This window comes from Pongo abelii, chromosome 14 (genome assembly GCF_028885655.2).
Source record: "Pongo abelii isolate AG06213 chromosome 14, NHGRI_mPonAbe1-v2.0_pri, whole genome shotgun sequence".
In the NCBI taxonomy this organism is placed as follows: Eukaryota; Metazoa; Chordata; class Mammalia; order Primates; family Hominidae; genus Pongo; species Pongo abelii.
This window is the reverse complement of record NC_071999.2, coordinates 102253330-103392736: the sequence shown is the minus strand read 5'-3', so window position 1 is coordinate 103392736 and position 1139407 is coordinate 102253330. Positions and strand designations below refer to the sequence as shown.

Here is a 1139407-nt window from a genome sequence, read left to right as displayed (position 1 = left end):
ACCTTTACTTTACAAGTAGAGAAACTGAGGCACATCAGGTTAAAGACAATCCTGGGTCTCTAAAGAACCTAGTGGCTGAAGTGGATTCTGTGTAAAATTTAGGCCTCTTAGTGGGGCAAATACTCACAGTCTAATCCTAAAAGTGGAGCAAAGATTCATACTCTATTAACATGTTTTGACACGGAGTTGGCAAGTTGGCAAATTTTGATGGGTTCTCTTGTTTATATAGAAGAAAATAATAATGGGTGACATTATCCTAGAAATAGAAAACAGAGAACTTCCTGCAATATTTTAAAGGAAATATAGGAATTTAATTTAAAATATAATTACCCAAATCATGTCTTTCAAGGATTTTGAATTCATTTATTGTACCTTTTTAGCTGGTTGGCTGGCCAGTTTGATTTGTTTGCCCCTGCATTTAAGAACTCTGTTGGATGTAAAAACCACTTACAGTCTGATCAAAATAATAATTTTTAAGTGTGCATTCTCAGTTTACCTAGTTGCTGAGTTTATGTCCAGGGCCACTGTGTATGACCATGAAGGTTGTATGCAGAAAATCTCTAGAACATTATTTAGGTCATACTTACCATTCTACAGTCCACATTCTTGAAGTATGTGCACCGCTGGAGTTGTACAGTACACAACCTACTCAACTGTACACATCTGCCCAGTTAACATCTTTAGATTAAGGTTAGGGTTGAGGAGGGTGAATGTTATTAGAGGTTGATCTCATTATTAGGATCTTCTCACCTTTGGATAACCTTTGTGTTTCTGCTCTGGTTCTTTCCTAGTTTTTCCAAATTCTTTCATTATTTTTCCAAATTTCTCAAGTCCCTGACTCACATGCATCTACCACTGAGACTTTTTTTACATGGCCTGTAATAGGGTAAAGACTAGGGACTAGGGTTGCTACACCCCGGGAGATTGATTAGATAAATCCATGAACCAGCTTTTACTTTTGTAGTTCTAGGAACAATCCGGTTCTATTGTACAACCTGGGCCAAGCTGTAGGTTCCACAAAAGGCTCAAGTTCTAGCCCTACAAAGGAATCGGAGGTATGTTGTCCCCTCCCTAAGTCGCAATAATGATCCCCAATCATTGATTCCTACATCTATTAATTGGCACTATTCCTGTCCAAGTCTTTCTCATCGTTTTCCTGCTAAATAATGGTCCCACAACATGATCTCGGAAAATAAAAAAGAATTCCCCTTTGGGCTTATGTGGGAATCAATGCATACTACGTTGTCCACTTGGAGATTCACATTGCACATGAGTATATTAAAGGCTCTGAGAAGTCCTGCAAGAAACAAAAGTTTAATTTTGTTTATCTCCAAACTTAATTTCATGGAGTCAACACCAGTCCTTGAAAGCAGCTGGGAAGGAGGCTGTACCCTGCAAAACCACAGGGGCAGAGCTGTTCAAGACCATGGGAACTCACCCCTTGCATCAGCATGACCTGGATGTGAGACATAGAGTCAAGGGAGATCATTTCAGAACTTTAAGATTTGACTGCTTTGCTGGATTTCAAACTTGCATGGGGCCTGTAGCCCCTTTGTTTTGGCCAAGTTCTCCCACTGCCTGTACCTCCACTGTATCTAGGAAGTAACTAACCTGCTTTTGATTTTACAGGCTCATAGGTGGAAGGGACTTGCCTTGTCTTGGATGAGACTTTGAACGTGGACTTTTGAGTTAATGCTGAAATGAGTTAAGAATTTGGGGGACTGTTGGGAAGGCATGATTGGTTTTGAAGTATAAGAACATGAGATTTGGGAGGGGCCAGGGGTGGAATTATATGGTTTGGTTGTGTTCCCACCCAAATCTCATCTTGAATTCCCACCTGTTGTGGGAGCGACCTGGTGGGAGGTAATTGAATCATGGGGGCAAGTCTTTCCTGTGCTGTTCTCATGACAGTGAATAAGTCTCACAAGATCTGATAGTTTTATAAAGAGGAGTTCCCCTGCATGAGTTGCCGGCTCCTTGCCGGCTGCCATCCATGTAAGACGTGACTTGCTCCTCCTTGCCTTCCACCATGATTGTGCGGCTTCCCCAGCCACATGGAACTGTAAGTACAAATAAACCTGCTTCTTTTCTAAATTGCCCAGTCTCGGGTATGTCTTTATAAGCAGCATGAAAACGGACTAATACACTCCTGTTAATATAAAAAATGCACATTGGGAAATGCAAATCTGCAGAATAACAAGTTCAATAAATAATGCTTCTCTGCATAATTTAAGACTATCCCCTAACCTCACTCTCACTGATTGCTGGTTTTTAGTGCCCATCATAGAGTGTGTAGCACAACCTTGGCCATTTACAGGTTTTCTCTAGCACTTTAGCTGTATAATGAGTTGAGCTTCAAAATGAATGCATGCAGGAAAGGGAAGGGGATCCAAGGAGGTAGGGAGAAAGTCATGAGTAGAGGGACAGGAAACACAGCAGAGGGACAACAGGCACTCAAGGAAGACAAGCCTGTTACCTGCCCTTGTTTTACTAAATCCATTTTTCAAAGGAGGAAACTGAGGCTTAGCCAAGTTAAATAACTTGCTCAAGGTCACACTACTAGTTTGGTCATGACTTTAACCTGAACCCATATTGCAGACTTTGAATCCCATGCCATTCTCTTTCCACTTCATTGTATTTGGCATTGTATTACACTATTATCATTATTACTACAATATTACACTGTTATCATTGTTACTACATTATTACTATTATCATTATTACTACAACTGATTGAGCAGGCTCCAATCAGTTCTCAAGTTCAAGTCCTATCTCTCTCACTATTAGCGTGTGCCGTTGCCTGGGGTCTCCTGTCCCTAAGATTCTTCTTTATCTCTGTAACAAGGATATAGCAATTCTCATGGGATTGGGAGAGGATTAAAGGAGTTAGTGCTCAGAAAATAATAAATAATAAATGTTGCCAATTGTTTTTATTATGACAATTCATAGCTTAATTCTCACACTTCACAAGATTCACAGCCAAACCTAATTATCAACACTCAGGAGCTACTGGAATAAGAAATAAAATATAATCCCCCTTCCCTTCCACTCCCATAAAGCTGAAGGAAAGCTAAGAGATCTTAATATATGAAAAGTGAATCACATGCTTATCAAGTAGACTGTATGACATCCTCAGTCACGATGCAGTGAACAAAGACTGAAAGAACTGGGCATGGAAACAGAAAAGAGAAAACAAATCTATGTGGCTTGCTCTCTAAGGATCAGAACTGTAGAAATCATGATTCAGACAGGGGAGTAAATTTTGCTGGGTCAAATGCTTTCTGTCTGATTCATTACTGTAGATATGACTGATAGAGAAGAGAGGATGTTTACTGAGCGCTAAAGCCCTTCTCTGACTACTCATTGGCTTTTATATTGATTGATTTAATAGCTTTGATCTATAATCTCAAAAATAACTCATTTTTTATCATAGCAGTGAAGCTATTAGTACTTTCCTGATGAGGCAGACTGAGCACTTTACATGGGTTACAAAACAAAGGAAAATACATGTAAAACATTTCCCAATATTTCGAAGATTTCCTTCTTTGTGTTGTCTTTTGTCTTAACAAATTTGATTAAATTTGAAATTAGAATTTAACATCAGTCGTGCATGTAATTCTTCCATATATTTTGATAACACAGAGTTGAATTTTGTGTTCTATTTGGGTCAGCTATGTAAATCAACATTAATGAGCTTTATTAAATCATCTTAGTAAAAGCTCAACTGTCTTAACTGTTTACTTAATTCTACATCCAACAAAAAACAGCTGTCACCTTCTGACAGATTGTATTTCAAATGAGAGTTTTCTTCTTACAAGGAAAAATTGATCTAAGGTGTAATCCAACAGAAATGCCATATTTAGAGTCTTTTAAAAGGATACTCTCTTAAGTAATGAAGGACTTAAAGATTCCAACTTCCTGCTAAGAAGGAACATTAGGGAAGACAAGAAGTTCAAGGAGAACACTCTGCTTCTATCATATACTTTATATGCAGAACTTTACTCTGTAGAAACCACTGAATTATCTTTTTTTATTTTTAATTTTTTTTTAGACAGAGTCTCGCTCTGTCACCCAGGCTAGAGTGCAGTGGCGCAATCTCAGCTCTTTGTACCTCTGGCTCCTAGGTTCAAGTAATTCTTGTGCCTCAGCCTTCTGAGTAGCTGGGATTACAGGCATGTGTCACCAAGCACGTGCTAATTTATGTATATTTTTAATATAAATATATAATTTATATATATTTATATATAATTTATATATATATTTATATATATATAAATTTTTTTTTTTTGAGACAGAGTCTCACTCTGTTGCCCAGGCTGGAGTGCAGTGGCACAATCTCAGCTCACTGCAACCTCCACCTCCTGGGTTCAAGTGATTCTCCTGCCTCAGCCTCCCGAGTAGCTGGACTACAGGTGCGTGCCACCATGCCCAACTAATTTTTGTATTTTCAGTAGAGATGGCATTTCACCATGTTGGCCAGGATGGTCTCAATCTCTTAACTTCACGAACCCCTGCCTCAGCCTCCCAAAGTGAATTTTTATGTTTTTAGTAGAGTTGGGGTTTCACCATGTTGGCCAGGCTAATCTCAAACTCCTGACCTCAGGTGATTTGCCCATCTCGAAACAATGCTGGGGTTACAGACCTGAGCCACCGCACCTGGCCTGAATTACCTAATAGACGACAATTGCATTGACTTGGGGGACCCAGCACTGAAGGGAGTTCGAGAGTGAGGCCAAAATGGATTGGGCCGAAACCCATTCCCTGCTCCTTAAGAAGAAAACGTTTTCTAAATAAGTCTGTACACATCATTTAGTGGCTACATAATTAAGAATTTTTTCAACATTCTTAAGAAAGTGTAGTTTTTTTTCTTCCTGAAACAGTCAATTTAAGCAATTTATGCAAATAAATGCTTCACAAAAACATGAACTTATGTATTTAAGGAAATAAAGCTAGGAGTTCCTGATATTGGTAATACTTTGCTAATGGCTTCAAGGGCTTATGTGTACTTAGACTGACAAAATTGTCTTCTTTTGAATGTGTGTTATAAAGTATTTTAAATGGATGTTTTATTATTTTAGATAAGCCTTTTTCTAAGATATTTAATAACTGACCAAGGCACTAAATTCAAGTCTCAACCTTCAAACTCTCTATGGATGAGATCTGGGACTCTATAACAAATCCCAGCTCTCACCTCATCTGTGAGTCTTTCACATAAAAGTGGGGCTCACTGCGTTGAGAAGATGACCTTATCGTGTGGCCTGTGGCAGAAGTTCGCATGGTTGCTTTCTCCCAGAAAGAGTACATGTGTTGCTGCTGCCTCTGTCTCGGGTAAATCCAGTCCTCAGAGAGACAGTTAGGCTCAGCAGACAGACCCCAGGTCATCAGGAGAGGGAACTGGCCTTTGCCAGTTAAAAAGGATTGAACTACACCTTACAACTACAAGTTTTGTATTTCTTTTAGTACTTATTTACCTTGTCCATTCATCCATCCATCCATTAATCCATCTGTCCATCCATCCATCCATCCATCCATCCATTCACTTATCATTCATTCAATTAAGTGTTTATTTAATACTGATGATATGCCAGGCAGTGTTCTAGGCATTGGAATCTTTTAAAGACTAAAACAAATACAGGTCCTCATGGAGAAGAGGGAGATTGATAATTAACTAACTAAATGAATTACATAGAGTATTTAAAAATGATGAAGGTGAGGTAGAGTAGTAAAACAGAGAAAAGGGATGAAGAATGAAGAGTCAGGCAGTGCTTGACAGTATCAATCAGTTGGCAGGGGAGGCCATGCCAAGAGGGTAATATTTGATCAAACACTAAAAGGAAGTAAGGAAGCAAGGCATAGAGATAGCCATGAGCACAGCTTTTGAGGCAGAGGAAACAGCCAGCAAAAAGACTTGAGATAGGGGCATTTTTGCCTGGAGCACAGAGGGTTGGGGATGGACGTGGTGGGAATACAGGTTAGACTAGCAGCAATGTGGGATGGGTTGATAGCCAGTGATGCTGCAGGTGGTGTACAGAGTCATATAATATTATAAAGACTTGGGCCTCTATTCACAGAATTATTGATCCATTTGTATTTACCAATTTGTATGTGAATTAACAACACTAGGATTTGTTTCCAATCTATACACATAATAGTGTTTAATACGGGCACTGGTAAATTTCTGATGACCCCCAGAAATGTCTTCTGCAAAGCAATGAATCTTGACCTTTTTATTTGCAAATGGTCTATATTATGAATAAAGTGCTAGACCCTTAATTCTGGTAAGAGGCATACTTCCCTACAGCTTTCCCATTGTCCAGCACAGCCCTTGTCGGTGAATCCTTCTGGTCTACCCATTACTGTAATCATGTCATTCCTCCCCAAAGGAAGAAAGAGAAGCTCAGAGGTGGAAGGAGACCTGAAGGAGGAGGAGCACAAAACAAGAAGTGGAGCCAAAGGGAGTCAACATTGAGCAATTCCTTTCACAATAAACAAAATCTACTGGCTGTGACAGACAGCACATAGTCCAGCCCCAGTTCAAACCCAGCCACTGTCCTCCCCAGTTCAAACCCAGCCACGGCACCCACTTCTCAGCTAATAGGAGGAAACGGGATTGCTTTGATTTGGGTAACAGTTCATCTTTATAGTCAAGAGCATTTGTCTTTTCCGTTCTACGTTCTACAGTTAAACCTTTTGACTTCCTTGCTGCATGACATTTGAAAACTTTAGTGAGCATTTTTTCTATCTCAAAACCTAGGATAATGGTATTCACGTCTTTTATTTAATACTTGTTTTTTTTTTTTTTAAACATTGCAGTAGATGAGGATTCTAGGAAACAGAAAACCATGGAGATAAGGCATCAATGACAATAACAGTCATTACATATTAGATAAAATATGAGTGATTACAAATGTGCTAGGGGCTATTCTAAGGGACTTACGTGTATTATTTCATTTAATTTTTACAACTCTGGAAGGTAGGTACTTTACAACCATTCTATAGATGGAGTACCGGTAATTGGCAGATCCGAAATTCAAATCTGGCCCATCTGACTCCAGAGCCTAAACTTATCACCTTAATGCTCTAGTGGTGGTGTTTGTTAAAGTTAACTTTTCGTTATGGAAAAACTAGAACATTAATAGAAGTAGTGGGAAGAGTATAATAAGCCCTCATGTATGCATCACCCAATTTCAATAAATATCACATAAAGCTAGTTCTATTTCATCTATTTCCAGCCCAACACAACGTTATTTTGAAGTAAATCCAAGATATCAGATTGCTTCAACTACAAACATTTCAGTATGTATTTCTAAAAGAGAACTTTAAAAAATATAACCACAATACCATTATCACATCTAAAAATATTAACAATAATTCATTAAAAGCCTCCAGTCTTAAATGTCCAGCCTCAAGCTGTGATTTATATAAGGTCATAATCTTTTAGGTGTAATATGATTTGGTACATATGAAGAAATAAATCTACCAACCCACTAATCACATCATTTGTATCCCAGCATTAACACTTAAATGGTGTTTGACCAAATGAGACTATTTTGCATGCAAGTTGCTTAGGCCGTATATTTCTCCATGTGGCAGAGTAGAAAGTAATAGGATTTAGAAAGTTTAGGTTCAAGTTTTGTTGCTGTGATTAAGCATATCACTTATACTCATAAAACCTCAGTTTCCTATACATAGAAAGAGGGGTTTGAACTATCAGTGATAAATAATTCAGAATTATCAACTTATAGAAACTTCTGAAGATTATAATTTCAATGTATCTACTGATACAGCTCCAAAAAATTATAACGAATAAATACAAGTTTTTAGTAGACAGAGATTTCTAAATTTGAAAAAAATAGAATCATTGGTGTCCAAAAGGAATAATAAGTAAATAATTTCAAATAGCCTCTTCCCTGTCTGATATTCAACATATTTGTCTATCTATCCATCCACCCATTTATCAATCCATTTGTTCATCCATCTATGTGCCTACTTCTATGCTAGCAAGATGCATGTCTAAAGGTATTTTAAAATAATATGTGAAAAGAACAGAAAACACAGTCAAGCATGTGAGGTGCAACATTTTAAGTATAATCATACTTTGTTATGTGACACGAAGGAAAAAGAAAAAGAAATAATTGGAAACTGGAATGCGAATCAGACAGGAGGGCTATGTGTTTCTAAAGATAAGATGGTCTTTTGAAGTCTCACTTTTCTTCTTATGGGCAGATGACTCTGACCCCAGCTCGTTTTACCAAGAAGAAAGTGATAGATCATTAAAAACTCATCACTCAAGGGCTCCAAAGAAGAAGTGGCTTTCGAAGAAAGTTTTTTCTTCTTCTTTTTGGTCCATTAGCTTAATGAGTGAGAGAGATAGAGGAAATAATCTCAGAGGGAGAAGAGGGTCTGAGGTCATAGTAGGGAAAAAAGGGTAAAGATAGTTAGTGAGAAATGAACTTTCGTAAACAAAAGTAGAGTTTTAAAGGAAATAAGTCATAGCACAGTACTGCAGGACCTTGGGTGGAAGGTCAGGCAGCCAAGGTTCTCCAAAAGGTCACTCAGTCTACCTCCCTAAAGCAACTGGAGTTTTTCTCCAGGAATGGAGGGTAGAGTGACATGCTTCCTTAGCCCACGACAATGCAATAACCCTGCTTAGTTTAAAACACTTCACAATTCCTTCATTCATTTTTCAGTGGTGTCTGTAGGTGCTATAATATGAAATAAGATACTCAAACATAAATAATGTTTGAGGGATTCAGTGAATTGCAAATTTTAAAGAGATGTGGCTAAAATGTCTTTAAAACTGTTTGCTGTCAAATCATGAAAAATGTAATCCAAGAGGATTTTTTGTTGTCCAATGACTATTAATATTCTATATGGAGTGATTACTTGTAATGTAAATATTATGAGTAGAAATTCTTACAAATGTGGTGTGTCCACTTAGCTAAGCTGGAACTATGTCTCTCCAGATTCCTTTCCTTGTATGGTTCTGGGTTAGTACTTGCCACAAGAGATATTTGACATGAGATGTAGACATGACCCAGCAGCCATCTTTCCTGCATCCTGAGTGTTAATGCAGGTCCCAGGCTCTGTGGTGGATTGTGCATGATGAGGCTAATCGACCAGCTCACCTGGTAGGTGTGGCTCAGCATTTCAACTGACCACTCCACCAACTCCCCAAAGATCTGCTCCTTACACTTCTCCAAGGCCTGGAGTGGGTGTACGCGCAGCTCTGTGCTGAAAGGTACCAGCATCTCCAGCAAGTGGCCCACAGCATGGAGGCTGGAGGTGGCTAGAGAAAGATGCAGGCTCCAGTTTGTCTTGTGGGATCCAGTTGAATTTATGGGGCTTCAGTTCATCAATGTAGACTCCTGTTTGCTCTTGCTCTCAATCATTTCCAGCTTTCATCTCCATTTGCCAGTCTGGCAGATCCAAAGACCACATGTTTCAGGCTCAACATAGGTGCAGAGCCAACAGCCTGCAGAGATTTCCTCACTGGCTTCCACAATTGCAGGGAGGTCTAACCCCAATGAGTCCCTTAGGTTTAATCATACAAAGCAGTTCTGCTTCTTGATCAAACCTTGAGTGATACAACAACCCTACAAGATAAGAAAACTATTCAAGGCCAAATTAAGGAGACACCAAAAGTCCCCATATTTGTCAGTGGCAGGGTGAGGATTTGGATACAGGTACATCTGACAGATAGCCTGAGCTTTTAGCCACTGTGCTGTGAGCATTCCATTCCATGAGATATCGCTCAGAGGCTTCCCAGGGATGAGCATTTCTTGGTCTCTCTAGTTAGACGTAATCTCTCTCCACACCCGCAGCATTTTTTAAATGTCTTGTATAGCAATTATACATTCTGTGTTCAATAATGGTTGTCTATGCACATGTTTACTCATTCATTCCACAATTAATTCTTAAGCCCCTACTTTGCTGCAGGCATAGATCTTGATGCCGGAGACACATCAGGGAGCACAATAGACAAACTCCTTGCCCTCATGGAGCTTTCATTCTAGTAGGGAGACAGACATCAGATCAAAGAGTGTGTATATAATACATGAAGTGGCCATAGCTGCTATGGAGAAAATAAGGCTAAGATAGAAATTGCCATATGGAAAGTGCTGCCCTTTTCAAAAGGGTGGTTAGGAGAAGGTTTTCCGACAAGGTGATGCCAGAGTAGAGACATGAACGATGTAAGGGAGCCAGTTCTCAGATCTCTGGAGGACCAGTATCTAGGAAGAGAGAATGGCAAATGCAAAGGCCAGAAACAGCAGGAGGCTGGGCATGTTTGAAGAACATCAAGTGTGACCAGCACTCTTGGCCAAGGAGAAAGGTGGATATGGATAAGGTCAGAGAGTCAGTGGGGCAAATCATGCTGGACCTTCCACAAGCAGTTTGTAAGATCTATGCCTTGTCCTCTGAGTCACATGGGACGCCACTGGAGGGTTTTGAGCAGAGAAGTGACTGATCTGACTCACACACTGAGAATAGGTAGGAGGACCGGTGGGAGCAGGAGGCCAGTTAGGAGGTTATTGATTATGGTGGTAGGTAAGAGACAGTACTGGCTTGGATTGGAGCAGTGGCAGTGAAGATGGTAAAAAGTGGAGGGTCTGCATATATTTTGAGGATAGATTCAATGGGTCTTTCTGAAGGATTGTTGTGAAAAGAAAAAGAGAGAGAAGCCAATGATGGTTCCAAGGATTTTGACCCGAGTGCCCAGAAGGATGGAGTTTCCATTTACTGCGAATGAGAAGACTATGGCAGAAGAAGATGAGTGGAAGGGAAGTCAAGGTTTTGATTAAAAACATGTTAAGTCTAAGATGCTGTATTAATCAGGATTCTTCAGAGAAACAGAATATAATGTGTATATATAGATTTGTCATTAATTTATATATTAAATATATCTTAAATATATATATTAAAGATTTATTATATACCCTGCAGATCTTGGGACTTGCCAGCCTCCATGATCATGTGGTTGGCAAGTCCCAAGACCTGCAGGGTGAGTCAGCAAGCTGGAGACTAAGGAGATCCCATGGTGTATTTCCAGTCCGAAGGCCAACAGGCTTGAGACCTAGGAAGAGCCTATATTTTGCTTTGAGTTTGAAGGCAAGAACAGAGCCAATGTACTAGTTCAAAGGCCATCAGGCAGGAGAATTCTCTTTAACTTGGGGAGGGTCAGACTTTTGCTCTACTCAGGGCTTCAACTGATTGAATGAGGTTGAATTTCATCCAGTCTCAACAGCGAGGAATCTGCTTTACTCAGTCTACTACTTTAAACGTTGATATCACCAATAAACACCCTCAGAGGATCACCTAGAATAATGTTTGACCAAGTATCTGGGCATCTCATGGCCCAGTCAAGTTTACCCATAAAATCAACCATGGGAGATGCCTATGAGATGCTCAGAGGAAGGCAACTCAATATGAGTCTGAGATTCAGAAGAGAGATCTGGCAAGAGCCTTATTTCTACTAATATCTTTCTAACTTGCTAACCATTTGTATACAGCATAGAAGTAGGAGCTCAATACACAACCATAGAATTAAATAAATAAAAACAACCACAAAACAAAGAATAAAAATCAGGCGAATGTTTAAGTAGTTAATAACCTTAACTGTTTAATTGGATCCCAACATAATCCAAATACCCAATAATATTATTCTCTAGAGAAACATTACATTACTGAAAATAAAAATTAGAGGAATTAGAAATACTTCAAATAAAGTAGTAATGCATTCATAGATCAAAGAACACAAACAAATGTTCATGTGATTTTTATCAAGAGAATTAAATAAGAGAAATAAAGCACCAAAAATGAGCAAAACCGGCTAGAAAAAAAATAGCTAATCAAAAACTGCTTGAACAAATGAAAAACCATCTCTAAGGCAAATGAAAAGAAAACTGGTTATAGCAGAGAACTTTGAGAGATTATCAATACTGTTCCAGGAAAATGAATAAACATTAAACTGAGTTTGACATGTTAATGGAATAAACATAGAAACTCAACTAGGAACCAGAAATCATCTTTTAACCAAGGATGTGTAATAGACAGTCTCACAGAAATATGAATCTATTGCAGAGATTTGGAAGTCATTCTTGTTTCTTCTGATTTAGTAAGAGTGTAGGGGGTATAAGGCAGAATAATCGTGCCTGCAAAGGACAATAATTTTTTAATAAAAATAGAAGCACAATATCAAGACAATGTATCTACCTAAGAAATAAAGTGCATTTGTTACTTCAACTAGAGAAAAACACTGAGCTGAGTTTACAGATAGGAGAGTTAATATGGGAGGCATCTGACCTCCTCAGTCAAGTAGCAGGCTGAATAATCAATGTCTTTTGAGGTTCTGTGACTCTGCTTTTTAATTTGCAGTATCACTGAAAGCAATTTCCTGGCATTCCAGAATCTAGCTCTAGGGGCAAAGTAATTGGTGACCTTTGGTCTATGTAAACAATCTGAATAACAAAGATCACAAAAGGGACATTAAAGGGACATTCAATTTAAATTGCATCTTTCTAGGCTGCTGGTCCTCAAAGAGGGATCTTCAGAACCATATGGTGGCAAAAGATACCTTGGAAATGAGGAAGGTTAAGGAGAAAGTGTGTAAGGGATACCACAGTAATGAGAATTGTGGAAATGTTCTGGTTATTCTTTGTCTCTCCTTCACACCACCTTTCTGTGCCCAGAAACTGATCCCCTATGGACACCCAGGATTCATCACCCGGACACTCAGGAGGAAGACATTTTTCTTCCTCATTTTGAGCATCATTTCTAGAAGTCACTATGACCTCCATAGCTATAGGTGTTGTCCTGGGCTCCCTCCTCCATGGCTCCAGTAACACTTCCCCTCTAGTCCCCTCCAGACCTAAAGGTGATAATGGCTTGCTGCTGTTGCTAATCTCTGGGTGCCTTAATATCTCCTGTAGGTTCACTTTACCATGCCTACACCTCTAAATAGCTGTCTGTTCCTCAAAATTTTCTGAACCATTTAAATTGAATTCTGCTTCTTTGAATGACAAAGGAGTGCTAAATAATTTTAAAATGGCAACAAAAAGGGGAAGGGCAGGAACTGTATAGTCTTAGAATCCCTAGAATACCTTCCAGGATACTTCAAATGTAGTGCAATCTTAATATTTCTCTGCAGAAATTGTTGGTGAATTATAGGCTGTATGCAAAGATGTGCATTTCCTATATCAGTTGGATCCATGAGTCTCTCAACAGTAATTTCTCAGCCTTTACGGTTTTCTACCGTGCCCACAGAGGATACCAGAGGGGCAGAGCTTCAACCTTGGAGGGCACAAAAGGGTAGATTAGATTATATTTCTTATTGTTTTATGGAATTGATATGAGACATGGCAAGGGTAAGATTAAGGTTGAAATTATTTGAAAACTAATGTTCCTTAGGCTAAAACGAATGCAGCACTTATACACACTTGTCTTGCTGGGACTATAGCAGTCCTTGGAGATTATTCTTCAGTTACCTTTTACTGATGTTGTCCAGTGTAATACATGTATACAGCAACACTTGCTGTACCATTAGGGAGAAAAACAACATGCTGTAGAATATGAGGCTCTCATAATTAAAATGGATCCTCACCATGTTACATGTCAATTGGCAATATTAAAAATGTCCAAAATTACCAAGAATCAACCATTAGTGAAAATGCACCTAAAACCTTTTAAAGTCACTTATCACATCTAATTATCTGATACCAGGTATAATTATGCTATTATACATAATTTTAGTACCATGGCTTAGATCATGTTAATTCACCCTATATGCCATATTGAATTTCTAGCCTAAAATTATCAACATACTGATTGCAGCAAGACTAAAAATGAGCAGTCAAAGACAGTTATTCTAAGAGCCTTACAAACAAGCATATTTATTCATTTTTGAATTTATTAGACAATTTTTTTTCTGAGCACCAATTTTGGGCTATGTAAGGTACTAGATTCTGGTGATAACAGTGACAAATAATATGTCCTTGAGGCACACACAGTCTACAGGATAGCAGGGTTGGGAGAGACAAATGTTCTAAATAGGGGGCCATGCCACAGTAGAGTGAATATGAAGGGCATGAAAGTATGAGTTGGCACCCTTGAGGTGGGCTGCGGGACAACTGAAATCACAAATGAGATAATGCCTGAGTTCTCGAGAACAAGGCACAGGCAGAAGATTCCAGGTAAAAAGTAGTGTGCCCTGAGAAGAGGATGTTCCATCGAGAGGTTGCCTCTGGATTGATATGGCTGCATTTGTGTTACCAGGAAGGGGTCCCAATCCAGACCCCAAGAGAGGGTTCTTGGATCTCACACAAGAAAGAATTCGAGGCGAGTTCATAGAATAAAGTGTGAGCAACTTTATTAGAGAAGCAAAGAAACAAAAGAATGGCCACTCCATAGGCAGAGCAACCCTGAGAGCTGCTGATTGGCTATTTTTATGGTTACTTCTTGATGATGTGCTAAACAAGGGGTAGATTATTGATGAGTTTTCTGGGAAAAGAACAGGGATTTTTCAGAAATGAGAGTTCCTCTCCCTTTTAGACCATATAGGTTAACTTCCGGGCATTGCCATGGAATTTGTAAATGGTCATGGCGCTGGTGGGAGCATCTTTTAGCACGTTAATGCATTACAATTAGCATATAATAAGCAGTGAAGGCAACCAGAGGTCACTTTTGTCACCGTCTTGAGTTTGGTGGGTTTTGGATAGCTTCTTTACCACATCCTGTTTTATCAACAGGGTCTTTATGTCCTGTATCTTGTGATACCAGCCCTGCTGACCTATCTCATCCTGTAACTAAGAATCTCTAACTTCCTGGGAATGCAGCCCAGTCGGTCTCACCCTCATTTTACCCTGCCCTTATTCAAGACGAAGTTGCTCTGGTCGGAATGCCTCTGACAGTTCCAGGATTATACAGAGATGTTTGTGTATGAGAGAAGGGGCTGAATGGGTGGGCAGGGGTCTTGTTTGCCAAAGGGTTTGACTTGTGCTGTGTATTTTCTGGAGATCACTGATATTTTTAATAAGTTTAATTCATTTGGCCACTTAACAAGTATTTAAGAAGCCCACCTATGTACCAGGTACAGTGGTAGGCATTGAGGATATAAAGGTGAACCAAATGGAAAGGACCCCTCTCCCTGTGGAACTTATATTCTAAAAGGAATGCAATGGGGCAGACACTGAAAGTAAAACAACTTGATGAGTAAAGTAAGCACTATTATTAGTGCTATGATGGAATTATGATGCTGGCATTGAGAATTGTGCATGATGGGAACAGACTTTGAGTGGCATGTTCAGAGAAGACCTCTTTAAGAAGATATCATTGAAAGAAAGACCTGAAAGCTGAGAAATATCCATTCATACACAGAGTGAAGAATATTTGGAAGGATGTTCCAAGTAACATTATGCCCTGAGATGGGAGAGGAGCTTGACCTGTTGCAGAAACTAAAAGACCAGGGAGGGTGGAGCATAGTGAGAGAGAAGAAAGTGACCCAAAATGATGTGGGAGGTGTGATCAGGAGTCTGCTCTTGGAAGGCTGTGAGGTTCATTGAAGATGCTCGAGGAAGGCAGTTAAGGGCAGTAAGCAGTGTGACGACATGGCCTGACTCTGGCTACCCGCTTCTTGACGTCTCTCCTACCACCACCAAAGTCTCAGCCACTGTGGTTTCCTTTCCAGACAACTGCCACACGCTGATCTCTCCACTCCCACTCTTGCCTACCTGCAATCCATTCTCCACCTAGTAGCCAGAGTCACTTTACCTTGATTATCATGTTTAATCTCCACAAAATCCCAAAGGTAGAAACTATAGTTATCTACATTTTACTGATAAAATAATTGAGGTTCAAGTATTTTGCTCCTGGTTACCTAAGCCAAGATTTGCAAACTCAGTTCAACTGCAGGATTTGTGCTCTTAACCCATACATTGTATAATACATCCTCCCCATTTGTCAACTTTAATCTCAGTGGAAGCCAAGTCCAGCCCAGTGTCTACCAAACATACTTTTCAGTGTTCTGCTTTTCCACTATTGCCACATCTTACCCTCAACTGTCATAGGGCCCTTGGGCCCCACCAACTTGGCAGAACCAAAATCCAACTAAAAGAGGGTCTTTGCCCCCAGGCTGGAATGTCTAGGAAGGAAAGTGCTTCAGAGAATGCATCATTCCGCTGGGGAGAGCGGAACTGCTGTTCCTTTCTCACCTGCTGGGTTTCTCTTTTCTTCACTTCTGACTTCCTCCTGACAACCTACATTAAGTCTGACCCTTTGCACCAGGCACCCAACTGCAGCCTTCTTTCACAACAGCTCTTGTCCTCTATGTAACCACCCAGCTAAAAAAATGTCAGGGTTCTTTAGACTTGGGTGGGGGGTGGACAGCAGCTTGGACAAAGCTATCACATCAAAATAGCTGCCCGATCTCTCTTGATTGAATTGTCTTGGGACTAAATCCCAGAATTGTAAACTAACATCTATTTTTCACCCACTGGCTTCCTGGGTTTGTTTCAGCCTTCGGGTGAAACTACTGGATACTGGACATCCATACACACCTTGACTTCACTTCCTTTTTATCATAACTTACACCTTTAGAGGCATTGCAGCTGAGATGCTTGTTTGGGAGTGAAAGCTAAAACTATGTCTTTCAAAGTGTGGCCACAGGTTCCTCGGCCCACCCTAAGTCAGAATCTCTACAGGTCAGGTCCTTGGCTAATTCTAATCTTTGGTGTCTAAAGGCTCTTTTCAGCCTTTTCTCAGGATCGTGGGTTTCCTGATTGCCAAACCATGGACAGGAAATAGGGCAGCTCAGCTGGGCACCCACGAGGCTGTTCAGGTTCAATAATTCTTGGGCACCCTCTGTCTATATTGAGGAGTTCAATTTCCTCTGCTTTCCAACTGGCTTCACCCTTGGACTATTAATTATTTTCTTAAGCTCTGGTGTTAGCCCAGCCTTCAATTCCAAATTCCTCACTCTCACTTCTGCCTCTGACTGTTTGCATTTGACACCTGCCAGGTGGACCTGGTCTGATCTTATCTCCTCTAGTGACAGATCAGTTCTAGCCCAGGGTCATATCTATTCTAATAGCGAAGATAACACAGAAACGTAGGGGTGGGGTCAGATCTGATCTAAATTAAATAGCCGGTACATTTTTGGGAAAGCATGAACAATGATGATTTTTTCCTCTCTTTTTTTCTGAATCCATATCATTTTTTAATATTCTTTCTGCTTCAATATCTGAAGATGTTATTCTCTCATATGATTTTCTTCCTTTTGAGGATTTGAATGTTAACCTCAAAGGCCAGCCAAGCTGCCGCAGTAACAGGGCTGGGGTCAGGTTATTTCTGTGTTTTAGAGCATATAGCTAAAGACTCCCCATCTTACATAGCTACAGTAGAGAATAAAAGTTAGGAAATGCATCACAGTCATCCCTGACCTATAAACACCCAAATTATGACTGTCCTGTATAGAGGCATGTTCAATGCATGGGTGAAACATTTTCTTCTCTTTGAGAGGCCGTGGCAGATACAGGGTGTGGGATCCTTTCCGGCCATGTGCCAAGTACCCGGAGCAGCTGCAGAGGGATCCCCCTTCCTAAGCTTCTTTTCATTGGCAGGGTGGCATCTCTCTGAGCTCTTCTGAAAACAGCTGATGTCTACTTGCAACATTTTGAGCTACCATTCATGAATACATTTGCCTATAGGTACAGTAAATAAATAATCATGCTAGTCCACAAAAATCCTTTTAATCCAAAACACAGCAGAGTTATTCTTCTTACATTTTGCCCGCACTTCCATCAAATAGGCATGGAGAGGCTGGCCTAACGTGGATAACATGAGTTTCTGTGTAGCTTGTGTTAATAACCTCACACAACTGCCGCAGGACTTTTCCTTAGTTCAGCTAAAGACGGGGTCCTTGTCCGTCCCATGGCCATGAAAATTCAAGCTGGCAGATGGTTTGAAGGGTGAGTAAAGCAGGGTTTTACTGGGTGAAAAGGAAAAAGGGGAAACAGGGACTCCTCAAGGCCAGAGTTCATCTAGTGTGCTTACTGCCTCACAGCTTGAATCCCCACTTCCACCCAGGAAGATGAGGGGCCAGGCTCCTCCATACTGCAAAGGGTTCGCACTTCTGTGGCTCCCCCGCAGTGCACACCCTTCCCAGGGCACAGGCTGGTTGGAATTTTTCCGGGGACCCCCTCCCACCTGGCTGCCTCACAACCAATTTGCAAGTGAACACAATTCTCATGGAAATTGAAAAAAAAGTCCTTCTACATAGGGTGCTGGTGACAACTCTTTTTTTTAAAATCAGACCTAATCATTCCACTGTTGTCTACACAATAGTATGACTTCATTACAGGCATGGATTTCCAAGTAAACGATTTTTTTTTTTAGTTTCATTTGACTTGTTTTTTAATGAACATGCTCATCTCTCATTAAAACTTTAAGTGTTATTATCTGGAATAAAAGCAACCAGAGCTATTTTAGCTAACAGATGATAGGTTTCAAGAGGAGATGAAATCAGTTCCTGATTTGTGAATGTTTGGAGCTGATGTATTCTAGTGCTCCTATAAATCCAAACTCAGGCTTCAAACACTTTCAAGTTGGCCTCTGAAGAACAAAATTCAGAGGAGAGGATAACTGGTCACCATGTGGGAGTCATCCCTCACAGGAGTTAGCCCTTCATAACTCTCAATGCTCCTCCATGGGCACCGCCTCCTTGACTATGGAAAAGACAGGTGGTTCCACTTTATGGATGAGACTATCAGGCTCAGAGAAAGTAAATGATTGGCTTGGGATCATACAGATGTATGTGGACAAACTTACAGCCTTTTGACTTCTAAGTCCATTGTTTTTCTGCTATTCTACACTTTTGTTTTAGAGTAAATATCTGATCTGTAATAAACATGGCTTTTCAAGGCTTAGCATAGATAATTCTGGGAAATTAACTTTACCTCTTCCGATCTCATGTTCTTCACGTGTTAAAACAAAAACAAAAACATTTTGTCTTTCTTCCTCTATTGTTATAAACAGCAAATGAAATGCAAACTGTGGTGTGCCATCCAACGGGAAGGGAGTATCAGTATCCTGGTCTTCATAAAATACTGGGGATCGCTGCTAGTGCTTGTTTCTTCTTAAACATTTTTTACACAGAACAAGGGAGCTGGAAAATGTACTCGGATCACCGTCAGCATCCTCGAGGGCATGAGTTGCTTTCAGGAAGGGCTGAGCTTCAGCTCCTGTCACCTGCTGTGGCTGGTTGGAATCTGCTTTCTGCTATGCTAAGACAGCACATGGAAACTAAGCCAGGGGTCCACTGCGGCAGGTGGCCCGAGCCCCACGCTGTCTTACACACTGCTGACACTCGTGGTTTGGACTCCTCTGCCCAAACGCAGACTGAATGATAAAAAACATATCAGGCTGAGCTATCTGGTGTTTTTCTCCCTCATCGTTGTAATCAGGCATGATTGAAAAAGCACTAGGTAGCAGGTGGCCCACGCAGAGTCACCAGCTGCACATGCTGTGCATGTGGTTCTGAAAGTAAACATTAATAACCATTTGCTGAAAATTGGTTAAAAGTCCTTATCTGTCCCTTTAAGTTGTGATCATATTAATTTTATTTGTGTGTTCTGTGGGTTCTGTACATAGGGTGATAGATGAACCAAGAAGACCAGAACATGTATGTGTCCACACATGTATGTGTATATAGACATAAAATATGCATATACATTTACACATATATGTATGTAAATGGACACTCACATACATATTTACATATATGCTCACATGTGCATGCATATATGCAGGAATGTAGCCACACATACATATATGTATATGCATATGCATTTGTACAGATGTATACACATACATGTATATATACACACCTACATGTATTTATATTTCCTCTCATACACAAATGAGGAATTATTTTGGTTATTTTCCTACCACAACATTTAGTTTCATCCTAACAAAACTAAAATGTACTCTGTCTACCTTGAACTACCTCCCTCCCTCCCTTTTTCCCTTCCTTTTTCCTTTTTATTTGCAATAGGCATTTACTGATTTCCACCATATGCCAAGTACCTGTAGAACCAAGATGGAAGGCACAGTCTCCATCAACAATGAGTGAGAGATCCAGGTAATTAAATCAACCTTAGAATTTGGTGGCTGGGTGTTTTGACAGTTAAGTATAAGAAGCATGGAGATGGCCAGGAACAGTGGCTAACGCCTATAATGCCAGAATTTTGGAAGGCTGAGGTTAGGGGGTCGCTAGAGGCCAGGAGTTTGAGACCAGCCTGAGTGACAGCAAGACCCCATTTCTTAAAAAAAAAAAAAAAAATACAGAAGTAGAAGGTGGAGCACATTGTCCATCCTGGAGTGACAAAGTCTCTCTAGATGGACGGATGTATGAGTTGTTCAAAGGATGAGATGGTGTTAACGGGGATAGAAGCGTCCCAGAGGGACAGATGAGTCTGTGTGGGTCAAGGTGTAGCGGTTTCAGAGGGCATGGATCTTTCAGGAATTTTGGGCAGTCTTAGCTGAAAATAAAGGAAGGAATGAGGTCTGGGTTGGGGGAAGTGGACAAGGGAGTATGACAGTGAGAGAAGAGACAGATTGATAGGAATCAGGTGATGGAGAACTGGGGTGTCAGGATAAGAAAATTAGACTTGATGCTTGGAGAAGTATTGGCCCTCTGCCTAAAAGAAATCAGGGTGGGCTGAGTGAAAAATAAACTTTCAAAGATGCATATTCTCTTTGCCTTTTTTTTTTCTTCCTTTCTCTTTTGGCTGGGTTTTCATGTGTGTTAGTATTCTGGGGGAATTATACGTGCATCAGTCACGTGCAGATCTTTGGTTCACTCAGCTGGTTGATTCAGAAAGCTGCAGGAAGCAGTACGTCAGGCTAAGGAAAAGGCATGCATATTTCAATATGTGTGTGCGGCAGGTGTGGGTTCTGTGATCTGAACAGAAATGCAGGGGAAGAGGAGAGCGGGTGTATCTCCTAGCAAATGTCTCCACTCTGAGATGATGGGTATGATTATAGCCCCAGGAGTGGTGATAATTCCTGATATTTGTGCATGAGTGTACTTGTCTGGGAGTGCCCGTATGCCCACTTAGGAACTGTTATTTGGGGAAGCATCCTGTGAGGTGTTTGAACATGGATCGCGAGCCCCCCGTGCAGAGGAGAGAACCAAGGTCTGGAGTGGTGATGGGATCACACCCCCTCCTTGATAATGGCTGCAGCTGAGACATTTGTCAGCACAAGTACCTCCTAAGGTTCCTCTCACCTTTTGTAACTTCATTTTAAGGACAATTACTCTGTGGGTGAATCTAGGGAAAATATTCCCTCTGAAACCTAAAACAGCCTTGTTCTAGGCATGAATCTGTCAGTGGTGGTGATGAGAAACAAAATGTTTCCCAGCAGATTTCTCTAGTAAATCAAGGGCTACATCAATTCTCCGTGGGTTAGGGTCTAATATCTTAGTTCTCAGTGCATTTAAAGAAAGATATTGTGCCAGTTTCTTTTTCTTTTCTTTTCTTTTTTTTTTTTGAGACGGAGTCTCGCTGTCGCCCAGGCTGGAGGGCAGTGGCGCGATCTCGGCTCACTGCAAACTCCGCCTCCCGGGTTCACGCCATTCTCCTGCCTCAGCCTCCCGAGTAGCTGGGACTACAGGCGCCCGCCACCTCGCCCTGCTAATTTTTTGTATTTTTAGTAGAGAGGGGGTTTCACCGTGTTAGCCAGGATGGTCTCGATTTCCTGACCTCGTGATCCGCCCCGCCTCGGCCTCCCAAAGTGCTGGGATTACAGGCGTGAGCCACCGCGCCCGGCCTCTTTTTTTTTTTTTTTAAGCTGCATAGTTTGAGGGCTCCCAGTGGCAGAAGGCAACAGACAGGTTTGGCTTCCTAATTACATTAGGCAGTACTATGCATGGCTCTGGGACCTCATTCCTAATGTTTGCTGCCACAGCACGAATAGGAGATTGCTTCCCCTATTTTTGAACCTTTTAGCTTCTCTGTTTCATTTCCCCCATCTCTGGCACAGACAAAAGCCTTTGAGTGACTTGCTACTTAGACAAAATCCTGGAAGAATATAAAGGAAATGTGAACAGGGACTAAATCTCAGTGGTGGATTTAAGATGGTATTTATTATACATCTCTATTACTTTGTACTTATCTCTTCGGTAATGAGACTATCTTTTATAAACAGAAAAACAATAAGGCTGGGTCCTTTGTGAAAAAATAAAAATTACATACTTTCTAGTCTACACTCCAAAAGAAACTTGGTTTGTGCATTTCATAACAACTGCACTTTCTAAGTACTCGTCTGTTAGTAAAGATCAGGTGGGATCTTCAAGAATCTCATTCCCTATAGGACAAAATGCACAGGACAAGAAAGTCTTTGACGATAGAATTCTCATTATTTTGAGGGTGGCAATAAGGCAGGGGAAGCCAGTGGGTCCCTACAAAACAAAGTCATTGAGTGATCACTTGGGAGCCTCTGAGATCCAAGATTAATATATTATCTTAACCTGGTGATACTCTTTGAGCACTGGAGGTGTCACGTGTGAAATGCCACCCCTATTTTTGGTGTATGATCAAAATATCGATGCCTGTATTGTGATATAGAATGATCATTTTAAGTTTTATCATCAGAGTAACATGATAATAGGAATCACTTCTTTCTGTAATACTAACCTAATCTTAAAAGGATGATTTGCTGTGATCTCCAGATGAATCTGAAAGTATCCATAGTTGGAGATGGCAGACCCCATGTTTAGACCAATGAAGGCTCAATGCCGTTTTCTAGTCATATGGTTAGATAGTCATTCTGACCTGCTTTATTAATTAATCAACCAATTTTAATATTATGAGTATGTAATATAATGTATAACTGTTATTAAAAGATAATGATAGCTCAATTATACTAAAATAATAGCCAAGCTCTACTCTAACCAGGGCTCCTGATGGTTGAGTAAACTAAAAATATCCCAAAATGAACATCTGAGCAGCTCTCCGTGTAGGAGCAGGAAAATAGAGTGTACACCGTAGGAAGTCAGAGAGATCTAATGGAACTCTGAGGCTTGCGGATGAGATGACTAGGTGTTGCCAGTAAACAGGATTGGATTACAGGAGAAGGGGCAGGATTTGGGGAAATTATGAGCTCAGTTTTAGATGTGTTGAACTTAAGCATCTACAGTAGCATGCCTAATAAGTATGGGTCTAAAAATCAGGAAAGCTCTGGGGTTATGAAATTTACCCATCTGGAAACCGTCGTCTCACGTCCCTTTTTGGTGCTTAGCTGAGCACTGTTCCTGGGCTAGAATCCCAGGTATTAAGGCCAAACATTGAAGAGACAAGGGCTGAGTTATCAAGAGAGAGCATCTAGGCTGAGGGCAGTCTGGCTCATGAATCTAAACCTGGAGGAGCTGGGTATAGAGAAAAAGCCCAGGCATGGGCCATAAGTAGCAAAATGAAGACAAGCAGTGGAATGCTGGGTGAGAGGTAGCATTCTGAAGGAACGAGGAGCCACCAGAGCAAAGTCATGGGTGATTTTTATGGGGCACCTAGAGCCTTGCCTGTCAGGGTGGAAGGGATTTGATTAGTTTCCTGTGGCTGCTGTGATGAATTAGCACAAGCCTAGTGGCTTCAGACACACACATTTACAGCTTATAGTTCTGGAGGTCAGTCCCAATGTGCCTTTTGTGCTGAAATTAAGGTGTGGGGGACCCGTGTCCCTGCTAGAGATTCTAGGGGAAAATCTCCTTGTCATTTCCAGCTTCCGGAGGCTGCCCACATGCCTCTGCTCATGGCTCCTTCCATCTTTAAAGCCTCTCACTCCAACCTGAGCTTTCGTGGTCACAGTACCTTCTCTCACCCTCTTATCTCCCTCTTATCAGGTCCATTGTGAGTACACTGAGCTCAATATGGCCAATCCAAGATAATCTTCAGATCTCAAGATTCCTAACTGCAGCTGCAAAGTCCCTTTTTCCATGTAAGGTAACATATTCTCAGGTTCCAGGAATTAGGACATGGACATCTTTGGGAGAGTGATTATTCAGCCTCCTGGAGGAATGTAAAGGCATTCTGGAAAAACCTGATTCTCATTCCAAGGTATTTCAGATTTATGAAATATTTCTTTTATAAAACTAAGTTATTCTCTATTCAGTGATGTGAATTATTTACTGCAGGTCAACTTCAGGTCACCACATTTTGTACTTAACTCTCAATTTGGGATTCTTCTTAGAGTAATTCAGGACATCATGGATATAAATTTTATTCTCTGTTTTAGATATCAAATATCATCATAACTTAAGGTATGAACACTCTTGAATATTATGCAACAATTAAAAGCATGAAAACATGCAGAAACACAAGAAATAATTGAGATAACATATGTGCAATATGAAAATAGCCCAAAAGGAAATATATCAAATGAATAATTGTTGTTTCATTAGAAACATGGGAATATGTCACACTTTGGTCCTTTTCTCTAATTCTCAAGCATTCTACAGTAAAAAAAAAATTTTAGCTATTTTTGAAAAGTGACATACCAAAGAATATGCATCTGATTCAGGGAAGAGATGGAGGAATAAATTATTATTGCCAACTGCAGACAGGAGGTGAAAACAATGAAAATGAAGGAGTCAAACTCCCAACCTCCGGTGATCCGCCCGCCTCAGCCTCCCAAAGTGCTTGGGTTCTAGGTGTGAGCCACCATGCCCAGCCCAAGAACAGCCTGGCCAACATGGCAAAACCCTGTTCCTACTAAAAATACAAAAATTAGCCAGCTGTGGTGGCGGGTGCCTGTAATCCCAGCTACTCGGGAGGCTGAGGCAGGAGAATCACTTGAACCCAGGAGGCGGAGGTTGCAGTGAGCCAAGATCATGCCTGGAAGTCAGATAGTCACTGATGCTTGGTAGTGGAGGGGTTATTTCCAGGGGTGAGGTGGGAACACAGGAAGGATGGGGATGGTTATTTTGGAGACCATGAGGACGATAGCTGGAAATCATTGCATAGGGAGGGAGGATTAGAGCAAAACATCATGGAAGCCAGGGAGCAGTAAGGTTAAGTAAGTTTTTTGTTGTTGTCCTCTTTTGAAAAACAATTTTTTTAAGAAAAGAGAGATTATTCTCACGTCTTACCAAAACTTAAGTAGATCTGTGTAACAAGAGCTAGACTATATTGAATGCACACTTTAGAATTTACTAAGTTGATACTCTCTATATCTTGTAGGATAGAGAAACAGTGCCTGGTAGCAGAATGAATGTGAGAATAGTCTTTTCTCTCCCTAACAAGCTGTGGGAAAGATACTTCCATTCAATGAACCTCAGTTTCCTCATTTTTAAAATGCATGGTTTGGATCAGATAGTTTCTAATGATCATTGAAGCTATAATACTTTATATCCATCTCTGAAGTCTCTAGCTCCATTTAAAAAGTCTTAGTTTCATTCTCTCATCAGAATGATTAGACCAAAGCATAATTGTGAAAAAAAGAGACTGGGGATTTGGTTTCATATCCAAATGTCTCATTCCTGTACAGGCCAGATAATCAGCTCACTTGCCTGGAAGCATGTTTATGGAAGCAATTCAACAACTGAGAAAGATTGGTAATGCCAGAGGAAGTGGAACAATAATTTCTCCCTTTTATTCATTTCAGACGGCAGGTAAATACCCACCATCCACCTAGGCAAAGGATTGAAAATTGCCATTAAGAGAAAAATTAAAGAAGGTGCACTGGAGAATGCCCATTTTACCTTCCTGTCAGAGCTGGGCAAGGTGCTTTTGGAGGCGTACCCAACTGTGGGCGTAAAATTGTGAAACTGTAAAACACCAGGTGCTGGCCACTATGTGCTTAGGAGAGATGCGAATGGTATCCGGGCAGAGAGGATCCCATTGGGTCTTTGGCAGAGTATGATGACAGTTCGGAGAGGGCTCAGAGAAGGGTAGAGGGAGAGATCGGTAGGATGATGAGAAGGCGTTTGCCAAACCTGTATTTCAGGCAAGAAGTTAAGGGGAAGAAATTTTATGAGTGCACTGGAAACAGAATGAGTCTTCTTAAGTTCTATGTGATTAAGAACAGAGGTAACTAGAGTTTGAGAAACACAGCTGCTGAATTTTGGGTAACTACTATGAAAGATAGAATTTGCCATGATTTTGATGAACTATTATAATAGAAGTACTAAATTGTTGAGATAGAGAAACACACAGAGATCAGTGATACTGAGCAATGAAAACAGAAGAGAAAATCAAATCAAATTAGAAAAACATCCATAGCCACAGGTGGATTAAGATTTCCTCAATTCCTTGTTGAAAAGATACTGGAGCTAACACAATCCTAGTCCGTAACCTTTGATTTTGATGCATCTGCATTTGTTTAACTATATAGCAATTACGTATTAAACTGTATGTACTTTCCTTCTGTAGTAATGAAGTCAGACATTTTTATTGATATTATAAAAATCTTGAGTTTATTCTCCAAATATAGCAATAGATATATCTATACTTGGTGTAACTTATAATGAACATTTATTCTCCCCTTTCCCCCAAGATCAACCCAGTTTCCTTGCTAAGACTAAATACACAATGGAGGGGAATAATTCTCAAGAAGGAATTCAAGATGCTCTTGGGAGGGAAATGTGTTTTGTGCAATAACAACCACCACCAACAAAAATCTACGTGTGCCCTTAGAGTCCACTTCTTGATTGTTGCCTAAAATTCACCATATCTTCGTTTCTATCTTGACAGTTCAAAAAATGCCTCAAAGTTAACTTTCCTAACACGTCAAAAGTGCATTAACCTCCTCTTCCTAAAGGAAGATAACTCGAAGTCTTGCCAGTTACCCCATTCATCTCCAAGCCTAGATTATCTGAGTGATGTCCACGTCTCCTCTCATTCCATTGTGGTGTCTCATCAGTAGTTTTCCACTTTAAAGCTAAACAGCATAAGTGTCACCAATATGCATCATATAAGATAGTGGAGGAAGGTAGAGGAAAGAGAAGGAAAATCAGATAAAACATTTAATATATGTACTGCATAGCAAAGAACGAAAAATGAGTAATAGCTGCAAAGATTAGTTCTGTTATCTGTCACCAGTGCTAATTGAATATGACTTCCTTCGTCTACCTGCTACTTTGACTTCCCTTTGTGTGGGGTTCTCTAACGTGTATATTCTGAGCCCTGGTAGATCTACCTGTTTAGTTTGCATGAGTCATCAGTGTATAAGGTATTGCAAGGCAGCATCCATAGAATTGCCTGGCTTCCATCCATATGCCTTCCTTCCACTTTTGTGGCAGCATCCTATTATCTTTTAATAGTCAAAGTCAAATACATCATCCTAAACACTAACCCTCAGCACCATAAGACAGGGAGAAAAAATAAATTAAAAATAAAAAACCCCCACTAACCCTTCCTTTGCTTGTTTGTCCAGTGGCAATGATGAGCCTAAAATAACCAGGTTACAAGGAAGTACTACACCTTCTGTGTCCACTGATGGAAGGACAACTTTCTTGGGCACTAAAACTTCTCAACCAGAAGATCTCAGTTACAGGGGCAGGAAACAAAGCTTTAACATAGCTCATTGGAGGTAACCATAAGAGACATCATCTTCATGGTAGCTTTGTATTCTGTGTATTGAGGCTGTAACAATGTCAGTGAAGATGTGAGTAGCCAGAGAGAGAAGACCAGGAACAGCTGTCCTCATACTGAATGGTGCTTCACTGAGGTTGATACACTCACCAAAGTCATGCTTAGACTGCCTCCTGAAAAAAGCTGAACCAATTTCTAAGATGACAGGCTTTAGGCGTAAATTATCTTTCCTATATGTGTTCAAAAGGGAGAATTTTTTAGGAGCAAAACACGTAAAACTTTTTTTTGGTAAAAACAGCTTGGTTTCAGCACTACTATACGTTTCATCATTTCCCCTGGCTCATCCATTAAATCTCCCTATGTTTCTGAGTTTGATTCTATCAGATTAGGGGAAAACACTATCTCACTTAAAAATTGCTCTCCTTTTTTAAAACCACCTATTCAATAAGCATTTACAGAGTCGTGTCCCTACACATGTGGCAGGCAGAACAGTGGTCCCTAGAGATGTCAACATTCAAATCCAGGAACCTGTGAATATATTATCTTACATAGAAAAATGCATGGTTAAATTAAGATGTGATTACATTCAGGGTCTTCAGATGGGGAGATTGTTCTGGATTATGTGAATGGGCTCCATGTAAGCGCAAAGATTCTTATAAAAGGGAGGTCAGAAGATAAGGGTCACAGAAGGGGATGTGACAATGGAAGCAGAAGTCAGAGAGAAAAGGGGAGGAGAGAGAGAGAGAGATTGACTTGAAGATGCTACACTGTGCTGCTGGCTTTCAGGATGGAAGAAGGAGCCATAAGCCAAGGAGTACACAGTACAGATGACCTCTAGAAGCTGAGAAAGGCGAGAGAATAGATTATCCCTTAGAGCCTCCAGAAGGAATGCAGCTCTGCTAACACATTGATTTTAATAAAATGTAACCCATTTGGGCTTATAACCTTTAGAACTGTGAAATAATAGATCTGTGTTGTTTAAGGCCACCAACAGATAGATTGTGACAATTTTCAATTTTGTATAGCAGTGAGCAGTGATAGGAACTGGTACAACATTTTTTTTTTTTTTTTTTTTTTTTAGATGGAGTCTCACTCTGTCTCCCAGCCTGGAGTGCAGTAGTGCCATCTCGGCTCACTGCAACCTCTGCCTCCCAGGTTCAAGTGATTCTCCTGCCTCAGCCTCCTGGGTAGCTGGGACTACAGGTGTGCACCACCAGGCACCACACCTGGCTAGTTTTTGTATTTTTTAGTAGAGATGGGGTTTCACCATGCTGGCTAGGCTGGTCTCAAACTCCTGACCTCGTGATCTGCTTGCCTCAGCTTCTCAAAGTGCTGAGATTACAGGTGTGAGCCACCACGCCTGGCCGACCACACCATTTTTATCTATCAACTCAGCTCATTCTTCTATTCAATGTTTTCCGTAATTGTATGTCCAGCTGACTTCTGGTAAATCATCACCCAGCGGTCTCAAACACATCTCAAGCTCAAAAACCGGTAACTTCTCCCTCAAACTTGGTCCTCCTCCAGTATCTGCTTTATCTGTGACTGGCACCATCAGTTTCTCAGACGTTCAAGCCAGAAACCTGGAGGTCATCTTTAATGCTGTTCCCTCAAAATCCCTAACCAAGTCATTACTAAGTCTTGTAGAGTTTACCTCCTAATTCTCCCTGTTCCAATTGCATCTCTCCATCTTCACCACCTTAATTCTACCACCATAATCTTCCGTCTGCACAATTCATAACTGGTTTTCTCTCATTCATATCTTATACATTCTCTGTACTTCATACAAACTCATTTTTTTATGAAAATCTGGTCAGAAACTGTTCATGCTCTATGCAATTGAACGGTTTTCTATTGATCTTTAAGACAAGAATCTATAAGGGGAACAAAAGGCCCTGTGACATCTGGCCCTTGCCCATCTTTCCAACATCATCTCTGGTCACTGACCCCCTAACTCTCTCTACTGTGGCCACCCTGGACTTCTTATCCTGTCCCCTTGACATTCCATGCTCCTTTTCTCCTTGGGGCCATCACACATGTTGTTTCTTAGCTGGGATAAGCACGGACTGGATTTTCTGGCCCAGCAGCATTCTTAGGAGTGGGGACTGAGCAGAAGGGGCAAAAGGCTCAGAGAGTCAGGGCATAGTTCAAGGGAACCTGGTGATGTACTCTTACATGTCAGCAGGTCAGGAAGCAAAAACCCTGGAATTTAAGTCCAGGGAAGCAGGGAGAAAGCACTTTGCTAAGGAATCAGCCCAGAACACAGTCCAGACCGGAACCTGGGTTAGGGAAGTCCAATGGGAAGACCACCCCCCGCTCTGATGCCACCTAGGAAATGAGTTTGCTGCAGCCTGACAGTTGTTTTCTGAGTATATTTTCATGTCAAATAGAAAAAGTAGAACCTTTGGAGGAGGTGTGAAGAAATGAAGAGCGACTAGAGGAAAATAGAGAGTCAGAAGTTGCAGTAGGTAAGTCAAAAGAGAAGATGATTTAACACGGTCAAATAAGGGAAGAGAATTCATGGTATTGAACAACAAAAAAGTCAGTAATAATGGCAGGTGAATATCTAAGTGGCCAGTGAGAAGTGGAGGCAGTGAGTAGTGAACACTAATGAAGCTGGCTTGTAAAGAGAAGTGGTGCATTATGTTAAGGGAGGCGTTGCTTGTTTTGAAATGGGAGAGACTGGTCCATGCTGATATGTCTGTGAATTACTCCTTGTTCTTCCTTATTGTGGAAATGATCAGGTCTTCGATTATTTGTTTTCACCAAAGTGATTCAAGTGGTTCAAAGACTACTAAAAATACGTATAATTCCCAGCTTCAACTATTTATCTCAAATTAAACATTTAAAGCTATTTTGATATATACCATTGTATTTCTTTTTTGTTTTTGTGTTTTTGAGACAGGGTCTTGCTCTGTCACCCAGGCTGGACTGCACTGGTGTAATCATGGCTCACTGCAGCCTCAACCTCCTGGGCTCAAGCAATCCTTCCACCTCAGCCTCCCCAGTCGCTGGGACTATGGACATGCACCATCACACCTGGCTAATTTTTGTATTTTTATGTAGAGACAGGGTCTCACCATGATGCCCAGACTGGTCTTGAACTCCTGGGCTCAAGTGATCTGCCTGTCTTGGCCTCCCAAAGTGCTGGGACTATAGGTGTGAGCTATTGTGCCTGGCTTACTATTGTATTTCTAAGCAGTGTTTATTTTAGACTTTTCTATTGATTCTCTCTGCTATGAAAGATGAAGTTGAAGCACGCTTGGAGAAATCGTATGGGCCCACACACGTTTCTCCTCTATTTTCCCAAAATGGTTGTATTAACAATTTTTTACTAAAATATTCAGTCTTTACTATTTAATTATTATTCATGTTGAGCCACAAAGTACACTATTATTGCTTTTTCCATCTTGTACAGCTTATTTGTTTTCCATTAAATTTCCCTGTGCTGATCATTAATTATTCCACGTACTGTCCCACAGAACTGTATATTCATCTCAGATAGTCAAACATATAAATAAATCAGTTCCATTTTCATAGTCATGGCTGCCATTTAAACCATTCTCAGTGTCATCCTCCATCTAGCCTCTTGTTCAAATCTACCCTAGTTGGTCCCTCCTCATGCCAAAGTGCTGTGTTCCTCGCATTTTCTTTGCCAGAATCCTGTGGATTTACTTCCATTGACTTTTTCTGTGTAGTATCCCGTTTCCAAGACTCAATGTCTTTTTATTTGTTGATTTACTCTGACATTTTGGTAGTGCAACATCTCCAGGAGCTTTTCCAAGAACACATACATAGGAGGTAAATTTTTGAAATCTCAAATGTCTAGCAATGGATGCAACTTATGCTTATACTTAATTGATTGTTTGTCTTAGAGAATTCTAGGTGGAAAATCATTTTCTACCACAATTTGAAGACACTGTTTCATTTTCTTCTAGCCCTCAATACTGTAATTGAGAATTCTGATGTTGTTCTAATTCTTGACCCTTTATATGTAACACATTTTATCTTTCTGGAAATTTTTGAGATTATATTTTTACTTAGCATTCTGAAGTTTAATTATGATGTGTCTTGTTTACATTTTCAGTCTTTGTGTCTAACAGGCATTTTCTAAAAACACATATCTTCTCATTTCGGAAAAATGTTCTTATTATTTGTTTGATGATTTTCTTCTCCAACTTTTCTCTATTTCTTCATTCTGGATCATTGGACCTAATGCATTGGTCTCCTGTTTTTATATTATTCTCTTCCATTTGCCTTTTATTTTCTGTCTTTTTGTTCTATTTTACCCTGGACTTTATCTTCTGAAACTCCTAGAGAGTTATTGGTTTTTCTTACCATAATTTTTAAGTTTCAAAAGCTTCTAATTCCTCATCAAGAGTTCTATTTTTATGACATCATATTGTTCTTTCATGGCTGCAAAAGCTTCTCTTATTTCTCTTTTTTCTTTGGAGACAGAGTCTCTCACTCTCTCAGCCAGGCTGGAGTGCAGTGGCGTGATCTCAGCTCATTGAAACCTCTGCCTCCCAGGTTCAAGTGATTCTCCTGCCTCAGCCTCCTGAGTAGCTGGGACTACAGATGCATGCCACCATGCCTGGCTAATTTTTTGGATTTTTAGTAGAGATGAGGTTTCTCCATGTTTCCCAGGCTGGTCTCAAACTTATGAGCTCAGGAAATCCACCTGACTCAGCCTCCCAAAGTGCTAGGATTACAGGTATGAGCCATCACACCTGGCCAAAGTGTCTGTTATTTCTATGACAAAGATAACTATAGATTTTTTTACCTTGCTTCATATCCATTTCTCACCATTTGTTTATTCGCTATATTTTTTTTCTGCCCTTCAAGATAGAGAATTTTCTCTATTGTCTGTGGACATTTGACTATTGGTTTATATTTAATAGTGAGAGACTAAAAAGGTTGTTTGGTGAGATGTCCAGTTGCACTAGTGGCAAAGTAGGTCAATGTAGGGGAATTATCCTACAAAGTATACCTTGAAAGTCTGCTGGGAGGTAGGACAAGACTATTAAGGTATTCAGGACTTGAAGGACTGAAATTTCTAACTGAAGAGAAACATTTTGAAGTAAGACTTGCATTCTTTATAACTTTTCCCCTCAAAGTATCTACAAATTCTTATGCAGGCTAAGCTGTACTCATTAATGATGCTGTTTACCCTCTTGCAATACATTGCTGGAAGTCCAGGTGAGTATTGCATCCTCTGAACCCTCTAGAGGAGTATAATGCTCCGGAGAGGCTTTGAGGTTCACACGGGCAGGCCTGCACTGCTCCATCTTTTATGTCTCCCTCTACCATCTACTGTGGAAATTAAGGCCTTTCCACTTTACTGTGGACCAAGCATGTTTAGGCTTCTATTAGCAGTGAGTTTGCCCCAACCCCTGGGACCTTGGCCAGGGTATTTAATTCTGTGTTCCAAAAAAGTGCCCCCAAGTTAATGTATTTTTGCTTTGTATTCTGCAGTTTTATATTCTGACCTCCTTGATCAACCACCCTCAAAATATAATGCCAGGGGTACTATACAGACTCAATATATCCCTGCTAATTCTTTCAGTTTCTTTGATGAGCATTCTTTCTTCTCTTATCAGACCCAGCATGTCCCTGGCCAGGATATGCTGAGATTTAACTCGAGCTATTTGCCTAGCAGAAAAGAGAGGAGGGATGCATGTGTTTACTATTAGAGGAAAAGCTTCTACAGATTCTTCCAGCATGGCAGAGTAATAGCTTTTTCTAGGAATGGGAGGGCTGGCCACCTCAGGAGTTTCTGAGTGTTCAGTGTGTGCAGAGCCAAAATGCTGGGGAGCATCCATCCAGACATACCCATCTCATGTTTCAGGGTTTCAGATTTTCCGAACCAGGACCCTGATCTTAGCACAACAAGCCTGCTTTTGCTATGCATTAAAACATCACTGGAGGTCTGCAACTCTATCAGGTCCTGAGTCTGCCCCTTAGGTGTGTCCACTTTTCAACTGCAGCAAAATAAGTACCTCTTTTTTAATCTACCAGAGAGTCCCTCTGGCTCTCACACTTACTGCCTTCAGCTTCTCATCACCCTTTTGCAGGGTGGCAATACAAGTTTGTAATTACTAGCCAACTCTGCTCTTGTTGCAGGCATTGTTCTCCACTTAGCTTTTAAATACCTGATTATCTGGAATCATCACACTAGCAAAGGATATTAACTTCTACTGGGACATTTTTCCAGGTCAACACCAGTGACATCTTCAACAATTTGGCCACCTTCTCATTCCAGGGACAATCTGTGCTCCATGTTTACTCAGGATGGGGTCCTCTTTGCAATCCAGGTGGTGTGTGAGTCAGTCCCCAGGCCCATCTTTGCACCCGTTTTCCTGGATCACTCTTAGGATCACTTGGTCATTTCAAATCCTCTGAGAAGAAGACTTCAAGTCTGGATTCGTTGCATAAGAGATTTACTGGGGGAGACACCTAGGAAGGATAAAGAGGGAAGAAGTAGGAGTGGGTAGGAAGAGCCTTCAGGCAGCAGTGCAGGTCTGGCACCTGTGAGAGGAGAGAAGGAAGGAAGGATTGGGTAGGAAGAGCCCACGATTGCAGTGGAGTTCTGAGAGTGGCTTGGCCAGGCTGTTGGGTAGTCCCTGAGACTTCCCAAAGGTTGCCTGTTGGAAGAGTCTTCCACAACTGTAATGTTCAGTCATTGGCTGAATGTAGCCCAGGGACACATGGCTTCAATGCTCCTATGCTCTCTGCAGGGTATTTTCTTAAAGGAAACCTGAGGCACACCTCCACAGCTGCCACAGGTAACTATTTTCTCAACATAAGAATTCTATAGTCTCCTTCCCAGGGATCCAAGTCTGGTTCCCAGTAATCTGTGAGCTGACATGGGAGAAAGGACTGAAGATGCCATCATCAGTTTGTGGACTGTCATTGAGTCTTTTTCTTTCCAGGGTAGTGATTCACCACCTGTCTCCACTGGCCTTAGTATTCCCGAGTCTAGAGAGTCTCTGCTTTCATTTTTCCAGAAAAGAAACCTTCTGATGCTGAGATAAGGGAGATCATTAATTGGCATTGAAGTGTGCAGATGGGATCTAGGAGTCTGCTTCCTCTATAGCCAATCCTGTTTTCAGCCATACTCTGTGAGCCTGCCTTCGAAAATACCTCAATGCCTTTGATCCCTCAGTTTGTCTTGGGGTTTGCAGCACATATTGATTTGCTTTTTTTTTTTTTTTTAGCATTTCCCTATGAAGACATGTAGCTTTCAGCTCTTTTCCCTCTGCTAAGTCAATCACCACTTATCCATCCTCTTTTTATCTTCCAAACTTGGTTGACACTATTCATTCATTGTAGACTTTGTTTCTGGTTTTCTTTGTCCTAATGAGTCTGTATAATTTTTATTCCTTTGTTCTTATTGGTTTGGAGGAGCAAGTAGGTAAGGAATAGATGTGAGGTAAGGAATAGATGTAATTGTAGTCAAGAGAAGGGTCAACTTTTCTGTGTAACCAGAAGACAGACAGAAGGAATCAGGTACTGAAAAGTATGGCTGTAGAGTTAGGAAGTTAAAGCATTCCCTCCTGAATGCCCTGTCTTCTCTCACGCCCAGCTGCCCACCCACCAGCTTCATTCCAGAAGCAGTTTATATTAATGATGGCATTTTTTACCCTGCCTAAGAGAAATCTCATTTTTCTTTGTGTTTACCTTAGAATAGAGAAAAGCAACTTCTAAAAGTTTACTTTACTGCAGATACTTTGTACAAAGCTCTACAGGTGCAAAGATGGGCAGTATCTGGCTCTTGCCTTTAAAGAACTTATAAACTAGTGAGACAGATGATGTAAAGTGACAATTTTAGCAGAATGTGATAAATTTTTATGGCACATGAATTTAGGGAGTTCCATGGAAATGCAGAAGAGGGCCCCAACATCAACCTGGAACTTAAGCAAGATTCCTAAAGGAATTGAGGTATCTGATAAGTACTGAAAGATGATTCTACATTAGCCAGGCAAAGATAGAAGGTGCAGATATTCCAGAAACAGGTGATGGGTTAGCTAGCATGTGGAGGTGAGACATATCCTGCTGTTTGTGGGGAACAAAGAGGCAAGAGGAGGAAGTGGGAGGTCTTAGAGTGGACTTAAAGGAGACTGGAAAAGGGAAATGGCTGGATCATGGGCTTCTTTGGTTCCACTTAAAGAGGAGGAGTGACATGTCTGATTTGGGTCTTAGAAACATCACTCAGGCTATAAAGACTAAGGAGAGGCCAGGGCAGGCAGGCAAGTGGAAATGATGGCCTGAACCATGTTGGTGATGCCCAAAACTGGGACAAATGAAGGGCAGTCATTGGAGCCAAGAGACTAGGCTGAACCTCACTCCTCTGCCAATCACTTGTGCACTAAGTCCTTCAGCCTCCTTCCTGCATAGTGGGAACCACAATCTCTGCCTTTTGGTTAGTTCTTTGTATTAGAGAAGACGGTGACCTGGTCCATATTTGCCTGACATAGCACTTGGCACATAAGCAGTTGTTTTTATCCCTTTCCTCATTCCACATTTCTAAGTAACTTCCAATTCCCCTCAGTGTCTTACCTTTGATTCATAGTCGTTTTAAGAAAATAGGAATGATAAGGAAACAGTCTCAGTGGATCTTTGTGCTTTAGACTAGCCTGGACCAAAGCCCATCCATTCATTGTTATATTATTTTTATAGATGCTTGTATACATACACACACATATACACACAACACATCCCTTTTCTCCCTCACTTTTCTTCCATACTCATTTCCCACTGCTCCTTTCCTCCATTTGATGAAGAACCCCAATGAGTTTTGATGACACCCAGAAATTTTAAGATGTATCAAAGATGTCATGGTCATGCAACTTGTGTAATTACATATATAATATTTATCTATATATATACATATATTTTTTGAGCCGCCACTCTGTGCTAAACACTCTTCTGTGCAAAATAAGAAGCACCAAAGAAGAAAGCTCTCTGCCTTCACTGAGCTCTGGAAGAGGTGGAAGAGATGGGAGACTTACAGTTACATGCTGATCTTTTCAGTCATTTGGATGCCTCATGTTCTAGGCTCTTAACTGATGGTGATGAAGCCACCAACAGGTGTGGAAGGTGTCCTTTTATTTACACACTATTTCTTTGAATAGTGTGATTAAGTTTTCATTCTTACAGTTCTATGCTACGACCAATTTGATAACAGATTCTCATTTAATCATGCTGTCTTCGTATATGTAAGCTTCCTTGATATCTAAAGAGTGTGAGCTCCTGAGCTAAGTCCAGTGGAAAATTTGCAGTCTCTTCTAGGATTAGATGAAGACCCAAGAATTCATCTTGCTACAGTGGGACAAGACTTGTCGCAAATAGCTTGGATTTATGGGTGCTCTTCCGCAGCAGAAATCGTTTCACCTTTTCAGGTGACCTTTACAGAATCATAAAATCAATCAGTTTTATTTGACATCCAAATCAGAATGCTGCCCTAAATAGATTGCTAGCACTTTACCTGGAGAACAAAATAGAGGAAATAGGAATGTGCCCAGGGCTAGGCGGAAGACAGCCCCGGAACAAGAGTGCTACTATTTAGAGTCCACACACAGGACTCAGTGAACAGAGCTCCTTGAGCACTCTGTGGCTGGGGTCACCCTGGTTACCTCTGCTCCACTGCCTGTGATCCTGGTGGATACCACAAAAACAAGCTCTTCACGCTTATCTTGAAATGGACTAATGAAAATAAAGTGGCAGACCTGTATTAGTCCGTTTTCACTCTGCTGATAAAGACATACCCAGGACTGGATAATTAAGGTTTAATGGACTCACAGTTCCACGTGGCTGGGGAGGCATCACAATCATGGTGGAAGGCAAAAGATACATCTTACATAGCAGCAGGCAAAGAGAGAATGAGAGCTGAGCAAAAAGAGTTTCCCCTTATGAAACTCTCAATCTCATATGACTTACTCACTACCATGAGAAGAGACTGGGGAAAACTGCCCCCATGATTCAATTATCTCCCATAACACATGGGAATTATGGGAGCTACAATTCAAGATGAGATTTGGGTGGGGACACAGCCAAACCATATCAAGACCCAAAATGTATTTTACATAGGTCCATCCTCCTTTCTATCCTGTTTGACTTGCTGACCACAGGAATCTAGGTAGACTTGGGTGGGAAAAGGAGCGTCATTCTAAATGTATTCTCTGTAGGCAGATGGCATATATTTGGCTTGGTAAGTTTCAACTCTACATGATTTATATAATGAGGATATCAAGAAAAGTGTACGAAGTATGCCAGTGTGTGTGTGGTATATTGTATGTACACATGAATATATTTAGGTAGCTTCAAAAAAATTTTTTTACAGCTCTAATGATTTTGCAAAACTGTCTTCAAAGGAATTTAATAAGCTGAGAAACCAATATAATACAGTAGTTGCCAGCAAGGATTCTGGCACTGTCAGCTTTCAAATTCCAGTTCTATAACTTACAAATGGTGTGGCTTTTGGCAAGATCCCTAATGACTCTATGCCTCTATAGTTATGTTTCCCTAACAATAATAGCACTTGCCTTATATATGAGAATTACATGAGATAATGTATAAACTCTAATAATTTCTGGCTTATAGGAAGTGTTATATATGAACTTAAGTGGGCATAGTTGAACTCTGGAGAAAGAGCTAGGGTTGAAGTGGGGAGACAGTCCTGTGCAAACTGTGAGACAAACCTACATTTGAATTCCAGTACTTCCACTGTACAACTTTGGGTGAGTTACTTACTCAGTATAAAACTGCCTTTGCAAAAATTATGTCAGTGAGAAAATTATGGCAATGGAGGAGATTTGATCCAGCTCATCTCCCTCTTGCCTTTAGCCTTCAATCTGCCAAGATAGCTTTGGGAGACGTGTTTATAGTTTAAATGATAATAAGCCTTCTCAAAAACTTAACCACCTATGTAAAGCTAATGAGAGACCACCAGGCTAGGGAGAGGAGAGAAGCCTGAATTCTGCTAAACTGTAGATATGAACAATTGCCAGCCATTATTCCAGAGGTCCTGCAGATAACATCACTATTGTAGAACCTGAGATTGGCCCTTTGAGATTTTTTTCTCAGATTTTTTTGCATGTCTGATACCCATGGCTCCACCTGGATCCACCACGCAGTGGCTTCTGTGCCCCCACCCAGAAGCAACTGAGTGCAAGAGAACAGCTTCAGCTCCTATGATTTCACCTCCAACCCAACCAATCAGCAGCAAGCACCCACTGCCTAGCCACCTCCAAACTTCCTTTGTAAAATCCCTAACCTACGAGCTTTCCATGATATTGATTTGAGTAATAAGTCTATCTCACTGCGTGGTGTGGCTGGACTCACGTCAATTAAACTCTCTCTACAGCAATGCTGTCATCTTTGTTTGTGCAACTGGCAGGGAAATTCATTGGACAGTTACAAGTATGGGATATTTATGTTCCATAATTATTACTAAGAGTTTTAAATGAGATAGCACATGTGAAGCACTTAGCAAAATGACTGGTTCGCAGTTGATAATAAATGGGAGTGGTAATTATCAGTATCATTCACACATATACACATGCTTTACATATAATCACAAGCTTACATATAATTCTTGTCTTTCAGCATGTAGAATTTAAGATGAACTCAGGCAAGCAAGGAAATTGACATTCTAGTCACAAAAAACTGAAAGGGGTCACTGTAACCCTATGAAGTGCAGTGTCAGAATGACCAGAATTACCACTGTTAAGATGATAATAATTTCAGTCATGCAGTAAGGTGATGGTTGTTTGGATGAAGTCACAATGTAAGTAAAGGATGACGAGATCCTTTTTTATTAGCAACTGGATCTTTTCCCCAAAATGCACTAAATTGAAGCCATCACATTTGGATTAAAGTCAAGAAATCAAATGCAGCATTGTGAGTTCCATGCTGAAGGGCCACATCAAGCAATGTGGCAGCATTGTAGGGAAATAACCTCCCAGAAAACCACCCCATCATCAGTTAAATAAAATGATGGAGCTTCTTTTAAGTACACATATTAGACAAGGTTTGGAAAGATTGGCACAGTCATAAATGGAAGGGCAGGCTGCAAGAGTAGTGTATACTTTTCAACTTGACCTTCTTACCCATACAACCATAAGCCCCGGGAAGGAGGAAGATCTTCAAATGCGAAAGACTATTACATGGTCATTTCTGCATTCATGATGCCATTTAGAAACACCAACAGCTTTCAAAATAAAACATTTGGCTTCAGTCAGCTTGAGTTTTCTCAGAAAACTATGAGATCAGAGAAATCTTCCTTTTGTGAAATTTCCAACCAATCTGCCTCCAGGTTGGGGACATTTGGAGGAAGTATTGGAACGCTGATAGGTAGAAATGAAACCATCCATTTTTCAAGCCCTCTTGTCACCACTCTATGTTTGGTGTCCAGCAGAGTGTCTGAAACACTATTGCATTATCTGGTTTTCAATCCACTCTTGGAGGATCTGAATTTAAGAAAATGAAACCACCTGAGTTAATTAGCCCCTTCGTTTCATTTGACAAAGTAGTGTCCAGTAAGAACTACAAGAACAGAGTAATAAAGTAAGAGTTACCCCAGATTATGGAGTATTCAGCAATCTGATTTGGATACATCAATAAGAAGTTATTGGTCCCTAAAATGGCTGTTGACCGGGAGGCTTTGTAGAGGGCATCTCTGGGCACACCCTGTACGTTTCTGAAAGAAATCCAGAAATGAGAAGCCATGCGACAAAGAAGGGAGTAGATGACCTTTGCCCTCAAAGGACACAGCTGCAGGTCTAGGTTCCAGCACTTTCTGTCTTTGGTGATTTGGGACACCTTCTGTAACCTGTCTAAATTTCAGATACCTCCTATGCAACATGGTGAGAGTAGAAAAAGGTCCCCAAGAGGCTTCTGAGAGATCAGATGAGACAAGGCATGAGAAAGCACTTTGTAAATTGCTGAAGTGCCACAGAAATGTTATTAAATTTATTGTTTCTGTAAAACATGACTTGGCAGTCCTTGAAAAAACACCACACCATATTCTGTTCTAAATAAATGCAGATAGAAAATTGGGACTCTGAGTGATTATTTGTTTACGTTATATTGGTATCTCTTCATTATGCTTAATCAATTCAACAAATACATAAAGTGCCTATTGTGTGCTGGGCACTATTTAAACACTGGGGAGACACTGGAAAATAAAACCAACATCCAGACTCTCATGGCTGGTTTTCTAGTGGGGGCACAGGAAAACAAATCAAGTTAAAAATTATTTAGAATATGATAAGCTAGTAAGTCCCAGGGGAAAAAATAAAGCACAAAAGAGAGATAAGGATGGGGAATGCAAAATTTATATAATATTCTCTTTTATTTATATAATATCTGTTTTTTCTTCATTGTTCTTCATTTATTGACAGTTTTGGGGAGTCACAAGGGAAATGAAAGTTAATTTAGGAATTAATTCGATTTGACAAGTTTTGAAGCTGAGCTTTTTAAACTTCTGGATTACATTTGTTTTTAATTAAAACATATGCAAGCCTGGGCATGGTGACTCACACCTGTAATCTCAGCACTTTGAGAGGCTGAGGTGGGTGGATCACCTGAGGTCAGCAGTTCAAGACCAGCCTGACCAACTAGTGAAACCTCATCTCTACTAAAAACACAAAATTAGCTGGGTGTGGTGGCACATGCCTGTAATCCCAGCTACTTGGAAGGCTGAGGCAGGAGAATCACTTGAACCTGGGAGGCAGAGGTTGCAGTGAGTGAAGATTGTGCCATTGCACTCCAGCCTGGGAAATAAGAGCCAAATTCTGTCTCAAAAAAAAAAAATATCCAAACAAAAATTATAGACCTTGTCTTTTTTCTTTTCTTGTTACCAAGTGTGTTGTTGTGACAATATATTAATTTAATTTGACAAATATATAGGTTAAGGGACAAATAATTTTTTAAACATGATACAGACCCTTTCTGAGACAGAATGAAAGGCACTCATTCGCCTGACCTCATTTTCTATTTTCAAAATGGTCTCAACTCGATGGGGCACAAAAGACTCTGAAAGACAGGAATGTCATTACTTCTAAGACCAGGCCTATGATATATATAGAATGGAGACTTTTAGTTAAATCTTTTGCTTTATGATTAAATTAGATTGGGAATTAGCTATTACCCATCTAAATATGTTAAAGGAACTGATTTATTTAAAAAGGAAAATATAATGGATAAGTCCAATTTGAGGTTAATTTTACTTTTTAGAAAACAATAGACTTTTATAAATAAAGGAAATTAATTTCTTCTAGTTTTCTTTGCCTGCGCTTTATCCCCTTTACTTTCTAGGTTTTCCTATAAAAATATCTACTTCACGGTTTTCATTTATTAGACACTTTTTTTCTTTTTTCTTTTTTTTTTTTTAACATAAAGCATTAATGAATCTTTCCATGTTTGGACAACGATGATGGCAACATTGTGGAGCATGTAAATGAATTCATACAATCAAGAGACAGTTCTGACAGCAATTCATCTACCTCTTTAAGCTAAAGGCACCCTCTTGCATATGTTCTTTGTAATTTATTTTGCTATTTTGGTTTTGGCCTCAATTCCTGGGATTTTAAGTTGAATGACTCTCTGCTATTTTATTAATTGCTATTCTCAATATAGACAAGCAGCTGCCTAATTCTTTACATTTATTTATTCATTAGTTCAACAAATATTACTGAGCATTTACTCCGTGCTCTGTAATATTCAAGGCATTTCCCTTTTCTCAACTTTGTTGCCAGAAGCAGAGCCCAATGGGGAGAATCAGATTAGAACAAGACCTGGGTAGTGCAAATTTCAGGTTGTTGAGTTTTTCTCCCCTGAATGCTACAAATCAGAATTACCCAGAATTGGAAAGAACTGTGTTGTATTAGCTAAGGTTCTCTAGAGGGACAGAACTAATAGGATATATATCTCTATCCTTCTATGTATCTATCTATGTATCTATCTATGTATCTATCTATCTATCCATCTATCTATCTATCTATCTACCTACCTACCTACCTACCTACCTATCAATCAAGGGAAGTTTAGTAAGTATTAACTCACACAATCACAAGGCCCCACAATAGGCCATCTGCAAGCTGAGGAGCAAGGAGAGCCAGTCTGAGTCCCAAAACTAAAGAACTTGAAGTTTGATGTTCCAGGGCAGGAAGCATCCAGCACGGGAGAAAGATGTAGGCTGGGAGGCTAGGCCAGTCTCCTCTTTTCGCATTTTTCTGCCTGCTTTATATTCTAGCCTCACTGACAGCTGATTAGATGGTGCCCACCCAGATTAAGGGTGAGTCTGCCTTTCCCAGCCCACAGACTCAAATGTTAATCTCCTTTGGCAACACCCTCACAGACATACACAAGATCCATACTTTGCATCCATCAATCCAATCAAGTTGACACTCAGTATTAACCATCTCACTCTGTGGCTACCTTATGCCTTATCTACCTGTCTCATCCACACCTATACTAAGGTAAAGATAAAGGGGATCCACTACTGTAAGTGCATGAATATGTTAACAGACCACAAGGATTGTTTTCAATTCATACTATTCATGTGCTACCTGATTATTTAATTCAGAAGGAAATATCCCAAATAATACATCCTTTAAGTTTTAAAAACTCCATGTCTGCCCCTAATATTTTCTTTACCCAACATGGAATGCTATGTTGATATTCCAAAGAGACTCATACAATTCTCTCCACTCCTGTTAGATCTTTAACAAACACTGCAACTGTTACTTTGTGTTTGCATAGCAACCATTCTCCACCCAGAAGGGCTTTCTATTTACTTATCAGAAAACCTTGATAAACAGTAGCCAAAGAGGAGGCAAGCACAATTTCAATGATGGAGAAAGTCTACACAAAGTAACAGCTTACAGCTCCTGAGTTTGGAAACAGGATTCAAGGCTCTTGATATACAGAGGAGATTCTGTATGTCATGGCCAGTCTGAATTATATAAAGAGAAAATAAAGAGACTAGACAAGGTGGCAAGCTTTTTGAAGTATATACCTCTTTTCAATAAGCATAACTATATCACACAATTTTCGAGTTCTAGATTCTGATAAATAGCATTGTTCTTGAGGGAGCGTCCTGGATGTTAGGGAGTCGCTAATACTCAGAAGATGTTTGACTTGTTGAGTGTCTCTATTAGTGAGGATTCACTACCCTTTACATTTCATAATTTGCATTATTAAAATATTTTAATTTTTTCTAGGAATGAGTCCATATTACAATGTTGAATATGATTTTCAAACTATGCAAACCCTAAACCTCCCAACTGAAATTTTGATTCACTCTCCCTTCCTCCAAATAATTAATTCAGAACTAAAGGACTCATAAAAGACATTTTAAAAATGATGTCAGGATGATTTTTTAAGAAAAAGTAGCTCATCTTGGGTCAGTGCTTTAGATAATAGAGTTTAACTGTGTCACAGATAAGAGATGAAATGTAATAGCAAAGCCCCAATTAAATTATGGTGACAGTCCCCTTTTAAAGAACTATTATAAAAACATTAATTTCTCCTCATTTCCTTCAGGCTATATTTTAGCATAGACCCTTAAAATTTGTTTTGAAAACGAAGGTTTTTCTTTTTTTTCTTTTTCTTTTTTTTGGACATAGGGTCTTGCTCTGTTGCCCAGGCTGGAGTACAGTGGCATGATCTTGGCTCACTGCAACCTCCACTTTCCTGGCTCAAGCAATTCTCATGCCTCAGCCTCCTGAGTAGCTGGGATCACAGGTGATCACCACCATGCCTGGCTAATTTTTGTACTTTCAGTAGAGATGGGTTTTTGCCATTTTGGCCAGACTGCTCTTGAACTCCTGACCACAAGTGATCCGCCACCTCGGCCTCTCAAAGTGCTGGGATTACAGGTGTGAGCCACCACACCCAGCCTTGTTTTCTTTTTCTAAGAATGGAAACTTAATGAGAACTGCTTGATTCAGCCCCACAGGAAGGCCACATCAGATCTTCATATGTGGCCAAGGAGCCCTGGTCACTGATGGATGGGCATCAGACCAGGAGCAAAATCAGAACAGGGTTTCTCCAGAACTAAGAGACATTTTTCCTCTTGGCATTATTTAGAAACAGAGAAAATCAATCACCTCCTTTTTAATTGTAAAAATTTGTATAAATTTGGCTCTGTCTTAAAGAACGATAATATAAATATTAATATACCACTTTACCAAAAAAAAAAAAAAAAGTTTCTGTTAGGCTACAGCACAATAGTGATATTTACATGGCGCCATTTTCACCTCTCTCTTTGCATTTTGGCTGCTGCTTCACCTAAACTTGCAATTAGGCATTTAAATTGTTTTCTTTTGCACAAATCTTTTTAATTGTTCATTGATTGATTCATTCATTCATCTGCTCATTCCTTATTTATTAAGGACCTCTGTGTGCCAGGCATTGCGCTAAGAGACACCAGTTAATAAAGCAGAGTCGTGGCACTCAAAAGAACCAAAAGGCATAAAAATCCTAATATGCCAATCTGATTAATGTCTTGATAAAATATAACCAACTGGGTGCGGTGGCTCATGCCTGTAATTCCAGCACTTTGGGAGACCAAGGAGGGTGGATCGCTTGAGTCCAGGAATTCAAGACCAGCCTGGCCAGCATGGTGAAACCCTGTCTCTACTAAAAATACAAAAAATTAGCTGGACGTGGTGGTGCACACCTATAGTCCAGGCTACTTGAGAGGCTGAGGTGGGAGGATCACCTGAGCCCAGGAGGTCAAGGCTGCAGTGAGCCAAGATTGTGCCACTGCACTCCAGCCTGGGTGACAGAGCAAGACCCTGTTTCAGAAAAAGAAAAAAGTAAAAAGAAAAATTAAATATATCCAAGGAACTGTGCTAGAAAGTTCTGCAGAGGATTCTTCCCTGCCTAGTCCAGCTTCTGGTAGCCCCAGGCGTTGCTTGGCTTGTAAATACAAAACTCCAATCTCTGCCTCTGTGGTCATGTGAGCGCCTTCTCCCTGTGTCTGTTTGTGTCCCTGTGTCCAAATTTCCCTTTTTCTTACAAGGACACCCATCACAGTGGATTAAGGGCCCACCCCTTCCTTGAGGATAGGGGGTGGTTGCTGAGAGTGTGTGCAGGTGTGTGCAGGGAGATTACAATCACAGCCTCTGCCGTGTGAGCGAGAGGAAGAGCAGGTGCTTTTATACAAAGTTGGCCACCCCCAATCACCCAGTGGGTATTCAGGTAAACTAGGCTCCCTTGATGCTGCAATTCTCCACCCACCATTCTGCTCAGGTGGAACAGTTTTGAGAAATCCTGAGCTGGAAATACAAGGTGCAGAGAAGGGGCAACCGCCTGGCCTGGCACCCCACAGAGTTTTGGAGATCAGTCCCCTTCCCAGATTTGGCAAATGCTACTGCAGCTGAGGAATGCTGTGCCTGGACCAGCTTCCACCCTGTCCCATCCCAGTTAGGTGGTGAGGGCTACCTCCTTCTCAGGCTTCCACAGGGCAAGGCTGCTCTAGGGAAAGCCTGGCTTCTTTAGCTGCTGGACTGCTCATTTTATTGTTTACAAGTTTGAATACATGGTATCTGGACCTCGATTTGTCTTTTTTTCCAAACCACAAATATTATAGCCTAGAGAAAAAAAAGAAAGGAAGAGTGGAGCCAGATCACCAAAGATGTTATCCTTCAAGCCAGACCCTACACCCTGATGCTGCAATGCTCTTTCTGCTTCTTGCTTTGTTACCCTCAAACCTTTAAGCACACAGCACATTCTTTGTTGTTGGTGTTATTGAGAGTGGTGGTAGTCTACAAATCCCATCACTCTGCAGCTCAGGTTGACAAAGGAAATGGTTTTCTCAAGTATCTCAGTGTTGATCCCTTCCTCTTCCCCTGAACCTCAGAATCTGGTTCCTAGGAAACAAGATTCTCACGACCTTTGTTTCTTGCCATCATTTCCCCAAATATCCTGACTCTCCTCTCTCTCTCACTCAGCCTATAGTCTTCTCCCATTATAGATCTTAGCTAGGCATTCAAAAATAAACCTGTTTTATGATAGATCTCAAAAGATAAATTACTAAAAAACATTATCTTTCATAGGTTTACACTCCTGTGAGCAGTATGCACAGATGAATATGTTAACTCCAGTCAGTCTGTGCTGGTGGAGAGAGGCTGAGCTGCACAATGTTCTTTTTCTTCCATAATGACTGCTGACTTCCTCTTGAGAAAGTGAAGAAACAGTGAGGAGCGCTAGATACATATCTATCCCAGGGCTTTAGAACCTGCTCTTCGTATTTTTATAATTCCCTTAGCTATAAGCAGCAGGGACTACAGTCATAAGACAAAGCAACCTACATATATGAGTATGCATGTTAAAAGTAATAGGTGTGAAACAGAAAAATACACCACCTCTCCACCTAGGAGAGGTTACTTTGCAAGAATCCAAGTATATAAGCCCCGACTCATGGACCTAACATTTCCACTTATGCAAGGTTGCAATCTGGTAAGCTGTCTCTTTCCTCTTCTCCTACCATACTTTTCATTCTTAGAGTTGATTTGATTTAGATCTTAGTTGGATGTTGATATGCTTTGGGTCTGTGTCCCTGCCCAAAATCTCGTGTCAAATTGTAATCCCCAATGTTGGAGGTGGGGCCTGGTGGGAGGTGATTGAATCTTGGGAGGCGGATTTCCCCCTTGGTGCTATTCTCGTGAGAGTGAGTGAGTTATCATGAGATCTGGTTATTTAAAAGTGTGTAGCACCTCCCCACCTTCTCTCCTCTTCCTCCTACTCCAGTCAGCTTCCTCTTTGCTGTCCTCCATGATTGAAGCTGATCAAATGCTACTGTGCTTCCTGTAAAGCCTGTGGAACCATGAGCCAATTAAACCTCTTTTCTTTACAAATTACCCAGTCTCAGGTATTTCCTTATAGCAATGCAAGAATGGACTAACACAGATGTACTCCTCAGACCCTGTATCCTGCATTAAATTTTTTATCTTTGTAAGAAATAACTATGTGTTCAAAAATAAATCCCAAACACCATGCAAGTGTGTGTACCAGTTCTAGGTAATCTGTACAGCTCACAGCAACTGAAGACATGGCAAGCACTCATTTGTCAGCTGCTCTCAAGTTCCCAGTTATTTCAGGAATGTTTATATTCTATCAGTGTAATGATATAATTCATGATCATCTAGAGTATACTATTCTATGATAGATATGTATTTTTGACACTTCCAAGGTGATGCTTAAACTTTCTGCTCATTCATAAATTACAGTTATAGTATTAATTATAATGAATACTCAGAGTTGTTTGTATAAATTTATCTTGAAACTGAGCCCAAGGTGTTACTGCACTAAGGGCAGTACAGTACCTTTGATTTTCACACTAGAGTAAAAGTCACTAGAATAGCTGGAAGTTCCAACATGTTCTGGGAGTTTCAGACTTGAAGTCCAACCTGGCATGGAAACTACTCAAAGACTATCCTTACCCTCAATGGTGAGGTTCAATGCAGCTGCAAAAAAATTTGAGATGATGATTCTAATGGGTAAGCAATGAGAATGGACCCCAAAGCTTGTAGAGGTGGTGGGCAAAAGCAGGTGCTGAGCTCTTAGCCACCAGAGTATGCACTCCAGCGGGATTGAATTTCCTCTCAATGCTAAATGCCATTGGGAACCACTGTGCGTTGGCTTCAGTAAAAGACAACATCCAAACCAGTGCTTTTCAGACCTTACTATGCAAATGAATCACCTGGAATTTTCTCAAAAAGAAGATAAAGGGCTTCAGTATGTCTCAGGTGGGACTTTCAGCTTTCAATTCCTCATTTCTAAAAGTTTCCAGGTGAACTGATGCTGTTGTCCATAGGCCACAATTTGACGACCAACAAATATCTTCAAAAAACCACAGAAAATTCCATCTTTAGTCTTGGACAGAACTTGGCATGACACTATCTATCTCAATTGAAAAATTGAGAATTAACTCTTTCTACTTTTACACAAACTATAGTGTTAGAAAAACATAAGTTTAAAGAAGTAAACTATTGATTAGTGAAATAAAATAAATCCCTCTTCAGAAGGCTGTAAAATCAACAACTCTCTGGCTGCACCCATGCTAATAAGAACAAGTTTGGAAAGCCAGAATTCCTGATTCTCATTCTAAGGAGTTTATTCTTAAGAATGAAAAGCCAATGCCAATAAATATGGGTTAGCTCAGCTCTAACAAAGCAGTGAGTAGCCATGTAACTGAAAGCAAATTTATGGGCTTCCCTGCCTAATTTTGTGTGTGTGTGTGTGTGTGTGCGTGTGCGTGCGTATCTAGGTGCCTCATAATCCAGCTACTTAAATTTAGTGTCACCTCATTTTCTATACTGAGTTTTCAAAGAGTTAAGTACAAACTAAATGCAGTTAAACAAAAGCAAAGAAATTAGGCCATATCTGTTCTTAATTTCTAGTAAGCAGGTGGCATCCTGTTTCAGTGGACTTACACTTATACTTAACTTGCAGAAAAAATTCCTTTCAGCAAAAGCACTCTGAGATTTATTGGGGGGGTTTCTTCTTGACTTTTGCAGAAAGCACAGAGCAGCCAGCTCACAAGGTGAGCAAAATGCAGTTTGGAATTTTCTTACAACTCAGCTGAAATGACACAACTGGCTTGACAGGCAACCATTTCGTTGCAGAAGGCTCTTTCACCGTAGAATTAATGTTACAACAGAGATCTTTCCCGTAACAGCAATAGTGTTTTTTAAACATAAGAAAATTACTTTTTTTCTCAGTAAATATAATGACTTTGGAATTACACAAGGGTGAGTATGAATGAAGCAAGACTTGGTTTGGGACTGAAAAAAAATATTTAAAACCTGGATATAAAAAATATATATTAACCATGGATAAAGAGAACAACTTAGAATGAGAGAATGGAAAAGATATTTCCAACTCAATGGAAAATAGCTACAAAAAATCCCAAAGTCCATGTGTGTAATTAGTTTCATGGTTCCCTGAAATCTAAACTAAGGAAACAAAAAGCTCTAAAAATGAGTTCTTTTAAAAAGCGTGGTCCCCCAGGAATTTGGGCTCATCTCAAAATTGAACATACCACGGTTGAAGGGACAATTACTCATAATTCTGACTGCATAGGAGTCATAGGTCTGTCCAAAAGGATTTTTAATCAAAAAAGTCCCCAATACTCTTAGCATTGCCTCCTCAATACTATTTATGCAGTACCCAATATTGGTCCCTCTAATCTTAGAATCACCTCTTTCAGCCAAGGTGAATTTTAGTTGAATCAGCTTGTCCATCCATCCATCCATCCATCCTTATACCATTTATTTATTCAGGAAACATTTACATAGTATCAACTATGTGTCTAGTTCTGCTAGACATGAGGGATAAAGGCAGAGTAAGACTCAAATTCTAGTTTGTGTTGCCTTCCCTCCATCATCCAAATGAATTTAATCACTCCCTCTTTTGTACTCCTGTTGCTAATTCATATATTTAAAAAATCAGCTGGGTATCCTGTAATCCCAGCACTTTGGGAGGCCAAGGCAGGCAGATTCCTTCAGGCTAGGAGTTCAAGACCAGCCTGGTTAACATGCCAAAACCCCATTCTCTACTAAAAATGCAAAGATTAGCTGGGTGTGGTTGTGCATGCCTGTAGTCCCAGCTACTCGGGAGGCTGAGGCAGGAGAATTGCTTGAATCCGAGAGGTGGAGGTTACAGTGAGCTGAGATTGCACCACTACACTCCAGCCTGGGAAAAAGAGCAAGATTCTGTCTCAAAAAAAAAAAAAAAAAAAAAAAATCAACAGGGTAAAAAATGGGGTTAAAAGCCTCTGTGAAAGCTAAAAGCCTTATTTAAAATTTTTATGAGAATGTGAAGAATCAGTCCATCTCCAGTCTAACTTTTTTTACACATCAAATTCCCTTTTATGACTTTGGGCTTCCAGAGGAAGAAATTCTGTTTATTTCACTTACCAAGTCTCCCCAACTTCTAGACATGTTAGACAGAAATGTTGAATGAATGAAGGAGTGAATGAATGCCTTTTATTCCTGAGCATACTGCACAGTCTGGCAGAATATTTATCCTACAGAAATATTACTACATGAAACAATTCATAAAGTTAACATTTACTGGATAGCACAGACTTAGAAACTCATCATTGGAAGAGAGTTTGGAAAGTCTCTTCTACATAGAAGCATGTCAAAGGATAGGAATGACATACAGGAGAAATTTATAGGCACAACATGTTTGGAAGCCAGCACATTGACAAACTGTCCAAATTTTAGGAAGTCTCTTGGTAAAGTAGACGTGGTCAAGTAGTTGTCTACTTTGTTCTCTCCCCCTTGTAAATGGGCACCAGGACTCTGGGCTGGGTGCAGTGCTTTAAGGTTTGTGGCTGCCAGAGGTACATATTATGCTTTGATGCAATCATTCTGAGACTAGTTAGACCTTCACAGATAATTATAGCCTTAAAAGAGGTTTTTTGTTTTTTTCCTAAATAGTCTTTTTATTTCTTACTGTATATTTACTTTTTAATCAAAATTACATGCATTCATAGCTTAAAAATGAAAATTGTTCTACGAGGTTCATTTTTTTAAAATCCCAATAATCTTTTCTCACCTGTTGCCAGCAACCTTAACTTTTAACTGTTTGGATTATATCTACTTTTACCTAAATAATTTGCTTGCACTGTTCCTTCTTAATTTTTAATCTCTTTATAGAAGACTAAACTTTTGATTTTTTACTTCCCTCTCCAAGAAAATACACACACACACTCACACACATGCTCAAACACATGTGCATGTGCTCCTCTTTCCACATTCTTTCTACATAATTATATTATGATGTTTGGATTGAGAGACAGTGTTTTACATTGCACTGAGTCAGGAACACACTAGTCACAGCTGAGCCATGTAGTGTACTATTATTATATTTCTTACACTACATTTTTATGTCCCTGGAGTTAGTAATTTTTTACTTTTTTATTTGGAGGGGTGCTGCTTAGTTTTCTATGTACCAATTGCTAATTGTACAAACTCTTTACCAGAAATGTAAATCTTCTTATATAGACACATTAGGTCTGCTATTTATTCTTCTTTTTTGAGAGATTTCTCCAGAGCTCTGTCTTCCTGCTCCAATCTAGAGTTAATATTCTCTAGATTTACCACTGAGATGTCATCCTGGGACCTCTCTTTGCCAGCATCCTGGGAGATTCCCTTGGTGCCTGTCTGTACTTGATTACTTGTTTCTTGGATCCAATGTCTTTTTTCTTGATATATTCCCTCATTTGAGAGGATCTTATTCTCCACTACATTCCGGAGAAAAGGTGAAAGAAAGGAAAATTTTTGAACCTTGAGTGTCTGACAATGTCTTTATTTTATCCTCTCAATTAATTGATGATATGGCTAGGTATAGAATAGTGTATTCGAAATCATACCCTCAGAATTTTGAAGGCAGGCATTGATTATTTATCTCTTCTTTCCAGTGTGGTATTGAGAAGTCTGATGCTATTCTGAATGTTGATTATTTCTTTACTTTCTGAAAGTTTTATACAATTTTTTCTTTGTCTCTAGTATTTTGAAATTTAAGAATGATGTGATTGGGGCTTGGGCCTTTTTTATCCATTGTGTTCACACTTGGCTGTACTTTTAATGTGAAAACTCATGTACTTCACTCTTCAAAATTTTATTTGTTGTATTTCTTGGATTTTTTTTCTTCTCTGTTTTCTTTTTTTATGAAACTCCTATTATTTGATTTTAAGCCTTCTGGATTAACACCATATTTTAAAAATATTTTTCCCTCATTCATTTATTGCCTTTTCCCCATTCTAGAAGGTTTTCTGAACCCTATCTTCTAACTCATCTATTGAGCTTTACCTTTTTCTTATATATTTTTTAATCTCTAGATTCCTTTTACAAGAATGTTCTGAATGTTCCTTTAAAAAGACTTCATCTTCTTGTTTCATGAATGTAATCAATCTTTTTGAAGTGTTCTCACTGCATTGTCTTTTTTAATTTCAAATTTCTTTATCTGTCTTTATTTTCATCTCTGACTTTCAGGTTGGCAGATTTCCTAAAATTACTGATCATCCTTGGTTGTCTGCTTACAGATGAGTGGGCTGATAAAGTGCTGTTGGAAGATCTTTGTAGGTGGGCTTGTTGTTAGATGAAATATACTATATAGTAATCTGGCTGAGCATTTCATGGGGTAACTCATTACTATAAGTATTTCCAGGTCTCCCATATCTTCTCCAACCATTCAGGTTCTTCAGGGAAAAATCTTGTAACCTATTACCTAAAAGATATTAAACATGGGCTGCTTAAACATGGGCATCAAACAAAGAAGGGGGATGAAAATGGAGGCTGTCTGATAGTTTCGTGTGTAAATTTAATTTCTCTATTTTCATCAAACCTGAAACCTGAAACCAGTTTGCACAGGCTCACAAAAAGCTGACTGTGTGCATCTCTTCCCAACTCCATGACCAGAGACTTTATGCTGTTCATTTGAAATTAGTTTTGGTGGGAGTATTTACACCACTGCAATTGGCAATGACTACAAATTAGAGCCCTAGTTGCTCCCCAGCTTCCAAGCTGATAGTTAAACATACGCAGAGCACCACCGAACACACTATATCTGCTGTGTATAGTGTTTTCCCATGCTAGAACCCCCTTTTTTTAACCCCCTTGAAGAAATATACTTGTCATCATCTGCCAGGGTTGGGGAAAGGAAACATGATCACAGGGTTGTATAGAGTGAGAGAGGGAATCCAGGGTTTTACTGTATTTTAAACATACTTTTAAATCATCCCCTATTTGTAGTCCTCTTTTCACCTCCACTTTGAAAACCATCTGCCACCGCCATTCCTGGTTTCTGAAGTGCAATTCAGTTTGCTTCCTGGCTTCACCCACTGATAGCTTAGATTTCAGCTTTCTGGGATCTGCCAAGGCAGTGACCATTCAGCCACCTGCTTTCCAACTTGCAAAGTTAGGCTTCTGTTGCCCTAGCTCCTCTTTGTTGAGGGTTTCTGTCTTTTTTAACCTCTTATAGTCCTTTTAGTAGTTTGAGGGAGCTTGAGTAGTTTCAAGATTGACCTTGAAAATGCAAGGTCAATCTGCCTTTTCTATCCAAAAGTCTAACTGAAAGGTGGATGTTGTGTTAGGGGCAGGCCAAAAGTCCTAAATAGTTCAGAAATACTCCGACTTCCCTGGGCTCTGGGCAGCCCCACAGTCAAGGTTACCTGTCTTGAACTACAGTTAATAACTTTGCCAGGCATGGTGGCTCACAGATGTAATCCCAAATACTCGGGAAGCTAAGGCAAGTGGCAAGAGGATCACTTGAGGCCAGGAGTTTGAGATCAACCTGGGCAACATGGCAAGACCTCGTCTCTAACAATATCTTGTAGCTTTGTCAGGCCAGGCATAAACAGCCCCAATTATTGGTCAAGACTGCAACTGAGGGCAAGGTGAGAACCGCATTGAGTGAAAATGAAGTCCTCATGCATAGGTAAGCATTTGCCTGACTATATTCAAGTCTTCACCAACTGCTATAAACTTGGTAACTCTTTAACTTCCTGAAATTTTACTCTTATTGGCCTTTGTAAAATACATGTATTTTTTGTCTTAGAAAATTTTTCATGTATCAGGGCAACCTGAAGAGACCATGTGGCTTTGACCCATGACCTGTAGGTCTAAAAACTCGTTAGAATGTACTTGGCAATTGAGAAATAGATAATCTTGCTCCTGCTTCATGTAGCCTCAAGGGTCATACCATTCATCTTGTTAAATTCAGCTTTTCAACTCCAAAATGTGAGGAGGCATCTCAGCATGAATAACTCTGAAGAACAAATGGCATTTCTGGGCAGATCACTTAACGTAAACATGTGGTGGGCAAGTAGAAAGCCTTGCTGATTCCTTTTATTCTGTGTTCTGTGAACCCACCAGCAGCGAGTGTAGGATGGCTGATTACTGTGGATTGGAAAAATTCTCCATTTTTGGTTACGAGATTGGCAACAATTTCTGAGACAAAAGCACGCTTGTTGCTGCAGGCAGCCATGCAGTGCCAGAGCACAATTGGAAAACCCACTCTAAGTTGTCAGCCCAGACCCTCAGGTGATTTTGTTCACAGAGAGCTGATGTGTGATATGGTGGGGTATTTCAGGCCAATCATTCAATGGATTTCCTAATTTCACTTCTGGGAGAACAACTCCCCTGCAGAGAGAGGAGGGAGAGGCATCTGCCTTCTTAGGAAATAACTTTCAAATATGGGAACCAAAACAGACAAATGATGCCATTAGAAAAAATTGTAGGGGTGGAAGAGTAAGCTGTCTGTCAATGATCTAAGTCTACACAATTGGAGTTAGAAATCTGCAGGTCCCAACCTCTGCTCCACCAAGTTCTAGTATTAGTTTGTGTTGGGCAGCTGACCCTCTCTAAACCTCTTCCTTCTCTTCTGTAAATTGGAGGTAATAATAAGAACTACCCGTTTAAGCTGCTGTGAAAGTAGGTAAAAAAGGAGGCAAAGCTCTTAGCCCACAGCTAACTCATAAGCTCCTTAAGTGTTTGCTATTATTGGCTATGACTGGGTAGCCTGTCTGCCCCTAGTCAGCTAGAGTCATACCAAGGTGGCTACTTGTGAAGCTATAGCCCAACGGTGCTCTTTAGGGGAGCACCAGGGCTGCTCCCTAGCAAGCAGAGAATGACTTAGTGAACCTGAGGAAGATGCAGAGTTGACATTAAATATTTACTAAGCATGCACAGTGTACAAGAAATCAGATGGATTTATCTCCAGGAGCACTTCACTTAAGACAAGGCATTAAACTTCCATCTGAAGCCCAAACATATCCTCATTTAATCACTAGTGAGAAGGTACCTTAGGAAGCATAATGTTACACTTCCATAATGGCTGCCAGGGCTGAATCTTATCCTATCACTTTCTCTCCCCTCTATTTTACACCCACACAGTTCACTGGCAAAGCCCTGCATCTCCAAGATAAACAGCCACAGCCACAGTGGATCTTGGCTTCAGCACAGGCTTGTTTCATCAAATCCACACACAGAGCAAACATATTGCGTGGAAAGTCCCCAAGTTCAGAGTTGGGTTGGAGCCTCTGCTCCTGTCTAGGCATTTTTTTGAAATGGAAATGTTCTTGTGTGTATGCATGTGTACAAGTATGTGTATGTTAGTGCATACGCAAATGTACATGTATTCGCCCTAGGAATAGAACTAATTAACACACTTTTACTTTGAATACCAGTAATTATTACTACAGAATTTCATTTTGGATTCCATCACATCTTATGAACGACATTCACTAACTCTGAAAATACAAGGTATACCTTAGCATAAATATCTTGAAATTTCCCATGGAAGACAATAACGGCAATTTGTCTTTTCTATGATGCTGCCTCTTAATCTGCATGATGATTTTTTTCTTTTTAAATAGACTTTATTTAGAGTAGTTTTTGTTTCACAGCAAAATTGAGCAGAAGGTACAGAAATTTCCCATATACTCTCTGCCCCTGCACATGAATAGCCTCCCCTGATTATTGGCATCCCCAAAAGACTGGTACATTTGTTACAACTGATGAACCTACATTGACACATCATTATCACCCAAAGTCCATCGTTTACATAAAGGCTAACTCTTGGTGTTGTACATTCTGTGGGTTTGGACAAATATATAATGAATGATATGTAACCATGGGTTGTTTTAATAGTTTTCTGGGCCTTACCAAATTGAAAAAAAAAAGGCACTCTAATAGAGACTGTCCTTCTTCTCAGGTTCTACAGGCAGAATTGTCTCAGCTAAGAAATGCAGAGCTACCTCTTTAGGCAGAACATTTGCTAATCATACAAGAAGCCTCTATTTTTTGAAATTTCCTTCCCAGAGGTCTCAACTGGACATTGTGAATAAACATTTGTCTATGTCAGGAGTTGACTGTGCTTTGTTATTCTTTTCCTCTTACGTAACCGGTTGCTCAGCATCTTCTTTCCCAACCATGTATCCTTAACCATGCCGACTCCTCTTCTTTTCAAGGACAAACCTGTACGTTGGCAGCTCAGGCTGAACAGAGTATTGACTGGTGTCTGACTCTGCTGCCATTTCTAGTTGCCTCCCTTTGCTACCCGGAGCCAGGGCGTCCCCCGCCTTCCTCTTCCCACTACTCTCCTGCTCCTGCATTCTGTGTCTTGTCTTTTATTACTGCCCCCTAACTCTGGAACGCACTTTCTTACCTCCTTATTCACAATCAGCTGCCTCTCTTGCCTTCAAACCATAAATTCCTTCTTTTATCCTCATGAAAACAAGCCTTGGACATCAGGTAAACCAAGATCTGCATCTCTGCTGTGTCAGCTCAATGCCGTCCTTCCTGGATACCTACGTGGACTCTGGCTGTAATGCTATTTCTTTCCTCTCTAGATTTTAAGGATTTAGAAAGCTGTCATTTTCATTGGCTCTATTATATTTTTACAATACCAGGTATCTCCTAAACTTTAAACAACATGAGAAATGGATATGAAATGTACTATTTCATTTACAAGATGAAGATTCAGGCAAATATGAGCATTTCTTTATTTAGTCAGTAGGTAAAAAAAAAAATCATTCCAGATGATCAAAGCAGAACCATTCCTAGCCACTGGTGGGCTATTGCTTTATACTCAGCCAAAGTTACAGTGCTTGGTGGGGAGGAATGATTATGGAAACAGAGGTAAGGACAACTGCCAATATGAACATACATTCTATAAACACAGCTCAAATTACCTTCATACATTTTGAATTTAAAAATCTCACCAATCGACAGACAAAAAACATTCCTCTAAGTATCTATGTCTGGAATAATATAAAGTGAACAGACAGTACATTCAGCACAAATACTGTTCAGTACTTCTCATGCTTCCTGCAACCTGTCTACTTTCCCAGCAACCAAAGGAGCAAGAGAGCCAACCATAGTAGTTCATTAACCTTTTCAAGTTTCCAGATGCTGTTCTTGTCTCTGTTTGGATAACTGCCATTATGTTCTGTTTCCAATGTAATCTTGTATCTAACACTCTCTTCCAGATACTATTGACCTCTGCCATATTCCTACCAAAGTATACAAAACAAAAAGAGGTCTGCTGTGGTCCATAGCATAGCAGGAACCCCCCATACCATTCACAGACAGATCCAATGGGAGTTGCCTTTTCAATCGAGGGATGGCAGTATGGCTTTTCTTGAGAAAGAAACATCCAAGCCAGAAGTAGCCTGCAGCTTCTATTTGGTCTTGCCCACCTCATCCATCAATGCTCTTGTTGGGTGACTGGCCATGGTCCCCTGGGAACAATACATCCTGAGCATCCCAGATAGCTGCTTTTTGGCTTTGGGTAGGAGGTAAGAATAGCCATGCATTATAATGAAAATTCTAGAATGTGGCTTTGGATTCTGAGCAGGGGAAAGGCTTCTCTAAAGTCAGAGCTTCAGGCAATTTTTCTGTATCAATTATCCCCAAAAGATTAAGGTCCTTCCTTCCATACAATCCTCTCCATAGGTCTTTTGTTCCCCAGTGTGCTTTCTGAAAGCCCACCAATCAAGTGAGATCCCTGGCCAACAGCACTCTTTCTGTGCTCATTTTTCATTCATAGGTAATATCTGTAAACTGCAAACCTCATTTCATTCTGAACAAATAGATACGTTCATGCCTCATGCTTGGATGGAATATTAGTGAAGTGTTGTGGGGTTTTTGTTCACAATGGACTGGATCTGTTGTTGGCAAATCTCTTTTCTTTTAGAAAGTAGAACCTGCTGGGTGCGATGGCTCACAGCTGTAATGCTGGCACTTTGGGAGGCCGAGGTGGGCGGATCACGAGGTAAGGAGATCAAGACCATCCTGGCCAACATGGTGAAACCCCATCTCTACTAAAATATTAAAAAAAAAAAATTAGCAGGTGTGGTGGCACACGCCTGTAGTCCTAGCTACTCGGGAGGCTGAGGCAGAATAATTGCTTGAGCCAGGGAGGTGGAGGTTGCAGTGAGCCAAGATCATGCCACATACCACTGTACTCCAGCCTGGTGACAGAGTGAGACTCCATCTCAAAAAAGAGAAAAGAAATTAGAACCCTTTCTGCAAGTAAAACCTGACATGGAAGCCTGCTATACACATCCGATAAAAATGCAACTGCTCAGGTGAGAATGAAGGTAGATCAGCTGCTTGGTCTGCCTTGCCTTGTTTCAGGGAGCAGCCCCTGAGGGAACCAGGAAGAAGCCTTATAGCACCAGAGGGCAAGGGCTCAAGAACTCAGAACTAGACCACTTGGCAGGCTCTTTTCTGCAACAAACTATTATTTCATAATATAGTTACACTGTCCAGTTCCAAACACCATCCAATACCCATATCATTTAGCTTTTTTCAATGGAAAAATAATGATGGCTTCAAATATATAGATTGAGGAATAAGTAACAGAATACGTGCTGCCAACTAGTTATGAAATAAAGTATGCAGTTAACATCAAGGCCCATGCCCTCACTTCATATGGCAAGTTATCACTGCAAGCCACTGGGCACCTGCATCCTCAGTCACCTAGGTTCTTTTTCCTTGGACACTTTTCTCTTTCTTCTCACCATCCTCTCTCTTGTCTCTTACAGTCCCTTTTGCTCCCTCCTTTTCTCCGTATCTTCCCTGATCTCTCTTTTCTCTCTTTCATTACCGATTCTTTCTTTCTCTTTTCTTTCTTATCATGTTGCTTTTTTTAGCCTTTGTTTAGCTTCTATCTGCTCCTTCAGGATCAGTCAGGCCTGGCCAGGTTACACTACAATAACACGCATCCCCCAAATCTCAGATGCTTAAAGCAACGAAGTTAATTTTACAGTCCTTCCACACGCCCATCACAGGTTGCTCACTGGAGTTGCTCAGGGACCCAGGCTGATGAAGCAGCCATTTTCTCAAATGTTGCAGAGAGACCATGTAGGGAAACCTGCGTTCTTTCTTGAAGCTTCTACCTAGATATGAAATATGCATCACTTCCCACATATTTTATTGCTAAAGCAAATTACACAGACACAATTTAAATTGGTTGGGGAAGCACAATGCTACCATGTGCCTGTAAGTTTAGAGGGTTCAAATATTTGAAATTCGCCTAATGAGTACCACCGTCATTATGTAACCTTCACAGCTCTATGTCAGGGTCCTTCCCAATACTTTGCTTCTAATGTTCTTTCCCTCTAGCCCTGCACCTTGACCTCCTTATTTGTTCCTGTTTGAGATCTTCCTTATTTCTTCCTCATCCTCCGCCATCATGTGGTGGCTACACCAAGAGTAATTATAAGAAGTATCACTAGGCTGGGCGGGGTGGCTCACACCTGTAATCCCAGCACTTTGGGAGGCTGAGGTGGGCGAATTACCTGAGGTCAGTGTTTCGAGACCAGCCTGATCAACCAACATGGAGAAACCCCATCTCTACTAAAAATGCAAAATTAGCCAGGCGTGATGGCACATGCCTGTAATCCGAGCTTCTCGGGAGGCTGAGGCAGGAGAATTGCTTGAACCCGGGAGGCGGAGGTTGCAGTGAGCTGAGATTGCACAATTGCACTCCAGCCTAGGAAACAAGCACAAAACTCTGTCTCAAAAAAAAGAAGTATCATGTCTAGAGGCAGGGAGAGGAGCTTCATGGTTTTTAATGCACAATTTCTGGGATAACATGGTCATAGTCCTCTAAGCAGAAGAGAAGGCAGTATCAGGATCCTACAGGTATCTGGCCCTAGCTCAGACCCCTCCTTCACGGAGGCACGATCCTAGCAGACACTGCTCATTCCCAGCTGTTGCTGCTGAGGCGAGGTTTCTCAAGGCTCAGTCAGAGCAGCCACTCCCTTTTCCCACTCTATGTGGCACCACATTAATAATCATTTAAACACAGCCGGGCATGGTGGCTCATGCCTGTAATCCTAGCGCTTTGGGAGGCCAAGACAGGCAGATCACTTGAGGTCAGGAGTTCGAGACCAGCCTGGTCAATGTGGTGAAACCTGTCTCTACTAAAAATACAAAAATTAGCCAGGCATGGTGGCGGGAGCCTGTAATCCTAGCTACTCGGGAGGCTGAGGCAGGAGAATCACTTGAACCCAGGAGGTAGAGATTGCAGTGAGCAGAGATCATGCCACTGCACTCCAGCCTGGGTGACAGAGCAAGACTCTGTCTCAAAAAAATCAAAACAAACCAAAAAACTCATTTAAACACTCTTCCTCCAAAGCCCTCATTGAACTATCCAAAAATAAGTCAGGGTAAAACCATTTCCATTATACTTTATACATATAGAGAAATTAAACGAAGCAAAAATAAAAGAGAGTTTACTCAGTATCAATCATAGTTAGAATGAATCCTAGGAAGTAACTGCATTGTAAAATTTTACGGAAATCCGTAAGTTAAAGTTAAATCTTAGCTGTCAACAAAACATCGTCTGGGAATTAAAGAAAGGTGAGTACATTTATTTGAGTACAAACATTATTCATTTCATCTGTACCAGGGACTAGTAAACCAGAAGCCAGCAAACCTATCATACCTGTCTCCTGTTCTCCACCTTGCTGAAGAGCCACATGCAGTTTTGCATGTTAGACTCTCCTCCTGGGTAGATTTCAATGGCATGGGGGTTTTGAGTATTTAGGAAGTGTTGATGGCAGGAAGGTCCTTCAAAGAATTCTAACATGTTGCCAAGAGTGCTGAGACCCAAATCAGCTAATGGCTATGTGGTATGATCAAATACAAGTTGGCCTAATATCGGGAGTGGTTACAGATAAATAGCTGCTTATATGAGATGACAAAGGACATAGGGAAGGTTTTTCAAATGCTTCCCTCAGTGTTGACTATGTTGACAAAACTTTACAACTACAGAATTCTTCCTTTAGGATTTTTTATTTTTATTTTTTAGTTTTCAAGAACCAGTAAAAAAGAAAATATAGCAGGGAGCCACAACACTCATTTTTAAGCTATTATAAACCAACACCATATTACAGAGGTAACTGACATGATAAATCTGGGCTAGGTAGCTAGGTAGGAAGTGAAGAGTTCATGGTCCTAAGAGGATCTGATCCAGTGCTTCTTGGGAAATGGGAAAGACTGAAGACCTGCTACCTTCTCTTTTTTTTTTTTTTTTTTTCTAAAGAACATCTCTGATTTTTCTCAAGGCAAACTAAAAAAATGTCTAAGATAAAAAAGCAAAACCCATCTTCCCAAAGTTGCATGTTAGTTGCATTCCCTGAGCCCCTAGCTATATCCGAGATTTCCCCTTAGGGAAAGTCCACAGGTTACAATTCCTTGGGTAGCGTCCCTTTAAGTTGGAGACGTGGGACAGGAAGAGGAAGCGGAGGTCAGGCTGAGAGGAGATGCCTAGGAAAGCCAGGGGCACAGAGCAAAGCAGCCATGGAGGCGTGCATGACCAATGCAGAGCCAGCCATAGACTCTTCCCAGCCTCCTTCGAGGAGGCCAGTGTGGGGAGGTGGAAAGTGTGGGGATGAACACCCACACTATGTGTGGAGGTATGTTTCACTTTAGGTTTTGATGAACTAAGACCTGAGAACTATCGAGTTTTCACAGTAGTTCCAAACACTTTCAAATATATAACCTAGTGGAGATTGTTTAGACAAGGTCCTTGCCTTCAGCATTTGATGATTCTATTTATAATTGAGAAATCAGAGGTGAATCTATCGTCTCAATAATTATGACAGGCGAAGTTCCATTCTTTCTAGGAAATCAAGCACTCTTGGTTAATGAGTTTTTAGAATGCAGAATTAATACCTTATCTTTTCTAAACTTTCATATTAAATCAACAACTTTCTACTGTTTTATATACAGCTAAGAATAAATAAGCACTGTTATAATAAGCATCAATTCTCATTAAATGAGAAAGCTTTAATTTAATTGATAGAGAAACCCTTTGAGTTTTTACCCCATTAGTTTTTCCCTTTTCCCTCTCTATCAATTTCTACTGGTTGCTAGTCAATTTTTTTTTGTTTGTTTTGCAAATTAACCTTCTCTCTGGTTCAGTTCCTTAGGTAAAAAATACTAGCAGTGCCTTACTTTAGGGAACTGAATATTCTGAGCTATAGCCAAGGAGAAAAGGTGATCACACAGTGGCCTTCCTCTACCAGGATGAATGCTCCAAGGCTCCTCAGACACAGCTCTCCATTCTCTGCACAGCCTCTGCCTTCCATCTGCCTTTGAACAAACAAACAGCTACAGGCAAAGTAGTAGCTCACAACTCCAGTTTTGCATGGGAGTGACTCATGTCACAGAGAATGTGAGTCATTCTCTGCTCCAGGGGAATTTACACTCAGGCTTAGCACAATCGTCCTTTTCCCTAGCCCTCCTCCCTTCCCTGCAAGCTTTGAGGACTTTGAACTCCATAAAACGATCCTATAGAATAAAAGAGAGTAGTGACAGGGTGTGTGTGTGCAAACTGTAGTGTGCACAGAGGCACCGAAGAAGTTGTAGGCATAACTCATCTGCAATTAAAGACTGCATAAAAAATATGTGTGCTACTTTTAAATGAAGAGTATTCAGCATAAAGAACAATTGGAACAATTCAAACATGTATTATCTCCTTTCAATAAATACTATTTCCTCAAAAGAACTGGCACAGTTGGCTGGGGGCGGGGAGCATTTTCCTACTCTTATGAAGATGGTTTACATTTGATTTGCATTTCAGATTTTTTTTTTGTAATTTACTGAACATACATCATGTAGTCAGACCCATCTTATGAAATGCCATCCTTCCTGCCATCCTAGACACGCTCTCATGAGACTCCCTGCAGTGAGAGCTTGTGTCTAAATGTCAGATGTAGGACAGATATAAAGGACAACTTTGATCACAACACTGGGCCAAAATGATTATCTTTTGGGTTCTTCTCCTATAATCATCTTTTTTCAGAGAGCTTGTGGCTTATTCGTTTGCTCAAAATAAAGCACATTATTTTTCATAAAAGAAAAAGAAACTGAGCTTATGTGATCTAAAAGTGTTAAAGTATAGCCAATATGTATTATTAGAAGCAAATATGTTCTTTTTATAAAAGACAATGCAAAAGCCTTTCTAGACATTATTTTTGTCAGAATCTGCCAAAGAGAGAGAGAGAGATGGGCACAAGGAGTATTTCTCAGACGCCAAATCAAAGAGAAAAATCTTAGGAGAGATAAACATTATGTCATGTTTCTGAAACTTCCTGATTATACTTAAAGTAGACCATCTGTCCCCAGTGACGGAACTCACTGGATGAGACCTTGAGGAATGTAACTCTTTGTAAAATTTCTGAAACATTGAATTTGTTCCCCAGTAGTCCAACTTTGTAGCAAATCTGTTACCCAGATGTAAATTTAGAAGCATCCGAGTTCTTGGCTCCCTAAAGGAAGAATTTCAATTTAGAAGAGGCATTATAGACTCTAACAAGAGAAGAATGGCTCAAAACCTAAATTACCCCAAACAAACCGGGATGCAACATAAGGGAAGTAACTGGAGAATTCAGCATTAGGGAAAGGTGAATATGAGCTGCTCTTACCACTGGGAGAAAAATACTGTTACTGCAAACAAAAATGAAACTCACAAATACGATCCAAATGTTAAATGTATGCTCTGGTTTTGAAGAACAATTTCACTCCTCACTAAGCATTTTCCTAAGCGTCATTTGGTACATGCACAAACTCAAACTTGACATGACATCTACCAAAGGTGGGTGTGTGTGTGTGTGTGTATCTGCCTGTATATCACCAGTCTTCTACAAAGAGGCAGATGGTACTAGGGAAAAAAAGCTGACAAACAGAGAACCGCAATATAAATCGTGATACAATTCTTAAGTTGAGTAAAAATGGGACAGGAGAATCATATAAAAATTCAACAAGAAAAGCTTGAAGGAAAAAAAAAAAAAAAAACTGTGGAGGAAATGGTGGAAAGCATCAGGAAGTGGAGCAAGCTAGGAAAAGTGAAGTGGGAGAAATGCTGAGTGACAGATGCCATGGACCTGTAAAGGAGGCAAGAGGATGGGTCCAGCCTATGGAAGAAAGCAGAAGGGAACAGCCACTTGTGAAATCCCAAGAGGTAAGAGAAACAGAGGAAGTGATGGCTGAAGGCCAGGAATGTGGCATCCTCCCGGCCCACCACAGCTGCTGCCTCTCCCTGCTGTGATGGGGCTGAATGTTGGTAGTGAAATGGATTGATCAGCCTCCCAAACCTGCCTCATGGAGGCCTCTGGCTGTGGGGATCTTTGGAGTCTCAAGCAATATTCCCTCCATGTGCGTCTGAAGCTGGGCCATGCCACACAAGGAGATTCCGTCCGCTCCTTGCACAGAAGCCCTCTGAGTGCACTTGGACATGGTGGTTTGAAAATCAAAAAGACTCCCCAAAATGAATCTGACATGTTCACAATGTCCCTAATAACCATTGTACTCATGGCAATTATCCCCTAAATAGGTTTTATAAATCACTACATTGCTTTCACACTGCCAAACCAAGGTTGTAATTTTCTATTTCATTAGATTTATCATAGTTATGATAGTTTCATATAATGAACACCATATACCCATCACCTAGAATTTTAAAGTGTTAGCATTTTGCTGGATATACTTTAATTTTTTAATGTAGTATTTAAAGTAAATTCAAGATACTACATTTTACTTCTGAAGACTTTAGTAGCATCTCTATAAACTATATAATCACAATACCCATACGGCACCTAACACAATTAATAAGACCTGCATATCATATCATCCCTGTTCTCTATTCAAATTTCCCCAGTTGTTGCCCCAGTGAGTTTTATGACTCATTTATTCAAAGCAGAAGATAATCAGTGTCCACAAATGGCATTTAGTCATTGTATTTCTTTATTCTATTTTAACCTCGATCAGCCCCATCCACACCTCCTTCCCTGCATGTTTCTTTTCATGTTCTTGACCAGCAGGAGAGACTAGCAGGGGTCTTGGGGAATGCTCTACCTTCTGGATTTGTCTGATTATTGCTCATTGAGTCATTTATCTTGGTTCTCTAACCCCTATATTTTCTATGAACCGGAAGTTAGATAAAATTTATTGTATACTTTTGGCAATATGACTGCATGGATGCTGCTGCATACTTCGTAGCAAATTGCGTAAGGATCCACAGGTGGTCCTACTTTTCGTGATGCTGAAAGTGATCGCTGGGATAAGGTGATGGTAACCTGATCAACACAGCTAGCGTAATCCTACTTCTTAATGCTCAAACTTTCCAAATAAACTGCCCACTGGCAAAGTTTTCTGGGCTTACAGCAGTCAAAAAGCCCAGGCCAAAGTCTCCCTTGGCTCCTTTTTTCTATGCCCCACCACTCTCCCCTTTCTTGGACCCTTCCCATTGGGCTAGACCAAGAGACCATTACTCTGTTTCTTGTGCTCGTGGAATGATTGGCAGCAATAAGGGCTAGCATAAGTATCCAGTGAAGTCGAGTAGAACTCCAGCACCTAGTGTGCCAAAACAGTAGGTATATTTAAGAGTGAACTAATTAATATGGGCTAATCTGGTTTGATGGGAGAGTGGAGGGTGCTATGGACTGAATGTTTGTGTCTTCCACCAAATCCCCATGTTGAAGCTGGGCACGGTGGCTCATGCCTGTAACCCAGCACTTTGGGAGACCAAGGCAAGCCAATCACTTAAGGTCAGGAGTTTGAGACCAGCCTGGCCAAAATGGTGAAATCCTGTTTCTACTAAAAATACAAAAATTAGCCAGGCATGATGGCACACACCTGTAATACCAGTTACTCAGGAGGCTGAGGCATGAGAAATGCTTGAACCCGGGAGGCAAAGGTTGCAGTGAGCTGAGATTGCACTACTGCACTCCAGCCTGGGTGACAGAATGAGAATCTGTCTCAAAAAAAAAAAAAAAAAATTCCATGTTGAAACCTAACCTCCAACGTGATGGTATTTGGAGGAGGGGCCTTTGGAAGGTGATTAGGTCATGGAGGTAGGATTAATGCCTTGATAAGAGATCCCAGAGACTTTCCTGGCCTCTTCCCCTATATGAGGACACAGAGAGAGGATAGCTATTTAGGAACCAGGAAGTGGGCCCTCACCAGACACCAAATCTGCCAATGTCTTGATCTTCAACATCCCAGACTCCAGAACTGTGAAAATAAGTTTCTGCTTATAAGCCACCTAGTCTATGATGTTTTTGTTAGACAAAACATCAGTTTTGTTAGACTCAGACAGAGGGCATAAAGCAGAAAAGAGAACACAAAGGAGTGGACATTTTATGGGAAATGGAGGGATGAAAGCCAACATTTTTGGAGACTTTTTAGACTTGTAGGGTGATGTAGTATGGTAGCTAAGAGTTGAGACTCTAGAATCAGGAGACTGGGATTGACACTCCAGCTGTCGTCTTTTCTGGCTGTGTGCTCCTGTGTACCTAATGTAACATCACTGGGCCTTGTTTTCTCATCAGTAACTGCAGATTAAGGAGACTTTCGTAGTCTGGGTCCTTGGCAAATAACGGTATGTAAAGTTCTTAGCACAGTGCCAGGCACACAGGAAAAGATCACCATATAGAGGTTGCTACTATTGCCAAATCCAGCAAGGCATCCAGCGGTCATTTGCTGGTGCCTATTTTCCCATTAAACTCTCACAAGACATGTCTTGGGAAAGTCTGGAGTGAGGGAAACCCATCAGAAGCAGTCGTTGTATGGAGGTCAGGAGTTTTGGTCAGAAATTCTCCCAATCTGACCTGATCCAAATGATATGGTTTGGCTCTGTGTCTCCACTCAAACCTCATCTCCAATTGTAATCCCCAGGTGTTGAGGGAGGGACCTAGTAGAAGGTGATTGGATCACGGGGGTGGGGGTGGGGTGGTTTCCCCCATGCTGTACTCATGATAGTGAGAGAGTTCTCATGAGATTCTGGTTTGATAAGTGTCTGGCGTTTCCCCTGCTCACTTGCTCTCACTCTTTCCTGCCGCCATGTAAGACATGCCTTGCTTCCCCTTCTGCCATGATTGCAAGTTTCCTGATGCCTCCCCAGCCATGTGGAACTGTGAGTCTATTGAACCTCTTTCCTTTATAAATTACCCAGTCTTGGGTAGTATCTTATAGCAGTGTGAAAACAGACTTACACAGCAAGTATGGGTCAGAGATAGGTGCAAGAACAGCTAGAATGGAAAACTGTCCCTTCTTCAATGACACGGGGCTGGGGGCTTCCCAGATGCAAAATTACCCCTTGCTCTTTTCCACCATGGGGATTCTAGGGGCCTGAAGCTCTCTCTTTTCCTTTAATCTCCTTGGGGAACACTTTCTGTATTCAGCAGGCCTATGGGTGATGTATGGCACACACCAACATCAGTGGAACCACTCCTCAGCTCAGACAGCCTGGGATGCCAAATGCCAGGGAGAAATGTGGGAGTGCCTACTGCAGGGTGCTTAGGGGGTTTGGCAGGCAATGGGATGCTCTCCTTCTCCTCTGCAATGACTGGCACTAGACCTCCTGGCTCAGTGCGTGCCTCTCAAACAAGAAACCTCCTGTTCCTTTGGGACTTTCATAATGTGGTATTGCATTTCAATAATCAAGGCACTTTGTATTCCATAAAAGGGAAAGTCAATAACTTCTACCACTTACAGTTTTACTCTGATAGGAATTAAAGTTGAAGCTTTTCCATTTCATTGAGCCACCCACAAAACGGAGAGAGAAAAGCATTGAACTCCTCAGAAAGCCCAAGTTTGAGCAAAACAACCAAATAAACATTCACACTGCAGCTTTAAGATAATTTTCCTGAGTTCCACTTTTAACTTTCAGTGCAGCTTGTCAGGAGGCTGATCTCCTTCATTTGGGGCAGGTTCTATAGGATACAGCTCTCGAAAGAATGAGATACAAGTCAGCAGATATTTATTAGGCACTTATGACATTACCAACCTTAGTTACCAGCCTTAGGTGAATGTCTCCCAGGAGCTTTAGAAGGCACTTGAATCATGAGACATTTCCTCCATCTCTGAAAAGCATGAAGAATGTGTGTGGGGAGAGTGAAGGGCTTGGAGGAGAGAAAGAGGACACTGAAGGTGATCAGCCCCTCTCCCCACCTCCAGCATATTGGGAAGGCATCCGTCTTCATCTCATTAACAACTCATCAAAACAGCACCATCTGGTCACCTGTTTCGCAGAGGCAGCCCCCATTTGCATTTTTAACAGCATTGCATGGAGCAGGGGATAGTGGGGGAAACCAGTGGCTGGGAGTCCTATGCCACTCTCACCATGAACGCTTACAGGTATGCTGGCACACACTACCAACGAAAAGGCTTTTTTAAAATAATGATTCATTGTGAGTGGTTTCCTTCAATTTTTTTTATAACAATCACTAACTATTTTGGTCCCTTTTAGGGCTTCTGATCACACATTCTGCAGACTCCTGGAAGCCTTAATAGCCACTAGCCTGCACAGTCCATAGGAACACGATCATTTTATTGATTGATCTCTCTCCATCACCTAAGCACAGTTCTGGGCTCACGGAAGGTGCTCAGCTGTTTCCTGAGAGAATGAACAGAAATGGTCATTAATGTGAAATGAAGGATTCTATGATTTCTTTCATTATTTGAATGCTTACTATGTGCCAGGGATTTCTTTCCCTATGTTATTTCACTGGCTTCTCTCAACCACAATATTAGGTAGCTATCCTCACTTAAGCACGAGAAAAATGAAGACCACAGAGGTTTCACACAGGTTGAAAGTGGTGGAGCTGATATTTAAATACAAGTCCATCTAGGCCCAAAGTCCAAATTGTAAACACCATGAAAAGAAAAGGCAAAAGCGAGGGAGAGAGAAAGAAAAAGTGGAAAAATGTAAATGTTATCTTTAAGAGACTTTTTTTTTTTTTTTGAGACAGAGTCTCACTCTGCTGCCCAGGCTGGAATGGAGTGCTGTCATCTCAGCTCACTGTGGCCTGTCTCCCAGGTTCAAGCAATTCTCCTGCCTCAGCCTCCTGAGTAGCTGAAACTATAGGTGCATGTCACCACACCTGGCCAGGTATATTTGTTTTTGCTTTTGTATTTTTAGTAGAGACAAGATTTCACCATGTTGGCCAGGGTGGTCTCGAACTCCTGACCTCAAGTGATCCACCCGTCTTGGCCTCCCAAGGTCCTGGGATTACAGGCATGAGCCACCACGTCCGGCCATCTTTAAGAGACTTATAACCTCTCTAGAGCAACAAGACACACTCTCATGAAATAATTAAATAATGCAACACACAGCACAATAAGTTGCCTAAAACAGTCACTCAGGTTCAGTTAGCAAATGCTAAGAGAGGTCAAAGCTGGGGCAGATGAATGCCACTGTGGATAATCAGGGAAGCAGTGAGGTTTCAGGTGGGCTTAGAAAGCATTATGCTTTTGATGGGAGGTACTGTGAGAAGGGGACTGTGGTGGGGTGGAAGGGGGACAGTGGAACCACATTAACAGATATGCGGCAGCTGGTGTCATTCAGTTTTAACACGCCTGGCCTCACTGGAGCGGGTTCTGAGTAGTATTGGGGAATTACAGTGTGTAAGGGGGAGAGATGGGGAGCAGAAGGGTTACAAGCTTGGTAGACCTTAAAGGATAAGATAATGCATATGGATTTAGGCAGAAGAAACCACTGAACACCTTGATCAAGCAAGTGCCGTGGTGAAAGCAGAGTTCCAAGAAGACTTGGCAGGTGATGGGCAGGATTCATTGGAGGCAGGGGCCTGGAGGCAGAGAAAACCTCTGATTTTTCAGTCTCCAGGGAACTTGAGGAAAAGCGGAATGTCTCCTTCACTTAGCCATACCTGAGGGCATGGACAGCTCCATGGAGAAGCACAGACATTTGCCAAGGCTGGGACCAGGGTTAGATGTGGGTAAATATTTGCTTTGCCTCAGCTGGAGAAGATGGATTTTTAATAAAGAGGCAGCGTGACTCACGTCACAGAGTGTACCAACAATTCCGGAAAGAGCCACTCCAGAAAATGCCGAATGGCAGGCAGTCACTTGATGAGCTTCCAGGAAGGACCCCTCTGACACTTGATATACACACATGCGTGTACATGCACACACATATACACGGACACATACACTTATACACATTCACATGCATACATATACATTCACATACACACTCACACACGTGCACTTTCAGTGGCACCAGCACCACTCTGACCTGTGGTGTCAGTCTGGGCCCGACAGCATCTCCTGAGGACACCTTGCTCTGCTCTCACACTCATCCCAGAGCCCTTGCAGATGCAGCTTTCCTGAAAGCAATGCCGTGTGTTTGGTTGTTATTACGGGAGACCAAGGGCCAACCGGACTGTGCCCTGTGACACTTTCACAATGAAATCTACCATAGCATCTACAGAGGGCAGAATTCTGAGGTGCCCCCCACCCAGGGTCTGGCCTACAGTGTCCTGCCCTATGTGATTCTTCTCCTTAAGGGCTGGTAGACCTGGACTTGCTTCCAAGCCATGGAATATGCAAAGGAGATGGGATGCCACTCCCATAATGATGTCCCATCACTATATATATATATATATGACTTGCAAGTAGAGAAAGAGACGCTGTCTTGCTGGCCTTGATGAAGTCAGATGTCACATCATGGAGAACCAGTCAGAGGGCCGATGGCACCCAGGGTGAGTGGCCCCCCCAGCTGAAAACCAGCAAGAAAACAGCCACCCAGTCCTACAGCCATAAGGAGATGGATTCTGTCGGCAACCTGACAATGAGTTTGCAAGTGCATTCTCTCTTGGTCAAGCTGCTGGATGAGAACATGGCCCAGCCAACACTTTGATTACAGACCTGTGAGAGCTGAGCAGAGGGTCCAGTTAAGCCATGCTGAGACTTCTGATTCAATAAATTGTGAGACCATAGATATGTGTTGCATTAAGCCACTAATTTAGTGGGAATTTGTTGTGCCATGAGAGATAAATAATACAGCCTTCATCTTCCCATCTTCCACAGGAAGCCAAATATAGTTGTGTGATATATTGGGATACAGATCTCCTTAAAAAAATAAACAAAAAAACCTGAAAGGTCGGAGCACAGTATAATGTTAAACATGAGAATATGAAGGCTAAATTGTCACTAACTGACTATGTAACTTGGTCAAGTCATTTTCATTCTCTGGGGCCCAGTTCTCTCTTGAATTTGATAGAATGAGGTGAGATGATCTCTAAGTTTTCTTTCAACTCTAATAGATTCTGATTTATAGAACTGATGATCGAATGAACAATGTGGAGCATCTATTGGTGTGGCATGCTGAATGTTATTATACTTTATCTCATTTCAACTTCAAAAAAGTGCATCTTTCAGATTTTTACTGGAGTGCATCGTAAAGATAAGTAAACTGAGGTTGAGAGAAGTTTAAGAATTTACTCAAGACGACAAGCTCGAAAGCGGGAGAGTGGGAAATCAGACTTTCGATCTTTTGCTGGATTACGATGTGCCACAGCCCAGGAGAAAGTCTATTCAACTATCTCACTAGAAGCAATCAGGGAAAGAGAGAGAGAGAGAGAGAGAGCGAGTGAGCGCGAGTGCTCAGAAAGGGGCTTGGAGTTGCAAAAACCGAGTAGAGGATCATGTAAGTGGTAATTCAATCTGACAGCTAAGACTGAATAGATTGCCAGTGGTGGCTTTGAAAAAGTTAAATCATCAGGAAAGTTCATCAGAGGTCATTTTAGAGTGCAGAGAAGGGAAGAAATTAGGAATTTAGGAGAGTATCTTCCACCATGCCCTAAACACTGATTGTTCTAAATTGCTTTTTGTGGCCTAGACTCTCTCCCCAACTCCAGACTTACCTCTGCAGCCCTCCTGGTGGTCCCAATTTCCAACTTATCATATTCTAAAGCCAAACTCATGGTTTCTGTTACCAAAGGCACCTTCATTCTTGGTCCTTTATCCTGGTTAAATGATTTATCGTCCACTCACAGGGTTTTCAATCCCAGCAACTCCCTTTGCTTATTTCTTATGTCTTACTAGTCATACAGACCTGTGAATTTCACCTCCCAAAGGTCTTGAGTCAATCTTCAACTCATTATCTTAACTCAAATTTCCATCACTTCTCTACTGGGCTATTTCAATGCCTCCTAACTAATCTCCCTGTTCTTCAGCCCACCCATTTACTCCTTTCATAAACAAGTTCATTTTCCACACTGATTCCAAAGTGAACATTCAAAAATGCAAGTCACAGTTACAGCCCTGTAAAGACTCTCTCCAGCACTAACCGGATACATTTCAAACTCCTTGATATGGTATGCAAGACACTTGCTATCTGGCTTCTGCCTCCTTCTGCAACCTCATCTCCTACCACACTTCTTCTCATCCACTGAATTCTACCTTTGCTTATTGATCGTTCCATATTTGTGTTCCTTTGCTTAGATTATTCTCTGCAATGTCCTTCTAAGTTTTGTCTATGTACTGATCTTTTCAAAGCTCAAGTGTCTCATCTCCTAGGATGGGGACCCCTCCCAGAGCAGCTTCATTGCACATGTCTAGAATATTATTCACATTGTATCCTAGGGGCTGTAAGTCATGTAGAATATCAGATACACAACCCCGCTAGAGGTGTACAGTAGGGCAATACTGCATACCATTCTAAGTGAACTTGATCTCTTTCCGAAAATGAAGTCAATCTGGGAAGATATTTGTTTCCTTCTCTAGACATTAAGGTAAGCTCTTTAAATATAAAGACCATGTCTTATTCATCTTTGAATTCCTAATGCCCAACACAGTGACCCATGAATTGTAAGCTCAAAATAAATCTTTGCTGAATGACTGAATGAACAGTAGTATGCAGTCTTCAAGGATCAACATATGAGAGGACAAGAACATAAACTATTCATTCAGATTTAGAATCCAGAAGAAGGGACAGGATTTTGAGTCCAGCTTAAGTTGGGCCCTTCTGATGCACACCAAAGAGAACAATGCCAACTAATTGACTGGAATGCCATTAGTCTGATGATGTTGGTGCGGAAAAATAGAGCCAGTTTTTTCCAACTGCTTTTGATACACAAGCAAGGTATTTTTGCCCTTGGTGAAAATCTCAGTGGGCCTGATTCCAGCTACATGGAATGGATTTTTTTTTTTTTTTTTTTTTTTTTTTGCCAACTTAGGAAAAACTTGGCCATTTCAGCACAATCTAAAACATGTCTGTAGAAGATAAATCAGTGTCTAGGTAGCTTTCTGGAGAAATGTAGGTAAATACTTAATTGTAGGTAAAATTTCCAAGACTGGGATAGTAGGAAAACTTCATTTTATTTATATATTAAGAAATCAGTTTTCCCATCCAGCCCTGTTTCTTCCAGCTGAACAGCTGAGTGCATGAATTTTAGACTGCAGTAGAATCAGAGACTCTCCAGGGAATTTAAACTCAGTCACATGTCCAGAAACACATACATCTTCATATTGGGAAATAGGTTATAGAGTTTCTAGCCTTTCCCAGTTGGATATGGGCACTTTGGGGTGGGGCAGGAGAGAGAGGGAAGGGGGGGGGGCAGGGAGGTGGGGGAGAGAGAGAGAGAGAGAGATTATTCCAAGGCCCTTAAACTGGTCTGGTTTATTATAGAAATGCCACGGTCATGTGCTCTGATACGATGTAAACCTACTGTCTGAGAAGAGTAGCTTTAGAATCGCAGGGCATATACAGTTTCTCCTTAGTCTCAGAACCATTTACCAAGCTTCTCCAGGGTCTCAATTGCCAGACTCATTAGGACTAGAAGTGGAATTCACTCAACAGCTCTAGACTAGGACATTAGGAAGACATGGCCTTTACGCTCAAGAAGCTTATATATACATTGGTAAACTCTTTTTTCTCACTTCACTTAAATATATCCACTACTCCTACTTTTCCAGAAAGGAGATTTGGAATCCTCAGGAATAGTCTGACCTTCAGGCTCATAGGTCAGTGTGTATCTGAGAAGTATACTCCAGTCTGAGAGCTCCTGGAAGTAAAAGTTTCCTGGTCAGGAGCAACTCCATGAAAGGAAATCTCCATTAAGAAAAATGACTCCCTTACATACTGGATATGCCACTTGACCAGGGACTCAAAGGTCAGGATTACCACTTACTCTTAAAAGTCCCCAAGTGCCCCTTATATCTCTATGTCAAAGCTGATTATGCCAATCTAACCAGAGCTGATAGATCATACTGACTTGGCCATTTGAACCCATACACTTAGGCCCTCTGGGATTTATGCTTTTAGGAATAAGCTAAACCAATTTATACATATGGCCATTGGCTTTGGGTGCATGGTAGACAGCACTGTGTGTTGAAAACAAAACATTATTCAAACTTTTGAGGCTCATTAGGCTTCAAATGGGACAAATGAAACCTGACAGGCAGTATTACCTGAGGTGAACTGGACAGGTTTTTGGCACATGAGCTGAGGTGTTATTGAATGCAGGGAGAATTCAAAGAAGAGGCAAAGATCATACTCCAAAGAGGCAACATAATTTCCCAATAAGGCAATGATGTCCGCATGTTCTGCAGGTATGATGGTGGATGTTGACTGTGTTATCTACAAAAGGCACCACATTGGGACTCACCATTAGCCCCTTTTGCCTAAACATATACTAAAACAGGACTGAACTCATAAACTCTTACATGTTGCACAGTCGTCAGAAAGATTCTGACATATTAGGAAGTGTTTAAGCCTGGAAGATGAAACGAGCAGGATTTTAACCTGATTCTTGGACTAATCAACTAGAAGAATTTGGGCAAGTCATTTAAATTCTCTTGGTCTCATGTTTCTTATCCATTGACAAAAAAATTTTTTTTTTGTACAGATGACCTCCAAGATCCCTCCCAGCTTTAAATTTGGTTACTAGCTGATTTTCTTTTCCCCTGTACTCTATATTCATTATCCTATATATCAAAAGACATGCCAAAAGGCTGAATCTTATTACTGCAAGCCAGGGAAGAGCAGTATAGTTTACCAATACGTAAGGCAAGTTCCTTGGAGGTATGGATGTAACCATAATGGGTTCATTGCCTGATGCACACAGCAAGTCAATATGCAAAGATATCAAGTTGCAGCGGAGAAAGAGGCTTAATTGTAGGGTCATTGACCAAGGAGAAGGGAGGGAACCTCAAATCCATCTCTGTGAGGAATTTGGGGCTAGCGTTTTTAGGGGTTGGAGTGGGCTGAAGTGTGGAGACAGTTGATTAGTCGAAGAATGCAGGGTGAAGTCATGGGACAGGGAGGGGAAGAAGATGTGTTCTCATGCTGATCCCATTCCTCTGCGAGGGTCCTCAAACTGGTTGCTGGAATTCAGGGTCTGGAAAACATCTTAAGTGACCGACCCTTAAGCAAAAGCCTTATATGATTCCAATCTCAGAGATCCTGTCTATAGGAATAATACGAATGCAACTCAATTCTTAAGCAATCGTCAGAAATCCTATCTAGAGGAACAATGGTATGCAAATAGTATCCAGTGCCATGTGACTTTTAGCAACAAGGAAGTGGGCCAGAGTGCAGCCTGATTAATTGTAACTATTTTTCTGTCCAGAACCACGCATGCAATTCTTGTCAACCCTGTGGGGAAAGTTTCAAGGACTGTGTCTTAATCAAGTATTTTATTCTGAATGCCCAGCACAGTGCCCCACACAATCTAGAAGTCTGAAAAACTTAGGACATGAAAGAACAATTCCTAGTTAGAATGGTGGCTGGGAAGTGGTTGCACAACTAGTCCCTCTTGCCTCCAGGTGGGGGCATGTGACCAGTTTTTCCAACTGAGTATGAACTCGTAAACCAAAAGTAAAATTCTAAGGCTCACAACCAGCTGAATGGACATCTCCACCCCTACTCCCTTGGCCAATAGGATCCTACAGAAACCTGAAAATCTAGATCAGGCCATGACAGAAGAGTTGGGGGTGGGGGTCAGGCATGCCTCATTGTACCCCCTCCCTCTGGAATTCAGGCACAACTAACCAGGGTTAACAGTACAACAGATCCTAAGACTGACAACACAGACTCTTTGTGGCAGTAAGATACAAAATTCCAACCTGACTCTGGTATGGTATCACAAGACAGATAACAAACCCTGAAGGAAATCAAAGTACTTTACTGCAAAATATATTTATTTGACCTATTTTGAAATGGCCATGCAAATTGTGGGGGAAATTTGCATTCTGCAGAGCATCCCCTTCCCTTTCCAGGATCCAAGAGAGATTTAACTAAGAGTCTGACACCTTTTAAGATCCTGTAAGAGACATTTACCATCTATTCTCTCTGACGTCTGCTACCTGGGAGCTTCATCTATACAACAAGAACTCTGGCTTCCACAACCGCCCTTATATTACCTCAGACATTTCTTTCTCCCGACTTCAATTCTTTAGGAAAAGCTTAACTTTTTCAACCAATTGTCAATTAGAAAATCTTTGAATCCACCTATGACCTGTGAGGCACCCCCCTCCTTCACCCAGAGATCCTGCCTTTCTGGACCAAACCAATGTATACCTTCCATTAATAATTTATGTCTGTGCCTATAACTTCAGTCTCCTTAAAAATGTATAAAACCGAGCTTTGTAACCCAATTACCTTGGGCACATATTCTCAGGACCTCCTGAGCCTGTGTCAAAGGCCACAGTCACTCACATTTGGCCCAGAATAAATCTCTTCCAACATTTTACAGAGTTTGCCTTTTTTGTCAATGAACTCTAGTGATATGTGTCCCTTCCAAGACAAGTGGATGTACCTTCTTCACCCTTAGAGGCCATGTGCTGAGGACAATGGAGTTCCTGGGTCCCTGAATGTCCAAGTGGAGCTGAGCAACCCATTCCCCAACTTGTATCAAACTTCTGAGAGAACTTCTGTTACAATAAGCCACTGAAGTTTGGGGGGTTGATTGTTATAGCAGCTGTTTTGCTTTAATGAGCACACAGAGTAACAACTGCCTGAATGCCAAAGCACATTAGATTTGCAAGAGACGGCAGGGTGGGGCAGGAGGAGAGAAGAAGAGGGAAGATTCCAGAGGCTAAGCAAGCCTGGTCCAAAAGCCAAGGTTACTCCCTTATTCCGAAGTCTAGGAGAAGCAAATCAGAATTTGATGGTCTTTTAATACAGAAAATACTATCTTGAGGTTTGAGTCTAGTACTTATGATTTCTACTTTAATGACAAGGAAACTGAGGCTGACAGTGACTAAATAATTCATCCCAGAAAGAGAATAAATGAGTGGCATGACTAATATGTAAACCCAGTTTGGCTCCCAAGCTTGTGTTCTTCCCCCGCATACACAATGACTCTTGGTTTCATTCTTGCTGCCATGTAATAGAAATAGTAACCTTTCACTTGTAGGGCCCCTGTCTGCTTCGGCACAGGGAACTCCTTCACACCTGTCCATACTTCCACAAGGAAAGGGAGTGCTGTCCTCTTCTCCATGCCCACAGCAGATCTTATTATACCCCAGGCCTGCCTCCTGCCTCCAGGGCGTGGAGTCTTCCAGATTTCTTGTTAGAACAGGAAGGCCTGGATGGAACCTCAAAACCACAGGACCCATGCTAATGTCCACACCCTCAGCGCCTGAGGCCAGAAATGGGCAAAGAGCCAGACCAGGTAGTATGGCCAGCTGATCCCATTTGAACACAGGGCCTTCAGTTAAAACTGGGAACAGAGGATGAGTTAGTCACTCTACTTGCTTTTCCGCAGAGAGGCCAAGGCTGGTGTTGGAAGAGCAGAGACCCTCCTGCTGGGTGGAGCGCAGATGGGCAGGAGCCTCTGGTGTATGGCAGGGGCTTGCAGCCCTTCTTGCAAGTGTAGAGTTACATAATGACACGAAGATGGATATGATTCATCAGCCCCGCGAGGGGAGGAACACACACACACCTAAATATAATTTACAAGTGGCGCCTCTTGATGGTATTGCACAACCGAATTAGCTCCTTAAAAAAAAGAAAAACACCCACTTTAAAGCACAACAGATGATCTGTACTTATGCTCCAAAGCATAAAAAGTTTGCTCTGGTGGCAGAAATGCCTGAGACAAACAAGACAGAATTTGGATTTAGTTCTGAGAGAATTGTCCTTGTTACTGCAAAACACCAGACGACTTCCAAGATTAAAGTCCTGATCCGACTGTTTGTGTCATATGCCTGGCTTTTCACATGACCACTTATTCGAGAGCTCACTAAGTACACCTAATTCCCTCCACCACAACAGGAAGATTGATAATGACTAACAGAAGGCGGGGGGCGTGTCGGGTTTGTGAAAGCTTACATCTGGACTGGTAGAAATCTCAGCTGTATTGCAGAATGATTGATTCCTCCAGGGAGAAGCAGGCTCATGGGGGAGAGGAGGATTGTAACAGCCAAGGGTACTGCAGTTTCAAACACCTAGAATGGAGAACTGGGGGTGGGGTGGGGGCTGGCTCTGGAAGCACCCCCGGAGTGCTGCCCTGCTGAGTTTATTTTGAAAGTCTGTTTTGAATTTGCAGCACTGCCTCTTTAGGAGGGTATTTTAAGATGCTCTGCCAACCCACAAGGCCTCCAAGTAGCTTTTGTTTCTGTACTCACACAGATGAGGAGCTAAACTAATTGAGAGAGTGACCCAAATTTGTGAGTATCACAGAGTATCACAATTGGCCTGAATTCCTGCAGCCTCTGCATGAGTCTATATTCATGTCCATTTGGAAGTCGCCCCTGGAACCCTCGCAAAAATGTCCTCACCCACATATAATCAGCAAACACATTATCAGTTCCCCCTCCTAAGTGGTGATGTCGCAAGGTCCCATGAAGAATTTCAAGGGCTAAACTCTTTCTGAGGCTTTTGTTCATATAAAACACAGCTTAGCAAAACAATTACTGTTTTCTTTCTTTGTTCATTAACAGCACACTGCAGCTTGTACTCAGGTATCTTCCTTTAATCGAAATAATTTGGGTGTCCTGGTGTTGATCTACCCAAGGTTGTAAGAGAAGAAGATTCACCTTACAACCTTGAAATGTTTTCATTTTCACTCCTCCAAGCAGTTTTCTAGGCAAGAGCACTTCAAACCATTGTCAGAATTCACGGAAGAAAATAAAAGGGGAAAAGTCTCTTTGCTCCCCTGCCTACTCCCGTCCGTCCTCCGCCCCAGCACACACGCAAGAAAAGGGAAGAGGCATCTAAGGTAAGGGACAGGAGGGCAGGTCCTACCAGGGGGCCTGTCGGAGAAGGCTTGTTTCAGATGGGCATTTTCTATTTAGTTTATAGGTCTCTTTCTCCCTTTTCCTTATTCCCAGCTTCCAATCTCCCTCATGATTAATAGATATGCCAGAAAGCTTCTTATTCTCTCTTTGGGAATTATGCTTATAAAAAAGAGTAATTTGTGCAAAAAAGCAAGTTGCTGAGAGAAGGTGGGCAGGCAGAGCTCAGGAGCTTGTAAGGAAAAGGTTCGATGAAGGCGTGTGGGTGGCCTGCCAAGCACCACATGCTGGAGTTGGTGGGGACAGGACTCGTCTAGGCCTGGGCTGTTGGGGGCACACTCACCTGCATTGCATCAGTGTCTGCCCAGAGTCCCATCTCCAGGTCAACTCAATGGCTGGCCAAATCCCAAGTCAGTCTGATTTCTTTCTTTCTTTTTTTTCTTTGCTGGAGTCTCACTCTGTTTCCCAGGTTGGAGTAGTACAGTGGCGTGATCTTGGCTCGTTGCAACCTCTGCCTCCTCGGTTCACGTGATTCTCGTGCCTCAGCCTCCCAAGTAGCTGGGATTACAGGCACACACCACCACGCCCAGCTAATTTTTGTATTTTTAGTAGAGATGAGGTTTCACTATGTTGGCCAGCTGGTCTCAAACACCTGACCTCAAGTGATCTGCCCGCCTCGGCCTCCCAAAGTGCTGGGACTACAGGCGTGAGCCATCACACCTGGCCTGGTCTGATTTTTGTCTGAGGCATAATTGAAATTGGGGTTCAGGGATGGTGTGTTGGGTCAGCATTGCATTGAGACATTGCATTGGGGGCAGAGAGACTGAATCAAGCACTAAATAGAAACTTGGAGAGAAAAGTGAGAAGAAAAAGGAAGAAGAATATTGAATTTCCTTGAGACTTGCTGGTCTACTAGCCAGTAGCATTGACATCTGCTGGGAACTCATTAGAAATGCATAACCTCAGGCCTCAACCCAGACCTACTAAAAAGGAACCTGCATCTTGACAAAATTCCTATGTACGAGAGAAGATGAGAAGTGCTGACCTGGGTTATCACCCGGGAGCTTTGAAAAACGACCTCCACCTATTTCCCATCCTCAGGGCTTCCCGATCAACTGGTCTGAGGCAGGGCACAGGCCTGAGTACTTTTTAGAAGCTCCTCAGATGACCTTAATGAATATCCACGGTTGAGAACCAGTAGAGTGCAATACAGCAGTGGTTCTCGAAATGTGGTGTTTAGGCCAGCAGCATCAGCTTCACCTGAGGACCTGTTAGAAATGCAGATTATTGGGCCCCACCTATACCTACTGAATCAGAAACTCTAGAATTGGGGGCCAGCAATCAGTATTTTAACAAACTCTCCAGATACTGGTCTAGCTTTGAGAACCACTGTTATAGAAGGATCCAAAGCAGAAATAAGAGCTATAAATGCATTCAATTCTACTACTCAAAAACCTCTGGAAAATATCCATCACCTGTGATATGAAGTCCAGACTTTTCAGATGACATTCCAGGCTCTCCATGAATTAATCCAGCATGCTTTTCTAAACATATCGCCATACTTGCCTTGAACACATGCTTTTAAAATGAGTGGATCGGATACTAGAGTCCCTTCCAGCTATAAAATTTAGTGATTCTGTGCTTCCAAAGCTATACCTTAGGCTAAATTCACTATTTCTCTGAATATGACAATATATTAATAGATGCTTACCTTGTTTGTCTACACAGGTGTCTCTCTCTTTCCATCTTCCCAGGTCAGGTGCTGCTTATTCTTCAAGGTTAGGTAGAAATGCTACTTCATCTACTAATTGGTTTCCCCAGCCAGAATGAACCTCTCTCTCTCCATATTTTTCATATCACTTGCTCATGGCATTCACTTCATTGTTTTCTATTAGTCATCTGCTCGATGCTTTGGCTCTCAGCCATATTTACTGTTCCTTGAAACAGAAGTGTTTTATTCTTTCTTCTTTAACCACTCCCTGCCTTTGGGTGTCTAGCACAACCCTCTGCACACAGAAAGTGGCACATAAATATTGATTGCATTGAAATGAATGGGCTCTCAAGACAATTGAGACTCTACGATGAATCATGACTGGTTTTTCAAATACAGTAAGCCAGCAGAGAATGCTAAACCAGCCAACGAGAGCACAAATATCACGAGTCTAATGAAGGTGACTCTGTTCCCGTGATTTGGTTTCAAAATAAGTCTAAGTTGCATACTCAACTGAAATCCATAAAAAGGAATGATATCAAATTTTATGCTGGCTGGTCCACATGAGTCACTGAATAATTATTTTGTTAGATAAATTTTTAGATGGATATTGATAGAAAAATTTCAAGACAAAAGATCTTGAGAACTAAAGAGTCTTTATTTTTTTCACCAGTGTATACTAAATATAACCTTTCTTGAAATTTAATTTGGATTAACACTTCCAGACACATTACAAACTTTATCTCTTTATCTTCACAACCCTAAGAGAGAGGTATTTTTGTTCTCCTTTTCCCTGGATAATCTTGGGCTCCAAGAGGTTAAATAAATTCCTCAAGGGCTTCTTGCCAGATAACAGGCAGGATAAGGAGCCACACTCTGACCACGCCAAGTCCAGACAGAACCTTTACTCTCTACAATAAGAGAGTAAAGAGAAAGATGCTTGGTATTTCAAAGATTTCTAAATACCTATTCATCCTATGTGACTAAGTAGACTGTGTGTTTATTTCTCCTTTTTGTGTTTATGTTGTTAACTATACGCTTCTGGATAGTAAGGCAACAAGCCTTATGAGAATGGTTACTGATGTGCCTTTTTGTTTGTTTGTTTGTTTGTTTTGAGACAGAGTCTCATTCTCTCACCCAGGCTGGAGTGCAGCGCGGTGATCATGGCTCACTGCAGCCTCGAACTCCTGGGCTCAAGAAATCCTCCCTCTCTCCTTGGCCTCTCAAAAGTGCTAGAATTACAGGCATGAGCCACTGTGCCTGGCCACTGATGAGCCTTTTCCTGAAGAGATTAAAGTGGAGAGGAGGAAAGAGAATAAGAATGTGGAAGGAAGGAACGAAGTCCATCTTCTAGGTAGAGTGGGATAGATCTGAACTGCGTCTGATGTTTCTTTAAGAATACTACATGAGGAAGATTTAAATTTGTATCTGGTAACATACAGCACAAACACAGGCAACACAACCTACCAAAGCATGTCAAGGGCAAAAGGCAGTGGCTTCCAGTAGTCAGTTGCAGGCACTGTCACCAATGTGCTGAAGAAGTCTACAAATTGAATGATTTTGTCCTTTTACCTTCCTTTATCAACAGCACAGCCAAGCTCTGTTCCTCAAAGTGCTGTCTCATTTCCTCCAGCTCTAGAATCTTTATGTTTTTGGAACATCTCCCTACAGAAGGAATCATCTCCCTTCTTGTTTCATAGTTTTTTACATTTAAAAATGACCTCTTGCCCCACACCCCCACTTCTCAATCTTCCGCCTTTATTCAGGACTGCCAATTTCTCATTGGGTGATAAAGTCATTTTACACTAAGGAGTGAATGACTAATAAACATTTCCAATCAGAGGAATGCACCTGAAAAAAGACATATATAAGACAATAAGAAATAAATGATGATTAAGTGAGTTTTCAAGTAGTTAACATGTAGAATTATTTCTAGATGGGGTCCAAGAATGGGTATATGTTTATTGCAGGGTGGACTGGGATTCTGATTCTCTCTGGTTGGTCTGAGAACAAAATTCAATATGGAAATTGAACTCAGAGAGGCTCTGATCCAAGTCAAGCACAATATAAGAACAAAGAGGCTGGAAAGAGAATCAGGAATGTTTAGGTCTAACCTGGAAAGAAGAGCTTAGTGCCACAAAGCAGAGACCAAATGGAGCAATGGAGGCAATAATGCCACCAATGGAAGTTGCCATGGAAACCCTCATCAGCAAGCAGGCAATTGGATTTTGGAAACTGACCGAAGCAAGACTTGATGGCAAGAGAGAGGAGAAAAGGATGAAGCCCTAAAATGAAGTCAGACATTGAAGATGAATGGACTGACCCCATTGCCCTTGTGCCAAGGGAAGTGCACATCACAGGTACATGACTAAACATGACGGATCTGAAAGGCCAATCTCTCCAGCCAGGAGGTCCATGAGCAAATGTGTGAGAATCTGCCTTTTGGTGGCATTACAGAGCTCATGATTCATCCTGCAGAACCATGTGATAGGTGGGCGGAATCTCTTTTAAAATATTTCCAAGAAGAATAGGTAGCATGTCCAGACCTAATTTTTAGCAGAAATTATTTCTCCACTGAAATATTAAGAGCAGAGGCAGGTAAAATGATTACTGCCATGATTTTTCCCACTCAGTATCCCCTTCTGAATGTGGCTATGAGGATTGTGCCAGCATACCAAAGATTGATTTCTCTGTTTTCTGGCCGAAACTGATCCTGAAACTATATGATTATATGGACTTACAACATTGGCACTCGTAATGCACATAGATTGGTTTTCCATAAATTATCACTTGAAGAAAAGTCTGTGGTACTAAATGTACACATGTGGTTACAAAAATTTTCCAGAGAGGAAAAGCCGAGAGAATGCCAGAGAAAAGAAAGAACTCTTTCAGCATCACACAGAAACTACAGAGGGCTGATTCAAAAGTGGAGTATACACATATGACTGATCCCTGAAATATGGAATGAGAGATTCCTCAGGACAATGAATAAGCTCTTGGAAATAGTGTATATGAGAAAAAAGTAAAACAAGTTACCATGATGTAATATTGTATCTAGCAAGAAAAGAGCAGGTGCCATCAGGAATTTGAAGATCTGCCATGAGTGTTTCTAAGCAGAGTAATGCGTCTATGTTCAATAATATAATATATATGCATTTTGATCCTAGTAACTTCCTTTTGTAATTATAAGTTATATCCCAACTTGAGGCTGGCTACAAGAAGGACTTGAAGTGAAATGACAGGATAGAAAATTGCTATGCTTTTAAGGAATTGCTATGTTATTAGCTTAATGCTATAACCTTGACAGGCTCAACTGAGGAGTATGCTGGGACTTCAAGTCCAGACTAGAATAGAAGAAAAGAGACTAGAACAAAAGAGGGATGAAGCGTGACCAGGTCACAACAGCAAAGTTGGCGTATGATTTGTCACCTGGAGAGAGGGGGCAAGGATTTAATGGTTAATCACATTGACTGGAACCAAAAAGCAGATTATAGCCAAAGAATGAGTAAAGAACTAGAGCGGATGTTTCCAGGCAATAGAAAATATTGAAGTTGAGTGATGGCAGCCCTTTGGTTCCAGAAAGGTTGTCCAATTCAGAGCACGACTTCAAGAGGTAGAGCAGGCATGACAGTTAAGGGGTGAGAGTTAAGTTCCCTCATGTGACAGGCCAGTAAAATTTAGGAAAGGCACCAAAGTCTTAGCCAAGTGGGCTGGGATCCACCACGTGGGGTTGAATTCATGCAAAGGACCCAAAACACAAGCCAGGAACGTAAGCAGGCATGGAATCTTATAGATTCCTGCAACCACAGAGGGAACAAAAAGGCTACATCTTAGCAAGCTTGAAGCTGAGACTTGGCTTAAAGTCATTTCCAAATAATTGGCTGCCTGATTTGTGGTAGTCAAGGTTTGGTTGAGAAAGGAGAAACCGCTGCGGATATTTCCAGCAGAAAAGATTTGATGCAGGGAGTTTAAGGTTCACAAGACCTTTGGGAGGCTAATGGAACAAAGGTCAGTAAGAGCTGCTTTTAAAATTTAAGAAAACTTACAACTATAATTTGTCAATTAATAATTAAAAAGTAAAAATGTTAAAAAAGAATTTAGGAAATCAGGAAGTTCAGGAATTGCAGGAAACTTTAATCAAGATCTCAGATGCCTGCAACAGCCCTATAGGTGATTTACAAAAGGACTCTTGGAAGTCATGGTCAAATCTCACGTAGGCCATCTGCAAAAGTCTCTAAACCTGCCTGTTGCTGCCACAGGAACAATACTTCTGTCTCCTTCTCTTCTACCTCTGAATTTCACTTAAGATTTTCCTATTCACAGAATTGAAGGAGGCTTCTGGGAAATGTAGTTTCCAGGCTTTGAAGCCCCTGTGATCCAGAACACAGAAAGGGGGAAAGAGATAATCTGCCACAAGGCCTAAGTGAAAAACAATATCCCAAGTGGAGGTAAAGATTTGATACTAAAATAACACCCTGAAATGGGTCAGATTGAAACAGGAATTTGGTAAGGCTGGGGCGTGGAATGAACACTGAGGAACAAAGTCCAGTAGATCCTGCGGAGGCAGCAGATGCTACGTCAGCGTTTGGAAGGACAGATTGAAGAGCGGGTGAGAGCTTGTTGAGTAAGACAAGCAAGACGGGGTGTGTGGTGTGTGCAGTGCTACTACCTCCAAGAGCGACATGATCCACTTTATGTTCTAGAACTTTCATTAAAGCATGGGGTATAAATGAAAGGCACATAGCACAATTGTCTGGGAGACGGGATTGCCAGTTAAAAGCAAGCTTCTACAGTCGCCCAGCCATTTAACTGATAGCTATTGAAAATGTTCTATGAATAAAACATTCTTCCAGACTAGGAAAAAATTAAAGTAGCCTGAATTAGAGCAATAGTGTTGGAGCTAGAAAGAAAGAGAAATGTGAAAGGAAATTGAAAAAGAAGTTGATAGAACTTGACAACTGAATGGAGAGCAGGTAGAGAGGAGTCCAAATGGGACTCACTAACCTGTGGTCTGGGAAACCTTGAGTAACCACTGCTCATTGAGATGTGGAGCATGGAATACAACTTGAACTTGTGTGGTTCTGTTTTGGATAGGTTCTGTGTGAAGCCCGTTAGGATGTCTAAATGGAGAAGTCCAGCAACAATGGAGATGTGGGGCAGATTGGCCTTCTGCATTCCTGACGGACCAACACAGCTGGCCACACATGCAAATGGAGGTACCAATGACCTACACATGTGATTGTGGAGGTGCTGATAAGGGCCATCCATCTAGAGAAGTTGTTTCCTCATTCTATGCCCTAAACCAGTTTGATGTCTGAAATCCAACTATTAGCACTTCACACTGTTAGCATAAAGTTAAAGCCTGTTAAGCTTTTGCATGTGAGTACCTCCCTACAGCGTGGGAGACTGGAAAGGCCACTTAAGTCACACTTAGCCTGAAGACAGTCCCAAACATTGATATGCCCCAGTTACAACTGCTCTCAGAGTTAAGAGCATGGCCTTGAATAACTGGAACAAGAAGAACCTTTGGATCCTACATAATGCAGCGATGGGTCAGAGAGATATCAAGGGTTCATAGATTGGGAAAACCTTCCTGCAACTCTGTCTTCTGTCTTTCTTTATAGGCTTCCTTCCTGCTTTATAATTTTTACTTTATTTCTCTATTAATAACTTGATTGTTGAAGCCTCAGGAAATTCCAAGGCTATTTCTCTCATCAAAATGAAAGAAATGCATTAAATGGTGCATTCCCATTAAGCTATGATTTACATTATAAAACAGATTAATAAAAATGGAAGTACTCTGTTGGAGGGGAAATATACTAAAAAATCTTTTAGGGCTATCTGAATTAACATGAAATAATACCAAACACAGAGAGAGAAAACAAGAGAGAAAGAAAGGTATTGACTGAGAAAAAAAGCAGGACTGGAAACCTGCAGCCAGCTAAGTGGTGTGACTCATAGCTCTCAGTTTTTGGTAGACAGCTGAAGCCAGAGAACATTCAGAGCTGTAGACAAACACTTAAATTAGGTGTCCTGGTAGAGCAAGGGCTCCCACTGTAACTGCCTGTCCTGCAGTGCATATAAGGTCATCATTGTTATGTTGATTAATGAAGCTCCTGAGAACCCCTCCTGGCCAAAAACAATTGGTGTTACAAATGGTTCCAAGTAAATCCACAAGATTGTTCATTTTAACTATGCCAAAGAGTTCAACACAACAATCATGGGTCAAGAGCTATGTCATATACGTCACAGAATTCGGGATTGTTTCAAGTCATCAATGAGTGGAGGAAAATACCCTAAAGTGGTGATTCCTAGTGTTCTCCCTGGTTCTAGGAAAGTGTAGGGCCCAGAACCTTCCCCAATTTCCCAACCAGGCTGCTGTTGCATTTATGTACTTCACCTATTTATATGAACATTAAGACTTTTGGCCAAAAACAGATTGGAAACCACTGGCTGAAAGAATTGGCACACCTGACAGATGTTAGTTGGAAACAAGGTACAGGAAGAAAACACTAAAAAAGATGGACAGTCACGTTCCCGTGAAGAAGGGTTTACTTCAGAGGTGTGCTAGAGCCAGCTTGCACCAGCTCACAAGAACCAACTGGGCACATCTCCCCACAGTCCGGCATTCACTGACTCCAGTTTCGTAGTTTATTGTTGACCATGGTGGGAGTTTTTATACCATAGAAATTGTCAGATGCAGCCGGGCACGGTGGCTCACACTTGTAATCCCAGCAATTTGGGAGGCCGAGAAGGGCAGATCACCTGAGGTTGGGAGTTTGACACCAGCCTGACCAACATGGAGAAACCCCATCTCTACAAAAAATACAAAATCAGCCAGGTGTGGTGGTGCATGCCTGTAATTCCAGCTATTCAGGAGGCTGAGGCAGGAGAATCGCTTGAACCCAGGAGGCGGAGGTTGCGGTGAGCCGAGATTGTGCTATTGTACTCCAGCCTGGGCAACAAGAGAGAAACTCCATCGAAAAAAAGAAAAAGAAAAATAAAGAAGAGAGAGAGAAGAAAGAAAGAAAGAAAGAAAGAAAGAAAGAAAGAAAGAAAGAAAGAAAGAAAGAAAGAAAGAAAGAAAGAAAGAAAGAAAGAAAGAAAGAAAGAAAGAAAGAAAGAAAGAAGGAAGGAAGGAAGGAAGGAAGGAAGGAAGGAAGGAAGGAAGGAAGGAAGGAAGGGAAAGAAAGAAAAGAAAGAAAAGAAAGAAAAGAAAGAAGGAAGGAAGGAAGGAAAAGAAAGAAAGAAAGAAAGAAAGAAAGAAAGAAAGAAAGAAAGAAAGAAATCGCCAGTTGCCACAAATCAGGGCTTTTTTTCTTTTGCTGCCCCCCTTCAATGCCCCTGAGAGTCAGTTATAAAACATTTATCAGCATACCACTGGGACTGAATCCAAAAATAACTTGGCCAGCAAAACAGCCAAAGCCCTGTGAAGCTCTGACCAATGGCCTTCTAGGCACAGTCAAGTTAGGGATAGCGTGGAAGTTTGTAGAATCTGGAAAGGGGGAAGGAGTTCTTTTTGGGAAACACAGCTTTGTTATGCAGTCAGACAAGGCTATAGGCAAGGGCCCTACCAGTCAATATGCTAAGGAGGGTGTGGTAGGTACCACTCACATGGACAGGGAAACTTTTCTCATTTGACCAGGGAGTCCAAATAGACGAATAAGGTGGGTGAGTCGAGAAAGCTGGGATTCAGAAGGGCATATATACAGGGCACTCTGAGAGCTAACCTTTGCTTCCTCCCAAGTCGAGACAAAAGCAAATCAGACTTCCACGAGGCATTCCTTGGACATCACAGAGCACTTTCCTGGAGCAAGGCTCAGCAGACCCTGGGTGGGGTAACTGAGGGAGGCAGCTGCACTTCCTTCTGAGAGACGCTGGATGGATGCCGTCTGTCTCTGATGTCGGAGGCTCCTGCCTGGCCAGTGCAGATTACAGAATCTCTTCTCTCCCTTCCTGGGTTCAAGGATTCCTCTGACAAGACATTTTATTAGCTCTGACAGGGCTTCCAGCAGGAGGGAAGAAGGGCAGAAACTGTTAAACACAAGAATAGGAAAGGTCCTGGAAAACTCATGGAAGGGGAAACTTGGTTCCACTTTAAGGGAGAAGTTGATTTGTTTAAAGGAGTCTGGGGATAGCCCTGCCCTTGCCTGAAAAGGCCTCTTTGTAGGTCCCTCTGAGCCGTGGGTGTTTAAGATGTAGGGAATCAGCTCAGAGGATCGACACACACAGCCCCCTGAAGCCATGGAGTGAGCTCCTCATTTTAAGCAGCTGCCTGGCAATTGTGTGTCATTGTCATGGGGCAGCCGAGCATGAGAGTAGGGGTGACAGTGCTTGTTCATCTCAATCCTGCAACCCAAGTTCAAAGGGAATGTCTTCCCAAAGAAGGCTGAGTGTCTGCAGAGGGCGGCATACTCCGCTGATGGCTTAATCTGGAAGAGTAAATTTTACTTCCACAAGAAAAATGGACTTATTTAGAAAAAGGTTTGGCATACACGTGGGTAGCTTTAGGAGCTGATATTCCTAAGACTTAACAAGGGAATAAGGCAGGGACCCTGACCCATCAGAACAGTTGCTGGCCTCAGATCTAGGGGTTGGGGTTGGGGTATTGCAGGCTCCTGGAGAACCCCCATGCTGTGCCAGCCTTAAGCCTTTAGACAGTGGGGTTGTGGGGACCCCCTAGGGTCCTGGGGTTGGAGTGAGGGTGGCCGGGCACTAAGAGGACACTGTGAGCTAGAACAGCACCAATGCATAGGGAAATATCTCAGTATTTTAATGAGTCAACCCATACCTGTGGACATTCCTTGCCTACATGGACCAAGGGGAAAAACTTCCCACTCTGCCCCGTGCTTCAGTTCATAACCTTGCTAATCATGTATCTGACCTCGTGAGCTGAAGAACAGGAATCTGGATTTAAATTTCTCAAATACATGTTAGATTTCAAGTAGGTTCTTTATTTTCATCTCTCTCTTAATCTCTTCCATTTTTTGAAGAACACCCTTTGATGTCACTCCAATGACGTTTATTAATTATCTTCTCCAAACCTGCTACGACACAAGAAACTTTAGTCACAGTACTGATTCACACTCAATGTTCTATATTTAGCAACTATCTGAGAAGGATCTGAGTCTGCATTTAGCCCTAAATAGCTACAAATAAGGGAGTAGCAGCAGCATCCCTTCAAAAGCCTTTTTTAGGAAGTGCTATGCCAGGGGTAGGATGACATGCCAGGAGCTACAGGTGAGGAGAGCCGCTCTCAGCCAACAGGAAACCAAGGTAGCGGCTGATGAAAGCAACAGAGTTGTGTACTACAGAGCAGCATCCCCCCTTCCTCGAGACAGGTTGTAAGGAAACACTGCAGCATGTTTATCTGTCTGCCCAGCCCTATTTAGTGAAAAATGATTGCTCTTTGCCTCTTGTTACCATGCTCAGATGATACTATGGCAACCAGGCTGCACAAAAGGGGAAGGGGGGGCTGAGGCTGCTTAGCAACTTGAAGATTTTTAAAAGGCAAGTACTCATTGCAACAGCAACAGTTTTTAAAATGCCCATTTTCAGGAGAGAAAAGAGAAGAACATTAGAGAAAGCAAATGGAGATGACACAGTAGAGGAAAAGAAAGAAAGGAGAAAGAAAGAAAAGAAAGAAAGAGAAAGAAAGAGAGAGAGAGAAAGAAAGAAAGAGAGAGAGGGAGGAAGGGAGGGAGGTGGGGAGGGAGGGAGAGAGAAAGAAAGAAAGAGAAAAGAAAAGAAAGAGAGTCATCTGCCTGTCACCTTTTCAAAGCTCTTTTTTGTACATCCTCACAGAACTCGCGGGAGCTTGGCTGGGTCTCCGTTCACTGGTGGGGAAACTGAGGCTCACAGGGTGAGTGGCGTGCTCAGGGTTTGTCAGTGAGTCGGGGGCAAGGCTGGGACTAATATGCAGGCAGCCCAGTTCCAAATCCCACACTCTTTTTACAGCTTCATGCTTTGAAAAAAAAAAGTAAACAGGAAATCTGAGGAAGGGAAAAAATAAAATCACACGAAACTGCCAATGGTGTGAAAAGGATGGGCATCTGTTTCAGGTAGAAACTCAGCAAAAAGCACAAAAATACATTTGAATGTATTTTCAGAATTAAGTTGAAACGACAAGGTGTTTTCTATGTGATTCATTCATTCATTCACTCACTCAGTCATTCAGGGCAAAAAAAAGGTGGCGCAGACAGTATTAAATTCCAGCATTCCTTGAATGAGCAGGAGGTTGCCTGTTTCTGGAACATATAGGATCTGGAGGAATTCCTGGGCACTGGAAGGATTCAATGCTGAGGGGATGGAAGAAGAGAAGTGGAAAAAGGAGGGGAGGGGGAAAGTCTTGCCCTGGTTTAGGAAGAAACTGTCTGAGTAGGACAAACATCCATCGAGATAGATGACCACGTCATTTCAACCAAGACTATGTAAACCAAAGATGGTTCAGGTTCCAGTCTGCATTCCTCACTGGCTGATATTACATTTCTCAGCTCCTCTGCCACTCCAGCCTTCCACCCTTGGAAGCAAAATGCTAGATGGTTTACAAAACAGAGCTCGAACACGGAGCGACTATGGCGCTGAGCTTGTCTGGAGGGCCTAACAACAGGCAACAACAACACTAAGGAAACATCCAATGTCAGGCTAACGGGCGTTCTCTGAGGCAGAACTTGATAGAATGGGTTTCTGTAGATTGTGCCCTTTCTTTAATTAACTCAGTATTTAAGAGATGCCATTCAAGTCAGACCAAAGGTCTAAACTAGAACTGACCTTTTTGAAGCTGGCGCAAGTTTTGTCTTTGTTTTGGGCTCTCTGAAGGGTGAGTGGATGGAGGAGCCCAGGGGTGAGAATAAGCCGGTGGGTGAAGTTTCCCACTGCTTGGTGGGCCCCATAGACATACACAGAGGGCCTCCTCCCTGTCTCCCATGCGGGTCTCCTCACGCTCTTTCTCTCTGCCTCCCTGCACTGAGGGGACCCTGCAGGGCCCAGAGCTTCAGGCTTCCTCATCTTGGCGCCTGCCTCCCAGGAGAAGCCACGGCTGCCTTCCTGATTGATAACACAGCACTGACAAGACTTGTGCTGCTTTGGGTTCCAGTGGTCACAACCAAGCTATTCTTATGCTCCCCTCCTCATTGTTTCCACTTGTGCCTAATTGCACTTATGCAGAGGGCTCGAGAAGCAGTAAACAGACGGCCTTCTCTTATACTCACAATTCGCTAGAAGAATCCAGGTCAAGCTTTTCCAACCTACAGCCCACGGGCGACATGTGGCCCAGGACAGCACAACACAACACAAATTCTTAAACTTTCTTAAAACATTATGAGTTTTTTTTTTTTTTTTTAACGTGTCAGCTATTGTTAGTGTTAGTGTATTTTATGTGTAGTTCAAGACAACTCTTCCTCTTCCAGTGTGGTCCAGGGAAGCCAAAAGATTGGACACCCCTGGTACATGGTCTGTGATGCTCCCAACTAAGCAGATGTCATTTAGCATTAGTTTTAAGGAATCAGGCCAGGTGTAGTGGCTCACACCTTGAGCCCAGGGGGGTTTCAAGGCTACAGTGAGCTATGATGGCACCACTGTACTCCAGCCAGGACATCAGAGCAAGACCGTGTCTCTAATGGGGCTGGGAGGGGGGAGGGAAGCCAAACTAAGGGTGGGGCATGGTGGGGACTGCTCTTACTTCTAGCACGATAACTATGAAATGAGTGAACTTCTGGGTTCTAGTCCTAATTATGCCATCAGCTCTCGCATTCTTTACCTCCACCTCCATCCCCACTACATGCCCCAACCATACTGAATTTCATAAGAGCCCCAAATACACATCCCCACCTCCATTTGCACTGTCCCTCAATGTGTGACGAGCCACTTATTACCTCACAGAGCAGAGCGCTGTATCTTGGACTGGGGCAGTTAATGATTACAACTTTCAAATTTCCTATCTCATTCGATGGGGAAAAGCCAACAGCAGTCACCCAGTGGGGGCTAGAGAACAACATTCCCATCTTAGGAATCATAAGAATCAGAGAGAAGAAGTTTCGCCAAGTCCCTCCAGCTTCAATTCACCTGGCAACTAGTAACAAGCTAGTAAGGTTTGGGAGAAGGCCCGACTCCAAATCCCCTGTTCATTACAGGATTTGGAAATCTCGTTTTCTTGTGGCTTATGTTAATTAAACTTAAACCTATCTTTTAGAGCAAAACAAAACAAATACACTTACTCTTTCAAATATTGGCCTTCCAAATATTTGAACGGAGCTCCTGGGTGCCCTCCAGGGCTGCGTATCTCACACTTTAAAGTGCGTGGATAAGTCACCTGGGGGCTTGTGAAACTGCAGATTGGGATCCAGCAGTTCTGGGAGGGAGTGGGTGTAACAGACCCTGTCTACACTGCAGGAAGCCCAGCCTCTACCTCCTCCCAAACCACTTTCAGAGGTCAAAAAAATTATGCAGTCTTTCGAATTAAATCGAAGACTTGCCATCTCCCTTTTGTTTCATCTCCCCAGGCACTTACAAAAGTGCCTGACTTACCTCAAGCACTGAGTAAATCCTGTCGAATATGTCTGACAGAAGGAGGCAGAAACGGGCAAATTAAATACCTCCCCTTCCTCATCCCAGCCCCCTCCTTGGTTTAGAAAGGGCATCTGCTTCTGCCACGTCACTAACCTTATCTGAATAGCGCCGTCATCATCTGTAAATTGGGAATAAAAATGACTCCTTTTGGGGTACTGGAGATATCAAACTGCGAGATGACCATAAGAGCGGAGATGCTTAGCAAATGTCATGAGCGCCCCTCAAGCAAACCAGAACCAAACAAAGCAAAAACTTAAAAAAAATGTGGACACATGGCAGTTGCCAAAACACTGTGTACTCACTTCAGTGAGGCAGGAAAAACGCTTCTACCGAAAAGAGCACGGTGCAGGAAGAGCTCATTAGGCCTTCCCGAAGGGAACGCAGTAGCTTGCTGCTCGCCCGCAGGGCCGTGGGACCGTGTCGGGCGTCCTCTGCCGCCCTCTGCTGGACGGAAGCCCCCCACCCGCGCCCGCGTGTCTGGTCACAGCGCGCCGGCAGCGCCCAGGGGACCTGCGTCCTCAGCCAGCCGGTTATGTAACACCAGACTGCATCCAGAGCAGGCTTGCGAAGAGGAAATCACTGAGTTCATGACGCATCGATTCAAGCTGATAAAAGGAGGGGAGGGCAAGAAAATATTATGTCTTTCCAACGTTCGAGGTGCTGGCAGCGAGAATGAATTTAATCCGCAGAGCCCTAAAAAGCAAGGAGGGTCATTCTTGTTTTGTGGCTGAGCAGAGGCTCATTAGGGACTGGATAAATTACGGAGGGGAACATGGCTTACTGAGTGGCCCGACCAGGTTTTGAATTAGGGCCATTTTGATTACAGATACCAGGTTTCTATACCTGAGTCTGCCGTTAATTAGCTATGGGAGCGGGACCCACCCACTTAGCCGTGTGGGGTCCTGGTGTTCTTTGTTTGCAGAGAGGGGTTGATGGAGGTGACCCTGAAGGTTCATTTCAGCTCTCACATTCTGAGCCAAGCCTTTTTTTTTTTTTTTTTTTTTTTTTTTTTTTTTTAATGTGCCGTTGTTGTGTAGAAATAAATTGTTGGATAATCCCCCCCCACCCACCCCCGGCCGTGGAACCACGCATTTCTCATCAAGCAAGAGAGCACCAAGCATGCCAGAGGCCCTGCCAAAGGCTACCTGGCTTCCATCCTCTCCAAAATGATCTACAGGCTTAGGGCTGTGGTCTCTGAACAAACTTTCATGTTTTAAAGATCCTACCATGGGTGAAATACATCAAAGAGTCAGCCTTGCCTGCCCAAGATATGCCATTTATGTTGCAGAGAAAGGAATATTACAAACTAAGCATGTTTATCCTATGCTCATTAGGGTCCAGGAGAGAGAGATGCACATTTGTACATTCTCCAGGGTGAGTCCCTGAGGTTCCACTTAATGAGCTGGTGGGGTCATCTACCCCTTATTAAGCAAACTAGCTCTCAATCTGAACCTTCCCTCAAGAAGTTTTAGTTTGATTCCTCTCTGATATAAAGGGAGTGGACACTTTAGTCTTGTCTAGTCTGGTTACTGACTTACAACATGCTTCTGCTTCGTTGGAAACTTCAGCTCAGGAAATACTTTAAGGTTCCCCCTCCCCACCTCTTGTGGGGCTATGAAGCATCTCTTCCTCTCAATTTAACCGGAAATTTCAAAGTTTAAAAATGCCCACACTGGGAAGCACCGTAGACATTTTATGATACCATTCTCTTATTTTATGGCTGTCAATCAGGGCTGTTTGTTCACTAAGGACATTTCTCTAGAAACAATAAAAAGATGACTGAGCATCTTCTCCCAGACTTTGGATGGTACCTCACACGCATTGGCAGGAAGCTGCGAAGAAAGCTGACTCAGCGCAGAATCAGGGCAGCCACCAGAAAGTTAGGATTCAGCCTGTTTATCACATTCACCAGCTAAAAAAGTCAGGTCTAGGGCCAAAAATACATGAGCCCCTTTCCCAGAGCTCTTCCCCTAGAAAAATATCATGCCTTGAGAGCTACTCTGGTCTCATGGAAACACCATACCTCACATTACCTAAGAAGGCCCAAGCAACGTCCATCCCTAAAAAGATGATAAAATACCCATCAAGCCTCCTTAGTCAGAGGCAGCCACATTGCAGCCAGAGACCGAATCTGGCAGGGTTTCCAGACTTATAGTACACGCCAAGCATAATTTAATGTGAGTATGATAAACAGTGATGGATCACTGACAGTCTGCGATGCTGTCAGGGCAAGTGTTCCCCACCGTTCTGAAATTGCAGCAAGATACCGGGAGGCCAGCTCCATCCTCCGAATGCTGTCATCCCAGCCCAGAGAAAACTCCTATTCCTATTCACTTCAAAATAATAACAATAATAATCATTTCTCTTTATTTCTGGTCCCCTTCACCATTTTCTCTGTTAACTTAGAACCTCTGTGGTTTGTCTTTTATTTCATATCATCCAGAGAAGAAACTACGTAAAAATCAAGTTGGGCCAACAGGCAGTGATCCTTCCTCAGCTGAGGAATGTGCAGCCCCCGAGGGCTTGGACAGCAGAGGACAGGAGGGATTGTCATGAAGTCCCAGGATGAACTTGGCCCATGTTCCAGGAGCACTTTTTTTTTTTTTTTCTGATACAGAGTTTCCCTCTTGTCGCCCGGGCTCACCGCAACCTCTGCCTCCCAGGTTCAAGCGATTCTCCTGCCTCAGTCTCCCAAGTAGCTGGAATTACAGGCGCCCACCACCATGCCCAGCTAGTTTTTGTATTTTTAGTAGAGATGGGGTTTCACCATGTTGGCCAAGCTGGTCTCGAACCCCTGACCTCCGGTGATCTGCCCGCCTTGGCATCCCAAACTGCTGGGATTACAGGCGTGAGCCACCGCACCTGGCCCCAGGACCACATTTATAACTCACAGCTTTTGGGGGGTGGGGAGGGGAGAGATGACACAAAAATATTATGAAGTAGCAAGTAAATTTTGCATGGGCTTTTAGGATGAAACACAATATTCTAAAATGTTGTTTAATTTTTTAAACATTTTCTTTACATTTTAAACAAAATTTCTTGTTTGTACCTGGTTGCTTCAAGCTTTGGCCTCTAACCTCTTGGGGGCCCACATATGGAAAATATAAGATTAATATTATGATAGTTAATACTGAGTGTCAACTTGACTGAAGGATGCAAAGTATTGTTCCTGAGTGTGTCTGTGAGGGCGTTGCCAAAGGAGATTAACATTTGAGTCACTGGAATGGGAAAGGCAGACCCATCCTCAACCTAGGTGGGCACAATCTAATCAGCTGCCAGCAAGGCTAGAATATAAGCAGGCAGAAGAATGTGGGAAGACTAGACTGGCTTAGTTTTCTGGCCTACATCTTTCTCTCATGCTGGATACTTCTTGCCCTCGAACATCGAACTCCAAGTTCTTCAGCTTTGGGGCTGGAACTGGCTTCCTTTCTCCTCAGCTTGCAGATGGCCTACTGTGGGACCTCATCTTGTGATGGTGTGAGTCAATACTCCCTGATAAATTCCCCTTTATATATACAGCTATCCTATTAGTTCTGTCCCTATAGAGAACCCTGACTAATACAGATATTTAATCCTACCTATTTTTTGCCTTGGAAAGATAGTTACTACTACGACCACTTCTACTTCTACTACTAATTACTATTCTTACCACAATTACCACTACAAATTCTACCACTAAATTTCCTGTTAAATTGTCTGAGAGTCATACTACTACTACTACCGCTAATATGTGCTCCCTTTCTTTCCTTTTTTAAAAATTGAAAAGACCCCAGTCTCCAGGGAGACACGAGCACTGCTAGGTTCTGCAAAGCCTGAAAATACAGTGCTTTCCTTGACTTCCCGCCTAAAGAAATATCTATTTAAGAAGTACTAATGGCTAAAAATAATAAGAAATAATAACAACACAGAGTATTTGCTGACATAGTGGCCATAAGTGTTTGCAAGCTTGTGCAAACTCACCCCAGATGCCCCACGCTAACATTCGCAGGACATGCTGGGGCACATAGACGAGGCTGTACATGGCCAGTGGCCTTGGGATGGGGGTCCAGCTACCCCAGGCATCTCCTTTCTTCAATAAGGAATTCAGTAAGTATTTGTTGAATGAATGAATCATGTTCTTTTCCAGTTAAAAGCAGACTGAGAGCATCAAATCTATTGGAAACACCAGCAAGTGCCATCACAGAACCCAGAGGAGAAAATAGCAGACCCCTGTGTCATGAGTGTCACCTTCTGACCTCTATAGATAAAGGCTCCTTCATTTATAGAGGTCTGAATCCAGGCTTCTCCCTTCTTCTCCTCCTGCACCACTCTAGGAACCGAAGGGACCAATACCACACATGTGACCTATCTGTGGCACTCCAGGGGTGATACGGTTTGGCTCTGTGTTCCCACCCAAATCTCATCTCGAACTGTAATCCCCACATGTCCAGGGACGGGCCTGGTGGGAGGTGATCGGATCATGGAGGCAGTTTCCCCCATGCTGTTCTCATGATGGTGAGTGAGTTCTCATGAGCTCTGATGGTTTTATGAAGGGCTCTTCCCACTTCACTCACCGCTCTCTCTTTCCTGCCGCCATGTGAAGCAGGTACTTACTTCCCCTTCACCTTCCACCATGATGATAAGTTTCCTGAGGCCTCCCTGCCACACATAACTGTGAGTCAATTAAACCTCTTTCCTTTGTAAATTATACAGCCTTGGGCAGTTCTTTATAGCCATGTGAAAACAAACTAATACAAGGATCAAGATCTAATTTAGCCTATTTATGGCAATAAACCATTTGGACAGTTTTTCATTTATGAAAACAGGAAACTTCTCTTTGGTCTGATTAGTCCCAGATGTGAAGGAGTGTTTGTTTATGGAGGTCTGAATGTGACACTCATGACACAGGGGTCTGCTATTTTCTCCTCTGGGTTCTGTGAGGGCACTTGCTGGTGTTTCCAATAGATTTGATGCCCTCAGTCTGTTTTAACTGGAAAAGAACATTGTTCATTCATTCAACAAATAGTTACTGAATTCCTACCAGGTGGTATGCACTCTGCTAGGCACTGAGGATATAATGATGAACAACCACCGTCAGGTCCCCACCCACCACGGAACTTTCCATCTAGGGAGGAAGGCAGATAAACCAGCAAATGCAATGCAGCTCAACCAAGTGAAATAGAGCCCGATGCATGGCACCCAAGAGCAGATTTTAGGCCAGACCTTGGGAACTGGAAGAGACCTCAGGAGGAAGTGAAGGGGCCAAGCTGAGAGCTGAGGCAGACCCATCAGATGCTGATGATGGAGACAGGGTTGCAGGCAGGGGCAGCAGAAACTGGAAACCACTGGGTAATGCTGGACGGTGGAATATTGGGAAGGTAATGGAGAGAGATGAGCCTGGAGTTCCAGCAAGGGTGGCTGGGATACAGTAAAAAAAAAAAAAAAAAAAAAAGTAATAGGTCCTTGTCCCCAGTTCCTGGCATAGAGCTCCTGAAACTCTTGTGATACAGGTGAGAAGAACTATTTTTGTTATTTACAATAAGCCCCTTTATCTGAGTTTAATATGTTAATGAGGTGGCTGGTGGCTGGGGTCCCTAAATGGCTTCAGAATGGGGTCTGGTTGCCAGAGGAGCCAACAACAGGCTTTGCAGGTTGGCACTTTCAGCCCCACCTCCTGAGCTCCAGGGAACGGAGATGGGTGGGGGATTGAGTGAATCGCTCATGGCCAATGATTTAGTCAGTCAAGCCATGTAATGGAACCTCTGTAAAAACCATAAACAACAGAGTTCAGAGAGTGTCCAGGTTGGTGAACACACAGAGGTGCTGGGAGGGTGCCATGCCCTGAGAGGTCATGGAAGCTCTGCACCCCTCCCTCATCTCTGGCTCTAGGTGGCACTTCCATTTGGCTGTTCCTGAGTTGTATCCTTTATAATAAACAGGTAAATGTGAGTAAAGTGTTTCCCTGGGTTTTGTGAGCCACTCTAGCAAAATTTCAAGCCTGAGGAGGGAGTTGTGAGCAGCCTCTGACTTTGTAGCTGGTTGGTCAGGAGCATGGGTGGCTTAGACTTAGAATTGGCATCTGAAGCATGGTGGGGGGTTAGGGAGTAGGCAGTCTCATGGGACCAAGCCTTTTACCTGTGGGGCCTGTGCTAACTCCAGGTAGTTAGTGTCAGAGTTGAATTGAGTTATAGGACACCTAGTTGGTGTCCAGAGAGTTGGAGAATTGATTGGTGTGAGGAAAAATTTCACACCTTTGGTGTCAAAAGTACTGTGAGTAAAAACAATTCAGAGGTGGGAATTCAAATCTGCATTCCCAGTGACATCCCATCCCAGAGGAGCTGGCACATCACCACCTCAGGGTTGGTCCTCATCGTTTTTGGCTGAATAGGTCAGGCCCACTCTCCACTGTCAATATAACTTATGATCTGATGTAATTAGGGGCTGTCATATAGATGCACTCTCCTTTGCTGGGGGTGTGAGAATTTGTGTGATAAAACATAAAGCTGCTGGTAGCTGTTTTCCTGGCATCCAGTTTTCTCCTAATAAGATATAAGCGAGTGTACTAGTCTGTTTTCACGCTGCTGATAAAGACATACCCGAGATTGGGCAATTTACAAAAGAAAGAAGTTTAACGGATCCACAGTTCCACGTGGCTCAGGAGGCCTCACAATCATGGTGGAAGGTGAAAGGCACATCTTACATGGTGACAGACAAGAGAAGGGAGTTTGTGCAGGGAAACTCCCCTTTATAAAACCATCAGATCTCATGAGAACTATTCACTATCAAAAGAATAGCATGGGAAAGACCTGCCCCCATGATTCAATTATCTCCCACCCAGAGGCTCCTACAACACGTGGGAATTGTGGGCTACAATTCAAGAAGAGATTTGGGTAGGGACACAGCCAAACCATATAAGTGAGGCTCTGGCCTCCCAGCCCTATCCGAAGCTAGACCCAGGGGAGGGAGATATGTCAGCTACCCACCCTGGAATGGACCTCAGAGGAAGCAGAGCACCCAGACAGGGTCAGGTTGCTCCCATGTTCGCTTCTCGCTGCATTCTTACATTTTCATGAGCTCAACAACTTTTATTACCGATACAGTTTGGTTATTTGTTTCCTCCAAATCTCATGCTGAAATGGGATCCCTGATGTTGGAGGTGGGGCCTAGTGGGAGGTGTTTGGGTCATGGGGGTGGATCTGTCATGAATGGCTTTGTGTTGTCCTTATGGTGATGAGTGAGTTTTCTTAGAGATCTGATTGTTAAAGAGAGCCTGACACCTCCTGCTTTCTCTCTTCCTTTCTCTCTCATCATGTGATGCCAGCTACCCTTCACTTTCTGCCATGAGTGAAAGCTTTCTGAGGCTTCACCAGTGCAGAGGCTGAGGCTATGCTTGTACAGTCTGCAGAACCGTGAGCCCAACAGACCTCTTTTCTTTATAAATTATCTTACCTCAAGTGTTACTCTGTAGCAATACAAAAATGGACTAATACAATCACAGTATGTTTATGTATGTGTGTGATGGGAGCGGGGGGGGGGGGCGGGGAGAGAGAGAGGAGAGAGAGAGAGACTTTCTGTGTTGGGAATTATTGGGATGACAAGAATCCCCAGAGGCCTGAACATTCCTGCTTACCTATATCAGGTATGAGCCCAAGAAACAAAAGCAGAAAGCTGAAGATTAAAGAGAAAAAGTACAATTAATCAGAGCAGGATGGCATGCACGAAGCCATTATGTCATTCCTGGAGTCAGCGCTGTGGCCTGTCCCCTATCCCATGCTGGGGAAGCCATGATCAGGATTCTCTCTAAATTCAACTTTCTCACAGCCAGCACTCACTTATGAATGTTGATTCTCCTGTCCTTCCTTTCCTTCTGGCCTTCAACAAATATTTTTTGAGAATGTTCTACGCATCAGATACTATGTTAAGAGCTAGAGATAACCCCATACACAGCTGTGGGAGTTTCAGTGATGCAGCTACTGTGGAGAAGAGTCTGATAGTTCCTTAAAAGGTCAAACACAGAGTTGTCACACAATCTGGCAATTCCACTCCTAGATATACACCCAAGAGAAATAAAAACACATGTCCACATAAACATTTGTGCATGAATATTCATAGCAGCTTTATTTATAATAGTCAAATGGGAAAAAGTCAAATGTCCATCAACTGATGAATGAATGTATAAAGAAAATGTTGTATATAAACACACACATGAAATATTATTTATCAATAAAAAATATGAAGTATTGATGCATGCTACAACATGGATGAACCCTGAAAACATGTGACATGAAAGAAATTAGTCACAAAATACCCCATAATGTATGATTCAACTTATTTAAAAAGTGCAGAATAGGCAAATTTGTAGAAACATAAAGTAGATTAGTGGTTGCTTAGTCCTGGAGGAAGGGAGGGGAAATTGGGGGGTGATGACTAAGAGATATGGGGTTTCTTTTTGGGGCAATGGAAATGATCTAAAGTTGATTGTGGTGATAGTTGTTCAACTCTGTAAATATACTTGAAGCCACTGGATTTTAAATTTTAAGTGGGTGAAAAAATAACATTTTAAACATTCTAAGGTTAAAAGAAAGAGTAGCTTGGATTCTATCCCAGAATGCTTATTCTGTAGCAGTTCTCATTAGTTGCCCCTGTCGGGCACTTTCAGAAATATAGACTCCAGAGCTATACACCAGATCACTGGACTCAGAATACATAGATCTCTATACAGCTATATAGACCTACCTGTAGCTATATCAATCTAGCTAGCTAGAGAGACATATATGTATGTATTTATGTATATTTCCACAAGTGACTCTGATGCATTGGGATTGTTACACCTCTACCTATTTCCCTTATATTTTAAAAAAGAGTGCCCAAATAGCTGCCACTTTTGGAAGACCTGGAGGCAATAGGAATTTTTATTCTCCTTTCCCAATTTTATGCCCCCTGCCTCTCTTCAACACAACTGATATTCCACAAAGCTTACCACTGTTTTCTTCTTCACTATATTCCTTTTCTTAGATTTTCAAACTAGTTCTGAGGTATACAGTGATTCCTTGGAGAAAGAAGGAAGAGCAAATGGGCAGAGCAGTGCCTGAATCAGTCATGACTACAACAGCTTAGATTAAAATTTGAAATCTGAATTGTGTGTGTGTGTGTGTGTGTGTGTGTGTGTGTGTGTGTGTGTGTGTGTGTTGAGTATGGAACACAGCCCAATATCTATAATGAAAAACCTAGGATCTCGAGTAAATCTGTTTGTCCCATGATACACAGATCAATTCTAACCTTAGTCTTGGATACCACCAAAAGTTTAGATTCAGTTTGAAACTTTGATGATATTTTTCTTACCAATAGAGTAGAAAAAGACAGAGGTAAGGATAAAAAAGAAATGAGAATGTCAAGCAAAAATAGTTTACTTCCAGTTTCTTACTTCCATTGTTACTTCCATTTTAAAAGCTGTAAAAGCTATTGAGAAACCACAGGGTCAGGAGGATAGGAGAAAGTTAAGATAGACTTCTGTATGCAGTTGACCAAGAGAAGAGGACAATTGTAGGTAGCAATAAAAAAGGAAGTAAACTACAGGGAGAAAAAGGAGGGGGATTGGGGCCTGGACTAAAATGTGCTGCTGGAAAAATGTGTGTTGTCAAAACTGACATTAGAAAAAGTAGAAATCCCAAACAATTCAATTATCTTAGACACTCTCAAAACATTATCAAACCTCCCAGAACAGTTTGGGAACTAATTATTTTTAGGTGATTTTTTTCAAATCCTCAGGGATGTACTTCCTATTTCTCATAAAGAATCTAAGAACACAGAAAAATGCAGACCAATTTAGATTAACCCAATTTATTTTATTAAGTCAGAATAATTCTGTTAATGAATCCTGAAACATCTTCCTCTGATTCTCTATCTTTTCTTCCCTGTGCCCATTCCTTCTTTCCTTCTCACACACACAAATATAACTATCGACTGAAGTTAACTGGTAGCTCAAAAATTTTGATGAAAGTCCCACCAAACTACTAGAAAACTATATTTTTAACAGGTAGGAAAATAATTCGCTACACACAAAAACATCATCAGAGTTCAAAATAATATAACATGTTTAATAAGTCACATCAGAAATATTTATCTGTATATAGGAAAAGGCATGCAATTAAATTAAAAAACATTTCTTTTTTAAAAAGAAAGAGGAATGGAAGCATACTTCTCAAAAACATAAAGTTTTCCTCAAAGCAACAGGCAGCAGCATATTTAACAGTGCAAACTAGAGCCATGGTTACTAAAATCAGGTCCTAGAGTAATACGCAAACTATCATAATGATTAATTCACAGTATTCTGCAAGAAGTGGCTAATGCATTAATTCATAAAACTTAACTATCCTTCGAGAAAGAGGAAAAAGTTATAATTACTTGTGGGATATACAAATTACCCAAAATAAATCATGGACACTTTCAGAATGCATAGGAGAGAAAGTAAAGTGAATGGGTATGAACAAATGCATAAAAATACATCTAATTTTTATCATCTCAGCCCAAAATCTCCTTAAGCTGATAAGCAACTTCAGCAAAGTCTCAGGATACAAAATCAATGTGCAAAAATCGCAAAAATTCCTATACACCATTAACAAACAGAGAGCCAAATCATGAGTGAACTCCCATTCACAGTTGCTACAAAGAGAATAAAATACCTAGGAATCCAATTTACAAGGTATGTGAAGGACCTCTTCAAGAAGAACTACAAACCACTGCTCAGCGAAATAGAGGAGGACACAAACAAATGGAAGAACGTTCCATGCTCATGGATAGGAAGAATCAATATCATGAAAATGGCCATACTGCCCAAGGTAATTTATAGATTCAATGCCATCTTCATCAAACTACCAATGACTTTCTTCACAGAATTGGAAAAAAATTACTTTAAAGTTCATATGGAACCAAAAAAGAGCCCTCATTGCCCAGACAATCCTAAGGAAAAAGAACAAAGCTGGAGGCATCAGGCTACCTGACTTCAAGCTATACTACCAGGCTACAGTAACCAAAATAGCATGTTACTGGTACCAAAACAAAGATATAGACCAATGGAACAGAACAGAGCGCACAGAAATAACATCACACATCTACAACCATCTGATCTTTGACAAACCTGAAAAAGACAAGAAATGGGGAAAGAATTCTCTGTTTAATAAATGGTGCTGGGAAAACTGGCTAGTCATATGTAGAAAGCTGAAACTAGATCCCTTCCTTACATCTTATACAAAAATTAATTCAAGATGGATTAGAGACTTCAATGTTTGACCTAAAACCATAAAAACCCTAGAAGAAAACCTAGGCAATACCATTCAGGACATAGGCATGGGCAAGGACTTCACGACTAAAACACCAAAAACAATGGCAACAAAAGCCAAAATAGACAAATGGGATCTAATTAAACTAAAGAGCATCTGCACAGCAAAAGAAATTACCATCAGAGTGAATAGGCAACCTACAGAACGGGAGAAAATTTTTGCAATGTACCCATCTGACAAAGGGCTAATATTCAGAATCTACAAAGAACTTAAATTTACAAGAAAAAAACAAACAACCCCATCAAAATTGGGCGAAGGATATGAACAGACATTTCTCAAAAGAAGACATTTATGCAGCCAACAGACAAATGAAAAAACGCTCATCGTCACTGCTCGTCAGAGAAATGCAAATCAAAACCACAATGAGATACCATCTCACACCACTTAGAATGGCAATCATTAAAAAGTCAGGAAACAACATATGCTGGAGAAGATGTGGAGAAATAGGAATGCTTTTACACTTTTGGTGGGAGTGTAAACTAGTTCAACCACTGTGGAAGACAGTGTGGCAATTCCTTAAGGATCTAGAACTAGAAATACCACTTGACCCAGCGATCCCATTACGGGGTATATACCCAAAGGATTATAAATCATGCTACTCTAAAGGCACATGTAGACACGTTTATTGCGGCACTATTCACAATAGCAAAGACTTGAAACCAACCCAAATGTCCATCAATGATAGACTGGATTAAGCAAATGTGGCACATATACACCATGGAATACTATGCAGCCATAAAAAAGATAAGTTCATGTCCTTTGCAGGGACATGGATGAAGCTGGAAACCATCATTCTGGGCAAACTATCACAAAGACAGAAAACCAAACACCGCATGCTCTCACTCATAGGTGGGAATTGAACAATGAGAACACTTGGACACAGGCCAGGGAATATCACACCCCAGGGCCTGTCATGGTTGGGGGCCTGGGGGAGGGATAGCATTAGGAGAAATACCTAATGTAAATGACGATATAATGGGTGCAGCAAACTAACATGGCACATGTATACCTATGTAACAAACCTGCACGTTGTGCACATGTACCCTAGAACTTAAAGTATTTTAAAAAAAGTAAGACTCAATAAAAGAGAAAATACTAAAGTAAGTTATTGAATAATATCATTTCTAGAAAAGAAAAATATAAATAAAATACAGAATGAAATCAAAGAGTAGTAGAAATATAAGACTTTTTATCCAGGGTTCCCAAATAGAAAAAATATAAACTAATAAAACAAGTTTATTTGAAGTAGCGATTATTTATATTATCAAATTATATATACATGTATTATATAATGTGCAGTCATAGATATATATAAAAAAATTAATCCAAAAGTTCATCCAAAAATCCAAGAAACCCTAACACAAGAAAATTATTTTGAGTCCTTAAAAAAGTTATCCAAGTTTAACAAAGAAGGAAACAACAGACACTGGGCTCCATTTGAGGGTGGAGGATGGGAGGAGGGAGAGGAACAGAAAAGATACCTACTGGGTACTGGGCTTAATACCTGGATGATGAAATAATATGTACAACAAATCCCCATGACACGTGTTTAACTATGTAACAAAACTTCACATGTACTCACAAACCTAAAATAAAAGTTAAAAGAAAAAGTTTTCCAAATTTAAAAAACAAACAAAAAACACATCAATTTTTCACATATATCACCAATAATTTAACATACAAGAAATAAATCTCTCTTCATAATATCAAGAAAATCATAAAATATGTAGAAACAATGTTACATCAGAAGTACAGAAGACATATATGAATTTGTGATTCTAAGAATTAAATAAATGGAGAAGCTCATATTTCTGGATAGGAAGACTTAATAAGGATTTAAAGCATTTTAATAAAAGCCAAGGATTTTCTTTGTAATTTATTAAAATGATCTTGCACTATATAGAAAAAGAAATAATAAGTGAAAATAACCAAGAAAAACTGAAGGAAGGAAATAATGATATTGAATTAATCTGCTCCCCAAGCAAAATCTTACTATAAATTATAATAAATAAGTCAGCACGCCAGTATTGAAAGAACATACAGACAAATGAAACGGAATAGTATCTTATGGGTTTGTTATATATAAGATGTAAATAAATAACAAAGAAAGTATCTTAAAACCATTGGGAAGAAAAGTGTTATGCAACGGTTGTTAAAATTAGCTAAAATCAGGAAAGTCAGTCAGTTTGGCAGAAGCCACTAGTTGCTACCCAATATCTAGTCTCCCCTTCTTCCTTAGCAACAGAGTCTGAATTTCTTTAGGAATAGTAGTGCTGAGTTATATGATTCCATCTCCCAGCCTTTCTGGGTCTGGCTGTGGCCCTGAGAGTAATCCTAGGCAATGGGATATGAGTGGAAATGCACTGTGGGATTTTGAGAAAGATCCTTAAAGGGCACTGTCTCAGCCAGGAATGACCCTTTGGTTTCCCCGCCTTCCTCTCTCTTCACCTGGAATCTGGAAATTACAGCTGAGTTTCAATACCTATATAAGCCGTAAAGGACCTTAAGAAGACAGAGCACTAACTGGTACACACACGCACACACACACACACACCACATGAACATATGTATAACTGGAAAAAGAATTCCTATCTTTTGAATGGACATATACAAACAGACGTGAATTAATAAGAAAAGAAAAAATAATGAAATCTAAAACGGCTAAAATTTTGACCAAAGGGGAAACATAAATATTCATTCAAATATGAGATTTCAACTTATTTAGTAATCATGAAAATGCAAATTAAAACCACAGCGAGCTACCTTTTCATACTGTAGTAGTCTGTTCTCATGCTGCTAATAAAGACATACCCAAGATTGGGTAATTTATAAAGGAAAGAGGTTTAATTGATTCACAGTTCAGCATGGCTGGGGAGGCCTCACAATCATGGTGGAAGGTGAATGAGGAGCAAAGTCTTACATGGCGGCAGGCAAGAGAGCTTGTGCAGGGGAACTCCCACTTATAAAACCATCAGATCTTGCGAAACTTATTCACTACCACAAGAACAGTAGGGGGGAACCACCCCCATGATTCAATTCTCTCTACCTGGGCCTGCCCTTCACACGTGGGGATTAGCACAATTCAAGGTGAGACTTGTGTGGGGACACAGGCAAACCATATGACATACCATCAGACTGGTAAAAAAAAGTTTATCAATTTCAAGTGTTGATGAGAATGGTGATCTGGTAGGAATTAAATGGTAAAAACAATTTAAGAAATGTTTTAGCATTTTATAGTCATTTGGAGAAGCACATCACTTAAAACCCAGCATTTTCACCCTAAGAATATCTCTTGAACATATGCTTCAATGGACACATACAAATAGTTGTGGAAGCCTTATCTGTAATAGGTAATGCTAGAAACAACCAAAATCAATGGTAGAATAAATAAATAAATGTGGTATATTCTTAGAGTAGAATATTAAACAGCAGTGAAAATAATTTTTTACAAGCACCAATACAGATGAGTCTTAAAATTTCATGTTGATTGAAAATACCAAATCACAAAAGAATATATCCAGTGAATTCTGTGTATATAAAAGTCAAAAATATGCAAACCTAAACAATGTATATCACATGGATGGTAATACTATGCAGAAAGGTGAAATAATTGTATCTTCTTTTTACATTTCTTTTTTTAGCCACCAGAGATCCTACCATGGGTATGCATTGCCTATACAATAAGAAAAAGTGTTCTAATGAGTAGTTTTCTTTTTCAAGAGGAGGCCTTGGTAGTTCTATGCTTTCGTTCCCAAGGGTCCCGTTTCCTGCCCCTCATCCTGGAATTTCTACCAAGGTTTCTTATTCCCTCTTTCCCATTCTCCTTTTCATGAATTTTTTGTTGTTGTTGTTGTTGTTGTTTTGTTTTGTTTTTGAGACTGAGTCTTTGCTCTGTCACCCAGGCTGGAGTGCATTAGCATGATCTCAGCTCACTGCAAACTCTGCCTCCCAGATTCAAGCCATTCTCCTGCCTCACTCAGCCTCCCAAGTAGCTGGGATTACAGGTGCCCGCCACCATGCCCAGCTGATTTTTGTACTTTTAATAGAGACGGGATTTCACCATGTTGGCCAGGCTGGTCTGGAACCCCTGACCTCAGGTGATCTGCCCGCTTTGGCCTCCCAAAGTGCTGGGATTACAGGGGGGTGCCACCGCACCTAATGAAGTTTTGTTTCTTTTGGCCACCATCTGTGGCTCTGGGACTTAGTCTTAGTTTACATACCACCTAACTGGGATATAGCACCTAATGAAGTTTTGTTTCTTTTGGCCACCATCTGTGGCTCTGGGACTTAGTCTTAGTTTACATACCACCTAACTGGGAAATAACTGGGAAAGAGTGAGTTCATAAGGAGTGAAATCACTGGTTCCACTGATTTGGGGAATGGAGTAGAAATGGGTAAAGAAATATACTCCTGGCACAGAAGGATTGATGTTCACAGAGGTTAAGTTCGGGATAACACAGAATGCGTTCTGAAATCCATACATTTGAATTACAAGGGATTTCATGTAAAAGGAGAACAACAGCCTTTTCCAACTTTTTGGGTTGTATCAGAGTCTATTTTGCATATAAAAGCTTGTTTTAGTGCTTTAGAAGCAAGACATTTAGGATGCTGAAACTAATCTTGCTTTGAATCTTAATAGTTTCAGACTTCACTTACTACTGATACCCATTTGCGCCCGCTCATTATGAAAGTTGTTTCATTACACATGAAATAGGAATGCTTAGCCCTGCTACTGCATCGTTGATCTTGACATAGTTCTTGAGTGGCTTTCAAATATTTAAATATATGTTTAAGCTAAGCATATCTTAAGGAATTCCTTTAATTTTTTAGAATTTTTATCGCAGAAGTTAAAATTAAAGAAATTAGTGGGTATAAATCAGTGGTTCACACCAAGGTGATTTTGTTCCCCATGGGACATTTGGCAATGTCTGGAGACATTTTTCTTTGTCCCAACTGGGCCTCGGGTGGGCACCTAATGGGTGGAGGCCAGGGGTTCTGCTAAACATTTTACAACACACAGGACAGCCCCCTCAACAAAGAATTATTTAGTCCCAAATATCGGGAAGGCAGAGGGTGTGACTCCCTGGTGCAGACTAACAGTGAAGATAAAGCTGATTGATATTCAAGCCTTTGTATTGTTTTGAGTATAAAAGTCTTAGACAATCTGCATCAGCTTCATTGGTTCTTCCTCAGATGACAGCCTTCTTTCCTTGTGTAGTTAGCCAAATGGGTCAAAGCTATTTATGTTTCTCAGTAGTCAACGAGCACGTTACCTCGTAGAATGCCTTATTCGAAACTTTCGTTTTGTCCTCCACTACTTCATCTGTTGGCTCAGATGGTGACCAAATTTAGCTGCCTAACTCTCCAGGAGTCACAGAGCTAAAAGTGTTTCATTTTGTATTACTGAGGAAATCTAGTGCAAAGATGGAATGTGTATCAATGTCACAGTGATTAAGGATTTCATTTTTTCCTTCAAAATCTAAACATTTTTATTTTCTGAAGCAGTCTAGTTGTGTTAATTTTGGATAAATGAATGAAAAACATAATCAAAACTAACAAAAAATCAATGTCAGTATTGGTTCTCAGACTATAAAGGAACTAATAAGAGACCACAGTGGCTTCATAAAGATAGTTGCACTCAACTTAGCCTCACGATCAATTATTTTAATTAACTCTTTCAAGGCATCTGGCAGAATATTTCCCTCGATCTCAGTGAGTTGAATACTGCAGACCATGGAAAATATATCAGAAGGACATTAAAGTATCATCTTGTACAAAATCAGCCAACCTATGACCACTGGCTGGACAATAATAATAAATTATTGGCCACGTATTGTGGTTCATGACTATAATCCCAGCACTTTGGGAGGTTGAGGCAGGCAGACCACTTAAGCTCAGAAGTTCAAGACCAGCCTGGGCAATGTGGCAAGACCCCGTCTCTACAAAAAATACAAAAAAATTTTTAGCCAATTGTTGTGGCACACACTTATGGTCCTAGCTACTCAGGAGGCTGAGGCAGGAGGATCACTTGAGCCCAGGAGGATGAGGCTGCAGTGAGCTGTAATTGCACTCTGGCCTGGGTAACAGAGTGAGATTCAGTCTCAATATAATAAAATAAAAATAAAAACTATTATGCAAAAAATTAATGGGACAGCTTATTAAAATAATGCTGATCACCAGACACTGCCTTTAGAGGTTTGGATTAGTAAGTCATGGATGGGAGCCCAGAATATTTAACAAGCACCCCAGACGACTTGAAGTAGGTTGAGAAACTCTGGTTTAAGATGGTTTGCTTATAGTTCCTTGCTTACCCCATCAGTAAGTTATTAAGGGAATTTCTCTTTCATGCCTGTCTTTTAGTACAGAGATCATTATTAATGATTTAAAAGAAGTAACCTCGATTAACCCCTGCTGTGGAAATGGTTGGCCCCAGTGCCTGATCTCTTTTGCCAAGGCTAAATCAAATTAGATGTCACATGTGAAATGCTTTCTAAATTGTAAAGAGGAAAATAAGCCTATTTTCATGTACTCAGCAAATAGCTTATACGTTGCCTCTCACACAACAACATACCTAGTGGCATAATGAAGCTGAGAAAACCCACAGAATATCACAATGTGATTTTGCATTGTTCACTCTCATTTATCTCTTTAATTTTATGCCACTTAAGAAATATGGGAGGTACATGTGATATTTTGACACAAATATACAATGTGTAATGATCAAATCAGGGTAATTGGGATAGCCATTGCCTCAAACATTTATCTTTTCTTTGTGTTGGGAACAGTACAATTCTTCTCTTCTAGTTATTTTGGAATACACAATACATTGTTGTTAACTACGATTACTATACTATCGAATACTAGAACTTATTCCTTTTATCTAACTGTATTTGCAATACAGTTTGTAATACTTACATTTGATAGATTGATATTCAGAGTATACTAAAAACTTGTAGATTCAATAAAAGAAGACAAACAACCTGATAAAAATAGTGGGTAAAGTCCATCATCTGGTGAATGGACAATCAAGTGGTGGTATATCTATACAATGGAATACTTCTCAGCAATAACACGTAACAAACGAGTGATATACACAACTTGAATGATTCTCAAAACTTGGAAATCAGTTAACACAGAGAGACATAAAAGACTGCACGCATGCTATCATTCTATCTATGTCAACTATCATGCCAAAGCCTTTGTTCTAGGGGGTTGTTTGAAGATTTGGAAATGTGGAAAGGGACTATTTTTTTTGTCTTTTAAAAAATATCTTCTAACTATTCTTGTACCCACAAACAGATTTCTCTTCATCCTCTCCTTCTCCTTCCTTCCCCAGCCTCTGGTAACCGTCACTCTACTCTCTACCTCCATGAGATCCACTTTTTTAGCCCCCACATATGAGTGAGAACATGCAATATTTGTCTTCCTGTGTCTGGCTTATTTCACTTGACATAAAGATCTCCATTAAAGCTTAGAAAACAAGAAGGACCAGTAGACATGAACTGACAATGTCCAGTTGGATGAAAAGAGCCTCCGATTCAAAGAGGTTTTGAGTCCTGGCAGTCCATCCTGCAGAAGGCAGAGCAGGATTCTGCAGAAGACCCAGCAGAAATAGACAATCCTGCAGAGAGTGCACTGGCAGGTTTTCCAGGGAGACTCACACATTTGGACTTACAATCAGAAGGCTTGGGGGCCTGGCCTGGCTATCTGTGGTTTCACTTATAACTTGTGATATACCTGATCTTGGTCAAGATCCCCATTTTTGGCGATAAGGACAATTGCATTCACCTCAGATCATCACTGTGAGGACTGAAAGAGATAATGTGTGAAAAAGAAACCACTGCACAAGAAAGCACCTATTTCCTGCTGCTGGAGTTCTATATGCCAGCTCATACAATTGGGCAATGCTCACAAAAGATCCAGATGTCAAGTAGTGCCTAAAATCAATTTATTATTACACACCAGCACAGCCAACTGTGATGGGAGTTTGACAAATGGGTTGCTGAACATGAATACGAACAGGCAGTGCTAAAAGTCTAAATGTTGGCATTGAGGTCTTATTTAATTGATCTGGCCCATTTATCTGAGTTCTGCTCTACCCTCCAACACACACACATGTGTGCAAGCACGCACACACACACACGCACACAGAGAGGGGCAGGAAGAGAGAGCTTCAGTCTCATTCTCCCCAGCTAAGGTAGCTCTGCTTTTCCAATAGCATTCATTCTATTTCTGATGACTTGATTACCATCTTCTACCATCTTTTATCTTCACTGAGAGGTAGCTGAATCCTAAAATTTGCCAATAAAGACATGAAGGGAGATCACCTGCAGTCAACTCCCACCACCCCATCATCATAGCTGCCCTGGAAGAAGCGGGGCTTTTACAGGTGTTGCAAATCACACATTTATCTTGCCCAAGAGTGTGCTTAACCAGCGAGGGAAAGTTGGAGTTGAGAGTAGCACATAGCAGCAAACAGAGCAGATGAAGATTTCCACAGAAACCTTGGCTTTGCCAGTTAACAGCTATCTGTGGGACCTGCCTGGAAGGACGAGGCTCTTATCACCGAGTATTCTGCTACCTCAAAGCTACCCCACTATTACACGTGAAAAATAAAAATAAATTGCTTAATATGACTGTTGCATAATTGGAACAATGGAAAACATTGCCGTTTTTTGTTTTTGAGTCGGAGTCTCACTCTGTCGCCCGGGCTGGAGTTCAGTAGCGTGATCTTGACTCACTGCAGCCTCCGCCTCCCAGGTTGAAGTAATTCTCCTGCCTCGGTCTCCCAAGTAGCTGGGACCACAGGCGCGTGCCACCACGGCCGACTAATTTTTGTATTTTTAGTAGAAATGGGGCTTCGCCATGTTGGCCAGGTTGGTCTCGAACTTCTGACCTCAAGTGATCCACTGGCCTCGGCCTCCCAATGTGCTGGGATTACAGGTGTGAGCCACCATGCTGGGTCAACATTGCCTTTTTAATGTAGTCAAATAAGGGTAATGCAGATTGAGCACATCGAGTTTGTATGTTTTTTTCTAATTATGCTTTATTCCTACTTCAATTATTTTTTAAAAGTCAGGTTTATTGAAGTAGAAGTTGCATAACACAGAATTTATCATTTTAAGAGTTTAATTTCATAAACTTTGAGATGTGTATGCAGTTAGGAAACCACTACCACAATTAACATAGAGAATATTTCCTTCACCCCAAAATTTAAATGTGCTCCTTTGGAGTCAACCATTCCTAAACTCCCCAGCACTGAGAAATCACTGATATGATTCCTTACCCTATAGTTTTGCTTTGTGCAGAATGTCGTGTAAATGGACTCAATGCAGCGTGTAGTCTTTACATCTGTCTTTTTAAACTTAGTTTTATGCTTTTGAGACTCATCCACGTTGTTGCACGCATCAAGAGTTGGTTGCTTTTTATCACTGAGTAATAGTTCCTTGTATGAGTGTAAAGTAATATGTTTATCCACTCATCAGTTGATAGTTATTTCTTGGCAGTTCTGAATAAATTTTGCAGGTCGGCCTTTGTGTAGCCACATTTTTTTTGTGTGGCTAAATACTCAGGAGTGGCATTGCTGGGTTGTATGTTGTACATTAAGTGTAGGTTTAACTTTACAATAAACTGTTAAACCATTTTCTAAAGTTGCTGTGACATTTTGCATTCTGACCAGCAATGTGTGAGAGTTTCAGATGTGTTGCATCTTTTCTAGTCTTTTCTATTGTCAGCTTTTAATTTTTAAATGTTAGCCATTTTATTTTATTTTATTTTTTGAGAAGGAGTCTCACTCTGTCATCCAGAATGGAGCGCAGTGGCGTGATCTCGGCTCATCGCATCCCCTGCCTCCTGGGTTTAAGCAATTCTGCCTCAGCCTCCCGAGTAGCTGGGATTACAGGTGCCCGCACCATACCGGGCTAATTTTTTTAATTTTTAGTAGGGTTTCACCACGTTGGCCAGGCTAGTCTCAAACTCTGGACCTCAATGATCTGCCCACCTTGGCCTCCCAAAGCGCTGGGATTACAGGCATGAGCCATCACACCTGGCCTATTTTTAAATGTTAGCCATTTTAATAGGTTGTAGTGGTGCCTCATAGTGGCTTTAATTTGTATTAATAGTTTTTCGATGCCATTGAGCATCTTTTCATTGGTTTATATGCCTTTGGTATCTCTCTTCTTTTTTGTTTTAGTTTCTTTTCTTTCCTTTTTTCTTTTTTTTGAGACAGGATCTCCCTCTGTTGCCCAGACTGAATGCAGTGGTATGATCATGGCTCACTGAAGCCTTGACCTCCTGGGCTCAAGTGATCCTCCCATCTCAGCTTGCAGAGTAGCTGGGACTACCAGCATGCACCATGACACCTGGATAATATTTTTGTTTTGATTTTTGTAAACATGAGGACTCCCTATGTTGCCAGGCTGGTCTCAAACTCCTGGGCTCAAATGACCCTGCCATCTCAGCCTCCCAAAGTGCTGGGATTACAGGTGTGAGCCACTACACCCAGCCTGTATTTCTTCTTTTACGAAGTGCCTGCTCAAATCTTCTGGGTGTCCTTTAGTTGTATTGTTTTTCTTACTTTCAGTTCTTCATATATTCTTGATACACATTCTTTATCAGGTATGTATTTTAAAATTAAAATTATTTTCTCCCAGTCTTTGTCTTGTATTTTCATTTTCTTAACAGTATTTTCCAGAGCAGATGTTTTTAATTTTGATGAAGTGAAGTTATGCAATTTTTTGTTTTATGGTTTGTGCCTTTTGTGTCCTATCTAAAAATATATGTTCAAACCAAAGATTACAAAGATTTTTTCCTATGTTTTCTTCTAATGGATGTTTTATAGCTTAGCTCTTACACTTAGTCTGTGATTCATTTTGAGTTAATTCATATCTATAACATGATATATGGATTGAGATATATTTTTTATTTCTAGCTGAATATCTAATTTGAATGTAATTTGTTGAAAATTATCTTTTCCTCAATAAACTACCAAGACGCCCTTGTCAAAAATCAAGGGAAGTAGATGTCTGGTTCTCTTCCTGGACTGTCTATACTATTCCATTGATTTATGTCTATCCTCATGCCAATATAAGAGCATTTTGATCAGTACATCTTTCTGGTAAACTTTGAAACTACATAGTATGAATTCTCCACTAGGTTCTTTGCTTTTTCATATATATTTTAGAATGAACTTAGCAATTTCTACCAAAAAAATTCCTGCTGGGATGTTGATTGGTATTGTTAAATTTTGCAGCATCATTTTTACATTTTTACAAGATTGAAAAAAATTAAAAGAGTAATATTTTGTGGCATGTGAAAATTAGATAAAATTCAAATTGCAGTGTCCATTAATAAAGTTGTAGTGAAACATAGATAAACTTATTTGTTTATATATTGTCTATGGCTGTCTTCACACTGAAACATAGGGCTGAGTAGTTATAAAAGGGACTATATGATCTACAAAGCCTCAAATATTGATGATCTGGCCATTCTCAGTAAACTTTAGAGAGAAAGTTTACTGACCTCTGATGTAGATTATTGATTTGAGAGTCTTCTTGTTTTCTAATACGGGTATTTAATGCTATAAATTTGCCTCTGAGCACTGCTTTACCTGTGTCCCACACATTTTGATGTTGTGCTCTTATTTACTTAATTCAAAATATTTTCTATTTTCTTTGTGACTTCCTCTTTGGCCCATTTGTTATTTAAAAATGCATTGTTTTATTCTCAAATATTTGAGGACTTCCAGATACATTTTCATTATTGATTTCTAGGCTTAATTCCTTCTTTTTATCTCTTTTATTATTTGGCCTAGTGTTATCATACATTTTAGTTTTACATGTTATAAGCCTCACAATATAGTGTTGCTATTTTTACTTTATAACATTAATTATATTTTAATGTGAAGAAAGAAAAAGAAAGTATTTTACATTTACCTTCATTTCTAGCCTTCCTGGCATTCTTCATGTCTTTATAAATCTTTGTAGTTGCATTGTTCCTGATGAGAAAATACTGTCACTCTTATCTTTGTTTCTCTGTACTTAAAGTACAATTGTTTCATGAATACCTGGGCCACCAAGCAGGTGTCCCTTGGGTCTTTTTCCCTGCCCTCAATATTTCTTGTGAACATCTTATGGAAGCACATGAAAAAGAGATTGCAAGTGTATATGAATTACCCTTATATCTGGATCCCCTGGCTATACCTAACTTGTTTAGTTACCTATACTTGACCTTTAAACATGTACCATTTTAGGTTATTTCTTTATACCCACTTATATTCACCTCTTCCTCCCATACTCTGCTAAGATGAAGCCATTTATGTGTTTCATCTTACCTTGGAGGGACTTGTAACTCACTGGAACTCAATTTAATTGGTTGCTATGACACTTTACCTTTTTGATTGGCTCAAAAAAGTTTTTATTTTATAAATTTTTAAACTTTTTTCATTATTGGATTTGAAAGGACATCTTTTACAGATTTCTACATCCCAAGTGAAATCAGAACTCTAGCATTTATTTAAAACTGCCTTCAGAGACAGTTTAAAATCAACAGGAAAACTGAGTCTCTTGATCCCCCTTGCACATCTTTTTTAAATTACTTATGATATTCCCAGCTTCACCCATCTTAATCCCCCAACTTGGCTCTAAATGCCAGTTTGAAAAGCCAAGTTAACCTTCACAGAATTAAGATGTATAGTCTTTGAATATATTAAAGGATGTGTTACAGGCTCTCAAAGAAATTCTTAAAGAGGAGTACTAAAAACATGTGAAAATTAGAATGTGTTTTGTCCTCAAGTTAATTGCTTTGAAATGTAACACTTATTACATGTAAGAGATTTTTGATCTGTTCATTTAAAGGAATCAGTTCTATACCTTTTTGATAGAAGAATCATAGTAGTATTCTCCCGATTGCACAACATCAATAACTCTTTCTTTGACCAGCAAATAGACATTGAGTATCTTTTAGGGACTCCGTTAAATGAACTCAGGTATCAGAAGGACATTTCAACATGGCTTCTTTCACCCCAGAGAATAAGAAAATCTACTCTTAAACAGTATTGATTATAAGTGCAAATTCTAGAGAATAAGAATATTCAAAATTTAACAGTATTTATTATGAGTGCAAAGGAATTCAAAGAAGGGAAAGAGCATGCCCTGGAGAGGTAGGGAAAGCTTCAAGGAGCTTGAGATGAACCTGGAAAGATGGCTTGAATCAATATTAACAAAGGGAAGGAGAGGAGAGAGGCCTGCAAAAACACAGAGGCAGGGGCTTACGAATAGGCCAACCTGGCTGGTGTGGTGTTTGCATATTAGGGCATAGTGGGAAATGAAGACAGGTTTGGGTCAAATTGTAGAAGGCCTTTAAACGTGAGAAGAGGAGTTTAGACGTTCAATGTCTTAGAGAAGAGAAAGTGATTGTAGACTTTGGAGCAGAAGAAATGCCATGATAAAATATATATTTTAGGAAATTTTAACTAAAAATAACACTTGGGGGTTTTAGAGCAGGAATTGTAGAAGAGTCTATTTTAGCAATACAGGTATGAGAATCTGAAATTGAATAATGTGCAAATTGCTCTAGGCTTCCATATTTTTATATTGATATTATTTTCCCCAGAATTTCTATGATATTTATCCCTACCATTTGTTTGTCAGTTATTTACTATCTGCATAGTAGTCATCCTATTTTGGCATTTCACATACCTCCTTCACTAAATTACTTGCTGGGACCATATTGTATATTTAAACTTTTTAATGCACGAGTAAATTCCTAAAATTGTTTGCCCACAGTTGGAAAAAAAGAAAAATGAGCAAGATTATTGATATTAAGTACATTACAGAATTTTATTTAAAAATCTTAATAAGAAATGTAGAAGATAGAAGAGATAAACCTAGGAGATTAAATGAATAATGATATACTTAGAAAATGATTTCTTGTGGTGATAGGGAAAGTTGGTGAGTTAAGTTTTAGCTGTGTAAGATTTAAGGATATCCAACTAGAAATATTATGTCAGCTTTTGAAAACAATGCAAGTGAGAACTCATCCATATTTTTACCTATCACTTATCATAATCTCTTCTTATGACATTATCTTATTATGACATCATTGATCACCTACTCTGCTTCAAACAATTGTGAATTTTATCTCTGTAAATATGGTAAATGTAGGATCTATATCTAATTTATCTTTGATTTCCTCAAAATACTTAGCATAGTTTTACATTATAGGTTATCAATATACATTTGTTATATCAATGAGGATATTGACAAGTATTTACAAGTGTTTCTCAACCTCAGCAGTACTGACATTTTAGACTGAGTAGTTCTCGATTCTGAGGGCTGTCCTACTTACTATAAGATGCTTAGCACCATCTCTGGCCTCTGTCCACCAAATGCCAGTAGTATTCTCATCCCCCAAGTTGTGACAATTAAGAGTATCCCGACATTGTCAGATGTCCCCTGGGGAGGAGGTGGCACAACATCAGCCCTGGTTGGAAAACCACTGGTTTAGATAGATGTAGGATCAGGATATCAATATTTGGATGTCATTTGATTACAGATTATACTTTAAGTCTCAGTTCCATAACAAAAGGGAACATAGAAAAGAAATAGCTGATGGCTAAGAACAAGCTTTGGATAACGAGCATAAAATTGCAGGGGAGTGGGTAACTAACAAGGGAGTTTCCAAACTAGTTACTAATTCCATAATTCTCTTATTCTTGGTACATAGTATCAGCTCAGCAGTGTCCAATAGAAGCAGTGTGAATCACAAGTGTAACTTTAAATTTTCTAGTAGCCATAATAAACAAAAAGAACCAGATAAAATTAATTTTAATAATACACACTATTTAATCCCATATATCCAAAGCATTACCATTTTAATATGTAATGAATATAAAATGTTAATGAGATATTTACATTCTCTCTTGCATGAAGTCCTTGAAATGGGTGTGTATTTTACACTTATTTCCATTTGGTCTATTCATTTTAAGTGCTCAACAGCCACATGTGCTAGTGTCTACCATATTGGATAGAGTAGGACAATTTAATCGATTTAAATAAATGTTTTCTTGTCCCTTTAATTAACATCATTATCATTTTCATAAAGGGAGCTACAATGCCTACTGACATGTCTGAAGTGTTTGCAAATTTACTTTTTACTTTATAAACAGTAAGTCACTTTTTGGGTGTGGAGTTCCATGAGTTTTAATAAATGCATGGAGTCAGGTAATCATTACCACAATCAGGATATAGAAAATTCTCACCTCCCAAAACTCTTTTGTGCTGCTCTTTTGTAATCAACTTCTCCTCCTATACCTAGTCCCAATATTTTTATTTTTGGGGAGTAAGATTCTCTCCTTTATCAAAAACAAATTTCAGGAAAAAAAGATAGACGGCAAACAGAAAGACAGTTAAGGAAGATGCAACCCTTGACATTTGAGAGTATATTCCTTTCAAAAGCTCATTTGCAATTATAGCTCTGCTTGACTTGAAGTCACACAAGCCCACTCAGAGAAGGGGACATGTGCTTCCCCTTCCCCCACATTCATCTGTCATTCCTCTGCAGGTTACAAGAATAGGAAGGCCTCTCCCGGAATACTCCCTATGACAGATGGTAAAATTACGCCAGGAGAGACCCAGAAGAGAGATGCAGGCAAGAACTACACAGGTGGGAGCCTTTCCACAGAAACAAGAGTCTAAAGAAGGCCCCCATCAGATGCTAAACAATTCTTATGCTTCACTTTCTGGGTCCTCAAATTTCTCTCTTTCATGGCTTCTTTGCTCTCTTAAGGAGAGACACCTGGGAACAATAGCCTTCTAATGCACGTGCAGTTCCTGCAGTGGACGGGCCTGGATTGCTGACCTTATTAAAGTGTAGGTGACTTGGGTTGTGCCAAACACCGTGAGGGCAGGTGTCCTTGGGCCAACTGACAGCAGTGGCTCTGGCTTTGCTGTGACTCTCAGCATTTCCATTCTGTTAAAAAAACCTAGGAAGCAGATGGGAAGAGGCATGTGGAGGCACCTCCCTCACATATATGTCACCATTGGCACCCAGGTTGGGAAGAGGAAGGTCGCCTGTTTGCTTGATGCTGTTCCAGGAGCACATTCCTACTATGCTGCCCTTAGAATCATGCTTTTTCTACTTTAAGTTTTACAGAAATAGACTTCAGCAAGTCACTCACACACCTGCCAACACACATGCAGACATACAATACACACAGGCAAGCACTTTACCCTTAGTTCATGTTCTTGAATACTTGTCTTTGCATTGTGCAAATGTAACAACACAATTATGTTCTTCAGGATGAAGGTCTGTTCCTGGACCTCTCCTTAGTATTCTCTATGCTTTATCTACTTCTAATATCTCTTTTTATCCCCCACCCACCCTTACATAAATATAAAGCTTAAAAAACATCAAGAGATTGCAAGAACATAAAGGAACGCACTGACCTAAAGATATATGCACTAACTGGGCAAGTACTTTGAGTAACTATTTTGTAAAACTTAATGTAGAAAAACAATTACATAAAAGCAAGAATGTCCTTTTGACCTCACATCTTATTCCTCCCACAATCTCCCAGCAAGATACGTATACTGGAAAATCGGGACCATCCCAAAACCTGCATGTCTGCAACAGATGACTATTGATTAGTTTATCCAAGTCATTTCAAGTTTACCACACAGTTCGACTACATCAAGGATCCTCATTGGCATATTTGGAAGGGAAAATGTCCTGTTTGTTGGAGCTTGCTAGGCAAAGAAGAAAAAGGGAAGTAGTGGCAGAGGCAGTGCCATATGTTCACAAATTCTTGTTTCGTTTTCTTCCTGGGAAAGTGGGAAGATTACCTTTTTCCAGTCCCCACTGCCAATTGGATTCTGGCTAATGAGATATGAACTGGAAGTGTTACATGTAACTCCCAGATCTAGTGCCTAAAACCACCCACTCAAACCACCATACACTCTCCTTGTGGGTTAACTTGACACAGGACATCCCATGAGGACTCAAGAACCCCGGGATAGTGTGGCCACTGAATGGGAGAAGCCCGGGTCCCTGCGTGAGTGTGGAGCGGAGCCTCTACCCCCAATTCATTAAACCACATTGGACTGTGAGGTGAGCAAGAAATAAAACTATTCGAGTCACTGAGCTTCTACAGTTGTCTGTAATCCATAGCATTTTTCATTTCTTGATCAACACAGGCACCAACCACCTGACTGTCAACTTTCTTTATCTCTGGCCTCAAGGTAATTAATTGTACCAGGTACTCCTTTGGGTTGGATGTAGCTGTAAGAGGTATGATGCTTATCACTTTATGGCGACCAAGAATGATCAAGTGTCCTGTTTGATTTGACTACTGTCTACTATCCAACTTTTATTTGCTTGGTTTGCCTATAGAAAAAATCATTAAGGACAAATTGGGTCTCCTGACATCACTGAGGCAAGCACCAGTTAGATACTTATTGAAGCCTGATTGGTGGTATGCTGGTAAATGTTAAACAACTGGTTCTCTTGGAAAAACTATATGCATATGTATTAAGTACATACATTTATTAATTTTACTGATATCAAGAATATGCAGCACACAATTCACAAGTAATAATAAAAGGTACAATATTTTTATAATAAATTTATACAGCCAGTTGTCTTTCGCAGAATGCTTTCATTGATTTTTGCCAATTCTTGCATCTACGGCCAAACTACTATTGCAATTCAACCATGATTTGACACATAGAGTTGCATCCCAATTTGCCAACTCTTTTTCTAACACATTTATCGTCATTATATCTGATATATGGTCTACCGTTAAACTATTTGTCACCTTCAAACAAATTATATTCATTAAACTGAAACTTCTTTCAACTTTGGCACTACATATATTAGAATTTCACTCGTGAATTACATGAGCAACTGTTTTGCTGAATTAGTTAATAGTTTTTGAATACCAGAAGAATATTTTTCCAAGTTTGTATGCTAGTCACAGTGTAATGGCTATCCACATGACCCCTTTTTTATGTTTAACTTGTATTATTAACATATTTTTCCATCAGTATTTTAAGTCTAGTTGAGAGATTGGCAAATGTTTTCTGTAAAGAGATGAATATAAAACATTTTAGGATTTGCGGGCCACATAGTTTCTCTCGCCACTACCCAGCTCAGCCATTGTAGTTCAACGGCAGCCATAGACAAAACAGAAACAAGTGGGCATGGTTGTTCTTTAATAAAACTTTAGAGAAAAAGACTGTAGGCTCAATTTGGCCCACTGATTTTGGTTTGCCAAACCTTGTCTAGATAATCAAAAAAACTATAAATCCAGCCTTGATTTGTAGGGTTTGTCAGTTTGTGCGGTGCAAATACTCCCACTATGGTCAGTGCCAGGCTGATGTGAGTTGGGAAGACGTGCACTAGCGCGGTCTCATGTGCTATTTCCACCATTCATATGCAGTAGGAAGAACTGCAAGAGCATAGATGACACTACAATGTAATAAAATAATTAGGAAGTAACCTCATGTATTTATCACCTGTGTTTTTAACGTAATTTAATTGTAATACTATGTAATTTAATTGTAAGACTATATAATTTGCTTTTAATAATGACTGCATTTCTGAGATCATGACACTGCACTCCAGCATGGGTGACAGAGCAAGACCCTATCTAAATAAATAAATAAACAAATAAAGGCTGCGTTTAACAACTTGCTTACAAAATTCTTGAAATTTTTCATTTTATTATTATTATAATAATTACTTTAAGTTCTGGGATACATATACAGAATGTGCAGGTTCGTTAAATAGGTATACATGTGCCATGGTAGTTTGCTGCACCTATCAACCCATCATCTAGGTTTTAAGCCCTGCATGCATTAGGTATTTGTCCTAATGCTCTCCTTTCCCTTGCCCCTACCCCCCAACAGGCCTATTTTTATTTTTTATCAATACATAGTTATACACATTTATGGTATACTTGTGATATTTTGATACATGCATACAATGTGTAATGATCAAGTCAGAGTAATTAAGTCATCCATTACTTTTCACATTTATCATTTCTTTGTGTTGGAAATGTTCAAAATCTTCTCTTTTAGCTATTTTGAAATATACAATAAATTATTGTCAACTATTATCATCCTACTGTGCTACAGAACACTAGAACTTATTCCTTCTTTCTAACTATATCTTTGTACCCATTAACCAACCTCTCTTCATCCTCCTCCTCCCTACCCTTCCCAGCCTCTTGTAGCCATCATTCTAGTTTATGAGATCAACTTTTTTAGCTCCCACATATGAGTGAGAACATGCAGTAAAATTTTTGAAAATTTATTAATCGGGTCTCACAAGACTACATAATCTTGTTCTACTACATCACTTGATCCTAAACAGTTTCTCTTCTCCATGGCTGTTGCATCAGAGTAGAAGCATATCTTTCTTTCTTTCTTTTCTCCAAAAGCATGGTTAGAGTAATTAGAAAGTAAATATTATTGAATCAGTTATTTTGCTCCAAAGATAAGTTTGTCAACACTTAAAACTCAAAGCATCCATCAATCCTTATTCATATGTTCAAAGTTATTACAGATTCATTACATACTTTAAAGCAAAACATGTTCAATATTTTCCTTACACATACTTTGACTATAATTCATCCTTATTTAAGGGTAGATATGATAGATTATGATGTTTGAAAAAGTCTTATACACAACCTTTTACCCTTTTTAAACATCCAGTCCAAGTTTAGATAATCAAAGCCTCAAATGTAAATAAACTGCAGGAAAAGGGATCTTTTAATAGAAAGTCTATGCATGAAGTAACCTGGTTTAATGAAAAGGATGCTGTCATGATTTGATTCTGTGTCCTCACCCAAATCTCATGTTCAATTGTAATCCCCACGGTTGGAGTTGGGGCCTGGTGGGAGGTTATTGGATCATGGGGGTGGTTTCTCATGGTTTAACATCATCTCCCTTGGTGCTGTTATCACAATAGTGAGTTCTCATGAGATCTGATGGTTTAAAAGTGTGTGGCACCTCCCCACTCACTTGCTTCCTCCTGTTCCCACCACGTAAGATGCCTGCTCCCACTTTGCCTTCTGCCATGAGTAAAAAAGCTCCCTGAGGCCTCCCCAGAAGCAGACGCCACCATGCTCCCTGTACAGCCTGCAGAACTGTGAGCCAATGAAACCTCTTTTCTTATAAATTACCCTGCTCAGGTTATTTCTTTATAGCAGTGTGAGAACTAATACAGATGCCAACTTTAGCATTTGAGAAATGTAGATTCAAAATCCTGCTTTGACACCTGTAACTTACCTAACCTCTTTAAGCCTCAGTTTCCTATTCTGCAAAATATGTCATAAAGTTGTCAGGAGGCTTAAATCAGAAAAAAAAAATGTGAAATACTTACCACAATGTTCAGCTCATATAAAGCACTTGGTAAATACAAACTATTATTATTATTCACTGAAATTTTCATATTACTGCATTAAATTTTCTAATAATGAAGCTGGTGATGTTAATAGTGATTTAAATGCTATACTTAGTCACAATTTTAACAGTTCCATATTGGGACTGAGGACCCAGTATTTCGGATACATATATCCTCTTTGCCATATATCAGGTACTAGCAGTTGTGGTATATAATCAAAATTTCTCAGATCTGCAAGGTTGAAATGGCAGTTACCAATTATCCATGTGGTAAACTAAGCTTCTACAAACTTTCAAAATAGATACAACCATCCAAAAATGGCCTGCTACCACTTGAAAATAACCTGGTGGCCTACTATCTCAGTGATTTTCCCACCTTACTTGGTAAAGCTATGTAAGAAGGCTAACCATAGCTGCATAGATGCACTTGGTGAAGGTTAGCTTTACCTCCTCCTGTTGTGTCTCAGGGATGGGTAGTGTTAGATTTGACCATGATGTTAAGATTAAAGCTTCATCCTAGACTATTTATACAAATACTCAAATAATTGTTTGGGAAGATCTCTTATTAACTTCAGTTGGAAGTGAAATACAGCGCCATCAAACACGCTTGAGAGTTCCAACCCAGTATGTAAGGAGCAAGGAAGCATATTTTGGTATTGTCATGTATTGGTTTCTTTTTTTTGAGATGGAGTCTCACTGTGTCGCCCAGGCTGGAGTGCAGTGGCGCGATCTCGGCTCACTGCAAGCTCCGCCTCCCAGGCCATTCTCCTGTCTCAGCCTCCAGGCATGCACCATCATGCCTGGCTAATTTTTTTGTATTTTTAGTAGAGATGGGGTTTCACCGTGTTAGCCAGGATGGTCTCGAGCTCCTGACCTCGTAATCCGCCCGCCTTGGCCTCCCAAAGGCTAGGATTACAGGCGTGAGCCACCGCACCCAGCATGTATTGGTTTCTTTATCTCCTACAGCTTTTAATGGTGATGGCAAAACCACATTAAAAATTTGATTCACTGTTTCACTTTCAATTTTCCCAAGTTCCTACGGAAATGACCCAAAGTATAGCTTTTATTAACATTTATCAAAACTTAGACGCTCATGTCAGTAATCAAAACTCACATTCTAGACCACCTAAGAGTTGCTGATGACATCAATCCCATGTCATCAAATGATGATAAATAAACTTGGTACATTTGGTGAAAGTATTTTCTTCATCAGACTCAGCACATACATTTAAAAATAACTATGTGCTCATTTGCTTTGATTTTTTCAAATAGGAGAAATAAAACAGTCACCAGTCCTAATACTGGTCAAACAGCTTCCTGAAGAAATGAAAAAGTAACTTCTATTCTTTTTGTTTCTGTTCTTATTTCCTTTTTTCTTTCAAGGAATACAGACCTAAATGTGACTTCTATATTTTGATACCAGATACCTTACAGCAATTTGCCATTCTTGAGCTAAGCTGTATTTTGCTCTCTTTATCTTTTAATTCTCCAATTTCAAGCACATAGGAAAGCCCTTAATATTTTCTTGCCCAGGGAATTGTCGAAGAGCCGAACAAAAAGCGCTAGGCTCTTCCTGCCTTTTGTGAAAGCCTAAATACAGGGAAGAGATTATGCTGGGCTTCCCAGAGAACAGGCGGGAGGGACGGCTCTTTGATGGAATATCTGTGAGGTAAGAAGGGGAAATATTCTTTAGCAGTGGGCATTGTGAGACATTAACAGAAACGTTTAGCGTGCCCAAAAACTGGTTTGGTAGCCTTGGGAAGAGAAGCAGTTTTCATAACTTCAGCGATCAGGAAGTTGCAGCAAGAGCTCCTTGAGTCACAGGGGCTCCTAATGAAGGCAGTGCAGTGGCAAACAGAGAAGAAAACTTGGTAAGCAGTGGAACTCTCTGCAGAACAACTCTCTTCCTACTTCCACAGGTAGATAAAGTCTTACCTGGGCAAAGAATAGATATGAGAGAGAAAGAGAGAGAGAGAGAGAGAGAAGTTTTTCCTTCCTTTTTAAGGATGAAAAGATTTGAATATATAAATATATTATTTCTCTTTCTCTCTATATATTTTTTCAAGACACCTTATTTGAGCTCCACATATTGGATGCACACAAACATCTAAAAGAATAACGAAACAAACAAAAATATCATACTGGAAAAAAATTCCATAGTTCAAAAAAAGTGATGCATCTGAATTACCGGAGGAAACGTTCTGCGAAGAGACAGATCACGCACCAAGCTGACTTCAGCAGAAAACTGTTTTTAAAATGTAATTTATATTCTCAATGGATTCCATAAGGTATTATATAAATGAAAAAGGAACAATTTGAGAACAAGAAAGAATACTTTCAGAGAGAAACTGTTAGACTAAAAATGGCAAATAGAGTGGAGGCCTTAAAGAACAGAATGAATAGTAAATCAAGAAATTAGATAAACAGCTTGTGAAATTCTCCACAGCTCAGAGTGCGAAAAAAAAACCCGTAAGTAATGACTATAAAAAATATAAAAGCAAAAAGAATAGATCCAAGAGATGTAATATAAATAAAATAGGAAAGTTCTCTTCATCTATTTTCCCACAGAAAAACAGTAACAAAAAAAGGTGTTTGTATGCATCTGTGTGTATGTTGGGGAGCATGAGGGTTGGCAGGAAAGGAAGGAGAGGCTGACCACAGGTGGAGTATCAGGTGATCCGCAACAAGCAGAAACTGTATTTTAAACCTTTTATTGTGTTTTCAGAATTATTGCACATTTAAATTGTATCCCAAAATATATCCAAGTTTTTATTTTTTAATTTAATTTTCTCTTTTTTTTTTGAGATGGAGTCTCACTCTGTCGCCCAGGCTGGAGTGCAGTGGTGCCATCTTGGCTCACTGCAACCTCCTCTGCCTCCCAGGTTCTAGCAATTCTCCTGACTCAGCCTCCTGAGTAGCTGGGATTACAGATGTGCATCACCACACCCAGCTAATTTTTGTATTTTTGTAGAGACAGAGTTTCATCATGTTGGCCAGGTTGGTCTTGAACTCAGGTGATCCAACCACCTCAGCCTTCCAAAGTGCTAGGAATACAAAGTGCTAGGATTATAGGTGGGGTGAGCCACTATACCCAACCCAAGTTTTTAATTTAACATCATGGGAAAAAAAATGTATTTCACAGAGCATTCTACTACTTGCATAAGTTGCTGAAAAGTGCTAAAAATTGGATCAACATTTAAATATATATTATTATACATAACAAATAAATGACTACCCAAAAAGTTAAGGAAACATGGAAGTCACTTTTGTTTTGAGAGTTTGGCAATCCCAATGTACTATAATCTTTGATGGTCTTCTCAGTGGGCAGAGACTGCACAGAAATCCAATGGCCTGTACAAGATAGAGCATGCTACAAGAAATGCTCTGCAGTCCAACTCCCTGCACCCCTTATCACACACCCCCCAAAAAATAACTGCTGAGATTCCAAGTGGTCATGTACTCAAGGGTGTGGGCAAACCAAAGTAGTAAACCTCAAGGGGAGTTTCCTGCTAGTTTTGAATTATTTGGTTACACAGGTAATGTAAAGCCTGGAATTTGGTTTAAGGCAATTATAGAATTACAGGGACCACAAGTGCCTTGGAGAAGCAAAATTAAACACTGTATAGAGGGAAGTACCTCCACTATATGTCTCAACTAATTTCTGCAAATAATTTTCCACATGCAATGTAGCACACAGCCAAAGATACAACCAAACACCCAATGAAATTAGTCTTCATGAGTAAAACCAGAAAAATAGAAAATAACAAAATACCCTAAAATACTTCATATATTGGCACTGTTAGACACAGACTGTAAAACAACTGGGCTATGTATAAAGAAACACTAGATAAGCTTAAATATATCTGCAGAAACACAAAACCATTTTTAAAAATGCAACATTGCATGTTTGAAAAATAATCAGATAAAAGTTTTATAAATTAAAAAGAAATTAACCTAGTTTTTTTTTTTTTTTTAAAGATGGCTTTAACAACAAATTAGACACCCTAAAAGAGAGAATTCCTAAACTGGAAGATAAGTTAGAATAAATTAAATACACACAAAACAAAACTAGGGGTAATAGAGAAGAGAGAATAAGAGTCAGAAGATAAAGTGAGAATATTTTAAATGTATAGAACCAGAATTCAAGAAAGAAAAAAAAGTTGAATGGGACAGAAGCTATATTTGAAGAACCACCAATGGCAGATTAGACAGTGAAGAAAAAATTGATGAATAGGTCAACAGAAATATCAAAACTGAAGTCATAGAGAGAAGAAACACTTGAAGTTACCTAAAGGAGCATTCATGATATGGGGCAGAACAATAACATGTAAGATCTTTGGAATCATAGCCCCAGGAGAAAAGGATAGAATAAATCAGACTAAGTCAATATTTAAAGAGATGATAGCTAAGAGTATTCCAAAGATGACAAACGGCACCAGTGCACAGATCCCACAAACCCAATGAATCCAAAGCAAGATATGTAAAAAGAAATCTACACCTAGATGCATTATGGAGAAACTGCAGAAAATCAAAGACAAAGAGAAAATCTTAAATGCAGACAGAGAATAAAGATAGATTACCTTCAAAGAAACAACAGTAACGCTGACAGTTGACTTCTCAACATAAATAACAGAATACAGAGGTTTGTGGAGTGATATCTTCAACATATGTAAAGAAAATAACTTGCAAGTGGAATTTTATACTCATTAAAATATCTTTTAAGACTAAGGTGAAATAAAGATATTTCAGTCAAATGAATCTTGGGAGAAAATATGTCCATAAGAGGTAAGTCCACACTGCAGATTTACTACCTAAGGGGGAAATGGACCAGGTCTAAGAAGCAGGCCTGCTTCTGAGTGACCCAGGTAAGGTTAGAGAGGGCAGAGAGGCTAAAGCATAGGGGTAAGGTGGAAAGCTGAAAAGTACTAAACATTGGATCAACATTTAAATATATATTATTATACATAACAAATAAATGACTACCCAAAAAGTTAAGGAAACCTGGAAGTCACTTTTGTTTTGAGAGCTACATAACAAAGTCCTGATGAGAAGAAAGGGTTGCTTTAGCTTTTTAAAGTATACCTTCCTCGTTTCCATTACTACCAGCCTGAAATGGTTGTAAACACTCCCACATAAATTTCAAGCCTAATAATGGACAAAACAAGACACAGTGTAAGACAAGTAAGGACCATCCCATCTAACTTTCTTCCCAGGAAACCGTGCCCCCCATTATCTGAGCTGGCTACTTCATGATCAAGAATAAAATGTTAGGGAAACGGGATGGAGAGAGTGATGCCAAGTCTATTCCCAAATATTTAAGATTATTACTTTTTAAAATAACTGGTATTGAGAATGCTGTCAGGACAATTCAGTCATGAGAGGGAGCTAGTAAGATTTAAAATATAAACTCTTAATGATATCTTAACGAATCCAACAATTCCACAACTAAACAGCATTTTGTTGAGCTCAGAGGCTCTCAGGAGAAGCCTTGAGAGCCGTTGACTAAATAAATCCCCATTGCTACTGAGCTGGTGCCTGAGTTGCCCAAACAAGAAGCTGCTCAGGCTAAGTGCTGTCACCTCCACCCACGATTTTGATTGGGGCACATGCCTGAAGACACTATTGCTTGTTCTGTCCATGGGATTTCTAACTGCTGTGTGTAGATATGTATATCTATTTATAAATGTGTGTTTATATATGCATACACATATACATATAAACTCTTAACAGCTAAAAGGGCCTTAAAACATAATCTTGCCTCCTTCACAAAATCTAAAATATCCCCAAAGTAATAAAATTGGTAATATCTGAGTGATAGAATTATAGATGGTTACATTATTAATTTTATGAAATGTTAGGTTACATTAGTAATGGTAAGATTTAAGATTGAATAAATAAAGCAATATGATTCTTTCACAGAAATCTCTATAATTGCTAATAAATAATTCTTACAATTTATAGTTTTATACATAAGTGTACACATAAAAATTTGTGTATCTCTGTATATCTATTTATAAATGTATGTTTACATATGCACACACATATACATATAAACTCTTACAGCTAAAAGGACCTTAAAAAATGATCTTGCCCCCTTCCCAAAACCTAAAATTATCCATTGTGGCCTGTGGCAATTTTAAACCTACTTATGTTTTAATTTCATATTAATCAACTGATTTGCCTGGAATAGCAGAGAAAGAGATAGTCACTGGATACGAAAGCCAGAGGAAACTTAGCAGACTCGATTCAGCCCCCTGCCAGGAAAATGATTAATTTATAATCATAATAAGAGGTGACTAAGGAAATCAAGCCCAAGTTTGTTAACAGGTGTATCTTGGGAGTAATTATGTCTGGGCCAGAAGCCAGTTTTAAGATCACTGTTTTCTAAGTAGAGTTTTATGTTTAGTCCCTTTGCTGTGTTTACACAAGACAAAAACCAAACTGGCAACTGAACCATTTTAGTCAAAATGTTAGAATATCATTCATTTAGTTGGTCAACATGATATGAAACCATCAAATTAATAGTTTTTTTGCCCTAAATTGAACAGATGTTTTGGTATCTGTAGGCATAGTCTTTCTCTATGAGATATTAAGGATTTTTACCTTCAAATATCCTACACTCCAAAGTATTCTTCAACAGAGACTTAACTCATACATACATCATACTTAAAAATCTGTTAGTCAATTTCAGGTAGATTAAAGAGTGACTTCATTGTGAAAGATAAAATAATAAAGCTTTCAATATGGAAGAATATGTTCCATAAGATAAGCAAAGCAAACATTTTCTAACAGGATACAAAAAGCACTAATCATAAAGGAGAAGACTAATGAGTTGAAAACTTTTCTTCATCTAAAGACACCATTTAGAGTATGAAAAGACAAGCCACAATAAGGAGATAATTGCAATGCAGTCTGGGTCCACATACACAACAGTGATCTTATAAGATTATAACACTGTATTTGTACCACATCTTTTCTACCTTGAGATATGTTTAGATACATGAATACTTACCATCCTGTTATAATTGCCTACAGCATTCAGTACAGTAACATGCTACCCAGGTCTATAGCCTAGAAGCAATAGGCTATACCATATGGACTAGGTGTGTAGTAGATTATACCATCTAGGTGTGTGTAAGTACCCTCTATGATGTTCGCACAAGGACAAAATCACCTAATGACACATTTCTCACAACATATCCTCATGGTTGAGCGATGCATGATTGTATTTTCAATGACTAGGAACTCATATCCAGAATATTGAAAGCACTTCTACATAAGAAATGCATAGACAACCCAAACAAAACATAGACATAAGATTGGAACAGTCACTTTACCAAAAAGATCGATAAACATATGAAAAGTTATTCAACATCATTAGTTATCAGAAAAATATAAGTCAAAACAAAAAATATGATCCTACTATATGCCTAACAGAGTGACTATGATGGAATAACCTGACATTATCAAGTGCTGGTAAAAATGTGGAGCAGCAGGAAGTCTTGTACACTGTTCATGGGTGTATTAATCCATATAGTGCTTTTTGGTACTGTAAGACCTGCAAAAGCTAAACAGAGGTACACTCTATGACCCAGAATTCTACTCATATATGCTTTCACATATACCAAAAAAAGGCATTTACAAAAATCTTCATAACCAGTAAAAACTCAAATGTCCATGAGTAGTGAAATGGAAAAATAGTGGTATATTAATCTAATGGACTACTATATGACAACGAATGTACTACTGCTACACCTAAAGCTTGGGTAAATCTCAAAAACATGTTGAGAACATAAACCAAAAACAAAGGCACACTCAAAGTTCACATCATGAATAGAAAATGACATGACAAAATGGGTTTATCTTTTTTCCAGCCATGGCCAGCTGCTCCTGTGGAGATAGGGAGAAGGCAGAAAGTGGGATGAATCCAGGGTCTGGGCTTTCCCAGATGATGGCAAAGGGAGGGAAGGAGACAGAAGATAAGGGCACATGCAGAGCAATACGTAACCGTGAATGTGAACGGCTCTAAGTTGGGTAAGGCAAGTGAAAACTCCAGGCCTCAATGGTTTGTAAATCCTGGTGGGGTAGAATAATTTTTGGAGTTGGGGTACATGAGAGAGTGAGCTGGCAAAAGATAAGAGGTGATGATGTCAAAGCAAGGGGACTGAAATTGTGATCAGGCCTTACTAATGCACAATGCATGCAGTATTTACTAATGCACAGGTCTAGGGTGTGACTGTAGGGGTGGGGGCCAAGACAGGGCAGAGTATGTTGGAGAACAGCCTGCTTCTCCAGTGGTCATTAAAGAAGAGGAGACCACAGAGTTGAGAGGTTGGAGAGTTGGGATGGTCATTTTTGTTGAATCAGCAGGAACTATTTCAGGACACAACTAGTGGGCCAGAAGCTACAATTTTATGTGACAGAGGACGGTGCTGGGGTCATTGTATAAGAAAGCCTAATCAGGCAGAGTAACTGGAGTGGAGACTGAATGCTTCAATGATGAAAAGGGAGAAAGGTCTGGAAGCAAAGGAAGAAGCCCAGACCCGGGACTAACAAGGCTGAGAGCAAGAAGCTGCTGGGAGCAAATTGCTCTCGGAGGCAACCATGTCTCCTTTAGAACAAGCATTCAGAACAGAGAGTGTTTTGCTACTGAGCGGCTCATTGAAAGAGCACAGTGAGGGGCTGGTGGTCTGTGATAGGGTCATTTGGGGGATCTCATGGGATGGAAGTTCATGTGTTAAAGCACATGGAGGTCTTTGGACTCCTTGTGGTACTTTTTTTTTTTTTGAAGAGGTCTCATTGTGCACTGTGTTGTTTGGGCTGGAGCGCAGTGGCATAATCATGGCTCACCACAACCTCAAACTCCTGGACTTAAGGTATCCTCCTGCCCCAGCCTCCTGAGTAGCTAGGACTACAGGTGTGCACCACCATGCTTGGCTATTTTTAAAAATATTTTTGTTGAGATGGGGTCTTGCCATGTTGCCCAGGCTGGTCTCAAACTCCTGGCCTCAAGTGATCCTCCCACCTTGGCCTCCCGAATTGCTGGGATTACAGGCGTGAGCCAATGTGCCTGGCTGCTTGTGATGCTTTAAGTAAAGTGGAGCAATGGACAGGATGGAATGAGTGCTGAGACTGCTTACCCTTTGGTGAGGCTGAGGGCTGGGGAGGGAGGAGTGAGCAAGCGAGGCTCTGTTCACTCCAACCAAGGCAGGAATAGAGGCTAAGGGAGCAGCTGCCTTAGAGGAATGCAGAACTCCCAAATTCCAAGGATCCATGATAACCACCTCTCCAGAGAAGTCTAAACAGGCCTGTTTTGGAAGTGAGTGCTAAGAGCAGGCAAATGAGAAGAAGTATCTGCAATATGTCTTTATTATTTTACCATTAACACCAATATTTCTAGGTCAGAAGGAAGTTTGATGAGCCCACCACACAAGACTACATGGTTACTGACTGGAATGGCCATCAGGAGGGGAGAGAGCCACTGCACCTCTTTCTGCTGAGGGCTGTGGATAGAGATGGGAATTTGAAACCTTCTTTCCTGTTTGTGTGAAAAATTTAGACTACTGGCAAATTCAACCCTGGAAACTGACTATGGGTCAATGGGAGTCCGCTGGCAAATGGATACCCCCTGTTCTGTTTCCAATTCATCAGGAACCATGTGGAGAATTAATATCCTGCCCGTCCAGAAGGAAGGGAGTTATTATGGACAGCAAAGACGAAAGGTAGCCAAGTTCAGATGTTCCCCAGGCTGTGGCTGCTGAAAGTCAAACAGTATGAAGTATAATGGTAAGTAGGGGGAAAGAAAAACTCAGCCAAGAATAGAAAACGGCACCTTCAGGGGCTAAGGGACAATGGAGAGCGCTGCTGTCCTAAGATCCGCTCCTCCAAAAAAAGTCACCTTTGATTTGATTTCACCACAAAACTGTTTGCCCAGAAGGTAAGTGGTCAATTAAGGCCAAGGGGGAGGGGCTTGTGAAGAGAAGAATGTTTCAAGCTTTTAGATCTCACTCAGTAGAAAAACAAAACCAGGAATCTGTTTCTTTCACCTGCCAGAATGACGCTTCCCTTCCTCCAGCTAATTGCTGCTGGGAGAGTCCAGCCTTCTTGTATTAGCATCCAACCTGGATTACTTTCCTGCAAGCTGATGACATGTAGGCTGGCAAAGGGCAGGTTTGGAGAACTACTGAGTTGGAATCAGAACATTTCCATATAGAGGTGGCACACTTTGCCCCAGAACAATCAGAGAGTAAGGTGTCTGTATACTTCTTGGCTGGCTGGAAATCTCTACTTGGGTTTTAAACCTTAGGTCAGGTTCCCCAAGGCTCTGGCATCTCATCTCTGGAGAGCAAGGTCAGTTTTAATGGTGTAAATTAGTATGAAGGAGAGAGGATGAGCTTCAAGGTGAAGGGAAGTAGCTGTTTAAATAGCCACAGTGTTTACATCATCCTAATCACTGCTGCCCAGCCATTCTCCTGTTTATGCTGGAAGAAGCCCTGCTGGTAGGGGGAATCCGAAGGCAGAGCTGCACACCAAAGAGCTGACATTAAATTCCACTTAAATACTCGATGCTCTCCCCTCCCAATTGTTCTGGATGCTGCTATACTTGCCCCCCTGCCTAGGGGCCCCATTATGTAGGAGGTCCCAAATAACCATCGGTTGTACTTGCTTTCCTGTTGCTCATGCCTTATCCAGCTGAAAGATCAAAAGCAAATGGAACCATAGTGAGATTCTGCACCACCCATCAGGTTTCTGTAGCTCCAGAAAGGGCGAATGAGCATGATGATCACATATTCCCAAAACCGGCCAGGTGCTGGGCCAACAGGTGATTTATTGCTGTGGAAAGCCGATAGGAGATTACTGAAGGGGTCAGGCTATAGGACATCAGTGGCTAAATGATTTCCTAATGGCCTGAAAGAGTCACAGTGCCTCCCTCCCTGCCTAATTTCATAGCAGAGGGTGTCCTTTGGACTAGGGAGAGAAACTGGATTATTAACCCTAGCTGGATGGTTTTTAAGATAAGAGGAAAGAGGGTTGAGGCTTAGGGGAAATGCAGAAAGTTGAGAAATTTGGTTTTACTAAAAGAGATGTGTCACAGGCATATTTGTGGTTTCTTGCATCATGGAACATCTGCTTAGAGGATGTAAAGTTTTTAACCCTTGCACTTCAGGGGGTGTGTGTGTGCGCGCGCGTGTGCGTGCACATGCATATACACGCGCATAAGCAGATTTTACATACAATTGCAGAGCTTATGTACTCTTAAAGTTTATCCATAAAGCCCAGTTTAAGAAGTCCTGCCCTCTATAGGTTAAGAGGCAAATGCTTCATCCAATAACAAAATCTTTCGAAAACTTCAAAAATATTTTATATTGGTAGGTAGGAATACCTCACTGCAACAAATAAGTAGATATTGTTTTTTTTTCCTCTTCTATTGAAGTACATTCCCAAACATTTGCCTCTAGATTATTTTTCAGGAATCTCTTGTCAATTTGTCACCTCTAGAATTAAATATGGGTGAAACTTAGTCATCTATTAACAAAATATGCACTTAGCATTTATAATGTGCAAACAAATATGCTAAGAGTATTCAGAGTAGCCCTGCCAAGTATTCAGAGATGAACAATGCATGCCCTAGACGCTCAAAGAGATTCTGCTATAAAAATGAGATACTTACAAAAGCAGCTTTAATATGACATAGAATGTGGCATAAAAAAGAGTGCAAGGTCAGAAGAGGAGAGTTCATTTCTGGGTGATGTAATCTGGAGCAGCTTCATGAATGACATGCAATTGAAACTAATGTTAACTAAGTGTTTTTCAAACATTTTTATTCCTATACCCTCAGTGAGAAATACATTTTATGTCATAGTGCAGAACACACATTAATGTAGATCTGGAATAAAAATTTCACAAAACAATATCTTCCCATATTATGGGCTATATGCTCTGTTATGTCCCATTCTACTCTACTATACTCTATTGATTTCCACTTAACCAAAAATTCTGGTTGGGACCCATAAAGTTTATTTCCCAATGCAATGAGTTGTTGCCTATTATCTAATAAACACTGCCTTAAAAGATGGCAAGGATGGGGTATTTTGCATTATAAATATCAATCAGTCTTAACAGAAATTCTATGCTATAGGTATCAGTTTTATCCCTGTTTTTCAGATAAGGAAACTGAGACTTTGAGAGGTTAAGTTACAAGTCTAAGGTCGTGCAGCTCTTACATCGAGCAGCAGGGATTTGAGCCCAGCTCACAGTGACTATGTGAAAACCCACGGAGGGAGGAAACAATATTTGGGGAAGTGTGCAGCTTGGCTATCATATAGGGTATAAGTAGGAAAATTAGGAGAGATGATTATAAAAGGAATTATATCATTTATTTAGGTAAAATTATTTTTGTCCTTAATCCTTTATCTTATTCCCAACTTCCTCCTGGAAAATCTCCCTGAATCTTCAGTCTGATTCTCCCATACCTGGTTTGTAGTTATACCCATTAAGAAATACAATGCAACTCACAGGAACTTGTTGAAAATTTACGTGATCAGGAAAACAGAATAAAAAATATAACAAGAGACCTATGCCTGCAAAATCTTACTGAGGTAGAAATACCCTACAGAACATAACTACAGGTATGTCAACCATGCACATACATGTAAAGTGTAAATTTATTTTCTAAAATGCCACATAGATGGGGCAAATTATAGGTACAATTTGGTAGTCAGGAAAAAGAGGACATATTTTCAATGGGTTCTTGGAATGCTTTAGGAAATGGATGGGAACTGGAAGGATAATATAAAAGGAAGATACAGTCCCAGGTAAGATAATGACAATGTGAAGTTCAAAGAATACTTGGGTAAGGGCTTGTGGGAGGTAGACAGAGAAAGGGGACAGGAGGTGAGAGCAATTGAAGGAGGTTCAAAGGGTGGTGAAGAGATTCAAGGCTGGGATAAGATTATGAAGGACCATCGATGTAGTCGTAATTAAATTCTCATCTTCTATGTTTAATAGTCAATGGGGACTATACATCTGATACATCTAAACTGAGAATTTTATTCTTATAATAGCAGAGAGAAAAAGTCTAAATATGAAAACAAAGCAAAAACCTAGCTTGTGTTTAAAGCTTGGAAAGTAATCTCTTGTATCTTTTAATTTATTATTAGTGTTATTTCTGTGTATGCTCATATACATGAGAGCACTCACCCTTTGAACTGACCTGGGAACACTTCAGAGTTAATATGCAGTCAGTGCTGTATTTATATTTTGAGAAATAATGAGGCACTCTCATTTTTCCTCTTTTTTTAATAAAATGCTTTCTAAAGTAATGGGAGGCATGTCCATTAGAAAGAAAACTCAGTAGTTTAGATTGCTGGGTTCAGGTTCTAATAATGACTATTATTGCAATGTTAAAGTACCATAGATAGCAATCCTCTTCCTATTCTAAAAATGATGATTTTAGTTCTGTGTTGACTCCCTGGATTATTTGCTATGTGTGTTTTTAATGTATCACCTGTTCAATAGAAAATGGATCTCAAAATATTTCTTTGGATGATTTGTGCTTTACTTTCAGCATCAATACAATGGTAGAATAACTCATGAAATAGACCCACTTTGAATGGCTATTAAAAACAAACATAAAAAGGTATCTTTAACACCTTCCAAATTCTAAGCCAACTGCTATTACAGTTTCCATTGGAAATGTGCCTCGAATAGCCCAATATTCTCCTTTCAGGATTGGCTCGGTAAGAAGGAGGCAATGATGGTTCTTAGCTAATATTAAAGCATCAACTTGGTCATCAGTTGGGTTTTGTGTGTGGGATTTTAAAAGAAAGTAACTAGCCAGACCTTACTCTATTTTGTGTGAACACTGCTAAAAATGGTGTGAGTGTCCAGCATTTGTTCTCAAAAAGTGCACCTGTCTGAAATACAGTTGATTCTTGTTATTCACGTTAGCTATGTTTTATAAAGTTGCTGTAAACACTGATTTAGCAAATATTGAATCATTGCTCCTAGGAAGAACACAGGGTTAAGTTCCTGTGAGCCTTGGGTCACATTTTCATTCATTGATCAATACATAAGTTTATTTTATCTGCATTTTTGTTTAAAGGCATCCATTTACTATATATTAATTCATTAACATTAAACTTATACCCAACAGCCCTATAACTCATGTCCTATCTAACACATGTATTTTCTCTGGAAGGCATATCACAGCCTTCCTGTACTCAGAAACACTGGACAGCACTTCCACAATATGCTTTGAGGACCATTTTGAGGAGTGAAATCACCAACAGAAAGCAAAAAATGAAAAAAAAAAAAAAAAAAAAAGCACTGCACAGGCTGTGCAAGGACACCTGTTGGCTGTCTGAGAGCTGAAGCTAGAAGATAGGGTCACCCCGTTTCCATCTCATCTGGCAAATGAGCAGCGAGAGACTCGGATTTTTGCCCCTATGGGCACGTCTACAGATGACTGGAAAAGAGCTGCGAGTATTGATTTTGGGGTCACAAATACATTTTAGCAAGTAGGTAAATTAGCAAATAAGGAATCTATGAATAATGAAGATCAACTATGTCCTATTTCTGTGCTACCCTGAATTTACGTGGGTAGGTGATGATTTTAACACCACTACGGCTCAGTTATGCGTGTGACTCGTGCTAGTTTTAGCGCCATTTAGATTTTGAACTACAAGTTTATCTTGCATGATTTTATTATTTCTTTCCATCCCACTTAAAGAAAGGTCGAGAATTGCTTGGGTTTACTGGTAGTGGTGACGGTGAATTTCCTCCGGGTCATGAAACTAGCTTTCCAAGGGTAATATGAATCAGCTACAGAGCAACACAACAGGAATTAATAGAAATGTAATCTCAAAAGATACTTCTGTTTAAAACCACAAAATCTTATGTACTATTTATCTTCTGTGGGTTGAAAATAAATTTCAGAATTCAAAGAGGATTGAAAGGGTACAAAAACTAAAGGATTGTTTGACATATATGAGTATTTTCTGTTTTTCACTGATTGTTACCAGAGATTAGAATTGTATGATTAAATGAATTGAAACATTGCATCTGTAATGATACTTAGAGAGATTTTATAAATATGATGGCCCTTACACTCTTTCATACTTATGAGAGGAAAATTTTTGCTGGAGTATGTGAAAACGCTGATCAATTTGTCTGCTCTGCTCACATTTTTCTGAGATCATTTGTGTCTACAGCTGAGAGATGTGAAGCCATATCATGCCACTTTTCCTGGCCAGAGTTGATTAGACCAGGAATGGACACCTGACCCAAGATGGGCGAATAATAATTATTACTCTAGAGTCATCATAAACAGGGCAAACCATTTAGTGGAATAGAGTATCCAGAAATAGATCCAGAAAAATGTATAAATTTGACAGATGACAAAGAACATATTTCAATTTCTTGGGGAAAAGACACTCTAATGCTGGTGCTAGCATAATTGGCTCGCCATCTAAAAGAAACAAAACCAGACCCCTATTTCACACCATCTACAAAAAACATCCACGATGATGTAATATTTTCATGTAAAAATAAAATCAATAAAAATATTTGAAGAAAGTATGTATTTATATATCCTTGGCTGGAGAAGAACTTCTTACACAGATTAGGAAACTCAAAAACCATAAAGTAAAAAAAATTTTGAATATTAAAAAATCTTATTATTATGAAATAAATTCTAAAGAGAGTCAGAAGATGAACAGTGGACCAGAAAATATATTTTAAACAGATATTGGATTTAACAGAGTTGACTGCACCATCATCCTTGAAATATCTCCAAGTATTTGAATTTTATCTACAATGCTACACTCTCCCGCTTTCTTTTCTACCTCACTCACTGATTCTTGCTTTCCAGCCCAATTTCCTTCTCTCTTCTCCCTCTAAATTTTGGAGTACCCTAGAGTTCATTTCTTAGCTCTTTTTATATCTCCAGATGCCCCCTTGGTGATTCCATGGGATCCCATGCCACCAAAGGTCACTTACACTCTGAAGATTCACAATTTAACATCTCCATCTGAACTGCTCCTCTGACAGTCAAACTTACCTTTCCAACACCAACCAGTACCTTCCTGTGGTTGTTTAATAGGCATCTCCATCTCAACATGTCCAATCAAGGACCTTTGATTTTCATTCTCAAAACTATTCCCCATCCCCACTCTAGCAATACTTGTTTTGCTAATGTTATGGTTTGGTATGGTTTATTTGGCTCCACCAAGTCTCATGTTGAATTGGTCTCCGGTGTTGGAGGAGGGGCCTAGTGAAGGCATTTGGCTCTTGGGGGCAGATCCTTCGTAATAGCTTGGTGCTGTCCTTGTGATAATGAGTGAGCTCTTGCTCTTAGTTCCCAATAGAACTGGTTGTTGGTTGTTGAAAAGGGCCTGGCACCCCCTCCGCCTGTCTCTCACCATTCAATCTCTGCATGCAGGCTCCCCTTCCTTTTCCACCATGAGTAGAAGCTTCCTGAGGCCTCACCAGAAGCGGATGCTGGGGCCATGCTTGTACAGCCTGCAGAACAATGAGCCAAATAAACCTCTTTTCTTTATAAATTACCCAGCCTCATGTATTCTTTGATAGCAACACAAATGGACTAAGATAGGTAAATATTAATAGCACCAAGATTTGTTTAAGCCGAAAACCTGAGAATCACCCTTAATTCCTGCTGAAACCTCACATTCTACATCCAGCCACTGAAAAAGCTGCTTTGCATTATTTTCAAAATACATTCCCTAGGGCCAGGTGCCGTGGCTCAAGCCTGTAATCCTAGCACTTTGGGAGACCGAGGCTGGCGGATCATGAGGTCAGGAGATCGAGACCATCCTGGCTAACACAGTGAAACTCCATCTCTACTAAAAATACAAAAAATTAGCCAGGCATGGTGGCAGGTGCCTGTAGTCCCAGCTACTCGGGAGGCTGAGGCAGGAGAATGGCATGAACCTGGGAGGCAGGGCTTGTAGTGAATTCAGATCACTTCATCGCACTCCAGCCTGGGTGACAGAGTGAGACTCTGTTTAAAAAAAAAAAAAAAAAAAAAAGAATACATTCCCTAGACACCCATTTGTCCTTGTTCCTTACACTGTTCTCATCATTGAACTGCCATAATCTTGCTCCTAGATTACTACAATGGCCTTGTAACTACATTCCCCATCACACTCTTGACTTCCTCCATTTTATTCTCCATAAATGACCAATATGATAAAACAAAAGAAAACATAAATCAGACCATGGTTTCCCCCAAGTTGTAAGCCTCCAGTATAATACCATCTCACTTAAAATAAAACGTAATCTCTTCCCCATGCCTCTAAGTCCCTAAATGACCTGGCTTTCCTCAAGCTCCCAGCCTTTTCCTCCGCAAGCTCACTTTCAACACTGCATTTCAGCTACATGGACTTTCTTGCTGTCCTCCAAACAAGTCAAGCTTGTCTCTTAGCATGTGTACTTCCTTTGCCTGGAATACACCATCCTCAGGTTTTACCATGACTTTTTCTTCATGTCATTTGGAAACTTTTTCAAGTGTTTTAAGGTTTACTCAAACCATATTTGAAACCCTTCACCCCTGTCATTTTCCATCTATCATGATGTTTCCCCACACTGCTTGACATTACCTGAAATTATATGACTTTAGATTACTTGTTCCTTGCCTCTCCCAGTAGAATGTAGGCTTCAGGAGAACATATACTGTGCTTTGTTTACCACTGCATTCCCTACCTTCAAAAGTGCCTGGTAAGTAGTAGGCACTCGATGGCTCTAAATCAGATGAATAAATGACCCACACGGTGGGTTAATCTGCCAAATATAGAGTGCCTACAATACACAAACAATCCAAGGAATGAATGGATGTGACCAGGGCATTGATAAAGAAGGAAATGTGACGGATCCTACTAATACATTGTAAAAGGTCAATATCATTAGTATCCACATAACTGCATATTAAAATACTTAGATAACCTTTCCACTTAGAAGATTAGTACCAATTAAAAATTACTGATACTATTCACTGCTGAAGGAGATATGAGGAAATGGTCATTATTTTACACTGCTGGAGAAAGTTTAAATTGCTACTAAAATAATCTGGTAAAAAATATTAATGTGAAAAATGCACACTCCTAGGAATGTTCTAGAGAGAATCTATAATACAGATTTAAAATCACACAGAAAAAAAACTCTATTGCAGAACTGCTTGTAGTATTCAAAAATAAACATTCTTTTTTAAATTTTATTTTTTAATTGACAAATAATAATTGTTCATGTTTGTGAGGTACATAGTGGTGTTTTGATACTTGTAATAGATAATAATGAGACCAGAGTAATTAACATATCCATCATCTCAAAAATTTATCATTTTTTTGTTTTAGGAACATTCAATATCCTCCTCCTAGCTATTTGAAACTATTAATATAATATTATTGTTAAAATTGTTGTCCTGCAGTGCTATACAACACTAGAACTATTCCTCCCATTTGGCTGTAATTTTGTATCCTTTAACAAGTCTCTCCCTGTCCCTCCCTTCCTCCTATCAGTCCCAGCCTCTCATATCCTCTGCTCCACTTTTTATTTCTATGAGATTAACTTTTTTTAGCTTCCACATATGAGTGAGAACATGTGGTGTTTAACTTTCTGTTCCTGGTTTACTTCACTTAACATAATTTCCACCAATTTCAAAAATGGAAATTCTAATGTCCCTCAATAGTAGAGAGACTGAATGTTTTAGGATATGTCCACACAATAGAATACTATGCAGCTATTAAAAAGAGTAAAGGAAATTTATGCATCCTAACTTGAAGGGGTGCCCAATATACCTCAAGATTGAAAACTGGAAGTTAAAGAATAATGTGTATATTGTACAAAAAACAAACAGCAAACAACAAAAACCTGTGTGTGTGTGTTTGTGTTCACACAGGCTTGCAGAAGATGAGAGAAATGCAGTAACACTAATCTGTTAGGATGATCTCAGGGAAATACAGGGTAAAATGAGGGAGGGGCGTTAGTTTTTCTTTATGCATCTTGTATTTTAAAATATATTTTATAAAATTTAATTTAAAATTATTTATTTATAAAAGAATAAAAGTGGCAATGAAGTTAATAAGCCACTGACTCTCCTTAGTTATGCAGAAGAATACATAAAGAAATTAAACTAAGGAGTTTTACATTTTAAAAATTAAATCAGAATTAGAATAAAATAACGCTAGCAGATTTGAAAGTCTCGATAAAAGTTCACTTTTATAGAATAGATATATTATCAAAATGACTTGAGAGAAAGAATAGAAGTCTATTTCTCTCAATAGAAATAATAACTATTAAAAAACTAAAACTGTTATTGAATAATTAACTTCTCCAAAGTTAAGCCCTGATTATTTTAGCAGTAAATGCTTTTAAACTGATGATTTCAATACCACAAAAACAGTCCCAGAAAGGAAAACCCTATAGAGTTGCTTTATTCATTCCACTGAAATGGAAATATCTGTAAGTGTGCATCAAATACACACACACACACACACACACACACACACACACTATGAGAAAGACTATATCCATCACCTTGCTGGGGAAAAGTGCAAAAGTAGAGAACCAGAAACTTTGAGCAATGTTTGGAAGAAAAAGCAGACTGGATCAGAAGGGTGTAGAAACCAGAGAAAGAAAAATATTACACACAGAAGAGAAATGTGCAGACTAAAACCGCACTTTTCCCCACTGGAGCCTTCGGGCCGCTGAAGCCTGGAAAGGCTCATGCAATTCTTTGAGCAGAAATTGATTTGAGCTCCAACTTGAAACGTGTAACCATTTTAATCTTATATTCCTTGAATAGCATATACTAATGAACCATAGTAAAATATTTTTAAAATTATAGATCTATAAGGAAAAGTTGGCAAAACTGTCAATACGATGGGAAACTTCAGCTCTCGAGCAACTGATAGACCAGGCAGACAAAAAAAAAAATCAGAAAAGATATACAGTATTTAAATAATAAGAATAATAAACACAATCTAATGGCTGTTACTAAAATAGTCTCCTACGTGTCCATCAGTCAGGAGTCACCCAAAGAAAGGAAAACTACTTTAATTATTTAACACAGGGTTGGGGGGATAGAGTGCAAGAAATTGGTTCCACGTGTGAGAGAAGAGTTGCAATGACAGATGGGTTTTGTTGAGCCAAGAGATTAGCAGCAGCAGGAAGCCACCACCGCTCCAAAGCTGGGATCAGTAATAATAGACAGCTTTTTCAAGGAATTTTACCATAAATTAGTTGGAGAGGGATTTGGGGTCAGGGTTTCATTTTGCTTTTTCAAGAGACTTCTCTCCTTGCTCCTGGAGGGAGAGGGTTTGAGCCTCCCCTTAGCTGTTGTGGATAGAAGTTTGAGGTCTAAGGGGAGAGCAGCTTAATCAAGAACATACGGAGGTGCGGGTCGGCCTCTCAACTGTCGGAAAAAAATACCTAAATATATTACACAAGAATAATTCCCTGAAACAAATCTGCAGATTGAAGCAGGGGCACATTGTGGTCCCCAAACTCTGCAATGTAGGAGGCTTAACACAGAGAAATATTCTGGTTTAGTGGTTGCGCTTCAAAGGTAAACAAGGATTTCTTCAGGCATCCAAGCTTCAATATCAAATAGCCTAAATAGAGAAAGCCATTAGGCAGCCCTCCAACTTCTCTATGGTGATGTCAATTATTAGAAGGCATTTGCTACTATGTTCTGAAGGAGAGAGTGACTGAGAGCTACCGTGTCAAAACAAATGTCTTTCCATCAAAACCAGCTACATAGTTAGTGGGGCCCAAAGCAAAATTAAAACGAGGTACCCCTAGATACAAAATATATTAAGAATTTCAAAATGATGACAGCAGAACATGAATTAGCCCAAGCATGGCGTACTTCTTGTCTCAGCGTGAGATTCTGTGTTGTTGCATGGGCTGTACACTAACAAAGTCAGCCCTGCTTTCAAAGATTTAGAAAACTTTCAGGCTTGCCCATGAAATACAGTGTGAGCCCTCTTCAGCAAATTCCTTGATGACAAAAACTTAGAGAAATTAAATAAAGAGCTTAGAAATGAAGGCTCCGCACTGGTGGTGAGCCTTGAACTGATTTATACATAAAACAAATTCTAAACAACTTTGGGAATTATGGTTACAGAATACAAATACTTGAAATAGGAAGAAGAATGAAATTGCTAATGCATTCATCTAGCCCTGAAGGTAAGCACTTGACACTACCTAAAATCATATTGTGTTTTTAATGAGATGTAATGATTCTACACTGAGTGTTTGATTCGGTATCTTCCCTGGTATCTTCATGTCAGATTGGTAATGTGCTGACATCTTAACAAGGTTTGAGGGAGGTTCATCTCACACGTAGCATGAAAACCCAATTATCATGCTCTGAACCACAAAAGAATGTGGAAGACTATAGAAGAATCTTTTGTTGGGAAATATCTTATGGAGTGAAGAAACATTTATGTGAGGATGAAGTGATCTCACTGGTTTTACTTCAGTTTATTTTTCTTCTATTAAATTTGGATAAGTTACGTTTAATCCTTTTATTGAAAAATACATTATTTGGTTTTTACAAAAGTGTGAATGTTAATGATTATTCACGTGTGATGGGATTTGAGTATTTTACTTTCATCTTTCTCATCTTTGCCTTTTCTGTATTAATTAAATTATTTATGTGTCATATGTAATTTTTACAGAAAGTAAATTTAATTTTATATAATTAAAAAAATCAAGTCAAATATTACCCCACCCAAAGGTTCCAGTCCAGAGAATTTTATTGGTGAAATCTGTAACAACTTCAAGGAGCTGTATTTACTTTGTTTGAAAGAACAGAGAGGTAGAAAATGTCCAACCTGTTTTACAACATATCGTTGATACCAAACCAAGACAATTAACTACCAAAAAAAAGATATATCAATCGCTTTGAATATAGACGCAACAATGATAAGTAAAATCTTTTCAGGTGGCCACACCCTTTCAAATCCAGCCATGTGGGTGTGGATGTGGGGGTTGGGGTGACAGAGGAGCTGTGTGGACATTGAGAGCCTAGCATACTTTTGCATGGAAGCCATGGAGATGTTCTCCTCCCCTGTCTCTGACACCCTGATTAACCTCTACTAGACTGAGGAAAATAGAGGCCCAGGGGTACTAAAGAGGTCCCAGGGATGGACAGAAACTAAATTGGACTGCTTGGGTTCAAATTGTGGTGTCTTAACTATCACCAGCCTTCTTCAAGAGAGGCTACTGCCATGGGTTGCTAAGATGGCATAACAAGGGTAAGGCAGTGGAAGAAATCCAACCACAGTATAGGTAATAAGGAATGCATTGCCTGTGGACAGTTTTGGAAACAACAGTAAAGACAGCCAAGAATTAGTCTGCTTTATGTTATCACCATGAGTCTGTAGTTTCAAACAATGTCAGTGATAAAATGCTCCTTTGTGAAAAAAATCAGTTCCTTCCAGGTTTACATTTTTAAACAAGATTTCAAAAATTGTATTTATTTGTTTATGTGAATTCACAGATGACAAAGTGCATATACTTATGGTGGGCAATGTGATGGTTTGATATATGTATTAAATACAGAATGTTTGAATCAAGCTAATGAACATATCCATCACCTCACAAACTTACTATTTTTGTGATGAAAACATTTAAAATCTACTCTCTTAGCAATTTTCAAGTATACTATACATTATTACTAATTATAGTTGCCATGCTACATAACAGATCTCCAGAACTCATTCCTCTAGTCCAACTAAAACTTCGTACACTTTGACCAACATTTTCCCATTTCCCCAGCCCCTGGTAGCCACAATTTCATTACCTATTCTTTAATAAATGTTGTGCTTTAAATGAAGTTAATTTCAGAGATCTCTCAGTTATACAGTCAGCCCTCAACATCTGCAGAATTAGCTACATGGGATTCTTTTCTTTTTTATTTATTTATTTTTTGAGACAGAGTTTCGCTCTTGTTGCCCAGCCTGAAGTGCAATGGCGCAATCTCAGCTCACTACAACCTCTGCCTCCTGGATTCAAGAGATTCTCCTGCCTCAGCTTCCTGAGTAGCTGGGATTACAGGCATGCACCACCACGCTGGGCTAATTTTTGTATTTTTAGTAGAGACGGGGTTTTACCATGTTGCCCACACTGGTCTCGAACTCCTGACCTCATGTGATCCATCCGCCCCATGGGATTCTTTTCTAGAGTAATGCTGTACTGGTTTGGAAAAGTTTGAGTTTGCTTCAGGAGCTGTTTGTGTCACCAACCTCAATGGCACCACACATTCTGTGTTTAAGCTACAAGTTAGAAATAAACAATGATGGTACAATGATTATAATAACAAAGGAAATTTATGTTATTCCAATTCTATCAATCCATGTGATTTCTTGGACTTTTTATTTGGATTTAAAATTTGGATAGCCATATGTAGAAGAATAAAACTGTACACTTATCTCTCACTGTATACAAAAATTAATTCAAGATTCATTAAAGAATTAAATGTAAGACCTAAAATTATAAAAAATTGTAGAAGGAAACCTAGGAAAAACAATTCTAGCCAATGGTCTATGCAAAGAATTCATGACTAACAGCACAAAGGCAAATGCAGCAAAAACAAAAATGGACAAATTTAACTCAACTAAAAAGCTTCTGCACAGCATAAGAAATAACACAGTGAACAGACAGCCCACAGAATGGGGGAAAATACTTGCAAATCATACCTCTGACAAAGGACTAATATCCAGAACCTAAAAGAAATTCAAGGGGGGGCGGTTCCAAGATGGCCGAATAGGAACAGCTCCAGTCTATAGCTCTCAGTGTGAGCGACGCAGAAGACGGGTGATTTCTGCATTTCCAGCTGAGCAAATGGCACACCAGGAGATTATATCCCACGCCTGGCTCGGAGGCTCCTACGCCCACGGAACCTTGCTCATTGCTAGCACAGCAGTCTGAGATCTAACGGCAACACAGCAGCGAGGCTGGGGAAGGGCGCCCGCCATTGCTGAGGCTTGAGCAGGTAAACAAAGCCGCCTGGAAGCTCGAACTGGGTGGAGCCCACCGCAGCTCAAGGGGACCTGCCTGCCTCTGTAGACTCCACCTCTGGGGGCACAGCATAGCTGAACAAAAGGCAGCAGAAACCTCTGCAGACTTAAATGTCCCTGTCTGATAGCTTGGAAGAGAGTAGTGGTTCTCCCAGCACAGAGCTTGAGATCTGAGAATGGACAGACTGCCTCCTCAAGTGGGTCCCTGACCCCTGAGTAGCCTAACTGGGAGGCATCCCCAAATAGCGGCAGACTGACACCTCACATGGCTGGGTACCCCTCTGAGATGAAACTTCCAGAGGAACGATCAGGCAGCAACATTTGCTGTTCACCAATATTTGCTGTTCAGCAGCCTCTGCTGCTGATATCCAGGCAAACAGGGTCTGGAGTGGACCTCCAGCAAACTCCAACAGACCTGCAGCTGAGGGTCCTGACTGTTAGAAGGAAAACTAACAAACAGAAAGGACATCCACACCAAAACCCCATCTGTATGTCACCATCATCAAAGACCAAAGGTAGATAAAACCACAAAGATGGGGAAAAAACAGAGCAGAAAAACTGAAAATTCTAAAAATCAGAGCGCCTCTCCTCCTCCAAAGGAATGCAGCTCCTCATCAGCAACAGAACAAAGCTGGACAGAGAATGACTTTGACGAGTTGAGAGAAGAAGTCTTCAGATGATCAAACTTCTCTGAGCTAAAGGAGGAAGTTCAAACCCATGGCAAAGAAGTTAAAAACCTTGAAAAAAGATTAAACTAATGGCTAACTGAATAACCAATGCAGAGAAGTCCTTAAAGGACCTGATGGAGCTGAAAACCATGGCACGAGAACTACATGACGAATGCACAAGCTTCAGTAGCTGAGTCGACCAACTGGAAGAAAGGGTATCAGTGATGGAAGATCAAATGAATGAAATGAAGCGAGAAGAGAAGTTTAGAGAAAAAAGAATAAAAAGAAACGAACAAAGCCTCCAAGAAATATGGGACTATGTGAAAAGACCAAATCTACGTCTGACTGGTGTACCTGAAAGTGACGGGGAGAATGGAACCAAGTTGGAAAACACTCTGCAGGATATTATCCAGGAGAACTTTCCCAATCTAGCAAGGCAGGCCAACATTCAAATTCAGGAAATACAGAGAACACCACAAAGATACTCCTCAAGAAGAGCAACTCCAAGACACATAATTGTCAGATTCACCAAAGTTGAAATGAAGGAAAAAATGTTAAGGGCAGCCAGAGAGAAAGGTCGGGTTACCATCAAAGGGAAGCCCATCAGACTAACAGCTGATCTCTTGGCAGAAACTCTACAAACCAGAAGACATTGGGGGCCAATATTCAATATTCTTAAAGAAAAGAATTTTCAACCCAGAATTTCATATCCAGCCAAACTAAGCTTCATAAGTGAAGGAGAAATAAAATACTTTACAGACAAACAAATGCTGAGAGATTTTGTCACCACCAGGCCTGCCCTACAAGAGCTCCTGAAGGAAGCACTAAACATGGAAAGGAACAATCGGTACCAGCCACTGCAAAAACATGCTAAATTGTAAAGACCATCAAGGCTAGGAAGAAACTGCATCAACTAATGAGCAAAATAACCAGCTAACATCATAATGACAGGATCAAATTCACACATAACAATATTAACCTTAAATGTAAATGGGCTAAATGCTCCAATTAAAAGACACAGACTGGCAAATTAGATAGAGTCAAGACCCATCAGTGTGCTGTATTCAGGAAACCCATCTCATGTGCAGAGACACACATAGCCTCAAAATAAAGGGATGGAGGAAGATCTGCCAAGCAAATGGAAAACAAAAAAAGGCAGGGGTTGCAATCCTAATCTCTGATAAAACAGACTTTAACAAAAATCAAAAGAGACAAAGAAGGCCATTACATAATGGTAAAGGGATCAATTCAACAAGAAGAACTAACTATCTTAAATATATATGCACCCAATAAGGAGCACCCAAATTCATAAAGCAAGTCCTTAGAGACCTACAAAGAGACTTAGACTCCCACACAATAATAATGGGAGACTTTAACACCCCACTGTCAACATTAGACAGATCAACAAGACAGAAAGTTAGCAAGGATATCCAGGAATTGAACTCACCTCTGCACCAAGCAGACCCAATAGACATCTACAGAAGTCTCCATCCCAAATCAACAGAATATACGTTCTTCTCAGCACCACACCACACTTATTCCAAAATTGACCACATAGTTGGAAGTAAAGCTCTCCTCAGCAAATGTAAAACAACAGAAATGATAACAAACTGTCTCTCAGACCACAGTGCAATCAAACTAGAACTCAGGATTAAGAAACTCACTCAAAACTGCTCAACTACATGCAAACTGAACAACCTGCTCCTGAATGACTGCTGGGTATGTAATGAAATGAAGGCAGAAATAAAGATGTTCTTTGAAACCAATGAGAACAAAGACACAACATACAAGAATCTCTGAGACACATTTAAAGCAGTGTGTAGAAGGAAATTTATAGCACTAAATGCCCACAAGAGAAAGCAGGAAAGATCTAAAATTGACACCCTAACATCACAATTAAAAGAACTAGAAAAGCAAGAGCAAACACATTCAAAAGCTAGCAGAAGGCAAGAAATAACTAAGATCAGAGCAGAACTGAAGGAAATAGAGACACAAAAAACCCTTCAAAAAATCAATGAATCCAGGAGTTGGTTTTTTGAAAAGAACAACAAAATTGATAGACCGCTAGCAAGACTAATAAAAAAGAAAAGAGAGAAGAATCAAATAGATGAAATCAAAAATGATAAAGGGGATATCACCACTGATCCCACAGGAATACAAACTACCATCAGAGAATACTATAAACACCTCTATGCAAATAAACTAGAAAATCTAGAAGAAATGGATAAATTCCTTGACACATACAGTCTCCCAAGACTAAACCAGGAAGAAGTTGAATCCCTGAATACACCAATAACAGGCTCTGAAATTGAGGCAATAATTAACAGCTTACCAACCAAAAAATGTCCAAGACCAGACAGATTCACAGGTGAATTTTACCAGAGGTACAAGGAGGAGCTGGTACCATTCCTTCTGAAACTATTCTAATCAATAGAAAAAGAGGGAATCCTCCTTAACTCATTTTATGAGGCCAGCATCATCCTGATACCAAAGCCTGGCAGAGACACAACAAAAAAAGAGAATTTTAGACCAATATCCCTGATGAACATCGATGCAAAAATCCTCAGTAAAATACTGGCAAACCAAATCCAGCAGCACATCAGAAAGCTTATCCAGCATGATCAAGTGGGCTTCATCCCTGGGATGCAAGGCTGGTTCAACATATGCAAATCAATAAATGTAATCCCGCTTATAAACAGAACCAATGACAAAAACCACATGATTATCTCAATAGATGCAGAAAAGGCCTTGGACAAAATCCAACAGCCCTTCATGCTAAAAACTCTCAATAAATTAGGTATTGATGGGATGTATCTCAAAATAATAAGAGCTATTTGTGACAAACCCACAGCCAATATCATACTGAATGGGGCAAAAACTGGAAGTATTCCCTTTGAAAACTGGCACAAGACAGGGATGCCCTCTCTCACCACTCCTATTCAACACAGTGTTGGAAGTTCTGGCCAGGGCAATCAGGCAGGAGAAAGAAATAAAGGGTATTCAATCAGGAAAAGAGGAAGTCAAATTGTCCCTGTTTGCAGATGACATGATTGTATATCTAGAAAACCCCATCGTCTCAGCCCAAAATCTCCTTAAGCTGATAAGCAACTTCAGTAAAGTCTCAGGATACAAAATCAATGTGCAAAAATCACAAGCATTCTTATACACCAATAACAGACAGAGAGCCAAATCATAAGTGAACTCCCATTCACAATTGCTTCAAAGAGAATAAAATACCTAGGAATCCAACTTACAAGGGATGTGAAGGACCTCTTCAAGGAGAACTACAAACCACTGCTCAATGAAATAAAAGAGGATAAAAACAAATGGAAGAACATTCCATGCTCATGGATAGGAAGAATCAATATTGTGAAAATGGCCATAGTACCATAGGTAATTTATAGATTCAATGCCATCCCCATCAAGCTACCAATGACTTTCTTCACAGAATTGGAAAAACTACTTTAAAGTTCATATGGAACCAAAACAGAGCCCGTATCGCCAAGTCAATCCTAAGCCAAAAGAACAAAGCTGGAGGCATCATGCTACCTGACTTCAAACTATACTACAGGGCTACAGTAACCAAAATAGCATGGTACTGGTACCAAAACAGAGATATAGACCAATGGAACAGAACAGAGCCCTCAGAAATAATACCACCTATCTACAACTATCTGATCTTTGACAAACCTGACAAAAAGAAGAAATGGGGAAAGGATTCCCTATTTAACAAATGGTGCTGGGAAAACTGGCTAGCCATATGTAGAAAGCTGAAACTGGATCCCTTCCTTACACCTTATACAAAAATTAATTCAAGATGGATTAAAGACTTAAATGTTAGACCTAAAACCATAAAAACCCTAGAAGAAAACCTAGGCATTACCATTCAGGACATAGGTGTGGGCAAGGACTTCTTGACTAAAACACCAAAAGCAATGGCAACAAAAGCCAAAATTGACAAATAGGATCTAATTAAACTAAAGAGCTTCTGCACAGCAATAGAAACTACCATCAGAGTGAACAGGCAACCTACAGAATGGGAGAAAATTTTTGCATTCTACTCATCTGACAAAGGGCTAATATCCAGAATCTACAAAGAACTCAAACAAATTTACAAGAAAAAAACAGACAACCCCATTAACAAGTGGGTGAAGGATATGAACAGACACTTCTCAAAAGAAGACATTTATGCAGCCGACAGACACATGACAAAATGCTCATCATCACTGGCCATCAGAGAAATGCGAATCAAAACCACAATGAGATACCATCTCACACCAGTTAGAATGGCGATCATTAAAAAGTCAGCAAACAACAGGTGTTGGAGAGGATGTGGAGAAATAGGAACACTTTTACACTGTTGGTGGGACTGTCAACTGGTTCAACCATTGTGGAAGACAGTGTGGTGATTCCTCAGGGATCTAGAACTAGAAATGCCATTTGACCCAGCCATCCCATTACTGGGTGTATACCCAAAGGATTATAAATCACGCTGCTATAAAGACACATGTACACGTATGTTTATTGTGGCACTATTCACAATAGCAAAGACCTGGAACCAACCCAAATGTCCAACAATGATAGACTGGATTAAGAAAATGTGGCACATATACACCATGGAATACTATGCAGCCATAAAAAATGACGAGTTCATGTCCTTTGTAGGGACATGGATGAAGCTGGAAACCATCATTCTCAGCAAACTATTGCAAGGACAAAAAAGCAAACATCGCATGTTCTCACTCATAGGTGGGAATTGAACAATGAGATCACTTGGACACAGGAAGGGGGACATCACACATGGGGGCCTGTTGTGAGGTGGGTGGAGTGGGGAGAAGTGGGGAGAAATAGCATTAGGAGATATACCTAATGTAAATGATAAGTTAATGGGTGCGCACACCAACATGGCACATGTATACATATGTAACAAACCTGCACGTTGTGCACATGTAGCCTAGAACTTACAGTATAATAATAAAAAAAAAGAAACTTAAACAGCTCAATAACAACAAAAATAACAAAACCCATTAAACAGTACACAAAAGATATGAGCAGACATTTTGCAAAGATATATAAATGGTCAAATGAAAAGCATATGAAAAAATGCTCAACATCACTAATCATCAGAGAAATGCAAACCAAAACCATGATGAGATACTATCTTACACCACACAGAATGGATATTATAAAAAAGTCAAAAAATAACAGATGCTGTCGAGAATGGGGAGAAAAGGAAATGCTATGTACTCCTGGTGGTAAAGTAAATTAGTACAACCTCTATGGAAAACAGTATGGAGATTTATCAAAGAACTAAAATTAGAACTGCTATTCAATTCAGCAATCCTACTCCTGGGTATCTACCCAAAGGAAGAGAAATTATTATAACAAGAAGATACTTGTACTCACATGTTTATTAATGCAGTATTCACAATAGCAAAGATGCGGAATCAACCTAAGTTCCCATCAATAAATAATTGGATAAAGAAAATATAATATGAGATATATACATATATATATAGACACACACACACATATATATATATATACACACACAACATGGAATACAGAATACTACTCATCCCTAGAAAATAATGAAATCATATCTTTTGCAGCAACATGGATGAAACTGGAGGCCATTATCTTAAGGGAAATAAATCAGAAACAGAAGGTCAAATATGGCATGTTCTCACTTATAGGTGGGAGCTAAATAATGTGTACACATGAACATAGAGGGTAAAATAATAGACTTTGGAGATTCAGAAAGGTGGAAGAGTAGGGGCAGATGAGGCATGAGAAATTACCTAATGCATACAATATGTGCTCTTTGGGTGATGATTACACTAAAAGCACATAATTCACTGTTATGCAATATATCCATGTAATAAAACTGCACTTGTTCCCCCTAAATCTGTATAATTTTTTTAAAACCTGTGAAACAAAGAGCTCACTGAAAGTGGTTATATTTTTATTTGGTAAATGAATGTTTTCGTTCAAATGTGAAATATATTCATTTTACTTCGTGATTATTACTAACGATAATTTTGTGGTACTGAGACAGGGGTGGTAAAAACAGTGAAGAACTCCATGCCAGGTGTGAGATAAGCCCCTGATGCCCTGATGCCAACTCGTGTTTTTTATTGTTGTTGTTGTTTTTGTTTTTTTTTTTGAGACAGAGTCTCGCTCTGTTACCCAGGCTGGAGGGCAGTGGTACAATCTCGGCTCACTGCAACTTCCGCCTTTTGGGTCCAAGCGATTCTCCTGCCTCAACCTCCCAAGTAGCTGGGATTACAGGCATGCACCACCACACCCAGCTAATTTTTTGCATTTTTTTTTTTTTTTTTTTTTTTAGTAGAGATGGGGTTTCACCATATTGACCACGCTGGTCTCAAACTCCTGACCTCAGGTGATCCACCCACCTCAGCCTCCCAAAGTGCTGGGATTACAGGTATGAGCCACTATGCCCGGCCGACTCCTGTTATGATGGGGACATGATGGGGCAATCCCCGGGAGAGCAGACAGCCCTGGGTAGAGCCATAGTCTTCCAGGCATGGGGCATGTCTCTTCTTCTTATCTCGGGTGACAGAAATCAGTACTGGTCACTTGGCCTGAGTAAAAGCCCCAAACGATGACAGAAAGGGGATGCAAGAAAAGAAAGAATGGGCTTCTCTTGGCTAGTTGGATGAAGGCTGGTATTCATAGTAATTTGGATTTTATGTGCAGATTTCTGCTTCTGGCATGATAGGTACCTGGATGTGAACTTACCTTCTCATCATAAACAAATCGAAAGCCAGACTAAAAGTTGAGGTAGTTATGTTCAGATGCTGGACAGCAGGAAGCACAGGTCTGTGATCTCTGAGATGAGGAGAAGGAATGAGGAGGGACGCAGCTCTTTTCTTAGAGAGACTTACTAGAGAATGGTGCAAGGAGGGGGTCCCAGAGGAGAGTGTGGTGTTCTCTGTGAGATGAGGCAACAGAGATGAGAATGTGGGAAAGAGGAAGCCTCTGAAATTTGTCGGGAGCGTAACAGGGAGGAAAGTGTTACATGGCTCCAGAATTATGCGTAGGGTTCCCTTTTAGGCTGAATATTAAGTTTTGTTAAGTGTAGGAGACTCTATGAATTGACAAATTATCAAGAAGCTTTAAGCTGAGCAAGTCTCAGAGCTCACAGAGGACTAGAGAACTTCAAGTTCCATCCAGCCAGGTCACTGCACACCCAGGACATTCAATAAAGACAGCAGACGGGTCTGGCTTTGGTGGTGGGACTGAGCCAGTCCTAGAATATAGGTTATTTTAAGCCTACTGAACAAAACTTAAAAATAAGCCTGACAATCATCAAGTGGTCCACAAGTAACATAAGTACCTTCTTAAGTAAAATTCTGGCATCCAATACAAAAATACTTTGTAATGAAAATCCTTCCCATAGGAAAGTATCAGACCCAGATGACTTCACTGTTGAATTCTACTCATCGTTTAAAAAAGAAATCAAACAATCCTTCACAAATTCTTCAGCAAAAAGACTCACTTTATGAGGCCAGCATACTTGCACAAAAAACAAAAACCTTATGATGAAAGGAAACTGCAGACCAATATTCTTCATAATATAGATACAAAATCCTTAACCAAGTATTAGAAAAATAAAACTCAGCAATATATTAGCAAGATATAGACACATTATCTTTATATATACATACACAGAGATAAATATATTTACATGCAAACACATTTACATGCACACACCAATGTTTATGTTAAATTTTTATATATTAATTGAGCTGTACACTTAAGATTCATATCAGTCTCATATACATATTATACCCTTTTTACAATTATAAAAACATGAATAGGACAAAATTAATTGGAAAAATATTTACAAATTCTGCATCTGATAAAGGATTCGTATAAAGAATAAAGAACCTATGTAACTCAATACTAAAAAGACAAACAACCTAATTAAAGAATGAGTACAGGATCTAAATAGCTATTTTTCCAAAGTAGATATACAAATGGCTAATAAGCACATGAAAAGATGCTCAACATGATTAGTCATTGGGGAAATATAAATCAAAACCACAGTGAGAAATTACTTCACATCCACTAGAATGGATATGATCGAAATGCCAGGTAGTAGCAAGCGTTGATGAGGATGTGAAGAAGTTACAACCTTTACACACTCCTTGTAGGAATGTAAAATGGTGTAAACACTTTGGAAAATAGTCTGACACTTCTCCAAAACGTTAAACACAAAGTTATCATTTGACCCAGCAATTCCATTTCTAGATATATACCAAAGAGAAATGAAAACATACATTCACACAAAATCTTGCACATCAATGTTCATAACAGCATTATTCATAATAGCCGAGAAGGTAGAAATGACCCAAATGTTCCTGAACTAATGAACAGATAAACAAAATGTGGTATACACATACAATGAAATATTATTTGACCATAAAAAGCACTAAAGTACTGACACATGCTACAACATGGATGAATCTTGAAAACATGCTAAGCAAAAGACGTCAGTCACAAAAGACTACATATTGTATGACTCCATGTATATGAAATGTCCAGAATAGGCAAATCAATAATGACAAAAAGTAGATAGGTCTAGGGCTGAAGGGATGGGAAGGTTGAACGTTGGGAGTTTTTGGAATGGTCGTTAAAATGTTCTAAATTGGGCTGGGTGCAGTGGCTCATGCCTGTAATCCCAGCACTTTGGGAGGCCGAGGTGGGCAGATCACTTGAGTTCAGGAATTCGAGACCAGCCTGGCCAACATGGCAAAACACTAGCTCTACTAAAAATACAAAAAATAAGCTGGGTGTGGTGGCACATACCTGTAATCCCAGCTACTCAGGAGGCTGAGGCAGGAGAATTGCTTGAGCCTGGGAGGTGGAGGTTGCAGTGAGCCAAGATGGCACCATTGCACTCCAGCCTGGGCAAGAGTACGAGAGTCCATCTCAAAACAAACAAAAAATGTTCTAAATTAATTGTCGCACCACTGTATGAATATACCAAAAACCATTGGCTTGTATACTTTAGGTGAATTATATGGTGTGCAAATTATAAACTAATAAAGTTATAATAAACAAATGCCAGAAAAAGAGTGGGTAAGAATGCAGAAAATATTGAAAGATTCAGAGACTGTGGATGAGTAAATAGAGACAATCGCTGTGGAAGGCAGCTTAGTATTACAGAGTGAAATGAAATATCACATACCCTATGACTGAGAAATGCCACTTCCACGTGTGTGATCTAAAGCAGTCCTACCCCATGCATGATTAGATAAAGAGCTTGTATCAGAATGTAAACCAGGGTAACTTCCTCCCCTGAGAAAGACTTGCTATGAGATGTCAGGTGAACTAAAAAGTGTCCTTTGGGACACAGTTGATGCTATTTGATTACAGAATCCTTATCTCTCCATGGACTGTAATAAGTTGTAGATGAACAGTCAGTTTGTGGACTACCCTTTAAGTAGCATCAGTCTAGGGAAACTTGACCTTGTGGACAAAGAAACATAAATGGTTAAAGCATGTTACAATGGTTAAAAATTAGAACAATCTAATAGTCCATTAAGTGAATTAATAATAGAATTGTGGAATACTGATTTGATAGAATACCATTTAGTCACTAAAAGGAAACATATATATTTATAGATGGAAAGATCCCAAAATATATAAAAGATACAGAATATATATATCATTTACATTAATAAAAATTCATACAAATTAATACTCTTTTATGTTCCTGAAAACAAACATATATGTATTTTTAAGAGACTAAAAATATATATATTAAATTCATGATAACGGCTACCTTTGGGGAAGGAAGGGTATAATTCAAACTAAGAATAGAGAGCAAAAGGGACTTTGATTTTGTCCATAATGCTTATTGCATTTTCTTTCTAAAAAAGATTTAAATCAAATATGTCAAAATGTTAATAGCTTCAATGATGGGTGGTAGGTTCCTGGATATTTGCTATGTTATTTATATTTGTCTATATTTTTAAATTTCTCAAGAAAAACAACACAATAAGGTGACTGTACTTTTAGTAAATTATGGCTGCATGTTACCCAGATATCTGCTCCAGTTATATTGAGAAACTGGAAGTGTGAAACTCCACCATCTGTTAAAGAAATCTTGACATCCGTGGGTAGCAAAGAAACATCAAAAACTAATGTTAAGACCACATGACAGAGCAAATATACTTGACAACATTTAGATTATTTTATTAAGCAAGGAATCCTGGAAACAAAACCAGATTTCATTGTAGAGTCAGAGAGGATAATGTAGATCTTTGAGGTTAAATTATCAATGATATTGATTAAGGTTTCATATATGATTATTCATTGATTTTTCTGCTGGGTAGGAATAAAGAGAATTTTTAGCTGAATAAAACTTGTTAAAAGTACAAGCTGTTCCGAGGAATTCTTATGTATATTCCAGGCTGTTATTATAGGATTAAAGTGTTAAGTGTAGGGAGGAACACAACATTTGAAGAATCTCAGCTCAAAGGCCCTCCCTCACGAGAAATGAATTGTTATTCTGACTCATCTTTTGTGCAGACGAAATTCATTAACTTTCAAGCACTTGCATGACTGTGAGGTTATTTCCTTGCTGAACTTTTGTACTGGAGACATGCTGAGGACAGACTATGGTGAAAATTTCCGAAAGTAGGTGCTTGCTGTGTAAATACTTCCCTTGATAAATGATGTCCCAATTAATACGTAATTGTGCAATCATGTAGTCATTTTTTCATTAAAAAGTTACTGATGCACTTAAGCTTCAATTCCAGCCATTGGTTTACAGCAGGCAAATATACAAAGTATAAGGCAAAATATTGATCTAGATAAGCTCATAGGTATTAGGACTTTTAGAGAAATAAAGTTTTTGCCTTTATCTAGTAAATCAGTTCAACCAACTTTTACTTAGTCTTTGCTAGGTACCAGATACTTTGTAAGGCATGGAAACTGTAAAAAATAGAAATTATATTTCCTACCTTTAGGCAGTTGTCAAAGAGCATGGAAAACAGATATGTAAACATATTTATAATTCAATGAGATGTTAAAAAATAATACAACTTAAACAATTTTAAGCCCCTTGAAGGCAGGACCACATTTTCCTTTCTCATAGCTCTATCTCAGAACTTAGCCTAGTGCCTAAAGGATTGAATATACTGAATAAGTATTTAACTTGTTGTCTTAGTCTGTTTGGGCTGCTGTAATAAAATACAAGATACTGGATGGCTTATAAACACAGAAATTTATTTCTTACAGTTCTAGAGGTGGGGAAATCCAGGATCAATTTTCCATCAGATTCAGTATCTGCTGAGGGCTCCCTCTCTGCTTTGAAGATGGTGTCTACTTGCTGAGTCCTCAAACGGTGAAAAGGGTGAACAGGCTCGCTTAAGCCTCTTCTATGAGGGCACTAATCTTGCACATGATGGCAGATTCCTCATGACCTAATGATATAGGGCTTAAGAAGAAATCACTTAGGCAGATAGCAAGGGTATGGGGGTCCTTGGTAAGGTTTTTCTTTTTAATGAAAAGCAGCCCCAAATCATTTTCTAACAAAGAGCAGCCTGCAAGCTGGGAGCTTGCATGGATGAATGCCGGCAGGAACTAAGGACTAGACATTTTCAAGATGGTAGCTCCATCTTCCCTTCTCTGCCAGCCATATGTGCTGTAAGGAGCAGACAGGATGGAACCCATCAACTGGAAAGCCCATTTACGTAAGAAGATTAGGGTGAGGTGACTAGCCTTCCCTGTGCACTATGTAAACGTCATAGCTGATCGAACCAATCTGTGAGCCCTATGTAAATCAGACACCACCTCCTCAAACTGGACTATAAAACTTGACACATTCACTCCTAGCCTGTCCTTTCCACTCAGAGACGCCTTCCTCTATAGAGGAAACTGGTTCTCTTTCTCTTCCCTTCTACCTATTAAACCTCCGCTCCTAAACTCCTCATGTGTGTCAGTGTCCTAAATTTTCCTGGTGCATGACAACGTACCCCAGAGTATATACCCCAGACAACATAGCCGCTTCACTAATAATCCCCGAAAGTCCTCACCTCTTAACATTACCATTTTGGGGAGTGGGTTTCAATGTATGAATTTTGGGGTGACATAAACATTCGTAGTATTTGTTAATGAGCAAAAGTACTGCCTAAGAGAAAGTGATTATGATAGAAGCCATTTTTAAATCTTATGTTGTCAGGTGGGAGCAGTGGCTCACGCCTGTAATCCCAGCACTTTGAGAGGCCAAGGTGGGCAGATCACGAGGTCAAGAGATCGAGACCATCCTGGCGAACATGGTGAAACCCCGTCTCTACTAAAAATACAAAAATTAGCTGGACGTGGTGGCACATGCCTGTAGTCCCAGCTACTCAGGAGGCTGATGCAGGAGAATCGCTTGAACCCAGGAGGTGGAGGTTGCAATGAGCTGAGATTGTGCCACTGCACTCCAGCCTGGCAACAGAGCGAGACTCCTTCTCAAAAAAACAAAACAAAACAAAACAAAAAAAAAACTCAGTTATCATGGCTAATTGGTTAATCCAAAAGTTTAGTTGAAATAGGTAGCCAAAGAAGATACACAAGCCTTAAGCATTTTTTTAAAAAATAAAAACACCAAATTTTAATTTTTTTTTCATTTTCCATTAACCTTTGGAAAAAGAACCAAAGATTCTTTTTTGTGTGTCCAACCCTATAAATTGGAAAACAGGCCTCTTTCTTGTGTAAACTACATTTATAATGTATCTTCCATGATTTTCAGTTTCAATGTATTTATAGAGCAGGGAACTGAAAAAGACTCATAAATTTTTGTTAATTATAGTCACTGTGCAGTGCTATTAAACTAGAACTAAGATTGTGAATGTTCCCAACACAAAGAAATAATAAATGTTTGAGGTGACAGATTTGCTAATTACCCTGATTTGATCACTATACATTATACACATGTATTGAAATATTACATTGTACCCCATAAATATGTACAATTATTTTTTCAATTACAAAAAAATAGATACTCTTGTGAAACATCAGAGTTTCCTATCCCTCTAGATTTTTATTGTTTTGGAAATTTTCAAACCTATTTTTCCTATTTAGTTTTTGAACATCTTTGTGTGTGTTTTTGAACTTAGTCTTCATGGAGTCTTCGCAAAAGAACATTCAAATTAGCTTTCAGAAAGATATTAAATATATCTTTTGCCCATGCACATTTTCTTGGCTTGGATAAGCATTAGTTAAATTGTATGATTACAACAACAGAAACCACTGGTATAAGAGGTTTGAAGTGACTTTTAATGAGCCCACATTTATTTAATGGGAAAGCCAGTTGTGGCACTGCAGAACATCCTAGTAGAAGCCTGTATTGGGTATTTTGTGGGCATTTTACAGAGCAAGGGAGATGGCTGGCTAATGGAAAGAGTTTAGGAGTGAATATTGTTAAGAGAAACCATGTATAATAACATCAGAAGAGTTGATGAGAAACCAAATTTAAAAGATGGTTAAGATTTGCTAGGTAGACTAGAAAGATAACTCTTCCAGAAGAGGGAACAACACTTGCAAAGACACAAAGGTTTTAAGTAGGACCATGTTTAGGGGAAAACTGGCTTATTACTATATATCCTTATAAGCATTTTCCTAAACAAGTATTAATAGTTGCTTTTTCCAAGAGAGATATAACCAGGATTATCAACCCAGTCATTATTAAGGTGATTCACTAAGATAATCAACATAGTTGCTGTTTACACGAACCTATTATTGAACATACCCTCTCTAGAGAGTTACCATTTGATTTTGCATGAGAATAAAAAGAAGGAAGGAAAAAAAGAGGTGGGAAGGAAGACAGGACAGAGCATACATAAATGGATTCAAAGCCAAATCTTTTTATAAGCATAGTCCTTACTTGCATGATACCACACTCCTGGTAAGCTAATTATTAAGGGTTCTTCTACCATCATTCTCAGCAAACTAACACAAGAACAGAAAACCAAACACCGCATGTTCTCACTCATAAGCTGGAGTTGAACAATGAGAACACATAGACACACGGAGGTGAACATCACACACTGGGCCTGTTGGGGGGTGTGGGCCTAGGGGAGGGATAGCATTAGGAGAAATACCTAATGCAGATGACAGGTTGATGGGTGCAGCAAACCACCATGGCACGTGTATACCTATGTAACAAACCTGCACGTTCTGCACATGTACCCCAGAACTTAAAGTATAATTTAAAAAAAGTTAGAATGACCAACTTTAGAAATTATTTTACTTATTTACATAAATCTTCATCACACACACATAGATTCAATCCCTTTTTAAAAACACAACTTTATTTTTGAATATGAACATAAGATCAATCATAAAGTCATAATTTCAATATTATATTGTAAAGATTATAAATTATCATTATATTCCAAAAATATACCTAAATTTTCATAAATAGCTTTCCCCAGAAAAATGATATGTCATAGAGGGCTCATAGAAGTCATAAAATTATTATCAAATTATTAACAAACTATAAAATAATAAACATTATCACTTAAAGTATTTTTTTTCTTCAAGAGGTTATAATTTTGTTTTTTAAAGAGGGAAATTTATTGAGGTGACTGAAACCTTACCATAGAGATTGCTAATTTTAAGCTTTTTTTCCAGTACATTTTTTTCTTAAGATGCTTAAATTCTCTTTTTAGAAACCTTTCTAATGTTTCAAACAATCTAGTTTTCGTAGTGGGTTTTAGTAGGCCCATTTCAGACTGTACGAAAATATTTGTTAAAATACCATGGAAACAAACAGAAAACCAGATCATGGAAACAAACTTTCATTAAACAGTCATTTTTGCTTTTAGACTTCCTGTATTACAAGTAAAAAGATCTGTTTTAATACTTTCTTCCATTATTTATGGATAAATATTTTTACTACTTTGTATCAAAGTAAAACATGTTCATGCTCTTTAAAGTCAAAATTTCCTATTAGATTTATAAGGAAAAACAAAGATTCTTTGTCCTGTCCATTTTTAACCCTCACTTAAAAATCTTTTTTTTTTTTGGGAATTTACCTTATGTTTTAAAATAATAGTCTCATAATGTTATTTCTTCATTTTTAAATTTTAGATATCTATAGATTTGTATTATTATAGATGAGGTTTTCTGTTTTTATAAAAAAATTGATTTTTATGGGTACATAGTAGGTATATATTGATAGATGAGATTTAATTTTCTACCATCTCTTCCCCCCATTTTCTCAAAATACTAATACACTTATTCATTCAGTCAATATTCATAGTTTCTATTATTATGACATAAATATTACAAGTGAACAATATTGTTTATTTGTCTCATGTCTTCTTGTTTTTATCTAATTAATAAATGGTTTGTGGTTTTGGTTTTTTTTTGGTTTCTTTGTTTGTTTGTTTTTTGAGAGAAGGTCTCACTCTATTGCTCAGGCTGGAGTAATAATCACAGCTCACTGCAGCCTCAATCTCCCAGGCTCAAGCAGTCCACCCACTTCAGCCTCCCAAGTAGCTGGGACCACACGCATGCGCCAAATGCCTGGCTAATTTTTGTATTTTTTGTAGAGATGAGGTTTTGCTATGTTGCCCAGGATGGTCTTGAACTCCTGGACTCAACCAATCCACTGGTCTCAGTCCCCCAAAGTGCTGGGATTATAGGTATAAGCCATCACAACTGGCCTGTTTTATGTTACTCTCTTTTATCTTTTGCTTGCTAAATTGACTATGTCTGTTCTGTATTATATTTTTATTTAAACTCTCCACAGGAGCAAGAAAACTCCTCTGGCCAAATGCTGTTTCTTTTCACTGTGGAACAGCCCTCTTAGAATCTTTCGGCTCCTGCTGGGCTCGATGGCTCACATCTGTAGTCCCAGCACTTTGGGAGGCCAAGGCAGGCGGATCACTAGATCAGGAGATTTAGACCATCCTGGCTAACATGGTGAAATCCTGTCTCTACTAAAAATACAAAACAATTAGCCTGGCATGGTGGTGGCGGGCGCCTGTAGTCCCAGCTGCTCTGGAGGCTGAGGCAGGCAGGAGAATGGCGTGAACCCGGGAGGCGGAGCTTGCAGTGAGCCGAGATCGTGCCACTGCACTCCAGCCTGGGCGACAGAGCGAGACTCCGTCTCAAAAAACAAACAAACAAAAAAGAATCTTTCTGCTCCCATGTGGAAGAGTTGCCCTTTTATCTGCTGAAGGGCTCTCATCTGGAGACTTGGGGAATATGTCTCTCTTTAGCTCTCATAATACTTGATTTATATATCTTGATGCTTCACTATTGGGTACATATATATTTACTTGCTAAACTGACTTCTTTATCATTATATAATGACTTTCTTTTTCTCTTTTTACAGTTTTTGTCTTGAAATACATCCTATCTGATATAAATGTAGCAACTTCTGCTCTTTTTTGGTTTCCACTTGCATGGAATATCTTTTTCCATCCCTTTATTTTTAGTCTATGTGTGTCTTTATAGATAGAGTGAGTTTCTTGTAGGCAGCATATGGTTGGGTCTTGGTTGCTATCCATTCATCATCTCCATATCTTTTAATTGGATAATTTAGTCCATTTACATTAAATGTTATTATTGACAGGTAAAGATTACCACTAGCATTTTGTTATTTTTTTTCTGGTTGTTTTGTTGGTCTTCTTTTTTTCTTCCTTACTTACTAGCTTTCTTTATGTAAAAGTAATTTTCTCTGGTCAAATGTTTTAATTTCTTACTCTTGTTTTGTGTATTTTATAGGTTTTTGTTTTGTAGTTACCACGAGGGTTGCAAATAACATAAGCAATTATTTTGAACTGATGGCAGCTTAACTCTGATTACAAAGAAAAGGAAAAAAGAGCAAAGATAAAACTAAAAATCTCTGCACTTCAACTACATCTCTTTTCTAACTTTTTGGCTTTTTATTTTTTTTATTTTTTTTTATTTTTTGAGACAGAGTCTCACTCTGTCACCCAGGCTGGAGTGCAGGGGTGCAATCTTGGCTCACTGCAAACTCTGCCTCCTGGGTTCAAGCGATTCTCCTGCCTTGGCCTCCTGAGTAGCTGGGATTACAGGTGCTCACCACCATGCCTGGCTAATTTTTGTGTTTTTAGTAGAGACTGGGTTTCACCCTGTTGGCCAGGCTGGTCTCAAACTCCTGACATCAAGTGATCCACCCACCTCCACCTCCCAAGGTGCTGGGATTACAGGCATGAGCCACTGCGCCTGGCCAACTTTTTAACTTTTTATTGTTTCCATTTATATATTTTTATATTGTCTATCTTTTAAAAAGTTTTTGTAATTATTATTTTCGATAGGTTTGTCATCCCACTAAATATATGAATGGTTTACATGCCGCAATTATAGTGTTAGAGTATTCTGTATTTGTCTGCATATTTACTATTATTCTTTTATACCTCCAGACGATTTTTTGTTGCTCGTTAATGTTCTTTTCTTTTCTTTGAGACAGCATCTTGCTCTGTTTCCCAGGCTGGAGAAGCGGCCTGATCCCAGGTGCAGTGGCATGATCTCGGCTCACTGCAACCTCCACCTCCTGGGCTCAAGCAATCCTCTCGCCTCAGCCTCCCCAGAAGCTGGGCTTACACCACACACCACCACACTTGGCTAATTTTTATATTTTTTTTGTAGAGAAGGGTTTTTGCCATGTTGCCCAGTTTGGTCCCAAATTCCTGAGCTCAAGTGATCTGCCCACTTTGGCCTCCTAAAGTGCTAGGATTACAGGCATGAGCCACTACACCAGGCATCATTAATGTCCTTTTCTTTCAAGTTGAAGAATTCTTTTTAACTTTTCTTGTAAGTCAGTTCTATTGTTGACAAAAGCCCTCAGCTTCTGTCTGCAAAAGTTTTCATTTCTTCTTCATGTTTGAAAGATGATTTTTCTGTATAGAATACTATAGGTTGTTGCCAGTGTTTCTTTTCCTTCAGTACTTTGAATATGTCATCCCACTCAATCCTGGCCTTAAGGTTTCTACTGAGAAATCTGTTGCTATACATATCAAAGTTCCTTTATATGCTATTTGCTTCTTTCATCTTGCTGTTTTTAGGATCTTTTCCATATCTTTGACCTTTGAGAGTTTGATTATATGCCTTGAGGTAGTCTTATTTGGGTTGAATCATTTTGGTGTTCTTTAACCTTCTGGTTCTACTCTGATCTTTCTCTCTCTATCCTCTTTAGGGCCAATAATTCTTAGATTTGGCATTTTGAGAATTTGTCAGTGGCCTTCATTAAAATTTTTTTTTCTCTTCTGACTGTGTATTTTTATATAGCCTATCTTCAAGCTCATTACTTTTTGTCTTCTGCTTGATCAATTCTGATGTTGAGCAACTGATAAAATTTTCAATTTGTCAATTGAATTTTTTAGCTCCAGAATTTCTGCTTGATCTTTTGTTTTAATTTCTATTTCTTTGTTAAATTTCTCTGATGGAATTCTGAATTCCTTCTGTGTTATCTTGAAGTTTATTGAGCTTCCTCAAGATAGCTATTTTGAATTCTCTATCTGAAAGGTCATGTTTCCATCACTCCAGGATTGGTCAGTGGTGCCTTATTTAGTCCATTTGTTGAGCTCATGTTTTCCTGGATGTTCTTGATGCTTAGGGACATTTGTTAGTGTCTTGGCATTGATGAGTTAGGTATTTGTTTCAATCTTCACAGTCTGGGCTTATTTATACTCATCCTTCTTGATAGGGCTTTCTATGAATCCAAAGGGGATTGAGTGTTGTGTCCTAAGCCTGTGGTCACTGGCTTAGGACAGTGACTACTGTCCTAAGGGTTGTTGTCCTAAGAGTTAAACTTGAATCCTGCAACTCTTTCAGACTCCTAGATACACAGCCATGGTGGACTTGGGAAAGATAAGAGAGAATTTCCTGGTTACCAGGCAAAGTCTCTTACTCTCTTTCCTCTTTTCCTCAATCACATAGAGTCTCTCTTTGCTCTAAGCTGCCTGGAGTTAGAGAAAGGGTGACACAAGCACTCCCGGGGCCACCATAGCTGGCACTGCATAAGGACACACTTGAAGCTTTGCAGACTAGCATAGTACTGGGGCTCACCCAAGGCCTGCAGTGACTACTTACTGGTTGCTTCTCGTGTTTGTTCAAGGCCCAAGACCACTTTCATCAGCAGGTAGTGAATTCTGCTGAGACTGGGTCCATACCATAAGGGCAGTGAATTCTCTTCTGGCCCAGGGTGGGTCTAGAAATTCCATCCAGGAAAAAAGAACTTAAATCTTCTTGCTCCTTCTCCCAAGCAGAAGGAGTCTCTCCCAGGGCTGCACTTCCTGAATTGGGGGAGGAGTGATGCAGGCACTCCCTTGGCCACCACAGCTCCTTTGGATTGTACCATAAGTCCACTGCCTCTGAAATTAATGCAGCACCAGGGCTTGCCCAGGGGCTGCAGTCCTTTGTGGCCTGACTGCCACTCAAATTTATTCTGGGTTCCAAACAGTGGTGAAGCTGGCTAGAACTCACATTCCTCCTGCTGGAATGAAGAAATCTTCTCTGGCCCAGGCTGGTCTAAATGCTGCCTCAGTGGGCACCAGCAGAATTATGCTCTGTGTTGTGTTTTGCCATGACAAGGCAGCACTGAACTTCAATGCAAAGTCACACCTCACTTCACTCTCTCTGCCAAGCTCACAGATTCTTTCTCCATATGCTGCCTGTGGTTGGGGAACGGGTGGCATAGCCAATGCAAGACTGTCTGTCCTACCTTCTTTAGTGCCTCTTTCCTTTATATTATGTTCAAACAAGGTACTGTGATTACTCACCTGATATTTTGGTTCTCATGAAGGTACTGTCTTATGTGGATAGTTGTTCAAATTGGTGTTCCTGCAGGAGAGAGATCACTGGAGGTTCTATTCAGCCATCTGGCTCACAAGTAGATTTGTTAAACAAAAGGAATAAATGTTCAATATTCCAGAACTTATGTTTTGCCAAGGTAAGGATTTCCATCTGTTTTATTTAATAATGTATCTCAAGAACTTATCATATAGTGAAAACTCAGTAAATATGTGTGGAATAAATGAATTCCACTGAGACTGGGTCCGTACCATCAGGGCAGTGAATTCTCTTCTGGCCCAGGGCAGGTCTAGAAATTACATCCAGGTAAAAAGACCTCAAATCTTCCTGCATTTGTAGCAGTGCCAAGTTACCGCAAGGGTCAAGCAGAAGTTAGGCTTTACTGCTATATCAATATAGGTTTTGTTATTATATATCTAAATTTACATAGATGGATACATTATGAACACATATGCAGGTATAAAATACCTTTATTTTAAAACATTTGATATAAACCTTAAAGTTGAATACTATTCTAAGGTGAAATTCATCATGGAGGGTTTTCTTGGAAAAAGCAATTCAAGCAAATGCTAGAGGAATAAAAATACTTGTTCAGCTCAGCAGTTTGGAGTCTTATAGATCCTAGTAAGTTCCTGGAATTCTAGGTAATGGGGTGAGAGATGTACTGAAAGGTTAAACTAGGGTAGAGACATGGTCAGATTCCCACTTGAGATAGGCGAGGCTGATGGCCATGTTGGGATGGACTCAAAGGAGGCCATGGGTCCAGTAGAAGGCCTACTGTATGAAAGTTTCTGTAAGGACAAGAGAACCAGTAGGCTCGATATATATTTGGAAGATAATCCACAAGACAGTGATTGACTGTAGAGTCATGGTGAAGGATGAAATGGTGTCAAGACCCATGGACAACTGGATGACTTGTAATCCCATTCACTAAGACAGGCAATATATAAAAAGGCTGGGGATGAGAATACATGTTGAGAGATTGAGATGCCTATGCAACATCCTGTTGGAAATGCCAAGCAGAAAGTTAGAGAAATGTAAAGTTTGCTGTGGAGTTTATCTATAAACATGTAGATAAAATAGCTACATATATGCATATGCATACACACACATCTTTTAAAAAATAATTTTCCTTTAAAAATTATGGGTACATGATAAATGTATATATTTATGGGGTACATATGATGTTTTGATACAGGTATATTGTATTAGTTCGTTTTCACACTACTATAAAGAACTTCCATGAGACTGGGTAATTTATAAAAGAAAGAAGTTTAATTGAATCACAATTCTGCATGAATGGGGAGGCCTCAGGAAACTTGACAATCATGGCAAAAGAGGAAGCAATCACCTTCTTCACAAGGCCACAGGAGAGAAAAGAACAAAGGAAGAACTTCCAAACACTTTTAAAACCATCAGATCTCGTGAGAACTCACTCACTATCATGAGAACAGCATGGGGGAGACTCCCCACCATGATCCAATCACTTTCCTTCGTTGACATGTGAGGATTACAATTCAAGATGAGATTTGGGTGAAGACACAGAGCCAAACTGTATCACATACAATGTGTAATAATCACATCAGGGTATTGGGGTATCCATCACTTCAAGTATTTATCCTTTCTTTGTCTTAGGAACATTCCAATTCTACTCTTAGTTATTGTTCAATATATAATAAATTATTATTGACTATAGTCAACTTGTTGTGCTATCAAATACCAGATCTTATCTATTATACACACATATACTCCTTCATCCACAGCTACATGTAACTATATATTTATATGTGAAGATGTAATTTATCTCATATACCTATATAAAAAAAGTTTATCAGTAAGAACTGTTGATATAACTTTATATGAGAAGTGAGTCCTGGTTTAAATATTGATTTCAGACATATGAAATCAGAAATATCTTATACCTGTGTAGATAAAGCAATGGATAGTTATTTTATTTCATATATAAAAATATATGAAATATATAAGATACAGCACACACAGATGTTCCAAAATTTTATCATGGAAGTGAATGTATTCTAAATGGTTAACTCTGGGAGGTCACATAATTTTTAAAAAATTGTTATATCATGGTATGAAATGCTTAAATTCAATATTCTGCAAAACTCTTACACACAAACATTGAAGATGAAAAATTCCATGCAAAAACGGAGAAGGAAAGAATAGAGGAAGACTGCAAAACCATTTGACACAGTGACTCAGTTGGATACTATGAGAAGAATGCAGACTGGGGACTGAAGCTTCTGCTCCCATACACTAGGGCTCCTGCAGAACATGGTGACTCCAGGATTCTACAATCTGGACCTAGGGTAAAACTGGGAAGCAAATTTTGGCTGCCATATTGTCTGTCCAAATTATTTTTTAAAATAAGTGGTTTTCATAAATATATGCTCCCTCTGACAAACACACTGTCTGTACTGGATATAGGGCCAACCTTAGCATTAAATTCCAAATGAAAATGGGAGGAGACTTCTTACTCATGTAAACACAGAGTAACTTTGACTTAAGACCTGCATTGTTTGAGTTTTTGCTTGTCACCAGCATGATACAAGGGAAGATTATGTTGTGTCCCCATCTTGTGGCCATGATATGTAACATTGAGCATAAAGAGCCACAGTCCACTTTGGAAGTATATGTATTTGTCACTATCTTAATCTCAAATTTGTTATCCAAATTCTCCCCTTTCTATAAGACCTCTCACCTGACATTCACTACTCACCCCTCCCACACATAAACTCACAGCCTTAATAATTATTAATGACCTCAACTATCTATAGCCTTTCTAATTTCAGTGGTCTAAAATTTATGCTGTAATCAGATTACAATTTGCAAAATAAAATGTAAGAGGTTACCTTAAGTAACACCTCTTTTACACAGAGTATTTGTTTTTCCATTCACACCTCCTGCACCACTGCCCTACCCCTACCACCAGCCAACAAATTATGTCTTTTTTTGGAAGCTTAATATTTAACCAGTTGAGTTTTGAAGCATTTGAAACTTTTGCCTATTTAAAAACTGACATCCTGACTTATATGAAATTTCTGTATGAGTAGCTATATACTAAATAAAATTTAAAATTTCAACCCTTTAAACATTTACCAACTACTGTGCATATCAGCCAGCCCTCAATCCTTCTCCCTCCTGAAACTTACTCCATCACTAACACAAACCCAGAGTGGTGATGGAAACAGCATGGGCTCAGGCACCATCAGGCAGACAAATTATAATAGTCTGTAGTCATGTGCCCATCAAGCCCATTGATCAATATATTAAATAAAAATAAATGTAGAATGAACCATGTTATGTTGAGAGAGACGTCAGAGATTTTTGAGATGCAGATCCTTCATGATAACTGAGAATGAACATGTATTTTGCTTAGAATCAATGATGGGTAAAACCTTCTGAGATCAGCAAGAGGGAAGATATCTTTTGCTAATGAAACTAGAATTTCAAAACAGTGATCCTCACTGAACAGTATACTTGGGTTGTGTGGAGGGTGGCGGCAGGTCAGAGGTGGCAAAGCAATTACCAATATATTTTTTAATTTTAGAAACGAAGGAAATAGTTTGGATCTGTGTCCCCACCCAAATCTCATGTTCAGTTGTAATTCCCAGTGTTGGAGGTGGGAACTGGTGAGAGGTGATTGGATCATGGAGTCGGTTTCTTATGGTTTAACACCATCCCCCTTAGTGCTGTCATGGTGATAGTGAGTTCTCTTGAGATCTGGTTGTTTAAAAGCCTGCAGCACCTCACCCTGCTCTCTTGCTCCAGCCATGCGAAGCAGTGTTTGCCCTTCGACTTCCACCATGATTGTAAGTTTCCTGAGGCTTCCCCAGAAGTCGAGCAGATGCTGCCATGCTTCCTGTACAGCCTGTGAAAGGGTGAGCCTCTTCTCTTTAAAAATTACACAGTCTCAGGTATTTCTCCATAGCAGTGAGAGAATGAACTAATGCAGAAATTATTATTTTGTCCTACAGACTACAGAATTTAAAGCTTTGAAGAAACTCTTCCTAGGTAGTGGCTGTGACTCTCTAGGAGGGAAGGAAGATGTTGAGATTTTCAAGTTTATCAAAATGAGCCAAGGATCAAAAGTATCATGAAACACTGCTCTGAAAAATGGATAGGCTGGGTGTGGTGGCTCTTGCCTGTAATTCCAGCACTTTGACAGCCAGAGATGGGCGGATCACCCAAGGTCAGGTGTTCGAGACCAGCCTTGCCAACACAGTGAAACCCCATTTCTACTAAAAATACAAAAATTAGCCAGGGATGGTGGCATGCCTGTAGTCTCAGGTACTCAGGATGTTGAGGCAGGGGAACTGCTTGAACCTGGGAGGCGGAGGTTGCAGTGAGCCAAGATCACGCCACTGCACTCCAGCCCGGGCAACAGAGCGAGACTCCATCTCCCTCCCTCCCAAAAAAGGATATTATGCCTGGTTTTTACTCCCTGATTTAATATCTTGATTTGGCTCTCTAGTAGAAAGCCAGTTGGTGGCAGGTCTAGAGTGAATACTTGGACCCTATTCCTATTTTCAAACTGTGTAAGAAATCACTTAATGTTTTACATTGTTTCCTCTGTGTGATGACCTGTTATGCTTTCAGTATTAAAACTCCTTTATTACAAGAGTTTCATTAAACATACTATTACCTCCCTAAAGGCCAAGGCTGTTACAAACATATATTTTTTAAATTCCATATTTTTTTTTACCATAAAGGTAATATACATTTAGTATAAACGAATAAATTCAAACATTGATACAGAGAAAAAGGAAAGTTCTTTTTATGTAGAGTGAAGATTAGAGACGAAGTAAAGGTCATGGCTTGGTGGTTAAACACAAACTGACGTGGCCGTTTTATAGCAGGTAAATTCCATCAAAAGCCAGTGTCAAAATATTCGGCTTCTATGGTAATCACCAGACCTGCCACTAGAGGGCAGACATGCCTAATTTTGTGATTAAATTTTCTGGAAATGGGATTGAGGCTTCAAGGGGTTTTTTCAGACCCCACAAGGAAGTAAAACAAAAACAAAACAAGACAATCTCCCTCCCCAGCAATTTCTTAAAATATAAAAGAGAGAAAGAAAGGGAAACTGGCTATGTAGCTTTGCTCAGTTCCATTAAAAACACTGGACAGCTACACATTTATGTGTATGCAGGTGAGCAAAACATGCTAGCAAAATATGGCCTATGGCTAGAAATTTCAGGAGAAGTAAGAGAGTAGAAATGCTTTTAAGAATCTCCCAGAGGCCAAATGACCAAGAAGGTAGAAAGTCAGAGTAGATGTTATGTCTCTCTCCCACCCATAAATGTGGATAGGGTTCTAAAAATTGAGAGATCTCCGGCCGAGCGCGGTGGCTCACGCCTGTAATCCCAGCACTTTGGGAGGCCGAGGTGGGCGGATCACGAGGTCAGGCGATCGAGACCATCCTGGCTAACATGGTGAAACCCCGTCTCTACTAAAAATACAAAAAATTAGCCAGGCGTGGTGGCTGGCGCCTGTAGTCCCAGCTACTCGGGGAGGCTGAGGGAGGAGAATGGCGTGAACCTGGGAGGCGGAGCTTGCAGTGAGCAGAGATCGCGCCACTGCACTCCAGGCTGGGCGACAGAGCGAGACTCATCTCAAAAAAAAGATTAACCAAACTGATAGATAGTACTCTTTGAGTGAAAGGAGAGAAAACAAAAATTAGAAATACGAAGAATGAAAGAGCGTATCACTCCAGTGACTGAAAGGAAAATAAAGAAATAATATAAATAACTTTATGCCAATAAATTTAAAAACTCAGATGAAAAATCAAACCTCCCAAACCTGATACAAAATAAGCAGAAAATTTTATTACGGAGATTGAATTTGCTATCAAAATCCTTCCCTCAAAGAAAATGTCAGGTCCATATAATTTCACCTGTGAATTCTATCAAATACTTAAAGAAGAAATAATAGTAACCACACACAAATTATTTTGGAAAGCAGAAGAGGAAGAAGGAATATTTCCAACTCATTTAATGAGGCCAGTACCATCCAGATATCAAAATATAAAGAACACACAAACAACAACAAAAAAAACCTTTCAAGAAAAGAAAATTATAGGTTAATATTACTCAAGAACATACAAGTGAAAATCCTTAACAAAATATTAGCAAATTGAATCAGTCAATATAAAAGAAGAAATAATACATCATGGGGTTCATTCCAGGAATGAAATGTTAGGATAACATTTGAAAATAGATGCTATTCAGCATATTAACAGAATAAAGATGAAAATTCATATGATTCTGACTTCAGTAGATGCAAAAAAAGAATTTGACAAACTCTGGCTCCAATTTGTGATTAAAACTCCTACAAATGAGGAACAGAATAATAACCCCATCTCCATTTCTGGTTCTGCGGAGATGGCTGAGGGCTCCCATGAGTCACACATGCTTGAATCTCTTCAACCAGCCCTGATGTGACTGTATGCTCTGATCTTTGCATCCTTCTGAGGCACTAGCAAAAGGTTGTCTAGCCAAACTCTCAGTTTCTCCTCCAGAGTGCACTTTCTGATGGTAAATCTCCTAATTTTAGAACTTTTGCAATCTGCATAAACAGAATTTTTCAAATCACTGAGTGTTGGTTTTATTTCATTTACTAGTTGTTCCCTCAATTTATTTCTCTCCTTTTGCAGTTTACTGTAAGCAGGAAGAAGAAAGCAGGTCATTTCCTGAGCATGTTGCTGGGACATACCCTCAGCTAAATATGCAAGTTTATCTCTTACAAGCTCCTGCTTCCCACATAACTATAGGACATAATTCCAGGAAGCTTTCTGCATTCCCTAAGAAGGCTCTCCTTTGCCCCACTTTCCAATAACACAATCCTCCTTTCCTTCTGAGTCCTCACTGGCAGCACCTTTAACGAAGTTTCTACAAACAGTCTGTTGGTGATGATTTAGGTATTCTCCGAGACAATACAGGAAGGCTTCTCACTTCCTTCTGGCCTCTCACCAACAGGATCTTCCCCATCCATATTTCCCCTAATAGCCTGCTCAAGGAAATCTAGTCTTTTTTACCACATTCTGCAAAATTCTCCTACCCTTGCTCATTACTCAACTCTAAAAGCATGTCTACGTGTTTGGCACTTGCTGTAGCAGCATGCTACTTCCAAGTAGCAAAATCTGTATTCATTTTCTACTGCTGCTGTCATCGATTCCCACATTTTTTTAAATTTAAAGAACTTCACTTTCTTAAAAGACTCATAAAATTTGAACTTCAAATGGTTATAAACATATTATGTACATTTACCAAGGAAAATAAAATATATTCAGCAAGTTTCTTTGTTGGTATATTTTTTAATGTTATAACTTGATGTCTTATTCCAGTAACATTTGTTCATTGCAAAAAACTTAGAAAATACAGATAATAAAAAAGAGAAAATAAAAATTATCTATTGTCCTGCTACCCAGAGAGTTTCTGTTGACTCTATATGCACACATGTCTGTCCACATCTATCTTGTCTATATCTCTACCCAAATAGATACACACATAGAGACACATACACAAACACATGTACACACAATTTTTACAAGTTGTATTATTATATTAAACTTTTAACAATACATGTTAGTGGTAAGAACACTACTATTCATCAATATTGTGTTCTCCTCTACTTCTAAGGGCACGAAATGACTTACTTCCCTCTCCTTTGAAGTTTGATGTGGCCGTTGACTTTGGCAAATAAAACATAAGCTGAAGTGACATATGTTACTTTGAAGTAGAAGCATTTTAATCTCTAGTAGTGATGATCTGATATGCTCTTTTCCTGCTGTGACTAGGAGATGGAAAAAAAGAGATTTTCCTGTAAGATGGAAATATCTTGAAATGCTAAACCAACACATACAGGGCGGACAGGTGCCCTGAAGAGTCAGCTGGTTCTATATGTGCCATTGTGCAAGGCACTGAGAACTTTGGAATTGTTCTCAAACTACATTATGTCTATCTCTATTTATCTAGTTTATTCTTGCCATTAAAATCTTTAGCATTGTTCTGACATTAAATGTTCTACAAAATAATTTAAATGGCTAAATTACACTTTATTATATGAATGTGGTACAATTTATTCAGCCAACTTTTTAGTGTTGCATATTTAAATTATTTCCATTTTCTAAGTTTTTATAAACCATATGGTAAGGAATATATTTTTAGTTAAATTTTTGCTCATGTTTGTGTTGTTTTCTTAAGGTACAATCATGAAATGGAAAGTCATAGTTCAAAAGATACACAAAACCATAAGTTTTTCATGTATAGTGTCGAATCATCCTACAAAAGATTATTGACAATATAATCAATGGCATAAAGAATACATCATTTCTCTATTTGATATAAATATTCTATCTATCTACCTCCCATACTTTTCCCAAATTTAAAGTTGTAAATGATGTGCAGGCTTATTTCTGGGCTCTCTATTCTGTTCCATTTATCTACTTGCCTGTTTTTGTACCAATACCATGCTGTTTTGGTTACTGTAGCCTTGTAGTATATTTTGAAGTCAGGTCATGTGATGCCTCCAGTTTTGTTCTTTTTGCTTACTATTGCCTTAGCTATTTGGGCTTTTTTTTGGGATATATATATATATATACACACACACACGTGTACACACACACACACATATACATATATATATATACACACACACACACATACATATATATTTGAGACAGTCTTGCTTTGTCGCCCAGGCTGGAGTGCAGTGACCTAATCTTGGCTTACTGCAACACTTGCCTCCTGGTTTCAAGCGATTCTCATGCCTTGGCCTCCCCAGTAGCTGGGACTACATGTGCAACCACTACACCAGACTAATTTTTGTATTTTTAGTACAGATGGGGTTTCAACATGTTGGCCAGTCTGACCTCAGGTGATCCGCCTGCCTCAGCCTCCAAAAGTGCTGGGATTACAGGCATGAGGCACCGTGCCTAGACCATATACATTTTAAAATAGTTTTTTCTAGTTCTGTGGAGAATCTTGTTGGTAGTTTGACAGGAATAGCATTTAATCTGTAAATTGCTTTGGGCAGTATAGCCATTTTAATGATATTGATTCTTCCTATCCATGAACATGAAATGTTTTCCCATTTGTTTGTCTTCTTTGATTTCTTTGAGTAGTGTTTTGTAATTCTCATTATAGAGATCTTTCACCTCCCTGGTTAGCTGTATTCCTAGGTAGTATGTTTGTGTGTGTGTGTGTGTGTGTGTGTGTGTGTGTGTGTCAATTGTAAATGAGATTGCCTTTCTGATTTGGCTCTCAGTTTGGCTGTTTTTGTGTATAGGAATGCTAATAATTTTTGTACATTTATTTTGTATCCTGCAACTTTGCTGGAGTTGTTTATTAGCTGGAGGAGCTTTTGGGCTGAGACTATGGGGTTTTCTAGATAGAGAATCATGTCATCTGCAAACAGGGATAGTTTGACTTCCTGTCTTCCTATTCGGATGCCCTTTATTTCTTTCTCTTGCCTGATTTCTCTGGCTAGGTCTTCCCATACTACCTTGAAAAGAAGTGGTGAGAGAGGACATCCTTATCTTGTGCTGGTTTTCAAGGGGAATGCTTCCTGCTTTTGCCCATTCCGTATAATGTTGGCTGTGGGTTTGCCATAGATGGCTCTTATTATTTTGAGGTATGTTCCTTCAATACTTAGTTTATTGAGAGTTTTTAACATGAATGGTGTTGAATTACATCAAAAGCTTTGTCTGCATCTATTGACATAATCATGTGGTTTTTGTTTTGGTTCTGTTTATGTGATGAATCACATTTATTGATTTGTGTATGTTGAAACAACCTTGCATCCCAGGGATGAAACCTACTTAATCATGGTGGATAAGCTTTTTGGCTGGATTTGTTTGCAAGTATTTTGTTGAGGATTTTTCATCAACCTTCATCAAGGATATTGGCCTAAAGCTTTCTTTTTTTGTTGTGTCTCTGCCAGGTTTTTGTATCAAGATCATGCTGGCCTCATAGAATGAGTTGGGAAGGAGTCCCTCCTCCTCGATTTTTTGGAATAGTTTCAGTAGAAGTGAATGGTAACAGCTTTTCTTTGTACATCTGGTATGATTCAGCTGCGAATTCTTCAGGTCTTGGGCCTTTTTTTATTGGTAGGCTATTTACCACTGATTCAATTTCGGAGCTTGTTATTGGTCGGTTTAGAGAATCAGTTTCTTCCCAGCTCAGACCTGGGAGGGTGTATGTGTCCAGAAATTTATCCATCTCTTCTAGGTTTTCTAGTTTGTGTGCATAGAGTTGTTTGTAATCGTTTCTAATGGTTGTTTTCATTTCTGAATTACCACAAATTTATTGGCTTAAACAACAAAAATTTATTACCTCATAGTTATGGAGGTCAGAGGTCTGGAATAAGTTTCACTGAGCTAAAATCAAGGAGTCAACAAGGCTGCCAGCTTCCTGAAGGCTCTAGGAGAGAATCCATTTTCCCATTTTTTCCAGCTGTTAGACACCACCTGTGTTCCTTGGCTCCTGTCCTGCATCCCTCTGACCTCTGTTTCTGTTGCCATATCCTCTTCTCTGACTCTGACCCAGCTGCCTCCCTCTTATAAGGATACTATGATTTCACTGGACCCACCCACATAATCCAGAATCATCTCCCCATTTCTACATCCTAAATCATACCTGCGAAATCTCTGTTGGCATAAAAGGTAACACATTCACAGGTTTCCAGGATTAGGACAGGGTCTTTTGTGGGGGGGTATTAGTATATCTACCACAAATGCCTTTTATCAGGAATGATATTTTACTTGCTGTTACTATGGTTTGCTTTTATTAATTTTCTTATATATCCTTTTTATCCACTTATTTTCAACTTTCCTCTGTCATTTTGTGCCAAGTGTGTCTTTTGCATACAGGTCTTTTAAAAGTTATTCTTTTAGAAACGTCATTTGAAATTTCTTTCTCTGAAAGAGATAACTTACATACCTTTTCCAGATGTGTTAATTTTTAAAAGTCATCTTATGTAGATATCCTTTTCTCTTCAGGTAAGTTTTCTCTATAATAATCTTGATTCTCCAAGGCTGTTTTCTTCTCTTACAGGGCTCATAGAAAATTTTAATGTAGAGAAAATTATGGTCTGTGAATTTTTTCCCCATCTTTTAAAAAAAGACTAAGTGTTTGACAGTTACCTGGAAATCTGATTCATCTTCCAGACATCTGACTGTGCTTTTATTCTGGTATTAGATATGTCTTTTTGACTTTAGTTTTGATGTCTTAGATTTCAAATCCACAAGGATTATAAAAACCATATACCTGCTAGAACAAGGGGTAAAAAGCTTGAGTAAGACAAACCTCAAATTGTTGAGAGCAATATAGCAAGTCATTTATATTAATGGCTTAGCATCTATATGTAGTATATTGTTACAATTTGGCTATGCTAATAGCTGTAACAATATATTACATACGATATAAGAATATCAGTCTTGCATGAGATGATTTCTTTCCTTTAGAAGTTTTTCTTCTCTGGGCTGGGCGCAGTGGCCCACACTTGTAATCCTAGCACTTTGGGAGGCTGAGGTGGGTGGATCACCTGAGGTCGGGAGTTCGAGACCAGCCTGGACAACGAGAAACCCCATCTCTACTAAAACTACAAAATTTAGCCAGGTGCATTGGTGTGCGCCTGTAATCCCAGTTACTCGGGAGGCTGAGGCAGGAGAATCACTTGAACCTAAGAGGTGGAGGTTGCAGTGAGCCACTGCACTCCAGCCTGGGCAACAGAGCAAGCAAAACACACATCTGCAGTACTGCTACTAAGGGAAGATTCATGTTCAACCCTACCATGGATTGTTTTTTTTCACAGACTGAACCCTTCATTCCTTACTTCCACTATAAATCTCTGAATTGAGTGACATATGTACGTAAACCTCACCTGGAAAGCAGATAAATTAGTTTTGATGGTATACGAAAACTCCATTTGTGTATAGCTCTGCCTCTCTTTATGTTATTATTGTCACAAACTACGTCTTTATACATTGTGTCCCCATCAACACAGACATAGTATGTACAGCTGTCTTTTAAATCAGATAGGTAAAAAAGAATAACAAACAAAAATTCTGTATTTATACTATCTTTTGTATTTACCTATGTAAATACATGAGTGTTAACTGGCTAGTTTTATTTCCACTTGAATCAGAATAATAGGTCTGATAATTCTAAATGATATGATTGATGTTTAACCTTATCAATGTTCCTGCTTTTTCTCCATTATATATATGTGAATAATTCACTGATAAGCAGTGAATGTCCTGTATTAAAGAGCCGTTCATTGACTTGTTCTACAAGCACCCATTGAGCACTGGACATTGGACTCTGTGAAGCAAGTGATAAACTGTAGACTGCCATCAGAGAATTAACCTTGGAGGGGAGGGAGCTGACATGCATCACCAGGTAATTTTATGATAATTTCATAAGTGCAACATTTACAACTATGTACCATTCACCATGGGAACACATCAGATCCAGCCCTGAGTAATCAGGAAGGCTTCCAAGAGAGGGGCCAGAGAAGGAAGGAAGGTGTAAAGGAAGATAAAATTGAAAAGATCAGCAGTAATTTTAAAAGATCACCTTGTCCACAGTGTGAAAACTGGTGTCTACAAAGGAAAATGTAGAAAAGGTAAAAAGCCAGGTGGGAGGTTATTAGCATTCTGTTCATGATGGGGGAGAACAAAGGTAGTGGTAGAGAAGTAAGCAAATTCTTGAGTCATGCAAAAGTGAGAAGTGATCAAATGTAGTGATTGTCTGGAGGTGGAAGGTAGGAGGTGGATAAAAAAGGAATGCCTGTTAGATGTCTGTCTTGGGCAAGACAAGAGATGCATATCTTTATTGAGAGAAATAATGCAGAAGAAGGAGCAAGCTGAGAAGTTGAGAGTTGGGAGAAGGGGGATGCTAGACAGGAGGTGACTTTGCCTGGGAAAGAACCAGGTAGAGCTATACAGTGGGCTGTCATTCAGTTGCTTTTTTTTGCATTTAAAAGATATGTATTGATCAATTTCTATGTGCCAGACACACTACTAGGTGCTGAGAACACAATGCGCAGCAACATAGCCATGGTTCTTTCCCTTAGGGAATCTGATGGCAAAGGACAATAACATCTAAAAATTTTTTTCAAAAGACAAATATAGTCATTATAATAAAGAACATAAGTGAAATTACCATATTAAATCCCAGGAGCTTTGAGTGCTCATGGGAGGTGTGCTGTAACATATTGAGTGTTCAGAAAAGGCTTTCTAGAGAAAGAAATGTTTAAATTTAAACCTAAATAACGTGTAGGACCTAGGAAGAATGTGTGATGGCATAGACGGGGGACCAGAGGAGCAGAAAGGAAGCCAGACGATGGACATCTTTCAGACAGGAAAGTACTACAGCATGGAGATGCAAAAGATTAGATGGAATTCTCTTGTAATGGGCAGAAAATTAACAGGACTGGAATACAGATTGTGAGTAGGCAAGAGATAAGAGATAACATTTAATAAAGTAATTAGGGGGTCAGGGAAGGCACAAAGGGTCTTATAAACCAGACTAAGAACTTGTGCTTTACCAGAAATAGGGTCACGAACCACTCTAGTTTTCCTGGGTCTGAGAGCTTTCCCAAGACACAGGATTTTCAGTGCCAAACTGAAATAGTCCTGGACTATTCAGAACAACTGGTCACCCTAGAGAGTCATTTGATGGTTTTATGTAGAGGTTTTCATGTATGATGAGGTTGTAGATTGGGGAGACCACTGTGGCTATGATATGGAGAAAGAAGGAGACTGATGCAGTAATGAAGACGAAATATGATGATGGCCAAGCTGGGGCAGGGGGAGGTTCAGTAGAGACAGAGAAAAACTGGGTGGGTTTGTTAAATTTTAAGAAATGTTATAATTAAACAGATGTGTAATAATTTAATGAATGAATGGGTTTAATGTGTGAGAAAGGCATGCGGGTGGTGGTGGTGCCATTTCCTAATTCCAGAGGGAGAGAAGTGGCTTTATATGATAATACGAAAAGTTCTATTTTAGACATGTCGAGTTTGTAAGGTTGTCAGATAAAATAATAGGACATCCAGCTAAACTGGAATCTCAGGCAAGGAATGAATACATTTTTAGTTTAAGGATGTCCTGAAGAGGAATACTTATGGAATATACACACAAAAAGAAATTCAGTTTTAAATGAGTGTTCTGGTAACCTTATGAGTTTGGGATGCCTGGAGACATCTAAATGGTAATATTCTTTAGGCATTTGGGATGTATGGGTTTGAAACTCAGAAGAAAGGTTTGGCCGAAAGGCCAGGGCAGTGCAATCACAGTGAATTTTTTATTTTGTTAGAGAATCATTCCACAAAGTAAGCATCACCATTTAGTTCCAAACTATTTATGACCTAGGAATTTGCATTTCTCATGGGATATAATTTTGAACACTAGTTTAAGTGAAGGCAGCCTCTTTGCTCCTCTCCTAGTGCTGACAGTCACCCTCCAGCTGCCTTCTTATTGTCAACCAATTTGACCAAAATGTAACCCACATCCAGAGGTAAAGACCGACAGCCTGTCCTTTTGCCAAATGAGGTTTTGAAATCACAGGACCAAGTTAGAAGAGTGTATTGATTGATCTTAGAAAAGTTTTACTTAATGAACCAGAAAACAACGTCTTCGAATTTAAGCAGAATATATTCCCTGACCATTCTAGGCAACAGAATTTGCGAGTATATAAGCAAACATTTTGGAGTAGCAGATAATTTTTAAACCTCAATTAATATATACATCTATAGGTGATGCAGTTTAACAGACATCCTAGTAATTGATCGTGGAATGGCTCAAATAATTGATGATTTTATCCAAATGTTACTGAAAGCAAATATCATGGTGATTTTTCAGAAGGCTACCCCTCTTTTAAATCTATTTTCAAAAAGTAATAGGATATTTTCGGGAATAAAGTTGTACAAACACCACAGCCACATTTTTCTGGCTTGCCAGAAGAGCTTGCACATTCCTGCTGCCTTCAGGGTGAGCACAGGGCCCAGGGCTGTGTCTGGTTTATGCCTGCATTCTCGGAGAGTCTAGTGGAGATGCTTAGAATGCCTTTGAATCAGCCTCATTTTCATCGCTTTTGGTCCCACCTGCTAGTACAGGACCTTCAGGCTCTACAAATTCTCTCTCAATTATTTCCAGGAATTAATAGAGAGTGCTTTGCATGTGCTGAGAAACAAGTTTAGTTCACTACCACCCTGTGGCCACGGCTGTTTCCCGGCCCCTGTGGTCTCAACTCGTGGAGTCCCACCGGCTGCACCGAGTTAGATTGGATCTATGCAGATCACAGAGGAGCGCCGTCCCGTATTCCTCATCCACCGTGCTGCTGCTCCCGAGGTGTCAGATGGACACTAGGTTGTCTGAAACTTACTGTGCTTTGTAGAAGTAAGGAGACAGATTGTTTTCCCATTTTGTGCTATTTTTTTTTTATTTATGCCAAAGCAACGTTGCTTGTACGCAGTGGCTTACAGAACTTTTAATAAAATAGCTCTTGTTCTCCATTATAACCTTCAGTCAACGCTAAACATTCAGCGCTAAGAGACAACATGACATCTGCTGGTGCAAGGAAGCACTTTCAGCCACAACTAACTTTTTTTCTGAGTTTATATGAACCTTTAGTCCACACAACACTAACCAATAAGAATGGTTCTATTGGCCACAATTATGTTATTTTAAAAGTGTTGCACTGTATATTCTTACTGATGAGCATATGTTATTTACTATTTGGGTAACATACATATAAGATTCTAACCAAAATGAGTAAGCAGGTCAGAAAACTGCCTAGAAGACCTCACATTTCTAGGATATTTTGAAATGGAAAAATAGGAGTTTACTAGTTGCTTTTGGCATGATGTAGGACAAGATTCAAACTCCAGTTGTACAAAGGCACAAAACAGACAAATGAACAACAAACTTGTATTACAGTCAACCATGCTAGTACAGCATGGCGATTAGACACATGAACTCTAGGGTGCAGAGCTGGGTTTGAATCCCAACTCTTCTACTTAACAGCAATAACCTTAAGCAAGTAACCACATTTCTTTGTGACTCAGTTTTCTCATCTGTAAGGTGGGAATGAAGACAATCATATCTATATTATAGGGCTGTCAAGAGGATTAAATGAACTAATATGTACAAGTGCTTAGCATGGTCTCTGGCACGTAGTAAGCACTCTCTGTGTATGATTAAGTAACACATATTTAAGAATTATTATTATTTAATGATTAAGTATTATTATTTTTAGTATCCTTATATATTTAAGTATTATTATTATTACATTTAGGTAGTGTTATGAAATGTTTCATATTAATCCTGAATGATTATCTGGAGAAGGAGTGGGAGTAAAATAAGTAAAACAAAGAACCTTAAAAAATCAGTTATTTCATCATAGTCAACTTGATGGCAAAATGAATCTTCCAGGCAACCCTGTAATTTATAAACTTTCTTCCGAAATTAAGAAGAAAAAAAATTTAGCTTTTGGTCAAGCAAAAATTTCTAATTTAGTTCTATTTCTACTAGCCATTGAATATACTGAAAACTTCAAGAGAAAAAATAGAAAGTCATTTTTTTTTGCATTAGAACAGAGTCCTTTTAGGATTCCAGATGAATGGTTTTGTTTTCTAATTTTAAAATAGCTATATCTTAAAAATATTAACAGGCATTAAATTGCAGATTAAATATAAGAAGATCCCAAAGGCCAGCATATGTTAAGTGGCATCACTTAAATCACACTAATCAAAAATTTACCTAATAAAAACAACCACTGCAAGTGTGTTTCTAGAAAATGACAACTATAACCATGATTTGCCCTACAGTCAGTACATATTCAGACTAGACTTCTTTGTGTGTGTGTTTTTTTTTTTGAAACGGAGTCTATACCTCTTTGTGTTTTTGTTTTTTTTGTTGTTGTTGTTTGTTTTGTTTTGTTTTGAGACGGAGCCTTGCTCTGTCGCCCAAGCTGGAGTGCAGTGGTGCGATCTCGGCTCACTGCAAGCTCCGCCTCCTGAGTTCACACCATTCTTCTGCCTCTGCCTCCCGAGTAGCTGGGACTACAGGCGCCTGCCACCACTCCCGGCTAATTTTTTGTATTTTTTAGTACAGACAGGGTTTCACGGTGTTAGCCAGGATGGTCTTAATCTCCTGACCTCGTGATCCACCCGCCTCGGCCTTCCAAAGTGCTGGGATTACAGGCGTGAGCCACCGCGCCTGGCCATCTTTGTAGTTTTAAAAGGGAAGTTTGCACACCCGGTCAGGCCATAGTATGGCAGAGGTACACAGATTCGCAGAGAAACAGAGCAGCAACATGTCAACACTTTTTCTGTATCAACCATATGGGGAATTTTTTTTATATTCTTATTAAGTTTTTATCAAACATATGCACCAGCAAAATTAGCAGAATTCTACTTCTCCATGTTGTCCGATGGAGTAATTCAGGTCAGTTTCATAATCATATTGAAAGACTAAACTCATGTAAGAGGGCAGAAACAGATAAAATGTTATATATTTAAAACTGTTTCAGTCAGATTTGAAGTTGTTTTAAGTAAAAAAAAAAAAAAAAAAAAAGGCAGCCTATCAAAAAAATGCTTGCTTCATCAGAAAAACTCAATACATTTTAATCTGCTCCAAGGACAGACTTGAACAACTTACTGATAAACTAAAATTAGTTCATTTGTAAATAATATGTGGATAAAAGTATTGACATTGGATGAAACAATACCAATAAATTTGTAAGGAATTTCAAGGTAAAATACCAAAATGTGTTCATTTGTTGTTTGCTCCTAATTAAACTCATTTTCAAATGGGATTTTAAAAAGGGAAATAGATATCTACAGATGGGAGATATCTACAGATGGGGCCCATCTATGACCGCAAAACCCACATCAAAACACTCCAGCAGTCAGTGCTTCAACCATCAGAAAATCTCTCTCTTGATTTTTTCAGAATAACCAATAACTAGTAAAAATAAAAAGATTTGTGAAGATCTTTTAAAAGCAAGCTGAAATATCGCGGGTAAGACACTCAACTACACATAGGCTGCCAGTTTCCCTGCATATCCAGGCCAGTCCTGAAGATGCCAAAAGAGAAACAGGAGATTGATAGAAGATACAAATACAACAGATGCAGAATTAAAACAGGGAAATAACTACAAATAAAACAGAAACTCTAAATGTGTGTGTGTATGTGTGTGTGTGGCTATACAACTAAGTCGCCATAAACTTTAAAACCTAGGTGAAAAAGATAAATTTCTAGCAAAAACAATTTTTAAAAAATTAAGAGGAAAACACAAATGAACTAAACACCATTTTTAAAAATTGACATTGTAATAAACAAAAAGCCCAGGCCAAAAATGTGGTACAAGTGCATCCTAGCAAGCTTTTAAGAAACAGCTAATCATTTCCTTCTGCTAATAGAAGTCAGGCATTATTTTTCTGGGCAATGCAGCCATTTTGAATCTCTGCTAAAAATAACAAACAATACAAATTATAACTCATATTGAAAGATTACTCCAATTTTTCCTCCAGCTGGTTTTTAGATCTGAGGGTCTAACACCAGCTGGGCTTGTATTTTCTTTACTCACACCTGGTCCATTTGAAGGGCAAGTCTTTGGCCATGCCCTACACTAGCTCCTGAGCCAACCAAAACCAAAAGATGAGACCACAACTTTCTGCATCCACCAAGTTTTATTCAGGTACAGTTATTACTGCAGATAGACATGCTGAGAAGTTTCTTAGCAGGAGGATTTTATGGAATCCTAGTTATTTCAACAAACTTTACTTATGTATATAGTACCAGCTCAGTCTAATTTTCAAAATGTACAGCAAGCAGCAAGAATCATTTTCCAACCTTGAGATTGCTGGCTGAGTCCTTGCTAATTCACAGGTGGATCAATATGGTTGATTTTCAAGTGGCCTTTAATATGAAACACACAAATCAGCTATACCTACATACAGCTGTGGCCCACAAAAGATGTGTCCTAAACTCTTGAACCAGGCAATTTTCTTATTATAGAATTGTCCTTGGACCCAATCCATCTAGATACATGAGCTAATACTGTGTTATTACTATCTATTAGATGCTTTTGAAGTTATAAACACTTATTCATTCCACTATTTTTTATATGGCCAGCTACAGATTAAACAGAGCTCAAGACTCGAGAGAGAAATGGATGAACAAGACTGTATTAGCCTGTTCTCATGCTGCTAATGAAGACACACCCGAGACTGGGAAATTTATAAAGGAAAGAGGTTTAATGGACTCACAGTTTCATATAGCTGGGGAGGCCTCACAGTCATGGCGGAAGGTGAATGAGGAGCAAAGTAACATTTTACACGGCAGTAGACAAGAGAGGATGTGCAGGGGAACTCCCCTTTATAAAACCATCAGATCTCGTGAGACTTACTGATTATCACAAGAACAGCACAGGAAAAACCTGCCTCCATGATTCAATTGCCTCCCATTAGGTCCTTCCCACAACACATGGGGATTACTATAATTCAAGGTGAGATTTGGGTGGGGACACAAAGCTGAACCGTATCAAAGACAGACAAGTTTCTTTCTCTTATAGAATTTATATTCTAGTGAAAGAAGGCAATTAAACATATAAGAAATGACTCAATTTCTAATAATATCTAAAATGAAGGAAAAAAAAAACCCAGGATGATGGGGGTTGCTGGGAAAGCTAGATAAAGCACTGTTAGAAGACTTCCTGGAAGAGTTGACATTTGAATCAAAGCTGAATGTTAAATAGGTATGAGTCTGGGAAGATTAGACAGGGGAATCAAAAAGCTAAAGGCCCTAAATTTGAAATCAGCTTTCTGTGTTCCATAAACATCAACAAGGCCAGTGTGCCTGCAGGTGGTAAAGGAGGAAAAGAGTAAGAGGAAACGATTTCACAGAGGTAGGTGTTCATGCAATAACATAGGGCTTTGTAAGCCAAAGTCAGAAGCGCTGTGAAAAATCGGGATTCTACTCTGTGTTTTAGTGCTAATGTGTTTTAAAAACAATTTCTTTTGGCTTGCAAATTATTACAAGGAAAAAAATACTACTTAGGTCTGTTTCTAGTTTTAAAAGAATCTGCATGGTCCTTTTATGGGGTTGATTTCATTACAGATAGATGAGGGAGATCAGAGTGAAGTAAGTAACATATGATTGGTGGGTAAAATTCTCTCATGAAAAACTTAGTTAACAATTTTAGGTGAACGAACATGATTTTCTACACCAAAACAATCTTACCAATGTGATTTCCTCTGGTAGATATTCTTAGTCTCAAGGACACATGTCAATAGCCCTTGGAACTTGTAAGAACCCTTTTGAGATTGCTAAGAAGGTCTAAGAGCTTTTCCGTAAGTAGACAGATGTAAATTCACCCAATGAGGGCATAAGAATAAGCAAAGATTTCACTTAAATTTGTGAGTAACTAGTATATATATATTACTTATATTGTTCTTTTATTTATCCATAAACGAGTAATGCCAGTTGAGCTGTTTTCTCAAGAACCATGCCAACAATCTTCCATTCTTTCAAGATTTCTTGTTAAACTCCGAGTGGAGGCCTGTAGCGTCCCATATAGTTACTTTTTTTTGAATTAACAAATATGGGTGTTATAATTAACTCTTTCTACAGAAGTTAGATTTTATTCTAACAGAAATCCATTGGAACAGAAAGCAATGTTGCCTCCAATGGCAGCAGAAAGCCATTGGAGGTTTTTGAAATAGGAGAACAATATGATATAATTTATATTTTAAAAAGCACACTATAGTTGCTGTCTGAAAAATAGATATTAGCAGTCTAGCGTGAAAGCAGAAAGACCTAACAACAGGCCTTGGTGGTTACTAGGTGTCTGCTAGTGGTGACTCTGACTGGGGGATATGTGGTGATAAGTGATTAGATTTGGGAAATAGCTTAAATTGCAGCCAACAGGACTTACAAACCAGATGGTGATCTGGGAGAAAGAGTTCAAAGATTGGAATCAAGAATGACTCCTAGGTTTGGGGTTTGAGCAACAGAATAAATGCTGGTACAATTATATGAGATGCAGATTTTGCAGATATGGTGCAGAATCAAAAATTGTTAGGCATCTGAAATTTAAAGTGGCCAATGAGACACCCAGATAGAGATGATTAATAGGTAGTTCATTTTATATGTATGATAATTAAGGGAGAGTTCTGGGCAGATATGCATTTACTTCATGGGATTGAGTAAGATTTTCTAGGGAGAGAGTATAGATAAAGAAGAGGCCTTAAGGTTGAGCCCTGAGTCCTTTCAGCATTTACAGAGCAGAATGGCAAAAGAATGTAACAAGGTTGCAAAAAAGGAGAAGCCAGTGAGGGTGAAGGAATTCCCGGAAAGCAGAATGTCTGAGAAAATAAGTGAGAAAATGATTAAAAATATGTGAGCTTGGCTGGGCATGGTGGCTCACGCCTGTAATCCTAGCACTTTGGAAGGCTGAGTCGGGTGGATCACATGAGGTCAGTAGCAAGACCAGCCCGGCCAACATGGTGAAACCCTGTCTCTACCAAAAATACAAAAATTAGCTGGGTGTGGTGGCAGGCACCTGTAATCCCAGCTACTTGGGAGGCTAAGGCAGGAGAATCACTTGAACCCGGGAGGCAGAGGTTGCAGTGAGCTGCGATCACGTCATTGATCTCCAGCTTGGACAAAAAAGCAAGACTCTCAAAAAAAAAGTAGCTTGGGAGATTGCCCCTGGACGTGGGAATCTGTGTATAAAAAGCAGGGCAGGCCCTGGTATGCTGCTGGAAAAAATAGTCCAACAAGAATTTATTTCTCACTCATGCTGCACGCACAATGCAGGTTGGCCAGGTGCTCTACTCATTGTAGTCACTCAGGGATATGGGCTGATGGATGTTGTGTTTTGACAGATGTTCCAGGATTGACAGGGCAGGGAAAATGGACATGGCAAGTTATGCATTCACTCTTAAATCTCCAATTGGAAATGACACAGGGTCATTTCTGTTCACATCTCATTGGCCAAAGGAAGTCATGGCCTCAGCTCACTTCGAAGAGGTTAACAGAGGCAATGGTGCCATGTGCCCAGCAGGAGATAAAAACAGGTGCCTGTAAACAGCTCTAATGACTACCAAGCAGTGGGCAGCACTGGTGATTAGTACATGCAGGAGAGTAGTGGTGTTCTGCATCACTTGGATACGCCTAGAAACCTCAACAGAATTTTAGAAGCTTCTCAGATTTATTTGCCATTTCCCAGGAAACCGGCAAGAAGGGATGACTTTTCTCCATGCTATTTTACCATGGCATAGAAAAAAAATCTGTTAAAAGTTCCAGTGCTTTCTCCCGTGACACAGTTCAGGAGACACAGTTCACGACACCACACTGCCTTAAGTGTAAATTCCTGATCCACCACCTGTGTGCCATGGTCTAGGGTTTTTGCTGTTTTCTAATTTTAAATTTTAATTAAAATAACTTTTTTAAATGCACCACACAGAAATGTAACAAAAATGCAAAAATGATTATAGGCAGACAATAGATAATGAAAATTCTTTTTAAACAGATTCACAATAGGAAATAAACACACAGTTTTAATGTAACATGTATACATTAATTATAAACCATAACAGTAAACACTTTCCAAATATTAGCAAAAAATGCCAAAAAATTGTATCCTTCCATTCTCTTGAAATTGTGCTAGACGCTAAATATCTTAATGGAGAAAATTTAATGGAAAGAATCGTTGACCTGATAAAAGATGATTAGCTAGCAGAAAGGGCAAAAGAGAACTTTAAGGTTTGACAGGAGTAGCAGGTGTAGACAGCAGCTAGTGATGTGAAGACTGTGGGAGATGTGAACTAGGGAGGAATGCGGAGATCTTGAGGAGGAACCTGCAGGGCTGAGACTTGGGGCCTCTGGGCTGAAGGAGTAGCAGATGGAGGAACATCCATCCTGGGAGAAGGACTCCCATGTGCCTACCTGCTCTGAGACCCTGACAGCCTCAGCCACTGCAGTGAACTCTGCTTGGACCACCACTTGCCCTGTGAGTAGATCTCAGAAGGAAAACAAAAGCAGAGAGAAAGGACAGTCCTGGTGTGTTAAATGATGTCTCCCCAAAAGATATATTGAAGTCCTAACCACGGGTAGCTGTGAATATGAGTTTATTTGGACACAGGGTTTTTGCAGACATAATTAAGACCTAAGTTAAGATAAGGTTATACTGGAGTAGTGTGGGCCCTTAATCCAATATGACTGGTGTCCTTATAGAAGAGGAGAAGAGACACAAAATCAGACACACACAAAGAGAATGCCATGGGAAGACAGAGACAACCCCAGGGAAGATGGAACCAGAGACCAGAGAGACATATCTATAAGCCAAAGACTGCTGGAAATCCCAGAAGCAAGAGGGAGGAATTGTAAGAGGGATTCTCCTCTCCAGCCTTAGAAATATGGTCCTCCAGATACCCTGATTTTGGACTTCTATCTTCCAAAATAGTAAGAGAATAAGTTTCTGCTGTTTAAGCCACAGCCTGTGGTACTTTGTAACAGCAGCCCTAGGACAGGAATGCAAGTCTTGCTGCCTCCCTCCTGGGCTCTCTGTTGGCCGGCAGAGGAGAAATGAATTTTGTGGAGCCCACTTCACAAACTATGATAAAGAAGGGTGAGTGTGGAGCTCAGAGAAAATGAGATAACAGCTGGTACAATCTGTTTGGCCTTGGTTAAGTTGAAAAGCTTCTTTGATGCTCAGTTTCCCTACATGTAAGAGGGTGAACAGTATTATGGCGCCTCATAGGGGTGTTGTGAGAATAACTGAGAAGATGCACATAGTTGTGGTTTTGTACCTGCAAAAAAGTATTTAATAAGATGTGTCTTCATATGCTTAATATTTCCAACATGAATTGAAACCAAAGGAGAAGTTTTCTGATTCACTGAGGGAATTTATGGGAAGTTTTCTGATTCACTGAGGGAATTTACTCTACTTTGGGGGAAAGAATAGTGTGATAAAATTTCAATTCTCATGACAATTTAAAGCCTCTGCATCTGGAGACGGGAGAGGAAACATTTGTAACCCCTATAAATCCATCCAGCTGAAAGACTCCACATTTGGGATAACTCTCCCACAAAATCTAAATTAACATAAATCCTTAATCCTTTCAGCATCCCTACTAACAAATTGATTTGAGGAGGAAAACAGAAGAGCCAATTAAAAATAAAGAGTGTTATATAACAAACATCAACAATGCCAATACCAAAACACTGGGCTTCTTCAGTTCTGTAAGGGAGCGCCTTCTACTGCCTCTAACTTGCCTGGGTTGGAAATTTTTATTGCTATCTGGACACACAGGCACATTTCCCACAAAGCTAAGGGTCACTGGTGAATCTATTTAAATCTCTTCCATTTTGGTTAACAAGCTTAGCTTTGAAATTAAAGAAAAAAAAACCTGAATACAAATTGGGACTCATTCTAGGAGACAGCTGGAGTAAGTTTGTTCTGGGAAATATTTAAGGAGGCTACAGAAATGCAGACTCTTCTCTACTTCCCTTAAGCATACTCACACTCAGGAGTCACCAGAGTTGGCCTCAAGGAAAGGGCAACGTAAAAACTTAAAATAATTTTTTAAAATTTTTTATTTTGCAAAAGCTTAAAGGGTAAAAGTTCAGTTTTTTTACAAGGATCTATTGCATACTGGTGAAGTCTGGACTTTTAGTGTAACTATCACTAGAATAATGTACATTATACTCTTTAAGTAATTTATCATCCCTCATCCTCCTCCCATCCTCTCTCCCTTCTGAGTTTCCAGCATCCATTATTCCACACTCTATGTCTATGTGTATACCTTATTTAGCTCCCACTTGTTAGTGAGAAGATGTGGTATTTGACTTTATGATTCTGAGTTATTTCACTTAAGATAATCGTCTCCAATGCCATCGTGTTGCATAAACACATTCAGGTCTGTTAATGCCTCACCAGGCCTGGCCTCCAAAGACGCCCACTCCCTGAAATAACTATTCTACCTTGTTTTATGGTTACCATGCACCAAATTGTGTAGTCAGCACTGGAAAAACAGAAGTGAACAAGATATAGACTTACAGTCTAGTGGAGAAGACAAACCCTGGACAATAATTCGTGTGAGATGGTCCTTCTAAATCTCGCTGTGTTTAGAACTTCCTGAAACATTTGTGTTCAGGTCATCCTGAGACTGGCCTATGGTTCCTTATTGGATCCTGAAAGGGCCTGTCTTAATTCAAACTTGTTCTTTCAGAGCACAAAAGTCCAAAACTTGTTGCATACCCAAAGGTATCTGACTTCTGCTGACCTCCAGGAGCTCTTTGGCCAAATACCTGGCTGATGTCAAATGTCCACTTGCTCTATATCTCTCAGAAATTCGCTCAAGAAAGTGCTGTGAAGTTGTCTGACTTTGAGTCACCCCATTGTGATATCTGGTTTTGAGGAATCACCCTACCTAGGTGAATGTCCTTAGGAGGTGAGGAAATAGTAAATGTCTACAAAGTGGTCACCTGAGCACAGGGAGAACTATGCAAGTTTGGTGTCCAATAAAGTGTGCTGGAAAGATTGAATAGACTAGTCTTCAATATTTAAGCATTAATTGAAAATTCATGAAAAACTCATTTAAAAAGGCATTCAGAGAAAAATCCCCCATTTTCAAGAGGAGGTGTATGGCATTTCAGCATCACTATCCGAAATCCTTGAAGATCTGGCTTCAGTGTTTCATTTTGCAGTGTGGGGTGATTGAGCTGAAATGAACACAAAATAGTCATTAACAGAATCAGAATTAGGGGCAGTAAGCTGGGTGCAGTGGCTCATGCCTGTAATCCCAGCACTCTGGGAAGCTGAGGCAGGTGGATCACTTGAGGTCAGGAGTTCAAGACCAGCCTGGCCAAGATAGTGAGACCCAGACTCTACCAAAAATACAAAAATTAGCTGGGCATGGTCGGGGGTTGCCTGTAATCCCAGTTACCTGGGAGGCTGAGGCAGGAGAATCACTTGAAACCAGGAGGCAGAGATTGCAGTGAGCCGAGATCGCACCACTGCACTCTAGCCTGGGGGACAGAGCGAGACTCCATCTAAAAAAGAAAAGAAAAGAAAAAAAAAAGAATTTGGGCAGTCATGCCAAGATTCTATTGCAGGAAACAAACACGACACATGTATACCTATGTAACAAACCTGCACGTTGTGCACATGTACCCCAGAAATTAAAGTATGATAATAATAAATTAATAATAATAAAAATTTAAAAAGGAGAAAAGATAACCATCTATGAACCAGAAAGCAGATCTTCACCAGTCACTGAATATGCTGGCACCTTTATCTTGGACCTCCCAGCATCCCGAACTGTGAGAAATAAATTTCTGTTGTTTATATATAAAAAAATGCCCCTTATCATCTAACATATGCTTCTGATCCCCCTGCCACCAAGAGTGAGAAATGCTATTAAATTCTATTCCATACCAATGTAGCATGGTATCAATACTGCTTCACAGGAACTGCAATAGACCAGTACTTTTGAGCAAGGAGGCCTGATGAAATATATTCCTATACGATATACCAGTAAATATGGTGTTTATTGGCAAAACCAGCCCTATGTGTGGGCAGAGGTGTTGGCATCTCTAGGACGTGCTTTGAGATTTCTTGGAAGATGAAAGGTGTCAGTCTCTAGTCTTCAGTGTTCTATAAAGGCCTTCAAAAAGAGCTCTACGTTGTGAATAGGCTGACAGATTTTGAGGACTTTCAAAGGGGAGCCACATTAAGAAGGCTTAGTTTTTATATTGAGGCTATTATTATGGCTTATCATACAGCTAAAAATAGGGCTCTGAGGGAAAGATACTCAGGTAGGATCTTTGAGAGGATTACCATATTGATTTCCTCCACAACTAAGTCCACTTAATTGTTGTCTGTCGCATTCATTTAGTACCACAAAAGAAGAAAGCATGGGATCAAGGTGGAGTTTGGGCCCTGGAGTTAGATTTCTTGAGTTTCATATTTTGGATCTGCCACAGCTATTGGACCTTGGGCAGTTATTCAGTCTGTCTCATGATCTCATGTGTAAAATGGGAATAACGATAGAGCGAACTTCACAGAACAAGGTGTTACTTGGCATTAATAACACCCAATAGGTAGACATAAAATAGCATATTTTATTATGCATCAAGCCTTTCCTCCCAACTAGATAGTGAACTTATTTTAGATAGGTGTGAAATCTTAGATATTTTTATTCCACCCTGCCTGGCATGGTGCTAGGCACTTAATAGTGATACCTAGCATTGCAAGAAAAAGAAACTTAAGTTTCTTTTATGGTATATTATTATATGTGCAGTTTTAAAATTTTTCCAATATTCCCACAAAACCAGGAGGTAGATAGGAAGTTATTTTTATTGAGAAAATAGAAACCTTCAGAATTTAATAACTTGCTTGAGGCCATCCAGTTAGAAATACCCAGAGCCAAATTCTGAAATAGGATGCTTGTTATTACAAACCCAATGGCTGCCCTGCCCATGTCATAAGCATATCTTTAGTAGGCTCCCTGTTAATATCTGTGGCCATTTTGGTTGATTGATGGGAACACTAGTCATGGAGAATGCTGAGTGCCTGGGGAAGTTCCCCAAGGAGGATCTGAGACACACTGAGGATATGGTGCCCTTCTACAGTGCTCTAGACTCAGCCCTGCCCACTGGGCCCGCTGAGCTGTAGGTACCATGTCTTTGGTATCTGGCTACATGCAGAGCATAGATCACTAACAGAGAGAGAGAGACTGACAGCAACAGCAGAGGCAAGCCTAGACTGGCCTTTGTTTATCCTTGCACACATGTGTGGCTGGGGTCAGTCCACAAGGGCAAGGAGAGGAGGGATGGACACTACTACTCCAACCTTGGAACATAGCACACTATGCTCCTGAATGCCACAGACCTGTCTAATCTTCATTCCTTGCTCCCAGGAAAATGGCTGAGGGGTAAGAGCTTGTTTCCTAAGCTCTCCATAGTACACAAAAAGACTCATGTGGCAGGAATGCCGCTCACTAGAGAAACATGTACACATTACCCATGATTATTTCTGCTGATATGCAGCAAGATCATTCTTTGAAGAAAGTAAAAGAAGTAAGGAGCGGTTGTCAACTGGCCTGTTATGTCTGAGAACAGATTATTTGCGAAGTCCTAGTATACCTCTGGTTTCCAGTAATATAATAAAATGAAAGCTTGAATTGTACACACAGCCAGCTTAATAAAATGTCAGTTGCAAATAGGTAATTTTCTATTTCAAAGCCCTCAGGGAGGGAAACTTATTTTTTACTCCTCATTTTTTTCTCTCTTTTTCCTGCGCCCCCTAACCATGTGTGCGTGCGTGCGTGTGTGTGTGTGTGTGTGTACACAATGCTGTGGAATGACCACATGGCTCCTTTTGGGTAAATTTGCAAAGATCTTATCAATTCCCCTTTTGTCTCTTAAGACATAATTATTTATAATTTGTCCCTCTGTGGATGGAGAGCCATCCGGTGTACACAGAGCCCACCTGGGATGAAAGTGTCTAAGAAATTACACATGTACAAATCCAATGTCCAAAATATGTCATCACTCAGGGCTCTGAGCTAGAATGACCCAGAATGAAGAAAAGATGATGGCTGTGCCACCTAAGACAAAAGGAGTTGAGATGCTTGTGTGCATGCAGTCAATCAGAGAAAAAACTGCAGCAGAAGATAGCAACCATCCAGCTCATTCATAACTTACAGAATCAGTCTGTGGCATCCAACAGGGAACCAGAGATAACAGAAGCCATCTGGATGACTTCAATCAAAATGAACCAATATTTGATGTCTCTTGTCAGCTATAGGCATAAGAAATATGGACTTAAATGCTTCCTTTTAATTGATACTTCTGAAAATGTTCTTAACTTTGCTAACTTTTCCAGGGTTGCACCTGAAGGCAGTCAAACAAATGACTTCCTAACTGAAGGCCAGGGCTGACTTCCTGGGTGTGCTACCAGAGCAGTATCCCAGCGTCCCACGCTTAACAGGGTCCCGCATTTGGTTTGATGTTCTGTTGTGGCTGTCTTGAAATTCCTAAGCATGTTATCTTCGAGCTTGTGTTTTGTAAGTGAAATGTGACGGGACAATGGAGCATGTGAGTGACAGAGGAGTTATGTGTAATATGCATGTTCACCATCATTCCTTACAGCCCTGTTTACAAATAGCATTCACAATGCCCAGTGAGCAGATAATTCTGGTGGACCCACAAGGCCATGGAGTTCAGCGATACTTAAAGCAAGTACTGGGTGAGTGTGTTAGGTCTACACCTGGGTAAAAGGGGCATTGACAGTCCCCATAGGTCCTGCTTTCTGTCTGAACCAACATTTGCCTAACATGCAGAAAGAAGGTAAGGGCATCCTAAGAAACATTAATGTGCAAAAAACTCTGTCCCCTCTTGTCTTGTGTTACTTCCCTGAATAAACCAATGGCTTATACTGACAACAATGACACAGAATTAGGGAAGGATAGGGCAATCCATAGTTCATCTTCCTTTCAGTCTTTCGGACTCATCAGTAAGCCAAAGAGAGAGACAGCGTTGTTAGAGTATGTGTGTATAAAAAAGTGAAAGTGTTTCCGTTATCCTGGTAAAAACAGAATACACATACATATGTGAGCTTTGAAAGTCAACTTGTGTCATTCTGAAGATGCTTCATACTAGTTAAATACTCTTGTAATTGCATTTAAAACTGGCATTGTGCTATATGAACAGTAAATTTCATGCAAATACTTTACAATTTTAATTTTTCTTTAACTTAGAATGATATTACCCACCAAATAAAAAACCCCACCATGGCCGGTCAAGAGAAAGACTGGAAAAAAAAGAAAAGCTTTATTTTAACACCTTTAAAGGAAATTTTCTCCTGCTTTTTAAACTAAGATCCTCAAATTTTCAACACTAAGACCTGTGAATTATATAGCTGGCCCTGCTCAAGGTCTAAATAAGTGCATAGGACTATGGTGGAAAGAACTGTGTTAAGTGCACACTCCAGGTAATAACGACCAGAGAGAACACTGTCCTGGGGCTCAGCTCTTCCAACAGGAAAGTGACTGAAGCCCAAAGCCACTGGGTACAGAACATGATTTAAAAAACAAGGCTTCCCTTGAGCTGTTCTTTTATCATAATTGGTCTGGAAGGTTGGTTTTCAGAAGGAAAGTCTTCCAGCACTTCCATCTCTACACTGTCTTTACACATTCTCAAACTCACCGCTATCCAACCAAATGGGAATCACTGGGTTACAACCACAGAGATGAAAAAAATTCAGGTTAATGTAAAGAAGCCATGAAAGAACAGAGTGAGCATATTTTCTTTTCAAATAAATATGTAATAAAATAACAAAATATGGATGTATTTCTTCAAAGCACAACTTTGAGATCATAATGACCTTATTTGCCTTTAGTTAAACATAAAATAAAACAGAAAGCTCAGATATAAAGTTTCAAAGGACTTCTGAAACCACAGGATGAGTGATCAGTCTCCTTTGACATAGAGAAGAGGGTTAGGGAGGTTTGCAAAGGCTAGGAATAAACCACCTTTGAAGACAGAGTAGAGATGAGTGAGTCACTCTCTCTGAAAACCTAGATCAACCAAATGAAGCATACGTTGTCTTTCCAATTACCACTAGACAGAGAGTTGTAAGAATTTAACAAAGGTTTGGACACAGTTAAACCCATAATTTGGATTAAGGCAGGATTTACAATTAAAGAGGATTACATTTTTTTTCAACTTAATGAAATATCAATCTGCTATAATTAGGAAGGAAGTAACAATGAACAGCTTAATAATTTTAACTAACAATCATATATCAGTGCACAAAGCAGGAAAGACTAGACCCTGAGGATTGTCTATGAAAATTCAAAGAAAGGAATAAATAGCTACTAAAACTAAATAACTTATGATTTTATTTTTTTCTAAAAGTGATGACTAAGATGAGCTACTCTAAGATTCAAAGGATGCTATCTTTACATCTTAGCTGCATCACATTCCATTTCAACCTCCTCTTATTCACACCAACTCCTCCACATCCAGACCCTGTCCATCACAGAGATAAACTTGTCTGGTTTATTGTTCGTAAAACCCAGGCTGGTTGAAAACTATTTTGGGTTTCTTACTCAAATCAGATTTCAACTGTGATTTTTCGAAAGTTAATAGGTTAGTACAGTGGCCTGTTGTGTCAACAGAGCCCTGGAAAAAAAATTAATCATGAAAGCAATAGAAAAGGTCAAAAGGAAGAAACTGAAAATGCTATAATAAAGACATCCCAGAGCCTATTATGTGTATTTCTCAGGTGTTTTAATTCAAAGGCAGAAGCATGACAAAGAAAATAAGATGATAGTGCCCAATCATGGTTGCTGAAAGGGAAAGGTGACATAAGATATTAGCAGGGCATGGAAACAAATTTCAGCAGCTTATGATGACTTAATATTCTCTAAAGAATCTAATGAAAGAGGAGAAATTCTAATAGCGGTAGGAAAAGAATCTCTGTCAACAAATTATCTTTTAAATGTTAGGTGAAATTAATGAAACTGGCATCGGCTGCTATGGAAAATACAGACAATCATCATTTCAGCACTGAAGAATGCGAAGTTCTGAACTTTTGTCAGCGTGTGTGATTAATGTTGTGTTCACACAGTGGTAGAGCAAGGTAGGACTACAGAAGTTGACGGCAGTGCTGGAACAATTTTCTACCATTCCCGTCCACCTTAACCATCCTACGCTGGTCGTTAGTAACGCCACATGGGGCTCAAAAAATCACAAGCTGCATTATGGGCACCTTGGCAATGGAGAGAATGTGGGGATGGTTTTACTATGGTGGGAGTCTGAATATGTGCATGGGTGGAATGGAGTTTCTTCATGATCTTAGAGTTGAAGAGAAAGAGTGTTTATGTGATATGCTGGTATAGCAAAGCTTCCTTATGCTGGCAACGGACTTGGCACTGGCCCTCGAATCTATTTATCTTTCAAAAAACCAGAAGATAGTTTAAGGAACCATGTGATTCCCATCCAAAGCTCTTTTTATAGTTTCAAAGGTCCAAAATAAAAAAAAGGAAATGAAACTTTAACCACATAAGTAAACCCCAGAAGTTGAAAACCTGAGCAAATAACCAAAAAATATATATAATTAATATAACCCAACATATAAATACTATCAAACATGTGAAAGATTAATCTTTAAGGTAATAATAACAATTAGGTTTCTTTCTTCAGACAGTTTTCTAGAATTTTTTTTCTTAGTAGAACCTTGCCGATAAAATATTTGAATTAAATACTGCCCAACAGAAAAACTAGTGGACAAGAAGGTGCTGACAGCTTTTATCACACTTCCCTACTCAAAACACTTCCAGCGGTATCCAATTACACGGCCTGTGTAATTTGATCACAATTATCACAAACTTCGTGGCTTCAAACAATACATATTTATAATCTTACAGTTTCTGCGAGTCCAGGGTTAGGAGTCCGAGCACAGCTCAGCTGGTCCTCTACTTAGGGGCTCACCAGACTGCAGTCAAGCTATTGTCCAGGGCTGGTTTCTCATCAGAGGCTCAATGCGGAGGGATCTGCTTCTAAGCCCTCAAGTTGGCAGATATCATTGCCTTGCAAGCTGGAGGATTCAGGACACTAATTTTTTTTTAGGTTTATAGAGAGTATAGTTTCTCTACAATATGCTCCCATTTTACTTTTTAGGACTTAGCCATCCTTCCTGCTCCCCTAGATTTACTTAAAAACAAAACAAAACAAAACAAAAACCAAACAAACAAAAAACAGTATTTCAGAAAAATTGGGCCTCATGCTGTTACCTAAGTACTTTCTTCTGTTCTCAGCCACTATATTTTTGCATAAATGGACTCTTTTTCCTGAAATTCCTTCTTACAAACACCTACATTTGTTGAAGGTGTATCTCAAATGTATGCTGTATTTCTTTTTGAAGTGAAACATTTTGCTGATGATTCTTGTGAAATTTGTCGATCCTGCCATTTATTTTTGGTTCGTTTCAGAGTAATTATCTCTCGGAAGCACTGGCTACTGCCCAAAAGTACATCCCAAGAAGATGACTGAGCCATGGAGTAACCCGCAGACTCCAGACTGCTTCCTCACTGCATTATCCGTTTTCTTTCCTTTGATTTCTCAATCTTCTTGTGTTTTCACATTATAGCTGTACATCATCTCCTCAGCTCCGCCTGTCCTGGTTGTCATTGGCTTTCCAAATACTGTCTCTGCTCCAAGTTAGAGCTACCCTCACCTGCTCTCAAATTGCCCTCCATTGGATTCTCTTCATTGAAATGCTTAGTTCTCATCCTCAGCTGATCTCTATTCAGTAAGTGCCCTAACTTTAGAGTGTGAGAATCACCTGGAAGAAATGTATTTTTACGCAAATCCCTGGGTTTCCCTCCCATAATATGTATCAGTAGATCTGGTGTGGGTCCCAAGATTTCATATTTTTTTCAAGCTACATAAGGTTCTCCGATACAGATAATCTGTAATCACATCCTGAGAAACCAGTTTGTACCTATTCAACCCCACTTTCTAATTTCGAGTCTTTATCAGTTTTCTCGTGGTTACTTCTTTAACCTTATGTCAGTCAATGTCAGCAGATGACTGAGCTCGGTGGTTCTCAAACCATAAAGTGGTTCCTTTATGTTACAACAACCTGGGAGGCTCATAGATATCCCAATACACAACCCACTTCTCAGACTAATTGAGTCAAATTTTTTTTGGAGTTATTTTTTAATCAAGGTACAATTACATACAGTAAATGCACAGATATTAAGCATATAGTTCAATGAGTTTTGACACTTGTATTCATCTGAGTAACCAATGCTGTAATCAAGATATAGGACACTTATATCAACCTAGAATATTTCCTCTTGCCCTTTCTTGTCAACCTCCCTCTCCTCCAAAAAGTAACTACTATTCTAATTTTTATCCTCTTAGATTACTTTTTGCCTGATTTTAATGGAATCAGGATGGAATCATGGAGGTGGTTTCCTTTGCTGCTGACTTCTTTTGCTAAACATAATGCTTTTGAGATGCATTCACGTTTGGCATCATTATTATTTAAAATTTTTGAAGTATTTACAATGTGCCATCAAGTTTGAGAATCAAAATTCATTCTAATCTTTTTCATCTTCAACTGCATATTATGATAACCTAGTGACCGTTAAAAATATCAGTACTTAGCCAGGCATGGTGGTTCACCCCTGTGATCCCAGCACTTTGGGAAGCCAAGGCGGGAAGATCACTTGAGGTCAGGAGTTCGAGACCAGCCTGGCCAACATGGCAAAACCTTGTCTCTACTAAAAATACAAAAATTAGCCAGGTGTGGTGGCAGGTACCTGTAATCGCAGCTACTCGGGAAGCTGAGGCAGGAGAATCACTTGAAACCAGGAGGCGGAGACTGCAGTGAACAGAGATTGTGCCACTGCACTCTAGCCTGGCCGACAGACTCTACCTAAAAAAAAAAAAAAAAAAACACAAATACTTTCAGAATTTCTTATTTAATTGATCTAGGGTGGGATCTGAGCATTGATATTTTTAAAAGCCCCCCCAGTTGATTCTAATATGTTGCCAGGGTTGAGAATCTCTGGATTAGCCTCAGAGGTAGTGGAGTTCCACCTCGAGTTCATGCAGCTCTTCCCCCATCTTTCTTTCCCATCTCTGAGGAACTGCTGGACTTTCCCCTTTCATTTGTGCTCCTGACCTAATAATAGTGATTATTCCATGAATGCTTGCTGTATGCTAATGATTTTCATATATTATTTTATTTAGACTTGCATCAATCATGCTTTTTGGAATGAACAAAATGATGGTTACAGATGCAGAGGTTATACAGCTTGTAAAAGTAGGAACCAGGATCCGAACACCTGCTTATTGCTCATGGAGTCATACCTCCCAACTATTTTATGTCCATTGTCCTTCAATCATCTCTCTTCAATGTTTTCACTGACTTTTTTATTTCCCTCACTCCACACTAAAGCTTAGGTTTCCTCTATCCTAAAGAAGGAATAAATTAAAAACCCCTTCTTATGAGTATGTCACCCTTTAAGCTACATCATTATTTCTTTCTTTCCATCATTTCCAGCAATTTGTAACTTCCTATTTTACTGTTCAACCTATTGCACAAACAAGCTTTGGCCCCTACTACCACTGAAATGGTTTTTATGTCACCAGTGATTTCCTAACTGCCTGATTCAATCTTTTCAGCTTAGTTTTCTTTTTTTTTTCTGAGACAGGGTCTCACTCTGTCATCCAGGCTGGAGTGCAGTGCATAATCAAGCTCACCGTAGCCTCCATACTCCTGGGCGGAAGCAACCCTCTCGCCTCAGCCTCCCAAGTAGCTAGGACTACTACAGACGCATGCCACCATGCCCAGCTAGGTTTTTTTTTTTTTTTTTTTTTTTTAATTTTTCTCTTTTGTAGAGACAGGGCCTCAGTATGTTGCCCAGGCTGGTCTTGAGCTCCTGGCCGTAAGCGATCCTCCCATCTTAGCCTCAGAAAGCACTGTGATTACAGGTGTGAGCCACTTGCACCCTGCCTCATTCTGTTTAATTCTTGACCACTCTTTCCCCATATTATTTTCAGATGCTCAATTGATTGGACAATGGCCAGTGGGAGACAGCTTAGTCTCAACTAGCAACAAAAATCTGAAGAACTTAATATTAATTAAGGTCAAATGAGGAATCAGATTTATAGTTCTAGTAATAATTACCTAGTAACTATAGGCAATTGTTATTGCTTACTTTGTACCTATTTAATGTGCTGCGTACTATCCAAAGAGGAGACTATAAACTGCTCTCTCTTGAGATGCAGACAGTCTTGTTGAATGGGCAAGACTCAAGTTTATAAAACTATTGTCATTTTAAAAATTATTAAGCAGTTTAAAAATGAATAAATGTTATATTGTATGGTACAAACTACAAGTACAGCAAGTATTCAAGTTAGAAAAAAATGCATTTCTTGGAAAATATACTCATAGAGTACTTTATTAAACCTGAAGTAAATTATAAGATTCAAATCAGAGAGGTGGGGTAAGAAGAATAGTTCACACAGGGGCACTTGTACCAACAGAAGCAAAGAGCTCCATTTCTCAATGATGGCTTTCTCTATTCTTTGGCTTTTTTATACTCCTAACACTTCCTTTAGTCTCCAATTTCCACCTCTCCCTGCTTCCATGGGCCAACACACTTCACACTATAACTCTTCCTGAGCAGACTGGCAACCCCATCTCTTAGCTGTGCCTCCTGTCTAGATCTATTAGCTGCCTGGCTCTTTAACCACCTCTGGAAGATCCTAACAGCATCTCCCAAATTATACTGGGATTGAATCTAAGGAAGAACAAACTAACCAATCTCTTTCTCAACAGTTTTCTATCTGCCCCAGAAGAGTCCTTTTTTCAAAGAAATGTCCACAAGGACAGTTCTATTTTAAGAACATTTAAAGAACATGAAGTAATGTTCACGTAGAAGCATAGCAGATGGCTTACATTGGCACAACAATATCATACTTATTTTTTCGAAGAAACAAAGCTTTATCCTTCTAAATTTTCATAATTAAGATCCCTTTAATCTAGATTTGGCCTTATGAAGTGATCTGTCTGACTCTGCTTTTTCTAGACAGACTGAAAAATGCCTGGAAATGAAAGTACTTTTCCAGCTAAGTGAGTTGCTTTCAAAACTAAAATCCAGGCCTCAAACTTCCAGTACTGTCTCACTCCACTATACCATAATGTCATCCTTCTCACCAAAGAAATATTATGGGAATCTAGAAGGCATCACAATATCTGAATTTGTTGCCTAAGAGAGTATAGATCACACAGATTGCTTTATTTAATCAGTACATCTTAACTGAGCAATTCATTTTGAAGGCACTAGAAAATAAGTTAACAATTTTTCAAAAATCAAGACAATTCATCTCATGAGAATACTGCTATTATACCAAACATATCATATTGTGGCCAAAGTTATAAAAAAGTCAGACAAGGCCATACATGGTTAGGAATGATAAGGTCAGTCATGGTTGGAATACTGTCTGGAAGCATGATCATCTGAAGTTGAGTATGACGATGTTCAACTGATTGGATAAAGGCTCCAATCAGGAAATAGAGTGGTCCACGTTGTCATCAACTATGCGTTCCTTTCTAAATAAAACTCTGAATAAGAACCAAGATAATTTCTAATATCTTACCCCGGCTAACCCCCACCTGAACCATTAATGGCTCTTTGGAGAATGCTGTAATACTAACTCTGCTTTCTATGCAGAGTTCCATGGGGCTTTTTGGCACAGGAGGCTTTAAGATGTCAGTGCTTCCTAGTTAGAGAAGTTTTGAGTTTCTTGATTGTCATGACGATAAACCCCATTTCCTGCTTTAAAGGAACAATTGCAGCACATCACACAGGTGACACCTGTGCCGCTCAAGTAGCTATAAATTTAAATGCTGGAATCTTGTTCTATTTGGTTCTCATTTTAAGGAAGAGAGTGCATTTCTGAATCTGGGCAAGAGACCAATTTTAAATAGAAGTTGAATTTTACCCTATATAGGTCTTTGATTTAGGGTTGTTAAAAGACAACCTCAAGGTCCTAAATTTGAAGTTTAATATACAATCTAAAATAGTGACATTACTTTCTAATGCAAGTTGCTTTAAAGATATTTATTATTCTCTTTACATAGGGACTAGGATCTTTATTCTTTGGTATTTTTTTTTTCCCTGCAAATTACTATTATGTAGAGAAAGAATTTGAGTTGTGGTAAGACGTAATGTTTAAAGGTAAACATTAAAAGATATAAGACACAATTCATTCATAATAATCATCTTGTTGATGGAGCCAATTTAGAGTATTGGATTACAGTACATTGTTGTCTGAGAAAGCAATAGTTTCAATCAAGTGACCTAGCCACCCACAGAATGTGGTAGTAAGAACAGAGGGCTTGTCACATTGGTTTTACACAGACCTCTATGGCTCTGACCTTGGGCTTGCATTTGGACCACTCTAATTCTGTGTCCTCCTTTGAAAAGTGAATACATAGGACTGAATTTTTTAAAACGTCAGTTTAAAAAATTATAGTAAAATACACGTAAAATTAAATGTACTATCTTAACCATACTGAAGTGTAGTTCAGTGGTATTATTATTGTGCAACAATATTGTCATGCAACCACCCCACCACCTATCCACAGAACTCTTTCATCTCCCAACACTGAATTTCATACTCATTAAACAATTGCTCCTCATTCCCTCTCCCCACAACTTCTGGCAACCATTATTCCAATTTCTGTCTCCATAGCTTTGACAACTCAGGCACGGCATATAAGCGGAATCATACAGTATTTGTGCTTTTGTGGCTGGCTTCTTTTGTTTACGATAATGTCCTCAGGGTTCCTCCATGTTGCAGTATGTGTCAGAATTTCCTTCATTTTTAAAACTGAATAATGTTCCATGGAATGTATATATCACATTTTCTTCATCCATTGATAGGCACTTGGGCTGCATCCACATTTTGGCTATTGTGAATAATGCTGCTATGAACATGGGTGTGCAAGTATCTGTTTGAGTCTCAGCTTTCAATTCTTTGGGGTATATTCCCAGAAGCAGAATTGCTGGCTTGTGTCATAATTCTATTTTTAATTTTTAGAGGAACCATTATACTTTTTTTTCCATAGCACCTGCACAATTTTAACTTTACAGGACTGGATATTTTTAAATGTCACTTCCATGTCTACAGTTCTAGGACCCAGTACTTGCTTTTCAAATAACCTCTTTAAGTCATTTCCTCGTTAGCTGGAAATCCTGCTCACCGTGGAAAAACACTGGGATGTCTTTTACTTCAGAAAGCCTTCATTTGGGTTTAGTGCTCTCCCAGCCCCTTATTTACAAGTGGCAAGCCCTAATCATGTTTTTAATTTATTTCTTGTTTTCCTATAAGACATCAGCTCCTGGAAGCAAAGATTATGTATTATTCCTCAATATCTCCACAGTGCTTGACACAGAATAATCAAACAGCAAATGTCTGATGAATGAATAGGTGGGAACAAAACCGGGTCAAATATTTCCAAATGAAGAAATGAAAAAATGATTAAACATAGTAAAATTAGAGAACATTTTTTCTCCTAATGCAAAATATTTTCCTGGAGAGGCTGGAACTCAAATAATCAAAATGATAAGCATGATAATAAAAATGCCTAACTAGGGCTATCCCAACCATCAGCCAGGGCGGAATCTTTCCACCTGGGCCCTGGTGGGACACCTAGCCTAACATTCTTGCTCCTGCTGGCTGGCATTCCCAGAGGATGGGCTATATATACATGGTGTTTGATGCCCATCAACATGGAAGTGCAGAAGAGACATTCAATGCCCGTCCATGGAAGAGCGAAGAGGGGCATTCTCCAAGCACCCCCATTCGCTAATACAGTGAACTCCTCTTTGATGCTGGAAGAGATCTTGAAGTTCAACGGTTCGGGGGGCCCTAGTATACTGGACGATGTGGCTGAGGATCAGCGAAGAGAAAAGGCGATTCCTAAGCTTTGTAGCAAGAAGGCTACCTACCCCCTAGATCTGGAGATACAAACAAACGCTCTTCGCAGGGATAGAAACTATTTTTAAGCCCCCTTGCTAAGCGCTGGAGGGCAGGGTTGTAACTGGATACAGGGAAATGACAACGCTTCAGTAAGTCGCCTCTATCCCACGCTAAATAAGAGGCACTGGACGCCTGGGCGACAGAGTGAGACTCCGTCTCAAAAGAAAAAGGAAAAAAGAGGCACTGGGCTGTAGGAGAGTGGTGATACTTCTGGACCCAGACAAGGCGGCCACAACCCTCCTGGGGCAACAACCCTCCCGCCGGGCTGATTTTTTGGAACCTCTGCAAACACTTTCTCCTTGGTCAGTTTCCCGCCAAACCGGGAAGGAGGATGTCCAGAGGTCCCGGGAGTGGAAGCCGCTGTCCCTGTGTCCACTGGGAAGTGGGCGAGGCGGGATGCTGCTGGCCAGGCTGCTCGGGGCGAGGACCCGGGAACACGCACTTGCTCGCTGGGCCTCGGAGGGGTGGGAGGGGCGGGGCGCGGCGGTGCGCAGCCTCCCCGGGACAGGTCTGCGGTCCGGGACCAGCGAGGCTGCACAGGCACGCGGAGCGCACGTCAGCCTCGCCGGGGCTGCCAGGTGAGCCGCGTGCGATCGGGGAGCGGGGCCCACCGGCCGGAGGGAGGGGGTATGGGGGACCCTGCCCTGACCCGGGAGCGGAGACGCGAGGTGCCCGAGGAGCAGGGGAAAGAGCACCCCCGCACTTCCCTGCAGCAGGCGGGGTCGGACGGAGCAGCGCCCCCTTCTTCTTTGGAGGCAGCAGGAGCACCCCAGATCCTGTGGCGGGAGGCGAAGTTTCATTTTGGGGAACAAAAAGCCCAGGGCGAGAAGACATTTGACTTGGAGAGAACTGGGGGAATTAGGGATCGCTGATTTCATCTCATACTTTTTTCACACCCAAGCGAGGGGTCTAGGAGGTGGGCAGGGAGAGTGCTTAGGAGACAAACAGAGTTAATCCCTCACCCCATTGATCACTGCCCCTCTGAATGTTCTCAAAGCTCACGCTGCATCGTGGTGGACTGGGTGGTGTCAGAAACGACCAAAGACACTGCCCCACCCCCACCTCCAACAAGCGAGGAAAATGTTTCCCCTGAAATGTCTTTCTTCTCTGTCTTGTTTTTTGTTTCGTTGCTATGGATTCGTGAACTAGCTTGTAATGGTCTCTAAACCTCTAACTTGTATGTATAATATTTACGTGTCCATGCATGCATTTTTCTGAAGCGAGCTTTCAGAAGTTGTATTTGTTTCTCCCGAAGATTAAATAGGCAAAATCATATCTTTGGGCTGCATTAACATGACCTCTTAATAGTCTTCAGGGAAACTGAGTTGCAGATTCTTATTTAACGAATTGGGGATCGGCCGGGTGTGGTGGCTCACGTCTGTAATCCCAGCACTTTGCGAGGCCGAGGCAGTAGTTCGAGACCAGCCTGGCCAACAGGCTGGTGAAACCCTGTCTCTATACAAATACAAAAAATTAGCCAGACGTGGTGGCACGGGCCTGTAATCTCAGCTACTCCGAGGCTGAGGCAGGAGGATCCCTTGAACCCAGGAGACGGAGGTTGAAGTGAGCCAAGATCATGGCCACTGCACTCCAGTCTGGGCGACAGAGCAAAATTTTGTCTCCAAAACAACAACAATAACACAAACAAACAAAAAACAATAAAGTGGGGATTGAGGGAAGAGCCTTGAGGCTCCCAGAAGGGTTGGGGAGAAGGATTCCTTCAGGGACCGGGGAGGACAGCACTCACCCAGTCACAAATTTACCTGTGTTAAGAATTGGTCTGTTTTCCACCAGTATGAAGTACAATTAGTTTTCAAATATGTAGACTGGGAAATCGAAGTCAGTCTTTGTGAATGAAAGGTCTACTTAAGTTTCTTTTTGACAACCCAAAGTGACCCCAGCTTCGGAGCTTCCAAGGACTCTGGAGGGAAGGTAACAGATGAAGTGTTCCAACTGTGCACCTCCCTCATCCATTGGCATCTTGGGAAAAGGAGGAAAAAACCAACTGTGACCTCAGCATGGGAGCAGAACCAGAAAAACCCAGGGAGTCTGGGGGAGAGGGAGGAGAGCTGGGAGAGGTACAGGTATTGTTGGATAACGAGCTTAACTTATCCAACAAAACTGATCTGCAAAACCAACAGGCACCTTAGGAAAATCACATTTCATCATTAATCCCACTTTCCTTGTTCCCACCAAATGGGCGAGAGTACTCTGTGGAGGTGAAGTATTATCTGCCGCCGCTTAACTGGATAGCATTTCTGATCCTACCTTCTTTACCCACAGAATCTTGGAATCCCAATCTGTGAGGTTCCTGGGTGTGCTGGCATCAGGACAGCGGTCCACGAACTGTGCGTTACCCAAACATTGACATCCTGCAGCTAGCCTCAAACAATCACAGCTGCTTTCCAATTTCAGAGAAAAAAAGGCTAAAATTGTAAGCTTTTTCTTAACAATTTTTTTATTTCTTAATTTTTGTGGGCACATAGCAGGTATATATAATTATGGGGTATATGAGATATTTTGATACAGGCATGCAATGTGAAATAAGCACATCATAGAGAATGGGGTATCCATCCACTCAAGCATGCATCCTTTGTGTTATTAATACAAACAATCCACTTACACTCTTTAAGTTATTTAAAAATGTGCAATTAAGTTATTATTGACTATGATCACCCCATTGTGCCATCAAATAGTAGGTCTTATTCATTCTTTCTACCTTTTTTTTTTTGTACACATTAGCCATCCCTTCCACTGCCCCACTACTCTTCCCAGCTTCTGGTAACCATCCTTCTACTCTCTGTGCCCATGAGTTCAGTTGTTTTGATTTTTAGATCCCATGAATGAGTGAGAACATGCAATGTTTGTCTTTCCATGCCTGGCTTTTTTTACTTCCCATAATGACCTCCAGTTCTACCCATGAGGTTGCAAATGATGGGATCTCATTCTTTTTTATGGCTGAATAGTACTCCACCATGTATAAGTACCACATTTTCTTTATCCATTCATCTGTGGATGGACACTAAGTTTGCTTCCAAATCTTGGCTATTGTGAACAGGGCTGCAACACACATGAGAGTGCAGATATCTCTTTGATATACTGATTTCCTTTCTTTTGGGTATATACTCAGCAGTGGAAATGCTGGATCATATGGTAGCTCAGTTTTTAGTTTGCTGAGGAACCTCCAAACTGTTCTCCATAGTGGTTGTACTAAAATTATAAGCTTTTTCTTCACAAGTTTATTCCAACCTTTGATGCTGGCTTTTATTCATGCTGAACCTAGCTTAGTTCACACTTATATTTTTGGTTATGTTAAAGCTGAATACATCATTATTTCTTGCTTGCAAAAACCCATTGGTTTCAAGTGATTTGTAACCTCCTCACGTTTGAGAACTACTGTTGTAGAAAGAGAAGGGAATATACCCAGGGTTGTGCCACATTTGTCTTTAATGTCCTTTGAGTTGAAATGATTTGTTTGTGGACCATCTGGTGTTCTGAGTTGTGGCAGTGAATTGTACTGGGCCCTGAGGCTAGGGAGGAAAGAAACAGCTTCATCCTACCTGCTCACAGCCCAGACTGGTTTTTTGTGTGCTGTTCTTAACATCACATGTATTTTGTAAACTCATACTTTTATGAGGTTTTATGGAACAGAGATTAAGCTTCCTAGTCAACCCCTTCACCCTTACAATTGGCTAGTCAGTCTTCATTCAATCTAAATTGAACTACTATTTTTCAGAACAATAAGGCAGTTGTTTCTACCTATAACCCATCTTTTCCTCATAGAATTATTGTTTGAAATGGTCTCCATAACATGGCTAAGGGTTTATTTGGCAACGACAGGAATTGTAATTTTTCTTCCTACTTTAAAAATCATGAAAGATCCAAGCTTGCTTTTTTTTTTTTTTTTTTTTTTTTTTTGAGACAGAGTCTTGCTGTGTCACTCAGGCTGTCATACAGTGGCTCAATCTCGGCTTACTGCAGCCTACACCTCCCAGGTTCAAGCGATTCTCATGCCTCAGCCTCCCAAATAGCTGGGACTATAGGCACAGGCCACCACGCACAGCTACATTTTTTTTTTTGTATTTTTAATAGAGATGGAGTTTCACCATGCTGGCCAGGCAGGTCTCCAACTCCTGACCTTGGGCGATCCACCTGCCTCAGCCTCCCAAAGTGCTGAGGTTACAGGTTTGAGCCACTGTGCCTGACCTAAGAACCAAGCTTTTTTTTTTTCAGAATGATAGTTGCCACTTCAGTAGCCTTTCATTACCATATAAGTTGTGCTGATGTTACTGGTTGTTTTTTAATGCATTCAGCAAATATTAATATTTACTGCACACCTTCCATGTGCCAGCCCCTGGGGTATGAGGTGACTTGTGTTTTGCTTTCAAGGAGCTGACAAATAAGCAGCTTGGACTTGAATTCCCTCCCCTTCTCTTCCTCTCACTTCTCTGTTGAGGCAAATCCCAATTAGAATGAAACAACTCTGGAGAATTATTTTGGGCGTTACTAAAACTATCTTTACTTCTTTGCTCCAGAAACAACATTAGCTATTTAGTGGCCTCTTGACATACTCTAAGAACTGTCTTTGGGACGTGCTGCTTCTGGGACTCCTTGGCTGTGACCATTTTCTTTCAAGTTTAAGTGACTTCCTGCTCCTTATGCATGAGTCCATTTAAGACGTTCTGCCAAGGGAGAAGCCATCCACTGTAGCTGCCTGGCTTCAGAGCACTCTCACTGGTCAGCAGTCCCTGACTCCTATGACCTCCAGTGCTGTGTAGATGATAGTTCCATGAATAGCCCTTTTAACATCAGTGTTGCATTAGGTATTATAAGTAATCTAGAGATGATTTACAGGAGGATAGGCATAGGTTATGTGTAAACACCATACCATTTTATTTTTGTATCAGTGACGTGAGCATCTGCAGATTTTGATATCCTTGGGGGTCTGGGAACCAATGCACTGCAGATACCAAGGGACAACTCTACAGTGTTTGATTTATTGAGTTTTCTGAGATATTCAGTCTTTTCCTGTCTTCACACTTGTTGTTCCCTCTATTATTTAGGGTAATCCTGATGAAAATCAACAAAATACAAATGAAGAGGCAGCACTGAGAGGTAATGTGCTAACCGGTCTTTGTGATTACAGGCACTTCAGATTTCCATCTTGCCTACTCATTGTGAGATGCAGCCCAGCCCTGCAACAAGACTGCCACAGTCGTATCCTGGCTCACCCCTAACTAGCGGTTTGACCTTGAGCACAGCACTGCCTCCTCTGTGCCTCAGTTTCCTCTTCTGTTGAATGGGGATGATCACAGCACTACCTCACCATTTGTTGTGAGGATTAAATAGATTCAAATATGTAAGACACTTACAGTAGTGCTTTGTACACAGAAGGCACTATTATTTTTTATTAATCCCTATTTTTCCTTCCCAACTTCATCTCCCAATATCCCATAACCATGCTGAGTTCCTTACAACTCCCTCAGACCTCCTGGACTAAGTGAGATTTGGAAGAGTATACTCAGGGCAGTCAAGAAGGACTGATTCTGCTAATTTAGGACTTGTCAAGTTGGGTTAGTTTGAAATATACCTCTGTACTCCTCTCAGGAAATGCTGGATAGTGTAGATTTAGTATCAGATAATAGTAATAATGGTGGCAGACTGATGTTTCCTCCTTCCCTTGTGATCTCAGTAGTCTTGTACCATTCATACATCAAATGACTTAGCAACTAAAAATCACCTAATATTTTTTAAGCTTTTCTTATGTGCCCAGTAGTGTGCCAAGAGTTTTTCTTCCTATTTTTAACATACTATTGATAGCTCCATGAGGTGGGTTTATATTTTGTTAAAATAATTTGCCATGTCCACTTCCCCAGTAGACTGTGACAGTGTGTTACACACATACATCTGTGTGTGTATTCAGTTTGTATCTCTAGGACTTGACAGAGGACCCAATACAGAGTGGGTGCTCCAGAAATGTGGACTTGGATGCATTTCACCAACAGCTATTTACATCCAAATAATAAGCTAATTATAACTCTTCTTCTAGATGTACTTTTCTCATTGCAAAAATTCACCGTCAAAATTTTTAAAAACACTAATAAGCAAGAAGAAGGAAGTTCAAATTGCACTCCTTCCAGCCCTAGAGAGCTTAATCAACTTGCTTAGGAACATGCTACTAAATGGCTAATCTGAGCATCAAAATCTGGCCATGTGTCTTCAGGGCTCCTAATGGTTGCATTATACCACTGATCCCGCCCCATCCACCCCAACACATACACTCCCCTGCACAAACAAATAATGTTAGCTATTAAAATGAATTGGAAGAGTGGAAATGTGCAATTAAATCTACCACAAATACAATGTTGCAATGCATGCAATCTATATTTTCAAAATTTACAGTATTCCGCGTTTTCCTGTCTTCACACGTGTTCCCTCCATTATTTACAGCAATCATGATGAAAATCAACAAACTACAGATTGAGAAGCAGCACTGAGAGGTAATGTAGAAAGGGAATGGCTTTTGAGTCAAACACGAGTGTGGATCCCAGCTAAGACCCTAGATGTGTTACCAAAGACGAGCCGCAAAACATTTCTCTGTCTTAGTCTCTTGTAAAATAGAGGTAATAAGAAACACTTTTCAGTATTTTGTGAGATGTAGAAGTAAGTGATGGTGGCATGCATCACACTTGGTTAATAGTAGGTCCTGTTGTTAAGTCTCTAATGGCGATACCCTATGGCTTCTCCAAATGGTGACCTTGCCAAATTGTTTTCCAAAGCGACATGTGGCTTTTTTCTCCAAATCCCTCATTTTAACTCTCATGATAATTTAACTTTTATATTTTTATTAGATGCATTTAGTAACTTGCCTCATAGTCATTTTCTTGGAAATTCAATTTCTTCTCCACTGGGTCTCTTTTGAGATTAAAGAGAGAGAAGTGGCAAATTCAGGACGTTAGAACAATTTTCATTTAAAAGTAGATCCTTGTTTTTATTACCCTACCATTAATGTTTTCTGTTTTCCTTTATCAGCGAGTTACTGCTCATTTGATTCCTATTGCCAAACTGAACTCTCTTGTTTTCTTGCAAGATGAAAGGAGACAAACATGAATGAGCCACTAGACTATTTAGCAAATGCTTCTGATTTCCCCGATTATGCAGCTGCTTTTGGAAATTGCACTGACGAAAACATCCCACTCAAGATGCACTACCTCCCTGTTATTTATGGCATTATCTTCCTCGTGGGATTTCCAGGGAATGTAGTAGCGATATCCACTTACATTTTCAAAATGCGACCTTGGAAGAGCAGCACCATCATTATGCTGAACCTGGCCTGCACAGATCTGCTGTATCTGACCAGCCTACCCTTCCTGATTCACTACTATGCCAGTGGCGAAAACTGGATCTTTGGAGATTTCATGTGTAAGTTTATCCGCTTCAGCTTCCATTTCCACCTGTATAGCAGCATCCTCTTCCTCACCTGTTTCAGCATCTTCCGCTACTGTGTGATCATTCACCCAATGAGCAGCTTTTCCATTCACAAAACTCGATGTGCAGTTGTAGCCTGTGCTGTGGTGTGGATCATTTCACTGGTAGCTGTCATTCCGATGACCTTCTTGATCACATCAACCAACAGGACCAACAGATCAGCCTGTCTCGACCTCACCAGTTCGGATGAACTCACTACTATTAAGTGGTACAACCTAATTTTGACTGCAACCACTTTCTGCCTCCCCTTGGTGATAGTGACACTTTGCTATACCACGATTATCCACACTCTGACCCATGGACTGCAAACTGACAGCTGCCTTAAGCAGAAAGCGCGAAGGCTAACCATTCTGCTACTCCTTGCATTTTACGTATGTTTTTTGCCCTTCCATATCTTGAGGGTCATTCGGATCGAATCTCGCCTGCTTTCGATCAGTTGTTCCATTGAGAATCAGATCCACGAAGCTTACATCGTTTCTAGACCATTAGCTGCTCTGAACACCTTTGGTAACCTGTTACTATATGTGGTGGTCAGCGACAACTTTCAGCAGGCTGTCTGCTCAACAGTGAGATGCAAAGTAAGTGGGAACCTTGAGCAAGCAAAGAAAATAAGTTACTCAAACAACCCTTGAAATACTTCATTTACTTAACCAAAAACAAATACTTGCTGATACTTTACCTAGCACTCCTAAGACATTCAGGATGTCTCCCTCAATGGAACTCTTGGTAAATACTGTGTATTCAAGTAATCATGTGCCAAAGCCAGGGCAGAGCTTCTAGTTCTTTGCAATCCCTTTATTGAGCTCCTCCATTGGGGAGATATAAGAATGGGATGCATGCATATCAGCAAAGTATTCAGACATAGTATTACAAGCTATTGGAACTCAGAGGCATCTTAGAGAACATCTGTTCCCACCAACTTATTATATATACATGGAAACCAATTTCTTACCCTTGCCCTAGATTTCTCAGTAAATTCATGCCAAGATAGGAGAAAACCAATCTTTTCACTCATTATTTCATGCTTCTCTGCACTCTGGACCTATTTGTATTGAACGATTAGACAATTCAAACCACTACCTGTATCTTTCTTAATATTTATTTTTTACATCTCAGAGCTCTGCAATTTGTTTTCTTCAAGCTTAACTTTGAGATTATAAAACTGGGTTTAGCCAGTTCTGTAAATTACTTCAAGCTGGTAAGATACCCTTGAAATAATTCAAGGACGTCCATGCAAATAGCTGAAATTAGTACCTGCAATATATTTGGAGTATTATGTCTTTATTGTTGTTAAAAAGTTTTTATTGAATTTATGAAAATTATCAAATCTTATTCATCATTATTAACATGTCCTGGGGCAGGAAGGGAAACTTTCTAGGACAGAAGTCACTTTCAGATATCATGTATGTATTGGGTGCTCAATCATATCTAACACTGTTTTGATTTTTGTGGGAAAATATTCCAGGAAACACTAATTCTCTTTAGACTCCTTGTTCTTTTATGACTACAATGAACATATGTCTATGTGATAGCTAAAGATATTTTTGAATTGTACGTGTGCTTAATTATCAGTAAGTATAAATATTTGAGAAAACACCTGGTTTGGATATTTAAAACCCTCATAAACATGTTGGTACAATTAATAAACTTACTTATAATTATGTAATAGGCTGTTTGGTCATATTTTTCTGTGAAAATTCAGTTTTATCACTATTATATTTACATGCAACTTATTTTCTCCATGGTTAGGAACAAAAATAAGTTAAGAATCAACAATATTATAGAATAAGGCTGAAATAATTGACTTACACAGAGGGAAGGGTACCATAGAAATTCTTCCTGTTGTTCCAATTCTTCTAGGACATGACATCTGACTTAGACTTAAGTGAGGATATTCATCAGGAACCTCTTCAGAGCAAGTTGAGAGAAGGAAGAGGAAGCCAATGGATCTGAACATGAACTTTTCTGGACAATGGTGCTTTTTGCAATCCCTACCTTCTGAGCCATCGTCTTCTGAGCCTTTCTATAACATGTGGAATAAGCTATTTCACTAGACGACCCCAATTTGCTCATCTGCCCTGGCTATACAGCATCGAGAAGTATTCAGAGGTCCACCTGGAACTGCTAGCTCTTTTTCTTTTCCCTGATGCCTAGCCCAGCCCCTGGGCTATCACTAAAGTGCAGACAGACTTGCCCGTATTCCACTGCTGTCGTTATTCTAGCCTTGGGCACAAACCCCTTTCCTTTCTCTCCTCATCTTTATTCCTTCTTATTCCAAAGAGTTGGCTGGGCGCAGTGGCTCACGCCTGTAATCCCAACACTTTGGGAGGCCTAGGCAGGCGGATCACGAGGTCTGGAGATCGAGACCATCCTGGCTAACATGGTGAAACCCTGTCTCAAAAAAATACAAAAAATTAGCTGGGCATGGTGGCGGGCGCCTGTAGTCCCAGCTACTCAGGAGGCTGAGGCAGGAGAATGGCGTGAACCCGGGAGGCAGAGCTTGCAGTGAGCCAAGATGGCGCCACTGCACTCCAGGCTGAGCGACAGAGCGAGACTCCGTCTCAAAAAAAAAATAGAGTTTACCCACCAGAGAAAAGCCACTTCAACATCCTTCATGTCTTTCTCAACTCATCTGTGTAGCTTCTTTTATTTTTTACCTTCTTCCTACCAATGTACAGAAAAACAAATCATCCTTCTGGCAGGAATTCTTGCACTTTATCTCTGGTCTTTATTTTGCTCTCTTAGGGACCTTGCTCCAACACTTAATCTCACTTTCTCACGTTTTTAATATTTTTATTACCCTGGATAATTGACCTTATCTCGGGAGCATGCATAATTTTCCATTATCCGAAAAATGCCTCCCCTTGATTAAGCTTTTATGTCGTTCTGTTACCTAATCTGCTTCCCACAGCTGTGGGTTGGGTGCAGTTGACTGTCTGCCCTCTAGGGTTCTTCCGATAGAACAGAATCACAGAGATCCAAGCTAAATTTAATTCAAAGGATGAGTTTTATTTTACAAAGTTAAGAGTTCTGGGTTATTTGTGCTGAAGGAGGCAGTTTTGAACTGAGGCCAAAAAAAAGGGATTGATGATATTTCCCAGGCTAGAACGGGACCTGTGTGACTTTGCTGCATACAACCAGGCCTAGGCAGAGGAAGACAGAATGAGAACAAAAGAGCAGAGCTCTCACTGTCCACCAGGGCACAGCCACTCAGGTCTGTTGGCTGTGTGAGAACCGAAAGCGCAAGTCAGGCTCACTGCACCTGCATGTGGGGAAGCCAGAAAAACCTGTTCCAAACTTCTGAGACACGGTAATCCCTTACGTTATTTGTAACTCTTTATTGTGGACATTTTCAAATAGTCACAAAATTTAAAAAGGAGCCAAATGACCTCATGTAACCCATGTCTTAATTTCATCAATAGCCAACATCCCACCCTTCAGGTTTTATCTCTCTCTTCCCACATCTTTGTTGCTAGAATATTTAAAAGGAAATTCTAGACAGCATACAGTTTTACCTATAGATGCTTCAACACAGATTTCTTTCAAAACATACAAAACCAAAACAAAATAATAACTGATTCCTCAATATTATCTAATACTAATCCATGTTTCATTACCTCTGTTTCCCCCCAAAGTATGTTTATACAGTTTTTTTTTTTTTTCAAATCAGGATCAAAGGAAGCTCCATGCATTGCATTTGGTTGATATGACTCTTCAATTTATTTTAATCTAAAAGAGCTCCCCTTTTCTTAATTAATTGCCATTTATTTGCTGAAGAAATCAGGTCAAGTCGTTTCTCCTGTAGACTTTTTCACATTGCAGGTCTGACTGTTTTAATTCCATTTTGTTATTTATCACATTCCTTCAACCTGCATATTTGCAGTAATTTGGAAGGTAAAGCTAGAGGTTAGATTAGATACAGATTATTTGTTGTTATTTCCTTCTCCCTTTCCCTTCCCTTCCCTTCCTTCCCTGTTTTCTTTCATTCCTTTCTTCCTCCTTCTCACCCCTCCCTCCTTCATTTCTTCTTTCTTTTCTTTTTATAGGAACACTAATTCACCTAGGAAGGTGCTTGTATCTGACTGTCCTATGCTTAGCAATTGAGCAGGACTTTCAGGACGTATTATTCTGATCCTTCAATCATAAGTTCCCCATCTTCCTCCCCCTTCATAGCTTTATGTTTAGTGTTTTCAGTTGCGCATTTCTATTTTGATCCACTAGGTTACTTATAAAATTCTAACATTCCTCTGCTTTTATTATAGTTTTTCTAGAAAGATCTTTGACCCATCAAAATTTTGTACCCTCCATTCTTAACACAATTCTCGGCCACGAATCTAGTTACTCTTTCTTTTTTGGCAAGGCAAAGGAAGCAATGAAAAGGGAGGTTGAAGCTGCCTCCTACTACTTCCTCAATGAAATCGTAAGGGTTGATGGAAATTTTGACAGGATTTCCTTTCAATATGGGCCAAGTTTTTGTTCTTTTAACATTTTGCGGTTAACAGCCAATCTTATGAGCCACAAGATTGGAGCTGCCCCCTTGAGGGAGGAGATTAACAGAGGAAATTGCCTTACTGTTGCTGTGCTTCTCCTCCAAACCCACCCTAGTGTCTTTGTGTGCCCTCTTGGATCATGCAAGACATTTACGTTTTCCTCCAGAAAGCTTTGAAAAAGACAGAATAAAGTACTGATTAACTACAAGGCCATGTAGCACTTGAGGACTCCTGCTCTAATTTTATTCTTAAATTCTATCCAGCAACATTCTTCTATATAATCTATCTGATATTTTACAATGAGCTCAGATGTTACCAAACAATATAAGGCAGGTAACATAAAAAATGCCTGAAACATGAGAGTTCTTTCTATTATTGAGTTCTCAGGAAGAAATTAAATTTTAATATGCAATGATCTGTTTTTTAAATTCTATTTCCTGTCTATGCTTCTGTCTGAATATTTTCCATCAATCTATTTTGTTTCATTAATCCTACCTTGTACTGCATACAATTTGCCATTAAACCCATCCATTGAATTCTTAATTTCAGAAATTATGTTTTTTCATTTATAGAAGTATATGTGGTTCTTTTTATTAATTCTACTATTTCCGTGAGTTTGGTTGTCTTTCAATCTATTTTATCTACCTCTTTCTATATTTTCCAGAACTGAATAATCATAGGTATTTGAAAGTTTTTATCTGTCCTTCTAATATCTGAATTACCTTTGGATCTGCTTCTATTGTCTGTCATTTCCTTCCTGCCTATTGGTCATGTGATCCTATCTTCTTGCATGTCTATTAATTTTTTATTGAATAACAGAAATTACATATGGAAATATCAAAGAGGATCCTTTCATAGGCTTACCTTTTCTTCAGCGACGAAAATAGACTTGGGAATGTATTTCTTTAAATTGTAAATAGAAACTGGACTGGGCTGAGACTAGGTTACAGTTTTGGTACAATGCAGTTTATCTCTGATTTGTCTTTGTTACTGATAGAGTTTATTTTATATATATATACATATTTGTGTCTAAACATAAGTATATTATATCATATATATTTGCATTTATATATTTTGTAGACGGTACATGATGAGTCCTGTTTCTATCCCAACTAACGTCTCTGCCTTTAGTTGGAGTATCTGGTGCACTTATATTTAATGTAAGTATTGATATGGTTAGGTTCAAGTCTACTGTCTTGCTGCTTTTTCATTTGTCTCTTCTTTTTTGTATCTTTGTTGTTTCTTTTGTGTTTCCTATTAGAAGAATAAAATATTTTCAATATTACTTACTTCCTCTATTGTGGATTCTTAGCTATATTTTTAAATTCTTTTTATTTTATAGTAGTTTTCTAGGGCTATAAATATCTTACCTCAAGTATCAAAAATTATTTAGAGTCAATTATGTTTCTTTTTTACTTCACACCTAAATTTTTCCACTCCCTACTGTCATCTTTTCTCTTCTCATTTTATATTTGATACTTTGTATTTTTCACTTCTCACTTCTTCTATCTTCAAAATATAATAACATTATAACAGTATTATGCCATTTACTCACTCTAACTTCTGTTCTATTGCTGTAAAAACTTGTACTTTTAAACGTGTTATAAACCCCAGTTTACATTGTAAATATTTTTACTTAATCAGTTGTCCTTTAAGAAAATTACAGTAAGAAAAAAATAGTCTTCTATAGTTTCCTACTTATTTACCAATACCATGCTTGTCATTTCTTCCTAAAGATAAGAGTGTTCATCTGCTATCATTTTCCTCCAAACAAAAAACATTCTTTAGCATTTATTACAATGCAGGTGTGCCGAAGAGAAACTTTCTAAGCATTTATTTATCGGAAAATATCATAATTTAAGTTTTTTAAGAAAGATGTTTTCACTGAACATAGAAATGCCACTGGATGAAGGATTGCCACTTTTAATTTTAGCACTTCAGAGATGTTGTTCCATTATCTTTTCATTTCTATTGTTTCTGATAAAAAGTTCGCTGTAAATCATATCATTGTTTCCTGTATGTAATATGTTTTCTTTATCCTCTGGTTCTTTTAAGATTTTCTCTTTATTGCTGTTTTAAAGCAATTTGGCTATTCTGTGCCTAGGTATAATTTTCTTTGTATTTATAATGCTTAGGAATTATTAATATTCTTGAATATTATAATGTACTCTTATTCATCAAATTCAGAAAATTTTAAGCATTATTTTTTCAGATATGTATTCTACTCCATCTTCACTCTTCTCATGAAACTCCAGTTACACGTATGTCACACAGCTCAATATTGTTGCACTGGTCACTGAGACTTTGTTCATGTCTTTTCAATCTTATGACACTCTATTCTTCAGATCTATTTAAAGTTAATTGTTTCTTCTATTATCTCCAATTTACTGTTAAGCTCAATGAGTAAACTTTACATTTCAGTTATTTTATTTCTTGGTTCTATAATTTCTTTTTTTTTATTATACTTTCAGTTCTGGGATACATTTGCCGAATATGCAGGTTTGTTACATAGGCATACACGTGCCATGGTGGTTTGCTGCACCCATCAACCCATCATCTACATTAGGTATTTCTACTAATGCTATCCTTCCCCTAGCCCCCTACCCCCTGACAGGCCCCAGTGTGTGATGTTCCCCTCCCTGTGTCCATATGTTCTCATTGATCAACTCCCACTTATGAGTGAGAACATGTGGTGTATGGTTTTCTGCTCCTGTGTTAGTTTGCTGAGAATGATGGTTTTCAGCTTCATCCATGTCCCTGCAAAGGACATGAACTCCTCCTTTTTTATGGCTGCATAGTGTTCCATGGTGTATATGTGCCACATTTTCTTTATCCAGACTATCAGTGATGGGTATTTGGGTTGGTTCCAAGTCTTTGCTATTGTTAACAGTGCTGCAGTAAACATACGTGTGCATGTGTCTTTATAGCAGCATGATTTATAATCCTCTGGATATATACCCAGTAATGGGATTGCTGGGTCAAATGGTATTTCTAGTTCTAGATCCCTAAGGAATTGCCACATTATCTTCCACAATGGTTGAACTAATTTTCACTCTCAATAACAGTGTAAAAGCGTTCCTATTTCTCCACATCCTCTCCAGCATCTGTTGTTTCCTGACTTTTTAATGATCACCATTCTAACTGGCATGAGATGGTATCTCATTAAGGTTTTGATTTGCATTTCTCTAATGACCAGTGATGATGAGCTTTTTTTCATATATTTCTTGGCCACAGAAATGTCTTTTTTTGAGAAGTGTCTGTTCATATCCTTCACCCACTTGTTGATGGGGTTTTTTTTTATATAAATTTGTTTAAGTTATTTGTAGATTCTGGATATTAGCCCTTTTTCAGATGGATAGATTGCAAAACTTTTCTCCCATTCTGTAGGTTGTCTGTTCACTCCGATGATAGTTTCTTTTGCTGTGCAGAACTCTTTAGTTTAATTAGATCCCATTTGTCTATTTTGGCTTTTGTTGCCATTGCTTTTGGTGTTTTAGTCATGAAGACTTTGCCCATGCCTATGTCCTAAATGGTATTGCCTAGGTTTTCTTCTAGGGCTTTTATGGTTTTAGGTCTTATGTTTAAGTCTTTAATCCATCTTGAGTTAATTTTTGTATAAGGTGTAATGATTTTTAATCCCACTTCTCTGTTGGAGTTTCCTTCTTCACTAAACAATGTTTTTCTTTTAACTCTAAACATACCAAAATAGCTGTTTTCACATTTTTACCTGTTAAATCCAGTATTTGGTTTTACTAGTTTCCTATTGCTGCTATAACAAATTACCACAAATATAGTGACCTAAAACAACACAATTTTACTCTCTTTCAGAAGTCAGAAGTCTTAAATCAATTTCACTTGGCTAAAGTCAAGGAGTTGGTAGACCTGCATTGCCTCTGGAGGCACTGGAGGTGAATCCATTTCCTTGCATTTTCCAGCTGCTAGAGACCACCTACATTCTTTAGCTCATGGTCCCTTCACCTATCTTCAGAGCCGGTAGCATAGCATCTTAAAATCTCTCTGACCTCCACTTCTAATTGAATATCTCTTTCTGATGCTGATTCTTCAGTTTTCATTTTATTGTAACTCCTGTGATTACACTGGGCCCACCCAGATAATCCAGAATAATCTCCTCATCTCAAAACCCATAACTTAATTACATCTGCAAAGTCTTTTTTGCCATGTAACATAATATGTTCATAGGTTCCAGGGATTAGAATGTGGACATTTTGAGAAGGTTAGTATTCAGGGTATCACAGTCGGTCACTTTAAAGTCATTTTCTAATTATTTTTTCCCCTTAGCTATGGCACATGTTTTTCTGTTTCATGTATCTACCAACTTTTTACTAATATTATAAACAAATCATTGTAGAGATTCTATTATTATCTCTGAAGACTTGGGTTTTTTTCCTAGTAGACAGATAAATTACTTGCTAATCACCTTGAAACTGTGTTGGTTTAGTTTTGTGATTTTTAAGAACATATTTTGTGAGAAGTCCAAGATGTTTACCAAGCTCTTCTAATACAGTAAGACCCAATTACCAAATTCAATTTCTCCTGTGGTCTTGCTTAGACTTGGTTTTAGCCTTTTTTTTCCCCAAAGAATCTAGAGTAGGGCTTACTCTGGGGCATCGTCTTTGCTTTCTGCTGCCTCAGCTAGATGAGTTAGTAAGATGTTAATGAGATAGTTTTTCCTTGATGTTGGCCAGAACTCCAATGTTCTTGACCATTGCTTAATCACTACTATCTCTGTTCCCATAGCTTCTTTCTGATTAGCCTTAAGTCATCTCTCCCTGAAAACACAGCCCTTGGCACATAAATCAGAGAACTTTTCCCTCTTCTGCCCATACTTCCCTCTGCCTTGGTGCCCTGCTTTAAATCTTTCAGACACTTCATGTTGAACACTGACCTCTCCCTCCTCAGCTCAAAGGGACCATTGTCTTCTGTTTCTATTCCAGATTTTTGTGCTGTGGTCAGGAAATTATGCCAGACCATGAGCCAGAGAGGTGGGAAGGTTGTAGGGCTCACAATATTGCTCTATCTGTCATCCCATGCCTGGAAACATTTGATTAATGTATTTGATCTAGTTTCATTGTTACCAGTGGGAGAGGCTCTCCCTTATATTCCACTGTGATCTATTCTAGGTGAGGGAGCAGAAGTTTTGTGGAATGCCTCCTGCCTTTCCCATTAATGCTGTTTACTATTTATCCTTCTAAAGTGTGACATACTTCAATTTAAATATGGCAGTTTAACCATGACTCTTCTCCCCTAAAATGATACTAAAATAATAGTGGTAATATTGATATGAACAGGAGGCAGGAGAGCAGGGTCACTGGCAAGGGCTCCACCCTCAAGCTTGGACCCATGGCCCTAAATGAGAACAGGCATTCCCATTTTCATATCCAAATGTTGCTTTTTCCAAAACCACCCTGGCCTGCCATGGCCCCCAGTCCTGTAGCCACACAAATCCCAAACCCCAGGCTCCACGAGTTGAAGAGCAGAAAGACAGAGCAACACAGCAGAGAAGGGGAGAAGAGAGGAGCATCTTAACATTGAAAGGGGTTGGAGAGGAGATTGACTGCCAGATGGTCGAACTTATGGGGAAGATCATCCTCCTACTACATCCCCTTTCCAGCTCCCCATTCATCCCACTGACAGCCACCACCATCACTTAATAAAATCCCACATTCACCATCCTTCAAGTCCATGTGACCTGATTCTTCCTGGATGCTGGATAAGCAACTGACTACCACAAGGGCAGAGTTTAAAAGGCTGTCACCCTGACTCTTCACCGAGCTGGTTTAACACTTGGCTGTCCGTGGATGGCAACTACGAAGAGAGCATTAATTGTAACACACCCTAGATGCTACTGTAGGGCCGGAACCCAAAAGCACTTGCCCTGGCTCCTGTGTCTGCCCATCTGCGTGCTCCCCATCCTTTAAGTGGTTGGAGCATGTGGCAGCTGAGCAAACAAGCCACAACCCTGTCATAAGTCATAAGTCCTACAAGGGGGTCAGGGAACTCTCCCATTTCAGTATAACTATAAAGATATTGAAAGCTAAAAGCTTATGGATAAATGGTGAAACAAAAGGGACCCAAAGCTGGTAGCAGACAGAACCCAGAGACAGAGTAGTACATTCTGCTTAACTCCAAAATGTTCAGGAATTAGGGCTGCCAGTTATGTCTGAAAGAGGATTATCAGTAGACCTGACAATAGGAAGTTTCATGTAAAGCCTGAACAAAAAGCAATTATGCCCCTAGATATCATACCTTTTCCTGTGCAAACCAATAATTACCGTTCTTCTACACCAGGAGAATTCTTGGCTTTTCATTCTGGAGTGGTTTAAAGAAGGAGCAGAAAGATTCTTGACCTGAGGACAATACATATAGTCAAAGGAACGGTAAAAGTGAGGTCCTAAATTTTGGATAGAAACCCTTGGCTCCGATAACAGTGGCAGCTCATACTTAACTTTCCTGCCAGAATATTGTAGCATTCTTCTCTAGGGAAATGGAAACTACAGCAATGATAGATACAACTTACATAGCACTAGTGATGTGCTGGGCTGTGTTTTAACTGCTTTCTTTATGAATGCACAGTCTGACTCCAGAGCCCATGTATAGAACCACTACACTATGCTGCTTTTCACAAAAAGAGAATCTATTTAGATACCAACAGTTGAGGAACAGCTCAGCCTGCCCACCCCACAATGGCACCCACCAGTTGACCTGCCTTCCAACTCAGCTTCTTAGTGCCATACTCTTAAATATCAGCATGGACAGTCATGAATAACACAGCAACTGGGGAAAGTCAACAACAGGAATCAGAGACTCCAAAATGATCAGACAAGAAAAATTAAAAAGAAAGCACTCAGGGAAACAAAAACCCTGTAGGGAACATAAGAAAATTTAAAAAAACCAACAAGACTCTCAGAGACATCCTTAAAACAGACCAGGAGGCTCTCAAAGAATGAATTTTAAAGAACAAAAAAGAGCTCTTAGTTATCAAGCCATGGTAGTTCAGTGGGGTTATTTCTAATGCCCTCCACTGACTGCCTACAACTTGAGGTTTGCACCAGGGAACTGGGGGGTACTCCTGGCATCCTCTTTCCATTTAACTGTTTGATATTTAGAAGAAAGTCTTAGAGGCTAGTACTATGAGGCCAGAATTATTTGCTGATTTTAGTTCAGGTGAAGCATTCTTTCATTTTTATTTTATATGCATTTCAGAGGTTTTAGAGGAGATTTTTTTTTCTTTTATTATTATTATTATTATTATTATTATACTTTAGGTTTTATGGTACATGTGCGCAATGTGCAGGTAAGTTACATATGTATACATGTGCCATGCTGGTGCGCTGCACCCACCAACTCGTCATCTAGCATTAGGTATATCTCCCAATGCTATCCCTCCCCCCTCCCCCCACCCCACAACAGTCCCCAGAGTGTGATGTTCCCCTTCCTGTGTCCATGTGTTCTCATTGTTCAATTCCCACCTATGAGTGAGAATATGCGGTGTTTGGTTTTTTGTTCTTGCGATAGTTTACTGAGAATGATGATTTCCAATTTCATCCATGTCCCTACAAAGGACGTGAACTCATCATTTTTTATGGCTGCATAGTATTCCATGGTGTATATGTGCCACATTTTCTTAATCCAGTCTATCATTGTTGGACATTTGGGTTGGTTCCAAGTCTTTGCTATTGTGAATAATGCGGCAATAAACATACGTGTGCATGTGTCTTTATAGCAGCATGATTTATAGTCCTTTGGGTATATACCCAGTAATGGAATGGCTGGGTCGAATGGAATTTCTACTTCTAGATCCCTGAGGAATCGCCACACTGACTTCCACAAGGGTTGAACTAGTTTACAGTCGTACACCTAAACCACTAGGTCTCTTAGAGGTGCTATATATGTCTTCTTTCTTATTCTCTCTCTGCGTATTATGTGACATATGAATATATTTTCTATGAATACATAATAACAATTTGTTTTCCGTAGTTTAGAAATATTCCTATAGCTTGAACACATTGTTTTTCTTTCTGAAAATGCTTGCTAATACTACATTAATGCTTGTAAATAATTTTTGTTAATCACAATAGCTTCCACAAACATTTGAAAAATGAAACACAGATGCAGAAAATATTATTTATTTAGTATATTTATTTGTTGAGCACAGAAACTTATAAAACAGAGGAATGCATAGCTTATGTGTTTAGGATCACAATATCAGCTTAACGTCTATTCGAGTAAACTAACACCAGCATCTTTTGAACCCCAACTATGTGCAAAGTACTGTGATATACCCTTGAGATATAAATCTTAATAATGAAACAGTACTACTTTCAAAAATACCACATTCTTGGAAACTAACTGCATTATTCATATGTGCCTTTTAGGTTGAGTGTTTGTTATGCTACATTTACTTATCAAAAGTCAGTGAAATGTTTGTCTAGTTCTTTTTGCCATTACCAGTTATCATTATCTATTTGTATTCTAAGGAATGCACCCAAAGGGTGCATTTCAGGAACTTATGTAACTATCTAAATCTCTCTCACCAACAACCCTAAAGTATATTCTAAGTATACACAAATATCCTGGAGTGCTAATTGTATATGGTTAAATGCCCCATTTATCTGTTTAAACCCTCTAGAAGATGAACAGTAAGACAGTATTTGGTATTACATACTTAGTATTATCGCATTATCAGAGGCAACACTGTAAATATATGAATCTTACACCAAGAAAGCCAAAAAATCTACATATGCACCGTAAGAGATGGTCAAACCACAAGCCATCTTTTTGCAAAACATTTTCTGATTTACGTAGTCTGTCAAAAAGTTTAAATAACAGTGCTTTTTTTTAAATTTAAATTCAGGGGTAAAGCCAGACAGCATTCATATTAAAAAATTAAAACAAGTCCAATATTAAATCCCCTATTCAAGTTTTAACCATTTGTGAAAGCACTGATAAAGTTCAGTTTTTGTGGCTCTTTCTCTAACTGTTTAGCTCAGAGTGGGCAGTTCCATCTTTTGTTGTTTGTATTCTTGAAGCACTTGGGCAATTTATCATACAGGACTTGGATTATCACTCTTCCATGTCAATGTGTTTTTTTTTTCCTTGTGAGATTATGAACTTCTCCAACACATGGTCACATATTTATTTGTGGTGCCAGCACCCAATAATAACCAGAAGTTATGACACAGAACAACAGCAAAAAATGAGCCTCTTTTAGAATGAGAAATATCTGCCTTTTAAATCCCAATTTTTACCTGACCAATAGCTGAGTACAGAAAATTCATGCCTAAATTGAGTCTTTGTATTGCCTTTGATGATGAGAGAAAAGACTTATGTTTCTGGTAACATGTTAGATTAAATCCATTGCACAACCTGCCAGTTGAAAATAATGAAAATAGCTAAGTAAAATCTTCTCATAAACCCCTATAAAAATGCTCACTGAGCTAAGAAACTAAAGAATCCACAAAGGGAAAAAATAAATATAAAGGCAAGAAATCTGGAAGTCAGTAGGCAGTAAAAGCACCAATTTTCCCAACAGTCTCTTCAAAATCCTGGTGGGTTTTTCACCTACATCTTGATATCTGTGTTGGGATGTGTAGGATGATGGTACACCCTGGTTTTCCCAGGATAGTACTAGTTAATGCCAGTTGCCCTGGTATAATTATTAATAGTACCTACTTCTATTCTCAAAAGCGTCTGGAATGATACATAGTCATACTAAACATGGGAGAAAGAACATGAGGTATGCAATTCAACAAAGGTGGGGATTGTAGTAGTAGACTCTTGCAAAACTCTGAATGTCAATAGGCCATGTTCTCCACGTTAGGGTGAACGATAAATAAGGCTGGGGAAGAGAAGGAGGCAGCATGTAAAATAGCCTGCCTTGACTTTGACACTGGGTAGAGGGAAAATAAATGTGCCCCTGAGAAATCATAGTCAGCATCAAGCTTACTTGTCAACTTGTTGTTACTTGCATGTTAAAAATTGAAGCTCAAGTGGGGAATTAATTTTAAAGTGATTTCCAGATGGGCAATACCATCAGGCAACTGGCAGAAGCATACGGAAATCTCTTTAAGAGATCACAAATTTAACACAGGTCTCAAAGTGTTCCTATTGGTTAAGTTTCCAAGTATAGTGAGAAACTCACATTAAAAAGGAAATCACAAGAAATGCCAACAAAAAGGCACAGTGAGAATTAGAATTAGAACCTCAGAGATTTCACAGATGAGAAAGATCTGAAACTGATTGTAAAATAGGATGTTTATTTTATTTCAAACAATAAAAGAGAGGCTTGAAATGAGCAATGAAAATGAGACTATTAAGAATGATTAAACTTTAAAAGAAATAGACTTCTAAAAATAACAAGTATAATAAATTAAAATTTAAAAAAATAATGGATTGGTAAAACAGGAGATTAGATACAGCAAAGAGAGAATTAATGAACTGGAAGCAAGATCCAAAAACACTATCTGGAATACAACCCAAAAGAAAAAGAAACAAGAAAACGAAAAATATGAATGCTAGACCTGCAGTAGAGAGCGAGAAGACCCAACATATATGTGAGCAGATTTTCAGAAAGAGATAGAAAAAAATGGAGGAAAAAGCAACATTTGAAAAGAGATTGGCTGATAATTTTTGAGAATTTTTGAAAGCTCCTAAGCCCCCATGTTGTTAAGTCCAATGTATACAGGCAGGGTAAATCAAAACAAATTGACAACTAGACACATCAGATGAAACTGCAGATCATCAAAGACATATCAGAAAGTCAGCCAGAGAGAAATGAAAAATCTCCTACAGAGAAGGATCTGTAAGACTGAAAGCTGACTTTTTTTCCTTTTTTTAAAATTTTATTTTATTTTACTTTAAGTTCTGGTATACATGTCCAGAACATGCGGGTTTGTTACATAGGTAAAAGTGTGCCATACTGGTTTGCTGCATCTATCAACCCGTCACCTAGGTATTAAGCCCCACATGCATCAGCCATTTGTCCTCATGTTCTCCCCTCACTCCCTGCTCCCCAACAGGCCTCAGTGTGTGTTGTTCCCCTCCCCTCCCTGTGTCCATGTGTTCTCATTGTTCAACTCCCACTTATGAGTGAGAACATGCAGTGTTTGGTTTTCTGTTCCTGTGTTAGTTTGCTGAGGATGATGGCTTCCAGCTTCATCTATGTCCCTGCAAACGACATGATCTCAAAATTGCAAAATGTAAATCATAATCACAAAAATATAAGTCATAAAAAAGTGAAATATTATCTTTAGTGTGTTGAAAGAAAATATTTGTTTACCTAGAATTCCATATCTAGAAAAAGTAGCTTTTGAAAGTAAAGGGGAAATGATGACCTTTAGAGGTAAAGAAGAGATAAAATGTTTACACTGAAAGACTTTCACAAAAGAAAATTCTAAGGGACGCACTTCAGGAAGGACAATCATGTCAAATGGATGCTCTTAGAGACAAGAAGAAATAGTGAGTGCAGAGATGGTTGTAATTGTTACAGGTAGTTAGACAGGCATAAGTGGGGCAGGAGAGGGCTCCCCCCAGCCACCCACCAGGAATGTCAGGTGATCATCAGTTGATGGTTCAGGAGTTATCATATTGCCTCTCTAAAAATGATAACTTAGCAGCCAGCACCAGGGAGAGACAATCTTCTGATGGCCCACAGCTGTCACACTAAAGTGTTAATTGAACACAGGCACCAGGGAGAGGCAACTTCCCAAGAAAACACTTCCTCAACACAGTGTGCATGCTCACCAAGCATAAAGAGGGCACTGTGCATGCAGGCAGCCCAGCCTAAGGGAAGCATCATGGGAAAGGGGCACAAGAAGTCAGAGGTGGGCCAGAACATAAAGTCCTAGGATCAAGGTTAAGCACTGCATTTGCCCTTCAAGTTTCCCTCTTGAGTCTCCTCCAGGTGTACTTTCCTTTCTTTCTTGCTCTAAAGCTTTTTAGTAAACTCCTTTAAATAAGCTTTTTAATAACTCCTGCTCTGATATTTGCCTCAGTTTTCTTTTCTGCCTTATGCCCCTCAGTTGAATTCTTTCTTCTGAGGAGGCAAGAATTGTGGCTGGTGCACACATGCACAGATTTGCTGCCATGTAACTCAGATACCTTCTACCCCTAACATAATGATCTAGGTAAAGCTAAACAAAATTGACTGTGTAAAACAATAATTATAATGTCTAGTTTGTGGCTTTAAGAAACAAGGCAAAACCTAAACACTGAGAACTATTGATATGGCTCCAATGATTGAAGAAACACCAGGATCCTTTGCCTCATGATGATTTAGATAAAATGACACAGACACAAGTAGAGTGGTTTTAAGGAGCAGAGAGTTTAACAGGCAAGAAAGAAGAAAGAAGCTCTCTGGTACAGAGACAGAGGGAAGGGGGCTCTAAGCCGGGAGAGGAAACCCTGAGTGTGGCAGAACACAGTCAACTATATTAGGAGGCTGGAGGAGGCAGTGTCTGATTTGCATAGGGCCCAGCAGATTGGTTTGACCAGGTATGTCATTCACATAGCCTGCAAAAAAACTGGCCCTCCCACCCTAGCCTTTTAATATGCAAATGCAGGGCATCGTGATGTCCTGCACATGTGGGGTTATCTGCGGGTGGCTATGACCCTCGGCAGATGGGGTGACAAGGAGAAGAGGGAGGGAATCACCATAGTGGATGGACCCAGTTTGTTATGGCCAGAATTTGCATATCAAAGCTTGCCGGCCTGACCCTTCCAACTGCTTTTCTGCTAGACAAGAAATGTTTCTGGAGCTGCTTTAAAAGAAAGAAAACTTTTCCAAGGACCCCTTATCCAGTCTATCTGCCTAAAATAATTTCTTAATAACTCCTATAATATTTCCCCCGGAGGAGATGTCATCCTAACTACTGTTAGGGGCCTTTGGGCCACAACTCTTTCTGGCTACTTCCTGCTGCAAAGGGGCGTCCAGTGGGAACAGCAGCTAGGGCTCCTCCTGGGGTCAATCTAAGGGTCTTTGGCAGAATGTTACGTCCATAGGTGGTTCTGTTTGCAGCCCCATTTGGTGTTTGATTGCTTCTAGACAAGATGAAACAATTCGAGTTACAGTATTGAGCATACAAGGTCCAAATATTAATGCAAGGCATATAAGCAAGAGGGGGCTTAATAAAAGAGCTAAACAATTCCATAAAGAAGACTGGAATTCATTTAACAGGGTTTGTAGCCACTCAGGGTTGAAGTCTACATTTTCTCTTAGCCTGTCAATAATTTTGATTTATGCATTTTCTCTTAGCCTGTCAATAATTTTGATTTGATCTTTGAGTACCTGTAGATTTTCCTCTACTTTACTAGAGGTGTTAATCCAGAAGCAGCATGTTTAATTTAAAAGTGCACAGGTACCTCCTACTTCAGCTGTAAGTACATCCTAGGCCCATCTATTTTGTGCTACTACTGAGGCTAAAGAGTCTATACAGTGTTGTTGTGCCTCTATGGCACCCGCAATTGCCTTCCATCCTCATTGCATCATAATGGAGATATTAAGTACTGATCTTTCAAGGAGAGGGATGCCTGTAAACCGGAATAGACCTCTGGCTATGGAATTTCCTTCCATGGTTTTTCTAAGATGGGAGTGTCATACGCATGCCCTCCTCAGTCTGCCCTTTCAGTTAAATCTACATATTAGGGTATAGATATGATAGCGCTCTTTGTCCGGCATATTAGAGATAGTGTAGTTTCTAAAAAAGAGCCTAAGTTAGGACATCTGGATGTCTCCAGATGATGCTGCCATCTCAATAGAATTTAAAAATAATAAGTGGGAAACTACTGCTCCTATAGTACAGGTTCCCTTCCAATGCCTTGGGAGGATTAGGTGTCCAGGAGCCACACAAAAAAATATAGCCCCATTCCTTGTAGGGACAATCCTAAGTTGTGCCTTTTGAGAGACACCAGCAGATTTTTCTCATATCTTAGAAGTTTCCCTTCTTTACATGTAATAAGGGCATCCTTGGGATCAGGACATCCATATTTAAGACAGTCATTTACAATGCTGTTTGGAATTTGACACGCCAAATGAGAAGGGTCCACCTGACAAATGGAGCTTTGAAAAATTAGAGACATAATATGCCCTGGCCAATATCTCAGATGATCCTTGTGGCAAGGGCTGTGAGTCCAGATGTCTCCAGTTTGCCCACAGATCTGTAAGCAGCTACTATTAGCAAACATCATACAAGGGTCTGGAATTCCATGAGGGGGCATGTTTGGAAAGGTCCATGTGTTATTCTTTACATTATAGTCAAGGTGGTTACTTAGAGCATGCTACTCCCATCGGGACTTCTAACCAGAAGGAAAGACTAGATTCTGAAAGCTCCCCACTAGGCCTTCAGATCCTTTTAGATCACGCTTGTTGCACTCTCCTCCCCCACATCTTTGAACTATCAGCAATTACAAGTGTGATGTTACAGTATCTGAGATCTCCCAAGATATTGGGATATGGCCCTTTCTCACTGCTTTTTAAGCAGAGGGAGGCATTATGCAGTCAACTTTTCCCAGCCTGAGGGTGTGGGGAGAGTGTTCTTTGGCAGTGGGGGCAGAGTGTTCTCCTGAGAGGAGTTAGTTATGCAGTTGAAAGTGCTCCCATATCATGTCCCATCAGGTATCTCCTGCAGAGCTAAGAGTGACGTGCGGAGAGTAGGATATACTGGAGATAACAGAGCTGGAGTAGCTGATGGTACAATTGGAGGGGGACTGGAAGGGTTATGACATTCAATAGCTGTCTTAGATTGCTCCTCTGGAACCTCCTTGAGCTCTGGGGAACTATTCCCTGTGGGCTTGCCTGCCATGGCTGCTAAAATAACTGGGTTGATTGTACAGAGCTTGTAAAGGTCTGGGTTGTCTCACAGGGCAAAGGCAGTCTGCACATAGGGGACCTCAATCCATTTGCACTTCTGCCTGCGGAAAAGATCCAACTGTTGGATAATATTAAAATCAAGACTTCCCCCAACAGGCTAGGTTTGTCTGTCCCCAAGATGGTAAGAAGGCCGTGCCCTTGCGCAATAGAATATGAAGGGCTTTTTCTTCAAAGTCTCAGAATCGAAGGAGTCCCAGTACTTTAAAATACACTCCAGGAGAGTGCATGCTAAAGACAATCTGTTACCCATGTAGAAAGAGAAGTGAGAATAAAAGTGTCCTTTTAGTCTCCTTGCTTTCTGTATGTAACCCAGGGTGGAGGAGAAAACAGTGGGGGCGTCCCCCCAATTATTCCTGGGTCCTGGCACCCTGTTAAATATGCTGCCCATGACTCTAGGTGTGATCCTCTAAGCCATGGCACCAGAGGAACTAGACTTTTGAGACCTAGTCACGCTTACTCAAGTAGTCCTAGTCCTCTGCCTATTATTTCCCTTTGACCTCCTAGACTTGTGTGACCTGTGTGCCTCCCTAAAAATAAAATGGATCTCAGGAAAAAGTGTATAATTGGACAAGGCCCCTTTAATGGCAAGGCATGCTAGATTGAACTCTATATACTGCTATTATGGCCCATGTTAAAACATTTACCCTTAGAAAAATGGTTCCAGTTAACTTCTGGACTTAAAATCCCCTTACTAGTTAAGTACTGTCTTAATCACAGACAGAATAGGTACCTTAAAGGAACGCAGGAACCTAATGGCCGTTTTCCTGCTGAGGGGACGATATCGAGACTAAAATTTGGCTATGGAAGACATTTAACTCCTAACTGTTAAGAGTAGAATTTTGCCGTTCATGGAAGAGGCTTAGAGCCTGATTTCTAGTGGTGCAAAATGAAGCTCATGTTACATAAAAAAAAAAAAAAAAAAAAGCCTCATAGCCTCATGAAGAGGATTTCTATTTCCAGTAGGTGGAGATGTTGGCTTAGAAATAGTATGTGCTCGCCAGGGTGGGTGTGGGGCGTGGCGGCAGGGGAGTTGGGGGAGGAGGGCGTGGGGGAGAGAGAGAGAGAGAGAGAGAGAGAGAGAGAGAGAGAGAGAGGGAGGGAGGGAGAGGGAGGGAGGGAGGGAGGGAGAGAGAGAGAGAGGGAGGGAGGGAGGGAGAGAGAGAGAGAGAGAGACTGTGGGTAAGGGGAACAGAAGATTGCAACCGTATTCCTGAGCTACGCTCCCGGGTTACTAAATTCCCACACATTTGACACAGAGAGAGTAAGAGACTGCAGATAGGAAAAAGAAGGACAGTTTTGGGACAGGATAGCTGGGGATTCTCTGCCAATACCCGAAATAGGCTGTTGGAGGCTAGGTTTGGTCCAGAGGCCTCTGGGTAATGCCAGGGGCCCTGGCCAGAAATTCTCAGTTGCCTCAGAACTTTTTCCAGCCATCTTGAGGTTTTCCCGCAAAAGGAAACTGATTCAAGACATGGCCAACATTCCTGATGACCTGTGCGTCTTCGGGGGTTCTGCATGTTCTCACCAGCAAGTCTGTCATCAGAGTCTTTAGAACAGCAGGCACGATCAGCCTATTTAACCAGCTGATGGATGCCCACTGATTGATTCAATTTGATTTTAAAATAGAGGCTAAGATCACCTCAGAATGATAAAACAGATTTTAAGCTCACTCCCATACTTACCACGCTGTACCTTGGTTTCCCAGCCAATGCACTAAAATGATATGGCTCTGATGACTGGAGGAACACCAGGGTCGTTTGCCTCGTGGTGATTTAGATAAAATGACACAGACACATGTGTGATGGTTTTAAGGAGTGGAGAGTTTAACAGGCAAAAAAGAAGAAAGAAGCTCCCCCCTACAGAGACACAGGGAAGGGGGCTCCAGGCTGAGAGAGGAAACTCCAAGAGAGGTGGAAAACAGTCAGTTATATTAGGAGGCTGGAGAAAGTGACATCTGATTTGCATAGGGTCCAGGGGATTGGTTTGACCAGGTATGTCATTCATGTAGCCCACAAAAAAACTGGCCCTCCCACCCTTGCCTTTTAATAAGCAGAGCGCCATGATGTCCTGCAAAGTGAGGTTACCTGGGGGCGGCCATGATGCTTAGTACACAGGGTGACAAGGAGAAGACGGCGGTAATTGCCATATTGGATGGACCCAGTTTCTAACGGCTGGTATTTGCATATTAAAGCTTGCTGGCCTGGCCCTTCAAGCCACTTTTCTGCTAGACAAGAAACATTTCTGGAGCTGGTTTAAAAGGAAAAAAAAACCTTACCAAGGACCCCTTAAACTCTGTATCTGCCTAAAACAATTTCTTAATAACTCCTATAATACTATTAGCATTTACTTTGGGAGAAGTGATACTGTAATTAATACAGCAAGATCTTTACATTTGGGAAGAGAGTAGACACATTGATTAACTTTGGCTGTGTTAAATTTCAATGTGAGAACATCAAGGAAAAAAATCTCAAAAAATAAATTTAAAGAATTTAAAATCTAAGGCAATGGAAGGAAAATACAGAACAAGAAAAAGAGAGCATAGGAGGAGTAGCACAGAGGACATAGGTAAGTTAGTGTCAATATTATTTATCTTTAATTTGGTTAACAGATCACAAGTGTTTATTGTCTTAATAAACAAGCAAAGAAATAAATTAGGCAAAGGAAGAGTTTGCATAGACCAGTGATGAGAATCTGTCATGAACCAAGGAGTATTATTAATCTAATTTTGTTTACCTGAGAGTTTTAAAAGATGAATAAATACATAAATGAATCAATAAATAAATATCAATTAACCCAAATGAAATCAAGAAAGAGGAGGGAAACAGAAGCATCAGAGACAAACAGAAGCCATAAAATAAGATAGAAGAATAAATACAAATATGTCAGTAATCACAATAAATGTAAAAACACTAAATATTCCAGTTAAAAAAAAAAGACTTTCAGACTACACTAAAAGCAGTATAATGTATGCTCTTTTAAAGAGACAAATGTAGAGTATAGACACATTGGTAGATTTTTGTCTGTAGATTTTAAGACACATTTAAAACAACTTACTAACTTATGAATAAATTTAAAAAATGGAACAGAGCTATAAGAATGAAAGAAATAGAATTAGATATTTCAGATATTCCAGTTAAGAAACACTAAGTCTATATGAACATGCAAGTAACTTCTATCAAACATTCAAAAAGAGTTAAATTTCAGTTTTCCATAAAATATTATGAATGGAAACGTGGATAACAGGCTAGCTTTTAACAAAAGCTAGAAAAAGAACAGTAGAAGGAAGAAAAACTTATGAGTTTTTATTGTATTATATACAATAAAATAAACTCATTCTTAGGCACTGATGTAAAGAGTCCTAAAAAGAAAAAAAGCAAAACTAAATCAATAATGCATTTTTAGCAGAAAACAATACAACATACCTAAAATGAGGTTTTAATTTCAGGAATGTAAGATTGGTTAAGTGTTAAAATCAATTTATGTAATTCACCTTATTCATGAGCTAAACAAGAAAATAATATAAGCTTCTCAATAAATAGGAAAAGATTAGTAAATTTGACATACACATTTGATACAAACTCTTAGCAAACTAGAAATAGAAAAGAACCTCCTTAGCCTACCTATCTACCAAGGAACCTCTAATTTATATAGTACTTAATTATAAATCATCAACAGCCTTTCCTTAATATCAGAAACAAAATGATGATGTTCATATTGTTATTTTTATTCGATGTTGTACAGAATTCCCTATCTTGGGGTCAGCAAACTGTGGCCCATTAACCCAAACTAGTTTACTCTCTGTTGTTACATGGCCATGAACTAAATGATTTTTTCATTTTTAAATGGTTGGAAAACAATCAAAAGAATATTTTTGACACATGAAAATTATACAAAATTTAAATTTAACTGTCCATCAGTGATGTTTTATTTCCTTACGTATCATCTATTTTGATGCTATCACTACAGACTTGTATACCTGCAACAGATACTATATGGACCACAAAGCCTATCCGGCCCCTTACAGGAAGAGCTTGAAGACCTCTGCTTTGGTTGGCAGAAAGACAACAAATTAATTAGTTAAAAAGTTAGTTTTGCTTTGGTATAATTTACATACAATAAAATTAATCAACTTTAAATGTACCATTAATTGTGTTTTGAAAAATATACACAGCTGTGTAGTCAGAATCACAATCATGATATAGAACATTTTTTATCACTCTAAAAAGTTCTACCTGCTCTTTTTCTGTGAGTTCTCTTCCCTCACATCCAGCCCCTGAGGATCTCTGATCTGCTTTCTTCATTTTCTAAAATTTCCTATAATGATATACTGTGTCATCTTGGTTTTGAACTTCTTCCACTTAGCATAAAGCTTTAGAGATTTGTCAATTTTTTTTGCTGTGTCAGTAATTCTTTCCTTTTTATTGATGATTAGTATTCCATTTGTGCAGAAATAACTGAATTTATTTATACATTTCACCATATGAAAGAAACAGGTAGTTTCTACTTTTTGGCTGTTATACACAAATCTTCCATAAATATTTGAGTACAAATCTTTGTGTGAATATATATTTTCCCTAGGGTAAATACCTAGAGATAAAATTGCTGGTTCATATGGTAAAGGTGTGTTTAGTTTTATTAGAAGCTGCCAAACTGTTTTCCAAAGTGGCTGTGCAGTTTTCCATTCTCAACGGCAATAAGTAAGCATTCTAGTTGCTTCATTCGTCAGCAGGTGGTACTGTAATTTTTTTATATGTTGCCATTCCAGTGGATGTGTAGTGATAGCAATTTGTTGTAATTTGCATTTATCTGATGACTAAAAATGCTGTATCTTTTTTATGTGCACATTGGCAATTTGTGTATCTTCTTTTGTAAAGTTTGCCTAATTATAAATGGGTTATCTGTCTTTTATTATTGAATCATAAGTATTGTTTATATATTATGGATATGTCTTTTATTAAATATATAGTTTGCAAATATTTCCTCCCAGTTTGTGACTTGATATTTCATTTGTCTAAAAAGTGTCTTTTAAAGAGCGAAAGGTTTTAGTTTTGGTAAAGTTCAATTGATAGTATAGTTTGTGCTTTTTGTTCTCTGTAAGAAATCTCTTTGCCTAGTCAATGGTCACAAATATTTTCCACTGTTTTCTTCTAGAAATCTTACAGTTTTAGCTTTTACATTTAATTATATTTAATCAGCTCTTACATTTAATTATCGATTTTGGGTTGATTTTTTGCATGGTGTGAGGTAAGTGTCAAAGGCCCTTATTTGGCATATGGATATCGAATTGTTACCACAACAATTTACATTATTTGTTTCTCACTGAATTACCTGGTCATTTTTTGTGAAAAATTAATGGTCTATAAGGGTCTATTTATTTATTATGTATTTATTAACGGTCTATTCTGTTCTATTATTTAATACATCTATTTTTAGTCTAACATCGCACTCACTGCTATAGTAATGAGTAGTGAGTGCAATGTAGTATGGTAAGTCATGAAATTACTTAATATCTTCCAGATTTGTTCTTTTTATAATTTGTTTTGAAGAGTCTATGTCCTTTGGCTCTCCATATATATATTAGAATCATTTTATTAATTTCTCCAAAGAGTGTGCTGACATTTTGGCTGAGATTGCATTTAACCAACAGGTCAAGTGAGAAGGAACAGTATCCTAGCAATATTTAGTCTTCTGACCCACAAACATGGTGTATCTTTCCATTTATTCAGGCATTCTTTAATTTCTTTCAGAAACTTTTTTGCAGTTTTCAGGATCCATGTCTATTACTCTATCCTGCTCAGAAATTGAAATGGCGAGAGTATAAGGCTGAAAGGCAGAAAAAAAAATACAAAAGTTGTAAAAGACAGAAATAGCCAAGACATGTCGAAGAACATAATTGGGTGGAGGTAATCAAGCTCTACTACAAAGTTATGTGAATTTACAACCGTGCAGTGTTGGTATGGGGTTATGAAAAATAAACATTGTGAGGTAATAGAAAGCCTAGGAGCAGATCCTCACGGATTTGGAAATTTGATTTATGATAGAGTAGTCACTGCAGGTATGTGTGGAAAGAATTGTTTAACAATAAATAGTGCTGGAAAGGCTGACCATTCATATGGAAATACAGATTCCCATATCACAGCTTTTACACAACTAATTCTCAGAGGATTGATAGCCTAAACGGTACTACGTAGTACTGATAAGAATATAAACTCTAAAACTTTGGTGTCTCAACACAATAAAAATGTATTATTCGTTTTTCTAAATCAGTGTAGGTAGGTGTTCCTGGTCAGAAAGTAGCTTTTGTCCACACAATGATTCAGGGACCCAAACTCCTTTTGACTCGTGGCTCCTCCACTGCCCAGCATCTCAGATGCTTCTTTTTCATCACCCTCTTCTTCTGTTCCAATGGCAATCACTAGTCCCTGTTGTCTCCATTGGTCCAGTTGTAGATTTTTATTATATGGCTATTTAGGGACTAAAAGACAATTTATGTGGCTACCGTCCTCAACCTGAAACCATAAAGAAAAAGCAGATTAAAGATAACTGCAATATAAAATATCCTTCAGAAAAGAATAGGAGACAATAGTCAAATGAACTTCAAAATCCTGCCATATAGGCATTAGGAAGACTCCGTTCCCTAGCTACAGAGGAATTTCCTTGATGAGACTCAAGTCTGTTCTCTAGGAGAAATTTCCTTTTCTCACTTCTCCACTCTCTCGGAGGTTCTTATTTTTTCTCCTCTAAGGCAGTTTCAAGCTTTCAGCAAGCATCAGAATCACCTGGAGGGCTTACAGCACACATGGCTGGGCCCCATCCCTAGAGTTTCTTATTCAGTAAGTCTGGGTAATGTGCATTTCTAACATTTTCCTGATTGATTGTGATGCTGCTGGCCTGGAGACTACATGTGGAGAGCCCCACTGCCTAAGAACCCATCTGAAATGAGCTTTGAGGGGTCTGCCCTCCTTGAGAGGGCTGGATCTTCACTACCAGCTTCTTGCTGGGGCGGATTTGGCGGCATGAGGACTATTTTATAATCACAGGCTTTTTAAAGCCAGATTGCAGTTTATTCAACAATATAATTCCCACGGACACAGTAGACTTCTCATCTATTCGATTTTAGTAAATTCCATGTATGAATAACTACATTCATTCTTCCCTCGACATAATTCTCAATCCGATTTATGTCTTTGCTTTTTGCTCCCTGTATCCCACCATTGGCTTTCTCAATGTAATGGCAGATACCTTGAGGCCATCACAAAATAACCTTGAGTTGGAAATAAACAACCTTAATTTGATCTTTGCCACAAGGCCTAATCCTTTTGTGTAACTGGGAATTCCTAATGAGTCTTTCTTGCTCTAAGTATTTTTTCATTCTAATTTTTAAATCATGGTTTAGGGTACAGAAATAGCTTTGCCAATCGTTGAATCTCTAAATTTCTGGACTTTCTCCATTCCTTTCTATCTCTGCTCTCAAGACAAACACTTCTTGCTTGGACTCAACTTTTTCTTTATATACCTTGAAATAAGAGTGAGTAGAAACCAACACACGGTAACATTTTTAGCTCTTCGCAACTACTTCCTGCAGAGCTACATATCTACGAGGCATTTGATCTGCTTTCAGAATTACAGCAGGCACCATTTTGTGCTACTGCATAACAGAGCTCTCCATATTTCTGTCTTGCTTTATCTTTTTCCTTGCTTTCTATCACCCATCCACTATGTCAATGCCACGTATTTTAGAATTTGTTAAGGTAGCTTTCCACTTGTAGGTACCAATTTCCACATTGGTTAGGGTAATACTACATGATGAAATAAAATAGCCAAAAATTTAGTGGCTAACACAATAGAAATCCTTTTTTTTTTTTTTTTTTGCTCAAGTGGCTGCTGAATATGCGTGTTCCTGGCTGGCAGGTGTCTTAGGTAAGGCTGCTGCAATAAACTACCATGGACTGGGTGGCTTATGAATGACAGAAATTTACTTCTCACAGTTTTGGAGACTGGAAGCCTGCAATCAGGGTGCCAGCATGGTCGAGATCTGGTGAAGACCTGCTTCTTAGTTCATAGAAAGTTATCTTCTTGCTGTTCTTTCTGGGGTCTCTTTTATCAGGGCACTAATCCCATTCAAGAGGGCTCTGCCCTCATGACCTAATCACTTTCCAAAGTCCCCACTTCTTAATACCATCATATTGAGAGTTAGGATTTAAAATATAAATTTCGGAGGAACACAAACATTCAGTTTATAGTAGTGGGCTATTTTCCTACACATACTCATTCTAGCATCTATGTTCCTTCCACTTATGGCTTCATCAGATCCTAGAATCCCAGAGTATTTGCATCTTTGTGAATGGGGAAGGAGAGAATTTATGTACTTCTTATATAAGCATGACATCATATCTACTCATATTCCATTAACAAGAACCAGTCACATGATCCCATCTAGATGTAAACAAGGGTTAACCAATCACTGACTGAGCAGCTTCTTCCTGACAATTCTATCTTCTGAAAAGAACAGACACAAGCACTTGGTGGACAGTTAACCTGCTGTACCACAGATCCAAAAGAGTGCAGTAACACTTTAGATGACATAGGACACTATTTTAAGAATCTAGGGGAAAAAGGATTTTTTAAACAAGCCACCAACAACATAAACCACAAATAAATTATTGATAAATTCAACTCCATGAAAACATTGAGAACTTCTATTCACCAAAATATACCATAAGGAGAGCAAAAAGACAAGCCTCAAACCAGGAGAAGATATTTGCAATATAAACCCCTGACTTTACATATCTAGAAGATATAAAGGACTTACAAATGAACAAAAAGACAAATGGTTCAGTAGAAACTATAGGTAAAAATATATCGATACATACATGAAAAGTTGCTTAAACTCATTAGAATTCAGGGACACGCAAGATTGAGCTACAGAGAACTGCCATTTCATATCTATCAGGTTGGTACATATTTAAAAGCTGGATACTATGAAGTATTGCTGAGGCAGTGTGGTGCAGTAAACACTTTTTACAGAGCTGTTAGGAAAGAACATTTACATGCCAATTTGGAAAACAGTTTGGCATTACCTCATAAAGGTAGTGGGTACAAGGGTATTTATTTTCTCATTATTCTTTTAAACTATGCACACACATACACACAACACATATATAATTTATTCCACAATATAAATATTTAAAACAATAATCTTTTGAGAATATGAAATAAGAATTGTGGAAAAGGTGATTTGAAGTCATGCTGTAACCGCACTGGGCTTATTCTGTAACACTTGATACCTCTTCTTCATTCTAGTTTCCTATTTAGAACTGTTCCTTCCTCCCATCATCGTATAAGTAATGGATAGCATAGCTTTTTAGATTAATATGAAAGAGCAGTTCCAAACTAATCCACCTGATCATCTTAATCTTCCGAGGGTTGATGAATAAGGGGGTGAGAGTGCCATGCCGTGATCTCTTTTCCATCTCACCCCCCAGTCCTCTGGAGGAAGCACACCTTCTGTTTGTGTCAAAAGGGTTAATTAACAAGAGTTGGTGTCACTTCCAATAATTACTAGGAATTAAAATTTACAGAAGGCACAACGAGGGCCTGGCAGCTGTACCAAAATAAATCTGCCTCTGATCATGCAGCCGCAGCTGTTACATCTCAGAACATATTTTCCAAATCACCTTGGCTTTTTCGAAGCCCAAGCATGAGTATGACCAAATTCCCACAGAGTTCCCTGGACTTGAAAACAGGAAGATGGGTCCCACAAAACACCATATGGATCTACCCTCTGGCCTTCAAAATTGAGGGGACTCATTTTCCTTTTTTCGGAGGACTGAATTTCAAGCCTTTGCTCCAGCAGCCAGAATTTAAGGCCATACATAAACTCTTCTCTTTTAACTTTCAAATGGAAATAATGAATTATTATAATAAACTGTAATATGTAGCCTAAATGAGACAGATCCCCCAGCACAGAGAAATAGGTTGAAAAATAAAGTAGAGGTTTACACCTATCTTTGTGCAACATGAGGTGAAGTCATCCTAGAATCCCTTGGCATCCCAATAGCCCTCCAGAAACCACTTTCAATGTTACATTGAGAGCACAACTACTCCTTTAAAAATCCTTAGGCAAAATTTTGCTTCCTAATCATACATCACCTTGACGCCAATGCCAGAAACAAAACAACCACTAGAGGGCAGAGAACCTTATTAGAAATAAAAGTGCCTCAAAGAATGGAAAGCTTGAAATGCCTTCTCAGCCAAATATATTAATTGCTGCGAAAGGCAACATGAGGGTGGGTTGTTTATAAAATCTCTTTCTATAAAATATGCGTCTTCCAACGAATATGAACCAAACTGTCAAAATTAGTGAATGTATATATATTTTTTCCACTGATGAGGTGCAGTTCCTAACCTACCTTATAATTGAGTTAACCCACAGATAACTGTTTTAAAAATTTTTCCATCCATTAGAGTCCTTTGTAAAAAGAAATGTAGTATCTATTAAAGACTGCATGTTAGAAAAACAACACCTTCCTAATTTATTCTGCTTAGAAAAGATTCTGAGAGAACGCTAAACCAAAAGAGATGGTGGGATATAGTGTGTGGAGATTTCATTTGGGAAAAGCAGGATCCTGTTTCAGGAATCCTAATTTGACCTGGGCTTGTTGGGATATAAGGTAATGACCATGTGGCTAGCTCATTCTTCGACTGGTTGATTTCTGGCTTCTGTTTGCATTGACACAGGCGGTTGTTATTAGTGGTGATGTTCATCTTGTGTTTCTGTGTGTCTTTCTCTCCAGAATGAAAGACATGCTTTTCAGCTTTAGGGTCCTGCTTCATGACAAAAAGGAGTTTCTAGGTCATGCTACAACTTCTCTTGCCAACAACATTCCTTCTATGTCTGCTGAGGTACAAAATATTTCCATATAACCAAAATCCCTGTGAGCTACAAGCTAACTCAAATAAGCATTGATGCATAAAGAAAAAATAACCTACCCTGAGGCTGCACCTGCCTAGTAAAGAATGGAGCAGAGTATGTGGGCTGAAAAGGAGATGCTTAGGGAAGTTTTTGTTTATCCCAACTGGCAATCATTAGTTTCAAATCTGCAGGAAGAATGGAAGTCAGGAGATAAATTGTGAAAAAAGAGTAAAAAAGAAAATCTTATGGGTTATTTGGTTAAATGGAGCTTGTGGAAGATTAGAAAAACAAATAAAAATGAAAAATGAACCAAAAGAGATACCCTATTCTAATTGAGTGCATGTGGAAAAAAATTTCAACGTGGAAACTGCTGTTATGTTGTCTTTGAGAATAGGAACATGGATGAAGTGCAATTGGAAGCTTTTGAATGGAACCCTCATCTTCAGCAATAGATCAAAGAATTCCATAAAAACTCATGTAAAATCCCCTTGAATGTCAGAGGGATCTCAAGTAAGCAGAATCCACAAGGATTAAGTTTCCTTCTAAAAAGCAGTATGTGTGCTTAATTCGCTACTTGGCTTGGAGTGTACTACAGTGGAGACATTTTATTTAGAAGTAAGTGAGAAAAGCTGTTAAACCATATAATAATGATAATGGTAATGATTATGATGTTGGTGACAATGAGAACAAACTCCTTGTAGTGCTTAGTTGTAAGCACTTCCCATATATTAACTCATTTAGCCCTTATAATAACTCTATGAATTAGAAATTATTATCTTGATGTCCATATTATAGAAGGAACTGAATTGAACTACAGGGAGATTAGAGGACTCACCCAAGGTCACATATATAGTAAATGGTGGAAGTGGAGCTGAAACTCAAGCAAATCTCTTTCAGGGGCTACACTTTTAACCATTGGTTAAGCTGCTTTTCTACACAATAAAAAATGCTTTGTTCACATTTTTCTTAGTGCTTATTGTTGTGTGAGTAAAATGTAGAAATCTGTAAACTCATGTAGTTCAGGTGTCCCAGCCCGGCTGACTTGGATCCCTATGCAGGTTAAGAAGTATGTCTCATGTATGGTGAACATTACATCGATGCTGACTTCTTGTTATCTGTACACATTATCATCCAGATTGTGTATTTTAAAATATACAGTAGTACCTCAAATATTTCATTTTAAGGAAACAAATCTACTTATGACAATGTTAAATGGAAATTCATGTGATATGGTTTGGTTCTGTGTCCCCACCCAAATCTCATGTTGAACTGTAATCTCCAGTGTTACAGGTGGGGCCTGTTGGGAGGTGATTGGATCATCAGGGTGATTTCTCATTGCTTAACACATTCTGTTGGTGCTGTCATCACAATAGTAAGTTGTCATGAGATCTGGTGTGCAGCACCTCCTCCTTCTCTTTCTTCCTCCTGCTCTGGTTATGTGAAGTGCCACTCTCCCTTTGCCTCCTGCCATGATTGTAAGGTTCCTGAGGCATCCCCAGAAGCCAAGCTGATGCTGCCATGCTTCCTGTACAACCTGTGGAACTGTGAGCCAATTAAACCTCTTCTCTTTATAAATTACCCTGTCTTAGGTATTTCTTTACAGCAATAAGAGAACTTACTAATACACCATGTTAAAAGGGAATCCTCCACAATTTTGCAGATTCTTGTCACCTGGAAGGAGTTGTTTGGAGTAATGTAAAGAAGGCAAGTTCAGCCACTGGTGTCGCCTACTCAACACCTCATCTCCTCCTTTATTATCTCCTCCTCATTCCCACTTTTTCCTCTTTCTTTTCTAGACCTGTCCTAACACTGAAGGATCATAAAAAATTTGCTTTCACCAAGAAGTTCAGAAACTTTAACATGGCTGATGTGATAAAGTGTTGGGTCTTTCTCTGAAGGTAAGTTTTCCTCCCATTAATCGTTTTAAAATAGAACATAGGCCGGGCATGGTGGCTAACACCTGTAATCCCAACACCTTGGGAGGTGGAGGCGGGAGGATCACTTGAGGTCAGGAGTTCGAGACCAGCCTGGCCAACATGGTGAAATCTCGTCTCTACTAAAAAGATGCAAAAATTAGCCTGGCATGATGGCACATGCCTGTAGTCTCAGCTACTTGGGAGGCTGAGGCACGAGAATCACTTCAACCTGGGAGGTGGAGGTTGCAGTGAGCTGAGATCTTGCCACTGCACTCTAGCTTGGGAGACAGAGCGAGACTCCAGCTCAAAATAATAATAATAATAATAATAATAATAATAATAATAATGATAATAATAATTTAAAATTCCATGACTTTGATCAAACCTGAAGGAACTCCAAAACCAAAAAAAGGTTGAGGGAGGATCTATGTGGCTCTGTGTGCATTGACATAATTTGCCTACTCTTGTACTCCCTGCAAATGTTAAATGCTGTAAAACATGGGTTTTCTATTTAATCAAATCTTACACGTTTAAGGCTTTTGCTTAGCAAATTTATCTGAGCATTGGCTTGACATTTTTTAATTATGTAATCATTCAGATAATCCTTTAGACCCTGGCTTTCGAAGTGTGATCTGCATATCTCTGAAGGTCCTCTGGATTCTTTTGAGGGATCGAACATGTCAAAGCTATTTTTGTAATACTACTAAAAAATGTGTTTTGTTCTTCTCACTGTTTGTCATTTACCCTGCTGATGCAAATGTAATGGTAGGTCTAACTGCTGGTCCCATAGCACAAACCAAGGCAGTGGTACCAAGCTGTGCTAATAGTCATCACTTTCTTCACCTCCACATACTTGCAGCAAAAAAAGTAATATTTCAGTCTCACTCAAAATGCTCCTAATGAAGCAGTAAAATTTATTATTAATTTTTTAAACATCTAGATTCTGAAATGAACATGCTTTTAAGGTTGTGTGTGACAAAATGGGGAGTATGTGTAAAGAATTTCTGTATTCTTCAATCCATAGCTGTCTTGTGCAAACGCACTTGTGCAATTACTTAAGTTGCAAGCCAAACTAGCTGCTTTTTTCATGGAACATTATTTTCTTTTGAAACAGTGACTAACAGACAAACTGTGCTTTTCAGACTTCTGCATTTGGCCAAGAGTTTTGGAAAATCAACAAAATGCACCTGTCCTTTCAAGGAACAAAACTGACAACATTTGTTTCCAGTAATAGAGTTCAAGCTTTCATGTGAAAATTAGAATTATGGAAAATTTATATCTGTCCCATGAGTTTGACAGCTTCCCAATTTTAAAAGGCTTTTTTGATGAGATTTGTGGTAATAATAGCGAATGTTATTTTTTTGCATTGAATAATGAAATATGTCAATATTAGGAAAATATTTAACTTAATAAACCAATACGTTCCAAATGACCATTGCATAAGAATTAAAAAATCAAACAAGGGTAAAGATCTATTCCAAGTGAAGATAGGCAAAAATTTTAACCTAAAAGACATGAAATGTTGTTTCAGATATTCCACATTGCAACTAATCTTTAAGAAATTACCATGTCTTGCGTTTTGGTGTTGTATCAAAGAAGAATGTCCAAAATTATCTGAAATGACTCCTAAATATACTCCTTTTTTTTTTCCATGTATTTCAACCAAAACAACATATCCAAATTACTTAATTAGAGCCCATCTATCCTCTAGTAAGCCAAACATAAAGGAGGGTTACAAAAACTGTAAAACAATGCTACTCTTCTCACTAGTATTGATTGCTTTGGTAAGTCTTATTTTTTATAAATATATATTATTTGTGCCACTGTGTAATGGGTTTATAATTCTCATTTTAAAATAATAATTTAAATTTTTTCCATTTTAATTTCTAAAATGCTATGCAGTGATAATATTAGTCACATTAAACGAAGCTCTTTTAAGTCCTCAATACTTTTTTTATGAGTGTAAAATAGTCCTGAGACCCAAAAGTTTAAGAAATTCTGCCTTAGATATCTAGTCTTAGTGGCTACAAGCTCCATGTCTTATCATGACGGAAGTGCCATGCAGTACTGCAAAGGCCGTTAGGTTGTTGTCTACAGACTTTAGTCTGATCATAACTTACCCATTTACCAGCTCTGTGATCTTAGCTAATTAACTTGGTGTCCCTGAGCCCTCAATCCCTTTACTTGTAAGATGGATATAATAATAACTACTTAGAATGTTAGACAGTTTCTATGAGTTGCTACAGGTAATTGGCCTATTCCAATGTCTGGAATGTAGTAGGCAATAAATACGTAGCAGGTCCTTTCTGTTTCCCCAGGTGCCTATATCCATTCTACAATTATGTTGTATTGCCTCTAAATCCTTTAATTTTCCTCCCAATATTACAACAAAAAACACTTGCTTATTTCTTACATAATTAATACCTTCTCTAAATCCCTTCTTTTGACAAAATTTTTGAACCAAAGTAATACACACATATGTATATATATCAGAATATAATACACACATATGTATATATATCAGAATATAATATATATACAGAATATAATATCATATAATATATATACAGAATATATATATCAGAATATAATATATATGATATATATATCATATATCAGAAATAAATGGAAGCACAGATAGTAACTAAGGTCATACAAACAATAAGCATTGGAGCCAGAACTCTGCACAGTACGCCACTGGTTCTGTATGCATCAAGTTAATATATGACTAATGGAAAATTGATTTAGTCACATCAATGTCTGCTCATTTTAGAAATTTCAACAGTTTCCCCTCCCTCCTTGCATTACTACCTCCATTGGAAAACAGACAGACCTACCATCATTTATATGGGTAGAGCCAGCCAACACACTTACTCCTCTTCTTCCAGGTAGTAGCTTTTTGTAACTGGAGTTACTTAAACACAATCAGATAATTGCTTCTGGTGGGTAAATAGAAATAATTTAATATTTTCCTTCCACATAATTGCATTTTAATCAATTTATTGGATCAATCCTTTATTATTAATTGTTACCTGACAGCCTATGTTAACTATCTTTAAATTGCCAGGTTTGGAGAGAAAGGGAAATTGATTTTTGCTTATATCAGCATGTTTGTATCCAATGGATACTGGAACTATTTTTTTTTAAAGAACATAATTACATAAATGTCTGACACACATTGTATATAAACTCAAGTAGTAATTTCAAAACACATCATAATTTTTAGAACAGATGCTACAAAGCTACCAGAAGAATCTAAACAAGCCATTTTTGGGTGCCATGGGAATACTTTTCTTAATTTTTTCTTTTTCTTACTTAGATGTTAAATGACTGTCATTATTTATATCATCTCCTGTGCCTAATCAGGTTAATGCATATCACCAAACATTTTTCTACAATAGGACACAACTTTTATTATTTTCCCCTAGTTCAGTGCAAAGCTTTATAGATTCATAGAATATTAAAGCATAAGGGGCCCTGAGGGACCATCTAGTTTATCTGTCTAAATTTACAGGTGGAGAAATTACTGGCACTGTACATGGTTCACAGTGGGGAGTAGAGGCAGGGATCTGGAATGAAGGAAGGATGGGATTTGGATTTCTTTTTCTAAATTTCCTTGTCAACTTTGGTGACCCTCTGCCTTCAGAATTCTTTTTCTCTACTATGTGTTTTCTTTGATCCCTGTCCCTTTTTCTCTGTCTTGATGGCAACTGAAACAGAGGCTACAGATCTTTCTCCTTTATTCCTCAAAATTCCACTCTCTTGATGCCACCATGGGAAATGGACTTTCACTGGAGATAAGTTGGAGTAATGGCATGAGAGGATTTTGTCTCATCACAATATGGGAGAAGACATTAAGCTGAATATTAGATTTCTCCCTTCTTAAATCTCTCAATGATTCTGGCAATTTCTACCTTCTGGTAATTTCCACCATGTTCTTTATATATCTTCAGCTTATTACCAACTTCTTTCTCCTGTGTCTTCTCCCAGCTCCATACCACTTTTCTGGGGACACAGTTCTTTAATCTAACTCTGTGTTCCTGCTAACTCATCCCCTTGAGGACTTACTTTTTGTTAACTTCAGTTTTTTAGTGTATTTTCTTAAACAAAAACAGTTATTTCCCTAACAGTAACTTTGATGCCAACAACGAAATAATATATATACGTTATATTTTATAAATATTATATCTTAGCAGACGTATACTTAAGGGGCTTTTTGAACAACCGGCAAAAGTGCTTAATTCTACCAAGGGAGGTCAGTGTCTTAGTCAATTTGGGCTGCTATAATGAAAAAAATAAAACCATAGACTGTGTGGGTTAAACAACAAATTTTATTTTTCACAGTTTTGGAGGCCAGGACTTCCAAGATCAGGATGCCAGCAGATCCTGTGTCTAGTGAGGGCTCTCTTCCTAGTTTGTAGATGGCCACCTTCTTGCTGTATCCTCACATAGTCAAGAGGGAGATCATCTGTCTTGTGTCTTATATAATGACACTAATCCCATTCATGAGGACTCCATTCTCATGACACAATTACCTTCCAAAGGCTCCACCCTCAAATACTATCACACTGAGCATTAGTCTTTAACATATGAATTTGGAGGGGTGGGGCACAAATACTCAGTCCACCAGAGTCAGATAAAGCAACAAGTTTTCTCTGGGAATAAGAGGAGGCAAAATTGGGGAGGAAATTATATCAGGCTAATAGACCAGGTAAAGGTGAATACAGTAAAGTGGCAGATTACAGGGGGTAAAGGGTGCCTAAAATCCATGGTTCCTATGGCTGGTGGGAGAAAATGATAGGCAGTTGCATACAGGGGCAGATATCAATAGGTCTTCTTATGTTGGTAAGGAATTTACATGGGGATCCAGGGCACTTGGATCTGGTTCATTAACCTCTTTCCCAATCAGACCTGCTCCCCATCCACTGTGGCACTACCTTAGTTGAGTCCGTCACATCTTTCTTGTAATATTACATTATTTTAAGGTACAGAGATGAGGAAAAAAATGAGCTTCAGGAAAATAGACCCCTAACTCAGCGTGTTTAGAGGAAAATGTGTGGAGAAGTAGTAAGACTCAAGCTGGAGAGACAAGCAGTAGCCAAGACTCTTTCTAAGGACAACTCTGATCTCTCAACTCTCTTTTAGATCCCAGCTAACAGAGGACCAACCCAAATGTATTTATGCAAACTCCAGGCAGGAGGCTTAATGTAAAAACCCTTCTTCTGACTCTCCTGCAAAAGAAACATAACCAATTTACATTTCTAGCAAATTTCCAGCGTAGTATAAAAGTTTATTACAAAAATGAATATCAAAATAACAATATTTTTTTGATAGAGATCGAAGAAACTAGTAAAGAAGCTCCATATTTATGAGAACTGGTTGTAATAACTTTAGTTATTTGAGACCATCTGTGCGAACATGGAAATAGCCTCATTATATGTAAACACATAATAGTAGTTATTAAAATTTGATTCTTTTTGTACTGTACTCAAGAGAAACAGAGAAGCTAAGGTAGGTTTTCTGTGAATGTGGAATCAGAGAAACAAGTATATGTGAAAAGAAACTGCAGAGTTTGCAAATATTTTCTGGAATATCTAAAATTTTCATTAGAAAATCCAAGACGCCACATAGCTAGCACCAGCTATTGGCCTAACCTTAACCAGGCAGACCTGGCCATGCCCTGCATGGGGATGTCCACAGTCATCCAAACCAGCAGGCTGCCTTTCGAAGTGCTCTCTGCCACATCACATGTATACACATGCCTGCATATTTTTTCTCATACACAGAACTATCCTTCAAAATCTGTATTACTCTAAATTTTACAGATGAGACAAAAGTCTCAGCTACTGAATGAGTGCTCAAGACTATAGAATTGATAAGCCAATATGTAATTCAGATTCTTGCTTCTCAAAAGCTAGCCCTTTTCTCCTTGCACCTTTCTGTTATCATGGAATCAGCTTTTCCCATGGGACTTATAAGCTAGCTAGAGTCTTAAAGCCTTTCCTTTGATATATATTGCAAGAAGATAGCAATAATTTGAACCATCTAAACTTGTGGTTCATAGTTCAAACATGTTTACTATTTACTCATGAAGTTCTTTTGAATACTAGTTTTCCCTACTTTGCAGATATAAGCTGAAACCATGCAAAATGGTTTTAATAGTCAACGTGAAAATTCTTTCTGTAACTTTTAAAAATTTTTTGTGAAATCATTACTCTTGTCAAGTTTGTAAATGTACTAAAAATGATGAAAACAGTAAAATTAATATTTAGTATACTATAATTGAAAACACAAACACTGAGGATGAAAGCATTTTATGATTTGTAAAAAATTAATTAAGAGTGCTTTAGGACATGAGGGCGATCCGGCTGAGCCGTCTGTTACCCTATTGATCGCCAGGGTTCATTCGGCTGACCTGGCTGGCTAGGCTTGTGTGCTCTTCTTCCCTCACCGCTCTACGTGCATCCCTCCTGTCCCTCCCTCTGTGGAAGAGGACGTCCCCCAGAGAAGAGGACCAGTCTTTGATCAAAGGTATAGGAGTAGCTGCGCCCCCATGCTAGACTCTCCAAACAAGCTCTTTTGTTTTTTAAGACGGAGTCTCACTCTGTCGCTAGGCTGGAGTGCAATGGTACGATCTCAGCTCACTGCAACCTCCGCCTCCTGGGTTCAAGTGATTCTCCTGCCTCAGCTTCCTGAGTAGTTGTGACTACAGGCGCACACTACCACACCCAGCTATTTTTTGTATTTTTAATAGAGATGGGTTTTCACCATGTTGGCCAGGATGGTCTCGATCTCTTGACCTCCTGATCTATCCGCCTTGGCCTCCCTAAGTGCTAGGATTACAGGCGTGAGCCACCACCCCTGGCCAACAAGCTCTTAAAAGTAGTTTAGAGCCATGTGTGGCTAGGAGTGGGGACATGGTTGCCACTTAAACAGCAGCAGGCATGAACGCCTGTCGCTGCCAGCTTGGTTCCAGTGGGGACAGTGTCTTTCACGATGAGACGATGAAACTTTAACAGCTGGCGCTGGATAATCGGAGAGCACTGCTCAAGAAGCAGCAGAGAAAAAAGCACCTTCAGCCATTCATGGTGCAGCCAAATCCAGAAGCCAGGCTAAGTTGGGTGAAGCCAAAGGCCAATGAGGAGCGGACTCCTTTGGTGGACTCTCATCCCCCCCCACAGCAATGTCATCTTCATGGCATTGATGGTCCGGCTGCTGTCATGAAGCCAGATGCTCAAGATTTGGAAACCAAAGTTCATGTTCTTTCAGTCAGCTCCCCTGTTCTGGGAGAAAACGCTGAAGAGAGTGTTGATGGGGAAAACACCTTGGATACTGCTTCCAAGCCAGATCTTCAGAAGATTTTCCAAAAACAATAGTATCTCAGATAGTCTGAACTTTGATGAGGAGACTGATGGTGAGGAAGAAGAAGGAAAGAAAAGATCCCAGGCTACATATTCAGAAAAAGAAAGATCCAATTCCGCATCCAGCCTGCACTCGACCGCAGATGCAGCTGCTTCCGGTTCCGATGCTGCTGCCCAACCGGTCGATAACGAGCTGGGAGAAGTGGAGGAACTGGAGGACTTTGCTTCCGTTTTCGATTTTGTAGCCCAACCGCTGCATAACCGGCTGGGAGAAGTGGAGGGCCTGGAGGACTTTTAAGTATAGTCCTGCCCCTTGAAGTGTCACAGTAAGATGTCATATAATCAGGGATAAAAAAAAGGAATGGATTGGGGCCCCTGCTCCACTTACTGTGTATACTTGGAAAAAGAAGAAAATCAGAACACATTTCTTCTTACAGCTAGAAAGCGGGAAAAGAGCAAATCATCCAACCACCTTATCTCCACTGATCCAGCTGATTTATCTCGTGAAGGAGAAAGGTATACTGGCAAACTTAGATCCAACCTCAGGGGAACCAAGTTTACAGTTTATGACCGCGGTGTCTGCCCCATCACGGCCGGAGTCTGGTAGGGAAGGCTCACACACGGCAGGAGCTGGCTGTCGTCTCCTGTGAAACAGATGAAGTGGGATCTGAAAGTCCTAGGAAAATGTCTGTGATCATTCCCGGAATTACGGTGAATCACGAGCAGATCCCATTTCAGCCACGAAGTAACTACGACAGCTTGTTCTCAAGATGGCAGAACAAAACTATGGTCCGGGTGCCGTGGCCCACACCTGTAATCCCAGCATTTTGGAAGCAGATGCGGGTGGATGGCTTGAGGCCAGGAGGTCGAGACCAGCCTGGCCAACGTGGCGAAATCTTGGCTCTACAATACAAAAATTTACCGGTTCAGTAGCGCGCGCGCCTGTCATCCCAGGTATTCGCGGGGCTGAGGCACGAGAATCTCTGGAACCCCGGTGGCGGAGGTTGCAGTGAGGCGAGATCGCGCCACTGCACTCCAGCCTGGGCAGATTGAGACTTTGTCTCAAAAAAAAAAAAACAAAAAACAAAACAAAAAAGACAGGTGGCAGGAGAGGCTTTGGGGAGGATTCCCAGTGAACGCGAGCCCTGCAGGCCTAGGCAGGGCTTTGGGCTTTCTTCTTGGCTCTCTGAAGCCTGGATCATGGGCACGAAAGGTGTTTTGCTAAGTTTTTTGGATTATCAGCACCCCTCTGCGTATTATGTGACTCATAGACCAGTTCGCCCTTCCCAGAATGTATCTGAAACTTGAGAACGCAAGAGTTCTGTGAGCTCTGCTCTCAGCACTGTTCAGCCACAGCCCTTGTGCACATAACTGCCAGCATTGGGCGAGGCACCTGTGGCGGCTGCTCCCTTTGATTTCCTTTCTGTGGACTGACCTCTTATCCCTGCCTATTCCTGCATCACATTAGATAAGCATGTTAAGGAGAGCCAACTGGGAGCTGCGAAGACCCTGGGCTCATCTCCCACTGACAAGTCCCACCTGCTGGGTGTGGACAAGACTGTTTCCATCTCAGGCATGCTTCCCCTCAAGTGCCTCCCGCACAGCCTTGCCCAGAAGCCTCACAACTCGTCACAATCACTCCTCCCCCAGTCTCCACTCCCCTTCCCCACACTGTCATCCTGAGGCACTGCCTGGCAAGCTACCTTCACTGAACACAGACGCTAAGGAGAACTTAACAGTGGGCCTGCTGGACCTCATCCTGTTCCTCCTCCTCCTTCTGGTTTAAAGAGATATATAAATAACGTAATTTCACATAATTCCTGTTTGTGTGTGCAATTATTGGTTTTATATAAGTTCTATTTATACCTTTTATATGTTATAGAAATAAAAGTTAATTTCCATAGAAAAAGAGAGAATAGGCAGTGCTTACCTTCTTCTCATCATAAAACTTACAACATGGAGTCAGCATCTTTTCAATGCTTTATCCAATTGTCATACTCCTTTCTAAATTTGGATCAGCTTGCACCATTGTATTCTTTGTGTCTTCGATGTCTTGAAGTATCTCTGAGAATTCCTATAATGTGAAGGTTTCTTCTTACCAGCTTCACTTCCTCTACAACACCTTCATTCTTTTCTTCACAACCATTTCCCTCATTTAGGTTGATAAGCTCACCTTCACTAAGCTCCTCTGGCTGCATACTGAGTCTCTCAATGGCAGCAGCATCAACATTCCCATGGCCGGCTATTGCTTCTATGAATCCATTTATGTTTGATTTGAATTTCACATCCAATGCTATCAATTTTCATTTTTTGTTGGACAGCTTTGTTGGCCAATTCCCTCTCTTGATTGCCTATTTTTATAAAATGTCTCATGGGTCTATCACTGGGAGACAAAGAGGGAACACAACTACATGTTTTGTTGTCTGTGTGGAAACTGAACAAATAACAAATGCAACAGTGACTGATCACCAGTACACTATGAAAGAAGTGATTAGGTTGGTTACTGATCATGATGTACATCTGTTATTTACAAAGTGATTTAAGGAGTGAAGAGCTTGCAGCAAAATTTGTACTTCATGTCATTATTCACAATCTACCATGGGAACTAAAATTTGAACGAAGATGTTGGGTGGGTGCGGTGGCTCACACCTATAATCCCAGCACTTTGGGAGGCTGAGGCAGGTGGATCACTTAAGGCCAGGAGTTCAAGGCCAGCCTGGCCAACATGGCGGAACTCTATCTCTACCAAAAATACAAAAATTAGCCAGGCATGGTGGTGCATGCCTGTAATCCCAGTTACTCAGGAGGTTGAGGCAGGCCAATCACTTGAACCCAAGAGGCGGAGGTTGCAGTGAGCTGAGATCATGCCACTGCACTCCGGCCTGGGGGACAGAGTGAGACTCTATCTCAAAAAAACAAAAAACAAACAAACAAAAAAACCCTAAGTTGTTGGGGCACTGACATTATTCAACTAAACCATGATGACTGAAATTCACGCAAAGTGGAATCATGTACGGTGAGGGCTACCTATATAAACATAATCAAACCCTTGAGTATTCTGGGATGGACTCCACTTTTTTTTTTTTTGTCATGTTGGTTACTTTCCTTCCTTGTGTCTCTGACCTCAAAGGCAGTAGAGGGTGATGGCTTAACTGATTCTGGAGTTAAATTGCCTTTGGTTGCAGACTAGACTGCCAGTTCCTGTCTGTAACTTGTCTCACACCTGTTTTTCTCTGCTCCTCTATTTTCTCATCTGGTAAAACTATAATAATGACCATCCCTATCTTGTAGAGTTTTGTGAGCATTGCATGAAAGAATCCATGTAAAACCCTCAGCATGTATCAATCACAGAATAAAAGCCCAGTAAACACTTTTATTTTAATGACATTATTACTCATAGTAGGTGGTTCTGAAAAGTTATTTATTTAACAAATATTTATTGATGTTCTGCTATGTATTTGTTGCTGAGAATATAGTGGGGAAAGGTTTTTCCCCATAGAGCTTACACTCTAGTGAGGCAAACATGATTTGTTCATTAAAAATTAATATTCATTTAGAAAGATAAAAAATAAGCCTATGAAAAGATAGAAACACATAAAACTAATAGAAAAATAATTTCAGATAAATCACGTTAAATGCTTTTTTAAAAGTGAGGTTGTAAAACTGTTAAGTGCCGAAGAAAAAAAATAAGTGAATTTTTTGGACAGCCTAAGAGCTCTGCCCATGTTTTAGGTACCTGAGAAAGAGCCACCTTTAGTCTTTCCCAACACAAATCTTTAAATCTGCCCTTTAGAAAATCATTTCCATGATGATGTATTTGCCTAGTTCTTGAAGTGAAAGAAAAACACCGATTTCACCAATATTTACTTATTGCTGCTAACAGATCTAAATGTTGAACTGCAGTTGGCCACCTCTGTACCCATTGCGAGTTTTTATCTTCTTTTACGGATGAGTGTATTTGACTATGTCATCCCAGACTTTCCTTATGATAAGCTGAAGTATTTGCTCATATAAATATTTCAGGAAGCAATACAAGGAGACTTGGAAAGAATGCTTGAAGAGGAGATAGATCTATGTCCAGATCCTCCTGCTATAACACTTACATGTGTTCTCCCTGTTCTTTAAGCAGAAAAACAAAAAAGCACAGTTCTAAAAATACTTTATCGGTGCAATATTTCCAGATTTGAAGACTTTTAGAGAGGGCCTAAAAAGGGCCCAGCTAGGGGCTGACAGAGTAGCTGCCCTGTCTTTAGAATGCAGGCTATGAAGGGGGCATCAGGCTCTCATTGTAGCACACATGGAATGTGGGAGGAAGAATTCTCCATGAATATCTTTGTATTTTGAAGAACCTTAATTATAACAAAAGTGGTATTTTGACAATTCTCTCAACAATGTGGGGGAAAGGAGGCTTGATGCTCAAATGATGTATTTCCTTGATTACTCTGAAGCTTCTCTTCATGTGGAGAGGGTCTTCTTGCAGTGTGAGGCAGACCGCTTGGGCATTCAAGGAGAAGGGGTGGGTCCTGTTCCACAAGGCAGATTAGCTGCAACCATATGCATGTACAAAAGGAATAATGAGGGTAAAACCACACAGTAGCGATTGTGAACTTTCTGCTTCCAAATTCTCCCAAGCTTTGAAGCAGGCGAAGTACAGGGCCTGCTGTCTCTGCTGAACAAACAGTAATGGTTCCAGCTGCATCCTCTCCTATACCATCCACTATTCCTTCAAAGAACTGAAAATAGAAGAAGCCAGCTTTCAAATAAAAAGTGCATATCCCAGCACTTTGGGAGGCCGAGACGGGCGAATCACAAGGTCAGGAGATTGAGACCATCCTGGCTAGCACAATGAAACCCTGTCTCTACTAAAAATACAAAAAATTAGCCAGGCATGGTGGCAGGCGCCTGTAGTCCCAGCTATTTGGGAGGCTGAGGCAGGAGAATGGTGTGAACCTGGGAGGCACAGCTTGCAGTGAGCCGAGATCGCACCACTGCATTCCTGCCTGGGCGACAGAGAGAGACTCTGTCTCAAAAAAAAAAAAAAAAAAAAGGTGCGCGTCATTGTTGGTGGATCAGGTGGGAATCTTGGTGCAGAGGGGTGGGGTGTGTGGCTTGTGAAATGAAGTTTGTTTTGACAAAAGGTAGTGCAATCTTCTTCAGAGAAATTCATGTTTAAAGAATGCTCAAAACACCGAAAATAAAATTTAAAAAGAAAAAGAGGATCAGCAATAAAGCTATTAGGAAGTACAGGTCAAAATCAAGGATTAATTAACTCAATATATATTTAATGAGAAAATACTTTATGGCAGGCAGGGCTGCTGTGTATGACTGTGCAGCGTTTAGACTGCAGAAGAGCACTTGGCTGCTCACAAAGAAACTGTATAGGGTGGCGGAGGCCCTAGAGTCAGACAAGTTTTTCTGTCTGGGGATAAAATGGTGAATCAAATAGACAAAGTCTGTCTCCTCACAGAGTGTACATTTCAGTGCAGGATGCAGACACATTAGTAGGCATGTATATGACAGTGTGTTGGATGTCATGTATGTGGAGTGTCATGGGTGCATGGAAGAGGACCTTGATCCACAGAGAATCCTTCTGGAGCGGCTATAGGTGGCACCATGGAGTACAGGCTGACACCTGTACATTTGTTGCTCAAATGACATATTTCCTTAATTATTATAAAGGTTCTCTGCACGTGGAGAGGATCATCTCCCAGTGTGAGGCAGAGAGCTTGGGCATTCAAGAAGGGGCAGTTCCTGTTCCATAAGGCAGATTAGCCACAACCACATGCCTGAACAAAAGCAACAATGGGGGTAAAACCACACAGTATGTGAGCAATGGGAGTGCTTCAGACAAAGGGAGTGAAATTGGCAAAAGCTCAAGCAAAAGAAAGGCCTGATACTTTCAAGCCTCTGACTGAATTCAGTTTTAATTGGAGCACCAAGAGCAAGGATGGAGAAGGAGCTGGAGAGGGAGGTAAGGGCTTGCTCACGCACAGTCCAGTCAACCATGCTAAAGTGTTTGGAGCAGTGAGTGAATGTTTGCAAGCAGGAAAGGGGAAGGGTCCCAGGATCTGCATTTTGCAAAGACCATTATGAATGCCAGGTCCAGATTGATTTGAGAGGAACAAGAGGAGAAAAAGGATGCATACCACACACTGCAGATTTTACTTTGGAAGCTTGTAAATAGTCTATTAAAAAATTTAAATAAATTAAAAAGGAATTAGTTAGAATTGAAAGTAAAATTCCATAAATGACCTTACCCATTTGTCCACTTGGTGACAAAACCACACAGAGAAAAGTTGTTCTAAGTGATTTCAAAAAACGTAAACAATTGTGTAACCCCAGTGGGATATACCCCAAGGAAAAAAATTCCCTGCAAAAAAATCACTTAAACTGTTTTCAGTAATTGTTGGAGGAAATGTTAATATAATTATTCTAAGATTTTTAATCTAATATATGTAAAGCCACAAAAACATTGTAATTTTAAAGGAATTTAAAATTTGTAATACAAGAACAAGAAGGAATTGTTTTTGTATTACAAATTGTAGAGACTTAAAATTTTTTTTTTTTTTTTAGGGAAAACATGTGAACGACATTTTTGGTGATAACAGGTGGGGCCCAAGGGTAGTCTAAAGTGGGAAGATAAAGACAAAAAAGCAAAATTATTCTACAAATTAAATAATAAGAAATTTCTGTTTTCTCTTAGCAGCTCAAGAAGGAAGGAGAATTTGAGGAAGGCTGAACTCAGAGAAGAGAGGTGATAAAATAGAGAGAAAGGTCTCTGGAGAGATCAGCTACACCATAGCCAGCTGGGACCTGTGGAGGACGAAGACCATTATGATATTCCCTGCAGCAGGAGGCAGCAAATGAACTGTCAGGCCAGTGAGGTCTGACACCAAATTATAAGTTGTCAAACATATACACAGTGTCTTTCCATCATACCTACATTTGTTAACGTTATTTTTATTTACCTTCTGTTTTGTGTCCAGCACTGATATTGTGCTAAATCTTTCAGGCAAAGTTTGGTGCCTTCATGACCTGACTATCTGTTTGCAGTAAGTATTTGGAGAAATGAGGGAGATGAGAGAAGAAGGGCTGTGTATGTTCACATTTTGGGGCACAGCAGTCCCCAGATCAGCTGGGGAAGCAAGGTGAGCTAGTGACAAGGTGGCCAGAAAGTATAGATAAGCAGCTAGAAACAGGAGTGGAGAGAGACAGGGTGAACCGGGCAGTGGGAGAGAGAGCTGGAAGTCTTAAGATTAAGCCAAGAAGTGTGGCAATAAGATGTTGTCACTCTGAGATGGGAGGGAGAGTTAGTCTTCATATTATGCCATATTAGATACTTATAATTGCTTGAGAGTCATACCTATGGATGTAATCTCTGCTATGCCCCAACTAGCCATGAGAATTGTGGGCAAGCTATTTCATGTCCCAGAGCTTCCTCAATTTCTTACTCCGTAAGTTTCTCCTTTGTTCTTATTTGCTTCATGGCACTGGAACCCCATCTGTTCCTGCTCACACACAGCCAATGGATCCACAACACACAACTGTACGGGCCCAGAGGTGGTGGGCTTCACTCTCAATCACTAATTTCCAAATAGAGCTGGAAAAAGAAGTTGATGAAGGGAGCTAGGTGAACTCATGGTAGTTACTAAGAATCCCCTTTCCTTGAATGCTCAGACTGATCCTGTTTTACAGACCTCTCGTGGCCCCAGTATCTTGGCACCGTTTGTCATGCAAAAGTTTATCTTGGGCAGATGGGATGTCTCCAAATCTTCCATTTGCCTGGCAAGCCTAAGACAGTGTTCTTGACGTGCTTTTGCTGCCTGCCCTGCTCAGCTTGGCATTGCCTGGTGGTGGTCACTGTGTCTGTGCAGTCTCTCCATTTCCTAATATCAGGCTCAACGCAAGGATGTGGGCTGAATCACAACTGAGGGGCACACTGAGAGCTGGGGGAGCACAGAAAGGTTGAGAATCAATGAGCAAATGACCAAGTATTTGAGGAGTTTAAATATATCTGAAATCTTGGAGCAATACAGCCAGTCCCTGGAAACAGGGTTAAATTTCAAACTTAAGCAATATAACACATGTCTATGAAGTTTCTGTTTTTCAATGCTTAAAACTCCCGTTGACACTATGGGGCTGAGAAAAGGCCCATTTTTACTTAAAGCAATAAGTGTGTCATTCACCAAGGCAACGCTACCTTTCCCATGATAAGTGGAACTAAAGCTCTTTTTGGGCTGCTACCAAAAATATGCTGAAGAACATCTATCACATAAACGAGATTCCTTAATTGTTTAGCATAAAGATTTTCCAGCATTCTAAATAAATTGATTCCTCCTAGTTTAAACAAGAAAATATGTCTTTTTTTTTTTTAAAGATATAAACAGTGACAGCTATAGAAGGATCAAATACAAAAAGAAATTTCTTCCTTTAAGTAATTTCCAGAGGTTGTGATTTTCTTAAAGACCACACACACGCTTACTCACACCCCCACACACACAGGACTAATACAAATTACAGCTAACTGGGAAAATCTCAACAATTTTTGCTAATTTATTTTGTTGGCTTTTCCCCCCTAAAAATGGCAGCAAAAATGAATAAAATTGTGAAGCTCTGCACAGTAATACAATGTTACCATGGAGAAACATGTAGAGTTGCTAATCCCATGCATTTAGTTGTTTAATTGATTGTTTTTATATTTTTTGATGCAAGAAGAGTGACATCAACTTGAAGACCCCATAAGATACTAACTTCATACAGGAACATTTTTTGCTTCTTTGATTTTTAGGGTTAACCTTACTTTTTCAGAGCCACGCATTTAATAATAATGCATTAATAGTAATGCATTTAACAGTAATGAGCACAAATGTTAAGTGTATGGTTTCAGTGGTAAACCTAAGATACGACCCAGTTTCTATCTAGACATCTTCCATTAGCCTTTGCTCTGACTGGTTTAAGAGAGATCCTACTTTCAACTTAAACAGAATAAGGACATCAACTTGCATTCCCTGTGCTCTTAATTAGTGTTTCCTACAAAACAATAAGGTAAAGCAAATAAACAGAAAAAACGCACAAGGGGTGTGAAATTCAAGTTGATGGTCAATAAGCACATGAGGGCATGTTCAACCTCCCTTATAAAAGAGAGAAAGGAAGATTAAAGAAACAATGATGCCATTTCTCACCTGCTCAGCAGATCAGCCAAAAATTAGAAGTCTGACCACCTGAGACTGGGTAAGGACATGGTGTTATGGGAATCCCACTAGCTGCTTGTGAGGTTACACATCTATATGTATATTTTGAAGGAAAATTTGGCATCATCTAGAAAAGCTGTACATTTTTTTTATTGTGAAATATTTTTAGTATATAAAAAAGGTAGAGAAAATATAATAAACCTCTTTGTATCTTCCATCTAGCATGAAAAATATACACTGAAAATGTTCTGTTTATCTTTCCTCATTCCCCTTTTCCTCATCTCAAGTGAAACCACTGTCTTGAACTTGGCATTTGTCATTTTTCATCCTTATTTCACTACTTATGTATGCATCCATACACCACATCTTTGACCTTTACATAAATGGTATTATATTGTATATTCCTTCCTGCAACTTGGGCTTTTGTTTATTCCCTTTTTCTTGAGCTAAATATTATCTTTATGAAATTAATCCACATGTTAATTTATCTATATATCCATGATATATGTAGCTGTAGCTTGTTAATTTTAACTTCTTATAGTGTTCCTTTGGTAAATACACTGTAGTTTATTTTTTAGTCCCCTACAGATGATCAATTAGTTTTATTTTTCCAGGTTTTTTGTTTTTTGGCTCTTATAAACAATACTGCAATAAGCATTATTGTGTGGATATTTACTGTGAAAATGTGGTTGAGTTTTTCTGGGTCTGTATCATACTCTATGGAGTAGTATGGGGTAGTTTAGAAGAAAATTTCTCAACCTTTAACATGCATTTGAACTTTCTAAAAATGCAAATTCCAATTCAGTAAATCTAGCGTGTGAATAGAAATTCTGCCTCTCTAACAAGCTCCAAGGTGATGGCAATGTTGCTGGTCCATGGACCATGCTGGGTATTTATGAGATCTCAGAGCTGTTTGCTTTCCAGGCAGCTTCTTAGTACATCCCTGTGAGCAAACATCAGCATGCTTGTAGTCTCTTCATCTGTACCACGAATGGCATTATTCTGGTTTACTCTTTAATACTGAATGGACCACTTTTCACAGTATAACCCTTCCAAACAACGGAATATGCCATAACGAAGTCTTTAAGAGATACAATACCATTTTTTTTGAGATGAGTCTTGCTCTGTTGCCCAGGCTGGAGTGCAGTGGTATGATCTCAGCTTACTGCAACCCTTGCCTCCTAAGTTCAAGTGATTCTCCTGCCTTAGCCTTCAGAGTATCTGGGATTACAGGTACAGGCCACCACACTCAGCTAATTTTTTGTATTTTGTAAAGACAGGGTTTCACCATGTTGGCCAGGCTGGTCTCGAACTCCTGACCTCAAATAATCCACCTGCCTTGGCCTCCCAAAGTGCTGGGATTACAGGCTTGAGCCACTGCACCTGGCTGAGATACAATAGCATTTCTTTGCAAAGTCTTAAGGTTGTTATAAAACACTCCTTGAATTTAATATATAGGTGAAGCTATATGTCAGCATTGGCCAGGCGCTAGTGCTGAGCACATACAATGCTGGAGTTAAAGGGTTGCCATGGCATTTGCCCAGGGGAAAAAGGCTGTGCCCCTTGTCTTTTATTTTCTTAACTAAGTGGTGAAATGTGTTTGCCTGGAGGTTTTTTGTTTTGTTGTTTTGTTTTTTGGTGTGTGTTTTGTTTTAATAAGAAATGTAATGAATGCACTTGGCAAAGAAAACCAAAATTAATGTGTGAAAAATAATGAAAGTAAGTCTCTCCCCACCCTGTGCTCTGGGCCCTCTCTTTAGAGGCAAGTGCTGCTGCCAGTTTCTTAGATACTGTAGCAGACAGAGCTTTACAGTGGCCTAATGACCCCCAACTTCTAGTTTCCCACCCTTGAGCTCTCTCATCCCTTGAAGAGGGCAGGACCTATGACTTGCTTCTGACCAAGAGAACACAGGAAAGGGGGCGGGCTATATGTGATGACAATTATGTGATGATGTGACTGTATTATGAAGACTGTAGTGCTATCTTGCTTGAGTTTCTTCTTTGCTTGCTGACTTTGAGGAAGCAAATGGCCATGCTGAAAACTTCACATGACAAGAAACTGTGGGCAACTGGTAGAAGGTGAGAGTGGCCTCCCATGGACAGACAGTGCTGATAGAGGAAAGCGCTCAGTCCTACAACCACAATATTGGATTCTGCCAGCAACCACATGGGTTTGAAAAAGTAGCTCCTTCTCCAGTCAAAACTCCAAATGAGAACCAGCCCCAGCTACCACCTTGATGGTAGCCTTGCAGAGAATCTGACTGAGCCATGCCCAGACCCCTAACCCAAAGAAACTGGGAGATAAGTGTGCATTGTTCTAAGCACTAAGTTTAAGGTGACATTGTTATACAGCAATAGAAAATTGATATGGTATCTTTCCATAAATTGTATGTGCAAAATATTTATACACGATTATTTTTGTTCCAATCTTGGAAATTATTCAATATGGTCATGTATACATCTACCCTTTTAATTTTTAAGGCTGCATAATATTCCAGTGATTGAGCATTCAAATTTTATTTAGCCAGTCCCCAGTTATGGATTTTTAGGTTGTTTTCCTAAAAGACCCCACTCTGTCACCAGAAAAACCTGAAAGTGGCTGCAATGCCTCGAGACAGTAAATTATTTTTTAACAAACTTCTCTTTTAGTTCCCACTTAACTGTCCACTTTGTCTTTATATCATTTCTTCCAGCTGAGGTTTTAAGCAGGGTTGCTAATCATCCTGGTTTGCCCAGAACTAAAGGGTTTTCTGGGATGCAGGACTTTCAGTGTTAACACCAGGACAGTCCTGGGGAAAAATGGGACAGTTGCTCACCCTATAACCCCTTTAAAAGTACAAATAAAAGGAAAAAGGTGAAAATCCCCAAAATTGCAAGTGACTTCCTCAAATCTCAGCCAACAGAGAAGGAAGAACATTTCTGATACCTGGCTTCTGCTGGCAGAGGGTCTGCTCATCTCAGCTTGGGGTTCCCTTTGAGGCCTCTGCTAAAAGTAAATATGTAAGTTTCTTTATCTAATGCAAGAATGAAAGGAAGACTTTGGGTTTTCGGAACAATAGTCTACCTCTTTTTATCAAAGGGATAAACCACTCAACCTAAAAGAATAGTTATCCACATAAGGCTTCGATTATCACCTAATAAAGCAGCAGGATTCTTCTATTATCACCTAAATAAAGCTGCCATGAAGCCGGAACAAATAGGCCAGGCAGAGAGAGTCTCTGCAAAATGAGAGGCTGTGAATTATAAAGGCTTTAGAAATGTGCGGCTGCAGACTGGATGATGCTTGCATTTGAGTCAGGCTGGCTAGAGGCCTTGAGTGGATGACTTCATGTCTCTGAATCTCAGCTTTCTCATCTCTTGGGTATGGTGCATGGCAGATATATATATTTTTTTCTTTTTATCATTATTATTATTATTATTATTATTATACTTTAGGCTCTATGGTACATGTGCGCAACGTGCAGGTAAGTTACATATGTATACATGTGCCATGCTGGTGCACTGCACCCACTAACTCGTCATCTAGCATTAGGTATATCTCCCAATGCTATCCCTCCCCCCTCCCCCCACCCCACAACAGTCCCCGAAGTGTGATGTTCCCCTTCCTGTGTCCATGTGTTCTCATTGTTCAATTCCCACCTATGAGTGAGAATATGCGGTGTTTGGTTTTTTGTTCTTGCGATAGTTTACTGAGAATGATGATTTCCAATTTCATCCATGTCCCTACAAAGGACGTGAACTCATCATTTTTTATGGCTGCATAGTATTCCATGGTGTATATGTGCCACATTTTCTTAATCCAGTCTATCATTGTTGGACATTTGGGTTGGTTCCAAGTCTTTGCTATTGTGAATAATGCCGCAATAAACATATGTGTGCATGTGTCTTTATAGCAGCATGATTTATAGTCCTTTGGGTATATACCCAGTAATGGGATGGCTGGGTCGAATGGAATTTGTAGTTCTAGATCCCTGAGGAATCGCCACACTGACTTCCACAAGGGTTGAACTAGTTTACAGTCCCACCAACAGTGTAAAAGTGTTCCTATTTCTCCACATCCTCTCCAGCACCTGTTGTTTCCTGACTTTTTAATGATTGCCGTTCTAACTGGTGTGAGATGGTATCTCATTGTGGTTTTGATTTGCATTTCTCTGATGGCCAGTGATGGTGAGCATTTTTTCATGTGTTTTTTGGCTGCATAAATGTCTTCTTTTGAGAAGTGTCTGTTCATGTCCTTCGCCCACTTTTTGATGGGGTTGTTTGTTTTTTTCTTGTAAATTTGTTGGAGTTCATTGTAGATTCTGGATATTAGCCCTTTGTCAGATGAGTAGGTTGCGAAAATTTTCTCCCATTTTGTAGGTTGTCTGTTCACTCTGACGGTAGTTTCCTTTGCTGTGCAGAAGCTCTTTAGTTTAATTAGATCCCATTTGTCAATTTTGGCTTTTGTTGCCATTGCTTTTGGTGTTTTAGACATGAAGTCCTTGCCCATGCCTATGTCCTGAATGGTAATGCCTAGGTTTTCTTCTAGGGTTTTTATGGTTTTAGGTCTAACATTTAAGTCCTTAATCCATCTTGAATTGATTTTTGTATAAGGTGTAAGGAAGGGATCCAGTTTCAGCTTTCTCCATATGGCTAGCCAGTTTTCCCAGCACCATTTATTAAATAGGGAATCCTTTCCCCATTTCTTGTTTTTGTCAGGTTTGTCAAAGATCAGATAGTTGTAGATATGTGGCATTATTTCTGACGGCTCTGTTCTGTTCCATTGATCTATATCTCTGTTTTGGTATCAGTACCATGCTGTTTTGGTTACTATAGCCTTGTAGTATAGTTTGAAGTCAGGTAGTGTGATGCCTCCAGCTTTGTTCTTTTGGCTTAGGATTGACTTGGCGATGCGGGCTCTTTTTTGGTTCCATATGAACTTTAAAGTAGTTTTTTCCAATTCTGTGAAGAAAGTCATTGGTAGCTTGATGGGGATGGCATTGAATTTGTAAATTACCTTGGGAAGGATGGCCATTTTCATGATATTGATTCTTCCTACCCATGAGCATGGAATGTTCTTCCATTTGTTTGTATCCTCTTTCATTTCCTTGAGCAGTGGTTTGTAGTTCTCCTTGAAGAGGTCCTTCACATCCCTTGTAAGTTGGATTCCTAGGTATTTTATTCTCTTTGAAGCAATTGTGAATGGGAGTTCACTCATGATTTGGCTCTCTGTTTGTCTGTTATTGATGTATAAGAATGCTTGTGATTTTTGTACATTGATTTTGTATCCTGAGACTTTGCTGAAGTTGCTTATCAGCTTAAGGAGATTTTGGGCTGAGACAGTGGGGTTTTCTAGATATACTATCATGTCATCTGCAAACAGGGACAATTTGACTTCCTCTTTTCCTAATTGAATACCCTTTATTTCCTTCTCTTGCCTAATTGCCCTGGCCAGAACTTCCAACACTATGTTGAATAGAAGTGGCGAGAGAGGGCATCCCTGTCTTGTGCCAGTTTTCAAAGGGAATGCTTCCAGTTTTTGCCCATTCAGTATGATATTGGCTGTGGGTTTGTCATAAATAGCTCTTATTATTTTGAGATATGTCCCATCAATACCTAATTTATTGAGAGTTTTTAGCATGAAGGGTTGTTGAATTTTGTCAAAGGCCTTTTCTGCATCTATTGAGATAATCATGTGGTTTTTGTCTTTGGTTCTGTTTATATGCTAGATTACATTTATTGATTTGCGTTTATTGAACCAGCCTTGCATCCCAGGGATGAAGCCCACTTGATCATGGTGGATAAGCTTTTTGATGTGCTGCTGGATTCTCTTTGCCAGTATTTTATTGAGGATTTTTGCATCAATGTTCATCAAGGATATTGGTCTAAAATTCTCTTTTTTGGTTGTGTCTCTGCCAGGCTTTGGTATCAGGATGATGCTGGCCTCATAAAATGAGTTAGGGAGGATTCCCTCTTTTTCTATTGATTGGAATAGTTTCAGAAGGAATGGTACCAGCTCCTCCTTGTACCTCTGGTAGAATTCGGCTGTGAACCCATCTGGTCCTGGACTTTTTTTGGTTGGTAAGCTATTGATTATTGCCACAATTTCAGATCCTGTTATTGGTCTATTCAGAGATTCAACTTCTTTCTGGTTTAGTCTTGGGACGGTGTATGTGTTCAGGAATTTATCCATTTCTTCTAGATTTTCTAGTTTATTTGTGTAGAGGTGTTTGTAATATTCTCTGATGGTAGTTTGTATTTCTGTGGGATTGGTGGTGATATCCCCTTTATCATTTTTTATTGCATCTATTTGATTCTTCTCTCTTTTTTTCTTTATTAATCTTGCTAGCAGTCTATCAATTTTGTTGATCCTTTCAAAAAACCAGCTCCTGGATTCATTTATTTTTTGAAGGGTTTTTTGTGTCTCTATTTCCTTCAGTTCTGCTCTGATTTTAGTTATTTCTTGCCTTCTGCTAGCTTTTGAATGTGTTTGCTCTTGCTTTTCTAGTTCTTTTAATTGTGATGTTAGGGTGTCAATTTTGGATCTTTCCTGCTTTCTCTTGTGGGCATTTAGTGCTATAAATTTCCCTCTATACACTGTTTTGAATGCATCCCAGAGATTCTGGTATGTTGTGTCTTGGTTCTCGTTGGTTTCAAAGAACATCTTTATTTCTGCCTTCATTTCGTTATGTACCCAGTAGTCATTCAGGAGCAGGTTGTTCAGTTTCCACGTAGTTGAGCGGTTTTGAGTGAGATTCTTAATCCTGAGTTCTAGCTTGATTGCACTGTGATCTGAGAGACAGTTTGTTATAATTTCTGTTCTTTTACATTTATTGAGGAGAGCTTTACTTCCAAGTATATGGTCAATTTTGGAATAGGTGTGGTGTGGTGCTGAAAAAAATGTACATTCTGTTGATTTGGGGTGGAGAGTTCTGTAGATGTCTATTAGGTCCACTTGGTGCAGAGCTGAGTTCAATTCCTGGGTATCCTTGTTGACTTTCTGTCTCGTTGATCTGTCTAATGTTGACAGTGGGGTGTTAAAGTCTCCCATTATTAATGTGTGGGAGTCTAAGTCTCTTTGTAGGTCACTCAGGACTTGCTTTATGAATCTGGGTGCTCCTGTATTGGGTGCATATATATTTAGGATAGTTAGCTCTTCTTGTTGAATTAATCCCTTTACCATTATGTAATGGCCTTCTTTGTCTCTTTTGATCTTTGTTGGTTTAAAGTCTGTTTTATCAGAGACTAGGATTGCAACCCCTGCCTTTTTTTTGTTTTCCATTTGCTTGGTAGATCTTCCTCCATCCTTTTATTTTGAGCCTATGTGTGTCTCTGCACGTGAGATGGGTTTCCTGAATACAGCACACTGATGGGTCTTGAGTCTTTATCCAATTTGCCAGTCTGTGTCTTTTAATTGGAGCATTTAGTCCATTTACATTTAAAGTTAATATTGTTATGTGTGAATCTGACCTGTCATTATGATGTTAGCTGGTTATTTTGCTCGTTAGTTGATGCAGTCTCTTCCTAGTCTCGATGGTCTTTACATTTTGGTATGATTTTGCAGTGGCTGGTACCGGTTGTGCCTTTCCATGTTTAGCGCTTCCTTCAGGAGCTCTTTTAGGGCAGGCCTGATGGTGACAAAATCTCTCAGCATTTGCTTGTCTGTAAAGTATTTTATTTCTCCTTCACTTATGAAGCTTAGTTTGGCTGGATATGAAATTCTGGGTTGAAAATTCTTTTCTTTAAGAATGTTGAATATCGGCCCCCACTCTCTTCTGGCTTGTAGGGTTTCTGCCGAGAGATCCGCTGTTAGTCTGATGGGCTTCCCTTTGATGGTAACCCGACCTTTCTCTCTGGCTGCCCTTAACATTTTTTCCTTCATTTCAGCTTTGGTGAATCTGACAATTATGTGTCTTGGAGTTGCTCTTCTCGAGGAGTATCTTTGTGGCGTTCTCTGTATTTCCTGAATCTGAATGTTGGCCTGCCTTGCTAGATTGGGGAAGTTCTCCTGGATAATATCCTGCAGAGTGTTTTCCAGCTTGGTTCCATTCTCCCCGTCACTTTCAGGTACACCAATCAGACGTAGATTTGGTCTTTTCACATAGTCCCACATTTCTTGGAGGCTTTGCTCGTTTCTTTTTATTCTTTTTTCTCTAAACTTCCCTTCTCGCTTCATTTCATTCATTTCATCTTCCAGGGCTGATACCCTTTCTTCCATTTGATCGCATCGGCTCCTGAGGCTTCTGCATTCTTCACGTAGTTCTCGAGCCTTGGTTTTCAGCTCCATCAGCTCCTTTAAGAACTTCTCTGTATTGGTTATTCTAGTTATACATTCTTCTAAATTTTTTTCAAAGTTTTCAACTTCTTTGCCTTTGGTTTGAATATCCTCCCGTAGCTCGGAGTAATTTGATCGTCTGAAGCCTTCTTCTCTCAGCTCGTCAAAGTCATTCTCCGTCCAGCTTTGTTCCATTGCTGGTGAGGAACTGCGTTCCTTTGGAGGAGGAGAGGTACTCTGCTTTTTAGAGTTTCCAGTTTTTCTGCTCTGTTTTTTTCCCATCTTTGTGGTTTTATCTACTTTTGGTCTTTGATGATGGTGATGTACAGATGGGTTTTTGGTGTGGATGTCCTTTCTGTTAGTTTTCCTTCTAACAGACAGGACCCTCAGCTGCAGGTCTGTTGGAGTACCTGGCCGGCCGTGTGAGGTGTCAGTCTGCCCCTGCTGGGGGGTGCCTCCCAGTTAGGCTGCTCGGGGGTCAGGGGTCAGGGACCCACTTGAGGAGGCAGTCTGCCCATTCTCAGATCTCCAGTTGCGTGCTGGGAGAACCACTGCTCTCCTCAAAGCTGTCAGACAGGGACATTTAAGTCTGCAGAGGTTACTGCTGTCTTTTTGTTTGTCTGTGCCCTGCCCCCAGAGGTGGAGCCTACAGAGGCAGGCAGGCCTCCTTGAGCTGTGGTGGGCTCCACCCAGTTCAAGCTTCCAGGCTGCTTTGTTTACCTAAGCGAGCCTGGGCAATGGCGGGCGCCCCTCCCCCAGCCTCGCTGCCGACTTGCTGTTTGATCTCAGACTGCTGTGCTAGCAATCAGCGAGACTCCGTGGGCGTAGGACCCTCTGAGCCAGGTGCGGGCTATACTCTCCTGGGGCACCGTTTCCTAAGCCCGTTGGAAAAGCACAGTATTCGGGTGGGAGTGGCCCGATTTTCCAGGTGCCATCTGTCACCCCTTTCTTTGACTAGGAAAGGGAACTCCCTGACCCCTTGAGCTTCCCGAGTGAGGCAATGCCTCGCCCCTGCTTCGGCTGGCGCACAGTGCACTCACCCACTGACCTGCGCCCACTGTCTGGCACTCCCTAGTGAGATGAACACGGTACCTCAGATGGAAATGCAGAAATCACCCGTCTTCTGCGTTGCTCGCGCTGGGAGCTGTAGACCGGAGCTGTTCCTATTCGGCCATCTTGGCTCGATTTCCGGCAGGTATTTAATAAATACAGGTTCCACCTCTCTTCCTTTCCTAGGAGAGGGGAAGTATGTGATACTGGATGGGCAGAGGTGGACATGTATTCCAAGAGGAGCAGACATGCAAATTCTAACTGGATGTTGCCCAAAATATTAAGTGCACTTGGAAGGGGGCACTGAGAGAAATATTAACAGAGTGTGTGACCTGCCTGCTATACTCAGAAAGGGGAAAAACTAAGTTTATTGAGCACACTTTTACTATATCCAAGAGAGACACTAGCAAATCTGCTGAGTAGCACACTTGAGTGTTTCCACAGGCATGGTGGTTAGGAGCTGCTTTCTCACGCCAGTACAAAGATTGTCTGCTTTAAGTTTACTACTTCATATTTCATTGTAGGCATTAAAAGCTTTCATTCTCCTTAGGAGGAAAAATACCCCATCCTTTCATATACTTGAAAATGATAAACTAAAGCACCTTTTAGCCTTCTCTTTCCAACACTCAAAAAGCCAATTCACATACAATTTCCTCGGAAGCAGTAAATGTATTTGTGCAGCAGCTTTGGGCCCTCCAACCACAGCTGTCATTACACAGTCACGGTGCTCAGAGACTCTGCGAGAAAGCTGTTACCTGCACTTGCCAGTTCAGTAGTCAGGCTAAGTGGAATAAAAAGGGCCCCAGGCAATGGGCATCCTCCTTTCACTTGTGATACTTCTGAATAGAGACACAGATGCCTGTGTGCTTGCTGTGTTCATTTGCGAGTGTCCTGTCTGCAGAAGAGCAGTTAGAAAATATCTAATGGGGAAAGAAAACAAAACAATCAAATGAGAGTAATAAAATGTAATGATTACAGAAGGCCATTCAAGATTTTTAGAACAAACAGGAATCTGGAGTCTCACCTGTTTCACACCAAAGGGTGTTATCAGAAAGAGCTGTGGTTCAACCACTGTCTGTGGGTCATGGGGACAAGGAAGGGAGCAGCTGAGGGGCTTCCTTGGGGGCACATACAGTGGGAAGAAACAAAAGGTGATAACCCATTCGGCTTCCTTCTCTACATTTTGTCCTCTTACCTCTCTCATTGCCTACTCCCACACACCACTCTACCTCCGAGATGTTTCCGTGATCAGCCTTCTGACCCTCCCAACCTACAATGTATATAGCCATCTTAAGAAGAAGCAGGGATTGCATCTCTGAAAATGTCACTCAAGCTTTCTGCAGGAATCATTTATTTTGGTCTCCTTGGTTACTTCAACTCAGATGAGGTCTGCATCTTTCACAAGTACATACTGAGAGGGGGAAGATGAGAACTTCAAGCTTCAGGCAACAGGATGTAGATTACCCATATTCAACAGCAACTGCAGCAGAAAAGAAAAATTTATTCAGAGGATAAGTAAGTCAATAATGACACGTGTTTTCACTTTGAATTTTTCACTGTCCTACATTATCCATCCATTTATCAGACATTGATTCAGCCCTAGCTATTACCTCACTCATGTTCTCCTTTTCTTTGTAAACACCTTTAATTCTCTTGCTCCTCTGAACCAGCCTGGGCAAGGCGAACACTGGACAAATGAAATACTCACTTATTCCATTCCTGCAGCGGAGCAGCCACACATTCATTTAGCAAAGCACACAGTTTTATGTTTGTCTCACTTTAATACAGGTTCAGACATTTCAATATTTCTTGCTAATCATATCATAGATCTGTGGTAGAGTCTGTTTCTCATTCTCTAAAATGACCTTTTGACACATTACTCTCTTGACTCAAATTTCTTGTTTCCCCTTTACCCTCTCACTGTCAACAGAAAACCTTGGCTTAAAGTTCTAAGAGGAATTGAGAGCTATCAAACGAGAAGTCCTTCTTCCCCTTGCCTCCGCTAAATTGACCAACACACAAAACGTGAACCTAATCTTCTTGCCTTCCCTTCATCTGCAGTGAATAAACTCTCTCTGCTTCTATCAACCACATATGCACCATCCTCTCCCTCCTTCCCGAGAACTTCATTCATGTAAGTGCCCCTTCTCTCTCCTGCATCACCAGCTCCCTCTTTGTTCCAGCTCAGTCCAATGCAAAACAAAAGTGCCCTCAGTCTTTAATATAATACAAAACAGAACTTCAAAAAACTCTCCTGATACATTTCCCCATAGCTACAGATCCACTACCCTGCTTTACCCTCTTCAAGCAAACATCATGGAAAGAGTTTACTAGAGTTTCCGTCTTCACTACACACTAGTGTTCCACTAAAACTGCTCAGTGAAGTTCCCAATGAACTTCATTTTGCAAAATAAGGTAAAATATTTTGTATTACCTGATTTCTCAGCAGTATTTGATGCAGGTGGACATCATTCCCTCTTGAAACACTCTTTCTCATCGGCTTCTGCGATAGCACTCTCTCCTGATTTTTCTATCACTTGCTGTGGCCATGCCTTCATAGTTACTCATTCTCAGTTTCTTCTTTTGACTCTTGCTGTGTCTTGCTTCTTCATGACACTGAAACATTGGAATGTCCACAGGGATATGACCTACGGCCCCTTCTATTCCCAGTCTATAATCTTCCTAGGTAGTTCTACATGTCCCATTTAAATGTCATTTAGAGGGAAACGAGTCTCACTTTTGCAAATATCCAGCTCTTTTAAATGCCAGACTCTTACATCTAACTGATTACCTATTAGCTTTACTCAGCAACATATGTCCCAGCCTTTCTCATATCAGTAAGTGATTCTTGGAACTAAGGGTTAAGAACAAGATGAAGTTCTTCCTGTTTTCTTTATTTTCTTCCTCATATCTAATTCATTGGAAGGTTCTGAGAGCACTTCTCCTGGAAAACACCCTGAATCAATCTGCTTCTCTCCATTTCTAATGCCCCCACCTGAATCCAAGCCACCATCATTAATTATCTAGATTATTCCATTAGTCCCTCACTGGTGTCCCTGCTGCCACATAGGCATTATTCCTATTTTACACATTAGAAAACTAAAGTTCAAAGGAGTCAAATGTCTTTATTCATTCAAAAATGGTTTTGGGCACCTGCTTTGTGCCTCCAGACACCTGCCTGAGTGGCATGGTAAATAAATGGCAGTGCCAGGTCTCTCTGACACTGAAGCCCTATTCTCAGTCTCATGCATCACACTGCTTTCAGGAATGCTCCAGAACATTCCTTCTAATGCAGAGACACACAGAAAATAACCCAAGAACAATGTACCTACACATATGCCACATGCTTCTCAAAAGCAAAACCAGATTAACACAGCCTGAAGGCTTTGGAAATTTTCTCAAGGAAGTCAAACTGGTCTATGGGAATTTCTCTCAAGGGACCTGACCTCTTTTCCTTTACCTGTGGGGGTGGCTTCCCTTACCTGGAATGCCTTTAAGGCCACATGCCTGGCTAGTAACTACTGGGCTCTGCAAAAGCATCACCTTAAGTAGGGAGCTTTCCCTGGCCTCTCTACACCAGTGAAGGCTCCTCTCCTCCATGCTCACTGGTTGTCTGTGTTTACTTTTATCATGACACTCCTCACAGTGTATCACAATGCTTGGTTTATGCTTACAAAGAACTTTGTCAGATGCTTGAAAAATGTTAGGTACAATTGATAAATCTAGATGGAGATACTTTAAAAATCCATAAAGGAAAGTCTAAATATTTAACTCCCCTTTGCAAAACCTGACACTCCTAGTCGTGTTCGCCCTCACCAGCTTAAACTTTCTGAAAACAACAGATGTTCTAAATGCTTACTACATACATGGTTGAATGGAAATGTAAGTCATGTCAGTCACTACAGCAGTGTGGAAAACAAATACAGGCTCTTCCTTTTGGTTTGTCCAACGACTCACTCAAGACCATTTGCCCTTCTTAGCAAAATATTTAGTGTCTCCTCAATTCCTAGTTCTATTGCTAAGAATTTTAGGGGCCTACTCTGTGCAAAGAAGACAATACTGCTTCCAAACGTTAGGAAGAGAGAGAGTCCTGGAAAGTCCAATAACCTGCAGCCCCAGAAGGATTTGAGCAAAAGACTTCTTGGTGTAGATCTCAGTGTACAACTGTAGCAGTGCCCCTGTCTGGATCAGGGCGACGATGTTCAGAGGAATTCTAGAGTCAGATGCCAACCTGGGTTAAAGCCATCCCTCTTGAGGGGTTTGTGTTGAGGTTGGCTAGGTCTGATCCTCCTTTCTTTTCAATGATTTCTTCCTGGAGAGAAGCGGGGTTGTTGATGCCTTCTATAGCTTAGAGGCACCAGTCTTACAAGTCCTTCTGACTTTCAATTTCAGTGAGCAAGGAGTGAGGTTTCGGTCTTTTTTCCTTCCAGAAAGCCTGAAGTTGTTTTTTTTTTTTTTTTTTTATTTTATTTTATTTTATTTTTTTTTTTTATTATTTTTGAGACAATGTTTCGCTCTTGTTGCCCAGGCTGGTATGCAGTGGCATGGTCTCAGCTCACAGCAACCTCCGCCTCCCGGGTTCAAGTGATTCTCCTGCCTAGGCTTCCCAAGTAGCTGGGATTACAGGCATGTGCCACCATGCCTGGCTAATTTTGTATTTTTAGTAGAGACAGGGTTTCTCCATGTTGGTCAGGCTGGTCTTGAACTCCCAACCTCAGGTGATCCACCTGCCTTGGCATCCCAAAGTGCTGGGATTACAGGCATGAGCCACTGTGCCAGGCCCAGAAGGCCTGAAGTTTTTAGGCAACTTGGTTCATACCAATTCCAGATTCGTGTTTCAAACAGGTCTCAGAGAGGCAACTTTTGCCAACCCACAAGATGTTCTATTATAACCTTACCACATGAAAATGGATGCCTACCTTTTTGCCGTGCATTTACCTCAGAAATGCTCACGGGTGATTCTTCCTATCAAAATAAAAATCCTGGCCAGGCAGGGTGGCTCATGCCTGTAATCCCAGCACTTTGAGAGGCTGTGGCGGGTGGATCACTTGAGGTCAGAAGTTCGAGACCAGCCTGGCCAAAATGGTGAAATCCCATCTCTACTAAAAATACAAAAATTAGCCAGGCATGGTGGCAGGCACCTGTAATCCCAGCTACTCAGGAGGCTGAGGCAGGAGAATTGGTTAAACCCAGGAGATGGAGGTTGTAGCGAGCTGAGATCACACCACTGCACTCCAGCCTGGGTGACGGAGCAAGGCTCTGTCTCAGAATAAATAAACAAACAAACAAATTAAAATCCCTCTTCAACTGGAGGCAGTATCTGGCATAATTTAGAGGATAATTTTTGCCTCACCGGATCACCAGTAGCCCTGTTAGACATGGGCAATAGGGCCCTACATTTTACATAACATGCTGAAAGTTAATTGAGTTAAAATATATGGTTCCTGCTATCACTGAGGGTCCAGTGCTCAGGGTGAGCACAGTGACCTAATGGTAAACATCTGTTTTGGAGACCAAAACTGTGCAGGCCCCAGGGAAAATGCTTCTCCATGTTTTGCCCTATGGGTCCTCTGGAAGCCATGTGGGTTCTGCTGCCAAGTCAGAGATAATGAACATGCTAATCTTTCCTTTCAAAGAGCATGAGTACAATATTCTTGAATAACCAAGTGGGTTTTTTTCTCTGACTAGTGCCAAGTGTTCATCTTCTTGTGTGTCTAGGTGTTCCAATTTGTGGTTCCGCAGACACTCAAGAATTCATGAGATATTGCAGTAGTTGCACATGAGTGGCTGAGGGACATTTTGAAGCACTAACAAGTCATATTCCTGTTAAATTTGTATAAATATATGCCTAGATGTGATATGCATGAGGGTCAATGCTTATTCTTCATATGGGCAACTAGGAGAACTGTTAATACTAGTTTAAATAGCATCTTAAATTTTATCTTAAAAATATGTTCATAATTATGTTATTGTTAAAGTATTGTAAAATTTTAGCTTTATTTAAAGATGTTCAGTATATATTAATTATAATCCTTTTTTGTCTTTTAGTTTTAATAGTCATTCTGAATATTTCAAAGGAAAAATAACTGAAAAGATACAAAAATGATGTTTTTCATTTTTATGTCTATTTAAATTGCATTTCAATAAAATATATTCAAACTTTAAACACTTTACTGCAATTAATTTAATTTTTAGTTAGAAAATTACTTGTAAACTAGAATGCTCATTATGTGAAAATATTAATTAAAACTGCACAATTAGCAAATTTTGCTGAAATACAGACAAGAAAAATAGATTTCATGAAAAAATAAATTATGAGTTCTTTATTGTCTCTAGTTTATTACTAATCTAAATATTGCTGGTTCATTCACAGAATGTACAGGCTTGCATAATAAGAGTTCAGTTACTTTCATATTTTGCTGCTTTTCAGTCATATATCTACTATAGCTATATATCTATTTTGTTTATAGAAAGAAATACATATATCCAGATAGGGTGACAAAACATGTTCTATTTAATGGATTTTTATCATAATTTATGACTTCTAACTATTAAAAGTTTTAAGTGGTATGGAGGCCTGTTTGGGCTCTTGCCTTGGTTTCCCATGGGTTTTTGGTGTGGGCCAGCTGATGGTCATTACCTGAACCAAGTAGCAGTACCGGTAAGAAGAAGGTTTTCTTCAGAGAGAGGCAAAGTTGGGGACAGTTTAAATGGCAGCAACCACATGTACATTGGTGTGATGGTTAATACTGAGTGTCAACTTGATTTGGTTGAAGGATACAAAGTATTAATCCTGGGCGTGTCTGTGAGGCTGTTGCCTAAAGAGATTAACATTTGAGTCAGTGGGCTGGGAAAGGCAGACCCACTCTTAAGCTGCCTGGGCACCATCTAAACGTGGAGAGGTTAGACTGGCCTAGCCACCCAGCCTCCATCTTTCTCCTGTGCTGAATGCTTCCTGCCCTCGAACATCAGACTCCTAGTTCTTCAGTTTTGGGACTTGGACTAGCTTTCCTTCCTCAGCTTGCAGACGGCCTATTGTGGGACCTTGTGATAGTGTGAGTTAATACTTAATAACCTACCCTTTATATATGTATATCATATTAGTTCTGTCCCTCTAGGGAACCCTGATGAATACAATTGGCAAGCAGCATTTTTTTAAAAAGGACTATTTGAAGTCTTGAATTGTGCTAAGATAAATCTGAGAGGTGCACCTGGAAAGGTGATTGGGTTGCAGCTTGTGAAGCACTTCTGATTCTGCTTTTGGGGTTTTGCCTGAAGGCAGAAAGGACAGTCACCCCATGAAAGGTTTTAGTCAATAGAGCAACATGGGTAACCTAACTGCTTCAGAAAAATCTCTTGGACCAAATCAGGAAGCTTACTTGGAGGGGATTATGGCTGGATAGATGGAGAGTCAGTAGGAAATTATTATAATAATTTAGGAGAGAGGGGACGAGTTTCCCAACTAAAGTAAGCAACTAAACAGAGGCAATGGAACAGAGGACGACACTGGATTTAAGCAGCATTTCTATGCAGCTTAGATGTATGTGAATGAGCAGTTCAGACCTCAGTGCTTCCAGACTGCAGCAGCAGGGATATTAATATTCCACTTACTTTTGAAAATTAAGTTGGTTTTGGGCTTCTTCATACTGCATAGAATTCAAGCATCTCATTGTGATGGATGGCAGATGGGAAGGAGAGACCCTGCAACTGTGTTTCTGCAGACTGACCATCCCAGCCCTCAAGAGAAGTGCGAACTGGCTATCTTGTTTTCATAAATGGATGTACTTTTTCTTCCAGGTGACTTGGGTTTTAGTTTTAATGGCTGTTGAGGCTCTTCATTCAAGGTGTTTTGTTTTGTTTTGTTTTGTTTCACCAGGAATGCAACTGTATGCAAAGTTGGATTAATGCATGTTCATTGCAGCAACAGAGATCACACACCCTGGGGAAATGTGGGCCATCCCAAGAAGGGTTTTAATAGGGCTTTTTTGTTTGTTTGTTTGTTTGTTTTTTCAGGATCTGAGCTTCTGCAAGGTGCTTTTTGGGAGAATTCCAGGAAGCAGGGATATGTTCTGGATAAGGCATTGTCAGAAAGCGGGGGGTAATCTATGATTGGGTATCTTAATGAATTTTATCTAGAAGCAGAAAAAATGGAAAGAGGTTAAAGCTTTAATTGATAAAGAAGAGGCAGTCACACAAGTTCCCTAAGAGAGGGGTGGCCAGGTGTGGTGGCTCACACCTCTAATCCCACCACTTTGGGAGGCTAAGGCAGGCAGATCACCTGAGGTCAGGAGTTTGAGACCAGCCTGGCCAACATGGTGAAAGCCCGTCTCTACTAAAAATATAAAAAAATTAGCTGGGCATGGTGGTGCACACCTTTAATCTCAGCCATTTGGGAGGCTGAGGCACAAGAATCACTTGGACCCAGTAGGCAGAGGTTGCAGTGAGCCAAGATCGCACCACTACATTCCAGCCTGGGCGACAGAGTGAGACTGTGTCTCAACAAGCAAACAAAAACAAAGAGAAGGAGATGCTTGGCTATTTCTTGTGGTTTGCACAGTGACCCTGTCTTTGTCTGTGTTCTGACATGGTCACCAACTGGCCTTGGTTTTATCTTTTTTTTTCACCTTGTTTGAAGGTGATGGGCTGTGAGACTGATTATGTTCAACAAGGAAACCTTGAGGCATGCCAGTGAGTGCCACCCCAGCTGATGGCCATTAGGGGCTGCTTTTTCTCCTGTCCCCTTTATGAGACCTGGAAAGGGAAATAAGGGTTTTAATATTAAATGATGATGGGAGGAGGGTGGGAAGCTAAAATGAGAAGGAGTGATAGGAAACTTGCCCTCCAGACAGAAAAGTGGTCCACACTTGGGGCTACTACTGTCCCAGAAGCTGCAGGGGCCTTGCTCAAGTTCCCAGCAACTTCTGAGTCAGTCCTCATCAGTAACTCACCCTGCCGTCACCTAACTAAGCATTGCACTAAGAGATGGCAGCTGGCTTTGCAGGGGGAGGGCAACAGGCTACCAATGCCATCAGCCTTTGATTCACCGCAGACTCTGAAGCCAGCTACATGGGTTTGAATCTTCTCTCTACCACTCAGTTCCCTAGCTTTGCCTATCTATGTTGTTTCCTCTTCTAAAATTGTGCATACCTTGTGGGATTATTGTATGAATAAAGGAATCCATACATGGAAATGTCCTAACATAGTGCCTGGAGCATTGTTATCTGTGTCAGCTACTATTGCAATTATTATCTTCTCCCACAGAACGCCCAAATACCCTGACCACACACACCCATTTCCAGAATCCCTTGGACTTCTGCAGGATGGGGAGGAGAGACCCCTCCCACACTTAAACTTAATGGTTAAACAAAACAAGAGCCCCAGGGCAGATTCTGGTGAGTGGGTAGGTCTGTTACATGGTAGTTGTGGAGCAAGCATGGCATAGAGTCTGAATCTGGGTGAGGCATCTGAGTTGGTCCTTCCAATCCCCCAGGCTCTGCCTGTGGTTACCTATAAGGCAAGGGGCACGGGGGCACGTGCAGAAAAACTGCTGAGCACAGTGATTCAGAAATGCCATTTTCCCAGTCTTCTTTCTTTCAAATGCACACTTTCACACACAACAGATCCCAAATAAGGCTGATAAAACTATCACTATTTTTCCATTTCAAGAAGGGTCAGCTTCCAATGACAGGGAGGGGCTGTGAGCAACGAGCATTAACGCTGTAAATCACAAGAATGGGCTCCACATGCAGCAGTTCTCTTCCTTATGAGCTTTTAATGTCTTCTTTCGTCACTGTGGAATATCTTATTTACTCTCTGCCAGAGCTTTGGCTTCAGCCCTTCTACTAGCCATAAAAGTAACAGCCAATGTTTGCACACAATGACAAATCAGACAAGGCAAATAGTATACATATGGAGTACAAATCCACCTGCACTCCTTTTGATCTCTTATCACAAGGTTATTTGGATGTGTCAGAGTAAGAGGATTTAGTTCTGTTTCTTATCAATGCAAATCTTACAAGCAAGCAGAAGAAATAGGTAAATACAAAATTTGATTTGAAGGGCAAAGGGACAGGTCTCTGTCCAAATCCCCATCCTCCATAAAATCTATCTCCCCCATTGGTCTATTGCTTAATATCAAATATTATTCTTTGTGGGTATTTGCATTTCAAGACGTGGCAAGAGTTTAAGTTGCAGGAGTAAATCTCAAGTTGTATAATTCAACATCAGTTAGTCTACAGTAGAGATACTTGCTTCAGCATGGCAGGTCGAAGTCCAAGGACATTGGGCTATAATTTGATACTTATGTGGAAATAGATAAGGGATGACTTGGACTCTAATGATGTAGCCAGTTCTTTTTAGACCTTTTAGACTGTGGCCACTGTATTCTGCTTTTGCTCTTTTGCCTGCTTATGGTTCTACATTACGAGCAAAAAGTTGCTGATGTGGACCATGATGAAAATAATTTAATTAGCTGCTTAATAAAAGTGCAGCAATTGTAACATCCCACTTCCTAAAAGCCTATGTTAGTTCCTAGGGGTAAATTACCAATTGGGTAAAATATCTAGGAGCTTGAAGATGACTTTTCTAGGATTGTGTTCTAAGAGAGGGCATGATCTGACCTTAGGAAAAGAAACCATAGACCAAGGTAAACCAGTAAGAACTGTTCAACCATTATGGAAACAAGAGAATGGAACAAGGCATGGCCTAAATAAATGGAGTCCAGGAGACTTGACTCAAGGTCAGGATATTCTACTTTGTCACAAAATCTGAAATATACCTTAAATACCTCATCTTAGAGAGTGAAAGCTTCTGAATGTGCCAGTAAAGTACAGCTTTAACTCCACATGCAATTGATTGTTTTACTCAAGAGTGCATGATCCGGGGGAAATCAGATGTCATTACATTGGAAAATGACACACTTCAGAGGCAGCTACTATATATATTTCTGGTAGACAAATTTTCATCAACCTACACTGTGTTAATTTGTATACTGGATGTCAGAAATGGTCTTTTATTAGTAAGAAATATTGCTCTGTTAACTAGCATGAGGACTGTTAGAAGTGGGATCTCACTGGTAAAATTCAAGGTATTCTTTTTCTTTCTTTTTTTGTTATTTTTTAAATTATACTTTAAGTTCTAGGATACATGTGCAGAACGTGCAGATTTGTTATATGGGTATACATGTGCCATGGTGGTTTGCTGCACCCATCAACCCGCCATCTACATTAGGTATTTCTCCTAATGTTATCCCTCCGCTAGCCCCCCACCCCCAAACAGGGCCTGCTGTGTGATGTTCCCCTCCCTGTATCCATATGTTCTCATTGTTCAACTCCCACTTATGAGTGAGAACATGTTGTGTTTGGTTTTCTGTTCCTGTGTTAGTTTGCTGAGAATGATGGTTTCTAGCTTCATCCATGTCCCTGAAAAGAAGATGAACTGATTCTTTTTTTGTGGCTGCATAGTATTCCATGGTGTATATGTGCCATATTTTCTTTATCCAGTCTATCATCGATGGGCATTTGGGTTGGTTCCAAGTCTTTGTTATTGTGAATAGTGCCGCTGCAATAAACATACATGTGCATGTGTCTTTATAGCAGAATGATTTATAATTCTTTGGGTATATACCCAGTAATAGAATTACTGGGTCAAATGGTATTTCTAGTTCTAGACTGAGGAATCACCACACTGTCTTCCACAATGGTTGAACTAATTTACACTCCCACCAACAGTGTAAAAGCCTTCCTATTTCTCCACATCCTCTCCAGCATCTGTTGTTTCCTGACTTCTTAATGATCACTGTTCTAACTGGCATGAGATGGTATCTTATGATTTGATTTGCATTTCTCTAATGACCAGGGATGATGAGCTTTTTTTCATATGTTTGTTGGTTCCATCAATGTCTTCTTTTGAGAAGTGTCTGTTCATATCCTTCACCCACTTTTTGATGGGGTTGTTTTTTCTTGTAAATTTGTTTAAGTTCCTTGTTGATTCTTGATATTAGCCCTTCGTCAGATGGATAGATTGCAAAAATTTTCTCCCATTCTGTAGGTTGCCTGTTCAACTCTGATGATAGTTTCTTTTGCTTTGCAGAAGCTCATTAGTTTAATTAGATCCCATTTGTCTATTTTGGCTTTTGTTGCCATTGCTTTTGGTGTTTTAGTCATGAAGTCTTTGCCCATGTCTATGTCCTGAATTGTATTGCCTAGGTTTTCTTCTAGGGTTTTTATGGCTTTAGGTCTTATGTTTAAGTCTTTAATCCATCTTGAGTTAATTTTTGTATAAGGTGTAAGGAAGGGGTCCAGTTTCTGCTTTCTGCATATGGCTATCCAGTTTTCCCAACACCACTTATTAAATAGGGAATCCTTTCCCCATTGCTTGTTTTTGTCAGGTTTGTTGAAAATCAGATGGCTGTAGATGTGTGGAGTTATTTCTGAGGCCTCTGTTCTGTTCCATTGGTCTATATATCTGTTTTGGTACCAATTCCATGCTGTTTTGATTACTGTAGCCTTATAGTATAATTTGAAGTCAGTTAGCATGATGCCTCCAGCTTTGTTCTTTTTGCTTACAATTATCTTGGCTATACGGTCTCTTTCTTGGTTCCACATGAAATTTAAAGTAGATTTTTCTAATTCTGTGAAGAAAGTCAATGGTAGCTTGATGGGAATAGAATTGAATCTATGAATTACTTTGGGCAACATGGCTATTTTCATGATATTGGCTCTTCATATCCATGAGCATGGGATGTTTTTCCATTTGTTTGTGTCCTGTCTTATTTCTTTGAGCAGTGGTTTGTAGTTCTCCTTGAAGAAGTCCTTCATGTCCCTTGTAAGTTGTATTTCTAGGTATTTTATTCTCTTTGCAGCAATTATGAATGGGAGTTCACTCATGATTTGGCTCTCTGTTTGTCTATTATTAGTGTATAGGAATGCTTGTGATTTTTGCACATTGATTTTGTATCCTGAGACTTTGCTGAAGTTGCTTATCAGCTTAAGGAGGTTTTGGGCTGAGACAATGGGGTTTTCTAAATATACAATCATGTCATCTGCAAACAGAGACAATTTGACTTTCTCTCTTCTTATTTGGATACCCTTTATTTCTTTCTCTTGACTGACTGCCCTGGCCAGAACTTCCAAAACTATGTTGAATAGGAGTGATGAGAGAGGGCATCCTTGTCTTGTACTGGTTTTCAGAGGGAATGATTCCAGCTTTTGCCCATTCAGTATGATATTGGCTGTGGGTTTGTCATAAATAGCTCTTATTATTTTTAGATACGTTCCATCAATACCTGGTTTATTGAGTGTTTTTAGCATGAAGGGGTGTTGAATTTTATTGAAGGCCTTTTCTGCATCTATTGAGATAATTATGTGGGCTTTGTCATTGGTTCTGTTTATGTGATGGATTATGTTTATTGATTTGTGTATGTTGAGCCAGCCTTGCATCCCAGTGATAAAGCCAACTTGATTATGGTGGATAAGGTTTTTAATGTGCTGCTGGATTTGGTTTGCCAGTATTTTATTGAGAATTTTCACGCATTGATGTTCATCAGGAATACTGGCCTGAAATTTTCTTTTTTTGTTGTGTCTCTGCCAGGTTTTGGTATCAGGTTGATGCCGGCCTCATAAAATGAGTTAGGGAGGATTCCCTCTTTTTCTGTTGTTTGGAGTAGTTTCAGAAGGAATTGTACCAGCTCCCTTTTGTACCTTTGTTAGAATTTCACTGTGAATCCATCTGGCCCTGGTTGGTAGGCTATTAATTACTGCCTCAATTTCAGAACTTGTTATTGGTCTATTCAGGGATTTGACTTCTTCCTGGTTTAGTCTTGGGAGGGTGTATGTGACCAGGAATTTATCCATTTCTTCTAGATTTTCTAGTTTATCTGCGTAGAGGTGTTTATAGTATTCCCTGATGGTAATTTGAATTTCTGTGGGATCAATGGTGATCTCCCCTTTATCATTTTTTATTGTGTCTATTTGATTCTTCTCTCTTTTCTTCTTTATTAGTCTGGTTTGCAGTCTATCCATTTTGTTAATCTTTTCAAAAAACAAGTTCCTGGATTCATTGATTTTTTGAAGGGTTTTTCGTATCTCTATGTCCTTCTGTTCTGCTCTGATCTTAGTTATTTCTTATCTTCTGCTAGCTTTTGAATTTGTTTGCTCTTGCTTCTCTAGTTCTTTTAACTGTGATGTTAGGGTGATTTTCAATCTTTCCTGCTTTCTCCTGTCGACATTTAGTGCTATAAATTTCCTTCTAAACACTGCTTTAGCTGTGTCCCAGAGACTCTGTACATTGTGTCTTTGTTCTCATTGGTTTCAAAGAACTTATTTATTTCTGCCTTAATTTTGTTTTTTACCCCGTAGTCACTCAGGAGCAGGTTGTTCAGTTTCCACGTAGTTGTGTGGTTTTGAGTGAGTTTCTTAATCCTGAGTTCTAATTTGATTGCACTGTGGTCTGAGAGACTGTTTATTGTGATTTTCATTCCTTTGCATTTGCTAAGGAGTGTTTTACATCCAATTATGTGGTCAATTTTAGAATAAGTTTGATGTGGTGCTAAGAAGAATGTATATTCTGCTGATCTGGGGTGGAGAGTTCTGTAGATGTCTATTAGGTCCATTTGGTCCAGAGCTGAGTTCAAGTCCTGAATATTCTTGTTAATTTTCTGTCTCGTTGATCTGTCTCATATTGACAGTGGGGTGTTAAAGTCTCCCACTGTTATTGTGTGGAAGTCTAAGTCTCTTTTTAGGTCTCTAAAAACTTGCTTTGTGAATCTGGGTGCTCTTGTATTGGGTGCATATAAATTTAGGATAGTTAGCTCTTCTTGTTCCAGTAATCCCTTTACATTCTGTAATGCCCTTCTTTGTCTTTTTTGATCTTTGTTGGTTTAAAGTCTGTTTTATCAGAAACTAGGACTGCAACCCCTGCTTTTTCTTGCTTTCCACTTGCAAGGTAAATCTACCTCCATCCCTTTATTTTGAGCCTATGTGTGTCTTTGCATGTGAGATGGGTCTCCTGAGTATAGTACACCGATGGGTCTTGACTCTATCCAATTTGCCAGTCTGTGTCTTTTAATTGAGGCATTTAGTCCATTTACATTTAAGGTTAATCTTATTATGTGTGAATTTGATCCTGTCATGATGCTAGCTGGTTATTTTGCCCATTAGTTGATGCAGTTTCTTCATAGCACCGATGGTCTTGACATTTTGGTATGTTTTTGCAGTACCAAAAACATACCAATTGGCTGGTACCAGTTTTTCCTTTCCATATTTAATGCTTCCTTCAGGAGCTGCAGTAGGGCAAGCCTGGTGGTGACAAGATCCCTCAGCATTTGCTTGTCTGAAAAGATTTTATTTCTCCTTCACTTATTAAACTTAGTTTGGCTGGATATGAAATTCTGGATTGAAAATTATTTTGTTTAAGAATGTCTAATGTTGGTCCCCACTCTCTTCTGGTTTGTAGGGTTTCTGCAGAGAAATCCACTGTTAGTCTGATGGGCTTCTTTTTGTGGGTAACCCAACCTTTCCCTCTGACTGCCCTTAACATTTTTCCTTCATTTCAACCTTCACGAATCGATGTTTAAGTGTCTTGGGGTTGCTCTTCTCATGGAGTATCTTTGTGGTGTTCTCTGTATTTCCTGAATTTGAATGTTGGCTTGTCTTGCTAGGTTGGGGAAGTTTACCTGGATAATATCCTGAAGTGTGTTTTCCAATGTGGTTCAGTTCTCCCCGTCACTTTTAAGTAAACCAATCAAATGTAGGTTTGGTCTTTTCACATAATCCCGTATTTTTTGGAGGCTTTGTTTTTTCCTTCTAATTCTTTTTTCTCTAATCTTGTCTTCATGCTTTATTTCATTACGTCCATCTTCAATCTCTGATATCCTTTCTTCCAGTTGATCGATTTGGCTATTGATATTTGTGTATGCTTCATAAAGTTCTCTTGCTGTGTTTTTCAGCTCCATCAGGTCATTTATGTTATTCTCTAAACTGGTTATTCTAGTTAGCAGTTCCTGTAACCTTTTATCAAGGTTCTTAGCTTCCTTGCATTGGACTAGAACATGCTCCTTTAGCTTGGAGGAGTTTGTTATTACCCACCTTCTGAAGCCTACTTCTGTTAATTCATCAAATTCAGTCTCCATCCAGTTTTGTTCCCTTGCTGGTGAAGAGTTGTGATCCTTTGGTGGAGAAGAGGAATTCTGGTTTTTGGAATTTTCAGCTTTTTTTGTGCTGGTTTTTCCTCATTTTCGTGCATTTTTTTACTTTTGGTCTTTGATGTTGGTGACCTTGGAATGGAGTTTTTGAGTGGTCATCCTTTTTGTTGATGTTGATGCTATTGCTTTCTGTTTGTTAGTTTTCCTTCTAACAGCCAGGCCCCTCTTCTGTAGGTCTGCTGGAGTTTGCTGGAGGTCCACTCCAGACCATGTTTACCTGGGTATCACCAGCGGAGGCTGCAGAACGGCAAAGATTGTTGCTTGCCCCTTCCTCTCGAAGCTTCAACCCAGAGGGGCACCTGCCAGGTGCCAGAGGGAGCTCTCCTGTATGAAGTGTCTGTTGACCCCCGCTGGGAGGCATCTCCCTGTCTGGAGGCACAGGGGTGAGGGACCCACTTGAGGAGGCAGTCTGTCCCTTAGTAGAGCTCGAGCACTGTGCTGGGAGATCTGCTGCTCTCTTCAGAGCCTGCGGGCAGGAACGTTTATGTCTGCTGAAGCTGCGCCCACAGCTGCCCCTTCCCCCAGGTGCTCTGTCCCAGGGAGATGGGACTTTTATCTATAAGCCCCTGACTGGGGCTGCTGCCTTTCTTTCAGAGATGCCCTGCCCAGAGAGGAGGAATCTAGAGAGGCAGTCTGGCTACAGCAGCTTTGTGGCACTTTGGTGGGTTCCACCCAGTCCAAACTTCCAGTTGGCTTTGTTTACACTGTGAGGGCAAAACTACCTACTCAAGCCTCAGTAATGGCAGACACCCCTCCCCCCACCAAGCTTGAGTGTCCCAGGTGGACTTCAGACTCCTATGCTGGCAGCGAGAATTTCAAGCCAGTGGATCTTAGCTTGCTGGGCTCTGTGGGGGTGGGATCCGCTGAGCAAGACCACTCGGCTCCCTGGCTTCAGCCCCCTTTCCAGTGGAGTGAACGGTTCTGTCTCACTGGTTTTCCAGGCACCACTGTGGTATGAAAAAACAAAAAACAAAACAAATCAAAAAAACTCCTGTAGCTATCTTGTTGTCTGCCCAAACGGCCTCCCAGTTTTGTGCTTAAAATCCAGGACTCTGGTGGTGTAGGCACCCAAGGAAATCTCCTGTCCTGCAGGTTGTGAAGACAGTGGGAAAAGTGTAGTATCTGGGCCAGATAGCTCCATCCCTCACTGCACTGTCCCTCAGGGCTTCCCTTGGCTAGGGGAGTTCCCCAACCCCTTGTGTTTCCCGGATGAGGCAACACCCCACCCTGCTTCTGCTCGCCCTCTGTGGACTGCACCTACTGTCTAACCAGTTCCAATGAGATGAGCCATTGACCTCAGTTGGAAATGCAGAAATCACCCACCTTCTGCATTGGTCTTGCTGGGAGCTGCAGACTGAAGCTGTTCCTATTCGTCCATCATTCCCTGGAATCAAAATTCAAGGTTTTCAAGATATGTAGATGAGCTGAAATATTTTAGAGACAGCTTCCCCATTCTGCACCCCTCACATCTTGCAATGATCAGAGTATAAAAGCCCAGCAAGGCCCATATACTGCACATTCAGGCGTGGCACCTGAGATCCCTAAACAGTCCTTTGTCCAGCAATTAGCTAGAAGGATTTCTGATTATCTGATGCTGACTACAGAGTCAAAATATCGTCTCTGAAATGTTATTGTGCTGGGTTCAAGAGAACACTTCATGCAAATTAAAGCAAGAACATTTAAAAGGACTGAGAGCTGGAACTTCATTAAACTTACAGAACATTTTATGCAAATCATTTTTGCCTCCTGGCTTAATGTTATTTAATAAATGTATTGCATGGGGGTTCAGCATGTATAACATACTCTCTTTATAATCTGGTAGTGGGACTGTGGATTAGTAGCCATCCCTTATCTACTGCAATCATTTTTGGTAACTACTATTCTCTACCAAACCAACAAAACACAAAGAATTATACACGACCATCTTTTCACCTTTTCAGGATGTAATTTGAAATCATTTTCTAGAAGAAGAATTACATTTTGTGATATGTAAATACTTTTCCAAATATAAGGTTCTATGAGAACATTTTTCTGGGGATATGAGGGAAGGCAAGGGATACCAGACTATAGTAAGAAAAAACTTTGAGGTCTTGAAGTGGAGATGGCATTGAAAGAGAGCATTAGAGGGAGTTAGAGAAACAGATTTTTTCCTTGCTTCTGCCATCAAACAGTTATCTGTGATTGGGTTTTCCTCTTGTGCTTCATTATTCTCAGCTATAAAATAAAGAAGATGAATAACAAAACCTCAAAGATTCCTTCTAGTTCTCAAGTTCAATGGCTGTCATTTGTAGAGTCCCCAGAGGACAGTAGTAAATAATTATCCTCATTTGTTTGGCAAGTGACCAGGAAAGCCCACCACCCTGCCTGAAATTCACCTAACTGGAAATGCACTTAGAGGGGCAATTCTCCTTTTCAATACAGTATTACTGGGGGAGAGTAGAATTTATTTATTTTTTGCCTCCTTGTCTTAGTAAGTACATATATTTTTTTAAATTTTGTTTTTAATTGACAAATAATAATTGTATACATTTTTGGGATGCAATGTGATATTTTGATATGTGGTGTTTGTATACATTGTGGAATGGCTAAATCAAGCTAATTAATATATTCATCACCTCACGTACTTATTAATATTTTTGTGGTGAGGATATGTAAATTCTAAGTTTTTAGACATTTTGAAATATGCAATACATTATTATTCAGTTTCTAGTTCCAAACTGGTGGCATACAAACAAGCTGGCCTCACTCTCCTCCACAGAAAATAGAAAACAAATATACAGCACTGAGATATCCCAGAACTCAAATATGAGGATGAAACAACTACCAGGGCCACAGAGATGTAAAAAAACTCTGAGTAGACAGCAAAAGAATCAGACTTCACTATCTGCAACACCCCTCCCCACAATCTGTTTGGCACTAAACACATGGAAAATTTCCCCCTGACTCATGGGCTTCTACACTGGAAAAAGTGAAATCAAGGTGGACAATCAGCTTCCCCATGATCTTGGGTTCCCTGGCAGGAGATCCTGTCCCTGCTTTAACCCAAAGGAGACATCATCAGTGCCTGAGGGAAGAAATATTTTTGATGACATCCAAAGACAATGATGGGAGGTGGGATTACCATCCCCAGCCCTGGAAACTCTGTTCTGCAACTTAGCCAGAGGAGATACCAAATCAGAGTGAAAAAATTAAAAATAAAAGTAAAAATTGGATGGGGGATGGAGTTAAAGCGTAGGGTATCTTTTTTATTTTTTTCTTTATTTGCTTGTTTCTATTATTTTTTGTGTGATCTAAAATAAGTTGTCATCTCTTCAAAATTACTTATTATATCTATAAGATTTTTTTTGTAATCCTCATGTTAACCTCAATGCAAAAATCTGTAATAGATACACTGAAAATAATTAGCAACAAATTAAAACATACTACCAGAGAAAACATACCACTGTCTTCACTTAACCACAAATGAAGGCAGTAAGTAAGAATAAAGGAGTTATAAAACAAACAGAAAACAAACAACAAAATGGTAGTATTCAGTTCTTACTTATCGATAATAACACTAAATATAAATGGATTGAATTCTCCAATGAAAATACATACAGTGGCTGAATAGACAAAGAAAAAAGACCAAACTATATGCTGCCTACAAGAAACCCACTTCACCTATAAAGACATACATAGATTGAAAGTAAAGAAGTTGAAAAAGATATTCTATACAAGTGAAAACAAAAAAAGATCAGGAGTAGCTATACTTATATCAGATAAAGTACACTACAAGTCAAAGATTTAAGAAGGTCACTATATAATGATAAAGGGGTCAGTTCAGCAAGAGGATATAATAATTATAAATATCTATGTACCCAATACTAGAGTACAGAAGTATATAAGGTGAACATTAATAGATCTAAAGGGAGAGATAGACTGCAATGCAATAACAGTAGGGGACTTTAACATTCCACTCTCAGTAAAGAACAGATCATCCAGATAGAAAATCAGCAAAGAAACATTGAAGTTAAACTACACATTATACCTAATAGGCCTAACTGACATTTACAGAAAATTTCACCCAAATGCTGTAGAATATACTTTCTTTTTATCAGCACATGGAACATTCTTCAGAATAAACTATATTTTAGCCCACAAAACAAGTCTGAACACATTGTTAAATGTAGAAATTATATCAAGTATCTTTTCTGACCACAATATAATAAAACTAGAAGTCAATAACAAGAGAAACCTCAGAAACTTCACAAACACATGGAAATTAAACAATGCAGTCTTGAGTGACCAATGGGCCCATAAAGAAATTAAGAAAAAAATTAAAAATCTCTTGAAACAAATTAAGAGGGAAATACATGATTCCAAATACAGCAAAAGCTGTAGTACAGGTGATGTTTATGCCAATAAATGCTTACATCAAAAAAGTAGAAATACTTCAAATAAACAACCTAATGATGTACCTCAAAGAATTAGAAAAGCAAGAATAAACCAAACTCAAAATTAGTAGAAGGAAAGAAATCATAAAAATAATAGCAGAAATAAATGAAATTGAGACTGAAAAGACCCAATATGGATCAACGAAATAAAACATTGCTTTTATGAAAAGATAAGCAAAATTGACAAATCTTTAGCTAGACTAAGAAAAAAAAGAGAGAAGACCCAAATAAATAAAATCAGAAACAAAAAAGGAGACATAACAGAAATCCATAACTGAGACCACAAAAATACAAAGAATCATTAGAGACTATTTTGAACAACTATACACCAACAAACTGGAAAACCTAGAAGAAATGCAAAAATTCTTGGACACATAAAACCTATCAAAGTTGAACTATGAAGAAGTAGAAAGCTTCAACAAATCAATAATGAGTAATGAGATCAAAGCCAGAATAAAAAGTCTCCCACCAAAGAAAAACCTGGGACCTGATGACTTCACTTCACATTTCAAAAAGAACTAATGCCAATTCAACTCAAACTCTTCAAAAAAGATTGAAGAGAATGGAATCCTTCCAAACTCATTCTATGAAGCCAGCATTACTCTAATACCAAAACCAGGCAAGAACACAACAAAAAAGAAACCACAGGCCAAATCACTGATGAATATAGATGCAAAAATTATCGGCAAAATACTAGCACATTGAATTTGACAACACATTAATAAGATCATTCATCAGGCTCAGGTGGGATTCATTCCAGGGGTGCAAGGATGGTTCAACATATGCAAATCAATAAACATGATACATCACATTAACAGAACCAAGAAAAAAACACCTATGATTAGTTTAACAGATGCTGAAAAAACATTTGATTAAATTCAGCATCCCTTCATGAATAAAATCCTCAACAAACTGGGTATGGAAGAAACATATCTCAAAATAATAAAAGCCTATATATTCATTCTAAAACCTGGATGAGAAAAATAATAATAACAGTAATAATAATAAAGGCCTATATGACAAACCCACAGCCAACGTTATGCTGAATGAAGAGCAAATGAAAACCTTTCCTCTAAGATCTGGAAAAAGACAAAGATGCCCACCTCCACCACTTTTATTCAGCAGAACACCAGATGTCCTCTGCTCAGAGCAATTATGCAAGAGAAAGAAATAAAGGGCATCCAAACTGGAAAATAAGTCAAATTAGCCTTGTTTGCAAATGACATGATCTTATACCTAGAAAAACCTAAAGACTCCGCCCAACTATCATTAGAACTAATAAAAAAATCAGTGAAGTTGCACAATACAAAATCAATATGCAAAAATCAGTAGCATTTACGTACACCAACAGAAAACAACCTGAAAAAGAAATCAAGAAAACAATCCCATTAACAATAGTTACAAAGAATATAAAGTACTTAGAAATCAATGTAACCAAAGATGTGAAAGATCTGTATAAGGAAAAGCATAAAAGTATAAAACACTGATGAAAGAAATTGAAGAGGACATAAAAACATGGAAAGATATTTTATACTTATAAATTGGAAGTTAATATTGTTAAAATTACAATACTACCCAAAGCAATCTAAAGATTCAATGCAACCTCTACCAAAATACCACTGTCATTCTTCACAGATATAGAAAAAACAATCCTAAAATTTATATGGAAATATGAATGACTTGAAAGCTAGAGGCACCACACAGCCTGACTTCAAAATATACTACAAAGCAATAGTAAACAAATCAGTGTGATACTGCCATAAAAACAAATGCATAGGTCAATGGAATAGAATAGAGAACCTAGATATAAATCCACGCATTTTTAGCCAACCCATTTTTGACAAAGGTGCCAAGAATGTATAACAGGAAAAGGACAGTCTTTTCAATAAATGGTGCTGGATAAACTGGATAACCATATTCAGAGGAATGAAACTAGACCCCTCTCACCATATACACAAATAAAATCAACATAGATTAAAGATTTAAATCTAAGACCTGAAACTGTGAAACTACTGGAATAAAACATTGGGGAAATGCTTCAGAACGTTGGCCTGGGCAAAGAATTTTTGTGTATGACCTCAAAAGGACAGGCAAAAAAAGCAAAAATAGACAAAGGAGATTATATCAAGCTAAAAAGCTTCTATACAGCAGAGGAAACAATCAACCAAGTGAAGAGACAATCCACCGAATGGGAGAAAATATTTGCTAACTATCCATCTGACACTCAAACAATAGCAAAAAAATAATTTTACTAAAAAATGGGCAAAAGATCTGACTAGACATTTCTCAGAAGAAGACATACAAATGACTAACAGGCATATGAAAAATATTCAACATCACTAATCATCACACTAGTTAAAATGGCTTTTTATCAAAAAGACAGGCAATCTGGCGAGGATATGGAGAAAGAGGAAGGAACCCTCATTCACTGTTGGTGGGAATGTATCCCAACAATCTACTTTATGAGATCCACTTTTCTGGTCCCACATATGACTGAGAACATGTGACATTTGTCCTTCTCTGTCTGTCTTATTTTGCTTAACATAATGTCCTCCAGTTCCTTCCATGTTGCTGCAAATGACTGGATTTCATTCTTTTTTTATGGCTAAATAGTACTCCATTGTATATATGTACCACATTTTCATTATCCGTTTTTCCAATAATAGGCACTTAGATTGATTCCATATCTTGGCTGTTGTTTATAGTGCTACAATAAACATGAGAATGCAGGAACCTCTTTGATATGCTGATTTCCTTTCTTTTTGATAGTACTTAGAGGGGAATTATTGGATCATTTGGTATTTTTAGTTTTTCTGAGGAACATCCACACTGTTCTCTATGGTAGCTGTGCTAATTTACATTCCCACTGCATGTGGGAAGGTAAATGTAACGCTTTTCATTTTTAAAATGTTTTTTTAGTTAGATGTTGTATGTTATAGCTTGACTATATAATTTGTTTGTATTTCTTCTTCCATTTTTCCAGCTTTGTTTTATTGTTATTGTTCTATTCAGTGTTTTGCAAATAGCATCTATTCAATAATTTTTTAAAGTTTATTCTCCTCAAAATACTGCCTTTAATGTTTATTCCTCACTTTCTACCTTAGTTCATGCATTTTTTTTTCTTCTTAGTAGCATCATTTCAGTTAAAAGATAGGATAGAAGGATAAACAACAAATACACCAGGACAAAAACCCGTAAGACTATAAGGGTGTTTTAAAACTGGAATAAACATGATCAATACTCTTCTACTTCAGTAACCCCTCTGTGGCCGTATGTGTTGAGATACTCCTGTGGCTCTAGTGGCTCATGTTCAAGGTTTATCTTTCTTCTAAAATTCTGATTGAACCAGAAGCTTCAGGAAAGAACCACGTTATCACCAAGTCCTTACATGGAAGGAGTACAAAATCACTGTCACCAAGCCAGCGGGCAAAGCCTGAGCTCTGAGCTTGTAGCTCCTTCGATACTTTTATTCAGACTATAGAAAATCAGCATTCCAGAGTGAGGGCAGTGTAGACTGTTTATTGATCCTTCTGCTCAGTTCCAGAATTATAAGATAGGGTGCTTTTACTTTCATCTGCTCCAGAGGGTCAGAAAGGCCCCTTGGAATTATCATTGCTTTTGCAAACTTTCTCATTGACAACTCAAACTTAAAGTGTAATTGTACTCATATTCATGTACCCATACTCTGTTCAGATTGAATTTTAACAAGAAAATACAATTTTTTTCCTGGTTTTGGTTCTTCTTTTGGGTATTAAAATCTAAAATTCTACAGCTACAGAGATGAGATACTAAAGCCTTTCAACCACAGGCAGTCCTCTATTTAAAAGATATATCCTAAATTGGCATTTATCTCCAGTTCCAGAGTTGGAGAGTGGGTAGTAACATCTAAGTACCTCAATGCCAGAAATAAATGGCTCCTGGGGTTAGGGACACCAGGAGAAAGCAAGGACAGAGGTTGGCAGGGTGTTTAAGAATTATGGAGATTCAAATATACAGCTTCTCTCTCTCTATAAACTCAACAGTTAAATAAACGGTATTGGAAAGGCTCTGTTCTCTCCGAGTATGAGGACTCTTTCTGTATTTTGCATCTGTCCACTTGGAAATCCGATTTCAACAGGTAAATCATGTAAGAGATGGCTTGACAGCTTTTGAGAATCTCATCCATTTCTTAACTTCACTCCAGAAATACAAATGTATTAATTCCATCAAGACCAAATATTTCCACCAGCATAATAATGTTCGGATCCCATAACTGGGTTATCATACATTTGGGAATTTATTCTAAGGAAATAACTCTAAAGAGAAGATATGTTTTTACCTGTTTTTGGGCTGCAAAATTATTTATAATTGCAGAACCGTTGGGATTGACCTTAGAGTCACACAAAGAGGGATGGTATACAAATGATGATACTTTCTTGATGGATTAGTAAAAATTATTATTATTAAAACCATGGAATAGTAAGAAAAGAGATTTACAGTTAAATGATAGTGAGAAAACAAGAACATAAACTATCACCTATGTTTTGATTACAAATTTTAAAGTTGTTTATAAGAACCAGGAAGAGAAAGGAATGGAAAGCAAAACAAAACTGTCAGCAGTTGCTGATGGAAGTTTAGATGATCTTTCTTGTTTTTATTTTTCCTATTGTGGTTACCGTGTAGTCTAATTTTGAAACAGCTGTTCTGCAGAGAAGCAATTGGGAATTTCTGGTCTCTGCCAATATTTTCTAAGTGTGTTTCATAGGACACTAGTTAGGTCTAAAACGTTAAGGCATTCAGCGAAAACAAAAGAAAGCAAAACAAAAAGAGATTTTGAACAAATGAATGTTATATACATTTGATGCCAAAGTTGTCACTATAGGGTTCCTTAGAGGAGTGGTCCCCAATCTTTATGGCACCAGGGACCATTGGTGGATTCTCTTTTGTGGAAGACAATTTTTCCACAGCCCAGTGAGGGGGTCCAGAGGGATGGTTTTGGGATGAAACTGTTCCACCTCAGATCATCAGGCATTAGTCTTATACGGAGCGTGCAACCTAGATCCCTTGCATGTGCAGTCCACGATAGGTTTTGTGCTCCTATGAAAATCTAATATAGCTGCTGATCTGACTGGAGGCAGAGCTCAGGTGGTAAAGCTCGCTTGCCCATCGCTCACCTCCTGTTGTGTGGCCCAGTTCCTAACAGGCCATGGATCAGGGCTGGTCCACAGCCCAGGGGTTGGGGACCCTTGTCTTAGAGCCTTTAATATGCTAATATGGAACATGTATCTCCCAAAAGGGAAATAAATACGCAGCCTTTTAAAGACACATCAGACCACAGAATCACATCTCAGCATCTCCCTCCAATACACACACACACACACTACACACATATATACACACACACAGGCATTTGGCATGCCCAGTGTTCTGCTGAGCAAGCTGTAGGTAATTTCAGGTCCCGACTCATGCAGTCACTTTGCTCTGTCAAAGCTAAACAAACACTTCTTTAGTGTCCAGAGTGTAATGGGTGACTTAGCGATATCTTTTCATCTTTCAGGGTCTCACTCAAGTGTTGCATCCTCTGTAAAAACCTTCCCAACCCCAGGCAGAACTAATCCTTACTTCCACTTTGTTTCTATTCCACTTGGCTTTTTGTCAGAACACATTGTCTTCTTTGACAATTATTTGTGTTTGCTCATCAGCTAACACAGCAATGTTCAGTTCTTGCTGTGAGTCGGAATCAACTGGGAACCTGACTACAATATAGATGCCAGGCACGACCTTTAGACACTCAGCTACATTCCGTCTAGGGGACAGATTTTGGCACAGCCTGATTGAGGACCATGGAGGCAGTATCACTGCCTCCAGGCCAGAAGCAAGTTTTATTTATCTTTGTATTACCAGTGCCTGCCACTAGTGGGTGGGCACAAATTTTTGCTAAAAAATGTGCCATAGCCAGGAGGATCACAAGGTCAGGAGTTTGAGACCAGCCTGGCCAACATGGTGAAACTCCGTCTCTACTAAAAATACAAAAATTAGCCAGGCGTGGTGGTGGGCACCTGTAGTCCCAGCTACTTGGGAGGCTAAGGCAGGAGAATCGCTCGAACCCGGGAGGTGGAGGTTGTAGTGAGCTGAGATCACGCCACTGCACTCCAGCCTGGGCGATAGAGCAAGACTCTATCTCAAAAAAAAAAAAAAAAAAGTGTCATAGCCAGAAAAATATTCACTTAAAAATGGGTTTTCTGATTTCTTCGTGGGAAATAACACATTTTGGTTAAATAAATTCATTAATTTGCTATTTTGGTCATGGAAAGACAGCTACCAAAGTATCCATGATGGGGAAGAAGAAGAACACAAAAGTTTAGCAATATGTGGAGGACCATGAAGAGAGATAAATCTCATGCAAACCACAATGTCCGATGTTAACTCTTCTGTTTTGCTTCATTGTTTTACAATGCCTTGCCATTATTCTCAAACCTTAAGGTCTAGTACTCCCCCATAATGTCCTGCAGTTCAACTAGCCAGGGCCTGAGCTGTGCTGGCCCCCGAGTTATCACCTAAAAGGAAAATCAATCAGAGCTGAGACTGGGGCTAGGTGAGTGTCATACTTACCTTGGCTGCCAAAACAAGATAAATATTTAATGCAGTATTTAAAAAATCAAATCAAAGCAAAAAATTCAACTTCAACAAAATACTAACATTTTAAATAAAGTCAGGATCTGTCCCAGTGATGTGCCAAGCCATACTTGGGCTGAGGCATGAAGAAACACCAGTAACATTGATCCTGCCTTTATGTAAAACTTGGTATTATGTTCACCATGGATTTCTGCATTAATTTGGATTGTTTCATGTATTGCATTAAATAGTGTTTATCAAACACACCATTTATCTTGATTAGTGTAATGTTCGGTGTTCTCTTCTATTTCGCTCCTGAGCAAGGACCTTATTGTCTCACCTTAGTCTCAAGGCTGACATGAACACTTGAAAACTTCTCTGAAATTGGTCTTCCAACTTTGCAGAGAATGTTCTGTTGAGAACACACACAGCCCAATTAAATTGCAAGGAAGAAAGCTAACGAGCAAATCACTTCATGTCAACATCTATAGACACAGAATTTCTTACAGAAGAAAAATGATTATTTTTTGAAAATAGAAGGTTTCAGACTGGATCCCTAGTGGCCCAATCTAGTTGATATAGACTGCATACAACCCCAAGCTGGTGATTGTCTTAAAAGTGGCAGAAATTAGAGAAGAGCATATCGAAACATGGAAAGAAATACACCAAGCATCTGTGACAACATTGGCACATCTCTGAGATAGAAAAGCTAGGAGCCTCTATCCTGAGATCTTGGGCATAGAACTTCAAATGCCTCAGTGCCATGAGATTTCTGACTTGGAGCACACAAATGTTTGTTAGGATGAAATATAGGCAGCATTTATAGGTACAAATTTTTTACTCTGACTGAATGTAAGGAGAAAAACCACTGAGGGATACACATATTAGAGTGATTACTGCAAAGGAATGTATAGAGGGGCTGTCAAATATATAGCAGAACAAAGTATTTCTGAGACGATTTTATTGGGAACACTTTGGAATAAAATGAACTGGAATGGCACAGGAGATTTATAGAAACTCTTGAAGTATTCTTTCCAGGTAAGTTAAATTAGGATAAAGACATTTGAGAGCAGAATTGGCTGTCCTTAGGAAAAATCTAGAACAGCAAGGTCAGCACTGAAAGTCCAAAGCAGACGCAGGAAGTGGAAGTCACTGCAGGTCAGATTCAGCAATGAGATTGTGTCCCTGACACCAAGATGTTATGCCAATCTTGACCACCACTCCGGTGCCGTCCACTCTGCTGCAACTCTGAGGCAAATGGCCATGAACAGAAGAGCTGCAGCCCATTCGTCTTGTACTTAGGAACCTGGAGTCTGTTTGGAATAGAAAATGGTACAGAAGAATGGAAACCAAGCCACCCATGTTTTGGGAACTCAGCATTGTCCCAGAGCCTGCTGGTAAGGGCTCCAGGTATGGAAAGGGCATGCAGAGCTCTGATGAGGAATGCCGGCTGCACAGAGTGCCCAAAATAGAAGGAACATTGCCCTGCTCTGAATGGGGGTGTTGGTGGGAAAGCTTCCTATAGAAAAGAGCCGGCCAGCCTCAGAATGAGAAGTGCTCTTGTCTCTAAGCCCTGCCATTAAGGGGATGCTGAACACCTATGCTTCCCTCTCCGAAAGCCTGCTAGTAACTCCCACTCTGTGAAACGAGGTTCCCTAAGAAAGAAGAAGAAAATAAGAGCTGTAATAGTAGAGATCTTGCATGGGGAGTGTGAGCAGCTCACTTCATAGTAAAGCTTAAATGTGTTACTCATGGTGTAAAACACATAAATGATGCAAGTGCATTGTTGTAAACCATCTTCTTTTGGGGATCAACTTGAATAATTCAGGCTTTCTCAGAAAATGATGTGTTTCTGTCTTTCCTGAACTCCCACACATCTCTTGGGGTACAAATTTAAGGGGTAGATGCCCTTGCAGGGGATGCAAAGGTTTTGATGAGAGGGTGGGTATGGTGGCTCACACCTGTAATCCCAGCGCTCTTGGAGGCCAAAGCAGTTGGATCACCTGAGGTCAGGAGTTCGAGACCAGCCTAGCCAATATGGTGAAACCCCATCTCTACTGAAAATACAGAAAGTTGCCGGGCATCATGATGCATGCCTGTAATCCCAGTTACTTGTGAGGCTGAGGCAGGAGAATCACTTGAACCTGGGAGGCCGAGTTTGCAGTGAGCCAAGATGGCACCACTGTACTCCAGCCTGGATGACAGAGCAAGACTCTGTCTCTAAAAAAAAGAGAGAGAGAGAGAGAAAAAAAGGTTTTTCTGAGAGAACAATGTAATAGAGAAACAAACAAAACAATTGCAGTTTATCCTTGAATAATGCAGAGGTTAGTGGCACCGACCCCTACACGGTACAAAAAATTATAACGTTTGACTCTCCCCAAATTTAACTACTAATAACCTACTATTGACCAGAGGGCTTCCTCATCACATAGACAGTTGGTTAACATATATTTTATATGTGCTATGTAGTATATACTTTATTCCTATAGTAAAGTGTGCTAGAGAAAAGAAAATACAATTAAGAAAATAATCAGGAGAGGAAAATATATTTACTATTGCTTAAGAAGTGGATCATCACAAAGGTCTTCATCCTTGTCTTCACATTGAGGAGGCTGAGGAGAAGGAGGATGAGGAAGGATGGTCTTGCTGTCTCAGGAGTGGCAGAAACAGAAGAAAACCCACATATAAGTGGACCTGTACAAGCTTGTGTTGCTCAAGGATTGACTGCATTGATGACATATCAGTTGTAGTAAGAGTCCTTCCTACTGAGATGAGGAACATTTGTGTATGTGTAGCAAGACGTCTTGATGGGTCATTCTGGCCAGAGTTAGGAAGCACTCAGGTATGGCCTAGTTAAGCAGGGCTCACGAGAGACAGCCACGCCACTCTGCCTGGTAAAGTGGAAGACACTGTAGAGTTTCAGGAAATCATCGTGATGGATGAGATGCTCTGCTGGATAGTGGAGGTAAAAGCAGACACTACAGGGAAGGCTGAGACCACGGTGAGGGTGTTGGGCCTTGGGGAGAGAAACCTGTGAAACAGAAATTCACTGTAGAGCATGGTGGTCCAATGCTCTATTTAAAGTGATCTGCTGTGCTTAGCTGTGCTGTTATCTCTAGCCTCACTTGTACACCAAGTTAGTTAGTAGAAATCTTTCTACTAATCACAAGTGGCTTTCATGAATTGAGTTTTGAAGACAAAGCAAAACAAAACCAAAAAGAGTCAGTATTCTGTAGGTTGGTAATGGGGTGAAGTGAAAAGAATAGTCACAAAATGTGAGCTTCAGGAGAAAATAAGAATAACACTGAAATATAACAAGGGAACAAAAAGAGATAAGAAGAATCAAAAGCCCTTGAAAGTCTTTGGTGCAATGGCAGGTCGAGGATGGAGAAACTGGGAATGGGGTTTCCTGGTCACATGAGAGTGGAGTTCCAGCCATTTCACCTCACTATTGCAGTGAAAGGTGACCCCATAAGGCTGGCAGAGAGGAGGACTTCCAGGTGACTGACATAGAAATGAGGCTTAAATGCCATCACATGCCACATAATGGCATAATAGAGTTTCTTTTCCCAGAGTAATAATAATGCACTTGAGAAAAGGCTTTTACATGAGTAAAGAGAACATTATTTCTGAATATTTAATGCAAAATTGCCATAGAATAAAATGATCATTAAATATGTAAATGCTATTTCCTTGTGCTTATTACTCAGATAACTCATCTCTTATATAATATGATCTCTGTGCCCTAATTTGTCACTTAGTCATGAACTCCACAAATCAAAATCTAGGGCAACTTCTCACAAAGAAGCAAGTTGATGAAATGCATACTCAAAAAAATTCCTTTTCACTGCTAACAGTAGGTTTCTGCATTTGGTCTTGTTGCTTTCGACCAAGGGAGAAAAGATGGAAACAAGCACCCTACAAAAAAACTGATGTAATGCCAGGTGGCAAAGGGTCATTTGGATCAAAGATAAGTCCAAATATTCAGTCTTAAGTAGAGAGGAGTGGTTGCCATAGTCTCTTTTAACGTAGTATTAAGCAAAAGATTAAGAATTTTTTAAATTGCCATTTGTTCATGACAAATGAGCCAATTTTCTACTTTCTCATGAGGGATGCTTAAGTGGTATTTATTATTTCTAAAATAAAATAAAATGAAGCTGGCAATAGCTTCCTCACTTGTTCTGATGCTCATTAATGTGCTTTTATTTTTCCTTTCATCAAAGGGACCAAGTTACTCAAAGTACCGAATTTCAGCCTTCCCTGTCCCCTTCTTCCCTGCAGAGCTAATGAATCAGAATCTGCATTTGAATATATCTTCAGGTGGATTGTATCCAAGTCTATACTGGTTTTGCAAGTGTCACCTTGGCAAGCTGGAACTACATTTCCCAGGGTCTCCTTGCTGTAAGGCCTCAAATTAGAATTGGCCAAAAGAGAAATCTCCATGAGATTTACAAGGCAGAAGTGAAACAGCACCCTTTGCTCTCCAAGGGTCTCCATAGCTGCCATGAGACAGACAAATATAGTCCCCTGGGTTCCAGTCTTTCTTAGTTCTCTCCCACTTTACATCCAGCTCTTCTTTCGCAGGAAAGACAGAAGTGTCATCCTTTCCATCACAGGAACTCTCAGCCCGCATCCAGACACAGAGGCAGTAGCCTTCCATAGACTTCACTGTCACCCCTTCTCATTCCCACTGGTTTCTAAGATTTCCCTGGAAGCTCCAGCTTGTCCTCACCAATGGACATTGCATGTCAAAGCTTCAGGAAGGGAGGTTCATTAGTGACTTTTCTCTAATTCTCCAACTCTACTTCCCAGCTCATTCCTTAGTTCTAAGGGATTCAATGCCTCTAATAAACCCACTTACTCCATATTACTCATAGTGGTTTTGCTTTCTTGGTAGAACTTTAGTAATACATTGACGTTTAGAAACACTTGTCTAAGCTGCACGTATGCTTCACAAGAAACATTGCTAGTTAAAGATTTTCAGCAAGCCTGTAGCCCCATGCCATTACAGAATTTATCTGAATGATGTAGGTGCTTTTCAATCAGTGTTGCAGGAAGATTTGGAGGTCTCTTACAATTTTTCGTGAGTGTCTCTTATTTGTATTACTAGAACTAGTTAAATGGTGGTAGTAGAGCCTGGGAAGCCTATTGACATTGGTCCAGCTTGGCTGGATGTTTCAGCTTGGAAGAGGTAGGTGATAAAGGTGAACTGTTCTCACTTTGAATACCTTATCCTAGTCCTTAAAATTTTTTCTGGTTTATTTTTGAGTGATCAGTTGCAAGCTCTTTGAATTCTGTGTTGATTATATCTCTCATTTGCAAGTGGTAGACACCAACCCCAAACCAGCCTAAAGTGGTTAAAAGCATTGCTTTTTGTTTTTTCTCTTTTAACCGAAACATTGTTTTTTGTTTCGTTTTGTTTCTGTTGTTGTTGTTGCTGTTGCAGGGAGGAGTCAATTGAGTTTCAGGTGTGAACTGATCAAAGACTTAGGTGACGTCATGGGGATTCATTATCTCCCCATCCCTCTGCTTTCTGTCTTTCCTTCTTGGCCTCATTTTTGGAAAGATTTATTTCAGTGACAGTTGAAGACACTTCACAGCTCTAAGTCCAGTTGAATAAGAAAGAGAACACTGACTTTCTGGTCATCCAAGCAAAATTCTAGGATTAGTCCAATGGGACTTGATGAGCTGGCATATATGTCCCTTGCCTATTTATGACCCAATCATTTGGCTAGGAGAAGGGATGCTCTGATGATCCAGGTCGAGATCATAGGTATAGGTCCACCCTAGCAGCCACAATTGGAATGTCCGCTACCTGAAGTACCCTGTAGTCCTGGGGACTAGCACAAAGCACCTGGGGCAAGCACAAACCACCACCACCACTGTAATGGAATAGGTAGATGGTCACTTCAGGCTATGACTGTAAGGTCAGATACAAATTCAAATTCACTTTGAATTTTTCTATACTAGTTATCTAAAAAGCAAATACAACAGGACATCATGGTTTATACATTTTAAATGCATTAGATGTTCACTGTTGAAATTTTTGAAAGTGCAAGAAAGTATAAAAAGAAAAAAAATCACAGTAATCTCACTACCAAGAGAAAATCATTGTAATCATGTAGGTGCGTAAACTTTTTTTCAGGTAATTTACTAAAGTATATTTTCCATATTATTACATATTCTTCTATACTGTACTTTACAATAGTTGCCTGGTTTTCCTTGCATTACATCGTACTACCCCACCAGTTCAATGTCGGGAGACCTTTTTTATTGTTTCTAAATTATGAACATTGTGCTTAAATTACTAACACATAAATCTTTGTGATTACCTATGATAGTCTGGACAGGAGAAATGCCAAGCAGGGAACTTGCTGGATTAAAAAGCATAAACATTTTTCAAATTCCCAGCTTATTGCCACCCATAAATGCATTATCAATTTACACTTCTATCAGCTGTGCATTCTGCTACTTCCTCAACAATGATTATTAAAAGTATATTTTATGCTTGTCAATGTGATAAGTAAAAATAATGTCATTATTGTTTTCTTTTTTATTACTTTGTGAAGTTAAACCAATTTTTCATGTGAATATTTGTGCTTTTATGCATTTTATTGTGAACTTCCTCTTCAGTTCCTTTGCCCATTTTAAAAATTGAATTGTTTATCTTTTCCTAATAAGGAAAATTATCTTTTCCTGATTGTTCTGTTAGGCTCTTTGCATACTAGGAGTCCTTTATAATATATGTTACAAATATTTTTCCCAGGTTAACATATAATTTTAAATTATTTTCAAAATTGAAACTCACATTTCCATTTATTTTTGTGGACCAAATAATCTTTCCATTTATGTAACTTGCTTTTAGTATCATTCTTTAAAATGCCCACATTCACTGCACTAAAAAGAAAAAACATAAATTCCTAAGTCTCCTTCAGGCATTCTGTGCTGTTAAACGGTTTATGATGAATATTAGTTACCCATTGATATGATTATCCTCATCATGCTACTGCTCTCCCCAATCCTGATATCCAAGAAGGCAAAACAAAATAGTAATTTCTGATGTCAAATAATGTTATTTGCACTGTATTCCCCTATGAATTTGGGTCTCTTTTCATTTGGAATCGTTCATTTCTGGTGATACGTTTGTCTATTCTAGTCCCAGAAACACCTTGTTTAACAACTGTTGTTTGGTAGTATATTTTATTTTCTGCAAGTGAAAGTCATGTCTTATTTAAATTATTCAAAATTTGCATATTTTATTATACATTTTTGGACATGATGTGGAATAATTTTGTCAAGTTAAACAAGCCGTTCTTAGGTTTTTATTGAAATTGCTTTGAATGTACAAATTAATTTACAAGTTAAAGTATTTCTTCCCATCCAGTAGAATTGTATATTCCTTTCTTTTTCCCAAAAAGAAATTCAATTTCTTCTTAATTGAATGTGTTTTAAGCCCCATGAAACAGGACGACCCTCTGTCCACATTCAGAAATCTCGGTCTTGGGCTGACAGCAGTAAAAATGCTTATCATGTTTTTTCTTCCTAATCGACCTACTGATCTATTCTGGCATTGCCACGGCTTTCCAGGGAGGTCTGGGAAGCTCTCTGTCAAACTGTCGATAGCCAAGTGAGATGTGACCTTGGAAGCCCCACCCCGCCATAAGAGAGGAACTGATAGGGCCCCTCCCATGGTCCTCTCTCTTAAAGGGAAGAAGACGATTTGCAAACACGCAGCCTAAAGTATGCTCCTTGAGGAAAACTAGCCAGAACTCACAGTAGCAGAACGGGTCATTTTCTTCTACTTCAAAGCAAATTCTCTTAGAGCAGCAGGAAATGAAGTGGTATTCACACTATCAATTACACCAACTGTTTACCTAATGAACTCAGCTGCAGAGACAGCCATGTTCCAGACCAAAAGAATGTAATAAGCCCATGGTAACCCTGCAGTAACAAGCACCTTGGCAAATTCAAGGTCTGAATTCACACGATTACAATCCAGCTGCCAGGAAGGTGCCATCCCATTATTGACTTATAATGCTATGTTATTTATTGGGATAATTATGCTTTTCCATCCCTCCACGGCTCAGAATCAGAGAAAGTAACCAATGTATTCTATTCATTCAGCATGTGAGCAAATTTCAAGTCAGAATAGATTTCTCCAAGATCTATTATACTGTATGGAGACACCCTACAGGCTTTGGTCCCTACCCCTAAAGATTACAGGGGCTAACAGGGTATTGTATAAATCAGTGGGAAGTTGGTTCTTGTAAGTTCAGTGAAGAAAAATTTCTGTTTTGTCAGAGCAATTTTGCCTGGAACTCTCTCACTCACTGCCCTCAAATGTAAGCATCTTGTTCCTGCTCTCAGAGCTTCAGAGCTTTATTCTATTGTAGGTATGAAAATGAAATTTTCACATATTCAAAATTTGGCTATTATTTTATCATAATTTGCATATATTCTATGTTGCATATATTCTAAATAACCCTACAAAGAAATTATTATCGCAGATGAGGAAGCAAAGGCTCAGAGTAACTAAATGACTTATTCGGTGGACTCAAGTAAATAATTCTCTTTTTCCTGAATATAATTCATTTGTTTACTTATCTGATTTCCTGCCAGGTTTCCTAAATCTTTGAAATCAGACATCTTCTAGCTAGATCCCTAACGCCTCAGCCCCTGGTGTTGGCCCTGATATATAGTAAGAATTTAATGAATATCTGTTGAGTAGTAGGAAAATATTGGGCTAGAAGCCAGTAAATGATGGGATCCAATCTCAGTCCTAATAATTATAAACCTTGTGAACTTGGGCCTACCACTTTTCTCTGCACTTCATTTTCCTCATCTCTAAATTGGAGCTAATAACACCAAATCAGACCAAACTTCTCTTTCTCACAGGTTTGTAGTAAGGATTAAATAAAATTCAATATAGGAAAGAATTTTCAAATAAATTATGCAGTATGGATAAAATGAAATCCATCTTCTGAAATATCTGCTCATGGAAAGGTTTAGCCTAGATTGGAAGAGACCATTATACAAGTGACATAGAGATCAGAGCTGTTTCTGTAACATCAGAGTTTACTGAGCCTGTTCCAGTGGATCCTTCTTGCTGATCACTGATCTCCAGTCTCTGAATCATTTTGCATGGTGCTGTAGAAAGATCTATGAATACAGAATCAAAATATATAGGTTTAATATTAGTTTCGTCAGCAATAAGCCATGTGGTCAAGTTATTTAAATCCTGGGCTTCAGTTTTTATTTTGTTTTCTATAAAATAATGATGGTAGTAGTGGTGATAATTATGTATATGGAGGGAGAGGGTGGAATGGGAGAGGATGGATTAAATTGTCTCTAAATGACATTGCAGCCTTATTGTTATGATCAAATTAGAGTTTGGAGAGAGTGGTGTGAATAAGATGGATGCTTAGAGTTTGAGGTATATGTATGAGCACGCAGGGTCATGGATAAAGAATGAGAATCCAGAATACCATCTCCCCTCTCCCGCTAAAAGAAAACATTTTACACACAGAGGTCGCAAGTAAACCTGTTGCAGGGTTGGACCTACTTCCACTGATGTTGGAGTTAGTTCGAATGCGGATCTATCCCTAAGTATCTTCTAATTGGATAGCTTCCCCCATTAAAGAGCCCTTGGAGCCTTGGGCAGCCAGACCCTGCTGTCAGGGCTTTGGTTGTTGACTTCTTCAGTGTGGGGCAGGGGGAGGGGTACTCACGGGAATGTTGTCAACAGCATTCACATGATCCTCTGAGGCCAGCACAAACCATCAGACACTGTCGCTTTTGTCTTGCTCTGACCATTACTCCTGGTTGTTTTCTTTCTGAAGGTGTCCGAGGCTCCAGCCTTTTCCTCCGTTTCCCTAATAAACATTACCTAGCAGCTACAATTCTCCTGCAATAAATCTGAAAAATTCATCACTTTTTTGGCAGGCTTTGAACTTTGCTGCTTACTCAGAGGATGGGATCTAAAAATGAAACTGGCTTACTTAGCAGTGGGAATAATACAAATTTCATAAACATCAGAGTCCTATTTTTCTGTTGTATTTCACATTAGTTTCACGTGATTCACATCCATTGCCATATTTTACCTTAAGAAATGGATCTATGTGTGGAAAAAAAATGTACTCTTGTGAGGTTTGCAATGGAAAATTTTCCGACATCAACCATGTTATTGTATTTCCTTAGTACTGGTTAGTTACAGACCCTGCTGTGGCTTGATTCATATTCATGATAAAAGAAAACAAGCCTCTTAAGGCATCCTTGAACTTAAGGATGAAGAAAAATGCCTTAAGGAGATATTTCAGCTCCAGAGTACAGCTCAGAGCCACCAAATCTGTGAGAAAGCTGATGATGAAAGAGAAAAATGTTTTTTAGTCATGGATTTTATATGCTAAACCCCAGGGATTAGTTGGTGGTGGAAGAATGTAAGAGGCACATGGGCAAAGAGCCTGCTGAATAATTGTAATGGCCTTCCCTACGAATAAGATAGTTTTATTGCTTTGTACCTTTGCTAAGGACTAGGGTCTAGAGAAAGTCAGGCAGGCAGAAAAAGATAGTTGTCTTTGACTTCAGTGGTGGAAAATATATTCCCAAAATAATCACACTGGACTATGGAGTGCCACTGGAAGAACTCTTTAAAAACAAAACCCCCCAAAACACACACACACACACACACACACACACACACACACAGAGTAAATCCCTGAGGTCCAAACTCAACTGGAGTCTCAGTACTGCCCAGCATTCTTATAGCTCCTTTTAGACTGCTATCTTCCATCGTTCAGAATGGTTATTTCAAGTCTTCTCCATTTATCTCCAAGTGTCCCAAGCCACCTTCCTCAAAGACTCCCCAGAGATAACATTGGGTCCAAGTTCTCAATAAAAGTAAAAGCAGCAGGTCAGTACTCCCTTGACTTTCTGTCGTTCAACAGGCAAACTTAATTTCACTGGCACCAAGTTAGTTACCTAGGGCTGCCGTCACAAAGTGATAACTGGGTGGCTTAAACAAGAGTAACTTACTCTCTCACAGTGCTGGAGGCTAGAAGTGTCAAATCAAGAGTTGATTCCTTCTGAAGGTGGTCTTGGAAAATCTGTCCCATGTCTCTCTTAGGTAGTTTGCTGGCAATCTTTGGCTTTTTTTTTCACCTTCTGTTACATTTCCGGATCTCTGCCTTCACCACATGGCTTTCTCTCTGTGTGTGCGTGTTAGTGTCCAAATTCCCACCCCCTACTATTAAAAAAAAATTTTTTTTTTGAGACAAGGCCTTGCTCTGTTGGTCAGGCTGCAGTACAGTGGTGCAATCAGGGCTCACTGCATCCTTGACCTCCCCAGGGCTCAAGAGATTCTCCCATCTCAGCTTTCTGTGTAGCTGGGACTACAGGCATGCACCACCACACCTGGAGATACATGCATACATATATGTATACTATATATATGTATATATATGTATTTTACATATATATATGTGTATATATATATAGTATGTTGTTGAGATGGGGTTTTGCCATGTTGCTCAGGTTGGTCTCACACTCCTGGTTCAAAAGTGCTGGGATTACAAGCATGAGCCACCACACCAGCCTCCCCCTTTATCTTCTTTATCTTGTTTTATTTTATATTTTGAGACAGAGTCTCACCCTGTCGCCTAGGCTGGAGTGCAGTGCCATGATCTCGGCTCACTGCAGCCTCTGCCTCCTGGGCTCAAGTGATTCTCCTGCCTCAGCCTCCTGAGTAGCTGGGACTACAGGCATGCACCACCATGCCCAGCTAATTCTTGTATTTTTAGTAAAGATGGGGCTTCACCGTGTTGGCTAGGCTGGTCTTGAACTCCTGGCCTCAAGAGATCTGCCCCCCTTGGCCTCCCAAAGTGCTGGGGTTACAAGCATGAGCCACCATGCCTGTCCTCTTCTTTTTACAAGGATATCAAACATATTGGATTAGGGACTTACCTTACTTCAGTATTACCTCATCTTAACAATTACATCTGCAATGACCTTATTTCCAAATAAGGTCACACTCTGAGGCAGTAGGCATTAGGATTTCAATACATGAATTTGGGGGAGACACAGTTCAATCCATAATAAGTATCCACCTTTAACCCATGCCTGAACTTTTCAAAAGTACATTTCCTTTTAGGTGTGGCTACTCCCTCCACAGATGTTCTGGAGTCTGACCATTGCTGCTACCTCAGAAACACTATTTAATCAGGCACCTCCTTGCTTCTCAACAACTATGGTTGTTCCTTTCATACAACTCATTCTAATCAGCATTTAACCAAGTTCACCTTTTTCCCACCTCAAGAAACAACTGCAACAACAGAGGCTTTCATGAGCCTCACATCCCACGTGAGCTTTGGCCCTGTGCTCTCTTTTCCTTTGCAGTATACATCAGCTCTCTCCACTTGCTTATAGCCGTTCACTCAGTTCACTACAATATGGCCTCCTCGCTCCTTACTTCATTCACATTACTGTTGTTAAGAACAGGGGATGACTTTGTTTTTGCTAGACGCAATGGCTCTGCAGGCTTCCTCTTACCCGAGTCTTCATCATGATTTAACACTGTTGACTTATCTCAACTTCTGGAAGTCCTTACCTGTTTCAGATTCCACACTTCCATATTGCCCTTGAAACAGATTTTGCAAAAAATTTAACAATAAGAAAATTATGGCAGTAAAAGAGATATGATCTAACCCACCCCTGTCTTGCCCTTCCCTGAATTATTCTTGGGCTTTTGGGCCAAGCTAACTTTGGAAGACATTTAGATTATGGTTTAAATGATAATAGCCCTTCTCTAAAACTCAACCATCAACCATCTTTGCAAAGCTAATGAAGTCCACCAAGCTACAAGGAAGAGAGGAGCCTGATTCTGCTAAGGTATGTGCACTTGTCACAAGATATTCCTGCAGATAACACCACTACTGTAGATTGGCCTTTTGAGATATGTTTTCAGGATTTTTTTTTTTTTTGCATGTCTGACATCCCTGGCTCCACCTGGATCTGATGGCCCCATGTGGACTCCCCAACTTTGCCCTTGTGGCCACACTGAGGAGCAATTCAGCTCAGGTGAACAGCTTTGACTCCCTATGATTTCATCTCCAACACAACCAGTCATCAGCAAGCACCCATTCTGTGACCACTCCCACTCCGTTCCCCAAATTGCCTTTGAAAACGACAGGACTTCGGAGGGATTGCTTTGAGTATTAGCTGTCTCCCCTGTGACATGGCTGGCCTCATGTCAATTAAACTTTCTTTACTGCAATGCTGTGGTCTTTGTTTGTGCAGCAGGCAGCAAGAACCCCTTGGGCAGTTCCATTCTCATACCATGATTTTCTTTTTACCTTGCTGGCTGATACATCACAGTCTCCTTTGCTGGTTCCTCTTTGTGAATCCTTTAAAATGTCAGAGGCCCATCTTCAATCCTCTAGACTCTCCTCTTCTGTGATGTCTTCCACCCTCAAAGCTCTAATGACTATCTCTATGCTCTTACCCTCAAATATATTTCAAGCTAGGATTTCTCTCCTGAGGTCCAGACCTATGTGAATAAAACCAGTGGACATCTTCAGATAGATATCCACAGACAGCTTAAACTAAACTTGTTCCAAACTGAATTCATCACAGGTCATCAAAATCTATTTCTCCATCTATGCCCAATATCTCAATGGCACTGTTATTTTACCTTGTGTCTCAGCCAGAAAACATGGATTTTTATTTACGTTTTTCTTTCCCACAAACCACATCCAATTACACCAATTCTTTGGACTCTCTCTTATCTTTTGAAATTCTCCAATTCTCTTCCTGGCAGTCCTTATTTCAGGCTATAAGCATCCTTTTCCCAGGCAACTGCATCAGCCTCCTAACAGGTCTCCCTTTCTCTGATCTTGCCATCCTATGATGCGTTGTCCACACTGCAGTCAGAGCAACCTTTCTCATAATCTGTCCTATGCATGACTCCTTAGTAGCCCTGCTCTGTAGCCTAATGGAGACCTCCAAAGATTCTGAAGCTCTTGCTGGTCCCCAGTGCCTCATGATTTCCCTCACCCCACAGCCTTTATGCACATTGCTGTCACAGGAATGTCCATTCTTCACTCTTTTATCCTGTACTACCAACCCTCCAATTGGAAAACTCATATCCCCAAAACTGGCATGAAAACTACTCCTAAATTTTCCCATGCCAGCAGGTTACTACTAGCTTTCCTAACTTTTATCACATCGTATATTATATATATATAATTCTATATGTATTAACATATTCCTTGAGGACTAGGAATTTGCAATGTGTAGTTAAGAAGTAGCTTATCTCTCACCGCACAGCATAGAGGCTGATATGTAGTAGTTGTTCAATACATGTCTGTTTTGTTTTGTTTTTAGAGACACTGTGTCACCCAGGCTGGAGTGCAATGGCACCATAACTCACTGCAGCCTTGAACTCCTGGGCTCAAGCAATCCCCTCACCTTAGCCTCCCAAGTTGGCTGGGTCTACAGGCATACACCACCACACGCAGCTAATTTTTTAAATTTTTAAATTTTTTGTAGAGACAGGGTCTCACTTTGTTGCCCAGGCTGGTCTTAAACTCCTGGGTGCAGGATATAGTCCCACTCAGCCCCACAAAGTGCTGGGATTATAGGTGTGAGCCACTGCATCCCTCCATAAATGTCTGTTTAATGAATGAATAAATGAAATGAATAAATAAATGAATAAATGATCAAGCCTTCAGAGATATTATTAAAACAAGCCATATTTGACTTAAATAGCAAAACTGGAGGTGGTGCATTCTGAAACCCCAAACAAATATAATCAAATACAGATAAGCTAAAAAAAAGAATCAGAAAGGCCCCCAAATGCTTAAGTACATGGATAACTTTTAAGAACTCATTTTGTTGACAGTTTTAAAATACCACCTAGGTGTTTGTAAAGAATATTCAAGGTCAGATTTGGAAGAAAATATAAACTCCTCTTCATTTGCACATTGATTAAAAAATAGTCTTCCTACTGTTTCAGGTAGTCAAAAGCACTACAAAACAGACTTATTGGGATCTGTGTGTAATAAAAATGAAGTCTATGGCAGATTTATATGGCTAGGAGAAGCACATTAAGGGCTGCTTCTGTCACTGTCTCTGAAGGAAGCCTTTAGACTCTCCCACAGGGTTCAGCCTAGCATAATAAAATAGCATAAAGAGTATGAACTTCTAGTTCTTCTATTTGTAGTATTACAAGGTAATATTGAACCTTCATTGAACGGAGGAGGAGGCATTTCTTAAGTTTAAAACTTAATAATAGCAAATCCTGTCAACCATCAGAATATATCCAAAATCTAGCTAGTTTTCACTACCTCTTCAGCTACCCCTTTTGTCTCCAATCACCAGAATTTCTTGCCTAGATTATTCTAAGGTCTCCTGACATCTGCCCTTGCACTTTGACTTTCTGTTCTTAACATAATAGCTAAGGAGATCCTGCCCAACAAAAGTGAAAGCATTTTACTCCTCTGTATAATTCAAAATAAAAACCAAAATGCTTACAATGGGCTTCAACATCTTACAAGATCAGCCTCCCCATCCCCAGCCATGAACACTCTGACCTCACTTCCCCTCCCTCCTTCCTCAGTCACTCAATTCTAGCCACACTGGCTTCTTTGTTTTTCTTTAAGCACTGCTGCCATGCTCCTGCCTCAAGGCTTCTGCAATTCCTGTTCCCCCAAACGGAAGCATTTTTCCCAAACATCTCCATGCCTTGCTAATTTGCCTCCTCCACGTCTTTGCTGTAATTATTACTTTTCTGCAGCATCTTCCCTGTCCACTTTATTTTAAATTACAATCCTCTCTCACCATTAGCACTCTCTGTTTGCCTTTTTTGCCTTATTTTGCTTCTTAGCACACAATTCCATCTGACAGTTCGCTTATATATTTGTTTCTTTAGTGTTTGGTTTCCCACATTATACACTCTCTGGGATTATTATCAGCTCTTGTTTACTGATGCATTTCCCTGCATTTAGAACAGTGTCTGACACATAGTAGCCACTCAACAAATAGCCATTAAATGAAAATAAAAAATCAGATTTGAAGACCACTTTAGCCAGAAGGACATAGAGGATCAAATTAATGTTCCCACTTAAAAAAAATAAAAAATGGACAAAATAGATGAGTTTTTTTTTTCAGATATTTGACAATAGGAAGCACAGAAAAGGACAAACAACAAAGTGAGCCCCAAACTTGCTCCAGCTTGGTGCCTTAAAGGAATTTACAGGGTGCAATGCAGAAAGAGGCTCAGCAATATACCCAAGTTGAGGAGACAAAATCTAGGTGTCCCAAGGTGGCTAGAACTCATAGGGAAGAGGAAGGGAGAGGAGAGAGCTACATAGAGAGGCTCCAGACATCCATGGGAAGATCCCTTTGAATTTTCAGCTGAATACTGATCAGTGCATGCATATGAAGAAACTACATCAGGCCCGGAAAAAATAGCAGGAAGGATCTGACAGAATCATCCTCAATGATTGCACCAGCCACAGTGGAAATGCCTCCTCACCCATACAGCATCAAGTACAATCCTCAGAAGGATATTGTCATAGTAATGAGGTAAAGAAGAACCAGACTAAAAATTGTTCTGGACCCAGCTAACACAGCTTGAAAACAAACATGAAAAAGATCAAATTGTTTCCAAGTAATTTAAGTGTGTCTCTGAACAAAGACCAGAAATATTTAAGAGAATACAAAATTCTCTAGCAAACCATAATGAATGTACATTTCATAGCATCTGACATCCAAACAAAAATAAACAGGCATTCAGAGAAATAGGAAATTCAACCTATAATGAGCAGAAAAAAGTAAAACAATAGAAACTATGCAGAAATAATATTGTATGCATTGAATTTTATCCCCCACCACACCAAATTTGTATGTTGAGGTCCTAAACTGCAATACCCAGAATGGAGTCTTATTTGGAAATAGAGTAATTGCAAAAGTAATTAGCTAAGTTAAGATGAGGTTTAGGGTAGCTCCTAAAGCAATATCACTGGTATCCTTTTAAAAGGGATAAATTTGGACACAGAGAAAAATATGTATAAGGGAAGATGATGTGAAGAGACACAGAAAGAAGATTACCAACTGCAAGCCAAAGAGAGAGGCTTGGCATTGATCCTTCCCTCATAGTCCTCAAAAGGAGCTCACCCTGCCAACATCTTGATTTCATACTCTGGCCTCTCAAACTATAAGATAATACATTTCTTTTGTTTAAGCTCGTTTTGTGGACTTTGCTATGGCAGCCCTAGATAACTGTTGCAGACATCAATAATAATATTAGTAAAGAATGATATAAATATAAACAGTAGACTAGAAAAGGTAGAGGAAAACATGCACATGATAAACAGACTTTTAGAAAATATCTTTAGAAGATCCAAATTGAAGTTATATTGATGAAAACAACAATATTTGAGACCAAAAAATACATGAAGAGAATTAATAACAGATTCTACCTACAGAAGAAAAGATTAGTGAACTTGAAAACACAGCAATAATAACAACCTGAAATCCAACACAGAGAAAAAAAGACAAAAACAAAACAAAACAAAAAACCAACCCAAATCAAAAAGAACAGTATTTGTGAGTTTTGGAACAGGTTTTAGTAGCCTAACACAAGAAATTGATGTCCTAGAAGAAGAGGTTAAGAGAAAAATAAATATTTGAAGAAATAATGGCCCAACATTTTCCAAGAAGCTTAATAAATTCCAAGTAAAATAAACATGAAGAAAATTACATCAGGGTATATCTGATACGGTTTGGCTGTGTCCCCAGCCAGATATCATCTTGAATTGTAGCCCTCATTGATACAGGAGCTAGAAAGAAATTATTTAGGCAGATAGCGAGGGTAAAGGAGTCCTCGGCAAGGCTTCTCTTTTAAAAAAAAAAGCAGCCCCCAAATCATTTCTTTTCTAATAAACAGTAGCCTGAAAAATCGAGCTGCAGACATAGATAAGCAAGCTGGAAGCTTGCATGGGTAAATGCCAGCAGCTGTGCAAAAAGAAAAGGGCTACCTGGAAGCCTGGTATGTTCAACATGGAAGCTTCATCTTCCCTTTTCTTTGTCACCATGTGTACAGTAGAGGAACAGGCAACATGGTGCCAGCCAAGTAGAGAACCTATCTGCAAAATGAAAGATTAGGGTAGGGTGGCCAGCTTCTTCATGCACTATGCAAATGGCACACCTTGTCTGGCCAATCTTTTGTGCCCTATGTAAATCAGACACCACCTCCTCAAGCTCATCTATAAAACCTTCTACATTTCATTGAGGAAGCAGCAACCCATTTTCTCTGGGATCCCTCTCTGTGCAGAGATCTCCTCTCTTTCTTTCACCTATTAAACCTTTGCTCTTAACCTCACTCCTTGTGTGTCTGCATCATTGATTTCCTTGGTGAGAGGCAATAAACCTCAGGTATTACCCCAGACAAAAGATGCTGCTTCACCATAATCCCCACATGTCATGAGAGAAACTGGGTGGGAGGTAATTGAATCATGGGGGCTTTTTTTTCCCGTGCTGGTCTCATGATAGTGAGTAAGTCTAACAAGATCTGATGATTTGATAAAGGGCAGTTCCCTTTCACATGCTGTCTTGCCTGCCGCCATGTAAGATATGTCTTTGCTCCTCCTTTGAGTTCCACCATGATTGTTAGCTTCCCCAGCCATGTGGAACTGGAGTCCATTGAACCTCTTTTTAAAAAATAAATTAACCAGTCTTGGGTATTTCTTCATAGAAATGTGAAAATGGACTAATACAATAAATTGGTACCAAGTAGTGGGGCACTGCTGTAAAGATACCTAAAAATGTGGAAGTGACTTTGGAACTGGGTAACAGGCAGAGGTTGGAAGAGTTTGGTGGGCTCAGAAGAAGACAGGAAGATGTGGGAAACTTTTGAACTTCCTAGAGACTTGTTGAATGGCTTTGACCCAAATGCTGATAGTGATATGGACAATAAAGTCCCGACTGAGGTGGTGTCAGATGGAGATGAGGAACTTGTTGGGAACTGGAGCAAAGGTGACTCCTGATATGCTTTAGCAAAGAGACTGGCAGCATTTTGCCCCTGTCTTTGAGATCTGTGGAACTTTGAACTTGGGAGAGATGATTTAGGATATCTGGCAGAAGAAATTTCTAAGTGGTAAAGTGTTTGAGAGGAAGCAGAGCATAAACCTTTGGAGAATATGCAGACTGATGATGCAACAGAAAAGAAAAACCCATTTTTTGAGGAGAAATTCAAGCTAGCTGTAGAAATTTGCATAAGTAACCAGGAGCCAAATGTTAATCACCAAGACAATGGGGAAAATGTCTCCAGAACATGTCAGAAGTCTTCATGGCAGCCCCTTCCATCACAGGCCTGGAGGCCTAGGAGGAGAAAAACAGTTTTGTGGGCCAGGCCCAGGGCCTCGCTGCTTTGTGCAGTCTCCAGACTTGATACCCTGCATCCCAGCTGTGGCTAAAGGGGGCCAATGTAGAGCTCAGGCCATTGCTTTAGAGGGTGCAAACTCCAAGCCTTGGCAGCTTACCTGTGTTGTTGGGACTGAGGGTACACAGAAGTCAAGAATTAAGGTTTAGGAACCTCTGCCTAGATTTCAGAGGATGTATGGAAATGCCTGAATGTCCAGGCAGGGGTGTGCTGCAGGGGCAGATCCCTCATGGAGAACCTCCGCTAGGGTAGTGTGGAAGGAAAATGTGGGGTAGGAGCCCCTACACAGAGTCTCCACTGGGGCACTGCCTAGTGGAGCTGTGAGAAGAGGGCCACCATCCTTCAGACCCCAGAATGGTAGATCCACTGATAGTTTGCACCGTGTGCCTGGAAAAGCCACAGACACTTAATGCCAGCCCGTGAAGGCAGCAGGGAGAACAGCTGTACCCTGCAAAGCCACAGGGGAGAAGCTGTCCAAGATCATGGGAACCCTTGTCTTGCGTCGGCATGACCTGGATGTCAGACATGGAGTCAAAGGATATCATATTAAAGCTTTAAGATTTGACTGCCCTGCTGGATTTTAGACTTGCATGGGGCCTGTAGCCCCTTTGTTTTGGCCAATTTATCCCATTTGGAACAGGTATATTTACCCAATGCTTGTACCCCCATTGTTCGTAGGAAGTAACTAACTTGCTTTTGATTTTACAGGCTCATAGGTGGAAGGGACTTGTCTTGTCTCAGATGAAGCTTTGGACTGTGGACTTTTGAGTTAATACTGAAATGAGTTAAGACTTTGGGGGACTGTTTGGGAGGCAGGATTGGTTTTGAAATGTGAAGACATGAGATTTGGGAGGGGCTAGATACGGAATGATATGGTTTGGCTGTGTTCTCACCCAAATCTCATCTTGAATTGTAGCTCCCATAATCTCTACATGTCATGGGAGGGATCCAGTGGGAGGTAATTGGATCATGGGGTTGGGTTTTTCCTGTGCTGTTCTTGTAATGGTGACTAAGTCTCACAATATCTGATGCTTTTATAAAAGGCAGCTCCCCTGCACAAGCTCTCTTGCCTGCTGCCATGTAAGACATGTCTTTGTTCCTCCTTCTCCTTCCATCATGATTGTAAGGCCTCCCCAGCCATGTGGAAGTGTGATTTCATTAAACCTCTTTTTCTTTATAAGTTACTCAGTCTCAGGTATTTCTTCACAGCAGTATGAAAATGGACTAATACAATATGATAATAAATTTTTTTTTTAGTGGGAAAAAATTTAAGTAGTCAGAAGGGAAGAAAGAACATACATACACAGGGACAAAGTTAAGAATGGCAGCAGCGTCAGAAGTAATACAAGGGAAAAGTAGGAGAGCAACATCTTTTAAGTATTGAAAGAGGAAAATTATAAACATATACCCAGCAAAACTATTTTACCAAAAAAAGGTAAAATAATCACAGTGTGAAATGGCTCAGTTGTTAATGCCTTGGCTTTGCTCAGAAAACCTGTAGATATGCAAGTAACCCATGGACAATTGTCTGCCAACAATAATATAAAATCTTATGTACCTAATAACAAAACCTCAAAATAGGGTGGGTGTTGTGGCTAATGCCTGTAATCCCAGCACTTTGGGAGGGTAAGACAGGCAGATCAATTGAAGTCAGGAGTTTGAGACCAGCCTGGCCAACGTGGTGAAACCCTGTCTCTACTAAAAATACAAAATTAGCTGGACATGGTGGCATGTGCCTGTAGTCCCAGATACTTGGGAGGCTGAGGCAGGAGAATCACTTGAACCTGGGAAGTGGAGGTTGCAGTGAGCTGAGAACATGCCACTGCACTCCAGCCTGGGTGACAGAGCAAGACTCCATCTCAAAAACAAAACAAAACAAAACCTTCAAAATATATGAAGCAAACTGTTATAAATAAAAAGAGAAATAAATACATCTAAAATCATATAGGAAATTTCAATATTCTTCTTCTAATAATTGATAGAAAATGTATGCAGAAAATCAGTCAGGCTATATAAGATCTGAAGAACACAATTAACAAACTTGACCTAATTGATATTTATGAAACATTCTACCTACTAGCAGCAGAATTGACATTTTTTGTTAGCACACATAGAACATTTACCAACGTAGGTTATTTCTAGTATATACATGAACTCAAAGTAAATTTAATAAGATCTATAAGAGTCGAGTAATATACAATATTATATGACTATAGCAGAATTAAATTATGAATCAATAACAAAAAGAAAGGGGATTTCACCAATTATAGGACACCGAACAACATACTTAAAAAAATTATTTTTGAATTTTTGATTGACAAATAATAATTGTGTATATTTATGAGTATAACATGATGTTTTGCTCTATGTATATATTGTAGAAAGATTCAATCAAGCTAATTAACATGTTAATTACCTCACCAACTGTCTCCATTTGTTTTGTGCTGCTGTAACAGGATACCTGAGGTAGGTTGATTTATAATGAAATTGTATTGACTCATGGTTCTGGAGGCTGGAAAGTTCAAGATTGAGTGGTTGGCACCTGGGGAAGGCCTTCTTGCTGCATATCTTATGACAGAAGAGAGAGCAAGAGACTGAACTTGCAACCTCAAGCCCTTTTACAATGGGTATTAATTCATTTGTGAGGGTGGAACCCTCATGACCTGAATGTCTCCCATTAGGCCTCACCTCATAACACGGCTTCACTGGGAATCAAGTTTTCAACATGTCATTTTTGGGGTATTCACATCATAATGCCAAATTATCTTTCTTTTGGTGGTGAGAAAATTAAAAATCTATTCTTTTAGCAATTTTGAAATATATAATACATTATTAACTGTGGCCACCATGCAGTGCAATAGATCACTAAAACTTATTCCTCCGGTCTAACTGAAATTTTATATCCTTTGATCAACATCTTCCCTTTCCCCATCTCTCTCCCTTCCCCCAGCCTTTGGTAATCACCTTTCTACTCTGTTTCTACCAGATTGACTTTTTTAGATTCTGCATATAAATGGGATCATACAGTATTTGTCTTTTGGTTCCTGGTTTATTTCTCTTAGCATAATGTCCTTCAGTTGCATCCATGTTGCTGTAAATGACAGCATTTTCTTTTTTTTGAGACTTTACAGTATGCCACTGTATGTATGTGTATGAGTGTGTGCTCATCAAAAGACAAAATTAAGAAAATAGCAAAATACAACACATTTGTAACACAAATATCTGACAAATAACCTTTATCCAGAGTATATTAGGAAACTCTTAAAACTCAATAATAAAAAGACAATAACCTCATTTTGAAAAATGTACAAAAGACTTGAAAAGACAATTCAGTTCAAAGGAAGACATATGGGCTCCAAGTCACTGTTGCACAGCCTTGGTGCCGCATACATGTGGGACAGTCCCAACCCACCTTGCTCTCTAGTACTTGTAAGGCTTTTCTTTTCAAGATGCCTGAGGAAGTACACCATGGAGAGGAGGAGGTGGAGACTTTTGCCTTTCAGAGAGAAATTGCCCAACTCGGGTCTCTTATTATCAATATCTTCTATTCCAACAAGCAGATTTTTCCTTCAAGAGTTGATTTCTAATGCTGCTGATGCCTTGGACAAGATTCCCTATGAGAGCCTGGCAGACACTTACAAGTTGGACAATGGTAAAGAGCTGAAAATTCACATCATGCCCAACCCTCAGGAATACACCCTGACTTTGGTGGACACAGGCATTTGCGTAACAAAGCTGATTTCATAAATAATTTGGGAACCATTGCCAAGTCTGAGACTAAAGGATTTATGGAGGCTCTACAGGCTGGTGCAGACATCTCCATGATTGTCAGTTTGGTGTTGGCCTTCATTCTGCCTGTCTGGTGGCAGAGAAAGTGGTTGTGATCACAAAGCACAATGACGATGAACAGTGAGCCTGGGAGTTTTCTGGTGGGGGTTCCTTCACTGTGTGTGCTGACCATGGCAGGGGTACCAAAATGATCCTCCACCTTAAAGAAAACCAGACAGAGTACTTAGAAGAGAGACAGGTCAAAGATGCAGTGAAAAAGCACTCACAGTTCATAGGCTAACCCATCACCCTCTATCTGAGGAAGGAAAGAGAGAAGGAAATCAGTGATGATGAGGCAGAGGAAGAGAAAGGCAAGAAATAATAGGAAAATAAAGATAATGAGGAAAAACCCAAGATTGAAAATGTGCGTTCAAATGAGGAGGATGACAGTGGTAAGGATAAGAAAAAGAAAACCGAGAAGATCAAAGAGAAATACATTGATCAGGAAGAACTAAACAAGACCAAGACTATTTGGACAAGAAACCATGATTACATCACCCAGGAGTATGGAGAATTCTGTAACAGCCACACTAATGACTGGGAAGATCACTTGGCAGTCAAGCATTTCTCTATAGAAGGTCAGTTGGAATTCAGGGCATTGTTGTTCATCCCTTATTGGGCTCCTTTTGACCTCTTTGAGAACAATAAGAATAAAGACACCATCAAACTCTATGTCCTTCATGTGTTCATCGTGCACAGCTGTGATGAGTTGATATCAGAGGATCTCAACTTTATCTGTGGTATGGTTGACTCTGAGGATCTACCCCTGAACATTTGAGAAATGCTCCAGGAGAGCAAAATCTTGAAAGTCATTCACAGAAACATTGTTAAGTGGTGCCTTGAGCTCTTCTCTGAGTTGGCAGAAGACAAAGAGAATTACAAGAAATTCTATGAGGCATTCTCTAAAAATCTAATGTTTGGAATCCCCGAGAACTCCCCTAACTGGTGACAGCTGTCTGAGCTGCTGCACTTTCACAGCTTCCAGTCTCGAGATGGGATGACATCTCTGTCAGAATATGTCTCTTGCATGAAGGAGACATGGAAATCCACCTACTACATCACTGTTGAGAGCAACGAACAGGTGGCCAGCTCTGCTTTCATGGAGTGAGTGCGGAAGTGGGCCTTTGAGGTAGTGTATACGACCAACCCCACTGATGAGTACTGCATGCAGCAGCTCAAGGAGTTTGATGGGAAGTGCCTCGTCTCAGTTACCAAGGAGGGTCTGGAGCTACCTGAGGGTGAGGAGGAGAAGAAGAAAATGGAAGAGTGCAAGGTGAAGCTTGAGAACTTCTGCAAGTTCATGAAAATAATCTTGGATAAGAAGGCTGAGAAGGTGACAGCTTCCAATAGACTTGAGTCTTCACCTGCTGTATTGTGACTACCATCTATGGCTTGACAGCCATTATGGAGCAGATTGTGAAAGCCCAGGCACTTTGGGACAACTCTATGATGGGTTACTTGATGGCCAAAGAGCACCTGGAGATCAACGTGACCACACCGTTGTGGAGATGCTGTGGCAGAAGGCTGAGGCGGATAAGAACGACAAGGCTGTCAAGGACCGCATGGTGCTGCTGTTGAAAACCAAGCTGCTCTTCTGGCTTCTTCCTTGAGGATCCACAGACCCACTCCAACTACACCTGCATGATCAAGCTAGCTCTAGGTATCAATGAAGATGAAGTGACAGCAGAGGAACCCACTGCTACTGTTCCTGATGAGATCCCCCCATTTGAGGGCAATGAGGATGTGTCTCACATGAAAGGAATAGATCAGGAGTTCACGCTTGGAAACCTTGTGCGCTCTGTGTAGTGTTCTCAGGGCTCCCACCACAGCCTTGAGTGGCCTTGTCCCAGCTGCCTCACTCCAATGATTTCTAGTGTTTTTTCTCTCCCATCCTTGTATCTAAGGCAGGAAACAAGGGCATCAAGCCCCATTTAGTCCCTAATTTGACAACAGGATTGGATGTTGTGTATTGCGGGTTTTTTTAAAATTTTGTTCTGAAATTAATCTATGCAAAATAAAGAAGATGCCATTTTATACAAAAAAAGAAGACATGTGAATAGCCAGTAAGCAAATGAAAAGGTGCTCAACACTTTAGTTATCAGGAAAATGCAAATTAAAACCAAAGTAAGATACTACTTTATACTTACTAGAATGGTTAAAATTAAAGATGATAATACCAAATGTTGGCCAAGAGGCGGAGCACGGACTTTCATACATTGCTGACTACAAAACAGTACAAACACTTGGGAAAATGGTTCAGTAGTTTTATTCATTTTTCTAAATAAAAGCAAATGTATCTTAACCTAAGGCAGAGGAATTATACTACTACATATTTACTCAAAATAAATGAAATGAGTTGTAGGAATTATTTGTATATTCTGGTTATGCATTCTTGGTCGTATTGCAGCTATCTTCTGTCACTCAGCAATTTGCCTTCCCCTGTCTTAGTATGCCTTTAGATAAACAGAAATTCTTACTTTTAAAGTAGTCCTACTTATCAGTCTTTCTATTTACAGTTAATGCTTTTTATGTCCTGATAAAACATATGTCCATAAAATGACATAAAAAGCAAAAACCAGAAACAACCCAAATGCCTATCAACAATTTAAAGGATAAACAAACTGTGGTATTTTAACATAAATACAATAATAACAATAATAATGAAGTGCTGATACAACAACATAGATTAATTCTCAAAGCGTTGTACTGAGCAAAAGAAACAAGGTACAAAAGAATTCATGCTGAGTGATTCTATTTCTATGAAGTTCTAGAACATTCAAAACTAAAATATAGTTATAGAAAGCAAGGTGGCAGGGACTAAGATGAATTGACTAGAATGAGCATGAAGATGACAGGGTGATAGAAATATTCTAGATCTTGATTGGAGTGGTAGTTACACAGATGTATGCAGTTGTCAAAACACTTCAAACTACATTTAAAATCTGTGCATTTTATTATAAGTAAATTGTACCTTTACAATTTAATTGTACAACTTAATTTAAATTGTACATTGTACCTTTAATTTAATTTGTACCTTTATAATTTACAATTTAAATAAGTACCTTTACAATTTGAAAGTATGTAAGGAAGGGGTCCAGTTTCAGTTTTCTGCATGTGGCTAGCCAGTTTTCCCAACACCATTTATTAAATAGGAAATCCTTTCCCCATTGCTTGTTTTTGTCAGGTTTGTCAAAGATCAGATAGTTGTCAATGTGTGGTGTTATTTCTGAAGCCTCTGTTTTGTTCCATTGGTCTATGTATCTGTTTTGGCACCAGTACCATGCTGTTTTGGTTACTGTAGCCTTGTAATAAGAAAAGCACACCTTTCTTTCTTAGAGAAATAAGGAAAAGAAAAAAAAAGCACCCCTCCCCCTCTACAGACACCCATGAGGACATGCAGTAATTAGATAAAGAACTTGAAGCCATGACATAAAAGTAGCATCATCAGAATGAATCAGGCTCATAGAAACGAGATAGTATTTCATCCAGCTTTTCAAGGCATACAAACATCTTCCCTCTGGAACACATAAAGACGTGCACACAAGTAGTGAAAATTACTTTTGATTGCCCTATAGGAAGCATCTAACCTTTAAAAGTTTCCGGAGACTTGTGTGTAGGTTCTGCACCTGGTATCAAAGAAAGAGAGGCTTGGGACTGGGCAGACATTTGCCCAGCTGAAGATTTGAAGAGAAATCAAGTGTCAAGCACTATTTAGCACAAGCTATCTATTCTGAAGCCACTTAGCAAACAGTTATCAGTAAATGACTACTTTCCTGTCTCAGGAGAATGGGGGCAAAAATCCCTGAAGTGAAGCAGAGACAGGTGGGATTTCAGTGGCCCTTGCAGCATGACAGTTACATTGTTCTATGATTAGCCTTACACATGTCCAGCCTTAAGTGCAAACAGGAGCACTGTTGACATATTTTCAAGACTCCTCTGGAGGTGAATGTACTGGCTTTCAGCAAAATTTGACACAGCAGAGAATAAGGTGTGCTGTGCTCTTAGCTGCTTGAGAATTACAAATAGGTTTATGGTACAATAGATCTGATTTGGAAACTACATAAAATGGAATGATATGTAACTCTCATTAAAAACAGATATTAAGAAAATACAGCATTTGCCTACAGCCTTTGTCTTAAAGTTTGAATTTATCGAATACTCATCATTATTCCTGCTTTCCCTCCAAGGCCTTGGGCCTTCCGTAGTTGATGAGAGTTTCCTAATGCAGTCAAGTATGAACAGGAGTAAGATGAAGCAATGAGCTGAGATGTGGAGCAGAGGGGATTCTTGGCACCTCTCTGCTGAGAGGCAATAGTCGGCTCTTCTGGTAGAGACTTTGCAGCTCATCGAAAATTATTTTACTGCTGTAAAGTGTTACCTGAAACTCCTCCACTGCTTCCAGCTACTTATCTTGCTTTTGCAGATATCTAGTGGCATTCTTGCAATCCACTGTTCTTAGCCACCTACAAAAGACAAGTTCCAAACAACTGCCATCTTCTCAAGTATTAGAACTACCACCATATGCCACAGATATGGAAAGCAATATCAGTAAATACTATTTATGTAAAGAGCTCTTGCAAATCAACAATGTAGCACAAAAAGCCTAGAGAACCTAGGATATAATTTACAAAAGAAGAAATACAAATCTCTAATCTATGTTAAATAGGTTCAGGTGTCACTAGTGACCAATTTAAGCACAAATGAACTAGAGCTTTTCATGCCTCAGATTGGTGATGATTTGGAAAATATATGTCAAGATAAGTACTTGTATGCACTCTTAATGAAACTGTAATGTGATGGAAACCTTTCAGGGAAGCAGTTTGGCAGTATGTACTAAGTGACTTAAATTGTTTCATGTCCTTTGAATCAGTCATTCTTCCAAGACAGTCAAAAAGAAATAAGCATGCTTGTAGACAAGAATGTATGCACAGGGATGTTTATCAGAGTTAGCCAAAATTGGAAACCACATAAAGGCCTAATAAAAGAGCAATGGCTAAACAATATATGGCATATTACGGAATATTATAAATCCATTATAATGTTCATGGATATTATGAGAAAAATATTCAAGAGATAGTGTTAAGTGCAAAAATAGCATAAGTGAGCAAATCTATGAATGTATATTTCTCAGAACAAGAAGGCTCAGAGGTTGGCAATTCTATGAAAAGTTGTCAGAATTCCAGAGCAGTCAGAAAAATATGAATAAAAATAAAAATGAGACACTGATTTACAGGTACCATAATAGCAAAAAATTAGACGAGCACATGATACAAGGGGTCTATAATAAAGTGGGAAGATGGAGACTTGAATAACACTGGAAAGCAATATGGTAGTACTTAAGATAGTCAAGGTCCCATGACTTTCTAATTGCATACATGGATATGTATTGCAGAGACATTCTTACACAGGCCCTTATGAGAACACATAAGAAATGTCTGTCATGACAATGACTGTGGCAAGGAGAAGTCAGAGTAACCCTCATGGTCAACACTGGAGGAAATAATAAGCAAAATGTAGTAAATGCATACTATATAATGACAAAGACTAGATGGTGCACATATCAATAAATATGAAAAACATAGTTTTCAGTGGAAAAAATGGAAGGACAGAATGAGATTTTAGGAAAAATGAATATTAAAGAACACATACAGGCCGGGCGCGGTGGCTCACACCTTTAATCTCAGCACTTTGGGAGGCCGAGGTGGGCGGATCACGAGGTCAGGAGATCGAGACCATCCTGGCTAACACGGTGAAACCCCATCTCTACTAAAAATACAAAAAATTAGCCGATGCATGGTGGCAGGCACCTGTAGTCCCAGCTACTCGGGAGGCTGAGGCAGGAGAATGGCGTGAACCTGGGAGGCGGAGCTTGTAGTGAGCTGAGATCATGCCACTGCACTCCAGCCTGGGCAACAGAGCAAGACTCCGTCTCAAAAAAAAAAAAAAAAAGAACACATACATAAAGGAATGCAATATATTGCATGTATCAAAAACAATTTATATCACTGCAACATATTTCATATATCAAAATTAGTATGGAAGTATCTTTGTCAGAAAGAAGTAATGGTAATTGTTATTGTTATTATTATTTTATTCTACTTATAATTATAATAGAAAAGAGCCTTGCTTACATCGATGATCAATGATGAAGTATTCTGCAACCAAAGACATGATACATTCAATGTTCCGTACCTAAGTTGTTATGTTTTTGTTTTTTTTGTTTTTTTTTTCCCGAGACAGGGTCTCACTCTGTCACTCAGGCTGGAGTGCAGTGGCGTGATCTAGGCTCACTCCAACCTCTGCCTCCCAGGTTCAAGCGATTCTCCAGCCTCAGCCTCCCGAGTAGCTGGGATTACAGGAGCAATCCACCATGCCTGGCTAATTTTTGTACTTTTAGTAGAGATGAGGTTTCATCATGTTGGCCAGGCTGGTCTCAAACTCCTGACCTCATGATCTGCCCACCTCAGCCTCCCAAAGTGCTGAGATTACTGATGTGAGCTACCACGCCCAGCCCTAAGTTTTTTAAAAGAGCTGTGTATTCAATTCATATCCCACACAGTCCCAATTTTATAGTAAATATGCAATGAAACACCAGAAGGAAAGAAAAACATTAAAAGGTTAATAATGGCAATCTCTGAATTTGATTTAATTATTTATCAATTACTTTCTTTGTATTTGTAACAGGGGTCCAAGGCTCTAGCCTGTAATGAGCCTGCTGTTGGGATTTGAAGATGTTTATGCATAGTAGGGTGGGTTGTGGTGATGGGGTATGGGGTGGTCTTGGTCCATTCAGACTGCTATAACAAAATACCATACACTGGGTAGCTTATAAATAACAGAAATTTAATTCCTGGAGTCTAGGAACTGCAGGATTACAGTGCTGGCAGATTCATTGTCTGCTGAGAGCTTGCTTTCTGGTTCATGGATGATGCCTTCTTGCTGTCTCTTCACATGATAGAAAGGGCAAGGCATCTCTCTGGGGCCACATTTACAAAGACATTAATCTCATTCATGAGGGTTCTTCCCTCATGACCTAATCACTTTCCACCTCCTAATTCCATTGCATTGGTGATTAGGTTTTAACATGTATTTGGGGAGACACAAGCATTTGGATCATGGCGGTGGGCAAATTAAGAGTCAGATTAATTTTCTCACAGGAAAATCCCAGAGCTCAGGCACTAAAGAGGCAGCAAACATATTCTGAAGACCTGTCCTTTGGCATGGAGCTTAGGCCAAAGGGGATGGGAGCCACAGTCAGAAGACAAGAAGTTCTTTTCTAGTGCCCTATTGCCTCAGTAAGAACATATGGCTGGTTGTGGGGGGATAATGCTGGTCTCCACATTTCTGCATGAAACCAGTCAGAGATTGAATTGCATCAAGGGTTTTTTGGCTACCAAAGGGTTCCAGAGCTCCAATTTCTTAGCAGGGGTTTGGGGTGTTTGGGGAGGTAGAGGGAGTGGGGCTCTGAGTGGTCATTTAAAGAAGAGCCCTATCCCATCACTCAGTTTTGTAGGCAGCTGACACAATTGAGGGTGACCATAGCTGTGGAAAGGGAATGGACGAAATGCCACAAACAATGACCTAAGCTATTATGAGCATGGGTCCATGACTCTTGCTCTTTGGGATTCTGTGAGGGTCAATTTTACGTGTCAATGTGACTGGGCTATGGGGTGCCCAGATTGTTTCTGAGAGTGCCCATGTGGGTATTTCTGAAAGAGAATAGCATTTGAACAAGTGGACTCAGTAAAGTAGATTGCTCTCTCGGTATAGGTGGGCATTATTCAATCCACTGAGGGCCAAAATAGAATGAAATGGCAGAGGAAGGAGGAATTCACCCTTTTTCTTCCTGCTTGCCTACCTGAGCTGGAATATTCATTTTTCTCGCCCTTTTACAAAGACTTACACCACTGGGTCCCCTAGTTCTCAGGCTTTCTGTCTTGAACTGGAATTACACACAAGTTTTCCTGGATCACCATCTGACAATGGCAAATTGTGGGACTTCTTACTCTCCATAGTCATGTCAGTGAATTCCTGGTTTTATACAAATAATTAGTCCTTTTCTCTGAAGAACTCTGCCTAATACAGATTTTTAACACAGTCTAGAAGTAAGGGGGATAGGAGAGAACAATAACTGTTCAGGGATTTGAGGACTTGCATTAAGGAGGATAAAAAAATCAGTGAAATATGAATTATTATTAGTAGGTTTTCAGTTTGCATGACCTGAAGAAATGTGTTATATGTTTTCCCTATTTTTCAAGCATTCTGTGTATAAAGGAAATGTATTACTTTATAATGAGAAAAATATTATAATAAATTTGAAAGTAAAAGTCTCAAGTATAAAAGAAAAATGTGGAGGCAAGGTATTTCCAGTAGAAGTCCTGCTGACGTTTTCTTCTCTTTCTAGGCTTTTGTTGTCCCTGTTGGCCACTTCATCCAAGCTTTGTGCTGGAGCCTGGGAAGGGAGAGACGAAAAACGCTACTCTGTTTCCAAACTACCTACAGACTCTTCTGTAAGGCTCTCTAAATGTGATTATTCTGACATAAAATATTTTAATTCTATAGTTCAAGTTAAAGGACTATTTCTAGGGTTATAGATGCCACATCTCATAGAAGGCTGTACTCCCACACAGTGACTCTTAACAATTAAAAAATTATATTGCATATTGTTTTTCTTCTGCAGTTGGAAAGGAAGAGGTTAGAAGTATCACGGGATAGTATCTTCCAGGAAGCCTCTTCTGCCTAATTTCTTGGATGCCCTTGGTAAGTATCCCATAGTCCTCTCCCAATTGGCCTTTCACCCCTGTTTCTTCCCCCTACTCAATCCTAGACCTAGGGCAAAGTTTGGTAATACTGATTGGCTTCAGGACTTTGCTCCCTCTTCTCTGCCTTTTTCACTTCCCTAGTCTTCCTCTTCCCCCATCCTTAGGGAGGTACCCAGTACTCTCCCAATGCCCTCAATCTCCCATTCTCACAACCTTCCCCCAAAGTCAAACTTTCTACCACAGGACTATGCACACCAACACATTTTCTCCCTCTACCCCTTCATCTTAATATTTCCTTGCAGAGCTGTATTTGCATTTTTAAAGCAAATATTATCACCCACGGATCTGTTAAGAATGCCATATATTTTACTTATTCATTTTCTGCTTCTCTACACATTCTCTCTCACTTCCCAACTATAATATAAAGTCCACAAGATCAGTGACTTTTGTTTCTTATTCTCTGCTGTAATCTAAAATCAGTGCTTTGCTCATACAGAAGATGCTTAAAAAATATTTGTTGAAAGGATGAATGAATTAATGAATTTGAGGGAAATAATCTGGGTAAACGAAACTTCCAAGCAGCCCTTAAATTAAAAACTAGTAGGTGATCGGCTATTCCATTCACTTATTCATCAGCTATTTGTAGAATAATCCACTAGTCAATCACTAGCATGAGGGAATCGTGGTCGATAAAACACAGTTCTTGCCCTGGAGGGGCTTAGAGTCTAGAAGGATAGAAAGATCAATGGAAGCAAAATTGTGTGGAAATCACTACAATTGAGTAAGTGTGGAGTAGGAGCACAGAGGAAGGGCACCCAATCTAATCTGGGGGGATTCCATAAGGGCTTCAAACATCTACCTGGGTTGGGACTGAGAAGTGAGTAGGAACAACAGAAGGATTAGAATTAGGGCACTTCTGGCAGAGGGAAAAATTGTGCCAAAGCTTGAAAGTGAAAGAGGGTAGCATGTTCTGGGCCTTGGCGCTGTACAACTCAAGGTGGTGTTCTTCCTGTCATGTTTTAAGTGAATAGCTCTTCCAGGCTCTATTATGGAAACAGCTAGTGGTGATGGTTGCACAACATCATAAATGCACTGAATGCCACTGAACTGTACACTTCAAGATGGTTACTATGGCAGATTTTATTATATTTATTTACCACAATAAAAACAATTTTAAAGTATATAGCTAAAATACGTAAAACGTTATTATAGAGGTATTTCAAGGTATTAGTATACTGGATTTTATAACATTTGAGGTAATTTTTAGCTTTTATAATTTGTAATTTGCCGTGATTTTTTGTCTACTTTTGAGTTAATTTTCATATTACAAAAATAAAGTGAATAAGTAATTGGTATAGTTGTTGCCCAAATGATATACTTGAAGAACAGCTAACTGGTAGACCTCCTCCTAGCATGTTTAATCCTACAGAAGCTCTGGGCTGTGAATACAAGTATCCTCTTTTCATGGGTGAACAAAGTGAGCTCAGCAGTTAAAGAACTTGCCTGTCAGCATCTAATCAGAAGGTCTGCCTGATTTTGAAGCCTGTGCTTGCCCTCACTGCATGATGCCACCTCCCATTTGAAAACTACTACTTTAGATTATTACATGGTTAATGAGAATAAGCACTGAGCACAGTCTATAATTTCTTTCTAAGTAAATATATGCAAATAACCAAAAATTTTAGACTGCAAACCGTGAGCTTTCCCTGTAAAAGAAGGAGCTCCCACCCCGTCCTGGCTCAGCCACTAACTAGTTGCAGAGCCCTGGAAAAGCCATTTAGTTGCTTTGGGCCTCAGTGACAGGACCTGTAAAAGCCAAGTCAATAATATGTATTGAGTGGCCACAAGGCACAAGACCCTGAGTGAAGATCTGAAGGATCTTGAGGTAGAGTCAAAAGCTCTGCTCTCCACAAACTCAGGATCTAGTTGAGGAGAACAGAGAGACCCAAGAAAGACAGCCGGGGCTTGAGGACAGAACTAATTCTGTCTGGGGAGGTAACGCTTGATGAAGTGTGAGAAGGAAATTGATAGGCATGAAACTAAGTCACCAGGCTTTGTTTTATGGGGGATAGATGTGAGGGCTTCTAGGAGCAGTCAGTGAAATCACTTTTTCAGGTTACCTGGGTGGGTGAAACCCTGCCTTGCTCTCTTGAGTTGTCATCTCCGTGGAGTACTCTCGAGTGGCTGTAGGTAACTTATGGGGGTCGGGGAGGTGACCTATTCTCCATCCTTTGCAGAGTACACAGGCATACTATACACATCCCCACAGAAAGATGAAGTACTTTGCTGTTGGTTCTCGATGGTGGAAAATCACTGTGCAGAACAGAACAAGGGTAGGAGACTGGCAGGGAGCCTTGTAGACACTCTCACTTCTGTGTACTCCCAACCCAGGGTCTCACTGCCCCCACTACCCTGGTGTCTCTATCAGCACATGGACTTTCCCTCATTCCACGAGTCTCTGTAAGACTCTGTCTTTTGAAGCCCCACCCCGAACTCTACTTGCTTTAACCCCTCACATTCCTCAGAGCCTTGATTTCCACCATTCCCTTGCTGGTCATTCCTCACGATTCCTCCTTCATCTTAGAATCGTTAGAGGTGAGTTGTGAGTCACACTATTCCCTCTCCTTTTTGTTTCTGCAGTTGGGTTATTGGAGGTGAGTCTGAGGGAACTTTGAGTCTTGAGGGTGAAGTAAGCAAGAAGGGTCATTTTTAAAGAAGAAGATTCAGAATGGCAGCCTTTTTGATCTCCTCCTAATATCTAATTATATTCTTAAGTCTTAATATATTAACTTTGTCTGTTCCTAGTTCTTAATTTTTTAAAATTTGGCCACTCAGAGGACCATAGACAAAAGATCCTACCATCTCAGATACAAAGGAGAGAAGGGTATTTCTGGTAGAGTGATCAGAAACAGCAAAGTTGAAAAGATGGGAATATCCATGACATCAAAGACATAGGAATAGTCTAATCTATCCAGTGAGTAGGGTGCTGCAGATTGTGGTAGAAAATGAGTCCTCAGGAATAAATTAGGGCCATTCTTGAAGGGTCTTGAGTGTTACAATCAGATATGGTGGTCTTTATTCTGTAGTAAATGAGAGGTGATTACTTAAAGGTTCTGGACAAATGACAAAGTGATTATGTATTTATTTTAGTTAATTCAGAGAGTTGTGTAGAATGAATTAAAGGAAAGAGAATCTAGGAATATAATTTGCTTGTTTATTTAACAGTTAATTTATAAGTTGTCTACAATATGCTTAGAAGTAAGTGGTGAATAAAACGGATAAAAATTCCTGCCCTCACAGTATTTACAGGCTATAAGTCAGAAGACTTTTAGATTGTGTGGCCTTAAATGGAGCAATGACAGTAGGCATAGATAGGCAATATATGAATGTATTTGGGAAGTACAATTAACAGGATGTTTAAACTTGGTGTATTAGTCCATTTTTATACTGCTATAAAGAAGTGCCCAAGACTGGGTAATTTATAAAGGAAGGAGGTTTAATTGACCCACATTTCAGCGTGGCTGGGGAGGCCTCAGGAAACTTACAATCATGGCAGAAGGTGAAGGGGAAGCAAGGCATCTTCTTCACAAGGTGGCAGGAAGGAGAAGTGCTGAGCCAAGGGGGAAAAAGCCCCTTATAAACCCATCAGATCTCACAAGAATTTACTCAGTATCACGAGAACAGCCTGGGGGAAACTGCCCCATGATTCAATTACCTCCACCTGGTCTCTCCCTTGACATGTGGGGATTATGGGAATTACAATTCAAGATGAGATTTGGGTGGGGACACAAAGCCTAACCATATCTCTTAGGGTATGGAAGAAGGTGGTAATATAGTTGATGACTTTTAACCAAGGTAATATATAGACAATAAAAATATTTTCTATAGATTTCAGAAAGGTGTGCTGTAGATATACTCATATGAATATTTCAGAGGGAACTCCTGTGGAGGTGTCCAGAAGGCAGTAGTAAATGTGCTTGGAGTTTGGTAGACAAGTGAGATCTATATATTTGAAAGGTACCGGGATATATATTTGAAAGGTACAAGGATATAGGTGATAACTAAGGCCACAGGCAGAGATGGGGTCGCACAGACATAACATGCAGGATAAGAAGGTGAGAAGGTGAAGGTCAGAAATCTCGAGGAAATATAGCTTGAGGGTCAAAAGACAAGAAACTGTTGAAGGACTGAGAGTGAAAAATCACAGAAGTAAGAGGAGAAGCAGAAAAGATTGAGGTTTTGGAACTCAAAGGAGGCAAGTGTTTCAGGAATGAATAGGTAAGGGATGGGAAGCTCAAGGTGACTCAAGAAAATATCAAGCCAGTGTGGGAACTTTGAGAGAGTAGCTTCATTAGAGCAGAAAAATGCAATGGAAAAGCCTAATTTTATAAAAGAGTTAAATAAAAGGAAGGTAAAGAAATACTACAAGCCATTTTCCAGACCCATATTTCTTAATTTGAGTCTAGAAACTGTACATTAGAAACACTTGTTTGAGTGTTCTGTGACTTCCTCTGCAACACTTATATAACAAAGTTCCTTCTCTATAATTTTCCATATGTATCCGGAGAGACAAATGCAGGAAGTGCAAAAATAATCTATCTTTTTCCCAAGTTTTGCAGGAAATGTCTGCTTTGAGAGAGGACTTCTTCTCACTCCTCAGAGATCAGGGTGCCTTGAATTCTTTTCCCATTGCCCACAGCAACAATTCAAGAACGGCAGTGACAAATACTGTCCCAGCATCTTAGGAGATGGCATGGGCATGTTTCTCTCCTTCATAGTAGTAGAAGGAAGGGGCTTCAGATCAAAGACGAAATTCCAATGAATGCCTCTTTGTGGTCAAGACATCTAGAAGGACTATCTTGGCTATACTGACATTCCAACAGCAGTATTTCTGAGGCATCATAAATCAGTAAATAGTCTTCTTTGGATCAGAATAAACTGAGTGAACCTTGGCTAAGTGCTCTTAACTGGACAAGGCCTACAGGAGATTTAAGGGATTAATAACTCAAACTTCCTCTGGTCCACATGATGACACAGCTTGACACTCTCATAGGAGCACCCAGTACCTCGCTTTGCTCATTCGAGTTAAATTGACTCTTCTTTCCTCCCATGGTTATTTTTTAGTGGATTTCCTGGCCAGCTCACACTAATTTATTTGTTTAAGTCTCCCCCATCTAGCTTTCCACAGAGCCTACAAAATTAAAAATTGTCAGTCCCCATAACTGTCTGACCTTTTCAATTGGAAAAGTTCAGATACTGGCCCACTGGGGCTAAACAGTAATTCTGCCAGAAGCAGCTGTGGCCTCAAAGAGTCAATGTAAATATTTCAACAGGTAAATAATCAGTCATAGATCTTGGACCAGGAAACTACAAATGTGGAGCAAGGCACAGAATCTCGCAGGTGGAGGAAATTTAAAAGGAAAGCTATAGAAGTGACAAGTCATAACAATAAAACCTTGTTTTTATTCCTATAAAACAAGAAAAAGAGCTTTAAGGTAAAATAATCCTACTTCCAATAAATGGCTACTTTTCAAGAGAACTCAAGAGAAAAAAATGGAAGAGCATGCAGGAGACTCCATTCATCCGGATGTTACAATATGAGTGCTACATCAGCACAGGGGCCAATGGCCACATTTACTATTTCAAAACTATTCAAAAAAATTTTTTTTCAGTCCTCAGGAGTTACTAGGTGATATGGTTTGGCTGTGTTCCCCCCCAAATTTCATCTTGAATTGTAGCTCCCATAATCCCCGTATGTTGTGGGAGAGACCAGGTGGGAAGTAATTGAATCATGGGGGCAGTTACCCTCATGCTGTTCTCATGACAGTGAGTGAGTTCTCACAAGATCTGATGGTTTTTATAAGGGACTTTCCCCCTTTGCTCAGTACTTCTCTCTCCTGCTGCTTTGTGAAGAAGGACATATTTGCTTCCCCTTCTGCCATGATTGTAAGTTTCCTGAGGCCTTCCCAGCCATGTGGAACTGTGAGTCAGGTAAACTTCTTCCTTTACAAATTACCCAGTCTCAGATATTTCTTCATAGCTGCATGAGAATGGATTAATACACTGTGTTATTCGGTAGCACCAGTAGAAAAGAGACCAAGAAATTCTTTAGTGAATGAGGGAAGAAAAATGAAGGTGAGATTACAGGTCTTGAAAATCTCCCAAAAGTCTAGTAATCAATAGAAATGAAAAAAATGGAACTTACTGTGGCTGAAATATTCATCATGAAAGATTTATAAAAATAGAGAGGTGTGAGAATCAAGAGTATAGAAAAATCTCATACATTTATGGCCAATTGGTTTTGACAAGGGTGCCAAGATCATTTAATGGAGAAAGCATAGTCTTGTCAACTAATGGTGCTTGGACAACCAAATATCCAGAAGCAAATGAATTCTATCTTTACATCATATTAAAAAATTAATTCAAAATAGATCAACAGTCTACATATAGAGCTAAAATCATAAAACTCTTAGAAAAAAACATAGGGGTATCTTTTGATCTTGGATTTGGCAATTGATTTTTTTTATATGACACCAAAAGCATAAGAAGTAAAAGAAAAAAATAGATAAATTGGACTTCATCAAAATTAAAATTTCTGCACACCAAAGATTATTATCAAGAAAGTGAAAAGAAAACCTACACAACGGGGAAAATATTTGCAAATCATATATTTGCTAAGAGTCTAGTATATCAAATAATATAAATAAAAACTCTTACAACTTACCAGCAAAAAGATAAGCAACCCAATTAAAAAATGGGCAAAGGACTTGAGTAGACATTTTTCCAAAGATAACTTTCAAATGGTCAACAAGCACATGAAAAGATACTAGACATAATTTGTCTTTAAGGAAATGCAAATCAAAACCACAATGTGCTACCACTTTGAATCCATTAGGATGGATGCAATGAAAAATCCAGAAAGTAATACATATTGGAGAGGATGTGAAGACATTGGAACCCTTGTGTATTGCCAATGGGAATGGAAAATGTTGCAGCTACTGTAGAAAACAGTCTGGTGGTGCCTCAAAAAGTTAAGCATAGAATTACCATATAGCCAAGCAATTTCACTACTAAGTACATAACTAGAACAATGAAAGCAGACACTTAAACAAATCCATTTACATGCATGTTCATCGAAGCATTATTCACAATAGCCAAAAGGTGAGAACAACCCAAATGCTCATTGCTGGAGGAATAAACAAATTCTTGCATGTACATGTAATAGAGTATTACACAGCCATAAAAAAGAAGCAGGGATAAACCTCAAAAACATTATGCCAAGTGAAAGAAGCCAGACACAAAAGGCTACATATTATATAACTCCATTTATATAAAATATTCATAATACACAAATCTACAGATAGAGAAAATAGTTTGGTAGTTGCCTGGGGTTTTGGGGAGTGAATACTGAAAAGAGTAAATGCATAATGGGTACAGGGTTTCCTTTTGGGTGATGAAAATATTTTGGAACTAGAGAGATGATGCTTGTACCACATTGTGAATGTAGTTAATCCCACTGAATCGTTTACTTTAAATTGGTTCATTTTATTTTATGTGAATTTCACCTAGAAAAAAATTTTTTATCACAGATGTGTGGTTCACAAATTCAGAGGTGGTCCTGAATTCCAAACAGAACAACCTGCTCTGTTGTGAAGCATTCAAGCCTGTAATATAAAGAAACATGTTTCCACAGGGGTCGTCCAATGAAATATGTGAAGTAGCTTTTGAGACCTTCTGTTCACATCCCATCCCATAGAAGTTGTGGGTGGAATAGGAGAAGGTTCCCTCTCACTTGCATGCTTAGTGTGTCTACCCACTGCATATCCCCAGCAGAGCCCCAGGCTACTACCCTGACCTCCCAATTTCATCCCTCTCCCCAAAAATCTCACCTATCTCGCATGCCTTTGACTTGGAACTGTGCTAAGGGACAACAGATAGAAACCAGCTCATCAGATAAAGCAGTGAGTTCATTGCTGCTATAGCTATGCACATATTCAAGTGAATTTATTACACTCATTCTTTAAGGTTCAGGTCAACCATTACTCCCTTTGGGAAGCCTTCCCACTGTCCTTGGGCAGAATTCCCCCTTCTCTGTGCTAGCTCAACTTGTTAATGCTATTGTTCTCATTTTCTATACTGTCCATCAAGGCTGAGTGCCCAGCAGTGTGCCTGGCATATAAGGAACACCAATACAACGCACTTAGATGGAAACACCCCTGCCAGATGATGTAGTGACTCAACTCAGGAAAAGTATAATTGTTACTTAGTAATACACCTATCTCTGTGTGTGTGTGTGTGTGTGTATGCACATGTGCTTGTGTTTTGGGCAGAATGTATTTATTTGTGGAGGGTGCTTCATGAACATCAGCCACATCATCTGACCAGATGACCAACCACCTGTCAATGCCTGTGGGTATATCAGTCCTGCTGCCACAGAATCCATGCCCTTTAAAGAATAAATTTATCATTCAGAAACCAATTAATTTAAATAAATTCCATCCTCAGAATAAGCTGGGGGCTGCCTTCTTTGATGCTGGCTCTTTGAACTGAAGGTGATGAGGGGCTGTTGAAAAGTGTTCCACAAACAACTGGTTGCTGGTTTCTGGAGCCTGGAGGAGACCAAGAGGTTGCAACAGGGGAAGACAAGGGAGGCCACCTGCCACCGTGTAACTGGCTATGATTCTATCACCCCAGATGGGCTAATGAGGGTCTTGGAAGCCACAAGCCCCTGGCAGCTTTCTTCTGAGAGGAAGAACAGGAAAAAAGGAAAGAGTGGGAAAAAGGAAGAAAAGAAATACAATCAGTAAAGCAAAACCATCTTTTCCTCTCTAAATCCAAAGTCAACCCAATTACTTATGTCTTTGTAATAACTATTGAAAAATGTCCGATTTTTCTGAAAAGTGAATTCAGAACCTTGTGTGGAATGTTACTGGTGGCAGTGGGAATATAAGAGGGTGCGGAAGACTTAGGGGCACCTAGGCTGAGCTAGATCAGGAAAGCACCCACTGCAAGCACCCAGCCCAACCCTGGTTCTCCATAAAGTACAGCAAAGACCTATTTATTTAAACTAAAATTTGAGGTTTGAAATGTTCCCATGTCTTCTAACATTGCTGCTGCTGCTGCCCATAGCACACTTTGGTTCTAAGAACTTCCAAAGACCATGTAGTTTATTACCTCTAATAATCCTGTAGAGAGGACTCATCTTATGTGTATGTTTTGCTGGAATGTTCTGCAATTGTATTAATTGATTACCTGTGTTGGGCCTCACCTGCCCAGCCTACGGAACAGCATTTCATTATATGGCTTCCTCTTACCTCATCTAGTTAACTGCTCTTAGGAAAGCCACTACGGAAAAAACCTTATAAAGTTTGTGATGTTGAATAAGAAAAGATAAGAAGCTGGAGTTACTTGGGTTGGGGATACTTGGCAGTGTGAGCTGCCAATAAGTGGGTGCATAGTGAGTGCACAATTTTAAAACAATAGTAAAATTAACATAAAGCCAGCCATTTTATTATCACCGTGTAGTTACAGTTCCAAAACATATCAATGTTAAACACTATCCCCTGCCAGGGCAGCTCTTTCCCTCCCCCACCCTCACCGCCTGCTTGGTAAACCATTGGCTTGAGTATATAAACATAGGTACCAGGTTCCTGAACTGCTCATTGTAACAATTTTTTTGCTATGGAAGCAGAATATTAAGGTCAAAGGAAAGTTCAATATCATTTAACTACATCTCTTTCATTTTTTCTTTGTGCCCACTTTCATAAAACAAAAATCTGAGTGACCACTGCTAGGGATCATATTTAACAAAACACATCTTTGCCCTCGATAAATTTATAAGTCAGAGAGTGGTTAATGGCTTTCTGAGGTCACATAAATGCTGAGGGGCTGAGTCAGAGAAGAACGTATGATACTTCACATGACCTTCCTTCCCCAAAGGGTATAGGGAAGCTAGAGACCAAGAACCACAGAAATGGCAGGGTCTTGTAACGTCTTCAAACCTTCAACAACCCAAAAACATAAGCTTTAAATGCCTGGTATTTGTTAGTGAAAATTTGTTATTTGTTCTGGGTTTTGCTTTTCCCCCTTTGTGTGTGTGTGTGTGTGTGTGTGTGTGTGTGTGTAATTTCCTGGATTTTTGCAATAGCTTTCCTCATCCCCCGCCACTTAGTATAGAGATTTCATTCCAGCAGCACAATTGCATTTTGAATTTTGTGCTTCAAAAGTTAGTACCAACCGTTGCCTCCCCAGGTGCCTGAGTAACCCCCAAAACATCACCTCAAATAACTTTTAATTAAATCAAACTCATTCATTCCTGACTTATGCTTTGTGCTTGTGCCTTCTACATCTAAAGTTCTACTTATAAACTGTTTAGTCATATGGGCTACTGATTTGGAGCCTAATTAGAGCTGTGTGATACAATATGGTTGCCCCAAACATTTGCATCATTCTCATATGAGGCAGGCTAATTAATTGCCTGAGAAAGACCAATTGCACCTTCCCTACAGGTTTGCCTGTTGATTCCATCGCACCGTGCAGATGCATTTCACCTAAAAACCCCAAATCACGTACTATTCCTTGGCCATTTCTCTTGGATTAATGGTGGAGCTGTGTGTTGCAATTGAGGTAGGTTACCCTAGCTCCACACACAAGCTAGTGGCCATTGGTAACTCTAGACATACTTTGCACAGGTCTTGAGTCAATAAAGTAGGCTGTCACCTTACAATCTGCTGGTGGTATCAGCAGTCAAATGAGCAAGCTCATTTCTCCTCCCATCTTGAATGGAAGCCAGAATTTTTATAAAAGAAAGAAAGAATAAGAAATAGAAATCAAGTAGAAATTCAACCACTAGAGTCAAGGGCAAACAAAATTGATTTTAAAGGGCTGGCTTCAAGCCACGGAAACAAGTAAAGTTGAAATGAAAACTGTGCTTTTCTGGTAAAATTGCATTAACTACTAAAGGAAAGGTATATAATGGAAAAGTAGACCTAAATGCTTCATGTTTAGCATGCCCAGTGTACTTAAAACTAAGATAGCAAGACACCCTTTAAAATTAAAGAAAAATTGCTCCCAGAGTAGTTCTGTCTGCCTGAAATGTAAGCAGAGGTATAAAAATCAGGGCAAAATGAGAGAGTGGTGAAAAGAAAAACACAGCTAAAACCCTGCAGCTACACATTTTTAAAATTTGATTTCTCTAAAGTAATATAATTTGCATTGTGTGAACAGGCTGTCCAAATTTAGACACTGCAACCCCACTTATAATGAACTATAATCAATGTAAGATATATTGAGTAGCCTAGTTCCAGAGCCAGAATGACTGAGTTCAAATGTTGGCTTTGCCACTAACTAACTGTATGACCCTTGGCAAATTATTTGACTTCTCTGAATCCTAGTTAATTAATCTGAAAAATGGGAAACACAATAATATTATTTAAGTCATAGTATACAACATGAGTTACATATGTGAGATGTGTATGGGGAGTATTTGCACACAAGTGCTACACAAAGTGTTTGCTATTTTCATCATTCAATATTATTTTTTAGTTGTATTTCCTGGTTATCTATTTCATTCCCCTCAAACATCAACACAAAATATCAATGTATGAAAACAATGCCTTCTCATTTATACTAATATTATATGCAAATACTAATTTCAGGTTTGTAGATGTAAATAGTAATACATCTTATAGAGGAAAATGAAAAAAGATCTTTAGGACCGTGGTAAGGCAAAACAATTTTGAAGCAAGGCGTAAAAATTACTAACCATAGAAAAAGAACACCGAAAAACTGGGCTACCATACTTTAAAATTAAGAATTCCTGTTGATGAAGACAAATTGACAGAGGAAAATGCAAGTTGCATAGTGAAAAAAGATAGTTGTAATGCTACAAAGACTTCTTATCCAGACTCTAAAAAGAATCCCTACAACTCAACAAGGAAATATCAGATAATACAATAGAAATTGGATGAAAGATTTGAAGAGGCACTTTACAAAAGATAATATCCAAATGCCTGACATTAAAAGGTGTACAACATTAGTAGTCACCAGAGAAATGTACATGTTAACCGAGTGAAAATTCCTCATATAGCCAACCAGGATGGCTACAATTAAAAAGGTACAAAACACTAAGTGTTGGTGAGGATGTTGAGGAAATAGAATCCTTATACATAATTTTTCAGAGTGTAAAAGGGAAAGCATTTGGCAGTATTGACTGAAACTGAACCTGTGCCCACTCCGTAACAAAACAATTTCACTTGTGGATTTTTATTCCACAGATACATACCCCCAGATGCAGATAAAAAATGTTTGTATTAGTATTATTATTAATGACCCCAAACTGGAAACAACCCAAATTCTAATAGTATAATAAATGAATAAATTACGATAGTTTATGATATGCAGCAAAAAATGAACAAATGACTGTTACACAAAACAATATAGGGAAATCTCAAAAAAGATTAAATGCAATAAGCCAGACACATAAAAAACAAGCATTTATGTATGACTCAATTTCTATAAAGTTAAAAACAGATTAATTGATGGTGATAGAAGTTAAGATGGTTGTTATCTGTGGGGAAAGGGGTTAGTTACTAGCAAGGGCAAAAGGGGGAGCCTGGTAATAATTAAGTAAAATGTGTGATGTCTACAATGTTGTGTTGTTTTGAAAATTCATTGAGCCATACACTTACAACTTGTGCACTCCTCTATAAATATGTTATACCTTGCTATTAAAATTATTAAGGCTATGAGGCCAGGTGTGGTGGCTCACGCGTGTAATCCCAGCACTTTGGGAGGCTGAGACAAGTGGACCACTTGAGGTCAGGAGTTTGAGACCAGCCTGGCCAACATGGTGTAACTACATTCCACTAAAAATAAAAAAAATTAGCTGGGCATGATGGCATGCACCTGTAGTCTCAGCTACCCTGGAAGCTAAGGCAGGAGAATCGAACCTAGGAGGCAGAGGTTGCAGTGAGCTGATTGTGCCTCTGCACTCCCGCCTGGGTGATAGAGTTAGACTCCATCTCAAAAAAAAAAAGAAGGCTCTGAAAGCTAATGAATAAATTTGCCAAGTAACCAATTTAACCCCTCAAGTGTTAGCATTTGGTTATTATCTATTTACATCTAAATTAAACTATGTGTGTGTGTCTGTGTGTGTGTGTACACACACACGTGCCACTAGAAGTTACGGTCTATGAAGACAGAAATTTTTGAAGAGTTTGACTTGCTTACTTCTGTCTCTGGCCACTTCAGCAGGGTCTGGTGTGTATTAGGCACTCAATAAATATTTGCTGAATGCATAAATGCAAAAATGCCTCGCATTTGACAAATTAAAGGAAAGTTAATTTAACACTGTATTTGTGGGCCAGGAAACTAGAATGGATTTCTTCCCAGGAGGTATAAATATTATGATTGATCTACTTTTATGTTTCCTCCAGCCAGTTTTTCTCAAGCAGTGTTCATAATTGAAGAGAGTGATATATGAGTAGCAATCAACAGTGGGACCCAGTGTGCAAGGCCATGAAACTTAAAGGAAATTAATTTCTGAGCCCACCAAGATATCTCAGTATCCATCACTTAACAGAGCACATGCATTACTGCAAAGACAATTCCAAGGCAATTTCTTTGTAAAAAGAAATCTGTTTTCCTATGGGAACTCTCAAAAGAAGTTGAACGGGGGTTTTCACAGGAAAAAGTCTCACAGTGAATGAGAAGTATTAATAAAAATAATAAAAATTAGCATTTCTGTGAGGAAAGACAAAAGATGGTGGTTAATTTCATGACATACAGTACTAGATATTACAGTGCCTTAAACAATAAGAGCAAACTTTCTCGCCATTGTTATTTCCACCTTGTTTATTACTTATTTGCATAAGTTTTTCAACTTCAGCATCTCCTATATTCAATGATGGAACATATTTCTGTGAAATTCTGGCTTCCCTCCCTTTTCCTTAGGCTTAGGCATTTTCTCTATATAATGAAGCCAATGTGTATATTACGTTTCATCTGTATTAATACTGATGTCAAACTCTAGTTTGAAAATTCTTCAAGTTTGAAATCTAAGATCTCATGAAATCAATTTTTAATTTGATAAATTCAAAATCGGATAAATCAACCTCTATTTTCATAATGGATGTATGGATATAATTTGCACACATCATATTCTAAAGCAATTAAGTCAGTGTTCCCAAGGGAACCACACATTCAGATCTTAGCATCTTAGGAGAGTGGGTCATCACACCAGAGTCTGAACCCATGCTCTGTTACTCGTGCTTAGAGAGTGAAGCATGGGCTTCAGTTTCCTCATTTTCTAAAGAGGATGAAAATTCCTAGCTTGGCAGGTTTAATGAGCTAGTGTGTGCACACCACAGAACAGAAGCTCCATAAGTGGTATCATCTTCATCATCATATCATCATCATCATCATCATCATCATCATCATCATCATCATCATCACCATTTACATCCAGACAGCCAGAAAATAGCGCAGTGCAGTTATTGCTGGTTATTGTCTGGATGTTATAAAACTTGAATTTAGTTTAGCTCTAACCGAGAAGCAGCCTGCCCTGATTCATTAATCAACTGGAGAAACCAGCTATTGTGGATTCTGCTTCTGACTCTGTCATTGAAGAGCAACTCAACACCTGCTTCATATTTCCATCTGCAAAATGGGGCTGACACCCACCACCACTCACACAAGCAATTATTTCAGTACAGACAGTCTCCAATTTACAATGGCTTTACTTATTTTTTTAACATTATATGTTACAAAACCATTAACATTTTGACACAGCACTTTGAATTTTGATCTTTTCCCAGGCTAGTGATATGTGGTATGTGAGATATTCAATGCTTTATTATAAAATAGGCTTTATGTTAGATGATTTTGTCCAACTCTAAGCTAAGGTAAGTGTTTTAAGCACATTTAAGGTAGCTAGGCTAAGTGATGATGTTTGGTAGGTAAGGTATGTAGTTAACCATTGAATAACATGGGAGTTAGGGGGGTTGACCCCTCATGCAGCCCCAAATCCACATATGTAACTTTTGACTCCCCCAAAAACTTAACTACTGATAGCCTACTATTGACCTTACCAATAACATAAACAATTAATACACGTTTTGTATATTATATGTATTATATATTGTATTTGCACAATAACATAAGCTAGAGGAAAAAATGTTATGAAGAAAATCAAAAATCATAAGGAAGAGAAAATATATGTACTATTCATTATGTGGAAGTGAATCATCATTAAGGTCTTCCTCCTCATCAACTTCATGATGAGTGTGCTGAGGAAGAGGAAAAGGGGGAGTTGGTCTTGCTGTCTCAGAGGTGACTGAGGCAGAAGAGGTAGAGGAGGTAGAAGGGGAGGCAGGAGAGGCAGGCACACTTGGTACAACTTATATTTTAAAAACACAGTATAAATGGACTTGGACAGTTCAAACCCATGTTGCTCAAGGGTCATCTATATTAAATGCATTTTTGACTTCTGGTATTTTCCACATATGATGGGAAATACCCTGTGGTAAGTGGAGGAGCATCTGTATGGCCCATCTTGGAAAATGGCTGTGGAAATAAGCAGAACCAGCCAGGCAGTGGGAAAGGAGGGAGGCCATTGGGTTGCTGGTTGGAAGTTGGGAGCTGGAAACAATTCTCTCTGATCTATTGCCTGGAGAATACCAGGAGCCAGCTGGCCCAAGAAGATAAGAGGATTGCACTTCTCCAGGCTGGGTGGAACCATACCTAATAAGTTGTTGAGCAAGATGCTTAGCAAGCGCTACTTTTACTGTGTGCCAAAGTCTGCATGCATTTCAGCCGGATTCCATTTTTTATCCTTTGCCACAGTTTAAAAATTATTTTCTTCCTTCCCTGGAGGAAATAACCACAGTATCTCTAGCTTTCCTCAGACAATTTGTCCTAAGTGTAAAGAATTGAAGTTGGGGGCGATAGTAGACATTGAGTTAACCAAATCTGAAGGTTTAAAGCAAGCGTATATTTTAAAAAGTTACTCCTTACGGAAACAATAGTAGCTTTGCGTAAATGTTATGTTGCCCCTCACTCCTGCCTTCCTCTGTTTATCGGTATGCTTGCTCTTCCTGTCACACTCTGCCTTGATACAAAAGCAGAAGCTGGCAAACTGAGAAGAAGAAGGGATAGCAACTGGTCTCTTCTGTTGCAGAAGGGCAGCAGCATAAGAATGAAGTCGAACATTGTGATGGGTAATTTTATGTGTCAACTTGTCTAGGCTATGGTGCACAGTTGTTTGGTCAAGTGCCAATCCAGACGTTCCTATGAAGGTACTTTTTAGATTTGATGAACATTCAAACAAGCAGACTTTGAGTAAAACAGATTACCCTCCATAAGGCAGGTGGCTTCATCCAATCCGTTGGAAGCCTTAAGAGGAGAGACAGATTTATTCTAAGACTGCAACCTAGAAACCCTTCCTGTGTTCCCAGCCTGCTGCCCTTCGGATTTCAGACTCAAGACTGCAATAGCAACTCTTACATGAGTCTCCAGCTTTCCAACCTACTGTACAGATTTCAGCAGCTAGCCAGCCCCCATGATTATATGAGCCAATTCTTAAAATATTTCTCTCTCTCTCTTATTCTTTTTTTGGTTCTGTTTCTCTAAGGAACCCTGGCTAATACAAGCATCTCACTCTTACTGCACAGGGCAGATATGCTGCTCCCTAGGAGGAGTGGTTGGATGGCTGACAAAAGATTGTCCATTCCCAAATATCCCCCCTCCTTTATTTATCCTGCAGCCTACCAGCTAACCTGCACATTTGTTTTGGAAAATCGCTAAGAGGACATTACTGAAGTCCATAGAAGCAATCCTGTCCATGAGGCCATTAGTTTGGCAAAGCTCTCTGACTAGTCAGCTGGGCCTTGGATCCTGAAAATAGAGATATAATATCGACTCCTGAAAATGGAGTTTAATTCTGATACTCAGAAGATCTGAGGGGTAACGGCAGATAAGGGTGGTCTAAAAGGTAATGAACAGTAGCTGGAAAAGATGCCTAAGAGGAAGGTGAAAAGATACAAGGAGAACAATTTGTTATGTTTAATATTATTAATAATAATCAGCATTATAGTATTCGTAAACCCCAAACTAGGCATGTAGTCATTGCAATACAAATCCCAACTCAAGCACATCACATATGCAACAGAGCTGAGCTGAATGCCAAGATCTCGAAATGGGAGCTGCACATTCACAACCATTTCCAGCTGCTGAGTGCAGCAGTGAGCCCAGATACCCCCCCGACCCTGCACAGGCAATATTCAGGGCCTTTCTTTTCCTGATATGGAAAGAGATACTTCAGGGTATTTTGGCTTTAAAAGATCTACCCAATTTCTCCTCTCCCAAATCCCATATCTATGGGAATATAGACTCTGTACTGCCCTGGGTTCTTTTCTTGGCAGTAAATTTTTTTTCTCCCAGTACTCAGTCTTTGGTTTCTTAACATTCCTTTTCTTTTAAAATGCAATTACAGTTTATTTAATTTCTATTCTCTTATTCTCACTATGGCCCTTTGGAGTAAATATTGCTCCATTTTGCAAATGAGGTAACTGAGGCTGAGTTTGCTCAAGTGTCAGGAGCTAGACTGGAGCCCAGCTTGGTTAAGTGCTGGTATTGTGCTGACCTACAAAATTTCCAAAAACAACAGCCTAAGAAATGGCACCTTGGCCTAAGAGGGGCTCTGCAGCAGGGCCCCAATACACAAGTGGATATGGGAGTGATTCAGAATGAAAACCAAGGGGCTCTTGAATCCATGAGTTTAAATGCAGACATGACATTAATGGCATGATAACCCAAGAATACTAACTCATCGCTCCTAATTAGACTTTGCATGTCTTTACTCTTTGACAGATGCAAAGAATTTCAAAATATAATTAAACTTTCCAATACCCTTGTGAGGAGGTGGCAACATATTCATTTTACAGATGGGTGAACCAAGGCCAACAGAAGACACATCTCTGAAAGTTAACTCATGACTCTTGAGAAAGCATTCAGGAAACCCCAGGGTTCTTTGCTCCTCTGTGCTTCAGCTCCAACCAGCTCAGAGCACTGCTCTAGAATTTTTAAGGAAGGAGTCAAGGCTGAAAACTTTTCACTCATATTTAACCTCAAGTAAAAGTAAATAAAAGTCAGTTCATATGTGCTTCAAGCTCCCACCTTAGTTGCAGTGGCTTTATCCAGGGGTTCCCCAAACTTTCTTGGTCATAAGATTCCTTTGTGATATTTGTTAATAACATAGATTTGCTGGATTCTCCCCCTGGAGATTCTGATTTTGTATGTAGGGATCATATCCCAGAAATCTGTATTTTTTACAAGTTTCCGGGTAGCATTTTATACCCAGGCATGTTTGGGAACACTTGATGAAGTATTATACAAGTACTTCTGGAATGTATTATTTACTTGCCTAGCACTGTGTTGGGTTCTTTTGGCTATATTCAGAGTGTAAGAAACCACCTCAGAAGTCCTCTTCCCCTTATTTAATGTAATAGAGAATGCAAAAAATTTTTATTGCATTCTATCTTGCAACATACCCATTGTATTGATAGCCTTTAGCTCTTTGGCTGAGTACTATGGCAGTCACAAAGATGAAGAAGCAGGGAGAGACAGACAGCTAAACAATCACTGTATTCACATTAGATAATACTGTAAAAGAGGTTGGTACAAAGAATTCTGATGAGGGAGATTGGGGAGCAAGTAACTGGCTGAAAGAAAGAGGCTGGGGGACGTATAGCAAGAGAGTGACTTATGAGCTGGGTTTTGAAGGATGAACAGGAGTTTCTCTACTAGGGCACATTAGAGAGAAAACAGCAAAACATGAACAAATAAAATTATAGGTACGTGTATGTGTACACATATTTTAATTACAATTCTTTGGAAGAAAGGCAAATGATAAAGCATGATAAGAACATAAATCTGTGATGAGGAGGGGTGAGTGCTGATCTGCTGAGGTAGGTTTTCAATGTCTTTGCACTTCTTATTAATTAATTCAACAAGCAGATATCAAGTACCTGCTGGGTGCCAGGCAGTATCTTAGGTTCTGAACATTTAAACATTAAAAACTCATTTTAAAAAATGCATTTCCTTGTGAGTTTACATTTACGGGGTAAGAAAATGAACAAGACAAATAAAATATATGGTATGTCAGATGATAATAAATGCAATATATGTATGAGACTATATATATGTATAAGATGTTGTAGTGACAACTAATGATTTTATATATATATATATATATATATATATATATAAATAAAAATATATGAGGTGAGGGAGGGAGCCATCTGGGGGAAGAATGTTTCAGACAGAGGGAAAAGCCAATGTCAGGGCCCTGAGAGTCTACCTGGTGTGTATGAGAAAGAGAGAGGAGGCCAATATGACTGTAATGAAGTGGGATTGGAGGGGAGGGTGGTAGAAGATGAGGTTAGCAAGGTGACAGGCAGGACAGAGGGGGGACTGATTGTGATGAGCCTATTTCATGGATTTTGGGCTTTTATTCTGAGTGAGAAGGGAAACCACTAGAGTGTTTCAAGTAGAGGTGTGACATGATCTGATGTTGTTTAAAAATGTGTCACTCTGTCTGCTGTGATGGGATTGTCCTACAAGGGCCAAGGCAGAGGATATGAAAACAAAGAGGAGGCTACTGCAATGATCCAGGCATGAGATGATAGTGATTTGACCAGGGCGGAAGCAGTGGAGGTGGTACAAAATGGTAGAATTCTTGATGTACTTTGGGATAGGTTAAAAGGTTTGACTATGGGCATGAGAGAAAAAGAGAAGATAAAGATCTTCAGCCTTATTCTGGAAACAGTAACAGAATTTTGCAGTGACATCACCTGAACTATGGTTTTGTGAATTCCCTCTAATTTCAGAGCAGAAGATGGAGGGTAGGTAAAAGGCTATGATAACAAGACAGGAAAGAGATAGGGAAGGTTGACCAAGGACGAATCTGTAAGTTCCAAAAAAAGAATCATGGTGAGAGAAGTATGGAAGAACAAACTGCAGAATTTGGTGACTAATTATATGTTTGATGTAATCAAGACATGATGGAAAGAGAAGGGGAGTGAGATTCATGGTAGGAGAGAGGATGAGTTTGGTTTGGGCTTGTTGAGATGTCTGTGGTCTTTGGATGAGGAGTCATTAAAAGAATGAGCAATTTAACTCTGCCACGTGGGAAGCAGGGTGTAGCTAGGAAGTTGTAGAGACAGCTAACGATTTTGGATATTGCATGCTAATTTTAAAATGAGCTTTCTAGATCTTGCCAAGGATAACGATTTCTGCAATTTATAGTCCTCATATCTCCAAATTTGAGCACCAGGAGAGCTTAGTAAATGCTTAGAGATAAAATAGTCCAGCAGGAATGAACATTGAATATCGAGGATGGGTGGAAGGAATAGTGTGGGATGTGAGAAGTCACCCAGTCTCCTCGAAATGGAAATGGCTATATACTAGAAGCAGTCTGCATTATCTGTGAGTTTTTTCTTTGCCTCAATAAGTGTGATAAACACATTCATAAATTATTTTTGCATTCTATTTTTTTTTTTTTTTTTTTTTTGGAGACAGAATTTCACCTTGTTGCCCAGGCTGGAGTGCAGTGGTACGATCTCAGCTCACTGCAACCTCTGCCTCCAGGGTTCAAGCGATTCTCCTGCCTCAGCCTCCTGAGTAGCTGGGATTACAGGCACCTGCCACCACACCTAGCTACTTTTTTGTCTTTTTAGTAGAGACGGGGTTTCACCATGTTGGCCAGGCTGGTCTCGAACTCCTGACCTCAGATGATCCACCTGCCTCGGCCTCCCAAAGTGCTGGGATTACAGGTGTGAGCCACCATACCCGGCCTGTCTTTGCATTCTTAAAGCATGTTATGGAGATCCTCAGAAAAATTCCCAAATGTGTTTCAGACTCCCTAGCAAAGCCACATGGCATTTTCCCCCATTATGCTTACAGAATCAGAGGTTATTAATATTATAAATGTTTTCATGATTGAGGTAGGCCAAAGTCAATCCTCTTTTCCAATGTCCATAGATTTGCACTGGAGACAAATGAACAATATATACATATTCTTTCTTTGAAGTTCCTTTGTTTAGGAAGTTTGTCTCCTTAATTTGCATATAGAAATTTGTCCCTTGTTTCCCAATTGAATTGGAAAGAACACCTAATGGAAATTTGCCATGGGCCTTATAGGATTAAAGCATGGGGAGGTTATTAATAAATTTCATTGTGGGCAGCAAGCTCTGCCCCAGGGAAGGTTATTAAAAAAGATCAGGACATCCCCTCAGCTTGTGTGAAGAATTCCCCCTTGTCACTCAACAGTGGTGTGACTGTTGGCTGGAGGCAAAAGGCAAATTCCTTTTGTGTCCACCTCGTCATTTTGCTACCCCAGTTCTGGAGTCCTGATTAGTTCAGAACATCCATGAATGTTACCTGTGTTTGTGAGCTGAAAACTATATATCATATCTAAATATTGAAATTTCCCTCTTAATGCAATTACAAGAATCAACACCACTCTAGCCCAGAAAGCAGTGGCATCCTTAATTTTGGCAACCTTAAAACAGTCATGAGCTTGTATACCTCTTGACCCACATGATCCTTCCAATAGTATAAAGCAGGATTCTAGGTAGAACTGCAATGTCTCTGGTGATCTGAGTTCACTGAGAAGGAAAGGGGAATCCAAACTTTTGCTCGGGGCTCTGTTGCCAGAAGCCACAAGCAAAATAATCTCCCTAGAGTTCTAGAAACAATAATGGCCACTCTATGGTAAGGGGAAAGTGAGAACGTAGATACAAAATAACTTTAAAAAGAATAGAGCCCTTTGATGTTTACTCAAAGGGGAAAAGAGGAAGATTTTACTGGTACGTTTTGGGAGGAGTGGGTAGGAGGGACTAGCTCAAGAATAAGGGGGAGTTTTGTGCACAGAGGAAACACAGATAAGCTTGAAAGGAGAGCAGGCCACATACTCCCTGGCTCATTGTAGCAGGTGGTGTTCCAAAATGTGTCCCAATGATCCTGCCTCCTGGCCTTCATGCTCTTGTGTGATACTTTCCCCTCGACCGTTGGCTGGATTTGATGATCTGCTTCTAATGAACAGAATATGGCCAAAGTAATGAGATGTCACCTCTGATATTAGATCATAAAAGACTGTGACTTCCATCTGGCTGAAACTTTCTCATTCTTATGCCCACTTCTGTGAAGCCAGATGCCATGCTGTGAACTGCCCTGTAGAGAGGCTTATGTAGCAAGAAACCGGGGGGTGGCTTGGCCAAGAGCCCAGGAGAAACTGAGGCCTTGAGACCAGCAACCCATGAGAAAATACAGCCCTCTGACAACCACTGAGTGAGTTTGGAGGCAGATCCTGCCCCAGGTGAGCTTCGAGATAATTACAGCCCCTGGAGAGACCTTGATTACAGCCTTGAGAGAGACTGGGGACAGTGGCACCCAGCTCAGCCATGGCCAGATTCCTAACCCGTGGAAACTATAAGATAATAAAATGGGTGTCATATTAAGCTGCTGAGATTTGGGGTAATTTCTTTCACAATAGATAACTAATGCACCAATTGACCTGGGATAACTTGGGATGGTTTCACTGGAAAAGAAATAAAGGGTCTTACATAATGAAAATAAGAAGTTGTTAAACATGTGACCCTGACATAGAAGAAAATTAAAAAAAGTAGACTCCAAGAAGCATTGGAGCAGAGGATAGAGAGAAAAGTGTGGAAACAATGACCAACCAAATTTGAAAAGCAAAGGCAATTTATCTGGAGCTTGCTCTGTAGCAAGGGAGCTGGCCACCATCACTGGTGTCTGGCAGAGATTCAAAGGTAGGCAGAGGAGTGGGACAGCTTTATAGCAGACACAAGGGATGGCTTCAGGTGTGCCCTGGTCAGACAGAGGCCGTTGGCCTGGGGAAGCCAGGGGCGGCCAACTAGGAGCAGGGCAGCCATGTGATTGCTTAGAGGGTGTGTTAGCCCATTTTCATGCTGCTGACAAAGACATACCTGACACTGAGAAATTTACAAAAGAAAGAGGTTTAATGAACTCACAGTTCCACGTGGCTGGGGAGGACTCACAATCATGGCAGAAGGTGAAAGGCACATCTCACATGGTGGCAGACAAGAGAAGGGAGCTTGTGCAGGGAAACTCCCCTTTATAAAACCATCAGATCTTGCGAGACCCATTCATCATCATGAGAACAGCAAGGGAAAGACCCGCCCCCATGATTTGACCACCTCCCACTGGGTCCCTCCCGCAACACATGGGAATTGTGGGAGCCACGATCCAAGATGAGATTTGAGTGGGGACACAGCCAAACAATATCGGGGGCATATTTGAATTCTTTGGTTGGTCCTAAGTTGGAAGTGGGGACAAAAATCAGGGAAGTGTAGAAGATTAATCACGTCCTGGCCATTTGAAGCTGATCAATATAGGGGCTATCATTTGGTTTCCTGGATCGTTAGTAGAGACAGTGGTCTTTCACACAATTGACTTCTGGACAGTAGATTGGATTCCTGGCCTGGTTTCCAGAGAGAATGGTTTGGTTTCCTGGACAGATTGCTGCAGGTTGTGGGTCAGAGTTCTATTTTGATATATGGTCTAGCCCTTGTCTATTCCTATAGTCAGTCTCTCGGAAAAATAGCTTTGAAGAAATGGTGTCCTGAACTAAATCAGGGATAGTCCCACAAATGGATTTAAGAGACCCCAGTCACAGAAGGATTAGGAGAACCTGCTGCTTTTTGCACAGCCTCATAGATAGATCATTGGTGAATATCACAAGGGTGGTTCAGCCATACTATGTTTCAGAGATTTGGAACAATGATCAGTCATCAGTTCCATTCAAATTGCTTGTTTTAGCCACACCTGGTTTTCCTTTCATTGTTTGGATCTGGAAGAAGTTTTGTGAAGCCATTTCTACAACACACTTTATAAAGTTTTTCATCTACTTTGCTTTTCTTTCTGTCACGTTTATCTCCACAGCCAGCATTTCAGTGAACTTGTACCACCACAGCCTTCTGTCTAGAATCAGTCCCAGGAGAGTCCTTATCTTCACAGTCCTGAGATGCAGTATAACTTTCTTTACTGGATTCTTTTTAATATAACCTTTTCCGCAGTCAGACTTTGGAGGGTTTTTTTTTTTTTTTTCCTCTTTGCTTTTTACCTGCTGCTTAACTAGAAAATTACCCGGCACATAGGAAGGTAAATGCCATCTCATCCTGTTGCTGGAATAAAAAATTATCTTTTACCTTTGCTCTGTAGGTCAAACATCTACATCAGATCAACATTCCCTCTTAGCAAGTGGTGACTTTCAGAAAGGGGCCCGGGGCCTGGATAATAACAGCAGGGCTTGTAATCTTCCCCGTGCTAATGAGGGTCGCATCCTACATGACACGTAGGCCTTCTGCAGAGAGAGTTAAAAAAGCTTCTCCTGCTTTAATTAGTAATGGGTGATGGAGGGGAAAGCCTGCACCTTGAAAAGTATCCATCCTAGTGGTTTGAACAATGCAGAGAACAATTACTTGCAGGCCCAATGGCAAAGATGGTTAATTAAAATAGTGATGATGCGATAAGACGAATGACAAACGGGGGGTCCCTCAGTAATGAGAGTGGTCGCATTCCAGGCTCCCTGCTCCCCTTGCTCATCAGGAAATAGCAGCGCGGAGTCCCCGGGAGACTCCTGCTCAATTAGGCCTTGCAGGCAGTGGAAGCTGCCAAAGGCCCACCCTGTGAAGAGAAAATTTAACCACCTAATTTGGGAGGGAAGGAGAGAGGGCACAAGCTTTAATGGAATATGCCATTGGCACTTCCAGGTCCACATATGATAGGAAGTGCCACTCAAAGCAGTCCCCAGGAAGGCAGGAGGGTGGCTGCCTGGAGAGCACAGGCTTTGAAGAACACAGGCCAGCATTTGAGCCTCTGGTTTCTCATTGAGAAACATAAAGAAAATGGCAATGACCTCAACAAGTGCTGTGTGTGTGTGTGTGTGTGTGTGAGAGAGAGAGAGAGAGAGAGAGACAGAAAGAGAGAGAGAGGGATAGAGAGAGAGCACATGGTTAAAACTGGCACCTTTCCCCTCCTTCTGTCCCAATAAACTGCCCTGATGGGTGTGATCCCTCTCTGGCATCTCTCATGCAACCTGCCCTTCACGGGGGATAGACAGTAGGTTGGATTCCTGGCCAGGTCACCAAAGAGAATGGGTTGGTTTCCCTGGGGGCTGCCGCAGGTTGTGAGTCAGCATTCTGTCATCTCTGCTTTGCCCCCACCATTGAAAAAGTGTCCATTGAAAGTGTCCTGCACAACTTTCTTGGATATTTTGTGCTATTTCTTATAGGGGCCAGCCTCTTGAGGACAGAAGCCATTTTTTCTCTTTCTTTGTCATCTTCCTATCATCAAGCCTCGACAGGTCCCCATTTGCCATTTGTCACATCTAAGTTGGACAGCACTCCCCTTCACTGCCTAGAACAAGGGAGGGAAAGGAAGCCCTTGGAGGACTCAGGAGCGAAAGAACTCGAATTCTTGCTCTTTCTGGTTTTCAGAAACTCTCGCTAGTGCTAATACTCTCGCTAGTATATTTGTAAAGCAGAAGCAACTTGTTATCTCAGTTTGTTCAATGACCCTGTGAGATTGATAGGCTGGGCAGAGACTCACAAAGTTTAAACACCTTGGCTAATATCTCCCTTCTAGGAAGAGGCAGAACTAGAAGCCAGGTGTTCTAAGCCAAAGTTGGAACGTACTTTCCATTCTGAAAATAACTAATGCTTGACTCTGTATCATTCAAACAAGGCTGTGGAAATCTCAGCGGCTTAAAGCAACAAAGGTGTATTTCTCCCTCACGCTGTCTGTCTACCGCAGATCAGCTGGGGCTCTCCTCACTAAGTCGCCCCCATAATCATCTGGACTTGGAGAGCCAGGCTGGTGGAGCAGCCACTCCTCTGAGCATCACTGGCTGCTGGGCAGAGCGAAGTCAAGCATGCTCAAGCACGTGCTTGCTCTTAAAACATCAGCCTAGAAGTGACAACATTTCTCTCCAGTCACATTTCATTGACCCTGCCTGAGTCTGATAGGGCAGGGAAGGGTAACCTATAACCCTCCCCGAGGGAGGCACAGGGACTTCAGTGAACAGTCACACAGTCTACCATCAACCCCATTGCACTTTGTCTCAACTTCTCGGTGCTGTAGACACAAGTGGAGTCTGGTGGTGATCTAGTCAGCCTGGGAAGAGATTGTAGATGAAGATGGAGGTGGATAAAGATGGAAATCTGCGGCCCTGATTTCTCGCCCTGTGATGGCAGCAGAGACACAGGAAGGATATTCACAATAGTGTTTGCTTTGGAGGAGACTATTTGGAAGGTGATGTCGAGCTTGACCATCAATACCATATGTTTAGATCTTGGACCACAGGTTAAAATATTAGCAAAAGGAGAAGCTATATGAGCTGTGTTGCCACCTCTGTAAACCAACGTTCCAGGTGACAGGATGGTTCAAAGCTACACGCAAAGGCTTATGGTCTTCAATAAGAAGGCATTAAAATGTCCCATATGTGTATGCTTGTGTGTCTGCTGAAAAGAAGAGAGGATCAAATAACTTGATAATGACAAACGGCCATGTTTTCCCCTAGGAGCAGCAGATATGGCATCTCCATGGTGACAACGGAAGATGGTCAGGGGCCTCAAATAAAGGAACTGACTTCTCCATTTATATTTGCAGTACACTCTGCAACTTCATTCTAGAAAACAAACTTGTTCACAAACCCAAAAGGTAATAATGCAAAGCCTCTTCTTCCAGTTCATGGAGCCTGTCCAATACAAATATACATCAGATATTTACTTATTTAATTAGATTTCATATTCCCCCTATTGCCAGGAAAATTTGAGGCAGGTTCTGCATGAAATGTACTGTGAAATAGGATGGTTAGATCTGAAACCAGAGCAAGTCAATGTTTCCACATCCCTGAAAATAACCAATGGCTTATGTTGGGCACTGACTTGCCTACAAAGTGTCTGAAAGGCCCGAAAGGAACATGCTGACCTCTCTGGGAATCATGCTTCTGACAGACGGCTCACGTGATTATACAGGCGAATTGTCACCCTAAGGGCTGTCCCCTCCCGCTTTGCCTAAGCTCCCTGCCCACTATGCAGAGGATTAGGAAAGGCTGATTTATTTCTAGGGTAGATGTGCAACAAAATCTGAAGCAGCAGCCTACTCCGTGAGAGTTCACAAGGCTTGCCTCCATTCCAGTGCCTCCTTCCCTCCTAGCCAACTGTCATGGGAAAAGAGCATCTGTTCAGATGTTACCTGAGAAGACCTTAAGACATGACCTCATTTGGGAATTTTCATTCAATTACATTCATCTAATATTTATTTATAGATTACATTTCCAGAGCCTGGAAATACAGAGATGAAGAGAAAAGGGGTTGTGGACATTCATATTTTAATGTGATTCTTAGGGATTCTCTGCATTTGAATACCCAAAGGAGTTAATCTCTTTTGACAGAACTTCAAGACTTCCTATGATTGGCCGAGGAAATTATCACAACTAGACAATCAATTCCCTCTTCCACCTCTCAAGCAGTCTCTGATTAGTGCTTGCCTGTGACATCTGGGCCAGCCATCCTGTCACTTCCTACCAGCATTGAGGCCCAGAGGGGCTGAGCATGAACACCAGCCCTGGGACCCCAGCAACCACAGCCCCCACAGTCTTCCTCCAGCCGTGCACCTCCTCGTGGGGAAAAGAAATGTGGGGCCAGGATAGATGTGTCCCCTGAAGCTTGTGGCCCTCCCCCATTCTGTTCCATGTTCCAGGTACTGAGGACCCCAGAATTATCAGCACCAAACAACCCCTCACAGCCTACAGGACCTGCAAACCTCTTCCCAAGATCCATCCTTGTTGGGGTTCAGTCAGGCTGGTAGGAAAAATATTAGTTAAGATAGCCACAAACCCTCTTGGAAGGCCTGAGAGTTTGCATAACTTTGATAATATATATGGTTGAAGGCAACCTGATCTCTAGCTAAATAAATTAGAATAATAACAAAGGAATATGGGGAAGTTATCTAGCTAGCTTGTTTACTCATGTGGTCTTAAGACTAACCTTTGATGTACCGTGGGTGCTTAAGTGCTTTCTACTCAGGAAGTCCACAATGTCAATTACCCTCTAGTGGTGTTGACTCAAGCCTTTATCGATTAATCTTTACCAATAAACGCGAGTCTCACTAGCTGGTCAGGGCCACAGTCACAGCTGTTTACAGGACTCTGCTGGAGTCTGTAAGCGGCTCGGACGCTCAGCTGGACTGGCAAAGCAGGATATGTGTGTGTCAGTGTACTTCATTCATCCGTCGCTGGGTCAGGGTCTGCGGGTCAGACCCCTGCAGCTGGTGCCCGTGTGAGGAGCACTACCACACATCCTGGCCTGGGTTGGGGAGTCCATCCAATGGGTAAGTGTTTGATGGGAGTGTTGGCCACAGCTTGCACCTCTGGCCTGAGGTGTCCACAGACTTAAGATCATCCCCCTTACAGCATGAGATGGAGTGAGGGGTGGGAAAGAGTGGATTGGGCAGCAGGCCAGGGCTTCTGCTGGAATACCTGTTTTTGATCCTGAAAATATGTTGGTGCTTTGTGATGAGGCACTCTAGGAGTTGATGGCAGAGCTGAAGTGAGAGCTGGGCTGATCCCTAGTCTAGAATGGATTTCTTTTTGCCAGCAAGGAGTTAATCTGCCACTGTTACCTGTTTCTGATTGTTTACGGGAAGATGTGATCATGAAAGGCCAATGAGAGTGTTCAGGACTCTGATTCTTCTTGTCTATCTAAATTACCATCTCAGGAGGTAAAGCAAACCAATTTACCTTGAGGTTTTCATCAAAGAAATCCATAGACAGCCCAGGAACCACATGCTAACAAGATAGTAAGTCCTAATGTAGAAAAAGAAACTAAAAGGCCAAACTCAAACTAAAATATATTGCTTCATGATAAGCTCCCACTTATCTAGGCAAAAGAATCAAGAATAGTATTATCAGTGGGAAATATAAACTAAAAACATCTGGTTTACCAAATGTTAGGTTAGGACTACATGTCCTCTAATAAATAAAAATAGAAATATTAAAATTATACTAAACATAATCAGATCTCTTCTTTGTCACCAACCTCAGTAATTTTGGCAGATGGCTGAAATTTTTTTATTTTTTGTTTTTTTGGGATGACAATACATACTTAGGTTCTCTTTCCAAAGACAGCTACGCAGTAGAACTAGGACAGAATCTCCCCAGTGGGTCGCTCCTTGTTATAACAGGCACACAAAAACTTTTCATTAGAAGAGTCAGAAATGTCTTTACAGACATAGTCTCCTGCCTATAGCATGTGACTTCATTATTGCAACGGTATCTGAATGTCAGATTGCACTATTCTCAGTTATTATGATTCTAGAGTGCATAGCTCATCAAAGAATTCTCTCTCAATATCCCCTTCTCCTCTCTGCTCTTCCTTCTACACTGGAGGTAGAACCACAGTTGCCTACTCAGCTATAAGAATCCCAACGCCCTGAGGGTTGTCCAGGTCTCTGCTGTCCTTTTTCTTCTTCCCTCATCTTCTTAATCAACTCTACCCTCACTCACCCAAAGATCCCCTGAGACATTTTTCTCCCTAGAACATTTGGGGTAATTCTCCAAATATTCTGTGTAACTAGAACATAGGTCAGATTTCAGAGAGAGCAAGATGACACGGTTTGGGGACAGGGTATAGGTCGACGGGTCCTAATTGCTATGCTGCAGAGCATTTACTTTATCATAAGGTCAACTGTCACCATTAAGAAGGTTGACAATGGAAGTGACATGACCAGGTCTTTGAAACGGTAAGTTGAGCAGAGAGCAAAGTCTTTGGAGGCTTGAAAAACAATCATTGCCTAGTAGAACTTGGGCTTTAGGTTGAAGAAAAACTGACTTCAAATTCTAATTCCAATATTTATCAACTATGGAACCATTAGGTGGTTATTATTTACTTTCTCTGACACTCAATTTTCTAATTAGAAAGAAAGATAATGCCTTCTGGTATTTCTGTGAAGATTAAAATAAGTCTTAAAAGCTCCTATTGGCAAACAGGATGAGATAGGATAAAATTCTAAACTGGATTGGTGGTTGTGGGAATGGAGAGTAGGAGAGAGACTTTAGAGACAGTGTTATGAAGATGGGTAAGAGGAGTTAGGGTGAGTAGGGGTTCTACCTTGTGTGACCCCATGAGTTGTACAGGTCATGACTCAATTGGGAGTTATAACGGAATACAAAAGCAAGAACAGATTTTTTTCAATGGCAAAAGAGCAGATAATGAGTTTCATTTTGGTTAAGTTGAATTGAATGGGTGGGTGAAAGACATTTAGATGCAAGGGTTCAGAAATTCACTAAAACTAGGGACCTAGAGAACACTGTCTGTTTGGGACTCATTAGAATATAGGTCATTAAAGACACTGTGGGATTTGCTTAGCTTGCCTAAGAAGACATATTGGATTCATCCTCTCATTGATTCTTTTACCTACTAATTTACTCATCCAATGTATACAGAAAAGGTACCCAATACGTTCAGCATCACATCGTGATGCTGATAATTCCAACATATATATATATAATAATATATATAATATATAATATATTATAATATATAATATATTATATAATATATAATATATAATATATTATAATATATTATATATTATAATATATATAATATATAATATATTATATATTATCATATATATAATATATAATATATAATATATTATATGTTATATAACATATAATATATTATATGTTATATAACATATAATATATTATATGTTATATAACATATAATATATTATATGTTATATAACATATAATATATTATATGTTATATAATATATAATATATTATATGTTATATAATATATAATATATTATATGTTATATAATATATAATAATACATTATATGTTATATAATATATTATAATACATTATATGTTATATAATATATTATAATACATTATATGTTATTATAATATATTATTATCTATTATATATAATATATTATTATCTATTTATAGATAGATAATAATATATTATTATTATATAGATAATAATTATATAGATAATATAGATAATAATTATTATAATTATAATATAATATAGATATTATATTATTATATTTATATTATAATATATAATATATAATATATAATATATAATATATAATATAATTATAATTATAATTATAATATAGATATTATATAGATAATAATTATATAGATAATAATATATTATATATAATAGATAATAATATATTATATATAATAGATAATAATATATATTATATAACATATAATATATTATAATATAATATAATATAATAGATATAATATATATTATATATATGCCATAGTAGATATAGTAGATACGTTCTACTGAGAGTACCTACTACGTGCCAGGCTCAGAATTATTGAACAATAGTGAACAGGCAAAAGTTGTCCCTGACTTTAAGGATCTAAAGTCTGGGGTACAGGATCAAAGAGAGTCAAGGATGCCCCTGACCTTTAATCATGGGATATCAGAAATTCAAGCTTGCGCTGAGCTGGATGCCTGGATGTTGAGCTACGCATGCAGTGAGGTAGAGCTGGGTCTGTGATTGTGGATTATGGCACAAGGACGAGGGAAGACTGTCCAGGCTGAGAGCCTCTGGGCACAGAGTAAAATACTGATTTAGAATAAGTTGTGTACAGGGGACAAGAAAGGCAGAGTGTGCAGGTACAGATGGTTGAGGGTGGAGAGTTTCTCTAAGGTTATTATGAGGGACAAGGAATAATCTTTTCTAGATTCTTCTGACACTTGGTTTGTGAGTGCTAAAGAGATGCTAAAAATAGTGTTTGGGTCAAAACGACCCTATTCTTTTAATTTAGCATGTAGTTTTGTGTTTGGCTCTTAGAAAATGTTTAGTGAAAAGTTTTAGAATAGAAATAAAAAGGTATCATAAAAAGATAGAAAGAGTGAAAAGACTTAAATTATTATCATTCTAGGTTCTAGATTTAGAAAGTTGTGAAGATACTGTAGATTCTCTACTGATGCTCTATCAAGTCATAGAGATCATTATGGGGGAATAAACCTTGGTAGTCTGAGTTTGGGGACTGTTGAAAATTAATGAAAACTATGACCTTTAGTAAAACCGGTAATTAATAACACCAAGATGTGCAACTTCATGGTGCGATGCTGAATGCATTGAGTACCTTTTCTAAATGTGAGAATCTCATCTAGGGATGGCTTTCTCTCCTAGATAGCAGAGAAAATGAGGCTGTTAGTGGAAGATCATGGCTCATCCGTGGCGACTGGGCTAACATACTGTGTGTGCTTCTGCTTTTACCTTCTCACGAAGAGCAGGATGGGAGTGGCAGGAGATTCATGGCAGTGACTCACAGCTGCACAAGTGAATACTAACCATCAGCAGTGGCTTCTTAGAAGAACAGTAATACATATGCTTCTGCTTAAACCTTAACTGGCAGGCTTCCTGGCAGGGCTCCTGGGAGTGATGCCCTAATTTGCAAGGATTTAATGACTGCTTGTAGTCTAACACCTGTAGGGATGGAGACAAACAGGGGAGAACATTAGCACCTGGCTGTGCCCCAGATAAAATGAGCACCACGGATTTATGAAGGCACTGTCTTTCCTTTCCAGAAAAAAAATGCCTTGTGTTATACTTATTCAGTAACTGTTACTGTAATATTAAAATTGCCAGTGTTCTTACATGGAAATATTTAAAAATTATATTCTCAAACTAAGAAATATCATGCTACCTACTACAGAAGGTCACTTCCTTCTTCCTCTCCACTGTGTATGTTATGATGGGCTTAGCTAGTCATAAATTAAACCTGAAAACAGTTGCATTTCTGTAGTTCTGATAAAATTTTCATTCCTTTGTTTTTTTTCTTTATCTCTGAACAAACATATTATTCAAGGAACTGGTGACATTGTGAAAGCAAGCTGTCCCCATGGCTTTTAAACACTGATTTGTGAGATTCTAATTTCCTCTTTATCTTCATGTCTTCTCATTTCACATGCAACAACTGTTTGAATAATTTAGATGATCAGATACATGTAAGCATTACCCAGAACTGTGGGGCTTGACTTTGAAAGTAACTCAGTATTTTCAGACCAGGGTGAGAGTTTTCAGTTTGTATAATTTCCCCACGTCTTTTGATATAGTTACCATACTAACTGTAATAATAGTATAGCAGCAACAACAGTATGAATCTACAGTCTTATCTTATTTCTAACCCAGTGTTTTTATCCAGATAATTAAAACAAATACTTGGAAGTAGGAAAAGGGAAGCATATAAATGTGAACATCTACAAATTACATAAAGGAAAGTCAAATGAATGTGGTTGCATTTCTAACATTGATTCAAAGAAATGATAGCCTATCATAAGAGAAAATAAAACAGAAAAGCATAAATAGTAAAAACCATAAAAGAAGAAAACAACAGAAGTCAGTAATCTATAAATTATAACAATTCTCAAATAAAAAGATTTAGATTATGTGAAGAAAAGTTAAACTACACGTGATTCATAAATGACAAGATGTTAAAATAATACAAAAACAAGAGAATGATTTAAAGCAAAATGTATTAAATGATACAAAAAGGTCATTTTTTCTTTTCTTTTCTTTTTTTTTTTTTTTTGAGATGGAGTCTCATTCTGTCGCCAGGCTGGAGTGCTGTGGTGTGATCTCGGCTCACTGCAACCTCCGTCTCCCGGGTTCCAGCGATTCTCCTGACTCAGTCTCCTGAGTAGCTGGGACTACAGGCGCCAGTCACCACGCCCGGCTAATTTTTGTATTTTTACTAGAGATGGGGTTTCACCATTTTGGCCAGGATTGTCTCGATCTCCTGACCTCGTGATCCAATCGCCTTGGCCTCCCAAAGTGCTGGGATTACAGGCGTGAGCCACGGTGCCCAGCCAAAAAAATCATTTTTATTGAGAATGGTAGCCTCATCAATGAAGAATATGAAAGTCATGAACACTAAATAACAAATCCCCAAAATATATAAGCTAAAATCTGTTAGGAATTGATAAAAACACAGTTATAGAGGGAGATTTTTGTACACATTCTGTCCCTGATAAATTAAATATGATTTTATGCATATATATGTGTGTATACAAACAGGAATATATAATTCAAATTATTATATATAATATACATTTACATATATACTTTATATATATATGTCTGTATATATATATATATGTAATTTGAAAAGACAATACATATTCATTTTAGGTATCCATGAAATTTTTGTAAGAATTGATCACATACGGCCAGGCGCAGTGGCTCACGCCTGTAATCCCAGCACTTTGGGAGGCCAAGGCGGGCGGATCACGCGGTCAGGAGATCGAGACCACGGTAAAACCCCGTCTCTACTAAAAATACAAAAAATTAGCCAGGCGTGGTGGCGGATGTCTGTAGTCCCAGCTACTTGGGAGGCTGACGCAGGAGAATGGCGTGAACCCGGGAGCGGAGCTTTCAGTGAGCTGAGATTGTGCCACTGCACTCCAGCCTTGGTGATAGAGTGAGACTCCGTCTCAAAAAAAAAACAAATTGATCACATACAAAACCCCAAAGGAACCTCAATGTAGTTCAAAAAGTAAAAATTTTGTAGGTGAAATTATCTGAGCATTACCTATTAGTGAAAAATAATAGAAATAAAACAAGTTTGTTTCAAAAAACGAAAGGAACGGCTATAAACACCAATGAGAAATTAAAATAAACTTTGATGGAGGAGTGAGTATAAACGATGAATAAAAATGAAACATAGGCATTAAGAGAGAGATTAAATTGACTGTTTTTTTTAAAAAAAGATAAAAACTAGACCAGTAAAAGAGGTAAAGTAAATTATAGGCACAAATAGGAAACAAAAATACTACTAAAGGGAATGAATGTGAACAGGAAGGTTTATGGAAGAGATGAGCAAACAGAGAGAAAAGTTCCCCAAAGTAGAAAAGGAATGAAAGTTAATCAGGAAAATCTAGAGCCTCAAAATGGAAAGGATGTGATGAAGAGCTAAAAAATGAAAAAAAAAAAAAAAAAAAAACAATAGAAACACGGACTTAAAGGAAAATTTTACATTTAAGAGCAGGCTGATTCCATTAAGTTGACCAACTGAGCTAACACAGATTCCTCTTTCAGTTTTAAACAGGTAGAAATATTGGAAAAAATAAGCCAAAATAGGTTAAAAAACATAGCTGAGCTCAAAAGAGAGGAAAGCAAAACTCCAGGTACTCAGACACGGAAGTAGCTCAGGCAGAAGGCTACGGAGAGGAGAACCTGGGGTTCTTTGGCAAGTTCATGGTCTAGTGTCCTGGAAAGCACAGTCTGTGATGGAGATGTCTGTGTGGAAAGTTGATTGGGAACACATTGTTGGGAGCAAAGGAACCAGAGTGGGCAGAGGGAAATGGTGAACTGAGGTGCTTTGAAACAAAGTCCTCAGCTGATCCTACGGGGAGCTTTGGAGCTACGATGATCTTTCAGAGTTTCTAGTTAAAAGCCCTGGCCTCCACCTCCACAGCAATATCATTAGATGGTCCCAAAGATGGCATGACCTTGGCAGAAGTGTCTCTAACTAAGGGCAAGTCCTTGAGAGAGACTCAGCTGAGAGCTGTCGGTCAGCAGCCAACACTCCCAACATCTTGAAGAATGAACACTTCAGTCCTAGGCCAGGTGGGGTGGTTCTAGAGAGATACATATAATTTTCTTTGATTACGTAGATGAAATTTTTTGTTGACAATTCATTTAGCTGCTTCTAGGCAATTTTGACAATCTTGAATATTTTTTCTTTCCAGATTTTTGGGATGATACAACAAAGTGGTCCACTGTCCTATCTCAAACAGGCTTACAGAGCCTTCTACATAGACGCTGCTTAGGTACAAATATATTAATTTCAGTGTTATTTGTATTAGTGGAAAAATTGAAAATGACCAAAATGACCAAAAATATGGGAATGGCAAAATTACATGCAGCTATTAAAACTGCATTTTAAAAGAATAGTTATTCAGATGTTAATATATGTATTTCTACTGTATAGATTGTATGATTCCAATTTCCTAAAATTATTGGTTATTTAAAATTGTATCATAATTGCTAATGCATAAAAAGTATGGAAAGAGATTGATCAAAATAATCTCGGAGTCTGGCTCTATCATGTATGGATTTTAAACTAGTATTTTCCATATTATCTAAGATGATGTATTACTTTACAATCATAAAAAATTAACGTTATATGAAATAAAAACATACGTTGGATTATTTTATACTCCATTAATTTGCAAATTTATATTTTATATGAAAACTGATCTGTGAAAGTAAAACCATATTACCCTGAGAGTAGATTTTTAATAATATTTTCAACATTTTTTCAATCTTATTTTCAACACTATTTCCAAGGTGAATGGGAAAAGAAGTGAACCTTAGGATTCCTAGGTCCTTCTCTTATCTGAGGTTTTTCTTGGAAGACAAAAGCCCCCTAACTCTTTCGCTCTGTGTATGCACGTGTGTGTGTGCATGTGTATTTGTGCCGTGTGTGTGCATGCATGTGTGTGTGTGCCTGTGCATGCACATGCATGCCATGTTTGTGTGTGTTTGACTTTCACTGTCTTTTGGAGCTTTTCCTGTCGCTACTTCGGTTGTTCTAAAGCCAAGTTCCCTTACCTATGATTCCCATTAGATAGAGGGACATCGTCAGATGACATTTTTCTAAGGTTACAAATCTCACCCATAAGCAAGAAAGGAATCCACAATTCCCACTTCTACAGAACAACAAAAAAAAATGTATTATTCTATTCTCACACTGCTACTAAAGACATACCCAAGACTGGGTAATTTATGAAGGAAAGAGGTTTAATTGACTCGTAGTTCAGTGGAAGGGGAAGCAAACATGTCCTTCTTCATATGGTGGCAGCAAGAAGTGCAGAATGAAGCTGGGGAAAAGCCCCTTGTAAAACCATCAGATCTCATGAGAACTAACTCACTATTACGAGAACAGGATGGGGAAAACGGCCTCCATAGTTCAATTATCTCCACCTGGTCTCTCCCACAACATGTGGGGATTATGGAAATTGCAATTCAAGATGAGATTTGGGTGGGGACACAGCCAAACCATATCAAGTAAATTGCATTGTTCAAGAAATTTTTGAATGAATGAGCTTTTTCCTCTACTAGAAATTTCTCCTTCTTTGCTTATATTACAGGAACTGATTATTTAAAAATAAAATCTCACATTGGAGAAATACACTTTAACACTGGAGAGAGGCCCATGTTAGTGCTTGTGATTTTCTTCTGCTGTTTTTTCTCTTCCCCTTCCCCCTTCCCTCCTTTCCTTCTTTGTCTCTTTCTTTCTTTTAGACTGAATTCCCAGATCCTTTGCTCCAAACCCTGTTTCTCTCCCACTTCTGTTTCTCAAATCTGTACCTGATCCCTTCATCTCCAGGAGGCTTTTTCACATTTCACAGTGGATTTCAATGTGCTGGGGTGGGCAGCGAGGGGGAGAGTTACTGAGAACCATGGTTTTAGAAGCTTATGTTTTTGAGAGTTTATAAAATCCTCTCTGGCCTCAGAGGCTCTACATTGTTTCAATCCATATTTTCTTTGTCTTTTATGGCTTTTCACGTTTCACATCCAATAACCACATTTGCATCCAAAGCATGGATTTCCCAATTTTGAAAAAGCTGATCCTACGGATTCCATTTCCATAAATCCCTTAAAGTGTTTTAGTGACTTTGCTCATTTTGCAAAAATGTCTCTGACAAAAACACAGGGGAAAACAATTGCTCTTGACATCACAACAGTTTAATATTTTAACTTATTCATTAAATTGTGCTTCACATCAATGGAAATCTTCAGTTCTACAAACTATCATTTTTAAATAGCAATAAAGGTTGATAATGTCACAATACAGTCCCCTAGTAACTGAGTTCATACATATTATTGTACAGAAATAAAAGGAAATATCTCTTAAGAGAAATAATTTACTATCTACTGAATAACTATCTTTAATCTAAAATGGGTCACCACATAAAGATCCAGATTTTTCTTTCCAACACTGAAATGATACATTAAAAGAGAAATAATGCAATCAAAGCCCCAGAAGTACTTCTGAGAAAGAAAAAAACGAAAGTGAAAAAAAAATGATCATATGATTAACAAATAAATGTCAAGGAGGTGGAAGACAAATGTGACAATTACCGAAGTACACAAAACTTTTGCTCCTCAAAACACTGGTTTTTCTGGCAAGATGTCAATCTGGCCCTTTGATGAGTTCCCGTAATGCAGCAGAACATGTAGCTCACACAGGTTCCACTGAGTGTGCCAAAGGATGACAGTTGCAATCCTTTCCACAGACATCTTGGAACACAGGCTCAAGAGACACTTGTCCATCTGCGTTCTCAATCTGGAGTGCTGCTAGGTTAGCATGAGTCCTTGCCTAGAAGTTCAAGGGCTTTTGTGTTGCAGATGTTGCTGGTGTTTATAGCTAGGCCAGTCCTCTGGAAATTTCTGCACCTCTGCCAGGCAGGTTGGTTCTTTCACATGCAATGAAGATGGGTTCATGTGCATTCCATCAATTCATTAGGCTACAAAACACACAGGTTTCAGAACCTGCCCACTTGCTCAGAAGGGCTAATTTGAAGTCTCAAGGAATTAGCTCAGATTTGTTCAGGTGAATGTGGTGAGAAGAGAGCAGGCATTGGCTTATGTCCAGTGGAGATGGTGGAAGGGGAGAAGAAGGAAGGCCGAAAGTGCCTTGGAGAAAGAACCCTCGCATGCTCCTCAGATGGCACAAAATGGGTAGAATCATCAGACCCAGCCAGCCCTAATACCCAGCCTGAAGACATGCAGTTGCTCTGGTGACCAATGGGGTCACAGCAACTATGGGAAAGGAAAACCTTGGAGTCACAGCTGCGATCAGATCAGGGTATTCTTGTGTAAGTCCAACCCAGCTTTCTCTTGGATCTGATCCTTCCAACTCAGCTTTCAGTCCCTACAACCATTCCAATGCTCTGGTCCTGTCTCAAGATCCTCTTCACTCATTTCTTTTAAATAGCTAAAATAATTATAGTCCATATGTTTCCAGGCTGCCCTAGTTCTAGAGGACAGAGACTGTATCTTAGTCATTTTCTATTTTTTCAGTATTGCATGGCATATATTTAATTCATTACCTTTCTACCTTGGAAAGATCTGCCTCCTTTGAGGAGCCACAGTTTTCTCTAGAGTTACTCCTACTCTCCCTAACCCCCATCTCTAAATGATCCCATTATACAGGACCTCAGATAGAAATCATGGTTGATAAGGAATCAGATAAACTCTCTGTGTGCAGATGTTATCTTAGGACAACTTAAAGCATTTCCTCTCTCCAGTGAGTATGCAAAGGGACTCATTTAACAGTCAATGAAACCTTTAAGAATGAAAGCAGTATGTTGCTGACAAAGTACCAGGAGCCTGGGGAAGAAGACATTAAAAAGGGAGAGTTTTCTTTTTTCTTTTTGGTGGGTGGGGGGGGCGGGTTTATATTGATTTCCCTTAATAGGGAGTTGTGAGCACATTCCCTCGGCCTTCATATTGAATAGGTTTTGAGTTGGATGGAGTAGACACCCTGCTAGAAGTGTTTGAATGCCTCCTCTGAGTTTTGGTCTCCCCTGCAACACCTCCCATCTCTTGGATATTTCATTCCTAATAAGAGGCCCCCTCACTGGAGGTAGGGAGCTGAGAGTAAACTTGACCAGTGTCTTTGGCATTTTCCATGTCAAAAAAGGTAAGGAAGGATATAAGTCAATAAAGATTTAGATTTCATATTCTTGCAGTTCCCAATCCCAATACTGATGCTGAGCTGCATAAAGTAGTCGGAAAGGCTATGAAGTCAAAAGGCTGGGGCTCTAAGCAACTTTCTTGCTCATAAATGAGTCGTTGGGAAATCTTTCAACATCTCTGACTCTCCATCCCAAACTAGCAAGTGGCAAAATGAATAGAGGTCCTATTTAGTACACAAGAATGTAATGAGGACCAAATGAGACAGCACATGCAAAAATGTTTTGAAAACCATTAAATGCTACACAAAGTGATGAATTTTAGTCTTATCTTTCGCAAAACATATGATGAAGTAAGTGACATTAAAAAGCACTTGAAATATTGTTTGGTTCCCTTTTGTATCAGATACTGATAGTCTTTATCAGTATTAATTTCCACATTGTTTCACATTGTTTCTTTAATAACAGAACTCCCTATGCTTATCAAGGCACATGACAATCAATAATAAAGACATTCCCTAGCCTTCTTTGCAGCTAGATGTGGCAAATGTCTAGGTTTTAACCCATGAGATATGACTGGAAGCAATATGTGCAACTTCCCTCCACTTCCTCTCTACGATCTTAAATGTAAATGTGATGGCAGGAGCTGTGGCAGCCATCTTGGTCCATGAGGTGGATGCAGCACATTAGGATGACAGAGCAACAGGAGAGGGCCTAGGCATCTGTTAACGTCACACACCAGAGCTGTAAAACCAGTTTGCCTTTAAGTAAGAGAGAAATAGCATCCACGTTAAGTCACTATTTTGAATTTCTGTGTTAAAACAGCTGAATGGGAATTCTATCCAATCCATTTATATTTATTTTTCAATGATCTGTTCTTATCTCCTTGCTAGGTCTATCTTGGGGACTTTCTTGCCAATATTAGTACTATGTCTACTCAGATTTTTTTTTTTAAATTACCTTAAAGGCATAACAAAGAGTCCTCATACTTCAAACTTTTAATGAAACTAATTATGACAAAGTTACCTCCTTTAGATGAGAAGAAACACATCTTTATCATTTTTAATAAAAACACATGATATGCCTCACTGTTGTCTAACACTGATTGTTAATGTTACCAATTATTATTATGAGCATTCTAATAATTCTCAGGGCAGTTTCCTCCAGTTTCCAAGAGTAGGCTGCCTAAAAGCTAGAAGGAGACAGAATAGATAAGTGTGTATCTTTGTCCTTAATAAAACACACACACACACACGTGCACATATACACAAAGACGTCTCATCCTAATCTCCAATCTGGGTACTGGAGCTTCCATTGCCAAGAGAAGGGAAAGAAGTGTAGGAGTCAATAGAGTCATAGAACCCCTGGGGATGGTTTTTTTCTTTTTTGTCTTTTCTTGGGCTTTTGACACTGATATATCTGGAGTTGATTTGGTTTGGGATTTAATGTTCCTGACTTCCATGGATCCTTAGGCCCAGACGCCTTCTGCTGGCATCATTTCCCTGAGCATCACTCAGCATGGAGGTGGGCAGTCAATTTTTGGAGAATAAACTGCATCCCTACCTCTCCATTTCTATCAACATAGGACCCCATGGGTATGACAAGCTTGCTGCTTTAGAATGAAATGATATGAGGGAGGAAGCCCATGTCGGTCTTTTTAATTTGCTCAGCACTGGCCTGGGGCCAACATAAAGAGCTGGCTCCCTCTGAACATCCTGATACCTGGTCTCAAGTGGAGCCCCATACATCATGCCTTCAGCAGAAGGCAGTGGAAGCCTTTGATACCAATCCCAAGGTGCCTAAGGAACAGCGTGAAGTGAGCAGGGGCTGCCTTCAAGTTTCAGTTATGCATGAATTCCTTGCCAAAATTTTAAAGTGAGTTTAAAAGAAACAGTCTGAATGCCTTCTAACTTGTTTTGATTTTCCACATGACAAAACACTGGATTGTTTGTGTGTGTGTGTGTGTGTGTGTGTGTGTGTCACAGGGGCAGGCAGAAGGATAATTTGCAGTCCTGCTATTCTAGGCAGAACATTAGATCCTAACAATGAGATGAGAAGCTAGAGAGAGAGCCGCTCACTAATCCCAGCTGCAATCCTCCTTCCCTTCTTATCTTAGGAACAAATCACTGGAAATGGAGAAATATTTTGTGAGCCTAATCTCTACCAACTAACAAGCAATATTTACTTGGCCCCTTTTAACTTACCCTTGTATATGGCTTAAAAAACACAGCTGCCTAAAAAGTCATTGATCTCTCAGCTCATTGATGGCTCAGTGATGTGGAGGGGGCTGGACTGACCCAAGGCAGTATGGCTCTGGGTCACTGTTAGCGTGGTGCTGTCATGGTCGGGCTACCCACATGGGTTAGAGACAAATGCTTCTGGGAAATTGCAGCTGGCTTCTTGCATTATTGGCAGGAAGCTTTAGGTAGGATGAACCCTTATTCCATACGGATACGGTGATGGAGTAAAGAGAACTTGACCTTTGCAGTCAGCTAGACCTAGCTTACAACCCGTGGAGGAGCTACTTATTTTCTGTGGGCTTCACTATTTTCATCTATGAAATGGAGACTAACAATATCCACTTGTTGTGCAGAATATATTTAAGGTATGAAAAGGGCCTCCTTCAGTTCCTGGAGCAAGGGAGCCACCCGATAATGCCTTCCCTTGCACCCCAGATGAAGCCAAGCACAGTGAGAGAAGCATCTCCAGATCTCTATCTGGTGGAGCTGCTGGACTTCCCTCTGTGCAGGTAAGCACTCCATGAATGCTTGTGGGCTGATTGACTCACAACCCCAGAGAGAGTATTCTGGAGGCTGAGAAGTGGCTTAGGTAAAGCTAGCTTAAACATCAAACATGTTGGATATCAATGAAATAGGCTTTTCAATCTGATTTAGGGGTTTCACATATTTTGCCTTCAGCTCCTTGAAGGGATTGATCAGATCCATCCATTTTGAAACTTCCCCCTCACTCTGATCTTCCTAATAAATGCTAGACAAAGGCTTTCTCTTCCTTCTTCCATACATATCTCCTTATTATTCAATAAAATTCTTGTTATTGTAGTTGGGATTATGAAAAGGCGAAAATAAGACCTCAGCAATGCAACACATTTCTTGTCCAGTTTTAGACACTCTGGCCTGATTTACTGTCTGTGGCTACAGTCTAACAACAGGTAAAGATTGTGTGGGAAGAAAACAGTGAACAGGCTGGAGATATTCAAGATGCTGGGAGGCAGAGTCTGTCTAAACTCCTGTGATAACCATCCCATGAATGGTGTTCCATGTCTCCTGGCCTAATTCAGAGTTCTTATCCATTTAGTAACCTCAAATATATTTTGTATACATGCTAGCTAACTTCCTATTCTTTGGGCCAAGCTTTTAAAAACATCTTTCTCTCTGTGGTGGCAAAATTTCAAGACTGGTAGTACCTGATTAAAGAATATAACTTCTCCAAAAAGGTTAAACTCTGAAATATACCTTTAAAATCTAAGGTTATCTGGCCAGTTTAGAAATGTTAGGCATATATTGACCTTCCTGATATTTTTTTCTCTTAATTTATCATTCATTCCTCACATTGAAAGTAACAATTTGTAAAGTGAGACCCCTTTAGGCATTAGCAAATAAGCAAATTTTCTCTTAAATGCTCCTACCAACGTTCATTTCTCAGGGGCTACAACCTCCCCTGTCCTGGATCCACTCCCCGTTCCCTAAAAGATGGAAGGAAGGGCATGGCTTAAGGTTATGGTGTCAGGATTTTGTAGGATGTGGGTCTCTAGCAATGGTCAATAATAGGATAATTTTGTTTCAAAACAACTGCAACAACAAAACACGTTACTTGTGATTTAAGTCACATTCAAATAGAGTTCAAGATGACAGCCAATAGCCAAGTGGGGGTTGGTGTAAGACCTCATCTAAGGGCTGAAATGTTTTTCTCTTTTTTTCTCTTTATACCGACTGATATTCTCATAACAGGAGACAGTATGACATAGACCAGTTTCAGCAGAACATCCAAGCCATAATTTGGCTTTTCATGTGTGCCTCTGTGGGTTCCTGGTACCCAAACTATTCTATGCTCCTGGCAAAGGAGATCACAGGAACTGTCTCCTTTTTCTGTGTGGCTCTCCTTGGCCTTCTAAAACGGTCTATATGTGATGCACCCCTACCCTACTTAATATCACCAATTGCAAAATGTCAAGAAAAAAAAAGAACAAGACGGTAATCTCCAGCTGGATAAAAATGAAGACAAAGAAGGAAGAAGATGTCCAAATCAAGCACACACAGCCAGATGTCCTCAGAATGGCCCAGCTTCTCCAAGGTACCTCAACAGAAGAAGGTCAATGTGCCTGCTCATCCTCCCCCTCCTGAGAGAGGAGAGGGCAAGGGGTCACCATCTCACCACCTGGCTGTTGTAGTCCTCAGTGACAGTCCCCTCTGCAGCCCCATCCTCTTTGGGCCACTGGTGGTCCCTGTGCTCTCGCTGCAGCCTCCGCTCCTCCCGCCGCTTCTGGCGGTCCCTCTGGTGCTCTAGCTGCTTGGTGTGGTGGTAGCGCTGCTGGAAGAGATCTTTTGCATACTCGTAAAGCTGCATGTCCAGGAAGTTTAGCTCCTCAATGCGTTGGCGGGCGCCCTCGTTGATCTCCACGTTAGAAGCCCGCGTGATGTTGAACTGTGTGAAGGGGGAGATGAACTTGAGGTTGAATGTTCTCTCAAAGAGAAACTGTGTCTTCCTCTGGAACTCAGTGAGCCCAAAGAAGGCCATGTTCTTCAGGTTGTTCTTTGCACTCTGCAACAGGATGGTGTTTCTTTCACTCTCGTTCATGAAAGTCAAGTTGTAGCAGCCCACCAGGCTGAGGTCAGCCAGCATACGCACCTGGCGATTGTTAGCCAGGTTGTAGCTGCAATCCATAAACTCCCGCAAGCTGACCCCAGACCAGTCATCCCCAGGGTAGCAGGTAGGCAGCTCATCTGGGGTGGGGCTTCTTCCATCACACATATGAAGAGAGGTTTTCCACGTGGCCCCTCTCTGGACATGTTTCCACTCGCTCAGGTAACGTGACACTGGATCCCGTAACATTGTGATGTAATAGAAATTCCTAGAAGAAATTAGAGGAAGAGCATCAGTAGTTGACAACTCTAACAAGAGGGATCTAAATTTTTATAATTTTACATCAGCATTGAGTCAAGTGACTCTTCTGCCAAATGTTCATGTGAGAGTATTTGCCTATGAGAGTATTTGCCTGCATTTGTACCTATTGATGCATGTGCATATGTTTCCATAAAGACGTATGTACCAATTTTCAATACTGAGTTTGTTGGGCTTTTCCTCCTTGCTCCAGTGTGGGGAGGCATGGGGTGGAAAGAATAGATAGTTCATTCATTCATTTGTTCAGCAATTATTCACTGATAAATTATTGCTGGCGATAACGATACCTTACATTTACAGAAAATACCATGATTTTTAAGTTATTACCCATCTGCTGTTTCATTTGATCCTTACAGCAAACCTTTGTGGTAGATGGGGTTCTATACGATAGGGTTACATGAAGGAGGTGAAGTGATTTATCCAAGGACATGGGACTAGAAAGAACAAAGCTGAACGTATATTCTCCTTAGTATTCTTTTTTTTTTTTTTTTTTTTTTTGAGAGGGAGTCTTGCTCCATCACCCAGGCTGGAGTGCAGTGGCACAATCTCAGCTCACCACAACCTCTGCCTCTCGGGTTCAAGCGATTCTCCTGCCTCAGCCTCCTGAACAGCTGGGAATACAGGCACCTGCCACCACACCCAGCTCATTTTTGTATTTTTAATAGAGATGGGGTTTCATCATGTTGGCCAGGCTAGTCTTGAACTCCTGACCTCAACTGATCCACCCGCCTTGGCCTCCCAAAGTGCTAGGATTAGAGGCATGAGCCAGCGTGCCTGCTGGCCTCCTTAATCTCTTTATACTGCTACTTGGGATTATGAGGTAGGTTAGTTGAGGAAGGATGGGTTGGGTGTGGAGACTAGAATTTACTGGGCGCCTACAATGTGTTAGGAACTGTGCTACATGCTTTATGGATGCTTTCCACAGATGATCCTCAAGACAACTTTGTAAAACGGGTTTTATCATTACTTTTTAAAATAAAAGCTGAAGCCACAGAGGTTCAGAAAAGTGACACTGGAGCAAGTTAATATCCGACCTGCAGTCTAAGTTAGGCCTATTTGATTTCAAAGCTCCCATGCTTTCCTGTACATCATATCGGTATTTACATTGTAATTTCTATGTATTGACCACCTATTAATTTTCAGGTTCTGTGGTTATTACAATCACAGATCTTATCTAATTCCACCTAATGGATTACTGAAAATAAACCCATTATTAAGTGGTTCTCTTTAGAAGAATCCCATAGAGATCAGGATATCTGTGATTTAAAAGGACAAGGGAAGTGTTAAGAGGCAGGAAAGGAGATGGAGAAGTTGAGAAATGAAAGAGAAACAGCAGGCATTAGAGGAAAGTAAATACTGGTTTAAAATAAGGGCAATCCTTTCCATGATTTGAGAAGCCTACCAATGGAATGGGCTGCCCACCCCAACCCCGTCTTTCCAACAGAGTCTGGAAGTCCATTTGTCAGGGAAGCCATAGAAAGGACCCCACTGCGGAGCAGGCCCCCAAGCTGTCTTCCAATTCTCACATCCCACTGCAGCCTTTTGCCCTTTAGCACAAGCCAGTCTAATTCCAATTCAATTTTAGTTCAGTCCTTGGCTCATTGACGGGGACCAGCTCCAGAAATATAGGATAGATCAGAGCTCCCCTAGGGAGTAACTCAGAGCTCCCCTAGGGAGAACAAATTAGCCCTGCAATATTCTGAAAAGAACGCCAGGCCTGCCTTGACACCTGTACAAATGTCTTGGTGCAACAGAGAGCCCGGGAACCAAGGCTGGTGCTGCCAGGTAGGCCTCAATGTGACCTAGCATGTACTCAGTGGAAAACAGTATTACCCAGCATGCCTGTCCTCAACCTGGCGTCCAGAGGGCTGGAAAAAAACCAGGTCATTTTTCTTGATTCTACTCAGTGTCTGCTCTTCAAAGAAACTTGATGATAAAATAAATACACATATATAGATACACAGATATATAAGATAGATAGACAGCAGGAGTCTGTTGAGGAATGACTTTTGATTACCACTGCATTGTCATAGTTTTTCAAATATCTGTGTTAGCAAAGGAAGCAGTTGTAGATATTCCTCCCCTGTATCACTCCTGTATGTTGTTAGGGCATGCATTTGTACCTAAAGATAAATGGTGGTGTGCCTGACTATAGATACTCCTTGACTTATGATGGGGTTACATTTCAATAAACCCACTGTAATTCGAAAACACCCTAAGTTGAAAGTGCATTGAGTACACCTAACCTACCAAATATCATAGCTTAGCCTAGCCAAACTTAAACATGCTTGGAATACTTGTATTAGTCAACAATTGGGCATATTTATCTAACATAAAGCCCGTTTTATAAAAAAGTGTTGAATATCTCATATGTTTATTAAATATCTTAATGAAAATGAAAAAAAACCCAGAATGGTTGTATGGGTACTCAAAGTATGGTTTCTACTGAATGCCTATGGCATTCCCATTATTGTAAAGTTTAAAAATAGCAAGCCAAGCCCTCATAAATCAGAGATTTCCTGTATATTTAAATCAAAGGATGTCTGATTCCTCAAAGACCTAAAAACAGAACTATCATTTGATCTATCAATCTCATTACTGGGTATAAAGCCAAAGGAATATAAACTGTTCTATTATAAAGACACATGCACATGTATGTTCTTTGCAACACTATTCGTGATAGCAAAGACATGGAATCAACCTAAATGCTCATCAATGATAGACTGGATAAAGAAAATGTGGTATGGAATACTATGCATCCATAAAAAAGAATGAGATCATGTCCTTTGCTGGGACATGGATAGAGTTGGAGGCCATTATCCTTAGCAAGTTAACACAGACACAGAAAACCAAATACTGCACGTTCTCACTTATAAGTAGGAGTTAAATGATGAGAACACATGGATACATAGACGGGAACAACACACACTGGGGTCTATCAGAAGGTGGCGGGTGGGAGGAGGGAGAGGATCAGGAAAAATAGCTAATGGGTACTAGGCTTAATATCTGGGAGATGAAATAATCTATACAACAAACACCCATGATACAAGTTTACTTATGTAACAAGCCTGCACATGTACTGCTGAACTTAAAATAAAAGTTTTAAAAAAAAAGAAAAATTGAAATAAAAACTTGGAGCAGTTGGGAAGCTGCTCTTCCCCCCTTCTTCTCAAAACATTCATTTCCACTTCTTAAAGGTTGATGCTATCACATCAGGACAGGTTTGAAGCAGAAGAGAACTGCTTTGCCACCACACTCTGAAAATCGGCTTTGGTAAGAAAATTTTAGCATTGATTTCAAAGGAATGGTTAAGAGAGAAAAGGAAAAAGAAAATGATGCAATATTTTGAGTGTTTGTGGGAACTAAGAGTCAACAGAGAGAATAAGAAGCTCAATAGAAAAGCTACATCAATGGAAAAGAACACATTCCTAATTCCCAAGAAAGGAACTCAGCCTCTAGTGATGCCTAATAATTTTAGAGGCAAAGAATAAATTATTGCAGACTTAGATTTAAAGGAGATACCTTATTCATTCAAGACTAACTGATAACTTCCTATACCATTTAGAAAAAAATACTTTTTTCAAGATCTTGGGGCAGAAATTTTCTAATTTTGTTTTAAATTGTAACAGCAAATTTTTTATTTAGATAAACTCACTGAAACACTTGGATGTCAAATGTTTTACCTATAGTCTGGTGGCCAAGACCCTTGATGTAGCAAACTTGTGAAGTGCCAGGCATGGCGCTAAGTAAGAGTCTAACCCATTCTAGAATCCTATGAGATGTGTGCATATTTTGATTTATTTTTATTTCACTTAATGTTGAATAAACTAAGGATTTGGGGAGATAAAATAAGCTGCCCAAGATTATCTTGGTAGTAAGTTATAGAACTTGGATTAATCTGGTCTGATTTACTTAAAAAATAGTCACTATATTATAAGAAAGAAAACCTCCTATTTTGTAGGAAAAACTCAACCTAGTCTGTGTTTAACTTGCCCAATCTAAACTGAATTAAAAAAAACACACACACACCAACTAAAAGCAACATTTCAAAAAATGAGAAATGTAAGGGTACAATGTTATTCTGCTTTTCAAAAGGAATTGATGAGCTACAATATTTAAAACTATACATTTTCTATATTCTGTTATCTTGACTGTCTAGCCTTACCGCCAGGTAAGCCAGGCAGTTTTGAAATGTGCTAAAGAAACTTCAAAAACTTTAAGTAACATTCATTTCCTTTAAATCAGGAGGTGAAACTTACTGAAACTGCCAAGGACAGACCAGTCTGAGCTCTTGCTTTTGCCAATCACCATTTTCCATGACTCTGTTGTCTTTCACTGTGACAGAATGACAATTCCATCAGTGTCAGAAAATTTCCCAAAAGGTCAGCAGGGAAAGCAGAAAGTGATTGACACAGCTTCTGGGCTCCAAGAGGAAGTACTGATGATAAAGTTGTGCTCAGAGTAGATATTATTGTAGTTGAATATCATATGACATGCCATTATTAATCCTGCTTTAGTCCTATTTTGGGACTTGTTCATGTTTCAGGCTTTTGTCTCAGTTGAGAAAATTGGCCATGGACCTTCCAGTACCATCATTCCACTGGAAATCTTCATTCCACATAATCTTAAAGCTGACTGAAATTGGTTTAGGCTTAAAATGGTTTTGATTCCAAATTTAACTTTATTCTGTTTAACACTGCATCAAACATTGACTAGCCAAATTGTAGGATGATAGTTACATGAGTAAAATAAGTCCTAAATTATGTCTTGGAGTTCTATCAGCCAAGGGGGTACAACTTGAAACTACCTCTGCTCTGACATCAAAACATAGAAATGTCCTAGTGGAATATATTTATTGATGAAGTATAAAGTCATCCTGTCTTACGGTTCTGAATCTGAGTGGCTAAAAGCATCTGGAAATCACTTTAGACAGACATATTCTCATGTACATTTTATTTGTTTCAATCCTGCAAAGCAGACTAAATAGAAAGTTAGAAGTAATACTAAACCAATAGGGTTGAAGAACTCAATAATAAATGGTAAACCAATAGGGTTGAAACCAATATGGTTGAAGAACACTCAACTATTGAAGAAAAAAAAACTGAAAATATGATTAATTAAATCATTTTTCTCATATCAATTTTTTTCTCTCTTTTCACTTGTTTCTCTACTTTCAGATAGAAAACTACACAAGTCATTGATGAAATGCTGTCTGTCTCCAGGCCACAAGCCTAACCTTCGTTGTTGATGAGCTTTGCTCTGGTTTCATGAATCTCCTCCCAACTCATTTTCCCCTGCTCCCATAACTCCCAATTCAGTCTCTAATGAAAGGATTTAAAGGATCCAGTACTACTGAAATCTCCAACTTTATTTTTTAGGTCTTACTTGTTCAACAGTGCAATGGAGTTTGATATCAACTACATTACTGTAGTTGAATATCATACAGCATGTCATTATTAATCCTGTGGCTTTTAGCCACTCAGATTCAGATCCATAAGATAGGATGACTTTATACTTCATCAATAAAAGTGTTCCACTAGGACGTTTCTGTGTTTTGATGTCAGAGCAGAGTTAGTTTCAAGTTGACCCCCTTGGTTCATAGAACTCCAAATCATTTTTAAGTGGGTAAAATGAAGACTAGAGAGGAAGAACGGGCAGCACCTGAGAGCTGCATGGCCACAATACAGAGAACCTTCTGTTCCATTTAATTCCATCTCCTATGCATAGACAGTATCACTTGTTTGTATATTTTCCCTTACAGTTAACCTAAGCTCTTCCCACATAGTGAAACAATAAATAGGCAAACTCCTATGCCCCCAACTTCAATCTATCTGTTCATTCATTTTTTAATTCTCCAAACTTTAATTAAGCCCCATCTATTCTCCAAACAATGGGACTAGACACTAGGGACTCAAAGGCTAATATTCCATGTCCCCAAGGAGATCTTAGGCACCCAGTGATATTGGTGAAGTGAAAGAAATGCTAACTACCAACTTAAGAGAATGTTACACCAATCTCCCTGGGCCAGAACAGTCCCTCAGACAGATAGCTTTGTTTGCCATGGTGACAGCATCCTGTCAGCAGATCTACCATTTGTCACCTACTTCATTGAGGGCTTGGGTGAATTCATTTAAGAATGTCTGTAAAGCAACTGGAACTCTTTAGAACTGCTGTTCCGTGGCCATGAGGGTTATGATGGCAAACACTTGTGTACTGCGAAAGATTAGGGAATGAGGTTAAGTCAATAATCATTTTAACTGATAATTATAATATGGGCCATCAAGGCTTACTGAAGTTACACCAAATGGAACACACACATTTCCATAACTGGTTTCAAACCACTTTTAGTATCTTGTTCTGCTGTAAGGCGATCACGTTAAAAAATCCTAAATACAACACAAAGGTATGACTGCCTTCTCTCACTTTGAAAGCCTTTCCCTTTCTTTGCTCTTTAGTATCCTGCCATCTTCCCTGGACCAGCTCAAGGCTCACATCCATCTTCCTTGATTTTCCAGCCTATAGAGTTCACTGCATCACTTACTGCACTTTTAACTTAAATGTAACAGTCTTGGTCACGTCTACCCTCTAAAGTCCTTTTTGAAAACCCTACCTTAGGCCTCAGATCCCTAGCAAAAGTCCCAGCACCTACCACGGAGCCCTACTCACAGCAGATATTAAAAAAATAGTTGCTATGTAAAAGAACATTATCACTTCATGAAATAAGTATATTTTAATAACTAAATCTAATATTGCCTTTGATAAATATCTTTCTTTCCCCTCCTAAAACTAAACTGACACTTTTTAAAATGCCTAAAATGTGTGCAAGGAGTAAAAAATATATAATCTTCTAATGCGCTCATCATTTGATTGTGATGGTAGGTGATATGGAGTGAAACAGTCAACACAGACTCACTGCAAAAAGGAGAATATTTTATACAACAAGTAATTAGTAACAATGAGGTTTATTTATTTATTTTTAAAATTAAACTTACTGGTTTTCTTCCCTACTGTTTCAAGAACCTATGTTTCACTGAGCAGTTTATTGTATAATTTGTTCTCTTCTTTAATTAGCAAGTCATTTAATTAACACATGCTTATTGAGGGTTTGCTATGTGAAAGGAACTGCTTCAGGAAATGTTGAGAACATAAAAAAAGAAGAAAATGCCCTCAAGTCTTACTGCACAGGTGTGGTAGAGTAGAAAAATGCATTCATTAGCAAGTCACAGAGGTCAGGAGTGGACAAAGAATATTTAAGAGAGCTCTTCAAGAATGTACCTAGAGCAGAGTACTGAGACTTGACCAGGAAGCTCATGTTGTGTGTTTCACTAAACGTTCATTTAATGAATGAATGAATGGAAGGAGGGCATAGACTGGAGGAGGATATTGAGACCCAATTGCCATAGGTTCTGAATGTGATTGTGAATTGCTGAAATTGAAAGTGTTAATTTAGAAAGACCCATTCAGCAATAGTATTAAAGTATTAAACAGTATTAAAGATCTCTACCTAAAGTAGGTAGAGATCACAGGAGACATTCAGCAGCCATGGTAAGAGACCAGCAGAGACAACCCCAGAACTGTGGGTGTTGAAGAGAAAGAATCCAGGACAGATTCAGGAAATGCCACGCACCCACCTGCCACTGCTCTCCCTGGCTATCTGTTGTCAGCTTTCTCTATGCTACTTTTTCCTCTTCTCTGTTTCTTTCTTTCCTTCTAGCAAATCCTTCCTTTTCAATACTGCAGTAGATAAAAGGCAGAGCTAGTATCTTCATCCAAATGATATAATGAGGAGTATAAGTCCCTGGAATCACTTTGCTGGTGGTGATTAAAACAAACTCATGTTTATGAGGCTATGACTTGCCTATCCAATGAGAATACACTTGAAAGAACTTCATAATGCTAGGTTCACAACAGTTTAGTAAATAGATTCCTTCCACCACCAGCTTAACCCTCATAAAACAAAGCAGCAAAATTAATAGCTCCACACTCCACAGTTTTATGCATTCATAAAAACCAGATCAGGTAGGAACTCCTCCACCCAGCCTGCTCTCACATCCTCCATGGAAGGGATTTCTCCCCCATTGCCCCACAAAACCAGAGATCCCCTCATGCACTATCTTTATTCTAGTGACCAGTCTGACTTATACAGGCTTTACACAGCTTGAGAGAGGGAATCTTGCCTGACTCACCTTTGATTCCCCAGGATGTATAATGAATGACCTTATACATCATGGATGTTCAGTTGTTCAATGTTTGTGGAGTGAATAAATATATAACATTTATCAGCCACTCTTTCAGAGATTCCTAGATTTTGTGAGGATCTTGATCCTCTCCATGGAGCATGCACAGGCGACCAGCATATCTTAAACATAAGCTGATGTGTGCATTTTTAAAAAGTGAAGCTTAGCTCCCTCTGCCCTGCTCTGCTGTGTGCAGGAGTCAGTTTCCAAATGTTCAGAATGGAATTAATTTCTTGGCTCTCTTTGTTGCTGCACACTCATCATGAGCTACTCATTCTTCATTATCTCACTAGAGTATTGTCTGCCCTGCACAGTATTTGATAGGGGTATTGCGGCAGTTAAGGCTTAGCAATCAGACTGCCCTTTGACACAGCTATGAAAAGGCCTTTGATTCAAGTCTTGAGAACAAATTAAGGAAGTTACAAATGATGTTCTAAGCCAGTGGGAAGTTGGAGACTAGAATTGCAAAGTATCATAATAAAGAGCTTTAGGAAGCTGACAGTGGTGTGTGTCAGAGTGATTGGTTCTGAGGGTGTCCGCAACACGAGGAGGAGGAAATGGAGATACGTGCATGTAGTTCTCTTACCTCACACAGAAGCCATGTGTGTCGCACGGCACCAAGCTGCCATTACCTTCTCCCTCATGCTGACTTAGAAGGCAGTCAGACCCTTTGGGCTCAGGCATTTTTATTTTGCTTACTACCCATGGATCTTGACTCTCTTCAATAGGTAAGACGAGGGGATAGGAGTGCCCACAGGGCTTCCCTCAGGAGGGGAGAGGCTCGGGTGGCTTTCCTCACATATGCACCTGATAACTTTAAAGGAAGAATAGTTTAAATTTAGTTGTTCTTGCTTTTTTAAAAATTATTATTTCCCCCACTTGGATACGCAATAATGTATTACCATTACGGAAAATGTGGGAACTGCAGAACAGTAAAAAAGAAGAAAATAGACTGGGTGCTGTGGCTTGCACCTGTAATCCCAGCACTTTGGGAGACTGAGGCAGGAGGATCACTTGAGGTCAGTTCAAAACCAGTCTGGCCAACATGGCGAAACCCTATCTCTACTAAAAATACAAAAATTAGCCTGGCATGGTGGCATGCTACTGTAATCCCAGCTACTTGGGAGGCTGAGGTAGGAGAATTGCTTGAACATGGGAGGCAGAGGTTGCAGTGAGCCGAGATTGCACCACTGCACTCCAGCCTGGATGCCAGAGTGAGACTCCATCTCAAAGAAAAAAAAAGAAGAAAATAAAAATTACCTATAATCACTTTACTCATACATAGGCACAGTTAAATATATATATTGATTATTATTTAAAGTTATAAATGTTTACATTTTGAATTCATAATGCACAACATATTTATAACATGTTTTTAACTTAAAAAGACAGTGAATGTTTTTCCATTTTATTTAATATTCTTTCATAAGAATACAATGTTCTTCCAGAAGAGCATAATATTCCATTTATGGATGTGTCATAATTTGTATGGCCAATCTCCAGTTTGGGACAACTAGGGACATTCTATTTTGGGGGTTTATTTTAAACAAGAATCTGATGAACATTCTAAGCCATGAATATCTGTGCAGAGAATAAATTCCTAGGAGTAGAATTCCTAAGTCAAGAGAATCCCTCCTGTTTCATTGTCAAAATGACTCAATATGGTTTTTGCCAATAGTATCCAGGCACAGTCAAAGCCGGAGAGGACTTGACTATTCCATGAGGCCTGACGTCATGGGGCACAGAGAGCATGGCTGCCTGGGAGCCAAGAGGGTGCTGGAGACTGGTACTGCTCCCTCCTGGCTGGAAGAGGAAGATGCTCTGCGTGAAACCTTGGTCTGAGACTGCCATTCCAGGACGGTCTGGTTAGAGCTTGTGACATGATGTTGGGGAAACAACTTTCCAAAGAGATTGTTTAGTTTCCACTTAATGAACAGCTGGAATGTCAAATTAGACTAAACATTTGTGGAATCAAATCCCACTCATCAGCACTGCAGCTATATTAAAGCCAACATCTGGATCAGAAAGATGGAGGTCCCTCACCCAATTATATTCGTTGGCAGTCCTCAAAGAAACGACCTCTTGAGATGTAGTTTGTATGCAATGGCTGGGTGTCAGCTAACTTTAATTATGGGAAGCCACATATTATACAAAACCAACCAAACAAAAGCATCAAAGAAGAAGCTTCTCAATCATACAGGTCATTCCTTAATGATGATCAGTCAACCCCCTGCTTCCCTAGAGGGAGAGATGGTATTTATCAATAAGAGGAAATTTCAAATCTTGTCACGTCACTGCCTTATATTGACAGGAAACCTGTGAGCATCGAACTCACTAAAATGCCATGATTTTCGGGTGGTTGTCACATTTGCTTTCACTTTCCCCCAAGTGGCTGCTGCAAGAATAAATTTCAGGGAATGCATGTTCCAGGGGCTTGTTTTTGCTATCTTGCTGAGTACAGTTCCTCCCAGTACAGTTTCAAATGTGCCAGGGAGGGTCCTGCTCTCATGCATTATTCAGGGACTTCCGTGATTATTTGGTTCAGAGGCGCCCTGCTTTGCGCTGCATCACTGGGATTTGGGCATGAGGATGTCTCAAGGCGCTCTGCAAAGCTGTGGTTTATGCATGCGGGTATTCACCTGAAGCCTGGAGCCGCCCTGGAGTGAGATAAGGCCCAATTCAGTCTCACTCGCAGCTCTAATCCCAGCTGGGCAAAGCAGAACACCAGATAGTACACTCAGATTGTGTTATCAGGCCCTCTGTTCTCAGCCATGCTCTCGTCTTAGCTAATTTCTCAGGCACTGCTTTTAGGGAATGTGAGAATTGCACAGGTAGAAACCATGAGGTATCTCCGTTGTAATTGCTTAGCACCAGCCGATTTGGACAGGAAAAGAAGTAAATCAGAATATTTAAGAGCAAGGCATGTGTACCAACATTTAGAATCTATATTTGACAGCTCTGATGCATATTTTCCAAAAACATCACAAGAATATATATATTTTTAATCCCCTCTGTCTAGATTTTGCCATTCTGTTATATGAACAATACTTCTGTTTTAGGATTTTTTGTTCACTCTGCTATCAGGACTGGGTAATCATTTTGGCATATTAAACAAAAATACTTGTGAGATTCCAATCTGATTCCATTCCTTCCCAAGCCTCAAAAAAAGATTGTCTCCAAGGTCATCTCCTCAATAATGATTAAGAGGAATGCTAACTCAAAATATGGAATGTTCCATGTGCAATGAAAAACTGATATGAATAACAATAATAGTGGCCAACATTTATTGAATCCATACTATGTCCAAGTACATTTCTAAGTGCTGTGCCTGTGTTCACCAATTTAGTCATCAAAACAACCCTTTGAGTCATGTACTACTTTTAGATGATGTCTGTAATTCACAGAGTGATAACAGTTTTGGCAGTTTCTTCTATCATCTCGTAAAAATCAGGCTGTCTTGGAGATTCAGTTTATGACTTAATGATGCAGTGGCCTAGGCTTTGTTGAACTCAAAGCTCTAGATGCAAAATGAACATCACAGGGTGAGGGATTTGTGTCTACCTGCAGGGAGGCAGCAGAAGATGAGAGAGAAGCAGCATCTTGCAAGGCCAGGGATGGACAGGAAGCAGAAGGAACACAGGACTTCCGTTCTACTTTAGCACAGGAGTGCATGGATCCAGAGGATGCTCTGAATATGTACAGCTTAGAAGAAGCTATAGAAACAGTTTTCCTGAGCCCAGCACACCCACAAAGCTGTAACAAATTTACACTTGAGGAAGGGGCATTAGAGACAAGGGGGAATTACTGCAGTTGCATTCATTTTTAACACACCTAACGAATCTAGAAGCCAAAAGCTGTAGTAATCTCAGAACAATAAAGGCTGAAAATAGCTATGCAAGAGAATTGAAATAAAGCCAAAGCTCATTCCATGCCATAATGCTCTTTCTGGCCTTAAAATAGATCTTGAATACAATGCTATGAAGACTCAGAAAAGTGTTCAGAGAAGGTTGGTGAATCCTGAAGTTGGCTGTCCCAAAGCCTGTATTCAGGAAGACATTTAACAAAAGTACAAATCAAACTGTGCTCATTTGGACAAAGCATGAGTGCATAATTTCAAGAATGTTGGGAACTTCACTTTATACAGAGTGAAAAGAAAATAGGTTTGAAGTCAGACAGATTCGAGTTCCAACGTTAAACCCACCTCATTTTCAGTGTGACTTGGTTAGCTTATTCGACCTCTGGGAGCCTTAGTATCCTCATCTAAACAGCTGAAGTATCAGTACTTACTTCATAGGGTTGTGGGAATTATTGAATAAGATAATGAATATAAAGGGCCCGGCAGTAGCTGATACCTAGCAGATCCTCACCATTTATATACACACTCCGCACTTCAACGTTCTCCCTTCTCCATGATTATTAGAGCCTCATAAACTGTCCAAATAGAGTGAAATTTCAAATATTAAACAAGATGTGTTAATGAATATTTAAAAAACAACCTAAAGCAAATTTTTATTTGTCTAACATTTTTTAAGTTTTCAAACTACTTTCTTCATCCATTATTTCATTTGATCCTTCCTACAAGATTATATCAGAGACAGCAAAGGAAAGATTCTTCGTCCACTTTTACAGATGAGAAAACTGATGCTCAGAGATATCCAAGGATTTTTCTTTTTTTTTTTGAGACAGAGTCTCACTCTATTGCCCAGGCTGGAGTGCAGTGGCACGATCTCGGCTCACAGCAACCTCTGCCTCCCAGGTTCAAATGATTCACCTGTCTCAGCCTCCCAAGTACCTGGGATTACAGGTGTCTGCCACCATGCCTGGCTAATTTTTGTATTTTTAGTAGAGATGGGGGTTTCACCATGTTGGACAAGCTGGTCTTGAACTCCTGATCTCAGGTGATCCACCGGCCTCAGCCTCCCAAAGTGCTGGGGTTACAGGTGTGAACCACTGTGCCCGGCCATATCCAAGGATTTTCTTAAGGTCAACAAGTAAAAAGTAGTAGAGCTGGGACTTCTTTTTTTCTTACTTCAACTCCTGTGCTCATTTAGTTTGTTTGTTTAAATACACGTGTTGGTTCTGTATCTCATGAGAAACACTATGCGAGGTGCTTATGATATAATGGTACACTGCACGGCCTGACCTTAAGGTGCTGAGTCATCAATCGACTACCCAACACTGTCTTATTTTGCTCATAGTTAAGAATTAGAAAGAAAACACAAAATTAGCGCTTTATTCTACAAGTTGGGAGGTTTCACTGATATTAGCTCATTTTTTTCTTTGAAATCAACTGAAAAAGGAGATCCAGGAGAATGAACCAGAAATGCCAGAATATGGATATGACTTCTGGTATGTTTTTTGATTATGGAAGAATCATTCTTAAATAATACACTCATTTCTAAGTAGGTAGTGTTCCAGACTTCAGTCTGGAGGTGCATAAAGTCTGGGGTTCTCTCTTTTTCTGATGGCAGTGGCCACTGATGTTCATCCAGAAGGGGGTTGCAAAATTGTGAAAGTCTTATTCTGTCATTTCTTTTTTCATTTGTTAGCTGGAATGCCTCTATAAAAAGAAACTTTCCCTTATCAACTATTTGGCATCCTGAGGTAGAGTTCACATAGGAAAGGCAAATGAATGTTTGATTCATTTTACTTACTAGTTTTCAGAATAGTGGGTTGCTTTCTTACAGTCTCCCCCAAAGGGGATTTTTATTGCTGTTTGTTTGTTTTAGTATCCCATAAGCTCATGAATCTAAATATACTTAAGAAGTTTCAGTACATTGTAGCCATGATCCTTATTGATCCTCAATTTATCCAATTTTTGGCTAGTGGGAGTTTATTCAATATGGATGTGGAGTTCTTTTGATACAATCCTTGTAGACTTTTATGAATATTCTGAAAGGAACTTGCACATTGCAACAGCTCTATATCAAAAAAAGACCAAGAAGGATAGTGTGGGAGCTTGGAATTTTCCACAGCTTCTAAAGAGCAAAGTGGTTGCTGCTCAACACTTCACCTTGGCTAGCATTACCTGTGCACTAGTTTCCTCTCTCACTCCCAACCAAGTGGTGTAACTAAGATTTTTGCTAATTGTGCCTGTGCATTGAAGACAAAATAGGAAACAGATACCATCTTTAACTTTCATATATTTTATCCAGGCCCAAACACCGGGCTTTTCTCTTTCATTTTTGCTTCTCTTTTTGTTCTTCAGCTCCCACCCATGATATTTTTCTCCATGCTAGGAACAACAAGCAGGGCTAGTAACTCATTTGTGACTGGAGGCCAGTGTCACTCCACAGACTAATCTAGGGAAAACCAAATTATGCTGGAAATAATGCAGAGCCCTAATCAGGTTCTCTTCAAAATCCACTTATTCACGATAATTAGCATGAGTTTCTTCCAGAAGCCCAGCTTAGCACATGGACATTCAATGGGCTCTTTCAGCTGCAGTGGCTCCAAAGCTGCAATTCTGCCTAATTAATAAAGCAACGACAGACATTTAGAAAAATATATGTATGATAATTTAAGTCTCCCAGAAAAAAATCAATTCGTTTTGTCTAAACTTTGCCTTGGGTGTTCTCTTCATCAATTCAAGTGTGGAGCATTGACCTTAAGTTGCAAATATTTTTCTTCAGGCATGATTGAAGCTTCGAGAGGTAATAGCTTTCAATATTCATTTCTTAGAGATTTTAAAACACTCAAATGGGGACACTATCCCACTGTTCACGGCTATATGTAAATCTGAGAAAATAATCTTTAAGACTTTCAAAGTAAATGTAGCTTAGGGCTACAAGAGGTGGCTTTTTCATTTGTGCAATCAATACATGATTAAAATGGTGTGTTGCGAGGGGGCGCATCCCTTAAGCAACAGAATAATACAACTGTAATTTCCCTTCTCAATGAACTTCCCTAAACATGCCCCTTTGTGTTGATTATTTCTCTTGGTGATAAGCAGAAAAAAAGGTCACCTGTTACTGACATCTGCTGCTATCTCTGTGTCTTTTCTTGAAATGACGTGTTATATTAACGCTAATCTAAATGAAAAACAATTCAAAGCATACACATAAAGCAAGCAAACAACTGTAACCAAAAGAAAAAGGCGGGGGAGGGGAAGACCCATCAATAAAAATCCAACAAAAAACCAGCTAAAAGCTTTTTATCGATTTTCAGTTAAGGAAGATTATAGCCACAAGGGGGCTCTCGAATCTTCCCAAACACTAGTTAAGTGCTGAGAGCTGTTTTTCTAGTAATTAATTTCCACAAATCAATATTACCTATTAATGTATATTACAGAGACAAGCTACAGACTTCTGACACTTTACATTCAAGCTAAAGAGAGAATTTCATATAAAAATTCAAGGGCCCACAGTGATTGTAAGTCAAAGCTGAAATTAGTTGCACCTGTGATTTCCTGCGTCCACTCTAGCATAAAAAATCCCAACACTGCAAATTTCACCAAAGGTTAAAACTGAATGTGAAGCACTGTGTATATAATGGAATACATTGACCTCCGATGGATTTTAAAGGCTGTCTGCCTCCTCCTCCTACATCGTGCACCCCCCAAACAGCCATGGAGGGTGACACAGCAGTTAAAATGCAATGACCCTTTCTGGGGGCAGTGGGAAGTTGCGACAGCCATTAGTTCTGGAGGTATTCAACTCATGCTGCGAGCCTGATGGTGCTGATGGTGTTTACAGCCTGCACCACAAAAGGCACTTGGAATTCAAGAGGGTGTTTTAATTTTCGGTTCAAGCCAGTAGATAGGGGCAGAATCTCCTACCACATTTGGGCAGAATAAGGACAGACGGGAATCGCATCTCCAGCAGAAAAGAGAATACCACCTAGCACCCTTATCAAACAGAAAAATGGAGGAACAGAAATGCCCCAAAAACATTCTATCAGAGTAGTTAAAATACCCAAATAATCTTTGCACAAACTCAGAAAGCCTCTTGGAGCATTGATGTGAAACGGCTTTTTGACAACTGCCTTTTCTCTAATCTAATGAGAAAATCATCCCAAGGGAAGTTGAGCATAGGTCTGCCACTGGGCAGGAGCACTTCTGTGGCATGGGGGGGATGTGATACCTTTCCCCTGGACAGCTGGCTCTCCTGAAGACGGGTCAGGGAGAAGGGGGCAGCACGATTGTCCCTCATAATCAGGGTCTTCACGCATCATGCTTCCACATTCATTTTGGTTGTTGAAATTATGAATCACTGTTGTTAAACAAATCCCTAGCTCAGGAAGGCCAGTGTTCTCACTCAGGCTTCCAAGAGACATGTTCTGGGACAGCAAATTCTTCTGTTGTGAAATCCTACATTGCTTGGCAAATGCCCCCAGTACAACGTGAACCAAACCTTGATGTAAACTGCATAGACTTTCGGCTTAGAACTTTTAGAGTCACTGGTACCCTCAAGTTTCATTCCCAGTTTAAACAGCAGTAGCCCCCTCTTAATTTGCCTCAGTCATTTCCCTTTAGAATTTCCAAAGGTGACTTCTAGAATTCTAGTAACAGCCCTGTTTTGTCGTTTTCAGGTCTGGCCTTCCATTGAACCCGTCCATTGAAAACCTTCCTTTTAATCACTTTGCAAGTCACCTTTGTGCTTTCCAGCATCTATCTAGAGCATTGCTGTCATTCAAGCACCATCGGGATATGTGAGGCCTTCCTTGTTAGAACACTGCAGCCACGATCTGGGGACTTAAATTTAGCCTAGGGCTTGTATGTACAGACAAGGACCTTCTGCTCAATTCCCATTCAGAGCCCTGCCCCTCCTAAGGGCAGCTAGGACTTAGGCAGACCCCTGAAGGAGATGGACCGGCATTCCACAGGTAGAAACCTCCAGATTCTTAGCAGCTCATGGGGGATTGTGGCTTTGAACACAGCATATCTAGTCAAGTTTAAGTACATTTCTTTAAAATACATTTTGACCTTAAAAAACTTAAATAACTTATAAAGAGAAGGAATTCCTCTCCTTTAAGCAGAAGGCAAAGGTTGGTGTTTTAAAGAAAATAAGTGGACCCCTCCTGTACCATCCTTCCCCTTTCGTAGTGCATCTGGTCACAATAGTATTTTATCAGACAACTGCTCTCTAAAGAAATTGAGTGATTAAATGATCTGCTATGATGGGTGGGGTTAGTTAGGGGTGAGGCTTCAGAAGACTAGTCTTTCTCAATGAAGAACTGACCAGCCCAACTGCTGATTTTTACTAATCAACACAAAATCCATCATTGTTCTCCCACTGAGAGATGTTATGGGTTGAATTGTGTCCGTTCCCAAAAAAAGATGTTGAAGTCCTAACCACCACCCCACTGCCCCATACCTGGGAATATGACCTTTCTTGGAAATAGGGTCTTTGCAGATAATCAGGTTAAGGTGAGGTCATTAGAGTGGGCCCTGATCCAATATGACTGGTGTCCTCATAAAGAGGGGAAAATGTGGACATAGAGACAGATACACATGGAGTGAAGACAATGTGAAGACACAGAGAACCCCATCTACAAGGCAAAAAACAGCTGAGACTTCCAGAAGATAGAGAAGAGGCCTGGCACAGTGTCTCCCACCCTCAGAGGAAACCAACCCTGCTGACACCTTGATCTTGGACTTCCAGATTCCAGAACTATGAGAGAATAAACTGCTGTTGAAGCCACCCAGTTAGTGGTACTTTTGTCACTGTGGCCATAGGAAAGGAAAACAAGGTATATCTTTATTGGAGAGACAGATGAATGTAATGAAAGAAGAGACCTTCACTAGCTCACACATTAATAAACTGAGTCTTTTCAATAAATATAAATGGACTGTCAAGAATACTAAATATTTGAGAAACACAAGACAACTTTAAAAATATTATTATGATTATCCTGATGACTATCCATTATGTGATCTATTAAACCACAACAGAACAGGAGAAAAAAAGAACAAGAAGTTATTATAAACTAATTTATACTCATATATGATGAGCCTGAAAATAAACCAATAGGTAAGACAAATGGTGGGGACCTGGAAACTTGTCAGATATGAAAGGGAAGGGGAAAGACATGCAAAATATGAGAAATTAATGTAAGAGACAAGGAGATGGAATCTGTATGTCCAATATCCATCTTGAAAAAAATCCCCAATAGAGAGCAAAGAGAAACGAAACCAAAAGAGAAGAAATAATAGAAGTAAAATTAGACCATTTCCTAAGTCTAAAAAACTGTGCATTGAAATTGAAAAGGCTTAAATGAATTTAAGGGGTCTGAATGAAATGTTAAAACCCCAAAGATAAAGACAAGATCCAAATGCTTCCAGAGAGGAAGAACCTGAAAAGAGATTAGATACATGGAATAAAAATCAACTCGCCACGATTTTCTCATCAGAACTCTGAAGACTAGAAATAATGAATCAGTAGCTTCAAATTTTTGAGGGAAAATTATTTTAAACATTGAATTTTATACCTAGCCAAATTATCAATTAAGTGTATAAGTAAAATAAAAAATAGTAATACAATCAGAGTATTTGCTTTCTTTGCACTCTGTGGAAAAAAGGACTGTATTTGAAAAAGCATTCTGGTATAAATAAGAAGGAATCCATAAAAAAGAGATGGGATCTAAGACCCTGGAATTAACACAGTCTGCAAGGAAAAGATTTACAAGGATGACAATTCAGATATTTTTAAGGAAACATACATGAGAGGAAATTGTTTACCTTTCAATAGACACCAGAATTCACAGATTGAATATTTTAAATAATAATAATGAAAGAGTCATAGAATTATTCTCTCCATAAGATAAAAGACAATTAGCAACTCCTAGAAGAAACAAAAAGCTGAAAGAGAAAGTTACAACCATCTGTGATGCAAACTAAAACGTGGGCATTATTTTAAGGACTAGAAATGTAAGAAAGTAGAATCTGTTTGACCTTGGCATGGGTTAGAGTAACCTGTGTCCATTCTTTTGTTTGTGAGTTCAATCACATCATTTGTGAGTATTTACAGGGTCACATTATGTATGTTGTTTATTGGCTTTTTGATTTTTAGAGTCATCCTAGACAACAAGTTCAAAAGTCTATGCTACATTGAAGGCCAGATGTGAATGTTCAAAAGCCTTACAGAGTGAAGATAAGGCCAGTAGACGTTGGGCATAGAGTGAGCTGAGGGGTTGTCAAGTGAAGTAAAGATGCAAGAATTTCCTCATTTTCCACAGTGGAGAGTCAATATATTGCTGTGTGATAGAGAAAGACATAAAGTTTTTATTCACTGAGTAACAAATATATGTTGGGCTCCTACATATCAGAGGCAGGAGTAGAGCAGAACGCCAGTGGGGAGGCTGTGTCCCAGGGTCTCATTCCTTTTTCAGTGACAATGTTAGTGGTGGGGTACGCAGATGGCATTTATCCTTCTCGGGAAGAAGAGCTGCATGTTGAGGCCGTTTGATACCCTTCCGTTCAGTCCAAGTAACATTTTGTGGGGCAGATTCTCCTAAAATTGAATACAGAGTTTATACCAGACTATTTTTCTGTGTTTTTAACATTTTCTATCCTATTTTTGCTTTTACTCCTTTTTGTCAGATTCTAAGATAGCTGTGGGCTTGGTAAACCTCTACTTAGGCTGCTATCCTTCTGAAAGTAAATTGCAAAATTGATCTTGATACCCAATTGTCTCAAAAGCAAGCGCTTTAAATACAGTTCCTCTGCCAGATGAGAGATCGGATTAGAGGGCAGAGAGTGCTGATCCCACAGGTACTGTGATCAGAGGAGAGCATAGCTGGAAGCAGGCCCTGCCATCCCAAGTCTCCGTCCTCAGACGCTCTCATGACAGGAAGCTGATAACCCTACACCAGACTTCCCCAGGTTCAAATAACCAAGAGTCACTGAAAACATGGAGGTTTTCAGCAAATCCTAAGCTGGGTATCAAAGATACGTTCCCAGTTCCCAAAGACAGGCCCAACACCAAAGCCTAAGGGGTGTGTGTGTGTGTTGATTTTTAAATACAAAAATAATTCCTCATATCCAAAACAGGAAAAGATGCCATAATGGGTTGACAACTTTATAATGGGAACAGTTTCACTTAGAAGGTGGAGTAACAAAGATCTCAAAGCTTGAAGAAGAAAATGTAACTGCTAGCAAGCTAATAATTGTTAGCCAAACTGCCGTTCTGTGCAGATAGATCATCATTGTCTTTTTGTGCTAGTGAGGAGGAAAAAAGTGTTGGAAGGCTTTTTTAAGAGTCAACTTTAGAGCTCTTTTCAGGAGGACTGGTTTTGCTCAGTAACATGTCTACATTGGTGTGTTTTTATATAGAAGATGCTCCATTCTTAGCATGGAGGGGCTGGAGCTGGATTAAAGCAAGGGCTCAAATATTTTCTAGAAGAAGCTAACTTGAATTTGGAGTAAGAGGAAGTAAAAAGGAAAGAAACGCTTCAAGAAAGAGAAAGGCAAAGGCATATGGGGAAATATTGGACAGCAAGAAGATTTTGGTGGTGGAGTTGTTGAAACATTTGAAGAACAGGGATGACTAGTGTTAATTTTTAAATAGATTTCCATGTGATTCTGCCACCCCAAGCCACCTGTAAAATTTTCTATACAAACAAACATCTTGTGTGGGTGGCAGATTGGGGCAATGGAGGAAAAGGGGTTGAGTTCTTTAGCTAGTGCAAGGCTGGGATGCCACTCTACTCAGGATGTCAGAGTCAAAGGTGACCTTGAATAGGATGAAGTCCTCAGTTCATAGAAAGTGTAGTGAAGAATACATCCCACCCCAACCCCCCGGCATCCTTCAGGCTCTGATTCTAACGTTACCAACCCTGCCTCACACCCTAAGCACATCCATTCTTTGGTCAAGATTTCCCCATTGCCTGAGTCTGTTCTAAGCATATTCTTCCTAATCTAATAGAAATTGAGTTTGGTAGCTTAGCCGAGACTTGAGCTTGAGACCCAGATATTGCTAATTCTCTCATGCTTTCATCTTTGAATTTTAGCCTTAATATTCTTCACATATTAAACAATGCTTTCTTTTCGTGATAAAAGACTAAATTACAATAGTAGGTACAAATGGTTATTTATTATATGTGCTCAACTTTCTAATTTGTTTTTAATGAGGTCTCCTATTTATATGTTTTTTATTAATTCATTCAACAGATACTTAAATACTACTGTGTTGCAGCCACTGGATGCTCTATTCTATGAAATAATTCTGCCTTTTTACACTTTGTAATAAATGCATTTGCTTCCCAATATAGCAAAAATGGAATAATATTAAGTTCTTCTTTGGTATTCTTTTCTCAAATAACTGTACTTTTCCTATTTACATAGAGATCAAGACATTCATTGAACATCCTCCAAAGATTCTTTAACATTCCAGCCAAGTAGGTGAAAAAGAATTGCTATTCTGATTCAAAGATGATTTAGAAACAGGGCCCAAATCATATCAGAAGTCGAAAAGCCCTTTAAAAATAGGACCATTTCTTCCTGGTCCTCTCTGCCGAGGCGAGGTGGCACGGGCTCCTAATGGTGCCTTATCACTTCTTAGCTGACATGCGAAGTGGATATTTCCTTTGCAGCCCCAAGGTAAGTAACAAGAATGGCTTTTCATTTCTGATGTTGGTTTTACATCAGTAAAAATGTTCATTTTACTTCATTAACAAGAAAAAGATTCAAGTGTCTAGGGGCTTGCTGCTGCTTCATACAGAACATTGTTTCCTTATCACTTGTCCTAAACAGACCCATTGGAGTTGGGGAGGGGGGATCTCTGGAGAATTTGTTTTTGGATGGTCTCTATTGTTAGTACTTGGTGTATTGTTCACAGCTCAGAGGCCTATCATTAAGACTACAGGAAAACTGGAATTGTAATTTCTTATTTTTGACTAACACAAGTAAAAGAAAAATTGCCTAAGGTCTTGGGCTTCATTTGTTTTGTTCATCTTGTGTTTTGTGGATAGCTTGCCATTCTGCAAAGGCAAAGTAGATCCCCTCACCCCTTAACACACATGCAAGCTCTCAGATGGCAGCAAAGACCCCCACACTCAGGGCAAATCATGCTTTCCCTCTATTTTCTACTTAACTAGAAATCCATTTTTAACATCATCCTAACACTCGCTCATTAGACAGAAGCCAAGCTTTGACACCACTTACTTGAACAAATTATTTAACCTTTCTGGAACTTCACTTCCTTTATGTCTAAATGGTGATAAAAATAGTACCAACCTCCAGGGTTTTCCTGTGAGGATTCACTGAGACACAATATGGAGAATTTGCACAGAGCCTATCATAGAGTAAGCATTAAGTAAAGGTCAGCGGTTCTCAACATTCACAGAGTTTTATGGTCATAATAGTACATAATCACAGCCCAACAGACGCCATTTATGGAACACTTCTGATGTGCCTGGTTGGGGGTGGGGAAGGTCTGCTTCCTTCTTCTCTCTTCTACCCCTTCATCTCCCTCCCTTTCTGAAGGAAAGATAAGAAACTTCTAATAATGTTGGTTAAAGTCCAGGACAAAATGGAGCAAGGTTTCCTGATAGGAAAGGTCACTAATCCTTCAAAACAAGTCGTCATGGTAGGACTACCCTGTACTTAGTTCTGTCAGGCTGCCCGGGAGGCTGGGGTGCCTCACAGCAGCCTCTGGGTCTAAACCACATTCTCTAGATCACCCTTTACCTGGCTTCAGCATCAGAGGGTACTGGATGCTGTTTCAGCCCTTAATCAAGCAGAATTTTGATTCCTATTTGGCACTTTTTTCCTTAGTCCTGTACCCTGGTGCTAGCATCCTTGAGTACCAGCTATCTCACTATCATACCAGTACCAGTAATTCACTCCAAATCCCAGGCCCCAAGCCCTGTGCCAAGCTCTACGGAAACATAACCTCATGTGAGCCCCATAAGCCTCAGGGAGGAAGGTGTCATTATCTTTACCTTTCAAGGGACCAAAGAGGTTAAAGCTCTTGTCACAGAGCTAGTAAGTTACAGCCAGCATGGAAATCCAGGTCTGTCTGGCTGACTGCAAAGCAGCCTTATACAGTTCTGCCTCCTATGCAGAGGAATTAAGCGCCTGGGATACCAAGATAAATACAACACACCTCTGCCCGCCCAGAGCTCATGGCCGAGTCTGGGAGCTCAGAGTCATTGCAGTGACCCTCCAGGTGTGGTCTGCTGCTCCTCTGTACAGCATCACCTGAGCTACTTCTTCATGTGAAAGCTCCTGGCCCTCTTCCACCAGCCTGGCTGAATCAGAATCCCTCTTCAGTGGACCTGAGGGCTCTGCGTTTGTTAATATGTCGCCTGGCCATTCTTAAATAAATTAAACATTGAAAACCATTAGTTCCAAATCTAAAAGCAAAAAACAAGACAGGATACAAAATCACATATTTTTAGGAAATCCCCCTATAACATTGATCCATAAGGATGTTCTTTTCACTAAACTTGTCTTTCTAAATTCCTAGCCTGAATCTTTTCTGGGGTTGCTTAAATCCGCCAAACATAATTCTTAGTTAGGGAGAGTTATGTTAGCATTGGATTACAATAAAGATTTTATTACTAGTCTTCACTTTAAAAAAAAGAATACATTATTACAGGGCTAACAAGAACCATAATTCAAACATGATGAACGTGATGAAATCCAAGGACCCAGAGCTTTTTCCTTGAATCTAAAATATTAAGCCAATAGCTCAAATGGTTAGAAGTGAATCTATAAATCCTCCCCCGGAGTGGCATGTATTTTGTTTTGCTTTGTTTGCTGGTTTGATGGAGGGTAATGCCATCATTTCAGGAAAACATCTTGTCTCTTCACTTTCCATCTGCATCCTGCTGTAGCCTGGCTGGACTCTTTTCATCCCTGTCCTCCTCTTTAATTCCCAAGGACGATTTCCTTCCTATTAAGCATCAAGTTAACTTCTCTCATCTAACCTTTCCTCAAAACCAGTAATAGCCTCCTGTAAAAAGTTCCCGCTTCTTAATCTGACATGTGAAATTCTCTGCAATCTGGGCTCCCTCATCTCTTTTTCAGAACCTACTTCTTTTTTGAAATTATGCTTTCCAAAGAATTTACTACTTGTGACTTCTACATTCCCAAATCCATGCTTTCACTTCTGCATTTTCTACAAGTGCTGGATTGGTCAGAAGAGGTTGGGTTATCTTCAGTAACTAAACAGCCCCTAACTCTCCATGACTAAAAACAACAAAGACTTATTTTACGTTCAAGTCACGTGTCTATCCAAAGCAAGGATGGGGCTAGCCTCGTCTTCCATGCTACAGAGTTAAACAATAAAACAGCCAATTTGAACCATGCTACAGAGTTAAGCAATGAAACAGCTAATTCGAACATTGCTGGCTGCCATACCAGAGGATAAAGAGAACTGTGGAGAGACTCACATTGCCCATTAAATGCTTTGATCTGGAAGTGATACCTACCACTTTCACTCTCCTGAAACTAGTCACATGGTCCCACCCAGCCACAATGGGGTCAGGATGTGCAATCCTACTAGTGGATGGAATGAGACAAAAAATATTGGTGAAAGCACTCATGACTGACAAAAGTACTTTCTCATATCTTATCCATACTAAAGGCTGGGCTCCAATACATTCTCTATTGCTTTTCCGACCAAGGCTCCTCTCTATAGCAGTGGTCTCTTTTTTCTTTGTCTTAGGACTCTTACTTTCTGTTCCATTATTTTTGACACTGTCCAGTCAAAACAAATTCCAAGTTATTATTTTATGTATGTATGTCTGATGTCCCCTGAGACAAGAAATTCTTTTTGGAAGTCAGTCACCTGATCTACCACAGTTAAGAGTGTGTAATAGGTATTTAATAGTATATCTAGGCATTGCTTACCTTTTTAAATTACAGTTAAAGTCTCATATCTATAATGCTACACTTTTTTTTTTTGAGACGGAGTCTCGCTCTGTAACCCAGGCTGGAGTGCAGTGGTGCCATCTCGGCTCACTGCAAGCTCCACCTCCTGGGTTCCCACCATTTTCCTGCCTCAGCCTCCCAAGTAGCTGGGACTACAGGCATCCACCACCAGGCCTGGCTAATTTTTTGTGTTTTTCATTCTGTGCCACTGATACAGATGATCACTGCACACTACAGCTTTGATCTCCTTGTTTATTCAGTTAAGTTCTTATGACAATCATTTCAAATACTCTTTCCTTAGTTGTTTGTTTCATAAAGGCCTCCCTCCTAACTTCTGGCATTTTGCTGGCAATTGTTGGTGTTTCTTGGCTTGTATTCCATCTTCCCAATCTCTGCCTTCATTTCACATGGCATTGTCCCTGTATGCATGTCTGTGTCCACATTTCCCCTTTTCATAAAGGCACCAGTTATACTGGAGTAGGGGGCACACCCTACTCTGGTATAACCTTAACTTATCTGATTATCTGCAACAATTGTATTTCCAAATAAGACTACATTTTGAGGTACTGGAGGTTAGAAATTCAAGATATGAATTTTTAGGGGACAGCATTTAACCCATAACAGGAGGACAGTGACTCAATTAGGCATTCAGGAGGCAAGATGGGGGAAGACAGAGTTTGGTTTGTGATGTAATTGTCACAACAGCAACCAACATCTTTCTGGGCGTTTGCACAGGCATGGTGTTCATTGCTTCAGGGCTTCGGCTCCCTTATTCTTCAGAAGTGATTCTCACCAGGTGATTAAAATTGTCATTTCCACTTTCCAGAGGCTTAGAAATTAAGCCATAGAGAATTTAAGTCACTTGGCCAGTGTCTCACAGCTAATTAGGAGCAGAGGAAAACTTTGAACCCAGAATATTTCTGATCCAGAAGCCTTGCTCTTATCTTCTATGACATGTCTTCTCAGGGGGAAGGCCATAAAAGAGGGGATCTAACAGGCAGTTGTCCTAGGTGAAGATACAGACTTGGCATATATCAGGTTACAAAAAGCTTGGACATTCCAGAATCTGTCAAAATCTGAGAATATATGAATCTCACCTGCAATTGAATAGTCAACATTAAACTGATTCATAGTTAATTTGCTCTAGATGTGCATCAACCCTTTCAGTTAACTAAGGCTTCACTTTACAAAGCAACTAACAGAAATACTGAAGAGTCAGTAGGTGCTTTACTGGTGCTGATTTGATTATTTTTACTAGTGATCCAGGTAAATATTTTGTAGTATTTGCATTAATATGCTTTTCTCCCAAGAAGATTATTGTGACAATAACTTGACTAGATCCTAATATTATTCCTTCTAATTTGTACTTAAATGACATTTTCTTAGGAAAGCCTTTTCTCACCTGTTGCCACATGGAAGGAGACACATTTCCACATGTTCCCAGAGGCCAAAAAGCTATCCTATCATGGTTCTACTGTGCTTTATTTTAATCACTTATTTAATTATCAGTATCTATTACTAGGTCATATGTTCAGTGATGACAAGGGCTGGGTCCGTTATCCCTTTAATACCTGGCACATGCCCAGTAAAATTTCTATGAGAGCATGAATATATGCATTAATCGATCTTTGATTATACATTATTCTGGGGCTTGGAAACAATTCAGGAATGTTTTGGACCCTCCCAAGGATATTCTCTGGGTGAATTTACAATGACCTGTTTGCTTATTTGTCCTGGTTAGTTTCCACCACACTGATAAGATAGAATCAATCCCACCTCTAGCTATGTGCTATACTTGACAAGTGATATTGACACCTGCAATTCCAGGATTTGTTAGGGTGCATAAATACTTAATAAAAAACCCTGAAATAGAATTTGAGGAAGATTCCTTGGAGAATAGCACTATCCATGCCTCCAGATACCATAAAATACGTCTTTGGGTTAAGCCAGAGCATTAGAGTCCTGCATTCATGAAACAAAGCTGCGTAGTTTCTAATAGGTTTTTTGGTAACTGAACTTCACTTGGATATCAATGTAAAGTAACAACTTTATGCATTTCTAATGCTGTCGAACTCAGTTTCACCATAAAAATATTTTGGGGGATATTGGTCACTAAATTGCATTGTGACCTCTGTTGGTGATTCCTGGAGAAATATCAAGCTCCATATTCTATTTCCTTTGAAAAATCAGTTTATGTTAATTGCATGGTCAAGTCTTGGTTTCTTTACTTGAAAGATGGAAATAATAAAGTACCTAGCTCACAGGGTTTAAGACGGGATATCATGGGTTAACACCAACAATATGCTTACTTAGCACAGTGCTTGGCACATAGTAAACAATAAGTATTGGCTATTTGTCTCATCATGACTGTCATTGTCGTCATCATCATTGTAATCACTGTACTAGTCCATTATAAAGAACTACCTGAGACTGGGTAATTTATAAAGAAAAGAGGTTTAATTGACTCACAGTTCCACATTGCTGGGGAGACCTCAGGAAACTTAAAATCATGGTGGAAGGGGAAGGAGAAGCAGGGTACATCTTACACGGTGGAAGGAGAGAGAGAGAATGAGCAAAGGGGGAAGTGCCACATACTTTCAAACAACCAGATCTTGTGGCAACTCACTATCACAAGAACAGCAAGGGGGAAGTCCATCTCCATGACTCAATCACCTCCCACTAGGGCCTTCCCCTGACACATGGGGATTGCAATTCAAGATGAGATTTGAGTGGGGACATAGAGCCAAACCATACTACCCTCTTGGCAGCTATCGGTGGAAAGCTCCAAAGCACATTCATGGCCACCTCTACCAAGTGAAATTACTTTATGTATGTCCAAAATAACCTTAGCTTCATTTTATTTTTTTGACCAATTTTCTCATTTACGTATTTCTGAGGTCATTTTTGTCACACTTTCAGATATAGGTTTACAACCTTTGTGAAACAAGGTGAGTTATTAATACATAAATACATATGTATGTTCATTTTCAAAGGAGAAAGATGGATCACAGAGATTTGAAATGACTTGTACTGAAAGTAGCAAAGCAGGAACAATTCCTGTGTTCTAAATTGTAGCTCTCAGCCTTTTTTGTATAGAAGGCCACTGAAGCTTCTCTTTCACTGAATTTTTACACAGTCCCGTCAAAGAGTCTGATGTGGTTTCTCCCGCATTCCATGCTACTTATTGTTGAAATGAAAGCTTTCCTTCTGATTTGGCACAGAAACTGCGTTGAAGGAAGGAAGAACCCTGGGAACACATCACAATCGCTAAAAAAAAAATGATTCTTTGCAGGTTTTGTAGGTAACCTAAGTATCGCATGGTGAACCTATATAAGCAGGAATTTTAATATTACTTTTAAAGAAACAAAAAGTCAATTTCTCTTTATTCCCAGTAGTAACTGTGATTAATCTGCCGGGTAAGAAAAGGCAGCAGCCAGACACAGAGCCCTTAAGGATTTATGGCTCTGCATGTGTAATCAGAATAACTTTATAAACGTGTTGGTAAGCTCCTGGCCACACCCTTAACAATTCCAGGCAGCTCCCTCCTCCTCTTTATACCACATGGCCTCAGAAGCCACATAAAGGACATTTGGGGCTGCCATGTGCACCACATTTCTCTATAGAGATTCGCTTTTCTCTGTTCCAACAAGTTTAGCTGCACACCCTTTCATCACTACCACTAGCCGTTCCCAATTCTGGCCTTCCAGGATTTGGTAACTTGACTCCATGCCTTTTTTGTTGTTTTTTTGGCAAAACAGGGCTGAAAACCCCATGCAGAATGCTAACACAAGTGACTGCTCCACTGCCTTGGTGTACAAGTTTATAAGCTCATGTTTTAGATGCTACCCCCAGATCCCTGTCCAAGTCCAACCAGAGTCAGAAGGAGAGGTGGGACCAAAAGGCTTTTCCTTCAGATAAGCTGCAGGCTGTTGAGGGCAGGACCCACACCTTACTTCCACAGTCTGTCTGGTTCTGCAGGGCACAAATTGTGTTAGAAATGTCTTTTTTGCATAATCCCTCCCCTCCCCAACACACACCCATCTAGATGTATATTCCACATTACTAAGTGTTTATTTCAGTACGTTACGGAACAGAAACAAAATCACAATTTTCCTTTCCTGCTGTCAAAGACTCCAGATGCTAGAATTACCCACGCCCCAACACGAAACCTTTTTCCTCCCCACTCTCAGTATTGGATCTAAAACTATCAACAGGCAAACAAATAAATTCTGGCAAGATTTCAAATTTGAATATAGGGCTGTTTGCCAGGATATACTGAGTTCCAACAGTGGTTTTAACTCAGAGTCTCTTTTTGGTCTTAAAAGAGAAAAACAAAACAAAACATATTTTCTCATCAATTTGTGCAAAGTCATTCTCACGTGCCCCTCTGGGTATGGTGAGGATAAATGGTTTCTATTTCCTAACAATACCCTAGTCCCTTCCTGGTAGTAAGTTAGGAATACGGGCCCATTAGCTGCAAATGTTGCTCTAGTGGCCTTAAAGGATTAATATACCTCCCAAAGCCCTTAACTTACTGGTACAAATCTGGCTAAATGAGTTAATGGGCTAATTAGTTAATTGTCAACTCTGCAAAGATGAGAAGTGTTGTTATTTTGTACTTTATTATAGTCTCAAAAATTAACAACTATAGGCAGTAGATGGTAAGAGGACTTGAAATAGGCTGGACAATTTTGATATGCAATACTGGCATCAACAAACACTTGTCCAGCCTCCACTGGGGGAATGAGGTAATGGTGCTGTTAATTGTATCCCACGGGTAACTCCGACAACCAGAGCAGTTGGGAAAAGATTTGAATTCATCATTTGAAAGTCCTTTGGTTGTGACAGTGTTTGTCATACAGTAAAATGAAGAGTCAGGTTAGAATAATTATCTGTTTCCACGTTATTGGGGATGAGGGAGGTTATGTACTGATGTGTGAGCTTGGACAAGATGTGATCTGCAGCACAACTGAATATGCAGATTGATAAGGTACTTTTACAGTAAGACTTTAAAATGCCACTTGATAATATGGTTTATTTTAGAGCCATAGGAAAGAGCATGGGAAAAGTATCTGAAAATGTGAATCTACAAATAAGAGTAAAGTGAGACCAGCACAGGGCATCTGGGTCACAGGGAATCCAAGGGGAATTTACTGAAAGGTGTTCAACTTGTTGGTTATGATCAGAGATTATATAGCTTGGGCAACTTGTTTCTAAGGAGAAAACTTTATAATTGCCCAAGTTCCTGAATGGTTTGGGAATGTGTGTTTAATCCCTGAGCATCTCAGTACATCTTGAAGAACTGGACGTTTTACACAGAGCAGTCACAGACCAAATGATGGATAATTAAGCATTCTTGGTACCACAGGATGCATGTTTAAGGCTTTTGCCAACATAGTAGCTAATGAGACTGTTGGAAAAAGAGTATGTATGAAGGACAGCTGAAAAGCTTTTCCTCACAAAGTGAGTTTTTGTTAAAAGAGAAAAAAGCTTTAAAATGAAGCACACACAAACACAAATGTGCAGACACAGATATTGTGCCTGAATTATTCCTTGAGAGATGGAGTAGACCCTCTTGGTTTTCTACACAATAGTCACTTTTCTTTCTTTCATTCTGACCCAGCCCTGATTTTCTTCTGGTTTCCAGCTTTCCATGAATCAGGTAAATCCTGATACATCTAGGCTATTAACAATGGGTCCATTGCTGCAAAGGACCAGTTTACAGGTGTATAGGTAGCCAGTTTTGTCAATGAGATGTCAGAGAATGCTGACTGGGGGGCTTTTGTGAGTTTTCCTCCCTGATAATTTTCTTAAGTCAGAACTCCTTCCTCTTCCATTGCTGGATAATGTATTTTGGAGTGCTTCTGTAACTACTTCAACCATCTGGCAATGATGGGGAGAAACAGCCATTAGAGGAAGCCAACATACAGGACAGCAAAACAGAACCTGAGTCCTTACATTCTTGAGCTACTGATTTTCCTGTGACATCCCTCTGGAGTTCTGTTCATGTGAGATGACAAATCCCATTATAATTTATTCCAGTTGAACTGAGTTCTCTGTTGTTTCCTGCCAAGACATTCTCACAAATCCAAAAGAAATGGTCATGTCCTTCCCAGTCCCAGTTTGCTCCAGAAATGTGAAATGTAAGATTGCACGTTTATGTAGAGCACCAGCAAGAGGGACAGGCATGGAGCTGGATCCTGACTCTGTCGTGGGCTGTCTGAGTTTGAATAATACACTTCAACTCTTTAAGCCTCAAGTTTCTGTCCCTCAAGGGACAACAGCCACTATCTCATAACGGCAGTTCATGAGATTATGTAAGAGGATGTTTTCAAAGTGTAGACTCTCAGTGATAATATCTAAAATACAAACACACACACACATATATAACGGCAACCCTGACAGCTGTTTTCAATAGGAAAACAAATCAAGTGAGAAAATTAACACCATTCAAGCAGCAGGATAAATAAACCTAGAAAGACATATGGTATATTGGACAGCATCTGTGTATAGGACTTAAAGCCTTTTTAAAACACCTAATCCAGAATTAAGAGCAAAAATAAGAGTATTTTTATCTGATCTCTTAGGAACATAGAATCTGAGGGAAGATACTTTTGGAACCTTGAATCTGAAAGGAACTCAATGTTTTGCATCCTTGGGATTGCCAGAGATTGTCAGAGAAGAGTCAAACAAGGACACAGAGATGGAGCAGCCTTGATGTAAGTGGGAAAAGAACACACTGAATGTGCTGACCGAAAAGCCAAGAGAAGAAGCATTCATGAAGGATGGAGGGAGTGGACAACTGCGTCAAATGCTGCTAAAAGACCAAATGACATAAGAACAAGGAAGAGAACCTAAGGATTTCTAGGGAGCCATGAGATGAAAACATGATTGGATTGGGTTGAGAATTAAAGGATGGCTGAGAAACTGGGGACAATGGCACTTTTTATGTTTTACTAGGACAGGATAAATAGAAATAGGGCAGTAACTAGAGGGCCACCAAAGGTGTTTTTCTTTTTCTTTTTTTTTGAGATAACAGATGATGAACCATGTCTATATACTAATGTGAATGATGCACAAAAGAGGGAGAAATTGATGGAGCAGAGAGAAGGGAAGTGATGGTGGGGGTAAAGTTCTTGAGAAGGGGAGCTAGTGGTGAGATATCTGGCATTCGTACGATCTGGGGGACTTTATTTATTATAACAAGATAACCAGTAAGGAGGGTGGAGACAGATGCAGATACATGGGTGGATTTGGTGATGGAAGAAGTAGATTTGTATTTATTGGTTTCCATCCTGAACAAAGATAAAGAATTTCCCAGAAATGGAAAAGTCTTATACATTTTTTACCTTGCCCCAGATTTCAAAGTTTTGACCTTGGGATACAAGCGCAGAATTCTGCGAAAGGAGATTGGAATTTGTCTCTGATCGGAGAATACTCTAATTGTTCAGATACTGCACTGCTCCGATGAACAACTTCTTTGGAATAGGTGTAGTATAAATGCTTTGGGACAGGATAGTCATGAATTTAACAGGAAAATCAATTCTCTAATCATCGTACAAATACTTGGTGGCAGCATAATGTGCTAAAAAAAAAAGAGGGTCAGAAGAAATGAAGTGAAATTCCAGCTTTATAACTGACACATACCACATAATATTGAGCATGCATTTTGCTTTCTCTGCATTTCATTTTCCCTACCTATATATAAAATTACTGTAATAATATTTTGCATCTTATATACTTGATCTGAAAATCAAATTATATGAGAACAACAGCAATAATAATAATGCCCAAGAGTAACAAGGGCTATTGTTTGTGGATCTCTACTAGGGGGCTGTCATTCTGAACTATTCTCTTTCTCTCTCTCTCTCCCATATATATATATATATATATATATATATATATATATATACACACACACACACATATATATATCTACATATACATATGCACATATGTATCTACATATATATGTACATATATATCTACATATATGTGTATATATATACATATATATATATCTACATATATATATGTATGTAAACACATATACGTATTCAAAAAGATACCACTTTGAAGACTCCAGGGTTTTGGGAGTTGTATTATTGTATACTAGGAGACTGGGATGAAGACAAAAACCAGCTTATAACTGGGATGAAGACCACAATTCAGCCCATAAATATATTCAAACACAGTTTTAAAAAATTCATAAGTTGAAGCCCTAATACCCAGTAATTCAGAATGTGACTGTATTTAGATATGGAGATAGGGCCTTTAAAGAGGCGATTAAGCTAAAATAAGGATGTTAGGGTAGGCTCTCATCTAATTTGACTTGTATTCTTATTAGAAGGCAATTTGGACACAAAGGGACACTGGGGTACATATGTACAGAAAAAAGACCATGTGAAGACACAGTGAGAAAGTGGTCATTTGCAAGAGAAGAAGAGGTCTCAGAAGAATAAAAACCTGCTGACACCTTGATCTCAGAATTCTAGCCTCCAGAATGGTAAGAAAATAAATTTCTGTTGTGTAGCTCATATAGTCTGTGGTATTTTGTTATGGCAACCCCAGCAGATTACACACACATGGAGACACACAAACACACACATAGACATGTATATAATCTTTTATCCTTACCCTAACTCTATAAGGTAAGCATTATTATCCTTATTTTATAGATGAGGACATTGAGGCTCAGAAAAATTAAGTGACCTTCCTCAGAGTCACCTACGACAGCTAAATGGTTACAAAGTGCATAGTAACTATATATGTTGTGAAATATCTATTTGGTCTTCATCCCAGTATCCTAGTGCACAACTCCTAAAATCCCTGGACTCTTCAAAGTGGTAAGTGTCTTTCTGAACACTGATGACTTGACTGTTGGCTGGAAGCCCTTAGGTAGCTTCAGGATGGGAGCTAGTCACACAAAAGACAAAGGTAGGATCAGAGGGTTGGGACTTTCGGCCCACTCCCCAGTCTCCAAGGAGAAAAGAGGTTGAGTTGATTGGTTTCATCAATTGGGCCCATGTAATGAAGCCTCCATAAAACCTCCCAAAGACAGTGTTTGGGGAGCTTCAGGATAGCTGAAGACAAGGAGGTTCCTGGAGGGTGGTGCACCTGGGGAAGGGATGGTAACTCCATGCTCCTTCCCATATGCCTTGCATCTCTTCATCTGTATCCTTTTGTTTATATCCATCATAATAAGCCAGTAAGAGTAAGTGTTTCTCTGAGGTCTGTGAGCTGCTCTAACAAATTAATTGAACCAAAGAAGGGGTTGTGGGAACTCTTATTTATAGTCAGTCAGAAGCACAGGTAAACCAACCTGTGGGCTTGTGAATTGCATCAGAAGACTGGTGTAGCTGCTTGTGAATTCCATCAGAAGTGTGGTGTAGGGGCTTGTGAATTGCATCAGAAGTGTGGTGTAGTGGGCAGTCTTGGGGACTGAGCCCTCAACCCGTGGGATCTGATGCTATCTTCAGGTGGATGGTGTCAGAAGTGAATTGAAGGACACTCAGCTAGAGTCTACTGCAGAGTTGACGGCTTTCTTGCTGATAGGGAGAATCCCCACACACTGCTTGGTGACTACAGGGCACATAAGTCTTCTGTGTTGATTGCTGTGGGGTGAGAGTGGAGGAAAAGTTTGTTTTTTTCTACATAATCCCCTTTAAAGGTAATTGTAAAATAATTGAAGCCATAGAAACAGATTTTTAAAAAAGAGCCATTAATTTCTCTGTTTCCCATAACCTCATTCTCAAATAGATTTCCAGTCAATGTGCTATGATTTCATAGCTTTGCCATTGTTGTTGTTTTCAGAGCTCCAAGACCACTATTTCTTCAAGGTTTATTATAATTTTTAAACATCATTCTTATTGCACCTTTTATTGGTCCCTTATTGCAATTCTATCATTCAAACTCAATTAACCAAATTGTTTATTCTTTCTGCCTTTGTTTCCATCTCAGCTGGAGCTACTCCAGGGGTTTACAGCTTGCCAGTTTTGCAATGAAGTGCGTAGATCAGAACTCTGAGCAGGACCCCGTTTACTGGGACAGTCTGGCCATCAGATGGTGACTGTATCAGCGTAGTCCCAGATCTCATGGCTTTGCAAACATCTGTGCTCTCTGCTTTACCCTGTAGCATTTCACTTCCATTAAAAGTGCAGCCTAAAATCTCCCTTGTGCATCCTTGTCTGGGAACTGGGTGACTTCCAGTTGAAGGGTCAATAAATATAATTAAAAGGATCATCCAACTGGATCTCTTTCTCTGAGTGTCTTCCCTTGGAGGGCCAACCCTCTCCATCTCATAAATGGATTTTTTCAAACATGAGGACTTTGAAAGGTGGCAGATGTCCTCAGCCTATTGATTTGTGTAGTTTGATGCCTGGCAAGTGGTAGTCAGAGTCCTCAGATTCATAAGGACACCCCCTCATATGCAGAGGATTCACAGATGATACTCACGGTATTATGGCCTGATCGATAGTCCCCTACCAAATAAATGCTCATCTACTCTATCACCTCTCCTCATAGACAAGCAATAACACCATGACTTATTAGGAAATACAATGAGTGTAAAACAGTGGTAGCCAGCTTCCTGAATAACTGTTATATAACATGGCATTTCTTGGTACTTTCATGTACCCTAATCCTATTTTTGACAATAAACCTGCAAGCTGCTAGTTTTTACTTCTGTATGATTATTAAGGAAACCAAAACTTGGTGAATTTAAATAATGTGTTCAAGGTCTCATAATTATAAAGCATCTGAGATTATTTCTCCATCACCAAAGCCCATGTCTTTTCACTCTATTAAATTTTCTCTCAGCCATTCATCACAGACATTCCAAAAATATGATTTTTCTTTAAAAAGTTAACCTTGGAAACTTCATTAAGTTGAACAGTGCTTCCTCCTACCACTAGTCTGAGCTGCTCTCTTGCTTTAGAAGTCTATATGTTCAGTGAAGTGATCCTTTGAATTATTGGTTTATTTGCCATATCATTCAAAAGAAATGACAGTATGGTTCATTTTAAAAATTTCCTTTGTGTCAGGTTTTGCCAAGATCTGTTTATCGCTGTCATGTGGAAAAGGAAAATATGATGAGGCTTGAAATGTTCAAATGTGAAGTTTCCCTTTTCCCATTCAAATAAGGGCCAGCAACACATCAAAAGGCAAGATTTCGTTTTCAGTGATTGATTTAGACAAACTAAAGCCTGTATAAATGCTGCATAAATTAGATGCTGCTTAAAACCCGTGAATCATAATGCTTCTGAAAGGTAACAGACATATTGGAAACAGATCTTCTATCAATACTAATGGTGACATCAAGGACTATGATGATGGCAACTTGGGCTTTCATAGGCCTTTTCCTTTCAGAGATCTTAAAATCTGTTTCCTGTCAACAGATATATCGGGAAACCAAGGCCACATCTGGGCATTCACAGTGATCGTCATTGTGCTGGGCCACTCGGCTTCATCTCAAACCAGCAGCAGCCCCTCTAGGAAGTTCAGTTCCTTGCCACTTGGCAGAAATTGCAAAGGAGAATTCAGACAGATGCTTGTTGCTATGGGGATAAAAGTAGGGAAGAAAGAGCTCTTCAATGGAAACTGGCCTTCCAACATAAAACCCATCACTTCAGATAGGATTCTTTTTGGGCCCTCTGGGGGTCAGCCTGGAAATAATTTGCAAAAAGTTGGAAATTGGAATGAGTAAGAGAACAATCTTTCAACATAATTTTACAGTTATATTCCTGTTGCATTTTTGTTTGAAAAATGTAAGGCAGCTATTAATGACTAATAGAATCACCAATGTAATAGATTGTTGATAGCTTAGCATTTAAGAGAATGAGGTTGGGATTCAAAAGGACTGGCTTTCAAATCCTGCTTCTGCCACTGATGAGCTACATGGCCTTGGGAAAGTTATATAACCTCTTTTGTCTTTAGTCCTCTCATCCATATTATGAAAATAATCATGTTAAACTCAGAGACTTGTCAGAGAAATTAATAATAGTAATAAATATCAAGCATATTTCAAGCACCTGGCACAAAGACAAGATTAAAAATAGAAGGTTTCAATATTAAAATTGATTGTTAATATTATTATAGTATTGTGATAATAAGACTGGGTAATAATGTTACCAGTGACTTATAAAGGTAGGTGTATATATGTGTACTTTGAAAGACAGTAAAGAAAATTTTAAAAAAAGAGTGAAAGGTTTGAGATATTAAAAAGGCTGTGCTGGAATGACTTTGACATAAGTAAATTTTTTAGGAAGTGAGCTATTTTTTTAAAACTAAGCTGAACATATTTTTAAACCAGACAGTAGGGTACTAAGGTAGAAGTCACAGATGAAAATCAATATGCTTTGCCAAAAATATAAATAAGAAAACTCATCAGCTGGAAGAAGCATTGCTACAATGTGCATGTTGCTTCCATCTGGAATAAAAATGCTAGAAAGAAACTTAATATTCATGACTGACACATTTTCTTTGTGCTGTCAGTCAGCTGGAACGGAAATACACAGCTGGTTAGAAAGCCCATCTCTACTTCATGTTTCATCTGATGACCTTATACATCAAATCAAGAATTGTGGGCTGAAACAACATGCTTTATCCTGGTTTATTTTTTCAGAGGATGGTATAGTGATCCAAACCTGACACAATGTAACCTGTTTCCTTTCTTCATCTTTCAAGTTCATATCAGAAATCAACACTAGAATTCAAGAATATAAGTCCAATTATCAGCCCAAAAAATGAGGGAGAAAAAAAATACACCCTTGGCAAAATATCTTATTTGTAGGTAAAGTAATTTGTCAAATAGAAGATTTACTTTTGTTTCCAGAGCACTGAAATTATGTAGAGACATTTTAAAATCCATGTTTTAAAAACTTGGCCACAAATATTCAGGAAATCTAAATATTGAAAAGAATCTTCATTGTTAACATATGTCTATTTTTTAAAGACTGTAAATTTCTCAAGTCGGATCCTATCTTTTATTACATAGTTTCCTAAAATTCTAACCTGCACAGAGGAATATTTATCAGATGTGTTTTGCATATAGTTATAATTATAACTTAAGAGTTTTAGATTTTCACATAGAAGGTGAGTGTCTTAAAGTTTTACCGTTTAATCTGTGATCGGGGATTGAAAAATGAATTGACACATGAAGGATGACATTAAAGCATCTGGATTTTTCAGAAAAAGAAAGCCAGTGCTCCCTTGGCATTTGAGAACACAAAAGTTCTCACAAATGGAAAATCAGTAGAAACAAAAGTAGTCAGGTATATACATGCCAAAATCTTGCTCAATGATTCCATTCCTCCTTAGCATGTCACAGTAGTCAATCAATAAGAACATATTTGGGTGATGATGACAAAACTAAAATAAAATGCATTATTATCTTTAAACAATATTTGGTAAGGGAGATAATTCTTAGAATCATACCCTTATTTCCTCCTGAGGGATTACTTAAAACTAGCATATAGGTCCCAGAGCATTGGCGTGGAAATAAATCCCAAGCTCTGTAGCCTTCTGAGAATTGATTGTATATATTTTTGTTTTCCAGGATGTAGCAGACTCTGAAGATCCCAGGATGACAATATGTGGTTGTGATCCTGTGGTATAAGAGATTTAATTAGACATCAAATGTGCATCATCTAATGATGGTTATTTAAATTATCAGGTCACACACTGCAGTCCTCCGACCCGAAAGCTGGCAGGAAACATTGAGGTAAAAATACAGTAAATCTCCTTTTGACATAATGGGATGCAGAGAAATAACGTGTTACCATGGGCAGGCCCACCACTCACCAATCCTCCTTCTCTAATAGGCTGGGCTGTTTTGTATTTCACAGATGATTTCTGCTTATTCTCTGCCTCCCACCTACCAGGTCTGCTTGCCATCACATTTATCAATTTAATACCTTGGCTAATTTCACTCCAGAATAATGTTTCTGTTTATAGACATCTAGCCTCTGTGGCAAGCAAAAGGTACCCGGGGGTTTCCAGGAAGCAATGGTAATGGATGCTGGAATGGTGAGGAGAACCTCTCCAATCAAAAAACAGCACCCACTTCTATTGCCTTGTCAGTCCTAGCCCTTGCAAAGTGGTGATTAGAATCCTGCTGTGTGCAGCTGTTCTTCTCAGTACAGCCTGTCGGAGTGAGAGGATACAAAGAGGGCATCTCATTACCAGGACTTTGAGACTGTAAGGGAAAGAATAACGTGAAATGAATCCTCTCAACTAAAAGGTCAAGGGCTACGAGGGTATGCTGGTGAGACGCAAGGTCACTCACTCCTCACGGCTAAGCAATTTGTTTCATTTTCCCCCATACTTCTAACTTACAAAGCATGGACCACACATGACCAAAGAGAAGCAACTCTTAGTCATCTCAACAAATTGGTGTGGTGCCGAGAGGGAAGGCAAAACTTGCTGATTAGAGAAAGATTGATGACTGCGAATGTTTCCCAGGTATAAACCATCTGGGCAGGTATCTTTTAACTAAGATTAATAAACATATGCCACCACAAGTTTCTCATTACAAGAGGCATGATAATGCAGAATCAAAATTTTCTAGTCAAACTGCCAGGCTGCCACATTGCAAAATCTCTCCAGATAAGCGAAGCTCTGTGCTCACTTAGATAGGAAAACTTCCCCAACTGCACTTGGAATATTTTATCCTCAAGGTCAATAGTCCTCCTTCTTTCTGAAAAAGTGAACATGGACCAGAGGCCTCTCTGTCCAGGTCAAAACACAGGTTCTAAAATGTCCTCCCAACTGGCAATCTGTACCCATATGGACTAAAGGCAATGTCCTGGCCTTTAGGTTAATGCCTGAAGCCAAGTAAAAGACTATTTTACAGGCTCTTATAAGCAATAGATGGCCAGGGAGCTTGGAGATCAGCAATTTCCAAGGGCAAACACAGAGAAGTTGAAGACTATGGTGACAAAAATAGGAAGTGTTCTGAGAAGCACCAGAGGGGGCGTCACACTGTCAACTCGAAATTTAGTTTTTTTCAAAATGTCAAGATGTGCTAGGGCTGTGAGCTCCCAAGAAGCCATCAGAACCATCATTTCCAGTTCAGAATCAAAGTATATTTCCATTATTCAGCTCAAGTGTGTAACTCCACCACTGAACATTAGTTTCAATCTTGCTGTGAAACCATGGGCAACCTCTTTTCACAAAGATCGCAAAGTGCTCAGAAAGCAATCTCCTTGTCTATAAAAGATGATTTTTAATTTTTCCATTTCTTTTAACTTGTAGTGAAATGACAATTATTTTTCATTTTAGACCTAGAGTAATATGTGTGTATGCGTTAAATATATACACTCACATATATATGTATATAAAAGTATATGTATATATGCATGAACACATTCATATATAATGCAATGTATATGTTACCATATATATGGTATGGCATATTTGTGTGTATACTATTTATATATAAAATACATAAAGACACCAGTGAATAATAACCATATTAGTTTGCCTCATAAAACTATTATATTAATCAAAAGTAAACAGGCAAACCCTTAACAAAGACTTACAGGAAGTCATCATTAATTGAAAACAGTTATCAGGGACAGAATGTTAAAGATCTAAAACACACGGCATTATTATGGGACAGCACAAACTGAAATCCAAGCAGATAAATGAGAAAGGCAGACAAAGGAAGAGGTGAATAGTGTTGTATTTTCAAGGTAAAGGTATCCTTTCTTGTTCTATAATACCTGGCCATACTTATAAAGGTTTCTCACATGAGAATGACAATGGGGGTGTTATTTTTCCAAATAACACACATTATTACTTTTTATAGCCTGGTATATTTATGGTAAATAAACTTCGTCCCATGTGTCAAGTTTGATGGTTTTTTGTGGGTGCCTGGCCCCCTTTGTTTAGGACGATTCTGAGGCTACATCTGGGCTCAGAGGGACCAGGGACAATCAACAAATAATATCTGCTGTGGCCACAAGACAGGAAGATGGAGATCATACAACTTGTACTTTCCATGTCTCACCCTATACCTAATAGGTACTTATATTAATTGTTTAATATTGACCATGAAGAACGGAAAATTAGCATGCAAACACTAAAAGATCCGAGGGTCAGAACTTAGAGGATGGTGAAAATTAGCACAGCAAATAGAAGCTTCCCAATGTAATAGAGGTTCTTCAAGATTCAATAATTTGGAAAAATTATCGCTGCTGTATGAGGGAGTCATCTCTCAACCTCAGTAGAATATATTTCACGTTGCAAAACTTGAGGACGTGGTCCTAGAAATAGTCACTAAGGGCTAAAGGAAAAAGAAGATTCCCCCAAATGGTATCTAATATCAGTGGGGGGTTGGAGGGAGAAAAAGATCTCTAGAAACACTAATTCAGGACTAACAACTTAGAAAATCAAAGCACATATGTTCTCTTGTAACACTAAAGAGTTTTTATTACACATATAGGAGGTGATACATCCAAGGGAAATGTTTAAATATTTAGGTAAACATTTATCAGAATTTTGTGAGGGAATTAATTCATAAGGCAGCCAAAGTCATTCTGAATCAAGGCTGGGCAATTTGAATCTTAGAATCACCTGTGAAGGTCACTGCTATCAAGACATATTATGCAAACCTTCCTGCACAGGATCCGAGAATGTGTATTTCATGATGGCCTCAAAAAATTCTTATGCATAGATAGTATTGAAAACCACCAAAGTTTAACAGAATGTCTTCTGAAGTTCTATTTGGACAGGAAGATTTTGAAATAAATAAATAAATGGAAAATCATATTTGTGTGAATACTTGGCATAGTACTTAACATGCAGTAGAAACTTAAAAAATATTGGTTGAATCTGAATCTTAAGTTAGAATATTTTTGGACTTCCTAATGTTCAGTTTTTATCTCATTTTCAACAGTCTATATATTTCATACAGCATGTTACTTAACATGCAGTAGAGACTCCATAAATATTTGAAACTTGAGTTAGTTTTTATGACTTCCTAATTTTATGTGTTATCCTCATTGAGTGAGTTCTTGGGACTTCATAAGTTTTTGATCATTTCCAACAATGACTATAAGTGCTGTATATAGTATATAAGAGGAGTGTGTGTGTGTGTGTGTGTGTATGTGTGCACGCACATGCGCGTGTGTGTTTTATTAGCAGATTGGGAGAAACAAAGTTTAAAATTGAAAAAATATAAGAACCTAAGAAAATAAAATTCATTTGATGGACTCAATAGCAGAGCGCAGATGGCAAAATGAAGTTAGTAAATTTACATGTAGATCAATAGTAAGTATGCAATCTAAGAAAAAATGGAGAGATTGAGAAACGCAAACAGTGCCTTGTGGACTCACAGGAAAATACCAACAAGTATTTGAGTTATTAGAATCCCAAAATGAAAGGAAAAAGCAAGGTGCAGAAAAATTACTTGAAGAAATAATGACCCAAAACATCTTGAATTTGATAGGAAACAAACTTACAGATTTAAGAATCTCATAAATCCCAAGCAAGATAAACTAAAAAAAATTCCAACCCAGACACATCATAATCAAACTGCTAAAAACTAAGAGCAAAGAAAAAAAATCTTAAAATCAACCTGATAAAAGTATTGTATTATATACATAAAGAAGAATGATTCAAATGGCTGGGTTTTTTTTTTTAATCATAAACCACAGAGGCCAGGAGGCAATGCAACAACATTTTTTAAATGTTGAAAGAAAAGAACCCTCAATCTAGAAGTCTACATCAGCAAAAACATACGTCAGGAATAAAGGTGAAATAAAGACATTCTTGGAAGAATGGAACCTGAGAATACATTATCAGCAAAACTGCTGTAAAATAAAGAAGTTATTTAAATAAAAACAAAATGATATGAGTGGGAAACTTGGAACTTCAGGAATGAAGGAAGAGCAACAGAAATGGCAGATACCTGGTTAATATGATGGACTATTTTTCTCATGTTATTCTTTAAATATGAATGATTCGTTGAGCCATCAACCAATGGATCTAATCCATTTCAATGATAACTGAAAGCAAAAATTGTAACATTGTCAGACTGGGATTTCAAAGTGTGTAGATGTAATACATATGAAGACTACAAAATAAAGGGAGAAGGGCCAAAGGACCTCTATATTGATAAAATTCCCATATTCCAATTAAAGTAATAAAATATTAAGTCTAAGTAGACTATAAAAAGTTAAGTATGTATATTATAATCCCTAGACAAACACTAAAAATCAATACAAAGAGAAATATTTAAAAATTGATAGAGAAACTTAAATGGAGTAACAAAAAATAGTCAAGCAATCTAGTAGAGAGCAGATATGAAGAAAGGAAAGAATTAAAAACAAAGGGAACAAGCAAGAAAAAAACAAATAAAAATGGTAGGACTAAAACCAAGCATACCAATAATGAAATGTAAATAGTCTACACACCAATTAGAAGAAAAAGATTGACAGAATACAAGATCCAATTATATGCTGCCTATAAAAAAACTACTTTAAATATAATGGCATAAGTAATTTAAAAGTAAAAGGATAAAAAATGTTACTGATGCAAACACTAATCAAAAGAAAGCTGGAGTTGTTATATTAATTTCAGGCAAAGTAGACTTCCAGACCAAGAAAATTACTGTGGATAAAAAAGGAAATTACATGATAATAAGAGGGTCAATTCATCAAGGACTCATAATAATCCTAAATGTGTATGCACCTAACAATAGAACTTCAAAAACCATGAAGCAGAAATGGATATAACTGAAAGGAAAAACAGGCAAGTCACAATTCAATATGTTCCCCTCATTTACCACTGTAACAAGTGAATGAAAATAAGCAGTGATGTAGAACTGAAAACACCATCAACCAATGGATCTAATTCCCATTTGTAGAACACTCCATAAAGAGTTGCAAAACTGCATACTAAAAACTACAGGCTGATGAAAGCAATCAAAGAATTAATAACTGGCCTGATAGATCATGTTCATAGATAGATGACCATGATATATCAATATATTTCACTGCAGGTAAGATACAGTTAAGATACCAATACAGTTAAGATACCAATTCAATATAGTGAATACACCAATTCTCCCCAAGTTGATCTATGAATTTAGTGAAATACCAATCAAAATCTCAGGAGGGATATCTCGTAGATATAGGTAAGTTGCCACTAAAATTTAACTAGAGAGGCAAAAAAGCATAGCAAAAACAATTTGGAAAGAGATTTATGTTGGAGGACTCACACTATCTGATTTTAAGGCTTACTATAAGCTATAGTAACCAAGTCTATGTGGTTCTGGCAAAGGGATATAAATGGAACATAACATAGAACCCAGAAATAGATCTGCACAAGTATGTTCAACTGATTTTTGACAAAGGTGAAAAAACAATTAAATGGAGGAACGATAGTGTCTTCAACAAATGGTGTTGGAGTAATCAGACATTCATGGGTCAAAAAATAAACCTGGATCTAAACCTGACTCCTTATATAAAAATTAACTAAAAAATCGATCATCAACCTAAATATAAAATGTAAAACTAGAAATTTACAAAAGAAAACAAGGGAAAACCTTCCTGACTTTGAGTTAGGCTGAGAGTCCTTACATATGACACCAAAAGCATAAGAAAATCATAATAAAAATATTGATACATTTGACCTTATCAAAATGGAACATTTAGCTCTGAGAACAACACTGTCAAGAGGAAGAACTGACAAGCTACAGTCTGGGAGAAAATATTTGCAAATCACATATCATTCAAAGAGATGATTACAAAATACATAAAGAACTCTTAAAATGCAATGACAACTTAATTAGAAATGTGCAAAATATTTGAACAGACATTTCAGTAAAGAAGATATATAGATGAAAATAAGCATATAACATATCTCAACATTATTACTCTTAAGGAAATGCAAATTGAAACCACAATAATATACTATCATACATCTATTAGAATGGCTAAAGTAAATACATATATACATACATATATAAACATACATACATGCATGCATAAAAGATAATGACAAATGCTGGGACGGATAGGAAACAACTGTAATTTTCATATATTGCTGATAGGAATAAAAACTGCCACTCTGAAAAATACTTTGGCATTTTCTTAATAAGCTAAACATATATTTACCACTCCTATGGTAGGAATGACATGACCCAGTCATCCTACTCCTCGGTATTTACCCCAGACAAACGAAAACTTATATTCACACTGAAACTTGTTCACAAATGTTTATAGTTACTCAGCCCATAATTGTTAAAAACTGGAAACAATCCAAATCTCCCCCAACAGGTGAACAGATAAACAAACTGTGGGACATCCATACAATGGAATATTGCTCATTAATAACACAGAACAATTAAGACACACAGACAACTGAATGGACCTCAAGGGAAATACGCTATGTGAAAAAAGGTCATCTCAAATGGATTCATATTGTGTGATTCCAAATTTAGGACATTCTGAAAAGACAAACTATAGTAATGGAGAACAGATCAGTGGTTACCTGGAATTGGCATGATGGAAAGGTTTGATTATAAAAGGGTAGCATGAGGGAGATTTTGGGAATTATGGAACTCTTCTGCGTCTCAGTGGTGGAGGTTGTTGCAAGAATCCATACATGTGCTAAAACTCATAGAATTGTACACCACAAAAGGTCAATTTGACTATATGTAAATTTAAAAATAATTTCAAAATTAAGTCTTTTACAATCATATGTGTAGTTATCCTAAATTTGTAATGCCTTCCCATGCAAGTATGTAACTTTTATTTGAGCAAATGTGTTTTGCCTCTGCATATAACTGTTGATCTGTGTAACCACCAATAGGAGATCCTTATAATTTAGTGGAAGAAATACATGATTTAGGAGCAAGCCTGAATATAAATTTTTGCCCCAAAACATATCCATTTATTAGTTAATATTTACTGTACACCTACCACATGCCAGGTATATGCCAGGATCTGGGGAAAGATAAATAAAACAGATGGTTTGACATTAAGGAATTTACAGTCTCATGAGGGAAACAGACACTAAGCAGATAGCACTAGAGTAGATAAATAAATGTAATTATAGACCATGGTAAGTGCCACCAAGAAACTGAACAGGGAGATGAACATGGAACTGAAGCAGAATGGGGTAGGTGCTGTTTTAGTTAGAGGGTCTGAGAAGAATGGGACATTTGAGACCTGAAGGATGACAATGAACCATTCACGCAAAGGGCTGGTGAAAGAGTGTTCTGTTGCAGGGAGCAGCAAGTGGAAGGGAACGGAGTAAGAAAGGGTCCAGTGTGTTCCAGGAACAAAGGAAGAGGCAATGTGGCTGCAGTGCTGTAAGGGGCAGAAAGGAGAGAGGTGAAGTAGTCACACCCTGTAGAGCCCCCTAGGCTATGGCACAAAGTTTAGCTGATTTTAAGGGCAATGGAAAGCCATAGGTTTTTGTCGTTATTATTGTTTCTTTAAGCAAAGGAACAGCCATGATCCAGTTTATATTATCAATGTTATCTTTAGAAAGTGCTTTTAACTCTGAATTTCAGGTTCTGCATATGCCAAGTGAAGACACTACTTACAGAGCAATATTTCTGTGAGAATTTTATGTATATGTGTATGTCCAGAATTGTGCAGGTTCCATAGTAGGTGCTCAATAAAATATGGGCTTCCTTTCTTTCATGTATCTGTTTGCCTCTTTTTGTGTGTGTATGCATGTCTCTTGTTGCTTTCCTGTTTGTATGAGTCCCTCAGTTTGGTGGTGTTGTTGTTGTTGTTGTTCCAGCCCATGCTGCGCTTATCTGTCTGACCTTGGAAGGAGAATCTTGGCAGGTACTCAAGCACAAGGCACAATCAAAGCCTTTGGTTTCTGCTATCTTTTGCCCACTTGCGACAGTGGACCGGGAGACAGGCAGCTCAGATTCTACTTGGTTGAACCACGTGAAATGGCTATTTTGGGAGATCACGACCAGTAGAATCAGGTTGAACCAATTTCACGTAGCTCAGTTTTGCAGCACTCTAAAGTGTGATTTTGACTGATCTGAGTTATTTCTTCATTTGCCAAAGATTTCATTATTTTTGAGACCCATTTACTGCTCTACATTCTGATTCTAATCAAGCCATGTTCATCAAAGGCATACCCTTTCTCACTAGCATAGGTGAGCATCCATCTCTCTAGCACACTGCCTCTGTCACTAACAAATTGCCAGGAGGCTCTTTTTGGAGTCACATCATCAAAATTCAAAAGAGAAACTTTTTGTTTTTTTAGACAGGGACTCATTCTGTCGCCCAGGCTAGAGTGCAGTGGCATGATCTCAGTTCACTACAACCTCTGCCTCCCAGGTTCAGGCGATTCTCCCACCTCAGTCTCTCTAGTAGCTGGGATTATAGGTGTGTGCCACCATGCTCAGCTAATGTTTTGTATTTTTTGTAGAGACAGGTTTTCACCCTGTTGGCCAGGCTGGTCTTGAACTCCTGACCTCAAGTGATCTGCTTGCCTTGGCCGTCCAAAGTGCTGGGATCGCAGGAGTGAGCCACTGCGCCCAGCCTAAGAAACTTTTTTGAATACTGATTTTTACATTAAAAGCATTTAATCCCTGTTATATTTTTATGAGGAACATTTTAGGGTTTCATTTCATGGAACACTGTTTCTATTACTTCACTGAGGAAGGGCTTGACAGAAGGTACAAAAGAATTAGAGAGACAAGTATAACTAATCCAGTGAGTTGATATGGGTCTTGTTTGCATGTTCAATTTGAGGCACCTAATTTATAGTTCCTTGAGGATAATATATGAGCCATAAAATTCATTTTGAACAATATTTTCAGCAGACTAATTAGTTGTTTGAAATAGAAATCTATTCTCCACCGATTTCTAAGCAAATCCAACTCATTTTATCTGCTCACAAAAAATAATGATGACATTATCATGCTCTTGTTGAACACTATTCTAAAATTGTCCCACAACATCGTATGTGTGTGTGCTTGGGTATAATAATATATATTAGCATATGTTACTTTATCCAGCTCTCTACCTCTCAGCTAAGAAAAATAAAAATATGAAAATAAAAAAAGTTATAAAGCTCAAGGACTCAATTCCTGATGAGCAGGCTGCAATTCTTTCTCCTTCCTCCCTTCACTGCTACATCTGCCAGCCCCACTTCTGGAGGCAGTCTTTCAGCCAGATAGGTCAGTCAAGTAGGTCATATTTATTTCTCAAGGGGTTTTGTTACTGTCGTTAATCTCTTCTCAGATTCTTATAAGGAGATAAAGCAGATATTGATACAAATAAACACACAACTTATTTATTTATATCAAAGTTCCTTTTTTTTTTCTCAGCAAGAAGTGAATTTTAGCCTCAGCCTCCAATCTCCCAATAGTGATGAATCAAAGAGCTACAGCTGGGAGAGCTCAAAAATATGAAGATCAAGAGAGGCCTCCAGGACCTCATGTCCTCTGCTCTTTCTTCTGAATATTTCTTTCTTCAGGGTATTGTTATTAAACTCATTGAGAAGTGCTGGGGTGCAGCACCGTGAGAGTTTCTGAAGATCAATGACACACCAAATATAATAGTTTTAAGGCACTCTCTTTTCAAACTAATCAATAACAGCTTTCATGTGATCTTACGATGCAAGATCACATCACTTCCAGGCTCTGTTGAATCACATCTTATCTTCCTATCCAAGAGTTCTCATGGCTGAAAATTGCATTGCTCAGCCCCGAGTAAAAGGAAATGGTTTATATTGTCTCAAATTGCCTAACAAACCTGCAGTGGCTCCATCCTGTCCATAAATGAGGGTGTCAATGACCAAGCCCCTGGGAGACATTTTCCTCCTTACATAAGACAGAAAAGAAAAAAAAAAAACAAAAACGCTTTATTTTTCTAATGCCCCATAGTTGAGGAGGGGAGAGGACCATATTAATCAGTTGTAGGATTCACAATTTCTTAAGAGAAAAACAAAAACTGTTTTGAATATGAAACTTAAAGCAATAACAAAAATCAAGACAAGGTAAGAAAGTAGCAGAGATTTCTGCAGTTATGAAACACTAAAACACTGGATAAAAATGAAAAAAATTCAGCCAGCCTCCTGGTGTTTAGTTTGTAGGCTGTCAAATGCCCTAATAGATTGAGAAGTAAGAAAAGCAGTCATAACGCAATATGTGGACAAATCAGCCCAGTTCAGGAGCTCAAAGATTAGTCGTAGCTGTTGTATTCCTAAGAAAGAAATGGCCCTAACATACATCCTTAGTGCATTGAGAGTCAGGGTTCAGCCAGTTCCATAATTCTGTTTTTATATTTTTGTGTCATGTTCATGAATCTTCCTAAGATGCTTGGTTCCTAAGACTCTTTGTTCCTTGAACAAATAATGTGCTCTATTTTGCCCTCATTTAATCACATTGTTCAAAATAATTTACTCAACTTATTTGTGAATTATTTCAGGTCCAGTGCCTCTGCTTGTTCTTATAGATGAGAATTTCTGGCCTCTCAGAGTTCATCTTTCTTGCCACAGATAATGGCTGCTCATTTTCTTTCCCTCCCATGATAATACAGATCCAGAATTTCCCACTTGAGGTATTTCTGGGAGGAGGAGGCTTTTCCTCTTTCTACTTAGAATGAGTGATTTTAAGTGAATGTCAGATGAGCCTTAAAATGGGCCTGCTGGGTGGGCAGAAAGGTTCTCCTCCCTCTGCTCACCAGTGGAGTTAAAGGACTATGTAAAATCAAACTTTTCCTTGTACAGGCAACCTACAATCTTAGTATGGATAATTTTATCTCACGGCAAGGATAAGCAATGAAAAAGCCAGGCACAGGGAACTTAAGGGCAAAATAAACGGGACAGCACTAAGATCATGAAAGAGCATCACATTTGCCAACTGAACCCACCAGCTCCATTTCCCTGTATCACAAGTTGTCCATTTCTAGTTCAAATCCTTGTTTAATAAAGCCTCCCGAATTCCAAATCCCCCTTAGTATGTTCACAATCTCAGAGCTGGCAAGTGACCACCTAGCAGCCCACAGTGCCACACCCATATGCAAGGAAAGAGTCCAAACCAAACCTGATTAGGAACAAAGAAAAGTTATCTTACTTAGCACTGGTCTGATGTGTTCATGGCGACTATTTGGGAGAACAAGGAGAAAATCGGTAATCCTTAACTCTGGGATGATTTTTGCCTCCTTCAGTTTCTTAAATAATTCAGCAGTCTTCTTTGCTTTAAGATTAATGTATATGAACAGAGGAAATGGGGGGCAGCCTCAGGGCTAGATTGGTAAATTGATTATGTTCTCTGAAGAAAACCATCAGACTCTGGAAAAACACCAGTGCAGCTGATACAAACATGAAAGTTCACAATAATTTCAGATGCAAATATATCACAAAATATGCCTTATCATTTCTATGTGTTTTCCTAACAGATTTCGGAGTTTATATTAAGGCTAAGTGGATGTCAGGCATGATATAATTTGGGGGAACATATTTATGAAAATAAGATTACTCTTTCAGAGTTTCAGTCCCTGATTTTTCCTTCAAGGTTTGACAACCGACTAATAACAATGCTAATAAACACCAACAATAACGTATTTGTCATTCCACTGTAATAGCTAAGTGGAAGCAATTTTAGCTAAACACGATCATCTCTTGGAAACAAGATTTGGATTTACAAGAAATGAAAAAAAGATTCACGTTTTCCTTAATAATGGGAAAGAGATTTTTGAGGCCCAAAGACAACATAAGTTGTTTTGAATTGGGCTTCATCTCATTATTGATATATTTTCATTTGCTGAACTGCAGCAGGGTTATGATCTGCCCTGGTTTCCTGTTGAGAGTTTTATCTTTCCATTTTTATAGTACATGCCTTTTCGAAAGAGCGAACTTCCAGAGCAATTTGTTTAAGAAGATACAGCTACTGAATATCAAGATCAGTGAGGAACTGTCATGAATACACTACAGCTTTTCCTGAGAACAAAGCTTCGTTGTTGGCTCTTCAGCTGTGACAGCATTTTGAAGAATTTGGCTCAAGCCTGCTATGTAGAGTTGGGCAGGTTTTTCACTTCACAAGGGCATCTGGCCAAAGGGGGCGAGGGGACTGAAAGCCAGCTCATGCTTTGCTCACCCAACCATGTGCCCTGGCTTAGGGCTGCGTCCACCTGGAAGATGTGTAGTGCCTTTCCCTAATTCACACAGAGGCACTTTATGGGCCAGTGGCAGCCCTATTTAGCTTGGCAGCTAACATGGAATAGGAAAATTCCAAAATGTGAAGATTAATTTTTGCTCTGTAAAGGGCAGGAAGAAGAAAGTATCTCCACAAGGAAAACGGGGGAATTGGAGAGATGGAAGAATGAGCGTCTTCATAGTTAGACAGACATAGCTATCTGCCTCTGGATGCATTAAAATGGACTATTCTAGGCTCAGTTTCCACATCAGTAAATTGGGTGTAATAATGTTTATGCAGTAATGTAAAGTATATAATCTAGTTGCTGGCTCTTAATAGGCCTGAGATGCTTGGCAGCTGTCATTGGTGTTGCTGCTGCTGCTGCTGTTTGATTGGGCTGCAAACTTATACTTCCTCACACTTCCCAGTAAGAACATCCTTCTGCCAGACCAGCTTGTCCATAGACACATGTGCAGCTAGGAATAGTCAAGAGGTGAGGACACTAGCTCAATTCCACTCCATCTTCTGCCTGCTATACACATATAAGAAGGAGGCAGAGGTTTTAACTTGCCCTCAACAGCAGCTAGAAGGTGCTCCAGAGAGAGCTGACTTCTTATCCTGTACTAGTGTTCTCAGCCAGAGGTCTGAGAGAAGTCTGTGAACCTATATAATTATAGGAAATATTCGAGGGTACATGAGTCTTTGCAGTTGTCTGGAGAGTGGGTCTCTAGTATTCACTCAATTCTCAAAATGCCCCTGATCCAAAGTTTAAGAACTATAGCGCTAGATTAAGGGAGGAAATAGGGAAAATGTTAGGGAAATTACTTCTTCCCTACCCCAGGAAATGGAGGTCTTATCTGGAGTGAATATGTCAAGAACCGCCTTGTCCAGCTCCTTGCCTCCTATTTAACTCTTTTTATAAGACTTGGGCTGGCCAACTAAGGCTGCTGGTTCCTATTAATACACGAAAACTACGACTAACCTAAGCTGAGGCAAACACTGGCATAACATCAAAAGTGCTTACTACTGCTTTCTGTAGGTGCCCTCAGTCTCTCTGCATGGATCCTTCAGCTCTACTCTCCATTTTCCTTCACAGCTTCTGAGTCTCTGATACCTGTTCACTTTTTTCTTTGGTACTTCCCCTCTCTCCCAGTTCTGTTTACAAATCCAGTTCTGAGCCTTGCCTTAGGAACTGTGTTCCAGGTCTGCCACTGAGATCCATCTCCTTCAGGCCCTCTGCTCACTTTGCCTTCTAATTACCTCGTCCTAGTTCTTTGCTCTACTCACATGGACAGGATCAAGCCAAGGCTTTTAAAAATAATCATGCCATTCAGCAATACATTCCACTAACGGCATTCCAATCTGGTCATAGGTTATGACCTATCTTGACTTCTTTCCAGTCTCTCAACTTGAAATGTGATCTTTGTGAGGTAGTCACACAGATGCAAATGCCTCCAAATATAAGCATTATAAATAAGAACAGTGTTTTTTGTTTGTTTGCTTTTGTTGTTTTTTTTTTAAAGTAAATATACATGCTTAATCTTGGGACAAGCCCCAAACCCAAAGAGCCATGAGTTGTCTCACCATGTTCACTGGTCTGACCTCATGTTCACTTTCGCACAACATGTGAAGGACTCTTCCACTTTATGTTTCCACCTTGAATCTCTTTTTAGACTCTGAATTTTCAACAACTGTCACATCATCTTGGCACATATGTCCTGCTAGCTACTCATCCACAAAATGTCCAGATCCCTCAATTCATGGTGTTCCCTCCACATGACCTCCAAACTCAAATGTATTTTTTGTACTTTATTTACAAGGATCCTTCTCAAATGTAGCTCTCATATAGTTGTTGAGCATCTCAAAACATTTCAATAACAGCCCATTCCCATAGGACAAATTCATATGGAGTAAATTCTGTTTCTATTCCCACAGAAGGAATTATTATTATTAATATTATTATTATTATTGATACTTTAAGTTCTGGAATACGTGTGCAGAACTTGAAGGTTTGTTACATAGGTATACATGTGCCATGGTGGTTTGCTGCACCCATCAACCCGTCATCTACATTAGGTATTTCTACTAATGCTATCCCTCCCCTAGCCCCCTACTCATCAATAGGCCCCAGTGTGTGATGTTCCCCTCCCTGTGTCCATGTGTTCTTATCACTCAACTCCCACTTATGAGTGAGAACATGCAGTGTTTGGTTTTCTTTTTCTCTGTGAGTTTGCTGAGAATGATGGTTTCCAGCTTCATCCATGTCCCTGCAAAGGACATGAACTCATCCTTTTTTAAGGCTGCATAGTATTCCATGGTATATATGTGCCACATTTTCTTTATCCAGTCTATCATTGATGGGCATTTGGGTTGGTTTCAAGTCTTTGCTATTGTGAACAGTGCTGCAATAAACATATGTGTGCATGTGTCTTTAGAGTAGAATGATTTATAATCCTTTGGGTAGATACCCAGTAATAGGATTGCTGGGTCAAATGCTATTTCTGGTTCTAGATCCTTGACAAATCGCCACACTTCTTCCACAATGGTTGAACTAATTTACTCTCCCACCAACATTGTAAAAGGGTTCCTGTTTTTCTACAACCTCTCCAGCGTCTGTTGTTTCCTGACTTCTTAATGATCACCATTCTAACTGGTGTGAGATGGTATCCCATTGTGGTTTTGATTTGCATTTTTCTAATGACTAGTGATGATGAGTATTTTTTTAAAATGTCTGTTGGCCACATAAATGTCTTCTTTTGAGAAGTATCTATTCATATCCTTCACCCACTTTTTGATGGGGTTGTTTTTTTCTTGTAAATTTGTTTAAGTTCATTGTAGATTCCAGATATTAACCCTTTGTTAGGTGGACAGATTGCAAAAATTTTCTCCCATTGTGTAGGTTGCCTGTTCACTCTGATGATAGTTTCTTTTGCTGTGCAGAAGCTCTTTAGTTTAATTAGATCCCATTTGTCAATTTTGGCTTTTGTTGCCATTGCCTTTGGTGTTTTAGTCATGAAGTCTTTGTCCAGTCCTATGTCCTGAATGGTATCACCTAGGTTTTCTTCTAGGGTTTTTATGGTTTTAGGTCTTACGTTTAAGTCTTTAATCCATCTTGAGTCAATTTTTGAATAATGTGTAAGGAAGGGGTCGAATTTCAGTTTTCTGCATATGGCTATCCAGTTTTCCCAACACCATTTATTAAATAAGGTATCCTTTCCCCATTGTTTGTTTTGGTCAGGTTTGTCAAAGATCAGATGGTTGTAGATGTGTGGCATTATTTCTGAGGCCTCTGTTCTGTTCCATTGGTCTATATATCTGTTTTGGTATCAGTACCATGCTGTTTTGGTTACTGTAGCCTTGTAGTACAGTTTGAAGTCAGGTAGTATGATGCCTCCAGCTTTGTTCTTTTTGCTTAGGATTGTCTTGGATATAGGAGCTCTTTTTTTGTTCCAAATGAAATTTAAAGTAGTCTTTTCCAATAATGTGAAGAAAGTCAGTGGTAACTTGATGGAGATAGCATTGAATCTATAAACTACCTTGGGCAGTATTGCCATTTTCATGATATTGATTCTTCCTATCCATGAACATGGAATGTTTTTCCATTTGTTTGTGTCCTCCCTTATTTGCTTGAGCAGTGGTTTGTAGTTTTCCTAGAAGAGGTCCTTCACATCCCCTGTAAGTTGTATTCCTAGGTATTTTATTCTCTTTGTAGCAATTGTGAATGGGAGTTCACTCATGATTTGGCTCTCTGTTTGTTATTGGTGTATAGGAATGCTTGTGATTTTTGCACATTGATTTTGTATCCTGAGACTTTGCTGAGGTTGCTTAACAGCTTAAGGAGATTTCAGGCTGAGATGATGCAGTTTTCTACATATACAATCAAGTCATCTGCAAACAGAGACAATTTGACTTCCTCTCTTCCTATTTGAATACGCTTTATTTCTTTCTCTGGCCAGAGCTTCCAAAACTATGTTGAATAGGAGTGGTGAGAGACGGCATCCTTGTCTTGTGCCAGTTTTCAGAGGGAACGCTTCCAGCTTTTGCCCCTTCAGTATGCTATTGGCTATGGCTTTGTCATGAATAGCCCTTATTGTTTTGCGATACGTTCCATCAGTACCTAGTTTATTGAGTGTTTTTAGCATGAAGGGGTGTTGAATTTTATTGAAGGCCTTTTCTGTATCTATTGAGATAATCATGTGGTTTTTGTCATTGGTTCTGTTTATGTGATGGATTACATTTATTGATTTGCATATGTTGAACCAGCCTTGCATCCCAGGGATGAATCCAATTTAATCGTGGTGGATAAGCTTTTTGATGTGCTGCTGGATTTGGTTTGCCAGTATTTTACTGAGGATTTTTGCATCGATGTTCATAAGGGATATTGGCCTGTAATTTTCTTTTTTTGTTGTGACTCTGCCAGGTTTTTGTATCAAGATGATGCTGGTCTCATAAAATGAGTTAGGGAGGAGTCTGTCTGTTTCTATTGTTTGGAATAGTTTCAGAAGGAATGGTACCAGCTCCTCTTTGTACATCTGGTAGAATTTGGCTGTGAATCCATCTGGTCCTGGGCTTTTTCTGTTGGTAGGCTATTAATTATTGTCTCAATTTCAGAACTTGTTATTGCTCTATTCAGGGATTCGACTTCTTCCTGGTTTAGGCTTGCGAGGGTCTATGTGTCCAGGAATTCATCGATTTCTTCTAGATGTTGCAGTTTATTTGTGTAGAGGTGTTTATAGTATTCTCTGATGGTAGTTTGTATTTCTGTGGGATCAGTGGTGATATCTCCTTTATCATTTTTTATTGTGTCTATTTGACTCGTCTCTCTTTTCTTTTTTATTAGCCTGGCTAGCAGTCTACCTATTTTGTTAATCTTTTCAAAAAACCAGCTCCTAGATTCATTGATTTTTGGAAGGTTTTTTCATGTCTCTATCTCCTTCATTTCTGCTCTGATCTTAGGTTTTTTTTTGTATTCTGCTAGCTTTTGAATTTGTTTGCCTTTGCTTTTCTAGATTCTTTTCATTGTGATGTTAGGGTGTTGATTTTAGATCTTTCTGCTTTCTCCTGTGGGCATTTAGTGCTGTAAAATTCCTTCTAAACACTACTTTAGCTGCATCCCAGAGATTCTGGTATGTTGTGTCTTTGTTCTCATTGGTTTCAAAGAACTTATTTATTTCTGCCTTCATTTCATTATTTACCCCATAGTCATTCAGGAGCAGGTTGTTCAGTTTCCATGTAGTTGTGCAGTTTTGAGTGAGTTTCTTAATCCTGAGTTCTAATTTGATTGCATTGTGGTCCAAGAGACTATTTGTTATAATTTCCATTATTTTGCACTTGCTGAGGAGTATTTTACTTCCAATTATGTGATCAATTTTAGAATAATTGCGACGTGGTGCTGAGAAGAATGTATACTCATTTGATTTTGGGGTGAAGAGTTCTGTAAATGTCTATTAGGTCCACTTGGTCCAGAGCTGAGTTCAAGTCCTGAATATCCTTGTTAATTTTATGTCTCGTTGGTCTGTCTAATATTGACAGCAGGGTGTTAAGTTCTCCCACTATTATTGTGTGGGAGTCTTAAGTCTCTTTGTAGGTACATAAGAACTTGCTTTATGAATCTGAGTGCTTCTGTATTGGGTGGATATATATTTAGGATAGTCCTTCTTGTTGCATTGATCCCTTACCATTATGTAATGCCTTTATTTGTCTTTTTTAATCTTTGTTGGTTTAAAGTCTGTTTTATCAGAGACTAGGATTGCAACCCCTGTTTTTTTTGTTTGTTTGTTTGTTTTGCTTTCCATGTGCTTGGTAAATCTTCCTCCATCCCTTTATTTTGAGCCTATGTGTGTCTTTGCACGTGAGATGCATCTCCTGAATACAGACACTGATGGGTCTTGACTCTTTATCCAATTTGCCAGTATGTATCTTTTACTTGAGGCATTTAACCTGTTTACATTTAAGGTCAATATTGTTATGTGGGCATTCAATTGTGTCATTATGATGCTAGCTGGTTATTTTACCCATTAGTTGACGCAGTTTCTTCATAGTGTCGATGGTCTTTACAATTTGGTAAGTTTTTGCAGTGGCTGGTACTGGTTTTTCCTTTCCATGTTTAGTGCTTCCTTCAGGAGCTCTTATAAGGCATGCCTGGTGGTGACAAAATCTCTCAGCATTTGCTTGTCTGTAAAGGATTTTATTTCTCCTTCACTTATGAAGCTTAGTTTGGCGGGACACGAAATTCTGGGTTGAAAATTCTTTTCTTCAAGAATGTTGAATATTGGCCCCCACTCTCTTCTGGCATGCAGGGTTTCTACAGAGAGATCCACTGTTAGTCTGATGGGCTTCCCTTTGTGGGTAACCCAACCTTTCTCTCTGTCTGCCCTTAAAATTTTTTCCTTCTTTTCAACCTTGGTGAATCTGACAATTATGTGTCTTGGGGTTGCTCTTCTCGAGGAGTATCTTTGTAGTGTTCTCTATATTTCCTGAATTTGAATTTCAGCCTGTCTTTCTAGGTTGGGGAAGTTCTTCTGGATAATATCCTGAAGAGTGTTTTCAAACTTGGTTCCATTCTCCCCGTCACTTTCAGGTACCCCAATCAAACGTAGGTTTGGTCTTTTCACATAGTCCCATATTTCTTGGAGGTTTTTGTTCATTCCTTTTCATTATTTTTTCTCTAATCTTGTCTTCATGCTTGATTTCATTAAGTTGATCTTCAATCTCTGATATCCTTTCTTCCACCTGATCAGTTCAGCTATTGATACTTGGGTATGCTTCACGAAGTTCTCGTGCTGTGTTTTTCAGCTCCATCAGGTAATTTATGTTCTTCTCTAAACTGGTTATTCTAGTCAGCAATTCCTCTAATCTTTTTTCAAGGTTCTTAATTTCCTTGCATTGGGTTAACGCATGCTCCTTTAGCTGGGAGGAGTTTGTTATTACCCACCTTCTGAAGCCTACTTCTGTCAATTTGTCAAATTCATTCTCTGTCCAGTTTTGTTCTCTTTCTGGCGAGGAGTTGTGATCCTTTGGAGGAGAAGAGGCATTTTGGTTTTTGGAATTTTCAGACTTTTTGAGCTGGTTTTTCCTCATCTTCATGGATTTATCTACCTTTGGTCTTTGATGTTGGTGACCTTTGAATGGGGTTTTTGTGTGGACGTCCTTTTTAATGATGTTGATGCTATTCCTTTCTATTTGTTAGTTTTCCTTCTAACAGTCAGGCCCCTCTTCTGCACATTGGCTGGAGTTTGCTGGAGGTCCACTCCAGACCTCGTTTGCCTGGGTATCACCAGAGGAAGCTGCAGAATAGCAAAGATTGCTGCCTGTTCCTTCTTCTGGAAGCTTCATCCCAGAGGGGCATCCGCCAGATGCCAGCCAGAGCTATCCTGTATGAGGATGCCAGCCGGAGCCAGATGCCAGCCGGAGCTATCCTGTATGTCTGTCAAACTCTGCTGGGAGGTGTCTCCCAGTCAGGAGACACAGGGGTCAGGGACCCACTTGAGGAGGCAGTCTGTCCCTTAGCAGAGCTTGAACACTGTGTTGGAAGATCCTCTGCTCTCTTCAGAGCTGGCAGGCAGGAACGTTTAAGTCTGCTGAAGCTGCACCCACAGCTGCCCCTTCCCCCAGGTGCTCTGTCCCAGGGAGGTGGGAGTTTTATCTATAAGCCCCTGACTGGGGATGCTGCCTTTCTTTCAGAGATACCCTGCCCAGAGAGGAGGAATCTAGAGAGGCAGTCTGGCTACAGCAGCTTTGAGGCGCTGCTGTGGGCTCTGCCTAGTTGGAACTTCCCAGAGGCTTTGCTTACATTGTGAGGGGAAAATTGCCTACTCAAGCCTCGGTAATGGTGGATGCCTCTCCCCGCACCAAGCTCGAGTGTCCCAGGTCGACTTCAGACTGCTGTGCTGGCAGCAAGAATTTCAAGCCAGTGGATTTTAGCTTGCAGGGCTCCATAGCGGGGTGAGACCACTGAGCTAGACCACTTGGCTCCCTGGCTTCCGCCCGCTTTCCAGTGGAGTGAACGGTTCTGACTCGCTGGCATTCCAGGCACTACTGGGGTATGAAAAAAATTAACTCCTGCAGCTAGCTCGGTGTCTGCCAAAAAGCCACCCAGTTTTGTTGTTGAAACCCAGGGCCCTGGTGGCATAAGCACCCAAAGGAATCTCCTGGTCTGCAGGGTGCAAAGACCACGGTAAAAGCATAGTTTCTGGGCCTGAACGCACCATTCCTCATGGCACAGTCCCTCAGGGCTTCCCTTGGCTAGGGGAGGGAGTTCCCCCACCTCTTGCACTTCCTGGGTGAGGCGACACCCCCCTCCCCCACTTCAGCTCACCCTCTGTGGACCCACTGTCTAACCAGTCCCAGTGAGATGAGCTGGGTACCTCAGTGGGAAATGCAGAAATCACCCGCCTTCTGTGTTGATCTCACTGGGAGCTGCAGACTCGAGCTGTTCGTATTCGGCTATCTTGCCAGCCACTCCAGGAATTTCAACAGAGAAAATTTCAAACTTCTTCCATTCCCAAAAAAGAAATTCAAAACTTCTCAAGATGGCAATCAATACTATAATCTACATGAGAGGAAGGACCATGTTTTGGCCAATATTACAATAACTTGCAGACATGTTCTCCTTATTGAAGGCTTATTACATACCCATTCATAAACACTGATGTACCTATATAACTTTGGTGGATTTCTTAACATCCCTTAGTCATTGTTCAAAGAATGCTTCTAGCCCCATTGCTCATAGAAGGTGCTTAATAAATATCAGTTTATTTCCTCATACCGTTGCCCTTAGAACAAGTTTTTCAATAGATAAGTCCAACATGATCTTTGATTTATTGCTATCTATTGTAAATATATTCATATTAAAATATTCTGAGTATTCAATAATCATGGCCCAACAAAAACATGGCTTTTTTATTCTGGGGCCCATCTTCTGCCTTTGCCCAATATAACCTTGCTCTCTTTGCTCTTCTTTAATTGAGTTTGCTTATAGAATAGCACTGGAATCTATAATTCCTGGTCTTGAGATGCAGTGGAATGAGGCATATTAAAACCTCTATTAAAATAAGGCAAGCCCCTTTGCCTCTCGAAGATGCATCTTCAGACTAGGAATGGGCAGGAGGCCTGAGGCAGCTGGTCTAAGTAGCCCCAACTCTGATAGCTCTGCAAGTTTCACTTCCTCTTTTTGCATGTCTCACTTTGATTTCCAGGGCCCGCACCAACGTCTCGGCTGCCAGATGCATTCTATTTCCCATATAAAACCGTGGCCCCATCACAAACCCAGATAGCTTCCTTTGCTATCCCTTAGCAAAGCTGAAATGCTGTGGAATTAAAAAATAAGACCAAATAGGAAAGAACAAAAATACAAAACAGTACCAGAAACATAAACTCTGTCATGATTATACCACATCAACTTGTATTTCATCATCCCTGCTTATCCTTGTTAAGGAAACGGGGAAGATGGCCTCCTCGGCAAAACATATCTTATCTTTTACATCTTTTATCTTTTTTTTGTACCTCCTAGAAGTCTGTCTTCAGGTTGATGCCTAATGCATTCAGGAGTTTTTTTCCGTCAGGTTGTGATTATGAGTATCAAAAGCAGTCATGTCAGGATCTGCTCTAACTGCCTGGGAGAGAATGGAATGCCTGCTGTGTCACAGGACAAAGCTGCCAAAATCTTGGAAGGCTTGGCACCTTGAAAGGGGAAATAACGCACATTTGTTTATTACAACACTCCTAAATGTACATCTGCTTTCTCCATTCTGAGCTGGAATCATTAGGTTTCTCCTCCCCTACCCCCTCAGCCATTTTCGGTCGGCTTATTTTATACTTCTGTGAACAGTAGAGTGATTACATGATTAAAATGCTTATCTGGTTTCCCTGTATTCTTTTACTTTTTTATTTTTTAATTTTTTTTATTACACTTTAAGTTCTAGGGTACATGTGCACAACCTGCAGGTTTGTTACATATGTATACATGTGCCATGTTGGTGTGCTGCACCCATTAACTCGTCATTTACATTAGGTATATCTCCTAATGCTATCCCTCCTCCCTCCCCCCACCCCACAACAGGCCCTGGTGTGTGATGTTCCCCTTCCTGTGTCCAAGTGTTTTCATTGTTCAATTCCCATCTATGAGTGAGAACATGCGGTGTTTGGTTTTTTGTCCTTGCGATAGTTTGCTAACTAGAAATACCATTTGACCCAGCAATCCCATTACTGGGTATATACCCAAAGGAATATAAATCATGCTGCTATAAAGACACATGCACACGTATGTTTATTGTGGCACTACTCACAATAGCAAAGACTTGGAACCAACCCAAATGTCCAACAGTGATAGACTGGATTAAGAAAATGTGGCACATATACACTCTGTGTTCTTTTAAAAGAGGCCTCTTGCTTTCCATACATTACTCATCCGAGAGAGCCATTGTGCCAATGGACTAACTGCTTTACAACGGTGAAACCCTCCTTTCAGAGAATAGCTGATTATGCATGTGCAGCCTCATTAAAACTACCCTCCATGGGGCAACCTGCACAGCAGCAGAAAAGGCCCATAAAGGGTGGCCACAGATCTTAGATTCCAACTCCAGCTTCATGAAAGTGAGCACTGTTTCAAATGCTTCTATTGAATTCTGGTGGTTACTATCCAATAATTAGTCAATCTCTAATTCAATACCTATTTATTGAACGCTCACTGTGCCATAGAATCTACTAGTTTTTTTTCCCCAATATCCTTCTATTTCCTCTCCACTGAGAAAATCAAGCACACTTTGTTTTGCATTATCATTTACCATATATTGCTGCAAGCAAAATTTTGTCTTATAAAACCACTATTCATGTCAAGTAAATATAATATCCAATTAAGAATCACTTGGTTCCAAAAAGCAGGCATGTAAGAAGAACATGAAAGTTTTAGTTCTGATATATATTTAAGTTTCTGGTCATTAAAAAAATCAGAATATGCCAGCATTAAAATTATGATCAAGAGAAACTGAAAATAGGTAAATGGCAAAAAACATAATCAGGATCCATTTTCAATTAATAAATTCATCCATAGGAGCTCCAGACTGGCTTCTACAAATATCTAGACTGCACTGAGCAGTAAAGCCAACATTCAGAAGCAATAACTGTGCACACATAGTTCTGGACAATTTATTATTCTGTACAGTAAATGGCTGGCCCATAATTCACAAGCTGAGAGTTAATGAGAATATCTGTCCCTAATACCCATAACAAAGATAAGGACTGGTATAACGTGGTTTATCCAGTACTTCTGAGCCTTTCAAGGGCAAGAGTGAAAGCCACTGACAGCAAAATGCAGAAAGAAATATTGCACTGACCTACAGACTTCTTGCTCTCCCATCAAACCAGTCCATGTGTAGAGGCATTACGGAGCAATTCATTCTAAATAACTATTCCCAAATAACTAGATTATTTTAAATTGCTGGCATAATTAACTTAATGAGGTAATTGTATGGCTCCAAAATAAGAACAGAGTAGAGTACGGGTATTAATTTACTTCCTCCTCATAGCAAAACTAGAATACATATGCACACACACACACACACACACACACACACACAGAGCTAGGAATGAGAAACAAATTAAACAGGGGAAAAGTCCCCCAAAAGATTAATTCTTTATCAGTTTATCTGCTTTTATTACCAACCTTTAAAAAGTAAATATATGTTGAGAGTTTCATCAGAGCAGTAATAAAGATTAATAATTACCAATTGATTAGAGGTTTTAAGTGGTCCTAAAACAATGTGTCGGCAATACTCTTTTCCTAGCAGGCACAGAATGTATGTCTGCATTAACGGCTTCTCCTTTGTTTGGGGTTTTAAAGTCAGGAATGTTCTCAACGGTCTATCCTAATGGCTCTCTAATTCTCCCTGCTATTTCCTTAAAGGCAGCTGAGATGTCTTGTAAAGAAGATAAGTGTTACTGCCCTGTTGAAATGAACCTACCAAATCCCCTGCCTTAAATAAAAGCAGATTGTGTGTGTGTTTGTTGGGGAGGTGGGGCATGTGCGTGCACATGTGCATTGTTTTAGGTACCTGGTTGTGGGGGGTTTCAATGTGGGCCATTCAGCAAGGGGCAGTGTTCCCCCAAATGGCTCATGGACCAGCAACATCAGAATCCTCCCAGAGTTTGTTAGAGCTGGAACAACGATCAGGTCCTTCCCATTGTCAACCTGCTACATTCTGGGGTCTAGCCCAGGAATCTTTGTTTACAGACTGTGCAGGAGATGTTTTCTCCTTGGTAAAGTTTCTGAAGTATGGGTCTAGAGTTTTTCTTGACTCAAGGGGACAGCTCGATATTGTGCTGTGAATAAGGTGGTATAAGCAAGCAGACTAAAGGGCATGAACATGGCCTTTTAGATTCCATCTAAATGGCTCACGGGATCGATGGCATCATTTGCACACTAAATGAAGAGTTTGGATATTGCTTTCTATGAAGGGCACGCTCATGGGATCCGAACAAGTAAAGTGGTGTGAAGAGTCTGTTTCTCCTCCTGCATTGCAGTTTACATGGCAGGAAAGAATGAATTCTATTCTAAGTTTAATCACACTCCAGTTAGAGCACAAGAAATGGAGTTTGAGTAGTCATGTTAAAATTCTATACCCTAACAACTGTGTCTGAGGAGAAAGGAAGAAAAAGCTAGATAAGAATACAAAAGTGACAGAGTCAGAGTTTGTGATCGTTTGCTAAGAAAGGCTTATACATGTACTTAAATGTACTGCCTGCAAAATGCAGGCCCCAAATCACTGTTGGCAATTACTTTTCTGCACGGTCAACTAGCTGAGGGAGTGACGCTAAGCATTCTCCCTTTTGCATATACAATATTCATTTCCTTTTTCTTAATCTGTTGCTTCAAAGGCAGTTAAAAGAGGTGTCTGCATGCTAAGCAACTGTGACCTACCTTCCAAGCATCATCGAGGTAAACAAAGAGAGGAGGAGGTTGGAGCTAGTGATTGGAAAAATAATGAAAGCATTTTTCTTTTCAGGCCCTTGAAAAGAGCTTGAGTCTTAAGACTCTACTGTGTCTGCCTGAATGAGAAGAGAGAAAAGAAGACAAGGTGGTATGACCTCAGGGACGTTTTCCTTTCCAGTTCCTGGCCCATTTCTAGCTTACATGGGAGAGCAAAAGTATAATAGCTTCCAAAGGAGGCAGAACAAGGAAGTTACCTGATTATAACATTAGCTCCTTCCAAAGACCCAGGTTCTTAGCTAGGCTTGGTTGAGGAGGATCTATTTGATAGAGTTGTCTTGACACTTGTCTTTTTCACTTTCAGCTCTGAGTACAATTTCTTACCCACTTAATAATTAATTTCTGGGCTGATGCAGATTTGGACTACATATGTACTATGCAGGCTTTGCACCACAGTCCGCATTCTTCAGTCCCCAGTCTAATTTCTTCATCCTTATCCCTTCCACATGGCATCAGCTACTATTTATCACCAAACAACGCTCAGGCCTCCAAGGAACAGAAATGTTGTCAAAATCTGTATTTGCCACAGCATCCACAAACCAGTTTTATTTCAGGGTTGCAATTCAAGAGTTTATGAAATTACCATGGAAGCTGTGTACAAGATGTATAACAGGTTACAAATGAGGAAGATTTTTTATGCTTTTGCAATTCTTACTACCCTACACAACACATACACACCAAAGCCATTTTTTCATAACTTCAATATCACACACTTTTCCAAACCAGTGGTAATGAGAACAAGGTAGGTAGAGCTTTGATTGAGACATAGATGACCTTCCTTTTCTTAAACCTGAAGGGTGGGGTGCATGTGTATATGTGTGTGTATGTACACATATGTGCTTGTGTATTGGTATATAATTCCACAGTAACTAAGTTAGTCACATTGTGTTACAGATAGAAGGTATTTGGTGAATGTTTGTTTAATGAATTATTGAAAATAGTTGTTGAATACTTGCTATGTTACTAGTATTGTCCTGTTGTAGATATAAAACGCAAAGATCATGGATAGGATTTTGATGTGGGGCTGGGATTCCAGGCATGATGGAGTCACTGTAGTCTCACAGTTAATGGTTATTCATTAACTATAACTTATTAAACTATCTCAAAGCCTTTGATGAATAGGCTGAAAATACAGAGTAATAATTATACTTTGCATAAAAATACACTAAAGTTGAGCATGCTTAAGGCAATTTACTCAGAAATTAGCTCTGTTCAAAAGCAAGCTACCCTCAGAATGAGGCTGTTTGTTAATTTTATCAATTCTTTTAGATCAGTGGGGTTCTAACGGGACAAAGTTAGTACTGTCTATAATTTCCTGCATGCCACCAGAAGAGGTCCCAAATAATATTGTTGAAGGGCAAACATCATGGCTGGGGATGGCCTGGTAGCTATAAATTGTATTTTGGTGACAAAGGGGGTATTATTTTCATCAGAAAATAAAAAGACTGAAGCTGGTGCAAGGTTGCCTCAGAAATATTTCTCTGTGACACTCCAAAGGAAGCTTATCCTCAGAGAAAACTGCAATTCTTTTGATGGATTACAAGTGAAAGGATTCCCCTTAAAGATGTTAGAGACTTTCCAAGTCCCACAAACAATTAGCTGCAATCATGTAATCAGTCATCTCCAAATGTTATCCCACCTAGGCTCATAAAACGTCTACTTAATGATTTTGTCAGGCAAGTCACCCTAAGGGAATTTCTGCCTGAAGAAAATAGGGGGAAAATAGACACAGCTAAGAATCTTCCTAGCTAAGGAACTGAAATAACAAGCAAAAGACAATTAGCACATACAATCAGTGCTTTGGAAATCTGCCACAGTCAGGGTTTTAAAATTTCCCTTTTTAAGATGATTAACACCACACTGTCACATTTACTTTTCAAGGTATAAACAGAAATTCTGCATTACAGGATTTTAAAAATCATTTGTTCTAGTTTGTAAACTAAGCTTTATAAATGTTTCTCATGGGATAATTAATTGCTGCCCTTTCATGTAAGTAATGGTAAAGACAAGGTAAATTGTAGTCTCTACAATTTTAACAGCTATTTTTCTTACACTTTTTTTCTCACAACCCAGGGCTACAAAAGGGAATGGAGCTTAGACCAACTTAGTAGCTCTGACTGATTGACAATAGGTTGTACTGCCAGTTTATGCTCAAAATTTGTACATGAAAATTTGGAAGAATTTGCCTCAAACAATCAAATAAAAATCAACTGCTATCCTGATTTCATTAACTGTAATGGCATTTATTACAGTGTCATTTCTACATCTCAGATAAAGCTTTTATCTCAAAATAGAACATGTCCTCATCTCTTTCTGAGACCTGTTTCATAGTAAAACACCTGCCAACACTCCTAAAAGAAAAAAAAATGCTCTTTAAAACTCAGTCTATATTTAGTACACAAAGCTTTTGTTGAATACATTACCATATTCTTTGTCAAGCACTTGGTTCCAACATACAAGGTGAATATAAGAGGTACACTATGTTGGATGGAGAGAGACAGAGACAGAGAGAGAGAGAGAGAGAGAGAGGGCGCGTACATCTCTGTTCACAGAAACTTTCAAGAACTGCACTCAAGGTAGTAGTCTAAACCCAAGAAAAGTCCCTGGAAAAATCACAAAACGGTAGTTCCAGAGAAATCTTACATTCATCTAATCCAATTCTTCCCCTCCAGGGAGAGGAGGCTAAAGGTGACACAGACAACGTGTGGCTACTGAGTGCTTGAAATATGGCAAGTGTGGCCGGGCGCAGTGGCTCACGCCTGTAATCCCAGCACTTTGGGAGGCCGAGGCGGGCAGATCAGGAGGTCAGGAGATCGAGACCATCCTGGCTAACACGGCGAAACCCCGTCTCTCCTAAAAATACAAAACATTAGCCGGGCTTTGTGGCGGGCGCCTGTAGTCCCAGCTACTCCGGAGGCTGAGGCAGGAGAATGGCGTGAACCCAGGAGGCGGAGCTTGCAGTGAGCCGAGATTGCGCCACTGCACTCCAGCTTGGGCGACAGAGCGAGACTCCGTCTCAAAAAAAAAAAAAAAAAAAAAAAAAGAAAAAAAAAGAAATATGGCAAATGCAACTGAATTTTAAATTTTAGTTACTTTCCATTTCAATTTCAATAGGCTTCCATGGCTAATGGGTAACTAGGCTTAACGACATGGCCAATGAATTAAACTCAAGATAATTAAGAAGACAAAAGTCATTCACAATAAATGAAATCCACAAAGCCTTCTAAAACCAACCACAAATGCAACAGGCATTCCAAGGGGAAAGTGATCAATAGAACAAAGACCCATGAAAAGCAAAAACACCCCCGTGGAATTAAATTCTTCCCAGAGAGTTGAAAAGATGAGAAAGAGCCAAAGTGGCACAAAAGGATCGCCGGGGAACAGATATGTCATTCTCACCTCTCAACAAGCAAGGATCCTGCCTGCACAGAAAGTGTGAAGGAAAGGTTTCCTCCGCGCAATCAACAATTAATAAAAAGGGACCACTGAGCAAGATGGCATGGCTGGAAAGACTTCGAAGATCATCCTGCCCATCTACTTTCTGTATCTAATCGATGCTGAGAGGATGAGTGGGCAACGACACTAATCAAGTATATTGGATTTTTATCGCTATGTTAGCAAGTTGCAGTGTGACCTTGAGAAGCACGCTTAACTCACTATCTCACTTGCTTCATCTATTTAAAGAAATGATAATGAGGCTTGGTTTCAGGTGCTTTGTGAAGCCTAAGATGAAAGTGTAAGATATAATCATCACCTTGTCCCTTTTTTTCCTTTTCCATCAGACCATGCTTCCCTCTCTAGTTAATAAGACCAAACACTTTCAAACTACAGTCTAGTTTCTTGTTATAGAATTGTTCTTTGAAAACAGTCCAGCATAACACTTTTTAAAGCTTCTTTGGAAATACAACAATTGGAGCTAAAATTAGCATTGTTCATGTACTCAATAGAAAAGGCTTTATTTAAAGGAGAAGCATGACTATGTAAAGAAATCCTTAGAATCTAAAGACGTGAATGTGAGTAAACGTTAAATTAAGAACACTATGAACCATTTTAAATTAAGCTACAAATGACTGTGATTTGGTGGGTATAATAGAACGCCATTGTAATATTTTCATTTCTACTATTTTTCTGCACACCACATTTTCCTTTGAAAATCTGCTTAGTTTCTAACTTCACACTTACCCAAGAGTAATTATGCTTGAAAAACAGATTGTTGCAATATGATTTGTGTCTTACATTCTTGTCCAATTTTTTTCCTGTGTACTTATTTTTTATTTTATCTAGTTAGGATGTTTCATATAGGACTTATTATATATTCGCAATATTCTTAGCACTTTACACAAATTAACTCATTTAATCAGCAACATTATGAGGTAGGCACCATTACAATTTATATATGAGGCAACTAAAGCAAAAGGAGGTAAGAGTCTTCTCCAAGCCATTGAGCTCCTAACAGTGAAGCCAGAATTTGAACTCGATGCAGTTAGGTAATGCTGCCTCATTTTATAAATAAATAAATTTAATATATTAAATATATCTTGTATATTATTAAATACATAAAATTCATTAAATCTGTTACACATATATATATTATATAATTTTTTTTGAGACAGAGTCTCACTGTTGCCCACGCTAGAGTGCAGTGACACCATCTTGGCTCCCTGCAACCTCTGCTTCCCAGGTTCAAGTGATTCTCGTGCTTCAGCCTCCTGAGTAGCTGGGATTGGAGGTGTGTGCCATGACTCCCTGCTAGTTATATAAATATATTCATATTAAACCTATTATACTGATACATTTATTATTTATATTACATAGAAATATATTAAATATATAAATGTTCCTATTAAACATATTTCTATTAAATATTCATATATATACTTACATCTAACGTTTAAAAAACCTTTGTAAAATTAACTGGCCTGAAAACTTTTTAGTAGTCCACATTTTTCTTTCTCAGAGTTGCTTCCTCACACCCTCTTCCTGACTCAGACTTTATCTCCAGAGAATCTAAACAAGCAACATGACACATCATCCCATATATGTGAATCATGTTTCTCAAGAAGAACTAAATCACCTTTTGAACGAGGACCATATTGGGATGGAAACTTGGTTCTAGTCTCTCTTTTTCATGTTATTGTATTGTTTCTGAAATTTAAGGAATAAAAATGGAGAGAAGACAGACTAAAAGAACAGAAAGAGGTGAGGAGACCAATGAAGGACAGAAAGGTCAGTGGAGGGGATAAGGACATGTAGGGAAGACCTGTCAGCCTCAAGATAAATTTAGTAACTGCTAATTATCTAAAGTCAGTGACTTCAGTGGTTAAAGAATAGGCTGGACATCAAATAAATATACCTTATTCTCCCATAAAAAAGCAGTCTGGAAAAGAGCCCTTGAGCCAATGAACAACCCTTTGTTAATTTTATTCGCAGTGTGGCAAGGACACCTGAAGATCAGAGAATAAGACTCCAGCTGGAGCCTACACAGAACCAACCCACAAGACAGATCAGCACAACTGAAGCCATCACCTTCCATTGCTGAGGAGATGCAGTGGGAAATATTTACAGTTTGTGTCCCAACACACTCAATATTTACAGCATTTTTTGATTTGTTTTTTGAGATGGAGTCTCACTCTGTCACCTAAGCTGGAGTGCAGTGGCACCGTATCGGCTCACTGCAACCTCCGTCTCCTGGGTTCAAGCAATTCTCTTGCCTCAGCCTCCCAAGTAGCTGCGATTACAGGCACCCACCACCATGCCCAGTTAATTTTTTAATATTTTTAGTAGAGATGGGGTTTCACTATGTTGGCCAGGCTGGTCTCAAACTCCTGACCTCAGGTGATCTGCCTGCCTTGGCCTCCCAAAATGCTGGGATTACAGGCATAAGCCACCGTGTGCAGCCAATATTTAGAGCATTTTTAAAGAACTCCCCAACTTTGGCTTGATGGTAGGTATCTAAATATCTACAGATTTTAATTGCAAGCAATGTAAGTTCTAATCTCATTAGTTTACACATATATGTGTGTGTGTATATATATATAAACATAAAAATAACTTAAATGTAGTAAATATATATCTGTGTATATATGTGTCTATGTAACTATGTGTATATATGCCATAATACTATACTCATTCATTTCATGTTTAAACAATTCTTATTTTTTAAATTTATTATTTCTTAGGCTCAGAGTGCAAAACAGAGCACTGTGCAAACACTGTACATCTTTTTCCTCTCAAGGTCAGAATAAAATGGCCTAAAATGAATGCAGTAAATATGTGTACGTGTGTGTGTCAATAGATGGAACTGTGTAAAAACAAGCAATCTGAAAAATTATGTGTGTTCCATTCACAATATAATACTTATGTAAATGAATATTCTCAAAACAATACTACATATTGTTTATGGGAATGTATGAAACAAAATTATGAAGATATGAACTAGATGGATGCAAACATAATTTACTTGAGTGATGATGGCCTCTGGAGAGGAGGAAGATTAGATTGGGAAGGGCACACACCAGCCTTCAACTTCATCTATTTTATTAAAAAAAGTAATTACCTGAAATAAATTACAACAGTTGTTCATTCCGGGTGGTAGATGCCTAGATGTTTATATATTTACTTACTTGAAAAAATATGGAATAATATTAATGAAAAAAATCAAAGGTAGGAGATGCATAACCCAACAACAAAGATAAGAACTGTCTCACCCAAAGGAGCCACCAAAACCCAATGAAATTATAAAATTACAAATCAAAAAAGAGGAATAGGAGTGGACTGGAGAGAAAATCATCAGGATAGTTAATTATATAACTGCTGATGAAACAGCTGGACCATTGGACCCCAACTATGCTCCTTGATAAAAAAATTGCCAGCACTTCACAGGGAGGTCCAGCCTGCAGTGAGCGGAGATTGTGTCAGTACACTCCAGCCTGGACAACACAGTGAGGACCTGTCTCAAAAGAAAAAAAAAAAAAAAGTGAAAAAAATTCAACACTTCATATATACAGAGAAAATGCTAAAAGTTTCCAGAGACAGAACTAGGTGGCTCAGAAAGAAAGATGAGAAGATTAACATTAGTCTTTTTAGCAAGAGCATTGGATGCTGAAAGATAACATAGTCATGATTTCCAAGAACACAGAAAAAATAAATTTTAATATAAAATTATCTACCCGTCCAATCTATAAATGGAATGTGGGTACAAAGAAAATACACCCTTTTAGAAGCACAAAAACTCGCTAATTTTACTACCAATGCTTCCTATGCTAATAAAAAAGCAGAAAAAACCTCTTGATGAGAAATGCAAAAATAAAATAATTGAACAATATGGAATTTAAACTTATAAAATAAAAACAGAAGATCCATTAGTCTGAGATTTTTGGATGATTCTCCTTCTAGCAATTTATTGATATGTGATACATGATTTAATGATGTAAAGATATATGATTATATTATCTATTTTCACTATCAGTTCAAATACTTATTGCTACTACAGTGAATAAAATTTGCTATGTAAGCCTAATACCTACATTCACTAATACTGTAAATGCAGATTTTAAAATAATATTTAAATTTTAAAAATTATCTTTATACAAAGCATTTATTTTTTTACAGAACAACATAAATGTTATAAGGTTGGACAATGCAAAATCCTGTGCCTAAGTTAGTAGGCAGAAGTAAAATGGAGCAAAAATATGAGTGGTAAGTTTCTCAACTCTCATAGCAGGGAGTCAATAATTCCATATGAAGTCAATAAATCAAGAACTGTAAGTAAAGGTATATAATTAAAAATCATAATTATAATCAAAAGAAGATAAAAATTCTATACATGCTTGTATCTGAAGATTGAGGAAGGGAGTCTTTTATCTCTAACTTTAGATCCTTATAATTTAAAAATGTTCCCATGGTAGTGCAATATAAAACAAAAAAATTTAAAGAGTTTTACTTTAAAGAAGATAGAGAATTTTCCTTCTAGAAATACAATAGACTAAATAATCTGAAGGCTCTCCCATTACATTACAATTGGATTGCAGATATGTCATACAACCATTGCTGAATTTTTAAGAAAACAAGGTGAATCTTTAAATGATAAACAACAACAGCAAAAAAAAAAAAAAAACATGTCCTAAGTACTGAAAGGTGGGCTGAAGGCAAACACTAAAGCTGGAGTTGCTTGGGGCTCTAATAATAGAACTGAAATCAGGAGATTATATTATGGAATAAGGAGTAATTGAGACTAAGAATTAATTATTAGGATAGACCCTTCACATCCATGGTTGGTAACACTCAGTAGCTCTTAGAAATGCATTCAGATCTTCTCTGAAGGAAAGTGTTCCAAATTTGCACTCTAAGAATTCTCAAACATTAAATTCAATCAAATATGAGCTAACAACCCCAAATTACCAAACAGTTCATTTCTTTAAAAAGCCACTTACTCCAGTCTATCATTGTTGGACATTTGGGCTGGTTCCAAGTCTTTGCTATTGTGAATAATGCTGCAATAAACATACGTGTGCATGTATGTATACATATGTAATTTACCTGCACGTTGCACACATGTACCATAGAGCCTAAAGTATAATAATAATAATAATAATAATAAAGCCACTTACAGTTAAAAATTATATACTTGTAATTTATAAATTATAGCATTATATTGTGGTTAACAACATATGTAGATTTAAAATATATCACAACAATAACACAAAGAATAGGGGTATGAATTGTGTTGTGGTACATTCTCATGTTTTATATGAAGTAGTGAAACTGACTCTAAGTAGATCATAATAAGTTTATTGTACATATTATAATCCCTAGTGTAAACATGATATATACATAAAAACACACAAAAGGTATACATAAAAAGCCATTAGATAAAACTAAAACTTTAAAAATGTTATTTTAACCCAAAAGAAAGCAAGAAAGGAGAAACAGAAAACTGATGGGATGAATCAACTACAAAATGGTGGACTAAAACCCGATAAAATAATAATTATGTTAAAAATAAATGGACTAAACAATTAAAAGGCAGCAATTTTCCAACTGGGTAAAAATGTAGGGCCCAACTATATGTTAGCTTATATGAGAGACAAAATTTAATAAGTATAAGTCGCAGATGGATTAAAAAAGAGGAAAAGTGATTTACCATGTAAAACGTAAATATAAGAAAGGTAGTAATATATCAATGTAAGACAAAGTAAACTCCAAGACAAGAAATAGTCATGTTATAATAAAAAGGTTGATTCTTTAGGAATACATAACAATAAAAATGTGTGAAATCTGATAATATAGATTCAAAATATAAGCAAGAACTGCAAAATCTAAAGGGAAAAATAGAGAAATTCAGGATAATAGAAAATTGTAACAGATTGTTCTCAGTAATTGATTAAACAACTAGAGAGAAAAAGGGCAAAACAAAATGATATTTATAGAATGCTACATCCAACAACAGCAGTTGGAATGCACGTTTGTTTCAAATGCAAAATGAAAAGTTCACCAAGATTGATATGTTGTATTGTGTCTCAATAAATTAAGAAAAATGGAAATTTTATAGAATAGCTGTCACCACAGAAGAATTAGAAGTCAATGACAATAAGACATCTCAAAAATCCCCAAGTATCTGGAAATTAAACTTTGCTGATCTCAATAATTCATGAGTCAAGAAAAATACAAAGAAAGTTAGATAACATTTCTAACTGAATAATAATAAAAACATCAAAATTTGTGGGATAAAGCTAAAAGTTTTTAGAGGGAAATGTATACTAATATTTAATAGTATACTAATATTTAATAACAATGATATGTTTCCACCTGAAGTGAATAGAAAAAGAAAAACAAAATAAGCCGAAAGAAGAAGGAAAAAATAATAAAGGCCAGAACTCAGCAAAATAGAAACGAGATCAACAGATGGAATTAAGTAAGCTAAAATTTGGTTCTTTGAAATATGTTTATTAAAAAATCATAAACCTCTAGCAGCATCAATCATGGAAAAAGAGAGAAAGCACAAATTATAAATGATAGACTAAATAAATAGATTCAGTATGGAGAAGATTTTAAAAGGAACAACTTTATTGCAAAATAATTGACAACTTAGATGAAACAGACAACCTTCTTAAAAATACACCTTTTCAAAATTGGCACAAGAAAAATAGAAAAAATGAATAGCTAAAATACACACATATTAAAGGAATTAAATTCATAATAAAAACATCTCCATAAAGAAAACTTCTGTCTCAGGTAGATTAACTGGTCATTCTATAATTTAAGGCAGAAATGCCAATTTATATGTTTAGAAAAAAGAGAAAATATGTACACCTCTACACATGAGACCAGCATAGCTTTATGACCAAAATCTGACAGACATTTCAAAAAAGAAAAATTCAAATTAATATTTTTCAAGAACCTCAATGCACACAAAATATTTGCACACTAAATTCATAATGTGTAAAAAAGATAATGCGTCATGAAGAAATGTGGTTTGTCCAGGCAATGGAAGATTGGTTTAACAGTTGAAAATCAATCAATGTAATTCACTATATTCATTAAAAAAAGGAGAAAAATTACATGAGCATCTCAATAAATGCAGGAAAAAATGACAAAATTGAATACTGTGTCATCATTTAAAAACTCTCAGCAAACTTACTGTAGAAAGAAACATCAATCAGATAATGCGTATCTACAAAAACCTTACCGTTACCAGCATATTTGGTGATAGAATATTGAAATCTTTTACCCTAAGATCAAGACAAATCATAGCAATTTTATTCAATATTTTACTAGAGGTACGAGCCAGTACAACAATGTAAGTAAAAGTATATTTTAAAAAAAACCTCAGATATTGAAAAGGGAGAAGTAAAATCATCTGTATTTTCAGACAACCTGCCAAAGTAATCTACAGACCTCTACTAGAAATAATATGTGTGGTAGACAGACTTTGAGTGGCACTTATGATTTGTACCTCCTGGTGTTCACATCCTTGTGTAATTCACTATTCCTATGGGCCAACCCACTGGCTTGCTTCTAGCCAATAGAATATGTCAAAGATTTGGGATGCTACCCTTGATTACATTACATTATATGACTGGTGAAGGGTGCCATTTCCGTGATTACATTATGTTATATAGACTCACTGTGGAGTCTTTCTTTTCATTGCTGGATTTAAAGAAGCAAGATTATATGAATTCTATAGCCAAAAGGAAAGGAATGCCACTATCAACCCTGAAAACAGAAGAGCAGATCCTTCCCTAGGTATGCCTCTAGATGAGAGCACAGTTCCAGTCAAGACCTTGTCACCTTGGGAGACACTAAGCAGAAGCCCTAGCTAAACTTTGCATGGACTCCAACCCACATAAACTGTAAGAAAAGAAATGTGTATTGTTTTAAGCCACTGAATTGCAGTGATTTGTTATGCAGCACAGAAAACGAATACAATGTACACTTAGCAATGTCTCAGAAGATAGGACAATTTGCAAATTTCAGTTGGATTGACAGATAGATAGATACGCAGCAAGCAAGTGCAAAATGAAATTTACAACTATTTCAGAGTAACATTAAACAAAATAAAATGTTTAGCAATAAACTTAACCAAATGTATGGAAACCTTCCATAATAAAAAAAAAACAACTATACTGGGACAAATTTTAAATATTATACACTATGCTTATGCATTGAAAGACTTTCTTTGGTTAAGATCCAATATGTTTAAATTGATCCACAGATTAAATAAAATCCCAATCAAAATACCAGCAAGGTTTTTTTGGTAGAAATTAACAAGCTGATTCTAAAATGCATAAGGGATACATCAAACTAAAACTGTATTGTATCTAGAAGAAAGTGTAGGAGAATATTCCCGCAACTCTAATTATGCAAAAATTTCTTAGATCATATTCAAGAGACACTAAGTATAAAAGAAAATAAGTTCAATTTCATCTAAATTAAAATTTTCTGCTCACCAAAATGAAATGTTAAGAAGATGAAAATGCAAGCCACAGACTAGGAGAAAATATTCACAATTCATACATTTGACAAAGGATTTGTATGCAGAATATACAAACAACTTTTCTAAATCCTTAACAAAAAAGAAAACAGTTAATATTGTTTTCCCAATTAATAATGGGGGAAAGATTTGAACAGACACGTCACAAAAGAAGATACTCAACTGGCCAAAAAGAGAAGATATATACACATGGCTAATAAGAATAAAAATGTGTTCAACATCACTCAAAAACAGGGAAGTGTAAGCTAAAACTAAAGTTAGTTAACATTCCACACTTACTACAATGGCTACAATTAAAGACTAATTGTAGTCTTGCTACCCCCAGGGTGGCAAGAATGTGAAGCAAATGGTACATACACAGTTGGGAGTGTGAACTGGTACAACCACTTAAGAAAACTGGTGATTTCTTATCAAGTTGAATATTTACCTACTGTATGACACTGCAATTCCACTCCTAGATATTAGCCAATGGGAAATGAAAATATATGTCAAAAATTACATACATCAACGTTCAGAGCAGCTTTATTCAAAATAGGAAAGAAATGGTAAAAACCCAAAAGTCTATTAGTAGGAAAATGGATTTTTAAAAGCTGGCTTACATTTGTACAAAGCAATACTCTTCATCAGCATAAAAAACTGAACTATTGGCTGGGTGTGGTGGCTCATGCCTGTAATCCCAGCACTTTGGGAGGCCAAAGCGGGTGGATCACGAGGTCAGGGGTTCAAGACCAGCCTGGCCAACGTGGTGAAACCCTGTCTCTACTAAAAATACAAAAATTAGCCAGGCGTGGTGGCTGGTGCCTTTAATCTCAGCTACTCGGGAAGCTGAGGCAGGCAAGTCGCTTGAACACAGATGGCGGAGGTTGCAGTGAGCCAAGACCATGCCATTGCACTCCAGCCTGGGCGACAGAGTGAGACTCTGTCTCAAAAACAAAAACAAAAACAAAAACAAAAAAACCGAAAAACTGAACTACTGATACATGCAGCTGCATGAATGAGTCTCAGAAGACATATTTATGAAAAAATAAGGCAGACACAAAAGTGCGTAGATGATATAATTAGATTTAGATTATATTCATGAATAGATAAAACTAATTTATGGTGATCAAAATCAAGACAATGGCTTATCTACAGGTGGGGAAATTGACCAGAAATGAGTACAAGAAAAACGTTCTGGGGTGAAGAAAATGTATATATTAAGTTGGAGGTCAGTTCACAGATACGTAACTTTATCAAAGATTGACAAATTATATACTTAAGATCTGTGCATCCCACAGTCCTAACATTAGTGTAATTTTAAAAAAAATTAAGAAAGTAAGAAGGAAATATACCAACATAAGATAAAATGATCAGGAAAAACAAATTGCAGATTTAGATATGGAGATTGCCTGTTATTATTATATATGATATATATGTACGTTACACCTATAATGTAATATGTAATATTGATATTACATAAAGAGAACTATAAATGTAAAGAAATCCATACTTAGATTACTTTAGTGAAATTAAACAATCTCAAAGAAAGGAGAAGACATCAAAAAGAAAAAGAATACACAGATCTTCTACAAGGTAAAACAATTAGACTGAGAGTCACCAAGTTTCTTTGAAACACTGGAAGCCAGAAGAATATAGAATAATATCTTCAATGTGCTGAGATTTAAAACTCTCAACCTAGAGCTATAGACCCACTGAACTGTTCTCTCATCAACTTTTCTTTTAAATAAAGACATTTTCAGGTAAACAAAAGTGGGATAGAAAAAGAGGGATGTCACCCGTATTCATTTATGTAGTTGTACCCTTGGTACTCAAGTATACAAGTCCTGTGTAAGAAAGGATAATTAGTGTCTGAGCTCTTCCAAGGGCATTGAATATCCTGAACAAAATATCAGTAAATATAATCTGTAATGTTTGAAAGAGAGATGACCATATAGCATTATATATGATCAAACCTAGTTAATGCCAAAATTACAAAATGGATTTGGCAGAAGACATCTTTAAATACAATTCACCATGTTAATAGATTAGAGGAGAAAAAATAATAAATCTTCTTGATTGATGAAGAAAGTCCAATAATAAAATTAATTTACTCATGATACATATCATTAGAAAGGTAGAAATAAAAAGGGGATGTTTTGAGTTCAGAAAAGGAATGCTCCAAAAACCTGGATCAAAAAAACATTTTTGCCAGGGCGGTGGCTCACGCCTGTAATCCCAGCACTTTGGGAGGCCGAGGCAGGTGGATCACTTGAGGTTAGGAGTTCGAGATCAGCCTGGCCAATATGGTGAAACTCTGCCTCTACTAAAAATACAAAAATTAGCTGGGCGTGGTAGTGAGTGCCTGTAATCCCAGGTAATGGAGAGGCTGAGGCAGGAGAATCGCTTGAACCCAGGAGGCGCAGGTTGCAGTGAGGCAAGATCATGCCACTGCACTCCAGCATGGGCAACAGAGCGAGACTCAGTCTTTAAAAAAAAAAAAATTCTAACAGTACAATGTAATCCATAAAAGTAAGGTTAATCACTTTAAAGTCAGAGGCAAGAGAAGTATGTCCACTATCTGCTTCTATTGGAGTTGCATTAGAGGTCATTGTTTGTGCAGTTACATGCAGACAATAAATTTAAAAATACAAACACTGGAACAGAAAAAACAACCAAAGAGTCATTTTCTACAGAAGATATAATTATCTATAAAGAAAACCCAAAATAATTAACAGAGATATTATTAGAATTAATGAGAGTTTAGCAATTTGGCTAAAAATAAGATCAAACATTTAAATTTTACAACATCAATAACAATAAAGAAAGTATAGTTAACAAATAGATAACATTTAAAATAATAACAGAAATATACAGTACCTCAAAATTTAATAAAAGATGTAGATCACTATGGATATAATTTTACAACTTTACTGAATAACATCAAAGAAGTCATAACTGTGAAGAGATGTAACATGTTCAGGGGTAGGAAGGTTCACTATCCTAAAAGGTATAATTCTCTCCAAATGTATTAAAAGATTCCAATTTCATGAGGGTTGTTTTGTTTTTAAAAATCTTGCCCAAATAATTCTAAAATGTATATAAAAAGATAACAAGGCAAATACTACTGAAAAAGATTAATAGTTTGTGAGAACTTGCCTTATAATAACAATTTAATGCCGCAGCAATTAAAACATTGTTGTATTATTACAAGAATAGATAAAAACACCAATGAACTTGAACAGAGAGGCCAGACAGTTGATTTATGATGTGGCTGGCAACACAAATATCTGGGAAAAGAGATGCCTCTTCAAAAACATGCTCTAGGACAACTGTTTAGTGATATGTGGGGGAAATGATATTTGAACCCCACCTCACACCATTCACAAAAAAGAAATTCTATATGTGTTAAATATGAAAGGCAATTTTAAAGCTTTTAAAAATATAGGGGAAATATCTTTATAGCTTAAGAATTTGGAAAGAATTTTTAAAAGACACAAACAAAACATAAAAGAATTAATAGATACATTTCATCACATTAAAATATAAACTTTTATCATCAAGAAATATAAAGAGTGGAAGACAAGCTCCAAACTAGGGGAAAATATTTACAACATATGTAACTGACAAGGTATCTAGAATGTGTCCAGAAATCCTAAACGTCAAAAGAAAAAAGACAAATGATTGTGTAGAAAAATGGACAGAAGACATGAATAGGTATTTCACATAGTGGGATATTAAAATGCTCTAAAAACATATTTTACAGCACTCAACTCAGCTAGTAATTAGGGAAATGCAAAGCAAGATCACAATGAGATTCTATTTTATATTCACTAGATTGGCAAAATAAAAATGTCTTTCACCATCAAGTTTTGGAGAGAATATGGAGCAACAGAAAGCATTCCAACACTGCTGGTGGGTGTGTTTAAACTTTGCAAAGCAATTTGACATTACCTTGTATACCTGAACACGTGCACACCCCGAGAATGTGCAAGTCCATTACACGGTGATGCTCAAGCGTGACTGTAAACGGCAAGTACTAGCAATGCTACAAATATCTCCAGTATCCATCAACAGAAAAACAGATACACAAACGAATGTAGCACAGGGACAAATGTTAGAAACCTTTGTTGAAAGATACCAGCATATCTGAAATGACTACATGGATTGTGATACCGTTATATAAACTCGAAAAAAAAGCAGTTTAGTACTTCAGGAAACATATGCATTTTTAAAACTTTTATAAAACAAGAAATGATTTTTAAAAGTTTTAGTAGTTACATTGGAAGGATATACAGGAGCATGTGGAAGACCATACAAGGAGCTTCATCAGTATTAGTAATAATCCCATTCTTAACTTTAGTGAACAGTTTGTGAGTCTTAGCTTTTAAATTATTTGTATAACTTTCATATGATTTTATATATATAGTTTATACATATATAAACTTTTTTAAAGAAGGAGAAGGCTATGTTATGCAATATAAATATACTATATATGTGTGTGTACATATGTGTGTGTATATATATACACATACACACATATGTATATATGTATATGTACACATATATACACACACACATACACACAAGCCACTGAAAATAGAGCCTTTTCTTCCTTAAACAGAATATCGAAGAGAAACATGGCATTAACTATAATTAGTTACATGCCTGCCTTCTTGGAACACATTAGGAGTCCAGGCTTTATTTAAAAATGTATTCATTTATATAAATTCCTGTGTGTCTATATTGGTTTTCTAGGACTGCCATAACAAATTACTGCAAACTTGGTGGCTTAAAACCACAGAAATTTATTCCCTCCCAGTTCTGAAGGCCAGAAGTCTGAAATAAAGATGTTATTGAGTTTGTGCTCCCTCCAAAGGCTCTAAGTGAGATTCTGTCCCTCCCTTTCCAGTTTCTGGTGGCTCTTAGGATTCCTGGGCTTATGGCTGCATCACTCCAATCTCTGCCTCCATCTTCACCCCACCCTCTTCTCTGAGTCTCTCTAGTTTCTTTCTGCCTTTATCCTATAATGACAAAATTGGATTTACAGGGCTCATCCAGATAGTCTGGAATGATCTCAATTCAATGTCTTTAACTTAGTTACCTCTGAAATGACCCTATTTCCAAATAAGGTCATAGTCACAAGTTCCAAGTGGACATGTTCTGGGAGGAGGAGCACCCTTCAAGCCACATCAGTAAGCATATCTCTATACATTTTATTTTAAATACTGTTTTAATAAATATTCAAAACATATGATGAGGGTAAAAAAAGTGTGATTCTGTTAATGCAAATATGTAGATAAAATAAACATAGATAGATGCCTGAAAAGAGTATTAGCCAGATATTGATTCTCTCTGTATGGAAGAAAATAAGCAATTTTAATTCTATATTCTCTATATTGTATGAAAATGTTTCAATGAGATTGTAATTTTTATAAGCAAAAAAGTTAAGCTCTTTTCATTTTGAAACTAAAATGCTATTGACATGTTTCTTTTTTATATTTTGAAATCTTCACTTACATTTTAACTTAGGTCGACAGAACTTTCAAGGGAAGCTAATGATATTTCAGTTTGATACATCATGGCTCATCTCTTACCTATTGGACAAAGTTTCCAGTCATTCTTGAATGTCTACATGGTTAATTGTTTCCTCTCAACAGAAGGCATAGGGGTCAGACTTATATATGAGTCTAAGGACCTTGCAGCATTTCTTCATTTGAAACAGATTTTTTTTTTTTTGGCCAAAAGGCACATACATACACACATAAATAAACATATACAAAGCATTTAAAACAATTGTCTCATTCACAGTAACACTCCTCCTGTTTGATTAATGAAAGAGTTATCAGGAGGTATATGGCTTATGCCTTTATCTTCGCTTCACTTCAAATACAGAGGCATGCTGAAGAAAGGATGTGGCTTGTCTCCTTCACCCAGTGAGGAAGGAGTGGTCTGGGACATGACCAAGGTCATGACGGCCAGTTCCGTGTCACTGAAGGTTGCCACATGGAATATCACGTTTCTTACAATCCCTGGTCTTCCCTGGGGCTTGTGCAAACCTAAGCAGCATATCCAAAGGATAGTAGTTTTTCCTGGGCCATGTAACTATCACTTCGTGAGTTTTTTACCAAATGCCAGCCTGGCAATGCTTGGTAACTGCTACCATATCTGTTTTATGGTGCCAGGGTAACTTAAATATGTAAATAAGGGGATTTGGAACTTTTGATCGTTTCACTTGTCTTCTTGTTAAACTGATAACATTGATAAATGGAAATGTGTGTTCAAGATCTCTGTAGTAACTAAACTCTTTACACAAAACTATATCTTCTTCAATTCAATTATCAAATAGTACACTGAGAGCCAAGAATTTTAAGTGCGATTTATTCTTAAGCCCATGGATTAGGTAATTGACAAATCAGATGGAAATATAAATAATAATATTAGAAAAGTGATATTATATACATACAGACATGGCTTGAATAACTGTAAGAGAATACTATGCATAATCTTATACAAATACATTTAAAGTTATGCCAGAAAGGACAATTTTCAATGACAATACAAATTATACAAATTGACTCAAAAAGATTTAAAATACTTCAGCAGATGAATGACCATAGGAGAAATTAAAATTTGTTGAATCTTTAGCTCTAATTTAGACTGTCAACCCACATAATTTTATAAGTCACCACCAAAAAAACAAGGCAATAAAATGTATTTATCTGACTTAAACTCTTCTGGAGATTAGAAAAAAATAGAAGGTTTTACACTCATTCTACAATGCTGATATAACATTGGCTCCAAAGTTGGGCTAGGTGAACACTCATGAACATACACATACAATCCAAAAATTACTCTCTTTTATGAATTAAGTGCAAGAATCCTAAATAAAACATTAGCAAAATTAATCTATATGTTTACTGACAAATTGAGTATATATGTATAATCCAAACTATATATATGCATATAGAGAGATATGTGTAATTAAATACATAATGATACATAAATAACAAGACAGATGGTACATATTATGCTTTTTTCACTTAAAATGTGAAAAATATCTTGACTTATCCTTAAGGATAGTATTTTATTAGGCACAAAGTATTCTGTTGAAATTATCACTTTACGGCAAAATAAAAAAAATGTAGTTGTGCTGAAGACAGAGCATATTTGCAGTGATACTGGGGGAAGTACTCAAATACCTGAAAGTTGCTCATTTTAGATAGTTTCAATAACTCCTCAAATAACTGTGGAATCAACCGTTAATTTTAGTTTAGTGAGAAATTAACAGAGCAGAGAAAAAATGGAAGGAGGGCAGTGAGGGTAAATCTGACGAGCTAAAAGCATTTAACTGAGACATTTATTTCCTAAACTAAAGTATAATAGGAAGGTCAGGGGTTACGAGAGACCAGAAATTTGTAGGATGTTATCAAGTGCCAACTCAAATGAAGGCAATGAAAATGGCAAGAATTTGTACCCATACAGAGCATTTAGTGACAACCAGACTCTTCTAGTTGCGCTATAAAAGGAAGGAGTATAATTATTATTATTTACTTCACAAACATTTTTGAGGGTCTACTACAAGCCAGGCAGAAGAGTATGGCAAGTCACTCATTTAGTGACTCAAGTGACTTCAAGCACTCAAGTGACGCTTCATTGAGTGACGCATAGTCACTCAATGAAGCTTGAACATTTACATTGTAGTGCGTGAGACCAGGCAAAACATTTATGGAAAAGTATACAAGGAGGGTAACAAAGATTGCATTTGAGATATTTGCAAACCAGCACAGTTCTGACTAGCTAAATACTGTACAACTGAATAAGTTAGACTGTTCCTGTGTAAGATTAGCCATGGTTAACCCATTAGCCAGGACCAAAAACTTTCCTCCATATTAACTTAAGACTTTTGCTCCTGTCTTGTGGTCTTCCTCCTCAACTGTTTTAGAAGGTTTTCCCCCTGATTCCTACCCTTTTCATAACACTCCACATCCTGGATTACAGGGGTAGACAAGCCTGACCTAAGCCTTGTCTAGCAAGCATAGGATCTCTGTTTCTCCAACCAGTGACTGGTCCAGGGGAGGGCACAGGATCCAAGCAGAGGTACAGAGAATCTCATCCTGGGAGTTGTATGGGCGCTTTGAAAGACACAAGTCCTCTTTATACTCTGATGACCTGGATGGTAGAAATTTGGGATGCCATGAGCTTCTTCCATGCCATATGGGGAGTATTTGTTTTGTAACAACAAAGAATGAAGTAAACACAAAAGTGAAAGAGACAAGCCAATAGGAGAGATGGATCAAGAAAAATGTCCTACATCACATGTGAAGTGAGACAGACCTATAGCCTTCTCACTTATAAAAGCCAAAGAACTTAATTTTTGCATTAATTAGAATTCCTGACACTTGCAATAAAATGCCTCCTGAATATATCTTCCTAATAGCTACCCCAATCCTGAGAGACTTTCATATGGGAATGCATTCCCATATGGAACACCCTAGCATCACCATTTTTTGAGCACACTGTCTCTAGTTCCCCTGAACCTCAGTCTGCTTCAACCACTCATTTCCACGGCCACAGTGAGATCCTTCTCATTAACCAGAACTGCCTCACTACAAAATGGTTTCTCCTAATAATATCCTCACTTTTATTAGTTATATATATATGTATATATATATATATTTATTAGTAGCTAGATTATGAAAAATCAACAGCCAAACACTGCATAATATAATGGGATATAAAGTTTACTAGTTATAAAGTTATAAAGAAAATCACATTAATTATACAGATAAAACTAGCCATAAAGTATTTAAAAGATTCTTTCTTATTTGGGATAGTAATACTTTTAAAATCTCAAGTTTTCTACACAATCTCTAGCTTAGCATATGGCACATAAAAGAGAAGATCTGGTAATGATTTTCATAGCACCTATTTTAAAACACATGGTCTTCTTATATATTGATCAGTCTTTAACCAAAATAGAAAAAAAGGAAAACCATATCATTCCAATCCCGCCAAAAGCTAAATATAATTGATCTTTTTTCTTCATATTTCTTTCAGCCTTATGCTGCATTTGTTAGGAAGCATATAGAATTAATTGAATTTGATGAGCAACTGAAGTGTTCTGAGATGGCAATGGGATAATAGAGAGGTAAAGAGCTGGGCCACTGTTAATCATAACAACATCCCACTTAAAAGCTGGAATGCATCAGCAATCTGCTGTTGCCATATTGATTTCACTTAGCCCTTCTGGATGGAATATCTGGGAGACTTTCCAATGTAGAATCAAGACAGATGGTAGGGAGGTTGGGAAAAAAAAATAGTCTCGCAGTATAATGGAAGTCAAAGCAAAGCTTTTTGAAAAATATTATTATAATTCCCTGACAAACAACTGACATCAAACCAAAAATATCTATTAGTACCATGGCAAGAATCAATGGCATAAGAACCTTCCAGCTTTAAGTGATGTTCTCTAGCAATTTACTTTTTATCAATGAGGTTAGATTTTTCAGGGCTATTGATGACTCCCATATAGGTCTATTCCTAAAATCACTTTAGAAATCAAAAGATATAATACCATTAATTAGATTAGAGTTCCAGGGGATATCTTGATGTAAAAATATAATTTTCAAAATAACAATTACAGAGGAAGTGTTCAAATGTTATATCTTTAACTTAAAAATGATTATTAATATTCATGACTCAAACATTTATAATTATGCTTCATGATTTCATGTGGGATCAATATAGAAGTCAAAATCATGTTATTCTTAAAATGCAAAAAATGGAATTCCTATCTCATATGGAAAGCACCTACACTTCTCTTTATTCTACCCAAAGCATTGAACTAGCTAATCTAAACTAGCTAACAATATGGTTAGCACATTCTATATTCCTTGTTCATATCTTTCAATTACTATCCTTTTCTATACCTTTAGAATTTGGGGACAAATGAATATAACTGTTATTTTATGTACCTGTTAAAGGAGATAGCCAGGTAAAAGTAATAGAATTTAGGGGGCAGGTGTTTTAATCCAATTCTCCCATATATCAAGTCTATGACCTTGGATAAGTTACTTAACCTTTTTAAGCTTTCAATTCCTCAATGCAAAACTGGAATTATATTAAAAATGTTAAAGGTTATTAAGAAGGTTAGATACATAACTATATAAAAGTGCCTGGATTTAGTCCCTTACTTTTCCTTAATCCTGGCAAGAAAATACGCTCTTTTTAAATTGGGAGTTGGGCTGGACAAGTTTCAAGTGGAAGATTTTGTACTTACAACAAATCAAACGCATTTCTTGGGCATAGTCCTGATATTTCTGGGGTATCCTTTTTTTTAAACTAGACAAGTTATGCCCATTAGAAAAACCAATCAGAAACTGCTACTATACATGCTACAACACACTGCCTGGGCTTTGTATTTCTGCAGCGATGGGAAAGCCTGAAGATGAAAGGAAGGTTCCAGGAACAATGTCAAGAAGATAGAAGCGGGTTCAAGAGGAAGTCTGTTTGCAGGGCATGGCCAGAGGGAAGTTGGCTATAAGAGTAATGTTGGAATCAAAGCAGAAAGCTCTAGGAGTGCGTATCAAACCACCTCCAGTGTGAGTCAAGCCAGAGACCTAACTAATCTAATGCATTGAAACGAATTCTGAGGTATTGAATTTGCATTAACCGTAATTGACCCATCCTGGAAATTCTTTGCCCTTTACAAAAAAGTCTGGTTTTATTCTTTTCCTCCATAACCAAACCAATTTCACTGGGGGCATGGTGACTCTCTCAAGGTTACTCTCGGGACTTCTGGTACATTGCTGAAATGTAAATGGCTCCAGCTATGCTTTCACATGTAGCTCCTGAAGATCTGATTAATCTCTTTTAAATGGACATGGAATTGTATTTGTCTACACCAGATGAGAGAGGTCATCACTTTTACAACCATATGGCTGGGCACTGCCTTAAATCCTAACACCTTTTGTCACTACCATTGTTTTGCACTTTATCTGTTCTCTTTTGCCTTTTGATTTCCACCTAATTCCTCCATAGTTTGGGAAATAGGTTCAAATTGAGGATAGCTTAAAATAATTGAGGCTATAATGTTTGATCTAGAAGGTGCATTAGAAAATATTTGTGTAAATTTTCTCATTTTTGCAAAGGTCAAGAGGTTAGGTGGCTGCATGGATGGCAGGAGCAGTGGTAGAGATTGGAGCAGAACTCAGGTGTCTTGGGTGATCTTTGTACTTAAGAGGCCATGTATCTTCTTGGATATGAATCATACAAATTTCTGGACATTTAGTAGGCCTTCAGAAGGAAATGTTGGGTTAGTAGTTGTTCAACATGGAATTGCTATGTAAGATATTTGATCAGTAAGAAACTAGATTCCTCTGTGAAATTGACAAAAAGTAGAAAGCAATCTGATTTATAGGTCACCATTTTCCCTTTGTTCCTTTGGACTTGAGAATTGTGAAACACAGCCCAAGTATGTAGAAAGAACCCAGGTAAAAATGGGCTCTTTGCCCATTTTAAAATTTGCCCAGGCAAATACACAAGCAATAGATTTGATTTTGATGGGCAAATCTGGTCACATTTTCCCCTTTCATCTTGGCTACGCTGCCACCACAGAAAGCTCTGCCCTCATGACTGCAGTGCATTTGCTTATGCAAAGTAGGTATTAAAAATCTGGTTCATCAAAAGAGGAAAAAGATGATTGTCACAAGGGGAAGGCTTCTCAGAACTGAAGACAAGCTGCTCCTTTCCAACTGAAAATGTCAAACAGTTATTCATACGGTTCTTACCAGACTTGATTTATATGAGCAACTGCCAATCCTTAACCTCCCCCTCATGCAAGTGCAAATGGAAAGCCTGTTCGTTCAGCCATTAATATCGTGTTAGTTTTGTTTGATATCCTGAATAGAAAGTCATTTCTTCCCTCTATGTAGGAGTTATTGATTTACCCTGATGTTCACTTTAAAATCTCTTAGTTTCTAAATATGCTTGTTGTTTACCTGCAGTGTTGTAAAAAATATGATTATTTTCTTTATGGTTTTCTAGAAGCTTGGCTTTAAAAAATAAACATTGCATGCAAACTGACTTGTAATTTGAATTCATATTTTCCAAGCCCAGTGAAAATTACGCTCCTTATGGAAAGAGAAAAAAAATTAAAATAAGACAAAATTTCATTTATAACATGTTTTCCAGTAATAATGTAGCTTATATCTTGGAGTCTATGCATTTTATGAAAAACTCACATGTTTTACATGTTTAACTTCTTGCATTTACTAGATGAGATGTGACTTATAGAAATATTCTTTAAATGAGAATTAAAATAAAAAAATCACATGCATAGGTTTGGGGCAGATTGAAACAAGGCTTTCAGCGAAAATTCAAAAAGAGAAGAAAAAGAAAAAAAGCACAAGCTTGGCCCTACAGAATGAGTCACTTATTTCAGAAAAAGAAAGGGGAGTCAAAAAGCATGATTTATAATACCATGCTCCAATAAATCATAGCCAGGAAAAAGAGTTGTAAGGTACAAAACATTTCCTGTGATATGCCTCTTCAAGCACCAGATTGATAAATCTTCAAAAATTAGACCCTACCCCAAATGTATATTACAACAGAGCCCTCTTGAAATCTCACAATTCACAACACCCTCATTGTCAAACTAAGAAAGAAAAGACCACAAGCTGTGTTTTGGTTTTATTTCACACACTACAAGGACTCAGAGCTTCAGAAAAACTAGAAAGAAACGTGCCCCCATTTCCTCACTTCAAAAACTAATAGAAAGACCAGTTATTCACTAAGTAAGATTTCTACTGTCATTATGGGATTTGACTCACAGTATGCAGCGCTCCTAGAAGAGAAGAATAGAGGAAGCTTAATGACCATGTTCTCCAGGGAAAGCTGGGTCATCTTAGAGGCTTTCCTTCCCAATACAAATGAGCAGTTCAAGGACTGCCTATGAGGCCACAGCAAGTCAATATTGGGATTGCCCGAGTGACTGTTCAATATCCTTCACATTCTTTTAGCACAAATTTGGACTCCTCAATGTTTTTCAAACTCAATTTTCCACATTGAATGACTTTCTTTTAAGAAACTCCTGATGAATAACACAGAGCAAAGAATGATCTGAAACAGCATAAATTAATCACTGGTTCAACCATAAAGAACCCCACAGCTTCACTGGTATTAATAAAAAATGGACCTGATCATCCAAGGTTGGAGATGGAGCATGATCTTTTTGGAGAGCTCATATTCCTTACTGTTGCTACATGAAAAATAAGTACTAACATTACAAAAAATCAGCCATGTTTCTCTTTTATCCTAGGAGGACAGGAAAAAGGTTAGAGTGGACACTCTTCACTTCCAGAGAAGATTCTCTCCACTCCAACGTTGACAATCTGAATTGGGTTTTATTAAGGAAATTTTTAGTTCTCAGTATTCCCTACATTCAGATTTTTTACTGGACTTAGATTTGTAGCATCATGATATTCACATTCATGAGCTATAGTGAAAACTGATAGGATGCAATTTCCTACTGAAATTGTTTCATATAAAATGTGTCTTCATCTTCAGCATTTTAATATGAAAATGAAATTAATATCCCTAATCATAAAAATAACACTCTATTTTATAGAAATAAACTTAGAAATTGGCATTTTGCTAGGAAGAAACGATCTCAGAATTTAAAACAAGTCTGAATATGCAGTTGAAATATCATGCACCTGAAATTGTGATATTTAATTGTGTGCTCTTGTTCTTTTAAGATGTGCATGAGTTGGAAATTTTACAGCGACAGGTAGCAAATAACATGACTGTAGTGGCCTCAACCACAAGTACATTTATTTTTAACATTTGCCTGGTATATCTTTTTTCGTCCTTTCACTTTCAATCGTCTGTGTCTGTATGTTTTAGGGGTGTCATTTCATGTGTATCACTTAGAATATAGCTGAATTTTAATTTTCTTTTATTCAAAAGAATATCTCTGCATTAAAGCTACAGTTTGGCCATCTATCTATTGAGATTATGGATATATTTGGAATTACTTCTAATTATCTTATTTTATTGTTCCTATTTTTTCTGCTTTTATCTATTTTTTCCTCCTTTTCTGCCATATTTTTGTATTCAAATTTTTAAATGGTACTCCCCTGCCTCTTGCCACTGGCTTGGGTGTGACATACACTGTTTTCATTCTTTAGTTTATTTCATAGCCACTTATATTATGTAGGATTCATTCAAAATAAGTGAAGCACTTTGTACATTTTTACAATTATCATAGCTACCGCTTTCACACACTCTCTCGCAACAGGATGTTCATATAACTTTAAAGATGACAAAGCCTAATCTGGCTTGCAGAGACAGGGGATGTTTTGTTAACCTTGGGAAACCAACGAATCACATAGAAAGCAGTCAGAGTAGCATGAATGAGAAGAGGGAATGGAGCAGTGTGGTCATCAGACCCCCATATTCAGTCTGTGCTGAATTCATCCATCCATCCATGTGTTCAATGAGTAGATTTTTGTGAAGTGCTCATGCTATTGACATATTTGCTTGTTATTAAAACCAAACTGCTTCATTTGTAAGGAATGTGTTAGCTGATGACATTGTATATTTCAAAGGAACTAATACATTTTCTATTTATTTTCCAATTCTCAAACCTTAGGGTGTATTAAAGTCACAGGGTAAAGCTTGCCAGTCAGTGGGGAGATCTTGGGATTTGTATTTTTATCAAGCAACCTCCTTTAGATGAAGACTAAGCATGATTACCTTTGGATGGTCTGTCCTGGCAACTCTGCACACAGTGGTGCTTTATAAATGTTTGCTACATTGAAGTAGGTAGTTGCACTAGAACAAAGGGATATAGAATTCTACAAGGAAGCTATAAACTAGAAGTTTAGGTATTAATTGACAAGGTCTTGGAAGTGCAGTGTGCAGAATAGAAAAGCTAGTCAAAATAATAATAACCATGATTACATTTGATCTTTATATTAGTCTGACACATTTAATCCTATAAAGTTGTACCAAGAACCTGATTCTTTTGAAATTGTCTCTGGCTGAGAAGCTTTTGAAATAGATTAGGCTAGGTAAAATAGCAAGGGAATCTTCGGGATTGTGAAAATGTTGCTCAGTGGCAAGAACAAAAAGAATGCACATTATGAGAATTTCCAGACTTTAATAATGCCACATAATGTCAAATGGCAGCCAATTATACACTTTTCTAAAAGAAGACATTTCTGGTGGCAGTAAATTGTTTTCCAGACAGAAAGTTACTTTTAGAAATAATAAAGAATGGATTATTTCTCCTCGTGGGTTTATATTTCAGTTGAAGTGGAAAATGCTTAATGCTAACAAAGTGCCTTTGCTTAGCAGTATCATAACTGCTACTTCTAACCTCCCACAGTTACATGCTGCTATCTGGCACTTGTTTAATCAAGTATTGTTTCTGCCTCAGCCTTGTTGCCAGAGACTCTGAGTTGGTCCATTTGTGAGCAGTTATCCATCTGCCAGTCTCAGGCTGACTTCTGTCTCCCCCTTAGAAGAGGAGAAGAAATCTTGTTCTTTTGGCTGAAGCACGAATTTGACTTTGATCTGAGGAGCACTACCTTCCTGAACACGACTTTTCCATGAATTCTCTTAAAAAGTAAAGCAATGGCATGAGAGAAAATAAACCAGTGATGGAGAATATCACCAATTCTCCCCTTACTGACAATATTAAATTACCATATCACTAGCAGAAAACCCTGTCCATAGGAAAGAGAGTGATTAACAAACCCAAATAGGCATGGAAGGCTTCATACTCTTGGTTCAAAAGCTGTTACTCCATCCCAACTTATAGTTGAGATTTTAGCCTTTCCCTCATATTTTACATTTGTTGTAAATAATTGAATTTGATTGTTTTAAATATATAACACAAGCATACAATTCAAAGATTAAAAATGTATAAAATAAATGGTATGTTTCCCTTCCTCATTTGTCCCCCAGAAATCCAGTTCCTCTCCAGAGAGGAGCCTTTGTGTTCATTCTCTCATGAATCCTTCCAGAACTATGCCATGCACGTATGAGGAACCAATAGCCTTTTCAACAAGTATTTACTGAGCACTCTATATGTGTCAGGCATTGAATTCCGGGCATATGAAAGTGAACGAGAGTCAGTATCACGTACCTTGAAGGAGTGTACATTCTGGTGGGGGGATACAGGCAATGAATAAGATAAATATGCTATTTTATAATCTATTAGGAGATGATTGTCACTATGGAGAAAAAATCAAACAGAGACTATAGGTAGGGAGTCTTGGGAGGCTGAAGAAATAGGTGGCAAAATTTTACAGTGGTCAGAAAGTGTCTCATGGACACAGTGACATTTGCATAGACTTGAAGGGGAAGTATAAGTGAGCACTGTGGCTATTGGGAAAGAGCATCCAGAAAGAGTGGCAGCAAAAAGTGGGAAACGAGGTCGAGGTCCACAGTGGACCACATCAGGCTGGGATTTGCCATGGTGATGAAGTGGCTTTCATTCTGAAAAAAATATATAGGAAGTCATTGAAGGGTTTTGAGCAAGAAGTGACATGATCTAACTTACATTCTGGTGGGCTGCGTTGGATGCTTTGTTGAGAATAGCCTGAAGAGGAGTGGGATGACCACTAAAAAGAGCATTGCAATTATATGGTCAAAAGATGAAGATTGGTGTAGAACCATCATGGTGAGAAATGGTCCGATTCTGGATGTACTGGACAGGCAGAGTCAACAAGAATAGACCATGCCTTGGATGTGGGCTGTGAGATGAAGTCAGGAGTCAAGAGTGACTCTAAGGATTTTAGCCTGAACAACTAAAAGAAGTGGCCATTCCCTGTGAAGGGAAAGACTGGAGTAGATATTTTGGGGGAAAGTGAGCAGCTCAGTCTCTGATATCCTAAGATTGGGAGGCTTGTAGATATCAAGTTGGAAATGCTGAGTAGGCAGTTGGATACACTAGTATAAAGTTAGGGAATGGGTTTGAGCTGAAGATAAACACTCGAGAGTCAAAGGCAAAGAGGTGATATTTGAGGCTGTGAAATTGGAGGAGAATCCCCCACTCCAACACACACACACACTCACACACAAGCAAATGTCGATAGAGAACAGAAGGGGTGTGAAAAATGGAGCCCCGAGATTCTCTAACACTTGGTAGTAAAAGGGATAGGAAGAAAAAGCAAAGAGACTAAGAAGGAGTAGAAAGGGGAAGAAAAAAAAAACGTGTGCGGTGTCCTGAAAGCCAAAGGAAGAAAAATATTGCGAGAAGGCATGACAGTTGTGTCTAATGCTGCTAAATGATTTATCAACATCAAGGTCATTGGTCATATTGACGAGAAGAGTTTTAGTGGAACAACAACAAATGAGAATGGATTTAGGAATAGGAAGTACAGGAGAAACTAGAGAAGTTAAATATGGACTAATTCTTTTGAGGGGTTTTGCTGTAAAAGAGAGTCAAGAAAAGGAGTAATAAGGGGTGAAATATGATCAAGAGATTTTTTTTGCATGAGAGAAATAAAAAGCTAGTTTGAAGGCTGATAGTAATGATCTCATTAAGAGGAAAATGTAACTGGGTTTAAATATATTTATTTTGTTGCACATATGATACATTGCTACAAACTAAACTCAACTTTTTTCACTTAATTTCAGTATTTCATCACATTTACATTCTCACTGACCACAAGACACACCATTACTATTTTGCAACTACAAAAGGAAAAAATGTTCTGCTGTTTAAACAATAATAGGCCATTATTTGAAATATACATCCTGATTTCAGAGATGTTAAAATGCTTAAAAATTTTTAAAAAGTTCCTCTCATAAACAATGAAACCTGATCTGCATCCTGGAGAGTTTTTCCATTTGAATACAAACAGAACAGCAACATCGATGGCAGTATATTCCATTTTATCAGAATTTCTTTAACCAGCTCAAAGAATGGACATTCTTTGATGTTACTGCAGTCAATATCCTTGTACACACAATCATCCTTAGCATGTGTGGGTGAATGTGAAAGAGAAATTCCCAAAAGTGCAATTGTTATCTTATGGACAATCCAAATGGCCATGCAGAAAGCTTACATCAGCCTTCAGTAATGTCTGAGAATGCCTATTGATCCACATCTTTGGTGAACATAGGGTGTGATCAAATAAATATATTAATAAAGATAATAATCTTTGGTAATATAGTGTAGGAGGCAGAATAATGGCCTCCCAAAGCTGCTCACATCCTAATCCACAGAACCTGTGACTATATTACCTTACAGGGCCAAAAGCACTTTGTGAATAATGTAAGGATCTTAAAACGGGGATATTATCCTGGACTACGTGGGTAAACCAATGTAATCACAAGGTTCTTATAAGTGAAGAAGGGAGGCAAGAGAGAAAGAGAAGGAGATGGAAAGAGAAGAATGTCAGAAAGCCAGGTCAGAACAATGTGACTGCTGGCTTGAAGATGGGAGGGGGGTCAGAGCCAAAAGTGAAGGCCTCTAGAACCTGGAAAGGCAAGAAAATAAATTCTCACCTAGATATGATAGCTTTATTAAAATAACATATAAACCTTCTTAGTTTTTACATAATCTGAAACAGTTTGAACAGCATGAGAATTTTCTGTGATTTAACATTTCAATAGCCTGTGGTTTGAAAATAATCTCCTTTATAGAAATATGTCTGCATAGATTTTCTATATTCTATGTTTCTTTACAAATTCATCCTCTTCATTCATTCATGTTCTTTATTATGTTTGTATAAAACTGAGCAAAATAGTCTCTTATGATTCTTTTAATTTCCACTGCATTTGTACTTATTGTCAATTTTTATAAATTTTTTTCTCTCTTTCTCTGTTTAAACTAGCTAATAATTTGCCCCTTTCCTGTTAATCAGTTTTTGGGTTTACTGATTAGCTGTATAATTTTTCTATTTTCTAAATAATTAAAATCTGTTTTTATCCTCATAATTATTATTTTGTTTTTCTTAGTTAGAAGTTTAATTTTTTTTGTTAGTGAATCAGTTAGTGCTATGATTTCGAGCCTGACTTCGGATGTATGTTATAGGTTCTGACATATCATGCTTTCATCAGTCTCTTCTGAATGTATTACAGTTTGGGTTTTGATTTTCTTATTGTCTCCATGTTTGTTTAAAAGAAATTTTGAAAATTTCCACATAGCTGTACTTTTCACTGTTTCCAAATAATTATATTTTGCAATTTCTATTTTCATTGAATTTGATCAAAGAATGTTTTTGGTTCTATTTTATCCTTGGTGAATTTGCTGAAGTTTTATGTATGGCCAGTATATTAATTTTTGCAAATGTTCTTATTCTCTTGGGGGTAAAGAGTCTGATATATCTATATCTATCTGTATCCATATACACACACTGACATGAATTAAATCTACCTTGTTAATTCTGTTATTTAAGTTTTCTATACATTTGGTTATGTTTGGTACATTGGGTATATTGATGACTATAATAAATAGCTTAAAGTCTCTAATATTGCCTTGTATTTATGATGATGTTTATAATGAATTTTGATACTACATTATTTGGTGATTAGATACTTCCACTGTTAGAACTGCACTCTTATCCTTATAAACTGCCATTCTTTGTCTAAATTTGCCTTGGAATCAAATTCATCTGATATCAACAATGTTGTCAATACTTTATTAATATTTGCATTTGCCTTTGCTTGGGGTGTCTTTGCCCATCCTGTGACTTCTTCTCTGTTGGTCACTTTTTTGTTTGTTTTTTAACTTCTTTTTTAAGTTCAGGCGTACATGTGCAGGATGTGCGGGTATGTTACATAGGTAAACATGTGTCATGGGGGTTTGCTGTACAGATTATTTCATCACCCAGGTACTAAGCCTAGTATCCATTAGTTATTTTTCCTGGTTCTCTTCTTCCTTCCACTTTCCACCTTCTGATGGGCCCCAGTGTGTGCTGTTCCCCTCTGTGTGTCGATGTGTTCTCATCATTTAGCTCCTATTTATAAGTGAGAACATGCCATATTTGGTTTTCTGTTCCTATGCTAGTTTTCTGAGGATAATGGCCTCCAGCTCCATCCATTTCCCTGCAAAGGACGTGTGATCTCATTCCTTTTTTATGACTGCATAGTATTCCATAGTGTATACGTACCACTTGGTTTCAGGAGTCTTCCTTTTCTACAGCATACGGTGAGTTTTGTGTTGCCTGAGAATCTTTCCCTTAGGTGAGTTTGAACAGCTTAAACTTTTTTACATGGTAGATATATTTAGTCTTAGCTCCACTTGTACTGATTTTACTCATTTTTAATTGCTTAGTATATGATACAAAAGAGCACAGTTTCCACTGGTTTAGTGCAAAGAACTCAAGAAATATGAGGAAAGGTAGACAGGGCCAACTCTTAAATTGCAGGAATGAAGATCTTGGGTCTCTCCATTGTTTGTTCCTTAGGATATGGCACTCTGTTTTCTGATCCAATATACCAATATCCTTCCTACGTTTTTAACAAGTTTTAATGCTTAATATCCTCCCTTATCTATCTCAAGGCTTCCTTTATAGTGAATACTTAGATTGATAAAATATATAGGTAACTTATGATTGATATTATTGACATGTTTCCATTCTGATAACTTTCCAACGTGATTCCCAGTATTTCTGAACATGCATCATTCTTTCTCATATTCCCCTCCCAGACTCCCCATGCAAAACACATCAACTCTTCTTAGGTTTATAAAATAAAAATAATTTTGCCCTTGGAAATTTCGTGCATTCTTCTTTTTTCTTTAGATGATTTCCATCATATATCATCCCAGAATCTTTTTTAAAAATGTGCAGGTAAATAGCACATTAGACTATTTTGGTTAATGCACTCAGCTGAGCAGTCTACTGCATGGTTCAGTTGAAAGCCTGATGACTTTACTTTCTTTGTCAACTTAATATACTATGTTCTTAATTTGAATGAGTATAAATGTCAAAATCCAGCATCCAAAATAGCTCTGCAGCATCTCAACCATCAGCTTTTGGGGAGAATGCCAGAGTTTTTCTAGAAGATGCTTCTTAACTGCTAATGATTAGCACCTCAAAGCTTAAAGCTACTCATGACTCCTCATCTGAAAAAAAAATACCCATTAGTAGAAGCTACACTGGTGAGTGTGAATGAAGGAAAGCAAATTTCTCCAGACACTGATCTGGCAAAGACAATCAAATGGTGGGTGTGCTGTCACTTGATCACTCTGCGTTAATGCTGCTTCAGGCATTGCTCACTTCAGTTTTGCATTAGCAAATAATCTTATTAAAGAGATGGCCATGATAACACTGATTGATGGAGAGAAAGCATGCCTGAGTCTTTAAAAGACTCATAATTTATAATCAACTGTGCTTTAACAATGTAAAAATGTCATTTAAAATGCTGTGTATATTTAATCTATTTCTGAGGGAGCAATTACATCTATATGAAATTCTAATGATTTGAATGTAATGTTCATCAAAGGATTCTCCATTTTAATTTCAGTTCCCTCCCATCTAACAAATTGTTACTTTAATCTATAAGAACTGCATTCTTGAATACTCAGTGACTATTAAATGTCAAAGTCTGAATAACGAAGGTGGGACTAATGTAGGAGAAATCATAGTTTCACCATACCTCACTGCTAGACATCTTTAAACAATTTATTTTAAAATACTGACCTAGGAAGAAAGTCTATGACCAAGCTAGGAGCAAATGATTTTTCTTTATTCCTTGTGGCAACAGTGCAGAGTATTTCCTTTGTGCAGCACTTACTTGTGAGTACTTCCTGGGTGTCAGGCAATTTGCTGCACACTGCCAGCATGCACTGAAATGACAGATCTGGTTCCTGTTCTCATGGAACTTGGGGTCTGAGTGAAGTGACCAGCTTATAAGTAAATAAGAGATTGGATTTTATTTCAAGGGCAGTTAGAAATCCCGGCAAGGTATAAGCAATGAAATGGCCAGGATCTGATGTGTACATTTAAAAGGTTAAATCTGGTGCTCTAGGCAGTGAACTAGAGGTAGGCTGAATTGAAACAGAAAAATTTAAAGTCTGTAGCAGTGGTCTAGGGGCAAGGCTGTGGTGGCAGTGGGAGGAATTGAGGTATTCTGGAGAAAGGGGCAATGGGACTAGATATTGATTAGATGTGGAGGAGAAAGAAAGGAAGCCAATCAAAGGTCTATCTTAAACAATAGGACAGAACTATCTTCTGTGATTGGGGAAATGGGGCAGGAGTAAGTCCAGAGCTCATGGTATGCCAAGAGTTTTCCCAGCTCATTACATTATCTATGACATTCACAAAACCTGAGTTTATTATTATACCCATTTCATTGGTGAAGGAATCTCCTAGGGTTACAAAGATATTTTTAAAATTGACAAATATCAAAATTGTTATAGAATATATATCATGTTTGGATGTCTTGCTTGCTTTTATTATCTATATCAGTACCTGGAATAAGATAGCATATAAACTATCAAAAGAAATGTACAATCCTTAAGTATTTAAAATGACTAGAAAACATGGCTAAACATTGTTTTTAGAAGTCTGTAACGTGATACAGCACAATAGCAGAATGAAAAACAAAACTTATATAATCATTTTAATAGATATAGAAAAAGCATTTGGCAAACTTCAACATTCTTTTATGATAAAAACTCTCAACAAATTACATATTGAAGGAATGTATCTCAACACAACAAAGGCGATAGATGACAAACCATGACTAACATTATACTCAATGGGGAAAACTTGAAAGTTTTTCTCTATGATCCAGAACAAGCCCAGAATGCCCACTCTCACCACTCCTATCCAACATAGTACTGGAAGTTCTAGCCAGAGCAGTAGCCAAGGGAAATAAATAAAAGGCATCCAAATTGGAAAGGAAGAAGTTAAACTGTCCCTGTTTGCAGGTAACATATCTTATATAGGAAACCCTAAAGGTTCCACCAAAATGCTGTTAGAAATAATAAATTTAGTAAAGTTGCAGGATATATAATCAACATACAAAAATTAATAGTATTTCTATACACTAACAGCAAACTATCTGAAAAAGAAATGAAGAAAACAAGCCCATTTACAATAGCTACAAAAAATACTTTGGAATAAATTTAACAAACAAGGTGAAAGATCTCTACACTGAAAACTATAAAAAGTTGATGAAAGAAATTGGAGAAGTCACAAATAAATGGAAAGATATCCCATGCTCATGGATTATAAAAGATACTATTGTTAAAATGTCCATTCTACTCAAATCAATTTATAGATTAAATGCAAAATTTGATAACTATCAAAATGCCAGTTACATTCTTCACAGAAATAGAAAAAACAATTCTAAAAGTTGTATGAAACCAAAAAATACCCTGAATAGCCAAATGATCTTGAGCAAAATGAACAAAGCTGAAGGCATCACACTACCATACTTCAAAATATACTGCAAAGCTATAGGAACCAAAACAGGGTGGGACTGTCATAAAAAAAAAAAACAGACACACAGACTAATGGAACAGAATAGAGAGCCCAGAAACTGTTTTCGACAAAGGCACCAAGAATGCACAATGGGGAAAAAACAGACTTCAATAAATGGTGGTCAGGAAACAGAATAATAAATTTGGACCCTTATATCACACCATATACAAAAATCAACTCAAAAATGGCTGAAGACTTAAATGTCAGACTTGAAACTAAGAAACTACTAGAAGAAAATATAAACAACTCAAACAACTCAATAGCAAGGAAATAACCTGATTTAAAAATTTTAAAAAGGCCTGAATAGACATTTCTCAAAAGAAGACATACAAATTGCCAAAAGGTATATGAAAAAATGTTCAGTTTTATGAATCATCAGGGAAACGCAAATCAAAAGCACAAAGAGATATCTCACTCCAGTTAGAATGGATATTTTCAAAAAGATAAAAGATAACAGGTATTAGCAAGGATGTGCATAAAGAGAGGCCTTGCACACTGTTGGTGGGAATGTAAAATAATATGGCCATTGTGAAAAGCAGTATGGAAGTTTTTCAAAAAACTAAAAATAGGCTCTGTGTAGTGGATTATGCCTGTAATCCCAGCACTTTGGGAGATGGAGCCAGGAGGATTGCTTGAGCCCAGGAGTTCAAGACAAGCTTGGGCAACATAGTGAGACCCTATCTCTAAAAAAATAAAAACATTTAGTTGGGTGTGGTGGTGCATGCCTGTAGTCCCAGCTACTAGGGAGTCAGAGGCAAGAGGATTGCCTGAGCCAGGAGGAAGGCTGCGGTGATCAGTGATCACCATTGCACTCCAGCCTGGGAGACAGAGCAAGACCCCATCTCAAAACAAAAAAACAAAACAAACTAAAAATTGAACTATCATATGATCCAGCAACTGCACTACTGGGCATATATATTTACAAAGGAAATGAAATCAATATATCAAAGAGACATCTGGACCCCTATGTTTACTGCAGCACTATTCACAAGAGCCAAGATATAGAATCTCAATCTAAGTATCTATGAAAAGATAAATGGATAAAGAAAACGTGGCATATATACACAATGGGATACTATACAGCCATAAAAAGAAGGAAATCCCGTCATTTGCGACAACGTGGATGAACCTGAAGGACATCATGTTAACTGAATAACATAAATAAACCAGGCACAGAAAGACAAATACCACATGACTTCATTTATACGGAATATGAAAAAGTTGATCTCATGGAAATAGTTGAATGGTGGTTACCCGAGACTGGGGTCATTAGAGGAAGAGGAGACTTTGAGGAGATGCTGGTTAAAGGATATATATTTATAGTTAGAAAGAAGGAATAAGTTCAAGAGATCTATTGTACAACATAGTGACTATAGTTAATGATGGTATATTGTATTCTTGAAAAATGCTAACAGAGTGGATGTGAAGTGTTCTCATCACAAAAATGGTAACTATGCGAGGTAATGTTTACGTTAACTGACTTAATTTAACCATTCCACAGTGTATATACTTCAAAACATCATGTTGCACTTTGGGAGGCTGAGTCAGGAGGATCGCTTGAGCCCAGGAGTTTGAGACCAGCCTGGGCAACACAGTGTGACCTCGTCTCTACAAAAATTTAAAAAATTCGCTGAGTCTGGTGGTGTGTTCCTGTCACCCTAGCTACAGGCGGCTGAGGTGGGAGGATTGCTTGAGCCTGGGAGGCCGAGGCTGCAGTGAACCATGATAGTGCCCCTTCACTCCAGCCTGGACCACAGAGTGAGACCCCATCTCTACAAAAATTTAAAAAATTTGCTGAGTTTGGTGGTCTGTGTCTGTGGTCCTAGCTACTTGGGAGGCTGAGTTAGAAGGTTTCCTTGAGCCTGGGAGGTCAAGGCTGCAGGGAGCAATGATCGTGCCACTGCACTCCAGCCTGGGCAACAGGGTGAGATCCTGTCTCAAAAAAAAAATCACATTGTACATGATAAATACACACACTTTTATCTGTCAAAAAAAGTGTGTCACACACAAAAAGATTTTTGTGGGGGAGGGTAAGAATGAGAGAGGCAAATACAACTGAATAAAGCTAATGGCTGACCTGGTGATCCAATTAACTCTACTAGTGCTTATCTAGTGCTTTTTACTTACAAGGCACTCTATGAGATTCTGAAACACCAATCACAAAATTTATTTAAAATGGCTAGATATTAGAAATATTTGGAGGATTTAAAAGTGGCTGGCAAAAAAATAATTAAAAAAAAAACCTGTAAGGAAGGGCAACATGTTGAGCTGCAAGATGACCAGAACGGAGCCATGGGAAAAAATGTCCGATTCAGTTTCAGCTACAACTTTATTAATGATCTGGAAAAAGACCTGCATTAATGAAATTTCCAAATGACACTAAATAGGGAATTGTCAAGCTCACCAGTGAAAACAGAGAGATAATATTATATGCAAACGCTAACAATAGCAAGAAATGAAGGTTATGCATACAGAAAAGATATAATTGCATGTAATCTCATGTTAAAAACCATTGCATTCTATATAAAGGATAAAAATTTGAAAAATAAAATAAAGTTAATTGGATTGAGCGTGTATCAGAGGTGAGAGAAGTCAGTAAAACAATAAAATCCAAAGAGAGCAAAGTGTTACATACACAGAAAACGAAGAGGTAACTGGAAAGCCAATTGCTATCCAAATGAACTAATAATATTTTGTGGTGTTTTGAGTATAGAAAGCGTAAGTTATTTTTAAAAGCCTCAAACAAATACTAAAACAGAAGTTGATATTGGGGCCGGGCGTGGCTGCTCACACCTGTAATCTCAGTACTTTGGGAGGCCAAAGTGGGGTATCACTTGAGGCCAGGAGTTTGAGACCAGCCTGGCCAACATGGTGAAACTTTGGCTCTACTAAAAAAAAAATACAAAAAATATTAGCTGGGCATGGTGGCATGGGCCTGTAATCCCAGCTACTTGGGAGGCTGAGGCAGAAGAATCACTTGAACCTAGGAGGCAGAGGCTGCAGCGAGCCACGATCGGGCCACTGCACTCCAGCTTGGGCAATGGCATGAGACTCCATCTCAGAATGAATAAATAAATAAATAAATAAATAAATAAATAAATAAAGTCACTATTGGAAGAGATTACTGAATTAAGTAATCTCATGGCACCCAGTTTTGCTCCATCATCCTGCTTTTAGTTCATGTTATAGGATGGCCCATGCTTTCCCTCTGATCCTTTGAAGGCAGACTCTTTGCATTCACATCAAGGCTGGGATGATGCAAGGATAGCACTACTTTTTGAAGTCTGTGAAGGTTCTGTGCTTAGAGTGCAGAGGTTGGATTCCAGCCCAGAGCGGCCGTTCTATTTAATACCCTAAAGGAAAAACACGCTTCCCCACACTCCCACCCACTAATGGGCACCGTTATTGGCCATTGCAACTAGAACCCTATTCTTTTTTTGTTCTCTGTCAAAAATACTATATTTGTTATCTAACTTTGTTTCTGGATTAGACAATGAAAGAAAGCTTCAGTTCTTACTCCTCTAGCATACCCTATGCATTCTTACATGAGGCATTCGCAGTGCTTGGTTGGGCACATATCACTCACCTAAAGAAGAAAACTCACAATTTGATATGAAGCAAACTTCTGGCTCTTTCACTCTCTCTCTTTCCAACCTATACCGCATGAAGGAGGAAGGTAACTTCCATCATCACAAACACTCTGTCTTATATTTGGCTGGAAATTGAATGGTAGACAGCACTTCCTTTAATGCAGCTCAGGAAAAAAAAAACAATTGTGGCTCTCCCTTGAACATGATTATGCTTCTTGTGTCAGAACAGGGATGATTGATTAAAATCATGATTATGGGAAGGTGCCACATTCACAGGGTTCTAAGATAATGCCTTTCTACATTTGAGCTTGTCATACTATGAGAATGTGACAAAAAAGAATGCTAGATCATTGACCTTATAATTCTGAAAAGGACTCACTATTCTATTCATATTTTGCACAATGCAACATCTAGAAAATTACTCAAACAGTGAGTGGGTAGAAGACAATGTTCAGGAATAGACGTCATTAAATGTTAGAAAAAACATTTCTTATAAATATTTAAGGTGTCCCCTGAATTATGTTTAATCTCAACTCTAGAGTATCTCTCTGTCTCATCCATATTTTAGGGAGACAGAATGATACCATGGAAACTACCCTAATCTATAAGGCCTGAATCCTGAATTCTACACATGAGTCTAACATAAGTTAGGTGAATGAATATAATATTGGGCTTCTTTATTTATTCATTAAATATTTTTAGAGTATTACCAACTGGAACTAATCCCACTTACCTCTGAACATATACAATAATAAAAGTGTACTTTACTTATTTATTTTGTATTTATTTTCAGTACTTACATACTTGTTCTTCCTACTTTATTTTACTCATTTATCCAACAAGTATTTATTGAGAAGGTACATTTTGCCAAGCAGTGGGGTAGGTGGGCATTGTTCTTGCCTTCAAAAAGTTTTAAACCAGTGGAATAGATAGATAAGAAAAGAGAGAATTACAATCAGCCTAACCAGAGCTATGATGAGGACTAAAAGGGTTGTATAAAATTTATCAAACAATGCCTAAACTAGACTTAGGCAGTTGGGGAGACTCCTGGGGAAATAGCAGTGGAAATAAAATTTGAAAGTTGTATGGAAATTAGCTAGATGAATAATGCAGATGATGCAGGTGTTCCAGAAAGAAATAGCATGGGAAGAGGCTGAGAGGTGAAAGAAAGCATAACTCTTTGGGGAAAGAGAAGTAAAAAGTAATTTATTAAGATTGAATAATTGACTGTGATTGAATGGAACCGTGGTGAGAAAATGTTGCCAAACCATGAGGTATATGGTAAAGGAGACAAAGAACAGATTACCATGTAGTTTTTAAGCTAACGTGTTATTCTCGCTCCTTCCTGAGAGTTTTTATATTTTTTATTTTGGCTGTTAAAAGAGCATAAGCTGAGAACAATATGATTACAATTTTTATTTTACAATAAGCACTTTTGGCTTTGGAGCAGAGAACAGATTGTAGGAGAAAAGGGATGCAAAGCCACTGTAACAATCTAAATGAGAAGCAATGGTGAGTTGACCTAGTGTAGTGGAGTTTGAAATGTTAATGATAATGATAATAATAGTGATCATCATAAGAACTAATGCATATTGAGTATCAGAAGAATAAATGCATGTTGAGCATTTCTACATGCCAGGTACTATGATGAATATTTTTCATGTCTGTGAAACTTTATTATTCACAGCAAGCCCATAATATAGGCACCTTTATTATCCCCACTTTACAGATGAAAAAAACAAGGTCTCCTCAAGATCTTTTGTGCTTGAAGGCAAGTGTATCTAACTCCATTTATTAAGTTCACATTCTTTTTCTGACAGATAATATTAGGTGCTGAGTAAAGAATATTAAACCAGACAGAAAATGATCCTTTTCCTTTCAAACTGATAGAAAGATAGACTTTAACCAAAGAAGAGAGTATAAAACTTAAATAGATGACAAAGGGATCTAATTTCAAGTAGATAACTTGCCTAATATCACACAGAGTAGCAAAGAAAGCACATGAATCCAGACCTATCTACTATATAGCTGTGGACTGAAAACAGAGCCCTGAGCAGCATTAGCATATGAATTACTGGCTGACATGAAACATACAGAGGGAAAAGAGAAGGATAACAGCAGATTTCTCACTGGAAATAATGTAAATGAGAAGACAATGGAGCAACAAGCTTAAAGTACTGAAAGAAAAAAAAAGTGGCTACAACCAATTGAAATATCTTCCAAAAATCTTAAAGGAAGGCATATGGAAAATTACAGTAGAGGGCAATATGGTTTGACATACAGGAAAGAAGAAATAAAGTTGTTTTTCCTCACAGATAACATTATTGTCTATGCAGAAAGTTCAATGAATTATACAAGAAAAGCTACAAGAATAACTTAGTTTAGTAAGGTTATATAATAAAGATCAATATTTAAAAACTCATTACTAACCATATATTAGCAACAAAAACTAGGAATTTGAAACATAAAAGCAGACTAATTTACAATATCAAAAGTATGAAATACTTGGGCATCAATCCTATGAAAGACATATAAGTCCTGTACACTGAAAATAACAAAACACTCATGAGAAAAACTAAATGGGAAATTATACCATATCCATAGACAGGAAGAATCAATCTTATTATAATTTCAATTCTCCACAAATTATTTATAGATTTAATACTATTCCAATGAAAATCCCAGCAAGAGCTTTTGTAGAAGTTGTAAAGATGTTCTAAAATTCATATGGAAATGCTATAGATCTAAAATAGCCAAACCTACCTTAGATAAAAACATCAAAATCAACAGATTAATATATCTGAATTAAAAACATATCATAGGCGGGGCACGGTGGCTCACGCCTGTAATCCCAGCACTTTGGGAGGCCGAGGAGGGTGGATCGTAAGGTCAGGAGTTAGAGACTAGCCTGGCCAAGATGGCGAAACCCCATCTCTACCTAAAATACAAAAACTAGCCGGCTGTGGTGGCAGGCGCCTGTAATCGCAGCTACTCAGGAGGCCGAAGGCAGAGAATCACTTGAACCCTGGGAGGCGGAGGCTGCAGTGAGCTGAGATTGTGCCACTGCACTCCAGCCTGGGTGACAGAGCAAGACTCTGTCTAAAAAAATAAAAACAAATAAAATAAATTTAATAAAAGACATATCATAAAGCACGATGACAAGACGAGGTGTTTGCAAAGATTGAAAAATATATTAAGAGAAAAGAATAGAGTCCTGACATTCTCTCTTCTTTTCTCGATAGATAGATTCAAACATTCACACATACACACACACACACACACACACACACACGCAATTCAGTGAAGAACTGTGTTCTCAACAAAAGGTGCCAGAACAATTAGATATCCCTATGCAAAAATAAATAAATACTACATAAATAAGTAAATAAATGAGCTGCTATCTACATTTTGTACCTATACAAAAATTAACTTGAAATGGATCATAATGCTAAAAGTAAAAGCTAAAACTCAAAATGTAGAAAAAAAGCACAGGAGAAAATCTTTGTGTCCTTGGGTTAGGTGAGGATTTCATAGATATGACACCAAAATTACAATCCATAAAGGAAAAATATGATTAACTTCACTTACTCAAAATTTTAAAATTCTGCTCTTCAAGACACTGCTAAGAGAATTAAATGGCAAGCCAAATATTATGGAAAAAATGTCAGCAAGTCACATATCTGACCAAAGATTTGTGTCTAAAATATGTAAAAAACTCTCAAAACTGAATAATTAAAAATGAATAACAATAAAAATAGACAAAACATTTGAAGAGATATGCTACTAAAGAGATGTGAAGAGCAAATAAGTTAATAAAAATACTCTATGTTAGTAATCATTAGGAAAATGCAAATTAAAAGCACAATCAGATACTGCTAACCATCTCTTAGATACTTCACATCCCCAATACCAAGTGTCAGGGACAATGCGGAGTAATTGTAGTAATTACTCTGAATGGAACTCTCATATGCTGCTGGTTGGAATATAAAATGTTACAGCCACTTTGGAAGACCATTTGGCAATTTCTGAAAAAGTTAAACATATGCCTACTATATGATCCAGTCATTCCATCCCTAGGTATTTATTCAAGAGAAATAAAATGTGTGTTCATGCAGGGCTTGGATAGAAATGTTCCTAGCCGCTTTATTTATAATATCCCAAGATTGAGAACAACCAAATTATCTACCAGTAGGTGGACAGATAAACAAATAATGGTATCTCTATACAATGAACTACTACTCTGCAATAAAAATGAATGAACTATTGATGTACACAAAATATAGATGAATCTCAAACTAATTATGCTGAGGGAAAGAAGCTAGAGCAAAAAAAACCCTCAAGAGTATATATTTTATAATTTCATTTCTATAACAGTCTCCAAAATGAAAACTAATCTACAGTCACAGAAAGCAGATGAGTGTTTGCTGGATAAGGATGGGAGTGGGGAGCCAACAGAAGAAATCACAAAAGGGCACAAAGAGAGGTTCCGGGCTGATGGATGGATCTGTTCAGTATCTTGATTGTAGTGATGACTTCATGATGCACACATATGTCAACATTTATGAAATTGTACATTTTAAAAATGCCTCGTTATTGTGTGTCAATTATACCTTAAGAATACTGCTTAGAAAGTTAGAGCTATAACTAAAGAATCCCTACCTTACCCAGTTCACTCCTTGTCTCCACGTATGTAATTACCACTAAAGCTGATCTCTATCTGCTCAGTGCATTTTTAAAACTCTTTCTACATTTTAGTGTACCCATACAATATATACTACTGTTTTGTGTGTTTTAAGTGTTCATAAATGTTAATATAATGTGCACATTACTTTTTATTGGCTTTAATCTCTCCAGAGTGTTGTGAAAGACATATAAGCTTCACTTCTGAAGCTGAGGAGCCTGCTGGGAAGAAGAATATGATCCCAAGAGGGAAATAAAGCAATAAAGAGAAAACTTTTTGTAAAATGAAAAAGGAGACGAAAGAAAAAAATAACAACAAAGAAAAGATAGGATGAAGAAGTTGGAAGAGAGGAAGCTAAAAGGAAGCTTGGTAAAGTATTTCACAATGAAACATCAAAAGGGTTCTATAATCGTAAAATAGGAATTTAAGATGAGACCATTAAAAAGATCTTTAAGAGCCTGCAGGAAATGAAAGTGGGATAAAACAGAAATGTCATGTAAAATGCCTTACATTACAAACTGCTAGTTAAACCAAAATCATGTTGAAGGGTAGAGAAAGAGAAGGCACTTGCCAGGGGAGAGGACCGGGAGGTTATCCATGGCTGGGCTATGAATGCAACACAGGAATTACCCAGTAAACCCAGACTGGAAGGTTCAGAAGAGCTGCAAAGAGAGTTTAAATGTACTAATGAAAAGCAGATTATGAGAAGCGAGAAACATTTACTGCAAGTTTTATCAGTTAGAATTAGGTTCAGCTGTAGGCACCGGACACCTCTAAATAACAGCAGCTTAACAAGATGGACTTTCGTTTCTCTCTCATATGCAAGAAACTGGGCATAGGCAGTGCAGGGCTGGGAGGTCAGCTCCGTAGAGTCATCAGGAGCCACCCAGGTTTGTTCTGCTCATCACTCCATCATGCATAGGGTGAGGTTCTTCATCACAGTCCAGGGGTTTCTGCTGGAGAACCTTATGGGGATCCCAGGGTAGAGGAAGGAAAAACAGAAATAACAAAAAGAACATGCCCACTGTTTCCTAAGGTCTCCTGGATGGTGCCACCCAGAGCTTCTGCTTTCATTTCATTGGCCATAACTTTGTGTCATGACCATACCTAGCTGCAAGGAAGGCTGGGAGATGTCGCCATGCACCAGCTAAAATTAAGGTTCTGCCATCAAGAGAGAAGAGGATAACAGAGACATTGGGTACACAATGAGCAATCTTTGCTACCAATTCCTTTAGACCAAGCACTGTTGTATCTTGTACACACACACACACACACACACACACGCGTATATTTTTTGAGACAGGGTCTTGCTCTATTGACCAGGCTGGAGTGCAGTGGCACGATCATGGCGCACTGCAGCCTCAACTTCCTGGGCTCAAGCAATCTTCCCACCTCCGCTTCCCAAGTAGCTGGAACTACAGGCGCACGCCACCATGCCTAGCTAATTTTTGTATTTTTTGTACAGGTGGGATTTTGCCATGTTGCTGAGACTAGTCTTGAACTCCTGAGATCAAGCAATCTGCTTGCCTCGGCCTCGCAAAGTTCTGGGATTACAGGTGTGACCCACCACACCCAGCCAACATATATATTTTAACATTCACATAAAAACTACAAGATAGATATTATCATTCCCATTGTAGAGGTGAATAAAATAAGGTTCCCAGAGTTCAAGTAAGTTATTGAAAGCCTCAGTGGGATTAAAATCTAGATCTGTCTGGATCCAAAGCGAAGATCCATGTGTTCTTTTTACAGTTGAAAATAGAAAATATAAGAGTCATCACCCCGGGGGAAAGTTTCTTGAGAAAAGCATAAATGTGAATTCAAAAAAGAAGCAGGAGACTCAAATGGAATGATTAAAGACTTTATAAAAAACAGGACAGTGCATTGACAAATTTGTGAGACTATTTTTATAACAAGAAATTAAGATGCAATAGCCTATGGAATATTTTTGGCTTTGCCAGTGAAAACCTGGGATTTTAACATGTATTTCTTTCTTTCTTTTTTTTTAGACAGAATCTTGCTCTGTTGCCCAGGCTGGAGTGCAGTGGCACAATGTTGGCTCACTGCAACCTCTGCCTCCCAGGTTCAAGTGATTATCCTGCCTCAGTTGCCAAGTAGCTGCAATTACAGGCACCCACCAGCATGCCTGGCTAGTTTTTGTATTTTTAGTAGAGACGAGCTTTCACCATGTTGGCCAGGCTGGTCTCAAACTCCTGACCTCAGGTGATCTGCCCATCCGACCTCCCAAAGTGTTGGGATTACAGGCATGAGCCACTGCACCTGGCCACATGTATTTCATACAGGGTAACCATCTCTTACTTAAATGTTAAACCCCCAATCTCTGAAAACCTCCCCCTTTTTCCACTAAATCATTGATTGTCAAAACCTGATTTAAAGTGAAATAAGACCCTTTATATTAATTAGTTAAATTATTTTGTTTAGCTATTCATAAGTTTCACTGTAGTAATTCTAAAGAGCTTGGCTCCAGGAACTGCCAGACAAGCCCTGGGTGTCGTGTAATATACGGCCAATGCACAATGCTATCTTAAACAGTCTGAAACTTTTGTTTAAGAAACATATCTGGCCCTATGTGTTTAGATAAGGTAATGTAGATTGTATAACAATCTTTCTACTACTGAAAATCAAATAAGGTAATATCTATGAAAGCGTTGGGGATGACTTGAGAAATCTGTAAGTATAGAATATATTATTATTATTAGTCCATGGCCAGATTGGCTCGTTGGACGTTAGCTCAGTAAAGTCAATACCTGAGGTGCATTTTCTTCCATGAAAATGATGTGTTTGTAAATATTCCTTGAATATAAATTGCTTAGACAGTATTGTTATTAGAGAAATATTATTATTTATGCAAACATTCTAATTAACCCAGTTCAATTTGGTCATAGAAAAATCTCCCTCAGAGACAACACTGTATGTGTGGTAAATCCCTGAAGACTCCTAAGTGAAACACAAATCACTAGCTCACCAGAGGAGAGACAAATATGAGGTCATTAAGTAGATAAAGATATAAAAATGCTGTGTCTTGTTCTAAAATTATATATCTAAGCACCTCATGCTAAGGTGATATGCACCATAAAAACACATAAACACCTTGCTCTTCAATAACAAGAGGAATTATCATTAGGCTCAGTAGAGAGACAATCAGCAGGAGAGGCTTTTGAAGAATTTAAAACTTTGCTGCAGAGGCTGCTTGTTAATTCACAGTTTCTAGGTCCCCACTATCTGCTCACCATAAGTCTTTCTATAAATTGTATGATTTTTCTTTGGTTTCTTGCAGTGTTTATCATTATATAGTATTTCATTGAGTTCTTACAAAGATATGCAAGGAAGAGAGAACAGGATGATATGCTAATGTGAATTGTTCTTTTAATGACACCCTTAAACATGCTATAGGAAAGACATAAAACACGACTTCCTAAGTGAGCAGCGAACTTCAAAATACTGCAAAACATATCTATGTCATCATCTTAGGAGCCAGAGGCCTATCAAGATACAAGGATTATAACCAGAAGAGGAAAAGCTTATTTCCATATTGCTTTGCATCAATAGAAGAAATTTCCTTTCGCAGTACATGTTGCGTCTATTTTGAGATGAGGATAAAAGCAAAGGATGGTGAAATAGCAACAAAATGCGTTATCAGGAGCCTACTCAGTGATGATAACTATAGCTAACCAGATATGCTGGCTCATTTAAAAATAAGTTAGAGAGAAAATAGAAGACCACAAGCATGTCACTGAAAGACTCTCTCTTCATTTTTTTTTCTGACCCCCATAAGCCTCAAAAGCAAAATAAAGCTAGTGCCAAACCCAAGGATGGTGGGAGAATGAATATAAATCTCAGGTTTTCTTCCTTCTTTGGGGCTTTCAGGGGCTAATTCAGACCAGGGAAGAGGCATCCTGTAGGGTTAGACTCTCCCTTCCGTACTTAATTACTACCTACTATATCCAAGTTACTATGAGTAAGACAAAAGAAGAAGATGGTCATGGTCTTGTAGAGCTTATAATCTATTTTGTAAGAAAACTACACAAACAAACCAAATTCTTTAGAAGGCAGTGCATGATGAGTGATAACCAGCTCTTAGAGCCTATATACATTGCAGGCATTTATAGGAGGCAGAGTGACGTGTTTAATTACTGCCTTCAGTGTCTAGGGATGTAAAAAGGAAGGCAAGAGAGAGGAAGAGTGGGGAAACAAAGATGAGACATAACTGATGCTTTGGTGTCTGGAGCCCCATGATATATGCACCCTGCAATTTGTTAGCCCCTTGTCTGTGAGAGTGAGACAGCACCCCCTTTAACCCAAGGAGAAATGCAGCTGCCTGTGAAGGCATGAGCCCTTCAGTGGACAGGAGAGAAAGAAGAGACAGGAAGAAATGAGCACGTTAGGGAGACAAGGCTCTCAAGGCAGTCAAGGGTGTGTGTGGGTATTTTTATTCTGGGCTTAACTCAAAGAAGCTCCAGGCCAATTTAGCAAAAGGGAGATTCGCAGTTATAGGTTAACGGTAGAGGTGCTAAATTATTTAACTAGATTTTCTTTAGTCCTGTGAGCAACAGCATCATAAACCTGTGGAAAGACATCTGATTCACTGAAAAAGCTGAGTGCAGAACACATAATGTAAAACAGTAATTATGCTGGCAATTACTCATTTTAAAGTCTAAGCAAGCTGGCTTTAATAAAGCACAAACCACATATCACCAATACTCTCCTTTTTATTATAATAAAATAGCACTTTCAAGCTTGTAATTGCTTTATAGACCTAGAAAAAGAATGCTGATGAGATTATTTTCACAGGGTTCAAATATTTATGAAAATCTTAATAATTTTAAAAGTCAAAACACAAACATTACAAGAAAAAAAAAGCATGAAATCAAACAGGCTCTCTTGGTCTTTCTGCTGTCTTTTAAACCAAGAATAAACACTGGTCTCACAGCTTTCTGGCTTCTTGAAGTAGGAAATTCTTTTTTTGGTTTTTTTTGAGACGTAGTCTTGCTCTGTCGCCCAGGCTGGAGTGCAGTGGCGTGATCTCGGCTCACTGCAACCTCCGTCTCCTGGGTTCAAGCAATTCTCCTGCCTCAGTCTCTCGAGTAGCTGGGACTACAGGCGCCCGCCACCATGCCCTGCTAATTTTTTGTATTTTTAGTCGAGATGGGGTTTAACCGTGTTAGCCAGGATGGTCTCGATCCCCTGACTTTGTGATCTGCCTGTCCTGACCTCCCAAAGTGCTGGGATTACAGGTGTCAGCCACCATGACCGGCCGAAATAGGAACTTCTTAGGTGCTATTTCAAAGATTGCGTAAAGAAATTTGAATGGTATATGCCTAGACTCTCTAAAGGAACAAGCATCTTTATAAAGGTACACCTTTACTAAAGCTTTTTACTACAAAGTGAAAGAGAAAGGATGCACAGAGATAGCTGATGAATAAAGTGGAAAATAGTAGTCAAAATGGCTAATGCAGGCATTTACCAGATATAGGCATTCATTCATTCTTTAGTTTTTAAATTCATTCTGTCATTTAACACATTTTAATGAGGGCCTCTTCTGTGCCCAGTAGTATTTTTTGGGAGTTGTATCAGTCATTATTCAACTATTCATGACCTCTCACTTTATATAAAACTGACTAAAGTGGTATTTTATGAAGCTAGGTGTAGGTCATAAGTTCAACTTTATAATCTTTATTTTTTATAGTCAATCACCAAACAATATGGCTATTTTGGTGGATCCCTAAATTAGAAATTGGTAGTTACAGAGGTCAGCATCCAATTTCTTTTTTGCCCTTTTTGTTGTTGGTTCCATCCCATAGAAAAAATATCTTGATTCATGCTGAAAAGGAGTCACAGTTGGTAACAGTTCCTTAACAGCATGACAGCATGTCCTATAATCTCAAGATACCCTTCAATTAAAAAGAGATGGAAGGAAAGCTTTGATCTGAGGCCTGCACAAAAATGATTTAACCTGGCATTTATTTATAGATTTAATAGGTCACCACTAGAAATATGTGGTGAGAAACTGCTTGCTACCCTCATGGAATTTAAATCTTGTGGGGGAGATAGACATAAACAAAATTAATTCACAGATGATTATTTAATAATCAGTGCAATAAGTACTACAGAGTACTTCGCAAATGTTAGGTGGGATGCTGACCCAGACTGGGGCATTCAGGACATCTCCACGATTGTGGGATCCACTGGCTGTGGAAGGCTGGGGAAGAGGGAGGTGTCAAGGATTATGGAGCGAAGTCTGAGACAGGGAGACTGGGGTAAAGCAGGTTTGTGACAATTTTATTTTGCAAGTCAGGGAAAGTCAAATGTAATGGTCCTCAGTGCGTGAAAATCTGGGATATCACATCTCTGAGTATATTTTATTTTAGATATATAGACAAGTGGTGCATTAAAAATGAAATTTCCCCACACATATGTGCAACTGCTAAAGCACCTGATGGGATCCTTGTGCGGAATTCCCTTCCATGAGGTAAGCTCTGGGGAACACACACCAGGCTTAAGTTCACATTCACCATTTCCAGCTTGACACCAGGAGAGTTCTGTCTCATTTCTGAGATTTGATTTCTTCATTGTAAAATTAAGGAAATAAGGCCTACCTCATGAAGTTGTGAGGAATAAATAAAATTAAATAGGAATGGTACCTGGCACAGTACTTAGTAACTTTAAAAGCTATGCTGTATTTTCATTTACTTATTTCTTTCTTCTTTACCTCTCTGCAAATAAAAATAAGGAAACACGCTTGCAGGGTTAGCATGAGGATTTGGTGCAGTCCTTTATGTGAAAGTACGTAGTGTGTGATATATTCTCAAAAAGTATTTGGAAGACAACGAACTGAAAAAAGACAGTAAATATAGCATTTCACATTTGCTTGGGGCCAGACACTTTTATTCTTCTCAGAACCCATTCCCTCTAAGAGTATAATTTATCAATTCTAGAAGAGCCAATGGGCCACCCATCTGCCTACCTAAACACTCACCCACTGGAATGTTATTGTAGGAGATTTACTTCATGAAAGTGGACAGCAGAATCATATGATCTGCCACACAAGTGTCCCTACTCTATAAAACTATACTTTATTTCTCTTTCTTGACTACATCCCTTTCAGATTTATGGGTTCAAAAACTGAGCAGTGTTCTCTGCTCACAAATTACTCCTGGATGTTTACTAACATCCCAGACACAAAGGGCTAGATGTTCTTGTGCTGCCCCGTTTCTGTGCAATTTCCCCTCTGAGCTCCACATTTCATAGGTCTCGTTAGCTGCTGGACCCGATTGTCAGTCCCTCCTGAATGAAGGAAAATGATACTAGGAGTTCTTCCATTACAGCCTGGTGTTACTTCATTACCTTCCTAGCTCATGCTTGATCTTACACACTTGGCCCACTTACCTACACTAATGGAGGAGTCAAGAGAATTTGCTATCTTTATCATTGTTCTTGTTTTCTTTTTCACTTTACGGTTACTGTATGCTATCTTTTAAAAGTCTGAAAACCACTTTGTGTGCTTTATGGAACAAGAACAGAAATAAAATAGCTAGAGATAGGCATATATTTAGATAGATAGATATCTGGATTACATAGATGGATGGATAGATAGATAATAGAGAAATGATAGATGATAGATGATGATTGATTAAATGATAGGTAGATGATAGATGACAGATCATAGATAATAGATCATAAATGATAGGTAATTAGATGATGATAGACAAATATTGCAGTGAGCATTTTTCATTAATTATCATATTAGAGAGTTGCAATTACTTAGTGACATGTCATTATTTGATGGTGAGTCTAGATCAAATATACCCTCCTGGTTATTCCTAGAGATGGAATTTAAGTTGCACTCTTGGTTGCTATTCCTTCAAGAAATAACTGTTTAATATAAAGCCAAAGATTACAAAATCCTTTGCCATTTAACAATGATGGGTTATGCTTTTCAGTAGTTTATTTCTTCTAGGCTTTAGACATCTAGTAAGTGATTTCAGTTATCTGTTTGGATGAATTTCTACTTTACAAAAATCTTTCCTAATCATTTTAGCCCCTCAATGGAATGCTTGATGTTATGGGACATCTGAAAATTTTGAGATAATGGTAGGTAATTCAAGAAATAAGAGTGATTAAAATTTCCAGGAATCGTAAAAACAAATATGGAAAAAAGAATAAAACTATAATTTGCTGCTTGAATGTGTTTTAAATCACTTAAAATAATCACAATACTACAAATAGTATTTATTAATTTTGATCTTTTAGTATACCACAGAGAAAAGGCACAGAAGATTATATGATGATTATGGAATAGAATGTGGATATTATCAATCTGAATGATGCAAAATTATAAAAGAAAAAGTCTCAGAGATGGAAGGGAAGGAAAACAGTAAAGTGTCTCCAGGAGAGCAGCAATAAATACTATCTATAATTCATGGAATTAGAAATTAAGATTTAGATATAACATGTTTCTTAAAACTGTATATGAACCAATAAAGGAACTAAAAATCTTGATATAACTATGCTTAAAAATTGCTGAGGAGAGGTAGAAAGTGGTGTATTTGAGCACAATTAACAACTTTCATTATGGGAAATAGATAATGTTTCAATTAGTGGAATATTCGGCTTAACTAGAGATAGAGGAGAAACTGCTAGAAGAAACCTAAGAGTGGTTAATAATGGTTGCCTCTGGGAAGTGGTACAAAAAATGAAAGAAAGTCTAAGGAGACTACTTTAAATTTTTTTAAATTTTAAATCAGAAATATTTTAAGAATGCAAAAAAGTAAAGTATAGATAACATAATAAATATCCAAGTACATCTCAAATTTATCAAATTTAGATATTTTGCCATATTTGTTCTAGTTTTTCTAATTTACAAAGTTTTCAGAGCTTTTTTTTAACTAAAAAAAGTAAAACATAATTAAAGAACCAAATATACTTCTCTAATCCATCATCTACCCACCTTTCCCAGGGTTAATGACTAGCTTGACATTGGTTCTTCATTCATTTGAATTTTTTTTTCTTCATAGGCATAAATCCATAAAACACATAGTATTTTTTTTTACTTTAAGTAACTAGTTTGCCAATGTTTCCTTCAATATTATTTATTTGAGATTTTTCCATCGTGATATACGTAGCTCTACTTCTTCATTCAGGATTTTTGTTTTTGTTATTTAATATAGTATTTGTGATTACAATATATTTATTAATCCTTCCATTAATGCACAGTTGGGCTGTTTGCAAATCTTCACTATTATAAATAATCACAAATATCCTAAGGCCAGGTGTGGTCACTTACACCTATAATTCCAGTGCTTTTAGGAGGCCACAATGGGAAGATTGCTTGAGACCAGGAGTTTAAGACCAGCCTGGGCAAAATAGCAAGACCCTGTCTCTACAAAAAAAGAAAAAAAAAATTAAATTAACTGGGCATGGTGGTGTGCAGCTGTAGTCCCATCTACTTAGGAGGTTAGGGCAGGAGGATCACCTGAGCCCAGGAGTTTGGGGCTGCAGTGAGCTATGATCTCACCACTGCACTCCAGTCTGGATAACACAGCAAGACCCTTTTTTAAAAAACAATTTTAAAAAGAATATACATCTACTTATGTATCAATATACATGTGCAAGCATTGTTCTAGGCTATGTAGCTAGCAGTGAGTTGCTAGAGAGTAGGGAATACACATCTTCAACTTTAGTATATCATGCCAAATCAATCTCTAAACTAATGATACCAATTAAAATTCCTACAAGCAACACATGAGTGTTCCTCTTGCTTCAAATCTTTCCAACTCTTGGCATCCTAAAACTTTAATTTTGGAAACTTGAGAAGATAAAACCGGCATTGCTTTGATTCATTCTCCCTTTACTTGATCATTAGTAAGGTAGAGCATCTTTTCATATGTTTATCAGACATTTGCCCTTCCTCTCTTATGCTTATCCTACTTCTTACCCTTGGCCCATTTTTCAATTGTGTTGGTTTTTTTGTAATAAATATGTAGAAGTTATCTATATCATACTAATCTGTTGTGACATACATTACAAATGTTTTCTAGGTTATCTTTCTACTTTGTATATATTTTATATAGATGTTATACTTTTTAATATACTCAAATTTATCAATGTTTTCTTTTAAGGTTTGCAGGTTTTGTACCTTTAGAAATCTCTCCCTACCCTAAGGTCATAAAACATTCTGATATTTTCTTCTAAAAATGCTAAACTTTTTCATTTTCACATTTAATTGTTTAACCCACATGGGAGCTATTTTGGACATAGTATAAGGTAAGGGTCTTATTTTAACCTTATGGATAACCAATTATCTCATCAACATTTATTGAACAGCCAATTTTTCCTCTACTGGTTTATGTGCTACTCCTGTCATACCAAATTTCCATAAATGTGAAGGAGATTGCTAGGCTCTTTTGTTCTGCTCCAGTAATTATTTATTTTTTATTATCAGGTCTTCTGAAATATTGATTTTAACCATATATATGTATTTACATAAAAAACTAATAAAAATGGAAAATCTTGTAATTTTTCACTCTAAAGGTAAAGAACTTATTTCTCTTTTGAGGCTTTAGGTGAAAAAAAAATGCTTTAGTAAAACCATGTCTGGCTGCTTCTACCAAAGCCCTACTCAAAGCAAATTACTTTTACAAATCGTCACAAAATTGTTGAATGCATATGCCTTGAAAATATATTTTATTTAAAACATTGGCTAAATTACTCAGTAGCATAATCTCCTCCATTAGTCTAAAATAAAATTCATATATGGGAGGTGTTCAGAATCTATTCTTGGAGAAGAGTTAAAAATGGGCTTTAATGCATTTTTTTGGAGCCATGAAGCCTTGCCAGGTAAATAATGTGTGTTTTAAACATCTCTGAATCTATATTTACAGTCATATGATACATGGTAATGGTTCCAAAGAGAAATGTTAAGATCTAATAGACATTTAAAACAGCCCCTCAATATGTATTTATGCAAGGGATCCAAAGAGCCTTAAAAAGCAGTTTAGTTCTATTTGATCAATGGCAATCAATGGTTTTGAAAGATGTAGAATATTTAGAGTCCATATTTAAAACTCCTGTAACTAGCAGTCCTACAAACTTATGGCTATAAATGCTTCTTTGTAGCTTGGGACAGATGTGGAATTTTGAAAATATCCCATTAACATCAACACCCAAAAAAGGCCAATAAAATTTAGCACAGAAAAAGATGACATTTCACAATAGTAAAGTTGTGGTACCAAACAAGGAAAGCTGGTGCATCCTTTTTATATCCTCAAATGGATTTTCATTTTATGTTACTCAGTAGGAGTCATTTTGAAGACAATTTCTTCTGAAAATAAGCTTTGAAGCTTTTCCGTTTTTAAAAATCCCATTTGATTCAGTTTGCACAGGCCTTGGTTTCTATTTCTGTTCTTTTCTCCCTTTAGAACCACTTACATTTCCACTGCATTGTTTGAATGAAAGAATAAAATCACACCTACTGAGTCCTTTAAATGAACTGGGTGTGTGAGGAGGGAGCCGTAGACCAGAATTTGCATCAGATTCTTGGAAAGCCTTTCTGGGCTGAAGAGTGTCAGGAAACTGTAGTGGACCTTCGGAAGCCATCTGACAGTTGCCTATCAATATATGAAATTGAGTCACCTTGATTGATTTGGATGGCAGGCCAACTCTTCTTGCTCAGGAGAAACTGCTATTTGGCGCTCCCAAAGCATTAAAGTGCAGTGCTGGTGGTGAGTTTATTATCTTGTTATTTGGCCACACAATACCTTTGAACCCCCACCCTGGAATAATAGAGACCCTATGCTTTTGCTTCAGTGAGCCTCAGATCTCACTGCGTCCATACGAAATTCCAATCTAACAAATTCTATCACCGTGAAACTCATTCCATAGCTCCAAGTCATCAACTGATATCTCTTCTCTCCTTTACCGGTATTCCAAATTCTTAAAGCATTAGGAAGTATCTATAGAGATCTGGACATCAAGAGAGATGAATTTGTGTCTCTTACGTTGCTGTTCATGTCCTAATTCCCTCTGCCATTCACCTCCGTTTGATTCAACCATTCTTCATGAACCTAGGCAGCCTTCACATAATCTCTAATCCACAGGTCACTGAGTGAAGTGAAGAAAAATCAGGACTGGTTCATTCAATAGATAAGAAATGAAATCAAACCACACTTGGCTTATGAATCACTGACAAATACACCATGTTAGAGAAAAGTATCTGTTATCCCAGGAAAATGGAGTTCAACACAATACATATATTTTATATTCCACTGGGGCAGAGAATCATTATAAGAAATCCTGACTTCACAAGTAGAATACTAACTGATCCACTCAACTTATTGCAACCATATTCAATGTCATTCTTTATGCAGAACATAACAGCAATAATAAATTAATTCAGGTTGGTCACAATCTGGATTATAAAGCCGCAATATAGAAACATAAATAAACATGGACTCATAAAGAATAACCCACGAGGAGAGTGTGACACAAAATGTACTGGGAAACACGTGGAAAGTCCAAAATGAGACACACAATGATATAAATAGAAAATATGTGGGAAGGCAGCCCCTGAAAAAGTGCTATGGATATGCAGGTGCTTAATTGATGCTTTGGATGGTGGTTTGATAAAGAGACATCCTTAGAAGCTAGGAGAAAAAAATACATGAATGCAAAGAGGAAACTAAGAGGTTCATAGAAGGACAGGAAGTGACAAAAGCAAAAGAGAGTGAAGACAGACAAAGATGTGGGCCATTGTATCACAATCGCCTATATGCTATTTTCACACAGAGAATTACTTAGTAAATTTATATATCTCCCAATAAAAATGCATCTAGATGTTAAAATGTTACTTATTCCTTCTTATTATTTTATTACTACAGTATTACTTTATAAATAAATTATGAATATATTTAGGAAGTTATATGTTACGTATCATTAGAGCACTTAGTTCAGTTCCTTTATTTTCTCCAAACAGTTCTATGACTGCTGGGTGTTCTGGCTGGCCAGGTTCTGAGAAATTGAGAGGTTGGGTTATTCATTTTGGGCAGGTCAGAGGTTATAGGCTGAGGTGTGGCCAACCAAGAGGGAGACAAGCCAGGCTGAGGTTACTGCCTGGTGCAGGTGCAGGGCTAAGAAAGAAGCAAGAGCCGAGGAAGAAACACAGGTTGCTTGCCTCATTTTGGACGAGGCAGGTGACACATAAGACAGGTTGAGATGTAGTATAAAAGGGACAAAAGAAGACGTAGGACAAAGGGTGCTTTTTGTTTGAAGATCAGTTGAGGCATGGAATCATCAAGAAGTCTGAGAGAAATGTGCTATTCTAATATCAACATGATTAATCCAGTTCCAACTTGCTATGCCCATTCTGAGATAGCTCCCATTTCTTCTTAAAGAACAGGGGCAGTTAATTTAGGCCTGTCTTCCCAGGGCAGAGGTAGATGGATCTCCCATCCAGAATCCTCACCACTCTGCTCACAGAAATTTCCTGGTCACCAGGCCAAGAGCAACAGTGTGCCTCTGCAGGGGCATCTTGGCTTGAATTTGTGAGGGGCAGGAGGTGGCCTGGGAGGCAGCACCTGTTCAGCGGGTGGAAGTGATGACTTGGGTCCTCCCGCAGTATTCAGGCCTGTGCACTGGGGGACCCACGACAGTGCAATCAGCCTGCTTCTCTTCATGCTGAGAGATGGCTGAAGTAGGTATTTAACAAACGTTTATTGAATAACGAAAAGAATATGCTATCTGCCTATCATGTGTATTTACTTGCAGAGAAAATCTACTGTTATTTGTGTTCACCTGAGAAAGGCCAAGGCCTGATGTAGTCTAGTTTTTTCACTTTAGTCTCTGGGCCCTGAAGCAGTCAGCTCTGGATGGGCTGTGCTCAGGAAGCCTCCCTGTTGGGTGTGGGATGCAGGCATGACCCAGCACCAGCTGCCTGCAGGCAGAGCTCTGCTGAGTCAGGCCCCCAAATGAGTGTGGCTAGTGCAGCCTAGGTCCTGCTTTATCTTTCATTTATAAATTTATTTTCAGATGACACTGCTTACTACTTCATCCTATTTTCTTTGGCTGTCTTTTTTGGCCATTTTCAAAATCCTGAGTTACACATTTAGTAGCCTAATGATATATAGTAGGGAAATTAGAATAATAGTCACCACAGCAGTAATACAACCAAGTGGTTATTCACTGTGTAGCAGAAGTTTTTCATCTACCTTACCTACCTTTCCTTCCCAGGTGACTGAGAAACAGCACAGAGTTGCAGTTAAGGACATGGACTGAGGATGCAGATTCAAATACAGCTCTGCCACTTAGAGCCCTTGTTTGAATTGTGCATGGGTTTCTTTACGTCTTCTCCAAGCTACCAAAAGGTAGTCATAAGAAAGATGGAATTTTCTGTTTCAATTTACCACTTCCTATGGATATTCAAATTAAAAAGTATATCTTAAAATGCTTGACCTTGAGCAATCTATTTGACATTTACTGATTGTTCATTGTTGTAGTCAGCTTAGGCTGCTGTAACAAACTACCACAGCCTGGGGGCTGAAGCAACAAAATTTATTTCTCATAGTTATAAACGCTAGGATCAGGGCACCGGCATGGTCGGGTTCTTGGTGCGAGACCTCCTTCTGATTTATAGACAGCCACTTTCTTGCTATATCCTCACATGGAGGAGAGAGAAATCATCTCTCTCTTGTTTCTTCTTATAAGGGTGTTTATCCCATTCATGAAGACTCCACTTTTGTGGCCTAAGTCCTCCGAAAGCCCTCACCTCCAAATACCATCACAATAGGGGTTAAACATAAGAGTTCTGGGAGGACACAAAAATTCGAACCACAGCACTTACTATTGGGCAAGCCTCCAGGATGCAAAGATGAATAAGACACATTTCCTAAACTCAAAGAAATTGTAGTCGTGTGTGTGTGTTTACATGTTGTATTCGTCTGCTTTGACACTGCTATAAAGAAATGCCTGAGACTGGGTAATTTATAAACAAAAGAGGTGTAATTGACTCACAGTTCTGCATGGCTGAGGAGGCCTCAGGTAACTTACAGTCATGGCAGAAAGTGAAAGGGAAGCAAGCACCTTCTTCACAAGGAGGCAGGAGAGAGCGTGAGTGAAGAGAGAAGAGCCCCTTATAAAACCATCAGATCTTGTGAGAACTCATTCACTATCACAAGACAGCATGGGAGAAACTGCCCCCATGAGCCAATCACCTCCTACCAGGTTTCTCCCTCAACACATGGGGATTATGGGGATTATAATTTGAGATGAGATTTGGTTGGGGACACAGCCAAATCATATCACATGTTGAGTGTGAGAAAGAAAGTTAAACAGAGATAGAGGAAAAGAAGAGACAATGTTTAGGAACAGGGTGGGGACAGGGGTATCCAACCTTCATTTTTTCTCCTATCCTTTCTTCCATCCATTAACAACTGAAGAGCATCTATGTTGTAACATCGCCTTTCCATTCCTTTGTCCCTCATTGATAGGCCTTCTCCATAATTTGCCATGCCAGAGAACTAACTGCTCCCCAGATGAGCTGAAAAGAACTGAACTCTCCCAGTTCAGTTGGTGTGGCCTGGCCAGGATCCTCAGGAGATTTTTCTTCTGTGGATTCACATTTCCCTGGAGTGAATTAGGTTTCAGGCTGTGCATGAAAGCTACCTAGTTGTGTATATGCCTGGCCAATATGTATGGAGAGGACAGAGGCTCTATGAGGAGGGAAGGAGAGAGGACAGTAGTACAGGTGACAAGAAAATAAGTGTAGGATGTGCTAAGCAAATTGAATATTATTGATTTTATGCATCAATATTTTTCTGACCTCCCTCTGTAAGACGATTGGCCTGACAGAGGTCAGAGAAAGAGATTGGGGTATTCTCAAGTTGGACATGCTTTGGAAAAACAGAATGTTAATATTAAGAATTCCATCTTATATGCTCTAGACAGAAGGTCCAGATTTTCATATGATCTCATTTTTTTCATAAACCCTAATGCAAAGTCATTAACTACTCAAATAATTATGGAAAAGGGTAAAGTGGCTTCTAAGTGCATTGTTCATTAATTTTCCACAAACACACTATGAAGTTGCAAACATGTAAACCAGAGTCCCATAATGATTTCTGGCAGCTGTTTTCTTGAACTCATGACACCAGCACTTAGTGCTTTTCTGCAGAATGGCTGAAAGGTTCACAAATCCAATATCATTAGAAGTTATTTTATTAGATTTCCTAACTTTAAAGCCTATCTGGAGTGCCCTTATTCCTTTGCAACTCTTACTGACTGATGCCGATTATGCCATCAGCAAACCTCACTAACTCCAGTTCTTCACTTAGATCATTAATGGTCAATAGAGGGCCTGAAATAGTTCACTATTAACTTCTCATTCAGAGGACTGGTATTGAATACTTTTCCTTTGTTTTACACTGCATGCTAAGCCTGGCTCTCTATGGAAAAAGGAATAGGAGAGTGAAATAAACTAATCCCAGATTCATCATCCATTCTTTCTACATGTACATGAGAACTAGGATTGTCAGGGCATCTTTATATGAGCTGAGCACACAGACTGCAAAGGAGAAAATGTCAAAGGTGCCTGACTCCCAGTGCACATATACAGAAGCCAGAAGGAAGCACACTCAATACGCACACTGCCACAGTGTTTGCCTCAGTGCTTCTCCCATGTAGGTTCTTGGAGTCAGGCCTGGCTAAATGCATCACAATGAAATGGGTAGGCTTTAAAATTCAGATTTATGGGCATCACCTCTAGAGATACTGATACAGAGATACTGATACACTTCTAGAGATACTGATACAGATTACTGATTGCTCACTGTTCTAGTCAGCTTAGGCTGCTGTAACAAACTACCATAGCCTGGGTGGCTGAAGCAACAACATTTATTTCTCATAGTTAGGAAGGCTACAAGTCTGAGATCAGGGTGCCAGAACGGTCGGGTTCTTGGTGTGAGGCCTCTTTCCAATTTATAGACAGCTGCTTTCTTGCCATATTCTCACATGGAGGAGAGATAAATCATCTCTCTCTTATTTCTTCTTATAAGGGCATTTATCCCACTAATAAAGACTCCACTTTCGTCGAAAACCCTCACCTCCAAATACCATCACAATAGGGGTTAGAGTTTAAACATATGAGTTCTGGAAGGACAGAAAAATTCAACCCACAGCCAATCCAAGCCTCCAGGATGCAAAGATGAATAAGACACATTTCCTAAACTCAAAGAAATTGTAGTCATGTGTGTTTGCATGTTGTATTAGTCTGATTTCACACTGGAAAGAAACATATATATTTCCTTTTTTTGAAAGCTACTCAGATTATTCTAATGCGAAGCCAGGTTTGAGTACTGCTGTTAAGGCAAGATCTCAGCCTCTCCCCATGCTCAAAAATGGCAAGGGTTGGAATGAGAAAGAATCTTATCTATTGGTACAATCAGAACTAGACTCAGTCATGTGAGCCTCCTGAGCAGGTTAGTAACTTGTCACTCCTCCACTGTAGCTGTCTTTAAATATTGTTTTTTTTTTTTTTTTTTTTTAAAACATGTCTACGTGGAAGAGGCAGAATGTTGCAGAAGGGAAAGCAGGGGATGATGGATTGTTGGGGGCAATGGTCAGTCTTACTTTTCTTGTCCTGAGAAACTCCGCTCTCTCAAACTCATAGGTACCCTCTCAGCAAAACAAAAGCCCTGCAATTAAAATGACCCACGGTCTTGAGAAGATATTTACTTGACCATTGGTTGTTGTAAAAGCCCACCTCTTGGGAGCCTCAATATCACACCTAGTGACTCATCATTTATTCATCTTAAACCAAATGCTACTTTCCCTGATTATATATATATATATATGATAAATATTATATATTCTATTATATTTTATATATATAATTTTTCTTGCTGTTACATTTCCAGTAATGCTTTAGTTTCTAGAGATTTTGTTTGTTTGTTGATTTTGAGACTCAGGCGACTAACAACACTGCCTCCTTCTTGGTCCATCTCTGGGTGTAACACAGAATCTCAAACACAGCATCCGGGAACGAATGTTCATTTGTTAGGGGGATATGGTCCTAGGGGAAGAGGAACATGCACATTTCCTTTCTGCTCTTTGGGGACAGATGTATTTTAAAAAATAAGAGAAACAGTTGTAAGTGGTTTCCTTTCTTACGAAGAATAAAAAGACAACTTAAGATTATGTTTTGTGGCAAGTGTGGTGAGGAAAGAAACCAATGGATTATTCCAAAAGGAAGGATTCTCAGATGAGCCTAGACTTGAAAAATCTTCTACTAAAAATGGAGAATATTTAGATATCTAAAAGGAAAAGATGAGAGCCAGTGAGAGTTGTTTGTCGCTGTTACCTTCCCTTGGGTAAAATCAGCAAAAGTTTAGTGATGGAACCCACAGCTGGAGATTCAATGAGACTAGAGTCACCTATGCCTGTGTGCAGAGGCCAGTGGGGTGGGTGGATGGAGCCTGAGCATGCTGCCTTGGAGACACCGGCTCCTGCTCTGGTGAGCCTGATGGGAGAGGATGCTTTTTGCTTGCCTGTGAGGTTCCTCCCATGCCACGAACAAGGACTTGCTTTGGGAAGGAATGCACAAAGCAGCCCTTTGAGGATGAGAAATAGGGAGAGGATGGTGAAGCTTGAGCTGGAAGTAACCCACCTTCAAGTTTCCCCTATGGGCCCATAGAAGGACCATCAGCATCTGAGTGCAAGGGAGGAAGAGGGACACTGAGAGGCTGGGATGGTCCCCTAAGGCTCAGTATCTTTTTGCAGCACCCATATGTAATTTCTGATTTCCAATGCTCCCAGGAAGAGAAATATGCCAAAATTCACAGTATCCCATGAATATTATCACCTGGAGAATTTGAGTAAAAATCACATTGACAGAAGAGTTAACCTGACTCTTGTCATTTTACCCTTCTCAAAGTTATCCTTATTTTTGTCCATATGCAGTTTTAAAAGTCCCAAGAGATTGGAGAGGAGGGAGAAATGAATAGGCAGAACAAAGAGAATTTTTAGGGTAGTGAAACTATTATGGATGATACAATAACGGTGGATGCCAATCATTATACATTTGTCCAAACCCATAGAATGTACAACACCAAGAGGGAGCCTGAATGTAAATGATGGACTTTGGGTGATAACCATGTATCAGTGTAGGCTCATCAGTTGTAGCAAATGTACCACTGTGATGTGAGATGTCAATAGTGAGGGAGGCTATACATACACAGGAGGGCAGGAGTATATGGAAACTCTCTGCACTTTCTGTTCAGTTTTGCTGTGAACCTAAAACAGCTCTAAAGAATAAAGTTTATTTTTAAAATATCATAATAAAGTCTCTTAACAAAATGATATTGCTTAAATAGTTTCTGAAAAGAGGCCAGATAGCACCCCTATGGAATCCCAGACAACTTGGACCCTTAACAGCTGCCTCCCCATCCCTGATAGAAACCTCAAGTTACCTACGAATTATAGTTGCGCACTCAGACATTTAGGAATTTGGGGGAATTTCTTTCTCTTGCAGTCCTCTCAGTCAGTCTCCCTGTCACCTGGTGTTCCAGTTTTTATAGTTTTCATCCCATTCCCTCATACCTGGCTTCCTCTCTGCTAAGCCCCACGAGATCAACTCTTCAGAGGAACTGCATCTGGCTTCTTCCTCAGGCTTCTCTGCAGCCCATGCCTCAGGGTACCCAACTCAAGAGCAACACCTTAATTCTATATTGAATTTTAGACATACTGCTTCTATATACATTCAACCATCTTGATTTCTGATCTTTGTTCCTCATCACATCACAATTTATTAATCTATAATTACCTTCCTACTTGAGGCATCCACATCAATTTGACTGATCTTATTATTAATATTTTCTCTTGACAAGGGTGTTTATGGCAGAATAGCTCAGAAATAAGTCCTGTATGCTATCCAGACCACTTCCATATTGTATGTGGAGAACCAAAAACTTCCAGGTTGGGACTTATTCTAGAAACAGGAGACAGACACTATAGGAACATCATGTGCAGAATTCCATCTGATCTTCTTAAAGTTAGCCAGAGACACAGTCCACTCTGTGCTGATATTATGACCCATTGATTTCTATTTGCTTTGGCGCAAATTATGGAACTATCTGAGATATTTGGAGTTCATTAGGAAGTGCTTACTTGGACTATGTATTAGTTCATTTTCACACTTCTATAAAGAACTGCCTGAGGACAGGCAATTTATAAGGAAAGAGGTTTAATTGACTCACAGTTCTACATGGCTGGGGAGGCCTCAGGAAACTTACAATCATGGTGGAAGGCAAAGGGGAAGCAAGGCGTGTCTTACATGGCAGCTTGTGGGGGTGGGGAGAGGGAAAGCCAAACACTTTTAAACCATCAGCACTTGTGAGAACTCACTCACCAGCATGAGAACAGCATGGGGAAAACTGGCCCCATGATCCAATTACCTCCTACCAGGTCCCTCCCTTGATAAACAGGGATTACAATTTGAGATGAAATTTGAAAGGGGACACAGAGCCAAACCATATCAGACTATTTTGAGGGTAAGGACTAATATCAACATGCTTAAGCCAAGCTCCTTTAAAACAGAAAATATCTAGAATCCTTTGTAAAATGGCCCAGCAGTGAAATAAATAATCCCAACAAATCCAGCAAATAGAACATAATGGAGCAATTGTAGTAAGTAGTGGTAACATTGATGCCGGTGAATTTATTGCATTTTCTTTGTTATCCCCATTTTAGACATATGAAAATATTTGCAGCAATTTTATGCTGCACAAAAACCAAGCGCCCAATCAGGCTAAGTGCCTCTGATGAGAGCGCAACATTATTTTCATTCTCCATTTTTAATTAGGATGCACCAGTAAATTACAGATTGCTTCCTCTTCTCACAACCTTAACAAATGCAGATGAGCAGAGCTGCTTCTCAGGTTAACACTAAAAATTCTCAGTGCCATTTGTTAAATACAGTTCTTAAGCAAGCTGTGTAAAAGTATCAATGATGAGCAATGCCGACATCAATAGATCATTTAGAGAAGTTAGTCTCCAGTGGAAGCTACCTCATAGACACACAGGGTTTGCTACTTGGGAGCCAGTGCTCTTACTGATAACAGTTTTCTTCTGCCTAGTATTAGGATTTGATTTTGAAGTTAATGTAAGGAATTCATGGAGTAAATGTGTCTAATATACATAAATATTTTAGACCTGCAAGAAGCCTGGCCTTGGAGATTCTATAATTCCATCACTTTATAAGGCAAAGAAAGAAGTCTTAGAGTAGTTGAATGGGCTAGCCCAAAGTTATAGAGCATAAAATAACAACAATAACAACACTGTATGCTGTGTAACTTCTATAGTTTATAAACACTTCCAAGTATATCATTCCTGCTTCAGAAATTGAGGCTTAATTTATTTTCCCATGTCACCTACCCTCTTCATCTCTCACCCCTTTTACTCGTGTCCAGCTAATATGCCTTTTGAACTTAAATACTAAGAGTATTTTATGTGAGATATTTAAGAGCTCCTTAAAGAGGTTTAAATCCAATGGGCTTAGTTTTGTTTTTCTTGGATGCTTTCTGAAATTAAAAGAGTATACCCTCCAAAGTTTCATTTTTTCTGCACATGCAAGCAATTCACTTTGTAGGTTTGCAATAGAGAAGCAGTCAGCAGGCTTTATACAAACTGTGCTGATACCCAAGGTAATGCCAACAAGAAAAAAGTAGACGATCCTCACTGTACTCTGGTAGGTTCAAGATTAGACTTTGAAAGCATGGCAGGAATATGTGTTATCAGCTAATGTTATTGATTTGGCTCACTTACACACTAACTGACAGTATTTTCTTTTAAAAAATGCCAACTGTACTACATAGAAAGATTGTCCCCAAAGGGTCAGCCAGTCTGGACATTGAACTGCCAGAATGGTTTTTGTGAAAGGCCCCAGAGACTATAAATAAAGACAGGGAAATCTCTAAAGATAAAGCAGACTCCTTTTGGATTGTCCTACTGGGAGGGCTGCAGAAAGCTTTTGATATAAGGGGAGTGGACTACATCCTCTTTAATCCTCTCCTACATCTGTGATTTTTTTCCCACAACTAAAATGAAACCATAACCCAATGTTGCCTCTAATTGACTTCACCAAGATATGTAACTCCATCGATACGGTCCATCTCATCATCTCCCTTTCACATCATCTCTCAGCCCATCTTCCTGTGGATTCCAGTGCTCACCTCTATGCAGCCTCTGTCCTTACATCTGTTGTATATGCTATATCATGTTTCCCTCAGCTCCCTTTGTTCATAGGCCATTTCTTTGTGCGTTTTGGTCTCACTCTGTCATCTAGGCTGCAGTGCAGTGGCGTGATGTCAGCTCACTGCAGCCTCCACCTCCTGGGTTTGAGTGATCCTCTCACCTCAGCCTCCTGAGTAGCTGGGTCCATAGATTCATGCCTCCATGCCTGGCTAATTTTTGTATTTTTTTTGTAGAGATGGGATCTCATCATGTTGCCCAGGCTGGTCCCAAACTCCTTAGCTCAAGAAATCCGCTTGCCTCAGCCTCCCAAAGTGCTGGGACTACAGGCGTGAGCCACCATGCCTGGTTGTGCTTATAGGTCAGTTACTGCATCTTTCTCATCTCCCTCATTAAATTATAAACAATTTTGTCATGGGAACTCCTTTTTAAGACCATGAAGTGCCAAGTATACAGGAAAGTGCTCTGAGTATTAAATTTTGACTGACTTTCCTTCCCAGCTTTGTGAACTCCACAGTGTTGAATTTTATTTCCACACCTGAGAAAAAAAAAATGAAGGCAAGTTAAGTGTGTATATTTAACCACTCCCAATAGTTATTTAAAACCCAGCCTCTTCTAATTTTATTCTTAAATACCATAATTAGGATTTGTCTATACATAATGTGGAATCTCAGTGAGCTACCACATTATTCCATTAGTCATTCTCTACATCATCAGACCAGTAATTAACATTTCACCTGTCTCAAATTGCACGTAGTATCTTAGACGAAATGAAAACAAAGTGAAAGGCGGGTTTTAATCATACACTGCACCAGTCGTCATGATAGAAATGTTGTGACTTTGGTAAGTATAGTACTTCTTTTGTTAGATGGTAATTTTGATTGATAGATCAATCCAACTATTTAAAACCACTGATGATTATCCAACGTGTTTTTTTCTCCCAAAATCAGCTAAAAAAATTGTTCTGCTTAATATGATGATTGAAACAAGTCTGTGAATAAACTCTTCACCCTTAAATTGTGACCTTTATTCTATGAGGTGAATCTTCACTAACTGGGATGTTGCTTCCGGTGAAGTAAATGAGACCCGGATGTCCCAATGCCCTTGCCTGACATGAGTAAGGAGTTTATACTCATTAAGTCATTTTTCCAGCCTAAGGATTAAATCCAAAGAGATAAGAGTGAATCATTCACTCTAGGGGAAGTGTGCCATCTATTTTAGGCCAGAAGGAAACAATTTTGCAAATGACCTTTTCCAGTGTGATAAGCAGTCTCTTTGGAGCCAGAAGGAATTAAATTCTATTTCTCCTTACAGTGGATAATTTTTCCTCCTTTCCTACACAGACCCAGACACAGTGTGACAAGCAAAGGACTCAACTTATTTTAGCATGAAGACTCACAGATATATTAGTTTAGGTTTCTTATATGAGATAAAAATCATCCACAAAAATTTCAACAACATACATGACGGTTGTTCAAATAAAAAGAATTTAAAAGGAATAATGTAAAGTTTTTGACATAACTACAAACAAGTAAACAGGAAAGAAATGCTCAGGTCCTGAGCAAGGGAGATGATATGGTTTGGCTGTGTCCCCACCCAAATCTCATCTTGAATTGTAGCTCCCATAATTCCTATGAGTTGTGGGAGGGACCTGGTGGGAGATAATTGGATCATGGGGGCGGTTTCCCCCATAATTTTCTCGTGGTAGTCAATAAGTCTCACGAGATCTGATAGTTTTATAAGGGGTTTCCCTTTTCACTTGGTTCTCATTCTCTCTTGCCTGCTGCCATGTAAGATTTGCCTTTTGCCTTCCGCCATGATCGTGGGTCCTCCCCAGCTACATGGAACTGTGAGTCTATTAAATCTCTTTTTCTTTGTAAACTGCCCAGTCTCAGGTTTGTCTTCATCAGCAGTGTGAAAATGGACTAATACAGGAGAGCTGTCTAAGGTATACACTGATGAAAAATAGTTTAGGGGTCCAGACTGTCAATAAATTCATTAGGATTCAGGAAAGCTATTGTCACCAAGAAGGCTAATACAATCTCAGTTCATCACTCAGTAGAAATGAAATATTTTAAAGGTGTTATGTAATAAAGCGGCACTATTTAGCACTGATTCGGCAATCTGTGGTATTTCGTATTTTGTGTTTGCTTCTGCATATCACACTTTTAAAATTATAAAAACATTTGTGTTGGTTCCAAGTCTTTGCTATTGTGAATAGTGCCGCAATAAACATATGTGTGCATGTGTCTTTATAGCAGCATGTTTTATAATCCTTTGGGTATATACCCAGTAATGGGATGGCTGGGTCAAATGGTATTTCTAGTTCTAGATCCCTGAGGAATCGCCACACTGACTTTCACAATGGTTGAACTAGTTTACAGTCCCACCAACAGTGTAAAAGTGTTCCTATTTCTCCACATCCTCTCCAGCACATGTTGTTTCCTTTTTAATGATCGCCCTTCTAACTGGTGTGAGATGGTATCTCATTGTGGTTTTGATTTGCATTTCTCTGGTGGCCAGTAATGATGAGCATTTTTTCGTGTGTCCGTTGGCTGCATAAATGTCTTCTTTTGAAAAGTGTCTGTTCATATCCTTTGCCCACTTTTTGATGGGGTTGTTTTTTTCTTGTAAATTTGTTGAAGTTCATTGTAGATTCTGGATATTAGCCCTTTGTCAGATGAGTAGGTTGCGAAAATTTTCTCCAATTCTGTAGGTTGCCTGTTCACTCTGATGGTAGTTTCTTTTGCTGTGCAGAAGCTCTTTAGTTCAGTTAGATCCCATTTGTCAATTTTGGCTTTTGTTGCCATTGCTTTTAGTGTTTTAGACATGAAGTCCTTGCCCATGCCTATGTCCTGAATGGTATTGCCTAGGTTTTCTTCTAGGGTTTTTATGGTTTTAGGTCTAACATATAGGTCTTTAATCCATCTTGAATTAATTTTTGTATAAGGTGTAAGGAAGGGATCCAGTTTCAGCTTTCTACATATGGCTAGCCAGTTTTCCCAGCACCATTTATTAAATAGGGAATCGTTTCCCCATTGCTTGTTTTTGTCAGGCTTGTCAAAGATCAGATAGTTGTAGATATGCAGCATTATTTCTGAGGGCTCTGTTCTGTTCCATTGGTCTATATCTCTGTTTTGGTACCAGTACCATGCTGTTTTGGTTATTGTAGCCTTGTAGTATAGTTTGAAGTCAAGTAGCATGATGACTTCAGCTTTGTTCTTTTGGCTTAGGATTGACTTGGCAATGCGGGCTCTTTTTTGGTTCCATATGAACTTTAGTTTTTTCCAATTCTGTGAAGAAAGTCATTGGTAGCTTGATGGGGATGGCATTGAATCTATAAATTACCTTGGGCAGTATGGCCATTCTCATGATATTGATTCTTCCTATCCATGAGCATGGAATGTTCTTCCATTTGTTTGTATCCTCTTTTATTTCTTTGATCAGTGCTTTGTAGTTCTCCTTGAAGAGGTCCTTCATGTTCCTTGTAAGTTGGATTCCTAGGTATTTTATTTTCTTTGAAGCAACTGTGAATGGGAGTTCACTCATGATTTGGCTCTCTGTTTGTCTGTTATTGGAAATGTCCAACAATGATAGACTGGATTAAGAAAATGTGACACATATGCACCATGGAATACTATGCAGTCATAAAAAATGATGAGTTCATGTCGTTTGTAGGGACATGGATGAAGCTGGAAACCATCATCTCAGCAAACTATCGCAAGGACAAAAAACCAAACACCACATGTTCTCACTCACAGGTGGGAATTGAACAATGAGAACACATGGACACAGGAAGGGCAACATCACACACCAGGGCCTGTTGTGGGGTGGGGGGAGCAGGGAGGGATAGCATTAGGAGATATACCTAATGTTAAATAATGAGTTAATGGGTGCAGCACACCAACATGGCACATGTATACATATGTAACAAACCTGCACATTATGCACATGTACCCTAAAACTTAAAAACTATAATTAAAATAAATAAATAAATAAAAATAAAACTATAAAAACATATTACATCCTTCTCTGGAAAACAGTAGAGAATAATATGAAAACACTTCAAAGACAAATGAAATAAGTGGTCACTTTGCCACCCAAAGATAACCATTAACCAGTAGAAAACAATTTTCCCTTACACTTTTAGTTTAAAGACATTGTACCATTGTCTTCAAAAAGGCATTGTACCATCGTACCACATCTTGAAGGCCTAATTGAGCTGGATGGGTCATTAAGATATGCAGGGTTTAACTGATAACTTAACTTTGGCAAAGTTAGGAAATAATTTTACTAATATCTTATCGAAAAAGTCATAGAGGTTATCGGATTGGCCTGAAACCAGTTTTTGATATAGTGTTGCTGATTATGACTTCCTTTAAAGGTGAGCTACACTTCTGTTAACATTTTCTATCTGGACATTTTTAGGATTTTTAAAAAATTTCTGGTGGTCTGAAATTTTGCTATCTCTAGCTATAGGTGTTTTCTTATTCATTATATGTGTTTATAGGTGTTTTCTTATTCAGCACTTCATAGAAATTTTTAATTGGAAAGATCTCGTCCTCTTCAGTTCTAAAAAGTTTATTGCATTATCTCTTTTCTATTTTCTCCTTCTATATTTTCTCTTTCCTTTCGGTGAAGCTTTTACATGCCATATGTTAGAGTACATGGATTGGTCCTAATGTCTAACATTTTATCTCATATTTTCCAATTGTTAGATTTTTACTATTTTTGGAATATATTTTCCTCTTTGTCCACCCAATCTGCTCATTTAAAAAGATTCACACACACACATTTATATATTTTATATGTGAACATACAAATATACATAACATATACACATATATACACACACACACACACATCTATACATTTTATATATATATAAAATCTCCATGGGTACTTTTTTTTCTCTCTTGTTCATGGCATCTTTTTTGTTTTATGAATATATTATCTTCTCAAATCTCCCTGAATATAATAGTTATAGTTATTATAAGTGATCTCTGTTTCTCGAATTTTCTGGGATATTTATTCTACTGCGCTTTTTTTTCGTGCTGCATTCTTCCTCAAATGTCTGAAGATTCTGATTGCCCATTTATATTTAAGAATGAGAAAATAGACTGCCTGAGAGGCATGTCTGTACGTGTGGACTACATTCATTCATTATTTTTTGGTTTGGTGAGAGCAGGTCTTGAGTTCCCTGTCAGGCTCGGGACCCCTTCTTTTTTTTTTTTAAATTAATTAATTTATTAATTATTATTATACTTTAGGATTTAGTGTACATGTGCGCAATGTGCAGGTTAGTTACATATGTATACATGTGCCATGCTGGTGTGCTGTACCCACTAACTCGTCATCTAGCATTAGGTATATCTCCCAGTGCTATCCCTCCCCACTCCCCCCACCTCACAACAATCCCCAGAGTGTGATGTCCCCCTTCCTGTGTCCATGTGTTCTCATTGTTCAATTCCCACCTATGAGTGAGAATATGCGGTGTTTGGTTTTTTGTTCTTGCGATAGTTTACTGAGAATGATGATTTCCAATTTCATCCATGTCCCTACAAAAGACATGAACTCATCATTTCTTAAGGCTGCATAGTATTCCATGGTATATATGTGCCACATTTTCTTAATCCAGTCTATCATTGTTGGACATTTGGGTTGGTTCCAAGTCTTTGCTATTGGGAATAATGCCACAATAAACATACGTGTGCATGTGTCTTTCTAGCAGCATAATTTATAGTCCTTTGGGTATATACTCAGTAATGGGATGGCTGGGTCAAATGGTATTTCTAGTTCTAGATCCCTGAGGAATCGCCACACTGACTTCCACAATGGTTGAACTAGTTTACAGTCCAACCAACAGTGTAAAAGTGTCCCTATTTCTCCACATCCTCTCCAGCACCTGTTGTTTCCTGACTTTTTAATGATTGCCATTCTAACTGGTGTGAGACAGTATCTCACTGTGGTTTTGATTTCCATTTCTCTGATGGCCAGTGATGGTGAGCATTTTTTCATGTGTTTTTTGGCTACATAAATGTCTTCTTTTGAGAAGTGTCTGTTCATGTCCTTTGCCCACTTTTTGATGGGGTTGTTTGTTTTTTTCTTGTACATTTGTTTCAGTTCATTGTAGATTCTGGATATTAGCCCTTTGTCAGATGAGTAGGTTGCGAAAATTTTCTCCCATTTTGTAGGTTGCCTGTTCACTCTGATGGTAGTTTCTTTTGCTGTGCAGAAGCTCTTGAGTTTAATTAGACCCCATTTGTCAATTTTGGCTTTTGTTGCCATTGCTTTTGGTGTTTTAGACATGAAGTCCTTGCCCATGCCTATGTCCTGAATGGTATTGCCTAGGTTTTCTTCTAGGGTTTTTATGGTTTTAGGTCTAACATATAAGTCTTTAATCCATCTTGAATTGATTTTTGTATAAGGTGTAAGGAAGGGATCCAGTTTCAGCTTTCTACATATGGCTAGCCAGTTTTCCCAGCACCATTTATTAAATAGGGAATCGTTTCCCCATTGCTTGTTTTTGTCAGGCTTGTCAAAGATCAGATAGTTGTAGATATGCAGCATTATTTCTGAGGGCTCTGTTCTGTTCCATTGGACTATATCTCTGTTTTGGTACCAGTACCATGCTGTTTTGGTTACTGTAGCCTTGTAGTATAGTTTGAAGTCAGGTAGCGTGATGCCTCCAGCTTTGTTCTTTTGGCTTAGGATTGACTTGGCAATGCGGGCTCTTTTTTGGTTCCAAATGAACTTTAAAGTAGTTTTTTCCAATTCTGTGAAGAAAGTCATTGGTAGCTTGATGGGGATGGCATTGAATCTGTAAATTATTTTGGGCAGTATGGCCATTTTCATGATATTGATTCTTCCCACCCATGAGCATGGAATGTTCTTCCATTTGTTTGTATCCTCTTTTATTTCCTTGAGCAGTGGTTTGTAGTTCTCCTTGAAGAGGTCCTTCACGTCCCTTGTAACTTGGATTCCTAGGTATTTTATTCTCTTTGAAGCAATTGTGAATGGGAGTTCACTCATGATTTGGCTCTCTGTTTGTCTGTTGTTGGTGTATAAGAATGCTTGTGATTTTTGTACATTGATTTTGTATCCTGAGACTTTGCTGAAGTTGCTTATCAGCTTAAGGAGATTTTGGGCTGAGACAATGGGGTTTTCTAGATATACAATCATGTTGTCTGCAAACGGGGACAATTTGACTTCCTCTTTTCCTAATTGAATACCCTTTATTTCCTTCTCCTGCCTAATTGCCCTGCCCAGAACTTCCAACACTATGTTGAATAGGAGTGGTGCGAGAGGGCATTCCTGTCTTATGCCAGTTTTCAAAGGGAATGCTTCCAGTTTTTGCCCATTCAGTATGATATTGGCTGTGGGTTTGTCACAGATAGCTCTTATTATTTTGAGATACATCCCATCAATACCTAATTTACTTAGAGTTTTTAGCATGAAGGTTGTTGAATTTTGTCAAAGACCTTTTCTGCATCTATTGAGATAATCATGTGGTTTTTGTCTTTGGTTCTGTTTATATGCTGGATTACATTTACTGATTTGCATATATTGAACCAGCCTTGCATCCCAGGGATGAAGCCCACTTGATCATGGTGGATAAGCTTTTTCATGGGCTGCTGGATTCGGTTTGCCAGTATTTTATTGAGGATTTTTGCATCAATGTTCATCAAGGATATTGGTCTAAAATTCTCTTTTTTGGTTGTGTCTCTGCCCGGCCTTGGTATCAGGATGATGCTGGCCTCATAAAATGAGTTAGGGAGGATTCCCTCTTTTTCTATTGATTGGAATAGTTTCAGAAGGAATGGTACCAGTTCCTCCTTGTACCTCTGATAGAATTCGGCTGTGAATCCATCTGGTCCTGGACTCTTTTTGGTTGGTAAGCTATTGATTATTGCCACAATTTCAGATCCTGTTATTGGTCTATTCAGAGATTGAACTTCTTCCTGGTTTAGTCTTGGGAGAGTGTATGTGTCAAGGAATTTATCCATTTCTTCTAGAATTTCTAGTTTATTTGCATAGAGGTGTCTGTAGTATTCTCTGATGGTAGTTTGTATTTCTGTGGGATCGGTGGTGATATCCCCTTTATCATTTTTTATTGCATCTATTTGATTCTTCTCTTTTTTCTTTATTAGTCTTGCTAGTGGTCTATCAATTTTGTTGATCCTTTCAAAAAACCAGTTCCTGGATTCATTAATTTTTTGAAGGGTTTTTTGTGTCTCTGTTTTCTTCAGTTCTGCTCTGATTTTAGTTATTTCTTGCCTTCTGCTAGCTTTTGAATGTGTTTGCTGTTGCTTTTCTAGTTCTTTTAATTGTGATGTTAGGGTGTCAATTTTGGATCTTTCCTGCTTTCTCTTGTGGGCATTTAGTGCTATAAATTTCCCTCTACACACTGCTTTGAATGCATCCCAGAGATTCTGGTATGTTGTGTCTTTGTTCTCGTTGGTTTCAAAGAACATCTTTATTTCTGCCTTCATTTCGTTATGTACCCAGTAGTCATTCAGGAACAGGTTGTTCAGTTTCCACGTAGTTGAGTGGTTTTGAGTGAGATTCTTAATCCTGAGTTCTAGCTTGATTGCACTGTGATCTGAGAGATAGTTTGTTATAATATCTGTTCTTTTACATTTGCTGAGGAGAGCTTTACTTCCAACTATGTGGTCAATTTTGGAATAGGTGTGGTGTGGTGCTGAAAAAAATGTATATTCTGTTGATTTGGGGTGGAGAGTTCTGTAGATGTCTATTAGGTCCACTTGGTGCAGAGCTGAGTTCAATTCCTGGGTATCCTTGTTGATTTTCTGTCTCATTGATCTGTCTAATGTTGACAGTGGGGTGTTAAAGTCTCCCATTATTAATGTGTGGGAGTCTAAGTCTCTTTGTAGGTCACTCAGGAGTTGCTTTATGAATCTGGGTGCTCCTGTATTGGGTGCATATATATTTAGAATAGTTAGCTCTTCTTGTTGAATTGATCCCTTTACCATTATGTAATGGCCTTCTTCATCTCTTTTGATCTTTGTTGGTTTAAAGATCTTGGTAGATCTTCCTCCATCCTTTTATTTTGAGCCTATGTGTGTCTCTGCACGTGAGATGGGTTTCCTGAATACAGCACACTGATGGGTCTTGACTCTTTATCCAATTTCCAGTCTGTGTCTTTTAATTGGAGCATTTAGTCCATTTACATTTAAAGTTAATATTGTTATGTGTGAATTTGATCCTGTCATTATGATGTTAGCTGGTTATTTTGCTCGTTAGTTGATGCAGTCTCTTCCTAGTCTCGATGGTCTTTACATTTTGGCATGATTTTGCAGCGGCTGGTACTGGTTGTTCCTTTCCATATTTAGCGCTTCCTTCAGGAGCTCTTTTAGGGCAGGCCTGGTGGTGACAAAATCTCTCAGCATTTGCTTGTCTGGAAAGTATTTTATTTCTCCTTCACTTATGAAGCTTAGTTTGGCAGGATATGAAATTCTGGGTTGAAAATTCTTTTCTTTAAGAATGTTGAATATTGGCCCCCACTCTCTTCCGGCTTGTAGAGTTTCTGCCGAGAGGTCCGTTGTTAGTCTGATGTGCTTCCCTTTGAGGGTAACCCGACCTTTCTCTCTGGCTGCCCTTAATATTTTTTCCTTCATTTCAACTTTGGTGAATCTGACAATTATGTGTCTTGGAGTTGCTCTTCTCGAGGAGTATCTTTGTGGCGTTCTCTGTATTTCCTGAGTCTAAATGTTGGCCTGCCTTGCTAGATTGGGGAAGTTCTCCTGGATAATATCCTGCAGAGTGTTTTCCAACTTGGTTCCATTCTCCCCGTCACTTTCAGGTACACCAATCAGACGTAGATTTGGTCTTTTCACATAGTCCCATATTTCTTGGAGGCTTTGCTTATTTCTTTTTATTCTTTTTTCTCTAAACTTCCCTTCTCACTTCATTTCATTCATTTCATCTTCCATCGCTGATACCCTTTCTTCCAGTTGATCGCATCGGCTCCTGAGGCTTCTGCATTCTTCACGTAGTTCTCGAGCCTTGGCTTTCAGCTCCATCAGCTCCTTTAAGCACTTCTCTGTATTGGTTATTCTAGTTATACATTCTCCTAAATTTTTTTCAAAGTTTTCAACTTCTTTGCCTTTGGTTTGAATATCCTCCCGTAGCTCAGAGTAATTTGATCGTCTGAAGCCTTCTTCTCTCAGCTCGTCAAAGTCATTCTCCGCCCAGCTTTGTTCCGTTGCTGGTGAGCAACTGCGTTCCTTTGGAGGAGGAGAGGTGCTCTGCTTTTTAGAGTTTCCAGTTTTTCTGCTCTGTTCTTTCCCCATCTTTGTGGTTTTATCTACTTTTGGTCTTTGATGATGGTGATGTACAGATGGGTTTTTGGTGTGGATGTCCTTTCTGTTTGTTAGTTTTCCTTCTAACAGACAGGACCCTCAGCTGCAGGTCTGTTAGAGTACCCGGCCGTGTGAGGTGTCAGTCTGCCCCTGCTGGGGGTGCCTCCCAGTTAGGCTGCTTGGGGGTCAGGGGTCAGGGACCCACTTGAGGAGGCAGTCTGCCCATTCTCAGATCTCCAGCTGCGTGCTGGGAGAACCACTGCTCTCTTCAAAGCTGTCAGACAGGGACATTTAAGTCTGCAGAGGTTACTGCTGTCTTTTTGTTTGTCTGTGCCCTGCCCCCAGAGGTGGAGCCTACAGAGGCAGGCAGGCCTCCTTGAGCTGTGGTGGGCTCCACCCAGTTCGAGCTTCTGGGCTGCTTTGTTTACCTAAGCAAGCCTGGGCAATGGCGGGCGCCCCTCCCTCAGCCTTGCTGCCGCCTTGCAGTTTGATCTCAGACTGCTGTGCTAGCAATCAGCGAGACTCCATGGGCCTGGGACCCTCCGAGCCAGGTGTGGGATATAATCTCCTGGTGCACCGTTTTTTAAGCCCGTCGGAAAAGCGCAGTATTCGGGTGGGAGTGACCCAATTTTCCAGGTGCCGTCTGTCACCCCTTTCTTTGACTAGGAAAGGGAACTCCCTGACCCTTTGCGCTTCCCGAGTGAGGCAATGCCTCGCCCTTCCTCGGCTTGTGCACGGTGCACGCACCCACTGACCTGCGCCCACTGTCTGGCACTCCCTAGTGAGATGAATCCGGTACCTCAGTTGGAAATGCAGAAATCACCCATCTTCTGCGTTGCTCACGCTGGGAGCTGTAGACGGGAGCTGTTCCTATTCGGCCATCTTCTCGGGACCCCTTCTAAATGCCAAATGAGGCAGGCTTTACTGTTGTCTGTCAAAACCCATGTTGGCTGTCCTAATTCTTTCCAGGTGGTAGTTCTGCTTTCTTAGAGAAAAATTTTCCATGTTTTTGCTCAGGTATAAAGGTCATTTGTGTGCTGTTGTGCAAGAATGCAAGAAAGAAATATGTGAGGAGACCAACAGACCTCCCGGAAACACACTTTTCAGTCTGACTTCCCAGTCCTGCCTGAACACTGTTCCTGGGGATCGGCCAGGCCAGTCAGCCCCTTCCTCTGCTGTTGTTGGTCAGTGTATTACATATGTTGGGACTTCTTTCTCTCCAGTTCATCAGAGCACATACTTCCATCCATTTTATATTTTGTAGTGCGATGGTCAGTCTTAAGTGTCAACTTGGCCAGGCCACAGTTCCCAGTTATTCAATCAATACTAATTTAGCAGTTGCTGTGAAGGTATTTTGTAGATAAGATTAAAGCCCTTAATTAGTGACTTTAAATAAGGGAGACTATCCTAGATAATCCGGGCGTGCCTCACTCAGCTGCAAGACCACAGGGCAGAGCCAAGATACCCTTGAGAAAGAAGACATCTACCTGGGGACTGCAACTGCAGCCCATGCCAGAAAGTTCCAGCCGGCCCTTCTGACAGCCTGGCCTATGGATTTCATATTTGTCTAGCCAGCCCCACAATCAAGTAAGCCAATTCCTTAAAATACATTTCTTAATACATATCTCCTACAATTTCTCTGGTAGGACCCTCATTGATACATCTAGAAATTTATTGAACTCTCTCATCCACTGAGAGACTCTTCTCCCTATGTAGTGTTCTTTACTGCTTATGGATTTATACTACTAAATTTTAATAAGTTATTACAAAGAAAGAGGTTATGAACATATATTCTTAGTTTAACACTTGGAGCCAGAAGGCCTGATTCTTTAACCCCTTATTTTTGGATATTTTTCCCCAAATGTTCATTACTACTGTTAATATGGTTAATGTTGGGTTGAACATCATGAACCTTATACCTCTCAACATTTTTATACTAAATTTTTATAAGAGAAATTGCTATATCAAAGGGTACATACTGGGTATGGTGGCTCACACCTATAATCCTAGCAGTTTGGGGGGCTGAGGTGGGAGGATCACTTGAGGCCAGGAGTTCAAGACCAGCCTGGGATCATAGATCATAGTGAGACTCCATTTCTAAAAGAAAAAAAAAAAAAACAGCTGAGGGTGGTGGTATGTGCCTGTAGTCTCAGCTACTCAGGAGCCTGAGGTGGAAGGATTGCTTGATCCCAGGAATTCGAGCTGCAGTGAGCTATGATCATAATTGTGCCACTGCACTCCAGTCTGGGAGAAACAGCGAGACAAAAACAATAAAAAGGGTAAGTACTTTCTAAAATCTTTTGTTATATACTGCCAAACTGTTCTCCAGGAATTGTATGCCTATTTCTCATGGTTACCTGTAAGATGTGAGAATGGCTATCAGACATTCAGAAGGGCAATGGCAACTGCAACACCTTCAAAGGAGACTGTCCATCACAAAGGATAGAATTAGAAGATGTCTTATGTTCAGTGGGATGATTGATTTAGAGAAGAAATCAGGGGTTACATGAAAGCCACCTTCAATATTTTGCCTCAAAGAAGTAAACTAGGACCAATGAGCAGAATCTAAAGAGATAGCTGGCTTTTTTTTCTGACCAACATAAGGAAGGACATTAAATAAAAAATAATTTAAAAAAAAACTACAAAAGTATTCCTACATGAAATGGGCTTTCTCATCACTAGGCATGTTCAAACACTTAGCTGATATGCTAGCAAGCATCAAACAGCTGGGACTTTTGACCAAAAGTTGTTTAAAGACAGTTTTGACCCTGAGTTTCTAGGTGTCTGTGTCGCTGTAAAAATCAGTGTGGGTATGCACATGCATATACATCAAGTTTGTGTTGTTTTTTTCCCTCATAAAATTTAAAACTATGATCTCAAAAGAAGACATATACATGGCCAAAAGGCATATGAAAAAAAGCTCAACATCACTGATCATTAGAGAAATGCAAATCAAAGCCACAATGTGATACCATTTCACGCCAATCAGAATGGCTATTATTAAAAAGTCAAAAAATAACAGGTGTTGGTGAATTTATGGAGAAATAGGAACACTAATACACTTGTTGGGAGTGTAAATTAGTTCAACCATTGTGGAAAACAGTGTGGCAGTTCTTCAAAGACCTAAAAACAGAACTACTATTTGAACCAGCAATCCCATTACTGGGTATATACCCAAAGGAATAGAAACCATTCTATCTGTATAAATATATAAATCAACCTATCACAAAGACACATGCATTCATATATTCATTTCAGCACTCTTTACAATAGCAAAGACATGGAATCAACATAAATGCCCATCAATAGTAGACTGGATAAAGAAAATGTGGTACATACACACCATGGAATACTATGCCGCTATAAAAAAGAATGAGATCATGTCCTTTGCAGGAACATGGATACAGCTGGAGGCCATTACCCTTAGCAAACTAGTGCAGGAACAGAAAACCAAATACTACATGTTCTCATTTATAAGTGGGAGCTAAATAATGAGAACACAAGGACAGGGGAACAACACACACTGGGGCCTTTCAGAGGATGGAGGGTGGGAGGAGAAAAAGGATCAGGAAAAATAACTAATAGGTACCAGGCTTAATACTTGGGCGACTAAATAATCTGTGCAGAAAACCCCCATGGCACAAGTTTACCTCCATAATGAATCTGCACATGTACCCCTGAATTTAAAATAAAAGTTAAAAAAAGAAGTAAAACTATAGACAAGAAAAAAATATATAACTTCCTGTAGATATAAGAAGGAAATGATTGCTCAAGCTCAGCTGCCTTTGGAGTTTTAGGTCTGTAAGTTATAAACAATTGCTAAGAACAGCAGCAAATATTAATTAAGGGCTAAATCTGGACCAATGTAACTTTAGTTTAAAGAAAAGTCTCTGTTTCTGTCTCTCTATTTCCCAAATAAAAGATGTCCAGAGATTGAGAATGTAAATATTAAAGTGTTCCATTCCAGCTTGAACTTTTGTAAAGGATGGTATCACACCGACTCTGCCTAATTCCTCCTAGGTTCTGCTTACAGTCAATCATCATTTTACCATGAGAATAAATAGCTGAAACAATTTGGATTACACAGTAACTATAATGCAACTCTAAAGAATCTGGCCGGCTGGTCATGGTGGCTCACGCCTGTAATTCCGGCACTTTGGGAGGCCGAGACAGGTGGATCACTTGAGATCAGGAGTTCAAGACCAGCCTGACCAACATGGTGAAACTCCATCTCTATAAAAATACAAAATTAGCCAGGCGTGGTGGTGCATGCCTATAATCCCAGCTACTCGGGAGGCTGAGGCAAGAGAATTCCTTGAACCCGGGAGGTGGAAGTTGCAGTGAGCCAAGGTTGCACCATTGCACTCCAGCCTGGGCAACAAAAGTGAAACGTCATCTCAAAATAATAATAATAATAATAATAATAATAATAATAATAATAATAATAATCTGGCCAAATCAAAAAATAATTCCATAGCAAAGTTATTTCTATCAAATATTAGAGAAAGTTGTTCCATATTCAATGATGAGCTTGGGATCTGTTTCTATGTTTTTATTAAAAACAGGTGAAACAGGACAATCAGCTTTTTTACCCATCACCTGTAGAGAAGGTAGCCTTATCTACCTAAAAGTGAGGTAATAGAAGAAGGGTGAGTATTATTTTAGAGAACTAAAATGAAAGTATGAATTGGGATTGTAGATGGACATCAACCCTTGGAGGCTATTGTGCCTGAATGTGAAACTTAAGTTCTCAAATGGGAACCATCAGTTAGCTACAAATGGCCTCTTGAAGAGAAATTTACAATATGAGCTTGGTAAAATATAGACTGTACAATGTCCCTCGAATAGTACATTAGAAAAAGCACCAATCTAACAGCAACATATTTTCTCCTACATAGTAAGTTTTGATAGTAGCAATTGGATTTGCATAATTCTGAATGCAAGACATAAATAAATCACAAAAGAATAGATAGAAATTAATAAGTGGATGCAAAAATATACATTTTTGTTTACAAATTTGAACAATAAAAGCTATTCCAGAAAAAAGAAATGAAAAATGAACATCTGCTATCCCATGAAACATTATTAATATTCACATAAAAATAGAGGCTGCTGAATTGTTCAGTATGGAATCTTAATGTAGTTTAATTATTTTCATCTTGAGGCTTTGCACAAGCCCCCTGAATGCAATCTGTGATTAAAGTTCCCAACGGATTTGGGAATATAATAGTGGCAAGTGTCCTTGAATATACAGTTGGTTCTCAGTATCTGTGGGTTCCATTCACATTCGTGGATTCAACCAATCATGGATACAAAATATCTGGAAAAAAAGTTTCTGTAGTGAACATGTACAGACTTTTTTCTTGTTTTCATTCCCTAAATAATATGTTATAACAACTATTTACATAGTGTTACACTGTATTAGGTAATATAAGCAATCTAGAGATGATTTGAAGTATATGGAAGGATGTGTATTAGGGACTCGGGCATTCATGGATTTTGGTATCTGAGGAAGATCCTGAAACCAATCCCTCATAGATACTGATGGACAACTGTACTATGTCATGGCCCCCAAGGCTACATAATTTTGCAGAAATGAAGAAATTATTTCTTCCCAAGAAATATTTGTTTGAATGACTCTAAAAATTTCAATCTTGCCTAATTACCAAATGATCAATCTTCAATATTCTAAGACTAGTCTTTCTCTGAGTCATAATAAACATGATTTAGTTACGGCAGTTGGAGTATAAGTACCATATACTGTATTTAGGCTTAGGCTCAAATTTGAATGCTGTTTCTCTCACGTGTAAGTTGTATGTCCTTGAATGTGCATTGTTTAATTTCTATCATTGTTTTCTTCTACTGTAGAGTAGGAATATTAACACCTACCTGATGGTAATCAACTGGTGTTAGAGTTAAATGAGATTAAAGAGTGCCTTGATTAGGAGCTAGCTAAGAGCAAGCACTCATGTAAGAGTTAATTTCTTTAGGTTACACATCCAAATTTGCTATTTATCTTTGACATCTTTTCTCTGCTGAGTGAGTGTTCAGGTTGTTTCAAAGATATAGGACAAAGTAAAACAAAAGAAAGAAAAGGAAAGAGGGAAAGAAAGGGAAGGGAAGGGAAGAAAAGTAAGGGGAAAAGAAAAAGAGGAAGAGAAAAGAAAGAAAAATAAAATAAGATAAAATAAAGAAAAAGAACTGATCAGAGATTTCTGGCTGGCAAACTCTCAAAATGTGCTGGGCCAATATTGCCATCTTACAAAGTCAAAAACCTAAATTATAAGCTTTATTTAAATCCCAACTGATTGTCCCATCTTTCTGTTATTTATATATGACTACCAGTGGTAAGAAAAAAGACAATAGGGTTCCTTCAAATACTCAACACTTTAAAGACTATGGAGTTCAAATGAGTGAGGCTAGGGACATATGGAAGCTAACTGCCATCTTATATTTAATATCCCAGTTTAAATCCCTTATCTTCAGTAGCCTGTCACCAGAGCAATCATTTACACATGGCCCTGTGACAACTTATCAATCATGAAGCAGCTGCAAATTAAATATTTTGGCTGAAAACACCCCCTCCTTATGTCAGGACACATTAATTTGAAATAAACATTTTGCTGAGATGTGAAATGAAGCAGATCCATTAAAGGCTACAGATCCATTAAAGGCTACTAGTCATGTGTTTTGATTTATTACTTTCTGATGTAATATTTGCTATTGTGTAGACACAGTAATAGTTGACCAGTGTGATGAATTCTCTAAGGGATGGGAAGAGAATTGGAAAGTACTGGGTGCCAAGGACTGTGCTAGACACTTGACATTTTATGTTTCTCTATAAATAATTGATTAGGTAGGCATTCATTCTCAACTTAGAGATGGAAAAATTTAAAAACAATGATAGCTGAGCAGCAACAATGAGAAGAATAAAAGTAATATTCAGATTATTTCCTTATATCTACTACATGTGTTCATTTCACAATTGATAAGACCTTCCCATGTGTTTGTAATGAATTTTATTTCCCTACCCCTAGGTAGTTTCCATGCAGAGTAATGATTGCTGCACAGAGGCATTTTTGAAAAGTGATTAAAAAAATGCATTTCACCAATTTCAGAAGTCCTTGACAGCACTTGAAGGGTAATCTCTGTCCAGGCAAATGGAGGTAAATATTACAAGATGCCAGAGTCAAGAGTACTTCCTCAGCATTTATTCCTTCCATGCCCAGGAGATGATTTTATTTCAGATGGTCCATGCAGGTCCTGGGGCACATACTAGAGAAGTCTATGTGTATTTATAAGATATCCCATTATCTGGTTTCAAATACCAAATCAGAAGAGAATCATGCAATAGTGTCTAGAAAAGCTTTTGTTATGAAAACTCAAAATACCAATCTATCAAGGATGACTTGATTACATTTTGAATAGTAAGTCACACACAGTCTATTATGTCTGCATATAAATTATAACCTGAGTAATCAAACTAAATGTTCTAGTATTTTTGTACTTTTGCCCAAGGTTCAGAGTCCATTAATTCTCTGTCCAGTATCTTTTAAATGATAATATTTTCCTTTAAGTTTCTATTTCATTTCATTCAAAGATTCATTCATGCTATTAAACCTAATGTTGTAGGAATGGGATGGTATAAAACCCCCTTGTAAGGAGGTAAGGAATGAGTCCAACATCTCAAACCTATGACTTAGCAATGTCCAGTCCTTAAGAAGGGATTTCTGTTCCAGCATCTATGACTGCTTTTTCTTCCCTGCAATTTAAAGCACGAGCATTTAAAGGACACCTAGTGCCTTCTTCAAAACAGGCCAATTTTTCCTACTTGTTTTACCCCTTTCTGCTGTGAATCTTCAGTCTATCATATAGCTAAGTTATCAATGTTAATGCAAAATCAAAACTGGACACTGCATAGTATAATAAAAAAGAGGTGCCTGTGGCCCACATCCTCCGAAGTTAAAATTCCATTTCTTGACAAACATCCATTGACAAACTTCTGGACAATAAATAATGAAAGAATAGCCAAGGGAGCAGCCGCTTTCTTTTCTTCACATCTATCTATCTCTAAACATGGACCACAACTTGTGCTGCATTTTCTTGATGCTTATAAAGCAGGTATTCTTATTTCCACATGCCAATCTCCACACAATCACCAAAAAAAAAAAAGAAAGAAAGAAAGCAAAAACTACAAACACAATGGGTGATCCTGATGACTAGGCAACCAATTAACACATTTTGGGGGGCACTCTTACCAAGTATAAGCCACGATGCACCTGCCCTTTTTTTCCACTGGCAATGTAGTTGGGGTTATAGGGTATCTGCATAAACTACACCAGAATATAGTTTATCAAAAATGTTAAATTTGCTACAGATCAATATCTTAAATTTAGATGAGGGAAAGATATGGAAAATAGAAAAGAACCTGGATTTTATTGTCCCCAACATTTTGGATTTAAATTCCAGTTCCTTTACTGACTAGCTGTAAAGAGATTACTGATACCTGCCTTCCAGGACCCTAGTGAGGCTTGGGAGTAGTAATAACTTGCCAAGTGCTGACTCTGTACAGTGGTAACCCTTATATATGTCATTTTTATGTGAGCCTCGGAACACTCCTTTGAAGGCTGTACTTTGATTACACGCATTTTACAGAAGAGGAAAATAACAGAAGTTAAATAACTTGCCCCAGTCACACAGCTGGTAAACAGCAGAACACAATCAGACTATAAAGTGTGAATCAATATCCACTACACTGGCAAATGCAAGCCCCTAGTACAAGGCCCAAATAATAGGTACTCCAAAGATGGTGCCTCTTTGGATGGAGGTGATCGAAAAGACCTCTGGGAGGACAGGATTTCAGCTGGATTTTTAAGCATAAGCAGGATTCAAACACACAGTAATGAAGAGGATGCTCAGAGAGAGAAAACTTGGGTAAATGAGGATTGGCAAAGCACGGTGTACTCTAACCACAGTGGGTGGATGAAGGACGTACGCCAGGGATATCAAGTGGGGCCCTTTGCATGATGATGGGCAGCTTATTTAATGAAGATTATAAATATATTTCATTATGCTAAATAGGTCACCTTAAAGGAGAGGGAGTTCATACACAACTGACAAATTCATAAGTTCAAGAAAAACTCATTAACGAAAACACTCTTAAATTTAGAGGTTGTTAATTTGACAGTTGATGGGGTTAGAATAAAGCTCTATAACAAGTGAGCATCTCTTCTCCACTATTCCTTCAGCACTATCCTTCATAAGACCTGCAAAGGTGCAGGCAGCAATTAAAAGCAGAAGGAAGAAAGCACCCTGCATCTTTCATTCTTTTGATCCAGACTAAACCAATCCTGCCTCTTCACGCCACCAGCTCAGCTTGACAAAGCCACATAAATCCCACTATCAAAATCCATTTAAAATATAAAACAAATTCACAGAAGCACAGCATTCAGCCACGCTCCCTTGGCCTAGCTTAGTACCACCAGAGGGAGGTTTGAAAGGCATTCATTGACAAATTTGAAGCCAGAGATAGTCTTTTTATTATTATTATTATTATTATTATTATACTTTAAGTTCTAGGGTACATGTGCACAATGTCCAGGTTTGTTACATATGTATACATGCACCATGTTGGTGTGCTGCACCCATTAACTCATCATTTACATTAGGTATATCTCCTAATGCTATCCCTCCCCCTACCCCGACTCCATGACAGGCCCCGGTGTGTGATGTTCCCCTTCCTGTGTCCAAGTGTTCTCATTGTTCAATTCCCACCTATGAGTTCTCATTGATGAAGTGTTTGGTTTTTTGTCCTTGTGATAGTTTGCTAAGAATGATGGTTTCCAGAGATAGTCAAATCCATTCACAGATTTATCAAGATTATGCAAATGGAGACTAATGCAGTGTTTGACTGTCTCATTCATTGTTTTAGTCAGTGTTTAGTGAGAAATTACAATGTCAGTCATTCTGTCGTATTGGCTTTTTCTTCTCCATCTATTGTCCATATGCCTAAAAAGATGGAGAGTCTCAATCCTTGACAATCCCCTTCATCTTTTACTACTTTATTCCCAATGCCACCAACCACCACACCTGCCCTTATCCACAATAATATATAGATACATACAGATCGTAGTGTGTACTGCCTCTCAGATTGACATGCACACTACTAGATCATTTTAGAGATGGAAAATGCTTCATATTTTTCAGAGATTTGCTTATATGTGAGCTGGAAATATGTAATCATTTCTGCCCTTCATTTCCTTACAAATCTAAAATACCAAAGTGAGCTCAACTGTGAGCATGTTTACAGACATTCTGCATATTGTAGTCATTCTTTAAATTCACCCTGTCTAGATGTGTTACAAACATAAGTTGCCCAAATTCAAAGTAATTGACTTTCAGCCAACTGTGACCAAATCACACACACAAAAAAGAACACACCATGTGTTATAGCACGAAAACTCATCCCAAACCCAGAAGTTTCCACCACAAAAAACTTTTAATAGCCTGCCTTGAAAGCACACAAAGATTCTATTATGAATAAAACAATTTATTCACTGGGGCTAGAAGGTGTAAATTTGTCTCACCGTACAGATTATTTTTTAACAGAATTATTTTGTATATTTGTTATAATAAAAATATTCACAAAATGAACATTTTGCCACCATATTTGTAAAAAAAAAAAAAAAAAGCACTTCTTGCTTTTTCAGTTTATATTTGGTATTTGCTCAGTGTTTCTTTAACAAAAAGGAGAAAAGAGGCCCTGAGGAAAAAAGAGTAGCAAGCATGCATAAATTAAACTGTGCTTTTATCTCCACTGAGTATTAAATACCAAAACTCACATTTTAATATATCTGATTATCACATGTATTGGACTACACAATGAGGAATAGCATGAAAAGTAACTAGAGATAACAGATGCATAATAAAGTCTATCAGTTACCTATGGCTATGAATCCCATCCCTCACACCAATGTTATGTACTGTTATCTTCTAAGTCTCTTTCCACAATAGGGAAATGAAGTCCCAGAGCGAGAATGTAACAAACTTGATTAGGGGTCTGATACAAATATATAACATTGTAACTTTTCTTGACCTTAAGAGTATTTGCTTTGTCAGTAAATCTTTCTGTTTTAATATTTAGTTGCATGACACATAGGCCCACTGTCACAAACTTCTTGACAGATGAGCTATCTTGTGCCTTCAGTATTTCAGTAATAGAAATATTAGATGTACTAAAATCAAACAACGACAAAAACAACAATAAAAAATGATGACCAAAGCTTCTCAGATGTGCTTAGCCAGCACAAGATAGAATACTGAAGCAATGGAATAGTTTCAGTTACCTTGCATTCAATGAAAATAATAATTCAAGACACTTTTTTAAGATGGCTTTGACCTCTGAGTTGTACTAAATACCATTTCAGCACTGTTTACACAGGTAATAAACTATAATTATTGAGTGGGGGGATAAATACATTACTGTGGAATAAGCTACAATCTGGTCTCCACATCAATAAAAATACCTTTTCACTTGTGATAGTTATGTTCTTGGCTTGAAAGGTCATCATTTGCTTGAATAAATAGGTGAAGAGGAAGCTTTTCAAGCTGTGTTTCTAAGGAAAATGAGACCCTGAATTGGAGGAGACGTGTATGGTAATGAGAAAGTGTGATGATGAGTTGTGTGTAACTGCAGGCAAACACCTTCCTCCTTGGATGAAAATTTAATGATGGGTTACATTTCCAGTGGGAAAGTAATAAGTTAGGTGAGTAAAGTTGTACACTCCAAAAATGAAATTATTTTCTGTTTTAAAAGATAACCCCAAAGCTATATACCTGTGATTTTGTCTGTCACTGTCATTAAGTGAGCACCTAAAATGCACTTTGAACATCTCATTCTCTGAATTAGTTTCTGGCCCTTATGATTTGTCAGGGAATGAAAGAGGCATGCCAGGCATGTGGATCATATTTCTTGGCTCCTTGGAAGTTTTGGGAAACTACTCTGGGTCAATGAAGGAAAACGGGAATGAGATGGCAGTAGCTGTTACCTTTCCCATTGCGTGTCTGTGTTTAAGAGAATATATTTTATCTCCTTGAGGTATAATTCTACTTCTTTTTCCATTAGTCCCATCATGGAAGAGGTATGCTCTCAAATGGGTGGACATTGTGCATACACATTATACACCTAACTGCATGATGCCTCAGATGTGTGCACGGTCAATATATGATAACTGTGTCAGTGTGTTAGCTCATGATGTCATGTTCATTTTCTATGTAGTATCTAACACAAATACTACATCCTGGTGGCATGAAACCCACCACATAGATGGCTGATCAGAACCATAAATATGTGCTTATGTTATAAACTTGAATAAAGCAACAGAATACAATACAGACTTTGATATTTCATATATCTATGCCAAATATTTAAAAGTTAGCACTCTTTCCACATCCAGTAGTCATATTTCTATATTTTATATGACAAGAAACCCCAAATGAGGTAATGAGATGAATAAGCTATCTGCACATAAATCCTCTTGACTTAAGCAAAATAATCAATATCTGGGCCACGTAGTGCCAAAATGATTAGTTTAGCCTGAAATATCACTTTTCACTGGTTTGTTTTGAAATTATGGCAGACAGAATAATAGCTAAATGATACTTATCAGTTAAAAATAGAAGACTGTCAGATGAAGAGAACCAGGCCCTGCCAAATAGGTCACTTCTGTTTGCTGTGTGCTGAATACTCAATTTATGTATTGATCTTTTTTTTTACTTCATATCTTTGCTGCAAGCTAAAGAACTAAATTATCAATGCTGTACAAATATGTTTGTGTTGTGTGTATACATATATACATATATGCAATCTATGCATTATATATGTATTATATACACATATACACAGAGCATTTCTCTACTGTCACTGTCCTGGGAAGCAGTTCTTAAATGCATCTAGTAGCTTCTTGCTTGGATGGGTCTTCTTCTAGCATCCTTGCTGTCATATGCCACTGTGAAGTGCATTGTAATTAGCTGTATATATTATGTCATGGAGCTGCACTATCCAGTGATAACAGGTTAGGGCTGTCAGTTCAAGTAGCAAGAGTGTGAAAGGATATTAAGTGAAAGGATGACAACACAATGGGAATACTTCAGATCCCAGAGTCATTCGAAGTTTGGCCCTCTGTCAAGCAACAGGCTACCTTTGCCATGGAATCTATTTCTAGGATCAGCTGGCCCGCTTCTCACCCCTTACCAATATGTGCATACAGAGAAATTTATTCTTAGGCTTCAGTTTTGGAGAAGCCTCTAAAATTATACACACAAGTCGCCTAGCCCTGATTCCACTTATATTTCTGACTACAAGTGAAGACTTCATTTCAAAAGTGTCAGATGGTGTCAAATATTAATGCCAATGTTTAAGTTAGCTATTTAAAGTTGTTCAAAAATTAGACATCTCCCATTTCCCTAGAACAGGATGCCTCTAGATGCAGAAATATAGTTTAAAAGAGACCAACTTTTGGAACATGCATGTAGAAAAACCAATGAAAAAGTACATTAAGAAAAAAATTAAAAAAGAGAGATCAAGAGACAAGATACATTATCTTATTCAGATTCCTAGAAATTACATATGGTAGAAAATGTAGAATGTTTTCACTCTGAGCAAAATAGTTTAGTTATTGGGGCAATGCATATATGTGTGAAATCAGTGTTTGTCTCTGCTACCCAAAACTTCTTTCCCCTAAACTACAACTGCTGAACTATTTCTAGGTAAATAAATATTAAAGGACTTGTAGAAAGTGACTTAGCTCTCAACCTTTCAGATTTTCCCATATACAAAGATCATTTCAATTAGAAAAGTATGCAGAGTAATTTGGCCTAGAAATGCCTACTTTTGTTAAAAACAAACTCTAGCCTCCAAATCCATCTACTCACATTTAATTGTTTTCAGATTCTAACTCTGTGGTTTGTAATTTTCTTAACACAAAGTTTACTAAACCGAAGATAGAAATAATTGTCTTCTATTATGCTATATGACTAAGGATTTGTTTAGTTTTGTTATCATCGTTACTAATGTTTTTACCTCCTGCAGAAAAATGCAAGCAAGAGTTTATTAACATCAATAGAAAGTAAACATACGATGAGACACTATTCTCCCAGAACTGATGATCATTTTACAACCATGCAATTTCTTAGCCAAATAAACTAACATCTATTGGTATGAATGGCTACCAGTTCTGTTTCCACAGTTCTTTGGCTAGCACTTGCCTGAGACAAAGTGCCAAAAATAAATAAATTATAAATGTATTAAACCAGTGATGAAATAATACCTGCTAGTATGCATGCTCTTACAATGTCTTAAACATACAATAAAAAGGAGAGACTGCTTTAGAAAATGGTCTCTATCAGTAAAAATTCTGCTAAGGCACATCAAGGTTTAATTAAAACATCAAAATGTGGGAAGAGACACAATTTGACAGATAAATGTGAATATCATGGCACTGTCACTGAGCTTTTCTAATGAGATTAGATTCCTCCTTTAATTGACATTTCTAACTGAGGCACAGATAAGACAGATTTAATGGGAGCAGTTATATATAGCTGGACTCTAGCTAGATGAAGGAGTGTTTGACATTTAAATATCATAAGCAATATATTATACACTCCCATCTCTAACATACTGTCAATATTAAGAAGGATAAGCAGATACTTTAAATATACAAGGCAGAGACTAGGACAAGTAATGCAAATAATCCTTATAACAACTCTGTTGCATCAAACAAACCTTCATGAAATACCTTCCATTCAATGCGCGTAGGGGTTGTATAGAAAAAGAAAAAGTCTCCCGTAAAATACCTAAAGGTAATTATTTTATTGTTTATAAAAATGAATGGGAGCATATAAAGTTGCTTCTGAAAACGTGTCAACGATTTTCTTTTTCAGGTGACACTAATAAGATGCTTTTCTGGAATAATTTTCACTTGGTACTAACAAAAGACATGGGAAAAATCCACCAACTGATGCAAGGTTGCATCATGATCAAGACAAAAGAAATAAACCCATCATTTATTTAAAAATATCAATGCAAGAGCTTCTTTCTTTATTGCCCTTTAATGAGGTTTCCACCATGAATTCACCTTAAGCACTTTAGCTTAGTGAAAAAAATGTGCTATATGAAGTCTCTTTTGTATCAGGTCTATAATCCAGGTGCATAGTCCACTGTGTTCAGTTTCCTAAGACTCACTGGTGGCCTTTGGAGTCAAAATCATTCTCTTACATTTGCCCAATTTACAGCCGGAGCTCCTCTGATAATTCTGCACATATCAAGCAATCATTGTGTTTCTACAAATCTTTAAATATAACTGCGTAGGAACAAAAGATGAACTAAACATGAATGAGGAATAAAACATTTAGCTTCAGGAGGCAAGATTTTACTGAGCTTGGTGAATATAAAGAGAAAAGAAAATATATGGAGATTGTATGCCTTAAATGGTTATTATGCCCCCTAAATATTTATGCGCAAACACAATTTCAATGAGTTCAGTATGTATTTGTGGCTACAAAAGCATATAGGCATGTATAAATATATATAGGTCTGAATATGGACAGACATCCTTAACATCCAGACTGAGACCTGAGTACTAGCTAATATTTGAGAGAAGAAAAATAATTAGTAAGTTTATGAATTGTGTTTTATTAGCTCCCTCCATATCTATGATGTACTCACTATGGTCCAGGCACCAAGATAAATAATACATTTCCTTGGCTTCCAGCAGCTCAGTCTGTGGAATAGACAACAATATAGCCAAGCAGTCACATGAAAATAGACCCATGACTTTGTCCAGGTAGTCAGCACAGACTTTGCACTGGGGGTAATGTTTGAACAGAATACTAAAGGATGAGGAAGTATTCTTCACACAGATGGTGTGAAAAAGAAAGGACAAAACAAGATTTCTAGATGAGGCACAAGAGAACAAGGACTGTTCAATAAGTGGCCATAAGTTCAGCAAATCCAGTCTTAGTGGTTTAAAAATTGGGCTATGTAGACTTGCTCTAGGGAAAAGGGGGAGGTGGGAGTAATGGAAGAGATTATGTTGAGCTCCAGTTTCCACTCCAGAGCTTAAGCAAAGCAGCCCAGTTTTATTCATTTTCCATATGAGGCTTTAAATCAGATTTCCTCTGAAGAAAAATAATCTGTTGCTAAGAAAATACATTTTAAAATTATTTCATTAAAAATTAATTATTTTATTAATTAAGGACCTTGCATGCCCATCCTTGTTAATCTAGGACAGAAAGTCCAATGAAAGATGTAATGAGGTGAGTGATAGGATCAGTTTGCTTTTTGGGAAGGTAAGTCCAGTAGCAGGAGGGTAGAAAATGGTTTACAGTGGGAATGAAAAGACATAAGCTAAGAGATCATGAGAGCCTGTAACTGAGGAAACTGGAATGGAGAGAAGGTATTGACAAGCATTTGAATGTAGCGGATGGAAGAGAAAGAACAGTCTACATCCATTTCCCAGATTTGACAAAGGTGATTGGTTGCAAACAAGCTTCATAATGACTTATCTAACAAAGCCTTCTTATCATGATCAACATAAAGCATAGTTTTGTAGTTATTTATGATATTTATGTATCAAACCAATGCAAACAAAATTAACGTGATCCAGCACTCTTCTTCTTGGACTAAAAACTGTGGAGAACCCCTATAAGCACAGTCCATGATTTCAACTAGGCAAAGAAAACAAATATCTATATGGCACGTTTTGAGGATTTTAGGAAAAAACAACTTATGATGCTGAGTAGTTTTGTCCCATTTTATAGATTTTAAAACTGAAGGCCTGAAAACTTATAATTTGTCCAGTGTCCCATAACTAGTCAGTGGAGAAGCCAGCATTCCCAGATGTTTATGTGGCTCCAAAGCCTTCATGCTCTTTCTCACCCACCCACATGCTCCTAATGCCCCCCCAATATTTTTCATCAAGCCTGGATTCCAGAAATGACTTTTTATGAAGTATATAATTTCCTGGAAATTTACATATTCCTGAAGTGGGAAGAAAAATGTGTCCATGGCTAGAAGGGAAGATGCTTATGTCAAGATGGCAGGTCAGCCCCTCATGCCAGTCTTCTTCACAAGTTGGTCCATGGCAGCCCATGCAGATATAACCAAGAACTGTGATCTAACCTCTTAGGAGTATGATGGTTTCAAAACTTCCCTCAGGTGTGCTAGTACACTGTTAACACCTCTGTTGAAATCTAGTTTACCATACTTGTGTGATGAAAGTGTCCTCTTCCCTCTAACCCCAGATTGGAGTGCACTAAAGGGTCCTCCAGGGTACAGGTACATGAGTGCCTAACCACCCAGTCTCAAATGACACTTAGTTTAAATTCATCCTCTTTGTTCTCCCTCAGAGCAGTCTGGGGATCTCACAGGGCTTACAAATATGTAGGGAGATTGCCAGGTTCCACATATCCAATTGCAGGACTGGGCTGCACTACAACATCTTTTTGGGTTGAGTTGAGGGATTGCTGACCAGGAGGTGATGGCATGGTGGTGTGACAAGGCTAGGATCCTAGATGCCATCAAGAAGTGCAGAAAATGATTGAGAGGCCAAGGACTGTGTGGCAGCCTGTTTGTGTGAGTTGTCCCCCAGAGAGAGGTGCTGGGATGGGCTTAAGGTCTTTCATAGCAGCCAGCTCTCATCCACAGACACTGGCATCACACAGGCACCAAACCTGTCTTGGATGGATGGGATGGGACTCAGGGTCCCTTTCTTTACATCCCAGAGTGGCCTTCCACTTCCTCCCTTTGCCTTCCTTCCCCATGTTGCTACCACCTCTGCTTTTAGGCTTGAAACAGGATCTTTGTGGTCTCGGTATCCCCATTTCTTATGATGCCCAAGTTCCCTTGCCAGACTAATGCTCTTAAGACCAGGGCCAAGTCTCTTGGGCCTTTTGATCCCATTGTTGGATCCCAGCACATACCAGATCCTTAAATGTTTGAGGAATGAATGTGTGATATATACCTCAAAGAACAATCTGCTGTGTGCAACACCGTTGCCACAGTAACCAGCAGGCAACTTCTGGGAAAGAAGGGGGCTACAGGGGCAGGAAGCTAGGAAAGAGCAGCATTCAAGTGAGTTCCTCCTACTAAAACAAAAGGGAAGCACATCAAAAAGACCAGAAAGCAGCTGCAGGGGCTTGCTAAGGATAAACTGTCTTTGGCTCTGCATTGGGCAATTACTTTCGGGCTAAGGTTTAAAGCATGGGTGGTGGTGAGGGATGAGAAACAGGAGAGTAAATAAAAGGATCCAAATATGCTTGTGTGAATGTGTCCATGTTACCACTTTACATGAAGAAGATGTACAGCTGCTGGGGGCTGGGGTGGTTAGGAGTGCCTGGTCTCAGTCTCTTGGGGTGAGGCAAACAGGGATGTGGCAGTGGGCTTTAAACAAGCCTGCTCAGAGATTTTAAAGGAGATGCTCGAGTCTCATATTGTTAATTAATTAGCTCAGACATCAGTCCACTTTAGCTGTTATATTAGGATACTACAATGTTAGCATTCTATAAATGCTATTGATGCTTGGAACCCAGAGATAAGCGTTGGCCCTACCCAACCACGACCTGAAGATTATATTGCCTTGTGGAACTGAAATAAGAAGGATAGTAGAATTTTGCTGAGGCAAGCTAGATAGGTGAGGGTGTGGCGACTCAGCGAACAGAGCCAAGGCACTAATTCCCTTGGTTCCTACAGGAGTGACTCCTTTCTTCTATGACCAGCTCAGGAAATACATATAATTTTCCTATCATCTCCACACCCAGGGTGAGGTCGGGGTTGACATTTTAATGCACTGTTTTGTAAATAACAAAAGTATCTGTCTGAAATTCTGCTGTCTTTGTTCTCTGTGAGATACTCCTCATACTTTAAGGGCTGCATCAATAGTTGGATTGATAAGAAAAATAAATGAATAATGAAATGGATAGGGTGGTAATTAGTAGTTGTACAAATAATGAGGTGAATCAGAATCTATATCTAAGCAACTCTATATTATTGTCAATTCTTCATATTGCTTTTGAGTCAAGAAGGCCAATCCTGCTTTTATACTGTTTTTAGTTTAGTTTTGTTTGTTTTAGGTAGAGTCTCACTCTGTCACTCTGTCGCCCAGGCTGGAGTGCAGTGGCACGATCTTGGCTCACTGCAACCTCTGCCTCCTGGATTCAAGCAATTCTCTGCCTCAGCCTCCCAAGTAGCTGGGATTACAGGCAACTGCCACCACACCTGGCTAATTTTTTTTTTGTATTTTTAGTAGAGATAGGGTTTCACTATCTTGGCCAGGCTGGTCTTGAACTCCTGACCTCATGATCCACCTGCCTTGGTCTCCCAAAGTGCTGGGATTACAGGCATGAGCCACCATGACTGGCCTTTATTCTGTTTTAAATACTAGCCATCATGCTATACTAATTGCCTTGGTTTGAATGTGTCCCCTAAAAAGCATATGCTGGAAATTTAATCCCCAAAACAATATTGTTGGCAGGTGTGGCCTAATGAGAGGTGAATAGATCATGAAGGCTCCATGTTCATGAATGGATTAATGCTGCTGTTGTAGTAGCGTGTTTGTTATCATAAGACTGAGTTTATTATATTTATATTTTAAAAACCAGTTCATTCCCCTCTTGCTTTTTTGCTTACCCTCTCTTTGCCCTTCCACCTTCTGCCAGGGAATAATGCAGCAAGATGACCCTCACCAGGTGCCAGCCTCTTGATCTTGGACTTCCCAGCCTCTAGAATCATGAGTCAATACATTTCTATTGATTATAAATTACCCAGTCTGCAGTATTCTGTTACAGCAGCATGAAATGGACTAAGACAGAAAATATGTATTAAAAATGGTATTGACAAATATTACAGGCCCAAGCTCTAAAAATATTTCTCTAAATTAAACAACTCAGTATGAAACAATAAATAAGTAAACATTTTAGCCAAGTACAATATTCACTTAAATCTTAAATAAGATTTATTTGAGTCTAGGATGATGCAAATTCTAGAGGAGAGAAAGAGATGTAATCAAATATTTACTACACAATGTCATAAGATAAATATAAGAATTGGATGCAGAGCAACATGGGCACAGCATTGCTAATAATATCCTGAAAGTCAATCTTTCAAGCAAGAAATATAGCTTAGGGAAGAAAAAATGATATGTAATCTTTTCTTTCACTTTAATTTTTCTTGAATAAAAAATGTGTGAGATGTGTGTATATAAACATCCATATACACACACACATATATGCATACATAACATATGTATGTGTATATATATGTGTTAGTGTATACATATATACATCCCTAAATTAAATTTAAAATGCCAAGAAATACACATGACCATTGTAGGAAGACCAGCCTACTCATATCCTATTAATAGAAAGGCTTTCAGTCTAGCCAGATACCATATCTGTTGGCAAAAAGTGGAAGGATACAAAGCCAATCAGAATGTAATTGTCATAAATCTGTCTAGCGTGCCTCCTCTTTTAATGGTATTTTTATCTTACATTTTATTTCATCTTTATTGGCAGAGAAACTATCTTATCAAAATGCAAACAAACCCAAACAACCCAATTAAATACAGATAACTTTGACTCTTAAAAGACAATATAGACATTCTTGTACTTTGCCCCCATATAATGTAACCTAAGTTCCAACTGATGAAGCAATTAATTTTTCTTAATCTGAAAATTTCCCCAACCACTCATAGAGATGACCCTTGCTCTACCACAAAGATTTGCTGCACACATCTTTATGTAGTAAATATTTGAAAAAAGACAAATTAAAAAGCCAACTTTTCTCTACTTACTATGACCTTGACTCTCCTGTTTTTAGTTCACTTGGTGAGATACGCCAACTAAGCTCCAAACCTGCTGATTACCACACCCAAGGAGAGGATGCTAGAAGAAGCAAAATAACTTTTTGAGGAACAAATCACAGCCATTTAAATTACTCCTTTGACACAGTAATGGATCTTACAGATGAAAGAGAGAAGAAGGTGTCATTTATCTTGACTTCATAAGACTTGTCAACTTTTCCTGGTACTTTCTGAGGAACATGTTCATAAATAATTTAGAAAATTATGACTTAGACCTCAAAAACCTTGAGGTAGACTACTACAACCCAGGAATAAGGACTTTAAGAAAAAGAAAATCTTATCTGTTTCTCTTGGGATGGAATGTGAATCATTAAGCAATTTGGGAAATGTACTGAGCCTGGTCTCACCTACAATTGATATGTGGCTCATATCTCGAATAATTCAATTTCATTTAATTCAGTAAATATATGTTTCTTTACTGGACCTGTAATGGAGGTGAACGTTGTACTGGGTATGTCAATGATGGTGTTTTCACCCTGAGATTCGACTTCTGGTTCAAGTGGCTCTGCCCATATAGAGTCTCTTAGGGGTTACATAACGTCTTTCCAAAATTCATACAACGAAGTCCTCACCTCCAGTATCTCATTATAAGAAGAGGAAATTCAGACCTAGACTCACAGAGAGAAGACCCCATGTGAAGATATAGGGAACGATGGCCATCTACACACCAAGGAGAGAGGCCTCATAAGAAATCAACCCTGTTGACACATCAATCTCAAACTCCCAGCATCCAGAATTGTAAGAGAATGATTTTCTGTTGCTTAAGCCACCTGGTCTGTGGAGGTTTGTTATGACAGCCCTAGCAGACTAACAGGGACCCTGTTCCAAGAAGCAGTTCTGGGCTGCCTGTGCACGGGTGGATCTTACTGGACCAAGGATGATCAAGTGACCTGAGAGGAACTCATCTCTAGGCTGACTGACCCTATAGGGTGGCCAGGAGCACAGATCACTGCCCAATCAGACAATGATCCGGAGCTACCCAAACAGACTGGCTCACTCCAGGAATCCTACTGGTGGATACGGTAGGTTGACAGTTAAAATCAAAAGGGGGATGCAGGCATACAGAAATAAGTGACAGCACAGGCAGAGACCATGTGAAAACTAGACAGGTGAGTGCTTCAAGCTGCTTCAGGCTGATTTCCAAATTCAACTCCAATCCTCATTTTTCCCCTTAGAATAATCTTTCCTGCCTCACACTTTTTCTTAAAACATTGTCATGTAACTCAATATGCAGAGGGTCTTACATTGTTTTGAAACTGGAAAAACAGTTATTCCAAATGGCAGAAGATTCCGAAGGTAAAATTCAATATGCCTTTGGGAGAGAACCCTCCAGTAGGACATTGTCATTCCACAGATATGACAATATTCCCACCCATTTTTTTCTTGAGGAAGCCCTACACTCAATGAAATAACCCAAATGCTCTGTCTTCTGAATGAAATGAAAATAAATACATCTTTTTATATTGGAAATTGAGCGACAAACACACATATATAAACAAATGTGACATATATAAATATGACAGATATATATTTAAATGTAACATATATACATGTATACATATATGTTCACATATAAATATATATGCCACATATATATATTCATCTCAAAATCAGAAAACGTAGTTCTTGATTTTCTCTAAATCTGGGTTTAGATAGAGATTTAGGGTGATCTAAATTTTAAAGTTAAATTTATACTAAAAATTATAATTTATACTGGGAGAGTGGGTGTATTTGTGCATGTATGTTATGTTTCGTTTCTGTTCACATTCTTGTCCAAACATTAGCTTTTCAAAGATCAGGAGTGGAGACTGGACTCCTGCAATAAAGGTTTGCAGGCCTGAACTTAGACTGAGCACAGCACAGCAAAAGCTGGAATGGATGATCTACTGCATTTACTGTTATTTCTAACTAATGTTAAACATAGTAAGTGAAATCCATGCATTTATCTCTCCTCCTGAAACACGACAGAGAGAACTGTAAAGGGATGAAAAGGGCATAAACTCACAAAAATCTTTCTCTTGAGAATGAGAGAGGAGACCAGAGCAAGTGACAGACATCAACACAATTTTTGAAATCAGAGCTGAAATATAAGTGTATGACGCATGGGAGGAGGAACAGAGATAGGGCTAGATGAAGAAGTGAGCAGTGGACCACTGCAGAATCACAAAAAGGCTCAGAACTGGAGGTTCTATGTGTCTCCAGCATCCCCCAGCTGAATAAGGGATGTTTACTTTCTGCTGAGAATGAATCAGTGAGGTGAACTCAACAACAACGAGTCCATGTGAGGGCCATGGAGGAAACGTCTAATGGGGGACGATGTGAGAGTCGGCTCATGAAGGAGAATCCTAGCCCCTTAACTTCCCTCTGTTCCCAGAGCGCTAGTAGCCTGGCTCACAGCCCCATGAGAAGCCTGGAGGATTAAATCCTCTCTGAGAAGGACCACCTATATGAAACAAAAAAAGACTGGAGAAATTGACCTTTGGAGGTTTCGCAGTGTATTAGTCTGTTCTTGCATTGTTATAAAGAACCTCCTGGGACTGGGTAATTTATAAAGAAAAGAGGTTTAATTGGCTCACGGTTCCACAGGCTGTACAGGAAGCACGGCTTTGGAGGCCTCAGGAAACACACAATCATGGTGGAAGGTGAAGGGGAAGCAGGCCTGTCTTACATGGGGGGAGCAGGGGAAACAAAGGGAAGGAGAAGTTTCCACAAACAACCAGATCTCATGAGAACTCACTCACTATCATGAAAACAGCAAGGGGAAGCCACGCCCATGATCCAGTCACCTCCCATTCTCCTCCAACAATGGGGATTACAATTTGACATAAGATTGGGTAGGGATACAAATCCAAACCATATCACCCAGCAAAATGCTGACTCACATTGTGATTGGCTTTTAAGTTTTTATCACCTCACCATGAAATATAAGCAAATATCCAGACATTTGAAGCAATCTTCTCAAATGAAAGAAAGAAGGGGAAAAATATATTTTAAAGTACTTGGAAAAAAAGATGATACAGAAAGTTCAAAATCTAATTTAAATAATCATTCCTAAGAAATGAAAAAATACTGTGGTCATGAAACAAGAATTGGGATGGCATAAGGAAGAACACTAAATTAGACAATAACATTTTGATATCAGAAATGCAAAATATCAGCAGAAGGGTTAGAAGAGATAAATTGAAGAAATATCTCAGAAACTGGAATAAAAAATTCAAGAAACAGAAAACACAACAGAAGATTTAAGTGAATTAGGGAATCCACCTAGGAGAACCCAGGAAAAACAACAGCTGACTAGAGGAATTCTTTAAAAAGAGAACAGGGAAAATATAGAAGAATGAAGTTCAAAAATCAATAAAGAAAATACCCCTGAAATAAAGAACATGAATTTCTAGATTAAATTGCCCTCTAATTGCCTACAAAACAAAATGATTGACAAAGACTAAACACTTCATTTTGAAATTTCAGAGAGAAGAGATTCTAACAGCTAAAAGCAATGAAATACCAGTTTACTTCCTATATATGACTGAATAATAGCTACCCGAAGATATCGGTTCCTAATTTCTAGAACCTGTAAATGTTATCTTAATTGGGAAAAGGATCTTTGCAAATGTGATTAAGTTAAGAATCACAAAATGAGGAGATTATCCTGGATTATCAGGCGGACCCTAAGAGCCATCATAAGCCTCCTCATGAGAGAGGCAAAGAAAGATTTAACACACACAGAGGAGAAAGTGATGTGAAGGTTTAGCAGAGAGACTTACAGATGCTGGCCTCGAAGACTGATATGATATGGCCACCAGCGTAGGAAGGCTGGCAGCTACCTAAAACTGGAAAAAGAAAGGAGAGGTTTCTCCTCTAGAGCCTCTGGAAGGAGCATGGCCCTGTTGACATCTTGATTTCAGCCCAATGTTGCTAATTTCAGGCTCTGGCCTCCAAAACTATGAGACAACAAATTTCTGTTGCTTTAAACCACCCAGTGTATTGTCATTTGTTACAACAACCAGACGAAATGAATACACCCTTATAAGGTCAAAAGTCTAAACTGAACCAAGATTCTCATTAGAAACACTAAAAGATAGAATAAGATAGAAGAGTGCCTCTACAATACTCAGGGAATATGATTTACCATCCATAATTGTGAATTATCAGTTATGTACAAGGGTAAACTAAAGTCATATTCAGATATTCAAAGTCTTCAAACAGTTATCCCCCATGCACTCTTTCTCAGGAAGCGGTTGGAGTATGTGCCCCCATCAAAATGAAGGAGTCAACCAAGAAAGAAGGATTGAGATCCAGAAGTGGGGGATCCAACATAGGTAAGCAATGAAGACTTCAAAGGATGAATCTGAAGGAAAGCCCCAGAATGTCACTATAAAATAGTCTTGGAGTCCACAGCTGAGGTTGGAGATGGAGGGCTGCTGGAGCGGGGTTGCCAAGGAAACACACAGGCTCTTGAGATGACCTTCTATGTTTGACCATACTGACAGGAGTTTGAAATATTGGTAGAATGTTTGGGGATGAATTAGTGACAGGCACAAAAATTAAGCAAAGTAACAAAGCAATTTTAAGCTCTACATACAATAAAATATAGTACAAGAAAGGAAATATGATGTCCTTGTGGATCAGCTGTGAACATTACATAGTAATAATAAAGTAAACATTGACTAACCATTTGGTAATACATCTATATTGGGAGTGGACAAGAATTGTGTATAAGAGGACACAAGAGAGCAAAATCTTCATATTCCATACTATGGAGCCAATGCAGAATATTTATCATGAAAATTAATAGCAGTGTGAGTGTGGTATTTAGAAATATGGGAATAAATGACAGAAGAATAAATATTTGAATGTGGCTACTGTTAGGGAGCAAATATTGCAGATGGAGCTGGTGGAGCAGGAGAGTATTCATTTCATCATGTCATGCAATATTCTAACTTTTAAAGCTACTATTTTGTTTTTAGGTATTAGTGTGTTAAAAATATTTTTTTAAGATTGAATAAATCTTAACTCGGTGTTAGAAATTGAATCATGCCCTTCCAAAACTCATATGCTGAGTTCTTAACCCATCCTACCTCAGAATGTGACCTTATTTGGAGAGTCTTTGAAGAGATGATTACATTAAAATGAAGTGCAAAAAACCAAACACCACATGTTCTCACTCATAGGTAGGAATTGAACAATGAGAACACATGGACCCAGGAAGGGGAACATCACACACACTGGGGCCTGTTGTGGGGTGGGGGGAGGGGGGAGGGATAGCATTAGGAGATACACCTAATGTTAAATGACGAGTTAATGGGTGCAGCACACCAACATGGCATATGTATACATATGTAACAAGCCTGCACATTGTGCCCATGTACCCTAAAACTTAAACTGTAATAAAATAAATAAATAAAATAAATTAAAATGAGGTGATTAGGGTAGGTCCTAATTCAATATAACTAGTGTCCTTATAAAAGGGAGAAATTTGGACACAGGCACACACACAGGGAGAACACCAAGAGAACATGAAGGCCATCTGTAAGTCAAGGAGAGGGGCCTGGAACAGATCCTCCTTCCAGCCCTCAGAAGGAACCAACCTTGCTAATACCCTGATCTTGAGTTTCTAGCCTCCAAAGCTGTGAGAAAATACATGTCTGTTATTTAAGTCACCCAGTCTGTGGTGCTTGGTTACAGCAACCCTAGCACATGAATATACTTAGCAATTGATTTATGGTAACTGTCCTACCATAGGCCAATCCTGGACATGGATCCGGGATACATCTTTGTAATTAGTTGGGCATAGCTTCAGTTGAAGGGAACTGCCACTCTCAATCACACTGGGAAGAGGGTAAATACTGGTGTAGGAAATGAGCCGTTTTCGAAATATGTAAGGGAGAAGAGATTTCCTTCTGATCTGGGTTCAAAAGAATTTGGGAGGGTGGGGTAAAGGCATCCGAGCCTGTACACAAAGCTCTGACAACACTTGGAGCATTCCTAACAATGAGGAGAACTAGCTGGCTCCAACCTGTGTGGAAGCAGGTAGGCAGCTGCTGTAGCAAAAATTCTCTTGAGGTCAGGTTTAGGCTGAGGGGGTCCTTTCTAGTCATATTTGTAAGTTACTCTCCAGTGGTGTACTTTCATTACCCCTAAGTGTTCAGTAAAGTAAAGCCCATCCTTAAAGCTGCTAAAGTTCATAGCCTGCCATTGGTTGCACTGGAGACCTAATCCCACGTATCAGAGACATAGTCAAGGAGGAGCCAGAGGGGAATATCAGCAGTAGGACCCCAAGAAGCACAGCTATGTCTGCCCAGCAGAAAGCACTTGCACGACCTCTGGCTGCACAGACACAAAACATTTTCCATCTCTGTTGGCCAGTCATTGTCCACTTGGTAGGACAGGTCCTCTTCCAAGGGCCAATGTTTTGTTTTAAAGTATAATAAAATATTTCATTCCAGGAAATCAAAATTTAATTCAAAAATATAAAAAGAACAGTTCAATATTTTATTTGATTAAATCTCTAAGCTTACCTTCATCTGTACTCATACAACCTGACTTCCATCCAATAACCATAGATGAACTCTCCCTGGATGAATCTAGGATCAATACCACTCTTGTGGTTTATATTCCATCCTCTCCCTGGAACTTCCTTTCTCTCCAGCATCACCATTTCTCTTTTCTATTGAATTATTCCTGCTAGTATACATTCTTGCTATAAGATCTCATGCCTTTAAAAAAAAATTACTCTTGATCTCACGATCCCCTCTGCTCTCACCCTGTTCTCTGTTCCTCTTTAAACTCCTGAAAAAGATGTCTATATTCACTAGCCCTGCTTTTCATCTGCCATTCTTTCTTGAATCTACCTCAAACAGGCTTTTGTCCCTATTACCTACTAAAAATGCTTTTGCCAAGGCCAGTGAGAACCTCCTCTCACTCAACCTCAACCTCTAAGCAGCATTAAACACAGCTAGCCACTCCTATCTTCTTAAAACATTTTCTTTATTTGGTTTCCAGGACACCACATGCTTCTAATTTTTCTTTTTTGTCTCTGATCTTGCTCCTTCTTAGTCTTCTTTACTGAGTTGTCCCTCTTTTCAGATTTCTAAATGTCAAAGTGCCCTGAGGCACTTTTTATATTAACTTCATTTTTTTACATTTACTCCTCAGGTCGTCTCATCCAGTTTCATGGCTTTAAAAGTAATCTAAAAACTGGTGGTCCTCAAATTTAAATTTCTAGCCCCTATTTGTCTCCTGAACTCCACACCAGTGTATTTTAGGCTACTTAAGCCTTAATTTCCTCTTCTTCCTCAAAACCCACTCCTGTTCTCCTCTGTCTTAAGAAACAGCTGCACAACTAAGTCAATATAACAACTATAATGACAATTTCCTACCACTTTAGCCTTAGGACAGAGGGTCTTTATTACGTAGTTCTTTTACTAGGGAATTTTTACTATTTTAAACACTATCTCTTCTACAGCAGGATCCAGAGCAAAACAATGGTAAGAAGATAAAATTAAAAGGAAAATGTACTAGAGAAGAAAAAAGTTTACTTCTATCCAGGAGTAGGAAAGTTGAAGAACCACCAAACCATGCATATGCCCTGGTTACCAACTCTTTAGAAATTAAATAAGAATATATGAGTTTAAGCCACTGTTGAAGAGACTTAAAGGAAGGCTTCCTCAATGTGAGCTCAGATGGGTTCCGGCTAGAAAAATGGGCCATTGAGAAAGGTGCAGCATTTTCCCTCCAAGTGCTTCCAACACTTGGGTAGGCAACAATCTGTCCTGAAAGATTTCAAGACATGTCTTTCCTGGAGGGAGAAGGAGGGATCCAATTACCTCCTGAGCGCCCATCTAACTCCTAGATTTACGGTTGTACAGTGCACTACAGTGCCACCACTCTCTGGCAACACAGTGCAGTAAACATGTAACATTAAACCAGTCACCATCTGGACCTTTCTTGGCCTAGGCAAACTCAATACCCATATAGGGTTTATGCCTAAGAAGATTCTCATAAATATGTGTGCCTCCAGCTTAGTTTATTTTATTTTATTTGAATACACAGTGCCCTTCAAGTTTCCTTTTAGGTCTACCACAAATAACAGGTTTTAGCACATCAGGTGATATTTTGCTTCCTGAAGCATTTAAATTAATTTTCTATTACCAATGCAAATGTGTACTTTCCAATTTACCCACTGCACAATAAAACCTAATTTAAAGCAATTAATGTTCATTAATGGCTCCATCTGCATGTTTATCGCTTTATCCTTAAATACTTGAGACATGGTATCCATATTTTATAGCTCTCGTCTTATCAGCAAGAATTCTTATCCTCAAGGGTAAATGTAAGACTAATGTGCAAGGATTTCCTATCTTTATAGAAAAACTGTTGCCTTTTTTTTTTTGGAAACATCTAGATGAATAAGTTGAATGTGCATAATAACAAATGTACCTGATACCAAAAAAAAAAAAAAAAAAAAAAAAAAAAGGTTGGCACTACTGTGCTCAGCTCCCTCTCTTATCTTCCTCTTTTCCCAGAACCAAGGTGACACAGCAGTGAATATGCACTGGCCTTCTTCTGTCTCCAATAAGATTTTGCCAGGAATGGGATAGAATGCAGCAGCGACAGTAGCTCTGTGAAGTTTTCCTGCCTTGTCCCCCAGCAGAAGGGAGCTGCCTCACAGGGTATGGGCAGGTGAGTCAGCAGGTCTTATTATGTCAGGAAGCATTTGAGCATGTGCTTTAGCATCAGACAGGCATTACTTTACCACTTATTAGTTGCATTAGTTGTGTGCCCTCGTGAATATAGTCTAACCTTTTTCAGCATCAGTTTTCTCATCCAGCCTGTTTAGGTTTTTCTCATGACTGAATAAGATAATCCATTAAAAGATAAAACATGTTGCCTGTAAGAGAGTAGCTCCACCAGACCAGATTGCCAGGGTTCAAATTCTGGCTTCACTCTTCACCAGCTGTGTGTGTGTGTGTGTGTGTGTGTGTGTGAGAGAGAGAGAGAGAGAGAGAGACCTCTCTGTGCCTCAGGTTTTTTCATCTGCAAAATGGGCATTATAACAGTATCTATTGCAAAGAGCTGTTGTGAAGATTAAAATGAGTTAATCCTTGTACATTACTTAAAACTGAGCTTGGCAGATAGTAAGGACTTGGTGAATGTTAGAGGGAGAAAAACAAAAACAGTAGGTGCTTTGGAAATAGCTATTTTTATTAAAGATTTTCCCTGGAGTCATAGACTATAGTGCTAAAATGTGGCTTCTGGGCTTACAGACAAGAATTCTGGCACAAGGGCACATGTAGGTGGCTTTTTCCACTCCCCTTTCCCCCATCCTAGAGGAAAGCATAGTAAGTACCCCTTCTGTGACACTGTAATGCCTAAGGCCTTACAGCCAAGTGCATGTATAATTCTTGCAAAAAAGGAAAAAGTCAATAATGTTTACACCATTTTAACAAGAATAGCAAATGGGTTTGGGGAGATTTTTTATATATAACATTGCTGAACAAAAATCAAGCCATCAGATTTGTCTATTTCAAAAAAAGTTAATAAATGTTTCCACACGTGTGATTTCAATGAAATTTACATTTACGAGTCATTATCATTTTGGTGGAAGGCTAAATAATATTCAGCTTGTCACTGGAGGGGCAGATGGAGATGGAGTTTAGGAAGTTGACAAGCTAGCTGACAGAAATGAGTAAAATTTACGTTCTCACCAAGCTAATGGCAAGCAATTATTTCTGAACTAGGATAACAAATGGGCTTTTTTTATCCTATAACTTGACATGCATTATAGAAGTTTCCAGAAGGCATATTTTCTGTAAAGAAGCAACTGATTCTGTATTCAACGTTTAATGCAAGAGTTTAATTGGATACTGACCCTTTCAGAAGATTTCGTTACAACTTAGAAATAAAGAGAATAGAAAATCTACCTGAAGTTGTCTGCTACTTTCTGCTATCTATTTTTCTGTTTTAATATTGCCTTACAAATGTAGTTTTAATTCATATTCAATATGATTTATAGAATTTTGCATTAACAAAATATAAATTACTCTACAATCTGTAGTCATACTATTTTATGAGTATCATAAATAAAAGAAATACAAGTGGGACATTTGGTGTTTATCTTGGCTTGAAAGACTGTATCTTAGCATGAGAAAGATATTTTTGATTCCATGACTAAATGACATTCTACATAATAAAAAATGGGCAAATTTACTGGAGTAGTTCATCATGGATGACATTATACAATTAAAATGTATTAATGTAAAATGTTACATAAAATAGTAACCAAACCAGACTCACTCTCCTATATAAAAATTGCATATCTTGAAAACAAGGTGCAATACCTGTATGAGTTATTTTCATTTAGTTATTTTCGTGAAGGCATAAAATATAACTATTTTATAGAGAAGTAAAATTCTGAAAATGAGGTCACACAGAAAATCTAGAAATGTACATTCACAACCTGTTAAGAGGTGGAAATGATGATACTTCTATGGTTCATATCGTTTATGTTAGAAATAAGGAAGCCGAAGTTCAACATGTTGCTGTAATATGCTAAATGAAGTATCAAGTGAGAGCAATTGTAAAGAGAAAATTAAAATATCTTCAGCCATTGAAAAATTAACCATAATACTGCTATAGTATAATAGTATAATAATCTTAATCTAATAATATTGAAAAGAAAGTTATATGAGGAAAAACAGCATGAATGTGATGCATTTTAATAAACTGATGACAGACTTACCAGATCAAAGGGAAGAGAATAATAAAGGGATAGAAGAAAAGAAAAACAATATTGAGCACTAATATGGTTTGTCTGTGACTGCACCCAAATCTCGCCTTGAATTGTAGTCCCTATAATCCCCCCATGTCATCAGAGGGACCTGGAAGAAGGTAATTGAATCATGGTGGGGCTTACCCCCATGCTGTTGTTCTTGTGATAGTGAGTGAGTTCTCATGAGATCTGATGGTTTTATAAGGGGCTTTTTCTCCTTTTGCTCAGCACTTCTCCTCCTGTCACCATGTGAAGAAGGACATGTTTGCTTTCCCTTCCTCCATGATTGTAAGTTTCCTGAGCTTCCCCAGTCATGCTGAACTGAGTCAATTAAACCTTTTTCCTTTATAAATTACCCAGTCTGGGATATGTCTTTATTAGCACCGTGAGAATGGACTAATACAAGCACCTACTATGTACTCGTATCATGGTAACATAGTTTACTCAAAAAGGCTTAGTCTAAAATCTGTCTCAACACTTACTAGTCTGTGTCCTTGGGCCAATCAAGTCTTGTGAGTTTCTGACTTCACTTGTAAAACTTGAGGTAATAATAACTAGAGCTATCATGAGTAATAACAAGACTTAAAGTATTAAATTATTCCTGTAGGACAATAAGAATCCGTTGTACTCTGGGATCTTCAGATGGGTTCTATTACTTAATGCTCATGATCACACCATGCCACAAAGCCAGTGGCAGAGCTGCGATTCAAATTAGGCCTGTTTATTCCAAAACCCAAGCTATTTTCATATGTTTAGCCTCAAGAAATTTGTATCTTTTTGCCCCTGTGCTAGAAATTCTTTTACCACTCTTCTACCCTACATCTCCAACTGCCTTCTAAACTCTATTCATCCTTCAAAATTTATTTATATATAATTTTTTCAATGAACTGTCCCTAATGCTTCTATTTTATGTTCTCTTAGCATTCTGACATTTTTTCTTTGGTGTACTTACGCATAATTAAAATGAGTTAGTTATTTTCCTATTTTTAGTACTCTTTCGCTACTAGACTGTAAGTACCATGAGAACAAGGACCATTTCTCTCTTACTCACCATGATGTTTCCAGCTCCATTGCTATGTATGTGGCACAATGTAGGCATTCAATTGAAATGTATCTTATACATCAATGAATGCATGAATGACTAAATGAAGAATGAAGAAGCTTTGGGTTGGCAAATGCTTCTTTTTGGCCTTGTTTATTTATTTATTTAACCTTTTTGAGACAGGGTCTCTATTGCCCAGGCTGGAGTGAGTGGCATGATCACAGCTCACTGCAGCCTTGACCTCCCGGGCTCAAGCCATCCTCTCAGCTCAGCTTCCTGAGTAGTTGGGACTACAGGCATACATCACCATGCCCAGCTAATTTTTGTATTTTTTGTAGAGATGCAGTTTCACGATGTTGCCCAGGCTGGTCTTGGACTCTTGAACTCAAGCAATCCTCCTGCCTTGGCCTCCCAAAGTTCTGGGATTATAGGCATGAGCCACCACGCTTAGCGTGGCTTTGTTTATTAATGAGAGAATGCTAAAGAAGAAAAAGACGAAATAGATAAATTTAAGATACAGTAGAGTTATTATAAGAGATGGGGTAAAGTCCCTGGGAAAGTCAGAGAACTTGATCAGGCCAACGAAGTAAGAACTGCCCAAGAAAAGGAACAGAAACAGTTCTGATACTGTCTTAGGAAAGAAGATGGAAAGATAGTTATAGATGCAGAAATTATTTTCAAAAGAGATCCCCTCACCTATATTACATTCTCTGTAAAGTAGGAGATGAAATTCACATGTCAGAGTGAGTGAGAGGAGGAAGATGGGGTTTTGAAGACCTGAGTGTAGGGTATTGGAGAAGGTAGAAATGAGAGACACAGGGCTCCCAGGAAGCATTAATATTCAGCTAAAGTTAGAGACTATGAAGTTTCAATGTTTTTGATCTATATTGGCTTGGATAGTATTTTCTGCTGCATGGCACAGCACAGCAACTGGGGTCTGGGTGATGAAATGACATATGGTTAAACTCAATATAAAGATTACAGTGATGATGATGATGATGATGATAATGGCAACAATGACAAACACTGAAACACTGACTCACTGTTACTATCAAGCACTGTGCAAAGCTGTTTCTATGAATTATCTTAGTTCTTACATGCACACAGCATGCATGGGTGCACATACACACACACACTATGTTGTATATATCCCTTCTTTACAGATGAGAAAGCTGAGATTTCCTTTATATACAACTTGATTAATGTATAATTTTTATATAACACCACAAAATTTACCTATTGCATATGTAGAACTACATGATTCTCAATAAATTTATAGAGTTGGCAATCATCACCACAAAGCAATTTTAAACCATTTTCAGTACTCAAAAAAAAATTCCCTTAAACCTGTTTACACTAATTCTGCTTCAACCTCCAAGCCCAGGCAACCACTAATCTGCCAGCTCCATAAATATGCGTTTTATGGATATCTTATATAAATGGAATCATACAATATAGAGATTTGTTCATTTTGTGTGGCTTCTTTCACTTAGGATAATGTTTTGTGGTTCACTCATTCTGTATTATGTATCAGTATTTTCTTGTTTTTATTGCCAAAGAGCACTTAATTAAATGGATATATCACATTTTAAAACTGATGGACGTTTGAATTGGACTATTATATTAATAAGGCTGCTGTGAAAATCCACATGCAATTCTTTATGCAAACATATATTTCTATTCTCTTGTGTTAATTCCTAGAAGTGGGAACAGGGCTGTGTGGTACAGTTATATTTAAATTGTTAGGAAACTGCCAAAATGTTATCCAAAGTAGATGTAGCATTGTATATTCCCATTAAAAATGGATGATAGTTTCAGTTTCTCCATGTTATTACCTATACTCTGTGTCTTCCAACTATTTGATTTTAGCCATTCTTATGGATATATAATGGCACCTAATTGTGGCTTTAATTTGCATTCCCTAATGACTGATGTTGTTTGGTACTTTATTATGCACTTATTAGCCAGTTGCATGACTTCTTTGGTAAAATATTCTTACTCAAATTTCCCATGGAGAACTGTGGGACAGAAGTTTTGCACAGCTCTCAGCTGCACTGTGGCCTGGAGATAAGTAACAGTCTAAACTGAGAGTCAGGATCCCTAGGACAGGGGTGTGATAAGGAAACAGATCACATCCCCACCTGTCCAGGGCATGAAGCTGGTGCAGACTCCTTGACCTCTGCAGTGGCCTCAGCTCATTTCACCAGGAGCTCCCCCAGCCACCCCTGTCGGGGCTGGTGCCCGTACTCATCACTGGGGTATTTGTGGGTGAGCATAGTGGTCCCACTTTTCCCAGTTTTGTCCCCTCTCCCAGCTAAACAGGGAACTTAGGACAGCAGGCATCCCACAGACCAGCCCACTACCTGAAAGAACAGAGAGCATCTCCCAACAAACAAAAATCAAGCACACACTCATCTGCTTCTACCATTGCTGGCTATTACCCATAAGCACCAACTACTGGCCTGGAGGTTGAACTACACAACCCAATACAAAACTTGCTGACAGAAGAGCAAAGACCCTAACCAATATAAAGTCACACTCTCAAGAGGAAAGAAAACATCCCATCCAAAGCAAAGAAAATTCAAAATTAAAAAGTGATAGCTTCTCCAGATGAGAAAGAACCAACAAAAGAATTCTGGCACTATTAAAAGATTGAGTGTTGTGACACTCCCATTACATCACACTAGCACTCTAGCAATGGATCCTAACTGAAATGAGAATATTGAAATGACAAATTAAAAATTCAAAATATAGATTTTAAGGAAGTTCAATGAGATCCAAGAGAAAGCTGAAAACCAACACACACACACACCATACCCACACACACAAACATGATATGAAAGAAGAGATCGATTAAAAAAATATCAAACAGAACTTCTGGAAAGGAAAAATTCACTGAAGAAGTTACAAAATAGACTTTAAAGCTTCAACAATAGACTAGACCAAGCAGCAGAAGAATTTTCAAGCTTGAAGACAGGTCTTTTGAATTAACCCAGTCAGATGGAAATGGAATAAAAAAAAAGAACTACATAAAAAATGAACAAAGGCTTCAAGAAATTTGAGAGTATGTAAAGTGATGAAACCAATGAGTCACGGGCATTCCTGAGACAAGAAGAAAAAGTAAAAAGTTTGGAAAGCCTATTTGAGGAAATAATTCAGGAAAATGTCCCTAGGCTTGCTAGAGATGTAGATATTCAGACACAAGAGACTCAGAGCACCTGAAAGATAGTTTGCAAGATGCACATCACCAAGGCATACAGTTAACAGGCTATTCAAAGTCCACGTAAAGGAAAAAATCCTAAAATCAGCAAGAGAGAAGCATCAAATTATCTATAAAGGAAATACCACCAGTAATAAAAGTAGACTTCTTAGCAGAAAATTTACAAGTTAGAAGGAATTGGCATCCTATTTTCAATATTCCTAAAGAAAAGAACTGCCAGAAAAGAATTTTGTATCCTGCTAAACTAAGCTTCAAAAATAAAAGATAAATAAAGTCTTTCCCAGACAAGCAAACACTAAGGGAATTCATCACCAATAGACTGGACCTACAAGGAATGCCATAGGCATTCTAAACATGGGAAAGAATGGGCAAAACTCACCATCATAAAAACACATGAAAGTAAAAATCTCACAGGTCTTATAAAGCAAACACACATTTATGACTATGAAGCAACTAACAATTAATATCATGACAGAAACAAAACCTCACATGTCAATATTAACTGTGAAGATAAATGAACTAATGCTCGACTTAAAAGATGTAGACTGGCAGAATAAATTTAAAAACTGAGAGTCACCCATATACTGCCTTCAAGAAACCCACCTAATGGGTAAAGACATTCACAGACTCAAAGTAAAATGTTGGAAAAAGAAAAGCAAGCAGGAGTAGCTACACTTACATCAGATAAGACAAACTTTAACTCAATAACTGTTTAAAACAAAGACAATAAAGGAATCAATTCAACAAGAAGATGTAACAATCATCAAAATACATGCACCCAATACTGGAGCACCCACATTCATAAAACAATATGCTACTAGACCTAAGAAAGGAGATAGACCAAAATACAATAATGGTGGGGGACTTCAACACACCACCAACAGTATTAGGTAGATCTTCGAGGCAGATACTCAAAATCCCATGATAGGCCATCTGCAAGTTGAGGAGCAAGAAAGCCAGTAGTGGCTCAGTTCGAGTCCTGAAACCACAAAAGTAGGGAAGCCAACAGTACAGCCTTCAGTCTGTGACCAAAGGCCCAAGAGCCCCAGAAAAACCACTAGTATAAGTCCACGAGCCCAGAAGCTGAAGAACTTGGAGTTCGAGGGCAGGAAGTACCCAACACAAAAGAAAGATGAAGGCCGGAAAACTCAGCAAGTCTGCTTCTTCCACCTTCTTCCCACTTCTTCTACCTGCTTGTTCTAGCCACACTGGCAGCCACATTGTGGGTGGGTCTCCCTGAAGGTGGGTCTTCCTCTCCCAGTCCACTGACTCAAATGTCAGTCTCTTCTGGAAACTCCCAGAAACACTAAGATACATCCAGAAACAATACTTTGCATCCTTCAATCCAATCAAGTTGCCACTTAATATTAACCATCATGGTTTCTAATATTTATTATCTTAAGGTTCTTATTGATATTAATAGAATTCTTTGAGTTCTATTAATATTATAGTTATTGTTTCATAAGCAAAAATCATCGCCAAGTCCAATGCCACAGAGCTTTCACCCTGTGTTTTCTTTTAGGGGTTTTACCGATTTAGATCTTAAGTTTAAGTCCTTAATCTATTTTGAGTTGATTTTTATGTGTGGTATAAGATAAGGGTCAAATTCCACTCTTTTCCACATGGATATGCAGTTTTCCCAACACCATTTATTGAAAAGACTATCCTTTCCTCATTGTGTATGAATAAATGTTGGCTAATATGATTTTACATTTGTCAAACTTCTACTATTTATTTGTAACAAAAAATGTTTTGTATAATAATTTACAATTTTCAAAATGCTCCTGTGCCCTTTAGTATGTTTTATTTTTAAAATAATCCTGGGAGGCAGGTGTTATTGTACTGAACTTATAGTTGAGAATTATTCTGTACAGTTAATAAGCAGTAGAATCTTGATAGAAATTCAGTTCTTCTGATACTGTATTAATGCATTTCACACTATAAAATAGAGGCTTTCTTCATTAAAAATTTAATTGTCTTGTTATTCCTACAGCTTTGGTTTGAAATGAGGGTGCACTATGATTCAGTGTACTTAATAAAAAAAATAAATTTAATCATTGAGTTCACAAGCCTTAAAGGATTAAGTAAATATTAGTGCATCTATAAATCAAATCCCATCTATCAATTAAAAGTGGCATTATGTTGAATGTTTATTGTCATGAAAATATAACCCTAATATAATAAGTGGGAGAAAGTTACAAAACACATCTTTTGTAACTTTTAATCAATATATAAACTTTTCTGTTTATTTATCAACAGAAGAGACAGTCTAGAAATAGATGTACACACATGAAGTCAATTGATTTGTGACAAAGGTGCCACTAAAATTCAGTAGAAAAGGAATTTATTTTCCATAAATGGTTCTGGAGCAATTAGATAGCTATATGAGACCAAAAAAATGAACATTGCCCCATTATTTCATACCATATTTTAAAAATTAATGTGAGATGGATGAGGAATCAAAATTTGAAGAAAAACAATATAAACTGTTATAGTAGAAAACATGTATCTTCATACCTTAGGACAGAAATCTATTTCTTCATTAATACAGAAAAAAATGCAATAAAGTTATAAATTTTAAATTTAAGAAGTAATTTATTAAAATATACCATGAAGAGATTGAAAAAATAATCCAGAGACAAGATATTAATAATCATAATACAAATATCTAACAAAGAGCTTATATATGGGCTATCTCAAGAACTCCCATAACCTAATAAGAAAAAGGCAAATGAAACTATTTTTAAAATTGAACAAAAGATTTAAAGACACTCTGCAACAGAAAATATCCAAAGGACAAATCAGTAAATATCAATGTAATCAATCACCAGTGAAATGCAAATTAAAATAACCACCCCAAACCACTACATTCTCTATAGAATAGCTAAATCCAAAAAGCTGACAATGCCACTTGTTGGCGATAATGCAGAGTAACTGGACCATTCATATCTTGCTAAAGGAAGAATAAACTGTTGCATCAACTTCAGAAAACTGTCATTTTCTATGTAAGCTACCTATATTTTTCCTCCATGATACAGCAATCAACACTGCTAAGCATAAAGCCAAGATAAAAAAGTTCATACAGGCTAGGCACAGAGGTTCATGCCTGTAATCCCAGCACTTTGGGAGGCAGAGGCGGTGGATTACTTGAGGTCAGGAGTTCGGTACTAACCAGACCAATATGGTGAAACTCCATCTCTACTAAAAATACAAAAAAATTAGCTGGGTGTGGTGGTGCATGCCTGTAATCCCAGCTATTTGGGAGGCTGAGGCACGAGAACTGCTTGAATCCGGGAGGCAGAGGTTGCAGTGAGCCAAGATCATGCCATTGCACTCCAGTCCGGGCAACAAAAGTGAAACTCCATCTCAAAAATAAAACTAAAAAATAAAATAAAATAAATAAATAAATAAATAAATAAATAAAAGAATTCATATAACCGCCATACAAAAACATTCATAACAGCCTTATCCATAACATCCAGAAACTGGAAACTACCCAAATAATGATCACCAGAAGAAAGATAAGGCCAGGCATGGTGGCTCATGCCTGTAATCCCAGCACTTTGGGAGGCCAAGGCAGCCAGATCATTTGAGATGAGGAGTTCGAGACCATCCTGACCAACATGGTGAAACCCTGTCTCTACCAAAAATACAAAAAACATTAGCCAGGCATGGAGGAGCATGCCTGTAGTCCCAGCTACTCGGGAGGCTGAGGCAGAAGAATCACTTAAACCCAGGAGGCAGAGGTTGCAGTGAGCCGAGATCGTGCCATTGCACTCCAGCTTGGGTAACAGAGCGAGACGCTATCTCGAAAAAAAAAAAAAAAAAAAAAAAAGAAGAAGAAGAAGAAGAAGAAAGATAAATTGTGGCATATAACAGAAGAGTATATAGCAATAAAAAATTAACAAGCTAATAATACATGCAACAATGTGAATAAATCTCACAGACATTATGTTGAGAATCCAGACACACAAAAGTTCAGATGATATGATTCCATTTATGTCAACATTAAGAACAGGCAAAATTAACAAGTGATGGCAGAAATCAAAAATCATCCCCACGGGGAAGAGGTACAACAGAACTTTCTGGAATGCCAGAATTGTTCTAGATTTTGATGTGACACTTACATGTAACTGCCAAGTCAAGTGTTGCTTCAGTTTCATTGTGCTTCCTCATGATCATCTCACAATTGTTATGGGAGGACTGAAGCCTGACTTCAGCTACTAGCTATGGTGTACTGCCTTGTTCTTCACAATTGCCTGGGTGGTAATTTCAAACACTGAATTTCCACTGGATAAAACAAGTTTTTGAACAATCTTCCATCCCCTCTCCCTTCATCTATTTCTCCATGTCTGCTGCCATGTAAGGTTCTGTAAGATCTCATTGAGTATTTCTGGTATTAGCATGCCCACCGTCAAGGATTCTTTACAAAAGCTTTTCTGAAAAAGCAACCAATGGCATGTGTAGACCATGATCACTCACGGCAAAGCATTTTAAACCTAAAACTTTTCATTTGAAACAATAATTGTCAGGACATTGTGTTCTGATCTTAAAGTGCTTATTTGTTTGTTTTGAGACAGATCTTGCTCTGTTGCTCAGGCTGGAGTGTAGTGAAATGATCTCAGCACACTGCATCTTTGACCTCCCAGGTTCAAGCGATCCTTCCACTTCAGCCTCCCATGTAGCTAGAACCATAGGCATGTGCCACCTCCCTACATTGCCCAGCCTGGTCTCAAACTCTTGGGCTCAAGTGATCTTCCCACCGCGGTCTCCTAAAGTGCTGAGATTATAAGTGTGAGCCACTGTGCCTGGCCTTAAAGCATCGTAAAGGTGAATGAGTTCTAGGTTGGTAAGACAATATCTTTTTTCTTTTTAAAATTTCTCCTCATTATTTTGATAATTTTGCTTTGCAATAAATAAAAATTAGGAAAGAATACATCTCTGTTTGTGCTGAATAAATATTAGGGATGGTTGGGTTCTACCTTTGATTATTTCCTGCTTTGCCATTTGAGGCACATCCCAGGTATGGCAGGGTAAGACACAAGTGCACATGTACATTCTCATTCATTCTCTCTCTCTCTCTCTCTCTCTCACACACACACACACACACACACACACACATACACACAAAAGAAAAGCCAGAGTAATCCATCTGGCCATAACACATTCAGGTTTTGACAAACTGCATCTGGCCATGACACATTCCAAACATGGCTTTAGAGCAAGCATAAGATTATTTTGTATATAATTTTGTCAATCCAGTCAGTTTGCTATGAAATGTAAGGTTTAGAACTTGCCTAAAGCTTGGAGCTCAGGAGCATCAGCCTTGGTTTCTCAGAATAGCCAATTCATTGAAGGATTCACCAGGATTCCTATGCCATCGTTTTTGCGACTCCTTCCTCCATTCTACTACAGAAGAGCTCAGAGCCGCACACTGTCCAGAGGCAGAAAAGTTCACAGTGACCCTGTCCTTGAGCACTAAGCCTTGGCCCTAAACACATTTCTTCCACATCAACATATTTTGTTTTCATCATCTTTTTGTTTCCTGGCCTTTATTCTACTTTCAAAGTGAGCAGAAGTTTGAAATGTGGTCAGAATTAGTTCCAACAATGGATTTCTGTCGTATCTTTTGGAACATGAGTTTACTATCTAATAACTTCTAGATCTGAACTGATTTGTGACAGAAATAAAATGAGGCTTCCCTTAATGGAAAAAAAGGGTATGTGACATAACTGGAATCTTGTAAAGATACATAACTTGTAAATCATCTGAGAAATCATGGATGGACAGCATTATTGGAGAGCAAATTATTAAATTGCTCTAGTGGTCTCCTCTGCTCAATTCAGCATATAACTTTAGACCTGGAATCTAGACTCATTGCTCTAATTTATTTTGCTTGCATTTTACAAATACCACATTAGTTATTTTCAATAACGCTTCTTCAAAGGTAGCCCTAAGATAATCTTTGTAATTCTCTTAGGTGATGAACAAAGGCACAGAAATACTAGTCTAAATTGGAAGCTCTTGAGGGGATTATATCAATTGGTATGTTTTATACATTATCTAATTTCCTCTTGTCAAGCACATATTCTGAATTATAATTGTGGTAATCATAATAACAATGAAAATGAGTGACATATTTTACTATCATGAACTACATCCAGCCTTCGTTCTTGAGATGCACAATCTCCTTCCAGAAAGAAGCGGAACCCTGAGAAGCCTGATAGAAGATTGACAAGTAAATAAGATTAGGAGAAAGAGCTCTTCTCTCTGCAATAGTGTTACCTGTCTCTCCTTTCCCAGCCAACGTCACCCAATTCCCAGGAACAAAATATATATCTGGTTAGTATGGAAGGGACAATATCAGTAGGAATTTGGTGACTTCGTTTCATTCTTTATCCACAGTACGCTTTTACTCAGCACTAAACAGTAGTGATTTTTGTCAACAAAAAAATCAGAATTTTTTTTTCCTAGAGATGGCTCATTATAGATATATCAGAGGCTTCAAAAAAATCTTATAAATAGAAGAATTAGTTATTTTATACAGGCTTCCAAGAAGACAATTTTAGGATAGATACAAATGAAAAGACTTAAACAATAATCAGCAATCCTCCATTTGACAACTCCATTCACAAGTTTTGAGTAAAAGTTCAAAAGGATGATAATTTTTCTGTTGCAATCCCCTTCCTGGAAATATGCAATAATCTTTTTCATTCCAACACTTTGGTAGTCCCCCATTGAACTAGACTCTGAAGCACATTTCTAACACATCAGAAATGTCCCCTGATTTACTCTCCTTAAGGAAAGCTGACAGGTGGCTGTCAGGGGTTCACCATCTCTCTAGTCCTTGTCATCATGAGTGTGTTAGATGGAGAAGTTCGGTTGAGCTGAAAAGCATAAAATAAGGAACTAAGATGCTCATTTTGCTCTCCCTTGACGGATATTGGCAGAGAGAAAATATAAACTTAACAATGCCCTAAGGGCTCAGGTGATCTTTTTCCTTCACTTATAAACAGCTTAAAAATAAGGAAAATCGCTGGTGAGCCAGCCAATACAGCCAAGAAGTTCCTTCTTCAAAATCTCGTAATGTAAACTCTTCAGGGGAAAAATTGGCACTGCCCTTGTCAAGATAAATAACCACCTCAGACACATTAACTCCAGGCTCTTTTCTAATAGTGATGACTTAAGGAGCAGGCACATCTAGAATGTGTAAAAGTAATACAGATAGAATGTGTGTTCTTAAATTGATGATTAAAAATGAACCAGAGAGAGTCTGCTTCACTACAGACATCTTTTGTTTCAATCAGGATATTTATTTTTTACAAGCAGTAGTTTAAAAAAATTAAAAATATTTCATACATTGCCTCATATTCAGCCTGTGTTTCTTTGGCACAGAACGGAAGGCAAGAATCAAACACAAGAACAAAGCTGGAGGCATCATGCTACCTGACTTCAAACTATACTACAAGGCTGCAGTAACAAAAACAGCATGGTACTGGTAACAAAACAGATATATAGACCAAGGGAACAGAACAGAGGCCTCAGAAATAATGCCACACATCTATAACCATCTGAGCTTTGACAAACCTGACAAAAACAAGCAATGGGGAAAGGATTCCCTATTTAATAAACGGTGTTGGGAAAACTGGATAGCCATATGCAGAAAACAGAAACTGGGCCCCTTCCTTACACCTTATGCAAAAATTAACTCAAGATGGATTAAAGACTTAAACGTCAGACCTAAAACCATAAAAACCCTAGAAGAAAACCTAGGCAATGCCATTCAGGACATAGGCATGGACAGAGACTTCATGACTAAAACACCAAAAGCAATGGCAACAAAAGCCAAAATTGACAAATGGGATCTAATTAAACTAAAGAGCTTCTACACAGCAAAAGAAACTATCATCAGAGTGAACACGCAACCTACACAATGGGAGAAAATTTTTGCAATCTATCCATCTGACAAAGGGCTAACAGCCAGAATCTACAAGGAACTTAAACAAATTTACAAGTAAAAAACAAACAACCTCATTAAAAAGTGGGTGAAGGATATGAACAGACACTTCTCAAAAGAAGACATTTATGCGGCCAACAAACGTATGAAAAAATGCTCATCATCACTGGTCATTAGAGAAATGCAAATCAAAACCACAATGACATACCATCTCATGCCAGTTAGAATGTTGACTATTAAAAAGTCAGGAAACAACAGATGCTGCAGAGGATTGGAGAAATAAGAATGCTTTTACACAGTTGGTGGGAGTGTAAATTAGTTCAACCATTGTGGTAGACAGTGTGGCGATTCCTTAAGGATCTAGAACCAGAAATACCATTTGACCCAGCAATCCCACTACTGGTTCTATACCCAAAGGATTATAAATCATTCTACTATAAAGAGACATGCACACGTATGTTTATTGCAGCACTGTTTACAATAACAAAGACTTAGAACCAACCCAAATGCCCATCAATGATAGACTGGATAAAGAAAATGTGGCACATATACACCATGGAATGCTATGCAGCCATAAAAAAGGATGAGTTTATGTCCTTTGCAGGGACATGGATGAAGCTGGAAACCATCATTCTCAGCAAACTAACACAAGAACAGAAAACCAAACATCACATGTTCTCACTCATAAGTGGGAGTTGAACAATGAGAACACATGGACACTAGGAGGGCAACAACACACACCAGGGCTTGTCAGTGGGTGAGGAGCTAGGGGAGGGATAGCATTAGTAGAAATACCTAATGTAGATGACGGGTTGATGAGTGCAACAAACCGCCATAACACATGTATACCAATGTAACAAACCTACATGTTCTGCACATGTATCCCAGAACTTAAAGTATAAAAATAAAAAATATATATAAAAAGAATCAAACACATGCCATGAACCAACAGTTGAGTTTTCCCAATCCTCAGAAAGTCACTCTTGGTTCAAGACTGGGCTGAATAATACAGTGACGTTCCCCTACCTTTTCTGCATCTACCTCAGAAAAGAGTTTAGCAAAAATGAGTCCCCAAATAGCAGTGACATTAAACAAAACATTTTTTAAAAAGATCATTTCTATTTTCTTGGAGAACAAACAGTCAACCATCAGAGTTGGGTCATCAATTTATTGATGACTATTATAGTGTGATTTGAATTTTGTGACAAAATAAAAAATTTTCTCCACTTTTCTCTGTAAGTGCTGCTTATTTTACAGTATATCTAAAGAGCTACTAAATATGAGGTTGAAGACCCAGCACCACCTTTTTAAGTTTGAGAGTAATTATGAATCCTATTACTAACTGCAGCAATGTTTTCAGAACCCTTTCCCCTAGAGAGGTCCTCAAAGACTGGAGGCATAACTCACATCACAGATTGCCAAACACCTGGGTTGCTGAATCCAATCTTCCTCTCATAGAGACATACAAAACAATTTGTTCTGATGCACTGTACAATCAAGAACAAACAGATGAGGTGTTTTCAAATCATAGGGCTGTATATCAACAATTCAGTCCAAGGTGACAATGGTTATTTTAAATACCAACAGCTTTTATTGTGTGTACCAAGTACATTAAAGCATAGTCATTTGTTAAAGATTACAAATGAGAAAGCAAGAGGCAGACAAACAGAAGGAAGAAGGAGTGGAGGGAAGGACATGAGGGAAAGAAAGAAGGAACAGAAGTAGTGAGGAAGGAAGGGAGGGAGGAAAGAAATGGAAGAAAGGAAAAGGAAAAAGGGGAGAGGAAAAGGATGGGACTGCATAGCAAATATATATATGTATACATATACAAACACATTCATATGCATGTATGTACACACCAGTATGCACACAGATGTGTGTTTATGTGTGTGTATATATAGCTACAGAAATTATATATAATGGTAGAGTTTTAATACAGTATTATACATGGCTATATATGTGTGATATATACATATCAGATATGTAGTAGAAACAATACAGTATATTTTATACACAGACAGATGTGTGTATACATAAACTGTATTACACAACTATATTATATATAATAGAAGTTTAATACAAGTATATGTATATACACATTTGTCATGTATATATATGCCTGAGACTATATACCAGGTATTAATACTCTTTATGTCTGATATGTGTCATGGCTCCATATGTAACATATGGAGCCAAATCTGAATACTTCCATTCATTACACATATACTAACTGAAGACTTTTCTATTAATAAATGATTGGACCATGTACTGTGGGGATAAAGAGCCAAGGTTAGAACATGGTTCTGGAGTCCAAATGAACTTTGTTTCAGTGAGAAAAGGCACGTAAATAATAAACGAAGTAATATGAGGCAAGTGTCCTAATTAGATACAACTAGATGCTGAGAGGCACTGGAGGAAGGAGGGAGTTTTATGATCTGGTCCAAGGTGGGAAGGACATGACAATGTTACTTGAAGAAGTTTTTTAGCTCATTTTAACAGCTGGAGAAGGAATCAGAGTTCTGCTAGCCAATAGGGAAATACGAGTGATGGCATGTGATGAGGACGGTACAGCATGCTCATGGATGGCCACTTGATTCATACACCTGGAGAGCAGGGTGCACAAGGGAGCCAAGCTGGGGATATCAGAGGAGGCAACATTTTGGTGTAGGTGCCCCGCTGAGTCTAGATTTGAGGATGAAGCAATCACTGGTAGGGTCACAGATTATCATGCTGGATAGAAGGTATTTTAACTAACTCCTGAAAGATAAATACAGTTTCTTTAGCCAGAAGTGGGCAAAAAAGAACATCCCAGAAAAAGAGGATGATATTAGGAAAGGAGTAGAGATAAGAACATATAATGTTGATTTAAGGAATGGATTAGGATAACAAATACTTACTTCCTGGCATATAGTAGGAGCTCAATAAATATTTGTTGAATAAAGAATTGATGATAGAAAAATTGGTAGGAAAGAATTTTCAAAATATAGGTTAGAAGTAAACCTCGAATTCTAGACTAAGAAGTCAGGACTTTTTCCAGTAGCCAATAGGGAGGTATTAAAGGATTTGGAAAGGAAATAAGGACAAGTCAACACTATGATCTGGAAGATGAACCTGGTATTAAGAAAAACAATGGATTAGAGAGGGGGTGTCAGAAAGAACAGGCTATTTCTGTGATGTAGTATCACAGACTAACGTTAAAAGGGACTTAGACAATAGTAGAAATGTAATGGACAGAATGAATAGAAGGCAATATGAACTATCTACTTGTATTATATAGTTTTACCAGACTTGTCTACCCACACATAGAAGAACTTTGCAAGACAATACATATAGACCACAAGACTTTCAGGCCTACCTGTGGCCATTGTGTGAACTTCACATTCACTCGGTTCCCCATGCGTTCACCCATGGGGTGAAATTCTTATATTTCAGTCTTCCACCCTGCTGCCTGTTTTAAATTTCCATATGCCTCTTGGACTTAAATCAAGTTCTACTTCCTCAATTTGACATTCAGTACTCATTCTTGTACTCTTTCTGTTCTTGGTTGTTTCAGATAAACATATCCCTCATCCCAGCCTCGGCTTCTAGAGAAAAACCCCAAAAGTGACTCATTTGTTCAGAATGTACCTTATTCCTTGAGTCCCTCAGAAGTGACCCACCAAGAAAGAATGTAGAAGAGGAGTGACTTCAATATAGAGTAGATATAAGACAGAAATGAAAGTCAAGGATGAATTGCCTTTCAAAGGAGATCATTCATTCTTAGATATTTATAGTGTCTGCTAGGTGCCAGTCACAGCTCTTCATGCTTGATATAAACCAGAGAACAAAAGGCTTGGCATTCTTGTTCTTGCGCAGCTTAACAGCTAGATGGGGATATACATGGTAAACAATAGGTATGACATATGTTTGTATAAATTATATAATATGTTTGAAGATGTAAAATGCTATGGAAAAAGTAGAGCAGGGTATGGGGGATCAGCATTGAAAGAAATGGGAACAGGATGCCATACTAAATAGAGTTGTCAGGGTCTGCCATACTAGGAAAGGGAGAAACAAGCAGAGGGTTGACAGAAGTGGGGGAATTAGCCAAGTAAGTCTTTAGGGAAGAGCATCCTGGTCAGAAAGAATAATTAACAGGAGCTTGTGAAGTTCAGCAAACAGCAAGAAGGCCAGCCTAGCTACTGCAGAGTAAGCAAGGGGGAGTATGACAGGAAATAAGATCACAGCAAAATCTACAGTATTTTACAGGCCATAGTAAGGACTTTGGCTTTTACTCTGAGTGAAATGAGAGGCACTGGAGAATTCAAGTCAGGGAGTGACATTATCTGACCTATATTTTTAAGAATTTTACTTTGAGTGTACATTGAGGAAAAACTGTAAAGGGGCAAGGATAAAAAAATGGGAGACTCTTGAGGAGCTTCTACCATAATCCAGGTGGGAGATGATGATGATGGTCCCACCAGGATACAGTAATGAAGGTGGAGGAAGTGAACAGAATCAAGTGGTATCTTGACAGTAGAAGCAACAGGATTTCCTCCTGACAAATTGGATGTGAAGCATGAAACTGAGAGAAGAGTCAAGGAAAATTCAAACCTTTTCTTTGTTTCTTTCTGAACAACTAGAAAGATGGTGATGTGGTTTGGCTGTGTCCCTACCCAAATATCATCTTGAATTGTAGTTCCCATAATCCCCACGTATCATGGGAGGGACCAGGTGGAGATAATTGAATCATGGTGTTCTCATGATAGTGAGTTAGTTTTCACGAGATCTGATGGTTTTATAATGGGCTTTCCTACTCTTCACTCTGTACTTCTCCTTGCTGCCACCATGTGAAGAAGGACATGTTTGCTTCCCCTTCTGCCATGATTGTAAGTTTCCTGAGACCGCCTAAGCCATGGTGAACTGTGAGTCAACTGAACCTCTTTCCTTGATAAATTACCCAGACTCAGTTATGTCTTTATTAGCACTGTGAGAGCAGACTATTATAGATGGAATTGCCATAAAGTGAGATAGAAAAGACTGTGGGTGGGGCAAATCTGTGGGGAAATCAGGAGTCCAGATCATCACATTTTGAGCTCAAGATGTCCAAGTGTCAATATGGAGATCAAATATAGGGGTCTGCAGAGAGGTCTGAGATCAATATAGATAGTGGAAAGTGCTCTGATTCACTATAGAAAAGACATGGAATCAACCCAAATGCTCATCAATGATAGACTGGATAAAGAAAATATGGTACATATACACTGGGAAGTGCTATGCAGCCACAAAAAGGAATGAGATTATGTCCTTTGCAGGGACATGGATGGAGCTGGAAGTCACTACCCTCAGCAAACTAACACAGGAACAGAAAACCAAACACCGCATGGTCTCACTCATAAATGGGAGCTAAACAATGAGAACACACGGACACAGGGAGGGGAACAACACAGACTGGGGCCTGTTGTGGGGGCATGGGAGAGGGAGGGAGTGCATCAGGATAAATAGCTAATGCATGCAGTGCTTAAAACCTAGGTGATGGGTTGATAGGTACAGCAAACCACCATGGCACATGTTTACCTAGGTAACAAATCTGCACATCCTGTACATGTATCCTGGAAGTTAAAATAAAATAATTAAAAAAAAGAAAGTAGAAAGTGCTCAGCATATGAACTGAAGGTAAACTCATGAGACAAGATGAAATTACCAAATAAGTAGGTATAGATCTGGCAGAGAAAAAATAGGACCAAGGACTGGGTCCAGAGGCACTAAGAGATTGGGTAGAATAACACTAACATCCCTAGGGGAATAAGAGAAAATCTGAGTTTGGTGAGAGATGGTTGGTTAGACAAACAAGTTCTATTTTAAGCATGTTATATTTGAGGTGTAACTACAAATTTCAGGTGACAGCTAGTGTTGTGCTGGTGAATATTTAACAACCAACTCCAGGGGAGGGGACTGTAATTTGTAGCATTTGCCAATTTCTCTGGTATAAAAGCTCCATCATGGCCAATTTTGAGCTACCAACTGGAAGTCACTGTATTTAGTCACTACTGGATACATAGTGTGCAAAGATCAACACTAAACTTATGAAATATATTTTGAGAAATCATTTCTAACAAGTGGCAATTAAAGCCAACGGAAAGGATAAAATCTCCCAAGGATATATAATAAAAAGAAAACCAAGGGCAAGATGTAGGTAAATGTCCATATTAAAGAGTTCAGAAGATTTCCAAATGAAGAAAAAAAGGTAAGAAGCTAAATTCCAGAATAGTTTCTCAAGCTACGATCATTTTGCTACTGTTGCAAAGTATCTCTTATTTTCTTTTTTCTGTTTTCCTGTGAAATGAAAGTATACCAGATTCAGAAAAAAAAAAAAAAAATTTAGCCTTTCAGAGAATGGGTAAAACTTCTTCATCATATCTATAAAAGGATGTCAGTTTCAACTTTGTAAGAATAATTTTTACAAACTTTCAGCTTTCCGTTAACAAAAAAGTTATTATGACATCTGTATACTCCAACACTTACACCATGTGATTTTCAGAATGGTCAGTGTGGTTTCCCAGACTTGCTAATACAAAATTTTGTTTGTTTAAGCCAGCTGACATTTGGTACAAGGCATCGCACTTAAACAGTCAAACAGACTGTCACACTGACTAATACTGAAAAAAGGGCATTAGGAAAGGATGGGTGCATCTAGACAATTTGCTTTTTCTTTGTGCAACTTTGTTGAAGAATAGAATAAAACAGCATGATTAATTCTCGTTTATTTAGATGCAACTCACGTTGTGGATAACCAGACATGTGATATCACTTTTTTAAAGTTCTATTTAGATTTGGGTTACAGCATACAAATGGTAATCATATTTCTAGAATTTTCCAGAACAGTCTCATTATTCTCATAAATGTATTTGTAATTGTCAAATTAAGTATTCTGACTTTTTTTTCATTTGAAAAGTATTAATACTAGTAGCAGATTTGCTTTGGGCTGAATTAAATTTAGATTCCACCCCCAGTGTCTGACGGATGGTGCAGAGAAGGCCACCTAAGTCTAAGAATTATTGTGGAAAAAGCAGCAATCATCTAACACACATGTTCAGTGGGTCTGCACTCTCAGGGAAGCTCAGCTAGTCCTAGCTTGCTATAATAAATGCTAAACGTCTTCTCAAATTGTAGTTGAATGCTCGCCCTAGATCTTAGAAGAGGCTCTGAATCTAAGGAGTTCTCTGTTCCCAGTACATTGAAATTATGACTTGAAAAAGGGGGAAAAGTCAGTTATTAAATTTTTCCCCGATTGAAAATCCAGTTGAAGAGAGTGAACCTCTTTCAAAAGACACAGCTCTGTCTCACCGTTTGGGGTCCTTGTGCAATCTCCCTCAGGGCCCATATGTGAAATGAGAACAATACGGAGACCTGCATGTTCACATTATTGATCCACTTTCATCGGCATAAAGGGATGAGAAAGTCTCAAATTATTAACAGTCCAGTGCTTTTACAGCTCCCACCTACCATGCACTTATCACTTTCAGATTCCCCTAATTGAATTACTGAGAGCACACCAAACGACCTTAGTTGTCCAAGCACTATTTATCACTTTTTATTTTAAATGAATTACATTTTACAACAAAATATTCTCTTAATCCATTTTCCATCTTATAGTAATTATATCCTGGTGTCTTAATTTTTCTGTGACTTTTCTTTTCAAGAAAGAATGATTCACATTCAACATAGTCAGTGACCTTGTTTGGATGACTCTTCACTCAGGTGACCTTGAAGCAAAAATTATAGAAGCATCAATTGGCAAGTTCACCAGCATCCAGCAAAGTATGAAAAGGGTAAGAGCTCTTCACTTCCCAGCACTGGCATTCATCATGGAAAGACACATAAAAAGAAAGGGCAAATTCCAATGACATGCATCCAATAAATTGGAGACTCTTGTCACTGTAAACGCCAATTCAGCAGTTCATAATCACAATGCATAACATGGCGACATTATTTTTTAACCCTGTAAATGGAGGCTTTTATTACTGGTCCTTCTGTTTCTTCCTTTGTAGACTTGAAAATTCTAAGTTTTATCTGTTAGGAAATTGTCTTTCTGAGTCTATTGAATTTCATCTTGGCTATTAGTAGCAACTCTTTTTTGTAATAGCATCCAATTGAAAATTATAGATTCAGAAATCTGAAAGATCTCCTAGTCCCAAGTAGACCATTGTGTAAACAGAACTAGAGGGAAAATATGCTACCAAATTGTTTATAAACTATTTTCAGTATAAAAAACCCAGAACTTCCCTTAGCAATTTCCATGGCATTTCCTCCCCTGTAAGCTGAATGGTATAGTTCAATACAAGCTATATCTTAAGACAGTGCTCATACTGTCTGCTGCTCTCTATTAAATGTTTGATTTTTTTCAGACAGTATGAATCCTCTAGCCAAAGTGCTTATAATAAGTTCAAACACACTTATGGAGATTTCAATGCATGTTCAGGCTCTCTCAAATCAATATTATATTTCACCTCGGTGGAATACATGAATTAGAACAGTGACATGGAACAGATACTAGACAAAAGGAATCACAGGTATAGGGTTAAAGCCCAGTGCTATGACTCTTACAGATTCCATTAGACAGTTACTCAGACTGTCTGGGCCTTAATGTATTCATTTATAAAATTATTTCTGAAGTCATGTGATCCAACAGGTCTATGTGGCTAAAAGTAAACCAGATTAACATCAAGTTTTTGCTCTTGCTCCTCCTAAAACAAAACAAAACAGGCGAAGGGGGAGGGATAGTATTAGGAGATATACCTAATGCTAAATGGCAAGTTAATGGGTGCAGCACACCAGCATGGCATATGTATACATATGTAACTAACCTGCACATTGTGCACATGTACCCTAAAACTTAAAGTATAAAAAAAAACAAAAACAAAAACAAAACAAAACAAAAAAACAGAAAAGACATCAAGAACACAACTGGCTTTAGTACATACCCAAGATTGTGCTAAACTTTCTATCTTTGCAATCCTTCTCTTAAAAGCATTGTGAGAACATTTACCAGAAGTGAGAAGCACTACAGGGTTAACCCATGTTCTGACGCCAGTAACCTTATTAGGCAATACATTTATTTTTTTAAAAAATCATTAGGCCTCTGAATCTCTTCATGGTGCATGTCTAGTGACCTGAGCACACATATTTGAATTCAAACAGTATTTCTAGTAAAAGACTGATCTAGTTTATAAACCAGAATATTTCTCCCACATAAGAAAAATTTTCTTTAAGATCATCCTTAAAATAATTGTTATTTATGGAAGCATGCTATTCCTGCAGAAAGATCCACAGAGGGAAAACCAATTCCAGAACTTTCTTTTTTGAAGCATGGTTTATCTATTTACCATATCAAGAAGCCAACAAGAGGGTCTGAGAATTTTTTTTTCTTGAGTAATATGCTCCTATGACAATTCTGATCCTAAGGTACAGCCATGGGTTTCTGCTATAAATTTTCATATCCTATCTTGAGTCACGGACTGCATGTTATGAAGCCAGTCCTCACCACATTCCACCAAGAATGTTAATCAGTCTCCTGGGCTGCTTCTACTCTCTGCACTCTGCACCCCTGAAGCAGTGCCCTAATCATCTCACATGAGCCCTGGCAGATCTCCATGCCCATGGGCAATGGTGGACTCCAAACTAAACCCACTAACAAGACTAAGGTTTATTGCCTGTATAATGCTATTTCAGATATTTCAAGGGCTTCTTTGCTTTAAATCATAATTTCAGTTTTCTCATTGAGGCTTCATATACCTTTAAGAGAATAGGAACATGTTTTGACTCAGTACACATTTTCCTGGGAGAAGTAACATATGACCCCAAATCTATATGACATAATTGATGAATGTCAAACCTTTTCCTGAGACTGGATATTAATAAGAAACTTCACTGGCACTTGAAATGGGAAAAGTGCAGTAAAAGGAGGTGGAAGATAGAAAGTATTTTTCTTCTTTTGTGCTTCATTATCATATGTAATATGATGATAATAATGTTCATCTCATGAGGTTGGTTAGCTAATTGATAACAATAAACAAACATCATTTATTGAGTCTTTTAATAGTGAGAAGTGACATCAGTGGAAAATGCTGGTAAGGACATCCAAAAAGATTATCTTTCATAAAAGCAATGAGAATATTGGCAAAAAATGTCAGAATCAACTTTTTTATAACTCTAGCCATTAACCCAAAGGCTTGCAGCAATTTAGAGAACATTTATTTTTCCTAAAAAAAGCTAAATTTTATTAAGAAAAGCACATTGTATGTTATTTTAACTTGCCCTATGTCAATCCACCTCCTCCCTCATTTCTGAGGTAACCTTAAAAACCAACAGGCCACAATCATAATTAACACCAGCAGCCTGGGAAGCCATTTGGAGGGGGTAAAATAGGGTAAGAACCCCTTCAAAGCCCTATTTCCAGATAATTATTCGTTATTTGGCCTGTCTAATGTTTCCCTGGAAGACTCCACTCACAGGGCTGTTGGTACTTGAAGTGATGTGAAGCTCACCCAGTCAACTTTACAAAAAGCTCACCCAATGAGCTTTCACAAAAAGCCTTTTTGTGCACACACACACACAAATCAGAGGCAATTGTTTAAATTTTAACTACTACCTGAAGCAGTGGATAACAGTTGACACAAAACACTAAACAAAAAGCTTAAAAGGAAAAACATAGGTAATGAGATGTCCACAGGAGTCTTTGAGAAACCCAACAAATTCCTGAGAATCTAGAAGCCCTTGTGCATGTGTAGGGGTGTGCATATAGCTAAGGCTGTGTGTATGCTAAGGAATATCTAACAAAGTCTAACCTCTGGCTAGACTTGGGGTTCTGTATGAGTAAAAAAATGAAGACTAAGAATGAGCAGCCTAGATGGGTATTAAGAGTGTTCCCCTGTACACACACCAAGCTCAGCAAAGATTGGGAAATTTATTAGTTTCAGGTATATAAAAAAGTCTCTTTCCAATCTTAGCTGACCACTAAGGTCACCTAGCAGGAACTTTAGTAGCCACACATAAAAAGAACACAGACTTTATAGAATTTACTCAGAAAAGTCACTAGGCAAACAATTAATAAATAGCAACAAATCTTGGGGAGTGAGTAGAATCTGATTTCCAGTGTTGCCACATTATATTAGCTAAAATGTGTGGTTTTCAACCCCAAATTACAAAACATGCAAAGAAAAAAGAAATGAGAGCCTAAACACAGAGGAAAAAAGCAATCAATAGAAACTGTCCCTGAGGAAGGCCAGATGTTGGACTTACTACAAAGACTTTAAATCGTGATTTTAAATATATTTAAAGAATTTAAGAAAACCGTGTTATAGAACTAAAGGAGAATGTGAAACTGATGCCTCACCAAATAGAGAATATCAATAAAAAGATAGGAATTGTTTTTAAAAAGAATAAAATAGAATATAGGATGGCAAAAAGAATAATTGAAGTAGAAACATCGCTACATGGCTCAAGGCACAACAGCAAATTTGAGCAGGCAGAATCAAAATTAGTGAGTTTGAAGATAAGTCAATTAAAATTATCTAGGTAGGAAACAGAAAGAATAAAAGAAAACTAGCAGAGCCTCAGAGACCTGTGGACACCATCAAGTGAACCAACATGTAATACTAGGAGTCCCAAAACAAAGGAGGAAAGGGCAGCAAAAAGGAGCAGAAACAATATTCAAAGAAGTAATGGCAGAAACTTCCAAATTTGATGAGAAATATAAATCTACACAACCAATAAGCTCAAAAACTCCATGTACGATAAATTCAAAATGATGCATATCTAGCCACATTATAATCAAATGGCTAAAAGTCAAGGATAAGGATGAAGAGAAAATAGTGAAAGAGGCAAGAAAGAAGTGATTCATTATATACAAGGGTCATTAATAAGATTAACAGCTGATTTCTTATAATAAATTATGAAGGCCTGAAGACAGTAGGATTATATATTTAAAGTGTTAATAAAAAGAAAACTAGCAACCAAAAACTTTATATCCAGCAAAATTATTCTTCAAAAATGAAGTAGAAATCAAGATATCCCCCCTTCAAAACTGAGAAAATTTGTTTTCTTTCATGACCTATAAGAAATACTAAAAGGAGTCCTTTGGGTTGAAGTAAAAAAACAGTAAACAGTAATTCAAATCCACATAAAGAGAACTGGTAAATCTAACTACATAGGTACATTTAAAACAAGATATTATAAATGTTTTTTGTTTGTTGCTAATCCCTTTGTCTCCTATCAGAAAAGGCAATTTCATAATGAAATACCTTTAAGTCTGTGTTGATGGACACAAAATGGGTAAATATATAATTTCTTTTACAATAACAGCACAAAGGAGGGAGAAAGAAATGAGCTATATAGGAACAAATATTTGCATAGTAGTGAAACTATGTTGATATAAATCCAAACTACCTTGTTATAAATTAAGATGTTAATTGTAATCCTCAGGGCAACCACTAAGAATGTAACTCAAGAAAATATAATTTAAAAATGTCAAGGGAACTAAAATGTACACCAGAAAACATCTATTTATCACAAGAGAAGGCTGTAATGGACATGGCATTAGTGACATAAGACATATAGAAAAAAATAGCAAAATGGCAGATGTAAATCCCACCTTATCAGTAATTACATTAAATATAAATGGAGTGAATGTTTCAATTAAGAGGCAGAGATTTCTTCATGGATTATATGATTCTATATCTATAAAACCCTAAAGACCAGAAGGCTCCTGGCTCTGATAAATAACTCCAGTATAAAAAATCACTATTAAAAAAATCAATGTCCAAAAATCAGTAGCATTCCTATACAGCAATACAGCTCAAGCTGAGAGCCAAACCAAGAACACAATCCCAATTACAAAAGCAACAACAACAAAAAGTACCTAGGAATACATCTAACCAAAGAGGTGAAAGATCTCTGCAAGAAGAAATTTAAAACACTGGTGAAATAAAATCATAAATGGTACAAACAAAAGGAAATCCATTTGTCATACTGCCCAAAGCAGTGTACAGAATCAATGCTATCTTATCAAGCTACCCACATTATTTCACATATAACTAGGAAAAAAACTATTCTAAAATTCATATAGAACCAAAAAGGAGCCTGAATAGCCAAAGCAATCCGAAGCAAAACAAACAAAGCCAGAGGCATCATATTACCTGACTTCAGACTATACTGTAAGGCTGCAGTAACCAAAACATCATGGTACCAGTATAAAAACAGACACACAGACTACTGGAACAGAGCAGAGAATCTAGAAATAAAGTTACACACCTATACCCATCTAAATCCTCAACAAAGTCAATAAAAAAGCAACAAAGACTCTCTATTCAATAAATGGTGCTGGGATAACTGGCTAGCTATATGCAGAAGAATAAAACTGGACCCCTACCTATAATCATATACAGAAGGTTACTCGAATGAAAAATTTTCATGTAAGACCTTGAACTATAAGAATCCTAGAAGAAAAACTAGGAAACACCATTCTGGCCATGGGCCTTGGGAAAGAATTTATGACTAAGTCCTCAAGAGCAATTGCAATGAAACCAAAAATTGATAGTGGGACCTAATTAAACTAAAGAGCTGCACAGCAAAATAAACTATAATAAACAGAAACCCTATAGAATGGGAAAAAATATTCACAAACTATGCATCTGACAGAGGTCCAATATCCAGAATCTATAAGGAAATTAAATAATTGAACAAGCAAAAACCAAATAATTCCATTAAAAATGGACAAAAGACATGAGCAAACACTTCTCAAAAGAAGATATATAAGCAGCCAACAAACAGGAAAAAATGTTCATCATCACTAATCATCAGAGAAATGCAAACCAAAACCACAAGAAGATACTATTTCACACCAATCAGAATGGCTATCATTAAAAAATCAAAAAATAACATGCTGGTGAAGCTACAGAGAAAAGGGAACACTAATATGCTGTTGATGGGAATGTAAATTAGTTCAGCCACTGTGGAAAGCAGTTTGGACATTTCTCAAAGAACTTAAAACACAACTACCATTTGACCCAGCAATCCATTACTGAGTATATACCCCCCCCACCCACCAAAATAAATCATTCTACCAAAAGGACACACGCATGTATATGTTCACTGCAGCACTATTCAAAATAGCAAAGACATGGAATCAACCTAGATGCAATCAACAGTGGGCTGGATAAAGCCAATGTGGTACATTTACATCATGGAATACTAAAACTACACAGCCACAAGAAACGAATGAAATCATGTCCTTTGCAGCAACATGAATGGAGCTGGTGGCTGTTATCCTAGCAAATTCACACAGGAACAGGAAACCAAATACCAAATACCATATGTTCTCATTTATAATAGAGAGTGAAACAATGGGTATTCAAGGACATAAAGATGGCTACAATAGAAACTGAGGACTATTGTTGGGGGAGGGTAGAAGGGGAGGAAGGGTTGATAAAGTAACTATTGGGCACTATACTCAGTATCTGGGTGACAGGATCAATCATACCCCAAACCTCAGCATCACACAATATATCCAAATAACAAACCTGCACACGTATCCCTTGAATCTAAAATAAAAGTTGAAAATATTTTTTTAAATCTCTTTTGAGTTTAGATTTAAAAGTTTAATAGATGTATTATTATTTTTAAGAGGCAGATATTAGCAGAATGGATTTAAAAATATAATCCCATCACATGCTTTTAAAAGAGACACACTTTCAAAGGCACAAATATGTTGGAAGTAAAAGACACAATGAGATGTATCATGCAAACAGTAACAAAAATAGAACCTGAGTGGTTATACTAACATCAGACAAAATGGACTATAACAGAAAAATCATTACTAGAAACAAGGACATTTTATACTGATAAAAGTGTCCAATTCATTAGAAATTATAGCAATTTTAAACATATATGCACCTAACAAGAGTCTCAAAATACATGTAACAAAAACTCAGAATTTAAGGGAAAAACAGAAATTCTAACAATAATAGTTGGGAAATTCAATAACCCACTTTCAATAATAAACAGAAATCTTGAATAACTCTACAAACCAACTGGACCTAACAGAAATCTGTTGAAGTCTCCCCTCAACAGAAGACTACATGTTCTTCTCAAGTGCACATGGCACACTCTCCATATAGACCATATGTTAGTCCATAAAACAAGTCTCAATGATTTTAAATGCATATTACTAAAACTGAATGAATTAAAACTCAATGGCTGGGAAATCTTTTAAGTTTTTAGTGTATCTTATTTTTTTTAATTCTCCACAGTACTCTATAAAGTATAGTATGATTACATAGGATGATTATCCATGTATTAATCTATTCTCACACTGCTATAAGGACATAACCAAGACTGGGTAATTTATTTTAAAAAAGAGGTTTAATTGACTCATAGTTCCGCAGGGCTGGGGAGACCTCAGGAAACTTACAATCATGGTGGAAGGGGAAGCAAACATGTCCTTCTTCACATGATGGCAGGAAGGAGAAGTGCCAAGCAAAAGGGGGAAAAAGCCCCTTATAAAACCATCAGATCTCATGAGAACTCTCTGTCACAAGAACAGCAGCATAGGGGTAACTGCCCCCATGATTCAATTACCTCCACCTAGTCCCTCCCATGGGATTATAGGAACTATATTTCAAGATGAGATCTGGGTGGAGACACTGCCAAGCCATATCAGTCCACTTATTACAGATGAAGAAATTGCAGTAGAGAGGGTATGTAACTTGCCTAAGATTAACCAATTAATAAGAAACAAATGTGTAGGCAAAACTTAAATTCCTTTTAATGTTTGAGTTCTCAATTTAAATATTACCTCATTTGAGATATTTTCCACCCAATATGTAAAAGGTCCCCACTGTAATTCTATCTCACAGCATCCTATTCTCTTACTTCACAGGACTTTTTACAGTGTGGAATTATATATTTCTGGTACTGATGATAGGTAAGTAGGTAAGATAAGTAGTGTGAGCAACTCATCATGCTTTGCCTGAGACTTTCCCAGGATTGACACTAAAAGTTCCAAGTAGTAGGAATCCTCTCTGTCCAGGGAAAACCAAGGTGGTTGGTCATACTAGGGAATAAACAAGCTACAAGTGTTTCTTCACGATGCCTAGGTGTTTTCTCCAGAAATGAAAAGAGCTATCACCCAAGATATAAGAACGCTATAGCTGACCATGTCCCTCAACAACCCTAAGTGGCTTGTAAACCAGAGGAGTGTCTCTGAATCAACCCATTACAAGGAACCCTTCTCAGGCACCATGGAAACACCAGGTAGAAGCAAAAAAAAGACAAAATTTTAACCTGGGCTTTAAATAAAAAGAACGACTCTGCAAGAAGGCATTACCATTTAGAGAGGAAGAAAGTATGTATTATTATTTTTTTACTTGTTTACTCTCTTTCCTCCATTTTTGTTCACCACTGAATATACAGCATCTAATAAATTCCTGGTACCTGGAGAGTATTCAATATTTGTTGAGCCAATTACCATGTAACTTCTAAGGCCTTGCTCTTAATTATCATCTATCACCTGCCTTGTTCATCTCTTGCCTTAATACTAATATAAGCTAGTAGAATGAACTATTTGTTATGTCTCAGGCATGATGGTATCTCAATTCATCAGCAGAACAAGCTTTTGAGGTAAGTATCTCCATTTTCCAGATGAAAAAGCTAAACATAAGAGAGATTAAGTAACTTTGTCAAGACCTCAAAATTAATCTCTAAACCACATATGTGTGCTGTATTTTTCTCAACTCTAACATCCTGATAGCATGAAATCTTTCTGTACCCACACAGTGTACAGCACAAAATATCAGGTGCTTAACAAATGCTCCTTACCTAGACACTTTTCCTGCTCCCAATATTGTTTATCATGCCAATCTGGTAAGGTAAATATTTTTCCTATCTTGCATAAAGGTAGTCTCAGCTGGGCCTCTCTCCAACTAACAAAGTTCAAATTAACACAGAGTTATATAATAACCTTTGAATTCATCAAGCACCAGCAAATTTTAAGCACATAAATAATATATAATAACTTCCCTAAGTTTTTTCTTCTATTAATAATTTCTAGGATGAAATTAAACACTTGTATTCTTTTTTTAAATTTAAATTTTATTTTTGTTCATAACCTATGTGGTTCTAAAACTTCTTTTTCCTTTTTTAAAAGGAATCCTCAGGTGTACATGCATGATATTTAAATTAAACTCCCTAAAGCTGAATATGATTTATCTTTAAACAGCAGAATGGAAAGGAATAGAGCAGAAATCTCCAAATGTATATAAATTCATAACTAGCTTCTACTGAACTCCTGCCCTCGTCAACTTGTTTATAACACAATTTTCCAAATGCCACTGCTTTCTGTGATTCTAGGGAGGGGAAGAGAGAGCTTTTATTTCATTAGATTTATGTCAATTCTATTCTGAGTTTCCAGCAATAGGGACTCCTGGAAAAATATGTCAAGCTTCCTTTCAGAGCTGGGCTGCTGTTAACTCTGGTACCACAAAGCACCAAGAGTAAATAAAATGACTCACGATGTGCTCTGGACCCAAGGGAGCCTGTGAGATAGGAAGAGAAATCAGCTGATTTGCCCAGACCCTACCTCCAATGGCATGCTGCTCTTTTCTCTATAGTCAGAGCTACAGCCATGGCCAAATTGCACACTTGGAGCCAAATTCTCCTCTCAGCCCTGTGTGGGCAACTTCATCCAAAGTCAGTAGGTATGAAGTGCAGCCATAAAAGTGATGTTTGGCAATAGCACTATTTAGTTCTCTTATCAGCCACACACTTACTATTTAGTAAGTGCGTTTCTACCAATTTCTGTACAAATGTGAGCCTGTTTGCTATTATCAGATGGCAGTGCTTGCTGTACGATTTCCTCACTTTTTAAAGCTTTTTGTGTTTTGCCAGTCAGAAGCACATTTTGCAAGTCCCTGGCAAACGCAAATGTACCCTCACTTCTTGGCTTAAACACTTGCAGAAGCCAGATGAGAGAAATGGCTCCCAGGGAAAGCTCTGGATTTCATCAAATTGTTGATGAAGTAGTCTGTGCCTCTGCAGTCAGATTTTTAAGGGATTGTGTTTCTTTAATTGATGAAGTCAAGTACAGAAGAGGGTAAGTGAAGAAAAGAGCTGAAGGTTTACATTATTTGAGGAGTAGAATTTTCTGATCCTTTCCTCTGCTTTCTTCCCATAGGCTGAGTTGGTGATTTCTATACCCTGTGTGTAGTACCATATATTATATTCATGTGGGGTTAAAAGTTACCAGTACATACGTCTCCCACATCCAGTGTGGGCTCCCAGAGGCAGGGCCAATATAGTGTTTATCACTCAATTTCTGGCATGTAGCAAGGGGTCTAGCAGTTCAGGTCAAGAAACATTTGTTGTCTACCTATTATGTATAGAGCACTGCAACTCCTTCATGGAGAAGATGAGGTTGCATACTTCTTTCTCTTGACATAGACTCTAGTCAGAACACAGATGCATAATATTTGTATACAATGTGATTGGAGGTTACATAGAGCTATGCCCAGGGTGCTAAAGGGAACACAGCAAGATGGGTATGTAGCCCTGGTGGTGCAGTCAGGAAGACTATTGGGAGAAGACTGTCAGAATTAAGTCCTGAAAAAGACATAGGTATCAAGTCAAGAGTTAGTGAAGAGGGGAGTGGGTTCCAGGCAGGAGCAGCAGCATAAGCTAAGGCAGAAGGGCATGGAATAGCAGAAATGAGCAGGAACTTACAAGCAGTTTACCCTGCAAATTTCAAGGGCTAGGCTGGGACCAGCAGGACATTGGGACTTGAGAGGTAGGCAGTGTCCAGGCAAATAAGCACTTAAGGAAAAAAAAAACTTACATCTTATGAAAAAGATGGACATCGAAAGAGTTTAATCCTAAGGGAAACAGATTCATATCTGTGTTTTTAATAGTTTGAACTCAGAACATATAAAAGGGAGTAACATTTATTTGTGCAAGACTGAAAATAGGGAACCCAACTGAGAAGCAATTTTAATAATCTTGATGAGAGACCATGGGAGCCTCTATTAGGGCAGTGTTAATTAGGACTGAGAGTAAGGTGATGCAAGAAATGCCACATCAAGAACAGGCAGAATGGGAACAACATTGTCCCTGGTTAGACATGGGAAGTGAGTGGCTTGAAGTACTCACTGGGCCTTGGGATATGTGAGTCTGAAACTCAGTGAAGAGTCAGAGATTAAGATTAAACCTAATGACTCAAACTTATAGGAGTAGAAACAGTCCTTGGGAGTAGATGAAATTTTCCATGAATAACTCATTGAAAGAGAGAAGCAGTAGTCGAGAATCTCTGGGAACAGACACCACTTTAGTAGGTGGTGGGAAGCAGGCACCTCTGCAAATGATGAGAATATATTTCAGAGACATACATGTGAGACAGAATGAGAGTTCCTGGAGGCTCAGTGGGAAAGATTTTTCACAGAAAAGGCAGGAAAGAGTGTTAATGCCACATTGCGGTAGAGTGAAGCCAATGTAGAGCAATAGCTAATCTTTTTGGTAATAAGCAAGTCTTCAAATACTTTTCTAGTAGCAAAGACACTCATACTGAGTGTTTGCTAAATATATAAATGAATGAGTGGAAGAGACTAAGTCTTCTCTGACTCTGTCACCTTAGGATGTGAAGAGTGAGGCTTTATTTGTTGGACAAAGGTTGAGTTTCAAAGGAACACAAACCTCTAAACTTACAGGTCCTTATTTAGTACTGGTGACACAAAACAAGCCATTCCGATGTGAGCTTTTACTGACTGACTTCTCCACATCTCCTTGCTGTGCATATCAGCAATAACAGATGGGGCAAGCGCTGAGGTGCAAATGCAGAAGCCAGGGACATGCTCGTTTCTCACTTGTCACAAGTAGGACCCATTGCTCAGTTCGGCTGCTATAACAAAAGATCATAGATGGGGTGGCTTAAAAACAACAGACATCTGTTTCTCACAATTCTTGTGGGTGGAAGTCCCAGCTCAGGGAGCCAGCATGGCTGGGTTCTGGTGAGGGCCCTCTTCCAGGCTGCAGATGGCTGCCTCCTCATATCCTCACAGGGCAGAAAGAGAGTTAGAGAGCTCTCTGGAGTCTGCTTAATAAGAGCACCAATCCCATTCATGAGAACTTCATCCTCATGACCTAATCACTTCCCAAAGGCCCCACCTCCAAATGTTGTCACATTGGGAATCAATGTGACAAGGTTTAATCTTAATCTCTGACCCTTCACTGAGTTTCAGACTCACATATCCCAAGGCCTAGTGAGTACTTCTAGCCACTCACTTCCATGTCTAACCAAGGACAATGTCGTTCCCATTCTGCCTGTTCTTGATGCAGCATTTCTTTGCATCACCTTACTCTCAGTCATACATCAACGTATGAAACTAAGGTGAGTGGTGAACACAAACGTTCAATCCATAACATCCACTTCCACATTTACATGTATATTTGGGGTAACAGGTGGCCAACAAGAATATTGATGAACATTGGAAACATCAAGACTTATTACTAAACCTCTACAAGGTCAGAGTTTCAGTACCAATTTCTTTACTGTGCTCAGTGCCTACAGCTGAGTCCATTATACCTCTAGGTCTTAACTCTTTTATCTTAGAATTGAAATAATAGACTAATGGACTTCTAAATTCTCTTCCACTTTAAAGTTTTTCTAGAGTTTTCACTCTCTAATGCCTTTGGAGCATACTGCATTCACTTAATCAGTGCTCAAGAAATATCTCAGTCCCCAACTCATCTTTCTGTGACTAAAAATTTTATTCTTTCACAGGCAGAACTGTGTGCTGTGTGCTCCCGAAACAAGCTGAGACTTATGTTGTTTCTGCAGTTGCTCTTCATTTCTGTTTTCCCCGTTGCGTTTTGTGCATATGCCTCCCATTTATGTTCCTGCCTTTCCATGCGGAAGTCTAAGGAACACCGTCCCTGCTGATGTGCACACCCGTGCCGATTTATGGAATGGAACTGGCATCACTCCTCCATGTTTTCACTCACTGCAGGGGTGAGGCACACTGCCAATTCTGCTACTTCCAGTTAGAAGAATGACAGGAAAGCAAGATGAAAAAACAGAAAAAAAAATTAGAAGAGGTTCTGATTACAAGTGTGGCTTTCAGCACAGTGAGAGGAGAAACACAAATAAATGACCTGAGAGATTTCACTGTTAACATGCATATCTCACTCACGTATTCCCAGATTTTTACATCTACTAATATCTTGCCTGGTGTATTCAGATGATGCCCCATCTGGTCAGAGGTACTGTTTTCTTTAATCATGCATGTTGCGTACAGCCTGAACTATCAAAGTTCCATCGCTGATGCTAACAACGAAAAGAAATGTAATTGCTGCAAAACAGTGACTCACTTTTAGTATGGAAGCTACTAAAGACTGGAATCCTGTTTATGTCATATACTGTTCTCAGAGCTCAGCAGGCCATAGCTAAATGTCAAAACCAGTGGTCCCATCTTCCTTCACTGAGAGCATACATTTAAACTTTTTTTTGTTACTTTTTTTTTATTATTATATTTTAAGTTTTAGGATACACGTGCACAATGTGCAGGTTAGTTACATATGTATACATGTGCCATGCTGGTGTGCTGCACCCATTAACTCGCCATTTAGCATTAGGTATATCTCCTAATGCTATCCCTACCCCCTACCCCCACCCCACAACAGTCCGCAGAATGTGATGTTTCCCTTCCTGTGTCCATGTGTTCTCATTGTTCAATTCCCATCTATGAGTGAGAACATGCAGTGTTTGGTTTTTTGTCCTTGCGATAGTTTACTGAGAATGATGAATTCCAATTTCATCCATGTCCCTACAAAGGACATGAACTCATCATTTTTTATGGCTGCATAGTATTCCATGGTGTATATGTGCCACATTTTCTTAATCCAGTCTATCATTGTTGGACATTTGGGTTGGTTCCAAATCTTTACTATTGTGAATAGTGCCGCAATAAACATACAACTTTTAATGGTAGCTTAAATTCTCCGTGTATCCAAGGTTGCTGCTTTGGAACTTCTCTGAAACAGCATTTAAAAAGATTGAATTGCAGAAAGCAAACAATGTTTTGATAATCAGAAATCAAAGCATATTAGCTGATATCCAGGAGCCCCAAAACAACTGTTCACCAGTTGATCTTCTTGAATTAAAAGAAGCCTCCATTAGGTCCTGTCTTAGTCAGTTCCTGCTGCTGTAACAAAATGCCCTAGAATGGGTCAGAAAAAACAAACAAACAAACAAACAAACAAAAACACAGAAATTTACTTCTGACAGTTCTGGAGGTGTCAAGTCCCAGATTGAGGCACCAGTATTTGATGTCTCCCAAGGTCCTTCTTGCTGCATCCTCACTTAGTGGAAACAAGCACAGAAGGGGCAAAAGGGATGAATACTGCATCCTCACAGGGCAGAAGAGATGAAAGGGCAAAGTCACTCCCCTAAGCCCTTTTATAAGGCATTAATCTCACCCATGAGGGTGGAGCTCTCATGGCCTGATTGCCTCCTAAAGGCCTCACCTCTTAATATTGATGCATTGGCCACTAAGTTTCAACATGAATTTTGGATGAGACACCAACATTCAAACCATAGCAAGTCCAATCAACGGAACAGCCCAATCATCCTTGCATAGATTTCCAGACACATCTGCATCAGGTTTGACAAATGGCAGTTCTTCCCACTCTGCTTTGGCATTGAGTCTCTTATTTTGATTTCAATGCAGTTTTCATAAACCTCACAATACTGATTCTGATGACCTCTCGTTACTGAAAATGTTTAAGGAATATGTGACATCCCTACCAAAGCAAATTGAAATTAATTGGGATTTTGAGAATTTTGCAATATTACTTGGAGAAAACTTTGAGTTGTTAAGACATATGACATACAGTCATCATGTACTGAGGTTAATTGCACTTTGGGAATTTTGCAACATGTCTGGGATATCAGTAGATAACTGTGAGATGATACAGACTGGGGCTGAGAATCAGCCCTTAATGATAATAGAATCTTCATATAGAATAACTGGTCATAAGGATGTATTTTTCCACACAAAGTACATTGTTTATTCTTAAAAATTGCTTGTTTACCTGATTAAATTTGAAAGCTATTGGACAAAGTCAGTGTCTTCTGTTAACAATCTTTTGAGAACAAAATTTACACCATTTATAGCTGATATTTTATGATTAAAAATTTATAATTCCTATTCCCTTTGATCTAAACAGCACCATAGGCTGCTAAATATTTATTTTTAGAAACAGAAGAGAATTGACAGACAATATCAAGGCACAAAGGGGAGGAAGGGTGCATAAACTATGCTAGAATAAAACCACTCTGAAAGGCTGAGAAGTTCTTGGGAAAAGATGAGCTGTTTTGTGTATGCCAACCCTGTGCTTGAAACCAAGGTGCCTGCCTGATATATCACCAGCACCTTTTCAGCTCATTTGACTACTGTCTAGTTCTGAAGATCTTTATTTCCTCATAAGAAATTAGCAACAATGTCTCATATGCATTTGTGCTTATACATTGAGCACGATTCTACCTTTATTTAACATCTGAGTACTGAAACCCATTGATTTCTGTGTATAATAAGCTGTACTTCTAAAAAATGTAAGACTCAAAATAATTTCTAATTATATCCTTATTCCAACAGACACTACACAAAAAGACAACATAGAAAGGACTCCCATTTCTGAAAGTGAATTTTCCCAACAACTTCCCATCAAAACCTTCCAAAAGAAAAAATGTAATAATTTAAAACAGATATGTTTTAAAAGCAATCTCTAAACTGATGAGAAAATAGGAATCCAAAATGAATTGAAACCCCCAAATAAAGTGAAAGCCAAACTCCAGAAAGGCAAGCCAGCATCAAAGCCTCAGATGTCCTGAGAATATTAGCCAAATTCTGTGACCCTGACTCTCTATTTGGGTAGCCTGTCAGGGTATAGGAGGAAGAGATAAGAGCCACGGTCTGCTCAAAGTGAGGAACTTAATAGAACCCTATAGAAAGCTGAGACCCCAAAGTGGAAGAGTAAATGATAAACACGTGCAGGAAAGGGGAGTGAGGGCACTTGCCATTAGGTATAAGAGAAAGTAGATCTGAGAACTAGTAGTTATGTTCATCACTGTGGGGAATAAGGAATTTATGACCCACATTCATGCTTTTTGTATGAATTGGAAAATCCCAAGCATAGCGAATAATTAACTGTGTCTCCAGTGGTCGTGGGAAATCCTCTCTGGAAGAACTCATCATCAAGCTGTAGATCAAATGGTTCTCAAGGTCATTCTAATAAAAACAAGGAAATTACAATTTAAAAACCACAACACACAGAAACAGCACACCAAGAATGAGAGACGGGCAGAATGGCCTACAAATACTTCATATGTTAAGTCCATAGCACTCATAATATAAAAGAATTATGTTTCACATGCTCCCAGAAAGTCTTGAAAATATGAAAAAATTAATTTTTTTAACAAAGTAGGTTTTAAAATAGCATGTGAATGTATTAAAAGTTTTTAAATAACATTTAAAATTCAGTAGGATAAATTAACAGTAAATTCAACATAGCTGAAGAATTAATGAACCTGAAGTAATCAACTCAGAGAAAAAAATATTGAAAATAGAAAAGAGTGAAAAAGATATAGAGAAACTAGACTGAGAGAGTTTGAAGTCCTCTACCTGATATTTCAAGGGGAGCTAATGAATAAAATTGGTAGGAAAAAAAAAAAAAACATTGCATTTAGCAAATGGTAGCAAATCATTGAAAAATGTTTTTCAACAATTTTGAAAGACAATAGACCTCAGATACAAAAAGCTCAATGGCTTCCAAGGTAACTAAATAAAAAGAAATCCACACCTAGAAATATTGATAATGAAAGTACATAACATTGAAAATAAAGAACAGATATTTAAAGGAAGCAGAGAATAAAATAAATATCACTTACAAAAGAACAATTACAATGATGACTGATTTCTCAACACAATAGAAGCCAGAAGGCAGTGTGCAAAGCATTGAGAGAACACATGCAAGACGTGACCCTAGGATCCCATACCCACAATACTAATGTTCAAGAACAAAGGCAAAATAAAGACATTATCAGAAAAGCAAACCTATGAGTGTTCATTACATACAGACTCTCCCCACATGAAATTCTAAAGGATATGCTTCAAGAGGAAAGAAATTTAGTCAAGATGAAAGGCCTGAAATGTAAGATTGGATTCTGAGCAAAGATATTGGCACATATATGACAAATACAAAGGAACACTGATGTATAAGACAGTTTAATTTCTGAGGATTACAAAAAGATGAAACATAATATGTGGAAAATAATAGTATACAAGTTGGGAGGGCAGTGGTTAAAATGAAAACATTCTAGGGCCTTTGGAGCAGTTGGAATGAGAGTAAGATTAAGATAATTTTAAACTGTGCTAATTATGCATGTTAGCATATCCACAGTAAATGCTAAAAAAATAAGCGTAGAGAATAAACTTCAAAAACAAGTACACAGATGAAATTCCAAAGGAGGCCAAAAATGAGACAAAATTTAAAAACAAGACATGACAGAAAATGAACAAGAGTTGAAGGTAAAATAAAATTCCAATGAAATAACCCAATTTAAAGAGATAATTAGAGTAGACACATACACACACATATACGGATTCACATTTCATTCATGTGTACGTACATATGCAAATATACACATATATCTTAAACAACACACACACACACACGCATACACACACACATTCTGAACATATAAGGATGTAAAAGGATAAAGAGTCACACCAAACAAATGCTAATCAAAATATCACAAAAACAGTAGACTCTAAGGAAGAAAAAAAGTGATAAAAAGTTTAACCAGTTAGACATAGTGATTTTAGAATTATATAAAATGTAACAATGTGGCTTTGAATTATATGCTTTGAAAAATTATAGGTACACAGGGAGAAGTTGACAAATTTACCAACATATTGGGAACTTTTAATGCAATCTCTCAAAAATTGATAGATTGAGCAAACAGAAAGCCAGTAAGTAAAGAGCTGGACAGCATCAATTTGATTTAAATGGATGAAATGATTTTAGAATACAGCCTCCTCTTTAAGAATTCATGAACTATTTATAAAAATTGTCCAAAAGAGGCCATAAAATAAGTCTCAAAATATTTCAAAAGATTGGTATCATGTAGGCCATACTCCATAAACATGAAGAAGTTAAAAATAAAAAGCAAAAAGATACCTAGAAAAAGAATTATATATTTGGAATTTTAAAAAACTCACGTTTCTGAAAAACACAGATCATAGAGGAAATAATGGAAAATCTTAAAATGAATTGCTGAATGATCATTAAAATACTGCATATTAAAACTTGTGTGCTTAAGTTAGTAAGTACTGAGATAAATTTATAAGCTTACATGCATACATTAAAAAGATGAAAACTGTCAAGTTAATCAATTAAGCATCAAACTTAAAAAGTTAGAAAAAGGAAAACAGAATAAACCTAAATAAAGCACAATAAATAAACATATTCACAAAGAGAATAAAGAATTGGAAAACAAATAGACAAAAGAAAAAATTAAAATGTCAAAAGTTATTTCTTGAAAACAAAATGGGCAAATAATTGATAATATTAATTTAGAAAAAGATAGAGATTATACAAATAAACAATAACTGAGATGAAAAAGAAGATATAACTTCAGGTGCAGAAGACATTTAAAAGATAATAAAAGGATATTATAAACACATTTATGCTAATACACTTGAAATCACAGGTGAAACGGATACATTTTTAGAACATACAACTCATCAAAACTGGCTCAAGAAAAATGAGAGAACATAAATGGCTATATTTAGTACAAGTAAATCCATAGTTTAAAATATTTTCAAAAAGAAAAAATAGCAGGCCCGAATAACTTTACATAGTACAGAGTCTTACTATTAAAATAAATATTCAAGAAATAAAAAATACTAGGCATACACAAACTACTTCAGAGAATAGAAAAACACATACTCTAACATGTTTATGTGAGTAACATAACCTTAAAACAAACAGTAAAACAGAGGCAAGTATGAGATAATAAAATAATAGACTAATACAAATCATGGATATATAGAAGTCCCCAAATTCCTAAACCAAACATTTGCAAGTAAAATCTATCATGGTATTAAAAAGATGCTCACCATAGCCAAGTTGTCTTCACTCCATGAATACAAGATTGTTAGAAAATTGATTACTCTAACTTATCATTTCAAAAGATAAAAGGAGAAAAACTTGATCGTTTACGCAGATGCACAAAAGCATTGGTTAAAACTCAACACACATTTATGATTAAACCAAACCAAAATACATATGTTAACAAATAGCAAGAAACACCTTTACTTTTGAGAGGGGCTGTATAAAAACATATGCAATAAATATATTTTGCAACCATTAACTTGGAGGTCAGAACAGGACAAGGATGACTTGTATTACTTTTTCTTTTAAATACATTGGATGAGAGATCCCTGCCTATAGTAAGAAAATAAAAATACAGGAACCAGAGTGGAAAAACAACACTATTCTCATTTGTAAATGATATGAGTGTATTCACAGCATACAAAACAAAGTTACTGATTAAGTGTTACAATGTATGAGATTTTGGCAAAACTGTTAGATACAAAATGAGTATTGAAAATTACCTGCATTTCCATATGCCAGTAACAATATGTATTTTTTTTAAAAAAAATACTATGTAGAATAGCATCAAACAATGTTTAGTACTGAGAAATAAATTTAACCAATGATATGCAACACTTTTTTTTAAATACGAATTTTAAACAGAACAGTAAAGTCTACAAAAAAAAAATTTGATAGAAATATCAAGTTCATGAACAGAAAGACCCAATATTATGAAAATAACAGTTCATCCCAAATTTTTCTATAGACAAATAGGTTCAGAATTTTACATGGAATAGTAAATGATCAAGAACAACCAAGGTACAATTGAAGAACAAAATAAAATAGAATACTTGTCCCACCATATGTCAACATTATGATTATTATTGTGTTATATAAGAAGACAGTAAAATTCTTGTTTAAATACATTTAAATAAACCAATGAAGCAAAATTGAGAGCTTTAATTGAGAGCATGTGTGAAAACTAATAATTGACAGAGTTGGTTGCAAAGCTGTGGAGAAAGGGTAGATTTTTCAATAAGTAGTACTGGATAATTAGTTTTCCATGCTAAAAAAATAAAATTAGATTGCATACCTTATCATAAACAAAAATCAAATTTAGGCGTATTAAAAGACAATATAGGAGAATATTTTTATAGAACTGTTGTACAGAAATATATGTAGACAATATAGAAAAATGGCAAAATATAAAAGAAAATACTGACAAACTGGACTATTCTAAAATTAAGAATTTCTCTTTACAGGCCGGGCAATGTGGCTCACGCCTGTAATCCCAGCACTTTGGGAGGCCGAGGTGGGTGGATCACGAGGTCAGGAGATCGAGACCATCCTGGCTAACACGGTGAAGCCTCGTCTCTACTAAAAAAAAATACAAAAAATTAGCCGGGCGTAGTAGCGGGCACCTGTAGTCCCAGCTACTCGAGAGGCTGAGGCAGGAGAATGGCGTGAACCTGGGAGGCGGAGCTTGCAGTGAGCTGAGATCGTGCCACTGCACTCCGGCCTGGGCGACAGAGCAAGACTCCGTCTCAAATAAAAAATAAAAAATAAAAAATAAATTTCTCTTTACAAAGACAAGCATAAAGAGAGCAAAAAGACTAACAGAAATTGGGACAAGTTCTTTGCAACTCATATATGTGCCAAAAATTAGAACCCACAATATATAAAGCAATAAATATTTAATAAGAACAAAAATGGGCAAAAGTCACAAATAAGCATTTCACAAACTAACATATACAAAAAGGCTTATAAACACAAGAAACTATGTTCACTTTTATTAGTAATTAGGAAAATTTAATTAAAATATAATAATCTAAAATGTAATTTGATCTAATACCTAAATAATAAGTGTTAATTGGAAAAATTATTAAAAATTGAGTGTTGGAAACAGTATGGAGCTATGGAAATTTTCACATAAGACTGTCGGGAATGTAAATTAATAGTCGTTTTGGCAACCAACTTGTTATGCCTTGTAAAGTTGGACATGTAAATAACTTAGAGCCCAGCAAGTCTATTGCTTGATACATACTCAAAGAAACTTCTGGACACATGTGAGGTAGGGGACTGGAAGGACTTGTTTCCTGAACCAGATGGGAAACCAGCCCAAGTCAGCAAGTGGTGCCAAAAGCAACCTTTAGTTACCCTGGCTGCCCATCAGCATAAGACATTCCCATGAGTGTCATGAGAGTTTACAAATGCCATGGTAACACCAGGAAGTTATTGCCCATTTTCTAGAGATTTCTGAATAAACTGCCCCTTAATTCATACGTAATTAAAAGTGGGTATCAATGCAGGAAGCCAACAGCCTACAGGTTGCTACACCCTGTGCACTGCCTATGGGCTAGCTCTGCTCCACAAGAAGCAGTCCCCCTCAGCTGTGGCAGTGTTGCTTCAGTAAAGTTGGTTTCTTCCACTGCCTGCTTGCTCTTGAATTCTTTCCTGAGTGAATGAAGCCATGAATCTGCCCTGCATCACATGCACCAAAATACTGGCTCAAAAATATCTACAGACCCACTATTTAATAACCCAAATTGGAAAAAAAATTAACAATAGAATGAATCAAAAATTGTGTTATATTCATTCAATGGTATATTTTATGGTTGTGAACAAAATTAATACACCAGCCACACACACCATCATGGGTGAATCTGAAAAATAAAACTGAGCAAACAAAAGCGAGTCAGACACGAAAACAGAAAACCAAATACCACATGTCTCACTTATAAGTGGGAACTAATCATTGGGTATACATAGATATAAAGATGGAACAATACACAATGGTGACCACACGAGCGAGGAGGGAGAGATGGGAGCCAGGGCTGCAAAACTGGCTATTGGGTACTATGCTTACTATCTGGGTGACCAGTCCAATCATACCCTAAAGCTCGGCATTACACAATATATCCTTGTGATAAACCTGCAAATGTAACCCCTGAATCTAAAATAAAAATTGAAAAAACTGTGAGTTAGAAAAATAAACTCTATTATTCCATTTATATGAAATACAAATCTAGGCAAAACTAAAAAAAATATATGGTTTATGGTTACATATGTATGTGGAAGAATAAAGAAACCCAAAGGTATCAATCATACAAAAATCAGAAATGTTACCTTTGAAGGAAGTAAAAATTCTGTGGTCAGGTAGAGAGGGCTTTTAAGCTATTGGTATTGTATTATTACTTAAGCTGTAATGGCATACAGATTTTCACTTTATTATTATTCTTTATGAAATATATATACATACACACCTATACATGTGTATATGCACACATAAACACGTGTGTGTATAATACATATTTTATGTTTTGTATGTTTCACAATAAAAAATAAAACATATTTCACCTAATACCATATCACAAGCCAACTTTTAGGTAGCATTTCATATACCAAGCAAGATTTGACAAAAGGTAGATACTTAGTGGAAGCAAGATCTTTCTTAGTAAGGAACATAATTATGCAATCTTAAGTTCAGGGCTGTTTCCTATCATGGAAAAAACAGGCACTAAATCAACGCTTGTTGAATTGAACTAAATTAAAGTATGTGTAATGCAATGGGCGAATGTGTGACACTGGCTACATTAGCCCTGTTTTCTTGGCATCAGTGTTCCACTTTCCATTTGGATTTCCATCTCTCACCTGGGCACCCTGTATACCACTGGGGAAGGTAACACCACTCTCAACAAGTGAGGTGGGCTCTGACTGGCTTAACAATCAGCTTTTCCCAATCATTTAGTTTCCCAGTGTTTAGTTCAAAACAGATAATGAAACATGACCCAATGAGATATAAGAAAGTGGGGCAGGAGGGGGCTGAATACCTCCTAGGTTTTCTGAAAGAGCTACTCAGACACTCATCTTGTTGGCTGAACACAAACAAGACTGGCTACATATCCCTGCCCCTAGAAGCTGTGGGAGCTACCTCTGTGACACTGAGAGAGACAGCTTTCAATTGAAGTCCAAGATAGGCCAATGCTGCCTGCAAAAAGTTAGAAAGCTGTAACTGGGTTCATAGGCAAAGTTTAAAGCCTAATCCTCTGAAAAATAATGAATACAAATGAGGATCTGTCCCTGCCCAGTGCCCCCCAGCACAGGAAGATATACTAGAGTCTGGGTAAATCAACGTTTCCTTGAGAATATATACTCACAGATATACTGAAACATAGACTCATGGTCTGAATCTTTACCCTGATTCTTGGCCAGTAATAATCCTGGGATTCCTGCCTTCCACCTGTACCCCCACCCTAATGCTTATACCTAAGGTGTATAGGACACCACTAAGTAAAAAGAAAATAAGTTTATGACGCAAAATTACCAAATAAAATGAAAAAAGTTCACTATGTGAGAGTCAGCAGATAAATAAAAAATAATAGATCCTAAGGATTTCAGATAATAGAACTATGAGATGTAGAATAAAAACTACATATACTTGAAATGATTAAGGACATAAAAAGGGAGATTGAAATTGTGTAAAAAGCATGAGTGATATTATGAAGCCAGGCAGACTTGAAAATAACCACCTGGAATGTCTAGAAGTGGAGTAATTAAAATATAAAATACAAGAGACAGATTAAACAGCTAAATAAGACCCATAGGAAGACAGAATGAAAGAACTAAAAGATTGATATTTTCTTAAGAAAATTATTAAGTAGGACTGAGAAAAATGTGAATTAATGAAAGAATAGAGTTACGATGGAAACAACAAAAAGGCAAAAACTTAATCATTGTGAGTTTCAAAAGAAGCCGTATTTAAGATGTGGGAAAAGTAGACAGTACAGAAAGTCATGGGAAGAGACAGAAATAAGATATTTATAGTAATCGTCTTAAAAGCTGCTTGATCAAATCTTGCCTGAAACCCTTTCTATTCCTTGACTTTTCTGTTGTTAGCCCACACATTTTCTTAACCATTTAATCCCATTTATGTCAAGTATTTTTCTTTACAAACTAACTGTTCTAAATAATATGGAGAGTAAAAAAGTAAAAATTAGTCAGACTGAGAAAGTAAAAAAATACACCTGGTCATTCAACAAACTGGAATAATAGATGCAAATAAAGCCAGCTGACAATTTAACAGGAAATGATATTTCTCCCATGTAGTTACCACAGCTAAAAAGTGTCATAACAATCCCCTTTATCAGCGACTACTGCTTTTTTACTCAAGATACTTTGTTGTCTAAAATCATAACCTATCAAAAACTTTGAGTTTTTTTTTTTTGAAATTATATCAGTAAAAATGAAACATCCCATTCTTGCCTAGACGATTTAAATCACTTTGACACAGAAATCAGCCACAATTTCAAATCCAGGTGCAGAGCTCCAAATAAGGGGTTTCTGGACACAACATTCTACATTTATCTTAACTGTGTAGTTTCCAAGGAAACAGGACCTTAGATCCACTTCACAGTCCAGACTTGATGTTAAACCCTTTGCACACAGCCCTGCTTTGCTTTGAGCCTATCCAAATACTGCTTTATTTAAGTTTCACCTAAACTCCATTATCCCTCAAAATCCTATAATAACCGCTATCTTTTCCTTTGTTTGGTGAGACACCTCAGAATTCCCCTGGTATGTGATCTCCCTCATGGCAATGGTGCAATAAACCTGACTTTGCTGAGTAAAAATCCATTTCTGGTGATCTCGGCTGATTAGGCTACGACAGGAGATGAGGTAAGGCAAATCAAACAAACCAAGACATCAATTTATTTTTTTCAGCATTTGCCTAAAGAAAGTCATATAGAGAGGGACAACAAAGTTATAAAAATTAGGACAATTAGTCTGAAACTAAATCAATCTGGAGGGTTTGGGTTGGTAATAGCACCTTGAAGAAGGTCAGTGTTGGAGAGAAAGGGAAAGAGGTTTGTATTAGCCTGTTTTCACACTACTATAAAGAATACCACCTGAGACTGGGTAATTTATAAAGAAAGGAGGTGTAATTGACTCACAGTTCCACACAGCTGGAAGGCCTCAGGAAACTTACAATCATGGCAGAAGGTGAAGGGGAAGCAGGCACCTTCTTCACAAGGTGGCAGGAGGGAAGTGAGAGCACAGGAAAAAACTGCCTTTTTAAAAACCATCAGATCTTGTGAGAATTCACTCACTATCACGAGAACAGCATGGGAGAAACGGCCCCCATGATCCAGTCACCTCCCACCAGTTCCCTCCCTCGACACCTGGGGATTACAATTCGGGTTATAATTCAAGATAAGATTTGGGTGGGGACACAGTCAAACCATATCAAGGTTCATTCATGCCCCATTAAGAACATGGAACAAGAGTCACAGTGTTTCAAGAAAAGAGCCCCCTTGCGCCCGCTTGCAGCTGCACTTGCACTTCTAGACAGCAACAGATCCTTGTTCAATGCAGGCAGCCTTTGGGGCTCTCAGGAAATTGAGCACAGCCTAAAACAAGTGCCAAAGCACACCGTGGGATCCAGCTGCCTCCCAGGTCTAGGACTGAGCTCGTTGGCTGTATTTTCAGCAGTGAACTGGCAGTCATAAATGTCAAGCTCCAATCGGCATAATCGCCCTAGTTCTGCCAGCTTAGTTTGTAGCCAGTAAAGGTGGCATCAAGATTTCCTATTTTTTTAAAAAAAATATTAATTGCTGAACTCAGACATAACAAGGATGTTATATATGGCTTATATTTCCAGCAGGTTAAAGATCACTGAAGCATTTGTGGAATTAGATTTCTTTTTAATCAAGATGAAACACAAGATTTCAGTATCTTCTCTGATTGCTAAATATGGTTATTTTTTTACAGGTGTGGGAACTAATGAGAACATATTTGGCATAATGCCACAGTAAAAATAAAATAATCAAAAAGTGAAGCGTAATGAGGATGTATGTCACTGATGACCTCTGTTCAAGAAATCCCATTTGTCCTCTTGGCTTCTTCAGATTACACTAAGGCTTCAACCTTGAACAATGAAATGAAAGTCAGATGTTCAAGGCCTGGGTAGGTGCTTCACTGTTTCTCGAACCCAGGGTACTTGTGTAAGTACACATTGAGGAAAACCACACACAAGCATAAACTGCACATTAAATACATTCTCAACAAACTATCGCAAGGACAAAAAACCAAACACTGCATGTTCTCACTCATAGGTGGGAATCGAACAATGAGAACACACGGACACAGGAAGGGGAACATCACACCCTGGGGCCTGTTGTGGGGTGGGGGGAGGGGGAAGGGATAGCATTAGGAGATATACCTAATGTTAAATGACGAGTTACTGGGTGCAGCACACCAACATGGCACATGTATACATATGTAACTAATCTGCACGTTGTGCACATGTACCCTAAAACTTAAAGTATGATAAAATAAATAAATAAATAAGAAACAAAAAAAAAAATAGCCTGAATACTGCTCTGGACCTAACTAGTTCATTTTTAGATTACTGTAGCCTCTTGGGCTCTAACAGTCCATTTGTAAGCTTTCCCAAGCATTTTAAAAAAACAGTCAATTTTCTTGACTAAACCATACTTAACAGAAAACCATCAAAGTGTTAGGGAGGGGTGCAGAAGTATTGGTTGTAAATCAAATATTGGGAGATTGTTTAAGCAGACAACTTTCTTTTACAGCAACAGTTTTGGGTGCTTTAAATAACTCGGGTAAGTCATGCATGGGCATCCCCATCCCAAATGGATAGATAGCCTCATCACCGAAGTCTATAAACTTTCCAGAAGATGCAAAGCACACATCACCTGCCAATCTCTACAGGTGTCAGCTTAGCATGAAGAACATGACAACCAGCTTCTCAGACGGGGAAGGGATCTGCCAATTCACCTACCTTGTAGGTTTCACAGACAGGAAATCTTAAACTGTTCCAAGCCCCAAAGTTTCGTTGTTTACACCGATAGTGCCACTGATACGTTGCTGGGGCCTGCCACCTGTGAACCTTGTCCAACCTACCCAAAAAGGAAGCTGTAAGGGTGCATGTGCCATTACTGTAGAATATGGGATATTAAAATAAAAAATATTCTAGCTCTTTGATTTCCTCTGATTTTGTGGGTAATACAATAACCAGAATGAGATAGCTGAAAACAATAAAATCTGATTTATAGCATTAAAGGCAATCTTTATAGCACTTATTTATGGTACATTACATCTAAAATCCAATTTCACAGGCTGCTGTTTGAAACTTTCTGTTCAATCATAAATACACTACATACACTGCACCTCAGTGCCACAGAGTTAGATTATATAAATGTCTGTTTCCCCAAAAGGTATTAAAATTTGGTTACTATGGTGGTGAGTGAGCTCGACAGTAATTTCCCTAACCAACTTTTCAACCAAAAACATCCAGTCAGCACTTGATAAATACTAAAAATGCAAGCACTACTATCATTAAACCAGAAAAAAAGTCAGATAACTCTACATTCCAGAACAAAATTAATTGAAAAGAAGTCATAGAAAAATGGGATAATTGATGATACTAAAGGATACTTGCATTTAATGTCATGGAGTACGTTTTCAATCCAATGACCAAAAGCACTTCCTTGCATGACACCATTGGTATTAACAGGAGGCACATGGCTAAGTCTATTCATGCTTCTTTGAAAATATAACCTTAAGGGTCTACATTCATACACTTCAATGGAGAAGACTATATTCTATTCAATTACTGTAATCATTGCCAAATAGAGGGCAAAGAATACAATTTGACTTTTAAAGAAGAACTATCATTTGAATCTTAAGCAACTTCACATTGGTTTAAAAAGGTTTTTGCCTTAAAAAAAAAAAAAAACAAAAAGAAAAAACAACTCTCTCCATATACTTTGCTTGCCAAATATTTGCTAAATGTAAATGAAAAGGCTAGAATCTTTGCCTGATCTGAGAAGCATGCAGGCTCTTGTTTTGTGAGAGATTAACCCCCTCAGCACTCAAGTTTTGTTTCCTAAATAGAGTTCAATGGCATGGACATCCATAAATGTGTACTATGGGTCCATCATATGCCTGTGTGCTATGCTGGTAAGTTGTTCCAGTATACAGTTCAAGGCTTGAATGTAAATGACAAAAGGTGGCAGAAATAGTGAATAGATTCAATACCAAAATAACTAACACTTGTCAGTCCTCTTCCATGTGTTAGGCATTGTACCACACCAGAAATGCCTCCAGATTCTATGGGGCCTGAAGCCAATACAAATTGAGAGTCCTCCGTAAGTTAAGAGAGTATAAACTGCAAATATAAAATTAGACTCAAGCATAATATTATTTAGAAGGAACCTATGCAAATAAGGGCCCCAATACCTGTGCCTTGTTAGTGACGTGATAAAAGCAACCCTGGTTCTTGTTTTTCATATATCATTCCTTATCCTCACAATGGCCCAGAAAGGTACAAATTACTCTGAAAATAAAGAACCAGCCAGTGCATGATGGTTCATGCCTGTAATCTCTAGACTTTGGGAGGCCAAGGCTGGAGGATTGCTTGAGCCCAGAAGTTCAAGACTATCCTGGGTAACATAGCAAGACCCTGTCTTTACAAAAAAATTTAAAAATTATCCAGGTGTGGTGGTGCACACCTGTAGTTCCAGCCACTCAGGAGGCTGTGAGAAAGGACTACTTGAGCCCAGAAGTTCCAGCTTGCAGTGAGCTGCAATTGCACCACTGCACTCCAGCCTGGGCAACACAGCGAAACCCCATCTCTTAAAAAAAACAAACAAAAGAACCTGAGGCTCACAGGGGTTGCCCAAGATGAGTGAGGTAAGAGTCTGTTCATTGGAGTGCAAGCTCAAGTTTGTCTGACATAGAAACCCATGTATACTATTGAGTTTCAGTTTAAGTTAATTGAGATTTGAGTTGTGTTACCTGGACTTTTCTAAGATGGGATGTTATTCTTAGTTGTTTTAATCCCTGGAGAATACTTCATATTAAGAAAAGACCTAAGGCTTCTTTTCAGTGGGACTGAAAGTTGAGTGTGCTTAGGATCACCTGGAGGGCTTGTGAAACCAGATATCTGGGCTCCACCTCCAGAGTTTCTCACTCTATGGCTCTAGTTGCTCTAGTTGGTTTGAGAATTTCCCAGGTGATGTTGATTGATACTGCTGCTTTGGGACCAACCCTTGCCAACCACTGACATAGAGAAACAGTTAATTCTAGCATCCTGTTCATCTCTTGTTTACCTCGAATGAAACCACAGTAAGTATATTTCAGGTTTCCTTTTACTGGCTCAGCTAAATTGGAGCTAAACTCTAACCCTTCATGAAAGCCTTGGACTGGATTAGCAACAGCTGGAATCCAAAAGATGCTGAGGAAGGAACAAACATTAGTGAAAGATTATGATGGAAGTACTGACTGATTCTTAAAATGCAATTCAACCATGAAGAAATATATTTGAACTGGCTTCATTATTGCACAGTTTAAAACTATTAAGTAACTGTAGTTAACATAACAGATGAATATCCTAATTTTTATGTAACTAATAGAAAAATAGAATCAATGAATACACTGAGAAGCCAAGAAAATGGATTTACCATGTAAGGGACAAAAACTAAGAGACTAAAGGAATGAAATGTCATTTGAAATTGAGTTACTAAGGTTTAATCAAGGTATTTAAATGTATTTTACAATACTTACATTCTGTATTTAAGTCTGATTCAATATAATAATGATGGACTTTTATTACAGAAAAGCTATTCAGTGATGCCAGTGAAATGACTATAGACAAATTATCTCCATGACATACTACAAAAGTCATATCTATAAATTAGTTTAAGATGCCAGCACTAGGTATATTAAGGTTCGGAAGGCTTCAGTTCACTCTGAACTCTTATGTTTCTTGAACACATTTACGGAAAGAAGAGATGACCTTTTAACCACTATTATGTCATGAATTATTCTTTAATAAGCATCTTGTGTGTTTGTCCTTTGTTGGAAGCCTATGAGGCCCTTGGTTTATTCAACAGAAATTTACTGACACCTACCAGGTGCAAAGGAAACACAAATTAATAAGATACTGATCCAGCCTTCAAAGAATTAGCCAACTTTGTCTACTTTACCTGAAGAAAGGAAATAGAATTATTACAACTGTCTAATAAGTTACCTCAGAGATATAAAATAATAATTTGAGCTTTGGGTTCATGAAACTATTTTTTCTAATAGTTCTGTGTAATCTATAGAAATGGAGGGACAGAGATCCAATATTCTCATGCAGCAATCTTAGTATTGTAAAACAGACTAATTTCTATGAAATTCTAAAAATATGGGCTGTGGTTAGAATGTTTTCTACTCCTGGGAGCAGGGGTACATAGGTTGGGTTTGTGTGCATTAGCATCTACATAGGAATTATTACAAAGGTGAAGACTGGTGGCAGTGCTGATAATGAGAATGTATTAAGAATTTTTCCAAATAGGAACACAGATTCCCAGAAAAGGAAATTTCTAAAAAACTGGTAATAAAACGCAATCTTTAATCCAAGATGATGTAAAAGAAAGTTTTGCATTTCCCTAGAAAATGTACCATTTGTGACAATAAATCTTAGCATGATTTCCAGTCAATTGTCTAGTTTATGGATTAGTGAATAAGAAAATAATGAATTCCAGACCATTACTATGGGATACAGGTGCCTTCGTATATAAGAGATAACATGAGAAAATAAATATATGATCTGGAATATCAATATATGATACCATTCTTGCTTTCTAAAAATGGCTTCTATAAGTTTTTCACTCCACATTTCACAGGCAGATGGTTGAGAAAATACTATTTAACCAGAAACAGGAAAACACTTTTCCTAGCCAGTGTCAACTGCGTTTCCACTAATCTGCAATATCTGAAAGTAATTATTTCGATCCCTTCTCTAAATTGTTAGTAGGAAAGTTTCATTTACTATAATTAAGAAAAATAAAAAATTCCTCCTAGAAGTGGATCACTTCCACAGAGCAACTGCTTTCCCAGAGTAAACTCAGGTCACATATAACAAAAGGTAGAGTGTGGATATGAAATCAGCTTTTGGTACATTCCATACGAAGAGATGCTGCCTATTTGCAGAATGCCTAGGATAACATGTCCATATGCACTTTGTGTCACAAGGTCTTAAAAACCTTCATGCTTCATCAGAACCTTTTAACAGATTCTTCTAATGGTTGTGTTTATTCTGCTTCATTTACTTTTGAGTTCACATCAAGGTTCAGAACTTCAAACTAGAAGAGGGGGACCTTGGAGATGATTTTGTCTCTTCCCTTCCAACTTATTTTCAGATATGATTTATTGAGACCCAGAAAAATCTAGTGATATATACAGGGTCTACATCCAGGTGATGAATGGGCCAAGATTGATTAAAACCCTGGTCACATGACCCACCATCCATCGACATTGCTCTCATCATGTCATCTGATCAACAATCTTGCATGGTGCCCTGATACCTTTTCTGCAATTACATGCTCTCAACAGCTAGCTGAACTCATCAGATCCTGCCATTTGAAGGGTGGGTAAAAAGAGAATCAGGAATGTGTACATGGAATTCTGAACTAGCTATCTTTTGTCTAATTCACAGAACTATTGCTAGGGTCGGTCAACTGAAGCAATATAGGTAAAGTAAACTTTTGAAGCAATAGTCTTTGTAAGTTACAAAGCATGTTACAGTTTGGTGCAACAGTAATTGTGGTTTTTGTCATTCCATTAATAGCAAAAACCACAATTACTTTTGTACCAATCTAATACTAATATAAGAAATTTTCAAAATCATAAAACCTAAGATGAGTTATTATATAAAATTTTCTTTAAAAAAGCCAAGATATCTGTAAAAAATGTATGGAATCCCACAAAATATCTATGCCAAACTCTATCCTCAGATAAACTGATTGGATAAGTTTTAAAAGATATATTATAAATAAATGTTAAGAATAGTCTTACTATAAAAATGTATTTGAGATGAAAACAAACCTAAAATTCAGTAAAAATTTAACCAGCATTTGTAGAAATTTGGTTGCTTTCTGAAACTGTGGCAAAACGTCAATTCCAACAGAAAGAAATTAAATAAAACCATCATTTTACATTTTCATAATTTAAAGAAAATATATTTTTAAATGCCTATAAAATGATAACATTATTTTTATTTCCTGTCAGCAATCTTTACACATATGTAGTTCTGATCCTTCAAGAGCCTCATAGAATTTACTGAGCTAGTAATAAATTGGACATTCACAAGTTAATAGATATTTTTCCTCATGAAAGATCAACTCGTACAAAGATTCACAACATAAGCTGCTTCTATTATTCATGCTTTTTCCTTCGTCTGGAAAGCCTTCAACCCACCATCCCCACCAACACCCTTGGCCCTATTTTGCTCCTAACCCTGAGTTGGTCTTGCAAATACTCACCTCTTGGGACACCCAACATCCTCTCCACCAAACCTTTCCTGTCACCTTTCCCTCCTTACCCATTTCTCCCAAGAGATATCTCTATGTTTCTGCTGCTCTCTGGTAATAACTTTTTTTTTTTTTTTTTTTTTTTTTTGAGATGGAGCCTTGCTCTGTTGCCCAGGCTGGAGTGCAGTGGTGCGATCTCAGCTCACTGCAAGCTCTGCCTCCCGGGTTCACGCCATTCTCCTGCCTCAGCCTCCCGAGTAGCTGGGACTACAGGCGCCCGCCACCAAGCCTGGCTAATTTTTTGTATTTTTAATAGAGACGGGGTTTCACCGTGTTAGCCAGGATGGTCTCCATCTCCTGACCTCGCAATTCGCCCGCCTCGGCCTCCCAAAGTGCTGGAATTATAGGGGTGAGCCACCGTGCCCGGCCCAGTAATAACTTTTGTACCTGTTTACTAGTCTGTCTCCCGGAATGTGAACTCCTCAGATGGAGGGATACCTTACCGGTCTTTATGTTCACTGCACAGCAGTGTGCTTGGCACCTGTCGTGATCAATAGAAGCTTACTCAGTTTGATTTAGCTAACATTCCTCATCAAATATTTTATTGACTATTTCCCACAGTACAATTAAGAGGAAGAAATTTTACAGACAAGCCCTCTTTTGATTAATTTGCTAGAATCAGCCCATGACCATAAGAAAGCAGTCAAGTATTTAATATTTAGTATTTACTGCTGAGTTTACAATAGCAGTGTTTTAATAGAAAATGGAATCATGTAAACAGATTTTAAAATGCAGAGAACTTAAAAAAAACTTAAATGATATTCTTACAAGGAATAGTACATAGTGATTGAATTAAAACAAACTTTGAATTTTTATCATTCTATTTCTATATCATGGGAAAGAGATACTGTAACAACACTTCAAATTAATATATCCAAGTTGACTAATTCATTACACACAGAGCCAGGTCACATTCTCAGTGCCAGGCAAGTAGCGAAGCAGTGAAAAAAACTGAGTCTTTGTTCTCAAAAGCAAAACTTGTGGTGGTGAAGCAGCCAGACTGCTTAAGTTTGAGTCCCAGGCCTACCACAAATGAGCTGTGAAATCTTAAGTAATTTATTTAACCTCTCTGTGCTTCAATTTTCTGTCTATAAAATGGAAATGTTACCACCTATGGCATAGGTGGTTATGAATATTAAATGAGTTAACATTTGTAAAGTTCTTAAAAGTCTGCCTGACATAGATGATATCTGATAAATAAAACTTCAAGATGCTTAAATTCTATCAGAAAGAGACCAACCTATACACCTGTATAATAGGTCAAGTGGTGATAAACACGAAGAAAGTAAGCAAGGCAAGAGAATGGAGTGTGGAGGTCGTTTATCGCTGTTTTACTCAAGGTGGTCTCTGTGATAAAGGGATTTTTGAGCAGAGACCTGAATCAGTGAAGGAGGAGGTCTGCAACTTTCTTTTGGAAGAAGATTACAGGAAGAGGGATAGACTTATGAAAAGGCTCTGAGGAAGAAGGTTGCTCAGAGTTGAAGAAACCAGGGGAAACTAACTCGCCCCCATGAATCAAAGCCAGAGAGAAGTGGGGTGGAAGGAAGCCAGGTTAGGGTGTAACAGAGGGACAGGTCACACAAGGCCTCAGACATCATCATAAAGACTGTACCATGCACTCTGAGTGGGATGAGAAACTACTGGAGAATTTAGAATGGAAGGGCAATTTTATTAGATAGATGTTTTAAAAGGGTCACTGCAGCTGCTATGTGAGAGAGAGGAGTCCAGGATGACTCTAAGAATTTGAGCAATGTAGTTGGTATCAAATAATATATGCAAACTAGGAAAAAAATCACCCTTGAAGTAGTGATCACAACTTCATTTGTGAGCATTTTAAGTTTCAGACATTTATTAGATGCCCAGTAAGCAGTTGGATATATGAGTCTGGGATTAGGGTGAAAAGCTTGGAGCTGGAGCTAAATTTGTTATATTTGGAAATAACTTTATGAGCCATGAAACTGGGAAATGAGTGAGGACACATAAGTTAGGAGGGTCAATTACTCAGCCTTGGAACACCAACAAGCACAGGTGGTGAAGACACAGAAGCTACAATAAATGACCCTAATAAAGAGAGGCCAATGGGGTTGGGGGAAACCAAGAAAGAGTGGGGGTCTGGGAAGCCAAGTGAAAAATGTGAAGAAAGGGTGTGGCCAAGAGAGTCAACTGCTGCTCTCAGGACCTAAGCAGGCACCTGACCCTGTGTTTCCTATTTCAGTTCATGGCTTCAGTAACATCTTCCTAATCACTCAAACTAGGAGACATCTTCCAATAAGTATTTCTCCCATTCTTTGTCCACCATATCTCCCCTAGCAGTTGTACATCCCCGAGTTCTTCCTCTCTCTTTTATCCCCATATGAGACTACTCTAAATCAAGTCCCCACAATCTCTTAGGTGAATGAGTCAGCCTCCTGTCTACCAGCCTCCACGTTGTTGCTTCTGGAATCCATTCTTGCAAATGCCATCTGTTACTTTCCTGACACAGGCCAGATCATTTCCTCCTCAGAAACACTCAATGGCCCCTGCTTACTTTGTCCAGTTCCCTGGATGTTCTGTTCAAGGTGCTTCCTGTTGACTCCAGTCTTGTTTCCACCCTTCTGTCCATGCTCAATCTGCCTCAGCCAAGCTTGACCCATTGCTAGTCCCTGAATCTTCATAATTTGATGACTTTTCATGACATTCCTTTTCCTGAAATGCATTTTCTCTTCCTGTATGCCTGAGCAAAGGCTATTCAGTCCTTCAGTGATAACTCAGAATCCCAAATCTCTGATGGGGACTTCTCTGACACTTCTTGGCAGAGGCTTTGGGCTTTATATTCTTGTCACACACATTTCATTTTAACTTAATTATTTTACATAGTTGTTCATTTTCTCATTTCTTTGAATAGACTGGAAGCTCTTTGAAGGTAGAGGTCATATCTTGTTTCTATCAGTAGGATCATAGTTCCTAGCACACTGCTTGCATTAAATTGGCATTCATACATTTGTTGAAATAAAATATTTGTTTCTATTAAAATTATTATTTGATATAAAAACTACTACTAAATCTCTCCAAATGTTCTCTTTAAATGTTAATTTTATAATCGTATTTATTTTTATTTCATCAAATAAATGTCTATTTTTAATTGCCTTCATTTTTAAAATGTTGATGGTAAATTGTAGAAGAAAATAAAGAAAACAAAAGGAAAAAGGGAAAGAAATGAAAAGAAAGAAAGGTAACACTGAAAAGGAGAATTGATATGTCTCTGGTCTTTGCTTGTTTTTAAGCATGATACATTTCTTTGGCTGATCATATAGGTAATACCCTTGAGCTTTTCATGATAAAGTTAAAAAACATTTCTATGATATGCCAGTATATCTTTCAAGCAATATGCCTGAAATTGTGGGTTTCTTGTGGTTTTTTTTTTTCATTTTTTTCAGCACAGCTACAAAATTCTCTGGGGAATGGGCTGTAAAGCAAAGATTTGGCACTATCTGTCTCTTCCATTTCAGAAAACTACAAGTTATATGCTTTGAGACATGAGGAAGTAAAACATCAATTGTATATAACATTTCAGTAGAGAAGGTATTCTAATTAACATGATAATCAACACAAGCCAAACATTCTTTATGAATCTTGATAACATACTTTACTGTCTGATGGATTTCAAGCTATTGGTGCTATTCCTTCTTTCTGGACACCAAGGTATACATGGCAAAAGGGAAGGAACAAAGAAAGAAGCCAACATAAATTTAAAAGTTAGCGACCAATTCATTATACAGGAGAATAACACCAGTTCCTGATACTTCTGGGTGCTGATTAGAATAAATCATAATGGGGGCACTGAAAATCAGTAATGTCCTAAGAAATCCTCTAGGATTTTTTATATTCATGCATAAGCCTCATTTCTCATCCCAAATTTTTGCTTAAAAATGAATAAATAATTCTAGCTGGAACAGAACGTATTGTAAGAAATAGTTACCATTTATTGAACACAAACTCTGCCAGGCATGGAACTGAACAATTTTATGTATAAAATCTTAATTTTTAACAATGACCCAGAAGGGTAGCTAATTCTACCTTGAAATGCATAAATTGAAGCTTGGAGTGATTAAGTAACTTCTCCAATGATACAGAAGCCATTAACTTTAAGAGCTGGGATTTGAACCAGGCTATTTAATGCCAGAAGCCATTCACAGAGTCATGCCTCTATGTTTGAATCTGTTTTCTGAGATCCTCCATCCCATGTGCTTGTGTGCTATGTACTGTGTTGTCACTAGGGATACAGCAATGAAGAAGACAAGCATAATAGCTGCTTTTATGAAGTTTACCTAATTGTTCCGTAAAAGAGAAAGGAAGTTGGTTCCTATCATATATGCTTTCCTGAAGATTTAAGGAGAAGGCTATATTGCCCTTGCTAGTTCCTTTTCCATCATCAAATATTATCAGAAGCATTAAAGTTTAATATATTTTCAATTGAAGTATGTTTTAATGGAATTATTTTCATTAAAAATACAGGTAATTTTTCATAGAATGTAACAATTTTCCCCTATTACATTCATGCTTCATAATTGAAGAAAATGTTCCTATGATCTTGCAGATACATAACTCTAGCTGAGAGGGCTACAGATGGATCATCTGGCACAAGTTGGGAGACAGCATCGACTGAGTTCTAGTCATAGCACTGCCTTGACTGACAGAGTTCTTGTCAATAAGATATATATCAGACACATGTCTCAGTTTACAATGGCTTGTCATGAGTTTTCTATGCTTTGTAGTCCCTGGAAACACTGTAAAGTGTCATCTCTCTGAATGCAGGTTTCCAAAGACATCTATAGCCTGCTTCAAAACTACATTTTACAAGAATGAAAAAAAAGGAAAAACATACAAAAATCTTCAAGGTATAACCAGCAGAGAAAACCTCTCTTTATAATTTGGTGCTGTCTAGTAATTTTTATATTTATATTCTACCAAACAGAAATTTTAAAATTCTTTTTATTTTAAAATAAAAGAGGCCGGGCATGGTGGCTCACACCTGTAATCCCAGAACTTTGGGAGGCCAAAGTGGGTGGATCACGAGGTCAGGAGATCGAGACCATCCTGGCTAACACGGTGAAACCCCGTCTCTACTAAAAATACAAAAATATTAGCCAGGCGTGGTGGCAGGCACCTGTAGTCCCAGCTACTCGGGAGGCTGAGGCAGGAGAATGGTGTGAACCCAGGAGGCGGAGCTTGCAGTGAGCCGAGATTGTGCCACTGCACTCCAACCTGGGTGACAGAGCCAGACTCTGCCTCAAAATAAATAAATAAATAAACAAACAAACAAAAGATACCTATCTATCTACACATACACACACACAAAAGATGTATGGCTTAATGAATTATTATCATTGATACCACTTCAGGCAGGAAATAGAACTTTACTGCACATTCCAGAAACCCCATTCCACTCACAACTCTGTTCCCCTCACCAAAATCATCATTCTCCTCATTTTTATAATACCTAACTTTGTGTTTTAAAAATAGCTTTATCATTCCAATATTTGCCTCTAATTACTCTAGTTTTGCTCATTTTTAAAAACCTGATATAGTTTAAGTCACTTTCAATCTACAGGGTCCTCCTCCACATCTGCCACTTCCCTGCAATTTATCTTTTGGAAAACCCAGACAATTTGACCTATAGAGTTTTCCAGAACCCAGATGTTACAGAACACATCCTTTTGAAAGTGCAGTTCAGCATGTTCCTTTGTCCTCTCAATAGCCTTCTGCAATTTGCAGCTGGATCCAGAGAAGCATCAGACTCAAGTTTAATCTTTTGTCATGACTATTAGTGGCATTTGGCAGGATTATAGGAGGCACGTAATATCCAGTCATCTGTGTTATGTGATCTTAGCAGCTGTTCATGCTAAATGCCCATATTCATTCATTGGAAATTGCAAAATGGCAACACTCTATCATTCATTTTTCATTTATTAGTTGAAATTACTTTTATAAAGAAATATTCCCACATCTACTATTTAGATACTTAGTGGTATAGTTCATTTAGGAAAGTCAGAATAAATGTTTATATATTTCCCCTTTATTGACTAATTTTCAATGTAATGATTGGTTTCCTATTATCTTCCAAAGATGAATAATTCTTTTGTTGTTTTTAAATATCATTATGAACTCAAAGATTTTAACATATTTGATGGGCTTCAATCTACTACAATTATCATTATTGAAGCTTAAATTCAGTTGGCAACTTTTTTTTTTTCTTTTTTCTTTTCTTTTATTTTATTTTTTTTAGATTTTTTTTTCTTTTATTATTATTATTATTATTATTATACTTTAGGTTTTATGGTACATGTGCGCAATGTGCAGGTAAGTTACATATGTATACATGTGCCATGCTGGTGCGCTGCACCCAACTTTTAACATGGATCTAACAGTCTGAAAGCTTCCTTGATAGCTACCGTTACAAGATTTTCCGAGCCCACTTTATAGGCCATATGAGAGTTTCTAGGCTTTTTCAGTGCACAGAACTGGGAAGTACGCATTTGAAAATAAAATTTCTCTTGAGGTTACTTACTTTGATGATTCAGATTCAGATTCAAATTCCTGACTTAATTTTTTCTCTAGCACACCGCTATCTACTTTCTTCAAAACCAAAAATCTGGTTCTCAAGGACATGGGATGACACATCCAGACTATCCCATAATTATTCATTAGTTTTTTCCATATTACATACATAATAGTCTCAGAACCTAACAGTAATACCACCACCAATATGATTAGTAAAAACACTAAAATACAGGTTTACTTTTCCATTCTCCTCCCATTTGTAAAGTACTTACACTGTCTGTACTCTCAGTTCATATGGCCATCACATACCCTCTCCTTTTCTGCCCCATTTACTTTAAGCTCTACAAGTAACTATTTAATGTTCTCCACCAGTTCTTATGATGTCTCTAGTTATTCTGCTTGTCTCAAGCCTGTTCTCTAATAAATTCCTCAGGAAGTGCTTATAGGATCCGAGTTCTTACATGTTGGGGACAATTTTCTTGTGTCCTTTACTAGACATTAGAAGGCTGTATTTTCTGGAAATAAAATCCATGTCTCGTGTGTTTTTCCCTTGAGTATCTTACATATGTTTCTTCATTTTCTTTTGGTATAAAGCATTGATGCTGAAAGGTGTGGTAATTATCTAATTTTCTTTCCATTGTAAGTCATTTTTTCCCTTTTGTTTACATAACCAAATGATTTTTTCTTTTTCTTTAAAGTCCAGTAACTTTATCACAATGTTTTGATGTTCACAATTCTAAGTCAATATTCTTAAGGATGTGATGTACTCTTTCAGTAGGCAGCTTCACATTTTACTTAGAAAAGCTTTTTGAATTTTCATGTTAGTGTTTGTTCTGTTTTCTTGCTTCCAAGTTTCTTCCACAGGGACTCCTACTATGCATATATTCAATTTTTTTTTCTTGTCTTCAACATTTGTCATTTTCTCTTGAATCTTTTTTATTGCTTTCTTTATTTTTGAGTTTTAAAGCTTTCCTCTTATTTCATGTTCTATTTCTTTTAAGATATTTATCTGTTACATGTATTCATTCTTGTCTTCCTTGTAGTTAGTTTTAATTTTTCTTTTATTTCTGTTCTTTCTTTTTTAAAATGATTTCAACTTTTATTTTAGATTTAGGAGATACATGGGCAGATCTGTCATGTGGGAACACTGTGTTTCACTGAGGTATGGGGTATGGATGATCCTGTCACTCAGGCATTGAGCATAGCACCCAATAGGCAGTCCCTCAGCCCTCACTCCCTCCCTCCCTCCCTCCCTCTCTCCCTCCTCCAGCAGTCTCTAGTATCTATTGCTCCCATCTCTATGTCCACGTGTATTTAATGTTTAGTTTTCACTTGTAAGTGAGAACATATACCATATGGTTTTCCATTCCTGTGTTAATTCACTTTGGATAATGGCCTCCAGCTGCATTCATGTTGCTGTGAATGACATGATTTCATTCTTTTTTAATGGCTGCATAGTATTCCATAGTGTATTATGTACCACGTTTTCTCTATCAGGTCCACCACTGATGGGCATATAAGTTGATTCTACATCTTTGTTAGTGTGAAAAGTGCTTCAAATAACATACGAGTGCATGTGTCTTTTTGGTAGAGCTATTTATTTTCCATTGAGTACATACCCAGTAATGGGATTGCTGGGTCCGATGGTAGTTGTGTTTTAAGTTCTTTAAGAAATCTCCAAACTGCTTTCCACAGTGGCTGAACTAATTTACATTCCCAACAGCGTATAAGTGTCCCCTTTTCTTCATGGCCTCACCAGCATCTGTTATTTTTTGACTTTTTAATAGTAGCCATTCTGCATGGTATGAGATGGTATTTCATTGTGGTTTTGATTTGCATGTATCTGATGACAAGTGATGATGAGCATATTTTCATGTGTGTTGGCTGCCTGTATATCTTCTTTTACGAAGTATCTGTCCCTGTCCTTTGCCCATTTTTTAATTTTTTTTTTGCTTGTTGATTTGTTTAAATTCCTTACAGATTCCAGATACTAGTCCTTTGCTGGATGCATAGCTTGTGAATATTTTCTCTGACTCTGTAAGTTGCCTGTTTACTCTGTTAATAGTTTCCTTTGCTGTAAACAAGCTCACCAAACAGAAATTCTTGGGTTTTTTAAAAATATTGAACCATTTGAAATTAAATGAGCCATTTAACTTTTCTGAATTGCTTTTTTGCTTGGTCTTTAAGTTTTAATGAAACCTTTTCTTGAGAAAGTAGGCAATATATCATTTACTTTACATATTGGGATGGAATAGTTCTGATTATACTAGATATTCTGGTTAGCAAAATGGAGAAAAATGGATGTGGACGATCATATGAACAATGTGTGGCGACCAAGAGACTTAGGACATATAAGTATGTAATAGTTTATAGAAAGCTCTGTGAAGTAAATAAACAGTTATGGCTTTAATTTATCCACTCCAACAGAAAAAAAGATACAAATAAAACCTGATGGGATTAAAGTGTGTGCCTCTAAGATGGTTTACCTACTTTAAGCATGATGATTAATGCAGTAAGTTGTAATTTTCAGCATTTAGGCATTCTTTCAAAATAATATATATTATAGGCTCCTATAATCAATAGGAATATTTTTACTTATTATTCACCATTCTTTCTGCACAACATACCCCTTATCTTTAAAGGGAATAATATATCTCCACTGATAGGTAAGAATACCCTCAGGTCCTAGAACTGATAAGAAGTGGAGTGGAGCCTTTGCAAAATCTGTTGATAAATTATTCAGAACTGACTGAGCTGCAAAACCACCAGGAGAGAAAAAATTTGGTAAATGATGTAGAAATCTTAGAAATCATCAATACTGGAATATTTTAAAGCCCCTTCCCTTTGCTTTTTCACCACTCACTACACCAATCAGGTCTCCAAATGTCTGAACCCTCTGGTCAAATTCTATTTCAGAGAATCTACTTATGGAAGTGGCACAGCAGGCATTAAAGATGCCATTAAATCGACATCTGCTCCCAGACACGTGAACCTTAAATGGTCCGAAATCATATAACGCGCGATGCCAACTTAAGAGAAATAAAAAAACAGAGGCAATAAAGAAGAAACAAAGTAAAAATACACTTAAATGAAATTTTTATTTAAATGTGTGCAGATGTGCATGTGCATGTACAGACACATTAATATGCTCAACTTGTTTTAGATTCATGGCATTGAATCAGAATTAGAATACTATAAGCTCAATTCTGATAATGGCATATATTTTACATTATTGTTAAAGAACTAATCATTATACTCTTCTTAACAAAGTGTTATATTATCATTGATGCCATTTACATCTCTGCAACCTTTGATCATACAGAGAAAGGTTCTTTTCTGGTTATTTCAAAATAAGCCAAAACAAATGTATCTGATAAAATAAAGATATACATCAATGAATATGCATTGTCATCTCAAAGAACTGAAAGTCTTTTTCTAGCACTAGGACCCTAAAGATATTCTCAGCACCTTCATTTCCAAAATACACTTGAAATTAATGGAAATTTGAATTATACCCACTGACTCTATTTTAAAAAATATTTTTACAAAGTAGAAAATTGTTTCCACTCACTAAAAATGATGGATTATTCTATAGTGTGAAAAAATTAATGAGCAGATGGAATACCAACCCATTATTCATTAAAATATTGCACTGGGTTAATTCAGCAAATAAAAATGGAGAATAGAGCAGATGGCCGTTTATAGTTCTCTTGATTTCTTAAACTACTTTTTTACAGCCAGAACTGCTCCTATATTTAACTTGAAATGCACAGCTCTTACCATATGCACAGTAAGCAAGCATTCATGTGACCTCATAAACTTTTCATATAAAACAGCAATGATTTTTATGATTTAGTTAAAGGAACACTATACACTTACAGAGTAAGTTATTCCCATATCCCCAGTATTCTGTAGATAATTTAAATTTCCTAGCCTCAGTAGATCCTTGCCACCATGATCTGATCCGAAGTAGGTTCAAGTAGACACATGGGTAAAATTTCACAAAATAAAGTGATCAGCTTTGTTATAAACTGTGAAGTGTGCCAAGCATACATTAAATTATTACAAACTAGGCCCAGTCTCTCTTAAGCCAACACATTTCTTGTTTTCATCATAACATGATCGTATAAATTATTGCATTAAAAATATTCTCTTCTATATAGAGCAATTTACTTCTCATGCAAGCAAATTGAATCAATCATTCTGGAAAACTGTTCAGCAGAATCTATTGTAACTAAACATACACATACCCTATGGCCCAGCAATTCCACTTTTAGGTATATACCCCACAGAAAAGAATACACATACCTACAAAGTTTATGGATATGAGGATTTATAGAGACACTATTTGTAAAAACTCATACCAAAAATAACCCAGATATAATCAAGAAATACATTGTGATGTATTTATACAATGGTATAATATAGGCAATGAAAATGAATGAACTACCACAAGAAAAACAACATAGGTGAACATCACAAACATAAAGTTGAGCAAAAGAAGGCAAAGACAAGAACAAATACTGTATAATTCAATTTATATAAACTTCGAAGTTTGGCAAAATCACTTTGTGATGACAGAAATCGGCATCATGGTTGATTTAGGGGAAAGGTAGAAAAAACGAGTGGGACAAAAAGTGGCTGTTGAGCATCTGGCCATGCTCTTTTTCCTAATATAGGTAGGTGGCTGTTACGTACATAGAGTCCCATTGTGAAAATGCCTTTGTGGAGAAGGGCAGAGCAAAATGGCAGAGTAAGATGCTCCATTAATCTTTCCCACACGAAAACAACAACATTAATAATTATCCATGTGCAAAAATACTTTCACAAAAGCTAAGAAAGCCAGGTGATACAGCATAGTACCTGGCTATAGCATGACAATAAGAAAAGACACATTGAAGAGGGTAGGAAGGACAATTTTACATTAAACATGTCATCCATCTTTCAAACTCAGGAAGTACACTGCAAAAAGAGATAACTGTCCACTTGAAGAAAACAGAGAGAGCTGAGTAGAGGACTTTACCTCGGACTCCAACGCTGGGCCTGGTACAGTAAAATACAGCACCAGGCGGAACCCCCACAGCCCCATAATCCAAGATAGTACTCACAGACATCAGTTCTAGATCCACTGTGGCATAAGGAGAGACCACACAGCATCAGGCTTCAGGATAGTATGGCGAACTTGATCTCTGAGCCACACTACTGCTGGGACAACTTTAGTGAGCCCATACTCCGGAAAGCCCTCAGCAGCTCTGGGCATCTGGTGTGCCCCAGAGCAGCACTGGCCACATCTAACACAGGCTTCTGATAGTGCTGCACTAGCTGCTGCAGTGCCCAGGCTTCTGACCTGCCCAAGCACCACACCTGCTATAGAAGGCCTCAGACATCCGGTGTGTCACAGAACTGTGCTGGCTACAGGGATTTCCCAGCCAAAATCAGTGTATGAAGAATGAAATAACTACCTATTATTAAAAATACACAGACACCATGATAAAAAAAAAATCAAGAACAATCAGGAAAACCTAACATCACCAAATGAACAAAAATAAGATGCTGGCAACTGGCCACAAATAAATAGAGATGGATATACTGCCTGATAAAGAATTTAAAAATAACTTTTTTAAGGAAGCTCAGTAAACAACAACAACAAAAGATACAGATTCTGTGAAATGAGGGAAACAGGACTTCCGCCCACCACTGAGGTATTGCATATACCCACCTGCTTCAGCCACAGCTGGTTTTTACCTGTGGGCACCTCCTACTGGGGTGGAGGCTGACCTGTTTAATGCAGTTTAAAAAATACTAGGAAAACATTTGAAACTGTACATCACTATTGAATGAATATACTTCATGAGACCTCTGCCATTCTGGCGCCACAGGAGACAGTGAACCTGCTCACACACCCAGCACATCACTACTATAACCAGCATCTGAGAAAGCCAAAGACTCTCCATAAACAAGGAACTTATACAGTTCTTTGCCATGGAAAGCACCCAGATCCAAAGCTAGGTGACCATAAACTATACATACTAAAGTCACATTCTCAAAAGGAATTTTTTAAAAATCCAGTTGAATCAAAACTAAATTAAGAATCACAATAAATAGTCTACCAAAATGAGAAGGAACCAGAAAAATAATTCTTGTAATATGAAAAAAAGAGTTCTGCAACACCCCCAAAAGATTATACTAACTCTCCAGCAGTAGATTCAAATCAAAATCAAATCTTTGATATACCAAAGTATCCAAAATGCATATTATTAATTTGCTCAATGAGATCCAAGAAAAAGTTAAAACCAACATAAAGAAATTAAACAATTCAGGATACAAATAAGAAACATTAAAGATATTTATAAAAGAAAATATAAACAGAACTTTGGGAAATTATAAACACAGTTAGGGAATTACAAAATACAGTGCAAAGTTTTAACAAAAGACTAGACCAAGGAGAAGAAAAAATAAAGACAAAACTTACAAATTAACCCAATCCAACAAACAAAAAAGATTAAAAAGAACAAAGTCTCCAACAGCTATGGGGATATATTCCTGAGGGAGAAGAAAAAGTTAAAAGTTTGAAAAAAACTATTTGAGGGAATAATTGAGGAAAACTTTCTTGGTCTTGCTAGAGATTTAGATATCCAAATACAAGAAGCTCAAAGAATTCCTGGGAGATTCATTGCAAAAAAGGATATCACCAAAGCATATAATCATCAGGCTATCTAAAGTCGACATGGAAAAAAGAATTCTAAGAGTAATGAGAAAAAAGCATTGGATAACTTATAGGAAAAACCTATGAGACTAATAATACACTTCTCAATGAAACCTTCCAAGCCAAAAGGGGTTGGGATCCTATCTTTAGTGTCTTCAAAAAGAATAACCGTCAGCCAAGAATTTTGAATCTGGCAAAACTAAATTTCACAAATGAAGGAGAAACAAAGTATTTCCCAGACAAGCAAATGCTGAGGGAACTTGTCACCACTAGACCAGTCTGATAAGAAATGCTAAAAGGAGTTCTAAATATAGAAACAAGGTCATTACACACCAGTATAAAAACACTTGAAAGCATAAAACTCACAGGTCTTATAAAACAGTAACACAATGAAAAAAACAAAGCAACTAGATAATAATCATCATGATGACTGGAGCAGAACCTCATATACAATATTAACAATGAATGTAAATGGTCTAAATGCCCCACTTGAAAGGTACAGATTGGCATAATGAATTTAAAAAGCACACCAAATAGATGCTGTCTTCAAGGGACCCAATTAACTTGTAAAGATTCATATAAACTCAAGGTCAAAAGGTGGGAAAAAATATTCCACACAATGAAAACCAAAAGGGAGTAGGAATAGCTACTCCTATATCAGATAAAACAGACTTTAAAACAACACAGTAAACAAAGACAAAGAAGGTCATTATATAATAATAAAGGATCAATTCAACAAGAAGATATAGCAATCCTATATGTGTGTGTGTGTGTGTGTGTGTGTACCTAACTCCAGAGCTCCCAAATTCATAAAACAAATACCACTAAATTTAAGAAAAGAGATAGCAACACAATAATAGCGGGGTAGTTCAACACTCTACTGACAGCATTAGACACTCTACTGACAGCATTAAGGCAGAAAGCCAACAAAGAAACACTGGCCTTAAACTGGAATCTAGAACAAATGGCCCTAACAGACATTTACAGAAAATTCTACCCAAAAACTGCAGAATACACATTCTTCTCATCAGCACATGGTGCATTTTCCAACATAGACCATATGATAAGCCACAAAACAAATCTCAATAAATTTTTAAAAATCAAAATTATATCAAGTGTCTTCTCAGACAACACTGGCCCAAAACTAGAAATCAATTCCAAGAGGAACTCACAAAAGTATACAAATACATGGAAATTAAAGAATCTGCTCCTGAATGCTCTCTGGGTCAACAATGAAATCAGGATTGAAATTAGAAAATTTTTTCAAAATGAATGACAACAGTGAAACAAGTTGTCAAATCTCTGGGATACAGTGAAAGCAGTATTAAGAGGAAAGTTTATAATCATCATCAAAAGGACAGAAAGATCACAAACTTACAACATAACATCACTCCTCAAGGAACTAGAGAAACAAGTGCAAAGCAAACCCAAAGCTAATAGAATAAAAGAAACAACAAAGATGAGACCAGCAGTAAACAAAATTGAAACAAAAAAATACAAAGGACCAATGAAACAAAAAGTTGATTATTTGGAAAGATAAACAAAATTGATACAACACTACATAGATTAACCAAGAAAAAAAAGAGAGAAGACTCAAAGCACATTTAGAAATTAAAATGAAGATATTACAATTGATGCCATATACAAAAGATCATTTGAGACTATTATGAATAACTCATATACATGCACACTAGGGAATCTAGAGAAAATAGATAAATTCCTGGGAACATGCAATCTTCCAAGCTTGATTCAGGAAGAAATAGAAATTTTGAACAGACCGATAACAAGCAGTGAGAATGAATAAGTAATTTAAAAAATCTCCCAACAAGAAAAAGCCCAGAACCAGAGATTCAGAGCCAAACTCTACCAGATATTCAAAGAAGAATTGATACCATTCATACTAAAACTATTCCATAAAGTTAGTATCACCGTGATGCCTAATCCAGAAAAGGACAAAAAGAAAGAAAGAAAAAACTACAGACCAATATCCAATCCATGATGAACACTGATGGAAAAATCCTCAAAAAAATACTAGCAAACTGAATCCAACAGCATATCAAAAAGACAATTCACCAGAATCAAGTAGGTTTCATGCCAGGGATGCAGGGATGGTTCAACATACACAAGTCAATAAATCTGAACACATAAACAGGATTAAAACCAAAACCATATGATCATCTCAATAGAGGCAGAAAAAAATTGATAAAATCCAGCATTCCTTTATGATAGAAACCTTCAAAAATTAGGAATAGAAGGAACATACTTCACAATAATAAAGACCATATAAGACAAACCCAAAGCTAATATCACACTGAATTGGGAGAACTTGAAAGCATTGCCCTTAAGAACTGGAACAAGACAAGGATGCCCAGACTCATCACTTCTACACAACATAGCTCTGGAAGTCCTAGCCTGAGTAATTGGGCAGTAGAAAGAAATAAAGGACATCCAAATTGGAAAAGAAGAAGTCAAACTATCTGTTTGCTGATGATATGACCTTATACCTAGAAAAACCTAAAGACTCTTCCAAAAGACTCCTTGATTTCATAAATGAACTCAGTAACGTCTCAGGTTACAGATCAATGTACACAGATCAGTAGCACTATTATACACCAACAATGGCCAAGATGAAAATTAAATCAAGAACTCAAACCCTTTTACAATAGCTACAAAAAAAAAAAATAAAATATCTAGGAATATATCTAACCAAGAAGGTAAATGATCACTACAAGGAGAAATACAAAACACTGATGAAAGAAATCATAGATGGCACAAATTGGAAAATATTCCATGCTCATGGGTTGGAAGAATCAATATTATCAAAATGACCATACTGCCCAAAGCAACCTACAGTTTCAACGCAATTCCTATCAAAATACCCAGATAGATCATTTTTCACAGAATTAGAAAAACAATCCTGAAATGTATATAGAACCAAAACACAGCTCTAATAGCCAAAGCAATCCTAAGAAAAGAGAACAAATCTAAAGGCATCACATTATCTAACTTCAAATTACAGTATAAGGTAATGAAAACAGCATGGCACTGGTATAAAACCAGACACAGAGACCAATGGAACAGAACAGACACAGAGAAATAAAGCTAAATATGTACAATGAACTAATCTTTGACAAAGTAGACAAAAACCTACACTGGGGAAAGGACTTTCTATTCAGTGAATGGTGTTGGGAAAACTAAATAGCCATGTGCCAAAGGATAAAACTGGATCCTTATTTGTCACCAAAGATTAACTCAAGATGAAATAAGGACTTACATCTAAGATCTTAAATCATAAAAATTCTAGAAGAAAACTTAAGAAAAAATATTCTGGATATTGGCCCATGCAAAAAAAAAAATTATAACTTAAGATTCCAAAAACAAATGCAAAAATAAATAAATAGGACATAGCCAAACTGAAAAACACAGCAAAAGAAATAATCCACAGAGTAAACAGACACCCTATGGAATGGGAGAAAATATTTGCAAACTATACACTTGAGAAAGAAATAATATCCAGAATCTACAAGGAACTCAAATCATCAAGAAAAAAATTAAATAATCTCATTAAAATGTAAGGAAATGACATGAACAGACATATCTGTTCATATTTTTCTCAAAAGAAGCTATACAAATGGCAAAAAAATATGAAAAATGCTCAGTGTCACCAATCATCAGGAAAATGCAAATTAAAACCACAATAAGATACTACCTCAGCCAGCCAGAATGACCTTTTTTTTTTTCTTTAACTTTTATTTTAAGTTCAGGGGTACATGTGCAGGTTTGTCACGTAGGTAAACTTGTGTCATGGTGTTTGTGTACAGATTATTTAATCACCCAGGTACTAAGCCTAGCATACATTAGTTATTTCCCATGATCCTCTCCCTCCTCCTACCCTTCACCCTCCAGTAGGCTCCAGTGTATGTTTTTCCCCTCTATGTGTCCATGTTTTGGCATCATTTAGCTCCCATTTAAAAGTGAGAACATGTGGTATCTGGTTTTCTGTTCCTGCATTAGTTTGCTAAGGATAATGGTCTCCAGCTCTATCCATGTCCCTGCAAAGAACACGCTCTCACTTTGTTTGTTTGTTTTCTATGGCTGCATAGTATTACATGGCGTACATATGCCACATTTTATTTATCTAGGCTATCATTGAGGGGCATTTAGTTTGAATCTATGTCTTTGCTATTATAAATAGTGCTGCAATAAACATATGCAAGTGTGTATCTTCATAGTCGAAAAATTTACATTTCTTTGGGTATACATTTAGTAATGGGATTGCTAGGTTGAATGGTATTTCTGTCTTTAGGACTTTGAGGAATCACCACACTGTCTTCCACAATCATTGAACGAATTTAAACTCCAACCAACAGTATATAAATGTTGCTTTTTCTCCGCAACCTTGCCAGCATCTGTTGTTTTTTCACTTTTTAATAATAGCAGAATGGCCATTATTACAAAGTCAAAAAATGATAGATATTGACATGGATGTAGTAAAAAGGGAAAGCTTATACACTGCTGCTGGTGACATAAATTAGTATGCCCTATATGGAAACCAGTATGAAGATTTCTCAAGGCACTAAAAGTAGATACACCATTTGATCTAACAATCCCACTACTGGGTATCTACCTAAAGAAAAAGAAGTCATTATATCAAAAAGGTGCCTGCCTGCATATGTTTATTGCAGCACAATTTACAATTTCAAAGATATTGTATCAACCTAACTGCTCATCAACTGATGAGTTAATAATGAAAATGTAATATACACACAGCATGTATATACACACACCATGGAATATTACTAAGCCATAAAAAACCAAAATAATGTCTTTCACAGCAACTTGGATGGAGCTGGAGGCCATTATCCTAGGTGAAGTAACTCAGAAATGGAAATCCAAATACCATATGTTCTTATGTATAAATGAGAGCTAAGCCATGGATATGGAAAGACATACAGAGTGATATAATAAACACTGGAGATTCACAAAGGGAGAGGGTGGAAGGTGAGTGAAGGATGAAAAATTACCTGTTGAGTACAATGTACACTATTTGGTTGACAGGTATACTAAAAGCCCTAATCTCAGCAATATGCAATTCATCCATGTAATCAAAAACCACTTGTATCTCCAAAGCTATTGAAATAAAATTATTTTAATTCAAAACAGGGAAACAATAAATGATAAGAATAAGAAATTGAATAGAGAGCTTGGAATTTTTTTTAAGAAATCAAACAAATCCTAGAGCTGAAAAAAAATAAAACAAATAAAAAAATGCAATAGACAACATCACAGAAGAATTGATCATGGAGAAAAAGTACTTGTGTACTTGAATACAGGTTATTTGAAAATATATAGTCAGAAGACGAAAAATAAAAAAGAAAGAAAAGAAATGAAGAAAGGATTCACGAAACAACATCGAAAAAGCAAATATTCAAGTCATAAGAATGTAAGAGGGAGAATAGAAAGACACAGGGCTATAAAGTTTATCTAAAAAACTAGTACCAAAAGACTTTCCAAACCTAGAAGAATATGTAAATATCCAGGCTGAAGGTCACCAATCAGATTCAAACCAAATAAGACTACCCTAAGACATATTCTAATCATGCTGTCAAAATAAAAAAAAAAAGAGAGAGAGAAAAAAAAATCCTGAAAGCAGCAAGAGAAAAAAAACAAATAACATATAAAAGAGTTCTAATACGTCTAATACACCTAGCAGCAAATTTCTCAGGAGAAATCTTACAGGTCATGAGAAATGGGATGATAAATTCAAAGTTCTGAAGGATCCTAGTGGCTCATGCCCATAATCCCAGCACTTTGGGAGGCCAACACAGCGGATCACCTGAGGTCGGGATCTCCTGATCAGCCTAGCCAACATGAAGAAACCCTGTCTCTACTAAAAATACAAAATTAGCCTGGCATGGTGGCACATGCCTGTAATCCTAGCTACTCAAGAGGCTGAGGCAGGATAATTGCTTGAACCCAGGAGGTGGAGGTTGCAGTGAGCTGAGATCGCGCCATTGCACTCCAGCCTGGGCAACAAGAGCGAAACTCCATCTCAAAAAAAAAAAAAAAAAAAAAAAAAAAAGACCCAATTATAAACTGCCTACAAGATACTCACTTCACTAGTAAGTACACACATGCATAGACTAAACGTGAAAGGATGGAAAAAGATATTCCATGCAAATGGAAGCCAAATGAGGACTGGAATAGCTATGCTTATATCAGATAAAACAGAATTTAAGTCTGCAAAAAGAGACAAAGAAGTTCATGACAAAATGATAAAGGAGTCACTTCAGCAAGAGGATATTATAAATATATATGCACCTCAAAAAGCAAACAAAATCAAAATAAATCAGAGAAGAAATTCATAATTTTATCAGATAAATTTAACAAAGGATTGAAATAAGTAAAAAGAATCAAGCAGAAATTCTGGAGCTGAAAAATGAAGTGGGCATACTGAAGAATGCATCAGTCTTTTAATAGTAGAATTAATCAAGTAGAAGAAAGCATTACTGAGCTTGAAGACAGGCTATTTGAAAATACACAGTTGGTTGGGCATGGTGGCTCACGCCTGTAATCCCAGCACTTTGGGAGACCGAGGTGGGTGGATCACTTGAGGTCAGTAGTTCAAGACCAGCCTGGCCAACAGGGCAAAACCCCATCTCTACTAAAAATACAAAACACACACAAAAAAATTAGCTGGGCGTGGTGGTGTGTGCCTGTAATCCCAGGTACTTCGGAGGCTGAGGCAGGAGAATCACTTGAACCTGGGAGGCAGAGGTTGCAGTGAGCCAAGATCATACCACTGCACTCCAGCCTGGGTGACAGAGCAAGACTCCATCTCAAAAAAAAGAAAAAAAAATGAAAGAAAGAAAATACACAGTCAAAGGAGACAAAAAAGAAAAAAGAATAAAAACAATGAAGCATACTTACAAAATTTAGAAAATGTCCTAAAAAGGGCAAATCTAAGAGTTATTGGCCTTAAAGAGGAGGTAGAGAAAGAGGTAGGGGTAAAAAGTTTACTTAAAGGAATAATAACAGAGAACTTCCCAACCCTAGAGAAATATATCAATATCCAAGTACAAGAAGATTATAGAACACCAAGAAGATTTAACCCAAAGAAGACTACCTTAAAGCATTTAATAATCACACTCCCAAAGGTCAAGGATAAAGGGTCCTAAAGGCAGCAAGAGAAAATTAACAAATAACATACAATGGAGCTCCAACATATCTAGAAGCAGACTTTTTAGTGCAACCCTTACAGGCCAGGAGAGAGTGGCATGACATTTTTAAAGTGTTTAAGGGAAAAAAAATATTGTACCCTAAAATAGTATATGCAGTGAAATTATCCTCCAAACATGAAGGAGAAATAAAGAGTTTCCCAGATCAAATAAATAAATAAATCAATCAATCAATAAATAAAATGCTGAGGAATTTAGTCAACACCAGACCTGTACTACAAGAAATGCTAATGGGAGTATTTTAGTCTTAAAGTAAGGGATGTTAATGAGCCAAAAGAAATCATTTGAAATTACAAAACTCACTGGTAATAGTAAGTACACAGAAAAACACAGAGTATCATAACACTGTAATTGTGGTGTGTAAACTATCTTTTCTTAAGTAGAAAGACTAAACAATGAACCAATCAAAAATAACTACAACTTTTTAAAGACGGACACAGTACAATAAGATAGTAATAGAAATAACACAAAGTTAAAAAGCAAGAGAAGGGATGAAGTTAAGGCATAGAGATTTTGTTAGCTTTTTTTTTGCTTGTTTATTTGTTTATGCAAACAGTGTTTAGTTGTTATCAGCTTAAAATAATGGGTTATAAGATAGTATTACCTTTATACCAAAGTCAAAGACACATTAAAGAAAGGAAACTATAGGCCATTATCCTTGATGAATATGGATGCAAGAATTCTCAACAAAATACTAGCAAACCAAATTCAACAACACATTAAAAAGACCATTCATCATGATGAAATGGGATTTATCCCAGGGATGCAAAGATGCTGCAACATTTGCACATCAGTTAATGTGATACCTCATACCAACAGAATGAAGTACAAAACCATTTGATGATTTCAACTGATGCTAAAAAAGCATTTGGTAAATTTCAATATTCCTTCAAATAAAAACCCTCAAAAAAACTGGGTATAGAAGGAACATACCTCAACATAATAAAAACCTTACATGACAGACCCATAGCTGGCATCATACTGAATGGGGGGAAAACTAAAAGCCTTTTTTCTAAGATCAGGAACACAACAAGGATGCCCCCTTTTCTACCATTATTACATATAGTATTGGAAGTCCTAGCTAGAGCAACTGGACAAAAGAAAGATATAAAGGGCATCCAATTTGGAAAGGAAGAAGTCAAATTGTCCTTGTGTGCAGACGAAATGATCCTATATTTGGAAAAACCTAAAGATTCAACTAAAAAAATGACAGAACTGATAAACAAATTCAGTAAAGTTGCAGGATACAAAATCAACATATAATTAGTATCATTTTGATATGCTAACAGTGAACAATCTGAAAAAGAAATTAAAAAGTAATCCCATTTAGAATAGCTGCACATAAAATTAAATACCCAGAAATTAACTTAACCAAAGAAGTGAAAGATCTCTTCAATTAAAACTATAAAACACTGATAAAAAAAAATTAAGAGGACTCCAAAAATGGAAATATATTCCATGTTCATAGATTGGAAGAAAACTAAATATTGTTAAAATGTCCATGCTACCCAAATCATTTGACAGATTCAATGCAATCCCTATCAAAATACCGTGATGTTCTTCACAGAAATAGAAAAAAAGTCCTAAAATTTATGTGGAACCACAAAAGACTCAGAATAGTCAAAGTTATGCTGAGCAAAAAGACCAAAACTAGAAGAATCACCTTACCTGTCTTCAAATTATACTACAGAGCTATAGTAACTAAAAAGGCATGGTACTGGCAAAAAAACAGACATCTAGACCAAAGGGACAAAACAGAGAACACAGAAACAAATCTATACACCACAGTAAACTCATTTTTGACAACGATACCAAGAACATACACTGGAGAAAAGACAGTCTCTTCAATAAATGGTACTTGAAAAACTGGATATCCACATGCAGAAGAATGAAACTAGGCCCCTTTCTCTTGCCATATACAAAAATAAAATCAAAATGGATTAAAGACTTAAATATGAGACTTCAAACTATGAAACTGCTAAAAGAAAACATTGGAGAAACTCTCCAGGGCATTGGACTAGGTAAAGATTTATTGAGTAATACCCTACAAGTATAGGCAACCAAAGCAAAAATGGACAAATGGAATCACATCAAGTGAAAATGCTTATGCACAGCAAAGATAACAATCAATGAAGTGAAGAGACAACCCAAAGAATGGGTGAAAATATCTGCAGAATACCCATCTAATAATGGATTAATAACTAGAATATAAAAGGAGCTCAAACAACTCTACAAGAAAAAAATCTAATAATCCAATTTAAAAATGGGCAAAAGATCTGAATAGACAATTCCCAAAAGACATACAAATGGAAAAAAATATATGAAAATATGCTAAATGTCACTGATTATCAGAGAAACGCAAATCAAAACTACAATGAAATGTCTTCTCCCCCCAGTTAAAAGTGCTTTCATCCAAAAGTCAGGCAATAACAAATGTAGGTGAGAATATAGAGAAAAGGGAATCCTCATACACTGTTGGTGGGAATGTAAATTAGTACAACCACTATGGAAAACAATTTGGAGGTTCCTCAAAAAACTAAAAATAGAGCCAACTATACTATCCACCTTTCCCACTACTAGGTATAAACCCAAAAGAAAGGAAATCAGTACCTCAAAGAGATATCTGCAGTCTCATGTTTATTGTAGCACTATTCTATTTACACTAGCCAAGATTTGGAAGCAACCCAAGTGTCCATCAACAGATGAATGAATAAAGAAAACATGGTACATATACGCAATGGAGTATTATTTAGCCATAAAAAATGAGATCCTGTGATCTACAACAACATAGATGGAACTGGAGATTATTATGTTAAGTGAAAATAAGCTAGGCACAGAAAGACAAACTTCACATCTTATAACTTATTTGTGGGAGATAAAAATTAAAATAATTGATCTCATGGAGATAGAGAGCAGAAGGATAATTTCCAGAAGCTAGAAAGAGTATGGTGGGAGGCAAAGTGGGGATGGTTAATGCGTAAAAAAATATACAGAAAGAATGAATAAGACCTAGTATTGGCTAACACAACAGGGTGACTATAGTCCAAAGTAATTTAATTATATAAATTAAATACAGATATACAAAATACAGAAAAGGCAATTCTATGAGGGATGTTTATAGCAATACACACCCATATCAAAAAGCAGAAAGATCTAAAATAATCTAAGGCTGCAAGAAATTAGGCAAAAATTCAAAAGTAAGCCAAAGGTTATAAGAAGGAAGAAAATAATCAAGATCCAAACAGAAATAAATAAAAGAGTCCTTTGTAGGGACATGGATGAAATTGGAAATCATCATTCTCAGTAAACTATCGCAAGAACAAAAAACCAAACACCGCATATTCTCACTCATAGGTGGGAATTGAACAATGAGAACACATGGACACAGGAAGGGGAACATCACACTTTGGGGACTGTTGTGGGGTGGGGGGAGGGGGGAGGGATAGCATTGGGAGATATACCTAATGCTAGATGACGAGTTGGTGGGTGCAGCGCACCAGCATGGCACATGTATACATATGTAACTTACCTGCACATTGCGCACATGTACCATAAAACCTAAAGTATAATAATAATAATAATAATAATAATAAAAGAAAAAGAAAAATAAAACAAAACAAACAAAAAAAAAAACAAAACAAAAAAAGAAAAACAATATAAAAGACTAACAAAACTAAAGTGTGTTTTTTTGAAAAGATAAACAAAATAGATAAAAAGTTTAGCTGTAATAAGACAACAGAAAGAAAACCCAAATAAATTGGCAATTAAAAAGGAGACATTACTGACACAACAGAAATAGAAAGGATCATAAGAGATGTTTATGAACAATTACACATAAAAAATTGGTTAACCTAAAAGTAATACATAATTTCCTTGATGCTTACAACCTACTCAGACTGAGCAGAAATAGAAAATTTAAACAGATCAAAAATGAATAAAAACATTGAATCAATAATAAAAAAATCTCTAATCAACAAAAAGCCCAGGACCTGGTGGCTTTACTGCTGACTTTTATCAAACATTTAATGAAGAACTAAAAACAATTCTTTTCAAACTCTTCCAAAAATTTAAGAGAAGGAAAAGTTTTTTTTTTTTTTTTTTTTTTTTTCTCTTGAGATGGAGTCTCATTCTATTGTTCAGGCTGGAGTGCAGTGGTGCTATCTTGGCTCACTGCAACCTCTGCCTCCCAGACTCAAGTGATTCTCCTGCCTCAGCCTCTGGAGTAGCTGGGATTACAGGTGTGTGCCACCATGCCTGGCTGATCTTTTGTACTTTTAGTAGAGACAGGGTTTTGCTATGTTGGCCAGGCTGGTCTGGAACTCCTGGGATCAAGCAATCCACTTGCCTCCGCTTCCCAAAGTGCTAGAATTACAGGCGTGAGCCACCATGCCTGGCCTGGAGGAAACACTTTTTAAAAAAATTACAAGGCTAGCATCACCCTGATACTAAACATAAGCATACTACAAAAATAAAAATTCAGACCAATACACCTGATGAATATAGATGCAAGAATTATCAACAAAATACTAGCAAACTGAATTCAACAGCATATTAAAAAGATCATTCACCATGAGCAAATGAAATTCATCCCAGAGATGCAAGGATGATTCAACTTATGTAAATTAGCAAATGTGACACATCATATTAACAGAATGTAGGGCAAAAACTATATAATCATTTCAACAGATGCAGAAAAAGCATTTGGCAAAATTCAATATCCTTTCATGACACAAATTCTCAACAGATTAGGTATGGAAAAAATCTACCTCAACACAATATAGGCCATAGATGACAAACCCAAAGCTAACATTATACTCAATAGGAATACTTTGAAAGCTTTTACTCAAAGATTCAGAGCAAGACAAGGATGCTCACTCTTTTCACTCTATTCAACATAGTATTGGACATTCTAGCTAGCTAGAGCAATTAAGCAAGAAAAAAAAAAGGTGTCTAAACCGGAAAAAAAAAAAAAAAGGTAAATTGTCCCTGTTTGCAAAGACTCCACACACACACAATACACATAAAAACTGTTAGAAATAATAAGCAAATTCAGTAAGGTTGTAGCATATAAAATCAGTGTATACAAATAAATATTTTCTATTGACTAAGAGCAAACAATCTGAAAAAGAAATCAAGAAAATAATCCCATTCAAAATAGCATCAAAACATAAAACAATTAGAAATAAATTTAACCAAGCAGGTAAAATATCTCCATACTGAAAACTGTAAAACACTGATGAAAGAAACTGAAGATAGTACAAATAAATGGAACGATATCCTGTGTTCATAGCTCAGAAAAATTAATATTATTAAATTGTCCATACAACTTGCTATTATTTAAACATAATCTGTCCCCACCAAAATACATGCTGAAGCTTGGTTCCCACTGTAACAGTACTGAGAGATAGTGGGACCTTAATAGGCCTTTGGATCATTAGGGATCCACCCTCATTAAGGGAGTAATGTCATCTCTCAGGAAAGTATGAGTTATCACTCTTGCAAGACTAGATAAGTTACCACAAGAATAGGTGGTTATAAATTGAAGCCACTTGTTGGATTTGGTCTCATCTTGGCATGCTTCCAGTTGCTCTTGCACATGCTCCTGCCATGTGATGCCATCCATCTTGTAATGATGCAGTTTGAAGCCTTTGCTAGATGCAGTTGCCCAACCTTGAACTTCCCTGTCTTCAGAAGCATGAGCTAAAGAAACCTATTTTCTTTATAAATTACTCAGTCTCTGGTATTCTGTTGGAGCAATACAAAATGGACTAAAACACTCCCCAAAACAATCTACAAATTCAGTGCAATCCCTATCAAAATATCAAAGACATTCTTCATAAAAATAGAAAAAAATCCTAAAATTTATGTGGAACCTACAAAAAAACCTGAATAACCAAAGATATGTTGAGCAAAAAAAAAAATAAAAATAAAGCTGGAGGCATCATAATACCTGACTTGAAAATATACTACAAAGCTACAAGAACAAAAACGGCATGGTATTGGCATAAAAACAGACACAGACCAATGGAACAGAAGAGAGAACCCAGGAATAAATCCATACATTTACAGTTAACTGACTTTCAACAAAGGTTCCAAGAACACACAATGGGAAAAGGAAAGTCTCCTTAATAAATGCTGCTGAAATAAAAAACAGACAATTACATATAGAAAAATGATTTTAGACCATTATCTCATACTATATATAAAAATTATATTTACTATATATAATATACTATATATAAAAATTAGACCATTATCTCATACTATATATAAAAATCAACTCAAAATGGACTGAAGACTTCACTGGAAGACATGAAACTACTAGAAGAATATTAGGAGAAAAGTTCTGTGACACTGGTCTGGGCAATGACTTTTTAAATATGACCCCAAAAGCACAGACAACAAAAGCAAGAATAGACCAATGGGATTACAACAAACTGAAAAGCTTCTGCACAGCAAAGAAAACAATCAAGTGAAGAGACAGGACACAGAAGGGGAGAAAGTATTTGCAAATCATACATTTGACAAGGGATTAGTATCCAAAATGTATAAGGAACCCAAACAACTGAATAATAAGAAAACAATCTGCTTAAAAAATGGGCAAAGGATCTAAATAGACATATCTCAAAAGAAGACATTCAAGGCCAGGCATGGTGGCTAATGCCTGTAATCACGGCACTTTGGGAGGCTAAGGCGGGCAAATCACCTGAGGTCAAGAGTTTGAGACCAGCCTGGCCAACACGATGAAAACCTGTCTCTATTAAAAGTACAAAAATTAGCCAGGCATGGTGGTGCATGCCTGCAGTCCCAGCTACTTGGGAGGCTGAAGCAGGAGAATCACTTGAACCTGGGAGGTGGAGGTTGCAGTAAGCCCAGATTGCACTACTGCACTCCATCCTGGGCGGCAGAGCTGGACATCATCTTAAAAAAAAAAAGACATCGAAATACCCAACAACTATATTAAATATGCTGAATGTCACTAATCAGGGAAATTTAAATCAAAGCCATAATAAGATATCTTTTTACTCCAGTTAGAATGAGTATTATATTATCAAAATGACAAAAGATACTAGCAAGACAAAAGTACTATCAAGATACTAATACTAGCAAAAGTCCTAACAAGATAATGACTGTTATCAAAAAGACAAAAGAAACTAGCATGACAAAAGTGCTAGCAAGGATGTGGGAAAAAATAAACCCTTGTATACTTTTGATGGGAATGTAATTAATACATCCATTATGAAAAAAACTTAATGGAATTACCATATGATTCAGGAATCCCACTACTTTGTAGGTATATATCCAAAGAGAATTAAATCAGTATGCATATTTATTGCAACATTATTCACAAAAGTCACAATATGGAGTCAACTAAGTGTCCATCAGTGGACAAATGAACAAAGAAAATGTAGTATATATACACAGTGGAATACTATTCAACCATAAAATATATGGAAACCTTGCCATTTGCTATAGCATGGGTGAATTTGGAGGACGTTAAGTAAAACAAGCCAAGCACAGAAATACAAATACTGCATGATCTCACTTACATATGGAACAAAAAAGGTTTATCTCACAGAACTAGAGAGCAGGGAATGGTGTTTACCAGGAGCTGGGGAGGTTAGGGAAGGAGGAGAGATGCTGGTAAAAGGATATAAACTTTCAGTGAGATAGGAGGAATAACTTCAAGAGATCTACTATACAGCATGGTGACTACAGTTAATTATATATTGTATTATTGAAAAATACTAGAAGAGTGGATATAAATAGCTATGTAAGATAATGGATATGTTAATTAGCTACTTAGTCATTTTACAATGTGTATATACCTGAAAATATCATATTGTGCTCAGTAAATGCATATAATTTTTCTGTCAATTAAAAATTTTTAAAAATGTATTGAATTGCATACTTATGATTTGTGAACTTCGTAGCAGGTATGACAGACTTTTACTTTTTTTAAGTTTACATTAAAACATAACTAAACCCTATAAAAAGAAAGAAGTCCTCTATAATAGTACCAAGTATTGTCCATAAATTTATGTTATCATTAATAGCAATTATATTGAATCACAGTTAATACTTTAATTAGTAATATAGTACAACAAATATGGTCTAAATAAATTTTTTCCATGCAATCATTTAAGCTCCATATTCAAATAAAGTCCTCAGTAACTTCCCATTGATACAGTTACCCCATTGTAAAAGACATGCATTGTTTTTTCCAAGTATTTGACTGTTCTTTGCTAAGAGTACCCTAAATTTCATTTGTGAAATTCTCTTCCCCAATTCTCCTCCATGTGGTCTGTGCCCAGTGGTGGTATTCCCAACTCTGCAAGTGAACCCTCAATGGTTCAGTCAGTGTTTCTCTCAGGGACAATGTTCTCACTGGGGCAGAAAAATTCTTTTTTGTATGGGACTGACCCATGCACTGTATCATGGTTAGCTTCCCTGGACCTTATAAAAGGTTTCAGTAGCCTGTAGGGCCTGACATTTTTATTACATTTCTCCAGGAGCTCAAGGCTGCTCTTCTGTATAAGATACCAAAGACAAAAGACCAGGGATAATATCTTATTCATTGTTATGCCACTTAAGCCTAACAGTACCTGGGACATGTTAGCTTGTCAATATTAGGTTATTTGGCATGCATTCAATAAATGTTTATTGAGCACCTCTATGTGCCAGGCATGGTCCTAGAAAATTGGGATAGACTGGTAAATAAAACAGACCAAATCTTCCACATATTAAGTTTCACTTCTAGTGAGGGAGAAAAAGAGATGTTGAGGCCAGGTGTGGTGGCTCACACCTGTAATCCCAGCACTTTGGGAGGCTGAGGTGGGCAGATCACCTGAGATCAGGAGTTCGAGACCAGCCTGGCCAACATGGTGCAACCCCATCTCTACTGAAAATACAAAAATTAGCTGGGGGTGGTGGCACATGCCTGTAATCCCAGCTACTTGGGAGGGTGAGGCAGGACAATCTCTTGAACTCAGGAGGTGAAGGTTGCAGTAAGCTGAGATCGAGATTGTGTCACTGCACTCCAGCCTGGGCAATAAGAGCAAAACTCTGTCTCAAAAAACAAAAACAAACAAAAAGATGTTGAACAAGTAACATGCAAATAGAATGAATGCAGATAGTCATAAGTGCTGTGAAGTTAGGTAAAAATGATAGTGTAAGAGAAATAAAATGGAAGGGGGCTGTTTGCTTTAGCGATTCTCAACCAGGGATTATTTTGTCCCTGAGGCCATTTGGTGATACCTAAAGACATTTTTAATTGTCACTAATAAGGCAGCTAGTTCACAGAGACTAGGGATGTTAAGCATCTTACAATGCACAGGCCAGCCAACCACAAAGAATTAGAAAATCCAAAATCTCAATAGTGTAGAGGTTGAGAAACTCATCTTTAGATAACAGTGATCGGGGAGGCCTCTCTAAGGAGGTCTCATTGGAGTTAATACTTGGCTGATGATAAACAGCCGTATGAACAAAATCTTGGAGAAACAGCATTCCAAGCAAAGAGCACAGCAGTGCAAAAGCCCTAGGGTACAAACCAGTTTGAATGGTTTGAAAAAAATTAAGAAGGGTAAAGGAGATAAACTTAACCAGTATGGTGGAGAAAAGCACATTCAAAATGAGGTTGGGCAGAAAGCATGGACTAGATGATCATAGTCATGGTAAGATGTTGGAATTTTATTCTTAGTAGAAAGTGAAGCCATTGGCCGGGTGCTCACATCTGTAATCCCAGCACTTTGGGAGGCCGAGGTGGGCGGATCATGAGGTCAGGAGCTTGAGACCAGCCTGACCAACATGGTGAAACCCCGTCTCTACTAAAAATACAAAAGTTAGCCGGGCGTGGTGGCACACACTTGTAATCTCAGCTATTCAGGAGGCTGAGGCAGAATTGCTCGAACTTGGGAGGTGGAGGTTGCAGTGAGCCGAGATGGCCCCATTGCACACCAGCCTGGGTGACAGAGCAAGACTCCGTCTCAAAAAAAAAAAAAAAAAAGAAAAAGAGAAATTGAAGCCATTAAAACGTTTTAAGCAAGGAGATGACATAAACAGAGTTTTAAAAATCACCCTGCCTGTTGGATGCAAAATGGCAGTTAGAGGGGCAAAGGTGAAAACAAAGGGGCAAGTAAGAAGACTATGGCTGGGGTCCTAGAGAAATAGGATGATGACCTGGAAGCGTTCATGCATGGAGTGGCCAGATAGATAGAATCCTAGTTAAATGATTTCAGATGAACAATGAATAATTTTTGGTATAAAACATCCCATGCAGTATTTGGAACATACTTACACAAAAAAATTATTTGTAGTTTATCTAAAATCAAAATTTAACTGGGCTTCCTGCATTTTATTTACAAAATCTGGCAACACTATGCATGCATGAATGGACGAATATATGCACATGTAAATAGAGAATGGAACATATTTGGAAAATGAGCCGATCTGCTACATTGCCCAAGTTCAAAAATGGAAGATAAATGATTTCTATATGTAGAAGAGGAAATATGTACAAATATATATTATTTATACAGAAGATCAGATAAGTACCTAATCAATTCTGAAATCTACATCTCCTATTTATTAGTTCAAAATCTCCAACTTGCTTCAGGATATCCCTCCAGTATCTCCATGAAAACTGGAACATATTTAAGAAATGGTTCTCATTGTCCCATAAGGCCTCAACTTTCCATTTTATGTCCCCATCATCCTGGAATCTCAAGTCCAAGATCTTGGGATAGGCTTCTTTCCATGAATTTTATTTTCATATGTAAACTAATAACCTTTGCAAATTCTGTCACTTCTTTGGAAATTTCTTTTAAATTATACCCTCAGATCTAGTTTCCACAGATCCACTTTTGTGTAGATCTGATTCCTGCTAATTTCTCACATGGTTACCAAGATCCTCACTCTAATTCCGTTAGCATTATGTCATTCTCACGTTTAAATCTTCTGGTGGTTCTCAAGATTGTACAGAATTGCAAACCGGTCCTTCTTAGGCTGTATCATGACAGCAGACATCTTTAATTTGGCTCATGCAGTGGTTTTTAAAAAGGAGTCAATGTTTAAAATGAAGAGCATTTTCTTTAAAATCTGTGTGTCTGGATGCCTTGAAAAATCTGAAGATCTAGACACACCAGATCTGCATTTGCTCATGGCTACAACAGCTGGAGTTGAATAGAAAATGTTCTCTTTAGACAGACTGTACAAGTCCTCACTTGCTTAGGTGTCTTGGCTGGAATCTGGTATTATGACTAGAATTGGATTCCACTCAAATGCCTTCCCAGCCAGCATTGGAGATCTCTAGAACTTTCCTATTCCCCACTTCAGTACAAACTCTCAGTGAAGTCTATATCCTCAAAAAGCTCCTTTTTTTCCCTGCTCCCCTTGGCTTGGTCTTTCTTCCCACACCTCCAGTAGCCATGAGTATATGAATCCATATTTCCTCTTTCTCAATCCAGATTATTTTGACTTACTTTCTAAAATTGCTTTTGTACCAACATTGTTCATTACCTTGTTTTGCTTTTTGAAAGCTAACATGCATACATTCTGTAGGTGTTGTTGGGTACTTATCTCACCAAGACTACTGTCTCAGCTTCCTGAGGACAAAAGCTGTCTGGTGCTACTTCTTCCAGCAGTGCTGATCATCCAAAAAAGGACTAAAAAAGTAGTTGTTGGCCAGGCGCGGTGGCTCGTACCTATAATCCCAGAGCTTTGGGAGGCCGAGGCAGGCAGATCATGAGGTCAGGAGATCGAGACCAACCTGGCTAACACGGCAAAACCCTGTCTCTACTAAAAAAAAATACAAAAAATTAGCCAGGCGTGGTGACATGCACCTGTAGTCTCGGCTACTCTGCAGGCTGAGGCAGGAGAATTGCCTGAACCTGGGAGGCAGAGGTTGCAGTGAGCCAAGATCATGCCACTGCACTCCAGCCTGGGAGACAGAGTGAGGCTCCATCTCAAAAAAAAAAAATATATATATATATAGTAGTTGTTGCATGAAATGACTATTCTGCAATCTATTTGGCATACAAAGAGAAAAATGGGCTTGAATTTATTCCTTTTTCAAATGGTATACTAGTATAGTTTGAAACCTGTAATTTTCCCTGTAATCAACTAATCAAAAAAAGCATGTAAGAAATAGAAATTAAGCAAGTTCTTTTAAAGTTTCTGTTTAAAGTAATTTGATAAAGCCCCTCTATTAAACCATTCTATCTCATTTTATTCTACAGATAAATTTGATTCTATCACCAATAAAAACTAAAACTTCCATTATTTTGTTCTTACTTCTTATGAGATTATTAAAACTCAGAGATCCAATTTTCAATCATTTTAGGAAGGCTGATTATTTAAATGTTAAAGGCTTGAAATAAAGAAATAAAGCATTCTGTGGGTTTGTATGTATCTATTAAAACATAAGGGAATAGATGAGAAGCCTGAATTCTAAGAAAAATCTTCTACGTAAGTAAATAGCAAAATCTACATAAATGAGTGCATAGAAAACAATATTTTAAGTAATTTATTTTCATCATGCACCTTAAAAAAGAATATGATTTAAAGAGAGGTTCTAAAGTCAGTATTTTCTTAATCAAAAAGATCTTTCCACACAATAATTACCTTCAAAGAAAATTTTTAAAAGGTTCAAAGTCAAAAAATAATTAGTAAGAAAGTCACTCACGGTAGGGATTAGCAAACAATCTGTGTTTTCCTAAATCAGCTCCTCTTGATGTGTTGTCAGGATCATGAGGCATAAAAAATTTTAAATGGGCTTACTGCTGAGAACTCATCTATAAGGTACAACTATTTTGCAAAAAAAAAAAAAAAAAAAAAAAATCAAAGTGTTGACCAAAGTAGCAAACATACGTGACTTAGCTGCTTCCATTACAGAGTTGGTTAGTGAAGGTGAAAATGATAATGTTATACAGAAATCTTTTAGGAAAGGCTCATGTTAATATGCTATGTGAAACTGAAAGCTGAGTATGGATTACATTCTTCATAAATATATATATATGTCTGGATGGGGTCCTGGAAGATGCTTATTAATTAATGAATAAGAAAAAAATATTCCTCAGTCAAATTGACTCTTAGAAGGCAGTTTGGAGGGATTTTGGAGAAAAATATTTATATAAGGATACCAGTTGCTGATTAGTTTAAATCTTAAGGTATTATATAGTAAATAAAAGTTGAAGAAAATGTGAAAAATCTCTAAACAGAGAAAATTAATTATCAACTCAAATATAAGATAGCAGCATTCAATTATCTAAGAGGGAGATTATATTGTTCATTATCCAGCACATGACTTCCTTATGTCAGATCATTTGCATAGAATCATACCATATCATACCAGTAGCACTCACAGGGGATCACAGTGAGTGTCCATGAACTCTGTCACTCTAGAAATGCCATCAGGGCAACTCCAAACAGTGACTTATTCAAGGTCACCTAATTTGTCTATGGCAAAGAAAGGGCTAGAACTTAGGCTTCCTGGGTAGAAAAAAATAATGGTATTTCTTGAATTAGCTCAACTGATGTTTTTGCCCTGATGATATCTTGCTTAGCATTGGCTTGTTGACTTCTTTTCTTGTTTAAATGAAAGGCTAAGCCAAATATTCTACCAATTCTACAAACTTTTTTTTTTTTTTTTTAACACAACGGAAGTTTATTTTTCTCTTGTGTAAGTAGTCAATCCACGGACTGGTGTGGCAGCTTCACAGTCCTCCAGGATCTAAAAAGTTTTTTCTGTAGTCCATTATGATTTATCCTCTACAATACTTCACTAAAGAGTTCGTTGATTTGTACTCAGGAGTTATATAGCTAAGAGGCAACCAAGTGTAATACAAAGAATTGGTCTGAAGTCTTTGCACTGAAGGTCATATAGTCTCTTGTTTCAGGGTATTAAAAGTGAAAATGAAAAAAACCACATAGCTCCCTAGGCTCCAGAATCCCTATAGAAAATAACACCAACAATTAGTGAAATTATAGCTGTCAACACATCATAGAAAACAGATCTTGTACAAAATATTACAATTAAAACCCAGGACTTATTTTGTATTAATGATTTTTATTATAAACAGTAAAATATATATACACTATCTCACCTACAAAGCTTTCATGTTGAAAGGGCCTCTAACATGAGTTATTCTAATATGATGAAGCAAAAAATTTAAGAATCTCACAGTGGAAATAATTTAATCATGCAAACTCTAGCGATCAAAGACATACTCTTTTAATGTAAAACAAGGACAATTCATAATTACAGAGAATGTCCTAGCTCTGGGTTATTATGAGACAAGCCAAGTTTCTAGACCAAAAGGCACTCACAGCTAGCGATGAAACAAACTCCAAACCAAGCCAGAGAATTTGGGCTAGTTCCCTGAAAACAGTGGCTACTGGCTGGGCCCGGTGGCTCATGATTTGAGGTCAGGAATTCAAGACCTGGCCTGGCCAACATAGTGAAACACCATCTCTACTAAAAACAAAAAAATTAGCCAGGCGTGGTGGCATGTGCCTGTAATCCCAGCTACCTGGGAGGCTGAGGTGGGAGAATCCCTTGAACCCGGAAAGCAGAGGTTGCAGTGAGCTGAGATCACACCATTGCATTACAGCCTAGGTGACAGAGTGAGACCCTGTCTAATAAATAAATAAATAAAAGAAAACAGTGGCTACCTACTCTTCAGCTTGAGCAACTCAAGGACAAAGGAAACAACAGAAAACATTCCCTTTTCTTTAAACCCACCACTCACACTGAGGGTAGTGGAAACCCTCATCAGTGCCTTCGTCAAGTGTGTGGAAGGCAATTCAGCTTCAGCTCGGAGCTTCATCTCTCCATGGAAAACTGCCACGTGGATGACCCAGACTTGGCATTTTTCCTGAGACCCACCAGCCACACATTTTTATGAGGCAACCTTGACCGTACACTTCCAGACTGCTTCCTGACTAGGCCCCGTTCAGGATGGATACTGACAGTGCTCATTCCTCATGGAGCCAAATAGTTTTCCTTGGTTTACTCCTGAGTCCTCTTGATAAGGCAAGAGGAACTGAAGCATTTCAACTGCTGGACTTGTGTGGGAGGATAAGGGAATGTGCAGGGAGGAAGGCTTCTTCACTCCAAAAACCAGAGTCCACGTTGGTGTGGTGCTGCACTTAACCAGCCCAATTCCTGGGCACTGAATTTCTTTCACTACCAGTTGGTATTTTAAATTTTCTATTCGTTTTCTTAAATACTAGGTATCCTACTCCATGGTCAATAAAATGAAATTAAAAAGATCTATACAGTCTTCTGCAATCGTTGAACTAATTTACTCTCCCAACAGTGTAAAAGCGTTCTTACTTCTCCACATCCTCTCCAGCATCTGTTGTTTCCTGACTTTTTAATGATTGCCATTCTAACTGGCGTGAAATGGTATCTCATTGTGGTTTTGATTTGCATTTCTCTAATGACCAGTGACAATGAGCTTTTTTTCATGTTTGTTGGCCGCATAAATGTCTTCTTTTGAGAAGTATCTGTTCATATCCTTTGCCCATGTTTTGATGGAGTTTTTTTTCATGTAAATTTGTTTCAGTTCCTTGTAGATACTGGATATTAACCCTTTGTCAGATGGATAGGCGATTCCTCAAGGATCTAGAACCAGAAATACCATTTGACTCAGCAATCCCATTACTGGGTATATATATCCAAAGGATTATAAATCATTCTACTATAAAGACACTTGCACATATATGTTTATTGCAGCACTATTAACAACAGCAAAGACTTGGAACCAACCCAAATCCCCATCAAGGATAGACTGGATAAAGAAAATGTGGCACATATACACCATGAAATACTATGCAGCCATAAAAAGGATGAGTTCATGTCCTTTGCAGGGACATGGATGAAGCTGGAAGCCATCATTCTCAGCAAACTAACACAGGAACAGAAAACCAAACACTGTATGTTCTCACTCATAAGTGGGAGCTGAACAATGAGAACACACGGACACAGGGAGGAGAACATCACACACCAGGGCCTGTCAGGGGTTGGGGGCTAGGGGAAAGATAGCATTAGGAGAAATACCGAATGTAGATGACGGGTTGATGGGTGCAGCAAACCACCATGGCATGTGTATACCTATGTAACAAACCTGCATGTTCTGCACATGTATCCCAGAACTTAAAGTATAATAAGAAAACAAATAAAAGAAAAAAATCTGTACATTGGGGAAGATAAATAGAGCCACATTTTTTTTTTTTTTTTTTTTTTGAGACACAGTCTCACCCTGTTGCCCAGACTGGAGTGCAGTGGCGCGATCTCAGCTCACTGCAACCTTTGCCTCAAGCGATTCACATATATGTTTATTGCAGCACTATTAACAACAGCAAAGACTTGGAACCAACCCAAATCCCATCAAGGATAGACTGGATAAAGAAAATGTGGCACATATACACCATGAAATACTATGCAGCCATAAAAAGGATGAGTTCATGTCCTTTGCAGGGACATGGATGAAGCTGGAAGCCATCATTCTCAGCAAACTAACACAGGAACAGAATTCTGTTCAAGCGATTCTCTTGCCTCAGGCTTCCGAGTAGCTGGGATTACAGGCGCATGTCACCATGCCTGGCTAATTTTTTATATTTTTAGTAGAGATGGGAGTGTCACAATGTTGGCCAGGCTGGTCTCCAACTCCTGACCTCAGGTGATCTGCCTGCCTTGGCCTCCCAAAGTGCTGGGATTACAGGCATGAGCCACTGCACCTGGCCCAACATTTCTACAAGAAAAAAATCAGTGTAAGGAGCACGGCACTGTAAATTCTTGCGTGGCCAATATCACTAAGCATGCATGCTCAAGGGTGAAAGCTTAGCACTATTTTTTTGCTTTCTTTATTCTTTGAAATTAAACACAACTTTTGACCTAGAACACTTGCACAGTAATGAGTGTAGCCCTATATAATTCTTCAAATTGGAGGTGGGTGGCTTAGTCCAGAGCTGATCACCCTGACATCAATCCATGACACCTAAGAGTAATTGTTGCCCCATCTGTTTTTAACAAGACATTTATTCTCAGCAGCAGGAAGTCATAAAAACAATCCTTCCATCTTCATTTACATTGTCAAGGGAAACGTGGCAGGCTGCGGGAACCCAGTACAGCAGTGAGGGGGCTGTGGCCTGGGCACCCTGTCACCACATTTCCCTTGCACATCACAGGTCCTCTCGAGCAGCACAGGACGGTGCCAAGCAAACCAACACACCCTCGCCCGTTCCTTTCCAGAAACTTGACGGCGATGCCTAGAACACTACACATGTTCTTTCTCACATGTGCCCCCACTCCCTCTCCCCCATTCCTGGCAGGAGAAAATGCAAAAGCTCTTCTGACTTGAATATCTGCCCATTTCAGGAAGCCACACCATCACCACATCAACTTTAAAAATAATTAAATCAAAACATTGTGTTCACTGGCGTGGCACCCAATCCGCTTGACGAGTTTTCTGAGATGTTGTTGAAAACCAGTGTCAGGTCCTTGGGATCCCTTCTTCCCACTGGCCACTTCTCCTGTGCATCATTTAGCAGTGCCTTTGTGACAATGCTTTCAAAGCATCTTCCAAGTTCCCTAGTTCTATGAACTTTGTCACCAAACAAATGAAGAACAAGCAAGGGGATAAGAAAACTTGCTGAAAGAAATATGGAAATCAGCAACAATAAAAAGGGGAAATATGTCACATGAAAGTTGGAATGGCCTAGATTAAAACAAGCTATTTGGAAATTTGCCCTGGTGGGGTGAAGATTCCAAACCTGTTAGGCAAGCTAAAGATCTGCTCTGTGAAATTACACAGCTATGTTGTAAAATCCTGAAAGAACTGAAACATCAACAGTCTTCCTACTTCTACAGGCAAACTAGAAAAAAGGACTCCCCTGCTTACTGGTCCCTCAGGATGTCTGCCTGAAAACAAAACCAGCTCATTCTCTCCTACGATGTGTCCACCTAAAGCATAACTCAACTGCTTGTTTGCAAATCTATGTTTCTGAGAACATAGGTCCAACTGTAGGCACTGTTACCAGTAGGGGAGCGAGGTAGACGAGTGGTAGGGAGGAGGCCTCTCCTTTCACACCTGTGTGCAATGGTGACATCACACCTTCCCATGAGTGTCTTCATTCCATTCTTCAGCAGGCTATGCCACGGAGGTCTGTTCAGTAATCAGGAGGCTCGGTGCAGGAAGAGTGCCAGAAAACCCAAGAGAGTGGGATGAAAATGAAAATATCCATGGCTTGCCAAGCAATGAGATCTGTAACGCCATCCAAAAGGCTTCTGGTCTTTATGGGGGTCTCTGTCCAGAAGCCTTTAATAACTTCTAATCCCCTCATCCAACCCTGATGTGGCATCCACTTACGTATCATCAGGGTTGTATTCAACTCTTGGTATGCAATAAACTGGAAGTCTAAAAACAGGAATTTGAAACAACCTAAAACTGTTTCTTGTTGGTCTCCATTGCCCAGACTGCCAGGGGAATACACCTATTTGGTCTGGGGCAGCTGCAGGGGTGCGTGTGTGTTCAACCTTCGTGGATCATCAATTCCAGCTTCAGAATGTGGCCAAACCCATGTGGCAAATACCAGACAAGGCTCTTCTGAACCCACACAGTAATTCCCACTAGTCAGGGAGGAGCCCCAGTCCACCAGAACCTCATACTGAGGGAAGGCTGAGATAAGGCTTGGGCCCCTCAAGTTCTGTTTCATTCAATGTAACCTACCACCCCTCAGTTAAGGGGAGGCAGACTTGGCAACAGAAGCTGAAAATGGTGCCGTAATAGAAGTAACTGGACCAGGAAGAGGAGGCACCTGCTCCAGTGATGTCACAGCCATTGGTGCCCACAGGGGAGTGGGACTGGTCATGCAGCCATGTGTCAGGAGTAATGGTTATTGGGGGTGGGGCATGAAGAGTATGGTTCTGGAAACAGTGCTGTCAAGAAGCAATATACTCTGCAAAACTGATTGTCACCTTCTCACTTTAGTACCTGGTGAATTTGACCATTTTTCCAAATTCGCTGGTAATTGGATCCTTAAAGCTACCTTTCCTGAGCAAGGACTCAGGTGAAAATGAGGCTGTACATTTGATGCCTTTTTCCTTAATGAATTCAGTTTAAATCCCATGGACCCCTATCTCCCAGTCCAGGTAATCACTAGCATCCTCAAAGTTAGTATGGAGGGAGACAGAGCAGAAAAGCTTAGGCAGCCCCTCTCAGATTGGAGGAGAAATCAGCTGTCCTTAAATGCAATGGCTAACATGTATTCCCTGAGTCCTGAATAAAGATTCATGGCTGAGAAGGTCCCAATGCAGCCACGAAGCCACTTGTCCCTCCCTGTCTTCCATGTCACAAACAGCAGACAGGGGTCACTGGTGAATCTAGGAAGTCGTGGCTGTGGAAAGCCATAAAGCTGACAGAAGAGTTTGGTAAAGCAGTAGCAGCATATCTGTGCAGTCACCTCCAGATTCTTTGTGGAGCTGCCGTTCCATTAGACTTGGGGAGAGGGCTCAGTGCCCCTGATGCTGGATTCATTCGTGTGATGGGAGGGCTTCCAGGTCCCAGAGTTAAGTCCAACACACTCTCCTATCTGCTGCTGCTGTCTACATGCTGGCAGTTTTGAAGAGGTCCTGACCTAGGGCCGGGGATGGCTGTGGACTCATTCTCATGACTGTGTGTTTCACTTCCAGATAATTTGGGCTTCTTGCTCCCACAACAGCCTGCTGCCAACTTGGACTCCAGTGGAGGATGTATTTTTCCTATCCTGATTGGGTGCTCGAGTTCTAGAATGCGGCAGACCCTGACATCAGAAAGTTTGTATTGCCAGAGGAACAGCTACAACAGAGGAGGGGAGCTATTTTGTTTCTGAAATGAGACTTCTTCCTTCCAATTCCATTCGTTCCTCCTGTATCTTTCCTCTTGGCCCAGATGCTGTTGCAGGGACAGGACCTCTCGTGCTCTACCTCCACTTTCTGCTTCATGGAGCCATGCATCTGGCTGTGGGCTCCTGAGAAAAGCAGGCCCACAGGCCCAAAAGTTTTGAGAGAGCATAAAAAGACATATGTACCTCTTTACCTAAAATAAAAGTTAAAAGAAAAAAGAAAGGTACTTTAGTCAGTAATACAAAACACTATTTTCATTAAGAGTAGACAGGGAGATATCGCACAGGAAACAGAAATAAGAAAAGAACTCTAAGACATTCTAATTTTTAACCTGAACTTAATGTCTACCAGCCAAGTAGGTCCGGAGAGGTGAGGCAGCTTGCTCAATGTTACACATCTAGTCGTTAGTAGAAATGGGATTAGAATCCACTTAGTCTAAGTTCTTTTCTCTGCACCATGTCCTTGAGTTAGGGTGAGGATTCATTATAACATTGAAAATGAATTGTTCATTGAATAGGATAACTATCATATGAAATATAAATGCAAACACCATACTCTGAAGTCTGATGTACATGAATGATTTGGGGATTATTCAGTGTTATACAATGTGCCTATCATTGCTTCTTGCAACTAGAATGGATAAGGTATAGTTCACTGGGACACTTTTCCAATATGCATCTTGGAAGATGAACAGTCACTGTGTTAGAATATTGCCCTTGTGTCTTGAATGCAATAGCTCATTGCAGGCAGAGACCCAGGCAGCACCAACAGTTTAGGCTTTAGAGTTACAAGTTGTTTCAAGCATTAGATGAACTAGTTCATTAAAGATTTATTGATTCAGAATATTAGGGAGGAATGGAGTATGAAGTGAGGACAAGTGAATTGGCAAAAAAAAAAAAAGTCTACAATAAAATACTTTTGAAGAAATACAAATCAATTATTTTGAAGTAAAATAAGAAAAAGCTACCACTAAAATACTGCCAGATCTATATACTGTAGGGCCTATTTTAATAACTGGATAATTTATCTGTAATTAGCAAATTGTTTATATGCAAATGGCATTGGAAAGCATTTGAAAATATTTTAGCACATTAAAAATGTGCTATTGAATCTCATTTATTTCAAACTTGGCGTGCCAAACTTCTCTCTCCAGAGAGTAGAGAGGTAAAATATAGTCTAGTTCTACTTAAATGATCAGAAAGTCTCATAGCAATAATGCTCTTCCTACTATAAGCAGTGATAATGATAGTAATAATAATTCATTTTCACTACTCACAGAGAGTCCTTAAGTATTCTTTAGTTTGTGTCCCAACATATCTCTGTGCGGTGAGGATAAATAGAGGTTAAGGGACATGCCCAAGATCTATTAATAGCAGAAATTAAATGATCAAGCCTAGAACCCAGGTCTTCTGATTCTCTGCTTTGTACCCTTCCACTCCTCTACAAGGCTTTCTAGGATGGAGCACAGTCTTCTGGCTAAGGCTAGATGAGCTATAATGTCATTTTGCATTGCCAAGGTCTCTATTTCTATGACTTTATGCACACTCTGACCTTAAAGCACACGGTGCATGGTACACTTATGTAAAATGGGGACTTAAACTTGCTGGATTTCAGGAACTCGGGATTTCCCTGCAGTGTGTTGTTTTCAGCATTTCATGGATCAGTACATGTGAATCCTTCTTGTTATGAGGTAGGCATAAATATACAAACTATCTTTGACTCTTTTTCCTAAACACTAGGTTTAATTTGTAAAGGAAACTGAGTCAACTATCCCTAAGCCATTCTAATGTCAAGGAAAAATGATAGCTCCTTATCTACAATTAACATGACTAAGACCTAGACTCATGGGTAATCTCTTCTCAAGCAACAATTACTGCAAGACTAGCTTTGGTAAGGATAGCAGAGACTCCAACAGAATCTTGGAGACTAATTTGTTATACAGAGAAACATATGCATGATAAGGAAAAGTCTTTATGCTGTTAACTTATTAATAAAGAGGAACCTGACACAGATAAACAGGCATTTATTGCTCAATAATAGAGTCCATTTCACCTTATTTTATTGCTGTTTGCTTGCGATATTAAGTTTATCATTGACCTTATTTATATTGACATAGATGCAATCTTAAATAGGGCTCAGTTTGAAGTTACCTAGCAGTGAAATGTAGCCTTTTATCCTTTCTATATGACAAAAAGCAAACCTGTTCCACTGATTCGCATGCACATGCAGGATGGTCTGGCATAGCAGATTACCACGAACAGACCAACAAATAACTGATCAACAAGCAGAGTTGACCAACATGCCTGGAGAGGAAGAAAGAAGCCTTTAACTATAAATCATGCTGTGAATAGAGTAAGTGAACATTCATTGAATTGTTCCATTGGTCTTTTATCATCTAGATTTTTCAGCTTAATTTCTCACCATGCACATCTCTACCCTAGACCTCCTGAACTACATTCTCACAGATGCTTCACCAATAACTTTCTTAACATTATTACCACTATGAATAATCTTTTCTGGCCCCAAACACTCCCATCCTTCCTTCTCTTGTCCACACACAGAATTCTGCTCATATTTAAAGATCCAGCTTATATGTTACATCCTCAGAGAAGCCTCAAGCAACCATACCCTCCTCTATATTCAATAGCACTTTGGTCAAACCATTACTATAGTACTTACCATAATGTGTCATAATTACTTGACTAGCTAGTTCACACATTAGACTATACATTCCTCATGGGCAGAGTCACTGTGTTATTCCTTGTCATATTTCTGCTACTCTTTGGTCACTTGTACTTTACTTTTTACCCCTGCCAACATGCTTTCCACATCTTGCCCCCTGCTGGGCATAAAGTAGGTGTTCTATAAATGCTTCTAGAATGAACCACAGTGGGAGTGGCCAATGGACAGCCAGGAGGCAAGAGGTGCATAGATTTGTGTATGATGAAAACTCTTTTAACATCATGTGTAGACCCAAAGTCTCAACTCCCTGACCTGTAATTTAGGCTGCAAATCAGAGTGCCTGCAGCTTTGTTTATCCTTTTAATGTGCAACAAACTTAGATTTCAATGTCGCATTAATCCAGGATATTAATTCCACCAGAACTTCTGATGGAAGCTGTAAGTTATATTACCAAAAAACCTTTCTGTGGCTTAATATTCAGAGGTGTGGGAATACAAATGATATTAAACATTAAGTTGGCAAAGAGGTATGAGCAAAGAAAATGTAGGCCCCAAATTAAGACTATAACATTTCACAATTAAATCAGGATGAAATGAACAAGTATCATAGGTTGTGCATTAATCAGAAAGGATATAAACCAAACCAGATACATCTATCGCTTAAAAAATCTTCAACTCCCTAATGTGCCTATAATTATTAATTATTTATAAACAACACTGGAAGTGTTGACATTGTATATTCCTATAAACTGAAACATAAAATAATAATGTCTCAGTTTTATACATCCCTTCAAGTTAATGATGCAGTTTTAAAGGATCCTGTGAAGTTTTAGGTGAGCAGGCATTGATGAGCACACAGAAATGGTAGCTGTTTTGTTGAGGTCTCAGTCTCCTCTTTCCATTTAATACTCTTTTTGACAACCCTGTAGAGAGTATGAAGTGGCCAACACAGCCCTGAGATCTAATATTGAAATGCCCCAAACTTGCTGAGTGACCCTGAGCAGGGTTTACATTTCTCTGCATACCACATTCCCTATTTAAATAAATGGGCTAGACAAATTGGTCTTTATTTCCTTTCAGCTAGAGTATTCAGCCATTTCTATTTCTAAGGTTTATTTTATTTGTTTTCCCAGATCTTACCACTTACTCAGAGGAAAATGTGGGTGTTATGAAAAAAAAAGATTTTCAATTTTTAACATATTTAATAATTGCAAATCAGTTTTTTTCTTTTCATTTTCACCAGTTGTTATCCTTCCAGCCTCAAGTAATAGAAAGTTTAGCCTCATGGGAAAGTATTTTCCCATATAATAGGATATGGACAGAATGCATGGGCTGAGGGCTGGATCAATGATAGTACTAAGGACCCAGGCTCTTTCCATCTCTCTGCTCTGCTATCCTTGGTGTCAGTCTCCTTTTCAGACTTATGGCAAGGTGGCTGGCCTAATTCCAAGGATACAATGGAGAATGTCAAGACCAGACCCACAGTGTCACATTTCCTGTGAAGGTGTCATTCTACTTGAAGTTAACAGCCAAGAGCTCAGGCCAGTAACTTCTTTCTGTCACGTTATCAGGGTAATTTGGCAAGTAGCTATTGAACGTCCAGTAGAAGCTCAGTATGATGCCAGGAACTATTAGTGACACAATGAAAAGAAGAATAAAGTAAAATGCATTCATTTTTCACTATGAGATCATGATTAGTTCAGAAAATAAAGTATATCTGTTTTAAAGCCATAAAGCAACACAGAAACATTCTTTCCATGAAGATAACCAAGTTCTAGCTGAATCTCAGATATGGTTAGACAGTGTTACCTCATTCCCACTTAGGCAACAGAAAAAATTCCATGCTTATAAGTTCCACACTTATGGATGATTTTGGAAAATAATTTATTACCACAGGCCACACTTAGCTTATTCTTGAAGTAATTAAAGCCCAGCAACGCAGAATTCACTTAAGATTGCAGTGGATTGTAACCAAGTGTTAATTGAGATGTCCAGAATAAAATTTTCAGCAGGACAAACAGAGTATACCACCAAAACATGATCATAGCTACTATAGATTAAAATATATGGCATATGGTATGTATCATCCATTCCCAAACCCTATGTTCTCAGATATGATCTGTTCTCTAAATGATAAATATTTCATTATGTTCATTATGGTCTGAACATGAAATATGTGATGAAATTGAAATAATAATATATAGACACTTGAATGTAAAGATTCAGAGAGCCGGCCAGGCATGGTGGCTCATGCCTGTAATCCCAGCACTTTGGCAGGCCGAGGCGGGCAGATCACGAGGTCAGGACCAGCCTGACCAACATGGTGAAACCCTGTCTCTACTAAAAATACAAAAATTAGCCAGCCATGGTGGTGCATGCCTGTAATCTCAGCTACTCAGGAGGCTGAGGAAGGAGAATCGCTTGAACCCAGGAGGCAGAGGTTGCAGTGAGCTGAGATCGTGCCATTGCACTCCAGCCTGGGTGACAGAGCAAGACTCCATCTCAAAAAAAGATTCAGAGAGCGAAATGATGGTATTTGCTGAATACATTGAAGTATGAATATATCACAGAATATCTAGCCATGTCACTATCTTTCATACTTCTAACAATGCTGTACTGAATACCCATGTACATCTCTACTGAGCTCATGGGTAGCAGTTTGTGTTGGAGACCTGGTAGTGGAACTCTGAGGTCATAAGACATGCACGTTTTTTCATTTTCATAAATGCTGCCAAATTACTTTCCAAAATGGCTATACAAATTCCCAGCAGCTGTATATGAAAGTTCTTGTTGCACTATATGCCCATAATTACATGATATAAGAAATTCTAACTTTCACCAATCTGGTGGGTGAGAAATGGCATCCTATCTTTTCTTATGTGCTTCCCTGACTCTCAATTAGATTAAGCTCTGACAATTTCTTATCTGTTTGTTGGCCATGATAAGCCTTTCTACTTCGGAAGAAATGCTCATTTGTTCTGATTGCTCATTTTTCTGTTGGTATATTTTCTATTTCATATTGACTTTATAAGTGTTTCATACATGTTAGATATTATGTATGTATTCATGAAACATGTCCCAAATATATTCTTCCAGCTTTATTTTTAGTGACTTTTATCATGTTTTTTATTTTTATGGAGTCAGATTTGTTAAAAATCTTTCCCCTAATGATTTCTGTTTTTGTGTCTTAAGATGACAGTTCTTTTAAAGAGGGTGTGTATGTGTAAAAAATTTTCTGATCCTCCAATACCTAGAAATGCCTGTATTTTATCATTACTCATTATATAATAGAGTGATGCATACAGAATTTTTAGCTCAAAGTTACTTCCCCGCAGATATTTTCATATTATTTTTGTGTCCAATGTTGCTGATGGGAAGTCTGATGCCAATCAAGTTTGCACACCTTCAGAAAAGTGGTCTCCTCCTACCTCCACCACCCCCTCTCTGGTAACTCATTATTTTCTATTTATGCTTAAAGCTCTGGAATGTTACAGTGATGTGATTATGAGTGGGCTTTTAAAAAATAAATCTGAAATACAATTTTTGCTCAGTACTTAGGGGGAGTTTTAATTTAAGACTTGTGGGTGTAGCGAAGAGGAAGAACTGTAGGTGAAGAAGAAGAAAAAAGAGGATAAAAAAAAGAAGAGAGAAGATAAAAGAAGCAGTAAAAGAAAAAAGAGAAAATGGAAAGCGATACTAAACAATGGTATCATTAATAGGAAATATCCACCTACCTATACCTCTAATAAACTATATGTACATTTTTTCAGTCTTTCCAAGTTTTTGCTTATGGAACATAGTTATTTCTGTTTGTAAAATTAGAGAGCCCTTTGATGAGAAATTCCTGTTTTTTTCTGAAACGCTTAATTCCAAAAGAAAAATTGGATATATTTATTTCCTCTGTTATTTGTTCTTATATTTCCAAATGATATGTTTATAATGTTATTTTTTAATTGATCAGCTTTTGACATGCTTGTGGTTGAACCTTCTACTCAGCCACAACACTTTCCTTTCCCATCTTCTCAATATGGTTTGTAATAAATTTGCGTTAGGAATGATCAGTGTTTACATTATTATGACTATTGTTTACACCACAGCTAAGCACTATCCTACAATTATGTCTAGTTTTTTGGTTCAACTTTTTCTCTTACAAGAGTTAATAAATTACCCAGTTGTCATATTGGGACTTCCCATTGCTCTTTCCCAGTGCTGGGTCTTTTCTTTGGTTTTATGTTTTCCTCTTTCAAGAATAACCTCATTTACTGAAGAATATCCTTTAATAGCTTTTCTTAAAGAGTTTTTACTAGAGTCAAATATTTGAGTCCTGAACAAAATGTCTTATGTTTACTCTTTTGCTTGAAAAAGAGCTTTTCTGGGTCTTTTTCCCAGGAAAAGAAAAGTTGAAAGAATTCTAAGTTGAAAATAATGTTACCTCTTTCTGTAAGGTTTTCATTCATAGTCTTTTCAAAGGAGGTGCATTCCTTCAGTTCTTAAAAACGTATTAGTTTATTTGATCATTATCTTTCAGTCTCTCTATTCTCTCTGCAACTTCTATCAACCGAATGTTAGCTTTCTGTATTGATTCTCTAATATTATTAATTTTGTCCTCCTATTATCCTTTGTCTTTTTTTCTGGGAAATTTCTTTAATTTTCTCTCCCATTCCATTGAAACTTTTTTTTTCAAGTAGCATATATTTAAATCCAAAGAATTCTTTCTTTTTCCTCAACTGTTCTTTTTTACAGCATCCAGTTCTTACTTCACAGATACAATACTTTACCTCTATGAGAATACTTATTATATGTATGAATAAGCCTGCATGGGGTACCTTTTATTCTGATCCTGATTATGTCTCTGTTTCCTCTGTCTTTATATTTCTGATTTGTTTTTATAATTTCATGGAGGATGCTCTTCTCAATGTCTGATAATCCTTGTCTGTCAATTTCCATTTAAGGTTGAGGTTTAAGAAAGTTTACTGGGGTCGGGGGGATCTTATTATGTACATTGACAGGGCTTGTTGACTGCTGAGCTTGAAGTGATCAGACTATAAGCCAGGCTTTTCTTTAGGATACCCACAGATTTTAGAACCTTAAAGTCTCTCCTTTGGAGCCACTGAATTTGTTTCTCTGAGCTCCTGAATAGTAAACACACCTGGTCTCTGGTATACTAAGGGCTGAGGTCCTTTAATTCAGATTTTAAAGGTTCATTTATATTCCCTTTTAGTGTCCCATCTCTCCCATGCCACCTTCTGCATTTAGTATCCTTTAACCTGGGGCCTCTTGGTTTCAAACTTTTCAGAGAATAAACCATTTCCAATCACTGCCATGGAGTAGGAAAATGATACTAACATGGCTGCTATGGGTGAGGAAGGGCACTTGGGATACCTGTCCTGTTTTTTACCCTACCTATTTTGGGATCTGAGGATCTAAATGGTGGACATTTCAAGGGAGTCTGTGGGGCAAACTGGATCACTCCTCGTTAGTATCCCCTTCTGTTACTTTATGTAAGTTTAAATATGCACTTCTCTGCTAAATTAACTACCACTTCTCCACTCAATTTCTTCCAAAGTTTGTTCAAGTGTCTTCTCAGCTATTTCCTCCTCTCCTGTTATCTAGGTTCCTGTGGGTTAAGGCCCCATTAATTCCTTTACTCTCATTTTGAGAAGGGTTTTAGAAGGGGAGAGAGATAAATGTGTGTGGCCAATTCACTATGTCAAGCAGAAGTCCCGAGCTCTCCATGTTTGAGATCTTCCTCACTCTCACATATACAAGTTTATGTACTGTAGCTGCAGCTGTAATGTCACCATGGTCTCTGATCTTGTTCTTCTAGCATTCCACCTGCCATAGCACTTCTAATTTCTTCTCTCATCAAAGACACAGGTGAAAGAGAATGCTTTTATTCTGCAAATGCATATGGAAAATAGATAGTCTCTCATGGATTTAGTAGGAAATTTAGTTACTACGAGTGTTTTAAATTACTTGGGTTTTCTGTTTATTCCAGTGTTCCTCTATTTGAGGACTATTCCAGTGGTCAATTGTGTACTTATTTAGGGTCATGAGGAATATCTTGTTTAAAACTAGAGATGAGGGAAGAATCAGTGTAGGAGATCATGTGCCATTTCTGCTAATTTAATTAAGGAGCTCTTTGTTTAGATTTGCCCAGGTCATTTCGTGGAGAAAGCATCCCATATTAATTCTTACATGACCTTGTGCTTTTTTTTCTTTGTATTTTCATGTATATATTGCTATGGTTTTAAGAGTCACTCCTAGTCAAATAGGGAATTTCTTCAGGTTTTGTGATTAAATGCTTAAGCAGTGTGCCAATGAGACATTCATTATGCAAGGTGCTAAAGCAAAGCACCCAGTGATCTGTGAAGGAAATAGAACTTCATCTTTGGTATTTTAAAAGTACTTTCCAAGACAGATTATAGCAGTTCACTACAAAGGGGAAAAAGTAGTGTCAAGTAGTTTTATAAGACAAAAGAGTTGCAAGTATGTGCTGTCTCCACATAAAAACATGTAACTGCATGCCGTCTGAGTTTTTCCCAAGCAAAGAATTCCTGAATAGGTAGAAGAAAAGTTCTACAAAATGCATCAGCCAGAAGTACTGTGCTAAGTTGCGTAATTACTCATGCTCTGTGGAAACTTTCAAAACGCAGCTGACACCACTTGCTGAACTTGTTACTTCATTTTCAATTGCAAGGAACAACAAAGTAGTTTATTGGTCTTATTTAGGGGGACTGAAAAATGAGTAAGGTCATAAAGTAGATATGTATCATTATCATTTATACCTGAAGGGGCTATAACCAATTATATTATTTCCTGTTATCTGCAAGGCAACAAATAGAAGCGGGAGAAAAGTCTAGAAGGTATTTGCACACAGGCTGGCCGTATCCATATGGCATGAGCCTCAGGCTTGGAGCTAAGACAGTAAGATGAAAGTGAGTAAGAAGGTGTGCATGAGGGTTGATTGGGCTCATTTCTCTTCCAAAAACCTATCAACATAGAGATTGTATCATCAAGAAAGGGGTTGAACTTTGGCATCAGGCATGCCTTCCACAACATGGCCATTAGCAAGTCACTTAACCTTATAGAGTGACATGATTCTGCAGGACAATCCCAGGCTCCTTGTATCACCCATTATAGCTTTTGCCAGTAAGGCCTGCCCCACTGTGACCAGCCTTTTCTTTCTCTTTCTTATACACTTGGGATTTTTCCTCACAGTAACTTGAAACGTTTATCTTCCACTGCTGCAAGACTTTTTCAAGCATAAAACTAAATATCTAAAGATAGAGCAGCTTTCTCAACTTTTAAAAATAAAAGACTAATGAGTCTTCATTCTAAAGGAGCAGAGACCAAAAAATAATAAGAACTGTCAAAGAAAAACAAATCCTGCTACTCTGTTACCACCTATGATACTTGTGGTTTGATTTACTCTGTTACCACCTATGATACCTGGGGTTCAATTTCTTTCTAAGTTTATTTCTCTCCTTTATGATATGATATACTTAAGTGTAATAGGCTCACAATTTAACCAGGAATAGGGTCTGAGACAATGTGATGGAAATCCAGCCTTGCCTAAGCCACAGCCAACCTATGTCATGGATTCTTTTTATTAAAATATCTATGTAAGATGATTAGAAGGTTTGATTTATTAGAAAAATTAAATTGGGGTCAAAAGAAAATATGGTATAGGTTGAATTGCTAACTGGCTTTCCAGCCTTGGACTTTTTTTTTTTTTTTTTGCTATTTCTGCTGACTGGCTCCATTGCTCAGTCTAGGCCTACTTTCAGGGAGCAGCCTTCTCTTTCTTAGCCAGCCCTCAGAAACCTGACAGTTTCCACCTGGATCCCTCATCTCAGCATTTGCTGCTTTGTTTCTCTCCTATCCTGACCTTCTGTGAGCCACAAAGAAAGCACCTCTTCCAGAGATGCTTTCAGAGCTCTAACATCCTTGACTGTTCCATGGAGGGCTCCTAGATCCTGACTTCTGGGTGACAGACACCGATCCCAGGCAAACCTTCTTCCTGCACATTGCATGTACATGATGAAACACAGCTGATTATTTTACAGGAACTCAGTTGCTAGAAATGATTTTTTTAATGTTATGATGCTGTAAAAAAGAGATTCAACTTCCTTTGTCAGTTCTTTGGCTCTAGATTTTAAAAATCTGAATGGTCAAGAGCAATGTGATAAAGACAGTTTAAAATTATTAATTATTATTAATATTGTCTCTGATGCTCGGCATATTATTGTTATTTTTTCAACTTTTATTTTGGGTTCAGGGGTTATATGTGCAGGTTTGTTATGTGGGTATATTGTGTGACGCTGAGGTTTGGGGTATGAATGATCCTGTCACCCAGGTACTGAGCATAGTACCCAATAGTTTTTCAACACTTGTCCCCCTTCTCCCTCAAGTAGTCTCTAGTGTCTATTGTTGCCATCTTTATGACATGACTACCCATTGTTTAGCTCCCACTTATAAGTGAGAACATGAGGTATTTGGTTTTCTGATTCTGTGTTAATTTGCTTAGGATAATGGCCACCAGCTGCATCCATGTTGTGGCAAAGAACATGATTTCATTCCTTTTTGGCTGTGCAGTATCCCATGTTGTATATGTACCACATTTTGTTTATCTATCCACCATTGAGGGGTACCTCAGTTGATTCCATGTCTTTGCTATTGTGAATAATGTTGCGATGAACATACTCATGCATATGTCTTTTTGGCAGAATGATTTCTTTTCTTTTGGACATAGACCCAGCAATGGGATTGCTGGGTCAAATGGTAGCTCTGTTTTAACTTATTTGACAAATCTTCAAACTGTTTTTCACAGTGACTGAACTAATTTACATTTCCACCAACACTATGTAAGCATTCTCTCTTCACCACAGCCTTGTAAGCATCTGTTATTTTTTGACTTTTTAATAATAGACATTCTGACTGATGTGAAATGGTATCTCATTGTGGTTTTGATTTGCATTTATCTGATGATTACTGATGATGAGCATTTTTTATACGTTTGCTAGCTGCTTGTATGTCTTCTTTTGAGAAGTGTCCGTTCCTGTCCTTTGCTCATTTTTTAATGAGGTAATTTGTTTTTTGCTTGTTTAAATTCCTTATAGTTTTTGAATATTAGACTTTGACAGATGCATAGTTTCTCAATGTTTTTTCCCATTCAATAGGGTGCCTGTTTACTCTGTTGATAATTTCTTTTGCTGTGTAGAAGCTCTTTAATTTAATTAGGTCCCACTTGTCAATTTTTGTTTTTATTGAGGAATTGCTTTTGAGGACTTAGTCATAAATTATTCCCAAGATCCATTTCCAGAATGGTGTTTCCTAGGCTTTCTTCTAGGATTCTTATAGTTTTGAGGTCTTACATTTAAATCTTTACTCTGTCTTGAGTTAATTTTTGTATACTGTGATAGGCAGGGGTTCAGTTTCATTCTTTCACATATGGCTAGCCAGCTATCTCAGCAACATTTATTCAATAGAAAGTCCTTTCCCCATTGCTTATTTTGTGGACTTTATCGAAGATCAGATGGCTGTGGGTGGGTAGCTTTATTTCTGAGTTCTCTATTCTGTTCCATTTGTCTGTATGTCTGTTTTTATACCAGTACCATGCTGTTTTGCTTACTGTAGCCTTATGATGTAGTTTGATGTCAGGTAATGTGATGCCTCTGGCTTTGTTTTTTTGCTTAGGATTGCTTCACACTTTTTTGGTTCCATATGAATTTTAGAATAGTTTTTTTCTAGTTCTGTGAAAAATGTCATGGGTAGCTTGATAGAAATAGTGTTGAATCTGTAGATTGCTTTGGACAGTATAGCCATTTTGATGATATTATTTGTTCTTCCAATCCATGACATGAAATGTTTTTTCATTTGTTTGGGTCATCTGTGATTTCTTTCATCAGTGTTGGGTAATTCTCCATGTAGAGATCTTGTAGAAATCTTTCACCTCCTTGGTTAGATGTATTCCTAGGTATTCTATATTTTGTAGCTATTGTAAATGGCATTGCGTTCTTGATTTGGCTCTTACCTTGGTTCATTATTGGTGTATAGAAATGCTACTGATTTTTTTGTACATTGATTTTGTATCCTGAAACTTTACTGAAATTGTTTATCAGTTCCAGGAGCCTTTTGGCAGATTCTTCAGGATTTTCTATGTATAGAATCATATCATCAGTGAAGAGAGATAGTTTGACTTCTTCTTTTCCTATTTGGATGAATTTTTACTTCTTTCTCTTGCCTGATTGCTCTGGCAAGAACTTCCAGTACTGTGTTGAATAGGAATGGTGAGAGTGGGCATCCTTGTAATGTTCCAATTCTCAAGGGGAATGCTTCCAGTTTTTCCCTGTGCAGTATAACGTTGGATGTGGGTTTGTCATACATGGCTCCTCTTATTGTGAGGCATAGTGTATTATTTTTAAAGAGCTACCATTTACTGAACACTTGCTAAAGCCTTGCTACTAAGAGTTTACATAAAACAAACTATCTCTCATTACTTCTCATAAGGTAACATTATTATCATAGATGACTGAGTTACATGTCTAACACATGGCCACTAATAAGCACAATGTACATCTTTGAACCCAAACAAGCACATTCAGGGGGCCCACACTCAAAGCCCCACACTAGCACTTTCTACAATGAATAATGTACCCATACTTTATTTAGTTGCTTACATAGCTTCAGGGTTGTTGCCAACTATAGGCCTGTGGAGGGCCTGAGATGAAATTCTCATAGATCTCAAATTAGGAATATGCACAAAGGAGCCATAAATACATGTGTTTTGATTAGGATGACAATAATTTAAAATATAATTGTATGAATGGTCATAGGTAATACTGATTAAACCAATTTAATAAAGCCCCCACCACCACTCCACTAAAAATATATTTTAGCATCTTGATGATTTGATCAAAGATTGCTATATTGCAATTCCCAGCTGCAAAAAACCTATTCTCAAGCATGATCATTATAATCTTTTGCTTTATTAAACATCTGAAAGGAATGGCATAATGGTCCTTCAAGGACAGCTCCATTAAGAAAAAAAAAAGAATAATCTACAGTATAATGTGTTTAAAATGCTTTTTAAAATAGTGTTGTCATTAAGGTGATCAGCACCTGGGTTATTCTCATTGAAACAGCCAGAGGTCTGCTTGATTAAAGAGACAGCTACACCCCTTTCTCCTAGCTCATTAAAAGAACCAAAGATATAATCTACACATATCTTCACGTGTTTTAGCTTCATTAAGATGGAATCTCCAAATACCAGCTAGATATCAGTGGAATAAACTAGGCTGGGAAAGAGAGGGATTGGGATGATATGTAGCTTTATTGACTAATAAAATTTAATTGACTGGCCAGGCATGGTGGATCACACTTGTAATCCTAGCAGTTTGGGAGACCAAGGTGGGCAGATCACTTGAGGCCAGGAGTTCAACACCAGCCTGGCCAACATGGTGAAACCTCATCTCTACTAAAAATGCAAAAATTTGCCAGGTGTGGTGGGGGGGCATCTATAGTCCCAGCTATCAGGGAGGCTGACGCACGAAAATCACCCGAACTCGGGAGGCAGAGGTTGCAGTGAGCTGAGATCACACCACTGCACTCCAGCTTGCGTGACAGAATGAGACTCTGTCTCAATAAATAGATAGATAGATAGACAGATAGATAGATAGATAGATAGATAAGATAGATAGATTATATAGATTCTCACTTAGAGTTGGTTAAAATGGCTCCAAAATTCAGTTTGATGCTAGCAAAGCTTCCTTCTGAAGTCAAAATACGATTTTAAAAAAAAACAAGCCCACCATTCTCCATCTTTTGTTGGCCAAAATTATATCAGGCAATCAGAATGAATCTTGCCCAACAGTTAATTAATATTCACCAATCTGTGTGTGAGATTACAAGTAGAATTCTATAAGTTCGAAAAATAAATAATAAGAGTAATAAAATTTACATTTCTATAATGACTGAAGATTTACAAACACCTTTCTTATCCATACTATTTTTAAAAGCTCACATCGATGTTATGATTATCATTCTTAAAATGAGGATTGAAATGGTTATGTGACTAGCCTGAGATAACAGACCCTAAATTTCTAAAAAGAAAACAAAAAAGATTCCAACAAGGCTTACTACTGACCTTGAGCTCTTTGTACTATATTATCTTTTTTAAGTGACACGTTCCCTCTTACCTGACACTTGCCATACTGCCCAAATTCTTCAGAACATTATTACATGCCTTGTAAATGAATCTGTAAATGGTTTGTGAAAAATGAACCTCTTATAGCTCAGCAGGCAGCCAGCAGTGATAACTGTTATCTACCTGCTGTGAGACTTAGGGCAAGTTAGTAAATCTCTCTGAGACTTAACCTTCTCTTCTTTAATATCAAAATAATAGTATATACTTGCATTTGAGAGAAATCAATAAAATACATGTAAAAGATACTCTCCCAGAACTTGGCACTCAGTACATTCTCAAAAGCCACCTATTTAAAATGCATCTCAATTTGAGCATTATCAGAACCTAGGTGATAATTAAAGCTGTAACTGTACTTTTTTCCCCAAAGAAGGGGTTGTTGGAAAAGTATGTTTGGATGACACATTTATTTATAAAATATGAATTTAAAGAGCATTGAGGAGAAGATAGAGATAAAAAAGCAAAAAGGTAAAGGCTAAAGAGAATCAAAAAGAAGAATTTAAAGAAAAAACGATAACTACACATACACACTTATCAGCCTATTGATGATAATTGGACAGCCCAAAGCAAATAGAGAATTTATATACTTATTTACCCCTCCTGCTAACCTTGTGAGGTAGCTATTACTGTTATTGTCATCTTACAGAAGGGTAAATTGAGGGACAGAGAGGTTAACTATCTTGCCTAAAAACACACAGCCAGTCAGTGACAAAAATGAGAAAACTTAACTGTCTGACTTCCAAAGTCAATGCTCTAATCACTGTCTTATTCTGTTCCTGGTCTAAGCTAGGAGTCAAAGGCAGCAGAGAGATTGAGTGAGTACCGAAAATACTATTATCATGATAGAGGATGTCTGTCTTGAAGGCATAAACTACCCAAGTGAACCATGGTTTGGACATACCTAGCCCCATGCAGCAGTTCACTAAGAGCTTGGGATGATGAGACCTCAGTGTAGATATCCTTATTCTTCATGTACTTGCAAAGATTGTTGAAGGATCACTTAGGTTGAGAGGCTGAAAGACACAAATTTTCCCAGCAATCCAGTCCAAACCTTGGGCATGTGAGGACTGTCCTTTCATTGAAAGAGCAAGAAGGTCTGAGTTTGCTGGGTTTTCTCATTGGTGTGGTGTCTTTCATATTTTTTCTTTGGATATTCTTTTCTCTCTTTACTTATAAGACCACCATTTCAGCTCATCGATCAGTGGCTGCATAGGTATCAGAACCTAAGAGATGGAGCCCTTCAGCACTCACTCCTGTTGGTAACAGTTCAGATCTGGTTGTGCCACTGTTAGTCGTATGTGCTCAGATGAGACATTTAACCTTTGTTAGTACACCTTCATCTATGAAAACTGATACAAGACCCACCTCACAGATACTTGCAAGGGTACAATGATCCCATACATGTGAAAATATCCAGTACTTGATACACATCTGTTGAATCTGGATTTCAGTAGCAAATATTACTTATGAACAGCTGGACTGGCTGTTTTTAGAACCTCACAGTTGGTGAATACATCTGAACTTTAAAGACGACCTATAAATCATGTGGATTAAGTGTTTCAAAAAATTGGAACTGACATCAGATAGAGGGCCATCTCTTTGCAGCATACCCAACAACAGGACTTTGCTGTAGCTGCTGCTGCCGACAAAAATGAGGGCAGCCGAAATATCCTGAGCCATAATTATATAGCATTAATGTCACTTGTAGCATTGGAAACTTCTTTTCTGTCATTCTTATGAGTAATGACTCACCCGTGCTTGGGCGACAGTTCCTATTCTTTGCTCTTCTCATAGAAGTGGATGGTTGGGAACACACAAAAAATAGTTGGAATCAAAATCAGGATAAAAACTGCCTCACCTGTATTGCATAGTCCAATCAAGCCTCATCAACCAGTATTAAAATGCATTCATCTTTTCAAAACAAATAATTTTCCTAATCAGCTCAAAAGTACATCCAAACAGGATTTCTTTTTTAATGGTCAAGGGGTAATTCCACTTGACAAATGTAAACATCATGAGTTCTGGCCAAAGCTTCAAACAAATTTGAAGATGTTTGTTTAGATATCAATTTCCAAGAATGAGTTTCTATGAATGGGTGTAAAACCCAAATAAAATATTGCTTATGCTGAAAAATAACTTTATTTTAAAGTTAGAAATATAAAGACCATAATGTAAATGATCTAGTTATATACTAGTTAGTACCACAACTAGCACTAAAACCTAAATCTCTTTCCTCCAAGTCCAGCGGGGTTTCTTCTTTTAAGTCATATAAATACAGAAGCATGAAAACCTAAGGCTATTCCAATATTTTATGAACAACCAGGCCCCTCCTATTCTAATACCAAGGAAAGCCCTGCTGTACCTCTCTCCAAATTTAAAAATAGCCTTAGGAAGGACACATGGTCAATAGTGGGTTGATCAAAAATTCATTTTCACTGCAATAAGAGTGGTTTAGATTCAAGAAGCTAAAGCTTAGGGCCACCTTGACCTTCTGACTCTTCCTGAAACTTTCCATTTCTCCTTAGTTCATATGCACAGGAGATCAAGATACAATGATCTATGATGCTAACTTAAGGTGGTTGAGATTCTGGGGAAATAAATTGTTCCAAGCAATTTTCCTGTTAAAAAGTCCAGAATTTATTGTCTCTGTCTAGCATTTATTGTCATTGACATCTGCGAAGATTTTCAGACAAGAATGTATTGTCTTCCACATCTCGCTTCAGTTCAGTACACTGTATCCCATATAGAAGTTTTTTTTTAAGAACCATCTGTTTAAAGAGTCCTTATTAATTCATTCTGGTATATTTTTGGACATGTCTACAAATTACAGATCATAAATTTTCTAATAACAAAAGTTGTTCATAGAGCTCTAGGCAGAACCCAACAGGAGAGTCTAAATATAGAAGTAATATTTACATCTATACCCAAGTAATTCATACATAATATAAACCATGTTTGCTAACACCAAGAGTGTGTTGTAGACAAGCCCTGATGACACCAAATACAATGTCGCTGTAGGTTTTCCATCATTAAGCCTTAGTGAGCTCTGCAGTAAGGCTGTAATTTTAGTCTCATTATATATCTCTATCTTATCTTATGGTGTTCTTTAAAAATATCATATTTAACTTGAAATTTAAGGCAAACGTTTGCTTGAAAATATGAACCAAGCCCACTATTCCCTACTGTGAACCATTTGACCACTGGTCGTGAAGAATTAGGTCTAATGCTTTTCATTGTGTTAATAGAGAAATAAAAAATGTATGTATTTATAGTGTACAACATGATGTTTTGAAAATGTATACATTGTGAAATACCTAAATCAAACTAATTAGCACATACATTAGCTCACTTACTTATCAATGTTTCGTGTTGAGAACACTTAAAATCTACTCTCTTAGCAATTTTCAAGCATACAGCATCCCACTTTACTCTGCAGATTACAGAACCATGTATGTATGTATGTATGTATGTATGTATGTATGTATATATGTATTGAGACAGGGTCTCACTCTGTTACCCAGGCTGGAGTGCAGTGGCATGACCACAGCTCACTGCAGCCTCAACCTCCTGGGCTCAAGCAATTCTCCCACCTCAGCCTCCCAAGTATCTGGGACTACAGATGCACAACACACACCCAGATTAATTTTTCTATGTTTTGTAGAGACAGCGTTTTGCCATGGATCACTTGAGCCCAGGAGTTGGTCTCGAACTCCTGAGCTCAAGTGATCCACCTGCTTCAGCCTCCCAAAGTGCCAGGACTACAGGCATGAGCCACTGCGCCTAGCCATATAGAACTTTTCAATCCCCACACTACAGTAAGTCTCAAATTGTCTTTTCCAAGCTCATGAGGGGAAATACCAAAAGGAGACTGCACTATGGCCCTGGGCTCCATGCCTGGAGGAAGGTGTGAGCTGCTGACACAGAGGAGAAGCTCCCATACTCAGTGGTAGATGAAAATGGGATTTTGTGCAATGTTACCAGTTCCTTCTTTGACTCCAACAGTCCACAGATAAGGAGATTGTGCCCAGATTCTTCACCAGAGAAGCAAAATAAAAAGTTATTTATACAGTGAACATTGGTTTTGTTATAGCAGACACAGGGGACTTCTGTCAGCTTTTATTTTAAGCTGTTTACACTCTGAAAACGGGTATTAATGGATGTATGCACTTGATTAAATATGGTACTCTTATTCATCTTAATTGGTGACTTCTGTCCTATGTATAATACCATTTTTACAAAGAGATAGATAAATTTTAATTATTATACAGCAAGATATGATATCTGGAAATTCTCACCTCTTGGTTTGGTAATACACTTTCCTGGCTGTCATCTATTTTGAATGGTTGTGTCTCTGTTTCTTTCTATTGCTCCTTGTTTTCCTTCTGTGCCTTAAATTAATATGAAAGCCAAGGTTCTGACCTCTCTTCATTCTCAATCCCTAACACATCCCGAGCTGTGGCACCACATTCTAATTGCCTGAACATGTTCACATCTATTTCTAGCTAGCTGCCTAATCAACCTTCTATTTGTAGTTCAGTCTTCTGCATTCATTACCTCACACATGCACACACACACACACATGCACGCACGCACACAGACCTCCCTAATGTGATTTATTGTACCAATAGTCTCTGAGTCAGCTGGATTCACAACAGCAGCCATCTTTGGTTCTTTTCTCTCCTTCATCAAGTTGTTACCATCACAGCTCTTCATGATGCTCTCACAATTGCATATGTGTTCTGACATGCTCTTCTTCCTTACGTGCCCATTTAATTCACCCAGTGTAAAACTAAGCACCTCCTTCATTGTATTAGTCTTGCATAAAATATTCAAGAAGCTCTGGAACTACCACCTGAAGCTTCAACGTAATTTAGTGGAATTAATCTGACACTTAGGCTCTACCAAATGTGGGCACATCTGTGCAGGGCTACATTTCAGTTCCAGCCTTGTCTCCTTGTACTAAATGCCAAGAGAATGCTTTCCTATCTCTACACCTGCTCTTTCCTTAGCCTTATCCCTTGCTGTATACCTACTGAAAGTCAATCTCCAAGGTTCAACTCAAGGAAGGGTTCCTCTAAGAAACGTTCCATAAACACTCCTGGAACCCTATCTTTTTGCCCCTAGACAGCTATGGTCTTCCGGACCACTCATATCCCATCCATCACCCAGCAACTCAACTTGGGCTTATTCACATCCTTTTCATGCCTCAGCACCATAGTGTCCACACCTTGAAGATGCAGACTCTGACTCATTGACCACTGGAGCCCTCAGAGGATGTAACACAATGCCTTTCTACATAATAGGTGCTCAGTAAGCATATGCTGAATATTGAGCAATGGGCATTTGAATCCCTAGGAAGGGGCTATAAGCCAGGAATAGAAGGACCACAATGCAGAACTGAGAAAAGATAAACAAACTGTGCATGTGGGGAATTACACAGACTCCTTCAAAAACACTGAGTTTCACAAGGTACACTATCTCCAGTCACTCCAAGGTCCCACACCCCAGGGAGGACTTGCTGATCCTTAGGGTCAGGTGTGTCCTTTCTCTGCCCCTTCCTCACTCCTCTCCCTGCAGGTAAACAACTCAAACCCCTGTAAGCCTCCAAGGGCATTTGCTACAATTTCAGCCATTATAACTGGACTTATCTCTTCTTCTGCCTGCACTCCAGTTCTGGTAGCTGGATTCCTTTGCTTTATGCTGAGGCTCTGCCTTACTAATCCCCTTTCCCCTGTCCTCTGAACTTTGGATTTCAGTTTGTGTTTCTCAGTACCATCCTTATACCTCCTCCAGTATGTACTCTCACCAATGAACTTAAGACAGGTGTCCCCTACCTGCTGAAGTAGCCCTTGATGCCAAATGCCTGCCTCCTATGAAACTGTTGCCAAGCTCCACCTCTTGTCCAGATGCCCCTATTACTCCTTACTAGGAAGCTCTCCCTGTGCTAGCTCTTGCTGGCCTGGATGTCCAGCTTTGGCAGTCCCACAAGACTTGCATCAAGAGTGGGCAGCAGGATGACATCCACAGTGCCCATAGCCCCCAGGAGGGAAAGTCTCAATTAGGACCCTGAACCCTAACCTCCTAACCCTTCCACTCTAGCTGAACTGGCTCTGACCACAGATGCGACCACTTGCAGAAGGCCAGCTATAGAGAACACAGAAACACCCAGAACAAACAGCGTGTCACCTTCAGAGTAGTTGGGGTCAGCTGCTGTCCATAGCTGCCCCTGTGTTGATCTTATTAATCAGGATGCAAGACAATGAGGCCTGTCCTCAGGTGATCCTATGAGGCTGTGATCAGAAAAATACAAAAGAGCTTCAGAAAAGTAAAACGTGTTTAAGAGGAAGGACATTAAAAATAACATCCTAAGCCTCTGTACTTCTGTAATAGGTGTAATAGCATGCATCTAAGCAATAAATACGTGCACACTGAATTGCTCCAAAACCATGGAAATAAACCAAATTCCATTTTTAATGCACGCAATAAACTTTTTCCCTAGGATATCAGTTAAGATTGCTCTAACTTTTAAAAAAATAACAGCTGACTTATTCTGTATTCCTATAGCTCAGAATAAATAGATCAACTAACTTTAAAGTTGGCAGGTTTACAGTTCTCCCAGAGAAGACAAATTAAAGCCAAACTGAAGATAAAAAGTAAGTATTTTTATATTTATGAAGTCTTAAAATTACAGAGCTGAACATACAAGGTCAATACAGAGTTGGCATAGAGCTGAGCTAAATGATTCCTACATTAGCCTTATTTCCTCAAGTGAGAAAGTGTGCTCCGGGGGGTGGCGATGTGTGCTGAGCAGTAGGCGAGGATGGCTGTGGTACTGAGGCTCTGTGCAAACTTTGCATCCTGAGTAAACATTTACAGTTAAATCCCCAACTCAAGGCTCTGGCTAAATCCCTTCCTAAAATTAGGTCAAAATGTGAATTGTGAAATACAATGCTCTCTTGAGTATTTACAAATGACAGTGTCTTTATTTGTTAATGACTTTGTGTTTATTTTTCTGTGTATTTGCGGCTTTTATCCCCCTGCCCCCCAAGAGTAAGCTCCACAGGACAAGATCCATGCCTTTCTTGTCTATAATCCCAGTGCTGAATACAACGTCTGCCAATGACAGTTTCTCAATAAAAACTTGTTGAATGAATACATACATTTTTATTCTTACTATGACCTCCTCAAGGGAGCTCACCAACCCTTCCACCTATCTCAATGCTCAGAAAGAAGAAAAAAAACTCTGCCTGTTCATTAACTATAGAAGGACATCCAAGCACTGTAATGTAAGGTGTCACTTTCAAAGGTAACATTTTATTTGATCACTTTAAGAGCCTGTCTCCAAAGCATGGAGAAAGAATATTAATCTTCCTTATATTTGTCTCTCTGATCACTAGAAATTTATTAACATTTAATTGTCTTGAATTTGAATTTGGTTTTCAGGAAGCTTCAAAGAATTAGCATACTCTGAGTAAACCCTTGTAAGATATTAATTTTTGATCTCAAAGGGTAATTAATTTAGGTTGTTTACATGACAGATTGGGACAGAGTTAAAGGTTAAATTCTACCTTTGAAGTATAAAGATAACTGAAAGTTGATGTTAATAAATTTATAATTACTGAAACTATGATTAGAATTGTCTAAATATCTCATGCTAGTAAAAGTGTCATATCATTCCTACTCACTCTCCCTGGGAGATGACCTGACTTTTGAATTTTCATTACCCCTAAAATTATCAGCTTCAAAACAGCATTCATGAAAAGAAATTAACATAAACATTTAAATGAGTTTTTTCCTGAAAAGTCACTTGCTCATCTAAAACTGAAAGTCAACAATGAAATTACTTAAATTAATCATTCCTCCCTTCACTCAATACATAATTATGCCAAGTTTTGAGTATACAAGCAAAAACCAAAAAAAAACAAAACATAAAATATTGTCCCTATATTTAAGGAGTCTACTGCAGAAATCCATTTTTACACATTTGTTGATTTAATAAGTACTGGTGACAAAGATGACATGGCTTCGGTCCACATTAGGCTTGAAGGTTCACAAGGTTGGGAGCGTGTGTTAGTCTGTTTTGCATTACTATAAAGGAATGCCTAAGACTGGGTAATTTATAAGGAAAAACCTTCATTTGGCTCACAGTTCTGCAGACTGTACAGACATGGCACCAGCATCTGCTCAGCCTCTGGTGAGGCCTCAGGAAGCTCTTACTGATGGTGGAAGGTGGAGGAGGAGCAGGCATGTCACATGGCAAGAGAGGGAGCAAGAGAGAAAGAAGGGGGTTCCAGGCTCTTTTAAACAACCAGCTCTCATGAACTGACAGAGTGAGAACTCACTCATCATCAGGAGGACAGCACAAAGCCATTCATGAGAGATCCACCTCCACGACCCAAACATCTCCTACTAGGCCCCATCTGCAACATTAAAGGTCACATACCATGCAATTTGGAGGAGAGATACAACCAAACCCTAACAGACCAGATACATAACGCTCACCATTGAATCGCTAATATGAGAAGCATAACAGTAACAAGTATGTATTAATGTGTGATGCTTTTAAAGGCACTGTTGTTGCAGAAAGGCAAATGTGGAAATAGGGAACATACAATATGACAAGTGAGATGATAAAAGAATGTACATAGTGCGTTATTGCCAGGAAGGAAAAACGAAGTTGGCCTGCTGAAGTCAGAGAAGATATTTCAGAGTAGATACCATTGAGCTGAAGCACTGTGAATAAGAAGGTGTCTCGGGTGGGCAGGCATGAGAGGGTGTTTCAGGCAGAATAAACAGAATGGGCCAAGGCATGGAAATATGGCAAGCTCAAAGACCATGAACATCTTGGTACAGCTGTCAAGGTGCTACAGACATAATCAGAATTGTTGTCAGGCCTTCTCATAAAATGTTACCTGGGTAAAAACAGTGCCTCTGAAAGTAATCTAAGTGAAAAATTGTTATTGGGCTAAAGTTTATATTTTACAATGATTTAATCAAAGGACAGATAACCTTTGACTATAATTTATAAAATTAAACAGCGTTCATTTTAAATATTAGTATTTTTGATTACTTCTAGAAAAACAATTTAACAATTTCTATTCAAGCCTGGAATCAAATCAGAGCCACAGCTGTCCCTTGATATAATGAGGATTTAATATTCCAATCTACTGTTCTCTGATAAAGCCAGCTTCAAAAACTCCAAACCTCATGCCACCATTTCTTCCCAGTCTGATAAACTATCTATTTGAAAAACACAAATAGATGAACACTTGCATTCAACCAAACATAAACCATGGATCCTACAGGCTACAGAAATTCTTTATTCTGCATACACAACCAGGAATCATTTTTATTGAGCGCCTCAAAAGAATAAAACCAAAAAAACAAGGGAAGTCTGGTCAGTCTTGGAGAACTGGAGGAGTAAAACGAGCCCCCTGCTTTGGGATAAAACTGTGAGGAGGTGAGGAGAAAGGGCAACAAGGGTGCTAATGTACCTCAAACTGCACTGTATGAGGAATGGCTGAAGGCCCAAGAGGTTCAGGTTGAAAAACTTTGTCTCTAGGGGAGTAACCATAACTGGCTTCAAGTGTTTGTAAAGAGAGTGTGAGGGTTGATTGTATGTGTCAATTTGACTGGGTCATGGAGTGTCCAGATACTTAGTCAAACATGATTCTGTATACTTCCACAGAGTGTTTTTGAATGAGATTAGCATTTAAATCCATAGACCAAGTAGGGCAGATTGCCCTCTCTAATGTGGGTGAGCTGAAAGTCTACACAGAACAAAAGGCTGACGCTCTCCCAAATAACGGACAATTCGCCTGTCTGACCTGATGACCTTCGAACAAGAATATTAGCCGTCTCTGGTTCTACAGCAGTCCACGACCTGCAGATTTCAACTAGGAGGTTGGCTCTGCAGATTTTGGACACAAGCCAATTCTTTATTTGATGACAGATGATAGATAGATAGACATACACATAGGTAGACAGATACATAGATAGATAGATTCATACATACATACATGTGCACTTGAGTCCATACCTCCTATTAGTTCTGTTTCTTTGGAGAATCTTGACTAATACACAAAGCAATAATGAAGACTAAATAGTATGAGAAAACAGGAAAAGTTGAGATACTAGAAGACAGTTTGGGGTGACAATGCATAAGCCAGTTTACATGAGCAGAGCTCTTACAGGGATGTGGTGTGAAAGAAGATAGAAAAGTAAATTGGTGCCATGGGATTGATTCCTGCAGATGTCCATGTCCCTGGAGGTCTCTGAGTGAGGGTGGGGATGTGATAAGCAAGGTGCGTCTGGATGTGATGTGTAACCTACTGAAAGAGGAAGAGTCTGGAGGCCCAGGTTTGGTCATCATGTGAGGAAGATAGAGTTCCTCTATATGAACTCAATTTTCAATCAAAAAGAACTGGAAAATGTTTTGGGTTAAAAGTTAGGTTGGCCAAGGAGGTGGGAGGCGGGGGGTGGGGGGGCGCGCAGGAGAAGCAACACTTCAAACAAAACAAAATCACTGAACAAAATGTAAAAAGATTAGGTTTGTTTTTCTGTAAACATTACACTCTTGCAACTTCTGCACTTTTCTGCATTTCTCCTAAATAAAGCTGCACAGTGAAGGAGAATTGTCATGACTTCCTTGGGTGCCTCTGTGACAGCTTCATCTTTCAAGCAAATCTCTAGGATTAAAAAAAAAAAAAAAAAAGATTGTCGGGCCTTAAAACACCCCATGTACTGTAAGTCGTTTAAGCCAAGAACAAACTACAGACCAAGCAATGCTAAGCACTAAAACTGGAACCTTCCCCATCGTAGCAGTAAACACATTACTCATATAGATACGCTGGCCAAACTCCAAACAACTTATGCCACAAACGAAGATGAGGCAAAAACAATCAAGGTGGCAGATAAAGCAGTGACACTATACAAAGAGAAGAATTAATTTAAATGTTCTGCAGAAATACCTAAGCTGAATTCTCTTTCTCTTTCTCTCTCCCTTTTTCTTTGTAAGCCTTTAACTTTTTAAACAAGGAAACCACTAAAGTTAATCTAAGGGAAAGCTATTCTATCACATTTAAGTTTTAAAATAAATATTAAGAAATTAATAAATATCAAATTAACATAGTACCTGTCATTTAACACTAATGAAAGATATTATTGATGGTAGGGCATTCTCAGCATCATTTAGTGAATAAGGAAATACTAGACTGAGGGGCTAGGCAAACCCAAAAAGGAGAAAAGAAATGCTAGAATTGTTGATGGATTGCCTTGAGCTAATTTTGGTACCAAGTTGATGTCCTGATATCAACAGCTACCTAAGCCAAACCCAAGCATATCTTAACTTGCACACATGCCCTGCGCCATCTAATTGTTCTTTCCAGAGTTCATTTCTTTAGGTAATATTTATTGTTCCCTAAGACAGAAGCTATTCCCAGTATCTCCTCACTTCCAATAGCACGTGTTAGCTTTCACCAACTTACTCGCATAAGACAGCCCAACTGCTGCCAGGGATAACGGAACCACAAGACCTTGAGAAGTGAAAGTCAAACTGCTATACCGTTTTGTTTCTGTAATTTACCATTTTCTTTCTGGCATCAGGGGTGGGCTACCCAGACCATATTCTCCTGCTAACATTTGTAAAGGTAAATACAAGAGGTGCATAGCTAGAAAAACTGTGGACTCTGCCATCCCTCTAGGAATTTTCCTTGCATGGTCCCAGGCCGATGCTGAAATACGTATTCTAGGGTAAATGCCGATTGTGACTTGGGAGTTTGTTTTAAATTGAATCTTTAATATGCAAATGTGAGATTCACCTGGGGCACCATAAGAATGAAATCTATCCTCCATCCTGTCTTGCGCTCTTACATTAAAAAGAAGAAGAGTAATTTTTAACACACCCCTACGATGGTTTTATGCAAATTCTTCAAGCTAGGCAAATTATTTTTGTGTTAAAATTTTTCAACCCCATAAAAACAGGAGTGAATTTATGTGGCATTTTAAAACGATGTTAGGCACATTGTAAAGCTATTTCATCTCATTTATAAAGAAGAGTGAACATAAAAACAGGCCATGGCATAATTAATAGTGAAATGATTTATAGCACCAACTCCTCCATACATATTTACGCATTTTCTATAGTCTGGTGCAAGTTCTTCCCCTCCAGACCCTCAATCCCTGCCCTTGCCAAAGGAGAGAAGTAGTATCAAGTGAAATTCGTAATACAGAGCTTAAATTATGTTTCACACACACGTGTGAACACACACACACACATACACACCCCCACACACACCCCCGTAATGGTTCTCTAGAATTTTCTGAAGGGCTCTAAAGAATTCTATTATCTGGGTTCCACTCCTAAAGGTTCTGCTTGAATTGATCTGTGGGGGGGTGGCCTGGGGCATTGGGATTTTTGAGTTTCAGATGAAGCCCAGCTTGAGACCTACTATCTATGCTAAAAGGAAATTAATATTATTAAGCAAAGTTACAATGTGCAATTTAAATCACCACTGTTACTAAATAACTTGAATAATAAACTCAGAGACCATACTGTAAGGCCATTCCATTTCTAATTCACCCTCCCATTTACGATTTACTGCAAATTCAACAAATATTTATCGAGTGCCCACTATGTGCCAGGCACTGTGCTAGACCCTGGAGATACAAACATAAATAAGACAGACATGCACTGTCGGTTCAAAATGTTGAGTTCAGCAGACATTTGTGGACTGCTTTTTCTACTTCCTGTTTCCCAGCTAATGTTCCACCTGTCCTTAATATCTGTGGATGGTATCTGCTGGCTCTAGAAGTAGCTATTGGATTTTCCTACTTGGAACCTCTGTTTTTAAATTCCTTAGGAATACAGATGAAAACTAATGAACTGATATATCTTTACAATGGCAATAAGAACACAAGTAATAAACAGATTTTGAAACTAATGAACATTTCAAAGAATCACCTGAAAGACAATAGGATACATTACCTCCTTATAGAGATTTGGTTCTCTCTTCTGAAGTTATGAGAGAAACAAAAGTTCAGCACAAACTATACTTACTATGCTTAAGTCTGATCTCCAATGGAAGTAGAGCACTGAGTTACACCACTCTTCTTCTGCTCATGATCATAGAGGTGGGCTTCAGTATAATTTGAGATAAACTCTAAAATATTTCCTAGGTTTTTCAAAAGCATAGTCTTGCCTATGAAGGGAGTGCAAAATAGTAAATATGCCAGCATTGGTCGTAGAAGGATGTCATTTAATTTCTCTTTACTATGTTCAGCTGAAAAGTCTGCTCACAATGGTTTGATGAGGCAAATGGAAATAATTACTCCATTTTTATGTGGATAACATGAGCACAATAAGCTGAGTTATCAAACTTATGATCCAGATAAGTAGCAGAAATGTAAGCAAACACTGACTCCAAAGACAAATGAATTTTAGTCCTACATAGAACCCACCATGACTTCCTCATGGCTGACACAGGCTGCATAAATAATGCCAGCAAGACTTAGCTAGCATTACACAGCGATGTTCTCACACATTTCTATTATATATTCACCAGGCAAGGAGCACATTTTCTGTTTTTTTAGTTAATAAACACTCATCTGATTCCCTCTAGAATACTAATTTTGAAAGGAGTTTCTTTATTTGTATAATTGTCAAGTATTTCTTCTAGTGCAAGCTTCATTTTAAAGCAATATATTTGTGAATTTCTTAATAAGGCTCATTTTTAAATAATATAATGAGCCAGATTTTCTCCAGTGCCCAAGTCACTTCCTGGTAATTACTGAGCCTTCCAGGCCATAGTAATTTACTACTTACCATGCTCCATCAGACATTCACCAGAGAGGACAGCACTTCGGAAGGTGATGAAAACTTTATGCACAAATAAGAGAGGAGAAAGATGAGAGGGTCAACGCTGAAAAATATTCATGCTTTGAATTTTTCCATATTGTGGGTCAAAAAAGACTAAAAAGAGTTGTCACAAAGATCATAATAATAACTTGAATAAAATAAAGGTAATAATGATTTACATTTCACAGACCTGTTCAAGCCCCTACTTGATCATTTTCAGTGACAAAGTGCTCACTTTTTTGTTAAATAGCTTGTTCCACTGTTGGACTGTTCTAGTTTGAAATTCCTGTCAGTCTGCCATCAATTGTCTTGTACAACATGGTTTCTACCAACTCATTCTTCCACACACTAGCCATGTAAATATTGGAAGAAACTTATGTCTACCATGAGCCTTTTCTTTCTGTATTAAATTCTTCAGTTCTAGAAATAGTTCATTATATTATACAGTTTTCAGATGTCCTTGCACTGGAGTCAACATACTTTGAATGCTCTCTGGTTTATAAGTATCCCTGTCAGTGAGTTAGTCCCCAAATTAGACGCAGTGTTTCAGATTTGAGTTTATCAGTGCAGATGTCAGTGGGAATATATCGTCCCTGGTTCTAGGCACTTGCCCTTTTGTTGCTATGCCATTCTGTGGATGTAGGGTGAGTTCATGGTCTACTGATGCCCTTAGGGTCTTTTCAGATCAACTACTGTCAAGTTATGCCTGATCTCCCTCACCCTGAACTAGTGCCAATAAGGTTTAGAATTTTATATATATATATATATATATATATCTCCCCATCATATCATATATCCATGGTTGAAACACATCATTCCATCCTATTAAGAAAAAAAAATTTGATTCTGTCATCTATTTTTGGCCTGGTGTATTCAACATTTTTAATAGGTCATATGAAGAGATGCTTTAAAACATATTTGTCATCCTTCATAATTTGCGTCATGCCCCAAACTGATAAGTATGTTTCCTATGTAACTGAAGCACAATCAGCCACACTTTCCTGGAGAGTTATTTGGAGAGAGGAATGGGTCCTGAAACTGATTCCCTTCAAATAAAGATGAAAGGAGAATGCCCAGGTCAAGAAACTGGCTTGGCTTCAGATTTAATGGGGAAAAATATTAATAGCAAAGTTTCTGCTCAACCTTTGTGTAGCTAAGAGATGATCCATAGGGAGAAGGCGGGCCTGAAATAGTTCTATCTTTTATATCCCTGAAGACTCCAGTGTAAAGAGCAAACATCTGCCAGCCAAGAAGACTCATGAAGTTGTTAAATGGTCTCCTTGGTGTGGGCAGGGGTATCTGTGAAGACTGTGCTTCTTTTTCTCAATGTGTCTTCTGACTGCTCTGAGAATTACTCTTGGGGCTGAGTGTCTATTTGGATCCTGTGATCACCCAGTGGATGACAACCAGATGAGCAGACAACCTGCACCACATAATGACAGGGAAACCTTGACCCAATCAGACCTGGGGGAGGAGGATGACTGAAGTACAGCAGGAGATTATTCTAGACTGAACAAATCAGGTAGTGAGAAATGCACTGCTGGGAGCTGCTGCATCCTCCATAAACTGTACGGGAGATAGGAAGATAAATAAATTCCTTTCTGTTCATGGTGGTGGCAATCCCTAAGGGGAGCCAAACAACAGATATGTAAAGATAGGGATATGGTATGTGATGAATGAAAAGTGTTTTTTCCTCAGAGCTCTTGTTGGTTTCTGAAAGAATCTTGTTTATTTGATTTTTAATTGTGTCTCTCCTACCACCAGAATGTAAATCTCCTTTTGAGCAGGAATCACCATCATATCTCCTCTCATTGTCTCAGCATCTAGAACACTGCACAGAGAAGTACTCAGTTACCACATTTGGCTACAAAGATAGGTTGAAAGATGGACTGAGATGGGGCAGAACTTGAAAGTGGCACAGCAAGAACCTAGACTATGTCCCTGAGAAAATACCTCCTAGAGATTGACCGTTGTAGTCCTCTTCCCCATAGGACATACTTGAATGATCTTGAGTGGAGGACATGTGAGCAGCAAAAGGGTAGAGTGGTGGAGGTGAATGCAGTCACTCCTACACTTACCGATTTGCTGAAGTTCATGAACAAGAAGATATAACAAATATAGGGGGCTGTGGCTGGGAGGTGTCAGAACAGTCAAGGAGTGAAGCAAATCCCCTTGATTGCATTAGGAGTAACATGAGAACAAGTTCCCCCTTCCCAAATATGCCAGAAAAGGTGGACCCTTGAAAGCGTGGGAGGCTGTTACTTTGTTAGATTATGTATTTATGTTAATTACATAAAAATACCAGTGGGACTGCAGATATATTTTAGGGTGACACGAATCTAATATTTTGCATACAGATATTTTAGTGAAACGAGCCCATCTGACTCTATTATCATACTGCCCAATTTCTCCCTACCCACCAGGAGCATGTCCATATTGGGAGAAAGCTGCTGGCTATCTCAATGAATAAAGCTAAACTCTATCTATGGGTAATGGTTTTTCCCTTCATCTGCCAGTCCAGTAATGTTACAAATACAAGGAAGTAACTGGTCATGTGTTGTTCTTAATGAGCCAGGGACCATCTCTTTCTTATGTAATTGTTCAAACATAATTTGTTAAGTATTTATCCCAGAGGCTTTCTGCCCCTAGGGATTTTTGAATCAAAAAGGTTTCAGATATGTAGATATTCATAACTAATCCACAGGAGGTAAAAGTGTTTTGATCCAATAATAGTAAGAAAGAAAGCAAACACAAAACTCCCAGAAAATGTACACTATGCTAAACTTTACTCCCATACTGTTCTATTTCAATTGACATAAGAAAAGCAACTGGTAAATTGTGGAACTACTTCTAAATCAAATGATATGATGAGTTGTAGTCTACCAGGAAAATCACTCTTATAAATAATTTGGGAATGATAAAGATAATGTTATGTTTTGGGCATCATAGTTGCAAGCCATGGCAAACTGGGCAAACGTTCTTATATATTCCATGAAGTCACAGAGTATCACTTGGCTGGGGGAAGCACCTCTCATTTGGCCCTAGGCAGACATTATATCATCCCATTTTCAGAAGCTTCTCAGTAAAGTTATCATTCTCATTACATTTTGCATTTTTACACCACCTGTAATCATAGCTCCCAGGCACTATATACAATGTTAATTTATTATAGTCATTTCAACTTTGCTAGTTAACTCTCAGGTCTCCTTATGTGTTAAGCCCTAAAATCAGCAGGAAGAACTGAAACTCTTAAATACCTAAATCCCCATACATTTTTAGGAACCAGAAGACCTGGGTTCTAATACTGTTTTTTGTACTAATCGGCTCTATGACTCCAGCAGGTCACTTCTTTCTGGGCCTCAGTCTCATGGGTAAAAAATGTCAGACTTGATCTAAATGGGGCTGGGCCCAGTGGCTCACACCTGTAACCCCAGCACTCTGGAAGGCTAAGGCGGGTGGATCATTTGAGGTCAGGAGGTCAAGACCAGTCTGGTCAACATGGTGAAACCCCGCCTCTACTAAAAATACAAAAAATTAGCCAGGCGTGGCAGCCGGAACCTGTGATCCCAGCTACTTGGGAGGCTGAGGCAGGAGAATCACTTGAACCCGGGAGGCGGAGGTTGCAGTGAGCCAAGATCGCGCCATTGTACTCTAGCCTGGGAGAGACAGCGAGACTGTCTCAGAAAAATAAATAAATAAAAATAAATTAATAAATAAAACAAATGGCCTCTAGTATCCTCCCCAGCTCTAAGATTTTTGGGCTTTGTATAACAGAGCTCTCAGGAATAAGTCTGACATATATCTGTGCATAGATGGAGATTAATCTGTTCCTGAGGTCACTCTGACTCTACACTCCTTCAGTGCATCATCCATTCTGGTGCTGCCAGCTGTCAGCTCCCTGTGGAGGACTCTGTGTCAGATCTAATTCCAGAAGGTCCTCAGAACCAGAAATAAATAGGAATGCCTAGGGCTAATTTAGACGTCTGAAACTAAGCAAAGAGAAGTGATTCCTTTATGAAATTTATTTTAGAACAAAAATGGTTTGCAGAATGAAGTGAAGGAACTGGCATTAAGTTACAAGAGCATGTTACTAATTAATGGCATGGCTTAAAATATCAAGTTAAGACATTATCCTCAGTGAAGAGTCCATTAACCAAATCTAAACAAGGCTGATAAAGGCTCCTTTGCCTAAGGAGGGAGTGGCCTATTGGAGTGGATGGGAGGAGGGTTGGAAGACACCCTTAAATGTTTTCTGCTATTCACATGCTTATAATTTTCAGATAAATTGGATCCAATGTAAGTGAAGGGACAAGTTAAGCAAGAAAAAGACAAACAGGTGTATACATTCACAAGCTTATGATAAATATTGGGGCATTTTAATTAAGTTTTATACCTGAGTGCTGTAAAAACCTTAGAATGAGCATTCAGAGAAAGGTAAAATTTGTCTTGGAAAGTGGCTTACAAGAAATAAATATAAAACATTTATTAGGAAGTGACTGGGCAGAAATGCAATCAGGCTGAACTTGCCAAAGAGTTAGGTGGATAGTAGGGTGTAGAGCAGTGTTCACCATGCAGCAGGACCCAACCTCCAGGAAAAGTTCAAAACTTTATCTGGTAATCTCCAAGTGAGTTTTCAGTGTTGTGTAACTATGAAAGAGTTATCTGTAGAGATGGGGTTTTAGCCAGCAGCCGCTATCCACTTGTCAGGCCTGTCAATGGCCTATACCCAACATTCTGGTCTTGTCACTCATCAGGAAGACTCTGAGCATGAAGGGATAAAGTAGATTCTCATATGGAGAATGTTTAGTCCCTGGGCTACAGGAAAATACTAGGCACATTCATTGCATGGGCCATAAGGGAGTAGTTGAAGATATTAACAGGGAACTGGTAGAACAAGCAGATGTGTCCAAATACAAAAGGAAGCGACCGTGGCTTTCTGAACCTAGGGGTGGTTCACTGGGGGAACTAAACACCTATTAATGAGCAGCCAATTATCCATCAGAATGTTTCTCTTTTCAATTCCAGGAATAAATTAAAATGGTGGAAAAATAATGAAGAACTACTGAAAAATAAACAGACTTAAAAATGAGTGCCCGGGCATAAGTGTGTAATCCCAGCACTTTGGGAGGCTGAGGCAGGTGGAGCATAAGGTCAGGAGCTCAAGACCAGCCTGGCCAATACAATGAAACCCTGTCTCTACTAAAAATACAAAAAATTAGCCAGGTGTGGTGGCAGGTGCCTGTAATCCCAGCTACTTGGGAGGCTGAAGCAGGAAAATCACTTGAACCCGGGAGGCAGAGGTTGCAGTGAGTGGAGATCTCGCCACTGCACTCCAGACTGGGTGACAGTGTGAGACTCCATCTCAAAAAAAAAAAAAAAAAAAAAAAAGTGTCCAAACTGAGTTGTGCAAATGCTTTCACTGGGTTAAATTTTGTAGTCGTGGTCATAGGATGGAGACACATTCGAGCTCAGATCAAGGTTTACAGAGAGCGCTAGTGAAACAATGAATGCTAGGAGAGAACATAAAGTGACAGACAGTGTTTTCTAAGTTTATACTTTCCCTATTTTCTGTATGTTCCTATTTCCAACCAGTATGGCCAAAGTATAAAAGCACCTACTCTGTTGGCCACTTTTTTCCAGATTCACTGGACATAATTCTCAGTTGAAAATACTTCCCTGAGAAACCCTGGAAGAGTAAGCCACTCCTACGCCTGGATAATAGCACAGCCCACACAGATATTGGAGCAGAAGAAAAATGTTGAGATCATGTGAAAAACACAGAACAAGGGATCTGCCCAAATAGCATTAATAGACAATTGGAAATGCAGAATCATCTCTGACCCAAGTCTTTTGTAATCTACCCTTACCAAGAAAAGTGGAACTGGTATAAATTCCACTGAAAAAGCAAAAGGCTCAAATATTTTTAGATAAGATTTTTCCCAATTTATCTTGAATTTTCTATGTGGTATAGATACTTCTGAAATCGATTTTCATGTGCTCAGTCGGGCATGGTGGCTCATGCCTGAAATCCTAGCACTATGGCAGGCCAAGGCAGGCAGATCACTTGAGGCCAGGAGTTCGAGACTAGCCTGGCCAACATGGCAAAACCCCATCTCTACCAAAAATTCAAAAATTAGCCAGGCATGGTGGCATGTGCCTGCAGTCCCAGCTACTCAGGAGGCCAAGGCACGAGAATCACCTTAACCCAGGAAGTGGTGGTTGCAGTGAGCCAAGATTGTGCCACTGCACTCCAGCCTGGGTGATAGAGTGAGACCCTGTCTCAAAAATAAATAAATAAATATTCATGTGCTCAAATCTTTCACTGGGATATATCATAATATTTTAAAACAAAACTATTTTCCTCTTTCAAATGATTAGTAAATTTATAATGCATTAGATCTCTATAATTAATATATACGGCAAGAGAAAGGCATGACTATCATCATTTATTCTCTCAAAGTATGATTGGACTTACTGCATAAATTATTTACATATTCTACTAGCACAATAAAATAGCATCTGTTTCTGCATGAATCACATTATTTATTTGCAGCATGTAGTGAAGTTCCTTTAAAATGCTTTGCTAATATGCTAGACAAGGAAACTCAGGCTCTAATTCATGTTTGGATCCTCCTATTTGGAAGTACACAGTGTAAGCATTACAGTTGCATCAGTCTCTGGTTTATTTGCATCCATTATGGGTGAAGCATAACCTTCAAAATATGCCAGGCATCGGGCAGAACTGTAAGATCAAAGGGAGGAGTGACTTTATCTCATGCCCACCTCTTCTTCTGGTATCCTTCTTCTCCTTTGAAACCATCACTGTCCACCTGCATCTCCCACCATGATGAATCTCTATTTTACCCTATGCCTTTGCAAACAGAGCCAGACTCTCTCCCACTCTCATTTATAAAACAGACACTTCTGACACTCAACTTCCCATCAAAAATGTATCAGTCCTAGCATTGGTTTATTGATTAATGTCATTGCTTTTTGAGACACATTAATGAAATTAACTGATCCAGGATAAAATGATTTCTAATGTCATATTGTATTTAACATTTAACTGAGAATAACACCTTACTTCTAGTCATTAAGTTAAGTCAATGATATAAGTATGCATGAAACATGTCCCCTATCCTTAGAGACGTTTACAATCTTGGAAGCTTTAGGGAAAGAAACGAATGCATGTAAGAAATAGAATAAATGATTTTAATGGGCCGAAGAAGCACAGAGAAATCAATGCCTAATAGGGGATTAACATGGAATTAATTGCAACTGGGAGTGAAAACCACTTTTCTGTTATGACTCTCGTTATAGAGTCTTCCTCAGGTATAGGAGATGATATGGTTTGGCTGTGTCCCCACCCAAACCTCATCTTGAATTGTAGCTCCCATAATTCCCACATGTTGTGGGAGGGACCTGTGGGAGATAACTGAATCATGGGGGTGGTTTCCCCCATACTGTTCTCATGGTAGTTAAGTCTCACAAGATCTGATGGTTTTATAAGGGGTTTCCTCTTTCTCTTAGTTCTCATTCTCTCTTGGCCTTTTGCCCTCCACCATGATTATGAGGCCTCCCCAGCCACATGGAATCGTGAGTCCATTAAACCTCTTTTTCTTTATAAATTACCCAATCTTGGGTATGTCTTTATCAGGAGTGTGAAAACAGACTAATATAGGAAGCAAGAGAGAAGTGCTTTATTCTAACTACCAGAGTATGGGCTTCGCAGAGGATTCTTACATCTTACACAAGGCAGGTGCCTGATAAATGTTTAAAGAATGACTATTCAGATGAGAAGAGGCTAAAATGGACCACCTGTATAGGTAGGTGGAAGATTTCCAACCCCCCAAAAAAGTGGGCTGTTGGCATACTACTGAAACCACACAACTTTGGTGGTTTCTGCATAAGACAGTCTATTTTTGCATAAACATATCTGGAGAAAGTATTGCTAGTCATGGGCTCTTTGAGATCCCTGAGGACCACATTCTACCTGGCTGTTTCAGATTATCCTGAAAAACGGTAGAGGGTGGCAAGCACCAATCTGTCCCCTGAGGGCACAGTTTTCCACCTTTCTTGGCCAACTAAAGCCAGTATCCCAGGCATGACTTTGCTTCTCCTCTCTCCAACCACAGATAGAGAAGAGCCACGATCTCCAGCTGTCTACAAAGAAACGAATGCTCCCAGCTAAAACTGCCCTTTATATTTGATCATTTGGGATCTGTACAGAGTTTTTCTCTAAGCATCCCTGTGTGTGTTATGCACACGGAGGGAGAGCATCTTATTTTTATGTTGTCTATAATAAATTATAAGTGTAACAGTGGGAGCTTTTTCAATACTATTTGTAAATGCAGCCAGAGGCTATTAAGTGATTGCTGTATCAAATAAATATAATTAGTAAATAGCAAAATAACATGTTTTGTAAACTGCCTTTGGAAATATGTGATTAGACCAAAGACAACGATTTCTGCCAAAGCTTCTAAGTGTTTCCAAGAGATACCAGGAAAAGGCTTTAACAATTTTTATAACAACTTCAAAAAATGTTCGTGTAAATCCACTAAGAAGGTAGACAGTACTCAGTCCAAACTCCCTTTGAATGCTTCATGTTGAAAATTTAAGCATGGGGGTACACTTAAGGGCACATCATAATTTTTCCAGGGGAGTTAAAATGTTCTTGATTATTGACTATAAGTTTTTAAATTGGCATTTGATGAGGTTAAAAAGAAGGAGGTATAAATATAACTCCATGTGCACAGTGCTCTCACGCTGTAGAGCTATCTCAATTGGTAACACTTTAAATTATTCCAGCAAGTCAATCAGTTTGGAGGGAGATGAACTCATCCTGCCTTTCCCTCTTGCTGGTGTTAGGAAAGGGACTTTGCTTCTCAACAGCAATGTGCTTCTCACTGTCTGGCAATGAACACAGAAGAGTCACCCAAACCCACTGATTCTTCCTCTAGAAGATGCATTATGTTTGTCCCTTACTCATAGTCCCTCATCTGCTACCTGTTATCTCATTTCCCAGCCTCTCATCCCCCATTATATTAATTATTCACTTTTATATGTGATTCCCTGATGAAGAATCAGATCTCCATGAGTATGTATCAAGCCACAAGTTCAAACCCTACCTAGATTTCAAGATTCTCCAACTTTATTTTTATTTTTATTTTTTTTTTGAGACAGAGTGTCGCTCTGTCGCCCAGGCTGGAGTGCAATGGCGACATCTCGGCTCACTGCAACCTCCATCTCCCGGGTTCAAGTGATTCTCCTGCCTCAGCCTCCTGAGTAGCTGGGACTACAGGCACGTGCCACCACGCTCAGCTAATTTTTAGTATTTTTTTTTAGTAGAGACAGGGTTTCACTGTGTTAGCCAGGATGGTCTCGATCTCCTGACCTCATAATTCGCCCGTCTTGGTTTCCCAAAGTGCAGAGATTACAGGCATGAGCCACCATGCCCGGCCAAGATTCTCCAACTTTTAACTCCACCCACACCTATAGAATTTAATCTTCTATGAATCCCCAATCAAACCTTCTTCTATTAAAGTTAGGCCTGTCTCCTTTATGTCCCATTCCTCAATCCATGTTTCTACCCCAGTCTCAGGCACACTTCTATTTCCCACATTATTCAGGGCTCTCTGCCTACAATGACTTACCCTCCAAGGCCTAGATATGTTCCCACTAAGTCAGGTCTCTCGATACACAGCTGGGCAGGCCTTACTTTGAAATGCTATGCTTTCACAGTCTGTTCTGTATTCCTCTTTTTTTTGTTTGTTTGTTTTTCAGATGGAGTCTCGCTCTGTCACCCAGGCTGGAGTGCAGTGGCATGATCTCTGCTCATTGCAACCTCTGCCTCCTGGGTTCAAGGGATTCTCCTGTCTCAGCCTCCCTAAGTAGCTGGGGCTATAGGCACACACCACCACGCCTGGCTAATTTTTGTATTTTTAGTAGAGTCAGGGTTTCACCATGTTGGCCAGGCTGGTCTTGAACTCCTGACCTCAGGTGATCCACCTGCCTCAGCCTCCCAAAGTGCTGGGATTACAGGCGTGAGCCACCGTGCCTGGCCTCTTCTTGTATATTGTTCCTGTATGTGTGGCTTTTTCCTTGTCTTCTGTGGCAATGCCAAGACTGGTGCTGACCAAATAGCATATAAATACTGACAACCACAATGGTGATGATGATGACAATGATGGAAGCTAATATATGTTGATTCTTCATGTATGGAGGCCCTGTGCTAACCAGTATTAATACATTATTGCATTTAGACCCCCTAACAACCACATGGGATGGATAGGATTAAACACACCATTTAAAACTGAGATATATAAAAGTCAGTTGGATTAGCTAGTCATCAAAACTGAATTTCAAAGAAGTGGGTATACATAATTATCCTGTAGTACAGTATAATTATGTATATACAGCCAGTATATACATCTGGATTACATTAGGAAAGAGACGCCTCTAAATCCTATGATTAGAACATTCCACTGAGTTCCATGAGCATCCATTTGCTCATTCATTCCTTTGACATACAGGAATCCAGCCCGATCTATGTGTCATATGCTGTAGGCTCTAGGGCTAAAAAATAAACCAATAAAATGGTCCCTGCCCTCAAACAGCTCACCGTCTTGGCAGTCCACAAAACTGTATCTGTAGTCTTATTTCCCCCTAACTTGGAGTCTGAGGGAGGAATAATGTGTGATGCTAGAGAAGAAATATTTTAAAAACAGCTGAGATCTGAGACTCATTTGGGGGCTGGAGAAGCAATGCCTGATGGGCAGAATGAATGATGAGAAAGGGAAGGCGTGTGTAAGGAAAGGATGGATAGGGCAAGTGACTATGACAGCTCTCACAGAAACTTCTGGAAAAGCAAAGACCAAGTAAAGAGTTCCAGAAAAATCATCTCTGGACCCCCTGGGGCAGTATGCTAAAGCCCATATTTATCTATCCATAGCAGAGGTGTGAATGCCTGCAAAGACCTCAAGGCCGGATCAAATGAGACTGTGCTTCTTTCCAGTTTGGGGCCTCTGGGGATGACTTTAATACCGAGCATTTAGTCATCATGTTTGATGGCTTCCGTGGCCTCATTTATCAAGGTTCTATAGTTAAATTTAATTTTCATGTGAGTGGAGGACAGCCATGGCAGCCCAGCTCCTTGTTGCTGATCTGCCCCCGTTGATGTCTTCTGAAGTGGAAATGATGGATGCCACATGTTCTGGCTGTGATTAAATTTGCTTTGACAAAGCAGCACGGAAATCTGATTTTCAATAGACTTCTGTATTTCACCTAGTGCTGAGTAAACAGATACAGAACATAATGCTTGCATGGCTGTCAGGCTGATAGCTAATTCATTGTGGCCATCTAATCAGGCTGTCCATTAAATTATTATTTGTCAATAACATGCAGGATCATTTCTGAAACTCTGAGGAATGAGAAGCTTGTTTTTAAGTAAATAAACGTGGAGGGCTTGACAACGTCAGGGGTTTTTCTCAGGAGGGTCCAAATAACTCATCAGTCTCTGTGTCTCTACTCCCCTGAAGAATCAAAGCACCATTTAAGAAGTTTTTAGTTTCTCTTCGCTTGGCTCCCATTTCAAATGCAAGCAATATCATCCAATTACAACAGAGAATGAAGCTACAAACATTGACACTTTAGCTTCCCCAGTTTATCTTTAAAGGAGAATGAAGCAGAAAATCACATTAAGTATGCATCTTATGTTAGAGCTTTTAACCTCCTGCCTAGAAATGCTGTGTGCAGACCACCTCCTGGAAACAGCTTCCACTTTAGGGAAACACTGGAGACAGCTTGGTCTCATCAGGCAAGCAAAAGTGGCTGAGAATATGATTGTCTATGCTTGTTCCCCTCCCACCCTCTTTTTGTTCCAACAGTGGTTTAAGTAGACAATTGGGTCCCTAGTACTATTAGGAAAGGTCCTCTTTGTTATCCTGGCACAAATTTTCTCCTGTAGCCTCATTCTCAAATTCAGACCTCCATGCTTTCAGTAATTTTTTGACTTCCTGAAGTTCAGGTCAACCACCTTCTTTTGTTCAGTGATTTAGGTAGACAACCAGGTTCCTAGTACTATTAGGAAAGGTTCTCTTTGTTAGCCTAGCACAAATTTTCTCCTGCAGCCTCATTCTCAAACTCAGATCTCCGTGCTTTCAGTAATTTTTTACTTCCTGAAGTTAGGTCAAGCATTTTCTCACCTTCTTTGAGTCCTGCTTAGAATATCTTGGGCTTCTATCAACATTCTCCTTTTGAACCTACTCCTTGCGAACCAGTCCCATAGTTAGCAAATACTTTTCCCGATAAAACCCCCAGACCTCAAGTGTTTCATTATTACTAAAGAGTTGAGAGTGTGCAACACATTTGCATATGCAAACTAGCTGAAAGAACTTGAGCAAGTTTCTAAAACACGCTAAGCCTTGTATTTCTCACTAGGAAAATAATATGTATATCAAAGTACAGTTGCAGGGATTAAACAGAATAATGTATACATGGAACAAACAATGTTTCCCTCTTTTTAGATGCCCATTATTCCCCACCAAATAAGAATTTCCCTTTCAAAACTATAGGGGACTCAGTTCTCAGTCTTCCTGATACAGTCTTTCCTAGCTTCCCAGGAAAGGGTGACAGCATACTGAGGCTTGACTGCACTCTGGATCCAGCCTGGGATGGGCCTTTCCCCTGCTGGGGACCAGGTAGGGCTCAGGTGACCAGATGGCCTGCTGTTACTTGTCTAGCACATCGGCTTTGGGAGGTAGGTATGTTCTATTTAGGAGAGAAAGAGAAGGAATCCCAGATGGGCCTCAAATCCAAGTTGTTTTCTTCCTCCAGCTTTGTCTGTGATAAAACTGATATCAGAGACCACTGTGTTTATTTCTCAAAAGTGAAAGGACTCAGGAGAGAGGCAGCAGGAATTGCTTATTATATACGTTGCCCCAATAGTGATGACTGGCACATATCAGCTACTCAACTTCTAGTGGCTTTTACAACAAGAAAAGTAATTCTATGAGATTAGGAATAGTGGTGATGGTTGCTGTTACGATTGTCATTGTCTCATTTGGCTTTCATAACACCCCAGGTAGGCAGGTAAGGCAAATAAAAACCTCTGTTTCACAGGTGAGGAAATGAAGATGGTAATGGCTGCAAAAGCATTAACGGGTCATGGTCACAGACCACCCTCTGCCCTGCTGACCTGCACCGGAGAGCAATAAATAGAGGAAACAGCTCAAGGCTTCTTATAATTATCATGAACTGAAATTTATGCTAACTAGTATCCAGCCAATACAAAGAGAGAACATTCTCAGTACACTCTACTAAACTTTGAGCTTGTAATGATCTTACAGTAACTACTTGGAAATAAATAAAATCTTCCACAGTATGTGTGAAAACAATAAATGAACATCCGTAAAATATGGTTTAATCCAAGGAACTTCTTGTTTTAGCAAATATTAATTTGTCACCAAATCAGGAGAATTTGGATCTCTCAGAGCCTGGCTATGGGGCAAAATGGTGGGAAAGAGGGATTTCCGAACTTTTACTTTATTACAAATAAATTCATTGTTTATTAGAAGAATTATTAGCACAATGATGAGGGCAGAAAGGAGAGTGTGTGGAGAGAGAGAAAGTGGAAAGAGATATGGCTAGAATATATTGGAGATATTAGAGATATTCTCTGATCAGCATAGAATGATGCTCTAAAGATGAGGTGCTTAGAAGCAAAAAAGAATGATCTAAATCATTGCTACTCAGAGTGTGATCAATGGACAAACTGCACAGAACTCACGTGAAACTTGTCAGAAATGCGGAATCATCAGATAACGCTAAATCAAAATCTGCAATTTGACAAGAACCCAGGTGATTCTAATGCACATTAAAATTTGTGTCTCAAGAGGGTAGTGGGTGACTGACAACAGTTTGAGGATAAATGATCAATATGAAAACACCATAGCCAGGGCAGTCCAGTAGTAGTCCAAGTGATTGATGACAAAGACCAAACTGTTGCTGGAAATAGAATGGAGGGAATAGATTTGAAAGACGTATCAGAAATAGAAAGAATCGTTTTAGAAACTGATGAGTTAGGCCAGACATAGTGGCTCATGCCTATAATCTCAGTCTGAGGTGGGAGGATCACTTGAGCCCAGGAGGTCCAGGCTGTAGTGAGCTATGATTGATCTACCACACTCAAGCCTGGGTGACAAAGTGAGTACCTGTTTCCAAAAAAAAAGAAAGAAAAAAGAAATGATCAGTTAAAGAATATCTGTGTAAAGGAAGAATTAAGATGAAGTTCTGAGGCTTCTATTTGGGTCAACTTTCAAGTGAGGGGTTATTTATCTTATCTTCCCAGAACCTATTGCAAATCTGGTACAGAGAAGGTAGGCACTACATGTAAGTTGAGTGACTGCATTCACTATCCAGATCATGGGATTTCAAATTATGTTCCATTAATCCCTAGGAATCTTAAGAGGTACTTTGGGAGCTGAAAAGAGGAAGTTGTATGGGCAGTGCTCCAAGTCCCTACTCCCAAACTTCATTTGCAAAACAAACAAAAACAACAAGTCCATCATATTTTCTTAGTGAAATCCTATGCAGTTGATCCAGTGACCATATTCTAAGTAGCAATGATTTTGGTCACTCTTTTTCTGCCTATAAATGCCTCATCTTCAGAGCATCATTCAATGCTCATCAGAGACTATCTCCAATCTAACCATAGAACTTGAAGATCAGCCCCAAGTCTAATTTCTGGTCTGTTAACCTCCATGTTCTTGGATTCATGTTATTCCTTGAGGTATTGAGACAAATAAAATTTGGACACACTTGACCTTATTACCAGCAACCTCTAGAATAATGGAGAGGAGAAATAAGTATTGTTTAAAATAGACAGTTTGCTCTTGTATAATAAAAGATAAGGGTGATCCTATCTAAATTTATGCTAAGAAAACAATTTGATAGAAGAAAGCCATTATAAATGCAGATAAATACAATGTGATTTAGCTCTAATATTTAAAAAATCACCTAAATGTTAAATAAGCAAAAATCATAAATGAATTATGGCACATTTGGTTTACATAGTAATAGGCAAACTTGAGAATAACGGCTATGAAGATCAAGACTCTACATGTTAAAAAGTTTATAATAAAAAGATAACCAAATAATGAAGAATATAAAATGTAAGATAACTATGGTTGCAATTACATAAATTCATGTATGCATATGATCAAAAGGTAGAAAGGCATATGAATAAATAAGAATGAGGTAAAATATTATAGACACATGAATCATCAGTAAATTTCAGGTTCTACCTTGTAAATAGTAATATATCTGAATCCAATGCATTCTTACTGCATCTACCATGACTACCCTGATTCAAGACTTCATCTCTTAATTTGCGCATCCTAACTGGCCTCCATATAGCCCCTCTTATGATACACCCTTGTCTTCAGTAGCTACAGTAATACTTTATATATAAATTAGATCTTGTCATACCCTATGTTTAAATTCTAACTATGCTATTCCATTATACTTAGAATACAATCCAAATTTCTAACTCTAGATCAGCAGTTCTCAATTTGGCTTCAAGGACTCTTTAAATTCCTAACAATTATTGAAGAACCCCAAAATATTTTGTTTATGTAGGTTATGTCTGCTGATATCTACTGTATTTGAAATTAAAAATGAGAAATATTAGAAATATTAGTTTACTAATTTGTTTATAAATGGCAATAGTAAATATATGCCATGGTAAGAACATATTTTTATGAAAAAATATTATACTGACTTCCTCCCCAAATCTGAAAAGGGTGCCATTGTTTCATATTTTGCAAATCTTTGTACTGTCTGGCCTAAAAAAAGAAAGCTGGATTACCCTATCTGCTTCTGCATTTAATCCATTTTAATATGTCATTTTCATTGAAGGATGTAAAGAAAATCTAGTCCTGACAAATATGTTCAAATAGTCAGGGATATCTTAGTAGTATTTTCAGATAATTGGGGATATTTTTCTTTGGTACAACATGTAAGTGGTAATGTCTTCAGAGTTATTTGCAACGTGGAATCTGAAGCTTTACGAATGAACCTTTTGTACACTGTTATAGTAAAATACATTGTTCTATCTTCAACTTTAAATGAATCTTTTGCCCAGAGATGATTTTTGATATTATGTATTGAACATTGGAAACTATAGGTTCATTGAGTTATGTAGAACTTTTAAATGTTAGCATATTTTATTACATAATATCAAAAACATATTTATTAATTTCACCAAAAATTTCATCAGTATTGAGCCCCTGTCAAGCAGCTCATGGAGGTTGACACTTTTCCAAAAAGTTCTAATATTCTCTTGAAATCTTACATTTTATCATTAGCAACAAATAATGTCATTTGTTTTCCTCAAAGTGAATACGCTCACTTCTGAAGTGATAAGTTCATTTTTGAGAAAATGTTTGTTAAATACCTGAGTCTGAATAACTGATTTGTAAGATATTGTTTCAAGTAAAAACAGCATTCCATGAAAAACACTGCAAGTAAAGCTTACAATTCAATCGCCCTGGTGCTTTTCCTTGGGATAACCATTTTATCTGAGCATGCAGCAGAAATATTTAGCATGTACTTCTCATCTCATTAAAAAGAATGTTAAAAAGATGTGTACTCACAGCTCAAGATTTAATGTAATTAATAATTTCACTGCTTTACCAAGGTCACTCTTAAGTGAAGCTGGCATTAGGGGTGCTGGTCTTGAATGGCAATGAGAATATAGGGACTACAAGAGTTTAGTGCCCCCACCTTGAAAGGCACTGGGGCTCCACCATGGCTTCCATCATCAGTGCAAATATTAACACACTAAAATAGCTTTGACCCTGAAGACACCCCTGACAGTCTTGGGATCTCCAGGGGTCTGTGAGTTATACTTTGAGAACAATGCTACCTACTTAGCCACGGCATCTGCTACCACTCTCCTGCCTCCCTCTGCTCCAGCCACAAGCACTTTTTTTAACACACTGATCTTGTGCCTGCCTCAGGGACTCTTCATTTGCAGTTCCCTCTGCCGGTGATCATCCTCTCACCTGTGAAGTTCACCCAGCTTGCCACTCCTCATCACTTGTAGTTTCTGTTCAAGGGACATCTCCTCCAAGATGCTTTATCTGACCCACTTATCTACAAGAGGCTCTGTCTTTCCCAGCAAAGCCTCAGGAAATTCTCGTACTCTGCTCTACTTCCTCCATACCACTCGCCACTAACTAGAATTACATTATGTATTTATTGGCTTATTTGTACATTGTCTGCTTCCCGCACTCAAATATAAGCTCCGTGAGAGCTAAGACTTTGTTTTATTTGCCACCACAGTTCTAACATGGTACTCAATAAATACTTATTATCCGAATAGATTAACTTACTGTAAAAAAAAATCCCTTAAACACTGTTGATATGCTATTTTTAAATGAATAAAGGAGAGTTTTCTAAGTCAGTGTGGTCCAGTAAAATATGTGAGCCCAGTGTGATGGCTCACACCTGTAATCCCAACAACTTGCAAAGCTGAGTTGGGAGGATCAGTTGAGCCCAGGAATTTGAGGCTGCAGTGAGCCGTGATTGTCCCACTGCATCCAGCCTGGGTGACCCAGCAAGACACTGTTTCTAAAAACACAATAAAAAAAAAAGTGAACCAATACATAATTTTACATTTTCCAGAAACTACATTACAAAAGTAAAAAGAAATAAGTGGAATGATTTAAAAATCTATCTTTATTCAATATACCTAAAATATTATATAATTTCAACATGTATTCACTATAAAATTATTGCAATGCTATACTTTCTTATCTTTCTTACTAAATCTTTGAAATCAGTGTGTATTTCACATTTACAGAATATCTCCATTCAGATTAACTACATTTCAAGTGTTCAGCAGCCATTTGTGACTAGTGGCTATTGTCCTGGAAAGCACAATTTAACCAAAGGTGGGGAAGAAACTAGATCACAACATTTGCTTTCTTCCATACCTAATGAGATGAAGAAAAAACTTATGAACATTAGCTAGTAATAACAATAACAATAATTATCAGAAGTAACTAAATAAGAAAAGGGTCCAACTTAATATCCTAAGTTTTGCTAAAACAGTGGCCATGATTAAAGCAGAACATTCCGTCATAGGTTCACGCTTCTAACCACTCCCAATCCAACCCCTAGCAATGGCACTAGGGAAAAAAAGGTGAGTTGCCAATTTACTGAGAATCTTCACTGATACCTCCTAATTTGGAGAGGATTAGAACAAGGAGGTGAGTAGACAGCCTAGCCCTTAACTAACACTGCTGGATCTCAGCAGCAATAAAATAAATCCCCCACAGCATCACAGTGATTAGAGGAAATAATTCTAAGTCTCCACACAGCATCTAGAGTGACCTTTCTAAAATGTAATTCTGATCATGCTACTCACTTATTTGAAATCCTTCACTGGTTCACCTCATCCTCGGGGTAAATTCCAAGCTCGTCAGCGGTGCATCACATAGGTTCACTGCGGTTGGGATCTGTGTCCCCCCCTGGATCTTTACCCACCTTCATCTTCATCTTCCCATATGCATAATACACCTTTAACATACTGAACAAGCTGTAGTTCCCAAAATTAGAAATCTCTGTACCTTTAACTAAGGCACTCCATCTGCCCAGACTATATGTCTTCTCCTTTCCCGGCTAACTCCAAAACTCCTCCAAATTCAACTCAGTAACCTACTGAAAACCTTTCCTCTTCACTCAGTTTGTATAATAATGCATGCCTGTATTTATACAATGTCCTGGGAATGCCTAAAGGGTAAGCATACACAGTATTACAATTGTGGTTTTACTTGCATATCTTGCTGACTAAAGTACAAAGTTCTTGAGGGTCAGGAACAGTGTCTTTAATTGCTTTGTCACCAGAGACTAACACAATGCCCACATCATAGTGTACACAGTAAGTAGGTGTAGAACAAGTGAATTAATATGTTTAGATTTGTTATTTACTGATTCTCATCACGTTCATTCCTAATAGGTACATTATAAAATAAACTTGATAATGAGACCAAAGCATTCTAACTAGGTGGCAAAATAATTTCACTTGAAGATCTTTCAAAGTCATGGATTTGAAGTCATCGGAAATAAATGATAGCAAAACAGATAATTAAAGACCCGAATTTGAGTGGTGTGTGTGTGTGTGTGTGTGTAACACTAAAACATCAGGAAAACGTCCACAGTTCCTGCTGCATTATATTGTCAGTAGCTAGTATAACCTGTCGGCTGTAGAGGTAACAGCCAATCTTCCTGGAGAAGCACCAGAGCAACCTGAAAATTCAGAGTCCACTGGTAACTAGGAAGGGAGGGGAGGGAAACAGAAAATGAAATGGTGGCTATAGAAATACACCAGTTTCTAACCTCCCATCTTTATTCTAGCAGGTGCCAACAATGAGCAGCTCAGAATTCACCTCTAGGCAAAATAAATGAAGTAACCACCCCCATCTATTTTTAAATAGAAATTAAGCAATTTGCCTATGGAAAACTAGTGTGAGGAGAGAGGTTGAAGGTAAAGGTGTCAGTCTATTTCTTATCCAAAGATTTTAAATTTAATTGATACGAGAGAAAACATAATCCAAAAAACAAAGAGAACTTTAAAAAATTATTCATATGATAATTACAATAAAAGCCTAGACTTCACCATTATTCAATATATCTGTATAACAAAACTTCACTTGTATCCTCCAAATTTATACAAATAGGGAGTCACTTCCAAGATGGCCGAATAGTAACAGCTCCAGTCAACAGCTCCCAGTGAGATCGATGCAGAAGATGGGTGATTTCTGCATTTCCATCTGAGGTACCTGGTTCATCTCACTGGGACAGGATGGGCAATGGGTGCAGCCCACAAAGGGCAAGCCAAAGCGGGATGGAGCACTGCCTCACCTGGGAAGCACAAGGGGTCTGGGGATTTCCCTTTCCTAGCCAAGGGAAGTCCTGAGTGACTGTACCTGGAGGAACAGTACACTCCTGCCCAAATACTGCACTTCCCCCACAGTCTTCACAACCGGCAGATAGGGAGATTCCCTCCCATGCCTGGCTTGGCAGGTCCCATGCCCACGGAGTCTCGCTCGCTGTTAGCGCAGCAGTCTGAGATCAACCTGGGTTGCTGGAGCTTGGTGGGGGAAGGGGTGTCTGCCATTGCTGAGGCTTGAGCAGGCGGTTCTATGCTCACAGTGTAACAAAGCGGCAGGGAAGCTTGAACTGGGTGGAGCCCACTGCAGCTCAGCAAGGCCTACTGCCTCTCTAGATTCCACCTCTGCGGGCAGGGCATATCTGAACAAAAGGCAGCAGATAGCTTATCCAGACTTAAACGTCCCTGCCTGACAGCTCTGAAGAGAGCAGTAGTTCTCCCAGCGCAGCGTTCGAGTTCTGACAACGGACAGACTGCCTCCTCAAGTGGGTCCCTGACCCCTGTGTAGCCTGACTGGGAGACACCTACCAGTTGGGGCCAACAGACACCTCATACAGGTGGGTGCTCCTCTGGGACGAAGCTTCCAGAGGAAGGATCAGGCAGCAATATTTGCTGTTCTGCAGCCTCTGCTGGTGATACCCAGGCAAGCAGGGTCTGGAGTGAACCTCCGGCAAACTCCAACAGACCTGCAGCTGAGGGACCTATCTGTTAGAAGAAAAACTAACAAACAGAAAGGAATAGCATCAACATCAACAAGAAGGAAATCCACACCAAAACCCCATCCATAGGTCACCAACATCAAAGACCAAAGGTAGATAAAACCACAAAGATTGGGGGAAACCAGAGCAGAAAGGCTGAAAATTCCAAAAACCAGAATGCCTCTTCGCCTCCAAAGGAACACAACTCCTCACCAGTAAGGGAACAAAACTGGATGAAGAATGAGTTTGACAAGTTGACAGAAGTAGGCTTCAGAAGGTCGATAATAACATACTTCTCTGAGCTAAGGGAGCATGTTGTAACCCATTGCAAGGAAGCTAAAAACCTTGAAAAAAAGGTTAGATGAATGGCTATCTAGAATAACGAATGTAGAGAAGAGCTTAAATGACCTGATGGAGCTGAAAAACACAGTATAAGAACCTCGTGAAGCATACACAAGCTTCGATAGCCAATTCAATCAAGTGGAAGAAAGGATATCAGTGATTAAAGATCAAATTAATGAAATAAAGAAAGAAGACAATATTAGAGAAAAAAAAAGAGTGAAAGGAAATGAACAAAAACTCCAACAAATATGGGACTACGTGAAAAGACCAAATCTATGTTTGACTGGTGTACCTGAAAGTGACAGGGAGAATGGGAACCAAGTTAGAAAACACTCTTCAGGATATTATCCAGGAGAACTTCCCCAACCTAGAGAGGCAGGTCAACATCCAAATTCAGGAAATACAGAGAATACCACAAAGATACTCCTCGAGAAGAGCAACCCCAAGACACATAATTGTCAGATTTGCCAAGGTTGAAATGAAGGAAAAAATGTAAAGGGCAGCAAGAGAGAAAGGTTAGGTTACTCACAAAGGAAAGCTGATCAGACTAGCAGTGGATCCCTCTCAGCAGAAACCCTACAAGCCAGAAGAGAGTGGGGGCCAATATTCAACATTCTTAAAGAAAAGAATTTTCAACCCAGAATTTCATATCCAGCCAAACTAAGCTTCATAACTGAAGGAGAAATAAAATATTTTACAGACAAGCAAATGCTGAGAGATTTTGTCACCACCAGGCCTGCCCTAAAGAGCTCCTGAAGGAAGCGCTAAACATGGAAAGGAACAACCGGTACCAGCCGCTGCAAAATCATGCCAAAATGTAAAGACCATCAAGACTAGGAAGAGACTGCATCAACTAATGAGCAAAATAACCAGCTAACATCATAATGACAGGATCAAATTCACACATAACAATATTAACCTTAAATGTAAATGGGATAAATGCCCCAATTAAAAGACACAGATTGGATAAAGAGTCAAGACCCATTGGTGTGCTGTATTCAGGGGACCTATCTCATGTGCAAAGACACACATAGGCTCAAAATAAAGGGATGGAGGAAGATCTATGAAGCAAATGGAAAGCACATACACACACACACACACACACAAAAGAACAGACTTTAAAGCAACAAAGGTCAAAAGAGACAAAGAAGGCCATTACATAATGGTAAAGGCCATACATAATGGTAAAGGGAACAATTCAACAAGAAGAACTAACTATCCTAAATACCTATGCACCCAACACAGAAGCACCCAGATTCATAAAGCAAGTCTCTACAAAGAGACTTAGATTTCCACATAATAATAATGGGAGACACCCCACTGTCAATATTAGACAGATCAATGAGATGGAAAATTAACAAGGATATCCAGGACTTGAACTCAGCTCTGGACCAAGCAGACCTAATAGACGTCTACAGAACTCCCCACCCCAAATCAACAGAATATACGTTCTTCTCAGCACCACGTCACATTTATTCTAAAATTGACCACAAAATTGGAAGTAAAACACTCCTCAGCAAATGTAAAAGAACAGAAATCACAACAAACTGTCTCTGAGACCACAGTGCAATCAAATTAGAACTCAGGATTAAGAAACTCACTCAAAACCGCACAACTACATGGAAACTGAACAACCTGCTTCTGAATGACTCTGTGTAAATAACAAAATGAAGGCAGAAATAAAGATGTTCTTTGAAACCAATGAGAACAAAGACACAACATACCAGAATCTCTGGGACACATTTAAAGCAGTGTATAGAGGGACATTTATAGCACTAAATGCCCACAAGAGAAAGCAGGAGAGATCTAAAATCAACACCCTAACATCACAATTAAAAGTACTAGAGAAGCAAGAGCAAACAAATTCAAAAGCTAGCAGAACACAAGAAATACTAAGATTAGAGCAGAACTGAAGGAGACAGAGACACAGAAAACCCTTCAAAAACTCAATGAATCCAGGAGATGGTTTTTTGAAAAGATCAACAAAATAGATAGACTGCTAACTAGACTAATAAAGAAGAAAAGAGAGAATAATCAAATAGATGCAATAAAACATCATAAAGGGGATATCACCACCGACCCCACAGGAATACAAACTACCATCAGAGAATACTATAAACACCTCTACGCAAATAAACTAGAAAATCTAGAAGAAATGGTTAAATTCCTGGACACATACACCCTCCCAAGACTAAACCAGGAAGAAGTTGAATCTCTGAATAGACCAATAACAGGTTCTGAAATTAAGGCAATAATTAATAGTCTACCAACCAAAAAAAGTCCAGGACCAGACGGATTCACAACCGAATTCTACAAGACGTACAAAGAGGAGCTGGTACCATTCCTTCTGAAACTATTCCAATCAATAGAAAAAGAGGGACTCCTCCCTAACTCATTTTATGAGACCAGCATGATCCTAATACCAAAGCCTGGCAGACACACCACAAAAAAAAAAGAATTTTAGACCAATCTCCCTGATGAACATCGATGCGAAAATCCTCAATAAAATACTGGCAAAGCAAATCCATCAGCACATCAAAAAGCTTATCCACCACAATCAAGTTGGCTTCATCCCTGGGGTGCAAGGCTGGTTCAACATACACAAATCAATAAACATAGTTCATCCCATAAACAGAACCAATGACAAAAACCACATGATTATCGCAACAGATGCAGAAAAGGCCTTCAACAAAATTCAACAGCCTTTCATGCTAAAAACACTCAATAAACTAGTTATCAATGGAACATATCTCAAAATTTAAATAAGAGTTATTTATGAAAAACCCACAGCCAGTATCATACTGAACGGGCAAAAACTGGAAGCATTCCCTTTGAAAACCAGCACAAGACAAGGATGCCCTCTCTCATCACTCCTATTCAACGTAGTATTGGAAGTTCTGGCCAGGGCAATCAGGCAAGAGAAAGCAATAAAGGATATTCAAATAGGAAGAGAGAAAGTCAAATTGTCTCTGTTTGCAGATGCCATGATTGTGTATTTAGAAAACCCTGTCATCTCAGCCCAAAATCTCCTTAAGCTGATAAGCAACTTCACCAAAGTCTCAGGATATAAAATCAATGTGCAAAAATCACAAGCATTCCTATACACCAATAACAGACAAACAGAGAGCCAAATTGCTACATTCACAGTTGCTACTGAGAGAATAAAATACCTAGGAATGCAACTTACAAGGGATGTGAAGGACCTCTTCAAGGAGAACTACAAACCACTGCTCAAGGAAATAAGAAAGGACACAAACAAAAGGAAAAACATTCCATGCTTATGGATAGGAAGAATCAATATCATGAAAATGGCCTTACTGCCCAAAGTAATTTATAGATTCAATGCTATCCCCATCAAGCTACCACTGACTTTCTTCACAGAATTGGAAAAAACTACTTTAAACTTCATATGGAACCAAAACAGAGCCCACATAGCCAAGACAGTCCTGGGCAGGAAGAACAAAGCTGGAGGCATCACGCTACCTGACTTCTAACTATACTACAAGGCTACAGTAACCAAAACAGCATGGTACTGGTACCAAAACAGATATACAGACCAATGGAAGAGAATGGAGGCCTCAGAAATAACATCACACATCTACCACCAACTGATCTTTGACAAACCTGACACACACAAGCAATGGGGAAAAGATTCCCTCTTTAATAAATGGTGTTGGGAAAACTGGTTAATCATGTGACAAAATATTGTCTAAACTTGATGGAACAAGGAATAGAGGTTCAAATAGTTTGTCAAAAGGTAACCAATAGAATTACTAAATATAATAAAGACAACCATTAGTTTAGAGACACAGAGGAAAGAAAGGCTGGGGAAAATCAAATAATGCCTTATTTTTCATATTGAAGGGTCCAAAAGTAACATATACATTTTCCAAATCGAGACCTAAGTATATACACCTATAATTTAGCATTATGGAAGTAACCCCAGCAGAACCAGGAACTTCATTTCAGAACAACTTTATGGGATAAGTGGTATCATTTTGCCTTCTTTATACTGAGTCACAGAAAAGTTAAGTAATTCCCTTTAAGTTTCACAACTAATAACTCACATAGGTAGGACATAAACTCATTTGTCCTGATTCCAAAGTTTGTGCACCATACTGCCTCCTAAGCTATGAATAGGCAAATAAAGGTCTTTCCAAATAAGTTTTTAACTGCCCAAGGGCAGAATCATTATTTACTCATCTTTATATACTCTACAGTGGCCAGCTCACTTCCAGCCCTATTGTTGGAATCCAAGAAATGTCCACTGGTTGGACCATGCCCAGAAACATCCATCCATTTGTTCCTCTCCTCCCCAGTGGTAGGTTAATACACATAAGTTCAGTTTAGATACAGTCATTCAAAGCAAAACAAGACTTCACCTCAAAATAGCCAATCTCTGTTACATAATTTAGGGAAAGTGTATAGGTCACTGAGTGAAGCCATAGCTCTTCTCTAGGAGACAGACTATGAAACACGATACCAATCCTAGCAGGCAATTAGGAAAATGTTGGAGTCAATCTGAACTGAGACCACCAGTCATTAACAAAGTGACTCAAAGGCAGCATTAACCTTGCGGTAGACCCAGGGGATTGCCCAGCCTTTTCTGTGCCCTGCCCCTAAGAACACATCTTCCGAAAGCAAAGAGAATGAACTCTGCACCAAGTAAATAGCTTTTAAATGATTGTTTTATCATTTTAGACAACTTACCAATAAAAATTGGTGAAATAGAAAGCACGTATTTGGATCATAAACTCTAACTTTTCTAAAGTCATTTCAGTCAGAATGTGAAAATAAATGTTTTCTAATAGCTTCTACATAGAAAGGATAGAAAATAGAAACCTGTAGTTTTTAGAAATAAGTAAAATGATTTTAGCATGAATCCTGCTTCATAAGACAACTCAGAAACTACAAAATGACTTTGAATGAAGGATAGGCAATATAAAATGTTCCCTAATAAATTGGAAGTTACAAAATGCTTTTAGACATTTGCTTTTCATCTGATCACAGGAACACAATATAGGTGGATAATTAAATTATTGCTGTCTTAATCCAGACATTCTAATGTTTACAGCTTAAAAAACCTGCAAATGTACTCTCTGAACCTATAAAAATAAAGTATAGCACATATAATTATGTATAGTACATAATACTTGATAATGATTAGAAATGACTATGTTACTAGTTTTAAGAAATGTTACTCATACCAAGCAAATAATAAGACAGAATGTTTACAGAATTTCTTTTTACTACATGGCAGATAGTGAAAAAAGCTGATAGTTTTGTACACAAGATAATATTTTTTGTGATTTTTTTGTAAACAATTTTGAAGTTGCTACATAATATATAGAATATATTACAGAGATTAAACATACTTCTTTTAGTTGCTCAAACTAAATTAACTCATACTATTCCAACTGCTTCCCATAAAAAAGGGAATAAGAATTAGTTTGCAATCATGCCCATTAACACAGATAAGACATATTTAATTAATATTTCATTTGTATTAATCAGAAAGAAATTCAGAATGTTCTGGATCTCATTGCTTTTATTTTAATAAAAATCTGTTTAGGAGATGGTGTCTCCTACAAGGGAAAGGAAGCATTTCAAGGAAACGCAAATGGTCAGAGAAAAGAGCGCCTTTAAGAAAGGTGCATGGCTTTCTATTCCTGTATCAGTTTGCTAAGATAATAGCCCCCAGCTCCATCCATGTTCCTGCAAAAGACACAATCTCATTCTTTTTTATGTCTCCACAGTATTCCATGGTGTATATGTACCACATTTTCTTTATCCAGTCTGTCACTGATGGGCATTGAAGTTGAACCCATGTCATTGCTATAGTAAATAATGCTGCAATGAATATTTGCGTGCAAGTATCTTTATGGTAGAATGATTTATATTCCTCTGGGAATACACCCAAATACTGCACATTTTCACTCATAAGAGGGAGCTAAATGATGAGAACTCATGGACACAAAGAAGAGAACAATAGACACTGGGGCCTACTTGAGAGTGGAGGGTGGCAGGAGGGAGCAAAGCAGAAAAAAAATAACTATTTGGTACTAGGCTTAGTACCCGAGTGATTAAATAATCTATATAACAAGCCACTGTGGCACAAGTTTACCTGTGTAGCAAACCTGCACATGTACCCCAAGCCTAAAATAAAAGTTAAGAAAAAAAGGAAAATGTAGCCGACACCTAAAAATATGAAAGAAAGGTGCATGGGCTACTACAGTTACCAAAGTTTCTATGTCAAGGAAAATATAAAAGACCAATGTGGTAGATTGGATCATTGTTCCTCGTGTCTGCCCTCTCCCCCCATCTCCCTGGGAAGCCTATCTTTCTTGGCCCCAGTGTTGTTAGGCTGGCCATATGATTTTGTTGTTACTGTTGTTTGAGACAGGGTCTTGCTCTGTCACCTATGCTGTAGTGCAGCAGCACAATCACAGCTCACTGCAGCCTCAACCTTCCAGATCCAAGTGATTCTCCCACCTCAGCCTCCTGAATAGTAGCTGGGACCACAAGTGCATGCCACCACACCTGGCTTTTTTTTTTTTTTTTTTAAATAGGAACAGGGGTCTCCCTATGGTGCCCAGGTTGGTCTCAAACTCCTGAGTTCAAGTGATCTTCCCACCTTGGCTTCCCAAAGTGCTGGGATTACAGGCATGAGCCACTGCACCTGGCCTGGCCATATGATTTTCTTCAGCCAATGGAATGTAGGTGAAAGTGATGATACTCCAGTTCTAAGCAAGGCCTCTTGCCCCTCTGGGAGCTTTCAACCACTGCCTTAAAAAGAGCCTGCCCATGTGTCCCGCTGGTCACAGAAGAATAAGAAATATATAGAGCAGACCTGAACCTCACTGTGGCTCTGAACCAAAACCAACTGAACCAGGACCTGATGGCTAAACCCCAGAGATTCACAGGCCTTTGTGTGAGAAAAATGCCTATTGTCTATGCCACTAGACTTTGGGGTCGTTTGTTATACTACATTGTTGTGGCAATAGCTGAGGCTAACATCTAAAAATTTTGAAAACTATTTAGGTTGTCAGTCCACCAAGACTAGGGTAAATGCAATTCTTTTAAATATGTTCATTGAAATTCTAATGCAAATGATCACGCTGAACCAATAAGAGTTTTCTGCTGTTTTATGCTATGCATAGAAAGAAAACTGAAGATATAAATTAAATATTTATTTAAAAATAATAATTTGATAGCATATATATTTCAACAAAATATATGAGGAAAGGACAATGTTTTGCTATTTTTTGTGACAATCCAGAAGAATACTACTCAACATGTAACTGTTTAATTGATAATTACTGACTACCTATTAAGTACTCAATACATGTGTGAATATAGAGATGAGAGGTATAAGTTAAGTAAACAGGGCATTTGTCAGCCACAAAGTAAGTATGACATAAATGTTGGCCAGGAATGGTGGCTCACGCTCATAATCCCAGCACTTTGGGAGGCTGAGGGGGGAGCAGATCACTTGAGGTCAGGAGTTCAAGACCAGCCTGGCCAACATGGTGAAACCCCATCTCTACTAAAAACACAGAAAAAAATTAGCTAGGCATGGTGGTGTGTGCCTCTAGTCCCAGGTACTCGGGAGGCTGAAGCAGGAGAATTGCTTGAACCAAGGAGGCAGAGGTTGCATTGAGCCGACATCACCCCACTGCACTCCAGCCTAGCTGACAAACCAAGACTGTGTCTCAAAAAAAAAAAAAAAAAGTTAATGCTGTTAGTATCTTCATCATCATCATCTAGACAAACAATAGAGTGTACTAGAATAACAATGCAACAAAAGAACTGGTAAAACGGAACTCTGAACAGAATTTCAGTAGGAGTCTATGGCATAAAGAGCCCCTGTCTACTTTAGGGAGTCTGAATAGTATCTTAGACTACACTATATGCTGCTATAAAGTATCTTAGACTATATACTACTATAAAGACATACCTAAGGCTGGGTAATTTATAAAGAAAGGAGGTTTGTTTAATTAACTCACAGTTCTGCATGGCTGGGGAGGCCTCAGGAAACTTACAATCATGGCAGAAGGGGAAGAGGTATGTCTTATATGGCAGCAGGTGAGAGAGAGCATGTGAAGAAAGAACTGTCAAACACTTATAAAACCATCACATCTCACCTCCCACCACATCCCTCTCTCGACACGTGCAGATTATGGGGATTACAATTCAAGATGAGATTTGGGTCGGGCCACAGCCAACCATATCAGAGGAGGTAGCATGTAAGATGAAAGGAGAAAGACGAGTAAGAGTGTGCAAAAGGCAGATCAGGGAAAAGGCTTCCTAGCACATGTAAATGCATAAAACGTGAATGTGCTCTGAATGTGCAGGAAAGAATAAAGCAGAAGCAACTCTACTAAAATGTGAACAAGGCCATTTCCTCCCTCATGCCTACTATTAGCAAGGAGCTTGCTAACTGAGTGCTTCAAATCATGGTCCAATCCCCACAATTTGGATTTAGAAAGTCTCCTAGCGTACTGTGGACTCATTCAATCAATAATAATTGCTGTCTTCAGTTCTCATAAAGGAATAACAAGGAACCCCACAGATTTTAATTTTTATTAGAGCTGCGTGTTCATGGTTTATTCAAGTTTACCAATATTTGGCATTTGCAAACTAATGTTATATTATTCCTAAAGTTAATGTGGACTCTAGGGAAGGTGTGTGCAGCTGCCAATCAACTGCAAGTCTCCTACTTTCCAGGCAAAGGTGCACATAGGGATAGATCAAATTCTTGACAATTTCAGAAAAGACAATTTGTTTTTAGTGCATAATCATTGTTGCCTTGAGGTGGCTCTGACTTTCAAATACTAATCTAAGTTTTTCTTAGAAATTACTGTTAGTTTACCTTCATCTTTATTAGTATTTATTCCCTGAACTGCTTGCTACCAGATGATCACTTGCATGCCTAAGAGTATCTTAAATTTAACTTGTCAAAAGTCAAACACTTTGATTAATAACTCCTCTTCAAGATCACAAAAGTGAATAAATAAAAGGTACCTTACTCAGGGTTACCAGATTAGTCTGCTCAAGCTGCTATAACAAATACCACAGACTGGCAGATAAAACAAGAGACATTTATTTCTCACAGTTCTGGAGGTTGGAAGTCCAAGATGGAGGGGCCAGCAAGGTACGATTGCCTCTGAGGCCTCCTTTCTTCTCTTGGCGTGTCGGCAGCCACCTTCTCGCTGTGTGCTCACATGACCTCCTCTTCTTCTAAGGCCACTAATACTATCAGATTAGCGCTCACCCTTATGACCTCATCCAACCTTAATTACGTCCTAAAAGCCCCGTCTCCAAATACCGTCACATTGGAGGTTAGGGTTTTAACAGGAATTTAGGGAGTGGGGACACAATTCAGTCCACAGCAGCCACCTGTAGAAAATGGCATCTCCATTCATCCCAATGATCAGAGCGAGAAAAACCTTGAAATTGAACTCCTTTCAAACTTTATATCTCACATTGAATTAATCACCAAATCCTGCTGGATGCACCTTCAGTATAAAGCCCAAATCCAGGAAATTCTCACTCGCTCTACTTCCATCAACCTACTGCACGCTGGTATCACGGAATCTCAGCGTTATGACAATTGATTCCTATTCATCTCTCTGTCCCCCTCTTCTGCTCTTGTTCCTCTACTCTCGATACTACATCCACAGTGACCATTTGAAAAATCGGCCACATCATGTGACTTCCCTACTCACATCCCTACTGCTTCTCATCGCACTGAGGCCCCGCAAGGCTCACGGTCAGGTTCCTGCCCACCCTCCAACTGCATATCTCCTAACTCTCCTCTCCCACATCGCTACAACCACACTGCACTCCTTATTCTTCCTCACACACTTCTAGAACATTCCTGTCTCAGAGCCTCCTCTCTGCTTGGAAACTTTCCTTCAATAGTCACAGGTCTCGTTCTCATTGCATCTCAACAACATAGGCCTCTGCTCAAAGATGGCCTCCTACTGAACCACTTCTACCATCACCCTATTTAAAAATCCTCTTACCTTAGTTTGTGTAAGTACACTCTATGATGGTGCATAATGAAATCACCTGACAATGCATTTCTTAGAAAGTATCTCCATTTTTAAACAACGCATGACTGCAGTTCTCTGTTGCCTCAAATAAATTATAGACAGTATGATGATTCTAAAGAAAAGATACAAGAGTTCAAAGAATATTTAAGACAATGTAAGGAAATAAAAAGTAACCTGGCAGAGCTCAGGCAAGAAGTGGAAGGGAAAGATAAATACAAACTTACAAAAACTAGAACTAATATACATTAAAAATGTCAGTATCACGGTGAAAATTATATGAAACAAAATGGAAATTAGCAAAGTTATTTAAATTATTATGGCAATGCATACAGACATGAAAAGAAAAGAAAACCCCAAATGAGCACTATTGGTATTCAGAAAGCAGAGAACAGGGGAAAGAATAAATTTTTAAAAAGTGTTCAAAGACAAGATAGAAAAACTTTCCTAAAATAAAGGCTGGAATCTTTAGATCTTGCCCCAGAAAAAAAAAATACACAGAAAGATCAAGGCCAAAATATATTGTGGAAAGTCACTGAACTTCAAGGATAAGGAGAGAGATAACATAGACATCCAGTAAAGGGGGGAGGGGGAAGAAAGGCATTTAAAAAGAGAAAAATACAGTTTGATCTCAGATTTATCCAAAGCAACACACACAACTATGTGACAGTGCAGAAGTCCATAGAATTTCAAGGAAAAGATTTTTTTTCAATAATTTTAGAATCATCCAATTGGTGTAACAGAAAGATATTCTCAAGTGTATAAGAACCAAGGGAAGACAACATCTATGATGCTGTCCTTAAAACTTTTGAGCAATACTATTGCTCCTCCTGTAGTGAAAGATCTGCCCATACTGTAAGAAACAACAGCAACAACAACAAAAAAAGAGAGGTTAAAGATCAGAAAAGAGAGAGGAAGAAAAAAACAACCTTTATTATTTATGGATGATATAATTGCCCACAGAAGAAAATCAATTGAATCAACAGATAAACCACTGGAATTAATAAGAGGGTTCTGTGAGGTTGACAGGTACAAAACAAACTTATAAGAATAGTGACATTTTTCTACAACAATGAACTACTAGAAAACATAACTAATAAACCACTCACAATGGCAACAAATTGATAAATGTGTAGTAAGTAAAAAATAATTCATGATTCCCTAATGTATAATAGAAAAATTTTAAACCCACTGAAGAACCAAAAAAAAAAAAAAAACCCACAATAGATGGATAGTTCATACTCTTCAATGGGAACACTGGATATTAAGGAGTAGTCAATTATTCATTAGTCAATATAAAATTCAGTACAGCCACAATCAAGAGTTCCAAATGGATTTTTGGAGAATTTTGATAAACTCATCCTAAAACTTATTTGAAAATTTCAATAAAAGTTTCAAGAACAGTTAGTTCAATATTGCAAAAGAAAAGCAAACAGGGCACTTGCCCTAAGAGGTATTTTTAGAATATACCAGAGTCATAGTAACAAATACAATATGGTACTGGCGCAAGAAAAGGAGTTTCAAGATATAATTATATAGAGAATGTTCTTGCAGACATTCCCCAGCACCAGACTGGAGAGTGGCAATGAGGCAAGGATGCCTACTTCCATCACTCCTGTTCAACACAGTTCTGGAAGTCCTAGCCAGAGCAATTAGGCAAGAGAAAGAAATAATCTCTCTCTATATATAATTATATATCTTTCTATATAGAGAGATATATAATTGAAAGGAGTTTCTAGATGTAATTTTGTACATATATATACAATAAAGTTGGTATCTTAAACCAACTGAGAAATATTAGTCTGTCTAGTAAATAATATGGGGGAAATTGGCTCATTATTTGGATAAAAGTAAAACTGAATTCCTGTCCAACAGAGTATACAAAAGTAGATTTCACACCAAAGTGTGGGTATTAAAACAAAGAAATTAAATTTAAAATTATGGAAAAGATTGTCATAACTTAGGAATGCAGAAGGACTTCTTAAATGTAAGCCTTAAGGCACAGACACAAACCAACACCGATGGATTTGATTAAATTAAAAAATTCTGTTCACCTAAGGACACCAAGTGCAAAGTTAATAGACAAACAAAAATGATAGATTGGGAGATGTTCACAATCTAACACCAACAAGGGAATCATATCCAGAATGCCCATAAATCAAAATCAAACAAACAAAAATAAGAAACCGAATTTTAAAAATGGGCTAAGTATACATGCAGGCAATTCAATGAAGGAAGAAACTCAAAAGCTAGCAAGTTCAAATTCATTAGTTCTTAGAGAAATTCAAGTTAAAATAACATTTTTCACAAGCAGATTGTGAAAAACTAGACTGCTGCCTACTGTGGGCTATCAGAGGGATGAGGATATGGGAATTCTCCTGCACTGATGATAAAGCTTACACAGCTGCAGTCATCCTGGAGCATAAAGTTGGTATTAGTAAAGTCTATCACATTGTACAACTCTCACCCGGCAACCTCTAGGTATAAATTCTTAAAAAAAATTTTCACTCAGTTTCATATATGTAAGCATGTCCATCTCAGCATGGTCAGTGATGGCAGAGTGTTTAATACAATCCAGGTATCCATGAACACAGTGCTGAAAAGATAAAACATGTAGAAAAGGTGGATGAGGTGACCTCAGTGTGCTGAGTCAATCCCAACTTATATCTAGACTATTGTCCTGGTGTAATTATCAATAGGCCCTTTTCAGTTTCCAAAGCATCCCATTTTCGACAAAAAATTATACAGAAATATATGCAGTGGTCAAAGCAACAAACTTGATGATACATGCAGAAACATAAATAAAAGCTATAAATATCACGTAGAGTGAAAAGCAAGAAATTCAATGAGGACTTTACCACAATGTCACTTATATAAAAAAACTACATGTTTTACAAGAAAGCAAAAACTCATCAAATGCATGAGATATACATCAAACACGTTAGAATGCTTATCTGTGGGGCTGAGTGAGGAGAATGACACTAGGGAATAAAACAGAATTAATAATAACATTAATAATGTTAATAATAATTTTTTTAAAAGAGGGATTGTGTCACATGAACTAAGGAGCAGGAACAATCCATTCTCTAGAACTGAGGTTGAAAATTATGTTGGGTGTTCAAGAAAGCCAACACACTAAGGCTATCAATCACCAAGAAATCTCACAGAGTGGGCATCATTCCTCTGCCACCCCCATTACAGCTGCTGCTACCCATGGTGGGGAAACTTGAGGACAGGTCACATCATCGGATTCCTTGCAGACATTCCCCAGCACCAGGCTGAAAGGGTGGCAACAAGACAAGAATGCCTACTTTCACCACTCCTATTCAACACAGTTCTGGAAGTCCTAGCCAGAGCAATTAGGCAAGAGAAAGAAATAAAAGGCATCCAAATTGTAAAAGAAGTCAAGCTACCACTGTTTGCATATGATATGATTGTATACCCAGAAAATCCTAAAGACTCCTCCAAAAGACTCCTAAGTTTGATAAAAAAAAAATTCATTAAAATCTCTGGTTATAAAATCAGTGTACACAAATCAGTAGCACTGCTATACATCAATGACCAAGCTGTGAATCAAATCAAGAACTCAATTCCTTTTACAACAGCTGAAAATAAAATAAAATAAAATAAAATAAAATAAAATAAAAATACCTAGGAATATACTTAACTAAGGAGGTGAAAGACCTCTACACGGAGAACCACAAAAACACTGCTGAAATAAACCATAGATGACACAAACAAATGGAAACACATCCCATGCTCATGGATCTGTAGAATCAATAGTGTAAAAATGACCATACTGCCCAAAGCAATCTACAGATTCAATGCAATTCCTGTCAAAATACCAAGATAATTTTTCACAGAATTGGAAAAAACAATCCTAAATTCATATAGAACCAAAAAAGAGCCCAAATATCCAAAGCAATCCTAAGGAAAAAGAACAAATCTGGAAGCATAATATCACCAGACTTCAAATTATACTACAAGGCTACAGTTACTAAAACAGCAGGTTACTGGTATAAAAGTAGTCACATACACCAATGAAACAGAATAGAGAACCCAGAAACAAAGCCAAATACACACAGCCAACTGATTTTGACAAAGCATACAAAAACATAAATTGGGGCATGGATGCCCTGTTTAATAAATGGTGCTGGGATAATTGGAAGCAACATGTAGAATAATGAAACTGGATCCCTATCTTTCACCTTATGCAAAAATCAACTCAAGATGGATCAAAGATTTAAATATAAGATGTGAAACTACAAACATTCTATAAGACAACATTGGAAAAACTCTTCTAGACATTGGTTTAGGCAAATAATTTATGACTAAGACCCCAAAATCAAATGCAACAAAAAGAAAAATAATGGGACCTAATTAAACTAAGAAGCTTCCATAGAGCAAAAGAAATAATAGAGTAAACAGACAACACACAGAATGGGAGAAAATATTTGCAAACTACATATCCAACAAAGGACTAGTATCCAGAATCTACGAGGAACTCAAACAAATCAGCAAGAAAAAACAAATAATCCCATGAAAAAGTGGGCAAAGAACTTGAATAGACATTTCTCAAAAGAAGATGTACAAATGGCCAATAACCATATGAAAAAATTCTCAACATCACTAATCATCAGAGAAATGCAAAGCAAAACCACAATGAGATACCACTTTACTCCTGCAAGAATGACCATTATTAAAAAGTCAAAAAACAAGAGATGTTGCCCTGGATGCAGGGAGAAGGGAACGCTTACATACTACTGGTAGGAATATAAATTAGTACAACCTCTATGGAAAACTGTATGGAGATCTACCATTTGATCCAGCCATCCCACTACTAGGTATCTACTCAAAGGAAAAGAAGTCATTTTATGAAAAAGACACTTGCACACGTATGTTTACAGCAGCACATTCACAACTGTAAAGATATGGAACCAACCTAAGTATCCATCAACTAATGTGTGGATAAAGAAAATGTGGTATATATACACCATGAAATACTACTCAGTCATAAAAAGAACAAAATAATGTCTTTTGTAGCGACTTAGATGGAGCTGAAGGCCATTATTCTAAGTGAAGTAATACAGGAGCGAAAAACCAAAAGCCATATGTTCTCACTTATAAGTGAGAGTTAAGCTATGAGTACACAAAGGCATACAGAGTGATATAACAGACCTTAGAGATTCAGGAAGAGGAGGATTGGAAGGGGCTTAGGGATAAAAAAAACCTACACATTAGGTACGATGTACACTACTCAGGTGATGGGTGCCCTAAAATTTCAGAATTCACCACTATATAATTCATCTATGTAACAAAAAACCAGTAGTGCCCCAAAAGCTACTGTAGAAAAAAGAAAATTACCAGGGGTTGTGGAGGATTGGGGGTGTAGGGGGATGGCTACTGAACAGATCCAGCCAGTTATGGAATAAATAAAGGCAAAAAAATGAAAACTACAAGTAGAAAACTTACAGTAGAAAGACTTGAGCTCAGCAGTCTATTAACTTAAATATCCAATAGCAATTATGAAACCGTGGGGATTAATATCACCCTGCAAAATTTGAGTGTTATAAGCTATGATAACATAAAACATAACCATGTAACTAATAAAAATAGTGGGTGGTGGGTATCAAAGGGTACAAATGTGCTAATTTCCTCCTCTTTCACAGCAGAGAGTCAATAGGTAAAGTCTAAATTTCAAACATGTAGGTATAACAAGCATTGTAATTTCAACTCTTAAAGTTCTTCATCACTCTTATTTTTAACCTTAGACACTTTCAGGTTCCAATACTTTTGGTAAAGTACCTACCTGAATTTCAATTGTGCTAGGTTCTGTCAGCTTCTTTTGTTAACTTCAAGTAAAATTCAACTGAATAGTTAATCTTAAAATCATGTATATGGTATAATACATTCTAAAGTTATTTCAATTTTATTTTTCTTGAATGATGCTCACCAAATAATAATGATGATTCCACCTGAATAGGATGTTCACTTTCCTTGTCTTTTTTAATTTTTTAAAATTTTAAGATGCATGTAGCCTTTTTAGAGAGATAATAACGTTATTATTATGAATAAAATGAAGGAAAATAGCAAGGACATGGTAGTAGTGACTGGAGCCATTCTTATGAGCTATTAGGCTATAAAAGTAAGTAGAGATATAGAGAAAAAGCAACAAGCTATCTATGCCCATTAATTTTCCAGGGCCTTATATTAATTGCAGAAAACTGAAAGCAAAACTGTTAATCTGAGTGAGATCCTAGTTGCAAAACCCTACCTCCTCTTCCAGAGATCAGAGCTCTCTTCTTAGGATCTCAGAAAGAGATCCCAATCAGGGTCTGGCCTTACTCCATTGTTCATTACTGAAAAGGCAAAACCACAAAGGATAGTGAAAAGAAACAATGTCTGATTTGTCATTGACAGCCAAACACTCTGTTTTCTGCTCAGGACATACATCATTCCTTTTCACATTAAAAGGTAAGTTTGACCAAAACAGTGTCTATAGTGGATGCACCAAATTGCCAGCAGAATTCTCCAACAGAGGCTGCAGTGTGGCTGTCCTTGATATCTGTAGTTATTTGAGTTAAATGAAGTCTGACATATTCCCACATGGAAATAGTAAGAAGAAACCAATTTTTTTCAGTCTATTAAATTTAATTCATTGTGTATGTTTCCCTTCCTTATCGGCAGTTCAAATTAATTTTTCTCATTGTCAACAGACTGACAGTCTCACACTACTTTAAATCCAAGCACACAATATTTGTAAGAACTATCCATACCCACGGGTGTGGAAAACAACATGTTCATTCCATTAGGTCTTAGCAAGGCTCTAACAATTACACAAAATAATTTATCCCTTGACAATCAGGTACAGCTGTATCTAACTCCTCCTGTCAATTTCCATTTCAGCAGCAGGAATTGTGATGTTCTCAGGAGAGGAGTGATTGGTTTTCAGTTACACACTGCTACAGGTGGAAGTCATCTGAAAACCATAATGCCAGCATATGGATAACCTGTATGGCAGCATAATGATATTTGTACGTACCTTATAAGTGCTTATCCAGGACTATATCAATGTAATCAGTTTCACGGGAGCAGAAATAACATGGATCTCTCTCTCCATTCACTGATTGCATTGAGCACTGAAACAATAATCACCACCTAAATGGAAAGGCAGCATTCAATAGGAAAATAAGCTATAACTACAAAAGATGGTTTCCTATCCTATTTAAGAGATGAATTAATGGCAGCTACAACTTGCAGAAGCAGCCTTCATGGGAAGTTTCCCCACTTGTATATAGTACATGGTGAAAATACTTTTCCCATTTTAAAATCAGGAAATATTCCTGGAATCAGAAATTCTGTTTTTGAAAATTAGTACTCATTCCAGCATCCTGTTTCATGTTTTCATCTGTAAAATGAGGAACCTGAGACTATCTCATTTTTACCTACTAAGAGCATTTTGAGGACAAATGGAAAAATAATTAAAAGTAGAGTTTTTAGAAGAAAAGTTCTCTGTTAATCCAAGCTATTACTATTATTATCACTGCCAATTATACAGCGGTTTCAAATTCTAAATCTAAGAGCTTTTTCAGACATCTATTATTCAAATCTTATTAAAAAATTCCTGCGTTATTTAGGTCCTTATTAGAGGTGGGTAAACTGAGACCTAAAAAGAATAAGAAACTTCCTCAAGGTCACACAATGGCATAGCAGGTAAAGAAACAGAAGTATCGATTCTTCATGCAGCATCTCAGAGACACGGTGGCAAAGTGAAATTCAGAACCATTAATATCAGAAACAGCCTGAACCAGCAGTTTGCTTTTAAATTTAAAACAATATCCAATTAAAAGCACTGGTACAGCAAAAATCTTAAAGAAAAGCCCTTTCCAGAAAAGGTATGCATGGAACCGTTTTCCACCATTTTCTTAGTTCTATTTTTAATGTGACATACAGTTTTTATTGAGCGTAAAGATGTGTATCTTTTCTCTGTGTGCTTATGAAAGAAATTTTTAAAGGGCTTCAATAAATTCCTTCATCAAATAACTAGAAGTCTACCCATGTGAAGTTGTCTTGATGTGCAATGTATTTTTAGAACAAATGAAGACAAGTAAATAATTCCTGCAAATGTGTTTTCCTCAATTCATTTCAATCCAAGTGTTTGCTGAGTACTTTGCATATGTCAGTAATTCTCTAGGTGACAGAGAGAGCTATAGGGAGGTATGAGTTCAAAAGTCATGTGTAAGTTGGACAAACCCAGGCACAAACTAGGCAACACTCAAATATTCCATCTCAGCCTGAGTTATGCTTTGAGACGGAGAGCTCCTCCGCCTAAAAGGGCTCAGTGCTGGGAGGAATGTGGGGAGAACATTCTATGATGGGGCTCCCTTTCATGACCCACTTGCTGTTCTCATTAGTGCTTTTGAAATTTAGTGGAAGCCTGCCTGTTCATATTTTCCTGCATGTTTTTGATGGATTTAAACTGCAGCCTGCCTATCTTTTGGGAATTCCCCCATGTGATTGCACAGGATGGAAAGTAGCAATTACAAACGAATAAATTTCTTCCACACTAAACCTATTTTCGGCTGCTTTGGGAGATCGTTTAGAAAATTCTGGAAATGTTTCCATTATGTTGGATAAGCCATTATTTACACTCTCACAGAAAGGATGCCACAAAAATCAGCACTTCAGTGTGTAACACAGTATTTTGGGTCAGTATTTTCTCATCTAGGATAATAGTTCCCAAAAGTGACAGGAAGAGAAGCCTGACTGTTGGACATTTATTATTCTTAAATTTTATTTTTACATTTAGCAGTTACATCTTGAAATTGTAGTATTACTTTATGTCTGTTACATAAAACATAAAAACATTTTATATATTTTTACAAGGCATCCTATCACAACTGAACGTCTCTTAACTTGTCTGATATCACAACATGCTCATAATATAACGAGCCTTATTTTCTGAAGAGGGGGAAAAGAAGGTCATGTTTAAGTATGTCAGGTCCCTTGGGACTAAGTCAAAGCATCAGAGAGCAAGGATGCCACCAAATGTCACTAACGAGTAGGTTTGTGCTACCCCATCATTCTGTACCATAGCTGATTTCTCTCCCTCTTCCTCTCTCTTTTACTTTTATTTATTTTATTTTATTATTATTTTCTTTTTGTGCCTGCCTATTTCCGACTGTCTCTCTCTGTTACTTGATGTCTCCTTTTCCTGTCTACATCCTAAACCTCACTGAACCCCACCAGTAACATTCATTGCTAAGCAGTTGCTAACACCTGTTCAGAATCGCCTTCAAATATCTGCAGGTTCCAAGATTTCCAGCAACTTACCCTTGTTCGCAATACACCAGCTACCACAGCCACTGGCCACTAGGGAGGCAAAATAGCATAGCAGTCATGGATGTGAGAGTTGTACTGTTTGGAGTCAGGCTGCCTGGGCTCAAATCCCACCTTTCATCAGCTATGTGACCTTTGGGCAAGCTACCTAACTTTGCCATGGCTTAGTTCATCTTCTGTACTCCGGGAACAACAGTAGCAACTACTTCCTAAGTGCTATCAACTGAATGTTTGTGTCCCCGAAAAAATGTATATGTTGTACCCCTAAATTCCACTGTGATGGTATTTGGAGATAGGGCCTCTTGGAGGAAATTCAGTCATGAGGGTGGAGCCCCCATGGATGGGATTAGTGTCCTTATAAGAAGAAACAGGAGAGAGCTTGCTTCTCTCTTAGTCTTCACCTTGTGAGGCTACAACAAAAAGGCAACTATCTGCAAGCCAGGAAGAGGACCCCTCATGGGACACTCAATCTCCCCATGCCTTGATCTCAGACTTCCCAGCCTCCAGAACTGTGAGAAATAAATGTTTGTTGTTTAAGCACCCCAGTCTATAGTGTTTTGCTATGGCTGCCCAAGCAGACTAAGACAATATGGTTTTTGAAGGAATTCAGTGTGTTCATAGACTTAAAGTAGTTAGCACATGGCACGGCAGATAAGAACCACTCAATGAATGTGAGCTACTATTTTTAGTCCAAACTCCCTCCACCTCTGTCAGGCCAGTTTCTTTGATGCTCTGTAAGACATCATGCTCATTCTCCCCCATAAGAACCCCTATCCCACTTGGCTGGAATACCTTCTGGTGTTCCTCCAGTAATAAATCCCACTCTTCCTACTAGGCCCACCGCCTCCAAGAGCTGTTCCAGGAATATGTCATGTCATGATGATCTTCCCCTGATGTATTCTGTATCATTTACACTCTCCTATCCTTTCCTTGTTGATGAAATACTCTAGTGTGTTGCTAATTGTTTTCTGTGAATTCATGTTATCTTCATAGCTAAACACCAGGCCAGTACAGACACTGCCCTGACCTAGGCCTCACATGGCAGTTTCTCACCAATGGGTAGTTCCAAACCGGTGTTGACTCACTCTGTTGTGAACATTCTAGGAGGGTTTGGTGTGCATGTAACAAAAAAAAGAGGAAGGAGAAGGAAGAGGAATAGGAGAAGCTGCTGTTTCCCAAATTTTCTCTATTTCATTTAGTATATGCATTTAGAAAACAAGCGATAATACAGGAGGGGTTCAGATCTTCACACACAAAAAAACCACATATGCACAAAATAATGCTCACTAAATTTTCATTTAAGAAGAAAAACTCTTTTTAGTCAGCACAGACAGTGAATCTGCTGTGTATGATTTATTGAAGTTACACTCCAGTTGTAGTCAATTGACCTGATCAGGAATTCCCACTTGACAGATGGAAGCTCACACCAGTGTGACCACCCTATAGAGAAGATTTTATTAGGTTTTCCTTGGTCAAATTCATGGTTTGTTCTTCCACACTAAGGATGTTGGAATTGGGTTCTCATTGGTATTCAAGATATATGGCTTGGCTAAAATATTTTAGATAGGTAAGTTACACTCACACCCTTGAATAAACCAAGTTTAAGAACTACTGATGCCTATAACCTACCTGTACATGAGAGATAGTGCATGTTCCCGTTCCAGACATGGGCATTAGAAGACCGCCATTTGCATACAGCCACCTACATAAATTTCTACGGAATCCTTACTTCAGGATATTGTATATCTGACTCCAGTGAATCTTCCTTGAAAGACCATGATTATAGCATCTAAGAGATTGGGACTTCATCAAATTTACACAGAGGTTGTGTGTCTGCTTTGTCCCTGCTTGATAATAAATACATTCTTTAAATAACTGTAGCAAAAAAGCTCACTTGTGAGAAAATGACAGGAGTACTTTGACCCACTTCCCTCTTCATATCAGAACTTGTGATCTGTTCCCATTTAAAGTGTCCAAAACTGCCAGACAAAAAAAAAAAAAGCACGTGAAGAGACTTATAGACACAGGCACAGGGTAGCAACATGCTGGTGGTTTACTAACCAGAAAGCTGTAGAAATCAAATCCATCAATTAATACTTACTGATTGCCTGCTAGGTGTCCAGGCCATGAAACTACCAGATATCAGAAACTGGCATTTCAGATATCACCTAAGATAAATCTCCAATCTGGTCAGGAACAGTAAGACAACTGAACAGTGCCACCTACACAGTAAGGTTAGGGTACCTGAGGGTCACTAGAACATTGTTAGTTATTATGCCATCTTTTCTTAAAGGTGGAAAGTTAGATCTACCTGTCATACAAGGCCTTAACAAACAGATACAATTTATGGCCCATATGTTTGGCTATAGGTTTAAAGAGAGAAGAAACTGATAGAATAAAAGTCAGAGTGGAGGAGCAACATAAATTAAGACTCATTGTTTTTGAAATTTTCTTCATTCAGCATTACAATTGTATGCTAGCTAACAAAAGTTATGTGGTATGTATATGTCAAAGGACAAGTTTACAAGTTTACCAGTTTACTAAAGCCCTAAACAACCAACAAATTTAACTGGATTCATTTGATGTTTTATAGGACTTCCGGTTCCTACATTCATCAGGAATTTTTAGCATATCAGAAATGTAATAGGTAAATTAGAAGATCAATAGCTCACATGCAACATATTGGTCTCATTTTGGGAAGAGGCAGCATTCAGGGTAGAAGAAAGGGACCCAGGCTCTGTGGCGGAACTTTGTTCAAATATTGGTTCCTGGAGCACTTGCTAAAGGCCCGGCTCTGTTCTAAATGCTTTTAATTGATGGATCCTCACAACTGCCCAATAAAGTAGGTTACTATTATCTCCATTTACAGGTGAGGGCAGAGGACACAGCACAGTTACACAACTTGTCCAAGGACAGCAACTCATACGTGGCATGAGCCAGAATTTGAACACAGGGAGGTTGGCTGCAGGATTCATTCTCTTAAGCACAGCATCTGCTCAGAGGATGTAATGAAGTTGAACGTGAAAAAGTGTATTACAGTAGTGGGCACTCAGTACATTTTGCTACACTTTCCTTTATTTAGAAACCAATTTTATGTGCTATGGGTGCTCCAAGAATTGACACCCTTCTGTCGAGCAAACAGACCATTAGGTCCCAAACAGCAGCATAGGCAAAACACACTAATGACTAATGTCATCAGCCAGATGCATCAGCAGCTTGATAGATGTGGGTTATAAGATCTTTCTCTCTTCCTCTTTTAGCCTCTCACCTCCACCAAAAGGCATTTTATAGTCAATAGATAGGTGGGCTATATTTTTTTTTTCTAATCCTACCCATCTCCTCTTGCAATTCCTTCCACCCAAGCTTTCACTCTACAAAAGAGAGAGAGAGAGCTTGAGATTGCCAAACGGCATTATAAATTGTAATCTGTCTCACAGCTTAGGATGTCTACAATTAGTGAAAGCACTTCTAGGATGTCTACAATTAGTGAAAGCACTTCAATAATATGGCCACACATTTACTCTTTGCAAGCCAACTACAGTTAGTTTTATAGTTCTAATATTATTAGAGCATTACATTTTAATAGATTTCATGTTGATCTGGGGCAGTATCGTTACATCTATGAATAAAATCTCTCTCTAGAAAATACATGTCACAGAGTGATAATTTATTAAATGTGGGTTTTTACACCATTCCCAGGATGGGAGGCAGACCTATCGATGTGTTGTGATGGCTCATCCTAAGCAGAAGAGAGTGACTATCACTGGAGGTCCATGGCTCAGTTATGTCCTAGGGCTTCTAGTAGCTCAAAAGCAGTTTATCCTGCAGTCACCCTGTTCTCCCATCTGGATTACTGCAACAGCCTACTAACTTGGTCCCCCCATGTATACCTGTGGCTCCCTTCAGTCTAGTCTCAGCATAGCAGACAAAATGGTAACAGAGGTCATTCTGCTCACAGGTATATACCCAAGAAAAATTAAAATATATCCATATAAAAACTTGCACATGAATGTTTATAGCAGCATTGTTTATAACAGCCAGAAGGTAGAAACAATACAAATGTTCAACCACTGATGAATGAATAAACAAACTATGGTATATCCTTACCACAGACTATTACTCAGCAATAAAAAGAAACGGAGTGCTGATACCTGCTACAACATGGATGAGCCTTGAAGACATTATGCTAAGTGAAATAAGCCAGTCACAAAGGACCACAGATTGTATAATTCCATTTATATGGGATGTCCAGAACTGGCAAATCCATAGAGGCAGAAAGTCGATCGGTGGTTGCCAGAGGAAGGAGGCAGAGAAGAGTGGAGACTGACCGCTAACAGGTATACGGCTCGTTTGTGTGGTGATGAAAATGTTCTGAAATCAGCAGGGATGTTGCACAACTGCAGATATACTAAAACCCACTGAATTATATACTTTAAAATTGCGAATTTTATGATATGTGAATCATATCTGAATAAAGCTGTAATTTCAAAAAACAAAACACTGACATCAGATCATGCTGCTTTTCTGTTCAAGCAGACCAACGGCTCCCCAGTGTGTTCAGCCTGGACGCCCAGGCCCAGTATGATGCGATGCACCCTCCTACCCACACTCGGGCCTCATCTCCCTCTGCTTCTCCTTTACCCACTCAGCTTCAGCCACACTGGCCTCCTGGGCCTCACTGCACAGGTCATGCACACTCATGCCACAGGGTCTTACCCAGGCCATTCATGCTGCCCAGAAAGTGATCCTCCCAGAAAGCCACAGGGTTCCTGCCCTCTCTCCATCACATCTTGCCTCAAATGTAGCTTTCTTCATGTGGCCTTGCCCTGAGTATTCCACCTGAAACAGCTGTCCTTATCTCCCCATCACCCTAGCCCCACATTATCTTTCTCCTTTGCCTTTAAACTCACTTAATAACTTCAGTAAACAACCAAGGTCTCCCTCTGCTAGAATGTAAGCTCCTCCAGGGTAGAGATTCGTGGCTCTTTTGTTCACACATGTATCCCCATGACCCCAAACAATGCCTGATATGTAGTATGTGCTCAGCGATCATTTGTTGAAGAAATGTGTGAACAGGGCCAGGCATGGTGGCTCATGCCTGTAATCCCAGCACTTTCGGAGGCCGAGGTGGGCGGATCACCTGAGGTCAGGAGTTTGAGACCAGCCTGGCCAACATGGTGAAACCCTGTCTCTACTAAAAATACAAGAATTAGCCAGGCATAGTAGCAGCCACTTGTAATCCCAGCTACTGGGAAGGCTGAGGCAGAATGGTTTGAGCCCGGGAGGCAGAGGTTGCAGTAAGCAGAGATCGAGCAACTGCACTCCAGCCTAGGCAACAGAGCGAGACTTCTTCTCAAAAAAAAAAAAAAAAAAAAAAAATGTGTGAACAGTCTTTCCAGTTTAATTCCCTTTGTCACGAATGTTCCACACTGACCTGAATGATAGAAAATTCATAAGAATCTGAAAGACGAGAAATCTTATTTAACATATTCTGTTGTACCTGGATGACTCAGTCTTTTCTAAGTGCAACTCAATATTCCCAATCACAAGGTAGGAGAAGTATGACAGGGAAAAGATTTAATTCAGCTCAAACCAAACAAACCAAATAAGAACTTGGGACACTGGCTGAACAAGAAGATGTGATCACTGCCCTTTTGAATTTCACATTTTATTATAAAGGATACAAGTTGAATAAGCAACTAAAAGAACAGTGACATTACAAAGGGTGACTGTACCTGTCTAGGGGAAGACATGTCACAGGAACTAACCTGTCTAGATCTTCTGGGAATAAAATTAACAATGAACTCATAAGAAAAATATCATTAGTGAGAAATTCTATACAGAAAATTGAAATCAGGTGATGTAATAAGAGCTGAGTAGTCCCTATGGGTAGAAAAGGAAGGCTTCAATCAGGAGGAGACATTTAAACTGGGATTTAAAAGACAAGGAGCCATCCTAAAGAGGCCCAGAGGTGAGTGCTGCTGGGACTCAGAAACTGATACCCCAAAAGATGGTGCCTTGACATGCTTTACTGAAGAAGACGCCTCAAGGACTTCCTGACCTCCCCCTGCTCCACCTCCTGCCTCTCAATCCTCTGTCTCTCCAAAGCAGGGGATGAAGTCGTTCTCTGAAGTTCCCTTAACTGCCTAAAGTTTGGGCTCACCAAAAAAGAAAACAATTTCCTCTGGTTTCTTCCCTGCATTACCATTAAATGAACTCATATTGCAGGAAGAAAGACAAACTCTGTTGTCACAAACCATTGTCTGCTTTGTGGTCCCAAGAGACCTTGTCCGAGAACATTGTGTGTTCTTCAAGCCCACTGAATTCCCCCCAAAATCATTTTCTACCCCCGTAAAAGCATCCGCACTTCCCCCATCTTCCTTTCCCCTAAGAAGAAGGGCATAAAACATTACATCTTTATTCCATTGCATGGTGGGGCAATCACTCTGTGATTCTCTCCCATGTATGTTGGTGAATTTGTACATCTTTTCTCCTATTAATCTCCTTTCTGTCCGTTGATTTTTACTAAACCTTCCGAGGGCAAAGGGGAAGTTTTCCCTATAGTGACAGCGTGGTATATTCTAGGAATTTTAAGAAGGTCAGGAAGTCTGAGCCTAAAGTCATTAGAGGAAGCAACATGATATAGGGCTGGAGAAGTATGCAGGGGACAGATTTTAACCAGTTCTGAAGCCTCACTCAGAATTTTACAATATTACCCTAACGACAATGGGAAACCATCAGAGGGGCAGAAGCAGAACATGACTGACACAATCAGATTCTATTGTCAAAGGATGACTTTGAGGGCCTGGTGGTGAATGAATTAGAGATGTCTGAGCAAAGGGCCTGAGGGAGGAGTTAGAAGGCTGCTGCAATTGTCTACTCCATGAAAGGTGGCTGCTTAGACCATGGTGAGGTTATTGTGAGGGTACATAAAAATGGATCGATTTGGCATATACATAGGAAGTACTGTAAATTAATAAGTCATTGATTAGATGGGTCTCAGGGAGTGATTGAAAGATGGTAATAACTATGCAACAATCTGGAATACCTCACTATTTGTACCTCACATTCCTCGGGGTGCTCATGAGTCTGCAGGACCAACCTTTTAAGTTTATGGGTCAGAACTCACCAATGCAGATAGTAACATTAGCAGTCCTGTACCCACTAGACAGCGGGGCCTAAGATTGATCCATGGATGGGCTCAGAGCACACATATATCTACCACTGACTCCCTTTTCCTGTCCTCTGATATGTTTCCCGGATTCATTCTTCATATTTTCATTTGGACTAGAGATCTTCCCTCAGTGCCTGAAATAACCCTTGCCACCCTGCCACCTGTCCTGGAATAGTGATGGCTACTCCTTGCTGTCTTGTCCCACCTGCCAGATCAGACCAGCTTGGGTATTCCCACCAGACAAGGTTAAGTCCAAATCACAAACCCTTAAGCACCACCGCCGGGGCAGCACACAACCCCCATGAGGTATCTCTATATGTGTGTTAGTCTTCTAAATGATGGTTATGTCTGGTCCTGGCTTTCCATCCCCACTGACCAGTACCTCTACAGACCTAAGTTTATTCGAACTTTCACAGGTATCAGCCCCTATTTCAATTGTCTGTTGCTGTGTAATAAGTCACCGTAAAGCTTAATGGCTTAAAAAAAAACAGCAATGTGTTCTTGTGATTCTGCAGTCTGAGCTGAGCTCAGCCGAGCTGTGCATTTTCTCCTCCACATAGTGTCTTCTGGGTAGGAATGTCTGAGATGTCTTCTTCATTGGCATGTCTGGCATCCCACCTGGAATGGTTGGAAAAGTTGGGTAGAAAGGTGAGAGCAGGCATATCTCTTTCCACATGGCCTCTCCATGAGGCAAGCTGAGACATGGTGGTCTCAGGTAGTCAGATCTCTTATTTGGTAGCTGGCTTCCAAGAGGAAAGAAGACCTAGAATGTCACTTTTGCCACATTCTAGTGGTCAGAGCCAGTCAGAAGACTGGCCCATTCAGGGAGACGGAATACAGATGTCCCTCTTGATGGGTCAAGCAGCGTGAGTGTACAAAGCGGGAGGGCATTGATGGTGTCCTTCTTGGAAGCAATCTTCCAGAGTTCCACAGAATATTTTCTAGGAACTTCGGACTTTCTCTCCCCACATTCCTCACTCCATCCCCAAGAAGAATGCCCAATTCAATAATAAAATGACTATCAGGGATAAAATGTGGCCACTGTAGTCAGGGGTGGGGCATTTAGGAATGGGATGAAAAAGGTGTTGGGTGGAATGGGATGGGAGCACAGTTCCTGGTGTTGGAGTACCCTTTACTGTGGCCAGTGCTCCTTAACTCACTGCCCTCTCTTCTCACCCTGCTTCCTCTAATGTGGCCCAAACAGCAAGACAGGCCTGGGGCCACATCCCACTTACGAGCCCTTTTGCCTTTTGCCTCTGCCATTACCCTTGCAAGGCCCAGTTAACACGGGGTTGAGGCGGTGATTACAGCCAAGGAAGTGCCAGAGCATGCTGCTTACGCCTGCCTTGCGTGGGGGCCTTATGCTGAAGAGGGAGAAGAACTACTGCCCTCTTCACGAGGGCAATATGCATGAGAATACATCCAAACCTTAATGAGTATTTTTTTTAAGATGCTTTGCTCACAATGTAAAGTTTTGCAAATCTAGTATTAGTGGTTTGCAAAGGGATGCATTCAAAAATACTGAGAGTTGGGTCTTGGCCACACGTTTACACAACTAACAATTTGTGGCCCTACGAAGTCACATCAGTTACACTCCCCTTGCCCCAGGCTAGAATGATATTAGAGTCTTCATTAAATGGCTGTTTAAATAAAGAGGCAATATGCTCTTTTCATTAAGCTCTTAATAATCTTAGCTTGATCAGGACTGAAGAAATCACTAAAAGAAGCCATCAACAAAACAAGAACAATCTCCCCACTTACTCCGTGTTGATTTTCCTCATCAACTCTTTCCACTTAACATAGAAAACCACCAACTCTCAGTGTTTAAAGCACTGTTAAAATTCTAAGGGGGTAATGATGAAGGAAAGGTGTTTTCACTTAATGAAGTCTATTTTAAAATATTTGTAATAAGAAAACTGCTAAGTAGCCAAAAACCAAAAGTAAAAACAAAAGGAGAGGGATATTTCTTACAAGCGACAATGACCCTAGAAATAAAAATCCTCATGACATGGCATCCTCTATGCTAGTATCGAAAGAGTTCTCTTTTCATTAACAAATTCTGCAGCAATAAATTCTTGAATGCATTTGATAAAAGAACTAGGTGTTATAAATGGGCTGTGTAAAAAACAAAACAAAATCTTCCTCAGAATGATTCTGGAAAAGAGAAGAGTATAATATCAGTTAGGAGGAGTAAAAAAGATGTCAAGACAGAATAAGAGAGGAAAAGCAGCTGGGAAGGTAGAGGAGGGAAAGAAACAAGGTGAAAAACTGAGAAAGCAGAGGATGGGAGCAATGTAATTAGGCACACGAAACCAGATTTGTCCCAAGGGCAAAAACATTTCCAAGTATTCTTCATATTGCTATATTTCCTTAAGCATGTATCAAGGAGAGATTCAAAGGAAGATCTCCCAACAATACTAGTGATGCCAAAGCACAGATAAGTAGGACCAGGAACGATATAGCAGTCAGTTTTATCCCATCACCTGTTTATTAATATCCCACACTAATGGGGTTGAGCCAGCATATGTATACCGAAGACATGCTGAAAGTCATATTTTATCTTTTGCTTATCTCTTACCTCATGTGTGTGTGTGTGTTTTGAAACAGGATGTTTCAAATTTTCTATTGGAGCTTAATGAAAGTCCACATTCCTGGACCCTCCCTTTAGTGGCTGTGATTTAGTAGATACATCGTGGTTCTTTTTTTTTTTAAATTATACTTTAAGTTTTAGGGTACATGTGCACAACGTGCAGGTTAGTTATATATGTATACATGTGCCATGTTGGTGTGCTGCACCCATTAACTAGTCATTTAACATTAGGTATAGTTCCTAATGCTATCCCTCCCCCCTCCCCCCACCCCACAACAGGCCCCAGTGTGTGATGTTCCCCTTCCTGTGTCCATGTGCTCTCACTGTTCAATTCCCACATGAGTGAGAACACGCGGTGTTTGGTTTTTTGTCCTTGCCATAGTTTGCTGAGAAGGATGGTTTCCAGCTTCATCCATGTCCCTACAAAGGACAGGAACTCATCATTTTTTATGGCTGCATAGTATTCCATGGTGTATATGTGCCACATTTTCTTAATCCAGTCTATCACTGGTGAAGGATATGAACAGACACTTCTCAAAAGAAGACATTTATGCAGCCAAAAGGTACATTGTGGTTCTACGCATCTGTAATTGTAGCAAGCTCCAGGGGTTATTCTGATGCATCACAAAGACGAAGAACCATTAACATAGTAGAAAGACAAGATCAGAGATTAAGGAATTATGTTTGAGTCACGACTCTGAACTAATGGCTTTTAAATAATGACCATGCATGAGATCCAAGGTAATTCACTTAGCCATTCTGCAAAAACTTTCATAATAGTTAGTCCTTATATTTGTTTTAAAATGTGAAATATTGATATTTTCCTTTAATAAATCATAACATTTTTTCTCACAACCTTCTATACCTTCCACTACTCTGATCTCCAGCATGTGTTATTTGAAGTTAAAAAGATATAACCATAAAAATATAAGAAAGAGAAAACTTTATCCTTTTTTCATAGCTTTTTGGCAAAGCAATACTACAACACATTTAATATTTTGCTATTGTAAGAATATGTCGTTCAGTTCATACATCGAGAGATCAACTTTTTCCTGATCATATATTAAGGTCAAGAGGGAAATATTAATTTATTGTAACAGATGAGTTCAATATCACTCTGAACCAAAAGTACCCACACTGTCACAAAGAAAGATGATAACGTTGATCTTGCAGACAGAATGACTGTAAAAAATGAATGCAATAATGAGCCACTTTAAACCCTGTAAAACCTCCTAAAACCTAAATGATCATCATTATTTAGATATATATGTGTAGCAAAATGCTCGATTGGCAATTTAACTTGTGATTTAAAAAAAAAATGCTTTATTGAGAGAGATCTTAGAGTATTACTTTGAAATCTTTCAGAGAAACCTTGAGAAGGATAATTATAGAGGCTCCTGGAATCATTAAGGTAACCTCCCTCCAAATGATGAACTGTCTGGGAAATGGGTATAGTCAGATCTTTTTCTGTGTTTAACAACAACAACAAAAAGCTACCCAACCTCTAGGTGTATGTCTTCAGGAACAGACAGGGAACAGTGGATCTGGTTCTGAAAAAGGACTAAATGAGCTAACCAGCAAGAAACATGACCTTGGGAAGCCAAGTGAAGGGCAACTTTTTCTAAGCGTGGCTCTGAGAAATTAAAGTTGTCCTCACTCAAAAGTCAACATTGGCAGAGTGCCCTTGGCCAGTGTGAAGATGTGAATTAGCGGCATCTGTTGGAGCAGAGAGCATGATTTTGTCAACAGCCGCCCAACTTGGCAGCAGCAAGCAAGCAACAGCATTAGCAAACTGATGAGAATTCAGTCTCTCTTCTCTTATAACAGAAATTAAGACCTCTCAACCCCCATTTGGAGTGAGCAAGCCCTCAGGTTTCAAGGAAATTTTAAGAGAGGAAAGATCCCAAAAGGAAGCTACTGTACTTCCTGTTAATATATAAGAAGACTCAAATCAATTTTAATTTGAGTTTAAAAGTCCTGGAGGAGTCCAAACTCAGATAGATACCTCAAATATGTATTAGGGTCTCAGTACAGGCCATTTTTCAAAAAATAAAATTGCCCTCTTAGAAACAGTGAAGACACTTTGGGATTGATTGTCTATCCGCAGACACTGGGACATTTCTGCAAAGAAGGAGAGAGAGATAGGATGCCTGGCAAGGCAAAGTACTCAAATTACTAAGGGGACTTGAAAGATATGCCCCCTACTATAGGACCAGGTCAGGGTGAGGGAGGTAGATGTGCTTACAGCACAGAGTGGTATTATACAACAGCCCTACAGCTAGCCCCTAAAAAACTGGTAGATGTTCCTTACCAGAACAAATTTTGAAGTAACATAAGATGCTAACCTCTCCAAAGTTGGCTGAGAGAACTGAGAGTCTTTTTAGTTGCTGTAGAAAGAGTGTCACTGTCTGCAGAATGGGTGAATTTAGCAGCAACAGCAGATGAATGAAGAATGTGGATTAACCAACAAAATGGCAGCATCTGTGAATTGTGAGACATGCTCATAGTACCTGGCACAACAAAAGCAACCTTACCTACCTACAATCAATCCATAGGCAAGAGAGGAAGAGATAAATCAGGGGGTTTTGTCCTCTGTAAAATGAATACACCATTAAGAAGGATAGTCATTAAGGTAACCGCTCTCATTGTGGGGGACCAGAAAACAACCACTAAGTGGGGTAAGTAGTGGAATTGAAGCTCTAGTAACAAAATTTGGGTTGAGACTAGATCTATCTCCATTCATTCTCTGGGTGGAAAATAATAAAAAAGTGAAAAAGTTGTCTGAGAGATCTTCGAGGCACATCTATCAGCAAAAGTGGCTGGAATTGAGAGATCTGAAAATGAGACCAAAATGAATACAGGCAGCATGACTTAGGCTACATGAAGGGTTTAGCATGTGACAGAGACTGGAAGAGGCCATGTGTATATGGGCTGACCAGTAGGAAATATTGCTAATAGCTAAGGTATAACTTATCACCAGAACTGGCCTGGTGGGTCCCCTATGTCTATGAGTATGCAAGTTGGGAACGCAGGTGGGTGGTGGCAGATAATTCATTTACCAAAGATGTCTGATTTAGCAGCAGACAACTGGGAACCCCCATTTTCACCACACTCCTCTCAAAGTCCCATAATCATGAGTCTGCACTGTTCTGGGTATTTTTTTTTTTTTTTTTGCACATTAGTACTACAATTATAAAGTTACCAATAACTTTATATTAAGAAAATCATTTTCTTCCCCCTGAAAACAAAGTATGTCCTCACTTTCCCTGCTCTTTTATTCATGGCAGTATGAAATGTGTCCCTGATTCCCTCCGACCTGCCACAGAATACTGAAACAGTGGCCGTGGGAAGAAATACCAGATGGTATGCATATGGCTTTGGGAACAGCTTTCAGCAGTGGTCACTTGTGTTTTTTTAATGCATTTCAAAATGTGTTTGGTTAGCAAAAAATAATGAGATAATTCCCTCAAATAAATGGTGTTTCCCTTGAACTTAATTAGCTAAAGTATGAGACTCAGATCAACATGGGTCTTCTTTAGAACTAGTTCAAGAAGGCAAATCATGTTAAGAACTATCATATACCCTATGGTCTCCCAGACTGATTATGGAGGAAGTCATTATGAAAATGTTCAGAATGGCTTCCAAGCAGTCTCAAGTCACACACAACCATATCCTAAATACATGGCAGCAGAAAAGGTCCTTGCACGGTTCGCCATAGGTGGCTTGCTCAAGCTATCCAGATGTGACTCAATATTGACTGCTGGGACAGCAAGTAGCACAATATGCTCTAAGATGTGAAGCAGCATAGCCTGTGGTAATACAATAATAGAATCAGAGCGTGGGGTTATCAACAAGTTTGCCCACTACCCTGCAAGTGCTGTGAAAAGCCCTATATTTAATGCATTACCAGTTTGTAGATATTCTGGGGAGTTCTATTTATAGGCCAGATGATACAGGCGATTCAATAAAATATGCCTCTCAAGTGACATCAGAACCACGAAATGCAATTGTTTAGTACTTGGAAAGACAGAGTCTGTAACCATGTCATTTAAATGTCCTAAGCATTTTCAGCACTGTAATACACGTATTAATATTTTAAATGCATTCTTAGTCTGGTCAATGCAAAATAGTCATCGCATAAATCTTTTAGCATTGTAATAGTTTTTCATTTTAATCATTTTAATGTCCCTAAAATTCTGTTCTGCACATTTATTTTTATTTATGAACCTTAAAAATACACTGAAAATGCTTGTTTATAGTTGATCACCTTACTCCCTATGACCGGTTCATTTAGGTTAGCGTGCACATGTTCTACTTTCTTCTTTAGGAACCTACTACCATAAAAATACATGTCAGACGCCCTTATTCTGCTAAACACCATAAACATGTAACAGTTGTAGAATTAAGGCTCTGGGTCTGAACTAATTATGGATGCTTTCCTATCAAATTAAACTCAGCTGCTGCCGAATCCAAAAATATTTTAAAGAATATAATTCCAAGAACTAGTACCATTGCTTATAATTATTGCCTATAAAACTGAAAGAACTAACTCTCAGGAATTTAATGTATTTGTCCCCATATGAGGCTATTTAATGCATCTCTGGGTTTCTGTAATATGCAAAGGAAGGCTCAGAGCTAAGTATGAGTAGAAGGGATGGATGGAGCTAATTTGCTCTACATAAGAAAATAGAATGAAATTTATTTTTGCACATAAGAAGGAAGGGGGCAGAAGTGAGAAAAGAGAAAGAAGACTGGCTGAGCTAGGTGGAAGAAGACATTTTAAGAATAGTGTTATCTGATATGCTATGATATAAATATTCTCTTTCCCCTAAATGTCAACAAAATCTGCTCCAAATATAAAAGAAGTGTAAGAGTGCATGTGTGTGCATAAGTGTATGATTTAAACAACTTAATAAATGTAAAATGCTTACTCCAGTGCCTGGCACTTAGGAAACTCTTAAAAATTGTTAGCTCTTATTATGATCCATATTAATATTATTTACCATTTACATTTACACCCTTGCCTAAAGAAACAAAGAGACATGATATGACAACACATATAAGCAGTGCTATTAAAAATAATTAATTTTTAAAGAAAACATGAAAAAATATTGGAAATAAAAAATTTCACTAGGAACTAAGGTGAGACAGTTACTCTAGCTAAGCATAAAATTTAAGTTTGCTAGTTGGCAGTCAAAAATAGAAGCATGTTTTTTATTTTTTACTAATTTTAGAAAAAAACTATGTGTGTGTGTGTGTGTTTGTATATACAGAAAAATATTCCTGCCACAAATTCTTGTGAGTTTATTGTGTGTCTTGATGGATTCAGAGCCACTAATTAACATGAAGAGCCATTTACTGACTGGAGTTTGCTCTATAAGTAATCATTTTGCTATAAGAAGCCTTGGTAAAAGCTAAAAATATAATGTTAAATTATAACCTTAAAGGCTTTTTGGAGGGATGAAAACTAATAGAGTCAAGAAATGCTATTTCTTTTTATGTCAATAATATAAAGATGTATTTTAGAGACTCTAAAAGAATAGTTTGGTTAACATGCCCATTACAATGTTATTTATTTTTTCTCACAAATATTTCTGAGTGTCACATGTATTATTAATCTTCCTCTTCAGTAAACAAAGTACACATCTCCAAGGATCACACATACTGTATTAAACATATCATACCATGGTATGTACATTCTTGACAATTTTTTTATAACTATTTTCCCCAAGAAGTAGAAAAAAATGCTTTTTAAGGATCTCAAAATTTTGTGGTAAGTGATAGGAAATATATTCACAGGTACTGAAAGTAAGATTGAATATATGGAATGGAAGAATGAAGTAGAAGCATTCAAAGTGACCAAGAATATTCTTTTAATTACAAGCATCTTCCACTTTAAAAAGAAAAACTGTCATACAGATGGCAGTGCTTAATCACCACGTACAAGATAATTTGACTGACAAAAGATTTCATGGCCCAGTTCTACCCACCAAGTGCATTTTCCTAATCTTCATAAACAGCCAACCACTTTATGGCAAACAAACTAGAAAACAAAAGAAGCTCAGCTTTTGAAAACATAAGCCAGCATTGTCCATGGACACTCAATCAGAAGTTACGACATAAGCCAACAGAGAATGATGAACCAATTTACAGTCTAACTTTCAGGAACACATCGCTCTTACTAAAGTGCCTTGATATATAACACAACTACCAGTGCATGATTTAAATAACACTGTATAGTATGTACCATTATTAATTTAAAGCTTTCATCTTAGAGGCATCCTAAGAGGTACTGGTTTCCAAGTTTAAGGACATATTCTCAGCCTATTAAAGTGCAGCAATGGAACAGATTAGGAATATTTCTGGCCAGCTATAACTGGAACACAGGAGAAAATATAAATAGCAAAACTGCCCTTTCTTACCTGTTATACAGGAGAGAAGAAGCCAAGTTCACGGGGTGCACACACATCCAAAGAGAGGAAGCCAAAAGGGGAGAAAAAAGAAAGAAAAATCATTTTGAGTAAATCTAAGGCACAGGTTAACAATAAAAATGAAACATTTTGCAAAGAAACATTCTATACAGATTCTGATTGTGTGAGTTTGCAGAGTTAAATAATTTTTTTCCTGACAAGTAAACTTGAGTTAATTTGTATGTGATGTGGTTGATCACCCACACTAGACAGTCTCAGGCGGTACACAGCTGTTTCCATTCACAGTGATAGATGTACGTAACCAGTCACATTTTGAAGGTAATTTGGCAATAGAGAAAACACCGAGTATGCATTACATTATCAATGTGCCACATTCAGTTGCAGGAACCCTTAAGTCACATCCAAATTCATGTTAAAACAGGACAATGAGCCAAATATGAATGGTCTGAATGTGACTCAGGGTCTAATTATTTGCTCTACTTTGTTTAAATATCGATCACACCTCTAAAATATATTAAGAGCTAATTCTAGAAGACATGGCATATAGATACAAAACATGGCCTTTGTCCTTGAATGTATAATATTCTACATGAATGTGGAAATATAAATGGGTAAAACTGGAGACCATCAGTTAGTTATGAACCTGAGATTACCAAAAAGCAATCCTGATACCAGCCCCATCAATAAATATTAGTCCCTGTTGAAATTCAAGTTTTTTACTTTGCAGGAATGTCACATTTAGAAATTCAATTTAAGCGGGATGCATTTTCTAAGACTTTTTTAGGCAATTACCTATAAAGCCTCTAAGGAAATAAGGTACACAGACCAACCTAAGCCAACATCAACTCAACATGTGCTCTGTAAACCTTAAATATCCCCCTGAAATTTTACCTTTCAAAACAAGCAAGAGGGTCCTGCCTTGCCCTTCAAAAATAACATCGCACTATTAGAGTTTTCTTATTTTTTTTCATATTTATAATCATTTCATTTTCCTTTGGGAAGTAAAGGAACCAAAAAACACGCAAAAGGAGTCAGATCTCCTTTTTATACTTCTGTAAAAACAAACAAAACACAACTGCAATGGATGTGAGATACTTCCCAAGAGATGATCAGCCAAATATAAATGATCTTTGATGGTAACTGATAATTGAACAGGGTCCAATCTTAGCTTTATTTACCTTACATGGAAACTTTCCAAATAATGTTTTATCTCTTAGAGTTCCCAGTCAGCCTATCCCTTTATACAACTTTTGCCAGAATGTGCACTCCCTAAACTGAACATTTTTTCTATTGATGAAGTCTGACTCAAGGGCATTTTTGCTACTGAATAACGCTAGTCATCTTAGTTTACTGCCTTCTCAGTTGAGGGTATCATAGGTCACATCAAGGCTGTTCTCATTTCAGGCTCCCCTGTCACTGATAGTAATCATGCTATACCTCCAATCTACCTATTATCCAAGAGCTCCTAAATTTATAAGAAAAAAACAAACAACCCCATCCAAAAGTGGGCAAAGGATATGAACAGACACTTCTCAAAAGAAGACATTTATGCAGCCAACAGACACATGAAAAAATGCTCATCATCACTGGCCATCAGAGAAATGCAAATCAAAACCACAATGAGATACCATCTCACACCAGTTAGAATGGCAATCATTAAAACGTCAGAAAACAACAGGCGCTGGAGAGGATGTGGAGAAATAGGAACACTTTTACACTGTTGGTGGGACTGTAAACTAGTTCAACCATTATGGAAGTCAGTGTGGCGATTCCTCATGGATCTAGAACTAGAAATACCACTTGACCCAGCCATCCCATTACTGGGTATATACCCAAAGGAGTATAAATCATGCTGCTATAAAGACACATGCACACGTATGTTTATTATGGCACTATTCACAATAGCAAAGACTTGGAACCAACCCAAATGTCCATCAATGGTAGACTGGATTAAGAAAATGTGGCACATATACACCACGGAATACTATGCAGCCATAAAAAATGATGAGTTCATGTCCTTTGTAGGGACGTGGATGAAGGTGGAAACCATCATTCTCAGCAAACTATTGAAAGGACAAAAAACAAAACACCGCATGTTCTCACTCACAGGTGGGAATTGAACAATGAGAACACATGGACACAGGAAAGGGAACATCACACACTGGGGCCTGCTATGGGATGAGGGGACAGGGGAGGGATAGCATTAGGAGATATACCTAATGTTAAATGACTAGTTAATGGGTGCAGCACACCAACATGGCACATGTATACATATGTAACAAACCTGTACGTTGTGCACATGTACCCTAAAACTTAAAGTATAATAAAAAAAGAAAGAAAGAAATTGATATATTTCTAAAAAGAATTTGAAGGCTATGAAGTATTGTAGCCTACATGAGCTAGACCAAAACAACTGCATACATGTCATGGCAGTAGAATGTTCATTCATATATGAACATTCTATATATGAACATATATATGAACATATACATTCTATATATGAACATATATATATGAACATTCTATATATGAATGGATGTTCATTCATATATTTCCCTCCATCCATCCATTTCATTAAAGAATATCTATAAGAATTCTATCACGAACATCATAGTTAATGGTGAAAATTTGAAGCTTTCCCACTAATGTCAGGAACATGATAATCATGTCCCCTCTCACCACTCCTTTTCAACTTTATACTGGAAGTACTAGCTAATACAGTAATATGAAAATAAATAAAATATGTACTGATTAGGAAGGAAGAAATAAAACTGCTTTAGTTCACAGATGATTATCTATGATGAAAATTCTAAAGATTTGATAAAAAACTCCTCAAACTTGTAAACAATTACAGCAAGGTTGCAGGATACAAGATTAATATACAATAGTCAATTGCTTTCCTAACACCAGCATGGAACAAGTGGAATTTGATATTGAAAACACAATACCATTTACCTTAGCACCCTAAAAAAATATTTTGGTATAAATCTAATAAAATATGTACAACATCTATATGAGGAAGACTACAAAGTTCCTATGAAAGAAACCCAAGAAGAAATACATAAATGAAGAGATATTCCATGTTCATGGATAGGAAGACTCAATATTATAAAGATGTCAGTTCTTCCCGGCTTGATATATAGGATTCAACGCTATCCCAATCAAAATCCCAGCAAGTTATTTTGTGGATATTGATAAACTGATTCTAAGGTTTATATGGATAAGAAAAAGACCCAGATCAAAACTACAAAGATATCACCTCACATCTGTAAAAATGGCTATTATCAAAAAGACAAAAATAAAACCTGCTGGTGAGGACGTGGAGAAAAGGAAATTCTTGTACACTGTTGGTAGGAATGCAAACTGGTACAGCCATTATGAAAAACAGTATGGAGGTGCCTCAAAAAAATTAAAATAGAATTAACGTATGACCCAGCAATCTTACATATATCCAAAGGAAATGAAATCAGTGTGGTAGAGATATCTGCACTCCCATGTTCATTGCAGCATTATTTACAATAGCCAAGATATGGAAACAACCTAAGTGTCCATCAATGGATGAATGGATAAAGAAAATGTAGTATTTGTATACACTGGAATATTATTCAGCCTTAAGAAAAAGGAAATCCTGCCAATGTCCACACCATAAATGAATCTGGAGGACATTATGCTAAGTGAAATAAGCCAGACACAGAAAGACAAATACTGTATGATCTCACTTACAGTGAAATCTAAAATAGTCAAACTTGCAGAAGCAAAGAGTACAATGGTAGTTGGTGGCGGGGGAAGGATAAATGGAGAGATGTTGGTTAAAGGATACAAAGTTTCAGCTATGCATTATGGATAAATTCTGCTAATCTAATGTAATGCATAGTGAATATAGTTAACAATACTGTATTATATACTTGAAATTTGCTAACATTGAAATATTGAATATGCCTTACATTAACAATATGCACACATTGATTATGTGTCCTCAGCACATAGGAAGGAAGGAAGGATGGAAGGAAGGAAGGAAGGAAGGAAGGAAGGAAGGAGAGTAAGGTGGTTGATATGTTAATCAGCTTGATTGCAATGATCATTTCACAATATACACATATATCAAAACATTAAGTTTTACACTTTAAACATATACAATTCCTACTTACCATTTTTTCCTCAATAAAGCTGAAAAAAAGCTACAGTAATCAAGACAGTGTAGTACTGGCAAAAGAATAGACAAATCAATGAAATGGAATATAGAACTCAGAAATTGATCCATATAAATATAGTCAACTGATCTTTGACAAAGGAGCAAAGACAATACCTGAAGGAAAGATAGTCTTTTCAACAAGCAGTAATGAAACAACTGGACATCCTCATGTGAGAAACTGAATCTAGACACAGACCTCACCCTGTTCACAAAAATTAACTCAAAATGGAATACAGACCTAAATGTGAAGTGCAAAACTTTAAAACTCTATACGATAACACAAGAGAAAACCTAGATGACCTTGGGTTTGATGATGACTGCTTGTGAGCCATTCTGAACACTAACCATAATGACTTCCTTGACAATTAGGCTGCAGACCATAGGGTATGATAATTCATAACCAAAAGGAAATTCCCCTGTCAAAGATGCTCATCTCTTAAGTAAGAAACATAACTCACAAAGATGCCCAGTAATATAATGTGATAAGTAATGTGACAGTGAGCCACAGATTCCATACTTTGAATTTCTTAATTTCCTAATTCTGAAAGCACTCTTTATTCTTCTTTCAAAATAAAGCCAAACATCTCTTTTCAAATAAAAGTCTAATCATGTTACGATATTTAATTAAAATGCTTTAGTCACTTCATATGACCTTGCAGGGATTGTCTACATGGCCTTGGTGCCCTATTCTGTCTACCTCTTCTGCCCCATCCCAAACCACACTGTCCTCTTGTTCTCTAAGCTCCAAACACACTCTCCTTCTTTCAGTTCATCAAAGATTCTAGGTTCTTCCCACCAATGGACCTTTGCACCTACTGTTCCCTCTTAGTGGAATATTCACCTCATAAGTGCCACCTTTTATCTGGGGAACGCTGCTCACTTCTCAACTTTCAGATCTCTAGAACCACTTCCCTGACTGTCATACATGCAAAATCTGACCATTCCCACGGTTAAATGCATTCATCAAACCATCAAGCCATATTCTTTTCCATAGGAAGTTAGCTCTGTTTGCTTGTATACTTTCATGAATGTGAAATTCCAACTAATGACTCTAAGCTCATGAGGATGGTGACTATGTCTGCTTTTGCATTCATATTATTTATCCTCAGCACCTAGTATCTGGCACAAGGTAGGTACTCAATAAACACCACTTACTATCAAATCAGCTGGTGGATTAAGAACTACTTTTAGTGTATGACATGCTAAAAGTAACATTAGGAAGAAAATGCACATTTGTGGAGATGCATCAAAGAAGTCAGAAAAAGTAATACTAAAGGCATGGGCATACCTTTAAATTTTTTTTCCATTTAACAATATTTCCTAGGGTCTGCTAGGAACAACTAAAAGTGAAATTCTCATGCAGATTAATCTGCCTTTTTAGTTTTGCACCCTTCCATAGATATCTATCTTATCCACCTCTTTATATTTAATGCTTGACTGAACTTGAGGTGACGAAAGACAATTGCTGGATGGAATTGATGGAAAGTCATTTTGAAAGCTGGTCAGGGCCTAGATAGATTCAGCTGCCTCAGCCCAGGAAATGACCTTAATCAAGTCATTTGATTATTATGGGCTTCTAACAACACTGCAGAGGAGACCAAATAAAAAGTTAGTCCCTATAGGACAGACAAGGCTACCTCCAAGCTAGGCTTTATGGGGAAAAAAAAAAGAAAAAGAAAACAAGAAATGTGAATCTAAAGAGATGAAAAAATTATTGTCATATGAGCAGAAAATACATTCTATTTGGTTTCAAGGAGCCAGATTTGAAAGCTAATGATCTCTGTATCATAACCAGTCTCTCATTCAGCCTCCACTGGGATCTATGGCAAAGAAAGCAGATTGACAGACCAAAATAATGAGCATGCATTTGCCCCAGGAGAAAGAACCCCGAAGATCAGTGTCATAGGTAACTAGTAAATATCATCGCTGGTGTAGAAATAGGTAACTCTCTTGGTTATTATTAATAAGAATATTTATAAGACATCCAGTGTGTGAGACACTGTGAATAACATACCTGAGGATAAGCGTGGAGAAAGACAAGAGAGCATTTTGCTGAAACTTTCAGCAATAGTAAGGGATTTTCCCCCTTTTTATTCTTTTATTTTTGGAGTTAATGAAGCACAGAAGGTGGAGATCTAAGAACAAGGAAGTGAGCACGTTGTGAAGAGGACAGAGGTGAGTAGGACACAGAGAGAACAAAGAAAGGAAGAAAGAAACAAAGGTGAGAGAGGTGAGAGCCTGGCCAGGGAAAGAGAATTTTGAAAAATAATTAGTTTTCCTTTGGAGCTCTGAGCGCTTTCCAGTTTCCAAACCACTTGGCACACATAATGTTATCCCACCTCACAACAAGCCTGCGAGACAGACAGGCAGGGATCACCACCCTGCTCCTTCTTTTTTAGCTGATCACCTGAGGCTTAGAGAGGCTGCAAGTTGCCCAAAGTCCCTGAGCTGGAGAGCGGAGGGGCAGGACGGCACTGCATGAGTTTTCTGACTGCAGAAGGCATCTGGGGAAGGCAACAGAGAAACGCCAAGTTTTGAGGTTGGTGGAGAGTGAGTCTGTGTAACTGCTAGTGTTATTACCAGTCTGGGGGTTAAGCAGAGCTGCTTCTGGAGAAGAACAAATCCTCAACTGGCAAGGCAGCACTTGATTAAGTCTTGTTTTTCTACTCTTAATTCACGTACTGAAAGCTTACCATGGGCTTACTCTAGAGAAAAATGAACCCCAGATCCCCACTAAAAGGAACACACTGCTTCCCTCTTCACTTACACAGGAGGAAAAGCAGGGAACAGAGCTCTTGTTTGTGACTTGTGATTGCTTTTTTAAATTAACAAGCACATTTTTAAAAAATTATCACTTTCTATCACATGTTTTTCTCAACAGCCTTGACAAGAATCCTAGGTCACGTGCACTTTGATTTTAGACAGTTCATCTTACTTTGACTTAATTGGTGTCTGAGGCAAAGGACAGAGATGGGCATGAGGTACTTGGGAGTTAATTCAGATCTCGAAAATTATTATGCAGAGAATATCAAGAAATTATCATTCTCTATCAAAACCCCAAATCCCAGGTTATGAAATAGAAAATAAAGGCTTTTAAATAGAGAAAATATTTTTGCGATTAATCAATCTTTATGATTTACCATTTATGGTTTAGAATGAATCTAAGCAAAAGATGTCCAAAGCATTTAGTTTCTCTTTAGTGCACCACTATTTTCAAATAGCTGTAAACATTTCTTCAGTACCTGGGCACTGTGAGCTCCAGAGTACACTAAGGCCACACTCAGATGAATCCACAATGTAGGGTAATCCACACAAAGACTGTGGATTGCTGGGGAGTCACTTCCCAGTATCGCAGTAAATTTCCATGCAAACCACTTTTAAAGGGAAACATAACACCAAGATGGCAGAAGGTAGACAGAAGTGGGGATCAGGGAGTAGCACAGTGGAGAGAAGCCTCTAGAACCCAGTGATGTACAAAAAGACACTCTGATATCATTGCTGCTGTTTTCACAACAAAGCAGCCAAATTCATGAAAGGTACTAGTACATGCATACCTTCCCCATCTCATGAATCAGTAGCCTAGAGCTTGGAAAATTAAGTCCAGTAATGTTGCACACAAACTCTACTCCCTTCTCTACACACACACACACAGTCACACTTACACGTACACATTCTTAAATTTTTAAAGTGGAGGCCCAGTGCAGTGGCTCATTCCTGTAATCCCAGCTCTTTGGGAAGTCGAGGCGGGCAGATCACCTGAGGTCAGGAGTTCAAGACCAGCCTGGCCAACATGGTGAAACTGCATCTCTACTAAAAATACAAAAATTAGCCTGGCGTGGTGGTGGGCACCTGTAATCCCAGCTACTCGGGAGGCTGAGGCAGAAGAATCGCTTGAACCCAGAAGGCAGATGTTGCAGTGAGCCAAAATCATGCCACTGCACTCCAGCCTGGGTGACAAGAGTGAAACTCCATCTTAAATAAACAAACAAATAAACAAATGGAGAGCTTCCTAGTCCTTGTGGTAGACAATACCAGTGTTTTCCAATATCTGGAATGTTTCCCATTCCCGAGCACACAGAAAACTGTACTTCTTAGCAATCCTGTCAGTGGGTGGGCCCACTAGTTCTAACCAAGGAGACGGGAGCAGAATATAGTGGGTCAATTCTGGGCTAAGGTGAAAAGCTCACCCCAATTGCCCAGCCATTGTCTCTCACTGTCATGGTGTTTGCTGAGGAGTTCTCCTATTAAGATGAAGGTAATAGAGGCTGAAGCAACTGCATTGCTAAGCATGTAGGACAAGTGCCCAAAAGAGTTACCTAGACCTACAATAGACTCTGCGTAAGAAAAAAATAAGCTTTTGTTAAGCTACAGAGATGTAGGTCATGTTTTTATAGCAGTGTAACTTAGTTTAATCTAATACCATCTGCTTGTCCATATTATTAACCACCAATTTCTCTTAATTCCACCTCACCAATATTTCTCAGATCTATCCAATGCTAACCATTGTCACTACCTTAAATCAGGTTACCATTCCCTCTCACCTGTATTGATGGGACAGCTCTCCCTGCCTCTCAATCCATTCTAATCCATTTTCCTGTACAGCCAGAGTCATCATTCTAAAGTTCAAACCTGAGCTTTTTACTTCTTTACCTAAAATCAATCAATGATTCCCCATTGCTTCAAGGAAAAAATGGAAACTCCTTCCACGGCCTTCAAGGGCCTCCTAATCGTTCCCCTCTCCATGTGCACCTCCTGACCTTCCACTCTCTATGCTTCAGTCCTAGAAATACCTGATTTCTCTGGAACTACCATTATACAGCCTTACTGTTCCATCTTCCTGAAACACTTTTGTCCACCTGCCCACCTTTCTCTAGGCTAATTCCTTAGGAACCTGTTTAGGCAAATGCTTCCTTTCCTGACTTCTTAAGGCTGAATTGAGTGCTCCAGTGTCAACCTCTTCTCACTCCTGCTAAAGGTCAGGATATAGAATCACCTGTCCCCTTGACACTCCTCTGCTAGAAGGAGAGCTCCTTGACACAGACACTATTTTCTAGTCGTGACTCCATTCTTAGGGCCCAGCATGCGGGAGACCCAGCAGGTATTTGTGAAATGGACAAGTGAAAGAAAGAATGCTTGGATCCAATGTGCCTCTCTCCTGGTTTCCCTTCTCAGTTATTCCAAAGGTATAGGACAGAAGGAAACAGAAAGGATTTAAGAGTCTAATCAATCTGTCTATATATTCTTCTTCTACTACTTGGAAACTGTGTGACCCTAGGCAAGCAACTTAATCCCTCTTAGCCCCCAAATCTCCATTTGTAAAATGGTAGTAATTGTATATATCTCGCTGATACAGTTGTAAATTGTAGTATCTGCATGATGGAGTTGTAAAAATTAGAGTTGTGAACATAAAACAGGCACTGAGTGAGAAGTACAAAGCAAATGCTAAATATAAATGGTAGGTCTAATAGTATTCTTGTTGTTATTATTATTATTGATCATATAAAAACTGGCTTGATGGCAGCAATGGAAACAGCTGGAAGTGAGATCAGATTTGATTTCAAGCAGGAAGAGAGTAAACAATTAGACTAGAGATGAGACTATGGAACTCTATGGGGGATAATGGACTCTTACTTAACCCCCATGCCAGCTGCTTCTGTCATCCTCATCCTTTCTATTTCACTATGTACATTAAGTTTTAACCTACTCTGACATTTCTTCCTTTTTTGCCGCTTAGGACTCCGGCAATGACTGCCTGCCGTCTCCATGTTCTCTTCTCTTATCGTCCTTAAAACCCTTCTCTACACATTTTCACTGTTCTATCTCTGGCCAAAAAGAAGCAGGCAGTTAATGAACACAAATAAAACTGCGCAATCCATCCTCACTTAAAATTACTAAGTCTTAATTTCAGGTCTTCCAATGTTCCCATCAGTCATTAATTCAACACATATTGATTGAGCTCCCACTGTTGTAGGCCTGGGGCACTGAGCTAGGTCCTATTTTTTCTCTCTAAGCAAATATTAATTAGTTACAAACTACTAGCCATATTTAATTCAAATAAAATTTCTCAAAGGGAAAAGTTCCCCTTCTCTTCTTGATACTTTGGTTTTATTGATATCCAGGCAAAAAGAGGTTTTTGTTTGGTTTGGGTTAGTTTTCGGTTTTTTGTGTGTATGTGTGGAGTATGTAGCAAATTGGTAATACAATATATTATTATTATTATTATTTTTTTTTTTTTGAGATGGAGTCTCACCCTGTCACCCAGGCTGGACTGAAGCAGTGGTGCGATTTCGGCTCACTGCAACCTTTGCCTCCCGGCTTTAAGAGATTCTCCTGCCTTAGCCTCCTGAGCAGCTGGGATTACAGGTGCCCACCACCACACCCGGCAGACTTTTGTATTTTTAGTAGAGATGGGGTTTCGCCATGTTGGCCAGGCTGGTCTTGAACTCCTGACCTCAAGTGATGCGCCTGCCTTGGCCTTCCAAAGTGCTGGGATTACAGGCATGAGGCCACCAAGCCCGGTCGGTAACACGGTATTTTGTTTTGAGTATATATGAGACTTGCTAGTTAATCATAAAAATTAGTTACTTCTTTGATTGAACCAAAGGTGTAGGGCAGGCATGGATGCCAGTTCTCTTACGCTAACGACCTAAACCTACAAATACATAAACACATTTACTTCTTGAACATAAAATCTCACTAGTGTCAACAAAACATAGCCATTGTCACCTATTGAAGAATATAGTAATTTTTAGTTTTTTGTGTTACTTGCTGTTTTCATTCCTAAAGGAGTATTGATGACTAAAAGGAAAATTCCATTCGCATCCCTCTCTTCTTCCATTATCCCAGTCTCCCAGCTCAAAAGGCACATTGCTTAAACTAAATGATGCAACAGGATAGTGGAGAGAATTCTGATCAGGAACTCCAAAGGTTTATCATCTTACAGCTAGTGCTAGGTAGAGTGTAATTTCGGTGATGGGGAGAGGGAGGAATGGGGAGAACTTTAAACTCAGCCTCTGAGTCCTCATGAAGAAAATGCAATGAAATGCCACATGGCCAAGGTTTTACTAAAAGGAGTTGATTTTTAAAACATTAAACATAGGAAGCTGAAGAGTAACCTTTCTCAGTAACTCATGTCCAATATTAAATAGTCTTGACTTTCAGGGAATTCCTCCTTACAATTGATTTCAACCCTTCATCTGTGTAAAATGTTCTGAATTATTTAGGAGAACTCAAGGATACCATCAAATCAAGGTGTTGTCATCCTCAGCTCCAGTCCACCAGCTTTTTATAATAGCTTTTCCCCAGGAATTGGTTTCCCATCATTAACAGCACAAACATATTTCTCTTTCTATGATTCAAGGCACTACATCCCAAATAGATCCCATCCAAGTGAGCAACACCAGCGACGTTCACAAGATCTAATGTCACTGCAGGTAGAAAACCGTCTCGGCCAGGCGCGATGGCTCACGCCTGTAATCCCAGCACTTTGGGAGGCCGAGGCTGGCCAATCACAAGGTCAGGAGATCAAGACCATCCTGGCTAACAAGGTGAAACCCCGTCTCTACTAAAAATACAAAAATTAGCCAGGCATGGTGGTGGGCACCTATAGCCCCAGCTACTCTGGAGGCTGAGGCAGGAGAATCTCTTGAACCTGGCAGGCAGAGGTTGCAGTGAGCCAAGATCACACCATTGCACTCCAGCCTGGGTGACAGAGGAAGACTCCGTCTCAAAAGAAAAGAAAAGAAAAGAAAGAAAAAGAAAACTGTCTCAAGGAATCATTCAAGTCTAGTTCTCTGGCTCTCTGTCCCCATCAGCAACCCATCCATCGTACATGTTTAAAGACCCCTAGCATCTGTCAAAAAAAATTAACCTAATTATCTGGAGTGTTAAGAAGTGTTTTCGGAGTGTTAAGACTCCAGCAAAGACGAAGATAGCTTCTTCTTATCATGTGCATTTCAGATTATTCCTTAAATTTAACACCTTTCACCAGCTATGAGAATGTACCATTCATCTCTTTTAACGGAAATGTAGCTACCTCTTATTTTCAGGTTATTGTTGTTCTCTTCAAGTAAAAATGTACCAGCCTCCAAGGCATCTCAGCAGGTGAGCCTAAGTTCTTCTAAAGCAGTCTGAATATGAGGGCTGAGGGATCAGGATGGTTTTTCGGTTTGTTTATTTGTTTTCATGATTCTTCCTACCCTTCCTCCTTTTAGCCATGTGAGGGTTCTTGGATGAGGTTAATCCAATTATCATGAGCTCCATTTCAATTTGCAAATTCCTCATTCTGGCATATGGCCATAGAGGTCTGTTTGGCTTACTATGGTGACTCATCAGGTTTACCAATGGACAAACTTAGAATGATTTCAATTGATTTTCTTTTTTGACCTGTGACCGTTGTTGAATGACTTAAATCCTTAATTAACTAGTACATATCATTAGAAAAACTAAATTCAGAACAATTTAGGATAATTTTCTTTCTTTTTTTTTTTTTTTTTTGGTAGTACCAGTTGCTGGGTAATGCAGCTATTTTCTTAGAGCTGTATTCTGGCCAAATAGCTTTTGCTGATATGTGTCTTAACAGACTGCTGATGGTCAAGGGACATGCAGACGTTTCCAGGGAAATAAAAGAAAACTTGTGAAAACTAGCTTGAAGGACACATTATATATTTATTATCAAGCAGCTAAACCATTATGCTTGTATTAGTGCCCAAAGCCTTCAGGAAAACGTGCATTCCTGGAACCTGTTCTAATAGCTTCTATCAGCTTCCTGTAATCCCCGTTTAGTGTGCCCAGAGCTACAGGAGCACGAACTGTCCTCTTGCAAGGCATAGCTTAAACCATGGAGCAGGCTTCTAAGTCATGGTCCATCTTCTTGATCCAAAACCAGAAAGGTAGAAAACTGAAGAGTAGAATAGCTCAGAGAATGCAATACGTTCTCAACCTAAAAATGGTCAGGACTGTTTGTTTGGGGAATCAAAGCAGGAATTTCCAAAAGCAAAATATAAACTAAAAGGTCTATTTACGGACGAAAAAAAAAAAGTAGCCTCACTGGTGAGAGAATAGAGTTGCATTTAGCTTTGAACTTTGCATTTTCTACTAAGGAAATCCCAATTACTGTCAACTGCTTCCCCATAAGATAACGTGCTTCAATAGCCAATCCATAGAAAAAACAGGTTTTGAGTTCTCCTCTCAGCACTGCACTCAGCTTCTATTTGATCTTACGCAATTTTTAAAAATGCCCTGTGCCTTAGTTTCTTATCTGAAAATTTAATATAGAAAGAGCAATCCAAAGATTGTTTGAAAAAGATAATTAAAACTAGTCTAGATAGAGATGATAATCTTCTATTCATTCTTTTCCTATTAAGTTGAACAAGCCTCCCTGGGGCAAACATTCCAGAGAGGTCATTTTTTCTGGACTTCTGATTTATCTTCATTGGAGCCAATTATTGTTCTACCTAGTGAGGTAGCTGAATACAAGAAAATCACTCCAAATTATTAACCTATTACATTAAACTCTTACTACTGTATAGCAAATGCTATATATTCTTTGCATTCTCACAAAAATATTGATGTGGTAATGCATAATGATTGTATAATGCAAAGATCTCTCTTAAATTCTGTGATTGGACCCACACCAAGTTAGCACTGCTGTCTTCCCAGGGCCCTACATTTGCTCTTCATCTAAGGGATCTGTCATCCTTCCTGTTTTATTTTTAAACATTTCCTATCCGTTTGAACACAGTCATGCCAATCCCTAGGCTAACCTACTCAATGCTAATACACCATCGTCACCTTTTCCAAGCTTCAGTCTCATCTCACTGTGCTCCTCTCCAAATCTGACACGTTGCCATCACTAACAACTCTGTGTGATTAAAGAAACTGTCACTCTCAGTACTGTGCTTAATGCAGAGCAGTAACATTAAGATGTGTCCAACAGAGGAAAAAAATTGAAGGAGGGGGGTACATAAAATGAAGAGGATTCATTGACCAGCAAAAATCAATGAAGCAAAAATGGGCCATTTTCCTCTCATTGATTTTCACTGCTCATTGTAGGTTGACAGCAGTCTCTGCAACGTTCCACTCCTTTTGTGGTTCCCAGGGAAGCCACGCGACAACACAGGAACACTCACCACATTTGGCCAGGCCCTCCCCATTCTACCAGGTGAAAACAATAGACTGGAAAGAAATTCACATTAAACAAAAAAACAACTATGGTTTCTCACTTAGGAGTACACGGTAGCAAATGTGTTCCTGAGCAACACTGTCCTCACTGGTTTCTGATGAAATCTCTCTGCAGCCTGTGCTCAGTGGCCTCTTGACTTTGGCCAGCCATATTATCAGTTACTCCGTCCTGTGGGAATTAAGACCTACCCTTTTCCCAGCTCGACCTTCCTATTCCAAAGGCATCTCATTTTACAAAAAGTGCCATCCATCATCTGCAAAAGCCAGGAAGTGTAAGTCCCTGCCAAGAGGAGGGGCAGATATTCTGAGTAATTGGATGCCGCCTCTGTAGACCTAGCTGCCACCTGAGCAGCTGGAGACAAGAGGTGAGATGATGAGAAACCTTCCCCAGAAGAGGTAGCGATGCCAGACACTTCGGATTTCATCTCAGAGGCAATCAGGTGTGTGTCAAACTCCCTACCTATTTTTAAACAGCACATGCATTCTAAAACAAGCCAGCATATACTTTTTTAAGAAGTTATTTACCGTGATGTGTCATGCAGTCACTTGCTCTAAGAAGGTTGGCACGAGAGCTCAGATAAAGATAAACTCTTTTTGATACATGCCTGGAATATGGAGGAGCTCAGTCCTGGCTACATTCATCACCCTTAGTTTTTCCAATAAGAAAATAACCTAATAACAACTAAGTCTCCATTTCCTTATTAGCATTCCACTAGGGGTACTCCAGGCTATGCCTTTAACTACATATCAGTCAATGGCAGGGCAAGAGTGCTTCCTGTGTAATTAAAATGGCCCATGTTCAGGCAGACACTGCTAGGCAAGGTAGTAGCCTTGAAATATTTACAAGGAGGTGGGGAAGAGCATGCATTTGGCTTTGGAAAGTGACTTTTAGGGTCTGAGTATGTGCTTGTCATACTAAATATATGGATTCTCTAAATGAAAAAATAATGCTTACAAAATCAGGCCAACAAGGTATATTGGTTAAGGGCTACCACCTCATAACTATAGAAATAAGATATTCCAAACATAGGCTTACTGTGAATGAATAATAATGAATAAATAATTAATAAGTTTCCATGAATGAACTCTTACAAGTAACCAGTCACCACCCTTTTCTTCCTCTTTCTTTCCTCTCTCCCTCCCTTCCTTCCTCTCATCTTTTCATCTTCTCATTCTTCTTTCATTTCACAAAACATTGTTGATTGGATAACTACTAAGTGCCAGGTGCTGTGTTAGATTCTAAGGACATTAAGTTAACTGAGGTATTGCTATAGCCTTTGAGGAACGTTCAATTCTACTTGAAGGAACAGATGGCCGAAGCAATGACACAGCACAAAATAATAAGTACAATGCTAGAGACAAGCACAAGCTGCCAAGAAGCACAGAGGAGGGCACTGATGTGTGTTTCATGGAATCATGGAGGGCTTCCAGGAAGAAGTCTTTTCTTGACCTCAGTTTTAAAGGTAAAATAAGAGTTAGCCAAATAAAGGCCAGAGGGGAGTCAGAAAGAACAGCATGCAAGATATGCTATGCTCAACAGAGATTCAACTTGGCTTGAGCCAAATTGTACATATATAAGGGCGAATGAAAAAGAAACGAGGCTGAAGAGATCACCCAGTTGCAGCTGCACACCTAGCCACCTAGCATGCTTAAAGAATTTGAACTTCACTTTGAAAACTAAAGTCATTGAAATCATGTAAGCAATTTTAGGATTCTAGTAGATTGGGTTCTTGTTCCCAATTCTTATTCCTTTCCACTGCCACAGGAACTTGCAATAGAATAGAGAAGATGAAATATACATCTCACCAACATTTAGCTTGGCCCTGTCCCTGGCCTTAAATAGCATGTGGGTGGTAGTGACAGCTGCTACTTCTGAGCCCAGGCCTTTAGAAGCAGCCCATGTTTCCATGAAGGCTGCTGCCCAAGAAGAATAAGCCCCAGGTAGCCTCTGCCTCTTCAGTTCCGATCCTTGAAGAAGCACCAAACCCAACCAACCTCAGCCAAAATGAGCCAAACCTCAGCTCCTACATACCCATGAGCAAGAAAAATAGATGCATGTTGTTATAAGTCCCTGAGATCTGGAGTATTGCTTCTTATTCTGCCTTATATTATAGCAATAGCTGACTAATATAAGCACGATTCCATTCCCCACCCTCCAACCCCTGCTTCTTAAACCAAAATAAGGTGATGGTCAACTCAGAATCCATAAGGACTATTAGCTCTTTTGATAAGAACAATATATCCCATTGTGTCAATAAGGAAAGTGTAGAGAGTATGGAAGCTATCCTGGATAAACTCAAGACAGCTGCTCAATCATTCATTGGATTTTTAAGCAAGCATTGAAATAGACATACACTGAGTGCCTGTTCAGCTCATGACCCCCATCCTGTGAGCAGCCCATGACATCCTAACACCCTCAAGGTGCAACCCCAGAAGCCACGTTTCTACCACTTGTCTCTACTCCCCCAGCAAAGAGGACTGGAGCTGAGGATGTATAAACTCAGAAGAGGGAAAAGGATGCTGAGAAGAAGGAAATCTGGTCTATAGAAGTAAAAAAATTGGGGCAAAACACAGAAAGAAGCAGAAGCTAGTAGTTATTTGGCCCCTGAAGGCAGAGGACATCCAAGATAAATGGTCTTGGTTCCTACAGCTGTCTCTTCCTATTCTCAGTCTTCCATGCCCTGGCAGCACTTTCTGTTGCTTGACCCAAGGTGTAACTCTAAGTCATAATAATAAATTCTCCTTTTGCTTATGCTGGTGGAAGGTTCTGTTACTGGAATCCAAAAGAAACTGGAGGAAAATATATGCCTACTTTGTGTCATACATGGGCTAGGCATCAGGGATATAAAGCAAATAGGTCAGACAAATGAATAAAATTTTTTAACAGTTCCTGGGTTATGACAAAAAAAAATATAGATGCTATTTCTTTCCCAGACTTGGAGACCTCCACAATATCCTCTTGGAGGAACTGATAGTTAAGCTGAGACCTAAATGGTAAATTGGAGGTGGCCAGATAAACACTTTACCAAAAACGGTGTAAGGAACAAGGTCACAATCCATACAGGTGGGCAGGAAAATGTCTGAGAAATGGCCTCGCAACTGAGCAAAAAACGGCAATGGCCAATATTGAGAGAAATTTTAGTGGAGTGGTGAGGACAGAGGCAAGAGTGCAGTGGGTTGAAGAGCTGAGTGGGAAAACAGAAATAAACGTAGACAACTCTTACATTTTCAAGATGCGTGACTGTGGAAGAGGCAAGGTTCTAAGTGGGGAGGGGTATACACAGGATGACAATGGGGAGTTTTTTTGTTTGTTTAAGTGGGAAGGGCTTCCCATCCCAGATATGAGACACAGAATGACATATCTTGAAGAGGGTTTCTTTTGTGGGAGATGATGAGCAGAAGGGACAGCACAATGAAATTGGGAAGTAATGTGTCAAGAAGATAAAGACAGTCCATTCAGAATATGCAAATTTAAACTAAACTGTTCTTCCTATAAACCAACTGCTTGAGAGGAAATCATTTAATATTTGGGGGAGGGGGAAATGCTTTGCCATCCTTAAAGGGAATGCTTAAAAACTAATTACTGTTCCTAACTTATTCATCCCCAGTGCCTCACCAACATGATCCTTTTGTAATAGATTCCTATTTCAAAGTGTGGAATGAAAAAAACATGTGCCAACCAGCAATGACACCAAGACAATCCTCTCAGGTATAACAACAGGGAAAAAGTGAATATGGGGAGATTTTTAGCACTACTATATTACAGGGTTGGTTTTCTTTTACAACTCTCATTTTCCAAGGGTACTCAATGTATATCAAACAAATAATTTGAAATTTTATTTTGTTGGTTTTGAATAATTTTCTACATGTATGTAGCAATATTTTATAAAGATTTTCTTCTTAAAATTAATAGTGTTTTTAGAGACAGAAAAATATCAGCATGAAAAGAAAACTATCTGTTGTAAAATGACCAGAGCACAGTAATTTTTGTAAAAGTGTTGTACCAGTCACATTTCCCAGACCCTTAATTGGGATGCTTTTAAGTCACTGCCATAACCTGCCACTACTACCATTATTAATTTCTACCCACATCACCATTACCATCACCACCATCGCCATCACCACCATCACCATCACCACCATCACCATCACCACCACCACCCTCACCATCACCACCACTATCTCTATTTTCATGTCCACCACCACCTCTACAAATATCATCAACATCAGCTAGTTTACTCACATGATCTCTGAACCATGAGTTGCTGTTTGACTCAGTAATTTTTAAAATGGCTCATTCAATGGCAACCAAGTTCTGGGCTACTTTTGCTCCTGAAACTCCTTCCTTGCTCTATTTATGGTTAATTACTATAGAAATACAGGCCAATGGCAAGGATGGAAAGTGGAGAATTAAACCTCAGGGTGAAAGGTGGAGGAGCTGGATACCATCTAGCGGTACTATGATAAATACCTGCTGCTCAACGCACACTGGCCTGCTGAAGGATGGAATTTTGATAGGAACTTCCAAAAATAGCATGTGCAGCCACGGCATTATTTTTAATGTCCCAGCATTGATCAAAAAAAAAAAAAGTTGGGGGAGGGATTCAACTAAGCCAATGACAGAGAAAACTAATTTCATGGTAAGATAATTCTAAAATGTATTTAAGGTGCACTGGCAAGACCATTTTCAAAGAAATCTGCATTACAAAACATGCATGGGAATTGAAGACTCCATTCAGACAACCTCCAGCTGCTAAAGAAAAACTGTTATTCTTTAGTTCTCTCCCACTGTCTCCCGTAAACAATTTTATGAGGGAGAAAAAAAACTTCCTTACCACATTGGCCCTCATCAAAAGAAAGACACAGCATGGAAATATTTTCATTAGAAAAAATATTTTCATTAGAAAAATTTTTTTTTTTAGAAAAAGACATGAATAAACAACAAGAAAACAGTGGTGCTGAAATCATTTATTAGCTTCCTTAGAGGAGATCAATATGGAAAAGTCATCGAAAATGCCCTTTTTCAGGGCTTGCCAAAGAGAGAAGCTCAGTGAAGGCATGTCTTCTTGTGAGCTGTTATATTTTATGTTTCATGCCAAAAGATCCAAAGTAGAGATTTCACTTCTTAAAAATGTCCAGAATTCTAAATTATAGCTTCCACAGGCTCTGTAAACAAGGCTCTATAGGATACGTATAGTAGATTTTTCTTGTTGTTTATGATGATAACATCCTGCTCTTAGTGGGTGCATGTTGGGTGGACTTCAACTTGCAGTGGGAACTATAATTCAACCACAGCCCTGCAATAGCATGTCTTTTACTTTTAGCTTCCTCATTTTCCTTGCAGAAAAAGAAGACGGAATTGATAATATTACGGAGTGTGTGTGTGTGTGTGTGTGTGTGTGTGTGTCCTGTTAAATAAAATTCAAATAGCCACACAAAGTAATTCAATTAAATCATCATATAACCAAATAAATGTTCTATCAGTTCCATTTCTGTGCTCTTATTCAAATTCATTTCCATTTAAAGACACCCAATTTCTTCCTTTCTGAGACTTCTTATAATTTATGAGGAAAAAATGCCCATTCAAGATGCCCAGCACATCATGCCACATATATTTTTACATTTGTTTCTATGCCTGATTTGTCATTTTCTTAAACTTAAGGCTTAAAGTTCTTATTTGGGAACATGTACAGCAATTTCTGGCATTCTAAAATGCAAATCACTGCTTGGAAAAGTCAACAATAAGGTATGGTTAAAGAAAACAGAAGTTGTAATCATCAGGAAAACACAGCCCTTAGATGTCAGCGTAAAGAAACACAGGACTGAATACATCCCCCCAGGACTGGGGGTTTAATGAACTTAGTTGAATTCCTGGGTTTCAGCTACAATGTTGATACTGTCTAATGCTATTCCCAGTCCATATCTAGCTCTTGTACCAACCCTGTACTCTGCTTTATTTCACACTGAAGTTGAATGCCACGTGTGTACTGGGTATAAACAGTGGGTCAAGAGTTGGCTGCCTGGTTTTTAAATTCTCAGTGTACCATCTAGTAGTTATAGGACTTTGGGCACATGATTTTCCTTCTTCTTCTCAATGTACTCATCAGCAAAATGGTGACAAATGGTACCCATGTGATAGAATTGTTATAAGGATTAGGTGGGTTAATATGTGAAGAATGGTTATCATACAGGAAATGCTAGATTAATGCTGTGGTTATCATCACTTATTATTATTAATTATTAGCACAGATATCTGTTCCTTTAGATTATAGGTTCCTTGAGGAAACAAACCAGGCCTTGTACATTCAGTAATGTGAACAAGCCTTGTACATGGTAGGTGCTCAACACATTAAACCTGTCTACCATCTGGTTTTCATTAGAAACTCTACTAAGGTAAAGATTCAAAATGACCACGGGCACAATTATAAAAGAATAATGAGAATTCCAAAAATATACCATTTGGCAGCATGATCTTGCTCCTCTTTTCCTACGAGACTAATTAAAGAGAAACGGGACTCAGGACAGATTTAAGCAGAGGACGGTGCCAAGTGCTAAGATGACAGTGCTGCCTTCTTTCTCCTTCTGATCACATTGAATAGTGATGCTTGAGAGATAGCTTCCCATAGAATAGGCAAATAGAACACATGAAGAGCTGGGAAATATAATCAAACTTTGAAACTTCTAGGAAAAAAACAAGGTTGGGAACGGTATATGTGATATGGTGAACTCAAACAAGCACAGCCGACTCAGAGACAGAAGGGAAGTTTATACGTACGTTGCAATGGGAGTCAGAAAGAATATATCAAAGATACAGGTGGGAAGATGAAATGATTGAAACAAAGGAAAGCAGCTTCTTGTGCTACCTTTGGCTTTAGTAACACTGTATATAATTTTCTAACTTTTAACCCTAACATCCCTGCTAAGTATAGAAAAATCAAATTCTACTCAGGGGTACCCACTGTCTTCTACTGTGACCAAAGAGTTTTCTTATGGGACACATATACACTCTTCTCATCACAGGAGATTTCCAACTTAAAAATAATAGCATGATGGCTGTCATTTTTTTAGCTCTGTTAAAAAAATCAATTTATTTATCAATTATACTTTGATAAATAATTGATAAATAGAATAATTGATAAATAGAATTGCATATATTTAAGGTGTCCAACTTCATGGTTTGATACATGCATGTACTGTGAGATGATTACCACAATGAAGCGACTTAACAACATAGCCATCACCTCCCATAGTTACCGTTTCCTGTATTTCTCGTTCTCTTTCTTTTTTTCTTCGGTTTAAAAAAGAAAGAAATCCTGACATTTGTGACTACATGGATGAACCTGAGGAACATTATACCAGGTGAAATAAGCCAGACATGGAAAGACAAATAATGCATGATTTCAGTTATGTGTGGAACCAAAGGAGTCAAACTCATAGAAGCAGAAAATTGAAGGGGTGGGACAGCGGGTAGATGGAGGGGGCAATGGAGAGACGTTTGTCAAAAGATACAAAGTTCCAGTGATGCAAGATGAATAAGTTCTGCAGATCTAATCTACAACATGGTGACTATAGTTAATACAGTAATTGAATTGTACACTTGAAATTTGCTAAGATAGTAGATTTTTTTTTTCTTTTTTGAGACAGAGTCTCACTCTGTCGCCCAGGCTGGAGTGCAGTGGTGTGATCTTGGCTCACTGAACCTCCGCCTCCCGGGTTCAAGCGATTCCCCTGCCTTAGCCTCCTGAGTAGCTGGGATTACAGTTGCGCGCCACCACGCCTGGCTCATTTTTGTATTTTTAGTAGACAGGGTTTCACCATGTTGATCAGGCTGATCTCAAACTCCTGACCTCATGATCTGCCTGCCTCAGCCTCCTAAAGTGCTGGGATTTCAGGCGTGAGCCACCGTGCCGGACAAGATAGTAGATCTTAAGTGTTCTTACCACACACACACACACAAATAAAAAAATGAAAGAAAATGTGTCATTCCTTTTAGATTAACATTTTTATTTGGAAAATTTAGACAACAAAAAGAAATCTCTAAAAATTTAAAATTATTTTTAATTCTATGGCTCATAGAGAGTGTTGTTAATATTTTGGTTTATTGCTTCATTTTTAAATTTATTGAGACACTGATCATAATATATAGATCACAATGTATATAGAACATAAGAACATTTTAAAGAAGCAGAACCAAGTGAACACCTATGTAAGCACCACCCAGGTTCAAAAGCAGAAAATTGTACCTTACCTCAGACTCTCTTTTTTGCTCTATCCATGATCACGCCATGTTTTTCTAAGCATATCCTCATCCTCTCTCTCTCCCGGAGCCTAACATCTATTTTGCCACCTGTGGGTTGCATCCTTAAGTAATGTATTTAAAGTTGTGTTTTGTATCTTTATGTAAATGAAACTGTATACTATGTACAACTGGAGGCTTGCTTCTTTTCATTCCTCCTTGTGCCTGTGTGTGATTTATCCGTGGGAAGTCTCAAACTGTATTTCAGTTCTTTTCACTGCTGTGTAGTATTCCCTTCTATGAGTATTCCCCCATGTATTTCTTGATTCTACTATCAATGGACATTTGGGTTGTTGTTTCCATATTCTGTTGCTAAGAATATTTGTATGAATGTTTCCTTGTACAAATACGCAAAAGTTCTCTGGGGAGTCCACTTAGTAATTTAGTTGCTGGCTTCATGAGTTATGTGCAGACTCAAGTGTATTAAGTGACACCAAAGTGTTTTCCAGGGTAGTTATACCAATATCTATTCCCAACAGAAGTGGATAAGCGTCCCCATCTACAACCTAATCATGGGTGTTATCAAACTTCCTAGTTTTTGCCCACATGGTGAGTATGCCTACTTATAACTATTGAGTTGGAGCATCTATTTGTATCAATTTCACCATTAAAGTTCCTCGTGTGTGCGCATGCACACACACACACAAACACACACACACACACACACGAAGCATCTTGCCAATATAGTAGATAATGCACTTACTATGGACACTGTGGATAACTATGTGCCGTGTTAAAATTAATCAAAATATAAGAAGCTTCTCTGGCTACCCTGCCTTTATCATCTAAAATCAATATATCAATGATTGGATTAGAAAAACTGTTATGGTCGATGGCACCACTATTCACATAATTGCCCAAATCAGAACCTGAAAATCATTCTACTCCTGTCATCTTACATAACCTACCTTCCTGTAGGTGATCAAATTCTACTGAGAATACTTCTTAAATGCATCATGATTTCTAGAAAATCAGCTCCCTCTTCTTCCATTATATATATAACTACTTACTTATATATTCTATTTTTACTTATATAAGTAAGTTTGTTTCCACTTTTTAGCAATTACAAACTTTGATGCTATGAACATTTTTGTAGAGTTATGTATTTTTCTAGGATATACATTGAAAGTGGTATTTTAAGTCATGGTATTACTGAAACACCAGGGGTTCAGTCTAGGTCCTGCTGCTTGTCACACAGAAAGCCAGTGGCTGAGACAATGATTGTTGCCAAGGAAAATGTCCTTATTCAGGTGCTGCAGCCAAGGAGATAGGAGATCAGCCTCAAATTCGTCTCCCTGACCAATTAAAATTAGGAGTTTATATAGCAGAGAAGAAATGTAACAATGTGTAAGAAAACAGGAACTGGGTAGGGGGATAAGGAAGCAATCATGATGAATGAGGGGTTTGGCATCTCATTGTCTAGATTCATGATCTGGAGAGTTTCAGATCTTTGATTTTTTTTTTTTTTTTTTTTTTTTTTTGAGGCCTGAGGGTCCTTTCCTGAGGAGGTAACTCGGATAAAACAAACATAAGTTTCAAGCTTTAAAACCAGAAGGGTCAATTTCTATGTTTATCAAAAACAAACAAACAAACAAAAAACCTGTCTATGGGACTAATGGGACAGATTCAATGGTAGTATATGAATGTTTAAATTTCTTAAGAAATCCAAAAGTGAATGTGGGTTCTCCACCACTGGTATAACCTCACAACACGTTTTAGTTTGATAGCTTTAGGGGGTGGTAAAGGTATTTCACTTTGCTTTCAATTCTTTCCTTGACTAATAATGTTATTTCACATCTTGTCACATGTTGTGAGTCACTTATGTTCCTTTTTTCTTGCGTTCATTTTCTATTTTCCTATTGAATTGTCTTTTTCTTTCTGATTTGAGGACGTTCTTTTGTTTAATCTGCCTACTAGTTATTTCCCAGCTGTATGTGTTGCCAGTTTGTGGCTTGTCTTTTCCGTTTACATTGTCTTTTGATAAACAATATCTTAGTTTTAATATGGTCAAGTTAAATCCTTACTAAATGGTTTGCTCTTTTGTGTCTTGTATTATTTGTGTCTTGTTCAAGAAATATTTTTCTACCCAGTGGTCATAAAAACATAATCCTATATTTTCCTCTAAACATTTTATAGTTTTCTCTTTCACTTTTAAATTTTTAATTACTTGTAATTTACTGTTGGTATGGAGGCAGGCACCCAATTTCACTATCATATGATTAATTATTTGTCCTAGCAACATTTACATTTACCCCTGTTCCACAATGCTGTTTCTATAAATTAAGTCTTAATATTTGCCTGAGTTCTTGGTGTGCTCTACATTTTACTCCGTGATTCTAGTTCTAACTCCCTACCATGTCTAAGCTGGAATATAGATTTAAATAAGCCTGTATTTGAAAGGGTTTATCTTACCTTCATCTTCTTCATGGGTGTCTTGGGTATTCTCTGCACTTCCCTTTTTCAAATAAATCTTCGATAAAACTGTTCGTCTAGTTACAAAATTCACACAATTCCATTGAGGTTAAATTGGCATTGAATCTATAAATCAGCTTGGGAAAAGTTAATGTCTTCCTAGCTAGGAACATGATATAGCTCTCCATCCATTTTGGTTTTCTTTAATTTTTTTAAATCAGATTTATAATCTATAATTGTTCCCTAGTTCTAGTTGCCTAACCTCACACATTATCTAAATGGAAATATGGTTATTACAAAACTTTTGTCAGATTTATTTCTTGTTACTTTATTTATATCGCTACACCAAATTCTTGGTACTAGCATCTAGAAACGCAACTCATTTAGATAGATAGATGGATACATACACACACACACAGATACATACATTTATTGATTTTATATCCAGTAATTTGCTAAATTGCCTTCTTAATTCTAGCAATATATTTATAAGTCATTCTGAGTTTTCTTCATCGATAACCTTTAAACAATGACAGTTTTGCTTCTTCCTCCAGTCATTCTTTTTCTTTGTCATATTGCATTGGCTGAAATCTCCAGTATAATAAAAATGAGGAATTGTGACAGTAGACTTTCTTATCTTGTTCTTGATCTTAAAAAGAATGCTTTCAATATTTCACCAGTAGGTGTATGCTTATTGTAGGTTTTGTATAGATCCCTTTTGTCGGACTAATAAAGTTTCATTACACACCTAGTTTGCCACAAATTATTCAAGTCATAAATAAATGCTGATGTTCTTCAAATTCCTTTTTTGTCAATCTATTAAAAGTTTTTAGGCTGAGCACAGTGGCTCATGCCTGTAAACCCAACACTTTGGGAGGCTGAGGTAGGAGGATCACTTGAGGCCAGGAGTTTGAGACCAGCCTAGGCAACACAGCAAGACCCCATCTCTACCAAAAACTTTAAAAACTAGTCTGGCATGGTGGCACACCCTTGTTGTCCTAACTTCTTGGGAGGGTGAGGTGGGAGGATTGCTTGAGCCCAGGAGGTTGAGGCTGCAGTGAGTCATGATCACGCCACTGCACTCCAACCTGGGCAACAGAGTCAGACCCTGTCAGACCCTGTCTGAAAAACAAAAGTTTTCAAAAAATCCTTTAATTTGTTTTGTGTGATATAGTAATCGATTTCTTAATTTTAAATCAACTTAACATTCCTGAGATAACACAACTTATTATACACTCTCTTGTTAGACATATCTGGATTTCATGTGCTTACAACTTTTATTAGATATCCATATCCCCATTCATGAAGAAAGCAGACTATAATTTTTATTTTTTTCTAATCTCCTTATATCAGGTTTTCGTATCAAGGTTTGTGCTTGCCCCATGTAATGAATTTGGAATTGCTGTCTCTTCCTCCTTTTCAGAGGGAGTATAGATTACCCATTCCCCAAGTATCTGGTGGACTCGCTTGGCACAGATGTGAAAGTTCAAAGTTTTGTGGATTTGGCAGAAAACCTCAGGGTGAAAGCCAACTTTGGAGCTTATCCACCTTGCAGAATTCCAGCTCTTAAGTTTTGGCCTCTTCAGATTCAACCTTTTTGTGTTAGTTCAGCAATGCAGTTTAAAAGATTTTTAAAATATATTTTTGTCAGTCTTTGGTTATTTTAATCAGGTAGCCTTTCATACTACCAGAAATGGGTGTCCTAGTGGCTGTGCTCTTCTAAGAACATTTGACCTGTCTTTATTTCTAGGACCATGTCTACCTCAGCTCACCACTGTGTCTCTGGCATGTAGTAGAGGCTCAGGTAATATTATTAAATGAACAAATGAATACTACAGTTGCATTAAACATATTTTGTTGTTTTTCTTCTTATAATACATTATAATTTTTACTTAAATGTCAATCACTTCTGCTGAACTGTCAGTTTTTGAAGGATATGAAGCTGTGTATACATCTTCTCATTCCCAACGTCTGGCACATAAAAATACTGAATAAATGAGTAAATAAATACACAGATAAGTCCATCTCTATAGTTAATTTGAATATATGTAGGTTGAATTTCACCCAGATGCTTTTTTATCTGCTACCAAATCAGTAATTAATGCAATGCGGGGAAACCAAGATGTAAATTATTGAATTCTGCAGCAAAGTAAATTTACTGTCATTTAATTGGGTGTATCTCCCATTTTGTAGAGTTGCTTATGTAAATCGCAGATAATTAAAAGCCTGCAGTGAGTTGTTCCATAGCACTTATGATGCTTTTTTCATTTCTGCCCCCAGGCAGCTTGTTTTTGGCAATAGACGTCCAGCTCCCATGCATTGTTTGAACATAAGTTATACTTCCTGACAATATGCTTTGAACCACACCATTGAAAGAGAGACAAGTCAAATAGGTCTGTGCTGAGTGGGCACACTGCCAGACCTATCTCCTTAACTGAAAACTGCTTACAAATAGAATTTAGAGTCATCTGAGCTGTCTAATTCTTAAAGCCTCTGTTATCTGAAGTAACGTCCTCCCACAGTTTACTATTAAGTATAAAAATATCAAAAATCAATACCAATGCACATGCATTTCTCTGAAGAAAAACAAATGCATCTATTATAACTGACTGCATCTAGTCTTAAAAGGTGTATAGACCAGGCCAACAGCTGAATTAACCTAGCTGTCTTTGAAAACAACATACTTCCAAAACCTGATAGCTCAAAGAAGATAAACTAAATATATGTACCAAACATTACTGAATCTTACAGAAAATATATCAACTCTGAGAAGGAAACAATTCCAAGATAAAGCTTAGTCACCAAACTAAAAGAATTTTTCTCCTACATATAAAACCATCGACAACTTAAATAAGTAGAAGAATTTCAAGCAGATAAATTACTTTCACAGTGTACATTTGTTTAATATGCTAAATTCCCAGTACTATCTTATAGTCTGAAGCTAGACTTTCCTGTCTGATTCTGGGTTTGCTTTCTGCTCCCAAATACTAATAATGGCACAGTGGTGGGGTTAGAAACACATAGAAAAATGGTTCAATTCTGGGAAAAATAACACGCTTTCATGGAATTTGGTTTTGCCTATTGTGTTGCGTATATCTTGGCTCTATCTTGAGCTTCACGTATATGATTCTGATAAAACGCCTGCCTTTAATGACTGCAATATAGCAAATTTAGCTACTCAAAAGTATTTGAAGTAAACCAATTTGCTCATTAATCATCATTACAGTCACAAGGAGAATCAAGCAAATAACCTTTCAAAACGCTTCTCAGGTCAAACTTTACATCACTCCTACAGCTTTCAAACACTGAATTTTAAATGGTGGTCTACAAATATATGCACACACCGTATCCAGCTAATTAAAGTAGATCTTGATTACCCCATTATTCAATTTATCATTTTAAAGGTACAAAAGCAAATATGAACACTGATCAATCTCTTTACAACTTAGAGGACATCATTCTTGGGATGGAGCTGTAGCTAATGTGTGTACCTAGAGCTGAGAAAGGAACATGCATGCAATTATACCAAGAATTGTTGAAATATAAGAGAAAAATTACAATCACATTTTTATCCAAATGAATATGTAGGATTAACACACTGCAACACGGCAACAGTAGAATTATCAGAGTCCATCTTCTTTTCAAAACTGCATGCCTACCCCCGATAGCAGAAATATTAACTGACCTACTAAGAACTGTGCCTAAATACTCGGTATTTTTCCATATTGCGTTATACTCTATTCTGAAATTAGTGCGACTTTCAGTTTATTTTTTAACTTTTCCAATATGATAACCAAGATGATCTCATGAGAAGCAAGTCCATGATGATCCTGATAGCCCTTTTTTGAAGTCAGTGATATCTCAGGTTCAGAACAAGATAAAGCATTTTTTCTTCCTTTCCTTCAGAAGTTCTATAGATATGTATTTATTTTTTCTTCACTATTTATGATAAAATTAGTAAACATCAAATAAGTATTAATTATATCCTCAGGAAATACCTACTACCACATCCCAGTGCCTCTTCTGCCAGGATCAATTACAAATTGTAAAATTGTAAATGCTCCACTGCTTTTCATATCACCTCTTTTTTTTTTTTTTTTTTTTTTTTTAGACAGTCTTGCTCTGTCGCCCAGGCTGGAGAGCAGTGACACAATTTTGGCTCATTGCAACCTCCACTTTCAGAGTTCAAACAATTCTCCTGCCTCAGCCTCCCAAATAGCTGGGATTACAGGAGCATGCCACCATGCCCAGCTAATTTTTGTATTTTTAGTACAAACGGGGTTTCACCATGTTTGCCAGGCTGGTCTTGAACTCCTAACCTCATGTGATCCACCCCCCTTGGCCTCTCAAAGTGCTGGGATTATAGGCATGAGCCATCACACCCAGCCATATCACCTCTTTCTTATAAACCTCTTCATTTTTATCAGTGTCTCCTGCAGTATCCAGTTCCCAGGTGGTTTTAATAATGTCCCAGCTCCCTCAGAAAACATATAGCAAAAAATGGACATATGATCTACGAATTTCAAATCTCAAACTGCAGTTCAAAGACCATTCTTTTTTTTTTTTTTTGTCTTGAGAACTTGACAAATGTAACAGATTAGGTAGGCAGAACAGTCCCTTAGAACCTATTCCAAATGTTAAAAAAGAAAGTCAAATCAGAATCAGAGCACCTTGACTATGAAATGCAGCTGCTTGCTAAGGCTTTGTTCCTTCTCCATTACTTCTGACCCTTTTGATAAGTCTGAACTCAAAGACAGAAATGGCTCCATTAAAAGAACTGAGCAGAAAATATCTAAGAAAAACTTCTCTGGATATTTTGTAATAAGATGGAAGCATCACAAATCGGATGTAGTGCAACCAATCCATATACTTCATCTCTCTCTCTCTTTTTTTTTTTAACTAGCAATATGATTATGTAAATAAATGCTTAAAACAGAAAAACAGAATTTGGCATTCCTAATATCCAGTAAATTCTTGACTCCAGGTTTTCAACCATTACCCTTGAGCATAGGACTCAGTAAATGCTTTTGGAATGAATGAAGGTAAGACCACAGTATGAGAATACAGAATACAAAGCAGGAATTGTGTTTACCTGGGTAAATAGAAGAAAAGATACTACACGTTAGTAGGTAAATTGGGTCTTATCTTTTGTTAATCCTATTTCCTCCCCGGTTCCTAAAACTATATGCAATACTACTGGAAAGAAATAAGTTATCTAGTAGAATAGGAGGCTTATCCACTAGCTACCGAACCCAGTAGTATAGACTCTTAGCCTTCTTAATGAGGAAAAAAGAAAAAAATTCAATGAAACAGGTGACATGATTGTAAAAAAAGAAGAAAAAGGAAAACAAGTTTTCTTGGAAAAAAAAATGCCTACATGCAATTTATATCTTAAGTAAAATATTTTAAATCTTCTTACTCAAGAGTATCTAATGATGAGATTTCCAGGTCTAAATTAACACAGCCACTTCTTCTTGATACAGAAATAGGTTCCTATTGATCAAATTCAGCAGAAGGCAAACTAAGCAGTCTTGTCTGCCCATCTGTATGTGTTTTGCCAGCTCAGAATTTCCCTAAAGAGGAACAGAAGTGCTTGGAATCAATACTGTCCAATCCAATTTTTTTTCATGGCTATCAAAGAGAGTTCAGTAATTAAGAAGCAATTCCATTAAAATGTCTAGTACCTATACGATAATCAACAGGGACTCGGATGATTTTCTGTTTCTGAAATACTATTTATGTGTTCACTTTGTGCATCACATTTATGTAACTGCCACATTGTCACCAAGCAAATAACAATTTTTCTCTTTCTCCCACCTGAGAAGCCAGAAGTTGAGAGCTAAGATGAATAATTTTATATTGTTTGAGGTTGGGGTTGTCTTAAAGTAGTCCATCCTGGCATCTTCAGGTTTGGGACATTAAGCATTTTTACAACTTAAACAAACTGCTTCCATTAAGCATTTTAAAGGTAAATGTCAATCTAGCTACATTCAAATAACATAAACTTTCTCTTAAAAGAATAAGTGTCTGTCCACTGACATATACTACAGAGTAAAAACAACATAAGAGCAGGGATTCTAATGAGGGTCATTCAGCTAATTGTAATCAGCCTCCCTAAAACTGATAGAACTTGAAGTCATATAGATCAACATTTTTTACCTATTATTTTACTACTGCATTAAAATATTACAATTAAAATTCTAGAAATTCAAAATCATTTGCACAGGCTAAGGATTGCTATAGTAAAAGTTCAGAAAGATTAATTTATCTTATAAATAAATATGCATTTTCAATATGTATAATGACTATATTTTCCAAAGAAGGACTCTAGACAGCAACAAATACTTAATCGGGGAAAGAAAAAGATATTTAACATCGAGGTCCAGGCATGCCCGGCCCTGCCTCCCCCTCCCCTGCCACCAAGGACACCCCACAGCAAGGGGCAACACCAGGCAGCTGGAACCAGGGACCAGGAATCTAGGATGGCTGAAGTTCGCATGCCCACAGGCTCCTGCCAGCCCACCCTCCTGCCTCGCCTGGCAGGGCCTCTGCAGCCCCTGTCCCAGCCTCCCCTCCTCCCTGAAACTCCCACCCCCAACCCTGACCTGGAGACTGACCATTGAACAATGAGAACACATGGACACAGGAAGGGGAACGTCACACTCTGGGGACTGTTGTGGGGTGGGGGGAGGGGGGAGGGATAGCATTAGGAGATATATCTAATGCTAAATGGCGAGTTAATGGGTGCAGCACACCAGCATGGCATATGCATACATATGTAACTAACCTGCACGTTGTGCACATGTACCCTAAAACTTAAAGTATAATAATAATAATTAAAAAAAGATTACACAGTAAAATCCATGACTTATTTAAACAAATTAGATGTAAATATAAGTAAAGTTTTATAAATTCCACATAAATGAAATTATTGGAAAAAGAAGATTAGAGCAAGAAAATCTCAGCATAAATACCACCATCACTGGGGAGAAACATGTTTCTGCAAAGCCCCAATATTAGATCACTTTCTCAGCTAACTTCATAATAAGGTAGAAGTGAAACTGTCCTCTAGGAACTTAAAATCTAAGGCCATCAGGGCTGATATTTTAAGGGCATGTGTAACAGATATACATGATAGATATTAGCAGAATGTATAAATAAGATTAAATATTGTATAACTTATCCCTAAGAAAAATGTATTTACTTACAACTTAGGAAAATGCATCTGCACAACAGTAATTCATGTAAGTGGGGTAGAGGGCTACTGGATATTCAAATCTAGATAAACTGAGACCACTGTGTCTCATCTGAAAATTGATTATAAATAGATAATGCATGTTCTGATTAATCTACTCTTCTTCAGTTTTATACAGCAGAAACGATTTCTCACAAAGGGTCAAGATGCAGATTATACAGCTAGATCAGTCTAGTTTTCTTGAGTATTACACATCAGTAATTATAACAAAGCAGTGATTATTCAGTAATTCTATTCCTGGAATACCTACTGTAGGAATTCTACTACACCTAAACAAAAAGACAAAAAATACGTTTGTCCTTCTAAAAGTTTACCTGGAAGAGCTGAGTTTTTATAATTCCATTGTCCAACTAAACATACACATAATAAAAAGCACTCAATGAAATTGACTCTTCACAAAGGATAGCATAGCTTCATCACTGTACCAGGAACAACTTAAGAAATTGCGAATACTCAACTCAAGAGGCCTAGGTTTAAGCATCAGCTTTTGAAAGACATTCGGTCATTTTTCACAGTAATTCCACTGGCCTGGCTACCTCTGTTTCACAAAAGCACAGGCTTTCTGTTTCCATTGTAGAGCCAGCATCAAAGAGTTTGAAACTGTTGTAAAGTCTTTAGCTAACAACCTGAATATGAATAAATAGTTCACACTGGTTTACAATAAAGGCAAAATTCTAAATTATTTAACCATCAAACTTTTATTTTAAAACTATACTCAACGTACTAAATGTAGCCACTTATTCAAGTTCAAGCCTTATTGCTTTAAATTTTTGCCTAATTGCCTTTAATTTTGTTTTATCTATCAGTTAGTGGCTGGAGACACAAATATATTGACCACACAGTAGATAACCTGTAAGTGATAGAGAGACTGATACCCAATTACCCCTCTGTAGGCTGGGTGTGGTGGCTCATGCCTGTAATCCAAGCACTTTGGGAGGCCAAGGCAGGCAGATCACTTGAGCCCAGGAATTTAAGACCAGCCTGAGAAACAAAGTGAGATCCTGTTTCTACAAAAAATAGAAAAAAAAAATGTAGCCGGGCATAGTGGTACATGCCTGTAATCCCAGCTACTCAGGATGCTGAGGTGGGAGGATGGCTTGAGCCCAGAAGGCTGCAGTGAGCCATGATCATACCACCGCACTCCAGCCTGGGTGACAGAGTGAGATGCTGTCTAAAAACAACAACAACCCCTTGTAGTGGTGAAAACATTATTTTCCGCAACTAATACTTACTGGGATCTTCCACCCTCTTAAGAGTCCTTGCTTAATTTTACTACATTTTAACATCATGCCAAATCATTAAATCTTAATGCAAAATGATGTTGGTTAATACACACTGGTAAAATTAGTAGTCAGATGGACAGACAAAAATATAGAAGCTGAGTCCTGATCCAGAAAGCAGAAAAGGGGAGGAATTTACATCACTCACCCTCCCAGACACAGTAATTCATTTAACTTCAATTTATTTCAGCATATCAAAAATACTGTATACTCTTCTGCTTGGCTGGCATAAAGGCATATTTTTTTTTTAGAGTTCAATAATATCGTTCCCTGGTAATAACAGAAGTGGCAAAAAATAAAACAAGAAGTGAACCACATAATCAGTTTTTAGACTCAAAGTCTTAAAATGTCAGTGCTCCTATTCCTAACCACTATCCTCATGATCTGAGGGTTCTTCTACTGTCTATAGCGACTCACAGTCAAACAGACTGCAAATCTGACTTTTCTAATGCAAATGAGTCTCTCCATCCATTAAAAAAAACTAAATGTTTTAAGTTGTAAGTAGAAAGCTCTGCTCCTTTAGCAAACGCCCGTCCAAGTGAAGACAGCATCACACATGAGCAGATTTTAGTGTTATAATCAATGCAACTTAAAAACATTGATCTGACACATAGTTAGTATTATGAATAATCATTGTGCTGCATGGTAATTAGAGATAAATGCTAAGTCGTTCACTTAAATGACTACAATTAATGTCAGGTTTACACAGCAAAATCAAATTTTCATAGCACTACATTTTTCATTAAATTATCCCCAAAATCAATGATTGCTGTTATACATAGTCACTCTCATACTCACATTGAAAAAGCAAAGGTCTCAAATCCTACTCCCCCATGGCTGGTCCGCATCAGCACAGACCCCACTATGATTTCACTGATGGCCCAGAACTGAGGCACATTCAGTACCTAATACATGCCCTAAATTCCAGACCCTTAATCCACAGGCTCCGTGAAAAGGCCCAGTGCAACATATTCAATCTTGACAACATCTACTGCCCACAGAGCCAATATTAAGACAGTGGAAACCCTGGACTCAGAAGGCCAAGGGTAAGCTAGGGGTGGGGGAGTGGAGAGCCAACACTAAGACAGCAGAAACCCTGGGCTCAGAAGGCCAAGGATAAGCTAGGGGTGGGGGAGTGGTGGAGGGAGAAGGGAGAGATTCTTCCCCTTTTGTGTCAACTTCTTTCAAGAATCTTATAGAATTCCTTCCAATGATGACCAACAGGGCAAGATAAGGAGGATAAGATAAAGGGGAGAAGACCCAGAAAGGGAAGTGTAGTTCTCCTTAAGATACCCTTTTCCATATCAATGTTTTGATCAAACTTGACTCTCTTCATTACTGCCAGCAAAAGTTAGCCAAGAAATATTTAAATTTTTCAGATTATTCAGAGTTAGAGAAAAGAAGGGGTGTTATGTACTAAGCAGTGCTGTGATGTAATCCTAGTCTTCCTGTCCATTTGATTTCCAAGCATATGGTGACTTTGAAGCTTTCTGAATGAGCAAAGTAACCAGGAGCTAATAAAATGGCTTGTAGCTTCCATAATAATTCTACCCTAGAACCCGTTTTCTGCTTCCTTCAATGCTACTGAAAGGACACCATGGGTGTACTACCTGGGGAAAAGCATACTGAGGCACGGCCTGGTTATTTTCACTTGGCTGTTGAGAGATGATTCTCCATGATGCTTCTGCACATCTTATAGCAGCTTTTGTGCTGGCCTAATCTTTCAAGGGTGTTTGTGTGACTAACAGTCTTAGAAGATAAAGATAGTATCTTCCTTTTTTATAGCAAACAATGTGTACACATGGACATACAAAGTGGAATAATAGCCATTGGAGACTCCAAAAGGTGAGAGAGTTGGAGAGGGGTGAGGGATAAGAAATTACTTATTGAATACAATTTACCCTATTTGGATGTGGTTACTGTAAAAGCCCAGACTTTACCACTGCACAATATATCCACGTAAGGAGAATGTACTCGTACTCTCTAAACGTTTTTTTTTTTTTTTTAATAAAAAATAAATAAAAAAGAGCATTTTCCTCCAGGGCAATCGTTGGTCTGGTTTACACATGGTCCATTGTAAAATATTGGGATGTTTTTATGCTCAGGGGTCCTTAGCTGTGTCACAAATCCTTGTGTGCACAGCATCTACCTAGGGTGCTCCTCATCTCCTCCATGGGACTTGGAGGTAGAGGGGCAACCTCAAAGCTCATGGCATCTGTCATGCCATGAGTCTCTGACCCAAGGGTCTCATGTCTCTTGCCAGCATCCATAAAACTATGGAAGGTCAACCTGTTAGCTTGCAAGTAGGGTAAAATTTCATCATGCAATTCCTCCCAGGTAGTAAAGTAGAAAGTTCCTATGGATTCTCTAACCCACCCTGGGGAGGAAATAAAAAACATAGAGGAATGTCTTTAAAAACATAGAGGAATTCCATAATCCAGGGTATGGAAATAAAAAACAAAGAAGAATAGGTGCCAAAAGAAAATTAATAGCCAGGCATAAAAGAATTTCTCCAAGACCTGAGAGCAGCCATATTTCCCTAAATAATCTAACAGTCCCCTCAATTATATATTAGAAAAATGTATATTATTTTAAGACACAAGACTTTTGTGATTCCAGATAGAACCATTGGTAATTGAAAAAAAAATCAGAAAACTAATATAATTTTCTTAAAATTCACATTTTTGAAAAGAAAATTTGAATGACATTGAAAATCAGATTTGTGATTGCATATATTAATTTGCAGTCTGCCTCCAAAATATTAAAAGTAAGCTAAATTATTTCATGTCAATGGATTTTTGTCAATCTTTTAAGGGAAAAAAGGAGAACTTTGTAATTTCTTGGAGTAAGAAAAATGTCTTCTTTAACACTTGAGTTCCTGCTGCTCAGTGGTGTCATTTGTTTGGAGCACAAACTCAATATTGTCCCAAAAGACAGCTATTTACCCTCAAGTTCTGAATCTCTATGAATTTAACAGGTTTACTATATAGATGTGCTGAGGGTTATGTTCTCCTTGGTTAGTTAATGCTCCACAACATTTAATTCTGCATTACACAAATACCAGTAAAGAGAGTGAAAAATAAAACAAGATGCAAATTTTATGTTCATTGCAATGTGAAAATTAGGCCACAGAAAAATTCCTGGCTGGATTCAGAGTTTTCTTGTGCCAGCTAAAGCCTTGGTAAAATGTTAAATTATTTTTTGCCAATTCAACAGAGGTAAAAACGATCACATAAAAACCAGACTAAACAAAAACAAGTCAATGAGGCTGCTATACATAAAGCTTTATACAAATGAAGGACTATCAAAACAATTCCAAACGTCAGGAATTCATTTAGAAATTTATAGTATCTTAAAAAAAGGAAAAACCTCCTAGTATAAATTTCCTTTTCTGTACATTTAATCCCAACCTCTCATTATCACAAAAAATCTATCTTCTCAATTTCTAGAACCATATCTATAATGTTAATTTGCAGAGTACAAGCAGTCTGCCAGTGCTATATCCCAAAGGTGGCCAATTTGATTACAGTGTCTGAAGAAGATGGCCTAGAAGGACAAAACTGTACATAAAAACAATCAACTCTGCACAAGACGGCTTTTCATAATCATTTTTAGACATGCATAAATCAGAGATGCATTTGTGTTACCTAATCACCACTAATGAGGCTTGAGCAGAGAATTCAAACTTCAATATTTAGCTAAAATCCTGAAGTGCAGCATCTGAATTAAATTAATACCCTTGCTTGGAAAGCTAAGATAAAGCATTTTACATTTTATAGATTTGGTATGAACACTCAAGATTGGATAATATGACTATGCCTTACTTAACCTTTAGACTAGAGCGAAACTGAAACAAAGAGATGCAAAGCCAGTCTTGCCAATACTGGAAATTCAAAATAAAAATATATTTTGGCTTTTTTTAAGGATAAAATTATGTTATCTATATCAACATCATTGGGTTTATTTATTTCAATAGTAGAAAAACAGGTAATGTGACTACCATCTACCCATCCTTTGTCCCCTTAACACTGGATGATTTTTAATGTGTAATACTATTACACATTAAATTACACTACACATTAAATTTTTAATGTGTAATACTATTACACATGATTTTTAATGAGGTAATACTGTTCTATGAAACATGGAAAAAGTTAAAAATAAACTAGCTTAGGTCTAGCTGCTTTCATGAGAGACTAAATCTGCTTCTGTAATATTGGTTGGTCTTTTGACATGGCAAAAACTGATTCCAACTGAGGCCTTCACATAGGGGTTTGAAGGGCTCCCATTAGGACTTCACAAGCCACAGCCAAGTGTTTGTCTAACACCAGCATATTTGATACCCGCCCAGACTGTTTTTCTAGTATCATAATTTTACCTCTTTAGCAGAAGTGCCAAATGTTCTATGACAGGCTACAACTGCACTTTTGGCCACATCTATTTCATAATGAGCAGGGACAGTTACTGCCTTTTTCTCGGCAAAGAAAATATTGCTACAGCATAATTGCTTATTAATCATAGGCACAGTTTCTATAGACAAGTTAGCCAGAAACCTCTGGGGCAATTTATATGCTCAAGACAATCATCTCAACTTCTTGTGAAACTGATAAATATTTGTACTGAAGAATGAAAGAGAGATGGCCTGTCTCCAGGGTATGGAAAAAATACTCAATAGTCATTGAAATCCCAGCTAGAATAAAAGCACAGAGATAGGCAAGCAGGGGTCTGTATTCAACACAAAATGTTTAAAGACATCTTTATCTAAAAATAAACAGATCTCACAATAATTCTATAAAAAGTCAACTACGGCGAGATTTTTCACGAACATCAATGTTCTGTTCAGATGAATAGACATGTTTTTAAATAAGTCTCAAAACAAATCATAAAAGTTCCTATGGCAAATACCAGTGGGAAAAAAGAAAGTAACAGTCTATCAAATAAAGTCATAAAACTGATAAAAAGCCAATTGTATATACCCCCAAAAAATGACTCTGTTCAAGCCAACTCATTTATAAGAACTAGCCATCTCTCGGAGAGCATGTTTCCAGATTCACTGACCTACCATTGAGCAAAACATTTGTTTCAGGTCAGAAGGGCAAGTTCCACATAAAACAACTAGTTGAGTCTTTGGAACATAAGGCATAAATATGGGGAAAGGACCAAAATAAAAATTACTGTCCAACCTGGGGATGCTCTTTGATGTGTTTTCTTAAAATCCAGGGTACATGTTTTATCTGTAGTTTTCATAAGTCAAATTACAGTTTTAGCAAGCAATATAACGTAATGTACAACACCTCTCATCTCATAGAAATTCTAACTTTTAAATTCTATCATCATTTTTACAATGGAGAAGGGCAATAAGTCATCCAACAATGCTCAATATATTTGGAAACTGTTTCTAAGAAGTAAGTCTCTTGTAATAAAAAGCTAGATAGCCTACTACTTGCATTCTCTATAATAATGAACATCTATATTGTTATAGTGTTCTGAACATTTAAATATATACACTGATTAGATATAGAGTTACACACATATATGTGAATATGTACATTTACGTATGCATGTATATACATACAGGAATATATATATGGAGGTATGGTCTCCTGAGGATAAATGTATTTGATTATTTGAGATTTAACATGGGCCTACCCTATAAAGAGATCTGCTTGGTAGCTTTATTTGGTAACAATGAAGCCATTGTCCAGGAGTAAACTAAGAGAGACAAAGTCCTGAATCGCGAGAAGTATCCTCCCTTATAGAACTCTGCAAGAAGTGTAATCATCAGACTGGTAGCAGAGGGATAAATTTTATTTCTCCCAGACTGGCATGTAGATGTCAGAAGGAGCGCCTTGGCAGTATCTTCCCGGGGTGGAAGGGGAGACAGGGTGTTTTTTTGGACACGAGTTCATAGTAAGCATGGTCATTCTAAAGACTTCCAGATTGTGCCAGGCACAGTGGCTCAAGCCTGTTATCTCAGCATTTTGGGAGGCCAAGGAGGGAGGACAGCTTGAGCCCAGGAGTTTGAGATCAGCCTGGGAAAGATGGTGAGATCTGGTCTCAATGAAAAATTTAAAAATTAGCCGGGTATGGTGGCATGCGCCTGTAGTCTCAGCTACTCAGGAAGCTGAGGCAGGAGGATTCCTTGAACCCAGGAAGTCGAGGCAGCAGTGAGCTATGATCACACCAGTGTACTCATGGTGGGCCACAAACTGAGACCCTGTCTCTAAAGAAAAGACTTCTAGAGTATACCAACTTATGCCAAAGGTGAGAAAAAATGAAAATAAAAACTATACCCCATCCAAAAATATATGCTCATTCTGTGACTGCTAACATGCAGGGCATGACATACAAAGATGAACTACACAAATACTGTCATGGTCTAACGCAGACAGGCAAACAATTTCAACACAAACTAAGTGCTACAGAAGAGATGTGGGAATACAGAAGGACACTTTGTTAGAGAGACATTAGGTAAGAGGGGTCCCCAGGGGAGGCCCTCTGGAGTTCAGCCTAGACAGTCAAGCGGATGAGGAGGAAGAGAAATTGCAGGGGTATTAGACAAGGAAAAAATCTACAGGGGCAAAGAGAACATGATTTATTAGAAGTATAAATGGCTTAGGGTGGATATCACCATTATTTTGAGTATTTATTAGGTGGCTTGCACTGTAGTAAACATTGGAAACACCCAGAAGAAAGCTGTGTTCAGGAGAGCAGTGACAAATGAGGACTGAAAGTTTGGCCAGAAGTAGACTGAGATGAGCATGCGGTGCATTTGGTTTGGTATTTAGCCATAAGTAATTTAAAAACCATAGAGTAATTTTAAGCGAGGGGAAAACATGATCATACATGAGAGAGAGACATTCTGGTGGCCTATATAAGGATAATGACAATGGTTGATTAAATTTTAAGGAATAGACACGATTAAGCAGGTGTATATAAGCGGCATAGAATTTAAGACAGTAAAATGTATGTTTAGTGGGCCGATTTTTAAAGGTAACCAAGAAACTTTGTGCCAAGAGAAAAAATAAGTTGCATATGCTCAAATTTTTAAGCTAGAACTAAAGATAAGAAGATTTGAGAAGGGTCATAACTCCGGCTTCAACCAGCTGCAATAACTATACCATGGACAATTAGGTGAAGCCTCCACGATGATAAAAGTTGGCTCTATGATTAGGAAGAAGAGCACCATCTCCTCAGACTATAATAAAGATACAGCTCTGATGAGTGGAGGAACACCAGGGTTCTTGGTCCTTGCACCAGTTTTGATAAAACGACACAGACACACATGGAGTGGTTTTAAGGAGCGGAAAGTTTAATAGGCAAGAAAGAAGGGAGAAGACAGAAGGAAGAAGCTCCCTGTACAGAGACAGACGGGGCGGGGGGGCTCCAAAGCCGAGAGAGGAAACTCCTACTGCAGGGTGGAAACCAGCCAGTTATATGAGGAGGTGGTCTGATTTGCATAGGGCTCAGGAGACTGGTTTGACCAGGCATGTCATTCACGTAGCCCTAAAAAAACTGGCCCGCCCACCCTACTCTTGTAATATGGAAATGCAGGGCGCCATGATGTTCTACACACGTGGGGATATGTGGGGGCAGCCATGTTGACAGGCATACGTAGGCCAAGGGCAAGAAGAAGGCAGCAGGAATCACCATGTTTGGGTGGACCCAATTTCTAACAGCCAGCATTTGCATGTCAAAGGTGGCTTTCCTGTTAGACAAGAAATGTTTCTGGAGCTGCTTTAAAAGAAACAAAAACTTCCCCAGGACCCCTTTTCCTCTCTATCTGCCTAAAATAATTTCTTAGTAACTCCTATAACAATAAGATGGAAATGAAGAAAATACAAAGATCTGGAGAGAGGGGTACACAAGTGCAGGTCTTCTGGGAGCTGAGGATGAGGTCTCAATGGGGATGAGAAGGGGAAGAGGAGGGGGTGAAGAAGGGCTGACTTTCGACAGTTATGGATGGAGAGAATGCATGAAAGCAGATGACCTTATTACGCCACTGAGCTTTGCCTCCAGAAATCGTTCAGCTGCTTAACTAGTTGAGCGGGACTAATAAGAAGATAGAAGTTGGTGCTTTGCTGAGGGTGCTCATCTAAGAGCCAGGGAAATCCCAGTCAACAGAACACAGGACAGCATGCAGGGTGATATGTGATATTGGAATAATTCAGAAATTAAGGGCTCTAGCTAAAAAATGGATAAGTTGGAGATTAAAAAGGTAGAAGAAAAAAGGACTTGAAGGCACACCTAGAGAAAAAGAGGTGTGGAAATGAGTGCGCTTCCTGGTTTCTGGCCAGAGAATGAAGTAGATAATAGTCTCACTATATGACCTAAGGAATTCAGGAGAAGGGCCACATTTCGAGGGTGAACTGCTTGCCTTTCTGGAACTCAGTTTCTTTACATAGCTATAGAATGAGGGCGTAGTCCTAGAGTGCTCTGATGGCCACACCAGCATTGGCTGTCTCTGTGAATAAAAAGTTAATTGAGAACATTCCACTTTCAGCCAATGGATCTCACACACTGCTCTCCTGGACCCATCAACATGCTTATTCTTTTCCACTGCCAAAGTTGCATAAGAACTCAGTAAAAAAAGAAACCGCCAGAATAAGAATAGCGACACCCAGTTCAAGGTTGTCAGGAGTACAGAACAATAGAACAATACCTGTGAAGAGGGAGGTCACACCAGAGATCCTGCCAATTATTTTCTCCTATCATTGTGAGAGTGGAAAAATACTCCCACTTGTTACCCTGCACCAGTCTTGTCACATATAAAGAGTTCTTTCTTCATTAAGTAGCAGAGATCAGAGAAAAGCATGCATATATGAAGGTGTTACTGCTGGGTATGTCAATATGCATAGTAAGATGCTGCTAATTAAATTTAGCCTCAGTTTACTGGTCTAAACAAACATGCCTGAAAAAAAATTTTAACTTACTTTGCAACTCAATTTTTTATAAAAGTATAGAGATTGAGACTGATATCCAGCTAACATAAATTCCATAAACAAAATATTTTTTACTTAAAAAAAACTTTTTTGTTTTTTTGAGACGGAGTCTTGCTCTGTTGCCCAGGCTGGAGTGCAGTGGTGCGATCTCGGCTCAGTGCAGACTCCGCCTCCTGGGTTCACGCCATTCTCCTGCCTCAGCCTCCCCAGCAGCTGGGACTACAGGCTCCCGCCACCATGCCCGGCTAATTTTTTTGTATTTTTAGTAGAGGTGGGGTTTCACCGTGTTAGCCAGGATGGTCTCGATCTCCTGACCTCGTGATCCGCCTGCCTTGGCCTCCCAAAGTGCTGGGATTACAGGCGTGAGCCACCGCGCCTGGCATTTTTTTTTTTCTTTTTGAGACAGAGTCTCAATGCTGTCACTCAGGTTGGAGTACAGTGGTATGATCTTGGCTCACTGCAACCTCCGCCTCCCGGGTCCAAGTGATTCTTATGCCTCAGCCTCCCAAGTTGCTGGAATGACAGGCGCATACCACCACAGCTGGTTATTTTTTGTATTTTTAGTAGAGACGGGGATTTCACCATGTTGGCTAAGCTGGTCTCGAACTCCTGGCCTCAAGTGTTCTGCTTGCCTCGGCCTCCCAAAGTGCTGGGATTACAGGTGTGAGCCACCACATCCAGCCATAACATTGTAATTTTAAAATTACTATTATTTTTGCCAAAGTGGTATGAAAGAAAATATATAGTATACTCTCATGGGGTTAATGTTGAGTGTTTAATAAATATTGCTTCCATACTAACAGGCTTTAGTTATTCTTTAAAAGGAGGCATTCTGGGTTTAACAATATATTCATTATCTGTAAGACTTCAAACTACTTTTTAAGTATAAATATTAAATGTAAATGAACTAAACTCATTTAGCTTTCATATACCTTGGATACAAACACCCATGTCAAGCATCTCCTGACACAGTTTTTACTCAACTGATTGTTTTATTTCATAAAAATCATAATAGCTTCAATGTTTTCTTCTTCAGTAAACACAGGGTAATATCTGGTTCAATGCTTTCCAGCACAAAATTACACTGAAGAAAGGCCAATGTAATAGGTTTGACCTATTATTTTTACCTATTTCTTTCCAATTTCCACAACCTATTGTACCATCCAGCATCTCTAATGCAGGGTAATTCATTTCTGACTCTACAATCAACCTCTAAATATGCTGAGGTCATTCACTACATTTGATACCCCCATTTTTTTTTAACAATTTCTCCTTCCACTTACATTATGCTTTTATTTAGAAAGAGCATAGTATGCTCTAAATCTTCTGATCTTCAAAGAGTATGTCTACGAGATTCAAGTGCAGTTTGAAAGTGAAAAAACAGAAGGCTGTAAAAGTGCTGTTTCAGCCAATGCCATCCATTCAGTCTGTAAGAAACTACCAGATGAATCCTTTGGTTTCACATCACCATCCTGAGAGAAATCACATATATAAATAGCATAGTAACAATACCTGTTTTATATACCATATAATTGTATTCTTTATCATGTTCAAGTCCTTTTATTGCTCATGAAAAGGTGAACTCTACTAAATATATTCCTACATAAGAAACCCTATCATTTTGTATCATATTGAACCCAGAAAGCGTAGTATAAAATATTGTTTATGCACAATCCCATTGGTGTTCCAATACAAAAATAAAAATTTTAAGATCCTAGCATTAAGAAATTAAGATTGATTAAATTATTAGGCTGTTTGCAATACTCAAATTTTGTTCAACTTATAGAAACAAGACTAAGAACTCACTGTTTAAGTGAATGTTAATTAACATGTAATGTGCATTAGTGGGAAATCATCATAATGAAATTTCCCTTTTGTTCCCACATCAGGGTCCATTCCAAAATACCCAGTTAGTGCCTTAAAACCTACACGCCATGTGAAATAGACTATTACTCCTGGTCATTCGCAAGAAGCCATAAGGTCTTACTTAGTCACACTGTATGGTGCTTCCCTTTATATACCACAGCCCCATGTGCCTGCCACATTCGAGAATTTCTTTTTAATTTTTTATCAAAGTTTTTTATCATGCCCATGATTTAAAAGAAAGTAGCCCAGAAGGATCTATAATAAAAGAAGAGTTGCCTGCTTCATACTCTATACTTTTCTCCACCAGTCCTCGTCCCTGCCATCTCTCAACTTTTCTTAGCTGTTACAGAAAGGTGTAATATGGAAATAATAATAATGTAAATAGCTCATAGTGAAGGTTAAGTGAATTCGTGTACGTGAATATGTACAGCAGCATCAGGATTGTGGTTCATACTATGTAAGTGCAATCTGTGATGATTAATTTTACAGTATCAGGACTGACAATATCAAGACCTAGGATAGTATGTGCCCCATAACTAGAACTAAGTCTTTTTCTACAGGTTGATTCCAAAAGCTGAAAATGAATAACAAGCACTTACTTTGCCATAACTACAGGGAAACCATTTACTTCTCCATTCAAGCAACAAATATTTACCAGGTAACTATTCAGGCTCAGACACTCTTCTACATGCCGGGAATAGAGTGGTGTACAAGGCCAACATAGTGCTTACTTTCTACTACTGAAGAAACAATAAATAAGTGAATAAATAATAATGCCATTTTAAATAGAAATTTGTGTTATGATTCCTTTTTTTAAATAGTGATCAAAATTAGGCTATATTTTAGTCTGCTTTTTTTTTTTTTTTTTTTTTTGAGATGGAGTCTCGCTCTGTCCCCCAGGCTGGAGTGCAGTGGCACAATCTCGGCTCACTGCAAGCTCCGCCTGCTGGGTTCACGCCATTCTCCTGCCTCAGCCTCCCGAGTAGCTGGGACTACAGGTGCTCACCACCATGCCCGGCTAATTGTTTGTAATTTTAGTAGAGCCGGGGTTTCACCATGTTAGCCAGTATGGTCTCAATCTCCTGACCTCGTGATCCGCCAGCCTCAGCCTCCCAAAGTGCTAGGATTACAGGCATGAGCCACCGCGCCCGGCCTAGTCTGCTTTTTTAAAGTGATTTTACATTTATAAAAAATGTAAAATTTTTTTACAAAAAAAATCATTTTTCAAATTTTACATTTTAAATGATTTTACATTTTAGTCTGCTTTTTAAAATTTGTGTTATGGTTCCTTTTTTAAATATTGATCAAAATTAGGCTACATTTTAGTCTGCTTTCTTTAAATAATGTTTTCTTGTATATTTTTCCTTTCTCTGTCTTTGTTGGGAGAATTATCCATTTTTTACCTAATATTGCTCAATTTCTTCTTCATTCTTTCTATGGATTGAAATTTTTTCCATTTTCTTAAAGTTGACCAGTCTCCTAATGTAATTTAGGATATTCATGCGTGGACCAGGATTTTTCTTGTAAAGCTGTTTGTTATTCCTAGAATTTCAGTGGGTTTTTTGGTTTGTTTTTCTCTTAAGTTCGATTCCTTTATCACGTTCTCAGACTTTTTTATTTATTTTTTTTTTTTTACTTCCAATTGTACTTTTTATCATATTGAACTGATTGTTTTCCCAGAACCCTGCTTCTGGAAGTCCTCTCTTCTTCTCTCACATCTGGTCTCCCTAGGTGTGCTACAGAAATGTCATCCTGCAGTTTTGCTTCTCCCTTGGATGCATGGCTATTTGAAACTCATAACTTCATTTTTTAAATTCTCATCCTCCTTTTTTCTGCTATGCATGTTCAAGTAACTTCCTAAGAAAGAGTGCATAACTGAAAATGACTTTATTCTGGTTTCCTGATTGATAATTTACCAGGACATAGAATTCTTGGCTGAGAATTCTTTCAGAGATGGAAGTCAGTGTTCAATTGCTTTCTAGGATCCAGTGTGCTGATGATGCACAGTCAGAGAAAATGTGGATCTTTTTTTTCTCTTAGTTAATAAGTTTAATTCTCTTCATTTAACCTTTGTGTCCTAAAGATTCAAAATGTTATTTTCAGCCAGGGGCAGTGGCTCATGCTTGGAATCCCAGCACTTTGGAAAGCCAAGATGGATGGATTACCTGAGCTCAGGAGTTCAAGACCAGCCTGGGCAACATGGTGAAACTCCGTCTTCACAAAAAATTAGTTGGGTATAGTTGTGCACACCTGTAGTCCCAGCTACTTGGGAGGCTGAGGTGGGAGGATCACCTGAACCTGGGAGGTCAATGCTGCAATGAGTCATGGTCACTTCACTGCACTTCAGCCTGGGAGACTGAGTAAGACTCTGTCTGGAAAAAAAAAAAAAATTATATTATCATTCAGATCAGCCCACTGTCTTTTCAATGTGAAAATTTGTGACAATTTTTAACTCTGGAAAATTTTCTTATATGATTACAAATTTATTCCCATTGATTTTTTCACTTATTAGTTTCTAGAATTCCTACCAGTTGAACACTGAACATTTATATATTGATTTCTGTGTCTTATCTTTTTCTCTTGTTTGTGTTTTCTTGTCTTTTTATGCTATATTCTCACAGATATCTTAAAAATTTAACTTCCAAATCTTCTATTGTATTTTGTATATCAATAGTAATATTTTTTACCTTTAGAAGCTCTTCTTTATTCCCTGATTATTCACTTTTACAGCATCATGCTCCTGTTTTATGGATGTAATATCTCACATCTCTCTGAGGAGGCCAATTATAACTTTTTTATTTTCTGTGCTTTCTGAACTCTGAATCACCTGCTTCCTTTAAGATTAGTTCTTTCCATGTTTTTGTAGCTCTTTCTCTGTAATGCTGAAGATTTTCACCAGCTGTCTTGGGCTTCTTTGCAGTGTTTATTCATAATAATAATTGTGTCTCTGTGTTCATGGGTGAGGCTTGTCAACAGGCCAATTCTACTTTAGGGTGAGTCAGTGAGGAGCCATTATTGTGCCAATGGCTCCTCAAGTACTGCTGGGTGGAGAGTTTTGCTCTGTGGCACCATCCCTGCCATTCATTTTCTTGATGCTTCCCGGTCTCCTACTCATAAAAAAAACAAAAGTATATTCAAATTTTTTCAAATCTTTATCTTAGGTTGGGCCACTGTACTAGAATACCATATACTGGGAGGCTTCGAAACAACAGCGTTTATTTGTCACAGTTCTAAGGCTGGAAATCTAAGATCAGGGTGCCAGCATGGTCAGGTGCTTGGTGAAGGCCCTCTTCCTGGTTTACAGACAGCAGTCTTCATGTTGAATCTGCATATGGTGGAGGGAGAGCCAGCTAGCTCTCTGGCTTATCTTATAAGGCTGCTAATCCCAACAGGGCTCTACCTTCATGACCTAATCGTCCTCCAAAGTTCCCACCTCCAAATACCATCCCATGGGGTTAGGGTTTCAACATAGGAATTGGAAGAGACAGAAACATTCAGTCCATTGCAGTCCTCCGTCTATTTCTTAAATCAACTTAGCAATAAATGCTGGAGAAAAGGTAGGGGGTAAAGGGATTAATTATTCCTCTGCATTTCTCACTGTCAACCTTTTTTTTATAGTCTCAAGACTATTTCTTATAGTCTTGCTGGGATTCCTTAAGTCAAACCACTGTAGTCTCTGCTGCTCTGAATAGTTATCAATACTCTTCCATTTTATATCATCCAAAAATTTCTAGAACCCCATTGTCCATGCATAGCCCCCTCCCCTTCTCTTCACTTTTATGTGATGATACCAGTTTTATTTCTTCAGTGTGGTATTAATAAATTCTCAAGAATAAGAGGAGATAAAAGCATATGCAAGCCATCTTGAACTAAGAAAACCCTCTTTTCTTTTCTTTCTTCTTTTCTCTTTTTCACAGAATCTCTCTCGGTCACCCAGACTGGAGTGCAGTGGCACAACCTCGACTCACTGCAATCTCCGCCTCCTGGGTTCAAGTGATTCTCATGCCTCAGCTGCCCAAGTAGCTGGGACTACAGGTGTGTGCCACTATGCCTGGCTAATTTTTATATTTTTAGTAGAGATGTGGTTTCACCATGTTGGCTAGTCTGGTCTCGAACTCCTGACGTCAAGTGATCTGCCTTACTTGGTCTCCGAAAGTGCTGGGATTATAGGCGTGAGCCACCGCACCCAGCCAACTCTCTTTATTTCTATACTAGGGAAAATTAACTTCAAGTTTAGCCTTAATGGCAAAACAAACAAACAAACATACACACACACATAAATAGGCAAGATCTGCCCAAAGAATACTTACTGGTATAAATGGAGCATATCACTCTATCAATATATCAGTAAATAAGCCCCAGGCCTTTTAGAAATGGTGCCAATTCACCATACTTAGAAGAGAGTTCTATTTCTGTCTGGTTTTGTCTACCCATCTAAAGCAAAAGAGAAAACTGACCAGTGACTACGCAAAATTACCCAGACTGCCTGACTTGAATTTATCACATAATTAGAATCCTCTCGTATGCAGGATCTTCTATTCACAATCTTCTATTCTTGTTTTGGCAGCTAAAACTCTGGTTAACCACACAACCCTAGCCTCTAGACATGTACTGCGTTAGCACTAACAGTCACATTCACACCTATTCTGAGTCAGACATCATTCCAAACATTTAACATATCTTAATTCTGTCAATTCTTACACAACCCTACAGAGGTAGGATTCTTATTATTCACAGTTTACAGGAAACTGAGGCACAGGTAGGAAGAGTAACTTGCCCATGGTCACACAGCTGCTAAGTGCCAGAGCCGTGAAATAAACGATACACAACTAGGTTCCAGAATCTGTATTCTCACCCTCTACACATGCTGTCTCCTCGCTGTGATTTACAATTAATTGATTTGAATTGCTTTGAATAAACCACTAAACATATGTCCCTTGGAATTACAGTTAGCATTTTATTTCTACATGACAAATGGAACCATCTTGCTGTAATTTAAGAGATTACCACAGCCAGTCTAAAATTACTATCTCACATTTTTATACTTTTAGAAATAGACATATTATCTGGACGGATCTTAACAGCTTTCAATGGTGTTATTGTATGTTTCTAATAGATAAAGATGACCAGGACCAACTGGTGATAGAGCTAGAACTAGAACCACAGTGTTCTGCTTCCTATTCCACTGTTCTTTCCACTAAAAAATGTGGCCCACACTCAAATATAAGATCTAATTGAAGATCTCTAGCGGCCACATATAACCATTTTTTTTTTCTTTTGAGACAGATTCTTGCTCTATCGCCCAGGCTGGAGTGCAGTGGCACAATCTTGGTTCACTGCAGCCTCTGCCTCCTGAGTTCGAGCGATTCTCCTGCCTCAGCCCCTTGAGTAGTTGGAATACAGGTACCAGCCACCATGCCCAACTAATTTTCTTGTATTTTTAGTACAGATGGGTTTTCCCCATGTTGGCTAGGCTGGTCTCAAACTCCTGGCCTCAAGTGATCCACCCACTTCGGCCTCCCACAATGCTAGGATTACAGGCAGGAGCCACTGTGCCCAGCCATAATCATAATATTTTAAATCAGAAAAGATCTCAGAATTCTGGACTACCTGGCCTTATAGACAATTTCTCAAGACATTTAAGAAGTTTCATTAGAGTCATCCAGGCATTATTGGTCAGGAACAATTAATTGTGAGGTCTCCGAGTAAACTCAGCATATTCTGACTGAAGTGGTGGCCACAGTAAGCCAGCTCCTCTGACTCAGAAATGTGAATAACAATGGAATGCCCAAAGTAGCTATTCTGTGATGAGCTACAGTGGATCAAATAAGAGCCAAGTACAGAGAGATAGAACACCAGACTAGAAGTTAGGAGCTTTGGATATGGCTTCTGGTTCCATCCCTAACCTTGTGTGTGACCTTGAATAAGTCATTGCACCTTTCTGGACCTTATCTGTAAAATAAGAATTTCACATAAGAGTATGCAGTATGGGCCTGGCGCGGTGGCTCACACCTGTAATCCCAGCACAGCACTTTGGGAGGCCGAGACAGGCAGATCACGAGGTCAGGAGATCGAGACCATCCTGGCTAACACGGTGAAACCCCATCTCTACTAAAAATACAAAAAATTAGCCGGGTGTGGTGGTGACCACCTGTAGTCCCAGCTACTCGGGAGGCTGAGGCAGGAGAATGGCGTGAACCCAGGAGGCAGAGCTTGCAGTGAGCTGAGATTGCACCACTGCACTCCAGCCTGGGGGACAGAGCGAGACTCCATTTCAAAAAAAAAAAAAAAAAAAAAACAAAAAAAGTATGCAGTATGATGAAACACTAAGTCAGAATCTAAGATTTTCATGAGAATATGGTTAAAATTTGTGCATGTAATACACCTTCAATTGCTCTTGTTTTATATACCAAACATGAAGAAGAAAGGACATCAAATTATTACACAGTGAATAGTGTTTTAAGACACAAGAACCAGTCTGAACTGAAAATAGACATCAGTCCCTGGACACAGTGGTGTTTATATTGAATGAATGAACAAGTGGCAAGAAATATATACGTTTAGAGCAGTGAAACTCTTAAAGATGAATGTTGCTGACATTTGTAAAGAGTAAGAAGTCATGACATCATAACAGAGTGTCCCCCAGCGAGTTCACTGTTAAGAGCGTTACTCCTTCCTAATACAGGTTGGAGATTTCCAATAACATTTGTCTGTGCCTCTGACTGTCAAAAGAATTTATTGTGTATTTACACAAGCAAGAAAGAAAAATTAGAAAAGAGACCAATCCTCATACTTTTTAACATGAAGAGTATCCCCAGTTGGGTTACTGAGAAAACAAAAGTTCCCCTAAAATAATTTAAGTGCCTTTTCATCAGATGTATTGAACTGTCAATAGCAGTTCTGTTTTCCCTAGCATGTTATGAACTGACTACAGCAAGGAAGATACTGAATAAGAAAAGGCAATGCCTCAATCTAAAATAATAATCTACCTTTGTATTCAAATGTCCCCCTCATTTCTGAAAACAGATATTGATAGTTCCCATCAGCCCTGTTTCTGATCCCTTGTTTTTACCCCATATCATCATGAAGAATGAGTTGTCAGATTCTCTGAATTTAATTCAAGAATTAAGCATCCTCATGTGTCCAGTGGTACACTAGCCCTGCTGGGAGAAAGATGTGGCAGAAAGGTGGGGAGGAGACTGGAAATGAGAAAGAAGTGATAGTATTTTCCTTGCCTTCAGAAAATGTAAAATCTTCAAAGCAAATAAGACTCAAAGAAGACAAACATTGAAGAGCCTGAATAATGAAACAAAGTAGCTGATGATACTCGGCAATTAGTATCATGAGCAACAAGGGACTGAGAATGACTAAGAAAGACATCAGTGCAGAATGGGTGGCCAGGGAGATCTCCTGGAAGGAGGGAAAATTAACAAGGTCATGCTGGAGAACGGGCCTGATCTGGATGTGCATGAAGAACAGGGAGGCATCTTGAGTTGGTAAATGCAGAACTCAAAGATCAAAACTTAGAGGAGTTTAGCATAGGAACAAAGAGAAAATAGACCACATGGTGACTTGGGTTGCGTGAGGAACACTCACAACATATTTGGTAGCTACTACAGCCTTCTAGAACATTGTCCTAAAATATGCTACCCCACTGAATTTGTGAGGAAAGCAAGAAGGGTTAAAAGAAGAATAGAAACAAAAATGGAGGTCCTTTTTCTGCCTTTAATGCCCTCCACCTAGAACTTTACCAATAAGCGTATTTGAATGTTCACTTTTGCTACAGGGGTTATATTAGTTTGCTAGGGCTGCCATAACAAAATACCATGGACTGGGTGGCTTAAACAACAGAAATTTATTTTCTTACGGTTTTGAAGGCTGGAAGTCTAAGAACAAGGTGCCAGCCCACACAGTTCTTGGTGAGGGCTCTTCTTCTGGCTTGCAGACAGCCACCTACTTGCTATGTCCTCACATGGCCTTTTATCTGTGAATGTGCACACCCTGTATCCTTTTTATATGATGAAATTTCTTCTTCTTATAAGGACACTAGTCAGGTTGGATTAGGACTCACCCTGATGGCCTTACTCTAATTTAATTGCATCTTCAAAGACTCTGTCTCCAAATACAGTCATATTTTGAGGTACTGGGGGTTAGGACTTCAACATATGAAGTTGGGAGAAGGAAACAATTTGACCAATAACATCGGTGTGTTTGGTTTTTAATCATCAAGGAAATGTCAGTGGTAACTGTACAGTACTGTGAAGAAAGCATGATACCATTGACATATTTGTGAATATGAAATTCAACTTTTAAAATATGGATTTATACAAAGGTACAGATAAATACATTCCAACGTAAATAGTTAAACTCCAAAATTTTCCAAGACTGAGGAGTTACAAATTTAGACCAGGAAATGATAATGCTGACCTTTGATTTCTCCTCTATAGGACTGATGAAATGTCTCGATAGATAAATTTGGTTAAAAGACTTTTTCTTAAAACAAATGACTGTTTCCAAGAAAAACATAAGGCAGAGTGATGTAGGAGACACAGCCATGAGTGCTTGGGCATTCTAACTTCCAGTTCCGGGCAGAAAAAGAGACATTCAAAGAGAACAACAAAGAGAAGAAGGATAATTAGGAAAGAGCAAGATCTTCTTTCCAAGAAAGAGAATGCAGCTAAGAGTTCAGATAAATAAGGCCTGGTACAACTACGTGACATGGTACTTGGGAGCTACTCATGATCTTCAGAACAGCAATGTTACTATAGTTGAGATCATTAAAGACAGATTTCATTGTTTGAAAGTGAATGGGAAATGAAGTACAAAGAACTCATGATTCTTTTCTAAAGTCTGATAAAAAAATGTAGTAATAACTTAGGGAAAAACTACACAGAAGTTTTGTTTTTATTTTTGTTTGCTTGTTTAAAGATCACACTAGAGTTTAACAGGTTGAGAGAAAGGACCCTACTTAGAAGTAAGGTTAAAGAATTAAGGGAATGAGGGAATTCCCCATCTATTCACTTAACCAATATGCGCTGGCTTCCTAGCACTATGCTTGTCGCTACCCTTCTTCGGCAGACTTACAGATTAGTTGGAATACAGACAATGGCCCTAAGTTATTTGTTTTAATGATCATATGTCCAAAGGCACAGAATACATGGGGAAAGGAGCACCTAAGTATCCAGTGGGAATCTGGAAAGGCCTCACAAAAGAGGAAGGTTGGCACTGAGGCTGGCAAGATGGGTATGTCAAGCTAACAAACCAAAGACACATTTCATGGAGAAGAGTCCAGTCAAAATCAGTCACGAAAAAAATATATACAGATTCCATAAAGGAGTTCACCTTGGAAGGGAATGAAGACACTTCTATCTTGGAAAGGAAGGAAAAAAAAACATGGAAAAAATATGTCAAGTTCTGAGAATAAATGAAGGAAAAATGAGGAGAATTTCTATCTGAGGCCTCCATTTTCAAAATTGTCTTTGAAACCACATGAGCTGTTGGTCAAATTTAACCACTACAACTTGAATTTTCACTTTTAAAATTTCCAGAGTGCTTCAAGGAATTTTTTAGCACTGAATATTGTCACCCTCAGGAAAAGAGAAAATAAGATGGACTGGGGTTAAGGATAGGGAGTAGGATTGCAAATTTACCCAGAGAGAAAGGAAAAAAAATTAAAGTTAGGCAGACAAAAATGGTTTTGTCCAACAAGACAAACAACTCCATTATAGGTGCAGCTAGGTATTATTTGATGAAGAAAGAAGGCATCCAATCTAGAATTCTTTCAATAAGCCTTTTTTATAATTTATAATTAATCAAGGGATTAATAATATTGCAGGGGGATAAAAAATGAACAGAAGTATTAGTGTACAAATCAGAAAATGATGATAAAATAAAAGATAAAGAATGTTTAGTTGTCATAAAAGCAATCAAGATAAAGATAATCTCATCTAGGTATGAGACCACCCAGAAAAGCCAGGAAGAAGGGTGGGCAGCTTGGGGAGAGAAGCCTGGATCTTGGCAGAGTTTGTGAGGTCAAGGGCTGGTAAGAGAAGAGCCAGGGCACCAGCACCAAGAAAGGGCTGTAATACAGACCTCTCTGAAATACATCCTGGTGCCCTTCAGAGCTGGTCTCCAACTTTGGGTGAACCTGAACTGTATTTGGAGGCCAATCAGTTGTGCAGGTAAAGGGCAAGGGGGCTGTAGGAAGCCATTTGGCTAGACGACTAAGCCCAGGGCCAAGGCAGCCACCAGTCAAGGAAGGAAGGGAGTTGGGCTACCACTGTGATAATTAGCATTGATGAACAGCAAAATAAGAAGAAAATAACCTGGAGAGTGTGTTATACCCCAGGTTAATATTAGAGTAGCAAGATAAGAAGAGAAATCCTAGGGGCATAATACACCTCAAGTTAATATTATAATACTAATATTGCAACCTGGGGGTGTACTATCAGTCTGTGAGGGCTGCCATAACAAAGGCTGAACAACTAAAACAACAAAAATCTATAATATTTTTCACAATTTGGAGGCTAAAAGTCTGAGATCAAGATATGGAGTAGGCAGGGTGTTTTCTTCTGAGCCCTCCACATGATTTGCAGATTGCTATCTTCTTCCTGTTTCTTCTCGTGGTCTTAACTCTGTACACCCCTGTATTAGTCTGTTCTCATGCTACATAAAGACATACCCAAGACCAGGCAGTTTATAAAGGAAAGAAGTTTTGTTTTTGTGTTTGTTTCTGACAGAGTTTCACTCTTGTCACCCAGGCTGGAGTGCAATGGCATGACCTCGGCTCACTGCAACCTCTGCCTCCAGGGTTCAAGCGATTCTCCTGTCTCAGCCTCCCAAGTAGTTGGGATTACAGGTGCCTGCCACCACGCCTGGCTAATTTGTGTATTTTTAGTAGAGATGGGGTTTCACCATGTTGGCCTCAGGCTAGTCTCGAACTCCGGACCTCAGGTGATCTGCCAGCTTCAACCTCCCAAAGTGCTAAAATTACAGGCATGAGCCACCACACCCAGCCAGGAAAGAGGACCACAGTTCCACATGGCTGGGGAAGCCTCATAATCATGCGGGAAGGTGAACAAGAAGCAAAGGCACATCTTACACAGTCACAGGTAAAAGCGCATGTGCAGAAGAACTCTCATTTAGTGCAGGAGAACTCTCATTTATAAAACCATCAGATGTCCTGAAACTTATTCACTACCATAAGAACAGTATAGGGGAAACCAACCCCAGGATTCAATTATCTCCACCTGACCTTACCCTTGACACATGGGGATTATTATAATTCAAGGTGAGATTTGGGTGGAGACACAGCCAAACCATACCAATTCCTGTATTCAAATTTCCTCTTCTTATAGGGATATCTGTCTTTTTTGGATTAGGGCTCACCCCAATGACCTCATTCAAATTTAACTACCTCTATCTTCTCCCCCACCTAAAGAAGCCACCTTGCTCAGCTGAGGGACTAGAACACATAAGTACAACCTTGTTATTGACTGTTTCTTATCAGAACTGATAATTTTATTATCGTTCAATTATTAGATCTCAAACAAAAAACAAAGAACACAGAGTGAGAGAAAAACAATTTTTTTAAAAGAACAAATTTGGTTTGTGACTTTAGCTAGTATTCCCAGCTTCAATTTTCTTACTATTTATCAGCCAAATAGGCCTGCCCAGGATTTAAAGTCAAAGATGAGAGGGAAAATTACCATGCACTCTTCTCTTACGACTTTCAATATTTTAAAAAGAGCTTAAAGACCTTTTATTTGATACATTTGCCAGTAATTGTCTTTATGGTTTTATTGGTACTAATTTCATGCAGCTCATTTAGAATGTCAAGCCACATATGCAACATGATAATAAAGTTATTATTACTTCATAGAGATATAATTATAAGTAATTTTGATTCTCTCATTTTCATCCTCTCACTTTCTCCTCATTCCTGCCCACGTTTTATAAGAATGAAGATGAGTTTGCTGACCTTTTGCTAAAGAACATTTAGTATAAGAAGGTGATGACTTCATCCTGATTGAGGCCTGTGAAACTTTTATTTTCTAGCTCCATTAGCTTTTTCAGAGTAAGTCTGGTTATTATATTACCGCATTACAAATAAACTTCTAAATTCAGAGAAGAATACAAATGCCACAAAACAGTAAATAACTCCAGTGATATGGGACTTCTTTTGGCCAGTGAACCAAGTTTCAGTAAAATGTTTGTTCCCTTTATTAACAATATACTAGAAAAGATATTTTTTAAAAGAAAAGAACAATGGGATAAGATAATTAAAATTTCCCATTATTTGGTAAAGATCTGATGACATACACCATTAAATATAATACTCTAAAGTTTCTCAGTATTAGGAAAGCAATATAAAATATATAGTAAATGTAATCTGTACCACTGAGGTAATTTGCATATTCCTACAGGGGTCATTAGCCATAGTTTTGAAGGGCCTTCTGAAACTATTAGTTTCTACATAAGAGAGCACCTTAGCTGGTCCAAGTTAGGGATAAGGTATCACTTTGGCAAATATTTTAGTTCCAAAAGTAAAGAAAAAAGGGCAAAAAGAAATGGAAGTTTCTATTTCCATACTTTGTTCTGGGAAGGGGCCAGAATAACACCCACTTCTGGTTGGAGAGATTTGAATCTGAAATTGTAAAAGCAGGAGAGGACCACTCATTTCAAAGATTGTACTATGAGGGAATGAAATGGATTAAGCAGAATGTACCTTAGTACATGACCATGTACTGACCATGCCTTTGTTCTGGAAAAGACACAGGTATAGACCACTGAGTTATGACTATATAAAACAAATAACCGATTGTACAGTGGAAAGTTTGAGGAGCTGGGGCTTTGAGGAACTAAGTTGCCCTGCAAGAGATGATCTATGTAGTAGGCAAGGGTTGCATCACTGAGTACAGACGTCTAATTGGACAAATAGTGATTGCCAACCATCACTTGTTCTTGTGGGCAACCATTTGCTTTATTCAAGCTGTCTGCTCAGGTAAGCAGAGTCCGAGAGCATAAAGAAGGTGGAAGATCTTTGAAAAGGAGCTGGACTACCTTGACAGAGCCCAATCTGGACTGTCCAGCAGAAGTCTAACACATGGCATTATGTAAAAATGAAATTCACTGATGCTAAGAAATGCCTCGATTAAAGGGCCTATCCTTTGTTTTTGTAATTCAGAAGAAGAAGATGTGAGGGAGAGGTTTAGTAACAGGCCTTGGGAGGGAAAGGTTAAAACCACACCCCTGTGGTGGAAAGCAAGATCTGAAGGGATTGGACATTCCCACTGTCAATCACTCTAGAGAGACTGACAATGAGATTTGGAGGAGGGAACTAAAGTGGAAAGAGAGAAGCCCTTTCCCTCTCTTGATGTTGTTTTCTTTAATTTCCTTTTTTTTTGTTTGGTTTTGGTTTAGGTTTATTTGTTGATGTTGTTGTTTGTTTGTTTGTTTTTTGTTTTAGAGACAAGGTCTCACTCTGTGTCCCAGGCTGGAGCACAGTAGAGCAATCTCGGCTCACTGCAAACTCCAAATCCTAGGCTCAAGTAATCCTCCTGCCTCAGCCTCCTGAGTAGCTAGGGCTACAGGCAGGTGCCACCACACCCTGCTATACTGTTTTCTGGAGATGGGCCTCTTGTTATGCTGCCCAGGCTGGTCTCGAACTCCTGTCCTCAAGCGAATCCCCCACCAACTGGGCCTATAGACATGAGCCACTGCACTGGGCTAAATGTTGTTTTCTTAGGCCTGGACCCAAAGAATCTATCTCAAGAGGTAGACATAAGTGGAGAGAAAATGTGCCTCTGAAACATGGAAATAGGAGGACGCTGGCAAAAGAGACCCTGTGGTCAAGTGGGGCTACCATGACAGAGGTGAGCAGAGCAGCACCTTCCGAAGGGAGTGGCTGAATTGACCTTCACCTTTGAGGAAACCGGCACTAGTGGTTAATGGGAAGTTGGCCTCAGGGGTGCCCTTACTCTGGGCCATTTTGGAACTCAGACTTTAGGGAATGGCTGGAAGTCCAGGTGGTAAAGAGATGAGCAGGGCCTTCTGAGACTAGCACAGAGGGCAGTGGTACAACAGCTGGAACCCAGGGGCCAACTTAGACACTTGGGATAGAGGCTTGGCTCATGGCAACAATGAGGGCCTCATCCCAGGAGAGCTCGAGGTCAGCTCTCTGAAGCGGAATGGACGGCCAGACAGTGCCCAGGGTAGCATCATAAGTTCATGGAGACACCGTCCTGGAAAGGTATTAGATAATGTAGGTAACCCTGAAGAATCCAGGAGGGAGGGTGTTCACCTACTACAGTTTGCCAAAGACAGCCGACTTTGAATTTGATTGCTAAATGTGACATCATTTGTATTCCCCAAACTGGTGAAACCTATGAGATGTAGGCATTACACTTAAAGTAAATAACTCCAATGAAGCCAGAAATTAGGTTCATTTTAATTTCATAGATAGAAAATCGAAAGACTGTGAGATTTCCTCAAACTAAAAAAGGGTAATACCCCAAATTAGAACTCAAAGCCTGTAGCATCCACAGCTATTCTAAGACACTAGCTGCAATGTTGTCTCAGAGGATGAACACACAGCAGGTACATTAAATCAAATTGTGAAAGCATAGTGATCAGCGTCAATTTAGATTCTATGAATGAGCCCCTATATTTTATCATGCCTTTCTGTCAGGGTTTATTATTTGTTAAGGGGTTTAAATCTACAATAGAAAAATATTTCTGTAAAATCCAGTAATACACAGTGGCTAACCATAGCTGAATTTTATAAACTATGATTTGTCAAATAATTCATGCTTTTTCCCAAACACAAGAGCCTGCATTATTCTGACAGCAAAAAAAGAGTTTTCTTGCTCCCTATAATTTTCTATCGAATCTACAGACTGTCTGCTTTACCTGAATTCTTAGAGGGTTAGGAATTTAAGCCTAAAAACCACTTTGTGATAGGAAATGTAAAGTATTACAGCTGAAGGGCTGAAAATATAATTCCTCTGGACTTCAAATAATACCACATATACACCAGCTCAGGTTGAGCAAAGAACACTGGACTCTTTAGACATGTCTAGGGAATGAACTTATACAGGGAAGAAAGTAGCCATCGATCAAACTAACAATTATTGTGCAGCAAGCTCTGTTCTAAATCTTCTAAATTTACATTAGTAAATCTACCAAAATTACATATAGTAGCTCAGTTAGCTCCCCCAAAAATGAGACTGTTAGTGTTTTCACGAGGGCTAAGTTCTTTGTCCAAGATCATGTAGTGGAATAGTAAGTTGGTATTTAAAACAGATATATCTAACTTCAATCCAATGTTCATTTTATAATATCACGTTGCTTCTACAGGTAACCTTTCTGGTATTTAACCACTGTTTCTATCAGGAAATTTTTATTCTATTCTAATCTGAACCTCATTCATTGTCACTTAAGCCTGTTTACTTAAAAGCTGTTCTTGTAAAGTTTCGAAACAGCTGGTCACTGTCCTTAGTTTAACAGCTCCTCCACATACAGTACTCAAAGATAATTAAATCCCCCATCAGCAATTTCTTCTTTTGGCTGAATAAGCCCTTTTCAATGTTTCTTTAAAAAAAATTTCTGTGCCTTTAAATATCTTGCAGCATCACCACAGCACGTTGACTTTTACAGCTGCAATACGGGCACGTGATTTTCTTATAGTCATTTATAACTACAAGGACCATTCCTACCAATCCCCATCATGTTCTTCCACCATCTTCTATTTACTGCTTAAGCAACTTGGTTCTCCCATTGAGCATTTTTGTCCTCATCGAGCTTCATTATGTTTGCTGTGATGGTTTTCTCCAATTTGCCAAGAAGCTGCTTCTATTTCTAAGGAGCACTGCAGAGCACTTGCATTCCTGGTTAAATCCTTTGCCTGTTCTATTTCAGTCTATGTTCTTACTTGATAAGCACCTGGAATGGGCTGAATTGCCACCACCAAATTCATATATTGAAGTCCTATCTCCTTGTACCTGACTTTATTTGAAGATGGGGTCTTTAAAGAGGTAACTAGATTAAATGAGATCATTGGGGTGGGCCCTAATCCAATGACCGGTGTCCTTTTGAGAAGAGGAGGTTAGGACACAGACACACACACAGAAGGTAAGACTATATAAAGACACTATGAGAAGATGGACATTTACAAGCCAAGGAGAGAGACTTCAAAAGAAACCAACCCTGCTGACACCCTGATTTCAGACCTCCAGTCTCCAGAACTCTGAGAAAATAAGTTTTTATTTATTAAACCACCCAGTCTGTGATAGTTTTTTTGTTTGTTTGTTTTTTGAGACGGAGTCTCGCTCTGTCGCCCAGGCTGGAGTGCAGTGGTGCGGTCTAGGCTCAGTGCACCTCCGACTCCCTGGTTCAAGTGATTCTTCTGCCTCAGCCTCCCGAGTAGCTGGGACTACAGGCGTGTGCCACCATTCCCGGCTAATTTTTTTGTATTTTTAGTAGAGATGGGGTTTCATCATGTGAGCCAGGACGGTCTTGATCTCCTGAACTTGTGATCTGCCCACCACATCTGTGAGACTTTCTATGGCAGCCCTATCAAACTAATACAGCACCCTCAAATGTGTCTCATTTCCCTAACTATTATTAATTATGTAAAGAACCCCACAGATACCAACATCATGTACCCCTTATATTGAAAAGGGTACATTACTTCTATGGTATTGTTGCCAAAAATGCCTAAACTCAATCTGTCCACGAGTAGGCATCAGATAATCCCAAATTGTGAGGTATTCTACAACACAACTGATCAGTACTCTCAAAGTGTCAAGGTCAAGAAAGCAAGACAAGTCCAAGAATTGCCACAGATTGTAGGAGTCTAAGGAAACATAAAAACTAAATGCAATGTGGGATCCTGGATTCGATCCTGGAACAGACAAAGGACCTTTATGGAGCTCTAGTGAAATCTAAACAAAGTTTATACTTTAGTTAACAGCATTGTACCAATGTAGATTTCTTAGTTTTAATAAAGGTCCTATAATTATGCAAGATGCTAAATATTAGGGAAAGCTGAATAAAGAGTATACAAAAAATCTCAGTTCTATCTTTGCAATGTTTTTGTAATTCTAAATTTATTTCAAAATTAAAATAATATAAATAATGTATTATAAAAGTAATATGTACTATGACTAATAATATAAAAATAAAATAACAAAATAAATGAACTAATAAAACACCACCAGTGGAGAAAAATCACATATTTTCATCATTGTGAAGTCTTCCCTGAAATAAACTCTATATTAAAAAAGGAGGGGAGAAAGAAGCTAACCTTCATTGAGATCTACTGATACTGAGTATTTGACAGGTACTATCTTATTTAATCCTCACAATAGCACTGTCACTTATAAAATGTGACATCTGGTGAAACAGAATCTCAAACATATTTCAGTGATTCATCCGAGGTCATATAACAAGTGATAGACTGGAATTCAGACCCAGCTCCATTTAATTCCAATGCACCATGTTTGTTCTCCTGGTTAAGTATGAATTTCTATGTCCCCACCAACTATACTTTCACCTAAGTATATCCGTTCTAACTATGGATTTCATTCTTAGCCGAATATTGGAATCACCTGGGAAGCTTTAAAAATTCCTGAGGCTCAAATCCTATCCCCAATTCTGCTGTCATTATTTCAGGATTTGATTGGACCTCAGAATTTTTACATTATCCCCAGATATTTCATATGTGTAGAGAACAACTCTACTAGTTTATCAATGTTAATGTTATACAGAACAGAACTAAAACCTTTGCAAAAGACAGGCAGTCATATTTATCATTTATTCAGGAGTAAGCATGTATCATCAAAATCAATTAAGTTCAACTTGTGCAACATACTATTTAAGGAAACAAGCAAAAGAAATTCTTTAAAAGACACATGGAGAACAGGGACCAACTTCAGAAGAGCTCTCATCAGCTAACTGCATAGAGCACCAGGAACATAGAAGCAGTTGACTCCAGAGATAAATCTCAAAACTCTTCCAATAAAGAGAAGAAAGTAGCAATCATTTTACTAAAAAAAGTCAAATGACTTACTGCCTCGGATTTTAATTTCCTCTAGTCCCTTTAAAATGGCAAAGGGAAACCATCAAGCTATGTACGACTCTAATTGAAAATAAACATTTTCCTACTTTTGAGTGGAATTAAAGCTGGGAAAAACTGAACAAGGTGAGGAATGAAACAGAAAGAAACATCAAGAAAGCTGCAATGAGAGTATTTGGAAACCATTCTGTTTGCTGAATTGTCAGCCATGCAAGCACTTATAGACAATTACAACCTTAGAAAACAAATAAAAAGTGTGTAAGTAGGCACTTTGATGCTTCCTCCTAATTATAGGGTTTGCGAGCTTGATTCAAAAAACACAAATAGAGGCAGTGCGAACAACAGTAACCCTGAAATTAGGTTATGAAGCTTATTAGCTTTACATAATTACACAGCTGTGACAGGTTGAAGAGACCCCTGCCTGAAGCTCACTTCCTCCCCTCTTTACTACTGGGTCTTACAGCAAGGTTGCCATTTTTTTTTTTAATTTTACACTTTTTAAAAATACAATTTAGGTTGAATCATGGACTAACCAATATTTGACCTACACAAGTGGCTACTTCCTATTTTGTGTTTCCATATGAAGCTCTCCTTCATCTCTCTTGGGGTTCTCGGGGGACACTGACTTGTTTTTCTCTAACTTTTTAAACATCCACAGCACCAAGCAGACTTGTGTGAATAACAGAGCATGCTCAGTAAGGGCTCGTGCAATAAATGAAAAAAATTCACCTACCTATAGGGAAAAGCTGTGTTTCCTAATATTTAACCTGTTGAAAAGCCCTGGAAGCCACCATTTGTGATATGTATCTCCCCCCAAAAAACCATTCTGGTAATTGGCCCGGACACCAAATTGTACCTGCAATTCAGCTGACAGTCTGGGGTTAGTAGAGAATGGTTATTTACTGTCCTGCCTGAGGTGTCTGTGCAGGGCTATGGGAAGGAGTAGGGTTAGGGTTCTCTCGCTGTATTTGCATACACATATACACATACACACACACACAGAAGGTTTATAATTAACTATTTTGCATATCTATGATTTAAATATGCAAATATTGATTTTTCATTTTTTTTACAAATAAGAAAGGAAACTCAGGAAAACAAGAGCAATTTATAAGAACGACATGAAACTAATATTTAGTTGACTAAAATTTTTACTAATGAAGCCTGTGTATGAACTTCTTTGTTGCATAAACATTTTATCTTTGAAAAGCCAAATATGGACTTGGCAGATGTTCTCATATATGCCAAAGAGAGATTTCTTTAGGACATTTAATTCAAAAAAAAGAGCAGAGCTCTTCAAGGCTTTAGGCAGCAAACTGCAGGATATAATAATAAAAGCTCACATTTATTTAGTGCTTGCCATGCTTCTGTACTAGCACTTAAAACATTTTAGCCATCTAATCCTCACAATGATCTAAGAGGCTGGTACCATGCTTATTCCCATTTAACAGAGAAGAGGCTTCGACAGGTTATTTGCCTATAGTTACATGCACATAGAAGGCAGAACGTGGGCTCTCACCCAGGTAGGTAGTCTCTCACTAGGGCTGGTAATCATACTTACCCCTCTCCTGACAGATAGATCATATCAGCAAACCACAACTTCTCTCTCTTTATCCCCCCAAAAATCTGCTACAATATTCATCCACAATAATATTCCAGAATTACACATCTCATTTGTATATTATTTTGATGTGTAGAGTAGGTTAGTGGCACCTATCTTGAATATTGCTCAATGGAAAAAAAATGAGGGCCACCAATCTTATATACCAGCATGAATTATGTTTATTTTATTATGTGATCAATGGATTGAATGTTTATGTCCCCTCCAAATTCATATGTTAAGTCCTAATGTGCAGTGTAATGGTATTTGAAGATAATTAGGTCACGAGAGCAGATCCCTCATGAATGGGACCAGTGCCCTTATAAAAGAGGCTGGAGAAAATTCCCTCATCCCTTTTGCCATATAACGACACAGAAAAAGTCACCATCTATGAACCAGGAAGTGGGCTGTTAGCAGACACTGAACCTATCAGCACCTCCATCTTGGACTTCCCAGCCTCCCAAACTGTGAGAAATAAATTTCTATCATTTGTATGCTATCCAGTTGATGGTATTTTGTTACAGCAACTCAAAGGGACTAAGATGTCACTTCAGGGTTTATTGTAAGTTCAAAACAAATAGTGTGCCCATTTAATGTATATAATATTTCTAAATGAAATACTAACAAATGACTTCAGGCTTTATATTTTAAATTTATGTAATTGTGTTTTGTGTTTGGAAACTTATTCATTGAAATCATTTACAGGTATAATGATTCAACACGAATTGGCTGGACTTAAGTTTCATTAAAATAAAAGTGAATATGAATGAAGACATCTTCATTTTAATTGGAAATATTCCATGCTTTTGGAATTCGTTTGTTTGGTGATGTCAACTGTGGCAAAAAACTTATCTCTAATAAATATGGTCATTGTAATTGGATTTCATATTACTGAACTAGCTAGATGAAGATGATGCTTTATGGGAAATATACACTTGTAATATGAATATGAATAGTCCCTTAGGTAGTTTTGAATCCAGTCTTTATGAAGTGTAAAATTGGAATAACAGGCTTAGAATATTTAATGCATGTGGATAATTTGGATTGTTGCAGCCAAGATACAATCGCATGTTTCGGGAATAAAACAAGTTGGAAACCCACAGGTCATGCTATGCAGTCACCTAGAAATATGGCAGTGACCTCATAATTGACCTTACTTCCATGTTCATCACCCCTTCTAGTCTATTCTCAACACAGTATCCAGACTGATCCCTCTAAAACCTACATTAGAGGAAGTGTACCATCACAGGGAGAATAAGACAGAAATCCTTACAGCAGCCAACAAAGTACAGCCTCCATTCTGCTCCAGCCACACGGGCCTCCTGGCTGGTTCTCAAACTTGTGGGGCGGGCTCCTTCCACAAAGACTTTGCACCTACGCTTCCTTCTGCTTGGAATGCTCTTCCTGAAAAAAATCCAAATGGCTGGCACTCATTTTTTCCAGGTACCCAAATGTCACCTCTTCAGAGGTTTTGACTGTCCACCCCATCTCAGACAGTCACCCTCACTCCACCGGACCCCAGCACACTCTCCAGCCAATCTACTCACTTTATTATTTTCACCATGCTTGTTACTACCCGACAGCATCTACCTTTATTTTGTCATCTCGTGTCTTCTCCACTAAAAAATAAGATCACCAAGGAAAGAAACTTTTTTTGGACCCAGGACCCAAGACGCAGAACAGTGCTAGGCACGTCATGGGAATTCTCCAAATATGTTTGGAATGAATGCATGAATCTGAGTAATTGAGTGAAAGTTCACGAATGAATGGGCATTTTGATTTAAAGTAAAATACCCGAATTAGAATGAAGAGGGGACCCTCATTCTTAAGGAGAAAAGAGTTTGTAGCTTCATGGATTCTGTCTAGATTACTACTTTCCAAAAACCTGGAAAACCTTGGTAGAAATATATGAGCTCCTGAAAAATAAGAAAAAAAAGGCTTTGCATGTGTTCTATTCCCCACTGATGATTTTAATTTCAATTATATATTTATTTCATTTTAGTGCTCTTACCATAAAATATTTAGGTTTCCTTTAATGTCCATATTTAAAAGTATATTACTTGTGATGTTTTGATAGTATTACATAAGCTAGGTGGTAGGACTTGATGCTTAAGAAAGCAAGTCAAAAGGAGAAAACTTATTTTAAAAGTAAAAGATAAATGGGAGAATCTATTTTTTATTATTGCCTTTGGCTAGTTTCTTGATTCCTTCCTATCCAGTGCTTGGTTACCTTGGATTTAATTCCACAAGTATACACATACCTCATTTACAGGAGAGGAGTGGGGAATGATGGGTGAATGGGTGCATTCCTACAAACAGCAGCTCTAACAGAATTAGTTCTAATGCAATTCACATGACATGAAGTCAACAAATTATCATACCCATGGAGACACATCACATAGTGGCAATTGCTCCTTCATCCTTCTCAAAATCTCTTGAAATTCTGATACACCTTCTGCAATATTTCTTCCAGACATCATTCTTAACTGTTGAACACCCTGCCCAGTCTGTTGTGATACATATGTGCCATGCCTTGTGTCAAGGATCTTCTACCAAGTCCTAGTTTCCTGATAAATATTGTCCTCTATTTTCTAGAACACCACTTGGAGAACTCTGAAGCTGCTATAAAACTCACACTGCAACATCAAAAGGATTCTCCTGTTTTGCAGAAATGCTCACCAAAATATAAAATATATGACAAAAGAGAGGCCACCGAAGACCAAACTACACATGTTGCAGAACCCACTCAACTCAGAATAGCTCAGTGGCTCACTGCCTGAGAGTTTGCAATGCGATGTGCTAAGCAGTCTGGCCAGGACAGACTGCCATCGCTCTTACTGGCTGAGAGTGCATGACAAAAAGTATATCTTAACACTGTGCTGTAATTTTGTTTTAATTACAAAAAGACTTCTAAGATAAATAGTGTTAAAATGAATCAGTGTTATTCAGGGAAGCATGAAACGTGCAATATATTCAGAAGGAGGTGATAATTATTTCATGAATGATAAAACAAATTATGTAAAGATATGAAAAAGCTAAATTGTGGAGAAAATGAGCCAAGGCATGAAAACATGCATTCTTTCAATAAACATTTACTTATCTACATGCCAAATATCTAAATTTATAAACTGGACATGTAAAGATGAAAAGACAGTGTTCTTGACCTCAAAGAGCTCACAGTGTAGCATGGAAAATAGATATGCAAACAAACAATATGTGTACTGTTTTATCAGAGTCGTTTCCCAAATACTATGGAAACATGGAGACAGAAGGCATTGAATTCTTCTTGGTGAGTTAGGAACACCTTTACTAGTGATTACTAAGATAGAACCTCAGAGATGAATGCAGGTCATTGGGCAAATCAAGCACATAGGGCCTCTAGGCAGAAGCAACACCATGAGCCAAGGTGAGAAGAAAAATGGCACATTCAGGTGACTACATGTCATTTGAGTATTGCAGAGGTCAGATCATAAAAGACCTATGTACCATGCTCAGGAGGAGCTTGGTTTTTACCTTGAGTAAAAGGAAAGCTATTGAAATATTCTAAGTAAGTGAATATTATAATCAGATTTGCAATGCAACTTCAGCAGATTGTAAAGCACTGCAGATCCTTTCCCTTCCCTGAAGATTTGGGGCATTGACAATAACTAAATTTCTCCACAGGAAGAGAGGAAGTCATTAATGAATTGGTGACAAAACAATTTACGAATCTCTTCTTTTTTAACTGTGGTACCAAAGATAAGCCTATTTTTACAGTGAACTATACAAAGGGACTTTTTGTGCAACAGCCCAAACAATTTTAATAATTCAATGATAAATATTGAATATTTATTATTTGTTAATATTGATGTTAACATTTGTTATTAGCTTTAATATGCAACTCTGATTTCTACCTGTAAGTAACCTCCAGAGGAGGCATCATAACTGGGGTCTAATATTGGTCAGGAACTCTCAATAAAGCATCACAGAGAGTAAATTATTTGTGGCTGCATTTTCATAAGAGTAGAAGAAAAACAAAGGTTCAACTGCATGAAAGGTGGTAATGGAGTAGGAAAAAAGGTCAAACTGGAGCTAAGAAAACCATGGTTTAGAAGACATTCTCATTCACTAACCACGTGAACTCAGCAAATGGTTCACACTTTCTTTATTTCACTCCATTCAGGCAATATAAAAATAACTATACTATTCCTTGTCTATGCAGAAATGTTTCAAAACCAAATGAAATCATGCTTATAAGTAAAACGCACCAAATATCCATTGATACAGCATTTGTGGTCTAGAGGTTGAGGAACTGCTCATCATATCAATGCACATAACAGAAGATGATGTAAAAAGGACAAACATGGGCACTATGAGGATGAAACAGTTATAAACTTGATACTAGTACATGTTTGACCATCAATTATCGGCTATGTTTCAATATTTAAAATGTGTATTTGTGCTCTAAAGTTAGATATTCCCCCAAGTATTCACCAAACTAGCAAAATAAGCAAAATAAATTTTTCAAATAAAAATTCCTCATCCACCAAGTCTAAGTGATATGTTATAGTACATTCAGCAAGTATATCATGAATCTGACAAAGAAACAGGACCACATAAAGGATGTAGGGAGAGTGAGGAGAATAAAGAAGAGGAGGATGCATAAAGATCTCCAGAAAAGCAGGCATAACACAGGAGCCCTTCCAAACACAAACATTTGACTTTTTTTCTTCAAAGATGTACCGTAATCCCCTCATATAAACCCAGGTACTCACCAGGGACTCCCAGCACTCTTTCCCCCTGCCCAGCCAGAATGAAGCTGGTTAGAGCACAAAGTGTCAGCACAGGTAGATACCAACTGAGTTGTTTGCTGCTGTTGACTGGAAAACTTAAGGAAAACCTGCAGCAAGAAGGGAAGCAGTCCAAAGGAAACCTAAGCTATGACTATGAGGTTGTACCCCAAACTTATATACAGGATTTTTATGAATGAGAGCGTAACTCTTTCATTATGGGGTTAAATTGTGTCCCCTCAAAAGACATGAGGAAGCCCTATCCCTTAGTACTTGTGAATATGGCCTTATTTGGAAATAGAGTCTTTGCAGATGCAATCAATTTAAGATGAGATCATTGGAGCAGGCCCTAAAGCAATACAACTGGTGTCCTTATAGGAAGAGGGAAATGCCATGTGGACACAGACACACGAGGAGAAGACGACTAGGCATGATGGAGGCAGAGACTGGAGTGATGCATTCACAGCCAAAGAAGGCCAAAGACTGCCAGCAAAACACCAGAAGCTAGAAGAGTCAAGGAAAGCTTCTCACTACAGGTTTTAGAGGGAGCATGGCCTATGACACCTTGACTTTGGACTTCTAGCCTCCAGAACTATAGACAATAAACTGTTGTTTTAGGCCACCCAGTTTGTGGTACTTTGTTATGGCAGCCCTAGAAAACAAAACAAATATACTCTTTTATACAAATTTATCTGCCTACCTCTCTATCTATCCATCCATCTATCTGCCTCCATTTATCTATCTATCATCAAAACATCATGCCAAGCAGAGCTGATGCCTTTGCAAATACCACATATCATAACCCATCTTTTCTCTGTCTAGGCTCAATCAGATGCAAAATGGTCACATTTTCTCTTTTGTTTTGTTCTATAAATGGCCATTCTATTTTCCCCCTACACTTTTATGCAGCTTCAGTATTAAGGTCTCTTCCTGTGCCAGAGTCTTGAAGGATAGTTTCACATTAAAACGGAAAAGGAACTCATAATTAGTGATTTACATTTGTTGACTAATTACATTTTAACTGAAAAGCATTCACACTAAATTGTTACAACTGAATATTTTTATGATCTTTTCCTTGCCTCTATAATTACAGAATGAAAGGCTTTTCTCCGCAATAAAGGCATTTTAGGCATCCGCCTATTCAATTGACACTAGAAAAAAAGTCTGACTTAGAATCTGTAAAAAGCCTCAAGACAGTTAATCAATCAAGAAGGCATTTATCGGGGCGTTTCATGCCCCTGGTGCTGAGCTTTAGACTTCCAAAGATGCAGACATGGGTCAGAACCCTCCTGCCTTGAAAGGACAGCCAGTTGGCTGAGAGGGTTTGATCTTGAGGAGGCTAAGGCCGGCAGGTTTCTGAAGTGTGGAATGACCCAGTGAAGCCTGGAGTTAGAGCCGAGAAGCAAGAACCTGGCACAAAACAGAGAGCGTGGCCCTGCTACCGCCTGGTAGAGCTCAGACAGCTTGTTTTCTTGTTTTTGCACACCGTTACTGCCGGCCTCCTCTCTTCCAACATTTCCTCTCCAGCTCAGTATTTGCAGCACCTGGGACATGGCCAGTTACAAGGCATGGTGGTTGATTGAAGCATTAAACCATTTGCATCTCTTATGGCACCTACCAGGTTATAGGCAGAAAAGGAAGAAAGAGGAGGTCAGATTGCTGAGCTACCACTTAAGGCTTCCCTGCCTGGAGCCAAAAATGCCATTTCCAGGCTTTGGATTGCAACTCATCCAAAGATAAAGCTCAGAACTCACTGAGAAAGACAGAAGGCACAATTTAACATATATCATATATACAGTCAATCCTCAATTTGCAGATTCTGTATCTGCAAAATCGCCTACTTGCTAAAATCGTTCGTAATGCCAAAGCCAATATTCAGAGAACTTTTGCGGTCATTCATACTGCATGTTCAATGTGGCAAATAATTTGAGCTGTTCCCAAAGGAGGTGGAACAAGGCTACTCTCCACCCTCTTGTTTCAGTTCTCATGCTGCAAACAAGTGTTTTTTTCATGGTCTATTTAGTGCCATGTGTTTTGCATTTCTGTGCTTTTTGTTGGTGATTTCACTATCTAAAATGGGCTCAAGCACCATGCTGACAGGATGCCTGGTAGTCCTAAGCACAAGAAGGCTGAGATATGCTTTGTGAAGAAAATACATGTGTCAGATGAGTTTTGTTCAGGCATGAGTTATAATGTCATGGCAGTGTTAATGAATTGACAATACATATTAAATAAACACAAGTGGAAATGTCCATGTGTGTTATTCAACAGAAACATACATAAAACAAGGATATATATCAATTCATTGATGAAAATACTGACTGGAGGCTTGCAGGAATCTAAACCTGTATTGCCTCTGAAAGTAATTAGTATTAATTCAGCTTTCACAGCAACTTTATAGAACATCGTTACCGTGAATAATGAGGATAGACTATTATGTATATGTGTGTGTGAAATAGGCTATATATACACACACGCATATATAAATATATAGGTACATGTATATATAGTTAAATGTTTATTTACATGTATATATGTGTGTGTATATATGTACACACACACACACACACACACACACATATATATGCTATTTTTTTCACCATGCTGGGCCCTCTATAGATAATGGTAAACCAAACAGATATGGCTTTACCCCTCATAGACATCCAAGTCTAGTAAAGAAGTAAAAGATTAATTAGCAAACCCCTTTGGGGTGCTACATTGACAGCCATATTCTCTAATCAGCTTAATCAGTAGTAAAACTTCATGTTTTTATCATCACTGTTTAATTCCTCTCTCTCTCTCGGCTGGCTATGAAGAAGAGTAGGGCAAGGAAGAAGAGTGTTGCATTAGAATGTAAGCTCATGAAGGCAGAGATTTTTGTTTTGCTCTAAACCTCCAGCTCCTTGCACAGGTACCTTGTACATGGCATTCGGTAAATGAATCAATTTATTGGTTCACTAAACACACCAACAGCTGGTACCTCCAAGAAAAAAAGAAGAGAAGCAAACTGCAAAATAAAATTCCGAAGCATATCCACTTATCTGATAATTCTTCCAATGTCCCTTGCTAAGAATTTCCGAACGTGTGCTGGCAGCGTAAAAGTTACCCCATGCTGGCCAGGCACGGTGGCTCACACCTGTAATCCCAGCACTTCAGGAGGCAGAGGCGGGCGGATCACGAGGTCTGGAGATCGAGACCATCCTGGCTAACATGGTGAAACCCTGTCTCAAAAAAATACAAAAAATTAGCCAGGCGTGGTGGCAGGCACCTGTAGTCCCAGCTACTCAGGAGGCTGAGGCAAGAGAATGGCGTGAACCTGAGAGGCAGAGCTTGCAGTGAGCCGAGATCGTGCCACTGCACTCCAGCCTGGGCAACAGAGCGAGACTCCGTCTCAAAAAAAAAAAAAGTTACCCCATGCCTCTGCTGATAAGCAAGCAGGCAAGCCCTTGAAGGGACAGTGGAAATTGGTGAAAGAGCTTTCAAAAAAAAAAAAAAATACACTTACACTTTACAGTTCTAAAGAAGGATTCTTTTTTGTAACTACCTAATACCTTTATGCTCTCCAATCAATCAATTTATTGAGTTCAGTCATTCAATAAATTTGGTGTGAACAACCAGCAAACAAAAATGTTTTCAGCATTCCAGAGATGATCAATAATAGCCATAGGTTGTTTTTGTTGCTGTTTTTAATCCTAACCCTATGCTTAGTGATTGCAAAATTTATACCATTCCAGGTATGAATCTTAGTATTAGACTAATGGGATATTACCCATTCCAAGTCTGCAAGTGATTAAGACACTTAAAACGAAAAATATTTTTTTCAATTGACTGCAAATATATTTTAATGCATGCATCCAAAGATATTGGCAACACCAATTGGATGAGAAGAGGCAGTTTGGCCAGGTGCCATTTTGCCACTAACTAAAAAAGCTAAGGACTGCTCTGAAAATCTCCTAAATAAAAAAGCAATCTAGTTTCTGGCAAGGAGATCAGCAATGGCCATTTCATATAAATGAATCTGTCATGATTTCATTTGTGCACAAGCTCGATCATCCAAAATAGCAGAAACAGCAGGCTGTGGTGTGGCTTTTCTTTATCTCTTTTTGATAGACTGCTTCTCCTTTTCCTTCCCCAAATGATGACTGCCACCGATGAAAAACAGTTCCGTGGAATTGCAAGAAAATTATTCTCAGTTTTAATAGTCAACTAACTTACCGAAGAGAAATTGTACCTCTTATTTTGTTAGTGCTTTACAGATTTCGAACACAAGATCAAGTACAAATATGATCCTCCCTTTATATATCTTCATCAAAATAAGATAAGTGGAGTATGACAGGCTATAAAATACGTTCTTTGCTTATTGGTGTGCCCACCTGTTCCAGATCATTTGCAGGGCTGCCAGTAACAGAAGGAAGTGGCATAAATGAAACATGTCCCCTTTTTTTTTCCCAGTAAGATTCTCTTGCAAGATCCACAGAGAACATCAGCCGTTATTTTCTAAAGCCAATCAAAGGTCTTCCGTGCCACTGTGCACATCTAGACACCTGTGCAAGCTGGTCTTATTCCCCCCATCTCTGGCTATCCCAGTCATGAGGTGCCTAAGCTGCTTCATTAAGCAGAACCAGCAAAAACAGCGTTCAAAATGGTGTGCCTTTCAATCCAAATAAAAAAAAGCACTTTTTTTTTTTTTTTTCCAAAGGCAATGAAAATTGTCGTAGCTTAGCAAGAAGATAATGGAAGTGCATCACTGGGCTGTGAGAGGCTTTAGAGTTGTATTATGCTGTGTCCTTTTATCAGCACGACTTGGGGCTCCTCATGGATTCCTGCGATTTCACTGGCAACTGAGTAAGATGACTCTACCTCCCGCCCTCTCCTCATAGGTTCCCACCCCCTCCGTACAGAACTTCATGTTCCCAGACAACTTCCCTCAGGAGCTGTAATTTTCTGATTAATGTTACACTGTGAGAAGATTCAAAATGGTTGAACAGGTCACCCCATTCCCCAAAGAACCATAACTGCAAGGCAGTAATGTCCAAGCATGAATTTTCTCAGTTACGTGTAAAATATCCTATTTTTAAAGCTACATTTCTGAGTAATTAATATAACTATAGGAGCTAAGTAAGAAAAATAAAACATGTTGAATTCTTTTAAAATGATCTCACTTTTTGAAGAGAAGGGCTTAATTTCTTGCACGAATATCAAGAGTTCTGAGAAAGGCTCCATCCTTTCTTATAAAATATGCCACTTTTTGACTCTGAAACTGTCAATTTTGTACAAAATGAAAAGAAGCCCATATTTATTCAGCAAGATGTCACACTATGTTTAGAAAGAGTATTAGAACATGAATCAAGGCTGGGAGTGGTGGCTCACACCTGTAATCCCTGCACTTTGGGAGGCCAAGGTGGGCAGATCACCTGAGGTCAGGAGTTCTAAACCAGCCTGGCCAACATGGTAAAACTCTGTCTCTACTAAAAATACAGAATTAGCCAGGCATGGTGGCAGGTGCCTGTAATCCCAGCTACTCAGGAGGCTGAGGCAGGAGAATCACTTGAACCCAGGAGGCAGAAGTTGCAGTGAGCCGAGATTGCACCACTGCACTCCAGCCTAGGTAACAAGAGCAAAACTCTGTCACACAAAAAAAGAAAGAAAGAAAAATGAATCAGGAAATTTGGGTTGAAGGTGATATCACACAAACCTAGCTAATATTTGGCTTTGGGTAAATGTACCTCTTTGGACCTCATATTTTGCATATACAAATTAAAAGGTCAGACTAAATTCAATTATTCTAATTGGCTGAGGGATAATATGAATAATATCATTTCTTAATTGCTTTATTTAACACTTAGTAAACCACAATGAAATGAATTTTCTCTCTGAAGGCCTGGCCTAGGTGAAATTTTTATTCTTTTAAAATAGATCTCCTTAATACACACTATCAAAATACCCTATTTCTTAAAGGCTTCACTAACCAAGGCCATTAGCTGAGAACTTAAGAACTGTAACAAAGTCAGCAAAACTCACCATGTAGGTTTAAAGAACATTGAAAGGCTTTCTCTCATTTTCAACTTTGTCATTTCTGAAAGGAATTTGGCTATTGTCCAGTTTAATTTATGTAACACTTTGTTCCTTGTGTTTAACATAATTGCAAACATGAAATGCATTCAGAATTGAAACCTAAGCGCTAACAATCTATTTTTCATCTCACCAAAAACTATAGGAAGAAAGGAATTCCACCACGGATTTTGAGGTCAAATGCTAAATAGCAGCAGCAATCAAAGGTATTTACAGGACAATTATATTAGGTGTCATCAGGTTCCAGACTGATGATGTTTGTAAATTCAGAGATAGGTTTAGATCCAAAACACAAATCATAATCATTATCACATGATAGGCATTCAAGCCTTAAATGTCCATCAGATATGTTATTCTCACAACCGTAGCTATTTATAAGCAAATTCAAGACGGATCTGGCAAGTAAAACAAAACATGTAGTGAATACCTGAATGCTGTTGAAATTGAATAGTGAAGACTTCTTCTAAAAATTGTTTTGCTTCAGTATCCTCTATAAATTCTCAAGCTTAATATTTTGCAAAATTAATCATTTGAAAATTCTTAACTAATTTGCATTGGTTTTCTATTTCTTCTACTCCCAATTTCTTTTCTGACCATATGTTTACTGAAATATCTTCACTCCAAAACTGTACTAGTTATTTTCTGCTCATTCTAAAGTTAAAATAATTTGCTTTAGTCTGTTCAATTTTATACTGCTTATACCCATTCACTTTATTTCCAGATTATTTTAAGTGTTCAAGGTACTGTTACTCACAAACTTAAGAAACAATCTATCTAATCAATAAATAATAATCATGGCAATATGAAACATTATCAAGTCTGAAGCTGCTATCTCAAAATCCAATTAAAAGAACAATGTCATGTGATAATGAGAGTGAAATACAGAAAGCATCCCTTCAAAAAGGCAATTCAAGCAGGAATGTGCTCACATAGCAGGTGTCTGTGGTGCTTGATGGGCATGCTCTCAGGCCTGAAACAAAGGCAGTCCATTTTTACTCTTGGGAGTAGATAGAAAGTAACAGAGGAAGAAGGGGATTTGAGAAAAAGTGGAAAGAAGGGACACCACACAAAGGTCCCTTTATATTGCATTCTTTCTTCTTTCTCTTTCTTCAATTGTTCATTCAATAAATATTGATTACTCACTATTCCTAAGGCTTATATATATTTTTATATATAAATATATATACAATATACTATACATGCAAACATGTATTCTAACAGGGAAATTTGTGGGTTTTAATTGAATTTATTTCCTTTAAAACCTTTTCATTTCAAATTGAGTTGGAGATGTTTCTACTGAGTGCCTACAAAGTACTGGAAGAAAGAGGTCGAGCAGAAACCATCCAATACTTTCCTCACTGATCTCTGTGGTTTCGACATTCTCTTATGATGGAAATTCTCTCTCTTCTGGCTCTATAACAGCACATACTCTTGATTCTTCTCTTAGCTCTCTGTCCACTGTGCCTGACAATTTCTACCCAAGAATCTTCTTAATCCATCTTGATCTAATGGATTAAGAATAAGATGGATCATGGCATCCAAATGGCAATGTTTCTCAGAATTATATCATCCCATCCTCTTTTCTTTACGAAAACTCTCCCTAGAATGTGTTCTCCTTCCCACTCTTGACTTAGAATCTTTATCTCTGATCTTGATCATCTTCCTGGGCCCCAAAGACAGTTTCAGTCCTCTGCTGGACTTCTCCTCTAAGAAATACCAGGCACAGCCAGGCGCAGTGGCTCTCGCCTGTAATCCCAGCACTTTGGGAGGCCAAGGTGGACAGATCACAAGGTCAAGAGATCGAGACCATCCTGGCCAACATGGTGAAACCCCGTCTCTACTAAAAATGCAAAAATTAGCTGGGCGTGGTGGCACGTGCCTGTAGTCCCAGCTACTTAGGAGGCTGAGGCAGGAGAATCACTTGAACCCAGGAGGCAGAGGTTGCAATGAGCCAAGATCGCACCACTGCACTCCAGCCTGGCTACAGAGCGAGAATTCATCTCAAAAAAAAAAAAAGAAAAGAAAAAGTAAAGAAAAGAAATACCAAGCATACCACCTTCCTCTGTTTCCTAATCTGCTTCTCCTTCTAATTTCCTGTTTGTATCAAGTGCTTCCTCATTCCCCTGGTGACTCAACCCTAAAACTTCAAGTCATTACAGATTTCTTCCTATCGCTCACTCTCCCTAATCATCTATCATTTAGTTCTGTTGTTCCTACCTCCCTTTTATATTTCAGATCCATCTTCTGTCCATCCCTCATTGACACTTCCTTTGTTCACGTCTTTACTATTTCTCATTTGAATATCTGCAATATCTAACTAATTGCCCTGCCTCTAATCAGGTTTCCCACCAATCTGTTCTCTAGCTTGATAATGGATGGTCTTTCTAAAACACAAATCTGTTTTTTACACAAAACCCCTATCCTGTAAGCCTATTTTGGTTTCCATGTCTTGCAAGATGAAGTCTTGGCTCAACACAGGAATTGGACCTTTTTCACTTCTTTGCCTCATCTAGTACTATTTCCCCAAAACCTCGTTTAGCTCTCCTCCCACCAAAATGTTTGTATTACCAGAATTTGCCATGTTATCTCACCCATCTCAACCTTTGTAAATATCTTTCCTTTGTTTGGAATGTTCTCATTTCAGCCTATGTAAGCCCCAAAATATTTCCCATGAGAACTCTCTGGCTCCTCCGTGCGGCTTTGATGCTCTCTCCTCTACAGCCACCTGTTCCCAGGCTGCCAATGTGGGCCCTGGAGAAGCAGTTTCCTCGCTGGTCAAGATCACTCAGCAGCCATCATGATGGAATGGAGAACTGTGGGGGTGGCTGAGAGGTATTCCTTTCCTCTCCAAACGAAATCTTTCTCTTTTATTCATTAAATCCTAAAATTGATCTAAATCTTCCACACATAAATCATTTTGAATATATATTTTGACCGTCCCAAAATAACTTGAACCCTAGGTGGTCTTCACTGGTTGCTTTTTTCACCCAAATTTCACCAATAATGGTCTGTGGGGCTGTGATGGTGAGGTCAAAGAACTTTAACCTGGAAATTTACCAACCTCATTCCTGGCTATGAGCTCCAGGGTTAACATATAATTTAAAGCTGTGTAGCAAAGCATTCTCTCATTATTTTTAAAGATTTCCATTTTATTACTTCTAAAGTGTAGGGAATTTGGAAAATATACCTTTCATAACGTAACTAGAGTTAGACACCATGATTGGCATTTAGATGTATTTGCTTCCAGTCTTGTTATTTATCTGTATTCCAATTTTGACAAAGTGATATTCTCTGCATAAGTGTTGTTTATTTAAAACAATGCTACTAGATGCTTTCTGTATCATTAAATACTATATTTAAATATGGCTAACTAATATTACATTGGATGCAACTGGAATAATTTGGCTAACAATAATTATGGTTAACAAACCATATTTTTATACTACCCTATTACAGACATTTACTTTTTTTCAATGTTTCACTCTTGGGGGTAGCACTCCAACAAATACTCAAACAGTATATTAGAGTGGTATTGTTGTTGTTTTCACAATTTCTCACCAGGACAAAGTATTTTTTTTAATTCATATCAGCTTGATAGATAATATAAGATATCTCATTATGGCTTTACTTCTTATTTCTTTGAATATCAGTGAGGCTATACATGCTTGTTGTCAATTGTATTTCCTTAGAAAATTGCTTGTTCATTTCCTCTGCCTATTTTAATTACATAATTTGTATTTTTCCTATTGATTTATAAAAACTTCATTATTATATTATTATTATTATATTATATAACATTATATCATGGATCTTAACCTTTTGATCTGTATTGTCTAAGTGTTCTACAGAGTTTGCCATTTGCTTTTCAACTTTGTGCGTAGCGTCTTGATTCTTTTGCTTTATGGAAGCTGTAAATATTTATGTAGTCAAAACTATCATTATTTTCATTGTTGTTCCTTTCACGATTTTTTATATAGAATGTCTTTCTCCATATGAATGTGAGGAAAATATTATCCTTATAGTACTTTTATTATTTCTTTTTATTTTATTTAACTCTGTAATCCACCTGGCATTTATACTGGTATACTGCTCGGGGTAGGAATATAACTTTTTTCCCACTAAAATTTACTTCAATCTCACTTATTGACTAAATCTTTCTTTTTGAGCTTGCTTTTAAGACCACGCTTCATAAGATGTTTTATATGGTGTAACATATCTTTTTAGGGGTTTTCTGTTTGTGGCTCATTTTCAGGCCTTACTGATTTTGTGGCCTTGAATTAGTCAGTTCACTTCTTGGTGTCTAATTCCATAATCTGCAAAATAGATAGATCTGCTTGCAGACTGCTTTAAGATTAGAGATGATTCATATGACATGCTTATCATAGCACATGGAAAGTTAGAAGCACTCAATAAATAGAAGTTCCTATTTATTTATTGTATTGACTGATATCTTCTGCCAGCATCACAATAACAAACACATTTTGAAACTTAGCATACAACCTGACACTCAGCCCTGGGAAAACTCTTGCATGTTTACTTCCAACATAGGCCTCATTATCAACACTCTTCCCACCCAGGAGTCATAAGTTTAACAAATATTTCAGCACCTACCATGTGTAAGGCATTGTAGGGAATAAGAAGATAAATGACAAATAGCAGCATTATACAGAATTTCTCTAATCCCAGCTTGCTTCTGCTGTGCACAATATAAATGAAATATTTTTTATTCAACCAAATATTCATTAGCCCTTGCTATATGACTGGACACAGAGCTACTGGCTATCAGCATGGAGTAGCATGCTACTATTTTGTCCAGGATTCTTATACAAATTTGATCCTGCACATGCCAGATATGGACAAATATCACACATTTGGGGAATTTGCTGAGATAATATCCCTTCAATATCCAGCCAAATACCTTCTTTCAATATCCAGCCAAATACCTTCTCTTTCATGAAGTCTTCCCTACTTTCTCCATTAGAGGTTATTACTGTTTACTCAGAATCCCTTGGGTGTTTCCATTCATTTCTTTTTTTCTAATAATTCAAATGGCACATTCCTCTGGGCTCCCAGAACATTTGCACGATGTTCGATTACAGTATTTTCTTTTCTTTTTGAGACGGAGTCTCACTCTGTCACCCAAGCTGGAGTGAAGTGGCACCATCTCGGCTCACTGCAACCTCTGCCTCCCAGGTTCAAGCGATCCTCCCTGCCTCAGCCTCCTGAGTAGCTGGGATTACAGGCCCCCACTACCACGCCTGGCTAATTTTTGTATTTTTAGTAGAGACGAGGTTTTACCATGTTGGCCAGGCTAGTCTCAAACTCCTGACCTCAGGTGATCCACCTGCCTCGGTCTCCCAAAGTGCTGAGATTACAGGCATGAGCCACCAGGCCTGACCAGATTAGCATATTTTTGTCTTGCTTCTGTGTTTATCTGTATGCCTACCTGTCACTCACCCCGATCTGACTTCTTCTCAGGATCAGAGCTACATCTTCTTTCTCTTTGTATTCCTGGCAAACACACTGCCTATTCAATAACAAATATATGAAAATGATGCTCATCTTCTATTTTCATTTATTATATGTTAGTTAAGTAAAGCTACCGTATTGTAGCTTATATTTTAGCTACATATCTGTGCAATGTGCTCCAGTTTGGAGAATATTTTTCATGCATTTTTGTGAGCCATTGCCACTGGACTCGTATGTTGCACTATATTAACGCACCATCTACTTTGAAATATGAATATTGGGGGAGGGGAATGGATCATACTTTCCATTATCAGTATTAAAAATAATGCAGGCCGGGCGTGGTGGCTCATACTTGTAATCCCAGCACTTTGGAAGGTCGAGAGGGGGCGGATCACGAGGTCAAGAGATTGAGACCATCCTGGCCAACATGATGAAACCCCAACTCTACTAAAAATGCAAAAATTAGCTGGGCATGGTGGCACACGCATGTAGTCCTAGCTACTCAGGAGGCTGAGGCAGGAGAATTGCTTGAACCCAGGGGCGGAGGTTGCAGTGAGCCGAGATCGTGCCACTGCACTCTAGCCTGGCAACAGAGCAAGACTCTGTCTCAAAATAATAATAATAATAATAATGCCAAAAATCCTGAATATTATCAATATGGGAGTTTGGAGTTGTAACCAAATCTTCCCTGAATCCTGAGCCTTGACATTTTATTTAACTTCTAAGATTTTTATTATTTCCATCATTTACTTAACAATCTTTTTCTATCCTTTTCTTTTAGCATTTCCCTCGTTATTTTACTTAAAATTATTCTCAAACTTTTCAAATATTCAAGTCTTACTTCCCCATCTATAATTGATTGTAATGTAAATTCTTCACGGACAAGGACAATTTCATATTCTGCTTTATATGTCCCACAGCACCCAGCACAGTGCTTTGATCTTGCTAGGTTATCAAAATCTTATCTACTGATTTAAGTAATCAGCACTTCACTGAGGGACACATTTAAGAAAGTATCAATGTGAATACAACCTATCCAACCAGGTGAACACCTATTGAGCCCCTAATATGTGCCCAATATTAGGCATATCACATGGTCTTGCCCATTTAATCATCACAACTCTACAAGTTAGATACTATTATTATCCCCGTTTCACCAGTGAAAGAACCAAGACTTAGAAAGTTAAACAGGGAATGAATGGCTTAGCACAGATAAGACCCCAGTCTATCCAAGAGCCAAGTTTAAGGTCTTAACTAATAATTGTACTGCCTGAAGAGGTATATAAGGATGTAAGAATCATTGACCACTGAAGAGATGAATTATGGTTTATATAAGATCAAACTGATAGAAACTTTATAAATAGCTCTCACCTTTTGAACTTAAAATTTTGCAAAGAATACTTTAAGTTTCAACATTAACAGATTATTGCATTAAGTTTTAATATTAACAAATACATTCATTTCAAAGATATTCCCAGGATTTAAAGTCAAATCCCATAAAATGATATAACTTTTTATAAATCACTGCATTATAAGATGTTAATACAAATATCTAGAAGCTGAATTGTAGAATGACTATCAGGATGCAATGTCCATTAAAAACATAAAATTATATTCCAAATGTACAGTTGTATATGTACCTTGTCTACAAAAAAATGTTTAATAAAAGTTGATCAAATGGGTCATTATGGAAAGAGAACACAGGGGACTTCCTATACATTTTTGTCTGACACATATGAACTGTGTCAGATCAAAATCTCCTTAGAGTAACTTCTGACAGAAGACAGAATACCTGATATAAACCTCTATCTAACTTAAAGATCTGCAGTCTCCCTACCCCTATTTAAGCCACACTGTGCTTAAATGAGTTGCCACTGTTGCTCTTTTACATTTTACAATTCTTGTTACCTAAAAAGAACACTAACTGCATTTTTAGAAATCAAGCCATTCCAAGAAAAATTGAGAATAAATATAGCGCAATTCCTACCTTGCTGTTAGATTTGTCTAAGCTGAACAGCTCCCTGGTTGTGAAATGCAAATGATAGCTAAAACATTCTGCTAATTCCATAGTTTCAATACAAGATGAATACACACAGCACTTCAGTGTTCTAGTTTATAGCTAATGAATAGCACTGGTATTTTCACAGCCATGAAAACAAACCAAGTACTGTAATTTTATGACACTAAGCAAAATGCACAAAAATAGGTAATGGTTGTACTCACTAGTATTTGAGAACAAAGAAATCGGTACCACTGAGCCTAAGAATTATGGTATAAGTCTTATATTCTCTTCAAAGTGTTAGTTGAATGATTTTACATTGTTTTCATAATTAAGGAGCTGTCATAATTATGTGTGTGATAGCAGAATAATGTCTGAATAAAAATATAAAACTGATTAGAAAATGCTGAGACTGTAATTAAACTGAACTAATCCAAAATACATAAAACATTTTAATTTCATTAGTATTCCAGATCCTTAAACAGTTGTGGTACCTAGCATAAAAAGATTACACATTTCAAGGAAACTACATTAATCACACAGCTGAAAAGTGAATTAGAGTAAAAAGCATTCTCCAAAGTCTTAACGGAAAAAGGTGAGAATTTTATTTCCTATTGTTCTAACTTTCCAAATCTCTGAATTTCCCTTTCTTGTGGGAGAGGGGAGGGGAGCAAATTGGCTCAAAACTCACCTCTGAAATTTTATGAATTTGAATGACTCCTTAAAAAGAAACCAAAGACCACACCAAAGGCACTTGCAAGGAAATGTAAACAATCCTCCGAAATCTACTGTTCTCGCAAACCTGTCCCTTTTTGCACTGGCAGGCCTTTTGCACCAAGGGAAACAATCATTCCAAAGATTCTTGCTCTGCTATGCCATAGGTAATCTTTTTGCATAAGAAGGGAATTTTACATCAGCAAAAAACGTAGAAAATATAGGATGCGCTTAATATTTAAGAAAAAGCGTTTGTAGCACTCTATCAAGAAAGATCATTATTCAATACCCATGTCAGATAGAAAGCTCCTGAATCTGATTTTATTCCATTCACTGATATTCCTTGTGTACCTATGAGAAATAAGGCGTGGTGTTAGATGCAGAAGGTACAAAAATGAACAGATAAGGACCTTTCCTTCCAGGCCTTCCCATCAATCATGACCAAACATGGTAATATCATATTTCCATAAGTAGCAATATATTCATATTGTTCAACCTGCCACAAAATTAACATTTGTTAACATTAAATAGGCTAACAAATGAAAAATTTACATGTCTATATGAACTAAGTTCTCAAATATTTGTACAAATGATGGCATATACGGACATAAAATACAGAACTAACTCTAAACTTGAGGAAAAGAAAAAATATACATGCAAACTTTGGCTACTCGTGATCCCCTGCTGTATTAGTCTGTTTTCATGCTGCTGATAAACACATACCCAAGACTGGACAATTTACAAAAGAAAGAGGTTTAATTGGACTCACAGCTCCACTTGGCTGGGAAAGCCTCACAATCATGGCGGGAGGCAAGGAGGAGAAAGTCACATCTTAATGTGGATGGCGGCAGGCAAAGGGAGAACTTGTGCAGAGAAACTCCCGTTTTTAAAACCATCAGATCTCGTGAGACTCATTCACTATCACCAGAACAACGCAGGAAAGATCTGCCCCCATAATTCAATCACTTCCCACTGGGTTCCTCCCATTATATGTGGCTATTGTGGGAGTTAAAATTCAAGATGAGATTTGGGTGGGGACACAGCCAAACCATATCACCTGCCCTTGCGTTTCTTTGGATTTCTAGCACAGAATTCTATTATCGGATCTAATTTCCCCCAGCTCACCACTGTCCTCTGATTTACTGTAGGTTAGTGTGAAGTTTTTGCTGTTTTTAAGGTACTGACCTTTTGCCAGCTTCTTGGCTTATTGGCCCTATTTGATGCTCTACAACTCCCAGACTTTTCCTTCCAAACTTTCCTTCCTATATTGCTCTACAAAATGTCTTCTATTCCTCTCCTGCCATGACCCTCACTCTAACATTATTCCCTAATCCTTCATCACAATGACAGGTGAGAGTCTGCAACAAAAGGTTCAGAAATATGTCAGCCCACTCTTTAAAATGTTAAGTAATTTTGCTCCCTGTCATCAGGTAGAGAGGAATATTCAGCCAGGTCTTTCCAGGACAGGAGCTGCCTCTTGAGAATACATTAGGCTCTTTAGGCAACTACCTTAACAATTTTGGGTCATACAGTATTGCACTAAATTGTTTCCTAGGGGCATATAAGGCACTGAACATCCTCCAAAGAAATCCATCTTATTCCTAGGAATAGTGGGCTTTTTTTCTCCAAAAATAAAATGTGATTTAAAATGAATTAACTGGGGGATAAATTCCCCAGTCTTTCACACGGGATTTGGAAAAATGGTTGAGTGTTAAAACGTATGGACTTTTATAAATGTTTTATAATTGCAACTCCTCTCACATGAACAACAGATGCTAAAAGAAATCACTATTCTACAGAAACAGTTCATTTTAAAATAAATCAATTAGAAGACATTACTAAAGACAAATAAAAATATGGAGACATTTCTCATTTATATTCAAAGCTAAGGATTAGGAGAACAACCCAATTACTCATCCAATCTGCCCATTTAAGCACCTGTCAACTAAAGGGATTAATATGCCTTATGTTTATGGAATTAGGGGCAGCTCTGTCACAGTCTTTGCCTGAGAACCATTAACAAACACATTTTCTAAGTATGTATTAACATTTCTTAGCTGTCACTACTGTAATGACCCTGATACATGCTAATGAAAGCATTGAAGTTTCACAGCTATATTGTTGTACATAGAAGATGGAGCCTTCCCCCAACCTGTCCCCCGAAAACATACAGTTGCTCTCCTCCACCTAAGGAAACAAATAGTTTCTTCAAATAACCAATTCATAAAAGCTAATTATTCTCACAGGGATTTTTTTTTTCTTCTTGAAGAGACAAATTAAAACAAGTATAGGAAGGAAATGATTAAGTCACAAAAGTGTAAAAATGTTCAGAACTACATAATGTGGGATCTGAGTTACTGGAGATACCATATGCAGCATCTGCAAATGATGATCACTCTCAGATGGCAGCAACACCTGCTCTGGCTCTGATTGTGGTGTAAAACTCTGAAACCAAGGTACTGGTACTTTACTGAGTCTATTTGAGGATAGGTTAACCATTTTGGCAGTGACTTCCTTCCAGTGACAAATGGAATCATATGTCATAAATGGGCTGTACATACATAAATAACTTCATTGTTATGTAAGTACTCAAGTCACATAAAAATAATCAATAATAAAAATGAATCAATTAAAAATTAGGAAAAGATGAACCGACACTTCACAAACAAAGATGTTTGCAGGGCCAATAAGCACATAAAAAGAAGTACATCTTTAGTTAACAGGGAAATGGAAATGAAAACTATGATGAGATCCTCTTCATGCCCACTAGAACGGCTAAAGTTACAAAGACAGGGATCAGGGGAACATGAAACAACTGGGAATCTCATACATTACTGGTGAGAATATAAAATGTTAAAACCATTTTGAAAACTGTTATACTGTTTCTTTCAAAGCTATCCTACACGCCAGTGATTCTACTCCTAGGTGTTACCCAAGCGAAAGGAAACATATATCCTCAAAATGGTGTATATAAAAATATGTATTGCAATTTTCTTCATAAAAGCCCCAACTGGAAACAATCTACATGTTCATCAACAGGAGAATGGATAAACAAATTGTATAGTCACATAATGGAACACCACTCAGCAATGAAAAGGATTGAACTACTGACACAATCACATGGGTGAATGTTGAAAACATATTTCCAAATAAAAGCACGACACAAAAGAGCATGCACTTTATGATTCCATTCATCTGAAGCTCTACTACAGCAAGGAGATGAATTCTTTGGTGATATAAATAAGAAAAATGGTTTTCTCTGGGGACAGTGTATTGACTGCAAAGGGGCACGAGGAACTTATCGAGGTAATGCAAATGTTCTATTTCTTGATAGAGGTGTGGAGTACATAGATGTATACAGTTTTCAAAAGTCATCAAGCTGCACACTTAAAATTAAATTATGCCACAACTAAATACAGACCTAAAACTGATCAGCCATATTATTAACCATTCTAAAGCACTTAATAAATAATAGTTAAAACTTACATAGTATTCATTATATAAATGACTGTTCTAAGCTCACATATTATCCAACTTAATCCTCATTACAATTTTATGAGGTAAATGCTATTGTTATCTCCACTTTATAGATGAGAATTTGAGGGGCTAAATAACTTGACTTAAGGTCTCATAGTTTATACATCCATCCATGTCTTATATAGATAGTTAATAAGTTCAACATATCTTACATCAACCTTAAAGAGGCCTAAATAGAACTGGGTGCAGTAGTGCATGCCTGTAACCTCAGCTACTTGAGAGACTGAGCTGTGTGTAATCTCAGCTACTTGTGATGCTGAGACGGGAGAATTTCTTGAGCACAGGAGTTCAAAACCATCCTGAGCAACGTAGTAAGACACCATCTCAAAAACAAACAACAACAAAAGACAAAGAGTCCTAAGTAGTTCATAATTTGGATTGGTGAGCTATTTAGTTCACAAGCTACAAATTAACATTGCATGAGGTTAAATGATAAATAACAATCCTGCTGGGTGCGGTGACTCACACCTGTAATCCCAGCACTTTGGGAGGCCGGGGCAGGCTGGTCACTTGACATCAGGAGTTCGAGACCAGCCTGGCCAGCATGGTGAAACTCTGCCTCTACTAAAAATATAAAAATTAGCTGGGTTTGGTGGGGCATGCTTGTAATCCCAGCTACTTGGGAGGCTGAAGCAGGAGAATGGCTTGAGCCCGGGAGGTGGAGGTTGCAGTGAGCTGAGATTGCACTACTATACTCCAGCCTGGGTGACAGAGCAAGACTTGGTCTCAAAATAAATAAATAACAGTCCTTATAAAGTATTTTTGATTCATGAATATGTATACTTGTGACAATTGTAACAAATAAAACTATAAGAAACTGAGAAAGGACAGTGCTACCAAGATTCATGGGGCACATTCAGATGCTGTCTGCCTGTACAGGCAAGACAGATGGGCATAGCTCTGAGACAGTTATCTGTCTGCTAAGGTCCATTTCAGGACCTGAGACAGCTGACATTTTGAATGGTGTCTTGGATGATGAGAAAACAAAGAATGTGTATTAAGTTTGTATTGACATCAACTTGAAGGGTGTAGAGGTCTGGACACAGTTTCAAAGGTCCCCTATGAGTCAGAGTTAAAAATAGAATGATGTTCAATAGTAACAAAGATTGGTCTTTTCAATTAGGGGGGAAAAAGCAGTAAGCTACAAAAGGCAAGGAAACTCTTCTGTTAAAAGACTCCCAATAGAAGGAAGGTCCAGCCTCCTTCTGCACCCTCCCAGTCTCCACATCATTTTAATTACTTTGATGTCTTCCCTATGCAGCTAAAAATAAACATTGAATAATCAATGTATTTTAAATTAGTGATAGTTTCATATTCAAATTTTCCTGTTTTCATTCCTGATAGGTATGCTTAAAATAAAGATTTTTAGATTATAGCTGTTTATACTGTCCATTTCTATCTCCCTTATATTAAAAATTAACACTCTGAGTCTGGAAACCAGGAGGCAGAATACTCTTCGGGGGAGGAAAAGAAAACGCCCGGAAATCTTGATGGAGTATAACTGAAGGATGTTAAAGTGACTAAGATGTGAGGAAAGAAACAAATTTTGTGCAAACCACCATGTATTTTATACTCTCAGGTTTGTCGGAGACAAATTCCTAAACCACAAACCCCTGTGCCATTGGTGGGATATTCCTTCACCCCTTCAGTCCCAATACGTTCTCTCTCATCACTCGTCTCCTGTGGCCTCATCTTCCCATCAATATCCCTCTTCTGATATGCTCCTGTTCAAAGGTCTCTACCAACTCCCCAGTGCCCATCAACAGTGATAAATTCCTGTTATCACCTCTCTAATTATATCCATTACCACTTCCTTATCCACACTAACCAGTTAATTCATTAATTAGTTAACAAACCTCAAATTAATACCTATCAGGACACATTACTGGATATTATGGGGTACAAAAATTGGTATGTGACACTCTTCCCTACTCTGAAGGAATTCCCAGCCTATTCAGGAGTCAAGAATGTGTGTGTGTGTGTGTGTGTGTGTATTTGTGTGTCTATGTGTGTGTCTGTGTATATCTGTGTGTATGTGTGTGTATCTGTGTGTCTGCATGTGAGTCTGCGTGTATGTGTCTGTGTGTATATGTGTGTCTGCGTATATGTGTCTGTGTGTGTGTGTGATTTCAGCACTACTGAATTGAAGGGAGCATTTCCAGTATATTGAGATGAGCAGAGGCGGCTCCCACTGAAAAGGTGAAAGACCTGAGCTTCCCTCTCTGAATGAAAAACAGGACTCAAACTTTTAGTGAGTTGTGTGAACAAAACCTAGAAGTGAAAATGATAAGACCAATCTCCCCTGAAAAAAAACTTTGGGTTCTGGAGCAGAGGGTCCCAGGACTGACGTAGTAAATTAGACCAGATCACTGAGGAAAAGACTTCAATAGCAAGGAGTATAGTTTTTACTTATAATATAGGCATTATGAGTTGGTGACAACTAATATTGCATCCTACAGTAAATACACAAATAAACTTATTAAACTTATGTCTTTCAGTTGTAAGTCAGAACTTATCTATTGAAAGCCCGTAAGAAGAGGGACAGCATGACTGATGGCACCAGCCAGTGTACATGGGAGACCCTTGGACATCTCCAGGCCCACCTTAGATCTGGCAATGGTCAGTGATATTCTATGATGGGCAGCCCTCTGGCACAGGCCAAACATTCAAATATTTTATTTGTATTTGTACAAAGTAACTCTGGGCATTTCTTCACTTCTAGAAATAAACAATATAAAGAATATTTATATAAATTAAGGCCATCTTTCAGGATGATGATATAAAAATCTCAGTGAAGATTCCAAAATGCATAGAGGCTATGCAATGTTGTATAAAGAGGTGTGAACAGTAAGTAATCTTGCTATTAATCTAATCCCTGTTACAGACACGTTATATGTGATTAAATTTTCTCATCTATAAAATAAACAGGTTAGGCTAATTCTAAGGTCTCCTTGAGTCTAAAAGGGTCTGTTTTATCTCTGTAATTTCACATGCCATGATTAGAAACTATGAATAGCGCTTTTTTAAAAATTAAAAACTAGATTTTATTTTGCTCTAATTACAAATTAATAACATAGCTTAATGTCTAATACTAATTGGCAAAGGTTGGTCAAAATCAGAAAAGTATCCAGAAACTTGACTTGATGTGTATATTAGTTATCTATTGCTGCATAGCTAATTACCACAAATTTAGCGGCTTGTAACAACACACATGTATTATCTGGCAGTTTCTATGAGTCAGGATTCTGGGCCCAGCATAGCTGGGTCCTGTGCTCAGGGTCTCAAAAGTTGTCAACCAAGGTGCATTCTGTTCTGAGCTGGGGGACCTCAACCAAACTCATGTGGTTGTTGGCAACATGCAGTTCCTGAGGTCTCTGTCTAGTTGCTGGATGTCATGTAGGGGCCACCCTCAGCTCCTAGAACTGTCCTAGAGGCAGCCTTCAGGGCCAGCAACTGCTAAGACAAAGTCTTATACAGCTTATCACATCCACAGGAGGGACAGCACATCTCTCCTTTGCCATTTTATATCAGCTGGAAGCAAGTCACAAGCTCTGCCTCCTACTCGAGAGTAGTGGATCACACCAGGACAGGACTCACTGGGGTCACCTTAGGGTCTGTTCCCACAATGTGAAAAGTAAAACAATTGTGTTATGATAGCAACCTAACTTCTTTCAGTCAACTTTTTAAAATGCAACAGATGGGGCTGGGCTTGGTGGCTCACTTCTGTAATCCCAGCACTTTAGGAGGCCAAGGTGGGTAGAGTCACTTGAGGTCAGGAGTTCAAGACCAGCCAACATGGCAAAACCCCATCTCTAATAAAAACACAAAAATTAGCTGAGCATGGTGGCGGGTCTCTGTAATCCCATCTACTTGGGAGGCTGAGGCAGGAGAATCACTTGAACCCAGGAGGCGGAGGTTGCAGTGAACTGAGATCATGCCACTGTACTCCAGCCTGGGTAACAGAGCAACATTCTGTCTCAAAAAAATAAAAATAAATAAAATGCAATAGATAATTAAGAACTAAAATGAGACAAGGCAGGATGCTATTAGAAAACTTTCTTATAATAGTTGCCATAACAAGAAACATGGTAGAAAGCAGCATGTGTTCAGCACTTCCTATGCAGTGGGCTTTGCACACATGTTATTATATTTAACAGTCACAATGACCCTATAAGATAGGGTTATCATCCCCATCTTAGGGTACAAAACATGATGCAAAGACAGGTTAAGTGGCTTGCACAAGGCCATACAACTACAAAGAAGCAGAACTTGATAAGAACCCTAACCTCATTTTCCTATACAGCAGCAAAGGAAATGTCTACTACATTTGGAAGCCTAGTAACTAGATTACTCAGCAAATCATTATAGTCTTAAGCCTCAGTTTCCTCATCGATCTGTAAAATGGAGAAGATCTGTAAAATGGAGAAGTGCAGTGGGGCAATCTCCGCTCACTGCAACCTCTGCCTCCTGGGTTCAAGCGTTTCTCCCGCCTCAGGCTCCCTAGTAACTGGGATTACAGGCCGTCACTATCACACCCAGCTAATTTTTGTATTTTTAGTTGAGACAGGGTTTTACCATCTTAGTCAGGCTGATCTCAAACTCCTGACCTCAAGTGATTCTGCCCACCTTGGCCTCCCACAGTGCAAGGATTACAGGCATGTGCCACCACACCCAGCCAAAAGGCAGTTATTTCTAAGACTAAGGGTGATTATATTTATCTACTTTAATTCCTTGGCTTTACCTTTGCCATATACTGGTTTTTCATTTTTGTTTTTAGGCAAATCAACGTTGTCACCATTTGTAAGTGCTGCATTGTCCTAAGGGGATATTTGCTAATAGGACACCCATCGCCCTTGCCCAAGGGCCACCTGTAGTGCAGGGCAGGAGGGACACAAGCAGTGCTGTGCTGGTAAGTGTTTAACAACTGATGGGGATGAGGATGTTTGTCAATTTCCATGACCAATTTCAAGCTATCAGTGGTATGTCACTGATCAGGAGATGGGAAAAGGTGGCTCTGCACACCACATAGCCCAAGTGAAAAGATCAAAAAGGAAGACATCAAGGAAACATTAAAATTCAGCTTAATGCAGTAGAACCTATATATGTATATGCCAAGGCCTTGAATTTCCATACTGGGCTGGGCAGGATTGATTTGGAAGACTTCTAGAAAGATAGAATTTTTCAAAGGGAAGAATTGGAAAGAAATGAATTAATTATACTAGATATCCTATAAATGTTATCTGAGGTAATTCCTTTTAACAAACAAACAAACAAAAAAACAGAGTCTCCCCCTGCCACCCAGGCTAGAGTGTAGTGGTGTGATCTTGGGTCACTGTAATCTCTGCCTCCTGGGCTCAAGCGATTCTCCTGCCTCAGCCTCCAGGGTAGTTGGGATTACAGGTGTCCACTACTATACCCGGCTAATTTTCGAATTTTTAATAGAGACAGGGTTTCTCCATGTTGGCCAGGCTCGTCTCGAACTCCTGACCTCAAGCGATCTGCCCACCTCTGCATCCCAAAGTGCTGGGATTACAGGCATGAGCCACTGTGCCCAGCCAGCAACTGCTGATTAAACATGGAGGTGGGTATCATTGTCCCCATTTTACAGATAAGGACACAGAGGCTCAGGCAAACTTCCTCATAGCTAATAAGTAGAAGATTATTTCATTCTTCCACCTCTTTCTTACCTCTTCCCTATTTTTCTTCTTTTCTGCCTTCTTCCTTCCTTTCCTCCTTCTCTCCCTCCTTCTATCTCCTATACCCCTCCTTTACTAAAAATACACCTAGTGCCTTCTATGCCCAAGGCAGTGTGCATATAACCAAGTACATAAAAGTAAATAAGTATCATAAATATTTTTAAAATTCTGTCCTCAAGGATTCAAACCTACTGAAACTGGGAGCAGACAGGGGTCCAGAGAGACCCCCCAAAATAGTTTTCCTGAGTGCAATGATAGGACAGCAATGAGAACAGGCACACTGGGGAGGAGCACATGAAATGAGAATTACTAAGTCCGCCATTATCTAAGTCAGCATTCAAAGCCATCTCTGAATGTGCTGGTAGGCGTTTCACATACTGGGAGGAAAAAAAACAGATGGATGGGATGAGAGAGAGAGCAGGGTTGTGGCAGGGAAGAGAGTTGAGAAGGCAGCAGAGGTGGGGGAAGAAAAGAAGGACATATTCTTACTATAACAGCAGACTTAGTGCTGGAGCACCTACTTAGAATTCAGACTAGAGTTTAGTCTACTATTAAAGATAAATGTGACTTAACCAGTTTGTTTTATTACAAAATAGGAACAATCTCAGCTGCTAGAAACTTCACAGGGATGCTGTAATGCTAATAAATACCCTCTTTGTCATTCTCCAGTAGTACTATAAAAATTTTTACAATATTATTATCATTACAAAAGATAATTTATCTTTCAGCTCAGTGCTGGAAAAAGGAATAGAGTCTCTCCAATACCCTCTGGAGCAAATAGAAATCTTCCAAATAATGTAAGTGCATTAGCCAGAAGCTTTTCTTTTCAGAAGACCACAAAGCAATAGATGAACAAATGAAGCCTTAATAGAAAGATATTCACAGTGTAAACAGGGAGAGGTGGCAATTATTTCAACATTTTAGCCACCTTCACCACTTAATGTTTTTCCTACAGGTAATAAAATAAAATAATAAATATATCCATTAGTTTCACACAGTACATAAAACTAAATGATTCTAAGTATTTGCTAACCTTTGAGGGACATTTCTTTCTTCAAAAAATCCAAGCCTCACTCTGTACAAAAATGAGATTGAATCTGCAGTGTTCTTACACCATTCTGTATCATTGTACCAGACAATGTACCATAAGGCGGGGTATGAATTCCAACAATAGGATCACATTCTAAGCTCTTTATTGCAAAGATTATTGTTAATATGCTATACTCATGCCTTTCTTCAAGTTCTGCACAATGAGGATTATACAGTTTTATACAAATCATATTTCTACCAGATATGCTCCATATCACCTCTAAAGTTAATTTATCGAACGCTAGGTATTGCTTTACATAAAATGAAACCATGCTGACTTAAAACTGAGACTACAAAAGATTGAAAAGCCTCTGCCCTGTCCAAAGAGTCAAAATGAATGCAGGACAGGAGTGAGGATGGGAGGACAAACTTGATGCCTTGCTGGAGTCTAAAAAGTGATGCTTTATCCCTTATCTCAAGACGTGCTAGTGCCTTAAACACTGCTAAACACTTGATTACCAGCTGTGACCATTCCATTCTAAAAAAAAAAAAAAAATGGGGGAAGCTGGGTGAGTGTGTCTCTGACTAAAGCACTCCTCTCAGTAGGCAGTAAGGGCCACAGGCATAGCTGTGGAGAAGTTCAACATGCAAAAGGGCCTCAGCTGCAACCAGACATCTGGTTTACCCTACTTCCTCAGCACAGACACTAAGGACAGAAAGCTAAGAGAACACAAAGGCTACCATCTGCCAAGAGAGATGGAGAATACTGAAAAAAGCATATTTTGGTTTCTATATATTTGCCTGGTCATTTAAAATTGTACCCTATCAAAAATTTCATAAGACACGTGGCTAAGATCACTCTTTGCCAAAATTACTTTCATTATTGAACCATTTTCTGGCATCATGAGCTAAAAACGATCACTAACATCTGGATGCCAACCCAGTGGCCTTATCCACTAAGAATAAATACTGGGGTAGTTAAATTTTGGATGGCTCAGTTTCCTCACCCCACCCCTACAGTTTTACTTCTAACTTGGAAGTTCACAGCTAATATTTTATAAGGAACGACAGGAGACTATTCTTGCTGTCTTTAAACAAGCCCATCTCCTTTCCCTTGTCACAGCCTCTGCCAGCTGAGTTATTTTTCCAAAACAAAAACTCTGCCTACTTACAATCACAATTAAATGGAGTCAAGAAGCAATGCCGCAAAGTTTAAATTCTTAAGTGCTTACCTTTCCCTTCTTTAAAAAGTAAAATCATCAAGATTTTTACTGGCAAGCAAGCAACCTTTTTATGTTCTCCAAGTACTGCCAAAAATATATACCTGTCCATAGGCATTATTTCAAAATTTATAGCATCAGTATGAAGATAATAATTACTAAGAAAGGACTCAGGTTATAAAATGAAAGAGAAGCAACTTTACTCAAACCATTCACTTTTTAAGTTATTATAAATTGGACATCAAATTGTCACACATTTAATAGTTTCCTGGATGATTATAACAGCTTGCTATCTAAGGTCTCCCTAGGTCTTCTCTGGGCTGCTCCCACCTCTCTACAATCCATTCTTCACACAGCAAGCCCGGTGTGTTAGTCTTTTTTCATGCTGCTGATAAAGACATGCCTGAGACTGGATCATTTATGAAGAAAAAGAGGTTTAATGGACTCACACTTCCACACGGCTGGGGAGGCCTCACAATCATGGTGGAAGGTGAAAAGCAGGTCTTACATGGCAGCAGGCAAGAGACAATGAGAGCCAAGTGAAAGGGGCTTCCCCTTATAAAACTATCAGATCTCATGAGATGTAGTCACTATCATGAAAACAGTATGGGAGAAACTGTCCCCACAAGTCAATCATCTCCCACCAGGTCCCTCCCGTAGCAGGTAGGAATTATGGGAGCTACAATTCAAGATGAGATCTGGGTGGGGACACAGCCAAACCATATCACCCCATGATCCTTTCAGAATGACAATATGCTAATGTAAACCCTATGTTTAAAACCCCTGAATAGTCTGCCATAGCTCCCAGGATACTGACCAAACCATCAACATGGCCTTTGAGGCCCTGAGGGGTCTGCTTCCTCCTATACTTCCAGCCTTTCTCCTATCGGTCTCCCAGTGCTTACTGCTCTTCAGCCATGCCAATTATTTTCACTTCTTTAAATGTGCCACTCTCCAGCTTGCCACAGGGGCTTTGCACAGACTGCGCACCCATTTGGTATATTCAAAGCTCTCTCTTAACCCTATTTCAACTTCATTCACCAACTTAGCCCCAACTAATTCTTTGGACATCAGATCATGTGTCACTTTTTCAGGCTGCCATCACTTCTTTCAAACCAACTCTCTGGGTCAGCTGTCTTTGTTCCAAGTGTTCATGGGGTCGTGTCCTCTTTTTCATGTGCTGTTTGTTTTATTATTGAGGCTAATTACCCCACCCCAGTTGCCTGGAAGCTCTGTTAGGACAGGGGCCTCATCCTCTCCCTACTCATCATTGCATTTCCATCACTGACCATAATTACTGGTACAGAAGAGATGCTCAATAATTATTGAATGAATAAATTAATTAATCAATTAGTCTTGTCTTGTTTAATGTGACCAGGTCAAAGGATAAAATGATAGTAGAGCCCAGTGGAAATTTGGAAGGCAGTCAGCCTACAGGTATGTGCTGAAGCAAACTGTTAAAGACCACGTACAAAAGGCTTAATAGTCTTTCTTCTAGGTAGAGGTGTTAATAAAAATGTCAGAAAGGGCATGGAGAAGGGAAGGGAATGGACAGAGTTGGAAAAGCAGTTGCTATAGCAGAGAGTGGGCCTTATTCACTCAAGGAATACTACAAATGCATTGTAATAATGTGTCTAAACATTTGTTCAACATCTTGCCAGTTACAGACACGATTCACATCTGTCATGTCAGTCTTTCTTCATTCTTCTCAGCAAGCCAGTGACATAGACAGGGTAGATGCTATTCACAACCATTTTAAAAATGATTAAACAATCTCAGAGAATAACTCCCACAATTCCCACGTGTCATGGAAGGAACCTGGTGGGAGGTGATTGAATCGTGGGTGCAGGTCTTTCCCGTGCTGTTCTTGTGATAGTGTGTGGGTTTCACAAGATCTGATGGTTTTAAAAACGGGAGTTTCCCCTGCACAAGTGCTCCTCTCTTTGCCTGCCGCCATCCATGTAATACGTGACTTGCTCCCCCTTGCCTTCCACCATGATTGTGAGGCCTCCCCAGCCATGTGGAACTGTAAGTCCATTAAACCTTTTCTTCCCCCCCAGTCTCAGGTATGTCTATCAGCGGTGTGAAAACGGGCTAATACAGAGCACAAAAAGGACATCTATAGTATGAGAGCTGAAGCAAGAAGGCAGAGTGTCTGTTGCTTTGTTTGATCCCAGCTGAGAACATGCATATCCCACAACTCAAATTGTTTGCCATTCCACAAATGACTATGAAAGTGCATGAGTACTGATTTTGGGGTTTCAAATAAATCTTAGCATGCAGGACACATTTTCAAATGTGGAATCTGAATAATGAGGATCAACTATATTTGGGTTCCACAAAGCAAAAAGTAGTGGGAACACACAGCCAAAAAAAGCAAACACAAAAACAATACTTCTCTAAACTTACACGTACTGAGAGTAAAATGTAACAAATGAGAATGCAATGCTATCAAGCGACCATAGAGAATGAAGTGCATCTTGAAGATGAAGGTATTTGCCAGACTCGCTGGGATGGAGGAAAAGTAGGAATTAGAAGAGGAAGTCAAAAAGATCACGTGAGTAGAGATGTATGGTGTGGCAGGGATGTTAAGGATCAGGGATCAGGCTGGCAGAAAAGATAGAAACATGGGTTTAAAGAAGAAAAAAACATTATATGTGGCTGCAATGGAACTAGGGCTTTAGCATCTCAATGATGGGAAACAATGACAGTTTTTAAGCTATGGAGTGTTTGGAAATTTAGAAAAATAACTTGGTGATGTAAAGAAACCTGAACTGTATGAAACAGACCAAAGAGGACAGAAACTGGTGGTCAATTAAGAGGCTGCAGCAAGCATCTACCCAGAGGTGACACAGCCTGGACTAGCACAGCTGCCCAGAAAGAGTAAGGAAGGGGGCACTTGTTGGCAGATACCTAACAGGTAAAAAAATAGCAGGATTTGGTGACAGATTGAGTGTTGCAGACAAGAGAAGGGGAACAATCTGTTGAAGAGTGGAAGAATGATCTCAGGATATTGTATGTGTCTGTCTTCATCTGCTCTGGCTGCTATAACAAAATACCATAAAAATGCATAGTTTATGAACAACTGAAATTTATTTCTCACAGTTCTGGAAGCTGGGAACTCCAAGACCAAGGGACTGGTAGACATACTGTCTGGTGAGGTCCTGCTTCCTCATTCATAAAAAGCTTCTTCTCACCGTATCCTCACGTGGCAGAAGGAGACAAAGCAGCACTCAGAGGTCTTTTATATGAGGGGATTAATCACCACCCCGAAGTCCCATCACGTTGGTGATTAGATTTCTACACATGCATTTGGTGGGGAGAGAAAAACATTCAGATCATAGCAGTACATTTAGCAATCTAATATCTTTAACGTTCTTGTATGTAGATTGAGTGCTTCTAATGGAAGAGGATCATTGAATTCACGCTATGGGTCTGAATTATACAGCCTATACAATATTTTGAATGATATAGAAATTACAGATAATTTTAAATAAAAAGATAGTTTGTATCAATACTAAAGATATTTTCTAATCTCACTGAAAGTAAAATGGCAAAGAAAACAATTAATTTAGCCCCAAAGAGCTACTGTCATATATGTCATATATACTACAAAAAAAAGAGAAAGAATCAAAAAAAGAAATTACACACCAAGTTCAAAAGTGACATTTCAAGCTTTTGGTGACCTCTTATTGGCTTCCTTGCTGAGTTGGGCCTCAGTAAACATAAAATTGTTTTAAATTTTAATTTTCCACTTTCACCTGGCATGTGGAAAAAGCAACAGCCTAGGATATGGAAAACCTGAGTTCCATTTTGATTCTATTTCTGTTAAAATCTTAGGGAGATCCCTTCAGCTATTTAGTCCTTAGTTTCCTCATCTATAAAATAAAGGGTTTCAGCTAAATGGTTTTTAAGATCCCTTTAATTTCTAATCGTCTTTTATCCATTGTGTTCATGTTCTAAGAGCTTATATATTATACACTCATATTTTCATACATAGTGACTTTTGGTAGAGGAGACGAGATTTAGGGAGATTGAAATTCAGTACTTATCTTTCTAGATAAATGCTTGAATAGCATTTTAAAATGTTAGGTCTCCCTATCAGTGTGTTTGATACAGAGAAAAATATTCCTATTTATGCCCCCTGGAGCAAGGGGTATAAATGATTTTAAAATCATTAGCAATAATTTATATCAACTTGATATACATATTTATTTCCAACCTATGAGGTTTTTTATTTTTTAAATAAACATATTTGAGGTTTACAACATGATGTTGTGGGGTACATATAGTAAAATCGTTACTATAGTGAAGCAAATTAACATATCTGTCATCTCACACAGTTAGTTTTTTATGACAAGAACAGCTAAAATCTTATTTAACAAAAATTCTGAGTCCAGTACAATTTTGTTAACCACAGTCACCATGTCTTACATGAGATATCTAGACTTGTTTATGCTATATGTCTATATTTTTAAACTATGGTTTAATTTTCTATCTCTACATTTGGCCACATTTTCAATGAGTTTATCAAATATTTAACCAATTCACAAGATTTCTACAATGTTTTTCCAGCTATGTTACATTAAGGATGTAGCCAAAAGTAGTGTATGTCCATTCTCACAGCACTATGAAGAAGTACCTGAGACTGGGTAACTTAAAGGAAAGAGGTTTAATTGACTCACAGTTCTGCAAGGCTGCGGAGGCCTCAGAAAACTTACAATCCTGATGGAAGGCAAAGGAGAAGCAGGTCCTTCAGGACAGAGTGAGTGCTAGCAGGGGAAATGCCAGACGCTTATAAAACCATTAGGTCTCCTGAGACTCGCTCGTTATCACGACAACAGCATAGGGGGAACCACCCCCATGATTCAATTACCTCCACCTGGTCCCACCCTTGACACTTGGGGATTATGGGGAATTACAATTCAAGGTGAGATTTGGAAGGGGACACAGCAAAACCATATCAGGTAGGAAATTCCAGGAACTTTAAAAAAGTATAGAAAGAATAACATTTTTTCCTTTCTTATTGTTAGAAATTGTAGGTATATTCGTATACTTCTTCAGCTCTAGGCCTATGGGCCCATTCTAATTTGAAAGATTGTTTACACAACCTACTTTGTTTTTAGAAGCCTATGAAATCATTTCAATTAATTATTCCTTATAACCCCATCTAGTTCAGTACATTAATATTGCCTTAGCATATTTGTGAAGAAAATATTTATCAGGCATAAATGTGATAATAATCCTTCAGAAACTATACAACACACCATCCTTGTGAACATTAAATTCTTTTAATTACAATTCACGGACTGACTGCTCTTAGAACCATATCCAACTCATTACTCAAATGACTCAGTAAGGTTGTTTTGATTCATTCTGGATATCCATATAGAATTCGTTCACAATTGCTCCATGATTAAGCTTTTTAAATGCAAATGAAATACACACTAATTTGAATGTGACCAAAAGTATATGTTTAAATACCTTGACATTTATTTTCCAGAAATCAAACCACAGATGAATCTATGGAAGTCCAGGCAAACCAGAGGGTAGTTGACAGTTTAAAGGCCATCAAAGTTGGCCAAATCATTGTTTTATATTAGAATTGGTGGTAAATCCACTGCTGAGGCTCTAGGGCCCTAAGACTCAGAAGCGAAACCTACACCAGATGGCTAGCAATCAAGGAACCTGGCACAGTCACCTGCAAATGGCCCCTGAAGCACAAAGTAGCAGAAAAGAGAGAATTTACAGAACCCCCTGTAAGATCATCAAGCAAATCTTCTGGACCTTGGTGAATCCCAAATAAATAAATAAATGGATAAGTAAATCAGCAAATAATGATAAATGAAAGCTTTGATTCTGATTGGGAAGATGATATTTGGAGCCTTGGGGTAACTGGAGCAATTTAGTTGGTCTATGACTAACTTCCCCCAGTATAGAATAATGAAGTACAAAGCAAAATTTAAAAGCCCTTTATAAAACACCAGCCTCTCCACTGGATTCTGTTCCATCTCCATATTTGGCTGCATTATAATTCTCTGCGTTCTGAACTACCTTTTGTTTATTTCCAAAAGAAAAGAAAATGTTTTAACCACCATACACAGACAAATGACAAATAGCTCCACAAGAAGTATTATTCCTGTGCAGAATAACATTATGGCTCAACCATCTAATCCAGTATACAGAGAAAGGGTTTAAATGATTAATTTTGCAGGTGTGGATTATTTACTCTGAAGATCATCTATATTAACTTAAAAATCAGAGTCATTCACCACACTCCTGATTATCTTTCCACAGTGTTCAAGTTTTTACTCAGGGAACACAAATCCATTATGGTCTTAGACAAACATAATAAGGATGATATAAAAGGATGATTTTCAAAAGTCATATAATGCATCTCAAAGCTATATATTAATATATTAGCTATATCATGGCTCCTTTTCATTGCAGAAGGCTGTCAACAATTACCTTCATTTGAAAAAGAAGCAAAGAAGGCATTACAAAAACAGAATCCACTCTTAACTGTTTTTAAGCACTTGCCTTTTATCTAGCACAGTGTTGGGTGCTGCAACAAACAAGAAAAAATGGTAAAAAAAAAAAAAAAAAAATGCATCTACCTTCAGGGAACTTAGAATCTTAGTGGACATGAAACTTCACATTTTAAAAAGTATATCATTTTATAAGAGTGAACATTAGTAATCAAAGTAAGCTTGCAGTCTGTAGAAGATAGTGCCATAGAAATTCAGAAAAGACAGGACCAAAGTAAGAAGGATTCATTAGAGAAGATTCTTTGGATGCCATGGGGCTGTCCCCAAAGGAGAATTTTCTGCTTCCTTTATGCAGATCACCTGGCAAAGTGCAAGGATCACATAATAATTTTCCAAATTTAACTGAAGGGAACTGTGATAACAAAATGGAAGGGAGAGGTCATTCAAGCAACAGAGCAACATAAGAAAATAAAGGGTGAAAAAATAAATCAATATCATCTATGTAGTGTTTTTGCCAAAATGCTTAACTTGAACATAATCATGAGGAAACTGTTACCAAACAACAGAGGTTTGGTCTAGGTCCTGTTGCTTGCCACACAGAAAGCCAATCACTGAGACAACAAGTATTGCCAGGAAAGAAGACTTTAATTGGGTACTGCAGCTACCTGATCAGTTTCAAATCTGTCCCCTCAGCTGATTAAAATTAGGCATTAATATAGCAGGGAAGAATGTAACCATGTGTGGGAACACAGGAATTAGGGAGGGGTAAGGAAGAGTTGTTCAACAGGAAGCAGGTTGCCATTAGGGAGTCATGAGGGGTGAGGGCTCTGGCATTTCATTATCCAGATGCAGTGATCTGCTGAGTTTCAGTTCCTTGATACTGTCTGGAGGCCTGATGCTCAGCTTTCTAAGAAAAGAACTCATATAAGACAAATGCAACTTTCTCAAGTTTTAAGAATGGGAGGGTCAATTTCTGTTTTTATTCAAAAGAAACCATAAACATCAATTCTATGGAACAATTGGGCTGGTTTTAAAAATCATTAGACAAATCTAAATCTAAATAGAGGGACATTCTATAAAAAGCTTGACATGTGCTCTTCAAAAATATGAATGTCTCCAAACACAAAACATTATGCAGGGGTATTCTAGATTAAAGACTAAAAAAGAGACATAACAACTTAATGCAATGCATTTCCTTGATTACATCCTAGAGTGAAGAAAAACAGCAAAGTTAGTTTTTTAATTGGAGAAATATGCATATAGACTGCATCTTAAATACTACTACTGCTCCAGTGTTTAATTCTTGAGTACGACAATGGCATTATGGTTGTGTAGGAGAATGTCTTTGTTTTCCAGAGAGATACAGCTGAAGTATTTAGTATTTAGGGGTGATGGATCACGTCTGCAACTTGTATGAAACAGCTCCAGAAAAAAAAAAAAGTTCTATATATAAACACACACCCACAAAGAGATAAACCAAATGTGGCTTTTGTGAGTAGCAATGAAATAAATAGTTGTGAGAGAGAAATAATGAGTCAGATGAGACTAGATTAGGTGGTGGATAGCACTGAGAAATGATAAGACTGATGCAGAGGTGTCTGAATAGGGAAGGAATCAACAACTGATGGAGATCTTTGAATTATAAAATGAAGAACTTGGCCTAGACTTGGAAAAACAATAGAGACACTGACTACTCAATAGTCTTTGGCTTAACAGTAAAACAATGACTTCATACACCAGGAAAACAAATATGGCTGTACTAGGCAAAAAGCACTAGAAAAAGGAATGTTTTTGAAACTGACTCAATAGTCCCATAGATAGTTTTTTTTTTATAAGCATAGAAACTGACCCTAGTGGTCTTAAAGCTTGAAACTTATATTGGTTTTATCTGCATTCTCGGGCCTCTCAAAAAAAAATATCTATATATATATATAGGTAAAAGAACTGAAACTCACTAGATCACCACACCCAGACAATGACTTGCCAGACTCCTCATTCATCATGATTGTTTCCTTATCCCTTTCTAGCTCCTATTTTCTTACAAATTGTTACATTTCTTCTCTGCTATATAAATTCCTAATTTTAGTTGGTAAGGGAGATGAATTTGAGACTGATCTCCCATCTCCTTGGTTGCAGCACCCAGTTAAAGCCTTCTTCCTTGGCAATAATTGTTGTCTCAGTAATTGGTTTTCTGTGCAGCAAGGAGCAGGACCTGGATCAAACCTGGTGTTTCAGTAACACTTTGAAGACCAGTTAGAAGAGTCTCTCATAAAAACCAAAGGGAGCATAATGAAAACTTGAGCTCTGTAAGAGTAGAAAAAAATGGAAAGGCAAGAATAGATCCAAGGATCAATAGGGAATATAGGTTGTGGATGGATTGCTTACATCAATTCATCAAAGATTATTTCCCTCACTAGCTTCCCATGAAACCTCAAGGCAATCCTCATCATCTCTCCTAATTCCACCACAATTCAACTATAGCAAGAACAACCACATTCTGGCTAGGATCTTTCTCCTGGGATCCAAAGCCTCTGCCACAAGTAATTCCAATAAACAGCAGGCTTCAGGAGAACATTGACTGTGTCTCTCTGATTGTATGTTAGTGCACAGTAACTATATAACAATTTTTTTTAAAAAAATCATGATAAAGAGAGCTCAAAGAAGAGAAGGATGTCAAAAATGACACTGATGCACTGTGATGTTCATTGCAGCATTATTTACAATACCTGAGATATGGAAACAACATAAGTGTCTGTCAGTGGATGAATAAAGAAGTGTGTGTGTGTGTGTGTATGTGTAAGATTTTTCAGCCATAATAAGAAAATCTTGCCATTTGTGACAACATAGATCAACCTGGCAGACATTAAGCTAAATGAAATAAGCCAGACACATAAAGACAAATACTATATGATCTCACTTACATGTGCAACCTAAAAAAATTAACTCATAAAAATAGGGAGTAGAATAGTAGATTCCAGGGGCCAGGGGTTGGGGTAAATGGGACATGCTGGTCAAAGAGCACAAACTTTCAGTTTATAGGATAAATAGGTCAGGCACAGTGACTCATGCATGTAATCCCAGCACTTTGGGAGACCACAGCGAGAGGATGGCTTGAGTCCAGAAGTTCGAGACCAGCTTGGGCAACATGGTGAAAGTCCATCTCTAAAAAAAAAAAAAAAAAGTAGGGGGCATGGTGGCACATGCCTGTGGTCCCAGGTACCCAGAAGCCTGAAGCACAAGGATCACCTGAGCCTGGGAGGTCGAGGCTGCAGTGAGCCATGGTCATGCCACTGCACTCCAGCCTGGACAACAGAATAAGACTCTGTTTCCAAAAAAAAAAAAAAGAGAGAGATAAATTCTAGGTATCTAATATACAGCATGGTGACTATAGTTAATAATGTGCAATTATTTTATTTATTTATTTATTTTGAAATGGAGTCTCACTCTGTCACCAGGCTGGAGTGCAGTGGTGCAATCTCAGCTCACTGCAACTTCTGCCTCCTGGGTTCAAGCGATTCTCCTGCTTCAGCCTCCCAAGCAGCTGGGATTACAGGCATGCCCCACTACACCTGGCTAATTTTTTGTATTTTTAGTAGAGACAGGGCTTCACCATGTTGGCCAGGATGGTCTTGATCTCTTGACCTAGTGATCCACCCGCCTCTGCTTCCCAAAGTGCTGAGATTACAGGTGTGAGCCACCATGCCCGGCCAATTTTTTATTTTTTATTGAGGTAAAACATACATATAAAATTTACCATCTTTACAACTTTTAAAAACAATATGCAACTTTTATTTGTCAATTATTCCTCAATAAAGCTGGGGGGAAAAGAACAAAAAAAAGTCTGTGAGATGTCCAACGTGTCAGGCTGAGGGAAATGGAAAAATCTGGAAGGAGCATTGGCTTAGGGCAAAGGCATCATTCTGCACATTACTGTAGAAGTGAAAGTATATCGGCAGAATGGAGTCTCCATTCTGCCCCAACAGTTTTCTTTCCAGATTGCTTTTGGTGCTGCTTTCTTTAAAATACAATAGATATACTTACTCACATAATTCATGTGTCTGACTTCCTGTCACGTCAATATTTATTTACGCAAATCAATCTTGTTGCTTTGTCCCTGAGGACAGGTGGTCAATTTGGGTCACTATAAAGCAAATTTCCAAGATGTTTTCTCTTATGGATCTTTTTCTTTTTATTTTCTACACAATTTATTCCTGGTCTCCTCTTTTATGACCTCATTTCTTGGTTTAGATTTCAGTTTCTTATTGCAGATGCAAGCCTAACATGATTTTATAGCTAAATCATGCTTTTGTTTGTGTTTTTCTGCATGCACTACATGTACATAGTAAGAGCCCAGGCCTAGATTTAAATCTGGGATCTGCTACCTACTGGATAAATGACTGGGACAAGTTACTCAAATTCTATTAAATGGATATAGTAATGTATACTTAATGCACACCTTAATGAAATAAGATAATTCATGCAAATTACAGTACCTAAAATAGTAAGCACTCAAAAAAGAATTCTTATTATTACTATAACTGTCATTAGAATCAATTTTACTTCAATATAGAACATAATCCTGTGACTAATGATAGCATTATCTACATTTACATATTAAGAATGCTTAAGAGATGGACAAAAAGTGTCAAAGAATACATTTTGATGCTCATTGTCCAAACCTCCTAATTCTGTAAATATCTGTAGTGGGCAGGTAACTTCTCTCTGGTCATGCAGCTCAAGAGTGGTCCACATCCACTAGCTCATCCCAGAGTCTTCTGTCTTTCAGGCCAGAGAGGGACTTATCTACCTTTTACCTTTTCGCAGAAGTAGCAGGCTGGGGAAGATCTGGAATTACTACCAAAGTCCAGTGTGATTTTAACATCTTCCTATAACCAATGCTGTGTTGCAGTATGAATGAGTTAGCACAGAGGAATGTTATTGAGGTCTTATAGATTTGAAGTAGCTGCAGAGGGAGGCTTTATTTTTTAAAAGGCAGTGAAGTGTATTTTGACAAATATTCACTTACATTCTTTCTTTGGAGCTAGAACTTCTCCACTTGGAAAACTTATTTTAATCTAGAAAAAAACCTTTTTTTTTTTTTTTTTTGAGACATAGTTCTGCTCTTGTCGCCCAGGCTGGAGTGCAATGGCATGATCTCAGCTCACTGCAACCTCCGCCTCCCGGGTTCAAGTGATTCTCTTGCCTTACCCTCCTGAGTAGCTGGGATTACAGGCATGTGCCACCACACCCAGCTAATTTTGTATTTTTAGTAGAGACAGTGTTTCTCCATGTTGGTCAGGTTGGTCTTGAACTCCCAACCTCAGGTGATCCGCCTGTCTCTGCCTCCCAAAGTGCTGGGATTACAGGCGTGAGCCACCACGCCTGGCCAAAGAACACTTTTAAGAGTATTTTTTAATCATGCAAGTCTGAAGCAAGTCCTCAACACTTTATCTTTGGAGGATACAACAAGATTGTTAACTAGAATCTGAGCTTAGGTAGTAAGTCGATGCAATCACTCTGTCCCTTACCCATAGCTTTGGTAAGTAAAGGTTGAGGTTGTTGGAAATTTGCTTCTGAGGAGTCTTCTGGGATGGAAGGTATTAAGAACACAAAGCCTGAGTTCTATGTTACTGAACCCTGTTGAGTTAGCCCTGACTCAGGCCAGGTTGGAGAGGACCTTGAGATAACATTCACCATAAGCAAGAGTCACACCTCTGCCTAAACCTAACACCAGGGTGAGGAAGGAACATTTCCACCCACAGCCACAGCAATGGACACGAATTAGCAATAGAAAAAAACTCTCATTGGCAAACAAAGAAGTACTTCCAACTACCTGGAATTAGTGGAAGACAAGACTAATGGGCAGTAACTTTTTGTTTTCAGTAATCATACTTGACATTCTTGGATATAACAGAAGGAGGAACAAAATAAGCTTTGCCGCAAGTAAGATCAGAACTCAGAGTTACTATCATTTGCAAATTAAAATCAATGCGATTTTAAATAAGAATAAAAAGAACAAAAATAAAATAAAATAAATGTGATTTTATATGTGGTCAGAGTCTGAAAGACCAAGGACACCTCACTCTAACTGCAAATGACGTTACATTAATAGAGCCACCCATGGCTCTGTCAGAGGTTCCTTTCCACAAATATAACTTCGAGATCTTGGGTAGCCTCCACTTTTCCTGGTTTGTTTCTTCCTCTGGGATCTCAGGCAGTCCTCAAGAGGTGCCCCCATGTGCTCCAAGTGCCCCTAGAAGCTATTCCAGCGCCACTCCCACACTGTTGTCAGCCGCCATCTGCCATTTCCTTTAGTGTCTCTTCTCAGGCTTCTCTGGAGGATGGAAGTCTGCCCCAGCTTGCTGAAGCTTTCTTAGGTTGTATTTGTCTGCCTCAGGGCTCCCCCAAACTTGGGCCTCATCCTGACCTCCAACCTAACCTCGGACCCCATCTGTCCATCAGAATTCACCCTGAGGTCAACCTGCTGCTCCCCACCACCTTGTGCTTCCCTCTCTTGGCCACTTGAAAACTAACCCCTTCCTCTATGTCCCCCCAGCTTTGAGGGGGTCCCCTTGCAGAACTGTTTGGCCCCCAAGATTTGAGCCTTTCATGGTTCACATTTATAAGGCTGTGCACAAACAGTCAAGGTCTAAGCAAGAGCAGGATTAGTTGGTGACTGACCTAGAAACCCTGCTGTCCCTCAGCTTCAGCTTCTGTCACCAGGTGTGGCTCACTGTTCCAGAAACTTCTTCCCTCAGAATAGATTCTCATAATCTCCCCTAGAGTCTGGATTGTCTTGAGTCCCTCTCTCCCACTTTCTTTTTTTCTTTTTGAGACCAAGTCTTGCTCAGTTACCCAGGCTGGAGTACAGTGGCATGATCTGCAACCGCTGCCTCCCAGGTTCAAGAGATTCTCCTGCCTCAGCCTTCCAAGTAGCTGGGATTACAGGAGCATGCCACCATGCCCAGCTACTTTGTGTGTGTGTGTGTAGTAGAGACGAGGTTTCACCATGTTGCCCAGGCTGGTGCTGAGCTCAAGTGATCCACCTGCCTTGGCCTCCCAAAGTGCTGGGATTACAGGCATGAGCCACCATGCCCAGCCTCTCTCCCACTTTTACCTCATCCATCTCACCTCTCAAATTGGCCTCTATATAACTGGGGAATTTTTCTAGATTAGGCACCTTGGTCCCTGTAAATCACCTCATACAAATGTATACCACAGTGTGGGGGTAAGTTATTAACCTTTCATACCTAGTCTGTAGATTCAGAAAGCTTATGCTATTATGCATACACATACACACACACAAACACACAATGAAAATATTTTAATATGTGCATGTATTTTTTTCTCTTTGATGTAAATATTCACTACTATTAATAGAATGTAGCAAAAATGAAAAATTAAATTATAAGTTAGGCTTAGAGTGAGGAAAGTAGATAAGGAGAGAGAAGAAATCTTAATAATATAGTTCTTCATAACTTTGATATTATTTTTCAGATGCAAATATTGACATGAGAAGCATAATCAGTGAGAAACATTAACTGCTATCTACTACCTACAAGGTAAATTTTATTATATTCATACTTTTCTAGAAGTGCACACCCCTTGGGCTTCAATTTCCAAAGTGATATGACTAAGTTTGACAGTTATGTCTGTTATATTATTGCAAAACTTACTGAAACTCATTAATTTTCTACGTTGACACATAATTCTTGATTCAAAAAACAAAAAGGAAAGAAGGACACTTCAGTAAGAATGAAAGCATGACCTTGACTTATGCAATGGAGTTTATCAAGATATATTTTCTGGAACATTATAATCAGAATACCATCAATATCTTCCAAATCATAGTCAATAATAGCTTACCTAATAACACTCCATATTTATGAAGACTGTAGTTAATAAGACCCATTCATTTAAAGCCATATTGTTTTTAGAAAGGAAGAAATAGAGCTGCAATGAAATGAAAGTAAATTTCTCAGTCACAGAGTATGATGTAAGACCTGAAACTAAGGTTCAATATTATGTGGTTCCTTAACATCTGATAAAATTGAAAAGGCCTTGAACAGCCTAATGAAAAGTTGCCCTCCCCACTCTGCTCCATTGACAAGGTCCTCTAGCAAAACAACCCTCCTTATCACAGGGACCAAGCGCAGCTCCTGCTTCTCCCTGAGTAGCAGGTTCCTGTTCCCTGTCAGCCCACAAACAAACCAATCACATCCTCCTTTGGGAGCCATGAGCCACCGTGCCTTCTTGATACTACCAAGCCTGCCTCCCACAGCTCTTGCTTGTTCAAAATGTTCCTTAATGCGGCCCCTGTGTGACAACCCTGCATGGGCCAGTGTCCTCCTGCCCCAGGCTGTAAGAATCTGTAACTAAGAAACTGCTGTTAATCTCGCCTGTCTAATGTCTGGTGTTGTGTGTCAGGCCATCCCCATAACTCTAGGGTGGGAATCTCTCCTTCATCAATGGTAAAAACAAACAGACAAACAAACAAAAGTGATCAAAATGCAAGGCAAGTACACGACAGAGCAGGCGATCCTAGCCAGGCCTTAAGACTCCACAGCCACATCTATCCAGACCTCCAGAGCTATCCCCACCCCATGAATGACAGTGAGCATTTAGTGAGAAATATCCAAGCATCAGACTCTGTGCTGAGCTCATTTCAGCCTCACAACTGTCATGTGAGGCAGGCAGTATTGTTCTTCTCATTTCACAGACAATGAGATTGAAGCTCAGAGAAGCTAGGCAACCAGCTAGTGTGATGGACCCAGAGTCTGCACTCTTAACCCCAACACCAAAAGAAACACTGGCCTTGGAATAAGTGATAGATAGATAGATAGATATACACACACATATATATGTATATATAATATAGATTTTACAAACAAGCTTCACCAGGTGCAAAGAGTTGAAAAATATAAGCTTAGAAATACAAAGCTGGGCTTATAAATGTTACTGATTTTAGTTCTGCTAACCACCAAAGAAAATAGCAGTGCCCACTGAGCGTACAAAGTGAAAGAGCATTATCCATTGCCTCAAGCATGGATAAGGAAGAGCAGCACATAATTCATGTGTTATTATCCTGTGCAGTCATAATTTTTATTAAGTATTTGAAAATAGCTTAGTATTGTTTAGGTCCTCTCTTTTTTCTACGCTAAACACAGATTTAATTATACAAAATGATATGTCCAGCTCAAGCTATCTCCAGGCCACTTTTGGAATTCAGCTGCTATGCCTCCATCTATCTTCTGAACATCTCAGTTTCAACCTTGGCACACTGCATTTTTATCCATGTCTTTTTCCCTAAACTATGATCCATTTGTGAGTAGCGACCAGGTCTTATGCATTTCTTTTTACATCGACAGAATCTAACTCAGTTGTTCAATAAATGTTTTGGAATATGAAGAAACAAATGAACATAAAAGTAAAAACGTTTAAGCAAGAAACTCTTTATTTAAAACATATTAAGGTATCAGTAGCTACTTTATCCAAAACTATTTCTTTATTTAGCGGGTGGACTTTTTCTGAATATTTTGATATATGTTTTGAAAAGAATTTACAGTTTTTATAAAAACTGATAAAGTAGATCCCTGAAAATAATCTTTAAGAACTTGTCATCTTAACAAATTGTGCTAGGCTGGGTGCAGTAGCTCACACCTGTAATCCCAGCCCTTTGGGAGGCTGAGGCAGGTGGATCACCTGAGGTCAGAAGTTCGAGATGAGCCTGGCTAACATGGTGAAACTCCATCTCTACTAAAAGCACAAAAATTAGCCAGGCATGGTGGCGGGCACCTGTAATCCCAGCTACTCAGGAGGCTGAGGCAGGAGAATCACTTGAACCTGTGAGGTGGAGGTAGCAGTGAGCAGAGATCCCATCATTGCACTCCAGCCTAGGCAATAAGAGCTAGACTCCATCTCGAAGAAAAAAAAAAAAGTGCTAACTTAAAACTAGTATCTGTTATAAGATTCATATGTCATCTGGGAACACAAACACACGAGCACATGCAAGCGCAAGGTCAATCAACTGAAACCGTTCACCACCAACACTGAAATCGAATGTTCTATGAAGCAGAGAGCTGCTTGCTGAAAATATTTAAAATGTTCAATGACTACCTATCAAGGATGTGGAAAGGAAATTTTCTATCTGAGTAAAGGTTGAATCCAACCTTTCTCTCAAAGCAGTTTTAGTTATAAAACTATGTTATTTCACAGAAACCCCAAACATCTTATCATTTTAATAGAAACTGGTTTTAGAATTTCTTCCTTTTTTCCTCTTGATTCACTTTTCAAAAAAAAAGTGCTCATCTATGCACTAGGCTGTTGCCACAATTCTAGAAATATTTCTAGAAAGAAATATTTGATAAAGCACAGCCTCACTGTAGGCAATTTTTAACCCAGTTCTCAAACGTAAGTCTATAATAATTACCTAGGGAGATTATCAAAGTGCAGATTCTAAAGCCCACACTATACTTCCCAAATCAGAAATTATAACCAGTAGATCCAGAATGTGGCTAAGAAATCTGCATTTTTATCGGGTAAAGATCTGCCTGTTTTGAGGATTATATCAACTCCACATGGAAAAATACTGCTTCAGAAAATGTAAAATCCATTTGAATAATTCCTTAGACCCTTCCAGCTGCTATGACAAGATACCCATAGATTGGGTAGTTTATAAACAATAGAAATTTATTTCTCACAGCTCTGGAAATTGAAAAGTCCAAGATAAGGTGCTGTCAGATCCAGTGTCTAGTGAGGACCCGCTTCCTGGTTCATAGATGGCACCTTCTCACTGTGTCCTCGCAGGAGGGCACAAGCAAGAGTCTCTCCTAGTCCTCTTTTAGAAGAACACTAGTCGCATCCTGGAGGGCTCTGCCCTCATGACCTAATCATCTCCCAAAGGCCCCACCTCTGAATAACATCACCTTAGGGATTAGGATTTCAACACATGAAGTTTGGGAGGACACAAACATTCAGACCATAGCAAACAGAACTTAAATTAAAGATTTTTTTGTTAAATCATTTATGGCAATGTGCAGAATGATCCCAAGTGAAAGAGTCTGTTGCCAAGAAAATGTGTTAAAATAATCCAGTTGAAGCAGACCATCAGTGGAGAAATGGAAAGAGGATGGTTAAAAAAAGACAAAAACATTTAGAAGGCTCGATATGCACGGGCTAAATCAATAAGACTTAGTGATTTGAGAGTGAGGCACAGTGCCGTAGAAAGAGATGAGGAGAGAGACCAGGAGTAGGACATCTCTCTGGATTCAAGCTTTGGAGATGAACCAGCTGCAGATGCCACTAACTGAGAGAGTTTCTGATTATTCGTCAAGTTTGTGAAACCCAGCAGGGATGCTGCCAATCCATACAGTATTTTTGTAAAAATTAGAAAAGTCACCGCTTTTTAGGTAGAGGTATGCCTCTGAGCACAGCTCGGTAAATGAACAACTCCTTTCGGCAAATGAGAAGATACCCCTGCCTGTGAGCAGACACAGCCCTGTGCCCACTACTAGGGAACAAAAACAAGGGCTGGATGTGAGCCCCACTTGACCCTCAGTTAAGGGGCCCTCATAGAAAGTACAATGTGTTTGGCCCACTCAGTTGTTCAATAAATGTTTTGGAAAATGAAGAAATAAATGAACATAAAAGTAAAAACACTAGTAAGATTCAGGACATAGCCCTGGGAATGGATGGATAAAGCCAAGCAAGGTGAAGTCACGAGGTAGAACAGTTTCCAGGAATCATGAGGTAGCTTCTTGGATGAGCTGCCTACATGCATGAAGAGTTCTTCTAAGATTGTTTTCCTAAAAGGCCCTCTATGAGCCTCATGGAAGCCCTCAAACCTCTTCCGATGCTAAGTCAGAAACTACTGCAGTAAGGCCTCATTTTAGTGAGGGCTTTGCTTTAGATTCACTGCTATGAATCTAAAACCACAGATAACTCTCATGACACTGGAGGACTGAAGAAGGTGGGGATAGCATCTCATTCATTGCTGTGTTTCCTGGGAGAGCACCTGGTTCATAATCAGCATGATGCCATGGTGCCTAAAGTCCAGTATTCAATAACATTCTTCAATCACTTGCAAAAACAAGATTTGGGGTCCCTCTTCTTGTTTTAACCTCCCCCAATATGACAAATAACCTTCCCTCAAATGACACTAACAAGATTAACTTTATAAATGACGTCACTCGATCAATTCCATCAAAACCCAGTAAATAAAACAGGCTTCCTTTGGAAATTTCTTAAGGAAAAATCCTGCCAGGTATTTTATTGTATTCCTCTTTTTGTTACCCCAACTTGCACATCCTTTGCTAACAAAACATTTCTCTAATTTTTATGAGCTCTGGTCCTGATCCTTTAACAAGTTATTTTATATACCCAACCTGGATTTTCCCTCTTTCTTCCATAGTGTCACATTTCTATCACAGTCACTTAATTTTCTTGCTCTTTTGACAACAATGCTTATATTGTTTTGCCTCAAGGGGCACGTCAAATGGAAACAACAGAGATGTCAGCACCTGTATCCTAAGTCTGTGCCTTAATGTCTCATTTGGTTCATTATTTTACAGAGTTTACATCCACTGTAGGAATGCTGATTCTTTAATTAGAAAAAAAATCTCAGTACTACTGCTTTTATTTCTCTTGTACAACTGCTGCTATTAGTGCTCATAACAATGTCTAGAAGATCTAATTAAATGTAGCAAAAATACTTGAGAACTACCATCAATAATTATATATATGTTTGTGTGTATTTTCGCTTTTAAAATTAAACTATATTCTCTTAAAAAGAACAATGCTTCAACTTACTTTTATTATTAATTATTATTATTATTGTTGTTGTTGTTGTTTGAGACAGGGTCTCTCTGTCACCCAGGCTGGAGTGCAGTGGTGGGACCATAGCTCACTGCAGTGTTGAACTACCAGGCACAAGCAATTCTCCCACCTAAGCCTCCCAAGTAGCTGGGGCATCACCACAGCCAGCTAATTTTTGTATTTTTTGGTAGACACAGGGTCTCATTATGATGCTTAGACTGGTCTTGAACTCTTGGGCTCAAGTAATCCTTCCATCTCAGCCTCCCAAAGTGCTCAGATTACAGTCATGAGCCACCACACTCGGCCTAATTATATATATATATATATCTAATATATCTATATATCTATCTAATATATATATATATCTAATATGTATATATATATATATATTTTTTTTTGTAGAGATAGGGGTCTTGCTATGTTGCCCAGACTGGTCTCGAACTCCTGGCCTCAAGTGATCCTCCAGCATCAGCCTCCCAAAGTGCGGGGATTATAGGCATGAGCCACCATGCCCACCCTTAACTTTTAAAAGACAAAGTTTCTAGGGAAAGGGAGAGCAGAGAAGACAGAATAAATAAGTATTTACTGAATGTTTACTACAGGAATTTACAAGGTTTCTCATGACACCCTCACAATAATTCTTGAGATTAGCATTACTCTTCCCATTTTATAGACGAGAAGCTTCATAAAGACTAAGTAACTTGCTGAAGGTCATAGATAATATCATAGTCAATAGATGTCATAGATAATGGTAAAGGTAGATCAAGGATTCAAACTCTGGTACGTCAGGTTCTTGCCATGCTACCAGCCTTGAACAGTTTTGATGCAATTCAATTTTTTCTTAGCAAGATACTACAATCCATTTTGAGAATATGACATACTAGTGTCATGTGAATGTGACACTAAATAAACAAACTTAGGTCCGGATTGAATCACTTTGCAGTCTGACTGCTTGACATGAAAGATAGTACAATGGCTCCCAAGCATTCATCTATTTACCAAGAGTCTCCTACAATGATATGGGGTTTATGGTAACAGATTAGCATCTGTAGTTCATAATCCAAAAGCACTTTTCATGAAAAGCCCAAATGCTAGTGGCAGCATATTTGCACATTTGTTCTATAAAAGATAAACTTGTATCTTAGTTAAACCATGAAGGCAAGTTTATTTTTCTTCCCTTAGCTTAGTCCTTAGGATATTATTATCCACCCTTTTTAACTCCATCTGCTCTTACGACTGGAGTCACACCATCTATTTGGTGGAAGCCTGGATTATGTTGATCATTCGGGGTTCCATATGCTTCTGGGGCAATGATTACCATATTGCTTGACTTGCAAATCTCAAAAACAAAATTATTAAAGAAACAAAATGCCAGGAACTTATAACACTGAAGACAAAATGTAAATAAATCCAGGGAGAAATGCTGGCTTAAATTATCGTTGAAATATATCCTTAAAAATTTATACACAGAGAGAAGCTTTTCTTTTCCCAGGGTCTAATGAAATGCTAGTGTCACAAACAGCAATATTCATAAAGAAAATCTTCACCAATAACATCTGACTTTTTAAGTCCATGGATATATTTTCCACATCAAGTAAATACCAGCATTCCATTTTCATTCAAGGTCAAATGTAGTTAGTACATTATAATTTTCTAGAGTTTAGGTAGCACATGTTAATTGGCTTTTGTCGCCTGTTGAGAGATATTAATAAGCAATAAAGACAAATAATTGAGAACCAAAATAAGCACCCTGCTATACACACTGACCCAGGTCACAGGCTTGAAGTTACAGACTGTGAGAGAGATGATGATAATTTATTAAATGTGCTTTATAGAAGAGCAATTCAACTGGCTCAGGAAAATGAAGTCATTCATTCAATGAGTATTTTTTGTGCATCTATCTATATACCCTTCTAGGCATTAGAATACAGCAGAAACAACCCAGAGATGATTCCTGTCCTCAAAGCATTTATATACTGGGGTGCTGAGTGAAGGTAGACAATAAAAACAAAACAAGAAAGCAGGATTGCCGTAGGTCATGCTAAAGGCTATAAAGAAAATATTCCGAGTGATGGGAAGCACCTAGGAGATGGAGGGGAACAGGTGAAGGGACAGGTCTTTACGAAGTAATCAGGCAATGCTTACTGAGAGGGTGGTGTTTTGGCGAAATCTCGAGTGAGAAGGAACAAGGCAAGAAAAGGCCAGGGAAAGGTGTGCTGAGCAGAGGGAAGAGCAAATGCAGAGACCCTGAGGCAAGAGAGAGCTTTCTAAGTGAAGGGACAAGAATGGAAGCAAGATGGCTACAGCACAGTGAGTAGGGAGGAGACTGGCCTACGATATGGTTAAACAGGTGTGCAGGAGCCAACCTCCCAGGGCCTATGTGGTATGAAAAGCTTATGAATGGTAAAGTAGAAGCTTCTTGTTACTTAGTTGATGTGTAAAATTAATGCAATGCATCTGAGCCAGCTAGTGAGTTAGAAGAAAATAATAATATTAATAGAATTTTGGAGTTGGAGGGGGATATATGGATTATCTAATGTACCCCTTGTTTTATAGATATTGATCATGAGGCACAAGGGAGGGACAGAGGGGTCAGTGAGGCGGGAAGTCAGAACTCCTTGTTCTCTGATGTATAGTGACCTTTTTGTGATGCCTGCAGGCTTATGGTTTTTACCACTCAAGACCCTCATGGCATTTTCCTAGTCCTTATCCCATGGCAAACATCTAATGACTAAAGAAAGCTACTCAAGCTCTTTGCAGAAGATGGAAATGAAAAAGAACAAGACAGTGTTCCTGAAAGCCCAGTGGAGGGATGACTTGAAGGTCCTCAAGATCTGCTCTTGCTTGGAACTACAGGAAGAGACAGGGACAAAAATTTGAGGAATGCTACATGAAGGAGAAATCTGATGAAATCACAGAGAATGGGAAATCCCACAAGCCAAGATAACCATAAGTAGCAGATATTAATAGGTAAAGCTGGAAAAGACTTGAAGTTTGCAAAAGACTCAAAATAAAACTATAAAAAAGACTAAAAATAACTTCAAAAAATTAGTATTATAAAAATGTCCCAATTATTGATTGTCAATTAGGTTGAATTATCTTCCTAATGTATTTAACCCTCTTTTCAGTTCTTTATTGATAAATCAATAAAAACAAACGAAAATACTGTAAAGATTAAAACAATAATATAATAATATAAGGACACTTGACAGGATAGTTAACTGTGCAACAGATTAATAAGCATTAAGACAGGCACTCTCTTTCTGGAGAGACAGAGATTGCACTGGTCTAGTCAAGGTGCTTATCTGCTTTGGGGGCAAGAAACCAGACCAAATAACTTTATAATGCTGCTTCTTACAAAACAATCATTTTGTTCCCCCTGAATGCAAAGCATGATTAGCATGGTCAAAACCCTAAAAGGGAAAAGGAAAGCAGATTTAAACTAACATCACGGCAAAATAAGATAATTGCAACTTGGAAGTTGTGATAGTCAGACATAGCAGTGCTTTTCATGTCGATATCAGTGTGTCAGGCACACCATGATTTGTATACCCCTGGGATTACATTGGGAAAAACCTAGCCACTTATTTCAATCAAATTGATGAGAGCAGACATGATTGAAATAAGCAGAGAATGCTTGAGGAAAAATTTGCTTAACACACACAGCTTCACATAAAACAGTCTTCTTACATCTCCTTAAATCACATATTTGTTAACAACATGAAAAAAATCTAAACAGTCCCATTTTCAAATTGGTGGGGAATGCAAGTAATGACACACAGAAAATGGAAAGCTTATGTTTCAGAAAGCTTCATTCTGTTAGATTTCTAAATTATTTAAGTAACAATCACATTTATACTCTTCTCACTCTTTTTATTTTAATACAAATGATACATCACCAAAATCCTTTTTCAGAACATCATTTAACAAAATACATATATAGTCCTATTCAATTTATGTATGCACTATGCATGGTCTCCAAATATTGGAATATTTAAAGATCATGTACTTCAATTTCAGGAAGGTAGGGGCCTTTAGTAAGTTGAATGGTGGCCCTCAAAATGATGTGTCCACACCCTAATGCTCAGGAATATATGACTGTGACCTTATTTGGAAAAACGGTCTTTCCAGATATAACCAAGGATCTCAAGATGACAGCATCTTGGATTATCCAAGTGGGATTTAAATCCCATGACAAGTGTCCTTATAAGAGATGTACGAAGGAGAGACATAGAAAGAAGAGAAGGCCATGTGAAGATAGAAGAAGGGATTAAAGTGATGCAGCAGCCACAAGCCAAGGAAGGCCTGCAGCCAACAGAAGCTGAAAGAGGCATGGAAGGATTTGCCCCTGGAGCCTTCAGAAGGAGCATGGTCCTGCCAAGCCCCTGATTTTGAATTTGTGGTCTCTAGAACTGTAAGAGAAAAAAATTTCTCTTTGACCTAAGAACAAAAGGGTAAGTTCAATAAGAGATGGAAATTTTAAAAAATCCAAATTCTAAAAGAGTACAATGAATGAAATTTTAAAATACAATAGACAGCACAGTAACAGAACTGATCAAGCAAAAGAATCTGTGAACTCTTCCATAAATACTTCTGGGAAAACTGGCTATCCACACGGATAAAATGCAAAAACAAAAAATGGATCTTTATCTCACATGCAAAAAAATGAAATTGGATCCTTCTCTTACACTATACACAAAAATCAACTCAAATTAATTAAAGGCTTAAACATAAGACCTAAATCCATAAAATTCCTAGAAGAAAACATATAAGAAAAGCTCCATGACATTGGTCTGGGGCAATATAAAATTTTTTTGGATATGATACCAAAAGCACAGGCAACAAAAGCAAAAAGAAACAAATGGGACTACATCAAACTAAAAATTTCCTATACAGCATAGAGAAACAATCAACAAAATAAAAAGAGAACCCAAGGAACAGAATAAAATACTTCCAAACCATATATCTGATAAGGAATTAGTATCCAAAATATACATGGAATTCATATACTCAATAGCAAGAAAACAAAAAAAGCCCTATTATAAAATGGGCAAAGGAACTAAATAGACATTTTAGAAAACATACAAATGGCCAACAGGTATGTAAAAAATGCTCAACATCAGTAGTTATCAGAGAAATTCAAATCAAGATCATAATGGATATCACTTCATGCCTGCTAGGATGCCTATTATCAAAATGTCAAAAGATAACAAGCGCTGACAAGAATGTGGAGAAAAGGTAACCCTTATATATTGTTGGTAGGAATATAAAATGATACAGCCATTATGTAAAACAATTTGGAGGTTCTTCAAAAAATTAAAAATAGAACTACCATATAATCCAGCAATCCCACTCCTGGATACATATCCAGAGAAAATAAGCTCACTATCTTGAAGAGATGTGCAGGCTCATGTTTACTGCAGCATTATTTACAATAGCCAAGATATGAAAACAACCTAAGTGTCCACGAACAGATGAATGGATAAAGAAAACCCATAAACATATAAACAGATAGAATACATATATATGCAATAGAATACTATTAATCCTTTAAAAAACTAAGAAGGGAATCCTGCCATTTGCAACAATATGGAAGAACCTGGCAGATATTATGCTAAAAATAAGTCAGACACAAAAAACAAATATTGAATGATCTGACTTAAATGTGGTATCTAAAAAGTCAAACTTACAGAAACAGAGAGCAGAATGGTGGTTTCCAGGGGCTGGGAGTGAGGGAAATGGGGACATGTTAGTCAAAAAATACTTACTTGCAGCTATAAAATGAGTAAGTTCTGGAGACCTAATGTACAGCATACTGACTATAGCTAAAAATTATGTATTGTATACCTGAAACTTGCTAAAAGAGATCTTAAGTAGTCTCATCACACACACACACACACACACACACACGCGCGCGTAACTATGTGAGGTGATGGATAGGTTGATTAGCTTGATTGTGGTAATCACATCACATTGTATATGTATATCAAAACATCACATTGTACACCTTAAATATATACAATTTTTATTTGTCAATTTTACTTCAAGAAAGCTATAAAAAAGATTTCTAAAAAGATATTTAGTAATCAGGTAAATGCAAATTAAGACCACCATGAAATACCAATTCATATATATATGAGATTGCCAAAAATGTTTAAGGTTGATAATGTCATGTGTTCACAATATGGGGTACCGTAACATATAACCCAATATCCATTAACAAGATGAATCAATCAAACTATGCTATGTTCACACAAACTGAATTTTATATGGCAATGAAAATGAAATACAGCTACAAGCATTAATGACTTAGAAATAATTTCAAGTGAAAAATAGCTAATTGTGTAAAATAACATAAAGTATAATATTATTTATATGATGCTCAAAATCCAGCAAAACCAAACAATATATTGTTTAGTAATACAGGCATAGAGTAATAATCGATATTTTTATTTTTTATTTTTATTTATCTATTCTTTGATACGGTGTCTTGCTCTGTCATCCAGGCTGGAGTACAATGGCATGATCTCAGCTCACTGCAACCTCCACTTCCAGGGGTTCAAGCGATTCTCCTGCCCCAGCCTCCCGAGTAGCCTACCACTGCACCTGGCTAATTTTTGTATTTTTAGTAGAGACAGAGTTTCACCATGTTGGCCAGGCTGGTCTCGAACTCCTGATCTCAGGTGATCTGCCTGCCTCAGCCTCCCAAATTGCTGGGATTACAGGCATGAGCCAGCGCGCCTGGCCAATAATGGATTTTTAAAAATGGGAGTGATGAAGACAAAATCTATAACAATGATTACCCTTGAGAGGGTTTGGAGACATGACATTCTAGAGTAGAACATATCAGGAAGTTCAATAGTGATGGTAATACTCTAGTTCCTAAGCTAGATAATGTGTTCATGGGTTTCCATATTGTTATGTTTCATAACTTACATATATGTTACAAAATTTTTTTAAATAAAAATTTTTACATACAAAATATTAGAATTTTTTAAAGAAAAATAAGGAATCAGCAAATGAACTACCAAAATTTCATTGTTCTGAAGGGAGAGAGAAAGGCTGCATATAAACAATTTTGAAACACTGCACCTGAAAATAACTTCAGCTACAGAAAGTAACTTTAGCTAGTTTTCCACCCTAGCTGTATATTAGAATCACTTGGGGTTGCTGGAACTTTTTAAAGGAGCAATGCCTAGACCCCACCTGAGACCGAATAAATCAAAATTTATTGGACTGGCAACCAGTCATGGGTTTGTTTATTCTCTTTTGTTTTTGTTTTTACCATTGCCAGACGGTCCTAATATGCAGCCAGGGTTACAAATCATTGATCTAGACCAAACCTCCTATTTTATGTCAGGAAACTGGGGCCAGAGAGAAGTGACTTGCTCTATTAGTGGAAAATTCAGGCTTCAAGCCATCCACTAACTCATCAATATAATTATACTGTCAGGAATTTCACCCAGTTTCTACTAAAACTTAAAAAAAAATGGTAGAAAGAACATAGCCTTAAAAAAAAGATCTTTTGAAAACAGTCACCAATGCCCTGGCATTCCGAATTTTCTCCAGGTGAATAGTACATAACACCTCATCATTTTTCCCTCCCTTTCTTCAGAGGGGGAAAAACCCACCCTGCTTTATACCTTCTGCTCCACTTTGTACTGATTGATGTGCAGCGAAGCCCATGAAATCACCCTGAAGAGATGTCTACCATCCTCACCCTTGTGCTCATCAGTCTTGTTGTGTGTCTGCTACTCAGATCACAGAGGCCAGTGAGGTGCTAACAAATGTGCAGGGCTTGCTAGCAGTTCTGCACATTTGTATGAAAAATACAACTTGCAGCATCTTCCTTCTCTAGGCTTTGCCTGGAAAGACTTCGGTGGCAGCTCAAAACATGGTGATATCGTGGGATCCCCAATTATACTCACACAGTGTCCTCACACAGCTGTTAACAATACCTAAGGCAATTAGGTCCCTTAAGGCATCTGCTTTCTGCTTCACCAAGCAGAAAGCTGGGGAAAGAGGGGGTGATCCTTTGATTTGATAACCAAGTATCTGTCTGCACACTGTCCTGCAGTTGGTTCCAAAGGAGTATCTCCTGGTTGCTGCTTGGTGGCTTTGCTCCAAGCAGTGTCTGCCCCTCTCTTTAATATGCTGCAAGAGGGTGTGCCCCCACTAACGGAGGATTTGGTTTTTGTTCTAGAGGAAGGGATGAACCTATGGAAATGCACAGGGTTCATATCATGCCATCAAGATTATGGGTACACAACCTCCCCCCAACCCTCACACCCACCCTCCCCACCCCCACAACACCAGTGAGATGCCATTTTTCTCTTACAGACTTAATCCTCCTCAGTCCAAACACAGAGTACATTGTGATGGAATTTTATGTCTCTCCTAGACCCCAGTGATAGTACGATAAATGTTTCCTGGGGACAAACATGTACCTTACACTTTTACACAAAGAAAGAGGGATTAGGAAGTCTGTAAAGACTTGGATTGTTAATTATAATAAACATCGGCATGTGTCAGCAGTTCCCGTAGTCCCACTCTTAAATCATTACCCAACTTTTCCAGTATCATAACTAACTTACTCCAATTGAATCTCCTTTCCTTTCCCTTATGAACCCAGAATATTTTGTCTAAACTCAAAAACAAAAGAAAGAGGAAAAATGGATGGAATGATTTCTAACAGAGACAAATTCTAAATAATTGATAGCCGACTAAGGAGAGAAAATACATAACTGACAAAAATCGAATTTTTACTCAGTTTTATTATGTTTCTGTTAAAATGAAGAATTATGCTGTAGATACTGAATTATACCATGTAATTCAAAATGAAGAAGAAAATTATGTTTTTTTTTTTTCAAAAAAGCTCTGAACATCAGGCTTGCTGGCTAGAGTCCGGATTCATGCTTATGATGTGAGAAGTCCTTTTTTTATCAAACGAGTCTACCAGCTGGATTGTAAATATGTCCTCTTCAAATATAGTAAAGCTTAATATAATAGGCATTTATATACAACATGCTTTGACACAAACTAGCCTTCCTTTTACTACCAAGTTCCTGAAATTTTTGTTATATAATTTACAGGTACCCTATCTTCAATCCAAATAGGGTGGTCCTATGACTGCCAGCCCCTTACTTTTGGAAGGGTAATAGGTTTCAACCTGCAAGCATTGAATAAGAACCTAGAGTTAGTGAACTATTATGCACACAAAGAGAGAGGGAAACTCACAGGGTCTGAGAAAAGCAATAAAGGTGTTCCCAGCAAGGCTGGGCTCTGTGGGGTAGAGGCAAAGCAACCATAAGGAAACTTGAGCAAAAACATGTGGGGAGTCTGGAGTTTTGGGGGTGAAATATTGTGCTCTGTGCACTCTTTCTTTGACTTCATACATTTACAAAAGGAAAAAACCATAAACGTCATGAAGTGAGTTTTCATTGAGCTATCAAAAGAAACTTCTTGAAAGAACGCTGCTCAGTGTGGATGTAAAGTTAGAACACACACCAAGGGAAAGAAAGGGGAGGAGTGGGCAGCTGGCAAATAGATTAGGTTACAAAACCTACTGGGTCTCAAGACAAGCCCTTCCAATTAGGTTGGATATGACCCGCTTACTTCCTCCACTGTTGCTTCAATGTAACTGACGTCTAGAACAGTCTTGAATTCTTTGCACCAGCAATAATAATGGGTAACATGTTTTTCTTCTTTACATTTTGCAAAGAGCTTCGAGGTTAACTCATTTACATCCTTTTCACTTCCATCATTGTTAACATCTAAGAAGTGGAACTGTCCTAAGAACAGAAGAAAGAGCCAATAAAAACTGAGAAGCAGGAGATTAGGCATGAATCCAGGAAAGAAAGCATAGTAAGTGTACCAGTGTCATAGTCAACAGCTATGATTTGAGGAAGTTGTGGATCAATATTTACTTAAAACACACTAATTACAGAGAACAAAATCCATAGACATTAGATTTGAAAGAAGCAGTGCAAAAACAATTTGAACCCTATTATCCTGAAATTAAAATATTTTAAAATGCAAATCCTTTTATCATTAATTTTTCAATATGGTTTTTATAATGTCACCATTGTCTAGAAATATAATTTCAGGGTTACGTAAAGTTTTACCATAAAGAATTAAGGTATGTGTCTTATATCAGCTTTCCGTTTACAAAAACCATGTTAAATATGGTTTTTAATCTATTTGGCATCTTCCTTTATACAAGAGAAAAATGCAAATCATAATTATTCATGGCTCAGTTTAGCAATTTATTCCTTACAGACCACATTAGTCTGTTCTCATGCTGATAATAAAGACATATCCAAGAGTGGGTAACTAATAAAGAAAAAGAGGTTTAATGGACTCCACAGTTCCACATGGCTGGGGAGGCCTCACTGTCATGGCAGAAGGCAAAGGAGGGACAAAGGCACATCTTACATGGTGGGAGCCAAGAGAGCATATGCAGGGGAACTCCCATTTATAAAACCATCAGGTCTTGCGAGACTTATTCACTACCATGAGAACAGTATGGGGAAAACTGCCCCCATGATTCAATTTTCTCTACCTGGCCCCACCCTTGACACATGGAGATTATTACAATTCAAGGTGAGATTTGGGTGGGGACACAGCCAAACCATATCAGGAAATTTTTTTTTCTAAGCAATGGTTCTTGGGCTACCCCCACCAGAATCATCTGGGATACTATGCCTGGGTCTTACCTCTAGAATTCTGATGTTATTGGTCTGGGGTGCATCTTGGGCATGGGGATTTTTAGAAACACCCTAGATGATTCTGATGTGCACCCAAAATTGAGAACCACCAGCCTAGACTCACTAAAGAAGGATTTCTGTGCATGGGCCTTGAACTCTAGGGCCTTACATGATCCCCAGATGATTTTTACACATTTTATTTATTTATTTATTTATTTATTTATTTATTTATTTATTTATTTGAGACAAGGTCTTGCTATGTCACTCAGGCTGGAGTGCAATGGCACAATCTCGGCTCACTGCAACCTCCCTGCCTCAGCCTCCCGAGTAGCTGGGATCATGGGCGCATGACACTCACGCCTGGCTAATTTTTGTATTAGTAGAGTAGTAGAGACGGGGTTTCACCATGTTGACCAGGCTGGTCTCAAACTCCTGACCTCGGGTGATCCACCCGCCTCGGCCTCCCAGAGTGCTGGGATTACAGGCGTGAGCCACCATACCCAGCCAGATTCTTACACATATTAAATTATAAGAAAATGAAAAATTTTAATTTACATATATCTGAAAAGAATTCAAAGATATTCAAGTGTATAAAAAATTCAACATCTTCTAATCCTTTAGTCACCTCCCTAGGGAAGGAGTAGGACTAATTCAGCAGTAGATATGATTATTATAAATACCTCTGTAAAGTGCCTTAGAGTTTCTAAGGATTTCTTTGTAATTTATGTTATTTAATATGACAACAAGCTTATGGAGTAGTCTTACTAAAATTCTTATTTTTAAATATTTGCAAATTTAGGTTCAGGGCTTTTGATTTACCCAAGTGAATTAGCTAGTAGGTGGTGAAACTGTAACACAAAAATCTCGATTTTTTTCCTGGAAAATATATTCTTTCCCTTCTATGCATTATAACTATGTTTCCTAGAAGAAAATATGGTTACTAGTCTGATAAACTTGAAAATATTCATACTTCATACTCATGGTCTCTCTTTAATCTTTCTATTTAGATAGTCACAAATAACAATGTTAGAAACAACTTTCATTAACATCTACTTAATGCACACTACATGTTACAGTTGACACAAGAGTTTTCACAAAGAAGAATCATAGAATATAAATAGAATAGTATAACAAGTATGATTTTGAACTCCTTATTATTAATCTTTTACTTTTGCCTATAACATTCCAGTGCCTAGGGTGGAGCAGAAAAAAAAGAGAAAAAATAGGCTAAATACTTGTTAAATGTGGTTGATCAAGACTAATATTTGTACCCCTACCTCATGCCCTGACAATGCCAGTGTGGCAGGCTGGCATAGAAAATTGGAAAATAACACTGTAAGAATATTCATAAACACAAAACATATCTTTTAGTTAAACCACACCCAGAATCCCCACAATGCCCCATGTGGCACAGGGTGGCACGTTCTGAAAATAAGCGTATTAGGGAGGAACATCTGAGAGTCCAGTGAGGGACGTTCCTCCTCCCAGACCTGGCAAACTACATCTAAAACATCTCTGCCCAGGCTTCTGTCAGTTCACACCCGGACATTCTGACTTAAAACCTGGACTAAACCTGACCTAGCAAAACAGAGTGCCTGGTCCAACCCCACTGGGTCACATTGGAGGGAAAGGAAGAATCTAAGAGTTTGAAGTATGTCCATTTAAATAAGTACTTAAAATAAAATAAATAAACACTTCATTTCAGCCCTTGGCAATTCTGTATTAGACAATGTTTACTACCTAGAAGGGAGATCATAAATGAATTTTAAAATAAATTGAGATAATCTGTTCCTTCATCTTTCAGAAGAAGGTCTGACATAACCCTGAGTAATATGTGAAAGTAGCACAAACAGCCATTGAATGACAGTCTTAAAATATTTTTAAGTGTACACTTCGGTGGCATTAAGTACACTCACAACATTATGCAACCATCACCACTATCCATTGCTTGAACTTGTTCATCATCCCAAACAGAAACTATGTACTCATTAAACCATCACTCTCAGTTCCTCCCTCCCCCAGACCCTTGTAACTTCCATTCTACTTTTTGTCTCTATGAACTTGACTACTCTAAGTACCTCATAATAGTGGAATCATACAATACTTGTTCTTTGGTGTCTGGCTTGTTTTACTTAGCATGTTTTCAAGGTGCATCCCTGTTGCAACATGCATCAGAGTTTATTCCTTTATAATAAAAGACTGAATAATATTCCATTGTAGATACATGCTGTGCCATACTTTGTCTATCCATTCATGTGTTGTGGACATTTAGAGTGTTTTCACCTTTTGGCTATTATCAATAATGCTGCTATGAACATGGGTGTACAATTATCTGTTTGAGTCCCTGAATTTGCCAGATCACGTGCTAGTTCTATGTTTAACTTTTTGAGGCATCATCAAACTGTCTTCCATGGTGGTTGCACCATTTTATGTTCCAACCAGCAGTGTACACGGGTTTCAATTTTTCTACATACTCGCCAACACTCATTATTTACCTCTTTTTTTAAGTAATAGGTATCTAAATGGGTGTGCTTCCAGTATTTTTATAAATTATTTTCTTTCTTCAAGAATGTTGATTAAAATAAATTTTAGACTCATTCAACTTATCCAATATTTACCAAAATAAACATTAAAAAGATTATTTTATAAAGGTGTATTTTTCTTTTCTAATATTTTTCATTTATTTTCTAGTTTTTAAAAATAATTCCAACAAAGGAGAGAAATAGCGAGTGTTCTCTTTTTTCATTTAAAAAAAATTCATTATGTAATATTTACAGAGCCCTAAAACTTGCTGAATAGAATACATACAATTGAAGGGACTTTATTTTCATCTCACCCTTTCCTTCTCATCTTTTGTTTCTCTCATCTATAACCTGATGAAGTATCATTATAAAAAATACCTTACTCTTTTGACTTTTCCATTTTTTTTTAACTTTGAGATGAAGGGGTATTTTGTGGTGATAGTCTAAAAAGACTGATTGCTGCTATTGAATAAATGTAACCACACAAGTGTTTATAAAAGATAAGGCTATAGGAGAATAATAAGAAGAATGTAGTATGGATTGGCATAAATGCCTTTGGATTTAGCAATTGGGTTTCACTGGGAAATTAGTGTTTTTTGTTATGGTAGAGAAAGTTAGCTGCCTGCCAAAATCCTTTCTCCTCTTCCAATTTCCCCTGTACTCTTGCAGCTATGTGTGGCCATGCAATTCGTCCCTGTCAATGAAGGCTCATGAAATGATGTGTGCCACTTCTGGGTCAACTTCTTTGCTTTAAACTTTAAATTTTGAAATCACTATAGACTCACAGGATGTTACAAAAACAAAATGTACAGGAAGACCCCATAAACCCTTCACCCACTCCCATTGGTGGCATCCTGCATACATATAATGGAATATTAAAAGCTGAAAATTGACATTTGTACAATCCATAGAATGTATTTAGATTTGCAAGCACTCGTGTGTGTGTGTGGTATGTGTGAGTGTGTGTGTGTAGTCCTATGAAATTCGATCACATGTATAGGTTTGTGTAACTGCCACCCCAATCAAGACACAGAACGATTCTTTCACCCGTGCTACACCTTTATAATCCTGACCTCCCTCTCCCATCCCTAACCCATGCCAACCTCTGATCCATGCTCTATTTCTATAATTTTGTAATTTCAAGAATGTCTTATAAATGGAATCATGTGGAATGGAATCAAATGGAATCACAGTATGCAATCTTTTAGGACTGGCTTTTTCATTCAGCATAATGCCTTTGAAATTCATCAGATTTGTTGCATATATCAATAGTTGCTTGCTTTTGATTACTGAGTGATATTCCATAGTGTGGCTATATCACAGTTTGTTTAACTATTAACCCATGGAAAAGCATCTGGTTTGTGTCCAGGTTTGGGTAATAATAAAGCTGCTATGAAAATTCATGTGCAGGTTTTTGCATGAACATGTATGTGTTCATTTGTCTTGAAGAGAGATCCATGAGTTGAGCATTTTCTTAATTGGGTGTGACTCACCAACTCTCTCTTTCTCTTCTACCAGCGAGATGCACACAGCAAGGCACGAGGGATGATAGAGACATAAAGTAGAAGAAGCCTGGTTTCCAAATCACTGAGTAAAGGAGAGCTTCCTATTGCTCAGAAATATCTACCTTGGACTTTAAATAAAACAGAGATAAGATTGTACCTGTTTGGGTCGATTTGTTATAGTAGTTTGGCCTATCCTATCTAAAACCACTAACAAACTAAAAATAATCCAATGAATGCAACACATTCTAACCCAAGAGCTAAATAAACTTTTCTGCAATCAAATTATATTCAATAAGAACAGTTTTTTAATTTTAAAAATACTTTGTTAGAAATCGTTATTAAATATTATTTACTTTGTTTTTTAGAAAACAAAATCATACTGCATTATCACAGTAGTAACAGGGGTTGCACAGGTAATCCCTACATTAAATCTTCCTTGACCAGAATGGCTTATTCAATTTCTTTGTTTTTAGCTCGCCTCCCTCTGCTATTACTCTTCCACTCAATTTAATTTGCAACTTCCGCTCGCCTATTACCTAGCACTGCAGTTCTCAAACTTGAGCTGCATCAGGATCACTGGGAGGGCTTGTTACAATCAGGTTGCTGGGCCCCATTCCCAGAGTTTCTGATGATTTGCATTTTAACAAGTTTCCCAGGTGATCCCAAATCTGCTGGCCTGAGAGTCACACATTGAGAACCACTGATCTAGAAAATCATAAAAAATAAGATCGTAATGTTTTTCAAACAAGAGAAGCAAGACTCTGAAGGCTACATGAAGGCATCTCTAATGAACCAAATAAGTTGAATTAGATAGCCAGACCCTGTAGCATCTACTTAAACTATGGAGAAACTGAGTTTTGTGGGAGAAACTGGGTTTTGTTGTTCTTTGGTTGGTTGGTAGGTTTTTTACCACTGGTTTTTCACTTGCTTCCAGCTTCTGGCACCCAGATCTTAAAGATTATCTAATCCCAAAATAAGCAAGCAGCCCGCTCTCTGTTTTAGCACTTCCAGGGATGGATAACTCACCCTTTTGTTGTTTTCAAATAGTTGAGTCTGTCAGATGGGAAGAATCTAGTTAAGTGTTACTTTTAAATGATGTGAATTAGGATACAAACTGAGACATGAAAAGATGAAACTATCTTAGCTTTCCCTAACAGCCTTTTAAATTAGTCTTTTAAAACTTCTTATATTTTTTCTATTATACATTATTCAGAATAAGATAAAATAAAGAAAGTCATTTAAAAAGAGCCAAAGGGTTTTTTATATAGACTCAACAGAGCACTGTGATAAAGTAAGGAGTCAGAAACTGGATTGAAATCATGGTCTTCTATGGATGAGCCATGTCAATTACTGTTAGCCTGGACTTCATTTGCAATATGGGGATAAAAGTGTGCCCGTATTACTCACAGGTATAACAAATCATACTTAATCAAATAATATGTATCAAAATACTCTCTAAATCGAGAGAACCAACTTGTTAGCTATTAATAGCCCAATTAGTAATCTTAACCCTTTTATCTAACTAATATACCATTCTTGCATAGTGTTTCCAATATCTTAGTCTCTTGGTTAAGCACTCATAAATATATGGTAGAAAAATGCCCTTTTGCCTCCTCTTGCTTTTTTTTTTTGGAGACAGGGTCTCGCTCTGTCATCCAGGCTGGAGTACAGTGGCAAGATCTCAGCTTACTGCAACCTCCGCCTCCCAAGTTCAAGGTATTCTCCTGCCTCAGTTTCTCAAGTAACTGGGACTACAGGTGACCACCACTACACCTGGCTAATTTTTGTATTTTTAGTAGAGACGAGGTTTCACCATGTTGGCCTGGCTGGTCTCAAACTCCTGACCTCAAGTGACCCACCTGCCTCAGCCTTCCAAAGTGCTGGGATTACAGGCGGTGAGCCACTGCACCGGACTTTTTTTTTTTTTTTTTTTTTTTGATAATACAAAAACAACATAAGTCAGGGCAGTCTCTGTCTCTTGAGAATTTCAAAACAACCATAATGTTTCTACCTTGGTATCAATAGAAGTCTAACCTGACAGGATATTAGTAGCTCTTTCTGATAGTGGGTGATTGAAATTTTTTTCAGCACCCTTCCCTGGCCCATCCTGCCTGTACTAAATATCAGATTTGCCTTTCTTCTCTTCTCTTTTTCCACAACCAGCTTGAAGGTCTAATCATTCACAATCCCTAGAGGGATTCAATATTAATTTCCTTTGTTTTGTCCCCCAACAATGGAGCACTGAATAAGACATTCCCCTATTTTTTTTGTCAGTAGCTCCTATAAAACATCCAAAGGATACCTATACTTTTGGCCCAGATGCTAAGGTCCCGTGAGTCTTTCTGTATCCTCCCTACAAAGTGGAATCTCTTTCAGCCTCCCAAGGAAGGTCCCCTGCTGCTGTTGGATTGTGCCAGCACCCCATCCTTCAATGACAGGCCTAGTTCCTATTTTCTCCAACACTGCTCCTAGCTTAGGAGCACCCCAAGCTGGCAGAGCATCTTGTTCACTTCATCTCTGCCCCGTCCTCCAGAAGTGTGCCCTCACTTTCTATGTGGATGACCTAGACTACGTCACTTCTCTGACTTCCCCATGGACCTTCACCCCTGAAGTGGTGGAATGGGGTGGTGGAATAGGGGTGGCTGGAGTGTATCCTTGTTCCTCCAGCTCCATGTCAACTCCTGCTTCAGTGCAAGTTTCTCCTCTGCCAAATCTTCCCTTCAACTCCTGCTAGAAACTAATAATGGATAGAAGTGTTGTGCAACTTGCTCTCCTTGAAAATATTAATCCATTTTCTCCTGCCCTACCTTCTAAGGCCAAATCTGAAGTTTTTCAGTGCCTGCAGTATGTTCAGACCAATGGTATGAATAACTTCAGAATCGGCATGATGCTGATTCCCTTCCCCAAGGCCCTACATGACCAGCAAAGTGACTGGTGGCATTCCTGAAAGCCTATGTGTCAATGAAAGAACCTATCAATTTCAGTAATAGAAATCTTGTTAAAACCAGGTTTCTGGGCCCCATCCCCAATGTTCTGATTAATTTGAAACCATAATAAATGTCCCAGGTGATATCGAGCTGCTTATATGGGAACCACACTTTGTTAGCCTGTTAATGGTTAAAATGAAAGAAAACAAGGTTTTCTAAAAGTGTACTGATTAATCAACCTACATAAGTAGATAGTTTTCCACATTCCTACATAGAAATCCAATTCAATAATTTTAAAAGCAAACATCTTTTATGGTGAGCTGTTCAATACTCTGACAGCCAGTCAACTGTGGAGTACAAACAATCTAATTAAAGATACAAAAAGTTTTAGGATGAAAAAAGTGATCATAGCTGAGGCTGCTGTAAGTATATTCATTTACATTATCAATCATAATGTATTTGTTTCTAGTAAGAATGAGAATCCCACTCATCTTGCCTAGTTAGGTCCTTCCCAAGCACCCTCCCCTAAACATTGTAATTGCCCCCAAAAGTAAAGATGAAGTCAGCACCAAGTACCTTGTAAAGCATCCACTGGAAAGAGTGCAAGCCATTAATCCATATTTAATATTTTTCTTTTCAATTTTACAAAATTTCAAACCCAGAGAATATTACAGTAAATATCTGTGTACATTTACCCAGATTAATCAATTATTATTTTGCCACATTTGCTCTCTGTGTCATCTCTCTCTAGATAGATAGATAGACAGATAGATTATATATATACTTCCTTTCTTAATCATTTGAAGGTTGGTTGCAGACAGCGTAATACCCCTAAATATTTCAGCATGCATCTTTGAAGATAAAAATATTTTCCTAAATAACTACGAAACCATAATCACAACTAAGAAATTCAATATATAAACTGATATACAATTTATATTCAAATTGTTCCAGTTGTTCCCAAAGCCCCCAAATATCATTTATAGTTTTCTCTCTTTTCATTTTTAACCCACTATCCAAACTCCACACACTGCATTCTGTTTTTAGGTCCCTCTAATTTTTTTAATTTAAATATTCTCTCTGCTTTTTTTGTGTGTTTTATGACCTTAAATTTTTTAAAGAACCCAGGCCAGTTGTCTGTCACAATGTCTCCCTTTCTGCATTTGCCTGGTTGTTCCCTCATGATTAGACTGGATGTAACATATTTGGCAAGAATATTACCCAGGTGATATTACATCAAATCTGGAGTCATAGACTACAAGATTGTTCCACTACCAAGAATCACATGGATAAGGTACAACATAAAGTATATTTTTCACTTTGTATTAGATAGGTAGCCTGTGATGAGATAGTATGAGACCATGTGAACACCCTGTGCCCCACCACCTTTCTCCAAAAGATTTAGTATTCACTGATGATCCTTGTCTGATCAATTATTAAAATGGATTACAACGCTGTACTTTTCTTAACCTGTCTTGTCTTCTGTATTTATTAGTTAGCATTCTTCCATTTTTATTTTTTAAAAGAGATTTCCATATATGTACTCTACAGGCATAGATCATTTTACTGCACTTCATTTTATTGCACTTTAAAGATGTTACTTTTTTTACAGATTGAAGGTTTGTGGCAACCCTGCTTTGAATAAATCTATTCGCATCATTTTTCTAACAGCACGTGCTCACTTTGTGTCTCTGTGTCACATGTTAGAAATTCTCAAAATATTTCAAACTTTTTAATCATTATTATCTCTATTATAGTTATCTGTGATACTATCTTTGCTGTTACTATTGTAATTGTTTTGGCTCACCACACCAAGCACATAGGAGATGGTGAACTTGGCCAGGTGCAATGGCTCACGTCTGTAATCCCAACACTTTAAGACGCCAAGGCAGGAGAATGCCTTGAGGCCAGGAGTTTGAGACCAGCCTGGGTAACATAGTGAGAACCTGTAACCTGTAGTCCCAGGTACTCAGAAAGCCTAGGCGGGAGGATCGCTTGAGGCCAGAAGTTCAAGACTGCAGTGAGCTATGACTGTACCACTGCACTCTAGCCTGGGCAACAGAGCAACACCTGTCTTAAATAAATAAATAAATAAATAAATAAATAAATAAATAAATAAATAGATGGTGAACTTAATCAGGAAATGTGTGTATTCTGACTGCTCCACTGACTAGCTTTCTCTCTCTCCTGATGCCTCTCTATTCCCTGAGACACAACAATATTGAAATTAGGCCAATTAATAACCCTACAATGGCCTCTAAATGTTCAAGTGAAAGACAGAGTCACACATCTCTCACCTGAAATACAAAGCTAGAAATGATTAAGTTGAGTGATAAGGAAGGCATGTTGAAAGCCGAGATAGGCAGAAAGCTAGGCCTCTTACGCCATTTAGCCAAGCTGTGAATGCAAAGGAAAAGTTCTGGAAGGAAACTGAAAGTGCTACTCCAGTGAACACACAATTGACAAAAAAGTGAAACAGTTTTATTGCCAATATGAAGAAAGTTTTAATAATCTGGATAGAAGATCACACCAGCCACAACATTCCCTTAAGCCAAAGCCTAATCCAGAACGAGGCCCTAATTCTCTCCAATTCTAGGAAGGCTGAGAGAAGTGAGGAAGTTGCAGAAGCAAAGTCTGAAGCTAGCAGAGGTGAGTTCATGTCTAAGGAAAGAGGCCATTTCCACAACATAAAAGTTCTAGGCAAAGCAGCAAGTGCTGTTGGAGGAGCTGAAGCAAGTTATCCAAAAGGTCTAGCTAAGATCACTGATGAAAGTGGATACAAACACTAGATTTTCAATGTAGGTGAAGCAGCCTTATATTAGAAAAGAATACCATCTAGGATTTTCATAGCTAAAGAGAAGTCAATGACTGGCTTCAAAGCTTCAAAAGATAAGCTGACTCTCTTGTTAGAGTCTAATGCAGCTGGTGACTTTAATGAAACCAATGCTCATTTACAATTCTGAAAATACTAGGGCTCTGAAGAATTATGCTAAATCTACTCTACCCGTGCTCTATTAGTGGAACAAAAAAGCGTGGATGACATCAAATCTGTTTACAGATGGTTTACTCATTATTTTAAGCCTATTGTTGAGACCTACTGCTAAGAAAGAATGATTCATTTCAAATGATTACTACTCATTGACAAAGCACCTAGTCCACTGAAGAGCTCTGATGGAAATGTACAAGGAGATTAATGTTGTTTTCATGCTGCTACTGCTAACACAACATCCATTCTGCAGCCCATAGATCAAGGAGTAATACCTACTTTCAAGTCTCATTATTTAAGAAATATATTTTGTAAAGCTATAGCTACCATAGATAGCGATTACTCTGATGAATCTGGACAAAGTAAATTTAAAACTTTCTGGAAAGAGTTCATCATTCTAGATGTCATTAAGAACATTTATGATTCATGGAAGGAATTCAAAATATCAACATGAACAGGATTTTGGAAGAAGTTCTAATCCTTATGGGTGACTTTGAAGGGTTCAAGACTTCAGTGGATGAAGTAACCACAAATGGGGTAGAAATAGCAAGAGAATTAGAATTAGTTCTCTTGAATATGAGAATTAGTTCATATCATATCATATGAAATGAGTTCTCTTGAATATGAGCCTGAATATGTGACTGAATTGCTGCAATCTCATGATAAAACTTAAATGGATAAGGAGTTGCTTCTCATGGATGAGCAAAGAAAGTGATTTCTTGAAATGAAAACTACTCATGGTGAAGATGCTGAACATTGTTGTAATGATGAGTTATTTAGAATATTACATAAACTTAGTTGATAAAGTAGCAGAGGAGTTTGATAAGATTGACTCCAGTTTTGAAAGACGTTCTACTGTGCATAAAAATGCTATCAAACAGCATTGCATGCTACAGAGAAATATTTTGTGAAAGGAAGAGTCAATGTGGCAAACTTTATTGTTATTTTTAAAAATCACCATAGTCACCCAACCTTCAGTAACCACCACCCTGCTCATTCAGCAGCCACCAAAATTGAGGCAAGACCCTCCACCACCAAAGCAATTATGACTCATGGAAGGCTCAGATGATAATTATCAATTTTTAGCATTAAAATATTTTTCAAATAATGTAAGTATATTTTAGACATAATACTATTGCATACTTAATAGACCATAGTACAGTGTAAACATAACTTTTATATGTACTAGGAAACCAAAATTTATGTGACTCACTTTATTGCTATATTTGCTTTATTGTGACAGTCTGGAACCAAACCCACATTATCATCTATGCCTGTGTGTGTATGTGTGTGTGTGTGTGTAATAACTATAGACTCATGCTGTTACTTTCTCCACTGAAATCTTGAATCTCTCAAAGTCAGCCATCAGGGTTGGAATCAACTTCTCCCAAACTCCTGTTCAGGGTGATATTTTGACCTCCTCCCATGAATCATGGATGTTCTTAATGGCACTGAGAGTGATGAGTCCTTTCCAGGAGGTTTTAAATTTACTTCGCCCAGATTCTTCAAAGCAATCATGCTTTTACCTTTTATTTAATTTGATTTAATCCATCATTATAATTATCCTTTTTTTGATGTTTAAATTGTCTAAATTTGACCATTTATATCTGCTTCATACAAAGTCCTGGAGGTGGACACATTCTAATGCTGGTTAGTTTTTTGTTTAGTTGCTTAAGATGGTCAATGAAATTTCATTTTAAGTGGATTTTGATACTTTCTATGGGAAATATAATTTTGGTAGTTGGGGAAATTATTGCTTATCTTATGGTAGCTTGAATCAGAATAGTCTGGAATCAAACACTTGGAAATGCTGACACACAATATGGTTCTATATTTGATAGCAAGTAGTTCCTTAATTCGATTTTAATGGACTTTTTTTTCAGGGTACTTTATATTAAACTACTAATGCTGAGAGTAAATTTGTGTTGAAGATTAAACAGAATCTCACAACCCTTACGTTACCTTTTCTTTTACATTTTAAGTCATCTCTATGCAATTTACATTGTTGTAATGGTAACATGTACATTATTATTTGTTATTCCCACCTAATAAGCAGTAACATTATTTAATTCTTCATGGGACCAGACATAAATTTGAAGATATATGGAGTTTCATATCATATATCATAAAAACAAACCCTATCACAGACTTTTTGATTAGGTATTAATTTGTATTGTAAAAGTAATATAGATACATGACCAAAAAAGTAAAATAGTACAAAATGGAAAATAATGATTGAAATTAAGATTTTTTTCCCACTCAAGACCCCCCAGTCCTACTTCTCAATGGCATCTGTTTTTATCTGAGTTACCTTGCAGAAGTTTCAAATGTACAAAAATAAATGTAAGTGAATCCTTTGTTGATGTTATTGTTAAACAAATATATTTCTAGCAACCAGTGTTCTGCATGTTAGGGTTCCCAAACTGTATTTGCATCACTTTTCATATCAGCATATCCCTGTCAGCTAATTCTCTTTAATAAATACATGCATAGTTTTTCACTGTGTAGTTATATCGTAACTTACTTAACCAGTTTCATATAGTTGACAATTTTCAGTTATTTGCTTAATTCTTACTGTTTCAAGCAATAGTGCAATATTAACTGTACATATATCTTTAAGCACATGGGATAGTGTGCATTTAGAGTAACTATTAGCGGGTCAAAAAATCAAGGAATATTTCATTTTGAGAGATCATGCCAGTAGTATATGACAGTTACCTCTTCCCCTATACCCTTGATAACACTGTTTAATTAGCAACATTTTCATTCCTGCCATATGCCAGTGTGGTAGGTGAAAATAAGTTTATTTAAATGCTAAATTGAGCACTTTTTATATGTTTATAAATCCTTTATATGTTGGCAATAGTTAACTCTTTATGATTTGTCATTGAATTAAATATCTTTTTTTATGATTTTAAAAGAATTCTTTATACATAAGGAAATCAAAGCTTTTGCTGTTGCATAAGTAAAGGTATATGTTTCTCCCTGGTTTGTTATTTATCTTTTGATTACTTATGATATATTTTCCATATGTAGTCAAATTGATCATTTTCTATATGACTTATAGGTTACAAAAACAAACACTTTTCCCATTTATTTGAAAAAACAGTTTGGTAACATTTTCTTCTAATACTTTCATTCAGTTAAGTTTTATATTTTCATCCTTTATTCGTGGAATTTTAGTGTAAAGAATGATTGACTCTAGCTTAATTTTCCCCAAATGGTTAGCCAGGTGGCCACAATACCATACTTTAAATTGTTTCCACTAATCTGAAAGACCACCCATATTCTACACTAAATTCTCATAAGTACTTGAACCTATTCACTTCCATTAATTTGTCTCCCTATTAGTAGTATCTTCAGTAATGAAGAACTATCTTCATTACTGTAGATTTAAGAATACACAAGAGATCAAGACCATCCTGGCCAACATGGTGAAACTCCGTCTCTACTAAAAATACAAAACTTAGCGGGGCGTGGTGACGCACGCCTATAGTCCCAGCTACTCGGGAGGCTGAGGCAGAAGAAGCACGTGAACCTGGGAGACAGAGGTTGCAGTGAGCCGAGATCACACCAATACACTCCAGCCTGGAGTGCTGGAGAGCAAGATTCCATCTCAGAAAAAAAAAAAAAAAAAGAATACGCTAGCTCTAGTAAACACTCTACCCTCTTTCCACTTAGAGTTAAGGATTTGTGCTGTAGAGCCACACAGCCTGGGTTCAAGTCCTGGCTCTACCACTTAATGTGGGACCTTGGAGAAGTTATTTAAATCTCTCTGTGTCCCCATTTCCCACCTGTAATGGGACAATAATAACTACTTCACAGAGGTGTCAGGAGGCATAACTGATATAATTTGTACAGAATGCTTATAATTATGCCTAGTAAAGACTATGTGTTTAAAAAATTTTAGCTTTTTCTTTCTAGAACATTTTCTGGCTATTCTCAGATATTTGTTTTTCTGTTATAAACATTGGGACTGATTTCCCAATTTTTAAACCTTCTATGGTAGCAGCCTCCAAGATGGTCACTAATGATCTATGACTCCTAGAAGTCATGTCCTTGGGCAGTCTCCTCTCACATTAACTAGGACTGGCCTGTGTAACCAATAGGGTATTATGAAAATGATTACATGTGGCATTCAAAGCTAGGCCATAGAAGACTTTTCTGCTTCCACTGCACCGTGTCCCTTGGATCGCGTGCTCTGGGGAAGCCAGCTGCCATGCTGTAAAGACACTTGAGCGGCCTCTGGAGAGGCCCACAGGGAAGGAACTGACACCTGCTGCCAATGATCATCACCATGTGGGTGAACCATCTTGGAAGTGAATCTTCCAGTTCACATCAAGACTTCAAATGATAGCAGGCATGACTGCAACCTCAAGAGAGATTCCAACCCAGAACCACCCAACAAAACTGCTCACAAATTCCTGACACACAGAAACTATGTGAAACAACAAAGATAAATTGTTGTTTTAAGTCATCGAGTTTGGGTTAATTTGTTATACAACAATATATAACAAATATACCTTCCTATTGGCAATTTTATTAGAAAGGCATTGAGTTTAAAGACTCATTTACATAGAACGGACCTCCTCATATTATTGAATATTTCTACCTAAGTAGAACTTCTGTCTTTCCATTGATTCAAGACTTTTTAAAATTAGTAGATATTTTAAATCTTGTTCACCTAGGTCTAGCATAACTTCCCTTATTATTTGTGTTGCTGTTATATTTCCTTCCATTTTATTCTCTAAAATATATTGATATTATCAATTTAATACTGTTAATTTTCTGTTAGTTTCATATCCAGTCAACTTACTAAATTTTTTTTGCTAGAAGCTACACTGATTGTTTTGCATTTTTCAGATGGGCAATCATACCATATGCAAATAATAATTTCACCTTCTATTTTCCATTTTATAGCTATTTCTTTCTCCTTTGTAATTTCACTGGCTGAAGTAGTAAATATTACCTCTAAAAATATATTACAGTAGAAGACATTATAGACCATCAGTATTTATCAGTTTGATTTCTTCCATTATTCTGAATATTCTTGTAGTTAAACACTGTCACCAACCAGGCATGGTGGCTCATACCTGTAATCCCAGCACTTTAGGAGGTTAAGGTCAGCAGATCACTTGACCCCAGGAATTCAAGACCAGCCTGGGCAACGCGGTGAAACCCTGTCTCTACAAAACATAGAAAAATTGGCCAGATGTGGTGGTGTGCCCCTGTAGTCCCAGCTACTCAGGAGGCTGATCACCTGAGCCCAGTAGGTCAAGGCTGCAGTAAGCCATGATCATGCCTCTGCACTCCAGCCTGGGCAACCCAGCAAGACCTTGTTTTTTCTGTTTGTTTGTTTGTTTGTTTTAAAAAAAAAAAAAGACTGCCACCTTCCCCAGTTTGGGGAAGTTGAAATAGATAACATTTTTATTTTATAACCTCATAACCTCTCATTTTTGAATTATACCAAATTAAACCTTGCTTTCAGTTTCTTAATAATATGACTAAAAAATGTAAGAGATGGCAGTTGTCATAGTTTATTATCTTTCATTTATTATCCTTAATGCTATGTGACCTTTAACCAAAATAATTAATTATTTCTCTAAACCATGGGAAGTGGAAATTAGAACTACAGAAATAAATAAAAACATGGTTCTCAATGAAAAAGGTTAAAGTTAAAAGGGAATAATGTCTTGACATTGCTTAGGGAAAAAAGTCTTCCCAAATAATTTTCCTTTTAATAACTTTCAAAAGAAATGCAATTTCTGAAATATTTAAGAAACCATTTTCAAAATGAAATTGGGTAGACAGGAAGCAATGGGGAGCATTTTTGAGACCCGGGAAAATGAGAAAGCTATACTGTAACTGATAAATTGATTTTTAATAATGTTGGAAGCTTGCAAACCCTGTCTCTTCATTGTGCTGCACTAAGGAAATACACTAGCAGGTGTTAAAACACCCTCCAAGGATTTTCAATTTCGTTTTTATATCCATGTGGAGGAAAGAAAGCCAAAATAACAACTAGGTAAAGTAAAAGGATCATTATTTCCTACAGCTGTTCAGTGTCAATTTTTTCCTTATCTATGTCTAACAGAAGAACATCTAGCGTCTTATACTGCAGGCAAAATGAACATATAAGATTAGAGTTAGAGACCCCCCCATTTTATAGATTCTAATTCTGGAAACATATCTTGCATATAAATGCTATTTATGCTTGAGAAGACCCTTTTCTATGCTTTACAGACAAATGTTATGCCAAGACTTTTCAAAGTGACTGATCACAATGCCAGATTTATGAGCAGGTTTGAGCAACATTAGCAGAGTCATCTCACACCAAACATTATGGGATTTACAAGAGTACAGACCATGACGATAACATGTAAGCTGGCTATTTCTGTTCTTAACTTGGAACCACAGACATGTTCAGCTCAAACCCTTTCAAGTCTTAACATCTGTTGTGAGCATGATGAAAAACAATAGACGTGGAAAACTGGATTTGTTTCAATACTAATTTCAGTAGCCTGGCTTAATGTAGCTACAGAATTTATATGAATAATAGCAGAAACAAGGCAGACTATGCAATCTGGGCAAGGAAATTTCATGATTGTTGGAACTCTGCAGATTTGGAGTCTACACACTTAGGACTCTGCAAAATACTCTGTTCTAATACCCAGCTATGCCCTTCAGAAGCATAGCTTCTGAAGATTGTTCCAATGACTTAGTAATGAAAGACAGAGTTTCATCTTTACTTCAGATACCACCTGAACTGGAATTAGACGATTTCCTTGGAAATAAATACTTTGTTAATTTCCTGTATTCCTGATAAGAACTCCAGTCAACATTTACACCAACATTATTTGCTTTTTATATGAATAGATTCTCCTTAATCTTTGCTTACCAAACATATTGAGGTCATATGGCATTAACAATTCAATCATATTTTCTTTGTAAAATTTTTCTCTTCCTCTTTTAATTTTGCTGAACTGAAATGAACAAAGCAGTTTAAATTTTTGCCTTATGTTGCAATAAAGTCCAAAAATACAAGTTTGAAAGATAAACATGCTATAAGGAAACATCACTGGCAAGCTAAGACTTGCATTAAGCTATACCATTAATACACTTTCAGAAGTGAAGTGAATCCCTATACTCCCAATCTTCATGAGGTTGAAGTATTATATCCCTGGATGTTTCCTTTCTCAGAAGGTGTTGTGACATTCTATTTCAATTTTTGAAAATGTGACGCAGCACTTTTGGAGAGAATTGTTTGGAAAGAGAGAGAAATAAACAAAGAACAATATGATTCCAAAACAAACTAATAAAAAAGAACCACACAATCACTTTCTTAAGAAGAATATAATGTAGAACACACCGACACAAAAAAAAAAATACTGCAGGAAAGAAACTCTTGATGTGCTTATTTGAGATTATGGAGAAAAGCTAAAAACTTCAGAACAAGTTGTTTTGCTTTTTAACCTTAACTTAGCAGACCAATCTCCACTAATCCAAAAATGTTAACTGGAAATTGCACTACTACTTTATCATTATTGCAATTCAGAAAAGAATTAGAGTCAAACGTTGGATTGTATGTGAAATCAAATCTTTCATTGAGGTTTACAAATTCCTGTTTATAGGAAGTATCACATTTAGGGTATCACTAGTTAGACAAAAACAGTGTTCCAGGATACAAATTGGCATGAAATTTTAATTTTGTAACCCCTAAACTTTTTAAATCTCTTTCCCTATTGGTTGTCTGCACTCAAAACATCCCTGACTTTTATTGGTGATGTGATTAGTAAAATTCAGCTGCCACATGTGACTAAGGACATGGTTAGTTATCAGGCTTTTCTTCACTTGCTCCTCTTTGAGCAAAAAGTACAACCTTCAAGATCATGTGTGAACTAAAGAGATGCAGATGAAAAGAGATTGGGTGCTCCAAGATGTGCCCACACCTTTTAAGTGTGCCTTGGGAAATGAGTTGAGATCTCTCTGAAGCCGGGCTATTCCAACTGCCTTGGATGCTAGCTCTCTGAGTAGCAAAATAGATGCCTGCAGTCCTTGTAAAAACAAGCTCAAGTCCCTCTGTGAGGGCACCTTTACAACACAACATTTAACAGTTTTTCAATGAATACACAAGTACACATGTTGGTTTCAGTAAGTAATCTTGACAAATAGTTATTTGGAAAAAACAATGCTATTGAAAGCATATTTGCCATTTATGTCACAAAGCTAAGTTTCATCTTACATGGTTAGTTATTGATTAGTACTATTTCAGATACTGAAGTACTTTGAGGCACCTTCCCTCAGACCCTCTAAATAAGACACAACCCACAGCTTTCAGTGTTATGGGAATAGCCAACACCTCCTGATGAGGAGTAATCAGAACTACAATAATAGGTCCTCAACTTGACTCTAATGAATTTTGAATGTTACACCTTCCGAGATGGCCTTCACTCTTGCAGAATCTATAGTTGTATTAGTTTCTTTCATTTGACATCCTTGAATTTTCCAGTCAGGTGCTGCTTTAATACTGCAGAAAATAAAGTCTTAGCTTTCTTTCTTTCCATGCAGCTTTGCTAGGGCAAGTACCTCTTCCCACATTTTTTCTGATTCCATTGGTAAGAACTCTCTGATTGCATAGTGTTGACATTTAAATTTATTCAAAAAATATTTCTTCACCAAATATTTACTGAGTGTTTACTCTATGCCAAAGAGTGTGCTAGGTGCTAGAGATATAGGATGAATAAGAGATTTATGTTCCTTGCTTTAATTGGCCTGAAGCCTACTGGGAAATGTCAAGAATTAAACAACAACTCTACAGTAGAAGTGCTCTGGAATGAAAGCACAGAGTGGAGTACTCAGCCCAGTTATAGTGGAAGGGGTGGAGTGAAGAGGGGAAGTCAGATAAGTACCTGGAGAGTATCATTCCACTGGGATCCAATAGGTGATTGAGAAAAGAAAGATAAAGCAAAAGGGAGCCAAGGATAGAGTGGAATTTTTCCTAAGCACAGACCATGTATTATATGTTCTGTTCCTCTGAATTATAAGGCCAAAAACAATATGGCATCACTGCCCAACATCTTTTCTGATTATATCATTAATTTCTATTAATGTTAATCATGGTTGAGTCATAAAGAAGGAATTTATTATATATTTCAAATATTAGGTGGTCCTGCAGTATAAAATTTAAAAATTCCCCCAAACAGCAACGTTGGAATAGGCACACAAGGGCGCTTTCACCCAGGTTTCATTTACGAAATTCAATTTTCTGAACAATGACTGAGGAAACAATGATAATTTCATCAAGCCTGGGTCTTAAAAGAGGCAGCAAAAGACCAGAATGAGGCATAAAAGTGGTTGGGATGAATGGTCAACCATAACGTGCTTTTGCTGGCAACTCTATATGTTTCATGACAGAATGGATGCTTTGGCAGACAAATTCAGGAAAGCAGGCTGCATCCATTATCTATTTCTGTGTAGCACATTATCACAAAACTTAGCAGCTTGAAACAGTTCCGGCTTATTATCTCATAGTTTCTGTGGATCAGGAATCCAGGCACAGCTTATCTGGGTCCTTTGCTTCAGGGTCTCTCACAAGCTGCAATGAAGGTGGCAGCCAAAGCTCCAGTCTTATCTGTAGCCTCAACCAAGGAAAGACCCACGCCCCGCCTGTGTAGTTATTTGCAGGATTCGGCTTCTCACTGGCTGTTGGCTGGAGGCTGCTCTCCATTCTTTGCCATGGGGACCTCTCCAACATGACAGCTTGATTCATCAAAGCATGCAAGCAAAGAAGGCTATAAAGTCAGCCAGCATGATAGCAGTCATGATTTCTCGTAACCTAATCATGGAAGTGACATCCTCTCAATGCTACCATATTCTATACTAGAAGAAAGTTACTCAAGGGGAAAGGACCACACAAGATCACTAATCCCAGGGGCTGGAATCTCTGGGTGCCATCTGTGAGACAGTCTGCCTTACAGGCCAGTTCATGGGCCACTGTTAGTGTTTCTCAGTCAGTGTAAAACACGCCCAAGTTTTAGCACATTTCCAATTCTCCAGCAGGAATATACAAACACGAGATTATAGTACCTGTTTTTCTTGGCTTTGTTTTTTTATTATTATTATTATGTTTTTTTGAGACAGAGTCTCTCTGTCGCCCAGGCTGGAGTGCAGTAGCACGATCTCGGCTCACTGCAAGCTCCGCCTCCCGGGTTCACGCCATTCTCCTGCCTCAGTCTCCCAATGTAGCTGGGACTACAGGCACCTGCCACCACGCCCAGCTAATTTTTTGTATTTTCAGTAGAGACGGGGTTTCACCATTTTAGCCATGATGGTCTTGATCTCCTGATCTCATGATCTGCCCGCCTTGGCCTCCCAAAGTGCTGGGATTACAGGCATGAGCCACCGCGCCCAGCCAGCTTTGTTATTTTAAGTAATATTTAATACAATCACAAACACAACTGGTTCCAATAGAGAACTTAACACAGATAAGTAATCAGATATACTTTACTCTCTCAATAAAGCAGAGGTCCCCAACACCTGGGCCGTGGACCATACTGATCCATGGCCTGTTGGGGACTGGGCCACACAGCAGGAGGTGAGCAGCAGGCAAGAGCGCATTACCACCTGAGCTCTGCCTCCTGTCAGATCAGCAGCAGCATTAGATCCTCACAGGAGCATGAAAACTATTGTGAACTGCACATGTTAGGGATCTAGGTTGCATGCTCCTTATGAGAATCTAATGCAAGCTTGTCCAACCTGTGGCCCATGGGCCACCTGCGGCCCAGGACAGCTTTGAATGTGGCTCAACACAAATTAATAAACTTTCTTAAAACATTATGAGATTTTTTTGGTGATTATATTTTTTAGCTCATTAGATAACATTCATGTTAGTATATTTTATGTGTGGCCCAAGACAATTTTTCTTCTTCCAATGTGGTCCAGGGAAGCCAAAATATTGGACATCTCTGATCTAATGCCTGATGATCTGAGGTAGAACAGTTTCATCTCAAAACCATCCCCACCTAACCCAATCTGTGGAAAAATTGTCTTCCACAAAACTGGTCCCTGGTGCCAAATAGGTTGGGGATTGCTGCCACAGAGGATACCCATAAACAATGTGGTACGATATTGTCCCCTAGTACATGTGAAGGAAACAGTAGAAAATGTAAATGGTAAATATGAGTGGGGAGTAAATGGATTCTACAGGACAAATAGAATTCTTGCACATCTACTGGTTTTTGGAATCCATTAGCAATATAACATCTTCATACAGTTCTAATAAATAATACCAGGCACTAGATATATGCACACACACCTAAAAATTAATCCAGTCACTAAGACAAACACGCTTTAGACAAAAGCTGTCTGGCCTGATAATAACAAAGTCCTGAAACCACAATATAAATAAGAATATTTCAGGTAAATTGCTAGAGGCTGTATTTTGTTTTCTAAGCAATTGTACTTCTCAAAGATTGATGATAGCCTTATGAAAAACAGGCACTATGAGCTCACTCTAAGGAAGAATCCTCCTGAAGCCTGCCTAATTCAATGCAAATGTACCTCTAAAACAAAACAAGAACAAAATGTCTCTAGCATCCCTCATTCTAGGATGTTTCTCAAATGCCGCCTTAATCAGTGCTGTGGGCCAAGATTATTACTAACCCAAATGCTTCTTCCACATGAAACCTGAAGATAATTTTACTAGAAAATATGATCATGCTCTATTACTTTTATTCAAATCTGATCCTTACACAATTGAAAAAGAATTCCCTATTCTGTCATTATTTACACATGGACAAGCAAATAATAAGAGAGAAAGCTACAAGATCATGTCATAAGATTTCTCATCTATCTATGAGCAAAACAGGCATTCGTATAATACCTCAATCAGCAGGTTTATCACAGTGATTCCTAGGATGGTATTCCAGAACAACAACATTGTTCACAAGCAATGACCTTCATTAAACAGAAACAGCCAGCATGAAAGGAACATCAAAAGAAGGAAGTGAAATACAAACCAAACGCTTCTTTGTAATAGAGGACAGTTCAGGGTCAGTGTGTACCACTAACCACCACAGGACAGAGGATAAATTTAATAAACACACACCAAAATGCAATATGCCCACTCGCTAGGTTCAAAAAATGACCAATCAGTAGCAAAGAGAAAGAGCAGCAGCAATGCATAATCAAACCTATAAATACAAGGTCAAGATACTATCATATGATACACAGATTGTAAGTTTGGCGTTTTGACTATCAGCTACCAACTGTCTGGCCTTGGGCAAGTCTACATTTTGAGACTCAATCTTGGAAATGAAGACAACTATACTTATCTCACAGAAGATATATAAGCATCCCCTTCCTCACATGTTATTTCTATAGTTGTATTAGTTTATTTCAGTCATAAGTGAAATTTATGAATAAGAAAGGATTGTATTGATTATTGAATAATTAGACAAATTACTATTTTCTCTGGGACCTAGAAGTAGATCCTTTCATAGGGTAACCTTATAGAGTTCTTATGAATATTAAAGTGTTAACATTTTTAAGAGCTTATTCTGACACCTATGTATACACACCTATATAATATACACTATATAGGTATATGTTAAATAAGGTTAAAATAAATAAGATAGTAAAGAGACAAGTAAAGATACTGTAATAACGAGGCCCAGTGCGGTGGCTCATGCCTGTAATCCCAGCACTTTGGAAGGCTGAGGCAGGCGGATCACAAGGTCAGGAGATTGAGACCATCCTGGCTAACACGGTGAAACCCCATCTCTACTAAAAATACAAAAAATTAGCCAGGCGTAGTGGCACGCACCTATAATCCCAGCTCCTCGGGAGACTGAGGCAGGAGAACCCAGGTGGCGGAGGTTGCAGTGAGCCGAGATCGCACTATTGCACTCCAGCCTGGATGACAGTGCGAGACTCCATCTCAAAAACAAACAAACAAACAAACAAACAAAAAACTGTAATTAAGGAGTGACAGGAAATAAATAAGGGAAATGGAAAGATAAATAAAAATATAAGAGTTGGAAGAAAAAAACACAATGGGAAGTGTAGCAAGAAAGATAATACTTCCTTCCAAATATGTCAGTGTCGCATTCTCCAGAACCTATGAATATGTGATGTTACACAGCAAAGGGGAATCAAGGAATTTAGCTGACCTCAGGATAGGGAGATCAGTCTGGATTATCAGGTGGACCCAATGTAATCACAAGAATCCTTAAAAGTAGAAGAAGGAGGTCAGAGTGACACAATATGAGAAGGGCTCAACTTTCTATTACTTGCTTTGAAGATAAAAGGTGCCACAGGCTAAGGAATGTGGGCAGGCTCTAGAAGCTGGGTAAGGCAAGAAAGTGGATTCTCCCTGGGCCTCAAGAAAAGAATGCATACTTGCTGACACCTTGATTTTAGCCCAGTGAGGCGAGTGTTGGACTTCTGACCGATAGATAATGCATCTGTTTTGTTTGATACTATTAAGTCTGTGGTACTTGGTTACAACAGCAACAGTAAACTCATACAGGAGGGATAAGGGGTAGCAAGATAGCATGTGCTCTGGCAGAAAAAGCATAGACCAATGAGTCTGGTTGTCACTGATGCTGAAGAATCAGAAACTCCTATTAGTATGCAATCCCCTTCTGATGAAAGGAAAGTATCCATGACACCATAGCTAGTTTGGCTGTTATGCCAAGACCCCTTAAGAGAACAGAGAAGCAGTACTTTGAAGACAGAATACAGACATGAAGTTGCAAGATACGGCATTTAGACCTGCAATAGTTAGGGCTAAGATATATACTTTCTAAAATATATCCGCTATCTCCAAATGAGTCACAGATGGAAACATTTCTTCTTGAATAACACAAAGCCTAACAACAGTGAGAAGACCAGAAACGTGCCGAGATAAATGATCTGCACTTGACACAGCATGGCTTCCCTCTAGACAGGGTGAAATTTTTAGCTGATAATTAAGCACCAAATGAACCATTTGAAAATTTCAGTGCCATGAGCCAAAGAAAATTAAATTAAATCAGAATTAACATATTAGGTCTGGGTTGAGTAAAGACAGATTATTGCTTTGTCTGGATTCTGTCTTGTTAAGGAGAAGCTATTCTTCAAAATATCCCATTCTAAAACACAATTGATAGGATGACATTAGCAAGTAAACATGATAATTGACTCATTTAAGTTCAAACAAATGTGCGACAGAATGTTCTGCTGGCTACAAGGGAATGCTTCAGGGAAACTCTATGAATGTGTTTTGGGATTCAGCTCAACTCCCAACACGTCTGATTGAGCCAGGCACAGTATTAGATACCTAGGCTTTAAAGCTGAATAAAATAGTCATGTATTGTACCTTTCATGGAACTCGGTCTACAGGAAGTAGATATGATAGACAAATAACTTAAATATAACAAATGATATGCAAAGAAACACAAACTGACAGAGTCTCAAATCATAAATGTCCAAATATGAAAAGGAAGGATTTGCCCATAGATGCCTCAAACTGTGAATGACAAAATTTAAAGAAAAATTTAAATCAATGAGTTCTAAATATTATTTTTATCATAGATCCCTTTATGGTTCTGATGAAAATAATGAACATTTTTTTGGTGGAGAGGGAAGAAAGGAGGTTCAGTGGTGGAGAGAAGATAACAAATAGAAAAGTACACACAGATATGTTCAATTTCAGGACATTCATCTGGAACCTCACTTAGAATATACTCTATCCGCTGAAGATATGTACACTTAAAATCACTGCTAAATATGTAAATTACAATAGGCACACTAAATAACTCTTTATAGTAAAGTTTATTTGAAAATTTAACACTAGTGGTAGAGAAGAATGAAAATGCATCCCATGGAGTTTGGGAGTCCTACTTTTAGCAAGCGAGACATATTCTCAAAGTTTCCATTTTTAAACAGTCCGTAAGAATTTTTACCCAATTTCCTATGTTTTGTTATAAAAATGTTTTAATTCCATCTAAGAGAAACCTAAAAGAGCCCATCAATCTCCATTTCTCCCCCTCCATATCTTTTCAAAACAAAATTTCCACTTAAGTGGACATCCCAGGTAGTTATGTCACATGTCATATTCACCCTAGGGCCTCACAACACCTGTGGGCACATTACTGTAGACCCCCAGGGTGAGGATATTCTAGTTTGAAAAGCACAACATAGGGAATTTGTTAGAGTGGGCCCTTCACTATCAGGAATTTGTACGTAATATAACTTACAAAAAATTATTGATTTATATATGGGCTGCATCAGACATGTTCAAAACTGTCCACATATATGTATGCACATATATTTATAAACCGCTTCCTTTTAAGACTGATGTGGTTCAAGGTTGCTCAATGTGAAGAAAAATTAGTCCTTCTCCAAAATGAAATATGAGGCCCTCCAAATAATAGTCAAAAAGTATGTCTCAAGTTAAACATTTTTTTTTAAATTGGAGTAAGTCTTTGATTGTTTTAATCTATACATTAAAGAGGTAAAAATTAACAATATTCATATTTTATACCACTTTGAAACACTGTAAATGTCTTTAAAAGCAATACATGGCGTTTTCTCTTCTCCATTTGAAAACTGGCCAAATTCCACCCTGTCTGGGAGGTGAGGAGCGCCTCTGCCCAGCCACCCCGTCTGGGAGGTGAGGAGTGCCTTTGCCCGGCCGCCACCCCGTCTGGGAGGAAGTGAGGAGCACCTCTGCCCGGCTGCCCCGTCTGGGAGATGAGGAGCACCTCTGCCCGGCCGCCCCGTCTGGGAGGTGAGGAGCGCCTCTGCCTGGCCGCCACCCTTTCTGGGAGGAAGTGAGGAGGGCCTCTGCCCGGCTACCCCATCTGGGAAGTGAGGAGCGCCTCTGCCCAGCCACCCCGTCTGGGAGGTGAGGAGTGCCTCTGCCCGGCTGCCACCCCGTCTGGGAGGAAGTGAGGAGCACCTCTGCCCGGCCGCCCCGTCTGAGAGGTGAGGAGCACCTCTGCCCGGCCGCCCCGTCTGGGAGGTGAGGAGCACCTCTGCCCGGCCGCCCCGTCTGGGGGGTGAGGAGCGCCTCTGCCTGGCCGCCACCCCGTCTGGGAGGAAGTGAGGAGCGCCTCTGCCCGGCTGCCCCATCTGGGAAGGGAGGAGCGCCTCTGCCCGGCCGCCCCATCTGGGAAGTGAGGAGTGCCTCTGCCTGGCCGCCACCCCATCTGGGAGGAAGTGAGGAGCGCCTCTGCCTGGCTGCCCCATCTGGGAAGTGAGGAGCGCCTCTGCCCAGCCGCCACACCGTCTGGCGCCTCTGCCTGGCCACCCCGTCTGGGAGGAAGTGAGGAGCGTCTCTGCCCGGCTGCCCCGTCTGGGAAGTGAGGAGCGCCTCTGCCCAGCCGCCCCCTCTGGGAAGTGAGGAGCGCCTCTGCCCGGCCGCCCCGTCTAGGAGGTGATGAGCGCCTCTGCCCGGCCGCCCTGTCTGGGAAGTGAGGAGCACCTCTGCCCGGAGGCCCCGTCTGGGAGATGAGGAGCACCTCTGCCTGGCCGCCCCGTCTGGGAGGTGAGGAGCGCCTCTGCCCGGCCGCCCCGTCTGGGAAGTGAGGAGCACCTCTGCCCGGCGGCCCCGTCTGGGAAGTGAGGAGCGCCTCTGCCTGGCCGCCACCCCAGCTGGGAGGAAGTGAGGAGCGCCTCTGCCCGGCCGCCCTGTCTGGGAGGTGAGGAGCGCCTCTGCCCGGCCGCCCTGTCTGGGAGGTGTACCCAACAGCTCCGAAGAGACAGCGACCATCGGGAGCAGGCCATGAGGACGATGGTGGTTTTGTTGAAAAGAAGGGGGGGAAGTGGGGGGAAAGGAAGGAGAGATCAGATTGTTGCTGTGTCTGTATAGAAAGAGGTGGGCATAGGAGACTCCATTTTGTTCTGACTAGGAGAAGTTCTTCTGCCTTGGGATGCTGTTGATCTATGGCCTTTCCCCCAGCCCCGTGCTCTCTGAAACATGTGCTGTGTCAACTCAGGGTTAAATGGATTAAGGGCGGTGCAAGATGTGCTTTGTTAAACAGATGCTTGAAGGCAGCGTGCTCTTTAAGAGTCATCACCACTCCCTAATCTCAAGTACCCAGGGGCACAAACACTGCAGAAGGCCGCAGGGTCCTCTGCCTAGGAAAACCAGAGACCTTTGTTCATGTGTTTATCTCCTGACCTTCTCTCCACTATTATCCTATGACCCTGCCATATCCCCCTCTCCGAGAAACACCCAAGAATCATCAATAAATACTAAAAAAAAAAAAAAAAAAAAAAAAAATTAAATCTTCCAATTCATAAAAAAAAAAAAAAAGAAAACTGGCCAAATTCTGTGACAGATCTAAATAAAATAAAGAATGTTTTATAGATTATTTTTATTCCATAGCAAATGTATGCCATTTTCCCCCAACACTGTAGAAGACTACTTGGGAATAAATGCTTGATTTTTCCATGTACAACCAGAAAAGACTGAATCTCAATGACTTTGTTAGTTTAGTGATTATGTCTGAGAATAAAACATCCAATATTTCCCTACAAAATAAACTGGAAGCTAAGGCAATTGAAGACTTTTGGGGTGAATATTGGTTTAAGGATGGAATTAGTGATAAATAGATATTCATTCAAAAAACATACTGACCATCTCTTATATAGAATAGTATGTTAAGCCCTGAGATGGGAATGCTATAAATCGCATGGCAGTGCCCAGGCAGAGTAGGGCTTGATATGAGAAACAGACATGTAAATGAAAGGACACCCAGGGAGAAGTGCTGGTGTCATGCTTGGGAAACCTGAGCAGGTCCCTCCAGTTCTTCACTAGTCTAGGCACCTAGTGTGGCACTGCACCTGTGTCTATAGTGTGATCACCATCAGAATCAGGGTCCTCACAGCTACAACTGATCAAACGCCCCCTCTATGCCAGGCATTCTGCTAAGTGCTTCTCAAATGCTGCCTTCTGTACTCTTCACATCAACCCTATGATTATTATCATCCCTCCTTCATATTTGAAGAAAATGTAGCTGAGAGAAGTTAATGTGCTCAAGGGAGCAGTGTAAATGACAGAGCGAGGCCCATCTATCTCCAAACTCACTGCCCTGAATCAACCACTAACTGTCCCTCCCATGTAAGGTGTCCTTTGGATTGTGTTGCTTTTTGTTTCCACAGATAGTATTCGTTCCTGCAACTGGTTCCAAGTCCAGGACCTCTAGGTGACATGTTGCTCATTTCTTAGGTCCAGATAGAGTTTCCTATGATTCAGCAACATGTGGCTAAAAGATAAACTATTTCCAACATACCTAATACATAATAGCCCATAAAAACAACATAGTGGCAATTTTAAAAATTAATATGAAAAAGTAATTCAAAAAAGGGGAAAGTCTGGAAAAGAGTGCACAGAGCTTCTTGGTTCACCTTACGCAACGGGACCAAAAAATTCAGGACTCTCTGTTCTGAATAAGAGAGTTAATTCTTCATCAGCAAACTTGACAACCCCACCTCCTTCTGGAAATAATTTCTTGATCGTCTGCCTTCTAAAGTCTTGTGGTTAACACTCACAAAGAGCATCTTCCTTTTCCACTGTCCTCTGTATCCACACAGGACCCACAGATAGATACACAGATGAGGATCAAGAGCCTCTTTCCAAGACTGGGATAAAGATAGTAACCCACTGTTACTCCCAATTGATGGGGGTGGTCTGGGGAGGCCTAGGGATTGTCTGAAGAGCTGGGCAGCCATGGCTATAATCCACTGGCTAAAGAACAATCCAGTTCTTCAATTACTTAAGAAACTCCCGGTCTGTTTGATCACTTGATAGTCTTTGATACTGGGGGCTCCTCTCCCTGACACAGGCTCCTGGGCCCTGCCCTTGGCTTTTACTTTAGTGGCTTCTGCTCCCAGGCGATTAGAAACTATAGCCTTGGGCAAGGAAGCACCCCTCAAGCACTTTCTCCCCTCAGGCCTGATCACCTTGCAGGTGGAAAAGCTTCACGAGAAGAATGTGAGAGATCCTGATAACTCAGGCTATTTTTTTTTTTTTGGACCCATTTTATCTCCTGTGTAAAATCCGCCTCCCTGTGTCTGCTTGCTCTAGAGAGAGAATTTGTCTTTTAAACCAACGAACAACGATTTTAGGCTCCAGACAAAGAGGGTTTGTTCTTCATCAATGAGTTTGCCAACCTACCACTGTTTTCTTAACAAAACTAATTGTTCTTGTGTGTCATTTTGTTGTTTTGTTGTTGTTGTTGTTTAAACACACCACCCTTGGCTCAGTCTTTTCTCTTTCTTGAAGGCTATCATCAAAGGCTTCATGGAGGAGCAGCACACTTCATGTCCTAAATTTTCCCTATTTCCCTAATATTTCATCCTTGGTAAGCACAACATCTATATCCCAACATACAGCAGGCAGCAGTTTAACTGACTGTTCTGTAAAAAAAAAAAAAAAATCATGGTCACCAATTTTTGAACCCAGAAAGAACCACCACTTCCTACGCTCGACTGTTCAAGATCTCAAAAGCAAAGAGCCTTGTTTTTTTGAAAGAGAATTTCAGTGTAAGGTAGTTCCTCCAGAAATCTGATGGATGGAATCGATGTAGGTACTGCCGCTGCCTCCTGTATCCCACCAAATGATGAGAAAGGGGCACCAAAGGTGCAGCCCTACAACTATAAAGAGAGAGAAGGAGAGAGACAGAAGCAAAGAGACTGGTAGAACCGACACAAGAGGGGAGGGCTGACACCAAAGCTGGCAGGAGGAAGTCCTGAAGCTAGAGATTCCATAACCCAACACCCCAGGAATTCGAGGCACTGGGAGTCTCTGGAAGTAGGACAGCATACGAACAACTGACAGATATTGGTAATGTCTGTTGAAAGAAGCACTGAGGTCTCCAGATGCTCTCTCTAACTCTTCTTGGCCAGGTGACTGCCCCTCTCATGCTCCAGCAGAGAATGGCAAGATTACTGTGGAGACAGAAAGAAAGAAGGCCTCTGAGCTCAGAGATGTACAGTACACCAGGGATAAGTGAAAATCTGCAGAGAGAAGTGTGAGCCCCAGGGTCCCCTTCCCTTAGTAGCTCCCCGAATACTGCAGCCAAGTACACCTTTCCCCGGTGCACTGAGAAACACCTCCACATCTGAAAGTTGGTGATCTTCCAGCAACGTGGCTCACCGGCCATTTGTGGAGTTTCAAGTAGCCTTTGTGTGAGTCACCCCTACATAGCAATTGCAGCCAGAGGCCACCAAACATTGCAGAAAAGCCTCTAGAAAATCTGAGGACCAAAGTAGTCAAAATGAAACAAGAACCTAAACATGGCAAAGAAAATAGAGAAAAAAAAATCTTTTAAATTATATTTTAAATATCCTCAGAGAGATAAGAAAGTATCACATCTAAAAATAGAAAAAGCAGGCTATAAATTATTCAGGAAACAAGTGCCACCAGTGTTCTGATGTCCATAACAATAAGAATTTTTAAAAATTAAAATATGATTACACAAATGGAAAAATGACTTAAAGGACTGGAAGATAAAGGAGGAAATCTTCTAGAAACTGGGTTAAAAATTTGGACTCTAGGGGATAAATTATAAGAAAATTCAGGAATCAATCTAGGTGGTCCTACTTCCAAATAACAGTTGCCCCCAAAAGAAAAAAACAGAGAAAATAGAGAGGGAAATTATAAAATTAAAATATTTTCTTTTAATGGTTCAGATTTTGGAAGATGAATTTCTTAAATGAGGGAGCTCACCAAATTCTCAGCTATAAAGATGAAAAAATACCTTCCCTGATGTAGATCACAGTGAAATATCAGAGCACTGAGAACTACAATGTTCCAAGTAGAGAAGGTGCAGGTGAAGTCACAACAAAGGGTCAGAAGTGAGAGTGGCCTCAGGTATCTCAACAGCAATGCTGGAAACTGGAAACAATGAAAACAACTGTAGGAATAGAACATTTCACATCCCACGAACCCTTCTCAGGGTGACACTAGAGACTCCAAGATGGAGCTGACAGCAAAATCCAGAAGAAATTTCCTTAAGAAAAAATCCAAACTGGCTGGGCGCGGTGGCTCATGCCTGTAATCCCAGGACTTTGGGAGGCCGAGGCGGGCGGATCACGAGGTCAGGAGATCAAGACCATCCTGGCTAACATGGTGAAACCACGTCTCTACTAAAAATACAAAAAATTAGCCGGGCATGATGGCAGGGGTCTGTAGTCCCAGCTACATTGGGAGGCTAAGGCAGGAGAATGGCATGAACCCGGGAGGCGGAGCTTACAGTGAGCAGAGATTGGCCACTGCACTCCAGCCTGGGCAACAGAGTGAGAGTGAGACTCCATCTCAAAAAAAAAAAAAAAAAAAAAAACTGATAAATCACTTCCTGTTTTTAAATGTTGAAAAGAGATGTATACTTATGTCAGGGTTGAGGATGAAGTAGTAACTGGTCATAGAAAACTAATCACATGGTAAGTGGGACAGTTATTAATTTGGGGAAGAACAAAAGGTTATTTAATCAGAGTGTACTTCTTGGCTCACCTGTAAGTAATAGTTTTATAATATTCCAACCCCAAAGAATAATTTAATAAATTTAGATGTTTGTGTATGTAAACTGAAGATAAGAATATGAGAGTATAAGGAAGCTAAAGTATTATCTTTCTTCTATACCAATGTATTAGTCTGCTAGGGCTACCGTAATATATATCACAGACTGGGTGACTTAAACAACAGAAATTTATTTCCTTACAGATCTGGAGGCTGAAGTCCAAGATCAAGGTGTAGGCAGGGTTGGTTGATTTCATTCCAAGCCATTTCTCTCTCTCTGGCTTGTAGATGGCTATCTTCTTCTGGTATCTTCATATTCTCTTCCCCCTGTACATATTGGTGTCCTAATCACCTCTTCTAATATGGACACCAATCAGACTGGATTGGGGCCTACCCTAATGGCCTCATCTTAACTTAATTACCTCTATAAAGACCCAATATCCAAGTACAGTCACATTCTGCACTACTGGGGGTTAGGGCTTCAATGTGTGACTTTAACAGAGACATAATTCAGCCCATGACAACCAATAAGTCAGTAGATAATACCTAAAATGGAAAACTCATGGTATTAGAAACACGGAGGAAAATAGTAGAAGCAGCTCAAAGAGCTCAAAGTAGTTGTCTCTGAAGCATGGGAATGTGGGAAGCAGAGGATGGACAGGGAATTACTTTTCTGTTAAAAGTCTTATAGAACTAGTTGTCCTTTTATAAGCACCTATTTAAATATGATAAAAATAAGAAAATCAGAGTATTTCAACAAAAAATATGAAAATGTGAATAATAATGTAATACTCTCTATATATCATTTCCAATTAGTCAAAACTCTCACCTTATTAACAGATGCTTAGGGATGCAATATTTTGTGACATTTAAGACATAAATAACTAAGAAAATACTGATAAACTGACCAGAATTCACAGTATTTTAAAAATGTCAAACACTTAAGTTTATTATAATACTTCCTAGGCACCGATAATCTAAAGAAAGTCTCATATATAGAAGATATCAAGGAATTATTCTACCCCTGACACTCACAAAAGGAGTCTTTTTCTTGGTTTTCTATATATCTTTTAAGAAAACAAAACAGTGAAATATGCAAGCCATTAATATCCTATCAACGAGGACCCTGAAGGCCAGAGGATATCAACTCTAAAGAGGAGGACTACACCAATCTCCAGCTAATTTATAAAACTACACTCTGTGGGCGGGCACCTTAGTCAACTGCAGCCATGCATACCAGCTAAAACTGCCCCCTCACAGATTCCTCATTCCAGAAGTTAGAATTGCGATGGAAACATTCACCCCAGCTATAGCTAAAAGACATTGGTGTATGCAGTAAGTAGAGTCTTATTTACAGAGGTACCAAAGAACCAGAGCCACAGGGATGAGAAAGGGAGGCCAGCTTTCTTAAGACAAGATACTGTGCTGCTCAGTGGGCAAAGCCGGCAGTCACGCATGTCACAGGGGACCCCAAACCACCCTGCTCATCACCGAGGTCAGTTCAAACCACTGAATGACAAATATGGTGTTGTCAGTAAATATACCATCACTTGGAATGCCTACCTTGGTCAAACAGGTCTGGGTGACTCTAGAAACTTTTCAACTTCTTTTAACCTGCAAGAGTTCCTGGGACACCTCACATTGGATGTCGTTTCTACCTTCTCCCTTGGCGTGGTCCCAGGCTCTCCAGCTTCTGGGGATGGACTTTGATGGGCACATGGCACACATGACACCTCCTGCACCAGCCACCCCCAGTTAGTAACAACAAACACCCTCCTCATGTCAACAAGATCCTCAGCCTCCATGGGAGGTCAAGATGCCCACCAGCCACCAGCCCCCAGCCCAATTTGTACACAAGTTTTGGAAGATGTTTTCTAAGCTTATTAAGTTTTTTGAACACCTATCCTCCTTTGCCACTAACCAACTGATGGGAGAGCTAAGAAGCATCAACTAGGTACTTGAAGAATGACTATAAAGAACTTATACCTATGGGTTAGTCCATTGTTGTGTTGTTATAAAGAAATACCTGAGGCTGGGTAATTGATAGCGGTTTGGCTGTGTCTCCACCCAAATCTCATCTTGAATTGTAGCTCCCATAATTCTCAAGTGTTGTGGGAGGGACCCGGTGGGACATAATTGAATCATGGGGGCGGTTTCCTCCATACTGTTTTTGTGGTAGTGAATAAGTCTCAGGAGAGCTGATGGTTTTATAAGGGGAAACCCCTCTTGCTTGGCTCTCATTCTCTCTTCCCCGCCACTATGTAAGATATGACTTGCTCCTCCTTGCCTTCCACCATCATTGTGGGGCCTCCCCAGCCACATGGAATTGTGAGTTCGTTAAACCTCTTTTTCTTTATAAATTACCTAGTCTCAGATATGTCTTTATTAGCAGTGTGAGAACTGACAAACACAGTAATTCATAAAGAAAAGAGGTTTCATTGGCTCATGGTTCTGAAGGCTGTACAGGAGGTATAATGCTGGCATCTGCTTCTGGGGAGACGTCAGGGATCTTTCACTCATGGTGGAAGGTGAAGTGGGGAACAAGATAGAGTTTGGGTTGGGAAGAGGTGCCACACACTAGATTGTGTAAGAACTCACTATCGGGAGGATCCACCCCCATGATACAATCACCTCCCACCAGGCCCTACCTCCAACACTGGGGATTACAATTCAACATGAGACTTGGCATGAACTTATATTCAAACTCTATCACTACTATAATTTTTGTAAGCAGCCTTTACCCAGTTTTGAGGCCCTGGCTAGAAGCCAGTCAGCTCCCCTTTTTGCCCAGCTAATTCAATCTGCACTACAATCACTTCCCTGATAGAGCTCTCATATTCTGGGCCATGGTGTACCCACCCTAAAGGCCCTGGTGCCAGGTACCAGACAGGTACCCTATGTCCCAGAACCTGCAGAATTATTCAAATAAGCCAACCCACAGAGAACCATCAAAACTTCCCTAACTCAACCCCACTTGCTATATATAAGCTTCCCCCTGGAGCTCCAGCTTGCTGTTACCCTATCCCTGGATGCAACTCATTGTATGGTTCTGCCTGGAAGCTTTGGAAGCCTTCTTTCAATTGGAGCTGTAAGTAACCAAGTATTTTGCCTTTCATCTATTCATGTGTCAGTGTGGAGTGTCCTGCCATCAAAAAAATATTTAAATCTTATAAAGCACCTACCCCCAAATCCACATCTTACAGAATTTGTTTATAATGCTTTACTGCATTCTTCTACCCTGTATATAACTCGAACTTCCACCCCTGTGTATTTATCCTGCAAATCCCAGAACTATTGCTACTCCAAAAGCTTGTCAGCAGCTGAGTAAAGCTACAGGCTTTCCCAAAGCCCTCCATACAAACCAGCACTGCAGACCCCCAAAAAGAGAGGAGAGACTCAGCTCCCAAACTGTCTTCCTTGCCCTGGTCACCTTTCCTTGGTCTTGCACCTGACTTTTACCACAAGTCTTAACAGCAGTCCTCTCTAAAAAGCAATCACTTTCGGTTAATGATCTTCCAGGAAAGAACACAAGCATTTGGTGGAAATTGCTCTGCATCTACACTGTGAATTATAGACATGGAATCTTTCCAAAGAGTCTCCCTTGCTTTGATTCTGAACTCATGTCATAATATGCAGTTATGGTTCTCAATATTAGCCTATGGCCCAAAAGAAGGACCAGCAGCATGCCTGCATTTCCATTTCCTTTTTTAAGTAGATGTGGTCAAATAAATGTTTACCTATGTGTCTTGGTCCATTCGGACTGCTTTAACAAAATCTCAAAGGCTGAGTAGCTTATAAACAACAGAAACTTATTTCTTACAGTTTTAGAGGCTGAGAAGTCCAAGTGCAAGGTGCCAGTAAATTTGGTGTCTAAGGAGGACCTGCTTTCTAGATCATAGATGGCATCTTCTCTGTGTGTTCTCACCTGGTGGAAAGGCTGATCTAGCTCTCTGAGGAATCTTTCAGCCCTAATGACTTAATCACCTCCAAAAGACTCCACCTCCTAATACCATCACATTGGTGATCAGGTTTCAACATATGAATTTCGGGGAGATACAAACATCCAGGACAATGTATTTTGTGTTTCTGATAAACATATAAATAGACACTACACTACACAAGTCAGTTCATGTTTTAGATATTAAGCAATTGCCTGTACAAAATGTAAAATGCCTTCATTTTGTTTAGTTGCAATCCCTTCAGTCATAGTGGCATTCTTCAAGATTCACAGATTGAGCAGTACTTTTTCAAATGAGATGTCCAAAGAGGGCCTCTAACAATTAAGGGAAATTACAGCCAGTAGCAGAGGAAGACAAAAAGTCCACCTAAAACAAGGGAACATTTCAAATGGTGCCACACAGACTACATTCTCAGAAGACAGAACCACATATCTGAACTTTGTCAGGCTCCACAAAGACTTTCAGGAGGCAAATTCAACAGATTGTTAGAGTTTTGCAGATGCTGAAAATAAAAAGATAAGATTTTCTCAAAGGTTACCAGTTAGCAAGCAAAACTAGAGCTAGAACTAAGATCCAAAATTTACATGGTCTGCAAGAGCCATATACCTCCAAATCTATAGTCCTTTTATGTATTCTACAAAACTGTTGTGTAACAAAATTTAAAACTATGATATGAAATTTGGAGAATAAAAAAACAAAACAGAAAAAAATGAATATATCAGATATGTTTCAAATTATGTCTCCATAAACAGAATAAACTGGATGTTTTTCAATATTATTATTTGAGTACAGTTTTCCCACTATCTTTAGACTATAATTCACTTAGTATACAAGGTTTCCTCCAAGTTCATTATCACTATGGAATTTTAAGCCACTGATCTCTTCTTAGATCTTTTCTTTCTCACAATAATGTCAAACTAAATTAAGTATTTTTAAAATATAGTTCTGTGTATATATTACCATATCTTAAGATACATAATGAATACAGGAGGGAAATGATTTTAACACACAAAACCACTTCTTACTAACATTAAAGTCTGTCAATTTAAGTGGATTTCACAATATCTTAAAAACTTTCTCAATCAATTTAAATGACCAATTTTAGCCCCTCAAAGAATAAACCCTTTTTTTCCAGACTCCATTCATAGTCCCAGTCATTAATGCTAAATGTTGAAGATTACAGTTGTCCTTCAGTACCCATGAGGGATGGTTCCAGAACTCCCAAGGATACCAAAATCCTTGGATGTTCAAGTCTTTGACATAAAATGGCATAGGATTTGCATATAATCTACACACATCCTTCCATATACTTAAAATCTTCTCCAGATTACTTACAATGCCCAATAAAATATAACTGCCATGCAAATAGTTGCATGGCAACTATTATTCTATTGTGTTGTTTTTTCATTTGTATTATTTTTATTGTTGTATTATTATTTTTAATTGTTTATTAAAGAATATTTTTGGTCTGAGTTTTGGAAATAGGGTCTTTGTAGATAATCAGATTAAGACGAGGCCATTGATTTCTTGGCTCCAGAACCTGCAGATACAGAAGATCAACTGTGTGTAAAACTATTTCTTTACCTTAGAAAACGCTGAAGGGGTATCATTTATATAACTGTATTTCAAAAGAAATACTTATCAAAAATACTTCTAAAAGTATAGCATTAAATAATACAATATGATCTTTCATTCTATTTGTAAAGTTAGCCCTCTCAATTATGCATATAAAAAGTGGAAAAAATATTTCTTTTCATTGAATGTCTGGGAATGTTACAGTATACACCATGGTTTTACTGGTGAGTAAGTGATAGGTGGAAATTTTTTCTAGATAATTAAAATCTAAAGCTCTGCGATTTAAACAAATTGTCAGTCCTAAAATGTTATGCCCAAGCTACATACAATAACAAAACTAAAATCAGGTAATGCTGCCATAATAAAGCACCCCAAACTAGGTGGCGAAAGCAACATAAATGGATTGTCTCACTGTTCTGGAGACCAGAAGTCTAAGATCAAGGTATTAGTTGTCTTGGTTCCTTCTGGGAACTGGGAGAGACAATCTATTCTAGGCCTCTCCCATAGCTACTGGATAGCTCCAGGCATTACTTGGCTTATAGATGGTGTTCTCCCTCTTTAGCTTCACAACATCTTCCCTCTGTAGGTGTCTCTGTGTCCAAATGTTCCATTTTCATAAAGACACCAGTCAAATTGGACTAGGGCCACCCCAATGACCTCATCTTAATCTGATCATCTACAAAGACCCTATTTCCAAATAAGGTCACATTCACAATGGCCTTGGATTTCTAATTTCAATATATTTTTGGAGAGAGGAACACAATTCAACCCCTAACAGGTACTAACTAAATATCATGAATTCTCACAGTATTTGTCATCTCTTCCCTTGAATTCTTTAGTGTAACACATGATCAGGGGTCAGTTTTCCTCTTATCTGCCGTAACAGCAGATTCCATATCGTATCACTTTCTTCATTTTCAAACACCTTCTTCACTTGATTTCCAGGACACTATGCTCTCTGGGTGTGCTGGAGATCACAGCATTTGTAATCTCTTCCTTAGAATTCTTTAATATACCAAAAAAGAGTACCTTATACTCCTATATTAAAGATATGTTATGTTGGTGGAGTGGTTAGCCATTCAATAAAGCTTTTGGAGATGTTTAAAGGAGTTTTCTGTAACTTCTGGAAGCCTGTTAGTGCTAAAAACTGTCATTGCCAGTTTCCTAAGTCCAGCTTACTACCCTCTATTACTGCAAATTTTCATGGCCAGCATGGAGGCACAGGTGACTAATAAAGCATCCAGCTTCTCAATGTGATTCATTTATAGGAGGCTTGTCACCTCATATCCTTTGTGGGAAGAGGTAGGTTATAATAAGAAAGAAAGCCCAATTTAAATCCCACATGGTATTCCTGCGACAACAACTATTTATCGAGTGCTTAGTGTGCCAGGCACTGTTCTTGGCACTGAACGAAATGGACAAAAATTCCTGCCCTTATGAAGTATATATTCTGCTGGTGGTGGGAAGAAAATAAACAAATTAAGATGTAAAATATATAGCATGTAAGATGGTTATAATTGTTGCACAAAATAAAGAAGGGAAGGAAAATAGAAAGTGCCAGAAGGCAGCAGATTGCAACTTTAAATAGGTTCTTCAGTGGAGATGATGCTGACTAAAGACAGGAAGGAGGCATGGGGGCCAGGGCTCCAGGAAGGAGGCACAGGGAGGGCAAAGGTCCTGAGGGGGTGTGTGCTCCACAAACAGCAAGGAGTCAATGGGCTGGAACCAAAAGGCCTTGAGCAAAGGAGTGTCATGAACTACGAGGCTGTGGCTGCCATGTTGAGAATAAAGTTCAAGAAAGCAAAGGTGAAAGTCAAGAGGGCAGTTAGGAAGACCTGTGGGTAGTGGTGAAGGTGGCAAAGAGTAGTCATCCTCTGGGTATGTTTTGAAGACAGATTCATAGGACTTGCTTAAAGGTTGAGTCTGAGGTATCAGAAAGGAAAGAGGTTAGAGATAATACAAGATTTTTAGTCTGAACACCCAGAGGATTGTTTCTATTTATCAAGATAGGGATGACTGTGGAAGGAGTAGATTTGGAGAGAAGTTCAGATGGTTGTTTTGGAGATGTTACATTGAGATAATCTATCAGATATCTAAAAGAAGTGTCGCTATATATGCAATTTGATATATTAATCATGAGGGAAAGATATGTAGGCTGGGGGTATTGATTTGGAAGTGTAAAATATAGATAGTATTTGGAGTCATGAGCATGGAGAAGTAGAGAAGGGGTCCAAGGACTGAATCTTGTGATGAACCAGTGAAGGAGGTTGAAGGGGTGAAAGGGAACTAGCCAGGAAGACTGGGAAGAATCACCTGTGAGGTAGGAGGCATACCAGGAGAGCGCAGTGTCCTGGAAATCAAGTAAAAAAAGTGTTTGAAAATGAAGGAACTGATATTTTGTGGAATCTGCTGATAGGGCAGGTAAGAAGAGAACTGACCACTGACCATCGGATTTAGCTACATGTAGGCCATCAATGGCCTTGACAAAGCAGTTTCAATGGAGTGACAGAAAGAAAGCCTGATTATAGCGGGTTTAGGAAAGAAAGGAAAATGTAGAATGGAGACAGTAGATTCTTTTTAGAGTTTTGTTTAAAGTGGTTAAGAGAACGCAGATGCTTGAGAGTGATGTTGAGTTAAGCAAGGGTTTATTTTCTTTTAATAGGGGAAAAATTGCATTTTATTTTATTTTACTTTTAAATTTTATTTTATTTTTTATTTTATTTTTTGAGACAAGGTCTGGCTCTGTCGCCCGAGCTAGAGTACACTAGTACAATTTCGGCTCACTGCAACCTCTGCCTCCCAGGCTCAAGCCATCCTCCCACCTCAACCTCTCAAGTAGCTTGGACTACAGGCGTGAACTACCACACCTGGATAATGTTTGTATTTTATTTTATTTTATTTTATTTTTTTGTAGAGATGGGGTTTCTCCATGTTTCCCAGGCTGGTCTCAAACTCATGAGCTCAAGCAATCCACCTGCCTCGGCCTCTCAAAGTGCTGGGAATACAGGCATGAGCCACAGCGTCCAGCCAGAAATAACGTTTTTAAAATGCAGACATGGATAACCAAATAGAGAGGGAAACTGGATTATGCAGGTCAGGAAGCAGGAAAATCCTGGAATAATGTTCTTGAACAGACAGAGCGGTAGAAACTACCAATTAGGTTGAGGGATTGGCTTGATATAGAGAGGAAAAAGTTTGTCTGTGGTAGTTGTTAGGAAGGCAGAGTATGTGAGTGGATAGAGGAGATGATGGGAATCCAGAAGTTCTGCTCTGATGAGTTCCATTTTTTTTCAGTGAAGTCAGAATAAAGTCACCAGCTGAGAATGATGATGAAGAACTGTTGGGAGTTTGGTGGGGAATGTATGAGATAGTCCAGGAGAGCACAGAATGAATGGGCCAGGGAAGCATGGTACAAGCTCATTTGAGATTCATGGCTGTAACTCTAAGCGAAACCTACCAGCATGGTTGTCTATTTTTTCCCAGGCCACATTCATCTGCATGGGTACAGATGCAGAGAGGCAGAGGATTGAATCTGCCACGGACTGAGGCATTGCTGGGAAAGTCCAGTGAAGTGACAGAGGAGCAGGAACATCAAGGGAAAGGGCAAGAGAGGGGCTAAAATGACCAACTATGGAATTTACGCTGAGTGAGGAGGAAGTTCAGGAATGAGGACATTGAGAGACAGTGAAAAGGAGGTAGCCAGTGGATTGTAGTTCCCAGAGAAGATGAAGAACTACTGGAAACATGATACAGAGAAAATAAGTTGGGAATCTAGGACATGGTGATCAGAGGATGAGATTCTTGAAATTAAGATGTGGAGGAGTTGACATGATAAGTAACAATGATAAATAGTCTGGACTAGCTGAGGAAGACTGGAGGAAAAAAAATCATCAGCAAAGGAATGGTGATAAAGTCCACGAGGGGCAAGAATACAGAAAAGATCATGAGATCACCAGAAATTACGACAGTGCTGTAAAGTGAGACAAATCTTCAAGGACTGAGGGGAATAATGTGCGGATAGGTAGACAACTTCAACGTGGAGGGATCACAGGTGATTTAGTCTAACAGCATGAGATTCAAAGCAGATAGACTGAAGCACATTTCTTAATATCCTATTGTCTTCAATAAGCTGAAAGAAGCAAACTTAACTTACTTCTTTTTAAAAAAAAAGTTGAGTTCACTAGACAAAGTAAAAAAAAAAAAAGGCTGCTGATTATTCATCATAATCAGGAGGGAATGAAAGGGGATAATTGTGCAAAGAATAGCATCTGGACCAAGAAAATCATGCTTCCTGCATGCAACAGCCCCAGGAAGGGGTCAGAAATCCACATTATAATATGCAAGGACATGAGACAAATGCCAAGCTGACCTGGACCAGCAACCATACCAATCTGATCTGACATCATGGGCCATGACACAGAAGCAGGAGTCTCTGTGAGGAAGTGTGGCTCCCCAAGGACCGAAGTCAACAGACTGACCCAACGTCTCACTCATCTGGGAAATACGAGTTCCAGTATTCTTGCTGTTCCCCAACACTGGGGATGCTGGGCCTAGCCCCAAACCCTCCACACCAGCTGCTGGGCCATGCTGGGGCTAGCAGCTGTTGACAGTGTTGAAGTCAGCTGAAATGCCTTCTCAAATAGTAGTAAATAAGATACACCCCAGTGTAGAGAAAACTTAAAGTAGAAATCAGCATCGTGGTGAGTGTCATCTCAATCCAATCTCAAAGATAGAAAGGCCCATTTTCAAGCCTTCTGTGTTTCTTTGTCAGCTTTCTGTACATATTTATGCCTCGGCACAGTCTATTTCAATAACAACACTGCTTACGTACAATCGTAAAAAGCAACTAAAACTTATTAGAACTGAATGTTCTCACATCTCAGTGAAAACTCTGGGATAGGAGACAATATAATGCAAGGCACTGTGAAGGTTCAGTATCTCTTCTCCTAACAGTTCAGTCTGGTGTCAAGGAAGAGACACAAATGTACTTGGAGCTGTGAACGAGAAGTAAATAACATTTCAGAATCCAAAGGAGGGGAATATAAGACAAGCATCTTGCCAATAAAACAGTGGGTAGAAGATCAAAGTGTTCATGTGTGCACAAGAGTGACTTTTCAGGACCAAAAAAAGAGGAGAATTCCAGATGAAGCTGCACATGAATTCTCCAAGACACTGCATCAGGGAGGTCTCTGATAGATTCTTTTTGTTTGTTTTTCATCTTCCCTTTTCCACCAGCATGCAGAAAGAAAAAAAAAAAAAAACTCATTTGAGGAGTAACCGAAAAACTCACCACCATTGAATCACGTACGAACAAACTCATCAGAAGCCCAAACCACAGACTCATATCTGATGTCCGCAGAGAACAAAGAAAAGTAATTTCTGGGGCAGCAATCTTGTTTTCCCAGTATTCAGAGAGCTCTAGTATTGGAAAACTTTCTGACTCCCAGCAAAGAGCTATAGAAATATTGTTCTCAAGTGCTTTAAAATGAAATCCTGAAATGCACCTGCAAAAGTCATAACAAGCTTGTTAAATATTGCTTCTAGTGTTAACATTGTAACGTTGCAGCTAAGTATAGACTTTTATTCTAGTGTGGCTCAACATCAAAAATTCAATTAAAAGCCTAGGACATGGAGCAATTGGAACTCTCACACACTGCTGACGGAAATGGAAAATGATGCACCCACTTTGGGGAAAAGTCTTGCAGTCTTTCAAAGGGTTAAATATAGAGTTACTCTATGACCCAATAATTCGACTCCAAGGCATATATCCAAGAGAAATTTAAAAAAATATGCCCACACAAAGACTCATACATGAATGTTTATGGCAACATTATTCATAAGAGCCAAAACATTAAAACAACCCAAATGTCCATGAGCTGATGAATGGATAAGCAAAATGTGCTCTATCCATAGAGAGGAATATTATTCCACAATAAAATGAAGTACCGATATATGCTAGAGCATGGATGAACCTTGAAAACATTGTGATAAATACTGTGATAAGTTAAATATTGTGATAAGTTAAAGATAAGTTAAAGCCATTTATAGAAGACCACTTTTTTCAAATTCTGTTTATAGAAAATGTCCAGAATAGGCAAATCCAAAGATACAGAAAGTAGACTGGTGATTGGCAGGGACTAAGGGATGTTGGAGAAAAATGGGGAGCAACGGCTAACAGGCACAGGGTTTCTTTTTTGGCTGAAGAAAATGTTCCAAAATTGACTATAGTGATGGTTGCACAACTCTGTGAATAGACTAAAAACCATTGAGTTGTAGACTTTAAATGGATGAACTATATCTTAATAAGGCTATTATTTTTTAAAAGCTAAGGACAGATATTAAGGCAGAATTAACATTTTCCTTTGTGAATATCTGTATGTCAAAAATTAGTTTTTCTTTCAATGTCATTGTTAGAACTTGGACCTAATAGGTGACCAACATCTGAGGCAGCACACTGCCCAACTTCAAACTATGCCATAAGGCTATAGTAAACAAAACAGCATGGTACTGGTACAAAAACAGACACACAGATCAATGGAACCGAATAGAAAGCTCAGAAATAAAGCCACACATTTAGAACCATCTGATCTTTGACAAGGCCAACAAAAACAAGTAATGAGGAAAGGATTCCCTATTCAATGAATGGTGCTGGGATAGCTGGCTAGTCATATACAGAAGAATGAAACTAGAACTTTACCTTTCTTTCTTTTTTTTTTTTTTTTTTTTTTTTGAGAAGGAGTCTCACTCTGTCTCCTGGGCTAGAGTGCAATGGCATGATCTAGGCTCACTGCAACCTCTGCTTCCCGGGTTCAAGCGATTCTCCCTGCCTCAGCCTCCCAAGTAGCTGGGATTATAGGCAGCTGCCACCACACCTGGCTAATTTTTGTATTTTTAGTAAAGAAAGGGTTTTGCCATGTTGGCCAGCCTGGTCTCAGACTCCTGATCTCAGGTGATCCACCTGCCTCAGCCTCCCAAAGTGCTGGGATTACAGGCATAAGCCACCATGCCTGGCCCTGGAACTTTACCTTTCACCATATACAAAAAGTAACTGAAGATGGATTAAAGATTTAAATGTAAGATCTCAAATTATAAAAACTCTAGAAGAAAACCTAGGAAATACCCTTCTTAACATCAGCCTTGGAAAATAATTTTTGGCCAAGTCCCCAAAAGCAATTGTAATAAGAACAAAAACTTACAAGTAGAACCTAATTAAACTAAAGAGCTCCTGCACACCAAAAGAAACCAACCCTCAACAGAGGAAACACCCTACAGAATGAGAGAAAATATTCACAAACTGTGCATCTAACAAAGATCTAATATCCAGAATCCATAAGCAACTAAAACAAATCAACAAGCAAAAAACAAATCCCCCCAACAAATGACATGAACAGACACATCTTAAAAGAAGACTATATGAGTGGCTAACAAACATATTTAAAAATGCTCCTTATAATTAATCATAAGAGAAATGCAAATCAAAACCACAATGAGATATCATCTCACACCAGTCAGAATGGCTATTACAAAAAATCAAAAAAAAAAAAAAAAACAGACGCTGGCAAGGCTGTAGAGAAAAGGGGACGTTTATATACTGTTGGCTAAGAATGTAAATTAGTTCGGCCACCGTGGAAAGCAGTTTGGAGATTTCTCAAAGAACTTAAAACAGAGCTACCATTCATTCAAGTCAGCAATCCCATTACTAAGTACCCAAAGGAAAATAGATCATTACACCAAAAAGGCACATGCCCTCACATTCATTGCCATGCTGTTCACAATAGCAAAGACATGGAAGATCTAAGCGCCCGTCAATAGTGGACTGGATAAAGAAAACGTGACATATATATATATTCCATGATATATGTATCATGGAATACTACACAGCCATAAAAAGAACGAAGTCATGTCCTTTGCTGCAACATGGAAGGAGCTGGAGACCATAATCCTAAGTGAATTAATGCAGGAACAGAAAACCAAATATTGCATATTCTCACTCATAAATGGGAGCTAAATATTGAATACACATGGACATAAACATAGGAATAATAAACACTGCAGACTACTAGAGGAAGGAGGAAAAAAGAAGGCATGGGTTGAAAAACTACCTATTGGGTATGATGCTCACTACCTGGGTGCAGTATACCCATGTAACAAACCTGCACATGTACCCTCTGTATCTAAAATAAAAGTTGAAATTTTAAAAAATAAATAAAAGTCTTATTTTTATATAATTGTCTTCTGATCAACACTGCTATTTTCAGTGTGGAAGGTGCTTATAGAATAAGCAGAAATCATTTATACGCAAACACAAAATAATAAATAAAAAGTGATTATTTGTGATTTAAGAATGCCTATCCATTTTTTCCTATGTTGCTTTAGATGTGATACAGAAAGTAGGGAGAAAAGAGAAAGGGAGTAGGCGTGTTTGTTCATATGAGAAGAAATGTCCAGGAGCCAGAAAAGTAGCATCTGCTCCTGCTGGCTGTGACTAAAATTAAGCTCTAATTTAGCTTTCAGCTAAAATTATCATAATTGAAATAAAACTAACAAACTGGATGTGACTTGCAATTTTCTCATCACTCAGGGGAGACGAGGCCAAATGGTAACTTCAGAATAGTGGGCTTCTCCCCTGAAGTGTGTGTTGAATGGACAAAGACCTTCCCTAGCTATCCCCTCTCCATTGCTAGAGCTGCATTTCATCTTCACAGGTCCTCCAAATCCATGACAAATAAGTTGCATTTGGAGAAAACCCAGGGAGGCAATGGAGCTGAGCACCCTGGGATAGTTTGGAACTTAGGGAAGTTATGTTTTCTTTTTATTTGATTCTTCATTTTGAAGCCCTTGCTTAAAATGAGACTTTTACATACTCACAGTCATACACATCCACTGTACACACACACACACACACAGGTGTACGCAGTGCATGTGTATATGCATATATGTGTATGTGTATACATATACATGCATATGCATATATATAAATATAATGTATACCTTATACATCTATAGTGGTCCACAAGCACTGGTTTATGAAAACAAAATAGCACTTACCAGGAGTCTATACTCCAAATATGTGTTCAATACAAACTGTAAATATCAACACAATAATGATATTTTTTAAAATACAACCAGAAGTGAGCATTCTGAAGTTCTGGGGAGAAGCCAAGTGTTGAGGTATATCTGGCTTGCTGCACAATGGTGTCAACTCTCATTTTTCTTAAAAGAGGAAAAAAGGGAACCTGGTCTTCTTATAAAGAAAATCCACTGACTTCATGAAAAAGTCATATCTCTCTTGGGTATCTATTTTACCTATTCAAATGACTAGCAAGCTTGCTATTGAAAATGCTTAGAAATATTAATACAAACACTCTCAGGTTAAAGATATAAAGTCTGTGAAAATACATACAGCCATATGATTAACACAAACAGTCCTTTTTTTAAAAATGACATTTTTATTTGTTATATTGGGTAACAGGGAGAATAAAAAGAAAATAAAGTAATGCATACAAATGAGGAAACTGCATTCTGTATTATATAAAGCTTTAATTTTATCATGAGCTTTGGAACATCCTATATAGGAAAAAATTGTTAGTTTTTTTCATTTTTAATCTCTGAAAGAGGATCCTATATTAATCTGAAAACCTAAATGCAAACTTGTAGCAGAGTTATTGTTCTAAATATAAATAAAATTTTTAAAAGCATATTCTTACACTCTGAGTAAAGATCCCTAGTTATCAGCTTAAACAATGTGTTACATTTATTTTTGTTTATTCTGCAACTATTAATAATAATTGGCTATGTTTAAACTCTTCTATTTTCACAGAAATGATTACAGTCCCTTTCTTCAGTTTCTTTGTAATGGCTTGGGTCATAACCAACCAATATCAGTTGTCAAGATCTTAGAGAAATATGTCTGAACCAACCAAGAATAATTAATCTAAATCCTTTGTGCAGACACTGGGTGTAGTATGTTATGAGTCACTGATTTTCTCCTCTACAGCTGATATATTCAGCATGAAGAAAGACTTTCTGTTTAGTAACAATTGTACTTTATTTTTTCCCAAGGTCAAAAACATTTAGGTAAGGTCTGTGTTCATCTACGGATCTAGTGTTAGATTTGGGAAATTTAATAGTTTCTGACACATTCTGCTTTGTTGATATTGGTATATTTTATTTGTTTTTGCTTTTGTTGCCTAATTTATTATTATATTTTGAAATTATATGAAGTATATGAAAATGTATACATGTATATGCACAATTTAATGATCAGTAATAAAATGAAATATTTGCATCTGACTCCCTGGCCAATAAATAGAGGATTCCCAGATGCCCCCAAATTATTTTTATTACCTTTGTACATAACCTCAAACAGTAGTTTAGTTTTACTTGTTCTTATACTTTATTTGAATTGAATAATTTTGAATTTATTCTCCTCTGAGATTCTTTCATTCCACAATATGTTTTTGAAATTCATCCATGTTGATGAGTGCAACAATTATTCACAATGTTGGTCTATTTTTTTAACGTAAAATATCAACCCTCTCCAAAGACATATAGACTGCTTTATCTATTGAGAATAGAATAAGCATTAGTCTGGCAGTGCTGAGTTACATCCAAAGGCTTCAAAGGCATGAAGAATTTCTCTTTCGTCTTCTTTCTGATGATGGGATAGATGAGTAACTTTTTAAGAAAATATCTGAAAAATAATAAAGTTAAATTTCCTTGCATTGCTGGAATACAAATTTCCCAATATCTTAGTAAAGCGTATTATAGACAACTGCCTTATGTGTGTGAGTATCTTTGTCGAAATTAAGTAAGATAATGAATGTCATATCTGGGTGAACTTGAGAACCACACTTGTACTCCAGCCTGGGAAAAGCCAAAGAGCTTGGGAAGGATTTTATTTTATTATTATTTGTTTTAGACGGAGTCTCACTCTCACCCAGGCTGGAGTGCAGCAGAGTGATCCTGACTCACTGAGACCTCCGCCTCCTGGGTTCAAGCAATTCTCCCGCCTCGGCCTCCCAAGTACCTGGGACTACAGACACGCACCATTATTCCCAGGTAATTTTTGTATTTTTGGTAGAGATGGGGTTTCGTCATGTCGCCCAGGCTGGTCTTGAACTCCTGACCTCAGGTGTTCCACCCGCCTTGGTTTCCCAAAGTGCTGGGATCACAGGCGTGAATTACCACTTCTGGCCTTGGGGAGGATTTTAGGCAAATGCTCAGTGTGCAGTGGTCAATCAAGTCAATCTCATCTACAATAAAAGAGTCAAGGAGACTCACACAGACACCTGCACAGGTCAGAACAAGAATATACTAACTTCTTTCTGATTTCTATCTTGGACCATCATAAAATTAGAGAACAAGGCAAGCCTGTGAATCAGAGGTGCTATTTCAGTGACTTAAGCTAAGAAGGTAATAGGAATTCAGAAATGAAACACATCAGCGAGGAATAGAATATCTGAGGCTATCACGGGGGACATTACATTTGTAGTAGACTTGGGACAAATCTACAGCATTTAGGAAAATGGGCAAGAAAAGGAAAGACACCACTGAAGGTAAGTGGAGAAGAACTGCATGACCTAAGATACGTAAATGAGAATTGTCTAAGACAAAATGAAATGAGTGCGAAATCGAGGCATAAATAATATGGGGAAATCCAGAGGGAGGGATTAATTCTGTCTGACAGAAGAGCTTTCCAAAGAGGTAGCTTTGGAGCCTTTAAACATGGTAGGGATTTAAATGGGCAGAAAATGGAGAAGAATTTTTACTTCTCATAAGATACTAGATAAAATAAACTTCCTAAAAATGTTAGATGCAATTCTTTTTAAAAACCTGTTCTAGGGCACAGCTGAGTTTGCAAGACAATAAGAAAATAAAGGAAATCCTAAAATAATAGAAAGCAAGAGCAAGAATCCAAGATGGGAAGCAGGCTCTCAATCCAGCAGCTACCTCGAGGCACTTGCCAGCTTCCAGTAACCTAGATGGAAATAGTCTACAGGCAAACACTACCCAAAAGGAAGAAGATACCACTATTTATACTAACAAATACATTTTAAGGCAATAAATATATTTACTGAAAAAGAGGATAACTACATATTACTAAAACATTCAATCCTCCAAGAAAATGTAATAATTTCACTTTTTTTTTTTTTTTTTTTTTTTGAGACAGGGTCTCACTCTGTCACCCAGGCTGGAGTGCAATGGTGCGATCTCAGCTCACTGCAACCTCTGCCCACCAGGTTCAAGCGATTCTCATGCCTGAGCCTCCCAAGTAGCTGGGATTACAGGCACCCACCACTATGCCTGGCTAATTTTTGTATATTTAGTAAAAATGGGGTTTCACCATGTTGGCCAGGCTGGTCTGCAACTCCTGTCCTCAGGCAATCTGCCCGACTCGGCCTTCCAAAATGCTAGGATTACAGGCATGAGCCACTGTGCCCAGCCAAGAAAGTGTAATTATTCTGAATGCATATACAGCTAATAACATAAATTCCAAATAAATAAAGCCATATTTGACAGAATAAAAGAGAACTTGAAAAATTAATTTTATTAAGGAGATTTTTAACAGAGCTCTTTCAGTAACCAACTGATGACAGAGAACAATAACAGAAACTAAACTAAAACAGATTTAAAACAATTTAAATGAAATTAACAAACTATAATTTATTATAAAATTATAAAGTGAAATATGTACATATTACAAAAGTTGAATATAGACATATCACATTCGCTGACCACAGTGTAATCACGTTAGAAACCAATAATGAAGAAAACTCAAACAATATATGATTGGTGATTTTTTAAATATATAAATAACTCATAATTCAAATAATGAACCATAACGCAAATTGGAAAATACTACATATCCAAGTCTGAGAAGTTCAACTAAAGCATTACTTAGAAATGAAGAAGGGCTGGATACTATTGGGTTAAGTGGACAATTTAAGAAATTAGAAGCTTAGCAGAACAAAACCTAAAGAAGCCAAAAGGCAGTGTTGGTTCAGATAATGCAGTGCCCATTGGGTACTAAGGAGCTTTATGTTACTATGCAGCTAATATAGAATCTGTGTGATTTCAGGAGCGGGAAGACATTGTATCAGTTAGAAGTATTTGTGTTTTAGATGACAAAAACAACTCTAAGTTAATGAAAGAAAAAAAAATGAACTTACTAGCAAAGAAAATGAGAAAGCTATCAGAGATTTATTTAGAGGCTTAAACAATGTCCCCATAGCCCACACTCTCTCCCTCTTGAAGCTCATTCTCCTCCACAATGGTTTTATTTCCAAGTTCTACTTGGTGGCTAGACAGTTGCCAGAAACTACGGACCTACATCTTCCTTAGATTTACCCACCCCTTGGAAAATCTCTTTCGAACTCTGAATCAATTACTCTGAACAGGATATTGCAAAATGTTCTATTTGGTCTGAATCACATCCACCTCCAATATATGACATATGTGTAGAAGAGAAAGAGGTTTTTCAACAGAAATCCAGTTTACCTTAACAAGACAGAGTATGGATGCTTTCCAGCCAACACTTGGGCATTCATTTTAACCTGCTTTAAACCCATGTTTCATGACGACTACTCTGGCGGGAGTATCAAAGAATAAGGGGACAGGTGGCCCCTTTGCTTTGATGAGCTTTATCTCCTTCCTCTGCCTTCTCTTTTCAGACTTCTGGAAAGTGCCCACCAGCCCCCATAACTTCCCACCAATTGCCAAAGTTTAAATTTCATGCATTTTGTTAATTCAAGAAATGTGTGTATGCTGCCATTCCACAGTTACAGAGGTTGTGGCACGTGAACTGAGAGGACAGAAACGAAAGAACAAGCAGGATAGCAACATTACCAAGGTTCTTCACTAAGCTCACAAATCCACCTTCCCTGACTGTTCCCTATCAATGGAATATGAGACTCACTGATGGCTTACATGGCTATGCACATACCAGGATTCTTTTCATAAATGTGGTACATAGCATGGTGGTGAGTATTTTATAGCTTCATTTAAAAAAGAAACCTAGTTATCAAATTCATTCATTAGAGTACTTTTTGCTTATTTGCTCTCTTGGCTTCATTCGAATTATCTGCATCTGAGGTAAAAATATTTTTGAACTTCCACATGTAAGTCTGAATTTCATGATTTTCAAGGGCCTTTGTTTTGTGGGGGTGGTCAGAGGTATACATGCAACACATACAGGGAAGGGACAGGTGTAGCAGGAAACAACAGACAGTATTTGCTAATAAGCCCCTAACTTTCAGCTAAATAAAAACACATTTTTAAGGTAAACTGTAGTTAAATGAATATCAAGGGTAGCACTGAAAAAGAGAAGAACCCAAAAAAGTGCCACACACAATAAAGAAGTACATGGATGCAGTATGTTGTGATGCACGCATACGTTTTTACGTGTGCTACAGAGTGGGAAGGGAAGGAGATGGGGAGGGAGGGAGGGAGATAGAGAGGAAGGGAGGGAGGGAGATAGAGAGGGAGGGAGGGAGGGAGATAGAGAGGGAGCGAGGGAGGGAGATAGAGAGGAAGGGAGGGAGGGAGATAGAGAGGGAGGGAGGGAGATAGAGAGGGAGGGAGATAGAGAGGAAGGGAGGGAGGGAGGGAGATAGAGAGGGAGGGAGGGAGATAGAGAGGAAGGGAGGGAGGGAGGGAGATAGAGAGGGAGGGAGGGAGATAGAGAGGAAGGGAAGGAGGGAGATAGAGAGGAAGGGAGGGAGGGAGATAGAGAGGGAGGGAGGGAGATAGGGAGGGAGGGAGGGACGGAGATAGAGAGGGAGGGAGGGAGGGAGGGAGGGAGACAGAGATAGAAAGAGAGACAGCATATCTCAAATCTCCTTCCTTGTCTTTTCTAATTGTATGGATAATATGGGTATCTCCCATTCTTTTCAATACTGGTTGTTAGATTTAACTTGTTTTTTTCCAGCCCATTTTTAGAATCTCTCAAACTTTCTACCTGTATCCAAAAAGCTGAGACAACCCTCCCACCTTCTGCAAACCCAAGACTCTTAACCAAAGGATAGATTTATTGGCCATGGAAGCATAAGTCCCACAACACAATGATAAATAAATTTCATTTCAATAATGTTCAAACTATTCTAATGTCATTGAAGCAGATTGCTCTCTGTTTGATTCTATATACATATACGTGTGTATGCATATGTGTACATGTATATGCATGTGTTGATATTTAAATGCTTGAAGAAAAATAATCAGCATGACAAAAATGCAAAGAACAACTAAGAAAAAGAACTTCTGAGCAATACTCACTATACACATATAAAATTCTTGAAGAGTAGATTTTAAAATACAGATTGTAATAGCCAAAAGAAGAAAATAAAATCTTGTAAGACTCACCCAGGAATAATCATTGTAGACAATTCAAGGACATCTTTCCTGTCTTTATTCTATGCATTTATAAATGTATTTCATTTATGTAAAATGTGTTGAATTATAAACTATATATCCACTATACCTAAGTTTTATAGCTTCTTTCCCCACTATTAGCTATTGATTTTCTCTAACAATATTCTTCTCATGTAAAGTTTCCTATTATAGTTAAAAATAAGGACACTGATATGTTTTTAAATTTTAAAAAACTGAATACAGTGTTGAATAGGAACACACGATCTTATTAAATTTTTATCATAGTTTAATTTAAATGATAAGAATAGAGAGAACATATGACAACTGACAAAATCTGGACTTTTTGCCAAAACAACTACTCAGTCATTAAATCTTATTTAAGTCACAGAGCTCTTTGAGAATCTATTAAAAGCTTTGATTCTCTCTCCAGAAAAATGCACATGCATGCAACATTTTGCAAACTATTTCAGAGTTTGCATTAATGTTAAACCTATCTATGGGGCCCCAGCAGACTATAGAACTTGATTTAAGTAGCCTTGTTATATGTGAACATTTTTCCACCAAGTAAACCAACTACTTGGGACAGGAATTCAATGAAATATTTCAAATAAATAAGCTAGCACAATCCTCCTAAAATGTTACATTTAAATTTTTATCACAGTCAGAAACCAAGTCATTTTTATCATCATTGATGTTGATTATCACCATTCAATTAGACAGTACCTATTGAGCACTCTCTATGCCTATGCGCTATGCTCAGCATGAAACCAAGCAGATGCTAAAGTAAATGCCACCCCCTCCTTCTTCAAAAATGTATGGCTAAGTGAGAAAAACAAATAATAAAAACCAGAAGGTGGTAAACACTAAGAGTAGATGCAAGTATCACGGGATCCGCTACATAACCTGGAACAATATTAGAATAAAATTTGAGGAAAATAAATATTTGCAAACTATGCCAAGTGTGTATTTGATCTGAAATTCACTTAGAAAATATTTAAAATTGTTTTTCCACAGTTGAAGTCTATGTAAATATTTTGTACAAATATAGAGGAAATATGCGAAATATAATTTCTCTCCTTGATGCCAGACAAAGGTTAATTTTCCTAATCTTCCCAGGAAGTTTCTTGATTTCCTATCGGTAAAACTCTCTTCAGTCAACATGTGTATGCAATTTTCCCATTATAACAGACTATATCATGCATACCACTAGACAGCAAATTGTCATGGATAGAATCTTTGCTTCCTAGAATAGAATGCATATTTATGAAGCTGTGAGCTTGAAAAGAACAAGCTAATCTTAACCAAACATGGCTGTTCAGAGGGGTTCTTGCCGAATACCAGACTTAAGAGCATACAGGAAGAAAGGAATAAGGATGGAATGGAAATAGAAGCAAGAATGAAAATGGTCCCTCTGAAATTACCTTCGCCTCTACCTTTCCAGAGTTAATAAGATGGATTTAAATAAGTCTTTTCCACTGTAAAAGTCTTTTACAGAAGTCTGCTGCCTGATGCAAATATCTAGTCATTAATTACAGAGAAGAGGAAACCATGTTGATTATTTTAATGACCACTATATCTAATTTTTAAACTCAGGTGCCTGATTTTGGATATTGCGTTGCCTGTAGTTTGTTTTCTGACATTTAAAGCATTGTCCCAGTACCAGCAATAAATATTCTCTGTCTAATTATAATTATTTGACTAAGAAGAAATGAAATGAATCTGTTATTCTTCTTGAAGGATAATGAATACCAACCTCGAAGATCATTGCAAATGCTTTCAGTGAAGCAGTATACAAGGAATTGATTGTGTTCCTTTTAATGTAATGTCTAATGGTGTCAGTTAAGTAAAATGAAAATCATCTAAGGAATCAGTCCTCTAAATATAAGAATAACTATTTTCTTATAGATTGAAAAATATCCATGAAGTCTGGCACTATCATTTCAATGAATACTTTCTCTCATCTTACTGATCACCATATTAAAGTGGTAGTTAAATGTTATTACTTTTCAGTATTGATACCCTTGACTCTTCATCTTCTCTCTCTCTTTAAAATAAATTAGTTCTTCATTTCTCAACAACTGATGGAAGTAATGTAAATCCAAAAAGCAGCAATTATGCAAAAACTAAAGTCAAAACCGTTTTCTTTTTCCCCCACTCTAACAGCTTGTAAGCATAATTAATCAAATCAAGCTTCCCTCTCATCGTGGAGAGCTGTAATTTCAAAAAGCAAATTACAGCATCTTTACAGTAGCACACAGAAAGTATATTAAGAAAATACGTAAATGAAATAGGAATTTGTTCTTGGTGATAAATTTCATTTTAATAAATCCCACTCTGTATCATGAACAAATATTCATATAATATTTACTGCCCATTTAAGAAGATATCTTATTACTAGAATTTTTGAATAACTCAAAATACAATAAATTATTTCCCATGTCACAATAAATCAATAAAAAGAAAAAATTAGTAAACACCACAGGTTCAGAAGTCATCTCAAGCCTATCTAATGTATTATATTAATAAATATACCTTGGCAGTTTTTTTAACAGACTCATCAAAAGTAGCATTTAAAAAATCAAAACTGTCTATAGTGTTGCAAAATGTCCACAATTAAGATATTACTCATCTAGTGATGTAAGTTTCTTTTTTCCATATTTTCCAGGAATCATTTAATAATTATTCTCATTGTTTGCAGAAATGTGTGGCTACTGCTCTCTGTTTCGAGGATATGTTGTGCCTATGTGTCCAAATAATTGCCTAAGATTATGAATGCAGGAAAAACACTCAAATAGTGATTTGCTACCCAAGACATGATATTAGAGAGCGCACTTTCTTTCACTGAATCATCTTAAAATCCCTTCTCTTTCTTAATGACTTCCTAGACTAACTGAATGTAGAAGACCAACAGAAATTTAATGGCACACTACCACTACCCTTTCCTATATCATTATTCCCCTGGGGGTCATAATGCTATTAAATCATCTATTTGGTGTATGAATTTTGGATCCTAACATTGATGGAGCTGTCTGAATCTCCTTTGTATTTACTTGAATCAGTTCAAGTAAATAGGGTGCCTATCTGTTGTGCACCCAATCCAGGATCAGCTCCAGGTAAGGCATTTCCAAAAGCTGCTTGGTATAAATGATGATGATGAAAATTATTTGTTAAAGTCCAGCTTTCTTATCATCTAGAATTTTCTTCTGTAGGGAGGTAAATCTATTTTCTCTTGAAGACACAGAGCTAATTTATTTGAGTGAGGCACTTCATGACAGCAATCCTGGAACACAAAAAGAAGCTATCAACGTGCACACAGAAGCAAGAACACAGGCCGTGCACACAGGACAAGCAGAGCAACTGACTCAAAAGATGAGCCCTTCCCCCAGCAGTCAGTGGGATTCTTCTGGTCCTCCTGGAAAGGATAAAGAACTTATGAGCAATGTCACTCTAAAAGGGACAGAATCTAACTCACCTTCATACAGGCCATCTGAAGCAAAAATAATTTGGATAAATTTTAACCAGCCGGGTGCGGTGGCTCATGCCTGTAATCCCAGCACTTTGGGAGGCCAAGGCAGGTGGACCACTTGACAACAGGAGTTAGAGACCAGCCTGGCTAACATGATGAAACCCCATGTCTACTAAAATATAAAAATTAGCTGGGCGTACTTTGGGAGGCCAAGGCGGGCAGATCACAAGGTCAAGAGATCATGACTATCCTGGCCAGCATGGTGAAACCCTGTCTCTACTAAAAATACAAAAATTAGCTGGGTATGGTGGCGTGCACCTGTAGTCCCAGCTACTTGGGAGGCTGAGGCAGGAGAACTGCTTAAACCCAGGAGGCGGAGCTTGCAGTGAGTTGAGATCACGCCACTGTACTCCAGCCTGGTGACAGAACGAGACTCCGTCTTAAAAAAAAAAAATAGCTGGGCATGGTGGTGCGCATCTGTAATCCCAGCTACTCAGGAGGCTGAGGTGGGAGAATTGCTTGAGCCTGGGAGGCAGAGGTTGCAGTGAGCCAAGATCATGCCACTGCACTCCAGCCTGGCCACTGCATGACACAGTGAGATCCTGTCTAAAAAAAAAAAAAAAAAAAAAAAAAAAAAAAGAAAGAAAGAAAGAAAGGAAATCTGGTACATAAATGTTAATAGAAATGAACTGTGAACTCTGTCTCCAAAAAAAAAAAAAAATTAACTAAGGGGGAAAGGCAAACAATGACCCAGATAACAATATATATCAAAGCAAGTAACAAATTGATCTTGAACCAACTATGTATGCCCAAGGTATAATATCTACATTATGTATATTACTGTGGGACACATGTAAATTGCAGTAAAAATAGCTAATAATTATTTTTAGGTATAACTACCGAGGATGTTAAACTATTAATGATTTACATAAGACCCAGTATTAGATTCTAAAATTAGTCACATATTATTTATGTAAATATAATAATGTAAAAAATTTACATTATTTTCATTTTCATACAGAGAAATTTTATAGGGAAGACATATATTTACACAGTAAAATCTGTACAGATCCTACAGCATAAATTGTATAATTTGTGCAAACACAGAGCTGTCTAAAACTTGATGAGGAGAATAAGGCAAGTTAGAAAACTCCATAAATGATGCATTTTATATGTTCTTTGTATTTCAACAAAAATTTGCTATCAAAGTTTATTGCCTATCAAAGAATATAAAGATTAAAATATTCATGAAGTATGGTAAAATTAAATATTTACTTAGGGGATAAATATGAATTTTTCAGAAATATTTATAAATATATCAAGCAATTAGGAATGATAATATTTGACAACCAAGTTTATCATTGTCAATAGTGTTCCCCTAATTTTTTTCCAAAAAAAATCCACTAGGTTTTCTATTCCTAATAAGATCCATGTATACAATGGCTATAATTTAGAGACAGGAATGAATTTCAGAAGAATTATTAGATTCCTGTGATCTCTTGATGAATAAGTAAATGTGGAAGGATGTAAATACGGAAAGCTCAGAGCAGGAAAATCATTAGAAAAACATCCAGTGGCTCATGCCTGTAATCCCTGCACTTTGGGAAGCCGAGGCAGGTGGGTCACAAGGTTAAGTTCGAGACCCTGGCCAATATGGTGAAACTCCATCTCTACTAAAAATACAAAAATTAGCTGTACGTGGTGGCAGGTGCCTGTAGTCCCAGCTACTCAGGAGGCTGAGGCAGGAGAATTGCTTGAACCCGGGAGGTGGAGGTTGCAGTGAGCTGAGATCGTGCCACTGAACTCCGGCCTGGGTGACAGAGTGAGATTCTGTAAAAAAAAAAAAAAAAAAAAAAAAAAAAGCAAGAAAGAAAAACATGCAACGGTGATTCTCATGTAGCTCAGTTTCGAAGCCTTCCACATTATATATGTTATTCTCTCTCTTCTTCCTCAGGCAATCGGTGAGTTCTCAGTGTCCTCCAAAGACATCCCCAGCTCCAAAATGATCACCTTCTCACCCTCCCACCATCATCAGTCACATCAGTCACTCCTATTAACTAAGGCACATCTCCATTAGATGGTCCCTTGATTAGGCCTTGGCACTAATGTATAATAAATAATTTAATACTTCTTAAGACTAATCACATCTTTGATGCAAAGAAAGGCATTTTAAATCAAATACGTGTCTAATTAAAGAATTGAGAAGAAAATATTTAGAAGCACAGAAGACTCTGGTGCCTCTTTCTGTCTATTCTGGATGAGATGCAACTCCACCCTCAAACTAATCCAAGAAATAATCAATGACTAACCTAGTAACGTGAGGGCCAATCAAAACAGAATCTGCATGAGTAGAAAACATATGCCAAAATTGAAAATATTTGAAAGGTAAAAATCACATTTTTTTTTTTTTGAGATGGAGTCTCTCTCTGACCCCCAGGTTGGAGTGTAATGGTGCAATCTTGGCTCACTGCAACCTCCGCCTCCCAGGTTCAAGCAATTCTCCTGCCTCAGCCTCCCCCGTAGCTGGAACTACAGGTACACACCACCACACCTGGCTAATTTTTGTATTTTTAGTAAAGATGGAATTTTGCCATATTGGCCAGACTGGTCTCGAACTCCCGACATTAGGTGATATACCCACCTCGGCCTCTCAAACTACTGGAATTACAGGCGTGAGCCACTGCGCCCTATCCAAATCACATTTTTAAGCTAAATCTTCCTACTTCCAGTCATTAAATCTTAGGTGAATTTGATTAAGTAATTACAAAACAAAGTGAAAAAGAATCACAGCCAAAATCAATGCAAAACTCTCACTCAATTCTTTCACAGATTTATTCACATATTTTACCTTCGTCTTTCCAAATACCTATAGACCATGATATTTTTTCAGATCTCAGGCATCTTTCCTGTGCCGTACAGGCCTGTGTTCCTTTGATTCTACCCTTGTCCAGAATGTTCATCTCTCCATTTTGTTTCTTTGAGTTCCTTAAAGACAGGGACTCCTCATTCATCCTTTCCAGCACAGCCCCCCACAGAATGCCTCAGGCAATAAATATTTGCTATTGAAATGAATGCAACATTTCACTTTCAGTTGGAAAGCAGAGTAACCATTCTGTGAAAAAGCAACACTTAGCCCCTTCTCCTTCCTGCAAAACTAGATTGAAAATAACATATTGTAGCCCACAAGGTCAGGTCACAAAGGAATGGCAGCAGCCCAGATCTCTGCAGTCCTCACTAGATCTAAGCTTCTCTGATTCTTCAGCAAAAGAGTCAACTTGGACCTTGATCTTTCTTAGCCCTGCGAATTCAATATTCACAAAATTATTAAAATAAAGTATAGACCTTTAGAGAAGTTTAGGCATCAACATTTTTGTTAAACATTAATATGAAACTATATTTTCACTGAATTCATGCATTTTTAAATGATAGAAATTTCCAATTCAACACTCTAGAATAAGTGTCAATAAACGTTTTCTGTAAAGGGCCAGAAAGTAAATATTTTAGAACTTTGCAGACCATACAGTCTCTATCACATTCACTCAACCCTAACACTGTAGCATGAAAATAGCCATAAACAGCATATAAGTGAAGGAGCATGACTGTGTTCCAATGAAACTATATTTACAAAATAAAGTAGCAGACCAGATGAGGTCTAAGGGCCATGGTATGCCAACTCCTGTTCTAGGATAAAATCATAGGTATATAGAACCTTAAAACAAGAGATAGCACACTATAAATCATCTAGCTTAGCAAACTTTTAAAAAGCATAATCATTATGTTATGACACTTATTATATCTCAATATTATATATCATACATATATTATCCTTTGAGAAATACATAAACAATATTTTATTGAAGAAAATTTTGAAATAGAAAGCAAAAGTTCTCTCTAATCTCACAACACAGAGATAGCTACTGTTAACATGTTGGTGTTGTCCTTATAGTCATTACATATAAATCCCATGTATATAAATGTCATAGTTTTCATATTATACATGTACTTTCTTGCAAAGTAATTATCACATTACACATACAATTTTGTGAATTATTTATTCAACAATAGATAAAGAGTTATAAATAACCATTTATCTATTTGAATACCTACTTATCCTTTTTATAAAGATTTACCCATATCCTTAAGTAATCTTCAAGGGTATTTTAAAAGGCTATGAAATTTTGTTATCATCAGCTGCATATGTAATAATTTATTTAATCAGTCCCTTAATACAATTTTTTAATTTCCAATTGTTATGCTACTATAAATAACTCGACAATGGATCTTTTTGTACATAAATCTCTGTAGGACAATCTGATTACTTCCTTATGGTAAATTCTTAGAAAGGGAGTTGTGTAGTCAAACAGAGTCTTAGAATTTTTTCTTAAATTTTGTGGCCGTTGATACATATTGTCAGGTTGCCCTCCTGAGAGGCTTCCTCAACTGATACACCTCCAGTAGTAAACTATTAATATAACCCCCACTGCCACCCAATCTTGTGATGTTCTTTTTCTTATACACACCAATTTGATTAGCAATGCTATCATATTATAGTTTAACATGCATCTCTTCCATGAATTAAAACAGTAGATATTTTTCTTACTTTTAGAAAATCATTATTATTATTATTATTATCATTATTATTATAGATGGAGTCTCACTGTGTCTACATGCTGGAGTGCAGTGGTGCAATTTCGGTTTACTGCAACCTCTGCCTCACGGGTTCAAGCAATTCTCCCTGCCAAGTAGCTGGGATTACAGGCACCCGCCACCATGCCCAACTAATTTTTTTGTTTGTTTGTTTTTTGTATTTTTAGTAGAGATGGGATTTCACTATGTTGGCCAGGCTAGTCATGAACTCCTGACCTCATCTGATCCACCTACCTCAGCCTCCCAAAGTGCTGGGATTACAGGCGTGAGCCCCCGCACCCAGCCAGAAAATTATTTCTTATTTCATACAATTCAGATTTCATTTGAAAGACAAGGAAGATCCAGAGGCTCAGAGAGGTTAAGTATTATATCATGGTCACAGAGATAGAGACAGACAGACTCAGGCCAGCACCCAAGTCTTTGGCTGATAGAGCAAAGCTTTCTTCCCATTGCACTTTGCCACCCCTACATTCCCCTTTACAACCTGAACATTTGGATCAGTCTGATAGGCCTCAAAGAATGTTCCTAGTTCATCTTATTACTTCAGCTTTAAGTGCAAGATAATCAATAAACTTTCTTTTCCCATTGTTCTCTCTTCTTGCCAAAGTGTTTCAGACCAAGGTCTATAAGACTGGCAAATATTATGGTGAAATGTTGTATGTTTTGTTTTGTTTTGTTTAATTGTATATAGGAGAAGGATTAGAAGTTAACATTGTGAATAACAAATATATCAAAATATATATTGACAATTATTTCCAATGCAATGTGGGTTGCTCACAGAGATGACCATACATCTTGGTTTGCACAGGGACTAACTCAGCTTACATCTCTTGTGCAGCACAATAGTTAAAGGCGTCCTCTGTCAGTCAAACATTGTTTCATTTGAAAGAGAAAGCTAATCACAGACGAGAATCATTGCACAGATAAGGCAAGTGCCTCTCTCTTCCAGAACTCTAGACTTCAATGTCTTCCTTCTAATGGTACTTCTGGTATTTTTTGATGTTACGCAAAATGTTGTTCAATTAACATTCTTAAAAATATTTCTCATGAGGTCATTAAGTTGTTACCATTATTAAACATCTTTCAAAGTAAATTAAACTATACATTTTTATCAATTTTTTAATTTGCAACCTAACAGAGCAAACATATTTTATGAACATATTAAGCTATATATTTTTAATATAAAAAGACATAAAGTCTACCTTTGATTCTTGATATTAAAAGAAAAACCCATAGAGTGACTTGATTTTTAAAAGCCAGATAAATGATTAATAAATATTCATCTTCTCTAAACTTTTTTTCCTGAAAGAAAGAATATTTTCTTCTACTGATAAAATGTTCTGGTAAATTTATCTCTGTAGTAAGACTTCTGATATGGTTTGGCTCTGTATCACCGCCCAAAGCTCAGATTTAATTGTGTAATCCCCAGTGCTGGAGGAGGGACCTGGTGGGAGGCGACTGGATCATGGCCATGAATTTCCCCCTTGCTGTTCGCCTGCTATTGAGTGGGTCAGGAGATCTGGTTGTTTAAAAATGTGTAGAAAGGCCAGGTATGGTGGCTCACTCTTGTAATCCCAGCACTTTAGGAGGCCGAGGAAGGTGGATCACCTGAGGTCAAGAGCTTGAGACCAGCCTGGCCAACATGGTGAAACCCCATCTCTACTAAAAATACAAAAATTAGCCGCATGTGGTGGCGCACACCTGTAATCTCAGCTACTCAGGAGGCTGAGGCAGAAGAATTGCTTGAACCTGGGAGACAGAGGTGGCAGTGAGCCCAGATCACGCCACTGCACTCCATCCTGGGTGACAGAGTGAGACTCTGTCTCAAAAAAAAAAAAAAAAAGTGTAGCACTTTTCCCTTCGCTTTCTCTCCTGCTGCCATGTGAAGACATGCTTGCTTCCCCTTTGCTCTTCCGCCATGATTGTACGTTTTCTGAGGCCTCCCCAGCCATGCCTCCTGTAGTCTGCGGAGCTGTGAGTCAATTAAACCTCCTTTTTTAAAGATAAATTACCGAGTCTCCGGTAGTTCTTTTTAGTAGTGTGAGAACAGGCTAATACAACTTTTTCATGTCATAATTTGGAATATTTTAGTTTTCTGGTCTGGATTATCCCATTCTCCCCTTCCTTCAAAACACCAATGTCAGTGAATTTTTTTCTTCAGTGCAAACTTGAGTATACCACTCTGCTAAATGCTTCATGGACTCCTGGTAGACTTCATGCTGAGGTGCAAATATATCACTTATCCCCCAAGTTCTTTCATAATTTGGACTTGCTGCCTCTAGAGACTTTCCTTTTGACACTGGACCCAACAAAAACATTGCAAGCTATTGTGCTTTTCCCACTCTGTTCCATTGTTCTGGAATGCCCTTCACAGTCAATTCCATCTGGTGGCCGTTTTCTCTATGCATGGTGACTTTTACATTACCTTCAAGACTTTGCTCAGGTGGCACCAGTGGGGAGCCCTCTATGAACTGGATCAAGTACTACATCTAGAAGTTCCTTGTCTGCAAAATCCCATATCACATCTAACACATATTTATTCAGCTTCCGCCATGTGCAAAGCATTGCACTCGATGCCAGGAACAAAGCAGTGAATGAGACAGGTGCAGTCCTACCTCCATAGACTTTTGTATTCAAACTTACATTGTGTCACCATATTTTCATTGTTGCTTTATTTGGTTACTGCAACCAATAGATTGCAAATTCTACGCAAGCAGTGACTCTCTTGTCTTTGAATTTCCCTGTGCCTGGATTAAGGGCTGAAATTAAGGAGTTTAATCCACCATAAGAAATAGCCCAAAGAAACAGTACATTCGGACTTTTCATTTCCCTAGCGTAAAAGATCCAGAAACAATTACTGAAACAGGGTACCTTTAAACTTCTAGCTTACTTAAAAGTTAAATATTCCAAAATACATTTTTCTCTACTACAACTGAACTTACAAATTTAAAAAGGATATTGCTTTTCCCTTATCTCCAACAGGTATTGGTAATCCTTTTTTCCTGCAATATAAAATTTCTTCCACTTAATTCCATGTATTTGGTAGAAGTAAAGCTGCATGACAAAGAATAGGTACTCAGCTTCACTTCTGCTGAGCTGTTACTTTCTGCCCTTAAAATAGGCAGAGGACACAGAGGTCAAACACGATAACCTCATTCTGTGTGACAGGTCAAGTAATATCTACAAAGTTGAAATGGAGTTCAGTAATAAAAAAATTTTGCAATTGCTGTAGAACAATTTGGGTGCTGCTTTATCTTGATTTAGGTATCAGACTATTAGAGATGTCTCAGGATTCAAAGAATGTGCACAGCAAGAGGGCAAAGCATTCAGCCTCAGAGAATTCTCTGTGAAATGAACAATTACAAACCCGGGTGTCTGATCTAAGTAGTGTTCTTTGCCAATGAACCTAAAGAGAAAACTTACTTTATACTATTTATTTCAGCAGTAAGGCTTCTAAGAATGTGTAACTATAGATTTTGCCTTAAGCCCATTTACTTTTCCCATCTTTCAATTTCACCATTTCCTTCCTCCCATCACATGCTATGTGTTTTGTGTGTGCACATGCCAAACCATGCTTATCTGAGTGCATACACATCTCTGTTTACTTAATTTGAAATTATTTCCTTTCTACTGAAAATTCTGACATCTTAGCATATAAGCAGAGCACAAAGAATCCATGAAATTACTACTATTAAATAAGACAGCTCTCTATATGTAAATCTAGCAAGCTGGACCATTTCAGTAATTATCTAAATACAACATATCTAACCAGTTAAAGTAAGAAATTAATTACTTCCCCAACCTAATCCAGAATTCATTCATGGAAGAGCCAAAACAACAGGTTTTTTTTCTAAGAAATATTTATTTAAAATAAGTATAGTTTTGTAAATAGCTTTTAACAAAGTGTTCGGGCTTGGAAATAAGTTATTCCACTCATTCATTCATTCAAGATGCATTTTTTGGTGCATGTACTATATGCAAGATTGTGTGCTAGGCATTGTAGGGAATAAGAGAAGCTGAATTAGCAGTAAATTGTTACCAAGAAGCTCCTCTATGAGTAAGCGAGCTTATGAATGCCAGTGGAAGTAATAAAATTTTATAGGAGTGCAGATGAGGACATGGGCATTGCACACTGGGGGAATCAGAAATGCCTTCATCTGGGACACATCTTTTGTCTGGAAACTAAAAAATGATTACAAATGAGGGAGAGGACAACTATATTTAGAAAACAGATTATCGGGCAAGGTAGGGAGTAAGCAAAACAAGGGCACAGAGAATGATTCCATTTGCAGGGACCACTCAGGGAAGGAACAGTGTGAGAACTAACGCTGGCAAAGTGATTTGGGAGGAACCCTGCTGTTCCTGGAACACCAAAGAGCTTTTTCACTTTAACCTACACGCTACAGGGAAACCACTGCAGGTTTTAAAAGATGGATTAAGAGTTCAGCTTTGGTTTAATTACTTTGATAGGAGAAGCAATATTTCTTTCCCTGAGTGGCAGAGAAAGAAAATAAGTGAAAATGTAGAAATAGAAAGGAGGAAAGAAAACCACCTCAATGTGCACAGTAAAGTAAAATGGTCATTGTGGAAAACAAGTAGATAGCGCAGAAACTAGAAACCTGTGCAGAAAGGGAAAAGTTCATTATAAAGACTTATGTATTTATTAGAAATACTTCAGATAAATAGAAAAAAATAGTTTGAAATATAGTTTAAAACATTAAAAAACAGTTAGTTTGAAATATAGTAACTAGGGACCCAATGTGATATGCCATTGAAAAAAATGCTGAAGAGTGTAATATAGCAAGCCATGGGAATCTAACAGAAGGGTTTTAATTGGTTTGGGACATGATCAAATGCACATTTTAGGAAGATAAAGTTAGCAGCAGTATTGAGAATAGACGAGAGAGGAGATAAACTAGAGACCACAAAACTAGTTTGTGGGTGAAAACTATAAACTAGGCAAGAGATGTTGGTATCCAAGGAACTGTGTTAATAAATTAAAGTATTATCAATTTAGAATAAAGAGAAGGGAAGATATAGCAAAACTGGTGGAAATGTTCCTGGTAAAACATTCGAATGAAACTATGAAAGTTTAAAAGACATTTTCATATTATAAAAGAGATACAACTTGGGAAATTTAAAAATGCCTGAACCCATTCATTCAATGTGGGTAAAAAATGAATATCAGGGTAACATAATCAGGATCTCATCCATTTAAAGTCATCTTAACAGCTATATAAATAGTAAATTATCTTGTTAATTTTATAAAATACAAAAAAAAAATAGCCTGGAAAATGTTAGCGTTTTCTAAACCCTAGGAATTTTGTGCCAGCTTTTCTCACTGTTGTTCTATAGTTCACAATCTACAGACCACCATCACTTTCCCAAGAGTCTATTCCTGTGAATTACCCAGGTATCTAAAAAACATTAGCTATGCCAAGAACCCATTCTGAAATCAAAGTCTAATCTCTCACCCAAAGATTCAATGTTAAGCTAGAAGTAATGGGAACTGATTGCTCCTCTAGGGAAGAGCTGATACTTTTGATATTAATACTGTAAATTTAAAGGAATCCACAAGCTCATTGGAGAGATCCTTTTACAAATGTAGAGTATAAATAGAAACTCTGTAGTGTATAGGTCAGTCTGGTATTTAAAATTCAGGGCAGTGCTGTCCAGTAGAATTTTCTGCAATTGGGGGAATGTCCCAGGTTTCCATTTGCCAATGCAGGAGCCACCAGACACATGTGGAGTGCTTGAAATTTGGCTAGTGCGACTGCAAAACTGAATTTTAATTTTTGTTTAATTTTTATTTAAACGTAAATAGTATATATGGCTAGTGGCTCCTGTACTGAGGGCCCAGGACTAGACTAGACAATGGGCACACACTTAGAAACCCTATCTCAAAGATTTGATAGTAGCAGAAAATTCTATTCACATGTCTCCCAACAAAGCAAAGTAGGCCCTCCATTAAGCATTTGTGTAAGGGAAACCAATGCCCGTCCTGTGTGTGTAACCACAGTCATTCTTCCCTGACAATCGGCGCATCAAACCTTGATGTTTCCTGTTCCAAACTCAAGTCAGCAGCTAACGTCGGACATCCCTGTTAACGTAGTGTATGCTGATGCTTTCCATTTGATACTTATCAGACACCAAAACCGTCCAGAGAACAGAAAGTATAAACACAGTGTTCAATAAAGCCTGGCAGGCTTTTAATAAGACACACGGGAGCATACTAATCCAGATTTCTGTGGGCAGATACTTCATAAAAGGTTAATCAAAGTGCTGGGCAATGGGGAAACACCTGGATCGCGCTCAGCACTATTTTTTAAAGAGAGCTCAACATCTGTACTGAAGCCAGGATTGCTCTGTGGGGAGAACCCTCAGCCCTTAAAAACCTTAAAACAGAAAGATTTACAACTGTATCAACTGTTGTTATGTTAACATGGCTTCTCCTCAGCAACCGCTTCTAAATCACAATGACACTTGGAAAAAAAACGAGAAACACTTCTCTATTCTGATATTTAACATGTTTCTTTAAAAATGTAAGAGGTGAGCATAACCTATTATATAATAAAAAAAATTATCTCTGTTGAAAACTAAAAAAGGAAAACATGGAGGTATTATTATCAGCAAATCTATAAGGTTTCAATGGAATTATTTTCATTCTATTATATGTATCCTGTTTAAAAGGTACAAAATACCTAGCCATGGCCAGCTGGTGAAACAGCTGTGAAGTAAAGCCCATTCGTTGATCATCCTCTTGTAATTGTTACCATGGCCCTAGTCTTAACCACATACTATTTTTTTAAAAACTGACTATAAAAATTCAGTGGTTTTGTTTCTTGCTATGACTCCTTTAACATAACTAATTCTATTTACACAACTAAGGAAGGAAATTTTAAATTACAGAGAATTATAGCAATGCTATTAAGGATTAGGCAGGGTTTCCATCACGTGGGTTCATTCTGTATTGCATTTATATAAATACACTCTCCTCATTCAGAAAAAAACCCATGTTCATTACCAAGATCCACATTTTTATTACCTAAAATATTCAGTATAAAATATCAGCATATTTTAAAAGAATCTAAATAGTTAAGTTACCCTACAAATGGTCAAAGATAATAAAAACAGCCTGGTTTAGTCTATTTTATATAAGCATATAAACTTATAATCATGGCCTTTTTACACAAAACTCTAATATGAATACTATTTCACAAATTCCTTCACCAACCTATATTGTTCTACTTAAGTTAACTCCTCCTCTGGGATGAGAAAATGAGTGCTGTCCAGTGGAATTTTCTACAATGTGGGGAACATCCCGGGTTTGCATTCCCCCAAGCAGGAGCCACTGGCCACATGTGGTTATGGAGCACCTAAAATGTGGCTAGTGTGACTGCAAAACTGAAAAAGAAAAACTTTCTTCTTTTAACTTGAGGTATTGTTGGTGAACCAAGAAATAATGTTGTAATAACTTCAGCTATGCTGAATTATTTCTTTATACCATACACTAGGAATATAAGTGTACAGACTTACTGCCTGAAATATCAACAGAAGGTATTCAAGATACCTATATAGAAATTGCTCTGAAATTAATCTAAATGTTGTATTGGTAAAAAATAGTGACCATAATATCGGTTTCCTAAATAACCATTCACATTTAAATAATGTGTATAAGTAATTCTCTGCATAGAAGTCTCTCTGTGTAATAAGAGAGAATTATTCCTTTCTTGCCTAGAGACAGGAAGAAAAAAATGCCAATAACAGCTTTACCAAATCCATCTGAGCTAGATAACCCAAGAAACGTAATGTCATTCCTCTAGACATTAATGGTTGTGTTATCGGCTCCCTAAGCCACAATGGATCTATAGATCTTAAACTACAATTTAAAGATACTGCCACCACCATGCAACTGCAAGACTCTTGAAAATGCCAAGGTAAGAAAAGTGCATGGACAACTAACATCCTCTATCACCCCAATCCTCAATCTGGGGGATTTCCTATGAGATGATGTGGCTTATCAGTTTGCACACCTTGACATCTCAGCCTCTCTCTTTCGACATCATGAAGACAGTGCTTTCTGGACAATTTCCACTTCATTTTCTTACCAATATGCCCTGGAGGTGATACCAATTCAATCACAAACTGCTTAAGAGTTGCTTGTGACATGAATATCTGAGAATCATGGTTTCATAATATTATTAAAGGAAAAACATGTAATACTTATTAAATACTGAATTAACAATAATCTAGTGATTCTGAATAACACTTCCATCTCGGCAAACATGAGGGGAGAGTGTATATATATATGTGTGTGTATGTCTTATCTGTGTGCGAGTTTATGTACATACAAGTGTACTGCATATATTATATGTGTATATGTCTATATGCACACGTATGAGAATTTGTTATGAGAGTCAACTAGAAGTCAGTTCATCTAAGACAACTGTATTGAAAACATGGTGCACTCTCTCTATCTATCTGAAGAACAGTATCAAATGGGTAATTGGATATATCAAACTAAGTGATGAATCCACTAATGGCCCTTACTCTGAACTTCAAAAGAAAAGGCATAATATTACAGGCAAACTCAAGGTATCGGAGCAAAACATCATCAGTAGCTAACCCTGACCTTCAAAAACTGTTAGTAGAGTTCCTATTTTATTCTGAAGAAATATCAAATAAAAGATGGTCATGCTCCTAATTCAACCCTATTGTTTAATAATTTTACAAGTTTTTATTGCTTTCTTTCAGGGCACTATTACTTCATAAATATCTATATTATTTTATTCAATAATAAAATCTTGATTTGGGGGTGGAGGTGTCATATGTTAGTATCTCTACAGTCTCTCATTTCTAAAGAGAAAGCACAGGATTCATCGTCACTAATTATCATCCATTAGTTGTGAACTAAATCTATGACTTTAGAACTAGGACCTGATAATACAGCATATAAAAGCAGCAATTCATGTTCAGCACATTTTGTCTAACAAATATTTTAAATTATTTAGAATTTTCACTGTAAAATGTGAAATTGTTTGAAATGGAATAAAACAGAAAACTTGTTTTCTTTTCAATTTAATAACTAGAAAGAAGACTAAAGTTATTCTAATAATCTTGCTATTTATTCACCAAGCTGAATTCTGCCTTACAATGAATTCTCATAGGAACAGAGTTCTTATCTCTGTCAGTCCCCAGTGCCTATCAGTACCTGGCACAGTAGCAAGCTCAATAAATACTTGTCAACCTACTAACTGTTTATTTCGCTGAAGTACTATATTTATAGTTTTATACTTTTAATAGAAAGGCAACTAAAATTAAGAATTTGAAAATTAACCCATTTCCTTGCATAGATTACAAAATGTCCTGAATAACAAAATACCATTTGGCTTTAATAAAGTACTTTTAATTTAAATGGCTGTTTTTAATAACAACCATTTGAACAGACACACCCCCTCAAATCCATGATGAATCACTCCACTGCTCAAAGAAATAAAATTTAAAATACAAAACCTACCTTGTTAAAATAAAATAACTGGATTATCATGGTCTTTCATGTACAGATGCTTAATTAACATCAGAAAAGTCAAAATTTAACTATAACTTTAAAGTAATATAAACCTTCTAAACTCTTATACACACACACACATTTTCTCTAAACTTCTAAAAACTTCATATTAACATTTTATACTAAATGTATCCTAAATTCACTTACATAGAACACCATTCTCACACATGTTAACACGTGTTTTACAAAAAAAGTATTCCATGATATGGGAATTATAACATATTTCAAAACCTCTCTTAGATATTTACCATCTCATAAGTCAAGGTTTTCTAAGCATATTTAATCACAGAAAAAAAAAAAACTTACAACATAACTCTTAGCATCTTGTAATATAGCTTTCTATGGAACACGAGTTTGACAAATGAGACAAACCATATGTACTCAATAAGTACTCCATGGTATGAACAAGAATGTGCTTTTTGTCCAAAAAACAATCATTAGGATCTTCCTGCATGGTGAATCACATCATTATTTTACATTGATTTTATTGGAATAGAATCCTGCCTAGATAAGCTTTCCCAAATCAATCACATCTTGGTTTTAATTTTGCTAGCAGCACTTCTTTTTCCAGTTTTAAGTCATAAACAGAAAGCTTCATCACAGCACAAAACAATATTTCGATAACTCTTCATATCATTAAATGAAAAGAGTTTTATCTTCTGAGAATAATTGTTTTAAATAAATGCATTTATCTTATTCACTTGTCAGGATCATCCATGTTTTTTATTAAAATCAAAAGCTTATTATCAAGCTAAATCCAAATCAGACATTTTATATTCCCAATAAGATTTCTTCATCTTTCCCCACTAGCACGTGGATTTTCCTTGTTTCCTAGCCCATATTCAGGAACATGGCAGTTCCTATCCTTTCCCAAAACATGGACTGCACCAGGCATGTTGAGAACTCAAAAGTGCCTCACTCTGTCTCCACACAACCACCAACCCTTGTCATCAATACTAAACAAGCCCAAGGCTGGCAGAATCCAGGCCTTATTATTGTTTCATTGGTCATTTATTCATTTAACAAATATTTACAGAGCATCTACTACATGCCAGAGACTATATGAGGCCCTAAGGATTAAGTATTGAGTGACACACAGATGGGGCCACATTCTATGGGAGAGACAGAAAACAGAAAAAAATAAGTAAGTAAAATACACAGTATGTTATATTAGCAAATGCTAAAATAAAAGAAAAAATGGGCAGGATATAAAGAATATAAAATGTCAGGGATGAGTTTGAGAATGTTTAAAGGGTGGTCAGGAAAGACTTCACAGAAAAGGTTGCTTCTGAGTAAATGGTGAGAATGAAAGCAAGAAAACAAGGCAATGGATAGCCCAGAGAAGGGCATTACCAGCAAGTGCAAAGGCCCTGGAGTAGAGGATGCTTGGCCTGTGAGAGGAACAGTGAAGAGGTCAGTTGTGGCTGGAGGTAGGAGGCACATGGTGGTTGTGGTAGCAGATGAAATCAGAGAGGTGACAACCAGCTGCATCAGGTAGAGCTTTACAGGTCATTTTTAGGACTTTAGCTTTTTCGCTAAAAGAGGTGGGAAGCCATAAGTAGGTTCTGAGCCAAGGAATGAAGTGCTGTGACTTCCATTTTAATGAGATTACTCTGGCTGCTATACTGGGAATAGACTGACAGTGGGAAAAGAGTAGAGGTAGGAAGGCCAATGTAAAGGTTGCCTCCTCCTAATGCAGGCAAGAGCTCATGGTAGCTTTAACCAGAGCAGTGGCAGCAGGATGCATGTGAGAAAAAGCAGGAACCCTCCAAGGCATGGGGCAGTTCTTGGCTCCAATCCTCTTATTGTGGCACATGCCCTGAATATTAAATCTACCGAGGTGGTAACTCACCTTGTCAGGGTGTCTTTTGGGATTTGCACTTCTTTGAAAGGCCTTTTTATCTCTGCAATTATACTGAATACAAATCTCCTGCCTCTCCTCAGATCCCCTAGGTCATATTACCTGCCTATTAAACCCATTAACACCACAGGGATGCAACCAGATGAGAACCCAGGATGAGTCAGGCCATCCCCCTTGGCCCCTGCTATGCTGCACTGCCCAACCACACGCTCAGTTTCTGGGCCACTTCTAGACTAACATGAAACGTCACAATGGGGAACATGGGAACTGGCATCAGGGGGAGCATTAAGGAGCTCTAGTGACACCCTCTGCAAGCTAACTGCCCATAGGACAATCAATGACCAACAGGAAACAAGATACAGAGGGGGGCTAGCTAGGCAGACAAATTCCCTGTCCTCCCTCCCTTCCCATAGACTTCTCGGAAGATAAGTCCTCCTTGCAGCTCATTTGAGAAGGGTCATATGGGGAGAAAATATGCCAGCCAGGTGACTTGCTGCATCTTATATGTCTTTTTGGGAAGCAGTAACACGTCATGTTCTCTTGCTTCTCTTTCTTTAATCCTCACACTCGCTAACCTGGGTTTGCACCTCACAGATAAAGCTTCACCCCTTGAATCACAGCCTCAGATTCTACTTCCTTGGAAAACATACATCAAAAGTATCCTCTCAAGCTATAGCCAGTCTATTGTCTTTGTAGCATCTGCCATACTCAAATATTTTACTTTTAGGTGGCCAAAAGTGTTTTCTTTAATAGCTTCTAGACTTCCTGTTTTGGTTAGAAAGCTCTCCACGACCTGCATGTTAATACAGGTATGATTAATCTTCCTCTTGAATTTTATTTTTTAATTTAGATCTTTTACTCTCTTGAAATTAATTTTGCACATATGTAAAATAATGGTAACCATTTATTTTGATTGCCAGTTGTGTGAGCAATTATTTATTAACTAAATCATTATTTTCATAGTGAAATAAGATGTCACCTTTATCATGGATTGTTTCCATATATAGTGAGGTCTGTTTCAGGGTACTTACTCCAGTCTACCAATCTATCTTTGCTTATTCCCACACAACACTGTTGTCATCACAGTTGTTTTACAGTATGTTTTGATATCCAGCAAGAAAATGGCTTTTTATTCTTCTTTATATTTTATTTTTTTCTCCAGTGTTCTCTTTTCTTAATCTTAAATTTTTTAATTCAATTCAAAAATAACTTGAGTTTCTAAATGAAAAGGCATTGAGTTTATATATTACAAATAGAGTATTAGTTCTCTTATTTGTTTAAGTCTTGTTTTATATCCTTCAATAATTTTTTATAATTTCATTCCTATAAATTCTGTGGCTTTCTTGTTAAAATTAAACCTAAGTATTTTAAATTTTTTGTCATTTTTATGACTGGAATACTTTTCCTATTTCCATTTCTAAGTGACTATTAATAGTATAAAGAAAGCTTGAATATTTCTATTATAATCATGCTCTTTATAAAGTTCCCTCATCAATTCTAGACATTTTTAGCAGCATCTCTTGGGGTTTCTAGATATGTAAGAAATCTCTTTAGGAAAAAAAAGTTGACCTTACTATTTCCTTAATTATATTTATATCTATGATTTTATTTTCCTGATTCGTTGCATTTACTTCAACCTACAAAACAATGTTAACAATAAGAGCAAAAGAAGGCATCTTTTTCTCTATCCAGATTTCAATGAAAATGATTTAGGGTTTTAGTATTTAAGATGATGTTTGCTGATTATTTTAGTAAAGGGTCTTTATCATGCTGATTAGTAAATGGTCTTTATCATGCTGAAATATTTTCCTTTTATTTCTATTTTGCTTAGAATTTTTATTGGGAATGGCTGCTAAATTTATCAAACACTTTTTCAGTGAATGTAATGAACTTTTCTCCTTTAATTTGTTGATACAGCAAATTATATTCATAGATTTCCTGATACCTGACCCATCCTTATATTCCCAGACAGTAACCCTAGTTGGTCATAGTACCTATTTTTTCTAATATATTACAGCATTCTCAGATTCTAGCTGGTAACATTTTGAGTAATCTAGTCCAAAATACAAATATAAAAAAACCATCAACAGAATAAACTATATTATAAGAAATCTATCTAAACACAAGAGTTTTTAATAATTTGTTCAGAGGTTAAAAAATGTAATATAAATTACAATAACAAATTCATATGTGTATATTTATAACAAAGGGAAAAGCCAACAATATACAACAATTTTCAGATCAGGTTCAGAGAGGGATTACATCAGTGACTCTCAAACTTATGTATAGATCAAAATCACCCTTAGGGCTTATTACAACAGATTTCCAGGCCTCACCTTGTAAGTTTCTGAATCAGTAAATCTGCAATGAGTCCCAACGATTTGCACTTCTAACAAGTTCCCAAATGAAGTCGAGGCTTCTGGTCTAGGAACTACATTTTAAGACCCACTGCTATACAGCATACAAAGCTTCAAACTTGCTAATTAAACTCTGAAGCTTCAGCCTCCACATCTGCAAAATGGAGATAACCATCAATCCCCACAGGATCACTGTGAGAATTAAATAATCTAGGATATGCAAAGCATTTAGCACAGAGCCTAGCACATAGCAACTAAATGTTAGTTGCTATGATTTTTTCACTAAAAAAGTAAAGAATTAAAGAATAAAAAGAAGGAGACGGGAGAAACAGGAGCTAAGAAGGAAGACTAATATAACACCTAATGCCTATTAGCTATGTCCATTTTATGACAATTACTAACATACTAAGTTAACAGCAAGAAGAATGAAGAATTAACTAGAGTAGAAATATTCATCCCTGTATGAAGTAGGGATAAAAAATATTGTCATTATGTTCAGCATTGAGCCATAAATTCCATGAAAAGAAAAATTAAATAAATCACCAATGTTACTTTAAATTTGATGTTAGGTATTATTCCATTTTAAAATGTTCACTAAACTACTTTCCACATGTGGCTTGATAGTAAGTAATGACTTATATTGAGCTATATGTGGATAATGTTCTTTAAAGATCTTAAAATAGCTCTAAAAAGCTAAAGCTCCTTAAGGATCTTAAAATTGCCAAATATTAAAATATTTTAAAGTATTATATAAGATTTTTCTATATATTTTTATGGTTAAGACTTCTTGAAGTAAATCAGAGTTATCTCATGGATATTAAGCATTTGGAAGTATACCTTAATAAAAAATAATTCATTTAGATTTTTAATTATGAATTCAACAGGATGTCTGAGATGTTATATAGTGGCTCATCCGATTTACTTTTATGAGAAAACATTGAGAATTAGGGACTGTGGCTGCTGGAGTCAACTTCTACTACATGTGCCTTGGTGACAAAGATCTTCTTGTCTTCCAAGGACCTCCAGAGGAGAGGCTTTGCCCTGGCATTGCTGCCATGGGTGCTGGGGGATTCTGTTTCTCTCCCAGATCTGCTTTGCTGCTTTGCTCAGCACAGCCTGGACACACACACGTGCACACACACTCACACGCATGCACACTCACGCACACACACATGCACACACACACACCCCACCTCACCTAAGGTATAAGGTATAATTAATAATCATACCTTAATAAGGTATAATTAAGGGTAAGTGTCTGTACCATTCTGAAAACAGGAGCATTAGGCAAAAGTCCACATATCCAGTGTTAAAACCCCCAGTCTTCCTCTCAACTCAGCTCCCAGGGTAACAGAGCCAAGCACAGACAAGCATATCTCCCATCAGGAGGGTGAAGGTGCCATTTCTGGGTAATACAAACTGACCAAAGTAAAGACTTAAGGATACTAAGCTAAATTTTTGAAATTAATGCTTTCTTAGCCACAACCACTGTTAACTCTGTGGAGAATATCCTACCGCATATCTTGTTGTTATCTGTATGTCTTCATGCCTATAGACCTAGAGATTCTATTCATCTGTGTTTTGAAGGATGCCACAGTCTACAGCTACTGGAGATCTGCTTTTGTATTAATGTATTATGAACATTTTTACAGGATGTTAAACATTACGCAATAAAATTTTAAATAACCCCCCACACATACACACACACATCCAGAGCTTTCAAAGACTGCATGTAGGTCTATAGAGAAAGAGGGGTAACTCAGGAAGGAAACAGGAGGGATTTCAGGGCTAAATGATTAAGAATTAAATCGTTAAAGCAGAAAAAGAGGCAGAAGCTAAAATAAAGCAGAAGGGGAGAACGAACTGCCTAAGCTACACAGAAAGTGCCTCACTCTGTTCTCTGAGATTGCCACTTGTCAGACAATGTCAGCCTCAAGCTGCAGGTTGCCAACCTGGACAATTGCTGGGAAGAATGAAGCCAACACCAAGGAAAACAGAACTGAGAAAGACAGAGAAGGAGGAAGTGAGGGAAAGAGAAAGAAAGAGGGGAGAGGAAGGGAAGCAAGAAGGAAGAGAAAGTAAGGGAGGGAAAGAGGGAGAGAGAGAGGAAGAGAAAGAGAGGCAAGAAGAAGAAAGAGAAAGGGAGGGAGGGAGGGAAAGAGGGAGAGAAAGAGGAAGAGAAGCACAGGCAGAAGGACAGAAAGAGAAAGGGAGGGAGGGTGGGAAGGAGGGAAAGTGGGGGGGAGAGAGAGGGAAAGAGAGAGGGAGGGAGGCAGAAGGAAGAGAGATAAAGAGAGAGATATCAATCTGATAACTTGATTAAGCCCCTGGATCTATCCATGCTTGAAGCTAGAGAACCATAAGACTTGCCAGTTACGTGAGCACAGAAATTCCCCTTTTTGCTTAAACCAATTTGAGATAAGTTTCTCTTCCTTGCAATGGAAAGATACCTTGTCCTTTAAGTTAAACTTCGCCTTTCATATCTCCAAACAGGCCAGAAAGACTCTCCAATCCACAGCGCGCCTACCAAATTCATCATTAGAGTAACAGTAAATATTGTGTGAACTAATTCCTGACTTATTCTTCAGAATACCAATTTCTCTCACTAAGGCAGATAACTATTAGTATCTAAGAGCCCAATTCCCTATTCTGTACTGCTTTATTAAATCACATATAATATGTGACCATATTTTCCATCTTCTCAATGGCTAAATGGCTGTTCTTAAAATGGAAGGTGATTACAGTTTCATAACTTAGTATCGTGAATTTAGAAGTAGAATAAATAGCACTAAATAAAAGTATCTTTTAGTCTCTCTGAAAGTTAAATTATTGCTAAATAGTATATCTTTAAGATGATCAGAAGTGTCAGCTGCTCCTTGAAATTTATGTGCTGGGGAGCACAAGGATGATAAATCATCAACATGTCAGAGTTGTAGATCTTTCAGCTGAATCACCCTGAAGAGGTGCTTGAAGTTCTGTCACACGGCCTCCTGTTCTTTTTTTACTGGTTGATTATCTTACACTGTCAAGACCTTACCAAAGCCAAAGATCATGAAGCAATGAAGTGCAAGACTAATAAGTAAAAATATGCATTCAATCTTAAAGCCCTAAGATATTAATATATGCACAGCCAACGTACATTCTCATTTCCTGAAAATCTCAGTTTTAAAGAAAGAAAGAAAGCAAATACGCATTCAATCTTAAAGCCTAAGATATTAATATATGCATAGCCAACGTACATTCTCATTTCCTGAAAATCTGTTTTCAAAAAAAGAAAGAAAGAAAAGCAAGCAAGCAAGCAAGCAAGCAGACCAGTATCCTCTTTACAAAAACCTTAGAAAAAAAGCATCCAACCTGTGATGGTTAATATTGAGAGTTAACTTGACTGAATTGAAGGATGCAAAGTACTGTTCCTGGGTGTGTCTGTGAGGTGTTGCCATAGGAGACTAACATTTGATTCAGTGGACAGGGAAAGGCAGACTCACCCTCAATCTGAGTGGGCACAACCTAATCGGCTGTCAGCACAGCCAGAATAAAAGCAGGCAGAAGAACATGGAAAGACTAGGCTGGCTTAGACTTCTGGCCTATATCTTTCTCCCATGCTGGATGCTTCCTGCCCTTGAACATCATCAGACTCCAAGTTATTCAGCTTTGGGACTCCTGGACCTTTGACCACAGACTGAAGGCTGCACTGTCGGCTTCCCTACTTTTGAGGTTTTGGGATTTGGACTGGCTTCCTCGCTCCTCAGCTTGCAGACAGCCTATTGTGGAACCTCACCTGTGATTGTGTGAGTCAATACTCCTTAATAAACTCCCCTTCATATATACATCTATCCTATTAGTTCTGTCCCTCTAGAGAACCCTGACTCATACACAACCAAAACATCAATGGGGAAAAATTTGGTTCCCTATTACCCCACGGCTTTTAGATAAAAGCATTGCTCATCATTGTGCTTGGGTCAAAGGACGCTGGTCCCACAATTCTTTTCGGAATCTCCATCTTTCTGTTAAGATTTGGGGAAAGAAACAAATGGAATAAAAATGTATGTTTTCAGGAAGGTATGCTGGCATTTAATAAGCAAACTATCAATTTTAGAGTAAGACAACACTTAATTCGTTGTGAACCATCTGTACCCTCTATAACCTTGCTAGTCAAAGGGTGACCCGCAAGCCAGAGCATGAGCAAGACCTGGAGCCTGCTGGAAATACAGAGCCTGAGGTCCCGCTATGGACGAACTGCGTCAGAATCCATGTTTTAACAAGCTCCCAAGGTGATCTGTATGCACATTAAACTTTTAAAAGCACCATCCCATAAGGAGCAGTAACAGAAATGCCTTAGAAACATAATTTTGTTGGAAAAAAGCAAATTATAGATAATTATACACATACACATATCCATTTTGAGATTACAAAATTAGTGAAACTAAATGGTATATTATTTGGTCATTCAGGTGTAGGTGACAAAACTATAAATTAAAAGGCAATTTAGGACACTATTCCCTCTGGGGGTAGGGGTGCACAGAGATGAAGTAGGGGAGGAGGACAAGACAGATGCAACAGAGTTGTTCCAGTTCCTAATGGAAGGGGGGATTCACAGGTGTTCCTGTTAGGATGATGTCACATACAGCTTATATGTTCAAATATTACATGATAAACATTTTCAAAAATGAGGAAACAACCTCATTAGAATGAAAATAATCTTTGCAGTCATAAATAACAGCTTTTGCTGGGATGCAGAACTGGAAAGGACTTACTTAGCAGTTTGTAGAGTTACTAAGCAAGAACAACGATTTAATCCAGGTGGATAATAAAGAATACTTTATTACTTAGAAGGGGAAAGGTAACAAATAAAAAAACAAATATACAAATACATGAACCTATAGATCAAACATTTGCTTGCATTTTTCTGCAAAAAAAAAAACACTCTGCATTACCATCATCAATGTCTCTGAAATGACAGAAACAAACAATGAGTCTGGGATAGCAGATGCTTGGAGCACAGTGAGGGAGAGACAGTCAAGAGATGCCAGCCAGGTTACTCATCAGGGACTTTTGGAACTGGGGACAGCTGTGGAGTGAATGGGTTTTCCAGCCAACAATGTTGCTCTTAGGTAACCAGGCTTGTATTCCTTATTTGCTACTTTACGTTAAACCATAACTGATTTTAAAAATTCATGATCACAACAGCCCTTTGAGTAAACCCTGAATTCTAAAACTCTGCTTGCAAGGAAAGCAACCTTATTGAGGAAATATGCAGCCTTGGGTTTTCATGATACACCTCCTGACCAGGATATTGTTTCACAAATTTGCTTTCAGGTTAGTGCATCATGAGACAGTGTAAAAATTCTATGTAAGAACTTACATATTATTCAACATACTTGGAGTACTCTAATCCTGACAATGAGAGGGTGGAGAAGAAACTAAATGTTGTATTTAGAAACAGAATAAACTAAATATTTTAATGAGATATTGTACGCAAAAGATGTAGGTTTAATTCCTGGCATCCCAAGGCATGAGGACAGAACAACTTTGGGTAAGTCTGTTTACCCCACTGACCCACATATGTTCCTCATTGGTTACTGAGTATACCCAGCTCTTCCTCTACTCTGTACAGGAATTCAATACACATGGATGTGTCTCCTGAAACATCTTGTCTGCTCCGCACCTACTTCACTATTCCTTGACCCCTTGGATGTTGACCTTCACCTGGTGAAAGGTCATGCTTCTGCCAACGCACATCTAGCTGGACTCCTCCCAGCCACTGACTTTGACCAGACTTCCTGGCTACTGACTTCTCTCTCTTCCATGGGATACCGACTCCAGAAGAGTCACCCCCTTCTTCCACCTCCATTCCAACATTCTCATATCTTTGCATGACTGGGCTCAGGGAGAGGACTCATGACATACCCTCTTCCCAGGCTTATTTTGCAGACCAAAGAAGGTACATTAGATGTGAAGGCATTCTGAAAAGTTTAGAATAGTTACTGAGAAGAATCAGAAGATTAAAATACAACAGAAGTTAACCTATCAACAGGACTTACAAAATTCAGAGAATTCACATAAGTACAGAACTTTATATAAGGATTATCACAACCAGTGCTCTTAAGTCCAGCTATGTCACCAAGTGGACCCACTGAAAAATTCTTATTACAGATCTCTTGAGCTTTTCCTGTAGCACTGACTACAAGTAATCTTGCCATGAGGACGACAGACAGTCATGCAAAATATGAAGACTGCGGTTACCTAATGTTTCATGAGGGAAGTCTGAAAGAATTCACAGCTCTAAGTAACCTCAAAGAGTATCCAACATAACTCCTTCATTTTCTCTTTTTGGAAATACACCTATGGCCATAGAACTAATTAGTACTAGAACCAGAACGATCATTCAAGTCCCAGTGCAAAAACATTTCCAGTAATTTAAGATGTCTAGTAAATGCTTCTGAATGCAGGCAAGTTAACCACTTCAGACTGGTAACAGTATGGCTATTTTTAAAGCCATTAGGACAAAAATCCCACAATAGCCCTCAAAATTCTATTGTAGTGCTGGAGAGGCATTACCTGTACTACTAGTCTTTCTCGTCACAGTTGTCTGAATCATTCTTACTGCAATTTTACCTATTTTGTTGATACCAAAAAAAGCATGCACAGTTGTTTCTAGTTTTCTTGCTAGCAATACTCACATTTATGAGAAATTGGCTGATTTTCTTTACAGAGCTCAAAGCAATCAACTATCCTTAAAGATATAAATTTCTGGGCTGGGCGTGGTGGCTCACACCTGTAATCACAGCACTTTGGGAGGCCGAGGTGGGCAGATCACAAGGTCAAGAGATCGAGACCATCCTGGCCAACACGGTAAAACCCCGTCTCTACTAAAAATATAAGAATTAGCTGGGTGTGGTGGCGTGCACCTGTAGTCCCAGGTACTCAGGAGGCTAGGGCAGGAGAATCGCTTGAACCAGGAGGCAGAGGTTGCAGTGAGCCGAGATTATGCCACTGCACTCCAGCCTGGTGATAGAGTGAGACTCCACCTCAAAAAAAAAAAAAAAAAAAAAGATACAAATTTCTGTTGCTGCATAGGAGTATGCTAAAAAGAGCTGCCCTTAAGAAAAGCAGGATATGAAAAACCAGTATCTACAATTCACAGCCCCTGTTGTTACTTTGATTTGAATCTTACATTGAAATTAGCATGTTTTACAAAGATATGGTGTCTTTATATGTGTGGTTTGTCTCTCTGTCACATGTACTTCTTATTCTGTCGCAATATTAACTATTGCACCAGAAAATGGCTATCATATTGAGGTACATCTTCATGAATTTTGCACAGGCCACAAAGCTCTTTCAAGACAGACTACACTAGACCTATCTTCTAGATTTCTCTGCAACTGTAAATACATCCAGCAGGTTTTGTGTTATGTAGCTCAAGAGGGACAAAAACATAACTCATTTTATATTGATTACAAAATATATACTCTCTTCGGGGAGTTTGAACTTTCTGATTGTTCAAACAATTTAGTAAAAATCTACTTTTCTATTTCATTTGTTGCTGAATGGAATACATCCTGAATTTGTCACCTCTTCTTTCTCTACACTGGATCCCTCACGTTGAAGGCAATCACTCAACTGGTTTACAAGATAATACCTGAGAGGCTGCAGTTACACATCCCTTTGCTGATAGAAATAATAAACGTAGAATGGAGAAATGGTAGTTTTTTTTAAATGGACAGAAAAAAAGAAGGTTTCATTGGCAATTTTTTGGCAAATATATCATCAAAGACTAGAACATATGGCCAAGAACAAATGGCTCATTTCTTGAAGAAAAAATATTTCATTGCAGCTATTAACCACCAGGTAAGAGACTTGTCAAAAAAGAAAATTTCAGTGACACATCGCTTTTGCAGAACTATCCAGGAGCTAATACTGTACACAAAGCAAGCTTTATGTTGACAGACAATAAGAACCTGCCAGTGTAATATGTTGCCAAGCTACTGATTGAGGACAACAAGACAAAGGGCTGACAAACCCAGAAGCTATGTCCACATACAGTTGAAGCCACAGGAGCAAAAATTCATACGTTTTAGGGAGTTGTAATCCCTTGCCATTTTTTATACAAAATGATTAGATATCTTGTAAAAATATTAACAATCTTAAAAAATAAAATTAAAGTAGCAAAAAATATAGTTTTATGAGGCGACACTGAGAAGAAACCTCTGAACACCAAACTATAGGCACAATTGAGAATTTCCAGACATTGTCAAATTACTCCCAATACAGAATTAAAGAAGCAGGTTGACTGAATGCTAATGACTACTCTTTTATGTGATGTGCAAAAGACAAAAGAGCAGTTCTGAGATAAAGAAGGTAAGAAAGAAGAAAGGGAAATAGAGCAGGTAAGAAAGTAGATGTGCAGCTAACAGAAGCAGCAGGATTCTTTAATAACAATGGCCATGGCTGGGGTCTAGATAAATTCTACTCAGCTCTTAGTTCTTAATTTGGCAGTTTTCTTTCTGCAATCAACCTTTTTCTAGCCTCTCAAGACAAGATTAGATGTTCCTGTTGAGTGCTTCTAACACTCTGAAACTTGCTCCTTTGTATCTCTTATAATTTATATAGCTATTTGTTTAATGTTTATATTCTCCTGGCCCTCAACTATAAACTCCACAATGCTAGAGATCATATATAACTTGTTCACCAAAATATACACTGTACCCAGCGTATACTATGTGTTCAATAAATATATGAGTAAACAAATTCAATGTAATCATTAATGTAAGTATGTGGAGAGACAGCATTAGCATAATGATTAAAGGAAAAAACTCTGGGTTCTGATTGCCTGGATTTGACTTCTGTTTGTGACATTCACCATCTGTGTGAACTTTGGCTATTCAAGCTTTCTTCCTTTTCTGAAATTACTTTATTTATATACAATTAAAATGATACATTGAAAGTCAATTACTCTCTGCTGGTTTAATCTGTTATCTGTTCCTCCATTTATATTGTAAGATCTTTGAGGATGAAGTCCATAACCTGGGCTGCTCATTGTTCACTCATTGTTCTGCCTCCATGAGGGCTGACACAGTTTTGGAAATTCAGCAGGAATTATATTACTACTTGATGGTTAAAATAAAACAGGCATAATACCTGAAGAACACAAAATTACATTAACATTTCAATAAATTTGTTCTTAAAAGGTATTGAAAATGTGATGCCAAAACTCATGAGTTAATTGATAAGTTGTAGTTCCTCTAAAATACTGCTCAAATCATTTATAAAACCTTGAATAAGGTTAGATAACCCATTACTTATATCATTGTAGCTATTTTCTAAGAAAACATCGTTAAAATTATAGCTGATTCATTTTATTCACACCTGATTAATTACAAGACTTGATCAAAATTAAGCAGTTGATGGGAAACTTCAAAAGAAATTATTGATTCTTCTCATGAGCAAAAGCCAATTAAAACAGTATGGTGCAAGACTGCTCTAGTTCTTAGTCTTCTAATTTTGGATTTTTTCTCTTCAATTTTTTAAACAAAGAACATTATATAAAGACTTCAAATTAGCTCTTGGCTTTTCCTATTCAATATCAGCCACTTACCGAGTGCCAATCATTTTGCTGAACCCTTCTTTAAAAAAGAGTTTTGCCAGTGGCACTGCAAATGAAAAGAGATGATGAGATAATCATAGCAAAATCTTACTCCGGTGTGCTGCCTTTCTTCCCTGATGAAAACCCCACAGGATATTATGCTGGAAAAGGACATGATGATTCAAAGACCAGAAACTGTTTCTTGCCACACAAACAAAATGCAAGACAGTCCCAAAAAGCGCTTGTATGTGGATTTTCAGTACAAGAAGATTAAGGTATTGATTGTCATAGGTCTTGAATTTCAGATATCCTACTGGCAGTTCTACTCCTGGGAGGAAATTGAAATATTGAGTTTACAACAAGTATAGATAAATAGCAAGTTTCCAAGATGGCTCTCCTAAGACAGGTTAGCCATGTCAGCCATGTCTTTAAAATACCTCCTGTATTAACTGAGTCCTCATTATTAGTTAAGCTAAAACTTAATGCACAATGCTGTCAGAATTAGCTCATGCACTGAAGACTGCTGAAATCTCTGTATAGCTCATGTCATTTTCCATTCCCAAAAACTGAATATTTTTCCCATAGCTGACAACAATCCAAACTATCACTGTTATGTTTCCCATGATTTTCATGAAAGCAGTATTGTAGTATTAAAAATAGAAAATAATTTGTTCATTAATCTATCACCCAAATATAACTATTTTCATATATGTGTTCTCTCCCAGCCTTTATTCATGCTTTTCATAGCAGTAATTGTAGTATAAATATAATTTTATGTTGTTTTCCTCACTTAAAATTAAAAAAGAATTTGTGACATTTTCATGTTGATATATAATCATCATAGTTATAATTTTAATGAATGCATATATTCCATTTAATTAGTACAATATCCTCAACTATCAACCTTTGACAAGGATATTTGGAAAATCTATCACCTTTCTGAATAAATAAAGAAATTGACTTGTATTTTTCAAAAATTCTCACTTAGTAGCACAGGAGCGCTAATCTTTGTCTCTGCATTCATATAGCTCTTAAACAAGACAGTGGTATCTACTGTACACCTACTAGGTCTCCACATTATAATAGAAGTGGTGAGAAATACCAGAACATAACACATAATCTCTGGTTGCAACCAATTTATAATACAGTAAATGACACAAGACAAAGACAGAGGGTAAAATTCAACCATAACGTCAGAGGTAAGCTAGATCCATAAAGACTGTGCTATTCAAGGAATGCTTCACTGGGTACGTGGATTCGGATGGAACTTGAAATATGGAGAAAGTATATTTAGCAAGATACAGGAAGGGCATTCCAGAAAGAAAACAACTTATTTTTGAATATGTCCAAATAGGGACTTTGGCAAGAGTGGTGGAATCTGTCCCAGGCTAAAGCAGGACTGGGCCTGTGCATAAACATTTCATTCTTTCCAGTTGTGGGGATTTCACGGACAGAGAACTGAATAGTGACTAAATCTACTCTCTTGGCAGTATTTATCCAACAAGAGCATGGAGGGAGTTCTAGCCTCCAGAACTGCAAGATTGTTGTTTAAGTCACCAGCTTGCAGTATTTTGGTAGCGTGGCCAAAGCAAACTAATACATGGTGCTTTTCAAAATGCAGGTTCCTGAGCCTTATGGTAAACCTAAAGCCAGAATCTGTGGGCATGGACCCATCTCTATAAATCACCCCAGATGATTCCGGCACACTTAAAAGTCTAAGAATCTTCCACATAACCTATGCCAAACATTAAACTACAACACCAGCAAAGAATTTTCTAGAAGAGATTAGCTAATAAAGATTATAGGGCTTATTTTTCAATAGAAATCCAATGAAATAAAATAGTTAACCTGTATAGCAATGTGTGCAAGATACTTTCACATGCTTTACTGTATTGAATCTTTAGAACAATTGTGAGCTACATACTGGTGACTATTTATACTGGTCCTGTTTCCAAAATAAAGAAACTGAGTTTCAGAATTTTTCCAACTTGCTGAGCATCACACGGCCAATAAGAACCTGAGCTAGTGCTCCCAGTCAGGTTTGGGGACTTGCTCAAAAAATGTTTGCAGGGTATTGAAAGTCAAAGCCAATCAAAAGGAAAGATTAGGTGATGGCATCAGAGAATGGCATTATGCTCCAGATAACTGGTCTGTTGGGTATCAGTCAGGGTAATGTCTTGGGTCCAGTTCCACAGAACACAAGACAGGGCTGGAGGGAGGAACAAGGCAGGAATCCTGCCTCAGTGGAAAAATGGTGGGCTGCTTAGACAAGCGGGATAGCAAATTTACTTCTGACTCCTAGTGAAACTGCACTGACTGGCAAAACCTCCACACCAGCAACAAAGGGCAGTCAGAGGCTATCAAAGCATGCTGGGAATGGCAAGGCATGATGGGAATGGTAAGGCATATGGGAGAGGCAAGGCATGACAGGAACAGAGGGCAAGTCCTAATGGAACCAGGCCAACTAACTCCTGCCCCATACCCACAACTCTACACCCAGGCTGTGCTTAACAGGCATGGAGAGGCTTTGCACACATAATTTTATGTAAGCTTTGGAAATTAATTCAGAACCACCACCACCAAAAAAAAAAAAAAAAGAGACAGAGAGAAGAAGAATGGTACTGGCATTTGGATTGTTTAACCTCACAGCTACCGACATTTCGGAAAAGTCTTGATTGTCACCTTGAGCCTTGCATAAAAACTGTGGAAAACAAAGGAACGCAACTTGAGGAAACAAAGATTTCAAAGAAGAATGCTTTAAACCAAAATGATAGCTTATGGATGTGTGTTTTACTTCTTTTTCATATTGCATTTTTACCCTAGATACATAATTCATTCTTAATACCATGTAGGTAACTAGAGAAAGTATGTTGTGATACTATGACTTTGGAAACATTGTTCTATTGATTAGAAATTTATGACATGATAGTATATCTAGAAAACCCCATTGTCTCAGCCCAAAATCTCCTTAAGCTGATAAGCAACTTCAGCAAAGTCTCAGGATACAAAATCAACGTGCAAAAATCACAAGCATTCTTATACATCAATAACAGACAAACAGAGAGCCAAATCATGAGTGAACTCCCATTCACAATTGCTTCAAAGAGAATAAAATACCTAGGAATCCAACTTACAAGGGATGTGAAAGACCTCTTCAAGGAGAACTACAAACCACTGCTCAAGGAAATAGAAGAGGATACAAACAAATGGAAGAACATTCCATGCTCATGGGTAGGAAGAATCAATATCATGAAAATGGCCATCCTTCCCAAGGTAATTTACAGATTCAATGCCATCCCCATCAAGCTACCAATGACTTTCTTCTCAGAATTGGAAAAAACTACTTTAAAGTTCATATGGAACCAAAAAAGAGCCCGCATCGCCAAGTCAATCCTAAGCCAAAAGAACAAAGCTGGAGGCATCACACTACCTGACTTCAAACTATACTACAAGGCTACAGTAACCAAAACAGCATGGTACTGGTACCAAAACAGAGATATAGATCAATGGAACAGAACAGAGCCGTCAGAAATAATGCCACATATCTACAAGTATCTGATCTTTGACAAACCTGACAAAAACAAGAAATGGGGAAAGGATTCCCTATTTAATAAATGGTGCTGGGAAAACTGGCTAGCCATATGTAGAAAGCTGAAACTGGATCCCTTCCTTACACCTTATACAAAAATCAATTCAAGATGGATTAAAGACTTAAATGTTAGACCTAAAACCATAAAAACCCTAGAAGAAAACCTAGGCATTACCATTCAGGACATAGGCATGGGCAAGGACTTCATGTCTAAAACACCAAAAGCAATGGCAACAAAAGCCAAAATTGACAAATGGGATCTAATTAAACTCAAGAGCTTCTGCACAGCAAAAGAAACCACCATCAGAGTGAACAGGCAACCTACAAAATGGGAGAAAATTTTCGCAACCTACTCATCTGACAAAGGGCTAATATCCAGAATCTACAATGAACTCAAACAAATTTACAAGAAAAAAACAAACAACCCCATCAAAAAGTGGGCGAAGGACATGAACAGACACTTCTCAAAAGAAGACATTTATGCAGCCAAAAAACACATGAAAAAATGCTCACCATCACTGGCCATCAGAGAAATGCAAATCAAAACCACAATGAGATACCATCTCACACCAGTTAGAATGGCAATCATTAAAAAGTCAGGAAACAACAGGTGCTGGAGAGGATGTGGAGAAATAGGAACACTTTTACACTGTTGGTGGGACTGTAAACTAGTTCAACCCTTGTGGAAGTCAGTGTGGCGATTCCTCAGGGATCTAGAACTAGAAATTCCATTCGACCCAGCCATCCCATTACTGGGTATATACCCAAAGGACTATAAATCATGCTGCTATAAAGACACATGCACACGTATGTTTATTGCGGCATTATTCACAATAGCAAAGACTTGGAACCAACCCAAATGTCCAACAATGATAGACTGGATTAAGAAAATGTGGCACATATACACCATGGAATACTATGCAGCCATAAAAAATGATGAGTTCACGTCCTTTGTAGGGACATGGATGAAATTGGAAATCATCATTCTCAGTAAACTATCGCAAGAACAAAAAACCAAACACCGCATATTCTCACTCATAGGTGGGAATTGAACAATGAGAACACATGGACACAGGAAGGGGAACATCACACTCTGGGGACTGTTGTGGGGTGGGGGGAGGGGGGAGGGATAGCATTGGGAGATATACCTAATGCTAGATGACGAGTTGGTGGGTGCAGCGCACCAGCATGGCACATGTATACATATGTAACTTACCTGCACATTGCGCACATGTACCATAAAACCTAAAGTATAATAATAATAATAATAATAATAATAAAAGAAAAAAAAAAAAAAAGACAGAAACAACAATAAAAAATAGGCAAATTAAAAAAAAAAAAAAAAAAAAAAAAAGAAATGGGGAAAAAATGAATACATGGAAATTCTCTGAAAATGAGAATGAAAATGCACTGCCGGTTGCTGTATGACACAAATTCCCCAAATAATTATTGGTAGGGCCCATTGCCATCTAGTTGTATAAACATAAATGAACCCACGATAACACCCAAAGCTCAAAGAGTAATGACAAAGGTGGAAGAGATGCTCTAGTCAGGCATGAAATTGATTTTATAATAACAAATATCTGTTGCCTTCCATGTGCTAAGTAAATAATTCTGAAGCAGGGGGTAAAGATAATAAAAACAAAATCATTAACTGCTTCTACTAAATCAAACATGGAAAGGAACCCATCGTCATGTTGACCCTGAAGCCTGTTTAATGGCTAACTAAAGCAATTATTTTCATCATGACACAACCCTTCATCATAGGTACCTTCAGAGCTGTAGGAGACTTTGGCTGGTAACCTTGTTGGGAGTAGGTTTTTTTACTCCTAAGATTTACACTGAAAATGAGTGAAACACTATGCTAAGGTGTGGCTAGAGAGGAGGCACTAGGAAATAAACCCAGTGCTGAAGCCTGCAACAGAATCATAGGCCCCACTATCTAACCTTGAAGGCAGGCTTCAGTTGATATCATCTAATTCTTCAGTGTGTGTGTGTGTGTGTGTGTGTGTCTGTGTGTGTGTCTGTGTGTGTGTGTAAAGGACTAAGTTAGCTAATCACTGATAATGGAATTTTCTGATCAGCTTTAAAAAGTCACTTTCAATGTCATTATGTCATTTATGTTCCCACAGCTTCGCTTGGTTGATTAGAATATAATTCTATGGAGAGCAGCATTTCTGGTTCAATGCTCAGGTGGGTCAGTTAGCTTTACTTAGTCCCTTGGCCCCACGACTCATCATTTTCCAGCTAGCTGTTTCCAAATGTGAGACTTTTATCCAAAAGAAATCACAAAAGAAAATATAGAGGAAAGAATGTTATACATGTTTCCAAATTCCAGCAATAACTCAAGAAAAGTTCCACCCAACTACCTTATTAATGGTGTCTGCACACATTATAAACACACATGGAGTAACTACCTATGGTTCTTGTCTTCCTAGCACCCCACTCTACTTCTTCTTGAAGGTGCTCCTCTCCCTAGTCTAATGCAGCTCCTAGGGAAACTGCCTTGGTCCTACAGGGCTCAACCTCCTGGCCTCAGCTGGTTGGTTAAAAGGTCGACATTTTTCCAAGCTTATGCCCAACAGAAATCTCTGCCTGGGAGTTCTGAAACTGGATTCAGAGAATATGTGTAAGTCTGTCCTTCTTTGATGATGGAAACAGTCAGAACTTTAGAATTCAGGAGGTGCTAGTGGCCATATTTTATACCACTGTGCAAGAAAGTTGGCCTTAATAAGAAAGAGCGGGAGTTTGAGGTTGCAGCAAGCCATGATCATGCCACTGCACTACAGCCTGGAGGACAGAGCAAAACCCTGTCTGAAAGAAAGAATCAAATAAAGAAAAGAAAAGAGAGAAAGAGAAAGAAAGAGAGAGAGAGAGAAGGAGAAGGGGGGGGAGGGGAAAGGGAGGAAGGAAGGAAGGAAGGAAGGAAGGAAGGAAGGAAGGAAGGAAGGAAGGAAGGAAGGAAGGGAGGGAAGCCACACAGACAGAAATAGAGTCAGAAGGTAGAAAGGAAGGGCCTGGCAAGGTTTGGTTCCCAAACTCGTTGCTCCTGAGGCTCAGCTCTTTCTGTGCCTTCTCACTGTCCTACTTTTTAACTCTTTGTTAGACTCCAGGTGCTGCTAACTTCCTTTGGTTTTGCCTCAACTAATTTCAGTTGAGTTTCTGTTATTTGAAACCTAACCGATACCTGCACACTCAATGAAAGGCAATCCAGAAAGAGAATGTCACCTTCAGTTCTGGCAGTGACTCCAGTTATCAGTCTGAAGAGGTTATGCATCAGCAACAAACAACTCCAAGCCTCAGTAGCTTCAAGGAACAAAGATTCAGTTCTAAGTGACTACACATCCCTGTTTACTCACAACAGTTCTGGTTTATACCTGTTGTCTCAGCCTCCTCTTAGTCTCAAAGTGGTCTGGTTGGAATGAAAAATCATATGGTCACCCTACTGACTTCTCATTTTTGCCACCAGCCATCACATGGGACCCAAGCTGATGAAGCAGTCAGTATCTAAAACTCAGCCAGTCAACATAGTCCAGAGGGAAGAATGTCCTAGCATCTCAAACTAGCAATTAAATGCACTGGACTATAAGAATTATCTACAAGCATTATTTTTTATCAACGATTCATTGGCCAGAACTAGCCATAGCCCCACCTCATCATGAGGCATCAGGAAGGGCCACCCTTCCCAGAAGGCCAAGAACTTGCATTATTTGGTGAGCAGCACTAAGGACTTAGAAACTCTAGCTCCCCCTAACTGTATATCAATTTTCCTATCATTCTTTGTCAGTCCTTCTAATGAAATATTACATGGATCTTTAGATTCAATTCTATTATTTTAGTGTAGGATTCCTTTTCTAAACTTAGCTCTTTGAAAAAGCTGCATGATTTCATTTGACATTCATTGTATCCTTGTTTGTTAGACTTAGTGCTAACTCTTGAAGGATAACACAATGAATAAGACATGATCCCTCCTGCAGAAGCTTCACGCACTTAGTATTCTTTAGGGTATTTTTTTGGCTCATTGTAGCAGTAATTTACTAAGTGATTCCTTTAAGAACTATCAGAGTTAATATCCCCAAGGTATGGTTCACTCACCTGGTAAGACCTACTAAAGAATATCTCAATATAAATTTTAATATAGCTTATTCCAATTTAATTTTAATTGTATAGCTTATAGTCTATTGCAACGAAAATTCTGATTTTAATTAAATAAGCACAATGCAAAAAACCCTACTATAAAACACTAGCAATATCCCTTACATAGAATTTACTTCTTTTGCATTATAGCTACTGGAACTTTCTCCCCCACCCAGAATTTTCCATCTACTATTATTGGGGTACTCAGAACTTAACTTCTTCTGTTATGACTAAAACTGAGAGTACATCAAGAAGTTTCTACTCCCCTTGCTCAAATTCTAAACAGGAATTGGGGAGGAGGAATTCCTATACTCATCACCAGAGAGGAAAAAGCAAAAAATGGGGCTCTAGCACCAGAATTGGGACTTGAAATGCATTTTCTCTCATAGAATATTTTATAAGATTGTGAGCTATTATGTTATTAGTGTTATATTTCAGCACGGTTGTGAGTGAAATGGCTTTTTGTGGACCAGTCTAGAGACCTCACTACCATTTATATCATTGTTATTATGCAGAAATATGTTTTGAATGCCAAGCAAGTAAGTTATACATTAACTTTCAGAATACTAACTATTTCTTAAGTCAGACTTATCTGAACTGCCACATGTACTAGGTCAGGATGATTTAGTGAGATGCCCAAAAAAATCCTTTGCTTTAAAGGCTATTACTCTTTATAATGGCTGTGTTACGGACTTTAAATAAATACCTTGGCTTCAATCATTCAACCAAGATGTACTAAGTACCTCATATTTGTAAGACACTATTCTAAGTGCTGGTGCTATGTTAGTGAGCAAGAAGCAGATTGTCTATCATCCCTTTGGTATCATCTCTGCCCTTGTAAAGATTCTAGGAAATGCAGAGAGCCCTGAAACGAGTCTTTAGGATGCCCATCCCGTATGGTGTCAGTTTAGAGTTATCCAATGAGAGGTGTCCATGTGGGATTTGGACTTCTCTGGCAGCAGTTGCAAGGAGACTCATAGCAGAAGTCTAGTTCTTGAGAACTGCTAAGATCAGCAGACGAAATTCCCACTGAGATTGGAAGATTCTCTTAGACAGCTTCTGTGTAAATTCCTACATGTCACCTGCTCCCAAGCACTTGCATCTGTGACCTTCCAAAGTAGTGTAAGTTTCTAGTTCCTTGTATGAGCCCCTTTCCATTCAGAATATCTAAGTGGCTTCTGTTGTCCCGCCCCAAAACTCACTGATACAGCAAGGCAAGAACAGTCCCTGCCTTTAGGAGCTTACATACTCATGGGGAATACAGGCATTGAATAATTGATTACACCTGTAACTGTGTGATTGTCAGTGATGTTCTGGAGCCAGCTCCTACTGGTTGTCTGAGCTGCTAGCGAAAGCAGGAATTTTGTACAACCCGGTCATTAAATAGTCATATTAATAATAATAAAAAGAAAAAAATAAAAATAAATAAATAAAATTAAATTATATAAATTTTAAATTAATTATATGAGAAACTTTAAGCTTACCACTTCCTATTTTACTATTTCTGTGCTCTTGGGATTCTTCACACACGTATTTGCATCTGTATAGTGTAAATTCTATGTAATGGCTTGCTACTGAGCCTCTCTTCCCAACTCGACATTCAATGTCATCACACTGGCAGCTTGAAATCACCATGCTGGGAGTATTTACACCAGCAAAATCAGCAAACTCTATACACCAGGGCACTTTTCTTCCCCCCATAGAGCCAGCTGTTAAACATTTACCGAACTGTCACTGGTAATTGTGATAAGTACCAGAAACCTAATTACTCAATAGCATAGACCAGAGAGACTCTGCCATAACCAGGCATTTCAGGGAAACTTCCTAAAGTAAGACCTGGAAGAAATGGTACTTGAGTTGAGCTCTGAAAGTTGGTAGGTGAAGGGGTAGAGAAGAACATTCCAGAGAAGGAAAAGCATATATGAACTCTGTGAGGAGGGAAAGATCTGGGTCCTGGCAAGCAAATGAAAGGCTGATTAAGACAGTGCAAAGAGAGAGGGTATGACATTGAGCTCCATTATTTCAAGCTTCCTTTTTTTTCCAGTCTCCACAGTCTGCCTTGTAGTCTTGTTATATGTGCATTTCTCTTCTCTGTCACTCAACAGACAATTTTGTTGAGGACAGGGATCATGAATTCTTTAACTTTCTCCTTCCAGATGCCCAGCACAACTCTTTATATACCCTCAGCATTATTTCTAAATGAGTGACTGAATGAATCCTCATAACACTAAGCTTGGTCAACATGAATGGTCAAATTTTCAGAAGTGAAGGTAAATTCATAATCCAACTTTTTAAATTAAATTACGTTAAAATAATAGGTTTCAAATTAAGAGACAACTGAATGTGTATAATCACTAATGACAACTTAGAAAAAAATCAAAACTGAAATAAACATATTCCATTTTAAAGAATAATAGGTTTATTAGTCTGCTTGGGCTGCCATAATAAAATCCCATAGATTGGATGGCTTAAACAATAGAAATTATTTCTCACAGTCCTGGTATCTCAGAGACTAAGATCAAAGTGCCAACAAAGTAGGTTCCCTTCTGAGTCCTCAATCTCTTGGCTTATGGGCAGCCTCCTCCTCCCTGTGTGCTCACATGACCTCTTTGCACACACACACTCAAGTGCAAAGAGACAGAGCACACTGTGGTGTCTCTGCCTCTTTTACAAGGAATGGGTATATAAAGAGACAAATTGGGAGTGGAATCTGGGGAAAAGAATTAGACCACTGGACAGATAACCAGGTACGTCTGAGCTCTCACGGCTGACCAAAGGACAGTTTGGTTGCCCTTGGCTGCATTCTGATAAGTCTTGTTCGAAGGAAGGGATTGTATACAGAGAGCTAGAGACCAACAAGGTTTATCAGCTGATTCTCCAAGTGGCTGAGATAGTTGATTAGAGCAGAGAAGCTGGGCTCAACGAAAAGATAAAATCTAACATAGCTACATTATGAACTGCCAACAATCATCTACATTTATCAGACTGCAAAGGACATCAGATCATCTTGCTTATCCTCTTGCTTCCTGACAAAATTGCACATTAATGATTCTGGGTGGAGGTGTGCTTCACATATCAAATAATTTTGGGAAAAGCTGTCTTTAGCATGAAAACTCAGTCAAAACTAAAGACGACTTTCCTTTGGGTCCAGTATTCCTGATAGTATTATGTCAATTCCATCCTGGTGCTAATTCAAAGAAATGGACACAATTTTTCAATTACAGATTATTTAAATAATCACAGAGATGTACATTCTGAATAGGCAGAAGCGCACATTTCATGGAAAGCAGTATGACTTCCCCCCACCTTGTCTCTAGGTTAACAAGCTATTGATGCTTAGTTGTAGTATGTACAAAGCGGTCACATTTTGTTTGAGGAATAGGTTGATAAACACCATGCATTTTTCAAAACTCACCATTCAACACTAATTTTTCTATTGTAATAAATTGTAAGGCAGGGGGATGCATCCCAAGGCTTCATAAATCTAGCAAAATTGCCATGTAATTTCATTTTTAAATATACATTTTATGTATATCAAATAGCATAAAAATTACACATGAATAAATAACCCATAAAACCATAAAACCTTGACCCTTTACATAGCTTATTACATCTAATTTCATTCCATGGCTCTTGATTTGGGGGCATGTTTAACAACACTACCACTCAATGAGTTCTGAGCCACTGTTATGGTATATACAAACAATTATAAATTGTAAGAGCACTGAACATTAAGATAACAGTACAATATAACAACAGTTACACAATCATTCAGGAATGTTTTCAGGCTATAAAGTCAAGTGTTGTTCATGGGATACTTTTATTTCCAATATTTCTGCTTACCAGCCAGAGTGCTGCTAACTCATGGGCTAGCATAGATGCTACCTGTGGTCAACCTACTCAGCTCCCAGGTTTGAAGGAATGTGACTCATGGATGGTTTTCAAAGTGTGTGTGTGTGTGCGTGTGTGTGTGTGTGTGTCTTCAAGTTTTTCATGTCAAGTTATATTGCATATAAATACAAGATGTAATATACAAGATATAAATGGTATAATTAAATCAAACCATTTCAAGTTGGTGTCTTTCAGTGTTGTATAATATGGGAATATCTCACATCTATATCCAGTAATAGTTATCATGATTACTGATGAAATTTTAGGAAGAGTTGCTTTATACCATATTCTCAAACCAAAAATGTGATATATGCTCTCACATTAAGCCATATTGCTATGGACTTGATGTGGTTTGGCTGTGTCCCCACCCAAATCTCATCTTGAACTGTAGTTCCCATAATCCCCACGTGTCATGGGAGGAACACAGTGGGAGGTAATTGATGGGGGTTGGTTACCTCCATGCTGGTCTCGTGATAGTGAGTGAGTTCTCACAAGAGCTGATGGTTTTCTAAAGGGCTTCTCCCCTTCTTCACTCTGCACTTCTCCCTGCTGCCGCCATGTGAATGACATGTTTGCTTCCCCTGCCATGATTGTAAGTTTCCTGAGGCCTCCCCATCCCTGTGGAACTGTGAGTCAATTAAACCTCTTTCCTTTATAAATTACCCAGTCTCTGGTATGTCTTTATTAGCAGTGTGAGAACAGACTAATACAGGACTAAATTGTGTTTCCCCAAAATTCATAGGTTGGAGCCCCAACCCCCAGTGGGACTGTATTAAGTATAGGGCATTTAAAGAGGTGATAACAATTAGAAATCATGAGGGTAGAGCCCTCACCCAATAGGATTGATGTCCTTATAAAAGATGAAGAGACATCAGAGCTTGCTCTCTCTCTCTCTCTCTTTGCACTTTGCACTTGAGTGTGTGTGTGTGTATGTGTGCCTGTAAAGAAGAGGTCATGTAAGCACACAGCAAGAAGGAAACTGCCTACAACTCATGAGAAGAGGCCTGAGTGTTTAGGTGAGAATCTGTTCCATGTTTAGTCCTTCCTATCAACAAGGTCCTCACATGAGAAGCCCAATGGTAACCAACCTCCCAGCAGGAACAACATAACTGACCCTTCCCCTGCCTACTCCCCTGTCCTCTCCACCACATGAAATTCTTGACTTTTCAGTTTCACACAATTTCTCATCCTAGTGGGAACCATCTTGCTAATATTATAATATAGCACTTATAAAATCAGCCTCAGACTTTAAAATTTACAAAACAGTTTATACTAGCATAAAATAAATTAAGATGTAAGCTAATAGTTGAGTTCATTATGAAACTTAAAGGAACTACATGGTTTAACTTACACAGTGCCTTGGAAAGACTAACACAGATTTTTAATAACACAAAGGACATTCAAATAGTCAGGAGAATAGATTTTCTCCCTTCCCACTGAGGAAAAGTAGAAATAAAATAGCTTAAGTTGAAACCAGAAGTTTATTAGATTTAAAGATTTAGAAATGGTTAAATGAGAATTAGAATTTAGATTTAAATTCTAAAAGATTTAGAATGGTTAAATACAATTAGAAGAAGAAACCTAAAATACTATTTCCTGTTAATGTACAAGATGAGAGATGCCAATTGTGTTAGTCCATTCTCACGCTGCTATAAGGTCATACCCAAGAGTGGATGATTTATAAAGGAACGAGGTTTAATGGACTCGCAGTTCCACATGGGTGGGGAGGCCTCAAAATCATGGTGGAAGGTGAAGAAGGAGCAAAGGCACATCTTACATGGTGGCAGGCAAGAAAGCATGTGCAGGAGAACTGCCCTTTACACAAACATCAGATCTTGTGAGACTTATTCACTATCATGAGACCAGCACACAAAAAAACCCGCCCCCAGGATTCAGTTGCCTTCCACTGGGTCCCTCCCATCAGGTCTCTCTCATGACATGTGGTGATTATGGGAACTACAATTCAAGATGAGATTTGGGTGGACACAGCCAAACCATATCACCAATCTCTCAGAAATGGTTAGAACATACAGCTCAGGATACACAGACTGACCATTCCTTGGAGGCAGGTACTACATATATTTTGTTCACTTCTGATTTATTGGTAGCTGGAATGTGTGTGGCATATAGACATTTATTGAACAGGCATTCAATAAGCACTTGTTGCATGAATGAAAGACTCATTAAAATCTAAAGTCAAATATATTAGCTATAGTGCATTTGTTTTATCCAACATTCCTAATCATTGAAAGTGAAAAGAATTTTAGAAATCTCAAGGGATGTACCCACAGTCAAAATGGGAATTAGTGCAAATCTAAAATTGGGTCTCCCAGTCCTTTGTTATGTCAATTAAACGACTCTGCCACCCTTTTAGGAAAAAAAGATGAGCAAAATTTGAGTGGAGAATCAATGAATAATGTAAAATTTTACTTTCAAATATTTATTGACACATACCTACTTTGTAAAGTGGGAACAACAAAAAGTAAGTTGCTGTTTATCCTGTCCTTCAGCCCAGACCTCTGTCCCAGGTAATCTCAGAATCTTTACACCCAACCTCACATTTCCTTTGCAAATGATTCCCCAACTTCTGTATATTGTAATGCCTGCACCAAACCCTCTCAGGATAAGAGTCAGGAATGACCATACCTCTTCTAACAGAAGTTTGGGTCCCCAAAACTGGTTACATTAATGACACTCTGATCTGAGCCGCCCAATGAAGGGGAGTTAGCAACTTGTATTTTCCACAAAACATCAGATGATTCAACATATCAACTACTTAGAGACCCAATTATTGGCAGTAAATTCAGACTAGACTAAAACATCTCGCATCCATACTTGCTAAGCATTGCTATGGTGCTCTTGCAGGGTATTTAAAAAAAAAAAAACCTGCAAGAGCATCATAATATGGGGATGATAATTCCTACTGCACGGAGTAGTCCAGAATTCTACTTAACTCTACAGAGGTTATCACCATCTTACAGATAAGGAAAAAGCCACAACAAAGTGAAGCAAACTGCCGAATATTCCTCACAGACTTGAATTGAAGCCAGATATTTTTATTCTACCTCCAGTGTTGCTTACATTATATCTTGAGTAACCATGGAATTCATAGGCAATTAAATAGGGTGATCATCTATTTTATCATCCAAATGAGTAACCTTCTGAGAAAAGAAAGACCATGACAGCAAGTATAAACTGGCTCTATTCTGGTCAAGATGAAGGAAGGTCACCATGGTCCTGTCCACTGACCCCTCCCCGCATCACCACGGGTCTGCAATTCCATCATAATCCTAAATTACTCCATCATAAAGCTTTCCTTCTTCTGGGTCAGCCTATGTGCCTATAGTTCTTAAATTCCTAATAGGAATTTTTACTTTTCACACTACAAAAAATAGCTAGAGTGTTACAAGGGATGCTAAATGAATCAGAGTCAACAGTGTTGTGCTCATCAAACACGGTATCTCACACCTGTAATCCCATCACTTTGGGAGGCCGAGGCAGGAGGATTGTTTAAGTCCAGGAGTTTGACACCAGCATGGGAAACATAATGAAACACCATCTCTACAAAAAAAGAAAATTTTTAATTAGCTGGGCATGGTGTTACGTGCCTGTAGTCCCAGCTACTTGTGAGGCTGAGGTGGGAGGATCACTTGAGCCAGGAGTTTGAGGCTACAGTGAGCCATGATCACATAACTGCACCTAGCCTGGGTGACAAAGCAAGACCCTGTCTGGAAAAAAAAAAAAGTGTGTGCATGTTAATTAAATTAAGATTGCTTAAAGAAAGTCAATTTCAATTCAAAATTTCCAAGAAAGAGTAATTCCTTTTTTCTTTTTAGGGTAACATCAATAGCACTTTGCAGAGGGATGAAGAATGGAGTGAAAGTAAGTTGGACTCTAAGACCCCAATTTCCTACCCAGTACCACGATGTCATTCTATATTTATATAATGTCTTTGGGTTGGGAATTTGATACACAGGGGTTATCAGCTAGGGAACTGCTCAGCGAATGGTAGAAAATGTCAGTTCCACTTATTATTGCTTAATTAGAACTTTTAAAAAGTTATTTTCAAATTTCAGCATTTTGAAATGTCAACTTATAACACTGGCAAATAATTTTTAAAAAGGCTGTACAAACCAAGCCTTATACCTTTGCCTTTTAGAAATAACCCATGGTGACACAGGAAGGGGAACATCACACTTCGGGGACTGTTGTGGGGTGGGGGGAGGGGGGAGGGATAGCATTGGGAGATATACCTAATGCTAGATGACGAGTTGGTGGGTGCAGCGCACCAGCATGGCACGTGTATACATATGTAACTTACCTGCACGTTGCGCACATGTACCATAGAGCCTAAAGTATAATAATAATAATAATAATAATAATAATAAATAAAATAAAATAAAATAAAAAGAATGCTAAAAAAAAAAAAAAAAGAAATAACCCATGGTGACACTGGATTGCTTTGGAGAGCTGCAAAACCTCTCATCTCCCCAGATCCCCAGAATTCACTTCCCTGCACTGTAAAATAAAACTGGGAAAAGGGCTTGAATAGAAGTGACACAGGTTTAAGCTCAATCAGATACTTTGTTTTCAGCCATTCATGAGGGCCAGGCTCCACTTTATAGACAGAACAACTTTAAAGAGAGACCAGGTTGTTCACTATTTGGCAGTACCAGAAATACAAGCGATCTAATTTGCTATGGTCCACGGGCTGTGTGAATCGCCTCCCAAGTATGGACAAGCCAGGGCCAGCCAAAACACTTTCCTAGAAATCAGGGTTTTCTGCAGCAAGGGAGAAGTTGGCACTTGGTTTTACAGGCTCTGGAGCCCCTTTCAGTGAAAGCTAGTTAAAAATGGCTCTATGTGAACAGAAGGCACAGTCCCTCTGTGATCTTTATTCTGGAGATCTCACCCATTACCTCACTTCGATACCTCTTCCAGTATTTGCACAGCCAGTCCAGGGAGGCAGAGTGATACCTGCATAAATGTGGAAGATGCATTCATAGCATTCTTTGCTATGAGAAACTGAGATTAAAACAGAAAAAAAAAAATCATAGGCATGAGCTTGTTTTCCAGGCATGATGTTCACCCAGATGAAGCCATTAATTCTCCAACATTCTTATACACCTAGGGGTGGGAAGGAGTATAGAGGTGAATCCCTCACCCTGCCTGGCTCTTAGCCCTGGAAGGTGGGCCAGAGAGTGGTCCCCACAACCCAGGAGGCCAGGCTCCATTTTGAGAAAAGGCACATGGCTGCCATTGCAGCAAATTCCCTCACCCCTCAATAACTGTCAAAAAAACCTGTCTCCTCCCCTACCCAACCCTCCCAGGGATTTGTTAATCAAGAAAACACTGTAAATCAGAGTGAAATATCCAGATCTGGACCTGGGTCAGTGGCTGCTCTGTTCTTGTCCAGATCTGTCTTTTGTAAGCCAATGGTCTACTCCAGGTAATAAATGTCTGAATCTTGGCTTCCGCTATCTATAATCTATACTAAATCTTTTGTGATTCATTAAATACTTAAGAACTATGTATCATGGGCACTAACAATATCCTCATTTTCTGAAAATTTGTTCACGTTTCTTGAATAATTTTCCACCCAAACAATATTGATATTCTTATGTCTTAAGGAGAAAGCTAGGGCCAAACACATCATTATTTTCAATTAGATCCAGTAGTCTAATTATAATAAATATTATGATTCATTTATTTTCCATTTGTTATATTAATGTGGGTGCTCACATGCATTTTCCCTTCTGTGAAAGTTAAGTCAACTGTAGAATACGGACTGGGAAAACTTTCTAAGTGAATGGTTCTCAACCTGGGCTCCTTGAACTCTCAAAGGGATCAAGAGTAGAACTCAGGGAGTCCATTTATTTGGATAGAAAACTATATTGAAACTTTATTTTCTCTACTTCCAGTGGAAATTTAAGTTTCCTTGAATTATAAAGATAAGTGACATGTCACCATAGTATTAGCCAAACTTGTGACTGTCACCAATAGAATTCACATATATTTTCATATCACATGAGGTTTTAACAGCTATTTTGCAAGAGTAACTATATTCATTGTTACTTCAAAATCATGGTACCTAAGACATCTACCTCATTTCAACTTTTTGTTTTGTAAAACTTTAAAAACAATACTTCAATATACGTGGTTTCTATTGTAATCCTATGTATTTTATTTTATGCACTTAAGAAAACATTATTCTGAGAGGTCATACATAAGCTACCACAGATGAACAAATACGTCTAAGGTATAAAACAAGTTAAGAAACACAGTTAAGTACTCATATTTAATAATATAAATAAACTCAGGGAAGTCACACAAAATAAAAAAACTTTCTATACTCATATCTGATAATATAATGTGCCCTATTTTGACTTAATTGCAGATGTCACTTCTGATTAGTTCTTGTTCTTTTAAGAGATATCCTTTCTTGAAAGCTAAAGAGAAAGGAACCTTCCCAGCTCTCTGGTTGATGCATGAGTACAACAGTCAGGTTAGCTGGATAAGGACTAATTTCTGCTCTGGTAAACTCAGAATGGGTAGACGGACACATAACTGACCATGTAGCTTTTAAAAACCGTTTGCAGATAATCTTACTTTTGTATTTTTTACTGTCTGATTTATCATTTCATCAACTCAAAAACTTTAAAAGGTACTATGTAAAGGAACAATTACAATCTAGGCTTGGTCACAATTTTCTTGAGTTTTCCCCAAAAAGACACATGCTATCCTCAGACACATACGTCAGAGAAGACAGAAATATCCACCCAGACTCTTCAGGGATTTCAGACTTTCCCACTTAAATGCTTCTGTCTTAAAGCTCAACCAACAACTCCAGACTAGACAAGAGGTCCCTGGGCCCCAACAGTCTTTTAAACATAGAAAACGTTTGCCTTCTATTTCTATTTTTCTTTACATTTTCCACCTGCTAATGACTTTTTTCTCTCACTCTTATTTATTAAGAGTCAGATAGTTAAATGGCCCTTCTTAATTTCCTGGGGATAAAGATACCTAGTTGTGATGATGTTGATATCTTACTTTTGAGACATTCTTGAATGACAGTCGTGATACACCATTCTGATAACCTTCATTCATCCCAGAAAAACACCACAGGGATAAATCGTCTCACTGTCATGGTAATACACATTTACTTTCTAGGATGATTCTAGGGTTCTTATTGTATCTCTACAAAAGCGGTTGATCCTTCTCTCGGTTTCTTCCATAAGAGCCTTGGTTCAGGTTACCTGTGTTCTTGTAGGTTCCAAACACACTGACCAGACTAGGCTGAAATGGATTAGTCTAGAACCATAAAATACCTTTATCTTCATATTTCAATGTCAAAAACCAAACAATTTAAAAAATAAAACAGGGACCATTCTCTACAGAGCCACAGCCTCTACATATTTCTATCTTTACACCAATTGCCACACTTGGGAGAATAGCATTTTAAAGACTCTAAAGTTCAACTGTTTCAGTTTCCTGACTTTCTGCATAAGAAAGGTAAGCCTAAACAGATTGAGTGACTCATGCAAAATTGTTCAGCTGCCAGAGCTGAGGAAAACCAGTTTCCTCTGTTTTCTCCATTTCACCAGGCCATCTTCTGGCCCTCTGCTACAGATCCACTATAGTCTTGTATTTGTGCACATTTAATACTGAAAATAAAATCTATCATCAAGGATGTTTACTAAAATTTTAAAAGCAGCAGTGTGCAATCAATTTCCTTCTTCATTCACTGTTCCATATGCCCTTTTTCAATTGGTACTCTCTATATCCAACTGTAGCCCCAACCACTTCAAGCCTATCATTACTACATTATGTATATACACATATACATATATATAGATATAATCATTCACATATATATGTGTATATCTATATTTTTAGGGATATATATATATATATTCATGACTTTAAATTGTTTATATTAGCTTTACAACCACTAAACAATCAGTTCCTATTATATGTTATTAAAACTTACCGGTATTTACTAATGAATTCCTGTGAAACTAAATATAAAACTTTTAACATACAATTCAAAGACATTTTTTAAAATAATGAATTTGTTAAATTGAACAGTCTCCCCTAAAAAAATAATATGACCAAATATATGAATTGTTGTTCTTATGAATCCTATTTGGCTTTTACTAGAAAACCCAGAATGTCACCCATTATAAAGAGGGTTAACATTAGAGGCAAACAGACTTAAGAAAATCCAGGACAGGCACAGTGGCTCACACCTGTAATCCCAGCACTTTGAGAGGCCAAAGAGGGCAGATCACTTGAGGCCAGAAGTTTGAGATCAGCCTGGCCAACACGGCAAAACCCCATTTTACTAAAAATACAAAAATTAGCTAGGCGTGGTGGTGTGTGCCTGTAGTCCCAGCTACTTGGGAGGCTGAGGCAGGCTGGGAGGCCGAGGTTACTGTTAGCCGAGACTGTGCCACTGTACTCCAGCCTGGGTGACAGAGCAAGACTCTATCTTAAAAAAAAAAAAAAAAAAAAGAAAGAAAAGAAAAGAGGGCCGGGCGCGGTGGCTCACGCCTGTAATCCCAGCACTTTGGTTTGGGAGGCCGAGGTGGGCGGATCACGAGGTCTGGAAATCGAGACCATCCTGGCTAACACGGTGAAACCCCGTCTCTACTAAAAACACACAAAAAAATAGCCAGGCATTGTGGCGGGCGCCTGTAATCCCAGCTACTTGGGAGGCTGAGGCAGGCGAATGGCTTGAACCCGGTAGGCGGAGCTTGTAGTGAGCAGAGATCGTGCCACTGCACTCCAGCCTGGGCAACAGAGCGAGACTCTGTCTCAAAAAAAGAAAAGAAAAAGGGAGAGAGGGAGAGAGGAAGGAAGGAAGGAAGGAAGGAAGGAAGGAAGGAGGGAGGGAGGGAAGGCAGGAAGGCAGGCAGGCAGGCAGGCAGGCAGGCAGGCAGAAAGAAAGAAGGAAGGAAGGAAAAAAATAAATGCATTCAGCGAAAAGAAAATATTTCAAAGGCCATTCAAGCTAGGATTCTTGCAAAGTAGTGATCAAATGATTCAAGCAAGGATATTGAAGAATATTCACATTTAGAAGTTGTATTGGATGCTTTCATTATTTTTGACAGTAGCAACAAAAGAAGATACATAGAAGGCTCTGATTATTGACTCATTTTGTGTCTCTACAGAATTCAGAAGGAAACAACATAATCATCACTCAAATGAGGGCACCACCAAGAACATAATATTTTATGAAAAATATTGCTACATACCCAAATCATGGTTTAATGCAGCCAACAGTTTAAACTTTATATTATAATAGAAATACAATTTGAACAAATAAACAAGAAACAAAAATTTCACCTCTCCTCTTTATCTGTGACTACTCTTTCTCTGACAGAGATGCTAATCAATAGTTACTTTGTTTTCCAGTTAAACAACAACAGGTAGAAAAAGGAGAAGGTAAAATGGATAGAAAAATCCAAAACTCAATGATCAAAGTTAAATGTCTATAAAGACATGAGGCAGAGAGAACCAAAGAAAAATTTAAAAGATGACAGGTTGGGGTTGTGGCTTTCACATGTTAAAATGCTATCTTTATAGTAAAATTAGAAAATCACAAGAAAATACAAAATGTTTTCCACGGCTCTTCAAATATTGAAGAATTGCTACTGAGTCAACTCAAACCGGGGTTGGATTTGTCTAGATTTTACATCCAATCAGCCCCAAAGTCCTGTCGTTCTTGTATCCTAGGATTTTTGACCTATCCCATTGCTCTTCCCAGAGCCACTGTGTGCTTCCACATCCTCTTGTTGTCACCTGGACCACAGTCATCCCCTATGACAGTCAGGGGAGCTTTCTAGGCCTGTGCCTGTCAGTACTTGCATAAAATCTTCCACAGGCTCCAATGTCTTTAAGATAAGGTTTAGGTGCCTTATCATATCTTGAAAGGCCTTTCATGATTTGCCACCATCTGAGTTTTTACCCTGGGTCCTCCAGCCTGTGCACAAGTTCAAGGACACCCATGTACACACACACAGACACACACACACACAGCTTTCCAGATAAGCTAAAGTGCTTGCAGTTTACAGCAAGTTAACGTGCTCTCTCCTTCCCCTAATTTCCTGCATATGTAATTCCCTCTGTGTAGAATATCCTTCCCCTCACTATATCTGCTTGGTGGACTTAGCTCAAATACCTCTTCTTCTGTGAAGCTTTCCCCAGTTAGAGTGAGACACTTCCTCATTTGTGCATCCATAATCCCTTCTACAGACGCTACAGTGCGCTCATTATCATGTAATTCTCTTTCTAGTCTATAACCACCTATAGGGAAGGGATCATGCTACGTTCATCACTATTTCTCAAGTCCTTAGCATAGTAACTGACATATAATAATTAATGGATGATGAATGAATGGATTTAGTTGGACCATTATTCATTCGATAATGAATAAATATCCATTCAATATCTACTATAGGTCAGACACTGTTGGATGTTGGGGATATACTAATAAAAAGGCATTGATCTCTATGACCAAGAAACAGCCTGGTGAATGGCAGGTAAAAGGAAACAGCCTATCCTAAGTGCCCATTGCTCTGACAAGCATGATCTCGTTTAATCTTTACTCTGACTGTATGAGGGGCTGCCAATCCCATTTCACAGACAAGCTCAGAGAGTTCAACAAACAATTGAGGCTCACACAATCAATCCCACAGCCAGAATTTTAATACAATTCTACCTAATTCCAAAGCCCAAAAGCCTTTCCTCTGTTTCTTTGTGTTTTCCTGATGTTTAAACTTCTTGGGGTTGTTGTTGTTGTTTTGAACATCTGACATGAGAACTAGAAACTAGACAATAAGATGACCTTGCACAGATCATCCTATAGAAGTGATTCGGAGATCATGTTATCCAGGATTTAGAAGCAGTCATTGCCAGATACTGTGCTGTCAGTTCTATGAATGTTTCCATTTTCCTGTTTCATTTAAAGAACTCAACAATAGACATACTAAATCCACTTCAGTCTCATCCAGACTTCAGTAAAGAACTACCACTTCAGAACTTCTAAGTCCTGAGGCTGGACCACTGTATTTAACTGATGTAGTGAACTGCCATCAAGTCCAGTGGAATTTAATATTTTATGACAATGATTAAAATATTGATGATAGTGATGACAATAGTAACAACAGTAAAATAATTGCACTGGCATCCCTGCAAAATTCAATTGCACTCAAAGAATAAAGCAAAGGAAAAATGACATTTGTCTTTTGGGTTCATTATACCCAATGAAATATCAGCTCTTGTAACACAAAGATTTCTATCTTAAAGTCTCCTGTGGAATGTATTTCCTACTCTTCTTCTCTCTAATACTCTGTGCTGTCTATAGCACTCACTTTTATTTTATTCTTCCCTTTACTCCCATTTTTATATCTGCAAGCATTTCAAACCTAATGTCATCAGTACCTGATTATATGTAGAAGCTTTATTTATACTTTTACTTAGAAATATGTATATGCTTCTTGCTAAGTAGTATGCACTGTAATGAGCATTTTATAAATGTTAATTAATTTATAAATGAATTAACAACAATGTTATGAAGGAGCTACTATTATTATATTATTAATGAAGAAATTGAAAAAATTAAGTAACTTGTCAAGGGTCCCAAAATTGATAAGTGGGTAAAGCAAGGTTTCAAACCCAGTTTGGCACTAGTCTTTGTTCAAATTACCAGGTAGGCTGCCTCTCAGATAAATATGATAATCCCTATAACAACCTTGGATAGGAATATCAGCATGGATAATTGGAAAGATGCAAATAATCTATAAATAACCTTTGAATCATAGAGCTCTACATTACAGGTGTTATTACTTGACTGGAATTAAACTTTTCCTGCAGATGCACAGTAGATAGATGGCAAAGACTCTCCTGAGGCCAGCGTAGTAGGATTAGGAAAGGAAAATCCTCTAGTCTCTTGTTAAACCCATTAATCTCAAGGTCCTGGTACCATTAAGTACTGGCACTATTAAATACAGTGAAGGGGCGAAACTCCTGCCTTTGGAAGGATCTCTAATGCTTTTGAGAAAGGCCATCCTCAGAAATAAGTCCACTCATCCTTAGAATGCAGTTATGATATTAATTCAACAGAAACAGGAAGCCCTTTTGAGAAATGCTCCACCTGAAATGTTAAACCAGATCCCAAATGAAGCACATCAACTACAAATAGACCATATATCCCTGGTTGCCTAGGACCATTCGAGATTCCTCCTGTTGTCCTGACGTAAATTTTATAGCACACTCTTTCACTCTCAAAACCATACTGGTTTGGATGATAAAATACGTTGCAATTCTCACCGTGGACAACCAACGGTTGGTTGTAACTCTTAATACATCCAGGAGAGAATTATCTCTGCAGATGACCATGCACAGCTCATCTGAAGATCTCTAAATTTACCACCTTTGCCTTATGACTCTTCATCTAAAATTCAGTTCTACTACTAAATCATTGTAATCAGGGAAAATCTAACAAATAAAAAATACTTATTAACTATGCAACAACTTGTGCAAAGCCCTGCAAAGGCATGAAAAAGTGGTCTCTGCTCTCCAGGCATGTACTACCAGCTGGCTGAGAAGAGGCTGAAGCTGCCTTCCTGATCCCTACCACACAGCCAGAACTACACTAAACCTTGTAAGCACATGATTTAATCTTCACAACAACCCTGTAGATAGGAATCAATATCCTCTTTAAAGAAGAAGAGTAAAACTGAGGCTTGGAGGTTACTGTAGCACTGATCAAGTAAATTAATAAATCGGACACTGTTGAAATAAAATGGAACGTGTAGTTCCCACCCTCGCCGCACTTTTGAGATGATGGAATGTTTCAATACATGTGACAAGGTACTCACATTTCATACAACCTTTACTGTCACTTATTACATGGTGAAACTCCATTTCCTTCTAGTACCAATTGCAGTGACCATATATCACCTGATGGCATACACTATGGCGTGATGGCACTACCATTGTCTATACAATAGCATTTGTGTAAGTATTTTAATATTTCGCTGATCTTTTCTGTTTTATGAAGCAGATTAGAAGACAGAAAAATAAAAATGCTAATGTCAGTGCTAATATAACTTAAGAAATGCATGCTATCATTAAGCATGGCAAAAGCAAGACATCAAAAGCTCATGGGACATGAGTTGGCCAATGATGAGTTTATTTGTGAAGGAAATGGTAATCATTTAATGACATACATAAATGACAGAACTAGGGTCAAACATTGTGCCTTCAATTTGAGGTGTAGGTGTAGCAAAAATGGAGAGATCTGTAAAATTGTGAACTCAGAATCAAAATCAGAGAAGCACTGAAGTGATTCAGATACAAAGAGAAACTTGGAAATCACTAGAGCTGTTCATATGGATAAAGTTTTCTACAGATTTCTTATGAAGAGAAGACAAAGGCTAGTTTTAACACTCTTTGAGCAAGTTTTATATGGAAGTCGGTAAGTCTCCATTAAAGTCCACATCCTAACTGCCTGCTGAATCTCCTAAAAAATCACAACCAGAAAGCCTGCCCCAATGTTAAAATACATATCTTCTATCTTCTACAACTCTGTGAAGTTGAGAGCCCTAGAATTTTAGATGGGAAAAAAATTTGTAAATGAATTTAAATCACATGGTTTTAATTCTTAATATATTTTGTAGTGTCTTAGACAAATATATACATTGTTAAGTTTAGAAAGAAAATCTAGGCCTATATAATATACTTGATACTATAATTAGAAATTTGAAGTTTTCACTTCTATGGGATTGTCTCTTCTTGACTTCTCGCTATTAACCTGAAACTCAGCTTTTGTATATGACTTCTATCCTTGTTTGCAGGAAGACATCATGCAATAAAATAGGATAACATAAAAACTGTTTGCTGTCACAGTAAGCCTGTAGCAGATAGGGGAGGTCCCACATCCCTAACTTAGAAGATCAACTCCCTGTGGATGGAGATGCTTATCTCTGAGTCTCCAATGCCTAACCTTGTTCCAGCTAGGTAACAGATACTAATTACTTGTTGAATAAATTTTGAAAAGGATCTGAAAAGTTAAGTATATTTCCAAAAGTAAGAAAAATGGATTATCTTTTCTAACCTAACTTTCACCATTTACTCTGACACGTTCATTTTACAAATGGTTTTTAAACAGCTGAAATCCACTTGAAATTCTCACAGAATATTGGCTTTCTAGTCACTGCTATGGAGAAAGCCACAAGGTCAAAAATCACGCTACTCAGCTTTTTTCTTTGGGTTTTCAGAACATACAACCTTCTCTTTTCTGGAACAACTTGAAGTTACTTCTTATAAAGAAAAATTTTTCCTTTTAGGTAAAAAGGCTACTTTCTTTGCTTTTGCTAAGCTAGACAGTTTCTGAGCTTCTCTCTGGAATCTGTCCTTCCCTTTGAGATTTTCTATATTTTCACACCTTAGAAACCTGAAATGACATCACTTTCTTTGGCTGATTCCAACTGAGCTCTTCCAGCAGGAACTGTGAAAATAAGCTACAAATTGTCTTTGTAAAGGGCCAGGCTTTTGGGAAATAAGGTAGATCACCAGGCACTGATAAGGAGGGATGTCCACCATGTAAGTGTGAAAAGAAAAAAGTGTGTATATACATATATATATATGTATTTTTTTTTTTCCTGAGACAGAGTCTCACTCTGTCGCCCATGCTGGAGTGCAGTGACACGATCTCAGCTCACTGCACCCTCTGCCTCCCGGATTCAAGCAATTCTCCTGCCTCAGCCTCCTGAGTAGCTGAGATTACAGGCGCGCAACACCACACCCAGCTAATTTTCGTATTTTTAGTAGATACAGGGTTTCACCATGTTGGCCAGGCTGATCTCAAACTCCTGACCTCGTGATCTGCCTGCCTCAGCCTCCCAAAGTGCTGGGATTACAGGCATGAGCCACCGCGCCTGGCTGGAAAAAGTATATTACAGACCAATTTGCTCTATGGTGGAAAAGTTATATTTGTAACCTACACACATTCAGAAAATTAAAGGCTGTACTCCAAATATTGGAATTAAGGATAATACTTGCCCTTTTCACTTTCTACATTTATGCCATGTTTGAAATTTCAGTAATAAGCACATATTTCTTTGGTAATTAAAACAATAAAGAAAAAATGGTCAATCTTTTTCAGTATGCAATGCCTTCTTTTTGCAAAGTCTTGCCTTAGAGAGAAAGAATGACAAGATAAATTAATGGAGCCCCATCATAGAAAAGCTCATGATATTAGGGACATGGACACATATACCAACAGCAATACTATATTCATTTTGATCTGGATGCAGATGAGTAAATAAATGGTAGCTATTTAATACCTAGAAAGAAAATAATTTATTCACTAGTGCCACTGTCTGCTGCCATGGGGAAGGTAAAGGAATTTTGAGTGAAAAGAAAAATGAGAAGGTAACTGAGGCATGACATCAGTGAGATGGTGGAATATGAGGCCCCAGCTCTCATCTCTCCAGAGAAATACTGATTTTGGCAACCACTCATAGATGAGAGTACTTTGTGGGAGCCCTGAAGTCTAGTTGAGTATCCAGCATACCAATGACGCAAAAAAATCTGGGAGTGGATATATCGCAGAGAGTAAGGACAGCAGCTACTTCACTTGTGTCATCCCTTTCCAAAGTGGCACAGCTAAGTACGAAAGGCCCCCTTGGCCCATGATTTCTTCCATGGGGAAAAGTGAGAGCTCCACTTTCCCAGCATTGCAGGATGCCACCCAAGAGGTCCACTTATGTTGCACCTCACCTAGAACTGAAGGAGTCAACACAGCGGAATCATCTGGGGATATCTAGGAGCAAGGGGTAGGGGAAGGAGCACACAGCAACTGGCCTGCAGTTCTCAACAGCCAACTACAGATTCTACTAACTGGCTCACAAACTCCACCAAGAGGCCCACCCATGAAGCCCACAGGATGACTCACCTGAGAACCTTCTCAACCAGCCAACACATACCCTAGCACCCTGTGTGGTCCCAATGGGCAATACCTCACATGTCTCTGAGCATGACTCACATAAGCTCCCTGTATTAGGTCATTCTTGCATTGTTATAAAGAAATACCTGAGACTGGGTAATTTATTTAATGTAAAGAAAAGAGGTTTAATTGGCTCATGGTTCTGCAGGCTGCAGAGGAAACATAATGCCAGCATCTGCTTGACTTCTGGAGAGGCCTCAGGGAGCTTTGACTCATGTCAGAAGGTGAAGCAGGAGCAAGAGAGAGTTGGGGGTGGGGTGCCACACTTTACAACAACCAGATCTTGCAAAAACTCAGTATTGTGAGGACAGTGCCAAGCCAGGAGGGATCCATCCCCATGATCCAAACACCTCCCAACAGCCCCACCTCCAACACTGGGGATTATATTTCAACAAGAGATTTGGGTGGGGACAAATATCACTCCAACAAACAGCACACAGATCTCAACAAAAGGTGCATATCTGAGCAACTGGCTCAACTTTGATGGACTGGGAGAAGCCTGAACACTTAAATACTTCAAGGCACTGCCCTAGGCTAAATAAATTGGAGGGTCTCAGCAACAGACCTGACTGCAAAATTGGGGAAGGCAAAACAATCCTAAGACCTGCTCCATTGGAGGGAACAGGAGGCATGGAGACAGGGAATCAATAGAAAAGGTCGAAGAGACCCCAAGAATTGCCAGGTGGGCTCACTGGTGAAGATCTTTGTCTCCTGAAGCCAATCATTAAAGACTAGAGGAAATGACTCCTTCTTCAAATGCAACTGTCACAAGAAACAAAGAAGATCATTATATAAAGGCAATGGGGTCAATTCATCAAGGGAATACATCAATTGTAAATATACATGTAACCAACCTCAAACCACTTAAATATTACAAAGCAGATATAACTGAAGAAATAAATACACAGCAATACAATCATAGTAGGAGACCTCAATAGCCCACTTTCCAGACAAAAAATTAATAAGAAAACTATAGACTGGAATAACACTATATGCCAAATGGACTGACCAGACATATATGAAACGTTACATCCAATAGCAGTAGAATATATATTCTTCTCAAGCACACATGGAACATTCCCTGGGATGGATTATATATTAAAAACAAGTCTTAACAATATTAAGAAGATGAAAATTATAACAAGTATCTTTTATTTGACCACAATGGTATGAAACTAGAATAACAGGAGGAAAATTGGATAATTCTCAAATATATAGAAATTAAGCAACACACTCCTGAACAACCAAATAATAGGTCAAAGAAAAAATAAAAAGAGAAATCAAGAAATATCTTGAGATAAATGAAAATAAAAATAAAACATACCAAAACTTATGAGATGCAAGAAAAGTGGTTTTAACATGAAAATTTAGAGCAATAAAGGCCTAGATAAGATAAAAGACAGATCTCAAATGAACAGTCTAACATTATACCTCAAGAAAAAAGAACAAAGCCCAACATTAGAAGGAAAAAGACAATAAATATTAGAGCAGAAATAAATGAAATAGAAACTTTAAAAAATAAACAAAACTAAGTTGTCTTTTTAAAAGATAAACAAAATCAATAAACCTTTAGCTAGACTAGGGAAAAAAGAGATGGCTCAAATAAATAAAATTATAAATGAAAGAGGAGACATTACAATTGTTACCACAGAAACACAAAGGATAATAAGAGATTACTATTAAGAACTATACATAAACAAATTGAATAACCTAGGCAAAATGGATACATTCTTAAAAACGTATAACCTACCAAGATTGAACCATGAAGAAGCAGAAAATCTAAGTAGATCAATAACAAGCAAAGAGATTAAATCAGTAATTTTTTAAAGACTCTCCCAAAAGGAAAAGCCCGAGACCAGATGACTTCACTGGTGAATTCTACCGAAGACCTAAAGAAGAATTAACACCTATCCTCTAAAACGCTTCCAAAGAAATTGAAGAGAAGGGAAAACTTCCAAGCTCATTCTACTCATTTTCCTGATACCAAAGCCAGACAAGGATACTACAAGAAAATAAAATTACAAGTCAATATCTTTTATGAACACAGAAGCAGAAATCCAGAACAAAATGCTAGAAACCAAGTTTGACAGTACGTTAAAAGGATTAGACACCATAATATCACCAAGTGAGATTTATCCCTGGATGCAAGGATGGCTCAAGTCTACAAATAAATAAATGTGATCCACCACAATAATGGGATGAAGAATAAGAAGCATATAATTATCTCAATCTATGCAGAAAAAGTATTTGACAAAATTCAAAAGCCTTTCAGGATAAAAACTCTCAACAAATTACATGGAGAAGGTACGTACTGCCCGGTATCTAGTCATATTTTGCAGAACGGAGAGAAGTTGGAGGATGCATTGTATTCCTGGGCCCTCTGTAACAGATTACCATAAACTTGGTGGCTTAAACCAATAGAAAATGTATTCTCTCACAATTCTGGAGGCTGGAAGTGTGAAACCAAGGTACTGACAGGGACTGTTATTCTGAAGACTCTTAGAGGAGAATTCTTGCTTGCCTTTTCCAGCTTCTGTTGACCGCAAGCATTGCTCGGCATCACTCCAACCACTGCATATGTCTTCACACAGCCTTCTCCTCCAAGTCTTCTCTTCTGCCTCTTACAAAGACACTCGTCATTGGATCCAAGGCCCACCAGGTAATGCAGGGTGATCTCATCTCCAGATTCTTAACTTATACATCTACAAAGACCCTTTTTCCAAATAAAGTCCCACTCCCTGGTTCCAGCAGTTAGAAAACAAACATATCCTTTGGGGGATCACCATTCAATCCACTACAGGGGTTTTATGGGGTTTGTTCTCCCTCTGCCCTAGAACGCTACCTCTGCTAAAGTAATTCAGTTTCTGGATCATCTTTTCATCCTGTGCAGACTGTAACATACCAGACATGGTATACAGCTTCTATCTACAGAATTTTTAAATTATTTATTGAGGTAAAATATTCACAACATAAAGTTTACCATTTTATCTATTTTTAAGTGTTACAGTTCAGTGGCATTAAATCTTTCATTTTGTTGTACAACCATCACTGTCATTCTTCTCCAGAACTTTTCATCATCCCAAACTTAAACTTCGTACCCATTAAATGATACCTCCTCATTCCTGTGCAACACTCTCATAAACTCTAATCTACTTTTTGTCTCTATGAATTTGACTTCTTTAGATACCTCATCTAAGTAGAATAATAAAATTTCTGTCATTTTGCATCTGGCTTATTTCATAGCATAATGTCCTCAAAGTTCATGATGTTATAGCATACATCAGAATTTCATTCCTTTTTAAGGCTGAATAATATTCCATTGTGTGTATATATCACATTTTGGGTTATTTCTACCTCTTGGCAACTATGAATAATGCTGCCATTATCTCCAGATTTTGACATGAAAAAGATTCACCTACAGAAAGCTATTGTATATGTAGCAGATTATACTGGGGAGATGAAGTCATTCATATGCAAAGAATGTAAATAATATAATTTTGACTAGCAAACTACCCTGTCCTTACAAAGTTCTTTGGCCTTTTCTACCAACTCTGTTTCTACTTCTCTGTCAGTTTTTCAGCCACTTCTCTTATCTTCCCTCTCCTCACCTCCTACTCCATTTCTCTCCTTTCCTTCCAGCCTCAAATCTCTGTTCATTATGCATCCAGGGTGATTTAGCTTCCTTTTTACACCTTATCTTCTGTCAATCTTTTTTCTCAGGTTTCAGTTTGCAGCAGCAAATAGCAATGCATTATCTTAAGCAAAGTCCACCACGTCCTGAGAGGGATTTCTGGGGCCCAGTGTTAAGATAATGTATTTCCTCCCTACTACGTTATATTTGAAGTAGCATTGGGACACAAATGTAGAAAAGCAACTAGTTGAAAATGGGAAACAGGAGGATATGAAAGAGAACAGGGTTTGAGATAAAGAATTCAGCTTTGTCTCCCCAAAGGCTGATATTAAATGAATGAGAATAAAAATCATCTTCAGGGAAGAGAGGAAAGAGAAGACCAGAGGACAATGACCTTTCAGAAGACAGGAGGAGGAAATGGCACCAGCAATGGAGAGAACTGTCAAGAAATCCATGAAAGGTTATAAACCTACTGGGTGACAGAAAAGGTGGCCACATCAATTACACTAGATGGCAGATGTGAAAATTTGTCATGCACAAGATTTTGAGATAACTTGACTAGCACAGGCTACTATATAAATTGTGCATGTGCTTGCTTAGAATAGAAATAACAGGCATTCCTCATCTGAATTAAATTTAAAAAATACTTTGAATAGCAGTATTCAGGTGGTAGGAGCTTATCATATATAATTTTAATTGGGAAAATTAATATGTTCCCAATCCATCCAAATACCTGTCCAATTTCCTCAAATATGAATAAAATTGCTGTAAACACCTGCATAGCCATCCAAATCCAGCAAGGATTTCTGATTTATATAAATTAAGTTGTTTGAAATATCAATTACCTAATTCTTTAACACATAATGAACTGTTTGGAGAGTATGTTTGTATGCAGTACACAAAGAAACCTTCCTTATAGTATCAAATAGAAATTACATTTTCCTTTTATATGTGCAAGGAATTATGCACTGTAATTTAAATAAACAACAACATAATATGTAAGAGATACTAAAGATCCTATTTAAATTAGACACTAGTTAGAAGTGCTCCCAGGCTCTTGGCAGAAGTGAACTGAGACTCAGGAAAGGCCAAACCCTCTAGGAAAAGGATGGGGAAGGTCACAGAAGCTATGCAAACACTTTAAAACAACCTGAGCCGAGGGCTTAAGGCTGCAGCCCACTCACACTACAAAGTCTTGTCTGATCTGTACAACAATAAAAGGTTTTTGTTGGTACAGACATGTATATTAATTATGGTGAGAGTTTGATTCAGTGAGTTTAGGGTTAAAGTGTCTGCAAATCTTTAGGGCAAGTATTTGAATAATGAGAGTTTACAAACTGAAAGACACTGTATACTTTAAAAGGAAAACAGACTATAAGTAAGTCTGATTTATAAGATGATTATCTTAACTTGTCTTATATTAATTCTGAATTAAATCCAAATTTTGAATTCTGTGTCTAAGGGATTACTGTTATAGAGTTGACACCCAAGTGAGAAGGTATACTGGAAAGGCAACTAGCCCTATCCCTATAACCTTAAGATTACATAAAATTTAAAATGACCCTCACATTAAATGAGTATGCTGAAGTATGAACCTGCAGTATGCAGTATGTACATTAGGTTTCCAGGTTAAAAAGAGTCACATTAAAAGTAGGCTCTGTTATGCTGTCATGCTGATTTGCCAGTTCAAAGCCATCCACTACAAAAAGGAAGGGAAGGAGGAAGGAAGAGCGGAAGCAAGAGAGAGAGAAAGGAAGGACGGGGCTTGTATTAGTTCATTTTCACCCTACTCTAAAGAAATACCCAAAACTGGGTAATTTATAAAGGAAAGAAGTTTAATTGACTCACAGTTCCACATGGCTGAGGGAGGCCTCAGGAAACTTACAATCATTGGGTGGAAGGCAAAGAGGAAGCAAGGGCCTTTTTCACAGGGTGGCAAGAGAGAAGAATGTGCAAAGGAGGAACTTGCCACTTATAAAACCATCAGATCTCATGAGAACTCATTCACTATCACGAGAACAGCATGGGGAAACCACCCCCACGATCCAATCACTTCCCACAAGGTCCCTCCCTTGACACGTGGGGATTATGGGGATTACAATTTGAGATGAGACTTGGGTAGGGACACAGAGCAAAATCATATCAGGGCTGTATTAAAACAAGAATTTCCCCTACCAATTACCTGTTCAATAGACACGTTGCCACCAAGAGGAAAGGGTCCAAGGACTGGAGAGGTGTTCTGGGGTCCAGGATGGGAGAGGAAAGTTATTCGGAGAGATTTCTCTTGAAAGTTAAGATTTTAAATATTACCAGAGGGAAAGGAAATGTCTGATTTTCTTTCCAAAATGTAGCTCTCTCAGCCCAGGGTGTAATGAAATACAAAATAATCTCTCTAAAATCTATCTAAATCTCTACACATCCTCACAAGAATGTGAATACTTTCCTCTATTTTTTTTTTATTTAATGCAACACAGTCTTCCAGGTTTGTTTTTAGCAGCAGATACTAAGCAAAATCAATTACCATTCTCAAGAAATAGTCCCACTGAAAAATTATTTTTGAAGCCTGTCACATCTTTTACACTATCTGGCCCATAAAGTTATAAATCCTCTCCCAATGGAAATCCATTCCATCGTGGGGAAGAAGCTAAAGTTCTATGCAATCCAGTCTTCTCTAGGGATCTGAAGACAATTTCACTCTCCTGTTTTTAAACATCCTGAAAAATCCTTACATTTGCCTGAAAGGGCAGATTGATGTTCCCTCCACACACACAAAAAAGGAAACAAACACTGTATTTCTGGAACTTAGAGAAGCTACCAGGGCAGTTTCTCTGGTAAATATTTCAATCAAGTCTATATTTGTAAACCTTTTTGGAAGTATCTGCCTTAAAATCATGTAATCTAAAAACCAGGGTGAAGAAATCAACTTCAGTAAGCCCTGATTCCACAGGACTGTCCCCAGACCAGAGTGAAAAGGTAGCTGCCTAACCATTTTTTAAAATAACCACTGCAAATGTACTCGATAATGTATTTCAATGTTTCAACCTATTAGCATCAAAAAGTTCACCTTGATAGCTAACCTAATTTTCTTCCATTGCAAAATAATCTCAGTCTTAGGCAGGGAGGGAGGAAATGAGCAAAGAATTCTGAGCAAGAGAATCTCGTTTCAAGGCCTGGTTGGCTACACTGGCTGTGTGTCTTCATGCTATGGATCTCTGTTTTCTAATTGTTAAAGTACTGGACTAAATCTGGTTTTTACAGATATGGCTCTCCTCTGAGAGAGAGAAACTAATAGGTCACTACAAGCCACAACAAAATAGCCACTCATGTATCTACATACATATTATTTAATCTAATACAGAATATATTTCATTAATATTTTAGCTAGCTTTCTGTTACTCAGATTGACTAACCCTAATCCTTTTTTTAACATTTCCAAAACTCTATTTGGTTTGTTTACACTTGCAGAAAATAATAATTTAACATATTAACTAATGTAGTTTCCCCCTCTATATCCCCTATTATCCCAGGATGTTCCCCTATTCCCACATTCTCAAAATCTAGGAAACAGGTAGGCACTTGGGGGCTTCTATTTCAGAGTAGACCCAAATAAGCAAATTCTTGACTTTTGCATCTAAAAACCCAAAAACCTAGCATGAGCAGTAGATTTCATGGGAAAAAATATGCTGCCTCTTAGCCTGTTTTCCATTCCTACCAAGAGACTACTATAGTTTGTATGGGGTGTCTAGTCACCCTAGACAAGCCCAGAGGGTACCTAATGGATAAAGAAATGGCTCTAAAGGCAATCTGGACCCTGCAGACCTTAGCATCAGAACAAGGATAACTTGGCATCAGTAATCTGTAGGGAGCAACCAATAGGGTCAAGAAAGAGGACCAAAGTGAACCCTCAGGTCTCAACATCTATAAGGTTCCTGGAAATTAGCTGGAACCAATGAGAAAGTAGACACCATGAATGGGCCAAGAAAACTCTGAATTGACAGCTATTACCTTAAATTGTCAAAAGACCTGAGATGGAAAAAATAATTAAGTTACATCCATTGAAGACGGCAAGATAGTGATCTTAATGCTATACCCCTTGTACTCTTCTGTAACTCATTTTTGGTGACTTTAAGATTGCAGTCTTAATGCTCTAGCCCTTGTACTCTTCTGTAAGTCAATTCTCTGAATTTCATGTACATTGTAAGTTTCAAACTCAATATGATGACAGAGAGACCAGTTCTAAGGAGAGTTCAAGAATAATCCCATTGTTTGCAAGTGCCATATGTTGGTTGCAAAGCAACACTTGAAACTTGATTTCAATCATCTGGGATGATTTAGTAATGACACACAAAATTAGTGCCACAGTTGCTGATCTCATTCAACCAAGTAGGCTATGAAGTAAAATTTTGCTGTGACTGAAACAGATTAAAATTCATATTTTGTACATGCTGTGCCTTCTGAACACAGGCATGTGAATAACATTTAAAGTTAATAGGTATTAGCAGCAACAGCAATTTTATTTTCAAACAGCTACACCTATCTTAGAGAGAAAATATAATACACTCAAATTTCCCTTGAGGAAAACTGACAACAGTTCATTATCTATGAACAGAATACATCATATTTGGCAGACTTCTGTTATAGGCCACCCATAGATTTCAATCTCTGGCAGAATATATCTCAATAATTAGCACCAGAGGTGTCAAATTTCAGTTCTATTTCTTCTGTTATAAATTTAAAACTAGCTTGGATAATCCTCTTCACATCTGTGAACTACCTAGAACTAGGTGAAGAAAACAGTTATTTTTTTTTCCATTGATTAATAGCAAAATAGATGGAATGCATGACAACTCAGTTTGCTTTCTATTGTGATAGGATTAAGCATTTCTGATTCATCATGATGACATTTTCTATTCCCTTAATTTTCAGAAAATCAATTGTATTAGAAGAAAATTAGCACACGTCCTTGATTAAGTTAATATAGTGGTCACAATTACAGAAAAAAAATGAGCTCTCTTTTCATGCAAAAGAAATCTGGTCTGCAAACGCAAACAAGACTTTCAATTATAATACCGGTTTTGATGTGATATGTTTACTTTAGCATAAAGTCATTAGAACAAAGTGATCGCTTTGTCAACCTTCTTCCCTATTTAGTACACCTGTGAGATTTTCTAATCTCAGTTGCAGTTCAAGAATTTGCACTGTTGAATTCATATTGTATTCACAATGGTAGAAGCCAAAAAAAGAAAAAATCTTACAACCTGAATAATTACTATTTTTTTATTAATCCTAAATGTAACGGTGATGTAATTTTCCCAATGGAATGGTTAAACTACTGTGCTGAAGTTGAGACTAGCTTTTAAAAACAGCTTTATTATCTTCCTACATTCATTTTAATTTGAATAAATTAAGATTCTCAGGGGGCCCTTTTTTAGTTTGTTTATCTGGAAGGCCACTGCTCCCAGCATAAAGGCTTATCAGAAGCAGATAAACATATTTCCAGAATCTAGGCAGCCCCCCTTTCCACACACCACCCCCTCAAAAAAGAAAAAGTTTCTAAGGGACTAGTTAGTACAGCTAAGTCAATTTATTTTCAAACTAGGTGAAAATAAGTCAGATAAGTCAAATATAGGTGTGATAATATTAACCCATTGATAAGCATCCCAGGGAAAATTTAAACTCATAATTTTTTAAAGAGCATCTTAATGCCTTCCAAACTATTAATTTGCATGTAAAGATGTTCATACTTAAAATAAAAGCTGTTGTGACTGAAAGTAGCTGAAAAGCCACCTCAGTCCCACCCCCAGGATGCTCACAAATTTAAATGATTGTCTAATTACACACGCAGTAGCTATTAGCAGCCTTGTCAATTATTTACAACTCTGACAACTTTGTTGTTCCAAAAAGAGCAATCCGATTTCCAAAGGACTAGTCAGCAGACTAGCATTATCAAGGTGCTTTAACAAAAAGTTTCATTAGTCAAAATAATTCAACGAATGTGATGTATCAAGCTATCTTACTAGGCTGGGCATTATGCTGAATACTTTAAGAGTATCAAAGGAGTTTAAAAATATGATTCCTCCCCTTAAGAAGCTTAGGGTCTGCTAAGAAAAGAAAGAATGCTCAAGAAACAACTAGCAAATGAAAATAAAATTTTAGCACTAATATTTGCCATATAGATTTGCATTGTCCAATATGGAAGCCACTAGCAATATATGACTAGCAGCATTTGAAAAGTGTGTAGTCCAAATTGAGATGTACTACATGTGTAAATTCACACTGGATTTTGAAGACTTAGCGCAAAATAAAAAGAACATCAAGTATCTCAATTTGTTTTGTATCAATCACATGTTAAAGTGGCAATATTCTGGATGTACTGAGTTAAAAATATATTAAAGTTAATTTCAACTGTTTCTTTTTTTGTAAATAAGAAAAATTAAAATTGCATACATGGTATGTGTATACCACATTTTCTTTATTTATCTGTGGATGGTCATTCAGGTTCTTTCCATCTCTTGGCTACTGTGAAAAATACTGCAATGAACATGGGAGTGCCAATATCTTTTGGAGACAGTGATTTCAATTCTTTTAGAATTGAAAAGAAGCAATCCAGAGGTGAGACTGTTGGATTCTATGGTAATTCTATTTTTAAATCTTTCAGGAATCACTATACTGTTTTCCATTGTAGCTGTATCATTTTACCTTCCCACCAACAGGGAACAAGAGTTCCAATTTCTCCAGAACCTTACCAACACTCGTTATCTTCATGATTCAACCTTAAAAAAGAAAAGAAATCGTTTCATATGCCACACCATGGATCAACCTGGAAGATATTATGCTAAGTGAAATAGGCCAGTCATAGAAGGACAAATACTGTATGATTCCACTTATGTAAGGACCTAAAATAGACTTGGGTCAGGCACAGTGGCTCACGCCTGTAATTCCAGCACTTTAGGAAGTCAAGGTGGGCAAATCACTTGGGCCCAGGGGTTCAAGACCAGCCTGGGTAACACGGCAAAAACCCCATCTCTATAAAAAAGACAAAAAATTATCCAGGAGTGCACCTGTAGTCCCAGCTACCTAGGAGGCTGAGGCAGGAGGATCACCTGGACACGGGAGGTCAAGGCTGAAGTGAGCTGAGGTGGTGGCACCATTGCACTCTACCCTGGGGGACAGAGTGAGACCTTATCTCAAAAAAAGAAAAAAAAAAGACAAAAATAGAAGGTAGAATGGTGGAAGCCAGGGGCTGTTGAAAGGAGGAAATGGGAGTTGCTGTTCAATAGGCATAAAGTTTTAGTTATGTGCCCGGCCCCCCACCTCTTTAACATTAGAAAATGTTACATCAGGCCAGGCGCGGTGGCTCACGCCTGTAATCCCAGCACTTTAGAAGGCCAAGGCGGGTGGATCACGAGGTCAGGAGATCGAGACCATCCTGCTAACATGGTGAAACTCCGTCTCTACTAAAAATACAAAAAATTAGCCGGGCATGGTGGCGGGCGCCTGTGGTCCCAGCTACTCGGGAGGCTGAGGCAGAAGAATGGCGTGGACCCGGGAGGCAGAGCTTGCAGCAAGCATAGATCGCACCACTGCACTCCAGCCTTGGCGACAGAGCCAGACTCCATCTCAAAAAAAAAAAAAAGATAAAAGAAAATGTTACATCATTCCTTTTCATCTTTGAACTCATAATTCTGTTCTACTTCTACAACAAAATTTTAACCCAATGTAATATATTTTATGCTTGAAAGTCTTTTATTGATTACCTTATCACCCATCTCTGCCAAAAAAAAAAAAAGTTGGTAAATTTAATTTTTATTGAATCTCCTGGGACCATAAGGTTCTACATGATAACATTTTTCTTCTGCATTGAGTTCTCATTAAATTACCATTAAATACAATTGATAAACCTAATGTAACACATTTTGTATTTTGACAAATATATATTAATTATCTAAAACAAAATTTAGATAGAACTATTAATTTAAATGCTTTTTATTTTTTCAATTATTTCATAGGTCCATGGATAATATAACTTATTGAAAGAATGAGGTAATGTTCTACATGAATTTATTCCTGTTTTTCATTTTTATGTAAGTGCCTAGAACATTTTTTACACAAACAGGTGATAGAAATGGAAGGAGTTGTATTATAGCAATGTCACTCAATTCTTTAAACTCTTGAGTTATATGACAAAAATCAAGTAGTGATCTAGCATCAAAAATTATTTTAATGATCTATCAGCTGACAGTTCTATTAGGCATTTCTTTCATTTTATGGAAAAGAAAAAAAAAACAGAAAGGACCTGAGTTGCAAAAAGATTTATTACCCTCTCATTTAGATCATTCGGTTTCCCAATATAAATGCTATTGCTTCTGTGTGGGGCCCAGGGAGGCAATGTGGCCAGTAGGAATAAGCTGCAGGTCCACCCTTCATATGCCAGGGCATATATCAGGCCAATTGAGTCTCCCGAGATTCAGAACCAACCATCTACTTACCTATTGGTCATTCTAACTCGTAAACACTTTCTGAATCTGTCCACTTGCCTCTATTCCTGCCCCTGGCCTTGCCCAAGAAAAAGCCTCCATACTACCTTGCCTGGAATGCATAACCACACTGTAGCTAGAAAGGTTAAAAGGATAAAATAAAACTGGATCATGTCCTGACTCTCCTTAAAATCTCCAATAGCATCCCAGGTTAGGATAAAGTACAAGTTCCTTTATTATGGTTCATGGGCACTGCCAATGTCTTCTTAGTTCATCTCCTGGACCCATCTCTGCCACTTTTCTCTACACTCCAATCTCTCACCAGTCTGGATGTTTTTCCATTTTTCAAAGGCTCCAGAACCTACATACAGGCTCTTTCCTTTATCCTCTTTACCCAATTCCTACTTAAATAAAAGGCTTAGTTTAACTTTATTTCCTCCAGGAAGACTTCCCTCATCCCTAACTTAGCAGATGAATGCTCCTGTGGAACTTTTAAAAAAATATATACAATACATTATTATGTATTATAGCCACCATTCTTTGCAATAGAGTACTAAAGCTTATTTCTCTTGTCTGTCTAACTGAAACTTGGTACCCTTTGATCAACATCTTACTTTCCCCATCCACTCCCCTCCCCTAACCTGTGATGCTCTTAATTTCTCAATCACAGCACACATGTCACTGGAGCAACCTGTCTAATGTCTCATTTCACTTTGTGACTATCAAATTTATACTGCCAGGATCTTATCTATCTTGCTTTTGTATGCCTAGTACTGAACCTGAAATGCTGTAAGTGCTACATAAATGAATATTTGGCAAGTTAAAATTTTTTCTTATTAATTCATAACCAAAATTTTATTATTAGTATATTCACTACTCCCTGACCCCAAATTTGCTTGAAATACACAGTTCTCCATTATCACTTGAAGGCAAATTTAGCATTTTTTTTTCCAATGACTTATAAAAGCATCAAAGATTCCAAAGTGACTAAACATAGAGATCTAACCACCAAGAGTTTGCTTTTCTATTGCATTAAAGATGCTATTAAGGAAAAAGCCAGCTCTCTTGAGTGGACACTGACCATAGCTTTTACCAGTATTCCATTTAGATAGAATCACATCAGTCACCTACATGGATTCAGGTAGGAATTTCATTGATTTAAAGGATTTCCTTCCCCCAGATGCTCCAAACAGGCTTGAAATAGAAGTTATTAATTTCTGACAAATTTCCATATACTGTATTTGTGTCTGCCTTGCCTTTTATATATAAACTCTTTGTGTGATAACATTCATTATTTTTATCTGCATGCTCACAGTAATTGACTATTAAGTATTTCAAATTTCTTTTGTACAGTAAAAATTAGCAAAAACAAATGTGTAATTGGCTTTAATAAAACAAATGAATGCCTTGAAAAAAGCATTGTATTTGCTAAGAATACAATTGAATTGTATTCACCAACACTGTTTGCCTTATTAAACCACCCATTATAATTGCTTTTATGGATAGCATCTTTCATATAAAGTAGTGCAATGTGATAAGCCAACTGCTGCTAAATGATTGATTTCATTTATAGAGCCAGACGAAGGGATGCCTTTCATATTAATACTCTAAGGCATAAGACAATCATCCAGGGAATTCTTAGATAATCAATAAGCATCTGTCATGTAAATAATTAACCTTCATATGAACCATTTCCATGGTATGCATTCACCGGGTGTATATAGATATTAACGACCTGAAAAGTGCCCAAACTTTCTCAACTTTAATTACTTTGTGGTTTCTGTTCTGTATTCCATTCTGAGTCATTGCATGAATGCTATTTTTGAGTCAGGTTGCCTGAAGAGATTTTGTAAGGATAAGGTCTCCCATATAAGGAACAGAACACAGAACTCTGAGTATTCCTTCCTCAGTCCATATCACTGCCCTACTTCCCCATCCTTGAAAAGATACAATCATTTTGTCATTTTTCAAGGTCTAAATCTTGCTGTTTATTTTCTGTTTCCCCGTGTTGCACTGCCAACCCTTACCACTTATGCTGTGTCATCCAGGCACAAGGTAATCATCTTACAATCTGGATCATTTTTACCCTTTCTCTTCACGTAGGCACCAAGTAGAATAAACACTTGGCAAATATTTGTCTATTCATTTGTTTCACAAATATATTGAAAGCGCACTATCAACTATGCACAAGCACTGTGCTGTGTACTGGGGTAAAACAGTGATTGGAGGGGACAACAATCTGACTTCTTGGGGCTTCCAGTCTTGCAGAGGAAACATACAATAAACACACAAATATGCATAATCCTAAGCCATAAGTGTTGTAAAGAAAACTAAAACTAAAATGGTACTATGCTAGAGAATAATGATGAAGAAAGAATTCCTTTTAATTATGAGGCTGAGGAATGCCTCTCTGAATTAACTGCATTTAATCTAAGACCTAAGAATGAGGTCGCAGTTGCAAAAGACGGACAGGCACAGAATGAGGCTGGAATGACAACAAAAGAGCCTTGTGGGCCATCATAAAGAGCCTATAGTTAATCTAACAGGCAAAATTGGATTTGCCTTCAAAAAAGAAAGCACTTTGGCTGACAAATGGATGAAAAGTGGCAAGACTGGGTGCAGGGAGAGTTAGTTCAAGTAAGGGATGATGTGGCTTGGCTTAGGATGTTGATGGTAGACATGGGCCTGTACTATGACAGTTTTGAGATATAAGAGAAGAGGAAAGCTATAGATTTTGGTGACAAATTGCATGTGAGAGGTAAAAGGGACAAGCAAGGATGACCCCCCAGAGTACTTTCCTAAAGATCTAGAAAGATGGTAGTAGTCTTTACTGAGATAAGGAAGACTGAGAGAGGAACAGGTTTGGAGGATGGAATTCAAGGTGCCACTTTGGGCATGTTAAGTTTGAGAAGCTCATAAGATAATTAACTGAAGATGTCAGGATGGCAATTGGAGATTCACAGGTAGAGAATAAGATCTATCAGACAGAAGGTATAGGGGTAGGAGGAGTTAAAAACCAAGGCCCAGGTTTAGCTGACAGAAACATTTTGAGGCAGAACAATGAAAAGTCATCAAGTGAGATATGAAGAAAAACAAGAGGGTCTGGAGTTTAAAAAGCAAAATGCAGAATGTTTCAAGAAGGAAGTGGTCAACTAAACCCAGCACTGAGTAAAGCCTAAGACCAATGACAAAGATGTGTCCACTGAATTAACCCATACAAAGCCTCGATGAGAACAGTTTCAACTGAGTGTTAGGGTTAAAAACAAGATTAGAGGTAAAGCATTAGAGACAGCACACGCAGACAATTTTTTAAAGACAGCGATTATTAAGAAAATAGGAATGGAGCAGATGTAAGGGAGGAATATGGGGTCAACTATTTGAGGTTTATTTTTAAACACTGATCTAGTAATAAGGAAGAGATGAAGGATGCAAAGAGAAGAAATGAGTTAGAGAAGGAAGTCCCACAGAAGGCAGAAAATTAGGAATAGAATCCAGTGGAAAATAAAAGAACTGGCTTTGATAGGAGGAAGAGGAAGAGCAATAGAAGGGGGAGGAGAAGGAAAAGAAGGAGGAGAAAGAGGAGGGATATTTTCCCTATTGTAATAAAAGGGGAGAATGATGTAGATGCATTTACAGATTTGGTTAGGAAAAAGCAAATAAACTTCACTCTGTTGGCTTCTATCTTCTCAATGGCCTAAGAGGCAAGGTCACCAGCTGATATGATTTGGCTCTGTTCCCACCCAAATCTCATCTCAAATTGTAGCTCCCATAATCCCCATGGGTTGTAGGAGGGACCCAGTGAGAGGTAAATTGAATCATGGGTGGGGTTCCCCAGGTTATTCTCCTGAGCAACTTCTCATGAGAGCTGATGGTTTTCTAAGGTGCTTCCCCCTTGGCTCAGTTCTCAATCTCTCTACTGCCACCCTGTGAAGAGGTGCCTTCTCCCATAATTGTAAGCTTCCTGAGGCCTCCCCAGCCACATGGAACTGTGAGTCAATTCAACCTCTTTTCTTTATAACTTACCCAGTCTTGGGTATTTCTTCATAGCAGCATGAGAATGGAGTAATACACCAGCTGACAGAGAAGTGGGAAGAAGAGGTCTAAAAAGATTTGAGGAGAGCAGATGAAAGGACAGAGCCATTTCAGGAAGTGGGAGATTGAGCCTATTGGAGAAGTATAGTAGGATAGCAGTTTGGTGCTGACTGGCTATTTGAGGTTTTTGATCATGCATTTAAAATTAAATCTTGGCACCTCTTGTGTATTTCTTCTCTAGGAATATTCAGCTGCTTGAGTGCTGGCAAGGAGACAGTGAATGACAGATTCATGGCATCAGAGTTTTTCTAGAAATAAATAACAGAAGAAGAAAGGTAAAAAAGTTGAGGGCTTTAGCAAGGGAGTTATGGGGGATAACTATGGAGTCTAAGCTGGGTATGGAGGAAAGTGAAGAGAGAGTGGCAGAGGTGAGGAATGGACAGTGAGAATGTATTGCAGGGGACAGTAGAAAAGGTGATTATTTGAAAAGATAAGGGAACCAAGAGGCCAGGGGTTGGATGAGTGAATGGGTGTCAAAGCTGCCTATGATGGTTAATATTAAGTGTCAACTTGATTGGATTGAAGGATGCAAGATATTGTTTCTGGGTGCATCTGTGCAGGTGTTGCTAGAGAAGGTTAACATCTGAGTCAGTGGCAGATGTTACTGTGAGAGGCAGACCCACCCTTAATCTGGGTGGGCACCTTCCAATCAGCTGGCAGCATGGCTAGAAAAAGCAGCAGAAGAGGGTGAAATGAGCTAACTTGCTGAGTCTTCGGGCCGACATCTTTCTCCAGTACTGGATGCTTCCTGCCCTGGAACATCAGACTCAAAGTTGTTCAGCTTTTGGACTCTTGGACTTACACCAGTGGTTTGCCAGGGGCTCTCTGGCCTTTGGCCACAGGCTGAAGGCTGCACTGTTGGCTTCCGTACTTCTGAGGTTTTGGGACTTGGATTGGCTTCTTTCCTCCTCAGCTTGCAGACAACCTATCGTGGGACTTTACCTTGTGATCATGTGAGCCCATTCTCCTAATGAACTCCCCTCCATATATACATGTATCCTATTAGTTCTGTCCCTCTAGAGAACCCTGACTAATACAGCCATAAAAATAATAATCTGGTTTGGGGAGGGAAATAAGATTGGTGTCAGGAGCTAATCTTCAATGAACAAAGAGGGATGACCAGGAGATCAGTAGATGACAACTAGAATTTGGAGGTAAAGGTGTTATATCTGTTCAGGGGTTTTTGAATGGTGGTTGGGGGAGGATATTGCTAAATCTTTAAAAAAATAATAGATGACAAGGGAAAAAAACAATCCATGCTACGCCCTTTTTATTTATTTTACATTTCACTGAAAACTTTTTGTTGGTATTTTAGATTTATTTGCTAGGAATGGTGATCCCATCTTACTCCCCTAGGATCTGTTTGTGGCTTCCTCTTTGCTGGTTCTATGTGGGGCGCCAAGCAGCCTGCATTCCACTTTGATAAAAAAACAATTTCTGCTTGATAGGGTTGTGGGGAAGCCCACCTTCAAACATCAGTTGACTGCCTTCTCTGACTAGTTCAAATCCTTGTGGTCTGGCAGCTCAACCAGAGTACTTCTTAAAAGCTAGATTTCTAGATAGTCCCCTAATATAAATTTTTTTCTACTAGCAATCGTAAATAATAATGAAATCTCCAGTACCCATCTATACATTTAGTCATATATATTATTTCCCCATATTGTACAAACTATGGGAAACTACTTCTTTTCCTTAACTGTATATCATATTTTTCCAACAACATTAAAGATTATTCTATAACATGGTCTTAATAAATGCATGGTATCACATTGGATAAATCAGCTAAGAGTTATTTATGCAATTTACTATTTTTATATGTCTCAGTTGTTTCCAAATTTGGGATATTATAAATAATACTGTATGAGCAACCCTAGGCCTAAATCTTTGAAGATATCTTTAGATATTATTATCTACAACAAATCATTTGACATAGTATTATTTAGGCATAGAAAATGAGAATTTCTAAGGTTTTTGAAACATGTGATCCAACTGTCTTCAGAGGAAGTTTGTATAACCAGCGTCTAAGAGTGCCCTTGTACCTTGCCAAGCTTGGGTATATTCTTTTCACATGGTTTGGCTGTGCTGCACCCAAATCTCATCTTGAATTGTAGCTCCCATGATTCCCACGTATCATCGATCGGAAGGATATGGTGGGAGGTAATTGAACTATGGGGGTGGGTCTTTCCCAGGCTGTTCTCATGATAGTAAGTCTCATGAGATCTGATGGTTTTATAAAGGGGAGTTCCCCTTCACATTCTCTCTTGCCTGTTGCCACGTAAGACATGTCTTTGCTCCTCCTTTGCCTTCCACCATGATTATGAGGCCTCCCCAGCCATATGGAACTGTGAGTCTATCAAATCTCTTTTTCTTTATAAATTACCCAGTCTTGGGTATGTCTTTATTAGCAGCATGATAACAGACTAATACATCTTTTTTTTTTTTTTTTGAGACAGAGTCTTGATCTGTCACCCAGGCTAGAGTACAGTGGCACAATCTAGGCTCACTGCAGCCTCCGTCTCCTGGGTTCAAACGATTCTCCTGTCTCAGCCTCCCTAGTAGCTGGGATTACAGGCACGTGCCACCATGCCCGGCTAATTTTTGTATTTTTAGTAGAGACGGGTTTTCACCATGTTGGCCAGGCTGGTCTCAAACTCCTGACCTCAGGTGATCTGCCTGCCTCAGCCTCCCAAAGTGCTGGGATTACAGGCGTGAGCCACCGCACCTGGCTTCTTTTTCTTTCCTTTTTCTTTTTCTTTTTTTTTTAACAGATGAAAAAACAAAGACCCAAAAGAAAAGAGTCTTGTTTATAAGTTGCATCCATTGCAGAACCTGGATGTGTTGATGTGCTATGGTGTGTCCCATCCAACACACAGTAAGTAAGGTAACCACATTCTTTCCCCTAAAATGCCTCTCCCTGGCTTCTTTGTGAGTCTGCATCCTGAATGCAAATTATTTCCTGCTGTAATTTTGACCATGTTAATCCTTAACACTAAATCCCCAAAAGCTCCCTGAATTATATTTAAATTCCTTCCATAAATTTTATTTCCTATTGACAAACTTGCTCTGACCACATCTCTAAACTTCAGGTACCAAGTCATTATCAGCTTGCTGCCCAACTTCTCCACATTCCCTCTTCCTATCAAGTTTAATTTCTGAGTGAAGCTCCCAGGTAAACACAAATGGCTATCATCTCATTGTTTTCTACTGTGTTTCATTATCTCCTTTACTATTCTCCCAATTTCCTTCTGTGTTTTCGGTCTTCCTCATAATCGGCTTTATTTTCATTTGTTATGTATCCTTTCCAGCCCTCATCACTGTATCTCTTTCCATTTCAGATTTATTTTGCTGGAACTCTTCAAACTATAGTTGATTTCTTAGTTATTCCAAACCCTTTATAATAAAATGAATGTTCTATATTCATCAAGTTCAAAACCACATTTTCCACTGGCTATTGCTTTCAATGGTACGGTAATAGCTACTACACAAAACTAAAGGAACAAAAAGAAGAACCAATGATGCAACACTGCAATATTCTACCCATTCCATAGCCATGACAAGCCTTTTGCATATAATACCTTATATAACCTCAAGAAAAAATAAATAAAAAGTCCTTTTTCTGGATGGAAATTCTACTCTTGCTAGCGTAATAGTGGTTCCACTTAGGGCAGGAAGTTAGAAATTCATTTTATTGTAATTTTTTTGTTTTCCAATTTATAGAAATACTTCCACACTACAATTAGAGGAAAACATATTCTTTACACAAAATCAATATTTTATTTTTAAAAAGGCAATGTATCAATCATGCAATAGATCCTTCTGCACTGTCATTCAAAAAGAATGCTTAACGTGTTTACCAAAAGTATGAAATTAAACCTGTAGAGGTTTCTTGTTTGGTAGGCATAAAATAAGCAGACCTCTTCTTTGGCTGACCAAGGCCACACACATCATGAAACACACTAGACCTAACCACCCAACACATCCATCCTGGGAACACATTTGCTAATTTCTTTCCCAACAACATTTTTACCCAAGTTTCAGCCAGAATCCCTAGACCAGTCAACAAAATCTCTGTTGCTTCTCCTTGTCTTTGAGCACAGCACCAAGGGAAATCATCTTTAGGTACCAATCATTTCTCCCATGTTCATCTTCCTACTGATGTTCCCTTCCCTGGTTCCACCTGATTCCCCCACAGCCAATCCCTCTCCAGTCCTTGTCTCTGGGCTCCCTGGAAACCCTCCTGCTCATTACCACTGTCCCCCTGACACTCCCATCTGTGATTTTTCAAGCTTATTTCAGGATGCTCAGAGCTCTTCACCACCCTATTTAGATCCTGCACTTCCTAGGTACTGACTTTCCTCTTTTAGCCCTCTCTGTTGGAGACTGCACATTCTCTCACACCCAATACACAAGCATTCTTGTTTATATTTTGTCTGCCATTTCTGGTTACTCTCCTACCTTTGTAGGACATTTCTCAGAGGCTCATGACCTCTGACTCTACTATCCCCAACACCTCCTTTTCCTTATTACTACAATCCTATGATCTTTTTCACAACCAGCGAAGCTTTCACATTTGTCTTTCTCTGATCCTCAACTCCTGCCATCCATCCCAACACCTACTTAACAACCACATTGATAGCCATGTTGAACTGTGTCATATTGTAGGCTACCTACCTCTGCTCTAGCATCTTATACTCTGAATTCACACTCTCAGAACATAATTTCGCAACAATCCATTTTTCTCACTCTTGTACCTTAACACCCTCTCCAGGCTATGTGCTGTACCTCTTTTCCAAATCTGGTCAATGTGGCACATTTCTTCAACTTTCCTACCACACTCCCCTTCAGAACAATGGGCTATGTGTATCCCTCTTATACCCAAGCAGACAAATGCTGCTGGAAACAAGCACACAATCATTCACACTGGTGTCATTAACATTTTTATTTCCAACATCATAGGGAACAACAGCTTGTATTTACACTTTATGACTGGTCAGTACAGAGACTGAAGCTAGCATGAGAAGGTTAGCCCTTCTATGTACTCTATCAGCAGTCTTCATCTAACCCCACCCTTCACATAAACATATAATCTTAGTAAATACAGTGAGTATATACAAGCCAGTTCCAGAAAAACGTCCTACTTTCTTGCTACTCAAACTTTTGTGCATGGGCCTTGATATGGCTTGGGTCTGTGTCCCTGCCCAAATCTCATGTCCAGTTGTAAATTCCAATGTTAGAGGTGGGGCCTGGTGGAAAGTGACTGGATCACGGGGTGGATTTCCCCTTTGGTACTGCTCTCATGACAGTGAGTTATCATGAGATCTGGTTGTTTAAATGAGTGTGGCACCTCCCCTCCCGCCTTCCTCCTGCTCTGGCCATGTAAGACACACCTGCTTCCCCTTTGCTTTCTGCCATAGTTATAAGTTTCCTGAGGCCTCCCCAACCATTCTTCATGTACAGCCTATGGAACCATGAGCCAATTAAACTTCTATTCTTTATAAATTACCTATTCTTAGGCACTTCTTTATAGCAGTGTGAGAATGGACTAATACAGGACTATAGTATCAGCATCACTTGGGACTTGGGAGTGTGACAAATTCAGGATTTCAAGCCCCACCCCAGACCTAATGAATCAAAATCTGCATGTTAGCAAGATTCCCACAGGATCAATAGGCGCAGTAAGGATGGAGGAGCCCTGTACTGGCCCCACTTGCTTTCTTCTCCAATCCCTCCCTCAACATGCACACATTCTGGAGTTTCACTGAGGCAGCCCCTCCCTGCTTTCCTAACTGGCTGCTTCCACATTACCCTTCATATCTCTCTTTCTACCTTACCCAGGGTAGGTGGTCTTACCACCTCCCATACAGACAAGATGTAGATCCAGGTGGGAGCTGCCTTAACTTCTTAATCCTCAACCACTATATTTGTCAATTTCTGCAAGTATCTTCACCTCTTTCTGTTTGTCTTGGGTTCCATTCCTATCCAAGTTAACCATTTGGATCCTAACATTTTCAGGACCCTGCCTCCTTTCTCTGCTATATCATGAACCATCTGTCTTTACTGTCCCCATCATCTCAGCCTGTGAACATGCTCAGATACTGCCCATCTTTTAGAAAGCTTCTCTTGACTTTGAGTCCCCTAAAAGCAATTTAGTTCCATTTTTGTGAGAGAAGTCTACACTCATGCCTCCACTTCCTCCATTCCCATCCAGTCCTCTCTTGGCTTCCATACTGCTCCTGTGCTCCTCCCAGATATTGGTCTTCACCAAATTCCATCCTTGGACCTCCTCTTCTACTATAACTCACCCTCCCTGACCTGTTTCCTCAGCTCCCAAGGCTTTGACTACAATTTCATGCTGAGTGACTCCCAAGTCTGCATCTCCAGACCCATATTTCACCTAGGATCTGAATAGTTAACACTTGGAACCGCAAATTCAGCATCTCCAAAAACTCAATTTACCTTTCCCATCAAATCAATCCAGTGATCCCTATCTGGTTGATCATCTATACAGTTGTCAAAACCAGTACCCTGAGAGTTTTCTACCCTCTCCATTCCAAGCCTCAATGCCTTTTTAACTTTTCATCATTTCTCACATGGACCAAAACGATGGGCTCTTGTTTCCCTGCCATATCCTGTTGCCCACTCCAATCCATCTTCTACATTACACTCTAAAAGACAAAAATGAGTATATCACTACTCTTCTCAGGGTTCTTCAACAACTCACCATTACCCACAGGATAAAGTTTAAACTCCTTAATATGAAAAATCTTTCAAACTCCTAAGCTCTGATGCTCTTTTAGACTCATCTTCTGCCAATTCAGCATGTTCTTCCCATGCTCTAACCTGAGTTACTTGCAATTCTTGAACATATCCCGTGCTTTCCTAACTCCGCATGTACTGTAGAGAATATTCTTCTTGGTTACTTCTTGTCTTTTGAGACACAGCCTAAATGTTTCCCTCTCTGTGAATCCTTCCCTTGCCCTAACCTTCCAAGCAGAGTTAAGTGCTTCTGCCTGAATCCTCCCTTGCAATATTTCCTTTATTTCATCATGTATCATTCTGTAATACTAAGAGCCTAAAGGGGGGGGGGGTGTCTTCCCTTGAGACAGTGAACCCCTTGAAGGCTGAAATTATGTTCTCTTCTATTATTTATATCCTCAATACCCATTTGTTATGGACTGAATGTTTGTGACCCCCAAACTTATATGTTGAAGCCCTAACTCCAAATATGATGGTAACTGAAGGTGGAGCCTTTGGGAGATAATTAGGGTTAGATAAGGTCATGAGGATGGAATCTTCATGGTAGCATTAATGCCCTTGTAAGAGCAGACACTAGAGGGCGTGTTTCCTGTCTCTCTCTCTCCACCACATGAAGACACCATGAGAAAGGAGCCATCTGTGAGCCAGGAAGACAGCCCTCCCTAGGGCCAAATCCGCCAGCACCTTAAGCTTGGTCTTCCCAGACTCCAGAACTGTGAGAGATAAGTTACTGTTTTTTAAGCCACCCAGAGTATGGTATTTTATTATAGCAGCCTGAGCTGACTAATGCACCAGTCTAATTCTTAACTCACAGAAGGTGGTATAATAGTGATTACCGAATGACCAAATGTACATGGAGGAATGAGAAATGGCAAGTGCTGTCCAACACAAAAGTGATAGGCCCCAAAAATCAGAGAAAACCAAAATCAGTACCCCTCCTGGGTTTTTCATAGGCCATGGCATTCAAACTAAGTATATAATTAATTTCACTTTTTGGTATTTTGATGGCTATACAAAACAGCAAAACCAGATCTTGAAATGGGTGACATTTTGGCTCCCTTATGATAACCTGAAACCCTTCCTAAATTTAAAAAGCACCTTCTGCCTTTTCTTGTCTGAGCTGCATGTCCCTTAGGACCTCTGCTTCTCCATCCACACTGCTCTCCTCACACCCACGCCCACACCCACATTCCTCTGTGCAATGCTTGCTCCTTAACTCACCCTCTCCTGGTCCCTCTTCCTCCTTCTGGGGCTGGCCAGAGAATTAGTATGGTTTTGGTTTTAGCCTTTAATGACGTTCTGTTTTATTATATTGATCTGTTTTTATGTGGCTGACTTTTCCTCCATCTGAATGAAAAGTTCCCTGAAGGCAGAAACAATGCTTAATTCCTTAGCACAGAGTTTCAAGAAATGCATTAAAATAAGGGGTGGCAAACCACATCCCATGGACCAACACTGGCCCATTGCCTGTATTTGTATGACTACAGGCTAAGAACGTTTTTATATTTCTAGATGGTTGCATAATAAAATAAAGAATATTCATGACAGGCCGGGCATGGTGGTCCACACCTGTAATCCTAGCACTTTGGGAGGTCGAGACAGGCAGATCATTTGAGATCAGGAGTTTAAGACCAGCCTGGCCAATATGATGAAACCCTGTCTGTACTGAAAATACAAACATTAGCTGGGTGTGGTGGCAGGTGGCTGTAATCCCGTAATCCCAGCCACTCAGAGGCTGAGGCAGGAGAATCACTTGAACCCAGGAGGCAGAGGTTGCAGTGAGCCAAGATCGTGCCACTGCACTCCAGCCTGAGTGACAGAGGAAGACTCTGTCTCAGAAAAACTATATATTCATTACACATGAAAATTATATGAAATTTCAAATTTTGATAGCCATAAATAATGTTGTATTGGAACATAGCCATACCTATTCACATATGTATTATCTATGGCTGGTTTCACATCATAACAACAATATTTAGTAGCTGCAACAGAGAACATATGGCCCACAAAGCCTGAAATATCAAATACTTGATCCTTTATTAGAAGGCTGAGGTGATAACCTTCTAATAAAGATCAACTGAACTAAGTTCTCCAAGATTGTTAAAATATGCCCTCAACATACCTCTCCTATTCCCATGAATTTTTTTAATGAATAAGTAGAGATAAAAAGAGAAATTACACGTCCTCTCTTGGAATACCCAACCGCAGAATTGTTGATGGTATAATTTGATACTGTGAGATCATAAAGCAACAGGAATTCAAAAGAGAAGGTCAGTCCTTGTGTCATCTTGCACCAACAATCATGAAGAAGCATGCAATGAAGGCCTTCTGCACATTCTCTACCTGGACAATCTGTATTGAAATTAATATAAGAAGACATAAAAGAGCTTTCTTTCCAGCAGTTGAAACCCATGTTGTGCAGAAAAAAATATGAATCATAGATTGGAAACAATAAGGCTTCTTGTCTAATTAATCATTTTTATGCATTTGTCTCTCACTGCAGGATAGAAATCAGTTATTTAAAAAATAACCTGAAAGAGCTAAATTTTCCATAGCTACCTTTGCCTCCTGCAACCATGTGAATAAATGCAAGTTAAAGCCAGTGGTGTCACAGTACAGAGGTTCTTTGATCAAACAACGGGAGATGTAGAACTTGAAAACTTAACCAAGTTAATAAAGGGCTGCCTTTACCTCATCGTAACATCTGTACTTGTCTGACCGTGGCCATATAGGTGCCAATGCATTAACTCAATCGGCTTCCGACTTATATCTCAGCTTAATTAGGACCATTTATCAAAATGACACCCGTTTTAGAGGCCAGATGAAATTGATTAACGTGGCTCTCCACAAGTGCTGTTAAGTATCTATTTTTAGAGCAAAAATGGGTATTTATCCCAAAGTTTGTAGTAAATATAGTCTGTTGATGAGAAGAAATATATCTGATATGGGAGCCATATTTGTACTTTTGTATGGAACCTGCAAAATATGGGATCATGTAAAACCAATATTTTAGGGCATATTTTTCCCAAGAGATTGGCCAAAAATACTTCTATCTTGTGTCAAGATAAAGGGACTAATCCTTACAACTATGGATTTTACAGGCCACAGTTTTAAATGATATAAAAATATTTATGAAGCACACTAGCCAGATAACATCACGATGGAGCACCAAGACGCTACCGACTGTCTAATCAATTAATGTGAATAATGTTAAGAGTAGCTGGCTCTCATCAATAATAACCATTGTTAAAAGACTTTGCCTTGTACTTGACAAAAGATTCTTTCATATCTTGGTTTAATATTTCACTTTACCATATGTATGTGCCATAAATGTGTATTCATACCAAGATGTCTATCCTAGATTTAAAGGCCCCCAAGAATATAACTATGCCATTTTATTTACTTAAACAGAAAAATATTCACTATGTATAAGACAGAAATTGAAACACAGAATGTGTTGTTCCATTGAAATAGTATGTGTTAGAAGAAGGTTCACATATTTTGATTAGCAACAATATATACAACCACCACCAAAACAAAAGATATTACAATGTCTTAGTTTCTTTATTATTATTTATTTATTTATTTATTTTTGAGATGGAGTTTCGCTCTTGTTGCCAGGGCTGGAGTGAAATGGCACGATCTTGGCTTACCGCAACCTCCACCTCCCAAGTTCAAGCAATCCTCCTGTCTCAGCCTTCTGAGTAGCTGGGATTACAGGAATGAGCCACCATGCCTGGCTAATTTTGTATTTTTAGTAGAGATGGGGTTTCTCCATTTTGGTCAGGCTGGTCTTGAACTCCCGACCTCAGGTGATCTGCCCACCTTGGCCTCCCAAAGTGCTCAGATTACAGGCGTGAGCCACCGCGTGTGGCCAATTTCTTTATCTTAATCATAAAAATCTTCAAGCTATTTCCTCTTTGAAATGTACATAAATCTATTGGTTGGTTGTTAAGTGTTCTAAATTATTTAAATTAGTATATCAAATCTGTTTTTGAGAGGGCAGACCCTCTCCAAAACCAACCAGCCTACATTAAAGTGACACTTGAGGTTGTGTCTTCACTGAAACCTGATTATTCCCACCACCACTGAGAGCAACAGAAGCCCAGAGACCCAACAAAACGCACTTAACTAAGATCAGCCAGTCATTGGCAAGACCATACACCAAATTTCCTAATACTACAATGCAGGACTCTCCATATAAACAGTGGCATGCTTATAAAAGCTACTTCTCTATACTTCTATTCACTCTTTTACATTCCCCCTTTTTCACCCAGTTGAAATTTAGTTTTGACTCTTTCTTAAATCTTGAGATACTTAACTTTCATCAATTTTAGTTGGTCACAAACAGAAAATATAGACATGAAAACCAAAAAATCTGGGTAAATAGAATTGCCAGATAAATAACACAGAATAAAAAACCCAGAATCCATTTGTAAATGTATCATTTATTAAAAGATAAAAGTAAAGTTATTAAAATAAAATGTTCTATCATAGACTGATGCAAAGGTGGGATGGATGTACAAGAACACTTAGATCTATTGCTTCCCTTTTCCAGTACTACCTCCTCCATCAATAAAATAAAGAGCTGCATATTCAACATGATTATCTAAAATAATCCTAACTATGCAGTGAGGAAAATATTCCAAAGTAAGATGATTATGTCCAGCAAAAATGTTCCCCTTTGGGAAAAAAAACAAGACTTGAAATATTAAAGTCTGATGTTTCCTAACTTGTGGACTTTGGAAATTATTTGGTAGTTCATTAAAAGACTTCCAAAAAGAATAAACCCCATATAGCTAATTGTTTACACCTCCTAGTGTAGGTGACTTATAGTAATGGCATAGCATTTCCACATACTTATTTACCCCAAATAATTTAATTAGGCCAAACTTGATGTGATGCACATTTACTTCTCAAATGGCTTCGCATATGGGTAGACCTGTCAGATGCGACCAATTAAGTCTACCATCTACAAAAAATCTCTGTGATCAAAATTCACATTTTAAGCTCCCAAAATACTTACGACTCTTGAAGGAAATGTTTCATTCTTAGGGACTCTCTCAATTACCAACTTACAAGCTAATATATTGTGGTGCATAAGCCATGCATTCAACTTCAGAATAATTCAATTACCCTTTGGAAAAATTAAACACACTCCCAGTAACAATGCAAACACGCTCCACTTAAACAAACATAAAAGTCTGCCCAAATTATTTAAGAATGGCCTAAAAGAAATCAAAGTGATGGATGGTAAAGCAGACATTCATTTTTAGAGAATGTGAGATTCTTACCAGAAGAATCCTGTAGAAGGATCACTGGTCTACAGCATCATGAAACAATTAGGTGGCTCTGTAACCTTCGATGATCAAGCACTGCCTAATTCTAACTCTGTCTCCTTTTATCCTAAAACAAGACAATTTATATCCTGCCTGCATAATACTGTGAACACATATAAGCAAGGTTGTTTTGTTAATTTCTAAAAGGTGACATACAGATTGGGTGTGATGGCTCACGCCTGTAATCCTAGCACTTTGGAAGGCCAAGGCAGGAGGATCACTGAGCCTAGGAGTTCAAGATCAGCCTGAGCAACATAGTAAGATCCTGTCTTAAATTAAAAAATTAGCCAGGCATGGTGGGGCATGCCTATGGTCCCAGCTACTCTGCAGGCTGAGGCAGCAGGTTCACTTGAGCCCAGGAGGTCGAGGCTGCCATGAACTGGTGATGGCACCACTGCACCCCAGCCTAGCAGACAGAGAGACACTTAAAAAAAAAAAGTGACAAATAGCTCATCTCAAATTTCTCAAGTTAGAATTTGGTATAGGCCCCGAGACTTTACTCTTCTCTATCCAAACCAGCAGTGCTAACAGTGATGGGGTTCTGGGGTCTCATTTGCAATCATTAGCCTGAAGAACCACAGGATAACTGAAAGCACCACAGAGGCTGATATCCTGACTCAGAAATTAGAACATCTCGAAAACCCACAGGTAACATGAAAAGGAGCTATGTGTGCCTCTAGGATGGATAGCTGGTTGCTATTAGGCTGAGTCATGCTCTTATACATTTACTGAATTTATAATGTGCAAAAGGAGAGGAAAGAAGAGGAGGAAAGGGGAAGGGAGGGAAGGGAAGAAGAAGAGGGAAGGGAAGATTGAGAGGGGAGGGAAGGGAATATTTTGCTTGAGATTATATAAAGAACTAGCTGCCATCTGGAAGAAACTGTGCATGGCTTAGAGAGGGAGATTGAAGTCCCCCAACTAGACATCCAAGGAAAGTACTGTTGACCTTTTATGGTAGCAACTATCGGGGTCAGTTACATAGTCATAGCCAAAAATTCTGGCATATATGTTATTACAACATCTAAGCAATCTTCTTTCTTCTTCTACCATCCCCCAAGTTAGACACAAATAAAAAAAAAAACCTAAAAATAAAAAACGACAAAAATTTCCTCCCCATATCCATTCCAGAAAGAACATTCAAGAGGTTATTTTGTATCACCACAAAGTACAGCTATTCTATTCTGAAAGCAATTGCTCTGGCCCATCCGTGAATGTCAATGCTAGAGAAGGTTCTTGGGTTCAGGCCCAGGCTGGGGCATCAGAAAAATGCTCTGTGTATATCAACACTGCCAACACCAAAGCTGAAATTAGTTGAATGGTGTCAGTGAGGCGTTCAAGCCACTGTGAAGGCAACCACATTGCAAAGGGCATTGGAACAAGCTGTCCTGTTCCACAGTCTGGGGGCTGTGCTGACCAACGCAACAAGCATGCCTCTACATATGAGGCCGCCTCATCATCAGGGCATTTGCTAAATGGCAACTATCATGTTTCGTATTGCAGAATAAAGATGCCTCACCTTCCTGTCCAACTCTGCTTCCCTGCTCCAATGTCACTCATGATTTCCCCCATTCTTGTCCTGATTGGATTACACAGCTAACATACTAACACTGAAAATTCAACTGAAAAAAATTATTTTGTTCTTTCATGAAACCAAGTATTCGAAAGCAAGCAAGGCTAACAATAGTAAGAGTCACTTAAAACACAAACACATCCATCCATACCAAGGCATATTATGCAGTCATATTCCATTTCCAAATCAAAATGCACAACATCATAAATTTTGCATTTCCATGATATAACAATGCCACAGAAGCTCCCAACTTGACACCTTTTACCAGGTCATATCCACAAACCCCACTGAAACATATATATACACAGGCTACAAAAAGAGTCATCCCCACTCCTTACAAAAGAGTCCTAACTTGAAACTCTATGAGCTAAAGCATGCTCCCTGACAAATGAGAAATTAATATTCAAATGGAGAAGGACGGAAATCTAAAAAATGGCATAGAAGGCATAGAAGTCCTAAGTTGTAAACTATTTAAAATTCACTAGCAGACACAATAATTCTCTGTAAATAAATTCCTTCTGATTTTTCCATTTCTGATTCAGCTGTCAGGGCGATAGGCCTGAATACCGTACTCCTATAGAAAGAGTAATGCTCTAAGGAGAAATCATCCAGCAACAAGGTTAACAAAACTAAGCCCACTTACCTGGTGTTATTTCAGTGGGCAATTTTCATTAAAGAAAGTTAGAAGATGCTGTTAGCATTCGCTGATCTTGTTACCTCGTTGCTTGGATATTGACCTTGCACCAGCTATTTTGCCTCCAGTTTTCTCTGAGCTTTACTATGTTCTTTAATTTCCTGTGGTATTAATCTTCAGCCCAGGAAAAATGAAGTTGATGCTATACCACAAGAAATGTTGCAATCACCTTTCAACACAGACATCTGCAGCATTTTACAGGGCCTAGAAATTACTAAAGCCCATTTCAAAGCTTTTATTTATTCTTTGTCTTATGTAGTTTGTGCCTCGTTAAGAAATAAAATCAATTTATTCCCTGTTACATCATAAAGTGTCCAAGAGGGAAGTCGTATTTACTTCAGCATCTCTAGACTGTCTTATGAAGTTTTAAATAAAGAATTTGATTGATGTTTTACAGTTGCCCAAGGAAAAATATCCTTGATTTTATCTAATCACACTGTCAATTTCATCATCTGTATTTCAAAATTGGAACACTTTTTAAATCAACATGCTACAGTTTATAGTTCAGCCATCTAAAATCTATTATAAAATTTAAAATAACAGTTAATTCACCATCTTAAAAGAACATTTATTACAACTAAGGTTGATTGATTTTTTTTCCATTTCAAAGAGAAGATATAATATTTTTCAGTCATCCATGCTAAAGTGACAAATGACCTAATGTAAGGCTATGTCTTATTTTATATCCCAGTATTCCAGTACATAGGATCTTCTATGTTGCTTACATCATACAACCTGCTGATAAACTCTCTGACTATCTAGAATTCCAGGGGTCATGTGTCAATAGCCTTGTTCCTTCTGATATATGAGATTTTTGCAGCCAGCTCCTAGCTTGCTAGACTCTAGGGATCACCAGTTTACCCCATCACTCCTCGATATCTGTACCGTATCTGACCTCTACTGTTTGCTGCCTGTTGAATGGACTTTAGAGCATTCACCTGCATCTATCTGTTCCCCCAAATCCTACCTCCTCCCCATCCCACTGCAGTTAATTAGAATCAGATCACATTCACTCAAAAAATATTTATTGGAAGCTACCATGAGCATTGTTCTCAAGGCCTGAACACTACACTATTTAAGACAATCAGAATCCCTAGCTTGAATTCTATAGCTGGGAATACCCCATAAGCAATGAAACAATAAATAATTGAAAACAACAGAAGGGTAGGGATCACACAGCAACTTCCCAGCATCACTGCTACTTTTCCTTGACCAATAATTTGAATAATAGTCATATGTACCCCCACACAAATAGGTATTTCCCAAAAAGACTCTCTCTGACCGTAACTGCTTTCTAATTAATCAAAAGTAGGAGTATCACAAAGTAGTTTCTCAACCAAAAAGCAGCACCTATTTTCCCTGTTAAAAAAATATTTTCTTTTGTTTTTGTTTTTATGGTGGAGGGAGGGCAGAGGGACTATTTGAGACACTAGAAAAGGTAAATTTTCTTCTTTATTAGCTATTTCTATCCATTCATTTGACCCAAATGTATAATAATATTTAAGATGTTCAATTTTTAATTATTTTAAATTCAGTTTATGAGTCAGTATTGCAGCAGGAAATACAAGGAACACTCAAATTGAGTAACTGAGTAATGCAATTAATATTTTGTAGTGGACTGTCATGGTTTTAGTAACTGCAAACAGAATGCTTCAACACTGAGGCATTAAAAAAATGAGAAAATCATGACATTGTCAGACAACATTAATTTCAACAATTACAAAATTAAATTCATGAAGCCAGTGGGACAGCCTTAAAAATTTACATCATATGGCTCAGCCATCTAATAGAAGCCCTGGGCCAGATAAAATGTCACAGATTTATTAGGAGATATAAAGCTATTAGCAGAGAAAGAAGGTAAAACAAAGTTTCTTAAATTTTTTAAAGACAGTGTGCACATGGAACAGATCATCACAAACAACCTGGCTAGCTCAAATAAGCTGATAGTTTAGAGAAAGAGAGAACCTCTGTCATTGTTAATTGGAGCTATTATTTAGGTGGCAGAAGAAGGAAAAATAACTTCAGATGACTGTGAGATAACTGCTCTACCTCACACCCTTAGAGAAAAAAGTGCCTTCCTTTACAACCCAAAAGCCAAGAAGACAAATCAGAAATTTTAAAACTTTAATGATGCTTGAAAAGTGTCTATTTATAAAGGGCTTACAAAAATATTTTCCATCCAGATGATCTTTCCCAAAAGTCTTTCAAATGCATCTAATATCAGATTTATTATCTGCATGGAAAGGATGACAAATAAGATTTATTAAGCAACTATTATGTGCCAAATCCTACCACTCTCCAAGATAGACACTATGTTCACCATCTTATAAAGGAATGTGCTCCCAGACGGAAGGGTGCAGTCTGCTTTGTCTATCTCCAATTTGCCTAAAAAACCGCCTGGTACATAGGAGGCGCTCAATGAATGTTCTTGGAATGAATGAACAAGCGAATGAATTAATGATGCCACTAGAGTTTAAGAATCCTGCCTGTGGGCTGGGAGCTGTGGCTCACACCTGTAATCCCAACACTTTGGGAGGCCGAGGTGGGCAGATCATGAGGTCAAGAGATCAAGACCATCCTGGCCAACATGGTGAAACCCCATCTCTACTAAAAATACAAAAATTAGCTGGGTGTGGTGGCACGCGCCTGTAGTTCCAGCTACTTGGGAGGCTGAGGCAGGAGAATCGCCTGAACCCGGGAAGTGGAGGCTGCAGTGAGCCAAGATCACGCCACTGCACTCCAGCCTGGACAACAGAGTGAGACTTCATCTCAAAAAAAAAAAAAGAATGAGAATCCTGCCTGTGGTTATGTGAGTTCAGGCCTATGTTTCTCCATCGTCCACACTTTTATCAACAAGCCACGTTGAAAGAATAGGGTTGAAAATACAGTCACAGGAAATCATCACCACGAAATATTATTCTTGCCAAGAAATGCAAGCTCTACCACCTACAGCAATGTGTTATTATTTAGATGCTGTTCTGCCTCTAAAATTCCTTAACAAGGATGATAAAACTATATTGGAAGGGAAAATGGGCAAACAGAAGGAAAGAAAAACACCAAGCATTTAACAAGGGAATTATGTAAGGTGACAGCTTTAGGCAGAAGGTGAAAGCAAATAACTAACAGAGTGGATGTTAAGTGTTCACACCATGAATAAATGAGAAATAGGTGAGGTTATACACATGTTAGCTCGATATAGCAGTTCCCCAATATACACATATTACAAAATATCAGATGGTACACCATAATTATATGCAATTCTTATTAATTTAAAATTTTTTTGAAAAGAAGGTGAAAGGGAGTGAGATCATCTGTGAGCCAGGCAAGCTATTGGAGTTAGTGTGGCTCTGGAAACATGCCTGAATGCAAGGGTCTTAATTTAGGCCGACTAGCAATGGGAAAATGTACAGGGACTGGCAGAGGTCATAGCTAGTCCCAAGGGCACCTTCGTGTGAAAAGATGCAGCCCTGTGAGGGGATGGCTTAGGAAGCCATTGGCATCATTATGGAAGGCAGAAAAAGACTCAACAGACAACACCACAGGCTACAACTCTAGGTTCTTAACTGAAAACTTCCACTGAGAAGTAGTGTGGGCTGGGGACTGGAGAGAAAAACAAAACTAATAGCAGAGATGATCCTTGCCAAGAGCAGTCCAGGCCTCAATTGAAAAAGGATGGTACACACAGAGACTCAGTCCAGCAGCAGGAAAGCCCATCTGTTGAATGATGGACAGCAGCAAACAGCATCCACTAGATCAAGACAGAGTGCTCTGGAGCTGCCTAAACCCAGCCCTTCAGCACATACCTTCACAACTTAGCCAGACCATGACACGTGTCTTCCTGGCAGTTTCCATCTCTGGCCAGTTACTGGCTTATGCTTTTAAACATGGCCCTAATGTTTGTCTTCTCCCCACGTGGCTGTGAGTGATGAGGTCCTGATACTTGGTAACTGGCATGTTCCCAGAGGAACTGTGACATCCTGGAAACAGACAGATTAGCGCACACAGCCATTCGCTGCCAGATCTCTTCCCCTGCCCCTCCAGGTCTTTCCACCCTTCTCCACCCTCCTCTCTGCCCCAGAGGCTGTCCCGTGAGGACCACAGCAAGTGGCTCCCTTGCCCCCGGCTTCCCATTGGGTTTGGTGGTTGGGAAGTTCAGGCAGGGAACCAGAGGCAGAGATGAGAGTGAGGCCTGCCTCCCTCCCTGGGGGCCCCTCAGCTACTGTGTCGCTTGCCTGACATTCACTGGTCCTCTTGTCTGGTTTCAGTAGCCACCCGCTTCTCTCTGGGGACACAGAGATGGTGAGGAGCATTGCTGATGACACTGCTGAGTCCCAGAATCATCCTTGGGTCTTCTGGCTTGCATATTTAGAGGAGTCATTTCATAATTAAAGTCTCCTTTAAATATTTTACTTTGACATCATTTCTTTCATGTCTTTCTTATTGGGACCTGGACTCATGAAAATGTATTCATGCATTTAGAAAATACTTATTAAACACCTACTGTGTGCCAGACATTATTCTATGTGCTAGAAATACAGCAGTAAATGAGATGGGCAAAGAAATTTATCTATCTATCTATCTATCTATCTATCTACCTATCTATCCATCCATCCACCCATTCATCTATGTATCTATGTATCTAACTACACACATAAACATACACATAAACACATACAAGTATATAAATATATACACATGTATATGCATATGCATGCACACCTATATACATACATAGTCACACACACATACATACTGCTTCTCTGCAGTATAACAGTTATTAACAGTACAGATTTTGAAGTTAGACTAGTTTCAAATTCCTGCCCTACTTGACTAAACTTTAAGATCCTGCCAGAATTTATTAAACCTCTCTGTGATTTAGTTTATTCATTTGTAAAATTAAAGATAGAGAGATGGATGGATGGATGGATGGATGGATGGACAGAGAGAGAGAATAACATCTACTTCGTTAGGAAGCTGCGAGGACTAAGTGAGGTAAGCAACACAAGTAAGGCCCTTAGTGATGCACACACAATATGCCCTGAACAAATGCAAATGCTGGGTATTTTCTAATGGGGCTTCCATTCTGAAGGAGGGGAACCAGATGAGTAAAAATAGCCTGGGTTATACCCATGCCAAGAAATGGGCCTTGAGCACAGTACTTTAAATCACTAAGATTCAGTTTTCTTATCCATTAAATGAGAAAAATAAACCCTCTCTTCAAGTTGGGGAACAATTAAATTAGATTGTATATGAGAAATAGCTAGTACAATTATGTCATTCAATAAATGCTACTGTCAGACCCCCTGCTTTTCAGAATAGACATGACGTTCAAAATAGGTTGCTTCTTTCCGGACCCCTGGGAAACTTCCGTCTGGCTCCCCGATACCCAACTCCTCAACTCATGCCTGCGAGGACAAGCCATTGGATCGAAGAAGCAGATGAGCAGGTTCCGGACCCACACCCTGGGGTTGCAGGCGGAACACAGAAAGAGAGAGAAGACAGGGTGTGGTCACAGAGACTTCTCTCTGCAGAGGGAACTCAGGAACCGGAAGGAGCAGGAGGCACGCAGCGACAGAAAAGGGGACTGTGCTTCTGGGGTTTTCTTTTCCTTCCCCTTGAGTGTTCGTTTTATTTTTAGTAAAATTCCCTTTGAAAACTGTAACCTGTCTTAGTGTGCTAAATGAAAATAGGAAATGGTGGATGATCTGTGCTTTGGCCGGGATAATAAACGGCAACAGTAGCTCCCTCTAGGGCAGGAGAGAGGGGACTAAGAGGAAGCAGCCTCCAAGCTTCCTCCGGGCACCTGTTTGCAGATTGTGTCTACCCCCCAACCACTTCACTCGTCCCTGCCCACCCCACAACGACACAGTTCTTAGCCAAGGAATGATCTGAAGTATATATGATGACACTCTAGCTTGCATTAATCCAGTTGTTGAGTCATGGGTATCTCTTACTTACACTTCTTTGTACACAGAAGGTATTGTCAAAATTAAAACTCCACCCTTAAATAATCTGAATTTTTAACAAGGACGTAAGCACAAGAATATTTCTCCTAATATTATTTATTGGTGGGCAGGGAGCAGAAAGGAAAGAAACTTTTAGTAGTCAACATTGAGGCAGCGGCTCAGTGAATCATGACACACCTATTCAGTGGAATATTAAGCAGTCATCAAAAAGACTATTTACAGCATGGCAAAGGACTTTGGTTATGTTAAAAAGTAGAATCAAAATGTATATGCAATGCACACCATTAAAATAGTCTAGAATGTCAGCATTGATTGACCAGAAATTGTGCAACAATAATGGTTAACATTTACTTACTATGTGGAAGGTATTATTTTATGTTGTTCATGAACATAAACATGTTTAATTCTCAGAACAATTCTATGATTGTTGTATGGATGAGGAAACTGAGAAACACAGACGTTAAAGAATTTATCCATGTTTACCCAGTAAGCAAGTGGCAGAAATGGGATTTGAGCCCAGGGGGTCAGCTCTGGAAGCATGCTCTTCACTACTATGCATTATTACCTCCCATAAATAGGTTGATAACAGCAACAACTACCAATTGTCAAGAGCAGTAATCATTTTGGCTAACCTTCACAACAACCCTGTATGTAGATTTTATTAACCCCATTAAAAAGATGAAAAATCCAGCATTAGAAAGGGCTAAGTAAATTGTCCAACTATACAAAGCCAGGAACCACAAACTCAAACCTTACTCCATAGCCCATATCCTAACCGTGACACTATATATTAATTCTACCTTGCACTATTTTCTAAATCTTCTACAATGAGCATATATTACTTTGATAAAAAAATAAAGGGGAAAAAAAACAGAAAAAAGTTCAACAGAAAAAAGCTTTTTTTTTAACAACAAAGAAATTGAAACTACAAAAGAATCTCACATTTTAGACTTAAAAACAAAATTTAAACTCCCACTTTATGGCTTCCCCTTAAGTCTTTTTTAATATTCATTTTTCACAGAACTACAGAAGAGTACACAGAGTTTTATATCACCAAGAAATAATTTTGACTGGTAACACTTGGGAAAGGCAACATTTCCTTACATGATTGGTTGGATAAACCCACTGCCAACGGCATTTCACATCTAGAATTCAATTTAATGGAATGACCAATGATTTTCTCTCCAAGCTATCCAAGCTGTGTCTCGTTACCCATTAACAACCAAGAATTACTAATCACTGGGTGAACACAGGCACATGACACATCGCAAGGAGGGAGTCCCTGCTTCCTCTAGAACATTGCTGATATGCAGCGTCGCCAGTTGGACAAAACAGGTCCATATTTTGAAGCTGCTGTTGTAACACAGACACTATAACACAGAGATAAAGGGCCCGAAAAGCAAGCTGCCTTTATCACCATCCTCATCCCACGGCAAAACCTTGCTTCATTTCTAAACACCCCTGTGGTTTGACGACCCCCTCCCACTCTGGTAAAATGGGTCTCAGCGGGGAGGAAGTGTGAGGGCAGAGGTGGGGATCAGATAAAATCTGTCAAATCAACTACATACAGGCTGGCACCAAAGATGTGTCACTGCTCAGTTCACATTCTAAGAAGCACGTCTCTCTTTTTCTCAGAATTCTGTTGTATTAGAATTGTCTAAATCTCAAATTCTTAATTTTGGTCTTAATGTTATAGTGATCATCTTCATTTACTTACATAAATAATAAACTTCTTTGCTTGATTTCTGTTTTTAAAATTTAGAGACAGACATTTCTACGATCTATAGGTTTCCCATTTATGCTAACTGGAGAGAGATTCAGGTCACGATATGGTTACATGCGCACAGCTCCAGGCTGAGTTAAATTTCTACCAACCAATTCTGGGCCCTCAGTAATGCACATCCCATATACATCTACTATGTACCCACAAAAATTAAAAATTAAAAATAATGTACATCCACGGTATTTAGTAAACTTTCAAATACTAGTTTGGGGAACAGGTGGCCCACCCTTAGAGACTAATACAGTTAATGAGGACTTTTTAAGCAACAAAGCTTTTATTTTAAAAAATTATAATGAGATGAATTGATTAGAACTCCAGGAGTCTGGGGGAAACAGACCACCATGGCAGGGCTACTCCCCAAGAGAGAAGTAGTGGTCAGAGATAAGATGAGATTCTACCTCTTGGGGGATTCGTGGGGCTATGTGAGCAGCTGCAATTCCTTTGTACAACAGCCCCCATCCACCATATCCCCAAATGAGATTATGGGGATTATGGAGATTACAATTCAAGATGAGATTTGGGTGGGGACACCAAGCCTTATCATATCAGGCAGCATGCATGACGACGCCTTTTATATACAGTTTCTAAAAATGAAAAACAATCAAAGTTTTTGGTTAGACATACATGCATATGTAGGATAAGTATAAAAACATGTAGAAAATGATCACACCAAATTCAAGTTAGTAATTGCTTCCTGGTTATGAGAACTGGGAGGACCCGCAGAGACCTTCAACTGTAATTATTAGGTTTTATTTCCTAAACTAGGGAATGGGTATGTAGGTGTTGTTACATTATTCTCTGTACTTTCTCATAGGTATAAATATTTCACAATAAAAACATAGAGTAAAGAACTCCATTAGCCAAGGTAGATGTAACTGGTGAAATAAGGACCTAGAGATCTAGGATGGACATACTCTGTAATAATATTTCAGTATCAAAATATCCAAACGTATCCTTTGGGACCCATTTGCAAAGTTAATGCATTCTTCCTATCTCTGAAAATGACTAAATGTACATACCTTAAACATCTACATGCTACATTCACATACAAAACTGATTCCAGGAGTTTTCCTAGTTTCCTCTCCTTTCATAAAGAAGCACTGTTAATGTGATTCACCATTCCCTGACATTAAAATATCCTGCACAGAGTGAGCTGAGACCGCGCCACTGCCCTCCAGCCTGGGCAAGAGAACAAGATTCCATCTCAAAAAAAAAAAAAAAAAAAAAAATGTCCTGCACAGAGGCAGTCGGCCATAGGCCAAAGGGTAGGAGACATGAATTTGCTTCCCTTGGTGTTCAGCTCAGCTGTCATAGTACAGGTAGGAACAAAGAAGACCTCACAAGCACAAAGTGGAATCTTTAAGACTGGACAAAACAAACAGTTAAAAATATATCCCCAGCAAAATCAGAGAAAAAAGCAAAGGAACACAGGGACCACAAAAAAGGATCATAAGTGTGGACACCACAGTGGCACAGCCCAACACTGGATCACTTCCTTCATATGGCTACATGATAGAAACTCTATGAAAAGTACATATACAAGGGAACCAAAATTTTAAGGAAAACCTGGGGCCATCTTATAAAACCCCAATGGGTTAAGTCAGGTTTCTTAAAGTCAATATTTGGATTTGTAAAGTCCAGGATAAGCCAGTACAAAATCGCATAAAAATCCCTTGACCTAACTCACAGTTTATACATTAAGTCAAACCAAAAATAAGTTATCAGCTGCTCTGTCAGTATAGAAAAATCAATATTTTCCTATCATACCATCTGCTTTAGCGTTACAAGTTAATAAATTTAGCTGGTGAAAATTTCTTCTCTTTTTGGGTTCTGGAGAGAGAAAATATATTTTCAATAGTTAACCTAGTCACTAGGAATGAAAAATGAAATACTATTATTTGAACATGTAGAGTCTGCCATGTACAATAATAGAATTCTTCAACCACTGAAGCAGCAAACCCGTATCACATCTATGATTCAGTGCCCTCTATCCCTAGTCTTCTGCTCCCCAAATTCTTGCACACTTTACCCCCAAAAAAAGTATCAGCCAACCAAGAGGATAAAATAACATAAACTCTAGAAAGTAACTAGCACTTGAGACCCATCTTCAAAACTCAAATTCCTAGCTTCAAGTGACCCTCCCACCTCAGCCACCCAAAGTGCTAGGATTACAGGCATGAGCCAAGGTGCCTGGACTTCTAACTTTCAAACCGGAATGCATTTTGTTTTTCTCTGAAAATATGTAATTGACTACATTTATGTAATTTGAACACATACATGCAAGATCTACAAGCACATAAGATTCAGAGAATTTTCCTAATTTTCTCTAATTATTTAGGAAGACACTGCTGAGACAGGCACACACTGAAATTCATCATATACTGATACTTGTCTTTTGAAGACATTTAAATAATCTCCAATGAAAATAAGCTTTCATGGATATTTTCAAAACAATGAAATATATATTAAGTACCTACTATGTACCTAACGTATATAACGCCTTCATGTTTTCTTGTGTGCGTGGCTAAAACTAAAAAACCCAGGCATTAAAACGGATGCTGGTATTTCAATTCAATTCCTCTCTCACCACATTTCAAAAATTCTACAAAAAAGCTTTCTTTTAATTTTTACCCTAGAGGTATTTTCCTATTAATATGTCTGGCAGCAATTGACCAGTCAGACAAAAGTTCCTTTAGATGTAAATGTTTAAGTTAGTGGGGCATACCCAAATTGACTCTGGTTTGAGAAATTGTGAAATTAACAGAACTTGCCTGCTTCTAGTATACTCTACGATGGCAAGAAAATTGCCTATCCTTTCTGTAACTTTCTTTCCAGTTCCCATTTATCTCATCCTCTGGGGTTGTTGAAAGTTAATATCTATAAAAGGTTTTGTGTTTTCTTGACAAAAGGAGGGTAAGTGAGAGAAAAGCAGCAGTATATCATTGTAATGTGTAGACATTTCAGTGAGTTCCATACAACCTGAATGTAAAATTTTAAGTTTCCCAGAAACACAATATAAAGACAACTACCTATGGTGCCATACTTCCATGAGAATAGCATCCTCTTTATTGTCTTTTTTTGTCCTAGAAGAGAAGAAAATAAAGATTTTTGGAATAAGAAAATATCTAATACAATAATAGAAAACAATATATTTAAAGGCTTTGGATATTCTCATATTATAAAAGACATTTAGATAATCCACAGCTCTGTGCTCTGAAAATTGGAGCAACTAATTCAGTCCTCAAAAGTACTAAGCTGAGATTCAACAAGCCTAGCAAACATCTATTTACATAAGCCAGAAAGCGCAAGCTGAACATTGTAGTTGTGGGGTTATCACTGCAGTGCACACCAGTGAGGCAACTCCAGAGGTGCTGTGGGCCATGGTTTGGAGTCAGAGTGGGTGGGTGAGGCAAGACTGGCTCCAGATGAACAGTGGTCAGGTTTCCAGAAGACCCATGGCTGGAAGTTTATCTCACCAGCTAAATAAATAATAGCCATGATAATAAACATAGAAATGATGCTGGATTATGGGCTCACGTCTGTAATCTCAGTACTCTGGGAGCCCAAGGCAGCTGTATCACCTGAGATCAGGAGTTCGAGACCAGCCTAGCCAACATGGCGAAACCCTGTCTCTACCAAAAAAGACAAAAATTAGCTGGGTGTAGTGGCACATGCCTATAATCCCAGTTTCTTGGGAGGCTGAGGCAGGAGAATCAATTGAACCCAGGAAGTGGAGGTTGAGTGAACCAAAATCATACCACTGCACTCCAGCCTGGGCAACAGAGTGAGACTCTGTCTCCAAGAAAAAAAAAAAAAAAAAAAAAAGATAATAAACATAGAAATGATAACAACTGATAACAACACTGGCTGGGCGTGGTGGCTCATGCCTGCAATCCTAGCACTTTGGGAGGCCGAAGCAGGCAGATCACTTGAGCCCAGGAGTTTGAGACCAGCCTGACCAACATGGTGAAACCTCGTCTCTACTAAAAATACAAAAATTAGCTGAGCATTATGGCACATGTCTGTAATCCCACCTACTCGAAAGGCTGAGGCAGGGGAATCACTTGAACCTGGGAAGCAAAGGTTCCAGTGAGTTGAGATTGTGCCACTGTACTCCAACCTGGGCAACAGAGTGAGTGAGACTCCATCTCAGAAGAAAGAAAAAAAAAAGAAAGAAATGATAACATTGACAAGGACACAAACAGGCAACTAAGTTCACGTGATCGAAAAAAATACACAGAAAGATAACATTTGTCCTCCTTTAATTCTACTAAGGCTATGGGTATGTGAGCAGGAGATTGCTGAATACCCTAGAGACCCAGGGTCACACCTCAGGACCCGCCAAAGTTGGCAAAGTTGCCTGTGCCTCTACAGTGGCGAGAGGGGAGTGCGTTTCCAAGGAAGGTTCTCAGGAAAAATATCTTCTCTCCCTAGTTATCACAGGTTGGGTGCAGGACCATTCAATGTTTGAAATTTTGGCAACAGGAAAATATTTTGAAATGGAAATATTTTGGTTTACATTTGTCACTTCCTTAATTCCTGGTACAAAATACTTTCTGCTTTTAAAACTTTTTCTTAAAATGCCCCAATATTAGCAGGCATATTTAATTTAAACTGGATAGCAAAAAAGTACACATGGGGGAAAAAATATCTCAACCAAGCAGTATTCCATAGGACCATTCAGTCATTCATTCACTCAATAATAATTCACTGAGCATCTACTCTGTTCTATAGCAGTAAACCAAACCAGGAAGATCTGTTCTCACAGAATTACAATCTGCTTGGGGAAGGCAGACAAAGAACAAACAAATTAAAATGATATTTTCAGACAGTGATAATTAGACAAAGGAAATTAAAGAGGACAATGTCATCAAGTCTGGACAGGAGGTATGGTCACCCCTACTGGATATGGAGGTCACACTTGACCTCTGAAGAAGTGACATTGAAGCCAACATCTGAACACCAAGGAGACAGAAGCCATGCTATGGATGTATAAGGATGGCTAACAGCAGTAATAGCAAGTACAATACCCCTAGGCTGGATTAAGGTTGAAATATATTTGAGGAAATAAAAGCCTGGATGGGTGGGTGGCATGAGAGGTGGGGCAGGTGGCAGGGGCTACCACACGCGGCAACCTGTAGAAGGGCCTGCTGACACTGCTATAGCCAAATGTTATTTTTTTGACTAGAAATTCTCCCAAAAAGGTATCAGCTACTTTTACTACTATCAGACCCACTATTTTTACATCCACCTATTCTCATGACTCCTTGTTCATAACGGATAATGAGCTTGAGAAAGTCTAGAGGCCAACAATAATGAAGATTTTTTTTTTCTCACAGGAAACCAGAAAAAAGCTGGGGAGCAACAACCATCTGTTACACTGTGGTACCTTTGTATAGCATTCACTCCATGACCTCAGACCTTCTCCACAAAATCCAGCATGGTGGGTGGCAAGAGCACTGGTCTAGGAGTTGAGACACCTTGTTCTAATATGATCCCCGCTACTGCTAACCCACAACTTCTATAAGTTGCTCAATGGCTCATTTTCTCAATTCTCTCCCTTGTAAGATCAAGGAATTATGTAGACAATCCATCTCTCCATCTATATTACTATATTGATGTCTACACTCTGTATCTCTTACTAGTCAAATCCGTATTCAAAACTTATTTACAATTGAAAAGTCTATGGTAGTATTGTATCCCAAGCCAAATTAAAAATCAGAAATTATCTATTACATAACTTTGGAGTGTGCATAAACTCATGCAGTTAATGGGCTCAGTGAAGCAGTAATGTTAAAAACAGTATTTGTCTTCCCAAAAAAAGGTGCCTGCTAATTTTCCCCAATATTCCATATTTCCAAGAAGATATTTATACATGTGAAAAATCTGCCTTGTTATCTGAAGTATTAACAACTATTCCCAAAATAAATGAGGGTAAACAAAAAACAAAAATTCTCTTCCACCTCGTACCCTTTTAATTGAGGATATCAAAGTGTGTTATTTAAATAATATCGAAGAGGACTGCTACTATTTAAAACTGTCTAATATTGTGTGTGGGGTAAACCATCAAATAAAAATTGCATATTATCTTTATACAGTGGTTCTTCCCAAACACAACCACACTAAATAAAAAATACAGTAACTAATTCTCAAATTCTAACAATAGTTGGCCTATGTCATGAGAAAGAAAGAAAATATTTTATTCTAAAATACTTGGTATTAGTAAATCTCTGAAGAATCAGTTGAACCCTCAGAAATTACGCAGGGTATTAAAATACTAAATTTACATTTCTGGCAACCCCCCATCTAATAATTCATCCTACAGAAAGAATTGCTTATGTACCTGTATATCTAGAGCCAACAATGCTCCCTACAGCATTGCTAGTAATACCAAAAATTTAGACACAGCCTAAAAATCCATCAGGACCGAAAGACCCAAGAAGGTGTGACATATACATATAATATATCCTTTGTAGTCATGAAAAGAATAATTTTAATGGAAAAATATCTACATTAAATAAAAAATGTCAGTTGAAGACCAATATATTGATCATGACTGAGTGTTGGAGGGAAATTTTTAAAAATATGTGGAGGGAGTGGGAGGTGCTTTAATATTTTATGATTTTAGAATTGTAACGGTAATACATATTTTTGAAATGTTCAAAAATATAAAGCAACAAATAAAACTAGAGAAATGATTTTGTTTATATCATCTATTCCTTTTTCATAATTTACCAATATATGCATTTTTTTCTGCAACTTTAAGTTCTGGTGTACATGTGCAGGATGTGCAGGTTTGTTACACAGGTAAATGCATGCCATGGTGGTTTGCTACATAGATCATCCCATCACCTAGGTATTAAGCCCAGCATCCATAAGCTATTCTTATTGATGCTATCCCTTCCCCCATGGCCCCAACTTACAGGCCCCAGTGTGTGTGTTGTTCCCCACAACTATGTGTCCATGCATTCTCATCATTCAGCTCCCACTTAGAAGTGAGAACATGTGGTGTCTGATTTTCTGTTGCATTAGTTTGCTGAAGATAATGGCTTCCAATTCCATCCATGTCCCTGCAAAAGACATGGTCTCATTCCTTTTTATGGCTGCACAGTATTCCATGGTGTATATGTATCACATTTTCTTTATCCAGTCTATTATTGATGGGCATTTAGGTTGATTCCATGTCTTTGCTATTGTGAATAGTGCTGCAATGAACATACACATGCATGTATCTTTATAACAGACTGATTTCTATTCCTTTGGGTATATATCTAGTAATGGCATTGCCGGGTCAAATGGTATTTCTGCCTCTGCATCTTCGAGGAACTGCACACTGTCTTCCACAATGGTTGAACTAATTTACACTCCCACCAACAAGAAAAAGGAAAAGGAACAACAAGAAAAAGGAAAAGCATTCCTTTTTCTCTGCAACCTTAGCAGCATCTGTTGTTTTGTGACTTTTTAATAATAGCTGTTCTGACTGGCATGATATGGTATCTCATTGTGGTTTTGATTTGCATTTCCCTAATGATCAGTGATGTGGAGCTTTTTTCATATTTGTTGGCCACATGTATGTCTTCTTTTGGAAGTGTCCATTTATGTCCTTTGTCCACTTTTTAACAGGGTTGTTTAGGTTTTTTCTTGTAAATTTGTTTAAGTTCCTTTTAGACTCTGGATATTAGACCTCTCTTAGATGGATAGATTGCAAAAATCTTCTCCATTCTTTAGGTTGTCTGTTCACTCTCATTATAGTTTATTTGGCTGTGCAGAAGCTCTTTAGTTTAATTAGATTGCATTTGTCAATTTTTGCTTTTCTTGCAATTGCATTTGGCCTTTTCATCACGAAATCTTTGCCCGTGCCTATGTCCCAAATGGTGTTTCCTAGATTTTCTTCTAGGATTTTTACAGTTCTGGGTTTTATATTTAAGTCTTTAATCTGTCTTACATTAATTTTTGTACATGTTGTAAGGAAGAGGTCCAGTTTCAATTTTCTGCATATGGCTCGCCAGTTGTCCCAGCACCATTTATTAAATAGAAAGTCCTTTCCCCATTGCTTGTTTTTGTCAGGTTTGCTGAAGATCAGATGGTTGTAGACGTGTGATCTTATTTCTGAGTTATCTATTCTGTTCCATTGGTCTGTGTGTCTGTTCTTGTACCAGTACCATGCTGTTTTGGTTACTGTAGCCCTGCAGTATAGTTTGAAGTTGGGTAGCATGATGCCTCCAGCTTTGTTCTTTTTGTTTAGGATTCTCTTGGCTATTCAGCCTCTTTTTTGGTTCCACATAAATTTTTAAATCATTTTGTCTAATTCTGTGAAGAATGTCAATGGTAGTTTAATGAGAATAGCACTGAATCTATAAACTACTTTGGGCAGTATGGCCATTTTCACAATACTGATTCTTCCTATACATAAGCATGGAATATTTTTCCATTTGTTTGTGCCCTCTCTGATTTCTTTGAGCAGTGGTTTGTAGCTCTCCTTGAAGAGGTTCTTCACTTCCCTTGTTAGCTGTATTCTTAGGTATTTTATTCTCTTCATAGCAATTGTGAATGGAAGTAAATTCATGATTTGGCTCCCTGCTTGCCTGTTGTTGGTGTTAGGAATACTAGAGATTTTTGCACATTGATTTTGTATCCTGAGACTTTGCTGAAGTTGCTTATTAGCTTAAGAAGCTTTTGGGCTGAGATGATGGGGTTTTCTAGATATAAGATCATGTTATCTGCACAAAAAGATAATTTGACTCTTCTCTTCCTATTTGGATACCCTTTATTTCTTTCTCTTGCCTGATCACCCTGGCCAGAACTTCCAATATTATGTTGAATAGGACTGGTGAGAGAGGGCATCCCTGTCTTTTGCCAGTTCTCAAGGGGAATGCTTCCAGCTTTTGCCCATTCAGTATGATACTGGCTGTGAGTCTGTCATATATGGCTCTTAATATTTTGAGGTATGTTCTTTCAATACCTAGTTTACTGAGAGTTTTTAACATGAAGGAATGTTGAATTTTATCAAATCTATTGAGATAATCTTGTGGTTTTTGTCTTTAGTTCTGTTTATATGATGAATCACATTTATTGATTTGCATATGTTGAACCAATCTTGCATCCCAGGGATGAAGCCAACTTGATCGTGGTGGATAAGCTTTTTGATGTGCTGCTGAATTCAATTTGTAGTATTTTGTTGAAGATTTTTGTATCGATGCTCATCAAGGATATTGGCCTGACGTTTTCTTTTTTGTTGTTGTTGTATCTCTGCCAAGTTTTGGTAATAGGATAATGCTAGCCTCACAGAATGAGTTAGAGAGGAGTCCCTTCTTTTCAATTGTTTGGAATAGTTTCAGTAGAAATGGTCCCAGGTCTTCATCGTACGTCGGTAGAATTCAGCTGTGAATCTGGATGATCCTGGGCTTTTTTTGGTTGGTAGGCTATTTATTACTGTCTCAATTTCAGAATTTGTTACTGGTCTATTTAGGGACTCAATTTCTTCCTGGTTCAGTCTTGGAAGGGTGTATATGTCCAGGAATTTATCCATTTCTTCTAGATTTTCTAGTTTATGTGTGTAGAGGTGTTTATAGTATTCTCTGATGGTTGTTTGGATGGTTGCTTGTATTTCTTGAGGTCAGTGGTAATATCCCCCTTATTTCTGACTGTGTTCATTGGATTCTTCTTTTCTTCTTTATTAGTCTAGCTAGTGGTCTATGTATTTTTTAGTTCAAAAAAAAGCTCCTGGATTTATTTTTTGGAGGGTTTTTCGTGTCTCTATCTCCTTCAGTTCAGCTCTGATTTTGGTTATATCTTGTCTTTTGCTAGATTTCGAGTTTGTTTGTTCTTGGTTCTCTAGTTCTTTTAATTGAAATGTAAGGTTGTTAAGATCTTTCTAGCTTTTTGATGTGGGCATTCAGTGCTATAAATTTCTCTCTTAACACTGCTTTAGCTGCATCCCAGATATTCTGGTATGTTGTCTCTGTTCTCATTAGTTTCAAATAACTTCTTGATTTCTACTTTAATTTCATTATTCACCCCAGAGTCATTTAGGAGCAGATTATTCCATTTCCATGTAGTTGTGTGGTTTATGAGTGAATTTCTTAATCTTGAGTTCTAATTTGATTGCACTGTGGTCTGAGAGACTGTTATAATTTCAGTTCCTCTGCATTTGCTGAAGAGTGTTTTATTTCCAATTATGTGATCAATTTTAGAGTAAATGTCATGTGGCAATGAGAAGAATGTATATTCTGTTGTTTTTGGGTGGAGAGTTCTGTAGATATCTATCCACTTGACCCAGACCTGAGTTCAGGTCCTGAATAGATTTTTAATTTTCTGTCTCAATGATCTGTCTAATATTGTCAGTGGGGCATTAAAATCTCCCACTATTATTTTATGGGAGTCTAAGTCTCCTTGTAGGTATCTAAGAATTTGCTTTATGAATCTGGGTGCTCCTGGGTGCATATCTATGTGGGATAGTTAGCTCTTCTTATTTAATTGAACCTTTTACCATTACGTTATGCTCTTCTTTGTCTGTTTTGATCTTTGTTGGTTTAAAGTCTGTTTTGTCAGCAACTAGGATTGCAACCCCTGCTTTTCTATGATTTGCCAATATATACATATTTTAATCAAAATTAAATTTTATGACATGTATTAATCTGACATTTGATTTTAAGCTTAATACATATATGCTCTTTTAATAGTCACATAACAGTTTATAGTATGAATGTATGAAAACATATTCAACTTGTTTCCTTTTGATGAATATCTAGCTTGCTTCCTTTTTTGGCTTTATAATCATATGTGATATTTTAAGATAAAGATACAAATATGAATACCAAATAGATAGTAATCTTTGTGAGGGTAGAGGGATGAACAGGGATTCTGGCATTTCATTTCTTTTATAATACCAAAAAGGCATGGAATTCGGAATGGTATTTCCTTACTTTTCTGTATTTTCCTGATACTTTCAATTTGAACCCACTTTGAACTCCCTTTCAGTAGGAAAGTGTGCAAGATTGAATCCACTGCCAGTGTTTCCCTCTAAGTTTCATCCAAGGCATCTGGCGTATGGTATTTGGCTTCTAGCATCCTTCCCACGTGAACAGTCAGCTCACAGAAAGGAGTCCAAGTAAGAAGCGGGTGTGAGGCTCTAAACTAGAAATGTTGAAAGAAGACAGTGGAAGCAAATTAATTTTAAAACAGATTAACACTAGTTTAGGATAGTTAACAGTATGGTGTTTGCTATAGACTGAATGTTTATGTCCCCCCAGAATCCATATGTTGAAAGCTAATCTCCAATGTCATGGATTTGGAGGTGAGGCCTTTGAGGTATTATTAGAGCATAGAAGTGAAGCCTTCATGAATGGGATTAGTGACCTGATAAAAGAGACCCCAGAGGGCTTCTTTGCCCCCTCTTGCCATGTAAGGACACAGAGAGAAGGCGGCGGCCAGTAAACCAGAAACAGGATCCTCACCAGACATTGCATCTATCTGGTATCTTCTTCCTTAACTTTCCAGCTTCCAGAACTGTCAGAAATAAATTCCTGTTGCTTATAGCAGCCCAAACGGACTAGGGCCGGGTTTATATTTTAAAACAGAAAGTGAGAGGTCAAGCCCAACATGCTTCTATATGGAGAAATATCGCTGGTACAATAAGTAACAGGCAGACAGTAACACGAATGAGTAAATGAGTGAGGGAGTGAGTAAATGAGTGAGGGAGTGAGTGAATGAGTGAATGAGTTGAAGAACTGAAAGAACAGGAAGAGGCCTTTATCATTGATGAGTCTGTTGAACCTTCTCAATAACCTAGAATAAATTTGCCTCCCTAAGTTCACCTTGGAGCTTATCACACACTGAAAAAGTGAGAGCTACAATAACAAAGAGCAGAACTGATAATTTTCAGAAACTGGTTCTAGACTTTCCATTCTGTGGACCTGAGTCATTTCCACAATGGGCAAGTCAGTCACAAACCCCCAGTGAATCTCAGCAGGATTGCCCTATGTAACCTGTGAGATAGGTTCCTAAAATTTTGAGAGGTGAAAAATCCTTGAGAGCTCTTGGGATGGTCAAGATGATGGAAAGAAACGAACATAAATCAGAGTGGTCTGCCTTCTCGGGCAGCTCTGCCAGGAGCAGCTGCAGATGAATGAGAGCAGCTGCTCCAATTCAACTTCTTGGGGTTGCATCAGGGATGCTGAAGCACAAATGATCACAGGGCAGTGAGCAGGAAGTCACGGCACGGTGGGATGGAAGAGATGACGTGCAAAATCACTGACAGGACAGCAGTGTCGATGGTTATAGATGATTGGGGCAGGGAATAAAGACACTTGATGAAATCAGCGCAGTTACATAAAAAGGAAGCGGAATGCAGAAGGGATAGTAGCTAGAAAGCATTAAAACCTTCGATCAGAAATTTCAACTGGATGTGAGGAGTACCTGAATAAGAAAAATACATTTCCCCTTTACCCCCTCTAATCATTTCACAGGGCATCAAGGCATTAAAATGCAGTTATCTGGTGTAATTCATTACAAAAAGTTTCATTGGTGTCAGATCAATTCATTTTTTAAATGATATTAAAAGGAGGATTTAGGGGATAGAATAATTTTTTATAGCCACTGCAATGTATCAAAGTAGTCAGCAATATGCAGGTGTTAATCTTGGAGTGCTTATTTTAAAACAGATCTATATTAAGATGGTTTGGATATTCAAACTCATCACAATTTTAATTTTGACTAAATGTTTCGTTTTATTTCACAATATGCAAATTCTTAACTTTAAGGGCCCAGTTCCTTTGAAATAAGCATCCAGTATTTGGCACAAATAATGTATTTCATATATACACACACATACAAGATACAAACAAGTATTTTCTACATTTGCAACACTAACAAGTTCAATGACTATATAGATGGAAATCTATTTTATATTGAAAAATGTAATGAAACTGTGCTACTCTTAGTACCTAATAAATATTAAATACCCATCCTCATCAATTTCATGAAAACGTATTCATATAATTCTCACATGGTACTTGCTGAACGTTCTAAAAGCAGGGGATACAGAGAATCTTCAGCTCATTCTTTAGAATTCTTCTATGCAGATTTAAAGCTTACACTCTAAGAAGAGTGCTAACACCACATATTATATGGTTCTTAGAGCCATATACCTTGAGCACTGGAAGGAATCCAATTCAACAGGAATGAAATTTTAATGTAACATTATTCATGCAATGGCAGAAAACATAACTCTCCATGAAAAATAATGAATTTTTACTTTCAATATCAATTTTTTAATGTTGCTATTTTGTTAAATTTTTTGTGGCCTTCACAAGTAAAAACCAATATTAGTCACAGAAACCTGGGGTGGAAGATATCATTATCCCAACTGGCCTAATCTAGGATGGCTTCCTCCACGCAAGGAATTTAGAAATTTGAAATGGAAGCTAATTGGAAAGCAGATCAGCTCTCATCTGAAATTCCGATGATGCCATTTTGCAGGCCAAGCTTCCTTTGAGGCAAGGAATTTCACCACTTAAATCAGGCCCCAAATCGATCCATCTATTTAGACCCTATCGTCAGAAATTCTGAGACATGCCAGAGCTCAGAGTGAAACAGGTGCATCTGCATATAGCCGTCTGTGGGATGCACACCCACTCCGATGCACAGCTGGGATGTAGTAATAGATGCCTGGCAGGCTGTCGTTTATCAACTGTGTCTCTAATCTCAGAGATAACCAGGCAGAATACCATGGCCACCTGCCATGAACTCACAGCCATAAGTTTTCTAGCCTGGGCTCTGTCCTGACAGGCCCAAGGGTGGCACTAGAGCACACACAAAAATGGGATGGTGGGATCAGGCTAGGAATGAAGGAGGGTTACAGTCCAGAGGCAAAGTAGGATCATGTATTAAAGAAAAGCTAAAGTGGGAGGAATTAGAAATGAGAGGCATTCTGAATATGATGTAAGGTATATTCTGTAGTCATCCACTCAAAAGTATAGCTGGGCACTGTTCTAGGTACCTGAGATACATTAGCGAGCAAAACAAAAATTCTTGCCCTCAAGTAGTTTGGGGGAAGATATCCAAAACCAAGAGATATAACAAATGGGAAAATATAATATAGTTATAAAATGTGCCAAAATGAAATACTACAGCAGAGTAAGGAGGACTAGGTATGCCATGATCTGGGGAGAGAAGAGGAAAGATGGCCAAGTTGCAACTTTAGATAGGATAGTCAAGGTACACTTTATGAGAGTGCAATATTGGAGCACAAAGAGGACTTAAGGGAATTAACCATGTAAAATACCTAAGACAGGAGGCTTCCAGGCAGAGGGAACTGCCAGTGCAAAGTCCTAAGGCAGGAGAATGCCAGGCCTGTCAAAATAGCAAAGATGCTCAAGTCAAGAAAGTAGGGGAGAGTGATAAGAGGTAAGTTCCAAAAAATAAGGGAGTTGTATCCTGTGGGCCTCGAGAGTCATTGCAGGGTATGAGATTTTACTGTGGGTGAAATGGGCAGCCATTAAAGAGTTGACTATTAGAATTCCAATGGTTAAGCCCACTTTTTGGTTCCACCTCCAACTATGCCAGACATTTTTGAAATATTGGGGCACACAGCTGAATGACCTTTGCAAATTTCAGTTCTGATACTTTATTGTAAGGGAAGTTCATTTTAAATGTTTGTTTAGAACTAAGTATGGCCTATAGTTCTTGAAGACATTCTATTTGGAGACTTGAAACATGGATGTAATTCATTTTCAGTGTCAGAAATATTTTTCCACTCCTAAAAAGAGTCTAGAAGTCGGCTATCAAGGCTGGTGGCTACTCTGAGGAAGTTTAATTTTAATCTTATTCTCATTTGGCCTGCTAGAAAGCTATATAAAAAAAATATGAAGCCAGAATCTGCACATCCTTTGACTATGACACTAGCTAAGAGGCATTCCTAGGCTTTTCTCTAGCCAAAAAATGAATAAAATTGTAAATGGGTTGTTTCTTGGTAGGCCTATCTTCTACAACTCAAGTCAAAATTTAAAATAAAGTATGTTACAATTTGCCAGAGCCTCGGCTTTGTCTTAGAATAAGAATAGTCTAGATTTTAAAATTAAAAATGAAATGAAATACACAGAAGCAATGCAGATATCAGAACCCCCAAAACATCAATAGATATTTAATGGTTCTCATTTCTTTATAGCTAATACTCAGTTATTAAAATGAATTTAATGCTGAGTAGGCACTTGGCTACATAATAGCCTGCTAAGTTTCATCCAGCAAGTTTATAATTAATTTTTAAATTAATATAATTGAAGTCCTAGGGATAAATAGGTAACTATCAAGACATACTCTGTGGTTGCTCCTTTTTTAAGTAAAGCAATCTAATATCATATATACAAAATCTCACCTTCACCATAATTGTTCCAAAATGTACATGGAGAATACAACTGCATGTTGCCAAAGCCCTATTTTAACTCCATAAAGCACATTCATTTATATGTTGTTAGTGTTTAGATGTTAATATGGTTTGGCTGTGTCCCCATTCAAATCTCAACTTGAATGGTAGCTCCCAGAATTCTCACATGTTGTGGGAGGGATCTAGGAGGAGGTAACTGCATCATGGGGATCAGTCTTTTCCACGCTATTCTCATGACAATGAATAAGTCTCACAAGATCTGATGGGTTTATCAGGGGTTTCAGCTTTTGCTTCTCTCTCATTTTCTCTTGCCGACACCATGATTCTGAGGCCTCCCCAGGTATGTGGAACTGTAAATCTAATTAAACCTCTTTTTCTTCTAAGTCTTGGGTATGTCTTTATCAGCAGCATGAAAACAGACTAATACAGTAAATTGGTACCAGGAGAGTGGGGCATTGCTGAAAATACATCCAAAAATGTGGAAGCAACTTTGTAGCTGGGTAACAGGCAGAGGTTGGAACAGTTTAGAGATCAGAAGGAGATACAAAAATGTGGGAAAGTGTGGAACTTCCAGAAGGAGATACAAAAATGTGGGAAAGTGTGGAACTTCCTAGAGACTTGTTGAATGGCTTTGCCCAAAATGCTGATAGCAATATGGACAATAAGGCCCAGGCTGAGTTGGTCTCAGATGGAGATGAGGAACTTGTTGGGAACTGCAGTAAATGTAACTCTTGTTATGTTTTAGCAAAGAGACTGGCAGCATTTTGCCCCTGCCCTAGAGATTTGTAAAACTTTGAACTTGAGAAAGATAATTTTGGGTAGCTGGCAGAAGAAATTTCTAAGTAGCAAAGCATTCAAGAGATGACTTGGGTACTGTTAAAGGCATTTAATTTTATAAGGGAAGCAGAGCATAAAAGTTTGGAAAATTTGCAGCCTGACTATGTGATAGAAAAGAAAAACCCATTTTCTGGGGAGAAATTCAAGCCAGCTACAGAAATCTGCATAAGTAGCAAGGAGCTTATTGTTAATCCCGAAGATCGGGGGGAAATGTCTCCAGGCCACATCAGAGACCTTCATGGCAGCCCCTCCCATCACAGGCCCAGAGGCCCAGGAGGAAAAAGCAGTTCTGTGGTCCAGGCCCAGGGTTCCCCACACAATGTACAGCCTAGGCACTTGGTGCCCTGTGTCCCAGCCGTTCCAGCCATGCTGAAAGGGGCTAACATATAGCTCAGGCTGTGGCTTCAGAAGGTGTAAGCCCCGAACCTTGGCAGCTTCCACATGGTGTTGAGCTTGTGGGTGCACAGAAGTCAAGAATTGAGGTTTGGGAACCTCCGCCTAGATTTCAGAAGATGTATGGAAGTACCTGGATGCCCAGGCAAAAGTCTGCTCCAGGGACGGGGCCCTCACAGAGAACCTCTGTTAGGCCAGTGCAGAAGAGAAATGTGGGGTCAGAGCGCCCACACAGAGTCCCTACTGGGGCACTGCCCAGTGGAGCTGTGAGAAGAGGGCCACTGTCCTCCAGTCCCCAGAATGGTAGATCCACCATGCACCTGGAAAAGCCACAGACACAAAACCCCAGCCCGTGAAAGCTGGAGGTCATTTGGAGCTTTAAAATTTGACTGCCCCACTGGATTTCGGACTTGCATGGGCCCTGTAACCCCTTTGTTTTGACAAATTTCTCCCATTTGGAAGGCTGTATTTATCTAACGCCTGTACCCACATTGTATCTAGGAAGTAGCTAGCTTGCTTCTGATTTTACAGGCTCACAGGCAGAAGGGACTTGCCTTGTCTCAGATGAGACTTTGGACTGTGGACTTTTGCGTTAATGCCAAAATGAGTTAAGACTTTGGGGGACTGTTGGGAAGGCATGATTGGTTTTGAAATATGATGACATGAGATTTGGAGGGACCAGGGGTGGAATGATATATTTTGGCTGTGTCCCCATTCAAATCTCAACTTGAATTGTAGCTCCCAGAATTCCCACATGTTGTGGGAGGGACCCAGGGGAAGGTAACTGCATTATGGGGGCCTGTCTTTCCTGTGCTATTCTCACGATAGTGATTAAGTCTCATGAGATCTGATGGGTTTATCAGGGGTTTCTGCTTTTGCTTCTCTCTCATTTTCTCTTGCCACTGCTATGATTCTGAGGCCTCCCCAGCCATGTGGAACTGTAAGTCCAATTAAACCTCTTTTTCTTCCCAGTCTCGGGTATGTCTTTATCAGCAGCGTGAAAATGGACTAATACAGATGTACTTTGGCCCTAAAAGCTAAAGAAAATTTCTATCATCTATCTATCAAATACATTTCAATCACCTGTCATGTCATTGACAATGAGCCAGTCCTCTGTGAATCACATAGATCCATCTGGAGGTCACACAGAGAAGGAATAGCAGAGCCAGAAATATAAACCTCAGGATGGTGCAGAAACACTGGTCAGAAAGTTGCATTTTGGAGTAAGGAAGGCACTTCCTAACTCTGAAAAACAAAGGCTGTGAGTGGATCAGCAGATGCCATGGATGCAGCTGCAGCTGAATAAAGCTCTCTGCCCTATGGCAATATCAGTAGCTAAATACTGGGGTCTTGTAACAAAGAAATAGAAGGACAGAAGCCAACTATGTCACTGGTGAGTCTCTTCAGAAAGTCCCTCCATGATTGCTGCTGCCCACCTAGCACAGCTCTACCTCCAGTGACATCAGCATGCTGCAGGTGAGCTCTGCACACCCATGTCTTCTTAAGCCCTTGCTCTGAGCTAGAGAAACAGTTACCAAAGTCACAGTCATCATCAGCATGCTCCTCAAAGCACAGCAAAGCATTCATCGGTCCCATGGCCTTGAGAAGTTATTCACTCTCTCTATGCTGTTTTGTATCAACTGTCCAAAAGAAGACTCAATACCCACGGTATAGGGCTGTTGTGGGGATTTCTGTCAACACAGTACCTTTCCCATCCTGTTTGATTTACCTTTCAAAAAGTAGAGAGCAGAGGAGACATTCTCGGGGGAGACACTTAGGAGATGCCCGTCAAAATCCCAACGGACTATACACATGGGTTACAATCCAAATAGGCGAGGCCAAGAGGGTCAGACCAGCTATGAAACTGAAGCAACAAGGATGGCAGAGACCAGATAAGAAGAGAGATTTGAGTAGGAGGGTAGAAGGCGGCCGCCAGGAATCCTATGGGCTACCAGCGGTGGCTGCCTCAGCCGGCGGCAGAGAGGAAGCAGTTGATGTGCGGACCCAGTGTGACACTTCATACTAAATCACTCTTCACTTTCACTCACATCTGTGCTCTCAGGAACATACTGTAAGAGTACAAAATGATGCCTTACACTTGAGGAAAAAGCACACAAGTAAAAGCAGATCTAAAATAGAAAGAAATCCTTTGGTTCCTGGGATTTATGAACTCAAGCCTACTCTTAAGAGCAGAAAAAAAATGTTTTAAACTAACATTTATTGAGCACATATTTTATTACATGCCAGGTACTGCTCAAGATGCTCTGGGTGTTTTATTTCATTTACTCACATAATAACTTTATGTGAGAGATATAAGAATATCCCAGTTTGGCAAACAAGGGAACTGAGGCACAAAGGGCTCTGAATTACTTTCTGCCATCTGTGAACACTTGGAGTGAATGAGAGTAGATGATAATTGACAGAAATAGCCAAGCAATGCGTCTCAGGTACTGGCTCTACAGCAAATGCTTGCTACTGAGTGCATGGTGTCGGCTACCAAGCTACCAAGCTGAGGAGCTCACTCCCATCCTTATAACCCTAAAAGACAAAGTGCAGAGTGATCACCCAGGGCCATGTTTACATCAAGCAATAGAGTCCCACACTAGTTGTTGTCTGCAGTTATTCACGACGAGGTCGTAGTTCCTTCCTGACAGAATTTATGCACACACTTGAAGATATGTAGGGCTGTGAAGAAGGATTAAGCATGCCACTGGGACCGCACTTATGCACAGAGATGAGAAGATGCTCTGGAAAGGATAAAATATTTCTGCAAAGAGTGTTTTTTTAAAAACCTTCGAAGCTATACAGTAGTTCCTTTTATCAAGCAAAAGCTCAAAGATGGCATTAAAGATTTTCTCTGTTATTCATTGCTATTTTCAGGAAGCAGGGAAGTCTGCAAAAAAACATGTTCCATCTTCCAATTTGACATCCTCAAATAATATAATTTCCTACGTGGGTCTGTTAATGTTATTTTTGTTTCCCATTTTAGTTTTGACATTTTAAAAAAGAAAATCCTTGAAACTAGCAGACAAATCTTGAACTAGTAACAGTGAAAGCATCATTTTCCCCCCAACATATTGCTCTCTTGAAGGACTAATGGTTTTATATCTGAAATCAATGAAATTGCATTTTAAAATAACCATTAAAAATAATATTCACACTAATTCCACGAGCAGCACATGACCTCTAAATCTAATCAATAACAAAATGTTAATTAAAGTTTGGAAATGGGATCAATTTAGCTAATAGAAATGATAGATAACTGTTATAAGAAAGGCTAAAGGGAATAAAAAGAAATAAGAGGAACATAACAATGTGAGTCTAAAGAAGTCAAACTAATAAGAACAGAGTAGAACGGTGGTTGCCAGAGGCTTGGGGGTGAGTGAAATGGATGGCGGGGGCTTGTGGGGGAGGTGGGATTTGGTCAAAGAATACAAACTTTCAGTTACAAGATGAATAAGTTCTGGAGATCAAATGTACAGTATGGTAACTATAATTAGTAATAATGTATACTTGAAATTTGCTAAAGTACCCTCTGCTCCACACACAAAAAATAGTAACTATGTGAGGTGGCAGATGTGTTAATTAGTTTGATGATGATAATCACCTCACAATGTATATGTATATCAAGATATCACATCATATATCTTAAACATATATAATTTTGTCAGTTACACTCCAATAAAGCTGGGAGAAAATAATTTTTTTTAATTAAAAAAATGAATTTTCTGGGTACCAAGACAAGTCTAGAAAATAGAGACCTCCATACTTCCCTGAATTTATAATTGACAATAATTTATATTATATAATTGACAATAATTTATATAATTGACAATAATTGACAATAATTTATCTAAAGGGATTATGTTAAAAATTCAGAGGCCAGGGCTAAATATCTTCAAATGCATTCTGTCTATTTCACATATGGCTCTTTGGTTTAGCTTCCTGGCAATCAGTTTTAGGCAGACACAATGCATTTCCTACAAGCAGATTTTTGTATCCTCCTGTTTTCCCAATATCGTATATACAATGAAATAAGGATGCCAGAAAAACAGCTGCAATATGTGGAATGGCGGCAAATAAGGGAGACGAGGGCTTTGAGAATGGGTAGGGGAAAATGTCTACTCACCGGATTATTGTGCAGATTAAAAGAGAATTCCACAAAGCTCAGATCACAGTGCTCAGCCCATTGTAAATGTCCAATAACTCATGTCTGTTGTTATTATTACTGAAAAGCAGCAGAATTCTTCCTAGAATGCACATTTGGAAGCTTCCTGGGTTCCTCAAGGAGTTCCAGTTAATGAAGTAGCAGATTACCCAAAGTATTAATTAGCTCTGGTGGCCTGAAAGAGTTGATTCAATTTACAAAATAATAAGATGGCTAGAAAGGGGCTTAATGAAATCCCATAAGAAACTTCACTACTCCTCTTTCTAAATGCCCTGCACACTTATGCAACGTACATTCAAATGTGGGGTGGGGGGAGGGGGGAAGGATAGCATTGGGAGATATACCTAATGCTAGGTGACGAGTTGGTGGGTGCAGCGCGCCAGCATGGCACATGTATACATATGTAACTAACCTGCACATTGCGCACATGTACCATAAAACCTAAAGTATAATAATAATAAAAAAAAAGACATAGGCTAGATCATTATTGTTTTCAGCCTGCCTCTCTCTCTCTTTTTCTCCTCTCACATTTCTTTTTAAAATCTGTAACATCTGCTCCAGTTTTGAAGAGTGTGCCCATAACCAGTATCACCCTAAATATTTAAGACATATCCACAACACAGTCTCTGACCTGTTTAAACTGATCGCTGTCTGAGAGTTCAGCATTTTTTTATCCCTAGCCTCCTCCCCCATCATGTTTCACAGCTCTCTTAGAAAGCTTATACCAAAGTCCCCTTCACTTTTCTTTTCCTCTGCCTTTACTCAACCGCTTCTTCCCCATTTTAGTTATTTACACTACCTTAATGACATCCCCAAGTAATACAGAATCAAGTACGCAGTGGGAGCTGAAAGTGCGGATGGAATAGAATTGAACTGTCAAGCCATGTTCCTTCCTATTTCTTTTGGCTTTGAGAAGATGATGCTACTCCAGCAATAAAAACATGAGTGGTTTTGTTCAGGAACAAGATAGAGGTGGGAAAATCCCCTGGATTTAGCAGATCCCACCTAAAACCTAAGCAAAGAGATCTCTGAGCTTCAGCAACCTTGATTTCTCTCATCTCACTTTGGACAGAAACCTGGAGCCAATGCCTTCAGAAGGATGAGAGGAAGTGCTAGAGACAGGACTAGCATCAAGGAAGTCATGGACTTGGCATCTCTGCAATTTTCTGAGAGAGGAACAGCAGCAATCAAGGAGGCTGACAGACAGTCCAAGATCTCTCAGAAGACTCTTGACTGCAATAGTACTTCTCAGAGAGCTCAGAAAAACTTTTTCCTTCAACTCGTCCTTATATTGCACCATTTTTCACTTTTTCCCAACTTTATACTCATTCTAATTTAATATATTTCTATACTAATTTACAATCCATCATGTCTTTTAAAAATTATCATATTCGATCCAGTAATCCCATTATTGAGTATCTACCCAAAGTAGAACAAACCTTTATATGAAAAAGACACTAGTACACATACGTTCACCGCAGCACTGTTCACAACAGCCAAGTCATGGAACCAACCTGGAACCAACCTAAATGTCTATTAGTGGTTGACTGGATAAAGGAAATGTGGTATGTATATATATCCCATGGAATATACACAGCCATAAAAAAAGAATGAAAAACAGAAAACCAAATAACACAAGTTCTCACTTAAAAGGGGGAACTAAACAATGGGTACACATGGACACAAAGATGGAAATAATAGACACAGGGGACTCCAAAAGCGGGGAGGGTGGTAGGGGGACAAAGGCTGAAAAAGTGTCTATTGGATACAATGTTCACTATTTGGGTAATAGGTATACTAGAAGTCCATCCCCACCAGCATGCAATATATCCATGTAACAAACATGCACATGTATTCATTGAATCTAAAATAAAGTAAAATAAGTATCTATAACAGAAAAAAATTATCATATTTGGTCAACATTATATATCTTGAAAATATTCATATCTGAATTCGAGTACTAATAATAACAGTAATAATATTTGCCAGTCACTTTTCTAAGCACTTTTGTTATCTCCTTTAATCCTCACAGCAATTCTGCAAGGATTAGTAATTTGCCCAAGGCCATAATTAGTAAATGCCAGAGTCAGATTTGAACCCAGGTCTCTGGCTCCTGAGTATGCACTGGGTAAATTACTTGGCCAAAGTCTTGCAGTGAGTAACAAGAGTCAAACTCTGGTGTTGTGTGGCTCAATGTTCTCTCTACTGCACTAAGCTGCCTATGCTCTCTGACTTGAAAGAATGCTCTTTTTCTTTCCATATGCCTGACCGTACTTAAGTTTCAAGAAACAGCTTATATTATATCCTGCCACTTTACTTAATTCAGCTAGCTTTTATACAGCATGTTTTATTTACAAAGCACTGGTTGACCCATAGAGAAAAAGATCCTGTCTTCACATCTTTGGCCATTTGAAATACATGTATATATTCATTTGATCAACAAAAATTTTTAAACATCCACTAGTACTAGGGCACCGTTTTAGGCCTTTCAGATAGGAGAGTAAATAAAACAAACAGCTCACACCATGATGGGAAAGACAGATGAGTAAAATATGGAGTGATGCTAAAATAGGAAGGAACAACTCAAGAGGCAGTAAGTGCATATAAGAGAGGTAATTAACTCAGACTGGGTTGCTAGGGAAGAAAAACACTACTTGCGTCTAGGCCTTGAAGGAGTAATTGAAGTTATCCAGGTGCAGGAATGGAGAAGAAACAGAATGCACAAAAATTAAGCACTCCTAGTCATAAAAGTGAGAGAGACTGTGATACATTCAGAGAACTACAAGGACTGTAGCACAGTAGGACTGTGCTCTTGTGTGTATGTGCAGCAAAAATGAGAGAGGTTGGAGCACAAGGGAATTGGAAGCATTGAATGTCTTTATGCTGGAATGGACTTGATCAAAGTTGCATTTTAGAAAGGTCATTCTGGCAGTGAAGTAGAGAACAGGTTGGAAGCAGGCAAGTCTAGAGGCAGAAAAAACAGTCAGAAGCTGCCATGAATGGTGATGGCATGGACTGAGGAAGTAGCAGTGAGAATGTAGAGAGGTGAGTAAAACTGAGAAGTTTTTGGAAAACAGAAAGTCACAAAGATTAATTAGACATAAGAATGAGGAAGAAACAGGAACCAAGAATGATGACCAGGCTTCTGGCTTGATGATGGAGCCACACGAACAGCTTCTCATCACACTTGGAACACACTGATTGCAGCCTTCACAGCCTATTATGTCTGGGTCCTGGCCACCTCTCCAATCCCATCTAGCCTTGTGTCACTCAGCCCCACTGGCCTTCTTCAAGCATGCCCCACCTTCCAGCATTTTCACCAGGTGCTCCCTGTACCTGAAGTAGAGTTTCTCCAGGTCTTCACATTCCTGGTTTCTTCTTTCCATTCAGGTCCATACTGAAATGCCACCTCTCCTCACGAGGCCTTCCCTAACTATCCTATCTGTTATTTTATTTTTATTTCCCAGTATTCTCACTCACTATCTGTATTTAGTTCCTTTATTATTTGGTACCTGCTTCCTGCTGTCTCCCCACCTTCAAAATGTAAGCTTTAGGAAAGGAAGAAGCTTGTTTTGTTCATTGCTTTATCTCCAACACCTTGAGCAGCACCTAGCATAGGGTAAGGAGTCAGTAAATATTTGTTGAATGCCATGAATGAATGAATGAATAACTGATTGCACGAGTGAGTGGGGACCTCATTGGGAGAGTAGTTTGGGGAGGTGCAAGGAGTTTGATTTCAATATGAGGTACTAGAGCGGTATAAACCAATAAAAGTACATGTATCCATGTTAATAGTTAATACGCAGCTCAGGACAGAGTCTGTGCCCGAGAATGGGTTCAGTCACCACCACACAGATGGTAACTGAAGCCAGGGGACTGAAGGAGAATGCCCAGGCAGAGACCCAATAAGAACGCAAAGGAGCTGGCACCTAGAACAGTACCTGCAACACAGTAAATGCTTCTAAGTATTTATTGTACAAATTAACAAATGAATGGATGGATATGTCGTAGTCACTTGCAAATACATATGATCCTATCAAACACTATATAAGTTTCCATTGGACATCACCTGTGGGCCATTTATCTTTTTAACATTTACAGCCTACTACATGGTTCAATAAATGCCAGATGAGGGAATTTACAATATATTATGAATTTTTACCATCTTATTTCTTCGCTAACATGTAGGTGGATTCAGAAGATCTGAGTCAATGTGGGGTGGGCTGCACTACCGCTCACAAATATCTACTCTCCTGTCCCTGCCCTACCCCAACCCTGTGGAATTGGCCATGTGATTGGTTTCAGCCAAAGCCCTGTGAGCAAACATGATGCCCCAGCTTTAAAACTGGTCATGTAGTTGATTTAGTCTCTTGGGTTCATGCCCACTGCAATGAGAGGTCCCAGACAGGAGTGGCTCCTTTCAATCTAGGGTCCAGAAATGTCTGACCCACAGTCATCCCGCAGCCTGGGCAAAAGCCACAGCCAATCCACAGCCACAAGTAACATGAGCAAGAAGCAATTTTTATCTGGTGTAAGCAACTGGGATTTGACAGTTATTACTGCAGCAAATGTTGACTGATTCTTGGACCCCCAGAAGACACTAAATGCTTCTGGAATGGTAAGACGAAAGTGCAGACCTCAAGATGAGGACCTCACAGACAAATTCCATGTCAAACAACTCTGTCGAGAGATAGCCCTGCATCCTAGATCCATGCTAGAGGGAAGTCCCAGCCAAGAGAATGTCATTTTTACCTTACCTAGTGACAAGTGTCCAACTGAAAATTAATGGTTGGATAATACAGGAACTTAGATTCATTATTAAATGTAATTCAATTTGAATCTGCTATTGTTGACTCTGTTACAACCCCCATGACTTATTTCCCCATCCTGTATTCAGCCCCCACTCACGAACTCTGTTTTAAGTTTTTAAGACTACAGTTCATAAGCTTCTCTGAAAGAAAACTCAATAAAACTATAAAAAGAGCATTAAAATTAAAATAATAATAAAACTAATCAATTTTCATTTCTTTTACAGTCTTATAATTCCTATAGATTTAATCAAGTCATGAAATTTTATTTATAGTAAATTATAGATGAAGAAAAATGAACTGAAATGTATTTTCCATTCTTGCTTAATTAAAATGATTCCCCCAAATAAAACAGTATAAATACCTGGATTTAATACCATATTCATGCTAGCCATTGCTACATATTTTCTATGATGTGACAATATTGATCTTAATATTTCTGTCAAAAATTAAATATGAAATAGTATATTGGGAAAAAGCTTGTATACCAGCATACAATTAACCTAGATACTCATATTCACATCTTTCAGCCAACTCTTCTAATTATGGACAATAAATATCCCCAACGCAATCATCTGATAATAATAACAATTACACATTAATAACTATAATGATAAACAAAATCCAAAGAAAATTGGTTAAAAATTACTTTGCAATGATTCCCAGTTTATAAGAAAAGAGAAATGCCATTTTGAGGACTCATATGCCAAGCACCATCCAAGGCACTTTCTATATATTCCCCTCCATTAACAATAAATATCTAAGTGAGGAAGCATATATATTATCTCTGTTTCACTGATGGGGAAAATGACTCAAAAAGATTAAGTTGATCAAGATTTTACTTACTTTTCTAGAAAGTTTACTCTAATTTTGTTTGTTTGTTTGTTTGTTTTTGTAGAGATGGGGGTCTCACTATGTTGCTCAGGCTGATCTTGAACTCCTGGCCTCAAGAGAGTCTCCAGCTTTGGCCTACCAAAGTGCTGCGATTACAGGCATGAGCCACCATGCCCAGCCTGATTTTGAAACAAAAACAATGTTACATATAAATTAAAATTAAGACTAATATTCAACTTTATCTAAAAATCACTATAAACATCATACTTACTAAACTATAGCCAATACATCTTCATATCATACTATGTCAAGTTCTCTCATGTTTGTTAAATGAAACACAGTACTTTACAGTAAACCTCACTTGTGATAGTATTTAAGTGACACCCCAGGGATGTGGGCCAGAGACAACACTCCCATGACCTGGTGCTATAAGGGGAAGAAGAACACACCAGAAAATAAACATATGTCCGTTTTGTATACCAGCATACCCTAGGTAATTATGCGTATAACCAGCACCACTCTACAAATGACATGATTAGAACTTGAATGGCTAACATTTGACAAGTGCCAGAAGAGGACCAACATAAGACACCAACCTCCTCTTAAAGAGATTCATTTAAAGGCTTTCATTGTCAATGGAGAGAAGGAAGTTATCACTGAATTCTACTACTTGGGTAGCAAGTTCTCAGACAGCTGCTGGACAGATAAAGAAGCTGCTAGCCAAGTCAGCAGGAGGGCAGGTAGAATGGAACACCAGCACGGCACTGGCTGGCCAATCAAAGGGTGGTTCCTTGTGTCACATCCATGACATGTCAGAATGTTTAGGATCTGCCATAAATAATACATTTAGAGTCTTGAAAATTGGCCATAGAGTCACTGAGTCACACTTCTCCAGCAGTCTACGGCCAATATTCAAGTGCCAGAACCTATTCTGTAACCTAATATGAAGCCACGGGGCACTGCGGTCACATCAAGTAAAATACGGGCTTTGGAGTCCATAGAGCCCTGGGCTCTGAACTGGCTCTGCCACCGACTAACTGGGAAACCTGGGGCAAATTGTTTCATATTCTAATTCTCAATATCCTCATCTGTAAAATGAGAATAATGCCTTACCTGCCGGGCAACAAAATAAATACAATGACATAGGTAGGACGCATGGCACCTAGCAAGTCCTCGGTAAATTGCAGCTATCTGTTGTTAATTATCTGATCAGCTTGGAAGTGGTATTCTTAGCCGTAAAGATATTCTTAACCAGATGTGGGACAGATATATGATATCACAAAAGTTGCTGCAAAGTGAACAGAATGCAGACAAGTACCAAAAGTTTTACAAAGGCACACTGAAGCCCAGACTCAGAGTGTTCTTTTTACCTGCAAAATGCTGAGAAGCAGCCCTGCCACTACCACAGTAGAGGACATGTGTTTGGATGCCTCACTTGTGGCAACAGTATTGGACAGATTGTGAAAATGAAAGCCTGGGCCCCCAGTAAATCAGATCTGATCATAGCTAAGAGAGTCCTGAGCCACAAACCAAGAAACAGTTTTCATAGCAAATTACATCGCAGAAACTGTTAATCATACAGTGACCTCTTCAATCACATCTGCCCTCGAGGCTAGCATCATCACTGGTGGCACCTGAAGGACAATAAAATAAATGCTCCATCAGCCCATTGTGAATAAAGGTGAAAAACCCATGCTGAGAGTTATGAGTACTCACACACAGAACTAAGAACAGCAAAAGAGACTTATCCATCAGACGGTCTGATTAGAAACGGATATGTGAAGGAACATTCAGGGGAAAAATGTCATAGGCTCCCTCTGAGAAGCATTCTATACATTTGCCCACAGAGTCAAAAATAATAGAAAATGGTGACCCTGATGTACACAATTTACTTGGATTTTCAAATATCTTTAGATGAGGCTTTAAGTCCTGGGGTGTTTTACACACACACACAAAGGTCTCCTTAGTGCAAAGGCATCCACATATTACTTTGAATCACATCAAACTTTCAAGACCCATCCACAGAACAAACACTGAGTGCATAATAATGTAAAGTCAGAGTTTAAACTTGTGCCATAAGTCTCAGCAGGAGAAAGGATACCAGAGGCAGATTAAAGAAAGATTCAATCATATGCAGTCTCTTCCAGAATTCCTGCCAGTAGAGGAGACCTGGTAAGGCAAATGCTAATGAAATCCCAAGAGCTCCACCTTTCTCAGGCTGAACTGTAGATGAGGGAGCATGTATTCTTTGTGCTCTGAGCCATCTCTCACTTCTTCTTTCATTTTTCACAAAAGGAAGACACTTTGCAAGACCTCGTCTGTTTTCATGCATATACGAATGGTGATGCCTTGAGAAAAATAGCCAGCTTGCTCATTTTCAGGGAAAAAAAAATTATATATATGTTTATAATGTACATACACACGCATATACACATATATGCATATAAATGTATTTATACACACATATGCATGCATATATATATGTTTATATCCACACATACATACATACACTCTTAGATCCATGCATACACATAAACATACAGTATATAACTTTATTTAGACCTACTCCACTTTTTTTAGCACCTCAGCCCAATTTGGGAGGAGCAGATAGGTTCTGTACATGTGAATAAACGTTTCCCATTGCAAATATCCTATGGTAAATGGCCTCCCATTACCAAACGCATGATCATCTAAGGCAAGCAAACGTAGAGTGAAATTCCGAACATTGAAGTATTTCAAACACCTTTATTTTCTCTCTCTCTAAATTCAAGTAAAATATAAAATTTTGGAATTGAACCATTGCCACTGAAAAAAATGATGTGGAATGTATATGTTTGTGTGTTTTGGTATATCAGCCAAGCATTTAGACAATTAATAACAGGAGAAAATGCAGTAAACTTATTTGGGTAAAAACTCATCTTGATCAAAAACCACAATGACAAGAGTGTGTGTTTTCATAGCACTTTAGAATGTTTGAAATGGTCTCTGCCCTCAGCTGTGACACAGTGAGGAGGCAGCATTGTGCGGAAGACAGAATAACAAGTGTGCAGCCAATGGGCCTTGGCTGGGGCCTCACCCTGCCACTCACTAGATGTTGGAAACACAGTTTCTCTTCTTTAAAGGGCAGATAGTCATACCTACTTCACTTGGTTGCTAGGAGGCATAAATAAGAAAGCATCTTATAAATGTTAAAGCACTCTACAAACAATAAGGAGAAAAACAAAGTCTTTATAACTACTCCAAAGTAGATGGGACAAGTGTTATTACCTCAATTTCACAGAAAAACTCAATACAGCTATGTGATGGACAAACTTAGTATTCTGTAACATCCAAATTGGTAAATGGCTGACTCTAGATTGCTTCTTTTACAGCACAATTTCTCATTTTTATTATGAGTTATTAAGATCATATATTTTAAATACCTTTGGAACAAACTACAAATACACAATTTCTTCAGATCCATGTTTTTACAATGTCATGATGAATTCTGTAGTATGTCTAAGACGCTTAGAGAAATTATTTGTAAATTGTGAAAATGAGAAAAGTTACACAGATATATTTTTTCAGTCAATTCACTGAATATCTATAATGTTCACTACCTTGTGCCAGGGCCCTGGGGGGATAGCAGGGAAGATGATGAGATCCTTACCCTCGTAGAATTTGTATTCCCCGGAGAAGAAAATCAATAATCAATCAAACAAGAAAAGGACATAATGTGGTAAGTGTGGTATAGAATATAAATGGGGGTTGAGATTGAGAATAACTGAGGCTGGGGTGGGGGCAGGGAGGAAGGACATGTTAAAACAGAGGGGGAAAGAGGCCCTATTTGAGACAGGACTTTTACAGGAAGTCCTGAAAGATGAGGGGGCCTGTCTAGTGAAATATGGAGGAAGAACATTTCAAGCAGAAAGACAACCAGGAGAAAAGCTAGAAAGAACAAGATTGAAGAACAGTCAGGTGATTGCCGCAGGGGAAAGCACATGGCCTAGGGCCACTGTGGTAGAGACTGAGAGCAATGGATGGAGTAGAGATACATTCTGGGGGTAAAGTCACCAAGACTCAGAGATGGATTGGATGTGTGGGAAGAGAGAAAAGGATGCAAATTTTACACTCGAGTAGCTGAATGTTTTGTAAGTAATAATTAGAAAAGGTAAGATAATTGAGTTAGGGAGGAAAAAAATCCAAGTACAACAGATAGCATGACAAAAGAAGACTTAAAAAAAATTTTTTTAATTGTGGTAAAATACACATAGATAAATCTTACCATCTTAACTATTTCTCTCTCTCTCTCTCTCTTTTTTTTTTTTTTTTTTTTTTTTTTTTTTTTTTTTTGAGACAGAGTCTCGCTCTGTTGCCAGGCTGGACGGCAATGGTGCGATCTTGGCTCATTGCAACCTCCCCCTGCCAGGTTCAAGCGATTCTCCCACCTCAGCCTCCCGAGTAGCTGGGACTACAGGCATGCACCACCACGTCCAGCTAATTTTTGTATTTTTAGTAGAGATGGGGTTTTACCATGTTGGCCAGGATGGTCTCCAACTCTCAACCTCATGATCCGCCCACCTCAGCCTCCCAAAGTGCTGGGATAACAGGAGTAAGCCACCATGCCTGGCCCATCTTAACCATTTCTAAGTGCAAAAAATTCAGTGTCATTAATTACATTTGCATTGTTATGTATCCATCACCACCATTTATCTTCAGAACTCTCTTCATCTTGCAAAACTGAAACTTCATACCCATTAAACACTAACTCCCCATTCTCTCTTCCCCCAGGTCCTGGAAACCACCATTTTCTGTCTCCATGAATTTGACTATTCCAGGTACCTCATATAAGTGGAATCATTTGGTATCTGTCTTTTTGTAACTGGCTTATTCCATTCAGCATAATGTCCTCAAGGTTCATCCATACTGTAGCACAGGTAAGAACTTCCTTTAGAAGGAGATATTTTTTATGATGTGGCCATGGACAGAGTAATGGAACCCACAACAACATCTATCTGGGCCTCAAACTGAAAGGGAAAGAGATGTTTTATGATAGGGTTATAATTAGAAGGGGGTGGGGGATAATTTATAACTCTTAAGTACTGGAAAGAAGAATTGAAAAACATCTCCAGGTGCCCACAGCAATTTCCCCTAAGGTACACTGAACAAAATGAAGATCATCCCAGACTTTCTTCCACCTTGAGCATCTAAGTCTCTCCAGGTATGGGACCCTAGTGGAAATCAACGTTTCAATTCAGTTCAGCCTCTCTTACCAAACATGAAGGTAGACCTCTTAGATAACAGTAAAGGAGAAGAAAAATCAACTTTTATACGAGATTTCCCCCCCGCAAAAAAAGCTTTAACATAGCACTCTGTAATTTCCAAGCTTATATTTTCAATTCAGTCATTTTTCCAAGAAAATGGAGGTTATCAAAATGATTGTTATTATCCACAACATTTGGTAACAGAAAAACAACAGGGCCATGTACCATGTTAGTTTCTACTGCCATCTAGAATCAGCTCTCAAACAACTTCTATCACTTCTTTAATTCACCCAAGAGGAGGCTACTGACAACAGCTGTCCTCCACGAAATGGAAATCCTTAATCTCCAAATACTTGGACAAAGAAAGAAATTGCAGAAGACTTTGAAAAGGAAGCTAACAATTTAGATGTGAGTGACTAGGCTATTTTTCTGATATTTTATTTCACTTGATTCCTAATCTCACAGAGGCCTTTAGTTCAGAAGAGAGGCTTCAGAAATAAGGTGAGACCAGGACATTATTTTGCAACTAAGTATTAGTACAAGGAATTTTGTTAAGGATTTCATTTGCTTATTCACAACAAGTATATTACATTTGATGCTATGTCTGCTGCCGATTGCAAAGAATTCTATGTCTTTATTCGTAACAGGTACTGAACAAGAAGAAAAGGCAAAGTAACGACAATATAGAGTTATTTTTAATCTGCAGCAGATACAACATCAAATGTAGTATAATTAAACTAAAATAAAATCAATACTCCTCTTCATTAACATTCTACTTCACAAACTTAAGAATATTACCCACGAATATCTAATTGCAGTTTACCCTCATGAAGTTATATTTTGAAACCTCTGTCAAACTGAAATTGAGCTCCCTGATCACATTAGTGAGCAGAGTTATTTTAGGAATAAAAGATTCTTGTCTTAAATCATTAAGACATCGCCTTTATGGCCCAGCATACTTTTAGCAACTGCTGGAATCACTGTGCCCCAGAAGTCAAAATGAATTGCAGGGTTCAATATTATTTTAGCAAAAGTCAAGGGTTGACAATATGGCAAAGTCTCATAAACTCAAATTAATGTAAGAGAGGACTTTACAGAAAGCGCTATTTTGGGAATGTTTTATATGAACAGCATGGTCTAGTCTCAAGAGGCGTGGACCAATAGTCACGAACTCTGATGTTCTGATTCCTTTGCCAACTAGTTATGTCATTTCATGAGTCCCTGAACTTTTTCAAGGCTGTCATTTCTCATCTGACAAATTTCTTCTTCTAACTTACGGAGCAGATAAAACAAAACAGGGTAGGTGAATAGGCTTTTAAAGCCAGAAATTACTAAACCTCTAAGGTATTATTAAGTAAAGCTAACTACTGGGTAAAAATCATCAAGTAAATATTCTACAATATCCTGCAGTGGGGGGGAGAAAAAAAAAGATAAATTGCAACAAACCAGGACAGAGGTGTGGATATAAATTAAAAGGCTCTTTTTAGTTTAGAGAAACAGCTTTGAAGGGCGGGGGTTCTAGCCAACTCCCAAATACGCTCAATCTAAAAGATCTCACGAAGGTGGATTCTGTTTTAGGAGCGTGTTGGGCAGTCACAGAGTTCTGAAATGGCAGCAAGCATCCTCCATCCTAGGATCAGCCTTCCGAGTTGAATGTGCCTCCTGTGTACCTCTAAGACAGAGACCCCAGCAAGAGCTCTGAAAAGCAGACCATCTGCAGCTCCACCAGGCCAGGGCCCTGAGAGGCCTGCAGCACAGCTAGAGACCCAGGAAAGTGCTGGCCACTGAGCTCAAACAAGGCAGAAAAAAACCTCTCCTTTCCTCAGGAAAATATTCAGAGGAAAGTTTTTCCAGTCATTGCTAACTACAATAAATGCATTTGACATTTTAAGAGCACGACGCAATAGCAAAAACATGTCAATGTAAATGACTCGCAGTAGGAAATATCAATGTGTATACATTTGAAGACCCATTGCTCCTTTTTTGAGGAAATGTGCCTGTGAAGTTTCTCACAGTTCAAAGTTTGGGGGAAAAAAAAGTTCTGTAATATACCACGAAATTTTGAGTATGAATAATTTTTATAATCTAGTACCAAATATCCTAGAAGATAAAATTGCTAAATTTGATTATATTGAGTAACTTACATAATAAGATAAAGTATTTCTCTACTACATGCAGAGTAAAATTTAACAACTTAAATTAGTCAGCCACTACTGTTCACTAAATAACCAATGCATGTGATAATAGAACATTAATATTATTACCTTAAGCAGAATGTTATTTTATAAAAATTAAGTACGTTGTGGTAAATTAACTCTCCATAACTCCATACCAATGTAGTCATACATTCTTATTCCTATGCCTCTTTATAAGTTATCCACATTAATAAAGAAAAAAAGGAGAAGGAAAGAGGGGAGGAAGGAAAGGATGGACGGATGATGTTTGTTACTTTAATACAATTGTCTTTGGTTCAAATCCCAGGCTCACCACTTGGTAGCTATGAACAACTTATTTAATGGCTTTAAGCCTCAGAGTCTTAATCTGCTCTACAATAGAAATAGCAAAGGCACCGGCCTCATAGAATTGTTGTGAGAACTAAATAAGTTATTCCATATACAACACTTGCCTCTGTGCCAGGTACATACAAGTACTCAATCATTCTTATTGTTTTGATGTCAAAGATTTTCTATTAAACAATTAATCTCTCTGTTTGCAAGATTCTTTTGATATCATTAAAAACAGCTGAAAAGTTTAGTAAATATTTATTAGCCCTTCCTTATTTCTTTTGCTGTCTTTCTAGCAAAAATCTCAAAGTTTTATGAATAAAAGCTTTTTTTCTTTTCGAAAGCAACAAGAACAACAAAAACTTGGAATTGAGGTGGAAGATTTCTAACAATAATTCCTAGGATCAGAGAAGAAAGAGACACATAATTTTCATTCTCTTCCTGGTAGGAAAAGCTGGCTAATATGGAGGAAGGGATCAAGCTACAGGCTCAGGGCTCAGAGAGCAAAAGTATAGCTTTAGGCATTTGGTCATCTGTTTTAGAGCCCCTGACTAATGCACATGAGTTTAGTTGGTTGGCATGTGTGTGTGTGTGTGTATGTGTCCGCATAGTTGGGAAATCACACAATTGCATCCTAAAAGCAGGAAACACAGGCTGGGTGCAGTGGGTCACGCCTGTAATCCCAACACTTTGGGAGGCCGAGGCGGGTGGATCACTTGAGGTCAGGAGTTTGAGACCAGCCTGGCCAACAAGGCGAAACCCCATCTCTACCAAAAAACACAAAAGTTAGCCGGGTGTGGTGGTGCATGCCCAGCTGTAGTCCCGGTTACTTGGGAGGCTGAGGCAGGAAAATCGCTTGAACCTGGAAGGCAGAGGTTGCAGTGAGCCGAGATCCTGCCACTGCATTCTAGCCTGGTTGACAGAGTGAGACGCCATCTCTAAATAAATAAATAAAATAAAATAAAATAGCAGGAAACACAAAACATAAGATATGAAAGGTGGGAAAAAATTACATAATAAATGATTGCTATTCCTCATCTAATGGAAGAGATAGACTCATAAGTACAATCCAAGACAGACTGTAGTGAGTAGTGTTTGAGAGATGCTAAGTAACAGGTGATAATATGCAAGAGACTGACTTAGTAGTAGTCTCCTGCATGTTGGCCCAAAAGGAGAAGAAGAGGCCGTGAATGATCTTTGCAAGACTATTAACTTTGTGAATGCAGGCACCATATTTATCTTGTTCCCCACAGTGGGCCCAGCACAGAGCTTGGTAGATTCCAGGCACTGATAAATACATGGTGAATGGACGAGTAAATAAATGAATGACTCCAAGGTGATGAGCTCAAGGAGTGAAAAGATGGCATTATCAGAAACTTCAGTGGGAATTATAAAGATAATGCTGGTTTGCAGCAAAGAGACTAAAAAGGATAGAGTTTAGTTACTGATGCAGGGAGTTTGCTGATGTTTTTGCTGATGGTCAATAGTGACCTTCAGGAATGCAGTCCTATTACAGTGGTCACAGAACCCATATTAAATGGGGTTCCATCTGTTAAAAATATAGTCTGGATTTCTTTTTTTGAAGGTACCTTGGCCATGGCACACTCACACTCAACTCTCTTTTCTACCCACTATTTTGAGAGATATTCACCATTTAACTTTACACCAACCACTTTAGCATTTTACTACTTAGTGGAGTCTGGCATTTCCCAGTCTAAAAATTTCACTGTTCAAAGCTGGTTCCCGATTACTTATTTAAAATTCTGAGATTCTCTGTGTTGTTTTAGTAAATGTTAGTGTTTGTGTTAGTAAATCTCTCCATTTCTTAGTATTTGGCCTAATGCCAATGTAATTCAGGTTTTGAAAATATTCTTTTATATAAAACCTGGTCAATAACTTTCAGTAATCTAAATGAAAGATCCAGCTTTCATTTTAATTTCATCAGATATGTGCTCAATGAGGCAGTGGTATCTGTGCCCAGGGGGTGATTCCAGCCTTCCCTATTCTTTACTCCCCATCTATGAAGAAGCATTCCTGTCTCCCAAAGAGCAAGGACAAAGCCATCCTATGGGCATCTGATAGGAATGATGCTTAGAAACAGAGAGATTCACTCCAACCTAAGAGATCTCAGGTAGAAAGTATCCCCAGTGCGCTGCAGAATGGTAATCAAGCTAACTTACAAAAAGGCTTTTTAAAGAACACTTATCACCCTCACAGCTAGACAGACAACCAAGACATTTGCCCCAAGAGGAACCATGAGATCTACACTGCAAAGAATTTACCAGAGCAGTGTATAGTTCCAGGGTAGAAGCTGGTCCCCCCAAAGTGAAGCCCTCCTTCTTTTGGCATTTGAAAAAAACAGTGCTTACCTCAAACACCCTCAAGTGAAGTTGGCCAGTTTAAAGTCCTCACCAATCAACATGGAGCCCAAAGTCAGCCCTCATCACAGAGAAGAGGGCCCACTGAATCGCCAAAGAAATCCATTCTTGCTACGCAATTTTAACCCAAACTAGTTTTTTTATTCTGTATTATTTTATACTTATAAAAATATTCCAAACATATAAAAGGTTCAAAAGGATAATATAATATACTCCCATGTATCCAATACTCAGCCTCAAAAGTATTAATTCGTGGCCAATCTTGTGCCCTATCCACCTCAACTTATTTTCTCAACCCACATAATTGTTTAGAAATTCCCAGATACCAAAACACTCCATCAGTAAACATATAGTTATACATCTCTAAAAGATAAGGCCTCCCCTTTGCAATGATAACCACAATACCTAAATCACAGCCCTCCCCAAATCAAAAATTCCTTGATATCATCACTCAGTGTTGAATTGTCCTATAAATGATCATTTTAAAACCACAATTGTTTATTTGAATTGGGTTCCAAAACAAGGAGCATACATTATGACTGGTTGATAAGTCTCTTGGTTTCTTATACTCTACAGATTTCCTTTCTGTATCTTTTTATTTTTTTAATTTTATTTATTTATTTTTAATTTTTATTTTAGGTTCGGGGGTAGGTATGTGTCATGTGGGTTTGTTGCACCTATTATTAATATTCCATTACCCAGGTATTAAGCCCAGTACCCAACAGTTATATTCTCTGATCCTCTCCCTCCTCCCATCCTCCCCACTCAACAAGACCCCCATATCTGTTGTTTCTTTCTTTGGGTTCATATCATTCTTATTATTTAGCTTATCATTTAGTTCTTATCATTTAGATAAGAACATGCAGTATTTGGTTTTCTGTTCCCGCATTAGTTTGCTAAGGATAATGGCCTCTAGCTTCATCCACGTTCCCTCAAAGGACATGATCTCATTCTTTATTATGGTGGCATAATATTACATTGTGAATATGTACCACATTTTCCTTATCCAATCTGTCATTGATGGGCATTTAGGTGGATTCCATGTATTTGCTATTGTGAATAGTGCTGTGATGAACATTCATGTGCATGTGTCTTTATGGTAGAATGATTTATATTAATCTGAGTATATACCCAGTAATGGGAATGCTGGGTTAAAATGGCAGTTCTGCTTTTGGCTCTTTGAGGAATCGCCATACTGCTTTCCACAATGGTTGAACTAATTTACACTCCCACCAACATTGTAAAAGCATTCCTCTTTTCTCCACAACCTCACCAGCATCTGTTGTTTTTTGACTTTTTAATAATAGCCATTCTGACTGGCATGAGATGGTATCTCATTGTGGTTTTGATTTGCATTTCTCTAATGATCAGTGATATTGAGCTTTTTTCATATGCTAGTTAGCTGCATGTATGTCTTCTTTTGAGAAGTGTCTGCTCATGTCTTTGCCCACTTTTTCATAGGGTTGTTTGTTTTTCTCTTGTAAATTTGTTTAAGTTCTTTATAGATGCTGGATATTAGACCTTTGACAGATGGATAGTTTGCAAATATTTTCTCCCATTCTGTAGGTTGTCTGTTTACGCTGTTGACAGTTTCTTTTGCTGTGCAGAAGCTCTTAAGTGTAATTAGATCCCACTTGTCAATTTTTGCTTTGTTGCAATTGCTTCTTTCCATCTCTTTTTGCTTCCCTGCAATTTAAATTTGTTGAAGAAAACCATTTGTCCCATAGAGTTTCTCAAAGTTTGGATTTTGTGGATTGCCACCTCATGATGTCACAGTACATTCCACTATTGTCCATATTTCTTGTATATGGACAGGTTTGTTGGAAGCATGACCTGATTTGGGTTCAATTTTTTTTTTTTTTTTTGGCAAGACCACTTCAAAGATGGTGTGTGTACTTCTCTTACAAGGTACCTAAGGTATGGTTTTCCTTCTTTTTCCAAAGTTAGCAACCATTGATAATCACTGCCTAGAACAAGGTATTCATTAGGGTTCCATCAGAATTATATTCTTATTCTATCATTCCTCCATTTATTATCTAGAATAGTTCTATAAACTTCCTCTCATCAAATATTTGATTATCCTTAGATACTGTTTATATAAGAAAGGCATGACACACCTCAGTTATTTTCCTTTATTAAACAACTTTCAAAAAATGAGTGTTGTATCTTACAGAGGTAATTCATGAGTTGTGTGAGGAAAGGTTGTTTGTTTTTGGTTTTCTTTTTGGTTGAGCAAAGTTATCTGTTTTATTATAAAATCATAGATTTAAACATATTTGGCCAGGAATGGTGACTCACTCCTGTAATCCCAGCACCTTGAGAGGCGGAGGCAGGTGGATCACCTGAGGTCAGGAGTTCAAGACCAACCTGGCCAACATGGTAAAACCCCGTCTCTACTAAAAATACAAAAAATTAGCCAGGCATGGTGGTGCACGCCTGTAGTCCCAGCTACTTGGGAGGCTGAGAATCACTTGAACCCAAAAGGCGGAGGCTGCAGTGAGCTGAGATTGCACCACTGCACGCCAGCCTGGGCAACAGAGCAAGAAGACTCCGTCTCAAAAAGAAAAAAAGAAGAAAGAATAATTTTAAAACTTAATTTGTATCCTCAGAGAGAATCAAGAGGATACTGCAGCCATAAAACAAGAATAAACCACTTTGAAGACGTGAGAAGTAAGAGAACAAGAGGGGAAATTAGATTTTTTTTTAGCCAAATTCACTAGAAAGGCTAGAAGATTAAGTTGAAGTAATTACACAAAACATAAAATAATACACAAAAAGGTTAAAAGTATGTGAGAAAAGTTCATAGGTCTGGGGGATCCATTCAGATCCTGCAACTACCTAATAAGAATTTCAGGGAAAAAAAAAGAATAAAAAAAAGGCAGAAATTTTTTTTTAAAAAAAAATCACTTCCCAGGGCTGATGATATTGAATTGAAAGGAACCAGCAAGTGTCAAACCAAAATCCAACCTGACCCAGCCTTGTGAAACTTCACATATCAAAGATAAAGAGAATATTTTAAAATCTTCAAAAGAAAAAAAAAAACTATTACAAAAGGAAATGAGCTAGGTATCAGACTGCTCACGAACAACATCAGACGATGGGAAACTGCACACGCTCCCGGGAAAATCAGTTCAAACCTCTGCATTTCCACTCACCCGAACTTTCATTTCAAATCAAATATTAAATGAGAGGGCAAAATAAAGACATTTACACAAATGTAAGAACATTGGCATGTATCTTATGAGAAAATTACATAAAGGATTTTAAAAAAAGGGAGTATAGGGGATCCAAGAAATGGTAAGACTAATTCAGCAGTCACAAAAAAATTCTAGAATGACAGGCATGCAAACCCAAAAATAATAAATCCAAGAATACATTTCACTTAATAAAAGCCATAATTTTTTAAACTGGAAGATTTAATGGTATGGTAAAGAATGCTTATCTTCATTGTGTCTACAAACCTAAAGCAACACTATTAGAAACACCAGGAAAAACAGAAAGTTGTACCCAAAAGCCATGGCCTAAATTTGGTTCTGAGGAACCATTTTTTTCAAGAGAGAGAGAAAAATCTTTTGACTATAATTAAGAAGCAGGAGATCCGTTCTGTAAGACTATATTCTCTGAAGGTCCAGTCATACAGTGGATTCTACAGTAAACAATATTTATTTGATCATAATATTGTAAATGTTCCTTATTGGTTTTCAGTTTTTAAGCATTTAAATATAGTTCAGAAAAGAATTTAAATATATAAATCCTGATAATTTGAGTAATTGAACAAAAAATGGGGAGAGAGAAAGTTGTATATAGGTATACATTTGAAGTTATGAACCCCAACCAAAGATCCAAAAATAATATATCTATTATACCAGGCATGGTGGCATGTACCTGAAATGCCAGGTACTTTGGAGGTTGAAGCGGGAGAATTGCTTGGGCCCAGGAGTTAAAGCCAGCCTGGGTGACATAGTAAGACCCCAACTCAATAAATAAATTAATTAAATATCTAAAAATTTTGGAGGGAAGAAGGAAAGATGTGTGAGATAAATTCCTCTTTCATGACTGGGATTCAAGAGATATTATCTAAAGTTGAAAAATCAGGGGATAAACATATAACGCATTATATAGAATATTATAAACATATAGGCAGACAAATCTGGAAGTGATTGCCTCTGAGGAGTGGAGCTGGGGTTCGGAAGCTGTATAGTCTTTATGTAATGCCATTCTGTATGCTTAGAATTTTTTCATAATAGTTGCATTGGAAATAAAATATGAGAATGAATAAAATGATGATTAGCTGGTATTTATATGCTTTCACTTACAACCTGTTTCCCAGAGCACCAAGGAACTGACAACTGTTCCTATCTGTTAAAAGCCTTCCAAAAGTAGTATTAACAGGTGATAATTTACTTTGATGCCCAAAACACAGTGTGACAAGTATAGTTTACCTACAGATTACACATGCCCCTTGGAGCTAACTCAGCCTCCTTCTGTCCATCACTCTCTTGCTCTGTTTGCCATGTAACTAACCATAATAATAATACAAATACATTACTATCCACACACACACACACACAAAGAGAAATTAAGGTGCTTAATTTGGAATGCAATCCTCAATTGATTTTTTTTCTTATTTACTAGGCGCCAATTAAAATGAAAATGATCTCTCTTTCTTGAACTAAGTAAATATTACTGTCCTCTGGACTCCATTTTTTTTTCTTTTTTTTTTTACAACCTGTGACTCTGCCTCTTCAAAGAAGTCTATAGCAGGCAAGTCTTGTTTGTCCTCAGAGAAATGATTTCACTCCATTACACTAGGCAATGTTTGCTTGAGTATTCGATGATTCCACCTCTCTCATAATAGGTTTTATCTCCTTGGTAAGTATGTAAATGAGACTGATCTTTCTGTAGCTCTCAAGCTCTTTATAGATGGGAGTTAATGGTAGAAATTCTCAACGCTCAGACACAATGACATATCAATTCACACACTTAGAAAAATACGTTAATGATTTTATCCTTGAATTAGTTCAAGACTTTTGAGTAGCACCAATTCCTTGATTAGGGCAACTTGAATCCTAGGAAGGATCTTTGCTAATGGTGCTACCATGAACAAGTCACTTAATCTCTGGGAGACTCAGTTTCTTCTTCTGTAAAATGAGGATAATAACACCTAGTTTACAGAGATACATCCCTGACTATCTAAAATGACATATTTATCATTCTCTATCTGATTTATTTTCTTCATCACAGCACATATATCTAACAGCAATGACTCTGTATATCCATTCTTTTCTTTGTTTGTCACCTGTCTCCAACACTAGATTGTACATTTCTTGAGAATAGGGTTCTACCAACTTTGTTCACATCTTTATCTGCAGCCCTTAAAACAAAACTTGGCACATAGCAGCTGCTCAATCCATTTTCTTGAATGCACGCTTGAATGAAGAGTACCGCTGATAGGATTTAAATGAGATAACATGCAAAATTCTTGGCACTTTGGCAAAAAGCAGGCACCTAGTGAGAGATAAGTATTATTATTTTTCTATGTTATTATATTAATATTTTCACTATTTGCTTAATATTAAAAGACAATGTAAGCAACACCTTTAGAGATTAAGATAAAGAATTTGTCGTGTTCTTCTGCTTTCTCCTTTTCATCCCTAACTGTATCAGATCTTCTCTAACACTAGAAATAAGATGCACCTGAGCCACTTGTGGACTGAACTCTACAGTGACTGTTTTAAGGAAGTTTAGAAAATGCTTATAATAGCAATTGTAAATAATAATTTATAAACACTGATAAAGTGTTACTATGTTCCTAGTACAAAGAAATAGCAAATGTTTGTTATAAAATCAAGATAGTATATCTGTTGAGAGTAAGTAACAGGAAAGTAATAAGTGGACCCAATGCTAAGTGGATTCATTAGTGATTCTCAAACTGTGCACTTTAGGCCACTATGGTGAACTCACAGGGCTTTTTAATTTCTGAAGAAAGCAGAGCCCCATCTGACAGACACTGCAGAAGTTACTACCTCAAGATGGTTCATGGTTTCAACATTGGACTGCATGATATACGCTTTGATGATGTCATTGCCTTGCAAAGCTGGGTTTTGGCAGTTGAAGTGATAAAAGGCAAGTATCCCCATGAAGATCACTGTGGAACGAAAAATGAGGTTGATGGCGTCCAATATGATTTTAAAGTTTGTGAGGTTGTGCAGGACTCAACAAGTACACATATTTCATTTGTGAGTAATTGTAGTTATTTATGAATTAAATAAAAATATTTTTTCTTTCAATCTATGTCTATTAATTTCTCAAGCAGCCATAATTACTAGAACATGAGGTTTGTGAAGTTGTGCAGGGCTCAACAAGAAACCATATTCCCTTAGTAAGTAATTGTAGTTATTTATGAATTAAATAATTTTTTCTTTCAATCTATGTCTATTAATTTCTCAAATGGCTATAACTGGTAGGACATAACTACTCATTAAGTTCTTTGAACCTAACTACTTAATAAGCAGAACAATTAAATTTATTTGTTGAAATGAATTACTGAGAAACTCAGGGCTCCATGAACTGATGAATTCTGAGAACCTCTGCCACAGGAGTTACAGAAAAACCACAATATTGCACGTCGAGGCCAGAAAACAAAACTTATAATTTGCTACAAAGTTCTAATATAGTGTGAGATTGGCTGGGGCCCAATGGGAGAAGAATACTGTCAAAGAAAATAGATCCTGATAACCCAAGAGGCCTGAGCAAGCATCCTGGACACCAAATCAAAGAATTCTGCAAAGGAAACTCTGGGAGGGCAATTCCATTCCGTAAGCACAGCCCTGCAGCTGGGCCATGCTTCTCTGTCGCCAAAGAAAGAAAAGACATTTTGACCTGTGAAACCACTCACGCAGGACAGATGCAAGGATGAGGGGTGAGAAAGGCGGAAGGAGATGGTCAAAGATAAATGCATGGAAATTCAGGATTTCATGTTCATGGGTACTTTGTTCTCAACCATTCTCTCTAAAGTTTCATATTTTTAAAATAATATTCACCTTTTAATTTAACACCTGAGCATTTGCTATCATAGCTGATTCTAAAATTATGGGATTTTGTGGTCTTCACCAAAAATATAGCTTCAACATTTCTTCATAAAAAAGTATCTAACTAATCTATATGTGGATAAAGTCCCACTTATCAGCATTACCTCAGATTAAATTTTCCCAAACATTTTTAAAATAATTTCAGTACAATCTAATTGGCCTGCGTGTGTGTGTGTGTGTGCATATGCGCGTGTGTTTTAAATAATATAAACCACTTGATCTGGCATTCCTACTTCCAGAAATTCAATACAGTTTCCTCCACCACGTTTCTGTGCTACATCAAAGCTTCACTTGCTATCAATTGTCCAATTTTTCATTTTGGTTTTTGAGCTTCCAGAACCCAATAGCATTTCTACCACTTCCTGTGCCTATCAGTAATGCAGTTAAATGGGTTCACTGTTTTCTCATCTCCATTTTCCTCCTCTGTAGCAACGAGTTCCCCATGACAGTTCCAGTGAGGTCTTTATCAATCTGAGTCCTAAGATTTTCCTTACTCATCAGCTTTTCTCCAGGTGTTAGCTTTTGAAAAAAAACCCTCTCTCCCACCATTTTTAAACTTCTGGAGATCTGCAGACTTTAGAAAATTGCTTGGCTGCCTCGTTGCCCCTGCAGGAAGAGCTCACTAACAGGATCACATGAAATGACTTATTTTTAGGCAAGAGGAAGAGAATGTAAGTAGGCTGTGCTACTCTGACATCAAGTTGCTATTCTCTATTTAAAGTTTTCTCTTCCATTGGCGGCAGCAGCCCAGATTCAAATCCTAGCATGACTATTTACTAACTGTGTCACCTTAAGAAGGACATCAAACTTTCCTGGTTCCTGGTGTCCTTATCTGTAACATGCTAACAATAATACCTTCCCCACCTGGTGGTGCAGATTGAATATAAGTGGCTGATGGGAACGATACAGCACCCGGTGTCATTTATCCCTCTTCCCCTCTTGTGTTGCTTACTCTTGATTGTATTAACTGCTAGTCAATTGAACACTTATATTATTAGTGTGGATTATGTGATGGTCATGAAACAACACAAATGGGAGCACTTTAAAATACAAATCAGGTGGTTTATTTTTATCATAAGCAACTTCTGATTCTTCTTCCCATCCTTCAACAATATAACAGGCAATAATTCTAAATGAGTTGGTTAATATGGTAAATAAACAAAACAGACTGATTTAGACAAATACCCTTGCTTCTGAGCCATGCTCTCCTCACATCTGTAGCCCCTCATTGTTTAAAAATTTTTATCTTATTTTTGTTTGTTTGTTAAGACACAGGGTCTTGCTATGTTGTCCAGGCTGGAGTGCAGTGGCTATTCACAGGCGTATCCTACCACTGATCAGCACAGGAGCTTTAATCAGCTCCATTTGGCCCCAGGCCATGTCAACACTTCTCAGGCAATCTGCTGGTCCCCGCTCCCAGGAGGTCATCCTATTGATGCTAAACTTAGTGTGGACACCCGATTGGCATAGCACACTACAGCCCAGAACTCCTGGGTTCATGCGATCCTCCCACCTCAGCCCTCTGAGTAGCTGAGACTACAGGTGCCTGGCTCCCGACACCTTTGAGGGCTCATGGTTGCAAAGACATCAGCAGCAAGCATGCACAGTATTAAAAACACTCCTGCTGGAGCCTGAAGGCAGCGTGATGGGTTATACACTTGCTCAGGGATCCTTTTCGCTCTGTGATTCCAAACGACTCTGGGATTCTATGCCTCGTAACTCTATCAAGAGAACTTCTAACATTCCAATGCTACCAAACAGTTTTCCTATAGCAGTGTTATTTAAATAAGGGACTCTGGTTTACATGGAAAAGGCAGTATTTTCCTCACTCTAATCTAGAATGAGAAAAAAAAAAATGCCACACTGGACAGGAGAAACTCCCAGTCAAAATCCCATTTCTCTGACCCTCGGTCACCTAATCTGTAAAAGGCAGGCTGAGCTCAGCAAAAGCTTCAGTTTCATTTCAACTCTGATATGCTGATTCTAGGATAAGGTTGCAGCCCTTCGCAGTGCTAGGTACAATAGCAGGCCAGAAATAATCATGAGAGAACCACCACCTTTTCAGAAGTGCCCCATGACCGTGCCTGTTTCAGCACCGGTTATCTCTGAGAAAGGGGATGGGGTAGAGAGCAATAATCAGGTCAGCTAATAATAATAACAATCTTCTAACTAGGAAAAGACAAAAATGGTAGGGTGAGATGGGGTGAGGGTTGAAAAATTATCTATTTGGTACAATGTTCACTATTCAGGTGCTGGGTGCAGTAGAAGCCCAAACCTCACCATTACCCAACAGATCTTTGTACCACATCTGCACATGTACCCTGAGTCTATCATAAAAAATTAAAAAGTAAAAATAACAGACATGTATTAGAATCAATAGGTGCTCTCTGCTCTCTATTCTAAAATAGTAATTTTTTTTTTTTTTTTTTTTTTTTTTTTTTTTTTTTTTTTGTCTCACTCTGTCACCCAGGCTGGAGGGCAGTAGCATGATCCTGGCTTACGACAGTCTCTCTCTGGGGTCTAGCAATCCTCCTGCCTTAGCCTCCTGAGTAGCTGGGACTACAGGTGCACACCACCCCCTGGCTAACTTTTTAATTTTTTGTAGAGACGAGGTTTCCCTGTGTTGCCCAGGATGCTTTTGAACTCCTAGGCTGAAGGGATCCTCCCGCTCCAGCCACCCAAAGTGCTGGGATTACAGGCGTGAGCCACTGCACCTGACCTGAAATAGTAATTTTATCTTGGAAGTTACTCTAAGGGAGTATAAGCAACCTATATAAAACAAAAGTAAAATAGTAATTTTAAACAACTGGTCAATGATGTGCCTTTGTGTACCAGAAACATTCAGGAAAGGACTCACGTGTCTTAAAGATAATGATTCTCCCAGGGAGCTCAGACACCCAAACTGCTGGCTCCATAGCCATCCCTCCTTCTAGACAGCACATACATTTCCTCCATGCATACCCTAGAGAGTGGTTAATTAGCACCATCATGGGCCCAAAATAAATAGAAACTAGTTTCCACGGTCTAGAGGCCCAGATTATTTTAATATTCCAAGAGTAACCAAGGCAACTAGAGTTTAAGAAACACAATATTACTGCCAATAAAACTTTCTGACTTGTTCAATTTTGTCAGTTATTCTTTGAAACTGAAAAAAATGGTGTTAAGTTTTAATGACACTTGGAAAAATTTTCTGTATTAGCTTCCAGCTTTATAATCTAAGCCCACAGCACAAAAATCTTAATCATCATCCAGCACTTTACACACACATATAGAGTTTATTTATATATCAGAGATACCACATCTTTAGGCATATATGTATAAATAGGCTCAAGGAGAAATTTTCATAGAAATGTTAATGATTTCCATAAAAATTCTCATATACTGTATGACACTTGCATATAATATCTTAATTAATCACCTATTCATGAAACACTTGAATACTTGCACGATTCAGCGTGATTAATGCAGCATTAGTGTGAGGACACAGTAAAGATTGTCTAATAAAACTTTCCTCAAGATGCTTCATATTTGCAAAGCACCACGGCTTAGTAAATGACCCACTGGCCTGATAAATAATGCTCCAATCTGTTCTGCACATGATCTGACCTCTTGCAGCCCTGTTTGACTTAGAGCAGATGAGTTGCATGGGAGATTCTTGAGCGATGAGGAAAGATAAACCAAGAGCACATGGCACTTTGCAGCCCCCAGAAGCTAATTCAAAAATAGATGTGTGTCCTTCTTCCTGAACAAACACTGGAATTATGATTGCTGTGGAGAAATAACTCTGGCAGAGGGGAAAAAAAGATGAGTTAAAGATATCTCTTTCTTACTAATGGCTACCATTTATACGTGCTTACTGTGTGCCAGCAATGTGTATCTACAAACATTATGATAAATTATCCCAAAATCCCTGTAAGATATGCACGAAAATCTCCATTTTTCTGTTTGGAAAACTGGAAATGAGAGATAAGTGTCAGGGATCTGATCGCTAGTCTTTGAAACTTCAAAGACTGCCCCTGTATTATTAGTCTGTTCTCACGCTGCTAATAAAGACATACCCGAGACTGGGTAATTTATAAAGGAAAGAGGTTTAATTGACTCACAGTTCAGCATGACTGGTGAGGCCTCAGGAAACTTACAATCATGTGGGAAGGGAAGCAAACATGTCCTTCACATGGCAGCAGCAAGGGGAAGTACTGAGCAAAAGGGGTAAAAGCCCCTTTAAAAAACGATCAGATTTAGTGAGAACTCACTCACTATCATGAGAACAGCATGGCAGAAACCACCCCCATGATTCAATTACCTCCCACTGGTCCCTGCTATAACACGTGGGGATTATGGGAACTAGGATTCACAGTGAGACTTGGGTGGGAACACAGCCAAACCATATCAGCCCCCTTGCCTCTCCTTTGAAAGAACTAAGTTATGGCAGGGTACAGTGTCTCACGCCTATAATCCCAGCACTTTGGGAGGCCAAGGTGGGCTGATCACTTGAGGTTAGGAGTTTGAGACCAGCCTGGTCAACATAGCAAAACCCCGTCTCTACAAAAAAAATTAAAAAAATAAAAAAAAATAATAATAAAGAAAAGCAAAAAAGAACCAAGTTATAAAATCTAGACTATATTAAAAGACTATAGACTATATTAAATTCCTAATCAATAGACCTGAGAGGTTTCAAGAGCCACACTCATCCACTCATCCCCATTCCGTGCAAAGGGCTTAAAGGAGAGAGAATGTTCTCCATGTGGTTTTGGTAGCTGAACACTCAGGAATTGGTTAGGCTGTATCAGTGAGCTGATGGGCTAGAGTAGGAACCAAGGGGTCAGAGCAGTATGAGAAAGTTTACTTTTCCTTTGGATAAGATCAATTAGCAAATGATTCCCCCACACCAACCTCCATCCCAACCCCATTCCAGCTCTTAAAAACTCTCTGTGGCATGTGCCTGTAGCCCCAGATATTCAGGAGGCTGAGGCAGGAGAACTGCTTGAGCCCAAAAGTTCAAGGCCACAGTGAGCTATAATCGTACCACTGCACTCCAGCCCGGGCAACACAGCAAGACTGTCTCAAAAATAAATAAATAAATAAATAAATAATCCCTTCCACCCTCCCATCCTTTGTTTCAGCAGAGTTGAGTTCAGACTGTGTTCTGGTCTCCCTCCCCTAGGGCAACAGCCTTAAATAAAGCCTTCCTTGCTTGTCTAACTTTATCTCATGCAATTTTTGTTGTACCCTGCCAAAACACTGTACCCTGCCATAACTTAGTTCTTTCAATATTCACCACCTCTTCCTAAGGGAGGACCGTATTCCTCACCACACTGACACAGGTTTGGCTACATACTTGCTCTGATAAATGAATAGTGAGCAGAAGGGATATGTCTCTTCCAGGCCAGGTGCAAGCTCTGGGACCTAGCCTGTAGTTTGCTTGGTCTCTTTTCCCACTACCACAGGTCTCTTTCCCAGACATGACCCATCCACCTAGGTTCACAAGTGATGACAACAAAAGCACAGCCACAGCTGACCCATTTGCACACATGTAGGAGGAACAAGAGCTACTACATCTCCGCAGTTGTAAGCCACTAAGATTTTAGGATCACTTGTTACCACAGCATAACCAGCAGTCTTAACCAGTAACACATCTGTTCTGGATTTGGCACTGCAAAAGAGAAGGGCTAGAACACACCAGTTGTCTCCTAGAAGCCTGTCTTCTGTTACTGCCTTTCATAAACTAAGGAGTCCTCCAGGGCAACAGAAGTCCCCCAGGAGAAAAGCCCCCAGAGAGAATACAGGGGAAGCCATGGGGCATCTAAAGTTGCATATGTACTGCACCGAAAGAGGTAAACCTATAGAAAGAAGGAGCCAACTGAGGCCTCCAGACAATCCTAGGTGATGTTTCAAAGACTTGTTTTTGGTGTTCTTCAAAATGCTCTGCTCACATTCCCCCTAAAATAACCTTGAAAAGAAAATTATGTACCTCCTTACATATTTTTTGCCACCCCAAATTTTTCATTATAAGTTTTAGACTTAATTTTTTTGTTAATAAAAGGTATGAAATAGTAAAATATAAGACAAAACCAGGTGAGGCTTGACTTTAACTGAAATCAATATTTCATGACATGCTTTGATAAAACAGGTTTTAACTATCTTACTGGAGAACTCCACTGAATCAGAAAGAAAGTATATGAAATATGTATCTGTGGTTTTATCTAATGTATCTTTTAAACTTTGTTAGTCCTGGAAAACACAGCTGTAATTAAAAAAAAAAAATCAGTACCATTAATCTACATTGCAAGGCCCAGCTTCATTCTAATTAGAAATACATGTAAGATCAGAAAGACAGGAAACCCACAGGTTTCAATTTCCTTAATTAATCATTGAAGGAGCTAAAACTAATATTTCTAATCATCCCTTTCTTCTGGGCATGGAAAGTTTCTAATCCTAGGGCAAAGGTACCATATTAACACTTCAGATAGGTGAAGAAGAATGTGCAGAGCAGACGCTTTCTCAGGCAATTTTAAAAAGAAATAAATGGAAAAGTTGAAATCTCTTTTTTTTTTCAGGCAGGGTCTCATTCTGTCTCCCAGGCTAGAGGGCAGTGGTGCGATCACAGCAAACTGCAGCCTCAAACTCCTGGGCTCAAGAAATACTCCTGCCTCAGCCTCCCGCGTAGCTGGGCCTACACACATGTCACCACGCCAGGCTAATTTTTATGTTTTTAATTTTGTATAGACGGTGTCTCACTATTTTGTCCAAGCTGGTCTCAAACTCCTGGCCTCAAGTGATCCTCCTTCCTTGGCCAAGTCGAGAATCTTGAAAGCAGCATGTTACTGCAAACCCTTAACACTAGCCATGCATGATATCCTCGGAAAGCATGCATACCCCTTTTTGAAGAATGCTTTATATACATGGAGACACAGTTGGCATGTATGTGACAAAGATGCAGATGGGTAGGCTAATTCTCATGGGCACTTTCTGGATTTGCAAAATAAGCTTGAGCAGAAAGCCTAATCCCATTTAAAGTGACTCTTCCCCCAAGATAGGGAACAAGGCCTCACTGCAATGATAGCCACAGTCCCTGCAGTAAAGCACCAGGAATCATTCCTGGGGCATCAGTGAAGATTGAGAACTATGTTTCCCAGAACTCCAATCATGTATCTTAGAATGCCAACAAGACTATAAAATGTTTCTCCAGTTTTATACATATTTAAGAACTCATGAGTAATATATCTAAACTCTTCTACTAAAAAGACCCCTGCTAGCAACTACACTTTTGAATAAAGAGCTGTCAACACTGGTAGATTCAGAACTTCTACTGAGAAGAATTTACTACAACAGAATGATCTAAGTACATCATTTCATGCAGTAGTACTTTAATAATGATATATTTCCATGCTAGGGGGGAAAAGGGTTTTTTATTAAGCTATTGATATATTAAATATCATTATATCTATCATTATAAATTAATCCTATACTATTATACTATACGATTATGCCATTATTGATGGCATTTTTCTTAACAGAGCACTATAGTTCAACATACCACCTGGATAGGCACCAAGGAAAATTCTGTAGGTTGGTCTAGTTTTTAAAAAATGTATCTCAGGGGCCAGGCGCAGTGGCTCATGCCTGTAATCCCAGCACTTTGGGAGGCCAAGGCGGGTGGATCACGAGGTCAGGAGATCAAGACCATCCTGGCTAATACGGTGAAACCCCATCTCTACTAAAAATACAAAAACTTAGCCAGGCGTGGTGGTAGGCGCCTGTAGTCCCAGCTACTCAGGAGGCTGAGGCAGGAGAATGGTGTGAACCCGGGGGGCGGAGCTTGCAGTGAGCCGAGATGGCACCACTGCACTCCAGCCTGGGTGACAGAGCGAGACTCCATTTCAAAAAAAAAAAAAATGTATCTCAGACTTAAACACCAGAATACATTGAAACAACACAGAAAAAATATTGCACTTACATGCCCACTGCCTCATAAAAGCAGCATGTTACTCCACATAAAAAAGAACAACTCTATAAAATCAGAAACTTCCCTCCTTTCTTAAGAATTCGCAGCTATGATCATTCCACCCCTTGCTAGAAGTTTGGAGTCAGGTGCTAAAATATCACATTTGTTGTTATCAGATTATTTGGGGGAACCTCTTACGTGCATCATTTAGTAGCCATCATAATTTAGTCACTGATTTTGGGAAGGGGATGGTAGAACAATAACAACAAAAAAATAAACAACATTACTGTTTACAAGGAAAAACATTCATAATAACCAAACACGATAGTTAATTAACATATCAAATATAAACCAAACTACATAATCCAAACACAAAACATGAAAAAGAACTGCTAGATAACATAAAATGTATTGCCTTTCATCTTAACTGTGATAAATTTTTAATGGGGCAGACCTCATTGTATCACAGTTGACTTTGATTTAATAAAGTTAAACCACATAGTACAACAATTGTATATCAAATAGAATTCTTCACACCACGTTTTATCACATTTTCCATTCTATTATACACTTGAAATCCTTCAAGTATCACCTCTGTGTTTTCTCTTCCCTACCTCCCTTCTGAGCTTCCAGACTTAAAGTTTCTAGTACTGGATAAAAATGTCCACAGGGATGTTTCTCCAAACCCAAAGGTCCCAAAACAAATAAATGCTTTGCCCACAAATTTCTTTTTCTTCCCGTATTCAGTGGCGCCGTCACCTACCTATTTAGTCTCTCTGGATCCTCTTCAGCTCCCACTTTCACACTCAATATCTAGATACTTGACAAGCATTCCAAATGTCTCACATATTCAACTCTTTCTTCTACATTCTCCTTATTCTACTTTCTCTTTTTCACCTTCTGCTCTTTCATTTCATTAGATGGATATTGGAGCTTATGAATCCGTCTACCACGTCACTTAAATTTTTTAAAATACATTTTTATATCCTTATTTCTTTGCTGTATTCTGGGAAAATTCCTTGATCTCCCAAATCACTGGTGTACTATTAAGCCGTTCCCAGGCTGTAATACAGCCTATCAGCTATGTTTTTCACTTTTATAATTTTATTTTTTATTTCCAAGATCTTTAAGTAGGTTCTTCATAAATGTCCATTCTTATTTTGTAAACGTTTGTTTTTGTTTATAAATGTGAAGATATTTATCACCCTAAAGATATGAAATACTTTCATTTTGAAGTATTTTTCATATTTTTCTATTTCCTTGGGAGCAAATCCTTGTGTAATAACTAATGGTGATCTCTTTCATGATGGAAGCCTTCTGCAGGTCTTTGTAATTCCTTACTGAATTCCTATTTTATGTGAGAAAAATTTCGCTTGCGCTCTTATGTGCTTCTGCTTAACCCATTTGCTTTCTTCTGTTAGCACAGATATGAATTTGTTGGTTTTATAATCATTCCTCTTAAATATTTCTCTGAGTTTTGTGTGGGAAGAGAAGATTTCAGAATAGGCTTTCTTCACTAATCTTGAACTAAACATAGCTCACCTGCACAATGAGAGGGCCTGATCATTGAGTTTAGTATTATTCTTTTACCTAAAGAGTAGTAAAACATGTTCCTAGGTCTTCCATTCCAAAAAGAATTCCATGTTAGGAATCTTAGTGGAGAATACAGTCCCATCTCATTTTCCAACCTATTTCTCACTGCATCTCTTCACAAACTCTGCCCTCTAGCCATCCAACTACTCAAAGAATCTATGTAATTTCATGTTTCCCGCCTTCGCTGACACTACTCATTTCACTTCCACATCCCATTCACTTGTCAAGATCCAGATAAGATCCTACTATCTCTCCTATGAAACTTTCAATCTGTTATAGACATTTCTTTAACTGGGCCTCTATAAGGTCCCATATCTCTGTTAGTGTACTTATCTTTTTCTGCCTTAATGCATTAGAATCCTCAACTAGGTCATAACATCTTAAGGGCAAAAGTTATTTATTATTTCTTGCCATAGTTCAAGCAGAACCTAGCACAATGCTCAGCATATAATAGGCACTGGACAACTTTTTTTAAAGAGATGAACCTTGCGCCAATGCCTAGAAATGCTATTTGGCAAATATGTATTTATAAAATTAATTTCAAGGAATTAAGGAATTAAACATTAAGGAAGTACAGAGTCAAACCAGGATTTTGTATTATAGCTCTAAATTATAGCAAACAGGAATTACCTCTTCAAATTTTGAGCCTGTACCAGCCTCAAGTACCACCTCCCTTTGTGAGAAGCTCCCAGGGCCATCCCAGCCCTGTGGGTTCTATTGCATGCCTGCAAGCGTCTTTCACTGCATTTACCTTCCTGTAGTATACCTGTGCATCCATCTGCCCCATCAGATTGTACACCCTCTGGGAGCAGAAAATAAGTAAAAGTGTGTTGACTAAATAAATGCTTAAACACCAAATTTTGCCTCATTTGTCTTCAGAATAGCCCCGAGCTATAAGGGAAGCTGTTGTTATTCTCATTTTCTAATAGGTAAACCAGAGTAAATGGAAGTTAAATGAACTCGGGGGTCACGAGAGAGAAACTTGGTAGCAGCATTCAACTCTTCTTAAAATCAATCACTACCTCTGTAGACACTCCTACATAGGATATAGCATCCATGGTCAGAAATATAAGAACGGGATAGCTTGGATCTCTTTACCTAAAGGAAATAACCCTTACTATAGCATAATGAATAAAACTGACCTTTAACAATCCGCAGAGTTCTGTTTCAACCATTCACTCAATTCAAAGAGCTTCTAGAACATAACTAATTAATTATAAACAAAGTATTCACCCACACACTCATCAGAACAGCATAATGATTTCTAAGTGCCCAGGGAAACCATATTAAGTCAAACTCTTCAGAAAGACTTTAGAAAGCTATAAACATAACCAGATTTAGTGTATATTAATTTCTACAATTTTCAGCATTTTCCTTACATACAATGTCCTCTATTAAAAACAAGATGCTTCTACGAAAACCTCAAATAGCTATATGGATTTTAAGTTATTATTGCTATTATTCACTTTATTAGCTATTGAGTTCTTACTACATGCCAAGCATGTTGCTAAGAACAACACAAATTATCTCATTTCATCTTCATAAAAATATTACGAAATAGATTCTATCGTTACTGCATTTTACAAATGAGAGAACTGGGGCTCAGCAAGATGAAGTCATACATCCAAAGTCATGCAGCTAGTAAGAGATCAAGCAGAGACATGTTCCCAGCCCTTTCTGGTGCCACAGTTCTGGCTTCTACCCACTGCAGACACTGCCCCTCATTAGTGTTCACTGGAAGGATATGCTTGCTCAGAAACTCCCATGTTTTTAGCCTTATTATCAGATTGAACTCCATGAAACTGCTCTTTTTGTAGCTCAAAATTAGTCAAATGCTTTGACCTCATACAATGAACATTAGATATTAATATCTGCAGCTTTTTTCTCACCAAGGTATTATTTCATTTTTGTTTCATGTAATACATTTAGTCAATGACTGCTGAAATTTATTATTACAAATTACAATATAACCAGTAGGACATAAACACCAGTCAGTCATTTCAAGTACTTCCCCAGTTCTGATCTCAGACAGTCTGGATATTGATTATATGAGAAACACATTGGAAAGATGTGACCCGGAATTCTCTCCCTTAAGAAAACCATTTCCAGATTGGCATGTGTGACAGCTATGGGTAATGATTTGTTTCTCCAAACCTGCAATGGTTTACTGGTACAGTATCTTTATTTCTTTTAAAAAGCAAACAAGACTAACTCCAAGGAAAAAAAAATAAAATAAAATGAATGCTATTTTTATTTACCACTGCTCCCTCAGGCAAGAGTTGAAAACCAGGGCGTATCTGCAATTCAACTCTCCTCCTTTTCACCTTCATTGATCCCTGTGTCTTTCCTTCCTGTCTTGGAGGGAAACGTGTCCTGCTTCTTGAGGAACTTGCCCTCCCATTCCTGCTCTTTATCCCAGCCAGCCGCTGTCACTTCCTCTGGATACTCCTTCCCCTCTGTCTGTACCCCCAACTGCTCCCTCCTTCCTGGCTTTGCTCTCAGCACACAAACATATTCAGGGGGTCTTCTGTATCACACGTACATACACACAACCCCTTCCTTAAACTCTTTCCTTCTCTTCTCTTCCCTGCCGAAAGGATTCACTAAGTGACAGTTTCTGCCTATGTGTCCTTGCCCCCAGACCTCCTGCTCACTCATCATCCCAAAGGACCCTGACTCTTGCTCTCTCCACTCCAGAATCACTCTCAGGAATGTCACCAGCAACCTACTAGTTCCTGGGCTCCCAGTTTTCCTTCTACTCGGCCTCTCCCTAGATTGTGTTAATGTTTTCTCCTCCCTGGCCCAACACTGTACCTGGGACTCACTAATACTAAACTTTTCCGGCTGTCTTCCTACACCTCTGACTGTTTTCCAAGGCTCTCTTCTTCTGTCTTTTTTTTTTTTTTTTTTTTTTTTTTGAGATGGAGTCTTGCTGTCTCCCAGGCTGAAGTACAATGGCGCAATCACGGCTCACCGCAATCTCGGCCTCCCGGGTTCAGGTGATTCCCCTGCCTCAGCCTCCCGAGTAGCTGGGACTACAGGCATGCACCACCATGCCCGGCTAATTTTTTTGTATTTTAGTAAAGACAGGGTTTCACCATGCTGGCAAGGATCTCTCTCAGTCTTATTTGCAGGTTCCTTCTTTGGCCTTTGTTTCTAAAGGTTCTCCACCTTTTTCTTGGGGTTCCCTCTACTCTCTCTCTCCTATATACCTTGGAAGGCTCCACTTCAAATTTTCTTCCCTCAAAGCCACTTCCTTTTGCTCCCAATTTGGATCCATGCCATCTCCCAGGAGAAACCACCAATCATTTTGACCTCCTTCCCGCATCTCCCTCTACAGCCTCATCTCTTAGCACTCCTCCTGCACAGCCAGGCAACCCATCTAACCACACCACAGTTCTCCCCTGGGAATGGCCCACAGCCTTGATACCCTTATACAATGGTGTCCTTCCTTTACATCACTCTTAACCTTCAGATGGCCACTCAAGTGTCACATACTTTGTGAGGCTTTCTCTCATCTTCCTAAGAAAAACTTATTTCCTCCTCGATGTTCCCAAACCACTTTGTGTACACCAGTAACACAGCATTTACCATCCCGGCACCCACGGTACCTTTGTACAGTCCCGCCCCACTTCATTTCTGTTTCTGTCTTCATTGTTCCTTGAAGGAAGGGGCTGTCTTGCATTCCTCCCTGTGTCCTAGCTCACAGTGCATCTCCAAAGATACCTGCTTCGTTGAGCTAATCCATCTGTCTGGTAAGGTTTATATAGAATCTGCATTCGAAATAACACTTATATTAAGTCACTTTTTAAGTCCTCTTGCACACTAATCATTCATTATATAAAACCACAAAAACAGCTCAAGAGATGATTAATATGACACTATTTTTTTCTTCCTGAATAAGTGTTTTCACAAAATATAACCCTCTAGTTCTTATCCACTGAAAGTTACCTGTACTGAACAAATAAAAGAGATTCTCTTGAGCACACCAGTTTCCCAAGTCAGCCAACTGCTTACTGTTGCTTTCTTGACTCCTCCTTTAAAAGTCCAAAATGACAAATTATCTCACAGGTCCCTGAGCAAATACTTCATTGCTTTCTGAAATGTCAGTGCTGTGTCTATTCCTACTCAGATTTGCCTTGTTCTGAACCAATAGAAATATCTCTTCCTGCCATCTGACATTTTGTTTTATAAAATTCTTTTTATCCTTTCTTATTTTCCAGGATATAATTTTTTGGATGAGCTTCTCCTCATTTCTAAACTTTGGGGAATTAAAATCTCTGTAATTTCATTATCCCACTGAAAGACGGTGAGAAGAAGCTAAGCTCCAAAGAAGATGGCAATAAAAATGAAAACTGGAGAAACCAGAGCCAAAGGCTTTTCCAATGGTAACATTTACTAAATGGCAGCAAATACTAATGTAATAAGAAAGTAGGTTAGTAATTAAAGACCTTATTATCTGACTTTAATGCTCATCAGAGCCCTGCAAGGTAAATGTCATTATCCTTGTTTAATAGATCAATAAATGGAAGTTCAGAGAAGTTTGGTAATTGCCCAAGGTTACCCAGACAATAAATGCTAGCCCCTGCCACGTGCTGGAGTGACCTGAAACAATTTTCTGAGGTAAAAACTGAACAGCCTGAAGGTGCTCCCTTGGCTCACTGACCTATGGTTCCTGGCCAGGCACCATTATTCCCATAAGAGAATGTCAATCCTATACTCTGCCTGCATTTATGCGAGGCACTGTGCTATGAGCTCTTAATATATTTTCTCATGTAATTACTGAATGAGCTATGAATGGCCAGTATGATTTATCAAGTTATTTAATGAGTGGTAAATGGGGCAGTAATATCCTTACAGAGAAGGAAACAAATCTCAGGACCTGAAGTCAAGAAACAAACCCAAAGTCTCAAAGTTAGTGGAGTCGATAAACCAATCCTGTTCCCCACACAAAGCCCATGTCCTCAAAACTAATCCTGCTGCATCCTTTGACTGTCATGGTGGCCAACACTGCCCTAAGTCAGCAGGAATCTTGCCTAAGAATATCACCAGGAACTCAGCTCTACCGTTCTGAAATTTGATGGTAACAAGTGGTATTCAATTCTGTTAGCCTTCTAGGTCTTCTAAAACATATGCTTTTATCATGCCACCTAATCATACAGCTGCATACCTTTCACTCTCTGGATTTCTCCTAGAAATGCCTGTCCTCACTAAACCATATCTGGGTTTTCAGCATTCTCAGTGCTTCTTGTCTGCACTGTAAGAAGCAGGAGGATGCCACGGTGTAGCACCGATGCTAGGAAATCAGGCAGCTGAGTTCCGGTCCCAGGTCTGCTATTTACTAAGGGACTTGAGTGAGTCTGCCTCTCTGTTGTGTCTCAGTTTCCTCAACTATAGAATGGGGATAATGGCCCTATCTTCCTCAACGGGCTTCTATGACTCTTCACTGAATTAATACCTGTAAAGTGCTTAAAATTGTCCCAACTACATAGTAAAACTCAATAGATATTAGCTAGGTATTTTATAGATTGTTAGATGATTCTATATTGTGAGAAGACAGAAAGAGAATGAAAATCATGAGGGTGTAACTTCCTTGAAGCTAAAGGGAGAGAATGTTTCAAGCGGGGAGAAATCACATGCCTGAGCCTTTCGAAGGTCACTGAAAAAGTGACCTTTGGGTTTGGCTAAAAATAGGTCTTCAGTAAGCTTTAAAAAAAAGTTTCATAACTCTGTGACTTATTTACCAAACAATGTCACATGTTTACGATTCCTTCCTATTCACTCAGAGAAACATCTTTGGAAAATTAAATGCAATCCAAAATTTCATATACTTTGACAGAAAAACAGTATGATAAATTGCAGATCAAGATAAACTAATCTTGCTTAAGTCGTTGGCCACGGAAGCTAGAATTACTTGGTATATACTGAAATATGTTTTCTATCATCAGGTTTTCATTATTTAAAATGCTTGCCATTCTTAGCCTTTTTTAAAAAAATCCTTAACCTTTTTTAAAGGAAAACTCACCAGAATAGCATAGACATGAATTTTCATTGTATAAATTATCCCAATCAAAACTTGTATTAACCTCTGATGTCTTCCTCCTTCCCTAGTGCCGCATCTAGGGCTAATTAATACCTATTTAAGCATTCAGCTTTTGCCCCAGAGGCCAAGATAAATTTGTCCACAAGGCAAGAACATATTTGCCCAAAAGTAAATCTCAATGAGAAAAGCATTACTTTTTTGTTACTTTATTTAGAATTTTGTTGTAAAACTATAGCAAAGAAAATTTAAAGAATGTAGAAAGAGGAAACAGAATCATGATACCACCTCTCTTAGGTAATCACTACTATTTGGGCTTTTAAGGTTTTTTCCATGCATATTTTTATAAAACTTTAATTATGGTATACACATAACGTTATATTGTAGTTCTCAATACAACTATAAACATTTTTCAACTTGGTACATGGTCTTACATGTATTGTAATACACGTGTATTGACTGAACAATATATAACTGAATGATTAACTTAACCATTTCCATAGTGCTGAGCATTAATACTGCTTCTATCTAGTCTGCATAATTTTAAATAACATTGTGATGAACACTTTGTTGCAAATATATTGTTCTACATTTGTATTATATTCGTAGCTTTAATTTCCAAAGACAGAATTGGGAGTCTACAGGTATAAATATTTATGTCATTCTTGATACATATTCCCAAACTGTCTCTAAAAGTATTGCACCAATTTCACTGCCACAAATATTCTAGGTGAGTAATCAATGTCACTAGATCCTGACTCTTTATTAAAAAGTTTTCCTATTACAATAGGCTAGAAACACAAAAAAATACATACTTCATTGTGTTAATTTTTACTTCCCTTATTACAGAGAATGGTTATTTCTCATAGTTATTTTATACTTTTCCTTTGTGAGTCATCTATTCATTATCTTTATCTGTTCAGCTATTAAAGCTTCTTTTTTATTGATTTGTAAGAGGCGATCTCTTTTACTCATAAAGTTATTTAATACTAAGAGTAAGAATATTAGAATTATCCTTGACATTTTACTGTTACACTAAGCTGAACAGTGAAATCACCACCATTAATAGATGAAAATTAAAATATTGTAGAAACACTTCACCATTAAGTTCTGACATTACTTGAGGGACAATTTGGAGGCTTTAAAAGTCTTTACTTTCCCTGAAACTTACCTATCTGTTATAATTACAGTTATCTTTTGAAATTAAAAGCTTTCTTTAAATACAGCATGCCAGCCAATTAAAGATAAATTAATTATCTTATTCCCTATCTCTCCCTTGAACTTTAAAAGCACTGTTGAAACAGTTCAATGAATGCAAATAAAACTGATGAGTCTGCCACTCTAAAACTGATGCTTACACTAAATCTCAAATTATCTGATATTACTTAATATTAACATTATAATTAATATTAATATTAATCACCTCATTTCACTGAAAAATCACTAAGTGCCAGATAGTGTGCTGTTTTATATAAAATATCTCATTTTATTCTCATAACAAACCTCTGAGGTAGGTATTAGCTTTCCCATATTACAACTGAGAAAATGTGGGTCTGGAATGGCTAACTACCTGGGCAAAGCCAATCAGCTAGCGATGGGGTGGAATGAAAACTCAGGGCCTGTGTCCCTCACCACTAAGCATCTGGCCTTATATTAATGCACTGTATACTAATACTGATTCCAAGAAATTTAGAAAAGGACATTTTAGCAAGTGCATTTAGCATATATATTCTGGTTGGAAATTCCTCAACTGATACCTCCATTAATAAAGGTTGACATCACTGATTACATTTTTAAAGTTTAGCCTATGTAATTTACTATAATTTGAAACATAATTTTTCATACTGGTAGTTTTAATAGAAGAAATCACATTTAGGTAGATAATATAAAATTCTCAAGTTAAATACTTTGCTCACTTTTGTGATCTTTGCATACAGAACATGAGATTGATTCAGATAAACTATGTGTCCTGGAAATTGATCCAATGGCCACATCTAACCATTTTCGGAGGAGCTACAACCTAACCTTTCATATAGCGGGGATGAAATGGGGCAGGATAAATAAAAGAACTCTGGCTCAGAGGGGGAAGAGACACCCCGAGAGGAAAGCCAAGGTATCATTCCCTACAGCAGCTGCAGAATTCTTCCCCCGGGAAATATCCCCAGCATTGCACAGATTTAATAAGTTATTTCTCGCATTTGGTTATCTGCACTCTGATTCCTGTTGATTGAGCTCGTGCTTCTGAACTCTACATCACTCTCTTGTGTGCTCTAATCAGTAACAACTCAACGCCTGTAATGAGGGCTCACAGATTCAAGGCAGCATCCTAGGCCACTGTGGGGAATGTTAAGATAGACAAGACACACACGCTGCCTTCAGGGCTTTACAGTTTAGGGGTTGGAGATGTAGGTGTGTGTGTCCATATGCTCACATGTGCCCCTGGGAGTTCAAATAAAGGTGACAGAGCATCCAAATGAAGGAACTGGCAAAAGCTCCGGGAGGAGATGGTATTTCAGGTGCTACTGAAGAATGGTAACTAGTTTAACAGGTAGGGAGGGGAAATGGGGAAGGCATTTCAATGAATGCGAACAGCGTGCATTAAACTAAGGATATAGAAAAGTGTACAGCAATTTTGGAAAATCATAAGCAGTCAGGCTAGATTAGAGCACAGAATTTGTGTATGAGAATTGTGAGAACTAAGACTGGATACAAAGGAGAGAGTCAAATCATGGATGACCTTGACTGCCAAAGAAGCTTTAGAAATTTCATTCAGAGACGCCATTGAGAAAGGGAAGAATAAGGTTAGAAATGCACCGTAGAAATTGAATGGATTGCATAGGGAATCATATAGAAGCATATAAAACAGACTGCTGATAGTATCAAAAAAAGAGGAGCCAGGCACGGTGGCTCAGGCCTGTAATCCCAGCACTTTGGGAGGTCAAGGCGGGTGGATCGCAAGGTCAGGAGATGGAGACCATCCTGGCTAACACGGTGAAACCCCGACTCTACTAAAAGTAAAAAAATTAGCCAGGCGTGGTGGCAGGCGCCTGTAGTCCCAGCCACTCGGGAGGCTGAGGCAGGAGAACGGCGTGAACCCGGGAGGTGGAGCTTGCAGTGAGCTGAGATCGCGCCACTGCCCTCCAGCCTGGGTGACAAGCAAGACTCCGTCTCAAAACAACAACAAAAAAAAAAAAAAAAAAAAAGGAAAGGGGCCAATTGGAAATATACTTCACTATCTCAGCTAGAAACAGTCTCAACTAGGGAGTGGCAATAATAGCAAAGGGGATATTTAAGAAATGTTGTATCCCAGAAAATCTCAATAATGTGGGACTCCCTGGATACAGGGGAAAAGGAAGAGTCAATGTAACTTTATATCTTGAGAGACAGAAAAGAAAGTATTCAAGAGAAGATTATTTTCAACATAGATTACTGGATAAATTTGGAATATGGGGATTGCTATGGGGTGAACTGTGTTCCCCCACCCAAAAAAGATACGTTGAAGTCCTAACCCCTAGTATCTCAGAATATAACCTTACTTGGAGATAAGGTGGTTTTGCAGATGTAATTAGTTAAAGCAAGGTTATACTGAATTAGGGCAGGCCCTTAATCCACTATGAGAAGTATCCTCGCAAGAAGAGAGAGACAGGCAGGGAAGAGGGGTGCCATGTGGAGACACAGACATGCAGAGGGAAGACTGCCATGGATGGTGGAGGCTTACTGAGGTGCTGCAGCTGAACAGCAAGGAGCATCCAAGATTGCCGACCAACACCAGCAGCTACAAGAGGCAAGAAAGAATGCTTTCCTACACGTTTCAGAGGCGCGTGGCCCTGCCAACACCTTGGTTTAGGACTTCTGACCACTAGAACTGTGAGACAATAAATTTCTGTTGCTTGAAGCCACCCAATGTGTGGCACTTTGTTACAGCAGCACTAAGAAATTACTATAGTAATGTTTTTCTATTTATAAAACAGTCAACTATAATCTCTCCACCAAAAGATAACCACTGTTGACACTGTGTGTATATCCATCTAGACTTCATGGTGTAATTTTTTTTTAATGGAACTTGCATTGTTTATACTATTTTGTATCCAGACAGTCTCTTTTTTTTTTTTTTTCGAGATGGAGTCTTGCTCTGTCACCCAGGCTGGAGTGCAGTGGCGGGATCTCAGCTCACCGCAACCTCCACCTCCCAGGTTCAAACAATTCTCCTGCCTCAGCTTCCCAAGTAGTCGTGATTACACGTGCACATCACCACACCCAGCTAATTTTTCTATTTATAGTAGGGATGGGGTTTCACCATGTTGGCCAGGCTGATCTCAAACTCCTGACCTCAGGTGATCTACCCACCTTGGCTTCCCAAAGTGCTATGATTACAGGCGTGAGCCACGGTGCCCAGCCTGTACTCAGGTAGTCTTTTTTTAGTGGACTGGCTAGAATTATGCCACACGGATGTCCCATCATCAATTTCCTGTTGGTAGGCATATCCACTGTCTATGAAGCATCTCCTTAGAAATGTTTTCAAACAACCTACATGCCAAAAGGAAATAGTAATAGATTTGCCGTCCGCATTTCCTCACTCAAGTTCCCCTTAAGAATATAGACATATATGTTTATTCACATTATATATTATGTTATACATTATATATAGTTATACAGTTTAGTACATTTAGATCTCTTACTTAGGATCTTTATCAAAAACTTTCTTCATATTCAAAATACAGCATAGATTCAGAGTGCCCAAGAGGGTCCTTCATGGACATCTAGTCTAGGGTAACACAAGAACCAGAAAATTGGGGCATCCTGCTCAAAGTCACAGGGGACCCACTGAGACAGGAATCCAGTCTCATCTCCAATGCTATTACTACTTGATGTGCTGTCATAAAAATCACAGAAGAATCATTTTAAAAAATAGGTGTAGATCTTCCTCTCAAGATTTGTGGTAAAACGTAGGCCTTCGCTGGAAATCTATCTCCATTTAACTATTTTTTTAAACTGTAAATATTCTGTCAATATTCTACTGATAGTGAAAGGAGACAGACAAATTCCTAGGCAGACAGGGACAGGTCCCTGGTGAAACCCAACCTTCAAACCAAGGAAAGCCTAAAGCCTGAAAACCAAGCTGCCAGTTCCCGATAGAGTCCATGACCAGAGTGAGAACTTCTATCCCTGGTTTACCCCCTCCAATGATTGGTTCACTCTGAATGATGCCTCTTAACCAATCGAATTGTGCTTTTCCCAAGACCACCCATGGACCAATTAGCACACACTCCCCCATTCTAAGCCCATAAAAAGTCCAGACTCAGCCTCACAGAGGGCTACCAGCTTTCAGGGTCCCCTCTTGCCACTGGGAGCTTTCCTTCTGTCGCTCAATAAAATTCTTCTCTGCCTCACTCACTCTCCAGTGTCCGCGTACCTTATTCCTCTTGCTGTGGGACAAGAACCTGGAACTCGCCAAGCTGCGGACGGCAGGAACAAAAGAGCTATTAACGCTCCTGTTTGCCAAGCTGCACATGGCAGAAACAAAAGAGCTGTAACCCTCCGTCCCACTCACCAACCTATGAGAACAAAGAAGCTGTAACACCACCACTAGCAATTTCACTGCTAGTAAAGCTAGTTGTCTTCAGATAACAGGTTATCTTCAGATAACATTTTATTCTCTATAGAATTAATTGAGTCATTCTCAGATATCTTAAGAAAATACATATATTAAATTCCAAATACAGGCATTATTCAGCTGCTAATGAATGACTGTTGTAGTTCTTCGTGAAAGTTTTCCAGGTTCTTCAAATCCTTTGGCTGTAAAATAGAAAGTTGTACCTTGTATTTCTGTCATGGACATAAAATTTTCAAACTGCCATTATAGGGGAGGATTGTGTAAATTTTTAAAAAATATGCATTATATTTTCTTTAATTGATCCAAATAAAATGTTTACTTTTTAAAAATAAGATGATGGTGCATCATGAATTCATGTTTTGGTTTACTCTTCTTTGATGCCCTGAGTCATCGGCAGCTTTGGGACAAACAACTTGGCTTTTCTTACTTGAGAGGGATCTATAATTCTTATTGTGAATGCATGTCACTTTAATAAGAGGTGAGCATTTTCTCTCAAAACAGGAAAATGGGAGGTCACACTATTGTGGCTATAAAGAAAAATGAAAAATGCTATAAAAATGAAGGCATTACAAAAATGATCATGAGCTACTTTCATAATAAAAAATAAACTTTCATTTTGTGTCCTTTGTGTCCTTTGACATACAGCATAATGAAGCAGGCACTAACAGTTCAGAGTGATCTAAAAATTACCAAGAATAGTTTTCTACTGTATCAAAAAGGTGTTATTTTTAGCACCTGAGAGCTCGAATCATCAATAATTGGTATTCTAATGTGAAAGTTATCAAGACCTGTTTATTTAAATGATCTTTGATCAATTCCCTGCCAAGTCTAGTTTGTTTCCCTGTCCTTCAACCACATTGTTTCCTATTCCATTTTCTAAATGAGAGACTGTATTTTACTACGAAGGCAAAAATTTTCTTTAAAGATAACTGAATTTTGTTTTGGAACCAATCCTCTTTTCCTTTGCATCTAATAAAGAAGATGTGTTTTCTCAGTCTTGTTTTCCTCTCATACATAAAGAATATTTTGTCCCTTAGTGTATTTCACCTTGCAGTCACCATATGTTTCCTGGTTTTACCTTTTCATGCCATCATTGATACGCCTTATTTCTGGTTTAATGCTTACTCTAATTCCTAATCTTTACTCTTGGGCATTCCCAATGTGCAGCTCTGTGTAGCTACCTGGATTTCATCCTGTTCTCTTCATCCTCTTGCCATCCTTATAAGTATTGTTGCTTTAAGAAATAATCTAATTTTCATGGGTCCTTCCACTTACAGGTCATTTTCTTATATTTAAATTACTAAAGTTGACTTTCCTGAAATTCATTATCTTTAGGTTGCTGTTTCCACTTCTTTGGTAGTCTTTGTGTAAACATCAATCTTTAAGTGCATTTTCTTAATTAACTTAAGTATTCACTTAATAAATAGCTCTAGTCTGCAGGTCCGAAGTCAGAAGTAGCTAAATACTAGCACAATCTCACCTCCCTTTTTGCTCTGTCTCTATTTTTGTCTCTCTCCACAGACTCTACTCACAGGTATTTCTGCCTGACCATGTTCAGGATATACTCTCCCACCTTTGAATTAATTGACTGGGAGATATATTTAATCTCTCATTGAATATATAGTTTTGTCCAATATGCACTTAACAGTAAGTCCTCAATGTCATCAGTAGGTTCTTGGAAACTGTGACTTTAAGCAAAACGTTGTGTAACAAAACCAATTTTACCATAGACTAATTACTACATAAACAAGAGTTAAGTTGCTATGGTATGTTTATGGTCACAAAAACAACACCAAACTTCTAAATAAAGAACCAAAACACTTCTAATATTAAACACTGAAATAAATGTGAGCTATACATACATTTAAGAAAGATGAATACAGAAAAAGAAGATAATTACCCAATTTTTGGGTCATCAGTGAGTGACACAGTCACAGTGGTGGTGGTGAAATCAGTGAATAAATGTTTGCAGTTTGAAAATTGTCCAGAGCACCTCCTACAACCACACAGTTCAAAAACAAGCAATAACACATATGGTAGGCTTGCTGAGTGCTTTCACGCTACATTGTTTATTGTTATGCATTTTTATGATTGTATATGTTACAAATTTTCATTTTGCAATCATTTGTATTCATTCATTCATTCATTTTCCAAATTGTTTATTCCAGTTAAGAGTGGCAGATGGCCAGAGTCTCTCCCTGCAGCTCAGGGTGCAAGGTGGGAACCAGCCCTGGACAGGACACCATCTCATCCCATCACAGGGTGCACTCACACTCACTGAGACTGGGACTGTGTAGACATGCCAATTCACCCAATGGGCACAGCTTTGAGCTGTGGAGGGAAACCAGAGTACTTGGAGAAAACCCATGCAGCCAGGGGTTGGGGAACATGCAAATGTGCAAACTCCCAGAAGACAGTGGCCCCAGCCAGGAATCAATTTATTTTTTCTCAACAATGTTATAATGAAGCAATATTGAACAAAACAACTTATTGCAGGACCTGCTGTAGAATGATGGTTAGTGACTCTTCAGTTTCATTATGACTTCTTATCGTGACAACTAAAACCTGGGAACCTCTGTAAGAGACAGTTAATGAGGTGGTCAAAGGGCAAGTTACCTGTGATTTGAGTGATTTGGGGTAACCTGAAAAATACAGGATAAAGTGGGAAAGATACACAGCCTTAATTTATTAATGAAAGTGGATTTATTATGAATGACACTCACTCCAATGATTAATAATTGAGCTAATCCTTTATTATGTGCTCTGCTGATCACTATCAAGAATAACAAAACATGTTTGCTCTGTTTTCAATTGAAATGTGTGGAAGTACAGAAATTTGAGAAAATGGAAGTTTGACTTTTAAAAGGTCCTTCAACCATACTTAATCACTTTGCTGACTCTTCTTCTTCTTTCTGCATCTCAGTTCCTTACCTGGAAAGTACAATAAACTCTCCTATGTTGATCATGATGGATGGTATAACAACCTTCTTTTGCAGCTGAATTCTCCAAGTCAATACCACCTTCTGCCTCATCCATGGTTCAACTCCACTTGACAGTTCAAAACTAGCTAATACAATTGTTTCCTTATTAAATGTACTAACCCCTGTATTCTCTGAATTTCTTTAAATAACTTTAAAGAAACCATAAAGGACTCAAAAAACAATTTTTCCAAGAAATGTATTCTTAAAGTGACTATACCTGCATACGAATTCATTAATAAAACTGCTTTTCTTACAGGCTGACATAAGAGTCCAAGGAAACAGGCTCAGGCAGGAATGAGAAGAAGAGACATCATTTTTATGACATGATTGATAACTGTATCTTGAATAAATCCAAATACATATTAGGAGGCATCTATCAGAAGTTTCTGTGTAATTTCTTTGAACATCAGGGTTTTCTAATATATTCAAATATTCTTCTTTAAAATCAATGTGCAAAAATCACAAGCATTCTTATACACCAATAACAGACAAACAGAGAGCCAAATCATGAGTGAACTCCCATTCACAATTGCTTCAAAGAGAATAAAATACCTAGGAATCCAACTTACAAGGGATGTGAAGGAACTCTTCAAGGAAAACTACAAACCACTGCTCAATGAAATAAAAGAGGATACAAACAAACGGAAGAACATTCCATGCTCATGGGTAGGAAGAATCAATATCATGAAAATGGCCATACTGCCCAAGGTAATTTATAGATTCAATGCCATCCCCATCAAGCTACCAATGACTTCCTTCACAGAATTGGAAAAAAACTACTTTAAAGTTCACATGGAACCAAAAAAGAGCCCGCATTGCCAAGACAATCCTAAGCCAAAAGAACAAAGCTGGAGGCATCACACTACCTGACTTCAAACTATACTATAAGGCTACAGTAATCAAAACAGCATGGTACTGGTACCAAAACAGAGATATAGATCAATGGAACAGAACAGAGCCCTCAGAAATAATGCCACGTATCTACAACTATCTGATCTTTGACAAACCTGACAAAAACAAGAAATGGGGAAAGGATTCCCTATTTAATAAATGGTGCTGGGAAAACTGGCTAGCCATATGGAGAAAGCTGAAACTGGATCCCTTCCTTACACCTTATACAAAAATTAATTCAAGATGGATTAAAGACTTAAATGTCAGACCTAAAACCATAAAAACTGTAGAAGAAAACCTAGGCAATACCATTGAGGACACAGGCATGGGCAAGGACTTCATGACTAAAACACCAAAAGCAATGGCAACAAAAGCAAAAATTGAGAAATGGGAACTAACTAAACTAAAGAGCTTCTGCACAGCAAAAGAAACCACCATTAGAGTGAACAGGCAACCTATAGAATGGGAGAAAATTTTTGCAACCTACTCATCTGACAAACGGCTAATATCCAGAATCTACAATGAACTCAAACAAATTTACAAGAAAAAAACAAACAACCCCATCAAAAAGTGGGCAAAGGATATGAACAGACACTTCTCAAAAGAAGACATTTATGCAGCCAAAAAACACATGAAAAAATGCTCATCATCACTGGCCATCAGAGAAATGCAAATCAAAATCACAATGAGATACCATCTCACACCAGTTAGAATGGCGATCACTAAAAAGTCAGGAAACAGCAGGTGCTGGAGAGGATGTGGAGAAATAGGAACACTTTTTCACTGTTGGTCGGACTGTAAACTAGTTCAACCATTGTGGAAGTTGGTGTGGCGATTCCTCAGGGATCTAGAACTAGAAATACCATTTGACCCAGCCATCCCATTACTGGGTATATACCCAAAGGATTATAAAACATGCTGCTATAAAGACACATGCACACGTATGTTTATTGCGGCACTATTCACAATAGCAAAGACTTGGAACCAACCCAAATGTCCAACAATGATAGACTGGATTAAGAAAATGTGGCACATATACACCATGGAATACTATGCAGCCATAAAAAAGGATGAGTTCATGTCCTTTGTAGGGACATGGATGAAGCTGGAAACCATCATCCTCAGCAAACTATCACAAGGACAAAAAACCAAACACCGCATGTTCTCACTCATAGGTGGGAATTGAACAATGAGAACACGTGGACACAGGAAGGGGAACATCACACTCTGGGGTCTGTTGTGGGGTGCGGGGAGGGGGGAGGGATAGCATTAGGTGATATACCTAATGCTAAATCACGAGTTAATGGGTGCGCACACCAACATGGCACATGTATACATATGTAACAAACCTGCATGTTGTGCACATGTACCCTAAAACTTAAAGTATAATAATAATAAAAATAAATAAAATAAAATAAAATAAAATAATTTTATTTATAAGCAACTTTAAGATCACATCTAGTCCATGAACTACATAAGATGAGGTATTTTTATGCATGACTATTTGATAGTGAACACAACTTGAAAAAGAACTTGGATCTCTTGCATTTCCACTTTCAACCCTCTCAGGATTAAGGTTTATCTCCTAATTCTGATGGAAATCTCCTATGCATTGAATAAAAGTGGTGAGTGTTTTTCTATGTGCTGGGATACTAACTTCATAGAATTATGTTAGTAATGAGTTATTACATTTGTGCATCAAAAGTTTGGAAGCTGACATTTCTAATAACTATTTTTTACAGTATACTTAGTAATCTTAATATAATCAAGGAATATTAAATACGTTCCAGTAAACTATAAAACACACTCATACGTTCTATACCAGATTTTTAACATAAATGATTATTAATTCTCATAACTCTGCCAAACAGATATTTTATCCTCCTTGAACTGATGAAGAAATAGCTCTTGCCAAAATCATATGGTTAAGCAACAGCAGAGGTAGATTTTGGACCCCACTGTGTCTGATTTCAAAGCTTTTCACTATATCATGCTGCCTCTATTTTCAATTAAGTTTAGGATTCCCCCAAGTTAATGAGAAACACACATACCATAAATTAAAATCAACAGTACATTGAAAGCCTGATTTTAACTAACAGCTTTTGGGCAAAACATTTTCCTAATGTTAATAAGAAAAACATTGACTCATCTAACTTGCTTCTTCCATTGCTCCCCCTCTATCATCCAAACCCATTAGGATGCTGCTAAGCTCTGATATGAACAGAAGGTAGACAGTAGCCAGAGAAAGAAAAGAAACAGAGGGCCTGAATTATCTACAAACTGTGTAACCAGCTCCCAAACAATCAGGAGTGAACTTAATTAAATGGTTTGTTTAGAGTGTGTCTAGAAAGGGAAATAATTCATTTTTAATTAGGACAGTCTGTTTTTTTGGTAAATGGTAATCATTTTAAAAATAAAAAGATCTCAAGTACTTATATCATAGTATTATTTTTAGACATCTCCTCACTTTATATAATTCAGAAATTCAATTATAATCATTTGCAATAAACCACTTACAAATACTTAAGGTTCTTCTTGAAACTGCCTTATCTGCTTAAAATATATATTATATATTTACATACACATATATTTATATGTTTGCTTAAGAAAATTATATTTATATATTAGTATATTATGTTTACATATTTTTTAACAGACAAGGTAGTTTCAAGAATATATATCAGATAATCAGCCTAAATACAAAATGGTTAAGAGACATTACTGTGTCACTATTTTTACTCAAAGTTTTTGTTTTGATCTGTCAAAAAGTTTTGGGGAGCTCCGTGGATTTTCAGAGCTCATTTTCTTATTTCATAGTGATATTAGCTTCATTATACAATGATAGTGAGGCATTTGATGGCTGTTATCAATAGGATCTGTGTTCATCCACAGAGACATTTCAAATGAAGTGAAAAACACTTGCTGATTACATTATGTTATGATAGTGAATGATTTTAAAAGATGTCATATTCTGCTTAAGGAGTTTTATATGAAATAGGATTTACATTAGAGGAAGGTTTGGGGGAGGTAAAAGATGTAAGTCATCAGAATTTCATTTATTTTTAAATACAATTAAGCTCTCAAAAAGCATCAGCACTTTAACTCTGAAATATCTTTTTTAAAGACATTACTGAAATATCATTATTACTGTTTATTTTCTAATACATCCCTGAAAATGAGTTAACTTTAATAAGTAGAAGGATTTGTGAAGAAAAATAGGCTATAAGCACACAAGAAGGATAAAATATTTAATTGCACTAATTATTCATGTGTATTTATGATATACCATTGTTTCTGACATATATGTTTACCATATTTCTAAACTTCTATAATAATACTATGGTAAGAGATGTTCACGTGTATCATAACTACCCATAGCCACAGTTCACATATCTTTTTGCCACAGAAAAATTAGAGTACAATATAGTCCCTTCCAATCATACAAAGTATAATGCATGTACTTGTGAACATTATATTACTACTAGATTGAATATGATAGCATCCATTTACACTTTGGTGGAGAGTTGAGACACCTGCCTTAGGAGTCACTGACTCGGTACCAGATTCTTTTCAGTCTTATTTCAACTTCACTAATATTGGATATTGGATGCAAGATAATTAATTGTTAGTTCTTTGGGAAAAGTGTTTTCCAGGAGAATGACTTATCCAAAAAATACAAAAGGGCAATGCCACTAAAAATAAGTGAGAAAAAATGTATAATTACCTTTAAATATTTTTAGAGAATACTTTGTTTTGTTAACAATTACCCAAACTCTAATTTTAATGGAAATTGATAACTATATTGATTGATGCTGTCACTTTCATTTCCTTTTAGTATAATAATGGATGAAAATAAGTATTGAAAATATTCATTTCTTCAGGCTCAAAATACATTTGACCCTTGATTAGCTCTTGAATTTCTCCATGATGCCCATTTTGAAAACATTCACCTCCCCTGGCCACCTTTTTTGTTGTTGTTGTTGTTTTGCCATGACCACAATCACTTTCATGATTTCTTGATTGGCTGTCATAAATCTGGCAAAGTCATGCATATCTGGACACAGTTTTCTTCAGCAGGAATTTAGTGGTTTCAGGCTTGATGGCATTTACAACTTTATTCTATAACAATGATGGCATTTTCAAAGATGTCACCCTTCTAGACTTTCAGGACGTTCTCTCTCTCAGGGTTTTTTCTTCCACAGTGTTGACAATTCTTTCCATAGAGTACTGTGTGTAATGAGCCTTAAAGGTCCTTATGACCCCCCCGATCTAAAGGCCGAATTAGAGACATTGAGTATGGGAGCAAGTCGATCACTTTGGAACCTTCAGTGTTGAACTCATGCATTTTGGGTAGCCAGGGGCACTGCCCAATATCGAAAGAAATTTAAAAGACAGTCACTAGGCCAGGCATGGTAGCTCACATCTTAATCCCAACACTTTGGGAGGCTGAGGCAGGCGGATCACTTGAGGCCAAGACCACCTTCTACAAAAATGAAAAAAAATTAGTTGGGCATGATGGCGCACATCTGTCTCAGCTACTTGGGAGGCTGAGGTGGGAGGATCACTTAAGCCCAGGAGTTTGAGGATGCAGTGAGCCATGATCATGCCACTGCACTCCAGCCTGGGCAACAGGGTAACAAAGCAAGACCCTGTTTCTTAAAAGGAAAAAAAAAAAAAGTCCTTTACTGGCAAGATACTTCCTGACTTTAGGAATAAAGCATCTTTGGAACGAATCCTGAAATAAAGTTCTTATTGTCCAGGCATTCTTGTTATACAACTAAAAGACTGCCATCTGGTGTTAACTTTTTCCTTCAAGGTTTCAAGCTTAGCAGCTTCATAAATTCAGTCCTCATCATAAACCCGACTGCATTTGCACAGAACAGTAGAGTTAGCCCTTCTTTTCCCGTCTTAAATCCCTTCTCTTCCTAATACCTATCTTTTGTGACATTCTTTTGTCCAGAATAGGACACTTTTGTCTTCATTAAAAACCTGTTCTGGCAGATAACCTTTCTCCTTGATGATTTTCTTGCTGGCATCTGGGAACTTGTCAGGAAAAGCTGCTTCTCCTGTTATGTTGACATTTTTTAAGCCAAATCTCTTTCTAAAATTATTAAACCATCCTTTGCTGATAGTAAATTCTCCAACTTTGATCCTTCACCTTCCTTTTTCTTTAAGTTGTCATGTAATGATCTCAATTTTTCTTCAATCAATAGTAGAATCTGTAGGTATGCCTTTCTTACAGTAATCCTGCACCACATAAAAGCTGCATTTTTGATATGAGATAAAAAGGATTTCGTAAGAAGTACAAGGTTTTCTCACCTTTTAGTGTAACTACAGCAATGGCTTCACAGGTTTCCTTTTTTAAAAAAAAAAATGGTCTTTATGAAATTCATTTATTTTGAAATAGCAGGAAACCACATCTGCAGACCTCTGTCAATGGTACATATCAAGCAATTAAACTTTTCTTGTAATGTCATGACATCTCTCTGCTTCTTGGGACCACTTCCAGCATCACTAGTGCCATTACATTTGGGTCCCATGGTGTTAGTCAAGGTTTACAGTGTTGCACTACATACTATGAAAAATATACCAGAACCAAGAGAGATCACTTTTCACTGCAATAAGCAATTTACCAGAGAGATGAACAGCTCTCTGGTAAACTGAATTAGTGTCACATGGTGTTTTAAGCCTATACAATGCTTGAGCTCACTGCAATAGCCATAGAAAGTGGTTACAAAATTATTACAGTAATACAATATATACTACAGTTAATTTCATGCCATTATGATATAATACTGCATCTTTATGTTTATTTACATTTGTGGCACTATGTATGGTATGTGTTTGTTTGCATACGTTTTGATATATTTTAACTTTTTATAATAGATCTGTGTATATTTTATGGTAGCGTATAATAAAATAGACTGGTATCTATGTGTATTTTATATATTCATCACCTAACTTTTTCTTAATTTTTTGAAATTTCTAGGCTACACAGTTCATCTGCGAGTTTTTTCAAATTGTCCCACATCTCAAAAAACTTTCCAATATATTTATTGAAAACAATCTGCATATAATTAGACCCTTGCAGTTCAAACCCATGTTGTTTAAGGGTCGACTGTGGATACTTGGTTTTAGGCCCAAGTACTGCACCCAAATAATGCACTAAACTTTATGTGTCTTGAGAACAGTGATACCACTCTTTGCTTTTTAAAAATTTTTTTCCTAGAGGTCTACTAACACAAGGTAGGCAATTACTATTTTGTTGAAGTAAATAAAAATAAATATATAAACTTCGTAATCATTGTTATGTTTCATACACTGTAGTCCTATGCAAAACTCATGAAGAAAAATTACTCTTCACCTCTTCATGATGTACACTTCACCATGAATTATAATTTTATAAGAATTATAATTTCCTTATATATACATACCAAATTAACTTATACATGGATTTATTTTTATTTTTATTTATTTATTGATTTATTTTTTGCTGCATCTTACAGTATTTCAGGAAAAGGGTTTCATTCCCAACTGACAACAGGGAAGATCAGCTCATCCTTAATTCATTAAATGCCATTTTTTACCAGCTTACACTCGTCAAATTACAGGATTCATTATAACAGGGATGTAGAGTTATGGCTTTAGCTCTTTTTGTTCTAATCCTTTTTTCATGTATTCTTGCCTTTGATTTGTGACCTTCATTACCAAGAGAGCTCACATAATGCGTTCAGTTCAGTTCCAGAAGGCTAAGCAGTCAGCTACTGCAGGAATTATTTCACACACCATAGTTATTAACATGATTACTCAGAAAAATTATATTAATATCCAAAGCGCTCCAGCACTTCCAGAAAAAAGATGGTGCTTCTTTATCACAACTTTTCCTTTTGCTTAGAGAATACACTCTTAACTATTTACAGCTGAAATCTTCAAGTGACAATTCCTCAGCCAAGTGGAAATGCATTATAAAATGTTTGCTGTATACTTAGATCGCCTAATTCAAGGCTTGCTTTACTTTTTTTTCTGATTATAAAAAATGTATTCTGATTTTACTAAATTTAGAAAATATAAAATAGTATAAATTAATCACCCATAATCATGCATACCCAGAAATAACCATATTTTAATATGTTTCCTTCATTTTTCTCTATACGTGTTAATGGCATTTTGTGTGTGTCAATTTAAAATCAGTCTGTACTTATAATTTTATATCACTTTTTCCACATAACACTGTATCTCATGTAAGTACTTCCCATCTAATTATTTTTCAAAAGCATTATTTTAATTTTAACACAATGTAGACAGGCCATAATTTATTTTACTATCCACTTAACCAAGCTCTACAAATGCAAACTAATACATATTGGCAGAAATCTGATTTGTGGTTGATGGGACTGGGTGAAAGTTAGGACAGGAGAGAAAAATTTTAAAGGGACACAAGGAAACTTTTAGAAGTGATGGATGTATTCATCATCTTGGTTGTGGTGATGGTTTTATGGTACAAACATGTGAAAATGTACCAAATTTTATTAACTGTAAATATATATATTTATAAACTGTATATATTTATAAACTGTAAATATATACTTATATATTTATAAACTGTAAATATATATTTATATATATTTATAAACTGTAAATATATATTTATATATTTATAAACTGTAAATATATATTTATATATATTTATAAACTGTAAATATATATATTTATATATGTTATATATCAAACATACCTCAATAAAGCTGATAAAATAAGTTTTTTCAGTTCTCTTATTATTGCACAGTAGGTTAGTTTCAATCTTTAGCTAGTATAAAGTGATAACAAATATAATTCGCTACTTTATTTCAAAAAGAATATAACTTTGAACATGTAAAGCTATTCATAAATTTGAGGAAGTGACATTTCAATTCCTGTGCTATTCATAACAGATTTTGTAACTTACTTTTAAATTTGCTGGAACTCATTTTACTAAAACCTTCACCAAACTTTCACAGATTTCCAGGGCATTCAACTTTATCCTACTGGTCTAAAAGTATTGGGGGCAAAATTAGGTAAACTGTTAATTGCTATCATTACAGCTCTCACATTCACTGAAGACTTTCCAGGAACTAGACACTTACTTATCAGCATTTTACCCTGCACATCAATTATCTTGTTTCTTTCAATAAAAATAGGCACAATGATGTAAAAACATGACAATATTAAGTAATGAGGTCAGAAAGAAGCTTGCCTAAAGAATTCAAAGTTCTTTAAAAATGTTCAGGATAGTCCCTGCAACTTCCTTATCTGCTTCCCTCGGCGGCCTGAAACAGAGATGGGCCTTGTAGGGTCAAATGCTGACATGGTGGCCCACAGCCGCAGAAAGCCCAGGCCTGTAATCCCAGTACTTTGGGAGGCCAAGGTGGGTGGATCATGGGTCAGGAGTTCAAGATCAGCCTGGCCAACATGGTGAAACCCCGTCTCTCCTAAAAATACAAAAATTAGCCGGGTGTGGTGGCACATGCCTGTAGTCCCAGCTACTCGGGAGGCTGAGGCAGGATAATTGCTTGAACCCGGGAGGCAGAGGTTGCAGTGAGCTAAGATTGCACCACTGTACTCCAGCCTGGGTGACAGAGCAAGACTCTGTCTCAAAAAAAAAAAAAAAAAAAAAATGTTCAGGATTGTTCCTCTAGGTAGCAAGAAACAAAATCTCCAGAGGGTAGAATGGAAAAATGATGTATTCATACCATGAAATGCAATACAAATAAACAAACTATTCATACCTGCAAAAACATAGATGACGAGCCTCTAAAACATGCTGGGTGAAGAAAGTCAGAAACAAATTAGTACATGTGGTATGATTCCATGCATATGAAGCCCAAGGACAGGCAAAATTAATCAATGGTTACAGAAGTCAGAAAGCAGTTATTAAATAGGGGTGGGGGTGGGGGTGGAGGAAGAAATCAATTAAAATGGGCATGAAAGAACATCCAGGAAGTAGCTGCAAGGTATATACAATGGCCAAAACATACTACACATTTGAGATTGTGCATTTCATCATATATTAGTTATATTTCATTAAAGAAAACTGGGATAAAATAAGTCTCTAGAAAGCTAAGGGTTTAGCTCTAAAATGATCCCAATTCAATGCTCAGACCTTTTGTCTAGCATGACCCTTTCACTCCACGAAGTCTACAGGATATGAGGAAAACCATCAACACCTAGATGGTATATAACCAAGGATGATGCTGAGGAGAAAGGATTTCCTCTATCAAAATAAGTAAAAGTAGATGAAGAAACTCATTGCGAATGCAAATACCCTATTTTGAAATAGGCTAATCAAATCATTTGTATATGTTAATTTGTTTCACTGTAATAACCATTTTACTATATATGTATATATGTCTCATAACATCATGTCGTATACCTTAAATATACATGATATAGTTTGGATTTTTGTCCCCACCAAATCTCCAACTGTAATCCCCAGTGTTGGAGGTGGGGCCTGGTGGGAGGCAACTGGTTCCTGGCGGTGGAGTTCTCATAAATGGTTTAGCATCATCCCCCCAACCTTGGTACTGTATAGTCATAGAGTTCTCACAAGATGTGGTTGTTTAAAAGCGTGCAGCACCTCCCCCTTCTCTCTCTTGGTCCTGCTCCTACCATGTAAGACGTCTGCTCCTGCTCTGCCTTTCACCACGAGTAAAAGCTCCCTGAGGCCTCCCCAGAAGCAGATGCTGCCACGCTTCCGTATAGCCTGTGGAAGCCAATGAGCCAATTCAACCTCTTTTCTTTATAAATTACCCAGTCTCAAGTATTGTTTTATAGAAGTGCAAGAACACTACCCAGTCTCAAGTATTGTTTTATAAAAGTGCAAGAACAAACTAATACAATACACAATAAAATTTATTTTTTAAAAAAATCCAATTTAAGGCCACAGGTAAAATGAACACAAGGTCAAAGAATCACAGAACCTTCTAACCTCCTATAGGGTAAACACACCTGTGCATTGTAGGTGCACCTGACAGTGATAACTTACCTTAAGCATACCCTCAGAATGACCCTATATGGCAGACACACCTGAATGTGTTTTGGGAGTTCCAAGTGTGTCCAATCAGAAGATTCATTCCTTATCTATGAGAAATATCTGAGCCCACCGGTGGACTGCAGCCTGCACGGGGGAGAGAGGCCCTTTCTTTTGGGTTAAGTGAAGGTTGCCAGGTGTAGGTTGCTGGTGGGGGTGGAGGTGCTCAGTGAAAATGCTATATAAACTGCATGCTTTTTATAAGCGGTGGTGGGTCTTCTGTCCTGCTACCACTGAGCCATCCCCGTAAGTCCTCAATAAAACCCTATGCCTAATTCACTGGCTGTGGTTCTCTGGCCTCTTGAACCGGGCACCATCCCTACTGAAGTTAATAGGCACAACACCTCCCTAACAACGGCCCTATTAGCCCATCTTGGTCCGCTCTGAAGCAGTATGCTGTGCGGTTTAACAGTTTTCACATTTGAATTGTTTTTCTCCATAAACACAGCCAAACTTGGATCCCTGTACATTCCACCCATTGCATCCAGTTCTGCCCTAGTTAGCAAACTCCTCTTCCATGACAGCCCTAGGGATACCGCCAATAGCAAACAAATTTTCTTTAAATTCCTCTTATAATTAGACTCAATATTCCTTCAACTGTTCCTCATCTGGCATGATTTTTAAGTTACCTCACCATTCTATTTTTAAAGTATATGTCCCAGACCAGACTTATGATTCCCTGTGTGTTCTTACCATAACAGCAGTAGAGTTCTACTTTTATTTGTCCAAGCTTGTATTTTCTTTAAAAAAGAAAAGAAAGTCCACAGTGATAACTGCAGCCCACGTGTTCCTAGGACACGTGGGAATGAAGGAAGAAGATCAACACACCCAGGAGTCTCCCATAAACCTGCTAAGAAGGGTGGCAGGTCCAACTCAACATGCGAGGCAGGCTGAGGTAGAACAGATTTCAGGAGCATGACTGTGGTCTCACTATACAGCCTCCTTCCAGAATGGTCTTTTAGAAGTTTCTTCAGCAATGCCAGGTCTCAGAAGCAGCCTTCCCCTCCGACCTCTTCTTTCAGTAATGTCGCACAGAGTTGAGACACTTGCAGGTCCCAATGATTGTGTCAGACAGAATGGATGTGAGACTGTGCAGAGTCTAATACGCAGTTGACCAATATGGGATGCAAGAAAAGAAAAACTCTAATTCTAATATAAAATATGCCCCTTCCATAAAGAAAACTATTATTCTTGGATCAAAAATGTGTCAAATGCAATTGTAGGGGTATCCATGATGATTTCATTTTACCTGGAGAATTCACACTAGGGATATGGAGAGAGATTCTGCAAACCCAAAAGAGCAACTGTGAGAGACGGTCAGGACAAAAACATCCAAGACTACAGAGGCAAGAATGTCCTTGCAATTTTCATCACCAACAAAATGCTTGTGTGTCTGTAATTTTAAGAAATAATAAAGAAATGGAATATATCAGGAAAACAAGAAATAGACAAATAATAAACATGAAAGGGTTTTGAATATTACAATGCAAATAACTAGTAAAAGTAAAGTCTGTACAATAGATACCAAAAGCTTAGAAATAAAAAGAAAAAATTATGACACTGTTAAAATAGAAATGGATAAAAAATAAAAATCAGAAAAAGAGCAAAATAAAAAATATTAAATACAGAAAATGAAAAGAAGATAAATAAAGGTAAAACCATGACACCAAAAAAGAAGGGGTAAAAAAATAACACAAGTGAAAAATTACCATATAATTAAAAGTATTAGAAAAAGACACTAAAATACATAAAGCCATAAGCTGAGACATTTAAGAGTGTAACTATAATAAGACAAACATAAAAAAAAGCTTCAACTTTTTTAAAATTCATAAGATAAAGAAATAAAAGAACAACAAAAGTAAATGGCAATCAAAACAGCAAGGGGCTGGCATAAAAACAGACACACAGACCAATGGAACAGAATAGAGAGCCCAGAAATAAATCCATGCTCTTACAGTCAACTGGATTTCAACAAAGATGCCAAAAATAAACAATGGGGAAAGGACAGTCTCTTCATTAAATGATGTTGGGAAAACAGGATATCTGTATGCAGAAGAATGAAACTGGACCTTTGCCTCACATCATACAAAAATCAACTCAAAATGGATTAAATGTTTTAATCCATTTAAACAACTCAAAATGGATTAAAGACTTAAATGTAAGACCTAAAACTGTAAAACTACTTAAAAAAAAACATAAAAGCTCCAAGAGTTGCTCTGGACAATGATTTTTTTTGTCTATGATCACAAAAGCACAGGCAACAAAAGTAAAGACAGACAAATGAGATTACTCCAAACTAAAAAGCTTCTGCACAGGGCCAGGCAGAGTGGCTCACACCTGTAATCCCAGCACTTTGGGAGGCCGAGGCGGGCAAATCACCTGAGGTCAGGAGTTCGAGTCCAGCCTGGTCAACATGGCAAAAACCCAATTCTACTAAAAATACAAAAATCAACCAGCCATGGTGGCGCACACCTGTAGTCCCAGCTACCCAGGCGGCTGTGGCAGGAGAATCCTTTGAATCCAGGAGGCAGAGGTTCCAGTGAGCCGAGATTGTACCACTGCACTCCTACCTGGGCAACAGAGTGAGACTCCATCTCAAAAAAAAGATAATAGGTCAGGCGCAGTGGCTCACGCCTGTAATTCCAGCACTTTGGGAGACTGAGGCGGGTAGATCACGAGGTCAGGAGTTCGAGACCAACCTGGCCAACATAGTAAAACTCCATCTCTGCAAAAAATACAAAAATTATCCAGGCATGGTGGTGGGCTCCTGTAATCCCAGCTACTCGGAGGCTGATGCAGGAGAATCACTTGAAACCGGAAGGCGGAGGTTGCAGTAAGCCGAGATCGGGCCACTGCATTCCAGCCTGGGCGAAAGAGCGAAACTCCATCTCAAAAAATAATAATAATCAATTAATTAATTAAAAAGCTTCTACACAGCAAAGGAAACAATAAGGTCAAGAGACAATCCACAGAATGGGAGAAAATATTTGCGAACCATGTATATAATGAGTTAATATCCAAATATAAAAGGCACTCAAAAGATTCAATAGCAAGAAAACAAATAACCCGATTTTAAAAAAATGGGCAAATAAACATGTCTGAAGAGGCATTTCTCAAAAAACATACAAGTAGCCAAAATGTATATAAAATAATGCTCCACATTACTAATCGTCAGGGAAATGCAAATTAAAGCCACAATGAGCTATTACCTCACACCTGTTATAATGGCTATTAACAAAAAGACAAAAGATAACAAGGGTTAGTGAGAACGTAGAGAAAAAGGGACACCTGTACACTATCGATAGGGAGTGTAAATTAATACAGCCATTAGCTGGGGGGTGCAGTGGCTCATACCTGTAATCCCAGCACTTTGGGAGGCTGAGGTGGGAGGATCACTTGAGGCCAGGAATTCGAGACCAGCCTGGGCAACATAGTGGGACCTCATCTCTATAAAAAATTTAAAAATTAGACAGGCATAGTGGCATAGGCCTGTGGTCCCAGCCACTCAAGAGGCTGAGCTGAAAGACTGCTTGGGCCTGTAAGGTCGAGGCTGTAGTGAGCTGTGATTGTGTGCCACTGCACTCCAGCCTGGGTGACAGAGCAAGACCCTGTCTTTAAAAAAATGAAAAATAAAAAATTCAGCCATTTTAGAAAACAGTATGGAGGTTCCTCAAAAATTAAAAATAGAACTACCATATGATCTCACAATCCCATTACTGGGTCTATATCCAAAAGAAAGAAAATCAATATATTGAAAAGATATCTGCACTCCCATGTTCATTGTAGAACTATTCATAATAGCTAAGATACAGAATTAACCCACGTCTATCAACAGATGAATGGAAAAAGAAAATGTGGTGGGGGTGTGTGTGTGTGTGTGTGTGTGTGTGTGTGTGTGTGTGTTTGTGTACTGGAATATTATTCAGTCTGAAAAACGGAAGGAAATCTTGTCATTTGCAAAAACATGGATGAACCTAGAGGACATTATGTTATATAAAATAAGCCAGACACACAAAGATCTCATTTATATGTGGAATCTAAAAAAATTGAACTCAGAGTAAAGAGTAGAATGGTGGTTACCAGGAGTTAGGGGAGGGAGAGGAGACTAGGCAGATGCTGATGTGATCAAAGGATACAAAATTTCAGTTAGATGGAAGGAATAAGGTCAAGAAACTTAACTTAGTGACTATAGTTAATAACAATGTATTATATATTTGAAAATTACTAGAAAAGTAGATTTTAGGCATTCTCACTACAAATAAATGATAAACATGTATGGTAATACATAATGTTAATTAGATTTATTTAGTCATTCCACAATATACATATTTCAAAATGTCATGAGTACACCATAAATACATACAATTGTGTCAATTTTTTTAAAAAGTTTTTTAAAAAAAGTAAACCTCAGTAAGATGTTTTAACTTAAACCAGTAAGATTTTTTTTTAATTTTTTTAAAAGAAAAAATATCCTAAGCCTTAAGTAGACTAATAAACAAAGAAAAACATTCTAAAGAATAAATGGAAGCAGTTTCAATGAATAGAAGAGGTTCTTTAGTAAAGTAAAATATACTCTTCTCTTAGATGTAGTTAATGACTTGTTTTGAGTTCAGCTCAAAGGCAGCAGATGTGAAGGTTTGACCTTCCAAGACTTACAGTTTCTGGCAAAGGATTTCAAGGCGGTTTTAATGGAAAGCTGAGGGCAGTGAGCTGAAGAAAGCCTAGAAAGATCAGAAACAGTACACTTGCCATGGCAGTCGCTCACGCAGCCCCTGACACCCCCTGGCCCTCAAATACTCTGCTTGGTAGTGGGACAGAATAGCGTTAAGAACGCAGGTAGCTCAGCAGGGCTGCAGGGCCAGCAGAGGGTATCTTAGGGTTTGGCAAAATGGGTAAGGCTTGGACATTTCTAATAACTACAAGGAATGAGCCATCGGAGAAGAAGAGGTTGAAAATCTGGAAGCAGCAATAATTGAAGGAGGAAGTTCCAGACTAGGTAGGATAGGATAAAGAGCTCAGAGAAAGCTACAAAGAAATTCATTAAATGCAAATCCTTTTATAAGCAGTTTTTAACGCAATACTACAGAGCTGACTGAAAAGCCCAAGGCTTAACCAATAGGGCCAATAATGAATGCAGATTTGGGGATATAGGTGCTCCTGGCATTACCTCAAGAAAAAGGAATTAAGGAAAGACAAGTTCACAATGATTGGTTAGATATGTTATTTTTTCCCCATGGTATTCACCCCATGTCTTGAGATCCTAAAAGCTTCCTCAAATAGTATCTGGTCAACCATCTCAAATGACAGATGTAATTAATCTCTTTTCCAGAAATCATGTTTTGCCTATAGGACAATATTACTCATTTTAATGATAACAAATCCTGATCCCTGCAAAGTCTAATTAACCCTTCAGGCACAGTTCCTTCTAGGTCAACTCAGAACAGTTGCCAACAATATTCCCACTGTCTCTTAAAGGGTTAAGGTTCCAGGACACCTCAGGGGAGGGTGACAGCCACCAATGCCCTCTCAGCACCACACGCATGCCCTTTCGACCAAAGCAAAGCCATTCTGCTAGTGTGTCCTTTAACGCTCTTTTAAAAAACAAAAAAGATTCCCTACCAAGTAAAGTTTGAAAACCGTAGTATAAATAAATGTATATACCAAAAAGTTAGCATCCTTCTCCCCAAAATTACATAGTCTCATTTTTGGTGGGAGTATCTTTCAAACTCTTTGCTATTATTTTCCCCTCTCTAAATACAGAGCTGAATTATTTAGTCTGATTCTGCACCAGGAATGAGACACACCGCACTAGTTTGCTAATTCGTTTCCTAGGGCTGGCATGACGAAGTACCATCATCGTGGTAGCTTCATCAACAGAAATACGTTATTACCTCACAGTTCTGGAGGTAAGAAGTCCAAAATCAAACAATCTACAGAGTTGGTGCTTCTAAGGGGTATGAGAGAACAATTTATTCCAGGCCCATCTCCCTCTATGTGAGTCTGTCTTCAAATTTCCCCTTTTTGTAAGGTCACCAGTCATACCGGATTCAGGTCCAGCCTAAAATAACCTCATTTTAACTTGGTAAACACTCTGTCTTCAAATAAGGCCACACTCTGAGGTACTGGGGATTAGGATGACAACATATAAATTTGGGGAAACACAATTCAAATCATCACACAAAAGACCATTACTATTACTCAAGATAAGCCAGATTAATTTTTTAAGATAAGCTCCAAATTAACTTTGATTCTTGGTTCCCAGTCATTCTTGGTTTCATACAAACTAACAGACAGAGATCCCAGGGACATGAAATGACTTTATTGTACCAGAACCACAAGAACCAGAACAGAAGATGTTTCAATAAATCAAACTCCAATCCCAAATTACCTAAACCAAAACTATGCTGCAGGTTTTGCCCTCTGTAACTTATTCCATATGCCTTAATACAGTTATCAGGTTATCTGCATGCATGTTTACTTTCCATGGCATCCTTCCTCAGAAGTACAAAACGATCTTCTTGCAGAACCATGGCCAGAATAAACCACTCAGGCTGTTGCCTATATCACCACCAACATTTTCATGTTTAAGAAACAGCTTTGATTGAGACATTTTAGAAAGTGAGACAGAGAAAATTTTATTGCCAGAATCACTCTTAAGGGGAGCTGGGCACGGTGGCTCACAGCTATAATCCCAGCACTTTGGGAGGGAGGCTGAAGCAGATGGATCACCTGAGGTCAGGAGTTGGAGATGAGCCCGGCCAACATGGTGAAACCCCGTCTCTGATAAAAATACAAAAAATTAGCCAGGTGTGGTGGCGAGCACTTGTAATCCCAGCTACTAGGGAGGCTGACGCAGGAGAATCACTTGAACCCAGGAGGCAGAGGTTGCAGTGAGCTGAGATTGCCCCATTGCACTCCAGTCTGGGCAACAAGAGCAAAACTCTGCCTCAAAAAAAAAAAAAAGCACAGGGGGAAAAAAGTACTTTGATAAACCTTGTGGGATGAAGGGAAAGATCTCCCAGGCACATTCACATTTTTAAATGGTGGTTATCAAGCTCTCTACATCAAACAAAGAAGGGAAGGTGTCTAGTTCTTAGAAAAGAGAGAATGTGATTGAGGGGAAGAGAAAGAAGACAGAAAAGCCAGGAAAGGGGTGAACCAGGAAGGAGATGCAGAGAGGCTGCAGATATCAAATGCAATTCCCACATGAGTCCCAAATCTCCAGTAAACTAACAGATGAAAACAGAGGCCCTGGGAACTTGAAGGGAGATGAGCTTTGCACCAAAGTGGGGCAAAACCATTCGGCACCTTCCTGAGGAGCCAACTAAGGAGGAGAGCCTCAGCTGACATCCAGCTTGCAACTTCTTCCACTTAGTTATCTTGGAATGCACTTTAAAGCCAACCCATGCTGGATCCATCCTGACACAGCACAGCTCGATGTCAGCAACTGTCCAGAGAGGATATCCATGGGACAAACAATCGGCAAATCTTTGCCTTCTAAACATTCTGGGCCACCACACTGCTATGCCTCACAGGACAGAACCAAACACTACGTCAACTCTATTAGTTATAAGCACATTCAGAGCTGCTTTTAGAAGAAAGTTTTGATCCCACCTGTAGGTCATCCTGCAGTCAGGAAACTTACTCAATAACTGGAGAAAACAGATAAGGGTTTTAAATTTCCATAACAAAATATTGGCTTTCTAACTTAGCACAGTACTTAACATACAGTAATCACTCGATAAGTGTGCAACAGAAGCAATTCACGAAGCCTTTGACAAAACAGATTGCCAAGCCCCATTCCAATCACACTGACTCAGAAATTCAGGGACAGGGTTGGGTATATATATTTAAGTGATTCTGTGGCAGTGGGTATGGGGATCTTATCTCAAAACCTTTGGGAATATGTTAGCTGTTACCTCTTCCTACTTCTCTACATTCTAATATTTAAGCAGTTCAAATAACCAGAATGTTACAGCTCTAGATGACTTCACTCTGATTCCTAGGCAACCAATGAGTACACAAGGGGTAGATGAAATTACAAAAATATGTGAGATCCTGCAAGTACCGTACCTAGAATAAGAGCAGAACTAAGGACATATATCTAAATAACACCAGCATTTGAAGGGCATTGGTAGGATAAAAGAGAACTTTAGAAAGACAAAAAAGGCAATAGTGAGAGAGATAAAAGGAGAATCAAGAAAGCCTGATAATAGACGGCTTCAACCAGAAATTAATCACATAGAGCAGGGGTCCCAACCCCAAGGCCACAGACCAATACCAGTCCATCGCCTGTTAGGAACCAGGTGGCACAGCAGGAGGTGAGTGGCAGGCAAGCGAGCAATACCACCTGAGCTCTGCCTCCTGCCAGATCAGCAGCAGCATTAGAGTCTCATAGGAGCACAAACCCTACTGTAAACTGCACATGCAAGAAATCAAGGTTAGATGCTCATTATGAAGATCTAATGCCTGATGATTTGAGGTGGGGCAGTTTAATCCCAAAACCATCCCCCCACCTCCAACCACTCCCAGTCCATGGAAACACCACAAAACCCATCCCTAGTACCAAAAACGTTGGGAACCACTGACATAGAAGAATGGCAAGTATCCATTGGAATTAGCATAGTAGCCAACATTAGCATATGAGGCTCCATCCCCATGACCTCATCTCCTAATACTATCACATTGTTTGGTAGGGCTTCAACATATGAATTTTGTGGGGACATAAACATTCAGTCCATTACAGGTATGAAATAGAATGACAAATATTTCATTGTCTTTGATTGGAAAAAACAGAATAAAGATGGCTGAAATGGTAGCTAAATTTTCAGGTGGAAGTCAGAAGAAGTGGGGATCATCTTTATAGGCCCAGTTTTCTTGACACAGCAGCAAACAAAGGCCATCTACTGAGAATGAGAGCTGGAAGGTAGAGGAAAGGAGGTGAAGGAGAAGACTAAAGAGAGAGGTGAAAAACTGAAGGCACAGAGGCCCAGATGAGTCAGGACCCCTTGATGATGTCATGGCAACAGGCTGAACATTTGTGTGGTTTCCTCCAACAGGGTTGTGTAGCCCTAATAAGATAAATAAACAACAATGAGGAAAGAGTCGCAGATTGGGGAGTACAATCGTTCCAAGAGACAGCCAATCACAGACAACCCACTGGCCCAATATCCTGTTCCCAAATATCGTACATAACCCCAGCAGCACAACCTTATCTGCACACCTTATGTGCATGGAGCCCCAGCAGCACGACCCTATGGACTTCCCTCCAGCCCCTGCCTCTTTGCGGACAGCCACTTTTCTGCTATGCTGCCCGTTGCACCCTTGCAATGTATCTTCCTACTTTCTCTAATAACTCTGCCTTTCTTTACCTACAACTGTCTTAGTAAATTCCTTTACCACCCATGATGCCAGCCCCAGCTAGCTGCACCTGTGACAAGGGTTCAACGACTAAGGTCATGTGGAGAGGAAGCAGCAAACTGTAGCATCAATCCTGATTCCACATTTTGCAGAGTGGGGTGCTGGAGGAGACCAAGTGTAGCACAGTTAAAAATGCTGGTGAAAGAGTAGTTGGGACGATAAACCACATGGCCCCTACTAGGTTGGAAAAGAATAGAAGAAGGGGGCTGACTAGCAGATGTGGAAAAAGGAGAGGACTAAGGGATTAACGGTCTATATGAGGTCAGCAAACAGGTCTGGGAGAAGTGTAATTATGAGAGATCAGGAGGAAAGGAAGCACATGCGTTTACGGAATTAAAATTAAATAGCCATGGTCACTGGCTAAAATGTTCTAGCCGAATCTTGGCCACCTGCCGTTACTTGTAAAACTTTCTCAAGGGTCAATTATAAATGACCCCATTAAATGATTCTGCATATTGTATAAAAACTGTAATTGAAGACCCTACTCATCATGGTACTTATTTTTATTTTGTTTATACTGTGCCTTATGCTGTGTAGGATTTTGGTGGCTTACAAATATATGAAAATATAGTATGATAGAATAAATTTAAAATAAGTGAGAGAGATGAGGTTAATGAAGTTAAATAAGTAAGATAGAACTGGAAATAAGGTTGGTTTATGAAGCTTAATGCACCTTAAGTTAAGATCAATGCAATAAATTCTTGTTAGAATTTTGTGCCAGTTAAAAGTTTTCTCCTAACACACCAGTATATTTTTCATTATTAAACAAGGAAAGTTATTTAACTCATTCCATTTCCATCTGGATCTTGACTCCAGGAAACTTGGAAGTAAATATTTCCCCCCAGTTGTAATTACTACCTTAAACCAGGATATTCTATTAAAACCACCCCCCTGCTTCATTATTTATATCTCACTCTTTATCTTTGATTTAATGGCAATTTGGTGGTTTTAATTTCATGCTACCTCAGATACCCTTGAAGTATGTACAACATAAATTAGAAATAAATATTCAAAAATCTCATTCTTAACTGCAATCCAAATAGCCAGTGCTTTACTTTAAATCACTGGCTGCACACTAAATTTCAACATCTAAAAATCATTTCTCAAGTTATCCTACTCTAATATCTTTTTTCTTACTTTTCTAGATACGGCAGAATGTCACACAGTAAAATATCCTCCAAGAGTATGGCATATCTCTACAGCTATCAGTCTATATTCAGGGGTGGCGTATCATTGGTAGCATACCATACATTAAATGTCTAATAAGTTGTGCTGCTTATCAGTACTCAATCTTACCTGCACTGTCTACATGTATCATCAAAAGCAAGAATCTTTATTTTTTTTTTCTGATGAACTAGAGATGTTTTTATTTTTAGTATAAGTTCCATGTGGTATTTTTATTATTATTATTATTATTATTATTATTATTATTATTATTATTATACTTTAGGTTTTATGGTACATGTGCGCAATGTGCAGGTAAGTTACATATGTATACAGGTGCCATGCTGGTGCGCTGCACCCACTAACTCGTCATTTAGCATTAAGTATATCTCCCAATGCTATCCCTCCCCCCTCCCCCCACCCCACAACAGTCCCCGAAGTGTGATGTTCCCCTTCCTGTGTCCATGTGTTCTCATTGTTCAATTCCCACCTATGAGTGAGAATATGCGGTGTTTGGTTTTTTGTTCTTGCGATAGTTTACTGAGAATGATGATTTCCAATTCCATCCATGTCCCTACAAAGGACATGAACTCATCCTTTTTTATGGCTGCATAGTATTCCATGGTGTATATGTGCCACATTTTCTTAATCCAGTCTATCATTGTTGGACATTTGGGTTGGTTCCAAGTCTTTGCTATTGTGAATAATGCCGCAATAAACATACATGTGCATGTGTCTTTATAGCAGCATGATTTATCGTCCTTTGGGTATATACCCAGTAATGGGATGGCTGGGTCAAATGGAATTTCTAGTTCTAGATCCCTGAGGAATTGCCACACTGACTTTAATAGCAGGTAGCAAGCCACATGTGGTGAGGTCAGAAAACTGCTCAGTTAAACCAGGTCTTAATGTGGATGACTCCTTAGATCAACAAAATATTCTTTACCTGGTTATGCCCTCAGCATGTAACCCAGGTGTGTCTGGCTCAAAAGTAGAAATCCAATGCTAACCCCAAACACCATACCAAAGAATCATCCATCCTCACTGCTGTTACATGTTTAGAGGCTTTTCAGGTCAAAGTTGTTTACACACTCCATTACTGAATGGGAATAAAATAATATCTACTTATCTTTTTCCTTCATTTATCTTATTTTAGTTATTTATTTTATATCTATTCCATTAAATAAGAAATGAGAAGTGTCACAGTAAGGAAGCAGATTGGTGGGGCCCATCCATCGAAGAAGCATGGCTAAATGATTTTGTCCACAAGGACCTTTAATGCCTGGAATCAGTTCTCCCATTCAAGTCCCTGGTGGTCTCCTTGTCCTAAAGGAGAGCCCTCCTGAGATGGTTAATAACTTCACACCTAGCATCGCTGTTCCTGGCAATTCAGTAGAACAACAGGCTAGAAACTGCCATCATCAAGACAGTAACAAGCCCCAGCTCTAAAAACTATTGAGGAAAGCTCCTGAACATTTTACGTTCTCTTCTTTTTAATATCTGGGATAATTCAGTCCCCATATGAAAAACTATGAGCGCTAAAATGCATGATCTTCAATAGGCTTAACCCTGATGCTACTGGTCAAACCTCCTAAACTGCCCATGCATACAACTAACATTCCAATAAGCTCTGCATTTTTAATTTTCTGTAACAACTAGGTGGTCCTTTTCTATAATACTTCTAAGAGGATTCTTAACTGTAGTATTTCAAACCCTCAGCAAAGTAGCTTTTCTGGAAGAAGCTTCAAAAGGATTTTGGCATCCTCCACTCATTGTGAAAATTAAGGTATAGAGGAGTTATAAAGGCAATCATAGCTGGAAAAGGTTTACCCTTTTCACAAAAGATATCATGCCAAAACTCCGCTGAGAATAAACCCTAGTTTATTCCAGGCTGCTTTAAGGGAAGAGAATTTATATCTACTCTGGTCATATTCAACGCCAGACTTCTGGGAATGGTTTTCCTCAGTAATGGAAACCAGTTGAGAAAATTCTTAACATTTGTGTTGCTCTCTAAGAGTGACAGAAAGGTCTCATGAGTTGACATAAGACAAAGGAAATCAAACTAACCAGTACAAAGAACCTCAGCATTGGCTCCAACTCGCCTTTTCCAAAAGCTTTTCAGATACCTCAACCAAAAAAACCCACCCATTCATAATACCATTTGTCCAATCCTCACTTGAGTACTGAATTTAAAACTCTGTTTAATCTGGATACTTTTTACTCATCAGTTGATGGTAAGAAAGGAAATCTATTGCACTTGAATAACATGTATTTCCTCCATTATTTAAGAACACTCCATTCTTCTAAAAAAAACAAGCAAAACAAACAGCATGGATAAAACTCAAGGATTGTTAAGCATTGGTAATAAGTAGTTAACAGCTTAAGAGAAGAGGCAAAATTCATAGGGAATATTAAGTAGAGATAACAAGTAGCTTGTGAGACATGGTGACATCACAATGTGCTAAATATGGATAGTAAGTTCAACTTACAAGGCATGTTCAAGACAGAATAGTTGGGGTATATAATGGAATAAACAAGAGCATTGCTCAATGACTGGAAGGTTTGAAAAGACCGAGTCCTAGGGTAAAACTATGCCAGTCTTGGCTGACAACTATTGTTATCCTTAAATCAGCTATCTAACCCAGTTCAATTCTGCCCCTACATGCTGTCTGCCAAAAAACTACCGATAAAGCCCAAAGCTATTTGGCAATCCAATTGGCACACTAAAGCTGTTAGTAGGTGTGCTTGTCCTTGTATTTCTCGGATAGAGCAGGTCTGTCCCCCAGAAGCCTTCCATCTGTTTGTTAGAGCCCCTTTCCTCAAACCCCATTCTCATCCTCCTAACCACAGCCCCAGTTTGAAAGGCTGATGTAGCAAAGAGACAGATATATGAACATTGTATAACCCAGCATTCAGGTTGCCCAGTCACCCCACTTGTATACTATCCTAAGTGCATTAACCTACTGTTATCTTCTCCCCCTTGATTTTCTTTTTTTTTTTAATTATTATTATACTTTAAGTTTTAGGGTACATGTGCACAATGTGCAGGTTAGTTACATATGTATACATGTGCCATGCTGATGCACTGCACCCACTAACTCGTCATCTAGCATTAGGTATATCTCCCAATGCTATCTCTCCCCCCTCCCCCCACCCCACAACAGTCCCCAGAGTGTGATGTTCCCCTTCCTGTGTCCATGTGTTCTCATTGTTCAATTCCCACCTATGAGTGAGAATATGCAGTGTTTGGTTTTTTGTTCTTGCGATAGTTTACTGAGAATGATGATTTCCAATTTCATCCATGTCCCTACAAAGAACGTGAACTCATCCTTTTTTATGGCTGCATAGTATTCCATGGTGTATATGTGCCACATTTTCTTAATCCAATCTATCATTGTTGGACATTTGGGTTGGTTCCAAGTCTTTGCTATTGTGAATAGTGCCGCTTTCTTCACAGAATTGGAAAAAACTACTTTAAAGTTCATATGGAACCAAAAAAGAGCCTGCATCGCCAAGTCAATCCTAAGCCAAAAGAACAAAGCTGGAGGCATCACACTACCTGACTTCAAACTATACTACAAAGCTACAGTAACCAAAACAGCATGGTACTGGTACCAAAACAGAGATATAGATCAATGGAACAGAACAGAGCCCTCAGAAATAACGCCACATATCTACAACTATCTGATCTTTGACAAACCTGAGAAAAACAAGAAATGGGGAAACGATTCCCTATTTAATAAATGGTGCTGGGAAAACTGGCTAGCCATATGTAGAAAGCTGAAACTTGATCATTTCCTTACACCTTATACAAAAATCAACTCAAGATGGATTAAAGACTTAAACTTTAGACCTAAAACCATAAAAACCCTAGAAGAAAACCTAGGCACTACCATTCAGGACATAGGCATGGGCAAGGACTTCATGTCTAAAACACCAAAAGCAATGGCAACAAAAGCAAAAATTGAGAAATGGGATCTAATTAAAGAGCTTCTGCACAGCAAAAGAAACTACCATCAGAGTGAACAGGCAACCTACAAAATGGGAGAAAATTTTTGCAACCTACTCATCTGACAAAGGGCTAATATCCAGAATCTACAATGAACTCAAACAAATTTACAAGAAAAAGACAAATAACCCCATCAAAAAGTGGGCGAAGGACACGAACAGACACTTCTCAAAAGAAGACATTTATGCAGCCAAAAAACACATGAAAAAATGCTCACCATCACTGGCCATCAGAGAAATGCAAATCAAAACCACAATGAGATACCATCTCACACCAGTTAGAGGGCAATCATTAAAAAGTCAGGAAACAACAGGTGCTGGGAGGATGTGGAGAAACAGGAACACTTTTACACTGTTGGTGAGACTGTAAACTAGTTCAACCATTGTGGAAGTCAGTGTGGTGATTCCTCAGGGATCTAGAACTAGAAATACCATTTGACCCAGCCATCCCATTACTGGGTATATACCCAAAGGAGTATAAATCATGCTGCTATAAAGACACATGCACACGTATGCTTATTGCAGCACTATTCACAATAGCAAAGACTTCGAACCTTGATTTTCATTATATGTTTTAAATTGACTTAATAAAACATGTGATTAGAGTGTCTTAATTTTGTGTGTGTCTTTCTGTTCAGTGATCTCTGGTAGTGTATTCGAAAGCTAACATTGCATCAGTGTAATTTCCTATACAACAATGTGAGCAGAGAAATATATTAGGCTAAACAGAAAATACATATATTTAGTTAAGGGGTTTGCAAAACTATAATCATGAGATTACGTTAATTAAAATATGAGTACAATATTCTATAATAATAGATTTAGAAGAACATGTCTTTGTATGTTGTCTTGTGACAACTGAAGATAACAGAATCAAAGCCATAGTTGGAAAGAAGTAAATATATATAGCTAAGCATGCAGGCTTTTGAGTCAGAACTCCTGATATCAAATCCTGGTTCCACTACTTTCTATCTTTGCGACTTTGGGCAAATTACTTCTCTGTGCCTCAATTTACTCAGCTGTAAAATAGAAATAATAATAATAGTAATAATAATAATAATACCTGAAAGGGTTATTTTGATGATTAAAGGAAGTACTAGCATGTAAATCTCTTGCACTAGCCAGCTCAGAGGAATTGCGTCTAAATTTCTTAGCTATTGAAAAAGAAAGAGTAAATGAGTATGACCAAAGGGAATAAAGTGCTTTGGGGCAATGGGTTTCACAAACATTACTCCTCATTGCCATGGTAATGATAACCCTTTTCTCATGTTAATGCCAGTATATGAGTAAAAATTACAGTATATAAAGCAATAATTAGTAACCAATAAAGAGTAACATGTAATCTTGTGAGTTTCTCTTCAAGATTGGGATGAATTTCAGGGAGTCATTGGGTGGTAAATGAGAAATGATTCAGGGAGTCCCCCAGCTGGAAAACTCTGGGAGCCCAGGACCAGCTGCTCCTCTAAATGGAGTCACCATAGCCAATAAAAATAAACCAAGATTTCACGATCTGTAATGTCCTACTTATAACCACTGCTACCAGGAAGAAACCATGGACTGGAGGAGAGTTGACCTCACTCCTAGGATTGCTGTTATGAACTGGTTCGGGCTATTAGCAATTGTGGCCATCTACTGCTTCATTTGTTTTCTCCATTGTTTGATAGCATCAAAGAAGTTCCACCTGCCCAAAGGGAAGGAGGGTGCCCACAAGATGTCAACATACATTGTAAATGAATAACAGCAGTAAGTGTATGCCTTTTCTGCAGATATCGCTATTCCACACCTCTCAGGTGACCCTCATCTCTAATCATTCTAGCCTTACTCTACCTTTGCTTGGCTCCTTAATGAGCCTCTAATAAACTTCACCAAGAAACCCATAAAACGTACTTGCTCGGATATCGCTCAATTCAGCTAAATTAAATATATCTTAATTCAAAGTATTAGTAAATCAGTAACTCAGAAATTACATACTTTTAAAACCCCAAAGGGAATGGAAGGCATTTCTAAAACCTTAGAATGGATGGAAATACACTTATAAATCACTTAAAATATTCTTCAGATAGGTATGCAAATAAACTTAAGTCCTCTGTGACCCATTCTAACAGTTTCTGTTTTAGGTCTCGGACTTGGAAATGAAACCTTTGTGCCCAAGTTTAATTAGGCACTTTTCCTATCCAGCCCAGGCCAGGCCCTATGGCTATTTATCACTTCAGAACCCGCTATATTCATCCCAAACTTTATCCAGTCTCCAGATGAGACTGACCTGTAATGACCTAATATATAACGTTCCACTGCTTTTGTAATACATGTCCTTTAGATATGTCAGCCTCCTCAATTTTATACATTCTAACTGATTTGTTACTGTTTGGCCTCTTGTATATCAGAGCTGATAATGGTTCTGCCAAGCTCCATACACAGAAATTTACATTGAAAAACAAAAGTTTATAATTGTGTTTTTTATTAGGTGACATAGATGCCTAAATCACAGCAGACAAAACCAAGTAAAATACATTGTTCTTCAAAAAAATTCATAGATTTGTATCTCCTTATAAAATTTGAATAATTCAGAAAAATATAATAAAGGAAACAAAGTTCAAAATACTACTCATCAGAAAAAAAAACTTGTTTTAACTCTATGATGTATAGAAAACAAATTGAAGGAATACACATATATACATTTAGGTATTTTTTAGATAATAGGACGAGCATATAGAATGTCTTATAACCTGCTCTTCAGTTATTAATATATTGTAAGCAGTTTTTCTTGCCTTAAAATAGTCAAGAACATGCTTTAAATTATTGCAAAAGCTGCACAGTCCCTTTATTAGTGTCCTAGGATTGCCTAGTACTGTTAATACAAACTGGGTAGCTTAAAACCACAGAAATATAGAGTCTCCCAGTTCTAGAAACCCAGAATCTGAAACCAGGGCCCCAGCCCCTCTGCAACCTGCAGGGAACCCTTCCTTGCCTCTTCCTAGCTTCTGGGGCTGCCAGGAATCTTTGCCATTTCTTGGCTTATAGCTGCATAACTCCAACCTCTGCCTTCCCTCTCACAGGGCATTCTTCCTGTGTCTCTCTCTTCTTAGAAGGACGCCAGTTATATTGAATTAGGGGCCTGCCCTAATCTAATATGATCTATTCTTAACTAAATTACATCTGCAACCATCTTATTTCCAAATAAGGTCACATTCTGAAGTACTAGGGGTTAGAACTTCAACTGATTTTCTGGAAGAGGGGACACAATTCCATCCTGAATAATCACCTAGGGTAGAGCAAAGTTTCCTTTTTTTTTTTTTTCCTATTATATTTAATGCTGCAAATAGCCTGTGAAAGTAATTTTAATTGTAAGGTAATATTTTAGGACTCATTAGTCCTCACACAACAACCCCATCTCCACTGTACACAGTGAAAACTGGAGGAGCAGAAATGTATTAAATAACTGCCCAAGGACACTCAGATAATAGACAGAGGAGCCTCCAGGCCCTCTGGCTCACAGTCTTCAAGATTAATTATACTCTATAGTAGGAAGTGGGATAGATCCGATGCAAATTTCACTTAATCAGGAGGTCAAAATGATTGATCACTGAGCAATCAGGCATTTTTTATTTATCTCAATCCTTAAGTAGTTCAGACCATCTTAAAATCTATTATCCGCCCAAATTTGTCCTGAGTCTCAATTTTGCTATCCTGAACTCTAATAATAAAACAATATCTAGCATCAAATCTTACTTCATAATTTACAAAGTAAATCAATATCTATTATTAAATTATACTTAATAAAGAGATACTATAATCATCAGTGTACTTAGAAAGCATTCGAGTAAAACATCACTCTGCTTTTTCCAATTTTAAAAAATCACCTCCTGTTATTTTAAATTCCCTTAAATGGCTTTCATACTCTGCATTAAATTAATTGAAATTATTTAATGCTATTTATACCATTTATGAGATTAATTTATATTACATTTTATATGTATATGAAGCACTAGAGACTACAGATTTATCCTATATGCTGTAATTGTGCTAAACTCTTATTACTATAACGGTTTTAAGTTGATTTCTTAGGCTTTCTAAACACACAGTCATTTGTATGCATTTAGTAACATAAGCTATTCATCTTGTCCTTTATATTTTTCCACTCATAATTCTCCAGCAAATATCTTTAATGTTCTTAATTAGTATTGATAGAACGCATTTCAACATTTTTCCTATCTCTCCTTTCACAAGTTCTTCTTTTCCAAATCAGAGGAAGTTTCTACTTCCTTCCTATGGTTTCATGGAAATTGTCCATCATTTTCTTCTGGCATCTGTATTAGTTTGCTAGGGTTGCCATTACAAAGCACTACAAACTTGGTAGCTTAAGCAACAGAAATTTAATCTCCCACAGTTCTAGAGGCTGGAAGTCCAAGATGAAAATGTTGGCATGACTGGTTTCATGCTGTAGCCTTCCTTTTTGGCTTGTAGGTGGCGACCTTATCTCTGTCTTCACGTGATCTTCCCTCTGCATGTGTCTGTATCCTAATCTCTACTTCTTATAAGGACACCAGTCATATCGGATTAGGACCCACCCCAATGACCTCATTTAGCCTGACTTATTTTTTCAAAGGTTCTACCTCCAAAGAAAGTCACATTCTGGCTGGTGACTCACGTGGTGGCTCACACCTGTAATCCCAGCGTTTTCAGAGGCCAAGGCGGGTGGATCACTTGAGGTCAGGAGTTCGAGACCAGCCTGGCCAACATAGTAAAACCCCATCTCTACTTAAAAAATACAAAAATTAGCTGGGCGTGGTGGTACACACCTGTAATCCCAGCTACTCAGGAGGCTGAGGCAGTTGAATTGTCTGAACCCGGGAGGAGGAGGCTACAGTGAGCCGAGATCAGGCCACTGCACTCCAGCCTGGGTGACAGAGGGAGACTCCATCTCAAAAAAAAAAAAAAAAAGTCACATTCTAAGGTACACGTGAGTGTGGACTTCAACACATAAATTTGGGGGCAGGGGACATGATTCAGCCCATAACAATGTCCCTGTTAGGCACAGATTTATCTCAATCCATTTTCTAGATTCATGCAGTCTATTACATATTTTTAATTCAATCACTTAACATTATAGTTTACAACAAATATAAAGCTTCACTTCAGTGCTCTAAGCCTACCCCTCGATGCCTGACTTATTTTTTGGCATTTCTGCAGCATTTCCATGTGCTGCAGTCATTCATCATCACTGCATACTTTTATAGATATTATGTTTTCTTTTCTATCTTCTCCAGTGAATATCATCATTCAATCTTATCTCTTTCTGATTCTTGATATTTGTTTTCCACCTCAACCAATGTAAATGCCTGGTCCTGAAAATGTGTTCTTCCTCTTTGGTGTTAAAATACTTTCACAATTACAACTGGTTTTCTTTATTTTAAAATTGCAATTATTGCTTTTAAAGGTTATTTTCCCTTTGTGATACTTATTATGATTTTTGTTATTCTTCTGCTTTATTTTGATGTGTTTAGACCATAGGGGGCATCTTACAATGTTAATCTTGTTAGTGTTTTCCTGAAAGTTCTTCTCTTATGAAATATTCAGACCAAAATAGTCTCTTTCATGCTACAGAAATAAGGACTCCTAGGACTCCATTCAAAATAACTCTCAAACCATTTAAGGAAGTACAAAGCAAGGAGAGTAAAAGGGAAGAGAATTAAATTACTTATACTAGAAATTTTATTTCACAGTCTTAAATGTGCAGTCCTAAAAACTAGGCTAAATTATTTATCTCATTCCACAGATGAGTAAATTGGAGATCACAGGGCTTAGTGACTTTCTGAAGTTTATATATGTAGCCAATGATAATGCTCAACATCAACATTAATGTGTATCCTCCAAAACCCCGGCTTTTCCCCTTACTTCATATAAATGCTCATCTCTCCTTAAGTATATTTTTACCTACCTCGAGTTTCCCTGAGCCTCTCTGAATAAGTGGAATGGTAAGAACACAAGTCAGGTGCCAACATAATCACAACAAAACAGTGGTTTGGCTCCATGCACCTCTCTCTCTAGCCCTCTCTCAACAACAGTTTAAAATAGCAGCGTTCAGGCATTCATTGGAAATTTACTGCAATTTATCACTTGCTATAATGAGTGAACTATCAGGTATCTGAAAGTTCAGTTCAATAGTGCATACTGAGCACCTTCTGCATGCCAGACACCACCCTGATTGCTTAGAATTCATGGATGAATAATATGCTTATCTGCTGTTGAAACCTCATGGCTTGGGAATGGAGTGGGGAGGGGAGATTTCACTGCATGTTAAACGCATTTTGGGGGTGTCTGCCATGCTGTTGTTTCTTTCTCAAAGAGCCCGCCTCAGGGAAAATCTCTACTGATTAGGGGAGACCACATGTGTACATCATCACCAGCATATTCCCTCCTGCCACTGCCACCCCACAGTTGCGTCAGGGCAGACACCTGACTATAGCTGATTGGCAATCCATGGGACCTCACAATAAGGTGAGGTGGGCCAGTCAGATTTCTCTGCCAAAAATATATAATCAGGCCTATGAGAAGCAATTCAGGTAGCAGCAGTGTAAAAGAAGCCAGTAAGTGAACAGATTATGCACTCGAGTCATTGAAGGAAAGCTAATTCCTGCGGCCAAGTTCCCGGAAGTTGACCAGGTTCTTACGAGTCTTCCTGTCACCTGTTGTTCTACTGTCTGTTTTCCAGAGATGCTGCTGTGTTGCCCCAGCATCCTTAAAAATAAACACCACTTTTAAAAGAAGACATTTATGCAGCCAACAAATATATGAATAAAAGCTCAACATCACTGATCATTAGAGAAATGCAAATCAAAACCACAACGAGATACCGTCTCACACCAGTCAGAATGGTGATTATTAAAAAGTCAAGAAACAACTGATGCTGGCGAGGATGTGGAGAAACAGGAACACTTTTACACTGTTGGTGGGAATGTAAATTAGTTCAACCATTGTAGAAGATAGTATGGCGATTCCTCAAGGATCCAGAACCAGAAATACCATTTGACCCAGCAATCCCATTATGGGGTATATACCCAAAGGAATATAAATCATTCTACTATAAAGATACATGCATATGTATGTTCATTGCAGCACTATTTACAATAGCAAAGTCATGTAACCAACCCAAATGCCCAATGATAGACTGGATAAAGAAAATGTGACACATATATACCATGGAATACTATGCAGCCACAAAAAGGAATGAGATCATGCCCTTTGCAGGGACACAGATGAAGCTGGAAGCCATCAACCTTAGCAAACTAACACAGGAAAAGAAAACCAAACACCGCATGTTCTCACTCATAAGTGGGAGCTGAACAATGAAAACCCTGGACACAGGGTGGGGAACAACACATACCAGGGCCTGTTGGGGGATGGGGGAGTGAGGGGAGGAAACTTAGAGAATGAGTCAATAGGTGCAGCAAACCACCATGGTACACGTACACCTACGTAACAAACCTGTACATTCTGCACATGTATCCCAAAACTTAAAGTAAAACAAACAAACAAAAACACCACTTTTAATGTGGCCTAGTTAGATTGATTTCTGCCACTTGGAAGTATGTGAGCTCCAACTAATGCAAAAATGTAATATAATGTGATAACAGACATATCAACAGGGTTCCATGTCTGTGCCAAGACAAAGCTCCTGACCCCTTCAATAGAATGACCCCTTAACCATGTCCTGTAAAACTAGTAGCAAGCACACAGAAATGGAGGCAGGAACATAGGGCCAAAGGCCAGCACAAGGTCAAGGAGGAACAATTCCTATGGTTACCTAAACTTGGACTAACTATTAAACCCAGTAATCAAAAAGTCACATCTCTAGAAATTCAGTCAAAAACTGATTGCCTACCATGACCCAGCATGTTAATACAAACGGGTAGAGTCCTTGCACTAAAGAAGTCACGGTCTTTTGTTCTTGCGATAGTTTACTGAGAATGATGATTTCCAATTTCATCCATGTCCCTACAAAGGACATGAACTCATCATTTTTTATGGCTGCATAGTATTCCATGGTGTATATGTGCCACATTTTCACTCATAGGTGGGAACTGAACAATGAGAACACATGGACACAGGAAGGGGAACATCACACTCTGGGGACTGTTGTGGGGTGGGGGGAGGGGGGAGGGATAGCATTGGGAGATATACCTAATGCTAGATGACGAGTTAGTGGGTGCAGCGCACCAGCATGGCACATGTATACATATGTAACTAACCTGCACATTGTGCACATGTACCCTAAAACTTAAAGTATAATAATAAATAAATTAAAAAAAAAAAAAGTCATGGTCCAGTGTCAATAGCTTTGCTCCCAACACAAAGACTTATTTATGAGAAGTCAACATCTATTTACTAGGCCTGGGGGCACGGTGTTTTGTGACAAGAGCAGTGTTTTATTTATTTGGGGGTTTTTACACCCATCTATATCTTATGAAAAGCAACAGTATACTAATAGCTAATACTGGCATAGGGCTTTATATACGCCAGACACTTTTATAAACACTTTACAAACACTAGCTCATATAATCCTCAAAACTCTATAAGGTAGGCCCTAGTATTATCCCTGTTTCACAGATGAGCAAACTGAGGCACAAAAAATGGTAAGTTACCTTCCGCAGTCACACAGCTGGTAAGTAGCAGAACTGGGATACAAACCCAGAAATCTAAGAATCCACAATCTTAACCACTACTTCATGCTGCTTTTAATAGTAATAAAGAAAAGAAAGGGCCAGGAACGGTGGCTCATCCCTGTAATCACAATACTTTAGGAGGCCAAGGGAGGAGGATTACTTGAGGCTAGGAGTTCGAGACCATCCTGGGCAACACAGCACTACCCCGTCGCCTCAAAAAATGAAAAAATTAGCCAGGCACGGTGGCAACCTTGCAGCCCGAGCTACTCAGGTGACTGAGGCAGGAGGATCACTTGGGCCCAGGAGTTTGAGGCTGCAGTGAGCTATGATCACATAATTGCACTCCAGCCTGGGTGACAGAGACTGACCCTGTCACTAGAAAAGAAAAAAAAAAGAATTATTATATTAATAAAGAAAATAGAAAAGAAATTAAAATTACCCACATTTTCACAACTTTTTTCATTTTATTATGTTTCTTTGTAGAACCTGACCATAAGTATAGAAAGCTGATCACTAAATAGATACTATTTTGTGTCTTCTTTAACAGTGCCTCAAACATATCCTAATACTCTGCTCTTCATAATTATCATTTTAATGGGGGCATAATATTACATCAATTTGTTGTACCATAGTTTAACCATTCCCCTACTATCCAAATTCCTAGTTGTTCCACTTTTCCAATTTTTTGCCATTATAAATAATGGTGAAATGAATATATTAGTGCATATACCTTCTTTCTTTTCTTCTCTTGAATTATTTCTTTAGGATAAATTCCCAGAGGTGAGATTCCTGGTACAAACGTCCATGGGCAGGTTTTTGATCCCTAATATGTAGTCAGACTCCTTTCCAAAAACCAGCAATGGAAGGTTCCAAATTTACAAATGAACCCATTTCACCACAATTTCATGAGAACCGGATATTATATCTATGCTTTTTAATGTTTACTCATTTAGTAAGTATAAGCTATGTTATTTTCTTAATTTATATTTTACTTGCATTGCTTACAGATGAGGTTAATATTTTTCTAGTTATTTATTTACTAAGGTTCTTAATGAAACAACTGTACATAAGTTTTGCCCAATTATCTATTAAGAATGTAATAATGTTTTCTACCAGTTTGAATGCCTTTAAGAAAGTCAATAATCCTTTCCTGTCATACTCGGTCAATCTGTTCATGGGGAGGCGGCGGGGGGCGGGGGGGTGCTTTCAAAGTTCTAGAAAACAAGTCACTGAGCTCCTGCTCAGAGACAGGAGAGCTTGATTATTGTAAACACCTCCTTAAATTTAAGTGAATCCGCGTTTGTGTGACTCATCCTTGGATGGTGATTTAAGCCCTGAGCATAAACAGGCTTGAGGTCTAGCACCACCTGATCTCCTCGGATCTGGAGGAACACCACACACATCATGAGGCCCACTGCAGCAGCCCTACACCCTTACCAAACTAGAAGTCACGAAGACAGAAGAGAGCTGTTGGAATCCACTACATCTGCTCCTGCTGTGTGTGACTTCCCCACTCCAATAAAACCCTGCATCCCTGACTAAATAAACTAAGAACATCATCTAATCTTACCATGGAATGTGTGTCTGTGGTATTCCTGCCAACACAAACCCACCGATACCCTCCACCCCGTCCTCTTCTTCTTAATTTTATTTAAGTTATGTTGTCTTCACTATACATGTTTCACTAGTTGTTTGTTTGTTTGTTGAACGAGAGTCTTGTTCTGTCCCCCAGGCTGGAGTGCAGTGGTGTGATCTCTGCTCATTGCAACCTCCAACTCCTGGGATCAAGTGATCCTTCTGCCTCAGCCCCCCGAGTAGCTGGGACCACAAGTGCACACCACCAGCCGGGCATATATATATATATATGTTTATTTATTTTAGAGATGGGGTTTTATCATGTTGCCCAAGCTGGTCTCAAACTCCTGGATTCAAGCATTCCACCCGCCTCAGTCTCCCAAAGTTCTGGGATTACAGGTGTGAGCCACCACGTCTGGCCTGTTTCACCATTTAAATATAGATAAATCTTTCATGTTTTCCCCTGTGCTTCCTTTTATCCCTTTACACACTAGAAAGATTCATTCTTTCCAAGAAACACAAATATGCTCAATTTTACATTATCCCAAAACTTATATATTTTTTAACTATTGAATTCATCTGGCATGCAAGTTGTTACATAATTATGTGATACAGATCTAAAAGACTTTGCTGTGCTTCTAAATATTGTGGGAAACTAGTTATTAAATGAGCATTCCTTTCTCTATCATTCTGTAAGGACTACTATATCACATATTCAAATCATAAATATAATTGTATCTATTTCTGGGGCTTTCTGTCCTATTTATGTATACTTCGAGCTATGCATCCAGAGATGTAGTTTTAATTTTGTTTCCAACATGGTTTATATCTGGGACTAACTCTACCTCATCACTTTTCTTCTTCAGGAATACTTAGGGTATCCTAACTTTTTTCAAACCATTTTAGAATGATTTTGTCAAAAAAGGACTAGTAATTTATTTTCTTAAATTTATAAATTGTAAATTTTTATAATATGGCTCCTTCCATTCAGAAAACATCTGTCTATTCATTCAAGCCTCAATTTATCTCCAATGAAATCTGCAGTTCTCTTTATGTAGGTCACAGTCATCCCTAACGAAGCTTATTCCCTCATATTTTATATCTTTGTCACTACAGTGAATGAGATCTTTTCATTATATTGTCTAGTTGCTTATTGCTGATATACCAAAATCTCTGTTTCATAGCGTGGATGTGAAAAACAGTCTTTTGAAGAATATTCCTGTGTCTTCTGCAAAACCATTGTGGAAACACTGTTCAGGATGTCATCCCATGTCCCTTTAAGCAAAAAATTCCTTCCAGAGGTCAGAAAAAAAGGAATTTTTTTTTCTGAGACAAACTTAACCCAATGACAAGGGCTCTCTGTTTTATTTATTTGCCTTAGCAGCCAAGATATTAAAAGCTTAAGTTCCTGTTTAACTGCAAAAAGGAATTATACCTAGATGTCTGGCACACATATTTTTCTGTTCCTTTTCATTGGTTTTAGTTTTACTCATATTTTTAATTGTCCTATTTTAATTCTGCAATCCACCTCAAATTGTCTTTGAAGTAGGCAGTTAGCCTTAGAAGGTTATGTGCCTTAATATGCACATTCAGAAGTAATTAAGCTATATGATAATTGAATAGTATTGTTCATCTGTTCTTAATTATATATGCTAAAAATGGAGAAATCAACCTTTTTCCTTCAGGACACATTGTAAATCTACCCCCTTTGTATCTCACTCAAGAAAGCATTACAGAACATGGGAGTGATCCTGCACAGTCAACTCGAATTTTAATTTATTTTTTAAAATAAGCATTTTTCATAAACCATGGTACTTCTAATATTTTTAATAATAAATCACCTATGGTATATCTTTATACTAGTCAATGTGTAGCAAACAGCATGTCATCAAGACACATCAGGACACAAATGGGGGAGGAATGGTGAGAAAATGATCTGGGAAAAGTTCCTTGAAAAGGTAAGTTGTGCACAGTGCCTGAATTACTGCTTCTGAAGTCTTCACCACACCCCTCAAGGAAAATTAACCACTCCTTATTCTGAATTCTGATGACCCTTTATAATTAAACCATTTCCTCCAAAAAGGTTGATACAGTTTGGATATTTGTCCCCTCCAAATCTCATGTTGAAATGTGATCCCCGGCCAGGTGTGGTGGCTCACGCCTGTAATCCCAGAACTTTGGGAGGCCAAGGTGGGCAGATCACGAGGTCAGGAGATCAAGGCCATGGTGAATCTCCTAAAAATCTCTACTAAAAATACAAAAAATTAGCTGGGCATGGTGGCGGGTGCCTGTAGTCCCAGCTACTCGGGAGGCTGAGGCAGGATAATGGCGTGAACCAGGGAGGCGCAGCTTGTAGTGAGCCAAGATGGCGCCACTGCACTCCAGCCTGGGCGACAGAGCGAGATTCTGTCTCAAAAAAATAAAATAAAATAAAATAATAAATAAATAAATAAAAGAAATGTGATCCCCTATGTTCAAGGTGGGGCCTGGAGGGAGGTGTTTGGGTCATGGGGGTGGGTCCCTCATGAATGGCTTGGTGTCCTCCACATGGTCACAAGTGAGTCTCGCTCTGTTAGTTTACAAGAGAGCTGGTTGTTTAAAGGAGATTGGCACCTCCTCCTCTTTCTCTTGCTCCCTCTCTTGCCGTGTGATGTGCCTGCTCCGCCTTTGCCTTCTGCCATAATTGTAAGCTTCCTGAGGCCTCACCAGAAGCCAAGCAGAAGCTAGTGCCATGCTTATATAGCCAGCAGAACTGTGAGCCAAATAAACTTCTCTTCTTTAAAATTACCCAGCCTCATGTATTCCTTTATAGCAACACAAAATGGACTAATTCAGAAGCCTCTCCCACTCTGGCTATGCTCTGCCTCTGTGCTTTGCAGCTCTGTGCCCACGCCACAGCACGTCCCTCACTGCATACTGGTGGCTGCCCACTGTAAGTTTGTTGAGAAAAAAGAAAATATCTGTTTCACCTTTTTATTTCCAATGCCCAGCCCAGTACCCGGCACTCCCAACCTGCTCACATCATAACTTAGATAGTGGTTCACATTGCCCAGGACATGCCACATTACTGAACACTAGATGTAAGGACTTAATAAACAACTGACTGAGGTGCATAGCTCACCATCTGCACCTTCCTATCCCAGCTATCTTGGGCCACTTTTGGATCTTCATTTCTAGGCCTTTCCTTCGTCCCCTTTGACTTCCCTGATAACTCAAAGTCACTAACACCAGTGCAACTTATTTTACTTTCTCTAACACTTCTCCAGAACAGAACAAACAGATATCAGATTCTGATAAATGTCAGTAGCTTTCTAAATGTGGAGAGAATCAAGCTTTAGACAAAACACAGGCCAATCTGTGAATGAGTTCCCTTGCACACATAAGCAATGCATAACCTTTTGGAAACCGTAATAATTATCCTCTAATGCATCCTTCTTCCAGCCCATCTCATCAAAACCACAAGTGGTTTCAAATAGTCTAACTCATTTTTATGAACATGAGTTGCCTCCTCAAGAAACCTCTATCCACTCACACACTGACATACGATCTGCTGAGTCACAGTTGGTCTCCAGACACTAGGGCCCAGCTCACATCCAACAGTCAGACTCTGTTCCCTGTGAGGTCACCTGTCTACTGGAAAATCTCATGTATCTGGCAATGCTTGTGACAAACCTGTCCTTCACCAAAGATTAAAATGTAAAAATGCCTTTAGATAGTCAACTTTACAAATACTGTTCATGCTTCTGCTTTCTCCCCCATAAAGAATGAATGCTGAACAATTTTTAACCATTTCTTGTTAATTATGATAGAGTTAAATATAAACATAGTTACAATATAGATAAAGATCCAGATGATAGTGGGATAGAGATAGAGATAGAGAGAGAGATAGAGAGAGAGATAGAGATAGAGACAGAGATAGAGATAGAGATAGAGATAGGAGTGGTTGTCACAGATTTAACCTTTCATGGAATGCTGCCCTGTGACCTTCTTACTGTCCTGGAGTTGCCATGCACCTGATGGGATACTGAAGGATGAGGAGCTTTTTACCCTTCTCTACAGAGCAGGATTCAGGTTCTTCCAATGCTTTCTTTAACTTCCTGTGGCTACTTCTTTTCTATCTTTCTTATTTTTCATTTTCTGCTCTCTTCACTGCCCTTTATCTCTTTCCTTCCTATCAGGGGAACCAGCCCCCAATATTTTAACATAGGTTCTTTTCTATTTTCCCTAAGTGTTGGCGGGTCTGAGAAATAAAGGGAAAGAGTACAAAAGAGAGACATTTTAAAGCTGGGTGTCCGGGGGAGACATCACATGTTGGCAGGTTCCATCATGCCCCCTGAGCCACAAAACCAGCAAGTTTTTATGAGTGATTTTCAAAGGGGAGGGAGTGTATGAATAGGGTGTGGGTCACACAGATGACATGCTTCAGGGGCAATAAAATATCACAAGGCAAATGGGCAGGGCAAGGTGGCAAATGGGCAGGGCAAGGTCACAAGGCCAGGGCAAAACTAGAATTGCTGATGAAGTTTCATGGCCCACTGTGCACGCATTGTCACTGATAAATATCTTAACAGAGCTCAAGAGCAGAAAACCAGTCTGACTAGAATTCGCCAGGCTGGAATTTCCTAATCCTAGCAAGCCTGGGGGCGCTGCAGGAGACCAGGGTGTGTTTCATCCCTATCTACAACTGCATAAGGCAGACACTCCCAGAGCAGCCATTTTAGAGGCCTCCCCCTGGGAATGCATACTTTTTCCAGGGCTGTTAATTATTAATATTCCTTACTAGTGAAATAATTCAGCAATATTTCTCTTACCTGTTTTCGGCAATAAGAGAAATATGAGTCTGTCCTGCCCGGCTTCCAGGCAGTCAGACCTAATGGTTATCTCCCTTGTTCCCTGAACATCACTGTTATCCTGTTCTTTTTTCAAGGTGCCCAGATTTCATATTGCTCAAACACACATGCTTTACGAACAATTTGTGCAGTTAATGCAATCATCACAGGGTCCTGAGGCAACATACATCCTCAGCTTACAAAGATGACGGGGTTAAGAGATTAAAGTAAAGACAGGCATAGGAAATTATAAGAGTATTGATTAGGGAAGTGATAAATGTCCATGAAATCTTCACAATTTATGTTCAGAGACTGCAGTAAAGATGGGTGTAAGAAATTATAAAAGTATTAATTTGGGGAACTAATAAATGCCCATGAAATCTTCACAATTTATGTTCTTCTGCTATGGCTTCAGCCGGTCCCTCCATTCGGGGTCCCTGACTTCCTGCAACACTTCCCACAGTCCTGCAATACTGAACAGCTGAGAAGTCTGACTTGCAGAGGAAAGAATAATTATATTCCCACAGTCTTCTGGAGCACATGTCATATCATTGTCACCCTTCACCCCTGGGGCTAGCACTGTGGACCTCCTGACCTACAGCACCAGGAGGTCCAACTCTACATTCCTCTCCAACTCTACTTTTATCATCATTTTTGACATCAATATTCTCATGGATAACCCATCCAACACCTTGTCCCGACCATTCTTTCACCTTCTTAGCACCAATGATCACTCATTGCCCCATCTTAGGCAGTCATTTACAGAGACCATACAAGGAATAGTCTCCACTCCAGCATCTCAATTTCAAATGCCCTTTTCTTTGACCATTATCTCCTATAGTCCAGCACACTTATACCAACTCTCCAGCACTCCTACTCCTACAACCCCCATACTATCATCAATCTTAACATATAATATTGACCCTACCACTTTTCTTATTATCTATCACCTACCCTCATATCCTTGCTTATCTCCCAACCAGCCTAAATGACAAGATCCGGCACTGAAATGCTCCCTTGCAAATATCCATAACTCCCTTGCAACAACTGGGTAAAACGCCAGTGCTGGTTAAACCCAATTGTGTAATTTTGCCTCTATCCGAACAGTTAAATGTTACTGAAGAAAATTACAGAACCATTCTAACTGGACTGATTTCAAATGTATAATCACAGATCTCAAAACAGAACTCAATACTGCCAGACAACTTACTTCCCTAGGAAATGTGTTTTCCCAACTTCAAAGATAATTATTCACATCTCTGCTCTTCTCAAATTTCCGACATTCCTTCCCTTTCCCACGACTCTCAGCTAATGACCTTGCTTTGTACTTCATAAAGAGATGCAATCAGATTAGAACTATCTCATCTTTCAACTATCAATTCCACCACCCATCCTGTATCTGTACTCAAATACACTGCCTTCATTTTGGTTAAAAAGGGAAGAAGATAGATGAGACACTTCCTGTGCTCTGTGATCAGATTGTCTCTTATCTTCTTAAAAATACCACCCTACTTTGTTTTTTCATTTTTGTTAGTGTTCATATCTGGCTCAGGGTCTCTCACAAGGCTGCTGTCTGTAAAGAGCTGACTGGGGCTGAAGGATCCTTTTCCAAGCTCACTCACACTGTTGTTGGAAGGAGGTTTCAACTTCTTGCCAAGTAGGCTTCTCTATAGTGCTGCTGAGAACACAGCTTCCCCCAGAGTAAGTGGAGAGAGAGAGAGAGAGCAAGAGACAGACAGAGAGCATGTACACCGAAACAAAAGCCACAGTCCTTTTATAACCTAAACTCAGAAGGGGCATCTCATCTCCTCTTTGGTTGTACTCTATTAATTAGAATCAAGTCATTAAAGCCAATACAGGGCATGAAGGGATGCATTAAGTTTCACATCTTCAAGGAAAGAGTATCAAAGAATTTACTGGACATATTAATACTTTAACAACTACTACTATTTAAGAGTTTTAAGTAATTCTAAATTTCACATTGCATCAAAAATAATTTCCTCAGCCTAGCATATTTTCAGAACCCTCTATATACAGCTCTACAATCAACCCAATATCACCCCATCACTTCAGTCAATACAAACCCTTCATTGCCTGCCTTGTTCATTACTGCAAATGCCTTCTTCAGCACTTTTATAAATAGTTCTGATTACAATACCAGGAATTAACTAAAATGTTGTGATGTAAATATTTCCAAGTCATTTTGTCCATGAGTTACATAATGATGATTTCATTCTTTGCAAGCCAGGACCTAGTCTTCTACTCAATTTGTATTCTTCACAGGGTCTGGTATTGGGCTATGTACAAGCATGAATGAACCAATCAATCTAGTTAGCAATAGAAAGAAAATAATTTGAAAATTAAACATTATTATATCTCTCTTGCCAACCATTCAATGTTTTATAACACTACTTTTTTATTTTTATTTTTATTTTTGAGACAGAATCTCACTCTGTTACCCAGGCTGGAGTGCAGTCACACGATTTCAGCTCATTGCAACTTCCGCCTCCTGGGCTCAAGTGATTATCCTGGCTCAGCCTCCAAGCAGCTGGGACTACAGGCATCCACCACCATGCCTGGATAATTTTTGTATTTTTAGTAGAGACAGGTTTTCACCATGCTGGTCAGGCTGGTCTCAAACTCCTGACCTCAAGTGATCCACCTGCCTCAGCCTCCCAAAGTAGTGGGATTATAGGTGTGAGCCACCGTGCCTGGCCTATAACATTACTTAAATTATAAGGAATTGTCTGTGTCAGGTTTTGCTGGGTTTCACAGCTGTAAACCCTTCCCTTCTCTCCCTCCCTCCTCCTACTTCCATGTCCTTCCACAGCTTAGAACCATTTGACTTGGAGACTTGATCCCACTCCAATCTCTCAAACCAATCCATGATCCTCATCATGGGTGTGAGAGCACAAATTAGTCTGATCCTATGTCTAGTCTCAATTTGACTTTTCACCTGTACTCTGATCACTGGCTCCTGCACTTTTCTTCTTTTTTTTTTTTTTCCATCTTTATGCCTTTGGTTAATTACATTATTTGTCCTGTGCAAATAATTACATTATTTGCCCTGTACATTATTGTGTCCTTTCCAATCTTGATAACTGTTTTAAGGATACCTAGGCTTTGTTTTAGTCAAGTACAGTAAGACAAGCAGACACATAAATAACCATCACGAAAAAGAAGGATTTTATGCTCCCTGGGAGATCCCTGGAAATAAGAAGCAGGCCACACCACACCGGGCCACAAAGGGAAGTACGGGGGTCAGTCAGGAAGCAGAGGGAGACAAGAAAACACGGCCAAGAGCCTTTATTGTGGATTCCATGGAAAGAAACCAGTGAGGCAGGGTAAGCAGGTTTAGGACTGGCCAGTTTGAATCATTTCCACAGGCCCTGGGGCAGTTGTCTTGTATCTGGCCCTGGAGTGATTAAGGCAGTGGGATAGTGGACTGTATTGTAAGAGCCCACTAAAGAAAGTAGTTAGGGGTGTGGGCTCTAGATTGGTTGGTTTGCATATGAAAAGTGTGCTGGAAGGTGAGTCATTTACTAACTCTAGGAATTAGCTAACCCTAGGAGAGGCAGTCCCTTCAGGGTCAGCAAGGCCACAAATGTCAAAGCGTGAAAATCACACTGTGAATCTCAGGGTTTTCTATAAGCTTATTGACCTTCCTCCAAGACTTACTCCAGCCCAGGAGTTGCATGTATTCTAGGTCTCGAGCCATGGAAATCTGTCATATCCTGGAGTTGATCAGTACTAGGCTTCACATATGAAAACTGGCTCAATAAGAAGCAAAAATCATCCTGCCAGTAGATCTTATTGCAATGCAAACTTTAGATTCTGGAAGATTTTATTTTAAAGTAACTTCTTGCTTTCTTTGTAATTAACTGCAAAACCAAGTAAGCATAGAACAATTCAACAGTTTTCTCAAATCAGAAATTTTCTTCATTTTCTTAAATGAAGAAAAATTACATTCTCAGGTCACTTTCAGGACATATTAACCTGTAGCTATAATTTATCTCTATTATATATAGTCATTACCACAAAATTTAAAATATTAATTTCATGATAATTTTCTCAAAAGGGTAAAGCAATGGAAAAAAAAAAAAACTTTCAAACCTTGATCTATGCCAAATCCCTAGGAGGAAAAAAGGTTTCCTGATGGTCTAAGGGAAAGACTTATGCACTTAGATAAGTCATTTATTATATAGAATGTCCTGTTTTAAAAGGAACTGCTCATTACTCTAACAAGTTGTTGAGCTAAATGTGTATTTTGAATATTTTCAACTTCATCTTTGTCATTCCGGTGTTTTGAAATGCTCTATAAAAGCTGAATTACATATTCATTGCATTTTCAAAATCCAACTTTCCTTCCTTTTCCATTTTATATCAAAAGCCTTCTTACGTCAATATAAATTTAAATTTGTATAGCACAGTACTGTATAATTTACGAAGTGCCTTCATAGTCATTTTCTCACCCCACAACTCCAAAAAACAGGATATAGGGCACGCATTCTTATCCAAATTGTCTCATAAATTAGTAAATTTATTTACGCTTGCTTCATTCTTTCATTTATTCGGTCAACATTTGTTTGACAGCCATTATGCACCAGGCACTACTCTAGGCACTGATAATGCAGAGGAGACCACAAACTCACCATCCTCAGGAAACTGATATGTTGGCAGGAAATGATATAATAAATAAGTGAACGAGTAAGTGAGGAAGCCCAGATTCAAACCCTGGTTGCCTGATTACAAATTTAGAGGTCTTTTCTGGATACCACTCGGCCAAATTATCCAATGCACAAGTTCTCTTTGCCATGAATTTGGTAGTCTGATTTCTTCTTGGACTCATCTCTCTTTAGGTTTCAAAAAGGTCTCAGATTTTTCCTAAACTCTGAAGTAACTCTGTTGTCAACTGTCAAAACATTATTTAATAACCATCATTTTCAGGGCATTACTGTAAATGGTTAGGGAAAACCAGCCCCTCCACCCCCCTCTCAAAAAAAGAGAATCATGGATTTTAAAATTAATTTTAAAAACACATATATGCCAAGAAAAACACGTACTGATAAAATTTTAAAGTACAAATTAATATCCTGCAAGAGTATACTCACTGAATTATTAGCAGTTGTCCGCCTACACAGTGTTTCTATAGGACTGCATTTCAAATTACTCCCTTTGCCTGTTTTCCATCTCATACCACTCACTAGTAAGTTAACTTGTTCCATGTATCATTAGTAATTCATGACTTGCTTGCGAAAGTGCAGGGACAGCACTACTACAGACCTAATACAATGAATATCTTATTAGGAAGAAATTAACAAATGAATTGTTGCCGATCAATAGGTGTTGAAGAGAAAATTACAATGATAGTAAAGCCTAAATAATTTATACACCATATTGATTTTTTCATTACATTAATTATTCTTTATAGCACACATAAGGAACTTGGAGAATAAAACCTTCAAAGCAAAGAAATTATCTGCAGTGGTGTTTTAGGCCTCAGTCTGATTTTAAAAGACAAAGAATGGTCCATGAAAGTTAACAATTTTTTTTATTTTTATTTTTTGTTTTGAGACGGAGTCTCACTCTGTCACCCAGGCTAGAGTGCAGTGGCCCGATATTGGCTCACTGCAACCTCTGCCTCCTGGGTTCAAGCGATTACCCTGCCTCAGCCTCCCAAGTAGCTGGGACTACAGGCCCCCACCACCACGCCCAGCTAGCAAATATTTTTAAATTAAGAATACACCCAATAATAAATTGGACACTTCCAATGTACACGCGTTCCTTCATGTTGTGAGAAGTTTTTAGACACAAGTAGTTTTGACATTTATCAATAAAAGTAGTGACAGAAATGTTTATTCATAGAAATATTACAGATAGAAATATCTATTAGTCCACCTCTTTCACCAAATATACAGAGGCACAATAAGGAACTCAAGGGAGCTGTGTGGGGAAAAAAAAATACCTTCTCTGATACCTCTCCCAGATTTTCTAAATTCACTGGACTTAAATTCCGACCAACAAAGTGCACATTCCTTCGAACTAATAACTTTCATAGCCAGCAGAAAACATTTCCTCAGGCAATTTTTTTGTGGCCTCAGAGACAAAGACCTGAAAATGATCCTTTTGTTTATAGGCCATTGATGACTCTAGCTATGTCATAAAATGGTGTATGTGCACGTGCAAGAGAAAGAAAGAGAGAGAGGAGAGAAAAGACAGCTACGTGTAAGGAGGTACAATGACAGAGAGGATTCAGGTTGGTACATTCTCCATGGATGGCATTGTTCCCAGCAACTCAAAATCCCCTCCTCTGGATGGGAGAAATGAACGTAACATATATGTACCGATGTCAATAGATATACTACCTACAGACATGGTATTGGATAAGGATTTTGTCATCTATAAATACATATGTTGAACAGTGTTTTGCTGATGGCATTTTGACTCTCAGAATTCAAGCAGTGAATTGAGGGTTCTTGTGCAAGTTTTGTCAGATACCAATTTTATGTAAATATTTTTAGTATCTAGTATTAGAAGCTCTTCATAATATTTTGCACCAAAAGGTACATGCATGTGTACTTTCAACATATCACATTCCCCCAAAATAAATGCAGAAATATTGCTTCAAAAGTCCTTTAAAATTAAAACTAAAAATATGAGGATAGTTTCAAACATGACACAATGTATTTCTTCCCTCACCTATTACCTTCAGAGTCTTAAAGCTCATAAATATTACTCTAGAGAATTTTAATGCTCTTGGAAGAAAATCTAAGCAGCAGAAAGGGTCTCATCTCATAAATGTTTTTGCAAACTATTGCCAGTTTTGCAAACTACTTGTCATGCCTTAACTAATATTGTTATATAACTTCAAATTTATAAAATGTGTGTTGTCTACTGTGCATCATAATATAGATATGACTGGCCAAATCTGTCACTATTATCAGATGATTCTGGGGTACTAATATGACAAACACCCAAATTAGCATGATTTTTATTACTCAGCGAAAAGTCACTTTGTCTGTGGTAACTGTTCCTTTGGAGAGTGGCCCTTTGCTGCACTCATCATTCTTTAGGTGGAGACTAATGGTCCATGCAGAAAATCATGCAGTACAGGTACTAAAATATGGGGTATCTGTTCTTGGTCTCATTTGTAGAACACAACCAGGGCATCCATAAACTGAATTGGAAGAAATTTCAAACTATTTTTAGATACTGTGCAAGTTAGTCTCCATTTTCATCCCTCCCATCACTGGACCCCAAATCCATTTTCCATCTTTCTCTGACTTGCTGAAGGCCACGGAATGCATCAGCTCTCTTGCCCTTTAGCTTCTAAGTGGATTCACTCTGGAAGACAATAGGAGGAAATGGATAGGTGGGAGGAGAAAGCACTCCCACTCCTTTCTCTTGGCCTCTGCTCTATAGCTCTAGCAGTGGCTGCTTTCTGCAAACACCTCCTCTCCAGAAGTTTCTCCTTCGGCTCTCTCCTACTACTGAAACTGGAGCTCCTGTCAGCCACCAGCAGGCAAAAAATACTGATAACACGGTTCTCTCCTTTTGCCTCTTCACATCCAATGGGGTTAACAGTTTCCTCTTGTCACTGGTTGCAAGGTACCTTGAGGTCCAATATTGGTTTCCCTATCCCCGTCCATATCTCTCAAACTAGTTCCTTTGAAATCCCAAAGTGTGCCTCTGCTTGCTGCCAGGACCTGTAAAGCTACCAATACTTTAAAAACAGCAGCATGATACAGAAAAAGAATGTATAAGTAGATAAATATACATTAGTAGCACTTAAATATACTCGACCTCCAAATCAGATAGCCTTCTGGATAGTGGATTACTTCCCCTAACTGCACCATTGAGCCAAACCATTGCATACCAGATAAATTTCTGTCTTCTACATTCAATATTACCTTCTTTCTGATTCAGTTATTTTAGGATTTCATTCTTTACCTTGACTATTTTTGTTCTTCTTCTCCCCCTCCTTTGTATCATTCTTCCAATTTACACTTTACATGATCACTGTGCGATATCTCTTTCTTGGCACGTCACCTTGTTCTTTACTATATTATGGGGCTCTTACCCTCAGATTTACAGACATGCATTATGTTACCACATGTCTTTCTTTAAAACCATGTTTGCTCTTCTTTCTAGGTCTATGTTTTCACATTTGAAGTTTCTACACATTCCTAGAGTCCACAAAATACAGATGCCATCTCTCAGGTTTACACTTAAATATCCAGAATCTTTCATTATTTGGAAGAAATACTTTGTAAATCTAATAAATAAATACCGAGGACAACGAGGTGATTAGTATTTATACCCTCTGATGTTTATAAAAAAACTAGAAAGCAGGAGCAAACATAAAAGACAATGTCAAATGCAAGGTTCTGAAAACAAATGACACAGTACTTACCAATAAAAGCATGGTAAGATATTAATAATAGGAATGAACTACAAATATTTATGTGCCCACAGGCAACTAATTCAATTTCACTGCAGGATTGCTTCATGTATGAATTTAATTGTATGTTTAAACATTTTTATTGCTGTTTCATTAATTTCCCATAAAAAATAAAACTATATGCTGGGGGAGGGGAAAAGACTGCAAGTTTCCATTCTTGGACTGAGTGCCCAGTGAATATCCACAGCATCCTAAGAATTAACATTGACTTTATCATTCACGGCTTCTCTTTTGCATCACAGCTTGAAAATTCATTTTTACACTATTCAGGAGAAGAAGTTCCAAATTCAAAAAAGATGGTACAGGTTTAGCTATCATTTTATTTTTACATAAAAACAACATATATGTAGTGGGGTATGGTGGCTCACACCTGTAATCGCAGCACTTTGGGAGGCCAAGACAGGCAGATCACCTGAGGTCAGGAGGTCGAGACCAGCCTGGCCAACACAGTAAAACCCCGTCTCCACTACAAATACAAAAATTAGCTGGGCATGGTGGTGGGCGCCTTTAATCCCAGCTACTCAGGAGGCTGAGGCAGGAGAATTGCTTGAACCTGGGAGGCGGAGGTTGCAGTGAGCCGAGATCATGCCGCTGCACTCCAGCTTGGGTGACAGAGCGAGACTCCGTCTCAAAAACAACAACAACAACAAACGTATATGCATGAGATGAGTCTCAGGAGAAAATAATAATAGCTAACTCTTTTATGATTTCCTCACTATGTGTCAGGCTTTGTCCTAAGAGTACCACATGGGTTACCAAAGCTCACCATGAGATAGTGCTCTTCTTACCAACATTTTCCAGAGAAGGAAACTGAAGTGCAGAGCAGATAATTGACTTAACCCAGGGCCACATGACAGTAAGTGACTGAATCAGATTAAAATCCAGGTAGTTTGACTTCAGAGTTCATGCTTTTATTTCATTTCATTTTATTTTATTTTATTTATTTATTGATTTTTAGAGATAGGGTTTCACTTTGTTGCCTATGCTGGTCTCGAACTCCTGGGCTCAAGAGACCCACCTACCCCTGGCCTCCCAGAGTTCTGGGATTACAGGTGTGAGCCACCATGCCTGGCCAGTGTCCATGCTTTTAAACATTACCCCAATTACATTCACAAATCAAGCACTCGCATGATTTTCACTGGCTGATAAATTTGTCATCGTTTTCCTCCAATCTCTCTTGAAGTCTTTTTCCTAATTCATCATCTCTATTGTTCTCCAATATTACGATCTCCAACCACCACCACCTCAGCCACCTAGCCTTGACCAGTAGTAATCTAGCATCTATATAAACCAGAGGTTATATTAATATATAGCTCTCTCATCCTTCCATCCTACATCAGAGTTTACATACTCTCAGTTTAGGCAGATTTTTTTCTAAAGCACAAATGAATGATTACATTAACCTTTTCAAGAGGCAAATACATCTGTCAGTAAACAAATGAATTTCTGATGTGTGGCATACAGTCTAATAGGAGAAACCTCCTCAATAGTCCAACAAGTCCAATAAGTCCAATAGTCCAATAAGTCCAATAAGCTCTGGTCTCCACATTTACTTTTACTTCTCTTCTAGAGAATCCGGGGAGTGGGCATCTTGCTAATTATGGAAGGCAACCACTAATAATTAGAATTTGAACCTGAAATAACAGAGTCATTTGGAATTTTGATAATTCTATCTTTTAAATAACACAATCTTGTCAAGTTATGCTGCTATGTTTTCCAGATAATCTAAAAGCTGACGTTTATTAAGAATCTTCTATAAATTAATCTCTATGCTGGGCACTTTACATGTGTCTTACTGAGCAACTGTATTTGCCAGAGGAAGATAAAAACAAATAACACTGTCCAAGTTAAAAAATGTTTACTATTCCTTCCAATACATGAATGCTCAGCTATAATTTAAACAAAGTTGTATTAGCTAATTAAAATCAACAGGGAATTTATAAATGATATCTACAATCTAACAAACTCAAAAACAAGATAAGTGATTACTACAAAACATTAATTTGGCCAATTAAAATCAACAGGGAATTTATAAATGATATCCACAATCTAACGAACTCAAAAAAAAGATAAGTGATTACTATAAAATATTCATTTGGATTTTCCATTTAATTGTTTTCATACTGAACCTATTTCTTGGCCAAATAATTTATTTCATAACTCTTAAAATCACATTAGGATTTGCCAGTCTCAATTAAACTGTTTAGTTCATTATCAAGCATAAATAACTTTCAAATGCCATAAGCTTCTGATTGTCTTTAGTCAAAATGAGATGATAATAATTAGCTTTGGGGAATAATAATATAAGAGTCTAAGATTAAGCAAATCCACATTGTTGGCAGCTAAATTTGCCTCACTTCTATTATGAGAACATTTCAATTTCTCTAAAATCAACCCAATCAAAAATTCCAAGGTAACCATCAGGAAGAAGGCAGAAGCATAAATCATCTATTACCATTTACTACTTCCAATTCATGTCTTCGCTACTCAAAAAACTGAAAGGGTTTAATTTCACCTCTTTCTGATTTATAGCGAATATTGTTGGTTTGAAGCAGAAGCAGTACTTTAGGAGACTCTATAATGAACAAATCAGTAGGTATGGCCTACAGACAGAACAATCTCATATCTCTTTAGTTTTACACTGCTCTTTAGTTTTACATTACAAAAACCTTATGGTAAAAATTAACCTTCTTGGCAGTTCAACAATTCTAATTAGAAGAGACATCAAACAGCTTATGCTTTAGAAAGCAGTACAGGCCATAATAGTCTAGCCTTTGAAACAGAGCTCTGTAACCTCCTTATATATTTTAGCCCGCTGTCTAAAGGAAAAGCAATAACCAGATAATGTTTCAAAGTGGTTCTGGTTTTTGTGGCAAGTTGTGTTATATTTTCTCATCTTATCTTTTTATACTTATTATTAAGAAGCAGACGACCTAATACACAGGACCCATTTATTGCTTTTGGCCCTGAATGTGTAAAACAGTCTATATCACCAGACTTTACAAAAAGTTTCCTTGGTAGAAATATTTACAAATGCTAGAGGACTAGTTCATTTATAATCCTTTTTTTCCTTTCTATGCATGGTGTAGGAAGGAGGAGAAGAAAGATACCCTGCACTCAGCTTACATTAGAACTAACAAAACTTAAAATAAAAGGCCATCCAGGCTAAGCCTTTCCCCAAGAAGAAATTCCTTTTACAACATCAGTAGTTAACCAGACATTCCTCGAGTTTTTACTGAGAGTGAGCATCAAAGAGTTCATGCTCTTTTTAGACAGTTATAAATTTTATTAAGTTCTTTCTTACTCTGAGTTGAAATCCCATCAGTTCTTATCCTAGTTCTATCCTTTGGTGCAATACAGAACAAGCCTCCCTCACCTTCCACATCTCATTCCTTTTACTATTTGAAGGCAGCTTTTATGTCTCTCCTTATTTTTCTCATCTCCATATTAAATATTACACATTCTTTCAATTAATTCTTATATGACATGGTTTCCAGATGCTGCAAATAAATTCGAGTTGCAGTTTGACTTAAAATTTTTCCTAAGTGGGATACAAAAAAAAGAGATCTGAAGGTTCATTTATTTCTCATGTATTTGCACCTACAGTTGACACAGTTGGAGGGGTTGTCCAGAATCCAGTGGTCCATCCAGGAGCTGTATCTATGGCAGCTCCTCTTCTTCCTGATAACAGACACACACACACACACACACACACACACAAACACACACACACCAGTCATATAAATGGTTCTGTGATACAAGGTGAGTCAGATAACCTTATCTCTCTCTCTGGCCACATGATTGACTGAAAGAATAGTCACAAGTTCCAAGCTGGGCTAATCAGAGTCATTCCCCAAAATTTCAAACTGGAACTCAGAGAAGGCCTGCTTCCCTCTCGGCTTGTGGAGCTATTAGATATGAAGAACATTTGCCCATCTTGTGGAATTGGCCAATTTGATAGAATGAGATCAATATGGAAAGGAGTATGGGAAGAAAGACCCCAAATCTCCAGTTCCAGTCATTCCTGAAACCACCTCTCCCCAACCTTCCGGTGGTGTGACTGGTTTAGCCAATAATTCCCCTCCGGCTGAAATAAATTTGGGTTAGGTTGGTATGACCTGCAACACAGAAGGTCCTATTTAATATAACATCCACAGGGTTCAAACTATTCTAACAAAACTAATGGAATACAGGTTATAAAAGAGAAAAATTGCCATTCTATCCTACAAAATGATGCAGATAGAATATCTTTCCATCATTATTTAAGAATGGGAGTGATACTCACTTACCAGAGATGAAGCCTAGGCTACACAGGGCTGCCAATATTCAAAACACAATTCCCAGAACTATCATAGTGCCTGGCACATAGTAAGTAGGTGCTTAAGGCACACTCCACTACACTTTCCATAGTAAACAGAAGATATATAGTAAGCAAAACATTGAATATAAATTATGAAAATGAAGACATGAATTCCCTCAAGAAACCTTAGGCATATCATTTCACCTTTTTATTGTTACATTCCCCATGAAAAATGTGGGACTAGATTCTCTCTTCAGTCCTTTTTAGCCATAAAATGCTATGATTCTATACATACTCAAGAATGCAAAAAAAAGGAGTCTTTTAAGGCTCTGGACATGCAGATTAAGGGGTGTACAGTAATAAAGAAGGAAGCATAAAGAGAGTGAGAAAGAATAGCCTGCCAAAAAAATAACTGGGGGGGAAAGCAACACAAAAATAATGGGAAAAAATCATCAGTGATATGATAAAAGTAATTCCGATTTGCCATCACACTATTCTAATCCATTTCTGTGGTCAGAAGTTACCTCTGTGCTGGATTCAAACCACCAGCCCAGAGTCCTGCCCCTTCATCACCCACATAATCCATATGATCGCCCCTTCAAGTTTGCCATGTATTTCTTTTCAGAGTTGGCTTCCTGCTTCTGCCTTCAGTCCTAGATGTTCTCAGCTCCTCTCTCACCATTCCAGATAGTTTTTTGTGTTACCAACGGAATGTATATCCAATTATATTGTGTGCCCCCAACTTTGTTCCCCACCTTGCCCCCTGCAAGGACTGATGCCCAAATGTCCATAATTTTCAATTTATTGTTTAAGTTTGCAACCTAGGATGCTTAATACAAGTAATCATAAAATGGTATCTCTGTAAGGTGACCCATTTATACAGAGCTTCTCTAAGAAACTGACCTCATGGTTTTTCAGGAAGAAGGCCTTGAATAGGGAACCTATCATTGCAATTAACAACTGATATTGCAGTATTATTATATATCTACATAGTAAGTATGATATGCCAGCATATTATACTATGCATATATACTATGCTAAGCATTTTGCATGCATTGATTCATTTAGTTCTCACAACACCCCTATAATGGCCATACTAATTATTATCTACACTTTGAAAGTGAAGAAACTGAGACTCAGAAAGAGTAATTTACTCCTGGGTACATGGCTAGTAAGTACAAGAGCCATATTTAGCTGATTCCAGAATCCTTACTCTTACCCATTATGTGATCCATAAAGGCATTGATCTCTGAGCGAAATTGGGAGGAGGCACTTTGGGGGAACCAAAAGCAGAAAGACTAGGGAACCAAAATCAACAAGATCTACTTATCAATTTTGCTTAGAGTCAGCCCTATTTGAAGTAGAACCTTGTTCCCATTATGTACCAATAGATTATCTGCCATTTTGCATTGTGAAAATGTACCCTCCATTATCCAGGCTAATCTAGTTGACTGTAGAATGCTGTACACAGACACTACAATGACAGACAACTAATTCAATCTTCTCTGCTAGAGAGATGCTACTGTTAACATCCTTTCAACTTTTTCCCTATAGCTTTTGATGCAGGGCACTTTGCATATGCCGCAACTATTCCCTCCTACAGTATCTAGAGCAAGGAAGTAATTGAGAATTACTGGGGAGAGAGAGAGGGTGGGAAGGAAAAGAAAGAAGGATTATAAAATGAGGTAAAAACAAAATACTACCAAAAATGTTTTGTTTTTTTTTTTTAGAAAGAAAAGGAAACCAGAACAGGGTGACTAATTGCCTGCTAACTTGTGATTCAGGGAGAAGTGAATGTTTATGCTCCATTACTAAACAAAGAAAATAACTTGATCATACACTAGAAATCACATGTTTAACAGTCACAGTGGAGTTTTCCTGTGTCAACAGAATAGAGATATTAAGTATTTCCTATAGAAGTGAGACCTTACTGCTTGTCACCTATTCAGGGTCTGTAGTAACGTTATTCATCACTAAGCAAAAATCTAATTATTTTTAGATTCCACATCCTCCTCTAAGTCCTTTAAAATCTTCATCTATTTACTAAGACTTTTATGAACCTGGGACAAAAATAATGCCAGCCCCTACTGAAGAGTAATCAGACGTTTCTATGTGATAACCAGTAAGACTCCAGTTTTAGTGAAATGGAAGCTGGGAAGCAGTCTAGCAAACCCTTTGGGGTCAATCAGGAATTAATCTAAACAGGGAGTACAAGGTTGGATGAAATGTAGCAGAAATTGTGTCTCACTGAAGTAATAGTGTTGTGTGTTAGGAGGTTTGGAAGTAATACTTAATTGAAAAACTGTTTTAACCTAAAAGAGAGGGGCAGGATCTAAAGTAATACGCTATTAAAAATATTTAAAAGCAAGGGATCCGTAAAATATACTAAGGGAAGAGCCTAATGCCCTCATTCCAAATCCAGTTTCTTATTCTAACCAATGTGCACGAAACAGGAAAAGGAGCAGGGAGGAGGGAAAGTATCTGAAGAATTGCCAGAGTAAAAAATCCCATAATGAAATTTTGCTCATTCTTGGAGAAATGAAGTAGAATTAGATGCTTCAGTCGTGGTGAATTCCAGAATCTGGGTAGCTTCCAGTAAATAAAACTTTTCTATAACGTCAAATGCAAAAGCTATCTGGGATATCAACATAATGAGCCTGAGCTTTTAAATTCCTATTTCCTCATACCAAATTGTTTGAAACCTTTAAGATAAAAACTTTAATGAACTAGTGTTCCAAGCTTTTAATATTTTCGTCCTTTAGCAAGCATGTCAGATTAATCTTCAAATTGCAATGGGCAGAAAGAACCTTCAACCAAATTATTAAGCCCATGTCTCTCTCAAAGCATGTTAATAATGTAAGCAGTTTCATTGGCTATTAAGATTTTTAACTTTCCTAATTCTCCACTGTATTACTGTTTGTAAGGCTGGGAGGCAGGGGATCAAGAATGTCATTCCATCCTGAAAACAAGGGATGTTATGTTATCTTTATAGTCACTTAACACCTAGTACACTGTCAGGCACCCTGTAGGCATTTAACATACTTTTGGAATAAGTTGATGTAATGGCCTAGGAAGAGCATGGAAATCTTTCTGAGGACAGGTGAGTCCAAATCCTGGCACTGCTGGGCAACAAAGACCATCTCCAGAATTAGAGTTATCTATCGAGGTAGAACAGGAATTTGCACGTGTGTCTTCAAAGTGGCATCAAGAGAATTGACGGTTTCCTGAGCTGCCACCCAAAAGCCACTTATGGAGGGATTATATTTGTCTCCAGCTTCACCTCGCCTGGAAAACTCCTGCCCTGCCTCTCTACTCCTCCTTCCTTTTCCTGGGTTTGGGTTTGCACTCCCAAAACTTAAGTTCACAATTCTACAAGGCTGGTCTAACCCAGACCGTGATCCCCTCCCCATTTCAGGGCGTTTTTCCAGCGTCCACTGGGAGGGAGGCCAGGCCGTGCTAGGCACCAGGCAGGATCCACACGGTGGCTCCGCACATCTTAGAGGGTGAAGGCAGAGGGGTGGCGGGAAGCAGTGGGGCTGGGGGAAGAACGAGTTCAGGACCTGGGCACTATCCGGAGGTTTCTCATCCCTCCCCAAAGCCACGGCGCCAACCGCTGAAGACGCCAGGAAACCATCGGCAGGGGCAGGGAGCGCGGGGTCGCTCTGGGTCAGGACTGGGGAAGAGGGACGGGGGGTGGGGGGGAAGAACAGAGACGCAGCGGGGGACAGTACCTGGTGTGGCTGTGGTTGCGGGGACAGTCCTTCTTCTCCATGATGGCCGGCACGCAGTTGGTGAGCTCCGTCCAGTCGGCGTGCAGCCCGCAGCTCCAGCCGGTGGAGAAGCGGGAGAAGAGCCACGTCTCCTTCTTGCCAGGCCGGTGGCAGGTGCACTTCTTCTGGCCGGCTTTGCAGCTACAAGGCTGCTCCAGCCGAATGTTCTTCACTAGGTGCCGGCCGAAAGTGGTGCCCCCGGTCTTCTGGATGTGGAGGAACACGATCACGTCGCGCCCTTTGATGTTGAAATCCACGAAGCGGGTCAGGTCCTTCAGGGTGAAGTTGAAGCGCGGCACGAACCGGGGCAGGGAGCCGTTCTCGGGGGCCTCGGGGTCCGGCTCGTCTTCCTCCTCCTCTTCCTCCCCCTCCCGGGGGTCTCCGGGCTCCTCGTCCTCCTCCTCCGGCGCCGCGGCCCCCTGAGGTCCCTCGGGGGGCCCCCGGGGCGGCGGGGGCAACTGGGGCCGCCGCTCCCACTCCTCGGGCGGCGCCTGAGCCCGGCGGGCGGGACCCGGGACGGCGGGCGGGCCGGCCTCCCCCGCGCGGGGCTGCTCCCCGAAGTTGGTGCAGGAGCTGGTGCAGGAGGGGGACACGTACTGGTACATGATGACCACGAAGAGGAGAGTGAGCACCGGCGTCAGCAGCCACTTGTTGAACCTTTCATCCATGGTCCCGCTCTCAGGCCGGCAGGCGAAACGGCGGCGGCGGCGGCGGCGGCAGGGCGGACGGGCGCCCGCTCGGAAGTTTCGCGGACTCCGGGGCGCGGCTCGGAGCCCGCCGTTCCTCCATGCCCCTGACGCCGAGGCGTGTGGCTGGCTGGCGGCCCCGCGGCCCTCGGGGCTTGCGGAGCCGGGGCCTGCGAGCCGGGCGGGGGAGGCGGGCGCCGGCGCGCTCGGCTGCGGCTGCGGCGTGTGGCGCCCTGCGCTCCCGGGGGCGCCCGGGCCGGCCCGCTCCCTGCTCCCGCCCCGGCGCGGCGCTCTCAGGCGACGCGCGGCATCCCGCTGGCGGCTTGCAGGCGCTCAGGCGCTGGGGAGCGGGGTTCGGGTCCTGGACCTGCCGCGCGCAGCCGGGCAGCCGGGTAGCTGCGGCCGCGAGCGCCGGGGCTGCATGAGGCTCGCCAGGGCGCTGGCCAAGGGCGAAGGCGCGGCCCGCTCCCGCCGCCCCGGCCGGCCGCGGACACCGCGCCCGGCACGCGCGCCCGGCGCCTTTGCGGGCAGGTCGCTGGGCTGTGGAGCCGCGAGGGCTGACGGCGCTTGCCGCAAGTTTGCAGAGCGGCCCCCGCAGCGCAGTGGCAGCGGGCGAGGCGCCTCTGCGGAGACGCCTCTCCCGGCGAGTCGTACTGCCGCTCCGGGCTGTCCGCCCAGGCGCAGGCACGCAGACACACTCGCACACACAGGCTGGCACCGCCACAACCCGCCAGCCGGTGTAACAGGAGCCCTGCTACCCGCAGCAAAAACCTGCCCTAGGTACGGAGCATGCGCCAAAGCCTTCCCCAGCCCCGGAGGAGTTTCCAGGGGAGGAGTCCGCTGCTCCGCGGGGCTCGCAGGAGGCAGCTGGGGGTGGGAATCCCTTCGGCCTGGAGCAAGGAGAGATTTGGCAGAAAGGCAAAGGTGGGGCGAGAAGAGGCCCCGAGGTAAGCGTCGCTGGCGTTGATCTGAGACCTTAAAATGGGCAGCTTCTCCGTCTGGTAGTGGCCGGCCTTATTTTCAGGAATAACACCTGCACACTCGCGGGAAGACTCACTAGACCAGACTTTACACGGGTTGGCAGTTCCCTTCTCAGCAGGGGAACGTGGCTCCATACTGCTGTGAATTTCTACCCAAGACATTCTAACTGGTGCTCGAGTTTTATGCTGGTCCTCCCTTAATAACAAACTTGGTGCGTCCAACTATGCAACTGTATTCAACCGGCATCAATTAACCATTAAGCGCCTACTGTGTATCAGGCTCTATATTCAATACACACTTTCTTTCAGCACTAGACAGTCCAGCCCTCAACCATGCAGTACTTAGAACATAAAAAGGAGTTTAGGGATCACCTCCTAAAAAAATCATTCTACTAATAGACGTTGAACTCCTAAATGTTCAAGATTTATTCCTGCCCAAGAATGGTGGAAGATAAGAGTTAAGCTTGCCTATATTTCATAAGCCCTCATTTGTATGCAGATGTTTTTGGAAACTTTATTTTTCAAACATCTAGATGTTGCATTTAGTATTACCCCAGAACTAAATCTTTGCTCAATAACAACTTCTGTTTTTCAGATAGTGAAAAGATATACGATCAAATTGTTGTAACTGCCCTACCACAATCCCTAGACCTGCTCGACCTATTTTCCGAGTGGAGAATGGCAATGTGTTAAAGGTGAGGACGATGCAGTGTGATTCCCTGGCCCAGACCAATGTGTCCCTCCCAGCTGCACTACCGTATTCCACAGGTGTGCTATAATATTTCATAGCAGCCCAACTTCCCATCTGGCCTCTTTATGAATCCATGCACTTGTTTCTTACTGAGACACTCTGTCGATGTCATCTATTTATCAGGGTGTCCCCTCTGCAGCCATCAGTGAAGATCCAGAGCTCTTTCAGGGATGCTAAAGCTTGCCCGTAGGATACTATTTTCATTGTTTAGACAGGTGGAATTCTTCTCAATAAAACTTCCCTCCTCTGCTTCCTTTCCTGTTTTCAACTCTATAGACAACTCCAACCCGTGCCTTTCCTAATATGTAGGAGGATATATTAGTAGAAAAGGTGTTGGGTGAGATGAATCAGCTTCTTTAAAGCTTATTTGATTCTATTTCTTTTTCTCTCACTTAAGTTTGCAATCCTATTAATGGCATCACACCCCACTCCACAGCAAGAAACTGTGATAAAACAAAAACCCAACAATTATTTTCTGAATGTGTCTGGTTAATATACACATACCTCTGCTTTAGTTACGTAAAACATCATTATACCTTTTTATATCACCTTAATGAAGAAGCTTCTCATTTCCTATAAAATTGCTTGATATCACATGGATAAACATCACCTTATTAGCTACCAAAATGGATAACCAGAATGCCAGTGGTAGTTTGTATAGTGGAAAGCACTCTCCTACCCATTATTTCATTTGCTTCTCAGAACAACACTCTAAGGAGATAAGAGAAGTATAATATCCCATTTCAGAGATGAGGAAACTGAAGCAAGGAAAGCTAGGTGAAAGCAAAGCCAAATTAGAAACCGCTAACATCCCCCAAATACATTCACTGAGGAAGTTCAACAAACATCAACAACAGAGCCCATAATTTCCTCTCTCCCCTCTTGAGACCATTTGAGTCAAGAGGCAGGAAAAGACAACAGAATTGCAATAGAATAATTAAATTATATTCTCTCTCCTCCTGACTTTATAGGCAAAGCTGAGCAATTCTACATCCTGCAGTATTTTGTCACTTAGTCTATTAGTTTCAAGAAAGAGGGAAAAATAACAATAACAATCATAAAATGATTGTATAATTGTTAAAATAAATCACTTAGGAGAATTGTTAAAATAAAATGTACGACAAACATGTAGCAGCTACATTGCTAACAAAACGTGTATTTCCATAAATAAGTGTACCTTTAACACTTTTCAAAGAACATTATCCCTGAAAATCTCGTTTTGTTTTCAGTAAAATAGCTAATGAAGTGACTCCATTTCCTTGAGGTAACCACAAGGAAAACAATGCATAGAATCAAGGCAATTACACAGACAATTCAGGCATTTACTCAAAAATTCATTTTTTAATAATAGGTAACTTTGGTCGTGTAAATACAGTCTGTCCCAGGTGTGGTCTCCCTATTACAGTTGTGGAACTTGGTGTGAACCTAATCAAAGCTCTTAAATCACACAATAAACAGGCTTCCTTATCTACAAGGGCAGACCTCACATTCAGGCAAAAATGAATAGAAACTTTCTAAAATTGAATGCTCTCCAGGTAAAAAGGCAAAACATACTTGCATTCAGCCTACTATAGTTACTCCACGATGACACCAGCTGGCAATTGTTTCTCCCTAACAGATTGCAGCTACTATGATTCCTACACAAATTATTAAAATAATAAAAATAATGTTTTCAAAGAGCTTTCTTCCACTTCCTTTGCCAGTCTAGCAATGAGCTTAACACTATCTGTGAAGCAATTTGTTCACCTAATTTTATGCCTTAATAAGCTTTACTACAATTATTTTCTTGCCTGATTCTTTCTCTGCCTTGACTTTAGTATACTTCCTCCCTGTTCTTCTGCAATATTCTCAAACCTGTTAACAACATCGCACTCCCCCAGGATTCAAACTTTTGATTAGAACAGTCCCCATTTAATCAAGTTCAATTGGGAAATAAAATTGCATCTCAACTTCTCCATTTTCCCTTTGGTGCCAGAAACTGCCTTGAGAATGTTGAAGAAACCCTGGAGAGATTAACAATCCAAATGATCACAGAGAATAGTTTTGGATCCCCTACGTTTGCACAGAGGAAGAGAGATATGAATGCCCTTCAATAGAGATGAAAATAAAACAGATAATGTAAGTCATTGGCAGCATGACTCTCTCCTACAAGAATGGAAAGTGCTCTTATATACTGAAATGACTTTTGTTTTTCAGTTTTGTAAACAATCTTTCTCCCCACAAAAGCCCCTGGGGTAAGCAGTTTTGCAAATAACCAGCAAAGTCACAGCTTTCTTTTTCCTCAGGAAGTTAAGCAGACAGCGCCCACATAGTTAGAACCAATGGCAGAAAGAATTGGGATATATACTGATTGTGATATATTCCGGTTCACTACGTGATTGTAACTTGGGGGCAACCATGACCCTACATACCACTTTCCATAAAGTTCTATTTATCTGAAAAGTTCATTCTTTGCCTTACTGTGTAACATCCACCATAGATAGCTGCCTATGAGAATGAATGGAAACCATCTGTATGTATAATGTATTCATTAACTCAGTATAGTGTAAGTAGATGCACTAATCTTTTCCCAACAGATATTCTTTTATTTCTTTGATAAGGACTTGTTGAGCATTTGCTATGTACTGTGTACTCTTCTGAATGCTCTAGATATGCTATTAAACAAGAATAAGGATCCTGTCATCATGTAGCTTACAGTCTAACAGTGGAAAAATAAATTATAAAGAAGTAAACAAGATTCATTCATTCAATCCAAAGATATATATTGAGCCCCTGTTGTATGCCATGTAGTTTTAGGTATTTGATATGCACTGATGAACAATAAAGTCAATAATTTTTACCCTCAAAAATTTAAATTCCAGCAGGGTAAAACAGTAGGGAAGAAGTCAGAAAGGCAATGGGAGGAAGGTTATGTCAGGCCTTGTGGGCCATTGTGAGAATTTGACTCTGAGAAATGAGGAGCCACTGGAGGATTTGAACAGTTTTAAAGGGATCCTTTTGAGTGTTTTATTGAGAGTTAACTGTAAAAGGAAAAACACAGAAGCAGGAAAACTGGTTAAGTGGCTATTCCAGTAATCAGGTGAGATTGATGGTGGCCCAGACCAAGAGAGGGTGGTTACAGAGGTGGTCGGAAGAGATCAGATTGCCTGCATTTTCAAGACAGAGCCATCAGAGTTTCCAAACAGATTGAATGTGGGGTAAAAGAGGAAGAGAGGAGTCAAGGATGATGCCAAAGTTTGGGGCCTAAACAATTGAAAGGATGGAGTTGTCATCAAAAGGGATGTCAACTGAGATCATTACAAGTGCTAAGAGGGGACATAGCAGGGTGATATGACAAAGAATTCATGGCAGGGTGGAGGAAATGGGGCAGGCCTTTCCACTGGAGAGTCAGAAAAGACTGTTGTTACATAGAGGCAAAGGGGCTAAGTCCTGAAGGATTAGAATGGTCTAGCCGTGCCAGACATCCTGGAGAAGAGCTTTCTAAGCAGAACAATAAGCACAAAGGTCTGGAGCAGAAAAGAGTTTAGGGGGCTCCAGACAGACAAATGATAGAGACACGAAAGAGAGGGAGGTTTGGGGTCAGAGCCGTGACAGTGGGTGCAAAGTAGTCACTGAGGAAATGACAGGACTGATTGATATTAAAAGCTTACTGGAATCCGTGAAGAATGGATTAGGAAAGACAAAAGAGAAAGCAGGGAAATCAGTTAGGAAGTAACTGTTGTTCTCCAGGCAAGAGATGATGGGGACTTGGGCTAGGCTGGCAATGGTGGGGAAAATAATTTACAGACCCAAGTCCACAGGCCTGGTGTGGAAAGATTTCACTTCTTTCATTTTCAAATAACAAAATGAGACTTTGCCTTTAAGATTCTATTGCCTGATACAGAGGGAAATGAGAAGCATTCAACTTACGTTAATTCAGTCAGTTCTGAGTTAACCTCTGTATCTTTGGAATAAATAGTCAAATTCGTGTTTCTCCCCTCCCCTTCCTCTTTGCTTTTTCCTGCGGTGAGCTAAGCCCTTTCGTACTGGCTAAGGGAATTGTGGTCTGCAGGGGAGTTTCCTTTTCCCGCTGCTCCCCCTCACCCCCTCCATGTGCAGTTATTCCTACCTGGTCGCAGGTGCAAGCCTGGATTTCTGCTGGGTCTTCCGTTGCCTTGTTAGAATCTAAGCTGTCATGTCCACATCCTCTACATCTTCCTCCACTGAACTGCGAGGCCACTTCTGTCTGCCACCTCAGCTCTTCTGTGGCCTTTACTTAAGGGCCTGTTAGCATGGAAACCAGTGATGTTTAACCCCATCAGATGGAGCACTCATTTTTATTGAACAAATGTTTTGAAGTAATCCCTTTAATGATCTCAAGTTAAGCATCATAGATAATAGAATCTACCTACACACAATTTCTCAGAAATTAACATAATGCTCTAATTGTAATGTAAATGAAACATGAAAAGAAAGTAATTAATAAAACACTGTGTATTGCAACGTGTAAATGCTGAGACCTGACTACTGTAGACAACATAAAGAAGTTCTCAGATTCTTATGTCTTTTAACTATCTCAAGTTTGGACATAAGAGAAATAGGAGCAGAAAATATTCCTTTCAAGAAGAAAATAAAAGAGCAGAGGTGTTTGTGGACACCAGAATTAAAATTAGTGATAGGCTAAGTAAGAATAAATCTGACTTAAAAATTGACATATAAGAAAAAGAAGAGAAAAACCTTAGTTGAAGCAATCATACACCCAGACAAATTATAGACTTTTAGACTGAAGAAATTAGGGAAGTATAATATTCCCCAATTAACTAGGCTTTTAAAAAAATGTCAGGTCAAAATACTTCTCTATAACATAAAATATCTCGCTGAAACCCCATCTCTACTAAATATATAAAAAATTAGCCAGGCATGGTGATGGGCGCCTGTATTCCCAGCTACTTGGGAGGCTGAGGCAGGAGAATGGCATGAACCCAGCAGGTGGAGCTTGCAGTGAGCCGAGATTGCACCACTGCACTCCAGCCTGGGCAACAGAGCGAGACTCCATCTCAAAAAAATAAATAAATAAATAAAATAAAATAAAATATCTCAAAAAACATAACTTCTATCTTGAAATCCTACTATACATCAAAGGATAATCCAGTTTCTGAATGTAGGGCAATATTTGCAAGTCACATTAATGCAAGACAATTCTATCATTGCCCCCACCAAATAAATGCCAGTAATAAATAAATCATCGTGAGGTGCTGAACAAACACCAAACTGCAGACTATAAACTCTTTCCTAGCCATTAATTCCACTCCTGTCGAGTATCTAGAAATCCCCCTGTCTTTCCTCTGTCAAAAAAAAAAAGCCAGTTTGGAAGACGTAAAAAGACTAAGTCAGAACACACTTTTCCTCACTGTTCTTATACTTTGGCTCTTGATAGTAAAGGCACGTTTTAGAATTTTAAAATGATGCCATTTTTTCCCCTTTGAAAAGTCTGATTTTGAAACCGTTTGAAATCAAGGTAACATAGTAAGTGATAGTACTCAGATTTGAACCAAGTAGTCTGATTCCAGAGGTGGAAAGAAGTGATTGCATCCAAGATGGATGTTGGAAGTCAAATCAACAGGATTTACTGAACGGTTGGATAAGAGGAAGTGAACAATGGATGAATCAAAGATGTTTCTTGGGGTGTCTCTTAAGCTCCTGGAAGCCTGATAGTTCCATTTACTAAAAAGAAGAAAGTGAGAGAGAAAAAGTTAGGAGGTGTTGAGGGTGGGGAGCAGCAAGGGCGAATTTTGAGTTCTGCTTTAGGTGAGCTAGGTTTAGACTGCTAATGAGACAGCTAAATGGAGATGTCAAATAAATAGCTGGATATAGGATCTAGAGTTCATGCAATAATTCTGGACAGGAGATTAAAATGTGATGGTTTTAATAACATAGGTAACATAATAGGAGTGAGTGCTCAATAAATATTTGTTGGCAGAATCTGTAAAAGACTAAGTAAGCAATTACCATGGTCCAAGAGAGAAATGAGACCTCAAACAAAAGGAATAGCAATGGAACAGAAGTGTACACATTTGAGAAATATTCCAAAGGTAGAATCAATAGGATTCAGTGACTAAGTAGGAAGGGGTGAGAAAGGAAGAAACTGAGGATGACTCAAAGTGTGCTAGCTTGGAAAGCTAAGTGAATGGTAAGATCATTAATATGGGAGGCAAAACAGATGATTGGGCATGAAAATCAGTGTAGATGACTATTCTTTCTCCTAGCAAACTAAAATGTTTGTGTTTTTCAAATGGCTTTGAGCTTCAAAATGTTTACTTACATCTTAAGAAAGCAAACTTTAAAAATACACTTTAATTTGTCTGCAGCAAGACAGATAACTTTAATTATTACCTTTGGAAAAAAAATCCTAGGTAGAAACACATTTGGTAAAAACTATTTTCTCTTTCCTAATGTTTTATATCACAAATCAGGATGTAATTCTCCTCTTTTCTACATTGGCCATGAATTTTATTTTTTTCTCTCTCTCTTCATATATGTGGATACATTTTTTTAATCATAAGAAATCAAATGTCTAAAGCAGGTTCTAAGAGATATTTTAGGTAATTGTTCTTTGCTCTATTAGGATGGCCTTTTTCAACAGCACAGAAAGACAGATGATCCAGAAGCTTCTAAGAGCAGCTTTTAAATAGGACTCTTAGTTTTTTAGGTACTTACCACAGTGCTTTGCACTTAGTAGGCATCTGAATAAATGTTCTTTGAAATGTTAAGAAGTAAATATGTTCTCCCTTTAAATTGCCAAAAGAGTTTTCACAAACTCCCTTGCTAACATATCCCTAGCTTCAAAACCCTGACACTTCTTGCTTACATTTTATCTAAGGTGAAGTGAGCTTTGACTCCCTCGAAAAATCATTCAATGTGTTCCTACTACGGATAAAAACCTTTTTAGTATGACATTTTGCTATCATTTAAACCAATGTTCCTAGTGAAATGTCTGTTGAATTATACCACACAAAAGCAAAATTCCATTACATATATTATATATCTATATATATATGAATATACATATTCATTTATCAAAAAGACTGGTCACCTTGCCATGGAAGCGTATTAGCTACCCAACAAAATTATATTTTTGCTACCTTATAATGGTAATTAAATAGAACCTTTTTATCTTCCAAACCTGTATAATTACTTCTCTTTTTTTTCCTCTAAGGGATCAGGCAGTATAAACACTTCTTGTCCTGAGAGCATTTTCGTAAAGCTTTGAGTTCTGCTTACGATTTTTCTAGTTTTCTATTTTATCAAGAAGCATATTCTGGACATTTTAAAAATCCACAGTTTAATGTAGCCATAAATCTTCGTACCCAAACCCAAACGCAAGTCAAGGTCTTACATATAACCTCAGCAGTGCATATTCATTGTCATTCAATTAATTAATATTAGTATTTGTTTTTAAAATCACACTGTGAGGCTCATGGCTTTTTATCTAATTAATTCTTAATTGTACTCCAGACACTCAAATTCCATATACTTTATGCACAAAAAGTCATTTTGAAACAGTTGCTCTTTCATTTTTCCTCCTTCCATGCACTGTAGATGTCTACTGA

The 1139407-nt window shown here is 38.6% G+C and overlaps 3 protein-coding genes, 2 long non-coding RNA genes, 1 other non-coding gene and 2 pseudogenes across 14 annotated transcripts; 5 read left to right on the top strand and 3 right to left on the bottom strand.

Moving 5' to 3' along the window:
* Positions 1-146903: 146903 nt before the first annotated feature.
* Positions 146904-147005, bottom strand: LOC129056849 (small nucleolar RNA U13). Its single transcript, XR_008521441.1, has one exon. It is a non-coding gene; the product is annotated as a small nucleolar RNA U13 (small nucleolar RNA).
* Positions 147006-209829: 62824 nt separating this feature from the next.
* On the top strand, positions 209830-218880 carry OXGR1 (oxoglutarate receptor 1). Of its 5 annotated transcripts, none has more exons than XM_054546916.1 (5): positions 209830-210304; positions 212010-212160; positions 214790-214841; positions 216177-216226; positions 216817-218858. In XM_054546916.1, the coding sequence occupies exon 5, from the start codon at positions 216833-216835 to the stop codon at positions 217844-217846; it is 1014 nt and encodes a 337-aa protein (XP_054402891.1). In that variant the 5' UTR covers positions 209830-210304; positions 212010-212160; positions 214790-214841; positions 216177-216226; positions 216817-216832; the 3' UTR covers positions 217847-218858. The 5 variants fall into 5 exon arrangements, with proteins under 5 accessions (XP_054402891.1, XP_054402888.1, XP_002824418.3 ...); XM_054546913.1 differs by having other exon boundaries at positions 209831-210304; positions 216759-218858; XM_054546914.1 differs by having other exon boundaries at positions 210218-210304; positions 212010-212074; positions 216759-218858.
* Positions 218881-220190: 1310 nt separating this feature from the next.
* Positions 220191-266631, top strand: LOC129056848 (uncharacterized). Of its 2 annotated transcripts, none has more exons than XR_008521439.1 (4): positions 220191-220524; positions 222785-222864; positions 249303-249404; positions 263490-266631. It is a non-coding gene; the product is annotated as an uncharacterized LOC129056848 (long non-coding RNA). The 2 variants fall into 2 exon arrangements; XR_008521440.1 differs by having other exon boundaries at positions 263487-266631.
* On the top strand, positions 256367-258592 carry LOC100437286 (tubby-related protein 3-like; annotated as a pseudogene).
* Positions 266632-321399: 54768 nt separating the features above from the next.
* On the top strand, positions 321400-327379 carry LOC100447247 (heat shock protein HSP 90-beta-like). The gene is made up of 6 exons (XM_024231014.1): positions 321400-321535; positions 325632-325777; positions 326125-326509; positions 326633-326714; positions 326748-326873; positions 327169-327379. The coding sequence occupies exons 1-6, from the start codon at positions 321400-321402 to the stop codon at positions 327377-327379; spliced, it is 1086 nt and encodes a 361-aa protein (XP_024086782.1).
* A 44980-nt stretch (positions 327380-372359) lies between these two features.
* HS6ST3 (heparan sulfate 6-O-sulfotransferase 3) lies at positions 372360-1130182 on the bottom strand. Its single transcript, XM_063715005.1, has 2 exons — positions 1129363-1130182; positions 372360-379422 (listed from the first exon to the last, which is right to left on the bottom strand). Exons 1-2 carry the CDS (start codon positions 1130067-1130069, stop codon positions 378714-378716), a joined length of 1416 nt encoding a protein of 471 aa, XP_063571075.1. The 5' UTR covers positions 1130070-1130182; the 3' UTR covers positions 372360-378713.
* On the bottom strand, positions 641391-647952 carry LOC129049664 (AMMECR1-like protein; annotated as a pseudogene).
* On the top strand, positions 764589-799809 carry LOC129049666 (uncharacterized). 4 transcript variants are annotated; one of them, XR_008512914.1, is made up of 5 exons: positions 764589-764717; positions 765457-765516; positions 775040-775137; positions 796751-797016; positions 799303-799809. It is a non-coding gene; the product is annotated as an uncharacterized LOC129049666 (long non-coding RNA). The 4 variants fall into 4 exon arrangements; XR_008512915.1 differs by having other exon boundaries at positions 796751-797561; XR_008512916.1 differs by lacking the exons at positions 796751-797016; positions 799303-799809 and adding an exon at positions 776583-776891.
* Positions 1130183-1139407: the final 9225 nt, after the last annotated feature.

Excerpts from the sequence above, each read along its gene's own strand:
- OXGR1 (XM_002824372.3), top strand. The coding sequence starts at position 216,833 with ATGAATGAGCCACTAGACTATTTAGCAAATGCTTCTGATTTCCCCGAT.
- LOC100447247 (XM_024231014.1), top strand. The coding sequence starts at position 321,400 with ATGTGGGAAACTTTTGAACTTCCTAGAGACTTGTTGAATGGCTTTGAC. Across the intron at positions 321,536-325,631 it reads TGTTGGGAACTGGAGCAAAG|GAATACACCCTGACTTTGGT; the intron begins GTGACTCCTGAT and ends CCCAACCCTCAG. Across the intron at positions 326,874-327,168 it reads GCCAGCTCTGCTTTCATGGA|CCATTATGGAGCAGATTGTG; the intron begins GTGAGTGCGGAA and ends ATGGCTTGACAG.
- HS6ST3 (XM_063715005.1), bottom strand. The coding sequence starts at position 1,130,069 with ATGGATGAAAGGTTCAACAAGTGGCTGCTGACGCCGGTGCTCACTCTC. Across the intron at positions 379,423-1,129,362 it reads CGCAACCACAGCCACACCAG|GAATTTCTATTACATCACAA; the intron begins GTACTGTCCCCC and ends AATTTCTTCTAG.